Genomic DNA, 960,000 nt, shown 5'->3' with positions numbered 1-960,000 from the left:
TATATATATATATATATATTTTTTAAACAAAACCTGAACAAAATGAAACATTTGGTTAAAGACTGACTACCGAATACTAAATAAGGTTTTCATTAATAATTATAATATTATTCATAATTTTTTTCACCACTAAATAAAGTAAACAACCTAAATATATGTCTTTCTTGATTTTCAGAATAAAAACAGCAAAAACTTTAATAAACAAATATATATATTGAACACTTTTTTTTAATAATTTTTCGGTAGGAATGTTTACAGCGGTATTTATACACACTGAATATTTAATATTTAATTAATCTCAATATACAGCACCGGTACCAAAGTTTGGACACACCTTAAATTCAGTGTTGTTTTATTATTTCAATATTTTCTTCATTGTATATTAATGCTAAAGTCATCCAAACTATAAAGACAGAAACTAATGATTTTTTTTGTATATTTTAGATTCTTCAATGCAGACACCTCTTGCTTAGATTAGACAGCTTTACACATCTTGGCTGGATTTTCTCAGTCAGCTTTATGAGGTAGAGTCACCTGGAATTCAGGCTTTCAGTTAACAGCTGTGCTGAACTCATCAAGAGTTAATTACTTGAATTTCTTGTCTCTTAATAAAGTGTTTGAGAGCATCAGTTCAGTAAAGTTGTGAAGAGGTAGAGTTACAGTTATACAGTGGATAGTGAATATTTATAGAGTAATGTTCGAATCCAGATTATGGCAAGAACTACTTAACAAAGTAAAGAAACAAATAAGAGATCAGTCAATGTTCTCGAAAACTTTTGAGAACTTTGAAAATATCCTTTGAAAATGATGAAACTGGCTCTCATCAGGAATGCTCTAGAATAGGAAGAGCAAGAGTATCCTCTGTTGCACAGGATACGTTTATCAGAGTTGCCAGCTTCAGAAACCACAAGTTAACAAACAGCTCCCCAAATAAGAGCACCTAATTTTTTTTTTTTTTAACACTTTTAAGTTACTACTATTACTACTATGATTCCTTATGTGTTCCTTCATAGTCTGGACGACTTCAGTATTCATTTACAATTTTATATATATATATATATATATATATATATATATATATATATATATATATATATATATATATATATATATATTACAAAACAGCTAATTGCAATATTTTTTCATCAATTAAATCTGTTTCTCCACGAGCTTGTGAAAATCCGTGTTGTGCCACGGCTCATAATTCAAATATGACAGTGTGCGCTCTCTACCCCAGGCCATGTTTGTGTTCGCCCTGCACAGCGAGTGCCTTTGTGGAGTACATAAAAGGTGTTACTTACCTCTGTGCTGCTTCCCCCATGCACCTCTAGCTGCACAGCCTCTACACAACACTTATGCATTAGGAGAGCGTTGGGTAAAACGGATCACAGCAAGCACTTGAGAACCGGAGGACTTTTAGATTTACGGAATCAGATTTGTCTTTGATGCAGAGTTAAGGTCTCGTACAGCCGAAGCCGTAACGGGTGAAGAGAGACCTGGGAGAAACCTCCACTCGGCGGTCCTGCAGGAGATGTGCTGTAAGGTTCTGGGCAGCTCGCGCTCGTCCCTCCCGCTATGCACTTTGCCATGTCTGGCTTTGGCCCCCGCTGCTATAAAAGGCACCCATTATAGCTAATACAGTCTGATTGCTTGACATTTCTCAAGTGCGGGAGTGAAAATGTCTGAATTCCCGGCTCTAAGTGGACGGAGGGTTTGTGCCGGAGCCGTAACGCTGCTTTTCCACTCTGTTCAATTCCGCCTAATCTGCTCTGGAGAGGCGATCGGAGTGTACAGGGCTATATACAGGGGTTGGACAATGAAACTGAAACACATGGTTTTAGACGACAATAATTGATTGTCCCGACTGACAGTTCTGGTGGAGAGTTGGAAACAGGAGAGTTGAGTTGAGGTGCCACCGAACATCCCTTTCAGACTTTTGGATGTGGTTGGTCCTTCTTGTCAGGTGGTTATGCTGACATTACCCTGGATACCGTGGCTCTTGATGCATCACAAAGACTTGCTGTCTTGGTCACAGATGTGCCAGCAAGACGTGCACCAACAATTTGTTCTCTTTTGGACTCTGGCATGTCACTTATAATGTTGTGTGCATTGCAATATTTTGAGAAGAACTGTGCTCTTACTCTGCTAATTTAACCTTCACACTCTTACAGCTCTTACTGGTGCAAAGTGCAATTAATGAAGATTGGCAACCAAGCTGCTCAAATTTAGCCATAAAACAACTGTTGTTATTTGGGTGGTGGGTCATTCTTTGGGGTGTTAGTGTGCGCTGTATTGGTTTGAGTGGATCAAAGGCAGCAGTGCTGCTAGAGTTTTTAAACACCTTTAGAGCCTGAGAGCCTGAGACTCATTCTTTCGCTATTCTTTCACTAGTGTTTGTAGCTGCTTGAAACTCTCCATATATAAAAGGTGTAGTGGATGGTGTCTCACTCATACGGTTCCGGCTTCAGGTACCGTCTGCAGAAAGCAGATGCTCCTCCACACAGGAGACGAAAACGCCTGATTGGTTGGAAGCTGCTGCTCTGAAATGACGCAGGAAGTGCCGGCCACAGTGGGAGATGATTGGCTGGATCTTTAAACAACCCCCCACCCCCCTCCCCTTCTCTTTTGTCCACATCTCCCCTTTTTCCCCCCCTGTCGTTCTGCCGCACCTCTTCTTACGCTGCTTTCTCTCGTGGTAGCATGTCCGACAAACATCCAGCGGATCTGGAACTAATCAAACAAACCCCCTGTATCCAATCCCTTCGGTAATCCCCCGAACACACACTCACTGAACACACACACTGAGCACACACTGAGCACACACACTCGCACATCCTCCTGCCCTCCCCGTGTGTCTCACCAGCTGTCTCTCTGTGCCCATGCCCGAGGGGGATTACGGATAGGTGGGCAGTCTGGAGACTGCAGAATGCTTCTTCCTGGGTGGCGTAGCATTGCGTCTCATCTCATCTCGCCGCTCTTTGACTCTGGCTAAGCGCTTGGCACGCTCTCCAGCTTCCCCACCATTCTCCCATCCCTCCATCCCTCCCTCCATCTTTTCCCTCCCTTCCTCCCTCTCCTCCCGTCCCCTCCCTCCCTCCCTAAATCCCTTAAACGGTTGCTCGGCTTGGTCCGGAGGCCCCATGCGGACCGCTGGAGAGAGTGTGAGGTGTGTGATTAAGAACGCCACGGTGCGGGCGGCTCATCAGTGCGCTCCCAGCTAGAGCTCAGCCGGGCGTGTCTGAACCCACCAGCCAATGAGCAGCTGCTGATGTGAGTTCAGCACCGTACCAGCCAGCAAGCCAGCCAGTGCAACCATTCAGTGATGTAATACTGGAATAGGATTTGAGGGCTGGAAGTGCTGCTCATGCTTCTATAGAACAGAGATAAAATTTCATATACAAATACAATGACAATAGAATGCTGGTCCACTGTCATCAAGAGTCTAGGACATAGTCACAACTTTATCCTATAAAAAAGGACAAAAAGATAAGAAAGCAAAAAGAAAAATGAAAGGAATTACTCCTAATAACCATAAACCTAGACAATCCCAAAATCTACCTCGACGTTTTTATTTGTGTTGTTTTTATACATTGTAAATTAGTACTAAAGTCATCCAGAAGAAATGCATAAGGAATCATGTAGTAAACCTAAAAAGTCTTGAAAAATCAAAATACCTATCTTAGATGCTGTTAACTTTCATGAACTTATCCTATGCAGCAGAGGAAACTCATGCTCTTCCTTTTCCAAGGCATTCCTGATGAGAGCCAGTTTCATCAAAATGTTCATTTCTTAAAGTATTTTTTTCTTTACTTACTAACATTTACTTACTAACATTACTTAAATAAATAGAGCTATTCACTGTATACTTGTAACTCTACCCCTTCACTACTTTACTGAACCAATGCTCTCAAACACTTTATTAAGAGGCAAGAAGTTCAAGTAATTAACTCTTGATTGATGAGTTCGGCACAGCTGTTAACTGAAAGCCTGAATTTCAGGTGAATCTACCTCATAAAACTGACTAAAAATTGCTAATATTGCTAATAATAGTGAAAGCATAAATCGTAAAATTTATTTGTAATGCTAATATGATAGCCATAAGCTGGCTAGCTACATTAGCCTCATAGCTAAAGTGCAAAGAGCCTTGGCAAATGGACTATTTGTAGGCTGTTTTTGGCCAAACTTGAAAAAAAAACAGCAGAAGATAGATTTTTCCATTCGCCTTAATGCTTTTAGATCTGACTGGATCCACTCCTGAGGCTTTCTGAGTCATCGTTAGACAAACATAAACACACACACACACTTACACACATTCGTACATTGTTGTAGCTCTATCGTTTTCTCTTTCAGCCTCTACAATATAGGAAAACATATCATTTTCCTCTGCCTCCACACGGTTCAGTGTGATTGAAGGCCATCTGTATTCAGGATGAGCTAAAGAACAAATTCACTCCACTCAGAAACAGAGAGCCACTGTACTCGTTTACACGACCTCACGCTCTGCTCAGAGTGCAGATCCACGCTCACGAGGGTTTCCTCACACTTACTACCCCTCACAGGACCGCACTAGTGCGTGATATGGATCCACATTGGGTTTCATTTGACCTCGTGGCTCGCTTCGTTTAAATTCAACATGAATCACAAATCATAATGTGTTTTCCTTCTGAACTGTGACACGGAGTTAAACACTGACTTGGGCATGGGGAAAGTGTGTGTGTGAATGTGGTGTGGTCATACTGTAATGGGAGGGTCGTGGAAGTTAGTGATGTAATATATGGTTCAGTTAAAACTGGTCAAAATTGTTTTTTTTATTGTGAAATACTATAGGTCTCTCTGAGTTTTATACGATGCTGCATATGCAATCTTTTCTCAGCCTCCACTGTCTGCAGTAGCTTGTAAAAGGAAATCCTCAGAAATACGAGTTGATCAGAGAGACGTTAGGGTGTCTACATCAACCAGTGACTTCATGGCCTCGCCCACTTTGGCTCAGGACCGCCCACATGCGGGGTTTAACCTGTTCTACAGCATTAGGAGCTGTAGCTAAGGCGGAGCTAACAGCTCTGTTTACTCTGTTTACAGCTTCTGTTTACAGAGCTAGTTAGCATTAATTATTGTGTGTAACTGTAACTATAGGTTTAAATCGGATCTCCGGTTGATTCTGCATTTTACCGAGACCTTGAATAAACTCTAGGTGGAGCACAGTTTGACGAGCAACACAGCTCGACAAAATGCCAGTCAAAGTGGGCGGATTTTATTATATAGAGCGGATTCTGGAACTTTGACGTGGTCAAACCGCCCAAGCACCGAATCACCAAGTCTGAGGTATGAGTTAGTAACATTAGCCTTAGGTTATTCGTGAAGTTTAAGGGTTAACTTTACCCAGCACTCAGTGCTGTATCTTTATAACTAAGGCTGTATCTCTGAAAACATTTTGTTCTTTGAGTTTTGGAGCTGTAAAATTTGACTGTGGATTGGAAAGCAGCAGGTAGGCGTTCTCTGCTTCAGTACTGTTAGCCAATCAGAGGTGATATATTTCCATGTATGAATATGTATGAGCAATTGAATTAGAGACATTTACAAAAAAACTGCTCACATGGCATTCATTCATACTAGGGACCACAACTACACATTTTGAAATAAATGGAAAAAAAAAAAAAAAAAGGAATGAGACCTTTAAACCTCCAGAAAATTGTTATAAACAAAATGAAATTAAATATGTAAGTTTCTTGATTTTTATTTGATGAATTATCAGTGGTTTTATTAGTATTATAAGTATAGTTATTAACAGGTACGTTCTTTGGATGGTCCATTGGATGGCTTTCAGAGTATTACAGGGGTTGGACAATGAAACTGAAACACCTGTCATTTTAGTGTGGGAGGTTTCACGGCTAAATTGGACCAATCTTCATTAATTGCACATTGCACCAGTAAGAGCTGTAAGAGTGTGAAGGTTCAATTAGCAGGGTAAGAGCACAGTTTTGCTCCAAATATTGCAATGCACACTATAACATTATGGGTGACATACCAGAGTTCAAAAGAGGACAAATTGTTGGTGCACGTCTTGCTGGAGCATCTGTGACCAAGACAGCAAGTCTTTGTGATGCATCAAGTGCCGCGGTATCCAGGTATCCAAGAAGGACGAACCACATCCAACAGGATTAACTGTGGACGCTGTAAGAGGAAGCTGAGTATATGGATTGAATTCAATTAAAATGAACACAAACGCACTCTGTCTCAGATGGCCAGTGAAAACCGTGCATTGCTTGAAGCCTGTTTGTGTCAGTAGTGTGATTGAACACTGTGAACAGTAGTGCGAGCTCTGGGTTGGGGTGTTTGGGTGTTTGGGCTCAGCAGAAGGTGTGCTGTGGATCTGTTTGCTTTATGAATATTTGAGCGCTTTCCCGTGGGGCTGCGATGCTCTCGGGCACAGCGATGCCAGTCTGCTGCTTCTTTCCTGTTTCACAGGCTGAGTTCAGACCTGCTCCTCAGTTCTCCTGATCTCTGAAACTGCAGTGGAACTGACCTCGGGTCAGGCTGGAAGCACAGTGTGTGTGTGTGTGTGTGTTAGAGAGAGACGGGATGGATTTCTACTGGAATAATAATAAGCTACATTTGTTTGTGTTTTATCTTTCTGTGTGTGTGTGTGTTCAGGTGTCTGTCATGTGTGACCAGTTCCTTCCGCTGCCACTGGTGCAAGTACCGAAACCTGTGCACCCACGATCCATCCAGCTGCTCCTTCCAGGAGGGACGAGTCAATGCTTCAGAGGTAAACACATCTATCTATCTATCTATCTATCTATCTATCTATCTATCTATCTATCTATCTATCTATCTATCTATCTATCTATCTATCTATCTATCTATCTATCTATCTATCTATCTATCAAGAGGATGATGGATGATCACAAGTAAAGCAGCATAAAGTTATCCAAAAGCAGTGTGTAAGACTGGTGGAGGAGAACATGATGCCAAGATGCAGGAAAACTGTGATTTAAAACCAGGGTTATTCCCCCAAATATTGATTATTTCTGGACTCTTTCAAAAACTTTATGAATATGGACTTGTTTTCTTTGCATTATAAATGCTAAAATCTGCAAATACATGCTCTAATAAATAATATTTTTAATTGGAATTTGGGATAAATGTCTGGATTTCATATGAAAACAACATCTATCTACACTCTAAAAAACAGAGGTACGATATGAGTACTTTTTTGTACTCGAAGGTACACTCTTCATAATTGTACCCTCCAAGGTACAATATTGGTCTTTACAGGGTCAGATTTGTTCCCTCTGAAGTACAAAGTAATTTTTAACAGCAATAAGTACAAATTTGTACCATTTAACCAAACAAAAGGTACATTCAGTATTCTGCATCACTGTACTAATTAACAATATATATTTTAATTGCACATTTTTTATTTGAAAGCCAGTCAATTTTGCATCATCAAGTTTTTGAGCCATATTTAGTTGATGATAATGTTTATAATCTTTATAATCTTAACTGGCACAAAAACCATGGGTACAAAAAAGGACTTTCATGGAAAGGTACTTTTTTGTACCTCAATATAAGGTACAGCCCCAGCGACAAGCTTTGTACTCTTTTAAGTACAAATCTGTACTTACTTTTCTTAGAGTGTATCTATCTATCTATCTATCTATCTATCTATCTATCTATCTATCTATCTATCTATCTATCTATCTATCTATCTGTCTATCTATCTATCTATCTAGCTATCTATCTATCTATCTATCTATCTATCTATCTATCTATCTATCTATCTATCTATCTATCTATCTATCTATCTATCTATCTATCTATCTATTTATCTATCTATCAAACCAATCATCCATCCACCCATCCATACATCCATCCATCCATCCATCCATCCATCCATCCATCCAACCTACCAGCTATCCATCCATACATCCATCCATCCATCCATCCATTCATCCATCCATCCATCCATCCATCCAACCTACCATCTATCTATCTATCTATCTGTCTATCTATCTATCTGTCTGTCTGTCTGTCTGTCTGTCTGTCTGTCTGTCTGTCTGTCTGTCTATCTATCTATCTATCTATCTATCTATCTATCTATCTATCTATCTATCTATCTGTCTGTTCTCTGAGGGTATTTATGTTATTGTGTTGTTTCAAGCTACTGGACGCCTAAATTTCCTTCGGGATCTAAAATTAATCTAAAGATGAAATTTTGATTCATGATCCAAACACATGATTTGGAGAAAAATGATGTCAGTATTAGTGCTGTCGCAGAATGTGTGTGAGTGTGTGTGTGTGTGTGTGTGTGTGTGCGCACACTCTCTCACAGTGGAAAAGGCTATTCTTGGTATCAGCTGCTAATTGCTCATAGGGAGGGGGTGACCAAGTGTGTTTACCACTTGACAGGGTATAACGTAGCACATCGATCAACTGCACACCTGCAAGCACTCCAACACACACACACACACACACATGCGTGCACACACACTCGCCGATGCTCCTGCGAGACCTCCCGTCGCACACACTTTCCGCAGCGCTGCTATTATTGGCGTACCCTTCCCCTGAGTGTTGTGATGCAGTAGATTTGAACAGTGATGAAGTGGCTTTTCTCTCTGACCCCCAAACACACAGCCAGTGGCTTCAAGAGCCGGCCAAGACTGGAACTCTGAGGAACGCTGTGCAAATGGGGCAGCGGAGAAACACACACACACACACACACACACACACACATACACACAAGCACTGGAGTTTAGATTCTCTGCCTGAGCACAAGCCCGACCCGATACGTCCGGCCATCATTTCATGATGTCTCTTAATATTAAACTCCTTAATTACGGCCACTTTTAGACTCTTTGAACCGATTTTCTCCGCTAAAACTGAACACTCTCCACTTTTAGACTATTTGGCCCGTTTTTCTGCGCTAGAAATGCGCATTCTCTCCGCTTTTAGACTCTTTGGTCTTTTTTTTTTTTTGCTCTAGAAATGCGCATCCTCTCCAATTTTAGACTCTTTGGCCCGTTTTTCTGCGCTAGAAATGCGCACTCTCTCCGCTTTTAGACTCTTAGGCCCTTGTTTTTGTGCTAGAACTGCGCACCCTCTCCACTTTCAGACTCTTTGACCCGATTTTCTGCGCTAGAAATGCACACTCTACGCTTTTAGACTCTTTGGCCTGTTTTTCTGCGCTAGAAATGCACACTCTCTCCGCTTTTAGACTCTTTGGCCTGTTTTTCTGCGCTAGAAATGCGCACTCTCTCCGCTTTTAGACTCTTTGACCCGTTTTTCTGCGCTAGAAATGCGCACTCTCTCCGCTTTTAGACTCTTTGGCCTGTTTTTTTTTTGCGAAAAAAAAAACAAAACGATTTTTCGAAAATGAGAATCGATTCTGAGTCGTTCAGTATTAGAAATGTGATTCGAGTGTGAATCGATTTTTTCCTGCACCCCTAGGTATAAGCACTGAATAACACACCTGAATTCACGATTAAGAGGTGTGTCCCTGTACATATGTCTATACAGTTTATGTAAGTGTATTTTGTGTGGTATTTTTTTAAGTCTTGTGTGTTTTGATCTGTCAGGACTGTCCTCAGCTGGTGCGCTCTGAGGAGATCCTGATCCCGGCGGGCGAGGTGAAGCCCATCACCCTGAAGGCCCGGAACCTTCCCCAGCCTCAGTCCGGCCAGCGCGGCTACGAGTGCGTCCTGCACATTCAGGGGGTCAGCCACAGAGTCACGGCCCTGCGCTTCAACAGCTCCAGCGTACAGTGCCAGAACAGCTCGGTATGACTCACACACACACACACACACACACTCACACACACACATACGCTACGCTTCAGCTGCAGCTATTAGTCAAGTTGACGCCGTTCGTTGTGAAGGTGACGCGGGGCTTTTATAGCTGAAGTGTCATTTACTTAAAGCACTCTATAATATTAATGACATGCGTATAATACATTTCCGCAGTATCTCGCTGCAGCGCGGCGTAACAGCGAAGAGCATCACAAGGCTGGAGATGACACGAGTGAGATAAAGGCAGATCACATCTGTCTACACATCGGCTGGACTGTTTTTGTGAGATAAAAACGTAAAGTTTTGCACTAGTTACGTACTGTACCTCTCTATACATGGTGACACAATGCACTAATGTAAAGTTAACATTGTAAAGCTGTAAAGGTGATACAAAAAAAATATATTTTTTCTAACTCAAACTCATTGGCATTGGCTCATTTTTTGTGAAAAAAAAAAACATATATCAAAACACATTTTCGATAAACACACACTGTACACCCACCCCCCCCCCCTACACATTTATATTACATACAGTATGTATGTACAGTATGGCCAAGGGCTAATAAACATTGCTTCATTTGTAAATTTGACACTAAACAAATTTTCTTCTCATATCTTGAGTTTAATTCATTTTCTTTCACATTTTATTAAAAAACTAATAAAAAAAAGAGTAGCACTTTTTGAAAGAAATGTAACATAAGAAAGGTAAAGGGCAAATATTAACCATGTAAGCTGTTTATATTGCTTGCAATTTAGGTGAAGCAAGCATGTGTAAAGCATTTTAATGTAGAATTGCTTAATTTTGCTGAATTAAATACAAATAACCAAGTGAACGAGTAACAAAAATATGAACACCACACAAGGGTTAAACAAAACAAAACAAAACAGTCAAGATAAGTCAGTTCACTGTGAGGACAGCTTGGGTGATTGGTGTGGCACAGTGGATAACACCACTTGCTGCCAGTGAGCCAAATCATGTGGGAGAATGCAGTTTTCAGAATTCTCGTTGAGGTTGACTGGATACTGTGCTATGCCTTGGGCTAAACCTAAACGTAGTCATAAGCTGGCCAGGTTGTTTTTCCCATTTATCAGGGATCTTGTATCACTAAGATTAACTATTGTTTTTTTTTTTGTTACAATTTGTTTTTTGCAAGCCTCAAGGCTGTAATACCTACATGAGTGCTGAAGTCTCCAAATACCCTCAGGAATACACTCACACACTCACACACAGACTCAGATGCTCTAACAAGCACACACTGTGCAGTGCATTGTGGGTGGGGAGAGTTATCTTTGTGCATGAGTGAAGTTTTCCCTAGCTGAGAGAACCATGATGCAAGGGCGCCGTAATGTAGTAAAAACAGCGCAACACAGCGAGACCACATCTCACGCCGAAACCTCCCCTGTTCCACACTCATTCTCATTCTCTCCCTCTCTCTCTCTCTCTCTCTCCCTCTCTTTCTCTCTGTCTGTGGTCCACTGTGTCTCTCTCGTCTGTCTGTCTTCACTCTCTCTTTGTCGCTAAGTTCGATATGGGCAATAGTTATTAAGCTATACATACAGAAGTAGTTGTAGAGGTTCCTAATGGAGTTCTATGATAATCCATCCCATACAGCTTCTCTCTTTATCTCTCTTTATCTCTCTTCTCTCTCTCTCTCTCTCTCTCTCTCTGTCTCTGGTCCACTTTGTCTCTCTCATCTGTATGTTTTATTTTTCTGTCTCTAAGTAAATATGGGTAATATTTATTAAGCTATACATACAGAAGTATTTGTAGAGGTTCCTAATGGAGTCCTGTGATAATCCCATCCCATACAGCATCTCTTTCTTTTTTTTTCTCTCTTCCTCTCTATATGTCTCTCTATCTCTCTCTGTGGCTCATTCTCTCTCACTCTCATGCATTCCTTTTCTCTCTTACTTGTCTCTTTCTTATTTTGTGTCTCACTGTGGCATATTGTCTTAAATCCGTTAAATCTATCTCTTTTTATCTCTTTCTGTGGCTCATTCTCTTGCTCTTATCCATCCTATTCCACTGTCTAATCTGCCCTTTCTCTCTCTCTTTCTCTCTCGCTCTCTCTCTCTCATCTCATCCAGTCCTTTCACCTAATACCTCTCTCTCTCTGTGGCTCATTGTATCTCGCTCTCATCCATCCCTTTTTTTCTCTTACCTGTCCCTTTCTCCCTTTCTCATTTTGGGTCTCACTGTGGCTCATTGTCTCAAATCCATTCCTTCTGTCATTCTCTCACTCTCCCTTCCCTTCTCTCTGTTTTATCCATTCCTTTCTCTCTCTCTCTTTCTGCGTCTCACAAAGGCTTATTGTGTCTCCCTCTGTTCCCTCTCTTGCGTCTCTCTCTCTCACTGTGGTTCATTCTCTCTTGCTCCCAACCATCCCTTCTTTCTGTCTTGTCCGTCCCTTTCTCTCTTTCTCTTTATGTGTCTCACTTTGGCTCATTATCTCTCTCTCTCCCTCTCTCTCTCTCTCTCTCTTATTCATTCCTTCTCTCTATTTCTCTACCTCTGCGGCTCATTCCTTTGCTTTCATCCATCGCTTTACACTGTCTAATCTGCCCCTTTCTCTCTTTCTGTTTCAGTGTCTCACTGTGGTTCATTGTCTCTCTATTCCACCCTTTCTTTCTATGTCTCTCTAAGACTTATTGTGTCTCCCTCTTTTCAGTTCCATCTCTCTCTCTCTCTCTTCCTGTGGCTCATTCTCTCTTGCTCCCAACCATCCCTTCTTTCTGTCTTGTCCGTCCCTTTCTCTCTTTCTCTTTCTGTGTCTCACTGTGGCTCATTCTCTCTCACTCTCTCATCCATTCCTTCTTTTTCTTTCTCTTTCTTTTCTCTTTTTTTTCTACCTCTGTGGCTCATGTCCTTTTCTCTCTTTCTGTTTCAGTGTCTCACTGTGGTTCATTGTCTCTCTATTCCGCCCTTTCTTTCTGTGTCTCTCTCTCTTTTTTCTCTCTCTCTCTCTCTCTATGCGGCTCATTCTCTCTCGCTCCACTCCATCCCTTATTTCTGTCTTGTCCGTCCCTTTCCCTCTTTCTCTTTCGGTGTCTCACTTTAGCTCTTTCTCTCATTTTCTCTCTCTCTCTTATCTATTTCTCTCTCTTTCTCTCTATGTGGCTCATCCATTTGTAGTAATAATAATCTCTCTCTCTCTCTCTCTCTCTCTCTCTCTGTGCAGTACCTGTATGAAGGGATGAGGATCAGCGAGCTACCGGTGGATTTTTCAGTGGTGTGGAACGGCAACTTCATCATTGATAACCCCGAGAACATCCAAGGTAACCCATCCAACAGAGCTCCTCTTCCTATAGCATGCCTATTGTCAAAGCTCAGAACACACACACACACACACACACATACACACTTGCAGTATATACACACACACACACATACACACACACCCTGTCTTGTTTTATTCAGCTGAATGCTGCAAAACCTGTGAAGGAAACACTGATATTTTATTCTGTTTTCTCTATTTCCCCCCACACAAAGCTCGCTGACGTCTATCGATTTGAGTTAAGAAAAGCTTACAGACGGTAGATTGTTGTGGTTTTAGCAGGATCGAAGGAAAAATGCAAAAAAAGAAATGTTAGTGTCTTTTGCGGCAGCCTGACTAAACGCCGTGCCAGCTCTGGAGTTTTTGGGCCAATAACAGTACGAACATTCTGTTATATAGAGGCTCTGCCAGAAGCTCGAGACGTCCACATGTTAGTAGATCTTTCTTTTGGGAATAAAACCAATTTTTGAAAAGGCAAACTAGTTTTTATTACAGCATATATCTCATAAAATATATTATTTTTATTATTTGCTACTATTCCTTCAGACCTGCACTGATTTTTAATTTCATGTTAAGGTACTGTTCTTTCATTACACTACATTATATTGACATTGTATCATTTAGCTGATGTTCCTATCCTTAGAAGGTGGTGTTATCCACTACACCACACCAATCACCAGTCAGATACAGAACAGTTTCCTAGTTACAGGAACTAACCGCAAACAGCAGTGGATGATGGAAGTATACACCAAAAAAAAAAAAGGAATTTTCCTATTGGCTAACATCCTAACCTCATTCATTTGCATAATGGATGTGTGCCCCCCCCCCCAAACCATTATCCATCATTCACCATCAGTGTGTAGTCATCCCCACCAAGCCTGTCTTCCCATCACCATTCAATTATGTTGGATTGCCTGGTAACAGTGTTGTAGGCCATAAGAGCAAGTTACCTCTGTCTTTACTGCAAAGTGTGAATTAGGGATGTGCTATATATCATATCAAAATATTTTTTAATACCGTGAACGATATTATACCCTGAAATATGGTGCCATATCACCCAGACCTAATTAGCATATCAGGGTGCTACTTTGTTTGCTGTTTTTTACAGATTATATCTGTCCAGTATCATTTATTTTACTATAATCATGGATATATGACGATATTTGAAGTGCATTATTAATATCATGACATTTTGGATCATTGACTTCTGTTACAAATCTGATAAAATTCTTGCATTTTTTTAATTCAGTGTTTTGTCATATCACAAAGAAAATCATAATCGAGAAAATACCCTAAAACATCATGATATTATTTTAGGGTCATATCGCCCACCCCTATTGTGAATTTATGCTGGCTGAGTTTTAATCTCAAATTATTTTTAGCCTACCTTAAAAAAAGTAAGCGCAAATGTTTTAAGCTAATTATATACCACAGTTAGTTCCGACCCTGCAATGTGATTGGCTGAGAGGCGTTTTATGAGTGACATTATCAGCCCATAGTGAATTGTCACCTAAGCTCTCCATGTCTACTCTGCCACAAACAGGTAACCTAGCAATGATGCAGCGCTTACAAACCAAATACAAACCAAATTGGATGTCACTAATGAGTATTTTTCTGCCCTTTTATTTCAAAATCTTTCAATAAACAGAGATAATTGAACTGTGGTATGATCACAATAATACACTTGTGATTCGTGGGGTAGTGTGTAATACTTTGCCTCTGACCTTGTCCTTTTCCTTGACCTGCCTTTTTCTGTATCCCACAGTGCACCTGTATAAGTGCGGCGCTCAGAGAGACAGCTGTGGGATGTGTCTGAAGGCCGAGAGGAAGTTCCAGTGCGGCTGGTGCAGCATGGAGGGCCGCTGTACTCTACGCCACCACTGCCCCATGTCCAACCCCTACACCAGCCGCTGGCTCAACCTGGCAACCACCAACGTCAAGTGCACCAACCCGCGCATCACTGAGGTGAGGAAAATCGATTTTACACAGGCTTTGTGTTAACTTAACTTAGATGTGTTTGGTTTCAGAAGGTTGCTAATGTGGCTAACATGGCTAATGTACATTAATTTTACATACCAGTAAATAGAATTTTCATATTAAGTGGTTACGTTTATACCTATGCTGTATTCAAAGTGAATGCAGTGTGAAGTGGCTACTGCTGTGGACATTGATATAGAGCTATTTACCTTTAGCATAGCTAGCTATTTAGCTCTTAGTTTTCTCGCCTGGCATGCCTGGAGTGTCTGGTGTTGTTTTTTTCTTTATATATGACAATATTCTCAAAGGAGAATATTATCATGCAAATAATATTGTGTTACACACTAAAAAAAAAAATACAGAATTGTACTTTAAAGAGTACAAAGATTGTCGCTGGGGCTGAAAAATGTATAAAATACGTAATTCAATTTATATTGTTTATTAGTGCAGTGATGCAGAATACCGAATGTAATTTTTGGCTGGTTAAATGGTACAAATCTTACTTCCTGCTGTTAGGAAAGACTTTGTACTTTAGAGGGAACAAATCTGACCCTCTAAAGACCAATATTATTTATTTAAGGGAACAATTATTAACAATTATGTGGCTTTAGGTACAAGAAAGTACTTATATTTATATATATATATATATATATATATATATATATATATATATATATACCTATTACCTCTGTTTTTTAGTGCGTGTGTTAGCCACACTGCAACACTAAACAAGACAGCTTTAGCTTTAGCTTTAGCATGCTACTTGTCTTCGTGGGTAGATTTGGAACAAGAATCTAAACAGTATAAATGAGTTTTTACACATACAGACCACTTCAATACTTGGTGGAATAACCCTGATATGTTTAATCACAGTTTTTTCATGCATCTTGGCATCATGTTCTCCTCCACCAGTCTTACACACTGCTTTTGGATAACTTTATGCTGCTTTACTCCTGGTGCAAAATTCAAGCAGTTCAGTTTGGTGGTTTGATGGTTTGTGATCATCCATCTTCCTCTTGATTATATTCCAGAGCTTTTCAAATTGGTGAAATCAAAGAAACTATTAAAGAAACAATATTTTTTCCAGAACTGTATATATATATATATATATATATATACAGTATTTAACACATTGTTATTAGCGCATCTATAGATACAGAGATAGACGCGGCGTCTCCAAATACAACAGCCTCTTTCTTTTTTGTGATCGTTGTTCAACTTGAGGGGAGACAGAACCCGGCAGGGGGAGAGCAGCTGGTGTTTGATTTCATTGAGTGGCCTAAGTGTGTGTGTGTGTGTGTGTGTGTGTGTGTGTGTTGGAGGAGACAGACACAGTGTGTGTTCACCTTCAGTCTAACTGCAAGGGCAAGAAGTTCTGGCCAGCACACTGGGGTGCAGTCACCAGCCTCAAGACCTCAGCAGCGAAACTCTATCCATGTGTGTGTGGGTGTGTGTGTGGTGTGTCTGTGTGTGTGTGAGAGAGAGAGAAAGAAAGAAAGAAAGAAAGAAAGAAAGAAAGAAAGAAAGAAAGAAAGAAAGAAAAAGAGAGATTTTTTTATGTTTTTGTCAGACAGCACATCTTTTCAAGTCTTATCTGTCAGCTGTACGTTGATACACTATACAGTGTGTATACTGTATATCATCATTGTCCAATGAAAATGGTCCGTTCATAAAAAAAAATAGCACAGTATAAGAGACAGTTTGTCAGTTTAAATTATGTAGTAAACTACAAATCTGACAAAAATGGAGATACTTGTTTTTCATTTTTTTAATTTTTATTATTTTTTTTTTTTATTATGCACAATACATCAAGAAAACATAATAAAGACAAAAAGTTCCAAATACGAGTGAATTGACCTAAAGTAGCTGAATGTAAAACTCTATGCAGTATATATTGAGTATCGTCCAATCCCGATCCAGTCTAATTAGCAAAAGTACTGAAAAATTGTAATTAAGTAAAAGTACCTTTACTTTGCTAAAAATGTACTCGAGTAAAAGTAAAAGTACTCATCTAAAAATCTACTCGAGTAAAAGTAAAAAAGTACTCCATTTAAAATGTACTTTGAGTAAAAGTTACATAGTTACTTGTAATTATTTGATGTAAAAAAGTACAAATCATAAATTAAACAATTATTAAATTAAATATTTTGCACCTTTCAGGCAGTATTTGTTCAGACCACCCCAAAAAACATTTTTTTTTTTAAGAACAAGTGGCATAGGTTCCTATGATCCTTTTTTTCCCTTTACTGTTAAAGGTTATGGTCATATAGGTGACAGTAAATATATTTTACAGTTCATTATTATTTTTTAACTTGCCATTGCTATGCTTTAACTGCTATTTACTTATGTTTTTTTTTAACATCCAAGCAGATTGTATAATGTTCACAATAAAAACGTATAATTTAAAGGAAATATCATTTAAAGAATGTAATCGTACAAAAGAATGTTAGTCGGTGCATGCGCAGTGCCGTAAAGAAGCACATATTGATGGGTAGCATAACTCGACAGAACACCGGTTCCCCCAAGCCATGCACACAGACCCCAGGCTCTCTTCAGCTAACCGTAATAATAAACACTGCATGGAGAAGTTCAGCTGCGCTATCATGGAGAACAAAACTTTTTTTTTTTTTTTTTTATTCAAACAAGTTGTTTTTTTCCCAGCATTTCATTTTTTACTCAGTAACGGGGAGTTTTCCAGTGTAGTGAAGTAAATGACTTGTGTCAAAATTAACTTGAGTAAAAGTAAAATTACCTAATTTAAAAACTACTTTAAAAGTTACAAATTACTCATAAAATCTACTCAATTACAGTAACGTGAGTAAATGTAATGAGTTACTTTCCATCTCTGCTAATTGGACAGCGACGATATATATTTTGCACCTGAATTTCAGTCAGTAATGCTAAAGTCCGGCTCTGGCCAGTATAAAAATAGTATAACAAGAGTATAACAGTGGTGATGCCACTTCACCGCGGTCACCTTTATCTGCCCTTGTGCTCTGAAACAGAATCTGGCTGCTAGTGGATGAGCCTGGCCCTGGCTATTCGCTCACATCTGAAAAAAAAAAAGAAAAGAAAAAGGCACTACAGTAAATCAATTAGCGGAGTCACTGAGCTCACGTTTTAATTGGCTGGTGTTCACGGGGCCGGATCCGGTGTCAGGCTGGAGGGGAGTCGCCAAACGAGTCAATGTGCAGGTTCTGCACCGGCCCGACCCAAACACAGCCAAGCCATGCGTTACACACACACTAATTATACACCATGTCTTCTTACGTACTGTCTGAACACACACACACACTTATACACACACTTATACACACACTTATACACACACACACTGATTTAGTCCCAGTGAGAGTAGGCCAGGGCTCCTCTTTCTGCTCTCAGCTTCTGAATAGCTGCATCAATAAGTGCGGCTCAGTCAAACCGCAGGCTGCAACCTGAGCAGGGCTACATCTTTACTACGGAGAGTGTGTGTGTGTGTGTGTGTGTATAAGTGTGTGTGTGTGTGTGTGTGTGTGTGAGTAAGTAAGTGAGTAAGTAAGTGAGCAAGTGAGTGAATGTAGCTCAAAACTCATAAATGCAGTATATATTGAGTATCGTCCAATCCCGATCCAGTCCAATTTATATATATTATTTTGAGTTAACAGTCATGATTTAAATGATTTCAATAAGATGTGCTGCTAATTAACAACATAGTGAAATTGCATTGTTTTGGTCCTTTTTTAAAAAAGGTTATCACGCACGGTGAATAGCTTGAGGGGTGATAATGATCGTGACTTAGAAAGGGCAACAACATAGACGGCTGTGGGTTCACTATTTGACAAACAACAGGTCATTGTTGTCCTTTCTACGTATGTGTTATAACTGATTATTAATGATTTGTAAGGCACCCTAATTAGAAACCATTAATAAACTAATTATAAACCATTTATAAACCCTTTATAAAGGTAGTCTTATTTTAAAGTGGTACCGATTTCTAGACAACCTAATTATAAACCGTTAATAAACTAATTATAAACCATTTATAAACCCTTTATAAAGGTAGTCTTATTTTAAAGTGGTACCGATTTCTAGACAACCTAATTAGAAACCATTAATAAACTAATTATAAACCATTAATAAACCCTTTATAAAGGTAGTCTTATTTTAAAGTGGTACCGATTTCTAGACAACCTAATTAGAAACCATTAATAAACTAATTATAAACCATTTATAAACCCTTTATAAAGGTAGTCTTATTTTAAAGTGGTACCGATTTCTAGACAACCTAATTAGAAACCATTAATAAACTAATTATAAACCATTAATAAACCCTTTATAAAGGTAGTCTTATTTTAAAGTGGTACCGATTTCTAGACAACCTAATTAGAAACCATTAATAAACTAATTATAAACCATTAATAAACCCTTTATAAAGGTAGTCTCATTTTAAAGTGGTACCGATTTCTAGACAACCTAATTATAAACCATTAATAAACTAATTATAAACCATTTATAAACCCTTTATAAAGGTAGTCTTATTTTAAAGTGGTACCAAATTCTGTAGGTGGCAAATACATTTTTACACCACAGTAAATACACAGCACATGTCTTTAAGCTTGTGGCGTTCATGAACATATATGCACATATATGTTCCTCTGGTCTAGCTCTTCTCTACATATGTTTAATGGTACACAGTTTATTTTTTATTTCTTCTCTATTTATCTCTTTACATAGCTGTAGAAACCGTGAACGAATGTACGCACAACACAAATCTACAGCATAAAAGCCACATTAGTCCATTTTAGTCCTTTTCTCTTTTTTCTCGTTTTTTTTTTTTTTCTCTCTTTTTATGATTGTCTCAAATCCCAATCCTTATCTGGCTGCCGAGCTCCAGAATTTTCCTCAAGAGCCGCCGCTCCCCTCGCAGCTTTCTTTCTTTCTTTCTTTCTTTCTTTCTTTTTTTCTTTTTCATCTTTTTTTGGTCTGTAATTGTGTTTTTGTTTATATCTGCCGAGACCGAACTCAACATTCATAAGCTGTTTTGTATACATACATAGATCTTAGTGGAGCTGCCTACGATGCCTAGGATGAGTGTCATGAATAATTAATGGCTTCTTTAAGAAACGCGTCATCCCTCCGCCAAAGAAGCCCCCATTAATATCGAAGAAGCTTAAGGCCTTGTTAAAAGGAGAGGGACGGGCATCAAATAAAGCTGGGAATAAAACGGGCGCTTGAAAGGCATGCTGGGAGAGCTGGAGCTGTTCGATTGCTGCAAACAGCTTCCGACCTCTTTGGTGTTCCTCCTTGGTGTTCTTCATGGAAGGACCAGACCACTCTCTGAGCATAGCCTTGTGTTCTGGACAAAAAAATAAATAAAAGTAAGCCACACCTGGCTAAGCTGTACTTTTAATTAAATAAGCTATGTACACAAATAAAACAAAAAAAAAAGTGCTGCGTCATGTCTAGTTAAAATAAAATACAGTAGCCTACCAGGAAAAGTCATGAGAATTCGTAATATTAAAAGAGAAACGTAATTTAAGAAGCTCTGAAGAAAAAGAGCATTTTTCTCCATTTTCATGATCTGTTACAGGGCTGCTGTGATTATCATCAGTTAGTTACATTCATAACTTGCTGCTTATTAATGCTCTAGTGTTACTGTTAGATAATTTAGTGTCCCGATTTTGGCCCTGGAGGCATCACTATCGGTAGATTGGCCTATATTGCACTTCGGAACCCCCGCTGCAAGCAAGTTATTATACAATGTGAAATTGTGTATGTTTCCAACCGTACACTGCAAAAATGAAAAGAAAAGAAAGGAAAGGAAAGAAAAACAAAATAAAATGTATATAATGGAATTTGGGACAGTTTTAGGTTGTTTAGGGCATTAAACTCACAACCTTGTGATTAATAACACAGTGCTCTGACCACTGCTGCCTAGAATGGCACAGAAATAGTGTCCAGGGTTAGCCATGTTACTTTGGCCCTGGAGAAGTGAAGTTAGGGGCATCAAACCCACAACCTTGTAATCAATAACACAGTGCTCTGACCCCTGAGCCACCACTGCTGCCTAGAATGGCACAGTCATAGGGTCCAGGGTTAGCCATGCTACTTTGGGTCTGGAGAAAAAAGGTTATGGGCATCAAACCCACAACCTTGTGATTAGTAACACTGTGCTCTAACCCCTGAGCCACCACTGCTGCCTAGAATGGCACAGTCATGGGGTCCAGGGTTAGCCATGCTACACTGGGTCTGGAGAAGTGAAGTTAGGGGCATCAAACCCACAACCTTGTAATTAAAAACACAGAGCTCTGACCCCTGAAGCGCCACCACTGCTGCCTAGAGTGGCACAGTCATAGTATCCAGGGTTAGCCATGCTACACTGGCTCTGGAGAAAAAAGGTTAAGGGCATCAAACCCACAACCTTATGATTAATAACACAGTGATCTAACCCCTGAACCACCACTGCTGCCTAGAATGGCACAGCCATAGTATCCAGGGTTAGCCATGCTACACTGGCTCTGGAGAAAGAAGGTTAAGGGCATCAAACCCACAACCTTGTAATCAATACCACAGTGCTCTGACCCCTGAAGCGCCACCACTGCTGCCTAGAATGGCACAGTCAAAGTGTACAGGGTTAGCCATGTTACTTTGGCCCTGGAGAAGTGAAGTTAGGGGCATCAAACCCACAACCAAGTGGTGCCACTAAGTCAGCATTGCCCTCTTAGTTGGACTTGTTTTCTTGAAGTTTTTAAAGGAAATTGTGATTGTGGAAAGTGACCAAATACATTGAATTAGAACTGTAAATTCTGGACTATTTTTTTCATTAAAGCGAATAGTTAAAATTTAGAAAGAACTAACAAATGTAGTTGTTCGCATTCTCTTCTACCTATTAAGTGCGAGATGAAATGGAACAAATAAATGCATATCCTCGCTTCTAAAGCGCCCACACGGGCACACTCCATCTGACCTTAATGTGCACGAACTGTAACAACCAGGCCTAATTTAGAAACTACCTTGTGCACACCAGTGCACATTCTCGCCGCCTCTCGTACCCCCACAAACGCTGATGCGACATGCATGCAGGAAGATGACTACTCGCACATGCATGCATAAGCTGCGCGCTCACACATAGAGATTGCCCCGAGGAAGAAAAGAAGTCCACTTTGAAATGAGAATAAATAAATCATGTCGCCTGATTGAGGCGGCGCTTCCCTCCGAGCCGCAGCGGACGCAGCAGTACTGTGACAATGCGAGTATTAAGTCAGAGTCGCTCATCCGAAAAAGAAAAAAAAACCTCGCTTCCAAAACTAACTCTCTCTCTTTCTCTCTCGCTTTCTCTTTCTCTCTTTTTCTCTCTGTCTCGCGTCCTGTGTTGCTAAAATAGCCTCCGAATTGGCGCAAATTCAACGCGAGGTCCTTCGTTCCTTTATTTCCTTTATTTCGCCCTTTCTCTTCCCCCGTCTTTATCTCAGCTAGCCACCAGGGCAGTTAAAGGCAAATAAAAGCTTTTAGTGCCGAGTTTATGCAGCAAGAAACAAGTCATAAGCGGGATTTTATCAAGGCCATAAAGTGCGTTTCAGCAAGAAAATGGGACATGCTTGAGTCGCTGTAAAAGACTCTGTTCTGGCGCGAGCAACAAATCATACCTTCTTTCCTTCTGCTGCCGTTACGAGTCTCTGATTATGTGCGGCTAAGAGAGAGTGAGGGAATTCTTAAAGGGCAGGGATATATCTTCATTTACGCTGCTGTAAAACATCGGCTTCTTTTCTCACTGTCAGTGGCAGCTTTAGCAAAGGATCTGCATCGAAATTCTGAGAGGCTCATTGCTACCTTACACCCTGTCAGTACTCTTATTTCATGCCTTGCATCTGTGCAGTTAAATCAGAGTCACTAAACCCTAAACCATATATGTATTTGTCCCATTTTTCCACCTCTGCAGCGCCCTCTCAGGTATAACTGTGCTATAGGCATGGATGATGTTTCCGTGTACTTTGGTACACGGACACATCATCACAATATGCAGATCAATAATGTCAATTAATAATACTGACCGCCCCCATGCTGACAACCAACTATTTAGGTCCCACCGCTATCAGAGGCACCGCGATCAGAGGCACAATGCCCTGCCTCTAAACCCATACATCACCCAGTGCCCCTTACAAACTAGCCCTCTTTTTTTTGCCCTTTTCAAATTTTAGTCGGTCAAAAATCAGGTTTAGTTTATTTACCTATTAAAGTAGCAATAGAATTTAATTTCTATTATTTTGATATCTTAAAATAATATTTATTTTCAATGTATATATTTTTTTCCTGACTTGTTTCTCTGTCTTTTCCCCACTGTGTCATGATGGGGCACAGAATACAGACACTCGCAGAACCAGTCAAGGATTTTATTAAAAACCCACAGGGTACAGAGAATGAGATTAGCAGTAGAAACAAAACACCAGTAAAGGTATACCTGGGAGCGAAGAGCTTAACAGGATAGTGAGGCAGTCCAGTGGTCATACACGAAGTAAGCAGTATCAGAGGCAATCCAAAAACAGAAACGATAAACAGTCCAATGGTCATATACAAGGCAGGCAGTATCAAAGGTGATCCGAAAAACATAAACGATAAACAGTCCAGGGTAATACACGAAAAAATCCACAACGAAGGCAAAGGCAAAAATCGGTAGTCAAAAAACAAAGGCAAGGTCATACACAGAAAATGATCACAGAAATAACGCTTTGTAATGTCGGACGAAACCTAGGCAATACGCGGCGCAGATGAGCATCTGAGCAGTGCTTTTATACTAATGCTAATACTCAGGGCTTCCTGGTCGGAGCAGGTGAGGTGTCACGTGATCAGCAGTGTGTGTGTTGTCAGCGGGTGGTGCATTCTGGGTATTGTAGTTGTTAGGCTGACAACCTCCGTTGGAGACCAGTGTGGAAGGACAGGAAGTGCCTACAGCACCAGACATGACACACTGTGGGGAATTTACATTGATTTTCTCTTGTTTTCCCTCTTTTTAAAGGCAGTCACCCTGTTTTATCTCAAGCAAGACTAAGTTCTTTTATAGCAGCTTCAACAGGCTACTTCCTGTTTTTTTTCCTTTGTATTTGTTTTATTACTTTTTTTCCTGAGGTGTACTTCTGATATTGTGTTTGTTTTTTAAGTGCCAAGAACATTCAGAATTCATTTTCTACATGACCATTTCCCAACCCCTCTTCTGTTTACTTTGCCCACTTTGCTTCCAGACTCTCAAATGCTCCAGTTGATTCGCTCAAAGGGATTGGCTGGGGTTGAGGTCAGGGATCTGTACAGGCCAGTAAAGTTCTTCCACAGCAGTCAAACCATTTCTTCATGGACTTCATGCTTTGTGCACAGGGCAAAGGGCATTTCCCAAACTGTTCTCACAAAAAGTTGAAGCACACAACTCTCTAAAAATGTTTTTAAAAGAATTTCTATTCACTGCAACTTGAGAACTTGAGGCTCAGTGGTTGAGGAAGACTTAGAGCCCTATTGAACACCCTGCACAAGGGGCGTCGCAATGCTCTTTGCTATCTTACACCCTGGCAACAGTCTATTTTCATACCTTTTTTCTCACCCACACCATTAAAATAGCGTCAGAGTTTAGAAAGGTTCGTTTAGGTACATTTCTGGAGTGGTCGAAAACACAGGAGCTCCACTGACTGATTAAAACCATGACAACAACGACCAATCAATCTTTTAACAATAAACAGAATAAAGAATAAAATAACATTGCTTTCACAGCATTAACGTGCAGGTCAGCATTCTCTGCTTAGACGCTGATAAGATGTGAACGCGCCAAAGTCAGAGCACTTGTTTTCTAAAGATATGCATGATTAAATATCATGATTATATCTACAGGGGTTGGACAATGAAACTGAAACACCTGTCGTTTTAGTGTGGGAGGTTTCATGGCTAAATTGGAGCAGCCTGGTGGCCAATCTTCATTAATTGCACATTGCACCAGTAAGAGCAGTAACAGTTTGAAGGTTCAATTAGCAGGGTAAGAGCACAGTTTTACTGCTCAAAATATTGCAATGCACACAACATTATGGGTGACATACCAGAGTTCAAAAGAGGACAAATTGTTGGTGCACGTCTTGCTGGCGCATCTGTGACCAAGACAGCAAGTCTTTGTGATGTATCAAGAGCCACGGTATCCAGGGTAATGTCAGCTTACCACAAAGAAGGACCGACCACATCCAACAGGATTAACTGTGGACGCTGTAAGAGGAAGATGTCTGAAAAGGATGTTCGTGTACCTCAACTCAACTCTCCTGTTTCCACCAGAACTGAGCAACCCCTCCCCTGTCACTGTCTGCTAGTCAGTGCATCGCCCTCACATGCTTTTTATGTGTTTAAGCTTGAATTAACCCGAACACACTCCAACATGCCCGGCCTCTTCCATTCTGCTTTTCTGTGGTTCACGCTGGGGTCCCAGCGTCCCCCGTCTCCGGATCATCCCCTCCCCTCTTCCAACAGGGGCGTCCTGGAGTTCGGAGCACAAAGCTCTGCTCTTTCCCTTCCCATGTAGGCAGTGGCGGACTTAGCAATTTGGGGGCTCAAGGCGAATTTAGCTTGGGGGCCCATCAATAAAAAAAAAAATTGATCAATAAAATACTAAAAATATTTAAAATGAATAAAAAACAATTAATATAAAATAAAAACTCATTTAAAACACAATCAAAAGCTATCTAATAGTGCGCAGAATAATATCAGTTTCAGTTAGTTTCAGTTTCAAATAATTGAAACAGCTCACCAAAACCTCAACCTATCCTTTATATTTGACAATATTTGATTAACTTTACAGGTCCTCACTCATCTTAATTTATTTAACTAAACTGAGTTTTCAAATTATTTCTAGTCTCGCGCTGAATTCAGTTCCGCGCTGCGGAAGAGAGAGAGAGAGCGAGAGAGAGAGCGCGCGGGCAGCGCAGTGCGGCGCAGCGCATTTTGCCTGATTTCTCTTGTTTAAATATCAATAAATATGTGAATTTAATATTTTTTACTACCATTATATTTTACTTCACTTGATAAGATCTTATTTATTCTTTTTTTTTAATGCAATGCCGCGCGCGCTTTCCTTGTGACTGACGCTAAACTGTTTGATCCAGCTGTTATATTATATTATGTTATATTAATACCATTTTAACGTTTTTCGTTTCTATGTTTTGAAATTCGTTAGATTATATTTTTGTCAACATTTTGGGTTTATTTTCGTTTGTTATTTTTCAAATAAAAATTATAGAATTTACATAATTTAAAGTAAGTCAATTACTTTTACTAGTTACATTTATAGTGAGGTAACTCCGTTAGTAACTAGTAAATATAACTGATTTTTCAAAGTAAGCCCAACACTGGTTGACAATGCGCAAGTTTCCCAACGCACAACGAGCAGGCTTATTCTATTTGCCTGAATAACATGAAATGTTTAAAATTAATACAGACATGTAGAAAAAACGAAGACAAGCTGTAACCTAGATATAAATAATAATAGAATAATAATAATAATAATAATAGAATAATAATAAATAATAAAATAATATGCCAATTAGGCATATTTATAGCAGTAGGGTATTTACATTTTCATCCCTGACTCTAATTAATTTAAGTTATATACCTGATTTGATATTTTTCCATACAATCCCTGCTAAAGTTTTAGGTGAAGGAGACCCAAAGAAGGTCAGTGCATGTTTCTGGAAAAACAAAAAAGTGGGCGTGGGTCATAAATGACGATATGGGTGCTGACACACTAAAAAAGCTTATCAGTTTTGGAAGAGCATCTGTTTTTAGTTTAGCCTCTTCCTTCTTTTTTCTTTTTTCGCTCACATCCCACTTGTACACTTAATTTCACCTTAATTCCGTCTTTCACAAGCAACGCGTTCGCGGTTCACCGGCATGACCACATGGCATGGATGGAATATTCCATTTTAACGCGAAAGAGAGGGGGTGTGGACGGAATCTGTATTTCTTTGTCATTTATTGTGTTGTCTTTGTTTCCATTTTAAACATACAAGAATCACCATTTATTAACTCACTATCTGTGAATTACTGTCCAAAGGGCCCCAATTACCAGCTGTAGGCCTATGGGAATTTGCAGCTAAGTATGGGGCCCCTACAGTGGGCTGCAGTGGGAGGGGCCCAAGGCAGTTGCCTAGCAATGCCTCTATGCAAAGACCGCCTCTGCATGTAGGTCGGCCCCCGCCGGGCTCGCAGCATGCCCAATCGGACCCTGTTTATGGAGAATATTGCAATCAGCAGCTTCCTCCGGTATACCCAGCGAGGCTCAGTAACCCCCCCTGCCTTTCTGGCCAGTGGGCAATAGGAAGTGGAGGGTTAGGGGGGTGGGGGGGTGGCGATGTTAGCCCCTTTTGAGTGTGTGACGACGGGTGGAGGGAGTTAGATGGGTAGCTGCGGTCTTCTTAACAGGATTACACTGTAAGCAGGGCCACAAGACACTCACACGAAATGCTTACACACACTCATACATGTACACAAAGGCATGAACACAAAACACAGTCAAGACCAAGCAGTGCACCAATGAGTGCACCAATACAGGCTTTCAGTTAACAGCTGTGCTCAACTCGTCAAGAGTTAATAATTGCTTAAATTTCTTGCCTCTTAATGTAAAGTTTGAGAGCATCAGTTGCAACATAGTGAAGAGGTAGAGTTACAGGTATACAGTGAATAGTGAATATTTATAGAGTAATGTTCGAATCCAGATTATGGCAAGAACTACTCAACTTTAATTACTTCAAGAAATGAAGGTCAGTCAATCTGAAAAGAAAATCAAGAATCTGAAAGTATCCTTGAGTGCAGTCGCAAAGACCATTAAAAAATTTATGATGAAACTGGCCCTCATCAGGACCGCCAAAGACATTGGCTGTCCTAATGGACAGTTCTAGACAGACACCTCCGGTCATCATCCATCCTTACCACCAATTGCATCTATCTATCTATCTATCTAATGTAAACGAAATAACCATAATTTCAAAATCAGAGCAATATTAATAGCTACATTTTTTTTTTAGATTTATTAGCATATACAGCAATACATGGACTGTGCCCATACATTATGCAGTGCCAGCATGCATGCATGCATGGCGATGCTTCTTTCGCAGCCGCGGGTGACGAGCCATCCTTAGAAGTGTGTGAAGCATATAGATTGTGGCGGGAAGTGCGGTGCACGCCTCTCACTGCGGGCTGGACACGGGTGAGCCGCCGTTAATGAGGGTGAAATTGCGATGCCATTATTAGCCGCCCAGGCCCTCTGGGGGTATTCCGCCCATTGTTAGCTGGTTATGTCCGTCCGCTGGGCTGAACAACGCGGCGCTGTCTCCTCAAAGCGGCCGGAAGACGCTTGAAGTATGGCGCCATTGTGCGCTTGTGTGCGACTGCGGCGTTGGTATGAATAAAGGCCTTTCGGCCAGGCGGCTTCACGCCGCGCTCGGTTTAAAGTTTTTCCTTTGATGCCTCGGGCTTCCACAAGAGGAGATACGGAACTTCATCTCCTCCGTCTTGACAGACACGTCTTCCATTAGTTATGGTGCTATCTCCTCGCCGATTCGCCGAGCGGCTTTTCCCTGTAAAGTGGTGCACACTATTCGGGCCACTATTCTCCTTTCCCCGTGGCTGCTTACATAAACCACCTAGAGTCAATTCCGATCGCGGCCGAGACGGCCTGATGTGGATATATTTAGCGTAGCATTCTCTTTATCTTTTTTAACCGCTGTGTTTGCCTCCCTGGCCCTGAATGCCCAAGCAGCAATAAAAGATTCATGTATTCCTGCCCTCCAGTGGTGCAGTGGCACACTTACTTTACATCCTGAGCAATTAATGTCCACCAGATCCACAGTACAAAGCGGCGGTCCCGCTCTGGCCACTTGGGGTCATTTGGACTGGGGAGGACGAGGTTACGTCACTGACCTCGAGTCAGCGAGAGGCCACGGCTATGGCTAGAAAATGCTGGAACTGTGGTTGTATCAGGTTTGCTTTCGGGTGCCTGCCCACTAATGTTTTATTGATTGTAGTAGACACTACTGTGTGTAGAGGACTCTCTGTCTCTTTTTTTCTGTATCTCTTTATCTGTTCTTGTTCTAACTAAATCTAAATACTCATCATCACTGGAAAAGTCTCCTAATGCTTTTCATACTTTACACAACTTTGAAAAGACTCTGGAAAGACCTTTAATAGACTAAAGTGGTCATATATGGAGGTTCTGTCCTGGATTCTGTCCAGGTTCTATGAGACTGATGACTGTAATTGAAAACAATTTCAATCGATTTCTGCAGCCGGCCAATCAGTTTTCAACACTGGGTCTCAGTGTGCTAAAAATGTGTGGACCCTGCAGTCGCCGCTTGAGCGATATTTAACAAGTTAAAAAGCTCAGAGAGACAGTTAAAAAGCTCCGCGAGACAGTTAAAAAGCTCCGCGAAACAGTTAAAATGCAACGCGAGACAGTTAAAAAGCTCCGCGAGACATTTAAAAAGCTCCACGAAACAGTAGCTGAGCTCCGTGCGACAGTTAAAATGCTCCGCAAGACAGTTAAAATGCTCTGCGAGACCGTAGCTGAGCTCCACGAAACAGTAGCTGAGCTCCACGAAACAGTTAAAAAGCTCCGCGCGACAGTTAAAAAGCTCCGCGCGACAGTTAAATTCCTCCGCGAGACAGTAGCTGAGCTCCATGCGACAGTTAAAAAGCTCCGTGAAACAGTTAAAATGCTCCACGAAACAGTTAAAAAGCCCCACGAGACAGTTAAAAAGCTCTGCAAGACAGTTAAAAAGCTCCACGAGACAGTTAAAAAGCTCTGCAAGACAGTTAAAAAGCTCCACGAGACAGTTAAAAAGCTCTGCAAGACAGTTAAAAAGCTCCACGAGACAGTTAAAATGCTCCGCGAGACAGTTAAAAAGCTCCACGAGACAGTTAAAATGCTCCGCGAGACAGTTAAAAAGCTCCACGAGACAGTTAAAATGCTCCGCGAGACAGTTAAAAAGCTCCATGAAACAGTTAAAAGCTCCGTGTGACAGTAGCGGAGCTCCGTGGGACAGTAGGTGAGTGTCGTGAGACAGCAGCAACAGGACAGTGAAAGTTTTTGCTCTTACTGCCTTTCTCTATAAGGCTACAGAGGGCTGTGAAGTGTTGTGTTTCGGTGTTTGAAGAAAAAGAAATCCAACCGAATTGAAAGAATTGGAAAAAAATCGAATCCTGAGCCCAAGAATCGATTCTGAATCGAATTGTGGGTTTTTCCCAAAGATTCGCAGTCTAGCCGACACTTTCGGCCATGACTGTATATAAAATGTGCTATGCCCTCTTTCGCCCGCTCTCTCTCTCTCTCTCTCTCTCTGGAAACTCTTTCCATCCTCTCTGGAGGAGGGCCAGCTGCACCGAGGCACTTTGGGGTTTTAACGGCACAGAAGGCCATGTGCCACCCAGAGCCAAGGTCACGCTGTGCCGCCATATTGTATTTTACGAGAAGGTGGGCAGCGCTAACTACTGATACGGCCTCATGCTTGATTTATCTCCTCCCTGCCAACGGAACCCAGATCCTCCGCAGGCTGCTTTCCAGACTCTTAATGCACTTAGCAAATTTTACAGCCTTTATCGATATGTATATCATGCCTCTGAAACTATTAGTTGCTACCATTGTTGGATTTTAGTATTTTATGGATGTAATACTGTAATACTTCCTCAGCAGATAAAGGGCATTGTCTTACCCTGGACTCTGCTGTGTGGTATTAACCCTTTGAACTCTAGCCTGTTTTGGTTTTGTTTTTTCTATCTCCGTCTTTGTTTTTGTCAGTTCCTCTTTCAGGTCTTATAACACAGTAATTGTAGCAGACAGAACTGATCTCTTTTACTCCAGATGACATACGGCTGCTCAAAAATATATTATATTCATAATATAATATAAGGGACATTCCAGGATTTTGGTACATTTCAGGGGTGGTCACTTCTAAAAATGTGATCTTTAATTTGATCATTTTTAGTCATATATTTATTAAATACAGGTAATAGACTATCAAAAAATTTGATTCGTCAAGCTCAGGTATCAAAGCAGTTTTTTTTTTAATTAGATTACGCAATATATTTGGTAACTTACAGTAACAGGGTTGCGAGTAACAGGGTTGCAAATCTAGGCTAAGTTGAGGTTTACCCCAGGAACAGTTAGCATGCTAACTGTAAAATTTAGCTATGTATACAAGATCAAGGACAAACATGGTTATATAAGTATATAAAGTCAATTTTGACTCTACTCATTATTACGAGTCTTACAATATGAGTAACAGGGTTGAGTTCACTGAGTGACACACACAACTTGGACAAAAACATATTTGGAAAAAAAAAACTTGAAAATTGTTAGAGCTTGTACTCTTGGTCTTGCCATGTGGGCAGAAAATGTCCTTGTGATGTCACTTCCTTTGTGCCAGTAGACAAATATTTTGAACTCTTTCTCTGCCAGGTAAAATTCCTTATGGTAACAGGGTTGAGCGCATGTTGTTGTGGGACACGACTTAATAGCATAAAAACTGTAACATGCAAAACAATGTAGACCAAAGAAGTTTTTTTATGAGTAAAGGAGATGCATATCAACAATATACAGGAGGAAGTCATTTATTTAGAGCTTATTTTAATTGTTAAATTAGCCAAAGGAGTTGGTCACCCATGTCCCATTAATTTAAAATGTAAAAGGAAGCAGAATTGTTATATTTTCCTGACACTGATCATGTTTTGGTCAAAATTTTACCAAGCGCCTGTTTATTTTTAAATGTATAGACTTAAAATATATTCACACCTAAGATATCTTTTTAAAAATGGTTAGACTAGACTAGAGTGTATATGAGTGTATATAAAAGCATAAGAATATTGATGAAAAAAAAAAAAAAAACATGGAGAAACAGCATCAGGAGGACTTTTTTTGTTTCTTGATAGATCAATAATCACACCTCTAGAATATGATCATGTAGATTAACTTATTAAAAACCAGACACTCAGAGCAGCCTATGACTTTCAGTATTTTAATTATTCAGGACACACAAAGAACGGTACCACTTTAAAATAAGACGACCTTTATAAAGGGTTAATAAATGGTTTACAATTAGTTTATTAATGTTACTAATTAGCTTGTAAATGCCTTAAAAAATCATTAATAATCAGTTATGTTGCTGTGGGTTCACTATTTGGCAAACAACAGGTCTATGTACATTTCTACGGATGTGTTATAACTGACTATTAATGATTTTTAGGCATTTACAACCTAATTAGTAAACATTAATGAACTAAACCATTTATAAACCCTCTATAAAGGTAGTCTTATTTTAAAGTGGTACCCAAAGAACACAAACTAGATACAAAAATGTAACCTTTTTGGTTTTTTAGTCTAAATGAATAAAAATGTGTAGTGCAAAATAAGATAACTACTTAAAAGTAAAATGTGCGAGTAAAATAAAAACTGTACTACTATAAGTAGTGCGCACAGCATACTTAGCTTTAGTTTGAGTAAAGCAGGTAGTTTCACACTTTTTTTCTGTGGACACTTTTTTTTGTGGAGTCATTTACTGATATTATTATTTGGTTTGAAACATATAAATCATATAAATATGTTTGAAGCACCAAAGGTAAATAAGATTGGATGGGGAAGGAGTTTTTCTCAATGGGTTTTTTTGTAGATTTAGCTTTACCGCACTGGGAAGTGATTGATATTTTTAGAAAGAGTGAGCTCCGCCCTTTCTAACCATATATGGATTATGTTGATGTGTGAAGGGATTCCTGAGTAATTAAGCTGAGAAACACAAGGTGCGATTTTTTTTGGACGTAAAATCCGTCCGTAGGGTTCTAAGGGTTAAATGTCAGTAACTAAATACATAATAAACACACAGAAAAAAAAACAAACAAAGGTACAGAATACATACTGAACTGTTTGTACTCATTCTACAGGTGACCCCAGTGGCAGGACCACCAGAAGGGGGCACCAGAGTGACCATCCACGGCGTGAACCTGGGCCTGTCCTTCTCTGAGATGGTGGATAATGTGCAGGTGGCAGGAGTCCAGTGCACTCCAAAAGAGGACGGATACATCATCGCTGAACAGTACGTTCTCACAGCACCTTCTGAACAATCCCATAATAAACTCAGCACCGACCCTCATTTATCAAACTCAGACACAGTTCTGGAAGCACACCATTGATATTTATTAGACAGCTAGAACATCTAGTTCTCTATAATCCAATAAGGATAAGGATAATAAGGTTCTTTCAGTGAGTTCTTTTTTTTTTTCGTGGTGGCTATTAGGAAGTATAACTTATTCTGATAAAGGTACTGATGCTTTGCTTAAATTCGCTGTAAAACTACATAATATGAAATAAATATAAGTCCAGATAATTCAAGACTCTCAAACTCTCAAAATCTCATGTTCTCCTCCACCAGTCTTACACACTGCTTTTGGATAACTTTATGCTGCTTTCCTCCTGGTTCAAAAATCAAAGCAGTTCAGTTTGGTGGTTTGATGGCTTGTGATCATCCATCTTCCTCTTGATTATATTCCAGAGGTTTTCAATTTGGTAAAATCAAAGAAACTCATTTTTTTTTGTTTGTTTTTCTAGAGCTGTATATAAACACATACACATAAGTGCATCAAAAAAAATGAAAATTTTCTGAGAGTGGTAACTCTGACAACTTAATCATGTGCACAGAAGCAACTCTTGGTCTTCCTTAGCTGAGAAAGTCCTGATAAGAGCCAGATTCATCATAGCACTTTTTTCATGGTCTTTGCTTTAAATGCACTTGGGGATACTTTTTGAATGTTTTGATTTTTAGTTGATTTTTAGCTTAGTGGAGTAGTTCTTGCTTCCCATAATCTGGATTCGAACATTACTCTATAAATATTCACTATTCACTGTATACCTGTAACTCTACCTCTTCACAACTTTACTGAACTGATTCTCTCAAACACTTTATTAAGAGACAAGAAATCCAAGTAATTATATAACTCTTGACGAGTTCAGCACAGCTGTTAACTGAAAGCCAAGAGGTGCCTACTTTAAAAAAAAATAAAAAAAAAACATAAAACATATTCTGCTTTGTTTACTAAATAATTTTATCAAACAACATCATGTTTTGCTTATCTTTGATGTCTCTTAAAATAAAAAAAGGGATGTCCTGCATTAATCAGCCACTAGATCAGTAAGAGTATCTATTTCAAACAGAGCGCCTGGGCTTTTTTTCATCCGCCACAGTATAAAGCAACCTGTTTTGTACACAAACCCGTGCTCAAAGGCGTCCAATTAGAGCTGTCATAACAGCGAGGCATGTGATGGGCCTGGTAAAGGGTGCTCATGGGCCTCTGCTCTGCTCCGGTGAACCTGCTGGCAGTTCTCCTCAGACAGGAAACATCTTCACAAAGGCACTGGAAACAGCGGTGTGATGGACGGCACCCCCGCCGGCAGAGGTCGCAGCCCCTCGTGAGCAGAAAAAAAGAGCCCAATTAGGCAGCAGGGCAGAGCAGGGTAACCTCTGTCTGGAAGAAGATCCAGCTATCCACCCCATCCTCCACCCCCCCCCCCCCCATCATTGCTCTGTGATCTCTCAGCATCTGTTTGTGTTTTTTTCCTTTAATTCCTTTAATTTCTTTAATTTCGCTGAATGGCTAGTTAACCCTGCTCTCTCAGACTTCGGAAAAAAATTATCCCTGTGCCAGCAGTTTAGACGTGCATATTCATTCAGCAAGTTCATTTTTATACATTTTGAACAGTTCAGAAATCAAGATTTGATGGAATAACCCTTAGTTTTTAATCACAGCTTTTTTCATGCATCTCGGCATCATGTTCTCCTCCACCAGTCTTACACACTGCTTTTGGATAACTTTATGCTGCTTTACTCCTGGTGCATCTCAAAACCATCAAAACCAATTGAATTTTTTGAGGTTGTGCAGCAGAGGTAACTTTTGGCCTTTATTTCCTGGGGGTCCCTGATGACAGCCAGTTTCATCATCAAAGTATCGAGGATACTTTATTAAAAGTTATTGATTTTTTTTTTTTTGGATCGACTGACCTTCATTTCTTAAAGTTACTATTTTCTTCACTTAGTAGAGTAAATCTTGTCATAATATGGATTAAAATATTCCTTAAATAATTCGTAGTCCGTTTATAGTAACCAGATTACTGCAGCATAGTCCAATTTCTCTCATCTCTCATCAGGACAACTCTAGGAATTGTAGAGCAAGAGTTACCTCTGTTGCACAGGATAAGTTCATCAGAGTTTCCAGCCTCAGAAACGGCAAGTAAACATTTCTTAAACCGTTTTTTTCTGACCTTGGACGTAGAAATATAATCAGCTAACAATTTTTGATTAGTAGAACATTTAATGAACGTTAGAGTTAATGTTTTTAGAACGCTCAATCTGTTCAATCAGTTTTTTTCAATGTCATTTTTGTCACCGTTACAGTTTTTAGTTTTGAGAATGTTATTTTTAAATGTTTCTCTAATGTTACTTTTTTACGACTGGATGGGAATGGTATGTAAGAAACATTCTAATATATATATATATATATATTTTGAGCAATCCTGAAACATTATTTCTGTAACATTTCTAGCTAACCTTACGTGAACTTTTTCCAAACGTTGCTAAGTGTTCTTAGAACGTTTTCTCTTAGCTTGTTAGGAGTATGCTGTTTATGTGGTAACTTAAATGATGAGATAACCTCATCACTGTAATAATCTCATCACTAAAGAAATTATGGAGCGCTTGTAGTACTTGTGCATCTCAGTGGATTTTGTTTTCCAGCAGTCTTATATACTAATATTCTAATTTAGAGAGAGATGCTGATTTTGGGGTTTTCAGTGGCTGTAAGCCATAATCATCAACAATAAAGAAAATGAATGTTTAAAATAGATCTATATAATATATGAGTTTTACATTTTGAACTGAATTAGTAAAATACATTTTTGAGATGCACCAGTAAGTGCAGTCAGTGACGATGCTTCTGTTTACTGGTTGGCTGTTCCAGTCACCTACATACTGGGCTGTTTCCAGGCCTGGTCCAGTCACCCTTTAAGAGATTTTTTTTTTTTTTTTCTGCTGCTGCAAGAGCTTCCTCACTCTGCCTCACTCTGCAGTCTTCTCCCTGACCCAGAAAGACACAGAATAGAGCAAATGCGACAGAGCGAGTCATGCAGAGAGAGAGAGAGAGAGAGAGAGAGAGAATACTAGCCACTGGGGGCTCATACAGGGTGGTGTGCTTAGAATGAGCCATTACTCTATGGATGGTTCTGTACCACTTCTTTTCTTTTATGCCCTGTTCTTTCACACAGAAGCTCAATTTTGAGTCATTTGAGCTTTTTTCCCTTGAATTGCTCTAAACTACAGCTAAGCTGGGGTGCCCAAACTTTTTTTTTTTTCCAAATATGGCTGGATTAAACCCAAAAACAACACTATTAACCCTTTAAACCTGTTTTTTTTTTCACAGATCCTCTTTCAGGTCTTATAACACAGTAATTACATCAGACAGAACTCAACATTTTACATTTGAACTTATTTTTAAATGTATAGACTTTAAATATATTCACACCTAAACTGGTTAAACACTAGACTAGAGTGTATATGAGTTAAAAGCATAAGAATATTGATGATTTGATTTCATTACATGGCTTATTAATTATTACTTTGATAAAATACATGAAGAAACAGCATTAGGCGGAGTTATTATTTTTTTTTCTTGATAATCAATAATCACACCTCTAGGATATGATAATGTAGATTAACTTATTCAAAACCTAACACTCAGAGCAGCCAAAAAGAACACAAACTAAATACAAAAATGTCAACTTTTTAGTCTAAATAAATAAAATGTTTAGTGCAAAGTAATCAAGTAAGTAATGCAAGTAAAATAAAAACTGTATAAAGTAGTGCGCACACCATACCTAGCTTTAGTTTGACTCATGAAAGCTGATCTTAAGCTGATCTTAACTGAGGCAAAATGAGGTATGCAGATCTTTGGATGTTGTGGTGTCTTTTTTGACCTCTTGGATGAGTCGTCACTGTACTCTTGGGGTAATGTACTTTGGTCGGCCGGCCACTCCTTGGAAGGTTCACCACTGTTTCATGTCTTCACCATTTATGGATAATGGCTCTCACTGTGGTTCACTGGAGTCCCAACATTTTAGAAATGGCTTTATAAGCTTTTCCAGACTGATTGATCTCAATTATATCTAAATTTCTTTGGATGTCGGCATGATGTCCAGCTTTTAATTTTGTTTTAGTCTACTTTACTTTGTCAGGCAGGTCATATTTAAGCGATTCCTTGAGTTAACTTGAGTTAATTTATTTTTTTCTCCCTTAATAAAGAAAATCTTCATTTTAAAACACTTATTTTGTGTTTACATGTGTTTTCTGTGACTAATATTTAAATTAGGTTGATGATCTGAAACATTTAAGAGTTACAAACATGCAAAAAAATAAGAACTCATGAAGTTGCAACAATAAATATGATTATTATTATGGTTTTATTAGTATTTTATTATATTTAGAACATAAAACCACTTTAGAAAACTAAAAATATGTGTTAAAAATGGCAAAAACTACAACAAACTCTAAAGTAATAAAAATTAAAACATAATTAAACTCTGGTTCAACCTTAATATGACTTTAATTCAAATATAAATAAAGGTTAAAATGCCTGCTGGGCACTGAGCCACTGCTATCAGCCACAGTATCACAAAAGTGCCTCAAAAAATGTGCATTCTGTCTTTTGTGAATATATATAATAGATGAAAAAGCACCTAATTCACTTGTTTTGCATGTATCATCACGATCATATAATTACGAAAGCTAACAGCCGTAAAAATTAATTACAGCCAGGCTGATTAATGATGATCAGCTCTAATGCGTGCGATTAGATGATACAATAAGTGTGACAGGCGTACCGGCATATCTGTTTTGTACTGGATTAAGGTTATTATCAGATGTATTAAAAAAATGTAACATGATAGGAAAGATCTTTCTTGGAAATACTGACACACTGAAATAATAAAAACAAAAAAAAAAGATAAATATTTGCAGTAAATATTTGAAATGATTTATGATCATTTAGATTATTTATGATATTAAAAGACGAATAAGAGTTAAAAAATCCAAATTTTAGCTTTTATTTCTAGGTTTTTACATCGGGATTTCTTATTAGCACAAATTTTGGAACATCTGATTGTCAGGTGTGTTTTATTGCTCAGTTTTGTCCTGATACATTGATTATTCAAACAATAAAAAGCGCTAAATGTCTACACTCAATTTCAGATTTGGCTTTTATCTGTGCAGACTGTGATTTTATAGTTAGATTTTTAGAGGAGTAACCAACATGAGAACCAGAGAGCTATTACTGTCTATTTGTGGAAAACCAAGCAACTGTGAAGCTGAGATAAAATGGAAAACCAATCAGAACCATTGCACAAGAAGAAAGTCATCACTGGTGTATTAAGTAACATGTCAAACAGGTAGAACAAGGAAAACCATGTTAAAAAACCCTAAAACAACTGTTCTGACATCAGCAACAACCTCCAGAGGGCAGGAGTGAAGGTATCGAAATCTACCTAAAGTATCACAATCTAATCTAAAAAAAGGAGAGAGGCTTCAGTAGACGATGAAAACCACTAATTACGAGAATATATAGGCCACTCAGGAAAAAAGCCTTTTGACTGTTTATGGACTAAAGAGACAAAGATTAACCTTTACAAATGGTAACCATGTCTCAGACCCCCTTCTTTAAGCATAGAACATTAGTGAGCAATAGTGATTTTTCTCAGTATTTTCCCAGTTTATCAGGTAGGTGCAATAGATGTTTTAAAATGGTATTTTGACTTGGACCAAACCAGTTAAAAAATGTAATGAAAGTGCTGATTGAAAGTAAATAGAAATTGTATACTACTGAGTTCATCATGACTAGCTATGCTAATGTTGACTAGCTAGCTACCAACTTATTTGATTCTAATAACTGGCTATTTTACTCCAATATCAATTTTTACCAAAAAAAAAAAAAAAAAATGAATCTCTCTCTGACTGAATATAACCAGACATAATGGGATTCATCCACTGTGAAAGGAGGCCGCATCACACCCGCCCAGTTTAAAACAATTCCTCCGCATGCTCGGTGCAAATTTTACCCATTCTCACCAGAGAGGGCCCTAAATCCCAAAACGTACTTGACTGGTACTGTGTACCACACGTATATTCACATTTGTTTTTGTTTTTTTTAGAAGGATGGGTCCATAAAGTGATTAATTCCACTGATATCTAGACTACTAAACTGCTCACAGTTACAGTTGGCTGTAAAGGATACAGCAGTGCACAGAATAAAGCATGTTTTCCTAACAAAGAACCCTCAGGAAGTGCTTGGACAACACAAGCATCCACTGGGTAAAACACAATGCCTTTGATAGCGCATTCTTATCGACACGTTTTCTGAAGTGTGATCACAGATGGCCATTTGTAGGAAGCCGCTCAAGCAGAACGCCCGACTCAGTGTTGATGGTATGGTAATTGAAACGCGTGGCACGCTGACGGCTGCAGGGAGAAGATTTGTCAGCCCTGCTCCCATCTGACAGCAGTTTAATCAGAGTGGGACGGAGCTGGAGTGAATTCGTTTGTATAGAGCCGTGGAGGAGCGTCAGCCGGAAATGAGAGACGCGGCGCGGCAGCCTGGAGAAAGCGTACGTGACACAGGAAGCGGAAACGAAGTGCTTCACCTGGGCTGCAGGTGCCTTCACCTGGGCTGTTGATGTTCTGCACTTTTTCTGTTTTGTGGGATTCTGTGCCTTTGGGAACTAACTATGGGAGGATGCAAATTGTAGCCGTTATTTGACAACAAGTAAAAAGCGAACAAATTATTTTGACAAATCTCAGACTCTGGATCTGGATCTGAAGTCCATATAGCTTCCTATAGCCCTATATATGCCCATCAGGCAGGAGCATCCATAGTATCCAGGCCAGAACGACCAGGCTAATGAACAGTTTTTATCCACAGGCGGTCAGGCTTTTGAACAAACTGTGAGACTGTGACACTAAATGATTTCCACACCTCCTCATTTTTTTTTATTAATTTGCCTATACACTAGAGGTTTATACTCTTTTATTGTTTTTAAACCCCAAGCATTTCAATGCACATTTGTCTTGAAATGATGTGCAAATGACAAAAAAAACTTGAAACTTGAAACTCGAAACGTGAAACTTCTGCTCTGTGAACATTTGATTCCTACCGTACTTCGCTCATATCATAAGCAGTGTGGTTCTAAGTTTTAGCGATCTATAGGTGAGCCATCAGCTGTGCACTGTGCAGCTTGATTTAGGATGTGTAACTGTCTGTATCAGTCTTTGCTATCGTAACGACAGGAAAAGTATGCCGTGCACGGCTCGAAACTCTACTCAAAAAACAAATGTACTAATTCTCTCAATCTCTTAATCATTGGTGTCTAAGAGCCATGTGCTCTCTGACTTTGGAGGATTGCTATTTCAACGGCGCATCTACCTGGACATGTCCAACACTTCTCAGCAGAGGAAACTGACCTGCTCGTTCATGCTCGTTGGGGGTGCTCATTAGGGGTGTACTGTATGTGTGTTGGGGCCATGTCTGTGTTGACAATTCAATATCAAGATAGCAATGAACCTCCGACTGTTAACTGTTGACGTCTGTCTATGGTGTATTCAGTCAGTCACGCACCAGTGTTTTCTGTTGCCAAGATAGCAATACACCAGAAATTTACCTGAACACAACTCACTTCCAGACCACCATACCTGTGCTGCTATTTAAATGATGCCACAATCACAAGACCTGTTTTTGTACAACACTTATTCGCAAAACTAGCATAGTCTTGTGGTGATGAGCTGCTCTCTAGTATCAACAACACCATATTGCCTTGTTGCCAGCACATTTTTCTGTTTTACCAGCTTTGACTAGGGCTTTTATTAGTGGACTGGGTATAGTATTGTGTCCCATAGAAACTAAAGTACACTGTACTGACCTGTACCGTGGGATGTACCGTGGGATGTACCGTACGTGTACTATTACCGGTACACTGTCCATTGTCCACTATCAGTGTCATTAGTCGCCAACTCCCGTAATTAATGTGGCCTTGCCATGAGCACACTGACCAGTGTTCAGCCTCACTCACAAGATATTACCTCACGACTTATACAGATGTGGGCATTCCCAAGAACCTTATAGAACCTTATAATTGGTTTATATACCACTGTCCTATGACTGCAAGTAACTTATAAACACAGGTAACATTGTAGATTCTGAAGTTTGCCATTGATATTTTTTTTAACGACAGCCGTTTGATTTCAGTTTTTTTGAGGTGAACTCAGCCATAGCACTGAGCCATAGGAAGCTGTATCTGCTTTGTATTCATCTATATGTTGGCCTAATTCTAGCTGGCAACCCTCCATGCAATATATCCCTTCGAACAGCACAAACAAGCCGCCCGCATGCAGCATGTGGTAGCAATTGCCTTGCACTCTTTACTTCGCCCCACGAAGAGCCAGTCGATGAGCATCGCGTTTTTATTATGCCATTTGATCTGGCCACCTGCCTGCGTGGGTGACACCTGATCAGACAGTACGATAAAGGAGTATTGATCTACTGCAGCTACTCGCCGTGATTTGCGCGACCCATGCTGCCGGCGCAGCAGCCCATGCCGCTGTTAGGGGCTGTATTTATGATAGTACGGGATGCCGTGCTGGCAAGGGCACTGCCGGTGAGGCAGCTGCACACTTTGGATGTGCTTTGAGGAAGTTGTGGACAGTTCTGCAGGTGGACACATTCAATGTGTCCACCTGCAGCAGGAGCCAAAACAAGAAGAAGTTGACAGTGATGGACAGGAAATCAACTAAAGATAATGAAGGAAAGCTAATCATCTACTAATGACTTCATTAATCATCGAGACAGTTGCAGTAAGTGTTGGCCAGAATAACCTATTCTGACTGAGTGTGATTTTTCATAGTGGATGCACTACACTGCAATGCACTACACTGATGGAGAAAAAAAAAATGCAATAGGATAAAATCCTAAATGCATGAATGTAATGATGATATATGTAAGTGATTGCAATATAACAACTAAAAGAGAAGGAGAAGTATATTGGAAAACCCTACATTCCTGGGAGACCCCTGCTGTGAGTGGGCGAGCATTATCCTGCAAAAAGTCCAGTTATGAGAGGCAACCCATATGGATATGGATACTAATCATCGACTAATGGCTTCATAAATCATCCAAATAGTTACAAAATGTGCTTTATAGGATAAAGTAGTCTTTTCTTCACAACAGGATTATAAATGCAGTGTACAACAAATAACACATCAAAAAGTTAATCGTTGCCATGAAATTAAACCTTATCTGTGTGAACTTAATGATGATATACAGATCTGGAAAAAAAAAATAATAGACCACCTCAGTTTCTGAATCAGTTTCTTTTCTTTATTTGAAGAAAGTAAGGAATGGCTGAAATAAAAAAAAATGCCGAGCTTTCAGACCTCAAATAATGCAAAACAAAAAAACAAGTTCTGATTCATAAAGTTGTAAGAGGTCAGACATCAATATTTGGTGGAAAAACCCAGGTTTTTAATCGCAGTTTTCATGCATCTTGGCATCATGTTCTCCTCCACCAGTCTTACACACTGCTTTTGGATAACTTTATGCATTTACTCCTGGTTCAAAAGGATTGGAAAAAACTGTACAGCTGAAAGGATGCTCTACTACCTAGGGTTGGGCTGCCTCTGGGCTGGATATAAGATGCGATATGGCAAGGCCATGGATGTACTTCAATCTGTTGGTGCCATTTCTGGCAAAGTCTTGCTGTCTTCTTATCCTGCATTCATCACTATAGAGAATACGATTCCAGTCCGTACCAGACCAGGTTTCTCATTGATGACACCATTGGAAATGAAGGTGTGAAGGTGACGGGCTGACTGAAGATATATCCAATGTCCATCTTTCTTCTCTTAGTTTAATGATTCAACCCTCTCAAAGTCTAACAGTTGTGAAAAATGCTTACGAGTGTGTTGTAGAGGCATGTCTAGCAGTCAGTGATCTCTCACCCAGAGGTATACTACCCTAAAAGTAGCCTTTAAAATCCATTTTTTTTATAGGGGAAGCACTTTATGGCCTCTTGTGGCAAGACCTAATGTCTAATCAGACCACACCTGCAGTCATCTTTGCAGCAGAATTTAGCAGCAATCCAGAGTGTGTTGTTTTTATATTTTCAATTACTGTAAATGCCACGTCTTTTGTCTTTTCTTTGCGTTCGCAGGATAGTGTGTGAGATGGACGCAGCCCCCGAAGACACCAGGCCTGGCCCTGTGCAGCTGTGTGTGGGCGAGTGTAAGCCTGAACTGCAAGCTCGCTCTTCGCAGCTCTACTCCTTTGTGGTAAGACTTCAATTCCCAGCATGCCTCTGAATTATGCAGGAAGGAGCTGGTAGTACTCGCTAGTACTTGCTATTGTTGTGGTATCACGACTTCTCACATTAGCGGCTGCACACACTTACGGGAGCTCACAGGTCACGACATGGGTGACTGTTATGTGTTTGGACAGGTGTGATTCGCAGAGGTGAAGGAAGCAAAATGGTGTGCAAGTTACGAGAATCCACAGAGACTCTGTTGTTTGCTTCATTTTTCATAACGTTGGATTGGGTTAACTTATTGTTTAGGTACATCCCTTTTTTGACCCAGCGTCCTCATATGTGGACGTTATATCTATATTCTGCTTTTCCACCATTTCTGCACCATGATACTTTGTTTTTTGTTTTGTAAATGTTGACGCTTTGGTCTGATATGGAGAGACTGCCCATACCATCTAGTGGTTACAAGACAAAATTACACTTAATTAATTGAAAACAAGATGGTTTCTACAGCCAGTCGAAATAGATACATAGGCTAGGTAAACATGCACTATAAAAATTTACATCTTTTAATGAGTGTGATTAATTACAGAATATTGTTGTGATTAATCAGATTAAATTTTTTAATAGTTTGACACTAGTTTTTATACGCGTTAGGTCCTATTAATCCCAAACAGCTAGGAGAAATTTAAAATGCACACAAGCATAAGTCCATGTCTCAGTAGGATATGCATCATATTTTTAACCCAGTAAGAAAGCAAGTATTAAAATGAGTTATTGCTTTTATTGTAGCCATAAAATGCAATTTTCGCCTATTTTGAGGGTCTCTAAATGTAGTTTAGAATATATATATTTTTTAAAACACAATGTACCCTGGTGGTTAATGGCTTATATGAAAGTAGACACTTAGGCCTTAAAATGGACCCATTAGTTTTGAATATTTGGTCAATTAATTAGCCTCTTATAGATGACATATTTTGATAATAAAAAAGCTGAAAATTGCCTGCTGAAATGGAATCAAAAGAGTCTTCCACTGAAAACTTCTGACAAGTTCAAAAGTTTGTTTGCAGCTAGAATTGCTCCTATTGTGACGAGTGTCCCCCATCATATCAGAGTGATTTCTCCTCGAAAAATAAATCTAGTATTCACTCTCCTTGTGCTATGATTGTGGATATACAGCTGAATGGGTGGGACAATTGGCCTAGCTAAAATTGGGGACAAAATAAAAAAAATAAATAAATAAATAAATGATTGTGACCAGCAGCTTCTGTCTAGAATTGTCCATGTGGCAGAAATCATATATACTGAATTTCACATTCAAGGCTGGAAAGTTTAGTTTCAGTATTCTTCTAGCATCCAAAGGAAATAGCAAAATTTATGGGACAGGATGCTATCTTGCTATCAGGATGCTATATATTGTATATAATATATATACACTCCTGCAATTTTACTTAACCTAAGCATAAGGCCAGTAATATTGGAGTAAGATTACAGTTAAATGATCTACACTGCAGATCTATAGGCCTTATAGGCTTTGAGTACCCACTTTAGTTGCTAGCAAAAAGAAATTCATAGCAATAGCTTTAGCTTCAGTCTTCTCGTCCTGACCATTATTTGGGAGATAATGCCCTTACAGCATAACAGCAGAGTAGCGGGGTCTCTCTGTTAATGTGTTTTAGAGGGACCTCTTCAAGCCAATCTGCAGCTATTACAAGCAACTAGGTCAATAAATTAGACTTTTACGGCTGATGGTGCCTTTTTTATCTGCTCCCGCACACAAAAAACATTTATTTTAATCGTTTCGGGGAGATTTTAAGTGAAGGGATGCTTAGTGGCTAATGGCATTATTTACATACTTACGTATTCAGCGTAATTAAAAGCAGTGTGTTTTATGTTTAATGATCTAATGGCGCTAATGCGTTTTTTCGCGATGGAACAAAAAAAAAGTAAAGCTGGAAGTGAATTGAGTTCAGCGCGTCCTGCAGATACAACATTACAGATCATTACAAATTACAGCCTATACGTGTCTTTTTTTTTCTTTCCAGCAGAATAAGAACTTCATTTTCTAGAGAAGCGAAGTCCCTGACAGCATAATAGAGTTTGTGTTCGGTTATTGGAATACGGAGTGATTACAAACAGGCGGCGCCATGGGGAGAGTGTATTCAACATGCAGACAATGAAAGCTATTAGCTAAATCAAAGGCAGGATGGCAGCCATGTTCCCCTCCGCCGAAGAGCACCGAAGGGGACACTTCAGCGCCGCACTTAACACACATACACACACCTACCCCACCGTACCACAGCAAGTAACAGCTGCTGGTTATTAGCTGAGCTGTTTTATTACCATACACCATCACCACTTTTCACTCTCGGTGTGTGTGAGTTCGCATGTCTGCGCGAGGGTTTATTAATGCACCAGTTTTTTTTTTTTTTTTTTTTTACCATGGGCTCCTACCACCTGCACCACCTTTCATATCGCAGTCGCACATAAAAACAGCCTGTTATCACCAGCGTTCTTCCAAATGCTGTTGGACAACAGAACAGAGTCCCAGAGCGGCCCGCCTGTTTTTAACAGCGCGAGCCGCACCACAAAACGGTATTAATGTATTTTTAGCCGCCGCTCATGTGAAGTCGGCCACCAGCCATTTTCCCGAGCTTCTCTTAAGGCTCGGAGCTGTCTGTTTGTATATTTCTCCATCTGTATGTCTTCAGAGACTGTTAATACACGCTTCTTCCAGGCCTCGTTTTAAGGAGGGTGAAGAGAAATGGGCACTGGAGGGATAAGAAAATGGGTTTTTCGATGGGTTTTCAGGAGGTTTAAAAGCCTAGTTTGTATCCTGGGCTCTCCTTCCATAAGCCTTCGTCACTCTAGTGGGACAAAGAATAACCTTTTATGTCCATCTTCACTCTTTTGTCCATCTTGACTCGGTTGGAGTCCAAAATTACACAAGTAGCTTACACATAAGATATTTGGAAAAGCTGGTGTCCAAAACTGGTATTAGCAATAATTCTGACACTAAATGCATTTTGTGAATACATTTGTATCATTCAACATTCTGAACTCCGTAATCTAATAATTGTCATGAATTGCAATCAGATGCTCATAGAAATACTCCAAAATCTTGCAGACTTTTCTTGGTGCATAATTTTCAGCTTGCTTGGTGGCGGTGTATGAGGTGTTAGTGTGTATTGTGCTGGTACAGTGAGTGGATCATATGTCCCAGTATGTTTGCATTCCATATACTGTAGTGTATATTGTCACTGTCCAATGGAAACAAGTATCTCAAAAACTGCAACTTTACAGGAGAAAGAAAAATAAACCTGCTTGACTTTCAATGGAATTCAATGTAAAAATAGTTTATTTCAGGTAGTTTTTAAGACTTTCTATTGGTCCATTCATCAGGAAATGTTGATATAGTGTAAGGGGTAGCTTGCGCATTCACATTATATGGTAAACTAAAAATAAACAAATTAATGATACTTGTTTGGTATATACTATCTAAACTTGAACAGTAATGGCCCAAGATTTGATCTTTGAGGGATCTCTTGGTGACCTAGTACAATTTTTAATATATTACTTCCTAATGAAACTAATAGCAAATGAATTGAAAACATAGTAAGTAAAGTTCTAGACTTGTTTCCCATCTGGTCTACTAGAAATTCTACTTTACTGCTTTAAATATTGGTCTTGAAACTTCTAATGGACAACTGATGCAAGATCATTCCCAGTCCTGACCCAATACAGCTTCAAAACTATGCTCTAAAAACTCTAAAACCAAAGTAAAACAGAGTGACAATTTGGCTAATTTTTCAGGACTTTAGCAGGAAAATGGAAGATTGGCTGGTAGTTAGTTTAAGATAGTTTCAGATTTTTATTCCTATTATTTCAGGACAGGAATGATGGCTACTTTGTTCAATTCCATTGGGACAGAACCAGAAGTGAAAGTAATAAAAGGGCTGCAAAAGTTTCCAGAATGTCAAAGTATGTCTGAATAATACATATTTTACCTCTCTCTTCCCCAGACTCCCTCTGTGACAGGCTTGTCCCCCCGCCGAGGTCCAGAATCGGGGGGCACTAAGGTGACCATCATCGGGGAGAACCTGGGTGCTGGCAGCAGTGTCAATGTTCTCTTTGGAAACCAGACTTGTGAATTCTTTGAGTAAGTATCTGACCAGCCACTTATTAGGTACACCTGTCCAACTGCTTATAACTTAGAACGTGGCATGGTTGTTGGTCTAGGTATGTCAGAAACTGCTACATATCTAAAATCTACTGGGATTTTCACGCTCAACCATCTCTAGGGTCTACAAAGTATGATCTGAAAAAGAAAATAAGAAAATATCCAGTGAGCTGATATCAGTTCTGTGGGCGCAAATGCCTTGTTGATGCCAGAGGTCAGAAAATAACAGCCATAATAACTGGTTCCAGCTGATAGAACTGAAACAGAAACTCAAATAACCATGGGTGTGGCCCCGATTACCGACAAGATGCGAGAAGCACGCCTGCGGTGGTACGGACATGTTGCCCGAAGCGATGAGAACTCGGTGGCCAAGACAGCGGTGCGCCTCAGCCCACGAGGGAGGAGGCCCCGAGGACGGCCAAAGAAGCGGTGGCTTGACCGGATTAAGGAGGACATGAAAAACTTAAATGTTGCTCCTGAGGACGCCATGGATCGCACCAAGTGGAGACTGGCATGTCGATACGCGGACCCTGCGACTTAAAGCGGGAATAACGCGAGGAAGAAGAAGAAGAAGACTCGTTACAACCGAGGTCTGCAGAAGAAGAGCATCTCTGAACATCAGTACAACACATCCAACCTTGAGGCGGATGATGAGCGCCAGCAGCAGAAGACCAAGACCACACCGGGTGCAGCTCCTGCAGATAAGAACCGGCTACAAACTGAGGCTACAATTCGCACAGGCTCACCAAAATTAGACAATAGAAGATAGGAAAAACCTGGTTACCTTGTCTGATGAGTCTCTGATGATTTCTGCTGCAACTTTCGGTTGGATGGTAGGGTCAGAATTTGTCGTCTTCAACATGAAAGCATGGATCCATTCTGCCTTGTATCAACAGCTGGTTCAGGCTGGTGGTGGTGCTGCTGAAATGGTGTGGGCGATATTTTCCTGGCACACGTTTGTACCTAATAAAGTGGCCGGTGAGTGTATAATACAGAACCTCCAGTAAGCAGGGATGCAAGGAAACCTTGGGGGGACCAAGGCTCACATATAAGGGGGAGAAGGACCATCCTACTACTGGTGAAACAGTTTTAACAGGTCTAATATATCCATGTTTATAGCAGCACCAGCAATTAAAGCTGATAAAGTTCATGTAAACTTCAATATAATTGGTAGTGGACATGAGCACTAGTCTAGGGCATGTTGCAAAAACTGGACGAAGGGCAGCTGATGTGTGGTAGGTTATGGATGGGGAAGACTGGCTTCCAGAAACTTTCATCGGTCTTGCAGGACAAGGGGCCATAAGGTCCTGAAGGTCCTGAAGGTACAACATCCAACGGTATCTGTCCATACAGGTGGGCACTCATTATGACTCCAGCAAATCTGAATAAAACAGCCTAATTAAAAGGAGAGAGCCAGAAGGTAACATAGACACGGAAGCGCCCTGAAACACCGGCATCCACCCACTCCACCATCCGTCCACAAACCTGAGGGACCACATGCACCAGCATCTCAGTTTACCACAATTCCCTGAATGTCCATAAGCCCCTGGATCTGCAGCCTTATCTAAATGGGAAAAATATTAATTACCAGTTTGTACGACTACAGTTTCTAAGTCTAGAAACAAGGCGTTTGTTGTTATACATTGGATTATCTTCATAGCAGTTACTAAGTAATTTACTCTATGTAAATTACGGTCTCTGTCTGTCCTTTCTGCTGCTATAAGTGCTATACTATACATATCAGAAGGTTGACCTTAGACCATAGACCGGTTTGCTTCTTGAAGGCTGTGCAGTATCTATATTATAATGTATCATAATATATAATAAGTGAGGATGCATGTTCTCTTATTTTCTTGTTCACCTTCTGCTCTCTTCTTTCTCTCCTTACCATTTTTCTCTTTCTCTCTCTCTCTCTTTTTCTTCACTGTTAGTCTCTTGAGGAGCTGCTCGCTCGCTCGCTCGCTCATCCTGTGTCAGGGACTTGTAAAAGTCTTAATAAGCTTCTGATGACCTGCTGCATTCAGCCTCTATAATAATAGCCTGCAGTCAGACACTCTGCTTCTTCCAGACTTCTACTCTCACCCTACTCTCACTCGCTCTCTCTCTCTTTTCACTCTCTCTCTCTTTATTTCTGCCTGCAGGATATTTATTTAAAGACAGGGATGGAGAAGGGATGGTAATGCTGCGAGCTGCAGCAAGAGTCGATTCTGTTTTAATAAGATATTGGCTAATTACAGACCTCCGTTTTCCTCTTTCTCTCTGGCAGGAGAGTGAAATATGCTTAAACGTGTGTCTGAGCGGCAGTAAATACCTCTGACAGGATCTGCCAGAGAATGAAGGATGCATGTTAGTTACTAAAATCTGAGAGGAACAGATAGTGAAGGAGGTAAAAACCAGTCGAGTTTAGAACAGACGAAAATAAAACTGAATCAAGTAGTTTTAACTGAATTTTACTTCTAACAACCTACATTCAAACATTGAGAATCCACATTCAAACTGTGCATCAAAGCCACAATCAAATGCTATAAAGTGACATTTAAACCACATTCACACAGCCTTAAGGAAATCTACTTTCAACCCATATTTAAACCACATTTAATTCACATTCACACTGCATGTAATGCACATTCGAATCACATCCTAAACACGTTCAATCCACATGTAAACTGCATTAAAGCTACAATTAGCTGTATCAAGTTCACAGTTAAACCACATTCACACAGCATTCAGAATTTACATTCAACCCATATTTAAACCATATTAATTTTGCATTCAATCTGCATTAAAGCTACAATTAACTACATTAAAGTCACATTTAAACCACATTCAGACAGCATTAATGACACACTCAACTGCATTCAACCCACATTCATACCACATTTAGTCCGCATTCAAAATCTACATTCAACCCACATTTAAACCACATTCAATTTACATTCAAACTGCATTCAACCCACATTTAACCCACATTAAAACCGCATTAAGGCCACAATCAACTGCATTAAAGTTACGTTTAAACCACATTCAATTCACATTCAACCTGCATTCGAACCACATTAAACCCACATTCAAACCACATTAAAGCTAAAATCAACTACATTAAAGTCACTTTTAAATAATATTCAGACAGCATTCAGAATCCATATTCAATACACATTTGAATAACATTTAAACCACAGTTAAACTGCTTTAAACTCACAAAAAACTGCATCATAGCCACATTTAAACTATGTTCAATTCACATTCGAACTGCATTCAGTCCACATTTGAAATACCTTTAATGTGTTGTGACCTGAGTGTGTGTGTGTTTCCCGCAGGCGGACCATGACGGAGATCGTGTGTTTCTCCGCCCCCTCTCTGACCGGTGTGGGGCCGGTACAGATCTCTGTGAGTGTGGACCGGGCCCAGGTGAAGGAGAGCCTCAGCTTTGAGTACATTGATGACCCCACAGTACAGCGCATCGAGCCTGAGTGGAGCATTGCCAGGTAAGTGCTGTAGAACATTTAGAAAAGACATACTTTAAATGACCAAATCAATAAAACTGTGTGTAACCCCACCACCACTAACTCACCATCAGTGCTTAGCCAACACAAAGTCACATTTCACAGTAAAGAAAATGGTAACTTGCTCTTATAGCCTACAACACTGTGAACAGGTAGTGAAGCAATATATAAAATGTAAATAAATAAACTAGGGAAGGTACAGCAGCATTGCTGGCCAACATTACACACTGATGGTGAGTTGTTGGTGGGACACACTCCCACTATGCAAATAAATAATGACAGGAACCAATAGGGAAGCTGCAGTGTGTTAATATGGTGCTACATTATTTGACATTATTATAAGTAAAATCTTCTAAAATACAGTACCTAACATTTTTACTTCCGTGAGTGTGAGTTACAATGTGTGAATTAGAATTTAAGTTGAATAATTTATTAAAAATAAAATCTGAATTTTCTGAATTTAAAGTGAAAGTTGAATGTGTGGAAAGTTATCCCATACCGCTTCTCTGCACATGCTCACTAAAGAATTTTAAAGGGTGAAGTGTTGGGGCTCCGAGTGGTCCAGCCGTCTAAAGCGCTGCTACTATGATCAGGAGGTTGTCGATTCGAATCCTGTTCATGTAGCTTGCCATCAGCTACCAGAGCCCTGAGAGAGCACAATTGGCCTTGCTCTCTCTGTGTGGGTAGATGGCGGTCTTTCCCCTCATCACTCCTAGGTGATGTTGATCAGCACAAGGCTGCGTCTGTGAGCTGATATATCAAAACCGAGTCGCTGCACTTTCCTCCTGATTCTACTTGGCAATGGCAGTTCGAAAAGAGGCGGAGTCTGACTTCACATGTATCAGAGGAGGCTAGACTGCTGGTCTTCACCCTCCTGGTGTTGGGGCATTACTAGTGATAGGGTAGTCCTTATAAGTGGATTGGGTATTTGGCCGAGTAAATGTTTTATAATGCTTTATAGATACCTGAGTCATAGAAAGTGTTAGCAAAAGTTCAATAATGTTATTTAAAAAAGTAGTGATGTTACCTTTTATAGTGCAGTTTAAATCACAGGATTATGTCAAGTGTTATAAAGCATTATGAATGGTTAATGAAGCTTTATGAATGCATTTATAATGCTTTAAAGGTACCTGATTCATAGAAAGTGTTACCAAAAGTTCAATAATGTTATTTGAAAAAAGTAGTGATGTTACCTTTTATAGTGCAGTTTAAATCACAGGATTATGTCAAGTGTTATAAAGCATTATGAATGGTTAATGAAGCGTTATGAATGCATTTATAATGCTTTATAGATACCTGAGCCATAGAAAGTGTTACCAAAAGTTCAAAATGTTATTTGAAACAAGTAGTGATGTTACCTTTTATAGTGCACTTTAAATCACAGGATTATGTCAAGTGTTTTAAAGCAATATGAATGGTTTGTGAAGCTTTATGAATGCATTTATAATGCTTTATAGATACCTGAGTCATAGAAAGTGCTACCAAAAGTTCAAAATGTTATTTGAAACAAGTAGTGATGTTACCTTTTATAGTGCACTTTAAATCACAGGATTATGTCAAGTGTTATAAAGCAATATGAATGGTTTATGTGGTTTATGAAGCTTTATTAATGCATTTATAATGCTTTATAGATACCTGAGTCATAGGAAGTGTTACCAAAAGGTCAATAATGTTATTTGAAAAAAGTAGTGATGTTACCTATTATAGTGCACTTTAAATCACAGGATTATGTCAATTGTTATAAAGCAATATGAATGGTTTATTAAGCTTTATGAATGAATTTATATGCTTTATAGGTAACTGATTCATAGAAAGTGTTACCAAAAGATCAATAATGTTATTTGAAAAAAAGTAGTGATGCTACCTATTATAATGCTTCTTAAACCACAGAATTCAAATGTAGAGACACCCTATGCTTCACATCCATGGTAGGATTCTGCTCTGGCTTAGTTTAAATATAAGTTAAGTGTGAGGACCGAGCTCGGGAAGTCCCAGCACGTGTGTGTGTGTGTGTGTGTGAGAGTGTGCCGCTGGCGTGCTGTCATGTTTGAAATTAGCGCGACTGATGAGCGCTTCAGCAGGACAGAGCAGGAAGCGTGCTGAACATGTGGCGGAGGTGTGAGCCCGGAGCAGATGGCGTGGAAATGAAGTTGGGTTAGAGATGAGGCGCAGCAGCAGGTCCTCAGGACACCCAGAGACAAAAGAGGAACCAGAGAAGAGTTATATGGGGGGGTGGGGGTGTTAATTTTTGATTTGGGAAGAAGCGTTAATAACCCCCTGCCCCACACACAATGTATTGGAGAACAGCTGTTCTTAAGTTTCTTAGATAGTCCTTAGTGTAGAGACTTCTTCTTTTCTATGGACAACATTTCTCCCAAATTCCAAATAAAAATATATCTATTCATTTAGAGCATTTTTTTTTTTTGCAGAAAATGAGAAATGGCAAAAAAAAAAAAACCCCACAAAAAAGATGCAGAGCTTTTAGACCTCAAATAATGCAAAGAAAACAAGTTCATATTCATAAAGTTTTAGGAGTTCAGAAATAATCAATATTGGGTGGAATAACCCTGGTTGGTTTTTAATCACAGTTTTTTTTTTCATGCATCTTGGCATCATGTTCTTCTCCTCCACCAGTCTTACACACTGCTTTTGGATAACTTTATGCTGCTTTACTCCTGGTGCAAAAATTCAACAAGCAGTTCAGTTTGGTTTGATGGCTTCTGATCATCCATGATATGATCTTCCTCTTGATTATATTCCAGAGGTTTTCGATTTGGTAAAATCAAAGAAACTCATTATTTTTAACTGCTCTCATTTTAAAGTATAATAAATAAGTTCTTAACTAAATAAAGTAAAAGAATACTTGAAGTAATGAAGGTCAGTCAATCCGAAACATTTCAAGAACTTTAAAAGTATCCTCAAGTGTAGTCACAAAGACTCTCATCAGGACCGCTCCTGGAAAGGAAGAGCAAGAGTTACCTCTGTTGCACAGGACAAAATTAGGAAAGTTACCAGCCTCAGAAAGCACAAGTTAACAGCTCCCCTCATTTTATCTTTTTACTTTGAAACTAAATACGTTGTTTACAGAATAAATATATTTATATCGTGTATTGAAACCGTTATTAGAGCTTCATCCAAAATAGCATTAAATCCATGCTAATCCAGAAATCCTGAAGTCCCCCCTCACCCTGCACATATACTGTAGCTGCTATATGGAGAATGGTGGGAGAACGATGGAAAAATGGTGGGAGTCCAGTGCTTATTTCCTTATAGCTGGCAGATAAACAAAATAAAAAGGCTGGAAAGTTGGTCGGAGGGAGGGATCAAAGGCTCTAACTGAGTTCTGTCTGTTTTTTTTCAGAATCTCTCTAGTCTTAAATGCACCATCAACATCAACCACACGCAACTGCATCACATAGACAGGGGGGATTCAGAGGAGGTTGTCGAGGATATTTCTTTGCGTTCATGTCAAAGGAACGTTTATGCAATATTAATTACAGTGGATGTTTGACTGACAGAGAGGTAGTGCTGCAGATATGTGTTGCAACAGCCAGCAAGAGATTTTAAGAAATTCGTGCATGCAATGCATGCAGTGTGTAAAAACTAGCTTTTAGGTTTAGTTTACGTTTGCTACAATCTTTTAGGAAACTGTAATATCGGATATTATATTGTAAAAAAAAAAGGATTTACCCATTCAAATCATTGGTGCCACTTCAAAACAAGGCTCTCTTATAAATATATTTTATAAAGGGTTCATCAAGGGTTTTTTAAATACTTATAACCAGGTAATAACGCCATTACTAAGCAGTTATAACACATTAATAGAAAGGGCATCAGAACAGTGGCCTGGAGGCTAATCAAACTTTGTCTTTCCAAAAAGTCAGTTATTAATTATAGTATAATTAAACTAATGCTTGATAAATCTTTAATCAGGGTAGTGAAATTAAGTAATAAAGTTGTTATTTGTTTGCATATTTGTTAATGCTGATTGATGGAAAAGAGAAAGATTAACAGTGTAAATGAATTCGGAATCACTATTCATAATGACAGGCCAATTTTTTTTCTGTTTATTTGTTTAGTTTTTTTGTAACTGCTTATTAGTGGTTTTAAAGTATTTACAGTGTATTTAATCATAAATCATTTATAGACTCATTTATAAACCAGTTATAAACCCTTTATAAAGGATTTAAATATTTTTAGTTAAAACAAACAAATTACACACATGGATGGCATTACTTTCTTTTTAGCATACTAAAAAGAGTGTATTACATGTCATGTATGTGTGTAATATGTGTGTTTTAACTAAAAATATTTACATTTCATGAATTATACTATGTTATGTATCATAAATTATTTAAGTATTTTTGTATAAATTTAAGTAATTGTAATTAGGTAATATTGTATGCAGAAATTAAGATTTAATAAAGGTTTATTAAAAGAAAGGTTTGATTCAGCAAAAATAAATTAAGTAAAGTTTAGTTCACTTATTTACTCTGTGTAACATTTAAGTCTTGAAACCGAGTTAAAGTTATTTAAATTTATCTGAAATTAAATTTAATTAAAAAAAAGGAAATGCAGAAAGTTGCGAAACTTTTTTAAAGTAAATTTTACTCTTATTTTTTTTATTTTTTTTTTTTAGTATATACTAGGACAGGTGGTTACGACAAGGCCAGACAGCAGATGTAGCTTTTGCATGATGCTAATATCACTGAAGCATCTTCGAAAAAAAAAGAAAAAAAAAAGAAAAAGCCATATGGCTGCGCTGCTACAACCCGTGCATGGCTAATGCATGTCTAATGCATTGCTCAGAGCTTGTAGAGACGCTTTGTAGCGGCACTTCCTGTGGCTGAAATCAACTGCAGCTCTAGAAACAACTGGATAAGGGCATATTTTTGTTGTATATTATTATTGAGCCACAGACGACCCCTGCATGCTAAACAGGATCTCCACAGCTCTGCTCCTTTGGTGTTTTTTTCAAAGGCGAGCCTACCAACGTTTGATTGCATCTCTACTGAAGTCGGTTAAAAGCATCTTTAACCATTACCTTCTCACAAACCTATTATCTGCAGAGCGGCGTTTGACGTTTTTTTTTTTAAAGGCTGGTTCGGGTTGGAGAAGGAGAGAATGAGGGGAAAGTTTCTTTTTTTGAGCAGAAGTAGGAAGTACAGGATGTGCCGGACTTAGTTCTTCACCATTCTCTCCAGTCTGACACTTTAATTTGGAGCTCTCATGAAATTTCACAAGACATCAGTTTTACCCTTTCGTGAATAGAAGCAGGATATTCAGCTGGGAAATAATAAATGGTCGGGAACTATTGGGACCAATTGGGACCACCACAAAAGACTAATTTGTTATCTGTCGCCTTCTTTAGTCCATGACTTGGCATTTTATACCATTCCATTATGCTAGCCTGCTTATTTCCAGCATTTTTTTTTAATTTATTTTACCATATTTTTTGGACTATTAGGTGCACCAAATAATAATAAGGTGCACCATAAATGAATGTCTATTAATTTAATCTATGTTCATACAGTATATACACTAGTAAGGATGCCTACATCAAAGTGAGCAAGGGTTTCCCTTCCCCCATGTTTCCCTCTTAATGGGAAAAGCTTGGGGAAGCATCTTAATAAACAAAACTATAATTCTTAATACAAAAAAATAAAGTTAAACGAGTGTTGAATGTTAATCTAAACAGATTTAAACTGCGTATATGGGTGAGTAAAGCGCTTCCGTTTATTTACGGTAAGCTTCAGATTTCCAATATTTGCCTAACCATGAGTTTTCAGTGAATGGTGAGTTCTCCAGCACTAAGGCTTGGTGCAGCAGCATTAGCGTTATCGAGATATAAATGGTGCCCGATAGCGCTAGACTGAGGAACCCTGAGTTTTCCGGTAACCCAAGGCAATTCCAATTGAATCACCGTTGAACTGTGAAAGAGCTAGTGCTGTGGTTAGCGGCTAATGCTAATGCTGCTGCACCCAGCCTTAGTGCTGCACTTCAGCAGAGTAGATTTTTGGGAAAATCTACTGTAGTCTTAAAAATATGGTACTAGGCAACACTTTATTTGGATGGTCCATTATAGATGCCTTATAGATGCTTAGCTAACATTCAATTAACATTCAACTGAATGTCTCTTAAATGCAATTTAACCATAAAATGTAACTAAATTGCTTCTCAACTGAGCCTAAGTCTAAAAAAATACCGTATTTATCAACCCTAAAACTTAACCCTAACTTTAAATCTAACCCTAAAATGTTATGATGTTATGATTTTGTGATGAGTTTGGGTAGGGTTTGTAGGGTACATTCAACAGTCATCAATCAAATATTAGATTTCAGCTGCATTTATTAGAAATTATGCAGCTGCCTTATGCAATAGAAATTTTACAGTCTGTCTGCATTTTTTTTCTGTTTTTTTTTTATTTTTTCGTTTTCTTTTAACTACTTAAAAGCTTAAAAGCTACGTACTGCACTGTCTAGCGGATGTCCTGGTTGACTAGTCGACTAATCTATTAGTCAATTAGTCTATTAGTCAATTGTTTAACCCCTTGTGTAGAATGGATAACAGTGCATTGTAATCATGTTTCACAAGTCATATGGCACAAATAAAAAAAAAAATTACAGTAAAGTTGAAAAGACAATGTCAACTTTGCATTGTAATCGTTAATTGAGTTTAATCGTATGATTTTCTTTCTTTTACATCATTTGCAGTGGGCACACTCCCCTTATGGTGACCGGAACCAACCTGGACGTCGTTCAAGAGCCCAGGATACGAGTCAAGTACGGCGGACGTGAGTCAGTAAACGTAAGTACCGCAGAATGGAGGTGTTTGAGGGTTTTTCTGCTTCGTTGGTTATTAGTTCTTCTTTTAATTCCGCGTCCTCTCTTTTCTCCAAACGACCTCAATTACCTGAGTCCCAGGCTTTTAGGAGAACGGCTCTCTCGTGTGTTCCGATATCTCAGGAGAGGGAGGCTAATGAAAGCAAACTCGTATCAGTTTGACTCGGCGGACGCGCAACCTTGAGCGCCGCCGCGCTTTGTCTGCGGGGTCGGAGTTCATTATCGTCGACTTGCGGGAGGGAAGGAGCGCGACAAAGCCTGTCTTTAGACTGCATTAGACTCATTCCTGTCCTTTCTGTTGACCCACAGAGGCGGGGGGATTGGCTGTGAGTCATCCAGTCATCTCCAAAAATATATATTTATATATATATATATAATAATAAAAAGGAAAATATCACAAACCTCCATTACCCACCAGCCACCACACGACCTCGTTGATGGGTGCATATCTCTAAACTGAGATAACGGCCCTGCTGAATAATACCGGCAAAGTGGCCACAAAGTGGTTTCGCCTGAAGTATTTAATTGGAGCGTTTTAACCAGCGCGAGTAACCAACGCTGAAGGGAAATGCCTGCCTTGACTGTATGTTGTTTTTTTGTTGCTGTGGATAAAAAAAAAAGAAAAATCTTACTCACTGGGAAAACTATAGTATAATATACTGTATATATATTTTTTTTTTTTGCTCTATAAGGCGCACTTAAACTCCTTTAATTTTCCCAAAAATCTACAGTATGCCTTATGCATGAATTTTACCAGGTGGTAATAAGCTGAAGGACAACATTATAGAGGAGCTTCAGTTTAGTTCTCCAGCACTAATACTCGAGACTGAAACAGTATTAGCATTAGCCGCTAACTGTGCTAGGCGCTAGCGCTTTTTTCCCCATTCAAAGGTGAGTATTATCAGCCTGTAGCCTGCTGATAACCTGATACCCTGGCTAGCACTGCTGGAGCAGAATTAGCATTACTCATTATCCACGCTAAGGGCTAGTAGCTCTTTTTTATCATTCAGAGGTGAGTATTAATGGTCTCTAGCCTGCTGGTTACCTTATACCCTGGCTAGCACTGCTGAAGTAGCATTAACATTACCCATTAACCATGCTAAAGCCTAGCTATTTCACCATTCAGAGGTGAGTATTATTGGCTTGTAGCCTGCTGACAACCTAACCCTGGCTACCACTGCTGGAACAGCATTAGCATTACCCATTAATGGTGCTCTTTTGCCATGTTAAAACAAGCTAGGTGGGACAAACCGCTAGCTAATATTTCTCTGGCTTACCAGAGAACACTCAGGGTGTACACCCTCCCTGTGTATCGCTGTTGGGCTGGATTAGCCGCTAAATGTGGTTAGCCTTAGTGGAAATCTGCAAATCTAAGCTTGCTCACTCAAATAAACAGTTTTTAAAAGAAAAATCTGTGTAGATTATCATCCATCACTCGTTTGACTTTAAAATATATATATTTTTTACTTAACTTAGCTTAGGTCTGCTGAATTAGAAGGAAAACATGGCGACACCCACTGTTCCTTACTAGTTTCGCTTAATGCATACAAAAGCTTATAATCCTTGGTGCGCCATATATATATATATATATTTATATATATATATATGGAAATAGACCAGATAGTGCACTTCATAATATGCTGTGCCTTATAGGGTAAAAAATACGGTACTATTATTCTGAGGAATACAAACTAAATCTGAGTGTCCAGGCTGAGTGTACAGGGTAAAAAGGCACGTCGTAGAGTGGTGGGTGGTGGGTAGGTGGTGGTGGGTGGTGGGTTGGTTGGGGAGGGCGAGGGGATTGTTTAATGGGTGTCTGGGGAAGATTAAGTACTGTCAGAAAGCTTCGTCAGCATAACAAGAGCCTGCTATAATCAAAGTGAGGTTGAGGAATCGTTACAATTTGCATTTGTTTTCTCGTCCTCCTAGGAGTCCATGTTTAATTAAGGGAATGGGTTTTCCTGGCCTGGTCAGGGAAGAACGGATAGATAGAGGGCAATCCGAGGGTGGTCTCCACATGTGGAGGATAAGTGGCGTCCTAGACTAATCCATAAAAAAGTCACTTATTTTTTATGTCACCTTCTATGTATAATCGTATACAGTATATACATTTTTAGAACAGCCGAGTGGCTGTGTTGAGTTTTTGTGCTACCTTTGTCAAACCGTGCTTCCCTAGTGTTTAATTAAGGTTTCGATAAAATGCAGAATCCACCAGAGATCCCATTTAAACCTATAGTTACTTACACAAACAACATGGAGCTGAATTTTTCTCAACTTTACGCAAATCAATTATGACGCGGTAAAGCGACATTATAACCCGATTGGCTTCTAGCTTTTCTTCAGACCAATCACATACAAGGCGGTCCGGCGTCCTCAAGCTTCTGCTCTCTGAATTTCTTGATTTACAGTCATATGAAAAAGTTTGGGCACCCCTATTAATCTTAATCATTTTTAGTTCTAAATATTCGGGTGTTTGCAACAGCCATTTCAGTTTGATATATCTAATAACTGATGGACACAGTAATATTTCAGGATTGAAATGAGGTTTTTTGTATTAACAGAAAATGTGCAATATGCATTAAACCAAAATTTGACCGGTGCAAAAGTATGGTCACCCTTATCGTTTTATTGATTTGAATACTCCTAACTACTTTTTACTGACTTACTGAAGCACAAAATTTTATTTTTTTGTTTGGTAACCTGGCTATGAAGCTTTGAACTTCATAGCCAGGTGTATCCAATCATGAGAAAAGGTTTTTATGGTGTCCAATTGCAAGTTGTTCTCCTATTTGAATCTCCTCTGAAGAGTGGCATCACGGGCTCATCAAAACAACTCTCAAATTATCTAAAAACAAAGATTGTTCAACATAGGATGTTCATAGGATGTAAGATTGTTCAGGGGAAGGATACAAAAAGTTGTCTCACAGATTTAACCTGTCAGTTTCCACCGTGAGGAACATAGTAAGGAAATGGAAGAGCACAGGGACAGTTCTTGTTAAGCCCAGAAGTGGCAGGCCAAGAAAAATATCAGAAAGGCAGAGAAGAAGAATGGTGAGAACAGTCAAGGACAATCCACAGACCACCTCCAAAGAGCTGCAGCATCATCTTGCTGCAGGTGGTGTCACTGTGCATCGCTCAACAATACTGCAAAAGCACTGAGTCGCCTGAGGTGTGCTTTCGCCTTTTGCATACCTCAGGTGACTCTGTTTGTGGCGTGCTTGCAGAAATGGCTTCTTTCGCGTAGCTCTCCCATACATAATACATCATCCTTTTTTGCAGTTCACATTTTTGTCAACTGGCTCAGTTTCGTGTAAAATCATATTAAAAACTAAAACTAATGTTCTGTTCTATCATTTATTTATAGCACTGCTTCAGTTTCAGTTTGCTCTTTCTGTGTAGCATGACATTTTTCAGAATTGGAATCTACAGTGTTATCTGTGATGAAAAAAAAATAAATCAGTTTACAGAGTACATATCAGTAATACGTATCTCTTCGCCTGATTTCAGGGAGGGATACAAGGGATTTTCATTTTAGTGCAAAATATCCAAAATTAAAACATCTAAAAAATAGTTTTTCAGCAATATGTTCTGGGCATGTTGAAAACGAGCAGTAATAACTACATTTGGAGGATATATTCAATCCCGAAGCAGCTTTTAAAGGCTTGTTTGCTGGACATTTTGGGAAAGAAATCAATGACTATAGAAGAAAGGATTATAACAAGCCAATAACCCTATTTCTCCTAGCAAGCTACTTACACAGTAATAGTGCTGTTCTGTGAGAAATTGGCCCTGAATCATCAGAAAAGCAGATAGAATTTCAGTGTGTTGTTGCTGTCATACAACTTTAAATATATAGGGGAAGCTCACTCGACAGGGACTAAGCTTAAGATTGAACTACACAACATTTTGAATGGAGATTTACCATTAAAAGCTAAATATAGTCAAGGACTTAATAAGAGAGCACTTAAAAACGATGAGTTTCTTTGATTTTACCAGATTTAAAAACCTCTGGAATATAATCAAGAGGAAGATGGATGATCGCAAGCCATCAAACCACCAAACTGAACTCTTGAATTTCTGCACCAGGAGTAAAGCAGCATAAAGTTATCCAAAAGCAGTGTGTAAGACTGGTGGAGGAGAATATGATGCCAAGATACATGAAGAAAACTGTGATTAAGAAACAGGGTTATTCCACCAAATATTGATTTCTGAACTCTGAGCTAGCTAACTTTCCTTTTCCACCTTAAATGGTGCAACGGATGGCAGAAGCTGCAGCTTTTAAGGTGGAACGGAAAGATAAAATAAAATAAAAGCTAATCAAAGCTAATTTCAGCTCCCCATCACAGAGGAATTAAGGAATGGACAACCTTTCCCCTTTCTGAAGATTTGAAGACAACTAGTTAACCAGCAACAGCAGCAGCTAGGTTACTGAACTTTAGCGCTCCTGATGACGTATCGGGTGCTTGAAGGGTTGTTTCAAATCTCAGAGGGAGGAGCTCTGTTCCAATAGGAAGGGGTAAACTCGAAAACAAGGGGTAGGGGCCAAGGGGTGAAATGGGATTGAACCACTGTTAACTAATGTACAACTGTTAGGGTTACATATCACCCGCCACCATGTTTGACAGCAGAGAGAAATCTCTAAAAACGATGAAACTAAGAAACACTGAATGAGCAGGTTCAAATGGTTCAAATGATCTGAAGACAACTAGTTAACCAGCAGCAGCAGCAGCTAGGTTTCAATTCTTAGAGGGAGGAGCTCTGTTCCAATGGGAAGGGGTAAACTCGAAAACAAGGGGTAGGGGCCAATGGGTAAAATGGGATTGAACCACTGTTAACTAATGTACAACTGTTAGGGTTACATATCACCCGCCACCATGTTTAACAGCAGAGAAAAAAAAACCCTAAAAACTATGAAATTAAGAAAGTATGAATGAGCAGGTTCAAATGGTTCAAATGATCTGAAGACAACTAGTTAACCAGCAGCAGCAGCTAGCTAGCTAGGTTACTGAACTTTAGCGCTCCTGATGACGTATCGGGCGCTTGAAGGATTGTTTCAATTCTTAGAGGGAGGAGCTCTGTTCCAATGGGAAGGGGTAAACTTGAAAACAAGGGGTAGGGGCCAATGGCTGAAATGGGATTGAACCACTGTTAAATAATGTACATCCGCCACCATGTTTAACAGCATAGAAAAAAACAACTAAAAAGTAAGAAATGAGCCGGTTCAAATGCACAACTCCTCGAAAACCCTACCCCCTCCTTCCCCCTCACTCGGAGCATTCTCCAAACTGCAGGCTGAGCTTTGATTTGCAGCCTTGAAAGGGAAGGAGTGAATTTTTATTAACCGCTGAGGTTACAATTACACATCTTTTCATCCCCTCCCTCTCGCCTTTTGACGCCGGGGAGAAGCAAACAGCGGCACATCCTGGCAGTCGGAGCCCGGGAGCGTGTCAACGCGGCCTTCAAATTGTCACCTGCCTCCTCCCCAAATTGCCTCGCCTCCTCCCCCTCCCTCCCCGCCCTCGCCTTACCTGGCAGCAGCCTCAAAAGTCAGGCGAAATCGGAGACAATTGCCTTTGTGCGTCCCGCCGTACCTGTCACCAGCCTACAATTGAGACATTAATCATCGTCCTGATTACGGTGAAAAGCATTTTTTTTATTCTGCTTCCATTTTCTTTCCAAGGAACGGGGGAAAAAAAGGGGGCGTCTGGCACGTGGAACAGCAGAGAGAGAGAGGCAGTAATGACGAGTAAAGACAAGACAAGATGGATTCCTAAAGCATTATCAGCTGCTGTCCTGATCAGAACAGCACTTCAGCATGTATGGCGCTGAAGAGAAGCACTTCAGAATCGCAGGCAATCAGATGATGTTCCCAGCAATCAGAGCCAGAGACCTCCCCAGACGCCACTTTTAAAGGCAATGCCGAGCTTAAACAGATAATAGAAGTCTGCTTATTTGTGTATTTGTGCTGCCTGTATATATATATATATATATATATATATATATATATATATATATATATATATATATATACATATATATATTTATTTATTTATTATCACGAGTTAACAACAGCAGCGTTTCTACTTTGTAGGTTTTAAATTGAAATTTAAACGTAGATTTAACTTTATCTTTCAGCCCCTTCAGCAGCCATTACAATGGACATCACTTTTTTTTTTTGATTGGTTGGTTGATTGACACACTGTTCATTTGATCAGACCATAAACCAGCCAGTAAAAAAGTTTATAAATGGAGCAGCAGCAGAGTGCTTGTTTACAGCTGTGATGATTATCTGGGTAATAAATCAGGTTCAACTGCACCTGAACAGCCGTTATATTTGATACATGGGTTGGATTGAGACCGAGATCATCTCCTCTCGCTGGTCTCGAATGCGATAACTGATTTCACATCTGCTGAAACAAACCACATCAATGGTACAAATGAACTAGAATCCGATTAAACCAGACCAAATGGTGCTGATGTGAAAAAACGGCCTAAAACATTTGGCGCTGTGCTCTTGCATTCATCTTTACAGGACGACCACTATGCCTTGGGGGAGTAGCGACAGTGCTGAACTTTCTCCATTTGTAGACTGTATTTTTGTGTGGTATTAGTTTAAGCAGACTGTGTTCGTCTATTGTTGTGACTTAGATGAAGATCAGAAGACATTTGGTGACCAATGAGTTTATGCAGAAATCCAAGTAATCCCAAAGGGTTCACATACTTATTATTTTTTTTTTTTTGCAACTGCAGTATAGAGAAACATTAACAGGACTACAGTCTCTAATCATTATAGAACTACAAGGTCCTCTTACAGGATCAATAGAGCTGAAAAGTGATAATGGAAAGGAAACAGAGAGAGAGAAACAGAGGGAGAGCGAGACAAATGATCGCAGAGAAAAAAAACAAATGTGGTTTCAAAAAAAAATAAATAAAAAAAATAAAAAAATCATGCAGCATCCAGCCAGTTCTCTGAGCAGATGGTATTGTGAGCCAGCATTAAATTGCGAGTGCGGGTGCTGTTCCAGGCAGCATGAGGCGCGTTGCTGTGGTAGCATCTGTCCCTGCTCTCTCTCGCAAGGCACTTCCACTGAGGGAGAAAGAGCCCAATAGATCTGAATTCTACAGCAGAGCCCGGAGCGTCCCTCCCAGCCATTCAGAGTCGCTGAGGTTGCTGTACCAGTTCACGAAAAAGCGCGAGAGAGCGTGTTAGAGTGAATTAGACTGCTTACTCTTACATCTTTTACAATTTAGCTGCATTCACAACACATTTCAATCATTCATTGAGTTGTGATGAAGTTCCGTGAAGTCGTTTAGTGCAGTCGGTTCTAGATCTGCAACCATTTTCAATTATAAAACTGCGTCGATTCCAAATTTCAGTGTCGGCTAATCGCTAATTTGCAACAGCAGCACACTACACCCAAATTGATACATACATTTGGGCAGCTGTGGTTTTATGTTTTTTATTGGATACAATCCGGGTTAGCACCCGAACATCCCTTTCAGACAGCTTCCTCTTACAGCGTCCACAGTTAATCCTGTTGGATGTGGTTCATCCTTCTTGGTGGTATGCTGACATTACCATGGATACCGTGGCTCTTGATGCATCACAAAGACTTGCTGTCTTGGTCACAGATGTGCCAGCAAGACGTGCACCAACAATTTGTCCTCTTTTTAACTGAATTATGGGTATGTCACCCATAATGTTGTGTGCATTGCAATATTTTGAGCAAAACTGTGCTCTTACACTGCTTATTGAACCTACACACTCTTACAGCTCTTACTGGTACAATAGCCATGAAACCTAGCCATTGTCCAACCCCTGTGTTTACTCAGTAAATATTAAAACATTACACATTTAAACATCTTCTCGACATTTAAAGGGCATTTAAATCCCACATAGAGAAAGCTAGGAAAAGGAGCCATATCCACCCCCTCTGTCACTTTCATGCAAATAAATTGTTGCTGGCCACCATATGCAGTATATACTGTATTTATGAAAGTTTATTACACAAACAAGCTTTTTCATACTTGGACAGTAGGTACAGATCCTACCTTCAGACGAAGTCTGCAGGCTAATACAACAAAAATACATAAATGTCGTTTCTTCGAAATGTGTTTTCTTCTCCTTTTTTTTCTTTTCTTTTTGTTGTGTTGCCCCCAGTGTGACCTCTACTTGACAGCGCTCCAAAGACCCCCAATGGCTTGCTTTGGCTGCACTGAGGACTCGCTCAGTAGGGCGATAGCATGGCGCCAGAGCTATCGAGTTACATTCATTATTAAACAGTCTGTCTTGATGGAGGTCTTGGTATCGCAGCAGAAGTGTACAGTAAGTTTCGTGTCCAGAATCTTCACGCTGCAGAACTGGTTGGACCTCATGTTAGTCTGAAATCGGGAAATATTGAATATTGTGAAATAAATAGTCTCACCAGCTGCGATATTACCACTGTCCAACCGATTAATATTGATACTGAAATGTTAACATTTTACAATAAGTGTACATTAATTAACAGTACTTAATATACAGTGTCTCAATTAATCATTAAATTGCAATTGCATTAATTGCTTAACTTAATCATTCAAATAATGTTTATTACTCTCCTGTTATTGAGTATAACATGATAAAAACAAGAAATTTTTGCTAAGAATCTGTGATTTAACAAATTTAGTTTGACTACTGTGACAGAACACCCACTGTAGCTTTTGTCCTGCTTTTAATCTTCAATCTGTTTGAGTCTTATTCGTTCATGTTTTTTGATGTCATACTTTTTACATTAGTAATCAGACAGTACGCTACTAATGGGGCTAATGGGTAATTATTTAAAAAAAGACAAATTCAGACTCAGGGGAGCAGACAGACTATCCGTTTCCCGAAAGGAATGAAGGAACGTGGAATGAGGAAATGCATCAGAATGAGGCACAGCTCGAGTCTGGAGGCCCGCGTACGTTAGATTTTTTTTCACGTCTGCCAAAATCAAGTTTGCGTGGCCGAAACCGCTTTTGCATCGATCGGGTAGCCGAGCGGCGCAGGTACGGGGCGTGGCGTTCGCCGTGCTTTGAAGATATTTAGCTCTAATTAAGTTCCCCCTGGAGAGCAGAAGAGAGAGATGAGATGAAAACCTCGCGGCGCAGTCGGGGATTCGCCGCAATCAATTTTGTTGTTTGAGAGTTAGTGGCGCTCTCTGGAGCTCGGAGGGGAAGGCTCAGTGCCTGGGTGTAAATGAGTATGGGAGTGTGAGAGAGAGAGAGTGAGTGTGTGAGTGTGTGTGTTGCGATGACTGTAGAAAACATGGACTCTGTGGTTCCATTCCCTTCTGTTCTTTAGAAATGAAGCCAAAATCGTCAAAGCCATGTTGTCAAATTTGCAACCAGAGTCTGTGCAGTAGAGACCAGATTTTCCTTTATAAATCATTGGTTGTTTTATTGTTTTATTGATTTCAATAACTTTATGGTCTTTAGAGGAAGGATACAAAAAGTTCTCAGAGATCTCAGAGATTTCAGCTGTCAGTTTCCACTGTGAGGAACAGAGTCAGGGAAATGGAAGAACCACAGACAGAGTTCTAGTTAAGACCTGAAGAAGTGACAGAACAAGAAAAATCTCAGATAAGCAGAGGAGAAGGATGGTGAGAACAGTTATAGTGAACCCACAGATCAGCTCCCAACACCTACAACATCATCTTACTGCAGATGGAGTCACTCTGCATCAATCAACTATTTAGCAAACTTTGCACAAGGAGAGGCTGTATGGGAGAGAAATGCAGAGGAAGCCTTTTCAGAGCACACACCACAAACAGAGTCACTTCAGGTATGCTAAAGCTAAAGCTAAAGCACATTTGAACAAGTCAGCTTTTTTATATTGGAATAAGGTTCTGTGGACTGAAGAAACAACAATTTAAAAGCTATTTAGAGGGTGGTTATTTATGCATGGAGGAAAGCATAACACAGCATTCCAATACAAACACTTGTAAAAACGCCCACAGTAAAATTAGCTGGTGGTTCCATCATTCTATTAGGCTGTGGGACCAGTTCAGGTACTGGGAATATTGCTAAAGGTAATGGTCACATGGATTCTGGTCATTATTAGCAGATTCTTGAGAACAATGTTCAAGAATAAGTGAGAAAATCATCTAAACAAATGTTTTACTCTAGTAAGGTAAAGATAACCAACATTTCTACTTATATAATGTAACAAAGTATTTGTGCTTTTTTTTGATGCATCTGAGCACAATAACAGTAAATGATCAATTTTAATTAATTAATGATAAACTCACTAGTTTCCTGGCAGCTCAACTACAACTCCATGCTCCATGCTCCATGCTACTCCATGTTATGCAGCTGACCATTCTGTTCTAGTCAAAAGCTGTCAATCATTTTCTTACGATGGAGCAGAATGAAGGTTTAAAAATTATTTCTGGGGGAAAATGAAACTAAAACAGAAAGATAAGTGTTGGAATTGTTGGACTTTGGACATGGATAGATTTCTTGAAGGTTTAAAGGAGGTTGAAGGTTTATATTTTTACTTTATGTTCCACTGTGTTGGTTTTACTCAATCGAATGACAGTAGAAGCCTTGTCTTGACTTGACTTGATGTTATATTTGGCTCTAAAAACACACATGTGGATGGGTGGAACAACACGTCATACCGCAACCAGCCAGCAGAGGCACTAGACCAGTAGCGGCTTCACTTTTGAAGAGAGTCATCAGTGTGTGTTGTTGGTTAAAAGGAAAGAGAATATTGTTAAAACAAGGCCAGAAGTGCGTTCTGACACTACTTTTTCCTTTCTACCGCTGCATGAACATGGCAGTGACATTATGCTCTAACCTGCAGCTTTCATTTGCACTCCTGGTTAAAGAGGTTACTCAGAATAAGGGTTTCCGTGTTCACTTCCTGTACGTCCAGCACCAAGTCCTGCGCTAGTCCTGTAGACCCAGGAGTGCCTGACCGTGTTCTTCTGTCGTTTAGAGCAGAAGAGAAGAGCAGCAAGAGACGCTTAGCTGGTTCTTGGCTCGTCCCAATCGCGGATCCTTCATGTTTGATATCGGTAGCTTTGAGAAATAGAGCATGAGGACACTCCTACACTGCGGTTCAACCGCTGTTTTTCTGGACTATTTTAGGAGGCGTCGCTCTGTTTCTTTTCTTCTGCTGACAGAATGTGAAAGGGAAAAAAAGCAAGCTTTGTTTTATTTTTTAGGGTTACTTCACTTAAGTAATTATTGCACAAATTCTCGTTCACTTTTTCAACATTTCCAAAAAAACTTAATGGGTATTTAATTAACTTCTCAGGTCAATTAGGTTCATTTGTGATGGAGAACAAGTGCAGACTTTAAATGCATGAGATTGGAAGGAGGAAGTTGTTGGCAGATTGCATTGTATTTCCTAATCGAAGCCAATATATTGCCGTTTAAATAGCCACAGTTCTTCTGAATATATCTATTCTAATAGGCGTGGTGGTCTCAAAATGTTGTGTTCAGATATTGCTATCTTGGCAACGGAAAACACAGGTGCGCCACTGACTGAAAACAACCCAGACAGCAGTCTATAGACAGATGTGTATTGCAATCTTGGAAATGTGCATACACCCATATAAAAGAAAAGTGCATTTAAGTATATTTTATTTGTTAAGTAGACTTAACATAAAAATACATACTTGCAACATTTGAATTAATACATACTTAAATGCATACTAAATGTACTATTTTGGAACAACTAATGCCATCTTGTAAGTGTATTACAATTGTAATTAAGCTATAGTAAAAAAAAAAAAAACACTACACTAAATGCACTTTAAGCAGTATTTAATATCACTAGAAAATATTTTCCATCAACACAACATTTAATTTAAAGCTTTTTAACACTGTATTTCTTAAAATACATTTTATGGAAATACAGAGAAAGTACAGGGGTTGGACAATGAAACTGAACCACCTGTCATTTTAGTGTGAGATTTTAGGTTTCATGGCTAAATTGGAGCAGCCTGGTGGCCAATCTTCATTAATTGCACATTATTGCACCAGTAAGAGCAGTAAGAGTGTGAAGGTTCAATTAGCAGGGTAAGAGCACAGTTTTACTGCTCAAAATATTGCAATGCACACTATAACATTATGTGTGACATACCAGAGTTCAAAAGAGGACAAATTGTTGGTGCACGTCTTGCTGGAGCATCTGTGACCAAGACAGCAAGTCTTTGTGATGCATCAAGAGCCACAGTATCCAGGGTAACATCAGCATACCACCAAGTAGGATGAACCAACCACATCCAACAGGATTAACTGTGGACGCTGTAAGAGGAAGCTGTCTGAAAGGGATGTTCGTGTGCTAACCTGGATTGTATACAAAAAATATAAATCTCTCTCTCTCTCTCTCTCAGGTGTGTAAGGTTCTGAACACCACCAGTATGAGCTGCTTCGCTCCGTCTCTGACGGCGGAGTACCGGCCCGGGCTGGACTCGGTGAAGCACGCCGACGAGTTTGGCTTCATCTTCAACAACGTGCAGGCGCTGCTGGTCTACAACAACACCAACTTCCTCTACTACCCCAACCCCTTCTTCGAGCCTCTCAGCACCAACGGGGTTCTGGAGCAGAAGCCAGGATCACCAATTATCCTGAAGGTAGCGTCCTGTTCATCACAAGTGATGTGGATGGTGCCCTTTAACTGTGTGATCAAATTATATCAGCGGGGGTTCAGCACCTGCAGAGCGGTGCAGTGCACGGATTTAGCTTTTTGAGCTTGTGGATGCTTCATGGATGCTCAACTGAAATTCAGCTAACATTTAACTGCATATGTATTAAGCGAAATTAGATCAAACAGCTACCCTGCTAACATTATAGAATGTTATAACATTATTCCAGAACCTTAGCTTGTAAAGTTGCAGAAATAATGTTCCAGGAACCTTCTGAAACACGTAACATAATAATGCTTTCCATCACATTATTAGAATGTTTCTCACATAATATTCCCAGCTACATGAATACTACATTAAAATGAACAGTTCCCAAAGTGTGACACAAGTAACATCGCAAGAACATTACCAGGATGTTTAAAACGTTCAATAAAAAACTTGACAGATTGAATGTTCTAAAAACGTAACATTTAGAAAACATTCGACTAACAACAAATTGGTAGCACGGTAAAAAAACAAGGACGTTTACTTGATGTAAAGCTATTTAAACAAACTAAATCAAAGTATGTACAAAGTACTAAATGTAGGGAGTAGGATGGGAATCCTTCTCAAGGTTCCTCCCAAGGTGACTTCCTTTTTGCTTAACAAAAGCTCTTTTTTTGGATCTTTGTGAAGCCGCTTTGTATGTATAGCCCTGAAAAAAAAAGAGACCACTTAAAAACGACGAGTTTCTTTGATTTTACCAAATTGAAAACCTTTGGAATATAATAATCAAGAGGAAGATGGATGATCACAAGCCATCAAACCACCAAACTGAACTGCTTGAATTTCTGCACCAGGAGTAAAGCAGCATAAAGTTATCCAAAAGCAGTGTGTAAGACTGGTGGAGGAGAGAACTTGATGCCAAGATGCATGAAGAAAACTGTGATTAAAAACCACCATGGATTGCATTATTTGAGGTCTGAAAGCTCTGTATCTTTTTTGTTATTTCTGCCATTTCTCATTTTCTGCAAATGAATGCTCTAAATGAGAATATAATTTTATTTGGAATTTGGGAGAAATGTTGTCTGTAGTTTATAGAATAAAACAACACTGTTCATTTTACTCAAACATAAACCTATAAATAGCAAAATCAGAGAAATTTAGATACTCTTTTTTTTCCAGAGCTATAATATATAAGTATATAAAACAATTTCAATTATTAAACAAAAAAAAAAACATTTTTTTATCTTACAAAATACAAAATCAATGTGTGTGTGTGTGTTTCAGGGGAAGAACCTGGTTCCCTCAGCCTCAGGTGGAGTGAAGCTGAACTACACGGTGCTCCTCGGAGAGACCCCCTGCTCAGTCACCGTCTCAGACACCCAGCTGCTCTGTGAGCCCCCCAACCTCACCGGCCAGTACAAAGTCATGGTAAGACGATTTGTGTGTTGCATGAGTGCGTGTGTGTGTGTTGCATGTGTGTGTGTGTGTGTGTGTGTCTTTACATCTACAGTAATTATATACAAAATACATTATACTCTATACTGTGTGGTACCACTTTAAAATAAGACTATCCTTATAAATGTGTTATAAATGGTGTATAAACTAGATTATGAAGTATTCTGTTATTATTATGTTATATTACATTGTTGATTAGGTTGTAAATGCCTTAAAACCATTGATAAGCAGTTACAACACATGAATCAAAAAGTCAACAGTGATCCGTTGTTTGCTTAGTCATTTAATTCAACTGAATCATTTAATTTATAGTAAACTAAAATAAAGAGTTAAACATACCTACGAATATATTAATATGACAGGTTTAATGCTGATTGATGGAAAACACAAAGTAAGATCGGTATCTTACTAAGTTGTTATTTGTTTATTAACTGCTCATTAATGAGTTTTAACAGTATTTTCAGCCTTTTTTCAATAACCAATAATAACCTCCTTTATAAACCATTCATAAACTCTTTATAAAGGTAGTCTTATTTTAGTTAGTGGTGCCTACTGTGTTTTTGAGATGCAATTTTCAATGCAATATTGCAAAACTAAAAATTGTAACACTTCAATATATCAATATATTCGTACACCCCTATACTCTACCTGCTTATCGCCTGCATTACAGCTGCTGCTGGTTTGTTTGGTAAGGTGTGAAAGGTGTGTATCAAGTGTGTTACAGTGAAAGGCAGTGTTGCGTGTGTGTTATCTGGTTCAGTCATCCAGACAAATCAGGTCACGCACCTGCCTCACACCTGCAGAGATTTATCTGAAGCTAAAGCTCAGTCTGAGAATAGACATGCAGCGATTAGTTCCAGCCTATAGTCACTGACTAATTACAGACAGTGTAACTGCATATGTGTGCTTATATCTGTCAAACTTATATATTATATAGATGTATTACAGCCAAAGTGATCTATTTTAAGTGTTTATTTCTCTTTTTGTCGATGATGATTATGGCTCACAGCCAATAAAAAAAAAAAAAAAAAAATCAGTGAATATTATATACAGTAAGACCAATTGGTACTTTTGGCATTGTGGGCATTGTGCCAAAAGTCCTGCTGGAAAATGAATGCACACAGGACGCTGTGCTGTGGGCAGCGTCCTGTGTGCTGTGTCCTGTGGGCAGCATAATTACATACACATACAACATTGCCCTCTTGGAAAAAACCTTGTCTCTCCAAAATGACCAATTTTCAGTTGAAGGAAAAGTCGATTTCAAAAGATTTAATTTGATTTCCAGTCATTTTGATGCATTTTTATTGGTCCATTCATCATTAAATGATGATACAGCCTAAATAACATCTACCATATTCTACATTATGTCAAAAAGTGAAAAAAAAAAACAAAAACAAATAAATAATAATAATGTAGATACAAAGTTTCTGAATCAGTTTCTCTGATTTTGCTATTTATAGGCATGTGTTTAAGTAAAATGAACATTATGTCTCATTTTTTTTTCGTTTTATTTTATAAACTATATTGATAGAGATGCAGAGTTTTCAGACCTCAAATAATGAAAGCAAAGAAAACACGTTCATATTCATAAAGTTTTAAGAGTTCAGAAATCAATATTTGGTGGAATAACCCTGGTTGGTTTTTAATCACAGTTTTCAGTTTTTATGCATCTTGGCATCATGTTCTCCTCCACCAGTCTTACACACTGCTTTTGGATAACTTTATGCTGCTTTACTCTGGTACAAAAATTCAAGCAGTTCAGCTTGGTTTGATGGTTTTTGATCATCCGTTTTTAAGTGGTCTCTTTTTTTGTGTGTATATACTATACTGCAGGGTGTATAGTAACAGTGTATATCTTCGTGTGTGTGTGTGTGTGTTTGCTCTCTCTCAGGTGCAGGTGGGTGGTCTTCACGTCTCTCCCGGCTCTGTGAACATCCTGTCGGACAGTCTCCTCACTCTCCCCGCCATCGTCAGCATTGCGGCGGGAGGAGGCCTGCTCCTCATCATCGTCATCCTTGTCCTCATCGCCTACAAGCGCAAATCCAGAGAAAACGACCTCACGCTGAAGAGGCTGCAGATGCAGATGGACAACCTGGAGTCGAGGGTCGCGCTGGAGTGCAAAGAAGGTCAGGAGACACACACATATAGACACACACATACCAAGCTAAGAGTTTTTATAAACGTAACAGTTCACATTTTTAGATTGTTCATTCTGTCTAGTTTTGAAGGTTTTACCATATTTCTCGGACTATAAGGTGCCCTTCAAATTAATTTAATCCCCCCCCCCCCCAAAAAAAAATCATCAGTGCACCTTATAATATGATGCGCATTATGTATGAATTCAGACATCCCAAGTTGCAAAAAGTAATTGCTAAATGCTAAAATCACTATTAACAAACTGTACAGCAACTTCAATTGTTTTCTACTTTTACCAGACATGGATATACTTTAGAGTAGTGAGAGGTGAACTGAGCTTTAATGGCAGCCATGATGCTCCTGAATGCATCCTGCAGGAAAAAAAAATAAATAAATAAACACTGCTCTCCCACCCTAAAATCTGATTGGCTGACTCACAGACTCTTTGCAGAGAATCAGAGAACAGGCCAATCAGAACCCTCTCTGTGTCGCCTGCATGAGCATTTGTGTTCATTGTGTTCACTTTTATGTCACTCGTTCTGAATTCAGTGAGAGTTTTTCTGACTTGTGGCTTAGGAATAAATCCACAGCCACACTCATGGGCATGGTGGTCTGGAAGTGAGGTGTGTTCAGGGTTTTTCTGGCATTTTTTGCCATGTTGCTACAGTATTTTGATGGTTGAAAACACAAGTGTGCCACTGACTGATTAAAACCCTGACTACAGTCAATCTTCAGAGTCCATTCCTAAAGGACAGAGTGCAAACCCTGACTTTTAATTCAATAATAAACAGAATAAAGAATAAAATAACATTCCTGTTTCCTGTTTTCCTGCTGGTGTATCTTCACAGCTTGAACACTCAGCTCAGTATCTGTCTCTGCTTAGACGTACAAAAGCACTATGCTGTTAAGATATGAATGTGCCAAAGTCACAGCTCATCTGGTTCTTAAAGGGAATAAAAAAAAGTGACATCCTGATTCTGTTTTTATTTTATGTTACACCCAAATAAACACACTCCTGATTAATTAAGCATTATTTAAGAATTAGTACATGGATTTTGCACATTTTGAGCCGTGCAAAGCATATTTTTTTTGCGCCTTAAATCAATCTGCTCGTTCCAGATTTTATAAGCTCTAGATTCAAATCCTATTTCAATCTTATCTCAGTCCTTTTTTTATGTATAGTGCCCTCAGTCTCTCAGGCGCTCACCCGAAACGCCCCGCAGAATCTCAGCACCGCTCCATTCGGCCCCATTTCCAGACGCTCAATTTCACCTCAATTACAGTCGTCTTCTGTGGCTAATGATGTAGCTAAATGACACATATTGAGCCTTCAGCCATGGGTGATGTAATGCACACGCAAGCCACTCATTGGGCTCTGTTTGTATTGAAGTGAGCGTTATCATGGGGGTCGGTCAGCGTGTACACAAATACACGCTCACAAACACACACACACTTACACACACTTAGAGCCTGAGACAGTGTATTGTGAGCTGATGACCTGTATTGTGCCCAAGTGAACTGGCTGACCTGTGCTGGAGAGGAACCCAAATTACAGCGTGCCATGCTTAGGGCATAAGTGTGTGTGTGTGTGTGTGTGCCTGGACCTGTATTGGACAAAGTTTTTCTTTGTGTGTGTGTATGTGTGTGTGTGTGTGTGTGTATGCAAGCAAGGCAAGTGTGCTCTAAGAAAGAGAAAGAAAAAGAGAGAAAGAGAGAGAGAGAGATAGATAGAAGGGAGAGACTCCCTAAGGGTAGAGAGCTGCTCAGTCAGAATGGACCCAATTAAAGCCTCCTCACCTCCGGTCTCCATCAGCAGGAGACACACACTCTACACACACTATACAGCATGCAGTCAATTTATTATCTGTGCATGCCTCTCTGTATGTGTGTGTGCTGAATGCACGCAGTTTGAGAATGAAAAAAATGGGAAAGAAATGGAAAATAATACAGAAAAACAAAAAAAATCCAGCATCTAATAATTATTAAAAAATAATAAAATTATTCATCTCAGTGTGGACGCTATGTAAAGGATTTTTTAGGGACAGTTGTAACACCTTGGGCTCTATTTTAGCTTGATTCAGGGTGTGGCAGTGTGTCTTTGCTGTCGTAACGACGGGAAAAGTACACCTTGTGCATGGATCGAAACATGCAAAAGGCGTGTACTAATACTCTTGGGCGTAACATGAAATAAACCAATCAGTGTGTCACTTGCCTAACATTCCCTTTAAGAGTCAAGTGTGTTTTGACTTTGGCAGATTGGTATTTTAACGGCGCAGCTGTGGAGATACACAAGCAACTCATTTACAGGAACAGCAATGTTATTTATGTTTTTATTCTGTTTATTGTTGATGTAAAAGTTGGGTTTGTGCAAAAGTGGCGCGTCCATGTATGTGTTTAACAAATGGGGGGGAATGCACACAGTGCATCTGCATTGCAACAGTAGCAATAAAAGTCTGATGATTGACTGTTGTCAGGATTTTAATCAGTCAGTGGCGCACCTGTGTTTGCGATGCCAGGATAGCAATACGCCAGAAATTTACCTGAACACACCTCACTTCCAGACCACCACACCCATTAGTGTAGATTTATTCCTAAACTCTCAACTATTCATCACTATTTAAACAATATAAGATGACTTATGATCGCAACACGCTTTGCACATAATAATAATAATAATAATAATAATAATAATAATAATAATAATAATAATAATAATAATAATAATAATAATAATAATAATCTGGTAATGTCTTCTACTATAAGTATGAATAGAGGTTTTTTGAGCACAGTAAAATTGTTTTTTCTCTGAAATGATGGTGCTAAGAATCCAGTTTAAGAATCTAGTAGAAAGTCTTTATAATACCCTTAATTTCCTTTATAATACCCTTAATTTCAGTAGAAACAAGAGTCCCAATACTTTTGTCTATACATTGCATGTTCTGATTGGCTAAAATAATATAAACTTTGTAAATCTATAACTTCTCTCTCTCTCTCTCTCTCTCTCTCTCTCTCTCTCTCTCTCTTTTACTCTTTTACTCTCCAGCATTCGCAGAGCTGCAGACAGACATCAATGAGCTGACCAGTGATCTGGACAGGGCTGGTATCCCTCACCTGGACTACCGCACCTACGCCATGAGGGTCCTCTTCCCTGGCATTGAGGACCACCCAGTCCTCCGAGAGCTGGAGGTGGGTAACTCTACTTTCTATTGAAAACTACAACATCCATATTTTTTTTCCATATTCCCTAAAAGCTAAAAAAAAAAAATTCTGTCAGAGTCGCTTGTCTGTTCACAAGGACAATTCTAGCCAGACACCACCAGTCATGATCATCACCACACATAGCCTTCTACCAATTAAAGACCAATGAAAGTTAAATACCCACACAACTTCATAAATGGAGTGCGCCATTTATCCGGCACCCACTGTCAGGCCTCACTTTAACTCCCATAGCTGTGCTAGCCAGCCATGGTTAGCTGTGCTAGCCAGCCGTGGTTAGCAGCATAGCCAATCCTGTTTAGCTGTGCTAGCCAGCCCTGGTTAGCAGTGATAACCAGACCCAGTTATCAGCGCTACTTAGCTCCGGTTAGCAGCATAGCCAGCTGTGGTTACCAGCGCTACCCAGCTGCAATTAGCAGTGCTAGCCAGCCATGGTTAGCTGTACTAGCCAGCCATGGTTAGCTGTGCTAGCCAGCTCCAGTTAGCTGCACTAGCCAGCCCTGGTTAGCAGTGCTAGCCAAACCCAGTTAGCAGCACTATTCAGTCATGGTTAGCAGTGCTAAATCCCTTATACTCTATACAATCACTGGAGTAGCTTTACTGCTACTTACAACCTAACTGGTAGAATTCATACATAAGGAGCACCGGATTATAAGTCGCACTGACAATCTTTGGGAAAATGAATTAAGGATTTTAAGGATTTTATGTGTGCCTTATAGTCCATATAAAAATATGGTACTCACAATGATAACTCGCACCAAGTCAAAACACTTTTGAGATGTTTACGTGACTGTGTGTGCAGGTTTGAAGCTTTATCTTTTAAACCTGTATGATTTGAGCTTAATTTAGCTGGAACACGATCTGCAGTGTTAGCTGTTAGCTTGTTAGCCAAGCTACATTTCTAGCTAACTAGCTCACAAAGAGCTTCACACTCTCTTCCTGCAGGTATCTGGTAACGGTCAGCAGAACGTGGAGAAGGCTCTTAAGCTGTTCGCGCAGCTGATCAACAACAAGGTGTTTCTGCTGACGTTCATCCGCACTCTGGAGCTGCAGCGCTCCTTCTCCATGCGCGACCGCGGCAACGTGGCCTCCCTCATCATGACCGCTCTGCAGGGGAGGCTGGAGTACGCCACGGACGTGCTGAAACACCTCCTCTCTGACCTCATAGACAAGAACCTGGAGAGCAAGAACCACCCCAAACTGCTGCTGCGCAGGTACATTATATTATATATACACAGACACACAGATGCAGATTCACATCATCATCACCATCATCATCATCATAATTATAATAATGATACAAAAAATGTTATGCATTTAGTCCACATTATGTCTTTTGCTATGTCCTGTTGAAGTGTGCATGTAGTGATTTTTTCCGGATGTACCTGTCTGTTCATATGGACAATTCAAGCCAGACACCACCAGTCACAATCATTCCCACCCACTGCTCTGTCCACTGTGGGTGGTAATGTCTTATATGATGTACAGTATCACCGGTACACACATAACCCTGGACACTCTGGATCAAGGAACACTGGCCTTTGTTAAGCCTCACTCACAAGATAACACCTCACAATCTATACAAGTACGACCATCTTCTGAGATATCACTTCTTGATCATTTTACAAACAGTGGTCTCATGACTTTTGGCAAGTCACTGTAGAGCATGCCAAAATAAATACAATTAAAACCAAGTTTTTAATTAGGTTAAACTAAAATGAGAAACTTCATCAAAAAAAAAAACAATAAAAAAAATTGAATTGGCAAAATCATTAAAAAACAAAAACTTAAAATTAATTCAAGAATAATTAGACTAAATCAAAATAAAAGGATAAATGGACATGCTAAAATTTAAAGCTGTCCAATTAAGAGATAAATAATTAGATTAATAAAAAAATACATAAACATAAACATAAAAAATAATAGAAGACAAATATATTATTTTTTAATGATTTTTTATTAAATTAAATATACTATATTAATATATATTACATTAATATTTAATTTAGTATTAAAATCTCTCTCTTACATTACATACTTACTATATCACATACTTGATATATCATATATGTACAGTAAAATCTCTAGTCCTGTACCTATATCTTTCGTTCTTAGGATCATGTAATCCTGTGTTATATATAATATAATATATGAATATAACTCATATTATTGGCCATACAGTGTACATGCCAAAAAATCCAAAATCTGCGTTTTTAAAAACATGTATTTAAAAATATATCACATATATCACCTAAAATAATCACCCTTTGACCACCAAGTCGAGCAGCAGAACCAACCAGAAACAATCCTAATTCAACATTTAGAAAATACTGATTGTATAGTATAGGGTTCTTCACATGCATATCCCACAGGTCTTGAAAATGGCCATTGAATATGATACTGTCTCCTGAAATAAAAAATGCAAGCTAAAGGACACGCTTTACACATGCATTTCTGGACAAGCTGAGAGAGATATATAAGTAAAAAAATAATGGATATAGTGAAAGAATGTGGAATGAGTCAGCAAGGTAATATTACATGAATTTATACAAATACCTATGTAGCATTACACAGCATAGCACAGTGATACTGCGTTACATAGCGTTACTCAGTATAAAGTGTTTCCCTGTCTGCTTTACCAGAGATACATAGTGCAGTTAGCATCATTGCAAGCTGTTCCTCATGTGTCTGTCATGTATCCATCCATCAATTTCAAATTAAAGGTCCTCTGCAAAGTGATACGTAAAATGTTTAATAAACTTCTGAAGCATCAGCGGAACTAATTTATAATATAATATATATAAAAAAAACATAATGGAAACACTGCAGAAATTTTAAAGATATTATTATTTGAAGGTAAAAATGCTACATAATTCTGGTTTATGAATAAACACATTGTTGAAAGCACTGTTCAGTAAGAATTCACACACACACACACACACACACACACCCTTAAACACACACACACACTGCCTTAAACACACACACATACACACACTTCCTGTACTGAAATGAACTAATTGATTAAAGGGCATACTCCTCTGTTATCTCACTCCAGCTTATGGCTGAAAACTTTATGGAAAGTAATGAGGGGCATAGACTGTTAGAGTGTCCTCTTTACGTCTCTCTCTCTCTCTCTCTCTCTCTCTCTCTCTCGTTCTGAGTGCAGTGTGGTTGTCAGTGTCATTTATCGTCGCTGTTCCGTCGACTCATAAAACATTTAAAAGTAGCCGGGCTTCGGTCCTGTCTCGCCCGCTCTCTCCTCTCCTTTTCTTCATCCATTTCTCTTTTCTCGCTCCGTCTCTCTCTCTCTCTCTCTCTCTCTCTCTCTCTCTCTCTCTCTCTCTGCTGCTGCCGGGTTTCTCATTTTCACTCCACATCCTGAGCTGCTTTTCAGAAGAGTCAGGATGAAGTGTCAGAGTCGAGCTCGGCTCTGAGCTCTGTAGCCTAGCGCAGCTAGCGCAGACTGTTAACCCTTACAGGAATGTAATATACGTGCATAACGTATATGAGATTGTCATATATGAAACGTATATTACAGTATATTTATGTTCACAATATTTTGCATTTCTCATACTTTTCAGATTATCAAACTAACGTTAATATTAGACAAATAGAACCTGAGTAAATATAAAAAAGTCATTTTTAAATAATGATTTTACGAAGCCCCTGAGGGAAAATTATATTTTTTATATGTAAAAAGTGGTGAGCTCCACATACTAAGTGGTGACCATCACATACTAAGTGGTGAGCACCAGAGAGAAAGTGGTGAGCACCACATACTAAGTGGTGAGCATGTTAGCTGGGTTTGCTTATGTTGACTACTTTATTTCAATGGGGAATGTATGTAGCCTAGCGCAGCTAGCACAGACTGGTAACCCCTTATGGCAATGTAATATACGTACATATATGAGATGGTCATATATGAAATATACAGTGGTATAAAAATATATTTTCCCCTTTACAGATTTCGTATGTTTTTTTTTTTAAATATTTACATTTTTTTGATTATCAAACTAACTTTAATATTAGATCAATATAACCTGAATAAATATAAAAAGCACTTTTTAAATGTTGATTTTACAGAGCCTCTAAAGGGAAATGGTATTTTTTTACATGTAAAAAGGGGTGAGCACCACATACTAAGTGGTGACCATCACATATTAAGCAGTAAGCACCAGAGAGTAAGTGGTGAGCACCACATATTAAGTGTTGAGCAAGTTAGCTCGGTTAGCTGATGTTAACTACTTTATTTCAATGGGGAATGTTTTAGCTAATGTTATGTGCTCACCACTTAGCATGTGGTGATCACCACTTACTATCTGGTGCTCACCACTTACTATCTGGTGCTCACCACTTTTTAAGTAAAAAAAAAAAACAAAAAAAAAAACGCCATGTCACTTCAGGGACATGGTGGGAGAGAGCACCACTCACTACTTCGTCATTTATTTTATTTCTTTTATATTAAATGTATTTTTTAATGCATCATTTTGATGTTTCCTTTCGCTACTAATGAAAGTAGTTCATGATGCATTAAAAAATACATTTAATATAAAAACGTAAAGAAAAGAAAATAAATGAGTGAGTGGTGCTCTCTCCCTCTCTTTCTTTTTTCTCACTCTCTCTATAATTCTGTCCTCCCTCATTGCTCCTTGATAGTTCAGTTTGTTTAGTGTGTTTTTTCGAGGTGATTCCGCTCATTAATAGTCGGGGGGGGGGGGGGGGGGGGGGATATATGCGAGCGCATAGATCTCAGCAGCAGAAGCGAAAACATGGATTATTGTGTTATTTAGTGTGACAGACGCTTCATCTCTCTCATTATCGGCCGTCATTAGCGACAGAACACGCTAATCCTCAGTCTGCTGCTGTGGTTGTTTTCAACACTCTATTCTATTTACTTATTTATTTATTCACTTATTTATTTAATTCTCTTTTTAAATTCTTTTTTTTTTTATTATTTTTATTATTTTGTTCCAGGATTTTTTCAGGATTATAAATTCAGCCCTCAGTCTCTTCAAAAAAAAAAGAAGCTAAAAAAAAGAGCTGAGAACTGAGACGGACCTTCAATCCTCTGTCTGTAGTTGTCTTACTGATTTTTTTAGCAAAAGTCTAAAAACATTTTTTTTTTTGTTCCCTTAATAAATAAAATCAAACGAAGCCCCTGAAGGAAAATTATATTTTTTTACACGTACAAAGTGGTGAGCACCACATACTAAGTGGTGAGCATCACATACTAAGTGGTGAGCACCAGAGTGTTTGGCGAATGTTTTAGCTAATGTTATATGCTCACCACTTAGTATGTGGTGCTCACCACTTACTATCTGGTGCTCACCACTTTTTACGTAAAAAAACACCATGTCCCTTCAGGGGCTTCGTTTGATTTCATTTATTAAGGTAACAAAAACAAACAAAAAAAACAATGTTTGCCCCCATAAATTAACTGTGATTAATCACACTATTATTATTATTATTATTATTTATTTATTTATTTATTTTTATTTTATTATTATTATTATTATTATTATTATTATTATTATTATTTTGTATATTGTTTATGCACCACAAACCCTCAGTCTCCCAAGAAAAAAGAAGCTAAAAAAAAGAGCTGAGAGCTGAGACGGACCTTCAATCCCCTTTTTATTCCTTTTTTATCTTTCCTGTCTTTCTTACTTTATTCTCTCTATCATGCTCAGCTTTCTGTTGTAGTCATCTTATTGCTTTTTTTAGCTAAAGTCTAAAAAGTAATTTTTAATTTATGATTTTTACGGAACCTTCTGAAGGAAAATTATATATTTTTTACACATACAAAGTGCACTCTAAGAAATATAAGTACAGATTTGTACTTAAAAGAGTACAAAGCTTGTCGCTGGGGCTGTACCTTATATTGAGGTACAAAAAAGTACCTTTCAGTGAAAGTCCTTTTTTATACCCATGGTTTTTGTGGCAGTAAAGATCATAAAGATTATAAACGTTATCATCAACTAAATATGGCTCAAAAACTTGATGATCCAAAATTGTCTGGCTTTCAAAAAAAAAATGTGCTATTTAAATATATACTGTTCATTAGTACAGTGATGCAGAATACTGAATGTACCCTTTGGCTGCAGGTTAAATGGTACAAATTTGTACTTATTGCTGTTAGAAATGACTTTGTACTTCAGAGGGAACAAATCTGACCCTGTAAAGACCAATATTGTACCTTTGAGGGTACAATTATAAAGAATGTACCTTCGAGTACAAAAAAGTACTCATATCGTACCTCTGTTTTTTAGAGTGTGGTGAGCACCACATACTAAGTGGTGAGCACGTTAGCTAGGTTAGCTGATGTTTACTACTTTATTTCAATGGTGGATGTTTTAGCTAATGTTATGTGCTTAACACTTAGTATGTGGTGCTCACCACTTAGTATGTGGTGCTCACCACTTTTTACGTAAAAAAAAAAAAAAAAAAAAAAAAAAAACACCATGTCCTTTCAAGGGCTTCGTTTGATTTTATTTATTAAGGGAACAAAAATATATAAATAAAAAAGGAACCAAGAAAATAAAATGTGGGAACTGAGACAGACCTTCAATCCCCTTTTCATTACTTTTTTATCTTTCCTGTCTCTCTCACTTTATTCTCTCTATCATGCTCAGCTGTTTTTCTTTTTGTAGCTGAACTTTAAAAACTTTTTATTAATATATTTATTCTTTTAGTAACTTTCAGAACCTCAGTATGATCTGCTCGAGTGTAAATCAGCAGGTGGTGACAGGTTGATTTGATATCTCACAGAGTGAAATCTCTTTCACGCTGAATCTAATTATTACAGATTTAAAAATATATATATTTTTGGAAAAGATCCCAAAGTCAGATCATTCGGGATCGGAAAATAAGATCCAGGCATATTTTAATGTGTCAGGTAGCCAATAAACCCAGCCCTTAAAGCATCATTACCAGACATTGCTTCATTTATTTTTTACGGATAAAATAAAATATAAACTATCTATTTATCTATCTATCTAAAAAGTAAATCTATCTATCTAAAATACACTTTTTGGAAAAGATACCACAAGCTTGTTACTCAGGATAGAAAAAAAAATGTGGTTATGTTGTTGTTTTAACCACCATGTGATTTTTACGGATAAAACAAAAAAACACAATTTTAGGGATAGATACATCAAGCTGATTACTCAGGATCGGAAAACATGATCCAGGCATATTTTAATGTTTCAGGTAGAGTCATTGTTTTAACCGCAGTCTTTAGAGCGCCATAAGGTGTCCTCAGAGCATCATTATCAGACATTACTTCATCTGATTTTCCGGATAGATGAAACAACTTTTTTTTTAAAGATTTCACAAGCTGTTTAGTCAAGATCGGAAAATGTAATCCAGGCATATTTAAAATGATTGGGTGTCCATTAAAAATGGACAACGCTGGTTAAACGCTGGTTGGTCACTGTAACAAGGAGGAGGAGGCAGGATGCAAGTGCAAGTCTTTTTTATCATCCATATTTAAACTAACAAAAAAAGGAACACTAGGGAGTATAAAAAGAAAAGGTAACTAAAACAAAACACTATGAAACAGAGGATAAACTAAAATACTGAACCAAACAAGCAAACTAAGCAAACAAAGAAACAAACTAAATAAAGCAAACCTGAGACACTGAGGACAAACAACACAACAGGTCTGAGGCTAAACAAAACATTTAAACACGATCTGGAAAGATTAACGAACACGGTCAAACAAACTAACAAAAGACTAGACAAAGAGGGCTTGAAACACAGGGGCTTATATACATGAGGAGGGAACAAGAAACTGGAAACACCTGAGGATCAATCAAGAGGGGGCGGGGTTACAAATCACTGATGACAGGGTGGGGCTAGGGCGGAGACAGGACCAAAACACAACAGAAGCACATGGCTGGGAAACATGACAGGTAAACAGAGGGGCAGGAGCACAAGAGACCAAATGAGGGAGAAACACAAGGCAGACATGGGCTAAGCTGTGACAGTCACATGGTTCTCTCACTACATGATCCCATTGGCTGTGGGTAAACACTGCTCTTGGCTCACAGTCACCGACTGGTTCAGATATTAAACCTGCTAGATTACTCAGTGATGGCTCTGCCAGCCAAGCAGAGGTTTTTAGAGTGATCTACAACAAAAATGGTTAGCGACTGAAAAAACGGGCTAATATTGTTTTTTATATATATATATAATAATTACTCTTTGAATGGAACTGGACCAATGGATTACAAGTATGTACCACATGATAAGTCTTATTGAATCCTTGAATCCTTGGTTCAAAATACTACACAACTTTTCTGAGTGGTCAGGTCATTGCTCTGTTCAAACTACATGACTGGTTATGCTATATACTGTAACCACGAGTCTTTCAGTTTTTATGGCTCTCACTCTACATTTTCCTTTATCGGAAATCACAGACTCATCATAGTTGATCATGTGGTTCTCTCACTACATGATCCCATTGGCTGTGGGTAAACACTGCTCTTGGCTCACTGTCACCGACTGATCCAGATATTAAACCTGCTAGATCACTCAGTTTCAGCAGTTCACTCTACATGACCAATTGACTGCCAAGTGACCACCAAGCGATTTGCCTCCAAGTAGAGTTTTTTTTTTTTTTTTTTAAAGCGATCTACAAAAAACTTTTAGCGATGGGCTCAAATCATGAAATCATGTTGTGCAAACAAGAAATTATTAATGAGGGTTTTAAAGGAAGCAGTAATGAAATGCAACATTACAGTAGACACCAGGCTTTAGACACAGGGCTCAAAGCCAAGTCTAGCTCAGCACAGATGTGCGTATTAACTGACTAATCACTTTCAAAGACCTTTCTGCACCCCCCACCCCTACTGAACACCCCCCCATCCCCCGCCATCCACCACCTCTGCCTCTGCCTCACTTTCTCCCTCTGTTGTTCTCAGAGCAGCAAAGTAAAACAAAGAAACGATGAAACAAAAACTGTCTGTTTGTGACTCGAAGTTACAAAAGTAACCCACAAAGCTGCTTTTGAGCTATCGAACTTAACAACATTTCCTTGAAATTAGAACAAAGGACTTTAAAAAGGATTTTTTTTTTTTTGTATGTGTGTGTGCGAGAAAATATGTATGTCAGAGCTGCCCTCAAGGCAGTTGCTTGCAAATGAGACATCTTGAGGAATTGTGCCCAATGTCAACAGAGTGAGTAATTTATCTTCCTCAATTGACCCACTTGCATTTAATCATAACATAATTTAGCAAATAATGAGGATGCAGACTCGTCCTTTTAGCGCTTTCCTCTGGCTCGCCTGAAGCGCGCTGAGCTTCATATTTAACCTTTTCAGCAGAATTTTTGTCCATATTTGATAACGTAAAATGCACGGGCCACAGGCCTGGACCATACTGGAGCTAAGTCTGCATCAGTAATTAAGTAAGAAAGTAACTTAAATAGAATAGATCCTGTTAGTATTAGTATTATTAATATGCATTTTTCACATACCGCCATACCACTAGAGGCGCTACAGCAGACCGCCATGAAGAGCAGCACCACCAAAGAAGCAGATACAGCTAATGCTAGCTAACGCTATACAGCTAGCATAACAAGCTAATACACTGGAGTAATGGTAGCTCAGCTCTGTGAAGTCAAAGGCCCTGAGAAATGAGAACAGCACTTTATCTGAAGAGCTCCTACTGCTGTTCCCTTACTGTATGAGTGTTATTTTTTTTATCTAAAGTAAAATAGAAAAGCAACAGCAAACATAATGAAGCCAACAAAATGATTCACTCAGAAAAGAGACCGATGGAATTTAGCGATCAATCCACAGCTTGTAAAAAAAGTGATTTCTTTATATATTTTGTGGGAACTGTCAGAATCTTGAAAAATACTGGGATTTACATTTTTGTCATACCACACAGCAGTACTTTATCGTAACCACAGTGTTTAAAGTGTCATTTGATGACCTCAAGGCATGAGAACAGCACTTTGTCTGAGGAGCTCCTGCTGCTGTTCCTTACGATGTTTTTATCAAAAGTAAAATAGAAAAACAACAGCAAACAGCAGTTATTCACTTAGAAAAGCGACAAATGGAATTGAACAATCGATCCACAACTTGGAAAGTAGTGATTTCTTATATTTTGTGGGATAAAGTAAACCCACTAGTAATCAAAGCCTTCATTTTATATATTACGTATGTATGTACACCTAACTGATGTCCTCAAGGCAGCATTGCTGGACATTATTGCCAAGCCGGCAGCACTGCGGAGAGTTCACTTCCTCTTGCCTGGAGAGAAATGAGAAGAACAGCACTTTATCTGAGGAGCTCCTGCTGCTGTTCCTCAATGTATGAGTGTTTTTATTGAAAGTAAAATAGAAAAACAACAGCAAACAGCAATCATTCGCTCAGAAAATAGACAAATGGAAATGTGTAATTGATCTGCATGACTTAAGCTAATGTTTACACACACACACACACACACACACACCCCACACACTAAAGAAATCCAAATAATTAAAGTTACAAGTGGGATTTTCCCTCAGTCTCTTTTCCAAGTTTAGTCATTCTCAATTCCCACCTAATATCAAAAGCCCATTTCACACCAGAAGCAGTAAACACGGAAGCAATGCCACAAGCAATACACCCCTATATTAATCCACGCATTTCTTCACACCGGACATCTACACCACGTAGCACTGCTGCAGTATCCTGCTCTAGAAGCGCAATATAACACATTAGGGGTCTATTTTAGATGTCACGCATGTCACATTATACAGAAACAGTGCAAAGTGCTGTATTTGTGGAGTTATATATGCAGAATTCCTTGCAATCAACAACTACGCTGGTACTTAATATAAATATGTGTTTGTGACTCACAACAATAAGCTATTTAGCACATAATAATGTAAACCCATGAGAATGAGATCTGTTAACAGCTGAGTTAAAAAGCTGGGCTCAAATTTAGTCTACATGAAGTTTACTTTACACAATAAACAAACAATATAAATGTAAGACAAATATGTATGTATATATATATATATATATATATATATATATATATATATATATATATATATAAATTAATTAATTAAAGATCGCAAATCACAACATAATTAACTAAATAGTTGTTTCTTTTTTTTTTTTTGCCATAAAACTGTTTCAACTCCATTAGGATTTTTTTTTAACTCTTATTATATTATAACACAAATGCAATAAAAATAATAATAACGAGCAAACTGTGGCACAAATATGACCTTAGCAATAATCTTAAGCCTCCATTTGGGACACCATAGCAACAGTTAAGAAACCACCCCGTAGCACCACAGCAACCACCTAGAAAACACATTATAAGGGCCTCGATAAGCTATATCATTGCATATGGAGACCTGGGATACCATAGCAACCACTTAACAACACTGTAGTAACCACATGTAATACCATAGGAACCATCTGGAGTATACCACAGCATCCACTTCTTAATTAATCCAAATGCCAACTACACCCAAGTTTAACATTAGCTTTCTTTACAACTAAAATTGTTTGTGTTTTCTGTAGCTCTAAACAGCTTATAATGCATTTCTTTCTTATTTTTTCTTTTCTTTATGGTTGGCTTTAACTTTTTTTTTAGAAACAAAAATTACCCAAAATGCTGTTCGAAGCTACGCTGACTCATTACTAAGAAATAATGGGGAAAAAAAGGTCATGTCACCTGCAGCCTTTCCTGAGAGGGGGTGCTTTACCTGGCAGGGATGCTGAATTCAGCAACGTAGTAGTGCCAAAATCTGCACCCCCGCCATGCGCCCCCTCTCGGCAGCGCATACGCACCGTCCTCTTGATAAAAGCACTCTAACTTTGCTTAGAAATACGTTTAGAAAAGGGGGTGCTTTTACTGGCAGAGGTGCTGAATTCGGCAATATAGTAATGCCGAAATCTGCACCCCCGCCATGAAAAGCACCCCCTCTCGGCAGCGCGTACGCAGTGCGTCTTCTTGATAAAAGCACTCTAACTTTGCTTAGAAATACGCTTAGAAAAGGGGGTGCAGAATTCGGCGGGGGTGCTGAATTCAGCAACGTAGTAGTGCCGAAATCTGCACCCCCGCCATGAAAAGCACCCTCTCAACAGCACGTACGCACCGTCCTCTTGATAAAAGCACTCTAACTTTGCTTAGAAATAAGTTTAGAAAAGGGGGTGCTGAATTCGGCGGGGGTGCTGAATTCGGCACAACAGCGGCATGCTTTATACGATTGCATCCAACCCATTTCATTCATTGTGCTTGTTTATGTACTGTGAAACTGTACATATATGGTTTCTGTAGCTCTATGAACAGCTTATAATGCATTTTTGTTTCTTATTTTATAATATATATATTTTCTTTATGGTTGTTTTCCATATATTTTATCAGTGATTCTCTCACTATGTGACATTTCGTCCTTTAGCTTCCCTCTGCGCAGCTTTAGCTTAGCTTAGCTAGACCTGATGCCCTGTAGAATTTTATCCAGAATTGATTTCTCTCTCACTCTCTCTCTCTTTCTGTCTCTTTCTCTCTCTCTCTCTCTTTCTTTCTCTCTCTCTCTCTCTCTCTCACTCTCTCTCTCTCTCTCTCTTTTGCCATCTCTCCCTCTCTCCGTCTTGAAATCTGAATCTGATGGGAATGGTGACTAAAAATGGAACAGCTCCACTGCTTCAGGCTCTTTCGCTCCTCATGTGGTGTGTGTTTGTTATTTGTGTGCATGCATGTGTGTGTGTGTGTGTGTGTGTGTGTGTGCAGAGTGTGTGCACAAGTGTGTGTGTGTGTGTGTGTGTGTGTGTTTTGCGTGTTATAATGAGATTTTTCAGCCATCCAGAGCAGCTCAGAATGGGCTATTAGTGGGAAACATTGTTCTGAATATCACCCCCGTCACGGAGGCATTCCTTTACCCCCATTAACACACACACACACACACACACACACACACACCACACACACACACACACACACACAGGCACATGCATTCCCCTATCGATGTGTAATTGGCTAATGAAACCCTGATGTTCATTATTAATATTCAATTAAAAGACTGAGGGAGGGGAGAGAGAGAGAGACAGAGAGACATTAGAAAAGAGAGAGAGAGAAGAAAGGACAGAGTTAAAGAGGGAGGAAAAGAGAGAGTGAGAGAGAATGCTTGGTGAGAATGCGGTGAAGCTCGTTTAGCTGTGCAAATAGATCCATCAAATACACTCTCCTTCATTTCTCCTCTCACCGGGAGAAGAGAGAGTGTGTGTGTGTGTGTGTGTGTGTGTACTCTCTGTTGTGTTTTCTGTTAAAAAAAATTAGGAACCGTTATATAAAAGTATAGTTGATATATACAGCTCTGTAAAAAAATAAGAGACAACTTAAAAAGATGAGTTTATTTGATTTTACCAAATTAAAAACCTCTGGAATATAACAAAGAGGAAGCAAGCTGAACTGATAAAATTTTTGCACCAGGAGTAAAGCAGCATAAAGTTATCCAAAAGCAGTGTGTAAGACTGGTGGAGGAGAACATGATGCTAAGATGCATGAAAACCAGGGTTATTCCACCAAATATTGATTTCTGAACTCTTAATGAATCTAAACTTTACCTCTTGCTGGATCTTGGCATCTGTGACCAAGACAGCAAGTCTTTGTGATGTATCAAGAGCCACGGTATCCATGGGGGGTAATGTCAGCATACCACCAAGAAGGACCAACCACATCCAACAGGATTAACTGTGGACGCTGTAAGAGGAAACTGTCTGAAAGGGAGAGATGTTCGGGTGCTAACCCGGATTGTATCCAAAAAACAACCTCTGTATAGGGACATATATGTCATATATTGCATTTCCTATTGTGGTAGAAGCATTCCAGTTAAAAATTCTACGACTTGGAACTTAGAAACTTGGAAATTCTGACATCCGAGCTCATAAGGAGCGCAGAATTACATATTGCATGGCATTACTGTTGTGTTGCAGAGCCCCCCATCATACTTCCTGTTAACCAACCAGGTTTCTGCAGCCCTGCCAGAACCTACAGTACAATATCTACAGTACAGCAGAATTGGAACAGTAATACGGCCATTATTAAATATCAGAGTGCAGGCAATACTTGCACAAAAACCCAGCATATTACAGTCAGGTGCAAGCTTTTATAGCTTTATGAAGATGTGTGTGTGTGTGTGTGTGTGTGTGTGTGTGTGTGCGCACAAACCTGCAGCTGTCAATCAAGTGGCAGCCTGTGATTACAGGAATAATAATGATAAAGGCACAAGAACCTCCATCTGCCTCAGCCTGATGCAACTGACATCAAACATGCTGTCGCTGAGCTAGAAGTGTGTGTGTGTGTGTGTGTGTGTGTGTGTGTGTGTGTGTGTCTATTACTGTCCTGAACACACACAGACACTTTAAAGTGTCTCATACACACACACACACACACACACACACACACACAAACTGTATCCCTACCTTGACTGCACAGCAAAAAAAAAAAAAAAAAAAACATACAGAATCTAGTATATGTTCTATATGTTACACACACACGCATATACAGTATGCACCTCTGCACATACACACACACACACACACACACACACAGATATTGGTTTCGCTACCATTGTGAGGACCGTCCATATACTACCCCTACTTCAATGTAGTGACGATCACCAACATGTCCTCACAAATGACCATTTTTTACATACTACTATGCTTGTCCTCACAAAGGTATCAAAACATGCATACACCAACTCTGTAGTCCTTCCCCCGATTCCACAGAAAATGTGCACCTGTGTACATACACACATACATGTTATTCTCAATGACCCAAAGTAAATCATTTAATTCTTTTAGATTTTTAAATTCAAAGTGGTGAAAATCAACCAAATGGTCCTCAGAAATGAGCAGACACGACATACTACTACGCTTGTGAGGTCCTCACAAAGGTACAAAAATATACACACACACACAAACACACACGCACAGTATAGTCTTTCCCTGACTGCCCAGGAGAAAACATACACACCCCAGTGTGTATGTATATATGTTCTATATGTTACGCACATATTGTGCATACAGTCGCTGTCCAATAAAAAGCACTTATCTCCAATCAGCAACTTTACAGGAGAGAGAAAAAACCTTGCAAACTTTCAATGGAAGTCAATATAAAAAGAGTTTAATTCAGGTCATTTTGAAGTGTTTCTATTGGTCCGTTCATCAAGAAATTTTGGCACAGTGTAAGAGACAGATTGTCTGTTCAAATTATGTAGTAAACTAAAAATCATTTAGTTTTTTTTTTTTTTATAGGACAGCGACGATATGCACATACTCTTTGTTTGGTTATCCTTATAAGGACTGTTCATCCTAACATAAATAACATAAATCATTTCAGACATTTCTGATCAATACGATTTTCTAACTAAAATCTAAGTTTAAAAAAAAAAAATCCACCAAAATGTCCTCGCAAATGATAGATTTTGAAACCGGTCCTCACAAAGGTACTAAAACATGCGCGCACACTCACACACACACATGTCTATCTGATCAGCACAAAGATGTGGTTTTCAGAGAGATATGAAAAAAAGAAATAACTGAGGTGCTTTCACCATCCACCTCCAGGTTACATCACTGCCTCTCTCTCTCTTCCTCTCTCTCTCTCTCTCTTTCTCTCTCTCTCTCACCTCTCTCCGAGATCAGGGAGCAAAAGTTCTCTTTTTTTAGACTTGGCAGCTCAGAATACGTTTACAGGAGGAAGAGTTGAGTTGAGTCAGATGGGGATGTTTGATATTTTTATAGCAATAGTGAGGTTTGACAGCCTCGCTTCATCACTCATTCTGTTCAATCAGCTCGCAGCCTTTTTCCAGACTCCGCATCACCCTGTGATAAAGACACCACATCATATACCGGAGCATTAAGCCCTATTATGTGTCGAGATCAGCGTGGCCTTTTTGGCGTATCTGTGTGAATAAAATGCTTGTTTTATGGCGCGGATTTGAATAATAGTGTGGGATTTGGAGATTAGGAAGAAGCATGGGGTATGATTGTTGGAGTAGGGGTTTAGTAGGGGGCTTAGGACTCATCTCCATTTATTAGATGATGTGAATGTAAATGATTCTCACGCTTTGCACAATTTCGACGGCTCCGTTCTGATACAGCAGCTCACAGACGCAGCCTTGTGCTGATCCACATCACTCTAAAATTGATAAAGGGATAAAGCGTCATCTACTGTACCCACCCGGAGAGAGAGTAAAACCAATTGTGCTCTCTCAGGACTCTCAGGCAGCTGATGGCAAGATGCATGAACAGGATTCGAACCAGCGATCTCCCTAAAACAGTGGTAGCACCTTAGTCTGCTGGACCAGCCAGTTGGAGCCCATGTTACACTAGAAGTTAATGCTGCTAATGGTGATACCATTTGGTGTTTCTATATCGGTATCACTTTAAAATAAGACTACCTCTATAAATGGTTTATAAATGGTTTACAATTAGTTTAATAATGGTTACTAATTAGGCTGTAAATGCCTTAAAAATCATTAATAATCAGTTATAACACATACGTAGAAATGTACGTAGACCTGTTGTTTGCCAAATAGTGAACCCACAGCCATCTATATTGTTGGCATTTCTACGTAAGTGTTATAACTGATTGTTAATGATTTTTTAAGGGATTCCCATGAGCCGCGTGCACAGACCCTAGGCTACACAGCTGATTTACACAGCGTCTCTCCCGCTGTGAACACTACATGGAGAAGTTAAGCTGCGCTGCCATGGAGAACAAAACTCAATTTTTTTTTATTCCATTTGTTTTGTTTTTTTTTCCCCAACATTTTATTTTTTACTCAGTAACGGGGAGTTTCCCAATGTAGTGAAGTAGATTACTTGTGTCAAAAATAGTAATTGAGTAAAAGTAAAATGACCTATTTTAAAAACTACTTTAAAAATGACAAATGACTCATAAAATCTACTCAATTACAGTAATGTGAGTAAATGTAATTAGTTACTTTTCACCTCTGCATATGTTTGAATGCCCGTACATGCACAAATGTGCTCATGTACACATGTACCCACACTACTCACACACTCTCACTTCTGCTGACTGTCATTTTTGGTGGTAATCATAGTTATTTTCATGGGCATAAAGAGAGTCATTTTCCCTGTACGCTGTTGAGTAAATTGGCATTGAGCTGCATTACCGGGCCCACCGTAGATGTGAGACTGTGTTAGAGTGTGTGTGTGTGTGTGTGTGTGTGTTTCGCCAGCCAACAAATGCATTTGTTGTCTACAACACACCTACCTTGTTTGGTCCAGACCTTTAGACTTTTCAGTTTGAGGGATTGATGATATGCACCTACAATTATATCACGATATTTCAGGATATTTATGCTGTAATGTTGCTCTTTATTTTTTAAAACAAAACACTGATTTATATTATATTGTATATTATAAGATATTGAAAAAAATATATATGATTTTCACTGGTCCTTTTTAAATATTGATCCTAGTGATCCTAGTGATCCTACCATCATCCTGGCCCTAGTCCTAAACTAATCTGGGTTCATCGGCCACATAAAAGCACGTTTTACTCTAGATAGTTTTAAAATATCGTCCAATGATCTAATAATCCCCCTGAGACAATTATTCCAGGTGACCCTACCTCAAAAAAAAAATGACAATGTAAAAAACATCATACAAAAACACAATTTTTTTTCCCCTGAAAAATCTTACAGCACCTCATGTACCCCTCTGCTGACAACTTTTATGGAAATGAGGATTTCATTTTCCAGCAGGATTTGGCACACTGCCCACCCTGCCAAAAGTATCAATTAGTCTTATATAATATTCTAATTTCCTAATGGTTTTTTAGTGTCTTTAAGCAGTGGGGCAAAAAGGGGGCATGCGACACATAGGGGCGCTGCACTAGAGGGGGCGCCAAATGAAAGTCCCCAAAGAAATATCTTCTCCGGAGAAAAGGCCAATCAGCTTGCTGGTTTGAAAGTAATGACAGGGAGCTGATCTCCCACATCCCACCCCCCCCTCCCCCCACCCCAACCCCCCACCCCTCACCGCTGACGATTTTAAAACGTATCTCCACCAACACCCAACCACGCCCCCCCTCCTTGACGATTTTAAAACGTGTCTCCGCACCCCCCCCCCCCCCCCCGATGATTTTAGAATGTATCTCACCCACCCCCCACCCCCCCACTGACAATTTTAAAACGTATCTCAAACCAACCCCTGCTCCCCCCTTGACGATTTTAAAACGTATCTCAACCCTGATGATTTTAAAACTCCCCCCGGGGGGCTCAGATACTATGTTTGCATACACCCCAAAAAGTATGTAGCTGTGCCCCTGTCTGTAAGCCGTAATCATGAACAATAAAAGAAAAAAAACGCTTAAAATAGATCAAATAAAGTTTTTTTTTTATTACGTTTTTTTAATTACGAGATGCACTATTATGCAATGTAACAAACACACAAACTTAAGTCCTGAGGTTTTTTTTTTTTATGTGTAAAAAAGTCTATAGAAACGGTACATTAATGGACAGCATGCCTATAGAAGCGTCTGCATTTCATGTAGAACTAAATGAAGGAAGGCTGTGCAAGTTTAGTGAGAGGTAGTGTGTGTGCATGTGTGTGTGTGTGTGTGTGTGTGTGTGTGTGTGTGTGTGTGATATAGAGGGAGGAGGAGGAGGAGCAGGAGGAGGAAAGGTATTGGTATTCCACAGGCGTTCCGATCCGATGGCGAAAGAGAGAGAGAGAGAGAGAGAGAGAGAGAGTAACCCTTTCATGTATTTTTCATGCTCGTTAACTACTCCTGTCTGGATGCTGTTTGTTCTCTCTCTCTCTCTCTCTCTTTTTCTCTTTTTTTCTATCTCTTCTCTTACTCTCTCTCTTATTTTTACCTGTTCTTTTTTTCTCCACCCCCCCCCCTTCCCCCCTCTTTAGCTCATCTCTCTTCTCAGATAGTCTTCATGTCCTCCAGAGAATAGAATAACATGTAAATCTGTTTGTGAGTGTGTTTAATACCAGTTCACGTGTGGGTTTCCTCTGTGTGTGTGTGTACACGCGTGTGTGTGTGTGCGAGCATGTGTGTGTGTGTACACGCGTGTGTGTGTGTGTGTGTGTGTGCATGCGTGATGCCCTTCGTGCTGCTTCAAAGGCAGGCCAACATGAAAGTGTCTGTGGTCCAGACGGAGTGAGAAAAATACGGAAATGGTCAAAGAGAGAGACGGAAGGATGGAGTAAAGAAGAGAGAGAGAAAGAGTAAAAGAGAAAGAGAGAGATAGAGAGAGAGAGCACTGCCTCTTTTACACACCTGCCTTCTATTCTAGCATCTTCTCTCTTTCACCTGTTTGCTTCCCAACTACCTCCCTTTCTGGTTTAAGAAGATTAATTACATTAATATATATGAATTAATATTATATTTAAAACCCTTTATGAACTCCCATTCTTAATCCGTAGGGTTTAGTATGATATTGGCCCACATGTATAACTCAAAACTGTATAAAGTTATAATATATAGCTTCAACTCTTTTTTTAGAAGGTATTTAGACAAGGTTTTAACTCCTAAATAAAAACACACCATACCATAATCCCCCCTCCACCAAACTTTACACTTTAAAAAATTGACACTGCACCTTACAGTATAATCTGGTCTACCAGTCAGGTATTAAGGAGTAGTAAAACCACTCAGTTTCATTGAAGTTTCTCCAGCAATAAGGCTGGGTGCAGCAGCATTAGCATTAGCCGCTAACCACAGCGCTAGCTTATTTGCCATTCACAAGTGAATATATCGGACTGTAGTCTGCGTGATAGCACCCTGGCTAAACAGAATACTCAGGGTCACTCACTCAGTGTACTGGCGTCTACTAGCGCTAAGCGCTGCTAACCACAGCTAGCGCTGCCGTGAATTGCAATGTCAGAATAAATCAATGTGTTGTATCCAAGTGCTGTTTTGTGCTGGATAAAAATATTCTTTTTTTTCTCTTTTTAAGCATAGTATAAGTGCATATGAACATTGAACTGGAACCCCTGTTTTAGATCTATCTATCTATCTATCTATCTATCTATCTATCTATCTATCTATCTATCTATCTATCTATCTATCTATCTATCTATCTATCTATCTATCTATCTATCTATCTATCTATCTATCTATCTATCTATCTATCCATCCATCCATCCATCCATCCATCCATCCATCCATCCAGGGCTAACGTATGTGTGTGTTTGTGTTGTGTGTTTCAGGACCGAGTCTGTGGCTGAGAAGATGCTCACCAATTGGTTCGCCTTCCTCCTTCACAAGTTCCTCAAGGTAATTTTATTAAAGCATTAGTAAAGCAGCATTCTATTATTCTATATATTGTGTGTGGAAACAGAATAGAATAGAATTAATATTCTATTCTGTTTCCACACACAATATATCCATAGGTTTGAAGAAACCGTCCTAAAATCAAGAGTAAAAATGAAGAATTGCTTTACAGTATATGTTGAGACATTGCTGTAAGGACAGTGGTCACAGGTCGCTGTGTTTAAGAACTCCAGCAGCACTGCCGTATCTGATCCGCATGTGAAACACCTGTCATAATTTTAGTGTGGGAGGTTTCATGGCTAAATTGGAGCAGCCTGGTGGCCAATCTTCATTAATTGCACATTACACCAGTAAGAGCAGTAAGAGTGTGAAGGTTCAATTAGCAGGGTAAGAGCACAGTTTTACTGCTCAAAATATTGCAATGCACACTATAACATTATGGGTGACATTATGTGTGAGTTCAAAAGAGGACAAATTGTTGGTGCACGTCTTGCTGGCGCATCTGTGACCAAGACAGCAAGTCTTTGTGATCAAGTATCAAGAGCAACGGTATCCAGGATAATGTCAGCATTAACCACCAAGAAGGACCAGCCACATCCAGCAGGATTAACTGTGGATGCAAGAGGTCTAAAACCAGGTGTTTCAGCTTCATTGTCCATAAGTTGCTGTATAAACCTGACTATTCTGAATATTTATGCATAGTTTCTGCATTTGACTCTTGCTGCTTTTAAACTGGTGTTAGATAATGCTGCTCTCCTCTTACTGATGTGGATCAATGTGCATGTGTAAGTAAGATCCTGAGCCCAGGAGTGGATGTACTGGAGATGTAATCAAATTGGCCTGGGCCTGGCCTAGTCCCTCTAGTCTGCCAGCCAGGAAGATACACGGCCAGAAATACTAATACTAAGCCTTTAACGCCAAGTTTTAGCCCCCCAAAAAAGACATCGCTCTAATTTACGAAACTGGCGTATGAGCCTAAATGGGCAGTTAATGGGCAGTTTTTTTATGTATGCAATTTTTGCGTTTGTAATTGTAATCTATGCAGAATTTATGGCAGTGTAGTTATCATACATTAATTTAAAGATAATTAGAATCTGGAAACTTACTATACTATACATTTGTGTAGTAGTCTAGTTTTGGGTGGATAATCACGAAAAAATGACACGAAAGTCCAACAAGGAACATTCTCTGCTTCTTAAAAGCCGGCAGTGGTGCTTCAAAAGCGTATTTTGTGGAGACTTCTTGTAACAATGGCAGCAATCACAGCGGCTAGATGCGGGAACATGTGCTCAAAGAATATGTTCCAGCGCAATAACACTCTCTATCACTTTTCTACTCTCAGATCTCATCCGGAGTACACCAAGTGCCTCCCGCTGCATCGACTTTCAGTCCTGTGACGTTCCAAAAAAAATCAGCTTTTTTTTCCAGCTGGAGTAGAATTGTGCCCATGTAGAGTGTTTTGGAGGGTAAAAAAAAAAAAAAACTTTTAAGATCCTTTTAGACCCTGCCTCTCTGCCTCTCATAAGCAAAGTGCAATCAGTACTCGTCCTCTTCACAATCTGTGTGATTGGCTACAGCTTTAGTAAACCGAGCCCTAATTTCAGATGCACTGGGAGAGCATCTGAGGCCATGCTACAGCTAAAGCACTGTTGTCCTCACAAGCTGGGCTTCCATCCAAAAAAAAGTTATGCTGAAATACAAATTTTCAGAATAAAACAAATACAAAATAAGCCACCCAGACAACGTCCACGCAACATCTGGAGGCGTAGACGTGCCAAAAAGTTTTGGGAGAACTGGCATTTTTGGATGAGTACAGAGTACAGAGAGTACAGGATAGTATATATAGGTAGTGTAGGTAGTAAAGGGTAGTATAGCATAGCATAGAGTAGTATAGAGTGTATAGGCTATTATAGAGTGGTATAGGGTAGTATATGTGAGTAAAGGGTAGTATAGGGAGTATAGTGGAGTATGGGGGACTATAGGGTAATATAGGTAGTATATGGTATTAGGTATAGGTAGTAAAGGGAAGTATATAGTTTATGATAGCATAGGGTAGTATGGGGAGTGTCTGATATTATAGAGTGTTATAGGGTAGTATAGGGGAGTAAAGGGTAGTATACGGTAGTATAGTGGAGTATGGGGGACTATAGGGTAATATAGGTTGTATATGGTATTGTAGGTAGTAAAGAGTAGTATAGGTAGTTTAGGATAGCGTAGAGTAGTATGGAGCGTATAGGGTATTATAGAGTGTTATATTTTAGTATAGGGGAGTACAGAGTGGTATAGTGTAGTATAGGGGAGTAAATGGTAGTATAGGGAGTATAGAGGAGTATGGGGGACTATAGGAGAATATAGGTAGTATATAGTGGTATAGGGTAGTATTTGATAGTATAGGGGAGTAAAGGGTAGTATAGGGAGTATAGAGGAGTATGGGGGGCTATAAGGTAATATAGGTAGTATATAGTGGTATAGGGTAGTATAGGATAGTATAGGGGAGTAAAGGGTAGTATAGGGAGTATAGAGGAGTATGGGGGGCTATAAGGTAATATAGGTAGTATATAGTGGTATAGGGTAGTATAGGATAGTATAGGGGAGTAAAGGGTAGTATAGGGAGTATAGAGGAGTATGGGGGCTATAAGGTAATATAGGTAGTATATAGTGGTATAGGGTAGTATAGGATAGTATAGGGGAGTAAAGGGTAGTATAGGGAGTATAGAGAAGTATGGGGGGCTATAAGGTAATATAGGTAGTATATAGTGGTATAGGGTAGTATAGGATAGTATAGGGGAGTAAAGTGTAGTATAGGGAGTATAGAGAGTATAGGAAATGAAAGGATAATATAGGTAGTATATGGTAGTGTAGGTAGTAAAGGGTAGTATAGGTAGTTTAGGATAGCGTAGAGTAGTATGGAGCGTATAGGATATTATAGAGTGTTATAGAGTAGTATAGGGGAGTATAGACTGGTATAGGGTAGTAAAGGGTAGTATAGGGAATATAGAGAATTATGGGGGACTATAGGGTTATATAGATAGTGCATAGTGGTATAGGGTAGTATAGGATAGTATAGGGGAGTAAAGGGTAGTATATATTATATTATATTGCTTTACATATTCCCATTGTACTATCACTTGATGCATTATCATTGATTCGCCAGAAAGATCTTTTTTTAGCATTTTAGCTTTAGCAACATTATGACATTTACGCGTTTTTCTAATGTAATTTTTTTTTCTTCAGTTTTTAACTTCACAGAAAGCTTAGAAAGGGATGGTTCATGGAAATTCTGCTGCAGACTAAATATATATTTGTTTTTTTTTAGTTTTTTTTTTTTTGATGCCATATCTTACAATAGCCTCAAGTGCATCCCTGTTCACACTGTGTACACACAGCCTACAACAGTGTGTGTATTTGTGTGTATGAGTTGTTTTTTTTTTGGCTTTCTGAAGCAAAAATGGTGTCTTTTTTAATTTTCCGCTGATGCATAGTCTTTCTCACTTCCTCTCTCTTTCTCTCTCTCTCTCTCTCTCCCTCTTGTTGTAGGAGTGTGCCGGGGAGCCTCTGTTCATGCTCTATTGTGCTATAAAGCAGCAGATGGAGAAAGGGCCTATTGATGCCATCACAGGAGAAGCGCGCTACTCCCTCAGCGAAGACAAGCTCATCCGACAGCAGATTGAGTACAAGACGCTGGTTGGTACCATTAACACCTGCTGGCACACACACACACAATGAAACTGAAACACCTGTCATCATTTTAGTGTGGGTTTAGGTTTCATGGCTAAATTGGAGCAGCCTGGTGGCCAATCTTCATTAATTGCACATTGCACCAGTAAGAGCTGTAAGAGTGTGAAGGTTCAATTAGCAGGGTAAGAGCACAGTTTTACTGCTTAAAATATTGCAATGCACACTATAACATTATGGGTGACGTACCAGAGTTCAAAAGAGGAAAAATTGTTGGTGCACGTCTTGCTGCTGGAGCATCTGTGACCAAGACAGCAAGTCTTTGTGATGCATCAAGAGCCACGGTATCCAGGGTAATGTCAGCATACCACCAAGAAGGACCAGCCACATCCAACAGGATTAACTGTGGACGCTGTAAGAGGAAGCTGTCTGAAAGGGATGTATCCAAAAAAAAAAAAAAAAAAACACGGCTGTCAATCGGGACAATAAATTATTGCGGTCTAAAACCAGGTGTTTCAGTTTCATTGTCTAAATCCTGTAGATGCATGCAAGGTGTTTTAGAGTGGCCAGATGCACTGTATGCACGTGTGCGTGTGCCATAAAAACATATGTGTAATGCTCTGCTGTATTGGTGTGTTTGGGCTGAGGCAGCCTGACGGAGGGCTGGCGGCGCTCATTAGGCACTAATACCCTGCTGAAGCTGAAATTGGTCTCCTGCAGTGGGTGTGAAATTAGATTTTTGGAGCCAGCAAATGGCCTTTCCACGAACCCGACGCTCTCCCAACCTGAACGGGAAGCGCCAGAGCACTCCTAGCATGGCTTAGTCTTCATCCATATCAGCCTCATCATTCTACTTCCTCTTCTTCCTCTCAGATTTTGAACTGTGTGAATCCGGATAACGAGAACAGCCCTGAGATCGCGGTGAAGGTGCTGAACTGCGACACGATCACGCAGGTAAAGGAGAAGATACTGGACGCCGTCTACAAGAACATGCCGTACTCGCAGAGGCCCAGAGCAGTGGACATGGACCTGGGTAAGTGCACTGAATACACCCACAACAGTAAGGACTGACCGGGAGATCGCTGGTTCGAAACCTGTTTATGTAGCTTGCCTTCAGCTGCCGGGAGCCCTGAGAGAGAGCACAATTGGCTTTGCTTTCTCTCTGGTGGGTACAGTAGATGGTGCTCTCTCCCCACATCAGTCTAAAGGGTGATGTCGATCAGCACAAGACGTCTGTGAGCTGATGTATTGGAACCGCAAGGAAAGTTCAAATGCGCTGTAATGCTACTTGGCAATGCTGCATCAGCAGCTGTACAAAAAGAGGCGGTGACATCACTAGTGATAGGGAGAGTCCTGATGAGTGGGTTGGTTAATTGGTCTTGTAAATTGAGGAAGAAATGGGATACAACAAAAAAATGGCCCAATCCCATGTCTCTCCTAGACTCTACCACTTAGCCTGGTTTTCACGTTCATGCCTTGGGGAAGGGTCGGTGTCCTGATTCTTGTTAAGCTGGAGGGGTAGGTTAAGGGATGTGCTAGGGCTACAAGACCTTTCAAACTAAGATTTTTCAGTGGAACACTCAAAATAGAGGGCTACAAAAAATATCACTGGTGTGAGAGGGACACAAGCGACCAAAGAAACCCACACATTTCAGTACTTTCCTTGTTAAAATAATGCAATAATAATGCAATAATTATATAATTATATAAGTTAAATTTTCTTCAAAACAAGCATAACAAATTGCTAGTAGTTCACCTTAGTAGCTAGCTATCTAGCTAGCCAACTTTTCCTTTCCACCGTAAAGAGACTGCCGCTTTTAAGGTGTAGTGGAAATTAATTAAAAGCTAAAAAATAAATAAAAAGGTTACTAAAAGCTAATTTCAGCTTCCTATCACAGGGAAATTAAGGATAAGACAATAATAATGAATTGCCGCACCACCTGCCCCTGCCTTTCGGAAGACATATGATAAAGAAGCCTTTCTGTTCAGTGGATCGATTGCACATTTCCATACATCACTTTTTTACGGTGATTCGGTTCGTAAAAGTTTCACTAATTTAAGGCAGTTGCATTGCAAGTGAACCAATCACGCGACCCTACACACTACACTGGGAGCGGATAGCTTCCACAGTTGCAGCAGACTACAGTCCCTGTGGGCTCGAAAGCAGTGCTTTCAAACTTCAGTAAATGTACCAAACTTCACTCCTAGGTTAAAAAAAGCCCGATTTTAGATGCTGTAATTGCCTTCAATTTTTTTTTACTAATTATATTTATTAATTAGCTTGCTTGCTAACTGCATCAGAAATGAGGTGTTGTAATTTTTTATTTTTTTTTGGTTCCGCCTGTTATTGCAGCTTTATTCTAGGTGTCGATGGCATACCGAGTGGCTATTTATTTGTGTACGGTTTGTGGATATGTGTGTGTGTGTGTGTGTGTGTGTGTGTGTACGACTGACCCGGGTAAAGAATGACAGACGGGCTAACCAGATTGACTCCCTGCCTCATATCTGGCACACACACTTTTCACATTCATATAGCACAAAAGCCCCCCTATCAGCGCTGCAAATCAGCCTTCCAACACCTCAGCCTGAACAGCCACTTCCATTACGAGCTTTTTGGACGGAACTGGCACAGCCTTGGCGTGAGTGTGTGTGTGTATCTGTGTGTGTGTGTGTGTGTGTGTGTGTGTGTTTTACGGCCATCATCTGTGCATCTGGCAGGCACACAATCAAATGAAAAGCACTGAGCAGAGAGGAAAAAAAAACAAATCACTGATCATTCTGTCTTTGAATCTCTCTATTTTCCCATCAGCTCCCTCTTTAGTGCATTTTTTTTTATTATTAATGCATGCATATTCGAAAGTGTCCATTTCTGAATAGCTGGGGGTCTGTTGTGTTTCAGAGTGGCGCCAGGGCCGAATGGCACGAGTGGTCTTGCAGGACGAAGATATCACCACCAAGATCGAGAACGACTGGAAGAGACTCAACACACTCATGCATTACCAGGTAAGGTCATAAGGTTAAAAGGTCATATGCAGGTCTGTTGACTCGGGTCGGGTCCTTGGTCCTTGGTTTTTTTTTTTTTTTTTTACTTCTGTTGGATGTGAATTGCGCGTGAAATGCGGGTAACTGAGGAAGGATGTGAAGGATACATCAGCTGCGTCCTTCAAATATCTGTCCGCTTTGTAACACTCAATACGAATAAAGGTGCTTTTCCACCGCTTGGCTCGCTTTTTGAAATGAGCAATAGCACAGTACTGATCGAAACTACTAAAGGCACTATATATTTCAGATTCTCAGTTTGTGGCTTTAGTGTCACATGGGGTGCCGATGATTGTCTCTGTCCAATCAGAGCTCTGCATGGTTTATACCTTATGTTTTAGGCTCTTCACAACTCACGTTGTCTCATCCATCTGACACCCAATATCAGGCCCCATGCTATCTATCTATCTATCTATCTATCTATCTATCTATCTATCTATCTATCTATCTATCTATCTATCTATCTATCTATCTATCTATCTATCTCTATGTTCTGTCTATCTTTCTCTCTCCATCTGTTCTCTCTCTCTGTTTTGTATATATTTCTCTCTCTCCATCTCTCTGTCACATCTATCACTCTCTCTCCCTCTGGTTTCTCTCTCCCAATCTTCTTCCCTCGCTGTTTTCTCTCAATTTCTCCTTCTCTCACTCTTCTATCTATCTATCTATCTATCTATCTATCTATCTATCTATCTATCTATCTATCTATCTATCTATCTATCTCTGTTTTGTCTTTCTCTCTCTTCTGTTCTCTCATTCTGTTCGCTCATTCTGTATCTCTATGTTTGTCTATCTTTCTTTGTCCTATCTATCACTCTCTCCCTCTCTTCCCTCGCTGTACTCTCTCCCTCTTTCCTTCCCTCACTGTTTTTTTTTTCATTTTGTTTATCTATCTATCTATCTATCTATCTATCTATCTATCTATCTATCTATCTATCTATCTATCTATCTATCTATCTATGTTCTGTCTATCTTTCTCTCTTCATCTCTATGTCCTATCACTCTGTCTCTCTCTCGTCTTCTTTTGCTGTTCTCTCTCCTTCTCTCCTTCTCTCGCTGTTTTCTCATTCTGTTTCTATCTATCTATCTATCTATCTATCTATCTATCTATCTATCTATCTATCTATCTATCTATCTATCTATCTATCTATCTATCTATCTGTTTTCTCTCTGTTTTCTCTCTCTGTTTTGTCTATCTTTTTCTCTCTCCATCTCTCTATCACATCTATCACTCTTCTCTCTATCGTTCTTCCCTCTCTGTTTTCTCTCCATTTCTCCTTCTCTCATTGTTCCCTCATTCTGTTCTCTATATATCTATCTATCTATCTATCTATTTTTCTCCTGTCTTCAGAATGCTAGTACTTGTCAGAGAAAGAGAGAGAGAGAGAGAGAGAGAGAGAATGTGTGTGTGTGTGTGTGTGTGTGTGTGTGTGTTAGCGTTACGTTTAAAGGAGACTGTGCTGTTTGTTTGTTATGAGCCGTTTCTCCGCCTCAGCTTTCTTCACGTTGCTCATCATCCTTTATCTCACTCATTATCCATAAGAATTGCTGTGGGGAAGAGAGAGACACACACACACACACACACACTCACACGCACACACACACACACTCACACACACACACACACGCACCAGCCACAAACATGACACAACACAAGCACAAAAGGATGCTTGTGTGCAGCGTTGATGACAGATCTGAGGGGGTGTGTGTTTATGTGTGTGTGTGTGTGTGTGTGTGCGTGACGGCCTAAACACTTGATGGAGCCTGAGAGGCTACACAGCGAGATGAAGAAAGGGAAAGAAACAGAGGATGAGAGAGGAATGAAAGAGTGAGCGCTTGGCATCGTTTTAGAGGTACGCCATCACATTCACAGCAGAGTGGCACTTGAGATCCCCTGCCAAGTTCCTGGTTATGATTTCACAAATGCAGAATAAGGCTCTTATAATGCTATTAAACCTCAAAGAACTCTGTGTGAGTGTGTGTGTGTGTGTGTGTGTGTGTGTGTGTGTGTGTGAGTGTGTATGTGTGTGTGTGTGTGTGTGTATATGTGTGTGTAAGTGAGTGAGTAAAACATTTGCAGTTAATGAGAAGCTGAACAGTTTGGGATTCAGTACCTGCTGATTCTTTCTAGTAGAAGTGAGAGATAGAGGGCGAGAGAGATAGATAGAGTGGGAGGGAAAGAGAGAGAGAGAGAGACCATAGTTCTTTTATCTCTCTATAAATGAATGACAATGCAAAGCGGTTGGTGTGGTGCAGTGGATAACACCACCGCCTGACACTCAGTTCCAGCGGTGGCATGGCTGGGCCTGCGGTCTTACACTGGTCTCTAAACTGGTAAAATATTCAAAAACTGAGGGGCAGTGGTGGCTCAGTGGTTAGAGCTCCGGACTATTGGTGGTAGGGTTGTGGGTTCTTTGTCCTTTGAGTTTAATACCCACTTTTGGGCACTTTGGACAAAGGAACTAACCCTTCATGTTCCAGGGGAAGCATAGCATGGCTCTATCAGCTAAGAAGAATATGCAAAACTGGACTATCGATGCCATGGTTGTGGGTTCAATACCCAGGATTTGCAAGCTGCCACTTTTGGGAACTTGGACAAAGATCTTAACCATTTTTCTTCTAGGGGCACCATAGCATGGCTCTTTCAGCTGGGAAATGTATGCAGAACTTGAAGGGCAGTGGTGGCTCAGTGGTTAGAGTTCTGAACAATTGGTGGCACGGTCATGGGTTCAATAGCCAGGTTTGAAAGGATGCCACTTTTGGGCACTTGGACAAGGCCCTTAACCCTTCTTTTTCCATGGGAACCATTGCATGGCTCTATCAGCTAGGAAGAATATGCAAAACTGGACTATTGATGCCATGGTTGTGGGTTCAATACCCAGGTTTTGCAAGCTGCCACTTTTGGGAACTTGGACAAGGATCTTAACCCTTTTTGTTTAAAAAAAAAGCTCGGCACTGTCAGTGGCAGGTTGTGGGTTCAATATCCAGGTTTGACAGGATGCCACTTTTAAGCACTTGGACAAGCCCCTTAACCCTTCTTGTTCCAGGGGAACCATAGAATGGCTCTATCAGCTAGGAAGAATATGCAAAACTGGACTATCTATGCCATTGTTGTGGGTTCAATACCCAGGTTTTGCAAGCTGCCACTTTTGGGAACTTGGACAAGGATCTTTACCCTTTTTCTTCTAGGGGCACCCTTGCAGGGCTCTCTGAGCTGGGTAAAATATGCAAAAACTCAAGGACAGTGGTAGCTCAGTGGTTAGAGCTCTGCACTATCAGTGACAGTTGTGGGTTCAATATTCAAATCTTGTTCGTTCAATACCCACTTTTGGGCATTTGGACAAGGCCCTTAACCCTTCTTGTCCCAGGGGCACCATAGCATGGCTTTCTCAGCTAGGAAAAATGTGCAAAGACTGAGGGGCAGTGGTGGCTCAATGGTTAGAGCTCTGGACTATCGGTGACAGGGTTGTTGGTTCAATACCCTAGGTCAATATTGTTAGAAAACCTTGTGTTAACTTGACCAGTTTGATACCCAGACTACTTTATAAGTTTGTTACAATAACAAATCAATTTATTCATTTAATATTTTAATATTATACAGATGATGCAGTCAATAAAGTGATGCAATACATCACACAATACAATACAGAGCAAGGAATGCAAGGAATGTAATCCCACAGCAGAAAAAGGCAGTCGATGGAGCTCCGGACACTGGACAAAAGGACACTCGACAAAATTGTCCATCACCTGAAGCACCCTACCATTTGAGGACAGCTGCATTTAGCAGGGCGTAGATAAGTTGCCAATCAGCCGCTTACCACAGGGGCATGATAGCGGTGCGGTCAGCGGAGTCGAGACAGGGAGTGCCTTCCTGCTGATTACTGATTGTGATTGCGCTGAGGTGATTAGTCTGCCAGCTCGTAAAATAAGGTTTTCATTAGCCTCGATGGTAGATTTTCCCCTCCAACCCCCCCACACATCTCTCCCTCTATCTCTGTCTCTCTCTTGATTAAGTTCAGTTCAAAAGTCAAATATGATTAAGCCTAATCCTTACACTGAATATTCACACTGCACATGACCGAAAGTGTTGCAGACAAAAGTATGTTAATTTAGCCGCACATTATGGCCCCACATCAATTCGGGAGCATTGCACAAGCCAAACGCACCTTTGCAAGTTTCCAATTGGCATTCTTTTTGCAGTTTGGTCACCTATGCCCTTGACCAATCAAAATTGATGTTGCCCATTGTGTTTGGCTGTGGAGTTCACCCAGATTCCATGTGCACACCAAAGCAAACTAAGCTCCTGCATGGAGCCCATTCTTTTTTTTGTGTGTGGATTCTCTGGGTTTAAGACATAGTCAAGCCTTTAGGTTTGAGATTGTGTCTTCTTTAGATTGCTTGTGTTTGAGTCCTAGTTGAGTCTTAAGTCTCAAGATGGGAATCCTAATTGATTTGATGTTCAGAGTCGAGTCTCTGGGATTGAGTCTTAGTTGATTCTTAAGTCACTGTGTGTGAGTCTGAGTCTTTTATGTATTCCCTGGATTCATCGCTGGTTTTAGTCTCAAATCTCTAGGTTTAAATCCTAATTCACTCTTGATTCACTTGGATAGATTCCAAGTTGAGTCTCAAGTCTCAAGATTAAAACGTTTGTGTCTTTTTTGGATTAAGTCTGAATCTTAATTGAGTCTTGATTATTTGGGTTAGATTCCTAGTTGAGTCTCAAATCTTTAGGTTTGAGTTAGTGTCTTTTCTGGATTCCTTGGCTTTAAGTCTTAGTTGATTTTAAGTCTCTGGGTGTGAGTCCAAGTCTTTTCTAGATTCCTTTGGTTTTGAGTCCTAGTCGAGTCTCTAGGTTTGAATTATCTGGGTTAGACTCCCAGTTGAGTCTCAAGTCTTAAGGTTTGAGTTTGAGTCTTTGATTCTCTGGGTTTAAGTTGCAGTTGAATCTTAAGTCTCTGGTTGTGAATCTGAGTCTTTTCTGGATTCTTTGGGTTTGAGTTCTAGACTTGAGTCTCTAGATTCGAATCCTAATTGAGTCTTGATTCTCTGGGGTAGAATCCAAGTTGAGTATCACGTCTTTAGGCTTGAGTTTGAGTCTTTTCTATATTGCTGGTTTTGAGTTCTAGTCTTGAGTCTCTATGTTTTAATCCTAATTGATTCTTGATTCTCTGGGTTAGATTCCTAGTTGAGTCTCAAGTCTTTAGGTTTGACTTTGTGTCTTTTCTGGATCCCTTGGCTTTGAGTCTCAGTTGATTCTTAAGTCTCTGGGTGTGAGTCCAAGTCTTTTCTGAATTCCCTGAGTTTGTGTTCTAGTCTTGAGTCTCTAGGTTTGATTCTCTGGGTTAGACTCCCCGTTGAGTGTCAAGTCTTTAGGTTTGAGCCCGAGTCTTTTTTGATTCTCTGGGTTTATGTTGCAGTGGAATCTTAAGTCTCTGGGTGTGAATCTGAGTCTTTTCTGAATTCTTTGGGTTTGAGTTCTAGGCAGTTCAGGCCCTCTTTTTCGACTGGCAAGAAACTGACTAAACTAAAGAAAACTACAAAAAATAAAGATAGTAACTACTATTCATGTATAGTGTCTTGAAGTCTTTCTCTCTTTCTTTCTTTGTGTCCCTCACTTTTTATTTTCCTAATTAGTAGTGGTGAGAGTTATTGAGAATATTGCAACGTCTGAATATGATTGTAGACTGCCAGTGTTCCCCTGAGGGTCTGCTGCATGCCTGGGGCAGCAGATGAATATGTAATTCCAGGGGTTTGAGTGGCGCGAGAGATAGGAACGTAGAAAATTAACAAGTCAAATGTGCAAAGCGGGAGCTCAGTCGCGTGTCCAAGATTGTGGCAAGTTGTGTATCTGAGTCTGTGAGTGTCAGTGACCGTGGATCCATGCCGAGAGCATCTCTCGTACAGTATGTCGCTCAGCTGCCTCAGAGCAAATTATAACGTGTTGTAAAACATAGAGGATGGTATGAAATTAGTCATGAAGTGTTCCAACACATAATAAGCAATGAGCCTTAATTGTGTATTTGCGAGTTTTTTCGGGGTGTCTGAAAACACAAGAGGCACAGCTGATAATGCACAAGAAGAGCAGCAGTGTGGTTCTGTATTGGACACCAAAGCTTAGGACTTAACTGGCTTGTTCTCAAGTCATTTTCTCCCCAAAAATAAGCGAAAGGTTTCCTTCAGATCCCTTTAAGTTCTGTTTATAAACAAGGGTTAATCTACAGCTACAGTAGATACAGGAATCACCAGCGTAAACTGTTGATCATAGGAGTTGGATTTTGGCACAACACCAGTACTTTTTCTTCTTCTATTGTTTAATGGGTAACAATAGCCTGTATCCATGTGATAGCTTTTGGTCTGAAAGTCCAAAATATGGTCCAGATCCGAATGGTCCAGCAGGCTAAGCGCTGCCACTACGATCGAGAGATCGCTGGTTCGAATCCCGGTTATGCAGCTAAAGCAGGGGTCGGCAATTAAGTTTGGCCACGGGCCAAATATTTTCATTTGGAAAATGAAGTGTAATGGGATGCTAGTAGCTCTCCAGCCCAGAGGGTTGTTGAACCCAATTGCGGAACAGTTGATCTCAAAGCAGGTAACCCCAAGAAGAAAGAAACAAAAAAACAAATAGAAATACACATAAACTAGAAATGTAAACCAATTTATTTATTTATTTTATCATTATCGTTCATTGTAATCAGTATAATCAATATAATGCCTATTGCCGACTCTTGCTCTGAAGGGTGATGTCACTCAGCATAGGGCATCTGTGAGCTGATGTATTGGAACCGAGTCGCTGCGCTTTTCTACGAGCGTTAGCACTGTGATGCTACTCAGCAATGCTGCATCAGCAGCAGTTAAAACAAGGCGGAGTCTGACTTCGGAGGAGGCATGTGCTAGTCTTCACACTCCTTGTGTTGGGGCTTTTACTAGTGATAGGGGGAGTCCTAATGAGTGGGTTTTGAAATTTAAAATGAATAAAAAATATGTAATGTGCTTCCATATCATTCTTCTTTTGGAAGATTAAGCTCCTATCAAACCCTGATTGTAGCGTCGCGTTGGCGTGACTGAACCGCCGCAGTTCAGGATAAGCCGGATGCCGATATAAGCAGTGAGTGTTTACTGGCTGCTTGAAGGTGGCCTTTGAGTTAAAGCCCTGGCTGCTCCGGGTGCCTCAGCTGATGGCCATCGCTGAGGGTTGGAGGGCAGGGGGATCAGAGATAGGGGAGAAAGGCCAGGCTTTTTTGTGTTTGATGGAGGCCTTATCACGCCAAACGCTGGCCCCTTATCACTCCCGGCCAACCGCTATCAGCCGGCCCGCCTGGACCAGGATTATCCCTCAAGGGCAAATCCACCTTCACTCAATCATCTGCCATCTCCTCACCGCACACTCTCGCATGCCTGGCACTCCTCTTGCCGCTTTAGAAAATACTCGGGGATGCATGTGAAAGGAAATCGAAGAGAAAGAGAGAGAGAAAGTATAACAAAACATTCACCAATTATTATATTTTCTCGCCTTCCGTCTGCCTCGTTTTAATAGGTACAGTGCTTGTGAATACATCTACGTCAATGGGCGTGGTGGTCTGGAAATCAGGCGTGTTAAAGGTAAATTTCTGGCATATTGCTATGCCATCTTGACAAAGGAAAACACAGTCAGATGTTCATTGCTATCATGTCAGCAAAATTTGAACACAGGGCAAACCCATAGCTTGTGCCTCTTGGCAGCTACGCAAACTTTATTCTGTTTCTTCTGCGGAGAAGCATTTGACTCATCCATATAGCTGCATCCCTGAAATAGCAATCTGCCAAAAAAGGGGAATGCCACGATTCTGACGCGCTGATTGGGTAATTGAATGCTACACTCAAAACATGCTGTTCATGATTAATTAAGAGAATTACATGAAGTGCATGCCTTTTGCGCATTTGACGTCTTGCAAAGTGTACTTTTCCTGCTGTTACGATAGCAAAGACACACTGAAACGCCCTAAATCAAGCTGTGCGGCTCATCTATAGATCACTAAAGACAAAGAGTCTTTTTTTTTTAATGTAAAGCTGATTTTTTTCTTGTCTTGATGCTCTGAAACATCCAAATCAGCTCCTGACAGCTTTGCTGTTTTTGACACTGCCGCACTGTCGCGGAAACTGTTTCCACCGTGCATTTTGAAGCAAAGACTATTGATTTCTTTTTTTTACAGCAAAGCAGGCAGCAAAGCAAATGAATCGCGAGGTTAATGTCAGCAGATGACTAGTCGATGGTTTCGGCATTTGTGGCTAATAGGCGGTTTGCAGCGCTTAAGAAGCAGACGCTTTAAAATGTCAGCATTTGAAGTCCTTTTTTTGGGGGTGAGTTTTGAGTTTGGAAATTTGTAGTATTGAGTATTTTTTAAGCTTTTAGCATCATCCGACAATCGTGTAAAAAAAAGAAGTGCTGGTAATGGGGCCTTAACTGGTGTCAGGGGTGAAAGATGCGAATCCTGAAATGAGAAATGAGAAAATGGGAGGATGGTGGGCGGAGGATGGTGGGTGGAGGAAACATCAACTGAAGAAAGAAAGAGAAAGAAAGAAAGAATAAAAGGAGAAAAGAAGTTAGCAGTGCAGATTTAGCATGTTGAGAGGCAGCATGATGAGCAAGCGAAGTGTCACCTCTGACATGCTTTCCTCCACAGTCCTCCAGCGCTTCAAGTGTCTCTCCAGCCCGGCCATTAGCCCCATCCATCCATCCACCCGCCTGCCTGCCTGCCTACCCGCTGAAGGAGTGGGCCCTGGGCTGGACGCTGGCTAATGGTCCTGGGGAGGTGGGGGTGGTGGAGGATGGAGGGTGGAGGATGAGGGGAGAGGTGGGAGCCTGTCGTTAGCAGTGCGGTAGAGCTAGCAGCAGCTTTCTGGAGCTCTGACAGAAGCTGGAGGAGATAGGAGATTATGGACTCTATTATAGAGATGAGAGAGGGTTCTTTTTTCCCTTTGTTAGATGGACTTTTTTCCTCAGCCTTCTCTGAACAATGAGGCATCACCGACTGCTGGAGTCTGACTTCGTCCTCCCCCACCTCTCTACCTCTCTCTCTCTCTTTCTCTCACACAGTGCCCTCACTGTATACAGTACAAAGATATATACAGTACATACAATAGTGGGGAACTGGTGTACTGGTAGTAGTAGCCGATAGTAGCTGATTTATGAAGAGCCTGCACACTTCCCATCTCCACTGTTTTATAAGAAAATGACTGCATAGCACTAGAGGGAGCCAATGAGTGAGAGTCCTCAATGAGTGGGAGTGAATGGAGCTAAATGCTAAAGCTAAAAAATAGTAACTACTAAAGCTATATGCCCAGGATATTCCTTTTATGTTACAAAGTAGATTAAAGTATCTAGCTAAAAAGCAAATTATTTCATCCAGATAAATATTATTAAATACCATTGGGCCATAAATCAACCAACATATTTTGTCTGCATCATGCTCCAGATTGTTTGCAGTGTAAAAAAAACACTTAACTTAGATCAGACATGGACATTGTTTATTGTTTTTTTGGACAAAACATATAAACAATTAACAAGTAACACTGCGTAATTATGAAAAAAAAAAAGAATATATATGTTTATTATCTGGGCATATACATATAAATATATATGTATATACAGAAATGTGGATACATGCAGACACAAAAAGCGACACCTCTATCATCTATTCCTTTATCACCTCTAACTCCAAGTCCCAGAATCCCCAGCAATAATCAGCGCAGACCAAGTTCATATGTGAAACACAGCATAAAAACCCCAGCCAAACCTTAGTTCGCTGTCGCACCTTTGTAGAGGGGTGACCGGTAACAGAGGGGAAAAGAGAGAAGAGAAAAAAAAGGATCTTAAAAGAAGCCAAAAATGAAAAGATCTCAAAAAAAGAAAGGATCACAAAAGAAAGAAGACTTGATTTACTGTATTCCTTTGTTTGAGCCATGCCAAGTGGCATGTCCTTTGTTTTGCCTTTCCCGCCATTTTCTTCTCTGCCATTTTTAAGGCCTTTTTCCAAAGCCATTGTGCACATTTCAAGTGGTGCAGTGGTGACACTCTGGTCAATAGAATAAAAGAAATGGTGCTGTGCTGAAATCCGTCTGAATCCTGTATCTACTGTAACTGTAGATTAAAGAAATAAGTTTGGCTATTTAAGGCTAGTAAAAAATGGTTTATACTACTTTGTTGGAGTAACGGTTTCTACTGTCCAGAGAAGACCCTCTACTAGATTTTGGAGCCTCATTGCTGTGAGGATTTGATTTGAATTGATTTGATTTGATCAACCCCAACTCTGCAACTTGTCCAACCCAAAGTATTGGATGGAGCGCCATCATTCCAGAGAACACAGTTCTTCCACTTCTCCACACCTCAATGCTGTCAGCAATCAGTTATGGTGCCATAAGGTTCATTTTTGTTCCATATCTGCTCCAAAGAGTTCTATTCTATAGCAGTACTTTTCTACAGTGACTAGATAGGCTGAATGGCAGCACTTGCACGTCTCTGTCAGCAAGGATTGAAAAAAAAATAATTACTTGAGTTGTTTACTGAAATAAAATGCTTCCAGGTCCATTCTTGGAATGGGCTTCATTCCAGGCATGGAGAATCACCTTGCGATTTTACTAGTGCTCATTATAAGCGCATAACCTGTAATTAGCCACTTGCCTTTAGAGATAACGGCAAGAGTTTCGTAGGTTCCTGAAGAGGAAAGACCTCATTGATGGAAGTGCTCTGAGTGGGTGGACAGCGGAGAGCAGATGAAAGGAAGAATCATACGCCGCCATGCACCCACTCTGCTATTGAGCTCTAAAACAGTCGCTTCATTTACAGCGCCATTACCATGCAAAGGATGAGCCGATTCAGACATGCAGACGTAAACGATGAGTCAGACGACAGCAGACAGCAGAAAGACTCTCTTTCCTAGTCCTAGTGTGGTTTAACCCTTTCTTGACCCATCACACCAATCAATAATTGGGTGTGTTTTGGGCATAGCATGAAATAAACCAATCAGTGTGCCACTTATCATTCCAGCTAAGAGCCAGATGAGCTCTGACTTTGGCACGTTCGTATCTTAACAGCGCAACACTTGTGCACTTGTGCATCTCAGCAGAGACAGATACTGACCTGAGCGTTCACACTGTGAAGACACGCCAGCAGCTCACTTAAGGCAACAGCAATGTTATTTTACTCTTTATTCCATTTACTGTTAAGTTAAAAGTCAGGAACAACTGTAGGAATGGACTCTAATGATGGACTGTTGTCAGGATTTTAATCAGTGAGTGGCGCACCTGTGTGTTCCGCCGACAAAATACTACCAGAAACATGCCAGACATTGAAATTGGTCTGATGGTATTTTAACGGTGCAGGCACAAGGCATGAACATAGACTGTTTACAGGGTGTAAGATAGCAATGAGCATCGTGACGCAGCATGTCCAATGTGCTGGGTGTACAACAATACAATCTAGAAGCTTCCGAGTCTGGGCATGTTTTAAAAAGATGTGTAACCTATAGATTCTCTTGTTAATTTAAGTTCTCTTGTGGATGAGCGGAATTTAAGAGAGCAAAAGTGGACAGGGAGCAGAGAAACACAAAGAATGGACATTTTAAAAGAGCTGTGGAATGTCCTTTAGACTGGGACAAATGCGTGCAGATAAACACTTGTGGCAAAAAACTTTTGAGAAGTTTTCAAAAACCTTTTAAAATTAGGATTTTAGGATCCTAATTTACTCTTTTGATATTGGAATCATGATATTCCATTTTTTGTCCATATTGATCACCCATTATTCATGTGGTTTAAATGAAGTGATGGATCTCTCTCTCTCTCTCTATTTTCTCTCTCTCTCTTTTTCCTCAGGTGTCAGATCGCTGTGTGGTGGCGCTGGTGCCGAAGCAGACGTCCTCCTACAACATTCCTCCCTCAGCAAGCATTTCCCGCACATCCATCAGCAGATATGGTGGGTTTTTCTCCCCGAAACCATATACAGAACTACTCACAGCCCACATCCCAACATAATGGAAAGATTTCCATTTCTATTCAACTTGAAAAGTCACAGTTGAAAGTCACAGTTTCCATCTGAAACACTGATTCACTGCTAGAAGTGTTACCGTACTGAATATTGTATTGTCTTGATCAATACCATCCTCTCAATTCAATAAGAACAAGAAGTACAGTCATTTAAATACAGATTATATTGCACAGGGTGTAATACCTATATACCTATACACTCTAAAAAACAGAGGTACGATATGAGTACTTTTTTGTACTCGAAGGTACATTCTTTATAATTGTACCCTCAAAGGTACAATATTGGTCTTTACAGGGTCATATTTGTTCCCTCTGAAGTACAAAGTCATTTCTAACAGCAATAAGTACAGATTTGTACCATTTAACCAGCCAAAAGGTACATTCAGTATTCTGCATCACTGTACTAATGAACAGTATATATTTAAATTGCACATTTTTTATTTGAAAGCCAGACAATTTTGTATCATCAAGTTTTTGAGCCATTTTTAGTTGATGACAATGTTTATAATCTTTATAATCTATACTGGCACAAAAACCATGGGTACAAAAAAAGTACTTTCACTGAAAGGTACTTTTTTGAACCTTAATATAAGGTACAGCCCCAGCGACAAGCTTTGTACTCTTTTAAGTACAAATCTGTACTTATATTTCTTAGAGTGTATATACAATACCTATGAATGCAGTCGCTTTATTTTTAAACATTGGATTTAATGTAATTGCATTAGATACATAGTCTCCGGTGCTTTTTATATTTGCTGTGGTAAAAAAAAAAAAAATAGTGAATCAAGAACTTCATAAATTCTCAATTTAATAGCAAGACTGACATGAACAGAGTGAAATCCTTTTTTATTCAATTCAATATTGTCATTATAATTATCACACATCACAGTTCCGACAACAAATCCAAACTGTACAGAACCTTCTATTGTAAATGTAGCGATGTAAATATAAATGATCTTTTTTTAAATTTATTTAATTATCATTTTAGCCACATAGTCAATCATGCTACTAATATTTGTGTGAATTTAGGGAATTGCTGCACGCTCATCATTGTATCGCAAGTATCGCAATATTATGTTTTGCAGCACCATATTGATTATTGACAGTTTGCCTAAAATTTTATTGTAAAAATGCAAAGTTTGGATGCACAAGTAATCCAAACTACGAAAAAAAAACATATGGAATTATTTTAATTATATCATAAATGTTAAACAAACCAGAATATGTTTTATATTTTAGATTCTTCAAAGTAGTATCTCTTGCTTAGATTAGACAGTTTTGCACATCTTGGCTCAACTTTCTCCATCAGCCCTTTAAAACAGAGCCACCTGGAATTCAGGCTTTCAGTTAACAGCTGTGTTGTAAAGAGGTAGAGTTGGTATACAGTAAATAGCCATATTGAACTAATGTTCTAATCAATATTATGGCAATTACTACTCAACTAAGTAAATTCTAAGAAAAACTCTTAGGAAAAACAAGGTCAGTCAAGTATCCTCAAGTGCAGTCGCAGAAAAAAACATAAAAAAAAGTGTTTTATGATGGAACTGGCACTCATCAGGGCTGCCCCTCTGTTGCGCAGGATAAGTTTAGGTTCATATAAGTTACCAGCCTCGCATGAGAACCTGCTACTTGCAAGTTAAAAGCTCCCCAGATTAGAGCATCCAAATGCTTTTGCTTTTGGAGTATTGTGGTTGGTTTAACACTTTCTAAGTTAATAAATGATTCCTTATGTGCTCTTTCATTATGGTCTGGATGAGAAGGTGAGTCCAAACTTTCGATTGGTACCATATACTTCACTATATACTGAATGTTAACACCTGTACCATGGTACACATTGTTGTATCACCAGATTTACGCCAATTTTTCAGCCCTTATTATTAATACTGACACATTTCTGTAGTACATTACAAAAAATAAAATAAATAAATAAATAAATAAATAGGTAAATAAAGATTAATAAGGGATATGTCACATGACTGCTGTGAGCCTGTGTGCACGCTGCCTCTCTGCAGCTTGAAACGCTGGAATGATGGCTCTGGTGACAGTGTTTACTCGTGTGTGTGTGAGCTGTGTGCTGCAGTTTGCTTTACAGCCCGGAGGAAGCCCTGGGGAGGCTGCAGGAAGTCAGGATAAAAAAAAGAGAGAGAGAGAGAGCGAGGAAAAGAGAGAGAGAGAGAGAGAGGTGTTAGCGTTCACCAAAAAGCCAAGTAACGCTGATTCCTCAGCTGACTTTGGATGCTGGCCGTAACGGGCAGATCCACACATTAGCGCCCTCCCCTAGCGCAGCTCTGAGGGAGTGCCACAGGGCTCCCCATCTGGTCCTCTCTCGTTCTCCAGCACGGAGCCGCCGGCCGCTCTCTGATTGCTAATTATGCGCCGCAAATGATACTTCACACAGGCGAAAGCCGCAAACGATGCACGGCCAAAACCGTGCCGCTCCGATTGGCTGGGGCCCGCTGCACGCCGTCACCTAGCAACCTTGCCAGCTTCGCGCAAATATGTCACCCACCTTCAACCGGCTGGAGCGAAGCGCGTGTGAAATGTGAAACGTGAAACGTGAAGCGTGAAGCGTGTGCCGCCACGCAGGCACATAAAAGGCCCGAGCTAATCAAAGAGTTAGGCGCAGTTTAACAAACATAATTATCTTCCCTAATCATTTACAAACAGACTGACATTTAAAGCGCAGCTGACAAAAAAAAAAAAAGAGGAGGAGGATATTTCAAAAGAGGAAAGATTAGAAACCCAATCAGCACCTGCTAAACGATATTTCACGGCAGAAACCTTGACGCTTTATGAAAAAAGCGCCCGATATTTGCAAAACCTCCCCTAGTGAAAGAAAAAAGTAGATTTAAGAGGGAGAAGAAGTAAGTATACTTATAAGAATTTTTTTTATGCTATAGTGCACTATATATAAGTGTTCTTGCAGCCACATTATATTATAAATTTATATATGTTTTAATATACGTTACTAAAAAAAATTTAGCGTGTTACATATTTTAACTTTTAATTTTAAATATATATATTTTTTTAGTAGTAGTTTATTAGTAATTCAATTTACTTTTGAAAAAAGTACATGATACATTGCACTCTTGTAGCCACATTATATTATTAATCAGTATATTTACTTTTTTTGTACTTATTATACTTTAATTGTATAAAAATAGGGGAATTAAAGAGAGCAAAAGTGGACAGGGAGCAGAGAAACAAAAAGAATGGACATTTCTAAAGCTGTGGAAGGTCCTTTTAGCCTGGGACAAATGAGTGTTCTAGTAGCCACATTATAAATCGGTATATTTACTATTTTTTTGTAATAAAAATTGTATAAAAATAGTCTTAAAAAAAGTGAACAAAAGTAATATGATTATAATACATTTAATGAGTATTGCAACTGTATCACTATTTATTATACACCAGGTTTATTAGAAATGTACTAAGAATTGATGTTAAATATATGTGATCCATTTACATTCAGTACAAATATATATATGCTTCTTGTTTTTGTCTTTTGTCTAGTCTTTTTTAACTTCTAGTATACTGGATTAATTGGGTACAAAAATATATTTAAATATACTGTACTACAATTTTTAAGCGTGTTTTAATTATTTTTTTAAATAGTAGTTTATTAGCAATTTAATTAACTTTCGTATTTAAATTACATGATGTATTGCACTTTAAGTGAACTACTGTAACAGTTGTTTTTAGCGCACTTTGCTAAAAATGTTTGTACAAAAAGTATATTTGGAAATATATAAGGTATTGTGGAAATATTTTGAATTGCATTAAACTAAAAGTGTACTTCATAGTAGTAAATTATTTTTAAATATACACTATATTGTTCTTTTTTAAACAAATATGATCAAAGTTTAGTTTCAAACAGTTGATGAAAGCATAATATTAATGTATTTATTATACACCAGGTATATTAGATGTGAAATGTACTACGAACTGATATTAAATATATGTGATCTATTTACATTAGAGTACAAATATGTTATCTTCTTGTTTCTGTCTTTTGTCTAGTCTTTTTTAACTTCTAGTATACTGGATTCATTGGGTATAAAAATATATATTTTAATATATTGTACTACACATGTTAGCATGTTACAAAGTTAATTAGTAGTAGTAATTTAATTTACTTTCGAAAAAAATGACATGATACGTTGCACTTTAAGTGAACTGCTGTAACACTTTGCTAAAAATGTATGTACAAAAAGTATATTTGGAAATACGTATTTTAGAAATATTACGTTTAATATTTCATTAAACCAAAAGTGTACTTCATAGTATATATTTTTAAATACACTATATTACTATATCAAAGTTTACTTTCAAACATTTGATGAAAGCATAATATTAATGTAATATTATTATGTTTTAAGTACATTAATTTGTTTGTATATTAAAAGCATACTTATACATTTCTCAATATGTTTTAAGTACATTTAAGTATATATATATATATATATATATATATATATATATATATATTTTTTTTTTTTTTTTTTTTTTTTTTTTTTTTTTCACCAGGGTCACGCTTCTTTAAGTTCCTTGTATCACTCCTTTACATCCCTGCAACCTTTTAATTGCTGGTAGTTACGAGTTTTCGTTTCATTACAAAGGGCTTGTTGAATATTTTAGGAAAGTCATAAAATATCCATGCAGGGGCAAAGCAGCAGAGCGCTGTCTCTTTTGTGTGTGTGTGTGTGTGTGTGTGTGCGTGCACATGGGTGTGTGTGTGTGTGTGTGTGTGTGTGCACATGTGTGAGTGTGAGCATGGTGCACACAGAGCAGAGCAGGTCTCACAGCCTTGGCGCCCATCAATCACAGCGTGGCATGGTGTGGGCACAGCTGCAGCTCGGCACTCGCTGATTGATTCATATCAGTTTAATGCTCAACACTTAGCATTTTGCCTCAATTTAGCATGTCAGCACCCTCAGCCCAAATTAGCACTTAGCTCACATGAGTCACATGACTTACATGACTGGTGGTGGAGAGAGACATGAGTTATATGGAGCTAAAAATGTATTTTCGGGCGATACGGCCCTAAAATAATATCACAATATTTCATGGTATTTTTTTTTTTGTGTGTGATAAGGATACTCTTTCAAGAATTCACTACTGCAACAAAATTAAAATATTTTTTTTATTATTATACAATATTATTATTGCATACAATATGATATGGCACACCCTAAACTAAGATATTATATATATATAGAGATTTTTGTAACAGAAGTCAATGATCCAGAATGTCATGATACTAAAAAATAATAAACTCCAAATATCTCCGTCCATATACGTATATGCAGGATTAAAGTAAAATAAATGATACTGGACACATATAATCTCTAATATAGACTCTAGTAGATATATAATGGGAATATAAAAATAATAAGAACAGTGTGAATTTTTCTTTTGCTAAAAACAGTAAAAAAAAAAAAAACACTTTGTAGCAAACTGACTGTGAACCAATCTTGGTAAAATATAATTAAGTAAAAGATAAATTTAGCAAAATAAAAGTGAATCAGTAAAATATGCTTGTTAAATATAAGGAATATGTTTACATTTTAGTATGTTTAGTATGTTTAATAGGGGTGTGACGATTTTGATATTTTATCGAAATCGACCGAAATTACGTCATGGTCTCGATAAAGTTAATAATATATCTTTATTATAGAAAAAAACTTGTCATTCTCAGGGACAGAGTCTTATTTTTCATGTTTAACTGATAGAGTTCAGTTTGTTAAGGCTCTAATTGTTCTATTCTTTTGTACATGACTGTTCCTGTATTTTTTTATTATTTATTTTGTTATGTTGCACATTGCTGTTTTAATTGTGCACACTGCTGCTACCAAAAAAATCCACTAGATGGCATCACATATATATCTTAATTAAATTATTTAAATTGGACCATTAGTGCCTAATGTGGTGTATTGCAGATCACTTGTATCACTTTGCATCACTTATATCAAGTCCACCTTTTGAAATAAGATAAATAAGGTAAATTGGATGAATCAAACCAATGACTGACCATAGACTAATCTAAAACTGGCATAGGCCTCTATGCTGTAAAAAAAGAAAAAAAAATCGAGAATCTAATTGAATTGTGACCCTAAAATCGGAACTAAAATCAAATCGAGGATTTAGAGAATAGTGACACCCCTAGTGTTTAGTATGCACTGAACGATCGAGATGGCGTCACCGCGAATCGACTGCATCTCGATTTTAGCAAGACTCACATGTCTGTCAGTAATCGTTCTGTTGCTCGGGGCTCAGTGGGAGTAGTCAGGGGGTTGGGCTGGACTTGTGTAGGAGCTTGAGTTGGATTTGAAAGCATGGTCCTATTTTCTATTTTACACACACACACACACACACACACACAAACCTGCGTGCACTCTCCCTCATTGCCAAGTCCATTTCCTTTTAGCCCTGTCCAGTGACCGCAATCCACTCCGAATTCCTCTAAAACCTCAGTGTCACCCAGGCCATTTGCTTTGCTTTGTCGTCGGCTGCTCTCTTTGAAGCCATGCGAAAATGTGCAAGCATAAAAGAGAGAGAGAGAGACAGGTAGAGCAAGTGAGCGAAAGAAAAAAAGAGACAGAGAGCGAGAGTGAACGAGTGAGTGAGCCAGCAGGAAATAGTAGAGACTGATCTCTCCTCCCCAGAGAGTGCCCTGCCATGAGGTAAAAAGACATAACTCTAATTGCCAGCAGCGAGACACGCTGTCTGATGGCTTAACGGCAGGGGATGAGGAGCGCTTAAAGATTAGAAATCTTTAGATGCATTGATTAGATGGGAACAGCACATGATCCTAACGCACGTCACAAGCACAGTACATCATCAGAACCAGCCAATTATAAAAGCTTTAGCGATCAGAGCGCCGAGAGAATGAACTCATTTCAATCAGCCCGTGAGACCAGTCCTCCAGAGAGACACAGAGAAAGAGAGAGAGAGAGAGAGAGAGAGAGAGAGAGAGAGAGAGAATTTGAGAACCAGATACTTTCGAAGCTTTCATCCATTTGGTGTGAGCTGCTATACATGTCTTCTTTTTCCCCAATTTTGAAGGCCCACTTGTGATGGGCAGTGCTGCACCACTGGCTGCCAGTAGGGGGACTGGAAGACATAGGGGAGGAAATGGTAGAGTTGGATCCCAAAACTCCAACTCCCAGAATCCCCGGCGGTGATCAGCATCAACCAGCTGCACCTGTACACCACCCTATATAAACCTAATTCAAACCAGACCTCACTGTTGCACCTTTACAGAGGGGTAAAAAAGAAAAGAAAAGAAAAGAAAAGAAAAGGTGATCTCAAAAGAAGGAAAGAGATCTTAAAAGGAAAGCCACACAACAAGAAAAGAAAAGAAAAGAAAAGAAAAGGTGATCTCAAAATATGGAAAGAGATCTTTAAAAGGAAGCCACACAACAAGAAATTAAAATTAAAATAAAATAAAATATCTCAAAAGAGAGCATAAAGGTACAAGCCATTTTGTGGCATTTCCTTTGTTCTGTTTCCCGTTACATTTAATAGGTTTACATTGCTAAATACAGCTAAATAAACACAAAAAACTGCTAAAGGAATTAGTAAAAAATGCCAATAAGTCACCAGGCTCTTTTAAAAGAGTGAAATATGGAAGAATGTTGGGGCCAAAATGGGTAAAATGAATAAGGTTTCCAGAGTAATCACTATCTTTACAGATACCAAACACACACAGTTTATTAACAAAGTTTCTAGGCTTACAGAAGTAGTCTGGGACAGGCAGGGTCAGTAAATGTATGGCAGCAAATGTAATCAACATATCAGAGCGAAGTCAGGCAAACAGGGCCATACACAGGAAATCCAGCAGATAAGGGACAAGGCAAAGAGTAGAAAAAATGCATAAAAAAAACATTAAAAACATTCAACACTTGTCGACGGATGAAGAAAACTGAACAGTATTTTATACAAAACAGACCAGGTGCAAACAATCAGTAACTGGGAGAGCAGGAACGCCGTAGCATCGCATGCTCAGCAGGGAAGTCCTGTGTAAGTGCATGCTGGGAATTAGAATCTTTGTTGTGTGCGCTATTTATTCTACAGATATATTTGATATGTTTGTGAATGTGTTAAAAATCATCAGATATAATGATTTCTGAGTCTTCATGCTACAGGCTCTGTATTTATTTTCCGCAGTCTGAATGTGAAGTGTTGTGGCATTTCCATGACCGTTGTGTTTATGCTAATCGTGCTGTTTTTCCCCTCAGACTCGACGTTCCGCTACACAGGAAGTCCAGACAGTCTGCGCTCGCGGGCGCCCATGATCACACCTGACCTGGAGAGCGGGGTGAAGGTGTGGCACCTGGTCAAGAACCACGAACACGGGGACCAGAAGGAGGGCGACCGGGGCAGCAAGATGGTGTCTGAGATCTACCTCACCCGCCTGCTAGCTACTAAGGTGAGTCTTTAGTAATGACTATTGATGACTTCTGTGCTTGATTACAGTGTGCTTCAATCTCAGGTGGGTCTATGAGCTTTTATTTTACACCAGGGTATCTTACATTTTATTTAATTGATTTATTTATCTTTAAATCAAACCATAATGTGTCTTAAAATATCTTAAATAAACTTTTTTTTTATTTTGTGCGTTGCTTTTTTAAAAGACTGTGAAATTATTCTTAATTTTGTATTTTAGTGATATTAAAAACATCTTCCATTTAATTCACCTTTAACCTCAGACACCCTGAAACACAACCTACTGTACATGTAATATCAATAATTAACATAATAATAAATATTAATTAAATATTTATTATTTATTATTAATATAATTATTATTATTTATAAAAATGTATAATTTATCATAGCCATGTTTATTATGCATCATGAACTGTAATTATAATGCATTAATAGCTGTGTTTATAACATGTTATACATCAATACCAAGAAACTCAGTCCCAGAAAAAGCTTCCAACTTAAACTTAAACACATGCTCAATAACCCTATAAATATATTTTTACCACTCATAAATTATTCTTGTCTTGAATATAATATTAGCTCTAGTCATTTATAATGTATTATAACAGGTATGTGTGCACTCCAAGTAAAGAGCCAGACTTTCATTGTGGGACTAGATTATTTACGATGGATATATACTATTTTAACATATACTATATTATAAGCACAGCTTATAATGTATTATGATCACAAGTCATAATGCTTAATTGACATGGCTATAATGGTTTATGCATTTTTATAAATATTTATAGCCATGTTTATTTGTAGCCTTATGAATGCATGATAATATGTTATGAATGTGGTTATAAAGTCTGATAGAGATGACATTTATAGAAAGTGTTACCAGTGTCACCTATACTCTATATCTCCAAAATGCAGCTTAACAGTTTTTTGGAAGTCCAACTTTCCAAGATGTTTCTATTGGTCTATTCTCTATCAAAAATATACAATGTATATTATTTCCAAATGTAAATTTTCTTGTATACACTCTCTGATATTCTCTGTTGTTGGTGTTTTTTTTTAGGGTACACTGCAGAAGTTCGTGGACGATCTGTTCGAGACTCTGTTCAGCACGGTCCACAGAGGCAGCGCCCTGCCTTTAGCCATCAAATACATGTTCGACTTCCTGGACGAACAGGCCGACAAGCACGGCATCCACGACATGGACGTGCGCCACACGTGGAAAAGCAACTGGTAAGGCCTGAGCTTACACCAACACCAACACTTTTACACCAACACCTTTATTTTTATTTTTATTTGTATTTAAATTATACTTATAGACTTAAGGCGATGCCACTGTGATTAGAGAATCTGCTCGGCATCAGCAGCCGGAGTCTGAGAGTCTGAGAGAGTTGGCTATGCTCATTCTGGTTGGGTACAGTAGATGGCGCTGTCTCCACTCGTCACTCGTAGTGTATTGTTGGTCAGCATAGGATGTGATGCTAGCTGATTAGTTAGCTGATGTGATGCTAACGGCTAATGCTGCATTAGCGGCAGTTAAAAAAAAGGTGCAAAAAAAAATTGAAGAGAAAAAATGGGACAAAGTTAATGTTAAATTAAATTAATTAAAGATATGTGGAAATAAGTGTCTCTATATTTTAAAGGAGAAGTCCGATGTGAAATAAACTTGGGTTGTAGTAAAACACGATAATGAGTACAAATTTTTGACGAATAGCCCACCTCTATTAACCCCCAGCATTCTAAAATACAATGCTTTTTTCTGATGCTCCCAGCAGGCTTACAATGCTAGTGATAGGGGCATAAAATTGCCTGTACAAAGAAATCACTATTTCTTACACCATTAACAAGCTCTAAGTTGCTCTAAACTTTATTGGTAAAATTCTGAGAGACCTGACATTTAAAACAAGGCATAAAGAGCTTTGAAAGTGTGCAGATAGTTTAATAAAAAAACAAAAAGCACAAACATATATATATTGCAAAGTAATTGCAAAAAATGAAATCTTAGCAAGTGAAATTATCCAGTTTCAAAGCAATAAATCTTATTTCTTGCTCTGATAAGATTTTTTTAGTCTTACTAAGCATTGTAAATATAAGATTGTTAGAATTTTCACCTTATTTTAAGTAATTTGAACTCAAAATTCAAACACAAAAAGTCACCAGTCAAGTTATTCTGATACTTAGACATAGAAATTTAAGATAGAAAATGAAATATTTTTGCTTGATTTGAGTCTTACCTCACTCATTTTGAGCCTTTGTCATTGCTTATTTTAAGAATATTTTATAAGAATATTTTGCTTACCCCATTGGCAGTTTTTTTTTTGCTTAATTTAAGCATTTATGTCTCAATTTAAATAAATTGCACCTAGTTTTTTGCCAATGGATTTTTTGCAGTGTGTGTGTGGAAATAAATTAAAATTATAGAGATTTTTACAGATATAACAGCCTTGTTTTAAATGTAAAAGCCCTCTGAATTTTACTAATGAAGTTTAGAGCTACTTTGAGATTGTTAATGGTGTAAAAAAAAAAAGTTGTAAAAAAGATATGCCCCTATCACTTGCATTGTGAGCCTGCTGGGAGCAACAGCTAAAAGCGCTGTATTTCAGAATGCTTGTTAAAAATAGAGGTGGGCTATTCAACAAAAGTTTGTAGTCTTTATCATGTTTCACTACAACCAAAATCTATTCCACACCAGATTTCTCCTTTGACTTTTATATTGTAGTAAAAGAACAGAATATTCTTACATTCATTTAATAAGATTTTAATACAAATGCTTTTGGAACGTATTTGTTAATCAGTTTTGAGCACAATTAGAGCCCTATGAATTTTAGATAGATATTAAAAAAAGAAAAACTGATATAAAATGTGAATAATGAAAACAAAGTGAAAACTAGTTTTAAAATCTTAATAAAAAATAACAAATTTGAGTAAATCCACATGTCTGTGAAGTACTGTAGTTTTGTTTAAGGATGTGAAACACTGTGCTAATCATGTTGTCTCCTTCTCTTCCAGCCTTCCTTTACGGTTTTGGGTGAACGTAATCAAGAATCCCCAGTTTGTGTTCGACATTCACAAGAGCAGCATTACGGACGCCTGCTTGTCTGTGGTGGCTCAGACGTTCATGGACTCCTGTTCTACCTCAGAACACAGGCTGGGAAAAGACTCGCCCTCCAACAAGCTGCTATATGCTAAAGACATCCCCAACTACAAGAACTGGGTAGAAAGGTAATAATAATAACGATGATTCACTTTATTTACTGGTGCCTTTTACTATACTCAAGCCGATACTTCGGCCACACCATCAGCTTTGGTACCACACACCATGTTTATCAGTGTCTTTCATATCTAAACACTAGTAAATATATATGCTCTGTAACTAGAAATTTCAAACAGACTAGTTTTTGACCAAATGCTATAAAAATGCTATAAAACTCTACAAATTAAAGGAGCATTACTATCGCAGCATTAGTCACTCAGCGTCACTACTACAGTGTTAGTATTGTTGCCACACCATTAGCTTTGCTATCACACTAGCCACCAGCCTTGGTCAGCAACACTACTGTTGTATTAGCCTTGTCGTTGCCATGTTAGCATCACAGCCGCACTGGCTGCCAGCAGCCTCACCCAGGATCTCCCTAATAATATATTGCACAACTTGCGAAATGTTATCTATAAAAATCTACAAATTAAAGGAACATCTATTGCAGCACCGGTCTCGCTAAGCATCACTACTACAGTGTAAGTACCACACCATCAGCTTTGGCATGACGCTAGCTATCAGTCTTGGTCAGCAGCACTACTGTGGTGTTAGTTGGGAGATATGGGGGTTCTGAATCTTCTCTGTTTATCAAAATGATGTTCCTCCTTTTTTAAACTCAATCAGAAGTCACCACATGAAATCAACCGAATCAAATTCTATTCATTTTTATTGTAAAATGTGAATCACAAAAAAATGAAAAGCAACATTTTGAGTCACAACCAGCAGCAAACTTCTGAGCTCGTTGCTAAAGTTGGCTAGATGGTTGCCAGCTTTAGTTCTCCTCCTAAAGAAAACATTAGTGTGTTAGCTAGCTCGTCGTTAAGGTTAGCTAGCTCATCGCTAAGGTTAGCTAGCTCATCGCAAATATTAGTTCTCTCCCTGGTAACATTAGTGTGTTAACTAACTCATCGCTAAGGTTAGCTAGCTCATCACTATGATTAGCTAGCTCATCACTATGGTTAGATAGGTCATTACTTAGGTTAGCTAGCTCATCACTAAGGTTAGCAAGCTCATTGATTAGGTTAGCTAGCTCATCACTAAGGTTAGCTAGCTCATCACTAAGGTTAGCAAGCTCATTGCTAAAGTTAGCTAGCTTATTTATAAGGTTAGCTAGCTTATTGATATGGTTAGCTAGCTCATTTTTAAGGTTAGCTAGCTCATCACTAAGGTTAGCTAGCTCATCACTAAGGTTAGCAAGCTCATTGCTAAAGTTAGCTAGCTTATTGATAAGGTTAGCTAGCTTAGTTATAAGGTTAGCTAGCTTATTGATATGGTTAGATAGCTCATCACTAAGGTTAGCTAGCTCATCACTAAGGTTAGCTAGCTCATCACTAAGGTTAGCAAGCTCATTGCTAAGGTTAGCTAGCTCATCAATAAGGTTAGCAAGCTCATTGCTAAGGTTAGCTAGCTTATTGATAAGGTTAGCTAGCTCATTTTTAAGGTTAGCTAGCTCATTTTTAAGGTTAGCTAGCTCATCAATAAGGTTAGCTAGCTCATCACTAAGGTTAGCTAGCTCATTGCTCATGTTAGTTCTCTACCCAGTCACATTAGTATGTTAGCTAGCTCTCTGCTAACGTTAGTTATCTCACTAGTTTTCACTTACCTCTCCTTGTGCTTTCTTTCCAGATTTCTAGAAAAAAATCTGACAGGATCCCTGAGGGCTCTGTTGTTAAAATGTGTCAGAATGTACAGTCTGCTGAATGTTTCTTGTTTAGGAAAATACCATGATTTACACAGGATTTTTTAACTTTTTTTAAGGGCTACTCAAAGTGAAAAGAGCTCACTGATTGATTGCTGAACGAGAGCGGCAGTAGCTTGTTTTTTGTTGCTGTTAGCCAATCTGTGTTCATATTTTAGGCTGAAAAATCAGTCTGAAATCCACTTCACCCCGAGACTGAGCCAAGACCGATTCCAAATAAGGTCGATTCTGAGAGACGAGAACAAGATTTATGGTCTTCAGACCAGATTTAGGTACTACAACACTAGATGTTAGCATTGCTGTTGCTCCATTGACTTCCAGCCTTGCCAAGTTTATCAAATGTGCCCTTCACATTTAAAACTAGAAAACATATAAGCATCTCTACATCTTAAGGCTTCTCAAATAGACCTGGTTATGTAGTTTTTTCTTACTCATTACTACTAAATATTATATATATACAAATAAACTGTATATAAACCTAGCTTTACACTGGCTACTACTGCTGCGGTATGCTTTGGTCCATTTTTTTTTTAATAGACAGCAGTAATAAAATCTTAGCTTCTCCATAGATCCCTCAGAAAAAGACCTGCTGAATAGATCTTCTGCCTGTCTTGATCAACATCTCCCTCTGTCTGCGTCTGCAGGTACTACGCCGACATCAGCAGACTGCCAGCCATCAGCGACCAGGACATGAACGCGTACCTGGCCGAGCAGGCGCGCCTCCACTCCAACGAGTTCAACATGCTGAGCGCTTTGAATGAGATCTACTCTTACGTCAGCAAGTACAGCGAAGAAGTGAGTTGCTGCAAACACACACTTCCACACACACACACACACACTCACAAGCCTCCATACATACGATAAAAGAGAGAGAGAGAGAGAGAGAGAGAGAGAGCAAGGGAGTAAAGAAAGAGGATGAATAGGGCTCTGATGAGAGCGATTACACACAGCCGGATCAGTGCCAGGCTCTCCTACACAAAGTGCAGTGGAGTGGGCCCCACGATGGAGATGTTCCAGTCATAGTGGCAGCTCCGCTCTGGGGACCCATTAGCCTGACCTTTACACATTACGCTGCATTGAGAGCAGCCCCAAGAGTCCTGAGATACAGCTCTGCCAGGACGGTGTACAGTTCTCTAGTTCTTTCTGTTGCTCTATTTCTGAACCTCGTGCACGTGGCTGCCTCTCACGTTGGTTACGGATGGTGCTCCATGAGCTAATCTGCCATATCTGTAACATATCTTAGATTATAACACACACAAAACATACAATTTCAACCAACAAACAAGCTCCCAATGCACTTAGAATAGGAAGAACTGGGCACTAAAGGGTGGGGGAGTATGCCCTCGTTCAGCATCACTACCGTGCTATAAGCATCACCATTGCAGCATTGGTACCACCCACCATCCCTTCGCTTGATTGCCGACAAAAACTCTTGCCAATCAGTTGCCAAGTGATTGCGACAAATCAGAAACGCCTGGCAAATATTTGGCATGCTACATATCTGACCCAGTCAGTGACTAGGAGTCATGTTGGACTCACTTTAAGTGCATAGTCTTCTCTAGAGAATCTCTGGCATAGCATTGCAAATATTTGGCATGCTGAATATCTGACCCAGTCTGCGACTGGGAGTCAAGAGCAGCGACTACCTACAGCCAATGGGATCACAGAAAGAGAAGGTTTATTGACAGTCTGACCACTTTCTGTTACATCACCCTGTTACATCAGTAAATTACTGTTAAACTCTAGAGGTAGTTCGCGAGTGAATCCTCTATAAATGGGGATGAATAGAGCTTAAAGCTAAAAAATTCAAAATAGTAACTAATTACTTGTTCTGAGTATTTCTTTCATTTTAGAAAGTAGAATAATGAATTGGACACAGTAAGGACGTTGCATTTCTAATACTGTGAGCAGATTGGTTGCTAATCTGATGCTGGAGTTTAAAACCTAAATTTTATCCTGAAACATTTAATATAGTTCTGAATTGAGATCATAAGTACAGATTTCAGTATAAAAATGACATTTATAAACTCTGATTTTGCTCAGTTGCTTCATGTGAACCCATTCATGTTGGACTCACTTTAAGTGCACAGTCTCCTCTATAGAGATTCTCTGGCATAGCATTGCAAACATTTGGCATGCTAAATATCTGACCCAGTCGGCGACTGGGAGTCAGAAGCAGCGGCTACCTACAGCCAATGGGATCACAGAAAGAGAGAACCATGTTAAATTGCCTTAGAATTCACTTTACCTACACCATATACAGCTGTGGGTGTTCCCTTCAAGGTAACACCTTATTATCACGTACTAATTTACATACTGCTGTCCCATGACTTTTGGCATGCCAGTATAAACGTGCGAAGACTAAAAAAAACATAACAAGCCCGGCTACCTAGGTCCTGTCAGGCTCAGCCAGCGATGTAGAACATCTTCTGTGTCCTCCGCCGGAATATAAAAGAGCGATTCTCCAGTCCCGGCCCTCGGGGACCCCCGCACTGCACACAGCTTAGCAGCTTCCCGGACCCCCAGACCACCCGATTCAAGTGATCAACCAGCCATCAAGTCCCTTCATGAGTTAAATCAGGTGTGCTGGAGCACGGAGAACACAGGAGAGAGCAGCGCAGGAGCCCGACAGGTCCGGAGCTGCGAACACAGATATAAAAGATTCATCGCTTCTGCTGTGTGTGTGTTTAATACACTGCTCACTGGCCCGAACACGACGAAATATATATATACAGTATATATCGGACAGCGGCAGATATATAGAGCACTCACAAACATTGACCTTACAGTGGACACACTGCCTTAGAGCATAGTGGTATGTCAAAGTTAGCATGGTAACTCCACTTTAACGCATTTGATTTCTGTAATGCATTAATCATTTTAACCAATTTGGCATCAACTTACTGCTGTAATTCACTCTTTAAAAATCATATTTGCAATTTTTGGCTTTTTTCAGCTTTTGTAGCTTTTTTTTTTTAGCTTTTTTAGCGATGTCAATAAAACATCATAACTGCTCTAAAGTTTAGAAGGTAGATTACTTTTTTATTTATATTGAAAGATGATAGATTAATTATAGATATTCTCCACATTCTGCTCTCTCTCTCTCTCATATTCACTTAAAACAAACACATGAATCATTTTATCCAATTTGGCATCGATGTCCTGCAATAATTCACTCCTTAAAAATCGTAATAGCAATTTGTAGCTTATATTCCATTTTTTTTAGCTTTTTTTTAGCTTGTTTAGCAATGCAAACGCAGCACCACAACTGCTCCAAAGTTCAGAAGGTAGATTACCTTTTTATTTATATTGAAATATAATAGATTATATATAGATATTCTCGACATTCCGCTCTCTCTCTCTTGCTTTCTTGCTCTCATATTCTCTCACAAACAAACACATTAATCATTTTATCCAATTTTGGCATCGATGTCCTGCAATAATTCACTCTTTAAAAATCATATTTGCAATTTTTGGCATTTTTTAGCTTTTTTAGCAATGTCAACAAAACATCACAACTGCTCCAAGGTTTAGAAGGTAGATTACTTTTTTAGTTATATTGAAATATGATGATGATTAATTATGGATATTCTCCACATTCTGCTCTCTCACTCTTTTGCTTTCTTGCTCTCATATTTGCACACACACAGCATTTCCGGTACCACTTTAAAATAAGACTACCTTTATAAAGGGTTTATAAATGGTTTACAATAAGTTTATTAATGGTTACTAATTAGGTTGTAAATGCCTAAAAATCATTAACGATCAGTTATAACACATACATAGAAAGGGCAACAATGACCTGTTGTTTGCCAACTAATGAACCCACAGCCATCTATATATGTTGCCCTTTCTACGTATGTGTTACAACTGATTATTAATGATTTTTAAGGCATTTACAACCTAATTAGTAACCATTTATAAACCCTTTATAAAGGTAGTCTTATTTTAAAGTGGTACCGCATTTCCACTATGATATTAGCATTTTCACAGTGATTCATTGGTCTCACTCAGCATCACTACCACCGTGTTAGTATCGCTGCTACCACACCATTAGCATCTCTACAACTACTACAACTACTATGTTCATCAAGGCCTTTCTCACCGTCTCACATATTACCATTAAACATTACAACCTAAGATTTAAGGGGTAAGTACACACCAAGTATATGAAGTGTAAAAAAGGAACCTATTTTATCATTGGTTCTTAAAATTCAACTGCTAAATTATCTCTGTCACACAAAAACTGCTTGCATCTCAAAAATGGCATCTTTACAGAAGAAGGAAACAATTTTCTATTTTTTGTTTTTTATTGAGAGTCAATGTAAAAGACCAAAGTACCAAAAAATATAATTACAATTTGTAACAAAGTTTATAACAAATTTATATACAAAGGATCCTTCACTTTAATATTGTGGCTGAATGCTTTGGTAGCAGCACTGTTTTATTAAATCTTCTTCAAGTACATGGCAGAATTGTTCGACATGCTAAGGTGCTGCCATTATGATCCGAAGATCGCAGAGGTTCGTGTCGTGGATCTGAGAGAGCCTGAGAGAGCTCCCATAGGGTGATGTTGGTGAGCAAAGGTGTGGGGTTTAGCTAATGGAGAAGAGTTACGGATCCGGGGACAATGTAAGCAAAAAAAAAAAATGAAAAAATAATAATAATAAATAAAAAAAAGTTTAGAACCATAAAACTTACCTCTATTTTAGAATAAAACTTTACCCCAGCACAAACTGTGAGACTCTCCACAGTTTATTGCAGGTTACTGGGGGGAGAACAGCCACCTCGACTCCGCGTGGGTCCGTGTTCGCCCAGCGCGAACACGTTCCCTATTTAAAAGCTTCCGGTGAAAGCAGCCTCAGTGTGAGCCTCGTCTTTACCCGGCGAACGCTTCCGCGACGAGCCGGTTTCCTCTTATTATCCCCTCTTTGATATGCAAATGAGCAGAGGGCCCCTAGCCGCGATGTCACTCTGACACGGCCCGGAGAGAGAGAAGAGACCCTGTCAAAGCCCCCCTACCCCCTTCCCCTCACGAGCTCGTCCACATTCTCTACCCCACGAGGGACAAAATGGACAGATAAAACGGAGGGACGGCGGCACGGGGGTTTTCTCTTGATCTCTCGCCGAGACGGAGACGTTGACATTTCTGCCGTAATGTTATATTAATGCAGTAAAGGCAGCTCAGACAGCCGGAAACTGCTGTGTGTCAGCATTTCCAATATGAGATGGCCCTCCCTCTCCCCAACGAACATATCAGCATTTAGCATGTTGAGCAGTATTGGGAAACCATGCAATTTAATGGCTTTACATGACAATAAGAATCAGAAATAACAGTACTTACGACAGTTTTAGACATTGTTAAATTGTTATATTGCTACGCAATGTCCCGACTAATTATTAATCAACATATTTTAAGACATTATTTAAGTAATAACACACTCGAGGTACGTGCTATAACATGTAATATTGGCACTGCTGTGATGCGGTCGTAGAGCAGCACAGCAGTGCCAATATTACACATTATATAACTTGCAATTATACCACAGTTGCTGTTTATTAAAAGAGTTTGAGTTTAAGAGGAAGAGAAAATCTGATATGTTTGGTCATAAACACTCTGCGAGTCAAAATAGCTCCATTGCTGCTCTGTTTGTAGCTGCTCTGTAGGCGCTGGATTGTTGCTAGGTTAGCGTGGTGGCCTTTATTTTTTTAGCCATTTCATTTAATTATTGTTTCAAATCACTGTAGAAATTACTGTAATTAAACGTAAGTGCCTTACTCACCCAAATAAATGGTTTTCAGGAAAGAAATCTGCGTAGATTAAAGTCCAGCGCTTGTTTGACTGAAAAATAAATTCTTTTATAAGATTTTTTTTTTAATTACTTTACATGCTTTATATAAAATGTTTGAGCATCTCTGATCATTTTCATGATTTTCATTTAGAAATCATTGGTTGTTGGAATCAGCCATTTCAGTTAAATATATCACATAGCAGATAAACACAGTTATATTGGAGAAGTGAAATGCTCGAAAACCATCAAACCTGACTGAACTTGAGATGTTTTGCAAAGAAGAATTATCCAAAAATAACTTCAACCTGAAGCCGGACTCTCATTGGAAGCTTTAGGAAGAGTTTAGAGGCTGTTATTTCTGCTAAATATTGATGTCATTTTTCTGTGACCTAATTTTGTTTAAAGAATTATTGCACACTTTCTGTAAATCCTATAAACTTCATTTTGCTTCTCAAGTATCACTGTGCTTGTTTGCTATATGATATACAGTGTTTAACTGAAATTTCTAATCTGAACAACCAATAAGTTAGAAAGGAAAATCATAAAACTTTTCACACCACTGTATATACTTTATATATGTGTATATGTATGATCAGCAGTGCTTTTATACACTACTATCTTATGATCGATGGTTGATATCTGTTCCCAAACCTGTGATTACGTTTTGTCTTATCATGGTCGAACATTCGGACATCCTCGACAGAATGCGGGACGAATATTAACGAGCGTCTGATTTGTGTCCCCAGATCACGGCGGCGCTGGAGCAGGACGAGCAGGCCAAGAAGCAGCGGCTGGCGTATAAGGTGGACCAGCTGATCGGCGCCATGTCCCTGGAGAGCTGAGAGCAGACGGGCCGGGCGGAGCGACGGAACGCAGACCGGAAACCTTTACCCAAAGCCTCGTCCTGAAACTCAAGTGGAAAAATGTGGCACAGCTGGCTTTGGGGGGGAGGGGAGGAGGAGGAGGGGACTTTCGGCAACGAAGGCTCAGCTATTTTTCGTTTCCTTGTCAGAAGTCAAAAGGTTACCTCGGCAAGACCACTGGAAAAGATCGTCTACTTTCGCCTTGCAACCTGCGAGAGGAACTCTGAAAACCGGGAGCGAAACCGGGAGCAAAACCAGGAGCGAAAGCAGGAGCGAAAGTAGAGATTTTTCAGAAGCTTAAAACACTCACACACATATATATAAATATATATATATATATATAAATATATATAAATATATGCTGGGCCCAGCGGCTTTCTGAGGCAACCTGCATGTTTGTTTGGTTGATTAACTTCGGTTTGGTTTGATTTGGTTTGTCTCAGTAGTTTTTCGTTTTTGAAAGCTTTGAAAAGTGCTAGAGATTAGAAGACGCCGAGGAAACTACAGACTACAGACTACAGCTGCTCCTCGTAATCAGCTCTTCGGGCGGCATGCAAGGAAGAAGAAAACGAGAGAAAGAAAGAGAAAGACATCAAGATGTGCAAATGCCTCAATTTAAATCCACCTGATGGCTTTTACTTCCAAATTTTTATTTTTATACGCGAGTCTCGTTCCTTTAATTTTCCTTCGGTTACAGTGTGCCTCCTGAATGTTTAATGGCATAGTGACTTTTGTAGTCCTCCTCGCTGGGTAACGTGATGACAGTGACATTGTCAATGATGATGATGAAGATGATGAGACATTCCCACATGTTGTCTTTCCAAAAAAACAGTGGCTATAATCCACCCCCGTGCATGAACATTAATCAATCGATCCGTCAAACAAACGCAAAGAAACGAACTTCGAGAAATGATCTGTACGATTGTTCCGATCGTTACCATCTTTTTTTGAAGATGTAAGAGATGACATGACCTCTTAACGGACCTCTTGACGGACCTCTTGCAATAAGGGGTCCAAGTTTCAAAGTTTCAAGCTTTCCAGCATGTGTCCGTCCCAATTTTTTGATTGCCGGGAATGAGTGTTGGACTGGCCTCATAGACTCATAGACCCTTCCCTCTGGCTTTAGTCGAGTCAGTCCGTCTTTAAGTCCTTTTGCGTTTTCTACGTGTAAGCGTCTGTGAATGTACGAAATGTTCCACTATCGTGTCCTTTGGTTTGTTGGTTTGTTTTAGGACTAAGGGATCAGTTGATCTGATCACTGATCTGAACAGTGGCTGGAGGGCATGTGATGTCCGTTGGAAAAGAAAAGAAAAGAAAGAATAGAAAAGAAAGGAAAAGAAAAACAAAAAAAAAACTTCCCTGCCTCCTCCTCCTCTTCCTCCTTCTTCATCTTTAAAAAACCCTTGATGATGATAACATATAAACATAAACATTGCCAAAATGTGCTGTACTGATTCCACTGATTCCAATTTTCCAATTCAATGGTTTTTACCCTTCAACACTAGGTCTTAACATGGTCTTCAGTGATTGGACGGTAGGAACGAATAGAAGCAATGAGATTGCTGAGATTACTTACGCCCTTTATTTAGCTCAGTATTAGCTGGTGTATAATGGAGTATAATGGCGGAACCTGACAGACCTCTCAACTTCGGCGCTCCAGTTCAGTTTAGCGAACAGGAGTGAACGATTGAACCGATTTAGAATCGGTTCGCAGATTCAGAATCGGTTCGCTGATTCAGAATCGGTTCACCTCAGAACTACTGTACGTACCAGGCAGTATTATTCTTATTACGTATACCGTACAGTCCAGCGTCTTGTGTGTTTTGCATGCATTATAATGTAATACCTCATACAGATAAAAGGTAATAATAGCGTCTTCGTTCCCGTCCGCTCGCGGTTTCAAGTGCCGAGGAGGGATCGTCGCCGAGCGAGCGCTGCATGCGGCCGGCCGAGGACCATCTCCGCTTCCCTTACATCCCTTACATCACATTCGCATGGCAGCTCCACCTTAACGCGGAGTGGACGCATCCTGACTAAGTGCCAAAAGCTCAATTTAAGGACAATTTAAAGGACGCAGATTATTCCCGGATTATTATTCCGAAACGGTTATTTGCTTTATCAAAAGGGAACCAACAACCTTCAGAAACTTGGACGCAAGTGAGGACACAAGCCAAGCGCGGTGGCGGGTGTGGCACTGGGGAGGAGTTAATGGAACTAGAAACAAAACGGACAGAACAAACTGCCGGCGGCGGAAGTCGCCAAAACTGACACTTTGTACAAAGCAGAACAGAACTACAGTACTTTGCAAATGAACCGGCGGTACAGTACAAGAAGGCACGGAAAGATGTGATGTAATGTATAAAATACAACAAATATGGTGCCATTTTATTGAGTCATGACAGCTTGGCTGTGTGTGTATTGTTTTATTTTATTTATTTTTTATTTTTGTTGTCTGTATGTTTTTTTTTATTTTTTTTATTCTCCTCTATTCTCGCCAACATGAACAGCAATGAAGCATGAAGGAACGATCATTACGTCACGTTGTTTTGAATGCATGATTTCGGGTGGAGAACTGTGTTTGATGATGAACATTCTAACTGTAGGTTACAGGTTACAGGCTATAGTATAGTGATTCCTCGTATCGTTTTGTCGATAAACATATCATGAAGAGCCGCGAAGATGCAGTTAAAGAACGACATAGCAAATTCAGCGAACTCAGCAAACTGCATTACCTGGTTCCAGCAACAGAGGGAGCTCCTTACACTGCAGACTGTGATGATCATGTGATGTAACAAGGCTGGAGGTAGAGCGAGGTCCACTGTGAATGCACACACTAAAGTTTACTTCTTAAGGCTGATTTATAGTTCTGCGTTGAGTCAACGACAGCAAACCTAGAGTCTAAAGTCTAGAGTCTACGCAATAGACTGTTCAAGTGGCAACATGTATAAACTGAAATGGAGAAATTGCCCTCTAGTGGAAGCCTCCAGTATGAGATGTAGCACATGGGTAAGTACAGGGGTTGGACAATGAAACTGGCACACCCAGAAACAGGACAGTTGAGGTGCACAGCCGTGGTTTTGTGTTTTTTATTGGATACAATCCGGGTTAGCACCCAAGCATCCCTTTCAGACAGCTTCCTCTTACAGCGTCCACAGTTAATCCTGTTGGATGTGGTTGGTCCTTCTTGGTGGTATCTCGATGACATTCCCCTGGATACCGTGGCTCTTGATGCATCACAAAGACTTGCTGTCTTGGTCACAGATGCTCCAGCAAGACGTGCACCAACAATTTGTCCTCTTTTGAACTTTGGTGTGTCACTCATAATGTTATAGTGTGCATTGCAATATTTTGAGCAGTAAAACTGTGCTCTTACCCTGCTAATTGAACCTTCACACTCTTACAGCTCTTACTGGTGCAATAATGTGCAATTAATGAAGATTGGCAACCAGGCTGGTTCAATTTAGTGATGAAACCTCCCACACTAAAATGATGACAGGTGTTTCAGTTTCAGTTTTGTCCAACCCCTGTATTTGAATAATGGGCGTGTGCAGTGCAGTGTTGAGTTTGTTGGTATATGACCGGGACCTAAACCCATTCTTTTCTCGTCTTTCTCCACTCTATTCTTTCAATTTCTTTCATGTCCTTCTCCATCACTCTTCAGCAAACTGACTTCGTCCACGATGGACAAAGAAATGAGGGAAATTGATAATAAAAAACAAGTAAAGACGGGATGAAATGAAGGGTAAAGAAAGGTGAAGAGCGAGCGATTGTACTCTTTATCGCTCGGCCGTCTTGTATCGAGCGTAGGAATGAATGAGAGAGAGTGAGGGACAGAAGATAAAAAAATGTAAAAGGAAGAATAAGAAGAAGAGAAAAGTCAGAGCATCCCTTTTTTTCGGTTTCGGTTTCCTCCTGCAGCTTTGAAGCCGGGCTTTGATCTCAGCTAGTCGTGTGCACACTGAGATCAGGAGATAAAAAGGAGAAGGAAAAAAAAAACGAATACACATCAAAAATCGCGGAGAGAAAGGAATTTATAAGAGGAGCGGCGTGATTGACGCGGAATTAATGCGTCTCGCCAGAGCGCCGTTAGTCAAGGCGAGCGCTGCAGGAATTCCCACTGTACATATATAGTCATTGGAACAGCACTAAGGGCGTGTGAAGAGCGATTTCATCACGTGGAGGAGAGTCTCGCGGTCACAGACGCTTCGCAGGTCGTGTCATATTCTCGTGGCATCCGGAAATCTAAAGAAAAGCATCTTTTTTCGTGCTTCAGGCTGTCGATAGTCTTCCTAGTCTTCCTTTTATTTATTTTCATTCTATTTTTTTATATTTGTCATCTTGCCAGACAAGCCCATTTCAGCTCTAACAGTCTTAACCTAATGTCCCATCAATTATGTCCTGCCATTTCCCTTCAATTCCAGTGAGTGCTGACACAGCTCACATAATATAAGGAGCATCACTTCCTCTGAATCGGGCTGAAAGTGGAATAAAAATGCACTAATAATATATATATATAAATGAGTAATTGATTGATTGATTAAATTGAACTAAAGCCGAGATAAAACCTCTAGGATTCATATTCGTAAAAATTATAATTATGTTGGTAGAAAAAGCTTGAGTTTTAATATTTAATACACTGTAAACCCATAAAGTAGTTTGAACTCAATAGAATGTTACATCTGATTTGCATTAAATTGGATATTTCTAAACATCACTCAACTATTTTGAGTTGCTTGAACGTTTGAACCAACTTATACACTTATACCAAGACTAAGAGTTTAGTCTGTTGCCATTGGCAACTTCTTTTCTATTGGTTTCTGGCAAAAATCTACAGCTCTGAAAAAATAAAAAAATTAAGAGACAACTTCAGTTTCTGAATCAGTTTCTCTGATTTTGCTATTTATAGGTATATGTTTATGTTTATATATAGGTATATTTAGAGCATTCACACCTCAAACAATGCAAAGTCCATATTCATATCAAGATTTAAGGGTTCAGAAATTAATATTTGCAATATTGGCATAACCCTGGTTTTTAATTACATGTTCACCTCCACCAGTCTTGCACACTGCTTTTGGATACTGCTTTTTTACTCCTGGTGCAAAAATTTAAGCAGTTTAAACATCTTCCTCTTGATTATATTCCAGAGGTTTTCAATTGGGTAAAATCAAAGAAACGTATCATTTTTAAAGTGGTCTCTTATTTTTTTTCCAGAGCTTTTTTATTTTTTTTTCTGCGGAACGTTTTTTTGTTTTCGGGTTTTCATGCAATTTTCTAGTAAAGTCAACTAATGCATTACTGGTGCTCCTTTAATTTAAATTGTTTGGCTATAAAATCAGGTTTACCACATTTTGAGTGTCAAGTACTTGTGGTTTGTCTGTTAAACTTAAGGATGAACCTTTAATCAACTCCATACAGTACTATAAATTACTGTAAATTTAGCTTATTAGGGTTTACAGTGTACTTTAAAACTAAAGCCTAAAGCATTAAGGCAGCTGTGCAAAATGTTCCTAATGATCTGCAGTGGTAATAATTCACTTTACTGCTAATCCCTTCCACATTTGGCACATTTATGAAATGATTCTTTTTATTTTCAGCTCACGTCTCGCTGTTGGTGGTTGAGTAGCATGCTACAGAATTACACATGTACACATGTACTCTTCATATTCCTGATTTTAGCCATTCCTAGAAAGCAGAACGAAAGTGAATCCAGAAGTCCAGAAGCTGCCCGGGTGTACGTTTCTATTACACGCTACTTTCTAAACTACAAAACTACAAGCGTTTGTAAAAAAAAAAACACTGGAGGTCTGTAATATAGTAAACACAAAAAGATGATGATGATGATGATGATGATGATAATAATGACCATGATGATAATAGTAATTATGGCTGTCTGTTCTCGTTGTTTTATAAAAGTGTTGTGAAAACTGTAAGAAAGTTAAAGTATTTAAATGAAAAAAAAAAAAAAAGGTTTGGTCTTTTGTTTTTGATTTTGATTTTTTTTATTTGCTTTAGTTTTTGTTATGATAATATATTACTGTGTACCTATTGTAAATATGAAGCACACCTATTTTGCAAGCCAGGGATTCACTTTGTACTGTTGTTATATATAAATAAATTTTACTGGTTAAAAAAAAATGTATGATAAGATGTGGCCTTTTTTTTGACACTTTTTGGGGGTTTTTGGGGCTTGATTTTTATTACTTTTTCATTATTTCACTATTAACAATTAATACTATAATTTGTTGTTACTTTTGACTTAATAAAAAGGCAGACTTCAGTAAAATATCTAGATTATCTACTCTATCAGAAATGTGGATTAAGTAGAGGATAAAGTGTTATTAAGGCATCACACTTCAGTAGAAATATCAAAATACCGTATTTTTGGTACTATAAGGCGCACTGTATTATAAAGTGCACTATCAATAAACATCTATTTTTTTAGGTCTATTTTTATATACAGCTCTGGAAAAAAAAAATAAGAGACCACTTAATTTTAAGAGAGTGTTTGAATCAGTTTCTCAGATTTTGCTATTTATAGGTTTATGTTTGAGTAAAATGAACATTGTTGTTTTATTCTATAAACTACAGACAACATTTCTCCCGAATTCCAAATAAAAATATTGTTAGAAATGTCTGAAATAACAAAAAAAGAAGCAGAGCTTTCAGACCTCAAATAATGCAAAGAAAACAAGTTCATATTCATAAAGTTTTAAGAGTTCAGAAATCAATATTTGGTGGAAAAACCCTGTTTTTTAATCAGTTTTTTTAATGCATCTTGGCATCATGTTCTCCTCCACCAGTCTTACACACTGCTTTTGGATAACTTTATGTCTTCACTCCTGGTGCAAAAATTCAAGCAGTTCAGCTTGGTTTGATGGCTTGTAATCATCCATTTTTTATTTGGTTAAAGAAAGTGGTCTAATTTTTTTCCAGAGCTGTATAAGACGCACCAGATTATAAGGTGAATTTAAGTGACACTAGTAAGGAACAAAGGTGTCGCCATATTCCATGTTTCCCTTCTAATGGAGAAGCTAGGAAAGCGCCCAAGTAAAGAAAATTGTACTTCTTTAAAAAAGCACTACCTGCGGTTAGCAGAGCTTAGCGCTACTAAATGCTAACTGACAGCGCTGCACTGAGGAACCCTGAGTGTTCGGGTAAGCAAGAGCGCTATCAGCTAGAGGTTCATCCCAGGTAGCTTATTTTAACAGGGTAAACACGCAGACTACAGTCCAATATATTCACCTCTGAAAGACAAAAGAGCTAGTGCTGAGATTAGCAGCTAATGCTTATGCTGCTCCAGCCTCAGTGCTGGAGAAACTTCACCAAAAACTCCTGTATAACGCTGTACTTCAGCGGAGTGGATTTACTGCTCCTTGTTATAAAACTACCTGGAAGAGAATGTGAGTTCCAAAAGCTAATACAGAATTATGCATAAAAAAACTATAACTAGATAGCACCTTTATAGCAACAAATTAAGCAGTAAAAAAGTTCGGCTCTCATCAAATAAAATACTGTACATAAGCTGATGACAGTTTATATTTATTTTAAACAGATTTTAACTGTTTTTTTTTCTGTGTTAAAATGCAGTAGAGCTGGATTTGGGGTGAATGGGAGTCTGCAGTGCTGAAAAGAAGCAGATTTTCGTCCAAAATGCAAAGGGAGTCTTAGATTACATGACATCATGGCCTTCAAATCCATCCCTGTCCTCCAGGACACTGAAACTGGTTCATTACTGCATCCTGCAGATCTGCAAAACTGTGTGTGTTTGTAATGAATTCAATTAAATATAGGTTAAAAATGATTTGCAATTCATCATATTCTGTTTTTTTATATATATTTTTTTTTAAATATTTAATTAATTGGAATTGGGGTTGTAAATTCATGCCAAAATTAATGTAACAGCATTATGATCAGGTATTTACAGTACCTCAGGCTACAGTTTGGGAATGCCCACTTGTGCATAAGATCAGCAAATCAGCTGCTACAGGACTCAACTAGTGTATTTTTCGCATTATAAGGTGCACTTAAAATCCTTTAATTTGTCCAAAATTCATCAGTGTGCCTTATAATCCGAAGCACTTTACGCATGAATTCTACCAGTGAGGTTTTAAGGAGCAGTAAAGCCACTCTGCTGAGCTACAGCTTTAAACAGGAGTTTCAGTGAAGTTTCTCCAGCACTAAGGCTGGAGCAGTATTAGCAGTATTAGTCGCTAACCAAAAGAGGACACATTTTTGGTGCACGTCTTGCTGGCGCATCTGTGACCAAGACAGCAAGTCTTCGTGATGCATCAAGAGCCACGGTATCCAGGGTAATGTCAGCATACCACCAAGGACGAAGGACCAACCACATCCAACAGGATTAACTGTGGATGCTGTAAGAGGAAGCTGTCTGAAAGGGATGTCTGTCTGTCACCACAATAAATTATTGTGGTCTAAAACCAGGTGTTTTAGTTTCATTGTCTAACCCCTGTAAATCTCACCTAAAACCACGACCAAGCCAACTATGCAGAATCAGGCCGTTAGGCCCCTGGGAACAACATGGCTGCCCATTCATCCCACTTAGTCAGGGTTAATCCTAGCATGCAATTTAAACCCGGCCATCAATGAACGCTCACACTCGGGCAGGCAGCGTAACAAGATAAGCGATGGTGCTAATGCTGGCTGCTGCTGCAGTTTGTCTTCCTGGCCCACCATTAGGCCCAGACACCGGCGAGGCACTTCCTCACCCTCGCTCACAGACAAATTGCGTTAGATGGGTAATGGAGTAATGGCTGCTGATTCGACGCTCCAGCAAAATACTCCAAACGAGCAGCGCCAAGATCCGCGGTAGACTCTCGCGACATTCAATCAAATCAGCACAGACATTTCTATTCTATGCTCTGCATTACAGGCAGTGGAAAGTAAGGGTTTAGCTAGAGAAAATACCCAGCACCCCAAAGAATATGTAAATGACATGAAGTGTTACTTCAGGGTGTGTCCTGTATAAATTGTAAGGTGTTATCTTGCTATCCATATATATATTTTTTTTTGCACATTGAGCCAAACCAGGTCACCATAATGTTCATTAGTTTAATTAATCAATAGAAAGTCAGTCAATTCTTTACATTTGAAATGTAAAAAAATTCACGCCACAATTTTAGGGAAAAAAATATGTATATATATTTATATATATACATATATATTTTTTTATTTTGCATCTTGTATCAAAATTTGGTTGGTTTATACCCTCATATTTGGAGACAAAATCAAGAGAGAAAATCAAGTAAAAATTCATTCAAAAGAAAATTAGTAAAATGTGGATTGTGAGGGGAAATAAAGAATCAATGAATAAAATCCAGCTTTACTTCTTTACCTTTTTTATTTTACCTAATTTTCCTCAAACGGTCAAAAATGGTAGTTGCAAAACTTGACATGCATTTATGTCTCAGGCAGACATGTAAATCAGGTAGGTCAGGTTTGATTAGACCTATAAAAAGGCTGTAAGAGGCTATTTTTGTAAGAGGTAGTGCACCTCCTAGTGAGAGAGTGGGGCATCGCCAAGATAGCAATGAACGTCTGATTTTTGACTGTCGACAAGGTTTAGTTAAGTCAGTGGTCATTTTTTTTTAATTGCCAAGATAGCAATAAGTCAGAAATGTACTTAAATACACTTCACTTCCAAACCACTATGGCCATCAGTGTGGATATACAGCTCTGGAAAAAATAAAAGACCACTTAAAAATGCATCGTTTTTTGTTATTTCGGCAATTTCTCATTTTCTGTAAATAAATGCTTAATAATAAATGACAATGTTTTTATTTGGAATTTAGGAGAAATGTTGTCTGTAGTTTATAGAACAAAACAACAATGTTCATTTTATTCAAACATATACCTATAAATCTATAAGCAAAATCAGAGAAACTAATTTAGAATCCAAAGTGGCTCTATTTAAACAATACAGGGGCCCATAAAGTTGTAATTCCATTCCAACAATCAACGTCTTAATGTGTTAATAAAAGTATTGTCAGCTTACTGTAGTCCATCATAATCAACTATCACAATCACTTTTTGTCTCCGTCTGTCTGTGATGGCCAGCAGGATGCTGAGACTGATCACCATCAGGCCTAAAACTGTCGGATAAATCATCTGCGAACAAACAGCCGCCACCGGACTCGTGTTAAAAGCTGTATATATCCGTCCATCTCTAATGCTTCCACATACAGTCAACAGAGCAGCCAGGTCTGTCTCTAATTAGCAGGTCAGAGAGGTCTAATTCAGTTCATCCACCTTCATGGACATTCATCAGCCGTCAGTATCAATAATTAAATAGGCTGCGTCTAATAGCCGGACATAAATATTTCAGCCCGAGCTCCAGCCTGACCCCGGGATGCCATTGGATGGATAGCCAAGGTGGTGCAGCGCATTCCAGAGAAACTTCATTAGAGAGGATGAGCCGGCGGTGAATGTTAATGACTTGCTAATGTTTATAAAGTGGAAAATGCAAAGTCATTAAGACTGACTTAACTTTATTTATTTATTTTTTCTCAGGCATTTTAACAGCTGAAAGTTTAGAGACCAAACCAAGGTTTTTGATTTGTAAACCTGGATAAGTTGAATTTTACTTAAATCATTTGTTGTACTTTAAACTCAGATAAATAAGATGAAATAAGACAAAATAAATGTATTGTGTCTTTTTTGGATGTCCTTAAATATGTATAATGTATATAAGCTAAATATAGATTTAAAATAAAAAATAAAATGCTTCTCTGGTGAGCTTTTGTTTACATCCCTCCCTTGTCTCTCTCAGTTTTAGTTTTTGACGCCCGTTTTTGTTTTTCCGCCCATTCTCTTGGGCTCCCTATCTCCTTATAAGGGCGTTTTTTTTTTTTCTTTTCTTTTTTTTTTTCGGCTGTGTCCCAATTCACTAGCCGGGGCATGATTTAATTCCTGCAGAGTGCAGAGAGTATGCTATTCTACATGCTATTCCAGAGAATATAGGCCTACTTGAAGTGCTTGTGGATCCTTTTAAAGTAATATTTAATAAAAAAAATAAGACAGTATTTTTCTCCATGGCTGCCAAATAATAAAAGATAAAATGACTGTTTGGTATATTCAGGAATTGCACTCCTTACAAAGATCATTGTTGTTCACCAATGTAAACACAATCTATAGATTAAATAATTAAATTAGTATTAAAAAAAAACCCAGCTAAGGTTTTTTTTATTTTATTTTAGTTTAGTTTAGTTTAGTTTTGCAAAACATATATTGTACACACATAAATGTAATCACATCCTATATGTTGCATTTAAATAATCAATGCAAACCAAAAATGTATAAGGTAAAGCTATCTAATATATATGTTTATGTTTTATGGAGATGTGGATTTCATTTTCCAGCAGTATTTGGCACACTGCCCACACTGCCAAAAGTACCGATTGGTCTTATGTAATATAAAAAATTTCTAAAGCAGTTATTTTTGGGTTTTCATTGGCTGTAAGCCGTAATAATCATCAAAAATAAAATAAAAGAAAAGCTTAAGATAGAGCACTCTCTTTGTGTAATGCATCTATATAATATATACATTTAGTGGAGATTACAACCCACAGTAGACAGTGCAGTGGGTGGTAATGATGGTAGATAGCAGAAATCACATCCACATTCAATGCAGCAGACTCCGCCCACATATCCCACAGGTCAGTGCGGAGTACTTTGGCCTATATGGGACATGGCAAAAGTCATGGGACATGAAACTAGTGAGTATGAGCATGTAGAGCATGTGAGATTGTAACATGTTGATTGTGTCTGAGCTTCATAGAGAGACATGTGCCCTCATTTACATGGCGCAGTTGTTAGGGGAGGGATGGGTAATCCCTAAAGTCTGAATGTAATCTCGTACCACTGAGACCAATTCAAAACCACATGGGGCTTAATGCCCTGTAATGCCTGTATGGGAAACGTGCAGAAAGCCGACAGACAAACCATTCGTTCTGGGTGAGGTTCACCCGCACGGATTAGGATGCAAATTCCAAAATAATTAAATGTTATTTGGCAAAGGGCACAGGCCCGTTTCCTTCTTATTCCTACTTTTTATTCCACCCATCCACACTCTATGATATAATTCCAGCAGAGAGCAGAGAGCATGCTATTCTACATGCTTTTGCCTACCTGAAGTGTTTGTGGGTCCTTTAACCCTCTTAAAAAACATCCTATATATTGCATATATATATATATATATATATATATATATATATATATATATATATATATACAGGGGTTGGACAATGAAACTGAAACACCTGCCTGAGTTTAGTGTGGGAGGTTTCATGGCTAAATTGGACCTAAAAAGTACCAACCAGCCACGGTATCCAGCATAATGTCAGCATACCACCAAGAAGGACCAACCACATCCAACAGGATTAACTGTGGACTCTGTAAGAGGAAGCTGTCTGAAAGGGATGACAATAAATTATTGTGCTCTAAAACCAGGTTGTATTTTTGTGTTGTGAATTCTCCCTTTCTACAGTTTGAAAAAAATTCAAACTGTTACATTGTTTCTAAAAAAAAAGTTGATTGTGATGAATAAAATAAAATAAAAAAATAAATAAAATAAAATGAATTTTTTTTGTCATGTACAATGTTTAGCAAAATTGTATCCTACGTCATTTGGAGCCTTTGGATCTACGAAGCTTGAATTGTAAAAAGTATCGGTATCGATCTCGGCCAAATTCTCGGTATCGCCCACCCCTAGTGCCAATATTACACATTATAGCACAAACCTAGAGTGTATTATTGCTTAAATATAGAAAATTCTTAAAGATTTACAAACTTTTCAAGCACCACTGTATAGTTTAATAGAAATTCTATCCAACAGCTTATATAACCACTTAAATAATCAACTTTTTTTTCCACCAAAACTGTCGTTTCTGGAAGTGGCCCGTCTCTATTGGTAACAGCAGAAGCTCTGATTGCATCGGCTGTCCCCTCTAAGCCTCATCTTCTGACAGGCAGAGGTCAGTAAGTGTAGCCCCTGAGGCTAGTTACTGGACTAAAACCCCAGCCCCCCTTCGAGAAACAGCTCTGTCAAGCTACCTGTCAAGAGGAGATAAAGAGGGATAGAGAGGGGGTGAAAAATGGAGAGGAGGGATGAGAGGCAGAGCTGTAATGGATGGAGGAAGAAATGGGAGATGAAGAAAGAGCTGGCGAGAGGATGGAAACAAATGGAGAGAGAAATCAAAAAATGAAGGGAACTGAAGATGGACAGGATTTTACACTGCAGGATCTGAGAGGCATGGAAACAAAAACGGCATCAGATATGGAAAAGAATCAGTGAAAAAGACACAGAGATGTGGGTAACACTTTCTATGAATGTCATCTCTATAAGACTCTATAACCACATTCATAACATATTATAATGCATTCATAAGGCATTATAAACATGGCTATAAATATTTATGAAAATGCATAACCCATTATAGCCATGTTTGTTAAGCATTATAACTTGTGATAATAATACATTATAAGCTGTGTTTATAATATACATAGGTTAAAATAGTATATAGCTATTGTAAATAATCTAGTCCCACAATGAAAGTCTGGCACTTTACTTAGAGCACACAAAGACCTGTTATAATACATTATAATTGACAATAACTAAAACTTTAATTGAAGTGAGTTTTCATATGCTTAATTTGAGAAATCATAGCTGCAGATTATAATGCATTATACCACAATAAACTAAATCTGTGTTACAGTGCGTTACAACACAGATACTATAAAGCATTGTAAGCTCTTTCTTTATAAACCCTTACACCTGTAGATTATAATGTGTTATGAATGTCGCTGTAAGTACTTATGAGTTATTATACAGGCTTATTACAGTCATTGTAAGGTATTTTGCATGTCATATAATGCACTATGAATGCATTCATAAGGCATTATGAATACAGGGTTCATAGGAAGTGTGTTACCACTATAACACCTTTACACATCTCGGTAACACTTTCTATGAATGTCATCTATATAAGAATCTATAAACATACTCATAGCACATTATAATGCACTCATAAGGCATTATAAACATGGCTATACATATTTTAAAAAATGTATAATTCATCCAGCAGGACTCACACTGATTTTTGGTTTTTCATTGGCTGTAAGCCATGATCATCGGCAATAAAAGAAATCAACACTTAAAATAGATCACCCTGTGTGTAAAACATCTATAAAATGTGATCTATATCACATTTTGAACTGAATTACTGAAAAAAGTATTATTAAAAATAAGTAACTTTTCAATGATATTTAGATTTTTTTAGATGCATTAGTATTCCAATTTGAATTCTAAGCCATTTTAAGATGACATACCACTTCCAATCTGAAGGGTTGGCTTAATGAAAATTTATAGTAGGTAAAAACACAATCAGAACAATTATATTTAAATATTCCTGCATTAAAATCTCATTTAAATCCTTTCATTAACCCTTGTGTGGTGTTCATATTTTTGTTACTCGTTTACTTTGTTACTTGTATTTAATTCAGAAAAATTAAGCAATTTTACATTAAAATGCTTTACACATGCTCGCTTCACCTAAATTGCAAGCAATATAAACAGCTTACATGGTTAATATTTACCCTTTACCTTTCTTATGTTACATTTCTTTCAAAAAGTGCTACTCTTTTTTTTATTCGTTTTTTAATAAAATGTAAAAGAAAATGAATTAAACTCAAGATATGAGTAGAAAATTTGTTTAGTTTCAAATTTACAAATGAAGCAATGTTTATTAGCCCTTGGCCAAACATACTGTATGTAATATAAATGTGTAGGGGGGGGGGGGGGGGGTGTACAGTGTGTGTTTATTGAAATGTGTTTTGATATATGTTTTTCACAACAAATGAGCCAATGCCAATGAGTTTGAGTTAGAAAAAAATATTTTATTAGTATCATTTGATGAAAAATGAAAACGGGTCCCGAACACCCGAACACCACACAAGGGTTAAATCTTTCTTCTTATACACACTTTAGTTTAGTATATGTAAGAAGATGTGCGACGGCGTTATGACAAATGCAGAGAAGGAAAAACAGCCATAGTCTGTGAGCAGCAGTAAAAAATGTGTGGGAAGGTAATTCCATTTGAATTTTTTACTGTAGAAAACTGCAGCTAAAACAAAAAAATAAATAAACAGAGTAAGGTAATTTTTTTTTTTTTGGCTGCAATGTTCATTTTCATATATTTCAAACAGTTTAAACGCAGATCCATGCTCAGACACACAGCTCAATACCTCCAGGGTGGATTAAACACCTCCATGAATGACGGTTACTGAAATGACTGCGACAGTACCGTGGTAGCCGCGGGACTTGTACAGAGTTTAGTGACAGAGCACGGTAAATAGTGCCATTATGCCATGGGCTCTTAAATTTATGTAGAAGTGGGGTTTTTGGCTTTTTATATCATCATACAGAAAAGCATCCTACAATAAAAGCCCAAATCAGTGCAGATCATTGCCGAGGCACAAAAACGGCACAAGTACTACATTAATTTAGCACAGCCACACAGTCCAGTTTCCCTCAAGAGTTATTAATATCACCTGTGCAAATCACACAATAATAAGCCGGCGATTTGGAAGCACGTGTGCTGTGAGTAAGTGTGTGTGTGAGTGTGTGGCTGTAGTGAAATGCATGGAGATTTCCCGCACTGTTTTTTTTTTTCTCCGCCGCATTCATATTCAACATTCCCTCAGCTGAACAGCAGGCCTGGCTCGGCCCGTCTCATTAGAGTTGTCATTCACCTCAGCGCTGTTCAGCTACACGCCTCAGTAAGCCAACTACCTGCAGCCTGTGTGTGTGTGTAAGTGTGTGTGTGTGTAAGTGTGTGTAAGTGTGGGCGTGTGGTCTTCCCTCACTCTACAGTTAGAGTTAGGCCGGTAAACAAATAGAATGGGGCTTTAGAGCCGCTTGTTGCCCCCCCTCGCGCATTCTCCTGCCATCTGGACCACCTTTGAGTGCTAGCGTAGGTGTTTCCCAGCATGCCTCTTCCAAATGCTTATGGATCCACTTCATGCCCACTCCCACTGTGGTTATGGTAAGCTCACCAAAACACACACCCTTGGGATTCACAGTGTACACACACACACACACACACACACACACACTTGTGTATAGAAACACAAACACACACACAAACAGCAAACATACACAGTGCTGTTTATACGTGTGAAATCAATTATAGCATAATAAGCATTGCATAGCATTTTTTGGTACCACTTTAAAATAAAACTACCTTTATAAAGGGTTTATAAATGGTTTACAATTTGTTTAATAATGGTTACTAATTAGGTTGTCTTAAAAATGCCATAAAAAAACATTAATAATCAGTTTTAACACATACGTAGAAAGTGCAACAATGACCTGTTGTTTGCCAAATAGTGAACCCACAGCCTATATCTATATTGTTTCCCTTTCTACGAATGTGTTATAACCGATTATTAATGCTTTTAAGGCATTTACAATAATTTTACTATTTAGTAACCATTAATAAACTAATTGTAAACCATTTATAAACCCTTTATAAAGGTAGTCTTATTTTAAAGTGGTACCTAAATGGTTTACAATTCGTTTATTAATGGTTACTAATTAGGTTGTAAATGCCTTAAAAAATAACATTAACAATCAGTTACAACACATACGTAAAATGTGCAACAATGACCTGTTGTTTGTCAAATAGTGAACCCACAGCCTATATCTATATAGTTTCCCTTTCTACGAATGTGTTATAACTGATTATTAATGCTTTTAAGGCATTTATAATAATTTTACTAATTAGTAACCATTAATAAACTAATTGTAAACCATTTTTAAACCCTTTATAAAGGTAGTCTTATTTTAAAGTGGTACCTGCACCCCTAAAGATTTCTTTTGATTTAGTTATTTTTGTGTCATACTGATATTTTTCCTATTATGAAACAATCTTTAATATCAGACAAATATAACCCAAGTAACTATAAAAAGCAATAATGATAAATAATTGTATTTATTAAGAGAAAACTGTTTTTTTTCCTGTGTGAAAAAGTGTTTGACTCCTAAATCTAATAACTTGGTTGTGTGACTCTTAGCCGCAACAACTGCAATCAAGCTTTACTGATAACTGACAACGAGTCTTTCTTATTTCTGTGGAGAGATTCTGTTTCATTCTTTTTTTTTCAGAATTGTTGCAATTCAGACACACTGGAGGGATGTTTATGTTTTTTTATTGAATACAATCCGGGTTAGCACTTGAACATCCCTTTCAGACAGCTTCCTCTTACAGCGTCCACAGTTAATCCTGTTGGATGTGGTTAGTCCTTCGTCCTTGGTGGTTAATGCTGACGTTACCCTGGGTACCGCGGCTCTTGATACTGATGATCACGAAGACTTGCTGTCTTGGTCACAGATGCTCCAGCAAGACGTGCACCAACAACTTGTCCTCTTTTGAACTCTGGTATGTCACGCATAATGTTCAGTTTCATTGTCCAACCCCTGTATAATCTACCTTTAAAACTCGACAGCAGCGATTGAAAACACTGATTCCAACCCTTATAATGGCAGCGTATTCACGCCACACTGTCACCATCCTCCGCGCACAGCTGAGCAAACGCCTGCCTGCCTGCCTGCCTGCCACTCTCCGAGCACCAGGCTAATTTACATATGCAGATGTTTTTCACTCCTTTCTCTCGACGGGCCGACCGGGCGTGTGTCCGCCCCCTCCTGATTCCCCCGCTGCTCGTCTGTATCACCCCGGCTGATAATGAAGATGATCGCCTCAGATTGGACTTCATGCCTGGTTTCTGCAGCAGCGACTGCAGGGCAATCCCATTCTCCACAGCCGCTGCTTATCAGCCGGAGGAACCCAGAGGAGGGAGTTTAGCCGGGCCCGAATAAGAGGAACGCGGATAACGATCAGTTCACGTTACAAGCTAAAGTGTGCTAAACGCTGATCCGCGATCAGATGCAGGGGTGTTAGCCATTCCGTGCAACCGATCCTGGGTCTACCCGCTCTGCCTCGGCTGCAGATCTGCAGATGCGATAGAGCCGCGCGCTAATTGGTTAAACAGGCAATAAGATTGTGTGGAGATTTACTCGGGCTGTTCGTCAGAAAGTAGATTTGGAGATCTTTGTTTCTTCTCCTTTCTTTAATTTGCAATACAAGACAAACAGCTCTGGAAAAAAAATATATATATAAACTGCTTGTTGAATTTTTGCACCAGGAGTAAAGCAGCATAAAGTTTTCCAAAAGCAGTGTGTAAGACCGGTGGAGGAGAACATGATGCCAAGATGCATGAAAACTGTGATTAAAAACCACATATTGATTCCTGAACTCGATATGTTTCGAAACTTGATATGAATATGAACTTTAAAAGGTTTGAAAACAATGGTAATTTTACTCAAACATACAAATAGCAAAAAAAATCAGAGAAACTGATTCAGAAATTGAAGTGGTCTCTTTTTTCTTCCAGAGCTGTATATATATATATGTCCCGATATTGAAAGCGTGTTTCCATTATTCATTATTTCCACATACATACTGTACATATATTAGATATGTGTAGATATAGGTTTGTAACATTTATGAAATACCCGTAATACCTATAGTATTATTTATTTTATATGATATCATAAATTGAATTCCTATCCTGTATATAAATTGAATTCCTATACTGTATTTTAGACATTTAATTCATGAATAAAACTTTATTCAAACAAAAAATGTGTTTTGGAAGCATAAATTTATCTAAAATCTCTTGGTCTGGTGAAGCATTTAGAGCCCAACTCTTGAAAAACAACCCCACACCATAATCCCCCCTCCACCAAACTTTACACTTGATCTTTTTAATGATCTTTTATACTGCCAAAAGTATATTAGTATATTAGTATATTAGTATATGACAAGGGAAACATCAGTATCAGTGCAAATCATACATAGTTTAGTGGACCACACATAGAGTATATGTGAGATATAAGCCGCAAAAGGGCTTTTACACACATAACCATACATGTTGTTTTGAACAGGCATATATGTTAACATATACTTTATTTTTTTCCCAATTTTGAATACGTTTCTCACAGTATATAGTTTGTACACATATTGCATTTCTGGAGGGGCTAAAGCCGAGGTGGAACAGAATGAACAGAGAGCAGCAGGGATGGAGTCCAGCACATTTTGATTTATTTCCTTTTCTAAATCACATCACGCCTGCAGGTTTTGAGTCTGCTGAGAAATTTTGCTGAGTTTTTGGGCAGGTGTTTACAGAAATGAGATTGGTGACTGTCCAAGTCCTGAAGTTCTTACTAATGTCAGCCCAGCATCTCCTGTTCTACACAAAAACAAAGCAAACTTTATATACTACTTACGCTATACGCACCAATGTACTTTGACATTAAGTCTATAGGAGCTTCTATGACAGCACATTCTAAACTATCAATACAGCTTTATATGGTAATATGGTATTGTTGCGGAAAGGTCGTGTCATGTTGTGGGTGTATATTGGAATGAGCGTTTCATGACGTAGGTGTATATTGGTAGAAAGGTGTTGTTTAGGTGTATGGTGGTAATTGTGTAGTGGGAATATATTGGAAAGGGATTGTCGTAAGTATATATCATATAGATCATGTTGGATAGTGGGTGTATGTCTAAAATAACTTGTTGGGTAGTGGGAATATATTTAAAAGGGCGTGATGTGGGTGTATATTGGAAAGGGTGTGTCATGTAGTTTGTGAATATCAGAAAGGGTGTGTCATGTAGTTTGTGAATATCAGAAAGGGTGTGTCGTGTAGTGGATGTATTTTGGAAAGGGCATGTCGTGGAGTGGGTGTATGTTGGAAAGGGTGTGACATGGGCGTTTATTGGTATGGACGAGTTGTGTAGTGGGTGTATATCAGAAAGAGCGTGTCGGTAGTTGACATTGGAAACGGCATGTTAAGGGTTTAAATTGGAAAGGCTGTGTCGATGGTGTATATTGGTAAGGGAGTGTTGTGTAGTGGACGTATATTGGTAAGGGCGTGTTTTGTAGTGAGTATATATGAGAAAAGTCATGTCATAGTTATATATTGGTAAGGGCATGTTGAGGTGTGGGCATATATTGGAAAAGGCGTGTCGTGGTTGTATGTTAGTAACAGCATGTTGTGTAGTGGGCATATATCTTAAAGGGCATGATGTATAGTGGGCTTATATTGGAAAGGGCGTGTCATGGTTATATATTGGAAAGGGCATGTTGTGAGTGTATATTGGTAAGGGCATGTTGTGTAGAGGGCATATATCTTAAAGGGCATGCTGTATAGTGGGCATATATTGGAAAAGGCGTGTCATGGTTATATATTGGTAACAGCATGTTGTGTAGTGGGCATATATCTTAAAGGGCATGATGTATAGAGGACTTATATTGGGCTTGTCATGGTTATATATTGTTAAGGGTTTGTTGTGTAGTGGGCGTATATCGGAAAGGACATGTAGTGTAATGGGCATATATTGGAAAGGGCATGTCATGGTTGTATGTTGGTAAGGGCATGTCGTGTAGTGGTCATATATCTTAAAGGGCATGATGTATAGTGGGCAAATATTGGAAAAGTCATGTCATGGATGTATATTGGAAAGGGCGTGTTGTGTAATGGGTGTATATTAAAAAGAGCATTTCAGACCCTTCTTATATCCAGGCCCTTTCATAATAATAATAGCTCTGGTGGCCAATTTCGGTACTGCACACTCCAAAATAGACACTTTAGACAATTTAAAAGTACAGAAGCGGCACAAAGACTCAAAGACAGGGACATATTACGACTGGGGGCTGTAAACACATATATAAACACATAAGAAAAACTGTACCAGTGTTTAATGCCTACGTCTGATTCATCTTGTTAGGGATAGAGGGATTACCTCTAAGCTTCAGTCAGTGTTTTTGCTTCAGGCATTCCCTCACATTTTAACAAGCTAACAGGCCATTAATTCAGCAAAGACCATCGAGAGGATCCGAGTGGCCGCATGGAGCGAACGTTAGACTTCGGTAAAAGACTTCAGCTTAACTAAACACAGGCTACTTCACATCCTGCCGTCCCCTAATGCACGTCCGTCCACTTTCTCTAAATACAGACCATCTGTTTCTCCACAGCCTCTCTCTCTCTCTCTCTCTCTCTCTCTCTCTCTCTCTCTTTCTGCACCCCTGAATCCATTGTCCGAGCCGGAACGTGTCCGGGGTAGCAAGGCCTTGCTTTTGGGCCACTTCTTTGAGAATTATTTAAAGCTTAAGAGTTGCTGCTAGATGAATATTTAATGCGGTGGACCTGAGAGTCTTTGCCCGAGCCCTGAGCAAATACTTCAGAGGCAGCCTACAGTGAGACACACACACACACACACACACACACACTCTCACACACACACACACATTTCAACCCACCTGCGCATAGAAATACAGCTGTGCACACACAATAATAGTACACCTATACACACACATAAGCTCAAATACACACACAGTCCTATATATATCTCTCTTTTTTTCCTCTCTCTTTTATTCTCTCTCTCTCTCTCTCTCTCTCTCTCTCTCTCTCGCTCTAACCCAACCCATGAGCGAGCTACAAGAGCTCTGATGGTATTTTTTTTTATCCATCCCATTCATTCACTGACAGGTACTGGAATATCACTTTATATCACATTCACTACACACTCATATATATATATATATATATATATATATATATATATATATATATATATATATATATATATATATATACACACTATTAATTTGATGAACTTTTAACAGTTGTTTTCTGTCATCAACTGCTGTGGTTTTCCTAAGTCTACTTGTTCTGTTCATCACCTGTTGTTTAGTACACCAGTGACGACTTTCTTCTTCAGGACATTCCAAAGTAGTAATAGTTCCGATTTTCCATCCTCTCTCAGCTTCACAGTTGCTTGTTTTTTACTCATAGACGTAGGGATAGCTCTCTTGTTTTCGTGTTGATTACTTCTCTAACTATAAGTGTACAATCTGCACAGACCTGGGCAACAAAACACACTAGACAGTCACAAGTTCCAATACTTTTGCACACAAGAAAACTGTATGGGTTCAGACAAAAGGTGGTAAATCTCCTGAATCGTGTATCCGATCCAGATAAAAATACATAATAGATGGGAATAAAATCTGAAATGTTGATCCTTTGTCTCATATTATTTGTTTTCAGTCAGAAATAATGGGATTGACCTTATTGTTCCAGTACTTTTGCATCTATATAAAATATAGAGTCCTTAATGGTCCTTTAAGCATAATGTCTGGAGGAAACCAGGATCTGCTAATCACCTGCCAAATACTGTAACATCTCTACTGTAAAGCATGGTGGTGGTAGCATCATGTTGTGGGGTGTTTTATAGCAGTGGGGACAGGGAGACTGGTCAAGGTTGAGAGGGTCTGAATGTTGTAAAGTACAGAGAAATTCTGAATGAAAAGCTAATCCAGAGAACTTATGACCTCAGACTGTGCTGATGGTCACCTCCCGACAAGACAATGACCCTGGGCACAAAGAACAGATCTGTGAGATAAGTCCATGAGTTACTCAATCAAACAACTCTGGAGAGACTTGAAAAGGGACGTCCACCATCAGTCCCCATCCAACTCGAAAGGATCTGTAGATAAAAGGTGTCAAAAACTTCTGAAATCCAGCTGTACAAACCTTATAAAAAAAAAAATTAAAAAAAGAATACTGGGGGAATGAAATCGCTGCCAAAGGCACTTTAATAGAGGAAATTTTGGTACCACTTTAAAATAAGACTACCTTTATAAAGTGTTTATAAATGGTTTACAATGAGTTTAGTAATGGTTACTAATTAGCTTGTAAATGCCTTAAAAATCCTTAATAATCAGTTATGTTGCTGTGGGCTCACTATTTGGCAAACAACAGGTCTATGTACATTTCTACGTATGTGTTATAACTGATTATTAATGATGTTTAAGGCATTTACAACCTAATTATTAACCATTAATAAACTAAACCATTTGTAAACCCTTTATAATGGTAGTCTTATTTTAAAGTGGTCCCGAAATTTTATGTTACTGAAGTATTTTAGCCTTTCTTTTTCAATACTTTTTTACTTTCAATAAAAACCTGTATTTAGTTTTTAATTATTGGCTACAAAGTGCAGAACGATGGGGAAATACATACATATATCAGGCATAACATAACAAAGAGGATGATAATAAAGTATAGAGACAAACAGATACAGAACTACAGTAATAATTAATTTCCAGTCTGACCACTAGAAGGAGGCATTGCAACACCAAGCAGACTACTGCAGTTTTAAAGGCTTGTGCTACAGGTCTTATGCTGCCATCTTGTGGATCAGTGATGAGTGACCATCACTGATCACCTATATGCTGTACTTCCAGCCACTTTTAGTCCCTTTATAATTTTGCATCTCACAAAAAATTGGTTGGACAATGAAACTGAAACACCTGGTTTTAGACCACAATAATTTATTTTCTTAACGGACAGTTCTGGTGGAAACAGGAGAGTTGTGGTGCACATTGAATTCTGCCGTGATTTAAGCAGGCGTGGTTTTATGTTTTTTATTGGATACAATCTGAGTTAGCACCCGAACATCCCTTTCAGACAGCTTCCTCTTACAGCGTCCACAGTTAATCCTGTTGGATGTGCATGGGGTCCTTCTTGGTGGTATTATATGCTGACATTACCCTGGATACCGTGGCTCTTGATGCATCACAAAGACTTGCTGTCTTGGTCACAGATGCTCCAGCAAGACGTGCACCAACAATTTGTCCTCTTTTGAACTCTGGTATGTCACCCATAATGTTATAGTGTGCATTGCAATATTTTGAGCAGTAAAACTGTGCTCTTACCCTGCTAATTGAACCTTCACACTCTTACTGCTCTTACTGGTGCAATAATGTGCAATTAATGAAGATTGGCCACCAGGCTGCTCCAATTTAGCCATGAAACCTAAAATCCCACACTAAAATGACAGGTGTTTCAGTATCATCTGCAACTGTAAATCACCCAGGATGGGGCCTAAGGTCTGTCCTCTGTTCAGAAGCTAATCATTATTAAAGCTAGAGGATACATAACATAAACTGTGTACCAGCAACTGAGCTACAATCTCTAACTGCACAGCTATAAATGCAATATTAAATATAATAAAATACAGCTGATTTGCCTGATTCCCCTCACAAGGCCTCTCTAATGAAGCCAGTTTTACTCAGCTGGGCTTCTCCCCGTCCTCAGTTAACCCGGGAACAGAACGAGAGTTCAGATGATTTACAGTCCAAACCCAGTCAATAACCTCCTAAAGCTTTACAGCTTCTTGTGATGTGTGACTAACGCAGAACAGATTGGATTCACAATGCAAATATCTGTATGTCGTGGTTGTCTCCTAGATGTTATGTTGTTTTCTTTCTTTCCTTGTCTTTATTCATCTTTCTGACATTCTTCGTTTTCTTCTGAAATATTTGATGGTGTTTACACGTGTCTTTCCAGAATTTTATACCAAAAAAAGCTGATGGACTCAAGAGGGTGGCATGGGGGACAACCACCCCCTTGCAGTACCCTTGGGGAAAAAAGGGTTGGAGCTGCAATGCAAAATGACACAGCAGTGAGGTTCAGCAGTATTGGAGAGGCTTAGCCATTATTCTAACAGCTGGGCTTGGTAGAGTTGAAGCTGTGAGGCTTACAGACATGGGAATTAGGCTTGGCAGTATTGGAATGAGTTAGCTGCACTGCTAACAGCTAGGCTCAACAGAGTTGGAGCTGCAATGCTAACAGACACAGCAACTGAGATCAGGTGCACATTGAATTCTGTCGTGATGTTAATCAGCCGTGGTTTTATGTTTTTTTATTGGATACAATCCGGGTTAGCACACGAACATCCCTTTCAGACAGCTTCCTCTTACAGCGTCCACAGTTAATCCTGTTGGATGTGCATGGGGTTCTTCTTGGTAGTATTGTATGCTGGCATTACCCTGGATATCGTGGCTCTTGATGCATCACAAAGACTTGCTGTTTTGGTCACAGATGCTCCAGCAAGACGTGCACCAACAATTTGTCCTCTTTTGAACTCTGGTACGTCACCCATACTGTTGTGTGCATTGCAATATTTTGAGCAAAACTGTTCATCTGTATATATGTTTGATAATTTTGCACATTTTCAAAAACATAATCATTCCCGAGAGCCTGGAAGGGAACACAAGAGCTCGGCAACATCATTATTTTGCGTGAGCAATTTGCGTCACCCATGCTGTGCCGTCTAGCAGGTGGATGAATAAGAGCTTCCTAAGTGGAGAGGAGAGAACAGGCTCAGAGATACAGAGGTAAGCGGTGAGATATTCAGAGTAATTGAATCGAGAGTTTGACTGCAGAGATTAATTGCAGTGATTAGTGCGATCATGGTCCGCGTTTCTGATTATTAAAATGAAGATAAATCTGGGGAAAAGCCAGATAAGTTCAAAATTACAGCTTCAGTGCAGACAGTGTTTCGAGCACTGGTATTTATTTATTCTTTATTTACAGTGCTGTGAAAAAGCATTATTTTAATATTAGACAAACATAACCTGAGTAAATATAAAAAGCACTTTTTAATTATTTAATGAAGGAAAAAAACATTCTAGCCCTGTGTGAAAAAAGTGTTTAATCCCCAAACCTAATAACCTGGTTGTACAACAACAGCTTTACTGATAACTGACAATGAGTCTTTTACATCTATGTGGACGAATTTTGTTCAATTGTTCTTTTCAGAATTGTTTTAATTCAGATACATGAGAAGTTTTTCGAGCATGAACAGCCAGTTTAGGATCGTGCACAGCATCTCAATCAGACTTTATCTAGTCCACTCCAAAACCCTTATTGTGTTCTTTATAAGCCATTCAGAGCTGGACTTGCTTTGGGTCATTGTCCTGTTGCAGAACCCAAGTGCTTGAGGACGGATATTCCTCTTCAGGATCGTCTGGTAAACAGCAGAATTCATGGTTCAGTCTATTACAGCAAGTTATCCAGACACTGAAGCAGCAAAGCAGCCCCCAGACCATCACACTACCATCACCATGTTTTACATTTGTTATGATGTCTTTTTTTCCTGATGTTTTTTTTGGTAAATGTGAGACGTGTCGTTGTGTTCTTTTCGGTCAGCCGTGTTTTTTGCTCTGGAACTCTCCCATGGAGACAATTTTCGACCAGTAACTTTCTTATTATTGAATAACTAACACTGACCTTATCTGAGGTTAGACATGCACTTCTTTAAATGTAATTGACTCACAGGAGAACACCTCACAACTTATACAGATATGGGAGTTCCCAAGCTGTCCACTAAGGTAGCAATTTATGATTCCACACATTTTTAGTCTGAGATAGGTCTGCCAAAACAGCTGTCCATGACATAGCATCTATCTATCTATCTATCTATCTATCTATCTATCTATCTATCTATCTATCTATCTATCTATCTATCTATCTATCTATCTATCTATCTATCTATCTATCTATCTATCTATCTAAGTAATCATTGCAATAAACTTAAGGAAGTAAGATAGACCGGTTGTGCAATAGTTACTTTAACTTAAAAAGTAAAGATTCAGGTTCACCACGTTTTGAGTGTCAAGTACTTGTGGTTTGTCAGTGGAACTTAAAGATATATGTTTGATCAACTCCGTACAGTTTTACAAATTACAAAAAAAAAAAAGTTTAAACTTAATTTAAGGCAAGGAATAACCTCAAATGATGATCAGCTTTTTTATTGGTTTATTCAGAACGTCCATCACAGTCTGCACAGCTACACTTTTTTTTTAGAGGTTTTTCAACAGGTGGCACTAAAGGACAGATATACTGACTATGTATTGGAAATATATGACATTTGCTTGCCTTAACAGATGTCACAGATAGAAAGCATACGCATGCCACCAGTGTATTAGAAACACCTCATAGCGACAGTTAGAAGAAGCTCTTGCCCATCTGTTGTCATGCCCAGCTTGCGTTAGCCTTTCTCAGCCCTTTCAATAGTGGTGAGATTCTGACCACAGAGCAGCTGTTAGCAGGATATTTCAGTGGTGAGCCACTCCTAACCTAGCAGTGATAATGATGGTTGTAAAAACAGCAGAAATGCTAGTGTGCCTGTGTTACGCACACCACCACACCACCGCCTCACCACTAGCGTATCAGTGTCGCTGGGGTGAGAATGCTTCACACAAGTAGACACACATCTGGTCTACAACAGTCCTGTGGTCAGACACCAATTGTGAATGAAGTAGAGGGTGACCGCCATATTGTGCATGAGAGGGGATGGATTAGTGAGTGTGGTGGTGCAAACCGTAGAACGTACAGGGGTTTGACAGTGAAACTGAAACACCTGTCATTTTAGTGTGGGAGGTTTCATGGCTAAATTGGAGCAGCCTGATGGCCAATCTTCATTAATTGCACATTATTGCACCAGTAAGAGCACAGTTTTGCTCAAAATACTGCAATGCACACTATAACGTTATGGGCGACATACCAGAGTTCAAAAGAGGACAAATTGTTGGTGCACGTCTTGCTGGCGCATCTGTGACCAAGACAGCAAGTCTTTGTGATGCATCAAGAGCCACGGTATCCAGGGTAATGTCAGCATTAACCATCAAGAAGAACCAACCACATCCAACAGGATTAACTGTGGACGCTGTAAGAGGAAGCTGTCTGAAAGGGATGTTCGGGTGCTAACCTGGATTGTAACCAAAAAAACATAAAACCACGGCTGCCCAAATCACGGCAGAATTCAATGTGCACCTCAACTCTCCTGTTTCCACCAGAACTGTCCGTCACAACAATAAATTATTGTGGTCTAAAACCAGGTGTTTCAGTTTCATTGTCCAACTCCTGTACAATTTATTGATCAAGATGAAACATGTGAAGTAATTCTCTCTAGCCTCTCTAAAGACCTGTACTGTTATGAGTGTACAGTGAAACATTCCCACTGTCTGCATTTTTCTCTAACTTTCCATTCTGTAGTTTAAGTCCACATATGAGCATATTCCAAACCCTGTTATAAATCATCTCAGCATGTCTGCCAAGCTGCCAAATTAGGACCAATTAGCTCTGGTCAAGGACTCTGGTTTTGGATGCCCTGCCAGGACATGGAGAACAGACTGAGGACAAACGGAGAGAGTTCAGAATCAGTTTCGAGCCAGACATGAAGCCAAGCTGAATTTAAAGGGAAAAAATATGTCTAATATTTTCTGTAATAACTGAATATATGAGTCATTATCGGTGTACTGTGCTTTTTGGTCCTCAAAACATTCAAAAATTACTTTTTACATTTGTTTGACTGTAATATTTATATGACTTCAGACTCAATTAATATTATTAATTGCTGACCATGCAGTATATGTCTTTAGTTCTTTTATCAGCTTGATATTTTTTTATTAAAAAGGTAAATGAAAACTGAAAAATGTCTAAAAACGTCCTAAGTGTGTATAGAGATAGTATGAGAAATATTAAGAACCAGGTGTGCTCTGACTTTGGCACATTGCTATTTCAGGGGCGCAGCTATCTGGATGTGTCCAACGCTTCTTGGTAGAGGAAACAGACCTGCTCGTTCACGCTCGTTCATTTTCTTTATAGATGATGTAAAAGTTAGCATAGCTGGCAATAGGCATGTGCTACGGGTTTGTGCACTGCTGTGTGTCTATGTGTGTGTACAAAGTGGAGGTATACAGTATAGTGAGTTGGAGTCCCACCTGTTTTGACAATTCACTGCCAAGATAGCAATTAACACCTGACTGTTGACGTCTGTCTAGGTTGCAATTAGTCAGTGATGCACCTGTGTTTTTTCATTGATGAAATAGCAATACACCAGAAATTTACCTGAACACACCTCATTTCAAGATTACCACGCCTATCAGCGCAGATATATTTAACATCTACACCACACGCTGCATCCGCAAAGCTACCAGCATTGTGGAAGACCCCACCCATCCCTCACACTGACTCTTCGCTCTGATGCACAGCTTCATCCACCAGGCAGTCAGACTCCTCAACACACAGACCCAAAGCTGAACCCCACCCCACCCACCACACACCCAACTCAATCACACAGAACCGAACTGAACCACCCTACCACTCTTTACACACACACACACAGAACTTTTTTCAGAACTTTTGAATCGGACAGTTCTTCGCGTCTCTGGCTGAAACTCCACCCTCTTTGACTAGGTCTGCCTAACAACAGAGCGATCTATATTCTGATTGGCTCAACGAGAGTATATTATCATATACAGCCGATGGATTGGCAAGCATGAGAAGTACCATGTGTGGCGTGTGAACTCGCTGAGGTGCGTGTGTCACATGCTCAAAGCGTGAGACTTGAGAACAATGGTAACTGCTGTGATTATATATGTTCTATATGTTACAGTATGTTACAAATCTCTGCACATCCTGTCTGGTAAATTGTCTCTTGTCCTTCGTATTTATTGTAGTGTTATAGCATATTTTAGAAAGCTTTTGCATGTGGTGTTGCATTTATACTGTATTTGTTTTGTCTGGTGTTTAGTCTGACAACACCCCATTTTTTTCCCCCAAATGTTACAGATAACAGTTTATTTATCCTTTAGATTCTACTATACAAATGCACAGCAGTTGGTTACAGTGTGAGGAACCCTATGTGTGGAAAGTTTGGTGGTTCGTGTTTTGGGTGCAGGTGCTTATAAGTAAGTATGTGTGTGTTGTTTCTCATACTGTTGGGGTTACGTGCTCTGCAGGGTGTGGCGGGGTTCGTTTTATTAGCATTCAGAGAGATTTTCTCCCGAGACTGCTGCTAAAGTGAAACATCTGCGCCGAGTCTGACCCCGGCTGCAGACAATAGGAGTGTAGGGAGGGAAGGAAGGGGAGAGGAGGCCTGAGGATTCTGGCAAGAGAAAGAGAAAGAGAGAGAGAGAGAGTTTTGACTGCATTGCAGCTGAACATGTGCTATAGGAGAATGAACACCCTGGTGAAAAAAAATATATATATACTTAATTGTATTTAAAAGTATGCTGTAAATAAGTATTGAATGCAGCACCATCATTCTGGAGAACACAGTTCCTTTAGAAAATGTATTGCAAAGATAGCAATGAACTACTGACTGTTGCCATTTGCCTAGTTTGTATTCAGTCAGTGGCGCACCTGTGTTTCCTGTTGCCAAGATAGCAAAGCACTTTTGAAGACCACATCTGTGAAAAAAAAATATTTTTATAATTTATTTATTTTTTGTGCAGTTTTGACTTGTACAAGTTGTAACTTGTATACATGTAGTTGTCATGTTCCTCCTCAGTTTCTTAAAAAATACTACTTAATTCACTTTCCATGCATATGTACAGCTTCAGTTTCTGAATCAGTTCCTCAGATTTTGCTATTTATAGGTTTATGTTTGAGTAAAATGAACATTGTTGTTTTATTCTATAAACTACAGACAACATTTCTCCCAAATTCCAAATAAAAATATTCTCATTTAGAGCATTTATTTGCAGAAAATGAGAAATGGCTGAAATAATGAAAAAAAAAAAAACGCAGAGCTTTTAGATCTCAAATAATGGAAAGAAAAAAATTCATATTCATAAAGTTTTAAGAGCTCAGAAATCAATATTTGGTGGAATATCCCTGGTTTTTGTTCATGCATCTTGGCATCATGTTCTCCTCCACCAGTCTTACACATTGCTTTTGGAAAACTATATGCCTTTACTCCTGGTGCAAAGATTCAAGCAGTTCAGCTTGGTGGTTTGATAGCTTGTGATCATCCATCTTCCTCTTGATTATATTCCAGAGGTTTTCAATTTGGTAAAATCCTGTGTCCTCATCCAAGGACACATGGATTAGGCCTAGTCGTAGGCTATACTGTATTTTCCAAATCTCCATTTAAAATGCTGTGCAGTCCAAGACTAGACTTAATCCCTGTGAACCCCTGGGAAACCAGGGAACTGATCCATAAAATATAAATCAATATAAAATATAAACTGTGTTTGATTTAAAACTTCTGTGTTTATAAGTTTATATTTATGCCTTGACTTTTTTAAACAGGTAGGGAATTTCTCTCCCTTCAGCATGCTGTATAGATAAATGTTGGATTTAGTAGAATAATCTGAGCCATCTGGACGCCTCTCTGTCTTTTCCCATGGATCTGCTGGCAAAAGCATTTTTCACTGATATACAGCTTTCATTCACAGTCACGCTGATATTCATGACTGATTGGCTCTTCTGTACTTCCTGTTCGTGATTATACACACAGGGCTATGGATGGCTGAGGGTGGGTTGAGAGTTAGCAGTGCCCAATCAAACCATCAATTTTTATATGAAACTTTACGTCTATTATGTGCATATTTTAGCTTTAACATCCGTGTTGTTAATGCTGGGCTCTGATAGGCTGATATTGGCCTGATATTGATATAGTTGCTGTAGATTTACTGCAGTGTTTTAATGTTTGGGATATTTTTTGGGGATCTTTTACTCCTACTGTCTGACAGATTTACATTGTGGCTACTAAAGACACTTTACAGTATATTTTTTCTATACAAATGTATTTATAATTTTTTAACCTTTTTCTCCCAAATTAGCTAGGCCAAATGTTCAACCCATCACTAGTGATGCCAGAACTCAAGGAGGATGCCTCCTCCAATATTTTTTTTTTAGCTGCGTACTCAGAGGAAAGCGCAGTGACTCGGTTCTGATACATCAGCTCACAGACGCAGCCTTGTGCTGATCCACATCACCCTATAGGAGTGATGAGGGGAAAGAGTGCCATCTTCTGTACCCAGAGCAAGGCCAATTGTGCTCTCTCAGGGCTCCAGCAGCTGATGCCGGCAAGCTGCATGACCTGGATTCAAACCAGTGATCTCCTGAATCATAGAGGCAGCGCTTTAGACCACTGGGCCACTTGATGCCCTCAATCTTCTGCTCTAGTTTCAGTCTGTTTTAGACTGAGCTGTTTAAAGGAGAAATTTTACTGTGTAAAATTTACTTTTGATGCAGTAAAACATGATAAAAAGTTCTTACCTTTGATGAATAGCACACCTCCGTTCTCCCACAGTTTGTACAAACACCCTTCAGACTGGTCGACACAGGGCATAATTTGCCCCAGTTAATCGCTTTTTACACGGTTTTCCTGTAGCTCAAAGTAGCTCCACACCTTCTTGCTAGAATCCGGACATTTAAAACGAGGCATTAATAACTTAAAAAGTGCACAAAAAGCTTATTAAAAACCTCTGTTCCAGACAGCGCAAGGAGTAAAGGCGGCACACGGAGCTAAAGCTCACGTTCTAGGATGTAAACAGTGGTTTTAATAAGCTTTCTGTGCACTTTTTAAGTTTATAATGCCTGGTTTAAAATGTCAGGGCTCTCTGGATTCTAGCAAGGAGGTGTGGAGCTACTTTGAGCTCCTGGATAACGGTGTAAAAAGCGATTAATTGGGTAAATTATGCCCCATGTCACCCAGTCTGAAGGGTATTTGGACAAACTGTTAAAGTTTCTGGATCTTGGAAAGCTGTGAGAAAGCGAAGGTGTGCTATTCATCAAAGGTAAGAACTTTTGGTAACACTTTCTATGAATGTCATCTCTATAAGACTCTAAAAACATACTCATAACACGTTATAATGCATTCATAAGGCATTATAAACATGGCTACACATATTTATAAAACTCTGTAATTCATCATAGCCATGTTTATTATGCATCATGAACTGTGATTATAATGCATTAATAGCTGTGTTTATAACATGTTATACATCAATACCAAGAAACTCATGACTAAAAAAGCTGCCAACTTATAAACACACCCTTATTAATCCTATAAATATATTTTTAACAACTCATAAATTATACTTGTCTTGATTATAATATTAGTTACAGTCCATTATAATGTATTATAACAGGTCTTTGTGTGCTCTAAGTAAAGTGACATACTTTTTCATTGCAGGACTGGATTATTAACGATAGATATATACTATTTTAACATATATATCATGAGCAGAGCTTATAATGTATTAAGATCACAGGTCATAATGCTTAATAAACATGGCTATAATGGGTTATGTATTTTTATAAACATTAATAGCCATGTTTATAACGCCTTATGCATGCATTATAATCTGTTATAATTGTGGTTATAGTGTTTAATAAAGATGATATTCATAGAAAGAGTTCTACTTTAAACAGCTCTGTTACAAGTTTACTTCTGTGTGTTTACCACTCAGAAGTGTTAGCGTTCGCTGTTTCACTTATTAAAGTCTCATATTAATTTGGTATGATGGGGGATTTCCGACTGCCGCTAAATAAACACGTCTTGTGTAACATTCCCAAACACTGCACTCTGAACAGAACTGGATCTGAGAGAGCTGAAGGCCCACAGATTAGCTATGCTCTTTCTTTCACTCTCTCAAGCTGCTTCAGCTCGCTAAACTGTCCCCTGCTACGCGCAGTACGGCCCACGGAACCGCGGCAGCAGGGATCCCTGTAGCCTGTTCGGATGTGTCATCGTGAATTATAAACGTCAGACAGATGTACGAGAGCTGAGCTGTAACACAGCTGCGAACAAACCGCCGGCCCTCCTCTTCCTTAATGCAGTCAGGGGAGTCGTGCTGCTTTTCGCATGCTTGAGTGGTCGGGTTTCGCACTTGCGAAAGTTGAAATGACACACAAGTATTGAATAGTTCAGTAGATTGATGTCTTTACCTACAATGCAAAAAATGAATCAAATCATTTATTAAAAAGATATTGAGGAAAAATATGCACAAAATATGAACTTCATTTGAATACAGTTAATTCTAAATTAAACAGCTAAGACACACTAAAATGAGCTTAAAAGCATTTTAGTGCATTGCAAAAACAGTAAAAACAATTTTAGACATTATGTAACTAACTTACCATCAGTGTGTAGTCTTATCAACTAGGGCTTTTTGGTATTTATGGTGGCAAACTGCATGTTGTTCTCCTATTTGAATCTCCTCTGAAGAGTGGCATCATGGGCTCATCAAAACAACTCTCAAATGATCTAAAAACAAAGATTGTTCAACATAGTTGTTCAGGGGAAGGATACAAAAAGTTGTCTCAGAGATTTAACCTGTCAGTTTCCACTGTGAGGAACATAGTAAAGAAATGGAAGAGCACAGGGACAGTTCTTGTTAAGCCCAGAAGTGGCAGGCCAAGAAAAATATCAGAAAGGCAGAGAAGAAGAATGGTGAGAACAGTCAAGGACAATCCACAGACCACCTCCAAAGAGCTGCAGCATCATCTTGCTGCAGATGGAGTCACTGTGCATCGGTCAAATACAGCGCACTTTGCACAAGGAGAAGCTATATGGGAGAGTGATGCGAAAGAAGCCATTTCTGCAAGCACGCCGCAAACAGAGTCGCCTGAGGTATGCTTTTGCCTTTTGCATACCTCAGGTGACTCTGTTTGTGGCGTGCTTGCAGAAATGGCTTCTTTCACATCACTCTCCCATACAGCTTCTCCTTGTGCAAAGTGCGCTGTATTAGGCACTTAATAATCCCGCCCCCTGCTGACAACGTCCAACCATCTGTGTCTCACTGTTATCAGAGGCACACTGCTGCTGCTGCAGCTCAGCCAATCAGCTCTCCCTTCACTCCTGCCCTGCCTCTAAACCCATACATCACCCACTTGTACAGTCTCTAATGTGTGATCAGAACTACTTTTTGGGGTTCAAAACTCATATATTTACATTAACTCTGAGTTAGTACATGATGAGGCAGTAAAACACTTAAATATGCAACACACACACACACACACACACACACACACACACACTTCAGGCCAGTCACACACAGCACTGAGGTAATTATGGGAGGTCGTTTCATAAATAGGTGATACAGAATTTTGAGTTAGTTCGTCACAGAGCTGGGCTAATGTCTGCTGTATGATGGCTCTGGGCGGCGTATGTGTGGGTCATACCCTCTCTCTGGAGAATGCCAGCTGGCAGTGAGACAGCTTATGTAAAGTAGCCCTTTTCACTCTCTCTCTCTCTCTCTCTCTCTCTGTGTGAAAAAGTGAAGAAATCACATGGGGCTCAGGCGTTTTGGCCTTTTTTTTGCCCCCTTAGGGCAACAAGCAGGGATATAACAAGGGACACATTGACTTTTGGGCAATCAAAATTAGAAAAACACTTTTATTGTGCGACTGAATGAGTAACAAAATGTCATTAGTTATTGTACGTCAAAACAATGACTAATTTATTTTAATGCAGTTATTTTAAGCTGGATTACTTACATGTTCATGAAGTTCTTTTCAGAAAATCACTCTCACATAAAGAGATCTCTACACTACAGCTCTATACTGCCTAGTTCCGGTTCCTTTGAGTATGAGCCGTTTAAGGGCTCTGTCACTTTAAGGCAAATAAGCTGTTGCTGGCCATGCCCCATGTTCACGCTGAGCATTTACCACATGTCAGTGGCAAAACACAAACAAGCTAGTTCATGCATAAATGTGAAAGAAGAACAAAACTCATCTGCTGACTTGCCACGGACAGTAGGTACAGATCCCTCCCTCAGAAGAAGTCTGTTGACTTATCATTGTGCTGTGTACTGCCTGAGGTTCTCAACCAGCAGACCAGAATAGCATATCTTCAACTGATTTAGTTAGTGTGGCTCTAGTGGCGGGTGATGGGTAAAGGGTGGTGCCAGTGTGGTTCTATGCATGTTTCCTTTTATTGTGACATCACAATAAGGGAGCAAAGTGAGTTTGGCATAATATGTCCCCTTTATTGTTGCACCTGGCCCAACCCTCGATTGGTACTGATAGGTAATCACCCTAAAAAATAAAAAAGTCCTCAAAGCTACGAAAAACAATTGGAATTATTTAGTCACCTTAAATTCAGACTTTCAGTTAACAGCTGTGCTGAACTCATAAAGAGTTAATTACTTTTAAAAAATGACTTTAAGAAATGAAAGTCAGTCAATTTTTGTAGAACAAAAAATGGGTGTCCAATCTTCTGGTAATGATTGGTACAGAATTTTACATTCTGTCCTCTTGTCTTCTCTTCTATGTTCTAGTTTTCTTCCCATTGGCGTTACCATCGGTTCTGGAAGGAGGTGGACCTGCCTGACTGTGAGGCAATCCCTGCTCCAGTCCCACAGGGGACTGGGAAAAAGAGAGAAAAAATGAAGGGAGAGAACAATGATTATTCTTTTTCAGCGGTAATGAAAACCAGGTGTGCCTGTACGCAAGCCTGTGTGTGTGGGTCTGTGTGTGTTTCTGTTTATATGTGTGTTTCTGTGTGTTTCTGCATGACTCGTGTGGATTTAATGTGTGTGATTTACAGTGTGTAAACAAACTGACAAAATAACAATCATTACGATAATTCTGGAGAGCAGAGGCTCAGATCAGAAATGATAGGCCGCCAGCGCGAGCCTCGATTCTTACCCATAAACTGAGTTGCGCGAGTGAAGCGCTCTCCAGAGCTCAAGGCTGTCATTACCATCTGCCTCTCGCACAAATAATGCATTCATTTTCAGTGAGCGTCACAGAGATCCGGCCTGTGATGTGGTGGTTCGGTGCGCATTCTCCACCATGAACAACATGGCTGTGCATCTGTCTGGACGAGGCTCAAGATGCTGCACTGACATGTCAAAAGCAATGGAAAAGAAATGAATATTGTGTTGCATGAGTTTGGCTAGATCATATCAGCGCTGTCCTATAAAAATAACACATCTCCATTTTTGTCAATTTTTAGTTTACTACATCCTTTACACTGTGCCAAAATTTCTTGATAAATGGACCAATAGAAACTCTTCAAAATGACCTGAAATAAACTCTTTTTTACATTGACTTCCATTGAAACTTGACAAGGTTTTTTAGCTTTCCTGTAAAGTTGCTGTTTGGAGAAAATTCTTTTTTATTGGACCATTGGACAGCAACGATAAATAGAGTAATTTACTCCAGCAGTCTAAAGGGTTGCCACCATGATCATGAGATCGCTGGTTCGAATCCCAGTCATGCAGCTTGCCATCAGCTGCCGGAGCCCCGAGAGAGAGCGCACAATTGGCCTTGCTCTCTCTCTCTGGGTGGGTACAGTAGATGGCGCTCTTTCCCCTCGACACTCCTATAAAAAAAACACATCTCCATTTTTGTCGATTTTTAGTTTACTACATAATTTGAACAGACAAACTGTCCCTTACACTGTGCCAAAATTTCTTGATAAACGGACCAATAGAAACTCTTCAAAATGACCTGAAATAAACTCTTTCTTACATTGACTTCCATTAAAAGTTTACAAGGTTTTTTATCTCTCCTGTAAAGTTGCTGTTTTGGAGAAAAGTGTTTTTCATTGGACCATTGGACAGCGACGATATGGAAGCTAAAAAATGCTGCACAGAGCACCGAGTAATTTAGTCCAGCAGTCTAAAGTGCTGCCACCATGATCATGAAATTGCTGGTTCGATTCCTGGTCATGCAGCTTGCTGCCATCAGCTGCCGGAGCTCCGAGAGAGCACAGTTGGCCTTGCTCTCTCTCTCTGGGTGGGTACAGTAGATGGTGCTCTTTCCCCTTATCACTCCTAGGGTGATGTCGATCAACACAAGATGTTGTCTGTGAGCTGATGAAAAGAATGTAGTGCTACTTCTTTATTTCTGCTGTTTATGTGTGATAAAAAGCAATTGTTAACTGTGTTGAAAGGCTAATAAACTGATACAAACAGTCCTTTTTTTTAAATGTTAACTAAATACCTTATGTAAGTAAGACCTTGTGAAAAAAAGACTACACACTGATGGTGAGTTAGTGCTAGGGGACTTAATGGGTTAAGTCAACTTCCAATCAATGTAACTTTAACATATTACAGTGGTGTTACATTTTAGTAGCTACATAGCTAACTACCTAAGTTTTCTGGTGCACATTAAATGACGCAGAAAAAAAGTAACAAAAAAAAAAAAAAAACACTGCACAGCTGTGCATGAGGTTGCTAAACCTGCAGTGGGTTCCTCTTTTAAGTTTTGGTTCCTCCCAAGGTTTCTTCCTCTCAGTTTGAGGTAGTGTGTTTCGCACTGTTGCTTGGTGCTTACTTAAAATAAGCTTGGAAATGCATAGTTTAAAACAGTACTGAAAAATAATGGGCAACACTTTACAATAAGGGGACATTAATTAAAAGTGCCTACTACAGAATATCTCAACTTATTATCCAGTTATTATTATTATTACAACTTTCATAAGGATTAAAATACCGTAACGATTAATAATGTCTTAAATAGTGTCAATTAATGATTAGTTGAGGCATTTAACAATGTTTATTTTTGTTTTAAAGCTGACTTATGTTAGTTTTGGATTTAGGGCCCTCTCTGGTGAGAATGGGTAATTGCACCGGGTATGTGAAAGAATAATTGTAAACTGAGACAGAAACTTCACTCCTTCGTTTCTATTTTTTTTAATACGGCTGAATGAGATTCTGTGCTCTGAGTTTCCCTCTTCTGAAGTCTCCATTGGTCCACCAGCCGCTCATGTTCAGTAAAACTGAGGCTGTACGTGTGACGTAAGTATGTAAAGACGCGAGATGTGGCCAGAAGAACTCCCATTAAAAAAAGAAAAACACTGAAATTATCATTTTTTTATTATCATAACTAAATCAAATGATGAAATTCCCACTTAAATGTTAAGTAAAAATACTTTCATTTGGATCTGAGACTGGCATGAGTACTATGTCATCTATGTCATTCCAAATATGCCAATGCTGAGTCTCACCACATGAACCTGGCCAACAGGAAAAGCCCTCCTGAGTCTCTCTCACATTGTGCACATAGCTGAGCAGCTCGTAGGAAGACACTGTCATGCTGTGTCTGACTGGAGATGATTTATTTTTATTTTATTTTAAGCGTTATAATATAATAATTTATATGATATCCATTGAAGTAATGTTTATTAAAACCTAAGTTAATTAGATGTAAAACATTTAGTTATTATTCCTAAATTGTAAGTTACATTTACTGTATTGTTGTTTTTGTCTTTCAATTGCTTTGCACAAAAAGTTACTTAATTTCGGTATTTCAGTTCAAAATGTGAAACATTTATATATATATATATATATATATATATATATATATATATATATAGATGTATATATATATGTATTACTACATATACTACAGAGTAATCTATTTTAAGCGTTTATCTTTTTTATTGTTGATAATTATACCTTACAGCCAATGAAAACCCCAAAAAATTAGTGTCTCTGAAAATTAGAATATTACACTTACTGTACAAGATCAATTGGCACTTCTGGCAGTGTGGGCAGTGTGCCAAGTCCTGCTGGAAAATGATTATGGCTTATAGCCAATAAAAACACAAAAGAAATCAGTGTCTCAGAAAATTTGAATATTATCTAAGACCAATTGGTACTTTTGGCAGTGTGGGCAGTGTGCCAAGTCCTGCTGGAAAATGAAATCTGCACCTCCATAAAAGTTGTCAGTAGCAGAAGGAAGAAGCATGAAGTGCTGTAAGATTTTGTGGGAAAACAAAACTGCACTGACTTTAGACTTGATACTAAAACACAGTGGATCAACACCAGCAGATGATGGACGTGTCTCTCCAAACAAACCATCACTGATTGGTGGAAACTTCACACTAGACCTCGAGCAGTTTGGACTGTGTGTCTCTCCACTCTTCCTCCAGACTCTGATCCCTTGATTTACTAATGAAATGTAAAATGTACTGATGATCAGTGATGGTTTGTTTGGAGAGACATGTCCATCATCTGCTGGTGTTGATCCACTGTGTTTTATTATCAAGTCTAAAGTCAGTGCAGTTTTGTTTTCCCACAAAATCCTACAGCACTTCATGCTTCTTCCCTGTGCTACTGACAACTTTTATAGAGATGTGCATTTCATTTTCCAGCAGGACTTGCCCTCATATAATATTAAACATTTTCTGAGATGCACTATAGTAGTTACAGAAGTCTTTTATACACAAGTTAAATAATTAGGATATTATGAAATTAGAAAAGTTTACTAATGATTTTAAAGACAGTAGTGATGTTACCTTTTACAGTGTTTTATGAAATCACAGACAGACAGATGCACATGTGCAAAATCCATCCTAATCAGGCTGGATGAAGTTTCTCTTTGTTTGTTTCTGGCTGCAGCAGTGGGCAGTGATCTTTCACACGTATCTGTGGCTGAGCCTGGGGCTGCGGAGCATCTGGACTCATGGGCGTGAGATGTGTGCTTTGTGTGTGTTTTTTGGGGGACTGCTCGCAAAGCCGCTTGTCAAGCGGTGCGCACCAGATGGGGGCGAGAGGAGCCAAATTCAGGGGTGTGGGTCTGTAAACCCACCCACCACCCCCAAAAACACCCACCCCTACCCTTACCCTGCTCTTTTCTTTCTGTACTGTTCTGGGCGGGTGGGTACTGTTCAAAGATCTCAGTTTGAATAGTACAGTATATGTGCCCACAAATATTCAACTAACTCAAAATATCCAATTTCACGTAAAACAGACTTCAACACAAATCATTTGAGTTCAAACAACGTATGGGTTTACAGTGCAGAGAGTAACAGCAGCAGAGATCAGGTTTTCCTTTATAAAGGAAGTCTTCTTTTAAAGTGGTACCGAACATTCTGCATGATTCAAAACATCTTTTACAAATAAAAAAACTTGTTGAAAAGTGTGGTGTGCAAAAGTATTCAGCACCCTGTCTCCACCAGCTTTGCACATTTAATGACCAGCAAATTTTTGCCCATTCTTCTTTGCAAAACAGCTCGAGCTCAGTCAGATTGGATGGAAAGCGTCTGTGAACAGCAGTTTTTTTAGTTCTTGCCACAAGTTCACATGAATATGTTTTGTTTTAAACCATTCCACTGTAGCTCTGGCTTCATTTTTAGGGTCATTGTCTTGCTGGAAGGTCAATCTCTTTCCCAGTCTCAAGACTTTTTTTTACAGCCTCCACCAGGTTTTCTTCTTCCATGATTGCCTTGTATTTCACTCCATCCAGCTTCCCATCATCTCTGACCAATGTCCCAACTCTAAAGAGAAGTCCCTGCTGAAGAGAATGAGCCCAGAGCATGATGCTGACACCACCATGTTTCACAGTGAGGATGTGAGGTGTGTTCGGAGTAATGTGCATTGTTAATTCTCCGCCACACATAGTTCATTTGTTTTTGCATTTTGGCCAAAAAGTTCAATTTTGCTCTCATCTGACCAAAGCATTGTGTTCCCAACATAGCTTTTGTCAAACTGCAAATGGGAATTGTTTATGGTTTCTTTTAACAATGGCTTTCTTTTGTCACTCTTCCATAAAGACCACATTTGTGCAGTGCATGACTAATAGTTCCTGTGGTCAGATTTCCCCACCTGAGCTGTGGATCTCTGCATTTCGTCCAGAGTCACCATGGGCCTCTTGTCTACATCTCTGAGTAGTGCTCTTCTTGTTCAAGCCTTTTCTTGGTTGGTTCCATTTCTGGATAATAGATTGAACATGGCTCAGTGAGATGTTCAAAACTTAAAGCTTGGGAAATCTTTTTTTTATAGCCTAAGCCTGCTTTAAAAACTTCTTGTTCACCACAGAGTCCAGACCTTAACTTCATTGAGAATCTTTAAGATGTGCTGGATGGAGAAGAGCTGCTTTGTGCAGTGGTCAGACTTTTCCATCATCAATGCTGCTGCAACACTGGATTAAAATACATTTTGTGACGTTGCAGAAGCTTATCGAAACAATGCCACAGTGAATGCTTGCTGCAATCAAAGCTAAAAGTGGTCCAACCAAATATTAGAGTGTTTTAGCTTTTTTATTTTTACATATTTTTATTTTTTGGCCGGGTATTGTATGTGAACTTAAGCTAAAATTCCCCCTACTAACTTTTTTTAGCTTTGTTGAAATATGTAAAGTCTAGGAACAAAGTATAAACAATTAACATTCACACCAAATATACAACACAGTGTTTCCTTAATACACTCAATACACTCTTCTAAATTACACACATGTGTCTCTCTCTCTCTCCTCCCTCTCTTTCTCTCTCTCTCTCTCTCTCTCTCTCTCTTTCTCTCTTTCTGTACTCTCTACTCAGGCCCAGTTTGTTTTACAGAGAGGGGAGAGGTTAGACAAGCCAGTGAGACAGGGGGTGTGGGGAAAGAGAGAGAGATAGAGCGAGAGAGAAAGAGAGAGAGAGAGAGAGAGAGAGAGAGGTAGTGGTCGGGGCCATATAAATCCACCCGAGCACACAAACCAGGCTTTATCCTGCCAGTGTGTCCCGCGCAGTGCACGTTCTCGGCCACAGGAAACCCCTAAACCCTCCCAGCCCTCGCACGGCTCTCGCACGGCTCTCGCACGCCCAACACTCCACACACACACTCACACAGAGAGAGAGAGACAGCAGCTCACTCACAAAGGAGGATGGCCACGAGGAGAATGAATGAGATGTGGAGAAGGATGGCTCTGGCTTTGGTCCTGTGTGTTCTGCTCTTCCACAGTAAGTAAACAGGCCTACTATATATATATATATACATATATATATATATATATATATATATATATATATATATATGTATATATATATATATTTTTTTTTTTTTTTTTTTTTTGCAAAATATGTGCAATTTTTTGGGCTCATTCCTTCTGATTCAAGGCAATTTCTTTTGTTCCTTAAACTTCTTTAAATTTCCTTGTAATTTTGGAATAATATGCTGAGCTTGGTTTGTGGTTTGGCTTGGTTTTCTGCGGATCAAAGTTAGATAAATTAGGGCAATAGTGACTTTTTGAGAATTTTTGACAGGTTTTTGAAGCTAAATAAAATAAAAAAAGAATTGGTGTATAACTTTGCATTTATTATTTTATTTTCCTCATGTATTAAAGTAAAAAAAAAGGAATGTAATTGGAATAAATTTTAGGGAAAATGAAAAAATATATATATATTTTTACGTGATTTTTATTTTTAATTTTCTCTCCAAATTCGGATCCAAATTTTTATCCAAACAAGTTTGTTACAACATGCAAAATTGGATAATTAGAGATTCTTGTAATCTTTTTTTCGTTTGTTTTCCTGGCTTGAAAAGTGAACATTTTGAAATTTTTTATCTAAAATGTAAAAAAAAATAAATAAATAAATAAAAAAAAATGTATCTCCTTGACCCATTGTGGGCATTGTAACATATGTCCACACCTTAGCAATCCAGTTATGCATATATTTTTTACCCACATACACCCCTGTATTATGTAATGTTTCAATTAGCACAGTTCAGTTTATTTAACCTTAAACAGACCCTATAATAGAACCCTGTGGGACTCCACAAGATATGCTAGAACAGATATAAACGGATTCCAGATGTTTATTAGTTGTTCATGCATTAAAATTATTTTTCTAATATCAGAACTAATCATAAATATATAAATAGTGTGTTTTAAAAGTGGTTTGATGTGGTGAAGATGAAAGATAAAGATGTTTGTTAGCAGTTCTCCATGTTTGTTCAGAAGATGCACAAAAATATGATTTTTTTATTCAAGTTAAACAGAATATTATAAGCTTCTTTAACTCTAGTTCTTTAACTGATTTCTTTATATTTGTTTGAATTTATTTATATGCTAAAATTAAAAAAAAGTGTTTAATTCAATTCTTAGTCTTGTAATATTAAATATTTAGACTATATTTAAAGGGTTTGTAGCAGTGTGTTTAAAAAGTTAGCGGGAACCTGAAACAAAGAGGCCGCCTGGCGTGGAGTGGAAAGTTGCCGTTGATGGTAATTATGGAGTATATCCTCCTCTCTGACTGGGTGGACTGGGTGGAGCAGACAGGGCAGGCGTATGAGCTGAACGGGGGTGTGTGTGTAAGTGTGTGTGTGTGTGTGTGTGTGTGAGTAGGAGCAGCAGCGGAGGGATGGAAAACACGAGACAGTAAAACATCGTTTTTTCGGGTTTTTTTTTTTCTCTTCGCTCTTTCACTTTTTCCACAACTTCCATATGTTTTCCTCTCTTACCAACGATACTTTCTGAGCGGATCACGTTTTACAGTGGCTTTGTGTTGATTCTGCCCCACAAAAAGATGTGATTCAGTGATTCAATGATTCACTGATTCATTGATTCAGTGATTCAGTGAATCATAGTGTGAGTTTGCTGCTTCATGCTCGTGTAAGGAAGGAGAAAGGAGTGTTTATAGTGGGCGTTTGATTGGCTGAGGGAGACTGTGTGTATGTTTTTGTGGCAAAAGGAAGGGAAGTGAGCGCATGTGTGTTCTGATTTTACTAAGAAAAAGTGATGTTATGAAATAATCACTTAAAATCACTTCAAATAATCACTTAAAATAATAAAAATAAGAATAAAATGTCTTTTTATGGCACTTTTCACAAATGTAATGCAGCTCAACATAAGGTAGTGGAACAATAACACAATAACGAACAATATAACAATATATAAACATATATATTTTACTCCCATGTAGTATTGTTTGTGTGTTATATGTTTTTTTTTTTTTTTTTTCAAAAGGCTATGCTTAGTAAATAAGAAGTTGTTCTTAATGATTTGCCTGGTAAAATAAAGGTTAAATAATAAAATAGAAACAGAAAAAAACAAGTGACAAAAGTATATAAACAAATGTATAAGATACAGCAAAGAAAAGGTGATGTTCTTAATAAAAAATATATATATTATATGTATAAAAATACTTTTTATAGCACTTTTCATACATATAATGCAGCTGAATGTTTCCTAACATAAGGTTATAGACAAAAAAACACAATAATGGACAATAGAAACAGAAAAACTACGAACAAAAGTGTATAAACAAATGTAACAACATACAGCAAAGAAAAGGTGATGTTAATAATAAAAGAATACGAATAAAATACGATTTATAACACTTTCGATACATATAATGTAGATCAATTCCTCCTAACATAAAGTTATAGACAAAAAAAAACACAATAATGGACAATAGAAACAGAAATACTTTTAACAAAAGTGTATAAACAAGGGTAATAAGATGCAATAAGACAAGAGAAGACAAGACAAGATAGAGGGAGGGAATTAACAATATTACAGCGCCACAGAAATGAGACAGATATGTGAGGAATGTATACAGAACAATATATACAAACTCTATACAGATATAGAGTATATAAAATACTAGAAAAAATGTTGTAAAAACTCTAAGATTAAATATTTGAAAAATATTTTAAAAAATTAAAATGTCCATTATGTACAGTACCAGTAAAGGTTTAGAATGTTAAGTAAGTACCACTTTAAAATAAGACTACCTTTATAAAGGGTTTATAAAGGGTTTACAATTCGTTTATTAATGGTTACTAATTAGGTTGTAAATGCCTTCAAATCATTAATAATCAGTTATAACACATACGTAGAAAGGGCAACAATGACCTGTTCTTTTCCAAATAGTGAACCCACAGCCATCTATATTGTTGCCCTTTCTACATAGGTGTTATAACTGATTATTAATGTTTTAATATTTTAAGGCATTTACAACCTAATTAGTAACCATTAATAAACTAATTGTAAACCATTTATAAAGCCTTTATGAAGGTAGTCTTATTTTAAAGTGGTACCAGTGTTTTATATTTTAGATTCTTCAAAGTAGAAACACCTCTTGCTTAGATAGAGACAGTTTTGCACATCTTGGCTGTATTTTCTCAGTCAGCTTTATGAGGTAGAGTCTCTTGGAATTCAGGCTTTCAGTTAACAGCTGTGCTGAACTTGTAAAGAGTAAATACTTGAATTTCTTGCTTCTTAATAAAGTGTTTGAGAGCATCAGTTCAGTAAAGTTAGTAGTGAAGAGGTAGAGTTACAGGTATGCAGTGAATAGCTGTTACTCTATATTTATAGAGTAATGTTCTAAAACGTATCAAAGCAAGAATGGGTTAAATATGCTTGTTGGTGAAGGTGAGAGCAGGGCAGCTAGCAGTGCCACTGCTGTAATTACAGGGTGAGGTCTGCTCTGGACACTGCTCTACATGTGAGGCCCGGGATAACAATTTCTGCCCAAATCCTAAATTGGTGGCTAGAGACTGAGTAGAAGAAGGTCTTGGAAGAAGACCTGGCACTGTTATTCTCATGGAAACACCATCACCATCACACTACCATCCATGCTACTGGTGGAGGAAAAATCAGCTCCAGTTTATACTGGGAAAATGGTTTTATTGCTAAGAGACCATCAACAAGAAAACACACATACTCACAGCAAGAACTGGAGGGCTAGAATTTCAGATTTAAACAGTTAAATGTTATTTTCCCTTGCTCCTATGACCTACAACAATAATTTATTGTCTCGATGGACATTGAATTCTGCCATGATTTGATCAGCCGTGGTTTTATGTTTTTTTTTTGGATACAATCCGGGTTAGCACAAGAACATCCCTCTCTTTCAGACAGCTTCCTCTTACAGCGTCCACAGTTAATCCTGTTGGATGTGGTTGGTCCTTCTTGGTGGTATTATATGCTGACATTACCCTGGATACCGTGGCTCTTGATACATCACAAAGACGTCTTCCTGTCTTGGTCACAGATGCACCAGCAAGACGTGCACCAACAATTTGTCCTCTTTCGAACTCTGGTATGTCACCCATAATGTTATAGTGTGCATTGCAATATTGCAGTAAAACTGTGCTTTTACCCTGCTAATTGAACCTTCACACTCTTACAGCTCTTACTGGTGCAATAATGTGCAATTAATTGAAGATTGGCCACCAGGCTGCTCCAATTTAGCCATGAAACCTCCCACACTAAAATACTACTACAGGTGTTTCAGTTTGATTGTGGAACCCCTGTGTAGCTGATGCTGATTCAGGGGTGCAGAACATGCCATTTATGCACATTTATGCAAATAGATTGTGCCAGGAACCAATAGGAAGTATGTGTTGAATATTTTTGTGTCCTGATTTTAGCTGACTCCACCCTCAGCTCAAATTTCAAAAAGGTTCAAATATGCAAAGGGTAGTTTGGGAGGGGCTCTGGATGATGTATGGGTTTAGAGGCAGGGCAGGAGAGACAGCCGATTGGCTGAGCTGCCTCTGATAGTAGTGACGAGATGCAGATGATTGGATGTCAGCAATTGTGATGCGTCTGTGTACCAAAGTACACGAGCACATAATCTGCAGAGTTTGGGAGGGGCACTTGGTGATGTATGGGTTTAGAGGCATATAGCACAGTTGAACATGAGATGGCGCTGCAGAGGCAGAAATGACTGCAATAAAAGCATTTTTTAAAGGTTAGAAAATTATTATAAAAATTTCAAGCAGGACTTGTATGTTTTTTTACTTCAAACGAACACATTTCAGCTATTAATGGGAAAAAAATGGTTTAGGCTTTTTTTTTTTTTTAGCTCTTTTTCTTTTTTGATATTGTTGATTTAACTCCAAAGACATATATTGTGGAGTATATAAAGAATTGAAATCAGTACTTGACTTTGTTTTTTGTGTACAGAAAACACTTACACTCTTCTACACACTTACACACACACTTACACAGCACACATTCTGACTACTAATTACATTTTCAAGGTAAAACACAAATTTAATTATGCAGCCACTCGCCACCCACCCCAACACAACCCCCTCCCCAACACAACCCCTCGGTATGACCCTTGAAAAACCTGCTCACAGCATGGCTGAGTGTGTGCATGACATCTAACGTAATCTAATGATAATGTGGCCTAGATTCCTCTAGTAGATGCCCTCTCAAACGTTAAACCAATTAGGAGTACCTACTTAGAAGTGCCACTCGTACAGTACCACACAACTGTAGTCAAACTGTAAAAAAAAAATGTATTTATTTATTTATTTATAGGCATAATGGGTGTGTCCTCCATTCCTAACTCACCATCAGTGTGTAGTCTTTTCAACTCAAGCAGAACTACCTTCCCAACTAGTCCTAACCTTTAAAAACACTTTTATTGTGATAATTTGATAATTTGCCTCTGCAGCGCCCTCTCAGGTTCAACTGTGCTATAGGCGTGGATGATGTTTCCGTGTACTTTGGTACGCAGACACAATATCACAATATGCAGATCAATAATCAATCAATAATGACTGCTGACTATCACTATCAGAGGCACACTGCTGCTGCTCAGCCAATCAGCTCTCCCTTCTCCTGCCCCACCTCTAAACCTATACATCACCCAGTGCCCCTCCCAAACTACCCCTCCCATTTTTTTTTGGCCTTTTTTTACATTTGAACTGAGGGTTGAGTCAGGGGGTTTAGTGACTGAGAGTAATTATTTTATCCTTTCATTGATAAAGAAAATGGTAACTTGCTCCTATAGCCTACAACACACCAGCCTTGCTATAAACCATTAAGTATATAAGTATTATAAATATAAAGTATAGCTGACTACAAAAGAGAAGATAGCACAGGGGGGCAAGACTACACACTGATGATGAGTTAAGAGTTAAGGACATACTTTACTCCTATACATATATATTATTTATGCAAATAAATTGCACCAGAACCCAAAGTAAAGATGTGCGAAATGTTAACTTTTAATGTAATCTTTTTTTTATCTTTTTTATTTGCTTTATTTTTTTAGAGCACAAGGTGCACAATGATTAGCAATATTTAATTGTTTTTTCCTGAAGTATGTTTTACTGCTGGATATTAGGTAAGACACATGGATTTTACTTTTAAAAATCACACAAAAAAACATGTCCAAGACATCAACTTTACAGGATAGCAATAAAACCTTCTTAATTTTTAATGGACGTCAATGGAAAAATCTTTATTTCAGGTCATTTTGTAGAATTCCTATTGGTCCTTTCAAACTAAAATTCCATAAAAATGTTGATTTTCTTTGGACAGCAATGGTATAAAAGTGATGCCCAAAAGTCCTACAAACAACAGATTATCCTTTAAAAACAGCATCCTAAAAGGGTTCTGAAGCTAAAGGAAGGCCACGCCCATCCGAGTTTAAACCTGCAGGCTATCACATATGACCGTTCTCACTATTCTGTTACATTGTTGACACTCCTGCAATTTGCACTGAAGTGAGAGATTTAGCTTAGCGGTGATCAGTTCAGAATCACTTTCCAACCAAACATGTGGTAAAAATGACTGGGTTAACCCTTTAATTCCCTCAACAAGAAGAAAGCATTGATTTTATTATATTTTTATATTTGTATGGGCAAAAATACAAAAACACTTGGGGGCACTTCCTCAAGGTTTAAAACCTTGTTTGGTTCTTGGAGTAGAACACAGAATTTTGAATAAAGATTTTAACTTAAAGGAAACTATAGTGTAGAACTAGATTTAACCCCTGCCTATACAGTATAAACATCTACCAAATGTTTAACGCTTTATAATAAAATCAGGTCAAAATTTGATTCATTTTAGATATTTTTATCTTTTTTGCAAACTCTACCTCTGCTAAATAGTAGACATGGCACGACTTTTAATGTTTAAAAAACGCTTTTATTGTGGTGATTTCCACCTCTGTAGCGCCCTCTCTGGTTAAGCTATGCTATAGGTGAGGATGATGTGATGTGATGTACTTTGATCAGTCAATCAATAATACCGTCCCCCTGCTGACGTCCAATCACTGCTGCTGCAGCTCAGCCAATCAGCTCTCCCTCCTGTCCTGCCTCTAAACCCATACATCACCCAAGTGCCCTTCCCAAACTACCCTCTCATTTTTTATCCTTTTTTAATTTTGAACTCACTGTAAATCAGCAAAAATCAGGGGGTTTAGTGACCCTTTAACATAAAATATGAAAGCGGTGACGCCCACCAGTTTAAAAGGAAGTGCTCTTTTGGCCACGCCCCCACACAAAATAAGGTCTCATTGGAAAGGATATAATATATAAAAAGAAATATTCATTAAAAAATAACTAAATATCTCAATAAATAGAAAAAAAATTCTAAATGAATCCAGACTCAGACTCCAGTGTAGTACGACAAGAACATGTATCTCCAAAACATCTGGATATTCTGCACAGTCCTTTCAGATTACACTACCTCAGCCATGGCGTAAAGCCTGGACAGCATAAAGCAAATACCGATCTATATAATCTATATAATGCTAAAAATGAGGTTATTTGAGTTGTAATACCATATTTTAGAGCTATATAGTATCATTTATTAGATAAAAATTGACATTTTATAGCTATAAATGAAACAAATGACCTATTACATAACATTACGTAACATTGTTATTATTATTATATAATCTATACTGAAGAATCAGTAAAGAAATCAGTAGATTTCTTAGTGCTAGCAGCTTAGAATCAGAGCCAAAATATGAAACAAAAAGGAGAAAAAAAAAACAGAGCTTGGGTCTCATAAATCGCCTTCAAATTTAATGAGTTATGTTCAGAGTAGGGCAGCTGCTTGTAATTATTGTATTTTTTTATGCAACGTTACTGGAAATTATGTGTTTTTGTTTAATTTTGTTATGTGAACATGCCCTGTTCACACACTTCTAGTGCTTTTTTTTTTTTTTTTTTTTTTGGTTTTGAATAATAATTTTTCATTTATTATATATATATATATATATATATATATATATATATATATATATATATATAATATATATATATTTACATATATATATATGCTTCCGTCTGCCCTCTGCCAGGCTTTTTTTTTTTTTTTTTTACTTTTTAACAACCATGTTGGCTTACTTGTGACTATATGGATTTCATTGATGAATTCATTTTATTATTATATTAATTATTAATTATATTGCATTTAAAAAACATAGCTTGAGCCCTCCACTGTAAACCCCCAATGAGTATAAATAAATTTAGTCTGTTTTACGGAAATGTATGGAATATCTCCAAACATAACTTAACAATATTCACCTTTGAACTGAGATCTTTGAGTTGAATCAACTTATAACAACTGAGCTAAACTGTTGTAGTTTGGAAGGGGCATTGGATGATGTATGGGTTTAGAGGCAGGGCAGGAAGGAGAGCTGATTGGCTGAACTGCAGCAGCAGCAGTGTGCCTCTGATAGTGGTGAGATGCAGATGGTTGGACGTCAGCTTGGGGGGGGGGGGGGTTATTATTGATTGACTGATTTGCATATTGTGATGTTGTGTCTGCATACCAAAGTAAGCACAAAGACACATCTTCCTGGCCTATAGTACATTGAACCTGAGAAGGCGCTGCAGAGGTGAAAATTACCACAATAAAAGCTTTTTTAAATATATTTTTTAAAGCAGAACTTGGATGTTTCATTACTTCTAATGACCCATTGTAGCTTTTTAACGAAAAGAAAAAATAGCTTAGGGCTTAGTAATATTATTTAATATAAATAATAATTTGACCTGTCTTGGCAAAAATGGATGGAGCTAGGCCCAATCACACCACAATCCATGATTACCATCCATCACTTAAATTCATTAAATAATTCATTAAATTTGCCATTGAAATGTAAAGTGAGTTAAAAAGTGAGTAGAGTCCTGTAGAGTCTTACAACCCATTTTTGGCCCATTTTTGGCCTAATGTCCACAAACAAGTCCTTATATAAGGAGCTATATAAGATATAAACTATAGCTAATGATCAAAAGTACAGGTGCATCTTTAAAAAAAATTATATCATTGAAAACTTACTTTATTTCAGTAATTCAGTTCAAAATCTGATCCCTTTAAAGCGTGTATTTCCTTTATTCTTGATGATTATGGCTTACAGCCAATGAAAACCCCAAAAAGTCAAGTCCTGCTGGAAAATGAAATCCGCACCTCCATAAAAGTTGTCAGTATCAGAGGGAAGAAGCATGAAGTGCTGTAAGATTTTCTGTGAAAACAAAACTGCACTGACTTTAGACTTGATAATATAACATATAAAATATCTTTTATGGAGATGTGGATTTCATTTTCCAGCAGGACTTGGCACACTGCCCACACTGCCAAAAGAGTGCCAATTGGTCTTATATAATATTCAAATTTTCTGAGACACTAATTTCTGGCTTTTCATTGGCTGTAAGCCATAATAATCATCAACAATAAAAGAAATAAACGCTTAAAATAGATCACTCTGTGTGTGTAATATATCTATATAATATGTACGTTTCACATTTCGAACTGAATTACTGAAATAAAGTAACTTTTCAACGATAATCATTTTTTTTTAGAGATGCACTAATATGTTTTTATAATCTGCTTTGGTGATTATATATTACATTACTGAAGGTTTAAGATGCTGAGACCTTGACTAAAGACACTATTAGCCAGTTTAGCCCCCCAAGTTTAGTCCCAATATAGAGCAGACATGATAGACATTTTTATTGGTCTGATAAAAACACAAAGCCAAGTCTTTCAGTGCAGAGCGGATGGGAACTTTTTAGAACCGCTCCGTTACACAAAGACGCACAGTCTCAACACAAAGAGGGCTGGAAGTCTGTGGCAGCAAGTGTCCATCTTCTACATGCCTTTACAGTGAAGAAGACACTTCTCTGTGATAGAAGCGAGACAGATGGCGGGGGACGGGGGCAATAAGCCTTTGCCGCTCTGCCCTATCTGTCCCTCTCTGAACAGGATCTGGAACATCTCTGGCCAACATAAACAAGGCCTGGAGATTGCCACTCATTTTCTCATGCCCTTCAGTTATGCAGTCCAGGGCCACGCCAGCAAAGCCAGTGTTAGCGTTAGCGTTAGCGTCACGTCATTTTATGTTCCCGAGGGTGTGGGACTGAGATGAGGTAACTTCAAGTTAAGCATCACTTCATCATTCCACTGTGGGCATGCTTCATCTCAGGGGACAGCTCAGGATATAGATAATTATAATTAGCGATGAATTAATGGCTCTAGGCTGCCAAGGAGGAGCTCATCACATCACAGAGACACTCACATATATGATTGGGTGGATTAAAAGAAAAAAAATATATATGATATTGTTGATTGATATACAATATGATGATGTGAAATATGCTGTCTCTAAAGTGGTGAGTAGAGTGGAGTAAAGTTTGCTTCGTTCAAGGAAGTTCTTGAATAACCAAAAGTAAGCAAACAGTGCCACGCCCTACACTGACATGCCAAAAGTGATGAGACTGGAAGAATTGCAAATTGATCATGAAGTGTAACCCAAGAGAGCGACTTGAGTCTTGCACCCGCGCCATTAAAATAGCGTCAGAGTTTAGAACTACAGCTACACTGATGGGTGTGGTGGTTTGGAAGTGAGATGTTTTCTGAGGTGTAGCAGCAAATACAGGAGCGCCACTGACTGATTAAAACCCTGACAACAGTCAATAGTCAGCCACCCAATCCTATCTTAGCTATGCAGCGTGCTCAGTGTGTGTGCACTCCCGCTTGTCACACACAAATAAACATGCTACAGTGCTCAAATTCAGCTTTTCAGATGTGTAAAAGCGCTGCCTTGTTAAATTATCAATGTGCCAAAGTCAGAGCTCACCTGGTTCTTAAAGGGAATGACACTTTATGCCCAAAACACACCTGTAATTAATTAAGAGAATTATTACATGACTTTTGCACATTCCAAGCCATGCAAGTCATATTTGTGCACCCACATGAAACCAAAGACACAACGACATGACATAAAATGATCATGATTCTTTGCCACGATAATGATGAGATCACAATTAATGGTTCCACTTCAAAATAAGACTACTTTTATAAAGGGTTTATACATGGTTTACAATTAGTTTATTAATAGTTACTAATTAGGTTGTAAATGTCTTAAAAATCATTAATAATCAGTTAATAAGCAAATACCAGTAATTATGGATGTACTGGTGTTTTGCTGGTGTTGTTCTTCACTGCAGGTTTACACCATTCTTTTGATTATAGCGCCACCACATGGAGTATTGAAGCATTAGTAAGTTTAGTTAGTGAAATTGACCGTCAAGTCTTTAAAATTTTATGGAATTTAAAAAAATCTATCGTAATTTATCGTGTTATATTGTGTCCAACCTCTACTCCTGCCCCATGGCATTTGGCATATCAGTGTATATAGTCAGTAATAAATAAATACAGTGTACATTGGCTGTGCTCATTTTCGCCAGCAACACAACACAACACAGCCCAGTTTAATCATCTGCACATGTGCAAGAACTCGTACTTCCAAAGAGCCGTAGATGTGACGTCAAGGGCGCTCACGGACCAAAGAGTCCATGTCAGCGTTTAGTTTGCTACAAACACTTAATGAACAACAGAAGGCCGTTTGTACCCCAGTCTCGTCTTTCTGCTGCTGCTGCTCTCTTCAGTCTTTAGTTCCCTGCTTCGCTGGTTCGTTGGGTGTAGGCGTTTATCAGAACGCAGGCTTTTCCCACAGCGCTGCACATTCATTCTGACTGAGAAACTCACATGAGTAACAACCAGCCCGTCCAAAGCACTGAGTCAAAACATTAGCGTGTAATTAGCCCATGGGTACACGCAACTCTGCTGCAAGTGGAAACTCTTAAAGCATCAGATTGGATGAATCTAGCACTTGCCTCATCAAAACAGGATTACAGCACCACAGCAATGACTTTTAACGAGCTACATTACAAGCTAAGCTACGCTAGCGCCTTGGTGCCACTCTGGTAGAGCTTCACAGGCAGCTTAGCCTACAGAGAATGAATGGATTGGGAAACAAAAGTACGAAAGTTACGGAAAGTAAATTTTCAAATATTATTTTACCTATCTGCTCAGATTCATTCTATTTGTTGATGTACATCTATTCCTGCATTTTAGGCCTGCAACACATTTTAATATAAATAAATAAAGCATTTATCACTTAGTTGTATTGCTATTAATTCTGGGACTGGTAATTCAGCTGAACTTATCCTGTGCAACCTTATCCTGAGGTAACTTTTGCTCTTTTTGTCCTGGGGCTGTCCTGATGAGTGCCAGTTCGTTCAGCTATTGCCGTTTGTGCTCATAATTTGTTTAATATTGGAACAAAACCATTTTTATTGTTTAAAAGTTTGAAAAAATAATGAAGGAACACATAAGGAATCATGTAGTAACCTTAAAAAATGTTAAACAAACCAAAATACTTATTATCTGGAGTGATGTTAACTCTTGATGAACTCTTGCTCTTCTTCTTCTTCTGGGGCAATCCTGATGAGGGCCAGTTCCATCATTAAAGTTTCTAATGTTTCTAGTAGTTCTTGCCATAATATGGATTATAGAACATTACTCTATAAATATTCACTATTCACTGTATACCTGTAACTCTGTACCTCTTCACAACTTTACAACTGATGTCAAACATCATTTTTCCTGGGGAATAAACAGCCAGAGGCCCTTAAACGCTGTAGTAAGCGCTGTAGTAATTGCCCTGGATAATTAATGTTCAGCGAGCAACACGACACAGGGGCAATTTTGCCTAATGTTCCATAATCGAAAACATAAGGTTGCATCCCTTTTCCCGCCTGTGTTCCATATGAACACCAGGACTTTCTCATGGCTGCCTTTCCCCCTTAACCACGGTGTTAAAAAAAAACCCCGGGGATTTGTTACGGTTAGCCAGAAAGACGGAAGAAGGCACAAACCCCAATCTCAGCTTTCTTTTGTGCATAGAGAAATACGAAATACGGGGGGAAAAAACCCTCCTCCTTCCCCCCTCACAAGCTCCCACAGTTTCCCGCTCTTTCCCAGCGTTTCCTGCATCCTCTGCTGTGGTTTTTTTTACTGGTTTTCCTCAAAGGAGTTTGTGTAGATTAAGCTCGCGATAAATCAAACATTTAGATATCCAGTTACGCAAGGCCTGGATGAGTCCGCCTGCTCATGTCAAGTTAAGACTAGGATCTTGGGTCTGTTCCACGGACATCTGCAGCCGTACAGTGTTGGGGTGCTGACAGCGTGTTGAGGAGTGGTGTAGTAGTGGGGGGAAGGGCGGCGGGCAGCTGGTATTTTAAGGGGAAGAAGAAGAATCCCACCCCTGCATTATATATGTGTGTGTGTGTTGGGGTACTTAGGAAACAAGGGTTTGAGTTACAACCTGAAACTATTTCAGGTTTCAGGACAAGATCTGCCGTGATCAGGAGGCCAACCATTCATCAAGCTCGAATTCTCAGCAGAGGGTCCATGTTCCAACTTAGGTGCTTATAGAAATAAGTTTCGTATGTTTAAATTGTTCACGCATTCCTTCGTTTCAGGGCTGTAAAGCGTTGCATTTACCTGTTTGTAATAAATAAATAAAAAATTAATTAAACTGTAAAAAATGTTTAGGCACTTTGGAGAACAAACAACCAAGGGCCCTGTTTTAGAAATCTGTAGGCGAGCCATTAACCGCACACCAAGCAGCTTAATTGAGGGCGTGTCAGTGTGTCTTTGCTATCATAACGTCTGGAAAAGTACACCAAGCACAGCTCAAAACATGCAAAAGGCATGTACTAATTCTCTTAAATCAATCAGCGTTTCACTTGCTATTCCCTTTTAAGAGCCAGGTGTGCTCTGACTTTGGCAGATTGCTATTTTAACAGATGTATATTAATAAATAAAATGTCTCGGGCAGATGAAGAGCTTTCTTTCCATAGTAATTGGGACATTGAGGTAGTCTCTCCATTCCCTGCTACATTGTTCAGAGCCAGCGTGCTCAAGACAACAGTGTCACATCCTGTGTGAGGGTTTGAAGGCATGAATAACATTCCTTGACTGATGGTAATGTGATTAACTCCTTCCCCCTGCTTTTATTTAGATAGTCGGGTCATGGCGGGTCATTGTGAAGCAAACATCTGCAAGCAGCTTGGCAGGGAATAAAAGTTTAGTAAAAGTTAATAAAAACATTATTAAAAACAGAATGTAATGGTTTGTACATCTCCTAGACCCATATTTGATTTACAGCAGACAATAGAACAGATCAGATATTGAATTTGAGACATTTTAATGTTTTTTCTAAACATTAACTCATTTAGAAGCTGATGGCAGCAAAGCACTGCTCTACAAAAGGCGGTAAAAGTAATATAGAAATGTGGTACTAATTAAAAACAGCTGTAATAGGTGTGAATTGCAACTGACAACTGACTAAAAGGACTTTAGGCCCTGTTTTAGAAATCTCCATACAAGTCGTCAACCATGAACTGTGCAGCTTGATTTAGGGCGTGTCAGTGTCTTTTCTATCGTAACGAAGGGGAAAGTACAGACCCTCTGCATAAAAAAACAGAATATTAAGATTGTACTGGAAATCACTGCTAGTGCTTTTCCAACCGTTTTGATTCACAAACTTACTGTTGAACTGGTTCGCCATGTTTCCACCAACAAAAGTAGGTCCTGGAACCAGACATTTTTTCATCATTTGCAGCAGGAACTGAATAATACTGGGTTCTTCAGTGTGAAACGTGACTGCTTCTGTTCACCGCCGCTTTGCTGTTCCACTAAAACTGGTAGAAATGTGGGCTGGTTCACTGAAAAGCATCACGGTTCTTATAAACCCAAATGGAACTGTTCCAAGAATGAGAGTTCTTTTGGTGGGAAAGTGCTATGCATGGGCTCAGCAATAAATCTTTTGTATATCTTGTATATCTTCTAAGATCTGACAAACAGGATCTAAGATCATCTGCAAACCTATTACTGACTGAAACATCCTTCCAAAACAAAGGACGTGAGACAGGAAGGCATGACGTGAAGTCTAAGTGGTTTCCAACACAAAGGGGCATTCAGTGCCTCCGTTAACCTCTGCTCGGCTGGGGTATTCAGGGTTAAGAAGTGTTTCGTGCACGCTGCGCCTCCACCCTGGAGGCATTTGACCCGTCGGGCCATCCAGAACATTCCACAGCCCCACATACCCATGAGCACGGGTGGAATTTGAGACCTAGCGTCCCTCCACCGCTGGTCCCTTACAGGACAATCCTTCCAGTAGAGTAAGAGGAAGCCATTGGTTTGTTGCCGCTGCCGCTGCTGCTGCTGGAACATCTGGAGCCGGGTTCGTGTTCGGGGTCGGGTTCGGGACCACGGCCAGGATGATGAAAGCCGAGTTGCTCTCTCGGGCGGCTTTGGGTGGAGCCGTGAGCCGAGCTCAACGGCCCGCAGACGTCAGGACGAGGGGCCCGGTCAGGGCCAGCTTTTAGCGCCGAGCACAGGGGCTCCCCGGAGACTTCCACATCTGTGGAGGCTGTGGAGGAACCCCTCCCTTGCTAGACGCCACAACACACAGCTGATTACAAGGCTCCGTTTTCAAACCGTTCCCTCAGTGCGCGAGCCTTTAATTCCTTTCTATGTCAGGGTTGTTTGTTTGTTATAGTTCTGCCGGTGCATTCCTCAGGTTAGATCCCCGAGAGAAGGCTTAACGGCGGGGTTAAGGGATTTGGATTTGATGGCTCTGATCTCTGGTGGTGGAGATAACCATCATGTATAGGGTGACGGCTGAGATTAAGGCTTTTTTTTATAGGTGGGAATAGAATGGAGAGCAAGAAAGTGTATCATGCTTGAATGGTGGATAATTGAGGAAAAAGTAAGGAATTACACATAAGCCTGGATATGTACCTTTAAAGTAATGTCATTAAAATTTTTATAAACATTTTTTAAGCTTTAAAAAGCACCTTTATTGCGGTAATTTCTGCCTCTGCAGCGCCTATAGCACAGGTTCAACTGTGCTATAGGTGAGGATGATGTGTCAATGTCAATCAATAATAGCGCCCTCCTGCTAATGTCCAACCATCTGCGTCTCACCACTATCAGAGGCAGACTCAGCCAATCAGCTCTCCCTCCTGCACTGCCTCTAAACCCATACATCACTCAGTGCCCCTCCCAAAGCACCCTTCTAATTTTTAGCCTTTTTAAATTTTAGTTGATGGTGGAGTCTGAGAGTTTAGTGCTCCTTTAAGTAGAACATAGATCTAAAATGCTAAAATAGAAAATGCTTAGAGCAAAGGGTGCTTGTTCTTATAGCCTACAACTAAGAGACCAGGCAGTAAATCATAATTTGCAATCTAGACGTATACCTAAGGTAGCTTGATTGTTGGAAATTGATGATCTTCATATACGTATAAGTTATTATAAGTGAAAAAAATTAAAAATGATGAGTTTCTTAGATTTTACACAATTGAAAAGCTCTGGAATATAATCAAGAGAAAGATGGATGATCACAAGCCATCAAATCACCAAACTGAACTGCTTGAATTTTTGCACCAGGAGTAAAGCAGCATAACGTTATCCAAAAGCAGTGTGTAAGACTGGTGGAGGAGAACATGATGCCAAGATGCATGAAAATGGTGATTAAAAACCAGGGTTATTACACTAAATACTGATTTCTGAACTCTTAAAACTTTCTGAACTTTATTAATATTAACTTGATTTCTTTGCATTAGTTGAGGTCTGAAAGCTCTGCATCTTTTTTGTTATTTCAGCCATTTCTCATTTTATGCAATGTTCATTTTACTCAAACATAAACCTATAAATAGCAAAATCAGAGAAATTGATTCAGAAATTGAAGTGGTCTCTTAATTTTTTTCCAGAGCTGTATAATTCATGAGCATGCTGGCTAGTGTTCAGCCTTACTCACAAGATAACACCTCACAATTTATGTGTCCACTAGGATTCCCAAACCATTCCTTGAGGTAATGCTTTATAATCAATTTGGATACAGTTATCCATTGACTTTTGGCACATCAGTGCATACTAATGTCAGCACATTGTTGGTGTTTTGTTGATCTTTTTCATGTTCTTTGGGATTTTGCAACACTGTGCTTTTAACAGGCCCAAATGCTCTGGACACTCAATCCCAGCACACATCTGGTCAATGACTTAATGTTGAAATGACGTGATTTACATCAGCTATGCGATTTCAACATCAGTTCAACAGCCATTGTTCACTGGGATATAGTGTGCATAGTTTGGATGTGTGAGAATGGGCTTTATAGCCCTCCAGCTTTATAGCTCCGCCCACATCCTGCATTATACCCTCAGATAAAATGGTACCATTCCATACCTTGAATGGTACAATAGCTTGACACTGCGGCAGAAATCCTGCAGGTTACAGATGCATTTTTTTACTTATAGGGACAGATGTGCACCATGACTGTTTATATCTTAAGGAAATTATTTTGTAGCCTAGGAAACACAGTGGTATTTTTTTTTACGCAACAGCCACGAGTATAAATGTTATTTTACGTAATGCAGAGGAGTGTGACACCAGCCCTCATTCACCATTAGTGTGTAATCTTGTGCACTTAATACCCAAGAGAAAGTCTCCCTTGTTGGCCAGACTCCACACTTATGGTGAGTGAGGGTTGGGGTCCACATCTAATAACAAATAGCAAATAACTGATGCCAAGAGCCAATAATACTTACTAAAAAGTGGTGTCAATTGTTTAAAAAAATGTAATCTGATTAATCATGATTTCTGAATCATTACATGATTTTCTGAGTATTAAAGAGCGTTTTTACACCTGTAGTTTCTATGATCCAGATCAGTTGACGAGTTTGTTAGCTTGAAGCGTTTTTTTTTTTCCATCTGTTTGGTTTGGTTTCACACAGGCATAATCCTAAATGCATGAACATGCGCACCAATAAACCATGTGAACACATCATCTCCATCAGTGAAAATAGGTGGGTGGGTGTTTACAGCCCTTAGCCAGAGATGGAGAGTGAGGAGGACTCCAGTGGTTACGGGGGCGAGTAACACAAAAGTAACGCAATAGTTACTTTCACTGGTAACTAGTTACTTTTATAGTGGAGTAACTCAGTTAGTAACTCAGTTACTTTTTTGGAGAAATAAGTGTTAACTATAACAAATTACTTTTTTTTAAGTAACGTGCCCAACACTGGTAACCACAATGTTAGATATAATGTTAGAATATGTGCGTACGTTTTGGTCATATGGTAATAATTCATGAATTAATTCAGCATAACTCCTTTTCTCTACAAAAACTGGGTGGCCTTCAGGGTCTGTGTGTGTGTGTTTAACTGATGTATACAGAGCCAAAGCTGTCTCTGGCTGAATGAACTCAACGTTCAGATCTGGTTTACGGTCAGGTCAACCACCACATTACGGTATCATAACTGACAATTTGGCTCTGAGCTCTTATCACGACCTGCTGCTCACCTCCTGATGAGCTCCAGCTTTGACTCCCTGTCCCTAAACTCTGATACGTTCACTCCCCAACTCTATACAAACCCCACTCTTAGAAACATCTGCTATGGAAACCCATTTTTAAGAAAGGTCTTATCGTTCTTTCCGTTGTTCGTGTTCATTTAAAAACTGTCAAAGAACTTTAACTGAATATATGAGTGTTGAGATCTTTTTTTTATCAACTTTAAATCAACTTCCCTTTAGTAATAACTTGATGTTTTAATTTATGTGCCAAGACAGCAATGAACGTCTGACTGTTGCCGTCTGTCTAGGTTTTATTCAGTCAGTGGCGCACCTGTGTTTTCTGTTGCCAAGATAGCAGTACACCAGATATATTAACAAGCACCATTGCTATTTGAATAATGCATGGAATTATACTGTTGGTGGTGTGTGAGATAGCAATGAGCATCGCATGAAACGTAAAATAGTGCCGCACATATATTTTTTACCTTGTTTTTTTTTTCTCCTCCAGTTTAGTCATATCTAATTAACACTCCACACTCTTTCCAGGTCTACCCCATACCCATTTTTTTTTTTAAACTTAAGATTTAAAATATATAAGGGTTCATTGAGCAGTGCTGTAGAAGAACCGTTTTGCACGTTTCATGTCTTATAAAGAAGTGTTTCTGTAATAGAGATGTAGTACAAGCTTCCTAAGTGTGCGACTAAGTGAATCAGCCACAGTTAGCTTGTTTTGAAACGACTCGCTAATTTGGCCCCTGTTTACACTGAGACCAGAGCTTTGGATCGGGACCAAGTCTTAGGTCGTGTACAACGATTTCATTTACCACAGAACATTACGATCCCAGCTGTGGGGTTGTGGAGGTTTATCTGGCAACGTGGCTCAAGGAACTGTAGCTTCAGTATGTCATATAGTGCATTTCTGTGTGTGGGCTTATGTAGCTTTCAAAAATGAAGAAAAATATGAGTCACTTCATAGATGCATAAATCACGTGGTATTTCCATATATGTTACGTATAAGGTGATATATAAATATATATTTTTACGTATACACACACATACTCTGGATATATGTAGATTTAAGTTTATGACATACAATATAACATGATAAACCCATAAAAATGTGTATACAGTATATATGTGTACATATGGGTACATATATACAGTAACGGGCTGAATTCTAGCCCCATAATGCATTGCGGTCTCTATCTGAAGCTTTCTGCTGCAGTTATTGTTGTATTTAATATTCTAATGTTGTTATTAATGTGTTATTACACATAGTAATAACTGTTGGTTAAGATTTCACAATTTAGATTGCATATACAGTATATGTACTTATATGCTTTTACTTTTAAAAACAGTCATGTGAAAATATACAGAGGTGTAAAAAAAGTATTTGCCCCCTATAGATTTATATTTGTATATATATTTTTTTTTTTTGCTTTTTTGTCATACTGATATTTTTTCCCCTATTAATTTCTCAAAGAAACTTTAATATCAGACAGATATATCTGTAAGAAGTATAAAAAGCACTTTTAAAATGATGATATTATTTATTAAAGGAAAAAAAACACTATCCAATTTAGTCCTTTCTAAAAAAAAAAGTGTTTGACTATACTACTTCAGATTCTGAATCAGTTTCTCTGATTTTGCTATTTATAGATATATGTTTGAGTAAAATTAAGATAGTTGTTTTATTCTATAAACTACAAACAACATTTCTCTTAAATTCAAAATAAAAATATTGTCATTTAGAGATCAGAAATCAATATTTGGTGGTGGAATAACCCTTGCAGTTTTTAATCACAGTTTTTATGCATCTTTGCATCATGTTCTCCTCCACCAGTCTTACACACTGCTTTTGGATAACTTTATGCTGCTTTACTCCTGGTGCAAAAATTCAAGCAAAAGTTCAGCTTGGTTGGTTTGATGGTTTGTGATCATCCATCTTCCTCTTGATTTTATACTTTTTTGAGGTTTTCAATTTGGTAAAATCAAAGAAACTCATCATTATTAAGTGGTCTCTTATTTTTTTCCAGAGGTGTTTATATAACATTTCCAGAAGGGACTGAACTGAATAGGGTATATGTGCTTTTCAGTCTTGTACACGTGAGATAACAGAAGCAGGGGCTCGGTTGCGTGAGGCTCTGCATTCTTCCCAAAAGTTATTGCATCAATAAACATGTCAGCTTTTGGCCTACGAGAGTCAGGGTGCTGTTTTATTAGCACTGTGGGATTTATGCCCAGTGCTGCCAATTAAAGTATACGGCTTGTTCTGCACAGCCTCTAATACAATAGCTGTGATTCTGAACATTTAACCAAACATCAGATTATATGGAGCTTAAAAGCCGATATACGAATTTAAATCTGGATTTTGTATATTTAAATTAAATGTATCTGACTTTAAGTATAAATTTATAGTAGACAGTACCAGCCAAAAGTTTGTGCACATTATCTTTTTCTTTTTTTTCTACATTATAAATGAATACTGAAGTGATCCAGACTATGAAGGAACATAGTTCCGACCCTGCACTGTGATTGGCTGAGAGACATTCTATGTGTGCCATTATCTGCCGGTAATGCACTGTAACCTAAGCTCTCCATGTATTACTCCGCCATACGCATACAGGTAACCGGTAGCAACGATGCAGCGCTTACAAACCAAACAGAGCAGCTACAAACAGAGCAGCAATGGAACTATATTAACTCATGAAGTGTTTATGACCAAACAGATCGTATTTTCTCATCCACTTTAACTTTTAATAAACAGTGATAATAAAACGGTGGTATAAAATGGCAATAATACACTTGAGGTTTGTGATATAACATGTAATATTGGCACTGCTGTGCTGCTCTACAGTGCCAATATTACACATTATAGCACTTCCTCTTTTCTATTATTGTGTAATTGCCAAGTTCATTACCTTTATAAGATTAAAGGTTTTATGCTTAATTAACCATTTCAGACGCTGCCTCAATGACAATGGACACCGTGTATTTTTGTTTTATTTTCACTTTTTTAACTGTTTTCTTGCACAGAACATAAGATCGAGACATGTTGTCCATCAGAAAAAAATAATGTTGGACAATGAAAATGAAACACCTGTCATTTTAGTGTGGGAGGTTTCATAGCTAAACATCTGTGCCCAAGACAGCAAGAGCCACGGTATCCACGGTTATGTCAGCATACCACCAAGAAGGACAAAGCACATCCAACAGGATTAACTGTGGACGCTGTAAGAGGAAACTGTCTGAAAGAGATGCACCCCAACTCTCCTGTTTCCACCAGAACTGTCCGTCACCACAATCAATTATTGTGCTCTAAAACCAGGTTTTTCAGTTTTATCGTCCAACCCCTGTATATATATATAATAGGAACAGGATTAGGAATACATCAATAGCACATGTTAGGGGTAGACAGAATTTAGTGACCTCATGCTATATTTTGTATTAGTGCTGAAAGTGGCGTGACACCTGCTGCACACTCAGCTGCTGTCTGAATGCTGAGTCTGAGTGCTGGAGGTCTGCGTGTGCCGCAGGGCGTGGTGGTGGTGCTGCTCTCTCTGGCGTTAACAAGGCCACCCAGCCCGAGTCCCAGCCAGCATTCTGAAGCCTGGGTGACAATGAGTTTGCTGGCAGCGCACACTGAGCTCTGGAATGCCATCGGGAATGCTGTCAGGAATGCCTTTTGGCGAGTGCATTCTTTAACATTCCTGCGTCAGCTCGGATCTATCCTGAACCTGATAATACAATCAACGACTTCACTTTCTGAATCAGTTTCTCTGATTTTGCTCTTTATAGGTATATGTTTGAGATATGTTAACCATAGCATGTTCTCCTCCACCAGTCTTACACACTGCTTTTGGATAACTTTATGCTGCATTACTCCTGGTGCACAAATTCAAGCAGTTCAGTTTGATTTGATTGTTTGTGATCATCCATCTTCCTCTTGATTATATTCCAGAGGATTTAAATTTTGGTGAAATCAAAGAAACTCACCATTTTTTCGTGGTCTCTTATTTTTTTTCTACAGCTGAAATAAAAACCACAAATTCTAATTCAAATTCAAATTCCTACTTTAAAATGTTTTGTTTGTATAAAATGACGAGTCATGGGTCAGCAGTATGTCAAATGACCGAGAACCACCTTTATAAGTTGTGAGGTGTTATCTTGTGAGTAAAGACACTGTTGAACACTGGCCAGCATGCTCATGGCGAGATGATGTGAAGTTCTGGTAGGATTTAATATTCACAGCGTATTTTAATGCTGCTCGGCCAGTCAGCTCCCTCTTCTGCCCTGCCTCTAAACCCATACATCACCCAGTGCCCCTTCCAAACTAGTCCTTGCATTTTTTTAGCCTTTTTAAATTTGAAGCTAAGTCAGCAAAATTCAAGGGGGATTAGTTACCCTTTAAAAAAAGGATCATGATCATTCATGTATTCTTATACAGAATTTTTCCGTAAAAGGGTTTTTTTTTTTTTTGTATTGTATTATCTTGTGTATGTTTCTGTTCCACAGCTTGCAAATATTCCAGTACACTACACTCATGGGACTCATTTACTTATGTTAGATTTATTCCACAAAGCAATCACACTCACACACAGACAAATCACAAACAAACAAATATAAAAGTCCTGAAACACAAGTCTGACAGTTTTATTATCCACAGCTGAAAATCACCCTAATATAACAGGGAAATCTCACCCGGGAGAGCATGCAGGGGCGTGGCCCGGCCCAGGGTTGTGACTCTTTCAGGGTGATGTTTATTTGTTCAGGCCGTGGAGGGGAGCGTTACCCCGCACTCAGGCTATTAATTACTCAGCATGCCTGTGCAAACATGCCACACTGTTTTTGGGGGTGGGAGTTAATGGCTTCTGGGTGGGGGGCGAGATGGGGCTGGCTTTTTTAACCCTGGTCACCTTAGAGTAAACAGAGTAAACATGACACCTTCCTGCTGGAAACACTATAGGAAGACTCAGGTCATTTGCAGGTACTTAGTTAATTTGAATATCATTGAAAAGCTACTTTATTTCAGTAATTCAGTTCAAAATATGAATTAGTATGTTATATATATATATATATATATATATATATATATATATATATATATATATATATATATATATATATATATATATAGGTGTATTATACACAGAGAGATCTATTTTAAGTGTTTATTTATTTTATTGTTGATGATTATGGCTTACAGCCAATGAAGAAAAAAAAAGAAAATCAGTGTTTTAGACAATTTGAATACCTAATAAGACCAATTGGTGCTTTTGGTAGTGTGGGCAGTGTGCCAAGTCCTGCTGGAAAATGAAATCCACATCTCCATGAAAGTTGTTCTCAGCAGAGTGAAGCATGAAGTGCTGTAAGATTTTGTGGGAAAACACTAAAACTCTGCACATTAGACTTTAGACTTGATAATAAAACACAGTGGACCAACACCAGCAGATGATGGACATGTCTCTCCAAACAAACCATCACTGATTGGTGGAAACTTCACACTAGACCTCAAGCTGTTTGGACTGTGTGTCTCTCCACTCTTCCTCCAGACTCTGCTCCCTTGATTTAGATTTCCAAATGAAATGCACAATTTACTGATGATCAGTGATGGTTTTTACTGTACTCCACTGTACTGTACTGGCAACGAACAACCCCAAGCAATGTAGTGCTTTTAATTATTGTAAATTATTGTAAATAAGCTATTTTATGCCAAGATCAGTAAAAACCCTGTAATAATCTAATAATTCACTGACAGTAATATGCTGTAATGTTTTTCCACAGTGTGTAATTATTGGACTTTTACAGTCCTTTAATGGCAGCTTTGTTTGTCATTAACCTACTGTAAAATTTACAGGAAACTTTTTTTTTTTATATAATTTTTCCCATTTTCTCCCCAATTTACACGGCCAATTACCCAACCCACTCATTAGGACTCCCCCTATCACTAGTGATGCCCCAACACACCAGGAGGGTGAAGACTAACACATGCCTCCTCCGATACATGTGAAGCCAGCCACCACTTCTTTTTGAACAGCTGCTACAGCGCGATTGGATGAAAGCACAGTTATTCGGTTCTGATACACCAGCTCACAGACGTCCTGTGCTGTGGACATCACCCTAGGAGTGATGTGGGGAGGATAATGGCAAAGCTGCATGATCGGGGGTTCGAACCTGCGACCTCCCGCTCATAGTGGCAGCGCTTTAGACCTCTGCACTCGGCACCCCATCATATATCATCACTATGTATATATCTGTACGAACAAACAACTGCTATTGATAAACAGCATGCGTAAAATTCCTATAAGAAGGGCCACTGATTAAATGTCCTGTTAAACAGTCAGGATTGTCCTGTTTATTACAGTTCTCGCTGTATGTTTTAATGTTTTAATGTTGTATTCGGTATTAAATATCATTTTCTCTTCTTTTTGTTTAGGTTCTCATGCTGAAGACCCTAAGGATGCAACTGACCCAACGAGGACAGCCCCAGGTATTAATAAAAATAAAAGCTATGCTGTAATTATACTGTAATATGTTGCTGTGTTTGTTTTATATATATTTTTTTTTACAGTAAAATCATAGTAAAACAATGTTTAATGGTGTTTTGTTTTAAGACTGTAGAATGCAGTGCTTATTGTATTGTTAAAAAAAAGTTACATACTAAGCCTGCGTTCACATTACAAACCACTTTGCTCAAATCTGATTTTTTTTTTTTTTTTTTGCTTGACGGTTCACATTCACTGTGATCTGTAATGTGAACACAGAATCTGTCCCAGAAACAGAATCCGTCTCACATGCTGCACATTGATACCTGTATAAACGTCTCTTTTTGCACCAACAACAAAAAAAAAACTCATATTAGAGAGACGACCTGTAGCTTTATAAAGGGAAATGAATGCGTTAAGGTTAGCAGCTCATATGTGGAGCATCTTTTGCTGGAGTGGAGGATAAGCAGTAAACAGTAAAAAGCTGGTCTGAAGTTCATGCTCAGGTCGAGCATGGAAAAAATGGAAAAAAGGCCAGGTGGTTTGCTTTTGCTGTTTTTTTTTTTTTTTTTGCTGTTTTTGCAGCTACAGCTATAGCTGTACAGCTGCACCAAGAGATGTTGCATGGGTAGGAGAGAGGAGCACGAAGCGCTAATGCTAATGCTAATGCGTTAAATGAAAAAGACGCATGAATTCTGATTTGATTGGTTACATTTATGATGCATCCGATTTAGAACGACATAGAAAAGTGACTCAAATAAAAAAAAATTAAGAAAAAGATATTTAATTTTAGCCTTTTAGCCATTGAATAAATACAATTAAATGCAGACATCTGCACATATATGAACACAATATTTACACAGATTATAATCATTCTAATTTCTGCTTTTATTTATTTAATTTATTTATTTTTTCGTCCACAAACGCAGCCAACGTCAGCACCATCTCTCCTGCCTCAGACCAGACCGCCGGAGCGCCTCAGACCAACCAGACCGGTGCTACCGAACAAGCCAACAGCAGCTTAGCCCCCGGAGAAAGTCCCACAACGCCACCTTCTGGAGAGGGTGGTCTCTTTATTGGTTCCAGCCCTGATGAAATTATGAAAATATTTGCGAGCCTGGAACCGGAACCGGTACCAACAGCCCCTCAAGCTAAAATAATGGTGGGTGATTCTGAGATGACATAGCGTTTTTGTCACTACATAGAAAATCATAGAAATTCATCCATGTTAACACATGTTTTTTTTGAGGATAATGAAGAGAATGTATTTTTTATGGATTTTTTTCTCCATTTTTCACTGCCTTTTTTTAATTTTCAGGAAGTAAATTGCGTAGGTAAGGAAAAGGTTCTGGACAGAAGTGTCGTTAAGGTCCAACTGATTAAATCCTCCACTTGCGTGAGTATTGCATCCGCAAACTACGAGACTCATACACATTTAACAGTGGCATGCATATCGTCGCTGTCCAATAAAAAAAAGAAAAACACTTATCTCCGTTTTTGTCGTTTTTTAGTTTACTACGTAATTTGAACGGACAAACTGTCCTTTACACTGTACCAAAATTTTCCGATGAATGGACCAATAGAAACTCTTCAAAATGACCTGGAATAATCTCATTTTGCATTGACTTCCATTGAAAGTTTGCACGGATTTTACTCCCTCCTGTAAAGTTGCTGTTTTGGAAATAAGTGTTTTTTTATTAGACAGAAACGATATAATTCTTCTGTTTATTAGACAAGAAGTCCATCATTTTTATTGGCTCCTGGCATTATTTATTTACATAATGGACGTGGTCCCCACCCCTTACTCACCATCAGTGTGTAGTATTTCCCACCAGGACTACCTTCCCTTTGGTATTCAGTTAATTAGCATTAGCATTTGTGCTAAGCCTTCCTCAATATAATTCATTTAGAGAAAGTTACGTTGTGTTTAAGCTTAAAATAAATGGTAACTTGCTCTTACAGCCTACAACACCAAAGCAATCCAATCAAACCATTATATAAGATACTTAACAGTGAAATGCATAGGATCCTTGAGCTAATCAATGTAGCATTTGTGCTAAGCTTTTTTCAGTACTTCTATTTCTCTTTATTCAGGTAATGTTTAGTGGTGTTCAAGCTTATTCTGCACAAAGTCAGTTAGTTTGGGTTCTTAGTCTGCAGGAAGTCCAAAATTGCAGTAAAGTTAATGGTAACTTGCTCTTACAGCCTACAACACCAAAGCACTGCAGTCGACTATTATATAAATTATGACTGAATACCCAAGGGCCACATACTCAACAGTGGAATTTATAAGATTCTAACGCTTAGATTTCTTAGTATTTTACACAAGCTTCAAGCTTATTCTAAACAAATTTTAATAATTACTCTTCTTAGCCATAATGAAGTATTATACAGCTATGGAAAAAAAAAATAAGAGACCGCATTAGTTTCTGAATCAGTTTCAAGATGCAGAGCTTTTAGACCTCAAATAATGCAAATAAACAAGTTCATATTCATAAAGTTTTAAGAGTTCAGAAACAAATATTTGGTGGAATAACAGTTTTCCTACATCTTGGTATGTTCTCCTCCACCAGTCTTACAAACTGCTTTTGGATAAGGTTATGCTGCTTTACTCCTGGTGCAAAAATTCAAGCAGTTCAGTTTGGTGGTTTGATGGCTTGTGATCATCCATCTTCCTCCTGATTATATTGCAGAGGTTTTTAATTAGGTAAAATCAAAGAAACTCATCATTTTTTGGTGGTCTCTTATTTTTCCAGAGCCCTATATCACATTAAAGTAAAGTGTAGCTTGTTCTTATAGCCATAAACATCAAAGCAATGCTAAAGGAATAAAGCCATTGTGGCCAAAAATACACACTAATAGTGAGTGCGGGTTTTTAGAGAGACACGCCCATTGTGCAAAAAGCTAATGCCAGGAACCAATAGGATATATGTGCTTTTTGTTGTATGTACTAAAAATGTTAGTTAGTAGACATTACCTTATTTAGTGTTTCTCAGCTGTTCAGTTTAGGTCATATTTACTCAAAAATATTCCCAAAACACACATGAGAATTTAGAATATTGAGAAATTGAATTTACTGGTGGTTAGAAACTGGAAATGACTAAATTGAGGAAAACTTTATGCAGTGTAAATAGTCCAGTGGGTTATTTACAGTAGCAGTAGTCCTAATCTAGCTCTGTGCACATGTCTGAGGAAGGAAGCTTCAGTTAAGAAGGAAGGAAGTTTCAGTTAGGAGAAGCTAAATGTGCGGGTGGTGGCCGTTGGGATGGTCTTGTGTATGGAGGCCTATTCTAATAATAAACATTAATATTAGCATTAAATAATACTTTAACTGAGCAGTTTTCAGTGTTTAGAACAATATGATCAATCTTTAAAATGTAAAAAGTAGATCTGGATAATCTCAACCTAATCACAACATAGCTGTGTTCGAGTAATTATAATATGGCAGGACTGGGTGGGGTTTTTGTGTTTTTTTTTTTTTTTTTCTTGAGCGGTTTGGCTGTGCTAAGAACATAATCTGGCTTGGATCTGGCCCAGCTATCAAATAGCTGACATAGCCTCTCTGGAAATTTCAGTCCTTCAAAAAACCGAGTGGCCAAGAGTATCCTGAGCACAGGAACGTCTCACTCGGGATCGTCTTGAGATTTGCTCTCGTACACAGGGAGCGTGCCAAGATGGAAAAAAAAAAAAACTCTTAGAGAGAGAAAAGTGCAGGAATGCGACTGCTAAAAATGGCCATCTAATAGTCCCTCGTGAAAAGTCAAAGCTACCAGATGAATAATAAGCCATGTAAAATGGTTTGAACTATATGTACAGTGTATCAAAAAAGTGAGTACACCCCTCACATTTTTGCAGATATTTAAGTATATCTTTTCATGGGTAAACACTGACCAAATTACACTTTTACACAATGAAAAGTAATCTGTGTATAGCTTAATATAACAGTGTACATTTATTCTTCCCTTAAAATAACTCAATATACAGCCATTAATGTCCAAATCACTGGCAACTAAAGAGACTACACCCCTATATGTCCAAAGTAAGCACTGTTTCAGGTGTTCATAGGGAGCAGGTGTGTTCAATTTTGTATTGTACAGCTCTCACACTCTCTCATACTGGTTACTAAAAAGTTTCAACATGGCACCTCATGGCAAAGAACTTCTTATAGATACAATGTGTCCTTTATGATCAGTGAAGCTAAAGGAATGGATAATAGGTATAAGAAGAAGGAGAAATACAGATATACAGTACAGTATATTCACTGTGTAATCTCAGACTGTTTCTTTCCCCCATACAGGAAGCAACAAAAGCAGCAATAGTGGCCAACCATGAAGCTTTATGTGACAAGCCGTCCTGCTCCTTTGAAATCTTCCAGGAAGATGACACCAAAAATGTAATTGTGACAGGAAAAAGCATTGAAGGTATTTTAATTTCATAATGTATTTACTTTTATGAGAAATTATACTTTTATAAGAATTTGTCATCTCAAAATATGTCTCCTTTTCAGGTGATGTCGTTGGAATGTCAGACAAGATTACTGCTCTCAAAGCAGGTGTAAGTATTAACTATTCTGCCTTTAAAATTCTTTAAAAGAGCTTCAGGATCTCTGAGTGGTGCTGGAGATCGCAGGTTCAAATCCTGTTTATGTAGCTTGCCACAGAACCTTAAAAGAGCCTAATTTGTCTTGCTCTCTGTCTCTCGGTGGGTACAGTAAATGACGCTCTTTCCCCACATCCCTACAAAGGGTGATGTCGATCAGTACAGGGCATCTGTGAGCTGATGTATCGGAACCGAGTTGTTTTTTGCTTTCCTCCGAGCGTTAGCGCTGTGATGCTACTCGGCGATGCTGCTTCAGCAGCAGTTCAAAAAGAGGCGGTGTCTGACTTCACAGGTATCAGAGGAGGCATGTGCCAGTCTTCACCCTCCTGGTGTGTTGGGGCATCACTAGTAATAAAAGTCCTCCTGAGTGAGTTGGGTAATTGGCCTAGTAAATTGGGGAGAAAATGGGAAAAAATAGAAATAAGAAGGATTTTAGACTGCAGCTGTTTTTTTTTTTACTTTTCACTTTTGCTTCCACTTCAGCGGCGATCTGTAGCTGCATTCAGCCAGTTCATTAGGAACACCACGTGTCTGCGATTCAAGCATTCTAATATTGTTGGTAAAAAGACATCATTCCAGATATTTCAAAGCACAGAAATGATTTTTTTTGGCTAATACCGAACAAAATGAACAAAATGAAACATATGGCCAAATACCAAATACCCAACCCTTGTATTTGTTGATACTTTTTGATACTTTTCTCACCACTGCAAAAAATTAATAGAGTACCAGTCAAAAATTTAGAAGTTTTGTGTTTTTTTCAGTATTTAAAAATGTTAAGCTTCAAAACTAAGCTAAAACTTCATTGCATCATCAGATATGTCATTGTTTAGTATAAATTATACCGTCTATTCACTTATTCAGCCAAATATTTTTCCTATTTTTGAACAAATATTATTGATTGCCAAATATTCGTACTTCATAAGTAGACATCAGGGTCTGACCAGGGTCCAACATGACCTACAGTACCTTATAACTTATAGTAGTGCATCTCTGAACTGAAACAATATGGCGGACCATTTTGGCTTGTTTCTTTTGAAAAAATGGGAATGGAACTACAGTGTCCATGAGTTGTTGCAGCTTCCACACATAAGCACTTTCTAGTTTTAAAATAACTGTAGCTCATCAGTTTTAGAATTTGGCTGCCACTCTCTACCCCGTCCATCAATGTCAAGCGTTCACCATAATTCCACTGCTGACCAGATATTATTTGGGTGATAGATAGGTCAGCAGTGACACCGACATGGTAATGGTCATGCTGGTATGAGGGTATAGTGTGTATAGGGTGTATTCCATATACAGTTCTGGAAACAATTAAGAGACCACTTGAGTTTCTGAATCAGTTTCTCTGATTTTGCTATTTATAGGTTTATGTTTGAGTAAAATGAACAGTGTTGTTTTATTCTACAAACTACAGACAACATTTCTCCCAAATTCCAAATAAATATATTGTCATTTAGAGCATTTATTTGCAGAAAATGAGACATGGCTGAAATAGCAAAATAAGAAGCTTTCAGACCTCAAACAATGCAAAGAAAATGAAAAAAGAAAAAGTTTAAGAGTTCAGAAATCAATATTTGGTGAAATAACCCTGGTTCTGGTTTTCAATCACAGCTTTTTTCATGCATCTTGGCATCATGTTCTCCTCCACCAGTCTTACACACTGCTTTTGGATAACTTTATGCTGCTTTACTCCTGGTGCAAGCAGAGAATTCAAGCAGTTCAGCATGTTTTTTGCACCCTAAGACAATACCAAAGACACACTGACACGCCCATAATCCAGCTGCACAATATTCAATTGACCAGTTACGTTCCCACAATGAGAAACATTGGTCCATTACACACCGGTCAGTTGTGGTCCACATTGCCCCTGATCTATTATTGATGGACTGAGCAGAGGATGGTTGATGTGCAGCATCATATGATGGACCGGGTCCAGAGTAATATCCAGCACTAATGTAGGGGCAGCTTTGACGTATGTAGGCACCAGGGTGAGGATTCTCTCAGAGTGAAGCCCTGACTGACCCTCCTCCACCCCAGGGCCTAAAACTGACGTCAGGCCACCTGACATAAGCCTGTTACATGCTCTCCTCCCTGCTTTATCCCTCCTTCTCTCTCTTTCTCTCTCTCTTTTTCTCTTTCTCACACCTGGAATTCATTTGCGGTTTTTGCAGCAGTCTAGCTTACACATGCACCATCAGTTGGACTCCCACACATCCTTACACACACACACTCACATCCTTACACACACACACACACACACACTAATGTTTAGATACTGTAACTCTGTTCTCTCATATTTCTCATGTTCTAGATGGAACGAAAAAAAAAAAAAAAAAAAGGCTTTGGCTCCGTTTAAAACACTGCAGCTCCGCACTGCTCACTGCTATCTTACACCCCTCCAACAGTCTGTTTTCACTTCTTTCCCCATTGCTTCTTTTAAATAGCAACAGTGCTTATGAAGATATCTACCCTGATATAGATAGATGGTCTTTGAAATTAGGCGTATTATTATTGCTATCTTGGCACCAAAAAAAACAGGTGCGTCACCCACTGAATACAAACTAGGCAAATGTCAACAGTCAATGGTTCATTGCTATCTTGGCAATTTTTTTTTTTTTTAAAGAACTCTGTTCTCTAGAATGATGGTGCTGCATACAATCATTTTGGATAGGATAAGTTAAGTTGAGTTGCGGGTGAAGAGGATGGTGATCATCATTATGATGATCTTGTCACTTTATTTCAATGTGTGGATTTCCAGTGTAGTGTTATGCATGTACAGGGGTTGGACAATGAAACTGAAACACCTGTCATTTTAGTGTGGGAGGTTTCATGGCTAAATTGGAGCAGCCTGGTGGCCAATCTTCATTAATTGCACATTGCACAAGTAAGAGCAGAGTGTGAAGGTTCAATTAGCCGGGTAAGAGCACAGTTTTGCTTAAAATACTGCAATGCACACAACATTGTGGGTGACATACCAGAGTTCAAAAGTCTTTGTGATGATTCAAGAGCCATGGTATCCAGGGTAATGACAGCTTACCAACAAGTAGGACCAACCACATCCAACAGGATTAACTGTGGACACTGTAAGAGGAAGCTGTCCAAATCATGGCAGAATTTAATGTGCACCTCAACTCTTCTGTTTCCACCAGAAATGTCTGTCAGGACAATAAATTAATAATTTGGTCTATAACCAGGTGTTTCAGTTTCATTGTCCAACCTCTGTATGTAGCAAATGTGATGTGGTGGAGTGAGATCTCCTTATAACATGAAGTCAGTCCATATAAAAGCCGTAACTGAGACATCTCTCTTTCTTCTGCACAGCTGGGAGTGGAATCAGCCATGCCTGAGCACGGGAAATCATCTCCTGCCGTCTTCGTATCCTTACTGGTGACCGGCTTAGTGGTTGCAGCCGCACTGATTGGAGCATACCTGTGGAAGAACAACCGTCGCACCAATTCCAAGGGCATGAAGCTGGTGAGTCCTAGGACTTCACAACAACAAACTCAGTAAATTCTGCTTTTCATTTGTAAATCAAGGGAGCAGAGTCTGGAGGAAGAGTGAAGAGACATACAGTCCAAGTTGCTTGAGGTCTAGTGTGCAGTTTCCACCAATCAGTGATGGTTTGTTCGGGGAAACATGTCCATCATCTGCTGGTGTTGGTCCACTGTGTTTTATTATCAAGTCTTATATCAAAGTCACAACTTTTATGTGGACTGGAGGTGCGGATTTCATTTTCCAGCAGGATTTGGCACACTGCCCACACTGACAAAAGTACCAATTGGTCTTATATAATATTAAAATTTTCTAAGACACATTTTTTGGGGGTTTTCATTGGATGTAAGCCATAATAATCAACAATAAAAGAAATAAACATTTAAAATGCTGTGTGGTATACGTCTATATAATATATGAGATGCACTGGTATATGTCATACAGTACAGGCCAAAAGTTTGGACACACCTTCTCTTTCTCTTCAATGCGTTTTCTTTATTTTCAGGACTATTTACATTGTAGATTCTCACTGAAGCATCAAAACTATGAATGAACACATGTGGAGTTTTATGTACTTAACAAAAAACATGTATTATATTCTAGTTTCTTCAAAAATAGCCACCCTTTGCTGATTACTGCTTTGCACACTCTTGGCATCATTCACTCAATGAGCTTCTTCAAGAGGTGGCCTAACCCTAACCTGAAAAAAAAAGGTTGTCCAACAGTCTTGAAGGAAGGAGTTCCCAGAGGTGTTTATTAGCACTTGTTGGCTCTTTGTCTTCTTCACTCTGTGCTCCAGCTCACCCCAAACCTCAAATCTGGATTGGGTTCAGGTCTGGTGACTGTGGAGGACGGGTCATTTTATGTTAAGTACATAAAACTCCACATGTGTTTCATAGTTTTGATTTGCCTTCAGTGAGAATCTACAATGTAAATAGTCATGAAAATAAGAAATAAGAAAACGCATTGAAAAAGAGAAGGTGTGTCCAAACTTTTGACCTGTACATTAATTAAAGAAACATGTATATTTGGTGCAGATCTAAAGGGCGATGATGTGATGATGAGTGTGCATTGCTTAAGCTGGAGAGGTGTTTCCAGGCTTCTGATTGGCTGTGGCTCATCTGGCTCCATATTAGAAGTCTGGTTGCCGTACACACCCCTATCTAAGTTTCAGAACTGGAGCGTTATGAGAGCGAAACATTTTCTGTTTCATCTTCTCGCCAATTCAGCACAGCTGCTTTTTGTCCTCTTCTGTTTGACGTCAAAGCGATGAAGTTCTGAAAAAAAGAGGGTGTTAAGCCCTTAATGTTGGCTGGCAGCAGCCAGAGCTCCATCTGTATTGATCAATAGAGCCATATGGCATTATAAACAAACACAGAAAATGAAAAGCAGGGTTTTGGATCAGGTTAACCATTACAGACCCAAGAATGGTACATTATAAATCTAACTGTTTAGCTTCTAAAGATATTATATATATATATATATATATATATATATATATATATATATATATATATATATATATATATAGAGAGAGAGAGAGAGAGAGAGAGAGAAAGAAACAAATAAGTCTCAAAATAAAAATAGTACAGTACCAGTTAAAAGTTTGGACACACCTTCTCATTCAGTGTTATTAAATACTGTACTGCGGTCATCCAGACTATGAAGGAACACATAAGGAAACATGTGTAACAGAGGAAACTTTTGCTCTTCCTTTTCTTAGGGCAGTCCTGGTGAGGGCCAGTTCCATCATAACATTGACTGACCTTCGTTTCTCGCCATAACATGGATTAGAACATTACTCAAACAGAGCTTTTCACTGTGTACCTGTAACTCTACCTCTTCACAACTTTACTTTAACTGATGCTCTCAAACACTTTATTAAGAGTAAATAAATTACTTAACTCTTGTCGAGTTCAGCACAGCTGTTAACTGAAAGCCTGAATTCCAGGTGACTCTACCTCATGAATCTGACTGAGAAAATCCAGCCAAATTCTACAAATCTCTCTGTATCTAGGCAAGAGGTGCTACTTTAAAGAATAAAAAAAATCCCGATTTATATATATTTTATATGTTTTTATTCATAGTTTGCATGATTTTAGGATTCATCTAAAATGCTGACCATTTTAAAATTATGAAAAATGATGCCAACTACAAAAGGATGCCCCTATTCCAAAAGAAATTATGTTAATATACAATAAAGTCTATCATTTGCTCACGTCTCCTTGCCATGAACACAGTGGCCAACCTCTAGAAGAGTGGACATTCCCAAGGCACCATCTATCTATCTATCTATCTATCTATCTATCTATCTATCTATCTATCTATCTATCTATCTATCTTGTCAGTGGGTTTGATATTGGACTTTTCCTGATTTCTTTTGTAGTTTGAAGTCATTTGCATTGACCCAGTGGTTTATACTACGCTTGTGTTCCCATAGGCTAACGAGTCCGTCATGGCTGACGAGGAGAACCAGGGCAACACCCTGGTATCTGTGGCCCCTCTAAACCCACCTCAGGAGGCTCAGGAGAAGCCCAGCCTGAACGGAGAGTCCCAAGAAGCTGTGAAGCCCCAGAACCCCCCCGCAGCCACCAACGGCCACTCCGCCACCAAGACGGCCGACACTGAGCTGTGAGAACCGCTGACCGCCGCAAGCTCTGGGTTAAAGACCACCATCCCAGGTCTCCTCCTAAACCCCACCCTTGCTGTGTAGACCCTGGCCAATGAAAGGACAGTAGGGGACTGCCAGAGATCATGCTCCAAAATCCTTATTTTTCATTTAATTTTGTTGGAAAGAAAAATAGCTAAAACTTAGTGGGGGGGGGGGGGGGGGTGGGAGCGTTGGTGAGATCTGCGTTTGTATAAAGCTTTGGTTTTAGTTTTTGAAGTGCTGATGATGTTGATATAATGCCGTTTAAAAAGGTTTGGTATTTTTAAGATATGAAGAACATCAATCAATAGAGTGATTTGGAAAAAAAAATGGTGAATTAATATTTTTTTTTTTACGGTAAATCTTTTACTGTATGATGTTAAGCTGTTCTGGTATAATAATGATAATAATGAGGATGATGAAAAAGCTTTAAACTGTTCGAGTAATAATGATGGCAGTGGTGAATATTATGGTGATATTATTATTTTGGTATATAATAAGTCAATATGATATAATGATACAGATAACGGTCCATTAATGTGAAGAGCACGAAAGGGCGTGTCCCTCTGAGCTGAGCTGAGCTGATAAACAGTGTTAACCTCTTAATACGCCCTGGCCCGCCGGCGGGCCAGAAAAATATGATATTTAATATCTGGCTGTGTTTATGAATAGTTATAGGTTCAATATAGGTTCAATATAGACACCCAATATACCATTTTAAAGCTTAGAATCCTTGCTTTTCAGTTATATAGCCTATTTAGCTGTATCTCCTTTCAGAAAATAAACATTTAGGGCGAAATATGCCTTGGTTATGAAAATATTAAATCATAATTTTCATATTTCCGTTTATCGGACGTCCATATTTGATCGAATGCGGACATGTTATACACCATTCGAACCGTCTGGCTCTCCGGATTCCGAAACTGTGCTCCGTTTTAGTGTAGGATGTACGGTCCCTGAATTAGAGCTGAAAGAGCGCGTTGTAGCGCGTGTTCAGAGTTGAAAAATGCACAGGTTTGGTCCTGTAGTTATCTACAGTCACTCCCCCCACCCCCCCAACACCCACCAGCGCGTCCCCCACTCTCTTACCTTCAAAACGAGTCCACACGCAAGAAAATCCATCGATCCAGTCTCCTATAATCCACAGTTATATCCACCCCGCGCGAGGAATAATGTGAGACGGAATCTTAACTTTAATTACGAATTAAAAGCATTTTATTCGACGCTGCTCCGATTCTGGCCCACAGCCAGACAGGGCGGAGCCTACTGGACATGACGGTATGAGAATGAGGTCTCTCAGCCAATCAGGTGGCGAGCTCGGCCAGCTGAAAGGCGGAAGGAAGAGAGATGCTTGGCCATAGATACTTTCTCTAACAGATTTTCCACTCAGCAGAACAACCGCTCTTAAAGAGACACTGCGGATTTCTGTTTGTATATGAGTAGACCACACAAAAACCCAGAGTTTACTGCAAAATGAGTTATAAAAGTGGTCTTTTTTATTCTTATAAAGTTTCCAGTCCTTTGGAGAAAGAAAAGACCATTACTGGTTCAAATCACTATAACTTCTAACCAGTAATAGGTAGCAGTTTAAAATTTTATATGATGATTGTAAACACATTATAGTAAAATATAGAGTTGTCAAAACCCTTCATCCATATAAATAGTTCATTTTATGTGTCTGAAAATAAAAAAAAAAATAATAGAAAATCTGAAAAGCGCCTAAAAATTTTCCTGGTTTTTACCATATATTGGCCATTACATGTTCAATTGAATAATTAAAATGCCTTAAATGAATTGTGTAAAGGCTTCTAAGTAATATTAATTCATAGAATTGACTCTAAATAATTTAATATTGGAGTGATAAGCCTTCAAATGTGAGTATGTAATTTCAGGCGGAAAATGGTAAAAATAGGCTTGGAGCATAAGAGGTTAAATAGTGGTCTGGGGTGGAGGACCTTTCCCATGATTCAGTGCTGGCTCCAACGACTGCAAGTCGGTCCCAGCTCGCGTCTCAACGGCTTCCCAGCATCCCTCCAAAAACCTTCCCTTCTCTTCCACATGGTCTCATATTCTCCCTTTTTCCAAGAGCGCACTGCTCCCTCCATTACTGTAAATCATGCGATGAAGACATGCTGAAAGAGGAGCATGTGGGAGAGAAGCATGTGTGTGTGTGTGTGCGTATGAGTGTGTGTTTGAAAGTGTGTATGAGCTGCGACTGTGTCTTTTGCAGGTGTAAAAATGCATTTTACAGATTGATGCCTTATCCTGAAAAAATCCCATTTCACCCCTTGGCCCTACCACACTAAAAAAAAGATGAGTAAATTTTACTTTAAATTTGCTGTTTTTTGGTTTGTTTTTTTTAAGTAAATTAAATTTAAAAATCAATTGAATTAACTTCAACTCGATTTCAAGACTTAAATGTTACATAGAGTAAAAAAGGCTTTAAAACTAAGCTTCAGTCAATCCTTTCTTTTAGTAAACTTTACTTAATTTCTGTACACAATATTACCTAATTACAATTACTTAATTTATACAGTATTACTCAAATAAGTTGTGATACATAATTTATTAGAATTCCTGAAATTTAAATATTTTTTATAAAAAAAAAAGATATAAAAAACATATTACTCTGTCTCAACACATTTTTAGTAAACGTTTTAGTAAACTAAAAAGAATGTATTACGTGCCACCCATGTGTTGAATGTGTGTTTTGGCTAAAATTATATATAATAATACTGTATAAATTAATTCATGGTAATTAGGTAATATTTTATGCTGAAATGAAGTAAAGTTTACTAAAAGAAAGGATTGACTGAAGTTCAGTTCACTTATTTATTCTGTGTAACATTGAAGTGTTAAAATCGAGGTGAAGTTACTTAAATTAACATGAAATTAAATTTACTTAAAAAAAAATAAAAATAAAAAAAGCAAATGCAGAAAGTTGCGAAACTTTTTTAAAGTAAATTTTACGCATATTTTTTCAGGAGTTAGAAGGGGGGGAGGGGTGAAATTCAGTAATATGCTAAAGTGTTTCTTTTTTTTTTTTTTTATACCAAAATAAAATTCTCAGGCTAATTTTAGGTCCCAAAAAACATTGATGTGTTCCTTTGATTGTCTCTGTTTCACTACTGTGTAAATAGTTCCCCTAATCACGTTCATGTATTCAGTGTTTTTTTTTTTTTCTTTTTAAGCCAAAAAAAATGTAATCAAACAGAATTGGTTGATTTCAGGATGAGGTGAATTGTGTTCTCTTGTGTTATAGTGTTATGTGTGCACAGTAGTGTGCGTGAGTTGCTGTAAGTATGCATGTGTGTCCATAGGAGCATTAATAATTTTTTTAGCGCAGATTTACGTTCTTTAGGATGGTGTTTTAGGGTCACTGTTTTAAAAAAATGTATATAGTAAAGGAGTTAAAAGTACGGAGCCCGGGAGGGGCCGTGGATAAAAAAAATAATTAAATCGAGTGAACGATGTAGCAGTTCGTGCTCACGTTTTCTTTAATTCGAGTGAACGATTTGCAATTCGTGCTCACGATTTCTTTAATTCGTGCTCACGATTTCTGTAATTCGTGCGCACGATTTCTGTAATTCGAGTGAACGATTTCTGTAATTCGTGCTCACGTTTTTATGCGCAATAAGACAAGAAGCTCGGAGGGAAAGGAGCATTTTCTCTCTTGATCTGTTACAGGGGTGCAGTAATGATAATCAGTTATCTACCTTTATAACCTGCTGTTATTAATGCACTAGTGTTACAGTTAGATGTACAGTACAGTGAGCAGATTTTGCCTGGTGGTGGAATCTCTACAGCGCGTGGGGGAGAGCCGTCCGCGGCATCGGTTCCCCCGCCGCCAGACACCTGCCGCGCGCGCAGGTCTTCACGGAGCTTATTTACCAACAATGTAGACAAATACAGTCAATTCCAGTCATGAATAAAGGAAACAAACATTTTACTGATGCAGGACAACTGTGTGTTATTAAAACCAGATCAAAATAAAGTTAATGCAATGTGCAAATGTGTTTATTAATTTCTAAATAACATTCAGCCAGCCTCCAAGGAAATGCACACCTTCTTAAATCTGGTTACATCATTATTACTTTTATGATAGATTTAATCTATATTTTAATAATTTGTATAATAAATAAACACATAATTCAGAAAATATACATTTAAGAAGTTTATAATTATTATATTTTTTTATTTGAAGCTTGTGGCATGTTTCTGGGCAGGACACTGTGATTTGAGAATAAGCAGATATTCAGGACATTTCATCAGATATAGAAACTTAATTATTTTAGGAAACATATTGGAATAAATTATCAAATTGATCCAAATTATTATATGAAATGCCTATTTACTAAATATCTTAATACATTGTATTAATAGTATTTTAGACCAGCTATTTTGATTTTATATAGTGTTACATATTTAAAGCAGCTCTTATATGAGCCATTCATAGACAACTGTCACACCTTGCATTAATTTTGTATTATCTTTATTAACTTTTACAGTGTACATTTGGACCTAAGTCTTATAGCTGTATATTTATAAAATTATACTTCTTTACGTTATACTATTGTTGAAAATAAGAAATTATAAACAGTTCCACATTGCATTATAACTTTGTTTTGATCTGGTTTTAATAACACACAGTTATCCTGCATTAGTAATGTTTGTTTCCTTTAATCATGACTGGAATTGACTATATTTGTCTATATTGTTGGTAAATAAGCTCCGTGAAGACCTGCGCTCGCGGCCAGGGAACCCGTGCCGCGGACGGCTCTCCCCCACGCGCTGTAGAGATTCCACCACCAGGCAAAATCTGCTCACTGTACTGTACATCTAACTGTAACACTAGTGCATTAATAACAGCAGGTTATAAAGGTAGATAACTGATTATCATTACTGCACCCCTGTAACAGATCAAGAGAGAAAATGCTCCTTTCCCTCCGAGCTTCTTGTCTTATTGCGCATAAAAACGTGAGCACGAATTACAGAAATCGTTCACTCGAATTACAGAAATCGTGCGCACGAATTACAGAAATCGTGAGCACGAATTAAAGAAATCGTGAGCACGAATTGCAAATCGTTCACTCGAATTAAAGAAAACGTGAGCACGAACTGCTACATCGTTCACTCGATTTAATTATTTTTTTATCCACGGCCCCTCCCAGGCTCCGTATAAAAGAGTGCTATCTTTTTTTAGAATTTAAAGTATTTAGAGCTAAAATTATAGATTTTTCCTTTATATTTGACAATTTTTACTGAAAGTAACTTCTATTTTACTAAATTTAACTTGTATATGATCATATCTGCCCAAGAAAACAATCCAAGCAAAACCCTGCTGCGTTCCCACGGTGGACGGTTGTTTCCGGTTGAGAGTGTGCTGTGCGCTATTGGCTGACGCTTTTGAATGGGGTGTGTGGATAAGTGCTAAATATAAAATGATTGAGTGTATAAATTCATTCCTTTAAAATGTTATGGCCTTTTTCTCAAACTACAACCTCTCAAATTATTTCAAAATAATTCAATTGTTCTCAAAATCAAATTTTTATTTTAACAGTGACCCCAAAACGCTGTCTCATGGATAATAGTCTTGTACGTGCTTTTTTTTTCTTCTTTTTTTTAACCAAATGACAATGTGATGACTTGTGGAGTCAGACATGCGATCCTACTTCTCACTGAGAACCAATCAACTCCTTCTCATCACTGCAAACCATCTGTCAACTGAATCAAACTCTAGCAATTAAATAAAAATCTACAATACATCAACCAGAGCTGAGAGGTGTTACAGTTACTACGCTATCTCTCAGTGGACCGGGACACAATTTGCAAATATCTATTTGCTTTATCTTCGTAAACCAGTATTATGCTCTTTATTTTTGTAATATCTGTGTAATTTGCGTAGTCCTTTACATATATCCATTATCTCTCCGAACTCATCCTTGTCTTGTCACTTTGCAAGGTGCATTTCTTCCATTCATTCATTGAATCGTTCATACTAAATGAAAAAACTTGAATGGGGCAGAATCCTCGCTGGACAAAATGTGATGTGTTGAATTGAATTGGGAAGTACAGGGGTTGGACAGGTGACATACCAGAGTTCAAAAGAGGACAAACTGTTGGTGCACGTCTTGCTGGCGCATCTGTGACCAAGACAGCAAGTCTTTGTGATGCATCAAGAGCCACGGTATCCAGGGTAATGTCAGCATTAACCACCTGACAAGAAGGACATCCTGACGAACCACATCCAACAGGATTAACTGTGGACGCTGTAAGACGAAGCTGTCTGAAAGGGAGGGATGTTCGGGTGCTAACCAAGATTGTATCCAGTAACAAAACATGAAACCACGGCTGCCCAAATCACGAGACGATAAATTATTGTGGTCTAAAACCAGGTGTTTCAGTTTCATTGTCCAACCCCTGTATATGTGCTTGTCCTGACCCTCCGATTGTCTTATTATAGTGAGTGCCACTGAGTAGGAAAGACAAAAAACAACAATAAAATTCAACATATGCATTTTTTTCAGTGCAGCTGAAGGTTTGTATAGGTTATAACAGGTTATATGTACATAAACTACCACACATACAGGTACAGTACAGTGACGTGTATAGAGTAGAGTGTTAGCATGGGCAGCCATGATGACCCGTCGTCTGGTTTTCTCTTCAGATCTGCTCATTTCCTGAAAAGAAAGCAATGTACTGTACATGCTTCTCATTCTCACTGCGACTGCTCTGTTTATTCAAGCTCTTTTTTAACATTTCACAGTGTTTCATTGAATCTGGGTGGGGTTTTGGGTGGGCGGATGGGGTTTTGGGTGGGCGGGGGGGGAAGTGGGAGGTCTGTGTACTAGAATGGTATTAAACTGATGACTTTGTTGTTGATGTAAGTTTGGAATATGAATAAAGTTTTGGAAAGTAATTGAAAAGTGTTGAGAACTTTTATTTCTGATGGAAGTTGAGTATATGTATGTATATGTAGATATATACATTTATAATATATATTAAATACACATAAAATGTGTATATGTACATATATTATAAATACTAGGGATTTATTACATAACATATGGTGTTACGTGTTGAATTTAATTCATATACAGTATGAGAGTTTATTAAACAGCATTGACTGTAGACAGCTGAGCAGTTTGGGTGATTCTCCCCTATAGAGACAATAGCAGTAGATTTGAACAAAAAGTGGGTATATTTCTTGTTAATTAATGTTTATAGAAATAACTCATACATATATGTATGTTACATTTGCAGAAGTGCAGATAAACCTTTTGAAATTTCATTTTTTGAACAGATTTGAGTAATACTAATAATTGCATTTAATTTTCCAGTTTTACACTATTAATAATGCTATAAAATGTCTTTAAAATGTAATTTTATGTAAATACAATATACATATATGTATATATTATTAGTTTCTTTGATTTTACCAAATTAAAAACCTCTGGAATATAATCAAGAGGAAGATTGATGATCACAAGCCCTCAAACCAAGCTAAACTGAACTGCCTGAATGTTTGCACCAGGAGTAAAGCAGCATAAAGTTATCCAAAAGCAGTGTGTAAGACTGGTGGAGGAGAACATGATGCCAAGATGCATAAAAACTGTGATTAAAAAACAGGATTATTGCACCAAATATCGATTTCTGAACACTTAAAACTTTATGAATATAATTTTTTAACTGTTTTTTTTTTCTTTGCATTGTTTGAGGTCTGAAAGCTCTGCATCGTTTTTGTTATCTTTTCAGACATTTCTTATTTTCTGTCAAAAAAATTGTCTGTAGTTTATATAAATAGCAAAAATCAGAGAAACTGATTCAGAAACTGAAGTGATCTTTTACTTTTTTTCAGAGCTGTACATATCTATATATATCTATATAAGCAAACACATATAAAATGTTCCCTGCAGATAAAAAAAAAAGGTCCCATATGTCATAAGAGCTAACAGCTTGCTTGCATTAATGATGATGATGATGATGACTTCATGATGGAGGGATTTGTCTGTATCTCATTCTGCTAGATCTGCACTAAAAACACCCCCCCCACCCCCACCCCCCCTCTGCCCTTAGCATCCTCACACTGGGCTTTCACAGGTCAGCAGCTGGGTGTGAAGTGAAAACAGCCTTTTTCAATATTTCATTATTAAGATTATAATAATAATCATAGAGCTACAAGACACTGAAAAAAGAAACATTATATTTAACAGTCATATCACAAGCGTGATATATATTACAACTCCAAATCAGAAAAGTTGGGAAATAGGAAAAAATGATAATAAGAAAATATCGCAGTGTACATAGGGGGCTATGTGGAAATTATTATTATTTTTTTTACATTGAGTCAGGTTGATTTGGATAAATGAATTTATTAAAAAAAAATGTTTTTTGTGTATTTACTCAGGTTCTCTTGGTCTGATACTAAAGTTTATTTGATGAACAAAAAAACAGTATTACAAAAAAGCCACACATACAAGTAGGTGCGCCCCTGAAATAGCAATTTGCCAAAGTCAGAGCGCACCTGGCTCTTAAAGGGAATGGCAAATTAAACATTGATTGGTTTATTGGATGTTAAGCCCAAAAGACACCAAAGATTACCCTGGTAAAAAGGATGTATATTTAAGAGTATATTTACACTATAATTACACTTTTTAATTTAAGCAATTTTAAGCAATATGCTTTAAATTAAATCTTGTGTTGATAGAAAATATATGTATTAACATTTAAATACTGCTTAATGTGCATTTTAGTGTAGTTTCTTTTTTTTCCAGTATCATTAATATGTACACAATATGTGGATCAATATGCAAAGCAGTACATTTAAAATATATTTGAAGAGTATTAACAATTAACAAAATACACATACTTAAATATACTTAAGTTTGCAGAAGTTGTACCAAAAAAGCACTCAAAAACACAACCTAATACTTTTATGTTGTATTTAAATATAGCTTAATTACAACTGAAATATGACAGGCACCATGAGACATGAGTTTCAGTTTAGTTCTCCAGCATTATTAGCATTAGCTGCTAACTGTGCTAAACTCTAGCTCTTTCAGAGGTGTTTGGAGGTGACTATTATCAGCCTGTTGCCTGCTGCTAACCCCAGCTAGCAGCATTAGCATTAGCCACTATCCACAGCGCTAGCTCTTTCAGCATTCAGAGGTGAGTATTATCAGCCTGTAGTCTGCATGTTTACTGTGTTAAGACAAGCTACGTGGGAAGAACAGCTAGCTAATATCGCCCTGGCTTTCCAGAACACCCAGTGTTCCTCAGTGTAGCGGTGTCAGGCGCCATTAGCCGCTAACCGCAGCTAGCCTTAGTGGAAATCTGGAAATCTAAGCTTTGTAAATTGTAAATAAACAAAAGTGCTTTACTCACCCAAATATTGCCCAAGTTTTCAGAGAAGAAATCTGTGTAGATTATCATCCAGCACTTTTTAAACAATTACAATTTTTTTTTTTAACAATTACAATTTTGTTTACTTAGCTTTACTTAACTTAGTTATACAGTGTGGTTTATAGTGCGAAAAATACGGTACGTCCAAAATATTTAGTATATTTAGTATGTATTTAGGTATGTATTATTTTTAAAGTTAAAAGTATGTACTTTTCCATGTTAAGTATAGTTTTACAAAATATATTTAAATGCACCTTTTTCTTTGACAAGGGTAATTAAGATAATTAGCCCAAGCCTTGTACATGTTTAGATCTACGCAAGGCATACTTTTCCCATCGTTATGATAGCAAAGACACACTGACATGCATTAAATCGAGCTGTGAAGTGAATGGTTAATGGTTCGTGTGGCTTCCAACACACAGGTTTCATGCCATACGGAATCTGTATATCTTATATTGTTCTAGATTCAGGCTAAAGACACCAACAGGGTTCTAGAGCCTCTTTTTAATTACAGTAGATGTTTTAGTTTTTAGTTTTTGCTCCAAATATCACTCTTTCGTATAATCCTATAAATTCATTCTATGTCTTTAGGCCTGGTAAACAGTTCTCTAAATTAATTATTGATTTCTCTAAATTTATTTTTGAAATAAGAACGATAATAAACAAGCTAATACAGTTCCCTCCTTTAGCACTGTCCTGATTTCACCTTCCCCAAGGCTCCCTATCATTAGTTTAATTTGTGGGTGGCTGTCGTCTAACCATTACACTGTAAACAGAGCCCTGCTCAGCCATCCCCAACAATCACAGGACACTCATATGATCTCTATTCCCATCCTCAGAGACCTCGGCCCAGGCCATCACACTCTACTGTCATCATAAATCCTCCACTCATCAGATCAGGCCCACGTCACCCTAGTGAACAAACGGGTAGATTAAAGTATAGTAAGCATTATTATGCTATAGTGCACTAAAGTGTTTTCTTGTAGCCACATTATTGTTAATCAGTATATTTAAAAAGTGCTAAAATGGAACAACATTTTTTATACTTAATATATTTTAATTATAGTATAAAAATAGTACAAAAGTCTTACTTAAATTGTGCAAAAATAGAACTATTTTAAATATACTTTTAAGTAACTTTTAAACATTTAAACACACTACTTCATGTATGTAACCTCATATATTTTAAATATGCTTACAGTAAAATCATAATACATTTAATGAGTATTACAACTCAAGTATCACTATTTATTATACACAGAGTATATTAGAAATGTATTATAAATATATTTACATTTACAGAGTACAAATATGTTTCATGCTCCTAGCACATTTCTAGTATACGTCTTTGGTTATAAAAATAATAAATTTTATATACTGTACTACTGTATTTTTTGCTGGTTACAAATTTACTTTCATTTTTTTTTTATTTGACGTTTAAATGTGATATTTAACGCTGTATCCTATAATTTACTTATTTACTATTTATGTTTTCCTAACTATAATTACAGAGCATTCAAATATATTTTATATTTTTAAAACATTTTACCAGTAAAATGTAGTAATTTAATTTACTTTCACTGTAACCATCACCAATGAGCTATTATACAGGCTTATTACAGTCATTGTAAGGTATTATGCATGTCATTTAATGCATTATGAATGCATTTATAATGCATTATGAATACAGGGTTCATAGGAAGTGTTACCCATATTTTTAATTGTGCTAAACTGCTAATAAGCCACAGTTTAATTTTATACATTAGCCAGATAATATGCTGCTATGAACAAATGCAGTTTCTGCTGCTCCATGCTGTGTACACATGCAGTGTGTGCAGCGTTCACTGCACATCACAAGGCATGAAAATAGACTGTTGACAGGACGTAAGATAGCAATGAGCATCGTTAACTGTGCTTTAATCCAGTGTAGAATCTGGGTGGCAAGTTAACAAATACAGCCCCCTACCACGACCACCATCACCCCCACATACACACACACACACACACACACACACACACGCACTCACTAACACACTGCAGCACATCAGCGGGGTGTTTTCTCAGAGGGTGGAGGCCTGTGTGTTGTCGCAGCTGTGAGATTTGTCATGTTTTCTTTCGCCCCTCGCAGATCGCCGGCCTGATAATCGGGAGGAATGGAATAGGAGAAAGAGAGAGAAAGGGAGAGAGAGAAAGGAGAGAGAGGGAAGGGAGAGAGAGGGAAAGCAGAGAGGGATGTGACAGGATCTGGACCACGCCAGCCGAAAGAGGGAGGAGAGGAGATCCCATGGGAGACGGCTGTCGTCAGGAAAAACGAGAAGGAGGAGAGAGGGATGACAGATGCTGAAAGATACAAAAGACAGAGAGAAAAAGAACGAGAGAGAGAGAGAGAGAGAGAGAGAGAGAAAGAGAGAGAGTTTTGACTGTGTTCAGGACCCACCTAACATTTTTTGGTTAATAGAAAGTTTTCTGGATGTTACATTTTAGAACATTTAGAACACGTTTTCTGAAGGTTCTTAGAATATTATTTAACGTTTCGATAATGTTTAACATTCTACTAATGTTGTAATGCAAACTATTATTGCGTCATACGTTTTTAGAATGTTCCTGGAACATTATTTCTGAAACGTTACAGTCCAACCTTACTGGAACCTTTTCAAAATGTTTCTAAACGTTGCGGTATCCGATCGTTACAGTTCAGAACATTCTTAGAACGTTCAATTTGTCAAGTTTACTTAATATTCCATGAATGTTTTTTTTTTGTATTACCATTTTTAAATGTTCTGGTAATGTTGCTGCTACGTCCCTTCTGTCAATGTTTTGGGAATGTTGCTTTTAACATTTTCATAATGTTATGTGAGAAACATTCTAATGACGCAGTGATGCAAACTGTTATTATGTCACACATTTTCAGAATGTTCCTGGAACATTGTGTAATAATGTTGTGATGCAAACCATTTTTGCGTCATACGTTTTTATAATGTTCCCTGAACTTTATGTCTGAAACGTTACAGTCCAACCTTACTGGAACCTTTTCAAATTTTGCTAAACGTTGCGGTATCTGATCATTACAGTTCAGAACATTCTTAGAACGTTCAATTTGTCAAGTTTACTTAAAGGTCTTTGAATGTTTTTTATTTAATTACCATTTTTAAATGTTCTGATTATGTTGCTGCTACATCCCTTCTGTCGATGTTTTGGGAATGTTGCTTTTTTTCCTGGAACCTTTTCAAAACGTTGCTAAATATTCTTATAATGTCTGCTTTTTAGCTGGGGAGTTGACATTCATTTTCAGCAGTGGTTTTATTACTTCTAAGTCATAAAAGTCATAAAAAAATAAGAGACCACTTAAAAAAAATGATGAGTTTCTTTGATTTTACCAAATTTAAACACCTCTGGAATATAATAAAAAAAATATATATATGGATGATCAGAAGTGATAATGCACCAGGAGTAAAGCAGCATGAAGTTTTTCAAAAGCAGTGTGTAAGACTGGTGGAGGAGAACATGATGCAAAGATGCATGAAAACTGTGATTAAAAAAAATTAGGGTTATTCCACCAAATATTGATTTCTGAACTTTTTTTTTTTCTGCCATTTCTCATTTTCTGCAAATAAATGCTCTAAATAACAAAATTTTTATTTGGAATTTGGGAGAAATGTTGTCTGTAGTTTATAGATTAAAACATCAATGTTCATTTTACTCAAACATAAACCTATAAATAGCAAAATCAGAGAAACTGATTCAGAAACTGAAGTGCTCTCTTGGTTGTTGTCCAAAGCTGTATAGCTATAAATGTTTTTCTGCATTAATACTGAATTGCAGAAGTATAGAGACACACCCACATTCGGTGACAGACCCTGGCTTTTGGATTTTTGTTCCAAAGCTCACAACATGCATTTCATCTTCTTCTTCTTCTTCAAAAGAAGATCTGAAATACTGCTTAGTTTGACTATATTACATGAATCCACAGTGTGATGGTCCAAGAATCCAAGAATCCAAGAGAGAGAGAGGGAGGAAGAGAGCTAGAGAGAGGAAAAAGGAGAGAAAGAGGAAGAGAGATAGGGAAAGGGTGTTGACCGTGGCTGGGAGTAGACCGTCGTCTCCAGTGGAGCTGTTATGGCTTCAGATACTTTGGATAAACACAAGCGTTGCGCCAGAGATCAGGGGCTAATATAACATCAGCACCCCGCCGCCTCCAGCAGCTGAGTCCGAGTCAGCTGTCATCATAACTCTCCACGCTGGAACGTCCTCCGGCGCTTTATCGCACCTGACATTAGCGCCCCGGCGCACGGGCGTGCCTGCAGAGTGTGGACCTCCAGGACCACACCTAAAAACACATATCGCATATATCACACTCTCCAATAATAAACTGCAGGTCTGCGGTGACGTTTGTCTGATGGAGCGTATCTCCAAGAGCCGTATCTGCAAGATCGCTGGAATTTGCTCAAGCTGTGTGGAGTAAAACGTTTCAAAAATACAGTACCAGACAAAATCTGGGTCACACCTTTTCCTACGTTGTAAATAAATACTGAAGTGATCCAGACTATGAAGGAACTCATAAGGAATCATGTAGGAACTTAAAAGTGTTAAAACAAACCAAAATACTCTGCCAAGCATGAGAGAAGGTGGCTCTTATCTGGGGTGCTGTTAACTTGAGGTAACTCTTGGTCTTCCTTTCCAAGGTCGGTCCTGATGAGTGCCAGTTTCACCATGAAATTTTTGATGTTTTTTGCCCATGCACAATGAGAGGAGTTCTATTTTGGGCTCATCTGATCGCATAATCTTCTCTTATGCCTCCTCTGGATCATCCAGAACTTCAAACAGGCCTTGCGTACCCTACCTAATTTTAATCCAAGACGACGTAGTGTGTTACTAATGGTAGTTCTGGGCTGATTCCTGACCTTTCTCAGAAGTCACAGTTACCCCATGAGGTGAGATCTATCCAAACTATCACTGATTGTGGAAACTTCACACTAGATCTCAAGCAAATCAAGTTTGGACTGTGTGTCCCTCCACTCTTCCTCCAGACTCTGCTCCCTTTGATTTACAAGTGAAATGTAAAATTTACTGATGATCAGTGATGGTTTGTTTGGAGAGACATGTCTGTCATCTGCTGGTGTTGATCCACTGTGTTTTATTATCAAGTCTAAAGTCAGAGCAGTTTTGTTTTCCCACAAAATCTTACAGCACGTCATGCTTCCCTCTGCTGACAACTTGCGGATTTCATTTTCCAGCAGGACTTTGCACACTGCCCACACTGACAAAAGTACCAATTGGACTTATTCTAAAAATATTCAAAATTTCTAAGATACAGATTTTTGGGTTTTCATTGGCTGTGAGCCATAATCATCAACAACAATAAAAGAAATAAACACTTAAAATAGATCACTCTAACTTTTCAATGATATTCTACTTATTTTTTAAGGTGCACTAGTATATGGTGTGGATTGGATGGATTTAGATTTTTTTCCCTTAATAAATTAAAAAGCTTTGTATATTAACTCAGGTTGTATTTGTCTGATATTAAAATATATATTTTTTAATGTAAAATTTTAAATATGACAAAAACAATAGGAATTTAGGGGGGAAATACTTTTTCACAGTATTGTTTTGAAGCCCTTTAGGCTGTTGGTTCTTTTTTCTCATATTTGATGGATCACTGTTGAGTCCAACTGCTTCTAATTTGAGCTTATAATTGATCATTTTGATGCTGTTTTTTTCTGTTTCCTCTAAGAAACACAGCCAATGTCATATAGAAGGTTTTGCTACTCAGTCCAACTAAAGGGGTAGGTTCAGGGGAATGTGACGTCAATGCATTCCCTCTACAGGATGGACGTCTTTGATGGACGTCTTCCCCCCTCACGTGGACGGGCTGGGCTCACAGGAGTTTCCTATTAGGATCAAATTGACCTCTGAGTGCTTATCAGCTTCCTGTGACCGTCTGGCATTCCAGCTTCATGTTGACATAATCCTTATCTCTGCCCTGCGGAAAAAAAGGCAAATATGTGGCATTACACAGCCGAGCAGGAAAGCGTCAGGGGGTCCGGTTTCCCCTCCTTAAGGCCAAATTGGCCTTTAAAAAGGCTTGTGATAGTGAATACAAGTGCTAATCGTGCACGCTGGACAGTATTAACCCACATTTTAGTATTGGCACGGTGTGAAAACAGGTTGTCTGACTTTATAAGGAGGTTAATCGTGCTAAACATCTCTACATCACATCAATACAGTGCTTACATAAAGGAAATTATTATAATTATTATTATAACTCATTCCAGAGACTGGGAAAAATGGTCTGTTAGCTCTAGTGCACTGGTTGGAATTTATTACAGGAAACCTGGTCACAGGAATCCCTGCATCAGGATTAAGCTGTTCAACTGCACCTGAAAAGCTCCGCTTATTACATGTAGTTTTAACCAGCAACTCAATAAAACCAGAGTGAAACTAAACCAGAGTGACACACCATTCAGACCAGTAATTACTCGGGTTCAGTTTTGAATTAAAACATTCACTATTCCGCGTAAGAGCTGGTTAAAGCTTATTAAGACCGGGTAAGTCCATCTTTTTAACCAGCTTTAACATCTGGATTGAGCTGGATTCCTCCGTAGGGATAACATCTGTATACACTGCGTTTGTGTACTGGTTGATACAGCGTGTAGGCGTTTATTTAGAAATCGTAGCTCATTTTATTCCATGCAGTTTGTGTTAGTCATGCTCTAGCCCTTTCATCAGGAGTCAGATTCTGACCGCAGGAGCACTGCCGGATGGGTATTTTGGGTTGGCAGATTATTTGTAACCCAGCAGTGACACTGCCGTGTGTAATAAGCCCAGAACCACCGCTGTGCCTGATGCACTCCCTGCAGCACTGCAACACTCTTACACTGTCATATCAGTGCTACGCTAGGAGTGGGTCCACCATTCAAATCAGGCCTGATCGAGGGTGGTCCAGTGCTGATCCTTTTCCAGTGATGGATGCTGGGAAATTGTGCTGGAACAAATGGGCTGAGGTCAGTGTAACTGTACAGGAAAGAGTGAAGCACAATCTTTTGTTTTTGACTAAATAATAAAAAAAACATTGTCAGGATTAGTTTTAATATATATATATATTTTTTTCTATACATACAGGATACATGTCAGTTCTGATGCTGTCAGTCTGCTTGCTGCTCTAAACTTTACCACAAAGAATACATTTCCCAGCATGCTCACTTACCGGACTTCTCTGATCACATGAAGCTACGCTGTTCACGCTCGCCAAGCTTCTGATTGCTTACACCTGCCCTGCCTTGTATAAATACCCCCCCCAACTATTTTCTTTGTTCCCTGGCTGGATATTGAATCCACTAAGTGTTTCTTTTGATCATTCTACCTTTTTTTCCCCCTTTTTCCCTTGCCCTCTGCCTGTTTGGATTTACCATCTAAGACTCTTTCGCCTGCTCACTCTAGTATGTTATTTGTATTTGTATTGATGCCATGTTGACACTGACCCTTCCTGCCTCTGACTACCCCTGTAAAATTTTCTCCTATGTTAATAAATTGTTTGATTGATATCTGCATTTGTTTGGCATTGGTTTGGCCCACATGAGTTTTTATTACAAATTAAGAGATAAACTAACAATTTCTGAATATTTTCAGCAGTATTACGTGTAAGCAAACATATACATATACAGATATAGATATATATACAGTTGACTAAAAGCAGTGTGTAAGACTAGTGGAGGAAAACATGCCAATATGCATAAAAACTGTGATTAAATACCAGGGTTATTCCACCAAATATTGATTTCTGAACTCTTAAAACTTTATGAATATGAACTTTGTTGTTTTCTTTGCATTATTTGAGGTCTGATAGCTTTGCGTCTTTTGTGTTATTTCAGCCATTTCTCGTTTTCTGCAAATAAATGCTCAAAAAATTACAATATTTGAATTTGAAATTTGGGAGAAATGTTGTCTGTAGTTTATAGAATAAAACAAAAATGTTCTTTTTACTCAAACATAAACCTATAAATAGCAAAATCAAAGAATCTAATTCAGAAACCTTTCTTTTTAATATATTTTAAGTAAGTACGCACATCTGTTAGTATATTTACAGCATACAGCATACATAGACATTTCTCAATATGTATTAAGTACAATTAAGTATATATATTTATATTTTTTTCACCAGAGCAGTTACTGTATTATCATAGTGTGGAGATGCTGTAACGGATGGGAAGCAGTCATGGGAACGGGTGGGAGATACTCAAGGGTGCGATGTGCTAAAGTGATGCTCTGCGTAAATAACAACACAAAATATATCTACTTTTCTCACTCTCACACACTGAAAAACACACCAGTTCCAGCTCCTGACATCCATAATGACGCATTTCAGAGAGGCGTGGACACACTCCTGTCCCTCTCAGCAGTAAAACCGTCGCTATGTATGTACCGTATGTACTTCTCTACGGATTACCTCATTGGTCATTGGAAGGGTGTGTCGATAACAAGCCCTGGTTGCACACACACGCATACACACATATACACACACACACACACACATATGCACCCGTTTAAGTCAAGCTCATCCATCTACACACGTGCACACCCTGCGAGACCGCCTGTGACACCTGCTGACCCTCCCGGATGCAACCAGTTTTAATGACTTCTCTTAAAAATAAGGAATTTTTTTGGAGCTATCCCATAATGCTGTGCTCCACATTCCTCAGAAGTCAGATATCAGAGCTGGAAATAATGTCACACCCTAAATAATGATGCTCCAGTTCAACAATCTACTCTTTTTTAACATTTTTTATTTTTTATACAAATATTTAAAAAAACTGGTAGCTAAAAGAAAACAAAAAAGAGGAGGATTATTAGAGGTCTGACAGGTTACTAAGATCAAAAAATAAAAAAGCAACTGCTACTGGACTACTAAACAATAGGGGTGTTCTAAAACTTTTGACCAGTGGTCAAAATCAATTCTCAGTTTTGATTACATTTTTTTTTGTTGTTGTTATTATAAAAAAAAACTTCTGAATCAAGACTTTTATTCACTTTATGAACGTTTTTTGTATTATTTGTGTATGTGCCAGAATAGTAACAAACAGCACATTTATAAGCGTTATGTCAAATATGCAAATATCCCTTTTTTTTAGTTTATTAAAAAATAAGAGACCGCATAAAAACGATGAGTTTCTTTGATTTTACCAAATTGAAAACCTCTGGAATATAATCAAGAGGAAGATGGATGATCACAAGCCATCAAACCACCAAACTGAACTGCTTGAATGTTTGCACCAGGAGTAAAGCAGCATAAAGTTATCCAAAAGCAGTGTGTAAGACTGGTGGAGGAGAACCTGACGCCAAGACGCACTGTGATTAAAAACCAGGGTTATGAACTCTTTATCCAATATTCAGGTCAGAAGCTATTTGTATCTTTTAAATTGAGCAATTTTTTTATGGGATCACACAAGCTGTGATTAAATAAAAGTCAACAAACAGTGATTAAAAACAATGATTTTTTTATTTTATTTTATTTTTTTTTTTTTTAGCATTTCCTTTCCTATACTACCTCATCCAACTTTTCCGATTTGAGGTTACTGGGTTGTGTCTGGGTTGCAAAAATATTATTTAAAGAAGATTATTCAACTAGTTTCTTGATGGTTTTTGGTATATTTACGCATATTTATATGCATATTTATATGCATATTTATCATTTTATATCACCTTAACCTGAAAGATCCCTTTTCCTTCATGTAGCTTTGCAGGTCTGGGTGTGGTCAGTGCCATTCCACTGATGTATCCTATAACAGTGCAGTAATGGATTATTTTGTGGACTGTAATACTTTATAAGGTGCAAAGGTCGCATTTGCTCTCAGCTTTTTCCAGCAAAGCTAGCAGCTGTTGTGTAAACACAGAATTCACTAGTGGAATGGAATGTATTAAAGGATGTGTACACACTCACTCACTGATCACTTTAACAGGAACGCTATACTAATACTGCCTTGGAACTCTCTTTTTGCTCCCAAAACAGATTAAATTCTTCATAGCATGGATTCCACTAGATGTTCTAATCATTCTTTTATGATTCTGGCCCATGCTTTTCATATAAAGTACCTTTTTTGAGGGGATTCATGCTGCAAATCGTCTGTTACACAACAACCCCAAGGGCAGTGGTGGTAATATTGTAGGTGTATCAGATACAGAATAAAGACATCAGGGCTGATGTGGAATTTTTTATTTTATTTCATTTTTTCCTCAATTTTCTCGCATTTAGTTGCTACTCACAACACAACACATGGAGGATGAAGACTAGCACATGCGTCCTGCGACACATGTGAAGTCAGACTCCGCCTCTTTTTAAACTGTAGCATCACAGCGCACTCGGAGGAAACTGCAGCGACTCGGTTCTGATACATCAGCTCACAGATGCGTTGTGCTGATCGACATCACCCTAGGGGTGATCAGAGGAAAAAGCATCATCTAGTGTACCCACCCAGAAAAAGCAATCAGAAATGCATGACACATACCTGACATATATGCTCCTATATCAAGAGTAGTGTTTCCATATATGTTACCTACAAAGTGATATATTAATATCACTAACAGTATCTCACAAAAGTGTGTTCATCCCTTACATTTTTGTTAAGATTTTTTCATGTAACAACAACACTGAAGATATGACACTTTAATACAATGTAAAGTAGTCTTTACGACATTAGGAGACCCCGCCCACATATCCCACAGTACAGCATACTATATCTTTTTGCTAACTAAAATTTGAAAAATGCTAAAAATGAAAGGGGTGGTTTGGGAGCGGCACTGGGTGATGTATGGGTTTAGAGGCAGGGCAGGAGGGAGAGCTGATTGGCTGAACTGCAGCAGCAGCAGTGTGCCTCTGATAGCAGTGAGACGCAGATGGTTGGAGGTCTGCAGGGGGGCGGTCAGTATTATTGATTAACTGATTTGCATATTGTGATGTGTCTTCATCATCCTCACCTATAGCAAAGTTGAACCTGAGAGGGCGCTTTACCACAATAAAAGTGTTTTTAAAGGTTAGAAAGTGTTTATAATCATTTAAATAAGGACTGGTATGTTTCGTTACTTCAAAGGAACACATTTTAGCTTTTAATGGCTCTTTAACGCGACATGCCAAAAATCACGGGACACTAGTTCCTGCTCCATGGCTATTTTAGTGTTAGTGGTGTACAAAACTGTACTAAAAAAAGATGCTAAGTTGGCTTGCAAGCCAGGAAACTTTCTTTCTTTTAAAGCAATGAAAACAAAACTGATATAGTACCTTTTTAAAAACATGATATAAAACACGAGGAATGTTTAAAATAAGAAACTAACCTGACATCATTTAGAAAGCTGAAGGAATGTAAATACGGTGTGGAGTCTCACAGCAGTGAACAGTGAGGTGGCCCAGAAGGCCAGTTTGAGACGCTCTCTGTGAGGGAGGCTCCATTCAGATTCCCCCTTTTTCAAAGCCAGAAGGCCTGATGTCATTAAACTAACAGTGGGAAGGGCCAGCGGTGCGCGCAGCAGCCGAGAGAGCCAGAGGAATCTGGAAAACATTGTCTCTCCCACTTTTCCACTATGATGCAATGCGCTTTCATTTCCTGTTCGCTGCAACACCCTCCAGTCAAACGTCACCCGTCTGAGCTCGGAACACCAGGCCTCCATTCCTCTGCATTTTACTGGTATATTAGCAATTTTACGTGTTTTGTACAGAAATTATCGCCTGTTCTATTGGATGCAGATTCTTTTTCAGTACCAAGTAAAGCCTAATGTGCGTAAATCATCATCCAGCTGTGAAACTCATTTCAAAGCACTATGCACTTTTATAGCATTATTTTTTTTAAAATATGTTTTCATTTGACAATAATTCACTGTTAAAGGTACCAGAGAACTACTTTGTCACTTCAACTAACATTAGTAGTAGCACCATATTAAAGAACCATATTTTTTTTTCCATTAATAGCTGAAATTAGAAGTAAATTTGAAGTAATGAAACATAACAGACTTAAACTTATTTTTTTTTATTAACATCTCCTAACATTTCCTAAAAATGCTTTTATTCTGGCAATTTTTGCCTCTGCAGCGCCCTCTCAGGTTTATCTGTGCTATAGAAGAGGATGATGTGTCCATGTACTTTGTTCCCCAGACCTCCTCCCTGCTATCAGAGGCACACTACTGCTGCTGCAGCAGCTCAGCCAATCAGCTCTCCCAGCTCTCCTGCCCCTTCTCTAAACCCATACATCACTCATTGTCTCTCCCAAACTACTCCTCCCATTTTTTTGCCTTTTTTAAATTTGAGCTGAGGGTTGAGTTAGATCAGGGGGTTAGTGCCCCTTTAACTAATGCATCTTCCCTGTTGTTTACTGGTATACTTTATTTAAATAATTGTGCGTTTCCCAATTTTCCAAATTATTAATTGTTAATGCATATTTTTTGATTAAATGAATGCAAAAACTGGAAAAAGTTCCCTTCAAATTATACATATATAAAAAATATGCCGTCTCATTATTTGGGTTCTGCAATAATTCACTTGAATATCTTTTCAAATCATAATCACACGTATGTGTGGTGCAGTGGATAACAACACTACCTGACAGTGAGCTATCACCAGACATGTACAAAGTACTAGAGACCCATATTTGGGTAAAAGTACCTTAAATGCTCTATAAAATAAGAGTCTTGAGTGAGAAGTTAGAATGTTCTTTAAGCTCCAAACTCGGAAGTGAAAATACTAAAGTATTCAACTTTTTTCACTGCAGGTACTGCAAGTAGTTTACTGCAAAATGTAAAAAGTACTAAAGTACTGAAAGTAAAAGTACAGTATTATTACAGAAAGCAGTGGAAAGTTCTCAGAGTGATAAACAGAACAGTAACAGAAAAATCTTCTTATAAGATCAGCTTGATCTCTTGATTCACTCAATAATGCGAGATTTAATTAATGCCTGAGGTTGGAAAAATGAACCCGTCTCAGAGAATCACCCAGCTGCTAACATGCAAAAAAAAGAATATAATGAGTGTGTATAACAGCATCATATATACAGAGGTTTAAAGTACTGTATCAGACATAACTACTACTCTCCCACATCTGGGTGGCATTGGTCCATGTGAGTCACAGGGAAATCAGAACTAAATGGAGTGAGTGGTTTATAATGTACCTGTATGTGGTTACTTTGGTAAATGTCGCCCCCTGCTGGGGAAGAACCAGTAAAACATTTTACATAATTATTTATATTAATAATTAAACCATTAAAGCGAAGACTGTACCATATGAATGCACCTTATAGATTTGGCCAAGTATAACATTATGACCCATTTCTTTTTTCTATACCATTATACATTTATTATACATTATTATTTTTTTTACACTGAAAATATCTACAGACATATTGTCATTTGTTACACCTAAATATGCAATTTTTAACATATATTTATGCTGTAGTTAGAAGGTAACATGATGATTGAAAATTAACTAATTTACCCAAGAAGCCAAAAATACTTCAAATTAAGTAAAAAGATGATTTATTATGAATATATAATATATAGAATGTATATATATAAATTTCCCCATTGTGGGATTTATAAAGGATTATCTTACCTTATATATATATATATATATTTATACTTTATTACAACTTTTTTTTTACAAAAAAAAAAAAAAAAATATATATATATATATATATATATATATATATATATATATATATATATATATATATATATACACACACATTCAGATATTTAATTCTATTATAACTATAAAACCAACTAATTTTAAGTTATAATAAGTTTATCTTTATTATATTTCTAATGCACCTCTATAAAACTATATAAAATATATTTTTAGGTACGCTATGTATGTGTACACATTGACACATGAGATGTTTTCAATGAAGATACTCTTTCATTGGTTTATTTATATACTATTATATACTGCCCACACTGCCAAAAATACCAATTGGTCTTATATAATATTATATTATAATATTTTTTTAATAGATTATTTTTTTTACACTGAAAATATCTACAGACATATTGTCGTTTGTTACACTTAAATATGTATTTTTTTTTTTATGAATATATAATATATATAATGTATATATAAATTTCCCCATTGTGGGATTAATAAAGGATTAGCTTATCTTATTTATATTTTTTATACTTTATTCCAACTGTCTGTGCATATATATATATATATATATATACACACGTTCAGATATTGTATTCTATTATAAGTATAATAAGTATAATTATAATAGAGTATAATTATAATAAGTTTATCTTTATTATATATCTAATGCACCTCTATAAAACTATATAAAATATAGTATAAATAGATCACTCTGTGTGTAAAGCAAATATATGATATATGAATTTCACATTTTGAACTGAATTACTGAAAGAAAGTAACTTTTCAATGATTTTCAATTTTTTTTTTGGATGCAATAGTATATCACTTTATGAATAAAATATTTGAAAAAAAAAACTCTATTAATACAGAAACATATATTTCATATATTGCATGTCTGTGTGGTTTATAACCAGCATGACAAGTAAGATCAAAATCTAATGAAATATATGCTGCTCAGATCCTGTTTTTGACCTGGATGACCAGCTTTTCAACCACCTCAACCATCAAAACCACTGCTTAGACCGGATCTGAAACCAGTTTAATCAGCTGTAATCTGGTTTGTATCCGGATTATTTCTGCAGGTAAATGATCACGTAGTCCACCTGCCCTGTGTGAACGCGCTAAAATGGCTCCGCGACACGTGATTGGGCAGAGTGTTTGTAAACACGCGTCGGCAGCATGTGATCGGAGCGACGACAGGGGGCGGCGGCCAATCAGAGAGCGGGGGTGTGTGAGGGGGCGGGGCTCACATGTAGTGCTGTGGAAATTTCTGCGCTGAACTGATAAATGAAGGAGAACAGGCGCAGCGTGACCTCGATCCAGCATTAAACACTGCAGGTCTATGAAAACACTCCAAAAATGGCTTTAAAGGTCAGTAAAGTGCTTGTTTTTGTGTGTGAAAAGCCTTAAGAAGCCAATGACAGTGTGTATGTGTAGGCTTTATGTGTGTGTGTTTGTGTACTGTGTGATATATGTGCGTGTCTGTTTTTCTTAGAAGGAAATCAACTTATTATGTTATAATTTGACGCAATTTCTTTACAGAATGTATCTTAAATGTTTCTTTACTGTCCTAAGTATGGTTTATGGTATTTAAAAGATATTTAAAGGCCTGCAATGTTTCTTTTATGTATTAGTAGGTCTGCCCAGTATACCTTGCTACATTTGCCGCATTAAAACCAACAAACTGCTCTCAGTCTGTTAATGTGATGCTAATTAAGCCAGCTAGCTTGTTTTTAGCTTGACAATAAAATGATTTAAAGCTCTCAAACATTATTAAATCATATTCTGAGCTAATGCTGAGCTTGCTTAATATTTTGGGATATTTATTTCTCGTTGGTACTATGAGGGAAAAAAAGCAACAAGCGAAGAAGAAGCATAGCAGGGGGTGTGGCTTTCCTGACAGCAAGGAACATTAAATAAACGTATTTGTATAATGTATAATGGAATGATGGCGGGAAAAAAACAACGATCAAACAACCTTTATTCAGTATTTATTTAACATTGTGTCTCAGGCATCAGTTAATAAAAAAAAATTGACATTTGAATCAACTTATACAGAGTGGGCTGGTAAAAAATAATAATCAACCAACCAATCATCTATCTACCTATCAACCAACTAACCAACTAACCAGCCTACCTATCTGCTAACCAATCTACCTACCAACCAACCAACCAATCATCTATCTACCTAACAACCAACCAACCAGCCTACCTACAAAACAACCAAACAACCTTTCTACTATACAACCAACCAACCAACCAGCCTACCTACAAAACAACTAACTAACCTTTTCTTAAACAAAACCAGCATACCTACCAACCAACCAACTAATAAACCAACCAGCCAGCCAGCCAACCTACCAACCAACCAACCTACTAACAAACCAACCAGCCTACCTACCAAACAACCAACAGACCAACCAGCATACCTACCAAACAACCAACCAATCAACCTATATACTGAACAAGCAACCAACCTACCTACCTGCCTACGTACTAACCAGTCAACCTGCCTACCTACCTACCATCCTACCAATAAACAACCAACTAACCAATAACATACCTGCCAAACAACCAACCAACCATCTAATAAACAAACCAGCCTACCTACCAAACAACCAACCAATCAACCTACCGAACATCCATCCAAACTACTTACCAACAAACCAACACCAACCAACTAACCTACCTACCTCTGTTTCCTGTTTCCCTTGGTAAGACATTTTAATAATTTAATCCATTTCAGAAGACATACTTATCACCACTCTTGTTACTACTTTCACAGTCTGTTAAAAATGCATGCAACACAAGAAACACTTTTTAGAATATAGAAATGACACTGCTATTTCCTGTGGCTGAAAAATGATGTTTGGAGTTCTTCACTTACTAGCTAACAGAGAATGTTATAAGAATGTATGGCAACATTTTGAAAAGGTTAGCAGCCTGTAACATTACATAAATATAGTTATAATAATGTTCCAGAAAAATCATGACACAATGATTTTTACAATGATATTGTTTATATGATGTTCCTAGCTAGATGAATCCTTACATTATGGAAACATTGAAAGGATGGTACCAAAAGTAAACAAAAGGGAAAAAACACTGACAAAGTGACAATATTAACTGTAACATTTAGAAAATGTTCTACTGATCATTATTAGCAAGGTAAATGCAAAAGCACAATAGAAGCCGTAAGAGATGAATGCAAAAAAAAAAAAAAAAAAAAAAAAATATATATATATATATATATATATATATATATATATATATATATATATATATATATATATATATATATATATACACACAAAATATAAATGCTTTAAATATAAGTACATTTTAATACACAACAAAACATTTAAAACCATAATGTTGAATCAATGTATATTAAATGTTGCTATAACATACTTTTGCTGTAGGCTATAGGTTTGCTGCTGCTGCGACACAGCCTGCCAGCTAGGTGTGTGTGTGTGTGTGTGTGTGTGTGTGGTGCCCTGATGGGATGTTGGCTGGCTACGCAGTTCATATTTACCACCCTCGCGCTCCCCTGGACCATTTAAACTAACGCTACTACTTTTCTAACCTCGTGTTTTATACAGATACACCGTAAGGGGTTCTCCACACCTTATTTACTGTGAGTTAAATGAACAGTAAACACACACAGGCTGCTCTCTCCACTCGTTTCCTGAGTCTTGCTGGAGATTACAGCTCGTTTATACTTATTTATTCGCCATGTTTTACCTTTTTCTCATATTTACTGTACAGCCTGTCTCCTCTAGCGCTCGAATTAAAGCGCACAGCCTCCAGCGGCGCTGTAAATCCCCATCTCAGGCTCGCAGTAGCAAAGTGCGCACCTCGCTTTATTACCCCCATGTAAACAAACCGCGCGCTGCAGTTCCGCGCGCCGCTGCTCGGGGCCGCTGCCGCGCGCCTCGTAACCTCTCACACACTCTCAGTGACGTCAGCCTTTCATAAACACTACACTACACTACTGTTTACACTTTTAATTTGAACATAAGTGATATAATATGCGTTTTTTTTCCATATACTGACCTCGGTGTGGGGTTATATTATTAATATTATATGATTTTGCTGAGTAAATAATACTATATTCACCAATGTAAAATATTGGACCTCAAAATCCAAAGTTTGATATGTTTTTAATGAACTTTACCTTACTACTAAAATCCTTTAGAATTACCGTATTTTGCGGACTATAAGGCGCACAGTATAATAAGGCACACTATCAATAAACGTGAATCTATTAATCTATTTTCCATACATAAGGCACACTGGATAAAAAGCCGCATTTTAAGAGACATTAGTTAGGAACAACAGTGTCGCCATGTTACCCTTCTAATTCAGCCAAGTAAAGTGAGTAAAGTGCTTCTGTTTAATACCAGTAAGTTTAGATATAGCTAATATTTTAGAGAGGTTAGCAGCAGCGCTAGCTGCAATTAAAGGAGTACTCTGGTGTAATTTTGCTGACTTTTGGTGTAGTAAAACATGATAAAAAGTACTTACCTTTGTCCAAACACCCTTCATACTGGATGAAACGGGGCAGAATTTGCCCTGATAAATCACTTTTTCCAACGTTATCCAGGCTCCAAGTAGCTCCACACCTCCTTGCTAGAATCCGGAGAGCACTGGCATTTAAAATGAGGCATTAATAACTTAAAAAGTGCACAAGAAGCTTATTAAAAACCACTGTTTACATCCCATAACACCAGCTTCAGCTCCAAGCGCTGCCATTACTGAAGTGAAAATAACATATATGTATGTACGTATGTACGCTGTGGGAGACTTTATCAAATATAAATACTTTTTATCATGTTTTACTACACTAAAAGTCCTTCTTACACCAGAGTTCTCCTTTAACAGCAGCCCTAGCCACAGTTAGCTGCAACGCTAGCTACGGTTAACAGCAGCACTAGCCATAGTTAGCAGCAGCGCTAGCCGTAGTTAGCCGCTCTTGGCGCTAGTAAACGTCGTCCGACAGCGCTACACTGAGGAACCCTGAGTGTTCCGGTAAGCCAGGGTGCTATCAGCTAGTGGTTCGTCCCATGTAGCTTGTTTTAACACGGTAACCAAGCAGACTACAGTCCAGTATACTAACATATATTAGCAAAAGAGCTAGCGCTGCAGTTAGCAGCTAATGCTAATACTGTTCCAGGCTTGGTACTAGAGAACTAAACTGAAACTCCTTTATAACACTGCTTTTTACTGCTCCTTAATACCTGACTGTTTTAATTTTTGGGAAAATTAAATGATTTTTAGTGCACAAATATGGTATATTGTTTTTGATAGTATTAAACATACCTTCAGCTGCTGTAATGTTACTATGAAGCTGTATAAAAAAAGTGAAGTATAAAAGATGCTGAGCTGAATTTCGAGGGTTCTGCTGGTACAGAACCGTGGGTTGCATGAACAGTGGAACTGTTACTGTACAGTGGAGCTGGTACTGTAGGCTGTTCAGGCACGCATAATGACCACACAGACTCGTCTGTCTAATCAGTGTTGGAACAGATGCCAACAAGAGCTTGAAGTCTCATGTTTCAAAGGACTGGAACATCCATTAGCTGTGTTTAGGAAAGTATCCATAGAGAAGAACTGCAGACTGGACCCAACTGATAACTGCACAAGAGAAGAACACAAGAGAAGATGTACTGCAGCCCAGATAAAATACAGAACAATACCAAAAGGAAAATAATGCAGTTTATGAAAAAGGCTAAAGTGGTAAGCTCTGTGTTATAAAGTAATAAATCATGATTAATAGATAAAAGAATAAAAATGAAAGGTAATGTGTCCAGTTAAAGGTTTGAACACATTCTCAGTCAATTGTTTTCTTATTGTCTACATTGTAGATTAATATTAAAAACAATTAAGTGACACATATGGGAGTAGTAAACAGTAAAATAAAGTGTTTGTTCCCCACAATCCCCTGATCTAAACCTGATCAACTGAGATGGTGATTTGGAATGAGCTGGAGCTTCAAAGCGTTGAAGGAAAAGCAGCAACCATTGTTCAACACCTCCAGGAACTCCTCTAAAAAAATCATGGTTTTATTGCCAGTGTAAAGACAGTACATTTTACGCAGAATATCTAAAGTTGGAAATCAAGAGTCGGTGGAATTCCCCTTTTAAGACTTTGATCTGAAAAATCTGAACGGGTAGCATTTCTAATTTAGCAAACAATGAGGAACAAGGAAGAAAGAAACAGGAGGTAGGATGTCTTTTAGTTTCTGTGTGTCTGGTTTAAAAGATTGCTGATGTTAGTTTTTAGATTACAGCTCAATACTTCTTGTTTTACAGTCAGAATGGAGTTGACTGCGCTTACGGACACGTTAAGGGTAAGTCCAACTACAGATTATTTTTGTGAGTAATGGGAGGGAGACATAAAACATAATTTTATTTATTAGTGTGTAATAGTATTTCCTTCTGTATTGGGTGAGATTAAAAACATTTTGATGAAGGGATATTTAAAAAAATGTTTTACACTTATTTTTTTTAAATATTAAACTATTTAAACATGTGCATAAATTCCCTGTTCACCCTGTCATCCACAGATAACCCCACCCCTTTAAGAAAGTTAACCTTTCACATCAAATTAGTGATATTTCTCTTGCACTGTTTAATAACAGGTGCTCTCTGGTTTTCTGGCTCCCTAAATCATCTTTACCAGGCTTTAGCACAGCTAACAGAACCACAGCTAACAAGTGTGTGAACGTTCCTCCATCACGGACCTAAGGCTAGTGTGTATATATACAGCAGCTGCTGCAATTAGACGGAGGAGCAGTTTTTACACAGCAGAACTTTGTTTCTTTATGATCGGCACATCTCTGAACTACGCAATAAAATAATAATAAGGTTTAATCATCTTGTGCTATTTCTACATTGAACTACTCACTAACACACAGTGCTGCTGACAGTTCTCACTGATAATATTCTAAATATATGCTGAATGAATTAACACTTAAATAATTTTTTTTTAATTTGAATCCCTGTTTTAATTTTTATTTAATTTTAAACTGAACCAGGGCAAATGCTCAAAGCTAAACGGTGGGTCACTACAGTTTAGTTTTCTCTCTGGTTTTATTGATTTGCTGGTTAAAACAACAACACATAATAAGCCGAGGTTTGCATATGGAGTAAAAGAATTTCATCCTGATAAAGTGTAATTGATTAGAACCATGCTATTTATACTTGTGCATTAACCAGCACAGAAGTTTGAAAATGTTAATCATTTAATAAATTGAGACAGAAGCCCATTGAGCTCCACTTGCTGCTTATATTAAATTCAAAGCTCTTACAATCGCCTACAAGGTGCAACAGGCTCCTTCCTACCTGCACTCACTCCTAAAGGTCTATGTTACCTCCCGGCTGCTGCTCTCCTTCAGTGAACGTCGCTTAGCTTTACCAAACAAACATTCACGCAAAGCAAAGGTCAATCCAGACTGTTCTCATACAGAGTTCCCCAATGGTGGAATAAACTACCTTCTACTACCAGATCAGGAGAATCTCTCACTATCTTTAATAAACTCCTGAAGACTGAGCTCTTCAAAGAGCACTTACTCTCCTAAAACCTCTAACTAACTACCTTCTACTACCAGATCAGGAGAATCTCTCACTATCTTTAATAAACTCCTGAAGACTGAGCTCTTCAAAGAGCACTTACTCTCCTAACACCTCTAACTAACTACCTTCTACTACCAGATCAGGAGAATCTCTCACTATCTTTAATAAACTCCTGAAGACTGAGCTCTTCACAGAGCACTTACTCTCCTAACACCTCTAACAAATGACTTCTAAACTCATTTCCTTCTTTTCCTCCTTTCCTCCTCCTTTATCCCCTCTATCTATTTCCCTGTTTCCTCTTGACCTTTTTTGGACCCTGCCTAAAATGTTTTTGTTTTGAACTTCAATGTCCTCTATTGCTAATTATACATCTATTATACACATATATAAGTCACTTTGGATAAAAGCATCTGCCAAATATAATGTAATGAAAATTTAAAGAATACTTCATACCTGACAGATTGCATTACAGTACGAATGACAGTACAGCACAGACTACAGAACAGAGATTCGGTTGAAAATGCAGTCGTGTTGCTTTAAGGTAATGAAGCCACGCCATTTGTCACATAGCGTTCTTTCAAAGAACTTAATGTTCCATGGCTTTTCTGAATGGCCGAGTCAGGGGCAGTTAAAGTGCGTCATTCAGGGCCTGGTCCACACAGTCCAGGCTTTGCGAGGCAGCTGAGGCCCGCCTGTCTGCGCAGCCAGGCCGCCAGGCTCTGCTGCTGGTGAATTAAGCCCGCAGGAAGTAGAGCTCACAGGAGAGATGACACAGCTAAAATTAACCACCCCGTCGCCTGCTGCTGCTGAATGACAGGGCATATAAATAGCAGACAGGAAAGACCTGTGTTAGCATGCATCATTAGCTTCTGCAGGTCGCACTAAAAACGGTACAGAGTGGAAAATAGCTCAGTTAGCAAACAGCAGCGATGGGAAAATTATTTAGCGCAGTTCTAATGAACATTTAGTTCGTGAGCCGCAGCTTATTAACGGAAATAACTCCCTTTTCCTTTCAGGCGGGAACCTCGACTTCCTCAGACCTTGCTCAGCCCGTTTGAACACACCTTAAATTCACTGTTTTTCATAATTTTAAAATTTCTTACATTGTAAATTAACCTATTAACATGCCTTAACCTGTATACGGGCTACAGGTGTAGGCGATACACGACCCTTAAAATCACAAGGACATTTGGAGAAGCTGCCTGTTCACTCTGTAATCCACTTAATAATTCCAGATCAGTAACAGTAAATCAACCCAAATTCTGCATGCTTAAAAATAGACGTAAAAGCTAGACAACCATAATCAAGCGACAGGTTTTTTATTTAATCTCCAGATCTTAAGCTTATTTCATCATTTCATCTATTTAATGTGATCTATACATTAGACATGTCTGAACAGTTCATGCTCCTTAAAGGAGCTCATGCACTAACAAGCAATGCTTCACGTATCTTTAAGAAGTTTCATTTTCATTTTGTACTGCATCACAAAAGCTATCAAAGAGTTTCGATGGCTGCAGCTGGAACTGAAAATGCATTCCATTTTGCTGTAAAAAAAAAAAAGAATGTAACTTGGCCACGCCCTCTTTTACTTGGTTTGTGTCTTTGGTTTCACAACGAGTCCAGTTTAAACTTGTCTGGAATTGGACTCCATGTGTCCCAATCTCAGTCTTGACTCAATTCAAGTACTAAAAGTCTTGGTCTGGGCTTTGACTTGACTAATAAATCTTTTGGTCTTGACTCAACAACTAAATGTCTTGGTCAGGAATTGAAATTGATGTGTCCTGGTCTTGGTATTGAATCAGACTACTAAAAGTCTTGGTTAGGAATTGTACTTGATGTGTCCTGGTCTTGGTATTGAATCAGACTACTAAAAGTCTTGGTCAGGAATTGGACCTGATGTGTCCTGGTCTTGGTATTGACTCAGACTACTAAAAGTCTTGGTTAGGAATTGTACTTGATGTGTCCTGGTCTTGATATTGACTCAGACTACTAAAAGTCTTGGTAAGGAATTGAAATTGATGCGTCCTGGTCTTGGTATCGACTCAGACTACTAAAAGTCTTGTTTAGGAATTGGACTTGATGCGTTCTGGTCTTGGTATTGACTCAGACTACTAAAAGTTTTGGTCTTGACATGGATTCAACTTCTAGAAATCTTGATCTTGGCCACTCCTGATCTTGGTGTTGACTCTGACTCTATGTGTCCCAGTCTTGATCTTGACTTAGACTGTTGGTGTCCCTGTCTCAGTCTTGACTCAGACTTGAGGTGTCCCTGTCTCAGTCTTGACTCAGACTTGAGGTGTCCCTGTCTTAGTTTTAACTCGGACCTGATGTGTCCCCGTCTCAGTCTTGACTCGTACTCAACTGCTAAAAGACTTGGTCTTGACTCTGACTCGATGTGTCACAGACTTGGTCTCGACACATTCTTGTTCTTGACAGAGACTCAACAACTAAATATCTTGGTCTTGAGAAAGACTCAGTGTGTCTCAGCCTTTGGTCTTGACTAATAAAAGTCTTGGTCTGGACTTGGTCGACGTTTCCTGTTCTTGGTTTTGATTCTGACGTAAACTCTAAAAGTCTTGGTTTTGTCTCGGACTGGACTACACAAAAACCCTTGGTCTTGTTTTGGAGTCTTAAGCTTGACTTTGTTCAACTGCTAAAAGTCTTGGCTTTGGGCTGGATGAGACCCAGTTTGACAACTAAACATTTTGGTCTTGACTCAGACTCAGCTACTAAAACTGTTGGTCTTGAGAGCTTTAGAGCTTCAGCTTCAAAGTCTGAAAGCTTCATATTTGGAAGTAAAAAAGAGTCCTTTCTTATATCTGTTCCAGTGTACATCTTTGTCTCATCAGACCAGAGGAATCATCGTTTCAGACCAGCCTTTTCAGCACGATCAATACTCCACAAATGGATGCCGCTTTGATCTTGCTTCTGAGCTTTGTGTGGTCTCCACTGGCCAAAGGGTCAGGCCGTGTGGAAATTGATATTTATAAATATATATAGGCCTCTCTCTCTTGTTTCTTCTGAAATCAGAAACAAGAATTAGCTCATCTCCCATTTATGACGTATTTTATCGCCGTGTCGTAACAGCTAATTACATTTCAGCCTTCTTCCAGCGCAGGAACTCTCAGGAACATAATGCAATATCTGGAATGTCTCCACCATGAGTCCACCTCCGCATCCGCTCTCTGCGTTTACAGAATGCTGCCTGGACTCACGTAGGAAATTAATCCCGTAGCCTAGCACTGGGTTAAGCTTGTTGGAGCTTGCACCATGGCATGCAGTTTTCACCAAAACCATTCTTTTGGGCTTGTTCGGATCCTGCTGGAATTTCAGACATGCCACAGAAGGAAGTGCTCAGATGCTTTATTATCCCACCTGAAAGTAAAAATACAGGCATTTTGGGATATGAATAAAATACAGGACATGTTAAATGCTCTTTGAAGAGATTCAATGCCAAAAAAATCTATTTACAAAAACTGCACAAAATATATTAAAATTGAGATGTATATTCTTATATTAAGAACAAAAACTAATGTATAATTTTATGTCGTAAATTTGTACCAAAGAATTAGTAACTTGTTATTAGTATTATTAGTAAGAAATAATAACTTGACTGGTGACTTTTTAATCTTACCTTGAGAGTAATTTACTTAAAATATGGTGAAAATTCTATATAAGGCTGATTAAGGTCATCGTTCCAAAAAATAGATACATAATCTAACATTTACAATGCTTGATAAGACACATTCTTATCAGAGAAATAAAAAGATGTATTACCTTAATATTAATCATAATTTTTTCAGATTTTTTTTTATCTTATTTACATAAAGTTTGGCACATTTAATTTTAAGGCTGGTGTTCCATTTTAGAATATAGTACTATACCAATTTGGGATACTGTTAAAACATACAGGACTTAGTTTTTGGGATACTGTAAAAATACAAGACTTAGTTTTTGGGATACTGTAAAAATACAAGACTTAGTTTTTGGGATACTGTAAAAATACAAGACTTAGTTTTTGAGGTGGGGTGAAATACAGGACTAAAGATAATATAAAAGATAAGATAAAAAAAATTGAGGGTTTAGTTTTTGGAATAAGATAAAATACAGGATCTGTTTTTTGGATAATGTAAGAATACAGGACTTAGTATTTGGGCTAAGGGAAAAATGCAGGACTTAGTTGGGATGAGGTAAAAGTGCAGGACTTAGTTTTTTTGAGATACTGTAAAAATACAGGACTTTCTGTTTGGGAAATAGTACAAATACAGGACTTAGTTTCTGGAATAAAGGAAAACTACATGACTTCGTTCTTGAAATAAAGTAAAAATAGATGACTTGGTTTTTAGGATAAGGTAAAAAAAATACAGGACTTAGTTTTTGGGATTAGGTGAAAATACAGAACTTTTTTGGAATAAAAAATAAATAAATACATTTTTAAACAGCTTTTTGATTGTCTTATGCACAAAAATCTAGATTTTGTGTTGTTTCTTTTTAAGATCATGATGCTTCAGTTTAGAAAAGCTGACGTATTGAACAGGACTCTGTACACAGTGGTGGATTGTCTGCAGTTTTGAGGAAATCTGTAGCTGGCATTATTGAAACAGTGGCGTTTATGTCCCGTCTGTGTTTTCTCTGGCATCATCAGAAATGTTAATATTGTGGAGGAGGCAGAATTCTTTCAGTATTCCAGCACTCTCACGCAGAGCAGCTGTGAGAACAGGCCGCAGGTGAAGCGGGACTCTGTCCCAGCACTTTTCCCACATTGCTGGAAGTTCTTGTCGCTGGTCGGCTGTGCTAACGAGCCCTCGCTGTGCTGCTGCCGTACTGTAGCTAAATCGCGGCGCTAAGAGGCTTATCCTCCTCTGCTGGTGTGTCATCTGCCTGCTGGCTGCCATGCTTGCTGCCAACTGACCTGCTCCAGCTAGCCCCGCCCACTCGTGTGTGTGCAGATGAAGACATGAGAGAAGATGTGAGGGCATGGCATGCTGGGAAATGTAGTCCTGGGGAAAGTGTGTCAGCATTGGAGTAGGGAGGGGTTTGTTTTCCTCGGGCTCTCGCTTTATACCTTTCACAGTGTGTGTTACATCAGTCAACAGGAGGCACAGATTCTCAATGCTTCTTACAAACAAGTTAAAATTAGTAGTTTAGTCTTTAAAATAACATTTATTATTATTATTACTATTATTAGTGCTGTCAATGTAAAACTAGCATTTGGACACACCTTCTAATTCAGTGGGTTTTTTTTTCTACATTGTAAATTAATAATGAAATCACCCAAACTATGATAAAACACATTAGGAATAATCGGTACCACTTTAAAATAAGACTACCTTTATAAAGGGTTTATAAATGGTTTACAAATGTATTAATGGTTACTAATTAGGTTGTAAATGCCTTAAAAATCATTAGTAATCAGTTATAACACTTCATTAGAAAGGACAACAATATAGATGGCTGTGGGTTCAATATTTGGCAAACTAATCATCTAATCGTGTTATAACTGATTATTAATGATTTTAAGGCATTTACAACCTAATTAGTAACCGTTAATAACCTAATTGTAAACCATTTATGAACCCTTTAAAAAGGTAGTCTTACTTAAAAGTGGTACCGAATAATCTAGTAACTTAAAAGTGTTAAACAAACCAACATACTTTAGATTCTCTTTACTGAGGTGCTGTTAACTTGTGATGTCTTTTTTTTTCGAATTAACTGACCTTCATTTCTTTATGTAATTTTTTTCGTTTTATTTAGTTAAGAAATTCTTGCCATAATATGTGTTAGAGCATAACTTAAATAGGGCTTTACAACTGGTGCTCTCAAACACATTAATAGCTAAGAAATTCAATTAATTATCTCTTGATGAGTTCAGGACAGCTGTTAACTGAAAGCCTGAATTCCAGGTGACTCTACCTCATAAATCTGACTGAGGAAATCTAGCAGAGATGTTCAAAGCCGTTATCTAAGCAAGAGGTGCTACTTTTAATAATCTAAAATATAAAACACATTCTGGTTTGTTTACCAATTTATTTGTTTACTAAATACTTCCATATGTTTTTTCTTCATAGTTTGGAAGACTAGTATTATTCTTCCAAAATTTTGACTGGTACTGTGTTTTTTTTTAATTGATTAAACAAAAATCATCAGATTAATCCCAACAATAGTATGATCAAAAACACATTTTCTTCTCCTTAAGCTCTTAAGCCACCTATTTTACCTCTTTAATTTAAACTTTTTTTCCCTTTTCATACAAATTATAGCCCATATTAAAATTTGATGACATGTCTTAAATCCATCCCCCTGTACTATGTTTGATTAACCTCTTAAAGTACTTCAACCTAGTGAGGTGATTGTTCAAAATGTATTTTAGTACACATAAAAGTATGTTCTCATATTTTATTTTATTTCTTTTATTTTCAAATAGTTAAGTAAGGCCTTAAAAAAAGCACACAGATAAGAAGTGAAAGCAAGAAGACTCAGTTTATTGTTTGGACAGGCAAGGTATATAAAGGATCAGTATTCTGGTCAGTTCATGATTGGTTACAACTTGTTACAGTAGATAAAACACTCAGAGAACAGATCGTACAAGGACTGAACTACTAACGCTAAATGTACTTTATTACAAATAAGTTTATTTGATCTAAGGGTTTACAGGGGTCAATTAATCAGCACAGATTTTGTTGACTGAACATTTGTGGTTAAATCGTTTGCTGTTTTGTGTGTATAGAGATATTTTGTTAGCTCTTGTGTTGTTCACTGTATGGGCTGAAAGATGCATGCACTCTGGAGAGGGATATCTGGTTAGTGTCCTATTCTTTTTGTCCTACACAAGGCATGTTAAGCACAATTTATCATTCTGCGTCAAACGTATGTCATCTGCTGGTGTTGGTCCACTGTGTTATATGAAGTCCAAAGTCAGTGCAGTGTTTTATTGGAAAATCTTACAGCACTTCATGATTTACTCTGTTGGCAGCTTTTATGGAGATGCAGATTTCATTTTCCAGCAGGACTTGATACACTGCCGATACAGCCAAAAGTACCAATTAGTCTTATATAATATTCCAATTTTGAGACACTGAGACACTGATTTTTGGGTTTTTATCTTTAAATCATTTACAACAAAAGGAAAAAACACTGTTTGTAATACATCTATAATATATGCGTTTTTTTCACATTTTGAACTAAACTACTGAAATAAAGTTACTTTTCAATGATTTTTAATTTTTTTTAAATCCACTAATATATCTCCAACCTTACAAAGGGCTTGTGGGTAATGTATTTAAATTAAATCCGTAGACATTCATTCAGTGAGCATTTGTCTCTCTGCAAATTAGTCCCGCTGGGATTGAGATTAAATGTTTGTGTAGCATTTTTGTCATCAAACATTCATCATTCCCGAGCTTGTTCCATATTGCATCATGCGGCCTGTTTGTTAGCAGCTCCTTTTGTGGTTAGCCTGTTAGCGCTCGTGGCTGAAGCACTTATTCACGAACAACTGTGAACTAAGCTTAATTGCACTTCATTGAGCGGCGCGTAATTCACTCGGCTAATAGCTCCATCTGTGTATAGTGACTCGAATCCAGTTCCTGATGTGGAAAGAGTAGACAATTACATGCAACTGTGCTAATCTGCATCTTCGTAATACAGAGCAATTACCGCTAGATATGCTCACCTTTCAAAGTGTGCCACGGCTTATTTAAGCCGTGTACTTCTTCACATGTTCCATATTGTTTGGTAGCTTACTGTTACCATGGTTACAAACATGAAAAGAAAATTCATGGGATGTTCAGTATGTATTCAACACAATGTACCATTGATCCTGGATGCTCATCTATTACTCTGCCTACGCCAGTTTCTCCTGAGAACTGGAGCAATATTAGTAATAAAAATATATGAGCTAAGTGTTTAGCTGCAAATATAAATTCCATTATGTAGATATAAAAGAAGCAACAAGACTCAGAGTCAGAGTTTTGGATGATTACCCCAAATTATGATGTTTTTGTCTTTGTAAACTGAACAATTCTTTATAAAAACGTTTTTAAGTGCTTTTAAGTGCTTTTAAGTGCTGTACGTATAAAAGAGCATTTTAATTAAAACATGTTGCTCTTCTTGAATCTTGCTCTTTATAGGAACCTTTATTTCAGTGGAAATGCTTTTTTATATGTTTGATTTCAAAATATAATATAATTATATAATATATGGATACAAATCTGTATATATATATATATATATATATATATATATATATATATATATATATATATATATATATATATATATATATATATATAAGCTCTGGAAAAAAGATAACTTCAAAATGATGAGTATCTTTGATTTTACCCAATTGAAAACCTCTGGAATATAATCAAGAAAAAGATGAAAGACAAGCCATCAAGCATCAGCATAAAGTTATCCAAAAGCAGTGTGTAAGACTGGTGGAGGAAGAGAACATGATGCCAAGATGCATGAAAACTGATTCCACCAAATGTTGATTTCTGAACTCTTAAAATTATATGAATATGAACTTGTTTTCTTTGCATTATTTGAGAATAACTTGAAATTCTTGACATTTTTCGGATTGAATGACCTTCATTTATTAAAGTATTTTTTTTTACTTAGTTGAGTAGTTCTTGCCATAATGTGGATTAAACACAGGAGTAAACATGCTTTATGTGACATTTAAAGTGACACAAGCTTAAAATGAAAAAATGGCAAATGCTGTCTTAAATGTTGTATTTATAATTTGTATTATATAATTTTAAATATATGTGTCTACTATCATTGGTATTTGTTGTAGCAGGCATTGTGTATATCCATGACAAATTTTCCCACGCCACAATAAAATCTCATCTTCCTGTCCGTCCATCCATCCGTCCATTCGCCCACCCATCCATCCATCCAGGCTATGGCTATTTGTTTTTTAAACCCTTTCCCTGACATTTGCCTGACATTCGCCCACATCCTGAAGTCACCTCTTGCCGGTTGATGCTGACACTGGTGTTTGACGGGCTGCATTTAGTGCAGCTGACATTTGACAGCGTGTGAGAGGTATCTTTCTCTCAAACTGCCCACTGTACGATATTTATCTTCTTGCACAGTTGTGCATCGGGGACTCCCACTCCCACTTTTTTTTTTGTCTTTGTTAGAGCGAGTTTGTCACTCTTTAAAGGAAGTAGTGAACTCTTTAATTCTCACTTATTAGTATAACGTTTTTTAGATGTGCATCACAATTGATTAAGCAAGGGTGTCCTAACAACAACCAATTAGCCCAATAACATCCTTGGAACTTGGATTGGCAGCCATACCAGGAGATTTAGGCAGAGGACTGAGAATTGCTGATAGTAGGACTATGTGCCAAATAAGCCATTTTTTTTAAATAATCTGATACACTGAAATTAATTGTGAAATAGACAGTATTGTTGGTAAATTGCAATGTGCAAATGTGTTTTTCTTTCAAAAAGAGGGAAATTTGCAAGTGATTCTAAACTTTTGAGCTGCAGTGAATTTATTAAGGTCCCTTTGGACACAAAGTCCGCAATTTTCTGAGGTAAAAAAACGTCAGAAAACGACTTTTAAAGTCATTTAAACTTCCTGCCAACTTGGACACAATGTGATTAGGCAATTTTTTGCTCTATTTTCTATGGAATCACATACAGCAGGGTTTGTATGGCAGCACTTTTATTTGTTATTACTGTATAACCAATCACTACCATAGCTTATAGGGTGTGGTCCAGACAACCCAAACCTGACAAAGCCTGCCGAATGCAAGCCTTCTCTTATACTGACCAGCCAGACTGATTGAGTTGCATGTGATGTTTACAGATAGCGCCCCGATCATCCCTTTTTCCCCAGCGATGTGACCCAGCTCTCTGACACAAGACGTTGGAGGGAGTAGGAAAACAAAAATGGAGCTGCCTGGCTGTTACATAACGGTCGCGCGGATCAGCGATGTGCCTTTAAAAGCTGTGGGTTGTCAGGTGATGGGGGTGGCACAGTCATCTCAGTTCACCGAGACATGAGTGAGTGCGTTTCGCGAAACTAGAGAGAGAAAAAAAAAAGAGAAGCGAGACGCGAGAAACGAGGAGACGAGACGCGGCGATGTTGTAGTAGGGAGGGAGAGGTGGAGGGAAAGATGGGTAGACACCCAATTAAAGAAAAGGAAAGGAAAGAAAAAGAAAGGAGAGAGGAGGAGGAAGGAAAAGAGAGCAAATGGCAATGTCCGTTTAATTGGAGCCAAGCGCTTCAAGCTATCTCTCAGTTGCACTCTCATCTCGCACTGTCGCGCTCTCTCTGTCGCGCTGTGTTGTTGTTTTTCTCCTGCATTCTCTCGCTCTTGTTTCTCTCACTCGGTGGCAGCCGGTGCACTGCTGGCTGCTGGACTTTTTCAAGAAGACTGGCTTGTGTGTGTAGCTTTACCAGAGAAAGAGAGAGAGAGAGAGAGAGAGAGAGAGAAGGGAAAAAAGGCCAGAGAATTAAGTGCTGCGTCACACTGCGCGAAACTGCGCGAGGGAGAGTGAGTGAGTGAGAGAGACTTAGACCAAAAGAGAGAGAGAGAGAGAAAGAGAGAGACAGACACAGGGATTGTGGGGGTGAGCGCGAGTGCAGATATCTATCTATCTTCTATCTATCCGATTGTTTGCCTACAATAACTGTGTGTATATATATATATATATATATATATATATATATATATATATATATATATATATATATATATGTATGTATGTATGTATGTGTGTGTGTGTCTGTTTGGGGTCTGTTTGTTTGTTTGCAAGCGATAAAGCGCCTGAACGCGAGAGGCTACAGAAGAAAAGAGCGGAAAGAATCTGCTGTTGCAACCAGATGAAAATAGAGTGAGCAAGAAGAGAGGTGAGGGAGGAGTCATGATGGTGGTGGTGGTGCTGGAGGGAGGGAGAAAGAGAGATAGTGAGAGAGAGAGAGAGAGAGAGAGAGAGAGTGAGTGAGACAGGGAGGGCGAGATTTTGGATTAGTTGCTACGTCACTTTTTCACGTCGAGAGGAAAACAGCGGCTAGGAAGACAGGAGAAGAGTCTGTGTGCACTGTGTTTTTTCCTCCCTCTCGTCCTGAGCAAATGCGAGAGAGAGAGAAAGAGAGTGAGCGGCCGTGAGTGAACCTCAGCCCTCGCCGTCGACTCGTCCGCCTCTCATCCTCCTCTTTTTTCTGCCTCTCCATCCTGATTCTCTTTCTGTCTCTCCCACTTCTGTCTCGGTGTCTCTCGCAGTTGGGAAAGCGCAGGTCCGAGTTCCAACATGGAGGCTAGGCTGAGGATGTGACACACTTTCTCGTAGTCCGGAGATGGTCCGGCTTGGGCATCCGAGCTGGGGGGTGCGTGGCGTGATGGCGTGGGGTTTGTTTCGGAGCAGTAGTCGGTGTAGTCGGAGCAGTTGGCAGGCAGGGAAGTGGGCGAGTGTCAGGCGAGTGTCGGGCGAGTGTCGGGCAAAGGGTTAAAAAAAGAAAAAGCCTCTCGTTTCTTGTTCTGGAAGGTTCCCGAAGCTGAGAATAGAGAATATATATGTTTATATATAGGCGCCATTCGCTTCCGAATGAAAGAGAGTGTTGTATCACCCCATCTGTTGTTAGCAGCAGTGTTCAAAGCAGAAGTGCACCTTAATCACCCTTTGTGTTGTTGTTGTTGTTGTCGTTGTTGTGTCTGTAAGTCTGTCTGTCGTAGCAAGTCTGTTTAGCAGCAAGTCGGCTTCTTCATCTGCTTCATGCGTAGGCCAGAAACAAACATAGTGCCTGCAGTTCTGTAGTAACAGGTGACAACCCAGTCACAATCTGATATATATATGTATATATATGTATATATATGTATGATCGATATATATATATATATATATGTGCCCCAAGATTTCTCTCGTAACGCCTCATACTGGCTGCGTTCGGCCTTCTAAAGTCTAAAGTGCACACATAATAATCAATTCAGGAACGTATGGATGCTATGCTATTTTATTAGCACTGAGGAGAGTGTGTGAGTTTGTGAGCAAAAGAAGCAGCAGCACTAGCTGTAGTGTAAGCAGGTAAAGGAGTGAGCAGCAGGAGGAGGAGGAAGAGAAGGAGGAGGAGGAGGAGGAGGAGTGCCTCCTTGTTCAGCTTGCTTGTTTACAAATGGGAGCAAGGCGAAGGGCTAAGCACGTGAGGGCTAATTTTGTGATCTCTTGGCAGGAAGCACAGCAAAACGAGCCGGTAATTGGCGCAGTTTTGTCAGAGGTGGCTTGTTCGAGGGTTTGTTGTTTGTTGTTGTGTTACCGAGTGTCCCTCAGACTCATACCTAGCACTTATACACCCTTAGCGACGTAGTGCTCGGTCCGTCCGTCCGTCTGTGCGTTCTCTCGCTTGTGAGGAGGGCTGTGACGCAGTCATATCTGCTGCTCTCACTCTCTCTTTTAAGTGCTGTGTCTGTTTACTCATTGTCTTTCTCTTTCTCTCTCTTTATCTTTGCGTCTAATACGTCCTGAAATGCAGGACTTCCTCGTAAAGAAGAGGGAGCCGTGCTGAAAAAAGGGTGTAAAAATGTCATAGCAGGGGATCAGGAAGAAGGAGGGAGAGAGAGAAAAAGAGAGAGAGAGAGAGAGAGAAACTGTTTACCTTGCTCTCTTGGTGACTGTGCACTGGCAAGCGTCCAGTTCACATGCGCTAGACTTCCTAAAGCAGCCGCCGCATCAGGCAGCCAGCCCACAGAGTGGCAGAGCCCTCCTCCAATAGGCTCGCGGCAAGCCCACTGACTGCTCTCGCAGCTGGAACGCCATTGGACAGGCTCGCACAAACAGGTGGAGGGCTGGCTCTGATTGGACGGGAGGTAATGTTATCGTTTTGTGGGCTTTTTCTTGATTTTTAGATGGCGTGCACAGGCAAAAGCTAAATCGGAGCTGAATTAGTCATTTCAGCATGTCTTCGGCATGTCTTTCTAATGTACATATTTGGGTCGTATTTGTATTGGATGATTACATGATGTAGTACGTGTCGTAGTGCATGATATTGATTATTTATTGAGTTTTTGAGAGAAACAGATGAGAAGTAGATGGATTCAGAAATGGATGAATGAAAGACAGTACGCAGAAGGTGACTGGAGAACTACTGCTTAATTCGTAAGTCATTTTTAAATGATGTTTATGTTGTTTTGTTTGTGCTTTTTACTGTATCGTATTTATGTTATAATGTTATAGTCTTCACTTGTATACAAGTTCTCAGGTTATTGCATCATCTAGCTGCGTATATCTGAAAGACTGAGAAAGAGAGAGAAAGAGAAAGAGAGAGTGAGCCTGAAAGAGAGAGAGAGACAGATAAAACTACTGTGACGCAGTTCTGATCCGAGCCTGTTGCTCTGGTGTTTATCAGCTCCCCTCTTCCTCTGCTGGCTGACCACCGCGTTTCCTGTTTAGATCAACTGCGGTAGATCAAATCAAGCGAGGCTCGCACCTTTACGATGCCACTGTACGAAGTTATTAGGATGGGGTATGGTATCATTTTACTTGTCTGCTCCAATTATATCAAGCAGAAAACTTGCACTTTTCCCATATGCATGCTTGCCACAAGTCTTCCTCTGAGTTGTGAGGCGAAGCATCCCAGCTGGCGCAGTCATTAGGTGCGTGCATCATCATCGTCGTCGTCGTCGGCTACACTGTAAACTGTTAAGTTTCGTAGTGAAAAACTCCGAGCGATGTAGCCCAACTTCTCTGGGCTTTTCCATTGGGAACCCAGGCTGTCACAACCAGCCGGTCCAGCTCCTGTGAGCGTGCGAGTGGATGCTAGGGTCCTGCAGTGCAGCTGTTGCTGCTGCTACTGCTGCTGCTGCAGTAGACGCCACAGCCCGAAAAAGCTGGCAAACAGCGTGGTGCCACTGTGGCACCAGAAAGAAGTGGGGGTCTCCTGACAGGGGGTCATTCTTTATGGATGAGGCTAAGCTACGCCACAGGAGAGAGTTAACCTGTGGGCGGCTGGCCCAGGGCTTTGGCTTTGGGCTTTGGGTTCTGACGCACATTAGAAGTGCTGGTATTTGGTGATTGGTGTTTTCCGAGCACTCGAATGTGTGTGTTTACGAATGTGCGTGTGCTCCAGTTTGGGAGTTTTGTTAACTATTTATAACTACTTTTTTTTGGAAAAAAAAAAACTAACAAAATGTAACATTTGGCCAAATGCTGAAAACCAAATATCACAGATTTTTAATCAAAAAGCAAAAAAAAAAGCAATTACAAAACTACAATTTAATTATTTTTTTTAAAGATTAAGTAGTAAAGCAGCAGACATACCAACAAAGAGCAATATACAGTATATACCTCAGCAGTGTACTTTTAGTTATATATTTACCTTAGCAGTGTACCTTTAGTCATATATTTACCTCAGCAGGGTACCTTTAGTCATAAATTTATAAGAGAAGTGCTACTCAACTAAATGAAACATTTGACCAAAACCTGAATATCGAATCCCAAACATGTTTTTCTACAGATTTCCTATTAAAAAGCAAAAACGCAATTATAAAACTACAATTTCAAAAATAATTTTTAGATTAAGTACGATATTTTTCGCATTATAAGGCGCACCGGATTAAAAGGTGCACATTAGGTGTAGTTAAGTAAAGCTACAGATAAAGCTTAGATTCCCGAGTTTTCTTCAGCTCTAAGGTTGGAACATTAGCATTAGCAGCTAACCACTATTGCTCAGCGTAGTTAGACCGTAATGCTAATACTGCTCCAACCGTGCTAGCCAGGGTTAGCAGATCAATAATACAGATTAATTAACATATCAATAATGCTCACCTCTGAATGGCAAAAGAGCTAGCGGTTAGCTGCTAATGCTAATTGATGATTTTTGGAAAAATTAAAGGATTTTAAGTGCGCCTTATAGTGCAAAAAAGCGGTAATATAGCAGAAGACATACCAATAAAGGGCAATGCATTTACCTCAGCAGTGCTACTCCAATTCTGAATTTACTTTAGCAGTGCTAGTGTTGTCACACATCCACCTTAGCAGTGCTATTTTAGTTATACATTTACCTCAGCAGTGTTACACAAGTCATCAAAAGTGAAATTTACACTGAAGAAGGTAGTCAATCTTTTAGTAACAGTCACATGCTTAATAATATTAATAATATTACTGTCTATATAATAAATAACATGCATTACTAACATTACAGCTCTGTTCCAAACTGTAGCAATAATATACTAGTAGCATTTTGCTTTGATACTCTACGGGAAGGAGGGTCTACTGCTGCTACTGAAAAAAGAAATCCTAACATTAGTGGAAACACTGGTATTGGCATTGTTTGGTATACATTTATTCTGAATTAAGCCTTTTTACAATTTAATACATTTTATCTCTATTGTTTACCTTGTGTTCACCTTTTAATTGTTAAGAGATTACAGATAGCATGGGAAAAGGCATGGAAACAAACTTTAATCCTGGTTGTTTTTTGATATCGTGATGATTTACCTGCTGAGAACGATCAGTTTACAGTAATTTGGGCTAATAGATGTTATCTCATGGCACATACAGTACATTTAAGTTCCTATCGGCTTTGCTTCTTAGCCTCCTTCTGAGTCGCTTCTTAATAAGCTGCTTTCAGCATCCCGGCTCCTGTTGTTTTCCCTTCAATTCAAGAATGTAATCTTCTATAAACATTACACAATGCGCAATGGGCCGAGACGCAACAAACAACCCGGCAGCGAGAAAGTGAGAGGGGGCCAAGCCTTTCCGAAGCAACCAGATACCTCCAAACAGCAACAGTCACCAGGCTGCTCTCCGGCTACAACGAGAGGGGAAACTCCCATGGACATTGTCCCATCAGAGAGATAAGCGTAACAGTCTCCTTGTGGCGCGGTTCTCCGTTCTTTCACCTATTATATCGCTTAAAGCAAACGTGCTGTGGGCTTTTCGGACGAATCAGAAATCGGGGGAAAAAAGGGAGGGATTTTCTTTTTGGAAGCTCCACTTCCTTTAGTCTCAGTCTCTTTTAATCAGTCACGAAGGAATGAGTGTTCTAGAGTGGGATTTTTTTTTTAAAAAAGAAAAATATATAAATATGTAAAACGGAAGGAAAGTGTAAGATAAAAACCGGTTAAATCCCAGGGTGTGGTAAAGTAAGTAAAGTAAGGGGTCTGTTTACCTGCCAAAGGGCTTGGCTCACGCTCCAGAAGCTCATAACCTTGCCATTTGGCACTTTGAGACGTTCAGCTAAATCTTTTTGGCTGCGTGTCAATCTGCTGGGCAGTACCTGTCACCACACCCTGTGCAGCGTTGCTGGCGTCTAGAGTCTTCTCTGCTACAAGTCTCCTCCGCTTCGCTAGTTTACGCCCTTTTAGAGCAAAGCGCAGTGGAAGAGGCAGCACTGAAATAAGTGTACAAGTCTTAGAACCAAGCCTCGCAGCTTTTCGCAGAGAAGCGTCCTCTCAGGTGAGCTGAAAATAGGTTTATGGGCGAGATCATTTTTCCTGGCTGGTCCTCTCTATCTGGCTTTTCTTCAGATTTTCCTCAGCTCTGTTCTCTCCTTTTGTATCTTCTTATATTACGTGAAATATAAGTTGTGGGGGTGTGTGTGCGTGTGTTTGCCTGTGTGGTAAACAGCATGAGACCCGCTTACGGCCCTGTTTTAGTGGTCATGCTTCATTTTTTTTCCCTTTTTTTTTTTTTTTATAGAGTATAGCCATAGACCAAAAGGTTCTTCTTGAGTTCTTCAGCTTTTCTTGACCTCAAGTGCTTTGCATTTTTGCTGCTGATATGTGCATGATTTTTGGGGAAGTGATGGACGCTGGAAATAGTATTAGTCAATGATTTACATGTAAGCTTATTTTTAATACACAGATGTGACTTCAAATAAGTTCATTTAGAGTTTGGTCAGCCTAAAGTCAAGGGACATGGCCTAGTAGTGTGTAATATGAGTCTTGTTACAGTGATATAAAAAGTTTGGGCACCTCTTATCATTTTTATGATTTTTCTTTATAAATCATTGGTTGTTCAGATCAGCAATTTTAGTTATGTAATATATCATATAGCAGAGGAACACCGTGGTATTTGAGAAGTGAAATTATTAAGTTTATAGGGTTTACAGAAACTGTACATACATTGGGGCACCATTGGTTTTTTTTTTATTGATTTAGAGCTGTGTGGCCAAATGCAGGTACTGGGAATCTTGTTAAAGTTTAAGGTCACATGTATTCCAGTCAATATTAGCAGATCTTTGAGAAAAATGTTCAAGAATCAGTAAGAAAGTTGAAGTTGAAGTTAAAGCGCCAGCCGGGGCTGGATACTTCAACAAGACAACGACCCTAAACACTAAACACTGCTCAAACTCGTGAGTTGATGGCCTCGCCCACCTTGGCTCGGGACCGCCCACGGATGTTGTGTATGTAACTGTAGGTTTAAATGGGATCTCCGGTTGATTCCGCGTTTTACAGAAACCCTAAATATACACTAGGGAAGCACGGTTTGACAAGGCAGCACAACTCGATAGAACATCAATCAAATTTTATTTTATGCTGTAGAGCGGACTCTGGGGAAAGGTGTGGAAAGATAGGTCGTGTTCACTGCTGCAGTGCTGTTAGCCAATCAGAGGCGATATGTTTGTATGTATGAATATTCATGAGCAAGAACCGAAATCCTGTCTTTCCTCAGAGACCACTAATTCAGTGATCTAAAGCAGGGCTATACAGAAACACCGGAGCACTTTTTATTTTTTTTTTTTTCAGAAAAAATGACTCACATGGCATTTATTAATACTAGAAACCACAGCTAGCTATTTTTAAATGGATGAAAAACGATGGAATGAGACCTTTAAAGAATTATTGAGTTATTATTTAAAAATAATCAAATGTCACTGTGTTTATCCGCTATATGATATATTTTTGTCTCTTATAAATCATTGGATGTTTAGATCAGCAATTTCGGTTAACCGCATATTTACTTCGTTTACGTTCATAACCGCAGATGAAATTTCCCCCCATTTGCCCTGCCATAGTGTCATATTTCTGCTAAGCTCAATTAGGTGCACTATATATCTAATAGTGAATACCTAACTGCATTTTAGCCAGCCTGAATGTGTATTCAGTGGCGACATACATACCCAGCAAACAGCTCGCGGACGTCCTTATTTGAGTATTTTTAAAACGTTTGCTATAGGACGTACGTGACCTTGGCCCTTATGGACGTCCCTAACAGGTCCTATTTATTTATTTAAGCCGAAGGCGTGGCAAATTCCACTCTCGCGAGTGTTTTGCCTCCTCGCGCGCGTAGCTCTCCCGGCGCGCGCGTAGCTCTCCCCGCGCGCGCGTAGCTCTCCCCGCGCGCGCGTAGCTCTCCCCGCGCGCGCGCAGCCAGCCCTCTCCGCGTGCGCAGCCCTCCCCGCGCGCGCGCAGCCAACCCTCTCCGCGCGCGCGCGAGTGTGGTTTTGCTTGCGCCAAGCCCTCTCCGCGCGCGCGCGAGTGTGGTTTTGCTTGCGCCAAGTGACTTTGCTCGCTCGCGAATTTTGACACGGTTTTGACGCCATACTTAAGGACCTTTGAGGACTAAAGGCAGCAGCATGTTCTGTTATTTGTTCCAGCTGCTCACAGCAACACCTGATATCACTAATTAGGTTTCCATGCTAATTGAGGGCCAGTCCATCAGGGAGATCAGGTGGCAATTTGCAATGCAGGAACACATTTCTTCAGACACTAAGACTGCGTTTATAGAGCAGGTAAACATGACCCAACACAGTATTTACACTATACACTCTATCGCCAAAAGTATCCACTTGCCTGCATTGCATTTGGTCAACCATTTGGTCCGCGTCTAACTAGAATGGCATTTTTACAGTGAAGATCAAGGGAATTCTTGGTGATTGTCCTTTATAGTTCCTGAAATTCTGACAAGAATGAAACCGAAACTTCATGTGAAGCAATACTGTTTTGCACAGCGCTAACTGTTCATTACAAAGACTGTGTGTCTAAGAGATGTTGAGCACATTTGATTTGAAATTATGGTTAAAAAAGTGGCAAAACCAACGTTTTTGTTGGTGTTTTAAGCAAAAGAAACTTAAAAAAAGGCTTTTAAAACTGCATTTAGCCCCTATTTTATTTATTTACCCAATTTGACTAAGCCAAATAACCCAACCACTCACTAGAACGTTTCTTATCACTTGCAATGCTCCCAATAAAATGCTGCCAATGCATTCCGGGGTAAGCGCCAGATCTTCAGGTCTGATGCATCAGCCAACAGACACCTGTGCTGACCAGCATCACAATGGTAGGGATGTTTAGTGAGAGCACTTGTTAGACTGGTTACAGTTTCTTTGTTTCAGTTTCAGTTGTTGTTATTGTGTGTGTCTGATGTCACGTTCCCACCTTGATTTCACTGAGTTAGCATATTAGCATGCTAACTGTAGAGCCAGTCCAGCACATTTCTATATCACTAAGCTCTTAAACTAAACAGGTCTGTGGCCTTAGTTAGTTACAGTTAGTAACCATGCTGTGAAACCCAGGCTCAGCCTGGTTTGTAAGTGTTCTTTGTTGAATTTTGTTTATGTGGAAAAGTTAGAACACTGGAACAGTTACATTTACAACTAAAATAAGACACCATATTGTACACCAGCTCATTCTTTGTTGAGAAGAGAGATGTTTACGCTACAGTAATTTCAGCAGTAACCAAAACATTGTACAGTCCATGGCACGTTAAACCTTGAGGCAGATGGGCTAACAGCAAAGTCCTACACCGAGTTTATTTTTCTTTCAGTCAAGAACAGAAGGCTGAGGCTGCAATGGGCACTGGCTCAATTGAAACTTGGAAATATGTAGCCTGGTCTGGTAAATCCCGATTTGTGCTGATGTTCACAGATGTTTTATTGGCACTCTTTGGACCTGATAATACAATCCCATTATCGTTGTATGCTACAGTCTATTGAGTATTACTGCTGACCATGTGCATCCCTTCATGTACACAGTTGAATTGAATCATTTAACAGCTACTTCCAGCATGATGATGCACCATGACACAAAAGATTCTTCAGGAGCCTTCTGCATTACACTGATATTCTCTCAGAGAACAGCTTGAAAATGCCCACACCTGTATAGGTTGTGAGTTGTTATCTTGTGAGTAAGGTTGAACACTGGCGAGTGCGCTCATGGCAAAGCAATGGGACATACACATGTATTCCAGGAATACACCAATTGGTGATAATGATCGTGTCCGGCAGTGTCTGTCCAGAACTGTCTTTGTGAACAGACAAGCAACTTCTTTAAATTTCATGAGACATGTATGATACTAGCTCCCGTTCAATGACTCCTCTTCTGGAATAGCGTTCTTGTACAGTAGCAGTCAAAAGTATAGACACACCTTCTCATTCAGTGTGTTTCTTTTTCTCCTACATTGTAAATGAATACTGAAGTGATCCAGACTATGAAGGAACAGATAAGGAATCATGTAGTAACTTAAAAGTGTTAAACAAACCAAAATACTCTGTGAAGAAGCATTTAGGTGCTCTTATCTAGGGAGCTGTTTATTAACTTGCAGTTTCTGAGGCTGGTAACTCTGATGAACTTATCCTGTACAACAGAGGAAACTCTTGCTCTTACTTTCCTGGGATGGTCCTGATGAGAGCCAGTTTCGTCATAATGTTTTCGATGGTCTTTGCAACTGGATTTGCACATTTCTTTGGATTGACTGACCTTCATTTCTTAAAGTATTTTTCCTTTACTTAGTTGAGTTGAGTAGTTCTTGCTTCTCATAATATGTATTAGAACATTACTCTATAATATTCACTATTCACTGTATACCTGTAACTCTACCTCTTCACAACTTTACAACTGATGCTCTCAAGCTTTACATTAAGAGGCAAAAAATTCAAGTAATTAACTCTTGACAAATTCAGCACAGCTGTTAACTGAAAGCCATTACAGATTACCAATGCCTACTTTAAAGAATCTAAAATATCGAACATATTCTGGAACTTTTTTGTGTTTGTGTTTCTTCGTCGTTTGGATGACTTATATACTGATATACAGTAGTTTTATTTATTTTATTGTATTTTTTACTTTTAGCTTATATCTTGTTGTCCTATTGTGATGATATATTGAGTATCACAGAATCACGGAATCACTGTGATATCATTGTTATTGTGAGATGCCCTGTGATTCCTAACTCTATTCCGTGACTCCCCATTTTACGCTGTAATGGTTATTTGGTTAGATAAATGGAAGCTGTATGATGGAAGTACTGCTGTAAACGTGGTGTGAGTGATTTTGCTAGAGAGCAGAGTGTTGGCTTGGTGAAACCCCATTCAGCCCTTCACGTCCTGGAGATTAATCATTCTTCAAAGTTACATTAAAGCATTTCCTTTTATCCAATTAACTTTTAAAGTGTGCCTCTCAGCTCTGGGGGGAGACCATTATCAAAGTGTAGGGAGGAGAGATAAGCAAGATTAAAGTGCCCCGTCTGCTCTGGCTGAGTGTCTATTGTAGATTCTCTGCAGTTGTTTGACTGATGATGCTGATAGTAGTGCTCAGGGTTGGTGGTGTTGAGTTTCTGTGTTAAATGGGTCGGTCCTGTCTGTGTGTGTGGGGGGGGGGGGGTTTGTGTGTGTGTGGGTCAGTCCTGTGTGTGTTTGTGTGTGTGTGTTGTGCAGCTCGTTCAATCGGACCGAGGTTTTCAATTGCAGTTTCAGCTAAAAACGAAAACAAGCCGAGACACAGCGCTCAGAATGGGGTGGATGCTGATTGCTGTTAAGCAGAGGGAATTGGGACAGGCAAACAAACAAACATACTATATATAAGCAATAGGTCTGTCCTAGTTAGGGTAAGCTTTGGTAGATTGGTGTGTGTGTGTGTGTGTGTGTGTGTTAGAATAAACACCTGGTTTTAGACCACAATAATTTATTGTCTTGACAGAGTTCTGGTGGAAACAGAAGAGTTGAGGTGCACTTTGAATTCTGCCGTGATTTGATCAGCCGTGGTTTAATGTTTTTTATTGGATACAATCCGGGTTAGCACCCAAACATCCCTCCCTTTCAGACAGCTTCCTCTTACAGCATCCACAGTTAATCCTGTTGGATGTGGTTGGTCCTTCTTGGTGGTATGCTGACATTACCCTGGATACCGTGGCTCTTGATGCATCACAAAGACTTGCTGTCTTGGTCACAGACGTGCACCAACAATTTGTCCTCTTTTGAACTCAACTTGTATGTCACCCATAATGTTACAGTGTGCATTGCAATATTCTGAGCAAAACTGTGCTCTTACCCTGCTAATTGAACCTTCACACTCTTACAGCTCTTACTGGTGCAATAATGTGCAATTAATGAAGATTGGCCACCAGGCTGCTCCAATTTAGCCATGAAACCTCCCACACTAAAATTATGACAGGTGTTTCAGTTTCATTGTCCAACCCCTGTATACCATAGCAACATCTTTGCAACCACTTATCAACACCTTAGCAATCAATAGCACTGTTCCTGTTCTGCCTTTCACACTGCTAACTTTCCACTGCTTTCTGTAATAACTACACTGGTAGGTGTGTGTGTGTGTGTGTGTGTGTGTGTGGAAAGTCAACAAACACACACTGCTGCTGTTATATTGAAATAAAAAGAACAGCAGTAAGGTTCCCAGGTCAAACTGACCTGTGATAACAATGTTTATCACTCCCAAAGTAGATAAAAAATACTTTCTCTATGAACTTTAGTTATCTTTAGTTAGCCTAATTCATATAAATAAAATTATAATTGTGAAACAATTCACACATAAATAAATAACATTTAATTCTCAAATTTGTACTAATATACACACTAATTTAAACTAATCATAATACTTTCATAAACTAAAAGTAAATTAGTCCTTTTTCATTAACATGTTCATTACACTAATTAATCCCACTAAAAAAGTGCAGTGTCACACTAGAGCACCTGCACCACTCATCATAACAAATGCTTCATATTAAGCCACACCTCCCTCTTTCTCTTCTAGGCTGTTTAGCATCCCTGCTTCAATTCTGCTGAGCCTGGCTGTTAGCATCACTGCTCTAATTCTGATTAACCTGGCTGTTAGCATCGATGCTAATTTCACTCCAGATTTTCAGAGCCTGGCTGCTGTGTCTGTTTGCATCTCTTTTCCAATTCTGCTGAGCCTGGCTGTTAGCATCGATGCTAATCTGGCTGTCTGTTAGCATCACTGCTCTAATGCTGACCCTGACTGCTAGCATTGCGGCCTTATCATTCTAAACCTCCAACAACTGTATCCATGTCTATTAGCATTGTGGCTAACCTGTTTTTTTTTTTGGTACTGATATTTTACACAGTATATAACATAACAAAGTTTAACCTGAGAGGGCGCTGCAGAGGCAGAAATTTCCACAATAAAAGTGTTTTTGAAGTTAAGGAATTTTTTTATAAAATTTAGCTATTAATAAAAAAATATGGTTTTGGGTTTAGTGTTTTTTTTTTAATAGCTCATCTTTACAATGTAGATCGGTAGTTTGACGCCACTTCATAAGAAGTAAAAAAGAAAAGTTCCTGTGCAAAAGTTTTGACACTTTAGAGGATGTTGTAACACCTTCTTTGGCTGACAGTCACGGCTTCCTGATGCTCTTGTAGTTCTTGTAGTTGTAATTTCCGACTCTTCTTTGCAGAATTGCTTCCATTTCTGAGACTATTTATGGGTTGTCTTGCAGGCAAAGCTTTTAGGCCTCAGTTTATGTCCGTGGTTGAACCACAATCCCCATTTTTGTTGGAGCCAAATGTGCTCTGATGTTAGTGGATTGCTATTCCAGAGGCGCAGCTACCTGGACATACTGTGTCTAGTGCTTCTCAGCAGAAGAAACTTGACCTTGTTAAATAAAAAATGAATGTAAAATGCGATTATATGTATATTAGTGGTGTCAATTAAAGTACTGGTATGTACTTGTATGTTTGAGGGGAGATAAAGCCTCAAATCTCAGGACGTGTTTTTAGCATTGCACACATGCTCACAATAAGGGGATGACCATTTAAATGACCTGCGGGAAAAATATGTAATGGCCAGTGTTCAGTAATGTGTACACTGTTTCTTTAAGAGTTCCTTACGCTAAGTGCGCAGATGTGTTTAGCTATGTATGTTGATAGCGTAGAGATCCACAGTGCTTTGGTGCTGCATTAGCACATGTATGAACTAATAAACAAGTAAGTGGAAAAACGCCAGAGCGACTCGGTGTGATCTATCTCTAAGTCTGAACCGAGACCAGGCAGATTATGGACGAAGTTGGGAGCAAACTTAGTGGCGTAATTAACTTAAATAAAAATAATAATAATAATAACGTGTTACTGATTTCTGATTAATCGCATGCTTTAACGCTTTAACGTTTACAGCCCTAATTAATAACGAACAAAACCAGGAGGTTTGAACCCCTGCTCGTGCAGCTTTGCCATCAAGCTGCTGGCGCTCAGAGGGAGCACAATTGGCCCTGCTCCCTCTGGGTGGGTACAGTCGATGGCGCTCTCTCCCCACATCACTCCTAGGGTGATGTCTGCATCACAGGGCGTCTGTGAGCTGATGTATCGAAACCGAGCCTGGTGTGTTGTCAGAGTTACCACTGCTTAAGAGTTAACTGCTGCTGTTACTGGGGAAATTATTTCATTTTCCGACCTCATAACGACTTCACTGATTGTCCAAAAGTTTGTGGACACGCCTTCTCATATTGCATATTCAGCTACAATAAGTCTGACATGTGCAAATGCACACTCACACAGCTTGTCTAGTCCCTGTAGAAAAGTAGTGCCAATGCGATAAGACTCTCTGTAGCAGATAAACATGAACCTATTGACACCATCATCCCTAATGCTCCATGGATATCTGTGGTTCTGAAGCTGAAAAACAGAAAAACATGTTTTGTTGTATTTTCCCTGGTGTATCTATTCTAATCCTTCCCTCCGATTATGTTTCAGGAAACTGCTGAGTGGCTGCAGAAGCTGAAAGACGAGAGGACAGTGACTCCTCTTGGAAGCTGGTTTCAGATGGTGGCTTAGAGTGTTTCTCTAAAGAATCTAGCACCATTTGAAATCAGTGTTCTAGGGGCGGGAGAAACCTCATTCGCTGGTGTGTTACGGTACATCGCTTCAGCTTTATTTTAAAATAAAATAGGTAACACTTTCTGTAAATGTCATCTCTATAGGACTCTATAAACATATTTATAACACATTATAATGCATTTATAAGGCATTATAAACATGACTATACATATTTATTAAACTCAATTCATCATAGCCATGTTTATTATGCATCATGAACTGTGCTTATAATGCATTAATAGCTGTGTTTATAACATGTTATATGTCAATACCAAGAAACTCAGTCCCAGCTTGTAGACGTGTATCATGACTAAAACAGCTTCCAACTTATAAACACACCCTCAGTAATCCTATAAATGTATTTTATAAATATATAATCACTGATAAATTATACTTGTCTTGAATATAATATTAGTTATAGTCAATTATAATGTGTTATAACAGGGCTTTACTTAGAGCTTTGAGCTTTGTGCGCTCTAAGTAAAGTGACAGACTTTCATTGTGGGACTAGATTTTTAACGATAGATATAATCTATTTTAACATGTATATCATAAGCATAGCTTATAACGTATTATGATCACAAGTCATGATGCTTAATAAACTTGGCTATAGTGGGTTATGCATTTTTATAAATATTTATAGCCATGTTTATAAGGCCTTATGAATGTATTATAATATATTATGAACGAAGTTATAATATACGAGTCTAATAAAGGTGACATTCAAAGAAAGTGTTACCATAAAATAAATATATTGTGTGCTCCAAATATTTAATCCAGTATCCGGATGGGCCTGAGCTGCGAGACTGTGTCCTGACAGCAAGGCTGACCGATTTCTTTTGGTGTTCAGAGTCTTTTGGGGTTTCTAGCACCATTTGAAATCGGTTACAATGAAGGACAGAACTCAGCGCTGGACGGAGGAGGCGTACAGGAATCTATTGCAGTATCTGCTATTGCAGTAATAGTTCTCAACCTGTGGGCCTCGGCCCCCCGGTGGGCCACAGAGGTAATGCTTGAAGGCACTTGCCCAAAAATTGTAGTTGGTTTTAATATTCATATTTATTGTAAAAAAGTATTTTAATAGTGGTATGTGATTGTGGTTTTAAACACTTTCCAATTTTTCAAGATGCATTATTTTCAGCCTCAGTCACTGACTGACGTTCAATACAGGGTGCATTCCATAAATTAGCAAAAATCTGTCTGTCTGTCTGTCTGTCTGTCTGTCTGTCTATCTATCGTATCTGGAGTTAAAAAACAATAAAGAAATTAGTCAGAATTAAGCTCACTCAAATACTCAATAGGCAGGCAGGCTGATGGGTGGATGGATGGATGGATGAATTGATGGGTAAATGGATGGATGGGTGGATGAATGAATGGATAGATTGATAGGAATGGATGGATGGATGAATAAATGGATAAATTTATGGGTAAATGGATGGATGGGTGGATGAATGAATGGATGGATGGATGGATGGATGAATAAATGGATAAATTCATGGGTACATGGATGGATGGATGAATAAATGGATAATTTTATGGGTAAATGGATGGATGGAATTATAGATTAATTTATTGATGGGTAGATGGATGGGTGGATTGATGGGTAAATGGATTGACTGATTGATTGATGGATGGATGGATGGATGGATGAATGGATGGATGGATGGATGGATGGATGAACATATGGATGGATGGATGATTGATGGATTGATGATTAGATAGATAGATAGATAAATGATACTGTTATTGTCATTGTTAAAATATTGTGATAAAATCACATAAATCTCTTGTTAAATGTAAAATAACATTGAAAATATTAAATAAATAAATACACACAGATATCAAAAGTTAAAGACCTTTATTTTTTTCATTATATCACCATGAGTCATAATTTTACAAGAAATGTCTGTTTATAATCAGAGATATTTACATTATTATGAAGTTTAGTAAAGTGTGTTTAAGCTAGAAAATGGATTTATTTTATACATATTTATATATATACAAACATCTGCTATATCCTCACATCCATCCAAGGTTCCACCCAGGTTCCACAGAGATGACTGGATACACTCTTGTTTATTCCTGTGAAACAAAAACAGGCCCATCATTTGCATTCACATTAATTGACCATTGGTTGTTGCCTCTGGGCATACTCAGACCTGTTTAAGTTGTGAGGTGTTATCATGGGAGTGAGACTGAACAATGGACAGGAAACGTGCTCATGGCAAGGCGACGTGAATTAAGGAAGTTGACCCATTAGAGACTTTATTAATAAATAGAGACCAGCCACTGGATGAAATATGATAATAAAACAAAGTCCCACCAATTAACAAAAAAGAGCCAATCAGCTTGCTGTTTACACTGCGAGTGAAGAGGAGGAGGGTAGCATGTTAGTGGAGAAAGGTATCGTCAATGAGGAGATCTGCGCAAGTGCAGCAGCCAGAACATGCTAAAAAATCTGTGGGCTTTTCGGGGCAGTTTTAAAGCCAAACACTATTTTATCAGTGATTTACATAAAAAATATGTTGTTGAAATGGTAATTAGACCTTCACTGGTTTAGGGTATTTCTTCACACTCTCCCTATTCAAACATGGGACATTTTAATCATATATCACAGAAGGCTATTATTACCACCATAGAATTACCACCCAGTGCAGTGGACAGGGTGGAAATGATGGTGACCGGCAGCATCTGGCTAGAGTTGTCCATGTGGAACAGACCCTGAAGCAACTTTGCAGGAGATCCCACTCTCATATCCCACAGGTCAGTCTATGTGATGTGGCAAAAGTCACGGGACACAATGCTAGTACTCGTTTCTGTTCCAATGACTTGTTGCATGTACAGTACCAGTCAATTTTTTGTTTAATTATTATTATTATTATTATTATTATTATTATTATTATTTTTATTATTATTATTATTTTAAGTAAACAACAAAAGTGTTAAACAAACCAGAATATGTTTTATATTTTAGATTCTTCAAAGTAGCACCTCATGCTTAGAAGACAGTTTTGCACATCTTGGCTGGATTTTCTCACTCTGGAATTCAGGCGTTCAGTTAACAGCTGTGCTGAACTCGTGAAGAGTTAATAATTACTTGAATTTGTTTGTCTCTTAATGTAAAGTTTGGGAGCATCAGTTGTAAAGAGGTAGAGAAACAGGTATACAGTGAATAGCTCTATTTATTTAAGTAATGTTCTAATCCATATTATGAGAAGCAAGAACTACTTAATTAAGTAAAGAAAAAATACTTTTAGAAATAAAGGTCAGGAAATGGATCCTTAGGTGCAGTCGCAAGGACCATCAAAACATTGAAACTGATGAAACTGGCACTCATCAGTTACGAGCCTCAAGTAAACATAACCCCAGATATAAGGACCTAAATGCTTCACATTTATGAGTATTTTGGTTTGTTTAACACTTTTAAGTTACTACATAATTCCTTATATGTTTCTTCATAGTCTGGAAGACTTCAGTATTAGTTTACAATATAGGAACTTTTAACTGGTACTGTATATTTATATTAATCCTCAATATAAGCAAAGACCATTGAAACAGATCCAGATATCCGTTTTTATTAGGTGCTGATATAAAACACTAAATACTCACATTTAAGCTGCAGCTATAGGTCACTTCCAAGTACTTATGGACACCATGGCACGGGTCTGAGAACACATGGTTGGAGGCACTCAGCCTACAAGACTTCTTACCGTTGCACCTGCATTCAGAAACAACAACAGAGAGGATACAGCACTGTCATATTGAATATTTTAATATTTATAATTAATACATGATTAATTATTCTAAAATGTTCAGTACGATGTATCATGTTTGGTCATTCTTATTCTTAATATTGATCTTGTATTAATTACAGGTGACATTATTCAGCCAATCAGATCTGGACATTACAGTTAATTGTTACAGTTAAGTTCATATATTATAATTTAACCATTTAAGTTCTATTCTTCATCTCAACAGTACAAGAAATGATAGTCTGAGTAGATTGGTGACTGTAGATATACGTTTTGAGTGTAATACAGTGTTCCAGTAATACAGTGTTTACAGTGTTCCAGTTTGCCCACCTGGAGCGCAGACTGAAGGTCTGGGGGAAGTAGCAGTCGGATGTGGTTGCTAGTTTATGGGGGCAGGTGGTCCGATCCCTCCGCCCGTAGTTGGCATGATGGATGAAAATCACTCCACTGTCTTTTTTTTTTTACAGAAAAAACAGGAAATATAAGTAAGTAAATATGTATTATTTATGTGTTACACAAAATAAAGTTGTGTTCAATAAAAAAAATATATGAATTAATGCTGAACACTTGATGTTTTGGTTTGTTAAACCCAATTATATTATATTATATCTATAATTATACAACAGTTAGTTCCGACCTCACAGTCTGATTGGTTGAGAAGTGTTTTAGCCATGTTGATATTTTTTTACATTACATTACATTACATTTGGCAGACGCTTTTGTCCAAAGCGACTTACAATAGTCAAGTACAATGTAAAATAAGTTTAAAGGTAAAACATCTTTGGATAGGGATAAAAGGAGGTCAAAGGGGAATAATAGGATAGAGGAGTGAAGGAGGGGAAGAAGGAAATGAGGTTAGAAGTAGTTAGTGTGTTCGAGGTGTTAAGAGAGTAAGTGCTCTTTGAAGAGCTCTGTCTTCAGGAGTTTCTTAAAGATAGCGAGAGATTCTCCTGATCTGGTAGTAGAAGGTAGTTTGTTCCACCATTGGGGAACTCTGTATGAGAACAGTCTGGATTGCTTTGTGTGAGTGTTTGGCAAAGCGAGGCGACGTTCATTGGAGGAGCGCAGCGGCCGGGAGGTAGCGTAAGCCTTCAGGAGCGAGTGCAGGTAGGAAGGAGCCTGTTCTGTCATCACCTTGTAGGCGATTGTAAGAGCTTTGAATTTGATGCGAGCATCAACTGGTAGCCAATGGAGCTCAATGAGCAGCGGGGTGACATGTGCCCGTTTTGGCTGGTTGAAGACCAGACGTGCTGCTGCGTTCTGGATCATCTGGAGTGGTTTTACTACACAGTTAGCAGGGCATAGCAGGGCATTGCAGTAGTCGAGGCGTGAGATGACGACCGCTTGCACCAGGAGTTGGGTGGCCTGTTGCGTCAAGAACGGTCTAATTTTTTGGATGTTATAGAGCGCAAAGCGGCAGGACCGAGCAACTGAGGCCACATGGTGCGTGAAGGAGAGTTGGTCATCAACCAGAACACCCAGGTTCCTTTGTCGGTGAAAGAGAGAGAGAGTCGATACTTATAGAGAAGTTGTGTTGAAAAGATGGTTTTGCTGGTATAACCAGAAGTTCAGTCTTTGAGAGATTTAATTGAAGGTGATGCTCCTTCATCCATGAGGATATGTCAGAGAGACACTGCTGTATCCGTGCAGAGATTGAGTGATCTTCAGGTGAGAACGACAGGTATAGCTGGGTGTCATCCGCAAAGCAATGGTAGGAAAATCCGTGTGAGCGGACAACCTGACCAAGAGAGGTGGTGTATATGGAGAAGAGAAGGGGTCCCAGTACCGAACCTTGGGGAACCCCAGTGGATAAGGAGCGGGCTGAGGACAGCTGTCCTTGCCACGACACCTTGAACGAGTGCCCAGTGAGGTATGATCTGAACCATGACAGCACATTGTCTGAGATCCCCATGTTTGAGAGTATAGTTAGGAGGAAGCAATGGTTGACTGTGTCAAATGCGGCCGAGAGGTCCAGCAGAATGAGCACTGAGGACTGACCTGCAGCTCTGGCAGTTTTCAACGCTTCAGTCACAGACAACAGAGCCGTCTCGGTAGAGTGTCCTTTTTTGAACCCAGATTGGTTCTGGTCCAGAAGGTCATTCTGGGAGAGGAAGCCAGAGACCTGATTTAGAACTGCTCTTTCTAGTGTTTTAGAGAGAAAGGGTAGCAGTGAGACCGGTCTGTAGTTGTCAATCTGGGCGGGGTTGAGAGAAGGCTTTTTAAGCAGTGGTGTCGGGAATACACCAGAAGTTAAAGAGGCATTGATCGTGTGAGTGATAGCCGGAATGATTGCAGGCGCGATAGTTTGCAGTAGGTTTGAAGGAATTGGGTCAAGCGGACACGTAGTAGGACGGCTACGTGTTAGGAGAGCCAGTGTCTCGTTCTCAGTGAGAGGAGTGAACGAGGAGAAAGCAACGCCTTCGGTGGAGGGACACCGGGCAGTAGAGGATGTAGTAGGACTGCTACATTGTGCATCAGTAAACTGGTTGCTGATGGCCGCCACTTTGCCAGCAAAGAATGAGGCAAGTGTTTCAGCCGTAAGGCATGTAGCCGGAGGAGGAGGCGGAGGGTTATTTGTGATAACATCACAGCCTTCTCACACTAAACCTGTATCACTCCGCCGACACGTTGCCGAGTAACGGCGTATATATACACAGGACAGTTTTGAATCACCACCGGCGTCAGCAGCAGCGTTAGCTTAGCACAGGCTAGCGCTCAACCACGGCACGCTCGCCCACAGCGCTGGCTCGTCTTTTGTGGAAAAAAGGGAAAGAAAATCGCTCGGCTAATGCCGTCTGACAGCCAGAACGCTAACTTAACCAGCCAGGCTAGGCTAAGCTAAGCTAAGTTAATGCTGAGCTAAAGCAAGCTACGCTAACCTAACCACAGTCCAGCCGGATAGCTAAAACCAACACCACCCAGCAAAACAAGCAGAAATGCTCAAAAAATGTGCAGCTTTCACCCGAAGACGACTCCACAGAGCAGAAGAGGAGAGTATCAGCGTTTTTTTTACGGTCCTAACGTTACCATCTTCACTTATTCACAATTTTGATTTTAAGCTAACTTTCGTGGTGTTAGTCTGTATGAACCATACACCGTTTTGTAGTTAAGTTTCAGTTCTGTTACAGTTGTTGTGGAACTACTTTTTGTTGGAAGGCTCAGTCCATATTAAAGCATATTCATTCTTAATTTCTTAAAGTTCTTTGTTTTATTTATTTTTTTATTCATTTTGTAAAAAAAAAAAAGCAATAGTATAAAAGCAATAGAACACTCAAGGTCGTGTGTTATCACATCACGACCAAATCACAGCCGTGACTCCCTCTTGTATTCTATTGCTTAAATATATATTTATATTTAAAAAAATGTATTGCTTTTTTATGTAAGTAAAAAAAGGTCGAAAGTGTATACAGTATTGTGCAAATGTTTTAGGCACCTGTTTGAATTTTTTGCAAAGAAAAAGCTTCTTATCTGTGAAGTAAGTGTTTATTAGCTCAGTAAAACACTAACATTACAGCATTAATAGAGTTATTTCCAGTTCTCATCATATTAATCAACACCTGGTTTGGTAAGTTGGTAAATGTGGTAAATCAGGTGAGCTGCTGACGGAACTGAACATATCTTTATACACATGCTGGCTGAGGAGCATCCAGGAGAAACCTGGAATCTCTACACTTTGTTTTTTAGCTTGGTTCAGAGGATATAACATACTTATAGTTAAAAATGAGAATTCCTTGTTATGTTTTACTGTATGTATGTTTATTTTGCATCTGTTTAAATCATATGTGGTGCTTTTTTTGCTGAGATAAATGGATTAGTGTAATTTGCTTTGGTGCCTAATAATATATATATATATATATATATATATATATATATATATATATATATATATATATATATATATATATATAAAATTCTATATATTTATTTTGATACAGTATGATTTGAAGGCTGTAGCCCATGTCCAGAGTCCAGATGAGACGTGTGCCTCACAGCAGATTCACAGCAGAACTGCACTCTATTATTCTCTTTTATTATTGTGCGATGGTGAAGGTGAAAGAAATAATATGTGAAATGACTCATACATACCACAGCTTATTTCACCCTCCGCGTATTCACAGATCACGCTCCGCTCTGGATTTATATGGAGGGAAAAAGAAAAAAAAAACTGAATGAATTCATATATATTTTAAACTGAATTACTGAAATGAAGTATCTTGTACTGATTTTTTTAATGATATTCTAATATTTTTGAGATGCACTAGTATATACTAGTATATAATTATATATATTATACTGATCAGTTCTGTGCTTTAGGAGGGACTCACTGTATGGAAGGCATTGATACGCAAAATCCAGGTATTTCCAAGTTCCAATACAGGGATCAGAGAAGACTGCGTTTACCACAGGAACAGAACAGCTCCGCCGTCCATTACATCTAATACACACACACACACACACACACACGCAAACACATATGATGTAATGTAATGTAATATGATATATTTTAGCATTGCAGTATTACACAGACATGAAGCACAGTAGATTTTGTAGTTTTTATCATTTATATATTGGTGCATTATGCTGGAAAATGCAGATGGGAGCAGATCAGTATACATATATATGACCCTTCTATTAATCAGTATATTGATTTAAGAAAAAATATAAACAGTATAGTATAATTTATTTTATATATGTGTATATTGTATTTAAAATCTTAATTTAACTTGATAAAGGTAGAATTTAGGACTAAGACTACCTTTTTATTTATTAATTATTATTATGTATTAAGGAGAGTTTATTAATGGTCATAAGGTTATTAGGTTATAAATACTGTACAAATTATGAATATGCATGCTGAAAATGTCAAAATAAACAGTATAGAATGTTAAATATTTTTTCTATTTAATCTATGTAGATTAATAGATTACTAGATTACGCCTATGAACAAATATGGTAATGCAACAGGTTTAATGCTGACTGATGAAAAAAGTAAAGCTATGAATAAGATATGTCACTATTATACTGGCCACGCATTTATAAGCTAATTAGAAACCATTAAAAAAACATTTTACAAACCATTTATAAACACTAATTTATGAATTTGTAATCGTAAAAATTGTACAAGTAGTACAAACATGCTAAATATCACCACAGGCACTGTAACCGAAGTTCTCCATGTGTTTCTCCGCCACATACAGGTAGGGCTGCCACGATTAGTCGACTAGTCACGATTATGTCGCCTATTAAAATAGTTGACGACTAATTTAATAGTCGATTAGTCGTTTTTTTTTTTTTTTTCTTTGTTTTTCTCTCCAAACTGCTGCGACTGCCTTTCTGTCCTGGACGCACATGCGCAGTAGTGGAAACCGGGGTAGGTAGTGGACGACATCTCAGGACATTATACAGACAGGCTCTGGTTTCATGGCTACCCCGCTACAGAACTCAAAAGTGTGGGATCACCAAGAAAATAAAAGTGAAACGCGTGCAATGCAATATCTGCAATGAAGAACTTGCCTTCCTCGGCAGCACAACCGAGATGCACGAGCACCTGAAAAGGAGGCATGTTGTGGCTGATTAAATGACGAAGAAGCTAAATTGCTATTTAGCTGCTAAAATTAGCATAAACAGAGTGTTAACTTAGTACTTAACTTACTCATCTTGATAGCTTTAAAACAGAGGTCACTAATAGGCGGACCGCGATCCGGATCCAGACCCAGACGTTGTCACAAATGCCGTCCCAAACCGATAAACTACAGAGAAGGATTTCATTCTGACAGTGGCTTCTGTTTTCAGTGCTTTTCGGTGCAGTAAACTCACAGATCAGTCATGTGTGGTGTAAAATCACCAAACGCTCTCCTCTGCCAATCAGATCTGTGCAGACCGCTGCCCTGTGTACGGTAATGTACACAATATCTGGACAGAGAGGCATTTTTTATTAATATACTTTTTTTTCATAATAGTTCAAACAACCTCATGGTTGAGATGTTTCATAAATGCCAGTGCCTTATCCTTATTTTACACAGTTGTTTACACTTTATGCTAAACAGTAAAATAATTGTCTGTTACAACAAGCTGCATATTTCATTAAAGGTTTAATGAACTATGATTTTAATTGTTTTTATTTTTAGTTAGCATATAGCTGAAATCTAATGTTGGTTGTATAATAGCAGCTGCATTCTATTGTGATAAACTGTGTTTTATATTCAATTAACGTATGATCCGATTAGTCGACTAATCATAAAAAATAATCGGTGATTAGTCGACTATAAAAATAATCGTTTGTGGCAGCCCTACATACAGGTAACCTAGCAACGATGCAGCGCTTACAAGCCAAACATCACAGCTACAAACAGAGCAGTAATGGAACTTTTTTTTACTTTTTAAAGTTTTTATAACCAAACAGATCATATTTTCTCCTCCTCTTCAACTCAAAGTTTATAGTGTATATATATATATATATATATATATATATATATATATATATATATATATATATATATATATATATACACTATAATAAACACTATAACTAGAAATGAGCCTCACCTGTCTGACATGACTTTAAGAGATCTTTCGCTGAAACAGTGCACGTTCGCAACCCCATGGGCCGGTGCTCCGTCCGAGCAGGTGGTTCTGTCCGTACGCCCGTAATTCGCACTGTAGACTTTTATATAGCCATAATCTGTCAGAGAGAACAACAGCTAGATTTGTTATTATTCGTTTAAATCACTGACAGTGTTATAAATGTGGAGGATGGGGTGAATCCTTACCGCAGGAGAGATAAGCAGAGTGTGTCTCGCACGTCAGGTATCTCCTCGCTGCTAGAACTGAAGCTGCTTCAGCATCTCCTGTAAAATAAATGTTGATGGAAAAGCAGACATGACTCTTTAGGATGTGTCTGCTTTAAAGAAAAAAGAAGAGCAATTAAAAACAAAAGAAAAGCTGTAAATCTTCTGCTCCTTACCATAAAACGTCAGAAACAGCAACAGCATCCCTGCACATCAAAAAAAAAAGAATAAATAAATAAATAAATAAATATACTCCAGTGTGTATGACTTATACGTCATGCAGGGAATTAGTGACATTACGATACATTATACCACAGAGGCAAGGCGTTTTATGAGTGCCATTATCAGCCGGTAATGCACTGTAACTGAAGTTCTCCATGTATTACTCCGCCACATACAAGTAACATAGCAACGATGCAGCGCTTACAAGCCAAACAGCACAGCTACAAACAGAGCAGCAATGGAACTATTTTAACTCGCGGAGTGTTTATAACCAAACGGATCATATTTTCTTGTCCTCTTTAACTCAAAATCTTCCATTAAACAGCATTAATGGAACTGTGATATAATCACAATCATAGTTTAGTTACCCAGACAGGGATTAAATCTAGTCCCAGCCTATATTTTCATTTCTACTGAAAATCAATTAAATCAAATCTATTAAATTACTGTGTAGTCCAAGACTAGCCTTAATAAATGTTTAGTTTTATAAATAATATTGGTATATTTTACAGTAAAATATGAAAGCTGCTAATTCTTAATAAACTGAGTTTTTTGGATTTTGGAGTTTTTTGGAGTTACAACAATAAACGTTACAGAACATTTTATATTGAAAACTGCATTTGAAAATCTCTAATCTTACCAGTACAAAGAAATGATACAGTTTAATTTGCAGTATAAAACATTATTTATTTATTTATTTATTTCATTTTTATGTAAACACAACATTACAACAACTTCAAAGTCCAGAAGGTAGATTACTTTCTATTTATTTTGAAATTTGGATTCAATCTTATAATTAATTGTCTTTCTTTCTTTCTCTCAATCTCTCTCTCTCTCTCTCTCTCTCTCTCTCTCTCTCTCTCTCTCTCATACACACACACACACACACACACACACACACACACACACACACAGTAGAAGTTGTTTGTCTGGGCAGTCTGAAAGTTTTCCCAGTACAATAAAATGTTAGTGCTCTTTCTCTCTCTCATTTTGTGTCTTTCTGATCTATCTCTTTCTGCTCAATCTTTCTGTTTTTGATCAATATCTCTCTTTCTGCTCTATATCTCTCTTTCTGCTCTCTATCTCTCCCTCTCTTTGTATGTCTTTCTGCTCGTTCTTTTGCACAATCTCTGTTTTTGATCAATATCTCTCTTTCTGCTGACTTTGTCTTTCTGCTCTATCTCTCTCTCTCTCTTTAAGTCTTTCTGCTCTATCTCTTTCTGCTCTTTCTCACTCTCTTTATGTCTCTCTGCTCTATCTCTCTGTTTTTGTTCAATATCTTTCTTTCTGCTCTCTCTCTCTTTATTTAAGTCTTTCTGCAAGAAACAAATCTAAATATAAACAAAATCCCACTGTTTTAATCATATTTAATTATTTTATTTTACATTGAATATTAAATTTAAAAAATAAGTTCTAGTGTTAAGAAGAAAATATTGCGATTTATATTTTATTTTTTCTACATTAATCGACAGCCTTAATTCTAATATTAAAATCTATATACAAAACCTTTGAATGTATGAATAAATGTATACTCACAGGTTGTGCTGCTGGCAGTGTGTGTCTGCATGGTGAAGGAGTGTGTGTATGGATGGGGAAGTCAGATATATTTACAGTAACTTATATAGAGAGAGTTCCTGCATGTTTTTTTTTTTATCTCAAGACCAATATATCCTGAGGCCTCTTAAAAATTAACCTCTGAATTGATTACTTATTAAAGAATCTCACACTCTGAGCTCACGTGTGGAGTTCACTAATTATACATCACTGTAACACTGATAGAACACTCATGGATGTGTTATATATACAGCTCTGGAAAAAAAATAAGAGCCCACTTAAAAATAGTTAGTTTTCTTTGATTTTAACAAATTTAATATATATGGAAAATAATCAAGAGGAAGATGGATGATCACAAGCCATCAAACCAAACTGAACTGATTGAATTATTTCACCAGGAGTGCAGGCATAAAGTTACACAAAAGCAGTGTGTAAGACTGGTGGAGGAGAACATGCCAAGATGCTTGAAACTGTGATTTAAAACCAGGATTATTCCACCAAATATTGATTTCTGAACTCTTAAAACTTTATGAATATGAACTGGTTTTCTTTGCATTATTTGAGGTCTGAAAGCTCTGTTTTGTTATTTCAGCCATTTCTCATATATATTAATGGTGCAGAAAGATGCTACAATTATATTTTAACACATATACATAATAAAATATAAAAGCTGCTTCTACTGATTTGTGAATGAACTGATTTAATGACTTTAATCGTTTAGGTAATTTATGTTTGACCTGTAGCTACATAATATTTCTTATATTTCTGTATTGATTGCTTTATTTATTTCATAGAATATTTCAGTGCTTATAGCACAGGTGCAAATGTTTTTTTGTTTGTTTGTTGAGATTGGTTCATGTGGTATTTTACTGTGCATTGCAATTACTTTAAAAAACTATAAAATATTAAAAAACAAAAAATAAATAGTGTAAATAGTGACGGTATCCTGTTACCATGGTCATGCGGTTACTATAGTTACTTGTAAACAGGAGAAATGGCGACAGGAGCTGCAGGTGAAGATTATCATTATTTAAGCGAAATTTCCTGTATTTATATATTTCACCAGTGTATCTAAGTTTATGTGAGTGTGTATGTGTTCTGAGTGTGTGTGTTCTGAGTGTGTGTGTGTTCTGAGAGTGTGTGTGTGTGTGTAGCTCAGTGTGGTTGTGTGACTGTTCTAATTTAGGCTGTGACCGAAATGGCTCCCTATTTACTAGTTAGGGCACTATTGAGTATGTCAGCCATTTTTCTTTGAGTGTCCGAATCTTAAGGGGGGATTCGAACGTGATTTTGAGGGCACTAAAAACTCCCATAACGCATCATGATTTATATTAGACTTCGCTGCTTACTAAGCGAGCTGAATGTGTCCCAAAATGCATTGCTACTAAGCAACTGACAGCCGAAGAAACGGAGCGGACAGCGAGCCACCAGGGTTGCCAGATTGTTACAGTGGGATTCAGATAAAACCAATTCACAGGGTAAAACATGTTTCAGATCCACAAATTTACTGAGAAAACCACCCAAACAGCTGATATTCGTCATACTAACAATATTACAGGGTTTATTCCAACATGATCTTAACTAAAATATCATAAATATCTTAAATATCACTGATTACAAAGAATTATATTTAAATGAGTTTATCTGCATATTTGTATTATGTGTTTTGTGCCTTGTATCATTGGACACACGACACAAAAATGTAGAAACAGTGCATAAAAACAACCTTGCAAGCAATAAAATAAAGAAATAACTTACTCACACATAATAACGAACATAAACACTTCAACAACTTCAAATTTCCGTCAGCAGGACTAAAAGCTCTGTCTCTGCAGTGTTAGATATCTAACTATAACACCGCCAAGTTAAATTTCCAAACTCTTTACATTTGGTAGTTTTGTTCACCTGTCAAATCACAGCATTTCCTCCAGACAATTTCAGATACAACTCGACATTTGGCATGATACCACCCAATCTGGCAACAGAGCGAGCCGGTGTACGCTGCTATTTTTAAGACTTCATGTAGTTCAGTAATGTGAGGATCATCTTTTAAACAGCGTGAATATAACAAGCAGATAATTAACTTCATGATCAGCTCAGAGCTTCACTATCTTTAATTCAGAGCTCAGTTCAGTGTGTTTATGGAGTTTTAAACACGGCTCAAACCCCTCACCTGTGTGTGTTTATGCGACCGGTGCTGGCGCATGATAATGATGAGTTAGTGTCCGAATTCACTCCAGTTTTACCACTAATTAGTGAACTTATTAGTATCTCCCTACATAGCGCAATACTAATGAGGGAGTAGGGAGCCATTTCGGTCACAGCCTTACACTACAGATGATTATCCGGGTTACTATAATCAGACTAATCCGCCCGTTCTTTCCGGTATCCCCGCAGCTCCCCGGATGTTGGGGTTCGGCAGCATTCAGGACCGGGGGCTCGTGCCGTCAGCCCGCGCTGTGTCGGCGCGCGCGGCCACCGAGCTCCGGCTCGGCCCGGGAAGCTACGAGAACCACGCGGTAAGATCACGGACTAGCCACGCGCTGTGTTTACACTTCCGCAGACCCCGCCCTCTGCGCCACGATTGGCTGATACGAGATAAGCTTTGAATTTACAGCCAATCCTTGATCAGTGTGCAAACAATTTTCAGCTTGCCAGCAGTATAGAGTTTTTTTTTTTTTTGTGACGCTATTATATATAAATAAATAAAGAAAGAAAGAAAGGCTTAAATAAACACTAACACACACACACATCAGTGTGTAGTCTTGTCAACAAGGGCTACATCCCTTCGGTATTTAGTTAATGCGCAAAATTTGCTTTTTTTTTGTTATTATTATTCTCCTAATGTGAATTAATTTCACTTATTCAGGGAAGTACATTTATTTAACATCCCTTAATACATTACTCAAAAAGTACATATTTTCTGTAGGTTCTTAGCATCATTTATTTGCATAAGGGGTGGGTGTACTCCAAATTTCACTCACCATCAGTGGGTAGTCTTGCCCACCAAGCCTAGCTTTCCTTGGGGATTCAGTTTTCTTGTATAAAATGATATGATATGGCATTTAAATTTTATGTGACGGGAAAATCTGTTTGTAGAAGGCAAGTAGTAAGAGTTTATTGTCTACTATGTAACAAAAATAGAGGCTCTTTTACTTTTTCCTATTTTTTCTCCTAAATTATCCCACCTGTTTAACTGCTTGACACCATCTCTTTTCAAACTTCAAACTCGGAGGAAAGTGCAGAAACTCGGTTTTGATACATCAGCTCACAGACGCACAGTGCTGATCGACATCACCCTAGGAGTGATGAGGGGGAAGAGCGCCATCTACTGTACCCACCCAGAGAGAGCAAGGCCAATTGTGCTCTCTTAGGGCTCCAGCAGCTGGTGGCAAGCTGCATGACCAGGATTCGAACAAGCAATCTCCTGATCATAGTGGCAGTGCTTTAGATTGCTTGACCACTCAGAGTCCTTGGAGGTCTTTTTAAAATAAGTAATACTTTTCAAGTGACTAAAAAGAAATATAAAAAAAGGATGAAACTGGTATTCCTCCCTCTCATTTCTCTTTTGAGTATTAACTGAATAGACAAGACCACACACTGATGGTGAGATAATAGTGAGGCCACGCCTATTATGCACATAAACAATGCCAGGAATGAATAGGGAAGTGCTAAAAATATAGAGTGAACTTTGAGTACAGATTGTTACCTCAGATCTTTTTTGAGTAAATTCTAAAAAAGTTTTTTTTTTTGCAGTGTATGCTAAACTGCTGTTTTGTTTTTTTGTGGGATTTTTCATGCATTTTGGCTCATTTTGAAACACATTCTTGCAGAAAACTGTGGTAGAAATCTGGCAACTTCAAGCTTGGTCTGTTTCTATCAGCTGTTATGCCTGTTATGGAGCGTGACCTGGGTGTTGATAAGGAATCGGCTTTCCTGTAACATGGTTCATAAACAGAACACATTGCTCAATATAACCATAACCACAGTCACGCTTACCACAATGTGTTTATGTTGAGAAAAACAACTAGGCGGGGCTAATGGTTAAAAAACCCTCCTGATTTTTGCTGACTCCACCCTCAGCTCAAAATTAAAAAAGGCTGAAAAATGGGAGGAGTAGTTTGGGCGGGGCACTGGGTGATGTATGGGTTTAGAGGCAGGCCAGGGTAGGAGGGAAAGCTTGGCTGAGCTGCCAGATGAGACGCAGATGGTTGGATGTCAGCAGGGGGGCGGTATGATTGATTGATAGATACATTTGCATATTGTGATGTGTCTGCATACCAAAGTACATGTACACATCATCCTCACCAATGGCACAGTTGAACCTGAAAGAAAATTAGAAATGACTACAATAAAAGCATTTTTTAAAGGTTAGGAAAAGTTTTAAACAATTAAATGTTTTATTACTTTAAAGGAACACATTTCAGCTATGAATAGAAGAAAAAAAAAAAAAATATATATATATATATATATATATATATATATATATATATATATATATATGGTTTATTAGGATTAGTGGCTCTTTAAACCCCAGGCGATTTGGTTCCAAAGGTAAAATTTGTAATGTGTGATTATACTTAAAACAGATCATTTTACCTCCTACAACTTAAATCTGTTCATCTCAACAGGTGGGAACCATCCTTCACAACCTTCAGAGCAGACCAGAGAGCAAGAGGGGCTACATTTTATCTCGCACCGCTTCTCGCTTCCCATCTATCTCCCAGGTATTGATGAAAACCACAGAATAATCAACATAAACGGGTACAGCAGTTAAAAGTACTTACAACAACATTAACACTGTTAACAGCTAACCCTTTCAGTCCTGTATTATTTCCAAAATAGAATGGTAAGAATTAGGTTTCCTTTCCCTAAAGTGAAAGAAGGGATACAATATTGTGTTTAATGGTACCAAAATTAAGATTTTGCATGGATACATATCTACATCTGTGAAGCTCTTTTGCAGCTTTAATTTCTGTGTAACCTCTGAGGGTGGGTGTGTGACCCATTTTAGCTGAAAACTGTGGTCAAATATTCTGACCCATTTTGGTTAGCTGGTTAAGCTTAAAACAGTACCTAAAATTAAGTTTTTACAAAAATCAAACAAACTTTTACTTTTAAAAGATCAGCTTTTTTTTGCTTTTATGGTAAGTTTACATATTGCTTTATTACCCTTATTATTACTGATAATTAAAATTTGCTATGTTGTATGATTCCCCAATCTTATCTGGCCCATTTTACATAATGGCCCATTTTAGCTGACTCCACCCTACTGTTTATGCACCACACTAAAAAAAACTGATGGTTCAAACTTAGGTCAAATGTTTCCTATTTGAGCCTTCGCCATCTGGTTCACTCATTGATTTACCAAGCAATGACCTACTAAACAAAGCAGAGATCGCATAGCTTCACATTGCAGAATTCCACATGGATTTATTTATAAAAAAGCCTTCATGATTTTTTTTTTATATTATAAATTTATTTCTCTATATAGATTCGGTTCCTATACATCAGCTCACAGACACAGACTTGTGCTGATCGACATCACCCTAATAGTGATGAGAGGAAAGAGCGCCATCTACAGTACCCACCCAGAGAGAGCAAGGTCAATTGTCCTCTCTGAGTCTCTGACAGCTGAGGGCAAGCTGCATGACCGGGATTCGAACCAGCGATCTCCCAATCATAGTGGCAGAGCTTTAGACTGCTGGACCACTCGGCACCTACATTGAATGGGACTCAACAACAGCAACAACAGTATTGCTGTGGTATACTGTGTATCTCTACAGGGTTTTTCTTGTATGGATGCAGTGGAAACAGTGTTTAAAAACTCCAGCAGCACTGCCGCTCCGCTGTATTTGATCCACTCACTGTACCACCAGCACAACACACACACACTACTAACACCTTGCATTGCTCTCTTCCAGGCATACACTCCCTCTGCACATGAAGAGCAGCAGGACAGGAGCCTATCAATAACATGTTCTCCTGCAAGAGCTCCCTTCAACTCCTCCAATCAGAGGTTTAGATCAAACACGACTACACTGTTCATCACACCAGGGTGAGTTTCTGATTTTATCAAATTAAAAACCTCTGGAATATAATCAAGAGGAAGATGGATGATCACAAGCCATCAAACCAAGTTGATCTGCTTGAATTTTTGCATCAGGAGTAAAGCAGCATAAAGTTATCCAAAAGCAGTGTGTAAGACTGGTGGAGGAGAACATGATGCCAAGATGCATTAAAACTGTGATTAAAAACCAGGGTTATTAGATGTTGCTGTTTTTATATATTAAACTGCTCAGTTGATTTAAATATGATAACTGTCTCAGTCCAGGAACATATGCTCATGATACTCCACGCAATCAGAAAGTCTCCTGGCCCATGAAGTTCGGCTCACCAGACTGGACACAAGTGCCCCAACCTGAAAGGAAGGCAGCTAGAAAGGAGGTAAGCAAAATGTAGGGGTGAGCAATATGCTACAAGCTGTTCACTTGTGGTGAGAACATGATCTGGTCTCGATCCGACCCAACAATCAAATATACTTCTTTTTTAAAGAGCTAAATTGCTGATGAGGTGCAGTTTAATCTGATATATTAGCCAGATAATATATGAACTGCTATGAACAAGCGCAGTCTTGCTGCTGCTGCTCCATGCTGTTTACACACTGAGCACGTTCACTGCTCATATCTGCGGTACACATTTCATTAAAAACACTGTATTTAAAAGTGCATTTTTACATTTTCTTGATAAATAATAATAATAAAAAAAGATTGACACCAATAGTTAGTTCTTCTATGTCTTCTATAACTTTTATAACTAAATAACTAACTCACCATCACTGTGTAGTCTTGTCAATCATTAAAATGTACTTTTTGTGTACCGTAGAAGAAATGTTAAGTAAATTTTATCTTATTTTATTGTTTTTAATATACTTAATGTAGGTAATATTTATTCAAATATTTGTGATAAACTCTAGACATTTTACTTTATTTAATTTTAGAACACAAGGTGCACAATGGTTAGTAATATTTACTGATAAACATTTAGTCCCATTCAGTTGCTTAAGTTTTACTTATTTTGTATTAATGTTAACTCATTAATTTGTGTTATAATTATTAACCCAATCCAATGTTTTTTTTTTTTTCTTTCAATTAACTATGTAACTCATTTTTTCTCTGATTATTTGATTGGCCACAGCTTCTCTGTGACAAAGAGTTCATCAAACAGAGAAACCGAGTGGCGTACCTGCGCCTGTTCTACACTTGAAGCTGATGGACAGAAGCAGCAGAAGATATGGATTCAGGAATTAAGTGAATAAATAAACAGCCTAAAGCTATTCCTGTACTTCTGTTCTCTTTTTTGTCTCTTTTTCAAATGTTCTATTCATTTTCCAAAATATTCACATTATCAAAACCCTTCTAATCAGTGGACTATAATACAATCATTTAGGCTAAATAATGTGTTTAATGTGTTTATAGTTCAGATAGGGGATTTGAAGACCAGAAATCTCTAATGCTATATTCACATACCGTACTCATATTCTAAACTCTTCATTTCATTTTTATATCATTTATTATAATCTATTTTAGATTTCTATTTATTTTTAGCAAACCTAATAATGTTATTTTAGTTTAAACCTGTCTCTGTTTTATTCATTTTTTTAGGTGATTTTATTCACCTTATTTTAGCGATCTGTAGCAATCTTGCAGCTAGATTTAAGGCAGTCGGTGCTCAAAATATGCAAAAAAGCATTTACTAATTTTCTTACGTTTTACTCGTCATTCCCATTAAACCAAATCATTTCAGCTGCAATCAAGCACTTGTAAAAACTGGAATTTTGTTCCACTCTTCTTCTTCTTCTTCTTCTTCAGGACTGTCTGGTAAACAGCAGAAATACTGTATTTCTTTTTATCTATTACAGCAAGTTTTTCAGGCATTAAGGCAGCAAAGAGCCCCAGACCATCACACTACCACCACCATGTTTTACGTTTAGTATGATGTTATTTTTTCCATTATGCGTTTATGCGTTTTACACCACGTGTAATGGGCAAACACCTTCAAAAAGTTCCACTTTTGTCTCGTCAGCCAACAGAGTATTTTACCTAAGTCTTGGGGATAATCAAGATTTTTTTATTTTTTTTTTTTGACAAATATGAGACAAAACATTGTGTTCAATTTTTGTCAGCAGTCTTTTTTGCTTGAAACTCTCCCATGGAGACACATATATTTTTGCTATATGTGTATATTTAATACCCTTCAGCACTGCAGTATGTAGAAGCCATGCTGCATAATTAATGAATATTTGGATACCTTGCAAGTTACTAGCTCACTAAGTTCCAGTTGCTCAGACTTTGGTCAAGAATTCTGCTAAATTTAGCCTGACCCACTTTAAGACCTGCCTATTCTACGTCCAGAAGAGAGTGATGGGGGTGAAATGTAGCTTTCTATTGAATTTATGTTGTTCAGTATTATTTTTCTCTTCATTGTAGAAACAAAATGACATAATTTAATCTTAAATTTAAAACAGTATATCTGTGTGAAAAAAAAAACATTTATTTCTCTCATTCATTCATTCTGATGAGTGTCTTGACAAAAAAAAAAAAACCAAACCAACTATTATAATAATAATTATCACATATTCAATCATTTTAAGATCATTTCCACAGGCCTAAACTAAACATTTAAATCAGATCATCACTCAACTGCAACACTTCCCATTCTATCCAATATCCAGAGGCACAGTGTGACCCGTGAGCACCACAGTATCGTTATGTGGTGTTCATTTTTTCCGCCTCACTTTCGGCTTCTTCACTGGCCGCAGGTAGGGGTTGTCGATCATATTTTCTTCATTATTCTTCACTGTGGGCACCACACCACCAGGTGGCAGCACTGCGTTCTCCTTGTCTGCTCCTGTATCGTCCTGAATTGAGGGAAAACAGATCAGCATATTAGAAACATACATTTTCAAACATTGTGGATTGATTTCCCAGGCAAGATAGAGATTAAGATAAAAAAAATTATACTAATTTCCCTTCAATAGTAAAACTCCATTCAAAATTCTGGTTCTGATTTAAAACTGACACCATATGTTCAACTTCACTTAACTGTATATATCAATCACCAATACTCAGTATACAAACCTAGAAAATTTATTTTATCAGTCAAAAGTTTGTACACATCTTCTCATTCAATATTAAATACAAGAAAGCAATTAAGGGACACATATGGAATTTATGTAGTAAACAGTAAAAAAAAAAAAAAAGTTCTCCACATTAATCCCCTGATCTAAACCTGATGAACTGAGATGGTGATTTGAGGTGATTTAATTGGGATGAGCTGGAGCTTCACAGCGTGAAGGAAAAGCAGCAACTATTGTTCAGCACCTCCAGGAACTCCTTCCTTCAAGACGCTGAGAAAACTATTCCAGGTGACTCTCCCTCATGACCCAAGACACTATCCTCAAAGATAAATGTGCTATTAAGAAGAATCTAAAGAATCTATAAAACATATTCTGTTTTATTTAACACTTTTTGTTTTCTAACTAATTCTAATTCTGCATGTGTTTCTGATTTGCTTCAATATTGTGTTTAAAAAAAATAAATAAATAAAAAAAAAAGGAAAAAATCGTAATGAGAAGGGGTGTGTCCCAACTTTTGACTGGTACTACAAGTGTTCTGATTATAGAAAGAAAAACACTGAGACGTTTTTCTAATAGAGCATAAAATCAGATTTGAGCAATGTGGCTTGTAATGTGATTGTTGTCTTAAAAGTGCAGTTTTACAGTTAGCCAGCAAGTGGCGTAATTTGTATGCTTAATCCGTAAACATCCGTAAAACTCTATTCTGAGTAAAAGGGAAAACTCCCAGTCTTATATTTTATCCAGCAAGCTATTATAAACAAAATAACTGCTTATAACCTGTTTAACCAGCCGCAATTTCACCTTCCCAAACCCACATTCCAACAGAGCTTTAATCTCATCCCGTATGATTCACATATGCACCCTGCATTAAAGGAATAAATATTTTTAAAAAATGCACAAGAAAAGAAAAGTTGTAGGTGGTTCTCTTACATGAATGTTGTTGTTATGGTTGTTCTCGGTGTCTGTCTGGTCGTCCTGCTCAGACGAGTCCGTCTCCTCTAGTGCCTGCAGCTCCAGCTCAGACGGTAAGAGGGCGCTCAGGTACGGGATAGAGCTCGGCCGTGCTGCGATCACTGAGCGTGAGCAGAGAGAACACATTCACACACATGTTCCAGGCCTGTTCTTTACTAAAGTACAGTAAACAATTAATTACTCTAGCTTTCAATAGTTATTTAAACTGATTAATTCATGCATTCAAGCCTAAGCCGTGCTTTGTAAACCATTTTCTGTCCATCACCCCTCTTATCTCCACAAATAGACATCCAAAGTGCATTTTGTTACCTCAAAAATCTCTCAAACAAATGTATTTATTTATACCTTTTTATGTGTTAAACAAATTAATGGCTGCAAAAACGGATTGTGATCAGCAAGTACTGTTTATCTTGTTTTTATTGCGTAAAGCAAGTCAGCACTTCATGCTTCCCTCTGCTGACAACTTTTATGGAGATGCGGATTTCATTTTCCAGCAGGACTTGGAACACTGCCCACACTGCCAAAAGTACCAATTGGTCTTATATATTATATTTGCCTACCCACACAGAGAGAGAGCACAGCCAATTGTGGTCTCTCAGACTCTGGCTGCTGATGCAGAGCAGTTCCCACCTCACTGACAATTGCTCTTATGTTTGTGATGGATGTTAATGCTTACGTGGGAAGGCAGTGAGGTCATCCTTAAAAAGGCTTTGTGTTTCCCCAGTTTTGGCCATGAAGCGCGTCAGAGCTCTCTCAACGTCTCTCCTCTGAGAGGCTGCCTTCTCCCGCACCACCTGGTACTCAGACACTGGCTCACGGAACGTCTGAAAATCAGCAACAGCTATAAAAGTTCTGCTTCAAAAAATAAGCTTCTGTACTAAAGGTCACAAATAATAACAGTACCTACTACAATAAAAAAACATTGTAAGGTCTCAACTCATTAATAATTGACACTAGTATAAGATACTATTAAACATTACTGTTAAATGTTGCAAAAAGTCAATAAGAATGAATTGTTCCATTAGTTAAAGCATGTGTAATTATTATTATTGTCTTAGTTAGTGCTAATTAATAATAGTTGAGACATTTGTTGTGCTGTAGTAAGTACTGTTTTTTTATTGTACCCTTATTTTACCCTTATTTATTTACACTTTTCTGAAACTGGAATTTTAAGGCCACTGTCAAGCCACCCAAAACAACACACAGACACTATTTTCAGTAGTTGAAGTGTGTGTAGTAATCGTACTATATGCAGAAAAACGAGTATTTTCCTGGTTGTCAGTTGTTTTGCTCTTTTTAATTAAGCAGGAAAAAAACATTAGAAATGCAGATTATTGCCCCCCCCAGTTATATAATGCTAAAAAAACAAGCACATACATGACACAGTCCATACGAGTGTAAATGACTATTACTAGTCCATACTGTTTATCAATATTTGGCAACCCAGGAACAAATAAAAAAAACTAACATGTAAAACTCATGGACACTGTGAAGCCTTACTGGGGTTTTGATGTATGTATGAGGGTCTGGGAACTCTGGGAAGTGGCTGGGGATGTACGCTGGATGAGTGCGCTTCTGTCCAGCCACCAGAGACTTGGGGATGACTGGGGCATTGGTTACTGGAGCTGATAAAGAGAAAAAACAGATAAGATTTATAGTCAAAAGAGTCAAATTCAAGAGTCACATTTATATTCCTATCTTATTGGGCTGCAACCAAAGGTGTGAAATTTATTTACATTAATTACACTGTAGGTAGAAGTATAGATACTAGTGTTTAATATACTTCTGTAAAAGTTGAAAAATCAACTGTGTAAAAGTGTACACAAAAGTGCTGGTTTTAAAACTACTTACAGTATAAAAGTAAAAGTAATATAAGTGGGGAAAAATGCCATTAAGGACAAAAGCTTAGGGTCCTATAGTGCACTACCCGCTTGTAGTGCATTAATACTTGCAGCCCTAATACATAAAAATAAAGAAAACAAAGCAAGACACTTACGTGCAGTTATGACCATCCTCTGGGATCTTTTGGCATACACTGGAAGTGTGTCTACATTGAATCCTACAATTATTATAAGAAAGAAAATGATATTTTAATATTCTATATGTACAAACCACTGTCCAGACCACTGTAAAAAGCTTATTATGAATACAAACAAACATATGCCTAATATAAGCAAGCAACTATACAATAAACAGAACAAAATAATACAATAATTAAGAATGTATGGTGAATATCTCTGAATACTGAATCTGAGCTTTGCTTTTTCCCCTTTGTAACGTTTCTGAGAAAACCAGGGTGAAGGATGATGTGGCCTCCAGCCTGCAACCCTTCAGACAGTGGTTCTGTGTTGTAATTTCAGACTGACCTCTCGCTGGAGCAGAACAAGTCCAGCAGGAGGACAGATTTTTGGTTTCAGTTATTAGCAGACAGAGACATTTGACAGGCCCTGGCAGCCAACAAAACCCTGCATGATTGCAAGTAAGGATCTGTGCAGCACAAATTAACAACATCTTATGATCTTATGTAAGTCAATCAGTGCTTGTCTCTTCAAGCTTAATATAAACTATTAAAAAATGTACAAAAATAGGCCTGTGCTAATGAAAACTGCTGCAATTTTTCAAAAGATAAACAAAAAACACACAAAAATAATAAAATAAGACACGACAGTTCATTAACAAACAAAAAACAAAATGTCATGGGACAGAAACTAGTTATCCTGCCAACATGTGTTCTGCCATGTTTCATGGAAGCTAAATAATGCTACACTGATCTGTGGCATATGCATGTGGAGTCTCCTGCATTAAATTTGTATATTGTTTCTGTCCAATGAAAAACTAGTATCTCCAATCTACATTTTATAGGAAAAAAACTAAACCTTTTTCATTTTTAATGGAAGTCAACATAAAAAAAAGAGTTAATTTCAGGTCATTTTTAAGTATTTCTAATAATTCGTTCATCGATAAATTTTGGCACATTGTAAGCGACAATTTGTCTATTCAAATTATGTGGTAAACTAAAAACCGACAAAAATGGAGACTTTGCTTTTCATTGGATAGCGACGACATAATTAAAGTCACACGTCTGTTGGCATGTTTGACAATTTGAGCCAGACACTGCCAGTCATGATCATTCCCACCCACTCCTCTGTCCACTGTGTGTTTTGAATGTTTATATTTAACTAAGACTTAAGCTTACCCATTTCCACCAGTGTGATGACCACGTCTGACAGTGTGGGAGTGCTTCTCGCTGTATGCTCACAGCTCGCCTTTGCACAGCGGCCTACTTCAGTTATATCTTTAAAAAAAAAAAAAAAAAGGTTAAAAATCACACAAATTTAGTACAGAACTACAGTAATCCTTTAACTACATAAGAAGAGTCAAATGAAATGAAATGAAATGAAATGAAAAGAGAAAAAAAGACACCAACTCTGTACAGGGCAACACATGCTCAGTCATATCAGGCTGCAGTTTCTCAATATGAGGACTTATCTACTGGTTACGAAAGTTGGTGCTGCTTTTTTGTGTCAATTGACATCATACATCTACACATTTTGAACTCAATTACTGAAATAAAGTATCTTTTCGATGATATTCTGTTTTTTAGATGCACTAGTATATACCTAAAAATCAAAAATGTGAACAGAAAAAAAATTAAAGTAATTTTCAAAAAATAAAACAGATTTCACAGGGCCCTATATACTGTATGACAAGTCAATATTGTAATTATTGTGACAGATTGGTGTGACAGAAGAATTTGACTGGTAGTGGTATCCCTCCTGAGTTTACTTACAGCTCTGCATCATTTCTGTTAAAGTTTCCACCGCAGCTTTCTCTGCACTCTCGAAGCCACATTCTGTCAACAGAGAGCTGACCACCACCTGAAGAGTGCGCCTCCGAGCCAGGTAGTAGTTCTCTGCAGGGCTCGTGTTCGACTTGTTACCTCCTGACCGCTGCAATTAAGAAGAAATATAATAAGGAACAAATTAATTTGGATAAAGAAAATCCAATGCATACTGGTAGGTAATTGTAAAATAAACCTATATCTGTGATGATAAATTATATGTGGTTAAGACAGAGTGCATTTATTTTGTTTTATATAGTTTTCTTTACATCAAATATGTTTGACGGTGTGGTCTGCTCAATAACCAGCATGCCGGAATGGCCAGCCTTTAAACCACCTTTACCTCTAAAAAGACCAGTTTAAAACACCTGAAACCAGCTATGCAGTCATGTTGAAACAGGAAGGGGGCATCCCAAACTACAGCGAAGTTGTGATAATCCAAAATCTCAAAAAAAAAAAAAAAAAACCTGCATCTAATCTCCCCTCCACCAAACTTTATGCTTGGCGCCGTGCACTCCTGGCAACCGCCAAACCCAAACACATGCATTGAATTGTTCTAGAACCCAATGGCAACTGTTTTACACAACTGAATCTGATGCTCTGCACTGTCCTTGGTGATGTAAAGCTTGGATAGAGATGCTCAGCCATGGAAGCGGTTGATTGTGGAGAAAGTTGCTGACATTCCCAATCGCTTAAACTTGTTTTTGCAAATGAGGCTCCAATACCAACATCCGATACCCAGTCGGGTACAGTTATAGTTATAAATAGTTATAAAATCCATAGTTTTTCATGATTATAGTAACACTGTTAACAATTAGTCAGCACAATCGACGCCGTTGGTTATAAAAAATTGTTGATGCATCGTTAAGGTGTGATGAAGCGAGAGAAAGATGATGCCTTCAAGTTCACCAAGAAAATTCCTATTTACGAAGCTGGAAGTCGTAATTACGACTTGCCATGCGTTCCAGTGTTTTTTGGTCCGGTGAAAATGGACCTCATTGGGAAAATCCTTTTGTTTATACTCTCATATAAAAGTGGTATATTTTTCCCTACTCCAAGAGAATGAAGCAAATAACACGCATTAGGTGAGTGGTGTTTTTTTCCCATTAGAACTGTAATTCATAGCAGAATTTTACGTTTTAATTTTTTTTTTTTTAAACCTGTAAAACTTAAAACTTTTGCTTATAAGCTTCAAGTTTTGACTGTTTACTGTAGGAGCAGGGTTCATACTGGCAGCCACCATGCCCTCTAGTTACTGACAGGCCCCCAACCGGAACACTCTTTTCTAAAAATTCGAGTTTCCTACTGGTAAATATGAGTTTTTGGTGGTGTACATGTGCTCTCACTTCGTAAATACGATATAAAAGAGCACATGCACGCGAGCACATGCATGCGAGAGAGGAAGACACACACACATAGGCTGCGTCCAGAAACTTTTGCTACTCCTCCTCTCCTCCTCCTTTCCTACTCCTCCTCTCCTACCCCGGAAGAAGGTGGAGGAATCGAGGAGAGGAGAGGAGGAGGAGGAATGGAGGGAAGGAGCTGTAATTGGGGAAATGGGACAGCTGATCCCTTTTAGATAGGATGTTGACTACCGTTGAACTGAGCCAATCACAACGCTCACTTTCAGCACGTTTCAGAACATTACTATCACACACAGCCAAAAATTCAGATATTCCAATAAAATCCTGTTTACTCCCAGCCGCATCTCTGACCAGTGACTCTGGCAGCCCTGTCTGACCTCAGCCTTATGAGGGATTCAGTTTCCTCATCAGTCCCTAAGTTAAAATAAATAAGTAAATAAATGAATTAATTAAAATTATATATATATATATATATTATAAATAATATATGTTTTTATATGTATAACATGATACACATAGGGTCATAAATATAGTTTTACTGAGCATACAGTTTATCTAAACTATAAATTATATTACTGCTTTACTGGCTGTTTAATTAGATAAGGAACCTAGTTAATTAATATGTTTATGACGTATATTTGGGCGTTGCCTTCCCCATTTTCGCGTGCTCTGTGGGCGTGGATGCAGTGATGTCATTAAAAAATCCTTAAAAGTCTTCCGGAGTAGGATACACTGATGTACCCTCCGTTGGAAGCCTACTACAGGTGGATTTTAAGCGGCTTCTTTCGTCTCCAACGGTATTCGGACAGGCGGCAAGATGGCCTCACGAAATCAGTTTCCGGGTCACGGAGGAGAGGAGGAGGATCGGTAGGAAAAAGGAGACACTTTTGGGGTTTCTGGACGCAGCCCTTGTGAGAGAGTGACTAATCCTGAGCATCCTGATTGGCCTTTCTTCATGCTTAATTGACCAATGAGGTTTCAGTATGGGTGGGATTGCAGCACGTGAGAGAGCAGGAGAGAAAGAACGGAAAAGACGCGCAGAGAGTGTAAAAGCAGCACTAGTCTCCATTAAACACAAACAAACACATTTAACTCCACACTATACTCTACAGTTTGTGTTTACTAGTTCTGTTAACTGCAAAGTTAAAACAGTGGCTTCTATATTACCCGTGGTTTAAGTTAAATTACTGCAGAGAGCTGCTGAGGTAAGTTTAAACAAGCTTCACTCCTTCATTAACATTACTAACATTAGTTAAACTAATGTCAGCTGGCTAAATGCTAGAGAGAAACTGTAACTTACTCTGTCCACTCCAATAAAATTAAGTTATGTGTTACTGTAACTATAGACTATAACAATACAAAAATTATTATTTTTTTTTAGACAAACAATCATTTCAGGGAGAAATCTCCTTGTAAAAAAAAAACGAAGAAAAAAAACAGTTACAATTATCCTATAACTTAATATCCTGAAAATAACATACAGTCTGTGTAAATGTTTCCTATAATATATTTTATGATTTTTAGTTTCACACACTTACGTTAAACTATCAAAATGTACTGCAAAATTTCTCTTTGGGCCTAAATGTTTAGCGGTCCTCACCAGTAATAAGTTATATATGGAGGGCGTGACAAAAATAATCGACTACTTAACCAAATAATTCGACTAATTAACCAAATAATCGACAGCTTAGTCGACTACTAAATCAGTAATTAGTTACAGTCCTACTGTGGAATATTGAAGGTTAGTAATGAGGAAATTCACTGAACGCCTAAGAAAGACCCATTCTTTTACTAATTTTTGTAGAAGCAGTCTGCATGCTTATTCAGGAACACCTGAATTTGATTGGTAAATGAAAATTTTTGGCAGTATAGCGTATTTTAATCTCTTATATTTATCCCCTATTTAAAAGTTAGGTTAGCTAACGTTATCTAGGCTGTTTTCTTTATATAATAATTGTAATAATAAAGCGGGTAAAAAGCGAGTTACCTCTCCTGTCAGCATGTTGAAGCTCTTCTCTGTGGGTCTCGCCGCTCCTGAATGTGTTGTTTTTAAAAGCGTTAAATACAGCTAGTTAGCATTAGCAGCTCGCTGAGCCCCGTTAGCACACAGTAATAATTTAGCTTAGCCTAGCCTAGCTAGCCGGTTAGCCAGCGTTCTAGCAGGTAAATGCTCGGGTAAATTTCAGCCCAGCCTAGTCTTTAACCCCCCGCTGCCTCTAACCGCGCTATCCTCCATCTCTTTACTTACATATTAAACCATCAACACTAATATCTGCTCTAAAATCCAGCAGGCTAATCTATATAAACACTGAGTTTAGCGGAAAGCCTCGCAGCTCCTCCGTTAGGGTTGGCTGCCTGAATAATAAGATAATAAAAGTCCCGTTGAGCGTTTTAATAATATTCCAAAATAAAAGCCTTAAACATCAAGCACTGAAAACTTACGACATAAAATCCTATTAAAATATTTAGTTTTTAAAGTTTCTTAATAAGAAAACAATATTGGAAAAAGATTATAACTAATACATTTTTAAGGAAGTGCCATAGAAACGTATTTGACACGACATAAAATATAGCTATATCTAGCAATAATATTATTTTATTATATCATTCATTCTGTAGCTAACACTTGGTTCAACCTTATTATTATGTTAAATAACTCTGCTTTCATTAAGTAGCATTAAGTGCCTTCATTATTCATTAGGTTGATAATAATTTTGTTTTTGTTAACATTATATTAAACTAATACAGCCCTAAAAAGCCATTAAAACTCTCTATATATATTACTATAAATAGTATATATATATATATTTTGTTTTAATGTTATTTTGTTGTGATCAATGGTATTTTCTGATATACAAATGTACATAGTATTTTTGAGTATGTGTCATTATAATATGGTGGTTTTTTTTTTTTGGTTTTGTTTTTTTGCATAAATGCCCTCTCTCTCTCTCTCTCTCTCCTTGCATCCATTAATTTCTCTGATTTGTTGTTTCAGGATTGTTCCCGCTGTCGGCGCTAACCTCGGGAGAACTGCCTCTTGCAGCAGCCTGGGTGGCATTTCTCACAAGGTTAGTGACATTTCAGTTTGGACAGGCACTTAATTATTATTATTTTTTAAATTATAATATAATATGAGAAATTTACAGGAAAAATAGTAATGAGGAAGGCCGGGGGAAGAAGGGGTAAAATACGGTAGTTTCCCTAGCAAAACAGGAGAACTCAACCCTCAAAATTCAGTCCTTTTCACAACCTTTCCCTGAATTCCTAAACAAAGAAAAAAAGAAGGGACACACTTTCAGGAAACTATACTTTATTCATTGGCAGTCAGACTTAAGCACATTCTATAAAGACTTTAATACATCCTGTATAAATAACGAACGTTCACCCAGTAGAAAATCAATACATCATTACATCATCTGATACGTAACATTTGATAACATGGAGCTTCCGATACTTCCAGCAACTTGCGCTGCTCAGCAGCATTCAATCCCAACAGACACTTTCCGTTTCCTCTCCGTCAGGCATGCGTAAGAATCCCTCAGTGCAAAGGCAGAACTCGTCTCTGTTCCAGGCTAAGTGCATGAGTACGTGTAGCGGCGGAGTGTGTGCTGTTTATGAGGCGTGTGCTCTGAAGCTCATGCGCCGCTGCCTGAGCATGGGTAGTTCCTTAGCCTTGGCTTCCATCTCAGCATCCATGTCGTCTGGCTCGGGGATGGCGGTCTGGGCCTCCTGGGCCTTCTCCGTCACCGGGACCATCTCCTCCAGCTTCTCTAGGACGGGCTCGTCCTGCTCGGGGAAGAGCGAGCAGGCCACCTCCATCATCCCGCTGACCATGCCCAGAACGGCAAAGGTGCCACCCACCAGGTAAATCTTCATGGAGCCCTTGGAGGGCCCTGCACTCAGCATCTCCTTGGCGAATGGGATGATCTCATGCATGGTCTCCATGATGTTGTTTAAGGTTGAAATCTGTGTTGGAGTCTGTGAGGAGAGAGTGGAAAGAAAGTACTGAGGTAAGTACTGTGATTAAACATCCTGATCCTACTAACAAAATTATGCTTTTTAAACATTCCTCTAACGTTATAAATTATAGTTTGTGGGAATGATTTTTCCTAACATTGAGGGAACTATGAACAAGTCTTTGTAATATTTTTAAAACGTTCCATGAACATCACTGTGGATATGATTGGATATGACATTAGAGGAACTTTAAACAAGGTCTTGAAACATTTTTTGAATGTTCTTTGAAAGTTACTGTGTGAACAATTTTTTTAACATTTAAGGAAGTTTGAACAAGGTCCTGAAACGTTTTATATAATGTTTTCTCCTAACATTTGGGGGAATTTGAACATGGTCTTGTAATGTTTTTAGAACATTTCATGAACGTTATTGTGGGAACACATTTTCCTTACAGTTTGGATGATTTTTCCTAACATTTGGAAAACTTTAAACAAGGTGTTGAAAGGTTTTTAGAATGTTTAATGAAAAAAAGTTATTGTAACATTTTTAGAACATTCTATGAACGTTGGGGAAACTTTGATTAAGGTTTTGTAATGTTTTTGAAATTTTCCATTAAAGTAATTTGGGAATGTTTTCTTTTACCATTTGGGAAACTTTAAACTAGGTTTTGTTATGTTTTTTTAGAACCTTTTAAGCAACTATTTTTTCGAACAAGGTCTTATAACATTTTTTTAATGTTCCATGAATGTTGGGAGATCTCTTTTTTAAACTAGGTTTTGTAATGTTTTTGAAAGTTACTCTAGCAACAATTTTTTCACATGATCTCGTAACATTTTTAGAACATTTTATTAATGTTATTGTGAGAAAGTTGTAGTAACATTTCCAGTTAGATAATAATAAGGGCTGATAATATTAAGTGCATGCATGCATTTATTAAATATAGATAGCTAATCAATCAACAAGGTAAAGAATATCAAGTGTTAGAAATTAGAAAAACTAAAATGACCAAAGTAAAACAGTAAAATCATACTTACTTCCAAAACCTGTAGGTAGACCCTTCAGCTGATAACTCCTTATTCGTCTCTCTTCAGGAATTAGTAGGCGACTGACTAAAAGCTTCACTCCCTATTTAAGGACAGTGCTATCTGTTGCCACACCCACTAAATATGAATATGTATGAGCAAACCCTGCCAACATGCTTGTGCAAGTTCCTGTGTTGCAGTTTGTGCCAAGTCAGTAGAGAGAACTCTGCTCAAGCGTCCTCATCTCCTGATCACGTGACCAAAACACTGGATCTTCCTCACTGTACGTGAGTGATGTGGGCATGTGAGATAATTCAATGTTCCGTACTGAAGAACTTGATGAGTGTGTTTGTAGTCCACAGTTTTACAGCAGAGTTCAGGTTTTAAAAAGTAAATAAGTTATTTTCTGTTTACTTAACATGTTTCTTTAATAATCATAAAAATGAAAAACACAATAGAATGTCCCTATATTATTTTTTGTTTTTTTCTTATTCACAGGAAACTAAAATTTGATTGGCTGACTGACATTTAAAGATCTGTCAACACGTTCACCTACATTCATATAAGGAATAAGGAACTGGTGTATAAAAACAACATAATTACTATGAAAGGCTCTATTTCTAAATAATTTTATTTCTCTTGTTTCAGTTCCTCTTCATTCTTCATCAGAAAGTTATTACTATAAACAGTACCAGTCAAAAGTTTGGACACACCCTCTCATTTAATGTTTTTCTTATTTTCATACATTGTAACTAAAAACTAGTCATCCAGAATACTAATTATTTTTTTTACTTAGTTGAGTAGTTCTTGTCATACTATGAATTAGAACATTACTCTATAAATAGAGCTGTTCACTGTTTACCTGTAACTCTACCTCTAACTGATGCCCTCAAACTAACATTAAGAGACAAGAAATTCAAATAATGAGTAACTCTTGATGAGTTCAGCACAGCTGTTAACTGAAAGCCTGAATTCCAGGTGACTCTACCTCTCATTAAGCTGACTGAGAAAGCAAGGGGTGCCTACTTAAAAGAATCTAAAATATAAAACATATTCTGGTTTGTTTGACACTTTATTTGATTAAATAATTCCATATATTTTTCTTCATAGTTTGGATGACTTTTGACTGCTACTGTATTTGGGGGGTTGGTGTTGCGGCAGTGCTGGGGCATCACCCTGCTGGTGTAATTACTTATATTTGGCGGCATCACGTACTATATGACAGTTGGTCACCCCTAGTAGTTATACAAGGGACTAGCAGCTCAGTGATCTGGGTGAGCCATGCAGCTGCCATGTTTCAGCATGCTAGTGCTCAGCCAGGTGGAGTAAGGGTTTCTCAGAAATGTCTCTACTAGATTGCAACACTTCCATAGACGTCCATTTAATACTTCAATAATTTCTGCTTTTTCTTTATGCTGTGAACCAGCTCATCCCAAATCACCTCAAATCACCATCTCAGTTGAGTTTAGGTCAGGGTATTTATATTGAGGACTAACTTTTTCTAACTTTTCTACCCTTTACTGCATAAAATTCAACATTTTCCATCAAGCCGCCGGCGCTCTGAGGGAGCAAAATTGGCCCCGCTCCCTCCAGGTGGGTAGATGGCGCTCTCTCCCCACATCACTCCTAGGGTGATGTCTGCAGCACACGGCATCTGTGAGCTGATGTATCAGAACCGAGCCGCTGCGCTTTCCTCCAAGTGCGCTGGCTGAAAAGAAGTGGTGGCTGACTTCAAATGTATCGGAGGAGGCATGTGTTAGTCTTCACTCTCCTGGTGTGTTGGGGCATCACTAGTGATGGGAGGAGTCGTAATGAGTGGGTTGGGTAATTGGCCGTGTAAATTGGGAAGAAAATGGGAAAAAAATTAAATAAAATTGTAAAAATAAAAAAAATCAACGTGTGCCCAAAAGTTTGACTGGTACTGAATATAAAGCTTCAATCAGCGTTTTGTTGTGTTAGTTTGTCAGACTTTGGATCCAACCCTAATCCACCCCACCTGATCCGACTCATTACTGCTTTTAGAACTGCTTGATTGGTTGAATGGGCTGTGTTAGATTTAGGTTAAAGTTGAAAGCACTGTTTTAGAAAGTAAATAAAGGGCTATATATGTAAGGTAGAGGTCACAACCCCTGGGTTTCTATCAACACTGTACAGAAATCGGTACCACTTTAAAACAAGACTACCGTTATAAAGGGTATATAAATGGTTAATTACAATTTGTTTATTAATGATTACTAATTAGGTTGTAAATGCCTTGAAAATCATTACTAATCAGTTATAACACATACATAGAAAGGGCAACAATGACCTGTTGTTTGCCAAATAGTGAACCCACAGTCATCTATATTGTCGCCCTATTCTTCGTATGTGTTATAACTGATTATTAATGAATTTTAAGGCATTTACAACCTAATTTGTAAACTAATTGTAAACCATTTATAAACCCTTTATAAAGGTAGTCTTATTTTAAAGTGGTTCCCAGAAATCTAATATGGAAAGTTTCTCTCAAGTATAATAAATATCATTCCACCTTAAAATTGAATATATAAACAGGGCTGTGATTTCTCAGGTTTGATTCCCTGTCTAATCTATTCACTATTCAGTTACATATAAGCTGCGTTGTATTTATCCATTTATATTTTTCACTATGTGGTAAACAATAGTTAATCCATTATATTTCTCAGTAACTTCCTGTGAAACATCTTTCCCATAATGTGATCTCCCCATAACAATAATCAACATTTAATGCTTCTCCTCACAAGTATTCTGTTTCCTCATGTCTCCGTTTTCCTATTAATGTGTTAAACTAGTCATTACAACTGTGTATACTGTGGAATATTTTGTATATTTTGGTTTACAAATTTAATCATAGTAAAACCAATTAAAGTGGTTCAATAAAACAGAAAAACCTTTGATATGAGAGAGTAGTACAGATTAGATCAGACACATCATTCACTGACCCTTGCCTTACTTGGCCTTGTGCCAGCAGTGCCCGTAATAAATCGGTTGGAATAGACCCGTAAACGAATGCAAATTTGTACTGAGATCAATGAGAGCCTATCAAATTAACCTCAGCTAATGATATACTGTTCTTAATATTGGACCAATTACGCAGCATACGTGCTGTGTAGTGCTTATTTACTTTGGCTTTGGTACATGGCAGATCTCCCATAGCCTGAGAATGTAAACAGATGATCAGGCCAAAAGTTTGGACACCTTCTTATTCAATGCGTTGTCCTTATTTTCATGACTATTTACATTGTAGATTCTCACTGAAGGCATCAAAACTATGAATGAACACATGTGGAGTTTTATGTACTTAACAAAAAATGAGCTGGCCTCCACCAATCAAGATGGTTTGGGGTGAGCTGGACCAGAGTGAAGGCAAAGGAGCTAATAAACACCTCTGGGAACTCCTTCCTTCCTTCAAGACTTTTGGAAAACCATTTCAGGTGACCAACTTTTGAAACTCATTGACCTTTTAAAACCTTTTAATACGATTACTCACAACAATATTCTGTTATAAACTGCGATTAATCGTACTTGTTCTTAAGACGCTAGTTTTAATTGTGGATGTGATGTACGAAATGTAAAATGCAATTCTATTTTTATATATTATTTACATATTTGTATGTTTGAGGGGAGATAAAACCAATGTGGGGTGCTGGAACGTTAATGTAGATGTAGTTTAGGGGTACATTATCTTTTAGGGTCCCCCGGGGACATTACGTTTTATTTTGACTCACTTCTGTTGTCTTGTGGCTGTATTTGCAGCGCTTTTCTGTACTTTCAGCGCGTTTCTGTATTTGTTGCGCGTTTCTTTATTTGCTGCACGTTTCTGTATTTGCGGCGCGTTTCTGTATTTGCAGCGCGTTTCTGTATATGCAGCGCACTTCAGTATTTGCAGAGCGTTTCTGTATTTGCAGAGCGTTTCTGTATTTGCAGCGCGTTTCTGTATTTGCGGTGCGCTTCAGTATTTGCAGAGCGTTTCTGTATTTGCAGAGCGTTTCTGTATTTGCGGCGCTTTCTGTATTTGCAGCGCGTTTCTGTATTTGCAGCGCGTTTCTATATTTGCAGCGCGTTTCTGTATTTGCAGCGCGTTTCTGTATATGCAGCGCGTTTCTGTATTTGCTGCGCGTTTGTCTATCTTCAGAGCGTTTCTTTGTTTGCAGCACCTGTTTTATAATTTTGATGAATGTGTTTTATGCGTTGAGTTTCCTTGGCCTCTGTATAGTCATTGCTAAAGTGGCATTAGCGACATTGGATGGGCTTGGTCATTGGCATTGCTAATGTGGCCATAGAGACATTGGGTGAACCTGTTGTCAGAATTGGTAACGTGTTATTAGCTTGGCCTTCACCACTGCAAATGTGGCATTGGAGAGGCTGGATGAACCTGGTAACTGGCAGTGCTATCATGGCATTAGCGATGTTGGATGAGTCTGGTCGCCATAACAACGTGACGTTATTGGTATTGGATGATAGCTGCGGCCTCATTACATCCCACAGGGATCCCTAGACAGCCCTTGAGCTGCATGTAACTCTGCCCATTACCTGAAATCAGTTTTTAAACCCCTGCTATTTATAATAAAAAAGTTATAGAGGATAATATTTTGGCCAGTCTCCAAAAAAATGGTTGACTACACCATTCACTGTTGATATAATCATAAAACCCCCTGTTCACATTTAGCCCCTGTAGTGTTTACTCTCAAACACCATGCTGACCTTTTACAGAAAGCTTCACGTTTGCGTCCCAGGGGCGAGTGTTTGCGTGTGAGGTGAAAGATGAAGGGGTCGTTGAGCAACGCTCCTCAATCCTGTCTCACTCTAGACACCACCACTGCTGCTGTGTGCACACAGTCGCTTCAGAGACTTCTGAGCCACATGGCTCTGATCTGTGCCATGACCTGTACCCTGGATGTTCAGACGGCATTGAGAAACTGACTGAGGACAAGCAGCTAATCGTGCAGCACGTAGAAACGCTGCTACACTGCTCACTTAATCACTACTGATTATTATAACAGCACAATTACAGGGTTACAAGCTACAGTTAGACCAGAACCCCCTTTTCACTAATACAGGAGCTATTAGTTAGCCCAGATAATTGGTGTGCAAGCTTTGTTAGTTTAATTTCAGAGCTGCATTTTTACTGCAGAGCAGTGCAAGTTATAATCCAAGAGCTGTACAATGCATCATTTTTTATTTTTGTTTATTTATCTATTTTATTTTATTCTATCATTGTTAATCAGAAATCAGATCGTTCAAATCTCTGATAATCAGATATTAACAGAAATTAAATATCAGATTAGTCAAATGACAGATAATCAGGTATCAGATCTGTTAAATCACTGATAAAAAAAACTGATGAATATCAGCTTACTCGGTATCAGACAGTCAAATGAAAAAAACTGATAAAGATGCCAGGCCAGTCCAATTACAAATACTGGTAGTCAGAGAAATTGATATGGTAATAACATATTGTCAGATAAATTGGATATCAGATCTGTTAAATAACTGATAATCAGTGAATTGAATATCAAATTACTCAAATGATGGATAAATTAAATATCAGACAGTCAAATGATAAATTGATAAATTTGATAAATCAGATGTCAGATCAGCCAAATCACAGATAATTATGAATCATATCATCTCAGGTCACTCAAAGCACTAATAATCAGATATTAGACCAATCAAATAAGAAAATATGGTATTAGATCAGTCAAAACTCATGTAATGAGAGTAATTAATATGGTAACAACAGATTTTTAGATAAAGCTTTTATCTTTTTACTTTTCTTTCTTGGCAGCAACCGATTCAGAGCTTCTGTCTCTGACTTTATTCTATGTACAAGGTGTTTCAGCTGTAGGTAGGATTCAGGTGTGTGTAATAGGGTGGAGAACAGTGAGTGATGATTAAACACAGTGTTTAAAAACTCCAGCAGCACTGCTGCTGTATCTGATCCACTCACTGTACCACCAGCACAACTAACCACTGCTGATCACTGCAGTACTAAGAATAATGACCCACCACAAAACAATACAATAGCTGATTTGTGGTGGTCTATCCTGTGGGCTCCTGAATAATACAGGACTATAGTCTATAATTATTACAGAGTAAATGTCTACAAACTGTCCTATAACGATCAGTGTAGAAACAGGTGAGTAAGTGGTCATAATGTTATAATAGGTCAGTGTACATGTCATATGTATTGCATCCAGTATCCAGTTGAGGCTGCTGGTTTGGTTCAGAGGTCAGGTACAGAGCTCCCATTGGCCTGAGCTTGTGTATATGAGGTCATACAGTGTCTACTTCATGTCTGGCTTTTAATTGGTCCTGCAGGATTGCAGGTGTGTAACCTGAGAACAACCTTATCACTTACACACACTTCTCTGAGTACACTTAGTGCTGAGCAGGGAGTAATTAGGTCAGGTCCACCTTTATCTCCTGCTGTACTGTAGTGCTTCTGATATCAGAACACTCTGCTGCTATATTACTATATATACTATTTAATATTAATAAATATATTGACATTTAAAGCATTTATTTGCAGAAAACGAGAAATGGCTGAAAAAAAAGTTGCAGAGCTTTTAGACCTCGAATAATGCAAAGAAAATAAGTTCATATTCATAAAGTTTTAAGAGTTCAGAAATAATTAACATTTAGTGAAATAACCCTGTTTTTCATGCATCTTGACATGTATGATATATGTAGATATACATTTCATTTTGTGAATCATTTTTTTTATTATTTATAGGTATATGTTTGAGTATAAAGAACATTGAAATGGACAACGTTTCTCCCGAATTCCAATTAAAAGTAGTAATTTAGAGCATTTATTTGCAGAAAATCAAATGGCTGAAATGACAAAAAAGACGCAGAGCTTTCAGACTTCATATTCATACAGTTGTAAGAGCTCAGAAATCAATATTTGGTGGAATAACCCTTGTTTTTGATCAGTTTTCATGCATCCTGGCATGTTCTCAGTCATACACCAGTCACCAGTCTTACACACTGCTTTTGGATAACTTTATGCCTTTACTCCTGGTGCAAAAATTCAAGCAGTTCAGCATCTTCCTCTTCCATCTTGATCTTTCTGAATAAGTCAGACACATACAGTATGTGGGAAAGTTGGGTTTTTATTTGTGAAGCTTGTATAGAGTATAGTGTGTATTACAGATTAACGAGAGCCGTCTACTGTACATCACAATCTGCATGAAACAGAACACTCATTCATAACTAATAGTGATTTCTAACAGGATTATTAGTATTATTAACAAATATATTTACAACAAACCCACACATTAGGAGTATTTGGGTGCCTTGGCAAATTCAAACATCGATTGGATGGAGGAAAGACATTCTTTTATTGTGGTGGGTTAAAGGTGCTGGTATTTTTTTATATACATTTTATAAAACAAAATACATTATTATGCTTGTGCATATTTATATTTTATATATATATATATATTACAAAAATAAACCTTGTCTCTAGGCTAAATTAAAAGAGAAGAAGAAAAAAAAAAAAAAACCTCCAAACTATCACCAATAATCTCTGATATAGACGATTCTGATGAAAATCCAGCTATTCACAGCTAATTCACAGTCTCCCCAGGTAGTACAATCAGCTAGTACATACACAGCGCTGTACATACACAAGCCAGGAGTGTGCTTCAGGACGAGTTTCAGGACGAAATATAATATCATACATCATATAGCATCGTAGCAAAACTGCATACCATTACAGGCTATATAAACTGCATATTAATAGGGAAATATTAAACGATATTACATCACCAAATACTCTCAAGGTAAAATGAAGCACAAGAGCTGGAATTACGTTCATACACATAATACAGGGAGCTGGAGTTACTGTCCAATGGTAAAATACAAACATTCAAGAGATGCCTTGTTGCTTTTATGTGGATACTGGAGGATATATCAACAGTTTTTGTGTGTGTATGTGTGTGTGTGTGTGTGTTTGTGTGGAGATATGAGGCACTCCTCTGAACCTCGTTGGTGTCAAAATGGTGCGGTCAACAGGCAACGGGTCAGCTGTCTTCTAAAGGCTCGCAGCCAGAGCTCAGAGCTGTAAGTGCCACCCCCAAAGCAGCCAGCAGTTGACAGAAAGGTCACAGACCTGCCAAAAGATAAAGAATTAGGGCGAATGTTATACATTGGCATACAACATCAAGAGTCCCATGACTTTTGCCTTGTCCCACTTAAGCTAAATAACACTGTACAGAGTAAGCCTGGATGAGTTGAATGGACCTAAATATGAAAAAGTACCGTATTTTTCGCATTATAAGGATTTAAAATTCAATTTTCCCAAAAATCATAACTGTGCCTTAAAATCTGGTGCGCCTTATGTATGAAATAGAGTTTCAGTGAAGTTTCTCCAGCAGCAAGGCTGGAGCAGTATTAACATTAGTTGTTAACCATGCTAAGCTATTGCTTTTTCACCATTCAGAGGGTATTATCGGTTTGTGAGCTGCTGCTAACCCTGGCTAGCACTGCTAGAGCAGCTTAAGCATTAGTTCTTAACCGTGCTAAACGCTAGCTCTTTCACTGTTCAGAGGTGAGTATATCAGATTGTAGTCTACGCGTTTAACATGTTAAACAAGCTATGTGGGACGAAGCGCAAGCTAATATCACCCTGGCTTAAAGGAACACTCTGTCGGGCGGGATTTACCCGCTAATCTAGCCACTATTTTAGCCGCTAATGCTAATGCTAATGCTACTGCACACAGCCTTAGTGGAAATCTGGAATTATGAACTTACTGTAAATAACGGATGCGCTTTACTCATGCAAATAAACAGTTAAAATTTTTGTTTTTAGAATTACTGTTTTGATTACTTAGCTTATCTTTAGTTTAGTTTGCCCCTAACCACCACACCCAGCAGCAAGAAGTATCCAATTTTATTAAGTAGTAATTATTATATATATTTTTTTTACTTCCACCACAGGAAGACCTTACATGATTGTACACAAATATGATACAAATCATGCAGCACTTGTATTACTAGTATTTGTCAGTAGTTGTGTTTATGTGAAGATATTTTACCTATAAAAATCTCATCATAGTGTTGCCATGGCCAATCACATGACAGAGCAGACCCCAGTCTGAAACTTCTCACCAGTGCGGTTGGTGCCTCTCTTTCCATACCTGCACAGAAGAGAGATTTCAATATTAATACAAAAAACACAAAATAAAAAACTCCAGGTAGAAAATTTCAACTGGAACCAAATTTTAAACTGCTCCTGCAAAGTTGGGAGCATAAGTATCTAAATCTTGTTTTATGTTGTAGCACTAAGAGCTAATTTTATTGGAACAAAGGGGCCATTCCGAACTTTTAGAAAAAATTAAGAGACCAAGTAAAAATGATGAGTTTTGTTGATTTTATCAAATTAAAAACCTCTGAAATATAATCAAGAGGAAGATGGATGATCGTAAGCCATTAAACCAAGCTGAACTGCTTGATTTTTTTTCACCAGGAGTGGCATAAAACTACCCAAAAGCAGTGTGTAAAACTGAAAACATGAAAACTTTATGAATATGAACTTGTTTTCTGAAAGCTCTGCATCTTTTTTTTTGTTATTTCAGCCATTTCTCATTTTCTGCAAATAAATGCTCTAAATTACAATATTTTTTATTGTTGTCTGTAGTTTAAAAACAATAGTTTAAAACAACAATGTTCATTTTATTCAAACATAAACCTATAAATAGCAAAATGAGAGAAACTGATTCAGAAACTGAAGTGATCTCTTAATTTTTTTCCAGAGCTGTATATTTGTCTACATATCAGTTCAGATTTACCAACATAGTGAATGATAAAAAGTCTGTACCCATTTAGATTAGCCGGTTCAGAGTGGTACACGTGTTTCCCCTTTTCGGCCACGGTGAGCGTTCCAGCGTGGGCAGTCTCCCGGTGGGCGACCTTGGGCGGATGGCATGAGCCCTTGGCATCTAAGTGAGTAGCTGGTGGAACAGTCATGTAGACGGTGGGCAGGTTGCCGTTGGGCTCCTGAGTCTCGGGGGCGGGGTTTTTGCGTACTGCTTCAGGGCTGGATGTGGTGATGACCTTGATGGCAGGCGGTGGAGGCGGAGCCTGGCTCTGTTTGAGAGCAGCCTCGCAGTGGGCGAGCTGGAGCTTCTTCATGTGGTGGATGGCCACTGTAGCATTGAAGGCTTGCTGGAAAACACAGATTATACACAGATGTCAGAAATGAGGGGTAAAGGAAAAGATCTTTAACCATTGTAATAGTTAAAGAGGCACTAAATCCGCTTATTTTTGCTGACTCCACCCTCAGCTCTAATTTGGAAAAGGCTAAAAAAAAATGGGAGGGGTTGTTTTTGGGAGGGGCACTGGGTGATGTATGGGTTTAGATGCAGGGCAGGAGGGAAAGCTGATTGGCTGCAGTGTGCCTCTGATAGTATTTTTTTAATGGTTAGGAAATGTTTATAAAATTTTAAGCAGGACTGATTTCAGCTATTAATGGAAAAAATATGGTTTAGGGTTTAGTGACTCTTTTTTTATATAGTGGCATTTTTATTGATAATGTATGACCACAGCATCAGAAAATTTCTTAAATATGCTTTTGAACAGATGATTAGATTAGATTAGATTTGATTAGATTAGTCATACTTGAATGAGAATGAGGTAATGCTGTGGATAGATGGATGGATGGATGGATGGATGGATGGACACCTTATATCATTAGTGTGTCATATGCAATTGGGACACACCCCATGTGTTGGCATTGGCAGCCACACATACACGCCATACATCTACATGACTATAGTAATTGTTTCATGTATTATTTGTGAAAATACCCCAGTTAGGTAGAAAAATATCTAACATATTGATAAAATAATAAAAATGATTTGTTTTCTAGTTTTTTTTTTTCATAAACAATTTACTTCCTTAAATTTAAATCCAAAATGTGCATTAGAATAAAAAATAATTTTTTTGGTACATTTTATGTTATTAATACTGTTTTTCCCTCATACAGTGTGTTAAAATAAGAGTACATTAAATAGCTGTACTTATAACAGAATTTTTAATGGACACTAATTAAGACATTATTAATTATTACTCATTTTAACTAATGACTCATTTCATTATTAAATACAACATTTTTAAGCATTAACATAAAGCATTGAAAAATTTCGTATTTAATAATTATTTACTTATAAATTATATACTTATATACGACAAATGACTATATATCATGAACATATGGCCCTATTTCTATGAGAAATATCCCAGAATTTTAAATCCACATAACCTCATATCCCCACAAGATCACCTTTGCCTAAACTAACTAAAACAGGTCCGAACTAGAAAACCACTCGGAGGGTGCTCTGTGAGAGCTTCAGACTACGAAATGGTGATTGCTGCAGTTCTGTTGTGTAATCAGGCCACAGATCGGATGAATGACCCCGGTGAGAATATGGTGGAGGAGGCAAACTCTAAATAGTCAGAGTCTTTAGAGAGCGATTAGCTGTGAGGGCCTCAGTTTACCTTCCACTTCGACTTGGCGAAGTTCTTCTGGATCTGAACGCTGACGGAGTGGTAGATGTCTTGGCTGCGGGCGGTCTTTCCAATGATCCTGAAAAATACAAATACAGAAAAAAAAAACCTGCATCATAATCTCATAATATATTGACTATATAACTGGTACCTTTGCTTGGGTATTTAGTTCTGTTCTTTTATATAATGATTTATAGCCTGGCCATGGTGTTGTAGGCCATAAGAGCAAGTTACCAGTAGTTTTTTTTTATTATTATTGTAAAGAGTGAATTAATGCTGGCTAAGAACTTAAATGAAGTTACTCTGAGCTTGATTATTTTTCCAATGAAATGGAAAAATAGTTTGGTAGGAAGGATGCAATATAATTTTGCCCCTTGTTTAAAAAACCTTGCCTGAATAAGCAATAGTTTAATATAAATATAAAATATACTGGAAATCCTCTTATTCATTTATTTTTAAAGGTTTTACCTAAATACCCAAGGGAAGATAATTATTTTTGACAAGACAAAGTAACTAGAGTAACTATGCTGTATAAAGTTAGTACAACTCAACTAAATTTAGTTGAATTATTTAATGTTTTGTAATGAAATCATTTAACTTTATCAGAACCTGTTGCTCTGTCTGTGTTTTATTTTTAGTTCTGGAAATGTTATTTTTTTTAACTTTTCCAAAATGTTAATATTCATTTAGCAGGGAGTGTTATGTGACAAACATTATAATAATATAATTGTACTGCAAATCATTACTGTTTCACACGTTTTCAGCACATTTATGGAACATTACTTCTATAACATTTAGAGGCTAAAAATGTTTTTCTGCTAAGTTTTCTGTTTGCTGGGCCATAACAACATAATATTAAGCTTACCATATTAGAGTCATGTTGGGTTAAAACAAGGTAGTGTTTTTAGTTTTGCATAATACATTCATATAGGTTTTACAGAAGCTGGTTATTTTTTTTATTTTAAATATATGATTTAATTAAATAGAACACAACTTAAGAAAACAATAATTTTAAACCTTATAAAAAAAATACTGTGCCTTTTGCCATCAAAATAAAAAAATATATATAATAATAAGATTTTTATAATAAGATATTTTAATTATTTGGGTATTCATCATATTTTTATACACAGCTATAGAAATCATATTTTTCCAGCCTAATCAATTTATTTTTTCACCTTATATACAATTATATTTAGCATATTCAGTCCCTTGAATATAAAACAGTGTGAAGATTGTGATGAGTTTTTTTTTTTTTTTAATACGCAGGGTTATCAAGGAACTTATCCTAAGTTATAGCTGTAACTTAATTTGTAACAATAGTTTTAATTCATATAAGAATTAAATGAGGTTCTTACCAGGGATGTCTGAGGGCTTGGTCTGTGGTGAAGCGCAATTTTGGGTTCTTCTGCATCATGTTACGGATGAAGTCCTTTGCTAAAAAACAAAAAAAAAAACAAAGCAAAGCCATGTCACATAAATTCTGGGGCATTCTCTGTATGTATGTATGTATACATGTACTGTATATAACCATAATGAAATGGTACATGGTTTTATGCATTTCATGTACTATAAGTGCACTATAAGTGTCTCAAAATTCTATGATATAAAAAATAGAGACGTTTAGAACTTGTGAACACACACACACATTGAGTTTGTATCAGTTAAAGATGATCAATATCAAGGTTAGTTGTTCACTCTGTGCTGGAGACACTTAGGCACAAGTCCTAAATGTGGAACGAAGCTAACAAAGTGATTTTTGGCAAAACTGTTATGTTGGCGGCAGAGGTTGCTGTGTATAAAACTTAGTTACTTTTTAAAGGAGTAATCAGTAATTGGATTACTTTTTTTAAAGTAACTAGGCCATGATTGGTGGGGATACAGAGAGAGAGAGAAGGCAGGAGACTCTTACCAGATTCGGATATGTTGTCCCAGAAGGGAGAGTCAAACTCATACTGTGCTTTCATGATCTTAGAGAAGAGGCGAGTTTCAGTTTCTTCATAAAAAGGAGGATATCCACAGAGACTGCAAAAAAGAAAAAGAAAAAAAAAAACATAAAATAAGCTGGTTATTGTATGCCTCTATAGTCTTAAAAAATAAAAATAAAAAAAAAATATATATATATATATATATATATTTTTTTTTAAAGACGTATATATATATATAAAGATGTGTGTGTATATATATATATTTATTATTATTATTATTTATTTATTTTATTTTTTTTTACTTTGTACTGCAAAGAGCTGCAATCCCTGCTGTACGAAATCTGCTATTGATCTAAATGTGTTCATTGTTGTTGTTGTTGTTGTTATTATTATTATTATTATTATTATTATTTTTATTATTATTAACCCTTGTGTGGTGTTCGGGTCTGTGGGACCCGTTTTCATTTTTCATCAAATGATACTAAAAAAATAATATTTTTTTCTAACTCAAACTCATTGTCATTGGCTCATTTTTTGTGAAAAACATATATCAAAACACATTTTCGATAAACACACACTGTACACCCCCCCCCCCCCCCCCCCTACACATTTATGTTACATACAGTCTGTTTGGCCAAGGGCTAATAAACATTGCTTCATTTGTAAATTTGAAACTAAACTAATTTTCTACTCATATCTTGAGTTTAATTCATTTTCTTTTACATTTTATTAAAAAACAAATAAAAAAAGAGTAGCACTTTTTGAAAGAAATGTAACATAAGAAAGGTAAAGGGCAAATATCAACCATGTAAGCTGTTTATATTGCTTGCAATTTAGGTGAAGCGAGCATGTGTAAAGCATTTTAATGTAAAATTGCTTAATTTTGCTGAATTAAATACAAATAACAAAGTAAACGAGTAACAAAAATATGAACACCACACATCATGCTTGCTCACTAGAGGGCACTAGAGGGGACTTTCACATTACACACTACTTTACTCTACTCTACACTACATTACACAGCAACTGCAGCATTACAGAGCTAAATCTGGATCTGAAACAACACGGCTAAAGTTGTTGACTGACTAATCAGTTCCTCACAAAGTGTCCCCATTATAATCCCCTCTCCTAACCAGACTTACAGGCCTGGTGCATCTAAATACAGCACTGCGCTTCTGCCAAACCCCCAACTTAAGCAACTGTTCCCTGTGGGGTGGGTGGGTGGTGAGCTGTGGTGATGCAGTTGGTTGTGTAAGCGTAGGGTGTTTTGGGGTGGGTGGTGGTGTGGTCGGTTGTGTAAGGGAAGGGTAAGTGCTGTGGGGAGAGCAATAGAAGGTAAAAGCTCCTCACAGGATGTAAGTGATGACTCCGATAGACCAGCAGTCCACCGCTTTACTGTAGGGCTTCTGGGCCAACACCTCCGGAGCTGCAACCAATCAAAATCACAGGATTAAAAAAGTGCATTCAGTGCGACCAGAGAATCTTTAATAGAGAGGAGAATACACACTTAAAGTGTCACTAAACAGCCTGATTTTTGCTTAAATTTGTAAAAGGCTTAAAATTGAGAGGGGTACTTTGGGAGTGGCACTGGGGGATGTATGGGTTTAGAAGCAGGGCAGAAGGGAGGGCTGATACATCGACACATCATCTACACCTATAGCACAGTTGAACCTGAGAGGGCGCTGCAGAGACGGACATTACCTAAATAAAAGTGTTTTTTAAAGGTTAGGAAATTATTGATTAAATCATTAATTATGTCAAAGGAACATATTTCAGCTATTGATGAAAAAATATATGGTTTAGGGTTTAGTGACTCCTTTAAAATCTCTTCCAGGTATGTCAGGCCACTAGAGAGCGCTACTGAGTGAGTCCAAAATTAATGGGTTCGAATGTAGCAATTGAGCAAAATCATAGTTTTAATTAAATTACATTTTTAATACTAAAAATTGGGACTCATTTCCCCAAAACAGAACAAAATCATATGTTTCAGTATTGAATACATAACTCCATACCTCCAATTCCTTAACACCTTTTAAACATTGTCTAAAAGTACATCCACACTGTAAGCCAGTTTATGCAAAATGATGTGTTTATTAAATGTATTAAATGTATTATTTTATTATTATTCTTTTTTATTTTTATGTTAAATAAATGTTTGTTGGTTTGTTATAAAAAATGTTTGCACAATAATTAAACATTGTTCACCAATGTTCACCTAACTAAGAATAGTTAAGTAATGTTTGGAATCATCTCATTTTATGTTAAACATATTGTGGCTTTGGAAAAAAAAAAATATATATATATATATATATATATATATATATATATATATGGCAATATTTCCATCAGTATATACAAATTTACCCACATACACCATTCTTCCTTCTAAAATTAAATTAATTTCCTGGCTAAGTGGTTTATCAATATTTTAAATTTGAGTTTAACTTTAGCATTTAGCTCCATTCACCCCCATTCATTGAGGACTCGCTCGTAGCCTTTATCTAGCTTTGCAGTCATTCTTTAATATAACAGGAGAGATATGGGGTAAATAAGTGGGTAGGCGCTCCATAAATCTCTATAAATATATTTATCATTTTAGCCTGTATGTCAAATTACAGAGCCTCCTTACCTACGTAGCCTGGAGTACCACAAGCTGTGGACATGATGTCGTTGTCCTCCATCTTGGAAAGACCAAAGTCACTGATCATGATCTTGGAGTTCTCGTCTTGGCTGTAGTACAGCAAGTTCTCTGGCTGTGAGGAAAAAAAAAACATAATTTCAACATTTCAATATATATATATATATATATATATATATATATATATATATATATATATATATATATATATATATATATATATATATATATATATATATATATATATTAGTTAATTATTTTATATATTTAGACAAACAGTCCAGACTGATGATGCTTTGCTTTGTTTTACCAGACTGTATTAAAATATTTATATTATTTTTCGCCCTTGGCATTACTGATATGGTTGACAGGCCTTTATTTAATATTAGTGAAACCAAGCCAAGACGCTTAGATTAATTTAGGATCTTAATTTATTGAGTTCATTCACTTGATAATATATTATCTAAAATAGTTATGGCATATCACAATTTTTGTCTATATTGTGCACCCCTGATTGTTGTTTATAGAGGTGAGAATTACAGGGCATCTCACGATACGATATTATCACGATATATTGTCCTCGATAATGATGATTTCATGATTCTGTGATTCTCCATATATCACTCTATATAAGACAAATCTCTATGAAGATGATAAAATACTACTAAATAAGAAAATACTAGGTATTTTTCCACCATTTATTGGTGTTCGGTTCAGTTACACTGAATTTTACAACCAATATTAGATACACAGCATTGTCTCTGTGTCTGTGTGAGTGACAGGCTGCTGCTGCCCGAGAAGCCTCTGTTTTGCTTTAACTGCTTTTTGCTTTAAATGCTTTAACTTTTTTTTTTATTGTGTATTAGAGGTTGTGTCTCTTCTCTTCTATCGCTTCCATTTATCCATATCTATTTATCTATTTATCTATTTATGATCATCTTAATTGGCCATGTTCAGTATTAAAAAGGGGTGCCTGAAAAAAACAACAAAAAAATGTTGCAAAACCTGCAGTTTTTTATTTTCACCCTAGGAAGGGTGAGGGATTGTTGTGATGGGGACCACAGTGGCACTAAAAAAGGTTGAGGACCATAGGCTTAAAGATCGATAGATAGATTGATGTATCTGCAGTAAACAGAAACTAGACACCCGTCTCTTCATACCTTGAGATCACGGTGTACAATTCCGTTTATGTGCAGGTAACTGACAGCCTCCAGCACTTGTCTGATCACCAGGCTGGCATCCATCTCTGAGTACATGCCCCGGTCCAGAATCCGGTCGAACAGCTCACCACCAGAAACACTGTGCAGAAAAAACACCAGTGAATAAAAGCTCTGAATACAGCATTTCCTGATAAAACGTTGCCAGTAACCAATAACTACTCACAGCTGCATGACGAGGTAGTAGTGGCTTCGGCTTTCATAGAAATCCTCCAGCCCAACCACGTTCTCATGTTTGATCCTGAAATGAGAAAATGAAGAGACTGTAAGGCCTGATAATTGATTGGCCTAATAATTGCTTATTTTTCACTTATGCACTAAAATGACTTTGGAAAAAAAATAAGAGATTTTGCAATTTATAGGTATATGTTTGAGTAAAATGAACATTGTTGTTTTATTCTATAAACTACGGACAACATTTCTTCCAAATTCCAAATAAAAATATTGTCATTTAGAGCATTTATTTGTAGAAAATGAGAAATGGCTGAAATAACAAAAAAAAAAGATGCAGAGCTTTCAGACCTCAAATAATGCAAAGAAATCAAGTTCATATTTATCAAGTTTTAATAGTTCAGAAATCAATATTTGGTGGAATAACCCTGGTTTTTAATCACAGTTTTCATACATCTTGGCATCATGTTCTCCTCCACCAGTCTTACACACTGCTTTTGCATTACTTTATGTGTTTACTTCTGGTGCAAAAATTCAAGCATAATTTTGTATACAAAATAAATACTAAACTTAACCAAACAAAAGTAATAGTTATTTTAACTTTGGTAATATAAATTGGCAACAATTTAGAGGTGATCTGCTATTTAAAGTTAGTAGAACTCTTAATTAAATTACAATCTGATTGGCATGTAAGGTCATGTGACGTAGACTCAGAAACAGTACCTCCTCAGCACAGCAATCTCATTCTCCAGGTTTATGTCCCTCTTGTTCTTCTTCTTCACACACTTCATAGCAAAGAGCTTGCCTGTTTTTCTCTCCTTCACCATGAAGACCTCGGAGAATGCTCCCCTAAACAGAAAGAGAGGAGAGAGAGAGAGAAAGAGAGAGATAGTGTGGGTTAGAGGAGGCTGGATGTGCAGTGTTAGGACAAAAATGGCACATTTTTGCTTAACAAGGTGATATTTGTTATAATTATGATCTAATTAAGGTACACTACATTCAGTTTCCCCAAGTGAAGGATGCACATTTGTACATTTCCATAACTGTTCCATAATAGTGTTAAACAAACCAAAATACTTTTGGTCTTTCTTTCCCAGGGCGGTCCTGATGAGTGCCAGTTTCATCATAACATTTTTGAGTTTTTTTCTTCTCATAATATGGATTAGAACATTACTCAAATAGAGCTAATATTAACTGTATACCTGTAACTCTACCTCTTCACTACTTTACTGAACTGATGCTCCTAAACACTTTATTAGGAGGCAAGAAATTCAAGTAATTAACTCTTGACGAGTTCAGCACAGCTGTTAACTGAAAGCCGGTCATTCTAGGTGACTCAACCTCATTAATCTGACTGAGAAAATCCAGCCAAGATGTGCAAAACTGTCTGATCTAAGAATCTAAAATATAGAACAATTTTCAGTTTACTATATAATTCCATATTATTTTATTTATACACTTTTTGAATGACATTAGTATTAATCTACAATGCAGAAAACACTCAAATAATGAAGGTGTGGCCATCAGTATGCAGATTTGCCCACCAGGGCTACCTTGCTTTGGGTATTCAGTTATGTTGTATATAATGGTTTAATGTGTGGCCTTAGTGTTGTAGGTCATAAGAGCAAGTTACTGTTATCTTTACTATGAAGTGTAACATACAGGTTAAGAACTGCAATCGACTAAGAACTTTGAGTTGGCTAAATTTTCCCATATAATACCCATAAAAAAAAAATAAGCTAAACTTTGCAGAATAAACAGTAGTTGATAATGTTAAAAAAAAGTGAACTGGAAATAATTTTGAATACTAAATAAGTACTAAAGGGAAGGTAGCCTTTGTCGAAAAGACCACACACCCATTATACAAATAAATAAAGCTAAAAAAAACAATGATTATTTAAATTATTTTATTTATAATTATATTTATTTATACAGTTTAGAGGTATTATGCTATATAAAGTTATAGTAACTTAAATTTTACATGATAGAAAATAGCATTTTCTTGTTCTCCACATTAAACCACTGGTCAGAATGTTTTTCCCGTTTTGTTAAAGTACAGAACGAGGCCTCCTCCTGGGAGTAAAGCACTTTTTAATGAGGATGAGGAAGTGACCTTTTAAACCCCCTAACTTCCTGCCGAGCCTCTTTTGCACACCACGCCGCTCCGCATGCAGCCCGTTTCATAACACCTAGATCCCACCTGTACTTGAGCTTCTATTGAAGCGGGAGGAGAAATAAAACAAGTCCATGAGGTAAACTAAAGCCCAGTGCAATTATCTACAGTGGTAATGGTCTTCCTCTGTGTTCACACTGCTTCAGGTGTGGAAACATCCATAATAATTTTACTCTTGTGCAGTTTTCAGTGTGGAATACATGTATTTATCTATAAATGTGCTTTATTAAAGAAATACTCGAGTGTTTTTCAGTATAATCTCTAATATATATTTTATTTGTGTCTAAGGGTGAGTTTTCAGTGAAGTTTCTCAAGCACTAAGGCTGGGTGCAGCAGCATTAGCATTAGCATTAGCTGGTAACCGCAGCACTAGCAAAACCCTGAGTGTTCTGGTAACCCATGATGCTATCAGCTAGCAGTTTGTCCTATTTAGCATGTTTTAAAACCGCAAACACACAGACTACAGTCCAATACACTCGCCTCCGAGCGGTGAAAGAGCTAGCGCTGTGGTTAGAGGCTAATGCTAATACTGCTGCACCCAGCCTTAGTGCTGGAGAAACTTCACTGAAACTCTGTACTTCACTTATAACGCTGTACTTCAGCAGAGTAGTTTACTGCTCTTTAATACCTGACTGGTAAAATTCATACATAAGGCACACCAGATTATAAGGTGCACTTAAATTAATGGATTTTAATAGACCTTATATAGTAAAAACAAAATTGGTAGTAACTTGTAGTGACTTGTTTAAGTGTGTTTGTGGATTTTACCAAAGAATATGTATGTATATTAGCAAGTTTATATATATATATATATATATATATATATATATATATATATATATATATATATATATATATATATATATATATATATATATAAAATTCTCTTAAATGTATATCTACACATCTAATATTTCAAATTTTGAGATTATTAAAGTAATATTATCAGAATTAATAATTTATTCCCAACTTCCGAAGTGATTAATCTACTCAGTGTTTTGTTGTATTGGCAGAGAAATTGTTTAATCAAGCAAACATATCTTAAACAAATAAAAACAGGCAAATATATCCACAAATATATCCTATTTGTCAATAGAAAAAGACACTTTCAGTAGATTAAATTTCTTAAAACAAGGAAAATAGGCTAGGAACAAAATATACTAAAATTTGACAACAATGTAAAAAATTTGAAATGTCAGATACTAATTAAACTAGATTTATTATGCACATGTGCATAGTTCATATGTTTTTCTCAATATATGGAATTATTATCTATTCTAATGTAACATAACAGGGCTTATGCTGGAATTATATTATATTTTAATCAATCAATCAATGGATAATCAATCAACTTTTGCCTAAAAGTGGTGATCGGTCATCTTTTATGCACAGAAAAGGGATTTCTGGCTTAAGAGGTCATGACTAAAGCTTAATTTTCCATTCTCTCCATCCTCTGCTCTATCTAAAGCTGCGACTTGGAATAGCTGTCCTGGGCAGAGGATTAGAACTCGAAATCCTTTACGCAACGGAAACAGTAGCAGCTCAGGTATCCAGGTGTGGAGCTCGGACACTGCAGAGACAGGCTCAGCCCATCAACCGGGTCAGTGAGCGGGTCACAGAGCGGGTCACGAAGTGCTTCAAGGATCAAACCTTCCCACTGCACTGGGCCAAGCGGCAATTACCGTCGGATCCCCTTTATTTTAAACTAAGGGAAATTAACCTGCTTAGGAATTCTTAGACCTCTAGGAACCACTGTGGCCTATAAAAGTGAAACATCTACATTTTAACACATTGAACCATACATTATGAAAATGTTTCATGGGGTTAATAAATAAAACACAATTCAACTGAGTTAACTTTAATTGCCCTATTTCACCTATCTATAGCGCACCAGTCAATTATGCATTGTGCAGCTGGATTTGGGGTGTGTTGTGTGTCTTTGGTATCGTGAGGGCATAAAAAAAAACATCTTGCATAGCTCGAAACACACAAAAGGCATCTCTCTAACTCTCTAATTAATCATGCGTGTGTTTTGGCAGCTTATTTAATGAAACAGTAATGTTTTTTTATTCTATATTCTGTTTATTGTTAAAGTGAAAGCTGATTGCCTAGAATTGGACAGCTGACTGTTGACTGTTGTCAGGATTTTAATCAGTCAGGGGCGCACCTGTAATTCCATATCTCACCGCCAAGATAGAAACATGCCAGAATTGTGTCTGAACTCACCTCACTTCCAGACCACCATGTCTTTGGTGTAGATATATTCCTAAACTCTGATGCAATTTTAGCAGCATGGGCACTAACCATGAAAATAGACAGTCGATAGGGAATAAGATAGCAACAAGCATCACAAAGCACCTTGTGTAAGGTGTATGATACCTATGCAAAATCTATGCAAACAATTGAGTAAACAACTGAATGGGGGAATTTTGGGGTAAAATCCACACCTTTACTTAATTTTTAGCAGTAAACTATACTTCAGGAAAGCCATAAAAATATGCCCCCTGTCTTTTGGTATGTCAGGGTAAAAAGGCTTATATTATACGTAAGTTGAAACCCTCTCTGCATAATTCCAGCTGCTCTATGCAATTAAAGTAGGTTAAAATCAGCTTGAACAAATAATTATATAGACTTAGGTTCTTAACTCTTGTAACTAATTTAATGCACAGTTTCAGACCATTTAAAAAACCCTAAAACACAAACGTCTATCTTCCCTGATGGTTTCTGGCATCATTTATTGAATGGATGGATGGATGGGTAGCTGGATGGATGGGTAGCTGGATGGATGGGTAGCTGGATGGATGGATGGATAGATAGTGTGTAGCCTTGCCCAGCAAGAAATCAAACATTACAGTAAAAAAAAACAGTAACTTGTTCTTAACCAACGAAAGATAGCACTGATGATAGCACTAATAACTTTTGTACCATTGTAGTTCACTGAATTATAGGTAATTATTAGATATGAACAACTTAAATGGCAAAAAATATGTCCAATTTTTTATTTAAATTATCCTAAAAATAACGGTGCCCTATCACATGTAGAGTGTGAACCGCCTTCACACACACACACATACACACACACATACACACGTTCACAGAGAACGTGAAGAATCGCCGAATTGCTTTTAATTGCACTGCCGCCTCCAGCCTCCCCCGAGTCCAGCACACGCTCTCACTTACTGAAAAGCTACTTATGCATTTCTCTCTCTGTGAATATAAAAGCTGAGAATTACACTTTTAGCTAACCTTGGCTGCCAGTCAGCAGTAAAAAAAAAAAGTGTCCTTGTGCTTTTATTTTCTTAGTCACTGAGAAAGATTAATAGACTGTATGACTGTATATCCACTCTGATTCAGAGAAACAGTCAATACTCTTTAATGAAACACTGATACGAACACTTTCAAAACTAACCCAGTGATTAGGGCTATTTATACTGTGCCTCAAGGACGCTTTACCAAGAAATAATTTATGAAATGATTCATTTTGGTAAGTAAAAATTCATAAAGGGTTCATAGTTTGAGATTTTTATGTCATTTGTGTATATTTTAGTATTTTACATACAGTATATTATATATACATTTATATTTTTCAGGAAGTGAAACAGGCTTGTAAATGTTTTGCATGCCATACTGGTTGTGCAGATACCCTACCACACTGTTGAACCAAGAAGAGAAAAAACTGACAGATTGTCCAACATGCATTGTCCGAATGACCCAACTGCTATGACTATGGATATCCAGTGAGCAGTGATTCTCTCCATGAGTTGTCCTGTTAGTGCCAGCACCATTGGCGGACAGCTGCATGACGCAGGACAACATATACGTGTAATGTGTATCATGATACAGCGGTTATAATATTCAATATCTCTTTCAGACCCTGCATCCATTACAGTGGACATAATGTATTTTTTTTATTTAAAAATGTTTTGTTGCACATAACACTATTTGAGAGCTGTTGTCAGTCAGAATAGACCAATAGACCATGAAACAATGAGCCAATGAAAAAGTTTATAAAGAAATAAAACAGTAACATTACCCCACCCACTGCCCTGGAAAAACAGTAGAACTAAAATTAATAAGTTTAATGGAACCATTTCCAATTTTATCCTATTCACAACTTCAGTTAAAACTTTAAAATTACAATATATTTACTATTTTAGATTGATGCAATATAATTCCAATATCAGGACAAATAATATAAAAGCCACAGAAATCCTCAATAAGTGAAAGATGCTACTTATAATTTTAAAAAATCGCTTTTATTAAAGCATCTTTAATCTCAATGTATATTAGTATGAAATTATTGCCTAGTTCTATGTTCCAAATGCTTTTTAAAAGACAAAAAGTGTTACATGTATTCTAACAGTAAGCAGCTTTATCACAACCTCCCATATCTCACTTTATTTCTAAGAATAGAGAGGTACGAGAGACACTTCCTCAGTGTTAGAAACACCTGCTGTTCCTCACAGTCCCAAGCTGAAAGAACTAGAATAATTAATGAGCAAATGTTCAATTCCACGAATGGAATGGATGCACTGATTTAGTGCAAAAACACAGCTAGTAGCCAAGGGAAGGTACTGGTTTGGGAGAAAAGTTGTTGAGAAAGACTACACACTGATGGTGAGCTAGATCACATCCTTTATTGCAAATAAATGATGCTAGGAGCCAATAGGACAGATGGACTTTTTGTATGAAGTACAGAAAGTTCAAAAAAGTCTATCCATATGCTTTTTTTTTTAAATAAATGTACAGCTATGTTCTGTATTTGATTGCTAAAATACTTTTACTTTTAGAATTCCCTGCACAGCTTTTTAACTTACCCTAGAAAATCATAGACAGAGTCAAGTGCCTCTGTTTGATCTGATAAAGTTGATCTGATAAAGCCTATGTAAATCAATAAACGCCTGCCCATATTATTACCCTGAATCCTCAGTCTAGTCGAGTGCCTGTGTTTTTCTCAATGCGGTGTGACGTCAGCCATGTTCCTGCCTGGGCCTAATACAGCCTGAGCCACAGCCAGACCAGGAGACATGCTGATTGGCTATTGGATTAGTCTATGACTTACTTAATTACTTAAGAACCAATGAGAGACAACTTTTGATGAGAGCTTTGGAAAACAAGCTCAATACAGTATAAACATCTACCAATTGCTAATTATTAGCTAATTGCTAATAATATTTATATGCAATCTTCCTTTTTGTAGATATCAACCTCCGATTTGAACCTCTATAATGAACATCTATAATTCCCATATTATCAATCAGGCTAACAACACTTACCAGTATTGCTAAGTCTTGCTGATTTAGTTTAGTTATCTATCAGTTAGCATTGTTAGCATTGGTGCGTTTAGCTATCAATGCAACGTTTTGAGGTGTTTCCATTGAAGGCTATGTCCCATTAATGCTCTTTCTGAATGAAACCCTAATCTCTGTGTGTGAGAGCCAGGAGGCAAAGCTTCAGGATAAGGAAATAGCCCGACCTAGCCTAGCCTAGCTTAGCCTGACCAAGCATGCCAAAGCAGACCTTATTTAAATCCTATCAGGTCTGTCCGTCTCTGCAATAGAGGACAGAGTACAGTAAATAGGTCAAAACCTTTAACTGCAGGAAGATAACCTTATATAATAAAGGGGGGAATTCAATTAAACTCCAGACCTATTTTATTTATTCTTATATATTTGCAAAATTCATAGCAAATAAAATTAGACATTTGGCTACATGCTGAATACCAGTTTTTTTTATTTAAACCACTGCATACATTATTACTATTACTATTGAACACTGAACCTTTTTCTTATTCCAGCGAAATCAAACCAAGACCAATATGACTTAAAATACATACATAAAATAGTCATCATTTGGTATAAATGATTTGTCCTTTTGCTTATTTGGTCAACAGAACACTTTTGGTTGATTAATATATGGTGCATCCCTATCCCTATTTACAATCTTAGTACAGTAGTTTACAATTAATGAGTTTAAATAAATAGTAGCACATGTGTAGCGAGTGAAGAAGAGCTGGGAAAATTACTTACAATGATATATGATATATGAAATGATAAAATGAATAGATTATTAAAATGTACAACTAAAGTATCACTGTTTATTCGTAACACCAAAAACACAGCATCCCTAATATTTAAATATTAGTCATCTAACTGTAAATCTACAATATTTATTTATTTTTAACAATATACATAAGACAGATTAACTTTTTTATTGACATATCAAACTGTTTTCGATACGTTGCCCTGACATATTTACACTTTGTATAAGGTGGCTGTTGTGATAAAGTTGTGGTAATTTATATATTTGTATATATTAGTGACAGAGGCTTAGACTCTTAAATATATAAAAGTATTGGGTTTGCACATTTAGCTTTAATAATACCCCATTGTAAACTCATTATCATTAGTGTGTAGTCGCTCCCCCTTTGCAGTTTTAACCACATGTGTGGAGCTCTTCAGAGCGATGTTTGGACACTTTTCTGCACTATACTTCTGAGCACTCGTGTCTGCATTACTGTGGTTCCTACATGTTCCTCCACTTTTCAGTAATAAACACTCACAGCTGATGGTGTAATATCTAGGAGTGAAGAAATCTCACCAGCTGCTTAGTTGCAGCCGTGCATCATATTACAGCATCATGCTGGAGTTCAGTGAGTTTTCCGAACCTCCAATCCATTCACTAATATTAGTAAATGTAGACTGCATGACTCGGAATTAAATGGAAATTAATGCATATAAACCGGTGATTTTTTTTTTTAATTAGCCTATTTGTCCTGTTTGTCAACAAAATGTATCTGCAGAGCCAGAGAGCAGCTGCAGTTTTAGACCAGCAGTTCTCAAACATGCAGTACTTTTAGAGAAGCTAAGCTAACGTTAGCGTCAAATTTGACTTTTTCTCTCAAAGTTACCGAAGCCTGCTAGAGTAGTTAAACAAGTTGTGTCACTAATTGTTTGACTCCTCAATCGTATTTAGCAAACAATTCCTTTCCACCTTAAATGTTTCAGCTCTAGGCCAGTTCAAAGCCTTTTTTTAAGGTCTTTTCCAACATTTAAGTATTCAAATCAAGTGTACTGTGTGTTTATGTTACATTTACACTTTTGTTCTGTTATATAGACTTTAAATAATGCAACTGTTCTTAGGTTAATTCTTCATGTAAACATTAATAACTAAGCCTACAATTGTAACTGGATTGTAACTAAATTAATCAATATCAAATTGATTCGAATCTAATGAAATTGGCACTTTGTTGGAGTTGGAATTGAATCTATTCTGTAAACCATTGATAAAAAAACAGCCTTAACTGAGACATGAATTCCATTATTTAGGGGTGAAATCAGTAACTCAAAGATTTCTGAGGTAATTTAGCAAGAAAACAGTCCAGAGCAAAATTAAAACAAGGTAAATGTTTGGTAAAATAAAAAATGTACTTACGATCCCAGCACCTCTATGAAGTCGAAGACCTCCTGGATGTTATCGGTGCTCTTCTTCCACTCATAATCAGCTTCCTTGCGACCCATTTCAGCGTTTGCTTCTACAGGGATTTCTAGAGAACATGAAAAAAAAGATTTATTCAATTAAATGAACTGGAACAATACGCAGAATTAATCGATTCACACATTGAAACGTCCGGATTGTTGGCTACCTTTCTCAGAAGGGAAGATAACTCCCAGTATTCCAGGAGCCATGAGTTCAGTTACGATTTACACTTTAAAATCTTCCAAAATTAAGATCCAGGTACAGGATTTCCCCCCTAAAGTTCTCCAGTGTTGGCTCGTCCAATCGTAAAGCAGTTCCACAGCCAGAGATGTAAAATACGGAGCGACCAGGAATGTCGGACCACTCACTCATCATCTATCAACAGCTATCTATCTGTCTTGGTTGTCACCTCCAGGACGTTCCTGCATGTCTAAAGCTTTGTCTGGTCAGGCGTGTCCGCTAATACCTGCCTGGCAATGGCTACACCCATTGCCAATGACAAAAGAGCTCATTGGCCGGCCCACCGGAGCCCTACATTGCCTAACACTAATTCCAAGCTCTGGAAACCTTCAGACCTCGCTAATTTGTTGGCTAGTCGAGTGCTGAGGTAGATGGGGCAGATCAGGACTCAGAAAGAGAATCAGAAAGTCCCTTCTGGAGCTTTCTGGTCAGGAATATCAATATTAGTTTGTAACATGAAGACCAGCTAATGTAACATGCCTGATATTTCAATACTAAAGCTGTAGCTTTAATTAGCAAGAGTTCCGTTATTTTCCCCCCAAGATCTTGTATTGACGATGGGAGAAGTGTTCACCAGCACATTCCAAAGAGTTTTAGGTTTGGGTTAAGGTCTGGACTGTGGTGAACAGTCCATGTGTAAAAATGATGATCTCATGCTCCCTGAACCACTCTTTCACAATCTAAGAATCCTGGTATCAAGGTTCATACAGTTTTTACCCAATACAAATTTATGGCTTTTTCATGACTGAGCATACGATTTTTAAAACATCAGTGCAGACATGGACAATAAAACAAAAAAAAAACAATTCATCAATTCTAATCCAAATTATCAACTATAAATCCCATTCTATCAATAAATGGAAACACAAAGGTTTGTAGAGCAAATTTCCATGACTTTTTTTTTTTAACTTTCTAGGGTTTTTCTATTTTTCCAAAACTTATCCAGGTCTGGAAATTGCTATTTTGAAATTCCATGACTTTTCCAGGATTTTCCATGACCATATGAACCCTGTGGTATTGTCATTTAGGAATATGTCTGTGCCATTAGGACAAAAAAAAATCCATTGATGGAATAATCTGATCTATATTCAGTATATTCCGGTAGTCAGCTGACCTCATTCTTTCAGCACATAATGTTGCTGAACCTAAGCCTGGCCAGCTGCAGCAACCCCAGATAATAGCCCCAAACCCTACAGGCTTGTACAGTAGGTACTAGACATGATGGGTTCATCACTTTAGCTGCCACTCATTTACCCTGATGCCCGAATCACTCTTGAACAGGGTAAATCTTAATTCATCAGACCTTCACATGACCTTCTTCCATTGCTTCGGAGTCAAATCTTTAAGCTCCCAAGCAAATTTAAGCCATTTTTGCTGATTAGTCTCACAGATTAGTGTTTTTCTTTAAGCTACACAGCTGTTTAGTCCCAATTTTGTTTAGATTCCCTTCATATTGTGTGCATGTGGAAATGCTCTAACTTTCACTATTAAACATATCCCTAAGTTCTAGTGTTGCTTTTCTACCATTTGATTTATTTCACCAAATGTTTAAGTCATCATCGTAATTTAAAAGTTTTTTGATCCATGTTAGTTGATGTTCCCCTATAAGACATTTGTTAGAGGTAAAAAATGCAGGAAAGGGTATTTTTATGTAGAACACTGCTATGCAAAATTAACATTTAATTTGTGTAAACTTGACAGATTATTATTGTAATTTAGCAGTGATTTCAATCACTGTAAATTAATTTACTTTTTTTTTCAGTAGAGTTATTTACTTATCGTCTGTAATTTTAACAGGAAAACTCTGGTAACCACAGCTGCCAGCGTTTTCCTGTAAAAACTACAGTTTTTTTTTTACAGTGTACTGTTTTTCCACTTTTTAATAATGCATTAGACAGTTTTAAGTAGTTAAGTAGTTTCATAGATGTCTTCTCTGCTTGATGCATGCCAATAATCAGACCAAGGTTAAGCCTAGTCACAGATTTAATATTAATTTTAATGGAAAATTTCCATTGAAATTGATAGACAAAATAAAAAAGACATTTATGGCCTCAACCTAGACTTAGAATTAAACTGGAAAAATATTGCAGTTGAATGGGTGAGCAAAGTGCCACTATCTTTCAAATACTTTCAATTTTAAAAATATAAATATTTTAAAGTATAAAAGTAGAGAGACGGGAATTGTAGCTGATTTAAATACTGTAATGCCTACAATGGCTTCAGAAATAGCATACAGTAAATTGATATTAAACTTGTATCTAATTTGTGCAATAGAACTTGTGAGAAATATCTCTTTGAATACTTAAATATGGAGTATTTTAGGGTTGTTTATAGTGTTTATGGAACTATTTATTAAAATTAAAATGATCTATTTTTAGCTATTCTTTAGACTTTTTTTCTGAAAATAAAGTCTGATTTCTTCATATATTGTGTATATATTTGGTGGGACACAACAGTAAACCCAATACTAATCAAAGCTTTAATTTAAATTCATTTTTTTTTATTATATGTACTTCTAACAGTACAGCAACTCACAAACCTATATTGAAGCCCAGTCATACCAAAAAAATAAAATAAATAAATAATAATAATAATAAAAATACTGTGATATACCATGATATGCATTTTTGGCCACATCGCCCAGCACTAATTCAAATCTGAATTCAATTTTCCATTTGAGAGTAAAAATCCACTCCACTCTCCAGTAATTGCTGTGCAGTTTGTGGAAACTGTGGCCATGAGTTAGGTCATCAACACGAACGCTCTGAACAGGATTAGAAGTTAATACATGGCCCCAGTTTGTCCGTAGGCTGTGACCTGTTTTCCCTTATATAACAGTTAGTAGAATCTTGATCTGTTCACTTAACCTGAAAGGAATTAACTCTCAAGAAGAAAGGGTCAAGAAGTCGACTGCAGTTTTAGACAATAGATCAAATCAAATACAGGCAGAATAATTACACAATTATAATGAAGCTAGAGGCAGGGGGCCATACAAATATTCTGCTGAACACAATACTGCGGTTTGAAGAGTAATTGACTTAATAGGTTTGTATTGGGTAACCCGAAGACAAGAGAACATCCAATTAAAGAGCACTGAGAGCGTACAAATCCACCGGCCGTGTGCCAAGAAAAGGGTAACAGCGCTTTAAGCCATTCCACACATCATTCCTATTCTCATTTCCCTCTGAAAGTGACGGACAAATAAATCTGTTGACGAAACATTTAATTATGTCATTATATTGTGATTCATTAAAAGGAGAGCAGCTGAATATGTTACACTAAAGCAAAAAAAAAAAAACACTCAAATGCCTTCACTGGCAATGCAGGAGCAGTGCAGAAAAAAGCTCACTGACCATGCAATAAAAAAATGAAAGGAAAGGTTTCCTTATGTATAATTCTAGCAATCCATGCACTTGCATATATAAATACACGTATACATATATATTCCAAGTATGAAGACATGATGTGCTGATCTATGATCTGTCTGTCTATCTATCTGTCTGTCTGTCTCTCTATCTATTTGTCTGTTTGTCTATCTATTTGTCTGTCTGTCTATCTGTCTGTCTGCAGCCTGTCCCGAGCTGTACAGAACCGGGTCAGCCAAGGTCAGAGGGGATCGTGCACATCAACTCACTCACCATGCAATTAAAAATGAAAGGAAAGCAATAGAACTTACTAAAATATGTGTTATTTTAAAATATAATGAAATGTAATTTTAAAACAGTAATTGTGTGTATGTATAATCATTTCAGTGTATTAAATATTAAAATAGAAAATAAATACAAGCAATTACACTCACACACATAAATATATTATATATATATATATTTATATAATTCATATAAATCATACTGCACCAGTATGATGTACCACACTGCAGTATAGGGCACTTTCTTATATATATATATATATATATATATATATATATATATATATATATATATATATATATATATATATATATATATATATATATTATCTAATTAAAATACATACAGTATATGCACCAATTAATAAATAATATTAATATTTAATAGAATCTAAGTAATTAGTAATTACCCCCACCCCACACACACACACATTTCTAATTCTATTTGTCTATTTCAATTTTTTTTCATGAAGGCATGCACTGCAGCAGGATCTATCGATCTGTTTCTCTTTATATATAGTGCATACACACACTCATAAATGCATATATGGCAGTATATTTTCCTGCAGTAAATTTGCAAGAAAGACATGCACTATCTGTCTGTATAATATAATTTATTTATATATCTATTTATCTACCTAAATATATTATTAATATATTATGAAATATATTATAAGACAAGTATAAGCAATTTATTCAAAGTTTAGAATATTCATCACAACATTCTGACACAATGTAAAAAACGTGTTGCACTAGGATGATCACTAGGCTTCAGGGCACCATCTATCTATCTTTACCTATCTGTCTGTCTGTCTGTCTGTCTGTCTATCTATCTATCTATCTAGCCAATATTTGTCTTTTTCAGATTTTAAAATATAATTTTATGATAACCAGAGCATTTGTATACACTTGCATGCAGATCTGCATATACATACGCAAACGCATTCCAAGTATATATATATATATATATATATATATATATATATATATATATATATATATATATATATTGCATACTGTATGTACATACACAAAAACACACGCATCCTGCAGCATTTCTCTTGCAGTGAGCTTCATTCAGGCATGCACTGAACCAGGGTGATGCACTCTGCATTTAATTATGCATCTCTCTCTCTTTCTCTTTATCTATCTCCATATCTCTCTATCTCTGTATCTATCTCTCTATCTGTTAATCAGCAGATGCAGATGAGCGCGGGAGTGTTTAAAAGAGAGCAGATTGTGTTTATATTTATATATATATATGTGCAGTAAAACTACAGCGCAGTTTCTCCTCGTGTTTCTTTTTTTCTTTATCTTACCTTCAGGTCTATAGCACTTCCAGCACGAGCCCCGTTTCCCCCTGCGGGCAGTGAGGCAGGGGCAGCAGCGGTACAGGACGGTGTGCGCGAGATCGAGAGGACGAGGGAGATACCCCTCGCTGCAGAACCACAAGTCCAGGGGGTGGGGCTGGATCTGATCCAAGGGGTGGAGCCTGACCTCCTGACCACCCATATCTTCTTTTCATTGGTTTTAAGTCATCGCATTTCAATTCGTCGTTAAACTTAACACGTGTCGCTTACGTTTCCGACCAGGACTTATTTTATCATATCAAATAAATCCTGGAACCCAACCTTAAGACTTTTACCGTTTATAGATCAAAATGTTATTTGCTACGTAGCACATTTAAATCACACAATACAGATTTAAAAGAAGGAACATGTCTGTGATTACAAACATAATAAAATGCTGTACATTTCCTATATAAATATTAACTATTTCATTTTTTATCTTTAATAAAAAGGGCCTAAAGACAAAATAAAAAATAAATAATTAAAATAAAGGATGCCAATGAGTGTCTTATCTACCAGCTACCATGTTCATTTATTATTACAGATATTAATACACAATCAAAACGGCGAACAAACAGAAGCAATCAGATTTTCAATTAAGTAAAATCACCCAACGAAACTAATTAATAGTATTAGCAAAATGAAAATGTGTCTATTATGAACTTACTTTCACGTTCGTGATTGTTTACTTGACTCCGAAAGGCGAGTGAGTAAAACCGGATGGGGAAGAGTCCGATCTGCTTCAGACCAATGAAAACACGACGTAGGAAGAGTTGGATCAGATCCAGCCCCACCCCCTGGACTTGTGGTTCTGCAGCGAGGGGTACTTGGGACGAGGCGCGGACCTCAGAGACACGGACATGAGCACATGCCTGCACCCTTACCCGCCACTAACCAGCCACTGACAGCCCACTGTACCCGCCACTGACAGACACACTACCTGCCACTAAATGACAACCCCTGCACGCACCACTACCCAGCAGATACACTCACACGCGCACGCACACACGCAGCTCCCCGGTTCAATCAGCGGCAGGTTTGATCAGACCGCCCCGTGGCCGGTGGTCTCGTGCTGCAGCTGCTGATGCTGCTGCTGCTGATGCTGCGGAGGTCCCGCCACTCTGACTTACCTAGAGCCGTGCGCGCTCCCGCTGCCCCGCTCTGACTCTCCTGCCAAAAGCGCGCTGCCGTCTGGACAGATCAGCTCAGCCCCGAGGCACAGAAATAACCCGCGCGCAGATTACACATCCTCCCCATGCCGGGGGAGGGGCTTCACTTTCTCAGGTGGGCTCCCACCAGAGACACACACTCTCACTGTTGGTTTTACCTACAAAAACCTTTTCCTACATTGTAAATTAATTCTTAATTCATTTAGACTATGAATGAACACAATTAATTAGGAATCGGGTAGTAAACATGTAAAACAGTGTTAAACAGTGTTAAACAAACAAAAATACTAATTTATTGAAGCATTTATAGGTGCTCTTATCTGGAGCCGTTAACTTGCTTTTTCTTTAGGCTGCTAACTTTGATTAACTTGATTAACTGTGCATTTGCTGATGAGAGCCAGTTTCATCATTATGTTTTTGTTTTGTTTTGTTTTGTTTTAAGAGCCACTAAATCATATTTTGTTCCTTTTAACTAATGAAACATACAAAGTACATGTGTCCGTGTACTTTGGTGCACAGAAACATCACAATATGCAAATCAGACAATCAATAATACCAGCCATTCAGCTCTCCCTCCTTCCCAGCTTCTAAACCCATACATCACCCAGTGCCCCTCCCAAACTAACCCTCCTATTTTTTACCCCCTTTCAAAATTGAGCTGAAGGTGGAGTAGGCCAAAGTCAGGGGGTTTAATGCCCCTTTTATTACATATTTTTTCTTTACTTAGTTGAGTACTACAGTACTTTCCACTAGTACGGATTAAAACCTAAGTCAAATAGGGCTATTTACATTATATCAACTTTATATCATAAACTATTTGACGTAGATTTTATATAACTTTGTCATCTGTTAACTAGCTACCTACATTAGGTTAGCTAGTACTGTTGGCTACATTAGCCAAAGCTAGCCAGTGTTAGCTCATTATAAGTTCATTATCCTGAAAGGCTTATTTAGCATGCGCATCTCAATGCAGGCTCTAAAATATTTACAGCTCCAGCCTGCAGCAGTGGAGCGTCTTCAGTTACTCAGTTAGCTCTGAACTCATACACAGGCTGTAAACTGGGACTCTTAAATAGATATATCAATTGGACCAGTTTTTTTTGTTTAATGTGAAATAGAAAAAAACAGTTTAGAGTCACTTTCTGGTAGGAATTTGTACAGACTAGGGCTGACAGGTGCTCAAAAGAAATATTCAAATTAATTATTAAAGTATTTCATATTCATTTATTGTATTGTATTTTAGCTGAGGAGCAAATTAATTAATTAATTAATTAATTAATAAGTTAAAAACAGGCATAGACTGAATGAGCGACAGTCAGTAAAATATGCTGTAACATTTTTCTTTCTAAATTTCTGCATAGTGTTACTCTACCTCTTTGATGTATTCATTTTAATATAATGTTACAAGACATAGCTACATTCAATATATTGAGATGTACAAGTGGGTCATAAACTAAAAATAAATGTATATGCGCACAAATATGTAAAGAATTATATTTGCCTGTTTATATTCTTACTATTTTCTTATATTCTTCTTTTAAATGGTGTTTTAATTCATGTTTTTTTATTTTCTGCCTTTTGCTGGTAGACCACTTTTGTTAGATTAATCATGATGAAGCAGTGGTTCTCATCTCCCTCCTCCTACCCTACTTCATGTTCTGGATGCTTCCTTGCTTTAAAACACTTGATTCAAATGACCAGCTTGTAATCAAAAGTCGAAATAGAAATGTATGTTTCATATGTCCACTTGGACTCCACTTTGGAATAAAATTCCACAATTATATATTTACTCCAAAAATATAATTGACATAGAGGGTTAAACAGATTTTACATGGAAACTGAGTGCAAAGATTTATCGAACAGCGAATACATCCCATGATTCTCACATTAGCAGATCAATTTGAGCTGAATTCTTATTGTTTATAGATTTTACTTTAATTTCTTCCACTATACAGAGTGACCTATACAGTAAATAAGCTAAATCCAGTTTACTTCATGCTGAGGAGGTAAAAGCAAGGTTTCAGTCAGAAAGCTCCAGAGTAAACAGACTTACCTGAGTAATACCGTCTTCTGTTATCCAGAATTTCATATGTTTCCATGATGTAGGACCCCATTTCAGGAGAAAAAACATGCGACTGATGGCTGATACCCTTTAACGGAAAGCAGCTCACCAGGATCTCTGTTGGATTTCCGGAGTCTCTGGTGAGGTAAAACGCAACCTATGCCAGACAACTTGTTAATTACAAACCTCTGTGTTTGACGTTGCCATAGAGGGATGAGCAGACGTGATGCTGGTGGGCTCTCCTGAGATTTTTTTTTTTATTTTAGCAGTGGTGTCATGTGTGAGTGGGAATAGAGTTGTTTGTAGATATTCTACAGGGTTTACGCTGTTTTATCCTCCGTGGACGGACATGAGATTTGTTCCATTACAGACTGAGAGGATGAGGAAGAAGTGGTCCAAGACATTAGATGGATGAATGGTGTTTTTACACCAGCACTGTGGTGGTTTGTTTGTACTTGTTTGGTGCAATACACATACCTATACATACATATACAAATCAATTTACAGTACTCAAATTGTCAGGGAAATTTAGAGTATCCAATTTAACTGATCTCCATGTTTTTTGGACTGTGGAAGGAAACCAGAGTCCCCAGAGGAAACTCACGCAGACACAGGGAGATGATACTTTGTGTGTTCAAATTATGTAGTAAACCCGTACAATCACCTACAAGGTGATGACAGAACAGATTCCTTTCTACCTGCATTCACTCCTGAATCTCTCACTATCTTTAATAAACTCCTGAAAACCGAGCTCTTCAAAGAGCACCTACTCTCCTAACACCTCTAACTAACTACCTTCTACTACCAGATCAGGAGCATCTCTCACTATCTTTAATAAACTACTGAAGACAGAGCTCTTTAAAGAGCACCTACTCTCCTAACACCTCTAACTAACTATCTTCTACTACCAGATCAGGAGCGTTCTTCACTATCTTTAATAAACTACTGAAGACAGAGCTCTTCAAAGAGCACTTACTCTCCTAACACCTCTAACTAACTACCTTCTACTACCAGATCAGGAGCGTTCTTCACTATCTTTAATAAACTACTGAAGACAGAGCTCTTCAAAGAGCACTTACTCTCCTAACACCTCTAACTAACTACCTTCTACTACCAGATCAGGAGCGTTCCTCACTATCTTTAATAAACTCCTGAAGACAGAGCTCTTCAAAGAGCACTTACTCTCCTAACACCTCTAACTAACTACCTTCTACTACCAGATCAGGAGCGTTCCTCACTATCTTTAATAAACTACTGAAGACAGAGCTCTTCAAAGAGCACTTACTCTCCTAACACCTCTAACTAACTACCTTCTACTACCAGATCAGGAGCGTTCCTCACTATCTTTAATAAACTACTGAAGACAGAGCTCTTCAAAGAGCACTTACTCTCTTAACACCTCTAAATAACTCTTAACAACTTCTAACCTCAATTTCTTCTTCCCCTCCTTTATTTCTCTATCCCATTATTTCCCTTTGATCTCATTTAGGCCCTGTCTAAAGATGTTTTTATCTCTAACTTCTATTACTTTTGTACTTCACTATTGTAAGTCGCTTTGGACAAAAGCGTCTGCCAAATGTAATGTAAACTAAAAATCAACAAAAATGAAGATGCTTGTTTTTCATTGGACAGCGACGCTATGCATGCGTGCAGTGAAAAAGAATTGCTCTAGAGCAACACAACACCATGGTGATGAGAGGTGCTGATGAGACGGCCTACAGGGACATGGTGCAGCACCTGGACGCAAGGTGTGATGACAACAACCTGATACCCGACACTCAGAAATCTAGGAAAGTCATTGTGGGCTTTAGGAGGCTTAGGAGCCAGGCAACACTCCACTCCACATCCCCCAACCATCCCCCTCCCATCTAGTGCATCACTGGAGCTGATGTAGAGTGTGTGTCTGGCCTAGTTTACACTTTTTTTTTATGATTTTAGCCTGTTTTTGTCAGTTGTTGACTGTTTTTTGTAGATTGCCAGCTTCTTGATGCAGAGTGATCACCAACGAATCACTAATGAATCACTAAAAAGCAAATGTCTAGCAGATTTAATATCTAGACCAGTCAGCACATGTCTTCCCCATTAATTATGTATGACACAAACATGACAGACATCCTTTTTACACATATAGAATATAGATATTTAAAGAAAAACAACATTTTTTTTTTATGAAAATGCTTTTTTTATTGGTTTATCTCACACTTATAACACTTAAAACCATTAAGTGGATGAATCCAGTTATAGCATTAAGACTGATTAAGACAGATCAGAGAGGAGACTACTGGTGATAGTGAGGTACTGCATGATGAACTACTTAATGATGCTTTAACAACAACAAACTCATCATAAACATCAAACCTTAAAGAACCACTAAAAACAAACCCATATATTTTTTATTTTTTAAGTAATGAAAACGTACCAGACCTGCTTAAAATGGTTATAAACATGTCCTAACCTTGCACAATTCTCTAGCTCAGCCAATCAGCTCTCCCTTCTGCCCTGCCTCTAAACCCATACATCACCCAGTGACCCTCCCAAACTACCAATCCCATTTTTTTTTTTAGCTTTTTTCAAATTTGAGCTAAGGGTGGAGTCACTTTGAAACTTTGAAAAAGTAAATACAACAATACCTTCTACAGAAAGCTTTGAAGAGAGACTACAATGCATTATGTCTAGAACTCCACCCACTGCTGTGTAAGCAGTATGTGGTTTTAATAACCTTTCATATAAAAATTAAATATATATATATGTGTAACCTATATGAATTCAACATATATATGTGAAAAACAATACTTAAATACTAGTTATTTACAGTATAATATATGTACACACACATTTTTTTGGGGTATTTCATATATGTTAAAAACGTATATCTACATATATATCTACATATAACTGGCCAATGCATCACCCATTCACCCACCACTGAAAGAGTTTGCATATGCACTTCTTGGGAAAAATGAGAAACACCATCAAGGACGTTTCTCATCCAAATCATGTACCTTTTACCCTCCTCCCATCTGTCAGGCTTTACAGGAGCCTCTGCTCTCGCATCACCAGACTCAGGAGGTGCTTTTTCCCTGGGGCTGTGACTCTGCTGCGCTCCACACTGCTGTATTAATTGCATCCTTGCAGTCTCCAAACTATTACTGTATTTTACAGTATGTCCTAGTATTATTGCACTGTTCATATTCGCTATAGTCTAGTGCTGCATTGTCTTTATTTGCAGATTTTATTAAGCTGAATGCATGTTGGAGCCATGGATGAATGAGATCCATAAAAAGTTCATAATTAAACATTAATTCTATTTTTTTCACTCAATGTTCCTAGTGCCTGCTAGAGATGTTAAACAAGATGTGTCTCAGTCCGGTTTAGCGAACAAGTTATCATTGGCATTTTCCCCCCGAGTTTTCACTTCCACCTTAAATTCCACCTTAAACGTGTCAGCTCCACCAGCAGTTCCAAATCATTTTTAAATAATGACAATAATAAAATTAATGTAACTGTCAGGATAATTCCTCATGTAAACACTAATATACAATTACACCAAATAAAATGCTGAATATAAAATTTAGCTTTTTTCCCCTTCGTTTCACCGTATTGATAATCGATTAATTGAAAAATAAATATAGACATATTAATCAATTACTAAAACAATCAGCCCTAGTTCCTGGAATTTATCGAATCTTGCATATTGTCGCAAACTTTGTATCTCAAAAATGGAAATTTTAAAGGAGAAAAAAAAGCCTTCTTACTTCTATTAGAAGTAAGTAGTAGAAGTAAAGCTCTGGGATACAATGCATACATACTCTTCTAATTTGAATATTTCAGGGGTTCAGATAAGGTCTGTGTTGCCTTGAGCTGTCCTCCTGGCTCTGCTCCTCCTCGTTGTCTTTTGGCAGCTCTTCTATGGCGTCAAAACCGTGTCAAAATTCGCGAGCGAGCAAAGTCACTTGGCGCAAGCAAAACCACACTCGCGCGCGCGCCGAGAGGGCTACGCGCGCGAGGAGGCAAAACACTCGCGAGAGTGGAATTTGCCACGCCTTCGGCTTGACAGTCGGGGGAGGGACCCAGACAGGATTGGCTACGGCTGTTTTCCGGAAGTGGATTGTGATTGGCTGTTTGTCAATGTCATAGCACTTGCACGAAAAACCCGGGAATAAGACACAGAAGGCCCACTTCAGAAAAATGGCGCTACAAGGACAGCAGCAAGTATGTACCTAAATGTACATTTGTACACGTTTTAATAAATATGAATCCATTGCTAATGAATCGGCATTTGCACTCCACCATAAATAAATAGGACCTGTTAGGGACGTCCATAAGGGCCAAGGTCAATCCACTTCCGGAAAACAGCCGTAGCCAATCCTGTCTGGGTACCTCCCCCGACTGTCAAGCCGAAGGCGTGGCAAATTCCACTCTCGCGAGTGTTTTGCCTCCTCGCGCGCGTAGCTCTCCCCGCGCGCGCGTAGCTCTGCCCCCGCGCGCGCAGCCAGCCCTCTCCGCGCGCGCGCGAGTGTGGTTTTGCACAAAGAAGAAAATCAATTAAATGAAGAAATAACGGCTCTGAGTGGTCCTACAGATTAAGGTGCTGCCACTATGATCACAAGAGCGATGGTTCGAATCCTGTTCATGCAGCTTGCCATCAGCTACCGGAGCCCTGAGAGAGAACAATTGGCCTTGCTCTCTCTGGGTGGGTACAATAGATGGCGCTCTTTCCTTTCATCGCTCCTAGGGTGATGTTGATCAGCACAAAGCATCTGTGAGCTGATGTATCAGAACAGAGTCGCTGCGCTTTCCTCCGAGTGTGCTGTGATGCTACTCGGCAATGACTGACTTCACATGTATCAGAGGATGCATGTGCTATTCTTCACCTTCCTGGCGTTGGGGCATTACTAGTGACAGGGGTAGTTCTAAATAAGTGGGTTGGGAAATTGTCCTTGTAAATTGGAAAAAATTGGGATGCAATTTTAAATGAAAATAAAAATGTGATCTTCCTCATGGGGATGGACACAGCTTTTTCAGAACAGGTCTTCTCCCTAATTAATATTGTGTGATGGACTGTCATGTCATGTCATGTAACGTCATATGACGTTACATTCATAGCAGTTGAGTTAGGGTCATCCTAATAAGGGGAAAGGTAAAAATACTGTGTGCAGGTGAACTTTGCAGTGCCCTTGTAACTCTCCAGCAGAGGGAGGATGCTGCTGTCGCCATGGCTACAGATTAGCAGTGTCTCATCATGTGCTGTGTTAGCATTTCACAAAATGTCAGAATAAGAGCATGCATAACAGGAACGCATCTGCCTGAGATATCGCACTCTGAGAGCTGTGGGGGTTTTAGTATGCAATTTACAGCTACAAATTCACAGAAAAGTGACAATGTATAAAACATAAATAAAAATAGAATGCAATGAATTGTAAAGCTTGTATACCTGTATTTTATTTACAGTTGAACATAAAACACATTTTAACAATTTATAAAAAACATCATGATGCTCATTGCTATCTTACACCTCACCAATGGTCTATTTTTACTCCTTCTGCCTGTTTCATTTAAATAGCAACAGTGCTTCGAATATATTTACGCTGATTGGTATATAGTGTTCTAAAAATGATGTGTGTTCTGGTAAATTTTTGGTGTATTGCTATCTTGGCAATGGAAAACACAGGTTCTCCACTGACTAAATGCAACCTAGAAAGATGTGAACAGTCAGACGTTCATTGCTATCTTGGCAGTGAATTGTCAACCCAGGCACATCCCCAATGCATGAACACCCCTGCTTATTACACACACACATTAACACGCAGCAGTGCACAATCCAGACTTTTACATTTACAAAAAACAGAATTAATGAGTCAACAAGCAGATAGGGCAGTTTCCTTTAATGAGAAGTGTTGGACACGTCCAGGTAGCTGCACCCCTGAAATAGCAATCCGGAAAAGTCATAGTGCACATAGTGCAAAGTCATGGTTATTCCCAAAACACACCTACCCCTGGTCACTCCAGTAACAGTACTTTAATAATATAACATTAATAAACATTGGTTCATTATTTATAAATAGTCAACACTAGTTAAGACACAATTAAACTATACAAACTTTTAATGCTTAAGAATGTAGTAAAAATTGTTGATTAATAATGAAACAGTTAGAAAAATGTCTTAACTAGAGTAAATAATAATTAGTACAGACATTCTATTGAAAGTACTGTTCATTAATTAATTGCTGTTCATTTACAAGATTTAAGGATCTGCTTTTTTTAATAGAAAACATAAATTGCCATAGCAATAGTGTCTTTAATGTTGTTCCTGTTAAATAAGCACACCTAAACTACACTGAAGAACCAGCTTAAATAAAATGATTCAATTAATAACAGATAATTGTAACATCTAAATCGATTTAATCGATTTAAGTTGAATGTAAAGCAAACAAACTAAAATAATTTCAGCATTAATAACTTCAATGATCTGAGCTTAAATAAGACACTGAACTAAATACAGACAATTTAAGGGAATTAGGTGATATTTAAGTTACAGTGACTTCATTCATTTAAGTAATAGAGAAGTTAGATTATACAATTTTCTTATTTAAAATATATTGCATTACTTCAACTACTACTCAAATACACTCACAGTGTAATGTAGTTACAGTGTAATCATTTTGTATAGGAAGAAATGATGAAATGTTACGTAATTTTTCATGAGTGCAGTGTTTTGTAATCAGATTATTGTCAGCCACACAAAATCACAGAATCTGTCAGGCATGTTATTAATCTAGGAGTGATGTCACTGACCTTCATTACTGTTTCAGAACTTTTCTCACCGACCCTCACAGTTAAAACAATGCAGCAGTGAAGCATATGTCACTGGGGGTGAGGATTAGTCTGCCAGTGATGCGTTAATGTCTTACATAACTAACACAAGTAGAGGAATGAGGGATGAAGGAAGGGAGGATGGGCCAATGAGAGGGGGAGGGGCAATGAGAGGGAAAGAAGAACAAAAATAGACAGACAGTATGTCCCTCCGTCTATCATCTTCATTTTATCCTTAAAACTGCCTTTTTATGTAAAGTGTCCCTAATATTCCAACAGTTAATTTTCCCTGTGCTAATAAATCACATTTATTATTTCGTCCAAAAAAGTTTTTAAAAAATCCTTTAATGTTCCCAAAAATCGTCAGTGCACCTTATGTGTAAATTTTACCAGTCAGGCTGTAATGAGCAGTAAAGCCACGCTGCTGAAGTAGTAGCAGTATTAGCATTAGCCGCTAACTGTGCTAAGCACTAGCTCTTTTGCCATTCAGAGATGAGTATATCAGACTGTAGCCTGCTGCTAACCCCAGCTAGCACTGATGGAGCAGCATTTGCATTACCCGGTAACCGCACTAACTAAGCGCAAGCTCTTTTGCCGTTCAGAGGTGAGTATTATCGGCTGGTAGACTAGCCACAAGGCCGCAGCTAGCCTTAGTGTAAATCTGCTAATCTAAGCTTACTGTAAATAAAAAGAAGTGCTTTACTCAACCAAATAAACGGTGTTTTTTCCCTATTTTATCTTATTTATTTTAATACTTGTGAACTCTCACACATGTGAGCATTATCCAAGGCTAATTCCTCATATGTGTAACATACTTAGAATAAAATGAATGTGATTCTCATCTGATCTGAGGAACATCTGTTCCACCACAACCTCCAGAGAATTCCACATTATTCCTATAACAGAGGCAGGCGTCTTAATCAGTCTGTGTTCTGTTGTGTTCTGTTGATATGGTTGCCCCAGAACACAACATCACAGGATGTAGCATTTTCCACAGTAGAGTAGTAGAGTGTCCATAGAGTTTAGTACACACCCCAAAGGACTACAGCCTCTTCTGAAGGTACATTCAGCTCTGGCTTTTCTTGGTAAATGATTTTCCATTCATTTTACCATGTCTAGTTGTGGCCCCTAGTATGAATGAATGCCCTGTGAGCTGTTTTGTGAAAAAAAAAGAGCTCCGGTGATCTGGTATAACCATGCTTTAGTCCAGTGAAGAAGTGGAGGACAATAGGATTTTGACTCTTGCTCATGACTGTTCATACATAAAACATATCACCTCTGATTGGCTAACAGCACTGTGAAGAAACATTTTAAAATAAAGACATTTTTACACCAATAACTAAGTGCAGTTTAGCCACTGACCTAGTCTTAGAGTCTCTGTAATACATGAAATCCACCGGAGATCCTATTTAAAACCTGTAGTTACACACACACAGATGGTTAGTCCAGGTCCAGGTGGTACAATCAGTTGATAAAAAAGATAGAAAAAGAGGTGGTGGGAATCCCAGTCAAAAGTTTCTACAGCCAGTCCAGACAGAAACATGGGCCAATTAATTTTATGTTTGAGACTAGTTTATTTAACTACTGTAGAAAGCTAAAAAAAAAAAAAAAATTTAGCTAATTGGGTCCTTCTGGCAAGCATATATGTTTAAAAAAAAATCCATTTTCCCCATATGACAAAAAAAAAAAAAACGACTTATTGTAAGAAGACAAAGTATATTTTTTTTTCTTGTTGCGTCATACTAATCTACTAATCCCAAATAAATACAGCTCTGGAAAAAACTAAGAGAGCACTTCAGTTTCTGAATCAGTTTCTCTGATGTTGCTATTTATAGGTTTATGTTTGAATAAAATGAACATTGTTGTTTTATTCTATAAACTACAGACAACATTTCTCCCAAATTCCAAATAAAATATGGTGATTTAGAGCATTTATTTACAGAAAATGAGAAATGTCAGAGCTTTCAGATCTCAAATAATGCAAAGAAAACAAAAAGTTCATATTCATACAGTTTTAAGAGTTCAGAAATCAATATTTGGTGAAACCCAATGGGTTTTATCATTGGCTGTAAGCCATAGTCAAAATAAAATAATTTTTCAATGATATTTTTTAAATTTCCGTGTGGGACTGGACTAGCACTCAGGCCATTGTAGCTGTGTGTTGGGTCCACATGTCTGCACCACAGGCTGGCATTCTAATCTCCATCTATATCATATTAATACTGAGTTAATGTGATTACACGTGGGGGGCAGGATTAGCCAGCAAGGCGATAACACTGTGAGCAGCCGTTATAAGATTTCATCAGTGCTGGTGACGAGAAAGAGATGTAGCATTAAAGAAAATAGCATTAAAGGAAGACATGATGACAGGCTGGAAATCTCTCTCTCTCTCTTTCTTCATTTCTCTGTTATACTGTATCTAAGGAGGTCTGGTGAAGAACAGCAGTTATAACAGGACACAGATTACATTGGTAATTAAAGTAATTAAAGAAAGGCACATTACTGATGGGTTAATAATCCCCAGCATTCACTGTGCTCTTTCACTGTTCCCTTTTACGCTGCTCCCAGATGGTGCTGCTTTGTTTTGTTCAGCCTCTATTACAGCATGTAATTATACACACACACACACACACACACACACACACAGCATGGTAGACTTTAATAGTGTGAGGGGACTCTGGGCTAATTAAGGTGTTTCTGCTTAGAGCTGGAGGGCCTTTATAAGTATAAGTCCTACAACAATTAAAGAATTAAAGGAAGAGAAAAGAACAAAAATGTTTTATTTAATAATAATTATTATCATATTCTTCTATATTTGTTTTGTAGTTTTTTTTTTTTTTTTTGAGAAATCCATGTCATTCCAACTCAAGATTGCTTTAACCCTTGTGTGGTGTTCGGGTCTGTGGGACCCGTTTTCATTTTTCATCAAATGATACTAAAAAAATATTTTTTCTAACTCAAACTCATTGGCATTGGCTCATTTTCTGGTGAAAAACATATATCAAAACACATTTTTGATAAACACACACTGTACACCCCCCCCCCCCCCCTCCCCCCCCCCCACACACACACATTTATATTACATGCAGTATGTTCGGCCAAGGGCTAATAAACATTGCTTCATTTGTAAATTTGAAACTAAACAAATTTTCTACTCATATCTTGAGTTTAATTCATTTTCTTTTACATTTTATTAAAAAAACTAATAAAAAAAAGAGTAGCACTTTTTGAAAGAAATGTAACATAAGAAAGGTAAAGGGCGAATATTAACCATGTAAGCTGTTTTTTATATTGCTTGCAGTTTAGGTGAAGCAAGCATGTGTAAAGCATTTTAATGTAGAATTGCTTAATTTTGCTGAATTAAATACAAGTAACAAAGTAAACGAGTAACAAAAATATGAACACCACACAAGGGTTAACATCCATCAAAAATGATCCAAAAACATTTGTAAACTTGTTTCCACAACATTCGCACCTAAGCAACTTCCTGAGACAACATACTGGTAACTTGTTCTTATGACCTACAACACTGTAGCCATGCAAACGACCATTATATGAAATAATTAAAAGAATGAACTACTCAAGGGAAGGTAGGTAATTTGTTTATTTGGGTTAACGCTGAAATATTAAACTGTTAAATGTCAAATAACCTACACACTGAATATAAATAACACAATTTAAATTAAATAAAAAAATACACTTTGAGAGTGAAAAAAATGAACTCTCAACTGTTTAATTTTGATTTTTTTTTAAAGGTTTTTTTGGTGTATTAAAAGTGTTTTAAAGTATTGACAGACCATTTTACTTCATTCAGAAAAATCAGGTAATGTTGTTGTCAAGAATAATAAAAATACCTGGCAACCAAATAAGACACTTTTAGAAGAAAAAAAAAAATCTAAACACTTAGATTATCTTAAAGGGGCACTAAAGCCATGATTTTTTTTAGTTTTTTTAAGATTAGGAAATGTTTATAAAAAAAAATTAAGCAGGACTGGTATGTTTTATCACTTCAAAGAAACACATTTCAGCTATTAATGGAAGAAAATATGGTTTAGATTTTAGTGGCTCTTTAAAAAAAAAAACAATACGTTAGAAATAAGTTAAAAACATTTTTTATAGAAATCCTGAAAGCATATCTAAACTAGATTTAATTTTTTGATACGATTTCAAGTTTTGCACTGCAAAAAACCACATTAATTCACAGTTTAATTAACCCTTGTGTGGTGTTCATATTTTTGTTACTCGTTTACTTTGTTACTTGTATTTAATTCAGCAAAATGAAGCAATTTTACATTAAAATGCTTTACACATGCTTGCTTCATCTAAACTGCAAGCAATATAAACAGCTTACATGGTTAATATTTGCCCTTTACCTTTCTTATGTTACATTTCTTTCAATAAGTGCTACTCTTTTTTTATTTGTTTTTTAATAAAATGTAAAAGAAAATGAATTAAACTCAAGATATGAGTAGAAAATTAGTTTAGTTTAAAATTTACAAATGAAGCAATGTTTATTAGCCCTTGGCCAAACATACTGTATGTAATATAAATGTGTAGGGGGGGGGGGGGGGGGGGGGGGGGGGTGGAGGGTGTACAGTGTGTGTTTATTGAAATATGTTTTTCACACAAAATGAGCCAATGCCAATGAGTTTGAGTTAGAAAAAATATTTTTTTGTATCATTTGATGAAAAATGAAAAAACACCACACCACACAAGGGTTAAGGAACACATTAACTCTGTGCCTGTGCTCCAGAGATGACTCAAATCCAGCAGCACACCACAGGCAGCAGCGTTATGTCACACGAACCTAGATTGACGTTTTAAAAAATTAAAAAGCTTCACTTTTGGTCCTCAGGTGAATTAATTCAGATTAATCAGCTCTCATCCCGTTCAGTAATCAGCACAAGTGTGGCTCATTTGACTTATATAAACACTGCTAGATTCACTAACACTAATGGCATGTGGTGAGGAGGTGATTCAGTTAGCTAAGCCTTTACATAACCAGCACTGCAGTCCTGCGGCCTCTCCCTCAGGACTGAACACACCTGCTGGGGTACGTTAACATAAGGGCCTGGGTACCATCCTGTATCCTTAAACCATTGAAAAGTTACTTTATTTTTTAGTAATTCAGTTAAAAAAATGTGAAACTCATATATTATATAGATCAGGGGTGTCCAAACTTTTTTTGTTGGGGGCCAGAAGGAGAAATATATTTAAAGTCAAGGGCCACAGACTCTGTAATAAAACAAATAATGAAATATACCACTTTAAATAATACATTTTTCCTGATTATTTCATTTAAACACCATTTTACTTGACTAACTATCTTATTCTTTGACAGTGTTGTGTAAACTAAGATTTTTCAAATTGATGTTTCATTTCATGATGTCTCTTAATATTAAACTCCTTAATTACGGCAACTTTTAGACTCTTTGGCCCGTTTTTCTACGCTAGAAATGCGCTCTCTCTCCGCTTTTAGACTCTTTGGCCCGTTTTTCTGTGCTAGAAATGCACACTCTCTCCGCTTTTAGACTCTTTGGCCCGTTTTTCTGCGCTAGAAATGTGCACTCTCTCCACTTTTAGACTCTTTGGCCCCGTTTTTCTGCACTAGAAATGCGCAATCTCTCCGCTTTTAGACTCTTTGGCCCGTTTCTGACACCTAGCGTTCAAACTTTGAATCTCACATTATAAAAACCTGCTTAACAGCGGGCCAACTTTCATTCTATTTCTAAAATACATCGCGGGCCGCTCCAAAAAAAGGAAACGGGCCGCAAATGGCCCGCGGGCCGTAGTTTGGACACCCCTGATATAGATTTTAAGTGTTTATTTTTTTTATTGTTGATGATTTTGGCTTACAGCCAATGAAAACCCAACAATCAGTGTCTCAGAAAATTAGTATTTTGGTACTTTTGGCAGTGTGGGCAGTGTGCCAAATCCTGCTGGAAAATGAAATCCGCATCTCTATAAAAGTTGTTATCAGCAGAGGGAAGCATGAAGTGCTGTAAGATTTCACCTGGAATAGTTTTCTCAGCGTCTTGAAGGAAGGAGTTCCTGGAGGTGCTGAACAATATATAGTTGCTGCTTTTCCTTAATGCTGTGAAGCTCCGGCTCATCCCAATTAAATCGCCTCAAATCACCATCTCAGTTCATCAGGTTTAGATCAGGGGATTAATGTGCAGAAAAAATATATATATTTTTTATTGTTTACTACATACAGTAATTCCATATGTGCCCCATTTATTGTTTTCAATAAATATTAATATTAATCTAACAATGTAGAAAATAAATTGGTAACACTTTCTATGAATGTCATCTCTATAAGACTCTATAAACATACTCATAACACATTATAATGCATTCATAAGGCATTATAAACATGGCTATACATATTTATAAAAATGTATAATTCATCATAGCCATGTTTATTATGCATCATGAACTATGATTATAAATCATTAATAGCTGTGTTTATAACATGTTATACGTCAATACCAAGAATCTTATATTGTCTAGTCTAGTATCTAGTATTGGATATAATACTAGTTATAGTCAATTATAATGTATTATAACAGGTCTTTGTGCGCTCTAAGTAAAGTGCCAGACTTTTATTGTGGGACTAGATTAATAACGATAGATATATACTATTTTAACATACATATTATAAGCACAGCTTATAATGTATTATGATCACGAGTCATAATGCTTAATAAACATGGCTATAGTGGGTTATGCATTTTTATAAATATTTATAACCATGTTTATAATGCCTTATGAATGCATTATTATATGTTATGAATGTGGTTATAGAGTCTAATAGAGATGACATTCATAAAAAAAAAGTGTTACCAATAAATTAAATAAACAAATAAACAAAAACATTGAATGAGAAGGTGTCTCCAAACTTTTGATTGACATCATATATGTTCATGGCATGCATAGAATTATATATTTTTTTTATTTTAAGAGTGGGAATGCATTATGTATGTACTTGATCAACAAATAATCATTCATGTAGCATATGGATTTCACGTATATAACTGTACATTGCATGTTATATATATGCAATTGTCCCTATTTTGAGTAGGTTTCCTATTTGCATACTATGTTTTAACTATATATGTTTTTTTTTGTATTTTGTATATAATCTCATGTATGTACATATTTTGAAAATGTCATTCTAGAAATGTAATAATAATATAGGTATACTTTATGTATAAAGTATATATACACTAAGTTATAATGTAATACTGGGTGCCGTAGTGCACAGTATTTTTGCTGCTCATTTAAAGGTTTGAACATTACCTACTGCGCATGCTCCATTATACCCAATACTCTCTGTAACATTGGCATGGTGCGCCCCCCAGTGGTGTTGTGTAACTGTACAGATTTAAAATGGACATTAAAGGAGAGGTAAGCGCAAATTATTAGCTCTACTTTAGGTCTAACTAAAAGTGAATTAATAAATCATTAAATGTCTAAAAATATCGATTTTTCTACCTAAATAAATGCCATCCCGAACATAAGTTCAAAAGAGTTATCAAATCCTATTTTACACCCCGCAAACAGTCTGTTTTTAAGCTGTTTATAACATTTTAAGCAGGACTGGTATGTTTTATTATATAAAAGGATCACATTTCAGCTATTAATGGAAAAAATATGGTTTAGGGTTTAGTAGCTCTTTAATCCTAGAGTCTGCTGTGTAAAAAGCTACTAAAAGTCACTGAACTGAATATTTGATTTGTAAGTCAAGAGTGAAAATAGTGTCCTTTATAATTCTCAAAAAAATCAAATAAAAAAATAAACACTGTGTGTACATAGTATGACATCAAATGCAACATACAAAACTTGCATGACTATAATACATGTTATACACAGTACTGCAGAATGTAATAGTAATACATAATAACGATATGTAAACAGAAATGCTACTTTCCTGTACAGACATCCCTGAATATGTGACAAAGCCATTTAATGATATAGTGATATATATACAGCTCTGGAAAAAAATTAAGAGACAACTTCAGTTTCTGAATCAGTTTCTCTCCACCAGTCTTACACACTGCTTTTGGATAACTTTATGCTGCTGTACTCCTGGTGCAAAAATTCAAGCAGTTCAGTTTGGTGGTTTGATGGCTTGTGATCATCCATCTTCTTCTTGATTATATTCCAGAGGTTTTCAATTTGATAAAATTAAAGAAACTCATCATTTTTAAGTGGTCTTTTATATTATCCAGAGCTGTACTGATATATATATATATATATATATCAAAAACTTTATTAATGAAAAGGCCAACCACTGGATGAATTATAACTGTAATCCGATCAAGGATTCAAGTCCCACCCACCAACAAAAAGAGCCAATCAGCTTGTTGCTTACAGTGCGAGGGGAGGAGTGTCAGTGTGCTAGTGGGGAAGACCCCCTTGATAAGGAGATCTGCGCAAGTGCAGTAGCCAGAATAAGCCGAAAAAAAAAACATGTTTAAAGGCTTTGTTAGATTTTATCAGTGATTTAAACTATGGCCTTATATAAGTGGATGTAACACTGGGCTGGTGACTGATGTTTTATTATTTTTTATTATTATTTATTATATCAAATTACCACATTATCTGAGAATCTTGTCAACAGTTTGTACAGTTCTAATGAGGCAACAATGACTGCTTTTCTTTTTTTCTACCAGTATGGTGGCTTTGGTGGTTAGCATGTTCACCTCCCAGCCCTGGGGTCTTGGGTTCAAGTCCCTATCTGTCCTCACACAATCCTCCAAGTGGACGATTGTTTCCGGTTGAGAGTACGCAGTGTGTGATTGGCAGATTGTTCAGACTGCTGATTTTAAAGCATCTTTGGTTCTAGAAAGCTGCGATATAACTGTAACTTTATTTATTTATTAACTTAATATAAAACACAATATAGGCAAGGTCTTTGGCTTATCTTCACTCCATCAGTACAGCTGTGATGATATTAGTGATAATGCACAAGCCTTCCAGAACTGGCGATGCTCTGATCGCTCTGATTCAGCGCTGTTCTACTCCACGGTGATCTTTCTGTGACTTATCGAGAACAGGGTGTCCCTCCAGAAGCCTGAATGCATGGTTCGTGCCAGAGAGTTAGTTTGAGTTTTCTTCTGGATGTGTACGCTGATGGAGCGGATGAGGTTCATGTTCCGCACATTCTTCCCTAAAATCCTGGAGAAAAAATATAAAAGATACAGTCAGACACAACAGAAAACAATGCTAAACAAACATGCTTTACTATAAGATAATTCAGTACCGCTTTAAATAAGACTACCTTTATAAAGGGTTTATAAATGGCTTACAATGAATTCCAAATCATTAATAATCAGTTATAACACATACATAGAAAGGGCAACAATATAGATGGCTGTGGGTTTACTATTTGGCAAACAACAGGTCATTGGCCCTTAGCTCAAATTTGAAAAAGGCTAAAAAATAGGAGGAGTAGTTTGGGAGGGGCACTGGGTGATGTATAGGTTTAGAAGCAGGGCAGAAGAGAGAGATGATTGGCTGAACTGCAGCAGCAGCAGTGTGCCTCTGATAGCGGTGAGATGCAGATGGTTGGATGTCAGCAGGGGGCGGTATTATTGATTGACTGATCTACATATCTACTGATCTACATATTGTGATACTTGTCAATATCCATTTGCTGATATACATTTATTATTAGAATAGCACTGCTGAGGGACATTTACGATTAGAAAAGCACTGCTTAGGTATATTTATGATTAGTATAACACTGCTGATGTTCGTTATGATTAGAATAGCACTGCTGAGGTAGATTTACTCTTAGAATAGTACTGCTGAGGGAAATTTATGATTAGAATTGCACTGCTGAGGGACATTTTTTGATTAGAATAGCAGTGCAGGGTTACATTTATGATTAGAATAGCATTGTTGATGTACATTTATGTTTAGAATAGCACTGCTGAGGTACATTATGATTAGTATATCACTGCTGAAAGACAATTGCAATTAGATTAATTGATTGGTTTATTTCACGTTACACACAAAACACACCCATAATTATTAGACAGAATTAGTAAATGCCTTTGCACGTTTCGAGCCACGCAAGGCGTATTTTTTGCACCCACAGAAAAAACCATGTGTTCAACCAAAGTATCTTCTGCATGGCGAAACTAGTTCTCACGTGCGCTTAGTCCTCACATGTTCTCGTGACGAAATGTATACAGTATTTGAGAGCAACCGGATGAAAAATGTCAAGGAGAGCACACAAGTGACTTAGTGAACATAATATGAACACAAGGAAGTTTTCTTACCAAGGATGTCTTAGAGCTTGCTCTGTTGTGTAGCGCAGCTCAGGGTCCTTCTGCATCATGTTCTGAACAAAGTCTTTCGCTACAAATGCGAGAAAACATCATTTTTTAAAGAGATGGCGATTTAAAATTGCACAATTTATCCATTTTTTATTCCATCCCCAATTTGGAAAGCCAATTACCCCACCCACTCATTCGACCTCCCCTATCACTAGTAATGCTCACAACACTAGAAGAATGAAGATACCGGATGCCACTAATGCAACCTAATGCTCTGATACATCAGCTAACAGACATTACCCTAGGAGTGATGAGGGGAGAGAGAGAGAGCGCCATCTACCCACCCAGAGAGAGCACGGTTAACTGTGCTCTCTCGGACTCCGGCTGCTGATGGCGAAGCAGCATGATCCGGGACTCAAACCAGCGATTCTCTAGGATCATAGTGGCAGCGCCTCAGTCCGCTGGACCACCCGGAACAGTTGACACGTCACATCACACACTGAAGGGTTATATGCAAATTCGCTGAGTCTGTACACATGATTAAGCAAAGGCAGGAGACTCTTACCAGAATCTGAGATGTCATCCCAGAAGGGAGAGTCAAACTCATACTGTGCTTTCATGATCTTAGAGAACAGACGAGTCTCATTCTCTTCATAGAAAGGAGGATATCCACAGAGACTGCAGCGACAAATCACACAATCAGATTTATTATCCCGCACACTTCACACACATTCTTAAAAACTAAGGATGCACTGAATATTTGGCAACCGAACACATTTGTCCAAAAATGGCAAAAAAGCGCTTTCAGTTTTGGACTATTTTTTTCCTCTAATGGAGGAATAGAGGACAATTATGATGAGAGTAGCACTACTGAGGTACATTTTATGTTAGATTAGCACTTCTGATAGCCCTGCTGATGTACATCTATGATTAGAAAAGCACTGCTGATGTACATATATGATTAGAATAGCGCTGCTGAGAAACATTTATTTTTAGACAGCACTGCTCATGTACATTTATTGATTAGAATAGCACTGCTAAGGAATATTTATGTTTAGATAGCAAAGGTAAGGTACATTTATAATTAGAAAGGTACTGCTGGGGTACATTTACGATTAGTATAACACTGCTGAGGTACATTTATGATTAGAATAGCATTGCTGAGGTACATTTACGATTATTATAACAATGCTGAGTTACATTTACTATTAGAATAGCACTGTTGAGGAAAATGTACATTAGAATAGCACTGCTGAGAAACATTTATGTTATTTATGTTTAGATAGCACTGCTGATATACATTTATGATTAGAATAGCACTGTTAAATACTATTTATGTTTAGATAGCAAAGGTAAGGTGCATTTATGATTAGAAAAGCACTGCTGAGGGACTTTTATGTTTATAATACAATAGCAAACTGTCTAATCTAAGCTAGAGGTGCTACCTTGAAGAATGTAAAATATAAAACATATTCTGGTTTGTTTAACACTTTTTTGTTTACTTAATAATTAGCAATATATATATATATATATATATATATATATATATATATATTTTTTTTTTTTTTTTTTTTTTTCCTATATTATTATTATTTTTTTCATAGTTTGGACTTTTTTAGTATTAATCTACAATGCAGAACATTTAAATAAAATAAAATTTAAAAAAATGAATTGAAGGTGTGTCCCAGCTACTATTTTTGACTAATTTATCAACTAATTAATTATAGATAGATGTATCAAGAGTAGTACTTCAGTGAAAAAAAACTGTCCTAAACATGAAATCACATTAATGTGTGGATATGTGTGTTCACATTAGTACATGTATGTGTGTATTTAGTCACTAGGGGGAGCCTGTTGATTAACTACAGGGGCAGCCGGTTGGATAAAGCTGGTTGTTGGGTGATTAAAGTGAGTCATGTTTGGTAGTGTATTCTAAATCCTATTAGAGGTGTTTGTTTTGATGTATGGCTCTCAGATGGCAGCTGGTGTTTCCTGTAGTGGGTGTGATGTGTGGTGGCGGTGGTGCAGGGGAGCATGGTATAGTGAGTATAGTGGGTATAGTGGGTATAGTCGTTACAGTGGGTATAGTGAGTATAATGGGTATAGTGGGTATAATGGGTATAGTGGGTATAGTGGGTATAGTGGGTATAGTGAGTATAGTGGGTATAGTGAGTATAGTGGGTATAGTCGTTACAGTGGGTATAGTGGGTATAGTGAGTATAGTGAGTATAGTGGGTACAGTGGTTACAGTGGGTATAGTGAGTATAGTTAGTTTTAGTGGGTATAGTGGGAATAGTGAGTATAGTAGGTATAGTGAGTATAGTGAGTATAGTGATTATAGTGGGTATAGTGAGTATAATGGGTATAGTGGGTATAGTGAGTATAGTGGGTACAGTGGGTAAAGTGGTTACAGTAGGTATAGTGAGTATAGTGGGTATAGTGAGTATAGTTAGTTTTAGTGGGTATAGTGGGTATACTGGGTATAGTGGGTATAGTGAGTATAGTGGGTATAGTAGGTATAGTGGGTACAGTGGGTACAGTGGGTACAGTGGGTATAGTGAGTATAGTGGGAATAGTGAGTATAGTAGGTATAGTAAGTATAGTGATTATAGTGAGTATAATGGGTATAGTGGGTATAGTGGGTACAGTGGGTATAGTGAGTATACTGGGTATAGTGGGTATAGTAGGTATAGTGATTATAGTGAGTATAATGGGTATAGTGGGTATAGTGGGTCGCACAAGTCAGCCGTTCTCACAGAATGTAAGTGATGACTCCAATAGACCAGCAATCCACCGCTTTACTGTAGGGCTTCCGGGCCAACACCTCTGGAGCTGCAGGCAGAGAAACAACGTTATTTCAAGTCAAATTCAGTATATTGCAGAAAGACAACATATTGCTGCAGTTAAATCAAGTTATTTCACTGATAACAATGTGGATTTAACATAGAAATGCAATATATGAGATATATATAGAGCTCTAGAATAGATTCACTTTAGGAACTGAAATGGTTTCAGAATTTTTTTAAAAGCTGTAGGAAATGAAAACTGCAGTGCTGTTTTTTTAAAACTATAAAATCAATATATAACATCATATATTTTAACAGCTATTACGCAGATGTTTTCCAGATTTACCCTAAAGCTTCCTTTTTTTAATTAAAAAGAAAATAGTCACATAATTTACACCTTAATTAAATAACCCCCTCTGGCTATGGACCAATCAGACTGATGTGAAATAAGTTATATATTATATAAGTTGAATATAAGATATATATTATATATTTTATATTATACTGTTATATTATTGTTTATCTGGGCATGGTGGAACCTGACCCAAGCTAGGACATACGATATGATATTTTATTTAGTTCTTTATGAGCAGAAGATTTTAATCGACTCTGACATGGTCCAAACTGGGATGGGTCTTCAGAACATCAGACAGGTCTGGTTTGCTGTAGATCAGTGTTCTTCCATCCTGGTCCTGGTGCCCGCCCTCCTGCCCAGAACATGTTTTAGAGGACTCCCTGCTTTAACAGTTTGTTAGGAGTGTGTTTATTGATATTTTTGTCCATTATTCCAGAGGTCAGGACTCTGTGCAGGCCAGTCAAGTTCTTCCACACCAAACTCCAATCCCAAAGGAGCATAAAATTGTCCAAAATCTCCTTTCACTGGAACTAAGAGGCCGAGCTCAACTCCTAAAAATGAACCCCACACCATAATCATAATCCCCCCTCAACCAAACATTGCACTCGGCACGATACAGTCTGGTTCAAATCCATAGAAGAGCTATGGTAGCACATAATGCTGTGTGAGTAGTAGTAATGTGTCATATTGTATAGTTCAGAAAATATCATAATTTATTTAATTAAATAAAAAAAAATCCATATGATAATAACGATATTCTTTTAGTGGTAAAGCGGTATTATCTCTCTATTATTTTTTTTTTTTTACTATTTACTGTGATGGACAGTTCTGGTGGAAACAGGAGAGTTGAGGTGCACGTTGAATTCTGCCGTGATTTGATCAGCCGTGGTTTTATGTTTTTTGGATACAATCCGGGTTAGCACCCGAACATCCCTTTCAGACAGCTTCCTCTTACAGCATCCACAGTTAATCCTGTTGGATGTGGTTGGTCCTTCTTGGATACCGTGGCTCTTGATGCATCACAAAGGCTTGCTGTCTTGGTCACAGATGCGCCAGCAAGACGTGCACCTACAATTTGCCCTCTTTTGAACTCTGGTATGTCACCCATAATGTTATAGTGTGCATTGCAATATTTTGAGCAGTAAAACTGTGCTCTTACCCTGCTAATTGAGCCTTCACACTGTTACTGCTCCTACTGGTGCAATAATGTGCAATTAATGAAGATTGGCCACCAGGCTGCTCCAATTTAGCCATGAAATTTAGCCATGTTATTTTAATAACCGCTGTATTTTGCTTTGGAAGTATTGGTAGGACACTGTTAACTGTCAACAAGATGATTTTACATGTGGTTTTAATGCTGTGGCTGATCAGTGAGAGCTAAAGAGTGAGAGTCAGCTAAAGACTACTTAAAAGTAATCTGAAGACATAAGCCCACATCCCTCTTAGACCTCCTTACCTACGTAGCCTGGAGTCCCACAGGTTGTGGACATGATGCCGTTGTCCTCTATCTTGGAAAGGCCAAAGTCACTGATCATTATCTTGGAGTTGTCGTCTTGGCTGTAATACAGTAAATTCTCTGGCTGTGGGAGGAAAAAAGATATATTATTTTAATGTGCAGCTTAAAAATCAATATGATGTAGTAAGACAATGGTCCAAACAATGATCCTAACTCCACTGTGTTTCACAGTTTATCTTTGCTTTTCATTTAGGCTACATGTTCTATTTGGTCTCATTTGTCCATTCCAGTTGTCAGTCCTGTCACTGTCTGACTCTAGTTCTCTCGAAAAAAGACTCCTTTTCCCAAGATGCACCTGTGCTCAACCCTCCAGACATGCCGGATCAAGTGATGCATCCTTATTCCTGCTCACCGTGCTATTGTGATTGCTCACACCTGGACTCATTAGTATAAATAGCCCCTGTTTTTACACACTTATCACTCGGCATTGAATCTATTTTATAGCTCTTCCATCTCGCGTTTCTTTTGTTGCTTTTATCAACTACTCTTTTGCCTAGCCCTCAAACTATTTTTTTTTATTTTTGACTATCTCTTTGCCTTGCCCTTTTTATTTTGTTGTGGATATCCTGTGTATGAACTCATTGCCTGCTCACGTATGTTGTTTGTTTATGCTGCTATATTGTTTTTGACCCTGCCTGTCCCTGACTATAAGCCTAATAATGCCTATCCCTCTTATAAGCCTAATAATCCTTTATTTAATCAATTATATGTTTTGTATCCATAAATGCCTATGTCTGATTCCATTAAACAAAATTTTAAAAAACCTTAAAGAAAGCCAGTGGCGCCTACTTAGCATTTTTGTCCCTAGATTTACATACTTTCAAGCCCATCTACCAAATATTTTGTTAAAAAAATATTGTGTTTTCCACACCACCACCACCCCCTACTTTATGTTTAGTAAATTTGTGGCATATTGCTATCTTGCCAATGTAAAACACAGGTGCACAACTGACTGAATTCAACCTAGACAGAACCTAGACAGAGAACAGTCAGGCGTTAATTGCTATCTTGGCAGTGAAATAGTCATTACAGACGCATTGAAGTTAGTCTGTCCATACCTTGAGATCACGGTGTACAATGTTGTTCTGGTGCAGATAATGGACTCCCTCCAGCACTTGTCTGATCACCATACTGGCATCCTTCTCAGAGAACATGCCTCGGTCCAGGAGCCGGTCGAACAGCTCACCACCGGACACTCTACATGGGAAAAAACATAGGAAAAAACATATAATAATCATATTAAGAACTTTAAATTATTCTATTTTGTTCCATTATATTCATAATATCAGTACAGTACAGAATACCTACAGCTGCATGACCAGGTAGTAATGGGACTGAGTTTCATAGAAATCCTCCAGAGCCACAATATTGTTGTGTTTGATCCTAAAAAGACAAAGTGTTGATGATGTTTTATTCAGTTAAACTGAAAATTGATATTTTTAAGATAATAAATAAGAATATGACAGATTTTTTACCTCTTCAGCACAGCTATCTCATTCTCCAGAGTGGTGTTTCTGTTTTTCTTTATTACACACTTCATAGCAAAGAACTTCCCTGTGCTTTTCTCCTTCACCTTGAAGACCTCAGAAGATGCTCCACTAGAAAAAAAAAAGAGAGAGAAAGAGAGAGGGAGAGAGAGAGGGAGAGATTTATGGATGAGACCAGGGTGCGAATTACAGAAAGGACTGGGAAAAAAAAAACAAATTAAGAGTTTGAAAACAATAGTTTTGGTGGATTAAAACATTAATATATCCTTGTTGCTGCATAATGATTATATATATTATATATTAAGAGTATATAGCGAACTCATGGACTGACAAAGTAATGTTAAAATGTTGATAAATGAGTGATCTGGATCTCTGATGTGTTTTTTATTTATTTATTTAATTTTAATTTTATTTTTCTAATTTTTCAAATTCATTGCGATTTTTTTTAGTTTTGACTACCACAACCTATGCTACCATTGGGCCCCTGTTTTTAAATGCCTTATTTTCTGACTGTATATATATATATATATACACAGCTGTGGAAAAAAGATAAGAGACCACTTAAAAATGATGAGTTTCTTTGATTTTACCAAATTTAAATCCAAGAGGAAGATGGATGATCACAAGCCATCAAACCAAACTGAACTGCTTGAAGTTTAGCACCAGCAGTAAAGGCACAAAGTTATCCAAAAGCAGTGTGTAAGACTGGTGGAGGAGAACATGGCAAGATGCATGAAAACGGACTAAAAACCAGAAATATTCCACTAAATATTGATAAAAAAAATGTTTAGGCCATATCACCTAGCTCTACTAGAAATCACAGGGCAGGACATTCAAGGAGGTTAATAGATTCAGATTCAGTAGCTTATGACACAGTGCTCTTCAGCTGGTGAGACAGACTGATTAACGCCCTCTGACTGGCTGCTGTATGTGTCATAGTCTAAACCCTGTCTAACCCCACGGCTCCTGCCATTCAGAGAGAAGAGACGCAGCATGAATGTGAACAAAACTGATACATGCGTTATAAAACCTAAAATTTGATCATTTTGTACAAGTTCCTGAACATGAAAAAAGGAAATTAAAATTTGTGATTTTCTGGGCACTGAAATTTCCAGCACTTGTAATCAGGCCCGTTGCAACAGGGCAAGCAAACCAATCAATTCAACAACACTTTTATCAGAATCCCTCTCCAGGGAACTCCTCCCATTAGTTGCTGACAGCAGCCAACCAGCCTGGGTCATCATTTTTGCAGCCGGCAAAATATGAAAATTCAGCAATGCCTTGAAATGCCCTGCTTGTATTATAAAAAAAATGGTAAAAAAAAAAAAAAAATAACAGACTCTAGTAGCAGGCAATAACAAAAACAAAAGCTTGCAGGAGGCTACTTGGCAACGTATACACACCGGTACATGTTGTAAGGTGTTATCTTGTGAGTGAGGTTGGCACTGGCCAGCATGCTCATGGCAAGGCCATTAGAATTTTGTGGATACATCACAAAAAGCATTACCACCCACAGTAGACAGCAACTGCAATGGGTCGTAATGACCATGACACACACACATTCAGTGTATACTATACTGTAAAAGAGTAATTTGCCTCTAAACATTTTTTGACAATGTATTCCATCATCGTTAATCAAGCTAATAACATATTACTTAAGAATTTAAATGGCTCTATGTTTGTTAATACTGAAGAACTCTAAAATAATTCCTCAGTTTTTCAGACACAAAAAATATATCCAAGCTATTATTATATGTAAAAAAAAAAACAATTACCAATCATAAACATAAAGAAGCCATAGAATAATTATTTTTGCATAGTTATAAAAGGTATATAATGAAGAAAATACTGTATCCCAGTGTATTTAATTAATTACAATTAATTCAGAGATCCATCCATATTTGACACGTCAGTCTTTTTATATTTTTTTTATTTACCAAATTGTCTCTCTTTTAGGGGTCAATTTTCAAAAAGATTTAGGGCAGAATTGTGAAATGATTTTAATATTTAATATTTTTATGTTATATAAAGCTAAAGTGTGATAATCACAATATAGCAATCTAACCAATCAAACTGTATTTTGAAGAAAAGTTACATAAATTAAAATGTTATAATCACACAGCTTTGGGGGGGCACACGTGAGCTCCTCCACTCTTCCGCGTTACGCACTTGACTTGCGGTGCTGTGTGTAGCTTTTCCTCATTGTCATTTTTCTTAAATAATAGGTAATCTATGCTTCTTTAGTGTTGCAATGTTGTTAATTAACATCATTCTATACAGATTTCACTCTTTCAGACAGCTCATATGTGGGGTTTAAATCAGGCTTGGGCTCGTGATAACAGGTAATGGGGCGGGTTGGGCTCGGGCAGAATGTGCACAGGCTTGGGCCGAGTCTAGCTGGATTTTTTGGTCCCAATATAAGCTTTAATACATATTCACTGGTTTGTGATTTTGTTGTATTAATGAAATGTAATATTCTAATTTGTTTGTTAAGTATGTTTGTTATAATATCAAGAATGTTTAATATTATAAAGGTCGAGGCTTTATATATTATTTTTTTATATTGTGCAAAAATTTAATTTTAATTCAATTTTGACTGGACCCCCCTGATTCAGTGGAGTCTTTTGGAGGGCTCTCCTAATTCCATTCAGAAGGAATCCCTGGATAAACCCCTGAAGCTTCCTCCACCACGTGAGCTGCTCACAGGGAGGTGATACATATTCCTGTCTGCCAGACTGATTAGCTACTCTCAGACCGGCTGCCCAACTGTGCGTCACCACGTGAGTCTGAACCCTGTCTCACCCTAAGGCTCTGTCTGTCTTTCAGCGAGGAGAGACTCCCTGGATTCCACCATTAATACTGTTAAAATTAAGATAAAATATCCATATGTTTAAACATGATAAAAAAAAATATTTTTTCCATGGGTAGCCAGTGAGCTACTTCATCTTTTTTCTAACGTAGCCTGGGGGGAAATCACTACACACTGATGGTGAGTTTCAATAAAAAAAAAAGCACAAAAATGCCATAAATACCTAAATATATATCGTCGCTGTCCAATGAAAATCTCCAAAACAGCAACTTTACAGGAGAGAGAAAAAACCCTGTAAACTTTTTTTTTTTTTTTACATTGGAAGCCAATGGAAAAAAGGGTTTATTCCAGAGTTCCTATTGGTCCGTTCATTAAAAAAAATTGGCACAGTGTAAAGGGACAGTTGGTTTGATCAAATTATGTAGTAAACTAAAAATCAAGTGTTTTTCATTGGACAGCGACGATATGCATTCACAAATTCCACACGATGCTCCAGACTGTTCCACACACAGCTGAGTAGAATCTGCATTACTGCATTAACCCTGATTGCTTCTACACAAGAAGCTAGCCTAGCCTACCTGAGCTTTCCACCAGCCAAAGTACTGCTTTCTCCAATCCCATCATGTGTGTTATGATCCAATCCCTGTCTACTTTAGAGGACGGATGTAGGTCACCTGTGTAGATCAGCTGTGAAGGAAACTGGCTGAAGTTGGAACTGTTTACGGAGCTGCGTCTGGAAAGTAGGCTAATCCCCGGTCTGGATCCATACTGTCACACTGACCCACTGATAGCACCGATAACTGCTGAGAAGATCCAAACTAATCCAGAGCATCGATCTGCTGGATGCTTTTAGTAAAAGCACTTTGCAATATCGGCATATTCATTAATGTAGCGATATAATGCTAATTTTATTTACACGGTCTCATTTTAGCTTCCTCAGTCTTTCGGGTCAGTGATGGGATATTCCAAGACTGTTCCAAGCTGTTATTCTACATCATTTTATCATTAAATAAATATAATAATAGACAGAATATCATATTAAAATATCAATAATATGACAATATTCTATAATAATCAATACCCTTAATGTATAAATTAATCAATCACATTATTACTTTTATTTCATTCAATATTTACTCTGAATTGAATGCCTTCTTTAAGCCAATTAGATTCTTACTACACAGGTCCCCACAACCACAACACCACAGATATAGCATCCTATATTAGAGTATAGCATATAATAAAAGGTATAGTATAGAATAGTATAGTATAGTATAGTGTAGTATCAAATATACTTACATAATAAAGCGCTCTATAGAATATATACATATATACAGTATTGATATAGTAATTGTACAGATATTGATATAGTACAGCATGGTATAGTATGGTGTAAACTGTACACGTATAACATAGTATATGTATATTATAAAAAATAAATCTACAGGTATAGTGTACATATATATATATATATATATATATATATATATATATATATATATATATATATATATATATATATAGAGAGAGAGAGAGAGAGAGAGAGAGAGAGAGAGAGAGAGAGAGAGAGAGAGAGAGAGAGAGAGAGAGAGAGAGAGTATAGGTATAGTAAAGGTATAGAAATGATATAGTATAGTAATAATATATAGTATGAAAAATTGTACAAGTACAAGTCAGTATAGTATTGAGCAGTATAGTATATATGTTTGTATGTATAGGTATAGTATAGTATAACATACACATACACTAGTATAGTATAGTAGAGTATAGTATAGTATAGTATACAAGGTATGCAAATGGTATGTTATAGTACATTACAGTATATTAAAGTACAAGTATACGCCAGCATATGATATAGAGTATAGGTGTAGTATAGTAGAAAATGCAAAAGCACAGTATACAAGCTATACAAGCTATGGGTATTATATAGTACAGTATAGTATAGTATAAAAGGTACAAGTATAAGACAGTATAGTATATAGTGCAGCATAGTATGTAGAGTATAGATACAGTATAGTATTAAAGGTACAGGTATAGGACAGTATAGTATGTATAAGTTATATACAATCAAAATGCATCCCCAATTGTGTACCCTGATGTTTTTCAAGAAAAGGAAAGAAAGTTGTGTATTTGTCCAATTTTATAATCAATTTTTTAAAAAATATGAAATATTAAATTTACCACCAGTAAAGCCTGAGTGAATGGAGGGAATGCAACGTAATACCAACAACTGGAAAGGAATGGTACAGATATATAGATATACAGATATATAGTGTTTGTTACCTAATTTTTTAAAAAGTGTATATACTATAACTCATTTGCTCACAATATTATGAACAGTAAGTAACTGAATGTACATTGAATGGCCTTTAAAAAAAAAAAAAAAAAAAAATATATATATATATATATATATATATATATATATATATATATATATATATATATATATATATATATATATATATATATATATAATTTTTTTTTTTTTTAAGGTAGAATTATTGAGAATTATAACAGGAAGAACAATAGCTGCATTAATGAAGATTAGCATTCCAATAACCAGTAACTGCAATTAGAAATGAGTTTACTTACATAAAGCTACCATTATGGAGAACTATATATATATATATAGTTCTCCATAATGGTAGCTTTATGTAATGAAAAACTTTAAATATACACATTAACAATATAGCACATTATTGTTTTAAATATTCAAGTTTAAAAAAAAATACACTAAAAATACACAGATGTTTACTATTTATCACTATTTAAATATAGACACTGAATAAGAGGCTAATTCTGATGTAATGTAAACAGCTGATTTGGGGGGGGGGAGTTTTTTCTGTGGGTCTGTGTTATTATAGATTATTATTAATGCTATGCATTAGAGGATGCCATGTACTGTGTTTTATACATTCTTCTTCATAATACGGACATCAAAAATATACAACTCATTTCTAATTGCAGTTACTGGTTATTGGAATGCTAATCTTCATTAATGCAGCTATTGTTCTTCTTCTATTGTTCTTATTCTCAATAATTCTACCACTGTGAACGCGGTGGTAGAATTGCGCAACAATCTATATAATGCATTTTTCTTGACTTTTTCCTATGTTCCTATATTTTTACCTAAATGTATTTTTTTTCTATATGTATATTTTATGTCTGTTAATACTGTCTAAAATGTGTAATTGTCTAAAAAGTGTATTTATTTTGTAATATTCACATATTACAGCATGTAAAAATGCAGTCTCTTTTGGGTATGAACTCCATTTTGTATGGACTCTTCGGAATATGAAATTATGATGCCAAATAAAAAATGATTACACCAAAAGTGGCAAAAAAGGCAAAGACTGAACTTTTTGTTTTAATTTAAACCAGCAATTTAAATGCAAAATGTTCAGTGTTCAATAAATGTCTTTGAAATGTACAGTTTTGTAATTGTTTTTGTTTTTTGAAAAAAAAAAAAAAAAAAAAAAGCAACACTGAAACCACTAAGTACTAAGTACACTAAGTACAACAGTAGAAAATACAGATAAACCGAGAAAATATATCTCAGCTAATTATTAACTGCCACTATTTAAGTTAAGACATTATTGTTATATATTATAAAAAAAGTTTTTAAACAATGTCTCATAGTATGTCTCAACTAATTCATATTTAATATTTAACATTTTTAAGCTAATTTAAATTAAAACATGTTTTAACTTGTGTCAATTCATAATTAGTTAAGACTTACCTCTTTTTTAACCAGTAATGTCACAAGTATTGTTATTTGTGAGCTTTATTGTAAAAAGCAACAAAATTAAAACTCAAAAACACATTTCCCCCCAAATATTTTTTATGTATTTGCGTCTTGTGAAAATAAAACAATAAAATAAAAAAAATAAAAAGTTGATCAAACTTTTGTTTAAGCTTTTTTCCCCAACGAACCTTAACTTAAAATAGTTATTGAAACTTTTTCACAGTGCGAAACAAATTACATTTAGGCTGTTTAGTGGCAAAATTAGTAAAACCTCATTTTGGGGCATCCCTAAGTATTAAATAAGAGTTACTGTATCTTAGACAAATTTACATGTTTGTAATTCTTATTATGTAAAATACAAGATTTTCCTAAACAGTCCACAGAAATGTTCTGTTCTTGCACTGTGACAATTACAAAAATTTATATTAACAATAACAGAAAAATACACAGAATTATATATATATATATAAAAATCAGTACTTACGATCCCAGCACCTCTATGAAGTCAAAAATCTCCCGAATGTTTTCAACAGTCTTCTTCCAATCAGAATCAGCCTGTCTGAGACCCATTTCACTGCAGGGATCCACAGGTTCTTCTGTTTCACACCACAGAGACAAAAAAAATACTCCAGTTTAAAATGATTTAATTAACAACTATTGTTTCTAAAAAGTATAATCCAAAGAATTATAAGTTAAGAAATAAAAGAGAAATATAAAACATAAAATAAGAGATGGACCTTTTTTCCCGATGGTTCCCGGAGCCATGGCTGTGTGTTGTCTCAGGTGAGCAGCAGGAGCAGTGGAGCAGTCTGTGCCGTTACCTGTGCTGTTGTCTCTGCTGGATTAATCTGTGCACGTGCCGCCGGATGCTGCAGGCTTACAACCGGTGATAAAGGTCAGACTGTTCCTCGGCAGGAAGCTGTCTGTCACATGTAGGGCAGTTGTACGCGCGTGACTGACAGCTGTCTTTATACATGTGTGTTAATTCCACGTCCAGCCAGCAGCAACCAGTGAGCATTCACATACAGTCCCCGTTATACAGTAGCCTACATTACCCTGCCAATCAGAGTAATCCTGATACTCCTTCTACTGACTCGTGCTGAATTAGTGGTATACTAATTCTATACTTCTAATTTTAGTTTACTACTAACTATTTTTTTTATACAGCAGGTGTCCCAATACGTTATATAAAAAAGGCAAAAAAAAAGGCAAAAAAAAAAAAAAAGGCAAAAAAAAAAAAATATATATATATATATAGTACAGGCCTAACGTTTTTTTTTTTTTTTGTTCGTGACTATTTACATTGTAGATTCTCACTGAAGGCATCAAAACTATGAATGAACACATGTGGAGTTTTATGTACCTAACAAATAATTGACAGTGTTGTGTAAACTAAGATTTTTCAAACTGATGTTTAATTTCATGATGTCTCTTAATATAAAACTCCTTAATTACGTCAACTTTTAGACTCTTTGCCCCATTTTTCTGCGCTAGAAATGCGCACCCTCTCCGCTTTTAGACTCTTTGCCCCGTTTTTCTGCGCTAGAAATGCACACTCTCTCCGCTTTTAGACTCTTTAGCCCGTTTTTCTGCGCTAGAAATGCACACTCTCTCCGCTTTTAGACTCTTTGGCCCGTTTTTCTGCGCTAGAAATGCACACTCTCTCCGCTTTTAGACTCTTTGCTCTGTTTTTCTGCGCTAGAAATGCACACTCTCTCTGCTTTTAGACTCTGTAGCCAGTTTTTCTGCGCTAGAAATGCACACTCTCTCTGCTTTTAGACTCTTTGCTCTGTTTTTCTGCGCTAGAAATGCACACTCTCTCTGCTTTTAGACTCTTTAGCCCGTTTTTCTGCGCTAGAAATGCACACTCTCTCTGCTTTTAGACTCTTTGCTCTGTTTTTCTGCGCTAGAAATGCGCACTCTCTCCGCTTTTAGACTCTTTGGCCCGTTTTTCTGCGCTAGAAATGCACACTCTCTCCGCTTTTAGACTCTTTGGCCCGTTTTTCTGCGCTAGAAATGCACACTCTCTCCGCTTTTAGACTCTTTGGCCCGTTTCTGACACCTAGCGATCAAACTTTGAATCTCACATTATAAAAACCTGCTTAACAGAGGGCCAACTTTCATTCTATTTCTAAAATACCTTGCGGGCCGCTCCAAAGAAGGAAACGGGCCGCAAATGGCCCGCGGGGCGTAGTTTGGACACCCCTGGTTTAAACTATACAATAATAAAAATAAAGATAAAGAAAGTCTTTAATAAAGACTTAAGAAAGAAAGCAGTAAAATTCTACCCCTATTGTTCACTTTAACTGTTTTCTTTTTTAATTTTTTTAAGGAAAGTTTGGGCAGTGAAATGCATTCCATGTTAGTTAGCATCACTTAGCTAAAGAACCTGAAGGTTGGAAAAGCTGAAAAAGGACGAACACTCTTCTCTCCGCCGCCAGGAGAAAGCGAGCTGTGGCCTGGACAGATTAGATTGTCGGGAGACGTGGATTACTCATCCTCACAGAGCAGGAGGAGGAGGAGTAGGAGGAGGGGCTGTCGGGGAAAACACAGCCATCACACACGACAGAGACTGACGCACCTTGTGCAATGTGTACGATAGGGCCTTGAATGTTTACAATGCATTTGAACTTTTCACTAAATTAGTAAATAGAGTCTAGCTATGTGTAATTTATGCTTAATATAAATTCAGCTGTTCTGAGAAGGCCTTTGGTAGTTGGGAGAACACTAGTAATTAAACAGCATCAGTAAAACAGTACAATTTACTTAAAAATAAAGTAAATTTAATTTCATGTAAATTTAAGTAACTTCAACTCGGTTTCAAGACTTAAATGTTACATAGAGTAAATTAGTGAACTGAACTTCAGTCAATCCTTTCTTTTAGTAAACTTTACTTCATTTATTTTTGCTGAATCAATCCATTCCTTTAGTAAACCTGACTTTATTTCTGCATACAATATTACCTAATTACCATTGCTTAATTTATACAATATTATTATATATGATTTTAGTTAAAACACACTTTCAAATATTTACATAATCTCAAAGATTTATTTTGTAAACAGACCAAGTCTCACTGTCTCAACACATGGACGGCATTTAATACATTCTTTTTAGTATACTAAATACTAGTATACTTTATTATACTAAAAAGAATGTATTACATGCCGTCCATGTGTTGAGACACTGTAATATGTGTGTTTTAACTAAACTAATATGTAAATTTCAGGAATTATAATATATTATGCATCATAAATTATTTCAACAATATTGTATAATTTAAGGAATTGTAATTAGGTAATATTGTATGCAGAAATAAAGGATTGATTCAGCAAAAATAAATTGAGTAAAGTTTACTAAAAGAAAGAAATGCTTCAGCAAAAATAACTTAAATACATTTACTAAAAAAAAGATTGATTTAGCAAAAATAAAATAAATAAATTTACTAAAACAAAGAATTGATTCAGCAAAAATAAAATTAATACATTTACTAAAAGAAAGGATTGATTCAGCAAAAAATAAAATAAATAAATTTACTAAAAGAAAGGATTGATTCAGCAAAAATAAATCAAGTAAAGTTTACTAAAAGAAAGGATTGATTCAGTAAAAATAAATGAAGTAAAGTTTACTAAAAGAAAGGATTGATTCAGTAAAAATAAATGAAGTAAAGTTTACTAAAAAAAAGATTGATTCAGCAAAAATAAATCAAGTAAAGTTTACTAAAAGAAAGGATTGATTCAGCAAAAATAATTTAAATAAATTTACTAAAAGAAAGGATTGATTCAGTAAAAATAAATGAAGTAAAGTTTACTAAAAGAAAGGATTGATTCAGTAAAAATAAATGAAGTAAAGTTTACTAAAAGAAAGGATTGATTCAGTAAAAATAAATTAAGTAAAGTTTACTAAAAGAAAGGATTGATTCAGTAAAAATAAATGAAGTAAAGTTTATTAAAAGAAAGGATTGATTCAGTAAAAATAAATGAAGTAAAGTTTATTAAAAGAAAGGATTGATTCAGTAAAAATATATTAAGTAAAGTTTACTAAAAGAAAGGATTGATTCAGTAAAAATAAATGAAGTAAAGTTTATTAAAGAAAGGATTGATTCAGTAAAAATAAATGAAGTAAAGTTTACTAAAAGAAAGGATTGATTCAGCAAAAATAATTTAAATAAATTTACTAAAAGAAAGGATTGATTCAGTAAAAATAAATGAAGTAAAGTTTACTAAAAGAAAGGATTGATTCAGTAAAAATAAATGAAGTAAAGTTTATTAAAAGAAAGGATTGATTCAGTAAAAATATATTAAGTAAAGTTTACTAAAAGAAAGGATTGATTCAGTAAAAATAAATGAAGTAAAGTTTATTAAAGAAAGGATTGATTCAGTAAAAATAAATGAAGTAAAGTTTACTAAAAGAAAGGATTGATTCAGCAAAAATAATTTAAATAAATTTACTAAAAGAAAGGATTGATTCAGTAAAAATAAATGAAGTAAAGTTTACTAAAAGAAAGGATTGATTCAGTAAAAATAAATTAAGTAAAGTTTACTAAAAGAAAGGATTGATTCAGCAAAAATAAATGAAGTAAAGTTTACTAAAAGAAAGGATTGATTCAGTAAAAACAAATCAAGTAAAGTTTACTAAAAGAAAGGATTGATTCAGTAAAAATAAATGAAGTAAAGTTTACTAAAAGAAAGGACTGATTCAGTAAAAATAAATGAAGTAAAGTTTACTAAAAGAAAGGATTGATTCAGCAAAAATAAATGAAGTAAAGTTTATAAAAAGGTATTGATGGCTGATTATGGAGGTCAGAGCTGCAGGTAATAAAAAATGTCCTTGATGGAGAAAATACATTGGATTAATTGGGAAGTCCTGGCTTACCTTGCAGAAGATTCAGTCTGGTGGTGATTAGGTCTTACTGCAGGGTTGCAGGACTTGGTGGAAATGTGTTCTGTATTGAGGAACTGAACCTGCCTGTAATTTAGTGTGTAATCAGTAATATATTGTCATAATTTTAAGGTAATAGTCAGTAATCTGCAGATGTGAATCCTTGTTTGTGAGAGACATATGGAAATAGTGGAATCACCTTGCCCTTACATGTTCGCAAACCATAATCTCCAAAGCCATTGTCCATCAATATCATATTAATACTGTACGAATGTGATTACCCTTGGCGGGGGATTAGTCAGCTTGACGAGAACCCTTCGATCAATCAGGATAATCTGGGTGAACAGAGTGGAAGGGACTGTGAAATGTATATTCAGCTGCTATAATCAAGTGAAATATATATTTAATTACATTTTAAATACATAAATCAAACTGAGCAATGATCCTGAGCATCATTTGAACACTCAATTAATTAGCATTTACACTGATCCAGAATGGTGATGATGCTTTGTTTTGACCAGCTATTATTATAGCATGTGATTTCACACACACACACACACACACACACACACACACACACAATGTATCATAAACATATTAATTATAAGAAGTTTGGTGTCTATTGTTAACTCCACCATTTTTGTCTGCTCTGTGTAGTTCAATTGATTTTTTTATCTATCTATCTATCTATCTATCTATCTATCTATCTATCTATCTATCTATCTATCTATCTATCTATCTATCTATCTATCTATCTATCTATCTATCTATCTATCTATCTATCTATCTATCTATCTATCTAGTATGCAAATACCAATTAATACTAATACTAATACTAATTACTAGAATACTCTCCGTCTAATGCTATCTTTGTCTGATGCTCTCCCCGTCTGACGCTCCCCCCGTCTGACGCTCCCCCCGTCTGACGCTCCCCCCGTCTGACGCTCCCCCCGTCTGACGCTCCCCCCGTCTGACGCTCCCTGACGCTCCCCCCGTCTGACGCTCCCCCCGTCTGACGCTCCCCCCGTCTGACGCTCTCCCCGTCTGACGCTCCCCCTGTCTGACGAGATCCCTGTCTGATGAGATCCCTGTCTGACGCTCTCCCTGTCTGACGCTGTCCCTGTCTGATGCTCCCCCTGTCTGATGATGCTATCCCTGTCTGATGATGCTCTCCCTGTCTGATGCTCTCCCTGTCTGATGCTCTCCCTGTCTGATGCTCCCCCTGTCTGATGATGCTCTCCCTGTCTGATGATGCTCTCCCTGTCTGCCCTGTCTGATGCTCCCCGTCTGATGATGTTCTCCCTGTCTGATGCTCCCCCTGTCTGATGCTGTCTTCACCTACAGAAGATGCAGAGGTGACAGCAGCTAACATGTCTGTGATTTTACACATTTTCTAGCAGCTACAGTGAGACTCGCAGAGAGGACCACGCAGAGAGAGGGTGGGGCCGCTTTCGTCCTATATCCTGATTGGTTCAGTCCACTGTCTATATTGAAGTTGGGCCAGTGGACCGCCACCTTAAAAGTGTGGGCCGGTCTCTTAGAATAAAAAAGAGAAGAAAATGCCCGGTACGCCAGATAACCAGTCCAGCTCTGGGTAGAGTCACCTGGAATTCAGGCTTTCAGTTAACAGCTGTGCTTAAGAATTTCTTGCCTCTTAATGTGTTTGAGAGCATCCATTGTGTCAGTATACAGTGAATGGTCCTATTTGGGTAATGTCGTACTTCAACAGGGCTATTTAACTGTAAAGAAAAAAAACGTTGCAAAGACAATGAAAAACATTATGATTAAAATGGCCCTCACCAGGACCACCTCAGCCTAAACATTTGCTTCAGATTAAACCATGTCTCCATCAACTATTACAAAAATACAAGTTGATGACCTGTTTTTCATGACGAAAACAAGACGAGAACCAAAAAAATATGAATTCTTGGCAACGCAAACCAAGACGAATTTTTAAAAATTTTATTCAGAATTAAAAACTAAATAAATATGATGTGAAAGGCTGACGGAACATAGCAGTGAAGCATCCTGCATGGGTTAGCATCACACAGCCCAGCAGCTGATATCCATAATAAGCTTATACCCTCAATTTGCTCGAGCAGAGAGACTCCTGCCGAATATTAAAATGGTGAATCACGCTGTTCTGTTGTGCACGGACTGCATGTAATCTGTGTGAGCCAGTATAGCAGTATCCGTTTGTAAGGAGTCTTCCGCATGAGTCAAGCAGCTCACTGGAGCTCAACAACTGATGGAGAGCTGATTTTTGACCAGGATCAGATTTAGCAAACATACTTGCCTCCGAAATTCAAGCAGAAACTAGCATTAGCAGTTTGGATGCTCTCTCTTTGTGATATTACAATTTAGGCGGTTTGCTTTTGCTGTTTTTGCACCAAGAGATGTGTGGGTATGAGAGAGAAGCATGTAGCGCTAATGCTAATGCTAATGCATAAAAGCTAAAAGACGCATGAACACCAATATCCGTATCCGGTTTAGGTTTAGGACCGCATATAAAAGTGACTCAAATCTCATTTGAAAAAATCAGATTTGGCGCGTTCACACAGCCATGAACAAATCAGATTTGAGTCCCTTCAGCCTGGCATTGTGAATGTAGGCTAACTCTGAGTTTAAAATCTTAAAAAATAATCTGTGGTACTAAAACATTTGATACTGATCTGTTTTAAGTAAATTACATTTTTTTTCAGTTTTTTTTTTTTTTTAAACAATCAAACATTTATAAACTATGAAATTGATCAATTATAAACCTATTCTTTTTGGACTTAATGAGGAGCACCCTGTAGTGTCTGACATTATGTAGGACAGTATTAATGTATCTAAAATTTATGCAATTGAAAATGCAATGACTGAATGTTAATGAAGTTAAATGCTAAAAATGCTAAATAAAAATAATTGTTTGTCAATTATATTACTTTAATTTTTTAAAGCATAATAAAAAATGTAGTTAAAAAACAAAGCATTTGATATTGATATTGATTTGATTGTTGATAAAATAAGTACATTATTCAGTAAAAAAAAAAAAAAATCAACCATTTATAAACCCAATTTCTCCATCTGAACCCATTCATTTTGGACTCACCTGAGCCACCTGGTGTCTTCCAAGCATAGATTCTTCTCTATTAGAGATTCTCTGTGGGTAAGACTCTCTATAAAGCAGCTCTGGCTGAACATTATGCCCTACACCTTACCTAACCCCTCGGGCTCTCTACACTCAGATATGGCACCGTCTAGTGGTACTGAGGAGCGCTGCAGACAGTGGAACACTACTGGGGCTTATCTCAGTCATTCAGCTTCAGTCTGTAGGCGTGGTCTGAAAGGAATCACTGTCTGTTAAACAGGGAAAGAATGGCATTAAATATGATAAGCTTAATTATATCAGACTCATGTAATAAAACAGAACACTAACCAGGCCTCAGGTGTCTTCTATAATTATTCGCTGTGCTTCTCTCCAACCACTGCTCTAATATTAGTTTGGATTTAGATTCAGTAAAGAAAAAAACTAAACAAAACAAAGCAAAAAGTCTCTGAAAGCCAAATTTGGACAGGAATAGTTTCTCAGGGGGTCCCTTGGGTAACATCTTTTTATCTTTTATTTTTTATCAGGGAACGACCATGTATGTATTTTTCTCAGACGTCCTCTGAAAAAAAATTACAGGCTGAATTACTGTCTACTGTTTTTCACTAAACTCCGTGGTCCTCCAGTAATTTTATTCCCGTCCGGACGCACATCTCTGAGTTTCATCTCCTCACGTTTAATAAAAAAGCTATCTGTCCACTGCCATGCACCGTAATTACACTTTGGGCACATGGGCGTTAAAATATAAATATTTTAAAAACCTACCAGAGACCCCAACAATCACAGCAGCCTTTCTTCTCGCTGACAAATTGTAAATTAGCAGGGATTTAAAAAGAACCGGAATGTTTTCATACGCTGCGCTAAAGACGCGTATCAGGCAAACACCTGGTCTCTGATTGGATAGATGCATCTCGTTGGACTGATTAATTTGCATAATGTTCAGCTCGGCTCAAATTTTCATCGCATGGCATCCCCCGATCTCGACGCATCCGAGCCTGATGCATTTTCCAGGCGCTTTCCATTGAAAATGAACGGGATCTGTCGCTGTGCTTTGATGCGACGGAGCAGTGCAAATGCACCGTAACGCTCGGAGGAAAGCGCAGCGACTCAGCTTCGATACATCAGGGATACATCAAACTAGAGTTTTTGGGCTGAATCTAAGCTCACAAATCACAAAAACACACAACCACCAGCAATAATACCACCACAATCAAATGCCCAGTCCAGCAGAGATACCAAAAACACACGTCTCATATACTGAATTTATTATTATTAGGATACTGTGTACCGTCAGAGCTGAAAGAAGAGCAAATCATAGAGAAAAGAACCACAAAGGGCCGAACACAAAACCAAAAAAAAAAAAAAACATAAATTCTCAAAATTTTCCACAACGGATCACCCGGTCTCACTTGGTTCATGTAAAACGGTTCACGGTTCACGAATGCAACGTAAATTGAATCAATAAATCCAAACCCTTCAGAAACCGCACTGCCCTTTCAGAGAGAAATAGCGTTGATTCTGATGTGGCACTCCAGTATAGGTCTTATTAACCAAACCCTGAGTTTCTAGACCATCCCACTTTACAACATAAACTCTGTCTATGAAAATGTGCTCAAATAATAATAATAACAATAATAATAATAATAATAATAGTAGTAATAATAATAATAAAAGTTGTACATTGCACAAGAGTTCAGTGAGATTATTATTTTTTTATAATGTTTTGCTGTGGCAAAGCAGAAACATACTGAGCTTGTTCTCTTAAAAGCGTTGGCATCGACTTGTGATTATTATGGCATTGTATTAATAAGCAGCAGCAGAAGGACTGAAAAAGCATTTCTAACAAATATCGGCAACACGTTACAATAAAGGTACGTTAATTAACATTACTTACGACGGAATGCCTCAACTTATTATTAATTAGTACACAACGCAAAGTCTTACTCTGTAACTGATCAGTGAATATACACATTTCAGTGTCTACAAAAAAAATCCAGTTATTCTCAGCAACCTTGCTGAAGCTCAGCGATTACCTGTCAAACAGCCAGACAAATAGCCAGCTTGTCCGTTTCCACGGCTGCAGGACATGGCTGTTTACAAGCTGCTGTCTACACCTGGCAACCCTGAGTGTGGAAATGGGAATCAAGGAATTGACAGTGGGCAGATTCGGAGGCTGCATCCCACACAGATTACCGCGACATAATGCACAGTTCCAATAAGAAAATACTGGCTGAAGCTCTGTTGTGATCCAAGTTGCTGATCATGTTATGAGCTACTACATAAAAAAATAATCTTTAAATGTCTTAATTAGTGTCAATTAGGTGTCAAATCATATTGTATGCAATAATATCGTCAACATTGGACGATATTATACCCTGAAATATCGTGCCATATCACTCAGGTCTAATTATTACATTTCAGGGTACTATTTTTTGGTTGATTATAGCAAAACAAAAATTTACACTGTTCTCATTTCCCATTATATATCTACTAAAGAATATAGATTATATTTGTCCAGTATAATTTATTTTACTTTAATCCTGGATATATGTGGATATTTGGAGTGTATTATTATTAGTATCATGACATTTTGGATCATTGACTTCTGATACAAATCTGCTAAAAATATATATATTTTTGTTAATATCTCAATTAGGGGTGTGCCATATCATATAGTATGCAATAATATGTTTTTATTTTCAATTTTTTTAATGTCAATTAATAATTAGTTGACACAATAACCAATTTAACCAGTTAACAATGTCAATTTCTGGCGTAAGCACTGTTTTTGTATTTGATGTACCTTTATTGTGAAATGTTACCCAAATAACACAATTTCTTTTCTTTTTTTCTTTCTTTTTTTTTTTTTTTTTTTTTAAGTGTCGCTATGAACATCAATCATTCAGAATATCTATGTGCTTGGCAGACGACCCTGAATAAATATGGCCGCGATATAAGAGAATAATACACATTCATTCCCTCTCATTTCCTCCTTTTCCATACTTATTCAGTAGAACACTGAAGAGGGTTATCATTAGCACATTGTCCCGAGTCCAGCTCTCATATATATATATTTATATTTATATTTATATATATATATATAAATATATATGACATATCTATGTCTCGTTCACACACTCGTGTGACTGCGTGTGCGTGGGAGTGTACAGTAGCTACAACAGGGAGACTCCACCCATCTCTCTCTCTCTCTCTTTCTTTCTCTCTATTTCTATCTTTCTACCTCTTTGTTTTCTTTCTCTCTAGGCTGTGACAGGGCAGTGAAGGCTGGGGTGGTGTTAGTAATAGAAGCTCCAGATCTCTCTGGACAACATCATGAGGTGTCGTTCATAGGTAGCCTCAGGTCTGAATGGTGGTGTAAAGCCCCGTACGTCCTGCCAACATCGCGAAAACCTGAGTGTGTCCAAGCGCGCACACAGTAATGAGTCCCGTCTCACAGGATTTTCCCTTTCAGAGTCTTTGGTTTGAAATGTAATAAATTTCAGCCGGCGGGCAGAAGGCGGTGTGTTTGCGTGGGTTTGTGCGTACACAGTGGCGCCCCCTCTCTCACGCCCAGTGGACCTGGGCGGATGCGGTCGAGTGCCGCTTGGTCTCCAGCAGCGAGGAGCCCATTGTTTCCTCGTTCAGCTCTTTGAGTCTCTTTTCCTCCAGGAAGGCCACGAGAGAATTCCTCATATCCACCACCTCCAGCATCTGCTGCAGGATTTGTTCCTCCTCTTTCTGCTGCGCTTCTGTCTTTTCAGAGTCTAAACACACAAGAAACACAGAAGAAAGAAGCTGACAATTAAAAAAAAAATCATCAACATGAATAAAATACTACTATACTATTACATTACTAACTTCCTGAAAATGTTCAGAACTCAGTCTAGACTAAAAACTTACTTAAGTTTTGGTAATCAGTGTGTTTCCCTTTTGGCTACATTCACGTTACCAGACTGAAGTGACTCAAATCAGATTTTTTTGCTCAATGTGGCTCAGATCTGATTTTTGTGCTTTCACTTTTATGTATGCGCTACATGCTTCTCTCTCGTACCCACACATCTATCTGTTGGTGCAGCTGTGCAGCTATAGCTGCAAAAACAGCAAAAGCCAACCGCCTGGCCTTTTCACCTCCTGCACGTTGTCACTCAGGTTTGTGGACGATGTAGTGGTGGATGCCAGTGTTTCAGGGTGCCTTTGTGTCTATGTTACCTTCTGGCTCTCTCCCTTTAATTGGGCTGTTATATTCAGATCTGCCGGAGTCGTATTGACTGCCCACCTGTCTCACTCTGCACGAGGCATGTTGCGATGTTCATTGCTACCTTAAATCCCGCAAATAGTTTTATTTTTACAGCTTCTGCCTGTGTTGTTTAAATAATGACGGAGCTTATAAATATATCAACATCTATGATGGCGGTGGTGATCACAAAATTAGGTGTGTTCAGGTAAATTGCTGGCAATGGAACACACCAGTGCGCCACTGACTGAAATTAACCTAGACAACAATCAACATCCACATGTTCATTACCATCTTGGCAACGCAGACACCCTACTATTTTATCAAGAATAAACAGAATACAAAATAAAATGAAATAACATTGCTGTTCCTCCTGTAAAGGATCTACTCATGCACCTTCTCAGAGTAAATGAGATGCACACAAACGCTACACCAATGAAATACCAATTCGCCAAAGTCAAAGAGTCCTGTTCATTGAAGAACAGGGTGAAAGGAGGACAATAATAAAGTACACAGAGAAACAGAAACAGGGCTAGAGTCTGTAATTACTATAGAACTACAAAGTAATCCTGTATGTTCAGTGGAGCTGCAAAAATTGGATAATAGGCGTAGAAAAAAAGGAGGTGGTCATAATGTTTAATGCTTATGATCAGTGTATATTTCATAAGCAAAACTTAATAACAGGTGTTAACAGGTGTAAACAGGTGTCTGGCAGCAGAATAATACATTAAAATAACTTAGCCCTACTCATTAAAAGCTTTGTGCTATGCTACTTAGCAAATATGTCTACTTCCAAAAAGGATATGAAGTAGCAGGTTAGTGGAAAAAATGCTTAAATGAGGCTGTAAAATTCTGGTTGAAAGACTAAATGAATCTGTGAAACTGAAAACGCTTCGTACGTACCGTCTGTTTCCATGAAGCGCCGCAGCTCCAGCTCCAGCATGCTCTGTTTATCTTCCAGCTCCAGCTGCCGAGACCTGTGAAGATGAGCATGAGCAGCTGAAATTTTACACCAGCAATACATATATACTGTACACATGATGTTGCATCACTGTGATAATCAGCATAGCTGATTTGAGAGAGGGGGCAGCAGTGGGGGAGTATTATGGTATGTAAATATATGCTAAGGAGGGTTTAAATACAGCCTACCAGCCATCATGTTCAGCTTAATAAGCATTAGCACGTATGTTCAGAGACGGTGAGAAGAAAGGTTGCCAGAGCAACAAGACAGGGGAAGTGCTTTGCTGTCAGGCCTTCATTACTGCAGAAATGACTTGTTTTCACCTCCACGTGCTAAACCAATATCCTGAAGGCTGCCCTTTCCCATTCCAAAGGAGGGATTTAATGTGAATTAAAGACGCCCAAATAAGGACTGAGACAACATTCACATTTAATATTAATGTGAAAAAACAACCGTTAAGATTCTGTTCATATGCGCAGCTTCAAATCTGAGGGATTTACTGACTCGTGTAGGACAAAATCCAGGTTTAAATTAAGTACTTACGCCACCATGAGGTCAGACTCCTCTGAGACCAGATCATTTTTCTGCTGGACCAACTCAATCCAGTCGTCTATCATAGTCGCTGATCCATCAGAGCCTTAGGAAGAAGCAGAGATATAATAGAATTTAGCTATATTGTTCCTTTTAACCGAGACAAATGCCATTTAAGGTGTTTTCACACCAGAACCAGCATTTAGATTCTGGTTTGTTTGCGCCCTCAGTGAGTTTTGTCAAGTGTGAGTACAGTAACTGCACTCAGGAGCAGACCAAAAAAAAGAAAAAGAAAAGAAAAGAAAAAAAAAACGGTCAAATTAGCTAAATGGCTGTTCAGGTGCAGTTTAACCTGATTAAATACGCAGATTATGTATTACTACAGTTAAATATTAAATCATGCCATCTCTGCTTGAATTTTCAACATGACTTTAAAAAGAAAAGAAAAGAAAAGGAAAGAATGGACTCTCTTTGTTAAGTAAAACATAATAGGTAATATTGAGGTCCGCAAAAAATGATGCAGATTTCATTTTCCAGCAGGACTTGGCACACTGCCCACACTGCCAAAAGGACCAATTGATCTTATAGAATATTCTAATTTTCTGAAACACTAATTTTTGGGTTTTCATTGGCTGTAAGCCATAATCATCAACAATAAAAGAAATAAACACTTAAAATAGATCACTCTGTGTGTAATACATCTATATAATATATGATATTCACATTTTGAACTGAATTAGTGACATAAAGTAACTTTTAATGGTATTCTAATTTTCTAATTAGTAATTTCCATTACTTTTAAGTGCTGATATTGTGAATAGGTAGTAAAGATATTAAAAGCTGTTACCAGGCTCTCCTCTGAGTGATCTCTCCAGCACTACGCCTTTCTCCTCTAGCTCCTTAAATGTCACTTCAATCTCCTCCAGCCTCCTCTGGATAGACTGTACACATCAAACACATCAAACGCATCAAAATACCGTCAGTGCAACACAACCATGCTTTTAAATAGCTCTTTATTATACAGCGAATGTTGTTATGTAAAAAATAAAATAAAAATAAAATAAATAAATCCAGTGTTTTTATCACATGTCCACACAGTGTTAAAAATGTCTCCTGGGCTGCAGGGAGAATCTAATCCTGGCCTGTTATTACTGCATACAGAATTTCCTACAGCCATTAAGGAAAAATGAGTTTGGCAGGAGCTAAATTTATCTGAAAGGATAAGTCTGTGTCACATTCAGAGTCGGTTATTTCTAACCTGAGCTTTGTGGAAGCGCTGCAGCTCGCTCATCTTCGCTCTTCGCTCCAGAGTCCTCAGTTTCGTCATCTCCTGCTTCTCCGCCGCAGACAGTTTCACTGATCCAGCCTGGATAAGGAGACAGACCAAAGAATCAGCAACAAATATCATACAAACGAGAACGCTTTGTTCTTTCATACTTTGCTCGTGGCCTAAGTGAGAAAACATCCCAATTTAAACGAGGGAAAAAAAAAAAAAAAAAAAAAAAGGTTCCATACACAGACACGCAAAAAGTCACGGGACAGTTTAGCCCTTTCATGCATGAACTTGACAACATTTTTCTTCTTCTTTTATTCATCTTTTAGGCTTTAAAAATGCTGCTCTCAGACTTTATCTGTATTTTCTAAAAAAAAAAAAAGACTTATACTTTTATTAGTTACAGCGTTTTCTTTGTGTTCTCTTTGTTTCTTTGTGTGTTTTTCTAGTTATTATGATGAAATTATGAATGTGCTGTGTGCAAGTGTGTAAATGCTGCAATAGAGGGTGCAGTAAAACAGTCTGATCCAGCACTGCTTTACTTCAGAAAAGGCTTAGGACATTTTTAAAATCCATTTCCAAAGCTCAGTTTACTTCCATTGCTTCTTATCAGCTGTATTTTTTTTTTAGGAATATTTGCTAAAATAACCCTTCTTTTTTAAACAATATATATTATATATTCCATACTTTTAGAATATACAATTTATTTGAACTAAAATTACTTATTTCAGTATTTAGTTCATTTGTTGGCCTAAAAAGCCCTGGCAGTTTAATACAAAATTTTGTACACTGAATTTTGTACCATTTTTTGGTTACTGACTGGACCTGTAGAGCTTAAATTGCCAAAAAAAAAGAAAAAAAAAATCGGGTGTTCTAAAACTTTCAACCAGTAGTGTACATATATACATAACACTTTACAATAAAGCCACAAATAACAGTTAGTATGACAAAAATACTAAAAAAATTACTAAAAGCTTGGGTAATGTCTCAACTATTTATTAGTTGCCACATTATTAAACATTATAAAAAATAAACTAGTGTCAATTAACAATTAGTAAAGGCATTTTGTGGCAAATTTTGTTAATTAATGTAGCTCTTGATATTTAATGAAGCACCAATTTATTTTATATATAATTTATATACTGATTTTTGGGTTTTAATTGGCTGTAAGCAATAATCATAATGGTGTCTGGCTAGAATTGTCCATGTGAACAGACAAGCGACCTGTCCCATGACATTTGGCAGATCAGTATATACAAGACTATGAGACTATAACAGTACATTTTTATATATTTATAAAAAAAATAATAAAAATAAAAAAATAAAAGCATATATTGTTCTCTTTATTAAATTGTAACCAGCTGTAACCACTTTATCTCGTTTCAGCATCGTACCTGTCCATCCAAATAATGATCCGCTGTCATCAGAGCCTCTTCGTTGTCTTCTTCTTCCTCCTCCTCCTCCTCCTCGTCCTCATCATCCACACCGTCAGCATCCACCTCATCGTCTGACTCAGGCTGAACTTGCACTGGGAAAGAAATCCAATAATAAACATCAGTGAACTGAAGTCTCAGAGGGTCCCTGCACTGCAGAGGTGAGTGTTGTTTTTTTATTCAATATATCTGATTCAGAGTAAAAGGTAATTTCTGAGAACATGAGCTGTACTGGGTGTGCTGGAGCATGATAAACATTAACGCAATATACAGGGATAATGGTACTGTGTAGGTCTGTCACGATAATCACATTATCAATGTATCGTACAATAAGAGGCCATGACCTTAATAAGTTTTGATGATCTTGATATTGATCATTGTGTTTTAACCCGGATTGTATCCAATAAAAAACATAAAACCACGGCTGCTTAAATCCCGGCAGAATTCAATGTGCACCTCAACTCTCCTGTTTCCACCAGAACAGTCCGTCGAGACAATAAATTATTGTGCTGTAAAACCTGGTGTTTCAGTTTTATTGTCCAACCCCTGTACTTCTGCAGGTCTAAATAGCATTGCAATCTGACTCTTCCTTCTGGGTGCATCTATTTTGTTATGAGCAGTCTAAATTAATAAACCAAGCAACAGATTAAGAAGCATTCCTCCTACCTGCAGGCCGCAACACACTGAAGCGCTGCTGTAGCCGAGGAGAGGACAGATTCCAGGGGGAGAACTTGGACCTGAGCCTGCCCTGCTGGATCTGAGCAGGTTTCTGGGGCTCTCCCTTCCTTCTGAAGCAGCGGCGATTCTTCTTCTCTCGGACGTGACTCAGCGACGACGCTCCTCCGCTCCAGTAGCCCTCCTCCTCGCCTCCATCGTTGGGCTTGTTGGAGGAAGAAGTAGAAGCGGCAGATGAGGATGCCGGCGTCTCAGAGTCCGAGTCCTGGCTGAAGCTCAGATTCACCAGCTGGGTCTTCTCTTCGTCCGTGAGCTGCAGCTTTTTAAGAGACAGCTTGGGTCTGGGGTCTGATGGGCCAAGAGGATGATGGCCGTTCTCGGTCTGTTCCAGCGCTTCTGCTTCTTCTTCTTCTTGATCATCTTTATGATCACCAGACGCAATGGTTTCCACTGTCGTTGGCACTGTCGTTGAGGAGGTGTGGTCTTTCTCTGGGCACTTTTTGCTATGGTTGGGGGAGGGTACGACGTTATGGATGGTGCGTGGTTTAGGGACTGGTGAATGAGCACTGGGGGTTCGGGATTTGCGTGGGCTGGGCACTGGAGCAGGAACAGCACCAGGACAGGGAAGTTCTGTACTCAGATCTGTAGGTATTCCAGGCTTATCAGAGTCTTTAGCAGCTCTGTTTGCGAGCTGGTCTTCCTCCTCCTGTTTCTCAAGGATGTCGGATTCTGTGGACTCATCACAGTGAGGGTCTATGGAGATCTTATAGGAGCTTTTTCTCTTCACAGAGCGGAAGGACTGAGGAGATTCATTCGCCCGAGACTCTTCACTGTGCTCCTCTTCCTTGCCTTTTTTATGGTCATCCCCATGCTGTTCATTCTTATTGGGCTGGATATTATCCTGGATAAACAGATAATAAATATACTTCCTGTTTAAAGTTACACACACAAAATTACAATTTTAAAAAGGGCTTTTTTTTTTAAGGAGACAAGCCATTGGTTAACAACTTCCAGCTGGTCTATAGCAGTGTTAATTTTGACAGGTGATTTTTTTTTTTTATTTAGTTTTAGTGTTAGACTTTAGTCTAAAATGTATAATAGTTTAAGTCACATTTTAGTCTAACGTGCATTATCCATTAGTTTAATAGAATGTAAAATACAGTCAAGGCTGGATTAATTTTAAAAGTCTCGCAGCTCGAGATTTTGTGGGAATTTTATTATTATGAGGTCAACTACATGAATCATCTGCTGAACACGGACCCTGTTGAACACTCCACACACACACACACACACACACACACACACACACACACACACACACACACACTCACAATACACACACAATACTGCCTCAGTTTAGAAGAGTCTTGTGATTAAATAGCAGAATCTCCACAGGCAATGAATGGGTCTGCTTTATGCCAAGGCGCTACACCCACCCCCTCCCTCATCTCCCGCCACACTCTACTCTCACTCAAGTGCTCTCTGTGGGTGTTGGATTACACCATAATAAGCAGAGTACAACCCAACAGCGCATAAAAATGGCCCAACTCAACGTTTTCGCCCCTGTTGCAGTCACACAGCCCTGGTGCAACATCACGGCGTTTCCTAATGCAGGAGGAACCATGCCTTCCTGATCGGATACGCTGGAGTAATTCTCCCAGCGTTAGGTCTATCAGAATAATTTTTTTTTTTGTACTTTTGCCAGTGTGGGCAGTGTACCAAGTCCTGCTGGAAAATAAAAGCTGTATCTTCATAAAAGTTGTCAGCAGAGGGAAGCATAAAAATGCTGTATGATTTTCTTGATAATAAAACATAGTGGATCAACACCAGCAGATGATGGACATGACTCTCCAAACAAACCATCACTGATCATCAGTACATTTTACATTTCATTTGTAAATCAAGGCAGCAGAGTCTGGAGGAAGAGTGGAGAGACACACAGTCCAAACTGCTCGAGGTCTAGTGTGAAGTTTCCACCAATCAGTGATGGTTTGGAGAGACATGTCCATCATCTGCTGGTGTCGGTCCACAACTTTTATGGAGATGCAGATTTCATTTTCCAGCAGGACTTGGCAAATGGCCCACACTGCCAAAAAACTACCAATTGGTCTTATTATATTTTAATTATATTTGAATTTTATGAGTACAGATTTTTTTTTATTGGCTGTAAGCCATAAACATTAACAATAAAATAAATACATGCTTAAAATAGGTCACTCTGTGTGTAATACATCTATATAATTATATAAATACTCTTTAATTGTTTCAGATGCACTAGTATATATTTTGTAAAGAATTCACTATAAAAAAAAAAAAAAAAAAAAAAAAAAAAAAATTATATATATATATATATATATATATATATATATATATATATATATATATATATATATATATATATATATATATATATATATATTGTATCAGCAGAGGAAAGGATAAAGTTCCGTAAGATTTTCTGGAAAAAAACTTGCACTGACAACTTTTATGGAGATGCGGATTTCATTTTCCAGCAGGACTTGGCACACTGTCTACACTGCCAAAAGTACCAATTGGTCTTATAATATATATAATATTCAAATTTTCTGCGACAATGATTTTTGGGTTTTCACTGGCTATAAGCCATAATCATAATCATCAACAATAAAAGCTAATAAAATGCTAAAAATAGATCATTATTTTAATGAAATTCTATTTTTTTTAAAGATGCACTAGTAGATAAAGGTCAGAAAAGGGTTATAAAATATGAAATACACAGTGTGATTAGCTCAGACACGGTCCATACCTGAACCCCTGTGGAGGGATCTGCTGGCTCCGACTCCCGCTCCTCCTGCCTCTTCTCTGCCACAGGCTCTGAGTGCTGCTCGCAGTAGAACCTCCCTGTGGACACACCAGACAAGCACACAGTTGAAGCTGGCACAGCAGAAAGGGTACGCTGGCATGCGGCCACCCTCCTCCACCACGGACAGTGAGGTGCTAGCAAGCATTAGAGCAGAATATGCATGTATTTTTAATCTTAACAATGAATAATTTAGCCAGTGCTGTTTCATTCCAGGAGATGGAAGCAGGAACAACAGGTGTAATAGAACATTGGTTATGACACAGTGGAAAGAATTCAGCAGCAAAATAAAGCAGCATTATGTAACATATTGTACAATAAAACTAATTTTACTGACCTGTAATATTGCTCAAATCCGATTTTTTGCTTAAATCAGATTTGGCTATCTTGACGGTTCACATTTACAAATGTAAGTGATCTGTATCTGTGTGTAATGTGAACGAATTTGTCCCTGAAACGCTATGTCACATGCTGCACATTGATACCTATATAAACCTTCCACCTTCTTCACAAACAACAACAAAAAAACTCATATTAGAGAGACGAGAGACTCGTAGCTTTATAAAGGGAAATGGATGCGTTAAAGTTAGCAGCTCATATGTGGAGCATCTTTTGCTGGAGTGGAGAAACAGTAAACAGCTGGTCTGAAGTTCATGCTCAGGTGGAGGAGGTGAAAAAAGTTCAGGCGGTTTGCTTTTGCTGTTTTTGCAGCTATAGCTGCACAGCTGCACCACGTAGAGATGTGTGGGTAGGAGAGAGAGGCACATTGCGCTAATGCTAATGCGTAAAAGCAAAAAGATGCATGAATTCTGCATGGATTTGAGCGTTCACATTCATGTCGCATGTCCATAGATCGGAAGCGTATCAAATTTAGAACCACATATGGAAGTGCCACGTTCACACAGCCATGAAAAAACTATTTCAGCGTGGTAATATAAAAGTAGCCTCAGTCCACATTCTACTTTTGCTTTGAGTGACTGTTCTGTATTTCTTAGCTTGTCCAGAAATGCATGTATAAAGCCTGTCCTTTAGAGCATTTTCACACTCATCCCAAATAAGGTAGAGCTTTTTCCGAACTGTGGATTAACTGTGATTGTTTCTGCATGTAGGATCACAAAAGCTTTTTTCTGCTTTTTATTATTTTTATCAGATAAAAATTTAACACTCAGGCATGGGCTTGGCCTTATCTTCCTGGATTTAGGAGTATTGCATATGATAGGGAGTCTGAGTAAGTGGGTGAGTTAATTTGGGAAAAATCTTAAAATTTAAACTATTAAGCACTGTCTGCCACCAACCTTGTATTATTTTTTATTTCAAGCTATTTACATTTTAATCATTTTACCCATTTTGGCCCCAAGTCTTGCCAGATTTCATTCTTTTTTACAGAGCCTTGATCATTATTTGTGGTATTTGGTGATTATAAACATGACATTCATACATTACATTTTATTTTTTACATTTAAAAGTCCATTATATAAAGCCAACTGTGTTAGTAATTCATTCAACAGCTTTTTTTTTTTGCTGTTGCTTCCTTGTAGTCTGGATCCAGCTTAGCTGCTCTCTAGCTTCTCTATTCAGGTTTGTATCTAGTTGCTGACTTAAGTCATTGCAAGACATGCCACACAAAACACAATAAATACAGAGGGCTTCAGGGCCAGCACAGTGGAGAATCCAGCATTCAGAACTACTGCCTGCACAGCACTGTTTACAGAGCTGCTCTTCCTCCATATGGCTGCATAATCCTGGTTCAAGGCCAGCAATATAAACCATATTTCCAGAGTATTAAAGCGTACTGCATACTGTATGAACTACATGTACACAAACACAGTACAGTAAAAACCTACCAGTGTCCGGGTAGAAGGTGTATCCTCCCTGGCGCAGGGTGGTGCCACACTGCTGGCATGTGAAGCAGCTGCGGTGGAAGAATTTGCCCTCAGCGCTGCCCCTCTCCAGCACGTACAGCTGCTGGTGGCAGAAGTAACACTCGCTGCTGCCCGGCTCTGCGGGGGGCAACTCAGACACAGGCTGTGGCACAGGATATATAAAACACATACAAGAAACACAAATTAATAGAGGAATATTGTAGATTTCAAAACTAAACTATGTTTTTTTTTTTTAAATGGTAACTTCATATCAGTAGGAAAAATGCTCTTAAACGTTGTATAATCTTAAAGCTGATGTCGGTAAATTTTGGGATTTGTGGGAGTTAGGGCCCTCTCTGGTGAGAATGGGTAATTGCAACAAACATGCGGAAGAATCATTTTCAACTGAGTGGGTGAGATGCGGTCTCCTTTCACTCCTTCGTTTCTTTGGTTTTAATATGAGTGAATGAGCTACTGAGCTCTAAGTTTCCCCTTCTGAAGCCTCCATTGCTCCACCACCTGCTCGCCTTCAGTAAAACTGAGCCGGATCCTCTTTAAGAGGATGTGTACATGTGATGTAAGTACGAAAAGATGCGTGACACGGCCAGAAGAAGAACTCGAAAAGCGACCCTACACCCCAGTTTTTAGAATTAATATATTAGGCTAAGTTCAGCAGTGAGGCTTAAATCAAGCAAAATATACCTTTTTTTTTTTTGCATTTTTTTTTGTCATGTTGTTGCATTTTGTTGATGTTGTTTTCCAACATCTATGTTGTGTATAACGTGTGTAAAAGACTCTGAAGACAAAGAGTGTTGCCAAATAAAAGTCTTTTAAGCTGTGTCTCTCGAATTTGCGGAAAAATACATATGTTTTTTTTAAACCATCGATAATAAAAGTTACGAACTCAGCTTAGGCTGTATTTATGTGTTTGACAATTTCATATTAGCTGTGCTTAGCCTTTAAATTTGGAGACAAGAATCAGAATAACTTGATTGCTGACTTGTTGTGCGTATTTTGAGTTCAAATGACTTAAAATGAGGTAAAAATTCAGTTAGACAAATAGTTTAAATCACAGAAAAATATGAAATTTATTGCTTTAAATTAGAACATTTTACTTGCCATCATTTAGTTTTTTGCAGTGCAGTTACAAGGGCTCGGTTGAATTTTTTGTGCCTGATCTAAGCAAACTGGTTTAGAAATCATTAGTATACAAAGCATATGAGCCATATGAGTCTCCTCACAGATGGGGAGCAAATGTCTAACACACACACACACACACACACACACACACTATGTAAGAAAGAAGTAAGGCTGTGCTACTCACGTCTTTCTTCTGCTCCTCTTCCTCCCTCATTTCGTCTCTTCTTTCCTCTCGCTTGGTTGTCTGACTCTCCTAAGGGGCACAAGTCACATGACCTCAATTACAGCTCACGTTACGCAACTCTGTCCCCCAAAAATAAACAATGATTTCATCATTATCTGCAGTTAGTGTTGGGAAACGGGTTTTGCGGTATGGTGGTGAGGTAACCGTGTGTGTGCACGTGTGTGTGTGCGTGTGTGAGAGAGAGAGAGAGAGAGAGAGAGAGAGAGAGAGATGCGGCTGCTGAACTGTGACTGCTTCCTCATGCTTCATTACGGTAGTGTTGTTCGCTGGATGAGTACAAACTTCATGCTCTAATTAATTTACACAAACCACACAGTAAACCTGACAGTGATAAATTACCTCAGTTACTAACAGTGTTGAATTTAACACTGTGCCGGATAACATACGCTCCCATTTACTTTCACTTTACAAGAGTTTTATTAATACAGTATTTATGTGGTAAATTCAACACTTAGCAGTTCAACCACACTTTAATATTTAAAAGTAGAGCATACAATATATGGACAATGTATTAAATTGCATGACAAAGGCAGGTATAGGATGTACATGTAAAGAAATGAAGAGATTACAAAATATGTTGGTTATACTACAGGATAAATTGCATGTTTACCCTGAGCACACTTTCTAAGAAAAGAAAAAAGTGTGAACCCAACCCATCCAACCCAACACCAAAAAGAGTGTAAATAACACTCCACCAGCAGAAAGAAGAAGTGTGGCCACAGAGCATGCTGAGAATGATGTAAAAATCATGAAAGCGGAGATATAAAACTCTAAATTAATATATTTATCAACCCCTATTTATAACTGGTCTCTCAATTGTCTCATTTTGAAAACAACTAGGGCCATTTATCGATATGCCGATATATCGTATCATTTTCATTTTGCAATACATTACTGATATGAGGCATCAAACATTAGTATTTTTATTGAAACATAGACGCATTGAAGGTGGAGCTTCGAAGACAGAAAACACTGTGGGAGTTCAACTTAAACTATGAGAAATAACACCAGCAGGCAAGCAGAGACTCTCTTATAATACACTAACTCTCTGGTGGAGACACTTATTCACCAGCTAACCCAACACCAAGAAGGTAAATAACACTCCACCAACAGAAAGAAGTAGTGCGGCCACAGAGCATGCTGGGAGTGCTAAAAAAAAAAAATCAAGAGCCTAGGAGACAGAGAACAACTAAACAACTAAACAATCCATAGAGTTGGTGGTATTTCTTAGAGTTTAACACTGAGGGTTCAAGAGAGTAAAACATATATATATATGATTTTAACATTATGGCCACATCTATTGTTATTTATAGTCTACACAGTCTGCAATGTGTAGTACATCAGCTGGTGAAAGGTCACATGTGCCAGCACCCACCTTGCGCCTCTGGAGGGAGTTGTGTTTGAGCTTGTTCAGGAAGAAGACGGCAGAGCGAGTCCTGGAGAGAGAGAGTGACTTGTGGCTGGACTGATCTGTGGAGGACAGGAGAAACATACAGTCAGCAGGAGATGTGAAGAGAGTGGGAATCATAGGACATCTCACGATACAATATGATATTTCACAAGACAATTTTCTTCAACACTTCACAGCATCTGTGTTACTAAAGAGGATAAAATACTTATTGAGAAAATGAGATGCCCCACATCAACAATGTATCGCCATATCGATATTCAACCCCTAGTTGCGAAACCATGTCTTACAAACATCATTTTTGCCAACTGAGAGGCCAGTTATAAATAACGGTTCATAAATCTATTAATTTAGAGACCAATTATACACTTATTCACGAAGAAGGAAGTGCTGTATTATAACGTTATTTGAAAGGAAGATAAAGGTTACCAGGAACAATAAATGATTAAAGTTTTAGACTGATTTGGGCAATATATATTTATTGTTGTGTAGTTTTGTTGTTTGTAGAGGTTTCTAATGGTGTCCTATGATAATGCAGCTCCAAAATTCTCACACAGTTCCTAAAGATTTTGTTTTAGGGGTGGATTATCTACATTTTCCTAAAATGTTCCTTAATTTTCTTCAACTCTATAGGCAAATCTCCTAAAACAGTTTATTTAGAGATCATTTATAAATTAAGACTTATATATCGATTAATCTACAGACAAAAAAACGTAACAAAGCAGTTTATTAAATAAGCATATTTCCTAAAATTTGCAGTGTTTATAAATATCGGTTCCTAAAATTGTTCATTTACAAAGCGCTATCAAAACAAAGTTTCCTAAAGGTTTATATTTATAAAGGTCAATATTTAGGAACCAATTTCCCAAAATGGTTAATTTAGACATCAGTTTATTAAGAACAAGATAAAGTGTGAAGCAGATAAGCAGATATTATCTCATAATACTCTCAGGTGGAGACCCTTATCCACCAGCCAACCCAACACCAAGAGGATCAATAACACTCCACCAGCAGAAAGAGGAAGTGTGGCCGCAGAGCATGCTGGGAGTGATGTGAAATCAAGAGGTGGAGCCGGTGAGACAGAGAACACTGTGGGGAGTCGAACTTGAAACTAAAAGATTGCTGAATGGTTATTTATAGACAATTTATTTCAAAAAGTGCCCAGAAATGGTTAATTTAGAGACAAAATTGTCCTAAATCTTTCCATACTTTCCCTAAAATTACGACACGGATCTCCTAAAATTGCTAATTTAGAGTCCACTGGTAAGGAAGAGTTCTAAAAGGGTTCTCTGCTTAGCTACAGAGTACTTTTCAATGGATGTTACCTTTAATTTAATGTAATTTAAGGTTCTTCACACTCAAGAGTCATGTATAGAATTTTTTTTTATAAGGCCATCTATTAAAAGATTGTTTAGGGAATCTGAGGCTTTTTCAGTGGCAGCGTTCCATAAAAGCTTTTACGCTTATGTTTTCTGAGTCCTGCTAAAAGCCTGAGATCTCATGGATGTGCGAACCACAGCAAAATCTATTCATTTAGTAATGCGTTTTTTGCTTTTTGACCATTAGCATATCGGAGATCTATCTGTCAGTGAAATGAAGAAGAGCTTGAAAATGAATTCATCCTTGATATCAACAACATCAGCTACAATCAGTGAATAGAATTCAGATATAATACAGCAGAAAATTAATCATTACATAATATCATAACATCATGCTTTCATACACAAGAAATAAAAATATTTAAGAGACTATTAAGCATTAAGGTTCATAAAATGGATAGAATGGATAATTTAGAGTTATCAAAAAAAGTGTCTTGAAATTAATTACATTAATTTAAAGAGCTCAATGAAAAACTGTTCCCTGGATGATGTGTAACACATTTTAATACTAAAATGATGTATCACAGTGGATCAACACCAGCAGATGATGGACATGTCTCTCCAAAGCATCACTGATTGGTGGAAACTTCACACTAGACCTCAAGCAGTTTGGACTGTGTGTCTCTCCACTCTTCCTCCAGACTCTGCTCCCTTTGATTTACAAATGAAATGTAAAATTTACTGATGATCAGTGATGTTGTGGAGAGACATGTGCATCATCTGCTGGTGTTGATCCACTGTGTTTTATTATCAAGTCTAAAGTCAGAGCAGTTTTGTTTTCCCGCAAAATCTTTCAGCACTTCATGATTCCCTCTGCTACTGACAACTTTTATGAAGATGCGGATTTCATTTTCCAGCAGGACTTGGGACACTGCCCACACTGCCAAAAGTACAGATTGGTTTTATATAATATTCTAATTATTCTAATTATTGGCTGTAAGCCATAATCATCAACAATAAAAGAAATAAAAGATCACTCTGTGTGTAATTAATCGATATAATATATGAGCCTATATTTAAAAAAAAAAATCTCAATATTTGACCCCGTATATTGATACAATACAATATGTTGCAATATTGACATACTATCCGACCCCAAAATATTACAAAATTAAGGCAATACAATATGACACACCGCTAATCATATTTAAGAGCCAAAGCAGAATTAGATAATACGATGCAACAGACTTATGACTAAATCTCCACCAGTGTGACTATTCTACATTATATATTTATTGTATTTCTATATATTTCTATCATATATATTTAAATAATCAAATTCCAGATTAGCATCTCCACAAACCACCCTCACTGAATACGCTCTCAGCGATGACAAGAAAATAATCCCCAGTGACAGGCGCCATCCTTTCCTTCATAATACACACACACGTACATATACACACACACACATATATATCCACACACACACACATATACACACACACACATATATATCCACATACACACACACATATACACACACACACACACATATATACACACATATATACACACACACAGCTGCGTGTGAGTGACAGCTCTACCTGCCTGCACATCTGCACAGCAGGCTGTCAGGCAGATTCCCACCCACCAAACGAACCACTAGATTAAAGCTCTCAAATCCTGATTCCAGCCTCTACTATCTTGTCCTCGTACCTTCTTCTAGCACCGTCTCCTGGGTGGAGCTCTGCCTCCCGTCCACGCAGCAGGACTGCGCGTGTGGGCTAAAGCAGGGTCGGGGGAGTCCCACCCTAACCCTGATGAGCCATTTCTCAGCTCAGCTGTGCTGTGCCCTGCCTTCTGCTGCTGCGTGTGCTGCTGCAGCAGCTCTCCACATCCACGCAGACCAGCAGAACACTGCCTATTCACAGCAGAGCATGCTGGGAAAAGCCTCTTAAAGACACAGTGACACTCTAACCAGCAGGGCTGTGTATTGGCACATATCACAGTATACTACGATACTTTACGCAAGAAGATCATGTCCGTTTATTGTTTAAATCAAACAGAAAGATTGAAAAGTCACTGAAGGGGCACTCGTGTAAAATAGGCCAGATATGATTAGGTCTGCAACTATTATCTGCAACTATTGTGGAACCAGAGTTCCACAATGGTGGAACAAACTACCTTCCACTACCAGATCAGGAGAATCTCTCACTATCTTTAAGAAACTCCTGAAGACAGAGCTCTTCAAAGAGCACTTACTCTCCTAACACCTCTAACACACTAACTACTTCTAACCTCATTTCCTTCTTCCCCTCCTTCACTCCTCTATCCCTTTATTTCCCTCTGACCTCCTTAAGGCCCTATCTATAGATGTTTTATTTTTAACTTCTATTATTTTTGTACTTAACCTCTTCTATTATTTGCACTTCAATATTGTAAGTCGCTTTGGACAAAAGCGTCTGCCAAATGTAATGTAATGTAATGTAATGTATTATTAGTTATTTCAATAACAAATGGAGGGCATGACAAAAATAATTGCGAATAATAAAAAAAAAAAAAAAAAAAAATTGTGTCACAATAATTTTTGTCATGCCTTCCATTTGTTTTTCCTACTGGTGAATTTTATGATCCACAACATGTTTTACAGCACACGATTAATTGTCAGTTTGTCTTTGCTATCATAACGACGGGAAGAGTATGCCTTCAATCAGGTCTTAATTCGTATTTTTAGCTTTTGAATAAAATAGATTTTAGTTCATATCTGAAAATGATTGGATCTGTTTTTTTTTATCTGAACAGCTTTTATTTTGAATCTTGCAAAACACACAAAAACACTGTAAAAAAAAACAAAATATAAATGATACCATAAAACATCTCTAATTTATCAAATGTTCCATAGACTGTGCTTTGCTCTCACATACATGTGCATATATTTTATATTATATATAGGCACTTACCTTTTGGCACTGGTGTCTCAGTAAAAGCGTTGTGGACCTGGGTGAGGTAGAGCACCATAGACAGCTGGTCAATCTCCTTGCTAGTGGCCATATCACTAGCCGACATAATCGGCTCAATGCCGAACTCTCTCTGGAGGATGTCAAAGGCCAGCTGATTATTGAACTTAGCATCCTTCTCCTTCAGTCTGGACATATCTCTGTAATAGAAAACATGCAGCATTACAGCATCAGCCTGATAAATAATCAGATATTAATAATTAACATGGTAAAGATAAAAAAACTAGAGAGAGAGAGAGAGGTTTAAATTCATTTATCAGCATAAATTAAAAGTAATCTACCTTCTAAACTCAGCAGTAGTAAACAATGCTGTGCTTAAAACGCTATAAAAACATCACCAGACTGTAAAATGAATGCATTACGTGGTTGTGACCAAAGGTGGCGACGTGATTAATAGGGCTGGCTTTTGAAATTCAATTCCAAAAAGGCACAGACTGAAATGTTTCGGTACTACAGAGTAACGAAAGGTCTAAAAAAATTCCTGTTTTCCTGTTTTTTGATACTTTGCATTCAATAACTTTCTCTCTGCACTCTGAGATATTATAATACAGTACAAAATGATCTAGTCTGCCAGACCTAAACCACACTACACTATTACTTATTGTATAATTACACTCACAATAATACTGAACAAAATCCTGAAAAGAAAAAAAAAAATACGATTTTAATTCATTTTTAAGTCATTGACACCAATACTATAATTTATTTTGCTGATATTCTTTAAAAAGACCTCTTAAAAACTGAAATTCATTCAGTAATAAGCTTTGGTAAAAAAAAAATATTTGTAGTTTAAGCAGGTAAATGCTGTTGTTGTTCTTATTATTAATAAAGTGCCACAATCATGCTTATTGTTTGATTGTTCCATCAAGATCTAAACATATGGTGACAGTATGAGAATGAGATTACTCAGATCAGCTGTTAAATAAATCTTTTGTGTGAGAATAATTATGTTGTGTGTTGCAATATTGAAAAAGGCATCGAAAAAAGCACAGTAGATTTTAAGATTTTAAGACGATACCCAGCTCTAGTGATTAATCTGCGATAAACAATGTCTTAGTTTACTTTCTATGATTGGATGTAAACTATTACAATAGGTTTTAAATGCAATATGCAATTAAAGTGTTGCATGAGGAACTTACATGAGTTTGGGTCTGAAGTGGTGGATCAGGGCACACAGCGCCAGGCCAGACTTCCAAGACTGACTCAAGTCTTTGACCTGGACACGGTTACACCAGGCTGTGTGTTTCTGACACCAGCTCAGCAGGTCCGACAGGCGTGTCAGAGAATCTGCACACAGTATACAGGTCCAATCATTCACCAGTTCACTTGGAAGAAAGCAGCTAAGAGCTTAAAGGATGCTAATAATATTGTTGCAGTATTCATTTCGCATTGTCTGATCCCCTGCAGAAGTATTGGACTGTTTTTTATTTTAATTGAATATCCAGGATAAAGGATTAGACACTTATTTTAACTTTGTGTCTTTAGACGTTTAGCTCCATCCCCCACCACTCTATTCACTTAGGACTCACTAGCTGGCTCCCTCCAGCAGTTTCCAGTCATTTTCTGCTATACAGGGTTCATACACTTTTTAACCAATACATTTCCATGATTTTTCATGACTTTTCTATGCCTTCAATGCAAATTTTCAGAAAATCAAAAATGTGTTTTAGATCCTGAGAGGTTCATTGTTTCAGGCTAAATTACTGAATTAACTCTGAGCTGACGAATTTTGTGAGCTCAAAATAGATTTTCTCCATCCATAAATGGAAACGCAAAGATTTATAGACCAAATTTCCATGATTTTTCCAAAACTTTCTGTATATTTTTATTTTTCCAAAACATATCCAGGCCTGGAAAATGTTATTTTCAAATTCAATGACTTTTCCAGCTTTTCATGACTGTACGAACCCTGGATATAATAAGGATTAAATAAAAAAATATGTTTAAATCCATCACTAAAGAGTGCACTAAAAACATAGAAGAGTAAAAATTAAGATTGTAACAGCTAAAAGATAGACAGCTCCTATGTTTCTGACCTTGTTTTCTACTAGCTAATGAATCTTTCTTCTTTTTAGTAGGCCTGCTGCTGCTGCTATCCAAACTGTCTTCATCATACAGATGCTGCACCTAAAGAACAGACACAAACACAGAGTAGAAATCATTCAGAATTTAAACACGTTTAGTACTGTACCAGTCAAATTTTTAATTCAGTGTTGTTTCATTATTATTATTATTACTTTTATAACTTTATTTCTATTTTTTCCTAATGTTCTCCCCAATTTCGCTCAGCCAATTACCCAACCCACTCATTAGGACTCCCCCTATCACTAGTGATGCCCCAACACATGCCTCCCCCGATACATGTGAAGCCAGCCACCGCTTCGTTTCGAGCTGCTGCTGATGCAGAATTGCAGAGTAGCATCACAGTGCAGTTGGAGGAAAGCGCAGCAACTCAGTTCCGATACATCAGCTCACAGATGCCTGTGTGCAGACATCACCCTTTTAGTGATGTGGGGAGAGAGGAATTTTGCTGCCTCTAAATTATTTTAAAATAAAGCCATCCAAACTATGAAGAAAAACATATGGAATTATTTAGTAAATAATAAAAAAACTGTTAAACAAACCAGAATATGTTTTATATTTCTTCAAAGTAGCACCTCTGATGACAGTTTTCCACATCTTGGCTGGATTTTCTCAGTCAGCTTTATGAGGTAGAATCAACTGGAAATCAGGCTTTCAGTTAACAGCTGTGCTGAACTCATCAAGAGATAATTACTTGAATTTCTTGTCTCTTAATAAAGTGTTTGAGAGCATCAGTTGTAAAGTAGTGAAGAGGTAGAGTTACAGGTTTACAGTGAATAGTGAACATTTATAGAGTAATGTTCTAATCCATATTATGCGAAGAACTACTCTACTAAGTAAAGAAAAAATGATCTAAAGTTCAGCCAATGCGAAACATTTTAAGAACTTTGAAAATATTAAGTGCAGGCACATCAAAAGGCCATCAAAATTTTTGTGATGAAACTGGCACTCATCAGGACCACCCCAGGAAAGGGAGAACAAGAGTTACCTCTGTTGGACAGGATGAGTTCATCAGAGTTACCAGCCTACTAACTCCTGATGCCGAATTCTGGGTTCAAGTATGCAACAATAATCACCACATGATTAGAAGCACAAACTTACAACTCATTCAGTATAAGACCACCCATAGAGTCCACTACAGGTGATAATTACATTCATGCTTTACGGCTCTGCACACCCGTCAACCAATTCTGGAAAGAAGTCATCATGCTCCTATCCCATGCCCTAACCATTCATATCCACCCATCACCATCACTCTGCCTATTAGGAGACACATCGACTACTAACACAACTACCGAAAACAATAAAATCCTCCTGGTGTCGCTAACCATCGGCAAGAAAGTTATCCTCATGAACTGGAAAACCAAACATAATATCAACATCAACCACTGGAAAAATCTGTTAACAGACTATCTCTCGTTAGAAACACTCTCACAACCAATCAGAACCACCGAATCAGACTAGCTGGACACCGCTAATTCAAATACTCCAGTAAAAAAGATCAGCAATAGCTAACAAAGAGCCCCGCTATACACATTCACCCACATATACATACATGCACAAACACATACACACAAATTAAATGAATGGACCAAAAATCATACAAAATCAGCACACACGTTCATGTCTCTGTTTGGTCATAAAAACATACAAATAGATAGATATATTTTTCTTTTTATTTCTTTCTTTTTATTTTTTTATTTATTTACTTTTTTTCTTCCCACCTCTATCAGTCTTACTTTCAAATCTTTTTTTCCTTTTTTTTCTCCTGTTATCTCATCTTCCCCCAATTATCCCCTTTTCTTCATCCCCCAGCACCCTCCCCCAAATCCCTGTAATTGTAATCCTCCTTAACTATACTCACAAAAGAAAGAAAAAAAAACAAAAAAAAAAACAGAAACTAGTAACTGTTGTAATGTGTACATAATCAAATAAATAAACAATAAAGTACTAATAGTCCTCCGAAGAGGGGTGGTGGTGGGGGTTATTTTGGTTTGTTTAACACTTTTAAGTTACTACATGATTCCTTATATGCTCCTTCATAGTTTGGCAACAATGATATTAAAAGTGCATTGTGGCGTCTCAGCTCCTACCTGTTTAGGCTTGATGGAGGACACGTTGACGTTGGGGTAGCGGGTGCTGGGGTCTATGCTGTAGGCATTGTAGTTTTTGCTGGTGTTCTCAGGCGTGGTCTGTGAGAGCAACTGGTACACACTTTCCCTGTTCAATTTAAAGATAATAAAATAAGAGACAGGCATTTCCTACTCAATATAGTCTCTCTAAACACTGTGCAGCCCAAAATCAGGCTAAGTAAGTCTGCATATCTGCATACAGGTGTTTTAAAATCCTGATATAAAGAAATCTGACCTATTTTAATCTACGGCTGTGAAGAACTGCTCATTTTCGAAAGGGCTGTATAAAGCACAGACTGAATACAGAACAGCAGGAGACCAAGAAAGCACTTAATGTCATCTCAACCTTTTGCAAGTGTTCAGGAAAAGAAGAACAGGGTATATCCAGGGCTTTGGTTTACCATACACACACAGTGTCTGTGTTTAGAGGACCACAATGTACCCATGAAAGAAACATACTGGTCAAAGGTATTAGAGAATACCTTAGTTTTTCCTTTTTATATTGACAATTAAATCAGTTCAAGTCAGGTCAATATCCTCAATAATAATCTACAGAATAAAAAGACTAGTTTATGCACTTTTTGTAAGGTTTACTCTGTATTAAACATGCTACATACTATTGCTTTAATTCATCCGAACTGTCTTAAAAATGCATTATATAATATCATAAAATCATAAAATACTACAAGAAGAGTTAGTCACAAAGCACTTGTTTATTTCAGAAAATAAAGGAAGAATGACATATCTGAATACCATTTTCCACACTATAAGGCGCACTTAAAATCCCTAAATTTTCACAAAAATCGTCAATGCGCCTTATAATCCGGTGCGCCTTATAATCCGGTGCGCCTTATGTATGAATTTTACCAGTCAGGTTGTTAAAGCAGTAAAAGCACTTCTTCTGAAGTTCAGCGTTATTAAATGAGTTTGAGTTTTCCAGCAACAATTAGCAATATTAGCATTAGCCGCTAACCGAGTATTATCGGCCTGTGGTCTGCTGCTAACCCTGGCTAGCATTGCTGCAGCAGCATTAGCATGACCCACTAAACGTACTAAGCGCTAGCTTTTTCGCTGTTCAAAGCCGAGTATATCGGACTGTAGTCCACGTGTTTACCATGTTCAAACAAGCTACATGGTAAAAAAAAAAACGCTAGCTAATATCACCCTGGCATACCAGAACACTTAGGGTTCCTTAGTGTAGCACTGTCAGGGGGCATTAGTGGAAAGCTGAAAAAATAAGCTTACTGTAATAAATGAAAATGCTGTAATCACCCAGTAGCGAAATCTGTGTAGATTAACTTCCAGTGCTCGTTTGACTTTAAAATAAAATGTTTGTTTTAAGAATTACAGTTTTGTTTACCTAGCTTAGCTTCACAGCACTTTTCAGGTGCTAAATTAGAAGAAAAACATGGCGACACCCCTGTTCTTTACTAGTAAGTCAATTAATCTGAACCATCTGAAATCGCATTTATCATTTTGTCCATTTGGCCCCAAGATCTTGCTATATTTTTTTCACTTTTTTTCTCATATTTTATTTTTTTTAGAGACTGGTAATGTAATAGTGCTTATTGATGTAAAGACAGTTTTGTTTCTGCTCAGAAGTTCAGAAGGTAGATATGGATATAAATAAATATGGATACTCTCCACATTTTTATTCATTTATTACAGCAATTTTTTTTTTTATTAACCAGTTATTTTAAATATTAAATATTATTGGTTTCCAGTACCTTTCCGATAAGACCTGCAGGTGAGGCATCCCTTTGCCCCAGTTCCTCACCATCCACGCTGTATCAAACGCAGCCAGGAACCCCCGTGCTATGCCTGTACCCAGGGGCCAAAAAGGCTGCACACAAGAAAAGAAAATAAAACAGCATTAAAGCAACATGCAAATAATTAGCTAAATATTAACTTTAAAACCTGTATGCATCCTTAAATTACACTAAATTGAGAAAAGTATTCATGCCTGCAAAAGTAAGTGATATTCAATTCTTAATCCATTGGGTTTAATATGATTTCAGTTCACCCTTTACACCTACAACAGCTTCAACTCTTCTGGGAAGGCTTTCCACAAGGTTTAGTAATGTGTTTAAGTGAATTTTTGACCAACGTTGTTACAGAAAGGTCTAGCTCAGAGTCTCCACTCTAATTCACCCTAAAGGTGTTTTATCAGGTTGAGGTCAGGACTCTGTGCAGGCCAGTCAAGTTCTTCCATACCAAACTCACTAATCACTCATGCCTTTATGGACCTTGCTGTGCGCTTGTGTAAAAACCATGTTGGAACAAGAAGAGGCAATCCCCAAACTGTTCCCACAAATTGTGGGGCATAATTGTCCAAAATATCTGGGTACGAAGAAGCATTAAGAGTTTCTTTCACTGGAACTCCTAAAAAACAATTACACACCATAACCCCCCCTCCACCAAACTTTACACTTGGCCCAGTGCATGACATGTCAATCAAATGCCAAATCCAGACTCATCCATCAGATTGCCACAAAGAGAAGCATGACTTTTCAAGCTAGAGAACACGCTCCACTGCTTAAGAGTCCTGTTGCATTCCATATTGCTTTCCCTTTGTCATAACTCCACTAACTGTAGACTATTTAGTAGTGAGAAAATTTTACAAATGGACTTGTTGCAAAGGTTCTTGGTTTTTATGCACCCGTGGCCATAGAAGTGATTAGAACACCTGAATTTAATGATTGATATGGATGAGTGAATATCATGGCAATATAGTATATATAGCAGGGGTCTGCAATTAAGTTTGGCTGTGGGCCAGATATTTTCCAAGCCAAAAAAAAAAAAAAGGAAAAGGAAGTGTAATGGGATTGAGTAGCTCCCCAGCCCAGAGGGTTGTTAAATCCAACTGAAGAAAAGTTGAACTCAAAGCAGGTAAACCCAAGAAAAATGGAACCCGTGTCGTCAGGGACACGGTCCAATACACTACCACTGCCCCGGCTAGTGAATTGGGACACAGCCTCCTTTTTATGGACATAGAGAGCCCAAGAAAGGGTGTAAAAATGAGAACAGGCGGAAACTAAAGTCACATTGAGCGAGACAGAGAGACAGGGAAGATATGTAAACAAAAGCTCACCAGAGAAGCTTTTTTTTTTACATTTTTTTTTTAATTATCATTAATCATAGTTCAAACAACCTCAAAGGCCAGATGTGGCCCACAGGCTGCCTACTGTTGACCCCTGATATATAGCCACATATAGTAAAGTGAATGTTGCAGTGTGTGTTTTATTTCGGTCATATTCTCACACTCACCTCCACCAGACAGTCTCCCACCAGTCCGATGAGGAGTTTCTTGCCCCTCCTCTCTCTCACCAGCGAGGCGTTCTCTGCTCGGTGCATGCAGGTGAAGTCAAACATGGCCACGTCCTGCTGGCCGGCGTGGTTCAGTGCAAACTCCATATCGGGCAGCTTACCGCCTGTAGAGAACTGAGCGGCATCACGCGCATACTGCAGCAAAGCCTCCTGGTTAACGTTAGCCGGTGCTAACAGCTGATCTGCGTCGCTAAAGTCCTGAGAGAGAATGAAGAATTCATGGTTATTCATATTTTTATACTTTATTGTTCAGTACTTTCACTTGCATTATGATTATTTTCAGTATTATTCAGTAATTTCAATTAGTTCAGCTTTATTATTTATTTATTTATTTAGCACTTTAATTGTTTGTTTCTAAAATGATTTATTTAGCCCATTTTTCACACCAAAATGCAAAGCCAAGTACACAATCTAATCTTTAGGACTCTCCCAATCACTTTGCTCCCAACAATAGGCGAATAAAGACTAGCACAGGTCTTTCACTGATACACTGGCAACCCAGGGTGTGGAAATGGCAGTGGGGGAATGGTGGTAGGCAGGTTCGGAGGCGAATACCTACTAAGATGGGTTCTTACAGAAAATACAATCCTTACCGGTCATTTCAGGTCAGCCTCAATAATACTGGATGATGACTGGTCAGTGCGTATTATTATATCTCTATCCAACAGTAGTAATTAGTGTGCAGATTGTAATGGTGCGTTTGTGTGTGTGTGTTGATCCTACTTGCTTAATGACTCCTTTCTTCAACAGACTGTTCTTCTTGGCAGTCATGACAAAGTAGTGAGTGTCATCTTTATAGTAGACAATGTTCTCCAGATCAATACCTGAAAAAAAAAAACAAGAGAGTGAAAGAAGAAAAGGAGGTACAAATTAGAAAATGGCAACAGAAAAAAGCAGAAGAGGGCATTTTACTGTATTTGCAACTTGCGCATCTCTAATGCTCTTAATTAAATATGGGTGTGTTTTAGGTGTAATGTGAAATAAACCAATCAGCGCTGTGCTTTTGTGCATCTCATTTAAGGGTACAGCAATGTTATTTTATTCTTTATTCTGTTTATTGTTGAGATAAAAGTCAGGGATGCACTCTGCAGCATGTCCGTGTGTGTGCGCGTGTGTGTGTGTTTTTGTTTTAACGAGTGGAGGCATACACGCAGTGGGAGCACCTATAGGAATAAACTCTGACGATTGACTGTTGTCTAGGTTCATTTCAGTCAGTGGAGCACCCGTGTTTTCTGCAACTAACACGGCAATACACCAGATATTTACTTGAACACATCTTAATCCAGACCACCTTGCCCATCAGTGTAGATTTATTCCTAAACTCTGACGCTATTTTAACAGTGCAGGTACAAGGCGTGAAAATAGACTGTTGACGGGGTGTAAGATAGCAAAGAGCATCGTGGCGCGCTTTGTGCTGGGTGTACAATAGGGCCCCAAGAGTCTCAATTTAAAAATCAATGTAATAAAAAAAGTCTATTTGAGTTTTTGGCCTATTTATCCCTGCATTTCCTTCTGGAAAGTAAGTAAGTCAGTAAGTGAGTAAGTAAGTTTTTCTACATACCCTTCTCTGTATGAAGCTCCTGGAAGAATTTCTGGTTGTAAATTCGAGCCACTCCACTGATCTCTGGGACCTGGGCCTCGGCGGCAGTATGGCGATTTACAAAGTTAGCAGTGATCCCGATGGCCAGCTTTCCTCTCAGCTCCTTCCTCTTAAAGCCTGAAACAGACACAGAGACCTTTCATCTGCTATATAAATACCTATACATCAAACATCTGATATTTAGTTTAGGTTGTTCATGCATTCTTTCTAATGTGACCCATATCTGACAGCTGTGTGAATAGTTTGCACTGTATGTAAGTGACATACATGCGTGTCCTCTGATTAATGCTTCACGTTAAGTTTCACTTTAATTCTCATCAGAATCTCAGGAGCTATGAATGAGTTCAGGCTGCAGCTGGATATCTTTTTTAAGAAGAACGACATGAATGCATGAATTCTGATCTGACAAAGATTCAGACAATGTCGCATTGCCGAAATCTGGATATGTCAGATTTCATTGCCACACATTAAAAAAAAATCTGATTCAGTGTGTGTTTTTTAATATTTTTTTAATAATTTGTAAAGCGTTAGATTAGAGCAGACGGTAAAAAAGATAGACGCCGTGTCGCCGTTCCCATTCATTCAGTGAAAATGAAGCCAAAATCTTCCGCCATGTTGGCGATCCTGAAACCCAAGTCTGAGTCGCAGTAGAGACCAGAGGAGGGAGAAAGACTGTGGAGAGACAGCCTACTCATTTAAATAACCCCGCCCCTGAGGGCTGCCTCCACAAAGCTCACACAGTCTATGGTCCCCACCCATACAGTCATTGGTCCCACCCTGGCTAGGTGTAACCCAGCCCCTTTACAATAACCACACCTTTTGAATAGAGCTGAATAACATTTTAAAAACGAATTCTGTGGGGATATAAAAACTTGACAATATAAGCAGAGGTTACACTAGCTGTTACATTTAAATAACGGAGGTAGAATTACAGTATATTTGGGGAAAAAAGTGATTGAAAGTTGTTCTGTTTTGCCTGTTTTTAAAACCTATGGGGATGGGTGGGGTTACGCAGCTTTCTGCAACCGAACAGCAGGGGGCGCCCGACCTGTGTTGGCTTCACTTTTGAGAGACGATGCTCTGTCCAGTTATACACAGTCTATGGATTAGAGTAACTGACATCAGTGAATGTATCCATGTGTAGAGACATGTCTTACCATCTGGTACGAATCTTCCTCCTCCAGCAGAGATAAAGACATCAAACTGGTAAGCAGCAGCAGGGTGAGACTCTGGGTGCAGTAATGCCTTCCAGCCTGGAGATAAAGCAGAGTTAGTGAGATCAAGCTCTAGCTTAGATCTAAACAACAATACCCAGACAGAAACAGACTGCATACCTGCAGCTCCTGAGGCTTGAGGCTCCACCAGGCCTTTGAAACTCACTCCTGTGTGAACTTCCACCCCCAACAGCAGAGCCAGCTTCAGCAGAATCAGCTGTAGCTGACGGATACCTGCAAACGTACAGACAGAGTATATGTACAAGTAAATTTCCCAATCAAATTTCCCTCCAAATTAAGTAATTAATCAGAATATCAACATGAAAGAGTGAAGAATGAAACAAAACATGTGTATTAGTAGGGATGGGCAATATTCTATCGTATACAATATATCGTGACACAGAAATATCATGATATTAAAAATCCATATTTTGATAACAGGGCTGTTCTGTCTTAAAAGTAGTCCATTATTTACTGCGAAGCTTTAAGTGTATTTATTGTATAATTGTTTTAGTTTGCAGTTTATATGCATGCACTAAATATTCTGCAATATTATTTGCTGCATTATATTATTTTATGCTATATTATTTATTTTGCCACATTATGATTATACTGTTATACTATTATACTATATTCTTAAAAATGAATGAATTATTTTAGTTTTCCTATATCGCCAAGTATATCGTTATCGCAAAAATACCCTGAATTATCGTGATATTTTATATTTTAGAGCCATATCGCCCACCCCTATGTATTAGGACTGCACAATATATATCAGAAACATCATCCTAAAGTTGGCACATATATTAGTTATACCACCTGTATGCACATGCAAGGTCATGTAAAACAAATTTATTTAGTTTTTAGGTAAAATTTCTTAAAACAAAATGAAAATCTACCACAGACAGATTATACTAGTGCATCTCAAAAAAATTGAATATCACTGAAAAGTAACTTTATTTCAGTAATTCAGTTAAAAATGTGAAACTCATATATTGTATAGATATATTATACACAGAGTGATCTATTTTAAGTGTTTATTTATTTTATTGTTGCTGATTATGGCTTACAGCCAATGAAAACCCAATGAAATCAATGTCTCAGAAAAGTAAAATATTATATAAGACCAATTGGAACTTTTGGCAGTGTGGGCAGTGTGCCAAATACTGCTAGAAAATAAAATCTGCATCTCCATAAAAGTTGTCAGTAGCAGAGGGAAGCATGAAGTGCTGTAAGATTTTGTGGGAAAACAAAACTGCACTGACTTTGTGCTTGATACCAATTGGTCTTATATAATATTTTAATTTTCTGAGACACTGATGTTTGGGTTTTCATTGGCTGTAAGCCATAATCATCAACAAATAAAAGAAATAAACACTTAAAACAGATCACTCTGTGTGTAATACATCTATATAATATATGAGTTTCACATTTTGAACAGAATTACTGAAATAAAATAATTTTTCAATGCTATCTAATTTTTTGAGATGCACTAGTATTTGGATTTTTTTTTTTTTATTATTGTTTAAATTAATTGTGTTCCTTGAACTGATAAACTTAAATTTAAACGCCATGTGACGATTAATGCTAAACCATCTTTATATGATTGTAACTGTTTTAGTGTTCATTAGTACTTTTTGTGTCATTTTTAGGGACAGTGACTGAAAATTGTGTTTCTGAAACCACGTATTATGATCATTTGTGACACTCACTGATGTGATCAAGAGAGCCGCAACAGAATTTGCCGTAGAACTTCTTTGCGCCGAGGTTGCGCAGGTCTCGGATGGTGTAGGGCCACAGGTGGAGGACGTTGTTCCTGGAGAAAGAGGTTCTCTTCTCTAATAAGACTACCTGCGCTCCCAGCAGAGCCAGCTCTATAGCCACCCTCAGCCCACATGGACCCGCTCCGAGCACTAAACACTGAAAAACAGAATCAATTCTCTATACATTCTCTGTACATTCACTGTACATATTGTTCTGGACATTTGATATAATACATGTGGATATTATGGAATATGCAAGTGCATTCAAAAGTAAATACAGCTCTGTAAAAAAAAAAATAAGAGACCACTTGAAATTATGAGTTTTGTTGATTTTACCAAATTGAAAACCTCTGGAATATAATCAAGAGGAAAATAGATGATCACAAGCCCTCAAACCACCAAACTGAACTGCTTACATTTTTGCACCAAAAGTAAAGGCATAAAGTGATCCAAAAGCAGTGTGTAAGACTGGTGGAGGAGAACATGATGCCAAGATGCATAAAAACTGTGACTAAAAACCAGGGTTATTCCACCAAATATTGATTTCTGAACTCTAAAAACTTTATGAATATGAACTTGTTTTCTTTGCATTATTTAAGGTCTGAAAGCTCTGCATCTTTTATTTTTATTTTAGCCATTTCTCATTTTCTGCAAATAAATGCTCTAAATGACAGTATTTTTATTTGGAATTTGGCAGAAATGTTGCCTGTAGTTTATAAAACAAAACAACAACGTTCATTTTACTCAAACATAAACCTATAAATAGCAAAATCAGAAAAACTGATTCAGAAACTGAAGTGATCTCTTAATTTTTTTCCAGAGCTGTATGTGTGCAAAAAAATATGGGTTATGAAACTTAAAATCGCTTTTTAATGTTTGCGCGATCTGGTCTCAATCTGACCCAGCGATCAAATACACTCTTTTTATTTGAGCTAAACTGCTGATAAGGAGCAGTTTAATCTGATATATTAACCAGATAGATAACGCTAATATTACCACAGCCATGAACAAACTTCTCTGCTGCTCCATGTTGTTTACATGTTGTTTTTGCAGTGCTCACTACTGGCAGCCATGCAATTTATTACGCGTACATCTGCACTGCACATTTTATTGAAAAAATTGTGTTTGAATGCTCAGCAGCGAATTTTCAGCATTCAGTGTTAAAACAGCTTTAAACTGCACACACATACACTCTGGAATTCAGACTATTTACTTTCTTGCTCCCGCGCCAGACAGCTCTGACCAATCAGAAGAGCCAATGTAGTTGCATAGTTTATTGGAGAGTATTTTGATGCATAAATGCTTCAATTAAATTAGCTCATCAACTGATCAAGATCACAGGTGTGAAAATGCCTGAAGAGTCTTTTTATAATCTTTTTAAGCTTTAATACAGATTACAGATGATCATACCTTAGTTTTGGCACAGGGTTTGCCCTGCTCGTAGTCAGAGTGGTTAGCTCTGCTGTCAATCTTCTGCCAGAGATCTTTGGCTTTCCAGTAGTTCAGTCTTTCCTTCAGCTTGTTGTAGAAGTTGCGATAGTCCTGGGAGTCCACCTCTAGGTGGCGACAAAGCTCAGCAAACTTCAGCTGCACCTCTTTGCAGGTTTGGGCCGCCACAAAGAGGTCAAACAGGGCGTGAGCTGGGTTGCCTGGCTCCTTCTCAGCCATGCTGATGGAAAGAATCAAGACTATAGGTGCTCAACTGCCTAGAGGAGATATAGAAGTAGAGTTACATTAGAGTAATTAGAGTAATTTTCAACTAATATAACTAATATATCAACTAATATATGATTAACAGAGTACTAATAAAGCTCTTCTGAACAACTGTGAGCTTGTTTGCCTGGCCTGTCTATTAGAACTGCAGAGCACACACCTGGCACAGCATTATCAGTTACCAAAGGTCATTATCATCCATACAACAGCACTATAGAACATCAGGCACAATTGGGCCAATGAGGTCCATTGAAGGTGTGCATAATGGGGCATGAACACAATAGAGCACCAGTCTAACACACTGACAAGGATCCGGTTATAAATCCAGTCTGATGGATTTAGACTGCCATGCTGTATAAAGATTCTTTTATGCAGGCCAGAGGAGGAAGAAGTACATGTAAATCATATACGGAAATAAAAATATTTTAGGGATGCACAATGATATAGCTATGGATGTTTTGAAGTAAACAACAAAGCACTGTTATAAGGGAAATGATATCTGCCTTCTGTCAGTACTGGCTGATTATAGCTTTTTTAAAATCGTCTAGATGATTTTAGTCAAAACGATACATTCTGACATTTATTTTACCGTATTTTCTGACCATAAGGCTCGCTTAAAATCCTTTATTTTCCCCAAAAAAGGCAGTGTGCCTTTTAATCCGATGCGTCTTATGTATAGCTACTCCGCTAAAGTACAGCATTATAAGGGTGAGTTTTCAGTGAAGTTTCTCCAGCACAGAGGCTGGAGCAGCATTAGCATTAGCCGCTAACCGCAGCGCTAGCTCTGTAATGTCTTGACGTTAAAAAAAAAAAAAAAAAAAAAAAAAAAAAAAGCAACAACCTGAACCGACAAACACCCTAACCCATCCTATGTCACCATGATTTGGCACAACATTCAACAGCAGTGAATTTGCAAACAGCCCACAGCAGGTTAGCACACAGCAGTTGTGGTAAGAGCCGCTAAACTCATTAACTTTGACGCCTCTCACCTTCTGCAGAAGCCGTGTTTAGACTTGAACTAAAACACCCCCACTAAAACATAGTGTTTGTTGCCTTATCTCAGAGATCTACACTGAGTTACAGCTGGAGTCATCTTTATGACCCATAGCCTCCATTAGTAATGCGGCCTGTTTTGCTACATGACTAATTTGCATGTGATTCTATGGACTCTACCAGTCACCAACATCAGTACAAGGAAGCAGAGGCAATTCCTGCTCTGGTGATTTATGCCCAACAGGAAATTCCCTTCCATTATATTTTAGGAAACAGCCTGGAATAAAACGTCACCGTCTCCAGGCATGAGCCAATCGCTTTGCTGGATTTGTTGTTCCATTATCTTTACAGAAACTGGAAATAAACAGTAGGGAGGGATGTAGATAACAGAGCTGTGTGTTTTTATGTGCAATAAATATCACAGCAGTCAACCTCCTTTATTACACAGCAACCGAGACCAGATTTATCCAATTAGCACTGTGCTAAGAGAGGACACTCCAGAAAAGAAAAAAGTAATAGTGCAAGATTTTGTACACACCTTGAAATTCAGTTATTTTTCATTATTTAAAAAAAAAGTCTGCATTGTAGATTAGTAATAAAGTCATTCAAACAAACGAAGTGTTAAAAACAGAGCTTATTTTAGATTCTTCAAAGTATTACCTGGAATTTAGGTTTTCAGTTAACAGCTGTGCTGAACTCGTCAAGAGGTAATTACTTGAATTTCTTGCCTCTTAATATGTTTGAGAGAGTAATGTTCTAATCCAGATTATAAGAAGCAAGAACTACTCAACTAAGTAACGAAAAAGATTACTTTAAGAAATGAAGGTCAGTCAATCTGAAACACTACAAAGACTTTGAAAACATCCTCAAATGCAGTTGCAAAGACCATCGAAAACAGTATGATGAAACTGGCTCTCATCAGGGCTGCCCCAGTAAAGAGTTATCGCTACTGGACAGGATAAGTCTATCAGAGTTACCAGCTTTAGAAACCGCAAGTTAAAAGCAAAACATTGAATAAAAAGCCGTGTTTAAACTTTTGACTGAAATACAGCAATTTTCAATGATTTATGTTAATTTTATAATTATGTTAATAATGCAATTTGTGTATCAATGACTGGGGTAAAATAAATTATGGTAGATATTGTCGTGCATGATTGTTTGTTGCATCAAGCAGCAAAAAAAATAATTGCAAACATTGCACAAAATATTACATGCCTTGCAATCACTACTGCACGTGTGCATTATAATATCGATGCTCAAGCGATATCTTAAGCAGCTCTAGTTTGAATTATGTCACGTCTAATTTTAAACTCTGCGCTTTTAAGAGATCAGCTCATCCTCTTTCACACTGAACTATTCATAGTAACACAGGTTTTGGTAAGAGATGAGTGCATGGTGCATGCCACAGTGTGAATGATTATATTGTTAGTACATAGAGATCAACACACGACGCTAGGGTGTAGCCTAATGAAATAAAAAAAAAAATACACAGTACTTTCTATGTAGCATGCAAACAAATCATTTGTTTCTTTACTTATGTAAATATATGTGTGATGTGTCCACACCTACTGACTTACAACACACCAGAAGACCCAGAAACACAGATAAAAAACACCTTTTCTTGGATGGCAAAAGAACATGCTTACAAAATGCTGGATGTTTTATGGCAGAATGTTGGTGTACAGTCAGAGGATGTTGCAAAACGAACAGCGTGAAGCAAACTGCACGTTAGCCCTGTAATTAGTTTATGTGTTACTCGGCAAACTTCAAATAAAGCCTTGCCACCACTTCCTGGAACTCTGCGTGATCACACACACACACACACGCACACATACACACATCACACACGTCCGATTCATGAGGCAGCTCCTCCTAATCTAAAGTTCTCAAGCATAAGTCTAGGAGTCTGTTCAGTTCAGACACTATGGGGCAGTTAACAGATGTTCCCAGATGTGTTGTCTGGAAACCAAACATACATCAATCAAGCATAATATTATGATCAGCTCCTTACTCGTTTCTTGTATGATGGTTGGGGTTTATGAAGGGTTAGTGTGTGTTGTGCTGGTGGTACAGTGAGTGGATCAGATACAGCAGTGCTGCTGGAGTTTTTAAACACTTTATACTTACCATACACTAAACGACTTTGAAAAGACTCTGAAAAGACTTTTAATAGATTAAAGTCTGACACCCTCTCACATCTAAAGACTCGATTTTGCAAAGACTGGAGATCTTGCAGGGTCACTTTTTGCAAGACTGCAACTAGATTCTTTCTGAGATTAATTCCCATCATGCTTCTGGTGGAGTTTAACAGAAGGAGAAGCCGTTTAAAAATGGAGCACCTTTTGGCTGCAGCTGCCTTTATATATCATTACTGTAATTTATCAGAGACTCACAACTTTTGTCACCATTCAACAGTTCATTTTTCTGCCACACTGTTAGTTCTTGATTTGTTTTAATAGAATAAATTTTGTGCACAACTCTGCCTATAAGCTTTTTATAAGCTTACCTATAACTTTAAAACTTTGTATAGCAAAGAATCACATTTTTGCTGCTGTACATTTGCCTTTGTTTTAGATGGAATTAATGCAATAAAGAACATCATTCTTGCTAAATGTGTATTTATTAAACTTGTCTATATTAAAAATAACATAAATGCACAATAAGACAAAGTAGTGCAAAATAACACAACTATAAATATAGAGACTTTAAAGTGCATTACAAATAAAGTGATACCTCTGTTTAAAATACTGTACAAATTAAAGTAAAAACCATACAAGGCATATTATTGTGTTCTCACAAGGCTAAAATGATGCGGGTTTGGGAGATAAAGATCTAAGAAACACAGAAAATCCTACATACTGGTTCATTCAGGTTTGCTTGGTTTCCCTTTCATTCAAACCAGCAGGGAATTGGCCTTAATCAACCTTATGAAGGAGACCTGAAGCAAGAAAGTGTTCAGGCAATGAAACTGTAGGAACATATAGACAGAAAGGTATTAACGGAAGAATGTACACAAACAAGTTTAGCCTCCGAGAGAGAAAAGTTTAAAAGACATTTAACATGATTCAGTAAAATACCAGCACATTTTTAGCATTTAAACAACAATCTCTGGAGCAGACAGTTTGAAGTGAGAACGTGATTGAACTTTGAGCCGAACCAACTATTAAAATTATACTCCTCTTGTTTGAGATAAACGGCTGTTCAGGTGGAGTTAAACCTGCATTATTCCCCAGATAACTACTACAGCTAAAAAATAATGCAATCTCTGCTGCTGCTTCAAGCTAATTTCACTTAAATACATGCTAGTCTGGATTTTTTTTTACTTTCTTGTACAGCTCTGTCTACAGCAACAAGCAGGTAGAAAGTGCTTACATGGTTTGTTGTAATGCACTTGCGTTTTTTTCCATATGTGAAACCAAATCAACCCAAGGGGAAAAGCCTAAAATGTATTAACTGTCTTAATGTGTTAACTGATTTAGACTAGAGAAACAAACACTCTCGTTTCTTTGGTCGGAATAAACAAGAATGTTTAAGAATGTTGGAGCATTTCCCCCCTTGGTTGGTTTGGTTTAGTTTCACACAAGTGCAAAATTGCAACGAAATAAGTCACAACTAACCAGGTGAGCACATTGTCTCTTGTGATTGGTCAAAGCTGTCTGGGGAAGAGCTAGAAAGACAGTAAACAATGGAAGGTCCTGTGTTCTGGACTAACATGTAAATTTGCACAGCATTATTGATGAAAAATTTATCTTCAATAGGATGCAAAGCACAGATATATATTTTGTATTTTATTTATTTATTTATTTTTTTTTTTTTTACATAAAGCTTCATGCAGTTGCACTGGTAAACAGAAAACAGAATAGCATGAAGCAGCAGCAGAGAGGTAGTTTGTTAATAGCTGTAGTCATTTTTTGAGTAATAAATCAGGTTAAACTGTACCTGAACAGCCATTCAGCCCAATCATATACGTTCTCAACACAAAAGAACTGCTCTAGAGGTTGCTTGGGACTGGACCAAGACCAACTGCCCCCGCAGGTCTTCGGTCCACACCAGAGTTTATTTAAAATGGGCTAAAGATGGCTGGTTTGAAGATGCCCATGAACAAACAGTCAGCTTGTCAGATGTATTTCTGTATTTAGCTGTATTTCTTTCCTGCACAAACATCAAGCTTTAAAACAGCGTTTTTTTTATATATGCATTTGAGTCTCAGTGATGGATCTGATGGAGATCAATAATGAATCCTGGCATCAGTCAATTGAAGCTCTGGGTCACTACTACGCTCTGTCTGCACCATATATGGCTTTGTGCCATGCGTGGCCTGAGGCTTCAGTAACTGCTCAGTACAGTTGACTGATTTAATAAAACAGGGAGTGTGCTGTTTGCTCTTTACTTTCCACTTTCATACAGTTACATGGCAGATTGTTTACTCATCATATTCTCACAGCTGTATGTAACTCTCAACAAACTCTGCTTAATCTACCTAAAATACTTTCAAATCTCACATCTTAAATCTAGCATTATCTACAGGGGTTGGACAATGATACTGAAGCACCTCTCATTTTAGTGTGGGTTTAGGTTTTATGGCTAAATTGGAGCAGCCTGGTGGTAATTAATCTTCATTAATTGCACATTATTGCACCAGTATGAGCTGTAAGAGTGTGAAGGTTCAATTAGCAGGGTAAGAGCACAGTTTTACTGCTCAAAATATTGCAATGCACACTATAACATTATGGGTGACATACCAGAGTTCAAAAGAGTTAAAAAAAGATGTTGGTGCACGTCTTGCTGCTGGAGCATCTGTGACCAAGACAGCAAGTCTTTGTGATGCATCAAGAGCCACGATATCCAGGGTAATGTCAGCATACCACCAAGAAGGACCAACCACATCCAACAGGATTAACTGTGGACGCTCTAAGAGGAAGCTGTCTGAAAGGGATGTTCGGGTGCTAACCCGGATTGTATCCAAAAAACATAAAAAAAAAAATACGGCTGCCCAAATCACAGCAGAATTCAATGTGCACCTCAACTCTCCTGTTTCCACCAGAACTGTCCGTCAGCACAACATTTTAATTGTGGTCTAAAACCAGGTGTTTCTGTTTCATTGTCCAACCCCTGTATATTATTATTTTAATAAAAAAATAATATAATATACTTTGAATTGTCAACATAGGCACGTCCCCCACCACTCTTAGCCTCGAGAAAAAGCCTGACTGCCTCAGATCAGAAAGATAGAGGCAGCCCAGGCTAAATCACATGTTAAAAACAGGTGAAGGTATTAACAGGTTGGGGAATTCCTCGGTGGATGAGTCAGGACCTGCAGGGCCTTGGATAATTTCAGCTGACTGAAAACAAATCCATAATGAGAATGAGTTTCAAAACCCTGAAGACATGACTACCTGACTGAACATCACTGGGCCTGTTTATACCCATCATAAACATACAGTATGTTTTGGTAACTTGGTCTACTATCAAAATAATCTTCATTTGCAGCCCCAATACTGGTCCAATAAAAAAGCGCGCTTTAATCTGTTTTAAAGATCTTCAAGATAGGAGTCTGCCAAAATATATTTTACACAATATATCAGGACACAGTTACACTGTGATTAAAATGATCCATTTGTTTTGCCATATCATTATTTTATACAACATGGATGTCTCAACATTTACTGTTTTTAGCAGATTTATTTGTTGCTACCGACTGTTTGAAACAATTGTAACATATATTTTGTTTACAGTATTTTACAGACTATAAGGCGCACCATCAATGTACATCTATTTTCTTTATACATAAAGCACACTGGATTATAAAATGCATTTTAAGCGACAATAGTAAGGAACAAGGGTGTCGCCATTTTTTCCATTTGGGGGGCTAAGCAAACAATACAGCAATTTAACTTAAAAAAATAAATAAAATATCTTTCCAAGTTAAACGAGTGCTAACAATGTTAATCTACACAGATTTCTCTACTGAAAAAATGTTTATTTAGGTAAGTAAAGCGCCAATATATTAGCGCGGGCTGCAATCCTTCCTTTTTTCTTTGTTAATGCTGATTTATATATATATATATGAACGGATGTGTGAGAACAGTATTTTTGTAGGCGTATGCATGGCCCAAATCTTGCTGTAAATGTATGCTGCTTTATAAACCCCAGTTTCTGTGCAAGATGTTGCACATGCACATAACAACAGGTCAGTTTATGTGCGTATTCACCCTTTATATAAATTATGGCCCTGGAGACTAAGAGCTACTGCATATGACTCACCTCAAACATCCTCAAGTATGGTACAAAAATGACTCATCTGATCATATCACATTTTTAACGTATTTATTTGTATTTTTGGGCATCAGTGTCAATGGCTTTTACACATATAAACCACTGACAAGTTGGTGTTCACACGCTGCAGCGCTACTGCAACTAATTTGAAGAAAACAGAAAAAAAAAACGTATTGGGACGCATGTTTATTTACTTACTAATTCTGGTATGAAGGGTAATGAAGGGTATTAAAAAGAGTTTATCCTGCTTTTGTTGGAGTAACTGCCTTTAGTGTCCCGGAACATTGCTGTGAGGATTTGATTGGAAGATCTTCACCCACTTCACCTACCTCTTCCTCAACTCCCCAACTAATCCCATCCAAAGCTATTCTCTATTCTAGAGAACAGAGTTCCACTGCTCTTCAGCTCAATGCTGGGGGGCTTTATACCCCTCTGGCCTATTCCATGTCCATTATAATAGGCATTGTGCCAATATGTTCATGCTGATCTGCAACTAAATATTGATAGAGATATGGATATGAACTGAGCCTTCTATCCACCCTCGGTGTTCATTTTGTCAGTTTTTTCTTTTAAAAACATATAAAAGCAGACAGACGTTACAAAATGTGGCAAATCATGATAAAACACAACCCCTGTCATATGGACATGACGAACAAATAACTCTTTTAGAAAAGAAACGTATGCTGGGCAATATATAGATATTTTTTTGAACCATGATCAATTTTTAAATCGTATTAAAAATCTACTTTTTTAAGCATATAGAGAATATCATTAGTGCTTAAAGAACACTGACTACGCCTTACACCAAACATGATTCTATTAAATATAAATTACATTTATTTCTATAATTCCCAGAAACAGGCTGTAGCCCTGAGAGCAATGGTGATTTGACTATTTTTATATTTGTGGAAAATCTGTTTTTATTCACAGTCTAAATATGCCCTGCATTGTCACTCTCAGTCACCTGAAGAATAGTTGCTCTTCTGTTTTCCAATAAATATCACCCAGAGGTGCGAGTTAGTGAAACTCTTGCCATCTGTGCTTCTATAAACCTTTGAAGAAGGGTAGTAATGTTATGGTAAAACACTTGGGGGTGAGTCTTTGGGAGTTTTAAGCAACTATGTTCCAATAAAAATATTGATATTGGATGCCATGTATTGATAAAGCACAGTGTTGTAAAGGAGTTTTTAGTAAAGCTTCTCCAGCACCAAGGCTGAAGCAGTATTAGCATTAGCCGCTAACCACAGCGCTAGCTCTTTCGCTGTTCAGAAATTAGTATAATCTGACTGTAGTCTGCGTGTTTGCCATGTTAAAACAAGCTATGTGGGGCGAACCACTAACTGTGTCCTGTGCCCTTGGCTTACGGGAACACTCAGGGTTCCTTAGTGTAGCGCTGTTGGGCAGCATTTACGAGTGCTAGGCACTGCTGATAACCACAGCTAGCAATTTACTCACCCAAATAAACAGTTTTCAGGAGAGAAATCTGTGTAGATTAACATTCAACAATCGTTTGAATTTGCGGAATTAGAACGGAAACATCCTAATGCGACACCCCTGTTCCTTACTAGTGTCGCTTAAAATGCAGCGTATAATCTGGCGCGACTTATGTATGAAATCAGAGCAGAAAATAGACGTTTATTGATAGTGTGTCTTCTAATACCGTGCGCCTTGTAGTCTGTAAAATACAGTAAATGTCACATCTTTCCCTCCTGTCATTTCCCTCCAAACTAGGGGTGTGCTATATCATATCGTACACGATAATATCGCCCATTTTTTTTATATTGCGAACGATATTATAACCTGAAATTTCGTGCCCAAATATCACCCACCCCTAATTATCACATCAGGTTGATACTTTTTTTTTTTTTACTGTTTTTAGCAAAAGAAAAATTCACACTGTTCTCATTTCCCATTATATATCTACAAGAGACAGATTATATCTGTCCAGTATCATTTATTTTACTTTAATCCTGGATATATGGAGATATTTGGAGTGCATTATTATTAGTATCATGACATTCTGGATCATTGACTTCTGTTACAAATCTGATTAAATTCTTGTATATTTTAATATCTCAGTTAGGGGTGTGTCATATCATATCATTGTTTGCAATAATGAAATTTAATTTTCATTTTGTTGCAGTAGTGTATTTAATGTATTGCGAAAATACCATAAAATATCATTATATTATTTTAGGGCCATATCGCGCACCCCTACTCCAAACTCAAGTGTTTCCTTTAATTTGCCACCCGTGCTCATACCGTACAACTAAATGCACAGTTTGACATAATTGCTAGAACTGTGATCTCACATAAACCAAGCGTGAATGACTCAAAATATACCAAAACCCCTTTAACCAACCTAACCTATCTAACTTCTGCAAAAGCGCTGCTGCAACATGCTACACGCTCTTCCCGTCTTCAGTATCTTCACAGCTGCCATTTGTACTGATAGTGAAGACGCACAAGAAGCAGACACAACGTTCTCATGGATTAGCAAGTTCCCCACTCACTGCAGTTGCTGCAGAGGAAGTGTGGCAACTACAGCAAAACTTTCAATTTCACTGCATCTTTCGCGTTGCTAATTTTGCTTCGATGCTACGTGGTTAACAGGTTTATCTTTTGCATCACGGCATGACTTACAATTAAATAACACCCTCAGAAACCTGCAGACAGCAAGCATTCTGAAAACACAACCCCTACAGCAAGGGAAACTGCACACACAATGGCAGCACTGTGAACATACAACAAAGAAACGCTTGCTGTGCCCTTAGGTGGCAAGTCCAGAAAGCAAAAAAAAAAACTGCCTGGATGGCTCTGCTCCAGCTTGTAGTGACACTATAATTAAATTTACTTACGCAACATACAATAAATAGACATACAGTACCAGTCAAAAGTTTGCATACATCTTAAATTCTGTTTTTTTTTTCTTTATTTTAAAATATTGTGCATTGTAGATTAATGCTAAATTCATCCAAACTATGAAGAGAAACGTGGAATTATTTGGTAAAAAAAAAACATTTAGATTTATAGTTTGTATTCTTTAAAATAGGCACCTCTTGCTTAGATGACAGCATTGTACATCTTGGCATTTTCTCAATTTATCAAGAGTTAATTACTTGAATGTATTACCTCTTAATGAATGAATGTATTACCTCTTTACTCAAGTAAAGAAAAAATGACTAAGAAATGAAGGTCAGTCACAAAGACCATCAAAAACGTAATGATGAAACTGGCCCTCATCAGGATTTTACTTCAGTCCTGGATATATGGAGATATATGGAATGCAATATTATAGTATCATGAGATTCTGGATTATTGACTTCTGTTACAAATCTGATAAAATTCTTTTTTTTTTTTTTTTTTCTTAATTACTCAGCATGCGCAATATGTAGGTAATATTATAATTTAATTTTCATTTTGTTGCAGTAATGTATTTTTTTTTTTTCTTATTTAGTGTTTTGTCATATCTCCAAGAGTATCGCTATAGTGAAAAATACCATAAAATATTGTGATATTATTTTAGTGTTTATATCGCCCACCCCCTAATCTAGAAGTAGTTTATGGGGTGGACTTTTTTTGCTTTCTAGACCTGGATATTCTACTTTGTACATATTTGCTATTAAATTGTAAATTAAATCAGAAAAAGTAGCAGACTAGAAAATCCTGTTTGTTGCCTATTTCAAATAGCGGGTGACGATCCAACAGTATTTCTAAGGTTGGAAAGGTGAAAACAGGTAAAGCAGGTAGGTGTGTTGTAATCACAAAGACTTTTTTTTTTCACTGGCCAGAAAACAAAATTAAATCTCATAGTTCCGTTTAAGCAACAGCTATGAAATAGTTTCACTACAGCCTGCTATCTTTGGCCTGTAAATCTACCCTAACATCCGGGGCAAAGAGAAACGTGGGATGATGTAAAAGGAGGGGGAGGGAGGCAGGTTTGAAATGAGCTCTACAAAAAGTGCTTGAAAACATTTTTTTTATGTTTTAATCAGGGCTGTCAAATTAAGGCATCAATTTTTATTAATTAATCACCAAAAAATAATGAGTTAAAAAATATAAACACTAAATAAATCACCTTCACTACAGTTCTGTTCACTGTATCGTGGCTAATTTTCAATTATGGGCTTCAGAATGAATAAAAGTGCTAAGTTAGGCTGCACAATATATAATTTAAGCATTGTACCACAGTGTGCAGAAGCTCAACAGTTATATGGCAATACATGCAAAGTATGGCACTATGATTTGCAATGGGGAGAACACAAGCAGGACCACAAAATTGCATAGAAAATCAAGTGGGAATGGAAATAATGATACTTAGTTTTGTACTCTGTTTGTTTGTCCCCTATGGACCTTTACCCAGTGGAAATAAATATGGTTTATACTAAAAATAAAATATGGTTTATACTTTGGATTCTTCTAAGGAGCACATTTATCTTTGAGAACAGATCTGCACACTCTTGGTGAGATTTTAATCTCAGTGTCTTCATGAGGGAGAGTCAAAATAGTTTTCTTAGCATCTTGAAAGAAAGAGTTCCTGGAGGTGCTGAACAATAGTTGCTGCTTATAGCTCCAGCTCATCACAAATCACCTCAAATCACCATCTCAAGTTTATTAGGTTTGGATCAGGGGATTCTGGAGGACAAACAGTTTTTTTTTCTTTTTTACTGTTTACTACGTAATTCCATGTGTGCCTTAATTGTTTCCATGTCTTCGTTACATATTTACATACAATGTTAATCATTAAATAAATAATAAAAAACTTTGAATGTAAAACCTTTTTCCACTGGTACTGGTACTTGGATGGATGGATGGATGGATGGATGGATGGAGGGATAGATAGATAAGGAATCATGTTGTAACTTAAAAGTGTTAAACAAACAAAAAATACTCTGTGAAGCATTTAGCTGCTCTTATCTGGGGAAACTTTTTTGGTTTCTGAGGCTGGTAACTCTGATGAACTTGTCCTGTGCAAAAGATCTAACTCTTGCTCTTCCTTTCACGGGGTGGACCTGATGAGAGCCAGTTTCATCATAATGTTTTTGATGGTCTTTGAAGCTGCAATTAGAAATACTTTCAATGTTCTTGAAATTTTATGGACCTTTATTTTTTCTCTCTTTACAACTGATGCTCTCAAACACATTAAGAGACAAGAAATTCAAGTAATTGACTCTTAACGAGTTTAGCACAGCTGTTAACTGAAAGCCTTTAAGCTGACTGCGAAAATCTAGGCAAGAGAAGCTACTGGAATATAAACAAAACCTATTCTGGTTTGTTAAAAACTTTTTTGTTTACTAAATAATTCTATATGTTTTTTCTTTATAGTTTGGATGACTTTAGTGTTAATCTACAGTGCAGAAACATTTTAAAAATAATGAAAAAAAAACACTTTTTTAAGGTGTTTGTTTATGTTCACTATTGTTGTTTATATAGACAGTTAGCTAGTTAGCTAACCCTATAGTTAGCTATAGGTTAACGCAGCACGCTAACGACTAAATAAACAAACACGCTGTGCTGCTCTGCTTCAGTGTTTTCTAGCAGAAACTCAGCAGTGAAATATCACTAATTATAACTTTATAAAGCCATAAATCTCTCTACAGGTACACAGCTAGCCTAAGTTATAGAGTTATCAGCAGCAGTGCAGTCTTATCAACAGCTCCATATACTCACCTACCTTTACTCTGCTGCCTCAGCGCCCGGACCCCGCAGCGCTCGCTCGCTCACACACAGCCGCAGCAGCTGCTCCTCAGGCCGGCCGCGGAACTCCCGGCCCCAGCGGCATCGCGGAGCTTCGTTTCGAGCGGGTTCGTGTTGTTTTCCGTTGTTTTGTAGCTTCAGCTGAACTCAGTTCAGCACAGTTAAACACAGTTCACTACCTGCCTGCTGCTGCTGCTGCTACCTGCTGATCCCCCGCCCGCATTACTGACACTCTAAGCCCCGCCTCCCGCGCAATGATTGGCCCAGAGCTTACACGCTCAAGGTGGCACCTGAACGATTATCCAATCAGAGGGGTCCGTCGGGATCATAGTGGGTATTTTAATTTAATAACTTAATTGAAACAACATTTATTGTTAAATGATTGCGCAACCGTTGAAATAACGTTTAACGTTAAATCAACATAATGTACTTATCCTTCTGCGTTTTGAATTAGTATTTTACATTTCATCTCCATACAATTTCAAAAACAACGGATGGATGAAGGGATGAAAAACTGTTTAACTTCCATTATGTTCATGTTCTATTTCTTTTACTATTCTATTTATTGTGTTTTTAAGGTCAGATATTGAATCAGATTAGTAGTGGTGAGTCACATTCTTTATACTTTGTATTTGTACTGTAGTGATGTACATTTATTGTTAACACTGTTATTTAGAGAGAAAGATTTTCTACTTTTAGCTACTAGTAGTAATAAAAGCTTTTTGGTTTTTTGTTTGTAATGCAGTTCCCACTTCTCAGATATGTATATTCAGAGAATAAAAATGAAATTGTTCATTTTTTATCATAGCATGCAGTTTTTTCCCTTTTCCATACAATTTTAAGCATCCCTAATGTGAGCTCTGGTATATTAAAGGTTAAACGTATGACATTAAAACAACGTTGACACATCAACGACTAGTGATTGGAAGATTAAACCTTTTTGAAGCGTTTAGAGCTTGTTTCTGAGTGAAAAGAAAAAAGTGAAGGGCTACATCTGGTGGTTTTAAGAAATAACTGCAGTCTAACACTTTTAAGGACATCCTTAAAAGGATGTTTAAAATATATCTTTTGATTGTAGTTCAAGTTCTTTAAACATACCCTTATCTGTTGTTGCAAATTAAATCTTTGACTCTTCGTCGTTTAAATATCCTTTTAATGTTTAATGTTTTTATCTTTTATCACAATCTTTTAGTATGTACAACAGATAGTCTAATTAGGAAATTATATATATGGTTAAAGTTACTTTTAGTGTAGAAAAAGCAAAAACTATTAATGCAGATTTAAATGTAATTAATCCCATAATATTCTTCAAAATATGTAATATGATGTGATAAATGAGGTATGATGTACTAAAATGTAATATGAAGTTGTATCACTACTGTTTTGTACTAAGACAAAGCAAACTCGTCTTCAATCATCTATTATTTTATAGCAAATCATATTTACAATATTCTATAAATATTTCCAATTTTACAAACACCACAATTACACTTCATTACAAAATATAAATCAAACTAAAGCTTAAAATAATGACTCCAGATTTAATTCTTTGACTGTTTACATCACTATAGACAATTCCACTGGTTATAATGTCAGTGTATGTAGTTACATAATAAATAAACAGAGGCCACACAGCAGTATAACTTTTAACTGATTTTTTATTTTATTAAGTTTTTTCAGACAGAGGTAAAACATTTGACAGCTTATTTTTATTACAGAGAACTGGAAGGTCAGACACAGAGCAGAGAAACTGTACTTCAGCTGCTGCACTTCTCCAGACCGTGGAGGACTGTAGTAATGCTGGTTCTGAACTGTGGATCTGCTGATGAAAGATCAAATCATAAGACAGCAGTGACGCTCAGGACCCTCAGAGTGAAGAAGGTGGTGGGGAGGTTTTGGTCTCCTGCTGTTTAGATTTACCTGCTGAGGCTGCTCCACCTTTCTCTGCCTTATACTGCATTTATATTTTCCTCCGTCTCATTTTACTCTCTGTTAAGTTTATATATTTACTCTCTAATTCTAAATCTTTATTGTGTTTCGTGTCATTTTTAATTTTGGTTTGTTTGGCGGGAAGCCCTATAGACCTAATAAGCTAATAATAAATCTACTTGTATTAACTGGATTGCTGTATTGTAGTGTTAAATTAGTTTGTGAATATTCTATAAAAAGCATATCTATGTACATTTTAGAGATTTTTTATTTATTTTAATCTAATCTTTGCTTTGCTATTAATCTGTGAGTTCATTAATAGTCAAGAATTAATTTATTAGTAATAGTTTATTAATTAATAATAAAATAATAATGCTTAAATTCCTTTTTCACACTGCCAGACTTAATTAAAGCACTCACCAGTTTAGATGGAATTAATATATTTAACTGAAAGATTAATTATACGTTCTATTATACTATATAATAATAGAAATAAATGAGTTAAATAATTATAAGTAACTATTAAGTAAAATGAATATAATTTATAATAATTTATTATGAAACTGGCAACCATATTGGTCTTAAAGGGACTCTGCCTAACATAAATACAAAATTATATTGTAAATTATATTGGCTAATGTTAATGGTTATTTAAATTGTTAAATTGTTTTAATTGTCTGCAAGGTGATCATATTGATCAGGTCTAATATTCAGCTGAATTTAAATAAATCTAAATAGCTAGGTCCGGGTCTAAACTCCTTTTGAGCAAGCCAATGGCAACAGTGGCAAGGAAAAACTCCCTCAGATCAAGAGGGAGAAACCTTCTTGAGAGGAACCAAGACTCAAAAGGGGAACCAGTCCTCCTCTGGTCGACCACGGACAGCCCAATCACTAAACTAAATATATAGATAATGAATAAATATATAGTTATTTTTTAGCCGCTGTGTCCAGTCTTCAGTCCACTATCCTCATTGTCTGTGTCCGTCTTCCTCCTAGTCCATGTGTCTGTCCTTTACAAATCCTCCTTTCCTGCATCAGCAGTTCCTCTCCCATCACGTACGCTGCCATCAAGCTGGAGCAGTGAAGGCTAGCATGTGCCGCCTCCAAAACACATGAAGCCAGACACTGATGACACTTTACTGACAGCTGAACATGAATGGAAGTTTCCTGCCCTGCATACTTACCAGTTCTTCCACGTCTTTTTAAGTGTCCCAGGCCTGGTCAGGTTCTGTCCAAGAGTCCTGTAAACTATTTTGTGTGTATTTGATGGTGTACTCAATTTATTTTGTTCATATTTAGTTTTAAATCTGTTTTATTTGGTTTTTGTTGCCTAATACTATGTTGCACTGGTTGCCAGTATTCCTAGTAGTAATAGTAATAATTATTTAAAAGCAGGTGTTTTCTTTAATTTACTTATTATTTTATCATTTTATTATAAATGTTTTTATCCTTTTCTCGCCAATTTACAAAGCTAAATACCCAACCCACTCATTAGGACTCGCCCTATCACCAGGTGATGCCCCATCACACCAGGAGAGTGAAGACTAGCACATGCCTCCTCCGATACATGTGAAGTCAGCCATCTTCTCAAACTGCTGCTGATGTAGCATTGCCGAGCAGCATCAAGCACGCTCGGAGGAAAAAGCAGCGGCTCGGTTCCGATACATCAGCTCACAGACGCCTCGTGCTGATCGACATCACCTTAGAAGTGAAGTAGGGAAAGAGCGCCATCTACTGTACCCACCCAGAGAGAGCCAGGCCAATTGTGCTCTCTCAAAGCCAGCTCCAGTAGCCGACAGCAAGCTACATGAACAGGATTCGAATCTGATCGACCTGTAAAATAGAAAATGGAAAATATAGAAATTAACAATCCGTCTTCTTCTCCAGGTCAGAAATGAACTTGGCGAAGACGTGTGGCGAGATGTTGATCTCCAGCATCTTTTGGCTCATGCGCATGGTGATGTCCAGGGTGCGCCTCCAAAACGTCTGCCTGTCGGTCTTCAGAATGAAAGGCAGTGTCGGGTAGCTGATCTCGTGGCCGATGTACGCGTACGATACATACAGGCAGGAGAGGAGCACCGCCCGCAGCTCCTCCACGCTGGCCACGTCCGCCGGAACAGTGTCGCGGCACAGCATGTAAAGAAAGACCACGGCGCCTGGGCAAATGAAGGGCTGGTCCTGATAACCGAGCACGGTCAGGGACACGTCCACGTTGCGGATCCAAAATGGGGGGACGGTGGGACGAAGACCCGTGAGAAGTCGACAGCGGCGACACAAGAATTCTCCTAACAACTGCAGCAGCCTGGAACAGAAGGCGTTCCTGACGACCATCCTGTGGGTAAGGACAGTGGTCGAGGTCTGCGTCTTCCTCCTCTTCGCTGCTGGATCTGCAGGAGCTGCAGGAGCAGCAGATGCTCCAGGGTCATCAAGTGTCTCCTGGGGTCTGGTCCTCTTCCTTCCCCGTTGCTCCGATGAGGTGGCCATGGTGATAATGGCAATGAAGATGTTGAGTGTAAGTGAAAGTGTATGGAAACAAAGAAAGTGTAGAAAGTGTAGAAAGTGTGTGGTGTAGAAAGTGTGTGGTGTAAAAAGTGTGTGGTGTAAAAAGTGTGTGGTGTAAAAAGTGTTTGGTGTAAAACGTGTGTGGTGTAAAAAGTGTGGTGTAAAAACCTGTTGGTGTAGATCTGGATGGAATGGAACTGTATCGGGATGAAGGTCAGTTGAAGTGAAACCTGTGAAGAAAAAAAACACAAATCTTCATCTAGACCATATTTTCATTTTATTCCTTCATTCTAACTTTGCAGTAAAAGAGAGAAAATGTTCTGACCAGCCTGTAAAACAGCGTCATTTTGTAACTTTTCTTTTTCTCATGACAGCCACAATATCTACATACAATCTGTAAATATCTGTTCAGCCCCACCCACTCATACTGAAGTTATAAGAAGAACGAGCAAAATACAGATCAGCCAGTCAGAACTCACATCATTTACATATATCAGTCTCTACTAAGGCACAGTTAACAGGCTGTTTAAGCAACAAAGCAATACAGAGAGACTGAAAAAGCACTAAATGAACTGCAACACACATCATACAAACATCCCCAACAGCATATCGTCGTTGTCCAATGAAAAACACTTATCTTCAAAACAGCAAGTTTACAGGAGAGGAAAAAAAAAACTTGTAAACTTACAATGGAAGTCAATGTAAAAAGAGTTTAAATTAGGCCATTTTTAAGAGTTTTCTATTGGTCCGTTCATTAAGAAATTTTGGAATGGACATTTTGTATTGGACAGTTTGTCTATTCAAATTATGTAGTAAACTAAAAATCTACAAAAATGGAGATAAGTGTATTTCATTGGACAGCGACGATATGGTTAAAAAAAATAAAATAATAACAGTAATAACAGCAGTAATAACAGTAAAAGTCACGTGAGTCACGTGAGTTAATCTGTGTGCAAAACCACCAGTGTACTATACATATACTGTATTATTAATAGCATGTATTAATAGCATGTACAAGATGAATTTCACCAGATCAGATTAAAATATCATTATAATCTCACACAAACTATATTTAAAAAGATAATTTAAATAATAACAATAAGAAGAAAAAAAGAAGTGAGTTTTAATAGAGTAAGCTAGTTTACTTAGATAGTGTTTACTTAGCCTGTGATTAGCATATAGCTAACGTTTGTTTATGTTACAGTTAGGTCCTCGTATTAATAAATAAATTAATGTAAATGATAAAAAAAGTGCATTAATACTCACGGTGTTGTGAGGATCACCAGCGACTCGCAGTAGAGCCGCTGGTGAAGGTGTAGAGCTGAGCTGTAGAGCTGAGTAATAGAGCAGTAAATCACAGAGGGGTCTCCAGTGCTGTAAAGCGCAGAAGTGACTGAACACAGAAACACAGCTGATTTAATAGCGCTGCCATGGCAACCATGGAATTCTGACACTGTTTACTTTCAACACTAACAGCAGCTTTTCTTTACTAGAATAAAAGTCACAGATATAATAATGATAAAATCTCTCTCTCTCTCTCTCTCTCTCTCTCTCTCTCTCTCTCTATATATATATATATATATAATTTATATATAAATAATAAATATATATATAATAAAACGATATTAGTAAACAATTTCGTAAACAGCAGCTTTTCTTTACTAGAATAAAAGTCACAGATATATTCATACTACTACTATTAAAACTACCACCACCAATAATAATAATAATAATAATAATAATAATAATAATAATAATATTATATTATTATTATTATTATTATTATTACTATTACTATTATTATTACTATTATTATTATTATTGAGATATTTTACAAAAAAAACGAACCACATTCAATATAATAATAATAATAATAATAATAATAATAATAATAATAATAATGTTGTTGTTGTTAGTAAATAAATTAATAAATTAAATTAATAATAGTACATATTATATAAATGATAAAGCAATATTAATAAATGAGATTAAAATACATGTAATAAAATAGAAGTTATTTTTATTAGTTATATGTGAAATAATATTTTAGATGATATTTATAATTAAATACAATATTAAGTATTATTATTATTATTATTATTATTATTGATAGAATACATGGACACATCAACTCATCAATTGATTATTGTCACATGGTTTGTGCTAACACTTTATGGAAAGAGAGTTTTGTAGATAATAAGAGTTTTTTTTCCATGTAAACCAATAAAAGGAGGCAGACATATCTAGTGCCCAAGACTGGAACTATACTGACACTATAGCTTTACTGTTGACCAACACTACAGCTCACAGCTTACTGGTGTTAAACATACAGGGAGGAGAAACCTGCATATGGCGAGTACACTATAATGAAAGAATGAAAATTCCCAGTTGTTCCATTAAGCACTAAAGCCATTATTTTCCAGTCCACCTTAATTTAAACCCTCTTAAATCTAAGCTATACATCTCACCCACCAGTGCACCCAAGACTGCTGCTTTCTCACTATATAGCATCGCTATATAGTATTACCACTGACCTACATAACGTCTTGCAGCTTAGTGTGCTGTGGTTTTGCTGGTTTGGTTTGTGAGCAGTGCATCTCTTCTATAAGCAGTGCAGAACGTTCACTAATCACCATTATTTTTTTAACCCATAGGGTTTAATATGATTTTTTTTATACATAAACACACTCCTAAACCTTGTGGAAAGCCTTTTCCTAGAACCTTCTAGGAAAAGGCTTTCCACAAGGTTTAGGAGTGTTTATGTATAAAAAAAGAATAATAATAAAAATAAATAAATAAATTTGCTCTGACCAAAAGAGGTTGAATTAATTAGAGTACTGTATTTTTTTTGACTATTAGGTGCATTTAATATCCTTTAACTTTCCTAAAAATTGACAGTCATTTATTAAGTAGCAGTAAAGCCACTCTGCTGAGGTACAACGTTATAAGGGTGAGTTTTCAGTAAAGTTTCTCCAACACTAAGGTTGTGGGAGCAGCAGCATTAGCATTAGCCGCTAACTGCAGCGCTAACTCTATCGCCATTCAGAGATAAAGCATATCGGACTGTAGTCTGTGTGTTTGTTGTGTCAAAACAAGCTACGTGGTACATACGAACCGCTAGCTGATAGCATCCTGGGTTACCAGAGCATTCAGGGTTCCTCAGTCTAGCGCTATCAGGCGGCGTTTACGTCCCGCTAGCGCTGCGGTTAGCGGATAGCGCTAAAACTGCTGCACCCAGCCTTAGTGCTGGAGAAACTTGAAACTGAAAACTCATCCATAGACAAAATACTGGAAATTAAGGCTTGATGTAAATAAATGGAAGCATTTTACTCACCCAAATAATTCGTTTTCAGGAGGGAAATCTGTGTAGATTTATTAAAGAAATTTAATTAAATTTATTATATTTATTAAAGATTTTTTTTTTTAAGAATTCGATGTAGACATGCTTACTAGTGTCGCTAATCCAGTGCACCTTATGTATGAAAAAAATACAGTACGTTTTTTGACGTTCCCTCTTTGATACTACACACTAGGGGTGTGCCATATCGTATCGTACACGATAATATCGTGAACGATATTATACCCTAAAATATCGTGCCATATCACCCACCCCATTTCCCATTCTATATCTACTAGACACAGATTATATCTGTCCAGTATCATTTATTTTACTTTAATCCTGGATATATGGAGACATTTGGAGTGTATTATTAGTTTTACATTTTGGATCATTGACTTCTGTTACAAATCTGATTAAATTCTTGTATTTTTTTTATATCTCGGTTAGGAGTGTGAAATATATCATATCATATGTAATAATACAATAAAATTTTTATTTGGTTGCAGTAGTGTATTTTTGAAATATTTTTTTTAATTCAATGTTTTGTCATATCACCATGAATATCGTTATCGTAAAAAAAAAAAACATGAAATATCGTGATATTATTTTAGGGCCATATCACCCACCCCTACTACCCTACTACGCACTGATTTAGCACTCTTTATTACTAATTTAATCCGTTTGAACGAGACATTAAAATCCACTCTTGAAATGCAAACTTAAGAAATGTCGTTTATTGCACTTACAAAAGATAGCAATGTATCATCATCGGTTTTTAAAAGTATACAACTCTCATTGCAAAGTTCTCTTCTAAATTTTAAAAGGAGTCGTAGGATTGCAGAACTGTACAATTTACTGTAAGCAAGAGAAAAGGAGTATAAAAAAAGTGTATAGCAGAAAGTTAATATATATATATATAATAAGGAAAAACCTGCATAGGCTGAGTACATGAATAAAGGTGTCAAAAGATTTAGAGAAGGGAAAAAAAAGTCATTTGGTACAACAATACTACACTGTTACACAATCACTGTTCCCACTGTTTTCCAGTTTCTTACTGTGAACAAGCAGATCACTCAGTATTATACAATTAATCTTTATTTCAGACCACAGCTTCTAACCTGACGTCCCTACAGGACATCTGCCCTCCAGGAGACAGAGCCCAATCAATGCACAGTAGTAACTTACAGTGTGAAATCACATGATGTAGTGATGTAGATCTCCAGTTTGGTCTTGATTTTAAAATTAGTCTCAAGAGAACAAACTAATGATCTCAGTCTTGATCCTTGTCTCAGTTTCCTTTGGGAGCACCATTGCGTCTCTCTGAGGTAACGTTAATTAGAAACTGAACTTTTATTCTATATTGTTATGTAATGAAATATTTTATTAGCATGTTATATATAATTTATTGATGTATTACTTGAGTCCGGTCTTGGTCTCAAGTCTTAAGACTGTAGCTGAGCATGGACAATAAGTAACAAAATTTTATTTCTTCTTTTTAATTTTATATGACAAAAAAAATAATATATATATATTTTTTTTACTCCAGTCTGTATGAAAATGAATCTACAGTGAGTTACAAACTTTGTCATTTCTGTTTTTCCATGTTCTTATTGGTTAAAAAAAAAAAAAAATCTGCAGTTTGAATCCTGTTCATGTAGCTTGCCATCAGCTACCGGAGCCCTGAGAGAGAATAATTGGCCTTGCTCTCTCTCTCTCTGGGTGGGTACAGTAGATGGCGCTCTTTCCCCTCATCACTCCTAGGGTGATGTCAATCAGCACAAGGCTGCGTCTGTGAGCTGATGTATCAGAACAGAGTCGCTGTGCTTCACAGAGCATCAGCAGCAGTTAAAAAAGAGGCGGAGTCTGACTTCACATGTATTGGAGGAGGAGTGTGCTAGTCTTCACCTTCCTGGTGTTGGGCATCACTAGTGACAAGGGGAGTCTTAATGAGTGGGTTGGGTAATTGGGTGAGTAAATTTAGGTAAAAATGGGAAAAAATTGTACATTGAGTTCCAATCTGTTTTATCATTTTTCCATTTTATTTTTTTTTCATATAATGATAAAAAAAAATCTTAATCTTGATTTGACAACTAAAAGTTTTGGCTTAAGCTCGGACTCATCTTTAGAGCACTAAAGCACCACAGCACCAATCTACTAAACATTCGCAGTAGTTAGACTGTTTAAAAATGGAGAACAAGCCTAGTTTTGATTCGCAAAAGGTCAAACTCAAACAATACCCACTGTACTCATCACTGATTTAAACAGAACAGTGGTAGATTGAGGTCGAGTGTACAATAATGAACAGTAATGCAGGGTTAATTACACAAAAAAAAACTATATATGAGGATGGCTAGCTGTATAAATAATATCAGCTACTGTCAAAAATCTGTAAAGCAGAAATGCATATATTAGACTTTTCTTATAATCATACTAATATCACTAATATTGATTCCAGTGGAAATCTAGAAACTTAAATACAAAATAACATAATTCAAGCAAAAAGAAAGTGTTTTTTTTTGTTACAAGAGTTTTGTGAGTTTGAAGAACCTTACAGAGCATCAAAAAATCCCATTTAATGTAATGTAACACACTTCATATAGGGGTGGTCTTTTTATTGACAGGGACTATCCAAGACCAGGCTTAATCCCTGACTGGAAAACTGAACTAAAGACTAACTTTACACCTGGTCACTTCATGAGGATTATATCTGGATGAGACCAAACAACATTACAATGCAAGTGATACTTATTTTACAACCAAAACTCATCCCCTTAGAACCAAATCCCTTCCCTGCACAACCAAACCTCCTCCCCCTTATAAAAAAAACCTTCACCGTAGAACCAAAGAGCCCCCCCTGGTAAAACTAAAACTTCCCACAGAATCAAAACTCCCTATAGAACCAAAATCACTCCACCTAGAACCAAAACTCCTTCCTTTAGAACTAAAACCCCTCCCCATAGTATGAAACCTCCTCCTTGTAAAACCAAAACCCCTTCCCACAGGACGAAACCTCGTCCTCATAGAACCAAAACCCCTCCCTGTAAAACCCAAAACTCCTCCAAATACAACTAAAACAGTTTCCCGTAAAACCAAAAACACTCTCCTCAGAACAAAAACTACTCACAAAAGAATCAAAACCCATCCCTGTAGAACCAAAATCACCTCCCCTAGAACCAGAACTCCTTCCTTTAGAACTAAAACCACTACCCATAGTATGAAACCTCCTCCTTGTAGAACAGAACCTCTTCCTGCCGGACGAAACCTCTTTATAGAACCAAAACTTGTCCACATAGAACCAAAATTGTTTCCCAAGGAACTCAAAGCCCTATCAATAGAACAAAAAACTGCTAACTGTAGAACCAAAACCCCTCCCTGTAAAACCAAAACCCCTCCCTGTAAAACCAAAACCCCTCCCTGTAGAACCAAAACTCCTTCCTTTAGAACTAAAACCACTACCCATAGTATGAAACCTCCTCCTTGTAGAACAGAACCTCTTCCTGCCGGACGAAACCTCTTTATAGAACCAAAACTTGTCCACATAGAACCAAAATTGTTTCCCAAGGAACTCAAAGCCCTATCAATAGAACAAAAAACTGCTAACTGTAGAACCAAAACCCCTCCCTGTAAAACCAAAACCCCTCCCTGTAAAACCAAAACCCCTCCCTGTAAAACCAAAACTCCTCCCTGTAGAACGAAAACCCCTCCCTGTAGAACCAAAACCCTTAGAACGAAAACTCGGTCCCGTAGAACAAAAAACCCTCCCCTTAAAACCAAAACTTATTCCCATTGAACCAAAACCTCTCTCCATAGAACAGAACCTCCACCTCTTTGATGTCCAAAACCTCCTCCTAGAACCAAAAACCCTCCCTGTAAAACAAATCCCTCTACATAGAACCAAAACCCATCCCCGCAAAACCCTAAAACTCCTGCCCACAACCAAAACTGTTTATCATAGAACCAAAAAATCCTCTTCTTTGAACAAAAACTACTCACCGTAGAACCAAAACCCCTCCCTGTAGAATCAAAACCCGTTCCCTTCGAACCTTAGCTCCTCCCCTTTGAACAAAAATCTGTTTCCCGTTGAAACAGAAACCATCTCCTTAGAACTAAAACTCCTCCCCAAAGAACCAAAACCCCTCCCCACAGTATGAACACATGTGAAAACAATCCAGATATTAATCACATGAAGTGACCAGGTGTAAACAGGGTCTAAATTATCCAGTATGGAGCTTTTGCTCACAGTTAATCACATATATATCACAAATATATGCAATCTAAACTCCTTAAGACTCTCACTAAAAAGTAACTGCCTCATTACTCCACATGGTGGTGCTATAATCAAATGAATAGGGGTAACCTGCAGTAAAGAATATAGGTTGTTAAACGCATTAATAAATCAATAATTCCTGTTATTATTATTTGCTTATTATTTAGGAATAATTTATCATTGTCAGTAACACAGATGCCGTGAAGTATCGCATAGAATTGTCTTGCGATATATTGAGTATTGCGGTATCGTGATAATATCGTATCGTATTGTGAGATTCCTCTATGAATCCCACCCTTATAAGCAACTTTTTAGTAGCAGGCTGGACAATTATAGCTATTTTAATCAGTGTAAATAAATAGGATATTTACAGTATCCATGACCCGAGGACGGTATTTACAGCAGAAACTGACCAGTGTCATGTGATTAGATTAATTTACCTGGAATTCTACCTTATTAAAGTGAGAAATGCACATAAATCCACAGGCCGATGGAAACGTCCGTACGTCAGTACGTGTCAGTGCGTCAGTGAGAGCACCTCTGTCTACGCTAATTCAGCTACTATTCACAGTTCTGACCACCATCACCATCATTGTCACGCCTATAAAAAACATCCTACCATTCCTACAAACCATTTAATCAACATTATAATCTCAGCAGTTTACAGTATTTCACTGATGATTATCATTATCATTATTTTTATTAAAACAGTGTATTATTTCTCGTTTTCCTGCATGTGATGATTCCTGAACATGAGAACATGAGTCTGATGTCAAACGTGTGACCATTTTTTCCCCATAAAAAAAAAAAAAAGCTGTCAGTGGCTGTTAAATAAATGTTAAAGTCTAGGGATGTCCAGGTCATGATATTTTTATCTCCCAATTCAAGCCGATACTAGTTTGTCGAAATTAATTTGTCATTTGTGTTTGAATTAATAATGGAGCACCAGTTTAGATAAGATTTTTTTTTTTTTAGCTTTTCTTTGTCCCTCAGATTCCATTGTGACTTCCACAGTTCCCCTGAACTGACACTTCTAGTGACGTTCCGATTAGAATATTTTACCATTTAATTCCAATTTTATTCTTTGTGTTTGGATTAGGATTAGAATCAAAATCAGATTACTTTGCACCTCAATCTAATCCAAATCCCTTATTGCTAAATATTAGCCAATACTAATTGAATTGAATCTGATATTTAAGTTATAAAGAATAATAAAGCAAAACTGTTTAGATAAGATGTGCTGATTAATCACATTAAACTTACTTGTTAGTAAAACTTTATATAATGAGAGACATTCTGAACTGATTTATTTTGTTTAGTAGTAATTTATTTAGCTAAATGACTGTTTTATTGTGTTTAAATATCAGTTCCTTTAAAAAAAAAAAGTGTGTATAGTGGTACACACTCTGGACTGATATCTGTTATAGTTTGTCCATGTCTATGTGTAATAACTGTGTTTATAGTGGGTGAATGTGCTATAAATTGGGTTTCTATAGAATGTTTGTGTATTAGCATTAGCATTAGCCTTCACTCGGTTCTAAACGTGCTGTTCAGTGCTGGTTTAAACCAAAGAAAGGCGTGTAGTAAAACAAGAGTAATTTTAAGTAAGTTTTATATGGTTTCAGATATTATTTAATGTTTTAATGCTGTTCCCTCCTCACTCCTCCGCTGGCCTGCACTTACACTGCGTTTAAACAATCCGTGCCCGAGCACGCTTACGTCATTACTCACTGCTTAGTGGGTTAGCCGCTGTTGTGCTGAATTCAGCACCCCCGCCATGAAAAGCACCCTCTCTCGGGAGCATGTCTTAACTGACTTAAAAAATATGTGCGCTCTCGAGAAGGATTGCTTTTCCTGTCGGTGGTGCAGAATTCGGCATAACACCGCTATGTTGCATCACTCACATCATCTTGGTCTGCACTTGGGCACGAATAGCGCTCGCACTGCATGCGCCGTGCATACCTGGGCACGCTTTGAAGTGATCACACTAGCCAATCGAGCATTGCTTTGTGTGGTAACTGTACCTTCTGAGAACTTTCCCCAGTTCTGCCGACATGTCCAGCAATGAAGGACAACAGATGGCGCTCTGAACACTGTTTTTAAAACAAAAAAACCCGGGACTAGTTCGGAATTATTATAGTACATTCACAATTGGATCAGGACATCCCTAGTTAACACACATATATAGTAGTTCTTAAAACTGCAGGCCACTGCAGACTTAACACCAGGTATATGTATATTTTTCTAAACACAGAAAACATAATAAATCAACACTTTAAAAGAAGAAAATGCCCAAAGCGAAAATAATTCGAGAGATTTCAGGAGATTTGTCGTTCAAATGCATCAGGCTGATATTCATCATAGATCTCACAATCTCACAATTCAAATCATAATTATAAACCCGCCCGTTTCTGATGATAGCAAAAGATTACAATTCATAAAAATACATTTTATATTTATATAGTAAAACGGTATAGTAAAACCTTTTTTGTCCCCATTGGCACATTAGATCTAACGTCCACTAATATTCGACTATACAGCTGTCTCTATGGTAAAAAAAAAAAAAGAACAAAAAAGGAGACGTCATCAGTAGTTTTTGGGTCATATAAGGAAACGAAAAAAAGGGAAAAGGGTAGTTTTATGGGAAATATCATAAAAAGTAGAGTATTATAAGTATTCAATAAAAAAACCCTAAGCCAGAAAAAGCTTCAAGTCTGTACTATTAGTGGATGGATGCTGATTTTTTTTTTTTTTTTTGTCCATGAGTTTGGTCATTGTAATGATGTCACTCCCTTATGATCAGTTCAGCATGGGATTGTAAAGGTACTGTAATATTCTTTTTTAGAATAAAAAACAAAAATCCATATTTCCGCCAGCTTTTAACTGTCTATTCCAGTTTATCCAGGTTTAAGACAGGAAATCAATGGGACACATCTCTTCACATCTCCATCTTTATGAGAAGATAGATACGGGTGGTCCTGGACGGACATATTGGAAGACCGTAAGAAGTTTAGTTTCACTAAAATCCAATTAAAAACCCAAATGTATCCTTTTAAAATGAGTAAATTGGAGTTTTAGCTTTTTTTTTCGAAGCCTCATCTTGTTGAGAACCACAAGCTTCTTTAAAGCTCCTTGAAAGCCATGGAGAACCTCATTGGAGTGCATCCCAAGCCCGAACTCAAGCCCCAGGCCTAGGCCTTTCCGTCAGAGCCTTGGTGCAAGTGGGGCAAAGTTGGGGGGAAGGGGAGGTCGCTGAACGAAGCAGAACGAAGAGAGGCAGCAGGAGATAAGGGGGTGGTTAGAGAAGATGATTGACAGATCTGGAGCGAGCTCTTAAAGGAGCTTAAGAAAAAAACGTTGAGGTGGAAACACAATGAGGTCAGAAAAGCAGCTAAAGATCGATCATTGCTGACCTATAAAACTGCTGGAGCTGCTGCTGGAGGAGGAGCCTGGAGTTCAAACGATACCTCAAATACATCTCAACAAGAGTTTAATTTAATATATATATATTTTTGGGGTGCAGGAGGTAAAGTGGAGGTCTTGTGTAGAAACGATTGGTCTATTTCTGTTGTTTCCTGTGAAAGTTACTGACCACATAAGAGAACTTCATGGTACATCACGGTACTCATTACATCACAGCTCCTCCAGAACCTCCTATCATCATTCTCCTCAGTAAACGATGCTCCTCTCTACAGGTTCTCCCCAGGCTGGTACTGAGGCTCAGTGGAGGTGAAGTAGTCCTCCAGGAAGCCCTGCAGGTACTCGAACGTGGGCCGCTCCTCAGGCTCCTTCCTCCAGCAGGTCAGCATCAGGTCGTGCAGGGAGTCGGGGCACTCGGCTGGGCAGGGCATCCGGTAGCCGCGCTCCACTTGGTCCAGCACTTCCCGGTTCACCATGCCTGGGTGGGGCATCAAAAAGGAAGGTGAACATATATAGATATAACCATGTATTTAAATAATATTTTTATATATTGTAATAAACATAAGAGAGTGGGTACAATTTTAGCAATCTTTAGGCGAACCATCAACCACACACACTCTTCTTCGCTATCGTAACGACTGGAAAAGTATTGAGATTCTGATAAGCCTACTTCCTGGATAGTGTTCTTTACTAGGGTAGATGTTATGAAGGGCTTTTTCTTCACAATAAAAAATACATTCTGAGATCTATGATCTTCCACTGTGATTATCTTTTTTTTAGCAGCATGTATCAAACCGTTGATTTGGCCACTCCTAACATCTCAGCTATCTCTCTTAACTGAATTTCTTTATTTTTTTTTAGCATAATGATTGTCTTTATCCACATGTTATGGGTTCACAGCAACAGCTTCCAAATGCAAATACCACACCTGGAATCATTCCCAGACTTTTTACCTGCTTAACTGATACATGATAAATGAGGAAATAGCTGATGTAAACTATAAAATAGCTTAAATATATAATTTGTACAGTTACTTTGAAATAAGGAGGCTTTGTAGAAAAATTATTATTTTTCTGGAAAGCTTCATTATTTATTCAACCCCTTTATTTAAACCTTAAAGACAACAATTCAAGTGTGTCACTATCAAGTACGTCGGCCATTGTCCAAATCATAAGGGGGAATTGGAACGTGATTTTGAGGGCACTATAAACTCCCATAATGCATCAGGATTTATAGTAAACATCGCTGCTTAGTACACAAGCTAAACGTGTCCCAAAAAACTTCAGCGAGCCATCAGGGTTGCCAGATTGTTACAGTGTGATTTGAATAAAAAAATGGGTAAAACGTGTTTAAAATCAACCAAAACACAGAAGAAATCCATCGAAAGAGTATTACAGGGTTTATTCCAACATAATCTTCAATAAAATACCTTAAATATCTTAAATATCATAAAAAAAAAAAAACGATATTAAAATGATTTCGTCTGTATTTTTGTATTGTATATACTTATGGGCCTAACTGTATAATGGTGTGGTGTGTTTTCAAGTCATCCCCTGAGGTAATATTCCATGATCAATTTACAAACTGCTGTCCCGTGACTTTTGGCATGCCTGTGTATTAAAATAAATAAGGGTATAGAATGGGGAACGTTACCATCAGTCCTCCTGTTTACCTGGATATGGCACCCTGCCTTTAGTTGCCAGTTCAGTCAAAAGAACCCCGAACGACCAGACGTCAGATTTGATGGTGAAGCGGCCGTACAGAGCAGCCTCTGGTGCTGTCCACTTTATCGGAAACTTTGCCCCTGTAATAAAAAAAAAGATGACAAGAAAGTTAAGATATGTGATATAATAGTATATATAATATATACATAACTTACATATATATAAAAAAAGCTAGTCAGTTCACAGCAAGAGAAAGATGGATAGGAATCCAGTATTGAGCTGTGAAGCAGTGGTGGAACTGTGTTCTTTGGAATAGTTGAGATCCAGCCAGAAGTTTTGGGATTTAGGGGGATTTGATTTAAATCCCCCTTTGCAGTGAAGTTTCTCCAGCTCTAAGGCTAGGTGCAGCAGCATTAGCATTAGCTGCTAACCGCAGCACTAGCTCCTTCCCCATTCAGAGGCGAGTATATTAGGTTGTATGTAGCCTGTGTGTTTGCCGTGTTAAAACAACAAGACAAGAAAGTTAAGATATGTGATATAATAGTATATATAATATATACATAACTTACATATATTTAAAAAAAGCGAGTCAGTTCACAGCAAGAGAAAGATGGATAGGAATCCAGTATTGAGCTGTGAAGCAGTGGTGGAACTGTGTTCTTTGGAATAGTTGAGATCCAGCCAGAAGTTTTGGGATTTAGGGGGATTTGAGATGGGAGATTGGAATAAGGTGGGATTGGTTCTGTCACGATAATCACTTTTCTTACATAATATATCGTCCCTGATATAACTGTGATAAGTAATATATTTAAAAATAAATAATAATGTCTATCAGACCCAGCTATCAAATGTACTTATTTTTAATTGAGCTAAACTGCTGATGAGGCACAGTTTAGTCTGATAAATTAGCCAGATCATTTACTGCTATAAACAAATCAGATCTCTGCTGCACCTGTGCTGTGTTCACTGCTCACTAGGGGTGTCACGATTCTCTAAATCCTCGATTCGATTTCATTTTCGATTTGAGGGTCACGATTCGATTCGATTCTCGATTTTCTTGTTTTTTTTCTTGTTATTATTTTATGCCTCATAAAATTTAAATAATATATTTATTATTATTATTATTATTATTATTATTATTATTATAAATATTATTATTATTATTTATTAAGATATATATGGTAATGCCATCTAGTGACTTTTTTGGTAGCAACAGTGTGCACTATTAAAACAAGCAGTTTATCAGAGCTGTTTGTGGATGGCTGGTGAAACTGCTCATTACATGAAGCTGCAGTTCTTCATCAAACCACTAGTCGGAGCTGCAGCAGCAGCAGCACCCCGCTCTCTTCACTCAGTCACTACTTCAGTACAGCCCAGCCACGGGCTACAGAGCTCAGCCAGTCCGTTTTTACTGTTTCTGTAAACAAATAAAGGTTTTAACCCCACTAACCGGATAATACAGCTCACTACAGTTCATCTTTCAGCCCAAGCAGCTAACAGCAGCAGGTTAGAACAGCCATCCCGGAGGCACTGCTCGGATTACATTATGAACAGGTCAGTTAGCGCGCTGCTAACCTCAGGATGTTTATAACTACGGAGTTTAGTGGACACACCACGGCTGCCAGTTAAGTCTTTTAAAGGCTACTGAAGACTATTAAAGGCTATTAGAGTGTAACCCCTGGCTCCCAGGGGTTACAAGAGGTCATTGAAAGCATTATTGGGGGGCAGAAATCAGTACAGGCTGGTTAGATAAGTGATGTGGGTATTGTCTTATAAATATTTACACATAACTTATATCTCTCCTGAAAAGCTTTTATTTTAGTCAGAAACACGCTTGTGTTTACTTTATCTGAGAGAAAGATGTTTTTTTAATTCAATGGAAAGCAACAGGTGTAGTCAATTATAAGTTTAAGATTTTTAATCCACCTCACTGTGATCTATAGTCAGTGTTCTCAAGTCACACTGACACACGCATTTCAGCGAGTTCACACGCTCTCACCTGCGCGCACCCACCCCTCCGTTAGATACAGATACAAAACCTGCACGCCCAACCCCCGCCCCCCCTCCCCCCCTCCCCCGTTGGACAGATAAAAACAGTGATCACACTCCCGCCGACTGCGCTCATGCAGTGGCTATCTCTATTTAAATGAATAGGATGCGCTGTGTTGGTGCCGCGCCATTTGCGTAGCGCGCTGCGCTATTTGCGTAGCGCGCGCGGGAGGGATCGTCGATCCTCTTTTTGACTTCGATACTCGAGATCGTGACCTCATTTCGATTCGATTTCGATAAAATATCGAGATCGTGACACCCCTACTGCTCACAGCCGCAAAACTCAGTTTACTACATCTGCGCTGCATGTCTTATTAAAAACACTGTGTTTAAAAGTGCAGTGGACATTTTTCAGTGTTCTGTGTTAAAGCAGCTTTACACTGCACAGATATACAAGCTGAAACAATACGAATTTCAATACAATACCTGCCAAAATATTAATGTCAATACAGATACTGAAACTGTACCACAAATGAATGGAATAATAAAACCTGGTAAAAAGGAGGTATACTTAAGTAACTAAAAGTATTTTCAAATAAGGGAAAAAATAAAATTAATATTAAAAAAAACAATGGAAGATTAAACATGGAACTAAACAGGTTTTGCTTTTATACATAAAAAAAAAACATTTTTTTATAAATAATAAAAAAAAAAACAGAAAAGGTTCACAATATGATGATGTTTATTTTTCATTTTAATAAGAACATAGTAGGTTTAAGTTATTTTTTTTGATATTTCACTTTCATTCATACAGGAAAAGGGTAATATACAGTAGAAGACAATAGACAGTGTCCCTCACCCTGTCTGGCAGTGTATTCGTTGTCCTCTATGAGCCTTGCGAGGCCAAAGTCAGCCACTTTACACACCAGGTTATCTCCCACCAGGATGTTGGCAGCCCTGAGGTCTCTGTGCACATAGTTCATTCTCTCCACATACGCCATGCCGGACGCAATCTGAGGACAAAACACACCCAGAGAAACACAGTCATCCCTCACTGCAGTGTCCTGCATTAACCTCACTCAGTGCTTCACAGCGCATTACATGCATCTGTTCAAAACTGGAGAACCTCGGTTTATCTTTACTCTTGATTATTATAATCACCTGCTAACAAAACCTCATTATTTTGTTTTATTTTTGCCTCATTAATAACCCTAAATCACCCCATTTTAACTTGTTTGGAATGTGTTGCAGGTCTGAAATGCAGGAATGAATGTATATTTTATATCCCATAATCCAGAGTGCCTTATGTTAAGGAGCAGTAAAGCCACTTTAACGCTACAGTACAGAGTTATAAGCGTGAGTTTTTGGAGTGAAGTTTCTCCAGCTCTAAGGCTAGGTGCAGCAGCATTAGCATTAGCTGCTAACCGCAGCACTAGCTCCTTCCCCATTCAGAGGCGAGTATATTAGATTGTATGTAGCCTGTGTGTTTGCCGTGTTAAAACAAGCTACGAGGGACAAACTGCTAATAGCTAATAGCACTCTGGGATACCAGAACACTCAGGGTTCCTCACTCTAGCGCTATAATTTATGTCCCTGTAGTGCTGCGGTTAGCGGCTAATGCTAATGCTGCTGCACCTAGCCTTAGCACTACAAAAAATAGGAAATCTAAGCTTACTGCAAATAAACAGAAGTGCTTTACCTACCCGAATAAAATAGTTTTCAGGAGAGAAATGTGTGTAAATTAACACTCAGCTCTTGTTTGACCTTAAAATAATTTTTGTTAGATGTTTATTGAGAGTGCACCTTAAAATATGATGCGCTAAAAATATGGTGGTAAGTAAAATGTAGCCAATCAGATAAAATAGAAATGAAATAAATGATCTAAAATTACTCACCTGCGAGGCCATATCTACCAGCTGAGGTAACCGCAGTATCTTCCCCATGTCCCCTTTTAAGAAGTCCAACAGACTTCCTGTGTTAAAACCACATCAAAGCATGACATCAAACAGACTGCACATCAAAGATCTGAAGCGTTACACTGTTTTAAACGTGTCAAAACACATTTACTGTGGAACAAACCGACACAACCTCCACCATGTTTAATATTAATGGAATACAATTTTGACAGAAAGATGTAAATATCAATTGATTAAAAAAGTAATAATATTGTCAATTTTTATTGCTGAAACAATTCTTAGTGTATATTTAAAGATAAATTTAAATAATCAATTTAAGACCATCACAGAGAGTTTTTTAGTTATATTTAAATATATTTGTTTAATTTTATCTTTATAACACTAAACAGTTTTTTTTTGTGAACCAAATACCAGCTACATTTAAAAAAAAAAAAAGACAACAACATCAATTAAAAATATGACAATGAAGAAGAAGAATATTGTCTTCTAGGAGACAAAAGAGGGGATTTAACAGGGAGGAAAGGAAAAATGGAAAACTTTACTGAAGCTGCTACTCAGAGAGAGATAAAAACATGGAGAGTATCCATATTTAATACATATTTTAATATAAATAAAAAAAAGTAATGAATTAAAACATTCTGTACTTTTGGGCATTAGTGGCTTTTTTGTCTTTATATCTGTAAATATCATAAAAATAGTAGAGGTGTGCCAAAAAATCGATTCACATAAGAATCTTGATTCTCATTTACTACGATTCAGAATCGATTTAAAATGTCCCAAAATCGATTCTGAGGGGCGGGTTTTAGACTGATTTTGGGCTGGGTATTTTTGTTGGACCTGGCAACCCTGGGGATAGCGCTTGTCCCTTCAAACGGAGATCTTCCAGACACACACAGAGCGTAGGTGTTTGAGAATCACCGGTAAGATGGCAGAACAAGCATTATATTACCTTAGATTAACGTGTAGTTTTAATGTTTTATGGCAGAATGCTTCATAACAAGCATAAAAAAGATCGCTAGTAGTTAGTTTCAGTAACTGTTAGCTAGCTAACTAGCTAACTTTCCAGTTCCACCTTAAATAACGCTAACTTACAGGTGGCAGCGGGCTGCAGCATTTAAGGCGGAACGGAAAAATAACAATAAGCTAATCAGAGCTAATTTCAGCTCCTCATCACAGAGGAATTAAGGAATGGACAATATGAATTAATTTCTCCACCTCCTGCCCCCTTTCTGAAGAAATACAACGACCTTAAGTTAACTAGTTAATCAGCAGCTGCTCCTGAACTTTAGCGCTCCAGTGCTATCATCACATCAGCCCAGCAGCGTCACCTACACACCACCGCTAGTAGCCTGGTAATAAATCAGTGTTATTTATTATTTATTTATTGTTCATTAACGTCATTGTGATATCCCAGTGATTCCTCTGTCACTGAGGACCCACATTCCTGCACATTTTATTGTTTTTGTAACACATTACCTGCTTCAGGACCAGTGTATATTTTGGAGGCTTTTTTCAATAAGATTCATAAGCCAGAAGCAGAAATTTTTATAAATCAAATCGTTTTGAATCAAAAATCGATTTTGAATCGAATCGTGGCCCCCAAAATCGGAATCGAATCGAATCGTGAGATAGTAAACGATTCCCACCCCTAAAAAATAGCTTAAAATAAAAATTATGATAAAAATTACTTTTTAAAAAAGTTAATATATAACCATTTATGATATCAATATCATTTTATTTTATAACATATTTCTCAGTTAATTCAGTGAAACTTCCTAGAAAGCAATTCAGCTCTGATTATTCATGAAATATGTAATGTGAATATTCTATACAGTACTGCACAAAGCCATTAAATTATCAATTTTTCTGTAAATATTTTGCAATAGGATTAAAGACGATCCACTTGCATAAAGAAGAGGAAAAAAAAAACAGAGATATAAAAAGTACTGCAAAACAATGGAATATCTATATTTTATTACAAGTGCATTAGTACTTGATGGCTGATTTGACTCCAACATGTTATATATCCTCCTAGGACCTGGCGTCCACATGTGTGGACATTACATTTTGGGTTGTCTGGACCACAACACTAAATTTTGCTCTATGAGGGTCTGCTGTCCTCATATGTGGACATCATTTTTCTCAAAAACTACATCATGTAAAAAGAGCATTCTTTGTTTTTACACTAATCAGGTGCCTAAATAGCCTAAGTAGCAAAGATAAATAAAAGAAATGCATGCCAAAGATGAGAAACAGCGTCTGCATCACTGACCTTGTCCCATGTATTCTGTAACGATGTAGATGGGCTCCTCGGACACCACGGCGTAGAGCTGCACCAGCTTCTCGTGCCGCAGCTTCTTCATGACCTGAGCTTCCTGCAGGAAGGCTTCTGGAGACATGGTGCCCGGCTTCAGGGTCTTTATTGCTACGCGCGTCGTCCCGTTCCACGTGCCTGAGAGGAGTAGTATATAGTGTAAGTAAGGGTCTGGCATTTTTTTGGCATTAATCTGCTGTAATTAATCACAATTAACTAGGGATGTGACGAGATCTCGCGGCACGTCAAGCTTAAACCTGTCTCACGGGAAGAAAAAACAGTTTAGTGTGGATTTTTTAAGAGGGATCTGGCAACACAGTAGCGATACAGCGAGTGTGGTCGCTGAGCAGAGAGCAGCTCTCAGCAGAAGATGAAAATTCGGGCATTTGCATAGAACAGAGGTCACTAATGGGCGGACCCAAACGTTGTCCAATGCGGACCCAAACCTGAATTCGGAATTCTAATTAAATACTCCTGGCATAGAAGATGCTTCTGCTACTTTTAAGTTCTATATCTGGCTGCATTTTGCCTAACTTTTCCTTCGGGATGAACAAAGTGTCTGTCTGTCTGTCTGCCTGTCTGTCTGTGGTTATGCATAGTTAAATTACAAGAAATTTAGGAAAAAAACCCCACAAACCATAGGCTTAATATGACTGGTTGTGGTTTGCACTTATTGTTTGCACTATATTAGACCTAGAAAAGTTTTATTTTTCTTTTTATTTAATTTTTCATTTTGACATTTTCTTTCATTTTTATTTTTTTAATCTCGTCTTGTTCTTGTGAACCCAGTATCGTGTCTCGTCTCGTCTCGTGATATTAGTGTCTCGTCACACCCCTACAATTAACTGCATTTTTCTTCTTAACACTGAAACATTTAATAATGGATATATTAATGTAAAGTAAAATAATCAATGTAGGATCATTATAGTGGGACTTGTGTAACTGTTTTTTTTTTTATTGTTTAAACTACTTAAAGTATAAAAGTAAGGGGGGAAAAAATGTCATAAAGCTTAGGCAGCGCCACAGAGTCCTATAGTGCACTATATTTTAATGAATGATGAGAAGCCAGAATGAAAACAAGCTGAAATTTAAAAAATAGGAGTAACGAGGCTATTTTTAAAGTAAAATGTAAAGAGTAGAAAGTTCAGATAACTGTGTGACAATTTAAGGATTAGAAGTAAAAAGTCTTCTAAAAAAGACTGAATAACTCCAGTATAGTATAGATAGCATATAGATAACCATAATTTTGACTTAAGTAAGCTAAACAACTTCACATTTATTCTAGAGACAGATTAAGTAGGGATGATCAGAACTCTGGAAATGTGTGGTGGATGTGTTGAGCATAATCAGAGTTCCAACTCTACCCAACAATTGATTACAGCTGGTTAATATTAAGGAACTTACCCATCCAGACCTCTCCGAAGCAGCCCTGTCCCAGCTTAAGGTCTAGACGTAAAGACTCGCGGGGAATCTCCCAGGCGTCTCGAGCTAAACCCTGAGTCTGCGGCTTCAGAACCGGACACACATCCGTCAAAAAGTGGCACAAACCATCAGCGTGCTCTGAGATGGGATAAAGAGAGAGAAGTAGAAAGAGAGGTAGAAATAAAGTCATAAATGTATTAACACTTATTGAATGCACTTTATAACTAAATCAGAGCTAAAAAGAGCACAGAGTGTTTTTTTAACATGCTTTAGCGTATTTAACACAAAGGTTTGCTGGGACACCTGTGCTGGAATTTTACAGTGAAATGCCAAAAATAATGGGATACTGTTATTTTTAGATTAACTAAAAAAAAATAAACATTAAGGTCATTCCTACAGTTTACTTTTTAGTATTTTAGTAATTATAAAAAAAAATAACTGGTGATCTGGTGATCCGATATAACAGTGCTTTAGTCCTGTGGAGGAGTGGGCGAGGAGAAACAATAGAACTCCGGCTCTTGCTCATGAATATTCATACATCCAAACATATCGCCTCTGATCGGCTAACGGCACTGTGACACCAGGAGGCAGCGAGACGGACAACAGTTAGAAACGTTTTAAAATAAAGACATTTTTACACTAATAACAGTCTTTATAACGTCATATGTTACTTTACAACATGTGTAATAATGCCCTGCTCAGTGCAGTTCACCCACTGAAAAAAATCCACCGGAGATCCTATTTAAACCTATTGTTAATTACACATAGAGGTGAGTAGTCCAGGTCCAGAAAGTAAAATTCCACCTTGGCTGAGCTGCAGCAGAGCCACCCATGCAGTTGCAACAAAACTCAGGGACGGTGTTGTTTCATAGACAAATTCTAACCTTTTGTTCTTTAGCTCTGAATTACTGGGTAAAGCATACAGTATAACACTGATGTGTTATTCGCACAAATAACACAGGAATGAACTGCCATGCTGTTCCTAGCGCTGTTAGTTATCTCCTATCTGACGAGACAGTGTCGCTGCCCGACTTCAGCTCTACCTGTGGGCGGTCGCGAGCCAAGGTGGGCGTGGCCATGAATACTAATTCACGTGTTGACGTAGACACTGCGCTTTTTCCCGATCGACTCGTTTTTCGGAATATTTTCTTTTCTCTTTTACTAGCTGCTGCAGACAATGAGGAAGAGGTCGAGGAAGAGTTTCATCATGTGCAGCATCATATATTACGCTATCTGCAAGTTATTGTGGTAGTCTGAGGATTTGTCGCCAGGAAGTTACAAGAGAATGGTGTTAATGAGATAAAAAATATATATAAAAAAGCCTGGGAATCAGGTATGTGTAGCTTTTAAGTTTTTTTTTTTATGTGGTGAGGTTCAGAAATAAAGATAAACATAGCAGCAGTGATCTCACTTCCCTTTCTCTCTCTCTCTCTCTCTGTCTCACACACTCTCACACACACACACACACACACACACACTCCATTGCAGTGCTGGGAAAGTTAATGACTCACTGCGGTAATGGCTGACCAGCTGCTGCAGGTTACTGAACTGTGTCCGAGACGTGATGTAGAAGCCACCGCTGTCCAGCTTCCGGATCTTATAATGTTTTACATTCAGCCCTTTCACATTGTCGAAGTCCAGCACAGACAGACAGTAGGCACCTGTAGGAGACAGACAGACAGTCAGAGGAAACATAAATGTTAAGACATGCCTCCTGACCAGAGTATTCTAGAGTATTGTACAGCTACTATATGAAATATGTGAGATTTTAGTTAATACATTATAATACTACTAAAACCTCTTAAGGAACATAATAATAACCATGACATGTCTCTCCAAACCATCACTGATTGGTGGAAACTTCACACTAGACCTCAAGCAGTTTGGACTGTGTGTCTCTCCACTCTTCCTCCAGAATCTGCTCCCTTAATTTACACATTAAGAGAGACATGTCATCTGCTGGTGTTGATCCACTGTGTTTTATTATCAAGTCTAAAGTTTCTCAGTGGAGTTGTATGTATATATATCGTTATATAGCCTAATGAGGAGGACCTTACATATCCATTTACAGCATTAAACACTGTAGGGCATCTGTTATATTAACATTGACATTATACACTTCAATAGAATAGAGTGCCTCAAATGGGTAAGTGTAATTTTCATTCATTTAATTTTCTGACCGTTTGAGGCTAAATGCAAAGAAAAATGAGAAAATTGGATGTAAAAATATATATATATATATATATATATATATATATATATATATATATATTTTTTATATAGTGCAGTGTACAAAAAAATTTAAATCAATTTTTCCCATTTTTGGTATTTTTTCATCTCTGCCCCTAAAAATCGGAATTTTCTTTTCTTTCTTTTCAAATTTTTCTATTTTTGCATTTTTCAAGCTGGATTATAACATCAGATGTGTGTCCAAGACACAAAAAATGACAAATCTGACAATCGAGAGACTCAGCATTTATTTTTACTTGAAATTATGTTTGCGAAAGGCTGAAATGAAAAAACAAATAATTGAAAAAATGGATAAAAAAAAAATCATTTTCTCTCCACTAAATAGAAAAAAAATAAAGTTACAGTGCTTAATAAGTTTTATACCCAATTTTCTATTTTTGAATGAAGCTTGATACAGTCAGAAAATGAAACCGTTAAACATTACACTGACCCAAATGGTTACATTTTTCAAGTTTTTTTTCTTCTTTTTTTTTTATATTTCAGGACTAATTTCTAATTTTCCAAAACACACACACACAATCCATAACTGACAAAGAAATGAAAGGCCAAAGTCACAGAGTGATTCTCTCCAAATCAGTCACTAGGAGGCAGTGTCCCAACACTAACGCTCACGTCTTTGTGTACTGAACCACACACACAGGATTAACCATTCATTTATCTGTGTAGAGCTTTGATGTCTCTTTTAATTCTTTGATTATATTACGCTGTCTATTCCTGTATCAGCATCAAGCTCTCTCTCTCTCTCTCTCTCACTCCTTTCTTTTCTCTCTGCAAGTGTGTGAATGTGTGTGTGTGTGTGTGTGTGTGTGAATGGGGGATATGGCTCTTGGTTATAGCGATGTCTCATAATGACCTAGTTCTATTTCTCAGTTCCTGTGAGCACCCCCTCCTTCCTTCAACCTCAGCAACACCAACTCATCCCCCCCCACATAGATACACCACCCACCCCATTTCTCATACACACACACACACACACACACACTATCCAATCAGAATACTCGATACTCAATCCAAAATCAGATCATTCGTATCATGTGACCTGTTGCTGCTGGTATTTATTCCAATTTCGTCCTCCGTGAGAACAGGGCTAACTGTGTAACTGTGTTAACCTGTACTCTGTGTTCCTGTATGTTAGTTACGCTCACGTTTCCTCTATCTGTTTCTATTTAAATCCCAAACAAGCAGTATTGGTTCTTTATTCCAGTTTTACATGCTGTAAAATCAAGAATTGGTAGACTAAAATACACTCTCTCCACTTTTAGACTCTTTGGCCCGTTTTTCTGTGCTAGAAATGCGCACCCTCTCCGCTTCTAGACTCTTTGGCCCGATTTTCTGCGCTAGAAATGCGCACCCTCTCCGATTTTAGACTCTTTGGCCCGTTTTTCTGCGCTAGAAATGCGCACTCTCTCCGATTTTAGACTCTTTGGCCCGTTTTTCTGCGCTAGAACTGCGCACCCTCTCCGCTTTTAGACTCTTTAGCCGTTTTTCTGTGCCAAAAATGTGCACCCTCTCCGCTTTTAGACTCTTTGCCCTGTTTTTCTGCGCTAGAAATGCGCACTCTCTCCGCTTTTAGACTCTTTGGCCCGATTTTCTGCGCTAGAAATGCGCACTCTCTCCGCTTTTAGACTCTTTGGCCCGTTTCTGACACCTAGCGTTCAAACTTTGAATCTCACATTATAAAAACCTGCTTAACAGCGGGCCAACTTTCATTCTATTTCTAAAATACCTCGCGGACCGCTCCAAAAAAGGAAACGGGCCGCAAATGGCCCGCGGGCCGTAGTTTGGACCCCTGGTTTAAACTGTTCCATTTAGGTATTTATATTTAAAATACATACGCAGCATACATAGCAAACTTTATTTAAATAAAGTACGTGAAAGTATAACCTCTTTTATTTTCCACACTGTAGTGGATAGAGACTTGTTTTTTTTTTTTTTTTTTTTTTTTTTAGAAAACAGTTGTGATGTGATCTATCACAGTATTAATAACTATTTCCATCATATTACTCAGCCTGAAGATTGTAGGCAGCTTGTGGCTTTAAGCTGTAATGAATGAGCTCAGATATGTAGGCAGAAGGGAAGTTTCACCTTTGGTTGTCTCACTTTCACGAACCAGGAAAGTCCCCCTTCTGTTGTCAAGACTCAGCAGCAGCCGCTCCGAGTCCCTGCGAGTGATTTTACCAAAGTACCACCTGCTCAGAGATACAGAGACAGATATAAAGAGAGAGAGAGAGAGAGAGAGAGAGAGCAGAGTCAGGAGAGAAACAAGCCTCAGTACTGCAGAGTCTATATATATACTTTTTTTCTTATATATACTAGTGCATCTCAAAAATTAGAATATCATTAAAAAGTTACTTTATTTCAGTAATTCAGTTCAAAATGTCAAACTCATATATTGTACAGATGTATTACAGCCAATGAAACCTGAAAATCCACACTATTACTGATCGTTAAAACGTCATACTAGACCTCAAGCGGATTTCATTTTCCAGCAGGACTTGGCACACTGCCCACACTGCCAAAAGAAACAATTGGTCTTATAATAGAATATTCTAATTTTCTGAGACACTGATTTAGGGGTTTTCATTGGCTGTAAGTCGTAATAATAATAATCAATAAAAGAAGAAAAAATAAACGCTTAAATAGAATAGATCACTCTGTGTGTAATACATCTATATCATATATGAGTTTCACATTTTGAACTGAATTACTGAAATAATAAAGTAACTTTTTAAAGATATTCTCATTTTCCTGCTGGAAAATGAAATCAGCATCTCCAAAAAAGCTGTCAGCAGAGAGAAAAGCACTTCCTGCTTCCCTCTGCGGACAACTCTTATGGAGATGAGGATTTCATTTTCCAGCAGGACTTGGCACACTGCCAAAAGTACTAATTAGTCTTATATAATATTCTAATTTTCTGATGCACTAGTATGTGCTCAGTGTTGGTGCATTATTATTATTATTATTATTTATTTTTATTTTTTTTTTCAGAAACCTGATAAAGCAGACAGAGGGCGCTGTGCTGATTTTGGTCAGGTAGAGTTCAGTCACTAAGCCTTACCTTTTCTCCAGAGTCAATCTGAGGTGACTGGCAGGACAGAGGTGGAGAAGCGAGACATTACAACAGTTAAAAAGATGAGTCTGTATATGTGACTGTTCAAGGATCATGGGAGTGACGGATCAAGCATGTGTGTGTGGGTGTGTGTGTGTGGGTGGTGTGAGTTATTGCGTCTGATTTTTTGGACTTTTGCACAGAGTTGGTGTAACAGGCTAATCAGTGTCTACAGTGAGCATGTGCTATCAGTTAACACTGAATAGGGTGAATTACTGGGACTGCTTATTGGTAGTCTGAAAGTTCAGCAACACTTTACAATAATGGTCACAAGTAACATTGCTCAAATAATAAGTAAAAACATCGTTAATTGATTAAAGGGAAGATACAGGTGCAAAAAAATATATATCATTAAAAAGTTACTTCATTTCTCTAATTCAATTGAAAATCTTGAAAAAAATGAGACAATTCATTTCTCTAATTTTGCTATTTATAGGTTTATGTTTGAGTAAAATGAACATTGTTGTTTTATTCTATAAACTACTGACAACATTTCTCCCAAATTCCAATTAAAAAATATTGTCAATTAAGACAATTATTTGCAGAAAAATGCAGAGAAATTGGCTGAAATAACAAAAAAGGGTGCAGAGCTTTCAAATAATAATAATAAAAAAATGAAAACAAACAAAAAAATGTTTTAGGAGTTCAGAAATCAAAATTTGGTGGAATAACCCTGGTGGTTTTTAATCACAGTTTTCATGCATCTTGGCATCATGTTCTCCTCCACCAGTCTTACACACTGCTTTAGGATAACTTTATGCTGCTTTACTCCTGGTGCAAAAAATCAAGCAGAATTCAGTTCAGTTTGGTTTGGTGGCTTGTGATCATCAATCTTCCTCTTGGTTATATTCCAGAGGTTTTCAATTTAGTAGAATCTAAGAAACCAGAGCTGTATTTTAAGCGTTTATTTATTTTATTGTTGATGATTACGGCTTACAGTCAATGAAAATCCAAAAATCTGTGTCACAGAAAATTATAATATTATGTAAGACCAATTAGTACTTTTGGCAGTGTGGGCAGTGTGCCAAGTCCTGCTGGAAAATGAAATCTGCATCTCTATAAAAGTTGTCAGCAGAGGAGAGCCATGTCATGTGCAGTGTTTTCCTGGTAAATCATACAGCAACTTTTATGGAGATGCGGATTTCATTTTCCAGCAGGACTTGGCACACTGCCCACACTGCCAAAAGTACCAACTGGTCTTATATAATACTCAAATTTTATAAAACATCACTTACTGTCCTCCACTCTATTAAATACTCCTACATTGCTTCAATCATTAAAATGGTATTATCTCATGATATATTGAATGTATCATGGCTTTTCTGCTTAACATAAGATCGTGCCTAATTCTACAACTAAACATCTGTGCAATGACAGAAAATCAGACTGTCCTCGTGTTAATGTATGTAGAGTGTGTGGATGGGTGTGGGTGTGAAGGGAACAAGCAAGTAAGTTTGGGATACTGTGGAAGGGCGGGCAGCTAGATCGATGCACTCTGGAAATACTATTTTTATAAAATATTATAAAAATATACAGGGACATGACACTTCAGGGATAAATAAAAAACAGGGAAATAATTAAACAGGGGAAAATAGAATCAAGGAGAGCAGGAACATTCCTGAGATCAGAGTCTAGAGGAAAGGCAAGGCTAGATGGGAGGAATAAGAAGAATGATGGGTACTATTCAGTACAGCAGGCACAAGGGAAAACTAGCTACCAAAACGAGGAAGCATGACAGGAGAAATGATGAAAAAGTGCTTTACTCTTCAGCCTGGATGGAGTCGGATGGAGCGACGTAGTTGCTGGGGATGTAGCCACTTTCTCCTGTGGTCAATGAGCGAGCCAGCCACCAGTCTCCTTCCCTGTAATATACAACACAGACACATGCACAAAGATGTATTCCTGTCTGAACAATAATCTCACCAAATAATCACCAATTTTTTTTTTATGGAAAAAAATATATATATATATATATTTCTATAGATATATAGAAACTGATGTACTATGGCTACATTCACACAGCAGGGAAAAATGGCCTTCAGCTAGTATTTCAAGCACTGCCACCTTAAAATGAAGTCATTATAAGGGCGTTTTCACACCAGCACTGTTTGGTCTGGTTAAAACGAACTCTGGTCCGTTTGTAACTTTAGTGCGGTTCGATTGAGCAGGTGTGAAAACAGTAAAAACGCACTCGGGTGCGGATCAACAGAACCGGACCGAGACCAGCTAGAGGAGGTTCGCTTGTGGTGAGAACGTGATCCGGTCTCGATCGGATCCAGCTATTAAATATAAGCCATTTATTTGAGCTAAACTGCTGATAAAGCAAGCACAGTTTAAACTGATATATTAGCCAGATAACGCTAATTACCACAGCTGTGAACAAACACTGTGTCCATGCACGCGCCGCCGTCTGCGCTGTGTTCACTGCTCACAGCCGCGTGACTCTGTTTATTATGTATAAATCGCCGCTGCACGTAGAAACACTGTAAACACTGTTTGAAAGTGCAGCGTTTCGGCGTTCAGTGTTAAAGTACAGATATTTGCCCTGGAACACAAAATAGCTGTATTTACTTTTTCCGTGTATTTATATTTAACCTACTCCCGTATCAGACAGCTCTGACCAATCAGAGGACACAGGCTGCTCGTGTGGTTTATTGATGCGCATTTTGGTGCGTTTACATTTCTGCCTATGTGAAACCAGACCGAACAGAGCGAGAAAACGCTCCAAGTAAACGAACTCATTAGAAACGAACTACAGGTGTGAAAACGGCCTAAGTTGACTGATGAGCACAAACGAATAGGTAGTATACGAAAAAAGACTGCAACATTTATTTTGTAGAAATGCATGAATTCCATTCCTTTCAGACTGAACTACTGTATATATATATATATATATATATATATATATATATATATATATATTTTTTTTTTTTTTTTTAGAAATCCTTTGGTAAAAAGAGTTCTCCATCAGTGCACTTGCTGGTACCCCTCAATAAATTGACTGGCCGTCTCTTTCCCTCCCCCAGCTGAAGTAATAACACACAGTGCCTGCTGACTCAACACACACCCTCCCAAACTCTATTAGCTCCCACAGCCTCCAAACTCATTACAACACCACCGTTACCACAAACAATGAAGACTACCCACACTCTACACCACTGTCCTGCCTGTATAACCCACTCACCCACTCAATCTTCATAGACAGCATGCCATTCAACATTTACAGATATTATTTAGGGCTGCATGCACTTGTGTTTACATGCACTGCATCATCTGATTACTGCAGAACAGAGAGTTTGCCAGTAATCTGATCTGATCAACGTATTTATATGAACTCGGGCTGCAATATAAACAAACTTCAGGCAGAAGATGAAGAGAACCTGAAAGTTTACAGGCACTGAGACATACAATTAATGAGCTAAAATCCAGCTTTTTATCTGATTTTTATCAGATTAAAAAAAAATAAGATCTAAGATGTTGTTTTTTCGTAAATAGGTAAGTAAAACTGCATCTGAGCACTTTTCATCCCGGCCCAAAAAAAAAAATCACATTTTCTACATAGAAGTCAAAGAACAATTTACAATCATATTAATTAAATGTACTTTATTGCATCTTTAACAAACATTATTTTAATCAGTCAGTCTAATTACACACTGGTGCAAAACAACAGCCTAAACATCAGGTAAACGTGGTTTAAATCCAGTCTTTTCAGGTTTCATTTCTGTAGCAGTGTGAATGGGAAAAAATCTGCAGTTTATTTCAATTTTGAGACACTTTTATGTTGTCAATTCTTGATGAATGGACCAATAGAAATTCTGCAAAATTACCTTAAATAAACGAAATAAATTTCACATGGATTTTCATTGAAAGTTAGTAGGTTTGTATATCTCTTTTGTAAAGTTAGTGTTTTAAAGATACATGTTTTTCATTGGACAGTGACTATGTGTGGTAGGTCACATAAGGTCACATTAAAAAGTCTGCAACTAGCACAAATGTTGAATTGTGTGAGAAAATCAAATTTGAGTGATTTTAACCTGCTGTATGAAAATTAAAGGATGAAATGTATATTCAATGGTAAAACAAGAAAATCTGGCAACCTCTGCAAGATGGAAGCAGGTAAACGAAAGTGAAACTAGCACAGTGAGGACAGAGAGTGGATGTGAAGGACAAAACCAAGATGGCAGCCTCTGGTCCACTTTTGGGGAGACGTGAGACTATTTTTGTCATTTTCCATCAGTCTCCAGAAGCTGAGACATATCTCTGGTGGATGTAGACATGCATGAAGCAGACAAGGACGAGCAAAGACAAAAGCAGAGCAGCTGTTACTAACCTGCAGTTCAGCTTTCTCCTAGATTGAGCGGCGAGGGCATGAGAAAGAGAGAAAACAGAGAGGAAGGAGGAGTGAACAGGGTTTAAAAAAACAGACACAGCAAGATTTAGAGCAGCAGAAAGAGAGAAATAGAGAGAGACTTGTTGTATAATAGCAACATCCAGCATGCTTTGGGAAGAAACTATGTAAAAGCAAGATGCCCCAAAAATAATATGCATAAATGTTATACAGAAATATAGAGAAATATATTTGAAGTCACAGGCCACACTCTATAATAAAACAAATAATGAAATATACCACTTTAAATAATGCATTTTCCTGATTATTTCATTTACACATCATTTTAATTGACTTACTGTCTTTATCTTTGACAGTGTTGTGTAAACTAAGATTTTTCAAATTGATGTTTAATTTCATGATGTCTCTTAATATTAAACTCTTTAATTACGGCAACTTAGACTCTTCACCCCGTTTTTCTGCGGTAAAAACGCACACCCTTTCCGCTTTTAGACTCCTTGGCTCGTTTTTCTGCGCTAGAAATGCGCACCCTCTCAGCTTTTAGACTCTTTGGCCCGATTTTCTGCGCTAGAAATGTGCACTCTCTCCGCTTTTAGACTATTTGGCCCTTTTTTCTGCGCCAGAAATGCGCACCCTCTCCGCTTTTAGACCCTTTTGCCCCGTTTTTCTGCACTAGAAATGCGCACCCTCTCCGCTTTTAGACTCTTTGCCCCGTTTTTCTGCGCTAGAAATGCGCACCCTCTCCGCTTTTAGACCCTTTTGCCCCGTTTTTCTGCACTAGAAATGCGCACCCTCTCCGCTTTTAGACTCTTTGGCCCGTTTCTGACACCTAGCGTTCAAACTTTGAATCTCACATTATAAAAACCTGCTGAACAGCGGGCCAACTTTCATTCTATGTCTAAAATACCTCGCGGACCGCTCCAAAAAAGGAAACGGGCCACAAATGGCCCGCGGGCCGAGGTTGGACACCCCTGTTATACAGTATTGTGTGTATATACTTGGTCTTTGAACGTTATAGCCTTAATATTTTTTTACGCAAATTAATGACGCCACCAAGTTTGACCCCAACTTCCTCCATAACCTGTGCAGCGTGCAGATCACCTGCTTCCCTGTGAGCTGTGGCGCGCACCTGCTCACCATGGCGGGAATCAGCCTCGAGCACCACCAACCAATCACAAAGCCCTTTGAGGGCGGCGGTGAGCCGAGAAGGCACATGACCACGTGGATCCCGTTCACATGGGCTCTTGCACACACTAGATCTTTGCAGCTCCTCCAGAGTGACCATGGGCTTCCTGGCTGCTTTTCTGACCAGTGCTCTCCATGCTTGATTTGTCAGTTTGGGTGGACCATGGCCATGTCTTGGTAGGTTTGTAGTTGTAGAATACTTTTTCTGATGAACAGTGGTCATATTATTCTGACTGTACAATCTGTATATGTCTATATACACAGTTAATCTTTTTCACTCTTTTTAAATTGACTTCAATTGAAATTTAAGAACTGTACAGTTAACATTTTTGAGATTAAACGTTTTATACACAATTCACAGTAAAGTGCTAAGTGCATTCTTTTGGGAGCTTGACTTTTGGGAGAGTCTTTTTTCATACTGCACTGTACTGTACTGCACTGTACTGCACCTGGGGGCCAATCTTCATCGGACGAACCACATCCAACAGGATTAACTGTGGACGCTGTAAGAGGAAGCTGTCTGAAAGGGATGTTCGGGTGCTAACCCGGATTGTATCCAAAAAACAAAAAACCATGGCTGCTCAAATCACGGCAGAATTCAATGTATATATAAATATATGCTGTGCTGTGTAATTTGTCGAGTGAAAATACTGCGCTCCCTGTTTTCTTTTCAGCCTGTGCTCATTTAATTCCAGCTCTGTGTTTCTGATGCGGAAGGGACATCATTAATAACCCAATTAATGTGCTATCGGACAATCCCTGAGTGGCTTTGGGACTTTGTGTAAAAAGTAGGTGTGGGGAGGGAGGGAGGCAGGGGGGGGTTTAGAGCATGGTCCACCGCCCTTCTATTGATTTCACAGTAACCAGAGCCTCGTTTTTTTATTTATTTATTTATTTATTTTCTAAAACAACCCTGAACCTCTCTGATTGTACATGTGGAGGCAGGGGGAGGCTGTTCCAGAGTGAGCATCTTCTAATGATAGAGCACAAAGAGAGAGAAAGAGAGAGAGATAGAATTAGAGCGAGAGAGAGAGAAGTAGAGAGAGAGAGAGAGAGAGAGGAAGCGGAGGCTGAGGCGTGCAGCTGAGCTTTTGTGAGCTGGGAAAACCCTAAAAGGAGGGAAAAAAAAAAAAAAAAAGCAAAAAAAATCTCCCGCAAATCCCGAGCCTTCAGAGAGAGGCCTGTTCCTATGGTTACCAGTGGGGGAAGCGGGCATGCACTTTGGTGGCACCGCAGCCAGGAAGCACAGCACAGCAGACGAGTACGAGTGTGTGTGTGTATCTGTGTGTATCTGTGTGTGTATGAGTGAGGGGTTTAAGTGAGTGTATTAATGTCTGCCTCAGAGGGCGTGTTCAGAGTGCTTCAGTACCTGTCTGCAGTGTATTCAGCTCTCTGTTGTTTTCTCTCTCTCTCTCTGTGTGAGTGTGTGTGTGTGTGTGAGGTCTCTTACGTGTTATTGACGATCTGTAGCCGTTCTCCTTTTCTGAATGATAAATCGGAGGCGGTTCGTGACTCGTAGTCATACAATGCCACAAATGTAGTCACGCCCCCTGCACACATACACACACACACACACACACACACACACACACACACAAACACACAGAGAGAGAGAGAGAGAGAGAGAGAGAGAGAGAGAACACATGACTAATGTTATAAAACGTATTGACACATTACTGCAACTTAGTCATAAGGCTATTTTAAACCATCTATGACATCATCTATATATTTTTAAAAGAAACACAAATTTCCCACCACTTTCAGGAGCTTGGGAGCCACTGCTGATAAATTAAACAACATTTCTGACTTTAATAACAGCCTATTCTCACTGGCTCAACATGGCACACATTATATATATTTCTATAGACAGCTAGAGCACAGTCTGAACACAGGTCAACCACACACAGAACACATCCCAAGCACAGACACAACACAAACCAAGTACACACAGAACACAGCCTGAGCACAGACCCTAGTACAAGCTAAAAACTGTCCGTTCACAGGTCGTACACTGCACCAGCATAGTTAGAACACAGACAAAACCTTGCCAAAACAGTTATCTTAAAACAACCCAAACACAGCCAGTATACAGCCCTCGCACAGGCCAAAACACAGTTAACACAGACCAAACAAATGCAGAGCACTGGCTGAGTACAGCCTAAACTCAGGCCAAACACAGACCAAGTATATGCCTTTAACTGGCTGAGTAATGACTGAGCACTGGCTGAACACAGGTCTGAACACACTTCTCTGGTATATATTAGAGTAAAATGAACATTGTTGTATTCCATAACTACTGACGACAAGTTACAAATACAAATATAGTCATTTAGAGCATTTATTTTCAGAAAATGAAAAAGAATATTAAATAATGCAAAGAAAACAAGTTCGTATTCTTTTAGAAACAACAAAGCTAATGTTTTGAGTTCAGAGATCAATATTTAGTGGAATTACCCTGATTTTTAATCGCAGCTTTCAAGCTGAACTGCTTCAATTTTTGAGCCAGGAGTATCAGAAGGTCATCCAAAAGCAGTGTGAAAGACTAGTGGAGAGCATACCGAAACACATGAAATCTATGATTACAAATCTGGTTTATTCTACCAATTCTACCAAAAACTCTTCCTTAAATAAAACTTTAGTGTTGTTGTTGTTTCTACATGAATATGAACTTGTTTTTTTTTTGCATTATTTGAGGTTTGAAAGTTCTTTTTCGTTAATTTGACCATTTATCATTTTCTGCAAATAAATGCTCCAAATTACAATATTTTATTTGGAATTTGGGAGAAATGTTGTCTGTAGTTTATAGAATAAAACAACAATGTTCATTTTACTCAAACATAAACCTATAAATAGCAACATCAGAGAAACTGATTATTTTGAAGTAGTCTAATTTTTTCCAGGAAAGAGCTATTTATTAACTGATACAAGATCATGCCTATAAGCAGAATGGAATAGATATAAATAAAATTTCATTCATGTATATCTTACCAGCTGCACAGTGGTGAGGGGAAGTGATGCTGTTGTTGGAGGAGTCCACTCCTCCAAACAGGGCCAGCTCGGCGTTATGGGTGGCCTGAACACCAGGCCGTGTGCCATCAACCGTGGGGCTGCGGTTGGGTGTGAGGGTCGTGTGGGGATGGCCCCCAGCATTGCCTCCACCGCTGCCTGAGCTTATGGTTCCGTCTAGACTGCGGGAACGCTGGCCTGGTTCTTTGGGCTTGCTCTTAGTTCCTCCCATGGCCTAGGCCTGTAGAGAAAAACATATTTTATTACAAACATGATAAAATTATGCTTTTATATTCTACAGGGGTTGGACAATAAAACTGAAACACCTGTCATCATTTTAGTGTGGGAGGTTTCATGACTAAATTGGAGCAGCCTGGTGGCTAATCTTCATTATTTGCACATTGCACCAGTAAGAGCTGTAAGAGTGTGAAGGTTCAATTAGCAGGGTAAGAGCACAGTTTTACTGTTTAAAATACTGCAATGCACATTATAACATTACGGGTGACACACCAGAGTTCAAAAGAGGACAAATTGTTGGTGCACTTCTTGCTGGAGCATCTGTGACCAAGACAGCAAGTCTTTGTGATGTATCAAGAGCCACGGTATCCAGGGTAATGTCAGCATACAGTACCACCAAGAAAGACCAACCACATCCAACAGGATTAACTGTGGACGCTGTAAGAGGAAGCTGTCTGAAAGGGATGTTCGGGTGCTAACCCGGATTGTATCCAAAAAAAAAAAAATCATAAAGCCACGGCTGCCCAAATCACATCAGAATTCAATGTGCATCTCAACTCTCCTGTTTCCACCAGAACTGTCCGTCACCACAATAAATTATTGTGGTCTAAAACCAGGTGTTTCAGTTTCATTGTTCAATCCCTGTATAAATAAATACATAAACTGGGTTACACATTTATGGCCACTAATGACATTCTCCTTTTTATCATTCCTAGTTCAGTATTGATAATAATAATAAACATAACATACAGTTTACTGCATGCTAATTCATCATTTATACATAATCCCGCACTGCAACTAACCTGCATTTTTATTAAAACATGTTAAATCACAAGAGTTCAACTGCATATCTGAGCTGATCTGACTCCAGCACTGTCACTACAAGATGTATTTTGCATGATTTATGTATGACTCCCATATATTATTTACATCATATATGCTACATGGAAATACTATGGCATGCCTTTAAAGTTACACAAATTAATATTGATAGTGCTTTGAAATGATGTGTGCTTTGAAATGTTTCTCCGGGGAACAAACTGAATGAACGATGCAGTATGATTAACTCCTATCAATAACTAAAATACTAAAATAATTATATTCTTTATCAAACTTACATACACACATTCATAACACAGGCAAAACAAAGCCAGAGCACAGCTAGAGCACAGTCTGAACACAGGTCAACCACACACAGAACACATCCCAAGCACAGACACAACACAAACCAAGTACACACAGAACACAGCCTGAGCACAGACCCTAGTACAAGCTAAAAACTGTCCGTTCACAGGTCGTACACTGCACCAGCATAGTTAGAACACAGACAAAACCCTGCCAAAACAGTTATCTTAAAACAACCCAAACACAGCCAGTATACAGCCCTCGCACAGGCCAAAACACAGTTAACACAGACCAAACAAATGCAGAGCACTGGCTGAGTACAGCCTAAACTGGCCAAACACAGACCAAGTATATGCCTTTAACTGGCTGAGTAATGACTGAGCACTGGCTGAACACAGGTCTGAACACAGGTCGAACACAGACCAAGTATATGCCTTTAACTGGCTGAGCAATAGCAGAGTACTGTCTGAACACAGGTCGAACATAGACCAAGTACATGCCTTTAACTGTCTGAGTACTGGCTGAACACAGTCTGAACACAGCCCAAACACACCCAGCACACAACCCTAGCACAGGCCAAAACACAGACCAAACAAATGCTGGGCACTGACTGAGTACATATGAGTACAGCCAGAACACAGATAAAATATATGCCTTTAATTGGCTGAGCACTGGTTGAGTACTGGCTAAACACAGGCCGAACACAGGCCGAACACAGACTAAACATATGCCTTTAACTGGCTGGGTACAGTCCAAAACACACCCAGCACCCAGCCCTAACACAGGACAAAACACAAGCCCAAAACTGACCAAACAAATGCCGTGCACAGGCAGAGTACAAGCTCAGTACAGGCTGAAAATAACCCAAACACAGCCTATGTACAAGCCAAACACAGCCTGGACACTTGTGACAACTGTGTAAGTGAAACAGCAGAAGGGAAAATAACGTGTAAAGGAAGTAATGGGCTGTGAGCGCCCTCGAGTAATCTGGGGTCATGCACAATAAAATCTGGGGTGAGATTTGCCATACTGTACTGAACACCCTCCCAGCTGCCCATCCAGCACACACACACACACACACACACACACACACACACACACGACAGCTGCTGCAATCAGATCCTTCCACTATTTTCCTACAACTGTACACACACACACACACACACACACACACTCACACTCTTCTGCACTTCTCATGACCTATAGTAACAGCATTCTAAAACACTTTTTCACTAACCTGATATCCCACTCACCCATCACTCAATCAAGTACAGTATCGGTACACTGTCTAGATACTCCTCATCAGAGTACATCACTCTGTTTAGTACTATGATTCTCACAACACTAACTGGATACCTCTCTCCAGAGTGCATCACTCAGTCCAGTAAAGTGAGTATTAGCAGAGCTAGCAAAGATCACTCATTCCTCTAACAAGCTCCACAGTTCGTTACAGGAATTCAGAGACTCGCACTGTTATAAATGTGTTCCTTTCCCAAAATTAAACCACATTTGATCTTTAAAGAATATGCAAAATATTACTGAAGCCCTGTAGAATGATGCATCACCACATTTACCTGGAAAGGTGGCTTCTAGCTAGGGCTGCACAATATTAAAAAAAATAATAAATTAATAATGTAAGAACCATATAAATCGCAATATTAAACAATGCAGGGCCCATGGCGCCACCAGCCCCGTCCCCATCCGCTCACTGTCTTGTGTCAGGACTCTACTTCCAAGCACATCGAGCCCGATATAGTCAGCCATAAAAATACATCAGTGTACTCTCACTTCCTGTTATAAAGCCAGTAGCTGTATGTGTCTGTATTTGAGAAGTGCCTGGAGGTAGATGCTGTGTGGGTTCAGTAATGGCTGGGCCCGCTGCCCGCGTGCTGACCCCGCAGTCACACTGCTTTACTGGGATTAGTTCCAGTCCACTGGGTCTGGAGCAGTTCCTGTAAGAGCTGTGGTAATGCAGGGCGCATGGAGCTGTCACTCTCACAGTGGGAGGACTCCCACCTCCAGGACCTTTCAGTCCCGACAGGCAGGCATAGACTTGAACTGACAGGCAGGGATGAGTCGGTGTGTGTGTGTGTGTGTGTGTGTGTGTGTGTGTGTGTGTGTGTGTGTTAGAGGTACACAATATGGATATGAAGAAACGTCTGATAACACTGTTGGATATCCCAATATCGATGTAAAACTCAATAAATAAAGATTAAATAAAATAAAATATTTTTTTTTTATTGGGCTGCAGTCATTTCTTCTTTTTTGCTACTTTTTAATTTTGATGTAAATATAAATCTGGTTGTTCTACACATTGTATAAACACATTTCACATTATGATAAAATCCCTTTTTCATATTAACATTGATTTATTTTACATATTTCTTTTTTTTTTTCTTTTGGCAGACAATCCTGGGGCTGTTTATGTGTCAACAGGCTGTAAAATCCAGCATTTTCCTCATTTACCTAAAAACAATCATTTAAATGTAATACTACTAATTTAGTTTGTTTGATACTCACTGTATTGGGCTGTGTGATGTTCTCTCAAGAGGGATATCTGGTTAGTTTCCTGATACTCACTGTACTAGGTTGAGTGATGGACTCTCAATAGGGGAATCCAGTTAATTTTTTGGTATACACTGAGTAATGGTATATCTGACTAGTGACGTATTTACTTTGCCTATTCACACATTAGTTGTAGTTTAGTTTTACACATTTTACACAATTTATTTTTGTATTTTTTTTTATCTCTGAGCAACAGCCACCAAAACCACCTGAAACACCACTGCAACTACGAAGCAATAGCCTAGCTTTAATAATAAATTGCCTGGAAGAAAAATGTGCTTTAGGGTTATATATATCGAGTTTTAGTGAAATTTCCCCAGCGCTGAGGCTGGAACAGTATTAGCATTAGCCCCTAACCACAACGTTAGCTCTTTCCCTGTTCAGATGTAAGTATATTGGACTTTAGTCTGTGCGTTTAGCATGTTAAAACAAGCTACGTGGGACAAAATGCTAACTGCTAGTGCCCTGAGTTACCAGAACACATAGTTCCTCAGTGTAGAGCTGTCGGGCGGCGTTTACTAGCGCTAAGTGCTGCTAACTGTGGCTAGCACTGCTAATATTGGAAATCTAAGCTTACTGTAAGTAAAAGGAAGCGCTTCACTCATCTAAATACATGGTTTTAAAGAGAGAAATCTGTGTAGATTAATGTCCAGCACTTATTTGAATGAAAGACAATGTTTTATTTCTTTATTTTTTTAAGAATTACAGTTTTTTTTTTTTTTTTACTTAGGCTCCCCCAGACACCCTTGTTTCTTACTATTGTTGCTTAAAATGTGCTTTACAATCTGGTGAGCCTTACAGTCCGTGAAATACAACACACTAACACCTCATACACCCCTCAAATAATAATAACTGTTCTGTGGTGATCTATCCTATATGATCAGAGTAGCTAAAACAACGAATAATGGGTGTAGAAACAAGAATTTGGCCATATAAAACTCTGTAATACAGCCTTGCAGCTCGGCTAATTTAGCTGGACAGTAACTGGCAGCTCAGTTTATTACAGTTTAGTACATTTTAAGAGCAGAGTGCCTCAAAATGAAGTGTGAAACTACTTTTAACCATAACAATCTGGGACACAGATTAGCTTGAGGGGGCAATTGCCCTTTTATTACCCTTATTATTCCTGAAAATGTGCTGAAACTTTAATCTGTGGATTACTGCAAACTGCAGCCGACTGTTTCTGCAGGAATATGAATATGCAAGGACAGTAAAACACACAGCCAGTGGAGGAAAAAAAAGAGACACAACAAGCTAATTAGCATTCCCTCGACCATATGTTCAAAAATCTTAGTAATTCATAATTCATGGACTATATGGTCCCGCTGGAACTCCCTCCATGTGAACTAACAGGGATGGGTTTAAAAAAATAGATTTTTTAAATTCAAATCAATCTTAAAATAAATGATCCCATCTCGATTCATATAAACCTGAGATTGATATTTAAATTAAGCCTATTTTTCCTGTGTGTCAATTTCATCTATATGCAAAGCCTAAGAGCATCTGCAGACCAGCAACTCTAAGACATGCTGGCTGTAGTTTTAGAGAAGCTAAACTAATGCAATGACTAGTACAAGTCTCCAACAAAGTTACTACAGCCAGCTAGACTAGTTAAACAAGGTGAGTCAGTAAATGTATAATAGATTTCTAGATTTTAGCAAAACATTCAGCATTTTCTGTTCCACCTTAAATAAGGCAGCTTCAGTCCAGCTAATTTTATTGAGCTAAACTGCCAATAAGGCGCAGTTTGATCTGATATATTAGTCAGATAATATACTGCTATGAACAAACGCTGTCTCTGCTGCTCCATTCTGTTCGCACACTAAGCACTGTATGTGCTGTGCTCACTGCTCACAGCCGCAAGACATTGAAACACTGTGTTTAAAAGCGCAGAGGCAAATTTTCAGAGTTCTGTGTTAAAGGAGCTTCACATTGCACAGATAAATATAAAACAAAAAAAAGTAACAGGACTGAGTAGCAGTAACAGGAGCAAGTTTTATTAACAGGAATGAGTGCCATTAACAGGAGAGAGATTCTTGTGAGAAAATCGAAGGAATTAGTGGACTTGCTTTTGAACATGCCTTTTAAATGTCACTTTTTTGAAAAAAAAAAAGTTTCATTTGAAAAAGTTACAACAAATGGCACCCATTTGCTGAAGTGGCTGTTGTACTTTTGCACTATAAGTTCTTTAAAAATCTCCTTCATATCTGAAGAAAACCTGTAACTGTATTTGAAATATTTTCTAAAGTAATCCATATTGAATTGTATCAAATCAAATTGGGAACTTGTGAATCAAAATCGAATCTTTATGTAAATCAGTAGCGATAACTGACATTAATATTAGCAATATCTGAACAGTAACAGTAGCAGCAGGAGAAACAGAAGCACTAAAGCAGGACCAGTGAAACTCCTGCTGTCCTCAGTGTCCTCAGTTGACTCTTCTGGACGGCGTCCAGACGAGCTGGGGTCAGCGCTGGCTAATCGAAGAGCTGCTCGTGCCGGATTTTTTTTTCTCAGCCATCATTAAACTGGAGAGGATTCCTCTGTTGCTACACACTGCATGTTTAACCCTGTTTGTCTGACAGAGGGTGGGCGTGTCCTCCCTCCTGGCTCCAGCCGCTGTCCAATCCAGTGGTCTTCAGTGTGTGCAGGCTATTGAATGTGAGCGGACACTGACTGACCGTAATCGTAAAAAGAGCACATGTTTAAAAATATCAGGCGTGGGAGTTAAACTCTTCCCCCCCTCCTCACACCATTAGATCATCTGTGTGGTCAGCTGCCATATATAAAACATACACTGACATCTGTAGCCTTGATAACATTTTGTTTTTTTTTTGTCAGGGTAGGACATAGTTAAATATATATATATATATATATATATATATATATATATATATATATATATATATATATATATATATATATATAAAAACACTAAACTAAATGGACCTTAAACAATCAACATATAAGTATTCAAAGATATATTTTACAATTTACTATATGTTATTCTTAAAGCCATTAGAGGCATTACAGTATTAAAATACATTCAGTTCAGTGCGAAATAAAATTATCCTTAAAGCTACAGTTTTAATATACTTAAAAGGGCAATAGTTACTGAGCTTTGGATTCATTGCGAAATTCTCTGTCTTTTTTCTGAGTGAATAATTGCTGTTTGCTGTTGTTTTCCAATCTTACTTGGATAAAACACTCATACAGTGAGAAACAGCAGAAGGAGCTCCTCAGATAAAGTTCTGTTTTAACTTTTCTCCAGGCAGAACAGAGCACTTGACTCCACAGAGCTAAGCTACCATCACTATAGTGTAGTAGCTTGTTATGCTAACTGGCAAGTGATAGCTAGCGAGCTGTATCTGCTTCTTTGGCCAATGCTCTCAACAGGTTTACAATGCTAGCGACTGGGGCATAAAGTTGCCCATGCAAGGAGATGGCAATTTTCACACCATTAACCAGCTCAAACCTACCCATTATTTTTGTTCACTAGTAGATTCAAGATTCATTTTAAGATGGCCGTGTGAGGACAACTACCTGAAGAAGCGCTGCAGGAAACCCTGACTACAGGCATTCACGTTTAAAACACTATGGTATAACTAAAAAAGCCAACCTTCTCATCAGTATCCAAAAGTGGCTGCAAAGTGGTCCCTCAACCTAAAAAGGAGCTCTTAGAAGGAGACAGTTTCAGCACTAAACCTTCTTCTGTATTGTAATGCACCATGTATACATCTAAGCCTGCCTTAAATCTCAGATTAAATGGGGGAATTGTTACTTTAATCCGGACACAAATTAGGGATTGAGCAATCTCCCAGTACACACAGCTTTGTGTGGCACTAATTTGGGGACAAGACACAGCGTCCTCCCGCGCTCTTGTTTTCAGTCAGCCTTCGGCAAACAAGAGCCAGCTTCAATTAACGAGGTTAGTACAACACTCGACAGCAGCAGCAGCAGCAGCAGCACGGGCTGTTTCAGGGCTTTGTCTGAAGAGCTCACTGTGATGGGGACCAATGCTGCAACGAAAGATCACTGTAATCCAGGTTTTTAATGCAGCTGAATAATCCAAACATGTACAAAATGTAGAATACACAGTAGATTAATGGTTCTCAAACTGTGGTATGGTTCTCACTGATGGTACTCATGGTATTTTTCCCAAATATGAATTTTACCAGTCAGGTATTAAGGAGCAGTAAAGCCACTCAGCTGAAGTACAGCATTATACAGGAGTATCAGTTTAGTTCTCCAAAATTGGGGCTAGAGCAGCATTAGCATTACCCGCTAACCATACTCGCTATTTCCCCGTTCAGAGGTGAGTATTGTCAGCCTGTAGCCTGCTCCTCACCCCGGCTAGCACTGCTGGAGCAGCATTAGCATTACCCACTAACCACGCTCGCTATTTCCCCGTTCAGAGGGGAGTATTATTGGCCTGTAGCCTGCTCCTCACCCCGGCTAGCACTGCTGGAGCAGCATTAGCATTACCCGCTAACCACGCTCGCTATTTCCCCGTTCAGAGGGGAGTATTAGCCTAAGTGCTGGAGAAATTCGGGAATCTATTCTTACAGTAAATAAACAGAAGCGCTTTACTTACGCAAATAAACAAAACAAATTTTAGGAGAGAAATCTGTGTAGATTAACTTTCAGCGTTCGTTTGACTTACAAAGAATGTCTTTTTTAATTACAGTTTTGTTTACTTAGCCTAGCTTTATTTAACTTAGTTAGCTACCCCCCCCCCCCCCCCCAAACACCATCCAGTGGTGAGATCTGATGAATTAAAAGTTCCTTAAAAAATGTGTTTATAATCAATTGAGCCTTACGGATGAACAGAGATCAGAAAATAGACGTTTGACGCCTTAGTGTGTGAAAAATTCACGCAAATTAAAAAAAAAAAAATCCTCACAAAGTCCCATATAAACTCATATAAACCTTATAATCCTTCACACAGATGACTATTACTATCATAGGTTGCGCTTTACACTGTGGGCAGGTGATGGGAGGAAGACGCTGGGGCGGACTGCCAGATAGAGAGAGAGAAAATAGCGAGGGATGAACAGAAAAGAACAGACAGGGCAGAGAAAACGACAGAAAGTGAAAGAAAGTTTGGGATTCTCACACACACACACACACAAAATACAGGAGGCACGATCCTGCCAGAACTTTCTGGCCTCCTACAAAAGCTAAAAAGCGTTATAAGGCGGCATTAAAGGCTTATGTCTGAGCTACAGCTAGGCTAAAGCGTCTGTAGTTTTAAAGTTAGACTGCAAAAAAAGGTATTATTTTAATTTCACATTTAATTCCATAGTTTCAGTTGTTTTTTTTATAATTAAATACAATTTATTACTTTAAAATTGTCTATAAGTTGTATTTCCTAAAATACTCATGACTATGAAAAGCCCAAACTTTGATATGACATCTAAATGCACTAAAGTTGGGTAATTGTACAGAGAAAATAATTACATACAATTTTAAATCTCAGATAATCAGAGAAGAAGGATGATGAGAACAGTCATCGTCAACCCACAGACCTCCAGACCAACTCCAAAGATCTACAACATAATTTTACTGCAGATGGAGTCACTGCGCATCATTTACTATTCACTATTCAGTGCACTTTGCACAGGGAGAGGCTGTATGGGAGAGAAATGCAGAAGAAGCCTTTTCTGAGCACACGCCACAAACAGAGTCACTTGAGGTATGCTAAAGCTAAAGCACGTTTAGACAAGACAGCTTCATTTTGCTTCTCCAATAAGGTGAGATATCAAAGTATTACCAAACTGCCACGCATCACCAAATACCAGACTTGCACCCGACTAAAGCACAAAGAGACACTGGGAATTCGGCGAGGAATCTCCAGTCACCGCTGCAGCTCATCTGTCCGACGGAAAAGCCCCCTGCCTTACATAGAATCACGTCAGGAGATGAGCGCGAGATGCCCCCTCTCTCTTATCTCCCGGCTGAAGAGATTCCAGCGGATCAGACGTGCTGCTGTTGCAGATCACCTGATCCGTCAGCTGGTCTGAGCTTCACGGCTCCGAGCTCCACGCTACTTTCTGGAGGGAGGAATTCGAGAGCAGGGCAGTTATTCATGGGCACTGACAGGCAGTCGTCGGAGGGAAACAGGAGCAGTGCTGGACGGGGGTCAGTTTGGGGCCGGGGACTTAAAACACCCGTCTCTAGGGCTCGTCTGCGCAGAGAGAAGCAGCTGGGATGGTTTCTCTCCAGCGTCTGCATTTAGATTCCTTTACGTACATGTAAAGGCACTTAGGAATGCACACACCCACTGCGCATCCATGAACATGAAAGCATACAGGCATGCACATGCATAAAACACACAGCACCCCCACCCCCCTTCCACCCCTTCCACACACACATACACACACACACACACACACACACAGCTACATGATAATACAAAAAAGTCGCCAGCAAAAGTTCAAGTTCAAGGCCAATCCCGTTGGTAAACTTTTTTTTTTACCAGGCAGTGTACTTAAAAAGGTATATTGTTAATAATATGAAAAAAATACAATATATGACTTAGTGGTGTGCCATATCATATCGTACACAATAATATTGGCAATTTTTTTCGATATCGTGAGCGATATTATACCCTGAAATATTGTGCCATATCACCCACCCCTAATCATTACATCAGAGTACTACTTTTTACTGTTTTTAGCCAAAAGATAATTCATACTGTTCTAATTTCCATTATATATCTACTAGAGAATATAGATTATATCTGTCCTGTATCATTTATTTTACTTTAATCCTGGTTATATGGATATATATATGGAGTGCGTTATTATTAGTATCATGACATACTGGATCATTGACTTCTGTTACAAATCTGAGTAATTTCTGGTATTTTTCCAAATCTCAGTTAAAGGTTAATCATTTTTTAAATTCAGTATTTCGTCATATCGCCAAGAGTGGCTTTTTTAAATTAAAATCGCAATTTGAATGAAAAGCAATTTTTTTTATAATTGCAGGAGCTTCGTTTTAAGTTAGCCAATAGCCTGCAGGTGTGTGTGTGTGTGCGAAGATGCAGCCTGCTCTTCCAAAGACACGTGACAACAACGCGCCACGTGTGCCGTGACGTCACTATGTTTGTAGTCCGTAGATTCGTGGGATTTGTAGTCTTTGGGCTCATCGTCACTCCCATACTCAGCAGGAATAACAGGTGGAGGTGCAGAATGAGCCATGGTCGGCGTGACAATGTCTTAATATTTGTGTCTTATCATTTATTTCTGTCCAATAATAAACAAAAGCTGTGACACTTAAAAAAAAAATGTGGTTTGAAGAAATACAAGGATAATACAAACATACCACACCCAATCTTCTTCTGGTTTATTTGATTTACCTTTTATATTCACTTATTATTTTATTTTATTATTTTGTTCCTTATCACATCTGACTCTATGGATATGCTGACAAATATACATATGCCCTTAAATCCTGAATGTATCTATTTTTTAATGTACCTGTTGATTTGCCCTGTGTTTGTTGAAAAGTGAATGAAGGAAATGTGTAATAAAAAAAACTTTAATTACAAAAAAAATTGGTTTTATGTAGAAAGAAGTTTATTACTAATTAATTTTGATAGATATGTTAACCAGTAACAATAATCACAATTTAAATTGCAATTTCAATATTCTGTGTAAAAATCGCAATTAGCCCTAATAAGTACAATGCAGCATTTTTTTTATTCCACTTTAAAGGCCAAGTTTTTGTTTGCTTTTTCTAGAACACGTCATTCGCTGCATCCTGACTGTCTTACCATTGTTCAGCGATAACTCGCACAAAAGCTCTATTGTTCTCTTTAAAAACAAACCAAGATCAAACCAGGTGATCCCACCACAGCTCACAGTCTCCCTTACACAGTCTCCCTGTGTGTGAGTGTGTGTGTTTTTGTGTGTGTGACTGCGCTGCTCTTTCAACAGACAGCCCAGCTGAGCTGAGCTGAGGGGTGAATCTGAATCTAAACTTATCACACACACACACACACTAACACTAACACTCACACACACACACACACACACAGATGAAGACAGCAGCATAACGTACACGCCCAGCCCGCTGCAGTGACTCTTCAATCGGCTGCAGTAAAATCACCTGCTCTCAGGAAGCGGGCAGCGGTAAAAGGGGCAGCAGGCCAGGGAATGGTGCAGGTTTACTTAATTATGCAAAAGCAGAGGATCGTAAATCCCCCATAAATCCCAGTGGGCTTAGGCTGAATAGAAATTGCATGGCAGCTTGTTCCAGTGATACGCTTCCTGCACTTTATAATGTAAGCTGTAGACTGTCACGCCAGAGCACAGGCAAGGTACATTTATTCATATAGCACATTTCATACACAGACTTTCAATACACACACACTTAAAATAGAAAGAATAGAAATAGCATATTTAAACAAGGTCAATGTAGAGTAAAATAAAATCAAGTAATGTGGGATAAAAAATACAAATTAAAAAAATGTGATCCGATTAATCACAAGAATATTCTTTTTTTTATTTTTATAATTTTCTCCCCAATTTACACGGCCAATTACCCAACCCACTCACTAGGACTCCCCCTATCACTAGTAATGCCCCAACACACCAGGAGAGTGAAGACTAACACACGCTTCTTTTCGAGGTGTTGATGAAGCTGTAGCATTGCCGAGCAGCATCACAGCGCGCTTGGAGAAAAGCACAGCGACTCGGTTCCGATACATCAGCTCACAGACGCCCTGTGCCGCAGACATCACCCTAGGAGTGATGTGGGAAGAGAGTGCCATCTACCCACCCGGAGGGAGCAGGGCCAATTTTGCTCCCTCTGAGCACCGGCAGCTTGATGGCTGTTTGAACCTGCCACCTCTAGCTCATAGTGGCGGCCCTAAGACCGCTGGACCACTCGGCGCCCTTATCACAACAACATTCTGAGATTAACTGCTAAAAACTAATTGCACTTGTTCTTTTTAAGATAGAAGTTTTTATAGTGGATATTTAAATATATATAAAAGTACGAAGAAAATAAATGTAAAATGCAGTTATATTTATATTAGTGGTAATAATTAAAATACTAGTCTATATTTGTATGTTTGAGGGGAGATAAAACCAACATGAGGCACTGGAATAAAAAAATCCTGATAAACTGGATAGAGGAGACTTTTATTTTTAACTTAATTGAACATTTCAGTCGAGCGCTTTAACGTTGACAGCCCTAATTATAATAATAAAAATGCAGTAAATATTAAACACAAGCAAAATGTAAACTGTAGTGTACATTTTTTGTCTGTATTTAGAGTTCTTTCATTTGTAGCTATTAAAAAATTCTAATGTTAAACTCTTTTCTGTCTTTTAAATCAACATTTTCTAAATATTGAATGAGAATTATTGTTTCTGAATAAGGAGGTGTTTCCAAACTTTTCACTGGTACTGAATGAACATCACAGTTGGAAGTAATCCCACAGGAAAAGCTCCATATGAACTCCATTGCCCTCAGAGCCACACAGGTCTGTGACAGCATTTACAGCAGGACAAAACCTCATATCTCCACTCTCTTACCTCTGTCCCAACAGGCCACAGGTGTCAGACTGCTGCAGATACCCATCTCACCCCAAGATCATTTGAATGAACTGACATCAAACATTTCAATGGCCGAGGGTCAGAAACCATAGAACACACTGTTCAGCAGCATTGTCTGACTCAGAGAAAACATCATGAGGATGAAAAAAGCTTTGCTGATTCACAGACTGGGGTGGATATCCTACCTGGAGCGATATCCGCTATTTCATAACTTTATACGGTCACAAAATATTGCCACAGTCAGAAATCATTGGATGCTTCCTTACTCTGATGCCACAAACCTGCATAGAACCACCCTTTGCAGTACATTGCAAATAAGCCAGTAGACTTTGTCTGAGGGAGGGATCTGTACCTCTGATCAGCAAGATAAAGAGTGGATGGAAGGGAAAAATGGAAAAATGGATGGATAGATGGGAGGGATTAAGATGCCTAATAGATGGAAGGACGGACAAACAGACAGACAAATAGACAGTGGACAATTGACACAATGGATAAATATTACTGTAAATCAATGGAGATTAAAACTACTTCATGGATGGTTTGATCAATAGATAGACAAACAAAAATGGATAGAGAGAGAGAAAGAAAGAGAGAAAAAGAGAGAGAGAGAGAGAGAGAGAGAGGGAGGGAGAGAGGGAGATGGTTCCCTTGCTATGTTTGCACCACATTACTCAATGTTTAGCCTGCTTTAGAGTCTTTAGAGCCAAAAGCTGCCAGGTGGGGTCAGGTAGTGTTTTTACGTGAAAAGCTACGCAACTTTCGTAAAGAACACACAGGCACTTAACTGAGCTGTATTCTTTATCCTGACTGGCTGCATTCTGGCTGAAACTCTCTGAAGGGAAAGTAGGAGGCTTTGGTCCTGCGTCACCGAACACCAATCACAGCCTAATCCAAACGCTTGTTCTGCTGCGAGATTATCAACATCAATTCCCTAATCGCATTCATCTATGTCATGATGACATTCCATCTGGGGCTCGACCAACAACACGGGATCAAAACCTGAGAGAACAGGATCCAGCAGTCTGGTACGAGATCTGACCATGGTGGTTTTGACCCAGTCCGGCTGGACGCTGGCTGGATTACAGCAGAGTATTACATCTGAGCATTTTTTTCAGTAATTGTCCATATTTGAAGTCCATATATTGTGCATTTTAGTATTTAGGCAGACATTTTTAATACTCTGCATTAATTTTCTTTGCTGACAAAATGTTTAAAAAAAACAAAAACAAAAAGAAACAACACATGGGTGCCGAGTGGTCCAGTGGTGAGCAGGAGGTCGCCGGTTGGAACACTTGCTCATGCAGCTTTGCCATCAAGCTGCCGGTGCTCAGAGGGTGCAAAATTGGCCCTGCTCCCTCCGGGTGGGTAGATGGCGCTCTCTCCCCACATCACTAAAAGGGTGATGTCTGCAGCACAGGGCGTCTGTGAGCTGATGTACCGGAACCAAGTCGCTGTGCTTTCCTTCAAGTGCGCTGTGATGCTGCTCGACAATGCTGCATCAGCAGCAGCTCGAAAAGAAGCGGTGGCTGACTTCACATGTATCAGAGGAAGCATGTGTTAGTCTTCACCCTCCTGGTGTGTTGGGGCATCACTAGTGATAGGGGGAGACCTGGTGAGTGGGTTGGGTAATTGGCCGTGTAAAAATTATAAATAAATTGATAAAAAAAAAATAAAAAAAAAACACATTGCCCACTCCTATCTAGCTGCTCACAAGACATCTGCACACAAGGCACTGCCTACAGGACGCTGCCTACGGGATGCTGCCCTTAGGACACTGCCCACAGGACAGTGCATACTAGTCTTGCAGTGACAGTGTGGTGTTTAAAAACTCCAGCAGCACTGCTGCTGTATCTGATCCACTCACTGCACCACCAGCACAACACACTCTATTAACACCTCATACACCACCACCACACCAGTATAGAACAATATAAAGGTATATATGTATATCTATAATGTTACTGAGAGGTGTCACACCACACTGATTGCTTACTATATGCACAGTCCTCCAACCAAACTAAACACTGCAAAAAACTAAATCTTAGCAAGAGAAATTTTCTAAATTTAAGGCAATAAATCTTATTTTTTTTCTCTGATAAGACTTTTTTGTCTTACTAAGCATTGTAAGTGTTAGATTATTTTGCTTATTTTAGGGATTCAAGTTATTCTGATTCCTGTGTCCAAAAACAGTGGCCTTTTTGCTTGATTTAGGTGTTACTTCACTCATTTTAAGACTTTGCCATTGCTTTTTGTAAGAAATCTTACTAAGAAAATTTTGCTTACCCCATTGTCAGATTTTTTTTTGATTAATATACATATATTTGTCTTAATTTGCATATATTTTGTCTAGTTTTTGCCAATGGAATTTTTTTGCAGTGAAGTAAAATAAAATATAGCCGCAAACGAGTCTTAATGGGTTCATTTCATGGGTCCAAACAGGTCTAAGCACAAATTAGCCCAGTATGGTCCAATATGTCAGTTTGTGACCATTCCTAAACCACAGTATATTTAGTTTTCAAAACTACAAAACTTGTAGCCCTGATATGTCATCAATGTAGACATACAGGATAAGAAGGGGTAGATGCTCATTTAGAGTTTGGGAAATGGGTGGAGCTATGAAATGTAAGAGGTGGGAGCACTTATTCAGCCAAACACCAAAAATGGCAAAAACACACTATTGGTTGTCTTGACCAATAAGTGCTCAGACATTTTTTTTGTTGTTTTTTTTTTTTTTAGCAGATATTGACAATGACAAGTATCCAGTGCATCCCTTCTCCCTCATCATGATTCATCTGCTTTCTGGCTGTCCTCAGCCAACCTGTATGTGCTGTAAACTGAGACTCTGCTGTTGACAAATGCAGCCAGCACAACTCCCACTCCCTCTGGGCAGGTGTTCTGCACGAAGAGCTGAACAGAGAGAAAGAGAGAGAGAGAGAGAGAGAGAGAGAGAGAGAGAGAGAAAGAAATAGAAAGAGAGAGATGGCTCATGCGCAGCTCAATGTTTAAGTATTAGAGCTCCCAATATTAATGTGTTTTTTCCCGCCATGTCTGACTGATGGCATCATGGGGCGTTGGGGTTATCTGCCTCTTATCTGTAATTGATGGATTCTGCCTATGTTTTAAGTGAAACTGACCAATGGACACTCAGGAAATCACTATAAGGACACGCCCATACAATTATAAACCTGTTAATCTTAATAAGAGTTGGAAATGTTTAGATATGTTTAGTTTGCAGCTGCAGTGTTGATTAAGAAAATATAAAATCTGAAAATAAGAGATCTATTTCATAATTACCGTATTTTACGGACTAGAAGGTGCACTGGATTATAAGGCGCAATATCAATAAACATCTATTTACTACTCTATTTTTATGAATGTAAGGTGCACCGATTCTTAATTCTTTTTCTATTCAATCAAGTGCTGGATGTTAATCTACAAAACATTCTCTCCTGAAAACTGTTAATTTGGGTGAGTAAAGGTTGTGTTTTCAGTGAAGTTTCTCCAGCACTAAGGCTGGGTGCAGCAGCACTAGCATTAGCATTAGCCAATAACTTCAGTTCTAGTGGGATATAAATGCCGCCTGACAGCCCTAGACTGAGGAACTATGAGTGTTCTGGCTATCATGTAGCTTGTTTTAACATGATATACACGCAAACTGCAGTCCACTATTTAAAGTCCTCTGAATGGTGAAAGAGCTAGTGGTTAGCGGCAGTTAGCGGCTAATGCTAATGCTGCTGCATCCAGCCTTAGTGCTGGAGAAACTTCATTGAAAACTCAATGAAAGGATTTTAAGTGCACCTTATAGTTCGAAAAACATGGTATTAGCATTTTTAATCATGATTTTGAATAAATCATGACCTGACACCATTATTATAAATGTAATTTAGCATTTTGCCAATCTAATATTAATTATTTTTACATTTAAATGTCTACTTTTAAAGTATTAAGTCTTAAAAAAAGAAGAAAAGTTTGATTAATCGTGCTGAAAAAAAAAAACAGAAACGATATCATGTGATGTAGTATATAAATAATGTGGAGAATATGGCTCCAGCTATAGTAGCATCCCACTTGACTAAATTCCCAACAATTCAGAGCCACAGAAATAAGGACCAATGAGGCGTGATGCCTTTCCGTGAGTAAACAGATTCACGAGGCCAAAGTCTGGTCTTTTCCAGAAGCAGGCTCTGGGGAAATGATGTTGCCTGGCCTGCATTATTAATCTCTAATAATCTCAGATCTGAGTATCTCCCAGAACCACGGAGAACACAAAATCCATTGATTTGCAGAGCCGCTGGTAACACTGAAACAGAGCACAGAGCACTGTAAATCATCCACTGAGAGCTGTGCTGAGTGACGCCATGCTTTCAGTGTACCAAACACAAACACACACCTACAGCCTGCAGGAAAGAGAAGCTGCAGCCGCGGCCGTGTGAAGCCTGAAAGCAGAACTCTGAGATCAGTCAGAGTCAATATTTACTCTGTCAGACAGAAGCAGGTCAGAGGTGGTGGTGAAGGCGATTCCTTGCATTCCTGAAACGGACGGGAGGATAGAAAGAGAGAGAGAGAGAGAGAGACACACACAGAATTACAGCAAACTTCCAGTAAAACCTCTGTTTTGAGGATGGAGAGAGATGGTCAGCACTGTACAGACACGTCCTGATCTGACCTGAAAGAGACATCTGATACACTCTTACTGCATAAATCACGTAAGCACTTCATGCTTCCCTCTGCTGACAACATTGGATATGGAGATGCAGATTTTATTTTCCAGCAGGATTTGGCACACTGCCAAAAGTTCCAATTGGTCTTATATAAAATTCAAGTTTTTATTAGCTGTAGCCATAATCATCAAGACTAAAAATATATACACTTAATATAGATCACTCTGTGTGTAACACATCTATATAATATAAGAGTTACACTTTTTTTTTTTTTAGATACTCAATATTTCTTTAAATATACTGGTATATACAATCACATATCCACAGCAGTAGTAGATGGCAAGACTGAAAGAATAAGAGAGAGAATGAGCAAGAGAGTGAGAGAAAGAGCGATAGAGCAAATGAAAGAGACAGAACAAGAGCATGAGAGAGAGGAAAAGAGAGAGAGAGTTTAAGAGTGTGAGAGAAAGAGCGACAGCAAGAGAGAGGAGGGTGAGAGAGCAAAAGAACAAGAGAGAGAATGTGAGCAAGAGCGGGAGAGAAAGTGAGAAAAAGCAAGACAAATGTGAGAGAGAACAGAACAAGGGCACAAGAGAGAGAGAAAGAGAGAGAGAGTTTGAAAGTGTAAAAGAGAGAGCGACAGCAAGAGAGAGAGGATGAGAGAGCAAAAGAACAAGAGAGAGAATGTGAGCAAGGGCGCAAGTGAAAGTGAGAGAAAGGGAGAGAGAGTGAGCAAAGCGTGAGAATTTAGGAGACAACGAGTAAACGAGAGAGAGTAAGCAAGAAAAAGCGGAAAAGAGAGAGCACACAGGAGCAAGATTGTTTAAGAGAAAGCAAGAGTGCGAGAGAGAAATAGCGAGAAAAGAGAGCGACTGACAGCAAGAGAGAGCAAAAGAGAGTGCAAGAGAGCAAAAGAACAAGAGAGAGAGTGAGAAAAAGCAAGACAAATGTGAGAGAGAACAGAACAAGGGCATTAGAGAGAGAGAGAGAGAGAAAGAGAGAGAGTTTGAAAGTGTAAGAGAGAGAGCGACAGCAAGAGAGAGAGGGTGAGAAAGCAAAAGAACAAGAGAGAGAATGTGAGCAAGGGCGCGAGAGAAAGTGAGAAAAAACAAGACGAATGTGAGAGAAAACAGAACAGGGGCACGAGAGAGAGAGAAAGAGGGAGAGTTTGAAAGTGTAAGAGAGAGAGCGACAGCAAGAGAGAGGGTGAGAGCAAAAGAACAAGAGAGAGAATGCGAGCAAGGGCGCAAGAGAAAGTGAGAGAGAGCGAGAAGAGCGTGAGAATTTAGGAGACAACGAGTAAACGAGAGAGAGAGTAAGCAAGAAATAGCGAGAAAGAGAGAGACTGACAGCAAGAGAGAGCAAAAGAGTAAGAGAGCGAGAGCAAGATTGTTTGTGAGAAAGCAAGAGTGCGAGAGAGAGAAAAAGCGTGTGTGAGAGAGAGAGAGAGAGAAAGAGAGGCAGAGAGAAAAAGAGCAAGAGATATCCACACAAAAAGTGATGAATCGACAGTAAAAAAAAAAAAGTGAAACCACTCTAAAGTAAAAAAAACACCAAAACTAACAGCTACACTATTAAATAAAAATAAAAAAGTAGATCAATAAATGTCAGATTTCTGATTATTGTTATTCTTGATTAATTTAGCTCTAAATAAAGTTAATTCTAATGTTAAATAGCCTGTGAGAAGGTTGGGTTAGCTTAGACACCTGTATCACTGCCTGATCAGAATCAGAAAGGATTGAAACTGTCTCATGCTCTAAAGACCCTGAGGCCTGGGGGTCCACACTGCACATTCCTGCACTGTTCACATTCTTGGCTCATTGCATTCCTACAGGATTACGAAGACTGATGATCTTACTCTCTCTCACACACACACTTCTCTCCTTCTAAAACACGTTTAAAACACTCCCTCCTACATCAGATTAACGCCAGACAAGACCGGCCCTGAGCCAGAACACAGATTCCAATATCCGCAAATCCTTCAAACAGAAACGATGATTTCTCAATTTATCAAACACCCAGAACTCTGTATTCTACAGCACCTACAGAGTTACCATGTCTTACAAAAAAAAAAAAATTGAAAACCTCTGGAATATAATCAAGAGGAACCATCAAACCAAGATAAACTGCTTGAATTTTTGCACCAGGAGTAAATCAGTTTAAAGTTATCCAAAAGCAGTGTGTAAGACTGGTGGAGGAGAACATGATGCCAAGATGCATAAAAACTGTGATAAAAAAAAAACTAGGGTTATTCCACCAAATATTAATTTCTGAACTCCTAAAACTTTATAAATATGAACTTATTTGAGGTCTGAAAGCTCTGCATCTTTTTTTGTTATTTCAGCCATTTCTTTTCTACATTTTCTGCAAATAAATGCTCTAAATGCCAATTTTTTTTTTGTAATTTGGGAGAAATGTCTGTAGTTTATAGAATATCAAACTCCTGGTAAGTTATTGCTTCGTACATAAAATATTCCAAAAAAATATTTATTTAATTTTTTATTAATGTCCAACTATGTCCCATTTTCTTCCAATTTAGCTAAGCCATTTGTCCCACCCATTCATCTGTTCCTTAGCTGTATATCCCCCATCACTTCTGCCACAACACAAGGAGGATGAAGACTAGCACACGCCTCCTTTTTTGAACTGCTGGTGATGTAGCATTGCCACGTAGCATCACAGCGCTCGCACTCGAAGGAAAGCTCAGCGACTCGGTTCTAATACATCAGCTCACAGACGCAGCCTTGTGCTGATCGACATCACCCTTTTTGGAGTGATAAGGGGAAAGAGTGCCATCTACTGTACCCACCCAGAGAGAGAGCAAGATGGCAATTGATGTTGCTGTCTTAGGACTCTGGCAGCTGATGGCAAGCTGCATGAGCGGGATTCGAACCAGCGATCTCCTGATCATAGATTCATATTGCTCAGACACATCACCATAAACATCTGGAGACATCTGCAGACATCTGCAGACATTTGCAGTGCAGCTTTATGAACTTTCTGAGGGCACGTCATCCTCAACGCCCAATCGGCTGCTCTTAATACTCTAAATCATGTAGGTTTTAGCAGAAATATCTGGGCCATTTACTCTGCAGTAACCCCGTGACCCCATAAGGAGATGCACTCTTGCTTCTCTGCAGCGTGTCCGTAACCAGACACGTGCAAACGGTGCAGCTCAGGCATGCGGCGGCGGCTTATATCCCGCATGCTCCAGCTGGAGCGCCAAGCTCCGACCCAGCGAGCCGACAGCATGCATTAATACATTTGCAAGTAAATGAACTTATGAATTAGAATAAAAAAAAAAAATCACTCATTCGCTCACTCGCTTACATACTCATTACACACCCGCTCCATCCTTCCGTCCCTCCCCCTCACCATCCCTCTCCCCCGCCCTGTACCCGTGCTCGTGCCCTGCAACCTCCATCACCCTCCACCCCCCACCCTCTAGCATCGAAATCTCCACGGAGCTCTTCAGCCTTACTCAGCTATCAGCACTGAAACTACAGGATTCAGGCTTTTTTCCCCATTATAGTGGACCTTGTGCTTTTTTTTTACAGCGAAAATCAATAACCTAATCTGATCCGATCGATCTGATCAGTGCTGCTCTGACGCGTGTCCTCAAAAAACGCAAATGGCGCACTTTGGTTACAAGCAGGGAGGAGGGACAGCACTTAGAATTGACCGTTTCCAATTAAAGGTCGAAGAGGCGAGTGAGAGGCCAGTAAGACCTATGGATAAATCCCGTAATCCTGCGAGTGCTAAGAGGTTAAATCCCGGCAGAGCCGCGGAATATCTTGATGTAGAGAAAAGATCCGGGTGATGCAGATCGCAACATGACAGAGCTTCTGTCTGCATCTGTGTTACATCAGATAGCTGATCTCAGTGAGTGCTGTAAAAGTGCAGCAAGAGTAGGGCTGCATGACATATTCATTTAGCAATAAGCATCTCAGAAAATATTGAAATATTTCACAATTATCTTAAAACACTAACAGAAAAATCATATTAATAATCAGAATAGTTATTCGTTTTTTAAAATAGCATATACAGTGGCGTGAGTTCCTGCCCCCTACAGATTTCTTTTGTTTTTGCATTTTTGTCATACTGATAACAACAGTAACAAATACTGATTAAACTGATTAAACAAACTTTAATATCAGACAAATAGAACCTTAGTAATTATAAAAAGTCCTTTTTTAACGATCATTTTATTTATTAATGGGGAAAAACCTATCCAAACCAATCTAACCTTTTGTAAATATCTTTATGATTACCAGTACTTTGAGTAAATATTCTTTGGACTAACGAGAAAAAAGGAAAACTTTTTGGATTCTAGTAAAAAAAAAAACATCATACTGAAAAAAAAAATCAAGTTTTCCAGGCCCTGAAGCAGCAAAGCAGCCCCAGACCATCACACTACCACCACCATGTTTTACATTATGTTTAAATGGAACCAGAAATTGTACTGTTTACTAGACAATCCTAAAGGAGAAGGTTTGACCATCTGTTCATGACCTAAAGCTCAGGTGTACTTGGGCTCTGTATCAGGACAATGACCCAAAGCACATAAACAACTCCACCTCTAAATGGCTGAAAAACATAACGAAATGAAGGTTTTGGAGTGCCCTAGTCAAAGTCTGAGATCTGTAGGGGGGGGGGCAAATACTTTATCACGCCACTGTATCATTAAATTGACAATCGAGCATGCTTAACATTTACTGTTCTCTCCAGTATCACCAGCTCTCTTCAGTTCTAATTCTGTTTCTTTGTTTTATAGATGAACGAATGAGCAGAAAAAGACAGAGTTTGCTGTTCTGATATCTCCATGTTTTCTCCTAATATCAACCTAACTGTTTACCACAGCAAACAGCTCGTAACACCATGGAAGTCACCTGAAATACCAGAGCAACCACGGTGAATCCGTTTAGCAAATGCCTGGAAATGGAATCCACTTGAGATGCACATTCTTCATTTCTTTCAGTAGTGTAAATAATACCAGGTTTACTCTTCTTCACCTGCATCCCCTTCACTCACCACTCTACACCTGTATATATATATATATATATATATATATATATATATATTTATACAGGACAACACGCATACAGGACTTCTGCTTAGACCACAAAGAAAGACATTCCTGAGTGTTAAAGCTGCATTCCTCAGATCAGGGTCATACGCTTCAGCGTGTCTATTTGAGATTAGCACAACCGCAAATAAAAACACAGGCTGTGCTGATAACTACAGCCTAACCTTAACATGACCTTGAGGGCTAGCACACAGAAGCCCACAGAACTGTTTAGACAACGTCCTGCAGCTGCTGTGAAAAAGGGAATGTAGACTTATGATTCATGTCTTGCAAAAGAGTCAGTAATTTAGCATTCAGCACTCAGCCTGCCAACTGCTGGAGCTCCGTTACACTGAGAGACTGAAGAGCCTAGAATTAAACTGAGGGGTCACAGCAAAAGAGTAAGAAATAACAGTGTCCAAAACTCACTATCTGACAGAGAGATGAAGAGAGAGAGAAACAGAGAGAGATGGAGAGAGAGAGAGAGAGAGAGAGAGAGAGAGAGAGAGAGAGAGAGAGAGAGAGAGACAGAGCAAATGCAGCTTTGCCATTTAGCTGCCGGCGCTCAGAGGGAGCAAAATTGGCCCTGCTCCCTCCGGGTGGGTAGATGGTGCTCTCTCCCCACATCACTTCTAGGGTGATGTCTGCAGCACAGGGCGTCTGTGAGCTGATGTATCCGAACCGAGCCGCTGCGCCTTCCTCGGAGAGAAAGAAAGAGGGAGAGAGAGTGAAACTAAGAGAAAGACAGAAAGAGACAGAGAAACAAACAGAGCTGGAGAGAGAGAGCGAGACATAGAGAGACAAAAAGAGAGAGAGAAACATACAAAAAAAGAAGGAGAGAGAGAGAGAGGCAAACAGAGACCGAGAGAGAGAGAGAAAGACAGAGAGAATCAAAGAGAATGACAGAGAGAGAAACAGAGAGAGATGAAGAGAGGGAGACATAGAGAGACAGAGAAAGTCGGAGAGAGACAGAGACAGAAACAAACAGAGAGGGCAAAGAGAAACAGACAGACAGAAACAGAGAAAGAGTAAGAGAGAGAGACACAGAGTGAGAGACAGTGAAAGACAGAGAGAGACAGAGAGAGAGTGAAAGAGAAACAAACAGACAGAAATGGAGAAAGAGAGAGAGACAGACAGACAGAAATGGAGAGAGAGAGACAGAGAGAGAAAAAAACAGGAAGATAAAGAGGAAGATAAAGAAAAAGAGACAGAGAAAGAGAGAGAGAGAAAGAGAGAGAGCAAAAGAGAAATAGACAGAAATGGAGAGAGACAGAGTGAGTGACAGTAAAAAACGGAGAGAGAGAGAGACAGAGAGAAACGAACAGAAAGACAAAGGGAGAGAGAGAGAGAGAGAGAAACAAACAGAGAGAGACAGAGAGAGAAAGCGAAAGAGAAATAGACAGAAATGGAGAGACACAGAGGGAAAAACAGAAAAACAGAGAGAGAGACAGACAGAGAGAGAAACAAACGGAGAAAGGTGGAAAGAGAGACAGGGAGAGAGAAACAAACAGAGAGAGAGACGGAGAGGGAGACAGATGTAGTGAGAGAGACTGAGAGAGAAAGAGACAAACAAAGCTCTCTATCCAGGTCGGAGCTGGAAGTCTGAACCAAGTCCAGCTCTGGAGCTCTACAACTGCATTAAAAAATGAATAACGCATTACTAATTCCTGATGAACCGCGTGCGTTAACGCTTTAACGTTGACAGCTTACTTTTTGCATGACAAACTTGGAGATTATGCAAATTAGAAAAGTGTATAAATCAAATTCTGAAAGATAATGACTGTGTATTGTAGAAATGCTGAGAATCTGGGGATCTTGGTTCTTCATTCCAAAGAGCTCTCTCATCTCTCCATGGGTGGCATTATCTTGATTGTTAAAAAAACGTGCAGTATGTAATACAGTATGATGCATCACCCGCCTGTACAGCCAATAGGAGGCTGTGCCTCGCACTGAGGTGTACCGCTATTGGTTTACTGACTGACGGCTGATAATAAACGGCCTGGTTTACTGCAGCCGGTTCAGTCTCCAACCAGAAAGCGATGCAACTTTAGTCTCACACACACACACACACTTTTACACACACTCTCTTAAAAACCCCATCACCCCCCCCCCCCCCCCCATCTGTAAACAATCATACACAACCGCTGTTCCTCTTCTGCGTCTAAATATGGTCATGCTGTGCTCAAAGGCGATGATCTGTGGTCATGTGTACTGAAGGGGGATGAGCTGAGAAGTGACAGAGCGGAGTTAAGGAGAGGAAGGAGGATGATAATCCCCCAAGGTTTCGCTTTCTCCTCTTTTTAAGTTATTCTCAAGTTCTCGCCGAATCCCTGCTGAGCGTTTCTCAGAGGAAACAGAGGCAGAACTCCAGCAGATCTCTCACAGCACTCCGAACAGCGCTCAGCGTCTGCTGTAACACATTAACACTACAGAGCAGCGTGTGTGTGTGTGTGAGTGTGTGTTTCCATCCTGTACCCTCAGCCTCCTGCTGAAACAGATACTGACACAGATCAAGACCCTGATCGAGCACAACATTATGACCATCTCCTTGTTTTTACATTGATTATGCATCAGTATATTCAGTTCCATTGATCATATAAGAGGATGCTCTAGTTCTAACCTGTTATTTTTGGCTTTCAAATCAAAAAGCAACAAGGCAGATATATATGTTTATGTTTATATGTTTTATGTTTTAGATACTGTTTTATTTTATTTTAACTAAATAAATGAAGAAGTGTTACTTCAGGGGATGGCTTGGGAATGCCCACGCCTGTATAATAGTTGAGGTGTTATCTTGACAATACTATTTGCCCCATGTTTCTTGACTTCTGTAATTTAATGCTGAAATTTTTGGACAGCAATAATTATTTTTTTTTTTGTACTTTCTCCCATTGTATGATAATAAAATTACAGTCACTGCCATAAAAAGAGCACTTAATCGTTCAATTGACATTGTATGAAAGTGTAGTCCCGGTTCACTGAACTGGTGAGTGGCTCGTTCCTCTCCCAGCTCAGGAATGTGAAGCCAGCTGAAAAGACGAGCCCCGACATCTCTCTGACTCTCACACACCTCCAGATGAGCTGGCAGCAGGCTGAGGCAACTCACACCCACTGCACTGAGATCAGCCCACGGGGCATACATTCCTCAACACCCCATCAACGCTCCTCCTCATCACCACCTCCTTTAATCTCCCAGCTCCTTTAATACCAGGGATCTCCGGTCAACAACAGGGGTGTATCAAAATATCAATATCTATATATTGAAGTATTGTGATATTACGTCTTGCTGTACTGTATCAATATTTAAAGTGGTTCTCAATCTGTCTGTCTGTCCTAGTCTGCCACACCTAAATCACACTACACTCACTGTTATTACAGTCCCGTCACAATAAAAAAAAAAACTAGGAAATTGCAGCAGAAAACAATTTTCATGACTTTTATAAAATTTTAAGTCATTTCTAAGTCATTGACACCACTTATATAATTATAATTTTTATTTTGGCAATTCAATGCTGATATTCCTTAAAAAAAACTGAAATGCATACAGTAATATGCTTTGGATTATTTTTATGTTTTTTGTAATTTAATTAGTTCATTTTTAGCAGTAATGCTGTTGTTTTTGTTCTTAATAAAGCGTCACAATCATGTTTATTTATTGCTTGTTTGTTGCAACAAGATCCAAAAGTATGGAAGCCTCTCATGATGACAGTATGTAAATTTTGTGTGAGAATAATTAATCACTTTTTAATCGCTATTTTTTGGTTGCAATTTTGAAAAAGGTATAGAAGAAAAAAGATTTTTTTATACCTTTTTCAAAATTGCAAAATTGCTAATAATTATGCTCACACAATATATTTATTTATTTTATTTACATTTTTTAAGCGATACACAGCCATAAAGATTAAAAAAGCTCAGGAAAATAAATAATTGCTTGCATTGCGGATTTCCTTTTCCAGCAGGACTTGGCACACTGCCCAAAGCACCAATTGGTCTTGGATAATATTCAAATTTCCTGAGACACTGATTTTTGGGTTTTCATATTGATTGTTTCAACCAATATATCCATATTTGACACCATGTATCGCAATCATAATGCATCGCAAATGAAAATGATACAATATATCGACATATTGATATTTTGTCACACCCCTAGCCAATGGAATGCAACACATGGTTTCTGGTCCTATAAGTCTTTGCTGATTGACTCTATTTGAGTCATAACTAAAGTCATAACTTGAGATGTTACTACACAACTACACAACAAATTATTAAACAAGTGTCATATCAGCCACTGGACATGACGGATAAGACTGGACACCCCAGACCTGACTAAATGTTGAATTACTGACTTCAGGACCGAGTCGTTTTCAGTCTGAGCATTCCAGCGCATGATCCGGTTCCTCAGTCATGCTGTGGGTCACCCCTCTTTGGTATTTAACTTCCTGTACTGGGCCAAACCACAGCGTAGGCCAAGCGTCAGCTGACCGCTGGTCATTGTCAGGGAAACAATATTAGCCTGTGACCTCTGGACTTCCTCAGAGTCGTAGAGGAAACGAATATGAACCTACTGCGATCAAAGCTTCAGACGGACCATTCAGCTGTGAGGAAACGTAGAGGAGGAAGCAGAACATCTCAGATACGCCGCTCACATGGAATCTGTCCAGCTCTGTTCCTTACTTGCTGAGACATGACAGGCCCATATTTCACAAGGAAATTTACATAACCAGCATGACTGAGGTGAGAAGTGCAGCTCTTATGTTGAACACAGTGTGGCCCGGAGAAGACTCAAAGAAACAGTTCAGAAAAAAAATCACCTCTAGTCAAACAGCCAAGACCTTTCTTTGGATTTGAACTGAAACCATGAATTTAATGTTGCTAATACATAAACCTAATAGAAACTTCTGCCTTAGCCTCTGGTTGGATGTAATTATGTTTTTAGATTATCATAAAATAAATGGATATTGATACAACTGGTTTAAAAAATGGATGTTGACTAGATGTTAACTACTGTAACCAATGTAACCTAAACGTTTACTGTGTATTGTGTTACATTGCTAGATTTAAACTCTGTAGTGGATGTTAGCTTAATGGATATAACTCTACTGGATTTTACTTAAATAGATGTTAAATACTGCAGCTGATATTAGATAGACATTAACTTTTTTCCGCTGATGTTATTAGCTGATGTTCGCTAGACGTTAATTACTTTAGCAGATGTTCGCTAGACATTGACTACTCTAGCAGATGTTCGCTAGACACTGACTACTGTAAACTTTTTTTAACCATAAACAGCTCTAGCTGATGTTTGCTAGACATTAATTACTTTAGCAGATGTTCGCGAGACATTGACTACTGTAAACATTTTTAACTATAAACAGGTCTAGCTGATGTTCGCTAGACATTAATTACTCTAGCAGATGTTCGCTAGACACTGACTACTGTAAACATTTTTAACCATAAACAGGTCTAGCTGATGTTCACTAGACACTGACTACTGTAAACATTTTTAATCATAAACAGGTCTAGCTGATGTTCGCTAGACACTGACTACTGTAAACATTTTTAACCATAAACAGGTCTAGCTGATGTTCGCTAGACACTGACTACTGTAAACATTTTGAACCATAAACAGGTCTAGCTGATGTTCGCTAGACACTGACTACTGTAAACATTTTTAACCATAAACAGGTCTAGCTGATGTTCGCTAGACACTGACTACTGTAAACATTTTTAACCATAAACAGGTCTAGCTGATGTTCGCTAGACATTGACTACTGTAAACATTTTTAACTATAAACAGGTCTAGCTGATGTTCGCTAGACATTAATTACTCTAGCTGATGTTCACTAGACACTGACTACTGTAAAGATTTTTAACCATAAACAGGTCTAGCTGATGTTCGCTAGACACTGACTACTGTAAACATTTTTAACCATAAACAGGTCTGGCCGATGTTCAGTAGACACTCTAGCAGATGCTCGCTAGACGTTAACTACTCTATCCAATGTTTGCAGACATTAACTACTCTATCCGAGGTTCTCTACACATGAAGTCCTCTAGCCGATGTTTGCTAGATATGCAACATTTGCTAGACATTTGCTTCTCAAGCCGATGTTCACTAGACACTGAGTACCGTAGGATTTGCTTACCATGAACAGCTATGACTTATGTTTGCTAGATGTTAGGTAGACAGTAGGCTTTAACTCAGGGCTGCACTACCTACTCTGGCTGGCTTAAGGACTTTACTACTTCGGCCAGCATTAGCGGCTAATGCTAATGCTGCTGCTCCCAGCCTTAGTGCTGGAGAAACTTCACAGAAAACTCACCCTTATATTGCTGTACTTCAGCCAGTGGAGTGGATTTAGTGCTCCTTAATACCTGACTGGTAGAATTCATACATAAGGTGCACTGGATTATGAGGCACACTGTTGATTTTTGGGAATATTAAAGTATGAAAAATATGGTTTGATTTGATAGCTACATCAGCTCAAGCAGATTTTGACTTTTATTTTATTTTTAGATATAAAAGTAAAACTTTAGACACATGGAGAGCAGTCATTCCATACAACTGAATTAACATCCATGTTTCCCCCAAACACAGCCTGAAAATATGCTGCAATACCAGGGTTAGAATGTACTGCTAGCTGCCCAAACATGCAGGAAGCATGCAGCACTGCTGCGCCACACCTGGCACTGTTGCCAAAGCAAGCAGGAGGCAGCTGCTAAAGGAAGGCTATGAACAATGCCACGATGGCTCCTCTGCCATAGCAATAATCACTCCTGTCATTTAAACAAAAGCTCCACACAAAGGCATATCAGTGTTATTCCCCTCCGCCGAGAGCGGCCGGCAGCCAAACACACAGCCGGCGAGATTCTGCCTCTGTACCGTACCCTGTCACGCACACTCATCAAATTTAACTGGCTGAAACCCTCAGCATTTCCATACCAGATTTCAGGCCGGCGACTGAAGGCCGGCTTCATTTCCATCAGCGTTCAGGCTGCCATTTCAATATACAAATGACCCTGCCAATCAGCACGGAGCATCCACCTTCCTTCAGCTGCTGTTCTGCTGTAAATCCCCCTCATACTGTACCTCAAAAAAAACAGAGTACATCCTTCACAGTTTTGTCAATATGTTAATATATCTTTTCATGGAACAACACTGAAGGTTATAAAGGCACACCATCAATGAACGTCTATTTTCTGGTCTATTTTATTTTATATTTTAATATATAAAAACGCATCGGATTATAAGGTATATTAAGCAACACTAGTATGGATGCCTACATCATAGAGAGCAAGAACGCCACCATGTTTCTCTTCTGGTGGCTTTCTAAGCAAACAAAACTTCAAAAAAAAAAAAAAAAAAAAAAGGATGCCTGGATGTCAATCTAAACAGATTTCTCTCTTAAAAACTGTTTATTTTGGTGAGTAAATCGCTTCCATTTATGTACAGTAAGCTTAGATTTTCAATATTGTGTCTAAGGGTGAGTTTTCAGTGAAGTTTCTCAGGTGCAGCACCCAATAGCACTAGTCTGAGGAACCCTGAGTGTTCTGGCAACCCAAGGTGCTATCAGCTAGCGGTTCTTCCCACCTAGCTTGTTTTAACATGGCAAACACACAGACCACAGTCTGATATACTCGCCTCTGAACGACGAAAGAGCTAGAGCTGTGGTTAGCGGCTAATGCTAATGCTGCTGCACCCAGCCTTAGTGCTGGAGAAACTTCACTGAAAACTCACTCTTATAATGCTGTACTTCAGCAGAGTGGCTTTACAGCTTAAGTAGATTTTGACTTTGTTGCATGTTGCATTAAGAAAGCTTTTAGATATAAATGCAAAATGTACATACATGTAGAGCAGTCATTCCAGATTACTGAATTAATATCTGTTTCCTGCTCCTTAATACCTGACTGGTAGAATACATACATAAAAGGTGCACCGTATTGATTTTTGGGACAATAAAATGTTTTTAAATGCACCTTATAAAAAAAATAAAAATATGGTAATATATGGTAATGAAATATTGCAATGATCTTTGTGATTGATCCATTTATTCTTTATTGTTTATGTTTAAATGCCCGTTACTTAAAGTTTCTGTATTTAGAAGAAAAATGTGATTAATGATTATTAATTACTGCAAATTGTGGGATTCATTATTCAGTTAAATTACACTATTATTAGTCATGAATGAACTGGTGTCCCAACACTTTTGTCCATGAAGCGTAGGCTCCAACAACCTAACGTCCTAACATTTCCATACATAGGACGTTTTTGAGTAGAAAGTTAACAGTCTTGCTGAGAGGCATTCTGGGAAGTGCGGTTCTGAGCACAGCCTGACTGATCTGCAGCTCCACTGATTATAAAGCCGAGCTGATACTTCTGCACACGGCAGATCAAACTGTTAATCTGATCAATTTCTGAATTCCACTCTAATCCTGCGGGATTTAGCGCTGGCTAATAATCCAGGCAGAGAGGATTAAGAGGGCTCCCTCGGCAGAGGACTGACCAATTCAGTGGTTAATATTAATAACACAATTAATATTAATGAGGTTTTAAAATGAGAAGCACACGGCGCTGGAGTCTCCGGATGAACTCGACAGCTGGAAGGAAGCTCCAGAGGAAAAGCTGAAGCTGAGTGAGAGAGAGAAGACGCTTCAGTTCACCGCAGGTGGTTCACAAACTAGTTCTGTCTCAGGATGGAGGGGGGTGTAAAAATATACACGCCTTTCAAATCCCTGCACCAGGGATAGTGTACTCTACACTAGGGGTGGGCGATATGGCTCTAAAATAATATCACGATATTTCAGGGTATTTTTGCGATAACGATATATTTGGCAATATAGGAAAACAGAAAAATAATTAATTCATTCCATGAATATAGTATAATAGTATAACAGTATAACCATAATGTGGCAAAAATAAATAATATAGCATAAAATAATATAATGCAGAAAAAAATATAGCATAATATTTTCATGCATATAAACTGCAAACAAAAACTATAAACTAAAACAATTATACAATAAATACACTTAAAGCTTCACAGTTAATAATGGACTACTTTTAAGACAGAACAGCCCTATTATCATGATATGGATTTTTAATAGCATGATATTTCTGTGTCACAATATATATTGCATATGATATAATATTGCCCACCCCTACTAATACACTAGTGCATGAATGAACACAGAGCTCAGAAGACAAACTCTACTACAAACTCTTCAGAATTTTTCACTAGTTCTCATATACAGTATGAATACACAATCGACAAATTGAAGACAAATAAATAAATCATTAAGTATGCACATTGGAACAACTGGGGCATTCCTAACTTTTCTTTTATGCAGGTTTTTATTGATTTCAAAACTTTTCTCACCATTGCATAAATTACTCAAAACAAGCAAACAAAAAATAGCAATCTAGCTGTATGAAATGTCATCATTAAAAATGTAATGTGCATTTAAATTCTTTGGTTTTTCCCTGAAAAATAATTTGTGGCGTAAAAAAACAAAACAAAAAAACGAACAATGACTTTTTATTTTATGTCATATTGCTGCGTTTCTTTTAAAGTTAGCCCTCAGCAGTGGCACAGGGAGGAAACAAACAGCAGGTTGGTTTACATTTATTTTTACACTTAATTTTTCTCATAAATTAAATTAAATCAAGCATTCAGTATCACTTATGGGGTCTTTGCTCCAGTTTAATACTTCTTCAAAAACTGGCGAGCTGTACAGGACTAGGATAATAACAATAGCGCTAAGCTAACTGAGCCTTAGCATTTGTTTGTTTGCCAAAATGTAATTAATATGTATGTATGTATATATATATATATATATATATATATATATATATATATATATATATATATATATATATATATATATATATATATATATATATATATATATTGCCACAGGTATTCTAAAAATAATGACTACAAACCTGTAACATGTGTAGTCTGAAACAGCCCTGTGTTTTTCACTGACGTGGAACCGGTTCTGTTCTCGTTTGCGAACCTAATTTTAAACCTTTTGCTGCGTTTCCACCAACAAAAGTAGATTCCAGAACCAGAAACATTCATTTGCACCTGGTCTTTGTGTTAACTAACGGTTCTCAACCTTCCTTCTCCTCTGCTTATCTGAGATTTTTTTGTTCTGCCACTTCAGGTCTTAACTAGAACTGTGTCTGTGGTTCTTCCATTTCTTCACAGTGGAAACTGACAGCTGAAATCTCTGAGATCTCTAAGAGCTTTTTTGTATCCTTCTACTAAACCTGATAAGCAGTTAGATTTCAGTAAAATATAGCATATAGCAGTTGAACACAGTGATATTTGGGAAGTGAAAATAACTGTATAGGATTTACAGAAAGCGTGCAATAATTCTTTAAACTAAATTAGCCTAAATTCATGCACCTGGCTCATTTTGTTTAAAGAATTATTGCACACTTTCTGTAAATCCTATAAAGTTATTTTCACTTCCCAAACATCAGTGTTCATCTGCTATATGATATATTTAACTGAAATCTAACTTGATTTTTATTTATAAATAAAAATCATGAAAATTATCAGGGGTGCCCAAACTGTTTCATACCACTGTATATAAAAGCAGAACTCATTTTAAAGGTCAGAAGTTTCTAAAGAAGAAATAGCAGATCCGTGTAGCCATTTTTAATGAGTGTAACACTGGACAAACAACTGAACGCAGTGTGAAGGCCAGAAGTCTGTCACATTCCCATCTCCGTTCAATTAACACCTTTCTCCAGATTCATCACTTCCTCACAGCTTTCACTCAGCATGAGCTTCACACGCACAACAAACAAGACACAACACATTCACTGTTTTCACTGTCAGTCTAATTACAGCAGCGTGAATTACACGGACACAGCTCACTGATATTAACACACAAATCATCAACACCAAGCCCATAAAGATAATAATCCCAAAAAACATGTGGAGGGTTAACATTTACAATATGTCAGCATGTCCAACATACTGATTACTTTTATTTTCACGTTATTGATTTTTTGTTTTTAAAAAAATCTACACACAAAAAAAAAACACAACGATTACATGATTATCCAATGCAAGATCAAACAATAAACAATTTAACAAAACAATTTCTGGATTTAAAAAAAAAAAAAAAAAAATTGAGTCTTTTTTCCCTTTGATTTTAGTCATTATTTGTTTAAAAACACATTCGCTCGTAATATTAATTTTCCACGGCAATCTTAGACAGAGTTTTCCACAATTAACTTTTGACAACACAAATAATTAACCATACCATAACCAATTTGTTTGTTAAAAAATTAATATTTGTCTTTGTTCCAAATGTAATTTTTGTATTTATTTGGTTTATATTTAGATCTATACCTTTAAAAAAGGTGGTTTAAGTTTCTATTTGAGTAAAGTTTGGAATGGCACAAAAAGGGCTGTCTACATTATTATTTAATTTTATGAGTTTTCCTACAGTAAGTCTGTTTATTGAGATAAGCCATGTAATATCCCTCAGTTTTTCAGATAAAATTTCACTTGTGATGTTTTTAGTTGCCTGTTCTGATTCTATTTTTAAGATGTTGTTGTCGCAGAGATTATTTTGATAAATGATAATACTAAAAGTTATCAAGTATTATACCACCAATTTATAATGGTGATTTTATAGTAAATTTAAGCACATCCATGCTTTATAACCTTTAATTAAAAATTATGAGGGAGATGCAAGCACTTTCAAATAATTTATTGTATGCTTCTAACTTATATTTTTAAAACCCTGAGATGTAGATTATGCTACGGGTTGTAAACAGGTTTTAAATAAACTTCTTGTGCACTTAAAGTTCTTAATTTTAAACGGCAGGGCTCTCCGGATTCTAATAATGAGGTGTGCAGCTACTTTAAGCCTGGATAACGGTGTAAAAAGCAATTTATCTGCAGGGGCAATATATATGCCCCATTAAAACCCATTATAGCCTATTTGGACAAATTGCACAAAACTGCTGGAATCTCGAAAAGCTGTCGAAAAACCGAGGTGGGATATTCAACAGTGGTTAATACTCTTTATCATGTTTTACTACACCCAAAGTCAATTTCACACCAGAGTTCTCCTTTAAATAAAACTACTCTTCATAATTTGAAAATTTCAAACACAAAACAGGCAGGAAAACACTTGCCTCCTCAGAACGAAACCTCGCTTTAAATAGCTAGCTTAGCGTGTGCTAAAAAAAACCCTGTTTCGCAGTCTCACAGAGAATAAATGGATGACCACACTGAGCTCTTATCTGCTGTGGCGTGTCTGTGGACATGTTCGGGGCTATTTGAATGGAGGATGTGATGGCGATTCATCGGGAGGAACACAGGGCTGCACTGTTCCGGCAGAGTTCAGGCCACTTCCCGTCAGCTCGGGCCGAGGAGAAGGGCCACAGATGCTGTACTTCTCCCCTCAATCCCTCCTCTGTTCTCTCCTTTCTTTCGCCGTGGATTTTTCCCACCTCTCTCGCCCCGGGGGGGTCGCGCCGAATGGGCGAGCTGGCATTTAATGTGATGAGGATGTTATTTTCTTCTGGGTTTCCAGCCCTGTGGGCTCCTGAATTAGTCATTGTGCGTTTATTTAGATAAATGCTAAGCTAAATTCTCATGCAGGAATGCAGACAGGCTTTGTTGTGTCTCCACCACATGAGGATCACGGACACGCGCTGATAAATCGCTGAGAAGATCTGGGCAGAGAGAGGAATTATTCTGATGATATATTTAGAAAAAAACAATTATTAAATACGGTAGAACTCTCAGTTCTTGATAGGGGTGGGATAAAATATTTATATATTTATACAGGGGCTCCGAGTGTACAAGCAGATTAAGGTGCTGCCACTATATTTGGGAGATCGCTGGTTCGGTTCGGTTCGAATCCCTGTCATGCAGCTAGCCATCAGCTGCCGAAGCCCCGAGAGAGCACACTTGGCCTTGATCCCTCTGGGTATCGATGTATCGGAACAGAGTCGCTGCGCTTTGCTCGGAGCGTTAGCACTGTGATGCTACTCAGCAATGCTGCATTAGCAACAATTGGAAAAGAGGCGGAGTCTGACTGCCCAGGTGTCGGAGGAGGCTAGTGTGCTAGTCTTTACCCTACTGACATAGGGGGACACAGAGCTGAGTGAGTGGGATAATCAAATAGATAAATTGCATCACACTTGATATTTGACTGTTTTTGCATTAATATATTCTTAATTAATGTATTTTTCTCACACACTTAAAGTATGTGTGTTAACAAGACATCAGACAGCTAAGCTGTACACTTTGTTGTTTCATACTGGTGGTCGAATTCTCTGAAACTGAGACCAATAAATCCATAATGTCTGGTATTTGCTTATTTAGGAATATTGTATTTTCTTTAGTAACATGGATGCTGTGTAGAATCACAAACCACAATACATTTCCCTAAGCAGTGCTACTCTAATATTACATATATTTTCAAGCAGTGCACTTTTTATCGTAAAATTACCTCAGCAGTGCTACTTAAGTCCCATTTGAGTGAAACTAACACAGAGAAACAAACAGATGCTATGGCTAAGGCTAGCTCAGCTAACCTAGTGCACTATCCGAACTACTGTGTCTGTTAACATCACAGCATGACGGTTTTGCAATACTGTATACATTTTCTGTCCATTTTTTGACAGATGAACAATCACAATAAATCACTTTTAGTCTTACAATGCAATTGCACAGCTCTAATACGGGTTAATATTCTTAAATAGACTTTACAAATACCACATACATAGTCAATGCTAATATAGAGCTAGTATCACATCATGTGGGGAACTGGGGATCAATTCCCCTTCTGGGAGAAAATGCTGCGCTAAAACAATAAGAGTCCTACTACATTGGGCCAACTCTATAATAGGAATAACCTGGAATAAAATGCCATAAATACCATAAAAAAAACATACTCCAGCATGACAGCATCTTGTACCAATGACCCCAAACCCTTGCCATTTTCACAGCATCTTAGCTTTTGTGGAAGCAGCTGTTTCAGCTAATATAAGAGTTTAAAACAGCTCCAAACATCCAGCAATTAGCAGAAAAGAACAGAACATCCTGGAGTGAAGAAGAAAAATCATGAAAACAGGTGGCTTCCCCCAGTCCTCGAAAATCACTGAAAAACTAATTAGCAGCGTAAGTGGGCCAGTGTGACAGAAAACGATGATGCTGTTACGCACAGCGGCAGAAGTGAGCCGTCTGCACCATGAAATATTCAATAGGTTCTGAGGGAGGCTACGGCAATTCTCTCCTGGGCTGCGGAAAATTGGGCGTCCGTTCCGAAATGCAAAATTCATGGTCAAAACAAACACCATTCAGGCACTGCGGGAGAGCTGGGGTGGTTAAAGGCTTTGTTTTTTTTAGACGATTCTTCACTTTTGGAAATTATCAGAGTAAGTTTCGAAGGGCTGCAACGATTAGTGACATAATCGACAATGATGAATTTTTTTTTTGGCAATTTTAAAAAATGACTAACCAATAATTAAATTAGTGATTTGTAACATCACTGCACTAATGGGCTCAATCACTTAGTTTAGACCCAACTCAGATTGTCTCTAAAAGTGCTCAAACACAACATAATACATATATATTTACAGTACATTTGCTAAATATCACAATTGGTATAACTTAGGGCTGCACAATATTGGGGGAAAAATGTACATTACAAATGTTCTTTTTTCGACAATATATATTGCGATATTACACTCAAGAGCTGAGTCAGCGTTGAGCACTCGAAACCCGAGGAAAACAGCAAAACAACAGTAATCGGCCTTTTAATCAGGCATTTAATGGGCTTTTCAATGTCTTTTTTCTGGGATTAAAAGCGTGAATTCAGCTGTAAGTGGAAATATCTGCGCTGCAAAACTGTGCTGGACTGAGCTGCACAGCTTTCAACATGTGCTCACGTTAACAAGCACGTGCCCAACCATGTGGATGGAGGCCATGCGGCTCCCCATCCCCCTCCCCCTCGCGCTTGTCAAGCAGCAGCAGCCTGTCACTCACACAGACACACAGACAGCGCTATGTATCTACTTTTTGTGTCAAGAATCAAAACGTTGCAAAATTACGTCTTTGATTTAATTGCCTTACTGGGCAGTAAGCCACTCCATTAAGCCCAGTTTAACTAATGCAAATTTATACTGGCTAATTAATCCAGATGGCTTCCTAAATGAGCTGCTCCTAAATGGACAAACTCTCAATTAATCCCCTCCATAAGCAGATCTAAAACATTTTCAAGCAATTGAAACAGCTTTTTAAAAAAACAACAAAAAAACTTTAACTAAAAACACCAAGTTTGTAGGAAAAATAAGCATTTCTATTGGTTCAATCATCATGAAATTTCAACCCAAGCCACGTTAAAATGCAAACATGCAAACACACCCAGTAGGAAACACACCCAGTAGGAAACCTACTACAGGTGGGGGGTGAGTCTTTGGGTTCAAGTATATCAGGCTCCTCTTTATGAGTGAGGGAACAAGAAGTGTGAGATTGGCCAGAAAACTGGATCACTGGGCATCTGATAAGGTTTAGATCTTCACTTTGGCCTGGGAATGCCTAGAAATTTCCCAGTCCGAGTTGGACTTGACTCAATGCAACAGCATAAACCGGTCTTAAGACTAATTCAAAAACCAAAATGCAAAAGCTTTGCCACTATGAGCATGAGATTGCTGGTTCGAATCCCGGTTATGCAGCTTGCCATCAGCTGCCGGAGCCCTGAGAGCACAATTGGCCTTGCTCTCTCTAAATGGGTACAGTAGATGAGCGCTCTTTCCCCTCATCATCACTCCTAGGGTGATGACGATCAGAACAAGGTGTCTGTGAGCTTGTATATATATATATATATATATATATATATATCGGAAAAGAGTCGCTGAGCTTTCCTCCAAATGCATATGAATCAGAGGCGGCATGTGCTAGTCTTCACTCTCCTTGTGTTGTGGCATCACTAGTGATGGGGATATACAGTATATACAATATAGAATTTGGAAAAAATGTGTGTTTTTAATCTATATATTTTAGAAAACATACAGTACTAGGGTTGCAGTATTTGGTTTACCATTGTTTGAATTGACGGTTTAACATCTCCTATCGTTTAAACCCTACTTAAGACACTGAATCACTAGAAAACACACAAACACTGGCATAATATAGGTAAACGGCTGCAGCTACACCATTTAGGAGTCTTTAACACGGCACAGTTTGGTCACAGCCTAGTTAATGTGCTTCCTCCAGCTCCCTCAATCTCAATGGGATTCTCTGGGGGAGGAGCTCTGATTTTAGTCTCTCTCTCTCTTTCTCACACTCTCACAGTCTCGCATCTCACAAGATGAAGCCACTTTTAATGGCATGCCAGATCTCATACCAGCTTCGGGGAAACAACAAAGTCATTGATGCTTCGGCCCAGAGCCCAGTGTATCGGCCGGCGCAGACAGAGGGTCCCAGTGTGCCACGGACAAAGGCCCCAGTGCATCGGCACGCCACCAATTAACCACAACCTCGCTTTCAAGAGCCGCGGTTTCCACTGAGCTCATTGGAGGCTGCTTTAAGCGTGCACAGCTTTCACTCGACGGCATTCATAGAATTCCAAGAGGCTTCGATTCAAGTGCACTCCACAGCTTTTCCTCTGTAATTTTACTGATGATAAGATCTAATGAAGGACCATTAATTAAGCTTCGAAAACTGCAAATCAGTGCTTTAAAAAAATAAATTATAATTCAATTTAAAAAACACAGCAAGTGGGGGAGGAAAAGATAAATATGCCAATACACTGATTTTTCACATCATATATATGACACAGATGGGTGGTTTGTGTGGCTGTGTCGATGTTAAATATTTAATAAAATAGCTACAGGGGTTGGACAATGAAACTGAAACACCTGTCATTTTAGTGTGGGAGGTTTCATGGCTAAATTGGAGCAGCCTGGTGGCCAATCTTCATTAATTGCACATTACTGCACCAGTAAAAGCTGTAAGAGTGTGAAGGTTTAATTAGCAGGGTAAGAGCACAGTTTTGCTTAAAATATTGCAATGCACTCAACATTATAAGTGACATGCCAGAGTTCAAAAGAGGACAAATTGTCGGTGCACGTCTTGCTGCTGGCGTATCTGTGACCAAGACAGCAAGTCTTTGTGATGCATCAAGAGCCACAGTATCCAGGGTAATGTCAGCATACCACCAAGAAGGACCAATCAAATCACATCCAACAGGATTAACTGTGGACGCTGTAAGAGGAAGCTGCCTGAGAGGGACGTTCGGGTGCTAACCCGGATTGTATCCAATAAAAAAAAACATGAAACCACGGCTGATCAAATCACGCAGAATTTATTGTGCACCTCAACTCTACTGTTTCTACCAGAAATGTCCGTCTGGACAATAAATTATTGTGGTCCATATAAACCAGGTGTTTCAGTTTCATTGTCCAACCCCTCTATTTGTCCACACACACACACATCAAATAAGTCAAGTTATGCTCTTAAAATCTGTCCAGAGGTCACAGTGCATTCAAAATGGCCCACATTTCTTTATTTATACAGTATGTCTGCCTGCTAAAGGCATATAACGACAAGGACTGATGCAAATCAGTGCAGATTCAGCCAGTGGACTGTTCAGAAGTGAATAAATAAGCAGAGAGAGAGAGAGAGAGAGAGAGAGAGAGAGAGAGAGAGAGAGAGAGAGAGAGAGAGAGAGAGAGAGAGAGAGAGAGAGAGAGCAAATCAGACAAAGAGAAGCACAACAATACAGCCCTGCCTTCTGCTGTATCTACAGTGCAGCAGTGCGCATCTCTACACAACACAAACTGGCCTGGAGGGAGATCAAAAGACGCAAGACAATGCACAGCATCTGGGGCAATGGTGTGCACAAGTGCGCGAGTGTGTGTGTGTGTGTGTGTGTCTAGGAAAGAGAGAGAGAACACAGCTGGGTGCAAAGTCCCTCAGTTCCAAACAAATAGTAATTAATGTGCAACAAATTATTCTTCTTAAGTAACAATAAACAGTGTACATATTCTCGAGCATTTATTCCATAACAACTATAAAAAAAAGAGTTTCACCATCCCAAAACACCTTATATTTGAGAGACTCGTAGCTTTATAAAGGGAAATTGATGCGTTTGCTAGCAGCTCATATGTGGAGCATATTTTGCTGGAGTAGAGACAGTTCACAGCTGGTCTGAAGTTCATGCTCAGATCGAGGAGGTGAAAAAAGGCCAGCCGGTTTGCTTTTGCTGTTTTTTGTAGCTATAGCTGCACAGCTGCACACCAAGAAATGTGAGGGTATGAGAGAGTACCCTGATGTGATAATTAGGGGTGGGTGATATGGCACGGTATTTCAGGGTATAATATTGTTCACGATATTCAAAAATGTTGGCGATATTATCGCATACGCTATGATATGGCACACCTCAAGCCCTCACACATGAAGAAAAGCCCGCTGAGGAACTAAAAGCAGCTAGCTATATCCCCTCCTAGTAAAACATATGTTTGTAAAGCCATAATCACAGCCTTTAAAAATGTGTTATCCATAAAAAGACACTCCAGATAGTTCAAATGTGTTACCCATAGTCTGTATAAATTAGAGTTCCCCATAAAACACAGTCTACTTTCTACTAGAAATGAGTGGTGACCCAAGGCAAACCAGAAGAGGTGATTATTTCTTCTTTTAGTTTTGTAAGGATGTGTGAGACTGAAATGTCAGGCTCGTGCCTCATCGCAGGGCAGTACTCAGTGTTTGGAGTCGGTCTGAGTGGGAGAACTGTAATCCTGAGCGTATGACACGGACAACAATGTGGAGAAGCTGGAGGGGGAGGCTGACAGGTTTACTGCAGGCTAAAGAGCAGCAAGTTCTTCATCATTCAGCACTAAATCATAAGCCTTCCACTTGTGTGTGTGTGTGTGTGAGAGTGTGTATTGTGATGGTGATGATGATAATACACCAGAGACTTTATTAATGATGAGACCAACCACTTCCTGAAATATGAATGGAAGTTCTTGTAACACTCAATCCAGCACTCAAGTCCTACCCTTTTAACAAAAAGAGCTTTCTGTTTATATTACGAATGGAGAAGTATCAAAATGCTAGTAGGGACGTTCCCACTCGATCAGGAGATCTGCACAAGCGCAGTAGCCAGAACAGGTTTTAAATATATTGGTTTCTCCCCATTCAGACAGATAGGAGGCTGGTCTTTTATGAGTGGATATAGCTAACTGCCTGGTAGCTCTAAAATGTGGCTGATGAGTAAAATTGTCTTTTCTTGTCAAGACGTTATTTACACTTATATACAACTTTCATCACACAATCACTTACACTCAGCAGCAGCCAATCACGCACAGCACACTCTCAACCGGAAACAACTGTCCATCTGGAGGACTGCATTGGGCACTAAAGGCCAATGTATACCAGGACCCCAGCAGTGCGAGGTGACAGGGAAAAAAATTAAGAGACCACTTAAAAATGATGAGTTTCTTTGACTTTACCAAATTGAAAACCTGATCACAAGCCATCTAACCAAGCTGAACTGCTTGAATTTTTGCACCAGGAGTAAAGGCATAAAGTTATCCAAAAGAAGTGTGTAAGACTAGTGGAGGAGAACATGCCAAGATGCATGAAAACTGTGATTACAAATTAGAGTTATTTCACCAAATATTGATTTCTGAACTTTTAAAACTTTATGAATATGAACTTATTTTCTTTGCATTCTTTGAGGTCTGAAAGCTCTGCATATATTTTTTTTTTGTTATTTGAGCAATTTCTCATTTTTTGCAAATAAATGACAATATTTTTATTTGAAATTTGGGAGGAATATTGTCTGTGGCTTATAGAATAAAACAACAATGTTCATTTTACTCAAACATATACCTATAAACAGCAAAATTAGAGAAACTGATTCAAAATCTAGTTAGTAGTATCCACATGAAGGCGGCTGAGATCCAGAAAAAATAGCAGTTTTGTTTATAATTCTACAGTTTATTCTTATCAACAGCATACAGGATGTTTTTCTAAAAAGGTAAACTAACATTTCTCCTGTTTTCAGTCAGAATTTTCAGCTGTCTGCCCGCTAGTTTCTTTCAAACAAACTAGCCAAACAATCTCGACGCCCAAACACCGAGACCACGCCGCCGCCAACCACGACCCAAGACAGCCTAACCCGGGGGAGCCCCGGCGCTCTCCCCGGCAGTGTAAGTTACGTTACTCACCTCGCCGAGTCTCCTTTGTTGGTCGGTCGGTCGGTGGGTTTGTCGTTTCACTGCTTCAATTCTTCACTGTTTCAGCGACGAGCCGAATTGGAGAATCCGTGTCGTAACGTGTCGTCCTCAGACTCCCATTATCAGCCCCGCTTCACCCGCAGCAGCTCCCAGTCAGCCAGCGCTCACTCAGAACAAGCGGAGCCGGGCGGTGGAGCGGAGGGGCGGGTTACTGAGGGCATGCCGCCGCGGAGAGAGCGCCTGGAGCCGGCTAGCAGCAGCAGCTTCAGCCGCAGCAGCAGCAGGAGGAGGAGGAGGAGGAGAAGGAGATCAGCACCGGAGCGCAGTCAGACCTCAGCCGGCTCAGCTTCTCCCTCCGCCGCGGAGAAACTAAATTAAAGGGTCTGGGACTGAACGCTCCCCCCGGCCGCTGGGAGAACTGGTAAAGGAGCAGTGGGAGGTGAGTGTGTGCTGGTTATTCTGGGTTATTCTGACACGAGGAGAAAGAGAACAGAAAGAGAGAATGCCCAGAGACCATCATCAGTGTGTGTGTGTGTGTGTGTGTGTGTGTGTGTGTATCACCGTACGGTGAGCGCTTCCACCAGCTGCAGGCAGGGGGAGACAAACACCACCCAAAAATGTTCATGTATATATATATATATATATATATATATATATATATATATAACAGGTGCATCTAAAAAAAATAGAGGGCTAGAACTGGTAGGTATGTTTCATAACTTCAAAAGAACACATTTCAGCCATTAATGGAAAAAATGGGGTTAAAAAGGGTTAATGGCTGTTTAGGCTAAACTGGGAGAGCTAAAGTTAAAGCTAAATGTTCCTAATGTTTCTACTGGATAAATGTAGTTTTCATTCTTTTCTCTTTGTTTATTTGTTTGTTTGCAGTAACTAACGTCCAGGATGAACTTAAAGACAACATAAACCAGAAGAGGAACTATACGTAAACCTGTAAGCTAAAGGTAAACATGTGGAGCTAAAGTTAAACCTGGAGAACTAAAGCTAAAGCTAATCTGGAAGAGCTAAATCGAAAGGTAAACCTAACACTATTCTGGAAAAGCTAAATCTAAAACTAAACTTAAAGCAAATAGCTTAATTTATAGAGGTGAAGCAAAAACGTGGAGAACTAAATCTAAAGCTAAAACTAAAGCTAATCTGGATGAGATAAATCTAAATGCAGCCTAAATCTAAAACTAAACCTGTAGAGCTAAAGCTAAAGTGAAAACTGAAGAACTCAATCTAAAACTAAATCAAAACGTTTGGAGCTAAAGCTAAATCAAAAGAACTAAAGTGAAAGCTAAACATTAGCATTAAGCTAAATGCAGGTTTGTCTCTGTCTCAGACTTGTGTGCAAAATGATGTTAAATAGAATATAAAAACCACAACCACACTTTTAAAAAAGAGATTTATTAAGTACATTTTGGTGATTTTTAGTAGGATTTATTATATTTAATAATATTTGTAATAATATATATATATATATATATATATATATATATATATATATATATATATATTTGATAAAATTTCACTTAAGACCCAAGTTTAGTATTATTCAAAAAAATATAATTATTCACTATATCAGAATGTGTTCCCAGGGCCAACACTGAAAAGAGACTGAGTGCTCCTCCTGCCGACAGGGACCGGTAATGATGTTCAGCATCTGCTGGAGGAGACTGACTGGATGTCCTCTGCTTGGTGAGCAAGGACAGTGTGTTAGAGGGAGGCTTAGGATGAAACATCTATGACTCCAGCAGAAATTTAAGGTAACTGGGCCACCTATTGCTGTAAGTGGGGCACTGCGACGTCACAACGATAACCTGAAGACAAAGCTAACACTGAACACAGCCCGGGTTAAATGGGTTCAGTGCTGAAAACGGCCCATACAGAAATGTAATACAGCACCAGTCCTGCTGGAAAATGAAATCTGCATCTTGTCAGCAGAGGGAAGCATGAAGCTCCTGGTTGAAGCTGTGCTGAAAAATATGCAATATCCAGAGGTGGAAAGTAACTAATTACATGTACTCACATTACTGTAATTGAGTAGATTTTATGAGTCATTTTTCATTTTTAAAGTAGTTTTTAAAATAGGTAATTTAAATTTTACTCACGTTGATTTTGAAACAAGTAGTTTACTTCACTACTTTGGAAAACTCCCCATTACTGAGTAAAAAATAAATTCTGAAAAAAAAAAAAATGAGTTTTGTTCTCCATGGCAGCGCAGCTGAACTTTTCGCAGCAGTGTTTATTACGGTTAGCGGGAGAGACGCTGTGTGAATCAGCTATTCTTTGGGGAACCGGTGTTTTGTCAAATTATGCTACCCATCGATATGTGCTTCTTCACCGCACTGTGCATGCGCCGACCAACAGTTTTTTGTTTTTTCATGTTTTTAATTATATTTCCTTAAGTCTTTAATGGGAACATTAAACAATCTGCTTGGATGTTAAAAAAAACATCTAAATATCAGTTAAAGCAAAGAAAAAGTAAAAAAATAATAATGAACTGTAAAACTATAAAATACAGTTTATAGTTACATGTATGACCTTAACATTTTAACAGTAAAGAAAAAAATGGATCCTAGAAACCTATGCCTATGTTTTATGAAGTGGTCTGAACAAATACTGCCTGAAAGATCCAAATTATTTAATTTAATAATTATTTAATTTATGATTTTTACTTTTTTACATCAAATAAATCAAATCAACTATGTAACTTTTACTCAAAGTAAATTTTAAATTGAGTACTTTTTTACTTTTACTCGAGTAGATTTTTAGATGGGTACTTTTACTTCAGTACTGGGTACTTTCAGTACTTTTTCCACCTCTGCCAATATCTTTCCAAGAACTGATAAATCTCTGCTGTATTTCACCACTCTCACTTTTGTTTCTCCTCTCAATGGAAAATGGGAGTGTCAAAAAGTGGATTATGTTAATATCAGCATAAACCTGGCCAATCACAATGCACAATAACATGGCCGTGTGTTATTTAATTTATTTTCCACATTGTAGACCAATACAAATCAAAACAATAAAGGCATTAAAATAACAAGGGAAAATATATATGAAATTCCATAGTAAACTTCTCATTCAATGTGTTTTCTCTCTTTTTTTATGATTTTTCACATTGTTAATTAAATATTGAAGTCTATATTGAAGCTATACAGGAACACATGCAGAACTATTCTGTTAACAAAAAGTGTTAAACAAATTATAATATGAATAATTTGTACTTTAAATTCTGCTAAGTATTACATTTATCTTTAAGGACAGATCTGCACACTCTCAGCGTCTTGAAGGAAGGAGTTTCTGGAGGTGCTGAACAATAGTTGCCGCTTTTCCTTCACACTGTGAAGCTCCAGCTCATCTCAGATCTCCATCTCAGTTGATCTAAATGTGTAAGATACATTTTCCAGCACTTTCTACTCTAATTTCCATTTGTTGCATCTCTGGTGTTCAGTCAGTTTCCACAGGCAATAATTACAGTGTTTTTCTGCACTTGGTAAAAGACCAGAAAACCCATTAACCCGTTATAAATGTGTTTTGAGGCAACAGGATTGGTGTTGTTTTCAGGAAAAAGCTCTGTAATTATCGTCTGTGCAAACTCATCATGTGCAGACAGAGATCAGACTGATAAATGCTGAAGGTTTCCAAACGTTTAAGCTCATTTTTTGCATAGTTCTTCCGAACTTGAATATGTGAGACAGTGGAGGCTCACTGGCTTAAAACAAAGCAATATATGACATATATGTCTCTATATTAAGAGTGCATATTAAGATGCAAGTTTTTTATAGTAGATATTTAAATGTAAATAAAAGAATGAATGTAAGAAATGTAAAATGTAATTATATTTATATTAGTGGTATCAATAAAAAAAACACTAGTATATACATATGTATGTTTGAGGGGAAATAAAGCCAACGTGAGGACCTGGAATAAAGAAGGGCATGATAAATTTGTATCTTTATTGTAAACATTTCTTGGTTTGGTTGTAAGGATTTCTTAATTCAAACTTAATTAGCTGAGCATAAAAGAGCATTTTCACACCTGTAGTTGGTTTCTATGATCCGGATCAGTTGATGAGTTTATTAAAAAGCAGTGTGTAAGACTGGTGGAGGAGAACATGATGCCAAGATGCATGAAAAATTTAATAGATTTCATATATAGTTTGCACATATGTACATTCATGTTTTTACATTATATGACCATATATTTCATATAGGACAATCTCATATATGCACGTTTTTTTTTTTTTTTTTTTTTTTTTTTGTACTTTTCCAGAAAAGCAGATACAAATCTCATATCTTAAGGTTTACAGAGGTAGTAAAAAAAACTGTGGAACTTATTTTGGATCATTCCTATTGGTTAAGTCATCATTGTTTTATATGTGACAGCAGTAACATACTGTATGTTGTAGAATGTAATGAAATACACAAAACCAAAGCAAATAAAATCAAAACATATTTATTTCCTCATACACTTCAAGAAGAATTTCAAAAAATAAATATATGGCAACATGTAAATACTGGCACAAGAGACATTCAAGACTTGGTCGGGTACTGTAATTGTACAAAATGTTCACATCGATGTTTCAGGGCTGTAAGTGCCCTGGATGTGATGTTGGATGTTGTGTACTGTGCTCAGATATACAGAACTGTGCAAAAATCAATCAGAAGACACTTTTTATTTTATTTGCTTAGTTTTTTCTTAAAAAAAACAGCCATTTAGTACAAGTTATTCTGTCATGATCTACAGGTCAGGTTACTGATTGGTGGAAACTTCACACTAGACCTCGAGCAGTTTGGACTGTGGGTCTCTCCACTCTTCCTCCAGACTCTGCTCCCTTGATTTACTAAATAAAATGTAAAATGTACTGATGATCAGTGATGGTTTGTTTGGAGAGACACGTCCATCATCTGCTGGTGTTGATCCACTGTGTTTTATTATCAAGTCTAAAGTCAGTGCAGTTTTGTTGTCCCACAAAATCTTACAGCACTTCATATCTTACAGCTTCCCTCTGCTAATAACAACTTTTATGGAGATGCGGAATTTTATTTTCCAGCAGGACTTGGCACGATGCCCAAACTTCCAAAAGTAAGACCAATTGGTCTTATATAATATTCTAAATTTGTGGGGAACTGATTTTTGGGGTTTTATTGGCTGTAAGCCATAATCAGTGAGTGAAATGAGTAACTTGTACTTAATTGCTTAATTGTATTTCCTGCTAATTAAACAAATAAATGGTGTTCTCTGACCAATAAAAGCACAGTACTGTAGTCTAGAATAAGCTCTAGAGCTCCATGTCAACTTGATGAGAACATACAGACACTGTGCTGGATCTGATAACACCTTCTGGGATGTATCCACTTGTTTACTTTGACAGATGCCTTCAGATGCTTTCAGATGGAGCTCTTCTTCCTTCTTGTATCACTGGAGTTACAAAAGGGCAGAAAGGAGAAAGAAAGTGCTGTTATATAGAACATGCATTATGATGAGTGAAGTTCTGATTCACTCAGTGGCCTTCTGAGGACTTTTCATCATGTCCCGATGAGTCAGGCTTCAAAAGTGATGACCCAGTTTGGACTGGTAAACATCTTCTCTAAGCTCGCCCACTGTATTTTCATTTCCGTCATCGGGGTTTCTCGGATCAGACGAGGTGCCGAGGCAGAGGAGGACGCTTCTCTCCAGAGACACAGTACTGCCTGGACTGGACCTACTCAGTCAGAGCAGCAAAAACAAGCAGCAGTTCTTAAACTTAAAGCTAGATTTCATAACTAGATAGATTTGATAGAGGATGGCCCAATGCAGAATAGTGTAAAATCTTAGTTATTGGCTTATTATGACCAGTAATAATCTTCAGGTTCTAATCTAATGTTCTGATCAATCAAATCTAAAAAAAAAAAAGGAATGGCCTAATTCAGGCTGGAATAAAGGCTTAACCAATGGATCTGGTGTAGACCCTCCTTATAGGGACCAGGAATCATTTTCAGGTTCTAATCTAGTTTCCTAAAAAGTCCAATTCCAAAAGGAATGGTTTAATCCAAATTTGTATAAAGTCTCAACCAATAGCAAATGCTAATGGAGACTTGCGGTCTCAACCAATGGTTATACACTGGTAAAACCAAGCCAGCTCAGACAATCTAATGTGCTGATTAACCAATTTTTAAGTTTTTAAGAGCTTGCAATATGCACCACCTTGGCATACAGTCTCAAATAATGGCTCTAAATTGGTGAAAACCAGTTTGCACACCATCCAGGGAAGGGAAATCAGGGAAGGTGTTTGGAATGTTAATGCTTATGACTCTTGGCCACTGCTACAAAAAAGTAGCAATATTTTTCTAGGTACTAGAGCATCTTTTATTGTTGATGATTATGGCTTACAGCCAATGAAAACCCAAAAATCAGTGTCTCGAAAAAAATTAGAATATTATATAAGACCAGTTGGCACTTTTGGCAGTGTGGGCAGTGTGCCAAGTCCTGCTGGAAAATGAAATCTGCATCTCCATAAAAGTTGTCAGTAGCAGAGGGAAGCATGAAGTGCTGTAAGATTTGGCGGGAAAACAAAACTGCACTGACTTTAGACTTGATAATAAAACAAAGTGGATCAACACCAGCAGATGACATGTCTCTCCAAACCATCACTGATTGGTGGAAACTTCACACTAGACCTGGAACAGTTTGGACTGTGTGTCTCTCCACTCTTCCTCCAGGCTCTGCTCCCTTGATTTCCAAATGAAATGCAAAATTTACTGATGATCAGTGATGGTTTGGAGAGACATGTCATCTGCAATTTCATTTTCCAGCAGGACTTGGCACTCTGCCCACACTGCCAAAAGTACCAATAAGGGGGGGGGCTGTAAGTCATAATCGTCAACAATAAAGGAAAATAAAGTAACTTTTTAATGATATTCAAAATTTTTAAACGGTTTATCCATGTCTGATAGGGTCCAGTAATTATTATGAGTGATTTTGAGCTAATGTCCTGATTATTTAATCTCAAAAAAGATGGTCTAATTCAGATTGGTATGCACTCTTAACCAATTGCTCTAGACTGGCATAGCCCCTCCTCTGCCCACCCTGTTAAGAACCAGTAATGATCCTGATCTAATGACCTGATGAGTCAAAGGAATCCCCCAAAAGGGATTTCTTTATAAAACTTGTATACAGTTTCTCAACCAATGGCTCTAGATTGGCGTAGTATAAGTCTTGTATTGGTCAGTTCTTATGGCTCTAGACTGTTATAGCCCCTTCTTGAGTAGGGTCCATAATGATCTTTAGGTCCTGATCCAAGGTCTTATTGGGTAAAGTTCAAATATAATGCTTTATTTAGGCTCTTAAACAGTGTGTTGAGATTGAAGCAGCTAGTTTAGTTCACAGCATCTCCTGGTAAGGGTCTTAATCTAAGGTCCTGATTAGTCACTTTCGAAAAAAGGGGATGGCGTAATACAGATTGGTGTAGCTATTACTGGTAATTCCGATTGATATGCACTCTTAACCACTCTTAAGCCCCTCTTAAGCTTTGCCACCCCCAATGGCTCTAAATTGGTGTAGCATGCCTTGTACACAGTTGTTACAGTCATCAGGGTCTTTCATAGCTAGATTTGATACCTAGCTAGCTTTTTTAGGTCTTGTATATCAGCTTATATGGCTCTAGACTGTCGTAGTCCCTCTTGAGTAGGGTCCATAATGATCTTTAGGTCCTGATCCAATGTCCTCTTGGGTAAAGTTCAAATATAATGACCCATTTAGGCCGAGATTGAAGCAGTTGGTTTAGTCCCCAGCATCTCTCCACATCATTCATCAGTGTCTCTTGGATCAGACGAGGCGCTTGGGAACTGGACGTCGCTCTCCAGCGACATGTTGCTGCCCAGCCCGGCCATTCGGCTGCGCAGCAAGAAGTGAGTCCGTCGCTGCAGAAGCCGCTGTTGCTCCTGCTTCAGCTCGACGTACGAGCGCGAGAAGGTGTGGAAGATGGATGTGACGGGGAAGGCCATGAGCAGAATGCCGCTGAGGATGCTGCTGAGCGCCACCACCTGTCCAGGGATGCTGCGCGGCACCATGTCGCCATAACCCACAGTGGTCATGGTGATGACAGCCCACCAATAAGTGGCGGGAATGCTGCTGAACTCCTGTGTCGCTGCCACCTCGTTCTCGATAAGGTAGAGGAGAGGCGAGAACAGTGCAATGGCCACGCAGAGGAACAGCAGCAGCAGACCAAACTCACGGGTGCACCTGCGAGCCGTCAGGCCCAGAGTCTGGAGGCCGAGCGAGTGCCGGGCCAGCCGCATCACGTAGAGGATACGCAGGGCACGCAGCACACGCAGCACCAGGCCCACCTTGTCCAGGTAGGTGTTCCCCGAGCCCAGCCGCTTCTCCCCTGAAGAGGTGCTGTCCACTACTAGAGTGATGTAGTAGGGTAAGATGGCCACAACGTCGATGAGGTTGAGTGGGCGCCGAAGGAAGGCCAGCTTGCTGCGGTCCTGGATGAAGCGCAGCGTGAACTCCAGAGAGAACCAGGCCACACACACAGTCTCCACGATGAAGATGTTGTAGCACATCTGAGAACATTTTCCCTAGAAAGAAGAATTAGTATATTAGTACAATTTGAATGCTAATTTAAGCATTATTTATGTATTTTATTGTTGATGATTATGGCTTTACAGCAGTGGTGCGCAGTTAATAAAGTGGGTACCCCTTTTGCAACACCCGCCCCCCCCCCCCCCCCCCCCCATTCAACCTACACATAGATGAATATTGCAACAACTACATATTTGTCATACATGTCTTGACTTGGTTATATGAACTTAATGCACAGTAACAGCCCACAAACACAGCTACATACGACATATACAGCTGTTCAACAAAGATCACAGTATGCCTACAGTACACCAGAGCAGCCAAAACATTAAGTACAGACAAAAACTCACCAGTCAGCCGGCCTATTATTGTGAATTAGTTTCACATTGAAGCACAGCCTTTTAAAATGGCTTGTTAACCCTTGTGTGGTGTTCGGGGTCTGTGGGACCCGTTTTCATTTTTCATCAAATGATACAAAAAAATATTTTTTTCTAACTCAAACTCATTGTCATTGGCTCATTTTTTGTGAAAAACATATATCAAAACACATTTTCGCTAAAAACACACTCTGTGTGTTTTTACACAGAGGCCCCACCCCGTAGTGAAAATCATGATTCTGATTGGTTAAACTGTCCATCAACTTTGCTAATAGCCTCATTACTTCACCCTTCAAAAAATAGTACAAGGGGCACGCAGACACAAGAGGGCAGAAGCCATTTTAAAAAGCTTCGATTGGTTTGAACAGCTGTCAGTCAAATAAGAGTCCTGTAGCAACCGAAAGACGCAGACTAATGCTATAAATTAGTTGCTGTCCCATTTCAGTACTGCCATAGCAGCCTACCTATCCTTCAAAGGACACACCTTCGTAGACCGCGTCCTTCGAAGGATGCAGACCCTGAATTGGGACACACTGTATGACCTTGAATTAGTTTTTTTTTTTTTTTTCCAGTTGCAGTATCAATCACAATCCAGCAGAGGGAGGCATGGTATGAGCTACCGAACATGAGCACAGCATCCCTATCATCCACAATCTGTCACTTGCTGAATTCACAGCTCATTTTAGAGTGTTTTCTTCATCTGTCTGAAGCAGTGCTGACAGGGCTCTTCACCGTTCTTCACCGTGCTCACCTGTGCACATGCTTCATTCTCATTCATACAGTCCTGACACCCCATGTGCCAGAACAAGCCCTGCTAATCAGGAAGGCGTTTATCCTGCGAATGGGATCGTTATTGCCTTGCAGACAAAACCAATAGCTGAGCATATTGAAATTTTAACCGGGTTTGTTGAAGGTTGAGGATGAGACCTATTATTACACGCCTTCACACAGCGGACCTCCGCCGCCACTGCGTTCATCAGCTCACATTTCAGGTGATATACCGGCCCACCTCAACAAAGCCTGGCTCTGCCTTTCATTTCTACTCCAGACGAATCCTGCTGCATTACTAAACACCCACCCACACAGGTGCAAATAGGCTAAGTGCTCCTGAAGTGACGGAGTCATGCATAAATTACATGCATTTGTCAGAATTGCTGTGGAGAGATCAAGCATTAAATGGCACAGGTATCGAACAGTCTGGGGCATGTTTTCAAATACTAGACAAATGCTGACTGCAGGTTCAGTGATGCAGAGCTAAAGTATTTTTAAAAAAAGCCACTAAACTCTAAAACATATTTTTTCATTAATAGCTGAAAATTATAAACATTTCCTAGCCTTTAAAAACACTTTTATTGCTGTCATTTTTGCTTAGCAGCGCCCTCTCAGGTTCAACTGTGCTATAGGTGTGGATGAAATTTACCCACAATATGCAAATCAACCAATTAATCAATAATGCCGCCCTGTCTTATCGCTTTCAGGGGCACACTGCTGCTGCTGGAGCTCAGCCAATCAGTTCTTCCTCCTGTCCTGCCTCTAAACCCATACATCACCCAGTGCCCCTCCCAAACCAACCCTCCCATTTTTTAGCCTTTTTCAAATTTGACCTGAGGGTGGAGATAACTAAAATCAAGGGGTTTAGTTACCCTTTAAATATCCCACTAAACTCTAAACCATTTTTTCATGACAAAACCTCTAAACCCATACATCACCGAGTACCCAAGTTCCAAGTTTTTATTCTTTTTAAAATTTGAGCTGAGGGTGGAGTCCTTGGCACGTTCGTATCTTAACAGTGTGGCGGGAGCGCAATCACACTGTGAAGCTACGCCAGCAGCTCATTTAAGGAAAGAGCAATGTTATTTTATTCTTTATTCTGTTTATTATTGATGTAAAAGCTGGATTTGTGTGCCTCCAGCACCTTTATTTGTATTTTTATCTGTGTAACGAGCAGGGGTGTACACCCCCTGCACGGCTAAGATAGGATTGAATGGCTGACTGTTAACTGTTGTCAGGGTTTTAATCAGTCAGTAGCGTTTACACCTGTATTTCTCGCGGCCAAGATAGAAACACACCAGAAATTTATCTGAACACACCTCACTTCCAGACCACCACGCCCATCAGTGTGTAGATTTATTCCTAAACTCTGATGCTATTTTAAAGGTGCAGGCACAGGGGTAAAAATAGACTTTTGACAGGGTGTGAGATAGCAATGAGCATTGTGATGCACCTTGTACAGGGTGTACAATAGGGCCAGAGTAATGCTTTGACCAATCAGACCTTATATTTATTAAAGAGGAATAAATGTTCAGACCTGATATAATGTAAACGTCAATCACTGTTGTCTTTTCATTGAAAAAAGAGAGAGAAAGAGAGAGAGAGAAAGACAGCGAAAGAGAGAGAGAGAGAGAGAGAGAGAAAGAGAGAAAAGCACATATTTGATGTTATGAAATGTAGAGAGTTTTTTTATAGCAGAACAATGCTGGATTTATAATTGATTTATAATTCTGTTTCTTCGCTGAAGGCAGTCATGTTCATTACTCCTCCGACTGATGCCAGACTGGATAACGAGCCTTAATTCAATTAGTGAAAGATGTTGCTAAATGTGTGAGTCAGTGTGTAACTGAAACACATTACTTCTGCTTGAGCATCACCTGCCGTGTAAAAGTGTGCCTGAAAAACTATAAATGATAAAAGTATTTTTATGATAATATATAAAATTTACATTAGTACTGGATAATTAATAGTCCATATACAGCTCTGTAAAAAATAAGAGACCACTTGAAAAAGATGGGTTTCTTTGATTTGTCCAAATTTAAAAACCTGTGGGATATAATCAAGAAGAAGATGAATGATCACAAGCCATCAAACCAAGCTAAACTGCTTAAATTTGCACCAGGAGTAAAGGCATAAAATTATCCAAAAGCAGTGTGTAAGACTGGTGGAGGAGAACACGCCAAGACGCATAAAAACTGTGATTAAAAACCAGGGTTAGTCCACCAAATATTGATTTCTGAACTTTTTTTGGAAGATGCACTGGGTGATGTATGGGTTTAGGGACAAGGCAGAAGACAGAGCTGATTGGCTGAGCTGCAGCAGTGTGCCTCTGATAGTGATGAGACGAAGATGGTTGGACATCATCAGGGAGGTGGTATCATTCATTCATTGATTTCCGTATTGGTGGCAAATGTAAAAGTGGCTAAGTGAAACTAAGCAAAAGCAAAACAATAGAGCACTTACATCTTCCTCCTCCTCCCTCATAGCAGGCATGGTGCTTATGGACAGGTTGACGGCTGTGATGGTGACAAAAAGCACCGAAAGGCAGGCAAATATTTTCCCAGGGAGTCCCGAGTGTGGCTTCTCCACCATGTCCCTCAGCTTTCCCATGCAGCGTCCAAGCCTGGACTTTCCTGCCAGGCCTCCTTCGCTCTCGTCGTCGTCGTCATCCTCCTCTTCCTCTTCTTCTGCAGCTCTTTCCAGCTCGTTGCATTCCTCGGCACGCTGCAGTAGGCGCCTCCGGCAGCACCACTCCAGACTCTCCTCTGGAACGCCCCAGTACATGAGCTCCTCACGGAAGGAGAGGGCGCACATTTCACGTAACGATCGCAACTTTCCGGCTCGCAGGAAGGTGAGGATGGTGCGGAAGGCGCAGGGGCTCCGGTCGAAGAAGAACTCGTTGCGCGTCACGTCGTAGTCGTCGCACACCCGCATGATCTCGTCGAAGCTGCTGCACAGGCGCAGCTGGCCCAGGCGCGACAGAGGGAAGTCCTCCAGCGTGGTCCAGGGCAGCTGGTAGCGTAGTCCTCCTACGTTGATGATGACGTGCAGCCGCTGGCCGTCGGACGGACAGGGCGCGGCATCGGCGGCGTCGGGCGAGAGGAGTCGCTGGGCCCTCTTGTAGAAGACTCCCTTGAGGGCTTCGCACTCGTGGACAGGCGGTGGGTTGAGGGAGGTGTCCGAGGCGCAGCTCAGGGCGCTGTAGTCGTAGTCGGAGCCATCCCCAGCCAGCAAAGTCATCTTTTAGCCGGCCAGCTCCACCTCACAGTGGCTCACATGCCTGGAGGCCGGCGCTCGCTTGTGGGCCGTCACCTGTACAGGGTACAGGGAAGATAAGTGTTAGACGACAGTCAGAAAAAGGCAGTAGGCAGGAGTATAAAAAGCCATTAGTGGTCTCCCTCCACTAAAATCCACTTTTTCTTGTTGTTTGTGAAATACTATTGGTCTATATGTGTTGTATATGCATGCTGCTTATGAAACTCTTCCTCAGCTTCCCTTATCTGCAGTAGTTAGTAAAAGAAAATCCTCAGAAATACGAGTTGATCTAAGAGTTCATGGCCTCGCCATGGAGGGAAGGATCCAAATCCTGTCTTTCAGCAGAGACCACTAATTCACTGATCTAAAGCAGGGCTAAATAGAAACACCTGAGCACTTTTTTTTCCCACAAAAAAAACAGATCACATGGCATTCATTCATACTAGAGACCACAACTAAACATTTTAAAATGAATCAAAAAACGATAGAATGAAACCTTTAAGCATATTAAGGCATTTTAGGGTCCAAGAGTAACTTTGACTGTACAGTGACTGGGAAAATCTGGTTATTTTACAATGTTTACCCATCTTAGGGGTGGGACAATATATATACGATATCATGATACAATATATTATATAGTTCCTATTGTATCATATTGTATGGAAATGTATCATATTGATATGTTGTTTCAAATATTATATATATATATTTCTAAAGTCCCTGAGACTCGCCCCAAAACCCCTCTCTCCCTAGTTAATGCTTCATTACTCCATGTGGTGGCGCTAAAAACAAATGAATAAAACATTCTGTGAAACAGACACCAATTAATCTATAATCCATAAAAGTATCATAGAGAATATCATAGAGTCTTGTGATGACTTTTCATGAGTATGCTGGCTGGCCACTGTTCAAACTCACTCACAAGATAACACCTCACAACTTATAGCCTACAGATGTGGGCATTCCCAAGCTGTCGCCTTAGGTTACTCATCATAATCAATTACTTGAATTTCTTGCCTCTTGATGTGTTCGATAGCTTCATTCATAACTTCAATCCTAAAGTACAGTTGCAAAGACCATAACAAACATTTAAATGATGATGAAACTGGCTCTCATCAGGAGTGTCCCAGGAAAGGAAGAGCAGGAGTTTCCTCCGTTGCACAGAATAAGTTCATCAGAGTTACCAGCCTCAGAAACCGCAAGTTAATAAACAGCTCCCCGGATAAGATCATCTAAAAGCTTCTTAACAGAGTTTTTTTTTTTTTTTTTTTTTTACACTTTTAAGTTACTACATGATTCCTTATGTGTTCCAAGGTGAGTCCAAACTTCTGTGAACATTACAGTATTAAAAAGGGCGTAGAAAAAAGGCCTTACAGTAAAAAAAAAAAAAGCCATTACTTTGAGAACAGAACGGAAAGCTCTGTTTCTAATGGGTGTGAAATGAAGTGAATGGTCAGGTAATGATTACTTAGCTGCAGCGGATTATAGAATTTATTTCCGTTTCTATTTTTATAGCTGGACCGAGCAGGAAAGAGCTCTGTGTGAGAGCCACTGCCTGCAGGCCTGCAGCTACAGGTAGAGCGAACCCATTCATTACATTACAATTACAATTTAGAGCTTTTTATTGCAACACATTAATCACTGATTACTGTAATTTCACTTACTGTTAAATAAAGCTACAGGAATCTTTACAATTTGCTGTTATTTTCTGTAAAGCCCAGAACAAATGAATCTCAACCAGGGTTCAGCTCCTTCTTTTGTCTCTTTTTTTATTGTGAACATTTTAGTACAAATTTAAGGAATACTTAAGGTACTAGTAACTGGAATATCATTGGATTCTAGTTGCTGCAATTGGAATGCATCACTATGAAATTCGCCTATAGAACCCCATTGATGCAAATTGCGTCAAAACCATGCATTGTATATACAGCTTAATTACTCAAGAATGCGTCAACACACCAACATGATTCATACATTGTCACAAACAGAGAACCCTATTGTTTCTAAAAATATAACACTGACCTCCCGCTGAACTGAAGTGTTTTTGAGAAATTGAGATAAAAAAATACCTAAATAATAGGCTTACCTTCATATTTCCATGCTTTATTCTTGGATTATAACGCCATTTATTGACTCAAAACACCATAATCCACGTGTTTAACCTTTACTCTGGGTTCTGCTGTAAATCACATGATGTCATTACTGGCATTGATTTGTCCAAATATAATAATAATAATTAAAAAACACCATTGCTATCTTAAACGCGTGGTTAAAATAATGTTGGCGTTTAGGAATACACATCTACGCTGATGGCAGTAGTGATCTGAAAGTAAAGTGTCTTCAGGTAAATTTCAAAAAAATCTGGCTGTTTCTACCTTGGTGGCGGGAAACACAGGTGCGCCACTGACCGATTAAAACCCTGACAACAGTCAACAGTCAGCCGCCCAATCCTATCTTAGCCATGCAGGAGCCCCAGGTGCATTGTGCACCCTCAGCGCATGTACACCCTCGCTGTTAAGATATGAACGTACCAAAGTCAGAGCTCACTCGGCTCTTTAAGGGAATGACAACTGGCACACTGATTGGTTTATTTCACATTACGAAAACACCCAAAACTCACCCATGATTAACTAAAAGAATTAGTACATGCCTTTTGCATGCTTCGAGCCGTGCAAGGCATACTTTTAATGTCCGTAACTGACCCGTGCGCTATAGATCGCTAAAATAGGGCCTTTAAAGGGAGTATAAGTGTATTTACCATCATGATCCTGGGTGGAAATTTACGAGAAACTGTACACTGTAACTGTATAACAATAAAACACAAACAGAAGCAGGTTTTGGCAACAGCTGCCCTTTTTTGTGTGCAGAAGTTTGCTCAGACAAAACACCCAAAAAAACAATAACCCCAACAAAAGGCTTTGCATAATGTGGAAACGACTCTGGATAAATGTTTCCTTTTCTATAACAAATACGAAATCTGCTGAATCAAATGTCCTTAAATGGGAAAATCATTAAACTGTCCAGCCCTCCATGGCTGCAGTTCCCCAACCCCAGCTTATAACCCGTGTATATAAATATCTATATATATATATCTATATAGATATATATAGATTTACGTATTTGTTTTAAACATCATTTTTAATATATTTGAAGTATATTGTGAATGTACTATACATATTGATGCACATATTGCGTACATATTTTTAATCTCAGCATTCCTGACAGTGTTATTGAAGATATATATATATATATATATATATATATATATATATATATATATATATGGAAGATATATTTTAGTCTTGACAGTCATTGCAAACTATACGTTTTGTTCCTGCTCCACCCTGATTGTTTTTAGCTGCTCCACCCTCAACAGTTTAAAAAGCATAAATCAAATTCTCATCTTCTTTTTCGAACTCTAATATTAAAATTATTATATTATATAAAAGTTGCACCACAAGTTTAGGGAAATTGCAGGTTCTCCTGTGCTTTATATATTTTTGTACCTACATTAAAATACGAGTAGGACCCCAATAAGATTTTTTTTTTTTGTATTTAGTAATTCATAGAGAACAGTTACACCATAAGTGTTGGAAAAGTACAAGTTACCTGGATGTTAGACTCTTGTTCCTGGTTGTACTTTATTTATATGTACTGTATATTAAAGTACCTGTAGGACCCGGTAAGTATTCATAATGTATTGCTTCATCCAGAGAAGTCACACTGTAAGTAAAGGGAACCTACTCTCTAAAACGCAGGCTGTATTATAAAGCGTTACCAATATATATTAATGAAAAAATGTACTTTTAGTATTCTCTACCTAATTTGAACATACTTTTAATGCTCTTAAGTATGAATAAGTTCTTGTAAATAAGATCTACTGCTGATTTCAGTAGGTTTTGTACAGAGTAGCCCAGTCACCCACTATATTTCCATTGTGCTGGAGTGCTGCTGTCCTGTTCTGCCACTAAAAACGTTAATTACCCACCAAAAGTGCCTGTGGAACACCTAATGGTATTACAATGAGTGCTCGGCCTCAGACGACTGGCTGCTCTACTAATGTAGTGAACCGCTTCCTCAGTAATGCACCAAGAAACACTTCTCCAGTGCCCTTCAACTCACCAACAGAGACACTGATGGCTTTCAGGGAGAGCACAGTGACTCAACAGCTCTACACACCAGAACACAAACGACTACAAACCACCCTGATATGTATTTGTGTGTATTTCTTCTATTCACTGCTGCTTTTAGTTTTTTTTTTTATTCAATTAATATTCGTTTTTAAAGCTTGAGCACAAAGAACCAGGAGGTCAACAGGTAGCACTTGTCCTGTTTGTAATAGAGAAGCGTGCACCATCTTATCATCACTTGATCTAAAGATCTTTTTTATAAATGGAAAAAAAAAAAAAATCTTCACACTCACATCTCTCTGTTACAACCACCAACAATCAAGGAGGGTTTATTTTATAACGTCACTTTAAAAAAACCCTTTGTTGCATCTTTTTTTTATAGTGCACTGCCACTTAGTTAGTTTCTCTTTTCACAGACATATTCGCTCTCTTTCCAGTTTCTGCCAGAGTGTCTGTATGTTAGTTTGTAAAGAATGAACCAGTAGTCCTTGTAGAACTGTTAGAACTAAAGGTCGGAAAGCAGGTCGCAGTTCTCGCGAGCGTCGGTCGCGGCCGCCTCGGAAAACTTACAGAGTCTGGTTTGAGCTCAGAGGAGCTCCGGCACAGACACGAGAGCACCGCTATTCCTCCTATTACACCTCAATGCAGCGCTGTAGTGAGTTTCAAGCTGTAATTTTACGTCTTTTAAAAAGATAAAAAATCAAGGAAATCCTACCTAGTGGGGCTTTAAGAGGCTGATCAGTGTTACTGTAGGTCTTTCGAAGTCAAACGTGGTTTTGATTTGTTTTCCCAGGTCTAGAATTGATTGAAAAATAAAAAAGACAATATAAAAGGTTAAAATATAAGACGATGCATATTTTTTATTTTTTTTTTTTCTGAATTTGTTCAAACATTTCCTAAGTAGATTACTAGTATTACAACTCTGATGCATGATGTTCATTAACATTGCAACACTGAAGAAGCATAGACGTAGAAAGAAAAATATACAGTTCTGGAAAAAAAAGTTCTATAAACTAGGGACAAAATTTCTCTCAAATTTCAAATTCAAATAATGTCATTTAGAGCGTTTTTCTTTTTTTTTTGTTGCAGAAAATGAGAAATGGCTGAAATAACAAAAAAGATGCTGAACTTTCAAACCTCAAATAAGAAGAAAACAACAAGAAAACAACAAGTTCATATTCATAAAGTGTTAAGTGTTCAGAAATCAATACTTGGCATGTTCTCCTCCACCAGTCTTACACACTGCTTTTGGAGAACTTTATGCTACTCAATCCTGGTGCAAATATTTAAGCAGTTCAGTTTGGTGGTTTGATGGCTTGTGATCATCCATCTTCCTCTTGATTATATATTCCAGAGGTTTTCAATTTGATGAAATCAAAAAATTTTCCCCCAGAGCTGTATTATATGTTTACACTATTAAATTCTAGTGAGTCATGCAGGGGTCTGATCGTATTTTATCAGTCAGAAAAAAAGTTGACATTCATCATTTTTTTCAGTCAGTTGCAAACTCCATTAGCACGTTTCAGCTAAAATGTGCTAAAGATGATATGCAATTTTATATTAGCATGCTCCGACGTTCATGCTGTGAGTGCGCCTCTTTTCAGAATGAACACAGTGACTGATTTTTTATATAAAAATGGGCCTGACCCCCTTGACACTAGGCTCTGTTTAATGTGGCCAGTTATCTAAAATATGTTATGAGTTTTAAATGAGTTTATAAAACAGTCTGCATAGTATATGGCCCACTAGGGACACAGGAAGTGATTATTTACTGCAACTGATAGAAATAATTAAAATAATAATCTCAGTGTAGTACTGAAGTATGCAAATAATGTAGTAATGAAGCATCTCTAGAGATTTATAAGGAGGGGGCGTAATCTTTGACTAGGGGGTTTGGGATTAAACACTCTTTTTTATTGTGATAAAAAAAAAAAACAATTTACAATTTAAATATTTGATGCGCAACATATCCAGGTTTATGGCCATTTTCTTCATAACATGCACAAAAAAAAATCTTTGTCTCAGTAGCTATGTAGCTAGCTAACTTTCCCGTTCCACCTTAAAAGGTGCAACAGACGGCAGAAGCTGCAGCATTTAAGGTGGAACGGAAAAATAAAATAAAATAAAAGCTAATTAAAGTTAATTTCAGCTCCCCATCGCAGAGGAATTAAGGAATGGATGATAATAATTCATTTTTCCATCACTTCCCCCTTTTCTGAAGGCATACAATAAAATACGTCCTAAAGTTAACTATTTAACCAGCAGCAGCTAGGTTGCTGAACTTTTAGCGATCCACTGCTATAGCTACTATATATCTGTATTCTGTTGTGATTTGAGCAGCCGTGGTTTTATGTTTTTTTTTTTTTTTTGGATTCAATCCGGCTAAGCACCCGAACATCCCTCCCTTTCAGGCAGCTTCCTCTTACAGCGTCCACAGTTAATCCTGTTGGATGTGGTTGTTACTTCTTGGTGGTATCTCGCTGACATTATCCTGGATACCGTGGCTCTTGATGCATCACAAAGACTTGCTGTCTTGGTCACAGATGCACCAGCAAGACGTGCACCAACAGTTTGTCCTCTTTTGATTTGTCCTCTGGTATGTCACCCGTAATGTTGTGTGTATTGCAATATTTTGAGCAAAACTGTGTTGAGTTCTCTTACCCTGCTAATTGAACCTTCACACTCTTACTGCTCTTACTGGTGCAATGTGCAATTAATGAAGATTTTAGAGATTGGCCAGCAGGCTGTTGTTTCTGTTTCACTGTCCAACCCCTGCATATGTGTTTTTACACACAGTCCTTTGGTTCCTTTGGCGCCACAACTAAAGTGAGGCTCGCTTGTTAATCACAAACAGACTGGAAAACATATGTAGGCCTTCACGCCCTCAACATCTGACCAGCGAAAGCGAAGAAAAGCCATTTCACACCCCGGTAGCTCCGCAATTTCCATGGCCTGTGTCCAAACTAATTAAATCAATTACAGTGATTAGGACGCAGCGGGTTCACAAGTCGCAAATTAGTGTCTGCGCTCGGGCACCCTCCAATCAGGGATTAAGATGGGGGGCTTCAGCTGGCTAAAGCCGGGGCGCGAGTGCGTCACCCAATGCTTATTAGGCACCTGCGCTGTCCGTCACCAGTAGATAATGATTACACTTGGCCTTTTGTTTCCGGCCTGTCAAATTAAACCCACTCCGAGCCCCACGCTGCTGGGGAGGGTCCGCCGGCTCAAACGGCCCCCACTGCTCACTTCTCGCGCTCGCTTCCTTCCTACGGAGGGCTGCGCTCCAGCGCAGCGAAAAGACAGGAATAATTAGATGGGAAGGAGGCGAAAAACACAGCGGTCACGATACACAGCAGAGCAGCGTGTGGAGAATTAGCCTGGAGGGAGGCCTCAGTGGAGGATCTGGAGGATCTCCTTAGGCATCTTGATTAGGAGATGAAAATAGACTCGCTGTTGAAGAAGCTGCGCAATAACAAGGTGTATAACATGTATAACATGGGAAATAATCCATTACTTTAAATTCCAGTACTTTAATATATTTAAGGTATGTTGTAGCATCATATTCTGCCTACAATAAAAACTCAAATCTTATTTGATATGATGATTACGATGAACTTACATTCATACAGTGGTTTTCTAGACTCCCAACACTTTGCAATACAAAAAGAAATTAGAATATCAGTAAAAAGTTACTTTATTTTAGTAATTCAGTTCAAAATATACAGGGACAGTTGGACAATGAAACTGGAACACCTGTCGTTTTAGCGTGGGAGGTTGTCTCTGTGACCAAGACAGCAAGTCTTTGTGATGCATCAAGAGCCACTGTATCCAGGGTAATGTCAGCATTAACCACCTGACAAGAAGGACCAACCACATCCAACAGGATTAACTGTGGACGCTGTAGGAGGAAGCTGTCTGAAAGGGATGTTCGGGTGCGATTATTTCTCCCTCAAAGCCTCGATACCAAAATGTGAACCAATAAACTACATGAGCACATGGTCTCCTCTGATTGGTCAGAGCTGTAAGAAAGTAAATATAGTTAGAAAATTATGTGTATGTACAGCGCGTATAATCAATGCAGTGATAAGCTGCTTTAACAGCCCTAGTTTTTATGTTAGGTTTATGTGAAGGCCAAACACTTTTTTGTCTATTTTCTAAATGCAATGTAGTAAATAATACAGATTAAGATCAAATATTGATAAAAATGTGTGTGCACACCTTTTTTTCTGATGCTCTTTTTATTGGCGTTTGAATAGTTCTGGTATCATGGCTGCAGATTGTGTGTGATACGTGCTTCGCGTGGCTTGAGTAGGCTATGAGGTAATTTCGAGGGCGTTGGTAAAAGAACAAGCTATGGATAGATAGTTTCTGACGCAGATTGAAGACCTCTCCATGTCTCTCTCTCTCTCTTTCTCTCTCTCTCTCTCTCTCTCTCTCCCTCTCGCTCTCTCGCACTGCAACAGTGTGATCACAGCTTTGCTCCAGGGCTTATTCTCCAGATTGCCTATGACTCAGACTCCAACTCGAATTCTCTCAGAACCAGGACAGGCATACCTTCCAGCCCAACACCACTACCTTCTGATACTCTGATACATACAGAGTTTATGCACAGATGCGCTTTAGAAGATCCAGCTTAAGCTACATGTCACTGTTTAAAACCTGCTCCAGGTGAACGCTGGGATGCACGAGCTGTTCCACAGTCCAATCTGGTCAATATTCCAGTTCTGCTTAAAATATTGCAATAGACACAACATTACGGGTGACATACCAGAGTTCAAAAGAGGACAAATTGTTGGTGCACGTCTTGATGGCGCATCTGTGACCAAGACAGCAAGTCTTTGTAATGTATCAAGAGCCACGGTATCCAGGGTAATGTCAGCATTAACCACCTGACAAGAAGGACCAACCACATCCAACAGGATTAACTGTGGACGCTGTAAGAGGAAGCTGTCTGAAAGAGAGGGATGCTCGGGTGCTAACCCGGATTGTATCCAATAAAAAACATAAAACCACGGCTGATCAAATCCCGGCAGAATTCAACGTGCACCTCAACTCTCCACCAACTGTTTCCACCAGAACTGTCCGTCACCACAATAAATTATTGTGGTCTAAAACCAGGTGTTTCAGTTTCTTTGTCCGACCCCTGTATGTAGATGTTGCTTGGTTATTCTGAATGTTCTGGAGGTTGTTCTGACGTTCAGAGCGTACAGGATGAACTGATTGCAGGCATTGTCGCTCATCAGCGGCAGCATCTGTTTGTGATTATGCTGGGATGAAAAGGTCAGTGCTATTAGGAATGTATTAGAGGGTGTGTGTCGTGTTGTGTTAAGATGTGTGAAAAAATGGATTTGTAGGGTTTTCAAATATGGGGAAAAAAATGCTGTCAGCTATCTCTTAGATTCTAATAGTTTTGTCAGTATATGTGAGTAATATTCTAATATTCAGGGCCTTATATTAGCAATCTTTAGTACAAAACACATGTACAAATTCTCTTAATTAATCATGGGTGTAAAATAAATTAAACCAATCAGTGTGTCTCTTGTCATTCCTGTTAAGAGCCAGGTGAGCTCTGACTTTGGCGCATTCGTATCTTAACGGCATGGCGCTTTGTGTGTGTCAGCAGAGACAGATACTGAACTGCTCATTCATGTTGTGAAGATAAACCAGCAGATCATTTAAGGGAAAAGTAATGTTATTTAATTCTTTATTCTGTTTATTGTTGATGTTAAAGCTGGATTTGGGCGCTGCTGCATGTTTATTTGTGTGTGTAAGGAGCGTAAGTGAACATGGCTAAGATGGCTAAGAGTATAGGGTGGCTGATTATTGACTGTTGTCAAGGTTTTAATCAGTCAGTGGCGCACCTGTGTTTCCGGCCGCCATGATAGCAAGACTTAAGATTTATCCTACACAAGCCAGGTGCAAGGCTTGAAAATAGACTGTTAACTGGAATAAAGAATGCATGATAAATTGAGTAGTTGTTTTCTATGGTCCGGATCAGTTGATGAGTTTGTTTCTCCCTCAGTTTGGTTTGGTTTCACACAGGCATAAAACTAAACACACCAAAATGCACACCAATAAACCACGTTTTTAATCACAGTTTTCATGCATCTTGGCATCATGTTCTCCTCCACCAGTCTTACACACTGCTTTTGGGTAACTTTATGCTGCTTTACTCTTGGTGCAAGAATTTAAGCAGTTCAGCTTGATTTGGTGCCTTGTGATTATCTAGGTTTTTAATTTACTAAAATCAAAGTAACTCATAATTTTTAAGTGGGTAAGGTAAAATTTGTTAGAGCGAATTCAGATCATATGATGCTCTTTGATGTCATTTGAGATTCACATACTCTACAAGCATCTGCATCTGTATGCTAATGAAGGGGGTGAATGCTCCACAGCAGTAACATGCAGGATGAAAAATTAATATCAAATCAACATAACATACTGTTTGGTTGGAATGTATGCATATTAATGTGACAACTGTAATACCATAGTGGAATTGTATCAGATGTTTATGATGCGGTGTGTGTGAGTGTGTATGTGTGTGTGTGTGCATGAGTCGATTGGGAGTCATCCTGCATAATTTCTGCATTTTCTGCATAAAACAAATGAAATATAAACAAATGAATTCAGAATGGTTTGTTGTGGAACTGCATTATGGAGAGAATTAACAACAGAGACCACGGGTTGAAATGTTTACAGCATAAATATATATGCTAGTAAATATACGGGCGTATCAGCATGTTATGACCATCTATCTACACTGTTAAAGAGGCACAACCCCCCCCCCCCCCCCCCCCCCCCCTAAATTTTTGTTAACTCCACCCTAAAAAATGGGAGGGGAAGTTTGGGAGGAGCACTGGGAGAGCTGATACATATAATGAGTATTACAACTATATCACTAAATATATTAGAAATGTACTAATAATTAATGTTACATATATACAGTATTTACATTAAAGCACACATTCGCTTCTTGTTCCTGTCCTTTGTAAGTGGCACACTTCTAGTATAATACGTTGGGTATAAAAATATATTTTAATATACTGGAAAATATATTCTAAATATATTCTAATATACTACAATTTTTAGCATGTTACAAATGTACTTCATATTTTCTTTTGACATTTAAATGTATTTAATACTATATCCTATCATTTACTTATATTTATATTCTCCTAATTATAATTACAGAGAATTAAAATACAATTTAACTGTTATATTAATGTATTATCTAAATATATTGTTGAAATGTTTGACCAATGTAGTGATTTAATTTACTTTCTAAAAAGTTACATGATACATTGCACTTTAAGTGAACTACTGTAACAGTTGTTTTTAACACACTTCGCTAAAAATGTACAAATATATATTTGGAAATAAATATTTTAGAAGTATATTGAATTACATTACTAAACTAAAATTGTACTTTAAAGTAGTCTATTTATTTTAAATATACTATATTGTACTTTTTTTTTTGAAAAGTTTACATTCAAACATTTGATGAAATCATAATATTAATGTATTTTTAATATATTTTAAGTAAGTACATAAATCTGTTAGTATACAGTATTTACAGCATGCTTAGACATTTCTCAATATGTTTTAAGTAAAATTAAGTATATATATATATATATATATATATATATATATATATATATATATATATTTCGTCAGGGAATCCATGAGGCTAGTTCCTGTCCCATGACATTTGGCACGTGATTATGTAGATTATGCTTCTTGTTAAAATGAAAAATTCCAAGCAGACTGAAAAAAAGAGCTTGTTGCTCATAACCAAAAAGGATTGGACCCTCGCCACGGGTCAACGATTCCATTTTCAGCGTATATATTTCACTTATCTGATAATCTAAGCCCAAAATATATTAAAAAGTGTCAATCATCTCCATACAGCAGGCTCTTCGATAAGCCGAGCCTTCAGATCTGATGGTGTGTAACTCATCGAGCCACGCGTTACTGTCCGAACCGTCTTCTACATCTTATGCGTCTTCAGTTGCCATATTTGAGTCTAAAATATGAGTCCGTTTGGCGAGGATGAAAGCCACCTCCTGTTTCTGCTTGGTGCGAACGCTTGGCAACCCTGGCCTACCCCCACCCACGCATCTCATGCTCTGATTGGGTGGGTGCCTCCCACCCGTCCGTCTACACTGGCTTGTTTATGTGCTGAATCTTTTATTTCTTCTCTTGGTGTGACTCCTGCTCTCTGCTCTTCCGCCCACCAGGAGGGCACCCCCACCCCCCCTTAAACCATCTCTTACACACCGGGGGTCCTGCTGGACTCGGCTGTCTCTGTGAGATAGAGCAAGATAGTGCTGGAGTGTAAAGATTTTCAAGTTAGGGCTATACGATATATATCGTTTAAGCATAAGCATCGTTTAAGCACACAAGAAGTAGATACACAGCGCTGTCTGTGTGTCTGTGTGAGTGACAGGCTGCTGCTGCCTGAGAAGCTAGGGTTAGGGTTAGGGTGAGGGGCATGAGGGGGAGGGGGCACGTGTGGAAAGCTGTGCACCTCAGTCCAGCACAGTTTTACAGCGCAGATATTTCCAGTTACAGCTGAATTTACACTTTTAATCCCAAAAAATAGAAATGCTCTTATTTACAGTACCTTAGAAAAAGCAAATTAAATGCCTGATTAAAGAGCTGATTATTGTCGTTTTGCTGTTTACCTCGAGGTTTGAGAGCTTGGCGCTGACTCAGTTTTTGATTGGCCCAGATGCGAGACAGTGAGCTTGCAAGGATGGGGGCGGGGCTGGTGATGTCATGGGCCCTGCATTGTTTAATATCGTGATATATATATATATCGTCGCTGTCCGATGAAAAACACGTATCTCCAGTTTTTGCGTTTTTTACTTTTTTTCATGTGTTGAATGTGGGAATGCATCTCTACCTATCCATACAAGTGAAGATGAAAATGACCAATCAAAAGTCTGAAAAATCGCTCATCTGTTTTCCGCGTATCTCCATTGGCTGCTAGACCTGTCTGTCAAACCGCGTATCTCCTCCTCCCAACCCCCGCCACCTCTCTCTGTGGACGTGAAGAAAGTTGTTCTCCGGCAGCGTAGCTCAAACACTCAAGGTAAGAATTAAACTGTATCCGTTTTAACTAGTCGCTAACACGTGTAAATATGTGTCACAGTTCTATGTTACTTCATTTGAGCAGTGTTTATTACAGATTTTCGTTCGTAATAAGGTTAACTTGCTTAAAGGCTAGTCAGCTAAGTTAACTAGCTAGCTAGCTAGTTGTCTAAAACACACATTAGCTAGCTAGCTAACTAGTTAACCGAGGGTCAGGCAGTTAACGTTATGTTTTGTGTGAAATCTGTCTCTTTCAGACCAGAAATGTCTCTCTCATTGAAAGAGCTATGTGCACTGGTAAATGTACCGTATGATAGGACACTGGAGGAAAAGGTGTTTAGTGAGGAAGATGAGGAAGACGAGGAAGAGGGTGAGGCTGTAAGGCAAGAAGAAGTCGTGTTAGGATGCATTGAGTCCTCTTGTGAGGAGCAAGGTTTATGGAAAATGTGTATTAACATTAAGTCAGACAGAGTAAAGATTTCAGAATTTAAGTTTTTACTCTTCAAAACAAAGCCTGAATTCGGTCAACTAGTGCAGGCACTGTTACAATATTTTCTTTTCTTTTTATTGAAGATGCACTTTGCCCCAGAAATATCTCTGGACAAGAACAGGCCACTGAGGATGTGCAAGATCAGGTGGAACATAATGAATCCGAAAAAGACGGTATGTGTCTGAAAAACACACAGAGGGAGAGAAGTGTGGGTGTGAGAGAGAAAGAGAGACTATTTAACCCATAAAAGTTTAGACCCAGTTTTGAATATTGATACAAAATCCCTAAGATACTTTACCTGAGATATTTACCTGTTTATTTCTTATTACATGAGAAAGGGGGTACATAACTTAATATTTTAAGGTTAAAATTCCAATGTAACAAATGATAAGAATAATTTAGTAATTTGAATTTTAACATTTTGTTCTAGAAATAATTTCAGAGCTAGTTATATGAAAAGTAAAGGGTTTAGGACACGTAATTATGAGATCTATTGGGCTGAGCACTGGAAATGCAAGAAAGCAAATAGCAAATTTTTCTGTTGTTTTTTTATTAAAGATGCACATTGTTCAAAAAATATCTCTGGACAAGAGGATGCTGCTGATGGACAAGATCAAATGGCACACAATGGATCTGAACTAGTGGGTATGTGTGTGTGTGTCTCTCTCCCTCTCCCTCTCTCTCTCTCTCTCTCTCCCTCTCCCTCTCCCTCTCTCTCTCACACACACACACACACACACACACACACACACACACACACACGGATGGACTTGTTATCCCATAAGAGCTCAGACCCGGTTCTGAATATTGATACAAAATCCCTGAGATACTTACCTGAGATACTTACCTGAGATACTTACCTGTTTAAGGTTAAAATTCCAATGTAACATAAATGACAAGACTAATTTCATAACTTGAATTTTAACATTTTGTTGTAGAAATAATTTCAGAGCTAGTTATATGAAAAGTAACACTTTACACTTTAGCGTTTGGGACACTCGTTGTGTTTTTTTTATTTTTATTAAACACTTGAAATGAAGTAAGAATGTTTGTTTGTTTTTTTCCTTCAAGAGGGCAATAAAGAAAATGATGTAGCTGAGGAGGCTTTAGGTGGAGAGTCTCGCATTGGAAGACCAAAAAGGCGGACAAACACAGAGACCTGGAAAGTCAACACTCAGAAAAGGAGAAGAATGATGGGTCAGTCATATCTTGGAAGAAGGCAAAATGAGGAAGTGACGAGGGAAGAAAGAAAAATGGGTAGGCCATGCCAGTCTGTATTTTGTAGGAAATCGAAAAAGCTGCACTGTGAAGCAATACAGGAAGCGGACAGGGAGGCAATTTTTAAATACTTCTGGGAAAAATTAGACTGGAGGGAGAGGAAAATTTATGTTGTGTCACTGGTAGATGTAGGCCCTGTGAGAAGACGACGGACAGGAGAAGAACAGTCAAGGAGGTCAGCATCCATTCTGTGTCACCTTAAAGTGGATGGCAAAAGGACCAGGGTATGTCAGAGCATGTTTCTTTCAACACTAGGGATCAAGCAGTGGTGCTTTCTAAGTTGGGTTGGCCGGAGAGAGCCTGAAAAGATAAAGAAAACCAGCATCAGGAATGAAGAGGTTGAGTTCCTTCAGCAGTTTCTAAAGGACCTTCCTAAGGTTCCATCTCATTACTGCAGATCTTCCTCTACAAAAATGTACTTGGAACCTCTTTTTAAATCCATCAGTCATCTTCATTCTGAATACACCCATGCTTGTGCAGAAAATAATGTCCAGTCTCTTTCAAGACAAGTATTCAGTAGCATTTTTAACAAATTAAATCTCTCGCTGTTTCACCCCAAGAAAGATCAGTGCAATACGTGCTGTTCATATAAAGTTGGAAACATAGATGCTGGCACATGGGAAGAACATTGCAGGAAGAAGGAGTCAGCAAGAGTGAGCAAGCAGGAAGATAAAAACAATGCAACTGAGAAAACAATGGTGGTGTGTATGGATCTGCAGGGTTTACTTCTTTGCCCCAAACTTCAAGCCTCAGCACTCTACTATAAAACCAAGCTTGGTGTCCACAACTTCACAATGTACAACATGGCAACCCATGATGCTACTAATTATTTGTGGCATGAAGGGGAAGGTGGACTCACAGCTAATGAATTTGCTTCATGTATCATCCACTTCCTTGAGGAACACAGCATGCATGATGAATACATCTTATGGAGTGATGGATGCAGCTATCAAAATCGCAACATAGTTTTAAGCAATGCTCTGCTGAAGTTTGCAACTGAGAAGCAAAAGGTCGTTACCCAGAAGTACTTGGAAAAAGGGCATACACAAATGGAATGCGACTCCGTGCACAGCGTGATAGAGAGAAGACTGAGAGACAGAGACATCCATGTTCCAGCCGAGTATGCCACGGTGATCAGAGCAGCACGGTCCAATCCCAGGCCATACAATGTGCAATATGTCAACCACAGTTTCTTCCAGGACTACAGCAAGCTGAAGCTTTGTAAGTCCATCCGTCCTGGCAAAAACCCTGGAGAATCAACTGTGTTTGACCTCCGGGCTATCAGGTATGCTCCATGACATAGATTCTCATCTGTCTCACTCTAGTACGCTCAATTATGTCTCATTGAGTTGCACAAACATAAATAAAAAATTAACAAAACAGACATTCGCGATTAAGATAATGGCAGTTCTTATCACCACCCGACTGATATATCCCTGGTATCATTACTGGTTATATTAAACTGTTGTTATACTTACCTTAGCACTTTGAATGACCGTTGTGTATGAAAGGTGCTATATAAATAAACTTGCCTTGCCTTAGATGCTTACCTGTTATACTTACCATAGATGCTTACCTGTTATACTTACCTGTTAAACTTACCTTAGATGCTTACCTGTTATACTTACCTGTTATACTTACCTTAGATGCTTACCTGTTATACTTACCTGTTATAAATTTGCACACTTTTTGTGTTTTTTACCATTTGCTCTCTTCCCTCTGTTTTCCTTTGATCTCCTGGCCCCTTTCCCATTCTTACTTTTCACCCTCTTTTTCTCAGGTACAACGTGGATGGTACCATGGACTACAAAACTGTCCATGCAGATGACTGGACACCTTACCTCTCACCCACTCTTAGGAAGAGGAACAGTGACACCACAGTGCTACCACTGTACACATCCAGCCTGAGAATCAAGGCGCTGAAATACAAGCACCTCCAAGAACTTAAGAATTTCATTCCCAAGGACTTTCATGGATTTTATGATTCACTTAACTATGAGTGATATGCATCACCAGTCTGCAGGTTCACTGTTTAATGTGGAGTTGGCTCACGTGTGTACATAAAAAAAAAAAAAAGCCACAGACCATTTTCTTGAGTCTGACTGTGAGTCTCAAAACATGATTTATGTGTTTTCCTAATGATTTCCCACAAGTAATTAAGATTTGTATCCAATATCTACATGGAATTTAGTTATTTATCAAAAAGAGATATAACATTTTATTAGTAGTTGATACAGGTTATTCTATTGAAATGTTTGTTGGTTCGTATGTTTTTTCTTGTACATATCTGAAATTTATATGAGGTTTTTATTAAATGATTGACGTTTCCTCGTACAGTAAATAATAACTTGATTTATAAATTACATTGTCTGTAACTTTTAAATTTGTATTAGTTGAAAGGTATCTAAGTGACATAGTAAAACATTTCTTAATAAATCTATAAATATCTGTCATGTTGTGTTCTTGATGCAGAATAGATTAAAATATAACAAATATTTTACAATGCAGTATTTCTGAATTATATTTCTGAATTATTCAGATTTTAGTGTTAAGAATTGTTCAGTAGGAATTTCCTAGCTAGTTATCTGGCTAAACTGATTTGTGAAAGACGTATGCATTGGTTGATTCCAAAAGGTGGGAGCAGAGGAAACCAGGAGCATGCATCCTGCCTCTTTAAAAGGCAGTAAGGTATTGTGCAAAACAATATGTAAACAGTCCAGGTCTTGCTAATATAATCAACTGTTTAAATATGCTGTGTTGGGGAAAACCCGTTTTGTAGAAAAATATTTTCGTAGTTTTTTTTAATGTAATGTTTGGTCTCTTTTGGGGTATGAGGATCAGCTGATCGCGCATTTCCGCGCGTCAGATATTAAACCAGCATGGAAACAATAAGTCACACTAAGGATTCAGTGTGATTTTTAGTCAATAACAGTAATACTAGACTCTGCTCCCGTTAAAACATGATTTATACCGGTAGAGTGTAAGGAGAGCGTTCAAACTGCGCAGCTTGGTGGACGTGACTCTTTGGAATTCACTGTAACGCCCGCGTATGGAACACCCGCGTATGTCCTTTTTGCCGTGTACAAAGCACGTAAGTCCAGTTAACATATAAAACTATAGAACTTAAGAAATCAAAATAATATATATGAATTTTAGAACTAAATTATATGTAAACAGCGTTATCTGTTGTTTATTTTACCCAATATTATTTAATTAAAAACGTTTTTTGCTTTTCCTGAAAAGTCCGGTTTTTGGAGATACGTGCTTTTCATCGGACAGCGACGATATATATATATATATATATATATATATATATATATATATATATTTATATTGCCGAAAAAAAGAATATTTTCAATGTAATTTTTTTTTTTCAATATCGTGCAGCCCTAGTTGAAATATATGTCAAGTATATGTCCGGAGAACCAATGTGTGTGGCGAATAGACAAGGATACTGTCAATCAATTTATGCATCAGCCAATCATGCAACAGAGATCAACTGTCAATCATTTCTTGCATTGGCCAATCAAAAGTGTGAAAAAAGTAGTCTATGTATTTCTCATGTATTGAGAAGTGCCTTAAATGTCGCCTTTTCTTTTTTTTTTAAATCCAGAAAACATTGTTTACTCAACTCTTTTGAATATACAGATCTGGAAAAAAATAAGAGATTATGAGTTTCTTTGATTTTACCAAATTGAAAACCTCTGGAATATAATCAAGAGGAAGATGGATGATCACAAGCCATCAAACCAAACTGAACTGCTTGAATTTTTGTACCAGGAGTAAAGCAGCATAAAGTTATCCAAAAGCAGTGTGTAAGACTGGTGGAGGAGGAGAACATTATGCCAAGATGCATGAAAACTGTGATTAAAAAACAGGGTTATTCCACCAAAAATTGATTTCCGAGCTTCTAAAACTTTATGAATATGAACTTTTTTTTTATTTCAGCCATTTCTCAGTTTCTGCAAATAACTGCTCTAAATTACAATAATTTTATTTGTAATTTGGGAGAAATGTTGTCTGTAGTTCATAGAATAAAACAACAGTGTTTTAACAAGAAACTGATTCAGAAAATGAAGTGGTCTCTTAATTTTTTTCCAGAGCTGTATATCCAGAGAGTGTATGTATGTGATAATAATAATATATCACCTTGTGGGTAACATATATTAATAAAAAAAAAAAATGAATGCTCTTGATATAGAGCCATATATGTCACATATTAAACATGCATGCAACGTTTTGGAAGTGGACTTCAGTGCTCTATCAAACATCTCTTTAACTCTTTTCTCTCTCTCTCTCTCTCTCTCTCTCTCTCTCTCTCTCTCTCTCTCTCTTTCTCTGTCTCTTATGTTATCTTTCTCTCCCTATATATATATATAAATATAAATATACACATGTTGAAATGAGTTTCAAACAAGAAAACGTTGAGGGCTGAAAGCGCCCGCAGGCACATCACATCGTAAGACTTCTCCCGCTTCCCGCTCGAACAGCGAGAGGACAAAGAGAGAAAAATAAAAAAATCACTTTTTAGATGTTTGTGGGTGGATTTAATAAATAACTGAATATATTGAAACAAGAAACATCTTCAGGGCTATAATTGTATTTGCAGGCTGCGCGGCGGTGGAGCGCGGTTGAAGAAGTAGTTGAGATTCTTTGTAGCTGTGTTCTTCTCCACACTGTGCTTAACCTTTGCCCCAGGGCTGTGTGTGTTCCAGGCTGATTTCAGACTGAATCATTCACGGAGGAAGATACGCTGTGCGCTGCTGCTGCCATGCTGGAACAAAAACCACTGGATACAAACACAAATATACAGTATATAACCCTAAATCAGGAAAGCTGGAACTTTACACTGTACTAGTTTTATTTTTAAAGTCAATTTTACTAATTACAGTTTAGAAAAGTGATAGTCTAGCAAAATTTAAGTAAATTAAGTGATCTTTCCAAGTTTTGTTTACTTAATATCTGCTTTTTAAGTGTACTTAAAACACTGTTATATTTACTCAGTTTATGACCTTAAATAACATAATAACTTTCTATTTATTAATAATTTCTAAGTGTTGGCATTCCTATAATACCAAAGCTTATATAACCAAAGTTATATTTGTATAATTGGTTCCTGGCATCATTTATTTGCATAAACTAAGAACATTTAAAAAAAGAACATGCAATATATTGTAAACGTGTATGTTCCTTAGAGGGGCACTAAACGCATTGTTTTTACTGACTTCACCCTCAGCTCAAATTTGAAAGATGCTAAAAATAGGAGGGGTAGTTTGAGAGGGGCATTGGGTGATGTATGGGTTTAGAGGCGAGGCAGGAGGGAGAGCTGATTGGCTGAGCTGCAGCAGCATTATTGATTGACTGACTGATTTGCATATTGTGTTTTGTCTGCGTACCAAAGTACACGGAAACATCATCCACGCCTATAGCACAGCTCAACCTGAGAGGACGCTGCAGAGGCAGAAATTACCACCACAATAAAAGCATTGTTTAATGGTTAGTAAATTTTTTTATTACTTTAAAGGAACACATTCCTGCTATTAATAAAAAATATATATGGTTTAAGGTTTAGTGAGTCTAGTTGGTCTTGTTTTCTTTTTACCAGCCTGTTTCCCAATTGGGTTTAAAATACAGAGTTTGAATCCTAGTTGAATTCTAGTCATAGCATACGTTCTTGATGGATGTTAACCCTTGTGTGGTGTTCATATTTTTGTTACTCGTTTACTTTGTTACTTGTATTTAATTCAGCAAAATTAAGCAATTCTACATTAAAATGCTTTACACATGCTTGCTTCACCTAAATTGCGAGCAATATAAACAGCTTACATGGTTAATATTTGCCCTTTACCTTTCTTATGTTACATTTCTTTTAAAAAGTGCTACTCTTTTTTTATTAGTTTTTTAATAAAATGTAAAAGAAAATGAATTAAACTCAAGATATGAGTAGAAAATTTGTTTAGTTTCAAATTTACAAATGAAGCAATGTTTATTAGCCCTTGGCCAAACAGACTGTATGTAACATAAATGTGTAGGGGGGGGGGGGGTGTACAGTGTGTGTTTATTGAAAATGTGTTTTGATACATGTTTTTCACAAAAAATGAGCCAATGCCAATGAGTTTGAGTTAGAAAAAATATTTTTTTAGTATCATTTGATGAAAAATGAAAACCGTCCGAACACCACACAAGGGTTAAGGGAAATATTGGGAAATTTTACATGAATCAGAATTAATTTATGTTGGTTCAAAGGAATTGTAATTTTATACTGCAGCATAAGATTCAGTCGATTTCTAGTTAAAAGTTACAAGTTCTAACATTACCCATATATTCAACAGTCAAAACACATACTCAGTGGTGTACAGGTTGGGTGATTGACACTCCACCATTTGAACCTGAAAAACTCCATTACTCCACAGCTCCTTCTACACATTTCTACTCTTTCTAGCACAGGTTAATCTTCATCTCGTCTGTCCATTCGCCTCCGGAGAACCTTTTACCTCGGATCTCTGCCGGCTTTTTATGTCTTTTCTATTTAAGCTGAAACCTGGCTTTTCTCTCCTGGCTTACCAGTGGACTGCGTCTTCCAGTAATCCTGTCGAGGTCATGCTGGTGTGAATCCATGCCTACATACTGGATACTGTTCTTGAACTGTTGAACAGGGTTGTTTTTTTTTTTTTTTCGTTTTTTTTTTAAAGCCAGCAAGTATTTTTGGCCTCATCGGTCATGCTGTATGTGCATACTAAGATTACCAGTGCCAGTTTTGCTTCTTTAAAAAAGGCTGAGTTTGAACGTATTTAGCGGCAAATCAAGCAAAAAACACTTATCATGGGACAAAATATATTATGTAGGGTACCATGACTTTTGTCTCCTCTCACTGAAGCTAAAAAAAGCACTGCACTGATCTGTAGGTTATGTGTTTGTGGGGTCTCCTTCATTGTATTTAGTATTTAGTGAATCTGCCAGAGTCGCTTTTCTGTTTATATGGTCAATTCTGGCCAGATGCAGCCGGTCATGATCATTACCACTAGGGCTGTCACGATTCTCTAAATCCTCGATTCGATTTTATTTCCGATTTTAGGGTCACGATTCGATTCGATTCTCGATTTTCTTTTTTCTTATTTTTTTTACAGCAGAGAGGCCTATGCCAGTTTTAGATTAATCTATGGTCAGTCATTGGTTTGATTCATCAAATTTACAATATCTTATTTCAAAAAGTGGGCTTGATATAAGTGATGCAAAGAGATACAAGTGATCTGTAATACACCACATTAGGCACTAAAGGTCAAATTTAAATAATTGAATTAAGATATATATGTGATGCCATCTAGTGGCTTTTTTTTGGTAGCAGCAGTGCGCACTATTAAAACAGCAATGTGCAACATAACAAAATGAGTATTAAAAAAATACAGAAACAGTCCTGTACAAAATAATAGAACAATTAGAGCCTTAACAAACTGAACTCTATCCTACTATAACAGTTCAACATGAAAAATTAGTCACAATGCCCGTGGCTTGTACGTCAGCTACAGTGTGCTGCACCAATTGCCGTCCCTTGCTCTAAAGGGTTTCATGCAGGTTTTTTTTATTTTTATTGTGACGTCACAACAAGGGAGCATCCAAACTCTTTCGTTTAATTTTTTCGTGCTTGGAGTGTTTACAGAGGCAGTTAAGACCCAAGCTAAATTATAAAGGCACCCAAAAGTGACTTTTGCCTAATACTGTATGTCCCCTTTATTTTTTTGTCCGTATGTCTGCAGGGTTATCCCTAGCAGAATATAATGATACTGACAAGATCAGAGGGCATCTGATAGCACTGCCTGAGGGATGAACATGACTTATCCTCTCTTCTCTCTCTCTCTCTCTCTCTCTCTCACTCTTCCTCTCTCCCATCCTCTCCATCGCTCTCCGAGCTGAATATTCATATTTTTCAAATATAGATCACAGGGCTGCTCTTACCCGGACCTCAACTTCAATTACATAAGGCTTACATAAAGCTTCAGCCACCGAGCGTATGCATTACCACACATTATTACCCAGTTATCCTCCATCTTCATCGTACAACAGCAGGAACATGCTCTATGAGCTCAGGGCTTTCTGTGCAGACGAGCTCCATTATGGCAGAGCACTTCCAGGAATTGAGACTATAGCCGCCTATAGTGAAACACACTGCCTCGTGAGCAGGAGAGTCACTAGAGATTTATGAATGAGGAGCTAAGGTCTTGGAGTAATCCTGACAGGAGAATAATTCAGTTATATAAATCAGTTTCTCTGATTTTGCTATGTATAGGTTTATGTTTGAGTAAAATTAACATTTTGGTTTTATTCTATAAAGACAGACAACATTTCTCCCAAATTCCAAATAAAAATATTGTAATTTAGAGCATTTATTTGCAGAAAATGAAAATTTGAGAAATGGCTGAAATAACAACAAAAAAGATGCAGAGCTTTCAGATCTCAAATGCATTTTTTATTGCATCTTGGCATCATGTTCTCCTCCACCAGTCTTACACACTGCTTTTGGATAACTTTATGCTGCTTTACTCCTGGTGCAAAAATTCAAGCAGTTCATATTGGTTTGATAGCTTGATCATCCATCTTCCTCTTGATTATATTCCAGAGTTTTTCTAATTTGGTAAAATAAAATAAAAAATCATCATTTTTAAGTGATCTCTTAAAAATGATGATTTTCTTCTTGTTATTTCAGCTATTTCTCATTTTCTGTAAATAAATGCTCTAAATGACAATATTTTTATTTGGAATTTGGGAGAAATGTTGTCTGTAGTTTATAGAATAAAACAACAATGTTAATTTTACTCAAACATATACCTATAAATAGCAACATCAGAGAAACTAATTCAGAAACTGAAGTGCTCTCCTATTTTTTTTTTTTGCAGTATTTAGTCATCAACAAGAGAGAAAAAAAAAACAAATCTATATGGCCCTGTGTCAAAAATTATTATTATTTTTTAAACTCAGGTCAGTTGTTTATTTAAACTCATCAATTAAATCAAATTCGAGTTTCTGTTACTTCTGTTTAACTTCTGTTAAACTCATTAACAGACCATCATTTCAGCATTTATCTAGAACCTTTTGGTTTAGAAGAAATGTGTAGTACTTGAACAGGGGTTGGACAATGAAACTGAATGAAACACCTGTTTTTAGACCACAATAATTTATTGTGGTGACGGACAGTTCTGGTGGAAACAGTTGGTGGAGAGTTGAGGTGCACATTGAATTCTGCCGGGATTTGATCAGCCGTGGTTTTATGTTTTTTTTGGATACAATCCATCCAGGTTAGCACCCGAACATCCCTTTCAGACAGCTTCCTCTTACAGCGTCCACAGTTAATCCTGTTGGATGTGGTTGGTCCTTCTTGGTGGTATGCTGACATTACCCTGGATACCGTGGCTCTTGATACATCAGTTTCATTGTCCAACCCCTGTAGTTTGTTACTTGACACTTCTGTATTTGGTATGGCGTAGTCACCCAGCAATAAGTGAAGCAATAAGTAGATAAGACATCAGGAGAGGACAGAGGGCAGGTGTTGAGAAGAAGACTGTGAGTGAGTCTGGATTGGGGGGAGGTGTGTGTGTGTGTGTGGAGGGAGGCAGGAGGGCAGCATCCACGTTATTGGATGGTGTCAGTGACCTTTGAGAAGACAGAAGGGTACTTTAGTTGATAGGATGGATTAAAATGGCCGAGGTTCTTATCAGACTTCAAACGGGTGAAGAACGACGAGGCTCTGTGACTGAAGAACAGCTAATGTTTTGAGTGAAAGGCGAGGTGATGGATTTGTTGCCACTGCAAACCCGCAGAGACCTTTTATGCAGTCTTTCCACTGCCTGTCTGTCTGCCTGTCTGTCTGTCTGTCTGCCTGCCATGGACGTACGTGCAGTCAAACTGACTTTTGATATGCCAATTTGATTCCATTGACCATATACTGCTTGGAGGAGGAAGGTAATGAATCAGAGATATTAACTTCACACTCACCTTAGAAGCTCATCTTATTTTTTTTTGTCTCATTACTAATAATTTTGACATCATACTGAAAATGTCTTTATATCAAGAGTTGTTTTTCCATATACAGTATGTTACATATAAGGTGATTTTAATTACTATCACATCCATCCATCTTCTGATTATATATGGATATACATCTATAATATACTTATTTGAACTGTATGTATGTACTGTATGTATATACTGCTCTGGAAAAAATGAGACCACTTAAAAATGATGAGTTTCTTTGATTTTACCAAATTGAAAACCTCTGAAATATAATCAAGAGGAAGATGAAGATAAACTGCTTGATTTTTTGCACCAGGAGTAAAGCAGCATAAAGTTATCCAAAAAGCAGTGTGTAAGACTGGTGGAGGAGAACAGGCCAAGATGCATGAAAACTGAAAACTGAACATGAAAAACCAGGGTTATTCTCTTCTCTGCTCTCTCTTTAGCATTAATGCTATGACTGGTTTCATCTCCACGTAGTACTTTTAAGCTCTGTAAATAAAGGTAAACCAATACAAGTGAATTATTGTTAAAACATGCTGCTTTTTATGAAATCTGATTGAAAATTATTTTGGAGGGTAATACATGCTTAAATGGAAATGCTGTATAAATTAGTGTGTTTGAAGTATGTATTTAAAATATATATGTTTCTTATATATACAGAGATACATATGAAGTTGTTTCAATTTTAAATATGATTCATATGTAGTTTGCATACTAAAATGCTAAAATCATCCAAACTATGAAGAAAAACATTTTAAAAAATGTTAAACAAACCAGAACATGTTTTATATTTACAGTCACCTGGAATTCAGGCTTTCAGTTAACAGCTGGGCAGAACTCGTCAAGAGTTAATTACTTGAATTTCTTGTCTCTTAATAAAGTGTTTGAGAGCATCAGTCAAAGTAAAGTAGTGAAGAGGTAGAGTTACAGGTATACAGTGAATAGTGAATATTTGAGTAATGTTCTAATCCAGATTATTGAGAAGAAAAAAATTACTTTAAGAAGAAATTAAGTTTAGTCAATCCGAAAAAAAAAAAAAAAAAATCAGTCACCACAAAGACCATCAAAAACAGTATGATGAAACTGGCTCTCATCAGGACCACCCTAGGAAATAAAGAGCAAGAGTTCCTCTGTTGCACAGGATAAGTTCATTAAAGTTACCAGCCTCAGAAAGCTCAGAAAGTGAACAGCTCCCAAGATAAGAGCATCTAAACGCTTCACACCATAGACTGTATATAAAGATGGACGCCGTGTCGCCGTTCCCATTCATTCAATGAAAATGAAGCCAAAATCCTCCGCCATTTTGGCGATTCAGAGACCAGAGTCTGCGCAGTAGAGACCAGAGGAGGGAGAAAGGCTGTGGAGAGACCGCCTACTCATTTAAATAACCCCGCCCCTGAGGGCTGCCTCGCGGTCACAGACTGCAGAGCGGGGCGGAGCGGAGCTGACGGTCTGTTATTGGTCCCGCCCATAAGCAGCCCTTTTACCATAACCACACCTTTTTTGAATAGAGCCGAATAACGTTTTAAAAACCGAATTCTGTGGGGATATAAAAATTTGACAATATAAGCAGAGGTTACACTAGCTGCTGCATTTAAATAATGGAGGTAGAATTACAGTATATTAGAAAAAAACGTGATTGAAAGTTGTCTGTTTTGCCATTGAAACCTATGGGGATGGGTGGAGTTACACAGCTTTCTGCAGCCGAACAGCAGGGGGCGCCCGACCTGTGGTGGCTTCACTTTTAAGAAACAATGCTCTGTCCAGCTATATACAGTCTATGCTTCACACTATTAGTATTTTGGTTTGTTTAAGACTTTTTTAACAAGTTACTACAACAGGTTTCTACATGTACAATGTAGAAAAGTGTGTATTTTCTGGTTCAAAATAGAAATATATTAATATTTATGTAAAATCGACCATAAAAGCAGATTTCGATACATTTACCCTGCAATAAAACTACAAAAAGCTTGCCTAACTCTGGGAAACCGTGGAGCAGAATGTGTAATGGAGCATGTTTTAACTACAGGTTTTAACAAGACACCAAAAGACCCCACATGACAAGCTGTGAAGATCTAAGACAACTGGGAATACTGAGCAATAATTACTCCCACAGTCCACTGCACACAATTATACTGGACATAAATGTATAAAAAGTCATTAGCTGAACTCATTAAAACTTGGCCTCACACGGCGCTCAGAAAAAAAAAAGAAGAAAAAGTGTGTGATCTAATAATCAGCTTACATCACTTCTGTGAAGATGGACCTTTAAAAGCCTGCAGTGAAAGCTCAAATGAGTTCAGTATTGATTAAAAACCAAACGCATGTCTTTTTGGTTTGAAATGGCCGTGAAAAGGCGTACGGTGTATGAGCTTATATGAGTTTATATGAGTTTAATAGTGATTTTAATAGTATAATAGATTTTTGATCATATGTCATATATGGCAAAATGAAAGACATGGCACAGCACTAGATTAAGGTACTAGTCTGCAGTTGTAATGGACATTATTAATACTTTGTCATATATATATATATGTCATGTTTTACCTGGCTGTAGAGATGTATGAGCTGTACAGGGCTAGGATAGTAGTTATCTGGGTTAAATTATACTGTGATGAATTGGTGTATTTTTTCTATTGTAAAATCATATTAAATCATATCTAATAAACAATGTTCCATGGAAAAACTGTAGAAAACAACTGCCATATATACATATATAATAGTAACAGTTGAGAAAAAAACAGGTTGTTTTCCAGGAATGTACCACTGTGTTGTGGGACTAAACACCAGACGAAAATACATCAAATCCACTACATGCAGAATCTTCTTTAAAGGTCACCTTCCGCGAAAATCCGATTTTTCTTGTTTTTTTGTGGAATACAGTAGGTCTCTCCGAGTTGAATGTGTACACCTGCACATTAAACTGTTTTGCAGCCCCCATTGTCTGCAGGAGCTAAGCAAAGAAATCCCCCCTCCCCCCCTCCGAAAAACGGGTGAATTTTGAATTATCTTTCTGCCTACGTAGGCAGAAACTCACAGACCAGCCCACCTTGGCTCGAGAAACTCCCAGAGGCGGAGCTGAAGCGACGCAACATCACCGCTCATCAGTTAGGAGGTGGGAGGCAGTGAGCGGCAGAGCGGTGGAGGGGCGTCGCAGTGCTCCTAGCCAATCAGAGGAGAGATATTTGCATGCTGTTTGCATGTATGAATATTCATGAGCAAAGCTGGAATCCGGTCATTTTGGACACACCCCTAAAACAGTCCATTAAAAAAGAGCTATACAGAGACACCTGAGCACTTTTTTTTTACAAAAACGGCTCACATGTCATTCATTCATACTAGAGACCACAACTAGACATTTTAAAATGAAAGAAAAAACGACGGAAGGTGACCTTTAATTTTACGCAATTATACACTGTTAAAAGTAACTTATAGAAGCTAAATCAGCATATTTGTTTCTACATATTCTTCAGAAGTGTTTAGTTACAATGGTTACAACAGCATTTTTTCATACAACTTCCTGTCCACTTTTCAAATATATAAGAAATTAACCAGTTTCTTAGACATATACAGCTTCGAAAAAAAAATTAAAAGACCACTTCAGTTTCTATATCAGTTTTTTTCTTATTTTGCTATTTATAGGTTTATGTTTGAGTTAAATTAACATTGTTGTTTTATTCTACAAACTTTGGACCACATTTCTCCCAAATTCCAAAAGAAAATATTGTCTGAAATGTCTGAAATAACAAAAAAGATGCAGAGCTTTCAGACCTCAAATAATGCAAATAAAAAAAGCTCATATTCATTTACAAGTTTTAAGAGTTCATAAATCAATATTTGGTGCAATAACCCTGTTGGTTTTTAATCACAGTTTTTTTTTCATGCATCTTGGCATCATGTTCTCCTCCTCCACCAGTCTTACACACTGCTTTTGGTTGATAACTTTATGCTGCTTTACTCCTGGTGCAAAAATTCAACAAGCAGTTCGGCTTGGTGGTTTGATGGCTTGTGATCATTCATTTTTCTCTTGATTATATTCCAGAGGTTTTCAATTTGGTAAAATCTATTATTATAAGTTTATGGTAAAACAGCAGCATTGTGCTCCAGTGAAGACCCTGAGGGCCCTATCTTACATCCTCTGCTGCTGAGACGCGCAAAAGTGCTGCGCCATAAAATAGCAATCCACCGAAGTCAGAGCGCACCTGGCTCTTAAAGGGAATGTCAAGTGATGCACTGATTGGTTTATTTCACATTACATCCAAAACACAGCTATGATAAGACAATTAAGAGAATTAGTGCATGCCTTTTTGCACATTTTGAGCCATGCAATATGTATTTTTTTGCATTTTTACGATACCAAAGACACACAGACATGCCCTAAATCCAGCTGAGATGTGTGGTCCACGGCTCGCCTATAGATCGTCAGAATAGGGTGCTAGCTCTTGTTAAGCAGCTATAATGTGTCTGTGTGGTTGAGCAGCATGCTAATGGTAATTATCCCACAGCTGTTCTGCTTTCTGCAGATTATAGGCTTTTAGTGGCAAGCTCTTATCCATCTGATCTGCTCTGTAGCCTTTAAGTGAAACAATGTGGTTCTGATCAGCCAGATCAGATTCTGTTGATACTGATAAGCTTTTTATTTCATTATGCCGTCTTATATCTGATCCACGATTTCTATAAACTGTGGTAATGATCAGACTTGCAGATCAGAGCAGCAGCTAGCTGGAATTTACTACACGAAATTAACTATAGGCGTGTCCTTATTGATTTCCAAGCATTCATTGGTCAGTGTTAAAGAAAACATAGACAGAATTCACCAATAACAGTTGAAAGGCAGGTGCTGGACACACAATTCCACCAATCAGACACAGCGAGAGGTGGAGCGAGTGTCTGAGACCTCGGTAGGTTTATTATTGCGTTAAGGTTTCCAGATTAAAAATAAGAGATCACCTAAAATTAATGAGTTTCTTTGATTTTACAAAATTGAAAACCTCTGGAATATAATCAAGAGGAAGATGGATGATCACAAGCCATCAAACCAAAATGAACTGCTTGAATTTTTGCACCACGAGTAAAGCAGCATAGAGTTATCCAAAAGCAGTGTGTAAGACTGGTGGAGGAGAACATGATGCCAAGATGCATGATTTTACCTGTGATTAAAAACCAGGGTTATTCCACCAAATATTGATTTCTAAATGCTCTAAATGACAATATTTTTATTTGGAATTTGGGAGAAATGTTGTCTGTAGTTTATAGAATAAAACAACAATGTTCATTTTACTCAAACATAAACCTATAAATAGCAACATCAGAGAAACTGATTCAGAAACTGCAGTGGTCTCTTAATTTTTTTCTTTTAGCTGTATAGCTTGATTTAGCGAGCGTCAATCTGTCTTTGCTATCATAACGACAGGAAAAGTACAACTTGCTTGGCTTGAAACATGCAAAAGCATATACTAATTTACTCTTAATGAATCATGGGGGTGTTTTGAGCGTAACCTGAAATAAACCAATCGTTGGGTCACTTGCCATTCCCTTTAAGAGCCAGGTGACCTAAGGGTCATTTACAGGAACAGGAATGTTATTTTATTCTAAAAAATTGTGTTTGGCCACTGTATTGGCGAACCTGCATTGCCAAGATAGCAATGAACGTCTGACTGTTGATGGATGTCTATGTTTTATTAAGTTAGTGGTGCACCTGTGTTTTTTTTTTCATTGCCAAGATAGCAATATACCAGAAATGTACCTGAATACACCTCATTTCCAGACAACCACGCCCATCAGCGTAGATATATTCACAAGCAATTTTGCTATTTAAACAATGCAGAAGTAACGAGGCAAAATAGACTGTTGGTGGGGTGTAAGATAGCAATGAGCATCCCAAAGCCATCTGCAGGTACAAAATCGGGCCCATTCTGTTTTTAGGAAGCTGATCTATGATCCATAAAGTGACAGACTGATTGTTTTTCCCGTCAGGCCAGTGATTCAGTTGAAAGAGAAAGTTTTCTCAAGCTGCTACAGATACAATGAATCACTCCCCTCCAGTTCGGCTCGCCCGATTTTCATCTCACTTATTTCCATACTTGAAATTCATGACATGCAAATGCGCTTCCCTAACCTCAAGCCAGCCATTAGAGCTGTAGCCACATTACGGCAGCGCTGCTCTCAGAGGGCTTTCAGATTGATGTCATGAAAAAAAAAAAGTTCTCTCCTCCTTTAAACAGTCGTACTGCTGTACACTGATAAATGCTTTCTCTCTCTTTCTCTCTTTCGCTCTCTCGCTCAGCGACGGTCAGCGAACGTACAGAACACAGACCCCGCCCACTCAGGCGGAAAGCCTGCTGAGGATTAATACTCCCTCGCAGCTGGAGCTGATCCTGACTCAAACTTTAAACCTGTGACTCATAACATTTCTTCTTATGGACTGAAGGTTCCTGCGACCTTTAATATTTACATATTTACATATCGCTGCATCTGCTGAACATACATGCTTTGTGTACATATTTTATTTTTTTGACATATTGTAAATCTGGCAGTTTTTTTTGTTACAGTGTGTTTCAATTTAGGGACAAATGGATTAATGGAAATTAATTAGAATTAAATCTTTTCACACACACACACACAGAGGTTTATGTGTTGTCATGTGTTAAACTGTAGACTGTAAAATGTGATTCGTTTAGTCATTTATTACATTGAAAAAGTTAAGTACAAATAACTTTTTGAATAATTTTCAAATGTTTTTTTTATTACCTAATGCCTACTAATATTAAAGTATTTTTTTTTTCTATAAAGCACACTTAAAATTCTTTAATTTTCCCAAAAATCATCAGTTCTCCTTGAGGTCTGAAAGCTATGCATCTTTTTTTTTTTTTTGTTATTTCAGCCATTCCTTTTCTTCATTTTCTGTAAATAAATGCTCTAAATGACAATATTTTCATTTGTAATTTGGGAGAAATGTTGTCTGTAGTTTATAAAATAAAACACTAATGTTCGTTTTATTCAAACATAAACCCATAAATAGCAAAATTAGAAAAACTGATTCAGAAACTGATGTGGTCTCTTCATGTTTCACATCAGAGCTGTATAGCTTGATTTAGGGAGCTTTTTGAATCATTTTCAATAGCTTTTTTTTATTATTTAATGCCTACTATTATTTAAGTATTTTTTTTCTATAAAGCACACTTAAAATTCTTTAATTTTCCCCAAAATCATCAGTTCTCCATATAGTTGGGAGCACCTTATAATTCTAATTATAATTTTTCCAGTCAGAATGTAAGGAGCAGTAAATCCACTACACTGTAGTACAGCGTTTTACAGTCTTTTTTAGTGTAGGTCTCCAGCAGTATTAGCATTAGCGCTAAGCACTAGCGTACATCGGCCTCTAGCCTGCTGCTAACCCTGGCTAGCACTGCTGGAGCATCCTTAGCATTGGTCTCTAGCTGCGTTCTTTGGCCATTCAGAGGTGAGTATTATTGGACTATAGATTAATCTACACAGAAATCCATTTGAGTTAAAAAAAAGTTTTTTTGAGAATTACTGTTTTGTGTACTTAGCTTAGCTTTGCTGAATTAGAAGGAAAACACGGGGACACCCCAGTTCGCATAATGCACCTTATAATCCAGTGCACCTTATGTATAAAAAAACAGACCAGAAAATAGACGTTTAATGATAGTGAGTGAAAAATAAGGTATCCTTAAAAAGCAAGTGATGGTTACAGTTAATATAACTATTGGTTCCTGGCATCACTTATTTGCATTATGGGTGTGTCCCCCCACAAAGTTAGCTTGTGTTTTTTTTTTTTAGTTCCACCTTTCTGCCAGAATATATTCTCATTACATGGAAAAATGAATCCGTCTCATCATGCATCTTCATTGCAGTTCTGATAGCGAGTTAGTGGTGGAGGACACGTCCACTATGCAAATAAATGATGTCAGGAGCCAACTATAAACATTCATGGACATTCATTAAGATGCTGCCACATTATTTAAGTAACTGTACCAATACCACCCTAGTCCAAAGCTCTTGAAGGACAGCAGATGACATGTCTCTCCAAACCATCACTGATTGTGTGATTAGAACTTCTAACCACCACACACTGATGTCACTCCCTCGCACGACGACATGTCACTGCACATGGCACCGGCAGAAAGTTAATCACCGGAATATTGATTACACCTGTTCTCTACTATTTATATATGACGTGTTTGAGTTCGTGTTGTTTTTTCTTACTGAGTCTGGTTCGATTCTGTCTGCTCTCTGATATCTCCTGCCTGTGTTTGACCTTTGAACTTCATCTCGTTTATGGTATGCTTGCACTCTGTTGTTGCTGTTTACTGGTTTTGTCCCTGCTTGTTTTGACTGCTCTTTTGCCATCTACTTTATTCAATAAAGTTTTTTTTATTGAATCTGCTTGCGCCTATTTTCTGTCCAGCCATGACAGAAACGCTTTTTTTACTTTAAGATTTTATTATTTTGTTCGTGTTTTTACGATAATATTATTGGTTCATACTGTCTGCAATCAAATTAAAGTCAAATTAGATGTACGGGAACATTGCTTTCTCCCCACTTTGTTTTTCCTAAGAGCCTATTGACCTACAAGGTTTCAGGTTTTACAGGTTTCAGGCTAAAACTTGCTGCAGTATTTCTTTAATCATTTCCGTTACCCATTCAGACACTCAGAAACAGAACGGAAATGTGCGTTTTGGTGTGTGTGTGTGTGTGTGTTTGTGTGTGTACAGCGCATATGTTATAAACCTGTGTAATAACTACGCACAGCAACAAGGGAACCTATCTATCTATCTATTTGCTAATTGGCCAGTTTTAAAGCATGCTAATTCAGTGCAGTGCTGCTCAGGTGCTTCACAGGCCTGACTCAGTTCCTCTTTTCAGCCGATAAAAGCTCAGGAAAGTGTTTCTGCAGAGGCCGTTCCAACCAGAGAGCACTTCAGCCGCCTGTGGCAGGAAAAAGTAACACCTCTTGTCTGAAGTGCCGTTTTTTTTCCTGACGAGTTAGCGTCCCTGAATGTGCTTTATCCTCTGCTGAACTGCTGCAAAAGTTAGCGGTTTGCTATTTGCTGTCTATTTGTTGCTTAAAAATAACATACAGCGGCTTGCAACAGTATTAAAATAAAAAAAAAAAACACTGGTACCACTTTAAAATAAGACTACCTTTATAAAGGGTTTATAAATGGTTTACAATAAGTTTATTAATGGTTACTAATATGGTTGTTAATGCCTTAAAAATTGCTAATAATCAGTTATAATACATACATAGAAAGAGCAACAATATAGACGGCTGTGGGTTCACTATTTGGCAAACAACAGGTCATTGTTGCCCTTTCTACGTATGTGTTATAACTGATTATTAATGATTTTTAAGGCATTTACAACCTAATTATTAACTATTAATAAACTAATTGTAAACCATTTATAAACCCTTTATAAAGGTAGTCTTATTTTAAAGTGGTACCAAAACATTTTAAAAGTAACTTAAAATGTATTTTATTGAGATTTTAATCTCAATCTTGATAGACCAACACATAATAAGTAGCACGTAATTGTGAAGTGGAACAAAAATGATACATAGTTTTCAAAATTTTAATAAAAAAAAAAAACATCTGAAACCTTTTGTGATGTGCAAAAGTATTCATCCCCCTTAACTCTGAAACCCCTAAACTAAATAGTAGAGAGAGTCCAGTTTAGCTGTGTGTAATTTAATATACCTGTTCTCTGAAGGCCTTAGTGGTTTGTTACAAAACACTAGTGAACAAACAGCATCATATAGACCAAGGAACTCACTAGGTCAGAGATTAAGTTGTGGAGAAGTAGGTCAAAGCAGGGTTAGGTTATGAAAACAACTGCAAACCTATCAAGACATTGTCGATATTAATCATATCCATATGGCACTTTTATTTAATTGTGCAATGCAAACTGTTTGGAAGTAGCAAGGCGCATCACAATTCATGTAAATTTCTGGTGTATTGCTAACTTGGCAACTGAAAACACAACAGGTGCACCACTGACTGAATACAACCTAGACAGACAACAAAAAAGATAATGCAAAGAAAACAACAAGTTCATATTCATAAAGTTTTAAGAGTTCAGAAATCAATATTTGCTACAATAACCCTGGTTTTTAATCACAGTTTTCATGCATCTTGGCATCATGTTCTCTTCCTCCACCAGTCTTACACACTGCTCTTTGGAACTTTATGCTGCTTTACTCCTGGTGCAAAAAATTCAAGCAGTTCAGTTTAGTTTGATGGCTTGTGATCATCCATCTTCCTCTTGATTATATTCCAGAGGTTTTCAATTTTGTAAAATCAAAGAAACTCATCATTTTTAAGTGCTCTCTTATTTTTTCTAGAGCTGTATATAGAGTTCATGCATGGTGTAATGGAATGTTTACTTACTACCACATTGTATAATAATAACCAACAGCCAAAAACCATTCCTAAACAAAACCAAACAGCGTTCAAGTGTGTTTTACCAGAGCTCAAACATTTATTTCCATTTCAGGCCAGTTTAAACCAGTACTGAGCACTTTTTCCTCAGCTTTAAACCCACAGAAACCAAACGCACAAAAGAGAAAAGCAACAGCTGGATCCACTTACCACAGTTTTGATTCTCTTCATCCAGAGCTGAGCGCGTTCATGATGTTTAAAAACAGGTGGAGGGGCGAGGAAGGGCTGAGATCAAGAGAAGAAGAGCTGGAGATCAGCAAGAGATCAGCAGGAAGAGAAGAGCAGCTGATCAGCCCACAGATCAGCAAGAGGAGAAGATCATGAGATCAGCAGGAGAAGAGCAAAAGAAAATCTGGAGATCAGCAGGAGAAGAGCAATAGAAAAAGCTGGAGATCAGCAGAAGAAAATAAAAAAAGCTGGAGATCAGCGGGAGAAATGCTGAAGATCAGAAGGAGAAAAGCAAAAGAAAAAGCTGGAGATCAGTTAAAGAAAAGCAAAACAAAAAGATGTAGATCAGCAGGAGAAAAGCAAAATAAAAGCTGGAAATCAGCAGGAGAAGAGCAAAATAAAAAAATGGAGATTGGCAGGTGAAAAGCAAAAAAAAGCTAGAGATCAAAAGGAGAAAAGAAAAAGAAAAAGCTGGAGATCAGCAGGAGAAGAGCAATAGAAAAGCTGGAGATCAGAAGGAGAAAATCAAAAGAAAAGCTGGAGATCAGAAGGAGAAAATCAAAAGAAAAGCTGGAGATCAGAAGGAGAAAATCAAAAGAAAAGCTGGAGATCAGAAGGAGAAAAGAAACAGAAAGGGCTGGGGATGAGCAGGAGAAAAGCAAAAGAAAAGCTGGAGATCAGCAGGAGAGAAGCAAAAGAAAAAGCTGGAGATCAGCAGGAGAAAAGCAAAAGAAAAGCTGGAGATCAGCAGGAGAGAAGCAAAAGAAAAAGCTGGAGATCAGCAGGAGAAGAGCAAAAGAAAAAGCTGGAAATCAGAAGGAGACGAGCAATAGAAAAAGCTGGAGATCAGCAGGAGACGAGCAAAAATTAAAAAGCTGGAGATCAGCAGGAGAGAAGCAAAAGAAAAAGCTGGAGATCAGCAGGAGAAGAGCAAAAGAAAAAGCTGGAAATCAGAAGGAGACGAGCAATAGAAAAAGCTGGAGATCAGCAGGAGAAGAGCAAAAGAAAAAGCTGGAGATCAGAAAGAAAAGCTGTAAGATCAGCTAAAGAAAAGCGCTAAAAGCGCAGGAGGTCAGCAGGAGAACAAAAGCAGAGGAAGAAGAGCTAGAGAACAGAAGGAGAAGAGCCGGAGAAGTACGATCTGTTCTTCGCTCCAACTCTGCCTCATCTGTGAGCGAAGCGAGCGCTTGCAGAGTGCTAGCGGCACATTTGATGAACATGAGCAACAGGCTACAGCCCTCCCTCCCTCCCTCCCTGACTCACACACACACACACACACACGCACACACACACACGCGCGAGCATATCAACAGCTCTGAGCTCTGACATCAGAGGTGGGATGTGCCATTATTCTAAGAGCTTTTGAGAGAAATCCATAGCAACCAGCCTGTAGCGCAAGGTGGATTCCCTCCTTCCTGCAGGAATAATCACTGCTGGGCTTTTCATTATACTTTTCTTTTTATTATTATTATTATTGTCGCGAGCGGCAGGTTGGAACACGCCGCCATATGGAACGTCCTCTTCTGCATCACTCATCATCACTTCCATCCATCAATGTCCGTTTCCTTCACAATCACACTCTCAGAAACCCATTTCCTGGTACTTTCCTGGAAGCTTTTTTTATGTACATAACATAGTATTTAACATATACTGATTAAAGGAGAAGCTTAACGGAGAACTCTTTATGGTGTGAAATTGACTTTGGGTGTAGTAAAACATGATAAAGAGTACTAACCGTCATTGAAAAGCTTACTTCCGTTCTTCTGCAGCTTTCAGAGATTTTGCAATTGTGTGCAATTTGCAGTTAAAACAGGCTAGAATGGGTTTTAATGGGGCATATTTTGACCCTGCATGTTTAGAGTGATAGAGTGATAAGCATGTAATGTTGCAGCCTGGAAAAGCTTTGCCTTATGCTGAAGCTGTAATCCGAGCACAGCACACATCCCGGCCACGCCTTCTTCATGTAAACAGCATGTACAGCACAGGCCAAAAGTTTGGACACACCTTCTCTTTTTCAATGCGTTTTCTTTATTTCTTATTTTCATGACTATTCACATTGTAGATTCTCACTGAAGGCAAATCAAAACTATGAATGAACACATGTGGAGTTTTATGTACTTAACAAAACCTGAACCTCCACAGTCACCAGACCTGAACCCAATCCAGATTTGAGGTTTGGGGTGAGCTGGAGCACAGAGTGAAGAAGGCAAAGGAGCCAACAAGTGCTAATAAACACCTCTGGGAACTCCTTCCTTCCTTCCTTCAAGACTGTTGGAAAACAGTCACCATTTCAGGTGGCCACCTCTTGAAGCTCATTGAGAGAATGATGCCATGTTTTACTACAACAAATATCAATTTCACACCAGAGTTCTCCTTTAACAAAAGCTTTAAATGTGTTTGGTGTACATACTACAAAAAAAATAGTAAATTATAAAATTATATCCACATTAGCTCAGAATTATTATAAATACAAACAGCAATTTTACTAAAAGCAGAGCTTAATTTCAATTTCAGAGTTTAATAATCTGAGTTATTTCTAGTTCTTATCATATTAATCAACACCTGGTTTGGTAAATCGGTAAATGTGGTAAATCAGGTAAGCTGCTGACGGAACTGAACATATTTTTATACATATATTAGTGTAATTTGCTTTGGTGCCTCAAACTTTTGCACAGTACTGTATGATGAACCAATAGAATTCATATATATATATATATATATATATATATATATATATATATATATATATATATATATATATATATATATATATATATATATATATATTCCATACGCATAAACTTTTTAAAGAAATGTCCACTTTCAACCCAAAGCCCTTCATCAAGTCCACTTTCAAATAAGACTACCTTTATAAAGGGTTTATAAATGGTTTACAATTAGTTTATTAATGGTTACTAATTAGGTTGTAAATGCCTGAATTAAAAATCATTAATAATCAGTTATAACACATACGTAGAAAGGGCAGCAATGACCTGTTGTTTGCCAAATAGTGAACCCAGAGCCTATATCTATACTGTTGCCCTTTCTACGTATGTGTTATAACTGAGTATTAATGGTTTTTAATGCAGGCATTTACAAATTAGATGGTAACCATTAATAAACTAGCTGTAAACTATTTATAAACCCTTTATAAAGGTAGTCTTATTTTAAAGTGGTACCAATTCATTGGGAAATGATCTAAAGACTCGTCTTCAATGCAGTTTGGCAGTAACTTACATTTAAACTCACTCCCAGCCCAGTGTTGCTGCTTGTGATGAGCATGCAGAGATAGCAGTGATGGAGGGATGGTGTTTTCTAGCACTTGGAGCTTAATGATCTTTAGTATGCTCAGCACGTAGAGTGATTTGCCACCAGGCATTATCTCCCGAACACAGCGCCGTCTGCATTAGCTGCCATTATTTCCTATCGATCCACCTGCCTTAAACAGTATTTGTGTGCCTGCAGACTGCGGACTTGGAAAGTCAATTGGCACCAATTACATTTACTGCAGGCCTAACAAGTCTTTCAGTGGCACACCACAAAAAAGCACAACAGCCCGGAGTGGTTTCACCCACCAACATCAACTTCCGAGAATAAAGCACAGTAAAGACGCAGACGTAGCCGCGGCGTGATCGATTTGGGAAGGAAAACGCTTGAAATATGGAGTCGATATCGTGTGCTGAGTTCTAACTTCTAATAAGCATAATTGTGATTGCTTCTGGCCAGCGTATAAGCGTATAACTGCAGATGCAGATATGTTAAACTGTGCATCAGTCATCAAGATTAATACCTTTATAGCGCTCTATAACAGCCAGGAGCATCTCTAAAGATTTATGGACAGTGGGTTTAAGTCTTTATTAGGGGGTTCTGAGCTTTGTTTCCACAGGATTTAAATAAAAAAATAGGGCTGCAACAAATAATTGAGTAAATGGATTAAAATTATTATTAAAATAGCAAATAAATGGCAAATAACTGGCAAAGAATTTAAAAATTGACTCGTTGGGTCGCTATGTTATCATACATATACTGTAAGTGCAGTCGCTACCCCCAAATGTGGCCCCCAAAGCCAACCAAAGCTTTTGGGGTAAAGCACCATACATGTAGTTAAACATAAAAAAAAAAAAAAAAATACATTCTTCTCACTCAATGTATTTCAATTGTAATTAAGCTATATTTTAATACAACATAAAATCATTAGGTTGTGCTTTTGAGTGCTTTTGCTTTTGTGAACTTAAGTAGATTTAAGTATGTGTTTTTTTTTTCAATCTGTGTTTATTGCCGCCACATATATATATTTAATAACACTAACAATGTATCATTTTAAGCATATTGCTTAAAAATACATTTTATGGAAATACAAAGAAAGCATATTTAATGTGTATTTTCATAAAGTACATTAAACAGAAAATGTACTTTTTTAGTATTCTTTACCTAATTTGAACATACTTTTAATGCTTTTAAGTATACTTAATTTACATTTCATACACTGTTGTTGTATTAATAAATAATGATAATAATACAATTAATGTGTCTAAAACTGTGTCATGGTCAGAACAGAATAGCAGACAAGCGCAGATACTGATAAAAACAAAATGTGTTTATTATGATAATAAACAGATGTATTCAGGGTCGATACAAAAACAAGGGTGATCACCAGTAGACAGAGCAATGCAGACAAAACCATACCATAAACGAGAGACAGTCCAGAGTTCATACACAAGCAATCCAGTATCAGAGATAATCCAAGAGGCGGTGGTGAAAGTACAGTCCAGGTCATACACAAACAATCCAACATCAAAGGCAGAGGCAAAAATCGGCGTTGAGAAACAAAAAGCAAGGTCATACACAAAGTAAACTGAGACAAGAGATAAGTAACGCTTTGTACGAGGATAACCTACAATACGCGGCGTGGTAGTCTGTTTGGCGTGCACCTTTATAGTGCCAGTAATCAGTATTCGGGGCTTCCTGGTGGAAGCAGGTGAGGTGTCACGTGATCAGGTGAGTGCGTGATGTCAGCGGTTGGTGCATTCTGGGTAGTGTAGTTGTTAACCTGAGAACCTCCGTTAGAGCTGGGTGTGGAAGGGACAGAGGAGCTAACAGCACCAGACGTGACAAACTGTCAGGTTCGTTCTTCATGTAAACACTAATATTTTTAATAATGGTAGGTTGTGTGCTCCTTATAAAATTACAAGATTAGTGCACAGATAATTTGGTTTATTAATATAATGCTGGAAATGAAATATATCTTTGTTACCCTGTAAATAATAAATTATCAAAGTAATGTTTGTTTATTTGCAGACCTAGATCATCATGAAATTTAAAGGAGCAAAAGGTCTAAAGCTGTTTGGTGAAGTTGGCATAGACTTAACAGAGATGTTCACTAGTATTGTGTCCCTTGACTGTTTTTTTAATAGGTTAACGACAAAAACGTCTGCTTCGAGGCATTTCGGAGAGCACTCAGTGCTTGCTCAGTCATGAAGTGTGAACTGCTGAAAGACGCTTGCCAAGCTGTCACCCATTAGTATCATATATAATAGTTGGTTGTCTGGCCTCAGTGTTCTAGGCTATAAGAGCAAGTATTTTCCTATGCTGTAAAGTGTGCCAAAGTGCTGGTGATATACTGAAAACTGCAAAGCAAAATTGCTATGCTGGACTAAATTTTCCATGCAAACACCAAGGGTGTTCCAACCAGTGTCCGTTTTAGTTGGTGTGAAAACCCTTTTGGACAGTTGTTTCTCTCAGACTCCGGCTGCTGATGGTGAAGTAGCATGACCCTGGATTAGAACCAATGATCCTCGGCTCATAGTGTTAGTGCCTTAGTCTGCTGGACCATCCAAAGCCATTGTTTTCTTTCTCTACCAAACCACAGATCAACTGCTATTAAACTCTGCGCTAACCTGATCAATACTTATCTTCTGAATGGCATCATCGAGCAGTGACACAATAGAGGAGCTTCTTCGATTCTTCCAGATCGATAGTCTTTAATTACACCTATAGAATGAAATGGAAACATTGGCAGGACCTGTTGACATACAGAAACTGGCTGAGATAGTGAGGAACGATGCTTATCGGCTTTATAAACTGTAAGGAGGAAGGAGATGTTCGGAGAATCCTAATGGTTTCAGCTGTTTGTTATTCTGGACTTTGTGAGGACGGTTTAGCTCCTCTTTGAACCTGACTCTCTAGCGTCTTTGATATGCAGAGCTGAGGCGGTTTCCTGCTCCGCTATTGATGTGGAGAAGCGTGATCCTGGGGGACTCGTGAGAGGGGATGCATCCACTAAAATCAAGCGAAAGTCCTCGCACTCTGTCCACCCTAATGCATCTTCAGTGGTGAACTGTCGCTGGTGTTAGCCCTCGGCTCTGGAAACCTGTCTACTCCACACAGTTCAGGCAGAGGCCAAAGGTTTATCATCACTCTGCGACCTACAATATCCTCCATTAGAGCCTTTTTTTTATACTAAACGGGAGGAATTTCACACATCTGGCGCCCCCAGGCTGAGAACCACTGGAGACTATAGTGCTTATAACACGAGTCTGTCAACTGTGAGCTCAACCTGCTGTAGAGAATTCTACATTTATACAGTATTTAAGACCTTTAGCAGATGCCCTTTTACAGACCCCTTTTAAATTAAAGATATCCTTAGCTAGTTTCTATAGGCTAGAATTAAAAGATACATCAAGCTTAGATACTTCTACCCAGCTAACAATTTGTGGTTACTAGAACGTTTTCTGAACTGTATAGTAAACATTCATAAAATGTTCAATTTTCAGTGAAAATGTTCAAGTTTCCTGGATGTTTTTAGAACATTTTTATTGAAATATATATATTTTTTAATCTTCTGGTTGTGTTGCTGCAACATCACTTGTGTCAACATTTTAATTTGTATAGTTTTGGAAATGCTACTTTTACCATTTCCACAATGTTTGTATCTAATCTAGCTGGGACGGTTATGTGAGAAACATTCTAATGACATTACGATACTTCCTGGAAACATTTCTAAACATTTCTATAACATACTCTGTTAGCTGGGTAAATACAAATGTCAGTCTGGATAGCTCTTAATGTTCTTAAAATGTTCAATCTGTCAGGTTTTCTTGATGTTTTTAGAATAATTTTATGTAACATTTTTTAAACCTTTTGATAACATCTCTGCTACATCACTTATTTCAACGATTTATTTTGGGGGAATGTTACTTTTTACATTTCCATAATGTTAGTACAATTAATGTTCTTTAAAAGTTCAATCTGTCAGGTTCTCTAGATGTTTTGTAGAAATATTTTATGTAACGTTACTTTTAACATTTTCATAATGTTATTATGTTATTATTCATCTAGCTGGGAGCATTTTGTGAGAAACGTTCAAAAAAAAAAGTTGTGATGCAAAACATTATTATTATGTCACACATTTTTTTTTTTAACAATTCTGGAATCTAATTTGTAAGGCATACTTTTTTTCGTTACGACAGCAAAGACATACTGACGCCCCAAAATCAAGCTGCACAATTAATCAATTCCTTATTTTACATGATATGTTCGTATTCAAATAATTTTTTTTTATACAAGTGTGTTTTTCCTTTAATATTAAAGAGTACAAAAAATACAAAATATATAATTTTGACCATGATTTCATTTATAAAAGCAATAAAAGAGGAAAATAAGGCTGAATACTGTAGTTTTTATAGGCACTGTATAACAGTGTGTCATATCTGCTGTAGAGAACTGCATGATGGTTACAGAGACTCACCTTAATGGTTTAATCTCAACCTGGCACAAAATTAAATCCATCAGTCATAAGAAAGTAGTAGTAAAAATCGGATGGTAAAGCCTATTGGGTAATATGTTGCCCTCCATGTGGTAGATGAAGCAGTGAACTCCAGCTCGGGTTAATGTACACTGTAAACTACATTATTAATATTACCTATGTGAATATATTTCCTATGGTACTTCGGTTGTCTTTCATTGCAAAACCAAAGGCCATATTTTAGCAATCTATAGTGCACCGGCCAATTGCGGGTCATGCAGATGAATTTAGGGCGTGTCAATGTGTCTTTTGTATCAGGAAGACACAAAAAATACACATTGCACAACTTGAAATGCACAACTAATTAAGGCATGAACTAATTCTCTTAATTATTCATGGGTGTGTTTTGGGCGTAATCAGTGTGCCAGCTGCCATTCCCTTTAAGAGCCAGGTGAGATCTGACTTTGGCAGATTGCTATTTTAACAGCACATGTCATCTGCTGGTGTTGATCCAATGTGTTTTATTATCAAGTCTAAAGTCAGTGCAGTGTTTTAGTGTTTTCCTCTGCTGCCGACAACTTTTAAGGAGATGCGGATTTCATTTTCCAGCAGAACTTGCTGTTCTGTCGAATTGTCCTACCCATCGATACATGCTTCCCAAAGGTACCGCGCATGCGCTGAGCTACACAATTTAATTATTTCTTGTGTTTTTTATTTATATATCATCTTTTTTTTAGTTTTAGGGGGGTTTATGTGCATTAAACTACCTGGACGCACTGTTATTGCAATAAAAAGTGCAAATGAAAACTAAACATTATAATTATTATTAAAAAATAAATACAAAAGCAGTTTGTAATGAGCTTTATTTGCTTTAACTTTGCCATGATACAATGATTTATGCAATCCAAATCTAATAACGTACATCTACTGAAATTTCACTGGGTACAAAAGAACCCATTGGTCTAATTTTCTGAAACACTGATTTTTGGGTTTCATTTGCTGTAAGCCATAATCTTTTGTCAATAATAAAAGAAATAAACACTTAAAATAGATCACTCTGTGTGTATTACATCTATATATATATATATATATATATATATATATATATATATATATATATATATATATATATATATATATATATATATATCATCTAGCTTGGAGTATTGTATGAGAAAAAGTTGTGATGCAAAACATTATTATTATGTCACACATTTTGAGAAAAATCTAATGTGCAAGGCATACTTTTCCTGTCATTACGACAGCGAAGTCATACTGACACCCCAACTTTATTTTCTTATACAAGTGTGTTTTTCCTTTAATATTAAAGAGTACAAAAAATACAAAATATATAACGTTGACCCTGATTCCATTTTTAAAAGCAATTAAAGAGGAAAACATGGCTGATTACTGTATACTGTATACTATATATATATATATCATATATATATATATTCATATATATATATATTCAGTTCAAAATGTGATACATATATATATATATATATATATATATATATATATATATATATATATATATATATATATATATATATATATGTATCACATTTTGAACTGAATTACTGAAATGAAGTAGCTTTTCAATAAGATTCAAACTGATATTTTTGAGATGCGCTAGTATATATGGCTGTCCTACGACTTTTGACTTTATGTCAGTGTCTTGTATAGAGTCTAATCTATCAACATGCTTACTACTGTCTCAACACTGGCATGCCAAAAGTCATGGGACTGAAAATAGTATTGATTTTGGACAGATCGGGAAGCCATAAAATGGCATGCTGCAGAAAGTTTGTAAGCCCTTATTAAAAAAGGCATGATTTGTCACCTCGGTAACAGGAACAGCTTGACCCTGCTGATTCTGAATTCCTAGCATGCTCGGTATGCTAAGCAGAAAATCAGAACAAGACGAGCGCCTAGAACTGAATCACAAGAGCAGTGCTTCAGATACCTTCTGTTCCCTCGCAGCACGCTGTTCCCGAGTGGAAATGCGAGGCCGGGGTGTAAAGGGACGCGCAGACGATCGTCCGTCGCCCTCGAGGCCCAAAATTGGAGCCCAGTAAGAGCATCTCGAGACGCAAAATCAACATCTCGTCATCATCCAGGCCTGATCCCACTTAAATGTCATGCCCTTTCATAATTGATTGCTTCACAAGCATTTGTTCTCTCTTCTGCTCAGCTGCCTACACGTCTAACGTGAATCCAGCAAAACCGAGAGATTTGATTGGCCTCTTAAAGGCAGGACGCCGTCTGTCTTTGAAACTAATGCCTGACTGCTTCTGTTTCATTTCAGACACAAAAACAAAATGTTACAGACAGACAAATATGGCTTTTTTAATGGATTTTCCATTATTATGTTTTAATTCTGAATTTAATTCTGAATTCTGAAACATGATCTCAGGATGTCCTGTTCTGGTCCCGTTCTGCGTCTTTCCCAGTCTGTCTCTGTCGTTTCGTCCCTCCTGTCTGAGTGTTCTCACCTACGCGACTGTGATCTGTAGCTCCGCCCCCTCATTACCTGTCCCCAGGTGTCTCCTATTTCCATTTCCCTCCATGTGTGTTTATTCCCCAGTGTTTCCTGTTTTCTTTGTTGGTTGTTTTACATGTTAGCATCAGTCAGTCACAAAGTTTCCTTTGTTTCATTTTGCTTCAGTTTATGTTTCTTTGCTTATTTAAGTTCCTTGTGTGTTTTTCTGTGTTGTTTTCATTAAAATTTTTGCATTTATCGTCCGCCTCCACATCCTCTTCTTGCTCCTGGTGCTATTCATGAAATTTGAAATTTGAAAAAAATATTAGAAATGTACTAATAATTAATTGATTGTTAAATATATGTGATCTATTTACATTAGAGTACAAATATGCTTAGAGCACACTTCTAGTATACTTCATACTTCGTTGGGTATAAAAATATATATTTTAATATGCTGTACTACAATTTTTTTAGTGTGTTACAAATGTACTTTAAATGTTATAAATGTATTAATTTAATTTATTTCTATAAAGGTTACAGGATAAATGGCACTTGTTTTTTTGAACACAGTTTGCTAAAAATGTACAAAAGTATATTTGGAAATATTGGAAGTATTTTAGAAGTATATTGGATTACATTGAACTAAAAGTGCACTTCATGGTAGTCTATTTGTTTTTAATACACTATATCTTACCTTAAAAAAAGTATGATCAAAGTTTAGTTTTAAATATTTGATGAAAGCATAATATTAATGTACTTTTAATATATTTAAGGAAGTACATACATCTGACATTTCTCAATACGTTTTAAGTACAATTAAGTATATATTTTTCACCAGGGGCACAAAATGACAAATTCACAGAGGTGTCTAGTAATTAAGTACAAATACTCCATAACCTTACTTAAGTAGAAATTTTGGTATTAATAGAATGAGTGCAAAGTAAACTCTGTAAAAAAAATTGCACTTGTTTTGAGTTTACTTAATTTTTTTTTTTTGTAAATATACCTAAATGGAACAGTTAAAATAGTAGTTTTTTTGCTTGGAAACCCCAAATGCGTTGAAACAGCCCTGTTAATTTATCAATGATTTAAATCAGATAAATTTAATCAAGTTTATCTGTTCCAATAATTTTTGTAACAAAATAAAATGTGTCAGTTCAGATAAAAGGTGTTATCGTCTGAACTGTGTATCAAATGCAGATGTAACTACTTGGAAATAAAAGCTGAAATCTTGATCTTTTATCTTATAAGGGTATTTTAATATAAAAAGTGCTGTAAACTTGCACTTTTTACACAAATTCACTGTGCAAAAAAATTGAATGGGAATCTCACTTTTCATGCAGTTCTTGTTGGTGGTGTTTCTATGTGAATTTCCAGTAAGATAAAGAAAAATGTTAATGCTAAAAGAACCCCATCAGCCGTGTGTCCCACAAAACCACAGTTCATATATCCTCACAGTTCGGGTTTTTAGCATCCCTTATGGACTTATGGTGCATTCGGAAATGCGTCGCATTAGCGTCGCATTAGCGTGCACTTAGGCGGAGCCACAAACCACAAGTGTGCACCATGGGATAGGCCTGTCACATTGTTCAGTGCACTGGGATTTATAGATATGTAATATGCTTTCTGAAATATATTATATATTTGTGTATCTATCTGGAGCTTCTAAAGAGGCTTTTTACCTTTTTTATGTTGTAATATGTGCTTAATTAGAATTGATCAACGAATTACAACACAAAATCAAAAAAATGTACAGTGTTTTTCACATTTGCTTTGACAGCATGAACCCAAGATATTTTGTCTGTTTTTTTTATATGATTTTCTTTATTTCATTTGTTATTAAACATCTACTCCTGCATTTTCCGCATGAAAATGTTCTTTTTGTCTCTGGTCTGGAGCTTTAAAGGAGCACTAAACCCCCTAATTTTTGCTGACTCCACCCTCAGCTCAAATTTAAACAGGCTAAAAAATGGAAGGGGGAAGTTTGGGAGGAGCACTGGATGATGTATGGGTTTAGAGGCAGGGGAGAAGAGAGAGCTGATTGGCTGGACGTCAGCAGAGGGTGCTATTATTGACATACCAGTGAGTTCAAAAGAGTTAAAAAAAAACTGTTGGTGCACGTCTTGCTGTGGCGCATCTGTGACCAAGACAGCAAGTCTTTGTGATCAAGTATCAAGAGCCACGGTATCCAGCGTATAATGTCAGCGTATAATACCACCAAGAAGGACCAACCATATCCAACAGGATTAACTGTGGACGCTGTAAGAGGAAGTTGTCTGAAAGGGATGTTCGGGTGCTAACCCGGATTGTATCCGAAAAACTCTCTTGTTTCCACAATAAATTATTGTGGTCTGAAACCAGATGTTTCAGTTTCATTGTCCAACCCCTGTAGATATAGATAAATGTAACATTAGTTTATAATTTATAGTATAAATAATTATATAAATGCATCCTGCTTCAGACTAGAGTCCTGCACTGCATCATGGGAGCGCTGTAACACTGTAAGTACACACAGGTCTTCAGAAGCTTGTTTCCTTCCTCCGGATTCTTACACAATTTGCTACCATTGCTCTGAGATGTGCCTCCAGATGGCTCCCATTAGCCATGTCATTACAAAGATGCTCCCACACAGGGTCAGCCTATTACATTAACACAGCATTCCTCCACTGCATGCAGGCTGCATGAGGAACATCAAAACCGACAGTCCATAAGCAATATGAGCTGCAGAACCACAATCACAATCCACAACACTCTCTCTGGAAACGTCACTTTATATCTCAGCCAAAGATTAAAGCTTGCTATTTTTTTGCCCTTTTTGTAATCAAGATGCATTATTCACTTTTAAAAGCACTGAATCTGAGACTCACAGTGGTTTAGTAATTCTGGTCCTGTTCTGTGTCTTTCCTAGTCTGTCTCTGTCATTTCTGTAGCTCCGCCCCCTCGTTACCTGTTCCCAGGTGTCTCCTATTTCCGTTTCCCTCCATGTGTGTTTATTCCCCAGTGTTTCCTGTTTTCTTTTTTTGATCATTTAACGTGTTAGCATCAGTCAGGTTTCGTATTTCCTTTGTTTCATTTTGCTTCAGTTTATGTTTCTTTGTTTATTGAAGTTCTCTGTTTATTTTTCTGTGTTTTTTTATTTTATTTTTTTTATTAATAATCTAGCATTTTTCGTCCGACTCCACATCCTCTCCTTGCTCCTTCTGCTATTTCTGACACAGGATGCGTATGTACATTTTTGCCCATAGAGCACAAACAGACCTCACTGCAAGGATGCAAAAGTTCACAAACCCTTGGGCAAATGACATTTCTTTTTTAAATATAAATAATACACATAAAATATAAAAATTTGCTGTGAATAATTGGAATGAATTGCATTTTTTCTTCCTAACACTTTAAACTTTAATAATGGATATTAACATAATAAAATAAAATAAAATATTATTCAATGTAAGTGATGAGCATCTGACTGTTGACGTACGTCTACACTGTATTTAGTCAGTGGTGCACCTGTGTTTTCCGTCGCCAAGATAGCAATATGCCAGAAATCTACTTGAACGCACCTCACTTCCAGATCAACACGACTATCTGTGTAAATATATTCACAAGCGCTGTTACTATTTGAACGAGGCAGGTGGAAAGTGTAAAAATAGACTGTTGGTGGGGTGTAACATAGCAATGAGCGTCATGAAGCGCCTTGCGAAGGGTGTAAGATAGGGCCCTAACTATGTATTTGGATTGGCAGACATTATAGTGTTTTTGCGTTTGTCTCTAATGTCTCTATGCAGATGGTACCAATTATGCATTACTATAGATGTTTATCAAATTTAAAATATGTTTCTGAAACTGGAATTTGTCCTTCAGTTTTGTTTCCATTACTATTTTCCATTATCCATTTAAATCAAATGACTATCTATTATTTTCAAACGTGAAAAAGAGTGAGAATTAAATTCGTCATTGCTGTGAAAACATGCACGTTTAGACAGGTATGGAGCTCAAAGGAAAGCAAATATTAGAAAACAGATTGTCTGATCCTTTTGCATTCAGATCCTGTCATTATGCCAAGTTCTCCATCACTCTGCTGTAAATGGAATAATCCTTAGCTGCTTGGCAACATTAGCTTACGCTAGTAATTAGGACATAAAAAGTAAAATTGAAAAAAAAAAAAACGTATTTCTTGTACACTGCACTACATACATACATTTTTGCATTTACCCTAGTCAGAAAAATAAACTAATGAACGTTACACTGATCAAACAGCAGCAGTTGATGACAGAAACCTTGTGAGCGCTCTTAAGTAAACCCCTAAAAACTTCACAAACTTCATAAACTTCATGAATAAAAGTACAGGAGTTTCACCAGAAGATGAAAACCACTATTATCGAGGTGAAAAAGAAGACCAGGCTGGAATTGACCAAGAAGCACCTGAAGCAAATGAAATGAGGCTGAGAATATTTTCTCAGAAATAGATTGAAATGAAATATATTGGTTTCATACTGTCTGCACTTAAATAATAGTCAAAGGAAATGTAATAAGCATAGTGCTTTTTTAGAATGACCATTTTCACCATTCTCTCATTTCTTTTTACAACTCCTTAACAGGCACCACTGGAGATGAAGATTAACAAAGTTTTCCACTTCCTCTGCCAATGGTGGTAATGTTATGGCCCATTGTGTAGAGTAGCAATACAAATGTATTTGGTATTCCAGACAACAGTTAAAGTCACACTTTATTAATCACTATAATCCGTACACCTGGAAGCCTGCAATACAGCTCCTTCCAGCAGAACTTCAGAACTGATTCCCAGCCAGAGACATTTAAGAACCCATCTGCTGTCTGAACGTGCTGGAGGGCAGCTATAAAATATATAGCTTTATAGCTGCCTCCTACATAAATGACCAAAGTCATTTAAATAAAATGAACATACACACTGAGAAAAATAACGGTTATGGCCAGAGTCCAAATTACAACCTGAATTAATGCAATCATCAGGAGAAAAAGAACATTTTGACAATTTTCCCCATACCCTGGAGTCATGTTAAAAGAAAAAAAACCCACAAGGACATGAAAGCTCTGTCTTTTTTGAATGGCTTTGTTTATACAGCTCTGGAAAAAAAATTAAGAGAGCACATTTTTTAATATTTTATTTGTTTTAAGAGTTCAGAAATCAATATTTATTAGAATAACCCTGGTGGTTATTAATCACAATTTTCATGCATCTTGGCATCCTGTTCTCCTCCACCAGTCTTACACACTGCTTTTGTATAACTTTATGCTGCTTTACTCCTGGTGCAAAAATTCAAGCAGTTCAGTTTGGTGGTTTGATGCCTTGTGATCATTCATCTTCCTCTTGATTATATTCCTTTTTTTAAAGCTATAAGCAGTATATGCATATGCATTTTAATCAGAGCTCAAAAATTGGCTGTTGGGGGGAAGGCAGGTCGCATTCTCTGCTGCAGTGCTGTTAGCCAATGAGAGGCGTAATATGTTTGCATGTATGAATATTCATGAGCAAGAGCCGAAATCCTGTCTTTCTTCATAGACCACTGATTCAGTGATCTAAAGCAGGGCTATACAGAAACACCGGAGTACTTTTTAATTTTTTTTTATTTTTACAAAAAACGACTCACATTGCATTCATTTATACTAGAGAAATTTCAAACTAGACATTTTAAATGAATAAAAAAACGATGGAATGAGAGCTTTAAATAATTTAGGTAAATTCAACTTATCCAGGCTTCTATCCATCTAGGCTACTACACAATTTTAGGTACCACTTTAAAATAAGACTACCTTTATAAAGGGTTTATAAATGGTTTAAAATTAGTTTATTAATGGTTACTAATTAGGTTGTAAATGCCTTAAAATGATTAATAACCAGTTATAACACATACGTAGAAAGGGCAACAATATAGATGGCTGTGGGTTCATTATTGGCAAACAACAGGTCTACGTACATTTCTATGTATGTGTTATAACTGATTATTAATTATTTTTAAGGCATTTACAACCTAATTTGTAATAAACTAATTATAAACCATTTATAAACCCTTTATAAAGGTAGTCTTATTTTAAAGTGGTACCCAATTGTACTATAATGACCTGGCAAGCAAAAATCATGCTTCATGCTCTATTGAACCATATTCATAAACTATTAAACAAGACCTTAACAGAACCAAATCAGATCTATCACTGGCGTGTTCACTGGGATTTTTGATTTATCCGCCTCTTTCTTCCTCCTCCTTATGGCTGTTCCTCTAATTACGCTATTAGAAGATGATGGAAACTTCTGCTGCTACTCCATAAACAAGGTGGTGCTGAATCTCATGCAGGAGCAGATCTACGGGGAGCAGATCTATGGCGGATCTGATGTGGGGGTGGGGGATGGAGGAGGAGGGGCGATGCAGAAACAGCTGCCCGGTCCATCCATCGCTGGCGTTTCTCATCCAGGCCCCTTCTGAATGCCACAAATGTGTTTTGGAAATATAAACTTATTAAGGAAGATAGAGTGGAGCTCTGAAGCTGCTCGTGGGCATCGCATTCTGCTCTGTCCTCCTCACCAAAACCCCACTTCTAATTTCACACCTCTCATTTTGGAGGGAAAAAGAAAATGGCATCGATTTAACGCTTGGCTTCCCGTCATTAAAAGATTCATTAAAACCATGAAAAAAAGAAGAAGAAGAAACTGAAAGGCAGTTTATACGTCGTACCGCTGGGCAGCGGCGTCTGAGAGGATGAAATGACGGCCCACAGGTATTGATTGATGTCTGGTCCTGAGTGAAGCCCTGCATGAAAATGAAGCAATTGCTCCTGAATCACTTTAGAGACCGGTTCAAGTTCGGGGTTTTGATGAAAGTCTGAAAATGTAGTTTTGTCCCTGCCAGTCTTTGAGTTATTATTATTTGAGTTCCAGACGTCGACCACAGGAGACAGAAGCTAAGTTTAACAGAGTTTTATTTATTTTTCTTTTGCATAAATATGACAATTACTTTAACATGACTTATCGTGTCATTATCATCTACATGCATCTGTACATTACCACTGTAAAAAAAAAAAAATTCTCCTGTAAAATTCATGGCGTCGAATGGTCCAGCGGTCTAAAGTGCTGCCACTATAACCGGGAGGTCGCAGGTTTGCCATCAAGCTTTTTTTTATTTAGTATTTTGGAGAAATGTTGTCTGTAGTTTAAAACAACAGTAGAATAAAACAACTATTTTCATTTTACTCAAATATATATATACTGATAGTAAATAGTAAAATCTGAGAAACTGAAGTATATACATGCCGCCAGGAACTTTACGTATATCAGCTCGGTTTCCTTCCACTGTTCGGACATTGTTGTATATTGCATGGCTGTGGTTGAGAGTGTGTACTAAATGTCTGAATGCAATATAATGATATCACTCTCAAGAAGCTTTAGTTTTATCACCTTTATTTATAAGAGTGTACTTGCCAGACTTATGTAACTGTTCAAAATCCGTCGCTAACGACTCCAACAAATCCCCCAAAAACGAGTGTTGCTCAATATTTACCTCAGCAGTGCTGGAATGAAAAAGCTCTGTTTAGAAAGCTCCTCGACACTGTGGTGAGAAACGACTGCGGAGCTGATCTGAGGTGTAAATATTGAGACAGAGCGCACGGGTTTCTTAATGCCGGTATGCGCGGCTGCAGGGCGCAGATGCCGCTCGGCCTTTTGGCAGCGAAGCAGCTGCGGCTGCAGATATTCAGCAGCGTGTGACAGACGCCGTCCTGCGGAGAGCACAGCCACACGCTTCCTTTGATGGGCTTTTCAGGAATAAATCAATGGAGCTGCCGGGGGGTTCAGGCAGGACGGAGAATCAACTTCCTGACATAAACGGGTAAATTAACTGCTGTCAGAATAACTGACAGGAATTCAGCACTCTAAAAGAGCTGAAAGCAGGGGTCACTCTTTTAAAAGAAGGTTTATAAGCACTCTTACAATTTAGGTTTTATTAAAAGTGAGGTTGACATTTTTAATCAAATGGACTGGCCTGCTAATGGACTGTTTGGACAAAAGTATAGGGATAATTGCTCTTTCTTTTCTGAAATCGAGTGTACAGTGGTATAAAAAGTTTGGGCACCCCTGATAATGTTCATGATTTTTCTTTATAAACTTCTTAAATTAATATTTAAAAAGTGAAATGAAGTTTACAGGATTTACAGAAAGTGTGAGTCAAAACATTTGACTCTCAAATGACCTGAAATCAAAGATTGTTCATCATCATGGTTTAGTGAAAGGATACAAAAAGCTCTCAGAGATCTCTGACATTTCAACTGTTCCTCACAGTTTCCACTGTGAGGAACAGAATGAGGAAATGGAAGAACCACAGGCACAGTTCTAGTTAAAACCTGAAGTGGCAGAACAAGAAAAATCTCAGATAAGCAGAGGAGAAGGATGGTGAGAACAGTCATAGTCAATCAACCCACAGTCCCACAGACCAACTCCAAAGACCTACAACATCATCTTACTGCAGATGGAGTCACTGTGCATCGTTCAGATATTCACTATTCAGCGCACTTCACACAAGGAGAGGCTGTATGGGAGAGTAATTAATGCAGAAGAAGCCTTTTCTGAGCACACGCCACAAACAGAGTCTCTTGAGGTATGCTAAAGCTAAAGCACAGCATTCCAACACAAACAATTTACTGCTCCCCACAGTAAAATGTGTGCTGGTTCCACAATGCTGTGGGGCTGTGTGTTCAAAGCAGGTACTGGGAATCTTGTTAAAGTTGAGGGTTGCATGGATTTCAGTCAATATCAGTAGATTCTTGAGAACAATGTTGAAGAATCAGTAAGAAAGTTTAAGTTATAGCGCTGAGCGCAGAGAAACAAGTACAACATTTTGGAATGATTATCTCAGTCCCCAGACCTGAATATAATTGAATATTATCTGTGGTGTGATTTAAAGCTGCGCATCTGTGTCAGTATTGGTGCAACTTTAATTAAATACACAGTAAAATTCACAGTGTAAAAATTTTTGGACTCTCTGGAAGTAATGCTCATTGCTATCTTAGCCAGCAGACTTTGTCTGAGGGCGGGATCTGTACCTAGTGTCCGTGAGCATAAACTAACTAGCTTGTTTGTGTTTTGCCATTTAGCACAAGCTAATGCTAAAGTGAGGTAAAAGCTCAGTGTAAGTAAACAGGGTGTGGCAAGTTATGTGCAGCCCATAGACCTATGCTATTCTAACTTTAAAAAGACGTCAAGATTGAACTCTTATAGGCGGTAAACTCTGCTCTCCATCCTCTGATGTAGTGAGAACAAACAGCTCCAGCGTTCTCAAAGGGAGCTCTCAAATCCGGCCCTGACTGACCTAATGATGACTACGCCTTTGGCGGATGACCAAATGACATTATTACAGAGGCCAAGTTCCTCGTGTGCTCTTTATTTTAGCATACTGGAAATGTCACTGGAGCACCACCACTCTCCCAGTTCTACAGGGTCACTCCATCAAGTGCTCTCCTCACTGCCGAACACATATAACACAGCCAGCGGAAAGCACTTTTACCATCCAGCTCAAATAAAACCCACACAGATACATTTTACATAGAGTACATTACATATGCAACTCAAAGTCTTCGGACACTTTCTTATTCTTGTATAGGCTCTGTTAACTTGGTCATAAATAGTAAATAGTTTGAGTAAAAAAAAAAAAATATATCAGATTAATTGCATGCTAGTCTTGAAATCACCTTGACTTGTTTGTGTGGTTCGTTGTTTTTGGGTCATTGTCCTGCTGCAGAACCCAAGTACGCCTGAGCTTTAGGTCACGAACCGATTGCATAGTTCCATCTATTACAGCAAGTTGTCCAGGTCCTGAAGCAGCAAAGCAGCCCCATATCATAACACTACCACCACCATGTTTTACATTCAGGATGATGTTCTTTTTCGAAAATTATCTGTTAATTTTATGTCAGATTTAATAGAACACACACCTTCCAAAAAGTTCAACTTTGGTCACGTCAGTCCAAAGAATATTTAGCCAAATGTTGTTCTGGGTTCTTTTGTGACCTCCTGGATGAGTTGCCCATGCCCTTTTGGAGTCGTTTCGGTCGGCCAGTCACTCCTGGGAAGGTTCACCAGTGTTCCATGTTTTCTTCATTAGTGAATAATAGTGAATCACTGTGGTTCTCTGGAGTCCCAAAGCTTTAGAAATGACGTTAAAACCTTTTTTAGACTTATAGATGATCAATGACTTTGTTTTCTCATCTGTTTTTAAATTTTTCGGGGCATTATGTGTTGATTTTTGAGATTGTTTATCTGTTTCATGTTGTCGGAAAGGTTCAATTTAAGTGATTTCTTGATTCTACAGGTCTGGCAGTAATCAGGTCTGGTTGTGGTTCGTAGTAAAATAATACTCAGCTTTTCAAAAAGTATGATTTATCACAGTTAATTTATAGGGGGGGTACACTTTTCACAAAGGGCTAGATTGGATTGGGTAGTTGTATCACCATTTAAAAAGTGCTTTTTATATTTACTCAAGATATATTTGTCTGATATTAAAGTTTGGGGGTAAATACTTCCAATTATTATTTTTTTAATTATCTGAAATAAAAAACTTTTAAAAGGTCCAACCAAAACCTCAGCATCAGACGTGAGATTTTGTGCAGAATTATTTACAGCTCTGCTCTTATAATGATGGATCCCATAGGCACATACAGCCCAACAGAAGGAAACCCATATACTGTATATGCCCTCTCTCTTCTGCCGCCCCTAACATCAGCCCTGTTGATATTCTATCTCAGAAAATGATGGCTCCTAGTGGGGACCTGAATAGAGGCAAACTCAATTTATTCCTGCTGCACATGACAGACTTATTGTGTGCGCCTGTCAGAGGGGCCACTTAAGGAATTGTCCATGAAAAAAAAAAACAGCAGAGCATCGCGTGTCTCCCACACTGATGGCGTCTAACAATGGTAATGCATCGCCACTCCTGCATCCTCAGTATTTCCCTCAGTTCCTCGTTCCACGACAAGGTCATTCGTTCCACTCCAAGATGAAGGAACAAATCTCAGCAGATAACGAAAGTAAGAATGGAAAAGGATGAAAAGGGCTTTCATGTTGGATATCCACATGATATCCAACACAATCGTGTAATATTTACACAAAATAATTGAGTTAGCATCTGAAAGGGGAATGTGTTACCTAGTTTTTTTTTTTATCAGTACAACATCCCTCAAGGGAAACCATTAAATATTACTAATCGTTTTGCTCCTTGTGTTACTTTGAGAAAATATTACGTTACGTTAAATATAAACGTTAATCCACACAATTAATTTGGAATCATTTGGAATTTTTTTTTTTTTTAAATGCAATTAATTACGGCACCAAGTTTGCCTCCTACTTTCGCAGTAATCTGCCACGCCCCTGCTCAAAGCTCAATCTGGTCTCAATCCGACCCAGCTATCAAATAATCTTATTTTCAATGATTAAGCTAAACTGCTGATAAGGTGCAGTTTAATCTGATATATTAGCCAGATAATATACTGCTATTAACAAGTGCTGTCTCTGCTGCTCCATGCTGTTTACACATTTAAAGCAGGGTATGTGCAGCGATCACTGCTCAATCAGAGGAGACAATGTGCTTGCGTGGTTTATTGGTGCACATTTTGGTGCGTTTAGGTTTAGGCCTGTGTAAAACCAAACCAAACAGAGGGAGAAACGCTCCAAATAAACCAAACAAACATACCCTCAAACATACAAACATACAAGTATATACTACTAGTTTACTAGTATTCAACACCACTAATATAAATATTATTGCATTTTACATTTCTTACATTCATTCATTTTATTTCATTTTAAATATCCACTATATAAAAACGTGTGGCTTAAGAAGAAAAAGTGTGATTAATTGCAGTTAATTACAGAATATTGTCATGAATAATCAGATTAGATTTTTTTCACCGATTGACACCACTAAATATTACATAAATGGAACAATTAAAACTTTTCTATTTTCAATCTCTACAGGAGATGCGCACAAAAAAAACCAGACATTTAACTCAACAATAAACAGATTTAGAATAAAATAACATTACTGTTCCTTTAAATGAGTCACTGTCGTATCATTACAGCATGAACACATAGGTTATTTTTCTCTGCTGAGGTGCACAAAAGCGCCGTGCTGTTAAGATATGAATGTGCCAAAGTCAGAGCTCACCCGGCTCTTAAAGGGAATGGCAACTGACAAATGAATTGTTTTTTATTTCACGTTATGCCCAAAACACACCAGAGTGATATAGAACGCTAAAATATGGCCATATAAGACATACAGAGCACTGTATTTGACATTTTACACTTTCAGATTAAGTCAATACGCTTCTATCCATTAAACCCTTTCTGCTCTTACTCTGGTTGTTGGGGTTATCGAAGCCGAGCGAGCGGCACAGAGCAGAATAAACACAAACCCCTACAGCTTAGCCCAGCAATGACTAGGAAAAGGCAATTGGGTTTAATGGGCCTAAAATGATGAATGATTGGGTGCGTGGTGAGGCAGGACTCTTCAGCTGGAGCGTTTCTCAGCACATCTCTCACTATTGATCAGAACCGACTGAGACAGACTGATGTGGAAATAATTTCCTTTCTCTGAACGCTTTCAAACAGGGATATCGACATGTTCATTCTGCATCAAACCGAGGCTGTCTGAGGTAATGTGCTCTCTTTATTCGCCTTTTCTTCACTACTCCAGACTCCAGACGCCACTTTTCAAGACGTATGGAACGCTGTGACTTTACGTCGTGAACTGAGCAGAACGAGCAGGGCTATTTTGCTTGCCTGAGCTGTTTATCTGCCCGGGCCGGAGTTTTATAATGACTTCTGCCAAAGGGGAGAGAGAGAGAATGCATGCTATTAGATTAGAATCCACATTAGTGTATTTTGCAGCAGAAGAGAGGAAGCCCTTAGGAGGTGTGTGTGTGTTGATACAATCATATTGTGCATTATTGCCAGACAGGGTGACTACCAGCAATGGATTATAGGGGAAAACATGGAAATCTGTGTACACAGTTCTTGAATAGACCACTGAATTGATGTCGTCATTATGTACTGGTGCCATGTTGAATGGTCAATATTTGGCACTCCAGGTCTAACCTCAGTTTCTGTGGTAAATAAAACAGTATGTACAGTATGTTCAGAACCCTGCACATTTTGTCCTTTGCACATTTTTCTCCAGTACATGACTCACACATCACTCTAAATAACATGTTTTCTAATAGTAATAATATTAGATATAATAATAATATCCAATATTACTGCATGCAAGCTGATGGTAACAAGACTACCTTTATAAAGGGTTTATAAATGGTTTACAATTCGTTTATTAATGGTTACTAATTAGGTTGTAAAGGCCTTACAAATAATTAATAATCAGTTATAACACATATGTAGAAAGGGCAACAAAATACCAAAATGAAGCTGGCTTGTCTAAATGTGCTTTAGCTTTAGCATACCTCAAGCGACTCTGTTTGTGGCGTGTGCTCAGAAAAGGCTTCTTCTGCATTAATTACTCTCCCATACAACCTCTCATTGTGTAAAGTGCACTGAATAGTGAATAGTGAACGATGCACAGTGACGTCATCTGCAGTAAGATGATGATGTAGGTGTTTGGAGTTTTGGAGGTATGTAGGTTGATTGACTATGACTGTTCTCACCATCCTTTTCCTCTGCTTATCTGAGATTTTTCTTGTTCTGCCACTTCGGGTCTTAACTAGAACTGTGCCTGTGGTTCTTCCATTTTCTCACTCTGTTCCTCACAGATCTCCAAGAGCTTTTTGTATCCTTCCTCTAAACCATGATGTTGTTGAACAATGTTCGTTTTCTTTCAGGTCATTTGAGAGTTACAGTATTTTGAGGCTCCCATGTTGCCACTCTTCAGAGAAGATGAGAAAAGAGGAGAAAAACTTGCAATTGGCTCCTTAACCCTTTCTTATAATTATCAGGATTCACCTGTGTAGGTCAAGGGTCAATGAGCTTACCAAACAAATTTTGTATTCTAATAATTAGTGATAAAGGTATTTTAAATCGATAAAAAATTAAGCGTGCCCCAAATTTATGCACCTGCTTAATTTAGTTTAAAGAATTATTGCACACTTTTTGTAAATCCTATAAACTTCATTTCACTTCTCAAATATCACTGATCTTAGCGTCCATCTGCTATACGATATATTTAAAGGAAATTGTTGATCCCAATAAGCAATGGAAGGATGGAAGTTTATCTTTTGTATATCTATTCAACAGTATATGTACATAAATTAATTCCATTCTAAAACAGAACATCTGCTGTGTACAGCTAAATACGTGAGGAGATTTTGAATGTACCATTTCCTCTGGCTTTATTTTATCTTTATTCTTTTTTTCACAGTATTTCTGCATTTCTGATTTTTAATGAGAGGTAATTACCGTCAATAAAAATGTAAATGTAAACAACTAGGCATGTCAAACATTTTACTAATGCAGTGGTGCAGAAAAACATTTCACGCTTTTAGTCACCCAGTGATCCCCATCAGCTGTGAGAAATGACTCTAGTGGGATGTGGCTTCTTTCCCTTGTTTATTCCGAGGCCAAAGATCCGACTTTTTCCACGTAACTGAGAGCATAGGCAGCATGTAAACAGCCAGTACAGGAAAAGTTGTCAGCGGCTGAGTGTATGTGGCATCTGCTGGATTGCGAAGCTGAGAGAACACTTGGTATTCAGAGAGGATTTTAACAGAACAAAACGGCGCGTCGGAATCAATTAGCGCTTCCAGGCTGAAGCAATCACGGATCGGAGGGCCGTAATTACGACCTGCTGTAGGCTGGCAATTTTTCTCTTTGTGGAGGAGAATGATTTTGGTGAAACAAGTCAAGAAACAGTATGTCAGAGGGATCTTTCCCCTCGTGGGGACAGAAATGAGAGGGTCGTACACTTTCCGTAATGCAATCAGCCTGATAATCTGTTTGATGTAATTTCATTGAATGCTGAGGCTGTGACAGCTCATCGATATGGGGGTACGGCAAAATGAATATAAAGAGCACATGCTGTGATCCGCTGGGTTTTCTGAGTAATCTGGAAAATCTACAGTGTCACTTCCTTTCTTTAACATCGTTTTTTCTGTGGAGTTGGGATTTTTTTTCCTACACAAATGGTTACTAAAGCCACACTCTACCGTTCTGTGCTGGTTCTGACCCATTAGCCCATTTAGACCTCCACTTACCCAGGAGCTGGTTCGAATCCTGGTCATGCAGCTTGCCATCAGTAAGCTGCTAGAGCCGTGAGAGAGTACAATTGGCCTTGCTCTCTCACTCTCTGGGTGGTTACAGTACAGTAGATGACGCTCTTTCCCCTCATTACTCAAAGGGTGATGTCGATCAGCACAAGGCTGCGTCTGTGAGCTGATGTATCAGAACCGAGGCGCTGTGCTTTCCTCCGAGTGTTAGCGCTGTGATGCTACTCGGTAATGCTACAGCATCAGCAGCAGTTCAAAAAGAGGCGTAGTCTGATTCACATGTATCAGAGGAGGCGTGTGCTAGTCTTCACCCTCCTTGAGTTGTGGTACACTAGTGATGGGGGATATACAGCTGAGTAGGTGCTGAGTCGGAATTTACCTAGCTGAGTTGAGAAAAAAATGGAAAATAAAAAAAAGAAAATGCCAGCGACTAAGTTGATGAAATGAAATAGAACTGATGAAGCTGTTTTTAAAATGTAAGGAGTAGAAAGGAGTAGACAGTAAAAAACACAGATAAGCCAAATTACAATTACAAATTACAAGTGAGTGATGTAGTTTTTAAATACTGATTACACTTATTTTATCTCCCCAAAATTAATTTAATTATATATATTTTATTTATTGCACATCAGCACTGGTGCCAATATTTATTCTGTATCTGCTGCACCTGTTAATAATTAATTAATTAATTAATAATTATGCTGTTAATAGCACCATATCCTCGTAACATTTAACAACATACCCTAGTGAAAAAAACTAGATTAAAGTATATTAAGCATTATTATGCTATAGTGCACTAAAGTGTTCTTGTAGCCACATTATTATTAATCAGTATACTTAAAGAGTGCTAAAATGGAACAACTTTTATTGCACTTATTATACTTTAATTACAGTATAAAAATAGTACAAAAGTCTTACTTTTGTATTTAACCCGATATTTTGAACATGCTTACAGTAAAATTATAGTACAGGAAAGAGGAGAGTTGGTTAATATATTTAGAGCATACTTAGACATTTCTCAATATTTTTTTTAAGTACAATTAAGTATTATTTTTTTTTTTACAAGGGAACACAGTGTACTGCATACTGAATTAATAAAAATAATTAATAAAAATATGCAGTTCTCCCGCGCAGGCTGCATTTCTGCAGGCGGTTCTCATGGATGAAGCGAGAAAGAAAGATGATTCTATTTTCTACTCAGAGTTGTTAATTGTGTTGTTGCTATGGACTGGTGGACAGTCTCTTCCTCGTTGTGCCCCTGGAGAAACAATCGCAGGTTGACCTCGCTACTCTCTTCCTCACAGCTCGCATGCTAATATTAGCAGACTGATATGCTGTTGAGCCCCAGCCTCCACAAAACTACACGCTTTTATCGTCTTACAAGCTCAACCACTGCTACCGAATCCTAACCGCCCTGCTGCCTGCAGTGCTGCTGTAGAATTATACTATAATAGCAGAATGTCCTTTACAGAAGTCAAATTCAATTATAGTGGGATTAGTTGTCGAGAGCGTTTGGAGTTTACCAGGCTTGTGTTGCGTTGGCATGCGTGTAATTCATCATGGCAGAATTTCATTAAAATCTGAACCATAAATGCCAAGAGAAATCCAACAGATCCATTATGAGCCAAGCACTGTGCATCTTTCAATCCTAATCGTGTACAGAAATATATAACAGAATTCATTATAACTCATTATTAATTCATCAAGACGAGAGTTACCCAAGAAATGTAAAAATACACACACATAAATAAATGCTTGCCATTTATACAATTTAAAATTGGATTTTCGCAAAGGGTAACTACCCTTGTGAAAAGGATCTATTCTTAGAAGCATTAAAAATATGTTTTTTTTGTTATTTGTTTGTATGTTTTTTTTTCACACATGAAATATACTTTCTCTGTATTTACATAGAATGTATTTTTAAGCAATTTGCTTTAAATTAAACATTGTGTTGATAGAAAATATATGTAGTGGTATTAAATGCTACTTAAAGTGCAGTTTAAGCACTTACATTTTATTTAAAAACACATACTTGAATCTACTTAGGTTTGCAGAAAAAAAACACTTAAACGCACAACCTAATGCTTTTATGTTGTATTTAAATATAGCTTTATTACAATTGAAATTTATTTAAGTTGCAATAAGTTGTGCCAAAAGGCTGTAATTACAACCTATATAATTATAGAATATACTGAATACAGAATAGTATATTTAGTATGGATTAAATTACATATTACACATCAAGGACAAAACCGCTGATTTTCAAATTTGAACAATGCTCAAAAATGGGAGGAGTAATGTATGGGTTTAGGGGTGAGGCAGAAAGAAAAGAAAGCTGTTTATTGTGGTCATTTCTGCCTCTGCAGCGCCCTCTCAGGCTTAACTGTGTGGATGAATCAATAATATGCACCCCCCCCCCCCCCCCCCCCGCTGACGTCCAATCATCAGCGTCTCACCGCTATTAGACGGACACTGTTGCTGCTCCACTGCAACTCAGCCAATCAGCTTTCCCTCCTTTGCCCTTCCTCTAAACCCATACATCACCCAGTGCCCCTCCCAAACTACTTCTCCCTTTTTTTTTTGCCTTTTGCAACAGTCCCATCCTTAAATAACTTCCCAACAGCACTTCTCCATTAATCGACCCTCAAACTGTGTTTGATCTTCAGACCGTAAAGACAGTAAATAGGTTTCAACCTTCTGAAAAATGCTGTAAATACATGACAACCAACAAGACGAGGCACGGCGGCTGAGCCCAGAGACTCCACTGGGCTTCTGATGGGCTTTTGAACATTGGGCTTTTGCTGATTGAGGTTTGAGGTCACAGAGATGGTCTGTCTCCAGCACCCTGACCTTCACCCTGTTATTGGGGTCATCTCTTCTGCCCAATGGAGGAATGGAAGTCTTTGTTCTCCTGGAGGGGCGGCTGGTGGCTGGTGGCTGGTAGCTCCATCTGACTTGTATAGAAATGTCTTCTGTGTGTGTGTGTAAGGCAGTGTAAGAATGTACTGTTTGGAGCTCCACAGGTGAGACAGACAATACCTCAGTCACAGCTGAGCACATCTGTGATTCCGTGCTGGTGGCTGTTGTGAAAGCCTCGTCATCACGGCTGATTGCACTGCAGGGAACAGCTTCTGACAGAGGCTGGGGTGAAGACATGCCGAGAAAACCTGCTTTGAATACGGACAGAATTCAACAACTGTACCCAAACACGTCTTTCACTCCATACGACTCCAATCTATTCAAATGCACCTGGCTATTTATCCGGTAACACTTTAATTGGATGGTCCATTTGATGGCTTCATTGACGCTCAACTGACATTCAACTAACTTTCAACTGCATGTCTATTAAATGCAACTTAATCATATGTTGAATGTAATTGATTCAAAATCAGTTAATTAATTAATACGAACCCTACACCTAACCCTAACCTTAACCCTTAATCAACCCTAAAATCTAACTCTACACCTAACCCTAACCTTGACCCTTAATAAACCCTAAAATCTAACCCTACCCCTAACCTTAACCCCTAATCAACCCTAAAATCTAACCCTACCCCTAACCTTAACCCTTAATCAACCCTAAAATCTAACCCTACACCTAACCCTAACCTTAACCCTTAATAAACCCTAAAATCTAACCCTACACTTAACCTTAACCCTTAATCAACCCTAAAATCTAACACTAACCTTAACCCTTAATCAAACCTAAAATCTAACCCTACACCTAACCCTAACCTTAACTCTTAACCAACCCTAAAATCTAACCCTACACCTAACCCTAACCTTAACCCTTTATCAACCCTAAAATCAAACCCTACATCTAACCCTAACCTTAACTCTTAACCAACCCTAAAATCTAACCCTACACCTAACCCTAACCTTAACCCTTAATCAACCCTAAAATCAAACCCTACACCTAACCCTTACCCTAACCCTAACCTAAACCATTAAAAACCCTAAAACCTAACCCTACACCTAACCCTAACCTTAACCATTAATCAAACCTAAAATCTAACACTACACCCAACCCTTACCCTAACCCTAACCTAAACCATTAAAAACCCTAAAACCTAACCCTACACCTAACCCTAACCTTAACCCTTAACCAACCCTAAAATCTAACCCTACACTTAATCAACCCTAAAATCTAACACTAACCCTAACCCCAACCTTAACCCTTAATCAACCCTAAAATCTAACCCTACACCTAACCCTAACATTAACCCTTAATCAACCCTAAAATCTAACACTACACCTAACCCTAACCTTAACCCTTTATCAACCCTAAAATCAAACCCTACATCTAACCCTAACCTTAACTCTTAACCAACCCTAAAACCTAACCCTACACCTAACCCTAACCTTAACCATTAATCAAACCTAAAATCTAACACTACACCCAACCCTTACCCTAACCCTAACCTAAACCATTAAAAACCCTAAAACCTAACCCTACACCTAACCCTAACCTTAACCCTTAATCAACCCTAAAATCTAACCCTACACTTAATCAACCCTAAAATCTAACACTAACCCTAACCCCAACCTTAACCCTTAATCAACCCTAAAATCTAACCCTACACCTAACCCTAACATTAACCCTTAATCAACCCTAAAATCTAACACTAACCCTTACCCTTAAACAACCCTAAAGTCTAACCCTACACCTAACCCTAACCTTAACCCTTAATCAACCCTAAAATCTAACCCTACACTTAATCAACCCTAAAATCTAACACTAACCCTAACCCCAACCTTAACCCTTAATCAACCCTAAAGTCTAACCCTACACCTAACCCTAACCTTAACCCTTAATCAACCCTAAAATCTAATCCTACACTTAACCATTAATTAACCCTAAAATCTAACCCTACACTTAACACTAACCCTAACCTTAACTTTAAATCTAACTCTAATCCCAATCCTACAATGTTAAGATTAGAGTTTAGGTTGGAGTTGGATGTAGTGTTACATTCAATAGAGAAGCATTTACTTTCACCTTTTAGTAAATCGGCTTTTAAACAAAAAGGCTTCTTTATTTGCTTATCTCACAGTTACAGCACTTAAAAGCACTATGTGAATGAAGCCATGGGGCCCTATTTTAGCAATCTATTAGCACATCACGTATCTTTAAATGATGTAATGAAATGAGTGTGTGTCCTTTTTTTTGGTGGAAACATTTTTTTTTGGTGAGGCAATGTTTTTTAGTGGGACAGATATAGTTGTGATATATGTCAAAAAAGGGGTTTAAAAAACTGTACCTAAACCACTACAATACAAAGTCCCTCATAGCTTTTTTATTGCTTTATTGCTGATCCTTTGTCTTATTATAATACATTACATGACATGTTATTAACACTGTGGAGTATATCAACAGGATATTGCAACACACCATATCTCATTGAGGGTGTATTGGAAGGCTGTATTTTTACGCTATAGGACACAACATATATACAAAGGCTATTCCTAATTAGAGAATTTTTTTTGTTTGGTTCGGCTATAAATACACACGTTTTAAGTTTACCGGCGTTTCTATGGACACGGGATTGTTGCTATGTGACAGAATGTGGAAGAAGCATGTGCCGTGCGCTACAGACTTCGTACGGCACATGCGCTCCACGCTGCTTGAAATGAATCTCAAGCTGTGGTCCATCTGATTACAGTATCAAACCCGCCATCAACCCCCAGCAATATTGCTGCCTGTGAAACCACCAAAGCCACAAGCCCGCAAGATCACATGACTCCATATCAGCTGAAAGCAGCTTTTCTAATAGGAAACATGCGACTTTCACAACTAGCGATGAAGAGCACTGAGCTGAAGGCGTTGTCCGTAATGTGTTGTCGTTCAGTAATGGCTTCTCAGCAGTTGTGGAGGCAGAAAACGTATTTCTGCTCAAGCAATTAAGACGATAGCTCAAGAAACAGATACATTATCTGCCCCCTGCTTTTAAATCAGCGCCGCAATCTCCCATTAGCACAGCTGTCCCCGTCACCAGCGTAATTACAGTCCCTGCACTCGTCCACTTTCTCCTCAAAACACTGCTATTCCACCCTGACCTCCTGCATCACGTTACCAATTACAAACCAATCTCAATGCTCTCTTACAATATTTCAGTTTAGATTTCAATTAGATCCCTTAGTTTACAGCTCAGAATGTATTTTATCAGAAAAAGGTTTTTAGCTTTTTAGTTATGCTCTGTTCAATTGAAGTATTTTTCTTTTTCATTATATTTAAATAAATGCAGCTGTTTTAGGTGATGCTCAGTTTAATCCAGCTGTTTTAATTAATTTTCATTTCAATCCAGCTTTTTTTTAGGTATGCTCAGTTCAATCCAGGTGTTTTTTATACTCAGTTCAATCCAGCTGTTTTTTTTTTCTTCATTATATTCAGTTTACTCCAGCTGTTTTTTAATTATGTTTAATTAAATACAGCTGTTTTTCTTGTTATACTCTATATGTTTTAAGTAATCTTCATTTCAATCCAGCTGTTTTTTTAGGTATGCTCAGTTCAATCCAGCTGTTTTTTTAGGTATGCTCAGTTCAATCCAGCTGTTTTTTTTTCTTTTGTTATGTTAATTTCAATCCATCTTTTTTTCAGGTAAACTCAGTTCAATCCAGATGTTTTTTTCTTGCGTTATGTTAATTTCAATCTAGTTTTTTTTGTTAGGTTTAGTTCAACCCATTTTTTTATACTCAGTTCAATCCAGCTGTTTTAAGTGATACTCAGTTCAATCCAGCTGTTTTAAGTGATACTCAGTTCAATCCAGCTGTTTTAAGTGATACTCAGTTCAATCCAGCTGTTTTAAGTGATGCTCTGTTCAATCCAGGTGTTTTAAGTGATGCTCAGTTCAATCCAGGTGTTTTTTTTTTGCTATACTTAGTTCAATCCAGCTGTGTTAAGTAATGCTCAGTTCAATCCAGCTGTTTTAAGTGATGCTCTTTTTAATCTAGCTTTTTAAGTGATGCTCATTTTAATCCAGCTGTTTTAAGTGATGCTCAGTTCCATCCAGCTGTTTTAAGTGATGCTCAGTTCAATCTAGCTGTTTTAACTGATGCTCATTTTAATCCAGCTGTTTTAAATAATCTTAATTTCAATCCAGATTTCTTTAGGTATGCTCAGTTCAATCCAGCTGTTTTTTTCCCCATTATATTCAGTTACGTTTAGTTCATCCCATCTGTTTTTTGTTATACTCAGTTCGAACCAGTTGTTTTAAGTAATCTTTATTTCAATCCAGCTTTTTGTAGGTAAACTCAGTCCAATCCAGCTGTTTTAACTGATGCTCAGTTTAATCCAGCTGTTTTTCTTCTTCTTTATATTCAGTTCACTCCAGCTGTTTTTTTTAGTTATGTCTAGTTCAACACATCTGTTTTTTAGTTATGTTCAGTCCAATTTAGCCCACATTGAAAAAAATTATGAGTAAAATTTACTTTAATAAATTTTAAATTTACTAAAAAAAAGTTCCGCTACTTAATATATAAACAGAGAGAAAGAGAGAGAGAGAGACAGAGAGATGAGGATCAGTATGACTGATAAACAGTATACTGTCTTCTCCTTTTTGTCAGCAATCTGTGCTCTCTCTCCCAGACCGTGGTCCTCAGCCAGGAGAGGGTGGTAGCTGAGACACGGCTCTCTCTCTGGCTCCGGAAGTTCACTCTGAATGCCAGCTTAAATGTGAGCAACTGTTTTCTTGGCAGAACAGCGGATACTTTAAAGGGAATGGCTGCTGGTCTGGATTTCAGTCCAGAAACAGAGCTGTATAGAGTGCTGTATATAGCTATAGCTACATTGATACGCTAAAAATACTGTAAACCTCACACTCTTATCAGATTTCTGATTATCACATGTTCACAAATTACAGCAACAGTGCCTATAATCTCAGAAATAAAGGTGGTATATGATGGTATAAAATCTGTAAGATCTGTACCATTATTAAATGTGCTGTTTTAAAATGTACAGCTTTTCTATGAGTCAAAAGTTGAGTAAATTATTAAGAAATTAATCTATAAAATTTGGAATGTCAAAGGGGGCTATTTTGGCAATCAACTGTGCATCATGCAGCTGGATTTAAGGCGTGTCAGTGTTTTATTGGTATGGTGAGAAAGCAAAGAATGGTTACAGGAACAAATAGTTAGAATTTGACTATGGAACACCACCAGCGAAGTACAATTTTTACTTTCTGGAAATGGCCTACCAACCTCTGTGTGTTTAGATGGGATCTCCGGTGGATTTGTTGTTTTACAGAGACTCTGAGAGTAGGTCAGTGGCTGAACTGTACTTAGCAGGGCATTATACATCTTGTAAAGTGACATATGACATTGCAAAGACTGTTATTAGTGTAAAAAATGTTAGCTAATCAGAGGTGTAATGGAAAAAAAATATTTTTCTCATTTTTTATTAGCACAGAGAGTATATGGTCAAATTCAGATAAGAACCTTAGGAAATCTGAAGTTGGGAAAGTAAGTTCTAGTATTGCTTTATTTTTAATCTCAATGCCATATTTTAGAATTGATACTACCATTGTGTTTTTGAAGTAGGGGTGGAATTGAGTGGTGTACTAATAAATGGTAAGTGGTTCCTAGGTGGTTGTTATGGTGTGCTTAAGTGGTTGCCAAGGATTCCCAAGTGGTTGTTATAGTGTTATAAAATGTTTAGTGTTTCTATGGTATCCAATTGTTTTTTGTTGTGTTGCTAAATGGTTCATAAGAGGTTGCTTTGGTGTTCCCAATTGATTTCCATGCTATCCTAAGTGGTTGTTATGGTGTGACCATGTACCTTGGTTGCTATGGTGGTGGTAAACACTTTTTGGTGCGGCTGAGTAGTTGCCTTTGTTACGCTAGGTGGTTGCTATGGTCTCAGCAGGTGGTTGCTATGAAGTGTCTGTAAATTACAGAGAGATCTATGACTGGGCTCTGCCAACCTTTCAAATCACGAGAGATAGACAGAGAAAGAAAGAGATAGACACAGGAGATCATCATTAAAAACTGATTATTCTTCATACCCACGGTTATTCACACCATTCCATCTCTTTCTCTCTCTCTCTTTCTCTCTCTCTCTCTAACACATGCTGTCACAGCTATGTTTCCTCTGAGTAAATTGCATCCCGTTTCTGACATCAGTTTGTCAGGAGCCTTGAAAAAAATCCTCCATTGTTAGTCAGGTAGACGGATGTTTTCTTCTTTCTAATAAAGTAGGGATCACAGAGCATGAGCTGAGCCTAATTTGGTGGAATGATTGATGAAGACAAGAGCAGAGGCCACCGTCCCTGGCTGAAGCATCGACTCTGAAGACCTGGCCCAGCAACAAAGAGCTCTGTTGATGACATTAACATATTAACATTAACACTACATGAATACATGAGCATTGCAGTTGAAGGCCAGAGTCTATACAATGCATGAATGGAGTTCAACTTATATAACGCCTTTCTAGAAACCCAAGGACGCTTTACCATTTACACATATTACACACAACCGTTCATACCCAGCACTCATCCACACACTGGTGAGAAGCGGCAGCCAATAGCGCACAGCGTACTCTCAACCGAAAACAACCATCCACCTGGAGGACTGTATCAGGCACTACAGCATTTACCCAGGACAGAGTGCCTGAAACTGAAACACCAGTCTTTATAGTGTGGAAGGTTTCATGGCTAAATTTAACCAGCCTATTGGTCAATCTTCATTAATTGCACATTGCACCAGTAAGAGCAGTAAGAGTGTGAAGGTTCAGTTAACAGAGTAAGAGCACAGGTTTGCTCTTAATAATTCAAAATAGTTCAAAAGAGAACAAATTGTTGGTGCACGTCTTGCTGGAGCATCTGTGACCAAGACAGCAAGTCTTTGTGATGCATCAAGAGCCACGGTATCCAGGGTAATGTCAGCATACCACCAAGAAGGACCAACCACATCCAACAGGATTAACTGTGGACACTGTAAGAGGCAGCTGTCTGAAAGGGAAGCTTGAACCCAAGACCCCAGTGCTGGAAGGTGAACGTACTAACCACTAAGCCACTGTGCCGCCATAGCATGTTCATGTACAAAGTTGTTTGCACAAAATCACTCTCACATAAAGTGATCTCACCTGGAAAAGAAAGTTTGTTCAGAGTTTTTGAAACTCTTGCTGTGCAGAAGGAGTTTGGTGCTCTTCTGGTATCTGTACATTTTCAGCAGTTACTGTTCTTGCAGATCTGTAACAATTCCATTAGATCTCTCAGATATTTTTGAATGACTTCATAGAAATTCATCATGCAAATGAGTGTGCGTGGCTTTGAAAGTGGGTGGTAGGGCTCGGTGATGACAGCACAGATGGCTGTAGCATGGCAGCACATGGAAAGTGTGTAAAGATCACCAGTTCTTCTCCTGCAAGAGCCTGAAATGAGTAAACTATATCTCACAAAATAGTAGTATCTCCAATGAAATCTAAGTTTACATGTCCTGTAAAGTGTACTGTGGGCAAGTCCTGCTGGAAAATGAAATCCTTTTGTTCGTCACAGCAGAGGATACTGACCTGCTCATTCACGCTGTGAAGATACACCAGCATCTCATTTAAGGGAACAGCGATGTCATTTTATTCTTTATTCTGTTTATTGTTGAGGTAAAAGTTGGGTTTGTGCTCTGCAGTGCAGTGCATAGCTAAGATAGAATTTGGCGACTGAGTGTTGACTGTTGTCATGGTTTTAATCAGTCAGTGGCGCATTTGTATTTCCCACCACCAAGATATAAGAAACATGCAAGAAATGTACCTGAACACACCTCACTTCCAGACTACCATGCATTTAACGTAAAATAGCTTGTTGGAAAAGCTTGTTGACGGGGTGTAAGATAGCAACGAGCATCGTGACGCACCTTGCACGGGGTGTATGATAGGGCCCAAATTCTTTTGCAGTGTACTGTGCATTCAGACTAATAATTCTAATAATGCAGAAATGTACTTGTATCAAGTCTCTTTATACCAGAAATGCTACATCCAAAAATTGAGTTGAGTTGCACATTGAATTCTGCCGTGATTTGATCAGCCGTGGTTTTATGTTTTTTATTGGATACAATCCAAGTTAGCACCCTTATATCCGTTTCAGAGAGCTTCCTCTTACAGCGTCCACAGTTAATCCTGTTGGATGTGGTTCGTCCTTCTTGGTGGCATGCTCACATTACCTTGGATTCCGTGGTTTATTAATGTCTGCACATTTACTGTACATTTATGTTTTTACTCTATATGGCCATATAGTTCATATTTGACAATCTCATACATATATTACATTTCCCGAATGGGAATATATAAGTAGCTTATTGCCCAGGCTTGTCCTGCATGCATCACTTCCTCGGATGTTCATTTTCTTCGTTTGTTGACACACATAGACCTGTAGAAAGTCAGCAGACGACTGGGTTTGTTGACTGTGGAGTTAAGGCAGTGCTCTGCCAGATCATGTAGAGAGATCACCAAGTGATCCCTGGAGCTTCCTGCAGTGCAGAACACATTCAGTGTAGGAGTGCACGGTGAAGCTCCTCCACACAGCGATGAAGATAAAAGGATAAGAGGATATTCCTCACTGGCACTGTGGTTTTCTGGGCTTAGCAAAAAGAAAGCTGCAGATTGTAGACTAATATGTTTGGAGACTAAGAGGGCTTTTGGGAAATGTGCATTTTTAAACTACCGTTTTCAGCTCTGGGAAAAAATAATAGACCACTTTAAAATTAATATTTTTTTATTTTACCAAATTGAAAACCTCTGGAATATAATCAAGAGGAAGATGGATAATCACAAACCATCAAACCACCAAACTGAACTGCTTGAATTTTTGCACCAGGAGTAAAGCAGCATAAAGATACCCAAAAGCAGTGTGTAAGACTGGTGGAGGAGAACATGATGCCAAGATGCATGAAAACTGTGATTAAAAAACAGGGTTATTCCAGCAAATATTGATTTCTGAAATATTAAAACTTTATTATTATGAACTTGTTTTCTTTGCATTATTTGAGGTCTGAAAGCTCTGCATCTTTTTTGTTTTGTTTTTTTCAGCCATTTCTCATTTTCTGTAAATAAATGCTCTAAATGACAATATTTTTATTTGGAATTTAAAAGAAATGTTGTCTGTAGTTTATAAAATAAAACAACATTGTTCATTTTACTCAAACATATACCTATAAATAGCAAAAAATAAAGAAATAAATGATTCAGAAACTGAAGTGCTCTCTTATCTTAAGGATTTAAAATTGCAATTTCCCTTCATATTTAGTATTTCTTCTCAACTAATAAACCACTATGGCTGATTCAACAGGAGAGCCGGTTCAGTTCACAGTTCCTTCACATGTTACTCTCACATGCACACAGTGTGGCGGTGTGTATTATGTAACACACAAAAAAAATCGACTCAGACCAGGAGAGAAATAAACTGCAGGTGGGTGGAAAGAACATGTGCAGTGGGAGTGTGGTATTTAGTTGTCTATAATAAGCGTAGCATTAGATACTCGCAGAGTTTCACGTGTTTATGGTGGGAAATATTGATGATGATTGATAAAAGAGTGTGAAAATATATCATATCTTAAGAGTGTAGGTTAATAGTAATTCTACTATTATTTGTATTTTTATTCTAAACAGTAAAAACATAGTTTTACATAGTAATAACATAGTAATAACATAGTAATACCATAGTAATAACAAAGTAATAAACATAGGAATTGTGTAAATGTATAATATTTACACAAAATAATTGAGTAATAAGCTAATTTGAGTTTTGAGGGGTTTTTTTGTTAGTTTGTTTTTTTTTTTTTTAGAAAAATCCTCACTGTTATCTATTTTTTTTTAAATAGTGAATCATACTTAATCAGGAAAGGAATTAATTATTATTACACTTTTTGCAGATATGCTCTAAAAATAAAAATAAAAATAATTTGAGTTGAGTTCAGCCCATATTTGATTAAATATTACCTTCAAAAAGGCATTTATTAACATTTTTTTAGTACATTAGACAAAAGTACAGCTTTCCTATTGGTTCCTGGCATCAATTATTTGCATAATGGATGTGTCCCCCCCTACCTCTAACTGTGTGTTGTGTCTATCTTCCCTTAGGTACTTTAGGTATTATTATTATTATTATTATTATTATTATTATTATTATTATTATTATTATTATTGCTGTTGTTATTATTGTTGTTATTGTGGTACCACTTTAAAATAAGACTTTCTTTATAATGGTTTTATAAATGGTTTACAATTAGTTTATTAATGGTTACTAATTAGATTGTAAATGCCTTAAAAATATTAATAATCAGTTATAACACATACGTAGAAAGGGCAACAATGACCTGGTGTTGTTAAATAGTGAACCCACAGCCATCTATATTGTTGACCTTTCTACGTATGTGTTATAACTGATTATTAACTTATTAATGATTTTTAATGCATTTACAACCTTTGTTGTTGTTGTTGTTGTTGTTGTTGACGTCCTGGCTACAGTGTTGTAGGCCATAAGAATAAGTTACCATTTGTAGAAAGTATGGCTTTATACTGTTAGTTTTCTTAAGAATTTCCATTATATTGGAAGCCTGTGTGTAACATGTTATATTTCATATTGACCTTTTTTTTATTTCATAAACCATCCATACACATAAAAAAATAAAACATGATTTTAAAAAAAGTGTTCAAAATCACATTTAATTAGTCAAATGTAACTGTTACTTTGCCTCAATAGCTCTAGTACTACTGTTTTTAGTGTATTTTTTGCAGTGGGCGGGGCCAAATTACTGTTTCATTGGTTTATAAACATTTTTCATTGGCTCTTTGGTTCATGATCTATTCTGATGGACAACAATTTTCAAATAGTGTTACAGTATGAACAGCAAAACATATAAAAATAAAGAAAATACATGATAGTACGCATTGTAATTGGATGCAGGGCCTGAAAGGGTTAATAAAGTCTTGTGATAAATAAACTTTTAATGCTTGTGTCCATGCACAGAGTGATCTTCCACTTATCATTACTCTACCTCCCTCTGCTGGCCATGTGGGGGAACCTCCTGTGAGGAGAAGTAAAGTATCCAACACTAATCCCCCTGATTTTATCTGACTCCACGCTCAGCTCAAATTTAAAAAAGCCTAACAAATAGGAGGGGTACTTTAGAAGGAGCACTGGGTGATGATGTATGGGTTTAGAGGTAGAGCAGGAGGGAGTGCTGATTGGCTGAGCTGCAGCAGCAGCATTGTGCCTCTGATAGCAGTGAGATGCAGTTGATTGGATGTTGTCAGCAGTGGGGGGCGGTATTATTGATTGATTGACTGATTGACTGCATATTGTAATGCATTTGCTTTCCAAAGTACACGGACACATTATTCACGCCTATAGCACAGTTGAACCTGAGAGGGCGCTGCAGAGGCGGAAATTACCAAAATAAAAGTGTTTTTTAAAAGTCAGGAAAATTCTGTTTTATTACTTCAAAGAAACACATTTAAGCTATTAATAGAGAAAAATATGGGTTACGTTTTAGTAGCTCTTTATAATAATACAGTATATTATATTATATTATATTATATTATATTATATTATATTATATTATATTATATTATAAAGCAGTTTATAGTAAAAGGCATTTACTAAACACAATTACTCAGAAAGAAGGAAAGAAGGAAAGGTTTTTAAGCTGTAATAAATTTATTTTAAGTTATTTATTTTAAGTTATTTACCTATTATTTGAATAGGTCTCAATCTGTAGTATGCACATATATGTACTTATATGTTTTTAGTATATACAACTATATATTTAATGAATGACAACCTCATATATGTGCATATATATACACACAGTGACTATATGTCATCCATTTAATACTGTCAATTTTTTGAAGATGTTGCTTTAAATGTAACAAACGAAACATTCTTCTTTATATGTCTATAGTGTATGGGTAAGCTTTATGAAACCTTTTAAAATTGTTCTGTGAAGCAGTAACAAATAAGCTATTCTGTTCTATATGTTCCTCATAGTATAAATACCACTATTTTATAGACCACAGATACAGAGACGAAGCTACATTAACGAAGCTAACATAATGTTTAAAGCAGTTTGGAAAATAATGCTCAGTTATGGACAAGTGAAATTACCAAATAACTATTTTTGAATGGGTGAAAACACAGTACATAATGTTTGACAGATTAAAAACACAGCAGACAATCATATCCTGGAATATAACAGGAATTTTATTTGCATTGAAAGAGCAGTGAGCATTGAGTAGTATTTTTGCAAAGCAAAATATAGAGATAAGAAATAAAGTAATAAATGCAAAGGAAAAGTTTTTTTTAAAACTGGAGTTAAACAATATTCCAGTGAACAGAGAGAATTGACGGATGAAAAAAATAATAAAATAACAAAATGAACTTTTATAAATCAGCCCATTTCAGCTGCTATTTCTCGTATAAAGGACTGCTTGCCTTGCCTTGAATGTGTTTGGAATTACTTGAGCTGTGTTCACACTACAAGCCCCAAGATCTTGAAGAAGTGATCTGCATATGTCTCTAATGTGAATAATTAACAGAGTCTTTGTAAATGAGGAGACTGGTCCCTGGTTGAAATATGAATGGGAGTCCTCGTAACACGTAACATCCTGGTGAAAAAAAGCCCACCTAACTTAGAGATCTGCGCAAGTGCAGTAGCCATACAAAGCATCAATTGTGCATTATTGAGCAAAATGCTGGGATATATATGAATTAAATTGCTTATCAGATTATATCAGTCATTTTAAATAAATGTACATTTTTGTACAAATGTATGCATATTCTCAAAACATAATTTGATATTTAATTTTGAGTATTACATTTTTCTTTAAAGGGGCAACAAACCCCCTGATTTTGGCTGACAGCTCACATTTGAAGAATGCCAAAAAAACGAAAAAAAAAAAAAAAATTAGGAGTAGTTTTGGAGGGGCACTGAGTGATGTATGGGTTTAGTGGTGAGGCTGAAGAGAGTGATGATTGATTGGGCTGAGCTGCAGCAGCAGCAGTGTGCGCCCCAGATGGTTGGACATCAGCGGGGGGGACGGTATTATTGATTGACTGATTTGATTGTATTTTTCCAAAGACACATTATCTACGACTATAGCACAGTTACGCAGTTGTGAGGTGAAAATTACTACAGTAAAAGCGTTTTTTAAAGTTTATGATTTTTTTATACAAATTTTAAGGGTTTAAGGGTCTAGTGCCTCTTTAAGGACTTTGACTTCTTTCATAAACAGCACTAAAGTGATGCATACAGGGCAAAAATCACATTTATGGGAATGGTCAGATCAGATTTAATGTTGGATGCTCAAAAATCAGATATCTATGCAATCTTAGACCCCATAACGATGTGCAGACTGCAGGCAATCAAATTTTGTTTTGTTCTGATGATTGTCCTGTACACAATGTTTTTTTTTTGCAAATAATCAGATTGGATTTGCAAATCTGAAAATCATAAACATAACTGCATGGTTGCTGTGGTATTGAGATTGGCATCACTAACCAACCCCCTCACTTCCGTCATTTTGAATTTGATGAGGTTGTTGTTTGGCACAATGTGAGTGAGCAAAAGACACATTTAAATTTAATTTGAGCTTTTAGATCATCCAAATTGATGTGCAGAGTGACTTCAAATTAAATGAAAAATATTCTTTCATGTGGTTTCATAGGATAATGTCCAGATTATCAGAAATTAGTATGTATACAATCTAGATATGCTAGAAATTAGCTTTGGGCTAGCACTATGAATAACGTGATTATAAAGTAAATTGAATCTAATTTGAAAAGATGTCCACACAGCCCTCAAAATGAAGCGAGATTATACATTTATAGTAATCATATCTGAGAGCGCATTTTGTTGAGTTTTATATAGAGAATATACCAAGGTTCTAACTAAAGTTCATTTATATAAAGCAGTAGGGAAGTTGTTGTTCTCTACCTAAATCTCTATCTTCCTGTCCTATTTTATAAAAATGAAACCAAAGGCATCAACACACAACCCACTTCTTCCTTTAACCCCACAGCAGTTACCTGAATGCACATCAACAGATACAGGATCTCCCAAAAAATCTCCAGAAGTACATTTAGCTTCAAATTTCAGCTCGTTATTTTCCCTCACAATCGTGAACGCCATGCCTGCAAGTCGAGTGCCAGATTTGTTTGGCCACAGTGTTAGAGATTTGAATCGATCACCATCTTCAAACTCAAATTCCTGAAATTCAAAGAACGTCTCTGGGTAGAACGTGTCTTCCAGCGGAAATATAACCTCTTTCTTAATGCCAAAGGTCATCCTTTGGAAGAATCTGGTTTGCACGTCTATTGCATCCACCTAAAGAAAGAGGACTTATTAGAAAACATTTATTCGTGTTTACCATTTTTATCACAGAAGCAGATTGGATGTGTTAGTTGTTAGAGTTAAATAATACAATGTCCAGATTTTGCCATGGTGGCTGTCAGCCTGCTTGACTGCTCCGGATTCTGAACTTTTTCTCTTTTTGGGAGTTTTAAATAAGCACCAACAGAAAGACAGAAACTAAGCAGATACTAACCTTGACGAGGCATGTCAATATGGGTTTTCTATATTTTAGTCACTTCTTAAGTAAAATAGCTGAGTGTGCTGTTTTTGTATTTGCTGTTAAATTCAGTGTGGTTGAACATCAGTATAGATAAGAGTCTTTTAGTACTCTTTATTTTTAACTTCCTACAGAAGTTCACACTGAACAAGAACTTCTGTGTGTTTTTTTGTAACCGTTAATTTACACTTTAATCTAAAAGTACTTGCGTTTTTTGATAGGGGATTTTTTTTTCTGGCACTGTAAAATTGTAATTGTAAAACTTTTAAGTTTGAAGTTAAAACTTAACAGTTTATTTCTGGTACCCCTGCAGCCAGAAAAAAACATTCTTTAACAGATTTTAGTAAGGTGTGGTAAAGTAATTGGTTAATCATGTCTTGGTGTATGATATATTTAATTTTGGTCATGCTTTATTATGCTTGTCATCCAGCATGCAGATTGTCCAGCATGTTAATCTTTCTTCTCAAAATCACCTTTTAATATCAAACCCAAATGTTTTCAGCCTTACTGTTCCAATACTTTTGGAGTGGATTGTATGCACAGTTCCAATTTGTTTTATAATTTTTCCTTGCACAGTGAAAGGTAACAGCACTACTTTCTAAAATAACGTAGTGTGGTGCGAGAGAAGAACAAAATCAAAATCAAGAACTTCTAAATCTTTTAGTAAATTATTACATTAATATTAACCCCCACCACTAATTTAACACCAGTGTGCAGTCTTGCTCATTAGTGCTTCCTTCCCTTTGGTATTTAGTGCTGTAAGCCATGGAAGCAGGTTCTGTGTGACTTCATACTGGCTATGATGAAGAAATGTAAAGGTAAAAAAGTCTGACAGAAGGAATATAGTGCCATTTCATTTTAATACTATATTATTAATCATATTAAAGTGCTAATAAAAATATACTAGAAACAAAAAACATTATTTTTTTACGTACAAAATAATTATCCAAGGGATGGTAGCAATTGTTGACTACACACTGATTAATTAGTGGTGGAGGAACACATAAACAATATCAAAAACTAATAGATTTATTACCATTTTAATAATGTAGATGTACTATGCTATTAAATGTCACTACAATTCAACCTAACTAAAAAAAGAACGTTTTTAAATACATTGCATTTTATACTTAAGGTATTTAGTAATCACTGAAAAGTAACTATTATATTTACTTAACTTTTGCAAGGCAATCAGTTTCCCAATTCTGATAAGTAAAATAAAAAGTGTAGTGAAAAGGCCAGAGAAACATTTTCCAGTAAAACTTTACTTCACATATACTATAAACATAATTGGAGGAAAGACTAAATATACAATGAAAATTTTTGCACTGACCTGATCTGTGCCAACATAAACCCCAATCTTCATCAGTGCCATGTCATCCAGTTTATTCACAACCAAGAACTCACTACCTCCAAGGCCGCCCACGACAGTACAATCTTTAATCCAATCTACAAGATCTGGGAATAATTTAATAGATTTATAAATAAAATTAATATAAACATAAAATTTAATTTATATAATTAAAGAGAAGAATTATCACAATTACAATTATTATTACAGGCTGTGATGAATGGTTACTCACCATTGGGTACACAGCGAATAGATTCACTGGCCTCACTCACTCCCACCTCACTGACAGCTCTGTACCTCAGATCATACTGCTCGCCAGGCTGAAGTCCTGTCAGTACGAAGCTTTCTTGTGCATCCGGAGTGTCTCTGACCTCCCACTTTTTTTTCTCATCCTTAGAATTTGCCTGTTGGTATTCAATCCTAAACCGCACTGTCTCTCCGGTAGGGGATTTCTGAAGCGTCAGGGTTCCACGCCCATCCGACATCGTCACTGTTGGACGGGGTGGCTTGGACACGGGCGTGAACTTGGGATTTGTGAGTTTTCCTTTTTCATAAAGACGGATAGATGTTCCTGGATTGTTGGGGTCAGGGATGGAGGCTATGACGAACTGAACTCCTTTGGTCTCTTTGTTGGCTTCAGAGAAAGTTTTAAAGTGGGAAAGATTTCTCATCGTCTGTGAAATGTCAAAAGAGGTGAACCAGGGCTGGTGGGGTTCAGTAGCACCCCTCGGTGTAAAGACATTCTCCAACTTCTTAAATTCATCAGACTGGAGGAACTCATTCAGAGTGTTGATGAATTCGTCTGGGTTTGCCAGAGAGGTGAAGGCCAAGCAAACGACTGCATCAACATCAGGGTCAAAAAGGATGGAGTTGAGATCACCTAAGGATGTGACGACTCTGATGTCCTGAAGTCTCTTGGTGTAGGAGTTCAGGATTTGTGATTCATTCGTAAAGGTCTCCAACCACTCGTTCAACTTGTTGGCTGCAAAGGGGGACTTGTCGTGGATCTCTATGATCTTAGCTAAAGCCTGCTCCTCTTTCCCTCCACCACGAATCTCAGGCAGGACACTGCAGAGTGCCTTCTGGAACACTGTCTTATAGTCACTGTAACAATTACGAAAGCTTTGTAACCTGACCTTCAGGTCAGGAAAATCCTGCACAGTGCTTCTTCTGGTCAAGTCATTGCATCTCCTTTCTGCATCTTCAAGCTGCTCCAACACACGTTCAGTTTTAGACACTAGGCTTGTGCTGATTTCTCTCACCAGTGCTGCTGCTTTATTGTCCAACAATACCAACGGGTACAGCCAAACTTTCACCGGGACACCAAAATACTCCTTGTCCTTCAGTACACTGGGCAAATTCTTGTACAGGTCAACGGCCTCCTGGTACGTTGTGGGATTATGGTCAAGGTGAAAGTCACCATAAAACGTTACACTGATTTCATTAGCTAACTTTTTCTCGTCCTCGTTCAGAGTTAATTTTGCTTCTCCCTCAATGTTGAGAGAGGGGATCTTCTTCACCACTGCGTGAAGGTTTCCTTCAATCTTCTGTTGTTCCTCAGTTCCTGAAGCCATATGATCAAACACCATAAAAGCCTGAGCTCCGTAGAGTACAGCAGTCACCACATGTGTGGCTGTTTTCTGTTCAAACACCTCAGGATAGGTAATGTTGCCTAGTTGAGTCATGGTAAGTTGTTGAAACTTTGTGGTCAGGCTGTACATCATGGTACACCGAGACTGAGACATTGAGGATTTCGTGTCGCGCAAGTACTTGGCAGAGCCTCCCACCTCTATCAGCCCGGAAAGGAAGCTGGCTTTCAGCGATGCATTGACTTCAAGAAAGTTGGCCTTCTCAGATAGAGAGTCAGAAGCAGAGAACTTCAGATCAGTTGTGGGCTTCGGGCGCTCATCAATATCACTCTTTAAAGACTCCTTGTTCCATAAAGTAACCCCTAAAAAGAGGAAAATGCTTCTTGTTAACACTTACTATTATTTAAATTTTTTATTTTTTTATTATTTATTTTTTTATTTTAACTCCTATATATTGTATGTGTGTATATACATTACCACACATACACTTGTGGATTTCCTTCTTTGAAACATTTTTTGTAAAAATTCACAAACAATTTTGTCCATTACTTAGCTAACTTAAATGCATCAGATGATTTTTTTTAAGAATGAAAATGTTTACATTAATGCCTATTTTGCTAGTATTCCCCACGCCCTTGACTGAAAAGACGGAAAAAGAAAGGGGGGTTGGGCAGGAGTTCAGGGCAGCTTCGCTGGAAAAGCGTAAAGCTGAAGCCCCCCCATGTAAAGAGAAACAGGAAGAGAAAGGGAGAAAATAAATGAAGGAGGAAGATGGGGAGGAGGTGGGTGCGAGATTGTTCGACACTCAGGTAGAGAGGAGGTGATGGTTATATAGGTCAGAGAGTTATGAACTCCAGTTTTCTTTACTATGCATACTTTTTTATTGTATAGATGTCTGTTTTGCATATAGTCCTATTATCTTAAAATGATTAAATCAGTTCCACATTAACATACACAAAAGTGTGTAAAAAGTGTTAAGCATCTTAAAAATATATCAGATTACCTTGATAAAATTAAATCTAGAATGCCTACAGGCTGACAGGGTGTAATTGCTGCAAATGGTGGCTTTTTTAATGAGGCACAATTTGAAACAAGCAGTCATCATTTCCATAAAGATGAATATTTCTTACATTTTTATAGTGCTGTGCGATAAAACAATCTAAATTTTTTTCATGATATGTTTTCACTCGATGACAATGATTAGCCTAGGAAATAGGATTCGATAAACATTATTTTTCATTCCGAGTCTAAGTAGCGCCACGAAAGGCCGCAGCACGCGATCAGATTATAGCTGGATTTTTCAGTCAGCATAACTTAGAATAGTATCTTGGTATTTTAATTTTTTTAAGTAAAGGTAAAGCCAAGAAAACGGTGTTTGCGGTGCTTTTCATGGTGGGTGCTGAATTCGGCACAAGATCAGCACAACAACTCCAGCACGAACAAGTAACAGATTAGTAAACACACACAAACAGCACTTCCCATCTTTTTCCTAGCCCTCACTTGTTCCTGTCAGAAAACCTCAAAGGCAGAATTCTCCTCTGTCTCTGTTTATACAGCGATTACTTTTTTTAAGTGTTCAACAAAGGGTTTTGTATCATTTCAAACTTGGCTGTATTTGTCACTTGCTTTAAAACATTTTAATGTTAGCATTATTTAAATGCAACAAGACTAATATTTTCATAAACATTAGCAGTAAATATTCTCAAAATAACAACCCAAATATAAAATAGACCAAACAACAAATATATATAATTCATACATACAGTGCTGGCCAAAAGTATTGTAATTCTGTCAGATAATGCTCAATTTCTCCCAGAAAATGATTGCAATCACAAATGCTTTGATATTAAAATGTTCATTTCATTTGTCTTCAATGAAAAACCACAAAAATAATTGTCAAAAAGCAAAATTGGATATAATTCCACACCAAACATAAAAAAGGGTGTGCACAAAAGTATTGGCACCCTTTGGAAAATCATGTGATGCTTCTCTAACTTGTATAATTAACAGCACCCGTTACTTTCCTTGGCACATAACAGGTGGTGGCAATAACTAAATCCCACTTGCAGCCAGTTAAAATGTTGACTCAACCTCTGTCCTGTGTCCTTGTGTGTACCACATTGAGCATGGAGAAAAGAATGAAGACCAAAGAACTGTCTGAGGACTTGAGAAGCAAAATTGTGAGGAAGCATGGGCAATCTCAAGACTACAAGTCCATCTCCAAAGACCTGAATGTGGATAAAGAACCTCGACTAACATCAAAACAAGTTCAAGCTGCCCTGCAGTCCGAGGGAACAGTGTCAACTCGTACTATCTGTCGGCGTCTGAATGAAAAGGGACCCTACTTCTGGCCCAGAGACATAAAAAGGCCAGGCTGGTGTTTGCCAAAATTTACCTGAGAAAGCCAAAAATGTTTTGGAAGAATGTTCTCTGGTCTCTGGTTCTCTCTTTTGTGTTTTTTCATTGCAAGCAAAATAAATGAAGATATTAATACCAAAGCATTTGTGATTGTAATCATTTTCTAGAAGAAATTGAGCATTATCTGACAGAATTGCAGGGGTGCCAATACTTTTGACCAGCACTGTATGACTAAAATACATTAGACTAAAACTAGACTAAAACTAATAAAAACCAAAAGACTAAAATGTGACCAAAACTACTCTACATTTTAGTCAAAAGACTAAGACTGAAACTAAATCAAAATCACGTGTCAAAATTAACACTGTGATATACTGTAGTATTTTGCTTTATGTAGTAGCCTGCATTCAGGGAGGTGAATAATCTTTTTATTAAATATGATTTAAGATCCCAGTGCTACTGCAATTTAATATAAACAAAAAAATAATATAAAGGGTCTGCATTAATTATTAGTTTTATTAAGTAAACATTCATAGATTTTATGTATTTGTCCCTTTGTACTTGTTTTAAGGGCCAAACAGGTGGGGGGAATTTTTGTTGTCCTTTGCTGCTTGGTGTTTTGGACCCAGGAGTACATTAAATGAAATGAGTCCAATAATGACTAAATGCATATTTCTGAAGTCAGCCTTCCCCATCACCCACCACAGATCAGCTGCCCAGCATGCAGTGAAAGGTGTGGGCATGTCGTGGGGGTGTCGAGGGTGTGGACGTGTCGAAAGGTGTGGGCGTGTCAAAAGTTGTGGGTGTGTCGAAAGTTGTGGGCGTGTCAAAAGGTGTGGGCGTGTCGAGGGTGCGGGCGTGTCGAGGGTGCGGGCATGTCGAGGGTGTGGGCGTGGCAAAAGTTGTGGGCGTGGCGAAAGGTGTGGGCGTGTTGAAAGTTGTGGGCGTGTTGAAAGGTGTGGGCGTGTTGAAAGTTGTGGGCGTGTTGAAAGGTGTGGGCGTGTCGAAAGGTGTGGGCGTGTCGAAAGGTGGAAGGAGTTTAATAAACCTATAATATTCACAACTCTACTAATTTTTACCTGATTTACACACGTTTTTTTTTTTTACAAACAGCAGAAATGTAATGATTCAGGATGCTGTCACACATTACAAATATATGCTTTCATGCTGAAATACTTTATATTATGCTCTTTAACAAGGATAGACATATGGAATGGCATATTAATAAGTGCATACATTAATTTATATATATATATATGTGTGTGTGTGTATGTTCATATAAATATAAAATTAATTAATTTATACACAGACTTAAAATAGAGGTAGGATGGCTCCCCCCTTATATGTGAGTCTATATAGATTTATAGTTTAGTTTATATATTGTTTCAGCGAGTGTCTGTCTTATGCCTGGCCTGCATGACATCAATATTCAGGTGATTGTGAGGTGTCATGTGATCATCATGAGTCCTTTGACAATTGTTCATTGTCAGAACAATGTGACACCATGTATAGAGTTGTCCCATAAAAAAAAGACATAAAAGAATATTTGCAGAGAGGGGTTTACTCACCTCTGGGATATACTGTAACTAAGTGGCTAGCTAGCTAGCTGATGTGAGAAAGATCAATAAACATGCTGTGTACATTGAGACCTATGATGAGAACTTGGCGGAAAGGCAAAAGGCAAAAATGTAAAAATTAATGTATTCTTTTAGCACCAAAGATTACAACCAACGTATTTTATCCAAATAGTGCATATAGTCCAATAGATAAATATTTCTTGGTAATTGTTATAAATGTTTTATTTTTAATTAGGAATAAAATCTGAAAGAAACAAAAATAAGATAAAAATGGGAAAAAGGACATGAATACCTGGGATGAAGGTATCACTGCGGCAGTCATACAGCATCCCAGGATACAGGGCTCTTCCAAGCGCAGCGATTTCGAGTCTGGAATCCATTGCTGATAAAGGCAAATGGGGGTGGGGGACACACATTCAAATCATTATTATGGCTTTGCAAATTAATAAGTTATTACTGATTAAATTGTTGTGTGACAATCTTTGGCCTTGTGGACATATGAGAGTCAAGAATGTGCAAATCTGTCATCAAAGATAAAAGTGCTACTTTGAAGAATTTAGAGTATAAAATATATTCTGGTTTGTTTAACAGTTTTTGTTTATAAGTAAGTCCCCATGTATTTCTGTATAGCTTGAATTAATGTACTATTACAGTTAATTAATTACTATTACATTTACAATGTACAATGAAATGAAGAACGTTTTGACTGCATCTGTATATATGTGTATATTTGATAAAACCTTTGCAAAACTGTCGTAAAGCAGTTAAACAAAACAGATAAAGGTATGTTTTTGAGTTTATTCACTCCCTGTGCTTCTGGACTACCCGGTGACCACACCCCTATCCTTAGGGGACAAAATGAGACAAAAGATCAACATTTCAGCTTTTATTTCCCAATACTTACATCTGGATCTGATGCACATGTGACTGTCAGATGTGTTTTGTTGCCCTTGTGTGTCATGTTACATTGATTATTCAAACAATAAATTGTGCTGAATATCTACATGCAGTTTTAGATTTGGGTTTTGCCTGTGCAGACTGAGCATTTATAGTTAGAGGAGTAATCAACATGAAAACCAGAGAGCTGTCTATTGATGAAAAACAAGTATCATCATTAGTTCACAGTCACTCTATATATGAATTTCATGATAGATGATAAATTGATTGGAATAAAATATTTTTTTAATTCACTTCCATTGACAGTTAAGAAGATTGCAATTTTAGAGAAATGAGGTGTTTAATTTACAGCAGTGATTCATTAGACAGACCTTCAGTAATATATTATAATATCGGACATGCAGAATTAAATGCTCAGGTAAATGTTCATGAACCCACTGTGAATTACAGAGCTCTTTAAGCATACAAATGCAATATACAGTCTTTGCTTTAATAAAGAACCAGAGTGCATAATATGAATTAACAAAAACAAAACCATTGTGGCTTAAATGAGATACAGTAGATGTTATCATCTTACCTTGCAAGAAGTTCTATTACAGAACTGATAGGAGATCAATGTAGGTGTCGATGTTCTCTGCAGTTTAGAGGAGGCTTCAGCTCCACCAGCTTTTATACTCACTGACTTTACTGTGTACCTCCCCATTTCCAAAAAAACAATGTTCAGCTACTGAATATCACTTCTGTGAAAAAAGTAGGCATCAGTGTTTCATGAAGCAACTTTGTTACCCCTATTTTACCATAAGTAAAAGTAGTGGATATCACAGTGTATTACTGTGATTTTCTACAGTTGTGGGATTATTACTGTGATATTCTACAGTAGTGGGAATATTTCTGTGATTTCCTACAGTATTAGGATTATTACTGTGATTTTCCACAGTATTAGGATTATTACTGTGATTTTCTACAGTAGTGGGATTATTACTGTGATTTTCTACAGTATTAGGATTATTACTGTGATTTTCTACAGTAGTGGGATTATTACTGTGATTTCCTACAGTATTAGGATTATTACTGTGATTTTCTACAGTAGTGGGATTATTACTTTGATTTTCTACAGTTGTGGGATTATTACTGTGATATTCTACAGTAGTGGGAATATTTCTGTGATTTCCTACAGTATTAGGATTATTACTGTGATTTTCCACAGTATTAGGATTATTACTGTGATTTTCTACAGTAGTGGGATTATTACTGTGATTTTCTACAGTATTAGGATTATTACTGTGATTTTCTACAGTAGTGGGATTATTACTGTGATTTCCTACAGTATTAGGATTATTACTGTGATTTTCTACAGTAGTGGGATTATTACTTTGATTTTCTACAGTAGTGGGAATATTTCTGTGATTTTCCACAGTGGTGGGATTATTACTGTGATTTTCTACAGTTGTGGGATTATTACTGTGATTTTCTACAGTTGTGGGATTATTACTGTGATTTTCTACAGTAGTGGGATTATTACTGTGATTTCCTACAGTAGTAGGATTATTACTGTGATTTTCTACAGTAGTGGGATTATTACTGTGATTTCCTACAGTAGTAGGATTATTACTGTGATTTTCCACAGTGGTGGGATTATTACTGTGATTTTCTACAGTTGTGGGATTATTACTGTGATTTTCTACAGTATTAGGATTATTACTGTGATTTTCTACAGTAGTGGGATTATTACTTTGATTTTCTACAGTAGTGGGAATATTTCTGTGATTTTCCACAGTGGTGGGATTATTACTGTGATTTTCTACAGTTGTGGGATTATTACTGTGATTTTCTACAGTAGTGGGATTATTACTGTGATTTCCTACAGTAGTAGGATTATTACTGTGATTTTCCACAGTAGTGGGATTATTACTGTGATTTTCTACAGTAGTGGGATTATTACTTTGATTTTCTACAGTAGTGGGATTATTACTGTGATTTCCTACAGTAGTAGGATTATTAAATGTGATTTTCCACAGTGGTGGGATTATTACTGTGATTTTCTACAGTTGTGGGATTATTACTGTGATTTTCTACAGTAGTGGGATTATTACTGTGATTTTCTACAGTAATGGGATTATTACTGTGATTTCCTACAGTAGTAGGATTATTACTGTGATTTTCCACAGTAGTGGGATTATTACTGTGATTTTCTACAGTAGTGGGATTATTACTTTGATTTTCTACAGTAGTGGGATTATTACTGTGATTTCCTACAGTAGTGGGATTATTACTGTGATATCCTACAGTAGTAGGATTATTACTGTGATTTTCTACAGTAGTAGGATTATTACTGTGATTTTCCACATTGGTGGGATTATTACTGTGATTTTCTACAGTAGTGGGATTATTACTGTGATTTTCTACAGTTGTGGGATTATTACTGTGATATTCTACAGTAGTGGGAATATTTCTGTGATTTCCTACAGTATTAGGATTATTACTGTGATTTTCCACAGTAGTGGGATTATTACTGTGATTTCCTACAGTATTAGGATTATTACTGTGATTTTCTACAGTAGTGGGATTATTACTTTGATTTTCTACAGTAGTGGGAATATTTCTGTGATTTTCCACAGTGGTGGGATTATTACTGTGATTTTCTACAGTTGTGGGATTATTACTGTGATTTTCTACAGTAGTGGGATTATTACTGTGATTTCCTACAGTAGTAGGATTATTACTGTGATTTTCCACAGTAGTGGGATTATTACTGTGATTTTCTACAGTAGTGGGATTATTACTTTGATTTTCTACAGTAGTGGGATTATTACTGTGATTTTCTACAGTAGTGGGATTATTACTGTGATTTCCTACAGTAGTAGGATTATTAAATGTGATTTTCCACAGTGGTGGGATTATTACTGTGATTTTCTACAGTTGTGGGATTATTACTGTGATTTTCCACAGTGGTGGGATTATTACTGTGATTTTCTACAGTTGTGGGATTATTACTGTGATTTTCTACAGTAGTGGGATTATTACTGTGATTTTCTACAGTAGTGGGATTATTACTGTGATTTCCTACAGTAGTAGGATTATTACTGTGATTTTCCACAGTAGTGGGATTATTACTGTGATTTTCTACAGTAGTGGGATTATTACTTTGATTTTCTACAGTAGTGGGATTATTACTGTGATTTCCTACAGTAGTGGGATTATTACTGTGATATCCTACAGTAGTAGGATTATTACTGTGATTTTCTACAGTAGTAGGATTATTACTGTGATTTTCCACAGTAGTGGGATTATTACTGTGATTTTCTGCAGTAGTGGGATTATTACTGTGACTTTCTACAGTAGTGGGATTATTACTGTGATTTTCTACAGTAGTAGGATTATTACTGTGATTTTCCACAGTAGTGGGATTATTACTGTGATTTTCTGCAGTAGTGGGATTATTACTGTGACTTTCTACAGTAGTGGGATTATTACTGTGATTTTCTACAGTAGTAGGATTATTACTGTGATTTTCCACAGTAGTGGGATTATTACTGTGATTTTCTGCAGTAGTGGGATTATTACTGTGATTTTCTACAGTAGTGGGATTATTACTGTGATTTTCTACAGTAGTATGATTATTACTGTGCTTTTCTACAGCAGTAGGATTATTACTGTGATTTTCTACAGTAGTGGGATTATTAAAAATGTCATGGTATCCCTGGAAGAAATCTGGTCCATGGCTCGTTGGAACAGTGCTTGTGCCGAAGTAATACCAAACGGTAACCTGAGGTATCTGAACAATCCTCTATGAGTTGTAATTGTGAGAAAATTATAACAATTATAACAAATCAATGAGATTAACACTAATGTACCTTAATAACACAACGACATCGCTGTGGATCGCTGACTATAAGGAATACTGTCATGTCTTTGCCCTATTTTCTGTCTGTTGTCATGTTTCTCTGTTTGTTTACCTGTTCCTCGTGCCTGTGTCTCCCATGTGACACGTGCTCCACTGTGTTTCTTCCCCAGTTATTTTCCACTTACCTGTGTTCATTTGTAGCTCCGTCCCTTAGTCCCAGGTGTTTCCTGTTTCCCGTTTGTGTCCACCACTATTTATAGTCCGTGTTTCCTTTCTGGTGTGTCGATCCTTGTACGTTTTTAGGTTTACGTTTTCCTGTTTATACTCAGTTCTGGTTTCTTTGTTAAGTTTATGTTTATTTTGTGTTTGTTTACGTTTTTGAATTTATTATTGTTTGCATTTGCGTCCGCCTCCGCGTCCTCCCTTCTCCAAACCTGACAAATACTGTGTGGTTAGTTTATAATAACAGACAATTCTGGACCTAATACAGGCTTTTTGTAAGTGAACACAACTCTGAGGAGTTTATCAACAATTAGGTTGCTAAGATGTACAACATAATGCAAATGTTTGCTGCAATTTCTTCCGCCACAGCATTTCCAAAAGTCCCTGTCCCATCTTATCTTTAAAAATCAGTATTGCTCTAGTTGTGAAATGTTGTGAAACGTGTAAATCCAGAACTTTTACTATGTCAATGTATGACAGAGTACCTGGTTTCCGTGGTTGGAGCAAGCTCCTCTGCAGGCTACACACCTTCATTCCAATCACAGCAAAGTCTATCACTTTTCCTCCCCCGTAAACATGCAGGCCATTTTCTGCTCTACCACTCTCAACAATGACAGCAGCAAAAGGTCTTTGAACCTCGTCGCCAGTTTTATGTTGTATGCACAACAGATATGAACTCACACAGAGACAGGAGAACAAATTAGTATGTTTAGGTAAGAAGGTAAGAAGTAAAACATACAGCAGCTCTTCATTAGTTAGTTCATTGTAGAGGGACCTACAGCTACATTACTAATCATCCTTAAGTGCTTCTAAACTGCAACTACGGATACACATACACAGTGGTATGAAAAAAAATTGGCCAACATTTTAAACAATGTTCAAGAACCAGTGAGAAAGTTGAAGTTAAAGTTGAGCTGGGGCTGGATACTTCAACAAGACAATGACCCTAAACACCATAAACACTAAACACTGCTCAAAATCTACTAAAACATTCATTCATGCAGAGGAACAAGTTCAGTACAATGTTCTGGAATGATCATCTCAGTCCCCAGACCTGAATATTATCGAATATTATCTTTGGTGTGATTTAAAGCGTCTGTTCGTGCTCAGAAACCTGAATCAAACCTGACTGAACTGGAGATGTTTTATAAAGATACAATGTAATTAAATCTCTGAAATCAAGGTTTTTAAATTGTGGTGGAAAAGAAAAAATAGCTACAGTCATTATGTTTTGTACATTTTATCAAAATAGCTTGAATCACTGCAGTTAGTACCAACGAGGTAAGGGACTGCAGTGGATGCTGGACCTTGTGTGCCCTGCAGGATTTTATTCTATGACAGTGTAGTGTGTTACTAATTTACAGTTTTTCTCAATTGGTTTGGCTAATTTCTTGAAACTGAGATGACATTCCTATAACTATAAGGTAAATTGGCCCCATATAAATAGTCAGTACCATAAAAATGGCATAGATCCTTCTCAATTGCTTCGGCACATTTTCATTCATTTCGTCCTCCTGTCAAAATTAACTGGACGGTGCAGCACAACTACATGGATCCTCATCACATGCTCATATCGCTCCAAAAACAGTTTACCCGTGTGTCAAAACTAATTTCCTTTCTCACACAAATCATCAGTGCCCCCAAAATGCATTGTCCCTTTGGCATTGTGTAAGTACTGCAGGTCAAAATGCTAAGGTGTTTTGTCTTTATGGCAGAGGTCTAGCTAAAGGAATACAATTTTCACACCACACACACTGCACTCATTCTGCTGAGGAAATTGTAACTATTTTATTTACATCTTTACACATTACTGTAGGTAGAAAAGAAAAAAATACTAAGGAAAATGTATCAAATATACTATGTACAGTTCTTTTGGTCTGTGGATTGTCCTTGACTGTTCTCACCATTCTTCTTCTCTGCCTTTCTGATATTTTTCTTGGCTTGCCACTTCTGGGCTTAACAAGAACTGTCCCTGTGGTCTTCCATTTCCTTACTATGTTCCTCACAGTGGAAACTGACAGGTTAAATCTCTGAGACAACTGTTTGTATCCTTCCCCTGAACAACTATGTTGAACAATCTTTGTTTTTAGATCATTTGAGAGTTGTTTTGATGAGCCCATGACTTTGAATACTCTGTGTCACTCCCCCACTATCTCTTCTGCAGTCTGTTTGGCCATACATTCTCATCAACATCACATCTGATGTGTACTTTAGCAATGCACCTTGGGAAGAATGTCTGAGCCATCCTCTACACTGATCGCCTGTTATATCCTCACAGGACTAGCATCAAAGTACTAGCACCAGGCCAAGCTGTATAAATACAGCAATGCCAGCATTCAAAATCATAGACAACACCTGTCAGGTAACAAACTGATGGATTGGTCACCTGTAATGTGGGACACTCCTCCTCGTCAAAACCTGCTTTCACCTGTTACCTACTCACCTGATTGTCATGAATTTATGAAATGTTCCAAAATATGTGTTCTGCATTGTATTACAATTTCTTAACTCATTTTGACAATTGAGCAGACTATTCTGCACATGATGACTTATACGATGAAATTGTGCTGACATGTTTTGGAGAGAACAACCATTACACTGAGAACCAACCAATTGGGATATATCAACAAGATGCATTCTTTTGGAAAATGTACTAAATGTAGGATGATTGTGTTAAGTGTAGGCTACTTGTACAAAACCATTTGCAAAGATGTACTAAGTGCTTGAGACATGTACAAAGCATTTGAAATGTGATGAAAGCAATAAGAAATGCCATTCTGTTGTGAGGAACCGCAAGTTAGTTTGGGGATTTGTGCATGTTATTTTGAAAATGTCATCTCAGTTTCAAGAAATGAGCCAAACCAATTGAGAAAAACTGTAAAATCTTTGAGACTGTTGTCCCAGTTCTCTTCACATTATTAAACAGGTCCTTCCGGTATTTCTGAGCTGATTCTCGACCTTTCTCAGAATCATCCTTACCTAACTAGAACAGATCTTGCCCCAGGCCGAGGAAGATTGACAGTCATCTTGTGTTTCTTGCATTTTCTAATAACTGCACTAACAGTTGTTGCCTTCTCACCAAGCTGCTGCCTACTGTCCTGTAGCACATCCTTGTCCCTGGTGTCCATAAACAGCTGTTTGGTCGAGTGGTCTTGGCCATGGTGGAGAGGTTGGAGTGTGATTGATTGAGTGTGTGGACAGGTGTCTTTTATACAGGTAGGCTGGTAGGTGATCAAATATTTAATTTCATGCAATACAATGTAAATTAATTATTTAGGAATAATGCAATGTGATTTTCTGTTGAAGTGAACATACAATAAATATTACAGACCTCTCTATTCTTTGTAGGTGGGAAACTTGCAAAGTTGGCATTGCATTTATTGTATTTATTTTCCTCACTGTGTTTGTGAATTGCAGAGGTTAAATTTCATAGTACTGCTGTTCAATGGTATTTATGTGTTTTTTCTCTCTCTTCCTGCTTTGGGTAATAGGATTAACCAGCGTGAACCAGTTTTTCAGTATATGTGTAAAGATTTAGGAATGCAGAAAACAAAATGCCCCAGAAAGCTTTAATGTATGTGGAAAATAGCTGTTGAACAGGTGTGTCGTCAAATGTTCAGACCGTCAAAGATGTTGTATATATTGTATTATATAGGAAAATATGGAAAGTAACTCATTACATTAACTCACATTACTGTACTTGAGTACATTTTATGAGTAATTTATCATTTTTAAGGTAATTTTACTTTTACTCAAGTTCATTTTGACACAAGCAATTTACTTCGCTACATTGGAAAACTCCCCGTTACTGAGTAAAAAATGAAATGCTGGGGAAAAAAACGAGGTAAGGGACTGCAGTGGATGCTGGACCTTGTGTGCCCTGCAGGATTTTATTCTATGACAGTGTAGTGTGTTACTAATTTACAGTTTTTCTCAATTGGATTGGCTAATTTCTTGAAACTGAGATGACATTCCTAAAACTATAAGGTAAATTGGCCCCATATAAATAGTCAGTACCATAAAAATGGCATAGATCCTTCTCAATTGCTTCGGCACATTTTCATTCATTTCGTCCTTCTGTCAAAATAAACTGGACGGTGCAGCAAAACTACATGGATCCTCATCACATGCTCATATCACTCCAAAAACAGTTTACCCGTGTGTCAAAACTAATTTCCTTTCTCACACAAATCATCAGTGCCCCCAAAATGCATTGTCCCTTTGGCATTGTGTAAGTACTGCAGGTCAAAATGCTTAGATGTTTTGTCTTTATGGCAGACGTCTAGCTAAAGGAATACAATTTTTACACCACACACACTGCACTCATTCTGCTAAAGTACATCTTTACACATTACTGTAGGTAGAAAAGAAAAAAATACAGAGGAAAATGTATCAAATATACTATGTACAGTTCTTTCGGTCTGTGGATTGTCCTTGACTGTTCTCACCATTCTTCTTCTCTGCCTTTCTGATATTTTTCTTGGCCTGCCACTTCTGGGCTTAACAAGAACTGTCCCTGTGGTCTTCCATTTCCTTACTATGTTCCTCACAGTGGAAACTGACAGGTTAAATCTCTGAGACAACTTTTTGTATCCTTCCCCTGAACAACTATGTTGAACAATCTTTGTTTTTAGATCATTTGAGAGTTGTTTTGATGAGCCCATGACTTTGAATACTCTGTGTCACTCCCCCACTATCTCTTCTGCAGTCTGTTTGGCCATAAATTCTCATCAACATCACATCTGATGTGTACTTTAGCAATGCACCTTGGGAAGAATGTCTGAGCCATCCTCTACACTGATCGCCTGTTATATTATCACAGGACTAGCATCAAAGTACTAGCACCAGGCCAAGCTGTATATATACAGCAATGCCAGCATTCAAAATCATAGACAACACCTGTCAGGTAACAAACTGATGGATTGGTCACCTGTAATGTGAGACACTCCTCCTCGTCAAAACCTGCTTTCACCTGTAACCTACTCACCTGATTGTCATGAATTTATGAAATGTTCCAAAATATGTGTTCTGCATTGTATTACAATTTCTTAACTCATTTTGACAATTGAGCAGACTATTCTGCACATGATGACTTATACGATGAAATTGTGATGACATGTTTTGGAGAGAACAACCATTACACTGAGAACCAACCAATTGGGATATATCAACAAGATGCATTCTTTTGGAAAATGTACTAAATGTAGGATGATTGTGTTAAGTGTAGGCTACTTGTACATAACCATTTGCAAAGATGTACTAAGCGGTTGAGACGTGTACAAAGCATTTGAAATGTGATGAAAGCAATAAGAAATGCCATTCTGTTATGAGGAACTGCAAGTTAGTTTGGGGATTTGTGCATGTTATTTTGAAAATGTCATCTCAGTTTCAAGAAATGAGCCAAACCAATTGAGAAAAACTGTAAAATCTTTGAGACTGTTGTCCCAGTTCTCTTCACATTATTAAACAGGTCCTTCCGGTATTTCTGAGCTGATTCTCGACCTTTCTCAGAATCATCCTTACCTAACTAGAACAGATCTTGCCCCAGGCCGAGGAAGATTGACAGTCATCTTGTGTTTCTTGCATTTTCTAATAACTGCACTAACAGTTGTTGCCTTCTCACCAAGCTGCTGCCTACTGTCCTGTAGCACATCCTTGTCCCTGGTGTCCATAAACAGCTGTTTGGTCGAGTGGTCTTGGCCATGGTGGAGAGGTTGGAGTGTGATTGATTGAGTGTGTGGACAGGTGTCTTTTATACAGGTAGGCTGGTAGGTGATCAAATATTTAATTTCATGCAATACAATGTAAATTAATTATTTAGGAATAATGCAATGTGATTTTCTGTTGAAGTGAACATACAATAAATATTACAGACCTCTCTATTCTTTGTAGGTGGGAAACTTGCAAAGTTGGCATTGCATTTATTGTATTTATTTTCCTCACTGTGTTTGTGAATTGCAGAGGTTAAATTCCATAGTACTGCTGTTCAATGGTATTTATGTGTTTTTTCTCTCTCTTCCTGCTTTGGGTAATAGGATTAACCAGCGTGAACCAGTTTTTCAGTATATGTGTAAAGATTTAGGAATGCAGAAAACAAAATGCCCCAGAAAGCTTTAATGTATGTGGAAAATAGCTGTTGAACAGGTGTGTCGTCAAATGTTCAGACCGTCAAAGATGTTGTATATATTGTATTATATAGGAAAATATGGAAAGTAACTCATTACATTAACTCACATTACTGTAATTGAGTACATTTTATGAGTAATTTATCATTTTTAAGGTAATTTTACTTTTACTCAAGCTCATTTTGACACAAGCAATTTACTTCGCTACATTGGAAAACTCCCCGTTACTGAGTAAAAAATGAAATGCTGGGGAAAAAAAACAAAGTGTTTGAATTAAAAAAATTATATATGTTTTGTTCTCCATGGCAGCGCAGCTGAACTTTACCATGCAGTGTTTATTCCGGTTAGTGGGAGAGACGCTGTGTGAATCAGCTGTGTAGCCTGGGGTCTGTGAGCGCGGCTCGGGGGAACCGGTGTTCTGTCAAGTTATGCTACCCATCGATATGTGCTTCTTTACAGCACTGCGCATGCGCCGACCAACAGTTTTTTTTTTTATATGATTTCATGTTTTTCATGATAATATCTTACATTTTTATTGGGTACAATAAACAATCTGCTTAAATGTAAAAAAAAAAAACATGTAAATAGCAGTTAAAGCATAGCAATGGCAAGTTAAAAAATATATAATGAACTGTAAAACTATAAAAATACGGTTTATAGTCACATATATGACCATAACTTTTTAACTTTTTAACAGTAAAGAAAATAAAATGGATTATAGGAACCTATACCAATTGTTCTTGAAAATGTTTTATAAGGGGGGTCTAAACAAATACTGCCTGAAAGTAAATTACTCCAAAGATAAAGTATAGATAACCAACATTTCTACTGGAGAGATATTAGGCAGATATACATTTTTTTCCATTTTTAAAAACCCAAAACACAAGCTAACCTTCCCTAAATAGGCAACTCTTAGTCATATTGATTGACTAACCTTATTTAAATACATTTTTAACCTTTTTCAATGTTAGTTTAACAATTTAGGAAGTTTAGTAAACAGAACTGTGATTAAAAAAAAAGGAACTCTGACATGGTGGTATATGTTTAACTATTTTTTTAAGTGTTAGTTTAACTCTTTAAATAGTGTGGAGTTTTATAAACCCTGGAAAAGAGTGGAAATTAACTCTGTTACCTGTGCTGTGCTTCCCTCTGCTGGTCAGAAAGCATGAAATACAGCTTCATGCTTAAACAGAATCCTGACTGTTAAGACTTACAGGCCTCAGAGTAGTATAGGCCTACATGTACATTATCATATTTAAAAAATATGATATTTTATCTGCTTAATGTTGTCAGATAGGATCTACAGGGGTTGGATAATGAAACAGAAACACCTGTCATTTTAGTGTGGGAGGTTTCATGGCTAAATTGGAGCAGCCTGGTGGCCAATCTTCATTAATTGCACATTATTGCACCAGTAAGAGCAGAGTGTGAAGGTTCAATTTGCAGGGTAAGAGCACAGTTTTGCTGAAAATATTGCAATGCACACAACATTACGGGTGACATACCAGAGTTCAAAAGAGGACAAATTGTTGGTGCACGTCTTGCTGGCGCATCTGTGACCAAGACAGCAAGTCTTTGTGGTGCATCAAGAGCCACGGTATCCAGGGTAATGTCAGCATACCACCTTACAAGAAGGATCAACCACATCCAACAGGATTAACTGTGGACGCTGTAAGAGGAAGCTGTCTGAAAGGGATGTTCAAGTGCTAACCCGGATTGTATCCAAAAAAACATAAAATCACGGTGTCAAGTGTGATTAATTACACTTAATTTAAGGGGTACATGTAAACACTCTCACTAAGTGTAAAGAAAAGTGTCCTGCAGTTTCTAAGGTGTTACATGTCCATCAGAATCAGCGTGTCCAAATCTGATGTGAATGTACTGTATCTGATCACAGATAAAAAAAAAAAGCAAATGATTCATATCATCTGAAATAGAAATGGAGTCAGTGTGTTCATGCACTGTGGAAACCATATGGGTGTATCAGTTTCCTTCTTGCTCACAGCGAGTTACGTCATGCTACGGGACGTCCTGAACAGTGGCTTCATTCAGACTGCCCTCTCTTGGGTCCAAACAAGCAGCTGCTTAGCAACCAAGACTGTGCAAAAAGTTTAAAGCTCATTCATTCATTCTTTCCTCTAAAATTAAGGGTTTTAAAAATAGTATATTCTGCGTTGGTTGGAGTAACTGTCTGTACTGTCCATGGAAGTAATAGCATAATAATTTCGTAAGAGTAATTGCTAAAATTGCATTATTTCACCCAATTCAGACTAGAATACAGATCTTTAAAACAAGCTATGTGAGACGAATCGCTAGATAATATTACCCTAGGCTTACCAGAACACTCAAGGTTCCTAAGTTTAGTGCTGGCTAGCACCGCTGGAGCAGCATTAGCATTAGCATTAGCGGCTAATCGTGCTAGCTCTTTCATTGTTCAGAGGGGAGTAATATTGGACTGTAGTCTGCATGTTTACCATGTTAAAACAAGCTGCTATGTGGTACGAACCGCTAGCTAATATCGCCCTGGCTTACCAGAACACTCAAAGTTCCTAAGTTTAGTGCTGGCTAGCACCGCTGGAGCAGCATTAGCATTAGCATTAGCGGCTAATCGTGCTAGCTCTTTCGTTGTTCAGAGGGGAGTATTATTGGACTGTAGTCTGCATGTTTACCATGTTAAAACAAGCTGCTATGTGGTACGAACCGCTAGCTAATATCGCCCTGGCTTACCAGAACACTCAAGGTTTCTCATTGAAGCGCTGTCGGGGAGCATTAGCGGTTCGCCACCAATGCTAATGCTCCAGCCTTAGTGCTGGAGAAATTCGGGAATCTATAAGCTTACTGTAAATAAACAAAAGTGCTTTACTCACCCAAATAAACAGTTTTTAGAAAAGAAATCTGTGTAGATTAACATCCAGCACTCGTTTGACTTAAAAATTACCAAGTACAGTTTTGTTTACTTAGCTTAGCTTTACTTCGCTTAGTTAGCTACCCTCCCACCACCACCTAGCGGAGAGACCTGCTGAATTTCCTTATAAAGAAGTTCCTTATAGTCTTTCTTAAAATGTGGCTTATAATCCAATGCGCCTTGTGTATGAAAATAGACCAGAAAATAGTCCAAAAACATTTAGACATACAGTAAAAATACAAACAGCAGCTCTTCAGTCAGATTTATTGCTCATGTTTTTGACAAGCTTCCAAACATTCATTGCAAAGCTGGATTAAGTCAAACTTGCATGAATCCCTTATAAAAAAAAAGATATATTTTTTCTTTGGCAAACCTTTTTTTTTTTAAAACAGCATTATCTTTATTATATTAATAATATTATAAAAAGTTAAATGCAGTGTGCAGTTCATATTACTACAGCTTTGGTTACATGACAGTAAGTAGCAAAAAAAAAAAAAAAGCAACTGATTCAGTTCATAAAAAATATTTCTCTCTACTTGTTACCGACACTCTAATAAGGTAACTCTTTAAGAAGATAACACATGTATTTTATACACTTTTAGCTCAATGTATTTACAGTTTTAAAAAAAGAGAAGAATAGAGAAAACCACAACTAATACAACATAAAAAATGGGTTTACATTCAGGGAATTGCCGCAATATTAAGAGCACCATGCACAACAACAACAACAAAAAAAAAACGGCTCAAGTTAATACATTTACAAATATATAACGAGCTGGGATATTTTAAAAGTTATTAATTACAAACATTGCATTATTATTTTATTCAATTAAGGCCAGAATACAAGTCATTTAGCTGTTATGTAAAGGCACATATATTGTTACATGACTCTTATCAAAACCATCTCATATAAAATCTGAATAAAAAAAAGTGCCACTAATTAAAAAAGTGCCCTTAGAGACAATCCCCTCGAGAGATAATCAGCAAAGCTTAAATTCTTTGCTTAATAAATCCCTTTTTTATTGTCCTTAGACGACATCATTATTACAATTAGAATGCACCAAGAAATATACACTGACATGCCAAAAGTAATGGGATAGAAACAAGTATCCATGAGCACACTGGCTAGTGTTTAGCATCACTCTTCATCACTTTTAAATAAAACCTCGCAACTTATACATAAGCGTGGGTGTTACCAAGTCATCCGCTATCCCATGACTTTTGGCTTTGTCATTATCATATCTGTTATGGCAAAATTTGCTTTGAGATGAAGCACAATATCCTTACAATATAACTTAAAAAAAAAAAACAAAAAAAAAAACATTTACATCAGGGAAATTCTAGTGCAAATTCTTGCAGTTTCTCCTCACAGTCTCTAATATAAATCAATGTGAATATTATAAAAAATGCAGAATATTAGACCCCATTTACACCTGAACACGTATCAGGATTACATCTGGATTAGACCAAACCACATCAAAAATGCAAGTGTAAACATAACCAAGACTCATTTAAAGCAGATACCAATCACTTAAACTACTTAGGGAGGTGGTCTGAAGCCAGGTTTCCGAAATTCACAAAATGTATGTGCAGTTACAGTAATCTGGCCAAAAGGATGGCAAAAAAGTTAGAACAGGAATTAACTATAGATAGATATAGGCTACGGTTATTAGGACAAGCTGAATGGAGATATTTAACTCTGCCTGAATCAAATTTTAAGACATTTACAGTCTTTCTGTGATTGTTTGCAGTTAAGGGGGCACCAGGCAGGATGAGCAGTGGCCCCCTTAATGGGAGCTAAAATCTCTGTACATCCTGGCATCATTCACCACACATCTGGGAGCACAAACACACCAGACAGTTCTGGCAGAGCAGGGCACAGATTTAGAATTTTAAGTGTTGATTAGACCATCCACAGGACTATAGGTATTATAGGGGAGTATAGAGTAGTACAGGCTAGTACTAGTAGTAGTGTAGGGAAGTATAGGAGATCATAGGTAACGTAGGGAAGTATAGGGAGTATAGGGTAGTGAAGGGTAGTAAAGGGTATTATAGAGTATATAGGGCAATGTAGAGGAGTAAAGGAGATTATAGGGAAATGTAGGGTAGTAAAAAGGCAGTATAGGAGTATGTAGGGTACCGTAGGGCAGTATAGGAGAGTATAAGGTTGTATATGTTAGTATAGGGGACTACAGGGTAGTGAAGGGTAGTGTGGGGGAGTATATGGGAGTGTAGGGTAAAATTGCAGAGTATAGGAGATTAAAGGGTGGTGTAGGGGAGTGTAACATAGTATAGGGGAGTATAGAGTAGTGAAGGGTATTAAAGGGGATTATAGAGTATATAGGGAGTATAGGGTAGTGAAGGGTAGTAAAGGGTATTATAGAGTATATAGGGCAATGTAGAGGAGTAAAGGAGATTATAGGGAAATGTAGGGTAGTAAAAAGGCAGTATAGGAGTATGTAGGGTACCGTAGGGCAGTATAGGAGAGTATAAGGTTGTATATGTTAGTATAGGGGACTACAGGGTAGTGAAGGGTAGTGTGGGGGAGTATATGGGAGTGTAGGGTAAAATTGCAGAGTATAGGAGATTAAAGGGTGGTGTAGGGGAGTGTAACATAGTATAGGGGAGTATAGAGTAGTGAAGGGTATTAAAGGGGATTATAGAGTATATAGGGTAGTATAGGGTAATGTAGAGGCGTATAGGAGATTGTAGGGAAATGAAGGGTAGTATTGGGCAGTATAGGATAGTATAGGAGAGTATAGGGGAGTGTAGGGTAGTATATGTTAGTATAGGGGAGTACAGGGTAGTGAAGGGTAGTGTAGGGCAGTGTAGGAGAGTATAGGGTAGTATATGTTAGTATAGGGGAGTAGAAGGGTACTGAAGGGTAGTGTAGGGGAGTATAGGGGAGTATATGGTAAAATTGCAGAGTGTAGGAGATTAAAGGGTGGTGCAGGGGAGTGTAACATAGTATAGGGGAGTATAGAGTAGTGAAGGGTAGTAAAGGGGATTATAGAGTATATAGGGTGGTATAGGATATTGTAGAGGAGTATAGGAGATTGTAGGGAAATGTAGGGTAGTATAGGGCAGTATAGGAGAGTATAGGGTAGTATAGGGAAGTGTAGGGTAGTATGGGGGAGTGTAGGGTAGTATAGGGAAGTGTAGGGTAGTATGGGGGAGTGTAGGGTAGTATAGGGAAGTGTAGGGTAGTATGGGGGAGTGTAGGGTAGTATAGGGCAGTATAGGAGAATATAGGGTAGTGTAGGATAAAATAGTGGAGTATCAGAGATTAAAGGGTGGTGTAGGGGAGTATAGGAGAGTGTAGGGTAATATATTGGTGTATAGGGGAGTATAGGGAGTATAAGGGAGTACAGGGGGGTGTGGGAGAGTGTAGAGTAATATATTATCTAATATATGAATATTGCAATGTATAGGGCAGTATAGGGTAGTCCTCACCCAACCTCACCCTAGCGTTAAAAGCAATATTTATCTATTTATGCTTTTTTTTTTTTAATTCACAAAAAATTTTGAGGAAAAAAAAAAAAACAATTTAACATGCATTTGAGCCACGATATACCAACAATAATCTGTCCCGGTACAACAGAAACACCAGTAATAATTGGTGAATTTGCATAAAGTGAATTTGCATATTTAATCCCAGACAGCAATCAGATTTCAGTCTTATTAACTGGACACTTATTTGGCTACCTAAATTCAGATAGGTATAAACAGGTGTAAACAGGGTCTTAAAGTCATTCTTTCGATAAGGAAAGTTGTTGAGATTCTGTACAGTTTAGTATAGTTTAGCATAGTTTGGTAGCTAAAGGCACTCAGGCTGACATGATGGTCATAGTTTGATTATTTACAGAGCACGGAAAAGCTAAAAAAAACTCCATTATCTCTATTCTCTACAACACAAGCTCTAGATGCTGAATAGAATAAAATATACATAATATGTAAAAATATAAAAAAAATTAAACTTTGCAGAGAAACTATATACAAAAGTGAATATAATTCACTGGTATTAAGAAAAAGAAGAGCGCACTTTGCTTGTTTAAGGATTCTCTGTAACTCTGTAAAAAACAGTGCAATTAATTACAAGCAATTACAAAACATATAGGGCTCTTAGCGAATGCCAATTTTACATTTATTAATTTTATATTTAAATCTTCTATTTGAGCATCAAAAGTAAGTGAGTGATGCCGACACCACTGATCTACACACAAAGCCATGCGGGGTGAAGCAATTGTTCCAGACACACTTCAGAAATAGTTTACTAACGTGAGCCAGAGGGCTGTGAAAAAAAATGAAATAATTTTTCAGAGTAGAAGAAAATAGCTCATTTTAGCTCATTTTATCCAATCTAAACTGTTTGAGAGGCTTGGAGAACATAAGCCACTGACACAATGACATATGAGGTCATCCCTGGCCACATTTCACCACCGGTCAGGGCTGGATTTTGGCTTTTTAAACTGCTGGAGTGTTTAAACCTCAACAAACTGGTGTCCAAACGGCTGGTTCAGATGAGTTTTGGTTGTGAGGCTGTGAGGAATGATCCGTTTGGCGTTCGAAAGAGTCTGTAGGTCAGAAAGTGCAGCTAGAACAGCTGAACAGGAGCGTGGATTATCACTGCCGTCCTCCTCGCGGTTCAGTGGAGGCTGGTGGTGCTGGTGGTGTCTGTAAAACTGCAAGATGACCCAGAGGAAGGACCGGTCGCCGAAAAAGAAGAAGAAGAAGAAGAATTCCCACGTACTTCCTGCTGCATTCTTTCTCTTTATGTCTGTCCTCTGCTGTGCACGCCCGTCAGATCCTTCCTTATGATCTCATTTACTAGAGAAAGAGAAAAGAAGAGAAGAGAGGGAGTCGTTTAGAGCATGAAAGAGGCAGAAACACACTCCACATCATGGCATTTACAGTAGTCAATGCTTTTGAGACCCACTGCAGGTATTTTTAAGACGACATAAAGGAAATACAACTCAGTTAAGATCTGCTTTGTCATTGCTTTGTCCATCTTGAAGAGAGCTAGGTCTACTTGTAGAGATTTGGATAGTTTCAAAAAATATCACACTATAAGGCGCGCTTAAAATCCTTACATTTTCCTCAAAATTTGGTGCACCTTATGTATGAATTATATCAGTCAGGTATTAAGGAGCAGTAAAGCCACTCCGCTGAAGTACAGTGTTACACAGGAGTTTCAGTAGTTTAGCAGTATTAACACTAGCTGCTAACCGCGCTAAGCGCTAGCTCTTTATCGGACTGTAGTCTGCGCATTTACCATGTTAAAACAAGCTGCATGGGAACACTCAAGGTTTCTCAGTAGGGGTGAGTGGCATTTACGTCCCGCTAGCGCTGTAGTTAGCAGCTAATGCTAAGCCTTAATAGAAATCTGGAAATCTGGAAAGAAGCACTTTACTCAGATAAGAAGACATGCAGTTGAAACATGTTTGAATTTAAAAGAAAATGGGTTTTTTTATAATTACAGTTTTGTTTACTTAGTTTAGCATTTCTTTAGTCACCCCACCACTACCCAGTGGCGAGACCTGCTGAATTAAAAGGAAATATTTTATTTGAATTGATTTTAAATTATTATGAACACAAATAATGCTTATGTAAATATATAGGGCTGCATATCCACAAGTTGGATATAAAAAAAAATAAAAATGTAATTTACAGATCAACATGTATTAATGGCTAAATTAACAGTGAGAACCAGTAAATTAACAAACATCACAAATTTCCAACTAGAGCTGGATAATATATTGATTTTTTTTTAATCCTAATAAATGAGACATTTTCTTATCGTATCAACAATATACTTCAACTGTGCTGAACTTGAATTTCTTGTCCTCTTAATGTGTTTGAGAGAAAGCGATTGCTATACATTGATACAGTGAATAGACCTATATATGTTTTAATCCATATATATTATGGCGGGAATTACTCAACTAAGTAAAGAAAACATACTTTAATAAATGAAGGTCAGTCAATCTAAAAAAAAAATGTAATGAACTGAAACCTAAAGAAAGTATTCTCAAGTGTAGTCACGAAGATTGAAGATATTATGATGAAACTGGCTCTCATCAGGACCGCCAGAGAGTATTTTGGTTTGTTTAACATTTTTAATATTTTTACTACATGATTCATTATGTGTTCCTTTCAGTATTCATTTACAGTTATGTGGGGAAAACATTTTCACTGATACTGTGATACAATCATAATAGACAGAAGAAATTGCACTGATATAAACTGAACACTAGAGGGCGTACTACTACTACTATCTTTACAACATTACATTCATTTACTCATTGCCTTAGCGTGTAAAGCGTGTGGAGTGCAGGCTCTCTGTGCTGGCGCTCATTTCCTGTTCTTCTTCTGACTGCGCTAACCTTGAGGGGGGGCACAAATGGAAACTTTTACAGCCGCTACGCGCTAAGAATAGCATCAAGGTGTGTGGGGCTGTTTACATTATCATAACACACAGGAGGGAGACCCACCACCTGAGAAACTCGGCTCCAGTCCTCTAAACTTCTGACCTGATGTAGCCGACATGAGAACGACTGCCTGATCGCTACTACACTATTACTTCATCACTGCGGTCACCATGATTTAACTTACTGCATCTAAATGTTTTGTGTGCAATAAGCTACGTTTAATTTGATGCTTTAAAGCTAAAGTAGTAAAGTAGCCACTCACAGATGAAGTAAGAAACACTGATTGTCTTCATAATAATATACAATTTCATCAGTCAAAAGGTGGGTATATTAGGCAGCAAGCGAACAGTCAGTTCTTGATAGTGATGTGTTCAAAGCAGGATCCAATTAGTGATCTAACTGATAACTGGGTGTGCTACAACAGGAAAAAACACCAAGGGCCCTATTTTAGCAATCTTTAGGGCGTGTCAGTGAGTCTTTGGTATCGTGAGGCACAAAAAATATCTTAATTAATGATGGGTGTGTTTTTTGGGCATAACATAAAATAAGCGCCCGTGCATGGATAAGAAAGGATTGGGTGGCTGACTGTTGACTGTTGTCAGGGTTTTAATCAGCCAGTGGCGCACCTGTATTTCCCACCACACCAGATATTAACATAAACACATCAATTCCAGACCACCACCACCATCTGCTTGTAACGTTTTTGTGCCAGAACCAAACAGGACACCCAGAAAAGGTCTTGTAGAGTCAAGATGGACAGTAGGTGAATACAGGATATTAACATTCTGAGCAATTTTACATTAATGAACAGCATTCTCTCTAGAATATTCTCTTTTTATACCCGGTCATGTGGGTTTTGAGATGGGTAACTTTAGAAGGCATTGGTTAACCATTCACTTGATAAAATCCATAAAAGTACAGCTTAATATTGTAGCTATCCTATGGTTTTAAGTAGTTAAGTAGTTTTCCATGCATGCCTCTCAGATGGATGAACTGAACACAAGATAAACTGTATTTAATAGCAGGTAAAAGTGGCGTAAGTCTGATATTTTATATCATTTGAGTGGTAGTGTAAATGGCAAAAAAAACAGACTAAATCTTAATTTTTTTTTTTGTAATTTATATTTGAGCCCATTCAAACAATCTGATTTGAAAAAAATGCTCTGTTTTTTTTTTTAAGAAATGGATGCAGCTTAAATTAATTTGTGGCTCTTGCGATTCTGGCGAGGATGAAACCGAAACTTCACATGAAGCGCTGGTGTTTTTTTCTTTGGGCATGCATGGTAACTCTTCTGATTTTTTTCACGGATTTCAGATATGGGTCATATTAAAAATATTTTTGTGTGAAAAACTTGAAAAAACTTTCTATGTCAAGGGTTGAGTAGCTCCTGCATAGTTCTCTAAACCTCAGAGCTAGTTCCAGGAGCTCCTGAGTGGGTGAATTTTAACTTTGCTGTTCCTTCTCACAGTAGTGTGGGTTTAGAAAGAATGCCATCCAGCCTGACGGGCCACATCCTCTGTCCTCCTGAGTGGCGTGGTGTTTTTTTCAGTGTGAGGCAGCTTTAGGCTGGAAGCCCAGACTGTACCCTGGCACTGCAACACGTCGGGCAGCAATGGAGGCACGGGTTGAGTTCTGAACGGCAGGATCCGACAAAAAAAGGGACAAAAAGGCCCAGCACACGGGAATAACAGATCCATTAGTGCCCATTCACTGCTTAAGAAAATAAACTGCTGGTTTCCAACGGCAGCAGTGCAGTATTTACGTGGAATTTTGTGAGGGGCGTCAAAAGAATCAGATTAATTATTGATAGTGAATTTGAATATTTCATGTAAGATAAATAATGATGTGTTTTACTACTTAGAAACAAAGCTGCAACAAGACTTGTATCAACTGCTTTTTAATGAAATATGAAAAATGAAAAAGCTTTTAAAAAAGGGTGCCACAGTGGTAAACAACCAACTCGACCAACCAATCACAAACCGTATGAGCAATAACGAAAGCCCGTTTTGATGAACAGGGTGCCGTGTTTTAGGAATGTGTGGGTGAGCTCAGTCTTCGTCTACTCTCCCTTTTTAACATTTACCCACAAAGGACACAAAGGGAAGTGTACTGAGAAATGAATCAACGAATCCACATATCGCAATATATTGCAAAAACTGTCATAGTATAAAAACATACTAGAATTTATAAAAACTGAATAAAAGAAGAGATTTTTTTTTACTTTTTATGCAATCAGAACAGTGTACAACACTATAAGGGTCATATTATAGTGATATTTATTGCACCAGTCAATTGCACAGCTTTATTTAGGATGTGTTGGTGTATCTTTGGTATCGTGAGGGCACAAAAAAATTGCCTTTTGCAGCTCGAAACGCACAAAAGGCATATTAACTAATCAACTGCACTTTTGCATGTTTTAGCAGAGGAAACTGACCTGTGTGTTCACGCTATGAAGATACACCAGCAGACCCTGCATCGCTGAGATAGGATTGGGGGCTGATTGTTGGCTGTTGTCAGGGTTTTAATCAGTCAGTGGCGCACCTCACTTCCACCGCACCTCACTTAATACTAAAGACACTTTAACATTGAAACCATCCACCACCTTTCTGACGATTTGCCCTCTAAAGCAAAATAATGGCAACGTTTTATAATAGGGGTCACAATTAAAAGCAATTACAGCAATAATATACATTATTAAATGGTTAGGTGATAGTAGTTATTAACTAGTTATTAATTGACACTAGCTAAGACAATATTAAACATCACTACATTTTAATGTTTAAGAATATTTTGAATAATAATGACTTATAATGATTTGTCTAGAACTTTCCCCCCCAAACTGAGGAACTGAGAAGCTTCGTAAGTGGATACAAAAAATACAAAAAAAATGTTTAAAATAAGAAAAATTATCATTAATGATGAAATCTTTGCAATTTTTTGCTTAGTGTGACTGGTACAAAAAGGAGGCAAAATGAGAAAAAACAGGCTTACATTTCAGAAAAATGTTTTTTTTTCTTAAATAAAAACAAAAAAAAATACATTTCTTTTTATAAAATTATAAAAGCAAAAACAATTTGACAAGGGCAAAAAATATATATTTTTGTGCAACATCTTTTTGTCTTTGCGTTTTGTACGTTTTAAAAAAAATATTTTTCAACATTTATTTTCTGAAATGCTACTTTTTCTTTCTTCTTGAAGATTTAGCAAAAAAAAAAAATATATATATATATTAATGATAATTTTTCAAAAACTTTTTCTGAAATAAAGTTCATCCGTTTTACCATTCTTGTTCACCATATTTAAAGGGTTAAAATATAATTTTAAATCATGCAGAATTTAACTTTATTAGTTGGTTGCCACTGATTCTACATGCCGGGGTGGCATCTGTTTCCCCGCTGCGTTTTATATCCAGCAGATGTGGAGGGGAATTAAAGCAGCAGCAGTGCTAAACTGTGGACAGTGAATCTAAACATAAGGCCCTGCTGTTGCCACAGCTTTCATATACCTGTTTATACAAGCAGCCAATGAATTTCCCTCTCTCGGCTCACAGCTGAAAAGAAAGTTTTCATGCCTGTGACCAGAGCCACAGGATTTTCCAGTGTGTAACGAGGAGGGTGGGGAAAAGCCAAGGCGGCTATAGCACGTAGCTCACCAGCGTGCGGCACAGAGGGGCTGCGGGGGGGGGGCGTGAACGGCTGGCGTGCCTCAGGCACTGGAAGCTGGCAGAGGAGGGGCGGGGCTGACTGACCTGTACAGTAGTTGACTGTCTGGCTTGAGAGGGGAGAACCAATGGGAACACTTGTTTACTAAGCAAGGGTGGAGAGCCTGTACCTATGGCTACGTTCTAAAACAGCTCTGGAAAAAAAAAATAAGAGAGCACTTAAAAATGATGAGTTTCTTTGATTTTACCAAATTGAAAACTTCTGGAATGTAATCAAGAGGAAGATGGATGATCACAAGCCAATGATCAAACCATACTGAACTACTTGAATGTTTGCACCAGGAGTAAAGCAGCATAAAGTTATCCAAAAGCAGTGTGTAAGACTGGTGGAGGAGAACATGATGCCAAGATGCATGAAAACCGTGTTTAAAAAACAGAGTTATTCCACTAAATATTGATTACTGAACTCCTGAAACTTTGTGAATATGAACTAGTTTTTTTTTGGAATTTGAGAGAAATGTTGTCTGTAGTTTACATAATAAAACAACAATGTTAATTTTACTCAAACATAAACCTATAAATAGCAAAATCAGAGAAACTGATTCAGAAACTGAAGTGGTCTCTTAATTTTTTTCTTGAGCTGTATATAGTTTAAATATCACAATCACAATGTGCACAAGCTCAACAGCCACAATGTAAGACATGATTATTGCAGTGTGGTGAACATGAACAGAAGTCTGTTGTGATTAATCCCATTAAAGTGTTGCATGTTATCTCACCACTGCTGTCATCCATTTTCCCTTGTACTAGTGTTTTATATTCTTAAACATTGTTAATTTCTGTATATTAGAGTACATGGGCAAATCGGTTCTTAATAAACATTTTTTTCTAAATAATAAATAATAGGTCTATGCTTCTTTAGTGTTGCAATGTTAATTAACATCATTCTGAACAGATTTTACTCATTCAAACAGTTCAATTTTAACGCTTTACGTCCTCAAAAAAATGTCTTCTTTAAATTGCACTCGGGCCCAAAAAAAGTTGGGTCGGGGCGGGTTGGGCTCGGGCAGCCCGTGCATGGGCTCGGGTTGGGTCGGGCTGGATTTTTTGGGCCCGATCTAAGCTCTAAATCAGAAATGTATCATTTGAGTTTCAACAGCACATAATGAACCATAGTGACTTAAAACAGTATTACAGATTTTTAAATATCAGATTCAATTTTTGTGTTTTTTTGTGTGCTGTTCACACTATCACACATACAAACAACACATCATTGTCACACATGATGTAAACGCTCAGATTTGGGCCACTTGGGCCACAAGCTGTGTGTGTGTGTGTTTGTGTGTTTGTATGTGTAGTTCATTGGTGGGTAGCCAACAGAGTAAAAAAAAAAAGCTAGAACAGCATGTCTGCACTTCTTCTTTTCAAGATTAGAGAAAGTAAAAGTGCATGTGCACGAGTGTGTGGGGGGGGCACGAGTGACCCTGAGCAGAGAAATAAGCCACAGAGAAGTTGCAGAAACAGACCGGAAGAAAGTAAACCACAGCCTGGCCACAAGGCCCTCTTCCCCAGCAACCAATCCTAGAGACCAAGCAGAGAAAGTAAAGAGAGCCACTGAGATCGCTTCTCCACCAGCAGCATTCCACGCATTTCACCCCGGCTGTTTTAAAGCTGCTGTCAAAACTGGGCTGCGAATGTTACCTGATGATGAGCTGATCTCAGACTGATCAGTGTCTGGATTAGTAGATGCATAGGGTTTTTTTTTACAACATTTGTATGTTGTGCTTTCATTATATGTACAGTATAAGTCAACGGTAATTCTGAATTAACAGTAACGTCACCCAGACGATGAAGGAACACATAAGGAATTATGTAGTAACTTAAAAACGTTTAAAAAAGCATTTAGGTGCTCTTATCTGGGAGCTGTTAACTTGCAGATGCTAAAAACTCTGGTGAACTTATCCTGTACAACAGAGGAAACTCTTGGTCTTTTATTCCTGGGGCAGTCCCGATGAGTGCCAGTTTTATCATTGCGTTTTTGATGGTCTTTGTGGTGACTGCACTTGAGGATACTTTTAAAAGTTCTTGATATATATATATATATATTTAGATTGACTGACCTTCATTTCTTAAAGTCATTCTTTTCTTTACATAGTTGAGTAATTCTTGCTATAATATGAATTACACAACACAACTGATGCTCTCAAACACATTAAGAGGCAAGACATTCAAGTAATTAACTCTTGACGAGTTCAGCACAGCTGTTAACTGAAAGCCTGAATTCCAGGTGCCAGAAAATCCAGCCAGGAAGTGCTAAGCTGGTTTGTTTAACACTTTTTTGTTTGCTAAATGTTTTCTTTATAATTTAGATGAGTTTAATATTAATCTACAATGCAGAACATTTTAAAATGATTTAAAAAACTGTTTAATGTACAAATGAATTGCACAATTTGCTTTGATTAATTAAATTTTTACTCTTATGCTTTTAACAATTAGTAATATTTTAATCCATATCATGGCAAGAACTACTCAACTAAGTAAAGAAAAACAACTTTAAAAAATGAAGGTCAGTCAATATAAAAAAAAATCAAGAAATTCTAAGTGCAGTCGCAAAGACCATCAAAGACGTTTGGATGAAACTGGCTCTCATCAGGACTGGCCTGGGAAAGAAAGACCAAGACAGTATTGAGAGTATTAAGAGGATTTTAGGAAACATTGGATATCAAGGTGTGTCTAAATATTGACTGGTACTTTAAAATATAAAACTACATAATCTTACTTCTAGTTACCAGTTATCTATATTTTTTATTTGCTCAAAATATTGAAATGCACACAACATTATAAGTGACATACCAGAGTTCAAAAGAGGACAAATTGTTGGTGCACGTCTTGCTGCCGCATCTGTGACCAAGACTTTGAGCAAGTCTTTGTGATGCATCAAGAGCCACGGTATGCAGGGTAATGTCAGCGAGATACCACCAAGAAGGACGAACCACATCCAACAGGATTAACTGTGGACGCTGTAAGAGGAAGCTGTCTGAAAGGGCTTTTCTGGTGCTAACCCAGATTGTTGAATCCAAAAAACATAAAACCACGTTTTCCACCAGAACTGTTTGTCGAAAAATAAATTATTGTGGTCTAAAACCAGGTGTTTCAGTTTCGTTGTCCAACACCTGTATGTTTTAGTGAACATACCCGTTCTTGACGGCTGCAAGTGACCTGTAACTAATGTGCACACCTAACGTGCTCTATCTAAATTATTCCCCAGCTCTCCATCTGGAAGAACTTCACCTCTCCGTTGCCTTGGGGTTCGGCTGCAGTCTGGAACGGGTTTGAGGACTGTGGAACTGTGAGCGCAAGGAGCCAGGCCTGTTTAATACCCCCGCAACTGTATCCAGCCCATTTCTGTTTATGTCATGGATAAACCCTGATGAAAGGGAGGACGGATCTGGACCGAAATCAGTTGTTTGTGGCTGAAGGAAGATCGGTTTATATCAAACGTGCTTGATTGCGTGGTTAGCAGGCACCGTGCGCCTATTCCTATTCCGCTTTAACTTCTTGCCAAAGCGCGAGAGTTTACAATAAGATGTCTCTGGTTTACGAGCTTTCTCTTTGTGAAGAGAGAAATGGAAACACCAAAGGGTTTTTACACCAAAGGGAAAAAAAAAAAGTTAGTTTGATGTTACGGTAGTTCAGCAAATCGTGTTTTTTAAACACTACAACACCCTAGTGAAAAAAAGTATACTAAGCATTATTATAAAGCTATAGTGCAATAAAGTGTTCTTGTAGCCACATTATTAATTATTAATCAGTATATATTTAAAGAGATTTTCTTTTATTATTATTATACTTTAATTACAGTATAAAAATAGTACAAAAGTCTTACTTAAATTGTTACTAAGCTAAGTGTTCTTAACTGTATTAAAAAAAAACAATTATTTTAAATATACTTTATAGTAACATTAAAACATAAAGATAAACTAATTCATGTATGTAACCCCATATTTTAAATATGCTTACAGTAATATTATAATACATTTGATGAGTATGACTATTTATTATACACCATGTATATTTAAAATGTGCTAAGAATTGATGTTAAATATATGTGATCTATTTACATTTACAGAGTAAAACGTACTAAGTACATGCTTCTTTTTTTTTGTCTTTTGTAAGTCCCTGTAAGTACACCTCTAGTATACTTTGTTAAGTAAAAAAATATATAATTTAATATGCTGTAGTACAACTTGTAGAGTGTTACAAATGTACTTCAAATTGAATAAATCTAGTGATTTAATTTATTTTCAAAAAAATAATGATACATTGTAACACACTTTGCAGAAAATGTACATTTACACAAGTATATTTAGAAATAAGCATTTTAGAACTAGAATGAATTACGTTAAACTAAACGTGTGCTTCATAGTAGTCTATTTTTTTAAAATAAATACACTATATTGTACTTTTTTGAAGGTATGATCTAATTTTAAAACATTCAAAAATGTGATTAAAGCATAAAATTAATGTACTTTTAATGTATTTTTAGTACAAGAGCAGCAAAAATCTGTTCTCAATATGTTTTAAGTACAATTAGGCATATATATATATATATATATATTTTTTTTTTTTTTTTTTTTTTTTTTTTCACCCAGGCACACTAGTTTGCTCATAGTGAAATGCGTAACAACACATCTTCTGCAGAAGTTTCATATCAGAGGCAACCACTGAAACCGGCATGGTCCTCAGCGAAGCCGCGAACGAAGAGATTGATGAGAAAGGCGCACCGGTTGACTCATACGAAAAGTGAATGTGTGTGAAGGCTTTGGAGACATCAAATAGTGAGATGTTTGTGGGCGGACCCGTAGCTTGACACCTCCGCACTGACAGACATATGGGAATTTTTTTTTTTTTTTTTTTTTTGATTTTTCAATTCTCACTCTTCCTGTACTTAGTGACCTCAGTGGCTCGTCTTCTGATTGAGTACATAAATAAATAGTAGCGGCTGGTTTATTAGATAAGTAGGTTCTGGGGTTTGATGTGATTTATGTAATGGATTTATGGATTTATGGATTATGGCTATAGATCAATAAAGTCTTGTCAGTTATTGACCTCAGGACATCGGATAGCAGCTAGCGGCTTAATGTTAGCTAACAGTAGAACTCAGCAGTAAGGATTGGAGGTTGTTAGCTTGGATGCTAACTGTTTTCTGAGATGAATTAATCGATATCAACGTTTGATATCAGAATGATGTTACTGATACTGCTAGATCAGACATAGTCGTGCAGTATAACAGGGGGAACATAAAGTGGTCAGACTCTTCATAAACAGCTACGGTGTGTTTTGGACGCATGGTAGCCGCTGCTCCTGACTCCTAGTCGCCAACTGAGTCAGATATTAAACATGTTATTTGAATATTTGCAAGGCGTCTGCGACAGATCGGCGAGCGTCTTTCAGTTGTTCACACTACGCGACTGAGAAACTGGGACTGAAAAACTGTCCCAAAATCGTGTAGTGTAAATGAGGCATCAATTTGACGTTGCAGGAAACGCCTTTATAATGTCAACATGCAACCAGTTGGAGGGGGGCATTGCATTCAAGTGCGTTGACGTGATGAAGCAATGTAAATGCAGCGTTATCGCCGGGTTCTATGCATGATCAATACACAGGACCACTCTAGGCCTACTAAAGGGTGGAAGCTTTTGCAGAAATTCCTCAGCATCCAGCATCTTACAGCCCCCTTTTAAAAAGCACACAACCACTCAATGAGGGAATTCCCCAATTAGAGGCTTTATGAGATTTCCAGAGCGGTGTTAAAACTCTAATAGTGCTACCAGATCCACTTGGACATGAAAGCGTGTTGAACAGCAGAAATGCATTAAATTCGTGAAGTGCCTGGTAGGAGCTCTCTGACCAACACCTCGTAATGAAAACATCAAACAGTCGGGGTCTGGGGCTCCGCGCTCATAGTAACTCTCTAATAATGTGGCAACAGCGGCCCCGTTGCTGTTTACCGAGGGAAACCCTGTTAGGCCCATCCAGAAGAAATTCCACCTCCGGCCACTTTTTTTTTTTCTTCTTTTTTTCTCGTCTGCTTCATTTTTTCCGTCCAACATGGCCCCTTCCTTTTCCTGAGGACTCCCACCCAATCGCTATCTCGCGGAGATCGGCTCGGTTTTCTGGAGGAGCGCGGCAGCTGCGAATAGGAATTCCGTGTGCCAGAGTGGGTTGGCAGGAGCGCGGGCCGGTGGAAAAAAAGCTAATCCTCTCGCGGGTTCCCCTCGCAGAATCGAAGGGCGCAAGGCCAAGGGGAAGCCTGGGCCAAGTATAACAAACAGAGAGGCTTTCCCCAGCTCTCCCAGGCAGCCCGTTCCACTGTTTGACAATGGTAGCCATGGATCTTGTTTTGCACATCATAACAGTGTCAACATATCCAAGAAGTCCTGATCTGCTTTTTTTTTTCAGCTTTTTTTCAGGGGGCACCCAAGGTTGAAAAAGCGTGCTTTCCTGCTCGTTAACCCAACACCCCCATTCTAGCTGGTATGTCAAAACGCACATGGGATTGAATGTCCTGTATACTTCTTACTTACTTACTTAAGTCTTGGATGTACATATTTTTGTACAGTACAGTCAAAATATTCAGTGTTTTTTTTCTCCATTATTTTTAAATATACTGCATTGTAGATTAATACTATAGTCATCCAAACTATGATAAAAAAAAATATGGAATTATTTAGTTTTTAAACAGTTAACCGCTATGCTGAGCTTATCAAGAGTTAATTACTTGAATTTCTTGCCTCTTAATAAAGTGTTTTAGAGCATCAGTTGCAAAGTTGTGAAGAGGTAGAGTTGCTATAGAGTGAATAGCCTTTTTTTTATAGAGTAATGTTTTAATCCATATTATGGCAAGAACTACTCAACTAGGTAAAGAAAAATACTGTAAAAATTAAGATTAACTAGTGATTTCTTTCATGGGTAATGCTATACCCCTATAACTAGCATTGTAGCCATCTATTTGTACAGTAACTCTGATTTAATTTAAAATTATAATTTAAGTCAAAATTGACATACAGGGCTCTGGATGGTCCAGCAGACTAAGGTGCAGCCATTATGATCGGGAGATTGCTAGTTCGACTCCCAGTCATGCAGCTTGCCATCAGCTGCCAGAGCCCCGAGAGAGCCCAGAGAGAGGACTTGCTCTCTCTTTTCTCTCATCACACCAAAGGGTGATTTGGATCAGCACAAGGCTGCGTCTGTGAGCTGATGTATCAGAACCGAGTCGCTGCGCTTTCCTCCGAGCTCACTGTGATGCTACTCGGCAATGCTGCATCAGCAACAGATGGAAAAGAGGCGGAGTTTGACTTCATATGTATCGGAGGAGGAGTGTGCTGGTCTTCACCCTCCTCATGTTGAGGCATCACTAGTGATGGGGGATATATATGTATATAAAGCTGAGTAGCACATTAATGAGCTACTCTCCTTTGTAAGTTAAATGGTAACACTTTACCATAAGGGCTATAAATTAGCTGACACTATTTAAGATTATTAAACTATAATAAATTTTAATGCTTTAAGTATTTTACATAGTTATTTATTAATTAGTTGAGACATTCTATTGTTAATACATTGATAAGTGTGTCCATATATTGTACAATATATCGATAATGTAACTATCGCGCAGTCCTAACAGCCTGGCTGCCTTCACTGTCACTGCTGAGATGATCCTGACATCTGAGAAGTGAAAAGTTATGTATAGGGGATGATCTCATTTCTGTGATCATCTCCATCTGTTATTAATTCCCTGATATTAATCCAGGCCAGTGGAAAAAGGGCTTCTTTTTCTAGCTGGTGTCCTCAGAGCAGAAGCATGTGTGCAATATGTGAGAAAAAATCAGTGAAAAAACAGAAAAAGCGACACGACACTCCAGTAAAGAGGGCACGGACCTGTCAAGGACACTTCCTGCTATTGTTTCAGTGTTGAGACAGCATGATCGTGGCCAACTGGTGATCTTTATCACCGTGAAACTGGTGATTTTCTAACAGACAGGGCTCATCGTATCACCAAGATCATTCCCAGCAAAAGTGTCTAAACAAATACATTTGAGGACTGTTTTGATAACCTTATTTATAATAATTTTTTAACAATTTTTAATTTACGATATATTGTCCCAATATATATTACAAATTTATTGTAATATAATCTCTGTTTTTTTATTTTAAAAATGTCAGGTTTATCAGGAAACACATACATTTTGAACTGTCATGATAACTAAAAAAAAAAATATATTGACGAAATATTGTCCCAGGATTTATTGCGATAAACGATTTTGTTGTAATTTAAAAATAATTTAATGCCACTAATATATCAACACATTCCTAAAATAATTTAGAATTTATATATATATATATATTTTTAGGTTTATCAGGAAACACATATATTTAGAACTGTCATAATAACTGTTTTTAATTGACAAAATATATTGTGCCAGGAATTATTGTGCTAAATCATTTTATTGCAATTTAAAAATGATTTAATGCCACTAATATATTGACACCTTCCTAAAATAATTTAGATTTTATATAACATTGTTTTTTTAGGTTTATCAGGAAACACATATATTTAGAACTGTCATGATTACTATTTTCTAATTGACGATATATATTGTGCCAGGATTTATAGCGCTAAATGATTTTATTGTAATTTAAAAATAATTTAATGCCACTAATATATCAACACCTTCCTAAATAAATTTTCAGGTTTATCAGGAAACACATATATAAATATATGGTCCCAGGATTTATTGCAATAAACAATTTTATTGTAATATCAACCCCTTCCTAAAATAATCTCTATTTTATATAACATTTATTTTCTGGTTTATCAGAAAATACATACATTTAGGACTGTCATGATGACTGTTTTTTAATTGATGATATATTGTCCCAGGATTTATTGCGGTAAACGATTTATCGTAATTTGAAAAACAATTTAATGCTACTAATATATCGGCACCTTCCTAAAATAATTCATATTTTTTAATATAACATTGTTTTTTTTGGGGGTTCATTAGGAAACATATACATTTAGGACTGTTATGATGACTGTTTTTTAATTGATGATATATTGTCGCAAAATATATTGCGCTAAACAAAGATATTGTAATCTAAAAATAATTGAATGCCACTAATATATCAACACCTTCCTAAAATAATTTATATTTTATATAACTTTTTTTTTCAGGTTTATCAGGAAACACATAAAACTAAAATATGGCATATTTTATGGCTATTTATAAAAAAAGCAATGGTCACCAAACAGATACTATTCTAATACAACATTTATTGAACAAATATTGATTGAAACGACATAAAACTATTTTCATTTTAACAATTAAACACCCAAAAACTGTACAGCATTTCTTTACATACAGCTAGATTTATTAAATTAGCTATTTTATTGACTAAAATACAGGCTAAAAAATGTCAATAAAACTCAATAATAAGGCTACACTAAAAAACTACACTACGTGTTCCCAATTATTATGCAAATTATAATTTTCACAGATTTTCCTAAATGGTCGATGCAAATGACAAGTCAGTATAATTATATAAAGTCATGACACTATTATTAAGCAGGCCACAGGTTTCAAGCAATATGAGAAAGAAGAAGAAGGATATCTCTGCTGCCGGAAAGTGTGAAATAATGCAGTGTGATCATCGTACTGTGAAGAGATTTGTGGCTGATTCAGAGCACAGACGGGTTCATGCAGATGAAGGCAAAATGAGGAAGATTTCTGCCAGACACATTCATCAGATTAACAGAGCAGCTGCTAAAATGCTAAAATTAATACAATCAGTTCACTGCTTTTCCTTGTTTTATTTGAGCACTTTTGGTAGGTACAGACCACTACTGACAACAGTTTAAAAAAAGGTCACAACATAAATGCAAAATATGAAAAAGGAAGAAAAGAGAGAGAGTATCTATATTTAATATATATTTTTATATATTTCAAAAATCGTATCAACAATCTAAACATTGCTAAATATCACTAAGAACCGCTAAAAATAATTACTTGAATATTATTATTAAAAAATAATTCATTGATATTTGTGTGCTTTGGCAACATTGTTTTTTTTAAAACAGTCATGCTAATAAAGCCCATTTGAATTGAATTGAATTGAATGAATTACAATACATATAACTGCCAAATATTCATATGTTACAATATATTTTTTTCCAATGCCAAAAGTAATCAGTTGTACGTTTGAATTAGAATTTTATTTTCTTCAGTAAATAAATTACTAAATTTATTTTATTTAATGCAGGGTTTTTAATACGGGTGGCCTCTTAAATTTTTTAAGTTCAGTGATTTTTCCAGGCGTACAGTGCAGCAAATCAGCCAAACGCTATAAAATCCAACATTCTTGTTTTCGTTACGGAATATGAATATGTCAAAAATGGAAGTGGAAGCAGAAAAGCAGACGTCCTATTTATTATCAGACCCGCAGATGACCCGATATGCAGATGGGAAGAAGTGGTAAACACGTCGACGTGAGCTTTGGCTATAAACTCTGGTGAGGGACTCGCAAGGACCCACACCAGATGGTTAGTGTTTAGAGTGCGTGACTACTAAAATATGAATATGAAATATTTACAACTCGGGGAGTGAACAAAATGCAACATTGTGTTATAATGCTGTATATTAAACCATATTTAGATTTAGCTCTTCCAGAGTTCTCTGGAACTCCATCCTGGCCACACATTTGTTTAACCGCAGCGGAGCAGCCAGCTGAATGGGAAGTCTTTACCGTGGTGATGGATAAAGACGTCAAGAAAAAGAACAGGCTTTTCTCCTAAATCCATTTTTTACATACAGGATTAACAAAGAACAAATCAAAAGAGGAATTCAATAAATCAATTGACTGAATATATATGGCCAATTGGTACTTTTGGCAGTGCTGGAAAATTCCTGCTGGAAAATGAAATCCCCATCTCCATAAAAGTTGACTTTGGCCTTGACAATGAAACACAGTGGATCAACACCAGCAGATGATGGACATGACTCTCCAAACAAACCATCACTGATCATCAGAAAATTATACATTTTTATTTGGAAATCAAGGGAGCAGAGTCTGGAGGAAGAGTGGAGAGACACACAGTCCAAACTGCTTGAAGTCTAGTGTGAAGTTTCCACCAATCAGTGATGGTTTGGAGAGACATGTCCATCATCTGCTGGTGATGGTCCACCGTGTTCTGCTGACAACTTTTATGGAGATGCGGCTTTCATATTCCAGCAGGACTTGGCACACTGCCCACACTTCCAAAAGTACCAATTGGTTTTATATAATATTTAGATTTCCTGAGAGGCTGATTTTGGGGGATTTCATCGGCTGTAAGCCATAGTAATCAACAATAAAATAAATAAATGCTTAAAATAGATCTGATTAGCACAGCTTGCTAAGTAGCATGGTAGATTAAGATTAAGGTGGATACTTAATCTATTATACAATTTTCCCCACTTTTTGATGGAAAAAGACAATGCTGCCAATGACAGTATGACAGTATGGTAGTATCTACTCACCATCATCCAGGTAGGCCTGATCCAGGTTCTCCTGCTTGACGGTGACCCGTCCAGGTACGGAGGCTCTCTGTTCCTCAGCAGGGGAACACCTCTGTGGATCCGCCTGGCCGGGAGGGGATCTGTCTTTGGCGCTTCTCTGGGCGTAGGGCTGCTGCTGCTGGATGACGGTGGGATAGTGCTGGGGGTGGGGGGCTTGTGCGGGAGCTGGGGATCGGGTAGTTGCCGCTTGGGCTCCGTGCTGACTGTTGTAGCCCTCGCAGTAGATGATGTGCTGGTGCTCTGGGGGTGGTGGGGCTGGGGGGTCTCCTCCTCGCAGCAGGTGCTGGTTGTGGTGGTTGGTGGGGGAGAACTGGATGATGGTGGGATGCTGGGTGGAGGAATGCTGGGCACTGAGTGGAGAGGACTGGGCTGGAGAACCGGTGTGGACCAGAACGGAGCGATGCGGGTCCGGCACCATGCTGGATCCGGTTTGAGAGTAGAGGCTGCCGCCTAAGCTCTTCTCAGTGCGGGAGTAAACGATGGCGGGACTGTGCTGCTGGAAGCGGGGGTCCGGCGGGGAGATGCCTGGCCGGGTCTGCTGGCAGGACGCCAGGCTGGGGACCAGGCCACTGTCTGGGTTGAGGACTGCACGTGGGTTGTGGTGGTAGTAGGTTTGGGCTGAAGCTCCCAGAATCTGAGAGATGTAACCCATTTGTCCAGTCTCGTATTCGTCCACTGGTTCGGTTTTGATGGACGGAGCTGCAGAAAATGAATTAAAAATCAATTACAATATACTTTATGTATATTTTGTGATGCTTCATTGCCAATAACACTAATTGAAATCTGTTGTCCATCAGAATAGACATTGAACCAGCCAATGAACAAGGCCCAAGCTCCCCTAATTTCACCCCTTGGCCCTACCCCTTACCCTTTGTTCCGACTCTTGCTAGCCCTTCATATGGAGATTTTTCAGATTTTCACACTTCAAAAAAAAGGTCACTGTTAAAAAAACCCACAAATGTAAATATTTTTTTCTTGTTAAAAGTGATGATTAGCCCTATATTATCATAGTTTAATGTGTAGCTTCAATGTTTTATGGTTGAATTATTTATCACAAACATAAAAAGGTCGCTAGTAGTTTGTCTCCGTAGATAGCTAGCTAGCTAGCTAGCTAACTTTCCTGTTCCACCTTAAAAGGGGAAACAGACAGCAGAGGCTGCAGCATTTAAGGCGGAACGGAAAAATACAATAAAATAAAAGCTAAAAATATAAAAGCTATTCAAAACTAATTTCAGCTCCCCATCACAGAGGAATTAAGAAATGAACAATAATAATAATAATAATAATTTCTGCACCCTGAGCATTTATGGACACATATACATTAAAAACTGAGATCTCTAAATGACAATATTTTTATTTGGAATTTGGGAAAAATGATGTCCGTAGTTTTTAGAATAAAACAAATATATATGTATATGCTTCGCTCTGCTGACAGCTTTTATAGAGATGCGGATTTCATTTTCCAGCAGGACTTGGCACACTGCCCACACTGGCAAAATAATCAGTTGGTCTTATATAGTATTCAAATGTTCTGAGACACTGAATTTTGTTATTTTTTATTGGTTGGAAACCATAATCATCAGCATTAAAAAACGAATACATCTATAAAATATATATGAGGTTCACATTTTGAACTTTTCAATGATATAAAATGTTTTTGGAGATGTACTAGTCTGTATATGATTGGATAGATATATATTTCTCTTTTACTCAGATTTTATAAATATGATAATGGGTTTTTAAACTATGAAAAATGTTCTAATATTTAATATGAAGCAAAAATAAGTCATATTTTAGCTTGCATACAATTTTGCAACATATTGAATCGTATCCTCTATATAGTGATATGCATCTCACCCTAATATTTTAAAATGTAGTGTATTTCAGTCTGTAATTTAGCTGTCTGCTGTTGATTTGCTGGCCTGCTAAGAGATTGATGGTCTTTTTTTTGTGTTAGACCCTTACAGGTAGTGGTTCATGTACGTACTCTAAACTTCAGTCCTGCCTCTACTGTTGTCCACCTTCCACCATGCTGTGGTTGTTTATACCAGAGTCTCTCAGTTCAGCAGTGTGGGAACGTAATAAGATCAGTGTGATAGCAATGTGGGACTCTCAGAGCTTCTCTGTGTAGCTAAAATCTGTGGTGAAAGTGCAGAATGCAGTGATTCAGGAAAGCATGTGTGTTTAAAACTGCGGTGTACTGGAACTAGTCTACACTGCACACCTGAAAAAGTGAAATAAAGAGTCTTTCCCTTTAAAAAATTTAATCTTTAGGGAATATATATTAATATATTTGCTTAAGATGTATTTAGCAAACCATTTTGACAGTTTTTTATGTAATTTTGGTTGCCAAATATTTGTAGCATCCCTAGTTAACAGACTGATAGGATTGCCACCCGTCCTGTAAAATACAGAACGTCGTTTAATTGGCAATTAAATGTCGCATCCCGTATTGAACCAATATGTAAAAATGTAAATCTGTTTTTTATTTCCATAATTATCTATTTATTTGGTGGACGTCCCTTATTTTCATTTCTGAAAGGTGGCAACCCTACAGACTGACGTGGTTGGGATTACCACAGAGAAGCATTCTGCTGCCATAGCCAACTGTCAGGTGGCTTTTTTTCTTTTTTTTTTTTAGCCTACCTGGCAGGGGTGTGTATGTGAAGTGCTGAGGCTGACTGCGCTTCCTCTTCCCGTTGATCACGTAGAAGTTGACCTTAGCTGGATGGCAGATAGATGGGTCTCGGTAAGGGGGAACCTCGATGAACAGCATGTTCTGAGAAAGAGATACGTTTCCATATGTTACTGCTTATTCAGTAATCAGATTAAAGTTACTTATCTGAGTCACTGTGCGTTACTATAAGTGCTACCTAGCTTCAAAAACACGTCAAATTTTTTTAAATGTCGTGCGGTGATGCAAAGCTTCCAATAAAGTGAGTTTTTTTTTTACTTACTGGCTGACTTTTGTCTTTGTCAACTGTGGCCTCCAATTCCCAAATTTGCTGTCCATCTAAAAGAAAGTGAAAAAGAGGTTTAATTTGATTATTATTACCATCATTGTAACTTTATTTTATTCTATACAGTATATTCCATATTCTATAGCATTTTCATTACAACCAGAGGGGCATCTTTGTTAACTTTGTGTTGAACATCCAGTACAACAGCAGATCTTTTGATGATCAATGGAAAGAATTGAAGTGTTGAAGTTAACATGTTGGAAACTTCAAAAACGAGACAACACTGCACTGACTTTGGACTTTGAAAAGAACACAGTGGATCAACACCAGCAGATGATGGACGTGTCTCTCCAAACAAACCATCACTGATTGTAAAAACTTCACACTAGACCTCAATCAGCTTGGACTGTGTGTCTCTCTCATCCTTCCTCCAGACTCTGCTCCCTCGATTTACAAATGAAATGTAAAATGTACTGATGATCAGTGATGGTTTGTTTGGAGAGACATGTCCGTCATCTGCTGGTGTTGATCCACTGTGTTTTATTGTCAAGTCTAAAGTCAGTGCAGTTTTGTTTTCCCGCAAAATCTTACAGCACTTCATACCTTACAGCTTCCCTCTGCTGCTGACAACTTTTATAGAGATGCGGATTTCATTTTCCAGCAGGATTTGGCACACTGCCCACACTGACAAAAATACCAATTGGTCTTCTACCAATATTCTAAGTTTATGAGACACTGATTTTGGGGTTTTCATTGGCTTTAAGCCATAATCATCAACAATAAAAGAGAATATGTGTGTACACTCTGTGTGTAATACATCTATATAATATACTCTATTAATTTATATGAAATTTTGAAATGAATTACTGAAATTAAGTAACTTTTCAATGATATTCTCATTCAATTTTATACATTAGTGTGGTAGCTAAAGAATGTCAAGCCTCTATTAATTTGTCAGCTTTTCATTGTATTCAAACAGCTCTTATATTTAGGTGTATTTGAGTAAAGATTCTAGAGAGAGATTCTAGTTGCTAAATTGCGACAATGAAAGGCGGTTTTAAGAATGTAAATTGCCAATATTGTCCATGTCAAGCAAAAACCATGTATCTTAACTTATTCTGCCTTTCATTTTCACATCAATTAAATCTGACAGTGTTATTATATATTTTTTTACCTTTTAAATGGACCAAAATACATAAAAAACTTTGAACAAACGCATTTTACATTGAGTTCCATAAAAATATTTATAGTAAGAGTACACACTGTAACTCAGGCTTGTGCCTTATTAACCCTTGTGTGGTGTTCGTATTTTTGTTACTTGTTTACTTTGTTACTTGTTACTGTTTACTGTAATTTTACATTAAAATGCTTTACACATGCTCGCTTCACCTAAATTGCAAGCAATATAAACAGCTTACATGGTTAATATTTGCCCTTTACCTTTCTTACGTTACATTTCTTTCAAAAAGTGCTACTCTTTTTTTTATTAGTTTTTTAATAAATCAGTAGAAAATTTGTTTAGTTTCAAATTTACAAATGAAGCAATGTTTATTAGCCCTTGGCCAAACATACTGTATGTATTATAAACGGTAAAGGGGGGGGGGGGGGTGTACAGTGTGTGTTTATCAAAAATGTGTTTTGATACATGATTTTCACAAAAAATGAGCCAATGCCAATGAGTTTGAGTTAGAAAAAATATTTTTTTAGTATCATTTGATGAAAAATGAAAACGGGTCCCACGGACCCGAACACCACACAAGGGTTAAAACTTTGACCAGTTTAAAGTTATTTCAGTAATCAGCACATTTCTAAATCTAAATCAGTGTCTCTTTATCTCTTTATGTCTCACTGACTTCAGTCCATTGAGCAGCACACTGTGCTGCAGCATTATGGGGAAACACAGGTTTACCCAACAGGTTTGTGCCTGTTCTTCGGTTGTTCGTGGTTTGACCTTTGTTAAAAGACACAGCAGCGTATACAGTCCCTATCTCTTTACCCCTAATGAGTCAACTCCTAATCGTTGCTGTGACAGGTGAATGTGGGCGGTGATTTTTGTCATTGCCAGGGTCATACATTGCTTATATCACGCTTCGCCTACCGTCTACTACCGTCTCCCATACAGACGAAATGGCAGTGAGCGAGAGAGCGAGAAAGAGAAAGAGAGAGAGAGAGATCTTATCTGTGTCCTCAACCACTTCCTCTAACACCTTTAACTCACCTCAAGGCAGAGCTTAAACTACACGGACAGCCTGTCGAGCCAGTGTGTGAGGTACTGACTGCAGCTCTGCAGTAGGCGATCGTAAGTGATAATTAAATACAAGCTCGGCTAGTTTGTGTCTCGACTCAAATGGTTAAAGAGACAGCCTAACTTGTGTGCACTGTAAGATCTAATTGATTTCAAGGCTAAATTGGAGCAGCCTGGTGGACAATCTTCATTAATTGCACATTATTGCACCAGTAAGAGCTGTAAGAGTGTGAAGGTTCAATTAGCAGGGTAAGAGCACAGTTTTACTGCTCAAAATATTGCAATGCACACTATAACATTATGGGTGACATCCCAGAGTTCAAAAGAGGACAAATTGTTGGTGCACGTCTTGCTGCTGGCGCATCTGTGACCAAGACAGCAAGTCTTTGTGATGCATCAAGAGCCACGGTATCCAGGGTAATGTCAGCATATCATACCACCAAGAAGAACCAACCAAATCCAACAGGATTAACTGTGGACGCTGTAAGAGGAAGCTGTCTGAAAGGGATGTTCGGGTGCTAACCCGGATTGTATCCAAAAAACATTAAACCACGGCTGAACAAATCACGGCAGAATTCAATGTGCACCTCAACTCTCCTGTTTCCACCAGAACTGTCCGTCACCACAATAAATTAGTGTGCTCTAAAACCAGGTGTTTCAGTTTCATTGTCCAACCCCTGTAAGTCAAACTAACCTAAAAATGCATAATCATCGTACACCTTAGTTAATTCATTTTTTAGTTAAAATGAATGAATTGTGCCTTACTTAAGTTGTTTGCCTTATATTTGGTTTAGTCCAATCAAGACAAATAAGTCATCTTTCCCATTGGCTCCTGAGACCATCTATTTGCATACTGAATGTGAATAGCTGTTACTTGATAAATTGATAAAGTCTTGTGTTGGTAAGCTATGCTGGATCCAGATTCTATCTCTGGATTTGGCTCTTGCTCGTAGTTTTGGAACTAATGTAGCTGTATAACCAAATGCCAAGTCCAAAACTTGATACTGGATTTAAGGACCACTGTTTAATTGGTTTTCTCAAACCATTTGAGTTAACCACCACGTCCATCAGTGTAGATTTACTCATAAACTCTGCCACTATTTTAACAGCGCAGGGGCAAGGCGTGAAAAAATAGACTGTTGATGGGGTGTGAGATTGCAAAGAGCATTGCAACATGTATTTGATTATCAATGTGCTGTTTTGTAACTAAGCAGATGAGTAAAGCATCAAAAATAAAAGTCAAAAAAGCTCCCAAAACAAAACCAAACAACATTTGATATGGATTGTTCAGTAAGCGTTGATCTTTTTTCTTTTTTTTTTTCAGCACATCCTTCTCAGAGATTGTGGGAACCCCCTTCCATGGTGTAAAATGAGCGGCATATGGCTCAAATGAGTCAGCAGAAGTGAGGGGGGATTCCAAGCTTGCTGCCAGATTAACTTCTCTTGATCGTTTTATGATGAAGTTGCTCCATTTCACTAACGACAGGTGATGACTGCTCCTTTCTTGGCGTTTGTCGTTTGTTCGCAGTTTGTTCCGAAGCTCCCTCTGCAGGAGCTTTGGAAATCTCTTTTTTTTTCTCTTATATAATTTGGCATGGAGGTGGATTCTGGGGGGCTGGAATCCCAGCTTGGCGAAGAATCGGGCTCTCTCCTTGCAGCAACGTCGGCAGAAGCCAAATAAGCGTTTGGCCAGAGACAGCTGTCTCCCATTCAGAGGGATTTCAGAGCCGCGCTGTTCCAGAACACTTTGTCATACGGAGAAACCCTCCAAAACAAAGGCAATCCCTCCTCGATTAGCCATTACAGCAGGACGAAATTATGCAGCAGGGAACCCCAGATGAAAAAAAAGCTAAATCTGACTGGAGGCAGTATGTTTAAATATACATATAAAGCGAGAAAGACAGAAAAACAGAGACAGAAAGAGAGAGCTGAGAGCTGAGAGACTAAAAAGTCGAAGTCCAGCTGAAGTAGGCCCCCGAGAGTTCACGTCTAACAGCTAACAGCATGCCTAAAAGACGCCCTTGTGTAGAACAGGCGCTCACTGGATTCTCTGAGTCACTCTGAGCTTTACACTGACAGACTAAGCACCTTACCATAGACCTGCATCCAGCCAAGGCCTCAGACACCACAGAGGACCATAAACAAACTCCAGACGTAAACCAGACAACAAACACAAAACTAGACGACACACCTTGGATACGCCAGAACAAGCTAACAAACTTTTTTGGTCTTTCTAAAGATTCATTTCAAATTTTCTCCATTCCATTCTAGGCCGATTCAGCTGCTACTCAGCCATGTGAATTCATGTGAAATTAGACTCCGCCTCTTTTCAAACTGCAGCTGATTGTCGAATAGCATCACAGCGCTAACGCTCGGAGAAAAGCGCAGCAACTCAGTTACGATACATCAGCTCACAGACGCAGCCTTGTGCTGATCAGGACATCAGGAACGCAGAGAGAGCAAGGCCAGTTGTGCTCTCTCAGGACTCCAGCAGCTGATGGCAAGCTGCATGACCAGGGTTCGAACCAGCGATCTCCAAATCAAAGATGCAGTGCATTTGTTTTTGTCTTTATGCCTTATTTTATGCCTTATGTACCTGTATTTGAATATTAGTGGTGTCAATCGATTTGAAATTTTATTTTTCAGTGATTAATCACAACAATATTATGTGATTAACTGCGGTCGATCGCACTTGTTTTCCTTATTCTTCATACGCAAGTTTTTTTAAATGTAGGCACACTGTAACATGTAATTATATTTATAATAGTAGTGTCAAATAAATACTAGTATATACTTATGTACGGTATGTTTGAGTGGAGATTTTTTTTTTTTTTTACTTTATTGTAAACTTCTCTGCTTAGTTTTAACGATTTCTGAATTAGAACTTAATTAGCTGAGCACTAAAGAGCATTTTCACACCTGTAGTTGTGAAAGTTTCTATGTTCCAGACCAGTTGATGAGTTTATTTGAGTTTATTTAAGTTTATTTGCAGCGTTTCTTCCTCTGTTTGGTTTGTTTTCACACAGGCATAAAAACATAAATGTACCAATATGTGCACCAATGAACCAATCAAGAGCATTTTTATCTCTGATTGGTCAGAGCTGTCTGGTGCAATAGCAAGAAAGTAAATATAGTGAGAAGAATCTGTGTTCCAGTGCGTAAATCTGTATATCTGTATATCTGTGCAGTGTGAAGCTGCTTTAACACAGAACTCTGCCGATTAAATTTGCTGATACGTTTTTAAACACAGTGTTTTTTCAATAGGAGTCATGTGGCTGTGAGCAGTGAATGCTGCACATACTGCGTGTGTAAACAGCATGGAGCAGCAGCAGAAATCGTGCTTGTTCATAGCAGTATATTATTTGGCTAATATATCAGATTAAACCACACCTTATCAATTAGCAGTTTAGCTCAATTAAAAAAGTATAAGTATATGGGTTTGATAGCTGGGTTCAATCGAGACCAGATCACATGTCTACCACAAGAAAACCTGCGGAATTATGACCCCAATTATGGCGGAAATTGGTGTAAGCCAAACTTGGTGGTGAAATTCATTGAATAAAAAAAAAAAAAAAAAAATATATATATATATATATATATATATATATATATATTGCATTACTGATTTCCAAATGAATCCCATGCATTAATGCTTTAAAGTTGATGGCCATAATTTAAATGTCTGTTATAAACAGAGCTGCTATTAACCACCTGTCTGAAACCATCACAACTTGTCAAACAAGGCGCGAAGTAGAGGCAACATGTAATCAGTCCATCTGCTTCTTACAGCCTGTGCTCTTCATGCATGAACAAGCATCTAAATGCAGCATAACAATAGCACCTGCAGATGGCAGAGCCCATCAGTCATGACATAAAGCCTCATGTGCTAAAAAAAAAAAACAACTTTTTTTTATTTTAGGCGCGTTTAATGTATTATTTATTTCCAGCGGTGAACGTGCCCGGCGTGGGTGACGATTGGAAGAGGCTTGTCTGGTGGCCGTTTGAACATAAGGATAACACCACCCTGTATCCGAAATCTAAATGTCATGCAAATGCGAGCGGAGAAGATTAGGAAAGGTCACAATTCAAATGCCATTCCTGCATGCTGATATGTGAGATTGAGCTTCAGGCTGTGTTTATGAATCCTTAGTGTATCTAAAGTAAGGCAGTATTTAGTAGTAGAGCATTTCCTCAAAGACACACAGAGTACAGTGCATGTAACTAAGTAGTACCTAACAGCGTTAAAAGCGACCCCCAGTGCTCTAAAAACCATTAGACTCAATCTACCATTCTGCTCTGAGATTTATTGCTGGCGACCCTTACACTACTCACCACTGCTCACTATACCATAGAGCTGGTTGGTCCTCACTAAGAGCTGCACGAAGAGAATCTCATTGGCTAATTTTTATCTATAAATCACTCTCTGGGCATTTGCAGTCTTATATCTCTTCACTGATCTCACTTAATAACAATACATATCAGACTCGCTCCAGTGGCGGGATCACTTGATCAGGTACCAAGAGTTTTTAGTGAATTGGGACAATCTGCTTTTAGCTACAGAGAGAGAGTGCAATCACTAAACCATTTTAAACTTTTACTTTCTAATCACCATCAGAAAGCCTGGGACTGTTTTAAATGAATTTTTGTATTAGTTTATCTTTTTTCTCATATTATTTATATATTTATTTATTTATTTTATTCATTTTTATTTTGTTTATTTATTGTTACTTTTATTTTTGATCTCATTTTAATGTTTTGTATTTTCATTCTTGTTCTTAGTTCTATCACTAATATAATCACTTATCATTTTACTTTTTTTATTTTATACACTTTTTATTTTATGGTATTTTAGAATTTTCTCTTTTACATATATATTTTTATTAAATGTTGATTTTAAAATGCGTACTTTTATTTTTTATTTTTACTATTTTATTTCTTATTGTTTCTAAATTATCATTAAATGTGTTCAAACCCTTTGATGTTATAAAGGCTCGGCAACATTGTAAATAAGGGTCACCCTCAATGTTTCTTCCTGAGTGAAAATAAAGGTTGATTGATTGATTGAACAGTGAATAACATAACTCTACATGCAGTTACCAAAGGAGTGAAAAGTATTGACATTCATTATTTTGTAGGTAGAAGTATAGATACTAGAGTTTAAAATTCTTCTTACTTCTGTAGAAATTGAAAAAGTATCAATTCAAGCTTTTTACTCTTTAAATAAAAGTGTAAACGTACTGATTTCAAAACAACTTAAAGTATAAAAGTAAATGTAATGTAAAATAGAAAAAAATTAAGCCATTAGGAAACAAAAGCTTAGGCCACGCCCACAGAGTTCTACTGTGCACCCCCCCCCCCCCTCCCCAAAACACATCTAACTAAAAGCCATAATGTCTATAATGACTTAACTGATCTTTATGTTAACATGCTTTCAGAAACTCCTCTCAGGCAAAAGAAATGGACCACCAACAACCTGTCAGATGCTACTCACCGTGGGTCTTCTCAGTGAAGATCACTTTAGAGTCAGCGCTGAAATTCTGTCCTGTAAGAATCATCTGTTGACCCCCCAGAACTGAACAGCTGTCCATGTCCTGCTTCTCCACCATGGGAAGTTCATGCGCTGACCTTTGAGCTGTGGAAAAAAAGGACAAGGAACATATAAAGCATATTAACAGCAAACTGCACACTAATATTGTATAATATTGAATTTTATGAAGTTTCTCCAGCACCAAGGCTGGAGCAGTATTAGCATTAGCAGCTAACCGCAGTGCTAGTTCTTTCGCCGTTCAGTACATCAGACTGTAGTCTGCATGTTTGCCATGTTAAAACAAGCTATGTGGGACAAACTGCTAGCTTATAGCGCCTTGGGTTACCAAAACACTCTCGAAGCACTGTCGGGCGCCATTTACTAGTGCTAAGCGCTGCTAACCATGGCTAGCACTCCTGCTAACCTGCACTGTTTTTTTTAACTTTGACCCCCACCAGCGGTGAAATCTGCTGAATTAAACATGGCAACACCATTGTTTCTTACTATGAAAATAGACCAGAAAATAGACTTTCATTGATAGTGCACCTTATAATACAGTTATATCATTTCCACTAATCTTAACCGTCCTAACAATAGATTGACAATTGTACTGACAGGAAGTGATGAAGTGTTGCTATGCCGACATGCTGTTTAAAAGTGTTTTCACACATGTAGTTGGTTTCTCTGGTCTAAATCAGTTGATACGTTTGTTTACTTGGAACGTTTCCACCTCAGTTTGGTTTGTTTTCACAGAGGTAAAAAAAAAGTAAATGCACCAAAATGCGCACCAATAAACCACATGAGCATGTTGTCCTCTTTGTGTGTGTTCATAGCGACAGTAATACATTTTTGGGGGATAAATCAGATTAAACTGATTAAACTCTCAATCTCAATCTGATTTCAAACAAACTTTAGAGCAGATCATTTGTGGTGAGAAATCCTTACTGATAAAGTTGGACAACATTGTAAAAACATTAATATCACGATATCTAAAGACATTTTTGTGATATAAGACATTTAAAAAATAAATAAATTGCATCAGTAATACCACCTCTTTTGGTCAGATCAAACGAGGGTCTTTTGATCTAGACTGGGGCCGCTTTTAAAACTTCATTTTGGTTCGGTCTAAACAACTGGCAACCCTGTTCCTCATCCTCTTATAAGCATTAATTAACTGAATACCCAAAGGAAGGTAGCCCTGGTTGAAAGACTACACACTGATGGTGAGGTAGGGGTCATTATTTATTATAATAATAAACAATGTCAGAAACCAGTAAAGTTTTACTATAGAACATTTACAATATGGAGTCAACTCTACTCAACTCACTAAATAAACTGAGTGCAAACTGTTTCCTCAATTTTTATTAAAAGTGCACAATTCAAAACAGATAATTTTGCATGTTGCAATACTGAAAAGGATGCTAAGTCAAGCTTTCCAAGGTTTAACACCTTATTCTTATTTTTATCCCGAGCAAACACAAGCTGTTACCTGCTGAAACCATGAAACCATGAAACAGCTCCTGCTGGCTTATCAGCTCACAACTCCGATTCAATATCCGCTGGAGCAAATGTAGTTGAAGTAAATGTAGCTCTGACCTTTAGACAGATGTGTGATGCTGGCTATGATCAGATGAGTCAGTCAGCTGAATAATGCTTAGGTGAGAATGCTGCTAAGTAAGTACAGCAGTTACACTGTGTGCTTATATTATGATGGCCTGTCTGCATGGGATGACTGTGAAAACAGCAGTTTTCATACTGTTTTATGGAAATTATATCTATATTTAAGAGACTTAGGGTCATATTTAAGTGATCTTAAGGTGCATCAGTCAATTGGGTATCATGCAGATGGATTTAGTGTGATTAATTTTGGGTGTAACGTGAAATAAACCAATCATTTCGCCAGTTGTCACTCACTTTAAGAGTCAGGTGAGCTCTGACTTTGGCACGTTTGGAGCTACTGACCTGCAGCAGCTCATTTAAGGGAACAGTAATGTTATTTCATTCTTTATTCTGTTTATTGTTGATGTAAAAGCTGGATTTGCATGTGGCTGATTGTTGATTGTTGTCAGGGTTTTAATCGGTCAGTGGCGCACCTGTGTTTTCCACCGCCAAAATAGCAGTATGCCAGATTTCTGCGTGAACACACCTCACTTCCAGACCACCGCGCCCATCAGTGTAGATTTATTCCTATATACTAAATACAAAACGCCTTGCACAAAGTGTACGATAAGGCCTTTAGTTTTAAGAAGAATCAATGTGATTCTGTAATTGCTCCAATAAAAGCTCCACTTTATGTGTAGCAATGCTAAAAATAAACAGTAAGTATACTCACAGCACTCAATAGGATGCGATGCCACCTGAAGAGACATATGCTGGCCTCCCGGCTGAGGTATGTGTACTCGGAAAACTAGCCGAACACGAGTATTCTTCCTCCCGATGTCCGTCTCACCTTTCCTCAGCTCAATATCAGCGTTCCTCAGCTTCAGGATCCCGGCACAGTCGATTCTACGACACAGCCAATAGAAGGTGGTAAGTTCACAGCATGATCGGGTATATTAATGTTTCAGAAAAAGGACAAATTAATATTTTAGGTATATATTTCAATAATAAGGGCTGTTTAGATTGAAATTGGACTCAGAAAATTATAATGATAAAAGATGAAATTGTTATGTATATAAATGTTGGTTTTATTCATTTAAGTTATAAAAAGTAAGAATACAAATAATTAACACACACACACATTTTATCTAAAAATATTATTTTGTCATTTTTGTCATTTTCCTTCAAATGTTGGTGTTGGTGCATCAAACTTAATAAAATATGCTCTACTTGTATCTGGATCACCACTAGAAAAGAAAAGAAACTAAAAGAGAAATATTGTTTAAATTTATAGCAGAAAAGAGATGGACATGGATCTAGTTTTCCATATTTAAATTTTTTTTTCTTGTTTTAAAGCTAAATACACACTATTTAAATGTTGATTTGATTAATGATGAAATGAAAAAAATATCTTAAATAATATGCTATTCATTTTATAGTGATTTAGCAATTTTTTAAAGATCTCTAACAGCACAAATATAAATTAGCTTGTAAGAAAATTATAAAATAATACAAGTTTGAGGGACAAAAATATGATATATATTATTATGATATGATATATATATAATATAAGTAGAGCTATTATGTGAAGACAGGTAAATGCCCCATTTTAAACTGTAATTCAGATAAAAAAGGTAACACTTTAAAATTTTAAGGCTCCTTTATAAAGGTGTTATAAATAATTCATATTTATATGAGTTTATTTATGGTTATAAAATAAGTTGTAAATATTTTAAAACCATTAATAAGCACTTACAACACATAAATAGAAAGAACAATGCAATATATCTAATAAAATAATATAGAAATTTAATTTAGTCATTTAAAATGTTATAATAGTTATTAACCGAAATGTTAATGATGACTGATGTGAAAGAAAAAAGTAAGATAAGCATCCAGCAAGATTTGAAGTTTAACAGTTTAAATGTGTGAAGAATCACTATTTGGTACACAGTTAGGCCAATGTTGCCCTTCCTATTTATTGTATGTGTTGCAACTGCTTATTATTGGTTTATAACCTAATTAATAACCATTAATAAACTATTTATAAACCCTTTATAAAGGAGCCAATAAAGTGGTACAAATGAAGCATTATGACACTTAATAGATTTAATAGACTGCGACAGATCCAAATAAACTTGGAAAAATTGACAAAACATGAATATAAACATAAATAATATTGATGTGAGATCTTTTGCTGTTGGGTTATTTAATGACTCTTTCTCAAAGCAGGAAAAATACATATTATGATTAACCACATATATATATATATATATATATATTGTAAAATATCAGTTATGGTTATCAAGCTTTTGTCTCCAGTAACATTGTTTTTAATCAAATGATGCGGAAATTAAAACGTAAGACTAATGACTTGAAGAATCAACAAGTAAAAAATGGGACTTTTTGACTTAAAAAAAAAAAAATATATATATATATATATATGATGGTGCCACTTTAAAATAAGACTACCGTTACAAAGGGTTTATAAATGGTTTACAATTATTAATAATCAGCTATAACACATACGTAGAAAGGGCAACAATATTATAGACGGCTGTGGGTTCACTATTTGACAAACAACAGGTCATTGTTGCCCTTTCTATGTATGTGTTATAACTGATTATTAATGATATTTAAGGCATTTACAACCTAATTAGTAACTATAATAAACTAATTGTAAACCATTTATAAACCCTTTATAAAAGTAGACTTATTTTAAAGTGGTACCTATATGATAAAGTGTATTTGTTTCTGCTGTAGGTTGTGAATATTGTAATGTAATACTTTATTGTCTCAATAAAGCCTCTGCTTCTACTCACATTGCTTTCATGTTGTTCTTCGGCTCCAGAGGGATCTCCAGGACCTTGGTGCTGTGGATGATCTTCTCGTAGCTGGTGGTGGTGACGGTCTTGCCCGTGATGCGGTGCACCTGGTAGAAGGCGTGGGGCTTCAGGATACGCTCGTCTGCCGTGCCAATGAAGATCTGCAGCCCCAGTGGCTCTTTACCTCTGTATCCATGTAGCTGAAGAACAGATTTATTTATCCTATTACTGATATTGTATTTTTGTATATCACAATATATGCATGTACATTTTTGACTCATTTTTGCTGATCTCAATTGTCTATTGTCATTATCATTGATGAGCTGATATATCGACTGTGTAGATGTTTTTTTTTTGCTCAAGTTTAGGACATTTTAATATATAATTTTCTGAAAATGCAGAGATTTCCTCTTTAAACACAATTAACAAGTGAAAAAATGAGGGGAAAATTGGTTTCTGACAGTCACCACTATGCCTCAAAGGGTTAAAGGATGTAACTGCATTTTAATAACAGTGGCTGTCGCTATGATTAGGAGATCGCTGGTTCGAATCCTAGTCATCCAGCTTGCCATCAGCTGCCGGAGTCATGAGAGAGCACTTCATAGGCCTTTGCTTTCTCTCTCTCTGGGTGGGTACAATAGATGGCGCCCTTTTTTCCCTCATCACTCCAAGGGTGATGTCGATCAGCACAAGGCTGCGTCTGTGAGCTGATGTATCAGTAACCTAGTCACTGCGCTTTCCTCCGAGTGCACTGTGATGCTACTCAGCTACTATAATTTGTATAAAAGACAGTAATATTGTTTTATTGTATTACAGTTATTTTTGGTAAATTTATTTAAGTTATTTCTGACAATGTATCGTCAGAAACAGACACTGTGACAGGCCTGCTCACAGTGTACTTATTTAGCCCTAGCTCTGCTTGCACGCTGGAACAGAGGCCCTGCTGGAAACATTAGTATCTTCTTTATCCTTGAATATTAGCCAGCAGGGTCTGTGCTGCATTACAGACCACAGATGTTTTACTTTTGCTGTTTTGCCTCTCTCAGCGACTCTCAGCGAGTCGCTGCTGACGGCTCTTCTAGAGAGCTTTCCCTGACAGCCAGTCTCTGCCAAGACTGCTTCCAACATACACCACCGATCAAAAGTTTTAGAACACCTCTAGTTTTTAGTTGTCCAGTAGCAGTTCTGTATAACCCAGACAAACTGCTGAAACTGAGGCTTAGTCCAAGGTTAGGCTAAAGAGCTAAAGGCTAAAGCTGTTGTTTCCATGTGGGTCAGCCAGACATGACTCTTCCTGTAGCAGTTTTTTCTCCAGTTTCCAAGAGTGTAGTGTTTGAAGGTGTAGGAAACAGTACTCACCGCTCTCTGGCTTCTGTCTCTGTAATTTCTCTAAATAAAATACTTCTACTTTTAATAGTTACAGAGTTCTCCTTGTTTCTGTGTCTTTTTCTAGTTATTATGATGAAAGTCTACAGTAAATGTGCAGTAGGGAGTGCAGAAACACAATCTGTTCCATCACTTCTTTACTAGAAAATGGAAATTCCCATTTTTTTTTGCATCCAGCGGGGTGGTTGGTTGAAAATGAATGAATGAAAAAAAATGGTGGCCAATAAGTCGCCCCTAATCATTGCATGAGCCCCAAGGCTTATAGGGCCTTGTGCATTGAATATGTGGGTGATTTCTGTGAATGTGAGTTGCTACTCTGTTCGCACGGACAATTCTAGCCAAAAATCGCCGGTCACGATCATTACCACCCACTGGTCTACTGTCTACTGTAGGTTCATCTAGCACCCGCTATCAGGCCTCATTTAAACTCCCACAATTTCATAATTCATATCGCCTTGCCATGAGCATGCTGCCCATTGTTCAACCTCACTCACAAGATAACACCTCACAACTTACCTATATACAGATGTGGGTGTTCCCAAGCCACCCTTTGAGTTGAGTTGTAATGTAATGTTAATCTCTTAAACTGAAGAAGAACCTACCAGACAGTACCAGTCAAAAAGTTAAAAAGACACTTCTATTCTTTTTCAAAGTATTTTTTTTTAATGTAAAATTTTTCATTAAAAGTTAATTTAATACACAATTATTTAATGAACAATTATTTTGTAAAGAAAAAGTGTTAAACAAACCAGAATATGTTTTATCGATTACTTAGATTCTTCTAAACTAAGTATCACATTTATCTTTGAGGACAGATCTGCACAATCTTGGTAAATTTTAATCTCAGTGTCTGACTCATAAAGGGGGAAGGACACCTGAAAATAATAGTTTTCTTAGCGTCTTGAAAGAAGGAGTTCCTGGAGGTGCTGAACAACAGTAACTGCTTTTTTAATTCCATATGTGTCCCTTAATTTTTAAGTTTTCATGTCGTTAATAAAAGTAAATGAATAAAAAAAAAAGATAAATAAAGCATAAAAACACTGAACAAGTAGGTCTGTCGAAACTTTTGGTACTTTTTGGTACTGTATATTATAATATTCAAAAATTATTATCTAGAATATCTGTTTTTAGTCTATTACAGACTAGGAGTATTCAAAGCCGTGTTTTGTTTCTTGCTGTGGCTTGTATTTTTATTTTAAGTAAATCATTGTTAAAGCCCCCGCCCCCTCCACATTTGGCACAAAGGTGAGCAGGGGAATTTTCATATGCAAAGCAGAGCAGTTGTCTCTCTGAGAGCGGGAAGGTAAGCATGGCCTGGTAACGTACTGTAAATGAAGACAGCTGCAACAGTGGGACGGTGGACCAATCAGATTAGATCATTATTCTACTTTCACACAGCAGTTGTTCAAACTGTTCAAACTCTTCACTTAGCAACCGCTTCATTTATTCTTTGTCCAGCAAACAATTTCTCCAGAAAATAATCTAATACACACAGAGCGAGCATCTAACAGGAAATCATGGATTCTGTGCTGCTTTGTACAGATAATAGTATTGAAACAGCACAGTAATAAACACAAAAAGAATAATAAATAATAATCAATACTAAAAGTGTTCTTAAATTTAATCTTAAATTTAAAATTTTTAACATGATTAACTGCTTAGTGGTGTATTTCCCAATAATTAATAATCTTAGCGATTTACAAACAACTTTAATGTCAAAGTAACTTTTTTCAAAGTAAAGTTTTTCGCAAAGATCTGGTTAGTGTCCAAAATCACAAACAAGTATTACATAGTTTTAGGTAGTTTTAGGTCTTTTTAGGTAGTTAACCTTTGATACTAATTGTCTAATTCAGGATGGATGTAGTTTATGTGATAGATTTACGCTTACAAAGTATATAAAAAGAAAAAACTTTAGCAAACGAAATTCTTTTCTCTTTGCATTTTTGTTAAAATATCGAAAACATAAAAAGTAAAAATAGAAAAATAAAGCACTTTTTAAATGACGATTTCATTTGTTAAGAGAAAAAAAAACTTTTTGGAAAGCTGAGTTCAATTTCACTATCCACAACCACACCAAATGGGCTTGGACAACTCATCCAGGAGGTCATAAAAGAGCCCCGAACAATATTTACACAACTGCAGGTCTCACTTACCTATAGTTTACCAAAAAACATTTTGATGATCCCCAGGATCACTTTGGGTAAATATTCTTTGAACTAAAGTGACAAAAGTGGAACATTTTGGAAAGTTTGTGTCCAGTAACATCTGGTATAAAACTAACAGATCATTTCAGAAAAAGAACATCATACTGAATGAAAAATATTTTGAGACAATTGTCAAAGATCCTCCTCAGGTTCTTTAATGCTAAATGGCTGTTCAGGTGCAGTTTAACCTGATTTATTACCCAGCTAATTACTACAGCTACTTCACTGGTCAAAATAATGTGTTTCTGAACCGCCATCCCATTCAAAATAATGTGTCTGAGGCCCTGATAATATTATCTATATGCACAAAAAATCGATTTGCTTGTTGATACAATGCGAAAATTGACCACGATTCATTAATAAAAAAAATATATATATATATTGATATATTGCCCAATCCCTTGCCAAGCAGACAAACTTGTTAATTGTTCAGACCAGAACTATAATAATCTATTTGTGTGAAAACAGCTGTTTTCTTATCATTATTTAAGGAATGTTCTTTAGGTACTTAGATTAAAATTATTTTTTTTTTTTGTGATCATAGAGTGTTTTTTTTTTTTTTTTGACTTGACTTGATTTGAGAGCAGGGATATCTGTTCAACCTTTTAACTGGTCCCTTTTGCTAGTGCAAATAATTTATTACAAATGAAAAAAAGAGTTTTTTTATTAAAAGCTGCAGGACACCCTTATATTTCAGAAATGAAAGGGAAACTAAATAAAACATAAATATCTTCTAGGCCACCATCTGGAAACCCACTATATGTCTTTTCTGAAAGAGAAAGAAAAAGGACGTCCTACAACTTTAAACTCACACGGTATACCAATATTAATGACCAGAATCTTTGCCTGACACGTAATCCTCACCAATACATTAAAAGAGAGCATGCTGACTTTAAGCCAAATGTCCTGATCACTGTCTAAAACTAGCACAACACAGAGTCATCTGAATTCTAAGAGTATACACACACACAGACACACACACACACACAGACATGAGTGTAGACAAATAAGACAAATTAGATTAGCACTCGAAAAAAAACAAAAAAAAAAAACAAGACACATCGGAAGGAAGTGTGCAGAAACCACAAAGCATGAAGAAGCATCTAAAATAACCCAACCCCCCGAACGCTGAACTCAACAGGGGCTCAACAAATATACTCCCAGCAACCACACCACCATCATACTCAACATACTTACAAAATATATACATATCTTACTATAATACAACACTGTTACCAATACAAACCAGCCAATCGGAAAGACATTATATCATCACCTTCCTAAAAATATGTTTTTGGTCAAATTTTGAAAAAACTTGACTTTGACAATCGAGGTTTGTGTTGTAACGTGTAATATTGGCACTGCTGTGCTGATCTATGGCAGCACCGCAGCACAGCAGTGTCAATATTACACGTTTTAACACAAACCTTGATTGTATTATTGTTTAAATATACAACAGAGTGTCTACCAACACACACACACACACACACACACACACAAAGAGACCCCCCCCCCCCACCACCCCACTACAGACATCGCAATTAGGCTGAATGGCACCACCTTTTTTCGTTAATTATAATTATCCAACAAGAAACAGTGAATCACTAGCCGGGATCTCTGTTTTATGTTAATATTATTCATCAATTATTAGTAATTAGGTTAACTGTTATACTTACATGACATTAAACTATAATTATTTATTTTGTCATTATTTGAGTTCGATACGATATCGTTCACCCCTAATCAGGACATCCCTGACTTTACCCAAACTACTTTATGCCCATTTGCAGACACTCAGTGTAGCTCAGCTGCAGCTTGTCAAACGCAGTGGTAAATGTCAGGTTCACCTCAGAATTTATCCTCCAATCACGACGAGACTGTAAACACAGGCTTCATAATAAACGCACGCCTCTAAAACCGGCTCTCAGAGCGAAGGTGGCGGATCTCCTCGCCGTGAGCTGAACAAACACGGCCGTTAGCACGAGCCATCTGAGAACCTGGTCACCATGGGAGCAGGAGAGCTGTGTGCCAGAGCTCAGAGGCGGGTGAAGTAAAAGCGAGGCAGGAGCAAAGGCAGAGCTCCCTCTGTAACTCTCAGCAACCCCCTGCCTCGTGATTGGCTGCAGCAGCGGCTGGACTGGAGTAGTAAGAGCAGGAGAACGGAAAGCCATAAACAGTATATCCTACAGTATACCAGAGTCGTGACACTAGAACAGGGGTGTCCAAACTTTTTTTGTTGGGGGCCAGAAGGAGAAATAAATTTGAAGTCACGGACCACAGACTCTGTAATAAAACAAATAATGAAATATACCACTTTAAATAATATTTTTTTCCTGATTATTTCATTTACACACCATTTTACTTGACTTACTATCTTTATCTATCTTTGACAGTGTTGTGTAGACTAAGATTTTTCAAATTGATGTTTCATTTCATGATGTCTATTAATATTAAACTCCTTAATTATGGCAACTTTTAGACTCTTTGCCCCGTTTTTTTGCACTAGAAATGTGCACCCTCTCCGCTTTTAGACTCTTTGCCCCGTTTTTCTGCGCTAGAAATGCACACTCTCTCCGCTTTTAGACTCTTTTGCCCCGTTTTTTTTGCGCTAGAAATGCGCACCCTCTCCGCTTTTAGACTCTTTGCCCCATTTTTTTGCATTAGAAATGCGCACTCTCTCCGCTTTTAGACTCTTTTGCCCCGTATTTTTTTGCGCTAGAATTGCGCACCCTCTTCGCTTTTAGACTCTTTGCCCCATTTTTCTGCGCTAGAAATGTGCACCCTCTCCCCTTTTAGACTCTTTGCCCCATTTTTCTGCGCTAGAAATGCGCACTCTCTCTGCTTTTAGACTCTTTTGCCCCATTTTTCTGCGCTAGAAATGTGCACCCTCTCCCCTTTTAGACTCTTTGGCCCGTTTCTCTGCGCTAGTAATGCGCACTCTCTCCGCTTGTAGACTCTTTTGCCCTGTTTTTCTGCGCTAGAAATGCACACTCTCTCCGCTTTTAGACTCTTTGGCCCGATTTTCTGCGCTAGAAATGCGCACCCTCTCCGCCTCTCCGTCTAAAAGAGATATACAGTATTTACAGCATATGTTACTGACTGACGTTCATTACAAGAAGCTGCAATCAGCACACTGCATTCAAGCTGAGCACAAAGGGCAGAACACTAAAGACTTCCATAGGCTGGCAGTGCCAGTGCAAGACAAATATATCCTAAGCACTTTTTAAATGATGATTTTATTTATTGAGGGGAAAAAACTTCCAAAATCATCTAGCCTTTTTTGAGAAAGTGTTTGCCATCTCATACATTTACTGTTATCACTGTTAATCACACTTTTTGTAAAGCTAAGTTCAATTTCACTACTAACCACAACCAGACCTGATTACTGCCAGACCTTAAAAATCAAGAAATCACTTCCTGTAAATAGAGTCTGTCTGACAACATGAAGCAGATAAAAGATTTCAAAAATCAACACATTATTCGCCAATCTGAAGACATTCAAAAACAGTCATTAACATCTGTTAGTCTGAAAAAGGTTACAAAGTCATTTCTAAAGCTTTGAGACTCCAAAGAACCACAATGAGAGCTATTTTAGAGCCGACCAGAATTACTCCAAAAGGGCATGGACAACTCATCCAGGAGGTCAGAACAGAACCCAGACCAACATTTAAAGAACTGCAGTTCTCACTTAAGCCTCAGTTAAGCCTCTTTTATATTATTGATTCAATAATATAAAAGAGATAGTGACAGTCCTAAACTTACACAAACGACACGTTAATAAGCAGCGAGATATTTCCAACACAAAAGAAAGTAATTCCCTGCGGACCTTTTTAACACTCACACACCCGCGTGTACATCCCACTGTTGTGTGATTACGTAAATGCACAGATCCACAGAGAATCTCTAAGAGAGTAAACAATAGCTGAGGTATAGCACAGTACTAAAAAAAAAAAAAATCAGACCAACATTTCCATAAGCCTGACTTCAGGCCATGTCACTGCAGACTGCATAATGACTAGGAAATACCATCACACGCAAAGCCTGCCAGAATCACCACCCACCTGGACCACTGGGTGACCCCCAGTCTGAGCTTTGACGGCCCCACGGCTGCCCTCCGTCTCGTAGTGGGCCCTGTGGTGGGGCTTGGGCTGCACTTCAATGCGTAATTCATACTGGTCCGTGCGGCTTGGCAGGGGCCACTCCAGAGACGGCAGGGAGGTCACCGGGATGCTGAGGGAGAAAGTCATGAGGAGCCATGGTTAGATTTTTTGGTACCACTTTAAAATAAGACTACCTTTATAAAGGGTTTATAAATGGTTTACAATTAGTTTATTAATGGTTACTAATTAGGTTGTAAATGCCTTAAAAAACATTATTAATGAGTTATAACACATATGTAGAAAGGGCAACAATATAGATGGCTGTGGCTGGGTTCACTATTTGGCAAACAACAGGTCATTGTTGCCTTTTCTACGTATGTGTTATAACTGATTGTTAATACACTAATTGTAAACCATTTATAAACCCTTTATAAAGGTAGTCTTATTTTAAAGTGGTACTGATTTTTTTTTACCGTAATCAATAAAGCTGAATTAATGCTAGTGCTGGACGATATGGTAAAAATAGTGCATCACAATTAGTGGTCTGCCATGGTGGAGGAGGTGGAGTAATTCAAATGAAGAGAGTAAACCTTTGGTAAAGATTATTAGTTGTTAAATTCTGTTAAACTGGAACCAATAAATCCATAATTCTTGGTATTTTCTCATTTACAGTAGAACTATTTATTTATTTTCTTCACATACACAGATGCTGTGAAGTATTGTAAAGATTTGTCTTGTGATTTATCCAGTATTGCAGAATCACAGTATGAAAAGATCGTTACCATGGGCAACGTATCCGGATAATATTGTATCGTAAGATACCCTGTGATTCAAGCGCAGAACACAAACGAATATGTCAATAAAAAGGCCAAAAAAGATTTTGAGAGATTATTTATTTATATTTGCTGGTAGGGCTACAACAATCAAGTATTAAATAGTTGGAAATTAACTAAATAATCGATTAGTTGGGTCTATGTTATATTTTACTCATAAGTACAGTTGCTACATCCTAATGTGGGACAGTAAGTCAACCAAATCCATGGCAGTAAAGCACCATTATGTATCTAGAGGCTGCTAGAGCAGTTAAACAAGATGCGTCTCATTCTTACTAAATTTATATCTAGCTTACGTTTAGCAAACAAATTAGCCATAGCAACCACCCACAACCCCCAGGTTTTCTCTTCTATCTTAAATTCCACCTTAAATGTGGCAGCTTCACCAACTGTTCTAAATAAAAAAAAGCCATAGTTTTATCAAATCAAGCTAATAGTGACAAGTTGTATTTTTTTCTATAGTAGTTAAACATGATGCTTCTCATTTTTAGCAAATTTATATGCCAACTTTTCTGTTCCACCTTAAATGCGGTAGCAGCCTTATTTAAAGCAAAAAAAACCAAAAATGTGTCACCACACTGTTGAAAAAGAAGATTTTGAGAGCTTATTTATTTATATTTGCAGGTAGGGATACGACAATCGATTACTGTCCAAAAAAAATCCATGGCAGTAAAGCACCATTAAGCTGGATGCATCTCATCCAATGTTTCTAGAGGCTGCTAGAGCAGTTAAACAAGATGCGTCTAATTCTTACTAAATTTCTATCTAGCTCATGTTTAGCGAACAAATTAGCATTAGTAACCATCCCCCCTGAGTTTTCCCTTCCACCTTAGATTCCACCTTAAATGTGGCAGCTTCACTAGCTGTTCCAAAAAAAGACATAGTCGAAACAAATCAATCTAACACTCTCAATCAATGTAACTTGAGCCTGCTAGAGTAGTTAAACATGATGTATCTCTTTTTTTTACCAAATTTATATGCCACTTTTCCATTCCACCTTAAATGCGGTGGCTGCCTTTTTAAAGGCCTTTTCTCACTCTGCAATTGCGTATTTGAGAATCACAGCCAGGTGCAGATTTACATTGCATACACTGTTGTAATAATGGTAGAATGTGTGTTTCTACAATTACAGCATTAGTACAAAGACAGTTGTACAGGAAATAAATGTTAGCATTTTTCCCTCTTTTATCTGATTAATAATCAATTAATTGAAAAAAAAATAATTGACAGATTCTATAGAACTATTAAAATAATTCATCATTAGTGGCATCTACATGTGAAGCTTTTTATATAGGGGGACTGGTTGGGGCATCACACACTGAAACACAGATGCATAATATAGAAGCTGTGTCTTCATATTGACACAAAACTAATATATGTAACATAAAAACAAACATTTCAAAAGTCTAGTTTATCGGTGTCAGAAGATACACTGATGAACCATCGATAGTGCGTCTTAAAAAAGGCCTAATTGCAAGTTATTTATCGAGCCCATGAGGTGACAAAATTGAGGTGCTACTGATGATGCACTTTTGAAGAAGTTTCATCAGCTTATCTTAAATTAGATTATAGGGTAGAGTGGAACGTTAAATGTAGTTTGAATATAGTTTGAATTTTTATTGTCCCACCCCAAAAAGAAACAGACATTCTGATTGGTTCTGCTGTGTTGTTTGACTCTCTGTTGTCACTTGTTTTCCTGCGTCAACTGAAACTGAGATATTAATTGGTTTGCCGTGAAGTGTGTCTCTCTGTTGTCCCGCCCCTAGCTAAAATAAGGTTTCTAACTAATTTAACGGTAAATTTTGTCTCGTTGTTGATCTGCCTTGACTAAAACAGAGGTTCTGATGTCCATCCCAAAGCTGGAATTGAGATTCTGACTGACTTTTTTTTCCATGTTTCACTGGTTGTTGTCCTGCCCTCAGCTGTAAAAAAGAGGTTTTAATTGGTTTTGCATTAAAGTTTGTGTCGTTGTTTTCCTGCCTCAATTGAAACTGAGATTTTGATTGGTTTTACTATGAATTTTGTCTCATTGTTGAACTGCCTTGACTAAAACAGAGATTCTGATTGGTTATGCATCTTAATTTGACTCTTTCTTGTCCTTCCCAAAGCTGGAATTGAGGTTCTGATTGATTTCTGTCTCCATGTTTGATTTATTGGTGTCCTCCCTCAACTGAAACAGAGATTTTGATTGGTTTTACTATTGATTTTGTCTCATTGTTGACCTGCCTTGACTAAAACAGAGATTTTGATTGGGTTTGTGTCTTGTGAGCTTGTCTTTCTGTTGTCCAGACCATTAGCTAAAATAGAGACGCCAATTGGTTCTGCCTCTGAGACTAGTGATGGACGTTCAGCAACCTACCTGCAGATGCCAGGCATCAGCTGCTTGGGCCAGGGCAGGGAAGGGATGACGAAGAAAGGCTCGGTTTTGGTCTTGATGTCTTGGTCACATGACATCAGGTAGCCCTCTGTGTGGGCATCTGGGTAGAGGGCGTAGGGTTGCTGGTTGGTTTTGACTATCTTGGGGGGCATTGTACCAGGCTGTCCGAAGCCATTAATGACCTCTGGCAGGGTGTTGGGACTATAATGGTTGGTGGGGTGGTGGTCATCATGGCCGCCGTGGGGAGAAGGGCTGCGTGAACGGGCTATCAGGTTGGGGTTTCTGTACATGTCGTAGGTGCGCTTGCCCTGCGGAGAGGTGGAGCGAGAGCCGGGCCTGGGGGAAGGGGAGCGGCCCAGGTAGCTGTCTTCGGCCAGGCTGGTGCGAGGAGAGGTGCCCGGGCTGGTGCGTGGCGAGCCCGTGTGGATGTTTTGGAAGCGAGGGCACAGCTCCCCGGTCACCGTCTGTCCACTGCTGGGGGACACGCAGGGCGAGGCGAAGGGGGAGTAGGTCTCCGAGTGCCAGGAAGTAGAGGAGTTACTGCTGGCTGGGCTGAGACAGAGGGGCTCGCGGTAGATGGTGGTGTCTTGGCCGGGCACGGTGAGCGTGGGTCTGGGGCTGGTGTTCACTAGGTGGTTCTGGAGTGAATCATGGCCGTGGTTGTAGTGCTCACGTGACGGCGTGATCTCAATCCTCGGACTCAGCGCTTGCCCACCGGGCCTGGTGTGCTCCGAGTAGTTTTTAACCTCCAGTTGCTCATAGCCCGAGAAAGCCTCTGAGCTGGACTCAGTGTAGGGAGATGGCTCCTCCAGGGGGTATGGGAGGCTGTTGGGGGGGCTGATGACTTTGTGTGGGGGGAGATCAATCTCATCTAAAGATAAAAGAGATAAAAACATGGGGAAAGAGATGGTTAACAACCTATATATCACAATACTGTATACCCACTTCAGTTTCTGAATTAGATTCTCTGAATTTTGCTATTTATAGGTATGGTAAAATCAATGTTGTTGTTTTATTCTATAAACTACTGGCAACATTATATTGTCATTTAGAGCATTTATCTGCAGAAAATGACAAATGGATGAAATAACAAAAAAGATGCAGAGCTTTTAGACCAGACCTCAAATAGCGCAAAAGAAAACAAGTTCATATTCAAAAAGTTTTAAGAGTTCAGAAATCAATATTTGGTGGAATAACCCTGGTTTTTAATCACTGCTTTCATGCATCTCAGCATGTTCTCCTCCACCAGTCTTACACACTGCTTTTGGATAACTTTATGCCTTTACTCCTGGTGCAAAAATTCAAGCAGTTCAGCTTGGTGGTTTGATGGTTGGTGATCTTCCATCTTCCTCTTGATTATATTCCAGAGGTTTTTTAAATTTGGTAAAAATCAAAGAAACTCATCATTTATAAACCACTGATTGGTGATTTCGCTCTCTGAAAACACTAGCTACTGTCAGCAGCTAGTGGAAGGATGGTTTGCTTGCCTTGTTGCAACGGGCCTCAATGTGAGGCCTAAGATACTGTCTAATCCAGCAGCAAATAATAAATAAAATAAAAGGGCAAATAGTGAATCCATTTTTGCATGGTTCTTACAACAAATTACAATTCTTCTACAGTTCTCTAAATCAGAAACACAATGTCGGATGCTTTGAAAACCTATTATGAGGAACACAAACATGCAAAGAGGAACAGCTGACCACAGCGGTTGCTATTTATTGAAGAGCTGTTTCAGATGAACTTAAACTTAACCTGACACTGACATGGTATGAGGAAAGAAGTTAGCGTGTTGAAATCCTGAGTTGCTGCTTAATGCTACAGATCGGGTTATATACCGATTAAACGATTTCAGGTAAGGGAAATTCTGTGCATTCCTACTTATGGCAACTGGGTCAAAACATCGCCAAAATATGCAGTGATTAGAACTTAGTATCTAAAGTGATACTGTATAAGGAAGATGGCCTAGACTAACATTAGCAATAGAACCTTTAAGTGCTTTAACAGATCCTTTAATTTGTGAGCTGGGACGTCCATGAATCACTTCTTCAGCGAGACCTGGAAGTCAATGACTGGGGGTTCTTTTTTGGGGGTCCACTATGGTTGCCCACTATCTTCCCTATAGACCACTTTACGATACAAGCTTCTAATCACTGAATATACTGGATACTTGATATACCACAGTGGACCAACACCAGCAGATGACAGTAGATTTCATTTTCCAGCAGGACTTGGCACACTGCCCACACTGCCAAAAGTACCAAATGGTCTTTATATTCAAAGATAAGATACTGGCTTTTCTGTTTTCATTACGACTGTAAGCCGTAATCATCAACAATAATATAAATAAACGCTTAAAATAGATCACTTTGTGTGTAATACATCTATAGAATATATGAGTTTCACATTTTGACAAGAAATACATGAAAATACGTAACTTTTCATTTATATTCTAATTTTTTAAGGTCCACCTGTACAACTTACAGAGAAACTAGATCCAATATAATGTTATAACTGTATAATTAATACAAATAAATAAATAAAACGAGCTTAAATGAATTAATTTAACGTAGCATTGCCAATATCGGCCTATTGTAGTAGTGAATCAGCATCGCTTGGTCCTTTTCCGGAATACAATATATACATCAGCATATCAAGAGTGATATCAAATATCAAGAGTGTGCAGGTCTGTCCTCAAAGATACATGTGCTACTTATTTAGAATAATTTATTCTGGTTTGTTTAATGCCTTTTTTTAACAGAATAATTCTGCACGTGTTCCTGTATACCTTAAATTTTGTCTTCAATATTTAATAAATTTACAATGTTAAAAGAAAAATCATTGAATAAGAGAAGAGGTGTGACCAAACTTGTACTGCAGACTGGTACTGTAGGTACATTACTTAACCATTCAAAGCATTAAAGTCTTTATTAGTATTACTGTAAAGTGTAACTAGAATATCTTAGCTAGAAGGAAACTGTATACAGCAGTTCTGACAAACCTTTAGGGTCTCCAGCGGGAAACTCGCTGCAAGGAGCTTCATAGTCAAACAGGTACTCAAACTCCAGCTCATCTGGACAGTTCACCTGACCGAGCTCTCCCGCCAAGCCTCCTAACCCGCTGCAGTCTTTCTCCTCGTAAAAAGAGCTCATCTGTCCCAACCGGCGAGACCCACAGGAGGACCATGCACTGAGAAACAGTAGCTACAGAAGGCCGGACTCCCCGCAGCGCCTGGAGCTGAACTAGGAGCTGAAACCTGTGGAGATGGCTGGCTGCTGGCTGCAGGTCTGTATCGTGACTGGCAGTCAGCCCGAGCTTCCTCCCTCCCCTCCACACTAACGAGAGAGCGAGAGAACGAGAGAGCGAGAGAACGAGAGAGCGAGAGGCCTGAGGGCGTGTCTGTGTTTTTCTTTCTTTCCTTTTTTTTTTTCGTGTCTCAGTGACAAGTAATGTGACACACAGTAGCGGTAGACTGAGGCCTCCTGTTGATAGATCTCTTTATGATACTGACAGTGAGTTTAGCCTTTGTTTAGTTAATGTATTCTGCTTTATTATTTATTTATTTCTCACATCTATTTCTTAAATATACAGTGGTATAGTAGTAAAGTTTGGACACACCTTATCTCTTCTTATTCAATGCGTTTTCTTTTTATTTTCATGAGTATTAACATCGTGGATTATTCTCACTGAAGGCATCAAAACTATGAATGAACACATGTGGAGTTTTATGTGTTCGGTTCTGATACATCAGCTCACAGACGCAGCCTTGTGCTGATCCACATCACCCTAGGAGTGATGAGGGAAAAAAGGGTGCCATCTACTATACCCACCCAGAGAGAGAGCAAGGCCAATTGTGCTCTCTCAGGGCTCTGGCCATTGATGGCAAGCTGCATGACCGGGATTCGAACCTTAGAGTTCTCTCGATCATAGTGGCAGTGCTTAGCTCTGCTAGAATTATTATTAATGTCGTAACAATGTAGTATTCTTTGAAAAAGTCCATAAAATCATAGGATACTATATTGTTCTAATTCAAACGACCATTTTTTTAGATTGTATTTGTATAAAATGTATTGTCCTTAAAAAAAGAAGCTAAACAATACTTTTAAAAAAACTGTACTCTCTCAAAAATACAGTGGGCTTTGCACTTTATATAATGTTATTAAGTGTTATTATTTAATTATTTAATCCCCCTGGATCTTTTACATATTCTCAAATCTGTATAGATGCCATTTCAGACACAACCTATATACAGTACCAGTCATAAGTTTGGACACACCTTATATTCAAAAGTTTTTCATTGTTTAAACATTTTCTGCATTGTAGAATAATACTAAAGGCATCCCAAAAAAAGGTAGTCAGATTCACGAGGAAGAGTCACCTGGAATTCAGGCTTTCAGTTAACAGCTGTGCTGAACTCATCAAGAGTTAATTACTTTAATTTCTTGCCTCTTAATGTAAAGCTTGAGAGCATCAGTTGTAAAGTAGTGAAGAGGTAGAGTTACAGGTATACAGTGAATAGTTATAGAGTAATGTTCTAATCCATTTTATAAGAAGAATATTTTGATGAAACTGGCTCTCATCAGGACCGCCCCAGGAAAGGAAGACCAAGAGTTCCCTCTGTTGTACAGAATAAGTTGAGTTACCGGCCTCAGAAACTGCAAGTTAACAGCTCCCCAGATAAGAGCACCTAAATGCTTCTTCACAGAGTAATAATAAATTTTGACTGGTACTGAATGTATGCTTTTAATTTAAAACATCTATTTATTGCACTTAAAATTATTATTCTCTCAAAAAAAAAAAAAAAAAGCTTCTAAAATAGTTCATATGATGAGGAAAATTGAGGCCGTTTTTTTCCACCCACACCTTTTTTACCCACACCTTTTCACTCAGAGGCTGCCCGCTGCTGCCCCCGGGTGTTCAGCACAAAACATTATTAATGTTCCCCATGTTTTACAAAAGCTGTGTGAGACATCATTAATTATTCACGATGCATGACTCTATTAATCACTGTGAATGTTGCTGATGGCCTTATTCATCTCCTGCAGAGTACAAACACTGTACTGACAGTGCTGGAGGACACAGGCTTTTATTATTTATTTAACAGATACTACCTGCTAGTAGCTCAGCATGGTATTGAAGCCCATTCAATTTTAATACTACTTAAAATAAAAAAATAAAGAAATAGCATTTTTTTTTCATTATTTGTCAAGATACTAATTTATCCTTTTAAGATACTAAGTCATTATTTTGAGACACAAGTTATTTTTTTGAGATTCAATCTCATTTTGAGATGCTACGTCAATATTTCGAGATAGTAAGTCATGATTTTAAGATATTATATCTGTATTTTGAGATGCTATCTTATTATTTTGAGATACTAAGATCATTATTTTGAGACACTAAGTCTGTATTCTGAGATGCCAGATCATTTTTTAAGATAGTAAGTTATAATTTTGAGATACAACCTCATTATTTTAAGATTTAACCTTATTAGTTTCAGATACAATCTTATTATTTTGAGATACTAAGTCATTATTTTAAGATGCTATCTCATTATTTTGAGAGACAATCTCATTACTTTGAGATACTAATCGTCAAGATATTAAATACTTATTTGAGGTATTTATATAATACCTAATATATATATATATATATATATATATATATATATATATATATATATATATATATATATATATATATATAAAATGTTAAATATTTTGAGTTACTAAGTGATTGTTTTAGATAGATAGATAGATAGATAGATAGATAGATAGATAGATAGATAGATAGATAGATAGATAGATAGATAGATAGATAGATAGATTTTTATTGATCCCCGAGGGGAAATTTTAAGCAAAAAAACATCTTAAAATTATGTCTTGGTACGTCAAAATAACAAAACGGTACCTCAAAATAAGAAGATAGTATATTAAAATAATGATATAGTATCTCAAACTTATGAGATAATGTCTCAAAAGTATGACTTAGTATCTTTAAATATTGACTTAGTATCTGAAAATATTAAAATCATCCTAAAATTATGAGATACTGTATTATCTCAAAATAATGACTTAGCAATTCACTTAATAATGAAAAGCTGGGTTCATTCTATGGTAAGTTATGTACACAGATAGGGCTGGACGATATAACAAAGTAAACTCATCTTAATATGCTTAAGAAAAAATGGTGATATATGATATGATAAAATTAAGGCCTTAATAAGTAAAATAAAATTGTTAAATAAAGTTGTCTGACTGCTTCTTTCTTTTCGTTTTTTTGTACTCCTGTGCTCCTGATTTAAACTATTTTCACAAAAAATGACTCATGTTTGTTGTTTTAAGGAACAAAATCAGTACTACATTTTACAGTAAATTTCTTCCACATAAGTACTTAAAGTGCTTAAAGAACACTTCAACTTCTTCTTAAGTCACTCTTTTTTTTGATAGAACACAAAAGTTTGGCTCTCCAGTACTTTAAACATCTCTGCGCTGAAATATCATGATATTACTTTAGGTCCATATCACCCACCCCTACTTTTAATTGCTGAGAAAATTCAAACATTGGAGTTGGATTGCACAAAAATGCTAAAATATCCTTAAACAAATATCTTAAACAACACAAAATTCAAACCACAGTTGGTTTTAAAGCATTCAATCAACATACAGGCTTGTTTAATTAATTAGCTTCTAATTGACTTTTCTAAAGTTAATATACTTTTCTGTTAAGGTAAGCAATAAAAGGTTGTGGTAATGTTCAGTTACTGTAGATACTGAACTTCGAAAATATATATACTGTGACAATTCTATTAAAACAGGGTATTATCTATAGATATATATCACTTTGCTGAGATTTGTTTTCGCACCTGGATCCGCAGCATGTCTTTTTGGTCGACCGGCTGGAAGCAGGTTCGCTCTTAGTCCAGAAATGAGCCTCATTTTCTCGCTGCAGCTGCAGGAATTGTTCTGACAGGATTTGTTGCGGCGGAGTTTTTAACGGGTTCCCTCGCGCGTGGGCGGCCTATAAAAGAGAGGGCTTCCCTGGCGGGTCCTCCTCCCTCTGAAACCCGACTACACGGAGCTTCTCTGAGGCGCTGAGATTCTGAGAAAATCTCGTAACTGCCTTTTTACCCTGTACGACTTAACTCAAGTGCACTTTTCTACACCGCTCTGTGAAGAAAACTACCTTTATTCAGCTCCTTAACGCGAAAGAAACACGTTCCAGCTGGCAAACAACCGACCTTTAACGTTGAAATGTGTTGAAATGTCGTTTGAGACAACGTTGAGACAACGTTGAATATACAACTTTTAATGTTAAATGGTTGTGCAAACGTTGAATCAACATAATGTCCTCAACCTTCTGCTTTTTGAGTTAGCATGTTACATTTCATCACCATAAAATAAAATAAAAAATAAATAAATTAAAAAAACGGTTGGATAGAGAAATGAAAACGTGTTTTACTTCTATTTGCAGAAACAGCTTTTTAAATTTAACACCATGTTCATGTTCTACATGTTTTACTGTTTTAGTGTTTTTGAGATCAGATGTTCAGTAATCAGGTTGGTGCAGATTTACTGCAGTGATGTAACAAGTTTATTCTTAACACTCTGTTAACCAAAGCGTTTTTTCTCATTTTAGTGAGCTATGGTTTATTAAAGGTTTAAACCTTGATTCAACCATGACATCAACGTTGATCAATGTTGATTCAAAGTAGATTCAACTTTAAAAAATCCCAGCTGGGATACCCTTTATCTTGCCTATAATGTTTAACGTTTGGTTGTCACATATTTATTTAAATCCTATTCATGTATGAATCCCCCGATAATATAAGCCCAAAAATATGGCCATGCAATCAATAACAATCAAATAAATAATAATAAAAGTAGCATTTTAAAAGGGTGCATTTCATCATTCAAGCAAATAAAAATAAAAAAATCAAATACGTTGATTACCAGTTTAATCACAACACTTCAGCACTTCGCGCCATCCATACCTTGATCCATCGCCCGCATGCTGTGGTACTGAGCCAACCTCCAAGTTTCTCTAAACATTTGGAAATGTTTAAAACGTTTTTTGAAAAAAAAAAAAAAATGAAGTTCAAGCAAAAATCTTCTGACAGTTCATAGCAGGTCGGTGAATTAAGAAAAAAAAAAGTACAGGAGAGTAGAGTGTCCCAAAATGTAAATAGACGAGTACTGGAAAAAATATAAAAATGAACAATAAAAAATAATCACTGGTAGGTTTCTGAATGTAGAGGAAAATGAGGTGTTCCAAAAATTCTTTAAAAAAAAAGTGAAAATTCTTCTTCTGGACAAATTAATAAAAATGAAAAATACAAATTTTCTGATTGGAGAGGGAAGCAGAAAGAGAGATCCGAAAATCTATGAAACAAAAACAAATCTCCTCAATCTCTCTTCTCTTTTCTTCTTTAACAAAAAATAAAGATTAAATCTGAGGTAAAAGTCGGAGCTGCTGTCAGATGCCCGGCTCGCAGTTCGACTGGAGACTCAGAGCGGCTTCCTTCCCCGCGCTGCCTGTTTATAATGGTCCAATGCTGTAAAATAACGGGATTCCCTCAGTGTTTCCTCCTGTTTGTGCGCTTCGCCATGGAAACCTGGAGCGGCTCCATGTCGGAGACTCGGGGCTTTTCCTGCGAAGCCCGAGCGCAGGAATCCATGACGTCTCGAGCTGCGGCGCGCGCGCCAAAAGAGCCCGTTTTCTGCGGCTCTCCTCTCAGACACAAGAGCTTCATTGTGGGACTGAGAGCAGAAAATCAGCCGGAGAGGAGAAGCAGCAGCAGACGGAGGGGAGAATATATATATGTATATAACAATATACATATATATATATTTAAAAATATGAAAACAGGAGCCACGTTGAAATATGTAGCCTACTTTAAAGAAGTAAAGAATCCAGGAGTGGAGGGTCTACACTGGTGGGATTCTTGACAGATGTGAGAAATTTATGCTGAGAAAAAAACTCAGCTACTGAGTTTTAAGTTTCTGAAGTAAAGATTTTGACCATAGAGTATGTTTTTTGTTATTTTTTCATGTTGGCAAAAAAAGGTAAAAAGTATTTATATTCATTACTCACATTCAGGTAGAAGTTTAAATACTAGGGTTTTAAGAATCAAAAGTATCAACTTAAGCGTTTTACTCAAGAAAAAGACTAAAAGTACAGGTTTAAAACTACTTAAAGAACACTGGTCAACAAGTATGACTAGGGTATAGTTTTTTTTAAGTGTCAGAAGTATTGATAATTAATTAATTAATTAATTAGTTAGTTAATTCAGGTAGAAGTTTAAATACTAGGACTGTAGAAGTATCAACTCAAGCTTTTTAGCAAAGCAAAAGTGTAAAAGTACTGGTTTCAAAACTACTTAAAGTATAAAAGTAAAAGTAACATAAGTACACTGGTCAAAGAGTATGACTAGGGTCTAGGGTTTTTTTCATGTTGGCTAAAAAAAGTGTCAGAATTATTTATATTCATTACTCAAATTCAGATAGAAGTATAAATACTATGGTTTTAATAAAATACCTCTGTAGAAGTCTTTAGAAGTATCAACTCAAGCTTTTTACTCAAGTAAAAGACTAAAAGTACTGGATTCTAAACCACTTAAAGTATACAAGTAAAAGTAGCATAAGTACACTGGTCAAGGAGCATGACTACACTGTAAACCCGATACAAGTTTGAACTCACTTTCAACTTTATGGAGTTGAGTATGTTACCATGGACCACTTCTTTTCCATTGGCTTCTGTCACAATCTAATTGCATACTGGGAGTGTCTCCAAGTTTCTGGTACTCATCATCAGTGTGTAGCCACTCCCCTCGGCTTGCTTTTATGTTGTAGGCTGTAAGAACAAGCATATTTTTTTCTCCATCTATTTCAGCTCTATATTTTGCTTAAATTACATCAGAAAGGAGACTAAATACAAATGGTATGATTGTATTCACCTGCCATAAAATGTAGAATAGAAAAATTGTGCAAAACAATCGATATAACCATATTTAACCTTCAGTTTAGTCTTATTAGCTAAAACTACAGTATCATAGTTTTGTAGTTTTTGTAGTTTTCTATTAATAAAGTTGGTTAGAAATGCCAATTATGGCCAACTTGTTTGACCAGCATGACCAGCAAGACCCATCCTTCCCATACTGGTCAGACCAACATGACTAGGTTGGTTAAACTGCCTGGTAACCAGTATAGAGTGTACTTTTCTTTCTGGACAACCAGAACCTGAATTTTTTAACCAGCTGAACCTTAAAAAACATCCAGAACCTGCTGCCGGAAGAAGTTGGGTTTTTCAGCAGGGCAGTGCAGGAATGCTGTGGTTAATTCTGGCACTTTTAAACCGAGTAGTGTAGCACTCAGTGAAAAGAAAAGAGAAAAGAGAGAGAAATGCACTGATAAAATGTGTAAAAGAGAGGAAGGACTTTGCAGTGATTTGTCAGTAATGCTAACAGGGATCTGAATTTGATTTCAGTTTTTCCATCCGTGGCAGTCTTTCCTAATGGAAAGTTTTACACTTGCAGGGGGCAGTGCAACATCTGGAAAAGGAGAAGGGCCTACACTGTTCAGACAGCCTGGCCTACAGAGTCCAGCTGTTGATTCTGATAGAGAAGGGAATAGGGAGGATTATGGCACAAGAAATGGTACTGAACAAGCGGAAAATCTGAAAATGCTGATTTCAATATGCTAATCTAAACACTAGATGGAATTTTACACATTTTATTCAATATACAGTTTATTCTTGCGTGTTTGTCACGTTAGTTAATTTGATGCTGGTCAGGATTCTCATTATTTTAGTCTATAACTATAAATTATACAGCTTGGGGAAAAAAATAGAAAACCTCTGGAATATAATCAAGAGGAAGATGGATGATCACAAGCTGTCAAACCAAGCGGAACTGCTTAAATTTTTGTAAAGCATCATAAAGTTATCCAAAAGCAGTGTGTTAGACTGGTGGAGGAGAACATGATGCCAAGATGCATGAAATCTATAATTAAAAAAAACAGGGTTATTCCACCAAATATTGATTTCTGATCAAAGTTTGTGAATTATTAAAGGTTTGTTTCATTTTTAAGATTTTTAGTTTTGCTCAAAGTGATTTATTTCCTCAAAAGCTTAAGCTTGGCAGTTTAATGCTTACCTTTGATTGGATCACTTACCAGACTTGAAGGTGGAACCTGAAGTGATTAACCAGTATAAAAAATGTTCTAAAACTTTCAACATAGTGTACACATTATCACATGTGCTAAAATGCATTTTTAAGAGTACTCTTCCGGTCACCGAGTGGTCCAGAGGTCTAAAGCACTGCGAGTATGATTGGGAGATTGGTTTGAATGGTTTGAATCCCGGTCATGCAGCTTGCCATCAGCTGACAGAGCCCTGAGAGAGCACTATTGGCCTTGCTCTCTCTCTCTCTCTCTGGGTGGGTAGATGGTGCTCTTTCTCCTCATCACTCTTAGGGTGATGTCGATCAGCACAAGGCTGCGTCTGTGAGCTGGTGTATCGAAGCCGTGCATTGTGACGCTACACTCTAAATCCCATGCGTTTACTGAGCTTTAGTTACATGTCTGTAATGTTTAAAATCTTCTGTGCTTTTATCCTAAGTATTTTTTTTTTATTCTCAGCAGATCAGATTCAGATTTAGTGCTCATTCATTGAGCTACATATACTTTGCAATGAAACGCAATCTCTCGATTAAAAGACGCTGACATTTTTAGGCTGGCAAAAGGCCAAACTGACATTCTCATCCATATATGTTTTTTAATCCCATATATTAATACAGTAATAGCCTTAATAAGACATACAGTATAATGCTGAGGAGTGCCAGGGCACGCCAGCTGAAGGCTTTCTTGGTAAACCTTCGCAATAAATGTTTCAAGAAATCTTAATGCAGCACATTAACAGCTTCACTCAGTGCCCTGTGGAGGAAGCAGCAGAATTCTGGGATATCATCAGGAGCCAAGATAAACGACACAGAGCTCTAGGCTTAGCACACAGAGCAGGCCTCCTTGGCTCAGCTCTGTTATAAAAAATAAAAAAAATAAAAAAAAGTTTATACTGGAAAATTCTGTGACATGAGACACTGAGCTGCATTCAAATGAATGAAACGATATGTTCTACACGCCTCCCACATTGACCCCTCTGTATATGAAGAGTCCACACATTCAACAGGATACACTACTAAATAAGAGCTTTAAAAACCCTGGGAACACATTTTTTATATTGTTTGTATTGTTTTGCTTATATTGTATTATATATTACAAAACTTGGGTTATAAATGAAACATACTGCAAAGTTTAACCCTTGTGTGGTGTTCATATTTTTGTTACTCGTTTACTTTGTTACTTGTTTTTAATTCAGCAAAATTAAGCAATTTTACATTAAAATGCTTTACACATGCTCGCTTCACCTAAATTGCAAGCAATATAAACAGCTTACATGGTTAATATTTGCCCTTTACATTTCTTATGTTACATTTCTTTCAAAAAGTGCTACTCTTTTTTTTATTAGTTTTTTAATAAAATGTAAAAGAAAATGAATTAAACTCAAGATATGAGTAGAAAATTTGTTTAGTTTAAAATTTACAAATGAAGCAATGTTTATTAGCCCTTGGCCAAACATACTGTATGTAATATAAATGTGTAGGGAAGGGGGTACAGTGTGTTTTGAAAATGTGTTTTAATATATGTTTTTCACAAAAAATGAGCCAATGCCAATGAGTTTGAGTTAGAAAAAATATTTTTTTAGTATCATTTGATGAAAAATGAAAACGGGTCCCACAGACCCGAACACCACACAAGGGTTAAACACAAAACACAAAAGAGAAATACAGTAAAATGCATTCTTCAAACCTCTCTAAGAACTCTCTGTGTGGGAGTGGTCAAAATATAATATATTAATTCACTTTGTTTGTGATTGACAGCTGTCTATCACTGGTCAACATTGGTGAACATTTGTTTACAATACCATGGCAACATAGACAGCATTAAGACAGAGAGGCATAACTTAAATATTTGAATATTTTGATAGCTTTCTAGATATTAGCTCATTAACATGGTTTAACAACATTTAAAGAATAAAACAGCAATGTTCATTTTACTCAAACATATACAAGGGGTTGGACAATGAAACTAAAACACCTGTTATTTTAGTGGGAGGTTTCATGGCTAAATTGGAGCAGCCTGGTGGCCAATCTTCATTAATTACACATTATTGCACCAGTAAGAGCGTGTAAAAGAGTGTGAAGGTTCAATTAGCAGGGTAAGAGCACAGTTCTGCTCTAAATATTGCAATGCACTCTATAACATTATGGGTGACACACCAGAGTTCAAAAGAGGAAAAATTGTTGGTGCACGTCTTGCTGCTGGAGCATCTGTGACCAAGACTTTGAGCAAGTCTTTGTGATGTATCAAGAGCCACGGTATCCAGGGTAATGTCAGCATATAATACCACCAAGAAGAACCAACCACATCCAACAGGATTAACTGTGGACGCTGTAAGAGAAAGCTGTCTGAAAGGGACGTTCAGGTGCTAACCGGGATTGTATCCAATAAAAAACATAAAACCACGGCTGTTTACACCAGAACTACAATCGAGACAATACATTATTGTGGTTTAAAACCAGGTGTTTCAGTTTCATTGTCCAAACCTTGTATGTACAGTGTCCTGATGTACTGTATGTAATGTATTATCTGTACTGTACATTGCACTCCATCTATACCCCATCAGTGGTATTAGTGACTCCCGCTTCAGACTGACGTATAGGAAACTCTGAACATCAGCAGTGTAATTAAGAGTCTGTTCTGAATTGAACTTCGACAGTGGTTATGAGAAAGAGAGAGAGAGAGAGAAAAAAAAAGAGAGAGAGAGAGAGAGAGAGAGAGAGAGAGAGAGAGAGTGTGTAACCACAGATTTCAGAACACACGTTTGGAGAAGGTGGTGGTGGTGGTGAGGGGGGATGTTAGTCTCAGGGAGAACGCCGTCTACCAGATGTACATTCCTGCACTGTTACACCAAGCAGTCTTATGCAATCCAAATTATGAATGAGTAAATGAATATGGCCGGACGGACGGGGCGAGGGGAAAATCTGCTCTTCCAGACGGCCGAGATTTCGCACTTCCGTTTTTCGCTCGAGGATCCCAGTTTTTTTTCCAAGTTCATGCCACAGTTTCCATCAGCAGCGAGCAGCTCTCTGAGCTAGCGTTGTCTGGGTTTACGGCATTACCCCTACTCCAGTTTTTCCAATCGCAACACGCCAACATGCATGTGGACGAAGCTCAGCTAGACTGATATCACGTCTCGCGGAAAAGTTTCGGCATGTTTGGGAAAAAAAGGAAGGCAGGAGTGACAGTCGCTGTAAATGTTGTTCTTTTTCCTTATCCATGCCGTCTAGCCGAGGCCTGAGCCTGAGATGCCATCATTTATGCAGACCAGACAAGTAATTATGGCAGTTTTTTGTAATGTGTAGACTTTAGACTTTAGTTTCTACCACAGCTTTATAATTCCAAACTGTACAAACATGATATTCCGCTGAAAGTGGGTCACCGAAAATGACTAATAATACTTTCCAGTGATATAGAAAGTGCTTCCCTGGGAAGAAATGATCCAACTACTCAAGACTGGCGTTCCATTTGAAATCTGATGTATCGGAATGTCTCAACTCCATGTAGGAAATTTCAACTGGAATGCCACCACCAGTCAGCTTTCAGCTTTTCAACTGGAAAAGTCATTTGAAAGAGTGCCTTACTTGACTTTAAAAAAAAAAAAAAATCCAAGATGGCCGCACTGCACATCATCAGTAGTAGAAGCAGTAGTGTTATACAGGGTCCAGCTGCAAGTAGTGAATGCCTTATTTGGCTAAAATATCAGATTAAACTCTGCCTTATCAGCAGTTCAACTCAATTAAAAGCAGTATATTTTGATAGCTGGGTCAGATTAAGACTGGATCATGTTCTCACCACAAGTGAAGCAATCCAGAATTGGTTTGACCTCACTGTTCCAATACTTTTGAAGAGGAGTGTATGTTTGTGGACATACAGCTCTGGAAAAAAAATTAAAAATTAAAGAGACCACTTCAGATTCTAAATCAGTTTCTCTGATTTTGCAAAAAAATGAGAAATGGCTGAACTAACAAAAAAGATGCAGAGCTTTCAGACCTCAAGTAATGCAACAAGAAAGAAGACAAGTTCATATTCATAAAGTTTTAAGAGTTGAGAAATCAATATTTGCTGGAATATCCCTGGTTTTGGCATGTTCTCCCCCACCACTCTTACACACTGCTTTTGGATAACTTTATGCTGCTTTACTCCTGGTGCAAAAAAATTCAACAAGCAGTTCATCTTGGTTTGATGGCTTGTGATCATCCATCTTCCTCTTGATTATATTCCAGAGGTTTTCAATTTGGTAAAATCAAAGAAACTCATCGTTTTTAAGTGGTCTCTCGTTTTTTCCCAGCTGTATAAAATCCCAAACTTAATAAATGTCATTTTTCACCAAAAGTGGTCACTTCAAATGGCTAATATAATACCTTCCACTGATATGGAAAGTTCTTTTCGGGAAATAAATGACTACGCAAAATGATATATGGTGATATTGATCCTCAAACGGTTGTGTAAAGAATTTTAATGCTTCGCTCAAGAGGGGAAAACGAAATCGCTGATGAACAGGAAGAATATTTCAGAGCGGCTGAAGTTAATATCCCCTCACACAAAAGGAGAAGAAATCCCAACGAGTTTCCAGTGTGAACGCTGAAAAGCGAACCTGCCTCCATCACCCACACAGAGATTAAAGCACAACAACTCTCAACTGTTTCTGGATTTGTTTCCAAGGCAGTGGAGAGGAGTGGTAAAACACTGGAAGGGTGAGATAGAGCAATAGACACCCATCGCTGTCACTCTTCACTGAATCTTCACTGTGTCACACCCTTGCTATTGACTTGAAAGGAAAAAAACAGCTGAGTCTGAACCTGATAAGGCTCATCTCACCCACATCAAGAGAGAATCCCTAATAAGAATTGATACCGACACCCTGAAAAACGTTTTCAGTCAGTTTTCTGTCTGGGCAGACGACTCAAACATGATGTTGTGTTTTAAAACCAGTTTAAAACCATACTAGATCACAAATGATCATGTAATATATATTTTGCACAAATATACTTTCTTATTGTATGTTGTATTGTATGTTTACCACTAAAAAATGTACAATGGTGCTTGAATGTTTGTGAAACCTGTAGAATTTTCAGTATCATCAGATTGTCACACAGGTCCTAAAAGTATATTGATGCTCTCCTATGAAAAACACTTATCTCCATGTTTGTTGATTTTTAGTTTACTACATAATTTGAACAGACAAACTGTCTCTTACACTGTGCCAAAATTTCTTGATGAACGGACCAATAGAAACTCTTCAAAATGACCTGAAATAAACTCTTTTTACATTGACTTCCATTGAAAGTTTACAAGGTTTTTTCTCTCTCCTGTAAAGTTGCTGTTTTGGAGCGACGATATAAAGAAAACCCAGTTAACCCTTTCAGACCTGAATTAAGATCCAGTGATGGAAACATATACGAATGTTATTTTCTGCCTGTGATAAACTCAAAAGAAGACTCTAATATTCTAATGTAAAAGTAAATGTAAATAAGATCCAATTAACTAAAATATATATTTTTTGTATCTCCATTGCATTGGAGGCATTTGCTTAACATTTTATTTTATATTTGATATTGATAATCCCTTTTATTCAAAAACCATCCCTCATTATAAGAAAAAGTGAAGATAGTCAGAACCCAAGATTTTTGTATGTTTCTCCTGCTCATCTTAATTTTATTTGTTAATAAACAGAACATCCATTCCACATATCCCATATACAGTTGGGATGGGAGGAAATTATTAGATTGTAACAAGGTAGTAAATCCATGTGATTTTAAACAGGTGGTTTAAACCATAATTTGGTACCAAAGCAGTTTTAGGTCCTGGAAAACTTGCTGTAATTAAAGGAACCATGAATTCTAAAATAAATCATGAAGGAGAATGTCCAACCATCAGTTCACACCTCAAGCTCAGGTGTACCTGGGTTCTGCAGCAGGACAATGACCCAAAGCACTCCAGCTCCAAGTCCCTCTAAATGGCTCAAAAAAACTAAATGAAGGTTTTGGAGTTGCATAGTTAAAATCATAGTTTGAAAGATTGAGATGCTGCGGCATGATCTCATGAAACAGACCATTCATGCATGAAAACCTTCCAATGTGAATGAATTAAAACAATATGAGTTTATATTAAAAATGATGGAATATAATCAAGAGGAAGATGGATGATCACAAGCCATCAAACCACCAAACTGAACTGCTTGAACTGAATTGCTTTGCACCAGGAGTAAAGCAGCATAAAGTTATCCAAAAGCAGTGTGTAAGACTGGTGGAGGAGAACATGATGCCAAAATGCATGAAAAAAAAAACTGTGATTAAAAACCATTAGGGTTATTCCACCAAATATTGATTTCGGGACTCTTAAAACTTTATGAATATGAACTTGTTTTTTTTTCTTTGCATTATTTGAGGTCTGAAAGCTCTGCATCTTTTTTGTTTGTTATTTCAGCCATTTCTCATTTTCTGCAAATAAATGCTCTAAATGACAATATTTTTATTTTGAATTTATATATATATATATATATATATATATATATATATATATATATATATATATATATATACAGGCTGTGCTGCTGCAACAGGGAAGTGTTGCTACAGATTACAGCGGGTGAGTAAATAAACAGTACTATGCTTAAGCAGCTTTCCATAACAGGAGTAGGCGGCATGAAGGCTAATCAAAGCACCGGGGCCTGGCCTGCCTATAAATAGCTCTTTTCTAGGGTGTGAGTGCGCACTCAGCAAATATAGCTTTAGAGTCGACTGTCATTAAACAAATCCTCTGTTTGGGAGAGTAACCGTGTGGAATGTGATAGTAAAGGCAGTGCAGCAGAACAGGCCTGGATCTGTCTCAGTACATCTTTCACACTCCATACAAAAAAAAGATCAGTCAGATGTTTTTAAAAGTACCAGTCAGTTTCCTACCAGGGAACCCCCGCTGACATACACACACACCTGTACTGTACACACTGCTGCACAGGGACTAAAGTAAATGGACACCTGAAGAGAGTGCTTCAGTTTCTCAATCAGTTTCTCTGATTTTGCTATTTATAGGTTTATGTTTGAGTAAAATGAACATTGCTGTTTTATTCTATAAACTACAGACAACATTTCTCCCAAATTCCACATAAAAATATTATCATTTAGAGCATTTATTTGCAGAAAATGAAAAAAGGCTGACATTTTTTTTAATCACAGTTTTCATGCATCTTGGCATCTAGGCATGTTCTCCTCCACCAGTCTTACACACTGCTTTTGGACAACTTCCACTCCTGGTGCAAAAATTCCAAGCAGTTCAGCTTGGTTGGTTTGATGGCTTGTGATCATCCACCTTCCTCTTGATTATATTCCAAAAGTTTTTTCTAGAGATTTGGTAAAATCAAACTCAACTCATCATTTCTTTTTCAAGTGGTCTCTTATTTTTTCAGAGCTGTATATACTAGTGCTCAAAAAAAATCTCACAAAATTAGTATATTATTGAAAAGTTACTTTATTTCAATAATTCAGCTCAGAATGTGAAACTTGTTTATTATATAGACGTATTACACACAGAGTACCTTTGGCAGTGTGGGCAGTGTGCCAAGTCCTGCTGGAAAATGAAATCTGCACCTCCATAAAAGTTGTCAGTAGCAGAGGGAAGCTGTAAGGTATGAAGTGCTGTAAGATTTTGTGGGAAAACAAAACTGCACTGACTTTAGAGACTTGATAATAAAACACAGTGGATCAACACCAGCAGATGATGGACATGTCTCTCCAAACCATCACTGATCATCAGTAAATTTTACATTTCATTTAAACGAAATCAAGGGATCAGACTCTGGAGGAAGAGTGGAGAGACACACAGTCCAAACTGATCGAGGTCTGAAGTTTCTACAATCAGTGATGGTTTGGAGAGACATGTCCATCATCTGCTGGTGTTGATCCACTGTGTTTTATTATGGAGATGGTGATTTCATTTTCCAGCAGGACTTTGCCAATGGACACACCACAAAAATCTCAATTTTGATTGTTTTGTAGTCGAAGACTAGGCTGAATCCCTGTCTGTGAATCTGACCCTAAGATTTAAAATGTAAAAAGTAAAAATAGCTCAATTCCAGCGCTACAGGTTGCTAGCACTGTAGCTAATTACAGATTCTTCCAGTTTAGTAACAACCAGCAGGGCAGGAATACCCTCTTGGCATGACGCCAGTCTATTGTAGCGTAACACTCACACCCATTCTCCCACAGCCGCGGGCCAATTAGCATTCTCCATTCACCGACACTGTGTTTCTGAGACAGAGCAAGAACACACCAGTTTTTACAGGATTGAGGGTTTAGCTCCAGACTAAAGACCTAAAACTACGATTTGCATTTAATGAGACTTACCTTTTTACACAAAATAAAAAACAGGCTGGTAACTCTGATAAACTTATCCTGTGCAACAGAGAAAACCCCTGCTCTTCCTTTCCTGGCGTGGTCCTGATGAGTGCCAGTTTCATCATAACGTTCCAAATATTCACTATTCACTGTATACCAGTAACTCTACCTCTTCACTACTTACTTTACAACTAATGCTCTCAAACACTTTATTAGGAGGCAAAAATTCAAGTAATTATTAACTCTTGACAAGTTCAGCACAGCTGTTAACTGAAAGCCTGAACTCCAGGTGACTCTACCTCATAAAGCTGACTGAGGAAAAAAAACAACAACAAAAAAAAAAACAAACAGTCAAGATGTGCAAAACTAGTCAAAAAGTCATTTAATCAAAATTGCTACTTGGAAGAATCTTAAATATAAAATATATTCTGGTTTGTTTAAAAAAAAATTGTTTAATAAATAATTCCATGTATTCTACTATTAAAAATACTGATACATGAGAATGAGGAGGGGAGAGCACTACCTATTCTACCCACCCAGAGAACGCATGACAAACTGTGCTCTCTCGGACTCCTGCTGCTGATGGTGAAGCAGCACGACCCAGGATTTAAAACACAACAAAAATGCTGCTCTTTTCAGGCACAAAATAAATGTTTTGCACATCATTACTAATTGTGTCTTTATGGTCGTGTTTTATCATAATATAAAACTAACGTTCACATATGTGGACACCATTTTTCTCAGAAACTACATCATGTAAGAAGATAATTATTTGTTTTTACACTAATTAACTGCCAATTAGCCCAAATAGCAGAGAGAAATAAATTTAAGCCATGCAAAAGTTTGGGTCTTAAGAGGTTAAATACATAAAAATAACTTTTTAGCCTCTGAAACAATATGTGTATGTTAGATTCTTGTACTTTAAACTCTCAGGCTTTTCTTATCCTTTAGGCAAAACCATAGCTTCCATGTTTTCTACCATCGTTAATACAAATTAATAAAACTCCCAGCAATATTAGGAAAAGTTTATCTTTATTTCAACACCACTGAGACTTTTTGAACAATTCGTCCCTTTTTTTTTGTTCTGCAATTATTAGAGTGCAAATTCAAACTCAAATAAGAAAAGTTAATAAATAAAAGCCTTTTTTTTTTTCATTGTTATTTACAATTCAGCAATTCACAATTCCTCAAGAAATAAAAAGTAGTCCCGGCATTTATATTTATAAAACCACAATAACAGCAACAAAAGAAGAGGTCACATGAAAACACATGGCATTCCATCCCAGTCTGGGTCCACATTATCACGTCTAAAAAGAATCGTCAGTGTAAACTCGAGTCCGTGCAAGAAATTCGGAGCGACCCCGGGGGGATATTGCTGATAATGGGTTTCCATGGGCGCCTTATCTAATGCCCTACTCCTACAAAAATGTGTTGTTTGTTTTGAGTCATTGTTCATTTAGTGACTAATAACTATAACAGACCCAGGCCTTTGAGCCTTCGTGGTTCCAGTCATGCAGTTTATTTTATTTTTTCACAGAAATTTTTAAGGAAATGTGGAAAAGGTGAGCCTGATAAAGCTGTGATTCATTCATTTGACTCTGTACACACAGCATGTAAAAGTGGCCCAAATCTCATCAAATTAACACCAAAATAGATGCTTATTTGGCTGTTCCAATTATAAAATATAAATATCCGCCTGAACAGTTCCTATACGCTCCTAAACTGATATGTACTGTAAGTGCAAAAGAGCAGAGCTTCACGTGAAGTTTCGGTTTCATTTTCGGTTTCATTTTCGGCAGAATCTAAAAAACTATCAAGCTAATGAGTTCCAGTGATTGACAGCTGGGCTTATCACCAATAGTATGTTTGAGTTCCCAGTTTTAAATTCTTCCTGATGAAAAGTTGTGTGTTTCTGTGTCTTTAGCGAAGGCATTAGCATTATTTATTTTCTTCTTTCTTGTCTATTTTTGCACTTAACCAAGACTGAGATCTATTGCCTGTCCATCAGAATAGACATTTATCAACCAATCAAACAGCAGCTTAGCTATGCCCAGTGCACTGAATAAAAAAATAAAATAAATCAATAAAATACAATATGTTCCGCACTATATATATGTTTTCCTTCTAATATTGTACAGTTAAGCTAAGTAAACAAAACTGTAATTTTAAAAAAGTAAGCTACATTAAGCTTAGATTTCCAGATTTCCACTAAGGCTGGGTGCAGCAGAAAGAGCTAGCGCTTATAGCAGCTAATGCTAATACTGCTCCAGCCTTGGTGCTGGAGAAACTTCACTGAAACTCCTGCATAATTCTGCAATTTAGTGGAGTGGCTTTACTGCTCCTTAATACCTGACTGGTAACATTTCTACACAAGTTGCACTGATTATTTTGGGAAAAATTACAGGATTTTTAGTGCGCCTTATAATGCAAAAATATAGTATGCAACAGTTAAATAAAATAAAAATAATAATCTTGAACAAATGATTCCACTACAATGCCCCAAAAAAATACACAAAAAATAAAAGTATTGCTTGTATAAGTATTGTTTTGAATGCATTACAAAAATTAAAATAATTCAGATTTTTTTTTTCATCACTGCAACTAACTCAGGTCTGAAAGTGTTAATTCAGAATCGAAAAAATTTCTATAATTCAGTGTGTTTTTTTTTGTGCTATTCACAAAGATCGGATTTGGGCCACTGGTACCACTGCTGTGTGAACGTAGCCTTTGTTTCTATTTCTATTGTAAATTTTATGAGCTATTTTCTATTTTTTGACTCTTCATCTTCTCCACTTTTTAATATTGCACTTAAATATCTGATTTGATGCTCGTCCCTCACACGTATACGGGGGTCTTTTTATCTTATTTAATGTTTTTTTAAGTCTTATGAGACTATAAGAGATGTTCACCCCTGATCGGATGATCAAACACAATGAGAAAACTGACCGAGAGAGAGAGAAAAAGAGAGAGAGAGAGAGAGAGAGAGAGAGAGAGAGAGAAGGAGTCTATATGGCACCAGTTTAGAGTACTCCTTCCACTACACTACACATGGCAGACCGTCACTACTTTTACATCGGAATAAATCCACACACACAGAGAAACACAGTTAGGAAATGTTAAGTGCACACTTCTGATCACTTTCACTATTTACAAACCTGAAATCACTGAGCGGCAAAGAGGCTGAACACCAATTCAGTTTAGGAAACCTTCAAAACAGTTGACACGTGAAGCGATTTGGCCCTTCTTTTTTTTAAAAAAGTGAGAATGCGATTCTATTTAAAGGCATAAATACTTTGGAGTAGGTTATTTTTAATGTTATTTTATGATAGGAAAAAGTGGTTAGAACTCGCCAAACTCTCCAAATGTCAGCGCAAGAGAGTCAGAGAGGCCAGTGGCCATCATGGCCAGCGTCAGAGGTCACCACAAGAGTGGACAGAGGCCTCAGAAAAGGGACAAAGTGAATTTTTTTCCCCAAATGTTTACGGCACTACACTCATTTCCATGCTCTTTAGACTTGACCCACTGCTGCCATTCATCATGCCCTGGAACACAGTCTCAGTCTGAAGCTGCACAACATGCTTATAAACTACAACTGTAACGGAACTATACTATATAGCAGGGGTGTCCAAACTTTTTTTGTTGGGGGCCAGAAGGAGAAATATATTTGAAGTCACGGGCCACAGACTCCGTAATAAAACAAATAATGAAATATACCACTTTAAATAATACTTTTTTCCTGATTATTTCATTTAAACACCATTTTCTTGACTTACTATCTTTATCTTTGACAGTGTTGTGTAAACTAAGATTTTTTGATGTTTGATGTTTAATTTCATGATGTCTCTTAATATTAAACTCCTTAATTATGGCAACTTTTACACTCTTTTGCCCGTTTTTCTGCACTAGAAATGAGCACTCTCTCCGCTTTTAGACTCTTTTGCCCGTTTTTCTGCACTAGAAATGAGCACTCTCTCCGCTTTTAGACTCTTTGGTCCGTTTTTCTGCGCTAAAACTTCACTCTCTCCGCTTTTAGACTCTTTGCTCTGTTTTTCTGCGTTAGAAATGCGCACTCTCTCCGCTTTTAGACTCTTTGGCCCGTTTCTGACATCTAGCGTTCAAACTTTGAATCTCACATTATAAAAACCTGCTTAACAGCGGGCCAACTTTCATTCTATTTCTAAAATACCTCGCGGGCCGCTCCAAAAAAGGAAACGGGCCGCAAATGGCCCGCGGGCCGTAGTTTGGACACCCCTGCTATATATGATCTGGAGGATTAGAGCTGAGGCCACATTCAAGGCCATCCCCACAAACACAGCCTGTTTTGGGGAAGAGCCTTACTGGTTTATCCCTTTGAACCACATTAAATTAGCAGTAGTGGTTGAAATATGAGTAGAAGTTGTTATAACTCTCAAAAAAAACAAAAACTGCTTGCTAATATTATGGCACAAGAGGGGAAAGCCTTATAAGCAAGTCCTTATAGGCAAGTCTGTTTACTCGGCGGCCATCTATGCAAAACATCCATGCAGTTATTCCCAATTTCTCAAGACCAAGCTCTGATTTTAATGAGAATTAATGTGTTTTTGGATTTTACCAGTCTGCATATAAAGAAACCCTCAAGAAGCCTTGGGATCGGACTGCGATTGAATCACTTAAGGCATTTTCACACCAGCACTATTCTGGTTATCGTGTTTTTTTTTTTTTCAGACATCCTCTGAGACAATCACAGGCTGAATTATCTACTGTTGAACTCTGTGGTCTTCCGGTAATTTTAGTCCTGTTTTGACGCACATCTCTGAGTTTCGTCAGCTCGCGTTTAATACAATAGCTATTTGTGAGATCCACGTAAACATACCAGCGAGTGGAAATGAAGGAGCTACTGAACGTGATGTCATGTGACCGAGGAAGCCTAAAAATTCACTGGTCCTCCTGTTTTTTTTTATTGCAGTCCGGATGCAGGAGTTTCATCACTGAGTAGAAGTGTGAAATATTTTTCACAGACGTCCCCCTGAGAAACTAATCCCATCTGGATAGGGCTTAATAGAATGGAGGACATAGGATAACTTAGGGCGTTTTAACACCAGCACTATTCTGGTTATCGCAGTTATCGCTCTAAGATGCAGATCTAAACAACTTGACCGAGACCTCCTAGACCTTCTCTTTAAGTGATGAAGAGAAAGAAGTGGTGAGAAGGTGATCCCGTTTTGTTCCGTTTCGAGCTATAAAATATGCTCCTTTAATTTAAGCTAAAATGCTGATAAGGCGCAATTTAATCTGATATATTAACGCTAATTACCACAGCTATGAACGAATGCTGTCTCTGCTTCATGCTGTTTACACACGTGGTCTGTGCTGCGTTCACTGAATGCTGAAATGCAGTGTTAAAGCAGCTATAGATGCTGGAATCCGGAATCTTTTAGCTATATTTACTTTTTTTGCTTCCACATCAGACAGCTTTGACCAATCAGAGGAGACAATGTGCTCGCCTGTGTGAAACCAAACCAAACTGAGGGAAAAACGCTTTAAGTAAATGAACTCATCAACTGATCCGGATACTGATAGAAAGGTGTTAAAATGCCCTTAAACCACATTCAGATGTAGCGAGAATTGGATCTTATTCACATTTAATTCAATTCTTATTAAAAAATGCTTGGTTTAAATATTTTGATAGAGCAGTTTTAATAGAGTTGATTATAGAGAAATACGTGAGAACCATTTAGTGTTTCATTGCTTTGTAGAACCCCCACTAGGGGCACAATGGGGTGCTTCTATCTTCTATATCTTCTGTGTAAATAATTTTGCAGTTTAGCTACATTTTAAAAAGTGCTGTCTAATTTTAAAGCCTGCAATTTTGTGATTTTTGGGTTGGGGGGGGAGGGGGGTTTTGGGTGACTGGAAATAAGTGCAAAGATGGCCGCAGAGTCAACAGATTTCCCATAATAACTTTGGTTCCAGCCCACTTCAAGTACTGGTGCAAGCAGTGAAACCAATACTTTCAATAAGTATATACTGTAAAGCCATATATAATGTAAATCAATAAAAGCATAACATTATGACCACTTATTTGTTTTTTACACCTATTATCCATTTAATCAGCCCCATTAAAAGCATATACGAGCTTTAGATTTTGTAGTTCTTTAATTACAGGGTGTAGTCCTGTATCTGTTTCCTCTCTCACTTCACCCTGTTCACTCCTTTCACCCTTTCCTCCTGTTTCACCCTGACCTTTAGTGGTCAGGACCCTACAGGATAGACCACCACAGAGCAGCATATTATTATTCGGGTGGTGTGATAGAGTGGAGGACAGTGAGTGATGATTAAACACAGTGTTTAAAAACTCCAGCAGCACGGCTGCTGTATCTGATCCACTACCTGTATCACCAGCACAACACACACTACGAACACCTCATACACCACCCAAATACAAACTACAAATTGTCTTGTATGATCAGTGGAGCTGAAGAAAAAAACTGGTGTAGAAAAACAAGGACGTGGTCATAATGTTATGCCTGATCTGTGGATCTCTTTATTTTTTTTTTATTCTTTTAGCTCATTTATTTTCCACCCTTCTTGTTTGTGAATTCATACATAAATAGAACTTATACTGTATATATATATATATCTACAGTATTTGCATTCAGAACTGACCAGAATCGAAAAAAAACAAACTGTAAACTAAGAAATGAGAAATGTAAGAAATGTTTTCCTCGCTCTGTGGCTCACAGACTGACATTTGAGAAGCCTTAGTAACCAACATGTTTAGTCATCCTCACCAGAAGTGACTCATTTCATGCAATTCACCCTAAAAAACGTTGTGATACAGCCAAGACGGCCCTCTAGGAGTCCAGGTCTGCTATATAGCTTCACTGACTGTGACTGGAAATGGCACAAACTACCAGATTCTGGTCCTTCCTGACTTTCAAAGCTTTATCTTTACCTCAGATAGTGAACAAACGGTGCCTCCTGCCTTTGCACGCAAATCTATAGGATGTCATTCACTTGATAATGCAATGCAATGCAACGCACACAGCCAGGGCCGCTGATCCGAAAGCCACGCCGCTAACTTTTTAATCTGGGTGCTCGAACATCTCAGTAGCAGATTTAAAAAGGGGTTAGAGCTCTGTTAGAGGTGAAGGCGTAGGGGTCCAGGAGGAGCAGTGCAGTGGGGCTTGTGGAGCTGGTCCAGGCCTCAGGCTGGAGACTCGGCTTTAGGAGGTCAGCTTGGAGTAGCTGGGAGGAGAGAAGCGTCGCCGCAGGTACTTCAGGATGTACAGCGGCAGACAGCTGACCAGAGTGATGACCGTCACCTTCCACACGAACGAAAGGGTGGCGATGAAGTAGACGTCTGTAGAGAGGATAGAGAGAGAAGATAAGATATGTGTATAAGATAAGATAACAAGATGAGATAATTCTTTATTAATAGCACAGCACAGAATTCTATAGAAGTGCAGAATAGAACAGAAGTGTCACAGAAATCTACAATACAAACAATATATCATCGCTGTCCTATGAAAAACTCTTATCTCCATTTTTGTCTAATTCTAGTTTACTACATAATTTGAACAGACAAAATCTCCCTTACACTGTGCCAAAATTTATTGATGAACGGACCAATAGAAACTCTTCAAAATGACCTGAAATAAACTATTTTTACATTCACTTCCATTAAAAGTTTACAAGTTTTTTTTCTCTCTCCTGTAAAGTTTCTGTTTTGGAGGTAAGTGTTTTTCATTGGACAGTGACGATATACAACAGGGGTGGGCGATATGGCTCTAAAATAATATCACGATATTTCATAGTATTTTTACAATAACGATACTCATGGTGATATGACAAAACACTGAATTAAAAAATATATATATTTCAAGAATACACTAATGCAGCAAAATGAAAATTAAATTGTATTATGCCATACAATATGATATGACACACCCCTGACTGAGATATTAAATAATACAGGAATTCTATCAGATTTGTAACAGAAGTCAATGATTCAGAATGTCATGATACTAATAATAATGCACTCCAAATGTCTCCATATATCCAGGATAACAGTAAAATAAATGATATAATCTGTCTCTAGTAGATAGGGTTGATGGTGCTCTTCCCTCTAACCACTACTAGGGTGATGTCGATCAGCACAAGGCTGCGTCTGTGAGCTGATGTATCGGAACCGAGTCGCTGCGCTTTTCTCCGAGTGCACTGTGATGCAACGCAGCAGTTTGAAAAGAGGCGGAGCCTGACTTCAAATGTTTCAGAGGGGGCATGTGTTAGTCTTCATTCTCCTTGTGCTGTGGCATCACCAGTGGGCTCAATCACACACAGTCACATACTATATCTCACACTCTCACACACACAGAAATGAGAGTCAGTGCTAATGAGGTAAAATTCTGCATTGTGTGACGGATGGAAACTCGCGTCACACTGAAAAGCAGTCAGACCTCCCTGCGTGACCCACCACTCTTTATTTAATGCGGTCAGGTGCCACACACAGCCGGTGCTGGCCCGCACTCTGAGCGTTACCCAGATCCAATGCCTCATAGACGCAGCTCAATGGCCACTCTTGTTCCTGTGCAGTGAATGTATGCCCAGGCTGGACACAGTCACTGGCCCCATCATGAATCCATCATCTCTCGCTACTCGTCTGCACACAGCAGCACATTTTGGACCACAAGGGTTCAGACACTGCTTAAAACTCCTGCTGGACTGAATTTAGTGGAGAAATAGACTTTAATTTACTTTGTTTAGCATTGTTTAGAAGTTACAGTACCAGTCAAAAGTGGGAAACATCTTTTCATTCAATGTTTTCTCTAGCTTTGTATGACTTTCTACATCATTGTAATGTAAATGTTATTTTAATATTAAAGTCATTAAAGCTATGCAGTTATTAAAGCTATACAGGAATACGTGGAATTATTAAATAAAAAGGGTTAAATTAACCAGAATAAGAATGTTTTATACTTGAGATTTTTCTAAATACGCATCACATTAATTTTTGAGGACAGATCTGCACACTCTTGGTATTTTAATCTCAGTGTCTTCATGAGGTAGAGCCGACTAAGGCACTAAAAGCCACTATAATCGAGAAATCGCTGGTTTGAATCCCGCTTATGCAGCTGTGTCCACTGTGCAGCGCACTGTGATGCTACTCAGCAGTGCTGCCAACCTTTTAACCTGTATTCTGAGCTGTTTGAATGAGTGAAATCTATTCAAAATATTGCCTCTACAATCAGGAGATCTCTGGTTCGAATCCCGCTCATGCAGCTTACCATCAGCTGCCAGAGCCCTGATAAGAGAGCCCAATTGGCCTTGCTCTCTTTGTGTGGGTACAGAAGTGGCGCTCTGTCCTCTCGTTACTCTCAGGGTGATGTCGATCAGCACAAGGCTACGTCTGTGAGCTGATGTATGGGAACCGATTCACTGCACTTTCCTCCGAGCGTTAACGCTGTGATGCTACTCGGGAATGCTCCATCAGCATCAGTTCAAAGAATTACAGTTTTGTTTACTTAGCTTAGCTTTACAGGTCTACCTGCTGAATTAGAAGGAAAACATAATGCGTCTTATGATTTTGTGCGCCTTATGTGTGAAAATATACGTTTATTGATTCGAAAATTCACTACTCACTTCTCTTGGATAGTGTAAAACAACAAAGCTACTACATGCTCCATCTCCATAAATGCTACACAGGCTGGTAATGCGACAAACACCCAGACCTTGGCCAGAGTGTCTATCTAGCAGGAAATGAGCAAAAGCCCGTGGCATTTCCTCTCCTGTGAGATGTCCACTGCTCTGGCCACAGCAGCACATGCCTGGGTGGTGTGGGAGACAGCTCTGCCCACACACTCCCAAACACCACCCCAGTGCGGGGGGCCACATTCCAGGATGAGCCGACAGGCAGGGTCTCGGGGCCTGGGGACAGGGGCCTGGCAGGCCGCAGTGCTGACACAGGGAAACAGAACAGCGATGGGGAAAGCCGCTACTGATGAACAGATCGCAGGGGAGAAGAGGAATGGTGTGAAGGAATTTAACTGCATTCTTTCACCTGGATACCTTTAAAACAGTGACGTCAAAACGGTTTTGTAGCAAGGGGATGTCGCAATGAGGTACTAGTGTGGCCTTGACTGCTGCCCTGGCATGCAGCTGGAATTAAATACTCTTAAACTGGCATTAATAAAAAGGATACACAGCAGGGTTGTGTGTTATATAACAAGACTTGGTCTGTGTCGATTTTTTTATTTTTACACAAAGTATTGGTCAAAAAACATCTTAAATTTAGTGGATTTTTATTATTTAAAAAGTTATGCATTGAAGATTAATACTAATGTCATCCAAACTATGGAAAAAAAAAACATGGAATGATTAAGCAAACAAAAAAAGAACATGTTAAACAAACCAGAATATGTTACGATTATATTTTAGATTCTTAAAAGTAAAATATCTTGCTTGCTAGATTACAGTTTTACACATCTTGGCTGGAGTTTTATGAGGTAGAGTCACCTGGAAATCAGGCTTTCAGTTAACAGCTGTGCTGAACTCATCAAGAGTTAATTACTTGAATTTCTTGCCTCTTAATAAAGTGTTTGAGAGCATCAGTTGTAAAGTAGTGAAAATGTAGAGTTACAGGTATACAGTAAATAGCTCTACTTGAGTAATGTTAGAACTACTTAACTAAGTAAATAAAAAAATACTTTAAGAAATGAAGATCAGTCAATCCGAAACATTGGAAGAACTTTTTAAAATTGTCCTCAATCGCAGTCGCAAAGAGCATCAAGAACGTTATGATTAAACTGGCTCTCATCAGGACCATCCCAGGAAAGGAAGAGCAAGAGTTTCCTCTGTTGCACAGGATAAGTTCATCAGAGTTATCAGCCTCAGTAACTGCAAGTTAATAAACAGCTCCCCAGATAAGAGCATCTAAATGCTTCTTCACAGAGTATTATGGTTTGTTTAACACTTTTAAGTTCCTACATGATTTCTTATGTGTTCCTTCATAGTCTTACGGATGAATTCCTTATTCATTTACAATGTAGGAAAAAAATGATATGATTTATTTTGTGCTCTCACCTATGAACTCGTGTAAGAAGACGAGGGAGGCGACGTAGCAGGCGAGGCTCAGCAGCTCGGCCACAATCATCAGCCAGTGCCACGTCTGGATCGTCAGCGCCACCATCAGCAGCTCCGTCAGGATCAGCGAGGTGAAGGAGATCGCCACGATGTGCACAAACTCAGACTCGAACAGCAGCAGGGCTCCATACATGATGATGCTGCCTGCAGAACAACACGCAAAACACAAAACAAAACAGTTGGTATAAGTGGATCAGATGCAGCAGTGCTGCTGGAGTTTTTAAACACCTCAGTGTCACTGCTGGAGTGCAGTCAAGCAATGGATTGCCTTTGCTGTTGCAGTGCTCAGAAAGCAGAGAGAGTTCTGTCCAAGCCCGCCCTGGCCCGCCCCCTAACTGTCATTATGAGCCCAAGCCTGATTTAAACCCCAAATTTTTTCTCATTTTCTCACAATTTAGCAAGGCCAATTGTCCCACCCATTCAGCCACTACTCAGCTGTATATCCCCTATCACTAGGAGGCTGAAGACTAGCACACGCATCCTCCGACACATGTGAAGTCAGCCACTAGACTCCGCCTCTTTTAGAACTGCTGCTGATGCAGCATTGCCAAGTAGCATCACATCGCTAACGCTCAGAGGAAAACGCAGCGACTCGGTTCCGATACATCAGCTCACAGACGCAGCTTTGTACTGATCGACATCACCCTAGGAGTGCTGAGATGAAATAGCGCCATCTATTCACCCAGAGAGAGCAAGACCAATTCAAACAAAAACCAAAAAAATAAATGTTTCATTAATGTTGCTATTTTTTTGCACTTTGTTTTCTGTCTGTCAAAAACAACTGCATTTTTTGGTATATTTTTTTGGATTGCCCCAAAATTAGGCATGATCCTAGTATTTTACCCATAAAAACTTTTCATAATCCAAAAAAAAAACATCACATCAACTCAGATGACTGCATTACATATGAAATCATCAAAACATACATCAAAATTTGTTTCGGAAATGAATCCTGGATGTTTTAGACGCAGCAGATTTTTTGCTCTTTCAGGAAGAGGAAGAGCACGATTTTCCATGTTTTTAGTCTCCCCCAAACTTCCTCCCAAAAGTGTTATTGTGACCTTGAGATCAGACATGAAAACACTTTCAGTGAATAAAAATTAAGGATGGGGTTTGAAACTAGTTATTTGTTTATTTTGTTCATTGGTTTGTTTTATTTGGATCCCCATACGTTCCTAAAATGATATCAGCTATTCTTCCTGGGGTCCATTGGGCATAAAACACACATATTATATGGAGCAGCCTGGTGGCCAATCTTCATTAATTGCACATTGCACCAGTAAGAGCAGTAAGAGTGTAACGCTTCAATTAGCAGGGTAAGAGCACAGTTTTGCTCGAAATATTGCAGTTCAAAAGAGGACAAATTGTTGGTGCACGTCTTCGTGGCACATCTGTGACCAAAACAGCAAGTCTTTGTGATGCATAAAGAGCCACGGTATCCAGGGTAACGTCAGCATACCACCAAGAAGGACGAACCACATCCAACAGGATTAACTGTGGACGCTGCAAGAGGAAGCTGTCTGAAAGGGACATAAAAATACGGCTGTGCACCTCAACTCTCCTGTTTCCACCAGAACTGTCCGTCTGGACAATAAATTATTGTGGTCTAAAACCAAGTGTTTTTATTTTATTGTCCAACCCCTGTACATTACCTATGTATATAAAAGAAAAGAAATAAACATAAAAAAAGTAAAAAATATACAAAATATACAAAATATACAAAAATAATTTCCCTACTCTACATTGTTTTCACTTTTATTTTATTAACTAATTTAACTCTAAACCTATTTAAACAAAAACAGCTCAGAAAGCAAGGAGAGCGAGAACGACTTGTTTTAGGGGTAAAAATCAGAGATCAATTAAAGACGAGGGGAATTCCTTGGTAAACAAAGACTTGCCCAAGAGCAAATCCTGCAGGCAAAGCCCTGTTAAAGCAAGAATAAACAAAACAAACACCAAACAAGCCTGAAGGAGGGAGACGAGTAATCCGGGGGAGGAGAGGTTTTGGGTGTAGCTCTAGATTTGCCCAGCTACGCCTCGAAAGGGCACAAAAGGCAATAGTGGAAAACCACCTTAGGTTATTCAACGTTTGCGACCTCAGACACAAATAAACTCTTCAAGCGAGGCAGGAGGAAAACACGTGCGTGGGCTGTGTTTGGGTGAAACAACATTCACCGTACGAGCGAGCGTGTCCGTTCTGTAACATTGTCTCTGAGCATGGAGATGCTCTTGTTTTCTTAGCCAGCCTCCTCACTGCCATCAGAAACAGAGTCACGCTTCATTCGGGGGTAGACGTAAATGGCGCACTCAATTTACAGCACTCAATTGTGTGTCGAGTGAAGGTTGCTAGTCATATACTGCATGTAAAACATGGCAGCGTCTGATAAAATAAACTTCAACCCGGCTTACCTTGGTAGATACTTATCAAGACCCATATTAGGAAGGTTTTGAAGGAAAGCGGCCGGCCCTGTAAATAATAAAAGGGTTCAGTTGTTACAGAGTTAATGAAAGCAGTATTTTTACTGCTTTTATATTTCTGTTAATTTGACAAGAAAAACACAAGTCAGATACCTTCAAAAGGTCCTTATAAAGTTCAGGATAGAGCATGGCCACCTCAGACTTGACATCCTTATCCAAAACCAGGGAGAAGACGGGGAACATGGTGTAGATCGTAGAGTAGCTGCAACAATACAGGACAGAGCTTTAATATTTAGCAGAATCCATTTTTTTCTAATTTAATTTGAAAAGAGAAAGAGAAAACTTTCTAAACTTCATTAGCTAAGGTAATCCTACAGTTTTTTCCCAATGATTTTGGACAATATGCATTGGGCCCCCCTTAAAAATATTTTTCACAATTACAAAAATATAATATTTTCCTGTGTAAAATGTATTTTTGGGACTGCATTTGTGTGAATGATCTTTTCCCCACATATTGTAATTTTTTTCACATTAGAAACAGTCAAAAAAAACTTTTTAATAAGATAAGATAAGACAAATAAAGCTTGGATTTTTTTTATCCAAGCTTATTTGTTTTATGCACTCATAAAGCAATAATTGTGACTAATTATTCTATTATTCTAACAGGATAGTGGTAAAGTAACAAAATAACATAAAATGTTACAGTAATCACAGTTTAGTTTATGCTGCCCCACAGACACTACATGCTATGCTATATTAGAATTCTATCAGAAATGTCATGAGCATGTGTGCCAAGAGTAAACCTTATGTAATAAGCATTTGAAGTTAAATGGTATATTGTGAGAAATGTAGTGGTTTAGATGTATTGCTTTGGTATCTGTAGTTTTGTTTGTCCCCCCCCCCCCCACACACTTATAAAGGGTTTATAAATGGTTTACAATTAGTTTATTAATGGTTACTAATTAGGTTGTAAATGCCTTAAAACTCATTAATAATCAGTAGGAAGGGCAACAATGACCTGTTGTTTGCCAAATAGTGAACACACAGCCATCTATATCGTTGCCCTTTCTACGTATATGTTATAACTGATTATTAATGATTTTTAAGGCATTTACAACCTAATTAGTAACCATTAACAAAGTTATTGTAAACCATTTATAAACCCTTTATAAAGGTAGTCTTGTTTTAAAATTGGTACCCAATTTTCTATTAAAACACAATGGAGTTCAAACAAGAGATTTTGAATGCATTCTCAATGTTAGACCCCCTGTTTATCTCTGCCATCATAAACTATGGTAACGCTCTAAACTGCAAAATAAGATTTAAGCCTGAAGCTTGACTTACGGCTATAAAACTCCACGTCAGTTTCCTTTATTCCCCGCCATATGCTGCCCTAGAAACTCCGATATACACAAAACAGTGTCCTACGCGATGAATACCTCCGCTCCAGTGCCTCACACATTACTACAAAGGGGTCTTTGGTGCTGATGGACTTCTGTACAGTCAGCACTGCTTAAACTGTGACTTCACTGTAACAATACTGCAGCTCAAATCAAATGTCAGCGCTGTATGTTGTGCATAATTCACATGCCACTGAGATTTCAGAGAGTGCAGATGAGTCACCGACTGTCTGAGAAAAAAGATACTCACCCGATGATGAGAAATCCTTGATAGAGAGGAACTGATGCAAAGTAGAAAACGGAGGAGAAAACAGCCTGGAGAGAACACAAGCAGAAATTTATTAATACGAATCATTAATATTAGCAGGGTCTAGTATGTGCAACAGTGCTGTGTATAACAGTTAACCCTCCTGTTATGTTAATTTATCATTCAATTTATCAGTTAATTTGACCGATTACAGGTTTAATTATTTAAAAAAAGTTACTAATTATTCTATCAATATTTAGTGTAACTGTGTTCCTTACTTCTAACAGGTAATGGTTCAATTATGATAATTTCCTTTGTTTTTCATGAAAAAATACATGTTAAAACTTTTTTTTTTAATGTTTCACTACTTTATTACTTTTAAAAGACCAATATATATAAAGCACAATAATTTGACATAACATTAAACATAACATTTCAATTTTTTTTTTTTTTTTTTTTTTTTTTTTGCAGGGGCTGGTTGCAAATCTGTGAGGTTAACCATTTTCATATTATATGATTATCACACTAATTAAAGCAAGCAAAAGAAGTTTTAAACTTAAAAAAAAAAATACTTGTAACTATTTTTCCTAGATCTTTAAACTTTAAAATGGGTCAATGTGACCCGTAACATAACATAAGGGTTCGTTTCTATACACAAATAAAGGGTTTAAACTTCAAACTAGTGCTGTGCGATATGGCGATAAATATCGTGGGGACGATAGAAAAGTGTCCCTATCGTTTCTACAGTAATTTCTTCAATTATTCATGTAAATATATAAAGTAGGCTATGATGAAATGTATTAGTGTGGTCATTTTGCATAAACTCGGTTTATATAAGTGATAATAAAGTAATCTTCGCAAAAAAAGCTTCATAATGTGGTTTTGCGACATGATGCTGCTTTACGTTATTTGATGGAAACTTTAAAAAATATTAATTGAGTTTATTATAATAATAATAATAATTTAAATACCTGTAGAATTAAAAAAAATATATAGCTACTATATATAGCTAGCTATAAAATATATAGCCATAAAATATATAGCTACTTAAAAAATATATAGCTACCTTATCTGTTTTAATTTGATTAATATATATTTTCGAAGAATAACTGAAAACATACTCAAATGTGGTATATCATGATATATATCGTTATCGTGATATAAATAATTCCCATATCGCCAAGCACTCCTTCAAACTCATCAACCCCAGAGTGTTAATATATGAAGAGAATAATTAATCTATTTTGAACTAACAAATTCACATTGCTGATGCTCATTTGCATGTCCCCTGGGTGCGACACGACATGATCTCTGCCAGCCCTGGGCGGTCTGCAGTGATTTTTCCTGCGTTTAACAAAATTTAATTCAGTTTTCCTAACTGTGTCAGAGGCTGGAAACTGAAAGCACTCTTCTTAAAAAACAGGCCCCTCTACAAAAGTGCTTTCTGCTGCTAGCCTGAATGAGTCACAGACTGTCTAGGTAATGTATTTGCACAAGCAGACACACACACACTACCTGCATGGTACTGATACAGAGGCTCCTGTGAATGACAAACTGGCTGAGGGCGGCGGACCTCTTGTAGCTGTTCCTGCCGTGAACCATGAGCAGCCGGCCCAAGTGTTTGAACTGAGTCACAGAGAAATCAGCAGCCAGCGAGGCCTGTTTGCCTTCCTGACAAAAATAAACACACAAAAAACATTTCAGTATGCCTTTTTTTTTAGGATACGTGATAACAAAAAGAACATACAGGTGCTTCTAAACATATTAGTGTATCATTGAAAGGTTCCTTTATTTTAGAAATTCAGTTAAAATTTTGAATCTCACTTTTTTAACCATTTATTTCTTTTATTGTTGAAGATTATGGCCTACTACCAATGAAAAACCCAAAAATCAGTGTCTCAGAAAATTTGAATATCATATAAAAGCAATTTGTACTTTCTGCAGTGTGGATGGATGGATGGACGAATGGATGGACGAATGGAAAGTTGGTAGGTAGGTAGACAGACAGACAGACAGACAGACAGACAGACAGATAGATAGATAGTTGGTAGGTAGGAAGGTAGATAGATAGATAGATAGATAGATAGATAGATAGATAGATAGATAGATAGACAGTTGATAGATAGATAGATAGATAGATAGATAGATAGATAGATAGATAGATAGATAGATAGATAGAGAGTAGGTAGGTAGGTAGATAGATAGATAGATAGATAGATAGATAGAGAGTAGGTAGGTAGGTAGGTAGATAGATAGATAGATAGATAGATAGATAGATAGATAGACAGACAGACAGACAGACAGACAGATAGATAGATAGATAGATAGATATCTCCATAAAAGTTGTAAGCATAGGGAAAACACTGTAGTGACTTTAGACTTGATAATACAACACAGTGGATCAACACCAGCAGATGACAGACATGACTCTCCAAACCATCCCTGATCATCAGTAAATTTTACTATTTATTCAGAAATCAAGCGACCCGAGTCTGCTTGAGGTCTAGTGTGAAGTAAAACCATGTCATCTACTACTTTTGGTGATTAACAATGATTAATAATGTCTTAACTAGTGTCATTTAATAAGTAGTAGAGATAATAGTACCTAATAGAGATAGTACCTAATAATGTATATTTATAATATAGTGTTAGCTGTTCCCAAGCTTCTGTTCACTTCCGTATCTAAACTACAAACAGACTATAATAAGCCTGTATCTACAGGATAATACGGCTAAGGATACTTCTGAGGTGACCCAGTGCACTTGTTTGGCTCAGGAGAACTACAGACTACAGAAGGAAAAACACAGTCCCACGTTAACCGCGCCAATTTAACGCTGGGTTACGCCATCTCAGTCATGAATGAGTCAATATCAATTAACTAGCTCATAATGTCTCATTTTCAGCTTCTGGAAAGAGTGCTTGGTCCACCACAAGTGGGTCATAACCTGTCTCTGCACTGTTTGAAGTTGCTTCAGACTCAATATCGTAAAAACTGTTTATAGCGTGCAGAGAAAAAAAAAACAACAAAAACTTCTCCACCAAAACTATACTTATGCACAGATTCCGGAGATGTTCACAGTCTTTTTTTTTTTTCAACCTTCTAGTCAAATCTCAAGCTTAAATTTGGAGACTAGAATCTGAATATTTTTTACCAGTGATTTTTGTGCTAATTTGAAGTTCAAATTACTTTAAAATAAGGTGAGAATTCTAAGTATAGCCCTACCCAGAAGGAATTAGTTTCTCAGGGCAACGTATAAAAAATTGAACTAAGCTAAGTAAAGTTAAGCTAAGTAAACAAAACTGTAATAATAATAAAAAAAAGACTTTCTTCAAAAAGTCAAAGAAGTGCTGAAAATAACTCGACAAACACAGATTTTTCTCCTAAAAACTGTTTATTCTGGTGAGTAAATCGCTTTTGTTTATTTACAGTATGCTTAGAGTCCCGAAATGTCTCCAGCACTAGGCTAGAGGATTAGCATTAGCAGCTAATTTCTCCAGCAGTGCTAGCCGGGGTGAGGAGCAGGCTACAGGCCAATAATACTCCCCTCTGAACGGGGAAATATTGAGCGTGGTTAGCAGATAATGCTAATGCTGCTCCAGCAGTGCTAGCCAGGGTTAGGAGCAAGCTACAGGCCAAAATAGCGGTTAGCGGGTAATGCTAACGCTCCTCCAGCCCTGGTGCTGCAGAACTAAACTAAAACTCCTGTATAACACTGCAATTTGGTAGAGTGGCTTTACTGCTTTTACTGCTTCTTACAACCTGATTGGTCCAATTTATACATAAGACACACTGGATTTAAAGGCACACTGATGATTTTCAGGAAATTTATTTTATATAATTGTTTATTATTTATTTTATATAAAATAAAGGATTTTAAGTGCGCCTTATAGTGCAATAAAAATACAGTATATTATACTATCATATTATCAGTGGCATTTTTTATTGGCCCTAAAATTACAATATATTTTTTTATCGCAACTATATCCACTATGACCGGGCTCTCTCTCTGTCTCTAACTGTCGAATCTGACTGCCAAAAAACATCAGCCAGCAAGAGAATCAGGGCTAAATCCAGGGTAAAAATGGCGTAGTGTAACCCCAGCTTTACACAGTCAGTGTGAGACAATGACAGATGAACTCCCCAGGAGAGAAATACTCATAGATATGTCAAAACATGTTAATATAAGAGTGGCCTTTAGTGTCGCGCAGCACTTCCACCAGTAACGTAAGAAAAGTGAGAACTGTCGTTACAGATGTGCAAACGTGTGGAGAAGATACTCAGGGTGACGCAGTATCGACAGATGTGAGGACCATTCCGGAAGCGTGTGACAGAGCGTGTGTGTCTGTGTGTGTGTGTGTGAGAGTTTATAAGTGCGATGGGGACACAGTGGCTCTTACTTTGCCCTCCACTCCCACGCCACAGTCGGCTTCCTGGATCATGCTGACATCATTTCCTCCATCCCCTAAGGGAGAAAAGAGTTACTGGTGTTTGTATCTATAATCATGATGAATGACAAAACAAACTGTAGATACTCTTCCTCTACTCTATATGAATATTGTGTTTTATTAGCAAATTCTTTAAATTATATAATTATATTAGGTTTTAATGCATTAAAGCATTAAAACTACCCTGAGATATTATAATACACTACAAAAGGCCCTATAGGCCAGGCCTAAACCACCCTATTATTACTCCCCAATGAGAGTACAGGGACGTACCAGCATTAAAACATTCAATCACTATCATAATTATGATTAATTTATAGATCATTTGTTTTGTTCTTTTTATAATTTTCATCCCATTTTCTCCCCAATTTACAAGGCCAATTACCCAACCCACTTATTAGTACTCCCCCTATCACTAGTGATGCCCCAACACACCAGGATGATGAAGAATAGCACATGCCTCCCCCGACACATGTGGAGTCAGACTCCGCCTCTTTTCAAACTGCTGCTGATACAGCATTGCGATACATCAGCTCACAGACGCAGCCTTGTGCTGATCGACATCACCCTTTGGAGTGATGAGGGGAGAGAGCACCATCTTTAAACCCAGAGAGAGCAAGACCAATTGTGCTCTCTCAGGGCTCCAGCAGCTGATGGCAAGCTGCATGAACGAGATTCGAACCAGCAATCTCCCAAGCATTTTATTGCTCAGCTGCTGTAATATATCTTTGTTTAGGAAAGGAAGGTGTACTCACCCACAGCACAGGCGAGTTTCCCTGTGCGCTCCTGCAACAGCCGGACGATCTGAGCCTTCTGAGTGGGGGCGCAGCGGCAGCACACCACGGCCGGACACTGACACGCCAACTCCATGAACTCATATTCATAAAACTTCAGACACACCTGTAATAAAGAGTCATATAGAGATCTTAGTAATGATTCTACTTTTTCATTTCAATTCATTTAAAGTGTTTTTGTTCTCTGTAACAGACTAAACTTTCTAGTCCTGTTTTAAGGTTACTTAAAGGGGCGGCGGTTAAATTAGACGACTTTGCACATCTTGGCTGGATTTTCTCAGTCAGCTTTATGAGGTAGAGTCATCTGGAATTCAGGTTCTCAGTTAACAGCTGTGCTGAACTCGTCGAGAGTTAATTACTTGAATTTCTTGCCTCTTAATAAAGTGTTTAAGAGGTAGAGTTACAGGTATACAGTGAATAGCTCTGTTTATAGTTATATTTTGATCCATATTATGAGAAGCAAGAACTACTCAACCAAGTAAAGTAAAAAAATGACTTCAGGAAATGAAGGTCAATGAAGGTCAAAGTCAATCTGAAAACGTTCAAGACCTTTTGACAGTATCCTCCAGTGCATTTACAAAGACCATCAAAAACATTATGATGAAACTGGTGATGGAACTGGCACTCATCAGGACTGGCCCAGAAAAAGAAGACCAAGACCATTTTTTTTTTTTTTTTTTACACTTTTTAGTTACTACCTTATGATACATTATGTATTCCTTTATAGTCTGGATTACTTCAATATTAAAACCCCTTAAAGCGTCTTGACCCGTATTCAGGCTACAGGTGTAGTTAATACAAAACCTTTTTTATGAGGTAAAATAACTTTTTAATACATTTACAAAATGTATTTAAAAGGACACTTGGAGAAGCTGCCTGTTTTCTCTCTACTCCACTTAATAACAATTCCAGATCAGTAACAGGAATCAAACCATCCAAATTCTGTGTGTTTGAAAACAGACATAAAAACTAGACAAAAATTTATATTAGCAATTTTAATATATTTTCTATTACAATTACAACTATGCTTTTCAGTAATGTTCCTTATCAAACATGAGCGCTTTTTATATAATGCTTGAATAGAAATCCTCAAGATTTAGTGGTAAAATGTCAGGCAATGTAATGTAATGTACATTTGACTGTTACTGTACTTTTACTGTTGAGATAAATGGTTTAAAATCACTTGCTAAGATTCTTAAATCATTCAGAACCAGCTAAAGCCTATAAGCTCAAATCAAGTTACATATATATTAACATCCTTACACATTAAATCACATGACCAGTTACAACAGGCTACAAGTGAAAGTACCTACACATAATGACGAGCTGTGGCTGGCACATGAGCGATGAATGGGGGGGGTTCAGTGGTGAGGCTTACCTCAAGAGAGTCTCCTGATATCACTAAGGCGCAGTCGTGCTTCCGCCTGAAAGCGTTGAGCTCGAGGTGGGCCTCACTTCGTGTGGTCACCTGCAACACAGCAGCGAAGAGTCACACTGTCAGCTTTCTATTACACACGCTCACATGCACACAAAGGCCCTGGCGCGCGCACACACACACACACACACACACACTCAGCGCGCACACACACACACGCACAGCCCACAGAGACGTGCAGATAATAATCTAACCTAAATAAACTAGAGCTAAACCACACCAATAACAGGAGAGTACAGCTGCTTACTTCAACTGTCAGCTGGGTTTAAGACCAGGGCTTAAGCCAACTGCTCAACTGTCGTGAGCTCGCGTTCGCCTGCTGCTCTCGTGTGGGAAAGAGTTTCATAAAGGAAGTGCACTTTTAGGCCTGACACCTTTGAAGTGAACTTCTTAAGCACATATTAGCAAAGCTGAGGCTAAAGAGGCTAATTCCATGCCAAAGTTTTGCAGCACTGAAGATAAGCGCATTTAACTCATTAAAAAAAAAAAAAAAAAATATATATATATATATATATATATATATATATATATATATATATATGTATATATATATATATATACATATATATATATATATGTATATATATATATATATATATATATATATATATATATATATATATATATATATATATACATATATATATATATATATATATGTATATATTAACTTTATATTAGTAGTGGTGTCAATCGATTAACAAAATGTATACAATTACTCACAACAATATTTAGTGATTAACTGCGATTAATCGCACTTGTTCTTCTTAAGATGCAAATTTTTATAGTTTTTATATTTAAATGCAAGAATCAGGGACAATATATCATCCCAGAAATTATTGCGATACACAATATTTTTGTAATTGTAAGACTATTAAATGCCACTGACATAATGATAACAGAATAGCCTACAAAAAATAAATTATACACTTTTTAAAGAGGTCTGCAAAAAATTTTTAGACGCTGTTCTGGATTGTTTTTTGACCTCCTGGATGAGTGGTCCTTGCCCTTTTTTGAGTAATTTCAGGAGGGAAGAGTTCACCAGTGTTGGACATTTTTGGCAACTTTTTCACATAGGGCCAGGTACGTTTGAATAGCTTAATTCCCTTAATAAATTAAATAATTAATAAAAAAAATGTTTTGTATTGATTTATGTTATCTTTATCTGATTTTAAAGTTCGTTTAATTATCTGACAAATGGTTTTACAACCAAACTCATTGATTTAATACAATCAAAAAACACTAGTTTTTACTTTTACTAAATCACGAATTGCATTTATGCATCTACGAAATTAAAGACAGACATGAATTCTCATTTTATTGAATCGAGATCTGTAACGTCTTGTGGTTACTACGTTAAATTAAAGATGGCAAAAAAGGCAACAGTGTTGAGGACTGGACCCGCGCTCCAGATCTCAATCTGTCTTCAGCACTCAGCCGAGGGAGGATGTTTTCTAATCAGCGGTCGAACATACTTCAGCCTTCCATCTGTCACAGTCAAAAACATTTCAACTCTAATCCAGATGTCATTTGTTGTCCAGGAGGAAGTGGCTCCAGATGCTGGGTCTCTTGGGCGTCCTGGTCCTCGGGGAGTGGCGGGATTGTTTTAAAGCCGTGCCAGCCATTGTCTTCCTTTTCCAGGAACCGCCGCGCTGCCGCAGGCAGGCCGTAACCTTCCTAAGGGCCGAACCTCCCTCCGCTTTGGCTACTCGCCACGGGGAAGTCCAGCGCAGTTGGTCGTGCAGGTACGAGAGGCTGGGGTGGTGTGCTGCAGGGAAGTGTAACCCTGTATTTGACTGCCCTGAGGGAATGCTTTAGCTGCCTTGTTTTGGGGGCAATTGTACGCTCAGTAGTGTGAATTATTCCTATATAAGAAAGGCCATGAACTGAATGACTTTGCCAAAAATACACTGTTGCCTTGAATAACCTTTGTGATGATGTGTGCAGTTTTACACACACTTCAGTGTGTACAGTGCACTAAAAAAATGCAGCAAATATACTCACAGGTCGAAACACGTGTACGTCTTGATTGCGGGTCACTAGGTGGGCGTTCTTGGCAGTGCAAGTTGCTGTTTCCAGTTTGTCCCCTGTCAGCATCCACACCTTTACAGAAAACAAAAAAGGTTAACAGCAATATCCCCTCTTTTTGCAGCAGTAGTGTCACACCACTGATTGCAATATACTGCAGCATTGTTGCAATTCTCATAAGCTGTAAAGTATTTTACAGCTTATAAAATGCACCAATGAACGTCTATTTTCTGTTCTATTTTCATACATAAGCCACATCGGATTATAAGGCACATTTTAAGCGACAAAAGTAAGGAACAAGGGTGTCGCCACATTTCCCTTCTAACTGGGAAGCTGTGGTCTAAGTAAACAAAACTGTAATTCTTAAAAAAAACCCCGAAATTATCAAAGTCAAATGAGCGATGGATCCTAATCTACACAGATTTCTCTTTAGAAAAACGTATATATTTGGGTGAGAAAAGCCCTCCCATTTATTTACAGTAAGCTTAGATTTCCAATATTTAAAACACACCGCTGTTAGCAGCAGTGCTAGCCACGGTTAGCTGCACTTAGCTTTAGTAAACTCCGCCCAACATTAGCTTATTTTAACAGGGTAAACATGCAGACTACAGTCCAATATACTCACTTCTGAACGGTGAAAGAGCTAGCGTAGCGTAGCGTCTTTTAATCTCCAAAAAACAACTAGAAGCTTCTATTTTAAGGCTAAGTTTTTAAGGCAGTGGGTTTTATCTTCCTTACAATACAAAGAAGTGTGATGATATCACTGTCTGTCAAGGGTAATCATGGGCACAGTATAGTACAGACAGAGATTAGACTGAACATTTTCAAAGGATCCAGATTATCCCCTGATGAATGATAAGTTTGAGAACGCTGTCATTTCCAGACATCTTACTTTAATGCCAGCGTTGCGCAGGATCTCCAGCGTTGGCCGGACGTCGGCCTGTAGCTGGTCCTCCACCCCCGTCAGACACAACAACTCCATCTCCATCTCCAGACTCTCGATGACTGTGGCGACTTTCAGAGAGCGGTCGTGCACGCTCAGCTTGGCCTGGACATAGCGAGCCTGCAGGAGACAAAACCATTTAGACTTGTCACCTCAACAACAACAACAACGTCGGGTTTATCTGACCCACAACCACAGCGTTTCTCAATCAAGCAAACTTCTGTAATGAAATCTGGCTCGACTGGTGTACTTTGCTTGTGTGCTTGAGAGAATCAGCGTCAGAAAACATGAAACACATTGAGAGCTCCTAAATAAAAAATAGATACTAAAGAGACCACTTCAGTTTCTAAATCAGTTTCTCTGATTTTGCTATTTATACATGTACACAGGGGTTGTACAATAAAAATGAAACACCGTGGTTTTATGTTTTTTTACTGGATACAATCCGGGTTAGCACCCGAACATCCCTTTCAGACAGCTTCCTCTTACAGCGTCCACAGTTAATCCTGTTGGATGTGGTTGGTCCTTCTTGGTGGTATCTCGCTGACATTACCCTGGATACCGTGGCTCTTGATGCATCACAAAGACTTGCTGTCTTGGTCACAGATGCGCCAGCAAGACGTGCACCAACAATTTGTTCTCTTTTGAACTCTGATATGTCACCCATAATGTTGTGTGCATTGCAATATTTTGAGCAAAACTGTGCTCTTACCCTGCTAATTGAACCTTCAAACTCTTACTGCTCTTACTGGTGCAATGTGCAATTAATGAAGATTGGCCACCAGGCTGCTCCAATTTAGCCATGAAACCTAAAATCCCACACTAAAATGACATGTGTTTCATTCAGTTTCACTGTCCAACCCCTGTATATGTTTGAGTTAAATGAACATTGCTGTTTTATTCTATAAACGACAGACAACATTTCCCCAAATTCCAAATAAAAATATTGTCATTTAGAGCATTTATTTGCAGAAAATGAGAAATGGTTAACATAACAGACCTCAAATAATGCAAAGAAAACAACAAGTTCATATTCATAAAGTTTTAAGAGTTCAGAAATCAATATTTGGTGGAATATCTCCTCCACCAGTCTTACACACTGCTTTTGGACAACTTTATGCCTTTACTCCCGGTGCAAAAATTCAAGCAGTTCATCTTGGTTTGATGGCTTGTGATCATCCATATTGCATCTATGGCTTGAGATTGTTCCATTTTGTTGATTTTTCTCTTTTTTTGCTGTTAAACTCTTGATCTCTCAACAGTTAATATAATCAATATTTTCTATGACAAATATATTCAATAATCAACAGTGACACTCACTGACACAAACTTAATTTGCTTGATTCATGAGCAGCCAGCTACAAAATGTCACTGCACAATTCTCAATAATTAAGTCAGTTCTAAAAGTCAGTGTGATGTGGTGGACTTCGCTAAGAAGTGCTCAGATATGAGTGATATGAGATGAGAGGCTGAGGGGCTATAAGACGTTAGATCTGGGGAATATGACCATTCATGATAATTAGGGGTAGGTGATATAGCACAATATTTCAGGGTATAAAATAATGTTCACTATATTCAAAAATGTTGGCGATATTATCACGTATGATACAATACGATATGGCACACCCATAAGTAAAAAATAATAATATAAAAAATATATATACATTTTTTATTTAAAAATTGAGTAAAATATCCTAGTGGAACCATTACCTCTTAGAGACAATGGACACCACTGTACTAAATATTGATAGAATAATTAAGAAGTAGAAATGAAATATTCACACTGCTTGTAAGGATTTCTTTTTTTGGATAATTAAACATGCACCGGGTCAAACTGATCCTGGAACACCATTGCTGTTCCTGATAAAAAAAAAAGAAACATAACATGAGGGTTAAAAATGCTATGCTAGGGCTCCGAGTGGTCCAGAAGTCTAAAGCGCTGCCACTTTGAGCGGGAGGTCGCAGGTTCGAACCCCCGATCATGCAGCTTTACCATCAAGCTGCCGGCACTCAGAGGGAGCACAATTGGCCCTGCTCCCTCCGGGTGGGTACAGTAGATGGCGCTCTCTCCACACATCACTCCTAGGGTGATGTCTGCAGCACAGGGCATCTGTGAGCTGATGTATCGGAACCGCGCCGAGCTCGAAAAGAAGCGGTGGCTGACTTCACATGTATCGGAGGAAGCATGTGTTAGTCTTCGGCTTCCTGGTGTGTTGGGGCATCACTAGTGATAGGGGGAGTTCTAGTGAGTGGGTTGGGTAATTGGTCATTGCTACGCTGCATGCATTGACCCTACGAGACGTTTACAAGAATCCAGATTTAAAAATGTTTATAAGTAACTCATGACACAGAGATAACCAGACTGTTTATTGTGAATCAGACTGCAATCTAAAACTGCATCCACAGGCAATGCTATAAATTAAGAAATGTCCAGCGCCATAATATGCAGTTGCCAAGTGCCAAATAGTAGCGTGGAGGGCGCTGCCCTCGCCCAGTGAATGAGATAAAGGCAGCACAATGCGGCGTGAGTCACACAGGAACACACTCTCACTTAGTGACTCATACACACTCTGAGTCACTGCCGCCCACCAGCACACACACAATTACACACTGCAGCAGTGAGAACCGGCCACAGAGGGAAGAAGAAGCAGACTTGTGTGTGTGTTTTTGTGTGAGTGTGTGTGTGTGTGTGTGTGGGTGGGTGGGTTTCTCTCGATGCATGTGTGAATGTGTGTACACATATTCATAGACGGGGTAACCAATACTCTGACATTTGGGGGTTATCCCTGTGGAAAACGTGTTGCTGCATTTCTTGTTTTGAGAAAACTGTTGATGTTGGACGGTTCCTCAGCAACTAGCGCAGATATCGAAAGCTAATTCAGCACCTGGACATTTTGGCTATGGAAGCTACAAACAAGGAGGACACGCCAGTTCCACTGTATAAGAGGGAGAAAACACTTAACAAGTACCTAATGCATAATATGAGCCCCAACCAGAGTGAAAAAACATATGATGCACAATGTATTATAAACATTTTTTATAAAATTATCATCCTTGATTAATATTATTAGTAACATTAATGTTTTCAGGCTACCATATTTTACAGACTAGAAATTGCACAGGATTATAAAGCGCAACATCAATAAACGTCTATTTTCTGGTCTGTTTTCATACATAAGGTGCACTGGATCATAATGCGCATTATGTGACACTAGTAAGGAATAGGGGTGTCGTCATGTTTTCCATCTAATTCGACAAGCTTTATCAAACAAGCACTGGATGTAACTCTAAACAGATTTCTCTCCTGAAAACTTTTTTGTTTATTTGGGTGAGTAAAAATGCTTCCATTTATTTACTGTAATTTTCTTTACAATACGTTTATTTACAGCCACTGTTATTGGCTAGTTTTGCCCGCTGATAGCGCTACACTGAGGAACCCTGAGTGTTCCAGTAAGCCCGGGTGATATTAGCTAGTGGTAGATATTAGCTCTCACGTAGCTTGTTTTAACGTGGTAAACATGCATACTACAGTCCGATAATACTCACCCCTGGAATGGAAAAACAGAGCGGCTAGCAGCTAATGCTAACGCTGCTTTAGCAGTGCTAGCCAGGGTTAGAAGGTCTATAGGTCAATAATACTCACCTGTGAACAGCGAAAGAGCTAGGGCTTAGCAAGGTTAGTGGCTAATGCTAATGCTGCTACAGCAGTGCTAGCCGGAGTAAGCAGCAGGTTACAGGCCGATAATACTCATCTCTGAACGGCTAAATTGATAGCGCTTAGCACAGTTAGCAGCTAATATTTCCATAATTTTGGTTCGCTACTCCTCAGACAGATCTCTTCTCCTCTTTATGTTCTCAATGCTTACTGTGGACCAGAAAGATACAACGCAAAAAGTAAATGATCTGGTTTTAGGTGTGATTTTTATATTTGCCCAATTAAAAAAATAATCATTCTGTTTAGGACAATTGATTATGACTCAATTGTGTATTTCAATTCAAGTTATAGGGCCCTACTTTTTAAAGGGTTTAACAAAAAAAAAATATTGCACCAGCATATAAGAACTTATATGCATTGTTTTACAGTTCTTTCCTTTTTACAGATTCAAAAGTTAATTGACAATCAAATGATTTGATACAGTTTGATAGCCAGGTGTGACCTTTACACATATATACGCAGATTCAAGGTCTGGAAAGAGCTGAAGTTGAATTTGCTTTTGCTATCTGCATCTGTTCATGAGAACCCCATGTCTATGCTCGCTATGAGATCCAAAGGGTTGTCAATACAAGTGAAGAATGCATCATTAGGCTGAAAAAACAACACAAACGGACCGGAGAGAGTAGAAACTTTAGGAGTGGCCGAACGAAACAATTCGGAACATCTTAAAAAGCAGGAATGCACTGGCAAGCAACATCAATAGGTGTGGAAGAGAGCAGAAGATAACAAAAATAGATCTCAGAATTCAAAGCAAAACCAAGTTAAGTCAAGTGCGCGCTCAATGAGGGAGGTGAATCATTATCAAAGTCTACAATCAAGACACGCCTTTGTAAAAGTAAATACAGGGGGTCTACTTCAAGACGCAAACCACTGGTAACACTGAAATGGTAAGATAAGGGTACCAAATTTATAAGGCGCATTTTAAGAGACACTATGAGGAACATTGTTCTTACCACTGGGTGGTAGCTAACTTAAGTAAACTTAAGTAAAGCTAAGTAAACAGAACTGTAATAAAAAAAGACTTTCTTTTAAACTTAAACGAGTGCTGGATGTTAACCTACACAGATTTCTCTCCTGAGAACTAGCACTAAGGCTGGAGCATTAGCGGCTAACTGCTAGCGGCAACAGCGCGAAGGAACCCTTAGAGTTACGCTAAGCCAGGGTGACAGTCTGAAAATACACAAGCAGACAACAGTCTGATAATACTCACCTCTGAACAGCAAAAGAGCTAGCGTGATTAGCAGGTAATGCTAATGCTGCTACAGCAGTGCTAGCCAGGGTTAGGAGCAGAATGCTATATTTGACTGGCATATTTTGTTTATTTTGTTCTATTGTTATAATACTGTGTATATGGTCTATAAATGTGTTTCACATTATCTAATGTACTGACCTGTCTTACTGCTCATCTTTTCAATAAACAAAAAGTTGTTCACAAATAAAAATAAGATAAAGTAAAAATTGGAATCAGAATAACTTGGACCAATGACTTTTTTGTGCTTATTTTGAGTTAAAAGACTAAAAATAAAGGTGAAAATAGTAAGCAAGACTAATTAAGACAAATTATTCCTAAAATAAGCAAAAAAAAAAACTTATTACAGAAGATATCTAGTAGAAAAGCTTCCCAAACGTGTAGTCACAGTTTCTGATGTACAGTCTACTAATTTTTGTCCAGTGTCAAAAGATTTTCCTTCGGTGCCTTTACTAATATTGTAGAATACAGTAAATAATAAAAAAAAGCAAATCTAGCAAATTAAATTATTATTATTACAAATCACTATGCTCTTACCTCAAAGTCCTGGTACTGCTCCTCTGTCAGAGACTTCTTGGCCACCACCAGCACTCGCAGCCCCTCTCGTGCCATGTTTCCACACTGAGAGACACAAAACAATCACAGCAAACCACTCATCCAATTTGCGTTATCACCAATGTGTACATTTATATAGTTACTATACCGTATCTCTATGTGTCTATTTATATAAAAACATACCTCTTCTTCAAGCCAGTCATTATACTGCACTATACCGGCCATGACAACATCTGCGCCCTTCATATAAAAGGTGATCTCTCCTGTGGACTCATCCTAAAATAAATAAATAAAAAAAATCTGTTACAAAAGCACAATGCCTTAAAAATCATTATCTCTACTACAGTTCAATCAAACACCCATGGGAAACTCAAAGGTCAGAGAAGAAGGTTATTTTGTCTACAGCAGGAGTGTCCAAACTAGGGCCCGCGGGCCATTTGCGGCCCGTTTCCTTTTTTGGAGCGGCCCGCGAGGTATTTTAGAAATAGAATGAAAGTTGGCCCGCTGTTAAGCAGGTTTTTATAATGAGCGATTCAAAGTTTGAACGCTAGGTGTCAGAAACGGGCCAAAGAGTCTAAAAGCGGAGAGAGTGCGCATTTCTAGCGCAGAAAATCGGGCCTAAGAGTCTAAAAGCGGAGAGAGTGCGCATTTCTAGCGCAGAAAATCGGGCCTAAGAGTCTAAAAGCGGAGAGAGTGAAGTTTTAGCGCAGAAAAACGGACCAAAGAGTCTAAATGCGGAGAGGGTGCGCGTTTCTAGCGCAAAAACAAAACAGCCAAAGAGTCTAAAAGCAGAGAGAGTGCGCATTTCTAGCGCAAAAAAACGGCCATAGAGTCTACAAGCGGAGAGGGTGTGCGTTTCTAGCGCAGAAAACGGGCCAAAGACTAAAAGCGGAGAGATTGCACATTTCTAGCGCAAAAAAACGGGCCAAAGAATCTAAAAGCGGAGAGGGTGCGCATTTCTAGCGCAAAAAACGGGCCAAAGAGTCTAAAAGCGGAGAGGGTGTGCAGTTTTAGCGCAGAAAACGGGCCAAAGAGTATAAAAGCGGAGAGAGTGTGCAGTTTTAGCGCAGAAAAACAGGGCAAAAGAGTCTAAAAGTTGCCGTAATTAAGGAGTTTAATATTAAGAGTCATCATAAAATAAAACATAAATTTGAAAAATCTTAGTTTACACAACAAAAAAGTTTGGACACCCCTGGTTTAAAGTAAACAAATTGATTTTTCGCTATGGATGGATGGATGGATGGATTTAGCAGTGCAAAAGATACATAAACAGTAGATGAATGAACTAGTGAATCAACTACTAGTGCAAAATAGGGTAGAACTATAAAAATAGTTTTACTTTTCAGATTAAACTCAAAAGTCAAAAGATCTATTCCAAACAAGGTCGACCATTCAATTTCTAAAGTCAATAAAAAAGGCACTTTATGGGTTTATACCATCAATCTGAAAAACATCATCAGATGATCATGTGTATAGTTCTTATTATTTGCATGTCTACTTCCTGTCAGCTGTTTAAAATGTGAACTACACTAAATGTACTTCCTATCGAAACCTAGTTCATTTTCATGTTCTGCATGCAGAAAGATAAATTCCCCATACAGAAAGGCGTCCATGCACAAACATATCTCTGATGTTAATGTGGGAAACTTTGATAGGTTGTGGTTATTGCAAATCACACACACACACACCTCAACAAGATGAGTCATATCGTCCCAGACACACCAAAAAATGTCAAAATCTACAAATCTACACAAAATACACAGTTATTTTAAAGCATCCCTACTGGTCCATTTTTTTATGAACAACCACCAGATTCACAACATACAAGGAAAACAAGCCAAAATGGAGATACAAGGTTATTGGCCAACAGCCATGACGCACTATATGGACAAAATAAATGCGACAACTGCTCATTAAGTGTTTCTTCTTAAATCAAGGGTATTAAAAAGAGCTTATTCTACTTTTATTCTACTGTCTCTACTGTCTAGAACTTTCTACTAGTTTTTGGAATATTTGATTGCATCCAGTGACAAGAGCAATAGTGAGTTCATCCCCAACTCATCCTGCCAAGAATATAAGGCTCTGGAAAAAAATAAGAAACCACTCCAGTTTCTGAATTAGTTCATCTGATTTTGCTATTTATAGGTATATATTTGAGTAAAATATACGGAACAAAATGTTTTTACACTATTTTCTATAAAAAGATGTTTCCTTCTCCTATAAAGTTGCCCAAAAATTATATTATATAATTTTTTTTTTTCATTTTTTGTTAAACAGTGGCTAAATACAGTGGTATGAAAAAGTTTGGGCAATCCTAATAATTGGCATGATTTTTATTATGATTAATTAACTATTGGTTGTTTGGATTAGCAATTTCAGTTATATACATATATATGTATATATATATATATAGAAAAGTGTGCAAGAATTATTTAAACTAAATTATGCAGGTGCAAACATTTGAGTAACCTTGTCGTTTTATTGATTTGAATACCTTTAGAATACCTTTAATTATTGGAACACAAAATATGTTTGGTAATCTCACTGACCCTTGACCTAAATACACAGGTTAAATTCAATTGAGGTGCCAATTTCACGTTTTTCTCCTCTTTGTATTTTTTATATTTTTGTTTAAAGCATTATTGCACACTTTCTGTAAATCATATAAACTTCTAAATGTCACTTCTCAAATATCACTGTGTTTATCTGCTATATGATATATTTAACTGAAAATGCTAATCCGAACCACCAATTATTTATAAAGAAAAATCATGAGAATTATCAGGGGTGCCCAAACTTCTTCATACCACTGTACATTCATCTCCACAATAAAGCTAAAGATTGTTTAATAAAGGAACTTCAGGCTATCTTGTTTTTAGCTTTATTGGGAATGTCCTTAAGAGTGCTTGAAGGTGTTTGAAAGGATATAAAAAGGAAGCCCGCATTAATTACTAGTTCCCTGAAATACACCAATACAGGCTCCAGTCCAAGCCAACAACAATAGTCAGCTATTTTCTCCTGGACAGAGTTAGTCATCAGGTTCAGAGGATGGGAACAGCTTCCCTGATGACCCCGGGCTTAGGGAGATAACCTGCTGTGGGGTCTTGTACAGACATTTCAGGCTGCATCACATTTCAGGTTGCATACTACACGTATTATAAGAAATATACTAATATTAATAGTGTGGGTTTAGCAGGTTAGTACATACACACACAGATGAAGCATGAAGAATTCTCCAGCAGGTTTTTGTTCAGTACTATTTTAAAATATGATTTCTTTATTAAAGGTTTATAAATAGTTTACAAATGAATTTATTCATCAATATTAATTAGGTTTTAAAAACTTTAAATCCATTAATAAGAAGTTGAAGAATATGCTTATCTAGCTTAGTTTTTCCATCAGTAAGTATTAACATATCTGTTAATGAATGCATTCATTTAACTACCCAGATTAATAGATAGATTTCTTTTATTCAGATTAGAGGTGAGCAATATGGCCCTAAAATAATATCACAATATTTCATTGTATTTTTGCTATACCGATACTCTTGGCGATATGACAAAACAATGAATTAAAAAATATATATATTTCAAGAATACACTACTGCAACAAAATAAAAATTAAATTGTATTATTGCACACGATATGATATGGCACACCCCTAACTGAGATATTAAAATACAAAGTACAAAAATACAAAAATGTTATCAGATTTGTAACAGAAGTCAATGATCCAGAATGTCATGATACTAATAATAATAATGCACTCCAAATATATGTCTCCATATATCCAGGATTAATGTAAGATAAATGATACTGGACAGTTATAAACTGTCTCTAGTAGATAATAATAATGGCAAATGAGAACAGTGTGATTTTTTTCTTTGGCTAAAAACAGTAAAAAAATATATATATAAATAAATAAATACAAAAAAGTAGTACCCTGATGTGATAAGTAAGGGTAGGTGATATGGCACCATATTTCAGGGTAGAATATCATTCACGATATTCAAAAATGAGATATTATTGTGTACGATACGATATGGCACACCCTTAATCTACATTAATCATAACGTGGTGTATAATGACATATTAAATGACTAAACTGCCTTTCTATATTATTGTATTAGACATGCTAATGATGACTGATGGAAAAAAAATATGTTTTTTAAAGTATTTACTACCTATTTAATAACCTGCAATAAACTTCTTTATTAAATAATTATATATAATTTATAAAGTAGCCTTATTTTTAAGCAGTATACTGAATTTTGAATTAAATTATGGTAAAAAAAAAAGATCAGTTCTGAGTATGCACTTTTGTGTACACTGACTATTGCATACTTAATTAGTATTAGAATTAGTATTAGAATTTAGTTCACAATTGGGATGCACCCTGAATCTCAGGCATGTTCTGTAATACAGTGACTAGTCTTTTTTTAAACAGTATTTCATTTTGAAAACGGTATTATTTATAATATATAATAATTTATAATAAGTAATGTCAGTGTGTGAGAGGTCAGACTTACCCTCACTATGATTCCCATGCGTTTGCTCTCGTAAGTGAAGGGGAAAATCTGCAGAATGGTGAAATTGAGGATTTGTCCACTAGGGGTCCTCAGCTGCATGGAGGACTGATCTCTTCCCACCAGGGTCAGACCCACACTCTCCGTCCACTGCACCAGAGACACCTAACAACACACCAGAGACAAAGAGAGGGACAAAGAGTCAACACCTTTATTACTGAAAGTGGTTACCAGTAATTAAGATACATAGACACATATTTATGTAAGCAATATGACTGTAAATGTTTAATATATTATATAGTATATATTTTATGATTATTAATATATTATATAGATGTATTACACACAGAGTGATCTATTCTAAGCATTTATTTCTTTTATTGTTAATGATTATGGCTTACAGCCAATGAACACCCAAAAAATAGTGTTTCAGAAAATTAGGAATATTCTAGAAGTCCTGCTGGAAAATGAAATCCGCATCTACATAAAATTTGTTAGCAGAAATTTACAGCACTTCATGCTTCCCTCTGCTGACAACTTGTATGGAGATGGGGATTTCATTTTCCAGCAGGATTTGGCACACTGCCCACACTGCCAAAGGTACCAATTGGTCTTGTATAATATTCTAATTTTCTGAAACTCTGATTTTTGGGTTTTCAATGTCTTTTAGCCATTATCATCAACAATAATAAAAAAAACGCTTAAAATTATTCTAATTTGTTGAGATGCACTAGTGTTTGTGTAAGCAATAAAATCTGCAGACGTGAATTTCTACTAAACTACCAGCTACATTCTTTTCAGTGGGCACATGAAGATAAGGCGAACCAGATGAAATCCATTAGTGTAATGCTAAAGGAGGAGGGGGGGGGGGGTATTTCTGGGAGGCAGAAGTTATTGCCCAATAACTTCCAGACCAGAGGTTAGAGAGAGATCAAAAACCCTATTTCTTATGCCCTCTGCAACTAGCTGCTAATGACATATCTCACAGCGTCCAGATGGGCAGAGAGAGGCAGAAAGAAAGTAACCAAGCTCTGCTGCTACACCACAACCACCACCACCAACACCAACACCAAAACCAGGAGCAGCAGCAGTGTATGAGCCCTGCGATTGCTGTTTTTTTTGGCGTTTGGTCATAAACGAGAAACATCAGGAGTCTTTTTATACAATAGTCAAACACAAACAGCAAACTGCCTCTGCCTCTCATGGCAGATCTTCCAATTGGCATTTTTCAGCAGGATAATGCTCACCCACAGACAGCAAGGGTTTCCAAGGATTTGGCAACCTACAAAGCGTCCAGGATCTACAGGCCCAGCTAAATCCAAGCTAGAGGCTCCCCAAAAGGTACTATATTCGTCTTTCAAGAACAGTTTTCCCTGAATAAAAATACTCTACATACTCTAATATAATAATCACTTATGCATCATCATTAGATTTACACATGTAAAAAACACCACCTTGCAGTTATATGCACTCCTACAGGACCAGCCTCCCATCTGTTTAAATGGCAATAGACCAAAATACTCTAAACTGAAGGTCTATTTACCATTTAAATAACATAATTTATCTCATAAATCTGACAAAATAACATCATGCACAAAATGCACAAAATAATGCAAAATTAATGCAAAAAAACAAATAATGCACAAAATATGGCTACTGCGCTTACGCAGATCTCCTTAGAAAGGGGACTCTCCTCTATTAGTACCGTAAGGAGTAAGCTGATTGGATCTTTTTGTTGAAAAGTCCTGGGAATCATCAAGATGATCAAGATTTTTTGGCCAAAGTGTTAAATTTGGCAAAAGAGTTAAAAAATAAACACTGGCCTTAACTGAGTCAAGCGAGACCTGCAGCTCTTTAAATGTTGTTCTGGGTTCTTTTGTGACCTCCTGGATGAGTTGTCCATGCCCTTTTGGAGTAATTTCATTAGGTTGGTCACTCCTGGGAAAGTTCACCAGGGTTTCATGTTTTCTCCATTAGTGAATAATAAAAAAAAGCTTTAGAAATTACTTTATAACATTTTCCAGACTGATAGATTATCAATGACTTTGTTTTTTGATCACAGTTCATTTATTTGGGCTAAACACTTTTTTTTCACAAAGGACTAGATTGATTTGGATAGTTTTTTTTTGTTCCTTAATACATTAAATCATAATTTAATCATAATTTAAAAAGTGCTTTTTAAATAAAATCACATACTTTTTTCAGGCCACTTTATATGAGAATATTTTTTTTTAACGCACCACCTACCCTTAAGACATTTCCTTCTTTTGTGAATCAACAGAATGAGCTTGGAGAATGAAGCATTAACTAGTGTACCTATCTGTGTTTAGTCACCGTCTCCCTACATGCACACACACTCAGTCCAAAGGCATGCAAGGGCTATGATGCCACCACAAACGACCCCTCTGGTATTAGAAGTGAGTGTATCTGCGTAGGCCCGCCTGCATCACCGCCAAACCACACACCGCCGCTGACCTTGACTTAATCCCAGTGCCCAGAAATGAGTGTACGCTCAGGAGAGCCCATATGCTGAACGAATCAGGACTCCAAGCCACACTCCACCTTCTGGGATTATTTTTAGTCTGAGAAAATGTTAATGGGCTAATCTACCTAGCAGACATTAGCAGCATCTGTGGACAAGGGTCAGGGTAACACAGGAGACAAGAGAATGTTAAAATATGTAATACATGATGACGTTACACAACGTTAACATTGTGTATTGTACGTCTGCACATGTATGACACATGCGTGAGATATTTCTAAGAGTCACCCTGATAATCACTGCCAGCTCAAGAAAGAACAGAGAAAATCTTACTAACAGAGCCAAACAGGGAGCAATAACTACAGAGCAACGAGGGACTCGGAGCTCAACCAGTAAAAAACAGACCAGTTTCCACTGCCCTGATGTTTCACCAATCTCTGAAAAAAATCCTGAAAAAAATATATATATATCAAAGACTTTCTAGTCTTTCAAACAAATCAAGCAAATGGTTTCAGATTATCTCCCTATCGCATTATTACAGTCATTAACCTAAATCACAAAGACAAAACATAGATTAAACTCCTCCTTACAGGGCACTTTGAAATCGGATACAGTGGTATGAAGCCACCGAGCTGTAACCTCAAAAGTACCCTCAACAAAGGACAAACACATGTTCAAGCCATTTCTGCCCGTCTTCCTCCTTCAGCTCCAGTGCTGACCGTTTTCTCTAACAAACAAAGAGTACCTAGCTTTTAAAATTCTATTTAAAAGATTATTAGAGATTTAATTAATAATGTAATCTTCACTCTTACTTCTTACTTCTGCTATTAACTAGCCGGTGAAACATGTGAAAGTCATATATTATATAGCTGTATTACACAAAAAGTGATCTGTTTTAAGCATTAATGATTTTAAATGTTGATGATTGTGGCTTAAAGCCAACGAAAACTTAAAAATCAGTGTTTTAGGGAATTACAGAACACACAGAAATGTGACACAGCCTGAGCAAACAGATCGGAATATATTAGGCATGTGCGAAAACATCAATATATTTTTGATATTTTGTTTTGGAATACAGATAACATCACTGACCAGATTTTGCTACTCTAAAATTCATGCGCCTTTATGTTAGTCAAACTCGACATCGGCTGAAAAGAAGAGAAAATGGTTGACAGAAAGGTGAGGAAGGTGTCACACCTGGGGCTGAAAGTCTCCAGACTACAATGCCTAGAATGCACACACTGACATCACTCCCATTTACAATCACATGACACTGCACACGGCACTACCCGAAAGCCATTCACCTGATTATTGATTTCACCTGTTCTACCTCCTACATATTCATCCTCAATACACACAATCCTTGCTGAATATTGATGTTTTTTACTCATACAAAACATTTTTCCCTGTATTTACCAACCCTTTTTTTTGTCTGCCCTCTGATATTGCCTTGCCTGTGTAGGACTCCCCTGAATTGTTAATCGTGTATGGTATGTTTACTCCCTCTAAATTAAAATAAAGAAAATCACATATGTGCATCAGTGTACACAGCACAAACTATTCAAACTAAAAAACACACTGTTTATGTTAAGAAAAAGAATTTGACCAATAGTTAAACATTAAAAAACATCAAATTTGATTGTAAAACCGAGTTTGAGTCTCACTATACATGTTTAAACGTGGACATTACAGGCAGACATTACAGGCAGAACCACTAGTCACACTGTTAAATGTACCTCGTCAGGGCTGGAGGCTTGGTAGACTCTGCACGTGTCCTCGTAGTGCTGCTCAGCCTCTGCCTGGTCAGTCACACCGTTCGCTTCATACACAGGGGTCACATTGTGAACCAGAGCGATGGCCTTCACTGCCTCATGCACCCTACTGCTGATCGTCTTCCTCACTTTAGTGGCGGCTGGTGCTCTGGAGGCTGGGGCGTCGTGAGGAGGCTGCATAGAAAAAAAAAAAAATACATAAATATAATATTATTCCCCAATTTATAACAATAGATTTTATGATTATTGTGTGTGATAAAGGAAATGTTATTTATTACAGTTCTTTAACAGTATTTATGTGCATCTTTACTGAAGTATTTACATTTTTGGTGACTTGTTACTTTAGTTTAAATGCATTTCATTCACCGTTGCAAAGCTGTCATTCCTGTTTATTCCTATTGGCTTGTGAGGGCTAGTAGGCTGATGTTCGACTGGACAGTCGGTTACTTCTTTCAAAATTAAACCAAAGACAAACCTGGAGAGCAAAAACTTGCACGCCCCTCCCACTCGCCAGGCTCCCATTCCCTCCCCACATAACAGTAGAGTTTAGCAGCCAGTTTTAGGGTTGGAGGCACAGCAACCTGGAGGATCCGCCGTCTATGGTATATGGGCATCCCTCTACTAATTTAATCAATTTTTGGTTCCCAAACATTCTGGAAACGTCAATTGGTCCTCCTTTGGTCCAAGGAAAGTCCCCTTCATAGAAATAGAATTTTCCTGTTTTGTTACATATTATAGTTCTAATAACAGGCACCCTTAAGAGAATTTCGCAATTTTGCTTAATTTATCGAAATCTTTGGTGAACTGCAGTAACATTACCCAATTTTTCACATTAGTATCCTTTAAGGAACTTTGAAGTAACGTTCTGGAAATGTTACTGAAACATTAGATGAAGATACGCAAGAAAAAAAGAAAAATAAAAAGTATCCTTCACAGAACTTTCTAGGAATCTAGAAATGTTACATGAATACTAGATTAAGATACATACGAGAAATAAAAAATATACTGGAAAATAAAAACTGGAGAGTGCCTATAAAACATGGAAAAGAACCATGAGAAACTTAAATCTAACATTTCAGGAAGGTTCAGTTAGCTGGAAAGGTACTTGGGGAATCGTCACAACCAGGGCTGTGAAATTTACATCACTATAGCATTATCATAGCAATGTGTCACTATGCAAAATGTCTCTGCAATATCATGTAACTACTCGATTAATACATATTAATGACATATTTTCCACAGGCAGGTAAAATCAAACCTATGCCTTTTGTTTTATTCCAATCTTCCATTATACTCAAACATCCTAATATGTTGGGTAGCTGACATACACTGACTGGTGAATTATTTTATAGTATTTTGAATATCGCATTATATTAATAACAGAACAACAAAATATTATTTCAGTTTCCCTCACAATATTGTGCAGTCTTAAGCTTTAAAAGGTTTTAATGAAACTAACCCCTTGTGTAAATAACCCCCACTGACAAAATGATAAACTCTCTGTCGACCAAACATCCTCCTGGATGGCGGTGCTGATGTCCTGAGAGAGGAGATGTAAGCACTTCCAGATGTATTGGAGAAATATGGACAATAAGCTTTAGCATTTTGCCGGGGCTATTTTTGGGCCATATGTTTCAGGGGTTAATGGCGGAGTTATTAAATTAGCCACCAACAGGCAGGGAGCTAGCAAATCCTGTTTCCTGCTCTAATGACCTCTGATGTCAAAGGGACAAAGCATGTCCGTAAGGGTCATAAGGCAATGACTGAAAGCTGCTCTGCAGCGTTATGTATTAGATAAATCAACTCTGTGCTGGGTGAAATCAGCACAGTTTCAATGGAGCTTGTGTAAAAAAACACTGAACAGCAATTTCAATTATAAATTACCTTCCCAAAATTATACTAGGGTGAATCTGTGAGAGGGGTGCCTTTATGATTATATTTTATATAAAAAATACCTAAAATAACTAATAAAAATAGTATTTTGGATCATTTCATCATTTCAACTGATAGTTGAAAGCTGTGGTAAAGCCTTTGAGAAAATAAATTTTCCCACCTCAGGTAGGAAATCCTAATCAATTATACACACAGTTCAATAATTAAACATTTATCTTATTATTTGTATAATGCATATAATACTATAATACTACCATTATTTCCTTTCATTAGAATATTAAAATAAAAAAAAATAAAAAACATATAACAGGGTTGAAGGGGCAATCCACAGTTCAATACAGTATGGCTTAATTTACCTGCAAACTTAATTTGATATCTTATCCAAAATAATGCATTAACATTAATATGTTATTAGGCTTATATATATATATTTTTTTTTTTCTGACTGTTCTGTAAATTATACATTATAGTTTAATGAACTTTTACAATGATTATTCCTACATAAAAAAAAAAAAAAAAAAGTTATCAAACTTTATCTCAGTTTAGCTCGGAAATAAGGGCCATTGTTTTTAGAACAATATAAAATTGTAATTTTATTCTGCATTTGTGTGTCTTTCCTAAACATTTGTTTACTACAAGTTATTCACATAACAAGGTTACAATGTTGAGCCTGACAATCTCCAAAAAGACAAAAAAATAAATAAATAGAAATATATATATATATATACCAATATGGGACCACTATTACACATTTTTTTTTTCAGATTTTTATAATTAATAAACGTCTATTTTCATACATAAGGCGTACCAGATTATAAGGCACCTTAAGAGACACTAGAAAAATGCCTACATCAAAGTGAGTAAGGGTGTTGCCAAGTTTCCTTTCTAATTCAGCAGGTCTCGCCCCCCTAATAACTCAATAATTAAACAATGGCTGTGGTTCACACACACAGTTGTAGTTAGATACCTGAGTGTAGGCACTGAAGACGTGACTCTGCACTTCATCCATGGAGTCCATTCCATACGCCACAGTACCGAGATGAAGGCGCCTGAACACCATCTCATTCTGGGTCAGAGTTCCTGCAACAAAACACATTACCAGCACATGAAGGAGAACATCTGTCTTTCCTGTCTTTTCAGTAGATACACAAATATCTGACAAACACAGTTCAATGTAAATAATCAGAGTGGATGAGTAGATAGATACATGACTGGAAGTTCTTGTGCAAAGAAAATTATATCAACCATGACTAGTTCTGTATCAGAAATAATTGTGATGTATATATTACAGCCTGAGGAAAGTGGTGTAAAATCGGAAAATCTCAGCCTAACCAAGCCAGAGTTCGGGTCAGGCATCAGGTTGTGCAGAGAATCGAACCTCTAGTTACAGGGGTGTCCAAACTACGGCCCGCGGGCCATTTGCGGCCCGTTTCCTTTTTTGGAGCGGCCCGCGAGGTATTTTAGAAATAGAATGAAAGTTGGCCCGCTGTTAAGCAGGCTTTTATAATATGAGATTAAAAGTTGAACGCTAGGTGTCAGAAACGGGCCAAAGAGTATAAAAACGGCAAGAGTGAAGTTCTAGCGCAGAAAAACGGGCCAAAGAGTCTAAAAGCGGAGAGAGTGCGTATTTCTAGCGCAGAAAAACAGGTCAAAGAGTCTAAAAGCGGAGAGAGAGCGTATTTCTAGCGCAGAAAAACAGGCCAAAGAGTCTAAAAGCGGAGCGAGTGCGCATTTCTAGCGCAGAAAAATGGGCCAAAGAGTCTAAAAGCGGAGCGAGTGCGCATTTCTAGTGCAGAAAAACAGGCCAAAGAGTCTAAAAGCGGAGCGAGTGCGCATTTCTAGCGCAGAAAAACAGGTCAAAGAGTCTAAAAGCGGAGACGGTGCGCATTTCTAGCGCAGAAAAACAGGCCAAAGAGTCTAAAAGCGGAGCGAGTGCGCATTTCTAGCGCAGAAAAATGGGCCAAAGAGTCTAAAAGCGGAGCGAGTGCGCATTTCTAGTGCAGAAAAACAGGCCAAAGAGTCTAAAAGCGGAGAAAGTGCACAGTTTTAGCGCAGAAAAACGGACCAAAGAGTCTAAAAGCTGTTTATAATTATTATAGTTTTTCAAATTTCATATATAATGTTTTAGCTAACTTATGAAAAAAATAAAATAAAATTAGAATGGAAGACCATGGAAGGCCTTTAGGTACTGTATTTTTTATATGGTTCAATCTGGCTTAAAAAATGAATTAAAACATTGATAAATAAAATAAGAGAACAGTGAGGAGGAAATTCCAGTCTAACTGAAATGCTGGTGGGTCCAGCCTGCTTTCCCTCACGTGGAGAATATAGGTGGCTGCACAGTAAAAGCATAAAAGAGTATAAACGTTAATGGCTTATTAATGACAAAGGGCTTAGCGTGTGTTTCCTGACACCTCCGCCCGGCCCGCTCTGCTTACCCGAGTGTTTCAGCCGCGTCTGAGACGTCCGGCCTTCAGCGTCCAAATTTACACTACAGCTCTCTCGGCCAGTCCCTCTCCCTCTCTTTCATCAGGGCATGTGTAGGAAATCATCCATCATTTTATAGAGGCCAGCGTCATAAATCTGGGACGGGGATTCTAACGAGAGCGACTGGGACGAGAGCCTTCGGGTTACAGTTGATTTAAAGTTCTAATAAGTGGCATGTCTTTGCCCAGAGCACACAGCCTCAGCCTCCTGGGAAAGGCCTGCACTAGCCTTGTGCTACTGTCCACGGCGCTTAAAAACACTTCAACACTATCACCTCTCACCCTAAAACCGCACACTACTGCTTTCATTCCAGACCCTCAAACGCTCAGCAGATCACAGAGCGTAAATCTGTCAGCAAAACCAAAAGCTTCCCTGCTTTTTCAACAGGTAAATGCAAATATTTAAGAGTAGGGCAGTCACAATTTATTGATTCAGTTCAATAATCATAATGAGGCCTGTGGATAAAATATTGCACTAGAAGTAACTGCGATACACTATTTACTAGCGGTGCCTGTATTCTTTGGTCTCTAAAGAAAGACAGGATTTCGGCTCTTGCTCATGAATATTTGTACATGCAAACATATAGTCTCTGATTGGCTAACAGCACTGAAATTGTTCCCTGCCTTTCCTCACAGTCAATTTTACAGCTATAAAACTCAAAGGACAAAATGCTTTTAGAGAAACAGCTTTATTTCTCTTAGTCACGGGGCCGCTCGCCTCATGGATGCTTATATGCATGCATATACAACTTAATAGAGACAAAAGAGACCTATTGTATTTCAAAAGGATAGGAAAACGAGTTTTTTTAGCAGAAGGAGACCTTTAATAGCTCCCCAGATAAGAGCACCTAAATGCTACTTAGAGCATCTTGTTTTTTTAACACTTTTAATTTACTACACATTTTCCTTATGTGTTGCTTTATAGCTTGAATCACTTCAGTATTCATTTACAATGTCGGAAAAAAAGATGAATGAGGTGTGTTTAAACTTCTGACTGATACCGTAGAATGTGATACATGTAGAATAATAGCTGACAGTACCTGATCTAACACAAAGAGGCCACTCACCTGTTTTATCAGTCAGCAGATACGAGATCCGTCCAAGCTGCTCTGGGATGGTGCTGGCCCGCACCACGGTTCCAGGGATTTTCGCATCTTTCTTTATCATCCAGCTGAACACCATCTTGCCCATGTCCAGGTTCACACGCAAGCTAACAATATAATAAAACATTTTGTATTAAATATAATACTGACATTAATATGCACCCATTGCTGACACAGATGTGCAAAAAAGATGCATAAACACAGCTTGTCTAGCTCCTGTAGTAGAGATTAGTGCTGGGCGGTATGACCAAAATAATATTTTTTAAGGTTCTGATGGTTTAACGGTATATCATAATATTTCTATTATTTTATTTTTTATTTTTTTCCATGACTGGGCTTTAATATATGTTTGTAATGTATTGTACTGTTACACTAAGGCATTAAAATACGTCTTTGATTACTATTGGGTTTACTTTGTGCCACAAAATTACACAATATAAAAAAAAGAAATCGGACTTCATTAGCATAAAAACAGCAGAAGAATGTAAACATGATCTATTGCACAAGTAAGGCACAAGTTTAATATCATTAACATTTAAATATTATATTATTTTTAAAGCCATTAGAGGCATTACATTATTAAAATCAGCTACAATTCCCTTCTTTCTCCAGTTAACAAATACATTCAGTTCAGTGTGCATTAAAAGTATTGTTCAAGCTGCAGTATTAATATTTAATTTATTCAGGGCTATAGTTACTGCTCTTGACGTTTTTCTGCACCTCGTATCCAGAGTTTTATCTTGTGCTAAATAAATTATTCTGCACTTATTCTGCATTAGTGCTCGTCTGGAGGATGAGAGAAACTTTTCTCTGAGCTGTGAATCGAGTGAATCGTTGCCGTTTGCTGTTGTTTTTATGTTATTTTACTCTGGTAAAAACACTCCTATTGCAAGGAACAGCAACAGGAGCTCCTCAGATAAAGTGCTGATCTCATTTATATACCACCTAGCACTAGTAGAGATGTACTCTCAATAGAATAGGTCTCTCTGCAGAAAGTAGATTACAGGAGATATATACAATATAAGATATATACAATAAAAGGACTAACCTGATGGGCACTATGTTTGAAAAGAGCAGCAGGAAGCGGAAAATCTGGAGGTACCAGCGCCCTGCGAAATGCTGTAGAGCCACCATGACCAGAGACACCACCACCAGGGCTCCGAACAGAATCTTAGTCAGGCAGTTTACTTCCAGGTCAAAAAGTCCAATCTGCAAAAACAAAACATGAAAACTGTATCAGTAATTTTGCAAGATATTTTGTATTTTTATCCTTCTTTTACTATAAAAATACACCTGTATCATGCATTCATTGTTTTTAATGGCACTGCTTGCTAGAATACAGAAAACAACTATTTTAAAAATGGATAACCCACAAGGACAGGGGTGAGGAACACTGGTTTAGACTATTTAGATGCAGTTTCAGCTGGCTGTGTAATCTCTGTGGTGACATGCACTATAAACGTTACCTTATGCCTTGGATTAGAGGTGTTCATGACGCTGCGGAGCTCCTTGCCAGTGTAAATCACCACACCAACCACTGTACCTATGGTTGCAAGCACAAGGTCAGCGGACGCAATTAAATGCAATTTCAGAAAAGATAAATACAGTAAGTCACTTTTAAAATAGCAAACAAACAAAGGCATCCAGGCATGACAGCACAAAGTTCAGGATAAACTAGTAATTCAGTGTATTTACATCATGTACATTTAAACGTAAAGATATAGAGAGTTTGTTTACCAGATGCAATCACAGTGCTGGCCCACAGTGTATTCTCAATACTCAGGCTTTCATTGACTGGAGGGTCTCCGTCCTCCTAGCAGTAACACAGCAATGTAAACCGTGTTTTATTTTAAGCACTCTATTTACACAATATATATTTTTAGGATTGTCATTGCAATGAGCTTGTGCAATAATCACACCACAGCATGTGCAATATTCAGAGTTTATCCACGTTTAACCAATAAATAACCATGATTTTTTTCATGACTTTTCCATGCATTTAAGGCAAATTTTCATGACCATTTCATGACCAATTTTTTTAAAACATTAGTGCAGACATGGACAATAAAACAAAAAAATCAACTAAAACTATAATCAAAATTGAGCTGACGTTATTTGTTAGCTCAAAATAGATTTTCTCCATCGATTTGTAGACCAAATTCGCATGACTTTTTCTAAACTTTCTGGGTATTTTTATTTTTCTAAACTTATCCAGGGCTGGAAATTGCTATTTTCATATTCCATGACTTTTCCTGATTTTTCATGACCTTACGAACCCTGAATATCAATTAATTTTAATTAAATTAAATTGCAAAATGATACACAAATAAAATAGCACTACTCTTGTTTTCCAAGACCAACTGTATTTACTACCAGAGGCAGATAATGGTCTCCATCTCATGCCTGTTGGCAGCTATGCAAAATTTTACAGCAAAAAAAAAATTAAAAAGAAAGAAGAAGAAGAATAAACGGGCGTGAACAAGCAGGTCAGCTTCCTCTGCTGAGAAGCATTGGAAACAGGTAGCTGCGCCCCTGAAATAGCAATCTGCCAAAGTCAGAGCACACCTGAATCTTAAAGGGACTGACAAGTGAAGCACTGATTGGTTTATTTCATGTTACGCCCAAAATTAACCACATCCATGATTAATTAAAAGAAGTAGTTCATGCCTTTTGCGATCTGAAACAAAGCAAGGCATACTTTTCCTGTTGTTACGATAGCAAAGACACACTGACACACACCCCCCCAAAGCAAGCAGTGTGATGTTCAGTTGATGGCTTGTTTAAAGGTTGCTAAAATAGGACCCATTCATCTGCACATAATAATTTATTTCACCCTAATTTCTTAAATATGTTGAAGCTTCAGTAGAAATGTACTCACTCTGGTAAAAGTACCAATAAAGTTATGGATGTCGATATTAGGCTCCTCAGCGTACACGTATGACCTGATCTGCAGAAGATCCTGAAATTAAGTGCATGAAATGAATTCTGTTAAAAATTAATAAAGGAAAATGGCAATATATTTTAATCAGTTTCTAAAGAGTGCAAAATGATCAATATTACTACTTTTATGAAGACGGGGCTTTTATTTTCCAGCAGGATTTGGCACACTGCCCACAGTGCTAAAAGTACCAACTGGACTTACATAATAATCAAATTTTCTGAGAAACTGATTTTTGGGTTTTTATTGGCCGAAAGCCATAATCATCAATAAACAAAAAAGAAATAAATGCTTAAAACATATCACTCTGTGTGTAATACATCAATAGAATATATAAGTTTCACATTTTGAACTGAATTACTGAAATAAAGTAATTTTTTAATGATTTAATGATAACAATTTTTTGACATGCACTAGTATACATATACATACTTGACATATATACTTAGGTGTTGTTTAGAGTGTGGAAACTCACAGCTGCTGTGGGGAGTCTTTGCGTGCACGCCACTGGGAGGCGCAGTTTCCAGTCTGTTTCTCCATCCAGCTGATCAGTGCGCAGGAAGCACGAGCCTTTAGAGAAACAGGTGGATTAAAAAATGGGTTATAAGATTTCTGTACACATCACCACCACCACCACCACACACTTTAATTCATCATTTTTCTTTAAACAAATTGTCATATATAAATATAGAATATATATAGAATATATAGAATTAATCTAAAGCAGCATGTTAAGATCCAAACTGTATAAAAGGTGTATTGCTGACCTTTAGGGGGCAGTGTGCAACAACAAGACCAAGTCTACTGCATATATATCACAATACTATATTATACTATACTATACTATACTATACTATACTATACTATACTAAACTGAACAGAAGAAACGAAAGATTCTCTTTGCCCAAAAAAATGCTTTTTTAGATCTGTTTTATATATGAGAGGAGAATTAACCAGAACATTGAGATGAACATAAAAAATATATTATTAATAAATAGCTGTTGATTACAGAAATTACATATTGCACAGAAAATATATATATATATATATTACACTATTTACTTAAAAACTAAGAGTAGAGTAGACTAGAGTAAATATAGAATTGGAAGAATGTCTTAATTATTAAATCAAAATTGAAATTGAATGTATAAATCAGGAGGGAAAGACAATTATGTAAATAATGTGACTGCTGGGAGTCAATGAGTTAATATTCTTTGTATTAATTGTGCCTAAAATATACATCAAGCATTTTAAATAGTTTAAAAACTGATGCAATTAATACTAACATTTAAAACTGATTCAAAGCAGAATTCAGCCAGTCTGAGAAGGAGTTTATGCGCTGTGTGGTAAGTTTGCACGGCCCTGCCCCCCGTTTTAAAGATGCGTCATCCTGCCTGGGCTGTGGAACCCTAGGCTCTTCATAATTGACCTAATGGCCTCCATCTGTAGGGCAGATAACAATGCTCCCCTTCCCGTAAAACCAACACATCAGGCAGGCCCGTTCCTCCTCCTCCTCCTCCTCATCCTCCCCCAACTAAAAGGAACTTTCAGTCAGGCGGAATCCCAACAAGACTATTCACCCAAAAAAAGGAAAGAAAAGAAAATTTGGATGGTTTGTGGTTGCGTGCCACTGAATGTGTGGCACTTAAGCCTAGTTTGAAAGATAAAAGAAACTGCTGTGCTTTTATAATTCAGACAAATTCCTGAAAAGACTCCTTCAGCAAGTCTGATTCCTGAAAAAAAACATAAAACAACAACAACAAGATATTTCCTGTATATCTGTGCTGCCTCTGTGCTGTTGTTAATCTCCATTTGGTCGGGATCCGTTTTACATGAGGAGTTGGCCAATTATTACCAAATTCTCTCAGCGATTTTAGTCCTAATTTGCCATGTAAGCTTTAAGCTGTAAAATTATGTCAGGTTATACAGTATTAATCCTATGTGAATTGCAATTGTAGGTAAATATTTAGTCAAATACTGTGAAAATGAGTTTTATTTTATTTTTTACAGCTTTTCTGAAGTATAGAGGTTTTCGAGGAGGCTTGATATTGTTTACATGGCACAGATTCGAGCTTAGCAATATGGTAAAATAGATATTTTTAAGATAAACAATGTTTATGGCAATGTTTATTAAAAACTACAATTCAACAACCTTTAACTATACTGTAATTTTCCCAAAATTCATCAGTGTGCCTTATAATCTGGAGAATCTAATGTATGAATAAATATTCTACCAGTCAGGTATTAAGGAGCAGTAAAGCCACTCTGCTGAAGTACAGCATTATAATAAGGTTATTTTTTAGTAAAGTTTCTCCAGCACTAAGGCTGGGTGCAGCAGCATTAGCACTAAACAAGCTACATGGGATGAATCGCTAGCTGATGGCGGCATGGCTTATGGGAAAATACGGTAGGTACTCTTTCATGCACAGAACAGTACTTTATCCAATTAAACAGAATTAGTTTTTTACAGTTTCTGTACTGAAACATACAGCTGGGGTAGTGTTCTTTAAGCACTGATGATATCCTCAATATACTTAATAAAAGCATATTATTAATGCAATACAAAAATGTATAATAATAGTGAAAATTATCATTATATTACAGCCATGCTCAGCCCCCAGCCTAGTTACGTCCTGTGGGCACAGTCTGCAGCATAATAAACTTCCTGTTCCTGTACCTCCCTCTACCTTGCTCTACCTCACTTCATTTGTACATACTGATCCACCTATCCAATAAACATATTAACAGGGCTCTAGATTAATATGTTTTTATAACATTTAAAAAAATGCCATTGGTTACATTTAGTTTAGCTTGACGTTAAATCACTAAAATAACCTGCATATCAAATTGGGAAATTATTAAAAAAAAAGCAATGCTTATATATAATTTAAAAATAGGGTCTTTTTTAAAGAGCCTTTAAGGATGTGCAGATAGCCTCTATATTGCTGTCATTTATGCAGATATTTATTATTCTGTGGAACTCCTCAATACATTTTATTCCTTTAGTAAAACTACATTACTCCTATCTCTATCTAAACATGGCTTTTTTTACAGTAGAGAGGCAGCACTGTGGTCAGAACATAACATCTCGATCAGTTCTTCATTTGTTTATTCAGATGATACGACATCCTTCTGCTCCGGCACAACCTTTTGCATTTGTTTTTTTTGTATATTCTTTCAATTTTCTCTGCGCTGCTTTGCATGTCTTGATTTTCCTCGCTGCCGCCGCCTTGCCATTTGAAAGACAAAAACAGATCTCCGTCAAGAAGAGATTTGATTATTCAACGCCATAACAAGTCAAGCGGTCGAGGCTTTGTATTAAAAGGAGATTCAAAAAGCATGACGCTACGCGGCACGCCATCTCTCCGGACAGGGGGAGCAATTTGGGCGTGGATTCACATCCTGTCCGAGCTTTAAGGTAATCCCTCCACCTAAAAGTAGCTGCAAATCCTTCGCCCACCCGCACCCCGATCACCCCACCCCCCCCCCCCCAAAAAACATGCAACTTCCCCTCTGCTTCTGCAGGGAAGATTGGGATGAATGAGCGACAGATGTTTACCATTTCTTTCAGAGGTCCTTAGGAAGATCATGTCAGCAGGAACACGCTGATTCTAAAGTGGAGGTAGAGAGAGAGAGAGAGAGAGAGAGAGAGAGAGGGAGATATTAATGGAGAAATAATTTCAAAACATTTCTCATTTAACTCATCAAACTTGCTGTTCCTCACTCTACCTCTCTTTGCCTCGATGTGCCTCACTCTGTAGATCTTTACTTCAGCTTACCTCACTCTGCTGTGCTCTGCCCCACCGTACCTCGTACTACCTCACTCTTTTCCACCCTACCTCTGCCTCAGTGTGCCTCGCTCTGCCTCACTCTATCTCTAATTGCCCCACGCTACCTCACTCTGCCCAGCCCTACCTCACTCTACTCCGCCGTACCTTGCTCTACCTCACCCTATCTCACTCTACCTCCCTCTGCCTCAATGTGCCTCACTCTGCCTCACTCTACCCCACTGTACCTTGCTCTACCTCACTCTATCCCACCCTACCTCCATCTACCGCAAATGTGCCTCTCTCTGTCTTACTCTATATCGCTCTGCCTCTATGTGCCTCATGCTACCATCTACCCCACTGTACTTTGGTCTACCTCACTCTATCCCACCATACCACCCTCTACCTCAATGTGCCTCGCTCTGCCTCACTCTACCACCATATGCCTCAAGCTACCTCACTCTGCCCAGCCCAACTTCACTCTACCCCACTGTACCTTGCTCTACATCACTCTGTCCCACCCTATCCCACTCTACCTCCCTCTGCCTCAATGTGCCTCGCTCTGCCTCACTCTACCTCCATGTGCCTCGTGCTACCTCACTTTACTTCACTCTGCCCAGTCCTTCCTCACTCTACCCCACTGTCCCTCTCTCTAACTTACTCTATCCCACCATACCTCCCTCTACCTCATTCTGCCTCAATGTGCCTTTCTCTGCCTCACTCTACCTCCACGTGCCTCGTGGTGCCTCACTCTATCCCACCATACCTTCCTCTACTTCAATGTGCCTCACTCTGCTTCATTCTATCCCATCCTACCTCCCTTTACATGTTGCTCTACCTCCCTTTACATGTTGTTCTACCTCCCTTTACATGTTGCTCTACCTCATCCTTTTAATTGTTTTGATTTGCTTTGCGCTGCTTGTTTGTGTTATTTTCTATACTCTCATAATGTCAACAGTAGCTGGGAATACCGTGACTATATGTATTTTACAATATTTGTGATTACTTATGATTAAGACAAGTACTGATAATATAAAAAATACAATGAAATTATCTGGTATGCAAGAGATAAAGAACAAATCCAGTCATTAAATCAAAGAGTCAGATCAGACCACATACTTAACCAACTTCTGTTTTACACAAATGCAGAACATTACGACTTCCTCATTTCTGATAGGGGTGCCAGACTTGTTAAACTAGTGTATTTTTTTTGTAATAAAAAAATATTGTATCTTTACATGCAGAGAAAATTAATTAGTAGCTGCAGATTCTTAAAAGTTTATTTAGTTAAACAGCTCTAAGGTAATGAGCAGCTGGTCTGTGTGATTCTTAAATTCTGACACAAATTAAATCCACAATATACTTTATTTAAGTCATTTTTAAATAAACATTAACAAATCTTAGCTCAAAATCTGAGTCAATATACGCTGTTTCCCTGTTTACTTATTTATTTGCCTTTTAATTTAGAATAATTGCCCTTAATTATTTTAATTGAGCTGCCTGTCATTTCGATGGGCCGAACTATGTGGCCCAGGGCGGGTTATTAGTAATCCTGTGTAATTCCTGCCTGGCATTTAGAGCTGCCTTTTGTTCAGCGCTTGTTTTTTTTTGCACTGCAGTCTGCAGCTTATTGTAAGAAGATTGACTTTCTGTGGAGAGATCTCCATCCAGACAGAGCACATGAAATGTGAGAGCAGAGCTGTCGCTCCAGTGACCACACTGGCCAGTTTTACTCCTTTAACTTTAGCTTTTACATTAAAGAAGTGCAAATTAAAATACATGGCAGACTTAAAAGTTTGCATTAAGGTGTAAACTGTAAGATTTATAGACCCTAATCCTCAAATTTAACCTGACTTCTTAAGACGATTATATCCTTCAGTATTAAATATAAAGCAAATTGATTCCTGGTGAGACTTGAGTAACTTCGGCTTTGTTAGGGTGATCCCTTTTCTCTTTTGTTAAAAATCCAATTTGCTTATTGTTCAGGATGTCGAGCGAAACTGTGTTCTTATAATCCGGTGCTCCTTATGAATGAATTCTACCAATCAGGTATAAAGGAGCAGTAAAGCCACTCTGTTAAAGTTCAAAGTTAGTTATAAGGGTGAGTTTTCAGTGAAGTTTCTCCAGCACTAAGGCTGGGTGCAGCAGCATTAGCATTAGCATTAGCCGCTAATCACAGCGCTAGCTCATTAGCCGTTCAGAGGAGAGTATATTGGACTGTATGTGGTCGGCATGTTTACTAGGGCTGCATGATATATATCGTTTAAGCATCGCCATCGCAATGTGTGCATGCGCAATAGTCACATCGCTTGGTAAAGAGTAAACACGAGGTAACCGCATGTCCTCCATTTATATGGATGGGCACGTGCTTGTAAACATGAGCACGTGACGAAAGCTGTGCACCTTAGTCCAGCACAGTTTTGCAGTTAATCCCAGAAAAACTACGCTCTTATTCACCTTTTACACAGCCTCTCAAATGCCTGATTAAACTGACTCAGCTCTTGATCGTTCCGGACGTGAGACAGTTACCCAACCCACTAATTAGGACTCCACCTTTCTCGAGTGATGCCCCAACACACCAGGAGGGTTGAAGACTAACACATGCTTCCTCTGATACATGTGAAGTCAGCCACCGCTTCTTTTTGAGCTGCTGCTGATGCATAGCATCACAGCACGCTTGGAGGAAAGCACAGTGACTCGGTTCTGATACATCAGCTCACAGACGCCCTGTGCTGTGGACATCACCCTAGGAGTGATGTGGGGAGAGAGCGCCATCTACCCACGCAGAGGGAGCTGGGCCAATTTTGCTCCCTCTGAGCGCCAGCAGCTTGATGGCAAATCTGCATGACCGGGGGTTCAAACCCGCGACCTCCCGCTCATAGTGGCAGCGCTTCAGACCGCTGGACCACTCAGTGCCTCCTGCATTGTTTAATATCGCGATATATATATATATATATATATATATATATATATATATATATATATATATATATATATATATATATATATATATATATATATATATAGTCGAACTAAGAACATTTGCATTTTTCCCAATATCATGCAGCCCTAGTGTTTACCATGTTAAAACAAGCTACGTAGGATGAGCCCTGGGTTACCGAAACTTTTAGGCTTCCTCAGTCTAGTGCCATCAGGTGGCATTTACATCCCACTTGCATTGTGACTAGCGGCTAATGCTAATGCTGCTGCACCCAGCCTTAGTGCTGGAGAAACTTCACTCAAAACACACCCTTTAAGCTTACTGTAAATAAACAGGAGCACTTTACTCACCCAAATAAATTTTTTTTTAGGAGACAAATCTGTGTAGATTAACATCCAGCACTCATTTGACTTTAAAAGAAAATCAGACCTTAAACATATATGTTATTTTATGCTACTCATTTTTTTAACGCTTATTATCACTGTGGCTATAATTTATGTCAGTGGTCTGTTACTGCACCAGTTCTAATTAAGCAAACATGGCTCCCTACTCCTACAATTTAAGGCATTTAAGGCATTTAATAATACGTCAACAGGCCCTATAAAAAGAGCGAATTACGGCTTTAAGTTGAGGCCATACTTGGCAGCATGATTAACTTGCGTTAAAAAAGTTGACGTGTTAAATTTGGGAAGTTAACAAAGCCCTGAGCCTAAACCACAAATATTTGAAACTGGACAGTCTGTTATGCCTCACTGGTTGGCCCAGGAATCAGATTACAAATCTCCAAAGCAGGTAAACAGCTGAAGCATTCATGAGGATAAGATGCCATTTGTCACAAGATCTCAAAGCTCCACAAAGACAGAGCTGATTAACACACTAACCTTTTCAACAATGATAAGATCTCCAACCTGGATGCCACTGCTTTTCACCTTCACGGTTCCTGTGGGAAGACAAAAGAAAAAGAACATAAACGATTCAAAATCGGAGAACTTATTAAAGCATTAAAGCATTTTATCAACTAATACTAATTTTAACTAAAACAAGTTTAAGATATTTTTTTAAATTATAATAGTAACAATACTAAGAATAAATATTTAAATAAAACTAATAAAAAGAACAATAACAAGTAGGAGAACTGTGAAATATTATGTACTGTAAACACACAGTAAAACCATGATTGATTTTTGAGGTAGTCCTTATATTGTGAAAACCTCACACTGTTTTAACCCTAGTAGTGAGTAGAAAAATACAATAAAAATAAATCTGAATTGAGTGCTAAAAGTTATTTTAAAAAGTTCAAAATCATACTCATTATTTTCTAACATTATTTTTTAAACAATACTCTCCTCTGAGCTTTTTTCTAGAGGGCTGGATCTGGGAGAGGGCAGAATGCGATCTCATTCCTCTGAGAATGAACCAGTAAAATTGTTTGGAAAAGGTCAGTGACCTATAACCTGTGCAGGGACCTCATACCCATGCATATGCAAAGCATTAGCATATACACAACACAGTGTGCACTCTGATCAAAAGAGATCACAGTACATTTACTCTTTAAAAAAAAATATATATATATATATATATATATATATATATATATATATATATATATATATATATATATATACAAGAAATTGAATATTTATTTTTAACTGAAAAATTATTAGATAATTGTAGAAAACAGAATATTATTCTTCAAATGTTTTATTTTATTTGTAATTTTTTATTATGATATAGACTTTTTTATTCTTACACCGCATTAAAAAAATCCTTCATATTCTTCAGAGCCAAAACCCAAAAGTCAGTACTTTTGACAGTGTGGGCAGTGTGCTAAGTCCTGCTGGAAAATAAAATCCACATCTCCATAAAAGTTGTCAGCAGAGGGAAGCATGAAGTGCTGTAAGATTTTCCAGGAAAACAAAACTGCACTGACTTTAGACCTGTTATAACACACACTGCCTGTAACAGCCAAAAGTACCAACTGGTCTTATATAATATCTTATTATCTTACTATCTTGATTTTATGTAATTTTCTAAAACACTGATTTTTGGGTTTTTATTGGCTGTAAAACAATACAAAAATCAACAATATAAAAAAAATAACGCTTAAAATAGATCACTCTGTGTGTAATACATCTATATAATATATGAGCTTTACATTTTAATATTTAAAATTACTGAAATAAAGTAAACTTTATAACAAAAAAAAATCAATCATATTCTAATTTAATTTTTTTCATAATGCTTATAATATCGTTATCACAAAAATACCCTGAAATATCGCAATATTATTTTATGGCCTTATCACCCACCCATCCACCCCTAGAGGCCAGATACAAATCAGTCTCTGGTGGATATGTAATGGAAAAAAATGAAACATTCCCGCATTGTGCATCTCAATTCTTTTTTAGTGAACGTTAGCTAACATCATAAATCTCACCATCACCTCTCAATGGTGTGACTCAATAAAACAGGAAGGTGAGGGGCACTAAATATGACCAACTTTGAAGTTCTCCATTCCTGTAGCCTCGGCCAAGCGTTCATTAGCCCTCCCAGGTAGAAAGCCACAGCAAAACGCCACTAATCTGCTTTATTAGCCACCTATACGGGACAGTTACTGCAGGGCTACAATGGCCTGGGTTTATGAGGACGAGAGTCTGCCAGATCAAAGGACAGAACGTGATAGAAACCACAGGAGGCGCTCTGATTTCTGCAGTCAGAAGTAATTCATCTCCCTCTTTTTACATCCCTTCCTCAAATTAAGCCCAATCCTTCACGCTTCCATAAGCCTGATTTTATGCTGCCAATTTATTGACAATCTTTCAAGAAGATTTTTCAGCCAAATTCATTCAACACTGCAACTGTAGCAAAATCAGAATATATAGAATATATAAACACTCCCACATTAAAAACAAATGGCTTAGAGCCTTTAAAAAGGGCACTAAACCCACTGATTTTTGCTGATTGCACCTTCAGCTCGAATTTGTAAAAGGCTAAAAAATGGGGGTGATGGGTGATGTATGGGTTTAGAAGCAGGGCACGAGGGTGAGCTGATTGGCTGAGCCGCAGCAGCAGCAGTGTGCCTCTGATAGCATTGGGTGAGATGCAAATAACTTCTGTCTTCTGTGTGACAAATACTCCAGCTGCAGAGTCTTTCAGTGTAAACAAAAGCTCACCTCTTGTGGAGAGTTTGCTGTAGATCTGTGAATTGACTTCTTTGTCCCGCAGGAAACATCGTATTTCTTCCACTGCTTCCCTCACTATGGTAATAATCAAAACAAATCCCTGTAGAACAGAAAAAAAACATTTATTTGTAAAAAATAAATAAATAAAGGAATAAAAAAGACTAAATAAAGAAAAAAGATAAAAAACAATGCAAGTAGGACAGCAGAGATTTGTGAAAAGTACTGATATTAGCCAGGTATCTTATGTATGCTGTTTTTGACATTTTAATCTATATAAAATATTCAGAGATGCTTTAGAAACAAATGTAATGTTTATTTGCCTTACATTTTAGCTTTCAGCTAACTGTATACAAACAATAAAATGAAAGGTTTCTACTAAGAAATTAGTTTTCACTGTTTTTTGGTTTCACATTTATTTAGTTAACTGGTCCTTACACAGACTATTCTAGCATTAAACCATCTTTGCATAATTAACAGATTAAATAAAACAATAGAAACTACTAAAAATAAGTAAAAGTTAAGTCAATTTAAAGGATTTTAAAGTAGAACAAACAGAGCAGAAAAAAAATTATCGGCCGATACCAATATAATTCATCAATCATTGTGCATCCGTAAAAAAACATTTCATTTAATTTTTGTTAATAATCTATGTTAAATGGATCAAAAAAATATTTTGACTGCACAATACTGAAAAACCTGACATTGCAATATTTTTATCATTTTTATTGGGATATTTAGAAATACCGAAGTTTTCACCAGATTTCACCAGGATCCAATGAACCAATGTGATAATAATATTCTTAAACATTCCTTTTGTGTGCAGCTAAAATTGTAAAATTGTAAAAAGAATAAATAAATAAATTAAATAAATAAATAAATAAATAAATCATTTGGCCTTACACTAGGACTTTCATAAAAAATATATACTTATCTTATAATAAAGGGATATAATCTCAATCTTTTTTACCTTGATATTGTTTCATTCATTAAGATTATTTAATAAATCTTTATTCTTAACGAAATAAACATTTATTGTTCTACTGCGTATGTGCAAATTGCAACTGAATCTGAAACAACATACTTTGCAGCCCTAATTGCTTTTAAATGTACCTGCAAAGTTACCATTTTGGAGATACATGCTTTTATTTTGTCAGACTCTATTCTATAAGAGAAGACAGGGTTTAACTCACCAGTGGAACCCAGTAAGTGTACAGAGCTCCTAGTCTGAGTTCATTCACGAACTGAGAGCAGGCCAGCAGCAGGAAGTACAGGTTGAAGAAGTACTTGAACTGGTTGAACAGCACCTACAAACACAGACAGTCATTTGTTTGGTGATATTCAGTGGTATGGTGGCACAGGGTGTTGCAAAAATAGAAGTTGTTGTGGTCAAAACCTCTGTTTAAAGTCTAAATATTGATTGGGAAACTACAACAAATTATCTCATTTTTTAGAGCTTATTTTGATATTTCATATATCTCAATGCTTTATTTATATACCAGCACAATGGTGCATTCTTTATCCTTCTTTATTCTGTTTATTGTTGAGTTAAAAGTCGGACTTAAATTCTGCTGTGCCAAAATATCAACACGCCTGATATTTACCTGAACACACCTCACTTCCAGACCACCACGCCCATCAGGTTACATATATTCCTATATATATTTAAACACTAACACTATTTTAAGGGTGCAGGAGCGAGGCATGAAAATATAGTGTTGACGGGGTGTAAGATAGCAAAGAGCATCGTGACACGCCTTGCGCAGGGTGTACGATAGGCCTTATTAACGCATGTTTAGAAACATTAATAAATTAATCATTTTACCCATTTTGGCCCCAACATCCTGGCGTAATTTACTCTTTTTACAGAGCGTATTTATAGCATTTATAACAATATTTAGTGATGTTTAGAAGGTAGATTAATTTGACATATAGATGAAATATGGGTATTCTCTGCACTCCTCTCTCTCTCTGCACTTTTAAAAAGTTCCTTTTCATACTTTTAAAAAATTTAAATTGTATTGTACAATTTGTGTTCAAAGTTAAAAAGATAAAATTGGGCTTATATTTGAACACAGATAAAAGCTTATAGTGGTAATCTAACATTGGTTATTTAATGTTTTACATTTAAATATTAATGTAAGAAAAAATAATGTGTTTAAATGCCAATAATTATAGTAAATAATTTTTTTTTAAATCAATCGACTACCCTAGTTGAATTACAGTACAGTACTACAGTACACACTAACAGCATTTCTGCTGAAGACTCCACTGATACACTTCAAAATGTAACATACTAAACTTTCTAAAAATATTTCAATAGTTTATTTGTTTGAATATATATATTATCATCATGTAGTTTATGTATTATATATTTTCTTTGCACCTACAGCACTTATTTTAGTCTATGCTGTGACATGTTTAATAAAATACTTACTACCACAGTGACAAATTCATCCCTCCACACAGAAGTAAAACAGGTAATTGTTATTTGCAATGCAAATGTTTTCATTTAAACAAAAAACTTGTAAATGATGTATTTAGCAGAGGGATTGTATTGCCATTGTTTAAGGAAATCACAGTGAAGATTAGTCTGATTTAGGAAAATATGGAAAACAAAGGAACATATCGAGTGACCACGTCCTAATCTTATCCAGAGCAAATCAGGATACAAGAACATAAAAGTGTCCTACAACGTTAACATTCACAGTGTCTTACCCCGGGTAAGAAGGTGAAGAAATTGTATTTTTGGTTGTTTATGACGTTTCGCGGGTATCTCTGTTCCCTCTTCTCTGGGTGACCTAACCATACGGTTCGTGGACGGAAATCTCCCATCCCACAGCAACTCGACCATGGGCAGCACCTGCAAACAACCGAAAAACACATTCATTAATTTACCTTATAAACAAAACAACAGGAAATAATCACGATCATGAGGAATCCAGCACTGGAATCATACTTTCTGGGCCGCATGGCGAGCGCATCAGCCTGAGCTCCTCACACATATACAGTAAATTCCCTCCAGCACCGACTCTGAATGAGTGAATGGTGTTTCAGCCACGCTGCGTCAGCGTGCACCACCGAGCCCACTTTATCAAACAACCACCTCCTTCCTCAAACAAACCTTATCAACAAAACAAAGAGGCCTGGCATAGAGTTCTGTGTCAACTCATTTCTGATTGAATATTACCTTCTGCATACAAAACAGTTGGCAGGTACTCAGCCGATCTTTTCTCGAGTTCTGAGAGAATATAAATAACCTAGCATTGGAACCTTTACGTAATTGATTTGGTCATTCATTAGTGTACAAGTTATTTACAAGAATTAACAACAAGACTGTTTGGTCAAAAAGACCTCACAAAATATTTTATTACGCATTCAAAATCATTTAATTTTACAAAAATGTGACAAAAATGTGACATTTTTCTAGTCAGGTTGTAAAAAGCAGTAAAGCCACTCTAGTGAAGTCCTGCGATATAAAGGTCTCCACTTTAATTCATCCCAAAAGTGTTCTATTGGGTTGAATTTCAGACCAATCAAGTTCTTCTACACCAAACTTGCTCATCCATGTCTTTATGGACTCACTTGCTGGTGTGCAGTCATGTTGGAACAGGAAGCAACTGTTCCCAAACTGTTCCTTAAAGTTTGGAAACATAAAATAGTCCAAAATCTCTTGGTATGTTGAAGCATTAAGAGTTCTTTTCAGTGGAACTAAGGGGCCAAGCTTGAAACTGAACTGAATCATCATTATCCCCCCTTCACCAAACTTTACACTTGACACAATGCATTCAAACAAATACTGTTCTATGAGCAACCGCCAAACCCTGACTCGTCAGTCTATTGTCTGTAAGTTTTGGGATTTAGGGGATTTAGGGCCCTCTCTGGTGAGAATGGATAATTGCACCAAGCATGCGGAGGAATCATTTTAAACTGGGCGAGTGTGATGCGGTCTCCTTTCAGAGTGGATGAATCCAATTCCAGATTATGTTTAGTCAGTAAGAGAGAGAGCATGCTTAGTCATAAACTGCTGAGGGAAATGTCTTCAGAGGATGTAAGAGAGTTTTGTCAGGGTAAATGAATGAGCTACTGAGGTCTAATTTTCCCCTTCTGAAGTCTTCATTGCTCCACCAGCCGCTTGCGTTCAGTAAAAAACTGAGCTGGATACTCTTTTAGAGGCTGTACATGTGACGTAAGTATGTAAAAGAGCCGACACTCTAGTTTTTAGAATTAATATTTTAGGCTTGGCAGCGCTGGTCGTTCCAGCACACTGGTACTATCAAACACAGTATTTTGAAGCATTTCTCCAATCAGAAATGCTTTTGCTTTCAGTATAAAAACAAAATAATACAGACTGCCACTTCAACACCACCATTTGGTGATGTAAGGATGGATGGATGGAGCTGCTCAGCCATGGAAACCATTTCATGAAGCTCTTTAATCTGTTAATTTACATGGTCTACCACTCTGTGGCTGACTTGCTATTGTTTTCAGTCACTTCCACTTTGTTATAAGAGCACATACAGTTGACAGAGGGATATTTAGTAATGAGGAAATTTCACGACTGGAAATGTTGCACAGGTGGCATCCTGTTACAGTACCACGCTGGAGTGGTAAACATTAAAAAATTATTTCATTAATATAATGTAGAGGCAGTCTGCATGCCGAGGTGCTTGGTTTTATCCACCTGTGGTCATGTAAGTAATTGAAATATCTAAATGTAATCATTCGGTTTGGGTAAGATAATACATTTGGCCATCCAGTCTTTATATAATATTTTTATTTTATTCATTGTTTATATGTTAATAAGAAAATCTCTGTATGCATTAAGGTCATAGTGGCTGAAGGGGGAAATTCTTTGACACACACACTCAAACAAATGTGGTATTTGAGGTTAAAGTCCAGTGTATTTGAGTTAATCCAATAAAACTGATTCCTGATCCTGTCTGGCCAACAAGAAGACACGCTGGATAATAAAGTGGCAGCAATATAATGGAAATGAGGTTGGTGACTACTGAACAATGTCTATTCCAGGTAACGTGAGCCATTTCATTCCTGAAGGTTGTAAATGTGAGCTTGACTGTTCATTAGACAAAAAGCATGTAAAACCGCTCCACAGCAAAACAAATTTTGCTGCCCACACTAACACTACACCTTAAATCAGGGTCTGCATATAGTTTAGAGCAGTGGTTCTCAAATATTTTAGACCATGTACCACCAACAATCGAATCAAAACACCCTGAAGTACCACCTTTAAATCATTCCACAGGAATGCACATGCCACACACACTGTTACACAGTAGGCCAGAGGTGGCCTTCACTTATTAAATGTTAAATATTATCTCTTTTGCCAAAGCTGCTTCCCCTTGACAGACTTTGTTTAATATGAAAAAGTAAAAAAATACATTGTGTAAAAGTATGGAGTATACTGAGGTTTTTATGCATTATTAGGTATTACATTTGCTATTTGTGATAAACAAAAAAATATAGTGTGACAATGTAATTCTAACTGAGGGACACACAATAAACATACAATTTGTAGCAAATATGATAATTTTATTCAGGACAAAAAGGATTAAATATGTAAATTGTAGATTCTTAATAGCTTTTGCTTTTACATTTAACTTTAAGCTATTTAATTCATGCAATGCAAAATTAATGAAAACCTCTTCACGCTCTACTGTTCTCGATCTAACCTGAAGGCCACATGAAGTTTGGAGGTCTGTAGTGATGAGATTGGCTCTGCACAATATGCTCCTCAACATCCACTGACCCTGCTTTATTTTCACACTGAGTTTCTTTCACTGGGTTATAATATCACTGACAGTTGGCTGTGGAATATTTATTTGTGTTCTTGCACAGGTGCTGCATCCTATCAGAAGCAATCTGCATGGGGAAATATTTCACACTTCGAACTTAGTGATAAAACTCTTGCAACCAAATAATAAAAAAAAAAACAGGAGGACCAGTGAGTTGTTAGGCTTTCTAAGTCACATGACATCACGTTCAGTAGCTTCTCCATTTTTGACTTGCTGTTGTGTTTTTCGTGGAACTCAGCGGAAACGTGTGCCCAAAGTGTAATTACGGTGTGTGGCAGTGGACAAATAGCTATTTTATTAAACGTGAGGAGACAAAACTCAGAGATGTGCGTCCAAGAGAAAAACACATACACGGTCATTCTGGATGGGAATAAAATCACAGAAGATCTCTCATAAAAGAGAAAATAACCCCAGGACCCCCTGTGAAACCAATCTTGTACAGACATTGCTTAAGTGTGTTTGACATTTATTTTTTTTTATTTTATTATCCCGGCAGTGTATTGCATATATCATTATAGGGGTATGAAATGGCCTGTATCGTGATATGAAATGTTGGTCATATCAGACAACCCTAGCCCACGCTGGTGTTTAAAACACCCCCAAACCTGGACTGGACACCCTGAATAACCAAATTAGGTTAGTTAATGTTAAATATCTAACTAGTAACGCTAAGCTCTAGTTTAGAGGAATTTACTGAGGTATTCTGAGTAAAACTGGCTCTATACAGGCAGCAGCAGCCAATGTGGTTTGACAATAAAGCACTGTGTGTCCTTTTCTTCCGGCTCTCTGGCGTTTTAAACAAATACTGAGTCTGAAACGCTGAATATCCACCTGATAACACCCGGAACAAGGGCTCTCCTATCCGTCATCCTCCATCTACCTCCTCCTCCTGCTGCTGCTGGTGCACTTGCACAGACTCGCCCTGCCTGGACTCCATTCACTCATATAAGATACAACCAAATACATCCTACACCCAGGCTCTTTGTCTGTTTAATAACCGGCTAATAATAATAACAATATGTGTTTCCTTTATTCTTTTATTTATTTAAATAAATTACATCAATTTTCTAAAGGGTAGCACTTAAATAAACGAATATAATGAACGTTATCACGTTATAAACAAGCCCAGAGGCTAAGCTAGGCTAGCTAACACTTAACGTTAAGTTAACCCACTGCCTTAGCTAACGTTAGCTATGTTAGCTAACTAGCCGGCTAACCCAAGCTAACAAAGCTAGCCTAGCTTCTAATGTAAATACCAGTAAATTCCTTAGGCCGAAGCCTTCCCAACCTAACCAGCTCACTGAAAATACACACCCAGTGATACACCGTTCTCTTACCCATTCCTGTGCTTGTTGTCGTGTCGTTTTTTGTGCCGCACCGGCTGCAGGGGGATGTTATCCGGGATGCCTGCCATTCTGCTGGGCTGACACTTGCGAAATCGCCCCAGCCGTTGTTGACTGGAGGTGGGCGGAGGCTGAGCAGAGCTGTCAGACTCAGAGCGGCGGGGCTCAACCGAGCTGCCTGCCTGCCTGCCTGTCTTGTTTGTGTGTGTGTGTATGTGTAAAAAAGGATGTTCTGTTCAATCTTCTTAGATTTTGACCAGCACAAAGTGTGTATTCGTTGGAGTTGATGGTTCAAGATTAATCTGTACAAGCTGGTAACTAGAATGAATAAGCTTGACCATGATTGTTGACCTGCATGATCTGTGTTTTTTTAATGAGAGATACAACCAAAGATTACCAAGTCCAGATTACCAACGTTTGACCAAGTTTCTACATGTTGGTTTAACTGGCAAGGTCAGCATGACCAAGCTGTTTGACCAGCAAGAATGACATGACCAAGCTGATTGCTGAGTATAGTTTCGTCATGCCGGTCAAACAGCTTGGTCATTTTGGCCTTTCTTATCATGTCTACCAACCAGCTTGGTGATGCTTGCCTTGCCAGTTAACCAACATGATCAAACTTGGTCAAACATTGGTCATCCAGATGAAAACATACTCAACAATCAGACTGGTCATACCAGATATGTCCATTCCACTTGCATGGTCAAGCATGGGCTTTGATGGTCAAGGTGGTTGGAACACTGGTGATCTAGACTCTAGATGTGACAAGAAATGCCAAAATGACCAAGCTGTTTGACCAGCATGACTGGCATTACCAGTCTGATTGTTGAGTATGTTTTCACCTGGACGACCAGCTTTTTATCCACCTACACCATAAAAGACCAAGCTTGGCCATGCTGGTTGAACAGCTATTTAACCAGCATGACAAACAAGACCAAGATGGTTGACCAGCAAGAGCGCCATGGCCAAGTTTGTTGACTAGCATGACCAGCATGGCATAGCCAGTGATACTAGCTGGAAAAGCAACATGACCAGTATGACCAGGTTGATTGACTGGCATGATCAGCATGGTATAGCAGCCATTGTTGACTGGAGTTGGGAGGCCATGCCAGTCTTGCTGGTTGACCAGCTTGGTCAAGACTAATCTGGACAGGCTGATTGACCAGCATGACCAGACTGATTGTTGGGTATGTTATTGTCTTGACCCTCAAAGATCAAGCTTAACAATGCTGGTTAAACTGCATTGGGGAGCAAGACGAAGGGTGTTAGAATTCCAACTAAGAGCATCCACCATGTCTGCCTAGCCCACATTCCACCCACGGCAGATTTTTTATTTTTTTTTATTAAAATGAATAAAAATAAAAATTAAAACATGTATGTCTCTACACATTACATAAAGCAAAACACTTGAAGGCTTTTTTTGTGGCTCAAAATAGAGTCTCAGCCAACAAGCACAAACTCCTCACCACAACTCAAAATCAGGGTTAAAATCTGGCTAAAAGTTGTGTAGTGGGAATCCAGCTTTGTGTGTTTAAAAATAAAGAATTGTACAATTAAAGGGTATAAAACCCAATTAATCTGCTAATAAAAGACTAATAAGAGCTGTTTTTAGAGACTCAATGCTGTTCTATGAATGATGTGTTGATTAGCTTTCATAAACATCAAAGACAATTTGAAAAGTCATCCTGGGTTTTTATTTAAAAAAAAAAAATCTCAAGAGGATGAAGAGAAAAAAAACCCGCAAACATTTACAAAACATCTACACTGTAAACAAGCCTAAAACAGACTCAACGTTTGAAAAACCATACAAGACCCCTTGATCTGACACTGTCTCTTTCTTTTACATTATGAAAAGGCACAACTCGGCAAATATGCATAAAGATAAATGTACAGGAGTCTTTGTTGGTTTATTCTGAGCAAGTGTTGTTGTGCAAAGTGTCCAGCAATACATTCATTACAAACATCAGCAGGTTATGGATGAAGATTGTAATGTGACCATAACATCACTTACTCAGAGCACATGGTAGCAAAAAAAAAATAAAAAAATAAAAAAAGTTCAGTAGAGTGAGAACATGAAAAGAAATCTAAATGAGGTAGAAGTAGTTTGACTTAAGTCAACATTTAGAGCCAGAAGATGCGCTATACAGTTTAAGGATGCGTACACACATACAACTACTGATGACAGGACAAAAGAGCAGTCGGCACTAGGTGGCTTAACTTAATAGGGGGTGGAGGGGCAGATTTAAGACTGCCTCTCCTCTTTGGTTATGATTGCAGCAATGCAGCATGTTGCCCAACACAAGCAGCACATGTAACAGCACATTCTGACCAGACAGATACAGTGTGCAGCAGCAGCAGCTCACCTAGAAAGATTAAAGTAAACATTGGGAATCAAGGTGGGGGCAGTAATGGCAAATAAACAGCTTTTAGGGTCAACAGATGATTGATACAGTTAATCTACTCGATTTTCTCCTTTTTGCAGAATGTAGGAAATAAGTAATAAAGTGCAGGGATGTGTTTCAGCATTATGCTGGCCCTAAAGAAAGCCCGTTTAGTCCCACTGATAAGAGAAGAGAGGAGATGACTACATAAAAAAAAAAGGTCCAAATGTCATCTGAAGAAATAAAATACTAAAATAAAAATATACAATAATAATGCCGGACATGGAGAGGAATCGGGATTGGGTTAAATGTTTATGCATTTCACAAAACAATACTCTAAGGCTACATGCAAAAATATAGTACATTTTGGTCATAAAGAACCTTCATTACAATCGAGTGGTGCTTTTTTTCCTTCAACAATAAAATATCAAAAACAAAAAACAAAAAAAAAACAAAAAAAAAAAAACTGCACCACGTAAACAGGCACTTAAGTTTCGTTTTTGGTAGAGCAGAAAGAAACGGCGAGGAAAAAAAAAAAAAGACAAAATAACTTAACATGAAACCTAGTTCACACACATCAACAATGCCAAGTTTGCCAGGCACTTTTTTCCCCCCACAGGTGAGCTTGGGAAGAGGAACACCAGCAAGCTGTTCTACACAACACAACCCTGCGAAGCTGCATAACGTTAGCTCTAAAAGAGCTCAGACGAGAGCATAGCAGTTGTGACAGCGTAGCTTCACCTATAAGTAGTAGATGTCGCAACAGGAGCATGAGACCAGCCATGTAGCGGAGACTACAAGCAGTTGATTTTGTTAAAAATAATGCTTATAGTATAGACAGACGACAGCACAAGTACCACAACCAAGTACCTTGTGAGTGTTGATAATTGTGTTCAGCAGACTGCATCACACAAACACACACACAGAAACAGAAACAGCAAGTTCTCACTAGTAGGACAGTTCTGGAATAAAGCCATTTCAAGTAAAACTTGTACATACATACATTCATTCATTATTTCAACTTCTAGAAACATTACTGACAAATACCCGCATATATTAAAGAAGGAGAACAGTAAGAACTACAGTAGTTACATCTGGTTTAGCTAATGAATCTAAGATTTTCAATGGATGGCATGGAAGTCTGAGAGGAAAAAAAAAAGAAAAGAAAAAAAAAATCCAAAAGCTGCCCATTTTAGGACTTTCAGAATGTGATGAGGCTAAACTACTAACTGAAAACGAATGCAATGCAAAGGGCTGGATGACGTGATTGCGTCAAATTCTGTGGCAAACTCTCAGTGGGTACAAAAGTTAATATCAAATTGCTGGGCCTTTTGAGTCTTTTAAGTAAGTGGGCTTAATTTACTTTGCCCTCCTCCATAAAATGTGGAAACTGTGATTTGACTACACTCTCTGAGCCGTTCTTTTCCATTTCAGCAACAGCAGCTGGAAGGCCTGAGTGGGAGGAGTCCATCTTCAGTCCTCCAGTGGAGGCAACCAATGGGCCCCCAGCAAGACTTCCAGGGAGCGGGATGCCTCCGTTTTGGATGACCGAAATCTCGTTGGTTTTCATAGTCAGCCCGTTTGTGAAAGCAGCAGCGTACTGATTCCACACCGACGGGTCAAAGTTCATGGGTGAAGGGATCAAGTCTTTCGGGGGCTGCAGCATTTCTGGCATCATCTTGGATTCGGCACCCACAGCAATCAGCGCCATGGGGTTATCCAGGGACAGGCGCTGGCCACGCCTTGCTGTATTATTCCACATGTGTGTTCCAACGTGTACCTGCGTAACAGATGGATATAGATCAGTTTTCATGAAATTTCCAATTTATATAAAACATATATACATATATACATTGTAGTAAGGTAAACATGTTTCATTAAAAATAAATAACTATTTAAATTAAATACCTTGAGGTTTCCTTTCGTAGTGAAAGCTCTGCCGCAGATGGTGCAAGCAAAGGGCTTCTCTCCAGTGTGTGTACGTTCATGAATCTGCAGCGCACTGGCAGAAGAGAAGTTCTTGCCACATGCGTTACACAGATGTTGCTTGGTAGAGCGGCGAGGGCCACCAGAGCCAGGAGGCGGTGTGGCAGTCCCCTGGGGCAGCTGAGAACCATACTGGCTGTGGGCACTCATTGGATTCTCCTGAGGAATCTGCATTTCTAGTTTAACCAAACTTGGAGGCATCCTCAAGAATGACATTTGACCCGCAGCTGTGAAGAAAGAAAAGAAAAGAAAAATTCAGATTTAAGTCAGACATAATTTCAATGTTTAAAACATGAAATTTAACTGTTATTAATGATGGCAACTTACGATATTCTCCGTTCGAGTACGGCAGGCCAGGTTCTTCTTTAATGACTTTCGCTGTGAAACTAGAAGTCAGGTCCAGCGCTCCATTTGTCTCAGGAAAATCATGCGCTGCACTGTCAGAGTCCATTCTGGCTGTAACCACAGCTCCATTGTCAGTTTTTGCAGATTCCGGAGACTTCACCTGTCCATTGTCCAAATGTCCATTTAATGGAGATGAAGAGTGGAAGGAGACCGAATCTGAAGCTGCTGGACTGCGTCCGTTTTTGTATTCCAGCTCGCCAGCTGTCGACGGTGACTCTTTGGGGCCGCAGTCACTCTCCGAAGCAGTGCTGCTCTGTCGCTGCAGGTTCAGGGCTGACGTGAGGCTTTTCATGTGGTTTTCTAGAGCAGTGATACCTGAGAACATGGCAGCAGGTGAGCCATTGAAAGGCTGCTCCCCTTTTGAAACGGGTACAGGACTCGTCTCGGATGCGTTCTGCTTCTCCTGATTGTCCAAATCCAGATCTTGTTCCTCCATGCTCTCCTCAAGCCCACTGACATCCATGTTCTTATCCTCTAGCAAGCCGGAGTCCATCATTTCAGGGCTCTCGTACTGGCTATCTGGCAGGGGTGTGTTGGGAATCTGGCCACCCATGTGCATCCGAATGTGCTGCTGCAGGACAACAGCATTGGTGAACTTCTTTTGGCAGATTGGACAGGAGTGTTGCATCTTAAGTGGAGTGTTGGCCCTATGGACGCCATAATGAGCTTTGAGGTTGCCCTTGGTGGAAAAGGCCCTTCCACAGATCTTACATTTGTAGGGCCGCTCGCCAGTGTGTGTGCGGTAATGCATCTTGAGCGAACTTTGGCAGCTCAAGACCCTGTGGCAGATTAAGCATTCATTGGGGTCGTTGGTCCTTTTCTCCAGGCAGTCAACCATCTGCTGAAGTTTGGCCGTACCGGACCCGTTTTCTCCAGGGTGGCCATTGCCATTCACATGTTGAAGACCAGTTAGAGGATCTGAGGCTTCCTTGCCTTGATCCAGACCTACCTCATGATTGAGCACACCTGAGGAAATAGACGCACCATCACTACCAGATGAGGAGGGTCTTTGCGTGTAGATTTCACCAGCTGGAACTGGAATGTCGAATGATGGCTTGAAGCCCTGGAGCACTGGTGGGTGGAGGCCAGAAGATGGGTGGCCAATGACTGGTTTACTATCCACCATATTGGAATCCTCCATAGGCACAGACATGCCATAGGGAATGCCGTTGTTTGTGGGAATGTTGTCCAGGTGCTCTGGTACAGGATGCGGATTCATCTTAATGTGCGGATATTTGTCTTTGTGCCTCTGGAAATGCACTTTGAGGTTCCCTTTAGTTGTGAAACGGTTTCCACAGATGTTGCACTTGAACGGCCGTTCGCCCGTGTGCGAACGCAGATGAATCTGGAGGGCGCTGTCGTTCCCGAAGGTCTTCCCACAAAACTTGCATTTGTGCTTAAACATCTGCTCACCAGTTCCGTTTTTCATTTCTGTAGGGCTAGGCACCTTGCTTTTCACCTTTTTGGAGGGGTCGATACCTGCTGCAATGGCACTGAAGGGACTTTGGAACGCCGTGACTGCTGGCGACTGGGGAAGTAACGCCGGAAGCCGGCTGGCTAGATCTGGGAGCCCTTTTATCATGTCCGTCTTCAAGGGTACGGTGCCAGCACCTCCGGTGAGCGACGTGGGAACATTACTGGGCTGAGGTAGTTTACCTTGCTTGAGAGCTTCCAAAGACAAACTCTGGGAGCCTGTTCGCTTTCCTATTAGCGCAGCAGCTGCCGAGAGCTGTTGGGAAAGATGTGCACCAAGTGCCTTGAGGGGGTCCATGGCAGCTCCCACTGCAGAATGCAGGCTTTGAGGTGCCATCATAGCCACCTGAATACGAATCTGCTCCGTCAACTGGATCTGCTGTAGCTGCTGTTGCTGAAGGCTCACCAGCTGCTCCAGGATCATGGGTATGGCTTGGATGGTGCTGCTGTCTTGCGGCGATGAAGGTGGTGGAGACTTCTGACTAGAAGAACTAGAAGAATTTGAAGAATTGGACGAATGCTGAGTCACAGCAACTGTCGTGCCAGGCATGGTTTTAAGAGTCACATTAGAGTCTTGTAATTTAGAGCTGGGCAAGTAGCTCATGTCAGGGCTGCTGGATGGATCCTCTTGGCCGTGTTTCAAGTCAACATCTCCATTAAGTTTTGGCTCGTCCTCCATCCCGTCGACCAACTCCATACTGTGCTTCGACTGGGAGTTACTGCTGGACTGGCCATCGCTGTGGTCGCTCTGGAAGTCTCCAGGGGAGCACTGGGAGAACTCGGGCAGTACGTCACCCCCGTCGCCGTCCTTCATGATGACAACCTGCTGACTTTTAGTGCAGTTTCTCTCGTGCTCAAGAAACTCAGCTTCGTCAAAGAACTCGGCACAGCATTTCTCGCAGACTCTCGTCTCTTCCATTCGGCACCTCTTGATCTCGTTTCCATCCTCCTCAGGTTGGATATCTTGAAGAACCCCTGCAGCAGAAAGAGATAGAATACAAAAATAGAATTAATTATTGAAAAATGTATATGTACATGTCTAATTTATTTTACCCATATTACCACCATAAATGTTGATCTACCTTGACCTTAAGCAGTCATCATCACATTGTTATCACAATGTAAGATAATGTGCAATATTCACATTGCAGGACATACAATGTCACATATACATAATTAAGTCAAACAACTTGAAGGATACCATTTCAGATATAGACCTGTGTAAAACATTTTTATCCCCCACTCCACTGCACAGAGGGAGTTCATGTATATCACTCAAGTGAAAATGTATGTATTTTGTAATAATCACTGTATATCCATCTATATCGTTCAAAAAAAGCAGCATAAATGTGTATATAAAATTACAAGTTACATATACAGCAAACAATGACCTTTTCGATGATGCAAACAGTGTTTTTGTCTTTGCCAGAAATTATGAACTAAATATAGAGGAGTGAGCAAAATACACATTTAGGCAACTTATTTTAAGCAGTAGACAATGAATAAAAATGAGTTAAAAAAAAAAAGTACAAATATTGATTTTTGTTTAATGTGGTTTATAAAAAAAAATAATAATAAAAAAAAAAAATAAAAGTACTATGCAACTCAAAAGGCAGAGGTATACAGTGAATATGAATTACACTGCCCTCTGCCACTATTCACCAGAAGGGGGCGTAGTTTACAAAAAAAAAAAAAAAAAAAAAACAATCAAAGGATGAATGCACTTCTCCCCCTTAATCAAACTATACTGGGTCATTCAACAATTGAGCTCTTTCACTCAGATAAAGCTTTAGATATCCTCTACAGTACTGTTTTAAAAATGCCTGGCCCTTATCCAAGCCATTAACAAATTAAACTGTACCATTAACTACTTCAATTCATCCCAGATGTTTCATAGGTCCAACTCCAGTGTGTTCAAATTTATCATCTTCACATCTAGCCAATTTGTTGCTTTGAGTCCCGACCCAAAATAACCTCCTGATAAATTATAAATTGGTGTAATTATCATGCAGCGCTGGGACGCTGCCCAGACAGAGTAAACTGTCCACTTATTCATCCAGCAGACCTTTTCAACACTTCCATTGTTTGATAAAAACTGCCTCCCTTTTGGGGGGAGATCATATGTTAACACCCCACCTAAAGAAACTGTTGGGATTCTTAATGTCTCTTCACTGTTTTTGAATGGGGTGAGAAGCTGCAAATGGCTTTGAATTGCTCTGAAAACCCATAGACTCCCTAAATAGTACTGAACAAAGAACATTGAATGAATGGTAACTTTTTTTTGGGTTAAATTACATTATTTAAATGTTGATTAATAAAAAAACGACTTAAAATGCTTAATAAATAAATAGATTTTTTTTATTATTTAAAGGTTTTGAATGGTTAGGGCTCCCTCAAATAATATATTTTTAAAAATAAATAAATAAATAAAATTCTACACTGCCAGAATATAGCACAAGATATTAGAATAGAGTACAAACAAGATATACATATTTAAATTAACCTACATAAAGTTTAACACACACACACGATTGAAAGCTGAATTAACTTAAAATTGATGTGCACAAAAAATAATTCTGCATCAAAACAAAATTTTAACCCACTTTTTAATGCAGCAGAGATGGAAAATTAAAACACTGATCTAATATACATTTGCCATTTGAGAACAAACTTTATTTTTGCTGTTTATATACATTTACATATAATATATTTCAAATAAAAGCACAATGTGGAGAAGGTTAGATCTACAACACTTTAATACATTACTTTAATTATTATAATATTTTTAATGTAATTTACTAAAATTAAACATTACAAAGGTGACTCAATTAATACATGTTGCCTAGACGCAATGCTACATAAGGCCATAAGGTGGCGCATTAACTAACAAAAACAGGCAGCATGACCCCAACGTGACACGAGGTGATGTTTCTTACCTATATTTCTTTATTTCTATCCCTATTTTACCAGGATAAAGTGTCCCAAGTGACTTCAAATAATATTAAATATTAATACAAATAATAATAAATATCAAAACGTCCTAAAATCCAGCTATTTTGGGTGTTTTCTGTGGGGTCAAAGATCAGATCCAGAGTTACTAACCCAACTAGCTACAGTTTACACATGTGAACAGCAATCGACCCCCCACCTCCAGCACTCTATAGCTTACTTTTCCATCCCCCACATCTCCATCTCCATATGAAGCCCAAAGAAAGTCATAGCCAGGTTTTAACGAGTGGGGGGTGTACAGGGGGGGGGGGCATAGTCAAGTCAAAGACCTGTAGGGCGCCTTTGTTTTAGACCACGCTGTGATTATTATCTTACTAGTGCAAAAAAAAAAAAAAATACCACAAAAGAATATAATTGAATTTAAAACAGGAATAAACTGTGGCGTACAATAAAAACGTAAAAAGAAAGCATCAAAACGTGCACACTGTATCCACACTGAATAAGCGTGCCAGTAAATTCAATAACTAAATGTTCACAAACGAATCATACGAGTTAAAACGGGTCCAGGTCCAAACAGTAAAAATCCAACCCAGTTTTTCGTTCTAACCGCCTGAGCGGCTCTACCGCAGCTTACTAACTTAATAACTACCAGCCCAGGCGGTTGAAGCAAAATCCTGGGATGGATTTTTACTTATAAGTAGTTTTAGTAGTTCAAGCTTCTGTATGAAGCTCTTAACTTGCGTTAAGCACCACGATACAAGTATAAAAACATTTGAACAGTTTCATTTTCATTAAAAAAAAAGTTTTAGCGAGTTACAAACGTTTAAAAAGAAAAAAAGAGAGATATTACACTTGATACTTGGCACACGGTGTTGTATTGGACGAGGAATGAACGAAAATGATTTGTGCAAGCCTCAAAAACGAAATAATTAAAAGACGTACAAAAAAACGACAGAAAGAAAATGCTAGAACTAGGTTAACATGGGTTACACTAAGTTAAAATAAAAAATAAAAAAATATATAAAAAAAAGTTTAACGGAAACTTTTACTAAGCAGCACACATACAAACACACTACAAACTGGCTGGCGTTTAACGTAGTCAGGTTAATTAAATCAATATTAGGCCATTTTGTACGGTATTATATTATAGTACAAAATATTAAATACAAGACAATAGTATAAATATTAAAAAAGTTAACTCTAACTCTAATTCCAACTCCAAGAATCACCAACTCTAATAATCCAGCCATGAGCAGCAAACAGGCCTAATAAATGAAACGTATGGTAATATTGATGCGGATATTATTAAAAATATCTGCAACATCCGCGCTTTTATCGTGGCTTACCGTTCTCTACAGACGTGGGTTCCTCCGAGTTGATGTGCTGCGGCTTGGACTGCTTGCGTCTCGACATGGCAAACTCCAACCAAGCATCTGGGGGGCAAAATAGTAACGCTATTTCAGCCCTCTCCTTCCCAAACTCCGCAGGCTGGGGAAATTAGCCCTTCAAGTAGAAATGCGCATGTCAAAGTAATTATTATTATCAATAACGCGTTGCGATTTATCACGGCCCTCTGACAGCTGATTGGCTCCGGGCCAAGTGCTTACACATTATTCAAATAGGGCTTCATTGATGAGAAAAGCAGAGCGAGAGAAGAGGGCGGGCCGAGTGGAGGAGGCAGCCAATCAGAGCGGGAGGGAGGAGGGCGAGGGGGCGGGGCGAGAGGGAGAAGAGGGAGGAGGGAGAGAGAGAAAGAGAGGTAGAGGTAGGTAGATAGATAAAGAGAAGAAGAGAGAGAGAGCGTACGAGAGAGATTATTTATAATAATACTATTATTCATAATATAATAGTCACAGTTCTGTAACACAAACACATAAATATTTCCGCTCGTCACTGTTTATATGTGAGTTTATTCGATTTAAATTGGAATATTGCAGCACAATTGTTTGCTAATCATCCATTATTTTTTTATTAAATCAATAACAATAATAAAAAAAAATCGTGTGGACGAAGATGACGTAGGAAGAAATACATTTTCATAGGCATAAAGATGAAAAAAAACGAAAAGAAAAGACTTAAGTTACTTTTAAAAATAATTTTATTAGTATAGTCAAGGTTCTGTAACACAAACACAATATATATAATTTTTAAATCAATACTAAAAAATATATTTATTAAAAAGTGTGGCGGAGGCAGCCAATCAGAGCTTCCAAATACAACTAAATTATCCAAGAAAAAAAAATATATATAAATGTATTTTAATATCTCAAATTCAGTTCACCTCACGATTACAAATAATACTCATAATAGAAATCTAATTATTTGCATCTCATTAATTATTATTTAACAATTTATTAAAACATTGTAGAGGAGGGAGACGGCCAATCAGAGCAGGAGGGAGGGGGCGAAAGGGAGGGATACAGCAAGAGAGAGAGAAAGAGCCGTCCACAGGCGTGTGGGGGAAGAAAAGGAAAGAAATGGCTTATTTATAAAATAGTCACGGTTCTGGAAGCTTCCGAATATGAATGTGATCCATTACAGGTAAACTCAGGTCACCTCACCAAGTAATAACACCCAAACACTCGCCACAGCCGCTTCACAGTGTGTGGAATATTAAATAAAAGTCACGGGTTATAAACCTAAAAACTCAATAATAATAATATAACCATTAATAATTTCAAAATTAATATGTAAGTATCTAGCTGTATAATTTTAACGCATTAGGTGGATAGCAGCCGACTGCAAAATTCTGCCAACACTAGCTAGATAACCTAGACTAGCTAACTAAAAATACAGAAATGACAAAAAAGCAATAAATTGTTCCAGACTTAAGTTATTTAAATGTCACAAAACGTTTTTTATGTAAAATAAAACTCCTAAAAAACAGGTAGTAACGTTACCTAGTTACATTTGCTAACACTAAACATAAATAAGTACAATTCAAACAGACTGACAGGTGTAAAACAGTTAGGCTAGCTTAGCTAACTAGCTAGCTAACCAGCTAACTTCCTAGCTAGCTAACGCTAGCTGTTTAAGCTAAACTAGCTAACCTAGCTTTACCTAGTTAGCCACTCTAATGACACAATTACAAGAATTTGTACTAGACTTACTTTAATGTCACAAAACGTCTTTTTTTATTAATTAACATATAAAATGTTTAGACAGTAGCTAGCTACACTTGCTAACACTGAACATAAATAAGTACAAGACAGAAAGACAAGAATTTGTATCTTACTTACTTAAATGTCACAAAACGTCTCCTTTTTGTTGGCATTCGTTAAGAAATTTCTACAAAAATTCACTAATAACAATTGAAATATACTTAAGTTGCCATATTTTTTTTCCAAAATAGTACATTTAGTATGCATTTAAGTACGTATTAATTTAGTGTTAAAAGTATGTACTTTTCCAGGGTCATTAAAAGGTTTTGAATGGTTGAGGCTCTGAATCTACAGTCAGCTCAGTGGGTTTAGGAAAATAGTGCTTCCCACAATAAACATTTTAATATTAATAATATTTTTTATTATTATTTAATAAAATATTATTATTTAAGTGCCCCTTTCTACACTGCAAGACCAACACAGTACAGGTTATATGAACAGAACTGAATCAACTTTTATTTAAAGGTCTGAATGGTTTGGGCTCTGAATCTACAATAATAATGGTGCTTTTCCTCCACTGCAAAAGTACAGTAAAGACTATAATAATATAATGCAAACAATATATACATATTCAGTGTAAGTAAAGTTTAATACAAATCATAAATGTAAAATCATAACATTGAATTAATATTGAATCAAGGGAAAATCAATGTTCTACAATCTGACTATTTTTGGTTGTATCAAATTGTAATATATTTAGTGTTTAAAATTATAAGTGTTTGTAAAATATAAATATAAGTTTTAAACGATTAAAATATAAGTATTAAACTATTAAATTATCTAAAACTATAAGAAGAAATACAGCAAACTAAAACATTATATGTATTGTACAAAGTGCAAGTGATATAAAGTGTCAGTCCACTTTAAATAGGTATAGCAGGTAATGTGACAGTTTCATGGACAGGGATTAAGCCTAGTCCTAGACTACATGTATATTTTAATGGAGAATTTCTATTCAAAATGCTGTATATTCTGGGAAACCAACCCAAAGTGTCGGTGCATTGTAAACATTCAATGGGACATTTATCTAAACTGTATGAACAGATTAGGATGTAGATAATTGCAGAAGAGTGGTTAATAATGGACAAAGTACACAAAAGTATCTAAAGTTCCCTTGTACCTAATAATACCTGGACTAAGTGAAGAAAAATGGTACAGTGTATAACGTAAATATCACACTTGCAAGTTGCAGTATTATAGTAGCTTACTTCATAACACCCAGTTCCTTAGAAGCAGTTTCCAAAGAATGCTATTCACAAAAAAGTTTATATTGTGTCATTTTCTACCCTTGATATGTAACTACTGCAGTCTATATTAGACAGCAAATCTAACTTTACAAATTAAATCATTAAAAGCACACAAGTTGCTTCAAATTATCTGCATCTATTTATTGATCAGCGACAAAGATATAGTTTTCTTATCACATGTCCCAGTAAGATCAAATATATATGGGCTAATTCTCAGTTCACAGTAAGCCTATATCAAAGACAGCAGTGAACTTTGGCCATTTCTAGGCTCATCATTATCACCGTAGGCTTTTGAAAGCACATGTCCAAAGACTGAGTGCATATCCCATTGTTATATTTCAAGTATATCCCCAGAAATCTGAGAAAGACGTCACTGAAATCTCAGCAGGCCACGACAAACGATAGTGACGGCTCGCTAATTGTGCAGCAGCAGTACGTCCTGTTTCAGGACAGCTGTGGTTTTACAGATTTCACACCTCACCCCAGACATATTGTCAAAGAATCTTAATCTCCAAACCCCCATTCTTCTGTTTGCATAATGCGAGAGTGGTAAGTGCTCAGGGAGTGAGAAGGAATTTACTGCCCTCCTCAATAGAAAACCCGGCCACCTCCAATACATCTCTCCCTCTCTCTCCCTGTCAACTGTTTATGTCTTACACTACCGCAAAAGGAGATTGATAGCCCTAAAATCTAATTGAGTTAGGAAGGCAGGAAGAAAGAACATTTTCGACCCACTTTGGCACACATTAAAAGCTTGCATCTGTTAAGGGCGATAAATGGATATGCAGGTTGTATACATGGACTATTTTGGAAAAATTGAATGTGTTGAATATGGTTCAAATTAAATCATTCTAATTTTAATGATGCATGAATTGTATATATTTTTTTAGTTCAAGGTTTTTTAGTATGTTTTTTTTTTTAGATTCGTCATCCCCCAACTTTTGTGATACCAGACATTATCATACATGTAATATCATACATAAGGTAAAATAAAGTTATACAAAAAAGGATTATTAAAAAATAATAAGTAATTAAGAAAAAAGGATTACATGGACAGGCTGTCTGCATCCATACCCTCAACAAAAATTAAAAAAGTTGCCAAAAAAAAAAAAAAAAAAAACATTTCAGTGGACCCCCTCAAAGTATATTTAATATAATGCAATTTGAGGTTTGACACACATTTTATTTTAATTGTAACATTTTAACCCACATTCAGAGCTGGAAAGATCATTAAAAATTATTGTTAAAAAATATGTTAATGTATGTATTGGTCAAGTAAAAATAGGACATAAGCAAAGACAAAGGTCTTTATAAGATTTATGTGCATTTTCTCAAGATACATTACAGAACATATTAACATGTTAACAACAGTAAAGAAACAACAACAAAAAAATTATGATTATTTTATTTTATTATTATCATTTTTTATTTATATACAATATTAAACTATTGCTATCAACCATTTAAATGTACAATTAAATTAATTTAAATTATATATTAAAATAAAACTAAATCAGCAGCATCTCCCAGTTTGTTTTGGTCAACAGCAATGTCATCCAAAGCCATGGTTTTGGTTACAAAAGGAGACAAAAATGTCCCTGCTGTCCTTCGAGACACAAAGAGGAGTCTATATATCTTATAAAAACAAATGTCTATCACCCCGAGACTGACTGAAGGTGGAGAAGGAGGGGAGTGCAGTCTAGACAGTTTATGGCCCCAATAACAACCTGCGCTCGAATTCAGTGTTTCTGTTGCGCTCAAGCTAAACAATTCTCACTGCGGAGCAGCCGAGCAATAAATCCACTGCGGTGGGAACGAGAGGTTTCATCTCTTTCAGGATGGACAGATGCCGTCTTTAACGTTTTCCAGGAGATGAGGTCATTCTGAGTGGCCTGAAACCCAGAGGAAACCTCATTAGCTTTGTCCTTCCCTCTGACTCAAGAAGAGCTTTTAACATGCATTGTAAAAAGAGAATGTTTGAAAAGTTATGTGCTGACTCTCATACTAGCCACTGCATATTCAACATGACACCTCATGGCAAAGAACTCTCGAAGGATGTGAGAAATAGAAGTGATGCTCTTTACAAATAATAGGCTATAGGAAGATTGCTTTGTGCATTATAAACATGAATGACCTCTACCTCTACAATTTTGTTTTTCCCCCAAAAAGTTCAGATACATCAGTAAAACATATCAGATTTGGCACTCCATCAAAAGACCATCAGTGATTGTTCTACAATCTGAGAAATCTTTTTTGGAAAAAAGAGCTCTTTGATCAGTGTTATGAAGTTTAGTGAATAGCTGTAGATTTAAAGGATCTTACTTTCGTTTCGTTTAAATATCAACTTTATTACAGATGTTTCTCTTAAATTTGAGAAGAAAATCAAACATAAGGTACATTTCTCATCTTGATTTAATCTCCTTCAACACTAGATATTTTCTCTTTCTTCTGTATAACAATAAAAAAGCTACAGCTAAACATTTAGAACTTAAATGTTTTAAAAGTTAAAGGTCTGTTACCCTTATTAAACACATTCAGTTCAGTTATGGTGAAGGACTGTTGTGCATGGGAACATTGCTATGATGATGCTGAAACAATTTACCCTGTAGCCCTACTGCCTGTTTATTGAATCTATACTGCTGATTCATCTACAACCGCTCAAAATACAATTCCACATATATTTGCTTTTTACTTTTCAACACTACTACATAATTGTTATTCAGTGTTTTTATAGATAAGGAAATGGTTCTTTATAGAAATATAACAGCTCATAAACCATATGGATGCTTATATAATTCCTTTCCTGTTTGAAGGGCTTATGGAAAACCTTTTTTAAATGTTTATGTACATGTTTAACTCTTTTTACATATCATACCCTACTAATGTAATCGCTGTAACTGTACACAAAACTTTAGATAATTGTCATTTTTCAGTTATTCAATAGTTATCTTCAAATTTTTTACATATTTAACTCAAATCTGGAACCCAAATTTTATTTTTCAGACATTTATGTCATCCTAAAATCTCAGAATGACTCACAGTTTCTTATTTAAAGCACCTAGTTGAGCTGAACAAACCTTTTTCAGTTGCTTTTACTACAATGTTTCATTTTGTGGGTCTTTTGTTGTTGGATTAATGACGTGACGCCTATCCTACTGCATTATTTTTAGTAAAAAAAAAAGTTTAAATGCATAAAACCTTGGTATATTTGTGTAACTACTCTTTTATCTTTAACAAAACTTTAGTTAATAGTCATTTTTTCTATTAATTAATAGTCTAATGGTAATATTTTTACATATTTAACTTAAATCAATCATTTACTTACAGTATACTTTCCCTTCAGTGCTTTTAACTTGGGTTAGGTTTTAACACAATAACCACTAATAACATAAAGTTATCAGCACATATTTTCTGATTTATGTAACTTGATGGCAACAGTAAAAAAGACTTGAAAGCACTTGAAAATTCAATATGATCATTCTCAGAAAAGTTTGGAAACATGTAATTTTTTTTTAAGAGCAGTTCTGTGGAACTGTATACTCGTCGTGACCACAGCAGACACGTTTAAAAGAATGACGAGGGCCGTTCAATTTTCACTTACACACCGCTCCATTGTTGTGCGCGTGGGTTAACAGAAAGAAAAATTGATGACCTTTCTTTGTGCTTTATCTGGGCGACGATTGGATATTTGTTGGCTGTTTGTTCTCTGCCATGTTGTGATGTTTACATTGAATGGGCTTACAAGGCTTGACAAAGGGAAGAGTTGCTCAATAAGCTGGAATTATAGCTAACGTGACGACCAGAATGGAAAACCTTGACCAGTAGTTATTATAGAGGCCGTGTGTTTGTGTGAGTGACCTTTGGTTGTCAATATTCAGAATGTCAATCTTAGATCTGATTTGTGAAGATCCTCATGTATGGATTGTATAGATTAGTGAATGGACAGTGACTATTCAATTTAGTAATGGAGAGGACATGCAGATGATGAGATGTAGAAAGACTTGAAATATTGAAGTATTGAAGGTTTTCTTTAAAAAAATGTCTGTTCTACAAATGGTTGATATTTCATAAAAACCTGTATCTCTAATGTTTCCCACATTCACATTATGTCACTTTTGACATAATATAAATCTGGCAGTGTTTTTTGTTGTTTTTGTTGGGTAGAAATGCTCCAAAATGACTTTGACTTCCATTAAAACTTAACATTTTATAAACCCTTTTCTGAACTATGATAATGTATCTATTTTTTTCCAGTGAATGGCAACAATTATTTATTTTCTATTTTACATATAACAACATATTATAACATTTATATGCCAAAACATATAGTTTATAAAGCTCTGGAAAAAAATTAAGACCATTTAAAAATGATGAGTTTCTTTGATTTTACCAAATTGAAAACCTTTGAAAAGTAATCAAGAGGAAGATGGATGATCACAAGCCATCAAACCAAACTGAACTACTTGCTGAACTTTTTGCACCAGGAGTAAAGCAGCATAAAGTTCTCCAAAAGCAGTATGTAAGACTGGTGAAGGAGAACATGCCAATGATGCATTAAAACTGTGAAAACTGTTAAAAATCTAAAGATCTGAGGTTTTTTTTTGTTATTTAAAATTTCTCATTTTCAGCAAATAAATGCTATAAATTAAAATATTTTTATTTGGAATTTGGGAGAAATGTTGTCTGTAGTTTATATAAAACAACAATGTTCATTTTACTCAAACAGAAACCCATAAATAGGAAAATCGGAGAAACTTAATTCAGAAACTGTAGTGGTATCTTATTTTGTTCCAGAGATTGTATATTATATTTTTCTGAATAAATATTAGTAAATAAAGAATATTAGTATGTTGTAGGATACGCTATTAAAAAAAAGATTCTCCATGAAACTAAAATGAGGTTTTAAAAGTATTTTTACAAGGCTTTCTATGTACCCTTTGCCTTTAACTCAAGTACTCAAAATTGTACACTGTCACAGGTGAGTGTTTTAAAGTGACAGAAACAAAACAGTGAATAGGCCCAAATAGGCATAAAATAAATATGCAGAAAAACTCAGGTTTTAAGATTCAAGATTAAATCCTGAGACAGATAATGACAAAAATGTATTTTTATTTTATGTATGTTACAGGGTTGTTTTTAAAAATACAATTCTTTACAGGATTCTTTTTAGATTGCATACAGCCACTCAAAGGCCTGACTTACTGTTTCTTTTCTTTTCATTTTTTTCAAGGGCTTTGTTTTTTTTTTTCAAGGCCATAATAAAGGTTATGACAATGGCAGCAGGACCAATAGCAGCTGACACTTGGAGCGCACTTGTAAATTGAACATGTGTTCTCGGGTTGTGTAAAACATGAAAGGCAGAGAGCAATCTAAAGGTCGCTGGGATTTTTCGCATCACCACGTTACGCTGGATTCTCTGAGCTTTCTGACACTTTTTCCACTTTGTTCCACACTGCACGTTCAACCGTCAGCAAAACTACTTTACCCTTACACTTGTACTTCAGTGGAACACATGTAACGCATCCTGCTGTGGTGCTAGACATCAGTACTCCTTCAATTGTTTGTAGCCACTAGGGGTGTACCATATCGTATCGTACAAAATAATATTGCCAACATTTGTGAATGTCTTTAATGATACTATACTGTTAAAGATCATGCCATATCACCCACCCCTAATAATGCTGTTTTCAGCAACAAAAAAAAAAGAAAAAACACTCATTCACTCAAATCATACTCATTTCTCATTATATATCTACTAGAGACAGATCATATCTGTCGATTATCATTTATTTTATTTTAATCCTGGATATATGGAGATACCTGGAGTGCATTATTAGTATCATGACATTCTGGATCATTGACTTCTGTTACAAATCTGATAAAATTCTTGTATTTTTATTATTTAATTTTAATTTTGTTGTAGTAGTGTATTCTTTATTATTATTATTTTTTTTTCAGTGTTTTGTCATATCGCCAAGAGTGTCGTTATCGCAGAAATACCATGAAATATCATGATATTATTTTAGGGCCATATCTCCCACCCCTAGTAGCCAGTATGCTTAAAATGAAAATTAAAGAATTAGTTTGGTGTTCAGTTTTGGATATATATTCCCTATTTCCTCTGCTTATGTTTAATCATTCTTGATGTTTGACATTTTCTTCAATATTTTAGATTTGCACTGGGTCTACAATGCTGGCTAATATTGCTAACAAGCAATGGCACCTTATATTAACTATAATTTATCAATTATATAGCACTGACAATCCTTTTTTGAAGGAATGAACATCAACGTCTTCAGTAATTAATTTTTATCCTTTTATACATTTGCATAGGAGCCATGGCTGATTTAGCTGATTAGCTTTTAAGCTGCACCGCACAGCACAAACTCAACTTTTAACTCAACAATAAACAGAATATAGATTAAAATAACATTGCTGTTCCCTTAAATGAGCTGCTGATGTATCTTCAGGTCAGTATCCTCTGCTGAGACACACAAAGTACTGTCCTGTTAAGATATCAACATGCAAAAGTCAGAGCTCACCTGACTCTTAAAGAAAAAAAACAAGTGACACACTGATTGTTTTTTGTTCTTGTTATTCACAAAATTAACCACACCCATGATTAATTAAGAGAATTAGTTCATGCCTTTTGCACGTTTCGAGCTGTGCAAGGTGTATTTTTTGTGCCCTCATGATATCAAAAAGACACACCAATAGTTTGCTAAATAGGATAAGATAGCCCTTAGTATCTTAACATAATGAGATAGTATCTCAAAACATAGTAAGCATTTTAAAATACAGATAGTATTGCAACATAATGGGATTGCATCTCAAAGAGTATCTCAAAACAATTAGTATATATTAAGGAATTGGCTCCAGGAGGTTTTTGCGTCATAGAGACAAGACAGATTTATAGATGGTGGCCTTTGTAGGAATATATGTCTGTAAGTATTGATTTCAGCAACATTTTGAGTTGTGTGTAAACTTCAACTGTTTAAAGCTCACGTCAACAGGAAGCTGAATAATCCCAAAAAGCCACGCGTATGATTCACCTGATTATGATGGTTTGTTATGAAATCCAGCCTCCTCTGGGCAGAGCTTGATTTGTGAAACGCTGAAGTTTGTAGACTCGCTAGTATATGAAGAATGGCTTCTAAAATAATCTGTTTAGGTCAACAAGTGGTTTCCCTGCATGATTAAAACATACAAATAGAAAACACAGGAAGGAGGAGAATGGGTTGATTTGAATAAATGGCTTGCCTGGTTATTTGTTGATCTCGCAGGAACACAGAGTTCTTGGCTGTAAACAGCTCCACTGTGGGGTAAACCCTGTTTCTTTATGTTGGGTCTTGTGGTATGAATCAGCTCTTGACTTTGTTTGTTCTATAACTAAGGTCTCTTTGTAATAAGCCATTTCAGAAGCTCCAGCCAAACCCCATATTTATATATTTACATAACTGGGGACAAAATGTTTAATAACGGTGATGAAGATGTATCATGTGGACAGGATTTGTAGATTAGCTCAGCCAGAAACGTTCTAAAGTGTCCACATGATATAATAGACCACTAATGTTTAACGGCTTCCCTTAACCGCTCTGCTGACACACATTCTCCAATGGTTACTGACTGATCGCCAAGAGAGAAAGATGTTACAATGGATAAACGGAAGAAAGGATTATCCTATATGTCTCAACTCATTATATTGTCCCTATTTGCTGCACATTCTATAGGAAATATAACTCTCTACCTCAGTGACTGCTGTGATCATGTATGTTTTATATGTTACAGTATGTTACATGTCTCTGCACCTTATTCTCACCATGCACATTTTATTGTACCGTATCGGTACTGTACTGTCATGTCTGTTGATCGCCTCATGTCAATGCTGTATTTAATGTATTTATTGTAGTGTTATAGTTCTGTTCTTTACACGAATGCACTTTATGTTTGTCTATTGTTTGTTGTTCCAAAATAATACGAAAATAAAACTTAAATTTCATGTAAAATATTTTTCTTTGTTTTTTCTTGCATGTTGTCACTAAAAACTGAGAATTAAAGGATGATTAACAATGATATTTTTTTTTTTTTCTAAGAAACAGGTCACCCATACTTTTTTTTGTTGTTGTTGTTTATAAAACATCTCCATTTCTGATTAGCTACTTGTCTGCATCATTCCACTGAAGCTGCATTGTTTTAAATTAATATCTTGAGTTAACTCTGATACACTTCCCTCCAAAGGTATTGGAATATTTAGGACTCTGTTTAGCGATCTATAGTGCACTGTCAATTGTGGATCTTACAGCTGGATTTAGGGCGTCAGTGCGTCTTTGGTATCGTGAGGGTGCAAAAAATACACCTTGTGCAGCTTGAAAAGCGCAAAAGGCATTAACTAATTCTCTTAATTAATCATGGATGTGTTATGGGTTTCACGTTAAATAAACCAACCAGTGTGTCCCTTGTCAATCACTTTAATAGGCAGAGGCGCTCTGACTTTGGCGCATTCGTATCTTAACAGCGCAACCTGTAAGTATGGACTCTGATAATTGACTGTTGTATAGGTTAATTTCAGTCAGTGGAGCTCCTGTGTTTTTCACCACCAAAATACTATAGAAACACAGCAGAAATGTACCTGAACACACCTCACTTCCAGACCAACGGGGTATAAGGTAGCAAAGAGCATTCACAAGTGCTGTAAAATTTTCAGAGAAAACACTGCACTGACTTTGGACTTGATGGAACACAGTGGATCAACACCAGCAGATGATGGACATGTCTCTCCAAACAAACCATCACTGATTGTTGGAAACTTCACACTAGACCACGATCAGTTTGGACTGTGTGTCTCTCCACTCTTCCTCCAGACTCTGCTCCCTTGATTTACTAATGAAATGTAAAATTTACTGATGATCAGTGATGGTTTGTTTTGGGAGACATGTCTGTCATCTGCTGGTGTTGATCCACTATGTTTTATTATCAAGTCCAAAATCTTACAGCACTTCCTGCTTCCTTCTACTGACAACTTTTATGTAGGTGCGGATTTCATTTTCCAGCAGGACTTGGAACACTGCCCACACTGCCAAAAGTACCAATTGGCATTATATAATATTCAAATTTTCTGAGACACAGATTTTGGGTTTTCATTGGCTGTAAGCCATAATCTTTTATCAACAATAAAAGAAATAAACGCTTACAATAGATCACTCTGTATGTAATACATCTATATAATATGTGAGTTTATATTATTAACTAAATTACTGAAATAAAGCAACTTTTCAATGATATTCAATTTCTTGAGATGCAGTAGTATGTAGTTAAGTATTTGTATTTATTCTAATGGTGTTATTATGTTTTTTACAGATAAAAAGGACATGGACATGATATGGATAAGAATGAACATCACACTTTTAATGCACATTCTTCAGACCAGGTATAGAACAGAATATTTACCACTTAACCACAATATGATTCACATTTATTGTCATTATTCATATACACGAGTGTATAATATAATCTGTACACTGTCACACAGTATTATTATCATCACATACACACTGATTTAATTCATCAGCAGTATAGAAATGAATCAGATCTTCTCTAAACTTCATTACTGCACAGCTGGACATGTTCCTATGTGGTAAAGGTCATATAATAATTTAGAAAAGCAGAATTATTTTACAGCACCTGAGCCTGAAGCAGTTGTAACACATGGGTGATAGCATTAAGTTAGATGGATGTGACACAGGAAGCTCAGATCACTCAATAGTCAGACAAACGTGAAATTCTAGATCTTTCAAGAAAACAAGCAGGTTGTTTATTTTTCTTGCTCTATTTATTACAAGTTACAGAGGAAGTCATGCCCAGCAGCACTTCACTAACTTCACCCTTTGGGTCTTTAGGTTCATGTTTTGCAGATGTTTTATCTTGTTTTAAGATGAAAAACAGCTTATATTTTTATTAATTCTAAAATACTACTACTATTACCAAAGTCTAACATTAAACCTAAATCTAACCAAAACTCTTTCAACATTAAAAAAATAAAACATACTTAAATACAAAATAATTGTAATATTTTGGAACAACTTATGGCACCTTAAGTATATTTTAATTGTAATTAATCTATATTTAAATACAACATAAAATAATTAGCTTGTGCTTTTGAGTGTTTTTTTTTTTTGTAAAGCTAATACAAACGTTAGTAGATTTAAGTATGTGTTTTTTTAACATCATTTTTAATACACTTGAAGTATATTGTAAATGTACTACTTTCCACATATTGATGCACATATTGTGTACACATTAATGCTACTGGGGAAAAAAAAAAGAATCAGTATTTAATGCCACTATATCTTTTTTCTATTAACACAATAAAAAATGATTAACATTAAGATTAAGATTAAATGACTTCTTGAAAAATAAAAATGAAATAAATGCAGTGCAAAAATGCAGTGTAGTTCAAATATCTGATGTTTCTGATTTCTTCATTGTTGACAAAATATATATTATTTAAGTGTATTCAACTTTTTTTTCTTTTTGTTTTAGTCATTTTATCTACTTATTTTATTAAAAGTCTTATTCCATTTGGTAGATTTTTTTTGCATGTTTTAAGCATTATGTCTTTACAAAAAAATAAATAAATAAATAAATAAATAAATAAATAAAAAAAAAAATATATATATATATATATATATATATATATATATATATATATATATATATATATATATATATATATATATATATATATATATATATAATTATCTATTAGATCCTGTCTATGGAATGAACCCAATTGCTTCAGTAGATACAATTACCCAAACTAGTACAAATGTAGTAGTAAAATGTCAGTTATGTTGTACTTGGAGTACCACTTGTTTTAAGTGATTTTATTCACTTATCTTATTCTTTTGGCATTTGTTTTTGTATGTTTCAAACTAATTTTTGTATGACTTAATATGAAAAATATGAAAAATATGATGAAAAAAACACTCAAAACAAGAACAACTTTTGAGTTATAAATAAGTAAAAAAATCCTTATAATATATATATAATATTAAAATAATCATTAATATTAAATGTTAGATTGTTCTACTATGATTAAGATTTAAAATTTTATCTATAGAGACGTGGCAGTTAAGCGCAGTTCAGCTGAGGAAATGGACAGAGAAAGAAAGAAAAAGGGAGGAAGGAAGACTGTGGAATAAACGTAAAACTGGGCGAGAGATAAAGATTCCACACATGGCTGTAATTTAAAGGAGTGAATTGCCCATTGGTTCCTGTGCCGAGGCAAACATGGCAATAGAGCTGCTTTTGTTATTGCTGCAGTATGACAACTGCTTCCATCAACAAACAATAAAAGTGTGAGGGCTCTGTGAGCCCACACTGAGGGGGATGAGGGCTGAGGGGGTGAGGGGGTGGGGGTCTGTCTCACCATAAACCCCTCTTCATCTCATACACACACCACCACCACCACAGCAACCCTGTAAAAAAAAAAACTGAACATGCTGCCTGTGAGCATGTGTAGATCATTTTTTTAGATATTTCTTATTAAATAAATAAATAAATAAATAAATACATGATAAGCTAAACAAAGAAGAAAGAACGCACGCCGTCCCGGATCATTATCGCAAAGTTTACACATGTGTAAACTCCCTGATAAGCCCTTTAAATTATACAGAACCATGACTGCACACAAAAAAAAAGAGTCAACACAGCATGGAGGATTGCTCCTTATCAGCAGCTAAACAATAGGCTCCGTTTCCCAGATTAGAAGAATGGATTGAGCGTGGCTGTAAAGGATTGGTGCTGGTTTATGTTTTGAAGAGTGGGCAGGCCGAGGAGGGGGAGAAACAGTGAGAAATTGAGACACGCAGCACACGCCGAGCGAGTCAGTTACTCTCAAGCTGTGAGACGACAGGGGGGCCCATCCTTCAAATCTCATCCGCAATCTCAAGAGCTGGCCGTAAACGTTTACTGGGTAAGAAGCACTTGATAAAAAAGGCCTGCGGTTTAAAGCCAGACATTCATTCCCTTCTTCTCTCATTATATAATGAATGCTGCCTAGGAACAGAGGTGGAAAAAGTACTGAAAAATTGTAATTGAGTAAAAAAGTACCCATCTAAAAATCTACTCGAATAAAAGTAAAAAAGTACTTCATTTAAGATGTAATTTGAGTAAGTTACATAGTTACTTTTAATTATTTGATGTAAAAAAAAATGTTTTAAATAAAAAAACACTCTCTCATTATATAATGAAGGCTGCCTAGGAACAGAGGTGGAAAAAGTACTGAAAAATTGTAATTAAGTAAAAAAGTACCTTTACTCTGCTAAAATTCTACTGAAGTAAAAGTAAAAGTACCCATCTAAAAAAATGTACTCGAGTAAAAGTAAAAAAGTACTTAATTTAAAATGTAATTTGAGTAAAAGTTACATAGTTACTTTTAATTATTTGATGTAATCATTAATCGTAATGTAATGCTGGTGTTTTAACAGATTATTCTTTCACATTTAGACCTAACATACAGCCATATCATATGTAAGGGAGTTATCTTAGCTTTTACTGTTACATAATATATTATTTCAGGTTTCATATAAGTACTTTGACCTCAAAATATGTCATACTCTACAAAATAATCCATTGGAAAAAAATTACAAAAATATATGCTTATAATAAGCAACAAAAAAACCTTTATTCTTGATTACCTAAATTGTTTTTTTAAAACAAGCTCTCAAAATCTCGAAGCAAGACTTGAATCAATAAAAATCCCTGATTTTATATCTTAAATTTAGACAACTTTTTGTTATTATTTTGATCATATTACTTTAAAAAAGTTTTAAATTCTAAGTGAGACTGTTTACAACCGGTTGTGTTCCTAAAATATGCAAAATAATTGTACACTTACAATGCATGGTAAGACAAACATTCTTATCAGAGAAAAAATAAAATGTATTGACTTGAAATTAGATCATTTCATTTGCTGTAAAAAGCCTCTATTGCTGAACGTAATTAATTGGAAGTATATGAATTTTAATGAATGTTATGCTGTGTAAAAGTGCAAATAAACCAATGCTACAAAGCTAATAATTAGCACATCATATCTTAAAAGCTGTAATGCAGCTTGCATTTGATCCTGGAGTAGCACAGATGATATACCTCTAAAGTTCATATGATCTAATTAACCCGCATCTTTTCTGCTGTTTATTATACTTCTGAAGATGATACCAGTCTTTGATTCCTCTATTTCTTTGATTCTTGTAGATTGACCTTAACATGGTTATTATTAAACAGCGTGTTGATATGGATCTCCAAATTGAGGAGCATGTTATTGATTAGCTGAGATGGCTTGCAAAGGCAATTTACATATAATGCTGCTGTAAACAATGCTGATTAGAGCCTTCGGAAGAGAGAAGAGTTGCTAAAGTTGGCAAAAAATAAGAGGAGATCACTTTGATTTTTGATTTTACAAAATTAAAACCTCTGGAATATAATCAAGAGGCAGATGGATGATCACAAACCATCAAACCAAACTGAACTGCTTAAATTTTTGCACCAGGAGTAAAGCAGCATAAAGTTATCCAAAAGCAGTGTGTAAGACTGGTGGAGGAGAACATGCCCAGATGCATGAAAACTGTGATTATTCCACCAAATATTGATTTCTGAGCTCTTAAAACTTTATGAATATGAACTTGAATATGAAGTCTGAATGCTCTGCATCTTTTTTGTTATTTCTGCCATTTCTCATTTTCTGCAAATAAATGCACATTATACTCAAATATATATCTATAAATAGCAAAATCAGAGAAACTAATTCAGAAAATAAAGTGGTCTCCTAATATTTTGTTGTTTAGTTGAATAAACACTTTTCTGGGTATTTTATATTTTTAGTTATAAAATTATACCTAATATATATCTAGAGGATGCATGATGAAAACCCTGTTAAAACCAGGGCTATTCCACCAAATATTGATTTCTGAACACTATATGAATGTGAACTTGTTTTATTTGCATTATTTGAGGTCTGAAAGCCCTGCATATTTTTTGTTACTTCAGTTATTTCTCATTTTCTGCGAATAATTGCTCTAAATGACAAAAATTTTGATAAATGAGGCAGACTTTTTAGCAATGTACTGTTTTTTTTTTTTATCAAATACATATTTTCTTCTCATGTAGGAGCAAATGTTGAAGTATAAATTCACTATTCCATAATATAATTATAAACACTACTAATACCATTGTCCTGGTGACATAATGTTCTGTATCAGTCTGAATTTATAGATGAAATATATAAGTGATATATTAATGTGTTTAGAAGTAGATTTAGCTATATATGTTAGCAATGCAGACTTTAAAAAAAAAGAAGAAAAAAAAAACAGATTATTAGTTAGGAAACCCAACTCACTGATGCTCACTCAGGCTTACAAAATTGATCAGTTTTCTGCACCTTAAAGTTGTAAAACTAATCAGGTTAAAACCCATTCTTATACTATAGTATGCCATATGGCTGGTCACACTTATTATATAACCGGGCATATGGCAGTTACCCAATTACATTCATTTACATACATTTCCCTCTGAAAGTTCACTGAAAGCTTTTTAATCGAGAGAGGACATTGTTGTTGTTCTCTCATTGATTAATGTTTACTTCAAATTATAGCCTGATGTGAAAGCATACACATGTATACAGAATTCCTTTTGTGTGATGCCTAATAGATGGCTCCTATAAGAGTATTTGAAATGGCATTGATGTACTGAATAGCTGTATACATTATGATACTCAAGAAATATTCTCGATAACAAATGATACTAATTTATAGTCCAATTTCCCTCAATAGTCGTAGATGTTTACGGATGTTTAGCTTTGAGTTTTTAAGCACTTTGTCAAATCCATCACTTCAAACACGGCAGCAAAATCCTTAAAACAAATAATCATCAATGTGTTTCACGATTCTCAGCTGTGCAGACACACACACACACACATAGATACGCAGAGAGATACACACACATGCGTGCACACACAAAACAAATTCAAATTACATCGATTTACCAAACAAAAAAAAAAAAAGAAAAAATCCATCTTTTCATCAAGACGATTCCGTATGCAGTGCTTGGAAACAATTGCGAATCATTTAATGGTTGAGATTGATTATAACAAATTAATACAGAAACTGCTCCAGGCTACGCTTTAATCCCAGCTCTGAAGCTTTTCTTAAGCTGTGAGGGAAGAAGACGACAAAGCATCATTTTTTATCTGTGCACTGACGCTGCTTTTCCGGAGCTAACTACCACGAGCAAACACGCTCAGCTCATTGAATCTGACAGTTTTCCCATCAGAGGGAGGATCCAGTCCTGATTATTGGACCTCCCTGCGCAAAATCACCGCTGTTTAAAGGACTAGGGACAAGCAGGCTTTTGTAGCACAGCACACGTTTAGAAGAAGAGCATGTGGTATTTAATACAGTTTAAATCAGGGGTGTCCAAACTACTTTGCGGCCGTTTCCTTTTTTGAAGCGGCCCGCGCGGTATTTTAGAAATAGAATGAAAGTTGGCCCGCTGTTAAGCAGGTTTTTATAATGTGAGATTCAAAGTTTGAAAGTATTGAAAGGTGTCAGAAACGGGCCACAGAGTCTAGAAGTGGAGAGAGGGAAGTTTTAGCGCAGAAAAACAGGCCAAAGAGTCTAAAAGCGGAGAGAGTGCGCAGTTATAGCGCTGAAAAACGGGCCAAAGAGTCTAAAAGCGGAGAGAATGTTCATTTCTAGTGCAAAAAAACGGGCCAAAGAGTCTAAAAGCGGAGAGAGTGCGCATTTCTAGTGCAAAAAAACGGGCCAAAGAGTCTAAAAGTGGAGAGAGTGCGCATTTCTAGTGCAAAGAAAAAGTGGAGAGAGTGCGCGTTAATAGCGCTGAAAAACGGGCCAAAGAGTCTAAAAGCGGAGAGAATGCTCATTTCTAGTGCAAAAAAACGGGCCAAAGAGTCTAAAAGCGGAGAGAATGCTCATTTCTAGTGCAAAAAAAACGGGCCAAAGAGTCTAAATGCAGAGAGAGTGCGCATTTCTAGTGCAAAAAAACGGGCCAAAGAGTCTAAAAGCGGAGAGAGTGCGCATTTCTAGTGCAAAAAAACGGGCCAAAGAGTCTAAAAGTGGAGAGAGTGCGCATTTCTAGTGCAAAAAAAAGTGGAGAGAGTGCGCGTTAATAGTGCAGAAAGACGGGGCCAAAGAGTCTAAAAGCAGAGAGAGTGCGCATTTCTAGTGCAAAAAACGGGCCAAAGAGTCTAAAAGCGGAGAGGGTGAGCAGTTTTAACGCAGAAAAGGGAAAATGAGTCTAAAAGTTGCCGTAATTAAGGAGTTTAATATTAAGAGACATCATGAAATGAAACATCAATTTGACAAATCTTAGTTTACACAACACTGTCACATATAGATAAAGATAGTAAGTCATTTAAAATGGTGTGTAAATGAAAGTAATCAGGAAAATCTATTATTTAAAGTGGTATATTTCATTATTTGTTGTATTACAGAGTCTGTGGCCCGTGACTTTAAATATATTTCTCCTTCTGGCCCCCAACAACAAAAGTTTGGACACCCCTGGTTTAAATAATAGGAAACTGACCAGTATGTTAAAGCTGGGGACAAAGCTAAAGCTAATAGACAGGCAAATATATAGGCTATTGTAGCTTTGAATATTACACACGGCCTAGCCTGGCGGGATGGTTTAATGACAGATGAGCTTGACTAATGAACTTGAGGCAAATGACAATGAATTCAACCGTAGATATTTAAAGACCGAGGGAGACCTGTCCATTGTTTCTTTGAAATAAGCTTTAAGGGGGATAGAACTGACAAACATTGAGGAATAACCCTGGTTTTCATATCACAGTTTTCATGCATCTTGGCATCATGTTCTCCTCCACCAGTCTTACACACTGCTTTTGGATAACTTTATGTCTTTACTCCTGGTGCAAAAAAGTTCAAGCAGTTCAGCTTGGTTTGATGGCGAGGAACATAGAAATGCTGTATACTGTATTCTTTATATTACATTACTGTATTTTTCACACTTTAATTTTCCCCAAAATCCTCAGTGTGCCATTTAATCCAGTGCACTTGTATACATCTTTTTCCAGTCAGGTTGTAAGGAGCAACATTATAGAGGAGTTCCAGTTTTATTGTCCAGAACCAGGGCTGGAGTAGCATTAGCATTATCTGCTAATCTCTGTTTCACTGTTCAGAGGTGAGTATTATTGGCCTGTAGCCTTCTGCTAACCCTAGCTAACACTGCTGGAACAGCTTTAGCATTGCCCGCTAGCCCACGCTAGCTCTTTCGCTGTTCTGAGGTGAGCACCAGCTAGCACTAATTTTCCAGCCTTAGCACTGGAGAATTTTTTGGAAATCTAAGCTTACAGTAAATAAAGTGTCTTTTTTATTTTATTGCATTTTTGTTTACTTAGCTTAGCTTTACTTAACTTAGTTAGATATCAGTATGACAAAAAAAGCAAAAACAAGAAATCTGTAGGAGGCAAATCCTTTTTCTATTTAATATATAACTTCATAAAACATGAATAATCATTATATAATTCAAAAATTGTTTAGTTCATTCGTGAGCTACCTCAGACAGACGTTGCAAATCTTAAGGTCTGTAGATTTCTTACCTTCTCTTCTGCTAGTTTGTTAAGTCCCCCTGCATTTGAATGTTTTGTTTTAATAAGAAGCTTCAAGCAAATTCTTACCTGTGTAAAATGATACTAGCTGCAACTAGGCCAGTTTGTTTTTGTGCCTATGCCTAGTTTTTTTTGTCAGCTCCAAACATCACATCATAAATGTAATGTCTTTTTTTAGTGTGTTCTTATATTCCTAATGCTTCTTTCATGTTGTGAACCAAAATAAGAAATTAAGGATTCTCTTAAGGATTGAAGGTAAAACCTTCATGACCAAACTCCATGACCAAAGATGTTGATTCTTAAATAGTTATTTCTTTGATTACAGGTTTTTTTTTATTGGTTCTGCATTAAAGCTAAAAATATTGTCATTTAGAGCATTTATTTACAAAAAAATGTGCAGAGTTTTCAGACCTCAAATAATGCAAAAAAAAACAAGTTCATATTCCTAAAGTTTTAAGAGAGAGTTCAGAAATCAATATTTGGTGGAATAACCCTGTTTTTTAATCACAGTTTTTCATGCACCTTGGCATCATGTTCTCCTCCACCAGTCTTACACACTGCTTTTGGATAACTTTATGCTGCTTTACTCCTGGTGCAAAAATTCAAGCAGTTCAGTTGTCAGCTTGTGATCATCCATCTTCCTCTTGATTATATTCCAGAGGTTTTCAATTTGGTAAAATCAAAGAAACTCATCATTTTTAAGTGATCATTTATGTATATACAGAACCAGTCTTTTCTTTCACAATCATAAAAAGAAAGAAAATACATTGAATGAGAAAAAAGGGCATGTCCAAACTTTTTACTGTTACTTTACATGAATGTAATATAGATTTTGGAAATCTTGTACATTCTTGGCACCATATTTTCAACTTCTAATCTTTTTTTAAAACGTGTTAAAACAGAAATTTTGACAGTTCAGTATATTAATTCTCTATTTTTTCACCCACCAATAAATTAAATATGCACTGCGCCTGTTTGTGGCCTACTTTGTGCACAGATGCCAAGAAATGTAACTTAATTTATTAATGATTCCGCTTTCAAAGAAGATGCTTCAGTTCACAGACATCCATCATGGCTGCCTTTCCATCACGAGAACTTATTAACGTATATATATATATATATATATATTTATTATGTACACACATCCATTCTAAAGAGACTATGGCCAACTGACATGATATATTTCAGCATAGACCCTGTGAAAGATCCCTCAGCATTTTTTTTTTAAATAAGACCCTTATTTTGGTGTACTGTGATATTCTGTGATGCTAATCATACATTAGCTGTATACATTAGCCAGAGAGGACTTTCTTTGTTTTTAAACAGTAGTAGCAGTAGATGTGTAATGTAGTGCAGTAGATGAGTATCAGCAAAGCTTTGTAAAACGAGGAATCCTTTCGGACCGTGACATAAAACACTTGGCACACTAAATTATAATCAAACAAAATTCTGCCGTGATAAATAATAAAAGCCCTCTGTTTTGCGCCTCGGTCATGAAAAGCTCGCTGAACATTATTGGCTTTCATCCGCGTCGCTCTGTTTGTTGTTCAGCTTTCTCTCATCTTTGTCAATAAGAGCTATGATCTCCCATTAGCATGCATCCGGCATGGGGATATGGATAAAAGTGGTGTAGTGTTGTCAGGGCAACAACATAAATGGCACTAGGGGCCGAACAATGGCCGCGGCGAGGCCTGAGAGCCTTTTCTTCCCGGCCACATCTGCCGCTCCGCATTCACACTTATGGGATGTTCTGCTGATTATTTTTTCCCCCTTTGAAAACTGACAGGCTGCGAAAAATGCGAGTGCACTTTGGATATAAGCCAACTTCTGTTTCTTTAAAAAAAAAAAAAAATCCTGCATTGATTAATTCTGGGCTTATTACCAAAGGTACTGCCCATTCCTGGCCTGGAACGGCGATTGTTATCAGTCCAGCTCCACACAGATGGAAGTAACCCTTTTAGGGACCAGAGAATCCTCGACAAAAAAATGAAATTACAAATGCTCTTCTACTTTTTTATTAGTATTTCTTCTTTAAAAAATGTTTTTTTTTTTTGGAGTTTGAATATTTGAATGGAATTGTGCTTCCTGCGCTTCGTGAGTTACAGCAGCACAGTGCATCTGTCTGTCTGCAAGAATAAGTCCGTATAGAAGCTAGCCATAAATGACTGTGGGACCTGGCAACCACATGCGCTCGGGACATGCTAAAATACTGGTATGCAAACACTGTGGCTGTGGTTTGTGGCCGTGTCTGTTCATCTCTGATTACCAGTAAGGGCTGGGTCATGTCCATGTAAAACAAGGGAAACCAGTACACTTGTAAGGTAGATTAGGGTGTTTCCATTTAAATCTGTTACTTACAGAGGACTTACAATATGAGCCAAAGGGACAAATAACCTTTAAGAGCCTGAATTGACTTCCGCAATGGATTATTGCAACATTATTGGCTTGGACAGGTGCTGGAATAGCCCTCCCTAAATAGAGAACGTGTGGAAAATTTTGTTGAAAATTTTGTTGAAAACATAAACGGCCCTATCGTACACCCTGTGCAAGGCACGTAGCAATGCTCGTTGCTATCTTACCCCCCGGCAAACAGTCTATTTTCATGCCTTGCGTCTCTGCCATTAAAATAGCATGGGAGATTAGAAATAAATCTACACTAATGGGCGTGGTGGTCTGGAAATGAGGGGTGTTCAGGTAGAATTCTGGCATGTTTGTATCTCACTGACTGATTAAAACCCTGACAACAGTCAACAGTCAGCCACAAAAGAATAAAATAATATTGCTGTTCCCTTAAATGAGCTGCTGGCGTATTTTTACAGTGTGAAAGCGCAGGTCAGTATCCTGCACAAAGTGTCCCACTGTTAAAATCCCAACGTGCCAAAGTCAGAGCTCACTCAGCTCTTAAAGAGAATGACAACTGGCACACTGATTGGTTTATTTCATGTTACACCCCAAAACACACCCATAATTAATTAAGAGAATGAGTACATGCCTTTTGCGAGTTTTGAGAGGCACAAGGTGTGGTTTTTTGTGCCCTCACGATACCAAAGAGACACCCACATGCCCTAAATTTAAGCTGCAGGATGCTCAATTGACAGGTGCACTATATATCTCTAGACTAGGACCCAAACGTGTTTCCAAGAAGAATGGAACAAAATCACTAAATTACTAAAACACTAAATCAATTGATATTTTCAGTGCCTAAACATCTTTTGTGTGTTGTGAGAAGGAATTTCAGCATTACAAAGTGAGAAATGCTTTAACATTTTACTTGGATGGTCCATTTCTTAGGCTTGTTGATGCTCAACTAACGTTCAACTAATATTCAATGCAAATGAATCCTGTTACATGTTGAATGTAATTTATTCCAAGTAGAACCTAACCCTAATCCTTAACCTCAACTATTAATCAATCCTAAAATCTAAAATCTTAACATTAACCTAAATTTTAATCTAACTCTGAACCCAATGCTAAAATGTTAAGATTAGAGTTTGAGTTAGAGTTGGATGTAGGATTTAAAAATAATTAAAAAATAAGAATGGATGAATATTATTAATAAATGAAATTTTCTGGTTTTATACTGTCTGCAATGAAAGGATGGCTGAGTTTCGCAACCGTTTATGAATAATTACGTTTTTTGTGGTTATGATTTTTCACCTCAGCTCACCTGAAAGAGACGTATCAATGTAAAACAATGCAAACCACATTCACCACATGTGCTCCAGTACATGAAATATCCAGAAATGTCTCTTCATAATAAATTACAACAACAACACCCTTTTTTCCCCCCCTATAAACTACAATAATAATGAATGTGGGACACATGAGATCTGTTTGGCCGCCCTGTGGCTAACGCTAGCTCCCGCCAAAAAAACAGATGTCCCCATTCACAAACATGTCCAAGTTATGCATGGTGGAGCCAACAAATGGATCAGGTGTCTGTGCGTTATCTGCGCCTTTTCATGTGTAAATGAAGGATCGTGAATGTGACTTTTCCAGCAACAGGTTTTTGATGTCAGTATATATGAGATGAGTATACTGCCCCCCCCCCCACTCCCCCCCCCCACCCCCGACTCACCCCGGCCACAAACACAGGAACAATGGCCCGCAGCCATGGTCAATTCAGCGGCAGTGGCTGGAGCCTTTGTGCTTCCACTGCTCAGCTGGCCAGCAGCTTGTGTAAGAGAGAGGGAGAGAGAGAGAGAGAGAGAGAGAAGGAGAGAGAGAGAGCTAGAGTTTTGAAAGGGAGATACAAAGTAAGACTACCAAATAGGATCTATTAGTAACTATTGTGCTTTCCTCCAAGTGAAACAGCAGGCAAGGGAAGAATAGGTGTAGTAACCACCTGCTTTCTTCACTTTAGTGCATAGAAAGATATACTGAAAAGAAACTCCTGTAGCCTGTAGTAAAAAAAAAAGGACAAAAAAAAACCCCAGACTGAGAACAGGACAATGACTGCATACTTTATACAGGAGGTGTACGATCATGCATTTTTTTATGTACACCCCCTATAAAGGATATAAAGGAGCCAAAAAAAACATTGAGTTTTCATTGAAAGAACTTTCAGTACCACCTTATATCAGAAAGTTAAGAATGTATGGAAAATAAAGGGAAAAAAGAGAGAAATCAGAGTCTTTCCTACATTTACTTTGTATTTTATTTCATTTTAAACAGTACTAATCCAAAATAGTTGATGTTTTGTGTGAAATAACGTTTTTTAAACTTAATTTTAAACTTGTTTATATACATCCATTCCTGCATTTTGAAACTAGGGCTGTAATGATTATTCGATTTAATCAACAATGTCGACTACAAATTTCATTGTCGACTAATCATTTATTTGTAACAGTACTGCAGTGATGGGGACAGAAGTGCAGTGGGAGATGGGTAAAAGGCTCACTCACACAATTTCCAGTCAACTAAGTCTGTGTCTCCAAAAGTGTCCAAACACAAAAGATTACATATTTAATCACTAAATATAAGTACTTTCCACTTTTAAACAACATCTAGCCATTTAAATGGCTTTTAAATCTCATGTTCAGCTGTTTCTAACGTTTTTAGAGATGAAGGACATGAAAGAAATTAATAGTCGACTAATCGACTAATCGAAAAAATGATCATCAGATTAATCGACTTCCAAAATAATCATTAGTTGCAGCCCTATTCAGGACAGATCTGGAATACTAATGATTCTGATCACAATACCCCAAGATTCCACTGTGTGATGGTTCATTATCCATTATCACAGATGCTTTCTGAGGCCAAGAAAGTCGACACCGCTTCTGGACATGGTTAACATAAGGCTTTTGTTTTGTAGAGCAAAAAGTTTTAAGTGGTATTTGAGAATGTAACTCTGGTTGAGCACCTGTAGGCTGCTGTGCAGCATTAGGATTTGCATTGTCTTATGCTTTTGTCTTATCACAATGGATGTTTCCACTCTGTGATGGTCCATCTCTGAAGCCTCTAACCCAGAGAAATATACACCGCTTCTGGACATGGTGAACATAAGGCTTGTGTTGTGTACAGTAGTAAATCTGTAAGTGGTATTAGTGAATATAGTAACTCTGTATTGTAGAGAAGTGGGCGGAGCTTCTGGACATGGTGAATATAAGGCTTGTGTTGTGTACAGCAGTAAAGTTGTAAGTGGTATTAGTGAATATAGTAACTCTGTATTGTAGCGAAGTTGGGGAGCTATACTGCTCATGTTTGAGCTAAACGGCTGTTCAGTTGCAGTTTACTCTGATTTATTAACAAAATTATTGCTACAGCTTTTAATTAACGCTCTCTCTCTCTGCTGTTGCTTCATGATAAAATATTGGTAATATATGGTAAACTCAAAATGGTCTGTGTCTGTCTCATATAAAAAAAATCTAATTGTTTTAAAGTGCAGTGGCAAATCTTTATACTCCACCAACAGTTTTAACCAATTAGTAGAGACAATAAGTCAGTAAGTAGAGACAGACATTGCGTTTCCTCAAACTAAGGGAAAAAAACACAAGGGGTAAATTAACGTATTATATGGACAAGGGAAACCAACTACAGATGTAAAAAAAAAAACACCTAAAAACACTGCATTTTATTTATTTAATTAATTTATTTCCCATACCATCATATACTATTTTTGTACAATATGAGCAGAAAACAGAACATTAGAAAAGTAAAAGAGCTTGCAAAGACTTGTATCTGCTGCCTTCAGGTTCATGAACTCCTTAAGCAAACAAGAGTCACCTTAAACATGATCAATCAAATCATAGCCCTCACCCACAATGACCACGAGCACCTAAGCATAGCCAAATGTGCCTCTCAATCCATCTTCAGCCTGCGATACAGGTAATAAAGAAGATCTAGTCTGGTCACGGCATCGCCTAGAGTTCAGATTCCAGGTCGGGCTCAAGAAAATGATATGTGACGTAGGCGTCTTATTTTTAATACATTTTATATAAAGCTATGGCAGAATAATCATAATATAGCAAAGTAACAAATCAAACTGTGTTTTAAAAAAAAGTTGGAACTGTACAGTGTGTGTGTGTGTGTGTAAAACCTTGTTAATTATATTAGAGTAGACGAAAGTAATTGTTCATGGTCTATTTTGGGTTAATAATTGTGCAGTGCATAGACTTATTGCTGTTTTCTGGGTTTCTGGACATAGGCTATATGCTAAAAATAATATTAATAATATTCTTAAACATAGTTAAATTAGATTAGATTAGAGGAAAGTCATTTTAAATGATGTTATTGTTGTGTATTCCGGTTTAATGACTGTGCAGTGCATTATTAAAACAGCCATATTGCTGTTTTGTTGAATGTGTGTGAATCGTGTTTTAATCTTTCGGAGATCTGTTCTTAATTAACACTATTCTTAAATAATAGGTAATCTATGCTTCTTCAGTGTTGCAATGTTAATTAACATCATTCTGAACAGATTTCTCTCATTTTAACAGCCCAAAAAAGGTTTTATTTTAACCATTTTAACCAATTAGTAGAGACAGTGTGCTCAAAAGGGTTTGTTTTGTCACACTCCCCAAACTAAGTGGACAGCACTACAACTTATGAACTCAATATGTGGACAAGAAAAAACAACTACGGATGTAAAAACACTGCATTTTGTTTTATTTTATTCATTTTTAATTTCCCATACCATTTTCCATACCATCACAAATGACGATTTGATTTGGTCTTGGACATTATAATAAGAGAACACAGAAGCTTAGAAAACTTACTCTTAATGCTCTACTTACTAAAAAAATGTGGGGTTTAAATCAGGCTCTGGCTGATAATGACTGAATGAATGTTTATAGGAGGCGGGTTGAGTCGGGCTGGATTTTTTGAGCCCGATCTAAACTCCAGCATCACCTTCATGCAGGTTAACCACTTCTTCCCGTGCTCTCGCCTCGAGACGTGTCCAGTCATGCAGAGCCAAGCCCGGCTTCTCCGCACAGGAGGGGTCCACCCTCTGCCATCTATATTGATCCAACAAATTTGCCACAAATCATTTCACAAATGCCCAGCAGGAGGCTATAGAGGCTGGTGGAAATGCTCCCATTCAGCCGGCCCGCGCCCCTGCAGAGAAGCAGGCCCGCTGCCTGACTCGTTTGAGTGTACTGACAGCCTCTGATCCTCCAGCCATCTGTGGGGTGGGCTGGCCGGCGCTCAAGGGTTCTTTGTGCGACCCGCAAAGCCCGCTGGATTCAACAGTAACCAAAAATTAGAAAGCGAAAAAAAGAGAAGAAGGCGAAAGAAAGGAGCTGGCAGGCACCCCATCGTTCAATAACACAGCATTCAAAGTCAAAGGGTCTTCTTCTCGTAGTAAAAGAGGCGATTTTTGGTTGAAAGCAGCTGATCAAAGCTGATGTAGCTAGAAGGTGACAGAAGCAGACTGCACTGTAAAAATTGGAAAAGTTGGGAAAACTCCTGAAGGCAAATTACTGCACTAGATTTTTGAATTTTGAGGTCAACTCAAACTTGAAAAAAAAAAAAAAAACAGAACAACTGGAAAGAACAACAATTTAGTTCAGATAATACATGTTTTCTATGTATAAAAACTATAAATATTTACTTTGTGTTTTTAGTTGCCCTTATAAAAGTTAACCAGGAACAACTAAAAAAACAATTAAGGAATATACCTACACTGATGGGTATGGTGGTCTGCAAGTGAGGTGTGTTTCTTTCTTGGTGGCGGGAAATACAGGTGCACCACTGACTGATTAAAACCTTGACAACAGTCAAAAGTCAGCCAAAAAAACCTTCATGATACCACAATACCAAAGACACACCAACACACCCTAAATCCAGCTGCGCAATTTAAGTCAATTTGATTAAATGTTAGTTAAATGGCTCTTTTTACAACAAAAGTTGTCACAAAGCCGCTTTACAGAGAAAAACAGGTCCACGTCTCTTATGAGCAGCACCACTGAGATGCCAATTATTGTGATGACACAGTGTGGATTTGCTTTGTGTAAGTGTGTAAATGCTGCAGTAGTGAGTGAAGTAACACCATCTGTTCCAGCACTGCTTTACTACAGATTAAGACTTAAAGTTTGATTCCAGTGCTACAGACTGCATTGCCAGTTGACTGCTAACTTTTATACACTTTAAGTTTCCTGGATTTTGTACCAAAATTGTATTTCAGGTTATTTACTGAACCTGAAGAGCTTAAAGAGCTGAGCGGCTTCCCTGCGATGCTGTGCGAGCTCAACAGGTGTAGCTTCCACTTGTTGAGGAGCAGCACACAGCTGGAGGCTAGTGGACGTCTGCACGAGTTCCCAGTGGAGTCCAGGGTCACAGTTACAGAGCCAGGGCTAAACACTAGCCTAGCTTCATGCCCCTGCCATTTGGAAGTCAATGAAAGGCCTTGGCCCGTGTGGCGAACTGCCTGTGCTGACTTAATTAATCATTAATCTCACTCGCCCTCAGATTCCAGCTGTTTGTGGGTGTGGGGGATCATTTTATGAGGATTTAAAACGTTTTATGCTATAAGGAAGGAGACTACGTAAAATTAAAGATGAGTTTCTTTGATTTTACCAAATTAAAATCCTCTGGGATATAATTCAAGAGGAAGATGGATGATCACAAGCTGATCATCCAAACAAGCTGAACTGCTTTAATTTGTGCTCCTGGAGTAAAGCAGCATAAAGTTATCCAAAAGCAGTGTGTAAGACTGGAGGACATGATGCCAAAATGCATGAAAACTGATTTAAAAACACCAGGGTTATTCCACCAAATATTGATTTCTGATTTTTTATTTTTTTTTTGGATACACTTTACTTACTTAATCCTGAAAAATAATTGTATTAATACACTTATATAAAATGATAATTACATGGAAAACATGAAAAAACATTTGCCACATTTAAAGTAAACTGAATGCATTGGTTAAACCCATTAATAAACACACTATCGATAGGTTATGGTTATGACAGGGTGATGTTTATGACTTTAAGCTGCTTTGTGTTTGTGGACAAAGGCTGAGGTTGGGTGTTGTCACGTCAAAAGGACCTGAAAGAGAGCAGTGGACCCTGTGTAATTTTGCGGGATAACATCGTTATTGACAACTGGCTTTCTCGCAGGAGCGACAGAGGGCCGGTGTGCTATTGCACTGACCCTCACAAATTTGGGTCATAAACTTGCTCCGCCCACTGCCACCCACCCCCTACTTTCCAATCCTTTTTTGCATTTTTTGCTGGAGTTTGGTGCGGTCGGGGGCTGGAGAAAGACCCTGGGTGTGAGTGTGTGTCTTTGTGTGTGTGTGTGTGTGTGTGTAAAAGTGTGTGTCATGCAAAAGTGAGGGTCAGCTCTATGGGGAAAGGTAAACAGGAAGTGAACTAGAGGCCCTTAATCATGCACACACACACATATACACACACACACACACACACACACACTATCCCACCGGTGCAATGGGTGTAGCATTGTTAATGGTGTGAAAGTGCCCAAAAGCTACAAAATCTTCATTTTAATCACAATAATATAATTTTATTTGTAATTATTTTAATCTTCTCGCTCGTTTTTGATGATTTTAAGCGATTCTAAGCCAGGCCACAGGTTTCCAGTCTGTCGGGGGAGGCCTCCTCATGCAACACTCCTCATAACCTCCAACATGTGGTCAACTCCTATTATTTTAACTGCTTCCAGTGACTTTAGATCCTGCTCGACCTCAGAGAGCAATCAAGAGCAGGAGTGGACACATTAAAAGAGCAGGCTCGGGACAGCTTAGGTTACTGTGGTTGAGACCAAATAGAGCAAAGAAAAATAGATCACAAATTAATATGGTTTCACTGTGTGACTAAACATCCTCCAGAACAGGGGTGTCCAAACTTTTTTTGTTGGGGGCCAGAAGGGGAAATATATTTGAAGTCACGGGCCACAGACTCTGTAATAAAACAAATGATGAAATATACCACTTTAAATAATATATTTTCCTGATTACTTTTATTTACACAACATTTTACTTGACTTACTATCTTTATCTTTGACAGTGTTGTGTAAACTAAGATTTTTCAAATTGATGTTCCATTTCATGATGTCTCTTAATATAAAACTCCTTAATTACGGCAACTTTTAGACTCTTTGGCCCCGTTTTTCTGCGCTAGAAATGCGCACCCTCTCCGCTTTTAGACTCTTTGGCCCGTTTTTCTGAGCTACAACTGCACACCCTCTCCGCTTTTAGACTCTTTGGCCCGTTTTTCTGAGCTACAACTGCGCACCCTCTCCGCTTTTAGACTCTTTGGCCCGTTTTTCTGAGCTACAACTGCGCACCCTCTCCGCTTTTAGACTCTTTGGCCCGTTTTTCTGAGCTACAACTGCCCACCCTCTCCGCTTTTAGACTCTTTGGCCCGTTTTTCTGAGCTACAACTGCGCACCCTCTCCGCTTTTAGACTCTTTGGCCCGTTTTTCTGAGCTACAACTGCGCACCCTCTCCCCTTTTAGACTCTTTGGCCCGTTTTTCTGCGCTACAACTGAACACTCTCTCTGCTTTTAGACTCTTTGGCCCATTTTTCTGCGCTACCACTTCACTCTCTCCGCTTTTAGACTCTTTGACCCGTTTCTGACACCTAGCGTTTTAACTTTCATTTTCATCGTTTAATTTTCTACATAATTAAAACAAGCAAACAGTCCTTTACACTGTGCTAAAATTTCCTGATGAGCAAAAAAATAGAAATACTTCAAAATTACCTGAAATGAACTTTTTACATTGACTTCCATTGAAAGTATCGAAGGTTTTTTCTCTCTCCTGTAAAGTTGCTGTTTTGGAGATACTTGTTTTTCATTGGACAGCGACGATATGTCCCTCAGGTCAGTGCAGCATTCTTTAGCTTCCATGGGACTAAATACTAATACACTGGGTCAAAATTTATTGATGATTGGACCAATAGAAATAGTCTAACATCACCTGAAATAAACTTTTAGCGGAGAGGGTGCGCAGTTGTAGCTCAGAAAAACGGGCCAAAGAGTCTAAAAGTTGCCGTGATTAAGGAGTTTTAAATTAAGAGACATCATGAAATGGAACATCAATTTGAAAAATCTTAGTTTACACAAAACTGTCAAAGATAGTAAGTCAAGTAAAATGGTGTGTAAATAAAAGTAATCAGGAAAAAGTATTATTTAAAGTGGTAATATTAAAAAGAAAAGTTTAGCAATTGTTAAGTAATTAATTCAATAATTAATTTACTTATTTATTTCATTTGAGCTCTAAAAATAGTTTTATTCTCTAATATAAATATTTTTTGGTCAAAAACTAAAAGTATCAGGTTGCGCCTTGTTCTCCCCCCATGTCTTACAATAACACTTTCACCAAAAAAGTTGTACTCCATTATTTTGGCATAACCCTTTCAGGAACATCCAGCCCCTGTGTGTGTGTGTTATTTCTGCTGGAGACGGTGTGTTTGTTGACCGTGCAGGGGACCCAGGCGAAAAGAGTGGTCCCCCAGAAACCCAATCTGACCACATGGTTCATCCCTTATAAAGGAGCCTCATGAGTGATGTGGAGCGAGGAAGTTATAGCGACCCAGGGACACACAACTCTTCCTGCCGCTCAAAACCCGCCTCTTATTATAGGCTTCTGCAGGCCGACACATTACTCACACACACACACACACACACATTTTTAAATCATTTTACACTACCAGAGAACCTGTGTTGAGCGAGGTTTTGTGAATATTTGTATATACAGCTCTGGAAAAAATAAAGAGAGCACTTCAGTTTCTGTATCAGTTTCTCTGATTTTGCTTTTTATAGGTTTATGTTTGAGTAAAATGAACATTGTTGTTTTATTCTATAAACTACAGACAACATTTCTCCCAAATTCCAAATAAAAATATTGTCATTTAGAGCATTTATTTGCAGAAAATGAGAAATGGCTGAAATTACAAAAAAGATACAGAGTTTTCAGACCTCAAATAATGCAAAGAAAACAGGTTCAAATAATTATAAAGTTTTAAGAGTTCAGAAATCAATATTTGGTGGAATAACCCTGGTTTTTAATCACAGTTTTCATGCATCTTGACATCATGTTCTCCTCCACCAGTCTTACACACTGCTTATAATCAATTTTCCTCTTGATTATATTGCAGAGCTTTTCAATTTGGTAAAATCAAAGAAACTCATCATTTTTAAGTGGTCTCATTTTTTTCCAGAGCTGTATATTCTATTTCACTTTCTGGTTGTTGCTACATGATTGGTATGGTAGAGTCCAGGTGGTTTCTGTGGTGTTTTGTACCTGTTTTCTACGGTGCTGCTAAGCTGTTACTACAGGGGTTCATATGGTATTCCAGGTGGTTTCCATAGAGTTTGTAGCTGTTTGCTAAGATGTTGCAGCAGGGTTGGTATGGTATTCCAGGTGGTTTAGATGGTGTTGCCAACCGGTTACTAGGGTGTTGCTATGGTGTTGCTTAATAGTTGCTTGTGTACATTAAGAGCACCTAAACGTATGATTTAAATATCATTTAAAACGATTTCTCTTAAGAATAAGAGTGTTCTTGCTTGTAGAATCCTCAGCTGCTAGTGTATCTCAAAAAATAAAATCCGATAGAAAAGTTACTTTATTTCAATAATTCAGTTCAAAATGTATTATATACAGTACATCTCTGTGAAAAACATAAGAGACCACTTTAAACATGATGACTTTCTTTGATTTTACCAAATTGAAAACCTCTGGAATATAATCAAGAGGAAGATGGATGATCACAAACCATCAAACCACCAAACTGAACTGCTTGAATTTCTGCACCAGGAGTAAAGCAGCATAAAGTTATCCAAAAGCAGTGTGTAAGACTGGTGGAGGAGAACATGATGCCAAGATGCATGAATACTGCGATTAAAAACCAGGGTTTTTCATTTCAAGTTTCCACAAATGTTAGGAGGAAATGTTACACTCCCTCTTTCAAAGTTCACCCAATTGTAGGAGAAAATGGTCCCACAGTTATTTAAATAGAATATTCTAAAAACATTACACGCCCTCGTTCCATGTTTACCCTATGTTGGGAGAAAATTGTCTCATTTTTGCACCAGAAGTAAGGGTGTAAACTTATTCAAAATCAGTGTGTAAGACTGGTGGAGGAGAACATGCCAGGAGCATTAAAAACTGTGATATTGCAACAAATATTAATTTCTGAACTCCTAAAACCTTATGAATATGAACTTGATTTTTTTTTGTTGCATTATTTGAGGTCTGAAAGCTCTGCGTCTTTTTTTTTGTTGTTGTGGTTATTTCAGCCATTTCTCATTTTCTGCAAATAAATGCTTTACATAATAAATGTTGTCCATAGTTTATAGATTAAAACAACAATGAGAAACTGATTCAGAAACTGACGTTATATTTTTTAGAGAGTTAGAGAGTTTTTAGAAAGTTTTATATTTTTGAATATTATTCAGAATCATCACCGTTGCTGCACAGGCAGAACTGCACAGTTAGTAGTAAGCTGAGAGTGAGTTGTTGCAGCTCCTAACACAGGTAAAACAGTGTATTTAGAGATACTAGCATGATCACACACATGCTTTGTCAGCTTTTCATTACAAAGTGTTATGTCCTGAAAGCAGATTGTCTCTATTCTCAGTCAGCATTTGCAGACCTTTGCTACCGGGACAAAAAGTGCAAGTCATATGACCGTCATGTGTGAAACAATGCTCAGACCAAAAGGGGGAAAAAAAAAAGCTGACCTTTTTCTATCAGTGCATATTGATCTGCATTTCTCGTTATTATCTCCAAACAGTGGCCAGTAGCTTCTAATGTGCCATCAATAAAATTCCTGTAAACATCTCGTGCAGCGGCGAGGGTTGGGGGGGGTGGGGGTGATTAGTTAAGTTTGGACGCTGTGGACGAATGTTTGGTTCCGATATGTTTTCTTTTTCTCAGAGGCCGGCTCCTCACACAATGAGAGAAATATACTGCTGCACTCCTGCCTGCAGATTTTCCTCATAAAAAAAGCCTTTGATAGCTTAGCCATCTGGTCAGGGCCAAGAAAAAATCCTCATAAAAGGGGCCCAAATAAGGGCAAAGGTCACCCCCTCCCAGGGTCAGGAGGCCCTTGAAGATTGTTATAGTGGACTTTACTAAAGTTGTCACCCACCATCTCCAAATTAACATGCATTCTTGTTTTTAAAGCAATTCTTCTGAGTACAGTCAGAGAACATGCTTCCTGTTCACTCTATGGATCCACTTACCCACCCAACTCACTTACTGTAGGAATTCAGATCCATTTGGATGCACATATTACTCCATATTTCTACTCCACAGTAAATAATTCAACTGCAATAAAAGAAATAATAGATCTTTAGATCTATAATTTAATATAATAATTTTACTCAGTTCTGGAGGAAATTCTAAGTCAAAATCTGATGCATTTGTTTAGCAATGCCCCAAAACCCTGTCATTCATCAACCAGGAAAACACACCACACAAATTCCAGTCATAGCTGTACTTAGTGACTTGGTAGGACCGTGGCAATTTAGATTTGACAAAACCACACATACACTGGAAATGTTTAAAAAACCTGGAAAGTCAAAGTTCAGTTTTAGTTTCAGTAGAATAAATAACATTAGTCTATATATAGATGTGTACAATGATTCCAAACACTAGTTCTGTTCACCTTTACCTTTATCTTTAAATAGTAAAAAAAAAAAAAAGAAAAGAATAGGGTTCAGAATCATTAAGAGACCTGTTGACGAGTCTGAATTTACAGAGAAAAAAAGTGTTTAAATATGAATGTTACATAAACATATACATAGATTAACAGTAATTTATTGTACAACAATAATGAGGTAGCTACAGTGGTTCCTGTTGGTATCTGTGGTATGCCAGGTGGTTGCAATGGTGTTGCTAGTAGTTTCTTTGGTGTTTGCTTCTAAGGTCATTGCTTTAGGTGGTTCCCAAAGTTGTTGTTATGGTGTTGCTTGGGGATTTCTTTGGTATCTGAGTTCATTGGTTTGGCAGTTGCGACGGTATCCCAGGTGATTGCTCAGGTGTTGCCAAGTGGGTGTCAAAATCCCACTCTTACCGCTGTGTACATCAAACCAATTTAAATTTAGTTTTTCCAATATCCAAATTATGTAGATTATGTAAAGAAAGTTGCCTTCAGTTTTGTGCTCATCTGTATGTTGATTATTTTGCTTTTCTGGTTAGAGCTCCATTTCATTGGATCTTGTTGTACTTTCTAAATGAAAGAGGTTCCCACCGTAACATTGACAGAATGTTCTAAAAACACCCTCGTTTTAAGTTCCCCAATGTTCAGAGAAGACATTTCCACAATAACATTGGCAGAACATTCCAAAATCCATTGCAAACCAATGTTAGAAGAAAATGTTGCATGCCCCTTTTTAAAAGTTTCCCCAATTTTAGGAGAAAATGCTCCCACAATAACATTGATATAACATTCCAAAAATGTTACACACTCTCATTCCAAGTTCCTCCAATTTAAGGAGAAAGGGTTAACACAGTAACTTAGATAGAACATTCCAAAAACTTTACACATCCTCGATCAAAGTTTCCCCAATGTTAGGAGCAAATGTTCCCACAGTAACCTTGATAGATCTTTATAAAAAGGTTATGCATCCTCAATCAATTTTTTCCCAAATGTTTGGAGAAAATGATACGTGCCCTCATTCAAAGTTTTACAAATGTTTGGAGAAAAAATGACAAGTTTTCGTTCAAAGTTTCCCCAATGCTAGGAGAACTTTGATAGAACATTCTAAAAACATTACATGCCCTCTTTCAAAGTTCTTCCAATTTTAGAAGTAAACTTTCCCACAGTAACATTGATAGAATATTCTAAAAGCGTTATGCGCCCCTTATTTCAAGTTTTCCCAATGTTAGGAGAAAACGTTACACACCCTCATGCAAAATTCCTAAATGTTAGGAGTGATTGTTCCCAAAAATCTAAATATAACGTTAGCAGAACATTGTATGAACATAATTTTGTTAGCTGGCTAATCTGTAGTTTTGTTACCAAACTAAAAATCAGCTCAGATCAATAATTCTATTACTGGTCCCTTTGATCACCACAGCAAAATGATGTCCTGACGATCTAAAATGTCTTTATCTATTAGAGTCTTTTTTTTTGTCCTTCAGCTGTAGATATTTTTCCCAGAGGCCTTCACTTAACCCCAGTCCTGTTGTCACAGAAACATGAATGCGTTTGTTTTAAGCCTGTACGCTCTCAGACCAGCAGCTTTAAAAAATGTAAAACACATGCTCCGAGCTGAAGCCCCTTCTTATGAAATGCGAGGTGCGAGACAAAAGCAGGCATTCCTCTCATCCATATTAAGTGTCGGTGGCATTTATCTCCGCTGCTTATTATTCTACTGCGAAGAAAAGGAAGGGCTGTCCTCCATGGCTCAGTAGAAACCTATAGAGGTGACAGTGAATGATACACACTCCGGAGTGTCACGTTTGTGGGAAAATATGCCGCGGTGGGATGTGCTCCATTTAACGCCACGGATGGACATGGCTGACCAGAGCCTTACACATCCACACAGGACATGAGCAGATCTGCTAACCATGACTGGAAGCTCCGTCTGAGTGAAGTGAATAAATGTGGAGGGGCTGTAAAGATTAGAACCAACCCATCTACACCCTCAGGTTCTCTTCTGAGTCTTGATGTAGAGACGAGATGAGACGTCAATTAGATGTCCAGTCTTATCTGCAAAGGCCCGAAGTGGCTGCAGATTTTCATTCCAAGCGAGCAGAACACACCTGATTCCACTTGTTTAAACAATTGCTTTAAATCTACAGACTGTTCACATGTGCTCCTGTTCTGCTAGAGTTAAAACCTGCAGATATTCGTATGTACATTAAATGTATTCTAATTCAGAACTCCTTTTAATGCAGTTTTAAATGTGCTTCAGAAGTTTGCTTTTGTCTGTTAACCAATTACCAACTTTGATTGATAAGCTGTTCATTCCATACAAGCGTCCAGATTCAACAGAAATAAACATAACATTCTGTTTGGACTGAAACCAGTAAAGTATCTATTTTAATTCTAATATGGTTACATAATGTAGTAGAATCTAAATTAGAACCGTATTTTTCTGACTATAAGGTGCACCAGAATATAAGGCACACTATCAATGAACGTCTATTTTCTGGTCTATTTTCATACATAAGGTGCACCAGATTATAAAGCACATTAAACAACACTAGTAACGATGCCTACTTCAAAGTGAACAAGGGTGTCGCCATGTTTCCCTTCTAATGAGGAAGCTGGGGAAGCTCCTAAGTAAACAAAAAAAGTGTCTCTGTTTATTTACAGTAAGCTTAGATTTCCTGTATTTTGTCTAAGGATGAGTTTTCAGTGAAGTTTCTCCAGTACTAAGGCTGGGTGCAGCAGCATTAGCATTAGCATCTAACTGCAGCGCTAGCGGGACGTAAATGCCGCCTGATAGTGCTAGACAGAGGAGCCCTGAGTGTTCCGCTAACCCAGGGCGCTATCATCTAGCGGTTCGTCCCACAGTAAACATACAAACTACAGTCCAATATAATCACCTCTGAACAGCGAAAGAGCCAGTGCTGCGCTTAACAGCTAATGCTACTGCTGCTGCACCCAGCCTTACTGATGAAGAATCTTCTCTCCTTTTGGCTTTACTGCTCCGTAATACCCACCTGGTAGAATTTATACAAAAAGGCACAACGGATTATAAGGTGCACTGACCATTTTCAGGATTTTATTTGTCCCTAATCGCCTTATAGCCTGAAACATATGTAATATTGTAATAGTCTATTAATTTGGGGCTAACAAATTGGCTTGTGGGTAGCACTTTTTCATTTATGTTGAATATAGGTAGAGTATTTTTAATAGTTGCAGAGTTCTCTCTTTCTCTCTCTCTCTCTCTCTCTCTCTCTCTCTATATATATATATATATATATATATATATATATATAGTATATAAAAAGTATATATATATATATACATATACATATATATACATATATATGTATATATATGTATATGTATATATATACTTTTTACTATAGTAAAATCATTTTTTGCAGTTTTTTTAGTTCATTTGTTTTTTTTAAAGGCCCTAAAAGTTTAATGGAAAATATTGTATACTGGTTTTGTACAATTTCCAGTTTTGACTGGAACTAAAAAGCTTAAGTGGCAAAAGTAATGGGGGGAAAAAATGGGGTATTTTAAAACTTTTGACTGATAGTGTACATACATATATGCATACATAAACAGACAGACAGATACACACTAAAAAGGAACTAAACACCAAAAAACATGACTAAAAAGACCTATGAAAGAATCAGCTGGTGCAGTATACAAGAATGTGTTTAAACTACTAAAGTGTGCACAAGGGATTTCTAAGTAAAATTACCAATTTAACAAAATAAATACGTTTAAAAAAAAAAATCCACTGCTAATGAATGGGTGATTAAAAAAGCAATGTAAATTCCATGTGGCTCTAGTTTCTCATAATCAGCGTGACCCGAGAAGAGAAGAAAACAAACAAACACTTTTCCCACAGAACTTTACCTCAGGGGGTGAGGGAGGAGGGGCAGGGCCTGGGCTGGCCTGGGTGGAGGCATGATTAGAACAAGTGGTTATTAATCTTTCCTAATTGTAGGTTTGTGTTTGCCAATGGGAACAGCTGCATTTTTATCATTAGCCCTGTGTTTATGGATTCCGCAAGCTTGCTAACTGGCTAATTCCGTGCAACGGCCATAATAACCCGAAACGTACCGGAACAGATCAAAGAGCGCGGCTTCTGATGTTAGCCTGGGTTGATAATCTCTCACAAATTGATGCAGATGGAAAGAAAGGCGAGATATGCCCTCACTACCACTATCTGCAGAAATGGCACTGTGGATAAAATAAAAGACGCGGCTGCTTCGGACCGAGGACTCGTGGGCCAGCTTGCATTCCTCATGTTGCATAGTGATGGAATCCTCTTTTGGGAAGGAATGCATCATGGAGGAATAATTGCCGTCAGCCCTCTTTGGGCACTCAGTTAAAAGAGATTCAGATGGTTTGTGATCTCTCCACACTACCCCTCCTCCTATGGAGTGAGTGAGGAGTGGGGGATAATGGGGGGGGAAGGGTGTGTTTGACTTGGGAGGCCTAATAGTGGAGGGGTGGGTGCATAGGATATTTATATATATATATATATATATATATATATACAGCTCTGAAAAAATTAAGAGACCACTTTAGTTGTCTGATTTTGCTATTTATAGGTATATAATGGTATTTATTCTATAAACTACAGACAACATTTCTCCCAAATTCCAAATAAAAATATTGTCATTTAGAGCATTTATTTGCAGAAAATGAGAAATGACTTAAATAACAAAAAAAAAAGGTCAGAAATCAATATTTGGTGGAATAACTCCGTTTTTTAATCACACTTTTCTTCATGCATCTTGGCATCATGTTCTCCTCCACCAGTCTTACACACTGCTTTTGGATAACTTTATGCTGCTTTACTCCTGGTGCAAAACTTCAAGCAGTTCAGTTTGGTTTAATAGCTTGTGATCATCCATCTTCCTCTTGATTTAATTCCAGATTGGTAATCATGTGACACATTAGCAACTTAAACATTTAAAACATAAAAAATATTTAAAAAAAAACAACACAGTGTCACTACTGCTGCATTTAGAAGGTATATTAGATTTTATTTATACTTAAATATATATGTATACACAAACACAAACACACACACACATACATACATACATAGCTGATGGCATGTTTCCCTTTTTCCAAGTAGTTAAATGTGGAATATGGAGCTACACTAGTGTTATTACACTACACCAGCACATTAAAATTATTTTATAGATTATGATTTAAAAAGCATCAAATCTACTCCGATACATACTACACACTTAATTTTGTATTCTTCTCAAAAGTGAAGGGAATTACCATAAATTATTGTTTTTTTATCGCAGTTTTAATCATTCAGTCAATCAAAGACTATACACAGACAATACTTTTATATTAAAAAAAACATATTAAAAGCTTAGTCTTGAGGAGAAGAAAATAGTAAATCTGTTGTGTCGGTTCGATATATATGGTGAAATCACTTATCTACAATAAAACTGCTTTGTCTTTGTCTTACTAACAAAAAAATATATAAGCCTTTTTTATACTGTAGGTGTCAAAAAAGTTTCAGGTTTTTATTCCAAATCATTTTGGAGCATTTATATCACTCTATTAATCATTAAAAGTGCCTAGAATGTAAAGGGCTACTGGCACTTTCAAATGGTGCAGGATTTGATATGACACTGACGAAATGCAGGCTCACTCTGGGCACCATTTAGGAGTCATATGGGGTGCTTTGAGATCACATGATACATCATTTCTGAGACATTTCTGACATTTCTCAAGCTTAAGCCGAGAAACGGAGTTCATAACCATAACCAGATTGGACTGTTAATGGAACTTTCTCGTTCCAATAATCTGTATCTGTAAATACTTACCAATAACATGCAGTTTAGATGTAAAAACGCTGTAAAAATAGATGTTTAATAAGTTAATAAAATAGCAGTTAAAAACAGACAAGCCTAGCTTTCTTTAATATGTAACTGATCACCAGAGAAATAAGACAAGAGGAGCTTCCAAACTCAATAGACAATAGTGTTTCTATTGTGATTCTCTTCTGATTACATATTTGTTCTGTTCTTAATGCAACTGAAAAGAGCATCAGATCAAGAAGTTGTAGTTGTTTTTTAAGATTTAAGATTAAGACATCCATTACTATATATATATATATTTGTCTAAATTATCTCCTCGTGTTGCTGCATGGCCACCTGTGTTAAAATCTCCTTAAAACCATCAGCTGATCAGGTCATTTGGTTCTACCCGTTTAGAATAATGGTCTATTTCTACAGTGCAGAGCTCAAATCTGACTTTTAACGCAACAATAAACAGAATAAAGAATAATAAAAAAACATTGCTGTTCCCTTAAATGAGCTGCTGGCGTATCTTCACGTGCCAAAGTCAGAGCTCACCTGGCTCTTAAAGAGAATGGCGACTGACACACTGATTGGTTTGTTTCATGTTACGCCCAAAAACACACCCATGATTAATTAAGAGAATTAGTACGTCTTTTTCCGCATTTTGAGATACACAAGTCACAATTTTTGCTCCCTGATGATACCAAAGACCCACCGACATGCCCTAAATCAGCTGCCTTATACGCAATTAACCGGTGCACTATAGACCACAAAAAAAAAAAATAGTCTTTAAAGCTAGTTGGAAACGCTCTACAGTTTGTGGCCCTTATACTGTTAAAATATTAAAATGTCTTTTCAATCAGTATTTTCAAAATGTTGAATTAGGATTGAGGTTTCTGCTTGGTTTTACTGTTTGACTGTATGATTAACTATCCTCTTAAACTAGGGCTGCAACAATTAGTCGATATAATTGGCAATGTCGATTATTTAAATTTGACGACTACAAATTGGATTGTTTACTAATCGTTAATTTGTAACAGTCTTGCATTACACAAAGTGCTGGGGACAGAAGTGCAATGGAAGATGGGTAAATGTCTCACTCACACAGTTTACACTCAACGTAGTCCAAAAGTGCCCAACTCAAGAAAATACATATTTAATCACTAAATACTTGTAATACCCATGTTTAAATAACATCTAGACATTTAAATGCCTTTTAAATCTCATGTTCAGCTGTTTTCTATCTTTTTTTAGAGATGGAGAACATGGCAGAAATAATCGCTGACTAATCGACTAATCGGAAAAATAATCGTCAGATTAGTCGACTACCAAAATAATCATTAGTTGCAGCCCAATCCTAAATCATTGCTAAATTTTAAATAGCCATAACTGCTGTAATGTATTTTGTAATGTAAAAAATGGACAAAATTTATTTTTTATTTTTTATTTGAGTCGTTATGTGTAGTGTTCACACACTGTCATTTAAAGGATATATGCAAAAATAAATACATACAAAACCACAGTTTGTAAGATTTGTTAGTTATGCACATTTACTAATAATCTCATTCGCTATGTTGGAGCCCCGGGCCTCTGATTGGTCCCCATTATATCTGTGGAGCGGTCACTTGTAGCTCCCAGAGTCTATATTTGGCCCCTCGTAGCTTTGATAAGGCAGCAGGGTCCGTCTCTTTAACCGCTTGCCCTCTCGTCACCTCGGCCGCTGGCACACGCGGGGTGTGTGTAGAGGGGTGGGGGGTCCGGGCAGCCTGCTCTGAGGAGCTGCAGGGGAGGAAGACCTCTTTCTTTCCGTGGAGAGATGGAGAGACCACCCCCCCCCCCCACGCACCAGGCTTCACTCGCCGCGAACGCCGTCTGTCACAGGAGCGCAGACTGCGGCAGCCTGCAGGCTTCCTCTACACCTGATGAATACAGCAACAGCACGGAAACCAGATGTTCTGACTGCGCCTGAGCAAACCTGAGCACTTCTGGCTGCTGCTGAGTTTAAACATTAATTATTGCTTTAAGAAGGTCAAGAGTGAAGCTTAGGCCAGTGAAATTAAACATGATTTGGTTTAATTTCAAGTTTGGTGCCCAAAGTTATTTTAAATAAGTTATATTAGGTTCAGTCCTAAAAATCTGTTTGTGACCTCAAGCTCAGGTGTACTTGGGTTCTGCAGCAGGACAATGACCCAAAGCACACAAACAAGTCTACCAAAAGTCCTGGCTTACAAAACAAAACAAAATTGAGGTTTTAGAGTGATCTAGTCAAAGTCTGCTGAGATTGATATGCTGTGGGTGATCTTAAAAAAGCTGTTTAAGCTCAAAATCCCTCAAATGTGTCTGAATTAAAACAATTCTGTAAAGAAGAATGAAACAAAATTCCTCCACTGAGATGTGAAAGACTTATTGCCAGTTATCAGTAAAGCTGGGTTTCAGTGACACAACCAAGTTTTTCACACAGGACTAGATAGGTTTGATTAGTTTTTCCTTTTCTTTTTAATAAATAAAAAATATCATTTAAAAAATGCACAGGTTATCTTTGTCTGATAATTGATAATCAGAAAAATATCAATATGAAAAAAAAAAAACTTTTTTTCACGCCACTGTATATAGTTGTATTTAGTTTAAACATCTTACATTTCTCATTTTTGCAATGTTGTAATGTAAGAATATTAAGAATTCTTATTAAGAATTAAGAATATGCTAAATATGTATAACTTCCTTTTCCTTGTTTTAAGTCATTTATTGTACTGGAAGGATTAGATTTCATCGGTATGCTTGTTTTAAGCATAATTTAATGACAAAAATGTAGAAAAAGAAAAACTTTTTCTACCTGTTATTTCTTGAACTAAGCAAAATGATCTGCCAAAACATTAGGACACTTTTAGTAGGTGAAATCACTTAAAACAAGCACAAAGAAGATGGAAATGAGCTATTAATTCTTAAAATAGTTTACTTATATTACTAATAATCTTAAAAAGTGAAATATTTTGTAAAGAGGTTTTTTTTTTATTTGCTTTGTATTTTGCTATTTTAGGTTTAAACAAAATACGAGATTCTAGATGTGGTTTCAGTGTAGAAAAAAAAAACCTTTATTTCCTCTTCATAATCGTTTTAAGTGCTTTTACCTGCTAAAACTATATCACTTGACATTACATTTTATTTTATTTTATTTATTTATTTATTTTTTTTTTTTTAGTCCCAGAACTTTGTATACTGCTGTACTCATACATTCGATTCAATATGATGTTCATGTACTGTATCTTATCTTGTCTTATGTTGTCTAGGTCTCCTCCTCCTTTTTTCTAAAAAAAAAAAAAAACTCCCAGTAGAAGCAGCAGTGGAAGCAGACTGATCCTGTAGAGCTGAATTCACTCGCTTTCCAACACTGCCACTGCTGGAGCCCAGCTTACACTGCAGGTACCGGTACATACGACTGCCGGCACCTGAGACCTGAGAGAGAGTGTGTTCTGATCCAGAACTAAAGGGTTTAATGATCTAAAGTACGCTGCATTTTCATATCAATTTATTTAATGTGAAATGAACTGTGACGTTCTAGGGAAATCTGGAACTGAAAATCCTAATATTTATTTGCATTGAGTGGAGGGAAGATAGTAATTTACACTCACAAAAAAAAAAAAACGAGGCTGATTTGGATATAGGACTAATTAATTTTCATCACATGTTCTGTCTGTAAACGTTCAGCACGGCAGAGGTCGTGACCTGGCTTCTCGACTCGCTCTCTGGCTTTTCAGTGGGTAATGTCATGCTCTATGATTCGGACGGCCCCGGTGAGGGGCTGCATCGTTTGGCTCACACCCCCACTGAGAGGATAATTAAAACAATTCAAGAACAATAGAAGTATGGAAAAGACCCTCAGTCATCCCCCCACTGCTGTGCTGCCAAGTTGTTTAGGATTAGACCACCCCACCTCCTTCCAGCCAATAGATAGATGATACAGATGCAACAATCCACTTCCTGTTGCTCTGCTCATATCTTTCAATCATCATATGTAGTCATATGTATAACGAGTACAGAGCTGTACAAAGTTCTGGGACTACACCTACTAAAAGTGTCATATTGTTTTGTCAGATAATGTTTCTTAGTTCAGATAATAACAGGTCATTTTTTCCAAGGTTTTGTGTCATAAAATATTTTTTCAAACATGCAAAAAAATCTGTCAATGAAATAAAACCCATTCAGTAGATTACATTACTTAAAACAGGGAGAAATACTTTACAAATTATTTTAATATTATTAATTCTCAATATTCTTAATATTCTTTATATTCTTGACCACATTGCAAAAATGAAAAATGTCAGATGGTTAAACTATTGCAACATGCAGCGTAGCATTGGACTATATTTTCCTTTCAGTGGTTTAAGTCTTACTTTACTAATTTTAAGACTTTGTGATTGATTATTTTAAGAAATCTTACTAAGAAAAGCTTGCTGGCCTTTTTTTCTTCTTTTGTGCTGAATTTAAGCATATGCAGCTCTGGGAAAAAAAGAAGAATCCACTTAAAAATGATGAATTTCTTAAAAATGCTGATGTTTACCAAATTGAAAAGGGGGAAGATGGATGATCCATCAAACCATCAAACCAAGCTGAACTGCTTGAATTTTTGCAGCAGGAGTAAAGGCATTAAGTTATCCAAAAGCAGTGTGTAAGACCAGTGGAGGATAACATGATGCCAAGATGCAGAGGTTAGCATTATTGTTATTATTATCATTATTTAAGGTCACAAAATCACAGGGACTGATTCAGAAATGTTCTCTTAATTTTTTCCAGAGTTGTATACAAATCTTAATTCACATATATTTTGTCTAGTTTTTGCCATTTTTCTGCAGTGTTATATATATATATACATATATATATATATATATATATATATATATATATATATATGTATATATATATATAAACGTTGGAAGTCTTGCCTTTGCTAACAGAGTGAGTTGAGCAGTAATAAGAGTAATTTATAATTCCTGTCTAATCCGGTGTGAACTTTAGCACAGTATGACTCCCACTACAAAGGAGCAGAGATGGAAATGCGGAACATTTCCCTTCACAAACTGTGCAATTAACACCTTGTTAAAGGCACACACCATCCTACATATGGGAATAATTATTCCTTACCAATCGAACAGAGCTGCCTGTGAAGCCATGAACCTGCTGAGGAGTACAGTGGAAGTTCCTGGAAATTTAGGCTATGGAAAAACACTCATTCATATAAATGTAGCAACAAAACCTTTCTTTTTTATTTTAGTTTTCTTATAATATAAACCTCAATATTCATATTTTTGCCTGTAATTTAAATAAAGCGTTCCTAGAACATACAAGGTATGTTGTAATTGTTTATAAAGGCCATATATAACCAGTATATATACATAAATAATTATTAAACAATTATAATAAATAACCAGATTAGAAATTTATATACAAAGATAAGTATAAAATAAACAAATGCTCCTGTTCTAATTCTGCTTTGCCAACAATATATATATTCAATATTTTATATTAATTAACAGTATTTGTAACAGTAATAAACATTATTAAATGTTAAAAGTAATGTCTTAACTAATTATTAATGTACACTAGTTACGATTAATTAGCAATTATTCATTTTTTATAACTAATTCATGATTATCACAACAATCTTAAGTGTTAAAATTAGTAGTAATTTTTAATAATGTTTTAACTAATGTCAATTCATAATTATTTGGGATATTATTTAACCTTTTCACATCGTTTATTACTGCCATAAGTACTGTTGATTATATTAAAAGTGTTACAAAAGGATGAATAAATAATAGTATACAAGTATAAAGATCAAACAGTAACTGAATTAAAAGTAGTTAAACAAATTAGATGAGACAATTGTATTTTAATCCTTTCACACCCACAACAAATAAACACACACACAAATACAAAGAAAGTTGCCAGATCTTCTTCTTCCAGCCCCTCTTTTTCATGCTAAAGCAGTTCTCCACAGTGGCCAGCGGCTCCACATCCTGAGGCGCACAGCAACTCAGGCATTAAATTGATGTTGCGTCTTCAAACGTGGCCCTTTGGCTGGATGTTTGACTCACTTTATGGCGCTCATTTGGCCCTGACTCACAGTTTAAATATGGCGGTGTCTGGGTTAAAAGCCTGGGCTGCTTAGTGCGCGTGGCCCCCCGCGCCATTAGTGGCTAACCTGAGGGGCCGGTGGGAGAGACGCTGCTACCCATTTCGCGAAGTGGGAGGTAGAAGCCTGCGCTAATTAGCCGCGCTCGCGGAGACGCATGGTGCGATGTGTCGGATGAAGTCTTTAGAGGAGATTTAGGAAGTGAGAGGAAGCTGTGGGGCTGTGGATAGATTTGGCTGGATTTACCTGGTAATGGATGGATGTGGGTGGGGTGAGGGTTGGTGGGTGGGGTGAGGGTTGGTGGGTGGGTGCACGATATGCTACCTTTCCCACACAGTGAAAGGAATTAGCATTAGCAAAAATGTAAAATGTAAAAAAATCCTGTAAAAAAAAAAAAGCTTTCTTAACAGTATTACCGTATGTGGATAAAATATAATTCTAGTAAATCCTTTTACATAACAAAAAAGTATTGGTTATATATATATTGTTTATATTTAGGCAGTGTAATCTTAAAGAGCCACTAAACCCTAAACCATATTTATTTCTATTTATAGCTGAAATGCATTTTTTTTAAGTAAAAAATACATTTCCTAACCTTTAAAATACGCTTTTATTGTGGTAATTTTCACCTCTGCAGCGCCCTCTCAGGTTCGACTGTACTATTAAAAGGCACACTGCTGCTGCTGAAGCTCAGCCAATCAGCTCTCCCTCCTGCCATGCCTCTAAACCCATACATCATACATCACCCAGTGCCCCTTTCAAACTACTCTTCCATTTTTTTAGCCTTTTTCAGATTTGAGCTGAGGGTGGAGTCAGATAAATTCAAAGCTAAAGGTGGTCCAGTGAAATATATTAGAGTATGTGACCTTAGAATATGTTACACCTACATATATTACTTACATATATTACATATATATTACATATAGCGCCTTTCTGCCACTCAAGGCACTCGATGCCTCTCTACCCTGAGTTCCCTAAGGAATCCAAGATGGCTGCCCCACATATTAGCAGTATTGTTATTATGAAGTGTATGCATTGACATCACATTCCAGCCAGAACACGCCCACATAGTTGAACTAAATGGCAAAACATTCTACAATATGACTGTGTTTCTTAAATCTAATTACTGCCTAAATGTGATTTTTAAAATACGATTAAGGAGATTGTAGATCCTCACATATAGAAGCTGCCAGAGGAAATATCTCTAATGCTTCTGTCAGAAACCTGTAAATAACTCTTAGTCTTTTATATGGCTGTAATTTACATATTTGACACATTTTTTCTAAAATAATATGAGGATGCTATTTGTGCAACTTTGATTAGTATAAAATCTACTTGTACAAGGTAAAATAGCTACATTTTATTTTCATCTTTATTTGTAATTTCTTTACCATCTGTTCCAGCACTGCTTTATTACAGACAATTTCTTTTAGAAAATCCGTATACAAAGCTGTTAACCAATTATTATTTTCTAAAAAAATTTTTTTTACAATTTTTATATTTTTTTTTCTTTTTTATACAATATATTTTTGTTCTGTTGAAAAAAAATACATTATACAATTTTTTTTCAGGATTTTGTTTTTCGTATTTTATTCCTTTTTCTTTTCTTTTTTTTTACAATATGTTTTTTGTTTAGTTTTTTTTACAGTATAAATATTTTTTTTTACAATATACATTTTATTTATTTATTTTACAATATTCAATTTCTTTTCATTTTTTTCAGTATAATTTTATTTTAATTATTATTATAATTTTTTTTATAGCATACACTTTTTCAGGTTGCAGTTATTTGTATTCTCTTAAGAGGAAGGAAACTTTGTAACACTGTACTTTGTACTATTTCAGGTTATTCAAAAATTAAAAAAAAAAAAATAAATTGGGGGTGTTCTAAAACCTTAGACCTGTAGTGAATATCAAGATTTTATTTATTTTAGTTTTTTTTTTTTTTTTTACAATATTGCTCAATTCTACTAGAAATGTACTCTAGAAATGTACAATTATAGAATTGGCCGTAATCATCTCAAAATCTCATTTTTGATTAGAAATCAGAATGATTTAGAAAGTTAAATGAAAACCAACACCCCCAGTATGAGCCTTCCACGCAGACCTCACCCCTGTAAGATTAATCTACTGAGGAATTCTGTCCGCTGAGCTGTTGACACTCCGCGTCTCCTCCGAGCTTTTAAGGCAGCGCTGTTATCTCTCAGGCCAGGGCGTACTTATCAGACAAAAGGGAACTGTATGTAAGCAGAAACAATAGGAGTGATTGAGTGCATTCCTGCGTGGGTGTTGGGTTACAGTGGTGCTCTTTTTTAATCGCTGATATCTGACCAGCAGGGCTCCACGAGTGTCTGAATGTGATCCTTATCAGCGTCTGAAAAAAACACTGCATTCTTCATAAGCTAATTGGGACGCTGCAATTAAACTGAGCAAACAGGAAGGAGGCCGGAGACCACGTGTGTGTGTGTGTGTGTGGCCTTGACACCAACATAAACACACACACACACACACAATCTCACACACCTATCAGTGAACAGAGATGCCCTATAGAAAGACGCTTCCTGAAAAATCACTTCACTAATGAATGTGATTTATTTCATTTTTTCTCTCTTTTTTTAAGGTGTGTAAATCATTTTATTAACATTCTTTATTATTTATTTAATTTAAATGATAGAAACAACATAAAAAGCAGCTTTTATATTTAAGTTATGTGCATAAAAAATAGAAACTGAATTTTGTCCTAAAAAATGATGCTCATTTATTATGGTTGGACATTGCAATATTGTTATTTGATGTATTATTAATTTGATTACTGCCTGTTCTATAATTGTGGGTACATTTCTAGTAGGTTTGGGCAAAATTGTAAAAAAAAATACATCAAATCAATAATACATCAAATAACAATATTGCAATATTACAATGTTCAACCATTATAAATGACTATATTTTTAGGACAAAATTAAGTTTCTATTTTTTATGCACACAACTCACATATAAAAGCTGCTTTTTGTTTCTATCATTTAAAATGAATAAACAATAAAGAATGGTAATAAAATAATTTAAACATCTTCCTCATTATTATTATTATTATTATTATTATTATTATTATTATTATTATTATTATTATTATTACAAATAACTCATCTTACACTTTTTAAGATTCTATCAGCACTCTTTCAATTTCGGATTGTTCCATCTGATTGTGTGTTGTGTGCTTATATATTGCCTTTATACAAAGCCTTCGATCTTTTTAAGTTGAGTCAGCTAAAAACATTTAAGGAAATGTTACATTGTATTAATAGACTGCACTTTTTTAAATTTAATGATGATACAAAAATAAACTTGCATTGCATATATTACACAAGACAGCCAAGTGTGGATACCAAACACACTATTTATTAAACAAGCGATTAGGCTTATAAGAATAGTCAGGGACAGGCAGGGTCAATAACCAAAAGGCAGCATAAACAAACAACATACCAGAGTGAGCAGGCAAAGGGGTCATACACAGAAAATCCACAACAAGGCAAAAGGGGTGGTCAAAAATAGGTTGATAACTAAACAGCTAATCAAAATATCTAGAGCTAATAAAGGGCTAGACAAAAAAAGTAGTCAAGGAAGCAAAAAGGGTCGAAAAAAATGGCCAAAACACAAAGGAAGCGTGTGGTAGAAGAGCTATAAAAATAGATTCAATACCGGGCAATGAGTGAGGGAAAACAGGGGCTGTATATACTAATGAGTCCAGGTTTAATCTCAAACAGTGAGCCAGATCGCCGATGCATCACATGATCCAGCATGTCTGGAACATTGAGCATAGGTGCATCCTGGTAAATGTGTCTCTGAGTGACAGGACTGACAATATTACAGCAACCACGTGGCAACACCTGAGCAACCACCTGAGACATCATAGCAACCACCTGGATTACATTAACCACTAATCAGCATAACAACTTTTTTAACCATAGAAAAGTACAGTAGTTGCAGTCTAACAGTGAAGCACTTTTACCACAGCAGTGCTGCTGGAGTTTTTAAACAGTTTGTCATAGCTATAAAATAATACCTTTTTTAGACTTTTTTTTAATTCACTCAAAACTTTATTTAAACAATGTGACACCAAATAACACATTTTCTCATCTGTGTCTTTAAGAGTTCAGATGATTTAAAAGTTGTGTAAAACGTCAGCATGGTCGGATTTCATCAGACCACCTACCAATTCACGAGGGCCGGGATCTAATATGCTAATCTGGCAGATGTCTGCGGTGAGGGACGCATTCCAGACCGCTTAAGAAAACAAGTCATCACTCTTTTCTCAGGCCTGCTTTTGACCATCAGCTCAGATGTTCATACAGACAAGCAGCTGAACCTCGCTGGGAAGTGACGTCACAAAATATAGATGTAGAGATATTATTGTGAATATATATACACAGCTCTGGAAAAAATACGAGACCACATAAAAATGATGGGTTTCTTTGAGTTTATCAAATTGAAATATAATATAATCAAGAGGAAGAAGGATGATCACAAGCCATCAAACCACCAAACTGAACTGCTTGAATTTTTGCACCAGGAGTAAAGCAGCATAAAGTTATCCAAAAGCAGTGTGTAAGACTGGTGGAGGAGGAGAACATGATGCCAAGATGCATGAAAAAAACTGTGATTAAAAACCACCAGGGTTATTCCACCAAATATCACATCAATCCACGCCTGTAGTACAGTTAATCCTGAGAAGGCACTGCAGAGGGGGAAATGACCACAATAAAAGTGTTTTTAAAGGTTAGGAAATGTTTATAAAAATGTTAAGCAGAACTGGTATATTTTATTACTTTAAAGGAACACATTTCAGCTACTAATGAAAAGATATGGTTTAGGGTTTAGTGGCTGAATTATACTTATGTTAAATATTATAATAACTATAATTTACTTTATTTTTCAGTGTTTAAAAAAAACATAATCAACAAATAAAGCATCAAGACAAAGAAAAAATACATAAGAAAATGTAGAATTTAATAAAATGCAAAAAGAATAATGATATAATTATAATTATAGAAATAGCAAAGTAGGCTAAATGAGATATGAATAGGTTTGAATAGGAAAGGAATAAAAGTAATAATTAACTATACTAAACTATAAATAAACTAACCATTATGTAAAGAAAAAAATATATATATATATGTGTGTGTGTTTTATCAGCTTTTTAATTTTTTATAAATTTCTATTGGTAATGTGTTCTGGTAAAGTTTGGGTGGCGCGTGGCAAAAGAGGCGATTTGGTTTGTACTTTATTTGTGGAACATTTAGCACACCAGCATATTATTACATATATAGGAAACATAGGAAAATATATCATTGATAGTTCCAACTGTTGACTGGTACTCTATGAGATTAAATAAATAAGTAAAGAAGAAGACAACAATATACCAAAGTATTCAACATAAGCAATATATTAATATATCATGTTTACAGAAATCTTATTTCTATTACCAATGTCTTAGTTCTGCCCCAAAGGCAGGCCTGTCCTGAAGTGGTCATTACCCACCTCCAGGGCCTTTACAGTAATTTGATCCCTCAGGCCTGAGCCATCCTGGCCCTCATGATGGTCAAGGTGGGGGTGGATTTTGCATTTTGTCTCTGGGTGGAACTTTCCATTGACTTAGCATGTGTACTGCCTGCCTCCTGCTCAGACTTACAGCATTCTTACACACATCACTTTACATACTTATATAACGCTTGTGAGTCTGTAAAACCCAGCTGAGTTTTTTATCCCATTTTCTCCCAGCTTTACATGGCCAATAACCCAACCCACTCACTAGGACTCCCCGTATCACTAGTAATGCCCCAACACACCAGGAGGGTGAAGACTAGCACATGCCTCCTCCGATACATGAGAAGTCAGACTCCCCTTTTTTTTAACTGCTGGTGATGCAGCACTAAAAGCGCAGAGACTCGGTTCTGATACATCAGCTCACAGACGCAGCCTTGTGCTGATCCACATCACCCTAGGAGTGATGAGAGGAAAGAGTGCCATCTACTGTACCCACCCAGAGAGAGAGAGCAAGGCCAATTGTAGAGCTCCAGCAGCTGATGGCAAGCTGCATGACTGGGATTCAAACCAGCAATCTCCAGATCATAGTCTCAGTGGCAAAATATTTAACAAATCTTTCGATTTGACATTCTTCCAACTCGTAAATTAATTTCTCTTGTGGATGCTTATGGGTGGCATAGCCTCCTCTACTCCCAGTGCATTATCTCTCATATCTTTCATACCAAATACAATATATAAAATATATGTCTTCTTATGAGTCTTTTCCTCCAAGAGTCAGAGCAGTTTCAGCTCCGGGCGAATAGCTCCGCTGCACGGTTAGCAGCGCAGAGTGCTCCACTTGATAATGAATGAACAAAGTGTTTGTGGCCTTTCTTCCTTTAAATGGAATTCATTCATTCGTTCGTTCACGCATCCCACCTTGCTGCTAACAAGCTCGAATTACTAACAGCCTCATAATCTAACAAGAAAAAAAAAGAGAGGGAAAAAAGGAAAGCTCAGACTGGGCGGCCTGAGAGGGCAGGTAAAGCAAATGTGGCTTCGGAGACGAGCACACAGCTGCGATTCAGCTAGTGACACAGTTGGACAATGGGGCCGAGATCATATTTCCATCGTGTTTGTTTTCCTGGGATAAGGTATGCACGGGCAAAGAAAATATTGGCCTTCCTCATTGCCATCTGTCAACTGCAATGGAATCTGTAAAGAGAAAAAAAAAAAAAAAAGGCTAATGCTAATTTGTTTGGTTATCCGCACTGGCCAGAAAGGACAAACACACTCATGCGTGCTGTTGCACCAAACCGCCTGACCCGGCTGACCACAGGCCGCAGCGTGCAGTTTAGCTTTGCATATGGGTATTGCACGTTAGTTTTGTTTATGAAAATAGACGGCGAACGTTTTTTTTTTTTTTTCCCTTCTCAAATACACCCACAGAGTCTCCTTTAACACCAATATGTACATGTATCAATATATATGCTGAAATACACTGATATTAAGCTTATAAAAAATAATAATGAATAGTTATTACATAAATTGCAAATGCCTTAAGAAAACCATTAAAAACTGTAGGGTAATTTACCACAGCATGACTGGAAAAATAGTTTCAGCATTACAGATTACATTATTGATAAAAGGAACAAAAATTATTAAATATATATTAGAAAAGAGTGAAAGTACATCAACGAGTCAACTCATAGTGTGATAAAATCTTGATAGAGATTTAAGAGAAAGGGATAGACAGAGAGAGAGAGAGAGAGAGAGAGAGAGAGAGAGAAATAGGAAGAGAGAAAGAAACTAAAGCCAGGCCAAATGAAGGGTGTGATTGGAGATAACCACACCTTCAAAACAAAGTATGTATTAGTATTAGTTTTGCTGTCAGAAAAAAAAGTTGACAGCCAGATTTCAAGGATTTCAGTAGCAGGATGTATATTACAATATATTAGTATATATTTTTTGTACTGAAAAACTAAAGATTTCATATTACCCTCATAAAAACTACTATTGAAACAATCTGGACCAACCAATCCAAAGATGGACAATTTGGATACATAACAAAAGTACTGATGAACATACTAAGAAACTCCACTGCATGTCTATGCACTGTAAAAATAAAAAAGTTGAGAAAATTAAAAATTTCTAGGCAATGTACTGCAATAGATTTTTATGTTTTGAGTTTTGAAGAAAATCACCAACGTGTGCCAACTTCAAAAAAATTTAGTTCAGATCATTCTTTTTTATATATATACATATATACATCACTGTAAAGAAAAATCACTTATCACTTATCAACTCATAAATTAAAGTGTGTTTTAAGATCTGCTTATATATCTGTGCAGTGTGAAGCTGCTTTAACACACTAAAAAAGTCTAAATGCCGCAGCTCTTTTAAATACAGTATTTTCAATGGTATTTTCATATGCAGAGCAGATGTATTAAACAAGCAGTGAACGCAGCAAATACTGCACTTTACACAGTGTGTAAACAGCATGGAGCAGCAGAGACAATGTTTGTTCATAGCAGTATATTATCTGGATAATATTTCAGATTAAACTGCGCTTTTTCAGCAGTTTAGCTCAATTAAAAAGGAGTATATTTGAAAGCTAAGCAGTGAATGCAGCACATACTGCACTTTACTCAGTGTGTAAACAGCATGGAGCAGCAGAGACAATGTTTGTTCATAGCAGTATATTATCTTTATAATATTTCAGATTAAACTGCACCTTTTCAGCAGTTTAGCTCAATTAAAAAGGAGTATATTTGAAAGCTAAGTCAAATCAAGACCAGATTATGTTCTCATCACAAGCAAACAGCTAGGGTTAACGCTTTAACAATGAGAGCCCTAATTTAAAAAGCTTGACATTTTTTTATGAAAATGTATAAATGAATAAATAAAGTATCTATATGATTTTTGAAAGAAATCTTTAAAACTTTCAAAAAAAGAAGAAAAATTATCAAGGCGATATAATAAAGAAAAAACTATATAATATGTAAAAAAAACATATCAACTTTATTATTATTATTATTATTATTATTATTATTATTATTATTATTATTATTAAATGTACTCCATCCATATCTGCCAATAAGTGAGCCAAAAGAACCCAAGTACCAAAGTTCACACATGTAGCCGCTTCAAATAATGATTATTTGATCCCTGATCAACACCACTGATCAACAGTAGCACAGTATCTGTATTTGGGCTGAACGTGTGTGTGTGTGTGTGTGTCATTCACTTTCTTTTTAGTGAACAGTGCTGTAGTGATAACAAAGCTGGCCTGTGTAAAGAGACTAGTGAGCTTCAGCTTTGCAAACACACAGAAAAAAATCTGCTGACTGGAGGAAATGCACCTTGTCTGAATAAAGGCCGAAAGTGAATGACGAAGCAAATCATGGGCTATTTGACAGGAACCATGGGACACAGCATGTATTACAGGCATATAGTGTATGCTCATCTGCAACAACACATGTTAACCCAGTACTGGACTGTGGGGTCTCCCCACACACACACACACACACACAATTCACAAAGTGCTGACAGTATACGGATGACGGATACTGTGTGTTGAATGTGTGGTGGTTCCAGGTTATGCAATTTTACATATATAAAGATAAAGATGTACAGCGCATCAAAGGATGGGAACATCTAGCATGTTCTGTTTGTCAGTTAACTTGCATTAGTGTAACATATTAAAAACAAAAAAAATTATAAAATTGTTTTTTTGCAATTTTCTCCCATTTTTCTTGAAATTTCAGCTAGACCAATTGTCCCACCCAATCAGCTGCAACTTACTAGTGATGTTACAACACAAGGATGGTGAAGACTAGCACATGTAAAGTCAGACTCCGCCTCTTTTCCAACTGCCGAGAAGCATCAAATGGTGCTCGGATGAAAGCGCAGCGACTCGGTTCTGATACATCAGCTCACAGACGCAGCCTTGTGCTGATCCACATCACCCTTGAAATGATGGAATGATGAGGGGAAAGTGCGCCATCTTCTGTACCCACCCAGAGAGAAAACAAGGCCAACTGTGCTCTCTCAGGGCTCCGGCAGCTGATGGCAAGCTGCTTGACTGGGATTCGAACCAGCAATCTCCCGATCACAGTGGCTTTAGCGCTTTAGAGCGTTGGACCTCTCTGTAATAACACTGAGTATCAAAGATCATCAAAAATGTTATGAGAAAATTGGCTCTCATCAGGACCGCCCCAGAAAGGAAGAGCAAGAGTTTCCTCTGTTGCACAGAATAAGTTCATCAGAATTACCAGCTTTAGAAACTGCATGTTAACAGCCAAAACATCTTAAAGCTTCACAGAGTATTTTGGTTTGTTTAACACTCTTAGTACACACCTGTATAGCTAAGATGGGTATGGGTGGCTGACTGTCGACTGTTGTCAGGGTTTTAATCAGTCAGTGGCGCACCTGTGTATTCCAGTGCCAAGATAGAAACATGACAGAAATGTACCTGAACACACTTCACTTCTAGACCACCACGTCCATCAGTGTAGATTGAAACAATCTGTACTTTATCTTCTATAATCTTCTTTATTTATTCATTCATTCATTGAAAGTCTGTTTTATGTGAATAATTTATGATTTCACTCCTAAAAGCTGGTAGCTGGTAAACGCAGAAACCTGAAACAGCTTTAGGCCACCTGCCATATGCTGCAGACACTTCTAGTGAATACATCACCTCACAAACAGATAAGAGCTCCTAGCTTTCTTCTGTTCTCACAGTAACACTAGAAGGATCTACACAGTTAAACACAGTTCAACTTTACACAAACTGTAGTGTTTAAAAAAGCATATATATATATATATTAGTCTGTATTAATATAACGTTCCTTTATTGTTGCAAAATAATTGTTTTTTTTTTTTAGCTACAGTACAGTACAGTATTTTTTTATTCAATGTTGTTATTTTTTCCCTACATTGTAAATGAATACTGTGTTATAAGTGATCCAGACCATGAAGGAACACATAAGGAATCATGTAGTATCTTAAAAGTGTTAAACAAACCAAAAAAATACTCTGTGAAGAAGCATTTAGGTGCTCTTATCTGGGGAGCTGTTAAGAGGTTGGTAACTCTGATAAACTTATCCTGTACAACAGCAGAAACTCTTGCTCTTCCTTTCTTGAGACAGTCCTGATGAGAGCCAATTTCATCATAATGTTTTTCTTGAGTTTTGTACTTTCAAATTTTTCGGATTGACTGATCGTCGCTTATTATTAAGTATTTTTTTTTTATTTATTTAGTTGAGTAGTTCTTGCTTTAAGACATTTCCATTAAATGCAGGTTTTTGCTAAAATCATCCACCCTGTTGTGTAGTTTGCCATATTTTGAGCTTTAAATGGCACAGTGTTTTAATAATGACCCAAAGCTGATTAAACTTGTTGATCAGCTCTGATATAGACCAGCGTAAATTGTGTTTTTGTTAGAGTTTGATGGTTTATCTGGTCTAAACCAGGCATGATCAACTTTACCAGGCTAGATAACCAGTATATTCCAGTTTGACTCTGCTGGCTGAGCAGCATGACCAGCAAGACCTGGACTTGTTATCCAGTATGCTTGGTTTTCATGTGTAGTAAACACTGAATAGGACACATTTTATGTGGACTGGAAATGGTTAAACCAACACAGTGGTTCTGTGGGCCTCCAGTGGGCTGAAGTGGTACTGCTATGGGGCCATTGATCACAAATTGATATATATATATATATATATATATATATATATATATATATATATATATATATATATATATAATATAATAATTTGACAGATAGACAATGTAGATGTCTGGTATATGACAGTCACATGACTAAAAAAGCTAGATGGTGGATTAAAAAAATGTATAAAACTAAATATACAGAATAGAACAAAAAATATATACTAAATGAAGCAGAAAAATACAGAAATAGGTTTACTAAATAAACATAAATATGTATACTAAATAAAGCTGAAACATGCAGAACTACATATACAAAAACATGCAGAACTACATATACTAAATAAAACAAAAATAAACAGGATTATGTTTATCAAATATACATAAATCTGTATACTAAACGTTTTGAAATTTGTAAACTAAATATACATAAATATGTATACTAAATAGACAGAAACATGTATATTAGATATACTGAAGTATGCAGAACTACATATACTAAATAGAGCAGAAATATACAGAAATATGTTTATTAAATATACACAAACATGTATAATAAACATTCAGACATTTGTATAATAAATATACAGAATATACAGAAACATGCAGAACTTTATGTACTAAATAAAGCAGAAATATACATTAATATGTATGTTAAATATACATAAATAGTTATGCTAAATATACAGAAACATGCAGAACTACATAAACTAAATAAAGCAGAAATATACATTAATATGTATTCTAAATATGCATAAATAGTTATGCTAAATATACAGAAATATGCATACTAAATATACAATCAGTTTCTGTATGTTAAGATGTCTAAACTCTATTGACTCATTTTATAAATCACATTAAAATTACAATCCTTGATTCGTCATGTATAAAAAGCAATTTACCCTTTGAACTGGTTAATAATAATGCTGTAATTCCATCGCTAATAATAATTAATAATTAATAATAATAACTGTTATTACCTTTACTAGGCTCTTTAAATAAAAAGTTGTTATAGAAGGAACTTGTTACTATTAAATGTATGACTTGATAATCTTGATTGCCCCATTTCAATAAATCACATTAAACAGTAATTTGATTAACCTCCCAGCTCTACAATCAATATTTTTTCTTGAAGTCTCAGATTATCTCAGATAATTCTATATAAACTCTATGTGTTATTTTCTCAGCTCACACATTTCTGCACATTAATTATAACGTGTTTTCTGCTTAAACCCGCTGCAGAGTGACCTGTTTCTGAAAGGAGCCGCGGGAACAATGATCTGAGGCAGGAGAAAGCTGGGAGAAGGTTGGTGGTCTGGGGGAACACTGTATCACACTAAAGGGGCTTTTTTTCACAGCTAAACTCAGCCTGGGCCATTATAAACTCTGCTGCTGCTGCGGGGCTGCAGTGTGGGATAGCATTCCTTTGTCCATTAAAGGACTTTTATAGGGCTTTAACCAGCACAGTCAGGCACTTTTCATTGGCTGCAAAAAAACATACTTATTTCTCCTCCCCCTCCAGAGCCACTGTTTTAAAACACCACCGCTCTCCATCCTGAAAGCCAACAACAGGGTCCGTCACATTTCCTGACAGGCTTGGATAGGTCAAAACAATGGTGCAGTGAATGGAACATGGTTGCCATACCATACAACAGATGCACAGCATTCCCAAACTAGAGAACAGAGCTGATTTTGTTATTTATAGATAGACAACATTTCTCCCAAATTCCAAAAAAAAAATATTGTCATTCAAAGCATTTATTTGCAGAAAATGACAAATGGCTGAAATAACAAAAAAAAAAGATGCAGAGCTTTCAGACCTCAAATAATGCAAAAAAAAAAAAAAGTTCATATTCATAAAGTTTTAAGAGTTCAGAAATCAATATTTGGAGGAATAACCCCTGTTGTTAATCACAGTTTTTTTTCACGCATCTTGGCATCATGTTCTCCTCCACCAGTCTTACACACTGCTTTTGGAAAACTTTATGCTGCTTTACTCCTGGTGCAAAAATTAAAAAAAAGCAGTTCAGTTTGGTGGTTTGATGTCTTGTGATCATCCATCTTCCTCTTGATTATATTCCAGAGGTTTTCAATTTGGTAAAATCAAAGAAACTCATCATTTTTAAGTGGTCTAATTTTTTTTAAAGGAGGAAACTGGTGCTAAATATGGTAATGTGATTAATTTACTATAAAAAATATAAATTCATAAATAAGATGTAAGTTATTGTAGTATCTTGTAGAAAATGAGATATAAAATGATACTGTGTTCATTATTATAATAATAAGTAATAATTAAGATTTAAAATGCTTTGTAATGGTCACTAGTTTTGAGTCCTCTAAGCCCGTTTCACACATGCTGGGCAGTGACTGGCTGATTTCAATGCCTCATTGTCTTTCAAAGTGTAAACTGTGCCTGAGCTGTTCAGTGTAAATGTGTCAGACTGATTAGCAAATAGCCTCTGCCTTTCCCTTTCAAAACAAACTCAAACAACAATACAACAGCTAAAATGACGACAATGTCATTTAACTTTACATTTCTATAGTTGTTCTAAACTATTCTATGTAAATATCGGCCTGTAATTATTATAGACATGACTTATTGATCAGAAAATCCATGTGGATCTTTAAAATGGATTTATAATGGATTTATAATGGACTTTATGAAGGAAAACATCACTTATGCAGTTTAAAGATTGGGCAGACCTCTGCACTGTCGGTTTTTAAAACTAGTCTTAAAACTAGCAAAAACTAGTAAATCTTTTTTACTTTTTTTTGTTTCATTAATTACTTTTAATTGTTTTATTTTTATCTTGTTTTATTGTTTTGGTGTTTGCTTTATGCTTTATTATTATTAGCACTTTGTTTCAGCTGTTGTTGTTTTTAACATGCTTTTTAAATAAATTAAGTAGAGTTGAGTTAATTATAAAGCTAAGCATTATGACTATATTTTATCATATTATGATAAATATATATATTTTTTAACATATTGAGGATATCAACAGTGCTTAAAGAACTTTGAAGTACTTAAATACTTTTTTAAATAAATCTTGTTTAATTGGATGAGCTTAACCCTGTGGTTATTTGTAAAAACAAAACAAAAAAATATATATATATATTAATTAGCTCAATTGATATTAATTACTAAATATTTATTGCAATCAAAATTTAGATTTACATAGTGTTCTTAAATAGTGTTTTTCAGACCACTTTTTCAGTTTCTGAATCAGTTGCTATTTATAGGTATTTATTTGAGTAAAATGAACATTGTTGTTTTATTCTATAAACTACAGACAACATTTCTCCCAAATTCTCAAAAAAAATATCGTCATTTAGAGCATTTATTTGCAGAAAATGAGAAGTTCATATTCATAAAGTTTTAAGAGTCTAGAAATCAATATTTGGTGGAATAACCCTGGTTTTTAATCACAGTTTTTTTTTTTTTTCATGCATGTTGGCATCATGTTCTCCTCCACCAGTCTTACACACTGCTTTTGGATGGCTTGTAATCATCTCTCTTCCTCTTGATTATATTCCAGAGGTATATAAGTGGTCTTATTTATAGAAAATGTTTAAGAGTGTAAAAGACACAGGATATAAATAAAATAAAATGAAATAAAATAAAATTAAGACAAAAGGAGCCCGGTATTATTACATTCTGACTTGAGCATTTACATTCATATCTAAAACAGAGCCCTGGAAGGTGGCAAACCAGCAGTGAGGGGTCTGAGCTCTCATGGTGAGCGATGGAATGCATCTTTTGTTATGAGCTGTGATTGCTCCCACACCCATTGTGACATTGTGCTGCTTTTTTAATAACAATTGCATCTTTATGGCACAATGGTCCATACACTGATTAATCCCTTTTTACAAATAAACCTCTCTAATTCATTCAAATGTAAAGCGACCTTTTCTCTCCCGAGAACGGCATCTGCGGCGTAATGAACAGATATAGGCCTCTGATTGAACGGAATGAAGGCAACATGCAATCAGATGGCTTTTGTACGCGTCGGTCAGTCGGTGGGTGAGTCCGGTGTTTCAATTTTTACCTCGGGAGTGCGTACGACTCGAGAGATAAAAGAAGCCACTTTTGCCGGGGATGAAAAACCTCTTAGAACATATCAATACTTTGATTTTTTCCTTTTTTTCAAGGCAGAAAGATGCTTATATGAAGAGGAGGAGGAGGATGGAGCAAAAAAAAAAATCTATATCAACATTGACAAGCCAGTTAATTACATTAGAAGCCATTCAGGGCCTTTTGGTAATGGGCCGCCAAATTGCATGCAAACAAAACAAAGGTCAAAAGCATATTGTTATCAAGCTGTGAAAGAGCAGGGCCAGTTTTGTTGCATAATGGTTGATAAGCAGATCCCCCACCTTGCTTAAAAATCTCATCTTACCCCAACCACCCCCCTCCTCCTCTCCCACACACATTCACACCTCAAGCCTGCAAGCCTGGATTTAAAGTTAAATAAAATTAAAATGCCTGAATAATATGAGGAACCCTGTTGTCAAATGAAAACTTAATTAAATGTAACACTTATTATTTCTACTTCTTATTATGTCTATAATAGCATACAAAAGTTTTTTTTTGTTTTATAATTTGCTTTACACAATAATTCTACTTCTAACTTTATGATCAAGTAAATAAAATAATTTAGCATTTAATATTCTTGATTCTTCCTTGGTTTCATAATTCGTTTCACCAAAATACAGATTTAAAATGATAAAAATGAAAACATATTACATATATGTAATACATATAATATATTACATATTACATACATATATATAAATTTTTGTATTTGAAAGCATACATATTTTAATAGGCCAGACCAATATGGCAATATATAAAACTGATTAAATTTCTAAAGTGCTCAATTCTGTCTGGATGCTCTTCCCCTCTTACTGGTGTATCTGCTGCTGTTGCATCTTCCTGGACACCTCTGGTTATGTTTTTTTTTTTTTTGTGGGTTATTTTTTGCCACGCTGACGTCATATATATATATATACATATATATATATATATATATGTAGATATAATTACAAATTATTGTAATTATATATATATTTCATATTTGCAATCGTACATGTTTTAATAGGCCAGACAAATATGGCAATATATATAAAACTTCTCCAATTTTTTATATATATTTTTAATTTAAAACAGAGCAGAAACAAATATAAACAATTGTCTGGATGCTCCTCCCCTCAGACTGGTGTATCTCGTCCTGCTGTCGCATCTTCCTGGACACCTCTGTTTTTGTTTTTTTGTGGGGTTTTTTTTGCCACGTTGACGTCAAATGCCGCCCGCACACATCGCCAAAAAAATAAAATAAATAAATATATATATATTTAAATAGTTGTATTATATATACATTTAATATTTGCAATCATACATATTGTAATAGGCCAGACAAATATGGCAATATATATATATATATATATATAACTTCTCCAATATTTTAAATAGTTCTAATTTTAAACAGAGCAGAAAAAATATAAACAGTTGTCTGGATGCTCCTCCCCTCAGACTGGTGTATCTCCTCCTGCTGTCGCATCTTCCTGGACACCTCTGGTTTTGTTTTTTTGTGGGGTTTTTTTGCCACGTTGACGTCAGATGTCGCACACGTCGCAAAAAAAAAAAAAAAAAAAAACAAGAGAAAAAAAATAGTATTTCTTGGAGCAGCTGCTCAGAGACTCTGGCTTTTTCCGGAGCCCTTTTACGACCCCATTCAAAGGCTGACATTTCAAACACAGGAAGGAAGGAACTGAGAAGGGCTTTACAGTATCAAGAGGTCCATTTCAGCTTCCTGTCACCTTTTTAAGCAGGACTAACCGAGCAGAACACCACATGCTGACCATATATATTTCACTTTTGATATTTCCTGCCTCAGGATAATCAGGGCAGGCGTATTGAGACTGATGAATTCCCGAAGTGGGGAACGACCCAGCCCCCGCCCTAAACCCTGGCCCTCGCCCCCGCCCCCCAAAAACTGTGCAGGCCTGAGTATATCTCTATAAGGAAGCTCATTAGCCGTGGCCTGCATTAGCTCGTGGCAGCTCTTTCTAATCACTGATTATTTGGTGATTTGTGGACAGGACCACCAGGATGACCAGTGAGACCCCAGAGAAGTCATTTAAAAAGAGTGCCCACACAGAAGTGCAATATATGTCATATATCTCCCTACTATAACAAGAGTGGCGTTTCCATATTTATACTAGTGCATCTTTATTTCACTAGTGTGAATTTTTTGCACCAGGAGTGTAAAGCATAAAGTTATCCAAAAGCAGTGTGTAAGACTGGTGGAGGAGAACATGAAAAGGCATAAACTGCCATACATAACAACAGTTCTGCTGCTAGTAAAAGGTAGAAAATGTGTAGGTAGAACACACTGGAAAAAGAAAATCAGCATTTGACACTAAATATATATAGGCATAAGGCATAACTATATATATATATATAGGCATAAGGTTATCCAAAAGCAGTGTGTAAGACTGGTGGAGGAGAACATGATGTCAAGATGCATGAAAAAGCTATGATTAAAAACCGGGGTTATTCCACCAGATATTGCCAATTTCTGAACTTTTAAAACTTTACGAATATGAACTTGTTTTTTTTTTTTTTTTGCATTAATTGAAGTCTGAAAGCTCTGCATTTTTTTGTTTCTTATTTCAGCCATTTCTCATTTTCTGCAAATAAATGCTCTAAATTACAATATTTATATTTGGAATTTGGGAGAAATGTTGCCTGTAGTTTATAGAATAAAACAACAATATTTATTTTACTCAAAAATAAAACATTACATATATATATATATATATATTTATTTTCTTTTTTTCCAGAGCTGTATATTACATTTCTGGAAGAGTTCTCCAGTGGTTGACCAGTAATGAATCTCTTATTCAGTTAAAGATGGACCAGAGAGATGTTTGTTGTCATCACCTGCAATAAAAAGTCACATTAACAAACATCTACATAGGAAATAAGAGGTATTATAAAATGTGAGGATGAAAGAAACAAAAGAAAAACAAGACAATAAGTGACACATAGAGAGAGAGAGAGAGAGAGAGAGAGAGAAGGAGAATTTGGGAAAACTCCGCCTCCTTATGGATGGCTGGGATTAGGTGGTGGAAGTCTGTGAGATAATAGATCAAAGAGATGAAGCGGAGAGCACTTCTTGCTTTTTTTTCCCACATAGCAATCATCTTTACGCATAATAGCGTTTTACAAGGACTCAGGATGGAGGGCTTTATGACGGGGGGGAGGATGGGGTGGAGAGGTGGGGGGGGGGGGGCAAGGCCATTCAACTGGGATAATAAAGCAGAAGAAGTGAGGTAAAGAGAAAAAAAAAAATAAAGTTTCACATGGATCAATAAGCACACAGCAAAAAATGACCAGTCTTTTATATTTATAAGAAGAGAAACGCGGGCTCTCCGGATGATCAATAAACATATCTCAAAGATCACTTAGCAGAATGTTCAGGTTCTCTAATGGTGCACTTTTTTGCATTTAAAAATGAAGAGCAATCAAAATGAATGCTGGAGTCAATGCTCTAACAATTTAATAACAATATAAAAAAGACAGAAAAGACAGAAAGTCAAAATAAAAGTAAAAAAAACTAAAAAAAAAAACTAAAATCAGGAGTTTATGGGAGGTCACATTCCAGCTTTTCCCTGCAGATGGAGGAGTAAATGGGCATTGCATGTGGGAACACTGTAATGGATATTCACTGACACCTATAGGTAGATAAGAGAGTGGCATCCTTGAAGATGATGGGCAATGATAAAATATTAAAAAAAATATTATAAGGAAATGAAGAAATATGAACATTGTGTACCCCAAAAACCCAAAAATCAGTGTCTTAGAAAAGTAGAATATTATATAAGACCAATTGATACTTTTGGCAGTGTGCCAAGTCCTGCTGGAAAATGAAATCCACATCTTCATAGTTGTCAGAAGTTGTCAGAAGAGGGGAGTATGAAGTGCTGTAAGATTTTGTAGGGAACTGGACAGTGGACCAACACCAGCAGATGACAGACATGTCTCTCTAAACCAAACCATCACTGATCATCAGTAAATTTTACATTTCATTTCAAGAAATCAGGGCAGCAGAGTCTGGAGGGAGAGTGGAGAGACACACAGTCCAAACTGCTTGAGGTCTAGTGTGAAGTTTCCACCAATCAGTGATGGTTTGTTTGGAGAGAAATGTCCATCATCTGCTGGTGTTGGTCCACTGTGTTTTATCATCAAGTCTAAAGTCAGTGCAGTGTTTTTGTGTTTTCTTACAAAATCTTACAGCACTTCATGCTTCTTCTCTCTGCTACTGACAACTTTTATAGAGATGCGGATTTCATTTTCCAGCAGGACTTACTGCTGGCACACTGCCCACACTGCCAAAAGTACCAATAGGTCTTATACATATAATATTCTAATGTTCTGAGACACTGATTTTTGGGTTTTCATTGGATGTAAGCCATAATCATCATCAACAATAAAATAAATAAACGCTTAAAATAGATCACTCTTTTTTTTTTTTAAATAAAGTAACTTTTCAATGATATTCCATTTTTTTGAGATGCACAAGTAAGTTAAATTAAACATAAGAAACACTGTGACTTGCATGCATCTAGCCATTTATTATGTAAGCTAATTTTGCCAAATAAGCAGATCCTCAATTCTTTTTTTCCAATATTTACTATTTTATTCTAATTAAATTATGGTTTATTGGGTTTCATATGGATTTGGACCGAAGGCATCGACTCTGAAACACAGGATCACTTTTCTAATCATATTTGCAGATACAGCACCAGTCAAAATTTGGACACACCTTCTCATTTAGTGTTATTCTTTCTTTATTTATATTTATTTATTTTCTACATTGTAGATTAATATTAAAGACATGAAAACAATAAAGGGACACATATGGAATGGCTTAGTAAACAGTAAAAAACAGTGTTTTTTTTTTTCCTCCACAATCTCCTGATCTAAACCTGATCAACTGAGATGGGTAACTTTCCATTTTCATGAAGACACTGAGATCTGTCCTCAAACATGAATCTATAGCTTTAGTATAGTCTTTAATATTAAAGTTACAATGTAAAAAAAAAAACACACATCGAATGAGAAGAGGTGTGTCCAAACTTTTGGCTGGACTGTACACAGATATTTAGACATAATTGGAGATATATTTATAAAATGTATTAAACTCCACTGAAAGGACTTTAATGTTTTTTTTTTTTTGGTGATGAAACTGGCTCTCATCAGGACCACCCCAAAAAAAGAAAAGCAAGAGTTTCCTCTGTTACACAGGATAAGTTAATCAGAGATCCCCAGATAAGTATTTTGGTTTGTTTAACACTGTTTATAAGTTACTACATGGTTCCTTATGTGTTCCTTCATAGTCTGGATCACTACTATTCATTTACTATGTAGGAAAAAATAAAAAAATTAAAACATTGAATAAGAAGGTGTGTCCAAACTTTTGTACTATATGTTTTGGACAGCTAAAACAGCCTGGGGTCAAACTGACCCCCAAAATAATCTGAGGGTTAACACCCCCTCTTATTGGCTGTGTGACAGTGCAGGTTACTCAAGGTTTCCTAAACACTCTGTTCTCATAAATGTAGATTTCTGAGCGAGCGGTTCTGAGCCGGACGGAGAGATGAAGTCTGATAGCTTAGCTCAGGCTGAGAAAGAGTTATTTTTCCACCACAAGATACCACACGATAAGCAGCGATCCTGATAAATCAGATACATGCAGTGCGATTACTTTCATATGTCTGTCTGAACTGCTGAAATCTGCATGTTTAGGGACTGTCTGATGTGAAACTGTAGCAGGGTCTGGTTGTTGTTCTCACAAACAGGACTTCCACAGACTAATGGCTAATAAAATACGTACCATTTTCCATTGGTATTGGTAAAAGTAGTGGATCCTGTAGTGGGTGGGGTCCATAATTTAATTTTTAGTCCTCTGGTCTTCAGAGCAGAGCAGAAACATGTTTAATATTAACCACTCAGTTTCCTGTAGTGTGGGGTGGAGCCGATTGGTGGTAAACGCTGACATCAGATCAGTATATACACAGTAAAACTGAAAGTGTTAAATTAACTATTACTAGCAAAGGTGTTCCAGGGTCAGTTTGACCCGGTGCAGGTTTAATTATCCAATAAATATTTATTACTTACTCCATTACTAATTATTTTATCAATATTTAGTGATATGATGTTCCTTACCTCTAACAGGTAACAGTTTAATTAGGATAATTAACTTGATTTTCATAAAAAAAATGTTTAAACTACTTTTAATGTTTTACTACTTCATTACTTTTGATAGACCATCGTAAAAAACACAATAGTTTTACATAACATTGAAACATAAAATTGCAATTTTGTTTTAGTTTTGCAAATATGCAAATATGTGCGATGATCCATTATTATATTATATGTTGATTAAAACTAATTAAAGCAGGCAGAAAAGTTTCGTACTGAATAAATACTTCTAAATATTTTTCCTAGATCTTCAAACTTTAAAACTTGACAATTTGAGGGTTAATTTAGTTTAGTTTAGTCGAGGCTTAAAACAAGAAAAAATACTATGTGAATCATTTAGGTGCTCTTATCTGAGAAGCCGTTAACTTGCGGTTTCTGTAGCTTTCTTTTCTGCGGCAATCCTGATGAGTGCCAGTTTCATCATAACGTTTTTGATGGTCTTTACGGTGACTACACTTGAGGATACTTTCTTGAAGTTCTTGAAATGTTTTGTATTGACTGAGCTTCATTTCTTCAAGTTATTTTGTTTCTTTACTTAGTTGAGTAGTTGTTGCTTCTCATAATATGGATTAGAACGTTACTCTGTAAATAGAGCTATTTACTGTATACCTGTAACTCTACCTCTTCACTACTTTACAACTGATGCTCTCAAACACATTATTAAGTGCCAGAAATTCAAGAAGCTTTCGCTCAGGTTCAATTGGTACTTTGTTTGGCACAGTGTTGGCAGTGTGCCAAGTCCTGCTGGAAAATGAAATCTGCATCTGCAGCAGAAAACACTGCACTGACTTGATGTTACACAGTGGACCAACACCAGCAGATGATGGACATGTCTCTCCAAACCATCACTGATTGGTGGAAACTTTCTCCAGACTCTGCTCCCTTGATTTACAAATGAAATGAAGAATCTACTGATGGTCAGTGATGGTTTGGAATATGTGGAAGAGTGCGCACAGGGATTAAATTTGGTCTTAAATTTGTGTTAAACACCTCAAATTCCTGGCAAAGGGCCTCTCAGGACACGTAGAGAGAGAGAGAAAGAGAGAGAGAGGGATAGAGAGAGAGAGAGGGAGAGTAGAAGGTCAGTGCTGAGCTGCTAACGCTATTAGCAGTGACGGAAAAATCAATGCTCACTCGCTCCTCAGAGAGACCCACTCAGATGGAGTTTTCGCTTCCGTGCAGAAACCTCACAAAAAAGACAGGGCAGGAGACAGTGACAACAAGGTCACCAGATATCGACTGTTTTCAACGCAGGGCCTCTGCTTTCAGAAATATGAGGAAATTGACTTAAGTCTAGGGAGCTCTTATTGCGGACATCTTGAAGCACAATTCAGGCCGCCAAGTTGTGCTAATAGCTCTGACAAATATATATATATATATATATATATATATATATATATATATATATACTGGGATAACTTGACCTGACTGACCAAAACCACCAAATAACAGCTGGAGCTGATGTCCACACTACAGCATCTCTTAATTTATGGGGCCAAAGAGTCTAAAAGAGGAGAGGGTGCGCATTTCAAGCTCAGAAAATCGGGCAAAAGAGTCTAAAAGCGGAGAGGGTGCGCATTTCTAGCTCAGAAAATCGGGCCAAAGAGTCTAAAAGCGGAGAGAGTGCGCATTTCTAGCGCAGAAAATCGGGCCAAAGAGTCTAAAAGCGGAGAGAGTGCGCATTTCTGGCGCAGGAAAACGGGGCAAAGAGTCTAAAAGCGGAGAGGGTGCGCATTTCTAGCGCAGAAAAACGGGGCAAAGAGTCTAAAAGTTGCCGTAATTAAGGAGTTTAATATTAAGAGACATCATGAAATGAAACATCAATTTGAAAAATCTTAGTTTACACAACACTGTCAAAGATAAAGATAGTAAGTCAAGTAAAATGGTGTGTAAATGAAATAATCAGGAAAAATGTATTATTTAAAGTGGTATATTTCATTATTTGTTTTATTATAGAGTCTGTGGCCCGTGACTTTAAATATATTTCTCCTTCTGGCCCCCAACAAAAAAAGTTTGGACACCCCTGTCTTAGAATGTGCATTAAATTAATTAATATTAATATTAAATTTACAATGTAACTGTGATACAAACAAGATAGGAAGCACATTGAATAAGAAGAGATGTGCCCACTTTTCAAAGTCAAAGTCAAAGTCAAAGTGGTTTTTATTGTCATTTCAGCTATATACAGAGTACACAGTGAAACGAAACAACGTTCCTCCAGGGACCATGGTGCACATAAACACAGTGTAGACAGAACTAGTATTATTTCACTAGTATTATTTATATATATATTTTGGATGGTGACGACTCTTGTTGTTTGTAAGGAATCTTCAGTTTAATGGGAGTTGTGGGAGTTGTTGTCTCTCTCTCTGTCTCACACAGGTGCTCTTGTCAGCAGCATCCTCAGCCTGTGAGAGGAAGAGGCCGTGTGCATTATCTGCATGGACGAGCTCTGTGTGAAGGTGCAGTCATGGCGTGTGGCACGGGAAGCGGTCTGCTGCGACTCCGGTGGTCAGGAAAACGCAGAGGCAACGCACCACATTCATATTTCATGTCTTTGTCTCTGCATCTCTGCAACTGCCTGAGAGATGTTATCTGGTAACTGTCACAGGAAATAAGATTATTCACACATGTGCCAGAGCGCAGACACAGACTAACTGTTCGAGTGTGGAGATGAAGTAAGCTATCAGCGCTGCAAATCTGGGCCTCTAGTGGGTTTCAATTTCTGTAAGGCTGTATTGTGTCTAATTTAATGTCTGACGATGTGACTATATGTTACTACTTCATGTTAAAGGTGTTAAAAATGAATTAAACACTGAAAAATGGCTTTAGTCCATCAGATTAGAAACATAATTGATCTATTTTGAGTTTTTTTTTTCTTTTATTGTTGATAATTATGGCTTTCAGCCAGTGAATGTATGAAAATGCTGCTGGAAAATGAAATCCCCATCTCCATAAAAGTTGTCAGGGAAGCATGAAGTGCACTTCCTGAGAAACTTCACACTAGACCTCGAGCAGTTTGGACTGTGTGTCTCTCCACTCTTCCTCCAGACTCTGCTCCCTTGATTTTCAAATGAAATGTAAAATGTACTGATGATCAGTGATGGTTTGTTTGGAGAGTCATGTCCATCATCTGCTGGTGTTGATCCACTGTGTTTTATTATCAAGTCTAAAGACAGTGCAGTTTTGTTTTCCCACAAAATCTTACAGCACTTCATACCTTACAGCTTCCCTCTGCTACTGACAACTTTTATGAAGATGTGGATTTCATTTTGCAGCAGGATTTGGCACACTGCCAAAAGTACCAATTGGTCTTATATAATATTCAAATTTTCTTAGACAATGATTTTTGCGCTTTTTATTGGCTGTAAGCCACAATCAACAACATAAAAAAATTATTTTAAATGCTTTAAATAGATCACTCTGTGTGTAATACATCTATATTATATAATATAATATATTATAAAATAATAGGAGTGATGAGGGGAGAGAACATGGCTTTTTGTGCTCTCTCTTTGACTCCGGCTGCTGATGCCAAAGCAGCATAACCCACACTATTCGAACCAGCGAACATTGGATAATAGTGGTAGCACCTTAGTCGGCTGGACCACTCAGTTCCATTATAAATAAATATGCTGAGCTATGGAATAATCTCAACATATATATATATATATATATATATATATATATATATATATATATATATATATATATATATATATATATATATATAAAACACACATTAGCACTGGCATCCTGTGAACAAACAAACACTGTTTGCATTTCACTGACTTCTGGTCTTATGTAGTAAAGTAGACCCCCTATAATCAGCATTCCAACAGATCTTTATCGCCACCTTTAGGGGAGAATTGAGAACAGTGTGAACCCACAATGCTTCATGTTTTGTCTAATTAACAGGCATTTCAGACCTGCAACACAGGACAAGGAAATGTAGGGCTAGTCTTGAGGTAAATAAGATTTAGAAATGGCTGAAATAACAAAACAAATGCAGAGCTTTTAGACTTTCTCAAATAATGCAAAGAAAACAAGCTCATATTCATAAGGTTTTCATAGAGTTTAGTAATCAATATTTGGTGGAATAACCCTGGTTGTTAATCACAGTTTTTTGTTTCTTGTTTCTTGGCATCATGTTCTCCTCCACCAGTCTTACACACTGCTTTTGGATAACTTTATGCTGCTTTACTCCTGGTGCAAAAATTCAAGCAGTTCAGCTTGGTTTGACCTCTTTGCTTGATTATACTCTATACAGGTTTGTTTAATTTGGTAAATATATATGATTCAGTTATTCTGAGGGTCCTGCTGTTTAAAATAAGGCACAGAGAGCTTGAAAAGTGCATGTGTAGTTTATTAAAAACACTGTTTATACACACAGTACCTTCAGCTAGTTCTCTGGGTGCTGCCATCTTTAAATAAAGTCATGATAATTCGCTTCAGCACAAACTAATATGTATCCCAATATAGATAGGATACCTGGTGTATCCTAAAAATGTTCACACTATATGAAACAGCAGATATGCAGACAGTTGCAGATATGTGATTTATTAATTTATTGGATCAGTCCTCGCTGTTGTCCGCTGTGTTAGAGTCTGAGAAGATATGACGGGGCGAGAGCTGGTATATGTGTGGCTGTTGATCTTGCGTTGAGATGGACAGAGGGACACTGTGCACAAGAAGAGTACTGGAGGGTTCCATTCCTAAACTGGTCATTACCAAACCAGGTGAGTCCTCACCTGGAACCCTGTTACCTGTGTGTTTGGGCATGTCCTGAGAAGGAGGCCTGTCCATGTCCAGAGAGAGTCCGAAGGCGGAGGAGTCTGACGCCGCGGAGACCGAGGAGTTTCCCTCAGTGACCACCGTGACCTCGTTACCTCCCTGCTGGATGAGAGCGTGGAGGCTGTCCAGGTCGGAGCAGGCTGCGATGAAGGTGTGGCCACTGTGGGAAGCTGAGGGGGCGGGGCATGTGCTGATGAAGCTCTGAGTGGGGTCTGTGGTCTGAGAGGAGATGCTGGTTGGGAGTAAAGTCTCTTGAAGTGGATTTTCTTCTTCACTGTGTCTGATATGAGCGAGCAGTACTGTCTGGTGGTCGTGGCCGCCTTCGACTGTCGTGTTGATGTGCTGGACTGGAGTTAACAGACTTACCTGCTGTATTACGGGGTTCAAAAGCACGTCTTGCCCTTCTGGACCGAGCAAGACTGTTCCAGGTTTAGACGAAGGCACGGCTACCGCCGCCTGGAGGAAAGCTGAAGCGCCTTCCTGACTTAGAGGAGGCGTGACGATGATTTTGAGCTGTGTGCTGCTAAAGGAAGGTATAGAGTTGTTAGAAACAGCCAGAGAAATATGTCTGGAGTCCTGCAGAGGCACTTTAGCTACGACTGTGGTTTGCGGCTGTAAATTAGCAGCTCTGTTCTGCTGCTGTAAGTTAATATTATTATTGTTATTATTGTTATTATTATTATTTTTACTGTGTTGCTTCTTATGACTGCGCAGCGAGTCCTCTCGTACAAACGAAGCGTCGCACAGGTTGCAGCGAAAAGCTCGAGTTGCCTCAAGCCTTGCCCTGTAACGTGAGCCGGGAGGTTTGGGCGACGCCCCCTGGTCGACTCTGCTCCCTCTACCTGTCTTCACCCTCCTCTCGGCTTTCTCCCCGTGGCATTTCCTCCTGTGGATAAGCAGGTTGCTGCGCTGCTTGCTGGAGAAAGTGCAGTGCTCGCACCTGAAAGGCCGCTCCTCCGAGTGCACGTGCTCGTGCACCTTGAGCGCCCCCTTGCTGGAGCATGAGTACGAGCACAGGCCGCACTGCAGCGGCTGAGCGGGCCGGTGTTGGCGTGAATGGTGGCGAAGGGCCGCTTTGGCCGAGCAGCGGAAGTCGCACTCCGGGCAGCTGTATGAGCCGGCCGCTCCGTGCTTCAGCTGCACGTGTGATTTCAGGTTGGCCTTCATGGCGCAGCGGTAGTCGCAGAGGTCGCACTTGTAGGGCTTCTCGCCCGAGTGCACGCGGCTGTGCCGCTTCAGGTCCGAGTTGATTTTGAATTTGGCGTCGCACTGGCTGCACTGGAAGGGGGCGTCTCCTGTCGAGGTGTGTGTGTGTGTGTGAGAAAAAAACAAAAGTTAATCAAAACTAGGTATCAGCTCTGATTTACAGAATCAGTTTAATTCCAATTAACAAGATCCCCATTCTATTTGATTCGATTCAATTTTTTGCTTCATTTAGGAATATTTATATTTTGGTGCCATCTATAGGCCAGGGTGGATAATGCACTTCAGGTCTGTCTCTATTATTGCGTTGAAAAGCACAGGTTTTTGTTTAAGATAATAAGGAGGAAATTGTTCAGAGTTTTGAAGGTTTATATTTATTTCAACATTTATTTGAACACTTTACTTTTTTTTTACCTTTTTACTGTTCTATTTTACTGTACTATTCTCTACCCTTGATTGTTTTGATGCCTTCATTTACAATGTAAAAACAAATAATAAAAAATAACATTTTTTACTGAAACTGGTAAATCATTAACAAATTTTATTTTGTTGCAGTATTATATTCTTAAATTAATAATGATAGGGGTGAAATAATTTTTTTTTTTTTGATTAGTCAACGATCACTTCTGCCATGTCCTCATCTCTTAAAGCATAAAAACAGCTGAACAACTTAGATTTAAAAGCCATTTAAAAGTCCAGATAATGTATAAACGTGAAAATTCTGATATCTGTGGTTGACTAATTTAAATAATTATTTTTGATTATATAAAACAAGTAATAATATATATATATATATATATTTTTTTTTACATAAGGAAGCACTTGTGTGTGTAAAGGCACTGACCTGTGTGTGAGCGCAGATGAACGGTGAGCTGGCTGGAGTTTCGGCTAGCGTACGGACAGATCTGACACTTGAACGGTCTCTCGTCGTAGTGGATCCGCAGGTGCTTCTTCAGGCTGCTGCTGTCGGCCGCAGCGTACGGGCAGTGCTTGCACTTGTGCGGCTTCTCCCCCGTGTGTGAACGGCTGTGCAGGTTCAGCTTGTCCCGCCGGCTGAACCTCTTGTGACAGAGCTCACACTCAAAAGGCCTCTCACCTGAACAGGAAAGCACAGTAATGATTAATATATTACAAATCATGCAGGTAAAATGTAGGCGTGAGAATTACAGGGCATCTGATGATAACTATAATATCACAATACTGTGATACTGCGATTCTAAATCTATCACAAGATAATTCTCTACAATATTTTTACAGCATCTGTGTTACTGAAGAGGATAAAATACTCCTAAATAATCAAATATAAGGAATTATAGATTTACTGGTGTCTGTTTTACAGAATTTTATTATTATTGGATCTTAATATTACAATTTTGTAAAATAGCCATTGACTGCCATACATATAGGCTAAAACTACACGCAAAAAATATATATTATACAAAAATATTTTAAAAATCGCCATTTGACACTATATATATCAATAATACATTGCAACCGAAAACTAGGGGTGAAAACATACATTGATAATGCGATATATATCACTATTTCAATTGTATCACATCTTATCAATAAGTGGCGTCAAATTTGGACTTAATAATCTCGCCTTTTGACTTACTAAAGTTATTGCTTCATTACTCCACATGGTGGCGCTATAATCAAATGAATAGGGAAATCTGCAGTGAAGAATATTAGTTATTCTGTGAAACTGACACCAATACATTCATCATTCTTGGTATGTTCTTATTTAGCAGAAATTGTATCCTCTTCAGTAATACAGATGCTGTGAAGTATTATAGAGAATATCTAACAATATATATATATATATATATATATATATATATATATATATATATATATATATATAGAGAGAGAGAGAGAGAGAGAGAGAGAGAGAGAGAGATTTCCACCTCTAATGAAAGAAACAATACAATATATCACTATATCAATATTTTGTCCCACCCCTAGTAAAATGTTGGTAATGATATAATAAAAGCAGAGATTTCTTACCAGTATGAGTTAGCATATGCCTTTCCATATCTTTCTGGCCGTACTGTGTTTTGAACGTACATCCTACCAGCAAATAATGCATTCAGAAAAAGCACACGCAAAAATAGTCAGGATTTACCCATTTTACCACATTGTCACATATATATGTATATTTATACTAACCTGTAAAGCAGCATACGTATCTTTTTTGAACCAGTGCAGGTTTGAGCTTTTTTGCGGGTGATTTCTGAGTTTTGGTCATCGTCTTCTTCACAACTTTCGACACGCATGTCTGAAATGCCTCCTCCAGAGCAAACCCTTGAATGGATTCTATGCAAAACACAAACCGTAAAGACAGTTTGCTTAAAAAGTTACCTTATTTCAGTAATTCAGTTCAAAATGTCAAAATCATATATTATAAAGATGTATTAAACACAGAGTGATCTATTTTAAGAGTTTATTGTTTTATTGTTGATGATTATGGCTTACAGCCAATGAAAACCCAAAAATCAGTGTCTCGAAAAATTGGATTATTATATAAAACCAATTGGTACTTTTGGCAGTGTGGGCAGTGTGCCAAGTCCTGCTGGAAAATGAAATCTGCATATTTATAAAAGTTGTCAGCAGAGGGAAGCATGAAGTGCAGATAGCACAGCTCTTTTAACCATCACTGATTGGTGGAAACTTCACACTAGACCTCGAGCAGCTTTGACTGTGTGTCTCTCCACTCTTCACCTCCAGACTCTGCTCCCTTGATTTACAAATGAAATGTAAAATGTACTGATGATCAGTGATGGTTTGGTTAAAGAGACATGTCATCTGCTGGTGTTGATCCACTGTGTTTTATTATCAAGTCTAAAGTCAGTGCAGTTTTGTTTTCCTGCAAAATCTTACAGCACTTCATGCTTCCCTCTGCTGACTCTAACCTTATGGAGATGTGGATTTCATTTTCCAGCAGGACTTGGACACACCTCTTCTCAGTCAATGTGTTTTCTTTCTTTAGAAAAAACGTAAATATTTAAATATATCCATATTTTGACCGGTACTGTATTTACCCCAGTTTTAGAATCACTGCTCATAAGACACTAGTCTTACTGCCGTGATCTAACCTACCAGCAGCTCCATGCGTTTGAGCTGATATCTCTGTTGTGGTAATCTGGCAGCCGTTTTGCTTGTGGGCAAGAAAGACTTCAAAATTGTTGTACTGCTGCTTACAGAAGCCACAGATGTGGATATCTGGGCTCACCTCCACCAGCAGTTGATTTATACCTGCAAAAAAATATAAGAGCAAATATTTTATTAGCCACGGACCTTTAGTCTCATACCTACTTAGAATTAATGGAGTTTATGAAGCTACTTGGAGTGTAAGGCTGCAACGATTAGTCGATAAAATTAGTAAACACTACTGTGCAATAATGGATAAAAAGACAGTGTTGTCTAGTTTTTTCACTTACAATTTACGATTAATGATTAGTCAATACTGAAATTTGGAGTCATTGTACCCAAGGGACAAGTCCAACAGTCAGTATAGGATGCTGGTAACCTTTGGGCCCTCAGGCGACACTGTCTAAAGGCCTAAAGATCACCAGCAAGCAATACTGACTGTCAGCCTTGTCCCTAGTGCCATTTTTATATGTTTAAGAGCATCAGTTGTAAAGTTGTGAAGAAGTAGAGTTGGTATACAGTAAATAGCTCTATTTGCGTAAGGTTCTAATCCAGATTATGAGAAGCAAGAACTACTTCAAGAAATGAAGGTTGAAATTTCAATAACTTTGAAAGTATTTCTCTGAAAAATTTGCTGACTCCACCCTCAGCTCAAATTTGAAAAAGGTAAAAAAAAATGGGAGGGGTAGTTTGGGAGGAGCACTGGGTGATGTATGGGTTTAGAGGCAGGACAGAAGGGAGAGCTGATTGGCTGAGCTGCAGAAGCAGCGCCTCTCTGATAGCGGTGAGACGCAGATTATTGGACGTCAGCAGGGATGTGTTATTATTGATTGTAGTATTGAAGTCAAAAATATAGTTTTTGTCAAGAAACAATGCTTCAAATAAGCACAAACATCTGCCAAGCAGTAGATTAAAGGACTTAAAACTGAGAAAATTATAACTTAGAATGTATTTTTACAAGCCAACAATGCACAGATGAAAATGTACAGATATAATAACTGAATATAAACTATATTTACAGAGTTTTAATTGGACTTTAGTGTGGTTGTAGGTTCTAAGCCTGTGCTCTGGGTTGTTCTGTGGGATGTCTGAGGTAAATATTAGTCAGATGAAAATGTACAGATATTTAAACTGTTTTTTAACTACATTTAAACTACATTTAAGGGGTTTTAATTGAGTTCAGTGTGGTTGTAGATAGTAAGCCTGGGCTCTGGGTTCTGTGTGGATTTTAGAGGTAAATATCAGTCAGGAGTGAGATACTGAGGTATATAATAAACACAGAGGAGAGTGTCGGAGTTTCTGAATGGCTGTAATGATTAAATCAGACTCACTCTCTCCGGAAAATGAAGCCATGAATCCGGCTGGAGTCGGTGTTTATATCAGCGAAGCGGGAGCGGAGCAGCAGCCGGACCCATGTGAGCGGCTCGGGGCCGCGGTGCTGAGCGGTAGGGCCGGGTGAGGAGCTCTGCGGGGAGCGGGGGAATCTTTCCAGCTCGGTATAAACTATAAAAGCTGTTTTTTGCTCTGAAAGTCATGCCGGGTCTGTTATCAACACTAGCGGCTCCTCAGCTCTCTCTGAACTCCGGTCTTCTTCTGCAGCTGATTAAACCGCACTGCGAGCTGCTGCCGCCCCCTACCGCCCGGAGTACACAACACCTCACACCTCAAACAGCTACAATCACATTATTAAATATTATTAAACATTATTAAAGCTTTAAAAACTATAGAAAACGTTCAAAAACTGACAGAAATAAAAGAAAAAAGCAGCAGTCAAAAAACAAGAATAAAATTATTTACCCTGCACGTCTTCCCAGACTACAACTACCTAAAAATTAAATTATAAATGCTATTTAAGGCATATTCCACAGAATTGGTGCCATTTCTGTCCTCAGGAAATTAGATGTATAAATGTGCACAAAGAACAACTTTTAAATACACTTCATTAATAAGCATTGCAATTAAAATAATATATGTAATTAAAATATTAATAAAAACTACTTAGAAAACTGAAAAAGTAGCATTTGTTACCTGCCCCCCACTCTCTAACTATGCACTTTACCACGAAATATAATTATTAAACTCCTTATTCAGAATTTTTTAAATTGTTGAGTGAGTCCAAATCCCATCTAATCATTTAAAAACAAATCATAAAAAATTCACAATATTTAAGTTAAATCTGGAACATTTTACAAGTCACGTCTACAACAGGAAGTGACATCAGCTGGTTCTTCTAAAGATCACGGGAAGCCCAACATTAACTTTCCTCATTTGTTTTTCTGTATATTTGATTTTATTGTAACTCTGAGTGAGGAGGTCAATCTTAACACTCAGTCCTGTTATCTTATCTTATGAAAATAAATTCAATAAGAAAATATATATAATATAAAATGAGCATGTATTTTTTTAAATATGCAAACTACTAACAATTAGTATTTATACTGTAATTGTAGTTTTCATGTTAAAAATAATACATGCTTCTTTATATTATATATATATTTTCTTATTGAATTTATTTTAATAGATTTGTTTTGATAAAAGCCAAACTATATTGACAATGATATCATTTTTAAAAGCAATAAAAGGGGAAAACATCCAAGGGGTGACACCTATTATGCTGTTTTTCTTTCACAAACTCCAATTTTTTTACAAACTCAACTATTTTATATTAGGTTAACACATACAAATTTAAATGGCAACCTTTACATTAAATCAAATTATAATAACAGCTTCTTTTTTATTGGCCCAATCTATTATTTGCTACCTACTACCTCGTATATTATAATCAACTGTCTGGCCTCTATGTTATAGGCTGTGAGAACAAGCATCATTTCCTGACCTACTAACTGAGAAACTTTTAACTTAAATTATTAAATTAAAGACAAGATTAATGCAAACCTATTTTATTCCCCTGACCATGCAACTGATAAAACGAATAAATAAAACAAAATAAATAAATACACTTACAATTTAGGCAAAATAACTAAAAGTTTTCAGTAAATGTTAATTAAAAATCCTAATTTAACCAGTTTCCTCAATAATTTAGGTGAATTCAACTTATCCAGGCTTACAGTGTACATGCAAATTGTTTAACGTTGTTGTACCTGGCAACCCAGCATCTTAAACCTAAATTGGATTATTTTATGGATAAGTTTATTATGTGTGAAGCATGAATCGTGTGACTGAATTTTGTATGAAAGCATGTATTAAACTGAGTGGAGGAAACTGGATCAGGACTTGGCCGGGGACTGTTGTGGGAAATGGGAAGTGTGCGTTGCGTCTTCACCAGTGCGGTGCTTTATTCCCCAGTGGAACAAGAACAACAATATGGAGGAGACCGGCCCTGTCACTTCATTTTAGCGCATTCGAGCTCGCCAGCTGTGTACAGCTGCTTAATGGCCACAGGCTGTCACAAAGCATCTACACAATCAGGGTTGCAGGAGGAATTTTTAATTGCAGGCAGACTTGTGGAGTTTACGCTGTAACGTCAGCGCGTGACCGGCAGGGGGCAGCCACGCCACACTGTGTGATTTTAGTGGAAGCCCTCGTAGGCCGTGCGTGCTGTTTGAGGCTGTGATGGTGGGATGGATCCAGGAGGGATAGATAGTGCTGAGAGCATCACTGGAGCAGACTGAGGCTGATCCAGTGCGCTGCTTCACTTATCATCATCGCTGGCGTTATTTTTGCATCAATACATTTTAATTGCATCCACACTTCTTTGTTAGCGGCCGCACTTCCGCTGAATCCGAGAAATGCCACGTTTACTTCTCCGGGTTGCATTTTGATGAAATATTTACATATCATTCTTAGTCACCTGAGGGCTTTCTGCTCAGGTCGTGATGAGGAACGGTCTGAGTAATCTTACTCATCATTAATTTATGTCTTTCTGTTTCTTATGCAGGAATTTGGAGGGAGCTCATTATTGGGCAGCTGCTGTGGTCGACTGCAGGACAGCGCTCTTACAGTAATGCAGCAAAGGCCTCTTGTAGTGAGTGAGGATATGTTTTAAAAATATTTTTCTTATTCTCCAACACATAAATGAAATATATTACACATACAGGGGATGGAGAATGAAACTGAAACACCTGGTTTTAGACCACAATAATTTATTGTCCCGACGGACAGTTCTGGTTAGCACCCGAACATCCCTTTCAGACAGCTTCCTCTTACAGCGTCCACAGTTAATCCTGTTGGATGTGGTTGATCCTTCTTGGTGGTATGCTGACATTACCCTGGATACCGTGGCTCTGGATGCATCACAAAGACTTGCTGTCTTGGTCACAGATGCTCCAGCAAGACGTGCACCAACAATTTGTCCTCTTTTGAACTCTGGTATGTCACTCATAATGTTATAGTGTGCATTGCAATATTTTGTGCTCTTACCCTGCTAATTGAACCTTCACACTCTTACAGCTCTTACTGGTGCAATGTGCAACTAATGAAGATTGGCCACCAGGCTGCTCCAATTTAGCCATGAAACCTCCCACACTAAAATGACAGGTGTTTCAGTTTCATTGTGCACCCCCTGTATATGTCCCTATATCAAGAATATATATTTTTTTCATTTTACATTTTACATGTGTTTCATGCAATATGATACGGCACACTTCTAACTGAGATATTAAAAAATACAAGAGTTTTATCAGATTTGTAACGGAAGTTAATGTTCCACAGTGTCATGATACTATTTGGAATAATGCGCTCCAGATATTTCCATATATCCAGGATTAAAGTGAAATAAATGAAACTTGACAGATATAATCTGTATCTGGTAGATATATAATAGAAAATGAGAACAGTGTAAACTCTGCTAACTCATCCATTTCCCCTTATAAAGCTATGAGTCGTCAAATATGTCAAATATGAGGTTTTTATTTTGTTGGTGAAGGAGAAGACATTTATACACGTATCAATGTGCAGCATGTGAGATGGGGTTTCAGGGACAGATTGTGGGTTCACATTACACGCAAAAAATCGGATTGGAGCAATGTGGCTTGTAATGTGAACGCAGCCTTAGTCTGAAAACAAACTAAATTTTGTATTTAATGATCTCAAAATGGAATTTTTCTCCTTTTACATTACATTACTCCTTTACTTTTATACTTTAAGTAGTTTTGAAACAACATTTTTACACTTTTACTTAAAGAGTAAAAAGCTTGAATTAAAACAAAAGTATTTTAAACCCTAATATCTATACTTCTACCTACAGAATAATGAAGTGAATAATTTTGACACCTTTGCACTGCAGTATGACAGTATGAAAAAAGTGAGTACCGCTTAAATCTACTTGTTACTGAGTTCTTGTGCAACAATTTGGATTGCAATTGTGATTGCCTGCAGACAGCTGTACACAGGTAATTATTTCACAAGTAACTTTTGTAACTCCCAGGCGTTGGCTGATCTGCACAGGGCGTAGTGGAAACATAAAGCACTTTTTAAACCAAATAGAAATGATGCAGCGGTGTGTTCCGAACACAATGCGGAATAGTTCATATTTTCTTTTATTTGCTCTTACCCGTGCGCGAGCGGTGACATACTGCTCTTACTGTGTACATTAGCAGCCATGCGGCAGATGGGAAAGCAGATTTAATCAACATATTGTCAAACAAATATTTCAAAAAAGAGCAGGAGAGCTCCCCGCAGGACCATTTTTAACAATCTATTAAAGTTCTTGTCGTTTTAAGTTTCCATAATTCCTCAACATCCCGTAAACAGATGTTATTCAATGTTAACATTATTAGTCAAACGGTCCTGTTTGCCTGGTGTTTATGGAAAAAGAGGACGAAGACGGAGCCTGTTTGAACTTGCTGTCCTCCGTCCCCGCAAATACAACAACAGATAAAAAGTGTTATCTCTAATGCTGAGCTACGATGAATGGAACGCTTGACAATGAGGATGAGAGGGAGGAGGGGAGGGGGGGAAATAAAGAGGAAGGGGGTAAAAAAGCTTAATAAATAAGCCCCTCCCTTTCTTCCCAGCCTTTATCCCAGTTAATATCAATAGTTAGAATAATAACAACAATATTAAAGCTATTAAAACTCTGTTCAAATACATATTAAACATACAGCGACTCACAAAAGCAGCACATCAAGAGTTTTCAGCTTTAAAAAAAAAAAAAAAAAAAAAGATGAAGGAGAAGAAGAAGTGAGATTTGAGATTGCATTTGGCAGCCTGATATGTTTATGACAAATGGAGAGCCGGGAGAGGATGTTCTGAATTTGTTCTGATGTTTGGTCGGAGCCGCATGACAAATTATACACACATGTAGAGTATGAAATTCCTGCAGTCAACAGCTGCCGTCATTGAATCAGATAAAACAGACAATGTCTGGGAAACATCACATGCCTCTGACCCTGTCTACATGATTGCACAAAGAGATGGAACACACACACACTCTCTTGCACACATACACACACACACACACACACGTTTGCCCCCACCCCTTTCTTGCAAACAGACACTCAAATTTACAGGCGCACTAGTGCGCACAAAAAACACACACAGGGAGAAACTTGTTTTTATATAGTGTCAGAGCATAGGGTCATAAATATGTCTTATACAGTATGTTTATGTAAAAAAATATATACAGGCTTCTAACCCTAAACCAGGCCCATACCCTAAAGGGCCCCTAACCTCTTTTTTTCCTTTTCCTATTCCTATTATTCAGGTCTATTTATGATTTTGGTGCATTCTTGCTAATTGCTAATTCTTGGTACAGTAAATGTGTTTTTTGTATTTTGTGACATTACGAAAAACAGTAAAGTCTAAAAAAAGTTGCAGCTTAGTTGTCTCAGAAAATTAGAATATTATATAAGACCAATTGGTACTTTCTGCAGTGTGGGCAGTGTGCCAAGTCCTGCTGGAAAATGAAATCTGCATCTCAAAAAATTTAAATATTGTAATATTATTTAGGGGCCATGTCGCCCACCCCTAGCGACGAGTTAATGGGAAGAGAACTAAGGTTAGAGGAGAGCTAGCTAACGTTAACGGGAGAGAACTAAGGTTAGCATAGAGCTAGCTAACATTAACCGCGAGCTAGCTAACGTTAACGGGAGAGAACTAAGGTCAGCATAGAGCTAGCTAACATTAACGGCAAGCTAGCTAACATTAACCGCAAGCTAGCTAACGTTAACGGGAGAGAACTAAGGTTAGCATAGAGCTAGCTAACATTAACCGCGAGCTAGCTAACGTTAACGGGAGAGAACTAAGGTCAGCACAGAGCTAGCTAACATACTAACATTAGTGGCTAAGGAGCTACATTACCAGGGATAAAACTAGGGTTAGCAGGGAGCTAGCTAACATTAGCAGTGAGCTAGCTAACATGCTAACATGTTCTGCATCACAATGGAACAAAATTGATAAAGAAAAGTGATAACAAATGGGAAACGTTAAGTTTTAATTTCCAACACAATAAATTATTTTCTACTTAAGAAGTTAACAACATTTTATGACCTAAGATCATGATTTATTGTGTCCCAAAAGACGTATAAAAACCCACAAAAACACACACACACTCACACACACACAGCACATGGCAGATCTGGGTTGATTGTCTGGGCCAAGTGATGCACATGATATGATATCCAGCTTCAGAGCTAAAGAACTGGAGGGACACCCAGCACAAGTTAATCACTCCCGACAACGTTCTCTACTCACAACCGTGTTTAAAAGACTAAATTTGACATTTAAATCCACTGGGGGGTTTCTGTATCTACAGGGAACGAGCGTATCTTCGGCACACGCAGGACGCTGGATGCCAGATCCTGAAAAAAAAGAAAAATTAATAAATAAATAAAAATTAAACCAATTTAGAGTACTGGTTACAACCCAAGAAATGGCTTAAATCACAGATCACTTCAAAAAAACAGAGCTTCTCACAGAGAAACCTTATGTTCCACTAAAATCCATCTGTTTATTTGTATTTAACTCTTTTAAATGCTCTGCTTCATAGGAAGGATATGAAACACAGCTTCAGTTATTTCAGTAATTCAGTTCAAAATCTAAAACTCGTCTATTGTATACAGTAAATGTATTAAACACTGTGAGTGAACTATTTTAAGTGTTTATTTATATTTATTTATTTTATTGTTAATGATTATAGCTTACAGCCAATGAAAACACAAAAATCTGTGTCTCAGAAAATTTGAATATTATATTATAAGACCAATTGGTACTTTTGGCAGTACTGTGGGCAGTGTGCCAAGTCCTGCTGGAAAATAAAATCTGCATCTCCATAAAAGTTGTCAGCCGAGAGAATCACTGATTGTGGAACCTTCACTCTAGACCTCAAGCAGCTTTTTTTTCTTTTTACCTTCTTATTTTTTTTATTTATTGTGTCTTTTTATTTATCTAATTTTATGTTTTACCTTTTAGCCTTTTTATTTTATTTATTTAATTCATTTCATCCTTTTATTTTTTAGACTTTTTAAATGTATTATTATTATTTTATTATTATTATTATTATTATTATTATTTTTTTTTTAATTTATTTATTTTAGTTCCATCATTTACTTTTATATAATTGTGGTGTTATTTTAGTCCTCTATGTCTTTAATACTTTTTTTATTCAAATTATTTATCTCTTCGTTTTATTGCTTACATTTTAGCCTATCTGCGTATCTTTTTATTCTGAATTATTTTATTTCTTCTTAATTAAATCTTATATTGTTTGCTTTTTTATAATTTAAACTTATATTTCAGTCCCTTTAATTTTATAAATGCTTGGCTGCATTGAAAATGAGGGTTACCCTCAATGTATTACCGAGTGGAAATAAAGGTTGGTTGACTGATTAAAATTAAATGTAAAATTTACCGATGATCAGTGATGGTTTGGAGAGACATGTCCATCATCTGCTGGTGTTGATCCACTGTGTTTTATTATCAAGTCTAAAGTCAGTGGGGATGCGGCTTTCATTTTCCAGCAGGATTTGGCACACTGCCCACACTGCCAAAAGTACCAATTGGTCTTATTTATATAATATTCTAATTTTCTGAGACACTGATTTTTGGGTTTTCATTGGCTGTAAGCATCACAATCATAATCATCAACAATAAAAGAAATAAACGCTTAAAATAGATCACTCTGTCTGTAATACATCTATATAATATATGAGTTTCATATTTTTTTAAGATGCACTAGTGTGTATGTGTAGGCTGATGCCGGGTATGAGCTGTTTTGTTGTTCTGTCTTTTGCTTCAGTGATTTGAGGAGAATATTGTATGTAGCTCATCCACTCCAGGGCATGATCTGTGTCAGCGAGAGGCAGTGATAATGTTAATACACGGCCTGCTGAAGCCTCTAGACGTACCCTAAACACCCCCTGCTGGACTGTTCACGTCAGAACAATAACTCCAGAAACTTCTGAAAGAACACTTCTGCAGCATATCATCCCCAACTGTGGAGAATCAGCAGAGCGATAAGTCAGATTGGTTCTATTTAAACCCTTAGGCACTTAATCAGTTCATATATTGATGGTTTTAGAACTAGAAAAGTGTATAGAGTGCTGTGAAAATGTAGTTTTCCTTTTGTTTTTGCTTTTTATTATGCTTACATTTATCAGATTAACAAACACATTTTAACATCAGACAAATATAGCCTGAGTAAATACAAGAAGCACTTTTTAAAATGATGATTTCATTTATTAAGGGAAAAAAATCTATTCAAACCAACCTGGCCATTGCGAGGTCTATTTTCTAGTGTGTTTTGGGTCATTGTCCTGCTGCAGAACCCAAGTACGCCTGAGCTTAAAGTCATGAACTGATGGCCGGAAATTCTTCTTTAATATTTTCTGGTAGCGAACCAGGTCCTAAAGCACGTTCGGTATGATATTCTTTTTCTTGAATTATGTGTTAGTTTTACACCAGATGTAACGGGACACACAGTTTCCAAAAAGTTCCCAAAGTCTTGGGAATCATCTCGATGTTTTCTGGCAAATGTAAACCGAGTTGTTGTGTTGTTTTTGGTCTCTTTCTTATTACTGAATCATTACATTGACCTCAACTGACACAAGTTGAGTTCTGCAGTTCTTTAAATGTTGTTCTGGGTTCTTCTGTGACCTCCTGGATGAGTTGTCCATGCCCTTTTGGAGTAATTTCAGTTGGTCGGCCGGTCACTCCTGGGAAGGTTCACCAGTGTTCCATGTTTTCTCCATTTGTGAATAATAGTGAATCACTGTGGTTCTCTGGACTCCTAAAGCTTTAGAAATGACTCTGTAACCTTTTCCAGACGTAGATAGATTGATAGATGTAAATTAATTATTTTGCATTTACTCTATCTTTACTATACTTTATCTTTGTCTGATTTTAAGTGAAGTTTGATTTATAATATGAAAAATGTAAATATGATAAAAACTCTCTAACCTCTACCTCGAACACAGCCTGCAGCACTTAAAACAAAGGAATGGAACTGGATCGGGTTTAATTTTAATGGATTGATACCTGATCCTTTAAAAATATGCCTGGATCGTCCTCGGTCCTGATCTGCTGGCTTGGTTTGGGATATGCTTAGTCAAAAGTGATGGATGTTTTTCTATTTTGGTAGAATTATCTTTCTGACTAAACCATGCGTTTTCTCTCGTGTTCTCTATCAAAGAAATCAGAGAAATTCCTTTTTTGGAGAAGCACTTCCAGGCCACCAAGGTCTAGCCTGTTATTCCTGGCGCAACACAAGTGGGGGTAAGAGTACGGGGTTGTTATTGCATTTTCCATTTCAGAAATCTCCACACACCAGTCCAGCACCCATACCTTCTTTTTCTACAGTCGCGCCTTTGTAATGTGTGCAGCATGTGGTTTTACATTTGCTTCTTAAAAGCACTTACAGGCCACCATAGACTAGCCTGGCACCAAAGATGCTCTACCTGCAATCTCCTAGAATGCACCTCACACTGAGGTCACTTCTGTTCATGATTACATGACACTGCATACGGCACTACCAGGAAGCCAATCACCTTAATAATGATTTTACAGCTCGAAGTGGTCCGGTGATCTAAAGCTCTGCCACTATGATCGAGAGATCACTGGTCCGAAACACGTTCATGTAGCTTTCCATCAGCTGCCAGAGCCCTGAGAGAGCACAACTGGCCTTGCTCTCTCTCTCCGGATGAGTAGATGGCGCTCTCTTTTTCCTTATTAGGGTGATGTCGATCAGCACAAGACTGCATCTGTGAGCTGCTGTTTCAAAACCAAATCGCTGCGCTTTCCCCCTGTGATGCTACTCGGTAATGCTGAGACACCAAGATTTAAAGAGATAAAGTCTCTAAAGTCTTGTGTCTTGTTGGAAAATGCATGAAGGTCATTAGAAAAGATATACAGCTCTGGTAAAAAAATTAAAAAAAGTTTCTTTGATTTTACTAAATTGAAAACCTCTGAAAAATAATTAAGAGAAAGATGGATGATCACAAGCCATCAAACCACTAAACTGAACTGCTTGAATTTTTGCACCAGGAGTAAAGCAGCATAAAGTTATCCAAAAGCAGTGTGTAAGACTGGTGGAGGAGAACATGATGCCAAGATGCATGAAAACTGTGATTAAGTTAAACCTTTATGATTATGAACTTTTTTTTTGCATTATTTGATATTTCTGAAAGCTCTGCATCTTTTTTTTTTTTTTTTGTTATTTCAGCCATTTCTCATTTTCTGCATATAAATGCTTTAAGTGACAATATTTTTATTCGGAATTTGGGAGAAATGTTGTCTGTAGTTTACTCAAGCATATACTTATAAATAGTAAAATCAGAGAAGCTGATTCAGAAATTGAAGTGCTCTCTTCATTTTTTCCAGAGCTCTATATGTCAAAATTCAGTCTTTTTTAAGGCGGCACTTCCAGGCCACCAAGGTCTAGCCTGTTATTCCAGGCGTAACACAAAAGGGGGTAGGCTACAGCAGGTGGGATTTTTAGCTGTTTGACACTCTGCCAGCATAAAGTTCTGCTGTATTTACCCTGAGTGTAAAGAGATGTAAATGAACTACTTTTTGTGTGGCAAAATACAAATAACAAGCGAGGCCCAAACCACTCAGGAATAAGAGCCACACATATACACACACACATATACACACACTCTCTCTTTCTCACACGCTCGCTTGTCAGCGCCGGAGCGCGGCTCATAATTGGACGGAGGTGTTGGGAGATAATGAAGCCGGATCCCACACCTGCCACACCGCCGGGATTTCTCTTGACTGGCCACTTATATCTTCCGCAGTCCCTCTGTCTTAAGGGCAAGGGTGTGAGTACCAAACTAATGGGGGGATAAAAAAAACAAGGTGCTGTTGGGGAAGTTCCCTCCTAAGACTATCATACCCACCACTCACCCACCCACCAACCCAACCTACCACACACACACACACTCAGAAACACACACACCTTCCTTTAGCCTACAGGAGTCCCAAGATACCTTGTGGTGTCAAAAATGTTCAGATGGAAACGTGAAAAGTGCTGCGGCAGCGGATTTAGTTGGGGGGTATCTTTGTGAGGCGCGCTCTGAGACGCCGCTGTCTTTAGTGACAGCAGCATGTGCAGGATGAATGTGGCACGCCGAGAAGCTTTAGACGACTACCTGGAGGAGGTTCCGCAACTTAGAGACAAAGGGGATGGAGTAGCCCAGTTTACTGCAGGAGCAGCAGCTGGAGAACACACTCAGTCCACACTAAAGTGTTTTATTGTTAAAAACACTATATACAGTATACACAATGAAACTGAAACACCTGTCATTTTAGCAGCCTGGTGGCCAATCTTCATTAATTACACAGTATTGCACGAGTAAGAGCGTGTAAAAGAGTGTGAAGGTTCAATTAGCAGGGTAAGAGCACAGTTTTACTGCTCAAAATACTACAATGCACACTATAACATTATGGGTGACACACCAGAGTTCAAAAGAGGACAAATTGTTGGTGCACCTCTTGCTGTGGCGCATCTGTGACCAAGACAGCAAGTCTTTGTGATGCATCAAGAGCCACGGTATCCAGGGTAATGTCAGCGAGATACCGACCAACCACATCCAACAGGATTAACTGTGGACGCTGTAAGAGGAAGCTGTCTGAAAGGGAGGGATGTTCGGGTGCTAACCCGGATTGTATCCAATAAAAAACATAAAACCACGGCTGATCAAATCACGGCAGAATTCAATGTGCACCTCAACTCTCCTGTTTCCACCAGAATTGTCCGTCACCACTATAAATTATTGTGGTCTAAAACCAGGTGTTTCAGTTTCATTGTCCCACTTTAGCTAACTACCTCAAATAATATCTGCCTTGAGAACCCAGCTGTACATGGACCAGCACTCTGTTTATTTGCATGCTGTTGTTACTGTTCTATACCTGGCAAACTGAGGTGTGGAAATGGGAGTGGGGGAAATGAAGATTATTGTGATATACCCCTAGCTAACCCCTAGCTAACATTTTTTTTTCAACGTTAAATAAAAAAACTTTCTAGGAAAATCTGAAGCTACTTCCTGATGATTCTATGATTCTCTGTTTCTACAGAAAATATAATCTGCAGTATATTAGTCCTTTAAGTTTAGATCGTGAGAATTAAAGTCTAATAAAAGCATTGCAGTAAATTGCGACTCAGCTAAATGCCGTAATGTAAAATAATTCCTGGACAAGATTTTGGACTCCAGACCTAATCAAGGTAATTAAATGGCACTATCTTTAATGAAACCAGCGTAATAGAATAGCTAAAAAAAAAAACAGAGGTACGTTCCTGTACGTGTCTTTGATGCTCTAGAACGTGGATCAGTGGTTCTACGGCTTGCAGGACATCAGAATCAAATGGCCTTTTCGTCTAAAGGGGTTGAGAGAGATTGAGCAGACCCCGAATCAGCCTCTGATAATTGACTGGGTTTGTTTAATGGGAGATTAGCCACCTGTAGGCTGTGCTGTGGAACGGCCCCTATAGCGCTCAGGAAACACACACACAACTTCTACCCTCCTAAATACCACCCTGTCTGCTCCGCCATTTATGAGGGGTCAGTTATGCCGAGGCATGAATCAGTAGAGACAGCACCACATCGCCACGGCTGCTTTAAAGGCACGGTCTCAAAGGTTACGCTGGTATTATGCAGTTTATATATATATATATATATATATATATGTATATATATATATATATATATATATATATATATATATATATGTGTGTGTGTAACATCACTATTTACTCCAAAAACATTAGTGAACTTTACTTATGCTACTAATGATTTAATGTTTTTTAATCATGATTGAATTTTTTTGTAATTTTGAAGGAACGAGCATCATCCAGCATCATTTATTTGCATAATGGATGTGTCCCCCACCTCTAACTCACCATCAGTGTATAGTCTTTCCCACTGTGGATACCTTCCCTTGGGTATTCAGATACTGTTTGTTTTACTTATATATATATATATATATATATATATATATATATATATATATATATATATATATATATATATATATATATATACAAACACAAGCTACTATTACCTGAACAAGCAGTCTTTGTATTTGTATAATATATATAATATATATACACTTATAGAGTACACTTAAGTAGTAGATATTAAAAATGACAGGTATATTTACTTAACTTTTCCATAACCTTCTGCTTCCTAAATTAAAAAAAAAAGTAAAATCAACTTTAATCAGTAAATCAGAAACAGTTTGGACAAACAAAACACACAAAAATTATTTTATTATTCCATTCGTTTTTTTTTTTTTGTAAAATTTGCATCATGATCGGGAATGGGTGGCTTATACGCAGCTTTTTAATCGGATGTACAGATTTTGTAAAAACTTTGTTAATGTTGTTAATTATTTTTTGCCCATTTAGAATAAATCGATACAATGTGCGTTTTTTTTTTTTTTACAATTGTCGTACAAGCAATCACTTAGAAACAACATAGCAACTTAGCAACCACCATTAGCACCATAGCAACACCTTAGCAACCGCTTAGAAACAATACAGCGACCAACCTTGGATACATAACAAGACCCTAACAACCACCTAGCAACTGCTTAGCAACAGCTTAGCAACCAGGAGCAACCAGCCAAGAATTAGCACTGCATTCACACATTCACAGTTTCTGCAGGAATTGCAATCTAGTTGGAACTGAAATTATATTCCTAAATAAGTACAACTTTTCAATATTGTACAGAATCACATCCATTTTCACATTGATTTATCTTGCTTTTTTATACAGAGGATTTATAACATCTAATATACATCTTTAGTCAGCATCCACCTCAATAAATGAAACAACACAAACACAAAGGCTTTACTGTGAGCTCCTCTCCAGCTGAGCGGTAATATTAGCAGTTAAGACTGTGAGACTGTGTGAGTGTGTGTGAGTGTGAGGCCGGCTGGCTCTGGATTGGGTTTACCTGATTCATTGTGTTAGCGCTCTGAGAAGTTGTGTATAGCTAAAGAGGCCTATATGGAATAACCAGCGTTTAACGTATTGGGTAACCATAGATCCAGCCTGGCGCTGTCCCCTCTGGTAATGCTGCCGCTTCCCTCTCTCTCTCTCTCTCTCTCTCTCTCTATCTCTCTTTCTCTCTGTTTTTTTTTTATACGCAGGCTTCCATTTGCTAATGCGTATCTGATTTCTCCTAATCGCGCTGATAAGCAGTGTTGCAATGCGTCTGGAAATAACAGACACCCGAAAGCCGGGCCTTATCAAGATGAATCTGCGCGCTATTACGACCCGGAGTTATCCATCACCATCCGTCACAGATCTGACTGCGAGAAACCGATTACACACTCCCGAACCTTTATGGAGATATTATATTGCTTTCATCTGCATTTTTTATAGAGTCTGATTTGAATCTCGCATGAAGCATTACATACATCTCCGGCTATCAAGCCGGGTATCTGTTGGATTGCGCTTCTATCCTCAAATGTGTTTTTTTTTTTTGTCTTCCCTCTACGCTCGGTATATCGCGTACGATTCCGCAGAGAGGATGATCATATTTCCTCCTTTAAAACACAGAAAAAAATAAAAGGGAGGAAATTAGGGCTCGGGCTCGGAGTTAAATAAATTCTACTTATGTGTAGAATTCCTTATGTGCTCTCTTTTTAAGTATATAAGTAGTATATCTAGTATATCTGCCTGGTCTCAGTGTTGAAGGCTGTCAGAGCAAGTTACTCCCAAAGCTTTATGGAGATATCATATTGTATTTATCTGCATTTTTATAGGGTCTGATTTTTAGGGTCTGAGAAAAAAAAAACTCTTTAAGCTTTGCATACGACATCAGGAGCCTAGCTTCTGCTGCTGGCTAACTAGTTCATTTTAGGGCGTATTTTATTGTATGTCTTCATAAAGGGGGAGATGATTTAAATTAATTAGTATTGTCCATTCCTTAATTCCTCTTTGATAGGGAGCTAGATCAGATTTATTTTATGCTTTTTTTCCGTTCCGCCTTAAATGCTGCAGCTTCTGCCTGTCTGTTACACCATTTAAGGTGGAACGGGAAAGTTAGCTAGCTAGCTACTAAGACAAACTACTAGTGATCGTTTTATGCTTGTTATGAAGAATTTGAATAGAAAACATTGAAACTACACATTAAACTCTGGTAATATAGTTCTAATCATCATTTTGTGTTGCCATGTCACCAGTGATTCTCATACCCCTTCGTTTGAAGTCATCTGAAAAATCTCAGTTTGAAGAGCTAACAACCTCTAGCCCTTTCCCTAACCTACCCTTCCAGCCTAACAAGAATCGGGACACCCCAACCCCTCGGCGTTGCACGTGCAAAACATAGGGGTGGGGCCAAGGGATGAAATGGGATTGGGATTGGGCCTTACTATATAAGGTGATACATCTGCCTGGTCTAAGTGTTGAAGGCTATAAGAGCAAGTTACTCTCGAAGCTTTATAGAGATATTATATTGCTTTCATCTGCATTTTTATAGAGTATTGCATGAAGCCTTACATGCATCAAGCTGGCTATCAAAAAAAAGCAGCTTTCAATCGGGCTGCTGTTGCTAAAAAGAGTTGAAAAAAAAAATCTACTTAGGTAAGGTAGCAACGTATTCTAGTACACATCTGCCTGGTTTCAGTGTTGAAGGCTGTAAGAGCAAGTTACTCCCGAAGCTTTATGGAGATATTTTATTGCCTTCATTATTTTTTTTTATAGAGTCTGATTTCAAGCTTCTATCCTCGAATGTGTGTTTTTTTCCTTCCCTCTACGCTCTGTACATTGCGTACAATTCCGCAGAAAGGATGATCACATTTCCTTTTGAGGAAGGAAAAAATAAAAGGGAGGAAATCGGGGCTCGGTTCTTTTTTAATACAATTTGCTCTCGGTCCGCGGACCAAAAAGGAGCTGTCAATCGGGCTGCCGTCGCTAATGAGTTGGCTGGTAAAATGGAGAGTTGGTGGGCCCAGCTGTCATCCACTAGGTGATGGTTTTAAGACCAGGCACTGATACTTCATTAATTAACCTTCACATTCTATGTAGATCCGCTCATCAAGATGCAGTTAATTAAAGAAAGGTCATTCCAAGGGCTGCTACGATGTGGCATCATTACAATGAGAGAGACGGCGGCGCTCTCAGAGAAAAAGAGAGAGCGAGAGCGAAAGAGAGAGAGAGAGAGAGGGAGAGAATGAGATGGATGAGGAGAGAGAAGAGGGGGATGGTGGTTAGATGGCAGCTAAAGTGCCACAGCGATCACTCTGAACTTTTACCTCAGTGCCAACTCACTCCACTTCACTTTCTCTCTCTCTCTCTTTTTCTTTTTCTCTCTTTCTTTCTCTCTCTTTGCGAACGCATTTGTTTTCTATTTTTTCCTTCTTCCTGTTTTCCCCCTCACTCTCGTCCTTTCTCCCGCAAAAAGCCTTAATGGACAGAGCATCCGTGAAATATTCATCACTCCCGATCGACAGCATCTATCTTTCATCTCTTCTTCTTGTTTTTTTTTACCCTCCTCTCCTCGCTCCCTCGCTCTCGCCGCATCCTCCCGCGTCATCCTCCTCGATTACCCCGCCGAGAGTGACTCCCGATGACCCCGCGTACTGTCCACACTCTGAAAAAAAAAAAAAAAAAAAAACGCTATCTAAAGTAAATAAAAGCCCCGGATCCACCAGACAAGAGAGGACATCAAATAGTCATGTTTCATATCTGAGGAAGATCCACTCTGAAGGAGTGACTTATTTATTCTTCTATCTGACTATCAGGACCTCAGAGTTTCTCCTGCGTGATTCGCCAATAGCTGCTGTCCACACTGAAAATTACAGGTTCCTTTTTTTTGCCCATTTTCAACAAGAACACACACACACACATATATACACTAGGGCTCAGATCGGGCCCAAAAAATCCCTGCAAAAGCCCGTCCTGGTGAAAAAACCTATATATGTACTTAACTGTAAATAAAACATATTGAGAAATGTGTAAGTATGCTGTAAATATACTAACAGATATATGTAAAGTTATAAGTAAACTTTGATCCTACTTCTTAAAAAGTACAATACACACTAAGAAAAGTAAGTACAGATTTGTACTTAAAAGAGTACAAAGCTTGTCTCTGGGGCTGTACCTTATATTGAGGCACAAAAAAGTACCTTTCAGTGAAAGTCCTTTTTTGTACCCATGGTTTTTGTGCCAGTAAAGATTATAAAGATTATAAACATTATCATCAACTGAATATGGCTCAAAAACTTGATGATCTAAAATTGTCTGGCTTTCAAATAAAAAAACATGCAATTTAAATATATATAGTTTATTAGTACAGTGATACAGAATACTGAATGTACCTTTTGGCTGCAGGTTAAATGGTACAAATCTGTACTTATTGCTGTTAGAAATTACTTTGTACTTCAGTGGGAACAAATCTGACCCTGTAAAGTCCAATATTGTACCTTTGAGGGTACAATTATGAAGAGTGTACCTTTGAGTACAAAAAAGTACTCGTATCGAACCTCTGTTTTTTAGAGTGTATAGTGTATTTCAAAAGAATAGACTACCATGAAGTACACTTTTAGTTTAATCCATTAGTAATTTAACATACTTCTAAAATACTTATTTCCAAATATATTTTTGTACATTTTTAGCAGTTTAGTGTTTTAAAAACGACTGTTACAGTAGTTCACTTAAAGTACAATGTATCATGTAACTTTTTAGAACGTGAACTAAATTACGTACACTTACAGTAAATTTGTAACACGCTAAAAATTGTAGTACAGTATATTCAAATATATATTTTTATACCCAACGAAGTACACTAGAAGTGTGCTACTTACAAAAGACAGGAACAAGATATAACATATTTGTACTGTATTTGTACATATTTGCATATTTGTCATATAAAATACTTAAAAAAAAAAACGTTTTTTATATTGAGCTTATATTCGCAACATAGTAGTGCAAAAACACAAAAAACAGCAATACAGCTATTACAGTTTTAATCATCGTTGATTACGAGCATGATCATTAAGTTATCAACTAAACTATACCTTTAGTAAAATAAACTAAAACTAAACTCAAGTTTTAAGAGTTCGGAAATCAATATTTGGTGGAATAACCCTGGTGGTTTTTAATCACAGTGTTTTCATGCATCTTGGCATCATGTTCTCCTCCACCAGTCTTACACACTGCTTTTGGATAACTTTATGCTGCTTTACTCCTGGTGCAAAAAATTCAAGCAGTTCAGTTTGGTGGTTTGATGGCTTGTGATCATCCATCTTCCTCTTGATTATATTCCAGAGGTTTTAAATTTGGTAAAATCAAACAAATTCATCTCTTTTTTTTTTTTCCAGAGCTGCTTATTTCTAATATATAATGAGTTGATTGATTATTGTTGTTATTAATCTGTTGTTTTTTTTTTTTGTTTTTGTTTTTAATAACTGACATCCCAATTTTTTTTTTTTTTAGAAAATCCAGTGGATTTAATAAGAGGCCAGTTTAGCCACAGTGCCTTTTTATCTGCATTCTGCTTTTTAAGGTTGACTGTGTCACGTTTTATAGCGCAGAATCTCCCACGAGGCTTAAAGCTCCCTCACGTTTCATGGGAGAGGGGTTTGATTGGCACTCGGAGGGAAAGCTATCACACAATCTGGCAATTACGACTTTGCAGACTAAGCAAAGTCAACAAACTGCTGAAATTGGGCAGAAGAGATTACTATTAGGGAATTAATTTAGCCTGTGGGTGCCAGTCCATTGCTTTCCTATCCGACGGAAATTCAGTCATGACACATTAAAACGTGTGTCGCAGGCTTTCCTTGCTGGAAAGGAAAGACAATGTCAAAGCAGACATGTCCAGTGTAGTTATGGGAAAGTGAGCGCGGGCCCGGCGTACTGAGCTAGCTCTCATTAGCTTGCCCCGCGCCGGGGTTAGAGAAGGACAGCGGTTGGAATAAAGTGCCGTGAACGTCTTCTTAAACCACAATCAGCGCAGATATGTCATTTCAGTCAGAAAAATGCATGAGGCTTTTCTCTTTCTTGAATTGACATGGGTTGGAAATTGAGGCAGCCTGCTTTGCTCAAGGGCATCTGGATTGCTGTGAAAAGGACTGCACTCATTTCATTATGAAAGAGAAATTTTCCGTGATAAAAAGCATCTACGCTTTTCTCCTCAGCCCCGCCGCGCCTGATTCTGCTGACCTGCCTGCACCTTTTTTCTACTTAAGGATATTATCCATCTGCTTCTTAAGCAAATCTTAAACAAAAGACCTCCGTAGTCTTCATAATTTGCTTAAGAAATGCATCAGAGTCAGAAAAAAGCAGTGCGTGTATTTTATTTTATTTTTTATTTTTTTGGAAGTTGCAGACTGGCTTTGTGTACTCTCTAAAAAAAAACTGCTCACATGCATGAGGAGGAGCTCCAGGCTGGGCCTCCAGCAGCTCAGGTGGTCATCACTGGAACACAGCAAAAAAGTCAAGTGCTGATGTAACTCCCAAACTCAAATTTGAAAAAAAAAAAAAAAAAAAGCTTAAAAATGCAAGGAGTAGTCGTTTGGGAGGGGCATTGGGTGATGTATGGGTTTAGAGGCAGGGCAGCATATTGTTATGTGTCACAGACACAACATCCACGCCTATAGCACATAGTTGAACCTAAGAGGGTGCTGCAGAGGCGGAAATCACCACAATAAAAGTGTTTTTTAAAGGTTAGGAAATATTGGCTTCTTATTATTTACACTTAAACAGTGAGACTAATCACAGTTAATCACAGAATATTGTCATGATTAATTGGATAATTTTTTTTTTCCAATTTAATTTGAATAGTTGAGACCACTTATATGGAGTAGACTTCAAGAACACAAAGAGTAGAATGATTAGAAATATTTTAATAATATGTTTCACTGCTTAACATGAGATAACACATGGATTTAACTCAAAATTCCCCTTTCAGTTGCTTACTCAATACTTTTGTATAAACGTTACACAATTAAATGTTATATTTACTAACCCACTGAATATATATGTATATATATATATTTTTCAGTGTAGGATTGTCATACTCATCCTGTTTTGGCTGGAATCGTTTTAAAGAAATCCAAGCACATTTGCTTTCCGAGGGCATCGTAGGTGAGAAGATATATTGTATTTGCGGCTCAGGAACAAACAGGCTGATTAATAAGTAATGCTGATGTTCAGATCGGATTTTATCTCCTACTTCATGATGATGGTGAGGATCTGATTATGGAAGAGATTGTAACAATAGACAGCTTCCCTCTGAAGGCAGTTGTTGCAGAGAATACTTTTGATTGGGATGAACTGTGGAGTTGAAGATGATCTAGGGTGGTGATCAGCTAGTTATCTCCAGTAATTTTGCCTTTTCTGCCTATTTAATAATGTCTAATTATTTTTATCTGTCTGTCTATCTATCTATCTATCTATCTATCTATCTATCTATCTATCTATCTATCTATCTATCTATCTATCTATCTAGGACATCATCTTTTCCAACAGCTGCCCTCTGGAAAACACATCAGGTCCATCACTTCCAGGACAAACAGACTGAAAAACAGTTTTTACCCCTGTACTGTACGGGAACTGAACACTGCAAAACGCACACACACTCTCAGACCACTACCAAGGAACTGAAAAAATAAAAACTAACAACCTTAATAACCAAACTTTCAATGCACTGTGCACTTTCTGTATTTATTATTGGGTAAATTTGTTACTATATTGTATATATTTTCATACATCCACTGTAAATTTTGTGTATTTGTACATAGAGCTGTTTTTTATTTTATTTTATTTTATTTTTTGTTCAGACACTGTAAGGATGCAAAATTTCGGTGTACACTGTGCAATGACAATAAAAGTATCTTATCTATCTATCTATCTATCTATCTATCTATCTATCTATCTATCTATCTATCTATCTATCTAAATGAACAATGTTGGAAGTTATTGTTAATGAGTTATAATAAATGTTGCCTTATCTGACTGTTTTGTTTCGTTTTGCCTGAAACACCTTATGTATGGAAATAGACCCGTTTGTTGATAGTGTGCCTTATAATCCAGTGAGCCTCATAGTCCGTGAAATATGGTACACGTCAATAGTATACATTAATTAAACAAAACTTGTTACAGGGCATTTGGGGGGCAAAGCAAAATGGACTACATTTACCCTCTTTTTCATTTTCATATTTTGCCTGCTGCAGAAATGTTGAAGCTGGCTGGATGGCTAGTGTCATCAACAATTCGTAACCAGATTTGTCTGGGGACACCATTCGAGCTAAGGGCCCCAGGCTGTTGATTGGTTTGCTTGCCTGCCTTGTTTGGTGCTTAAAATGATATTGTTGAGTTATATGTTTAACAGGCACCTAAACACCCTGATTTTAGCTGACTCCACCCTCACCATCAACAACCTTTAAAAAATGCTAAATGCTAAAAATGGGTAGGGTAGTCTGGGAGGCACAGTGGGTGATGTATGGGTTTAGAGGCGGAGCAGATGGTAGAGATGATTGATTGGGCTGAGCAGTGTGCCCCTAATCAATTTCACAGTGCAGGATGTAGAAGAAGGTTATCGTTATGGCCTATTTTGAAAAAGTATACTCATTTCTGCGCTGTTGTTTTCTTTTTTTTTTTTTATTTGCCGTGTATCAGGAGGGGTCAGTCTGACAGCAGCCATTTTCTCCCTCCTCCTCCTCCTCCTCTTCCTCATCCTCCTCCCACTCATCCACTGCCGCCTCAGCCTCCAGTGCTCCAGTGATCATTCTGCGAGCCCGTTAGGCCACCATTCGTTTAAACGCTCTAAATGACCCTATGTGCCTTCAGAAGACACATCTCTTCCCTCTCTCTCACTCCCTCTCTCTCTTTCTCTCTCTCTCTCTCTCTCTCTCTCTCTCTCTCTTGGTCTCTCTCTCTCTCTCTCGGCCCTGACAATGCTGATGACCATAGATACACACACACACACACTCTCACATATACACACACGAAAACACCCCCAGCTAGCTTGGCTATTCTTTTCTTTTTTTCTTTTCTTCTTTTCTTTTTTTTTTTTGCTGGTGTAATGCGCTTTGTTGTGTGAAGGTATCAATCAGAGCGGAGCAGATTATTAGAGTGTCTGAAAGAGATCAAACAATGTTGCCGTCTGCCCTCCCTCCCTCCCTCCCTCCCCCCCCCCCTCGCCTCCCCGCTCGGCTGATTTACCGCGCCGCTGATAAAGTGCTGCAGCTCTCTGTCAGACGCTCTACATGACGGCCCCGGATAAATTATCGCCCGGCCCTTAATGCCTCTCCGCCTAGCAACTCGCCGACCAGTCGCCCGCAGGAGAGCGGCCGCACCTGCCCTAATGCGCCACGGCCGGGGTCAGCAGTTACTGTAGTCAGGGAGGGGACGCAACAACCCCCCAAACCCCCAACCCCCCTAGTGTCCCCTTTCTTTCCCTTCCCTCCATCCCTCCCTCCCTCCTTTTCTCCCGTCATCTCTATAACTCTATCTCTCTCTATCTCTCTTTCTCTATCCTCCTTTTTCTCTCTCTCTCTTTGTCACAGAGTGTCACGTAGTGGCTTTAACACTACGAGGAGACAGGAGCTGAGTAGGGCCTCATTCCATCAACTCTTTGCTTTTGCTTTTTTCCATTAAATGATACAGGCCTGACAGTAATGGTAATCCCTCTGAAAAACTATAATCTGCTTTTAACTAATCAACACAGAGGTCCTGTCACTGTAAGCATTTATGTGTGCCATTTAAAAAAAAAAAAAAAGAAGCAGCTCGTCAAAAACAAATTACATTTGCACAGTTTCCTCATTAAATCAATATAATTTATAGGTCTTTTTGGAAACAGGAGAGTTGAGGTGAACACTGAATTCTGCCGTGATTTGGGCAGCCGTGGCTTCCTCTTACAGCGTCCACAGTTAATCCTGTTGGATGTGATTCGTCCTTCTTGGTGGTACTGTATGCTGACATTACCCTGGATACCGTGGCTCTTGATGCATCACAAAGACTTGCTGTCTTGGTCACAGATGCGCCAGCAAGACGTGCACCAACAATTTGTCCTCTTTTGAACTCTGGTATGTCACCCTTAATGTTATAGTGTGCATTGCAGTATTTTGAACAGTAGAACTGTGCTCTTACTCTGCTAATTGAACCTTCACACTCTTACAGCTCTTACTGGTGCAACAATGTGCAATTAATGAAGATTGAACACCAGGCTGCTCCAATTTGGCCATGAAACCTAAAATCCCACACTAAAATGACAGGTGTTTTAGGTTCATTGTCCAACCCCTGTAGTCATTATGTGCAAAAATAGACACAATTTAAACCCATATTTGTAGTTTGCTGACTGCAGGAATGACGAACCTAGATAGATAGATAGATAGATAGATAGATAGATAGATAGATAGATAGATAGATAGATAGATAGATAGATAGATAGATGGTGTTAATAAGGAACCTGGCTAAATAAAAGAGCCTCATCACAGCTGTTTCTCAGGGTGACAGCCTGAACTTTTCACCTTTCTCTACTGTCCACTGCCTGATATTAGAGTATATTTGAGTAAATTTGTTCATGTGGAATATGTTCATGTTTTTATTCCATGCTTCCAGATGTCTGTTGGTTCTTGCTGTTGGTCCAAATCGAGATAATTGTGATCATCTCGTTTAGAGAGAGCTCAAACCATGAAAAAAGAGCTGCAAATATAGCTAGAGTTGCAAATACACACGAAATAAGAAGCAGAAAGTGATGTACGAAGCCACAAAGGTGATACTGAGGCTAGGTGCAGTTTGTGTGTATGTGTGTGTGCGTGTGTGTGTGTGTGTAGACCCACTCACGTGTGTGCGTTCATGTGCATGTGAGCGCATTTATGTTCGTTCACCATCAGCATCCCATCCAGAGGCCATAATGGATGCAATGTACCATGTGGTCATTGAGGTGTGTGTGTGTGTGTCTGTTTGAGTGTGTGTGTGTGTGTGTGTGTGTGTGTGTGTTCACCCCTCAGTGCTTCGGTGAAGTGAACAGCAGAGTGATAACGAGGAGAGCTCTAATGAGGCCCATTTTCACTGTACTCATCCACCACATCCAAACAGAGGGAGCATATTCTTCAGTTCATCCTCACGGTCGCAGCAAATTGGAAACGGAATCTCGAGAGCATTGATAAGACGTTTCATTTTTTATTTTTTTCCCCCTTTTTCTCCGAATTTTGCCAGGCCAATTGTTCCACCCATTTAGCTACTACTCAGCTATATATATATCCCCCCATTACAGATGATACCACAACACATGTCAATTTAGAGTAGCATCACAGCGCTAACGCTCGGAGGAAAGCGCAGCGACCTTGCGGTTCTGATACATCAGCTCACAGATGCAGCCTTGTGCTGATCCACATCACCCTAGGAGTGATGAGGGGAAAGAGCGCAGCCATCTACTGTACCCTCCCAGTGAGACCAGCAAAACCAGTTGTGCTCTCTCATGGCTCCGGCAGCTGATGCCAAGCTGCATGACCGGGATTCGAACCAGCGATCTCCTGATCATAGTGATAATGTTTTTCAGCACCCTGAAGCCGACCATTTAAATAAATTGATCATTGTATCTATTTATTAACAGATTAAGCCAATTTTTATTTCACTGCACATTAGCATTAACGTGATTTGAAGTCACGATGACTAGCGGTGGTGAAAAAAAGGAATGGGTTGTTTTTAACTTTATGAAAAGGAATTATGACACAGTAAAGCAAAATTCTACACCGATTGGCCAACTCTTTAGACCAATCACAGACTTGGAGGTCTAAGATCCTTACCTTTTGCTTAGGTGAACATTTGATTGCTGCCATGCTTTGTTCATTTTCCCACCAGTGTAGGTTCTGAGTATGACTTATATGATACGATATTTATAACAGATTTATAACAGGTTTATTATTTTCCTGGTGTTCCTTCCCATTTTTTTTAGCCTTTTTTAAATTTGAGTTGATGGTGAAATCAGCTAAAATCAAGAGGTTTGGTCTACTTTTAAAAGACGAATGGAAAAGATGAACTGAAATTCATTTAAAGCAAATTATTCCACTTTCATATCTTGATAAAAGCTGTGCTCGCTGTGCTCCGTATGCACACACTCGCTCTCCACTTTATTAGAAAGTACTTTGAGCGTCCACTCACTGTCAGTGCCTAATAGTGATACCATCAGTGTCAGTATTAGGTTGAGGATAGTCCATCACCCCTATAATATCTAGCCGAGAGCGATTCTATGGTCAGAAACTGACCGGTGATGAAGGGCTAGAGGATGGCTGACACAAATTGTGTTTGGAAAAAGATGGAGCACCATGTCTGAGGCTATGTACCCGAACCTAAGTGCTCGATTCTGATTTACAGCTCGCAGCTGAAATCTCATTAGTTTTAAGACCCCCCCCCCCCGCGATTCTATTGGTCCGTATGTCACATGGTCGCCCACGTCACTGCCTGCAGCAGATCTCCAGAGGCGGAGAGAGAGACAGTACACTTTTTTTTAAATTCACTGTTTTTTTTAGTATAGTTCCAGCTTAGACCAGATACAATCCACAAAGAGCATATGTACGTACATTTTATAAGATTGTTTGGTAATGTTTTTGTGTTACTTGTGGAAAAATTGTTGCAATTTAGAGTACATTAAGGGTACATTAATTTACAGTACTTAAAAAAGTATATAATAGTTAGTGTCACTTTAATTATGTTCAGGGGTTGGACAATGAAACTTAAACACCTGTCATTTTAGTGTGGGAGGTTTCACGGCTTAATTGGAGCAGCCTGGTGGCTAATCTTCATTAATTACACATTATTGCACCAGTAAGAGCGTGAAGAGTGTGAAGGTTCAATTAGCAGGGTAAGAGCACAGTTTTACTGCTCAAAATATTGCAATGCACTCAACATTATTGGTGACATACCAGAGTTCAAAAGAGGACAAATTGTTGGTGCACGTCTTGCTGGAGCATCTGTGACCAAGACAACAAGTCTTTGTGATGCATCAAGAGCCACGGTATCCAGGGTAATGTCAGCAAACCACCAAGAAGGACCAACCACATCCAACAGGATTAACTGTGGACGCTGTAAGAGGAAGCCGTCTGAAAGGGATGTTCGGGTGCTAACCCGGATTGTCACCACAATAAATTACTGTGGTCTAAAACCAGGTGTTTTAGTTTCATTGTCCAACCCCTGTATGTTACATTAAAAGATTGGACAGTGCAAACATTTTATAAAGTTGATTTTACTTAAATTAAGAACAAAACAAACTATTACTATGTACTTTAAATAGTATAGTAACTCTAAATTAGTATTTGATGGCTGTGACCCCTCGTGAGAGAGCTACTCCCCATTCATTGAATGTTTTAATGATATTATGGGCTGTAAAGAGAGACAAATGCTGCACTCCTCACCCACTTCCAGTCTTTCTTTGAGGAAAATAAATATATATATATATATTTTTAAACATCTCAGTAATTTTCTCATGCAATTGTTGAGAAGCTGGAGATCCACAAATTTACACCCACTGGCAGGCAGGCCACATGTCTGAGGGTGCTGAAGAGGGCACCATCCATTCCTGCAATAGTTAGAAGAAGTGAGAGGAATCGGGAGCATCCAGCGCGAGTCTGACTCCTCGTCCATGCATCAACAGCAGCCTGGTGGGGACAGAGCGAGCGAGGAAAGGGTGTTATGCATTTCAGCCTTATTAAAGTTATAAATGAGGCACGGTGCATGTGTGTCACTTCAGACTTATACACTGTGCCGGCGTAAATCCATTACACTATTTGGAGCATTTAAACAGGTGCGCAGCACCTTCTCACAGCACCTGTTTCTTATTTTAGCGCCGTGCGTTTCTGTAGGTAATGCTCCGTAGTATTTACTTACTCAATAACGTAATGATTCCAGTGTAAATCTCTTATTATTGTGTGAGTTCAGATTAAGCTACCTTTTTTTTAGTAGATAAAAAAACAACAACAACAGTTGCACAGAAATACTGGAAACTTTATGGGATGCTCACTCAACACAGCGTGTTCTACTTGTTCTACTTTCACATCTGCAAAAAAAAAAAAAAAAGCTTTGCTGTGCTCTATATACTCTACACTTTATCTGTCCACTTTTTTTTTTTAGAAAACACTTTGTACTTCAACTCACTGGCCTGAACTTAGCAGTGGCATGCTGGTGTGAGTTTGTACAGTATACAGCAGTTTGGAAAAGTTTGGGCACCTCTGATCATTTCCATGATTTTTTAATTTCTTTATAAATCATTGTTGGCTTGGATCCGCAATTTTAATTAAATATATCAGATATATAGCAGATGAACACAGAGATCAGTAATATTCAAAAAGTGAAATGAAGTTTATAGCATTTACAGAAAGTGTGCAATAATTATTTAAACTAAATTAGGTAGGTGCATAAATTAATTTGGTAAGCTCATTGACCCTTGACCTCCCTACACAGGTGAATCCTGAGAATTATGAGAAAGAGTTAAGGAGCCAACTGCAAGTTTTCTCCTCTTTTCCTGTCTTCTCTGACGAGTGGCAACATGAAAGCCTCAAAACACAACTCTTAAATGACCTAAAAAACCTGAAAATGGTTTAGAGGAAGGATACAAAAAGCGAGAGATGTCAGCTGTTCAGTTTCCACTGTGAGGAACAGAGTGAGGAAAAGGAAGAACCACAGACACAGTTCTAGTTAAGAAAAATCTCAGATAAGCAGAGGAGAAGGATGGTGAGAACAGTCATAGTCAATCAACCCACAGACCCACAGACCAGCTCCAAACACCTACAACATCGCAACATCATCTTACTGCAGATGGTGTCTCTGTGCATCGTTCACTATTCACTATTCAGCGCACTTTACACAAAGAGGGGCTGTATGGGAGATAAATGCCGAAGAAGCCTTTTCTGAGCACACGCCACAAACAGAGTCGCTTGAGGTAAAACTAAAGCACATTCAAACAAGCCAGCTTCATTTTGGAATAAGGTGCTGTAAAAGGTGGACCGATAAAGCTAAAATTAAAAAAGAAGTTATTTGGTGGTTGGTTATTTATGCATTCCGAAACACACACTTTACTTTACAGTAAAATTTGGTGGTGCTTCTGTTCATCATGCTGTGGGGCTGTGGGATCAGTGCAGGTACTGGGAATGTTGTTAAAGTTAAAATTGAGGATTCCAGTCAATATCAACAGATTCTTGAAAATAATGTCCAAGAATCAGTGAGAAAGTTGAAGTTGAAGTTAAAGCGACGGGGCTGGATACTTTAACAAGACAACGACCCTAAACATCAGAAACCTTCAAACCTGACTGAACTGAAGATGATTTGTAAGGAAGAATGGTCCAAAATACATTCAATCAGAAGACAGACTCTCATTGGTGCCCAAACTGTTCCCCTTATTATATGTATACAGTAGCAAGAAAAAGTATGTGAACCCTTGGGATTTACTTGGATTTCTGCATAAATTGGTCATTAAATGTGTTCTGATCTTTATCTAAGTCACAACAATAGACAAACACAGTCTGCTTAAATTAATACCACATAAAAAAATATATATATATATATGTTTGCATGTTTTTGTTGAATACAACATGTTATCAGTGAACCTTTGGATTTAATAACTGGTTAATCCTTTTTTGGCAGCAAAAAGCACAACCAAACATTTCCTGTAGCTGCAGATCAGACCTGTACAACAGGAATCTTGGATCATTCCTCTTCACTAAACTGTTTTAGTTTTCAGTTCAGCTATACTATTATGGGATATCTGGTGTGAAATGATCGCTCTCTTGAGGTCATGATGCCACAGCATCTCAATTGGGTCTCAACGAGGTCCAGTATTTTCTTCTGTTAAATCCGTTTGGTTGTTGATTTACTTCTACGCTACTTATTTGGGTCATTGTCCTGTTGCATCATCCATAGCACCAATTAGCTCTTAGAAAAGTCATTAGCCTAGGGGTTCACATACGTTTTTTTTTACCTCTTACTGTTAATTTTTAAAATGTTGCATTCAATAAAACCATGCAAACATATACAGTATTTTTTTTTAATAATTCTGTGTGGTATTAGTTTAAGAAGACTGTGTTTGTCTATTGTTGTGACTTTAATGACCATTTTATGGAGAAATCAGTTGATACAGTTGTAAGAAATATTGAATGGGACTGATATAAAGTCAAATTTTAGCACTTAAAATTATGGTAAATCTGTTTACTGGCTAATAATTGCTGTTTATATATATATATTGACTGAATCTGATGCAAAGCCAAATGCATCCTCCCTATCTCCACAAGCACTGCTCTGTTTCTAGCTGTGAAAAAGATCACTGGAGCCGGGAACAGTAGCTCCAATGATCCCCGTTCCCGCACTCTCCGCTGCTACCTGACCTCCCCACATCACAGGCCCACGGGCTGCTGTAAATATTACCTTTCTTGTTATCTCTCAGACCTGTTTTTCCGGTAAATGGGGGAACGTGTAATCCAATACACTTCCCGGGCAATTTGCTTTCCGAGGACATTGTAGGTGACATGTTATATTGTATTTGCGGCTCAGGAACAAACAGTCAGATTAATAAGTAATGCTGATGTTCAGATAGTATTTTAGCTCAGAGTCCCAGATGGTGGGGATTTGATTGTGGGTGAGATTGGAACAATAGACCGCATCCCTGTGAACCTGAAGTACCTCTGCTGTTTCGGGGATGACGCACACCTCAGTATCATGTCTATCACGATACTTAAGGTGTTGGATTTTTGGGCGTTAGCCCTTTATTTTACCCAGCGTGAAAAGTAGTCCATTATTGTTGTAATTAATTAATTAATTGCAGTTTATACTGTATCCAGTTTCCAAAAAAAATATTTCTAAAAAAAACACTATAAGCCTGAATAGATTGAATATACTTAAATAATTTGAGGTATTTTCCTTAGCTTGAGGTCACAAACAAATGGCTGGATTGTCTATTAAACAGCAGAATTCCTGGTTCCATCACAGCATATTACAGCAAATCATCCAGAAGCCTCATACCCTCACACTACCACCACCATGTTTTACATAATACAACATTAGGTATGATGTTCTTTTTTTTAATTATGTGTTCATTTTACTCCAGATTTAACAGGACACACAACTTTCAAAAAGTTCCACGAAGGCAGGAAGGTAGTAGGCGGTCTCTGCTGCAGTGCTGTTAGCCAATCGGAGGCGATATGTTGAATGCATGTATGAATATTCACGAGCAAGAGTTGAAAGCTCTAAAGTCTTTCTTTAGAGACCTCTAATTCAGTGAACTTGAGCATGGTTATACAGAAACACCAGAGCACCAGAGACATTTTTAAATAAATGAAAAAATGACAAAATTACACCTTTAATACTTTTTATACTTTCGTATATGAATTAACCCTCTCATAATAAGAGTTTTCAAACCAGAAACATACAGAGTTTTCATACCAGAAACATACAGGGGTTGGACAATGAAACTGAAATACAATCCGGGTTAGCACCCAAACATCCCTTTCAGACAGCTTCCTCTTACAGCGTCCACAGTTAATCCTGTTGGATGTGGTTGGTCCTTCTTGGTGGTTAATGCTGACATTACCCTGGATACCGTGGCTCTTGATACATCACAAAGACTTGCTGTCTTGGTCACAGATGCTCCAGCAGCAAGACGTGCACCAACAATTTGTCCTCTTTTGAACTCTGGTATGTCACCCATAATGTTATAGTGTGCATTGCAATATTTTGAGCAGTAAAACTGTGCTCTTACCCTGCTAATTGAACCTTCACACTCTTACAGCTCTTACTGGTGCAATAATGTGCAATCAATGAAGATTGGACACCAGGCTGCTCCAATTTAGCCATGAAACCTCCCACACATTGTCCAACCCCTTTTAGAGACTTTACCCCAGTGTCCAAGGGCACAGTGAGATTTTCTAGAGATCCCTGCTTCAGTGTAGTGCCTCACACCGAGTTTACCCAGACCCCACGTCCTCCATCTTCATCCTCAATCAGTTGTCAAGGGCAAACGGCACAAAATCGAGCATATGTAGAGAGTGGATGTGTCAGGCTCTTTTTTTTTCTCGCATGTTCCGTGGATCAAACGCCGGGTTGATCTGAGGGCTGGCAGGCTAACATGAAGCTTGATCTGAAAGACAGAGATCACAGCTGTCCTTCAAAAAACCCACGGCGGCAATGCGCAGGGGAGCGCGCACATCCATCTGCATCCGCCGGCTCCCGGCGCTGATGAGAGGGCATTGTAAACATAATTATTGCAGCTAATGATAACGGCAGATAGATGATGAGTTTCTCTCCAGCTCATTTACCTTTGGCAGCCATAGCAGGTGTATTGGAGATTTTTCATTTTGCTCCAAATAATGCCGAAGTGCTATTTTTCTTGGGAGGCGCGAGGCGAAAAGTTACGGCGCGGAATACTAATTAGCCTGGCCACCTACCGCCGCTGCCGCTGGATGAAGCACGTGAAATGATCTGTACAGTTTCTGTGGACGGATACTTTTGGAAAGAGGCCATTAATCCAGAGGAAGAAAAATTTAACAAAGGGGGGTCACTTCAACAAGCCTGTGGACGTTCCGCCTGAGCCCGAGCCGACACGCCCCATACGCTGTCATTTTGAGCCAGAGTCCCGATTTAAACCCGACATTTTCAGAATAATACAGCATTAAAACTGAGCTTTAAAAAAAATGGGAAGTTTGAATGGAAGAAATCTGTTCAGAATTATGTTAATTTACATCGCAACACTGAAGAAGCATAGACCTATTATTTAATAAAAAAGTTCGTTAAGAACAGATCTCCGAAAGATTAAAACATGAACAATGCCTACAATGATCCACAGCCTTAACATCAGTAAATTAGACTACAAGAATGATGTCTGAATGACTTTCCTCTAATCTAATATAATTTAACATTGTTTTAGAAGAAAATAATTTCTTAACAAACAAATCTTTTATATTAATCTTATAGTCTATGTGCAAAAACACCAAAAATAGTAAAAAAATAGCTTATACACATGTGTAATACGGACTTGTGCACTTGTGCAGCTCTTTTAAACACAGGCTGATTTATTACTTTGCTATATTGTGATTATCAAACCATCGCTTTATATAAATTAAAAATAGCTTTAAAAACAGAACCTGACCTAACCCAGCCGAGGAAATTGGTGGGAAATCTGGCCCGAGTTCAAGTAGGGCCTTGAGCCTCGGGTCGAGTTTGGGCAGAGAATCTAAGCTCTACTGACTGTTGACTGTTGTCAGGGTTTTAATCAGTCAGTGGTGCACCTGTATTTCCTTCCGCCAAGATATAAAGAAACACACCAGAAATTTACCTGAACACAACTTACTCACTTCCAGACCACCACACTACACCCATCAGTGTAAATATATTCCTAAACTCTGACGCATTAGAGCATGGCAGTGCATCTTACACATCTTGCGCAGGGTGTACAATAAGGCCCCTGGTCTTGCTGTGTAAGTGTGTGTGTGTGTGTGTGTGTGTGGCTCAGGTACAGGAACAGTGTAAGGCACAGTGTTGGTGTTTTAAGGGAAATAATAAATAAAGAAATGGGATGTAGACAATCCAATTTAATTGTGTAGACACATCATTTAGAATTGTAGGCCATTAATCTCCAGTAAAACAGTCACTCGGTAAAAACGCTCAGGGCTCCGTCTCCCAGCATCTCCAGACTTAACTTCAGCGGCCTGCGATAGAGGACGCAGGCTGAGACGCAGGAATTGCAATCTCTCCGACTGTAATGCCATATACCCAAGGCGCTGTATTATTCGTTACAGTGGCTGTGCTCTCCTGCACACTTTAATATCACGTTATTTGTTTCATCTCGGCCCCCCGAAATAAAATTCTTTGTTTTTGTTTTATGGGATTAGCGGCGAGGTTGCGGAGTGTCTGGAGGTATCTGTTGTGTTTTGTTTTATTAGTGAATTATTTAGACTCTGGTAAAGCAGGCGACGGAGTGAGGGAGACAGACGGAGGATTGAGGCCTGCTGGCTTTCCCATTCTCTTCTTTCAATCACTCGCTTAATTTGGTTTGGTACTGTGGAACCGCAAACGGGCGGAGAGGAATTCGCTGTCGCTGTGTTTCTCGACGTGGCGGAGGAAGGGTGTGGTAAATGATTTCCCAGAAGGCAGAGCATGCTGAATTGGTACATAATGATAAAGAAATATCAAAACATTAGGGGTGAGGAGATTTGAAAATGGATTTGGAATGAAAAGGGAGAGGACGCAGAGCGGGGCCTAACTGGAGTGCTCTCACTCAGCGTGGGCTGTTTTATGTTTGACTGTCGGAATCGAGCGGCATCGGAATCAGACCCGCCGACATTTTTACATTTTTACATTTTTACTCTTATGATGTTGTTATTAATAATATTATTATTTATGTCTGTTGATGTTTTATATGATACTTTTTGTTTGACTGAAATCTAACCTACTATTTTTTAAACTAAAGCTCTTATTTAATTTAAAATGCATTGTTTAACCCCTTAACAGGTCAGGATTTTTGTCAATTGTCTGCCTGACATTTAACCCCTAAATCTTGAGGGATTTCTATTCAGGCATTACATAAAAAACGTTTATGTTTGATAAGGAATGTTACTGACAAGCATAATTAAAAAAAGCGTTATTACTTATAATTGTGCTAATGTCAAAATATAATGAATAAAATCATAAAATTGGTAACACCAACACAGCCACCTGGAAAACCATAGCAACCACCTAGCAAATGATATCAGTAACTTATAAAAAAAAAAACATAGCAATCATTTTGTAACCACTGAAGAATACCATAGTAACCACCTATTAGCAATTAGCAACCATCTGGGAACACAGTAACGTCCAAATGGCATACTAGTACAACCACCCAGGAACACCATAGCATCCACCCGGGATACCACAGCACAAACATAAAAGACATTTTATTGCAATTGCAGTTGCCTGGTGTACATAACAATCATTTAACAACACCAGGGATACCATAGCGCAACTTCAGAGCAACCACAATAGCACCACAGTCAGAAAGAAAAGGACATAGCAACCACCTTAGATTTGGATACCACAGGAACCGCAACTAATAGGGATACCATAACAACCACCTATAAGTACTATATTATACCATATCAACATCTTAGCAACCACTTCGCAATGCAGTAGCAACCATTTAGAAAAAACATAGAAAACCACCAAGATAACATAGCAACCACCTACCAAAAAGTGAGCAAACAAATAGCAATCAGCTTGCAAAGCCATGGAAACCACCTGGAATACCGCAGCAACACATTAATAACAATTATAACATAAGATTAGCAACAACCTAGAAGTAGAAACCACTACAGGTCTGTAAACTTTATTCTCTCTTTTTTTTTTTTTTTTTGCATTTTTCTACTTTATTATCATTTTTCATATTTTCAAGCTGCTACATAAACACATTTTACATATATTATATCCCTCTGCTCTCCTCCCCCTCAAAGTAATGATTTATAACACTACTGGGCCAGGCCTGGCACTGCAGATAAAATTATTCATTTGGCTAAATATGGCACATTTATATAATGAAATAATAATGCGGCTTCATGCATATAGTATGCACATATTAAATCAAATATTAAATACTTGTAATGCGGTTTGCCAGCGAGCCGGACGGTCACTTTGCCGGAGAGAGCTCTGCCCGGACAGTCAGGTGTTAAACTCAATTAGCCTAAAACGTGTTTCAGAGCAAAAATAAAGTGCCCTAATTCCTGTTCAAAAGGTCACGGCTGTGAGTTATTAGGGAGTAAGCACCTGAAAGCCATTCCCCTGTTAGACGTGACAGAGGGGCTGTCATTTCTGCCTTTAAAAATAGTGTACGATAATAAATGAACATTTGTGAATGTGTTAGCTACTGGCACTGACTGCTCCACAACTTCCACTCGCTTCCTCAGAGGGATTAGTCTGCTGAAATATAATCCCTGATGGGACGCCTAATTTAGACATGTATTTATGTATATATTTGTTTATTTTTGGGAAAGATAAGCATTTTTTTTTACAATTTTGTTTATACTAGAGCATCTAAAAAAAAAATCATATATTATATAGATGTATTAAACACAGAGTGATCTAATTTGTTTACCAGTTTTTACAGTGTGGGCAGTATGCCAAGACCTGCTGGAAAATGAAATCCTCAACTTCATAAAAGTTGCCACATAACAATAAAGTAAATACAGATCTTTAAAAAATGTTGATTTCATGATTTCTAAAGCTTTTGGGAATCCAGAGAACCACAGTGATTCACTATTATTCACTAATAACGAAAACATGAAACAGTGATGATCATCATTACTCCAAAAGGGCATGGACAACTCATCCAGAAGGTCCCAAATGAACCCAGAACAACATGTAAGAAAGAGACTGAAAGAGAGTGAAATTAGAATCTATTGGAGATAATTAAGAATATCCTTGTGGGGCCTACTTATTAAGGTGTGGGAACAGGAAAATTAAGAGGTGAGGATGACCAGGACTTCATTATCTTGTTTCCATGCCTTAACAAGATGATTAATGTTATTAAGTCATGGGGATAAGATTTTGTTTCCACACCTCAACAATCGTCCCCATCATTTATTTATTATGTATGAATGACTTATATGGCTAGGACTTAATTATCTTGTTTCCACATCTTAATAAGTCGTCCCCATAAGTTATTTATCTTGTTCCCACAACTTAATTGTCGATTTTTTACGCTTTAATAAGATAATTACGATTATTAAGTTCTGAGAATTACTTATTATTAAGTATTATTATTAAAGAACAAGATAATTAAGTGGTGGAGATGGCCAGGACTTTAAATTTATTAATTTGTTCCTATTCTTTAATAAGTCTTCCCCAAGACGTATTAGGGTGTGAAAAGTCTGGGAAGATAAGTTGTGGGGATGATTTATGTGGCTAGGACTTCATTGTCTTGTCTTGTCCAGGCTGTAATAAGATAATTAGGATGCTTAAGTTAAGGAAACAACTTATTAAGGGACGACTTATTTTTTATATTAAGGCCATGACTAAATGATCTAATTCCCAGTTTTGACCATGTATTATTATTATGTTATTTATTTATTTTTTTAAATGACGTCAATATATAATTTTGCATAGGTCAATTTCTCAAATCCTTAATAATAATAATAATAATAAGTAGCTCAAAAAAACCCAGCTAAATCCACACGTCTGCATTAGTTATTATTCCGCCACTCCTCCCGCAGGTCTTACCCAGGTGCCTAGGCGGCGGATGTGCCGCTGGTCGGTAGACTGGAGGATCAGTGTGACAGTTTCAGGTGGAGGAGTCTATTATTAGTTTACCTCTCCGCCATGGCATTTTATCACTGCTGAGTCTGATGGCCTCCCTACTTTAAAAAAGAGGAGAAGTCGTGCATCTCAATCCGCCCGTTCATATTTCATGGGGCTCAGTGTCATAAATAAAGGGAGCACGGCTGACCCGGGCTATTAGTTACACACCCAGCTGAAGCTGGTGGGTGCTTTGTCTTGGGTCTGGGCAGAGGCGCTGTACTCTATATGGAGTCGCCCTGCAACAGGATAGAGAGATACAGCTCGAGGAGGAGGAGCGAACCAACAAACACCAGCGTGATATCTACACTCGCACAGCGCGTAGCCTTAGGTGTGGAAGGGAAAAACCAGAGGAGAACAAAGGAAGGTGAAGGTAATCCAGAGTAGATCTCAGTCCAGCAGTGAGAAAACTACTGAACAAAAAAAAAAACTGAACATGTGACTCCATGTGAGGCCAGACCCGCACTCCAGTGTGTGTGTGTAGTCAAACAGTGGGGTCAGATTGTAGGTCAGTGGCGACCGGAGCTGCCCAGGCTGTCGGTTCCCCCTGAACGTATCTCACTACTCTCACTACAAGCTGTGTGTGTACTCTCTTTCTCTCTCTCTCTCTTTCTATCTCTTTCTTTCTCTCATTCCCTCTCTCTCTATCTCTCTTTTGTGAGAAATCACATATGCGTCCAACTTTCACCGGTTTCTCAGTTTGGCCCGGTACAATTTGTGCTGTTGTGCGATGGCCCTACAGGGGACTCCTCGTTTATCTTCTTCCCACGACTTAATTATCTCATTTTCACACCTTAATAAGATATTTAAGGTTATTAAGTTCTGAGGATGACTGAGGGGTCAGATTGTAGGTCAGTGGTGACCAGAGCTGCCCAGGCTGTCGGTTCCCCCTGAACGTATCTCACTACTCTCACTACAAGCTGTCTCTCTCTCTCTCATTCTCTCTCCCTCATTCCCTCTCTCTATTTCTTTTTTATTACCTCTGTCTCTCCCTCTTTCTCTCTCTCTTTTGTGAGAAATCACATATGGGTCCATTTTTCACCAGTTTCTCGGTTTGGCCAATTTGTGCTGTTGTGCGATGGCCCTACTGGGGACCCCTCGTTTATCTTGTTCCCACGACTTAATTATCTCATTTTCATGCCTAGGCTGTAAATGCCTTAAAATCATTAATAATCAGTTATAACACATACGTAGAAAGGGCAACAATATAGATGGCTGTGGGTTCACTTGGGTTCATTTGGCAGACAACAGGTTATTGTTGCCCTTTCTACGTATGTGTTATAACTGATTGTAAACCATTTATAAACCCTTTATAAAGGTAGTCTTATTTTAAAGTGGTACCATTCACTGTCTACCTGTAACTTCACCTCTTCACAACTTCACAACTGATGCTCTCAAACACTTTATTAACTCTTGATGAGCTCAGCACAGCTGTTAACTGAAAGCTTGAATTTCAGGAAACTCTACCTCATAAAGCTAACTAAAAAAACTCACTGAAGCAAAAAAAAAAAAAAAAAACACAGAATTTAAGGTGGTATTGTACAGGCCTCAGCTCAGTTCTGAGCTTTGGTGTTTTTTTTTTTGTAACTGATAACCTATAGAACTTTGTGATGCATTAAAAACAGACCCTCCTACAGACCTTGAAGACAACGGGAAAAACGGCCTGCGAGGAGGATCCATCAACAACAAGTCTCTTCCGCCACAAAGTGACGGGCCCGTCAGAAAGCTGAAATCATCCCGCATCAAGCTGACTGGTGGCCACCTGAAAATCAACGATTGACATTTCTCCTCCGATCGTGTCTCATCCATTTTTTAATTGTGCTCATTCCCTCCTGGCCGGTCCCACGGGGGCCGGCGGACAGACGCGGTGGCCACTGTCATCCGATCATCAGAGAGACTGAGAGAGGAAGAAAAAAAAGAGAGAGAGAGAGAGAGAGAAAAAAAGAGAGAGAGAGTGGCACCACGCCACTTCCAACCCGTGCTGATGTGTCAGGCTTATCACACAGCCGAGCGCTCCTGAGGTGACATCCTCCACTGAATCAGTGACATTTCACGGACGGTGCAAATCTATCCGTCTTTGTCACCGGTCCTAACCCCTCCCCGCCGGCCTGCGCTCACGCGCTCACACGTTTTTTTTTTTTTTTTTTTTTGCATTCCAGGAGTTAGCATATTGATCACGGTGGAGCCAGTGGACTGTGGAAGGCATTTTTTAGGCTAAAGTGGGCATCTCCTCTGTCTGGTCACTGTCACTTTCCGCTGAGCTGGGTTTTAATCCTGCAATGTGTGTGAGAGAGTGTGTAAGAGCGAGTGTGTGTGTGTGAGTGTGTGTGCAGTCTGGATGGCGAATGTCATTGGGTTTGATATTTGGTCGGATGGGACATTGGCTCCCCAGACGCCAAAATAACTGCTTTTTCTTCCCAGTGCCAGTTTTACAACTCTCTTTCCCAACAACATGGTTGAAAAGCAGTCATTTGGCGAAAAATCTAAATTGCTAAATTTTACATCCCGAATCAGAACGCAGCTGGTACTAAAAGGAAAAATGCAAATAATAATAATAAAAAAAAACAGTTTATACGTTTACTTTAACTTTTATTTTTTATTTAAATGTAGACAATATGAAGATATTTCAAAATATTCTTATAGTTTTGTCAGCTTAGCTTAATATAATTTCTTAATAATATTCGATAATGTACATTAATGCTAAAGTTATCCAAACATCTTGGTTGGATGTTCTCAGTCAGCTTTATTAGGAAAGCTTTTATTCAGCTTTTATTCCGGCTTTAAGTTAACAGCTGTGCTAAAGGTTTTGGATCTTAATTGGAAGAGGTGGAGTTGTTTTTTTTAACACTAAAAAAAATTTTATTTACAGAATAGCTTATGTATAGCCTTAATATAGTCTTCAATATTAAATTTACAATGTAAAAAAAAATCATAAAAAGAAAGAAAACACAGTTTAAGTGAGATAATAGGTTTACTGTATAAAAATATTTAATAAAAATGAGGCTTCCTGCTTTCAGACATCTACTACAGATTCATTATTGCAATTTTTTCTCCACATTTTTAGATGGCGGTGTGTCAGTCAGTGTGGGAAACATTACAAGCAGCTCTAAACACAGGTAAAGTTGTGTAATGGTTTAGGAATGCAGTTGTTAGGCACATGATGTTAATTGATAGCTATAAGCTCCCATTACTTGTTAGCTGCATTAGTCTTGTAGCTCCAGCACAGAGCTAAAGAAATGAACTTCAGCCTCCAAACATTTCATGGTTGATGGACTACGCTTGGGCTAAGGGGGAAATTGTGCAAATTAGATTTTCTTGCTGAACTACTGCTTTAATATTGATATGGATGGCTGTGAGTTTGTAATCACACTCAGGTCAACAGCAGGAAACAGGATCTCAGGGTCCTCTTTTTAAAACAAATGTTTTTTAAGAAAGGCCCTCAGTAGGCCTACATGCCCCATAGGCCCTAGGCCATCTTATTCTTTAAAGTTTTACCGATGTAAAAAAGGTGTTGCTGTTTGACAGTATAAATAAGTGTGGAATCAAATTTACAAATGTATAGCTCACTGTTTTTTTAGTATTTGCAACCTAATTAATAACCATTAATTAACCAATTAATAAACCATTCATAAACTCTTTATGAAGGTAGTCTTATTTTAAAGTGGTACCGGCCAGTATAGCTGTATTTTTTAAATAACTGTGAAATTATGGAAGATCTGACATAGTCATTTGGCAATACCATCAAATTACTGACATGTCAAAAGTCATGGGACAACAGTACTTAAACTGGTAATTATGAGACTGAAAAAAAAAAAGTTGCCAACGTGCTCATAGCAAGGCGAATTGCACTATTGCAGTTCAAGTTCCATGTTATAGGTAGAATCACATGCGCAATCTTAATGTCATTTCTTTATCATTGTCATGATAGTACGTGACTCAGACTCAGATACTTTATTAAAATAGGTGTCAATACAAAGTGTAGTCAGGACAAGCAGGGTCAACATCAGTGAACAGCAGCAAGAGGGAGCAAACATACCATAAACAAGAAGCAAGCACTGTGTGGTGCATTTCGGGCATCGTAGTCTAGAGAGATTGCAGGTAGGGTTGCATCTGTTTTTGCATATGAACAATACAAAAAAAAACAAATAAATAAATATGCATTAATGTCTCCTGAAAAAAACAAAAAACCCACATTTGATGGATACTGTTTTTGTTCCAAGTGAAGATTAAAACCATCTGTTTGAAATTTCTAAACTCATTACTAGCTGTTATTTGCCCCTGTGTCAATTTTTTTTTTATTGAAGAACAGACTAAATGCAGGAAAGGATGTCTATTAATAAATTTAATTAAGGTAACCACACAAAACATGAAACATATTGTTCATGCTGTTTGCAATTGAATCAAAAAGTTAAAGCAAATGTAAGTAAATATTATTTTTTAATATTTTATATACTGTCCTAATGGATTGTAACTAAAAACCTCATAAGTCTACTAGTATAAAAAGTCGGTACCGCTTAAAAACAAGACTCCCTTTATAAAAGGGTTTATAAATGGTTTACAATTAGTTTATTACTGGTTACTAATTAGGTTGTAAATGCCTTAAAAATGATTAATAATCAGTTATAACACATACACATGAAGGGCAAAAATGACCTGTTGTTTGTAAAATAGTGAACCCACAGCCATCTATATTGTTGCACTTCTACGTATGTGTTATAACTGATTATTAACCATTAATAAGTAATAATTAGTAACCATTAATAAACTAATTGTAAACCATTTATAAACCCTTTATAAAGGTAGTCTTATTTTAAAGTGGTACCAAAAAGTCTTTATAAAGGTAGATTTAGTTTTCTATGTGGTGTAGGTGTTTCTCAGCTCTTTCTCTCACATGTAAGAAAGAGTTCGGTTTAGATCATTTCTTTTCCAAAAAGTTTTGCCCACTTTCTGTCACTTTAAAGCCGCTGATGATGTTAAAAATGACTTCAGGCTGTCGCCCTGCTTAAATCTGTGCTGCTATTCTATTTTTTCTCATAGTACAACCTTGTTAGATGTTCCAAACAGCCGTGATTAAGTGGCCTCAGCATCTTACCTGGCGGTACCAGGTAAACATTCATTTTGTGCGCTAAGTCTGTTTTCTGTCGGCCCTGATAGATATGGCACATCATTTGTTACAGTCAGATTAATTATATCTGATCATCTTAAAGTCTGCTTAATAATTTAAACGCAGTAATACCTCTGGAGTCTCGGCGACTTTTATTTCAGGTCTGCAGACCAGATATAGCTACTCTCTGTGGCTTCAAATGGAGGTGCACCATATTGATTAGTTATTCCGTTAATTAAAGTCGCTCTCGGGAGAGAGAGAGCCTGTGCCAAAATTAGAGCTGCCACACCGGAGGAAGGAGCACCAGGGATGGCAACATCTGTGGCACGCAATGTTGGGGTTAACTCCTTATGTGACTCGGTATTTAAAACTTCACCAGCAGGTGTTGCTGTATAGTGACCCACACACATACACAAAAAAGTAAGTTATTTCAGGGGTTCTTTGACCCCTTTTTAGCATTTTAAATATCTTGCAATATCCCCCAAAGATCCATCCAACCAATACCCAACCCCCATCCCAAATGCAGGTAGAGCATCTCCGAAGTGAATTTAGTTTCATATTTGACATTGAAAGATTAAAAATTAAAGAAAAATATACATGTATTAAAGACCAAGATTCAGATACAATTTAGATACAGTGCCAAATGGCTCTTTAGGGGCCGTATAAAACATGAGAAATTAATTAAGCAATGTAACTGTATTAAAATGTGAGCTTGTGATATCAAACCAACAGTAGAATACAAAAATACGCACAAAAAAAAAAGGTAAAAAGGTAAAATCAACTTTTTCATTAGTCTTTTTTGTGCTGCATATTACCAAGTTCTGCTTGGCGAAATATGACCAAGATTGGTCATACCATATGGGGCTCATATGAGAGGAATGTGGGCTAGGTGGGTTACAGGTGGGCATGGGTTCCACGGTTTGTACCTGTGGTAGTTTCTGGGACCCAGTTGGACTTCCCAAATGGACCCCTTCATTATGGCCCACCTTAGTCTCACATGGGTTCCAACTAGCTGAAGGGTTAATATGGTAAATTGAAGTTGACACAAGTTGAAACTTGAAGGGCCCTATTTTAGCAATCAATCACTGGTCAATTGTGCATCGCACTTTGATTTAGGGTGTGTTAGTGTGTCTTCGGTATTGTGAGGGTGCAAAAAATATGCCTCGAAAAATGCGGCTCGAAACCCGCAAAAAGCATGTACTAATTCTCTTATTTTGGGTGTAATGTGAAATAAACCAATCAGTGTTCTGGTTGTCCTTCCCTTTAAGAGGCAGGTGAGCTCTGACTTTGGCGCGTTCGTATCTTAACAGTGCTACACTTTTGCGCATCTCAGCAGAGGGAACTGATATGCACTTTTTAAATGCTGTGAAAATGCTCCAGCAGGTAATTTACAGGTACAGCAATGCTATTTTAATAATTCTTAATTCTGTTTATTGGTGAGGTACATGGTGGATTCACATCCATATGGGTTCATAATGAACTGGAGGGCATGCAACACGCACTGTGCTCCTGCATGGCTAAGATTAGATAGGATTGGGCGTCTGACTGTTGAATGTTGTCAGCTGGGTTTTAATCAGTCAGTTGCACACCTGTGTTTTCTACCACCAAGATAACAACTTGCCTGAAGTTTACCTAAACACACCACAGACCACTTCCAGACCACCACGCCCATCAGTGTAGATTAATTCCTAAACTCCGATGTTATTTTACGGCGCAGGCAGAATAGACTGTTGACGGGGTGCACATGGTGTATGATAGGGCCATAAATATCTTTGGTTCATACTTCCAGTCTTCCATTTTTTTTACTGTGGCACCTGTAAAAAAGCAGTGATGTCCAACTTGCTTGTTAAAACTTTCTGTACATGATAAAGATAAAAGACAATGAAAGTTTTATCATCGTTTTATCAAAAATCTATGAATCACATGATCAGATATTATAATAGATAACTACAGTAGCATTGTAGCAAACATAATCCAGAATAATCTGGTTTATTTTGGTAAACAGACGCTTCCGTCTCTCAGCTAGTAAATAAACTTCTAAATAAAGCTCCTCCTGAGTGTATCTGTGGCTGTGGAGTTCCTGCACTGAAAGGCCATGAATGAGAAGGCTGCAAATCGATAGGGACAGGGAGATGCGGCGTCTGGCAAATCCAGTGACGACTCACATGTTCTCAGTGTAATCTCCCGCATTGTGTTGCGCGGGGGAGAGATTATCCTCCAGTGACGGGCTGCTAAAAAGGTTCGCCTCGGGATGGGGGGGCAGACGCCTCGCGAAAACCCGCATTCTACCCCTCCTTCCCTGTCAAAGTCGGGATTACGACGGGAAATTATCCCCTCTGCTTCTCAATAAAGCCTTTTCTTATTCGCACCCCCCCCCTCCCTCTCCATCCCCTCCCCTTTTCACGCGACATCCTTGAATCGGTGACACCGGATCCCCGCGCGGATTCGCTGCTAATTCTGACAGGTTTGCTATAAGCGTGCGTGGGATTAGCGGGCCTAGCGCTCTCTGTGGGCCTCTCCCACTGTACGCAGTGGTGCATTGTGGTTAGTTATCATCGGCGGAGGAGCCGGCGAAAGGCTGCGGCGTAACAAAAGCGGCGCAGAGCAGCGCATTTGCATTCTGATCTGCGTCCTTGTGATGGGAGTGCTGCTGCTGCTGCTGCTGCTGCTGTTGCCGGTTGCTTGGGAGGGAGGTAGATTTTTTGACTACATTTGATTTGTTGTGTTTTTCGCCCGTTTTTTCGCCGTCCTCCCACCGCTCGCTTGATATCCGAGGCCGACGGGGTCCGGTGTAATGGAGCGGTAATGACCGGCGCTGATGAAGCGGCGGGAAAAAAGTCTTAATCCGTCCAGCCGCTCACAGTGACAGAAAATTGAAACTTAACTCTCTCCGCCACAATTTACAAAAGCGAAAGCAAAACAAGAAAAAAAAAATAAGAGACAACCTAAAAAAGATGAGTTTCTTAGATTTTACCAATTTGAAAACCTCTGGAAAACAATCAAGTGTAAGATGGATGATCACAAGCCATCAAACCACTTGAATTTTTGCACACTGAGTAAAGCAGCATAAAGTTATCAAAAAGCAGTGTGTAAGACTGGTGGAGGAGAACATGATGCCAAGATGCATGAAAAAAACTGTGATTAAAAACCAGGGTTATTCCACCACATCCCACATCTTCATGAGTGTAAACACACAATATATCTGTCTGTCTGTCTGTCCTTCTGACTGTATGTCTTTCTGTCTGTCTGTCTATCCTTCTGACTGTATGTCTTTCTGTCTGTCTGTCTGTCTATCCTTCTGACTGTATCCTTCTTAAAGTATCTATCTATCTATCTAAAAAAAAAGAATTTCCTTCGGGATAAATAAAGTATCTATCTATCTATCTATCTATCTATCTATCTATCTATCTATCTATCTATCTATCTATCTATCTATCTATCTATCTATCTATCTATCTATCTATCTATCTATCTATCTATATGTCTTTCTGTTTGTCTGTCTGTCTATCCTTCTGAATGTATGTCTTTCTGTGTCCTCTGTGTGTGTGTATGTTTGTGCCCACAAATCTTTATGAGTACAAACACACATTATATTATATCTGTCTGTATGTCTGTCTGTATATATGTCTTTCTGACTGTATGTATTTCTGTATCCTGAGTGTGTGTGTGTGTGTGTATTCTCACACAACTTTGCAAACACACACTATACATACATTATATCTCTCTGTCTGTCTGTATGTCTTTCTGTGTCTTCTTTGTGTGTGTGTGTGTGTATGTTCGTGCCCACATATTTTCATGAGTGCAAACATTGTCTGTCTGTCTGACTGTATGTCTTTCTGTGTCCTGAATGTATTTGTGTATGTTTGTGGCCACACATCTTCATGAGTACAAAAATACAGTGTATCTGTATGCCTCTTGCTGTATGTCTTTCTGTGTCCTGTACGTGTGTACGTTTGTGTGTAGTGTGTGTAGGTGTAGGTGTGTGTGTGTGGTCATGAGTGCACACACGCGTGTCAGTGCGGTCTCTCAGACGCAGAAGGCAGACAGTCACCTTCACCAGGCTCTCTCTCCTTCTGGAATGGAATGTCATTGTAAACCAAAGGCAGCAGAACGCGACACTGATGGAGTGTGTGTGTTACTGTATATCATTTTCATTACACTGCTCTGTCATTGCACGTGTGTGTGTGTGTGTGTGTGTGTGAGTTGTGTGAGTCTGTGCGTAACTTGCTGTCTGTTTGCATTTCTGTGGCTGTGGCTGAGCCGTATAGATCACACGCTCATCCGGAATCATTTCTGGAAGACTGAGAGCATGCTGAGTTCATGGAATATTTCAGCAGAAATTATAGCTGCACTAGTGTGTCTTCTCACCGAGACACTAGTGTGTGAATCCAGCCAAACGCAGCTTCTCCAGCTCATCTATTGGCACTGGAGAGCTCAACACACTCAGAGGAGAGCACTAATCACCACGGTGAGATCAGCTTTTAGACCTACTCTAAGGTTTCATGTAACATCATAATATACAGTATATAATTAAAAACCTCTGGAATATAATCAAGAGGAAGATGCATGACTATTGCACCAGGAGTAAAGCAGCATAAAGTTATCCAAAAGCAGTGTGCAAGACTGGTGGAGGAGAACATGATGCCAAGAAACATGCTCAAAAACTGTGATTAAAAACTAGCATTATTCCACCAAATATTGATTTCTGAACTCTTAAAACTTTATGAATATGAATATAAATATTATTTTCTTTGCATTATTTGAAGTCTAAAAGCTCAGCATCTTTTTTGTTATTTCAGCCATTTCTCTTTTTCTGCAAATAAATGCTCTAAATGACAATGTTTAATATTTTAATTTGTAATTTGGGAGAAACAACAATGTTCATTTTACTCAAACATATATCTATAAATATCAAAATTTACATAAAAATTGATTCAGAAACTGAAGTGCTCTCTCAATTTGTCTTATCAGATTTTAGGATGAATGGGAACTAAATGCTTCTCTTAGGGCTGTTGTTCAATACAAACAAATAAAAAAAAAATAGAAAAAATACCTAATTAATCAAACATTTGCTGTGATTGATCACTACTATAATTACATTTTTAATCATGAATTTTGAGATATATTAATCTAAATAATAATAATTAAAGTAAAATTCTCCTTCGGGAATATTACTTTAATTATCTCCTTCATACTTAAATATTTTAAATATATATTTTTTTTATTATTATTTTTTTCATAGCACACTCGGAGAAAAGCGCAGCATCTCGTTTATATTAGATACATCAGCTCACAGATGCAGACTTGTGCTGATCGACATCACCCTAGGAGTGATGAGGGGAGAGAGCGCCATCTACTGTACTGTATCCACCCAGAGAGAGAGAGAGAGAGAATGAGCAAGGCCAATTGTGCTTTCACAGGGGTCTGGCAGCTGATGCCTGCAAGCTGCATGACCGGGATCTGAACCCATCTATCTGACCTCCCAAACATTATCGAGGCTGCACTTAAATTGTTGTTAAATTGTTGAATTGTACTGAATTAAACAAACAGGTGGAGGAAGCAGATAGTTTGTAAAAAATCTACGTACATGTTGATTAATGCATTACAAAAATATATTAAAAAAAGCATTAAAGTTTCCAGATTAATTCTATGGGTTACCAGTTGGTGCACCAGTTTCTCCATAAAGAGTTTTCCGATTCCGACTGATATTCAGCACCACGAGGACACTGCAAATCACAGCGAGCCCTTTTTAGCCGGCTGTCTATCTCTGTTTGGCCGGTGTCGGAGGAAGGGCCCGGGCCGGGGAGGGGGTCCAGTCAGAGAGCGGGCATGGTGAGTTAATAAAGCCAGGGCCAGTTCCTGAGTCTGCCCTTGGAGATCGCTTACATCAAAGCACCAATCAAAAACTGGTGCAGATATAATTTGTCATCAGGGATTTCCTGTAGGAGAATTATAGAGAAGATCCAGAGCCAATCGATAGTATGGATTTTCACTGCAGTGGCTGATTGTCCAATTGCCGTGAAACATGTGGCGAGATAGAAGGGCGCGCCTGCCATTCTGAAGGCGGAGTGCCGACTCAGCATACGGCCCTGTCAGATACTTATAGGAGCCGCCGCGATGGAAAATTATCATGCTGCAGTGTCCAAGTCCTACTTAACCCTCTCTCTCTCTCTCTTTCTCTCTCTCTCTTTCTCTCTCTCTCAATCTCTCTCTCTTTCTTTTTCTCGTCGCGTGTGATTCATTGGATGCTGTCCACCGGCTGGCTGTGAGGAGATGTCACTTTGGGAGGGCTTTGAGCGAAAGAGAGAGAAAGAGAGAGCAAGAGAGAGAGAGAATGAATGAACGAGACAGACAGACATGGAACACAATCCACCCCCCTCCCTCCCACCCCCCTCCAGACGTCTGACTGAATTAGTGAGGAGCTGTACCGAACTGGCTAAATCCCACACTAAACTGACCCCTGCATTTAGCTCACTCTTCATAAACCCTATAATCTTTTACGCCAAGGCAGCCCAGCGTGCCAAGGACGTGACATTTCGTATATATTTGTTTGGATGCGTCGGACGTAAGTAGCGGAAACGTTCCTCTCTTTCTCCGACGACCAGTGATATTTCAGCGCGTATTACGTTTTCACGCTGATCCACCATCACTCTTTTTAAAAGAGGTGAAATAAGTATTAGAATTCCAAACGTCAGCCATAGACTGTGTACGCGTCGGATACCGGATGCGCGAGCCATTTTTTATTTTTTGGAGCGAATCAAGCTTTAAATTGGGTGATTTGTTATAAAAAAAAGTTCAAGTAGAAAGTAGGAAGTAAAAAAAAAAAAATAAAAAGAGAATTCTGAGGCTGTGACCAAAACAGATTCCAATATATACATTTTAGGGCTCTGTTGAGGGTTCGAATCATTGTTGTTTTAAGTTACAACCTACTGACAACACAGTACACGGTGGCTTAGCATGTTAGCGGTTAGCATGTTCGCCTCCTCCTTCGTTTGCTGAAACAGCGTAAACGTTGTGTAAACTTTTGTTAGCAAAGCATTTAATAGATGGATTTAGCTTAGAGCTTACCTCCAGAAGGACTACAAGACGGATGCCGAGCTTGCTAATTTTCTCTAAGCTTCAGCTCAGCTGATGTTAGTCATTCTGAGGTATGTACTGTATAATTAATCACATTTCACATTTCAAGTCTTTTATAGGGTTTTATTTGAGTGCTCACATTCATATTTTGTTGTCTATATGCAGCTGGGATATCAATGCAATGATTATGCAATAGTCTCAGAAATAATTGCATTAATAATAAACAATCATTATATGTTTTATAATAATGCAATTGTCATAATTAGGTTCACACAGCACTGAAAAAAATGATCTGTATCAAATTAAGGTGGAAAATCTGACTTTAATCACTTTAGCCAGCTGAGTTTATGATAAGAGGGTGGCATGGTGGCTTAGTGGTTAGCATGTTTGCCTCCTAGCAGTGGGGTTTTGGGTTCAAGTCCCTCTCTGGGTGGAGTTTCTATGTTTTTCATGTGTTTGCGTGGGTTACCTCCCACAGTTTAAAAACATGGAGATCGAAAAATTGTCTACTCTAAATTACCCAGAATTGATCTGGTAAATTTAATACTCTAAATTGCCGAGAAAATTGTAATAATCTAAATTGATTGATCAGCACTCTGTGATGACCGATACAGTCCTCCAGGTGGACGGTTGTTTCCGGTTGAGAGTACGCTGTGCACTATTGGCTGCCGCTTCTCACCAGTGTGTGGATGAGCGCTGAGTATAAATGGTTGTGTGTAAAATGTGTAAACTGTCCTTAAAGCGTCCTTGGGTTTATAGAAAGGCGTTATATAACTATATAAGTTGAACTTCATTCAAAAGATAAATACATCATTTTTTAAATCTTTTTTTAATCATGCAACATTTCTTGACTAAAGTTTACTATTCTAATCAGAGGAATAAATCATCACTGTGATAAAAAGATTTTAAAAATGTATTTTATCTTGTTTACAACATATTCAATATAAATATATTCAATATAAAATTACAACAGGCTTTTGTTACCACTCACAATAACTAAATAACTGCAAATAGTTAAAGACTGTAAACAGCAGCTCATAATTACAGTATATTGTGCATATATTGTGAGTTTTTCCCAACACGTCCTTCACTCCAAACAAAACAGGAAGCAAATATCCCTCTAAATCTTCTCGCTATACTCGACCCACAGTCACACTAAATGAGGATTACTCGATTTGAGCACTGATTCTCCCCACTGCCACAAAAGCAGTCTCAAGCTCATAACCTAAATAACTCATAGAAATGCTAATGATAATAATGATGATGATGGACTCGATACATGCCATAGGCTAATGTACAGTAATAAACTTTAAACTGATGGGAACTCTGAGTACCTATTAAAAGAAATGGCTTTTGTGAATGCATCAGAGTGGGGATGTGTGTGTGTGTGTGTGTGTGTGTGTGCACGGTGCTTGTATTTTCCCCAGACGTGTTAATTAATTTAGTAACAAAATGACTTATTAGATTATATTTGCTCATTTAACAGCGCTACCACATATATTCCCCATCCAATTTATTAGAAACACCTCCTTTTTCCGCTCACTGGACACTTTTATGAGGATCAATATACCTTATACTCTAAGTTCAATATATATAGTCTCCTCTAAAAGTGTGATTGTTTTATTTTTTTAGGACTTTTTGGTTTTGAGTTTGAGTTCCAATGGTGAATTTTAGATACTAAACAAATGTTTTAAGTGGTAGTGCACTCAAATTTATTTTTAAATAGGTGTTAAATAAAAGTATATTAAAGTAAACAACACTTGTCTATATGTTTATCATATATATGTACTAATTCATAAAATAATCTGGATGTATAAATAGATATTAAAGAAGCATGTTGTGTTTTAGCCTCTTAAACTCTCTAAGCCACTGCTCATTCCCTAGGCCTACTCTATTTCCACACCCTGGATTGCCAGGTACGGAACCCACTAACAAGCAAACTCAGCGTCTTGCAAGCCTTTGCATCCTTGTAAAAACTTAAAAAATATAGTTTGCAAAGAAAGAGTAAACCTTCAAGAAAATATTGGCCAAAAATTAAATAGTTGAGATTTTTTGTTTATTTATTTGCACAAATACAATGTGACATCAAGTAAACAAATGAATAAACAAACAAAAGTAAAAAAAAAAGCCTAAAGAAAGATTGTACAAGGTACTTTCTCTCCAAGAAAATTATAAGACAAAAGAAAAACATAAAAAGATTAAGATAAAGAAAAAAAAATAATAATATGCAGTTACTCAATATACATAGTCCACAAGTAGTCCAGAAGGACTACAAGACAGATGCAGAGCTTCCTAATTTTCTCTGAGCTTCAGCTAAAGTTAGCTATTCTGAGCTAGGTACAGTACAATTAATCACATTTTAAGTCTTTTCGATGGTATGCAGTGAGTATTTGTGATCCAGACTAGTGCTGTCTAGTCGCACTGGAGGAGAACAGACGCTGAAGAATCAACAGAAGACCCTTTATTGACTCAATCTGGCTACCGGTGCTCCACTGACTGATTAAAACCCTGACAACAGTTAATTGTTAAATCACACGGACACACTGAAGAGCTCAAACCCGACTTTTAACTCAACAATAAACAAAATAAAGAATAAAATAGCATTGCTGTTCCCTTAAATGAGCTGCTGGTGTACCTTAGCAGTTTAAACACACAGGTCAGTATTTGTCTCTGCTGAGACGTGAAAAAGTGCCGCGCTGTTAAGAGACGAACGTGCCAAAGTCAGAGCTCACCTGGCTCTTAAAGGAATGACGACTGGCACACTGATTGGTTTTTTATTTCACGTTACGCCGAAAACACACCCATGATTAATTTAAAGAATTATTACATTCCTTTTGCACGCTTCCCTTAAAATCGGGCCCATTAAGTCTAATTTCTTTTGCATTCACAAGTCCTCTTCCTCACTTTTAAGGTATCAGCCTCCACAGTATGAGTTTTTTTATAGTATGGCTATACTCTGTCATTTTAAAAATATATACAGCTTGCTCCAGCCACTACTGTGTCTAATTCTGTGTCCATGTTACTATTTCAGGCTGCAGTGTCTGGCGTATTTATGTTTGTGTGTGTGTGAGAGAGAGAGAGAGAGAGAAAGAGTGAGCGAGAGAGAGAGAAAGAGAGTAATTGTGAGAGCTAGAGGGAGTACTTTCTCAAATCAGTGAACTTTTATTTATTTCATAATATCTTCAAGACTTACCTCATGAATTTTAGTTGTAAATTTGTAATTTGGCACGCTGTAAAGCCATAAGTTGTTTTAACTCAAATAAATTAATTCTGTTTTACATAAAATTGGAGATTTCTAAACAATACTCAACTATTTTGAGTTAGTTGAACATTTGTGGGCACATATACTGTACTATTCAAACTGAGATCTTTGAGTTGAACCAACTAAAAGATAATAACTGACTATTAGTTTAGTCTGTTGCCATTGGCAGCTTCTTTTCCATTGGCTTATGGCACAATATATTTGCATACTGGGTGTGACCCCTATTTTCTGACACTCACCATCAGTGTGTAATGTTTCCCCCTCCTCCTTTACCTTAGGTAAACTTGTGCAGTAGGTCATATATTATGATCAACTATCTGATTTCTGAAGTGTAGTAAATCTGTGTTGCCATGTTCTCAATACTGTTCACTCTATAGCTAATTAATGATTTTTTGGGAAAAGACTACTAATTTAAGCTGGTTTTGTCTACTGCATCCTGATAAGATTCTATTCTAATTCTTAAAATTTTTAGAATTCTTAGAATTTTTTACGGATTCCCTTTAATTGAGAATTCTTGGCTGTAAAAACAACTACAATATGCATATGTTGAGTGAAAACAACTTAAAGCTCCACTAGGTAGTATTGAGATTTTGTGCTCGTGGGCTCCCCCTACAGTTGCAGAGTGTAATAAATGTTTCAGGCTGATTAGTTTCTCTTTCTGGTTTCCTGGCTTTCACAGACATATTCCGTCTCTTTCCAGCTTCTGCCAGAGTGTCTGTATGTTAGTCTGTAAAGAATGAACCAGTAGTCCTTGTAGAACTGTTAGAGCTAAAGGTCGGAAAGCAGGTCGCAGTTCTCGCGAGCGTCGGTCGCGGCCGCCTCGGAAAACTTACAGAGTCTGGTTTGAGCTCAGAGGAGCTCCGGCACAGACACGAGAGCACCGCTATTCCTCCTATTACACCTCAGTGCAGCGCTGCAGTGAGTTTCAAGCTGTAATTTTTACTTCTTTAAAAAGATCAAAAATCAAGGAAATCCTACCTAGTGCTGCTTTAACAAGTAAGATATTCCGGTTGTGCAATAGTTGGCTCTCATTATTGTATTGTATTACTGCACACTTTCTGTAAATCCTATAAACTTCATTTCACTTCTCAAATATCATCTGCTATATAATATACTGTATTAAACTGAAATTGCTGATTAGAACAACCAATGATTTAAAAAGGAAATCATGAAAAATTTCATTGGTGCCCAAAGTTTTTCATACCGCTGCCTCATAAAGAAGATATTTCCTGATCTGCATCAGCCCGGCGCACTGTCACGAGCGAGTCCACAGCAAAACCTCCCGCCACACCAGAGCCAGCCTAATACGACATCTAGAGCTAAGCTGATGATGCTTGAAAGTTTAGTGGCATTAAAAGCAGTTGGAGGACGGCATTAGCTTCATGGCTAGCGGGAGGCAGAAGTTGATGTGCTGTGGAGTGGACGTGTCTCTGCTGTATGGGGAAGTTGGGTTTGGAGGGGGAGGTGGGTGTAGGGAGTGGAGGGGGGGGGGTCTTGACCCAAGCACACGAGTCTGATATTAATAGAAGAGATGATTCAAATATGCTTTGTTGCCGCTGCAGCTCTGGACTCGTGATCTGATGCATAGCCGGAGAGCTGTGTGCCCGTGAGCGGGCGACTGCGGTCAGATCCCCTGCCTTTATAGAGCTTTTATTCTTTCAGTGTGTGGGCTTTCAAAGACATGCCTCCCTCACAAGCCGGGGATCTGATGCACCGCGTGAGCTCCCCCAACACCAACACAAAAAGCTCTGTCCGTAATGATGGACGTCCTCGTTTGTGCTGTCCGCCGGCTGAGGCTGCAGCTGCTTTATCGGTATTTTAGCTTATTTTACGCTGTTTTGTTTGTTTGTTTCACTTTTCAGCATGTTTCATCTCACTTTATCAACCAAAGTGTGGATAGAAATTGATTTTAAATTGTTAAATTGGGCTCCGAGTGGTCCAGCAGTCTAAAAAAGCGCTGCCACGATGATCAGGAGATTGCCAGTTCGAATCCCGGTCATGTAGCTTGCCATCAGCTGCCAGAGCCCTGAGAAAGCACAATTGGCCTTGCTTTCTCTTTCTCTGGGTGGGTACAGTAGATGGCGCTCTTTCCTCTCATCACTTCTAGGGTGATGTGGATCAGCACAAGGCTGCGTCTGTGAGCTGATGTATCAGAACCGAGTTGCTGCTTTTTCCTCCGAGCGTTAGCGCTGTGATGCTACTCGGCAATGCTACAGCTATTAGCAGCATATCAAAAAGAGGCGGAGTCTGACGTCACACGTGTTTAGAGCATCACTAGTGATAAGTGGGAGTCCTAATGATTGGATTGGGTAATTGGCATTGTAAATTAGAAAGAGAAAATGGGAAAAAAATGAGAAATAAAGTTATTTAAAAAATCACTAAATTTTATTTGTATTTGTAATTTTTTGTAGCATTTTTCGGTGCGTAACTTGATTAAAAAAAATGATTTATTTGTGCTTTAGTATTAGATACAATGAAACACAAAAACAATTCATCAGTTTATTATCTATAACTTATTGCCTACAGTAAAGATATTGTGTTGTGATCTAAATACATAAAAAATAGAAAAATTACATAAAAAATTAGTTGTTGCTCATTTTTAGTAAATAAAAATTATTCAAATCTAAAAATGGTTCTATGGTTCTGTGATGGTTCTATGTTTTTTTTTTTTTTGTCGCAGTGTATAGCCTCAGAATAATCTCTCAATATCATACAACTATATCAGAGAAATTCAGAATATTTAGATATTAAGATATTTTATACATATTGTACTAATCACGCTACAGCCTGTCTGCTATGTACTCGAAGAAGAAGTGAGTAAACAGCAGCTATGTTTCGAACCCAAGGCTGTAGTTTATAAAAATCATTGAAAAGTTACTTTATTTCTGTAATTTAGTTCAAAATTAGATAATTATATATTTTAAGCATTTATTTCTTTTATTTTATTGTTGATAATTATGGCTTTCAGCCATTGAAAACACAAAAGTCAGTGTCTCAGAAAATTAGAATATTATATAAGAGCAATTGGTACTTTTGGCAGTGTGGGCAGTGTGCCAAGTCCTGCTGGAAAATGAAATCCGCATCTCCGTAAAAAGTTGTCAGTAGCAGAGGGAAGCATGAAGTTCTGTAAGATTTTGTGGGAAAACAAAACTGCACTGACTTTAGACTTGATAATAAAACACAGTGGATCAACACCAGCAGATGATGGACATGACTCTCCAAACCATCATTAAACCTGATCATCAGTAAATTTTACATTTTATTAGTAAATCAAGGGAGCAGAGTCTGGGGGAAGAGTGGAGAGACACACAGTTCAAGCTGCTTGAGGTCTCGTGTGAAGTTTCCACCAATCAGTGATGGTTTGGAGAGACATGTCCATCATCTGCTGGTGTTGGGATTTCATTTTCCAGCAGGATTCTAATTTTCGGAGACACTGATTTTGTGTGTGTAATACATCTATAGCAGAGTAAAAACAGAGTATAACTCAACTCAGAGTGAAGCTAACAAAGGTAATGACAGCAGAAACGACAGCTAACTTCAGTCGTGAAAGGATGTAGAAGTGGTGGACAGCTTATGCTTTCTTGGATCAATTATTAACAACAAAGGAAACAGCAGTCAGGAAATATGATCCAGACTGGCACTCGGCAGAGCGAGGATGAGTGAGCTTGAAAAGATCTTCAAATGTAGTGATTTATCTCAGAAACTGAGATCAGAACTGTCCAGACTGGGATCTTTCCTCAGCTTTGTCTGGGTGTGAGAAGCTGGACACAAAACGGATATGAAAATTATGTATGGGTCTAAACTTTTCATGGATTCAGGAGAAACACAGATCTCATCTTTTTAGGATTATTACCATCCACATGGATGCTACTAAGAGTCAAAATTGAATAGAAAGCACTTAATACAATTATATAAATCTCATTATAAGTTTTCTATGAATGTTGTGTCTGTTGGACTCTGTAAACATACTCATAACACATTATAATATATTTATAAAGCATTATAAACTATATATAACAGAATATGACACATTACAGCCATGTTTAATAAGTATTATGCATTTAAATTTAATATAACCTATTATAAAGGTCAAACTATTGGAAAAGTAGCTTTAGCATGCTTTGTTCAGCCAGCTTTATAAAGGTTCTAGGTATTGACATATAACCTCTTATAAGCACAGCTCATTATGATCACAATACATAATGCATAATAAATATAGGTATAATATCATACATTTTTCATAAATGTTTATAAATATGTGTATAATTCTTTATGAATGCATTATAATGTAATTAGATAGATATCCACATAATTTTGTTCATTTTACAAACCCTGTAAAGTTCATTTTCTGATCCATTACAAACTACAATTACTAATTATGCCTTAAGGTATTGTCCATAACTTAGCATTAGCATTAGCATTACCTGCTAACTGCGCTTAGCACTAATTAGCTCTTTCGCTGTTAAGAGGCGAGTATATCAGACTGTAGCTTGCTGCTAACCCTGGCTAGCACTGCTGGAGCAGCATTAGCATTAGACGAGTGAATGAAAATAGACGTTTATTGATAGTGAGCCTCATAATCCAGTGCCTTTTATACTAATAGTGCGAAAAATATAGTTCTTATAGTTGAATTATGCATGAAAAACAGACTTTCTTTATTTATTTAAGTTCAAACTAATTGTGTATTTACAGTGTACGTAAAAAGTAAAAAATTGTATTTCTGCCTACGTGTAGATGCACACGCCACACATACACATATATATATATATATATATATATATATATATATATATATGTGTGTGTGTGCGCCTACTTCTGTGTGCCTGCGTGTGATTATGTAGTGCTAGTGGTGATGGGAAGAGGCACATGAAGGACTGATAGCAGAACAGCGTGCTATATTGGAACAGCCACTCTCTAATGATAGAGATATTGAGGCCTGTAATTGTTATTATTGCCAAACCCAAATTGAAACTCATAACCTGCCTGACTCCAGCTATCAGTTGTCATTAAGTAAGAAAACAGGCCTCTCTCCGCGGCGCGCCCTCGCCGCCGCGAGCTGTCTGTTGACACACAAAGTAATTGAGGAGCTAGTCAGGCCGTTTGAACACACTCAAAAAGAGGAGAAATGAACACTTGATCAGAGCATTTTTACGTCTTTGGAGATGATTTGATTTCACATAACGTCTATTTTATAGCCCACTATGCTATTAATTTGCAAGGCGGCGAGTCAAAATGTGACATTTTTATTTAGGCATTTTCACCGTGTTTGGGGAACAATTGGATAGTGTTTTATTTTTTTATTTTTTTTCCTTCTTCTTCTTCTTCTTCTTCTTCTTCTTGTTTTTTTTTCTGTGCTGTCAGTCTCTACAGTGTGTCGTCTCATTATATCATATCTAACAGAGCGGATGAGAAGGTGCTGCCACACACACACGCATACACACACACACACTTATACACACACACACACATACACACACACACACACACTGTGATGTGGCAGGTCAATGTGGAGTTCTTTAAGTCTAGATTTAGTGGCAGCTTCTATATGTTTGTTTATTGTTTGTTTTTTCGAGCTGATTTAAAGACGCATTCAGACGATTTATATACTTATATACACGGCTCATACTGTATATACTCACGTCCACTTTATTACTGCACTTATTGACCACTGTAATGTAGAGCTGAGCAATATATTGATATATATTTTATTGTTTTAACAATATGCTTTATTAAGCTTTATTATTGAGGATGTACTGTATATCATCAATGCTTAAAGAACACTCTCCCAATTGAGGAACGGACAGCTTGATTTAGGGCGTGTCTGTGTGTCTTTGGTATTGTGAGGGCACCAAAAAAAAACGAATTCTCCTAATTAATCATGGGTGTGTTTTTGGGTGTTTTCGTAACGTAAAATAAACCATCAGTGCACCAGTTGCCATTCCCTTTAAGAGGCAGGTGAGCTCTGACTTTGGCACATTGGTATCTCAACATCGCAGCGCTTTTTAGGGATGCACTGCAGAGCACAAACCCGACTTTTAACTCAACAATAAACAGAATAAAAATTAAAATAAAAATTGCTGTTCTCTTGAATGAGCTGCTGGTGCATTCCCATTCAATTCCATCATCATGGATCATAGGAGCAGTTTCAGTGGCAGGTTCTCGTCTCATCTATCTAGCTATCTATCTCTGCTGAGATGCACAAAAGCGCCGCACTGTAAAGATACAAATGCGCCAAAGTCAGAGCTCTCCCGATTGGTTTATTTCCTGTTAAGAGAATTAGTACATGACTTTTGCGCATTTTGAGCCATATTTAGTTTACATAGTATATATACGGTCTACACAAAGGCATGTGATCTAATGCTTCTCAGAATAGGGAGCATTACTTAAGGTTTTAGTGTTACCTGGGGTTTATCACCCCCGACATCCACTGGATATCACTTTCACAAGCACTGAGCCGGGGCCCACAGGCACCATTACACCCCCCTGCTGGAGCAGAGCCGGTTGGGGGGTGGAAAGAGTTAATATGTAAAGTTATTGGAGGTATAAAACCTATAAATGGTTATTTGAGCTCTCAATATTTTCAATAAATTCCCCCCCCCCCCCATTTATACCTCGAACTCATCATTTTCAAATTAAAGGGGCACCTGGCAGCTGAACGCCGGACCGCCACAGTCCCGGTGTCAGCAGCGTTGGCTGGCGTCGGCGGCGCTGGTGCGTGTGCACTCTGAGCTGATTTAGTAATTGCTCAGCTGTAGCAATATCACTCATATAGCTCGCAATATCTGGACAGCTCAATATCTAAGACTGGAGGGGCGGCTCTATTACCTATCGGCAGCTCACGCTGTAATACAGTAACTTCAGAAACGCTTAACTGAACATACTGTACACTACATACTGTATACTGTACTATACATGCTACTGACAACAGCAGTATAGGGCAGGAAATATATAAAAAATATATATATATATTTTTTTATATAGATGCTGGAAATATATCAGATTTAGACACTGTATATTAATTGTAAGAAAAAAAAATAATTTATTTATAATTTAGAATCATTTATATTGCACCATTCATACATCAAGGATTAAGTGCTTTACAGTACAAATTAATGTAAAATAAAAAAAAATAAAAACATAGATATTAAAAAGATAAAAAAACAATGCTGCAGCTCAGCCAATCAGCTCTCCTAGCTCTCCTGCCCTGACTCTAAACCCATACATCACCCAGTGCCCCGCTCAAACTAGACCTCACATTTTTTTAAGCATTTTTCAAATTTGAGTGGAGGGATCAGCAAAATCAGGGAGGGTTTTGCCACTTTAAACCAAAAATTAAAAAGTGAATTCAAATCCTATAGTGTGAACACAGTTTTAAGTTTTAGCACATGCGTTTCAGGTGCTAATATTTTTTTGATTCATATTAGTTATAGAACTAGAATACTCGATATTACTCGGCAGAGAACCAAAGAAACTGAGGGCTATGTATACAACTACAAACAGGTGTGGAATCAGAAATGAGCAATCAGAAGGAGGGCGAGTGTTTAGCTGAGTCATTGTAGTTCTTGGGCTGAGAATGCTGGGAAATTTTGGAGTCTTTTGGAGAACCATTGTCCTGAATGGGCAGACAGACAGTATCTGTGTTTAATTTGAGCTCAATTTGAATTCAAATCCTATAGTGTGAACACAGTTTTAGGTTTTAGCACCTGCGTATTTACCATTGTGCTCCACTGAGTGAGTGAGTGCGGTGAGGCTGAACTGGGTGGATTGGGGGGTTGGAGGGGGAGGCAGTGGGTGGATATGTGGATGTGTGGATATGTGGATGTGTGGATGGGGAAGGCCTCGCCACCCCTCCCCCCTTTTTCGTGATCTGGAGCCAAGCGGCAGTACTTAAGGTGAAGGGCCGAGGCGGCGGAGAAGTAATTTAATCGGAGGCTTTACCCAATTCCCCGGGCACCCGGGTTTAAGAAAGGTCGCGGCGGGAAACAGGCCCGGCTGACCCCTTCCCAATTACGGCAGCGGCGGCGGAACATAGCGGAGCGTGGCGCCGAGTGACAGTCATTTAGCAGCGCCTCATCTGAGGGTGGAAGGAAGTCGCAGATGGATGATAAGGGAATAAAAAATGATTTGCCAGGACCTGTTAGCCAGCGCTCCACACGAGGCCTACAGCCTGCAGCCCTCCCTCCGAGCTCCTGTCTCATGGTGCGCACTTACACACACACTTACACACACTCTCTCTCTCTCTCTTTCTTTAAATTTCTCTCTCTCTCTCTCTCTATATATATATATATATATATATATATATATAGTACAGACTGGTTTTAGTTGAGCTGGAGCACAGAGTGAAGAAGGCAAAGGGGCAACAAGTGCTCATAAACACCTCAGGGACTGTTGGAAAACAGTCACCATTTCAGGTGGCCACCTCTTAAAGCTCATTGAGAGAATGATGCCAAGAGTGTGCAAAGCAGTAATCAGAGCAAAGGGTGGCTATTTTAAAGAAACTAGAATATATATATATATATATATATATATATACAATGCACACAACATTAGGGTTGACATGCCAGAGTTCAAATAAGGACAAATTGTTGGTGCAAACACATCCAACAGGATTAACTGTGGACACTGTAAGAGGAAGCTGTCTGAAAGGGATGTTCGGGTGCTAACCCGGATTGTATCCAATAAAAAACATAAAACCACGACTGATCAAATCACGGCAGAATTCAATGTGCACCTTAACTCTCCTGTTCCCATCAGAACTGTCTGTCGGGACAATAAATTATTGTGGTGTTTCAGTTTCATTGTCCAACCCCTGCATATATATATATATATATATATATATTAAATCTCTCTCTCTTTCTTTCTCGTGGAGCTCAGCTCATTCTCCTGGCTCCTAGTCCCATGTAGTGTAACTTCCTCCTCTCTCTCCATGCACTCTTTTCACTCACTCGCTCACTCAATTCACTCCTCTCCATCTGTCCATCCCACTCTTACCTCCGCCTCCTCCTCCTCCTCCTCCTTCTCTTCTTCTCTCCTCTCCACTCTTCTCTTTCCTCTCTCTCATCTCTCTCTCTCTCTCTCTACCCCCCACTCCTCCCATCATCTCTCCACTCTCTCCTTCCTACTGGCCCTCTCTCTCTCTCTCTCTCTCTCTCTCTCTCTCTCTGATTCTCTCCCCTGCCCCGGGGCCACGTGATGGCCCCACATGATTATTGGCGCAATCACTCATGTAACAGTCTGCCCAGCTTTTTCCGTGGGGCCGCTCGTATTTGTCACTGTCACTTCCCCAAGTGCTCCGCCATTGTCTTGGAAATTGTATGTGTAAGGCAAGAGATGCCTGTGACCCACTTCGACAAGGGAGCCGCCGATGTGAGGGCGCTCATCACCGCCGCGCGGGAGAGAGAGAGAAAAAAAAAAAAAAAGAGAGAGAGAAGCCTGAAAGAAGGGATGGGGAGGGGGGGGTACGGAAAGAGAGGGGGGGGAAAAAACAGCAGTTTGATGTGTCCTATTATGTGCCTCAGCTAGAGCCATAAATAATTGTGACAAGTTTTTTGTTACGCGTGAAAGTCCTTGACTCTGCCTCCTGTTCCAGCGCCTCCTCTCTCTGGCACAGAGACGCTGCCAACCCCCCCCCAACACCCCACCATACACATACACACACTCTCTCACACACTCTCACACACACTCTTACACAAACCCCAGATGATAGATGGCACAGCGCAGCAAATGACAACGGGATAGATTTTTAGTTTGTGCTTTGGAAGGGATCAGTAATGGTGCTTTGCTGTACAAAGCAATAAACGGGAAGGACGAGTGAGAGAAAGGAAGAAGAGGGGGGGGGGGAACGGAGACATAGACGACGGCAGTCGGAGATTTATCATTGCGGTGCGCCGGGGGGGTGATGATCATTGACATGAGGATTACGGAATTCCTAAATATGTATGTTTTTGCGTTTTTACGGAGCGCTTTTGTATTAGAGTGGACAGCAGAAAATAAATTGGCAATTTCCTCTGCCAGGAAAAAATAAAAAAAAATAAAAAAAACGCAGTAAGAAAAAGAAGACACTTTCTTCTGCACTTCATCAGAACAAAATAATAATCCTTTCTGAATGTTTTTATTGGCCTTTTAGGCACTACGGAAATATATAGTAAATATTCCAGATCTCAAAGAATATATAAGAGCAAATATATCCAAAATATCACAGAATATTACTATAGAATATCATTAGGTCTCGTCTCGTCTCGTCTCATCTCGTCTCTCTTTTCTGGTGACACGTCAAAGACAAATCTGTTGGAGGCAACTTTGAATATTCATCACCGTAATTACAATATGCATACATATGCATTGAACTTTACATAATGAAAATGGACAGCGGTGAAATCTCACCACCCCCCCACCCTCATTACAAATGGATGTGACTTTTACCTGGTTAGCTGTGTGGTAATGAAGTGCCATCCACTCGTCCACCGCCATGTGATGGATCTGTGGGCTTGGCTAAAAAATACCTACTGTAGATCCTCATTGCCAATTAGACGACTGATAGATGGCATTATCAGTCATGTTAATGAGGACGGAGTGACACGAGCGTGCCCGGTGTGGTCCCGAAAAACCTGCGGGTCGACAACTCCGTACCGCACAGCACCAACACGTCTCAGCTAGGAGCCGAACGAAGCACAGCTTGCTCAGCAAGTTGTTAAAAAGCACATCCATGTTTTATGTGTGTGAAAATGTGCAGTATGGACAGTATAGCGTAATTAAGGACGCTCTGAATATCTGGCGAACGACAATGTTCGTCTGAAAATGGTTTTGGGTTGATCAAAATACGTAAAAAAGCTAAATTTATTATAAAACCAACAATAGCTAATGTATTTTAGGTCTTATTAAAGTGTTTTTTGACTCTAATGTTTTGTGGATTGTTTTTAGCAGTGGTATGGCAGCTATAGACTTCAGTCTGCCATCAACTCAGCAAAGAAATCCAGCTTAGAAAAACAGGAAGTTAGCATCACAAGCTAAACCTCTGCAGCCCAGCAGAGGGCAACAAGAAAACTGCATTCTGCACCTCATTTCAAATAAAAAAAAAATCTGGCAAACAACAATTTTCACCAGAATATGTAAAAAAGGCTGACTATAGTAAAAAACTAACAATAGCTAATGTATTTTAGGTCTTATTGGAATGTTTTTACACTAATGTTACGATTGTTTTTAGCAGTGGTGACACTTTTACTGAATCCAGTTGGCTTAAAGCTATAAACAGAGAGGAAGTTCCCTACACCCACAGGCTGTAGACTTCAGTCTGCCATCAACTCAGCAAAGAAATCCAGCTTAGAAAAACAGGAAGTTAGCATCACAGCTTAACCTCTCCAGCCCAGCAGAGGGCAACAAGAAAACTGCATACTGGATACAAAATATATATAATAGAAAGCCTGTAATTTGCTTTGTTGATGTGTCTGCTAGGATGTTAAAAACATTTAGGACCTTATTGTACACCCTGCACAAAGCACGTTTCAATGCTCTTTGCTGTCTTACAACTCTGTCAACAGTCTATTTTCATACACTGTGCTCACGCCGTTAAATTAGTGTCGGAGTTAAGTAAATTTCTAGCGTGTTTCTATTTTAGCGGCGGAAAACAGGGGTGCGCCACTGACCGATTAAAACCCTGAAAACAGTCAATCGTCAGTCGAGTCTTAACTCGACAATTAACAGGATAAAGAATAAAATATCATTGCTGTTCCCTTAAATGAGCTGCTGGTGTATCTTCACAGCTTGAAAACACATATCAGTATCTGTCTCTGCTGAGATAAGCACAAAAGCACCACACTGTTAAGATACGAACGTGCCAAAGTCAGAGCTCACCCGGTTCTTAAAGGGAATGATAAGTGAAACACTGATTGATTTTCACTGACTGGAAGGTTTCAAACCATGCAAAGCATATTTTTAGCACTTTCACGATACCAAAGACATACCGACACGCCCTAAATCCAGCTGCACGATCCACAATTGACTAAAAGTAAGGTCCAGTATTGTAGAGTCACATAGTGCAGTTAACAGCATGCACTACAAGTCCACTATTATCCCCTTTACAGGCCACAATCGTCTTGAAGCAGATTTTTCTAAAGGTTTTATTGGTTTAAATATATATATTTTCCGTGTTATGTTCAGAAATACATCTGTATATCTTTCTACATTCTCTATTTGTGTTTCTTTGTTTATAAGCTCACAATGATCTTTCACAAAGATAACACAGATAACACAGACTACTAGCATTCTCCTGCAAAAAAAAAATAAGATAGCAAATTAACTCAGCAATTAAAGTAACAAAAGGTACAGCGGCAGCGAATCGCGGCGCGGTTCGACCGCCTCTGATCAAAGGGTTTTCTATTGTTTTCTTATTACCGCGCGAAATTCTTCTGCATCCATCGCGCGCTCCGGGCCGGCGTGGCTCCGGCGCGCGGCGTCGCCGTAATTGGCATTTCCTGCGCAAACCCAGCAACACCCAGCCGCTTCCTCCAGTGGACATCCTAATTAAACAAACTCGCACGAGCATTACAGCCAAGGTGATAATTTATGATATTGCCTCAGATAGTTAAAGTTGGCTTCCGTAAAAATCCATCATGTACATCACCGGACATTACCGCCCTAATTAAACACCCAAATGCCTGCAGATATCATAAAATTACCAGGGAAAAAAAAAAAAGAAAAGGAGAAAGAAATTACACCCGCCCTTAATAAAGCACTACATCTGCAAGATCACGGTGTAAAGGGGGCATTATGAAGAGGAGGAGGAAGAGGAGAAGAAAAAAAAAACGTATCCCTGTACAAATGTGTGTGTAATTTATCTATTTTAGGCCAAATATTTCTTACAACGTGAAACTGATTAATTATTTGAAATATACTGATTACAACTAGCGGAGAAAGTGGCATTAAAATAATGACTCCTGAGCCCGCTGCAAGTTTGTACATTTAGTACTGCGCAACCATTAGGAATAATCTGTCCAATTAAAGGTTGTGTAATTAATTAAGTGCACGTTCTGTGAAACGGCGAGAAGGGAGAATTTATCAAGCTGCTGAAATATGACCTATCTTGTCCAAAAGACTAATATGTTTAAACAAAAGATGAAAATTGATGACAGCATTATTTGTAACAAAATGCTCACTGTGCAACTATGATGCATTCGCACTCGCTTTCAGCATCTTAGCATTGTCCTTACAGAATTTGTGATGTATTACCCCAGGCAGGCTGGCAATAACTTTAGATGAAGGGCGGCCTGCCTGTCTGGGGACCGTGTGGGATCCGGCTGTATATCCTGCCTGATATCTAGGCTGTAAAGTGCTTAAACGTTGTCCGCAACAGCTTGAATTAGTGAGAAGACGCTCCGGCTGCGAAATCGGATCGCAGATTGCTGCTGTCCGACATGTACGGAATCTTTCTTTCTGTCTTTTTCTTCAGTATTCCCTTTTTTTTACCAAAAAAAAAAAGACGGCTGAAAAAAAAAATATATAATTTGAGTTACAGTTCTCCCAGTGGTTTTAAGGCGCCGTGGGCAGCATGTTAACATGTTAATCTGTCAGAGCTGCAGTGGAGTAACAGTATGTTTGCACAAAATGTGATGATTGATTGATAGATTTCGCTGAGAGGCTTATTTTTTGGAATGATATTTGGATAAAAAATAAAAATTAAAAAACAGGACATTTTGTTCTAATTGTTCTAGTTAGTTGTGCCAGATTTTTTAAAGGAGTCTATTTATCCTGCAATACTACAATGCAAAAGTTTGAGGCACCAAAGCAAATGACACTAATCAATTAGTATCTCAGCAATACAAATGTGTGTTTGAGTGTTTTTACCTGAAAAACACAATGAAACTGAAACACCTGGTTTTAAACCACAATAATTTATTGTCTCGACGGACAGTTCTGATGTAAACAGGAGAGTTCTGGTGAACATTGAATTCTGCCGTGATTTGATCAGCCGTGGTTTTATGTGTTTTTTTTTATTGGATACAATCCGGGTTAGTACCGGAACATTCCACCCTTTCAGACAGCTTCCCCTTACAGCGTCCACAGTTAATCCTTTTGGATGTGGTTGGTCCTTCATACTTGGTGGTTAATGCTGACATTACCCTGGATACCGTGGCTCTTGATGCATCACAAAAACTTGCTCAAAGTCTTGGTCACAGATGCTCCAGCAGCAAGACGTGCACCAGCAATTTGTCCTCTTTTGAACTCTGGTATGTCGCCCATAATGTTATAGAGTGCATTGCAATATTTAGCCATGAAACCTAAAATCCCACACTAAAATGATGACAGGTGTTTCAGTTTCATTGTCCAACCCCTGTATATTTGTGCACTTTCTTGTTCCCACACCAGACAGTTCTGACCAATCAGAGAAGAGAATGTGCTTGCATGGTTTAATGATTTGACTTCTGACAGAATTTCTTTTTTTTGTTCCAAAGTAATAAAATACAGTATATATGTTGATAACTAACATACACACATATAAAGACATATATTTTTATATATATTTTTGAAAATATTCTTTCTCTATATTTCTTTTGAAGGCATTAGTGGACAGTGATGTCTGAGAACACAGTCGAGGCGTTTCAGAAAGGTGAACTTGGCATAGGTGTGATGCAGCTTCACAGAGGCAGTGCAGGAAAACCCCCCGGTGCAAACCTGTGATCTTTCTTCCACAGTGTCAGTGCCAGGAGCTCAGTGTGTGTGCGGGCCCGGCTGTGTGTGTGGGCATGTGGGTGTGCGGAGGTGTTTGTTGATGGAGTGGCAGGCGTGGGGCGTGTGTGGGTGTGTTGGCATGTGTGCGGGGGCATCATGGGGTGGGTGTGCACGCGTGTGTGGGTGGGTGTATGTTAGGTTTATGCGACTGGGAAAAAAGCTGCATTGTTTTTATATGTAGATTCAAATGTGTGGCTAATACATAATGTGTAACAAAAATGATGAGTTTCTTTGATTTCACCAAATAAAGAAAAACTCTGGAATATAAACCAAGAGATAGATGACCACAAGCCATCAATTTTTGCACCAGGAGTAAAGCAGCATAAAGTTATCCAAAAGCAGTGTGTAAGACTGGTGGAGGAGAAGAACATGATGCCAAGATGCATGAAAAAAAAACTGTGATTAAAAACCAACCAGGGTTATTCCACCAAATATTGATTTCTGAACTCTTAAAACTTTATGAATGTGAACTTGTTTTTTTCTTTGCATTATTTGAGGTCTGAAAGCTCTGATCTTTTTTGTTATTTCAGTCATTTCTCATTTTCTGCAAATAAATGCTCTAAATGACGATATTTTTATTTGGAATTTGAAAGAAATGTTGTGTATGTAAGACTGGGATATATGACGTATACAGAAAAGAAAAAAAAAATAAGTAAAAATATGTATGTACATATATGCACAAACTACATATATATATATACCTATTAAAAATTGGAACTTATATGTCACATATATGTGTGTCGTATGAAAATAAGAAAAAATATGTTTATCTTTAAAAGGCATTATTTTGCAAGCCATGTGTGTACACATATAAGCATATACCACTAAAATTAAATAAAGAACAATATGTATTTAACAAAAACACTATTTTATTGAGTTATCTCACACTTAATCAGCAGTTACAAAAAGTCATATCTCAACAGCATCACAACAGTAAATAATAACTGCAGCAGGTATGTATGATGGTTATTTCATATATGCTGTCAAATATGCTTCTTTATAATTGAACTAAACGGCTAAGAAGGTGCAGTTTGATCTAATATAGTAGCCAGATATTATTGCTATGAACAAACACTGTCTCTGCTGCTCCATGCCGTTCATTTCATACATTCATTCTTTTATTTATATTAAAATATCCACTAAATAATTCCACTAATCGCAGTTATTAATCACAGAATATTATTGTGAACAATCTGATTAATATAATATCACATATAACCTTATAGCTAACATATATACTGTAAAAGCTGCACTCTTGATATAGAGATATCTCTATACTGTATATCTCGTACATTGCTTTTTTTGTATGGGGTATAAAAATGGTGCATCTATATCTATATATATATATATGTTCAAATCTAATCAGTTCAGTGCATTTCTTCTTTTTTTTTTTCGTGTGTTTTTGGAGGCGTGTACACCTTTGTGTTATTTAACTTCTTTATTCCAGCGTCCCACATTGGTTTTATCTCGCCTCAAATATATAAAAAAGTACGTACTAGTATTTTAATCGACACCACTATTAAAAATATGACTGCATTTTACGTTTCTTACACTCATTCTTTTATTTATATGAAAATATCCACTATAAAAACGTAATAATGCGTCTTAATAAGAACAAGAGCGTTCAATCGCAGTTGATCGCAGAATATTATTGTGATTTATGATTAGTAACATATATCATCTTATAGCTGACATATATACTCTTAAAGCTTAAAGCCACTCTTGATACAGGGACATACTGTATATCTCATACATTGCATTTCTGCATGGGGTATAAAAAACGGTGCATCTATATCTATATATATGTTCAAATCTAATCAGTTCAGTCTATTTTTTTTTTTTTTTTTTCATGTGTTCTGGCAGGCGTGAACCCCTTTGTGTTATTTAACTTCCCCAGTATAAAGCTGTTCATGTGTATGGATGTGCCTCAGCCCCGCTCGCTCATTAGAGTTTTGCCGCACTGTCTCCCTGAGCCAGTATCCCATATGGCCACGGAGAGCACCACGGAGAGCGGGCCAGAACAGAGCGCCGTCCCATTCCAACACAGGAACACATGTCGGTCAGTGCTCCCAACAGGATGCAGCTCGAAGGACATATTGCGCCGAGCCGCGCTGCACAAGCAGAGAGGCCTCATAAATCAGTAGCACAATCCTGACATGCCACCCACACTATTCACGTTAAACAGACATACCATTGTTCCGCCGCACATTTCCGAGCATTGACGTGCCCTCGTTCCTCATCGAGTTGAGCAATGAACTCGTAATATTAGCTTCTGCTGCAGAGGGAGCCGTGACGCATATCTGAAGAGAAAATATTAAACTTCCACCATCTGCACATCCATACGCTGCCAGTTGAGCGTGTCAGCCTCTCGGTACGGCTCCTGTGACAAAAAACGTGACCTTTTACGTGTTACATTTTCTCACTCATTACTCAGAAGCAGTGCGGTAAGTAAATTACACAAATCAGCCAGAAGATGACGGGCGAAGTGACAAAAAACTTTAATCATCTTCATCCGCGGTGTCATCGACACCTTCATCTGTCAGCACTTCCGGAAATGTCATGTATTGTATGTATATTCATGAGATTGTCATATATAAAATACAGGGGTTGGACAATGAAACTGAAACACCTGGTTTTAGACCACAATCATTTATTGTCTCGCCGGGAGTTGAAGTGCACATTGAATTCTGCCGGGATTTGATCGGCCGTGGTTTTATGTTTTTTATTGGATACAATCCGGGTTAGCACCCGAACATCCCTTTCAGACAGCTTCCTCTTACAGCGTCCACAGTTAATCCTGTTGGATGTGGTTGGTCCTTCTTGGTGGTATGCTGACATTACCCTGGATATGAGCTCATTGTTTTCTTACACCCTGTCAGTTGTCAAATATTTTATCTTACGCCTAAAACACACCCTTGAAAAATTAGGAGAATTAGTACATGCCTTTTTGCGCTTTTCGAGTCACGCAAGGCGTATTTTTGCCCCCTCATAATACCAAAGACATACCTGAAAATTCGTACTTTTGGCAGTGTGGGCAGTGTGCCAAGTCCTGCTGGAAAATGAAAGCATGAAGTGCTGTAAGATTTTGTGGGAAAACAAAACTGCACTGACTTTAGACTTGATAATAAAACACTGTGGATCAACACCAGCGGATGATGGACATGTCTCTCCAAACAAACCATCACTGACCATCAGTAAATAAGTAATTTTGCATTTCATTTGGAGACCATTGGTGGAGAGACACACAGTCCAAGCTGCTTGAGGTCTAGTGTGAAGTTTCCACCAATCAGTGATGGTTTGTTTGGAGAGGCATGTCCATCATCTGCTGGTGTTGATCCACTGTGTTTTATTATTAAGTTTTCCCAGAAAAAAAAACAAACTTTTATGTAGATGCCGATTTCAGATTTCTTTTTCCAGCAGGACTTGGCACACTGCCCACTTTGCCAGAAGTACCAATATAAAAGTATAAAGCAGCAGTACTAGATGGAATGGCTATAAAAATATATCAGAAGGACCTAGAAAAATCTGCTCAAAACTAACGGCCCCCTTTCATTTTACTTTCATATACAGAAGTGTATTAAAAACCTTATTAAAAACTGACATTCAGTCGGTGTGATGGTTAACTCTTTCCTTCAAGATCCCTCCCTCATCACAGGCTGAGAATCAGGAGTGTCAGCCTACTCACTGTCATCTGCTGTCAAAACATGCCACGGCTCGTCACAACAGTGCACGGGCTCGCTGACAGGCCGCGTCAAGTGCCGAGTTATTGTATTAAGCCCAACACAACGGCCACACCTGTAGGGTTTAGTGCTACGACATTTACTCCTTTCAGAAAGTGTCCGACGTGCTGTAGAAGGGGAACGGTCTTGGTCTCGGCTTCTTAGCATTCAGAAAACGAGTGTCTATGTGATTCCTGCTTTAAAAAAAAAGCCCTCTTGGCCTTTGGGTTGTAGTAGGGGAACGGACAAGAACACTTGTAACATTCCCACTGTTACCATCTCCACCCCCCAAACTGCCATCAGAAAGAACTAGCATGACAGCTCTTAGTCCAGAGAGAGAGAAAAAGAGAAAGAGAAAGAGATAAAGAAGGAGAGAGAAAGAGAGACAAAGGGAGAGGGCGTCATAAATCCTAAGCATTTATTTCTTTTTTTGTTGATAATCATGGTTTACAGTAGTGCTGGGTGGTATACCAGTTCATACGGTATACCGCAGGGGAAACTTGAACCGATATGCATTTTTACCATACCGCCATACCACTAGGAGGTGCTGAGAAGTGTAGAGCACCATCAAAGAAGCCTGGAGAAACTGGAGAAAGAAGAGAATTGTGATAAACAGTAATAACACAGTAATAACACAGTAATAACTGTTCAGTAATAACAGCTGTAAATTGATATTAAACTTGTGTTTTAGCTTAAAAAAAATACATATTTTGAATACTTTTGAGTATGTTGAGTATTTTAGGTTCATTTATAGTGTTTATGGAACTATTTAAAATTAAATTTTAAATTTTGTAAGGAAAGTTGGTGTATCTCTTTGCTTTTTCTTGCTTCATATATTGGTTTCTTCATATATTGTCTAATTCTGTGGGACAAAGTTAACCCTATACTAATCAAAGCCTTAATTTAAAGCCTTAATGTTTGATATTATATGTTTTTCTAACGGTACAGTAAGTCACAACTTGTTATATTGAAGCCCAGTCATGCAAATTAAATTTTTGGTCATACTGCCTAGCACTAGTTTACAGCCAATATATATATATATATATATATATATATATATATATATATATATATATATATATATATATATATATATATATATATATATATATATATAAATCAGTGTCTTCATTAATACAAAAGTGGTCAACACCACAACACCACCAGATGACAGATGGCTCTCCAAACCATCACTGACCATCAGTTATTAAGTAATTTTACATTTCATTTGTAAATCAAAAGGAAGCAGAATCTGGAGGAAGAGTGGAGAGACACACAGTCCAAACTGCTCAAGGTCTAGTGTGAAGTTTCCACCAATCAGTGATGGCTTGTTTGGAGAGGCATGTCCATCATCTGCAGGTGTTGATCCACTGTGTTCTATCAAGTATATCCTCTTGAGACCTTGCGTCCTCATATGAGGACATTTACATTTCTGCTTCTCTGCAGCATGATGCCTCTAAAAGATTTTTCTAAAACACTGACTGTTTGGACTCATAGAGAGACACTGTCCCTACCACCTAGTGGTCACGTGACAACATTAAATGTAAATGATAAAAAAAATAAGAAGAGGGGAATTCTAGACAAAAGTTTCTACAGCCAGTTCAGACAGAAACATGGGATAGATAAATATTCTAATCCAATTTTATGTTTAAAAACTAGTTTTAGTCAAATTTAGTTTATGGAATTATTGGGTCCTTCTTATCCCAAATGGCAGGGGTAATTTTTACAACATTGTTTTTTCCAAAAAGTGATCTGTGAGTGTGTCTATGCGATCCCTTCCTAAAAAAAAAGCCCTCTTGGCCTTTGGGTTGTAGTAGGGGAACGGACGAGAACACACTCGTAACATTCCCACTGTTACCATCTCCACCCCCCAAACTGCCATCAGAAAGAACTAGCATGACAGCTCTTAGTCCAGAGAGAGAGAGAGAGAGAGAGAGAGAGAGAGAGAGAGGGCGGCATAAATCCTTTGTCCTATATAAAAAGAAATACTATCCATGTCAAGGAAAGGTGGGATGCCCTAAAATGAATGATAACAGACTCATTAAAAATAACGGCCGCCTAAATGATAAATGACCTGCCTCCCGAGAAGAGCAGCGCGAGGCGGCCTCTACAAATTAAGACCGCAGCGCTCTGTTAAAGGTGTTATTTCCCCTGCCCCTCCACCACCAAAATATCAAGCAGCCACGCCATTATTTCCCCTTTATTACCACCCAGCCGCCGAGCCCGTGGAGATTTAAGGGTAGCCCCTACATTATCAGCCTCCGTTATTTTGTTAATTATCCTGATCCCTGATTTATGTGGCATTGAGGCTTAATTAAAAAGCGGAATTACATCAAATTGTATGGCTTTTATATGGGAGCGCGCTTGCTTTCTGAGTAATGTGTTTATGGAAAGGAGTATTCATTCGGTTGTAGAGGTAATGAGAATTACCCTAGCGGGCCGACTGCGCCATATGGATCAAAACAAAAAGGCGTGCGGAACAAGGGTTTAAATGTTCATTTTGTAAACGTACATAAGTAGCAGACAGAGCCGGCAAATAATTATTTGAGGGATTAAATGGAGCTGCTTCGGCGGGGGAAGCAACGTTAGCGCTAACGTTAGCGATGTCTTACACAGTGCTTACACAGACACACTTTCAGAACAGAAAAGGCATGTCTGATCTGATTTTTAGGCCAGTCTGAGCTAATTTTTGTCAGGAAATACAAACAACATATTAAAACAGTTATGGCTATTTGAAAAAAATCTATTTATCTATTATGAAATATGTTTCTTTGAAGTAAAATAAAAAAAGAACAGTCCTGCTCAAAGTTTTTATAAACATTTCTTCTTCTCATCTTTAAAAAATGCTTTTATTGTGGTCATTTCCGCCTCTACAGCGCCCTCTCAGGTTCAACTGTGCAAATATAGGCGAGGATGATGATGTTTCTGCGTACTTGGGTACGCAGACACATCACACTATGCAGAAAAATCAATCAATCAATCAATCAATCAATAACCAAACAACCATCTGCGTCTCACTATCTCACTATCAGAGGCACACTGCTGCTGCTGCAGCTCAGCCAATCAGCTTTCTCTACTGCAACTTCCTCTAAACCCATACATCACTCAGTGCTCCTCTCAAACTACTCCTCCCATTTTTTTTGCTATTTTCAAATTTTCAAAAAGATGAGGTGGAGTCAGCTATAATCAGGGGGTTTAGTGCCACTTTTGCAACATTCTGAAAATATTGATTGGAAAGACTGAAAAATCACTATAAATTGGCCTTGCATCCTTTCTGCCAGATTATTTACCCCATTGCATATAAAATAAAATAATAAAATTAAAAAGAATTCAGCTAAAAGATTATTTATTACTGTTCTTACAGTCACAGTATAGATGTAATGGTAACTTGCTCTTACAGCCTACAACACTGTGTTCAGACTGTCAACGATTATATAAAACATAACTGAATACACAAGGGAGGGTAGACCTGGTAGGTAAGACTACACATTACACACTACACACTGATAATGTGTTAGTTAGTTAGTGGTGGGGGGCACGCCCATAATGCAAATAAATGATGCCAATAATGAACCAATAAGGAAGATGCATGGGTTAATATGGTGCTACATTGTACATCTACTATAGATACAGTAACTAAAATATACTTGTAAATATACCTGCGTTGCGCTGCGCTGTTAAGATATCAATGCGCCAAAATCGGAGCGCACCTGAATCTTAAAGGGAATGATAATTGGTATGCCTTTTATGCATTTCAAACCACGTAAGGCATGTTTTTTGGTGCCCCCACGCCACCAAAGATAGCCTTGAATCCAGCTGCACAATGTGCAATTAACAGGTGCCCTATAAATCACTAAAACTTGATTAAAAACTCGATACAGACCCTTGCAGGAATTAAGCAACAAAGGAAACAAATCGAATATCTATAAAAATTGTTTAATTCTACATCCCAACTTCAGAAAGACAGTCAAAGCAAGTCAGGAATAGCTTCACTGTGAATGTTGCGAATGTTTACCTGCTGGGTGTGAACTAGTCTCGCCTTTATGAGCAGCGGAGGATCAGATGTGTGTGTTTGTCTAGCTGGGGAACGGCAGGGCCGACAGCACAGCGCTCGTTTCGGACTCCTGAACTGATAGATGTCAAACCCGGAGGAGGGGTAAGAGGCTCTCTGTTGCTTCTTCTCTCTTTTTCTCTGTTTCTCATTCTCTGGGTCCTATCTTACATTTTGCACAAGGTGCGTCAAGATGCTCTTTGCTATCTTACACCCCGTCAACAGCCTATTTTCATGCCTTGTGCCCATGCCGTTAAAAAAGCGGCAGAATTGAGATGTGTTCAGGTAAATTTCTGGCATGTTTCTATTATGGTGGCAGAAAAAACAGAACTAAAGTACACAAACATGCAGAGGTGTGCAAATCTAGCTTTTAAATCAATCAGTATCTGTCTCTGTTGAGGTTCGCAAAGCTCTGCGCTGTTAATATACCAATGTGCCAAAGTCAGAGCTCACCCGGCTCTTAAAGGGAATGACTGGAACTGGCACTCTGATTGGTTTATTTTTTTTAGCGTTAAGCCCAAAGCACACCCATTATTAATTAAGAGAATTAGTACTTTTAGACTAATGTCTTTTTGGACCATTGATAACAACTATATATCGACATGCTTTCAAACCAGCTTTGTGATGCACAGCTTGCTTCTAGTTATTATGATAAAGTGTGTATGTGCTGTGTGTAAGTGTGTAAATGCTGCAGTAGAGAGTGTCTTTGGAAGTCTTTGGAAATTGACATTTTTTAAAATCCACTTCCAAAGCTCAGTTTATTTCAATTGCTGTTAAGCAGCTGTAAGCTGTTAACCAATGAATTGTTTGCCCCCTCTTTTTAAAACAATATATTATTTATATTTATCTTTAAAGGCTACCCTGGCAGTTTACATATACATAAAGGAGTTCAAAATGTGAAACTCTCAGTCAACCTTGTGGAGATGCAGATTTTATTTTCCAGCAGGACTTGGCACACTGCCCACACTGCCAAACGTAACAATTGGTCTTATATAATATTGTAATTTTCTGAGACACTGATTTTATGGGTTTTATTGGCTGTAAGATATGATCTTTTATCAACAATAAAAAAAAAAAAAAACGCTTAAAATAGATGACTCTGTGTGCATTACATCTATATAATTTTATGAGTTTCACATTTTAAACTGAATTGCAGAAATAAAGTAACTTTTTAATGATGTTTTTTTATGAGACACATTGTCTATGCATCTTTGCGTATGTTTTAAATTTAATTTAACACTGGAAATGCTACTGTGTAGTCTTGTAAGTTGTATCTATTCATAATAAAGAGAAAATTCTGTATATTTGATCTTTGGCTCCATAATTAAAGCAGTGGATCTTCCACTGTTTGAAGTGTGGCGCCACATATAGGCTCCAGCAGTTAAGAGGGTGAATCTGTATCTGCTGAAAGGTGCTGTAATGAATCTGTTCTAAAAGCTCCGGCTGAAGTGAAGTGTTGAAGTGGAGTAGGTAGGTGTAGCGTGTCCTTCAAAGCCAGCACTTCGTCCCAGCCTGCAGATATAGGCGAGAGCAGATAGAGAGAAATCTGCTAAAGTAGGTCAGTCCTCTCTCTCTCCTGGGTCAAACACGCCTCCGTATCTAGGCTGTGGAGCAGCAGACATGATAATGTCAGTTGTGACAGTGCGGCGCTGCTGCCGCACGCTGGAGCCGTGCTAATGTGGAGCAGCGGGGTCCGCACGGCCCGAGCTCAGGACCACTCACTACCCCTCCACTGCAGACCGGAGCGGGGATTAGGGGTGTAGAACTCAACCTGTCAGAGACAGAGTCACACAAAAGCTGTGCTTAACACTAAACTAGACTTCTTACTTCTTACTACACACACACATATATATATATATATATATATACATATATACAGTACAGTACACCTTCTCTTTTTCAATGTCTTTTCTTTTTATTTCCATGACTATTTACATTGTAGATTATTCTCTGAGAATGCCACACTCTTGGCATTCTCATTCTCTCAATAAGCTTCAAGAGGTGGCCACCTGAAATGGTGACTGTTTTCCAACAGTCTTTAAGGAAGGAAGGAGTTCCCAGAGGTGTTTATTAGCACTTGTTGCCCCTTTGCCTTCTTCACTCTGTGCTCCAGCTCACCCCCCAAACCTCAAATCTGGATTTCTGGGTTCAGGTCCGGTGACTGTGGAGGTTCAGCTCATTTTTTGTTAAGTGATAAGAGTTTACAAATCAATATTTAGTGGAATAACCCTGGTTGGATTTTAATCACAGTTTTTTTCATGCATCTTGGCATCATGTTCTCCTCCACCAGTCTTACACACTGCTTTTGGATAACTTTATGCTGCTTTACTCCTGGTGCAAAAATTCAAGCAGTTCAGCTTGGTTTGATGGCTTGTGATTATCTATCTTCCTCTGAGGTTTTTAATTTGGTAAAATAAAAAAATAAAAAACTAATGTTAAATCAAATACAAAACAGAATTAAAGAAAAATAAAAATAGATAAAAAAAATAACAGTGTGATGTTCTTATAATAACCCAAATAAGCCATAGTAATTTGTTTTCTACTATTTAAATCGTAATTATTACATAATAAATATGTAATATTACATATTTACGCAATTACTTATACACAGTTCAACATAAATGGTTTCATTTAGGGATGCACAACAAATTCATCAACCAAAATAATTATTATTAAAATATTATTATTATTTTTTTTTGTCATAAAAAATAAATAAATAAATAATGGTGTTCGGCCAAATAATTGAATTGAAGCCATAATATAAAAAAATATATAACAAAGACCATTATTTTTAGTTTTGTTATTGCTTTTTATTTGATTTTAAGTTTTTATTTATGTTTTTCAGCAGCGACTTGGTTCCGATACATCAGCTCACAGACGCAGCCTTGTGCTGATCCACATCACCCTAGGAGTGATGAGGGGAAAGAGCGCCATCTACTGTACCCACCCAGAGACAGAGAGCAAGGCCAATTGTGCTCTCTCAGTGCTGTGGCAGCTGATGGCAAGCTGCATGACCGGGATTCAAACCAGCGAATGATCTCTCAATCCTTGTGACAGTGCTTTAGACCGCTGGGTCACTCGGCACCCCACCCCATATTCTTCATGTTTGTTTTGGCTCAACACGGTGATATTATCCAGGTTTAAAATACAGCCTACATCATATTACATTACATTATATTACATTATATTGCACACATGCAGTTAGTGTATATCTTCTTTGCAGCGTATGATATTTGATAGCTGTAGGGCTGTTGGATTCGTGCACTTGAGGGATTTGAGGAGTTACTGCTCTGTAACAGACAGACACACATTAACTCAGGTGATAAACCTCCATCTTGATACAGTACAGCTGTATGAACTGTGCTGACAGGCATTAAAAGGTCACCAAGGGCAGGGAAGAGACATTTCTGCACAATAATAAAATATTTTAACTGCCCTAAAAGGAATTTGCTCCTCTTTAAATCATGTTAATGTACAAAAAAGATAAAAATAGATTTTTTTTAAATAGATTTTCTTAGATTTTTACACAAAGTTTCCATCTGTTTTTGATTTAAGTTGTTTTTGGTAAGCCTTTACTGAATGGATGGTCCATTTTGATGCTCAACTGACATTCAACTAACACCGAACTGAATGTCCATAAAATTTAACTTAACCCTATGTTGAATCTGTACACCTAACCCTAACCTTAACCCTTAATCAACCATAAAATCAAACCCTAGACCTAACCCTAACCTTAACCCTTAATGAACCCTAAAATCTAACCCTACACCTAACACTAACCCTAACCTTAACCCTTAATGAACCCTAAAATCAAACCCTACACCTAACCCTAACCTTAACCCTTAATGAACCCTAAAATCTAACCTTACACCTAACACTAACCCTAACCTTAACCCTTAATGAACCCTAAAATCAAACCCTACACCTAACCCTAACCTTAACCCTTAATCAACCCTAAAATCAAACCCTACACCTAACCCTCACCCTAACCTTAACCCCTAATCAAGCATAAAATCTAACCCTACACCTAACCCTAACCTTAACCCTTAATCAACCCTAAAATCTAACCTAAAACCTAACCCTAACCTTAACCCTTAATCAACCCTAAAATCTAACCTAAAACCTAACCCTAACCTTAACCCTTAATCAACCCTAAAATCTAACCCTACACCTAACCCTAACATTAACCCTTAATCAACCCTAAAATCTAACCTAAAACCTAACCCCAACCTTAACCCTTAATAAACCCTAAAATCTAACCCTACACCTAACCCTAACCTTAACCCTTAATCAACCATAAAATCTAACCCTACACCTAACCCTAACCTTAACCCTTAATCAACCCTAAAATCTAACCCTACACCTAACCCTAACCTTAACCCTTAATCAACCCTAAAATCTAACCCTACACCTAACCCTAACATTAACCCTTAATCAACCCTAAAATCTAACCTAAAACCTAACCCTAACCTTAACCCTTAATCAACCCTAAAATCTAACCCTACACCTAACCCTAACCTTAACCCTTAATCAACCCTAAAATCTAACCTAAAACCTAACCCTAACCTTAACCCTTAATCAACCCTAAATTCTAACCCTACACCTAACCCTAACCTTAACCCTTAATCAACCCTAAAATCTAACCTAAAACCTAACCCTAACCTTAACCCTTAATCAACCCTAAAATCTAACCCTACACCTAACCCTAACCTTAACCCTTAATCAACCCTAAAATCTAACCTAAAACCTAACCCTAACCTTAACCCTTAATCAACCCTAAAATCTAACCCTACACCTAACCTTAACCTTAACCCTTAATCAACCCTAAAATCTAACCCTACACCTAACCCTAACCTTAACCCTTAATCAACCCTAAAATCTAACCCTACACCTAACCTTAACCTTAACCCTTAATCAACCCTAAAATCTAACCCTACACCTAACCCTAACCTTAACCCTTAATCAACCCTAAAATCTAACCCTACACCTAACCTTAACCCTAACCCTAACCTAAGCTTAAAATCTAACTCTAAACCCAATCCTAAAATATTAAGATAAGCGTTTGGGTTAGAGGTGAATGTAGGGTTATATTCAATAGAGAATCATTTACTTTCACCTTTTAGTTCATTTGCATTTAATAGACATGTAGTTGAATATTAGTTGAGTGTCAGTTGAGCATTAAAGAGGCCATCAAATGGACCATCCAAGTAAAGTGTTACCTTTTTTTTACCAATTATTTTTAAGTAGTTTTATTTAATATAATGCAAAACTGATAAATGGCTTCTTCTTAAAAGCATGTGCCATTTGAGATCCATTCATTACTTCACACTACTTGTGGCTAAAGTAACCAATCAGATATGAACATTTCACTATGAGATCTCAAAATTCATGTTTATATATGGTTACATTTTGCACATACATATTTTGTACGTACTTTACTTTAGGAGTCACACTATAGCTCCCATCCCCTGGTGGTCTGTCTGCCACGTACTCGAAGAAGAATTGAAAAAGTTGTAGACACATTACAAACACTAGGTTACAGTTGCGGTATTGCAATTTCTTTGGTAAGACTTTTCTTTGAAGACTCGTTTTAGTAGCCTATTGGTCACACGTATGGAACAGGCTAACCATGGTGTTTGGTGGTGTTTGGTGACCTCTTGCAACTGTGACAAATCTTAAGAGGTAACTTCTGGAAGAAAATTGAGCCAGTTGCATTTGTGCACTTCGTTTTTTTGTTTTTTTTTTTGTTGTTGTGAAAAACAGACATTAAAAATAAATCTCTAAAGTTCTACCGTGTGAAAATATTATGACAAAATAAAAAAAAAAGAAATTAAATTACTTTATTTGCAATTTAATGTTTTTGAGACACTTCAATGACTTGAAGAACAAACACTCAATATTAATAGAGGCTGTTAGCCGTTAGCTACCTTTTAGCCCGGTAATCTGCCCAGTCTACTGAGTTAATTAGGCTAATTGTTGTTGTTAAGGAAATACCTTGTCAGCCGCTCAGTTTAAACACAACCAGTTTCCTCCTTCCCCTCATTCCCTCATCAATAGACTCAATGGTCCATGGAGCAGCGCAACAGGCCATTACCAGCACAGGGTTTTTTTACAGTGACGTGATTCGCTAATAAACAGTTCAGTTGTTTTGAAGCTGCCAATTACTGTTAAACCAATCAGACTGTAGAACCGAATCTATCCAGTATATAATGACAAAAAATTCAAAATAATTATATAAATACAATGTAACATAATAATATTAAGATTGGTTGCACCAGGAGTAAAGCAGCATAAAGTTATCCAAAAGCAGTGTGTAAGACTGGTGGAGGAGAACATGATGCCAAGATGCATGAAAAAAAAACTGTGATTAAAAAACATGGTTATTCCACCAAATATTGATTTCTGAACTCTTAAAACTTTATGAATATGAACTTGTTGATTTCTTTGCATTATTTGAGATTATCTGAAAGCTCTGCATCTTTTTTTGTTGTTGTTATTTCAGCCATTTCTCATTTTCTGCAAATAAATGCTCTAAATGACGATATTTTTACGTTGAATTTGAGGAGAAATGTTGTCTGTAGTTTATAGAATAAACTGAAGTGGTCTCAATATTTTCTATGCAATGCTTCTGAAAAATTCAAAACATAATATACACACACAGAGTGTTGCGATGTTTTTATTATTTGAACTAAGCAAACTGACTGATTAAAACCCTGACAACAGTCACCAATTAGCCGCCCGGTCTTATCTATCAAGCTTTTATATCAACAATAAACAGAATAAAGAATAAAATAACATTTATGTTCCCTTAAATGAGCTGCTGGTGTTCTTCACAGTATACAGTGTGAACGAGCAGGTCAGTATGTGTCTCTGCTGAGATGCATAAAGCGCCACACTGTTAAGATAGGAACGTGCCAAAGTCAGAGCTCACCTGGTTCAGAACTGGCTCCATGATTGGTTTATTTTATGTTACACCCCAAAAATGAACCACACCCATGATTAATGAAGAGAATTAGTAAATGCATTTTTTTTGCATGTTTTGAGCAGTGCAAGGCCTATTTTTTGCACCCCCACGATACCAAAGACACACCGATACGTCCCTAAATCCAGCTGATTAAATCATGATTTAATCATGCTTACTCAGAGACTGTAAAAAAAGATAGACGCTGTGTCGCTGTTCCCATTCATTCAATGAAAAAGAAGCCAAAATCTTCCGCCATGTTGGCGATCCTGATACCCGAGTCTGTAGAGCGCAGTAGAGACCAGAGGAGGGAGAAAGACTGTGGAGAGACAGCCTACTAATTTGAATAACCCCGCCCCTGGGGGCTGCCTCGAGGTCACAGGCTGCAGAGCGGAGCAGAGCGGAGCTGGCGGTCTGTTATTGGTCCCGCCCATAACCAGTCCTTTTACAATAACCACACCTTTTAGAATAGAGCTGAATAACGTTTTTTTTTAAATGAATTCTGTGAGGATATAAAAATTTGACAATATAAGCAGAGGTTACACTAGCTGTTACATTTAAATAATGAAGGTATAATTATAGTATGTTTAAAAAAAAACATGATTGAAAGTTGTTCTGTTTTGCCGGTTTTTGAAACCTATGGGAATGGGTGGAGTTACACAGCTTTCTGCAACCGAACAGCAGGGGGCGCCCGACCTGTGGTGGCTTCACTTTTGAGAGACGATGCTCTGTCCAGCTATGTACAGTGTATGTGCTTAATCATAAGAAATTGTTATTATAACAGTTATTATATATTATATATATTATATATATATTTAATTGATTAACAGCATTTTTTACCCTGAGAAGTGCAGCAGGTTAGATTTCAGGTTAGCTGTAAGCTCTCGTCTCCAGTTATCTTCACTCTTGGAATGTAAAGTACAAATACAGACAGCGTCTCGTGGGAAGTGTGGTGCGGTAAATTTTGCATAAGCCTAACACACACACACACACACACTCACACACACTATAACACACACACACACATTTTTAACTAAGAGGCCTTCTGTCATCGCTCACTGTTTCCCAGGTGGACACCCACTCTATCTGTCCAGGACTGAGCTGATAAGTCACCTTGCAGCTATGCAGCCACTTCATATAACAACCGTTCTTCATTAGCCAAGCGCGTCATTGCTATCACTGACCGCGGCACGGGCTGACATTTACTGATCCGGTGTGCCGATGTTCCCTGCGTCGTCTAGACCCCTGCAACATTTCCTGATAGTAACGCGGAGCTCTGTTGACTGCTGCAACCTTTCTTCACGTGTCATCATCGCAGACGGCGTGAACCCGAGACATTTCATGTTTTATCTGCTCAACTTTATTCATTTCCTTTATTAATAAACACAGTTTTCTGAATTTCAGGCCTGAGACACATTCCAGGAAGTTGGGACAGTAAAGCATCTACTGTAATGTGTTACTAATCATTAGTAATTACAGTAATTAAAGAAACCAGTGATGTCATGTTTTAGATATTGTTTTAATCATTTTTTTACCATTATTTACAACCATATCTTAAGGTGCGCAACAGAACATGACATGATTTCTTTCTAAATTCTTCACACATCATTGGGGACAGTACCCATCAGTGCCCACACTCTCTTCTTCTGCAGTCATGCCTTAAAAATAAATTGTGCAGCATGTGGTTTGGCATTGTCTTGTTGAAAAACGCATGGAAATGATGTCATCTTAAAGACAGCACATGGCTTAAGGCTTGTTGCTGATTACAGTTTGCATAGTCCTTTTTGTCCTTTGTACAGAGCTTACAGCTTGCATTCTATCCAAAAAAGGTCTAAAATACAAATTAAATTTATTGAAAATATTTCATTTAAGGGAACAGTAATGTCATTTTATTCTTTATTCTGTTTATTGTTGATGTAAAAGCTTGATTTTGTGTACGCAAGAGGGAGTACACATGTATACATACATGCAGCTGACTGTTGACTGTTGACTGTCAGGGTTTTAATCAGTCAGTTGCGCACCAAGATATGAGAAACACGCCAGAAATTTACCTGAACACACCTCATTTCCAGACCACCACACCCATCAGAGTAGATTTATTCCTAAACTCTGACACTATTTTTTTTGCGGTGCAGGTGCAAGAAGTGAAAATAGACTGTTGACTGGGTGTAAGATAGCAATGAGCAACACAATGCACCTACTAGGGACAAGTTTGTCTTGTTGAAAATGTATTATATGTTTTGGAAAATACAGTATGTGATCTTGAAGGCAACATATGATACTACCAGCTGCAGCCTAGACTTTGAAACGCAACTACTATGGTCTATAATCAGAGATTTATACATATATACTATTATGTAAAGAAATCCAGTTCAGTGCAGCATCTGTGATACAGATCACCTTAACCCTTAGACCCCTACGGACGGATTTTCCGTCCAAAATCGCCCCTTGTGTTCTCAGCTTAATTACTCAGGAATCCCTTCACACATAAACATAATCCATATATGGTTAAAAAGAGCAGAACTTACTCTTTCTAAAAATAGCGATGACATCCCAGTGCGGTAAAGCTAAATCTACAAGAAACCCATTGAGAAAACACCTAAAAAATATATATATATAATTTGCCTTTAGTGCTTTAAACATATTTATATGATTTATATATTTCAAACCAAATAATATCAGTAAATAACGACTCAAAAGTGTCCCCAGAAAAAGTGTGAATCCACCTGTTTTACTCAAACTAAAGCTAGGTATGATGTGCGCACTACTTTATATAGTTTTTATTTTACTTGCCCATTTTTACTAAGTACACTTTTTATTTATTAAAAACTAAAAAGTTTACATTTTTGTATATAGTTAGTTTTCTTTGTGTGACCTGATCAAAAAACTGAAAGGCATAGGCTGCTCTGAGTGTCAGGTTTTTAGTAATCTTCATGTATCCTATGAAGAAAAAACGGTTCAAAGGGTTAATGTTGGTAGATTTTATCAGCCAATCAGCACATCAGCTGGGCTATAATGTCATCCTATCCCACGTCCTGCAAGTAGCAGTGTGTTTAAATCGTCTCGCGGCTCCAGCACCTCAGGGTCCCAATAAAAGCATCCTATCAGAGGCCATCAGACCGGGTGTCATTCTGATTTATGTACACGAGTCAAGCCTCTTGTTTTGCTGACAGCGAGATCGCAAACAATGCGCCCGGTTTCAGCAGCGTGCCAGCTAGAATTACGAGAGTAATGAAGTTGAAAGTACTCAAAAGACTGTCAGGCTTGCATTTAGCTAGCTTTAGAAGCCAATGGATGATCTGAGATAGAGAGGTCAGTCCTCAGTAAATCTGATTAATGGTTGAACTCTACTAACATTTTCCAGGATTCATTTTTTTTGATCAATGTCTGCAATTAATTAACAATTAATACGTTTTAATCAGCTACAACTCAGCTGTACATCCCTCATCACTCCGATACATGTGAAGTCAGACTCTGCCTCTTTTCCAACTGCCAATTAGAATCACAGCTCACTCGGAGGAAAGCGCAGCGACTTGGTTCTGATACTTCAGCTCACAGATGCAGCCTTGTGATGATCCATCCACATCACCCTAGGAGTGATGAGGGGAAAGAGCACCATCTACTGTACCCACCCAGAGAGAGAGAGAGGAAGGCCAATCAACAATTGTGCTCTCTCAGGGCTCCGTCAGCTAATGGCTAGCAAGCTGCATGACCGGGATTCGAACCAGCAATGTCTTGATCATAGTGGCAGCACTTTAGAATGCCCCTATGTTTTTTTTTTTTTTTGAAAGATGTGTTTACTTAATGTCTACTATTTAGGTGTTTTAAAACATAATTTTTATTTACTCAGTTGGGGATAGGTTTACTGACTTTAAATAGCAAAGTATCATTATTGTTCCCGGTAGGTCGCAAACTACCGGGGGTAAAGGGGGCGGTTGGTTGCTGGGGTGGTGTTCAGATTGGTTAAATTGAGTGCTGACCCCTCTAATTAAGACCTGAATCCCCCTAAAAAAGGGATAAAAACTGTAGTTTTTAGGGCGGGGAAACGGGGGTCAGAGAATTTATATATCCTTATATTTATATATGTCTATAAGGTTAAATATTACAATAAATGTACAGTATCCATGCCTGGAAGAAGCTTGAAATATGATTTCACACATCCCTAAAGTGGATTATACCTTTCATTTTTACCTCTTTTCCACACTGCCAAACGTACCAATTAGGCTTATATAATATATTTTCATTTTCTGAGACACTGATTTATGGGTTTTCATTGGCTGTAAGCCATAATCATCAACAATAAAGTAAATAAACGCTTAAAATAGATCACTCTGTGTGTTTTATACATCTATGTAATATTATTTGACTTTCACATTTTGAGTTACGGAAATAAAGTATTTTTTAAAGCTATTCAAATTTTTTACTTACTCTAAGTGTATTTTATCAAATTATATTTTATGTTAATACAGTATATTAAGTGTATGAAGTTACAAAAAATATAAGTTTACTGATGCTATTTGAGGAAAAGAAAGTGATGCCACCTTTTACAGTCAGTTTACTCACATGCAGACTCATGCATAGTCTCAATTAAAATAATTACTGCTGATAATTACTGGTTAATACTAGGTCACTATTTTAATAATAATAAATAATAATAATAATAACTCAATAATTACCTCATGTTGGTATTCATGGTAACACAGTAAAGGCAGTATTAGGCACTATATGGAGGTACAAGATACACGCTGACTGCAGGAGAAGATAATTGAGGTTTATAGACTTTCAGCACTTGTACTGCTTGATTATATGTATCCGAGCTGTGATAGGACTTCATTGAAATTTACAACAAGTGATCTTCCACCATATGGACGCACCAAATGGAGATCACAGACTGGCAAAAGCAATCAGCTTTTTAATTAACAGAATTAACAGTGCGATGTTAAACTATAATGACAGCAATAAAAACACTTGATGTGACAATGGCAGCGCCGAGAAAACCATTCATAACTGTTATTTTCCTGCCGCGGCGAGGGCGACAATAGATTTGAGCAGACGCCGTGCCCGCAACACTCGGCGACGAGTCGCTAGCTGATATTGACATTGTTCGGAGGGGCAATAAAAACTAGGACCAAGACATTTTGTTTACACTGATGTTAGCAGGCTTTGTTCTGCTCCGGCGCTTTGATGTAATCTTTGTCATTGTATAATCGGGCTTTTGTGGACTTGCTCATCAACTCTTTCACAGATCGTGCTTCTGTCTCCTCCGTAATTATCAGACGTGTTCATTGTTCTTGGTGACAGACGGAAAGAGGCTGGCAAATAACTAATGGAGTTTACTAATCTACTGTTCCATGTTCTTCAAAAAGACAACGCAATATTAATCTACAGCAGGGGTGTCCAAACCTTTTTTGTTGGGGGCCAGAAGGAGAAATATATTTGAAGTCACGGGCCACAGACTCCGTAATAAAACAAATAATGAAATATACCACTTTAAATCATTTTACTTGACTTACTATCTTTATCTTTGACAGTGTTGTGTAAACTAAGATTTTGCAAATTGATGTTTAATTTCATGATGTCTCTTAATATTAAACTCTTTAATTACGGCAACTTTTAGACTCTTTGGCCCGATTTTCTGCGCTAAAAATGCGCACTCTCTCCGCTTTTAGACTCTTTGGCCCGTTTTTCTGCGCTAAAAATGCGCACTCTCTCCGCTTTTAGACTCTTTGGCCCGTTTTTCTGCGCTAGAAATGCGCACTCTCTCCGCTTTTAGACTCTTTTGCCCCGTTTTTCTGCGCTAGAAATGCATTCTCTCCGCTTTTAGATTCTTTGGCCCGATTTTCTGCGCTAAAAATGCGCACTCTCTCCGCTTTTAGACTCTTTGGCCCGTTTTTCTGCGCTAAAAATGCGCACTCTCTCCGCTTTTAGACTCTTTGGCCCGTTTTTCTGCGCTAAAAATGCGCACTCTCTCTGCTTTTAGACTCTTTGGCCCGTTTTTCTGCGCTAAAAATGCGCACTCTCTCCGCTTTTAGACTCTTTGGCCCGTTTTTCTGCGCTAAAAATGCGCACTCGCTCCGCTTTTAGACTCTTTGACCTGTTTTTCTGCGCTAAAAATGCGCACTCTCTCCGCTTTTAGACTCTTTGGCCCGTTTTTCTGCGCTAAAAATGCGCACTCTCTCCGCTTTTAGACTCTTTGGCCCGTTTTTCTGCGCTAGAAATGCGCACCCTCTCCGCTTTTAGACTCTTTGGCCTGTTTTTCTGCGCTAGAAATGCGCACTCTCTCTGCTTTTAGACTCTTTGGCCTGTTTCTGACACCTAGCGTTCAAACTTTGAATCTCACATTATAAAAACCTGCTGAACAGCGGGCCAACTTTCATTCTATTTCTGAAATACCTCGCGTGCCGCTCCAAAAAAGGAAACGGGCCACAAATGGCCCGCGGGCTGTAGTTTGGACACCCCTGATCTACAGTATATACATACAAACACTGTATAAACATATATATATATATACATATATATAAATTTGTATGTTATTCTGCTTTGCTCTGTATTTTAAATCTTTGCGCAAAATCACTCTCATATAAAGAGATCTCAACAGCTCTATTCTTTTTTTTCCCATTTTCTCCCCAATTTACACGGCCAATTTCCCAACCCACTCATTAGGACTCCCCCTATCACTCCCCCAACACACCAGGAGGGTGAAGACTAGCACATGCCTCCTCCGATACATGTGAAGTCAGCCACCGCTTCTTTTCGAGCTGCTGCTGATGCATCATTGACGAGCAGCATCACAGCACAACACTATTTTATTATTTGACTCATCTCTCTCATCTGCAGACTTGCCACAGACAGTAGGTACAGATCCCTCCCTCAGAAGAAGTCTGCTGGCTAATCCTGCTGTCTACTCTCTGAGGTTTTTTAACCAGCAGAGAGAAATGGTGTTTCTTCAACTGATCTAGTGGGTGGGGCTCTGGTGGGGGTTGACAGGTGAGCAGTGGTGCCAAGTGGTTCTATGCAGGTTTCCTGATGGTGGTGGTAGTGTGATGGTCTGAATTCTGTTGTTTACCAGACAATACTGAAGGAGAATATACGGCCATCTGTTCATGACCTAAAGCTCAGGCTTACTTGGGTTCTGCAGCAGGACAATGACCCAAAGCTCACAAACAAAAAGTCCACCACCGAATGGCTTAAAAACCAAAAAGAGCGGTTCAAAATTCCTTCACAGAGACGAGTGAAAGACTCTTTGCTAGTTATTGGTAAAGCTTGAATGCAGTTGTTGTCGCCAAGGGTGGCACAACCAAGTTATTAAGTTTAGGGGGCAAATACTTTTTTTTCACACAGGGCTGGATTGGTTTAGCTAGTTATTTTTTTTCTTCTTCTTATCATTTGATCATTTAAAAAATTGCTTTTTTTTATTAACTTAGGTCATTTTTGTCTGATATTTAAGTTTAATTTTTTTTGTTTTTCTATGCTTCTGCCCCCTGTTTTGTGTTCCCAGCCATGTGTTTTTTTGAGCACATGGCATTGTTTTGTTATTGTCCAGTCTCCACCCTCGCCCTGCCTTAGCCCTGCCCTAGTTATTAGTGTCATCACCTTGTGTCTCGTTTGTAACTCCGCCCCCTCATTACCTCCACAGGTTTCCCTAGTGTGTGCCTGTGTATAAATACCTCATGTGCTCCTTTGTTCTCTGTCGTGCTTTTTGTTTGACCTCGTCCTGTTACTCTCTTTGAATCTTGTTTAGTTGTGTTTGTTGAGCCTTTGTCCTGGCAAGTTTTTGTCTACGGTGTTCTGGTTTGTTTTCTTTATTTAGTTTGATTCTTTGTCAGTTTATTTCACTTCTTTGTTTGTTTTGACCTGGTTTAGTCATTTGTTTTATAGTATTTGTTTCATAGTCTTTGTTTTATAGTCTTAGTGTTTATTTTCTTGTCCTAGTTTTTTTGTTTGTCTTATTATGTCTAATAAAACCCATTTGCATTTGCATCCGGCCTCCTCCTTCGTGTTACAGCTATACCTAGACAGCTTACAGTCTTTTTTTAAAAACAGTTTTCACCCTCCTACTACTACTACCATGGTAGATATGGCTTGTAATAAAAAAAAAGACCAGCACAACCCTATACATATATATATATATATATATATATATATATATATATATATATATATATATATATATATATACATATATCTGTATAATCAGCCAGTCACCCCCACAATCCATTTTCATTGGCGTATATATATTTTCCATTCATTTTCCTCACTTTGTTTTTGATAAGCCTATTTGATAAGCCTTTTTGATAAGCCCGGCCGGCTGCTAACAGCGGCGGCGCTGGAAATCACAGGCGGGCTCACAATGCAAGGTTACCTAATCCCCTCCCTTCTTACGTGTCATTAATCAATTAAGACCCGACAGCCTGATTGGCTGGGAGAAGTCATTGAAAGCTGACAGCAGTACATTGACCCTGCCACACACACACACACACACGCTTTCTCTGGCACTGGTGCACACACACACACACACACACACACCTCTACACGCACACACAGACACACACACCCAAATGCGCACAAAGGGTGATAAACCACGGTTGCTGACCGCCGCAGTGCACAAAAGAAAAAGTCAAATTATGAGAAATAATGAAAAGGCATCAATACGAATTCAGCGGAGACTCGTTCCATTCTGTTTTCGACAGCGCTTTTCAGTCTGTAATTTTCTGTAAATGTTAACATGGCCGAGCCTGCCTATTGATTCTATTATTTTTGACCTTGCATTAGTGTCGGCTAATCTCGCATGCCGTAAAATTTCATTTCGCGGGGAGAAACGCCCGCGGACCCTCAGGGTGAGTTAGACGCGGGTGTTTTTTTTTTTTTTTTTGCGGCCCCCCGGGGAACCGTAAGTGCACACGCGGGTAAACAAACTATAGAGCTGATGCTCCTTAGGTGAGTGAGCAGCGCTGGAAGTTACATTTTCTCCTTTAAAGCGCTATTTCTCCTCCTCCTCCGCCCAAGCGACGCGCCGCATCCCGCCGAAAGATGAATGCCCGCATCCTCCGAGCGGATATTGTTTTTTTACCCCCCGCTCTCCACTCAGCAGTGAAGGTGAGGGGAGCAGTTATTCAGTGGGAGAGTCAGAGGCCCTTCCGCAGCTGCTGCGTATGATTTAGCATGCTTCTCGTCCGCGGTCAGGCAGGAGAAGGTGCCACATTTGGCCTACTACTCTCGATAAATGGAGAAAGCTATTTTTGCGTGTTAGATTACATTAGGTCTGAGGGGGTCACGGCTAATGTGAACGCGAGCGGGGAAACGGATCTCTTCGTGCGGCTCGCCTGCACTTTAAGGTCGCTGTTAAATCACTTCGTAGGGCTTATAAGAAAAAGGCTGGAGAAAAAAAAAGTTTGGGCTTGTGCATATGTTAGTATTTAAGATTAAAAAAAATAAAAAATATCACTATGTTTTAGCATTTTATCCAGGGGCTGAAGAGTATTGCATAATCAAGATACAAAACTGTACAGAAAAGGATTTATAACAAAACACAATGCATTTATATTACATTAATGTCTGTCTTGGAGCACACAAAGACCTGTTATAACACATTATAAGTGACTATAACTAATATTATACCACAGTTAGTTCAGACCCTGCAATGTAATTGGCTGAGAGGCGTTTTATGAGTGACATTATCAGCCGGTAATCTACTCTAGCCAAGAACCCTCCATGTATGACTCAGCCACATACAACTAACCTAGCAACGATGCAGCGCTTACAAACCAAATACAAACCAAATGCGATGTCATTAAACACCAATGGGAGCCGCTGGATCCCTGCACTGTTTTGGCATATTACACATCATGGCACTCCTTCTTGTGTATTATTGCTTAATAATGTTCAAGCCAAGTTATTTAGACAAGTGTAATTTATGAGCGATTTAAAATAATTAGAGAACTATTGATGTTATAAACATGTTATAAACACAGCTATTAATGCATTATGATCACAATTCATAATGCATAACAAACATGGCTCTGATTATAGAGTATGTTTATATAGTCTTATAGCGATGACATTCATAGAAAGTGTTACCATTATTACTAAAATGATTATACAAAAATTGTATACATGTTTTGTGTGTCAGTCCTAATGCTGTCAGTCTGCCCATTCAGGACAATTGTTCTCCTAAAGACTCCATTTCCCAGCATTCTCAGCCCATGGACTACAATGCTTCGGCTGAACATGTGACACTGCAACGTTTTGCCTCGCCCTCCTTCTGATTGTTCATTTCCCACACCTGTTTTCACCTGTATGAATAGCCCTCTGTTTCCTTTGCTCCTCGCCGAATATGATCTAGTTGTCTAGCTCTGTTTTCCTTGCTTTCTTATTGTCTCACCTTGCAGACAATGTGACAAAGTTTAACACTCATTTTAACCATTATATGAACAATTTATTTTATATTAATAAAGTTTTAATCATTTTATTTGTGCACATATGATTTCCTTTTTTCAAAAGTAAAAAAATAAATGTGTTAAAAAATGTAATTTCTCATTTATGTCATTCAAGGCAATTAGTTACCACTTACAGACTACATCCACACATCCAGATATTCTGTCCCTCCCGCATTAAATGTGGCTGTGATTGATTTCCTTAATGTCCTAAATCCATAGAAAATAGGGCCCAGAGTCTCTGAATGTTTTCATGTGCGCTTTAATTAGGCCATTTAAGTCGGACATTAAAGAGGGATTAGGAAAACCGAATTGGCATTTATTTTTTTCTTCATTTGTGCTTGATCTTTTTTTTTTTTTTTTATCCGAGGTGAGAAAACAGAGAACAGAGATGTGGGTGACCTCCTTACTAATCCTGATTCCCTCTGTTATGAGTTCTGCAGTCATTTGTGAAACTAAACAAGATCAAACTGCGGAATCGACATGATTTGTTCTGGGAAAATCCCCGGGCGTCGCACCTTTTGACATCATCCGTGCCAACGGCGTTACCTCATCAGCTCGTCTGAGGTTATTGTATTGTGTCACCAATGAATTAAACAAATCCACATAATGTCTGAGCACTTTAAAGCAGCACTAGGTAGGATTTTCTTGATTTTTGATCTTTTTAAAGAAGTAAAAATTACAGCTTGAAACTCACTGCAGCGCTGCATTGAGGTGTAATAGGAGGAATAGCGGTGCTCTCGTGTCTGTACCGGAGCTCTGAGCTCAAACCAGACTCTGTAAGTTTTCCGAGGTGGCCGCGACCGACGCTCGAGAGAACTGCGACCTGCTTTCCGACCTTTAGCTCTAACAGTTCTACAAGGACTACTGGTTCATTCTTTACAAACTAACATACAGACACTCTGGCAGAAGCTGGAAAGAGACCGAATATGTCTGTGAAAGCCAGAAAACGAGAAAGAGAATCTAATCCGCCTAAAACATTTATTACTCTCTACAACTGTAGGGGGAGCCCACGAGCACAAAATCTCAATCCTACCTAGTGGAGCTTTAAAGAGAAACATCCTTTGAAAAATACCCTTTAGTCATTCTATCTCATCCTCAGTTGTGAGAGTTTAGAGTGTTTAGGGTCGTTGTCTTCAACTTCAACTTTCTCACTGATTCTTGACCATTGATCTCAAGAATCTGCTGATATTGTCTGGAATCTATGTGACCCTCAACTTTAACAAGATTCCCAGTACCTGCACTGATCCCACAGCCTCACAGAATGATGAAACCACCACATGTGCTTTAGCTTTAGCATACCTCAAGTGACTCTGTTTGTGGCGTGTTCTCAGCAAAGGCTTCTTCTGCATAAAGCCTCTCCTTGTGTAAAGTGCTCTAAATAGTGAATAGTGAACGATGCACAGTGACACTATTATCTGCAGTAAGATGATGCTGTAGGTGTTTGGAGCTCTGGAGGTCTGTGGGTTGATTGACTATGACTGTTCTCACCATCCTTCTCCTCTGCTTATCTGAGATTTTTCTTGTTCTGTCACTTCAAGTCTTTAACTAGAACTGTGCCTGTGGTTCTTCCATTTCCTCACCATGTTCCTCACAGTGGAAACTGATAGCTAAGTAGCAGAGTTCTAGTAAACTTTGTCGGGTATACAAATATATTTTAATATTATACTGTACTGCAATTTTTTAGCGTGTTACACATTTACTTTACATTTTTTAAATTAGTAGCAGCAATTTGATTTACTTTCTGAAAAGTTACATCGTACATTGCATTTTAGTTGAACTAATGTTACAGCTTTTTAACACACTTTGCTAAAAATATACAGAAGTATATTTGGAAATATATATTTTAGAAGTATACTGAATTACATTATAATAGTCTGTTTTATTTTACATACACTATATTGTGCTTTTTAAGTAAGTACATGAATCTGTTAGTATATTTACAGCATATTTAGACATTTTTCATCATGTTTCGTGTCAAGTACAATTAATGATATATATATATTTTCACCAGGGTACATTTTCCTTTTAAATTGAAATTTCTATTAAAAATGCCATTTAGTCTGTGCCTAGGCCTAATCCCTGTATGGTAAGCTGCCCCTTAGAGAGTGTTTTCAGCCTCGCAGCACAAACGCTGCTGAAACTTTAACCATATCTGCTGTAGCTGGGAGGGAAAAATCTGCTGCGTCTGGCGCGGGGAGGGCCGGAACGCTCGCCATTCTCCATCACTGGATGGGTGTTTTTCAGCATGTCACTTTGTTTAATAATCTCCTAACAATCCTTCAACTCGGCTGCGCATTGCGGGAGCTGCAAAGCATGAAAACAGCTGGCTTTGAGCAGCCCGACTGTCAGGGTCTCCTTCGCTGTCCATGATGGAAATATCAAACCAGTGAGCCAGAAGTGGACGTCTCAATCAGAAGCCTCCTCGCCATCACCGCCGCTACCACCGCCGCTACCGCACGCTGCACTCCTGCACATAATTCATGTGCTCTGAGCTCTTTTTCTGCACAGTGCTCGCTCTGTTTTTCCCTCTTTTCATTTATTCTTCGCTATTCTTTACTCTTTACATCTTTTAAAGCGTTTTGCGTGACCTTGCTGTGAAGGGTGTGGCAGGGACGTGGGGGCAGATATACCTTAGCCCCACCCTGTCATCTGTAACACCGCCCCCTTGTTACATCCACAGGTGCCTCTTGTCTGTGCCTGTGCTTAAATACCCCATGTGCTCCTTTGTTATCTGTCGTGCTTTATATAACTCAATTCAGGTCTCGTTTATTTTCCATAACTCAAATAATAAACAAAGAACAAACACTAGGGAAGTAAAACAAACACTAAGGTTACTGAAACAGAGACTGTAAAGCAAAGAATTAAGCATAAGACTAATAAACAAACAAGTAAACTAATCAAACAAAGAAACATAAACTAAAGAAAACAAAACAGAAGCTAAACTTACACAAAACAGCAGGATAGAGGAATAAAAGTAGATTTATTTTTAATCAGTATATTTAAAGAGTGCTAAAATGGAACAACGTATTCTGTACTTATTATACGTTAATTACAGTATAAAAATAGTACATCAAAAGTCTTAATTAAATTGTGCTAAGTGTACTTAACTGTACTACAATGAAACAATTTTAAACATACTTAAGTAACATTTAAACATTTAAACTACTTCATGTATGTAACCCTATATTTTAAATATGCTTACAGTAAAATTAAAATTATAATACATTTAATGAGTATTACAACTGTATAACTATTATTATAAACCAATTATATTAGAAACTTACTAAAAATGTACATTAAATATACGTGATCTATTTACATTAGAGTACAAATATGCTTCTTGCTCCTGTCTTTTGTAAAAAGCACACGTCTAGTATACTTCGTTGGCTATAAAATATATATTTCAATATACTGTACTACAATTTTTTGTGTGTTACAAATTTACTGTAAATAAAAAAATATAAAAAGTTACATGATTCACTGTGCTTTTAGTTAACTACTGTAAAAGTTGTTCGTTTTTAACACTTTGCTAAAAAAAATTACAAAAGTATATTTGAAAAAAAAAAATTAGAATTATATTGAATTACATTAAACTGAAAGTACACTTCATAGTAGTCTATTATTTTATCTAAAGGTCTATTCTTATCTAAAGTCTATTCTTTTTTAAAAATACATTTTATTGTACTTTTTTAACATTTCTTTAGGGACAAAAAGCACGACAGAGAACAAAGGAGCACATGGGGCACAGACAAGGAACACCTGTAGATGTGACAAGGGGGCGGGGTTACGCATGTGATAGGTGGGATTACAGGCAGATGACAGGGCGGGGCTAAGGCAGAGACGAGACTAAAAACAAAACAGAGCCATGTTGAGCATATGGAGCACATGGGACCAAAAACAAGGAAAAACACAAGACAGACACTGGCTAAAGTGTGACAGAGAACAATATAGGGTTACGATTGAAAAGATTTAGAGATTTTTACACTCTTTTTTTATTTTTATCCTTTATTTTTACCCTCTGCTCTGGAACAGCGTTTCATTATTGAGGCAGCAATCCAATAGGCAGAAGCTTTTCCATCCCCAGTGGCCCAACAAACACTCCAAACCACCACCACCAAGCACAGCAGACATCTTTAACTGCGCTAAGATGCCGCACATGAACAGCATTACGGGAAAAAGGAAAAGCAAGGGCTAAATATTTCAGCTTTGTAATGGAAGCATTAAGGATTTGACGTTTAATTCTGAAAGTGCTCCATTGGAGAAAAGAGGGGACCGTGCTCCATTGCTCAAATCACTCGCCCAGTCCTCAGGATGGACCAATCGCTTTAATACCGAGCGCTCATATGCTTATAAATTGTGTACATCCGGAGGTTATACGTACCTCTGCGGCGTTTTCTCCTCGTATTGCGAACAGCGGATAAATGAATGAAACAGAGGAATGGAATTGCAAGGCTCAGTGAAAAGCATTCTCTCTGCCGGCGAGAGAAGAATGGAGTGACTGACATCCATTTAGTTGATTTGCCGTTGGCAATGAGAAGATGCTTTTGAAATGAAGAGCATCTGTCCAATCCCTTTCAAAATGTTCATGCATCTTGGCATGCTGGATTCCTGCTTAGTGTAGCATGGCAGCGCAGCCTCAGTTCTAGTAGTGGAATGTGGAAAAAGCCGTGGTTTGCAGTTGCTGAAGAGGGTTTTTTTCATATTTGATCAAAGAGTATGTGGCGCTTCTTGCATGGAATCAGAGTCATCTCGTGATCCATTGTAGCGTTAATTGTATAACGGTTTATATACGATCAACATTAAATACAAATATAGATATGGATGCAATACTGATGCATCTACTCAATGCATGTGAACTTTTTGACCTCACTTTGTTTTGCTAGAGTTCTCTTTATATGTTGAATAAATATGGCCTAAATTAAACAGAAATTCATTGCTATCTTGGCTTTCAACGCACACATACACACACAGCAGTGCACAAACCCATACAACAACAAAAAAAACCCAGGCAGATGTCAACAGTCAGATGTTCATTGCTATCTTGGCAGTTAAAGGCAGTCAAGTACAAGGCTTAAATTTAAACAATCATGAGATTAGTAGTAAATAAAAGTTAATAAAATAATCTATAAAAAATCCACATACTTAATTTTGTCTTTTTTTTTTGTTCATTGCTATCTTGGCAGGTAAAGGCAGTCAACTACCAGCCTTAAATGTGATCAATCGTGAGAATAGTAATGAATAAAGTGAACAAAATAATCCGCAAAAAATCCACATACTGTACTTTATTGTTTCTTCTTTTGTCCATTGCTATCTTGGCAGTTAAAGGCAGTCAACTACCAGACTTAAATGTGATCAATCATGAGATTAGTAGTGTTTAAAGTGAATAAAATTATCTGTAAAAAATTCACATGCTGTACTTTATTGTGTCTTTTTTTGTCCATTGCTATCTTGGCAGTTAAAGGCAGTCAACTACCAGACTTAAATGTGATCAATCATGAGATTAGTAGTGTTTAAAGTGAATAAAATTATCTGTAAAAAATTCACATGCTGTACTTTATTGTGTCTTTTTTTGTCCATTGCTATCTTAGCAGTTAAAGACAGTCAAGTACAAGCCTCAAATTTGCTCAATCATGAGATTAGTAATGAATAAAGTGAATAAAATAATCTGTAAAAAACCCACAGACTTAATTTTGTCTTTTTTTCTTTAGTTCATTGCTATCTTGGCAGCTAAAGGCAGTCAACTACCAGCCAAAAAAAATCAACAGACCTAATTTTGTCATTTTGTTTTAGTTTTTTTTTTTTTTTTTTTAGTTTGAGATTAGTAATGAATAAAGTGAATAAAATAATCCGCAAAAAATCCACATACTGTACTTCATTGTGTCATTTTTTTGTCCATTGCTATCTTAGCAGTTAAAGACAGTCAACTACCAGACTCAAATTTGATCAATCGTGAGATTAGTAGTGAATAAATAAAGTGAATAAAATAATCTGTAAAAAAATCACAGTCATAGTTTTGTCTTCTTTTCTGTATCCTAATTTTTGTTCCGGAGTTCTGGAGTAAAGTTCTGAAGTACATTTGACACAAGCCCTCCTCCCGAAGTGCGCCTAAAGGTTATTTTTCTCTGTGATCGTAAAGCCAGAGCTGTCAGAGCGGCACACTTCGTCATTTGAAACTCGTGTGATTTACACTCCTCTTTTAAAGACACCCAGACAGATTTGATCTTTGGCCCGAAGTGTGGGTAGAAGCCCGAGTCCAGACACGTCCCCTTCATCACGAATCAAAGATTGATTCCAGTCAAAGAATGTTTACCTTCTCATTTCTCCACATCAGGCGATAAAAGCGGCGCGGCGGAATCTGGAGCGCATCCAGATGGAGCGCGCCACCTTCCACGCGGGGGCCGCAAAGGTGTCTCTATGGGAGGGCCGGCGCAATAAATAAATGAGCAGACGAGTTGGTCCCTGACAAGTGAGGGACATGGTGTAGCAGGCACATTTTTGATAGTGATCTAATTCATCTGGCAGCTGTGGATGTTGATTAAATCAGAACGTCAGCCGCTTGACAAGACGAGACACAAGCCGACGTGGAGCCTGTTGGAACAGCGTGCGTGGCAAGCTGAGCTCAGCGCTCGGAGAGAGATGGCCGGGGAGATTTGCAACACGGCACGGCCCCGCCGCGAACCTCGCGCCACGCCGGGCCTCCATCCGTCGTATCCGCGCTTCCGGTACACGTCCGCGGAGGAATCTCGTCTTCTGTCCAGCCTCGTTTCTTCTCCGGAGCGATGACATCTGGCCTCGGAGAGCTCTCTGTTTACCATTATGTCTACATGTGTCTGAAATGCTGTCATTTTAGCAAGCGCTGAAGTGCTCATGCTAATAAAAAATGTGCTACACTTAGCTGTGGACACAATGAACCCACCATGATACAAAAAAAAAATATATATATATATATGTATATAAATCTGCAGGGTTTCTGACTACACTGAAATAAATTATGATTAAAATTTACCTGAATTTTTTTTTTTAAAGTAAATTTAATTTCATGTAAATTTAAGTAACTTTATTTCTGTTTCAAGACAAATTAACCCTTGTGTGGTGTTCATATTTTTGTTACTCGTTCACTTTGTTACTTGTATTTAATTCAGCAAAATGAAGCAATTTTACATTAAAATGCTTTACACATGCTCGCTTCACCTAAATTGCAAGCAATATAAACAGCGTACATGGTTAATATTTGCCCTTTACCTTTCTTATGTTACATTTCCTTCAATAAGTACTCTTTTTTATTAGTTTTTTTTTTTATAAAATGTAAAAGAAAATGAATTAAACTCAAGATATGAGTAGAAAATTTGTTTAGTTTCAAATTTACAAATGAAGCAATGTTTAATAGCCCTTGGCCAAACATACTGTATGTAATATAAATGGTTAGGGGGGGGGGGGAGGGGCGGGTGTACAGTGTGTGTTTATCGAAAATGTGTTTTGATATATGTTTTTCACAACAAATTAGCCAATGCCAATGAGTTTGAGTTAGAAAAAATATTTTTTCAGTATCATTTGATGAAAAATGAAACCCGAACACCACAAAAGGGTTAAATAAGTGAACTGAACTCCAGTCAAGTCTTTATGATGTATCAAGAGCCACGGTATCCAGGGTTATGTGAGCATACCACCAAGAAGGACCAACCACATCCAACAGGATTAACTGTGGACGCTGTAAGAGAAAGCTGTCTGAAAGGGCTGTTCGGGTTCTAACCTGGATTGTATTCAAAAAACATAAAACCACGGCTGATCAAATCACGTCAGAATTCAATGTGCACCTCAATGATAACATCACGCTATCCCTAAATCTAAACCTATCATACCTGGCCTCCTCCTCTCAGCAGTGCTCAGCAGTAGATGGCGTGTACGTGAACATGGCTGTGTTCCCCGTCTCTCTCTCTGTCACAGTGAACAGCGCTGCAGTACTGGAAGCACTGGAGCTTCGCGAGTGCGCGTCGAGAACACAATTGAAGAGATATACCCCTGTAATTATATAGCGAACAAAGCCTCTCTTTGGAAAGGCAACACAAAGGAGTATCAATGGCAGATCAGACAGAGGGAGCAGAGCGAGAAGACTTGAGGTGGAGGCCTCACTCAATAGCCCTGCGCACAAAGACGTAGCGGAACGAAATAACAATCAAGTTCCAGCACCGCCGCTCCGCTGAGGCACGCACGTTACCCAATGACTGAGCCGTGCCAGCCCATCACATAATCAAGATTTTACTTTTCCTGGAAGTCATTCATATTCACAGACGTTCATATCAACGATAATCTCAGAAGTTAGTGGACACCATTTTTACTGAATGCATTCAGATACTTTGCAGTCAGATGTCTGGACTTCGTTTTAAACATGCAATCAATCTGATTGTTGATCAACTCATAAAAAAATGCAAATAAAATAAAAATGCAATGTTTCTAACATTTGCTGTGATTTTTTTTTCTTTCATTGCAGACAGATGATCAGTTAAAAACTTTTACATGCCATGACAGTATTTCTAAATACATATACTAGTGCATCTAAAAAAAGTAGAATATCATTAAAAAGGTTCGTTTATTTCAGTAACTCACATATGATATAGATGTATTAAACACAGAGTGATTTTTTTGAAATGTTTATTCATTTTATTGTTGATAAAAGATTATGGCATAGAGCCAATGAAAACCCAAAAATCAGTGTTTCAAAAAATTAGAATATTATATTAGACGGATCGGTACTTTTGGCAGTGTGGGCAGGGTGCCAAAAGTCCCGCTGGAAAATGAAATCCGCATCTCCATAAAAGTTGTCAGTAGCAGAGGGAAGCATGAAGTCTTTGTAATGCATCAAGAGCCACGGTATCCAGGGTGAAGTCAGCATTAATCACCAAGAAGGACCAACCACATCCAACAGGATTAACTGTGGACGCTGTAAGAGGAAGCTGTCTGAAAGGGATGTTCGAGTGTTTCCACCATAACTGTCCGTCACCACAATAAATTATTGTGGTCTAAAAACAGGTGTTTCAGTTTCATTGTTCAACCCCTGTATATATATATATATATATATATATATATATATATATATATATATATATATATATATATATACAGAGAGAGAGAGAGTCTCAAAATTAATAAATTAATATTTTGTGCTTGTTTTAAGTTAAATGACTTAAAATAAGGTAAAAAAAATTAAATAGGACCTTAATAAAATGAATTATTAAAAAAAAGCTAAATAATATTATACTTACTCTTTACTACTTAGTAAGACAAACATTCTTATCAGAGAAATAAAAAATATAATAATTAAAATTAGATTATTTTCTCTTTGAATTAAATCATTTTTCCTCTGAAAAAAAAAAAAGTTTGTCTTACTAAGCACTGTAAATTTGTAAATCTCCATAAAAAGTTGTCAGTAGCAGAGGGAAGCATGAAGTGCTAAATTGCTGTAGACAAGAAATCTACTGTATTTGATTAATTCTATCTGCAATCAAACAAAAGTAAAAGTAAATGTTTTTTAATTCTAACTGCCCATACATTAGCAGGGTAATAGCACAGTTTTACTGCTCAAAATATTGCAATGCACGCTATAACATTATGGGTGACATACCAGAGTTCAAAAGAGGACAAATTGTTGGTGCACGTCTTGCTGCTGGCGCATCTGTGACCAAGACAGCAAGTCTTTGTGATGCATCAAGAGCCACGGTATCCAGGGTAATGTCATCATTAACCACCAAGAAGGACCAACCACATCCAACAGGATTAACTGTGGACGCTGTAGAAGGAAGCTGTCTGAAAGGGATGTTCGGGTGCTAACCCAGATTGCATCCAATAAAAAACATAAAACCACGGCTGATTAAATCACGGCAGAATTCAATGTGCACCTCAACTCTCCACCAACTGTTTCCACCAGAACTGTCCGTCTACAATCTGGCCTACAATCTAAAGACTAAAACCATCTCAGCTCTCCGTTCACCTTCCTCTCGGTGCGTCCCAGGCCCCCGGCAGAGGTCAGGGTAGCATGTACCGAGCCGCTCTGCTAATCTTCTTTGTCACTCATAAAATTTACACAACATCTCCCTGTTGGAGGCCTGTCATTTTCCTACTGCCTTTAGCTGTCACCGCACACGGGTAATTACTCTGAGGGTTTGAACAGGCCCTTGATTATTTATAGGCTTGGATGTCTGAGGGAGAAAAAAATAAAAACTTATATGCTGCTTTGAATTATTTCACGATGGAAATAATACAAGAAAACGAGGCCTTTTTCTCCTCCCCAAAAAGTTCCAGATGATCACCAGCACATGTGAGGGGTCTCACTTTATCTGGAGAAATTACCAGAAAAGATTCTTCTCTCGTAGATTGAAGGCGAGAGGAGGCCGCATGCATAATTTTAGAGTTGGCTGGAACTGTTTTTCTGCTAGAACATTATTTCAATTACACACGTTTTGTTATACAACATGTTTATAATCTTTGTTTGCATTAAAACAATACAAAAAAATCTGAGATAAAAGACAAATTTGACATCATTTCACATACAAACATCAAAAAAGCACACCGTTTGAAAAAAAGAAAAAGTAAAATCAATCACTTCCTATCACTCTTCTTTTAAAAAACTGCTCCAATTCACTCATATTTGAAGGATTCCTTCTTCCAACACCGATTTTAAGATCTCTCCACAGGTGTTCAATATAGGATTTAGATCTAGACTCATTGCTGGCCACTTCAGAACTCTTCAGCGCTTCGTTTCCATCCATCTCTGGGCGAACTTTGAAGTATGTTTGGGGTCATTGTCCTGCCGGAAGACCCGTGACCTAAGATTCAAACCCAGCTTTCTCAAAACTCAAAATCCTTTGGTGATCTTCAGATTTTATGATGACCTGCACAAGTTATTTACCCGCAGTTTTTGAAAAGATGCCAAATCCAGATTTTATCCAGCCCATTTTGGGGGTATTTGAGTTTTTTTTGTGAAATCATGTCAAATTTGAGGATCTGTGAGCCTGAAAATACCAGAATTTGACTGGTAAGAACTCTTTGGAACTCTTTGAGAAGAGAAATGGAGCAGAGTTGATGTAAAATAATGCAATATTTTAAAACACAATGCAAAAGAACAGAGTTTTAACAAAAGCCCAAAACTAGCTACCATTACAGACATGGGCAAAACTAGGCCTGGGAAAAGTATTGTAACTAAGTTTATACTTGTTTTTCATATATGTAAAATCGCATATATCACATCTGCGATGCAGGCTCCCATCTGTGAGCCATGTAGTTCCAAAAAACAACAAGCCTGGGATCTTTCCTGTGGAAGTGGTTTGGTCTTCAGCAAAAATTACATCCGAGAAACGTCGTAATTAAAGGAGCGGCTTGACGAGTTTATTTCACCATCTCAATCAACACCATTCAGTGCAGTTTACTGAGTCAGTATAATATAATTAAGAGTGCAGCTCTCTCATGTTTACTATGCAATGCACACTATAACATTATGGGACATACCAGAGTTCAAAAGAGGACAAAAAATTGTTGGTGCACGTCTTGCTGGCAAATCTGTGAACAAGACTTTGAGCAAGTCTTTGTGATGCATCAAGAGCAACGGTATCCAGGGTAATGTCAGCATTAACCACCAAGAAGGACCGACCACATCCAACAGGATTAACTGTGGACGCTGTAAGAGGAAGCTGTCTGAAAGAGATGTTCGGCTGACCAAATCACGGCAGAATTCAATGTGCACCTTAACTCTCCTGTTTCCACCAGAACTGTCCGTCACCACAATCAATTATTGTGCTCTAAAACCAGGTGTTTCAGTGTCATTGTCCAAACCATATATATATATATATATATATAGAGAGAGAGAGAGAGAGAGAGAGAGATTCTCAAAATGAGTAAAGAAAGAGTAAAGATTTTGTGCTTATTTTAAATTACATTTCTTAGAATAAGGTAAAAAATCTAAATAAGAACTTAATAAAATGATTATTTCTAAAAAAAAAGCTAAATAATATTATATTTACTCTTTAATACTTAGTAAGACAAACATTCTTATCAGAGAAAAAAAAACAATTAAAATCAGATAATTTCACTTTGAATTAAATCATTTTTCCTCTGGAAAAAAAAGTTTGTCTTTTTGACTTTTTGAACCTTATGTTTTAAGTCATTTGAACTTAAACTTAGTTTTAAAAAAGTCACAAATCAAGATATTTTGATTCTTGTGTGCAAATTTAAATAATACAATCTGTGATTAACTCCTGAGTTTAACTCCTTTTGAAACTTTTTTTGCGATTACTTATTTTAAGAAATCTTACTAAGGATTTAATTTGTTTACACCCTTGGCAGATTTGTTTGCTTAATAAAAAAGCACATATTATATTTATTCACATATATAAATATATTTTGTCTACCGGTAATTTTTGCCAATGTATTTTTTGCATTGTACTCAGGTAATAGAAAAAGTCACAGGTCAGGATCTTACATAAAATAATTAAGAACTTAATTTTATTTGTATTATTTCTGCATTCTGTATTCTTTCAGCCCAACTGTGAACATGGATTATTCTGTTCCTCTGGCGGAGCAGTCTTTGCACTCATCACATCAATTGATCGCTAGTCTCGCAGCCCCGCCTGCGACTGCCCTGGTGACTGTGCTGCTTTGTCCACCTTTGTAACGATTTCTGGACCTGTCAGTCACGGAGCTGCTCACACAATTACCCCCATCATCAAAAGTTTGAGAAAGCTGTGCACCCTCCACTGAGGCTGAAGGTCAAGGCAGGAGGCCTTGGATTCCAGGCGCTTCCATTCACTCGGAGACAGTTGCTCGTGACTGGAACTCGCACCATCAGACGTAATTTGTTGTATTTGGCCAGACGTCCAGAGGTGCACCCAGGAGCGGCTTGTGACATGTAAGGGTAATGGTGATGGAACTGGTGGTTTGGTAAAAGCACAGGAAACACATGCATGCATTTTCTTGCAGTTTTCCTGAACGGCGTGTTCAGATTCAGAAACGTTAACAAAGTACCGGGGCTTCCACATGATCAGCTACAAGGGTTGGCCATTGAAACTGAAACACCTGTCATTTTAGTGTGGGATTTTAGGTTTCATGGCTAAATTGGAGCAACCTGGTGGCCAATCTTCATTAATTGCACATTATTGCACCAGTAAGAGCTGTAAGAGTGTAAAGGTTCAATTAGCAGGGTAAGATACCAGAGCTCAAAAGAGCACAAATTGTTGCAAGTCTTTGTGATGCATCAAGAGCCACGGTATCCAGGGTAATGTCAGCATTAACCACCAAGAAGGACCAACCACATCCAACAGGATTAACTGTGGACGCTGTAAGAGGAAGCTGTCTGAAAGGGATGTTCGGGTGCTAATCTGGATTGTATCCAATAAAAAATCCTAAAACCACGGCTGATTAAATCACAGCAAATTCAATGTGCACCTCAACTCTCCACCAACTGTTTCCACCAGAACTGTCCGTCACCACAATCAATTATTGTGCTCTAAAACCAGGTGTTTCAGTTTCTTTGTCCAACGCCTGTATGCTGCTTAAATCGGTCAATGGAGTTCTATGCATACCTGTATTGGAGTTTTGGATGTGGTCTCCTCCCATTATCTCATTCTTGTTTATTCTTGTTTTCCCTATTGTAGATTTGTCAACACATATGTTAGCATGTGCCAGAGATTCTTTAGATTTAGACCCTTTGTGATTCTTCCTCACCTCATTGATCATTCTGCGCTGTGCTCTTGCAGTCATCCTTTTCATCTTTGTCTGGAATTAAATAAAAGTTCAAGTAAATGCAAGACACATTATATTTGTTCATTTTTTCCTATTTTTTTCAAAGTCCAGATGCTTACAGATTATCTGTCATACATCTCTGGAAAAAATAAGAGAGCACTTCAGTTTCTGAATCAGTTTCTCTGATTTTGCTATTTATAGGTTTATATTTGAGTAAAATTAGCATTGTTGTTTATTTATTCTATAAACTACAGACAACATTTCTCCCAAATCACAAATAAAATATTGTCATTTAGAGCATTTATTCGCAGAAAATAAGAAATGAGCTTTCAGACCTCAAATAATGCATATTCATAAAGTTTGGAATCAATATTTGGTGGAACAAGCCTGGTTTTTAATCACAGGTTTTTAATCATGCATCTTGGCATCATGTTCTCCTCCACCAGTCTTACACACTGCTTTTGGATAACTTTATGCTGCTTTACTCCTGGAGCAAAAATTCAAGCAGTTCAGCTTGATTTGGTGGTTTGATGGCTTGTGATCATTATTATTCCTCTTGATTATATTCCAGAGGTTTTCAATGTGGTAAAATCAAAGAAACCCATCATTTTTAAATGGTCTCTTATTCATTTTTTTTTTCTTTTTTTTTACAGAGCTGTATTATACAGTGTGTGTATATACTGTGTATGGAAATAGCACCAGGGCTATTTGTGGCTATCTACACTGTATATACTCTTTAATGTAAAAGTGTACCTGTGCCCACTCCATTGTTCCAGCGTTCTGCAGACCCAACATCAGAACGAATAGCAGCGCAATGAAGTACAATACAGCTCCATACCATTATCTGAATTTGTGATGGCTCATCTGTACAATGCTTATCCTTATCCAGGCCAACAGATGGCCTTGTACATGTATCAGTAGTGCGACAAAAGCTATCTCCTTTGGATGGGGCTGGAAATAAATGAACCATGTGAAAAGATATACCCTCACGCCCACACCGCGGAGCCATTAAACTCTCTTTACCGCCGCCGCCCTCTCCCCGCCGAAGAGACGGAATTATGGCAAGGTGACAAATGATTGAGTATTAGCTTTTTTGTGTACAACGAAAATGTGACAAGGGTCAAGAATACACAGTCTGTGGAAGCATTAGCTTTGAAGCATGGGGTGTAGGGAAGTCGTACAATAGGCTGGAGGTGCCAGGAATCCTCACACTAGAGACTAATGCGCTGAAAGGAAAAGCTGGTTACTGTGGGGCTTTATGAAACCTGTTTTATATTTTCACTAATTCACAATCAGATTTCTCGTATCTCTAATGCCTGGTTTACACTTTTTCACATCATTTTTGAGTGTTTTTTCACACCAGAACAATTCATCATGGGTGTGTTTTGGGCAGAGATGGAAAGTAATCAATTACATTTACTCAAGTTACTGTAATTGAGTAGATTTTATGAGTAATTTGTAATTTAATTTTTTAAGTAGTTTTTAAAATGGGTAATTTTACTTTTACTTGAGTACATTGTGACACAAGTAATCTATTTTGTTACATTGGAAAACTCCCGATTACTGAGTAAAAAAAAAATGCTGGGGGAAAAAACAATTGTCTGAATTAAAAAAAAAAGTGGAAGGATGCTCGAGCGTGGAATAAAGTTAAATTATTAAAAAATTATAATGAACTGTAAAGAAAAAAATGGATCATAGAAACCTATACCACTTTTTTAATGGTTTGGTCTGAACAAATACTGCCTGAAAGGTCCGAATTATTATGTGGAATAATAGTTCATTAAAAACAATTTAATTTATGATTTGTATTTACTTTTTTATATCAAATAATTAAAAGTAACTATGTAACTTTTACTCAAAGTACATTTTAAATTAAGTAATTTTTTTACTTGTACTCAAGTAGATTTTTAGATGGGTACTTTTACTTTTACTTGAGTTGAATTTTAGCAAAGTCAAGGTACTTTTACTTTATTACAATTTTTCAGCACTTGTTTCACCTCTGGTTTTGGGTGTAACGTGGAACAAACCAATCATAAAAGCATTTCTCTTGCAATTCCCTTTAAGAGCCAGGTGTGCTCTGACTTTGGCATGTTGGTATCTTAACAGACTGATCTGTAACACCGGGGGCCCTATTTTAGCTATATAACTATAGCACACTAGTTTATTGTGCATCGTAATGTGAAATAAACCAGTGTCAGTGTGCCAGCTGCCATTCCCTTTAAGAAGCGAGTGAGCTCTGACTTTGGCACATTCATATCTTAACAGGGCTGAGGTTTTGCATCTCACAGCAAAAGATACTGACCTGTGTGTTTTACGCTGTGAAGGTACGCAGGCAGTGTACAGCATTTAAGGGAACCGCAATGTTATTTAATTCTTTACTCTGTTTATTGTTGATGTAAAAGCGTGTATTTGTTTTTGTGTGTGTATGTAACAAACGGGGCTGACTGTTGACTGTTGTCAGGGTTTTAATCAGTCAGTGGCGCAACTTTTCCTGCCGCCAAGATAGAAACACAGCAGAAATGTACCTGAACACACCTCACTTCCAGACCACCACACTCATCAGTTTAGATTCATTCCTAAACTCTTTTAGCTATCTTCTTCTTCTTCAGCTATCTATTGCACACAAACTAAAAAAATAATATTCTAAGTGAGGTAGCTTTCCCCTTCACAGATCCCACAGAGATTCTATGAATTGCTATGACATTTTGATTAAAAATGTAATTAATTTTGTGAGGGTGTATTTCACTGGTTTTCAAATGGTGCGCAGTAAATCTTAACGTTAAACAGTAACAGCGCTATTTTGCTGTTGTTTGTATTGGTATGGTAGTTCTGATCATTTGTATAATTTATCTCACTCTGATGAAAGTGAGGGGCTAGGTGAAGCACCTTCCCCCCCCCCCCCCCCCCTCCTCAGATCCCGCAGTGAATTAAGAAACGGCTATGAATTCGCAATTAGCCTCGTCCTAGCAACTTTCTGAGGTTTGGAGTCAGTGTCATGGGCCCCCGCTAAAGGGCATGTGTGTGTGAAAGCGTGAATTTCTTGCGACAGCCCCTGATACCCAAGGAGCTATATTTAGGGAGGATAACTAGTACTGCGTGGTGTAATCTGACATTTGGACCACGAGGGAGTCCTACTGCATTGCTCGCAAATGACAGTGTCACTGTTGGTTTGCGTCCCCAGCGGAATAGGTTAAAGAGAACAAAACATGTTTTTGCAGTGGAGCGCTGGCCCGGCAAGACAGATCTAATAAAACTCTATTTGATTGCAGGGGTATGATCTGACTGGGGCTGTCACTGGTGAGTGAGCCCCCTGAGTCCAGCCAGCCAGAGAGAGAGAGACAGAAAGAGAGAGAGAGAGAGAGACAGAGAGAGCAGGTCGGTCTGCAGAAGGACAAAACACAGAGCGTTCAGAGCCTCCGTCGAGTAGGCAGGGACAGCAGGCTGCATGACTGACCTGCTCTTGATGGCTGTTGAAGACGACATGGCACTTCCCCGCTGCACCGCTGCTTCCCCCCGCGAGCCTCGGCGGAGCTCGGCCTGTCTTCCACACACTAAAACGCTCCTCTGACCTCGCTCTGACAGCCAGAGAGGAAACTCTTTAGCCTCGCTGAGAGTTCGCTTATCTGCAGGAGCATGATATTCATGTTAAAAAAAAAAAAGTATAGGTTCCTAAACGGTTCTTGGCGAGGACGCAGAGTTGCATAAGGTACTGGAGGCCTGTCTCGATCCCAGAACCCAGAAAAAAAAAGACAATAAACGATATATATAGTGCATCATAACATGTAAGACTCTATAATTTCCATGGAGGAGAAATTAGTATTCAAATAAAATGAAATATGAAGTACTTATAAAAGAATTTGATTGTGCTGGAAATTAACATGCATTTGTACATCACAGGTGTATTTCACTGATTTCTAAATGCTGCGCAAAATGACATATAAAGTATTTTAAAAAAAGGATTTGACTGTGCTTGAAATTAACATGCATTTGTGCATCACAGGTGTATTTCACTGATTTCTAAATGCTGCGCAAAATGACATATAAAGTATTTTAAAAAAAGGATTTGACTGTGCTTGAAATTAACATGCATTTGTGCATCACAGGTGTATTTCACTGATTTCCAAATGGTGTGCACCAGAAAGAAACCAGAAAGTAGTGCAAATCCTGTCCTATTGTGGACTAAACTACTAAATCAAATGTCCGTAGTGCAGAGACCAATATTTCAATAAGATATGATTTTAAAAGAATTTGATTGTGCTAGAAAATAACATGCATTTGTACATCACAGGTGTATTTCACTGATTTCCAAATGAAGCGCACAAGAAGGGTACCAGAAATGAGTGCTAAAATCTTGCAGCAGGTAAATGTTTCTAAATTATTCTTTGCGAGGACATAGAATTATAAAAAGTATACCTGTCCCGATCTCAGGAGCAAAAAAAAATTACAATAATAATATGATTGTGCTAGAAATAAACACGCATTTGTACATCACAGGTGTATTTCACTGATTTCCAAATGGTGCGCACCAGAAAGGTACCAGAAAGGAGTCCTAATTCTAGTAGTTCGTATAGGTTTGTAAATGGTTCTTGACGAGGGCGTAGAATTATAAAAAGTAGACCTGTCACAATCTCAGAAGCCCAAAAAAAATGATGCTAATAATATCATAGTGCTAGAAATAAACATGCATTTGTATATCACAGGTGTATTTCACTGGTTTCCAAATGGTGCGCACCAGAAAGGTACCAAAAAAGGAGTGCTAAAATATTGTAGTATAAGTTTATAAGTGGTTCTTGAAAATTTCGAGTTATAGGAAGTAGGCCTGTCTTGACCTCTGAACCCAGAAATAATTACGTAATTTATGTAAACAATTATGGAATAACATTCCATTTAAATATATCACAGGTGTATTTCACTGATTTCCTGATTTACAAATGGTGTGCATCAGAAAGGAGTGCTAATTCTGCCCTATTGTGGTCTAAACTGCTAAATTAAATGTCCGAAAAATTTGTATCCTAAAAAGTATACTCAAATGATGTCACAAAGGCCATTACAAACATTATGATGAAACTGGCTCTCATCAGGACCCTGAGAGTTCCCTTAGTTCCCTTGGTTCAAAAACCATCACGGAAACCACAAAAAAGTTTAACGGCCCCACAGATAAGAGCATCTAAGAGTATTTTTTGGTTTTTATGACTTTAAAGTTATTATATGGTTCCTTATGTGTCCCTTTATAATCTGGATAACTTCAGTATTAATTCAATTTATTTTATTTATAATGATCTTTTTCACACGGTCTGTTTTTACCCTTGTTTTTCTACACTCTAGCATTTGACCACAGCACAGCCTCATCATCTGTTTTTCCCTTCTTCTTTTTTTATATCAGCATGGCCGACGGCTGCGAGTGATTGTCGTGTCCTGTCTAGAACAACAACCCTGATGACTGCGTAACCCCTGGGAGGCTGTTCATTAGCCTGTCAAACACGGGTCTCTTCACTCACGGGCTTTCTCCCCTCGGACTCAGGTGCGCACCCAGTCGCTCTCGCAACCAAGGTGATCAAACCTGCGTCAGCCCGCACCTGCCGGCTCCCCCAGGAGAGCGCGGGGAGGTTGAACAACAAAAGCCAGGGGAGCACAGAGAGGGAGTTCCACCGGCAGCGCCTTCAATCACGTAATCTCCACGCCTCAGGAAAATATCCGAGAGAGCGCTCAACAGCCTGTGAGCCCGACTCGCTCGCCCACACTGATCAAAGAGCAGAAACTGAAACACCTGTCAATTGCACCAGTAAGAGCTGTAAGAGTGTGAAGGTTCAATTAGCAGAGCAATTAGAGTTCAAAAGAGGACAAATTGTTGGTGCACGTCTTGCTGCTGAAGCATCTGTGACCAAGACAGCAAGTCTTTGTGATGCATCAAGAGCCACGGTATCCAGGGTAATGTCAGCATACCACCAAGAAGGACCAACCACATCCAACAGGATTAACTGTGGACGCTGTAAGAGGAAGATGTCTGAAAGGGATGTTCGGGTGCTAACCCGGATTGTATCCAAAAGAAAACATAAAACCACGGCTGATCAAATCACGCAGAATTCAATGTGCACCTCGACTCTCCTGTTTCCACCAGAACTTTCTGTCGCCACAATAAATGATTGTGGTCTAAAACCAGGTGTTTCAGTTTCACACAGAGTGATCTATTGTAAGTGTTTATTCATTTTACTGTTGATGATTATAACTTAAAGCAAATTAAAACCCAAAAATCAGTGTCTCAGAAAATTAGAATATTATATACTGTAAGACCAATTGGTGCCAATATTTTATATCTTTAAGGGTACAACTATGAAAACAAGAAAGTACTTATATCGTACCTCATTTTTTAGTGTAACACAATTTGTTTAATTTATAATTGTATTTTTTTTCTTCATAGTTGGGATGACTTTAATATTAATCTACAATGCAGAACGTCTTTACACCTTTTCTGTGATTAAACTAAAATGGACAGTATAAATCGGTGGTGTGCAGTGAGGCCTTCTAACCCTTCAGTATATCATTACATAATATTTAATGAGGAAATATATAATAGTTATTGTAAACTATAAGCATTTATTTTGTAAATGAACTAAAATAAAAAATAGCAACTCATTCAAAGCATTAGCCTGTGTTTTTCAGTTGCTACATGATTCTTATCTGACTGACAGTGGCTCTAACCAATCAAAAGAAAATTAGAAAATTACTTAAATGAAGCTATATATATATATATATATATATACATATATATATATATATATATATAAAGCAATTGTTCAGTCTCAAATTCTCACATAATTTATTTTATAAGCAATAAAACACACAACAAAAAGCCATTTAGATTAAGAACCCCTATTGTATTCTACTATTCTACCTTTTTTCATTTTACGATAAGTGTTTATCATTCCATACATCAGTGTCATTATATGGTCGCAGAGTGATCTATTGGAGCAGAGATACTGTAACATTTCAAAAAAAAAGAAGAAGGAAAAGCAGAAGCAGAGGAAGAAAGACAGAAAGAAAGAAAGAAAGGAAGTCCACATACATTTTCATACAGAGTAATTCACATCATGAATAAATTATTTCTCATGGGTGAACATAATGGCAATATAAATCTCTCCGTGCAACAGAGGTAACTCTTGCTCTACCTTTTCTGGGGCCGTCCTGATGAGAGCCGGTTTCATCATAACGTTTCTGCAGTTGAGTAGATCTTGCCATAATCATTAAGCAATTGTTCAGTCTCAAATTCTCACAAAATTGATTTTATAAGAAATAAAAAACACAACAAAAAGACATTTAGATTGAGAACCCTTATTCTATTCTACTATTCTACCTTTTTTCATTTTACGTTAAGTGTTTATCATTCCATACATCAGTGTCATTATATATTTGCCGAGATATTTGACCTGCATCTTCGACCTGGAGCAGAGATACTGTAACATAACAAAACAAAACAAAAACCTTTTCTGGGGCCGTCCTGATGAGAGCCGGTTTCATCATAACGTTTCTGCAGTTCACTGTAGTCCAACTCTACCTCTTCACTACTTTACAACCGATGCTCTTAAACATATTAAAACACAATATATATATATATATATAAAGCAATTGTTCAGTCTCAAATTCTCACATAATTTATTTTATAAGCAATAAAACACACAACAAAAAGCCATTTAGATTAAGAACCCCTATTGTATTCTACTATTCTACCTTTTTTCATTTTACGATAAGTGTTTATCATTCCATACATCAGTGTCATTATATGGTCGCTGAGATCTTTGACCTGGAGCAGAGATACTGTAACATTACAAAAAAAGAAGAAGAAGGAAAAGCAGAAGCAGAGGAAGAAAGACAGAAAGAAAGAAAGAAAGTCCACAGCTTTTTTTCTTCTTCTTTCAATACACAGTAATTCACCTCGTACCAGCGGCGGGCTGGTAAAAACACATTACGCGGGTAATGCCGGAGCGCAGGAAGAGAACAGGCGGCTGAAAGTTTAGGGATTTGTAACTAGCACATTTTGCACTTTATTCAGTGTTTGAATTATTTCTCATGGGTGAACATAATGGCGATATAAATCTCTCCGTGTGTGCAATTACTAAGACTGGCATGGTCTATTCCCCACCGGGTGATCGCCCGCGAACAGTGACATATTACCGGTCCAGCCAGCGACGGTCATTAAGACCTGATATGGGATTTATGGCCAGTCTTTAAATGCGAGACGGTGTTATAGAGATTTGAATACGGGCAAAATGGCGCAAAGGGTTCTGTCCTCGTGCGACGTAATGAAGTGTGATCGAGAGGCGCGGGGATGAAGGGTTATTTTTGGCCCGGATCAATTTAACCACGAGCGGAATGAGTCAATTGCTCGCCTAACTGTCACTCCCGTGTCCGGGTGTCATCATGGCCCGCTTATAATGGTGCAAGGCAACTGTAAGCAGCCGGGCGCAAGATGGCGGGCCTCACTGTCACATTGTTTTGACACATGAGATGTCCAAAACTCCACTGTAATTGACATACCTTTCAAATGGCCCCGAGGTCTGACATATTTAAAATAATGTAACAATGAAATCGCCCATTATACAAGATGGCTGCCTTAACTAGCTGTGCCTTAAATAGACGTTGTTAGGGAGGGAAAAACCATTTTAGCCGCTCTTAGGAAGTATTAGCTTCACTCATTACCATAGCGAGTGTCAATCTCCATATCACACATGCGCTCTTATTAGGCCTGTGGTAAACATGATGGAATCGTTGCATAAGTTGGGCTCTGTGTGATTCGCCTTTGTTCTGAGCTGGGGAGTGTAAGTAAATATGGGAATTACTGCGACAAACAAAGACAGCCACATAATGAGTGTCACCCGGTTTAACCCCCCCCGAGCTAACGCGCCGGCTTCCTCCTGCCTTTTATGAGCGCCGAGCCGAGCGCTGGCAGGAGAGACACCGAACAATAATAATAAAAATAATAATCGTAATGAGATTTGCCTTAAAATCTTAAATTCTAATGTTTCTTTTGTTTATTAGATGAACGTGTTATTGACTGTATTGTCTTTGTGGGGTTTAATTGGATCATTTGAAGAGATTTAAGAACAATAAATGCATGCTGGGTTTTTTTTTTTTTTTTGCGATTAGATTACATACTACAAATTGCTCAAACATGCAAAAACAAACCAAAAAAAAAAAAAGAACACGCTTGTTTCGACTCCTGTAGAAAAAGGAGGAAAAAAGACAAAAGTCTTGGGACATTGTACACCGACTTAATATATATATATATATATATCTACCTATCTATCTGTTCATATGAAAAGTTATAGCCAGATCCAGACGCCTGGTCTCAATTATTATCGCACCCACTGCTCTGTCCACTCTGGGTGGCAATGCCTTCTATGATGTAAAGCTAATGTCACGTCTTGGCCTCGTCTCGTGTCTCTGTGTGTCTTCCCCACGTGACCTGTGCTCCCCTGTGTCTCCCGTCTCAGTACTTTTCCACCTGTGTCTAATTTGTAGCTCCGCCCCTTCCCCAGGTGTTTCCTATTCTTGTGTGTTACATGTTACTATAAATAGCACTCCTCTGCCACTTTGTCTCGGTCGGTCTTTGCACCTTCCCCCGTTGTCTGTCACGTCACGTCATTGATTTCTATTTACTCGCTGTTGTTTATTTATCGGTCACGTTATTTCTAGTTACGTTTATTTCCTGTTTGTCTCTTTGTTTATTTTGTTTAGTTACGTATTTATCCTTGTGTATATCCACTGCCCTGTTTAGTTATATTCTGTCTAGCTTTGCTTTTGTTGTTCTTCCTGTTTGTTTGTTATTTTATCTCTCGTTTGTTATTGTTACCCCTCGCTTGTTTTGGTTTGCTTCTCTGTTCTATGTTTACTTGTTTAGTTGCTTATTTGTTTAATAAATCTGGTCTTACCCGCATTTACGTCCGCCTCCCGTCTGGTTCCCGCGTTACAGCTAAATGATACAGATATGATGAAAAATCAAGTAATTGAGAAATGGTAAAAAGTTCAAAGTGCACCTCTTCGGAAACTGTAGCACCCACTATTACTCCTACTTATTCACAAGATAACACCTCCCAACTTATGCAGCTGTGGGCATTTCCAAGCTTCCCATGAGATACTGTAACAGTGCATGATCAATTTACATACTTCTGTCCCATTACTTTTAGCGTTTTGTACAGTTTACAGTATCTTTCTACTAAAATATTAAGCGAGTATATATTTTTTCGGTAACACTTTACTTGGATGGTCCATTTTATGGCCTTGTTGATGCTTAACTGACATTCAACTAACACTGAATTGAATGTCCATTAAATTGAACTTAACCCTATGTTGAATGTAAATGATTCAATATAGAATCTAACCGTACACCTAACCCTACCCTTAACCCTTAATCAACCATAAAATCTAACACTACACCTAACCCTAACCTTAACCCTTAATCAACCCTAAAATCTAACCCTACACCTAACCTAACCTTAACTCTTAATCAACCATAAAATCTAACCCTACACCTAACCCTAACCTTAACTCTTAATCAACCCTAAAATCTAACCCTACACCTAACCTAACCTTAACTCTTAATCAACCATAAAATCTAACCCTACACCTAACACTAACCCTAACCCTAACCTTAACTCTTAATCAACCATAAAATCGAACCCTAAACCTAATCCTTACCCTAACCTTAACCTTAACCTAAAATCTAACCTTAAACCCAATCCTAAAATATTAAGATAAGCGTTTGGGTTAGAGTTGAATGTAGGGTTATATTCAATAGAGAATCATTTACTTTCACCGTTTAGTTCATTTGCATTTAATAGACATGTAGTTGAATGTTAGTTGAATGTCAGTTGAGCATCAAAGAGGCCATCAAATGGACCATCCAAGTAAAGTGTTACCTTTTTTTCTACATATTTTTTTCATCTCTTGTCTTATAATAACTGCTAATAATATAAACAATAAAAGTAAAACATATATTGCATGAAATTTCAAGTATAAAATGTATTAAATGTGAATTTGATCATTTGCTAGAGACAACTTTCCGTGCACACTTGCTGTGTCGACTCCTGTAGAAAAAGAAGGAAACAACATTTTTCTTTCAGCTCTCGTCTTATAATATATTATGGATGTGATTTCTGTCAAGGAGGGTAAGGTCAAAAGTCATGGGACATTGATCAGGAAGTATACTTAAGCATATTAAAAGTATGTTCAAATTTGGTAAAGAATACTAAAGTTGCATTTTCTATTCATATACTTAATGAAAATACACAATAAATATACTTTCTCACTTATAAGTTGTGTTGATTGAAAATGTATATAGTGGCATTAAATACTGCTCAAAGTGCACTTTGGTGTGGTTTTTTTATGATTATTTCAGAAGCATTAAAGTGTACACAATCTGTGCATCAATGTGTGCAAATTAATACATTTAGATATACAATAAAATACTTCGTGTATTAAAAAGGTGTTAAAAAACAGACACATACTTAAATCTACTCCAATTTGCATAAGTACTTAAGTTGCCATAAGTTGTTTCAAAATAGTGCATAGTATTTTTGAGTATTTAAGAATGTATTTTAATTTTATAAAGTATGTACTTTTCAATGTTAAGTATACTTTTAAAAATCTATATACTTAATACACTTTTCTTTTACTTAATACACTTTTTATTTTTCGTAGCATTGTTGTTTTTAAATTATATGTTGCGTTGATTAAAAATGCATATAGTGGCCTTAAATACCGCTAAAAGTGCACTTTAGTGTAGGTTTTTTTTATTTGTTTTTTATTCCAGTAGCATCGAGGTGTACACAATATGTATGTTTTATATATATATATATATATATATATATATATATATATATATATATATATATATATATATATATATATATATGTGTGTGTGCATCAATATTCGCAAAGTAGTACATGTACATTTACAATATACTTAAAGTGTATTAAAAAAGTGTTTAAAAAACATACTTAATGTCAGGTCTTAGCCCTGTCTCGTGTCTCTGTGTGTCTTCCCCACGTGACCTGTGCTCCCCTGTGTCTCCCGTCTTAGTAGATTTCCACCTGTGTCTCATTTGTAGCTCCGCCCCTTCCCCAGGTGTTTCCAATTCTAGAGTGTTTCTTGTTTCTTTAAATAGCCCTCGTCTACCACTTTGTCTCCGTCGGTCTTTGCACCTTCCCCTGTCGTTCGTCTTTCTCTGTGTTTCATTGCCTCTGTTCCTCGCGCCTTAGTCTCTGTGTTTATCTCTAGTTTTATGTTTCTAGTTTCCTGTTTATTTCCGTGTTCCCTAGTTCCTTGTATATACCCCTGCTTTGTGTTTATTAGTTTATTCCCTTGTTTATATTTCCCTGCCCTGTTTGGTTTGTTTATTATTATCGCTCGTTTGTTTTGGTTTTTGGTTATTTGTGTTTCTTTGTTTAGTGTTACATGTTTACTTGTTTCTTTGTCTTTCTTTGTTATTTATTTAATAAATTTATTTATATCGCCCTTACCTGCACCTGTGTCCGCCTCCTCGTCTCCCTGCCTGGGTCATTCGTGACACTTAAATCTACTTAAGTTCGCTAAAGTACTTAAGTTGCCATAAGTTTTTTTTTTTTTTTAGTATTTAAGTATGTATTTTAAATTTTAAAAAAGTACAAGGGATAATATATCTTGATTCTGTAGAAAGCGATGATCATATTATTTCATAGCATTGTTTTTTTGTTTTTTAGTTTTTTAGCTCTTGTTCCAGAATAATATCATAAAAATGAAGGTAAAACCTTTTATAGCAGCTTTTAAACAGCACTTAAAATCTGTGGCGCCGTGGCTGAGTGACAATCTGCTAAAGTAACGTTTCTGGATTCTCCCCCGACGGAAGGAGCTCGGTTAGCATCATGCTAATTTCTGATGGCAATTAGGCCTCCGCTCCCAAATGCGCCAGTGAGTGAGACTAAGGAGCTTAAGCGGGAGATGTGTTCATCGGCAAGTGAGAAATAGAGCCTTTGCCTCATCACATTAGTGCCAGCCCCTTAAAGTGACTGTTTATCATGAGGTAGTGCTCAAGGTTTTAATGAGCTCACTGCCTGTACTAGTATAATTCCAATTAGTTCCCTCTTTTCAGACGATGACGTGATTACCGCGTGAAGCCTCCATTGTTTTGCATTCAGCGGTGAGAGCAAAGCCTTTGCTGTTTCAATCTGTTTCCCCCAGCCAGCCACCTGACAGCGGCATTACAGCGTCTTCTGCATAATGGTAACTACTGGCTCATTAATACAGGGGAGGCATTTCAATTCTGCCAGCTTCACACCTTATAATAGATGTGATCAGGAACTTATGTTCAATCCACCATCGCTGACAGCGTGATGAGGAGCGCCATCGCTGAGAATTAAAACATAAATGTTTTTATTTTACTGTATATATACTGTAGGGCATGCTCAGCAATCTGTTCAGCTGTTTTTTTATTTATATATATAATCACTGACGCCATATATATATATATATATATATATATATATATATATATATATATATATATATATATATATGGCGTCAGTGATTCAAAAGGATTTAAGGCATTTGTATTTGTATTTATATTTATTAAATGTACTTACAGTATATGACAAAATATTAAAAAAACAATGAACAATGAATAGGTATTTTTTAGGTACTCACATTACACGAAATTACATTACATTAAATTACATTAAGATACTTACATTACATTAGGTACTTTGCATTAACATTACATTACATTACATTTAGGTACTTACATTACATTACATTTAGGTACTTACATTACATTACATTATATCTAGGTACTTACATTACATTAACATTACATTACATTACATTTAGGTACTTACATTACATTTAGGTACTTACATTACATTACATTACATTATATCTAGGTACTTACATTACATTTACATTACATTACATTACATTTAGGTACTTACATTACATTACATTTAGGTACTTACATTACATTACATTTAGGTACTTACATTACATTACATTATATCTAGGTACTAACATTACATTTACATTACATTACATTACATTTAGGTACTTACATTACATTACATTTAGGTACTTACATTACATTACATTATATCTAGGTACTAACATTA

The 960,000-nt window shown here is 37.8% G+C and overlaps 17 protein-coding genes and 4 long non-coding RNA genes across 37 annotated transcripts in view; 6 read left to right on the top strand and 15 right to left on the bottom strand.

The window, feature by feature from the left end:
* The window catches only part of plxna2 (plexin A2), a 410,426-nt gene extending 267,901 nt beyond the window's left edge, over positions 1–142,525 (top strand). Inside the window, exons 9-32 of the mRNA XM_049486476.1 lie at positions 6,652–6,766; positions 9,576–9,776; positions 12,965–13,061; positions 14,826–15,025; positions 32,963–33,114; positions 43,314–43,431; positions 47,426–47,562; positions 50,901–51,068; positions 57,800–57,893; positions 70,294–70,533; positions 71,815–71,958; positions 73,877–74,111; positions 77,165–77,307; positions 78,283–78,551; positions 97,547–97,613; positions 101,148–101,294; positions 102,159–102,318; positions 104,185–104,288; positions 116,172–116,271; positions 124,583–124,773; positions 125,857–126,026; positions 127,803–128,015; positions 130,393–130,543; positions 136,287–142,525. Of these exons, the coding sequence (XP_049342433.1) occupies positions 6,652–6,766; positions 9,576–9,776; positions 12,965–13,061; positions 14,826–15,025; positions 32,963–33,114; positions 43,314–43,431; positions 47,426–47,562; positions 50,901–51,068; positions 57,800–57,893; positions 70,294–70,533; positions 71,815–71,958; positions 73,877–74,111; positions 77,165–77,307; positions 78,283–78,551; positions 97,547–97,613; positions 101,148–101,294; positions 102,159–102,318; positions 104,185–104,288; positions 116,172–116,271; positions 124,583–124,773; positions 125,857–126,026; positions 127,803–128,015; positions 130,393–130,543; positions 136,287–136,382 (3,712 nt within the window). The 3' untranslated portion in view covers positions 136,383–142,525. The remainder of the gene's footprint in view (positions 1–6,651; positions 6,767–9,575; positions 9,777–12,964; positions 13,062–14,825; positions 15,026–32,962; positions 33,115–43,313; positions 43,432–47,425; positions 47,563–50,900; positions 51,069–57,799; positions 57,894–70,293; positions 70,534–71,814; positions 71,959–73,876; positions 74,112–77,164; positions 77,308–78,282; positions 78,552–97,546; positions 97,614–101,147; positions 101,295–102,158; positions 102,319–104,184; positions 104,289–116,171; positions 116,272–124,582; positions 124,774–125,856; positions 126,027–127,802; positions 128,016–130,392; positions 130,544–136,286) is intronic.
* Positions 142,526–178,518: 35,993 nt separating this feature from the next.
* cd34 (CD34 molecule) lies at positions 178,519–217,662 on the top strand. Its single transcript, XM_049462787.1, has 9 exons — positions 178,519–178,804; positions 203,682–203,735; positions 204,660–204,892; positions 205,049–205,126; positions 208,028–208,151; positions 208,238–208,284; positions 211,654–211,806; positions 214,265–215,067; positions 216,403–217,662. Exons 1-8 carry the CDS (start codon positions 178,729–178,731, stop codon positions 214,457–214,459), a joined length of 960 nt encoding a protein of 319 aa, XP_049318744.1. The 5' UTR covers positions 178,519–178,728; the 3' UTR covers positions 214,460–215,067; positions 216,403–217,662.
* Positions 217,663–229,405: 11,743 nt separating this feature from the next.
* On the bottom strand, positions 229,406–242,114 carry LOC125780552 (uncharacterized). The gene is made up of 3 exons (XR_007423779.1): positions 242,025–242,114; positions 230,754–230,861; positions 229,406–229,859 (listed from the first exon to the last, which is right to left on the bottom strand). It is a non-coding gene; the product is annotated as an uncharacterized LOC125780552 (long non-coding RNA).
* On the top strand, positions 238,809–289,743 carry si:ch211-66i15.4 (uncharacterized protein LOC560315 homolog). 2 transcript variants are annotated; one of them, XM_015608250.3, is made up of 7 exons: positions 238,809–238,868; positions 243,812–243,849; positions 284,805–284,926; positions 287,039–287,134; positions 288,332–288,465; positions 288,737–288,854; positions 289,605–289,743. In XM_015608250.3, the coding sequence occupies exons 3-7, from the start codon at positions 284,813–284,815 to the stop codon at positions 289,671–289,673; spliced, it is 531 nt and encodes a 176-aa protein (XP_015463736.1). In that variant the 5' UTR covers positions 238,809–238,868; positions 243,812–243,849; positions 284,805–284,812; the 3' UTR covers positions 289,674–289,743. The 2 variants fall into 2 exon arrangements, with proteins under 2 accessions (XP_015463736.1, XP_007258853.2); XM_007258791.4 differs by lacking the exons at positions 238,809–238,868; positions 243,812–243,849 and adding an exon at positions 283,335–283,420.
* si:ch211-66i15.5 (L-rhamnose-binding lectin CSL2) lies at positions 271,935–284,807 on the bottom strand. Of its 2 annotated transcripts, none has more exons than XM_049462831.1 (9): positions 284,581–284,807; positions 280,808–280,837; positions 280,614–280,691; positions 280,390–280,525; positions 278,169–278,278; positions 277,930–277,974; positions 274,174–274,294; positions 273,701–273,809; positions 271,935–272,173 (listed from the first exon to the last, which is right to left on the bottom strand). In XM_049462831.1, exons 2-9 carry the CDS (start codon positions 280,833–280,835, stop codon positions 272,168–272,170), a joined length of 633 nt encoding a protein of 210 aa, XP_049318788.1. In that variant the 5' UTR covers positions 280,836–280,837; positions 284,581–284,807; the 3' UTR covers positions 271,935–272,167. The 2 variants fall into 2 exon arrangements, with proteins under 2 accessions (XP_049318788.1, XP_007258852.3); XM_007258790.3 differs by lacking the exon at positions 284,581–284,807 and adding an exon at positions 282,390–282,499.
* A 1,201-nt stretch (positions 289,744–290,944) lies between the features above and the next one.
* Positions 290,945–300,090, bottom strand: taf8 (TAF8 RNA polymerase II, TATA box binding protein (TBP)-associated factor). The gene is made up of 8 exons (XM_007258788.3): positions 299,711–300,090; positions 296,309–296,468; positions 295,715–295,813; positions 294,515–294,577; positions 294,019–294,143; positions 293,195–293,342; positions 292,477–292,619; positions 290,945–291,327 (listed from the first exon to the last, which is right to left on the bottom strand). Exons 1-8 carry the CDS (start codon positions 299,723–299,725, stop codon positions 291,187–291,189), a joined length of 894 nt encoding a protein of 297 aa, XP_007258850.1. The 5' UTR covers positions 299,726–300,090; the 3' UTR covers positions 290,945–291,186.
* Positions 300,091–301,016: 926 nt separating this feature from the next.
* g0s2 (G0/G1 switch 2) lies at positions 301,017–301,668 on the bottom strand. The gene has a single exon (XM_049462714.1). It carries the CDS (start codon positions 301,666–301,668, stop codon positions 301,336–301,338), a length of 333 nt encoding a protein of 110 aa, XP_049318671.1. The 3' UTR covers positions 301,017–301,335.
* An 8,152-nt stretch (positions 301,669–309,820) lies between these two features.
* camk1gb (calcium/calmodulin-dependent protein kinase IGb) lies at positions 309,821–368,964 on the bottom strand. 6 transcript variants are annotated; one of them, XM_049462713.1, is made up of 13 exons: positions 368,847–368,964; positions 368,594–368,705; positions 361,544–361,666; positions 361,377–361,451; positions 361,127–361,265; positions 318,792–318,915; positions 317,513–317,588; positions 316,147–316,259; positions 315,593–315,671; positions 314,226–314,313; positions 312,547–312,893; positions 311,765–311,866; positions 309,821–310,839 (listed from the first exon to the last, which is right to left on the bottom strand). In XM_049462713.1, the coding sequence occupies exons 1-12, from the start codon at positions 368,872–368,874 to the stop codon at positions 311,800–311,802; spliced, it is 1,371 nt and encodes a 456-aa protein (XP_049318670.1). In that variant the 5' UTR covers positions 368,875–368,964; the 3' UTR covers positions 309,821–310,839; positions 311,765–311,799. The 6 variants fall into 6 exon arrangements, with proteins under 6 accessions (XP_049318670.1, XP_049318669.1, XP_022532947.1 ...); XM_049462712.1 differs by lacking the exons at positions 361,127–361,265; positions 361,377–361,451; positions 361,544–361,666 and adding exons at positions 319,961–320,099; positions 320,184–320,258; positions 320,912–321,037 and having other exon boundaries at positions 368,847–368,953; XM_022677226.2 differs by lacking the exons at positions 361,127–361,265; positions 361,377–361,451; positions 361,544–361,666; positions 368,594–368,705; positions 368,847–368,964 and adding exons at positions 319,961–320,099; positions 320,184–320,258; positions 320,912–321,037; positions 329,796–329,907; positions 338,301–338,386.
* An 8,365-nt stretch (positions 368,965–377,329) lies between these two features.
* On the bottom strand, positions 377,330–424,038 carry mical1 (microtubule associated monooxygenase, calponin and LIM domain containing 1). 2 transcript variants are annotated; one of them, XM_049462755.1, is made up of 24 exons: positions 423,788–424,038; positions 410,546–410,841; positions 409,085–409,292; positions 407,493–407,606; positions 407,316–407,411; positions 406,120–406,275; positions 405,282–405,382; positions 404,499–404,756; positions 402,959–403,074; positions 401,193–401,319; positions 399,054–399,144; positions 398,157–398,304; positions 396,961–397,157; positions 392,649–392,743; positions 391,214–391,282; positions 389,872–390,052; positions 387,974–388,068; positions 385,180–386,089; positions 384,475–384,608; positions 383,066–383,173; positions 382,655–382,748; positions 381,820–381,913; positions 381,219–381,292; positions 377,330–379,845 (listed from the first exon to the last, which is right to left on the bottom strand). In XM_049462755.1, the coding sequence occupies exons 2-24, from the start codon at positions 410,801–410,803 to the stop codon at positions 379,646–379,648; spliced, it is 3,924 nt and encodes a 1,307-aa protein (XP_049318712.1). In that variant the 5' UTR covers positions 410,804–410,841; positions 423,788–424,038; the 3' UTR covers positions 377,330–379,645. The 2 variants fall into 2 exon arrangements, with proteins under 2 accessions (XP_049318712.1, XP_049318711.1); XM_049462754.1 differs by having other exon boundaries at positions 423,792–424,038.
* Positions 424,039–425,487: 1,449 nt separating this feature from the next.
* LOC103039239 (cyclin-dependent kinase 5 activator 1-like) lies at positions 425,488–429,664 on the bottom strand. Its single transcript, XM_049463232.1, has 2 exons — positions 429,512–429,664; positions 425,488–428,475 (listed from the first exon to the last, which is right to left on the bottom strand). Exon 2 carries the CDS (start codon positions 428,225–428,227, stop codon positions 427,607–427,609), a length of 621 nt encoding a protein of 206 aa, XP_049319189.1. The 5' UTR covers positions 428,228–428,475; positions 429,512–429,664; the 3' UTR covers positions 425,488–427,606.
* Positions 429,665–432,291: 2,627 nt separating this feature from the next.
* On the bottom strand, positions 432,292–506,472 carry src (v-src avian sarcoma (Schmidt-Ruppin A-2) viral oncogene homolog). Of its 5 annotated transcripts, XR_007423854.1 has the most exons (15): positions 505,916–506,472; positions 462,458–462,716; positions 460,920–461,019; positions 458,267–458,284; positions 455,700–455,798; positions 453,886–453,912; positions 452,913–453,016; positions 450,089–450,238; positions 448,560–448,715; positions 447,114–447,293; positions 444,821–444,897; positions 443,785–443,938; positions 440,945–441,076; positions 435,180–439,750; positions 432,292–434,929 (listed from the first exon to the last, which is right to left on the bottom strand). XR_007423854.1 is itself a non-coding variant. In XM_049462976.1 (14 exons), exons 2-14 carry the CDS (start codon positions 462,705–462,707, stop codon positions 439,542–439,544), a joined length of 1,656 nt encoding a protein of 551 aa, XP_049318933.1. In that variant the 5' UTR covers positions 462,708–462,716; positions 505,916–506,472; the 3' UTR covers positions 432,292–439,541. The 5 variants fall into 5 exon arrangements, 1 of the variants encoding a protein (XP_049318933.1); XR_007423856.1 differs by lacking the exon at positions 453,886–453,912; XR_007423855.1 differs by lacking the exon at positions 458,267–458,284.
* Positions 459,048–750,440, bottom strand: LOC103032624 (probable phospholipid-transporting ATPase IIA). 2 transcript variants are annotated; one of them, XR_007423853.1, is made up of 29 exons: positions 750,269–750,440; positions 745,834–745,978; positions 744,309–744,422; positions 743,110–743,218; positions 740,818–740,876; positions 736,788–736,839; positions 733,704–733,798; positions 733,169–733,249; positions 732,028–732,103; positions 731,757–731,833; positions 731,339–731,499; positions 730,255–730,397; positions 727,669–727,781; positions 724,773–724,982; positions 720,558–720,719; positions 716,213–716,305; positions 716,012–716,095; positions 710,460–710,630; positions 709,544–709,642; positions 707,483–707,572; positions 706,066–706,210; positions 705,263–705,327; positions 702,380–702,535; positions 700,868–700,932; positions 699,371–699,479; positions 699,209–699,266; positions 696,740–696,943; positions 689,823–693,020; positions 459,048–459,149 (listed from the first exon to the last, which is right to left on the bottom strand). XR_007423853.1 is itself a non-coding variant. In XM_022677214.2 (28 exons), exons 1-28 carry the CDS (start codon positions 750,343–750,345, stop codon positions 692,884–692,886), a joined length of 3,150 nt encoding a protein of 1,049 aa, XP_022532935.2. In that variant the 5' UTR covers positions 750,346–750,440; the 3' UTR covers positions 686,694–692,883. The 2 variants fall into 2 exon arrangements, 1 of the variants encoding a protein (XP_022532935.2); XM_022677214.2 differs by lacking the exon at positions 459,048–459,149 and having other exon boundaries at positions 686,694–693,020.
* On the top strand, positions 506,271–507,853 carry LOC111194090 (uncharacterized). The gene is made up of 3 exons (XR_002650890.2): positions 506,271–506,363; positions 506,813–506,886; positions 507,523–507,853. It is a non-coding gene; the product is annotated as an uncharacterized LOC111194090 (long non-coding RNA).
* Positions 512,780–555,506, bottom strand: kcng1 (potassium voltage-gated channel, subfamily G, member 1). 2 transcript variants are annotated; one of them, XM_007258783.4, is made up of 3 exons: positions 554,514–555,506; positions 518,110–518,958; positions 512,780–514,494 (listed from the first exon to the last, which is right to left on the bottom strand). In XM_007258783.4, exons 2-3 carry the CDS (start codon positions 518,884–518,886, stop codon positions 513,715–513,717), a joined length of 1,557 nt encoding a protein of 518 aa, XP_007258845.3. In that variant the 5' UTR covers positions 518,887–518,958; positions 554,514–555,506; the 3' UTR covers positions 512,780–513,714. The 2 variants fall into 2 exon arrangements, with proteins under 2 accessions (XP_007258845.3, XP_049318934.1); XM_049462977.1 differs by lacking the exon at positions 554,514–555,506 and adding an exon at positions 523,747–523,827.
* On the top strand, positions 531,846–536,340 carry LOC125780591 (uncharacterized). 2 transcript variants are annotated; one of them, XM_049462974.1, is made up of 6 exons: positions 531,846–532,125; positions 532,382–532,494; positions 532,698–532,787; positions 533,173–533,259; positions 533,686–535,177; positions 535,673–536,340. In XM_049462974.1, exons 2-6 carry the CDS (start codon positions 532,389–532,391, stop codon positions 535,893–535,895), a joined length of 1,998 nt encoding a protein of 665 aa, XP_049318931.1. In that variant the 5' UTR covers positions 531,846–532,125; positions 532,382–532,388; the 3' UTR covers positions 535,896–536,340. The 2 variants fall into 2 exon arrangements, with proteins under 2 accessions (XP_049318931.1, XP_049318932.1); XM_049462975.1 differs by lacking the exon at positions 532,382–532,494 and having other exon boundaries at positions 531,847–532,125.
* Positions 595,151–605,954, bottom strand: LOC103032933 (cytolytic toxin-alpha-like). Its single transcript, XM_022677217.2, has 5 exons — positions 605,889–605,954; positions 604,707–604,796; positions 599,123–600,841; positions 598,873–598,997; positions 595,151–597,295 (listed from the first exon to the last, which is right to left on the bottom strand). Exons 2-5 carry the CDS (start codon positions 604,792–604,794, stop codon positions 596,927–596,929), a joined length of 2,301 nt encoding a protein of 766 aa, XP_022532938.2. The 5' UTR covers positions 604,795–604,796; positions 605,889–605,954; the 3' UTR covers positions 595,151–596,926.
* On the bottom strand, positions 618,655–674,666 carry nfatc2a (nuclear factor of activated T cells 2a). Of its 2 annotated transcripts, none has more exons than XM_022677216.2 (10): positions 674,162–674,666; positions 666,154–667,042; positions 662,923–663,091; positions 655,269–655,471; positions 653,180–653,352; positions 650,812–650,952; positions 643,073–643,128; positions 642,762–642,894; positions 640,077–640,814; positions 618,655–623,234 (listed from the first exon to the last, which is right to left on the bottom strand). In XM_022677216.2, the coding sequence occupies exons 1-10, from the start codon at positions 674,217–674,219 to the stop codon at positions 623,179–623,181; spliced, it is 2,616 nt and encodes an 871-aa protein (XP_022532937.2). In that variant the 5' UTR covers positions 674,220–674,666; the 3' UTR covers positions 618,655–623,178. The 2 variants fall into 2 exon arrangements, with proteins under 2 accessions (XP_022532937.2, XP_022532936.2); XM_022677215.2 differs by lacking the exon at positions 674,162–674,666 and adding an exon at positions 669,170–669,560.
* On the bottom strand, positions 686,694–928,089 carry LOC125780593 (uncharacterized). Its single transcript, XR_007423859.1, has 2 exons — positions 928,055–928,089; positions 686,694–689,822 (listed from the first exon to the last, which is right to left on the bottom strand). It is a non-coding gene; the product is annotated as an uncharacterized LOC125780593 (long non-coding RNA).
* Positions 751,943–761,022, bottom strand: sall4 (spalt-like transcription factor 4). The gene is made up of 4 exons (XM_007258781.4): positions 760,815–761,022; positions 754,969–757,494; positions 754,564–754,868; positions 751,943–754,435 (listed from the first exon to the last, which is right to left on the bottom strand). The coding sequence occupies exons 1-4, from the start codon at positions 760,879–760,881 to the stop codon at positions 754,010–754,012; spliced, it is 3,324 nt and encodes a 1,107-aa protein (XP_007258843.3). The 5' UTR covers positions 760,882–761,022; the 3' UTR covers positions 751,943–754,009.
* LOC125780592 (uncharacterized) lies at positions 761,889–832,790 on the top strand. Its single transcript, XR_007423858.1, has 5 exons — positions 761,889–762,009; positions 773,234–773,303; positions 805,695–805,827; positions 820,976–821,039; positions 832,383–832,790. It is a non-coding gene; the product is annotated as an uncharacterized LOC125780592 (long non-coding RNA).
* On the bottom strand, positions 834,346–840,763 carry zfp64 (zinc finger protein 64 homolog (mouse)). Its single transcript, XM_007258780.4, has 6 exons — positions 840,479–840,763; positions 839,097–839,252; positions 838,167–838,313; positions 838,005–838,067; positions 836,842–837,093; positions 834,346–836,089 (listed from the first exon to the last, which is right to left on the bottom strand). Exons 1-6 carry the CDS (start codon positions 840,498–840,500, stop codon positions 834,576–834,578), a joined length of 2,154 nt encoding a protein of 717 aa, XP_007258842.3. The 5' UTR covers positions 840,501–840,763; the 3' UTR covers positions 834,346–834,575.
* Positions 928,090–960,000: the final 31,911 nt, after the last annotated feature.

The sequence above is a fragment of the Astyanax mexicanus genome, chromosome 13, assembly GCF_023375975.1.
Source record: "Astyanax mexicanus isolate ESR-SI-001 chromosome 13, AstMex3_surface, whole genome shotgun sequence".
NCBI classification, from domain to species: Eukaryota; Metazoa; Chordata; class Actinopteri; order Characiformes; family Acestrorhamphidae; genus Astyanax; species Astyanax mexicanus.
This window is presented reverse-complemented; position numbering and strand designations above follow the sequence as displayed.

Bases quoted from the DNA above. Each gene is read 5' to 3' on its own strand.
- taf8 (XM_007258788.3), bottom strand. The intron at 295,814-296,308 runs GTAAGTAAACTC...TTTTTTTTAAAG, and splicing joins AACAGAAATGATGCAGAGCT to ATATAACTGAAGTAGGCCGC. The intron at 292,620-293,194 runs GTAAGCATTAAC...GCTCACGCTCAG, and splicing joins TGACCTCACTGCCTTCCCAC to TGATCGCAGCACGGCCGAGC.
- LOC103032933 (XM_022677217.2), bottom strand. From the start codon at position 604,794: ATGGATTCCAGACTCGAAATCGCTGCGCTTGGAAGAGCCCTGTATCCT. The intron at 600,842-604,706 runs GTATTCATGTCC...TCCTCTTTTTAG, and splicing joins CAGTGATACCTTCATCCCAG to GGGTTACTTTATGGAACAAG. The intron at 598,998-599,122 runs GTGAGTAACCAT...AATTATTCCCAG, and splicing joins TATTCGCTGTGTACCCAATG to ATCTTGTAGATTGGATTAAA.
- zfp64 (XM_007258780.4), bottom strand. From the start codon at position 840,500: ATGGCTTCATTTTCCGGAGAGA. The intron at 839,253-840,478 runs GTGAGTCTGATT...ATTTTTTTGCAG, and splicing joins GGCTTCATTTTCCGGAGAGA to GTATAAATCAACTGCTGGTG. The intron at 837,094-838,004 runs GTAAGAAATCTC...TTTCCTGTTCAG, and splicing joins GCATATGCTAACTCATACTG to GTGAGAGGCCTTTTGAGTGT.
- si:ch211-66i15.5 (XM_007258790.3), bottom strand. From the start codon at position 282,420: ATGCAGACACACACTGCCAGCAGCACAACCT. The intron at 280,526-280,613 runs GTAAGGATTCAC...TCTCTCTGACAG, and splicing joins CTCTGCTTATCTCTCCTGCG to ATTATGGCTATATAAAAGTC. The intron at 273,810-274,173 runs GTGGGCAAACTG...TTCTGAATGCAG, and splicing joins ACCTTCAGTCTGCGCTCCAG to GTGCAACGGTAAGAAGTCTT.
- g0s2 (XM_049462714.1), bottom strand. From the start codon at position 301,668: ATGGAGACCATGCATGAGATCATCCCATTCGCCAAGGAGATGCTGAGT.
- LOC103032624 (XM_022677214.2), bottom strand. From the start codon at position 750,345: ATGGCAGGCATCCCGGATAACATCCCCCTGCAGCCGGTGCGGCACAAA. The intron at 724,983-727,668 runs GTATCTAACTAC...TTTTCTATGCAG, and splicing joins TCTTCAGTGCCTACACTCAG to CCTCCTCACGACGCCCCAGC. The intron at 700,933-702,379 runs GTAGTGTGTGTG...TGTTCTCTCCAG, and splicing joins TCTGTATCAGTACCATGCAG to GCTGTTTTCTCCTCCGTTTT.
- cd34 (XM_049462787.1), top strand. From the start codon at position 178,729: ATGGCCACGAGGAGAATGAATGAGATGTGGAGAAGGATGGCTCTGGCT. The intron at 204,893-205,048 runs GTGGGTGATTCT...TTTAATTTTCAG, and splicing joins CCCCTCAAGCTAAAATAATG to GAAGTAAATTGCGTAGGTAA. The intron at 211,807-214,264 runs GTGAGTCCTAGG...GTGTTCCCATAG, and splicing joins ATTCCAAGGGCATGAAGCTG to GCTAACGAGTCCGTCATGGC.
- camk1gb (XM_022677226.2), bottom strand. From the start codon at position 338,361: ATGGGGTCCTACATCATGGAAACATATGAAATTCTGGATAACAGAAGA. The intron at 329,908-338,300 runs GTAAGTCTGTTT...CATGTTCTCTAG, and splicing joins CAGAAGACGGTATTACTCAG to AAATCCCTGTAGAAGCAAAC. The intron at 320,259-320,911 runs GTACTGTTTCTG...TTCTCATTTCAG, and splicing joins GAGATTGCTGTGCTGAGGAG to GATCAAACATGAGAACGTGG.
- sall4 (XM_007258781.4), bottom strand. From the start codon at position 760,881: ATGTCGAGACGCAAGCAGTCCAAGCCGCAGCACATCAACTCGGAGGAA. The intron at 757,495-760,814 runs GTAAGCCACGAT...TTTCTGCTGCAG, and splicing joins ACCCACGTCTGTAGAGAACG to GGGTTCTTCAAGATATCCAA. The intron at 754,869-754,968 runs GTAAGTTGCCAT...CTTTCTTCACAG, and splicing joins GTACTCGAACGGAGAATATC to CTGCGGGTCAAATGTCATTC.
- kcng1 (XM_007258783.4), bottom strand. From the start codon at position 518,886: ATGACTTTGCTGGCTGGGGATGGCTCCGACTACGACTACAGCGCCCTG. The intron at 514,495-518,109 runs GTAAGTGCTCTA...TCTTCTTTCTAG, and splicing joins TGAGGGAGGAGGAGGAAGAT to GGAAAATGTTCTCAGATGTG.
- nfatc2a (XM_022677215.2), bottom strand. From the start codon at position 669,320: ATGAGCTCTTTTTACGAGGAGAAAGACTGCAGCGGGTTAGGAGGCTTG. The intron at 653,353-655,268 runs GTGAGTAGAAGC...GCTGTGTCGTAG, and splicing joins AAGAACAACATGAAAGCAAT to AATCGACTGTGCCGGGATCC. The intron at 642,895-643,072 runs GTAAGTAAAAAA...TCTCTTTCTCAG, and splicing joins ACAAAGACAAAAGTCAGCCA to AACATGCTGTTCATCGAGGT.
- LOC125780591 (XM_049462974.1), top strand. From the start codon at position 532,389: ATGTCTCTCTCATTGAAAGAGCTATGTGCACTGGTAAATGTACCGTAT. The intron at 532,788-533,172 runs GTATGTGTCTGA...TTTTTATTAAAG, and splicing joins TAATGAATCCGAAAAAGACG to ATGCACATTGTTCAAAAAAT. The intron at 535,178-535,672 runs GTATGCTCCATG...TCTTTTTCTCAG, and splicing joins TTTGACCTCCGGGCTATCAG to GTACAACGTGGATGGTACCA.
- si:ch211-66i15.4 (XM_007258791.4), top strand. The intron at 284,927-287,038 runs GTAAGATCACGG...TCATCTCAACAG, and splicing joins GAAGCTACGAGAACCACGCG to GTGGGAACCATCCTTCACAA. The intron at 288,466-288,736 runs GTGAGTTTCTGA...TAACTGTCTCAG, and splicing joins ACACTGTTCATCACACCAGG to TCCAGGAACATATGCTCATG.
- LOC103039239 (XM_049463232.1), bottom strand. From the start codon at position 428,227: ATGGCCACCTCATCGGAGCAACGGGGAAGGAAGAGGACCAGACCCCAG.
- src (XM_049462976.1), bottom strand. From the start codon at position 462,707: ATGGGAGGAACTAAGAGCAAGCCCAAAGAACCAGGCCAGCGTTCCCGC. The intron at 444,898-447,113 runs GTCAGTGATGCA...GTTTTAACACAG, and splicing joins TACAGAATACATGGGACAAG to GAAGTCTGTTGGACTTCTTA. The intron at 441,077-443,784 runs GTGAGGGACACT...TTTTTATTACAG, and splicing joins CGAATACACTGCCAGACAGG to GGGCAAAGTTTCCGATAAAG.
- mical1 (XM_049462755.1), bottom strand. From the start codon at position 410,803: ATGGCTGAGAAGGAGCCAGGCAACCCAGCTCACGCCCTGTTTGACCTC. The intron at 382,749-383,065 runs GTTAGAAATAAC...TGATGTGTACAG, and splicing joins AGCGCTTCCACAAAGCTCAG to TCTATCCAGAGGAGGCTGGA. The intron at 381,914-382,654 runs GTAACAGCTTTT...CTTCTTCCTAAG, and splicing joins ATCACTCAGAGGAGAGCCTG to GCTCTGATGGATCAGCGACT.